We start from the raw sequence: 1153433 nt of genomic DNA on the forward strand, positions 1-1153433 counted from the left end.
TATCTCATCTTTATACCAGAGTTGGCCAGGTATGGAGGAGGCAATATGCTGCACATGCATCCAGGGTGCTGCTAGAATCACACTGATGTGTGCTGTCTGGGAGATGCCAGGAGGAATACAGGCAAGGCATTGAGATTCCTCTTGGGGAATGTGGGTGCTAATCTGTCTGAGGGACCCTAGGGCAAAGCAAGCCCTATTTAACACTGAAAATGTGGGAAAATGGCGGAATTGCAAACACCTTGGGAGGTGGTGCCCATGTAGGGTTCGGAATGGTAGCTTCACTAGGTAGGTGTTGGGTACAGCATCACAGCTGGGCTAAATTCAACATTGCTGTAAGCCCACTAAAGTCAATGTGGAGGATGAATTAAGATCAGCAAAATTCTTATCTGTATAAATTTATGCATTCAATGGGGAAAAGAAACGAAAGTGGATATTTTAAATATTTATTAGTCAGACTGGGGTAACAGCCTTTATACAGCACAATTTGCATAAGTTCTCAAGATACATCCTGTATACAACCACAAAACCATAACATGGATTTATACATAAAGTGGAAACTGAGACAGATTTACAAGCATTTTCTTTATACACTTCTCATACTGCTTTTGTCTCAATTTATACAACTTTTAGAACAAGTTTGTTTTGTTTTGCTGAGAGAATTCGGAAGCAAAATAAATAAAACAAATAAAAAAAAATTAACAAACCACCATCAATGCATGCAACATTCATTGAAGAAACATTACATTTCTCCAAGGACTATTCTTCTTGTTGTTTGTTTTTTTAAGGTATTTTTGTAGATTTTTTTTAAACATTGGATACGCTGTACACATAGTCTGCTAGCATGACAGCACACACGCTAGTCAGCTATTGCTGAGCACGTCACTGAACATCTATACAAGATACAGTCAAATAATGCTCACATTCACATGCTTGGATGACAGATGGAATTCATAATTCAAACTTGATTTGTTATACAAAAATGTATACTTATTTACAGGGTAACAAATTAAGAAAACTGCTTTCTCTCAAATCACGTAGTCTGAGTTATGGATATATATATATATGTATATATAATATATTATAATTTTTGAGCTCATCAGTATATTTATTAATCTTCTTTTAAAAAAGAATAAACCAGAACATACAGAAAACATCAAAATGCATATTATGATTTAAAGAGAGAGTATCCGGATTTTGCTTATTCTTTCTACTTTCTTACCAAAGGCAACTAGTAATTCAAAAAGAAGGCCCAATCCTTCAGCCCAGGTGCAACCAGGAATGCAGAATTGGGCCCCAAATGTGATGTAGGTGGATACTTCCACTGAACTACCTCTCTGTTCCATTACTAATTCAAGTTTCAGTTACACAGATGCAATTTTTCTCTTATACATATACGAATGTACATATCTAGATAGATACTTAGTGGAATCTGGGATACAGACACTGTAGCAATGAAAATAAAGTACTTAAATATTGTCAGTTATGATTCAAATAATAAGATTAAAAAATACTATTAACATCTTTATGATATTTCCATGAAACTAAATACTAATTAAATCATTTCTATAAGGTACACTAGCTTCTTCTTTCCCAGGAGTCCTCCTTATTCCTAGAGTCAGAATCAATATGAGCTGGTTACCAGCTACAATATCCCCCCACAGTCTAACCATTGGTACACCTATGTATCCAGAAAATTAACTATCAATTCCTAGGTCTTGATCCAAAACCACACTGAAGTGAATGGAAAAATTGCCATTGACTTTGATAGGCATTGGATCAGGCCCTTATTACTTCCACTGAGATATGATGTAAAAAACGTGGGTAATAATAAAGCAGCAGCACTCATATTTCCCCTGGATACTATCCCTTTAAAGTGTAATGATAAAGTACTATCTCAACAATCATAGAAACTCTCATGTTTAGTGTGAAAAAGAAAATGGTTTGCTGCTCATTGTATGCATAATAGTAATGACCACATTAGAAATCCCTGTTATTTGTAAACACATACACTGTGCTTTTTCTCGTAATTCAGCTTGTTTCCACTGTACAAGGCCTTGAACAAAGAAGCAACTTCTCTGTTGACTCAGCAGACGTATGAATAACAGATTAAAATGCTTCTGCCATTGCCTACCCACAATATGCATCTTCAAAGAAATGTGTGAATTCACTAATAATCAATCATTTAGAGAGGATAAGATCTGCTACCACATCTAAGGACTTTCAGCCACTAGAAGAAACATAAAATGGGGGGGAGGGATGAAAGAATATGTTGCAATATATACAAAAAAAAAGTAAAAAATACTAATAGTCCTTGTTTGGTGGGGTTTTTTTTTAATGTCACAAGAAGGGTTTTTTTCCTGACTTCATTCACCCAAAAAAGAAAAATGCATTCAAACACGAAACAGTGTTGCATAGAATGATTCCAGTACAACCTAGAAATCTGATCAAAAAAAGGAACTTGGTACACTTTGGAAGCATCTTTCGAACTCTGAATTGATGGTATCTCACAAAAGGGAAAGTGTATGGACCCAGCTCTGTCACTATCTCTTTGCACAGGAGAACAACTATGAAATTAGAAGAGTCCTGTCACTACTGCTGTTGGTCAAGCCATTGCTAATAGTGACCAGTTTTCCTGATAGCCACTACCCTTTGTATTTCTCTGTGGGATTCCAACAGACAAGTCACACTTGAATTTCAATATATAAAGATGCATGAATTAAACCCATTTCAGAGGGCTAATTCCAAAGTAACTGTGGGTTTCCTGGACAACCTCAGCCACACCAAACAAACAATCCCATTTCATAAAAATACCAGAAACATTTGTGAATGCATGTAAGAGCAAAGTATGCCAGCCCACTTTCGTCAATTAAGAATAATGATTATAGGCTTCCTAGTAAGCCATCCAGTTAGTGCTAGCGCCTGCTGGAAATCTCCATAGCAACCATCGCGTGACTCGCTGTCTTCATAATAAATCTGAGCAAGAACAAAATTACCAGCAGTTTGCAAAAAATTGCACATCTCACTGCTTTTACTTCATGCAGTAATTGAAATTGGACATTTCAGAAAAGAAGGGACTTACTGTAGACATCAGGCATTTAAAATAACCCAACAAAGGAACAATATTTACATGAAAGATTTTTTTTTTAAAAAATCCCACTTAGGGATTTTTGGTTTGGTTGGGAATTTTGGTTTTTAAGAATCTTACTCTCCATATAAATCACAATATTTAGGATATTTTATATTATCACCAACAGACTGTGATTACATAAGATCGAAGTTGGGTAAAACACCGACAAAAGCACATTAAAGGTCAAAGCACACGCCATGCTTCCACTGACAGTGCTGTTGTGGCTTTATGATAACTTATGGCATTTTGGTCGGAATGCATTGTGTTGCAAGAAAAATGTGGTACACCAAAGCCTTAACTTGGACTTACTTGTCTTTCTTTGGTTTGTGCATCCCTAACATTTTCCCGTTGCTCTATATTGCACTCATTTCCCATGGTGTTATTTTTAATTTTGAATAAAAAAATGGAAAAAAATATGTAGAAAAAAGTGTCATCAAGCTAAACAACTGCAATAGCTCTTTCAGAGTCAATCGGGTTTCTCATCTATCCCTATTTTATTTAAAGCATATAATTATTATCCCAAGGAATAATTTGAATTGACCATGTAAGTCATTTTTTTACCCTAGTAAAAAAAACAACATGGGTACTTAAAATGGTGTATGAAAAGTTCCTGTTGGGCAAACACAGTGAACACTTGCCAGCATTTTAAATTTGGTCACTTTCTTTTTAAATACAAAAAAGCAATGATATTTCAGGGTAATCCCCTGACAAATCACTTCAAAATATGAAGGTATAAAATATGAAGCCATTTTTGAACGGTAAGGGAATTAATCCCATGTCAATTTATTTTAAATATTTCTACAATTTTAAGAATGATGAAAGCGCTTTCCTTTTTCTTTTAATCTGAATTAGAAGAAAAATATCACACCCAGTTTAAGATCCCCTATGCAAAGTTTCAGTCCAAGGGAAATTGTTACCGCTAGTTTATAAACACCTGAAAATAGAACTTTTATTTTGGAACCTCCGACACAACCTTAAGCTATAGTGTTGCCAGTGATTTTCATTTAATTACATATTTCATAACTGCCAAGCCACATTTGAATGGACTAGTTTCAGTCATTCACCTGAGTTTCTCAAAGGAAATTCTTAACATGCATTAATGTTTCAGTCCCCAGATGGTAAACATTTTGTTATTCCTTCTTGTTAGATGTGTGTTGCTGATGTTGTTGTTGATCCAGAGCTCCACAAACAGCAGGGTAGCATTAGCACAATGGGTCTAATGTTTCAGAATACATACTATATATTTTAAACTTTTACTCCCTTTAAACAGTCTAAGGGTAAGGCTGATGGTTGGAGACAAAAAGGGAATAGTTGAAATGATAGTATTGATCTCAGTGCTTAAACTGTAAAGAGACAAACCCATTTTTGTAAACCGCTGACCCAAAGGGAAGGATGAATTGCAGTTTCATTAGCACAGAAAACATTCTCTCCCACCCCCATCCTTATTTGGTGCAATTTCCATTTGATCCTTTCTCTTTCCAACCACCCTCCAAAAACAAAAAATAGCCACAGGTGTGCTTTTATTCTTTACATTCCAGGACCGAGACCTACACCCATTGTTAATGCCTGGAAACAAAATGAAATAATTTTGATCTGATTCTCTATATAGTGTATCTTCTTTACATAAAGGGAAAAAAAAACATGTAAAATAATGTTCCCACCACTGCAAACACCCTGCAGTTTGTGTCCTGTGGCTTAATCTCACAACAACAAATTATCAGGGATTCTAAGGTGCAGAGGAACAAGTTTTACACTTCTGATAAGTGAGATTTGAAAAACCAGTCATCCTAGGTGCTTTTGCATAAAATGATCTCCTTCTGGTTGCACAGAAACGCAGATTGCTCTCTCCGACACATTACTTCCAGCCGCAGCCAAACTCTGCATTAACAGCTGCCTTCAAGCCTTCATTATTTCTTTTTGAGTTACTCTCCTGACAGCCACAAAGAGTCCAATATAAAGGAGCCCTCATATCCATCTTCTTTTCAAATTTCCTCGCTTTTAGTTCTGGGCTCACTTTTTTTCTTTGCTATCTTTTACAGTAAAACAAGTTGACTAGCCCTCATTTAAGTGTGCTATGTAGCCCAGAGCCCACTCTTCCCTACTTTGTATTCTGAAAGCCTAGCTAAACACAATATTAAACTATAGTCTTGGAGTAATGCCATTTACAGCAGACGCTGCAAGGTTTAGTGCCCTAAGCAGACTTGTCCGCTCAATGTGTTTGTGTGGAGCTGACCATCAGTTTGTGCCAGTTTACTATTCTTTTCCTTAGATCCACTTTGTCAAGCCAGATATAAGCTTCACCAATCAGTGTCTTTTTCATAAACTTCCCTCCATTGGAGACAAGCAGAATCTGGGAAGAAAAAAAATATGGTTAAAATTGTCTTATCTACTTAATTTACATGCCAGTTGCTAATTTACATGCTGTACAATAAAGATTCAGAAATGTTGACATCTAAGTTTGCACCTGTAGAACAGTAAGGAAACATAAGTGCACAGTCTGCTACACAAGGATCTTTCCCCATTTGAGAGGAAATGCAGTGAACACATAGCTTCTCCCCTATTCCACTTCCTTGTTCTGTGATATACTAGCTAGAGCAGATGAATGGAATTCAGCAGTCCTGGAGTCTATCCTCAGCTCAAACGCAAAATGTGGCTTTGGTGAAGTCACAAAGACCCAAATTTTTCACAATGGCCTATAATTTTGGGAGCCCAGTTTTAGACATCTAGGTGTGTGCATTTGGGACTTAATTTCTATGTACCTTTGTGATGTTGCACCCCCATAATGCTTTATGGAAATATGCTTATGAATGTAAATATAACAACATAACTGGAATATGTTTTATGCTACATATGCCATGTAACATAGCTCCGGAAAGGTTATGATCTACTGAATATATTCGTCCTATTTGTATGCATGTATCATTTTTCTACTCTAAGTTATGAATATTGGCTGTGTACTTGCTTGATTTTAAGTAGCCTTAGTGAAGCATTTGGTCAGCTTCTTGAGAAAGGAATGTGCAAATTAAGTGCCAGTCAAGAAACACTAAACGAACAATGACAGGTTTCAGAGTAGCAGCCGTGTTAGTCTGCATTCGCAAAAAGAAAAAAAGTACTTGTGGCACCTTAGAGACTAACAAATTTATTAGAGCATAAGCTTTCGTGAGCTACAGCTCACTTCATTGGATGCATTTTGTGGAATGCATGCATGATGAAGTGAGCTGTAGCTCACGAAAGCTTATGCTCAAATAAATTTGTTAGTCTCTAAGGTGCCACAAGTACTCCTTTTCTTTTTTGAAAATACAGACTAACAGGGCTGCTACTTTGAAACAATACATTTTCTGTAGCCTCTTTCTGGGAAAGAGCTCAGCTGTGTGGGCCGACATTTTTCAAACCAATTCAGCCTCAAGCAGTCACTCCGTATGGAAAATTGCAGCCCAAAATGGTTAAAGTTTGGCCATTATAAGTAACTACATGTTGGGCAACCATAATAATAGTAGGAGGTACCATCAGTCCTGCCTATAATAAAGAGACATTGTTATGTTTAGATGAAGTGAGCTGTAGCTCACGAAAGCTTATGCTCAAATAAATGTGTTAGTCTCTAAGGTGCCACAAGTACTCCTGTTCTTTTTATTAGGGTTAACAGGTAATGAAAATTAAGAAGAGATGTAGGCTGTCGCCTATCTTTGCACCAACCCAAGGAGCTAGCTGGACATACCGAGGAAAGCAGGGTGCACCAGTGAGACCTAGGGCAATGTGCACAGCCCACTGACATGCTGAGCAGCAGGGAGAGGGACTTTGCCTCCTGGTGCAGCTCCACACAAGCTTTGATGTGTGCAAGATTGTAAATTAAACAAGCTGGCTCCAGTGCGCTATGCTTCACATCTATCTCTTTGAGCTTCAGTAAATTATTTCTAATAAATGATAATAACACCTGGCTGTAAAATAGCATTTTGCATCTGAAGATCTCAAAGTTCTCTGCAGAGCTGAGTAAATATCATTATCCCCTTTTAGCAATGGGGAAATAGAGACTATGCAACTTGCAGAATCTGTGTTCATGAGTAAGAGGCATAGCTGTGACTAGTACCCAAATCTTCTGACTCTTAGGGCATGGCTACACTTGGAGTTGTAGAGCGCTGGGAGTTAAACCAGCCTTCGGAGACCAGAGCAGGGAAAACGCTGCCAAGTGTTTACACTCTCAGTTGGAAGCGCACTGGCATGGCCACATTAGCAGCTCTTGCAATGCCACAAAAAGTAGTGCATTGTGATAGCATCTCAGCATTCAAGTAGCTGCAACGTGCTTTTCAAATGCAGGGGTGTGGGGTGTGACGGGGAGTGTGTTGTGTGTATGTGGAGGGAGAGAGAGTGGATTTTTGGGGGGCTGAGAGCATGTCAGCATGCTGTCTTGTAAGTTCAGACAGCAACAGACCTCCCTCTCCCCGTGCCCGCCTCTCTCTCACTCACTGAAAGCAAGCAGTATTTCTCAGTAATGGTTCCTATGTTCCGGAGCCGATAAGCAACCAGCTGTCAGAAACGGAGCTTTGAAAGGGCATATCTGCATTCCTACAGCGAGTTCAAAACAATGACAAGAGTGGCCACTTGACTTAAGGGGATTATGCGACATTTCCGGAGGTCAATCAGAGAGCAGTAATGCAACACCTCATTCACACTGGCGCCGCAGTGCTCCAACCACGTTATTCCACTCGCTGAAGTGGAGTACCAGCAGTGCTATAGCCATGGAGTCAGAGCGCTCTACGTGCCTGTGTGGATGGGTAGTGAGCTAGTGTGCATGGGGCTCCTTTATTATGCTGTAAGTCGCAAGTGTAGCCAAGTCCTTAGTCTTGTGATTAATTCACCTACAAGACCATCCTTCCCCTAAAGACATGATATTAGGTACACTGCATTCAACCTACTAAAAGAAAGCAAGAGAGTGGAGATAACGGTGCTATTTCCTTTGCAATCTTATTTTTTCAGTAACCTGTTAGGCAAGTCACTGGGAATGGGAGTTTGATCTCTAATTCCCAAAGCACAGCATGGAAGACATATAAAATTATGTTGTAATAAGATGCAGAATTACCTGAAGAGAATGCCCAGCAGGACTCAAACTAAATCTAAAAGTCTCGTTAAATGAAGGCTCTCGGTCATGCCTGCACACTCTGGTTTTCTTCTTAATTACTCTCTTCTGGGTAGAGATATTGACAACATACAGCTTCACATACAGATCTGTGGAAGAAAGATTCAGCCTATGATACAGACGCTCTTAAGATGTCATTTTCACTAAAGATTTCAATGGATGCGATGTACGGAGATAAAATATACCTCTATATACTATAGAGCCATATCCTGCTGTCATTTACACCGGAGTGAAACTAGAGTCACTCCACTGAAGCCAAGGAAGTTACTCTGGATTTACACTGGTGTCACTGACAGCAAAACCAGTCTTGATATCTTTATGGCTCTGTCAAAATATTATTGCTGGTAGGAATTTTTCATCTGAAATATTTTTTCAATGAAAAGTACCTTTTTTTGACAAAACAGAAATTTTCACCAGAAATGTCTATTTTTTTGTGAAAACACAAAATTGAAAAATGTTCATTTTTAATGCAACAATAAATTGAAACATTTTGAATTCGACATAAATGCAAAAGGCATTTGAAGAAAAATTTCAACAAACACATTTTCATCAAAAATGTTCACAGGAACAAAAAAACATTTCCCTGCCAGTACTACAAAATATGTCATTTTGCTTAACAAACAAAATGTTTTTTCTATGGTAATAGTATCATTAAATGTCTGAGTCAATGTCCTGCTTGATGCTCATTACTGTATCATAATGATGTTTCTGACTGGTACCTGGTAAGTGATCTGGAGATTTAAACTTGTAGGTGATATTTCTGCACTGAAGGATTTCAACTATTAGCTGTTCTCCATCAGTCTTCATTTCCTTCTTTAATGCAATCTTGATTTCACCTATCACCTGGGTTTTACCTGGAAAGCAGAAAAACAAAATCCTTTATAATGAAAGGAAATGGAGGGGGGCTCTAAGTACTGTATTTAGGAAGGAGATTGTGTTATACTTTTCTCATTTGTTACAATGAGAGATGTTGTATAAAAACAATGACTAGATAAGCAAACAGGCCAGACATATTTCCTCCTTTCCCCCCCCCCTGCTGCTGGTGATGGCTTATCTTAAGTGATCACTCTCCTTACAGTGTGTATGATAAACCCATTGTTTCATGTTCTCTGTGTGTGTGTATATAAATCTCTCCTCTGTTTTTTCCACCAAATGCATCTGATGAAGTGAGCTGTAATTCACGAAAGCTTATGCTCTAATAAATTTGTTAGTCTCTAAGGTGCCACAAGTACTCCTTTTCTTTTTGCAATACAGACTAACACGGCTGCTACTCTGAAACCAGGCCAGACATATGCAGTCAACAGTAGCACATACAGTCCTAGACATAAGAACTTATTTAATTCAAGAAGCAAATAAGGGAATATTTTCTAAAGTGAGTTAGGAGCCTAAATCCCATTTTCAAAAGCGACAGTCATTTTGGGCCAGATTTTCAAAGGTGTTGAAGTAGCTAATGCTGCTAATAGGCGCCTAATGGCCCTTTCAAAAGCACATAGGTACCTAACTCACATGGGAGTTACGCTTCTAGGAGTTTTAAAAATTCTGTTGGGTGCCTATCTGCATTTTAGGCATCTAAATACTTTTGAAAATCCGTCCCGATCTGTCTAAGTATCACTGAAAGTAAATGAGTTTAAGTTCCTAAGCCACTGAGATGCTATTAAAAGTTTTAGGTCAGGACTCTGAAATTACCCCATTCAAAAAGAATAAGGGATATTATTCAATGTACAATAAAGATTTATAAAAATCAAATTCATCCAATAAACATGCAAGTGCAATTATTTTGAACTGTCATGAATTCCCTAATAGCTCTCTGGACAGGACTACTCCATGTCAAACCATTACATATGTTTGTGGAGCTATGAAATTATATTCTCTTTAGACGATATACGATAGGGCCACATTTTTCCCAGATATTATGGAGGGGAGGGGGCAGTAGAAAAGAACCTTCCTCCACCTTTGTGCAGCCTGCGCATGGACTAGGTAGAATGGCAGGCCCACAGCCCAGGCATTTCTCTTGGCTAGATGCCCAGAGTGGAGGGCGACATGCTGCATTGCTTACATGGGCAGAGATGTATGAGCACTCCCCCGTGCCCCGGGCAAAATGTGTCCTGGCTCTGCAATAACCCCAAAGAGGGGCTGTGTCTAGATTACCTCTACCTGCCACTTTGCTGGTGTAACGTCATGTTTCACCTTCCTCTTCACTTGGGGCCTGATCCAAAGCCCAGTGAAGTCTGTGAGAGTCTTTGGTGTCTAACTCTTTGGTGCCAGCAGTCTGGAGTTTAATGCATTACCGGGAAATCCTTGCAGGTGGTGCCAAGGAGTTATCATAAAAAGTGATCTTGATGAATGGAAACAATTAAACATGTGCCTTTCAAATTGCTACAAAAATCTTGCTTTTCTTAAAGCATCAAAACTCCCAAAGTGACTTTTAGATGCTACTTCCATGTCCCATGAATATATAACAGCACTTCAATAATTCCCGTTACACAGCATCAGCTGCTGGAGCACAGATTTCCATGACAAAATCCTCACACACTATATTGTTTTCCCCATTTAAATAAATTTGTATTGAGGTCATGGAAAGCAGTCAGCTCATTACAGAATGCCATGATCACAAACTGGCACCTGGTAGCATCAGAGGATGAAATTCTCACTCAGTTGAAGTCTTCCCATTGACTTCAGTGGAGTCAGGATTTCACCCCTAGAAGGACAGAAGGGGCTCTTATGTGGGCAGGTGAAATTACTATCAAGCCCGGCAATCAGAAAACCTTCCCCTGAGGGTCTGCTCCTGCTCTTAATCCATTCATGAGAGTTTTGCTTTGACTTACATTCCATCAATCAGAGCACCCATTTTTTTTTGCTAGACCCACTAACACAATGTATAGAGCTTGACTCTCTTCTCACGCAAAATAGGTTTAACCCTCTCAGTTGTAATTACACTAATGTAAAGCACATATGTGTGAAAGGGCAATGACGCCCCTGGTGTTAGGATCTGTGACCGTGGCAGAAATGGTTTACCAAGAGCCAAGACTGGTGAAGATGATGGTCAGATACGTCATTACCATTACCCATAAATCCGTTCCATCTGATGTGCCTCAGTGAGGTTGTTAAGATGGCAATGGTATTATCCTACAAAGTGCTGAGCAACCAATAGAAACTGACAGTATTCAGCACATTGCAGGCTTGGACCCCGAGAACTGAAAGACTCGGAAATAGAGATGGGGGTAGAGCTGTGTTTTGCTCTGTAGACAGACTAGCAAAGGTGTTTATGAAGGCAGCACACATTTCAAAGCTACAGTGGCAAATCTACCACTTGCTGTTGCTAGTGCTTTGGTCGATGTTGTTTTTGCATTGAATCCCATAATAATTAACTACGTGAAGCCAGTATAAACAGTTGTAGCAGAAATCAGTGATTAGTTTCAGGCAATCTTCACTTAACCACCAGCCTTTTCTAGAACATCTGCCAAGCTTTTTATTTTATTGCCCCTTCCATCCCCAACCCTTTTACATTCATTTGCAACATTTGTTGAGGCAACATCTTTCCTGGCAGAGTCTGCTTCCTTTTTTTTTTTTCCTCCCTTTCACTTACATGTAATAATATATAACACAAAATCAGCCAGCTTGGAGAAATGTTAAATGGGATTCAGTGGACTAGAGAGAGAGAGAGAGAGAGAGAGAGAGAGAGAGATATGCTTACAATATCTTACAGTGTGTCTGAAAATGCCAGTCCCATTTTATGATGCAGCACTTCAGTGTCTCAATATCTAGCATTTTACTGTAGATCAGTGTGTATCTCCACAAATACTTTTCTGCTATAATAGTTACGCGGGGAAAACATATTTCCTTGGGGAGGATACTTGAAACCTGATAGCACTCCTGTATCTCCAAACTCATTTTCACTTCTCCCACTGTGCGAGATTGAAGATGTTTAACCTTACTCTTTGAGCCCTTGCCCCAGCTTCATGAAACAGGGGACTGAATCACATTGGTGCTTTAAAGAACCAAAACTGTTTTAAAGACTCTGAATTTACCTCACTTCCTTTCAACTCTTTGGCTTCCTCTTTCCATTCTCTCCTTTCACCCACCCTGGCATAATCACTCTGAATGGGATATAAGACGTATCCCATATCCGTATCGGTTTGGGGTTTTGGTTTGCAGAATACAAACACATTTAAAGAAGGGCTATACTGACAGGGTAGTCACTATATAACTGTCTAGAACTGTTCAGGAGGGTTCATGGTTTGTGAAGACTGAGCATTTCTTTAAAAATGGGCTTGGCTTTACCTATTTTCAGATAGTTTAAAATTTATTCTCCTGCACCTTTGTGGCTGATCTTGGAGTTCAAGGTGCTCAATACCTTATAGGATTGGACCTTCATTGCACAGTTGATCATACATTGATAGTTTATCCAGAAAAAATCCAAACCTTGTGCACTCATCCTCTCCTGAAATAAGACAGTTTTTGTACATTATTAAAATCTTACCTTGTTGTCAAAAACATATTTACTCAAGTGCAAGAGTAGGGTAACGGTCATGTCTAGCTGAATTAAAACCACCTTAGAACTGTGTTAGCAAGAACTATATAATTAGATTCTTTAAAAATATAGCTATGATTAAGTATTTAATGAGTTTCTGCAAGACAGGATAATTATTGCTTATTATTAGGCCATCAGATTTATTAAGCATCTGTTAGCAATTAAGAACTAATTGATTCAATAATTTGCTGAAAACTGTTTTATTAAATGGTAATCTTAAGAAGTTGAGGTGTGTTATAAACTTAATTTGCTCTAGTGCCAGTGATATAAAACTTTATTCATATATAACTATGAGACTCCATATTGCTAGGAAATTGGATGACTAGAGAATGTATTTATTAATTCATTTATCTGCAGTTATTGTACCAATTTACTGCATTTATAAATCATGGGGCTTTGTTTCAGCTCTGCAAAGGTGGAAGTATTTGTAATGTCATTTTGCAGTATTGTTTAAGTTAATTATTAGTACCAGAACCCTCAGCTACCCTCTTTTGAAAGTGATGTCTATTCATGAGGCATGGATTTCGCCCTTTATCTTAATTTATTTTTAATCAGATACCTGCTATCAGCCAGAGCTTGTCCTAGGAAGGAATGAACAGTGATGTTACCCTTTGGTTGAAGCATCATTTGAGTAGTGAATCAATTGACTGTGGGATCAGTGACAAAGTCTTTGGAGCAAAACTGGATGAATAGTTTATTCACTGAAAATGCTGTTTCAGTGGACCTGAAAATATTTGGAGGAGATGGTGGGGGTGATGCCGCTGGCCCCACCTCTGACCTATATCCCAGTACTTCAGGCACTCCTCTGGGATGTGGGAGACCTAGGTTTGAATTGCTAAACTGGAACAGACTTGAAATTGACTTTTTCAATTCACAGAAAATGCTAACAATTTTTAGTTAGTTTTGACCAAAATAATTTTTTTAAATTTTTTTGTAACTACCACTGAACCAAACAATCAGTTATTAACTCAGCTCTGGTCATTGGTCATTCTTCTTCCAGCCCAGTTCAGCAAAACTGAGAATGCACAGAATTTGTAGTCTCATTAGGGCAGAGCCTATTTTTTGTTCTGTGTTTGTACAGCACCGAGCACAATGGTCCATGACTAGGGCTCCTAGGTGCTACCACAATGCAAAATAAATAAATAAATAAAAAACAAAAACAGACAGAAGACTCCTACTGGAAAAGCAGCAAAATGACAACCCCTCCCCAGTGTTTCTCAAAAAGAAAAGGAGTCTCTAAGGTGCCACAAGTACTAACAAATTTATTTGAGCATAAGCTTTCGTGAGCTACAGCTCACTTCATCTGATGCATCGGATGAAGTGAGCTGTAGCTCACGAAAGCTTATGCTCAAATAAATTTGTTAGTCTCTAAGGTGCCACTAGTACTCCTTTTCTTTTTGCGAATACAGACTAACATGGCTGCTACTCTGAAACCAGTGTTTCTCAGTGTTCCTATAATAGCTTGTAAGACAGACACTACTTCCAGCGTACACAGGAAATACACAGCTCACAGGGGCTATGTTCCTCAACATGAGAGACAAAGCCACAGAATACCTCCCTTCTGCCCACCTCCCAAATGGACTGGTCTCCTGAATTGGTGCTGTCACATTATACTTTATTCTTTACAGCCCAAATCCTCTCCCTAACATCCAAACCAGGTAATTCATCTGGGTGCTGGAAAATTAGGTAGAATGAAGGAAGGACCCCTGCCAGGCAAATGGTGGTAACAGAATTTCTCTCTGACTGCAGCCTGTCTGACTGCAATGCTCCCTACTCCACTGTATGTGTTGGTGAGGAGGAGCTATGTAGCAGTGGATTATTTAAAACCGCATCCCCCATTTCTCCCACTGAGCATGTGCAGGGAGATGGCACCTGCACAGCACAAAGAATATATACCCCTTGAATCCTGCCAACAAATTGCATTGTTCTAATACAATGAAGCCTTCCAAACTCATGGAAGAACGGGCAGGATTTATCTCCTTAACGAACATTCAGAATGCCAAACTCAAGACCAGATTATCCTAAGTGGAAGTATATATAAATAAGGGAAGAGACAGCTGGCTAAATAACGAGGATAACTTTATAGATTTTACTTTAGATGGTTTGCAAGGCTTCTGGTATACATGTTCTGTTTTGGAAGAAGTTAATTTCTTGTCTTCTAACTGGTCCTAAAAACTATTTTTAAGTTTTTAAAGACTTACTGAAGACTTACTATTTTTGACTATAAATGTTACATTGCTCATCCTAAAATAATAAATGACATTTCATACAATTTCCAAAATCTTGCAATGTACAGCATAAGATGAAGAGATGTGTGGTAATCATCATAGTGTCATTACAGGCATAAGAACTGAAATAAAGACTTCCTTTGTTGGAATCTAATTCCATTTCTTTATCTGTTTTAATACTCAACAGGATTGAATTAATGAGCTGTGGGAATCACACAATATTCATTGATGGAATATTGGCATTTCTTTTCTAATATTTCCTTTACTTTTGTCACACAGATACCTAGACATGTGGACATGGAACAATTATAATGATTTCTAGCATGGTATAATGAGACAGGACGTATTCTGGGATTAAGCATTGTGCATGCAGTTAGGCATTTGTACCGCTTAACCTAATGTGCTCTTTGGTTCAGCTAAATTAGAAGAAGAAAATCCAACTGTCTCCCTCCACAGTACTTAGAAAAAAAAGCTAGAATTGGTAGCATTATGGTATTACCTTATTAACATTGCAAAAGGGAATTAAAGTCTAGGTGCATGAATGAGTACCCAGAACTCCTGAAGCGTGTCCCCAGATCCCAGCCCAACATTGACTTTGTGGTCTTGGAAAAGCCAGTTTAGCTCTCTACCTCACCTCTAATATAGGGATAATACCTACCTACCCAACCATGAATCCTACCCTTTTGGATTCATTATATAGCACCAGATACACAGCAAAGAAAGGTGCTTCTCTCCCCCTTGTGTATTCCATTGGAGGAATAGCAGAATTGCAGCCTTTGTGCCCTCTTGGGAATGCATGATAACCCAAAGAGGGTAGAGAGAGGAGCTAGTGCCATGCCTGTGTCCTCCTCCACCATGCACTGACCAATAGAGCTAGCTGGCCACACATGGGGCTATAAGCTTCTCTCCACCAAAGGATGCAGTATCACTTGTGTAGCCTCTGCTGAATGCCTTCTGTGTCTTTGAGCACTGTGGCTTCATCCTGCCTTCTTGCCCCAAAAGACAGGGGTATCACAATGGTCCATCATGGTAAATCAGTCTGAAGATGAATAGTGCTGGAAATGCTAACTATTATTTAAATTCCAGCTGACTGATATTACCTCATCCATCATGGTATTAACTGGCATTTTGAAAATCATACGAGCCTATAATTCCAATCATATGAGAAAAACCCTGCAGCCCTTACTCAGGCAAAACTACCAGTCAATGGGGAGTGTTCCCCACATACAAACAGCAGAAGTTAGCTCAACAATTTACTCTCTTATTTAAAAAAATCATTCCAGTTATTTGCAATGGTCTCAGTTCATGTCAGAATATATTTCATCCTGTCATGGTGACATGAGCCAGTGGCAGAGCTATTCTGAAGTAATGACGGGTGAACATTATAAGGAATGTCTCAAACCCTTCATATGCCAGAGGTTTTCTATTCTATTCTCACTGCGTTGAGATCTTCCCCTTCCCCTCTGTTCTTTGGGTCCTATCTTTCTCCTTTAGCCTCATAAGTACATTCCCTGAAAACTCCTACAATCAGTTTACAGCCTGGTTCCGTCCCTCCACTCTTCCTTTCTGAAAGTAACCAGTTGTTTGATCGACCCACCTACCACATCCTTGATGTCACTAACATTTTCCACCACCACTCTCCGAATCCAAATTAGTGGAAGGCCTATGTAGCTCTCAGCTCTGCCTTCCCTCCTCCATTGGCTGATATTCCAGCAGACCACAGCAGATCTGGTGGTCTCTGCTTCTTTAGCTGCTGCCTTCAAATCTGGTATGATCCCCAAGGTCAGAGGCAGAATCAGAAAAATGCAGGCTGGAAGGGACCTTGAGAGGTTGTCTAGTCCAACCCCCTGCACTGAAGCAGGGCCAAGTAAATCTATATCATTCCGGACAGGTGTTTAACCTGTTCTTAAAAACCTCCGAAAATGGGGACTCCAGAGTCTCCCTCGGAAGCTTATTTCAGTGTTTAATTGTCTTTAGAATGAGACAGTTTTCCCTAATTCCTAACCTAAATCTCCCTTGCTACAAATAAAACCCATTACTTCTTGTAATACCTTCACTGTCCTCTTTATACAGTCCTTAACTTCATCGTGTTATACCTTTCTCTACTGTACTGAAGAGCCCCTTATTATATATTTGTTCCACATGTAGGTACTTGTACACCACAACTAAATAACGCCTTGCTCTTCTCTGTTAAGCTAACTAGATTGAACTTATTGAGTCTGTCACTTAGGCATGTTTTCTGGTCCTTTTTCCATGGCTCTTCTCTGAATTTGCTCCAGTTTATCAACATTCTTCTTGAATTATGGACACCAGAATTGGATACAGTATTCCAGTAGCAGCACCAGTGCCAAATACAGACAATGTAGCCTTTCTGCTCCTACTTGAGAGCCCCCTGTTTATGCATCTGAGGATTGCATTAGCCCTTTTGGCCACCGCATCACACTGGGAGTTCATGTTCAACTGATTATCCACCATGAGACACAGCTCCTTTTCAGAGTCACTGCTTCCCAAGATAGAATCCCCCATCGTGTACATATAGCCTACATTCTTTTTTCCTAGATGTATACATTTACATCTAGCTGTATTCAAATGCATTTTGGTTTTTTTTTGTGCTCAGTTTACCAAGCAATCCTTGGTTTATCAGTGACATGTCTTCTTATTTACCACTCCCCCAATTTTTATGCAAACATCAGTGATAATTTTATGTTTTCCTCCAGTTCATAGATAAAAATGTTAAATTAGGGCTAAGAACCGATCCCTACAGGACCCTACTAGAGACATGCCTTCTCAATGAGGATTCCCCATTTACAATTACATTTTGAGATGATAACAATAGCGATTTCCTTTGTATTGGGATAATTTGCAGGTTTTTAGATCTCTCTAGCTATACGTGCATGCACCTAGTCTCAAATATGGACTAAACTCAGAATGACAACATTTCTGCCTGTACTCTGCAGGCCAACTTCACTGCCCCACAGTCTAGTCAAAGCAGATTCATCCAATATTTCATTCCTGACATCTGTACTTTGACGACTCCAGCCCCTTTGGAACTCTACCACCATACTTTGGCTTGCAACTTTGATCAGCTGCGCTCAATAATGTGAAATTTGTTGCCTTTTTTACATCCATCACAATACATCCTTTGCCACTTTTAAGCAATACTTTAAAACATTCTGCTTTAAACTTTTATAGGAGATCAAAACTCCTGCTCTCTCATATGCAGATGCTTTGGCTCCTCCCCAGCCATGTAATATCTTGTTTTCATAGTTTATAGTTGAGGGTCTTAATAAAAATAGCTTCCTGATATTGCATCTTCATTAATATTGTTATTATTTATTTGTACTTTGATAGTGCCTAGGAGCCCTGTCATGGACCAGGACCTCATCGTGCTAGGTGCTGTACAACACAGAACAAAATGACAATACCAAAAAGTTAACAATATAAGTGAAAAAAGAGACATCAGGTAGATACAGACAGGGAGCACAAGGACATAGTGATATAATACTGGTCAGCACGGTAGGCAGTGGTCTTTGTATTCCTTTATTATATTTATCAGTAGGGCCCTACCAAATTCACAGTCCATTTTGGTAAACTTTATTGTCATAGGATTTTTAAAAATCTTAAGTGTCACAGTTTCAGATATTTCAATCTGAATTTTCATAGTGTTCTAACCATAGGGGTCCTGACCTAAAAGGAGGACCTAGGGGATGGGGGGAGGTTGCAAGGCTGCTGCAAGTGTTGGCAATACCATGACCCCACCCACACACTTCTGTGCTACAGTGCCTCCAGAACTGGGCTCCCAGCCAGCAGCCATGGAGCTTCCTACAGCCGGGTCTGACCTGCCCCAGGAGTGGTCCATGCAGGGGAAGAAGTAGTCCCATCCCTCCCCAGCCCAATCAGGACTAGCAGCTGGAGCCCAGTGGATGGTAGGAGCCCCCAACTGGGGTGCTCACAGTCCTGCCCCTCTCCAGCTCCAGGCTCAGAGCTTAATGGGGCCTTGGACTAGCTGGGGCGTGTGGGTGACCACGGCACTGACCATGGCACACTTGGCAGTCATCCACAAGGCTGGACATGCCCCCACCCCAGGTGAGTACTCCTCCCATACCATGCCACCCTCACTTCTGCATTGCTGCTGCTGGTGGCAATATCTTCAGAACTGGTGCCCAGCCAGCAGCTGCCACTTGCCAGTCACCCAGCTCTGAATGCACTGCAACCCCCTTACAATAGCCAGGTTTCACAGGGGAGACCAGATTTCACAGTTCTTGACATGTTTTTCATGGCTGTGAATTTGGTAGGGCCCTATTTATCAGGAGTCATGGAGCTGTGTCCAAAGTGCTGGGGAAGGTGGTTTAGAAATACACTTAGCAGCTTTAGTATTACCATAAATCATACTCTGTAGAGCTACTGGGAAACAATTCATCCATGAAATATACTTTATGTTCTTATTCTGCAGCAATTTAAAAAACACCTTCCCCAAAGCAAACAACATAGGTCCATCCTTGTACTAATAGCCATGCCATTAGAAACACCCCAGGGAGGCTCTTTCTTCCCCAGAGCGCTGAGCTGAAGAATTTGCAGCAGATTACCACAGGAATATTAATGCTAGCAGCAGAAAATTCCTGCATGAGATGGTAAACTTTCTGAAAGCAAAAAATCATGTAAATATGAACTTGCAAAATGTTCCATCTTTGACATTAGACAACTGTCATCTTGTCCAGCATGGAGAATCTCTTGCGCTAAAAGCCAGAGTCTCTCTACAGCTTGAGCTAAAGGATCTGTGGTCAGAGTTACAAAGGGCTTTAGGCACCTAGAAATGAAAATTGGTGCCTGCTGGGGTTTACAAAAGATCCTAAGCAGGTTAGATATCTGAAAGTGAAGAGACAGGTCAGAGCAAGAGCAGAAACACTGAGGTGGATGACTCAGCGGGACCAGATTTGCTTAGACCACATCTTGTGATAAAAATTGCTGCTTTTAAAGTGTATTATGTTTGGAAATGTATTTGTAAATCTTAATATAGTCTTGCTTCTATTGAAGAGACAAGTGAAACTTTCATTGACTTAAACCAGTGAGCAACATCAGGTGCTAAGTCTAAAGCAAAATGATTAAAAACCTTAAACAGGTTCACACCATGATTTTTTAAAGTCATTCTCCTTCAACTTCAGATATAAGAAGGCATGTTTATTTGATTTTTGCCATCATAGAATGGTAGAGATTAGCTTTGATGTTGGCCAAATCAGTGTTGCAATTTCTGTATGGAGCGCAAATAGGTTTCTGTGCCAGACGTGGTCCCAATGAAAAAGTAAAATTTTCTGACCCTCTAGATTGCATGGATGTGTTAAACCAATTAAAATAAAGGGTAATAAAGGAATAAAGCCAGAAGAACTCATTTGATGTGAAATTGGCAACTGTATAGATTTAGTTGGCATCTGTGCACGCATTTGATAAGTAGGAAAGTTAATGAGACTATTAAAACAGAAAGGGGGCATCCCCATATTTGTGACAACAGTATAAAACACTGCAGAGCACACAATGCTGGCTGCATTGGTATCCCAGCATGTAGGGCCCTCAAATGGCATTTCTGGCCAAGAGCCAGCCAGAGTAGCCCTCAAGTGGTCACCACTGATTGTAGTTGGGATGTCTGGGAAATGCAAATCTTGGTTGGCCTTTCCCTCTGGCAAGCCCCAGGGTGAGGCTGGGGATGGAAAAATCTATTTGTCATCCTCTGGGGGTTTGAATTCTCCCATCCTCCTCTCAGATTAGAGCTGCTCTCCCAGATGGGGAAAACAACATTTCCATCTCCCTGCACCAGTGAGTCAGCCCCAGTGCGTGTGTATTTCAATTCTAGCATCCGATTGACCTGTGTAATTGATAGTGGTCACGTATACTCCACAATAAGGAAATCTTCTCTGAAACAAGAAGTACTGACCAAGTCTCCTGTTACAATGCCACGCACACAGAATTTCAGCTAACTACATTATCTAAAGGAAGGTGAATCTCAGATTCCATTTATCACAAACTACAATGATAATCTATTTCATACCTTGGCTGGAGTCAAATCCGAGCTTCCTTGCAGTCTCAGAATACTTTAAATAGTTGTTGCCAGTTTTGTTTGGCATTGAAAATGTCTCACTAAGAGATATTTAACAGCTCTACAGAACATAGCTAAGACATGTGGGTTTATGGATTTGTTGTCTACCATATAACTAGGCTGTAGACTAACAAGCTTCCCTGAGTTCAGGGCAACAACTGCACCACCTTAGCAGCTACCAGAGAACAAAGTAACTCAGTCACAATCCTTCCCCAGTTTATCCTTTGCTGTGAAGAGGGAGTAAGGCCCATATTCTCAAGTGTATTTAGGCACCTGAAGATGGAGATAAGCACCATGTGGAATTTCAAAAGCACCAAAATCAGTCAACCTATGGGAGTAAGGTGCTTAATTCACTTTGGTGCTTTGAAAATCCCATTTAGATTTTATCTTCTCTTTAGGAACCTAAATACTTTGAGGATGTGTCCCCTCATGCTCTAGTGTGAACTGTTCTGGTAACAACTACTGTACAAAGAACAGGAGTACTTGTGGCACCTTAGAGACTAACAAATTTATTTGAGCATAAGCTTTCGTGAGCTACAGCGCTAAGATGCCACAAGTCCTCCTTTTCTTTTTGCGGATACAGACTAACATGGCTGCAACTCTGAAACCTACTGTACAGTTCATTCAAATTTCAAGCTTAGGTTTAGAGTCTCAATGAATTTCTTAAAATAGCATTATAACTCTCCATATCTTTAATCACAGCAAGATAAATGGCGATGAATATTGCACTGTGATATTCTGATTAAACTTGGTTCAAACTTCCCATTACTTTCACATCACCTTATATAAAGATATATCAGAGTCTCCAGATACAGCCCCATTGTCTGCATCAGCACAGCTAAAATGAATTCTGATGATAGAAGGCACACATAGCCCTTGTTTTCGTATGGGCAGTAGCTCAAATAAGGAGAAGGAAACCATTTATGTCACATATGCACTGCTATCCAAACCCTGATTAACATAATGCACATTAAGCCTTAGGATAGTCCCATTCTATTAGAGTTTTACTAAAGCTATGAACACACTACAGCTTACGTCAGTATAAGTTATGTCGCTCAGGGGTGTGAATAAGTCTATGGCTACAATTCAGAGCTTACATCTGCTAGTGCAGATGCTCTAAGATGATGGGAGAGAGCTCTCCTCTCGGCTTAAATACTCCAGCCCCATGAGTGGTGGTAACTGTCAGTGGGAAAAGCTCTCCTGCCAACATAGCGCTGTCTATACTGGCACCCAGGTTGCTGTAACTTAGGTCGCTCAGGGGTGTGGCTTATTCAGCATCTGTGTAGCTGTGCAACTGTAAGCTCTGTAGTATAGCCGTAGCCTAAGAAAACACTGTTTTGCTAGAGAAAGCAAATCTGCAAGCTACCATTAAAAACCTGCATTTAATATAACCTCACTACAAGAGGACAATCATCTTGGTCTAATATAGTATAAGTGTTCTGTGAAAGTAGGACAAGTGAATCTGCAAGCTTTTTTCCATTCTCTTATATAAAGAATACAGAAAGTGTTTCTTACTTCTACAATAGGAAGACGACAGCTATAGAGAAACTGCTTAGGTTCTTGCTCTGTTTATGATAATTTCAAAATCTGTTTTCCTCCCTTCTCCAACCAAGCAAATTTATCATTCCTTTTCACCTTGATTGCAAGGTTTATCCGTAACTGTAACCGCAGTTCTGATTGTCAAACCCCTTCCCGAGTCAGATTTTGCTGTCTTGGCCAAAATAATGCCAGATACTTATATACTCTGATCTCAGTGGACAGGGAAAGGCAAAGATCTTAATTTCTTGAGCCCCGTCACCAGGTGCAGACTCACCGGCACTGCCTCCTACTGGTCGTCTCAGGGAATTAGCTCACCAACCCCCGGAGCGCCCTCCTCAAGCTCATCTCTCACCTGGCTGCTGGCCACCGTGTCCCTCCCTGGACCCCTGTGCTCCTTTCCTCCGGGTGCTGTCCCCTGGCAGTACCCAACAACTCTGGGTCTCCCCCTCCCAGGGGACCCCCCCACCCACTATCCCTACCTCGCCTCAGTCGTAGGCTCCTGCCAGTCATCAGCTAGCCCCCACGTCCTGGGGCAGACTGCAGTATGAGCCACTCAGCACAGGCAAAGTTGGGTTTGGACCTGCTGCCTCCGTCTAACCTTGGGCTGCCCCCCTGCAACCCCAGCACCTGTTGGGCCTAATGCTAGGCCGCAGCCTGGGGCTTTCCTGGCTGGAGCTCCCCAGCCCTGCTCCAATCTAGGTACTCTGCTTAGGCCCCTCCCTCTCAGAAGCTAGAGAGAGTCTCTCTGGGCCTCTGGCTCACAGCCTTTACAGAGCCTGCTGGGCCCTGCTTGGGGCATGGCCCCCAGCTCAGGCTGCTTCCCCAATCACCCCACTGCCTTCCTTCTACAACAGCCCTCTCTCAGGGCTGTTCTAATCCCCTCTGGGCCCGAGCAGGTGTCCACCCCGCTACACCCCACTCCCCGCAAAACCCCCACACCTGGGGGGAAGAGGGGCCTCTCGGCCAGGGCTCCCTGGGACTAGCCCTCCAGGCTTGCACACCTCTTCTCCCTACCCTCTCACGGTCGGGACATCTCCCAGACTTGGGTATCCGCCCTCCAGTGGGCCTGTTCTGCGGCCTCCAGCCGCGCCCGTACGTCCGGGTTTTCCAGACCCTCTTCCCCCTGTTACACGGGCTCCCCCCACCTGAGTCCCGGCCTCCCGCTGCGCCCACATGGTCTGGGTCTCATCCTCAGCGACCGGCCCTTTGACGGTCTGGGTTCCCACCTCCTGCAGGGTTCCCTCCATTCGGGTTGTCACCTCCTGCAGGTTTGGTCCTTCCGGGCCCACAGGCACCTGCTCCTGCCTCTCCTCAGTTCCCCTAAGGGCCCAGTGCCGCCTTACATGGCCCAGTGCCCGGCAGCCCCAACAGGTCCTCCGCTTCCTCCCTGCCCTGGACCTTTCTGTGTCCCTCCGGCCTGGGCATGCCCACTGCAAGTGGCCCTTCTGCCCACAGGCCCGACAGGTTGGCAGCCGCCCAGGTTCCCTCACCCGGTGGACTGTCCACAGGAATTGTTCCTGTCTCTCCTCCAGGGAAGGTGCCCTGACCCGGTCCCAGTAGGGACAGTCCCTTTTTAAATGTCCCTGCCTTCTGCAGGCATAACATGTCCACTGTTCCCTCCACACCTCCTACCGGAGGATCTTTGTCAGAGCCCGCTGCTCTTCCACTAGCTAGCCTATGCTCTCATGGAGGGCCCACTGCACCTCCCATATGTCCCGTTGGGCCCCCGGATCCTCTGCAGGTGGTCAGCCCCCTTCCTCTAGGGCGCTGACCCCAGTGTCCAACCAGGGACTGCATCCGGGGCCTCCCCATAGAAGACCCCCATGTACCCAGGATCCATCATCCTCCGGGTCACTCCTGTCCATGCCCTTGCCCCTTGTATCGGGGGCAGACCGCCTATGCCTGCATTCTCCACCACTTGTCACTGGGCACAGACTCACCGGCAGCACCTCCTGCTGGTCATCTCAGGGCATTAGCTCACCAGCCCCCAGAGCACTATCCTCAAGCTGGTGTCTCGCCTTACTGCTGGCTCCCATGTCCCTCCCAGGACCCTGATGCCCCTTTCCTCTGGGTGCTGCCCCCACAGTTCTGGGTCTCTCCCTCCCACAGGAACCCCCCACCCACTATCCCTACCTCACCTCAGTCGTAGGCTCCTGCCAGTCACCAGCTAACCCCCACATCCTGGGGCAGACTGCAGTATGAGCCACTCATCACAGGCAAGGTTGGGTTTGGACCTGCTGCCTCTGCCTAACCTTGGGCTGTCCCCTGCAACTCCAGCACCTTTTGGGCCTAATGATAGGCTGCAGCCTGGGGCTTTCCTGGCTGGAGCGCCCCAGCTCCTTCGGCCCATCCTCAGCCCTGCTCCAATCTAGGTACTCTGCTTAGGTCCCTGCAGCCAGGTCCCCCCCCCCTCAAAAGCTAGAGAGAATCTTTCTGGGCCTCTGGCTTTATAGAGTCAGCTGGGCCCTGACTGGGGCATGGCCCCCATCTGAGGCTGCTTCCCCAATCAGCCCCGTTGCTTTCCTTCTACAACAGCCCTCTCTCAGGGCTGTTCTAAACCCCTTTGGACCCGAGTGGGTGTCCACCCCGCTACAAGCACCCTATAGGAAATTTGGTTACCCTCTTTGCTCATAGCAACTACTGAACTCCCAGGAATTTACACATTCTGGTTTAACTGCTGGAAAGCTGAACAAATGAATTAATATCAATCTGGATTACATTATAATACCATGAGAGCATAATGGACCTGAACCTTAGATGACTGAAGTCAATGCAAAGACTTTTATTAAATTCAGTGCTTATTTAGGTAACTAGATAAATGGCCTGATATTCAAAAGCTTCAGTGGGAGCTGTTGGGAGCACAGCACTTTTGAAAGTCAGGCTTTTTACTTCGCCTCCTAAATATGGACTTAAGTGTTCAACTTTAACCATCCATTTTTGAAAATCTTTACAAATAAAATTATGTTAGAACAACACCGAGGTTTTCTGGCTTAGCTGTTTGAAGGCAAAGGAAGTCAGTATTTTTGATGCTCTCCCTCTGTCCTGGAATGCCCCATACTGGGCCTGAGCATTTCAGGGATTTGCCTAAAGTGTATGCAAATCTGTATGTGCAATTTGGGATAGGCTTTCATTTCAGTTAAGCTGAATAATGCCCGACTGTGCATGTACTGCACAGAGAACAAAGCACAGCATTGCTCGTATTCTGTATGCAGTGGAACAAGTTGTTTCACACTTTATTCACAGCTTGAGTTGCTACAGTCATTTAAAAAACCCCATACAAATGCACCTTACACACATTTACATACAGAGCCGTTTACAGCTTTTTGTTGTGAGAGGGTGAGGGGAAGAGAAAAGGATGTATCTATAGGCATACACAAGCTAATGCAATACTTTACTATTGTTAAATGACGCGCACTAGGCACAGTTTCATTTCTTGTTAACCCCTGGGGGCCATAAGTTAAAGTTTTAAGAAGGAGACCGTAACTTCCCATCCTACTCTCAGCTCCAATAGGCTCATCATCCAAGGGCATAAGGTGGCCCTCAGATCTCTATAGGAGTTGCCAGCCTATTCAATAAAATGGAGGTGCTCTCTTGAAGTTGTGCCGATGCACCTCCAGACTCCCTTTTGGAATACAAATGACAAAGTGTAGGGCACCGGAGCAATTGCTGCCGCATGGATCCTTCAAGTGAAAAGCAGATTATGCTATTAGAGTAACAGCTGTGTATAGCACTTTATGAGTAGTCCCACTGAATTCAGTGTGACTTTTGGTGTTTGTACAGTACCTAGCACAAGGATCCTAGACTAGGGCTCCTAGGCACTACTGTAATACAAACAAGTAAATAAATATTAGTCTGTGTAAGTAAGATCATGAGAATCTGGTCCACAGAATAGCCAGTTTAATATATTGGTAAGAGCAGTAATAGCTATGGATGAGTCTAGCAAAACTCTTTGTATTAGAATAACATAATAGACTTCAAGAAGTCTAAGTCTACCTTCCTGTGTTGTCGGTGTCATATTGGGGCTGGCTGTGGGACTTGTGGCAACATTCTGCCCTAGGTGACCAGATGAAATGGACAAAATATCGGGATATATGGAAGCAAAAAAAAAAAAAAAAACCTGGCCAGAATTGCTGAAGTAAAAAAAAAAACCTCCGGAGCGGCCAAAGCCGCAATATTTGGACAAATGGCATCGGTCGGGATGCGGGACAAAGAACTAAAGATCAGGACAGTCCTGATTTTATCGGGATGTCTGGTCACCCTATTCTGCCCTCAGATGCACACATGCAATTACTAATAAGGTGCGCCTACATCAGAGCATAATTTGGCCTTAGTACAGGAAGGAGGATCCATTGAAGTGAAAAGAGTTATATCAGTGGACATGTGTGACATCAGAATCAGGCCTAATATTGCAGATTGTAACATTTTGATAGGTAGATAAAAAGAATATACACCTCATTTCTACATCTCTAAAGTTTCTATAAACAAGATCACTTGATGCTGCAGAGAAACTGTAGGAGGGGAGCACAGAAGCAGAAACATTCCTCAAGGATGACAGATTTGTAAATCATGGATTTTAGTGAGGCAGAGGATTCCCGATTATTTGGATCCAGATCCAATAGGCTGGGATCTCCCAGAGCCATGGTGATAAAGACCTTCTGCAAGGACAGCTCTAGCTTCTGCACCTGATCTAAAAGTCTCTCACTGCCCCTTGGCAGCATAGGCCTAGTAGACGCCATGATATTATTGACTGTGTTGGGAGAAAAATTATATTTAGGCCTGCAAAAGCTCATGAGTAATTGATCACTACTCTGAGTGATTTGCCTTAATAAATATTTGTTAGACCCATCTGCTGAGTAACTGAACCTCAATCCAACAGACTGGGACCTCATGCAGCTGCTCAGTAGTAACCACGAAATGACTTAGGCTATGTCTACACTACCGCGGTAAGTCGACCTACGCTACCCAACTCCAGCTACGTGAACAATGTAGCTGGAATCGACATACCTTAGGTCGAGGTACTGCGGGGTCTACACCAGGGAGGGGGGTCGATGAGAGAAACTCTCCCATCAACTTACCTTACTCTTCTCATCGGGGGTAGAGCACTGGGGTTGACTGGAGAGCGATCTGCTATCAATTTGGCGGGTCTTCACTAGACCCGTTAAATTGATCTCCGGTGGATTGATCTCAGACCATTGATCCCGGCTGCAGTGTAGACATAGCCTTAGAAAGAGTTAGGCTGTATCAACCTCAGCAAGTCTATCTGTAGGGAATAGTGCTGGTTGGAGGAGTGAATCAGTTGTCACAACATCACAAGACTTCTCCAAGGCCTTGGAATCCAAATTTCAGTGTTGCCAACTTTTGTGATTTATTCATGAGTCTGTGATATTTGCTGTTTTACTTAAAGCCCCAGTCCTGGAGGCATGAGAATCTAAGCTTTCCTTCAAAAAAGTAAGTTTTTAGTTGTGAAAAGCATGAAAATGTGAACCAAGTGTACTCTAAAACCCTCAGAAACCAGACAAAAAAAAAAGTTCTATCTCATGATTTTTAAGCCAGTCTCATGATTCTTGAACATTTGGGGCTGGAATATTGCTTTTCTTTCTTTCTTTCTTTCTTTCTTTCTTTCTTTCTTTCTTTCTTTCTTTCTACTGTTTAATGAAAGTTATTAATAAGCTACCGTACTTTACACCACAAAAAATCCCAAAGTATTGATGAAATGTAACAAACTGTTATAGGGATCACTATCATTCCCCAGTATGGTTCAGCCATAGCTGTGGTTGGTGTTTAACAGTGTCCAGCTATTAAGGGCAGGAAGTGAGAGAGAAGACTGTTTACAGAAAAATGCAGAGGAAATTTAGGGAGGCCGAATTAATTGCCTGATTTGGAATTTGGCCAGGACAGAGATTATGCCTTCTGAAATGGGGCATGAAACCTCTAAAGACCACAGGGATCAGGATCTCTGTTCTATATCTCCAGCTTCACCAGAACAATCCCAAAGACTCCTAAAGGGCCTGTCACTGGGTACTCTGCTTACCACTGGGAAACCTCCTTGGAGTTGCCTCTGGGGAATAGCTCCTTCCAGTCTCATGCCTGCTTCTTTTATTGCTCGTGCTGTGTCCCCTTTCACACTTCAGGAGCTGCAGTGCGTCCTCTGCATGAATCAGGATACTCCCTCTTCATGGCTTGGCTCTCTGGCCAGGATATTATAGTTTTCCGGGGGTTCAAAGTCTCACTGGACGATCTGTCTCAGGCAGTCTTCTGTTCTACTGACCAGACTGTGCCTCTTCCCCAGTGGCTGGTAGGGGGATGTGGGCCCAGGAACCCTACAATCAGCCATCAACATCTGCTTCATCCCAAAACTTGCTGCTGTTTCCCTTGGCTGCTTCCTACCCTGTGTCTATCAGGCTTTCTTATCCATCACATTTCTGCATAAACCCTTCCCTCAGAACCAGGATCCCTGGGCTTCTGCTTTCCTCTTTTCCCTCTCTAAGCCCAAAGAGTGACTGCAGACTTCCACACTGCAGCCTCCTTCTGCCCTCACTGCCTGACTTTATGCCCCATTTTCAGAAGGTGCTTAGAGCCTGTTTTCTGTGCCCTTTAATGTTGGCATTCAAAATCATTACAATTTCTAAACAATACTCTCAGGGGCGACACACACACGCCAGCCTAAGGCTCTGGGAGGGAGTTTGGGTGTGGGAGGGGTATGGGCTCTGGGATGGAATTTGGGTGCTGGGTGCTCTGGCCTGGGGCAGGGGAGGGGGTGAAGGGTGTGAGCTTTGGGTGGGAGTTTGGGTTTGGACTGGGGCAGGGGGTGCGGTGCAGAAGGATGTGTGGCGGGCAGGCTCTGGGAGGGAGTTTGGGTGCATGGTGTAAGCTCTAGGCTGGGGCAAGGGGTTGGTGTGCGGGAGAGGGTGGAGGGTGGGCTCTTACCTCAGGCGGCTCCCGAAAGTGACCCACACAACCCTCTGGCAGCGGCTCCTAGGCGGGGTGGCTGGGGTGTCTCTGCGCGCTGTTGCACTCAAGCACCACCCCCACAGCTCCCATTATCTGCAGTTCTCGGCCAATGGGAGCTGCGGAATCAGTGATCAGGGCGGGGACAGCATGCAGATTCACCCTGCTGCCTGGGGCTGCCGGGATGTGCCGGCCGCTTCTGGGAGCGGTGCGGAGCGAGGGCGGACAGGAAGCTGTCTTAGCCCCATTGTGCTGCCGGTGGTGGCGGTGGCGGCCGGGGGCCCTCGGGTCCTTTTAAATTGTCCGGGGGCGACAAGCGGGGCTGGGGGATACTCCGGTGGAGGCATGCGGGGGCAGCAGGCAGGGCCGGGGGAGAGACCCGGCCCAAACATTGGTGGAGCAGGGCCCCCTGGCCCTGAATATTCTGGAAGCACAGGCACCATGGGCCATATAACTCACCACCCGTGGATAATCTGTAATATAAGTAATTTACTGTTAGTCAGGGCAAGCTAGACTCTAATTCCAAAGAAATGGAATATTTGCGCTAGATGCTCCTGCTGAACTTAGAATCATAGAACCATGGAATCATAGAAGGTTAGGGTTAGAAGATACCTCAAAAGATCATCTAGTCCAACCCCCTGCTAAAAGCAGGACCAACACCAACTAAATCATCCCAGCCAGGGCTTTGTCAAGCTGGGCCTTAAAAACCTCTAAGGATGGAGATTCCACCACCTCCCTAGGGAACCCGTTCCAGTGCTTCACCACCTTCCTAGTGAAACAGTTTTTCCTAATATCCAACCTAGATCTCCCACTTGAGACCACTGCTCCTTGTTCTGTCATCTGCCACCACTGAGAACAGCCTAGCTCCATCCTCTTTGGACCCCATCTTCAGGTAGTTGAAGGCTGCTATCAAATCCTCCCTCACTCTTCTCTTCTGCAGACTAAATAAGCCCAGTTCCCTCAGCCTCTCCTCGTAAGTCATGTGTCCCAGCCCCCAAATCATTTTTGTTGCCCTCTGCTGGATTCTCTCCAATTTGTCCACATCCTTTCTGTAGTGGGGGGCCCAAAACTGAATGCAATATTCCAGGCGTGGCCTCACCAGTGCCGAATAGAGGGGAATAATCACTTCTCTCGATCTGGGGCAATGCTCCTACTAATGCAGCCCAATATGCCGTTAATCCTCTTGGCAACAAAGGCACACTGTTGATTCATACCCAGTGTCTCGTCCACTATAATCCCCAGGTCCTTTTCTGCAGAACTGCTGCTCAGCCAGTCGGTCCCGAGCCTGTAGCAGTGCATGGGATTCTTCCATCTTAAGTGCAGGACTGTAAACTTGAACTTGTTGACCCATGGACTTGTGCATGTCCAGCTTTTCTAAATAGTCCTTAACCTGTTCTTTCACCACTGAGTGCTGCTCACCTCCTCCCCATACTATGCTGACCACTGCAGCAGCCTGGGAGCTGACCTTGTCTGTGAAGACCAAGGCAAAAAAACTATTGAGTCCTTCAGCTTTTTCCACATCGTCTGTTACTAGGCTGCCTCCTGCATTCAGTGCTAACATACTTGTAGAAACACCTCTTGTTACCCTTCATATCCCTTGCTAACTGCAACTCCAATTGTGCTTTGGCCTTCCTGATTACACCCCTACATGCTCGAGCAATATTTTTATACTCCTCCCTAGTAATCTATCCAAGTTTCCACTTCTTGTAAACTTCCTTTTTTGTGTTTAAGCCCAACGAAGATTTCTCTGTTAAGCCAAGCTGGTCGCCTGCCATATTTACTATTCTTTCTGCACATTGGGATGGTCTTTTTCCTGCGCCCTCAATAAGACTTCTTTAAAATACAGCCAGCTCTCCTGGACTCCTTTCTTCCTCATATTAACCACCCAGGGGATCCTGGCCATCAGTTCCTTACTTCACAGGGCCACCTTTATGGCTAACTATGAAAATAAAACAGATGAAAACTATCTGAAGAACGTCAAACAATAATATCAAATTTAGATCCATCAGTTATAGTTTGACCTAAATTTAGACTTTTCCACCCTATCAGCACACAGGAAGTGCACAAAAAACACTCAGATAAGAATAAATGCCTAAAGAAAGAAAAATGCTATATTCGATGAGATGAAATGGTGAGTATTTTATTCCAAATGTATTTCATAATCCCTGTACTTTACAATAGCCTCAACCATTTCAATTATTTTTGTTACAAGATAGTTACTCTTAAGAAGACTTTCAAAATGTATTTCTAACATACATTTTCAGTATTGTTTTATGTCTATCGTATCACATGCAGAATGAAAACATTCAATTGTCTCTATGCAATTATGACTTCAGCTAAAGCAGATCTCTTTTCTAGCAGTGTTGACTGCCTGTGACAGTATCATGACATGTATGTTAGTCATGTGGAATAACATGTTAAAAATGCATAGACAAAAGGCACTGTCCATCCAGCATGACCTGTCCTTCGATCTTTTCTGTAATATTTTGGTTTAAAACATAAGTGAAAGTGGTTTTTCAAATGGCATGAATTCTTCAAAAGATACCTGAGCTAAGTACTCTCATTTGAATCTAATCTCATCTGAATCTGCTCAGTTTGTAATAATACATAATGAGGAGATTCAATTTTGGAGTGAACAGCCAGGAGAAGAGTGTAAATTACAGTTGGACCTCTTTCAGGACATATTGCAGACCATGCTTTTTGACAAATAATTTCCCACTGTAACTGGCGCAATGAAAATAGAATCATATCCAAACAGAAACTTTTCATCCAAAAATGGGAGTCAAGAGCAGAAAATTCCTCCACCTGGAAGCACTTAGGTCCATTTTTAAAGGTATTTAGATGCCTAAGGGTGCATAATAGGTGCGTATCTGCACCTTTAGGCAACTAAATATCTTTAATAATCTGGTCCTTAGATACTATGGTCCTTAGATACTATGCTGTAGAAAGCCGGAAAATAGGTTGTTTAACTTGTGTGCAATCCAAGAGTCCATGCAGAAATGCCACTTCAAGCGTGGCTCAGCTTATGAGACTCATTACTGTTAGAAGTAGACATGAACTATTTGGGCAGTAATTTATGTTGCTGGGCAGCTCAGCAAATGCTGTAAACCTGTGACCTTAATCTACAGCCTATGGGCCCAATCCTGTGAGCTGGTGTCTGCCTGCTGCAAGATGCTGAACATTTAACTTGCCAGTTTTAGTCACTAGAAGTGATATACATACAGCATCTTGTACAGGGAGATACTTAGCAACATGCCAAAGTAAAGGCACAGTACTTGAACCCCGTGATCTATCAGAGCATTTCTCTGCTGAAATCAAAGAGCAGATTGAAACAGGAGTGCCTGAGAGGACCAAAGTCTTTGAATTAGTCCTCTTAATTTTCATCAGGGCCACACATAGCCAGCAATCACAATTTTCAGTTAATATTGAACGAAAGTGTCAGAGACACTTTTGATCATTATAAAATTGGTTTCTGACCAGCAAACACGCACTTGACCTTAGAAAGTAGTGCCAGCATTTATCCGTCATATAAATTACAGTAGAGGCATCAGTATGCATTTCAGCTCCTTCCCCAGCATCCCTGGTTAATTCTTCATTTCATATACTGCCCTTTGTAAAAATTATTCAAAAGTTGTTAACCTTCTGTCTGAAGCCTTCACTTTTTAATCTGTGTTTGTGATTGAGAACGCATCATTTACACTCTGTCACCCATTTGCCACTTAGCAAGGTCATTATTTTTCATCTGTGGAATACAGTACCCCATTAATGCTCTAATAGCTACACTGAACATCTAATTCATTTCACAGTGGAGTTAAAGAAATTGTTTCTAGCTTAGTCAGCTGTTCACTTGAAAGTCTTTGTAATAGTACTGGGATCCTTGAAAGGTTTACATCCAACCTGCTGGCACCCAGGTTATCTAGGAATGGCTATATCTTGCTTTAAAAGTAAGGATGAGCAAAGTGGTTTGGGAAAAGGTGGACACTCCCCCAAGTCCACTCCCATGTTTATTTAGCAAAAAACTCAAACTGAATGTTTTTTTGTTAACATTCTACAACAAAAGCTGTTTTAAAGCTATTTCCAGTGGTGGGCATGTCTGAAATCTTCCAAGAATCGATTCTTGTGAAATTTCCAGCGCAGTTTTGTAGATTCGAAATTATTTGGATAAGCTACCAATAAACTTCTGTGCCTGAATTTTTATGTACAGCATGACCCCTTTGCCCCACACTGACAAGTATAAAGTTTCACTTTAAGGCTCCTTAAAGAGGAGCATAGTACAAATGAGAATCTGCCCCCTGATCATTTTGCTTTTTATGCAAACTTGCACGGAGATGGAGAGCTAAGAAGGGTAGATGAATAAAGAGACCAACTGGGTTTTTGTTTTTACATCATTAAATTTTTACTAGCTAAGGGCTCTGACCTGTTTCGAGATGTAGCATATGAACTGGAATTTCCCCAGTTGGCTGCAACAGATAAACAATATTATAGCTAGAGATGGATGGAACTATTTTGTGAATTCAGGTTAAACTCATGAATGGTTTCAGATTGACCAAAATTGCATTTTTTTCCCTGCAAATAAACTATTTGTCCCAATATTTTTGCCCATCTCTAACTGTAACATTAGGTATCTTCACTGTGTGAAGCCAGTAGGATGTGTTCTGTATCTAGATAATCTTTTACACATCTTTCAGCTAAGGAAAAATCCAAATACAGAAGCTGGTAGTCAAGGACATCACTTAGATCTGCGAGACTATGGCCTTCATCTTGAAACTGCTTGCAGAGTTGCAGTGAAATATTGTGCAAATTATTTGCCACTTTAAGTCTTGGGGGAAGTAAGATTAAGCAATGGTGCAATCCTTTGCATTGAACAGAGATAAGTCTCAAGTGCCCTGTATGCTGATGCCCTAACAAGAGGACAGGATCAAATAGGAGTGGGATGTGGAATAGGAATTCTGTGTCCAAGGAGCTAATCATCAGCATCACATCGCCTTAGGCTTAACTCCACCTAGTGAGCAGGAGCAGCTGGGTAAATCTCCAACAGCTGTCATTACAGGCGGGATCTTGCAAGGTGCTGAGCATTCTGGGCCTGATCTAGCAAAGGCACTTAACTGTAAGGATGTGAAATCAATGGGATGACTTATGCTTAGAGCTAGTCACATGCTCAAGTGCTTTGCTGGACTGGGGTCAGGGTGTTCAGTGCCTTGTAGGATCAAGATTTAGTGCAGGATCATGGACACCTGTACTCCCAATACTGCCCAACACACCTGATCTAGGAATCTAGAAATCAACTGAAGGATTTCACTGGTAATCCATAACTTGAGTTCTTTTCTAATATGTAACATTAATTATGCTAAAAAAACTCCCTGTCCTAAATTAGGAAATGCCAGATTTAAGATTGCCTGTGCAACCTTAATTTGCCTCCCTGGGGAAATTCATTATAATTAATTACATGATCACATCCTATTTTTTCCACAAAGCTATAAGCAGCTGTAAACGTGGTCTTATAAAAGAAAGTGTCAGGCAACCTCAACGATAGACAAGGCTACCAGCTCAATCTATGGCAACAGATTCCATTTTTCTTAACTATTTCAGCGCAACAGACAGATAGAACACACTATGGTTAGGTCTAATCTGAAATAAAAAACCTGTGGCTGGCCCATGCCAGCTGACTTGGGCTTGTGGGTTGACTTGGGCTTAATTGCAGTGTAGATGTTCGGGCTTGGGATGGAGTCTGGGCTGTAGCACCCTGTGGGAATGTCCCAGAGCTTGGGCTGCAACTCGAGCCTGAATGTCTACACTGCAATTAAGGGTATGTCTACACAGTAATTAGACACTGATTAGGGCTTGTGGGGCATGGGCTAATGGGCTGTTCAATTGCACTGTAGATGTTCTGGCTCAGGCTGCAGCCTGAGTTCTGGGAACTTCCCACCAGGCAGGGTCCTAGAATCAGGGCTCCAGTCTAGAGCCCGGACATCTACACGGCAATTAAACAGCCTCACAGCACAAGCCCTGACAGCCCGAGTCATCTGGCATGGGCCAACTGCAGGTTTTTAATTGCAGGGCAGACATACTGTATGAGGCTTCTCAGCTGTGCGTGAAATACCTTTCATTTCACTAAAGGACAGTTCACATGCTGCAAAATTCTGTATCTCTTCTGGATAATGCTGTCAGACATAGTAAGCAAGTACATTGAATTGCTGGGCATGTGTGTACTATTAGATGTAAACACCATGTATTGGGATACGAAAGCTGGGCACATTAACAGTAGAGCTTCCACAAGGCCATCCTCCTTCTTTTCTAGCAAAGAGCAGGATCTAGTAAATTGTCTCTGCTTTTATAGCACATTGACATTTTCTACAATACCTTATTTATAAAGCCTGTGATGAGACTGGTCATATCCGTATAAGTGCTGTGTGCTGTAGACAGACACAGCAAAAAGAGAAGAAAAAATACTAGTATCTATTTGAAACTGCTGTTGGGAATTTTAGGTAGCAGAATGTCCTTATTTGAGTGGGAATCTGGCCAAGACACAATAATTATGAAAAATTCTATGAGATGTTTAATAACCAGCAGTGGGCAGGACCTTGCTTTAAATCTTACCTTCAAGATGGCACCTCCAGCAAAAGAGCAGGCCTTCCCTAACACCATCCTGGGCATCAGTCTGAATATGAGGGATATCTATGGCCTATTAAATCACTTCTTAGATGTGTTGGTGCTTGTGATGCTCCTAGGTCTGACCTTGTTAACTAGTGATATCTCCCAAGATCATAGCCCAAGATGATGCTGCCTAAAGACACTATATTGAAGTCATTACAGAGGTGTCCATCTGGGAGAAAGCAGAGTGGAGGGGACACAAAATAGGCCTTACTGGTTAGTTCTAAAGTCCTGAACAAACTCTGTTTAGAATGATTGAATAAGCACCACTTAGTCTGAGATGAACTCCAAAAATATGTGATTACTTGGGGGGGAAAAGTGCATTGTCTCCAACTGACAGAACCAGCACTTTCAGAATATTTTTCTGTTACTGCTTTAGGCTTTGATTGTACATTTTTAGCTCCAATCTTCTAGAGAGGTTGAAAGGATATTAAATCTCCTTTGCAGTCCTTGCATTATCCCCCAATTGTTTGCAGCCAAACACTGGCACAAAAGGCTCCTTTCAGAGACCATCCATTTTATTGTCAACAATAGAGAAAGGCTGCCTTAGGGAAAGAGCTTTAAATACAACAGTGGTGCAATCAACAAGTTAGCATTACTGCAGGAAAGCAAGCCCTGTTTGTTCACTGGTGAGTTTTGCTGCAGGGAAAAGAGTTTTGCTGCTGGACAGCGGAAAGCAGATTAATATATCTTTATAGAGAACGGTTAGTCATGTTTTTGTATTTCTTAGATAACTACTAGCTTTGGTCATGATTCCCAGAGGAAAAAAGAAAAGGAGTACTTGTGGCACCTTAGAGACTAACAAATTTATTTGAGCATAAGCTTTCGTGAGCTACAGCTCACTTCATCAGATGCATTCGGTGAAAAATACCAGAGGGCTTCTAATATTGTGTTAGGGTGTGTAGGATGGGATTCGCAAAAAGAAAAGGAGTACCCGTGGCACCTTAGAGACTAACAAATTTATTAGAGCATAAGCTTTCGTGAGCTACAGCTCACTTCATCGGATGCATTTGGTGGAAAAAGCAGAGGAGAGATTTATATACACACACACAGAGAACATGAAACAATGGGTTTATCATACACACTGTAAGGAGAGTGATCACTTAAGATAAGCCATCACCAGCAGCAGGGGGGGGAAAGGAGGAAAACCTTTCATGGTGACAAGCAAGGTAGGCTAATTCCAGCAGTTAACAAGAATATCAGAGGAACAGTGGGGGGGGTGGGGGTGGGAGGGAGAAATACCATGGGGAAATAGTTTTACTTTGTGTAATGACTCATCCATTCCCAGTCTCTATTCAAGTCTAAGTTAATTGTATCCAGTTTGCAAATTAATTCCAATTCAGCAGTCTCTCGTTGGAGTCTGTTTTTGAAGCTTTTTTGTTGAAGTATAGCCACTCTAAGATCTGTGATCGAGTGACCAGAGAGATTGAAGTGCTCTCCAACTGGTTTTTGAATGTTATAATTCTTGACGTCTGATTTGTGTCCATTCATTCTTTTACGTAGAGACTGTCCAGTTTTCTGACCAACATATTAACCCACAGAGACCTTCCTGCCATCACTACAAAAAGAAGGATTCTGGGTGGACTCCTCCTGAAGGTCGAAACAGCAGCCTGGATTTCTACATAGACTGCTTCCGCCGACGTGCACGAGCTGAAATTGTGGAAAAGCAGCATCGCTTACCCCATAACCTCAGCCATGCAGAACACAGTGCCATCCACAGCCTCAGAAACAACTCTGACATCATAATCAAAAAGGCTGACAAAGGAGGTGCTGTCGTCATCATGAATAGGTCAGAGTATGAACAAGAGGCTACTAGGCAGCTCTCCAACACCACTTTCTACAAGCCATTACCCTCTGATCCCACTGAGAGTTACCAAAAGAAACTGCAGCATTTGCTCAAGAAACTCCCTGAAAAAGCACAAGAACAAATCCGCACAGACACACCCCTGGAGCCCCGACCTGGGGTTTTCTATCTGCTACCCAAGATCCATAAACCTGGAAATCCTGGACGCCCCATCATCTCAGGCATTGGCACCCTGACAGCAGGATTGTCTGGCTATGTAGACTCCCTCCTCAGGCCCTTCGTTACCAGCACTCCCAGCTATCTTCGAGACACCACTGACTTCCTGAGGAAACTACAGTCCATTGGTGATCTTCCTAAAAACACCATCCTAGCCACTATGGATGTAGAAGCCCTCTACACCAACATTCCACACAAAGATGGACTACAAGCCATCAGGAACAGTATCCCCGATACTGTCACGGCTAACCTGGTGGCTGAACTTTGTGACTTTGTCCTGACACATAACTATTTCACATTTGGTGACAATGTATACCTTCAAATCAGCGGCACTGCGATGGGTACCCGCATGGCCCCACAGTATGCCAACATTTTTATGGCTGACTTAGAACAACGCTTCCTCAGCTCTCGTCCCCTAATGCCCCTACTCTATTTGCACCACATTGATGACATCTTCATCATCTGGACCCATGGAAAAGAAGCTCTTGAGGAATTCCACCATGATTTCAACAATTTCCATCCCACCATCAACCTCAGCCTGGACCAGTCCACACAAGAGATCCACTTCCTGGACACTACGGTGCTAATAAGCGATGGTCACATAAACACCACCCTATATCGGAAACCTACTGACCGCTATTCCTACCTACATGCCTCTAGCTTTCATCCAGATCATACCACTCGATCCATTGTCTACAGCCAAGCGCTACGATATAACCGCATTTGCTCCAACCCCTCAGACAGAGACAAACACCTACAAGATCTCTATCATGCATTCCTACAACTACAATACCCACCTGCTGAAGTGAAGAAACAGATTGACAGAGCCAGAAGAGTACCCAGAAGTCACCTACTACAGGACAGGCCCAACAAAGTAAACAACAGAACGCCACTAGCCATCACCTTCAGCCCCCAACTAAAACCTCTCCAACGCATCATCAAGGATCTACAACCTATCCTGAAGGACGACCCATCACTCTCACAGATCTTGGGAGACAGACCAGTCCTTGCTTACAGACAGCCCTCCAATCTGAAGCAAATACTCACCAGCAACCACACACCACACAACAGAACCACTAACCCAGGAACCTATCCTTGCAACAAAGCCCGTTGCCAACTCTGTCCACATATTTATTCAGGGGATACCATCATAGGGCCTAATCACATCAGCCACACTATCAGAGGCTCGTTCACCTGCGCATCTACCAATGTGATATATGCCATCATGTGCCAGCAATGCCCCTCTGCCATGTACATTGGCCAAACTGGACAGTCTCTACGTAAAAGAATGAATGGACACAAATCAGACGTCAAGAATTATAACATTCAAAAACCATTTGGAGAACACTTCAATCTCTCTGGTCATTCGATCACAGACCTAAGAGTGGCTATACTTCAACAAAAAAGCTTCAAAAACAGACTCCAACGAGAGACTGCTGAATTGGAATTAATTTGCAAACTGGATACAGTTAACTTAGGCTTGAATAGAGACTGGGAATGGATGAGTCATTACACAAAGTAAAACTATTTCCCCATGGTATTTCTCCCCCCCCACCTCCCCCCACTGTTCCTCTGATATTCTTGTTAACTGCTGGAATTAGCCTACCTTGCTTGTCACCATGAAAGGTTTTCCTCCTTCCCCCCCCCTGCTGCTGGTGATGGCTTATCTTAAGTGATCACTCTCCTTACAGTGTGTATGATAAACCCATTGTTTCATGTTCTCTGTGTGTGTGTATATAAATCTCTCCTCTGTTTTTTCCACCAAATGCATCCGATGAAGTGAGCTGTAGCTCACGAAAGCTTATGCTCTAATAAATTTGTTAGTCTCTAAGGTGCCACGGGTACTCCTTTTCTTTTTGCGAATACAGACTAACACGGCTGCTACTCTGAAACCTGTAGGATGGGATTAGATGTTAACCCTGATGAGTTTATGTAAAAATGATAATGGCAATACTGTGCGACACAGCTAAGACAAGCACATGTTCTGCTTCACTGTTTTTAGCCTTGTAACAGAAAAGCAAAATAAGCTTCTTCTTCTCTTGCCTCTTCTCATGGACCGGGGCCATGGCAACTACTGACTAAAAATCGGCCTGTGCCAAAGATTTTGGGAACAAATTCAGAGGTATTTGTATTCAGCGTTCCACTTTGGGGATATCCTATAGTAAGGCAGTGGTTCCCATGTTGGGGAAGGAGTCCCCGAGTCTATCCGACAGATATGGTTAAGTAGGGAAGTTTAGATTTTCCTCAAAATTAAAGAAGGGATCAACTCTGGTATTCATTCATACCACTGACAATAGCAAATCTACATTCCTTTTCAGAAGGCCATTACACTATAGCAGACTATCAGAGAAGAAAAGATGGTCCTGTGGCAGGACACTAGTCTAAGACTTGGGTTCTCCACAGATGTCTTGTGTGACTTTGGCCAAGCTCCTTTATGTATTAGTTGCTCATCTGTAAAATGGGGTTAACAGCACTTCCCTATCTCACAGAGGTGTTGTGAGGATAAATACATTGAAGACTGAGATACTACAGTAATGGGGGCCATATAAGTGCCACAGACAGATAATGCCTGTTGATGTAACACTGTAGATACTGTAATAACACAAGGGGACTTTTCCACAGTAAACATGCACAGTAATGGAGATTTCACTCCACTGTGCCATGCTAACTATAGCAGAGCATCTCATTTGATCAGTCTTAATGATATATGCTTTTATATGTCTGGAAAAAACAGCTGTTTTCATGAGACGTGGGCACAACATAGTGGGAATCCGAGCAGAACAGTTGATCTTCTAAGATTAATATAAACTTCACCCCACATATCATAATTCTTGTGAGTTCATCTGTTCCCTTAACTTTCTGCAATTTGAGAACAATATCTCATTAGAACAGTGTGTCCAAAAATACCCTATGAAACTTAGGACTTTGCCATGCCAAATCAAACCAATCATCCATTTTGTCTAGTATACTGGCAAGTGGCCAATAATAGAAACATCTTGTATAGATGCTGCAGACGAAGGTTCAAGAAGCCCTTTATTGGGCAACTATAGAATAACTTGTTGTTATGGGTATTTAGTTTATGCTGTTCTCCAAGGTGAGCGGCATTGGTGCTAAGCAGCTCTGAACATGACACCGTAAATAGTTAAGTTAAGCAAGACACAATTAGGGCTAATTTAGCCCATCTCCTTGAATTCATAAATCTGTACAAAAGTGTTCAGACCAATCCTAACTGACATAGGCAACACATGGGGGGCATGCAGGGTCAAATGCCCCACCTGATTTCTGCTTGGCCTGTTGCACTCTCCCCACTCGACCAGAATTACCTGCGGTGGGGAGAGGGCTCTGTCTTTCTCCCGCTGCGCTTGCCCCCCAGTGCGCTCGGCCCTTGTCCTTGGCAGCTGGGCTCAGGCAGGGACTGGAAGGGGCCAGACCAGCCACTTTTCCTGCTGGCTGCTCTGGTCACTGTTCTGTGCAGCGCAGTAGCTGCTTGAGAGAGAGCCCGGCTGTCCCCTCCCTCCCACAGCATGTGTCTGGCTCACTCAGTGCCTGTCCCTGGCACTGGCAGCCAGGCCCAGGTGGCATGAGAAGTGGCTCACTCCCACTCCCCACCCATGCCCGCTTGCCACTCCTGCCCAGCAACAGCAGGAAAGTCACTGGTAGCAAACTGGAATAACTGTCCTATGTCAGACTTATCTTCCCTGAGGGAGGCTCTGGCAGGCATAGTCTCTAATCAATTCCTGACCCAGCCAGGCTTCTCTCACAGCACAAGAGGTAGAAGTCTGCACTCCCTCCCAGCCGGCTCCCAACTGGCTCCCAACTGAGCTGGGCTCTCCTCTCCCCTTTTATCTCCTTTCTCAAAGCCTGATACCTATTACACGTGATCATAGGCGCAGACTCGCGGGACACCAGCAGTCACCCATCAGCTCCCCCATTGCCCCCCAGTGTTTGCCACCCACCGGGCCCCTGCTGATGAGCATCTCCCCCTCCCTCCCTGTGCCTCCTGCCTTCCGCAAACAGCTGTTTCGTGGCATGCAGGAGGCTTTGGGAGGGAGCAGGAGGAGCGAGGGCACGGCACGTTGGGGACAGAATGGGGTGGGAAGAAGTGGAACGAGGATGGAGAGGGGGCAGGAAGAGGTGGGGCAGGGCCTTGGAGGAAGGGGTGGAGTGAGACCTAGTGCAGAGCTGGGGGTTGAGCACCCCCCAGCACATTGGAAACTCAGCGCCTGTGCATGTGATAGAGCCCAGAGTAGTTCGTTGACTCTCTCCTGGACAGTGTGGGGGTGTCTATGCTCCACCACATTCATATTCAAGCCCATTGCCCTCAAAAACTTTGGAGGTTTAGCTAAATTCCTACTAGATTTGCCATTATTCCCTTGTAACTGTCATTTTAACTTCAGCTATTGGAAATTAAAGGCAAGATCTTGAGTTATATCATGTAAGGCAATCGGGCTATACAAGTGTAATGGAAGAAGAATTTGGACTAGTATTGGTACCCTATTCTCAAGCTCCTAATATGAAATTGATCCTTACATTGCGTTTTGATCCTTAAACTGTGTTTGTGACCAACTATAATTTTCATCACTGAATAGATAAAACCTGCTCTCTGCTACACAGTTGCATCCATATTGACTTCAATAGAGTTGTACTGTATGTGACGGAGAGTAAAGTGTTGACCCAAATTCCTCCCAAAGTACATTTTTCACAAAATATTCATTTTGGCCTATCCAATTTGTGCTTTTCCTAACAAAAATAGATTGACACTATCCTGTGATTCTTATTAGTACAAAATAATTTCAGAACTTAACACCTCAATTGGTAATTACACTGGCTGTTGAGCACAGCAGTTGTTTTAGTACTGCACACTGAATCAGATTCACGCTTTTTGTCAACTAAAGGAAATGTGCTTAAAAGTTACTTTCTGCCAAATTTATATTAACCTTCTATAATGTCTATCATGTAAACAAAGCTTTTTGAGATAGAAACTGTCTTTATTTCAGTGTCTTGTGCAGCACTGAGTGTATTGTCACAGCTAACCAAATAACACATACAAATATTAATAAATAATATACTGAGGTTGAGACAGAGCATGAAACCACCTGTTGGATTGCTAAATGCTTTTCCATGTGACTCTGTGGATACATAAGGCCTGATTCTGATCTCAGACTGAATACACACCTATCTATGCATCTTTAGGCATCTAAATGCACTGAAATTCACATAATTCAACAATGGAACTCATTGCCACAGGATGTACTTGAGTTCAAGAACTCTGAAGGATTCAAAGGGCTAGTAGAAAATTATATACATTATAAGAATTATAACTGGAAATACTCAAAAAAAGGATTTTTTGGGGGGGAAATATAAATGCTCATGCTTCAGGATTTATACTGATCTCTAAATATTGTGTCCAGTTCTTGGCACCACACTTCAGGAAAGATGTGGACAAAGTGGAGAAAATCCAAAGGAGAGGAACAAAAATGATTAAAGGTCTAGAAAACATGACCTATGAAGGAAGATTGAAAAAAAAACTGGTATGGATAAGAGAGGACTGACGGGGGACACGATAACAGTGTTCTAATAGTAGAAGCCTGTTATAGAGAAGGGTGATACATTGTTCTCCTTATCAACTAACGACAGGAGAAGAAGTAATTGGCTTAAATTGCAGTAAGAGAGATTTAGGTTAGACATTAAGAAAAACTTCCTAACTGTAAGGGTAGTTAAGCACTATAACAAATTACCCAGGGAGGTTGTGGATTCTCTGTCATGGAGGCTTTTAAGAACAGGTTACATAATCACCTGTCAGGGACGTTCAAGGGACGTTCCCTGCCTCAATGCATGGGACTAAACTAGGTGACTTACTGAGGTCCCTTCCTACGTTTCAATGATTCTATCATTTTACTATGAGGTAGAAGAAGACTTCCCAGTGGCAGATTACCCCATAACTGACTACTGCAGTTTTTCTTGCTGCTGCTTCTTCTACAGGCTACCATTGGAGGCAAGATACTGGACTAGATGGACCATGAGTTTGATCTGGTATAGCATTCTCAATGCTTTAAAATTAATGGATTGACACTGGCATAAAACCAGTGTAAGATCCAAATCAGGCCCTTATTATGCAGAGGGATGATTAGAGTGGCTGAGCAAATTAGATTTACAAACTCTGAAAGAATGAATGGTCAAATCCTTCAATTCCTACATAGGCAAAACTCCCAGTGAAATCACTAACCACTACAACCTACCCCCTTACAACTCTTCCCCATTGTACATATACAGATACTCTGGAGCAGCTATTGTGGATTAGCACAAATGAAAAGTCACTGGGAGTTTTGATGGAGAACTAAGGGATTTGCTCCCTCCTCCCTCAGAGACCAGCAATGACACACAAGCTCCAGCGGTGAGACCACATTTGGCTGAAGAGCTCTGGAATCCAATGCCCAGCAGTCACAAGACTGAAATTTACTCTGCAGACTACAAAAGCTCATGGAACTAAAATGTGCTCTTGATGAATGGAGAATCCCACACACACAGCTGGGGCCAGTTCAGTTTAACCGTGCTCTTCTCCTTGTTTAAAACAAGTTTTTATTTTTTTTAACTGTTACCCACAACACCAGGGAACTGTTTATAGCACTGGGAATGCACGATATAAATAGATCTCTTGGAGCCAATCTAAATTCAGGAGCCTGAACATTCCAAACTTGACATAACTCAGCCCAAAGGATTGGCCTGTGAAGTTAGCTAATCAAGGTTGACTTCTTAACTCAAATCTAAGTTTATGAGGTTACAGCTACCTAAATTAAATTTGAAGTGTTGCCTTTGCTTCTGCTGCTAACTTGCTGCTCCATACAAATTGTCAGTTCAAATTGTTAATAAATCTTGGCCTTTATTTCGCTCTCACTAGAATTCTAAGAGAACTAGTGATGGCAGAATTGAAATCAGCCCAGGGGCGAGAAATTACACAGTACATGGTATATCTCAGAGAACTCTGTCAGACAAGATGGGTGATCAGAATTCCAATGGGAATGTGCTGCAGAGGATGACAGAACGAGGAGTAATGGTCTCAAGTTGCCGTGGGGGAGGTTTAGGTTGGATATTAGGAAAAACTTTTTCACTAGGAAGGTGGTGAAACACTGGAATGCGTTACCTAGGGAGGTGGTGGAATCTCCTTCCTTAGAAATTTTTAAGGTCAGGCTTGACAAAGCCTTGGCTGGGATGATTTAATTGGAGATTGGTCCTGCTTTGAGCAGGAGGTTGGACTAGATGAACTCCTGAGGTCCCTTCCAACCCTGATATTCTATGATCTGATTCTATGATTTCTTGCATTTGTATAAACAACTGTCAAGAGCTAAAGGAACCTTGCTTATTTAAGTGCAGTACACTGAAGCTCTGAAAACCACAAATCAGTGAGAACCTGAGGAATGACAGATCACAGAGAGGGCAAGACAAAAATGCTGTTTCATGAAATAAAACAGTTACTGTAAATGCTATGGAGTCTGATCTCCTGGTTGTTCAATAACTCAGATCTCCCACCTTGTAGCATTATTTGTAGCCACTTAGTTGCTCAATTGGCCAACTGTTTTTAACTTAATTTTCCTGGTTTCTCCAATGTTACTTTATGTGTATAGTTCTGTGTTGGTCACAATATCTGAGTGTCTCTTTTGGTAATCACTTCAGGCCTGATTTTCCTCTGATGACAGTTTTAGGCTGATGTAACTCCACTAACTGAGGTGGAGTTAATTCTGGTTTATACTGGGATGAGGGGAGAAGCTAGCTCGCTGTCCACTTCTCCTTTACTGCACATATTGTGGAAAGGTGGTCCTGCCACAACAAAATACAAATAGGCATATGATAATAAATAACATCATTCATAGATTACTGAGAATTCTCAAAACCCTTTGGGTGAAATTTGTGACCTACTGAAACTGTGAAAAATCCCTTTGATTTCAGTGAGGTCAGGATTTCACCCTTCATAAACACTAGTTATGTTTAGACAACTGTTTGAAGTAGTAAGTGTAATTTCAGTTACATAAAGGGGTAAACTGACACACTGACATACCACAGCATCTATTGAAATCGAAGTTGGACCTAAAGCTATTTAAGTTTGTTAATAAAAATGTATATATTTGATATATCAAAAGAAAGACAGAAAGAAACACAGAAAGACAGAAAGGAAAAAGAAAGAAAGAAAGAAAGAAAGAAAGAAAGAAAGAAAGAAAGAAAGAAAGAAAGAAAGAAAGAAAGAAAGAAACTGAATATCTGGTATTGCAAATTAAAGGGAAAAAGGGCTTGCAAAACGTAGTTTGTTGGTAACTTTAAAAATCTGTTTACTGATATCTTATCTTTAAAAGAGGAAAAAGGAATACTGGTTCTTTTTATACAGATATTCTTTCCTTTTCTGCTAGAGACAGCAGTTTCCCCCCAAAAAACCCTAGATTTGATTTACAGAGCTGTATTTTATTTAATCAATCATTTAGCATAACTCACCAAATGTAAGAAAACTTTAACCAAAGAAAAGATAGCACATGCTGCTGTAAGATCATCAAACCTCCATTGAGTTGAATTTACACCAGCTGGCCCCAAACAGACAAAGGATGTGGCCCACTGACAACTCTTTCATATTTTGGGCTTTTTCAGTCCACACATGGAATGCATGTTTTTTGCATGGAAACTCATGCCACCTCAGCATATGATTTTACTTTCTATTTAATCTTAACTGAACTTCTTTTGGAATAATGGGCCAACATTAACTGGCAACACTTCATATTAACCTTGCCATTTCTAACTACTTTATTGCTTATTAAACTTTATGATACTCTACAGCACACTTGATAATCTAAATTAATGCCTTGTCATGACACTAAGCAGTTAGCCTCCTCTGATCATGGTAATTTCTTATAGGAAAGAAAGTGAGCTATTAGAATATATAGGATTAGTAATGTAACCCTTCTGGTCATGTGCTATTGGCAGTAACAAGGGCTGGGTTCAAACAGCTGGGGTGCCAAAACTAACAAACACCCCCAGCTCGAGCCCCCTCACAGAATTTCTGGGATCACTAAATACCTTCCATGGGCACCCTTAATAGGCACTACTTCCCCACTTGCAGATATTCAGTTTGTGTATGAAATAAGGAAAACTTTATTGGGGAAAAGAGAACACACAATCACCTTGGGAAAACACAGCATTAATATATTTATATGAATGATAAATAAAACACTCCCTCAAAATAACTTTGGCAATAGTCTGTTAACTCAGATCCACATCCACCAGTGTAAATGTCCAATAGGCAAATTTCCCTTTATCATGTCATTTCCTGCTTCCCCATCCTCTAAACTACACTCAGTTTGGTGTCAGTGAGGAGCATAGTCCCAGAGTTAAACTAATCTACCTTTTACTCAAAATGTGTAACTCCTTCAAATAGACTTTGAGCAAAATGGGCTTTAGGGATAGTTGAGCATTTTACTCTCTGGCTCACATTGGGTAACATTTACTCATATTGATGAACACTTACTAACACAAGTAGCTCAGTTGATTTACTGTAAGTACCATCACGAAAAACCATCACGGAAAAGGGTTGCACAACTGGCGCCCACAGAAAGTAGCTACAAGGACTTCTTTCTCCAGGTACTTTGGCCTGTCCTCTATATCTCTTTCCAATATAGTTCAGATTCCTCTCTCCTTATAATCTCTGTCCTCAGGTCCAAATTCACCCATAGTGTAAATTCCATTTGTTACTATAAATAGCTTCACAATAGAAGGAAATGCAGTATGATGAAGTCTAGACACTTAGAGAACTCTATATTCAGGAAGTTCCTGATGAGGGAGCAGAGTGTATATGGAGGATGGAATAAAGGTTGAATGTTACACTGTAGTGTCTCTTTCCCTTTTAATGCTTGGCTATTAAACACGGTGACAGAAGTGAGGCAGCAGCTGCAGGTACATGAAATCAGAAAATAAGACTATTGCATAAGAAAAAACAACAACAAACTATACAGGACAGGATTTACAAGTGCTGGCATCTGTCATTCTGTCAGGATGGCCAGACACCAAAGGAGAAGCCCCACCTCCCTCCCAGAATACTGAAACTATCAAGATGAGCTGAGAGTCCAATATAGCATCCTAGATAAAGGCGGTAGAATCATAATAACTGGATCATTGAAAATAGAAACTCAGGAATACAGCAGAGTGATCCTGTAAACAACAAACACTGAATACTGGCCAAACATAACTAAGGGTATCAGACACCTGATAAGCACGTGGGGCAATGCAGATCAAGCAGCAAAAAGACAATTAAAATATACAGTGTTCTCAAGAGACCTTGAAGCAAAGTAGGAATGGATTTTTTTATTGCAAACCAAACAAACTACCTCATTGTGGTAAACTAGTATTCAGACTTCTAGGAACTACATGAACTGTCAGACACTACTTCAATGATAATCACAAAGAAAGCAATTAAACATTTCAGCATGAATGGTATCCCTGAATCTGTAGTTTCAGACAATGAACCCCAATTTACTTGCTGTGAATTTTGGAATTTATCTCAGAATTTGAATATTATATCAGCACTGTAATATAGCCAATCAAATTAATCAGACCACATCATAATCATACAATAGCCAATCAAATGGCAAAGCCAAATCAGCAGTCAAAATTGCTAAGACTCTATTAAAAAAAGCTGCAGAAAACAAAGAAGAAATATATAGCAAGTCATTCATGAACGGAGAAAGACATCCATAGAATGCATTAGTAGTAGTCCAGTACATCTTTGTCTCCCACAATTCACCATGGCCTCCTTTCTTGGAATCATGCATCATGGATGTCCCAAGCCATGGTGCATTATGGGAGATGTAGTCCAGCTGGGGAGCCAGGCCAATAGAGCAGAATGGGAACATGAGGCAACTGAACTGCAACTCCAATGAGGCACTGTGGCAGCATATCCAAATCAAAGTATTTTGGTTTTTGACTGAATATTTCAGGCATTCTTTTTTTGATTAATTAAAAAAACATTATTTCCATGGAAAGCAGAAATGAACGTTTTTATTTAGTTGAAAACCCAAGTTTTTGCTGACAAACAACTTTTATTGAAAATATTTGGTCAACCTTAGTGGATAAGGAACTGGCTTAAGTCCACATAGCCGTAAAATGACATTCCACAGTGCATCTTAGACTTCCTAGAACCTAGTCCTATACTCTAATAACATTTCCTCCAAATCACCCATTATTTAAAAATATATCTGATTCCTTTAACTTGTGTAATGAAAAGCAGAATTTCAGAAAGCAAAGGAGGAGTGCTACATCAGTCAACACAAGGTAGACAAATTGCAGACAAACACTTTCTTTCCCTGCTTATTTTCTATTCCTCTGTGCCACTTTCTCCCAGCACTGAAGCAATTTTTCAGTGCCAGAGATCACCCTTGGTAATATTTTCTCCTTTAAATATTTCTGGCATTGATTAATATTATGCTTTTGGGAGCCCTAGATGGTAGATGTGAGTTAGGACTTGATGACACAAAGCATGATAGGGATTTTATATCAAAAGGCAGTTGAGAAAAAAACACGTAAGGCTGAAAAATTCTAGGCATAGCAGCAGCTTTTTTTTTTTTTTAAAAAGCTTTTAATGCAGAAAACAGGTAGTGTCTCATTTCATATACCTCTCTTGCTCATTAAGCACCAAATTCTGCCATCTTTACTTACTTTGAGTAGTGTTTTATTCCACAAATAGTCCCATTGACTCAGTGTAAGCAAGGACGGCACAATAAGCCCATAAGCACGTAGGCTACTACTATTAAAAAGAACAATGTCTCTTGACTCATCGGGCTCTTGAAGCAAGATCTTAAAAGGGTTTGGCAATTTTCTCTTGCACTGCACTTCTGGAGATGAATTTAAAAACTAAAAATATCTATTCAATCACAGCTAGATAGTGTTGGTAACACTTCAGGTTGGCTCATTTTCTCTTTAATGTCTTGGATCAATATCCATTATGATCAAATCAATTGTCATATGGATAGTAACTATAAACTTCTATTTATTAAAGAAAAATACTTGCAAGACCAGACCATGATTTAAAAAAAAATCATAAGCAATGGTTTGACATACGTGTGATGCTTGAGACATTTTGGAAGGCAGCAAATGGTGCAGGTATTATATCACCATCAGACAAGCTCACAATAGCTGCTGCTAATAGCATAGATAGTTGTGAATACTAGTCTAAAATTGCCATGGAGAAGTTAGACAGAACTTCAGTGCTTATGTACAAAACCATTCCAGCTGTAGCTTAAGCTCTCTGCCACTGGACCTTCTTCTGAAAGTGCTTTATATATTGAAACTCTCATTACTATCAAAAGGAGTTCCATACAGGCTGGACTTTACAGAATCAATTTATAAGAAGTATATTTTAGAAACTGCTGGAATCAGCTGTCAAAGCATAATCGGCCAGTGAGCTTTCTGATGAACTAATACTTCTCTTTTGGTATTTCACTGGCTGAGTGTGTTGCCAGGCAATGTGCTACTAAAGAGATATGGAGCTGGCATTAGGTTCTAGCAAACAATAGATAAAGTTCTGTTAAACTAAAATAAACACAACCTTAATTCAGGACACATGGGATAATTGGGGATCATTCTTGCTAGTAAGGGGAGTTATGCATTCTCCTTCTCTCATCTCCTTACATATACCGAACAATTCAGTATTTACACAATGAATCTGGCTATTTCCAAACTCCCAGTGGAGATAACACTTTTCAGAATCACAGTAACCCACTGGCATGGATATGAAACTCTTGTGTTGCCTCTATAGATAAACACCAAGCAAGAGAAAAGCTGAAAGGAGAGTGGAATTTTTCAGCCTCAGACATAATAAATAGGTTTGCTCAAGACAAAAAAATTAGGTGGAGCAAGACGACATGCATGGCTAATGCTGAAGAAAAGTGTAACACCCTGAAGAAAATGTGGGCCAAAAATATGTTTGTATGTAGTACTTAAAGGGCTACCAAGATCTTTGCCTGCATGGACTGTTCATTCCAGACATTCCAATCACACACAGGAAAAGTGTCTGTAGCTGCCCAATAGAACCCGACAGTTTAATCATTATCAAATCTTTGATTAATGGTAACAAAACACCTTCAGCTCTAATGTAAGCTCACTCCTTTACACACTATCAGTTGATGTCTGAAGTCTGCTTCCTCAACCCCTCTCTAATGAATTAGTGATCTCTTTTGAGGAGATGATCTACACATTTGTTTCAATTTACCCTGACAAATAAAAGCAGCTGCTTAGGTCACTATAAATGAGTGGCAAAGGGCCCACAGAGAATGCTCCCAGTGCAGGATCTGCTTAGTGCCAACTTAAACACCTCTACACTACCTCTTCTCACAAGTCCGGCCATAATGGATGTGGTCATAGTACCCTGTGCTACAAGGTATCTGAAATGCCGCAGAGCCCATAGACAACTCAGGACAGACTGCCATGAGTTACAGCAGCTCCCAGGCCTGCCCTAACTTTTGTCGGGAAATGTTTTGTTCTCTATGGCAGCCTGGAAACCAAGTGGTGCAAAGGTGGCTAAAGCTATCTTTGGCTCCTCCTCTTATCTTCGGGTTATGTCACTCAGAAGCCGTAACACAGAATCTAGTCCCCTGAGACTGCTACAGTGCCATCAGTGTATTCTTGCTGCCTATTTACTTTAGGGGAATTCACAAATGTGTCAGAGAAAAAACTTATTCAATGTGTTGCTCCACCAGCTTTTTTATATCCTGCTCCCTAAGCTACAGTTGTTCCTCTTTAAAAGTCTAGATGTATCAAATATCAAATTGTATTCTATGCAGACAGTAGTAAAAATTTAAGCAAGTGCACTATCATCTAGTACTGTTTATTTGTATATGCACATACATTAAAATACACATCACCCATTATGTAAGACATCCATAGATAATTTTCTATTAAAGTCCTGTGTTTCCTTCCTAATACTTTTATTGGATGAAATTTAAATAGAGAGAGTGAGAGAGTAAGATGAACATAGACATTATGAATGACAACTTAGTCTATTTTAAATGTTCATTTCCTTCTGAGCAGTGTTTAATTTGTAATGAAAGAGGTGCCAGGGCTCAAGCAATTATTTTTCCTTTCATATCTGACGTGGCAAGCCCAGGGGTGCTGGGGCTATGAACAGCCAAGCCTAGAGGTAATGTGGTTCAGCCCTGGCAAACCCTGGCACTAATTACCAGTAAGCACTGCTTCTGAGCATTGGTATTATTGGATATTAGAAAAAGATCTAAGTCACAAAATTTGGATCAAAATCTGGATCTAGATTTCAAACATTCGAAAGGTAGAGGATGTAAAGACCTGAGGGTTTTTTTTCAAGGCATCTGTTACTGTATATAAAGATAGAATGTGAATTCAATGTGAAGGAGGGAATAGCTCAGGTGAGCCCAAATGTATATAGTTTTACTATTTATTTGATTCCTGTCCTATATTATACTTTGGCTCACTGAGCTCACTCAAAGGCATCATTAATTCCATGAAGGTAAAATAAATCAAACTCACCTTAAGTATAATTCAGAGAATCATATTTATTGGCATTATACTTATAACCCTACTCCTGAAATGGACATTAAGGATCACATTTTAATCTTAAAGTTTCTTCTCTTCTTTTTTTCTTTTTTGTCTGCAAAATTAGAGGTGCAGATAACTGCACAATTTTTCCTGTGCAGTGATATACACCCCTTTAATTTTGGTCATTTAGACATCTAAGTACAGATCTGTAAATAATCTGTAAATAATCTGTAAATACTTGCACATCTTAATGACCTACAAAGACTGTGCAAACCTTGAGAGGAGCCTTGCAAAACTATTCCTCCCTTCTCTGTATTTTTTTAAATACCTTGCATCCCATCTGTAACTTTAAACTTATGGGGGCTGGGAGGGGTTTCCTGACCTTCTTGTCCAAACAGGAGACCACTTTTCTCAGTTTAAATCCCTATATTAGTTTAAAGATATTTAAATGTGAAATGCCAATTTTGATACAGCTGCCTTTGGAACTGTTGAACCAAACTGCTGAACTACTCTGAGTACTAGAGATGAATACTAGAGGTAGAACTCATCAGATTGGTTCCAGCCCCATCTAAGGGCCTGATTCTTCTCTCACACCAGTGTAACTCTATTGGCTTCAATGGAGTTACTCCATGCTGAGGCTTTATCTATACTAGCAGTTTTGTCAGCAAAACTTTTGTTGGTCAAGGATGACATAAGTTTCAAAAACAAAAGCACTGGTGTGGACAGAGACTCCCTCCTGCCAACATAGCTACCGCCACTCATTTTATTATGCCAGTGGGAGAGCTCTCTTCCATCAGCATAGAGTGGCTACACAGGAAACCTTACAACGGTGCAGCTGCAGCAGTACAGCTGTGCTGTAGTAAGGTCCGTAGTGTAGACACAGCCTTAGTCTGGTGTAAGTGAGAGGAGACTCAAATTCTGAGTTTTAATCACCACGTAGAGTGAAACACTGCACAGGATGACTAAAAACCAACAATGCAGGGATTAAAAAATGGAAAGCTTCAATGTCTTAAGGGCAAACGTCTTTTGCGTGAGAATCTCTTGACAGAATAGCCTAGCAGGCTGTGTTACAATCATATTAATATAATCACTTCTAAAAATATTGTTTAGAGAATAAAAAATATGCATAACACACTGAAACACAACGTTCCAGATTTTAGTGTTTATCCTAGGTGGCACCTAGGATCAGGGTACTAATCATTCAGGCCCAGATTCAAGTAGGGACTTAATACTCACAAGTGAAAATGAGTTTCATGGATTCACTCTAGTTAGGGCTGGTCAAAAATTTTCCACTGAAACTGTCTTGCAATGAAAAATTGGGGCTTTGACTTAAATTTTTTTCACAAAAACTTTCTCCACCCATTCTCCTACACAGGCCACGCTCCCCAGCTAGATGTCATGTCCCATGATGCACTATGACTGCCATGATGGGTGCAACTCCTCTTCTCACCCAGAAGGGAGATGTTTATGCACCATGCAGTCTGCCCAGGGAGCCTGGCCTAGAGAGGAGAATGGAAGCACGATACAACCAAACTACAATTCCTATAAGGCCCTGCAGGGGCATTTCAAAACTGCAATATATTTTTTTAGAGGAAATATTTGTGATTTTGATTTTTCACCAGAAACATGATTTTTCCACAGAAAAAAACCCTCATCTTCCAACCAGCTCTAATTCTAATCACCCCCTTTTATGGACCTTGGCTTTATCTTGCTAATTCCCACAAATACTGTTCTTTGATAATTCATTCTGTTGGTGTACCCATGACCCATTTTAGATATTACTGTCAGTATCTGCTGAAGAGATGCCCATGCAGGATTAGCAGGGGTGTTATATTTGTGGCCTGAGCAATTTTGGGACAGCTGTGCGGGAAACCTCACAGGTCACTGATAGACACATTGTCCTCACTGTCATGGACACTAACTTTCATCATAGATTTAAATAAAAAGATCCAAGATCTTCCCCATCAAACGAATATTCTCAAGGAGCTTCATCTGGGTACAAGACCAGCAGTCAGGCTGGAGGTTAAGATAGGCTCTTTATTTTAAAAGCGGCAAAGATCCTGTGGCACCTTATAGACTAACAGTATTGGAGCATAAGATTTCATGGGTGAATGCCCACTTTGTCAGATGCATGTAGGGAAATTTCCAGAGGCAGGTATATACATGCAAGCAAGAATCAGGCTAGGGATAACAAGGTTATTTTAACTTAATGTTGGATGGAGCCTCCTCATATTACATTTCATATAATAAGTGGGTAGCCTGAAATGTACTATGAAGAGTCTGATTTAGTGTCCATTGAAGTCTTTCTATTGAATTCAGTGGGGGCATGGAATCAGTTCTATAGACTATATTAAACATTTGTTTTCACTTTTGTTTTCATTTGTTTCCAGTAGCGTGAAAGGCAATGAGAACTGCTGGGTGGGAATTCTTATTCATTGCAATGTGGCTATTTAATGACCTTAAATTAACAGATACGGTCTGATTCTCATTTACACTAAAGCCCCTTGACACTACTAGGGCGTAGCAAGGGCCCTCAGAGTAAGGCCTTAAGACTGTAATACAAAAACAGATTTAGCTAATACGTCATAACGTGCAAAATTGAAAGAATAATTATTCTTTTGTATAAACTGTCAGGCACCTCTTTGTAATGTTGTTTGTATTTCATTTTACCTTCTGCATCAGTTAATCCCACTCCTGACTGCTTTACTGATTCTTGTCCATTCTGGCCCATCTTCCCTCTATTGAAAAAAGCAGTTTTGTAACTGTCAATGAAGTCTTGAACAGAAGATACCAAAGCACAAAAGAAATCCTCAAACAGAAAGAGTATTGGTACAGTCCAAAAAAAGAAGAAACAATCACTTCCTGACATCCTTCAAGGGTGCCAAATATTTTTCATAAATAACAGAAAAGGCAATAACTTTTCAGAGATTCTGATTGGACATGCAGAAATTCTTGTGTCTGTAAACAGCAAGTCTCCCATTGTCAACTGGAAGAGACTTCAGAGAAGCTTAATTCTTTTTGCAGAAGCTTGTAATCACATAATTGGAAACCTTCTTACTTGATCAAATTCTACTCTCCCCACACTCTATTATGGTTAAGGGGAAAGGTGAAATAAATAACACAGGTCCAGAAACTGATCTCAGTTACACAAGCATTATCCCATGTATATTCTAGTACACCGGACCCTTGCTAGAATGCGGGATTTGGGATCCATGCGTGGTACTGCATTAACACAGGGACCGCGTTATAGCAGGGACTGTGTTAAAATGAATTGGAATTAAAGTATTAAATTTGGGAACCATGGCCGTGACTGCATTATATATGAATTTACGCTATATAGACACGCATTCTAGTGAGGGTCCAGTGTATATCACAGCTTTTGGCCATATGCAGTGTTGTTGCAGTCATGTTGCTTGCAGGATATTAGGGAGATAAGGTGGGTGAGGTAATATCTTTTATTGGACCAACTTCTGTTGCAGAGAAACAGAAACTTGCAAGTTTACACAGAGCTCTTCTTCGGGTCTGGGAAATGTACTGAGTGTCACAGCTAAATACGGGGTGGAACAGATTGTTTAGCATAATTAGTTAACATGTATTTCAAGGGACCATTCAAAGTGAAGTAGTCCATTAACACCTCTCCAGTCAGAGGGAAGAAAGGAAGGGAAAAAATGCCCCAATAACAACTATGTAGGTGAAACCAGACAATCACTACACTCTCCAATGAACGCACACAGAAAAATTCAGAAGACAAAAAACACAGTATCAGCCATGAGTGAACACTTTTCACAAAATAATCACTTCATATATGACCTCTCAGTCCTCATCCTTAAAGGAAACCTGCACAACACCTTCAAAAGATGAGCCTGGGAGCTTAAATTCATAATGTTGTTAGACACTAAAAATCATGGACTTAATAAAAACACTGGATTTTTGGTCTATTACAATAATCTATAACACGCAACCCCCCTCTTCCCCAGCTTCCCCCTCCTCCTTTCCCCCCACTATGACTAGCGAGGTATTAACAGGCCTCTGCACCTTGCATGAGCCTTTAAGATATATATTAACTACTTATGCTAAACAATCTATTTCACTTTGTATTTAGATATATTTCCCAGATCTGCAGAAGAGCTGTGTGTAAGCTTGAAAACTTGTTTCTCTTACTAACTGGGTCCAGTAAAAAATATTACCTCACACACCTTGTTTCTTTAAGTTTTTGGTCCTGTCATTCATGAGTCAGTGCTCTTATACCATAAGAGGTCTCCTCAGCAAGATATTTGAATTAGATTACTATGATTTATACAGTAAGACAAGTTTTTGCTCATTCACAGTATTTCTTTGATAACTTTTGTGACACTACAGTTCAGGTTGGGATGGGAAGGTTCTTTCATACTCATTGAGCATGATAAACATCTCATCATTGAGACACTGTAACCCTGATCTCATCTATTATGTCTGATCTTGACAGCTACCCAGTGTGATAAAATTCCTTTGATTTAGAAGAAGAGTTATTTCTACTATTCACTTGGTTAATATGGGCAGGTTTTTATCTCTGTTACATAGGTGTAACAGAGATCTGTATTTGGTCCTATTTTGTTTATTTCAATTTACTCCTTAACTATTCTAGCAAGTTGCAACTAGCTTTGAGGCATGATTACAATCCTCCAGAAAATAAACTTGGCAATTTTGAATTCACTCTTCCCGTTTATAATGGGTAACCTTACAATATACCGTGAGAGAGAGAGATGTAGTGCCAGATCCTCAACTGGTGCAAATCGGCATTGTTCCATTGTAGTCAAATGGAGCAGTGTTGAGCTACACCAGCTGAGGATCAGGCTCTTAAATTTCACATTGCAGTAGGAAGTTGTCCTTCTCTGTGATAAAATAAAAAAAACTGAAGGGAAAAAGTAAATACAAAACAGATTTTTGAATTCAGTTTAATTACCTAGCAAAGTATTTCTTTTTTCAGGATGAACTTTATTATGAAGTATGGCAAATATGCTGTAGAGAATTATTAGTACCCAGGATCAGATTCCCTGCAAATTGTGTAGTCATTTACCATTCTAGTTTAGTAGCATTTCACACCTGCCACTTTGCACTCGTGTAAAAGTCTACACAATGGACTGGGCAATGAAGAATCTGGCCCCTATTCTCCAGCAGGGTTTGGTATGAGTGACATTGGTAATTTTAGAAGTTTCATACAAGCGCTGGCATTTTGATAATGAGTGATGCAAAAAATGACCCACCAAACGTGATGATTTTATAAAAAGCTTTCTTCTATTGTTATATAATTATTAATTTCCCTTGACATTTGTAACAGTGTCTAATATCTGCAATGACCTGCTTCTAATTAGCTACCTCATCAAATAATCCCCATAGTATCACTGTTAAATTTTTTTCTTAGCTAGATATTCAAATGGGCAGCACCACTAGGCCCAAAATAAGAGTGGTTTAAAACTCAGGCTTCCCTAACATGCCATGAACTTGTATTTTATCTTTAGGAATCATTATAAACTAATTATGCATCTGGGTTGTAAAATACAATTAAAATAATTTTTGTTCCTCTGAAGCACAATTTGTTTTAATCTACAGCAAGGGTGAGTGAAAGATTCAATAAAAAATTAATCAGATGGAACTTTACAGCCTGAGCTCACTTCTCCCCTCCCTTAAATTGCTGAAGGGGAAACTTAAAAGTAAGATTGATAGCTCTTTTCCTTTTTAGCATCTAATAAGTTACAGTCATTTGCCATTCCACTACATATCAACAAGGGATAAGCACTTTGGAATGTCACAAACTCGAGAGAACAAATTGGCTTTGTTTCATTTATAAATTCAAGAACCTTTAAAAAAGTTGCTTTCATCTCTTGTGCATCAGATTTCAGGACTGCAGAGCAAGAACTGATAATAGTGTGCTGAGAAAAGGCACAGGAAAGGAAGATTTACCTGAAAAGGTTCATTAAACATTAGTGTGGTTCCAGGCCAGTATTGGGCTGATAGCGCTGGCACTGGCAAAGTGTGGGTCTGGTTTAGAAATATGGGGTCAGAGTCACAGCTGGAGGAAATCAGAGTTTCTCTACTGAAGAGAGGTGCTCAGCATCCACACACCTCTCTAATAATGGCGATCATGTTGCTGTTAGGTCTCAGACAGCCCCATGTTTTATACTCCCCTCTGAAGAGGGCCAAAGAGTGCCAAGCCATAGCCAGTACTCTTCCTAGCTGCATTAACTGACTCTTAGTACCACACAGTGGTGGAATTGGGTGCTGCAGGGAATAGGGTAAATATGCATAGCCAGCAAGGGTGTGACCAGCTAGCTCTTCAAAGACCATTGGCAAATGTTTCATGGAACAGACAGAGTCTGAAAACAATTGATCTATTTCCTTCTGAAGAGTGTTAACATCAGAAGGGGAGAGGAATTATCTAGCATGATACAAGGGGTATAATTAGAAGTAATGGATAAGGTTAACAATAATAAAGCTTAGTGTTGTAAAATAAGGATAAACTTCCTGATGGTGAAACTTATTAGACTGTGGAGAATACCCCTATATTGGCCCAGAAGGGATCTGATGAAGAAGTCTTCCTCAAACTGCTATGATAATGCAGAAATGGGGCTGAACCAAAAATCTCCATTCAAATTCCTAAATTTTGGGGAGGTTTGGATCAAGATCTGGATCTGAATTTTGCTGTTAGTACCTGTGTCTAGAATGGGGCCAAACTAAAAACCCAAATTGAACATCCCCAAATTTGGCAGAAGTTCTGCTCTCCATCAGCGCTTTGTGTCTCAAGCCCATCTCTACAAATGTGCACAAAAAGGGATGAGAATGAGGTTGCTCCTGGATTACAGCAATTAGTTTGTTCTGTGGAATCATGGGTGTAGTGGGCTTGAACATTTCTAATTGTGCAACAGTGGAAAATGCAATTACGGACTCTGACGAGAGTCCTATCCATTTAAATGCTATTAGCTGTTATATTGTGCAACAAGTCTTGGGAAGAAATGACATATGAGGAAAACTGAGGCCTCAAAGTGATATACATAGTACTGTCAGGACAATACAGTGTATTAAAGAAAAAGCCTTACATTCTTGGAATAGGAAACAGATTGTTCTCCCCTGTGGTGCTGCTGCTTCCTTCACTATCCATGCTATATCCACTGCTAAAACTACTGGCTGACGAGCCAGTGGAGACAGAGCTTTCTGTAGGTCGGTGGTTGGTAGACCTTGCTGTACAGAGCAGGAATAATGGGTTACAAAAAAGCTTGTAAGATATAAATGTAATCAATGTTAAGAATGTACTATTCATCACAATTAAATGTTGCAAACACCTTTACGCTCTACTTTACTTCATATTCATTTGACAAAGTGAGTAGGATAGTCCTACAATGAGAATCCCAATGGACCTTCCTGTTATTCTTTCTGAAACATTCCTTCATTGCATTTGACGACTTTTGATACAGAACAGGGAATCCAAAGGAAGTATCATCAATACACCATCTAGTCCCACACAAATTGTGTACGGAAACATCCTCCTCTTCAGACATCATATCATTACATTTCTCAACTGCTCATTAATATCTTTGGTATGCCTTGAGTTTTTAAGCACAGCACTTAGCAATTTAGTAAACTGGTGCTAAACCTCTATTTCTTAGGCTAATTTCATGTGGTGACTGTATGTCAACTCTAAAGAAATTATTTTTGCTTTAGATGGTTTATTTTGGTTTACTATTTTTGATACTCCAAATTAATGAATTCTCCTGCATTTCGCCCTCGGCAAGTTGAGAAATATACACAGATAACACACTGTGACATTACACTTAATAAAAGAACAATGAACAATATCTGTTCACATGCTGAATAACACAATTGCTTAGGAAAATAAATATAGGGTTTTTTTTCTTGAAAAGATAGCTATGGATGGCACTTTTCACTTATTTTAATAGAATGGATATAATGCTGAGGATAGAAACATTTGTACTAGAAGCTCTCACTTAGTAAAGTTTTGCTGTCATCGTGGTCAACCTTAAAACTTGAAGACAAAGAATTCAAAGGGATTGTATTTATACATGAAATGTGCCAAAAATCTAAAAGCAAATAATTTCAAATACAGCCCAGAACCCAGATAAGTTAATGATATTTATGTTTGACTTTGTGTGTGTTATTTCCGGTGCAGGCTTCTGCAAACTGCCTTGCAATGTGACCCAAAGTTAAGTAAGACACCCTAAATATATTTTGAAAATGGACTAATAATTAACATTGGAAAATAGGGATAAAAGAAAACAGTGCACCATGAATCATTGGTCTGTCCTAACCATGAGTTCATATTCCCACAATGATTCTTCCCTTGTAAATTCAGTCATCAAGTAACTCTTTAAAATGCTATTACCATCAGCTGCTTTCAGTCACTCATCCATCTATTTGAATACTACTAGATTCCTTTAAGACTCCACTGATTTTCAGCTGTATTTCATGACCCTTTGCACTTAAATTATAATCACTCTTAAGAGACTATTAGCAGGTAACTTTCGAAATCAAGCCTGCCTCAGTGAGATACACACCAAAGCCTCTATTTTTCCAGAGAAGACAGATACAGCACTATAACATACTCTGCCAAAGAACACCCCATCGGATAGGTGAAATTACACTAGGGACTCTGCCATTTGTGCTACTTCTGACAATTCATGTGAGTAGGGAGCTGGATTGTATAGGGAGTAGAAGGCCTGCCAAAACCATATATTTCCAGAGATTTGTGGTGCAACTGAAGAAATCTCAGGGCAAGCCCTACACTATACACCGTGGCCTCCTACTTCTGGCAATCTGGATCCCTCCTTGCTCACGTCTGAACCAGAGTCGCCCTTAATCTAATTTCTGAGACTGTTTGCAGGATCAGCACTAATCCCAGTGGTTGTTTCTGCATAGGTGTGCCATAGGATGATGTCACATAAGCTGGCTCCCTCCTCACACCATCACATCTGAGCAGCCATGCCCACAAAACCCATAAAAACCCAAAATGGTGACTGTGCAGAGGGATGGTGTTGATGCTCCTTCATTATGGAGTTACTTGCCAGTTAGGGTCATTAGTGCACATCTCAGCTTGTCCATGGTTAAAACAGAGGGGAATGATATGGCTCCCAGTTTCCTTGTTTATTCTGTAAAGACTAGTTCCTGGAGTCCCCAAGTCATTAAATTTGTTCTCCAGTGGACCTCCTCTTCCTCTATATCCTTATGGGTAGTAGTAGGAATACAGAATTCAACACAGCATTCCAAACAAGACCTCACCTAACTTTAGACCTAACCTCACCTAAACTTAGAATCATAGAAATATAGGGCTGGAAGAGACCTTAAGAGGTCATCTAATCCATACCCTTGTGCTGAGGCAGGACCAAGAACATATAGACCATTCCGATAGGTGTTTGTCTAATCTGTTCTTCTTCCAGTGAGGGGGATTCCACAACCTCCCTTGGAAGCCTATTCCAGTGCTTAACTATCCTTATAGTTAGAAAGTTTTTCCGAATGTCTAGCCTAAATCTCCCTTGCTGCAGATTAACCCCATTACCTCTCATCCTACCTTCAGTGGACATGAAGAACAATTGCTCACCATCCTCTTTAAAACAGTCTTAATGTACATGAATACTATCAGTTCCCTCCCTCCTCAGTCTTTTTTTCTCAAGTCTGAATATGCCCAGTTTTTTTAACCTTTCTTCACGGGTCAGGTTTTCTTTTGTAATTTGTGTAGCTTTCTTCTAAACTCTCTCCAACTTGTCCATATCTTTCCTAAAGGCTGGCACCCAAAATTTGGCATAATACTCCAGCTGAGCCCTTACTAATGCCAAGTAGAGTGGGCCAATTAATTCCTCTGTCTTATATACAACATTCCTGTTAATACATCCCGGAATGATAGGCTGTTTTGCAACTGCATCACATGGTTGGCTCACATTCAATTTATGATCCATTATAACCCTCCAGAATCTTTGCAGCAGTATTACCACCTAGCCAGTTATTCCCCATTTTGTAGTTGTGCTTTGATTTTTCCTTTATGAAGTACTTAAATGCTGTCATAGGACTATTTGTACTCAATAGCTGAATTTATCTCCTGGATTTTACTTACATTTTGAAGGTGTTAGAGTTCTATTCTCTGTGAACACCAAACTTCTTTCCTGGTACTCGTTTGGAATAAAATGTCCTTTGAGGGTGTATTTTGCATTCAGTATTTTTAGTTTCTATTCTTTACTCTACCCTACTTTAGATTTTTCCACAATGATTTCCTTTCCCATCAACTCTGTTACTGGAATTGAATATTAGATGTGGCGAGCCCAAGTTTAGGTTTATATCTGGATTTTGTGTCTGATCCACAAAGGGAATGAGTCTGCCACTGTTGCCAGCATGATGACCTAGTGCTGTAGAGTAGATCTGTTTGGACTTCTTTTTTCCCCCACAAAAAGTTTTGACTTTTAATTAAAAAACCAAAAACCAGAAAGTTTGCAGCCATAATGTTTTCAGTTTTTGACCAAAAAGATTTAGTTATTCAATAAAATGTTGAATCTTTCCACAGAAAGCAAACACTTTTTGTGAACATTTTCATTTAATCAAAAACCCATGGAAAAACAGTTTTGATGGAAAACTCTCAACCTGCTCTCCTGGCTGTGCTCATGTGTTAGCTCTAGAGATCTTGGGTTCAATTCCTGTTGATAACAATGTCATGATTATATGATGGGGTTGCCTGCAATAGCAGGATAGTGGACTTCATGGCCCAAAATATCCCTTCCATATCTGTGTCCTATGACATTCTAAACTCCTATGAGGCAATGGTTAAGAAAATGGTATTTAGGCTGGAGCACTGGGTAGAAACAGTAGTCTAAGAAGTGCAACCAAGACACTGCCAAAAGCCGTAAGGGGCACTGGAAAAATTGTCCAACTGCATGGAGTGGTTGATGTAGAGGCTGAGGGTTAGAGGATGTAATATTAGTCTCCTCCTTGGTAGTGGTTTGGATTACTGCTTTGGCCGTTCGTTTTGGGGTCCATTCCGATCAGATGGTTGATAAACTTCTACTGTTAACTTATCATCTTGTTCTCTATCTAATTTTGAGCTGCAGTGGCTGATAATGGTGTCTCAGTATATATTTAATTGCCAGCAATAAGATGATTTGTTAATACTAGCATCATGGGTATAACGGCACCAGTGACTGATATTGGTCATGAGTTTAATGGCACCAGAACTGCTATCAGTTTGCTCTTTTTTATTTGAGTTTATATAAAGAAAATGTCCAGATTTTATTTTTAATAGAAAGGCTTCTAATGAATTGTGAATGAATGGGATTGGAATAACTATTGATTGCCTTCTAGGCTGAAATGTGTTTCTTTCCTCTGAATCTGCTTCTGTCCATGCTGTACCCCAAAAAAACCTAAGACTAAGAAAGTGGAAAGTAATAGAGTATTTAGGCATGTGAACCTTCGCCTCCATCACAGGCTTTTTTAAAAAATCTTTCTAGTCCTCCATGAAAAAGGATTAGACATATACATGTGCCACTAATTTGTCTTCTGCATTCAGTGCCATTAATGGATCCCAGTGAATACTTTCCCGCCAACAGCAAGCTATTCATGCAGCTATCTCTATATACCTACTTTAGAAAACAATTGCAGGATAAAGAAAATTGAATATTCCTCATTTCTCCAAATTAAAAAAAAAAAAACTTAACACAATACTAGTTGTCTCCACATAGGATAGGGTGGGGTGGGGTGGGGTTAAACTTGTATTTATGGAGCCAGTTAGAGAATCAGACTCCATAACTGGAGAAAGGCCTCAAATGTACTAAAGGATAATGTCATTTTAAAATCAATGAGAAGGGGGAAAAAGAAGCCAAATACTACTACTAAATCTCCCAGTGAAGGGGATTTGAGATTACAGAAAAGAAATGTGCACGTGTTTTTTTTTAAAGCTAAGTAAAAGGAGATAATTCACACAGCACCTACAGCCATGTGATGTCAAATCAATCAACAGTGAAATGGAAACTACTAAGCACTGCCAGACTTCCCAGCCATTCATCTAGACTGAATGAGCAGTTTGTTTCAAGAGGGGAACTTGAGATTAAATGTGGGGCCAACTGATTCAGAAAAAATAATAGCTATCTCAAAAAGAACCTTCTTCTGAGTTCTAAATTGCAGAAAGTATCTTTTCCTCCATCCCAGCTGTTATTTCTTTTTACATGACAGAAGCTGAAGTGCCAAAAGGCCACCAGAAAGCCTATACTAGTTGCAACCCAAGCAGTAAGCACCAGAAATCTCATGAGAGAATCCATTCTTGCTAGATTTTTCAGCCCAGTTTGGCAGAATAAAGACAGAAGTATGGGCAGCTTGTATAATTATTTAGGATTTTCAGAGTGTGTGGGCGTGGGAGGACGGAACATCAAAGAAGTCACCACAATAGCATTTAACGTCAGAGATGAGAACTACACAAAAATGAGGAAGCTAATTAAACATAAATTAAAAGATATAGTCACAAAAGTGAAATGCCTGCAAACTGCATGGAAACATTTTAAAAACACCACAACAGACGCTCCAATTAAATGTATATCCCAAATAAAAAAAAAGTAAGAGGACCAAAAAAGTACCACCATGGCTAAACAAGAAAGTAAAAGAAGTAATTAGAGGCAAAAAGGGATCCTTTAAAAATTGGAAGCTAAATCCTACTGAGGAAAATAGAAAGAAGCATAAACTCTGGCATCTCAAGTATAAAAGTATAATTAGGCAGGCCAAAAAAGAATTGAAAGAGTAACTAGCCAAAAACTCAAAAACTAACAACATTTTTAAGTACATCAGAAGTATGAAGCCTGCCAAACAACCAGTGGGGCTACTGGACAATTGAGGTGCTAAAGGAGCACTTAAGGAAGGCCATTGTGGTGAAGCTACATGAATTCTTTGCATTGGTCTTCACTGTATAGGATGTGACACCTGAGCCATTCTTTTTAGGTGACCAATCTGAGAACTGTCCAGGACTGAGGTGTCAGTTAGAGGAGGTTTTTGTACAAATTGATAAATTAAACAGTAATAAGTCACCAGGACCAGATGGTATTCATCCAAGAGTTCTGAAGGAACTCAAATCTAAAATTACAGAACTATTCTCTGGGATATGTAACACATCATTTAAATCAGATTCAGTACTAAAGGACTGGAGGATAGCTAATGTTTAATGATAGCAATTTTTAAAAAAGGCTACAGAGGCAATAATGGCAAGTACAGGCTGGTAAACCTAATTTCAGTACCAGGTAAAATGGCTGAAACCATAGTAAAGAACAAAATTATCAGATAAAGAGATTAACATGATTTGTTGGAGAAGAGTCAACATGGAAGCTGTAATGGGAAATCATGCCTCACTAATCTGCTAGAATACTTTAAGGGGGGGTCAACAAACATCTGGACAAGGGAGATCCAGTGGACAGAGTGTACTTGGACTTTCAGAAAGCCTTTGACAATGTCCCTCATGAAAGACTCTTAAGCTGTCATGGGATAAGAGGGAAAGTCCTCTAATGGACTGATAACTGGTTAAAAGACAGAAAACAAAGGTAGGAATAAATGGTCAGTTTTCACAATGGAGGGAGGTAAATAGTGGTGGCAGGGGTCTGTACTGGGACCAGTGCTGTTCAACATATTCATAAATGAGCTGGAAAAGGGGATAAATAGTGAGGTGGGAAAATTTGTAAACAATACAACATTACTCAAGATAATTAAGTCCAGAGCGGACTATGATGAGTTACAAAGGGATCAACAAAACTGGGTGACTGGGCAGCAAAATGGCAGATGAAATTCAGTGTTGATAAATGCAAAGTAATGCACATTGGAATGCATAATTCCAACTGTACATATAAAATGATGGGATCTAAATTAGCTGTTACCAAGAAAGATTTTTGAGTCATCGTGAATAGTTTTCTGAAAACAACCACTCAAAGTGTAGTGGCAATCAAAAGAGCTAACAGAACATTAGGAATCATTAGGAAAGGGATTGATAATAAGACAGAAAATATGATAGTGCCTCTATATAAATCTGTGGTACACCCACACTTTAAATACTATTTACTGTTCTGGGTACCCCATCTAAATATATATATAGAATTTGAAAAGATACAGAGAAGGGCATCAAAAATTATTAAGGATCTGGAATAATTTCCATATGAGGAGAGATTAATAAAACTGGGACTATCCAGCTTGGAAAAGAGACAACTAAGGGGGTCTTATAAAATAGGTCTATAAAATCATGAAATGGTGTAGAGAAAGTGAATAAGGAAGTGTTATTTACTACTTCTCATAACACAAGACCTGGAATAATTCAATGAAATTAATAGGCAGCAGGTTTAAAACAAACAAAAGGAAGTACTTCTTCAAACAACACAGTCAACTTGTGGAACTCATTGCCAGGGGATGTTGTGAAGGCCAAAACTATACTGGGGTTCAAAAAAAACTAGATAAGTTCATAGAGAATAGGTCTATCAGTGGCAATGAGCCAAGATGGTCAGGGATGCAACCCCATAATCTGGATGTCCCTAGCCCCTGACTGCCAGAAGTTGGGAGTGAATGACCATTGATAGATCACTTGATGATTGCCTGTTCTGTTCATTCCCTCTGAAACACCTGACATTAGCTCTGGCCTGAAGACAGATACTGGGCTAGATGGACCATTGGTCTGGCCTAGTATGGCCGTACTTATGTTCTTCTATTGTTCTTACATGCCCAGGATGACTCTCTAACCCTTTGAGGCTTGCTCATGACTGAGATAAGATTAAAAACCATTGCTCCCTTAAAGTTGCTCAGTGAAACCAGTGTCTGTGTTATGATCCAGAGAGCACAGCTGTCCTAATATATCATTTCTCACTCAAGGAGTAGGCCCGTTTACAGTGGCTCCTGGACTTGTTTAGAACGTCTGGAAAATTGCAATACATAACCCTCAAAGACTTCAGGCACATAAATAATTGATTCCATAGTCCTGCTCACCTCCCCTCTCCACCAAGTTTGGATTCAACCAATTGCCTTTGACGAGACACCATCCAACTTAATGGTAAAGACACATTACCAAGAATTCCGGTAATAAAACCTAGCCTCTTAAAAAGGAGTACAATGTGTCCAAATCAGGAGGACATCACAAGGTTTGGAGATTTGGAGGACCTGGTGGTTCTATGAACTTGCTCCTTCAGCAAACAACCAAAGAAAGAGCGGGTAGAAATTAAGTGGAGCCACAGTTCTGCCTCCTATCCTAAATGTGCCAACCAGGTAATCAAGCTGGTGGAATGTGTTATTTCCTCCAATGAAACCAGAGAGCTTTAGGAGAAAGAATGCCAGCTGGTTATCCTTCTGCAGCAATGCATCACCAAGTATCCTCAACCCAGAGCTGTGGCAAAGTTACATCATCTTGGCCAACACCAAAGACAGAACTAGGGCCTGCCAGAGCAAAAAGCATGAATTACTACAAGCTCTGTATCTGTAACACTAACATTCTTTGTGAACTGAGTATGGGGGTAGGGTGGGGTGGGAACACACAACAAACACTGATCAGTGGGATATACCATAATTTAGCCCTAAGAGTTCTATTCTGCGTCCTTCCTCACTCTGCATAATACTTTATTCCATGAGTATTCCCACATATCTGCCATTTTATATTGATTTTTACATTATGTGTTGATTTCACCATATGTTTTATATGTATAATTTTGTGAAATTTTAGTGGGACTTCCCACAATGTGAGTAATGGTGGCAGGACAGTGTCATACTAAAAGTGCTGAATGTTGTTTCTTTACTCAACAAAGCAATCTTAACAATATAGTTCTAGCACAGATGCTCCCTGGGGCTCAGACCACTGTCTAACAGACTTTTGAAATAGGAGTTATTGGACAAAGACTCTGAGCAATTTCCTGAAATTACATGTCATTTTAAAATGGTGGAAGAAAAAATAGCAAGACTAGCAACAGCAAAAGGGGCCAGGCTGGAACCAAAGACAGCCTAAGATTATTGCTGTCTGCACAGAACGGGGACAAACTGTTCTTGTTTTGACAATAACAGAAGGATTCTGGAAAACTAGTTGTTTGTCACAATAAGAAAGCTTATTTAATTTACCCTGATATTAGGAGCCCAGAGAAGCTTGGCATAAAGCAGCTTTATTGGGCAGTAAATTATTTATAGTGTGAAGGAGTCATCCCAAATTATGGCAAGAAATGAAAACCTGGTATTGCCTGTTAGAAGCATTCAATGCTTCTATACATGAAGGGCCCTTAAGCTGGCATTTAAATCCCGACACAATCCTATCCAGTCCAAGCAATATGAAGTACCCAGAAAATCAGTTGCATTTTCCATTCCAAATTGGCCAAAGCCAGTAAAATAAAAGCTACCGAGAGGAACTGCAGAATATTGCATTTCTTCTGGTAAATGGCTCACAATTACACTGTGCTGACTAACTTATATCTAACCAAGTTTACAATGCAGTAGCATATATATCTGCTTAGTACACAACACTTCTACCTCGTTTTATATCCCTAAACTACTTATGTTTTTTTTCCGCAGCAGTTTCTTATTTGTGTCAAGTAAAAGAAATTGAGCATAAGCAAGAAGGCAAATTCAATTAAAACCAGTCTTATCTCACTTCATGTCCATATTGACCTTTTGACTCTAAATTCCACTAGTATGCCATTCTCTCATAAGAACAAGTACACTAATGTACCATTCTCCCATGGGATACACAGTAGGGTCTTCTTGGAAGCACATAGACAATACGCAGCTGGCTATTATGAAGTTTATAGCTCGAATCCTCTACTCAGCTTCTGTAACTTTTACTTTCATGCAATGCAGGCACCTTTGAAAGATTATAAAAGAGTCTTCCTGAGCCTAGAAAATGTCCTCCTCTGCGTCTTTAACACCAATCAGTCAGCTAACTGTGCAACATTTTAATGCAATGACAGAATCAAGATGAAGCCTGTTGCATTTCAGGGCAAAGCCAAACACCTTCTCTGTAGTTGCACAAGACCATTGGCAGCAGAATTGTTGTGTAAAGAAGTGAGCTACATGCAGAGAGGCCACTTTGTTCTGCTTGAGCTCCCTGTACAACAGCAGGTGCACTGAGAAGTGACCAACTATCTTGTATCACCTATGAAGTTAGGTAACCACGGTAAGTTTATTTTCTGGGTTCTGTACTGTTAACTTCATAGGAGTCTGCTGTCTGTATGAGCTGCTGCCATTTTTGTGTGGCAGAACTGATACATCATCTCACATGTAAAGCTCATACTGTGTTCTTCCATCTTGTCATGCAGACTTTGCTATTGTTCTTCCTTACTTTGTTGTTTCCATTAATCTAAAGTAAAAGTCATTGAGACTAAAAGTGCATGGGTTGCTCTTTGGACCAAGAAAAACATATTCTGTACTTTGAAAAGGCTATTTATATCAAGTCAACAGAGTAATTTATTTTGTGCATATCTCTATAACTTCATTTTGTTTTTGCTATATAAGTCATTCACATTCCAGAGCTTGGTAAAAGGTCAATCAAAACAGCTTGAAAATCAAATATTCAAAATTATCTGCCATGAATGAGTTACAGAAGAGTGATTGGCAAATAATTTTGATTAAACAAATTTGAGGACAGGGAATGATCTGAAGAACAGGACAATGATGCAAAAATTGTGTTGCAAAAATGATGCAATAATGATGCAAAAATTATACAGTTAATGATAATTCTGAATAAAAAACAGTTAGAACTCATGAGTTCCTGCATCCTAGCTCAATTCACACTTCTCTTAGGAAGTGCTAGACCTATCAAGAGAATATATTCTGACGAGATTTCCCAATCAAGGAAGGTTGGCTAAATATTGGAGCTGTTCAGAAAATCTTCAATGGGACCATTTTCCATCAGAAATTGTAGTTCCATCATAAACCAAAAAAGACTTAATAAAATTATGCTGATTTTTCCAAAATTGTGTTTTAGAGGGGAAAAAAGGGGAAAAGTTAAGCCGATGCTTAAAGCATCTTGTTTCAACATTTTAGGAACAAAACGTTTTGATTTTTCGTATTAAAATGCCTTTTCATTTCAATTTCTTTCAGTAGAATATATAATATAATATAAAAATTTAAAAAGTCCAAACAACCACAAACAAAATGTTTTTTGGACTTTTCCTTTGCAGAGAATTTTGACATTTTTCAGGTTTTATTCCAAATTGGAATGAAAACAAATTTGTAAATCCCAAAAGCCTCCACAAAATGGAATCTCCATTCTCTGGATATTGCTACTAAATATGTTCTTATGCCCCATATAAACATTCCATTTGGTGGAAGAACTTTCATATGTTTTGGGTTTTGCTTGCTATTAGTATTAATAATAATAATAATAATAATTGTTCAATAGTCTCTTTCCATTCTAGGGAGCCATGGAAAATTTGAGATAAAAACAGAAGGGTAATAAATGAGGGACCAGAAACAAAATAAGAGTTTTTGGTTTTGTTATCTTCTGCACTGGAGTAAAATAATAAAGCTGTCCTACCTATCTACTTTCGCTCAGACACCACATAGTTTAAGACTCAAGCAGTATAATCTGGTCCAATTCCACAGCAGATGTAAACCAGGGAAGTGCTCCAAAAAACAATGGACTTAGCTGATTTGCATCAGATGAAGTTCTGGTTGGGAAGCAGTGGTAGATAGGTGGATGATGGCACACCTAACATGTAGGGTTGATAGCACAATTGCTCACAACAGAGAGGAACATATTTCTACTTTAGATATTGCTAGGATACTATTCCTTTATTCCTTTTCTTTCCACTGGTATTTGCAAAACTCTGCATTGAAAGTAGTGCATTGGCACTTACAACAACATAGAGTTGGGGGAGAAGAATGGCTCTATGTCCTAGCTGGAATTCCAGCAGCAGAAGTGTGCCATTAGTATTTTATCATAACACAAGAATTGTTAAAGCATGCTTAAGCAGACCTGGTTAAAGGCATGCATTTTATTAGGCAGTGTGAACACAGTTAATCCATTTTTCAACAGAAGAGCAGGTCCCCCAGCAGCATGGAAGTACACAAATCACTGTTCTATCACGTTACTTAGCACATTGTTTTTTTAGGAATGTTTAGGAACACAATTATGATAAGATCAAGTAAAGGTCCTGATTTGCTTTGACATTTACAGCACTTTACAGAGGGTAAATAAATAATTAAACTCTGCGATGAATCGGTAGACATGGCAAGAAGGATTTTGGCTTCGGTTGGTTTCTTGGCCATGTCTTTCTGCTCACCTCCTTCGGGCTTGACTGGTCCATCAGACATCACTTTTCTGAGGGCTAGCTGGCTTTGGTCTTTGTTGTCATTGGCTGGTGGAGGCAGATTGTCAGACTGAGTTCTTTGAATTGGGAGGACTCCTGCTATGCTGTGTCTGTGCTGCTTCCTGGCATGATTAGACTGACCGCTTTTATGTGCTGCTGTGGCAGTGTGGGTGAAATGGAAACCCAGAGTATGTATCCTCAGATGTAACCAGCTTAAATGTTATTCATGCAGACAGAAGTGTTTTGTTCTGTACTTAAATAAGTAGGGTTTTCAAACACCAAAGAGACACCACATGCACAGCATTAAAGGGGGTTCAAACTGGCTGTTTCTTTATTAATGATGGTGGGACAAGGAAAATAGTTCCCCCCCCCTTTGTGTTTTATACCACAATGAGTTTATGGCACACCAACAAACCCTGAAGACAAACACAGGGAGTCCACAGTTGGAAGGTTTTAATTTGCAGAAACTAAATCCTCAACCAGTAATAAGGTGCAGGCCTGAACTGGAATGGAAGGTTTGTCATTTGTGAATCTATTTCCAGCTACCGGATAAATCCTGTTCTAGCCCTAAATTAATCTGTGCATAAAACAGCTAATGAAATTGAATCCACTACTATAGCAATTTGCTTAGAAAAGCCCAAGGACAGTGGAATGATAAGATTATTAATTCTATTCAGTATCTAAGTTCCTTGTTAATAGTCTGGTGTATTAATTGTCGTCCTACTGTTCACTAATACTAATGTATCTGAAACGTTGTATGGAGCAGGTTGCCTTTAATAAGCCTTTCAAAAGAGTGGAATGTTAGAGATTTATAAGCAGCCATGCTTCAAATATAGGAAATTGAGTCATGTTGTTACGTAACAACTGTTTTTTCAACCTGAAATCCTCCCCACCATTGTCCTCCAGTATAGATGTCCTGATTGTTTTCTGATGTTAATATCATGCTGTTAATGTGCTCTCAAGGCATATTTTTGTGGTTCTTTGAAAGCTGGCAGCCACCTATCTGAGGGTGTGATTATTTCTTTGGTTGAGATATTTAGCAACACCAAAACAACAACACACAGTGGAAGATTCCATGAGTCATGCACAGCTCTGGAATGTCATGGGCCACAAATAGAGGGAGTGATGGAGAAACAGCCAGTTTTACTGCAGTCAATATATATAAATTTAAAAAAAAGACTTCTAAATAGAAGGAGTATATTGTACTTATATGTGTTCTCACACACACACACACACATACACACACACACATAGAGAGAGAAAGACATTGAACAGAGTGAGCAGAGTGTGCCAAGAACGGAAACAAACAAAAAGCAAACCAGGAAGGACAGCAGGGGAAAAAGGCAACAGATGAACATTAAGCTGCCATGCTGAGGAATTTATTTGTGTCTTTTACTTGGTTGAAGGCGAAGCTGTTGGACAGCTGCTTCAGCAGCAGCGATGGCTGCCCCAGCGTCTTCAAGGTGGGTTTGAGTGACACTGGTTTTGCTTTGGCTGCGAGATGGTCCATGAGAGCGCAGATGTCCTTCTGAAGAAGATTTAGAGCTCCCTGGACTGCTGTGAGATTTCTCAATGGTGGGAATCTGCATATCTGATGGGGAAAAGGATAAATGGGAGTGTTATTTCTATTAAATAAATACTCTCTCTCTCACAAAATTATATTTCCCGGCACAGTTCTGAAGTGCATCACTCCAGCAGTAGCCCTAGCAGGCACTGAGGCACAATTCCCTCCCTGCTTTCCTGTTGCTCTGTGGTCCAAGGTATAGTTTGCTGCTGGCCTATACCAGCAGCAAATTCAGACACCTCCCATGCTGTCCCAGCTTTGCTTGCTGGTGAACTGGTGGGTGAAGTCAAAGCTTATCACATTTCCTGTTCTTCCTTACCTGCCTGTGCTACAAGAAGGAAGCAGGCAAGCAGCACTATTTACCCCTGAGTGTCCAGACTCAAGTCCAAGCTAGGCCAAGCAAGTTTAGGATCTCCCTGTAGTGGTGTGCAGTTCAAAACACAATCTAGCCCTTATATAATTATATCCACAGCCATCTCTGATTCAGACAAGAGAGGATATTATCCTTGCAAGTACACAGTGCTTTACAGAATTGTCATCAAAGCAACCTTACACCAAAAAGAAATAAGACAGACCGTGTGTTATTACCAGAACACTATCCTCTTAGTTCGCTGTTGTCATCTAGCCTCCATTTGTACTCCTTTATCAGATGGACATTGCTCTGGTACTACATGTGCTGCAGATATACAATGTTTGTCAGCTGAGATATTGGGAAACTCCTATATTTAGTTTGAAAAAAATATTCTGAAGAATTATACACGTTGACTGTTAGTTTTGGAGACATTGAGCCTGATTCTTCACTCACTCACAGTAGTGTAACTCCACTGAATTCCACTACCTCTACTGATTTCAATGGAGTTACTCCTGATTTACACCAGTGTAAGCCAGATTCTACTCAGGCCCATAATGAAGGTGAAATGAACTTACACTCATTATGATTCTTTACAAAAATGTCAGTTTGACAATGTCAGAGGACAACAGTTTAAATATTAGCATACGTGCTCAAAACACAGTGCCATAAAACACTAAATGAAATGAAAAATAAAGTCTAATCCAAAGTGGTATATGTTTTGAATTTTGGCCAAAGACATAGGCAAATGAAAAATACCATGAGATCTCTAATACCTATGCAGAACGCATAGGATCTCACTTTATAATATACTGTTTGAAAGACACAATTACTTAATAAACTGGTACTGAAAAGACCAAATTCAGCTTTGGTGTAAGCAGTCTAACTCCACTGAAATCACTGAGAGGCTGAATTTAGCTTTTAATAAAAGTATGTCAAAAATATATGCAAGTCACTCTGTTTTTCCATGGGACCCTGAAAATCACAAAAGGTTATGTTACATCATAGATTTCTGATGACTTGCTAGGGAAATTTTCCATAGCTTTTACCCTTGGATGGGTCAGGGAAGATTCCATGACTTCTGCTCTTGATGACAGATGGCTTTGGTGATTGCTGGCTGCTCTGCCCAGAATGAGATTTCCCATGGTCAATACTTTCAGTCTGCTCCTTCAGAGGATACCACCTTGGGGTGTTGTCAAGCTGAGAGGTGCTGGATAGCTCAATCAGTATCTGCACAATGACATATGATATATCTGATTAAGATATAACATGAGACACAAAGTGGACTGAATGTAATCTCAGTGATGCTGGTGTAAGTCAGAAGTATCTCATAAAAATTAATAGAATCATACCAATGTAAAACCTATAAGGGGAAGATGAGATGTTAATGAATATTTGTTACTAAAGAGATTTTGTATAATGTAAGAATGATGCTGAAAGGTTCTTTAAGTATTTATATGTGCTTAGTGATTATATTCAAATGTTAATATCTATTATTTTTTACCCCACAAAGGAAAGAGATAGCTATAACTTTAAGTATTAAGGGAACAATTATTTTCCATTGCTTAAAAATAGTGTACTCAACAATGCCTTTTAGGAATCAGAGCTGCATTGGGGAGGGGAAGAAAATGTCTTGAGAGCATTGCCATGAGAGGAACAACTGTGCAGACCTTCAAATGATGTAGCCTGTGCTCCTCTGACTTTACTTTGCTGAGACCCACTGCTCTGGGCAACTAGCGCTGCTGGCAGGAGTCTTGGAAGCCTTTAGAAAGATCTGTCCAGAAAGGGGAAGTTCTCTTTAGGACTCAGTCAGTGCAAAGGAAGTAGAATAGGCAGTTGATTACAAACATCTTCTGACCTTAGGAAGCAGAGCTCTTTGGGAGAGATTGAGTTCATAAAGGGGAGCAGGGAGCACAGAATAAGTTGAAGACAACTTCCAGCGACCAAAGCAAGAGTTGCTGTGGGGATGAACAATCCTCTAGACCCTCTCTTTAAGGCATTAAAGAACTTCTGAGTGCTCCACCATACAAAAACAAACAAACAAACAAATAAACAACACCTTAAATATTTGGGAACAGAAAAGAGGCTATGGGGGTAAAACTTTGGGCCATATTGTAGTCTAGAAGCAGCAGCCTCAGCCATCTTAAAGGAGTAGCTACTTAAGGATTCAGAGATTCTAAGGCCAGAAGGGACCATTGTGATCATTTAGTCTGACTTTCTGTGTAGCACAGGCCATAGAACTCCCCCCATATAATTTCTAGAGCATTACATTTGAAAAACATTCAAGCTTGATTTAAAAATTGTCAGTGATGGAGAATATTTGTTCCCCATGTAGGTATTTATAGAATTTCATGTTTTTTTTCATGTCACTGATAAAAATATTAAATAGAATAGGGCGAAGAATGGATCCCTGCAGGATCACACTGGAAACACGCCTGCTCAATTATGCCCATTTACAGTTACATTTTGAGACCTATCAGTTAGCCAGTTTTTAATTTATTTACTATGTGCCATGTTAATTTTCTATCATTCTAGTTTCTTAATCAAAATGTTGTGTGGTATCAAGTCAAAGGCCTTATAGAAGCCTAAGTATATTACCTGAACACTACTATCTTTATCAACCAAACTATAATCTCACCAAAAAAAAGAGATACAAGTTAGTTTGACAGATCTAGTTTCCATAAAACCTATGGTGATTGGCATTAATCACATTACCCTCTTTTAATTCGCTATTAATTGAGTCTCTTACAAGCTGCTCCACTATCTTTCCCAGGATCAATGTCAGGCTGACAAGCCTATAATGACCTGCGGTCATCCTATTTACCCTTTTTAAAAATTGGCACATTAGCTTTCTTCCACTTTTCTAGAACTTCTGCAGTGCTCCAGAGAAGGCCTCTAATTATTGCAGAGACTAAGGGTACATCTACACTACCCGCCCGACTGGCGGGCAGCAATCGATCCAGTGGTGGTCGATTTATCCTGTCTAGTCTAGGCATGATAAATCGATCCTCATGTGCTCTCCCGTTGACTCCTGTACTCCACCGCCACGAGAGGCGCAGGCAGAGTTGACGAGGGAGTGGCAGCAGTCGACTCACCGCAGCGAAGACACCGTGGTGAGTAGATCTAAGTACGTTGTCTTCAACTACATTATTCACATAGCTAAAGTTGCGTAACTTAGATCAATCCCCTCCCAGTGTAGATCATGGCTAAAGGAGAACAGTTCCCAGCCTATGTAACAGAGAAGTATACTTCAGGCCCACTGTCTGAAGCTACCAAAGGTTAAGTAAGGACTGGAGGAACTCTATCCAAGGGATACTGAATGTGGTGCATGTAGAATACAGCTTGGAGAGCAGGGCACCACAGACTCACCAAAAAGGCTGGTCAGGGTGAGGCAAAAGCAAAGAGACCACTCATAGATGGAGCAGTAAGAAGAGACGAATAGTTTAGGGTGGTTAAAAAGGAATTTAGCAAAGAGTAGTGTCATGGAAATTAGGCTGAATAATGGCAGGAAATATTTCCTGATGCTAAGTTCTTGCCAAGTTGTCCTTTGGAAGTGGTGGGAGCACCAAAGCACAAGAATGTTAGAATTAGCTGATCTACATACAGACCAATATTCTGTGTGGAACAGCTCTTGGTATCTGACCCCAGGATGAAGTCAGTGTGTGACTGTCCTGTTGACCAAATGCTTGGATACTTAGCAGCAACAGGCAGAAGCTGTAGATAGTTAAAACAGAAGCCCCAACAGGTTGTAACCCTTGCAGGCTTCCAATAAACTCATACATGCAATAGTAAGGGAATCTTCTCTAGTGCTAGAAGAAGGAAAGGGTGCAAATACTTTAGGAACCAAGCCTTTGTCATCTGATTAGAAAAAAAAATACAGACTGATTCAGCAGTCCAATGAATTTGTGAAAGACTCCTCAGCTCTACCTGGGAAGTCTCCTCAAGTCTGTCTCTCTCCAGGAGGGCAGAAAAGACATTTGTCTTTAGCTCTCATATGCCAGGGCATGACCCAAGCTCTGGCTTGGTCTCTTTGGGGTGCTTTTAGTTGCTTCATCAGTGGTGCTCTTAGGGACAACAGTCATTGACAAGTTATATTTTTGGATGCACCCCACATCCACTGTCACTGGTTAGGTTTCCTTCTGATTTAACCCTTGACAGCCCCTAAATAATGGGCCTGAAATATACTTGTTTGCACTCTCTCTCACTCTCACTTTCTCCACTAGGAATTGCATTCACATTTAAATAGAAATGAAGTTATAAATTAAATTAAATACTTGCAGATGGTGCTCATATTTCAAGTCAAAAGTTTTAATCATGCCAGAGAAGCAGTCATTAAAACACCAATTTAATCTAAAGGTCAGAAATAATACTGATGTAGATACTCGCTAAAGTCATGCATTTTGGGGTATGATAAATATGCTGAAGACAGCAGCAATGTGATGTGGTAGGTAGGACATAAGTAATCATGTAATTGCTTTTTAAACTCATCCTTACATTTGTTCTAGAGATTATTTAAGTGGTGACATAACTTGCCTGGTACTACGGTCACAATAAAGCATATCTGGTGCTAAACTGAATGACATTTCATTGCATATGGTGTATAATACACCTTACATGCAGGGTAAACAATTTTTTTCACATTAGTATCATTTGATCCAAATGTAATTTTAGTAATTGATTTTTCTGGGTAATTGTTTATAATTGTTATCCTCTATGGTAATAACAATTTTAATTACTGATTTGACATGGTTTTTGCTGGTAATTAAATATTACATATGTTTTAAAACAAAAAGGGAAAGCAGGTTGTCTCCAAGCTTTTCATCATTGCTGACCTGGAGCAGTATTATTGAGACATTATGAATAAACTATATAAGATTGTACTTTCAGTTACACCTGTGCAATGCTTCTGACTTCTTTGCAATTACATGTTTTTAAGTGCCTTGCGAAATCATGGCCTGCAAGCAGAATTTGGTCCTTTCTTCACTGGCACTGCACTCTTCTCCCCACACTATAGAAAATTCCTCAGTCCTCACCTCCCATGCTGAGATAAAGACAGACTCTATTTGTCAGAGCTGAAATCTCTGATCAAGTTACTTTTGAAACATTGAGCTAAATTAGTGCAACTGTTCAGCATAATCACTTAATCCTAAATGCACAAAATTAGCCCTACTATGATATAACAAGAGACAGAAAAGTTTGGTGCTCTTTGTGGGTGAATGAAGGAAATCTCACACATTTATTATGAAGTTGGGCAGTAATATAGTTATGGCCTAGCAGCTAAGCCTAAAGAAAAATGTTTCCATGAATCCCACAACCACCAAACAAACAATCTTTTATTATCAATGTGCATTTAATCAGGTGTCTCCCAAGAGGTAGGGAGGGAGTTTGCAGGAAGAGAGGAAATTAGATACTCACTTCACCCAGAAAATCATTGGAGGAGAATCTATCATAATCCCAGACAGTCACTTCCAGTGTTTTCTTCTTCAGCTACAGTTTAAATCAAAAGATGATTAATCCCAATTGCCATCATAAACCTCATGTCACATCCATACAATAGCTTCTATTTCTTATTAATTGCCTGCATTCTTTTTCAATGTGATAGCCAGACAATTTTTTATCCCCATATCAACCTTGATCTCAGAAAATTAATTTTGGGCAAAGCTGGAGTTTGCTGTCAAGACGGATGGGCACTGCTGAGACTCTGAGAAGTTGCTTTTGAAAGCCCGACAGTGTGTCCACCATAAGGCCCATACTGCGACTTTTTAAATGTTGATAGTGACTACATATCTGTACTCCTTCAGCTCTTCTGTTCCTCAGGTTGGGTGAGTTGACTTGCCTGCGGCTGAGGTGAGTTGGAATGTGGACTGTAAATATTACTTTACAATGTTGCACTCCTACAATCTCATCTGTGAAGCTAGGACCTTGTGCCCCTGTGTAGCCTCAGGGCTAGTCTACACTAGAAGTGCTACATTAGTGAAGCACAACGTCTGGTGAAGATGCTCTATGCTGATGGGAAAGAGCTCTCCTGTCACCATAATACATCCACATCTGCAAGAGGCGGTAGCCATGTTGTCAGGAGAAGCTCTCTTGCTGACACAGTGCTGTTCACATCAGTGCTTAGGTCGGTGTAACTTATGTTGCTCAGGCGGGTGGCCTATTCAGACCCCTGAATGATGTAAGTTATAGCAAAGTAAGTGGTAGTGTAAACCTGGCCTCACTGAAGTCAATTGGATAGGGTCCACCCATGCAGACCCAATTCAACTGTTATAAAATATTAATGGCTGCTAGCAAACAGGTCTTTGACAGATTGTCACAGACCACATTAAGCTAATGGTTGTACTAACCACCCTTCTTTCAGGCTAAATGGCTAGAGCAAATAAGCCTCATTCAGATAACTGGAGAGAATAGAAAATACTTCCAAAGGCAATAGTCCGCATGGCCTGTTTAATCTGTGTGGTCTGAGAAGTTTCCCAGGACTGGTTGGAAACACGTGGGCAAGGGGATTGATTGACTGATTGCAGCTGTGTGTGTTAGAGGGAGAAAGCTGCAGACAGTGAGAGAAACAGTCCTGAGGGCGGCCCTGAGGGGGACAGGGCTCCTTGGAGTACAGGACAGGCAGGAAAGGCAGGCATGCAAATTGGGAGCAAGGAACTGACTGCTGTTTGTTCCTACTATGGTCAAGGAAACAGGACTTTGTGAACATACTTTGTCAACAAACTGGATTACACCAAAGAAATACCTGACACGTATTATCAATTTCTCCTCCAAACAGAAGCAACTCAGCAAGGTCTCAAATACTGGATATCCTTGGGCCAGAGGAGTAATAATAGGATGGAGGTCTTAATCAGCAGCACAAGCCATACCACTTCATGTACATGTTACACAGTATCCTCTCAAATGAGGCAGCATCCACCTCATCAAAATTCCTCAGTGCTGCTCAGTTTAACACAAAAAGAAAAGGAGTACTCGTGGCACCTTAGAGACTAACAAATTTATTTGAGCATAAGCTTTCTTACCTACATGCCTCCAGCTTTCATCCAGACCACACCACATGATCCATTTCTACAGCCAAGCTCTATGATACAACCGCATTTGCTCCAACTCTCAGACAGAGACAAAACCTACAAGATCTCTATCAAGCATTCTTACAACTACAATACCCACCTGCTGAAGTGAAGAAACAGATTGACAGAGCCAGTAGAGTACCCAGAAATGACCTACTACAGGACAGGCCCAACAAAGAAAATAACAGAACGCCACTAGCCATCACCCTCAGCCCCCAACTAAAACCTCTCCAACGCATCATCAAGGATCTACAACCTATACTGAAGGACGACCCATCACTCTGACAGATCGTGAGAGATAGGCCAGTCCTTTCTCACAGACAGCCCCCCGCAACCTGAAGCAAATACTCACCAGCAACCATACACCACACAACTGAACCACTAACCCAGGAACCTATCCTTGCAACAAAGCCCGTTGCCAACTCTGTCCACATATCTACTTAAGGGACACCATCATAGGGCTTAATCACATCAGCCACACTATCAGAGGCTTGTTCACCTGCACATCTACCAATGTGATATATGCCATCATATGCCAGCAATGCCCCTCTGCCATGTACATTGGCCAAACTGGACAGTCTCTATGCAAAAGACTAAATGGACACAAATCAAACATCAAGAATTATAACATTCAAAACCAGTCGCAGAACACTTCAATCTCTTTGGTCACTCGATTATAGACCTAAAAGTGGCAATCATTCAAAAATTCTTCTAGGAGTGGATGGGTCACTACACAAAGTAAAATTATTTCCCCATGTTTATCCCCCCCTCTCCCCCGCTGTTCCTCAGACATTCTTGTCAAGTGCTGGAAATGGCCCACCTTGATAATCACTACAAAAGGCCCCCCCCGCCTCTTGCTGGTAATAGCTCACCTTACCTTATCACTCTCGTTACAGTGTGTACAGTAACACTCATTGTTTCATGTTCTCTGTGTATATAAATCTCCCCACTGTATTTTCCAACGAATGCATCCAACGAAGTGAGCTGTAGCTCATGAAAGCTTATGCTCAAATAAATTTGTTAGTCTCTAAGGTGCCACAAGTACTCCTTTTCTTTTTGCGGACACAGACTAACACGGCTGCTACCCTGAAACCAGTTTAATACAGATATTCTTAATTAAACAGTGGATTTATAATAATTGTTGTTACAAAATATCTTCTGGTCTCACTTAGTCTTAGTGAAATGAACAATTATGCAGTGCCAGTTTCTTTGAAAATTATGTTAAAATAAGCTTATCTTACCCCCCAAAAAGGAGATTTTAAAATATTTTTTTGGGGAATACATATTGCACTTGCTAATAGGGCAACAATAAAAATATGGTTTGAAAGCAAAGAATTAAAAAGTGCTCTTAACTGAGTGAAATTCTGTTATCTCTCTTTTTTTATATCCTATCCACTCGGGCAATATAAAACACATTTTTATTGGAAATATCCTGTGAAAAATTAAACAGAAGTTTGAACAAGAGACTATATGAAGTGGCAAGATAGCATGGAAAGCTTAGCATATCATTTGTGAATGCCCTTTACAAAATATAGGCAAAGATATTTAAACATTTAGAGAGATGTTCTAAAGAGTGCCTCTTCTTTACAAGTTATGAATGTGCTGTACTGGCACAGAAGGAAGGATAGATGGATCTAGGAAGGCATAAAGTATGGATCTGATTGAATTTTTGTGTGGGAACTGATACATATTTTATTGTGTGGGAAGAGTATTTGATGCAGACAGCACTGCTGAGTGAGGCAGAATGTTTTTGAGGGAGGTTTTTAATATTTATTAAAATATTGGCAGCACATTAGTCTCTCTCTCCCTCACTCTCTGATCATTTCTCTTAAGTCTAAATCTGAAAAAAAGTTTCATTCTGTATTTAACCTGCATAATTTATGTTCGTGCCACTGAACAAGAATCACACCCCTCTTCAGATGGAGCTCTCTTATCCAGCAGACCAGGATTTCAAGCAACTGGCCCTATGTTGGAACTGCATTTTTGTATTAGCAAGATAATAAAACAGAGCTGGAAATTTATAGCACTCCACATTTCTTTGTAGTGTCTGTTTTAATCCTTTTAACTTAATAAAGCTTTTATATAATACCAGGATAATGGAAAATCATCAGAGGAACTCTGCTAAGCAGGGTGCATGAGATAAGTTTCAAATATGAGTTGAGGGGAAGTTTTTTTCTGAAGACATATGTACCACAATTAAGGAATCAAGAGCATTTTGTGGTTAGAGAATTTACAAATAGCCCTTGTGTGTGACTCTATCTGAGGAAAGTGAGGTGCTGTTTTACATAATCCAATTTTAGCTGCTCAAGCCAGTGATTCAAGGTCCCCTCAGGAAGTTTAATGGGTGATGTGACTGCAAGTAATTTTCTAAACCTGGGTTGGTATGTTTGTGAAGGTGGGGAGTGCACTCATCGGGAAAAGAACAAGTGTTCCCAGGCGAAGGACAGCTAGATGGCCATGATCATGCTTTCATCAGGAAGCAGCTTTGGCTAGGCATCAGTCATGGTGAGATAAAGGCATTGCTGAGCCTGAAACAATTAGTGGGTGTTTCTTGTGTGGGAAGTTGCTAGATAAAAGTGAGCATTTTGATAGATCATGTTGCAATTTGGATGAAATCTTGGGCCCACTCAAGCTACTAATGGCAGTTTTACCATTAACTTCAGTGGGATCAGGATTTCATCCTTACAGTCCTTAGAGACAATAGTCTCTGCATAAACCAGGTGTTTTCTAGTTCTAGTTCTATCAGTCCATCCATTCTGTACCCATCATCATGATTTCTTTTAGTGCCTATTAAGGCAAGTCACCTAGCATTGACTGCTCAGAGAAGAGTGATACTACGTAGAAAAGAAAGGAACGGTTTGTTGTGTCTGAATCATAAACCAATTTTTTTATGAGGGTACTTTAAACTAAGCAGTCATTTGACTACAGGTTTCATTTTATCTTATTTCTGTTAGCTTTGCAATATAGAATGTAAAAGCACATAACACGTTAAGGTTACTGCACTGTATCAGATATAATACATTTATAATACATTGAAAAGGGGAATAGAGAGGACACAGGAAAAACTTATGACCAAAATAGATACAGGATCTTTACTGTATACAGGCCACCACTTAGTACAGTTTAACTTTAGAGGAATGTTTTTTTATTTCTGATGTATAGCAGAGCACAAGCTTCTTTTGAGCTAGACAAAACACTTTTAATTGACTCGCTCAAAATAAATCTGGGTATAAATTATAGGACAAAAAGTTTTACCACCACAAACTTAGTTTACAGAGTAGCAGCCGTGTTAGTCTGTATTCGCAAAAAGAAAAGGAGTACTTGTGGCACCTTTGTTAGTCTCTAACGTGCCACAAGTACTCCTTTTCTTTTTGCGAAAACTTAGTTTAGTTCATCTGATGAAGTGAGCTATAGCTCACGAAAGCTTATTCTCAAATAAATTTGTTAGTCTCTAAGGTGCCACAAGTACTCCTTTTCTTTTTAGTTTAGTGAGAATTCCACGCTATCCTCTCCAGACCCCCTAAAAGCATGTCAAGTTTACAAAATCTAAAACCCTGCAAGGTTTGCCCATTCCTAGTATTCATAAAATTGAGTGCTGTGTATGGGACTTTGTGATACTAATGTAAATTTACTGAAATGTATTGAATAATATGTGTATGTATAACACAGCCTACACGGTGGAATGTTCGACTTGCTCAGATTATGATTATGTTCCGTTGGTAGACTACAGAGGTTTTCTGGATGAAATTCACTGTAATACTATTACAACTAATAACAATTCTCCTTTAGCTCAAGTGTTAGGAACATGTATTACTGGAGCAGAAGATGCTGAAATGTAGCCCTGCTGAAGATAGGTGACAGTTGCCTAGTGATTGGCACTAGACTCCACATAAAGTCATCAGAGATAGAGTTATAAATGTTGCCATGTTCTTGGATCTGAACTCCTGTGAACATCAGATTCCAGAGAACAGCCTGGGGGGACATGCGGAATAACAGCTAATGTCTGCCATTTCCTCATATACTGCCTAGAGTGTCAGACCCTTCCCCACTGCTTATGTGATTAATGTCTCCTCTAGTAACTGGCTCAGACACAACTAACAGCTAACTAATATATTAATAGTTCACATGGCAGAGGTCTCCATTTGAAGGTCTGGAGATCACTGCCTGTGTGATATTGCTGATGACTATGATATTTGTGTACGTGTAGCTATGGTACATACCATTGGGAATATTTTCTATATTCTCCCCTGAGAAAATTCACGCAACTCACTGAATGGAGCAAGCAGAATATTTTTATGCAGGCCCTGACTCCTACGCCAGATGTAGAGCCTTCTCTTATTCCTTTTCTTCAAAGCTGCTTTGGAAGAGCATAGTACTAATTTATGTCAAGATGCATGGTGCAGAATAATTAATACTGAATAATAATGTTATAATTATTTGTACTTATTTAGTTTTATATTAATATTCTATGAGGTTTTTAAATGCATAGCCTTTTACATTGTTATAAAGGACTCAGTAGACAGGGGCAGGAAAGGAATGTGGATATAATTTTCAAAAGAGCCTAAATAATTTAGGAACCTACATTGCATTTTCAAAAGTGACTAAGGCATTCAGGAACCTAAGTGACTTTCAACGAGACTTAGGTTCCAAAGTGCCTGAGTCACTTTTGAAAATTATCTCAGGTTCCTAAGTCACTTAAATGCCTTTGAAAACTATATCCTTTCTAAATAAATCTATTATATATTAATTTCATTCAAGGAAGTATAAATGCTTTACAAACATTAAAGAACTGAGCCTCACAATACTCCGGCAATGTATTGCTACCCACTTTATACTGATCAGAAAACTGTGGCAGACTTTTTTTTTTTAATTTGTCCAATGTCATGTACTGTGTCAATGGCAAAGGTAGGAATAAAACTCAGAACTTTTAATGCCAAATCATCTGCTCTCATCACTCCATCTTACACCTATCCAAAGAAAGGGGACTTGCACTGAGAATACACAGCAATGTTTGTAATATATGTCTAGAACCCCTCCCTAAATTAAAATATCTCCACCATTCTCCCCTTCCAAAAAATTTAATTATGAAATAAATACTCAGTTTCACTTATTTTTTCCATTTACCTGTCTAACTGGAACTTGCTACATTGCAAAATTAATCATTATAGTCTTGAAAAAGTCTGTTTCATTCAAAAGTCTTTCTCATAATTATTTTCAGTTTAATGTTATGAAAGAGAAAACGAAAATGAAAAATTGTATAATCAGCCAACGTTTAGACAGTGACATTAGAAGGACTGTATTAACAAACATTTAATAATACTTATTTGCTGTCAGCAGGCGAGCATGCCTTTGATCATAGAATCAAACGGCCTTGAGAGGTCATCAAGTCCAGTGCCTTGTGCTGAGGAAGGACCAAATAAACCTAGACCATCCATCACAGGTGTTTGTACATCCTGCTCTTAAAACCCTCCAGTGATGGGAATTCCACTAGCTCCCATGGAAGCCTATTCCAGAATCTAACTACCCTTATAGTTAGAAAGCTTTTCCTAATGTCTAAGTCTCCCTTGCCACAGATTAAGCACATTACTTCTTGCTCTACCTTCAATGGATATGGAGAACAATTGATTACTGTCCTTTTTATAACAGCCCTCAAAATATTTGAAGACTGTTATCAGTTCCCCACATCAGTCATTTTTTCTCAAGACTAAGTCTGCCCAGTTTTTTGTTAATCTTGCCTCAGAGTTCAGGTTTCTAAACTTTTATCATTTTTGTTGCTCTCCTCTGGACTCATTCCAATTTTATCTTTCCTAACGTGTCCTGCCCAGAACTGGACACATTACTCCAGCTGAGGCCCCATCAGTGTCGGGTATATCAGGACAATTACCTCCTGTTAATACACTCCAGAATGATATAAGCCTTATTTGCAATTGTATCGCTTTATTGACTCAATTCAATTTGTGATCCAGTATGACCCTCTGAAACTTTTCAGCAGTAACCTTGCCAATTATTCCCCATTTTGTAAGTTGTGCATTTACTTTTTTCTTCCTAAGTGCAGGACTTTGGTCTTGTCTTTAATTAATTTCATCTTATGGATTTCAGACCAACTCTCCAAACTGATGGAGGAGTGGAAAATGCTTCTCTGAAAGAACAGTCCTTATCAAGTTTTTGAGCCAACACTAGAAAGGAAATGATTGCTGACAGTATATGGCTAATTCACAATCCAATGTAGCTTGAGTAGTTTGCTGATCAGAACATCTGTTCTGCAACCAGCATAGTTATTCTCTTAAACTCCTATTTATAGTCATTATCAAACTGTTGTGAAATATCAATCTATGTTGGCTATGCCTCCAGACACTATGGAACAGCTTGACGTGGGGACAATTCTCCAAGATGTAGTATATGTTTATTTATATGTGCATTTGCAGCCATCATATACTCTAGGAACAACTGGAATCACAAAAATCAGGAAAGATCCAATGCTGGGAGGGTCTATTGTGCTATTTGCTATCTTGGCAAGGTATTTAACCTTGCTGCTCTGTGGAACTCTTGCTAATTCATGGAATAGCACTGAATTTTCCTAAGAGAAGAATCATCCACCTACACAACCATCTCATTCTCTCTAGCCAACAGATACATGCAGGAAAGGTGTGAAAAGAAAAGTCCCTACCAAAAAAAGACACTATGTTGCACACATTTCTCCCCTGGCAGAGACGATGAAAGAACAAACAACACGTGACAGATGTTAGTCACTTCTCTTAATGTATTACTGAAAGGCACTCAGATACCAAAGTGATGAGTGCTATATTAACATAGAGTTAGGCGAATAACTGATTTTTTGGTTGGGTGGAGTGGTCTTTCTGAAAAATTAAAAACAAAATGCAGTTTGGATCAAACAGAATCTGATATTTTTTGGTATTTTTGTTGAATCAAGAAAGTCCAGTGCCTGAACCACTGGGCTAAAGGTTGTAAATGGGAAGGATATCAGGATCAACACCATTTCTTACTCCAACCATGCCGAAACTATTTGTCAAATTTGCTAAAAGTTTGAATAAAACTGCATTTTTCCTTGAATAAAATATTCATTCTGAAAATTTTGCCCAGAACCTCCATGGAACAGAACAGAATACGATTGTAATGACAGTAGAAGCCTAGGTTCAAAAAATTTAAAATTCTTTTTTGTCACATTTGAAATTCTTTGATCTTAGCCCAGTGGGCAGGTGTCAATATTTCAGCCACTCTTGGCACAGACCCTAGCTGGCATCCTGAATGGCAAACTTTTGACTGTTACTTTGCCAATTAGGGCCTGTGGTAAGAGTCGCTGAGATACAGACAACTTTCTACTAGGCTCTGGCTGAGAACATCAGCTCACTTAAGATCACCAAATAAATTTTTGATGTTCAGTCATTGCTAACTAGACCTGTGACATGTTCACAGCAGATCCTGAAACCAAACCATTTTAAACTTAAAAATCAGCCTGGATTATTTGGAATGTTTGATAAGATTTACAAACCTCTTTAGTGAACCTGGGAGGTTTAGGGGCTGCATTGCAGCCATACCAAACTCACCTTTTCATTTCGCATACCTTCACTGTGCAAACAGGCAGTGGATTTCACTCTGAACTTTTGGATTAGTTTGAAATGCTGTGTATGCAAACCCCCAAGATCTGACACCAAAATACAACATTTACACAAACCCTGAAAGCCATAACTGAGCTGGATTTGAGTCCACGACCTTAGCAGTAAAAGACTCCACAGCCATTATTAAGGCTACGATTTAGTCATGGGTATTTTTTTAGTAAAAGTCATAGACAGGTCACAAAAATTCATGATTTGTCCATGATTTATACTAAAAATACCTGTGACTAAAACTTGGGCGGGGGAGTGTGGGGAGGGATGTTTTGTGCGGGGGCGCTGCTAGGGTGGTCATTGCTGGGGGCAGAGGTGGCGCCTGAGGCTGGAGGCACCCGGGGCCAGTGGCACCTGCTGTTGGGGCGGTGGACTGGGGCTACTCCTGCCAGCTGCCCGGGGACCGCTGCCTGGGGCCAGAGACCGCAGCTGCTCTGGCCGGCCACCCAGGGAATGCTGCCTGGTCCACAGACTGCGGCTGCTCTGGCCACCCTGGGACAGCTGCCAGGGGCCACCTGAGCAGTGGCTGGTGTGGCTGTCCCCAGGGCTGCTCCAGCAGCAGCTGGCATGGCTGTCCCCAGGGCCATCTGAGCAGCTGGCCCAGGAGCCAGCTGTTTTGGCAGCCCTGAAGTCAGCCACACTGACTCCTGCAGAAGTCATGGATGTTGTGGAAAGTCACGGAATCTGTGACTTCTGTGACCTCCATGACTGACAAGGAGCCCTACCCATTATCAATCCTGTGAACCACATTAGTCCCCTCTCCAACCTTCTTAGTGTTGCTTCATGCAAAAACGAATTCACTAATCCACACTGTCATCAATGAAAGAGAAGAATAAATAATCAAGTTTGAAATTGGGAGGCTAATTTTAAGGGCTGTGTGTCAGGATGAAGGACCAGATCAAGGCAGCTGAAAAAATCTGGACATTCTGAAGTAGCAAGCTTGGCATGCTGAAGTCATTTATAAAGAACCGAAAGATTGGATGGCTGTGAAAAATCAAATCTGAAAGTGTCAAGAACTAAATGCTAAGAAATACAGGAACATTCGGGAAATGCAACCGGATCCAGGTGCTGGAAACAAATAATCTGTCTAGGTCCATTACTCCATAATTTTTGGATTTAAACCAGGAGGGAGACCCTCGTTTTGTCAGAATTTTTTAAAAAGGACAAAACTTGTCTTTCTCACACTCAGAGCACGGACATGCTAAAGGCTACTACAACTGATTTCAGAATTCAAGATTAGATTTAGAAAACTAACAATAGTAAGCTGGAGAAAGCTTTTGAGAACATGAGGGACCCCCTCCCCAGCTGTGACTGAAGCCGGTCTACCCTTGGAAAATAAAAACCCTAAAATGTTCCTCTCAGCTGACTAAGCCCATCCTTAAGCCCCTCACAATTATGTTTGAAAACAGCAACATTCCGTATGTATTTTATTAAAATATAGAAAACAACAGAACCCCTAATGTAAGTGAATCTGGATGACTGTAGGGAGCAAGACTTCTTGTTTCTACATCTTAGACATGCCCTATGTCTTGACTCGCCATCTCTAGTTAATTCAGCATCACATTCAGAGTTGCCATGCCTGCAGCTGTGGCATTGCCGAAAGTGCTGGGATCTTGGAGGCAGCCTCACAGACCTGGAAAACACTCAAAGCCTGAGTCTCTAGTTACAATCCTGAGACTCAGCAGGTGCATCTTAGACCTGCTAGATGCCAGGAAGGAAGATCTCTTTAGGTGGTCATCAGCTAACTAAGCTATCTCAAAAGAAGACTGTGACGCCACTAGACCAAGTGCAAACTAATGCCAAAGCCCTTAGGCCTCACTGAACACTGACAAACGCATAACGGTAAACCAGTCAGTATTACCTCTGGAGTATTATTAAGATAGGTACTGAGTATATATCTATGTGTCTAGTGTTTAGACTTTATGAAATGCCTGTAAATTGCTGCATGCATAATCTCACTTAAAACCATGCTATAAGGTAATACTGAAGTGTTTGTTCTATAACTGTAAAATGTTTGTTTTGAAACTATGTAGCTCACCAAACAATAAAGAAGACTTCACCTAATGCAAAATACTGGATTCCTACAGATTCCTGCCCATGAGGAAAGACTATTGAATCCATCGTGGAAGAAAGACTTTGTTGATTTCTTCTCCCACAGCCTGAAGAGATTACGTGCCCAACCCCTCATTTTATTACTGGGATGCTGGGGGAAGGGAATAAAAATGCATTTTAAGGAGAATTTATTATTCTTTTGCTGCTTGAACTCTGAGTGTGAGGCTTTCTAAGCATGTTTTGCCTGGGTTAGCCCTAAAGGATACATAGAGTCTGCTTACTACAGAAGTTTCTATTACTTTTTGAAAGCTGACTGTAACTCATATGTGTGTGTGTTTACCTGCTTTACTCTTGTAAAGAACTCTCATTTCTTTTTCCTAGTTACTAAACCTTTGGCTGGTTTGTTACAGGATTGGCTACAAGCACTGTCTTTGGTTTCAGATCTGAGTACAACTGGCCTGAGGTAAGTGACTGGTCCTTTGGGACTGAGACTAACCTGAATATTGTTAGGTTTCAGAGTAGCAGCCGTGTTAGTCTGTATTTGCAAAAAGAAAAGGAGTACTTGTGGCACCTTAGAGACTAAAACATTTATTTGAGCATAAGCTTTCGTGAGCTACAGCTCACTTCATTGGAGATTTTTGGTGTAAAGCAAACATCTGTTATAATGTCCATCTTGCCTGGGTGGCAATGGGACTCTCTGTGACTCCATGGTAAGACTGGTATAGTGCTTTAGGAGATCACACTTACTAGGTTGGTGAAATCTCATTAGAGAACATACAACTAGGTTGGAGTTTTTCCCCTGCTTCTTGACAGTCTGCCCCAAGGTTGGCACTCAGGGTCGTGAGCCACTCCAGACAGTGAGACAAAGACAACACTTGGCATAGGTGCCGACTCTGTGGATGCTCTGCAACTAGAGCAACCATGGGGAAAATTGGTGGGTGCTCTGCCAGCTCCCCTCCCCTCCCTGCCTCCTCTTTTGAGCGTGCCACTTCCCGCTTCTCTTCCCAGCACTTGCTGCCGCAATACAGCTGTTTCATGGCGTAACAAGCTCTGGGAGGGATGGGGAGGAGTGGGAATGTGGCGTGCTCAGGGGAGAAGGTGGGGAAGAGGCAGGGCTGGGGCCGGTTTTGGGGAAGGGATTGGAATAGGGGCAGGAAGTGGGCAGAGTGGGGTCGGGGACTTTGGGGAAGGGGTTGGGATGGGGGCAGGGCAGGGGCAGGAGGGGGGCGGGGTAGGGTGAAGTCAGGACGGGGCCGGGGGCAGAGGGGGATCGAGCACCGACCAGCGCCAGCAGAAGTTGGCGCCTACGTCACTTGGTGAACAAACCTATGTTAAATGTGCTTGCTGAACTTACTTATACTTTATCCCTCGGGAAAATACGCTAAGTATATTGATAGTCCAGCATAGTAGTGTTGACCTGATGTGACTTTAAATGATGTGTATGCGCGTATAGAACTAATAGAGGGATCAAGGGTATTTGCCTCCTTTTTTTAAAAACCTTTTTTAAATAGCTGATAATAGGTGCAATACGGTGAATTCCAAAGTAAAAAAAAAACAAAACTATTGGGAAGTATTTTTACGAGTTGAAGGGGCAACTAAATCTCTGGCAGGGATGCTCAAACTGTATCTGTAGAGAGAGTGAACTCTATCAGAGGCAAGGAAATCATTCAAGTTTCCCATCAATTTGATAGCAGGATTTCTCAGGGGGATGAACTCCCTCCAATATCACCCCTGATTCCTCAATGACAGTCACTGGCATACAAATAATAGAACAGAAAATCACAGTGGACAGTGCTTATAGTCACGTACCTGCTCCATGGAGATATTTTTATAAATGACCGTCTGATTCCACTCAGGATTCAAGCTTTTCTGCACATATTTAGTCCTCCGCTTGTACTCAGCACTGAATTTGAACAAAGGAAGGGAACATTACATTAGTCCTCTTTTGTTTCCTTCCGTTCTTGTACAGAATATATTTCATGGAAATAGAAAAAAACCCACAACAACTCAGGGCTTTAAGAATACAATGAGCGCCTACCTTCTTTATCTGCATTGCCCAAGCTGCTGTACCATGGTTTCATGATGCTGTCTTTAAAAACCTGACTTTATGAGACTTCTGAAAGCTCAGCCTGCCTACAAGAAAACTGTTCAACCTCCAGCATCAGGAAACACAAGCTTTTTTTTTTTTTTTTTTTTAACTGTAGTTATAAATACCTCCTGCCTCTTTAGAGCAGGGCTTTAATTACAACTGTAAATGGATAATGTGTTTCTTTTCCAAAGAACATCTTTCTGTTAGCACATTTAGGTAGGCTTAATCCATTTTATTTTTATTTTGTATTCTTTAATCACAGGAATCTCATCTTATAGGAACATTACATGAAAGCAATGGTACACTGATATATTGTTAATGAAAGAAACACTAATTTCATATTGCTCCTGTTCTCTGGTGTCGCCTCTGACTGTAGTGAGACCAAGCATAAAAGTGCATCAAGCTTGTTTTTAGCAATAGGCAAGTATAGGAAGTTTGACTGAATTAGTTGCATTAAAAAGGAGCTGAAATACACTCAATTATACACTTCATTTCCTGGGTGAAGAGCAAGCAATGCATTCACCTTTCATACATTATGTATTCCTTGGGCACTATAAGCCCTGATGCTAGATCCACTTGTATACCAATTTTAATTTAATATAAAATTTTAATGGAAAAGATGTCATAGGGTTACCTAAGAAAATATCAAGAACTTCTAGGATTCTGAGCACCCAAATAGATTTAAAGTGCAGAACCATTTTGATAAAATGAAAGTTAACTGCTCTTTTATCTACATTTAAACATGGCCCTAATGTAAAGGAACAATCAAAGACTTGAAGATTGGTTTATTTTATTTTTAATTATTCTTCCTTGTTTGTAAGACCACTCTGAAAGCGTAAAAGTAATATTTCCCAGCTTGATTTGTCCCTGTTCTTTTGGCAAATATGATTTTCTCCCTCTGCTATAGTTCTAAGGGAGTAAACACCAGTACGGATTGCCTCATTTTGAGTACTTGCATAATTACAGCTTTGGACACAGTGGTCGTAGTCTGATACTCTTACTCATGTCAAACAGTACATTATACTATACAAGTGGCCCCACTGAAATCAATTGTGCAACCAGTTTTGAAAAGTTCTTTCCAAATTTTTTCCACAGAAAATACTTATTTTCTGACAGGCTCTACTCTATTGTCTCATATCTGTTTTTCTATCTATATGCATATTTTTCAGAAAGGCCCAAAGGCCCACATTCTCCTCTCTCTCACACTATATTACATCACAGTCACTGAGGAACATACAGCACATCTGAGGTCTGCTCTGTAATAACAAGGCATTTATAATCACGGTGACAGGGATATGAAATCCCTCTCCTGCCTTTTTTCCTCAGACATTCAGTTCTGAGTGATGCTCTGTAAAGACAAAAAGAAAAGGAGTACTTGTGGCACCTTAGAGACGAACAAATTTATTTGAGCATAAGCTTCCGTGAGCTACAGCTCAAATAAATTTGTTTGTCTCTAAGGTGCCACAAGTACTCCCTTTCTTTTTGTGAATACAGACTAACACGGCTGCTACTCTGAAATCTGTAAAGTCAGTGACTTGTAGCTCTTCTGCATCCCACACCTAGCCCATTTCACACAGCCCCATTCATTTTCTTTCAAAACATGATGTACTGCTGTCCTCCAATTTACTAAAAAATGTGTGGGGCACTGTGGTTTGTAAAGCAGAGTATCTTCCCACTTCCACTTAAGAGAGGAAAGCAGAACATGTCCATAGTGCAATTGGGTCTGACAACCTCAGCGTGTAATGATATCTGTTAAAAAAGGAGCTCTTTTTCTTTTTTATCATGTATCAGTAAGAAAGATGGATGGGATTTCAGGGGAAATGAATGCATGTTAAAAAGAAATTCACCCTACAGTTTTATTAGTCTGCATTCTTTGCAAAGAAGGCAAAAACAACCACCCCACTACCACCAACACCACCAAACCATAAACCTCTCTGGGAAGCAGAAAGACTATGATGACTAATCCTATTTCATGGTCCACTTAAATATTTATGCCTATTAAGAAAACCAGACAAAATCAGTGGCATGTTCCCCCCCATTCCCCTGCTCCCAAGCCCCTACCTAGGCCTTTTTGAAGCTGTCTCTGCACACCTAGAGATGGGATAAGCTGAGAAGGGCAGGACTGGGGTGAGCATCTCTCTGTCCTCACACTACTTTTTTGATCAGCTAATGCCAACTTGTAAAAATTAACTCGCCCAGACTCCCCTTGCACAAGTTGGAATCCATTTCTCACCTACCTGTGGGCGGGGGAAAGGGCGCAGGGACAGTGGGGAACATAGGAGCTTGAAGACAGTTCAGAGGCACTGGAACTTGGTCTGGATGACTATGGTACTCAGGGGATCTACTGGTTTTAGGGGAGGATTTCTTGGGTTTTGAAAGTGGGTAGGGGATTGGACCCCCCACTGGTCTCCTTGATACCACTGTAAATCTTGAGTAATTCCCATGAAGTCCACTCAGTTACTCCTGGGTCAGCCTTAGGGGTGGACAACATGGGTGATTGTCCAGGGTGCCATGGTCGGGGTCGTGGGGGGGCACCATCTGAGTACCGCAAGCTGGTGGGCCTGGGCTACCAGAGAGGGGGGGTTGTGTGGGCAAGTCTGGGGCTGGAGTCACTGGCAAGCCAGGCAGGGGGGAAGGTGACAGCACCTGGAGCTGCCAGCTGGCGGGAAGACACAGGCATCAGGCTCGCCCCTGCGGAGCCAGTGTGCCAACCCCTGGTTTTCCCTTCCCGCGGGCTCAGTGGTCAGGAGGTATATGGCCGGGGAAGGCCCTGGGCTCAGAAACTCCCTATCTGTGTAGCCTGGCCTGGACGGCTAGTCACTCATGGCAGCAACTCTGCCTTCAGAGCTGTGCACCTGACCATCCACTGCTACTCTCCGGCCATCCAGGCCAGGCTGCACAGAGAGGGAATTTCTGAGCCACCCAACCAGTGCTTAATTTGGGCCAAGGGTTACTGGGTCTGAGCCCTGGCAGGTCTCTCATTATAAATTAAGCACTGTGGGGAGGAAGTGGGGCCTGGGCACAATGAGGGTGGGGAGCATGGAACCTGTAGGGGTCAGGGGTCATGGCCGGGTGCCTCTGCCAGGGGTGCCAAAATATAAGTTCATCCAGGGCATCATTTTCCCTAAGGCTGATCCTGAGTTACTCCAATTTTATATCTGTGAGAGCAGAATTTGGCCTGAAGTGCTATTACAAAAGGGACTGAGTCTGTTGTACAGCAAGAAATTAAAAAACAACAACACTGACTAAATCTAGAAAAGCCCACACAAAGCAGAATGCCACTTGAAGGACTGTGCAATTTTAAAAACAAAGACCTGGCAAATACATTGGATCTGTCCCACTAGATTACCACTTTTCCCTTTGCCTGTGATTAACAGATGGTGATGCTTTGATACAACACCTTCATTAAAACTAGTCTACTCCCAACGGAGTTCATACTTGAAACTCATAAGACATGCCATATGTGGAAAGAACACAAACAGAGGCTCTTCCTTTTCTCTATCATTTCTCTGGGTTTCCCCTTTTATACCCTGCTGCTCTATGCAGTAACACAATACATTACTTATAGAACAAAGAAAGTATTATACAACTCTTACATGGAAAAATTAACGTTTGAGACATGAATTATATAATTATATTAATTATGAAATAACCGTGATTTTAGGCAGAGCAGAATTTGTTTATTAAAAAAGCCATCTATTAGCCTGCTTAAATTTTCCTATTTAAATAAATGTGAGACTAGAGCGCTGAATTGTATCTGGTGTTACTCTGGGTTGGAGCTGGTCAGAAATTTTTAGTCAAAACAAGTTTTTTTTGACAAATATGCCATTTTCCTCTGAATTGACAGGTTTTGTAAAATGTGTCAATTTCAATGAAATTTCCTTTTCCACCCTTCTCACCCTTATGCACCCCACTCCTTACCCTCCCATCCAAATCTCAGACAAAGTGCTTTGACATTTTTTGAGGGGAACATTTCAATTTTTCATTTACAAATGACTTTTCAGAACAAAATTAATTATTTTTCCACAAAAACATAGTGGAAAATGTTTTTAAGGTCAAAATTGCAATGAAATGTTTATATTTTATCCAAATGAAATATTTTGATTGACCTGAAATGAATTTTGTTTTGGTATTTGGTTTCATAGGAAAATTTAATTTTTGTTTTGTTTCGTTTTCATTCTGTTTTAGAATAGAAAAAAATTCAAAATCATGGAATTTCCAACAAAACAGAAAATCCGGTTCTGTACCCGCTCTGCTATGGGTTGACACTGGTTTATTTAAGAGCAGAATTTTGTCATTTAATCTGTTTTATACCAGTACTCCAAAACCAGCACAGGTAATTCTAACTAATATTTCAGTTCTGCTTACTTCAGACTGCCATTTATATGTGGACTTTTGCTAGAAAGCTATAAATCCATCTAGTACAATAATCTATAATATAATTCAAGGCAAAGGTTTTGTATAAGACGTACAATAGTTCTCTAAAGAAAGGCAGAATTGGGTCACTTCCAAATAATGTCAGCATCTTTGATTGTCTCTCAGCAGTAACCTCTGCTGAAAATTATGAGACAAGTTCACAGTTAATCACAAGCATCAAAGAGTAAGGACCAATTTACGCAGTACTTGACTGAACAAAATTCCCATTCACTTCAGTGGAAGTTTTAAATAATTAAGAACTACAGAGTTTGATACTAAAAAGTTACTGCATCAGGAACCACAACAATTCCCACCTCCACCCCCTACCAATTTCTTTCCCTCCTGGAAATCAGATTCATTAGACAGTGAACAGCAAAGCCAGTCTTGGTTCCTGGATTTATAGGTCATCAGAACTCAATGAAAATCTACAGGTACATGCATAAGATAATCACAGCTTGATGCATGCATGCTTCAAAGAACAAAATTGAAAGATAAGTCACTCTACCTTGCATTCTGGACAACCATGACTTGTCTGCATGGACCCAGTGAGGAGACAGTGTAATAAATGGAGATGGGAAAGTAGAGGAAGCAGCATGAGAGAAAATGGGAATAGACAGAAATGAAAGAGAGAACATGTGAATAATAAATGAGCAGTTTCTAGTTTCAGAATCACAGGAAACAGACATTAACAAGAATACATATTTTGATGTGGATTGAACTACATCAAAAAGAAAGATATGTATTAGCAATTAGTGAATGCATTTGTATTCAGATAAAAGTAATGAAATTACTGGGCATCTCTCCACTTTAATTGTCAGTGGTATGTACAAAGAATCCCCAAAGCAATATGTCCCATTGTGAATGATAACATTAATCATAGTTTGAACTAGAAATGGGCCCAAACCACGATGAAAATTTAAATGCCCCAGAACTTTGTTCCTGTTTGGAGCTGGATTTGAATTCAGGCCAGAACTTTGTAGCTTGGACCTATCTCTAACTTAAAGTCTTATTTCTACAAAATCAGGGCAATAACTCCTCTTCCCCTCCCCTCAACTTCTCATATGACAATCGGCACAAGTAATTAAAACTCAGTTTTTACATAAAATGGAACTGTAGATGTCACAATACGTAAGGACTTACTATGTATCCATCATAAATGGTCTTTTTTAGCCAATTTGAACCTATTGATTTCAATGGGAATTTCATGACCAATTTCTCTGGGAGCAAGATTGAGCCCTTTATAGCCTGAATTAACCATGTTTTCAATGGGACAATTCATGTGCTTTTAGCTATATGTGTGGTTAAGTACCTTGCTGAATTGGGACCATAGTTCAGAAATTCATCTTAAGCTGAACATTTGGGTAATAAGTGTCAAATTTTCAAGAGAGCCTCATTAGCTACACTTACCAAAATTGCACGCAAATCCATATGTAGGTGTAAAACAAATAGTTGTGTGGGCAATTCAGTATATCTGCACATATTTACACAGTTTGCTTACATGATGCAACTATGGAGTTTAATACATTATTTAAATATATATATATATATATAAATATTATATATAAAAATATATAAATTATAGGAGGCCAAAACCAAAGGGAAACTACTAATTTCAGAGGCATCATGCTACTATGGCATAGCTCAAAAATAGGTTCACTTTTAAAGTGCAGGCCAATATTCCATTATATGGACTAATGACGATGGGTATTGTGCAAAGAAAAAATATATATTTAAAATATATATAAATAAATTTAATGGTTATGTGAGTTACTTGTTCATCTGTATAAATGTTTGCAAGATTGAGTAATTGAAATGAATGCGACTGCTTATGGGAATAACTTAATGTGTGAAGCTGAATCTGTCCATATGTTCTTGCAGAGTTGGGGCCTATTAAAGTCCATCACTCCATTAAAGTCTATATGCATTATTTTAACATAGGTAAGTAAGAGTTTGCAGAATTGGGCCACCAATCCATACCTACGGATTGCTTAAGACAGCAGATTGATAGCCTGAATGACTGTCACAGATCCTCTGGAGCGATTGCCATCAATCACGTCCAAGAGAATTTAAGTTCTTAAAGTAATGTATTATGTGGTGGCCAAATATGTGCAGTAAGTCACATTCTAAGACTCTTAAGGAACTACTGGTTTAAAATACTAGTGCACTCACTCAAGAGCTGACTGTTGTGCTGCTTTGTTGGAAAAAGTCATTTATATAAAATAGTTAATTTTAAAATTGAATTTACAAGCAGCTGAAAGGCATGAACCCACTTGCTGGGACAATAGCTGATACAGGTTTGATTCAAAAAATAAATCTAGCTATACCAGAGGGGCATAATGCCTCTGAAACAAATATTCTCTAACAGCTTTCACCTCTCCTAAGTACAAAGGTCCGACATACATTTTTAACTAATCTTGTCAAGGCCTAAGACTCTGTTAGGGCCAATGGGATTATTCACATGCATGAAAATTGACAGGGTTATATGAAGGATTACAGGCCTCAACCCCGGGCCTGTGGGTTGCAAGACATTGGCAGCTCCCTGAACCAGTTGAGAAAGGGGTTAGTAAAGATATAGCTCACCTATGACCCCGTCCACAAAACTCCTGATTGGGGGAAATGTCCAGCCTTACTGATTGGCTGGGATGCACTATACAAACCAGAAAGAAGCAGATGAAGGTGTCTGAGCAGTTAGGTGAATCTTTGGTTGGCTGTTACTTTGGTCCCTGCCTGCTTGCGTAATTCCTGAGCCCTCCCTTCTCATTTGTTCATGCTCTCCTTAACCCAGACCCCCACCTGTTCCCAGTTCCTGTTTTCCTGCCTCACTCTAGGTCTATGATCCTGCGCCCTAACCCCGATGCTGACTACAGCTTCGATCCCTGCCTTGACTCCTGACTCTGACCATTGGCTTGGCACCAGACTCTAGCACTGACTTTTGGCTTGGAACCAGACTCTGGCTCTGGGATTGGCTACACTTACATTTTATAGTGCTTTAACCTGCTGGCTCAGGGGTGTGAAAAATCAGCTCCTGTGCACAGCAAGTCAGAGTGCTTTAAAGCGTTACTGTAAACAGGGAGCTGTGCTCCCAGCACTCGGAGCTAATCCCCTCTTGGAGGTGGATTACCAGGAGCGCTTCAAAGTGCTGCCACGGGAGCGCTCTTGTGACCGCGCTTTGAAGTTTCCAGAGTAGCCATGCTCGCTGATCTTTGATTCAGATTCTGACTCTGGCTTTGGTTCCAGGTTCCTGACTCTAACCATTAGATTGATTGCCCAAACTCAGGACCCTGAAGATTGTGCCACTGCAAAATAAGGCGCTAGTCCTGCAAGTTCTTATGCATGTGTTTAACTTTATGCAGGTCCACTATTTAGGTCAGTGGGACTGCTTGTTATGCACACGTGTAACTGCTTGCAAGATCAGGACCTAAAACCAAAGTTATTACAGTTTATCAGACAGCAGTATGCATTAGAAAGGGGCACTGATTATAGATTTGCTATTATACTAATGGCTCAAAGGAGTCATTATGATCTGTGAAAAAAATTATAAAACACTACACAAGCACTTCAGTGGGGAATCCCACATAACAACCTATCAAATATTTTAACTCTCATATGCTCCCTGAAAGGGATGTTTTCTGTCTAATAGCTCTCCTTTTTAAATTTACACTGTACCTTTAAAACCAATCATAGAGAGATTATTGAACATGGAATTAACATGGCAAATTTTGATCTTAAATTCACAAAAACTAGAAAAAAAAAGAGCCAAAGATGAAATTCCACCCTAGTCTCACCTTGCAGTGTCCATTATTACAGTCTCCCAAAAACATAAGAACCAGAAAAAACAGGCAGAGCAAAGTAAAAGACAGATTCCTAAGGAGAACTCTGAACTCCATGGATCTGGTGGGTTTCACCAGACCACAATGTTATTTTAACATAATTTGTGCAAGTGTGTGACTTTTATTCTGTAAAAATTCAAAATAAAGATTAAATCTGAAGGCCTGCTTCAGATACCACTGAAATCAATGACAAAACTCACATGGATTTCACAGGAAATAGGATTGGGTCCTTTATTTGCACTGTCTTGTTAAAAAAAAGAATAAAGAGATGTTCAATGCTGCTTGATATTAAACAGATTTTCTGAAGTTTTAATCTAAGTTCTGTTTTTCAGGACTGGCATCAAAGACAAATGAAAAGCAACACAGTTCAATCTGAAATTTCCCCTCTACTTACCCTCTCCCTGGAAGTAGATAGACTTTAACGAAAGGGTCAGAATAGCCATTGTTGTCTCGTGGAGCTAGGTTTCTTGCTTGAAGAATGTGGATGATAAGATTGCCAAGGTGCTTGTCATAGTTGATTTGAAGCTACAGTGGGCATTAAAATACTTCGGAATTATTTTTTCCTTTCTTACTTAAGAATTTAGTTTTCCCCTGAAATTCTTTGCATAAATGTCTATTAAAGGCAGCAACACCTATTCACATCTACTTGACAAGTGGCTCATTTCAGCAGATGATTTAATCTTTCAGTGAACTGAGAGCACAGAAACAGATTCTGCTTCCTGCTAAAATGATTGTTAACGCCTCCACAAAAAAAGAGAATGACCTGGTCTTACACTAGAGATCTCAGGTAGAGAGTCTAAAACCAGCACAGAGGTGTGGGCTCCATCAGTCAATCTTATGCACTCACAACCATAAGCCATCTCAGTCTATCCCATTGACAGTACAGGACTGTTCCCAGTCAGGGGAGTAGCCAATATTCACTCACACAGGTTCAAAGTGCACCCTCCCCATAATTTGAAATGGGCTTTTTTCCACACACCCTAAATGACCATCCTAACTTGTATCATCTTCTCTTGACTCTCAAGACTCTCTTGGCTCCATTCTTCATTTCCCCATGTCTCTGGTGGTGCTGTCCTTTTCTTCACTCTGCACCTATGGTATAGCTGTCCTGTATCACACAAACCATCAGTGTCTCTGCTCCTTTTACCCTATTTGCTAAAAGTTAACAAAAGAGGCTGCCAGAACCAATTATTCCCTTAGGCTGTCTTGCTTTAAACCATGGACACTTGGCTCTCCGAGCCACTGCTGGAAGTGGACTAAGGGGACAGATGTAGACAGAGGAGGAAAGGTGCTACCAGCTGCTTTCCCCAGCTCCCTAGAAGCAGCAGAAAGGGCTTCCAGCCATGAGGTTGGAAGTTTACTCACTCTGTGGGGGCCTACCTGCACTTTGAAGTCAGTGGGACTCCCATTTGAGTAAGGTGACCCTGAAATGGGAGCTCACATGGAACTGGGAGGCAATCCCAGCAGCAGCATATTCTATGCCCACCAAACTTTCATTTCCAGAGGTTAGTGAACTTTTTATTTTTAAACTGCTACTGAGGTCAATTCAAATCAGATATATTCAGCTACTCAGCACTGCATGGAAAAAATTTAACTGCTTCTTGGAAAACCCACAATTTTGCTTGCATATATATTCAGTGAATCACAGCGAGTGTCCAAGGATTGCAGATTGGAATCAAGTTCAATTTATTTTTTAGACCTTTTGAGAGCAGTAGGAATTCCCATGCCACTGTTGAATTGATCTTGTATTCCACACACTGATGATAAAGTCAGAGGTCCAAATCTGGCACTGCTTAAACCCCATGGCATCCCATTGGCTTTAGTGACATTTCAAGGGGTCCAAATTACCTCAGAATCAGCCCAAATCACACAGCACAGGTTCCCTTCTGAAAACTCATTCTAAACCTAAACACGTTCAGCTGCAATAAATTCTGTATGTATTTACCTGAATTTCTCCAGTGATTGGATGGGATGTGGACTTTGTGGCTTCAGTGGGCTACCAGATGAAAAAATATAGAGACACATAGATTAAATATAACAGTCTTTCAAAGGTAACATTTTTACAAAGCTCTGTTTACACTACTCTACCTACCATTTACCTTAGAAAGCCACTTTTCTGCTGACTCCATCGATTAATAATTAATTATTATTATAATATTTTCATTGACACCTAGTGACCTCACCTGAGATCTTTAGGCTAGGTATTGTACAAACATTGAGCAAGAAACAGTCTCAGCCCCAAACTGTTTACAGTCTAAACCAGGGATCGGCAACCTTTGGCACGCAGCCTGTCAGGGAACTCCGCTGATGGGCCGGGATGGTTTGTTTACCTGCAGCGTCCGTAGGTTTGGCCGATCGCAGCTCCCACTGGCCGCAGTTTGCTGTTCCAGGCCAATGCAGGCTGCAGGAAGCGGCGCCGGCCAAGGGATGTGCAGACCGCCACTTCCTGCAGCCCCCATTGGCCTGGAATGGTGAACCGTGGCCAGTGAGAGCTACGATCGGCCGAACCTGCAGATGCTGCAGGTAAACAAACCGTCCCAGCCCACCAGTGGATTTCCCTGACGAGCTGCGTGCCAAAGGTTGCTGATCCCTGGTCTAAACAGATAAGACAGACAACATTCGGGAGGAAAAGAATGTAGCATCATTCTCATTTTACAGAAAGGGAGCTGGAGCACAGAGATTAAGGGTAAGTCTACACTATAGCAGCAGAGCTACAGCGCTGCAGCTGTGTAGTGTAGATGCTTCTGACATTGACAGAAGAGGTAGACGTAGAGGTAGTTAATTCTCCTCTCCAAAAGGTGGTAGCTACAGTAGGGGATGGATTAACCTAACTATGTCATACAGGGTGTGAAATTTTTCATAGCTCTGAGTGAAGTAGCTGTCAATCTAATTTTTAGGTGTAGACCAGGCCTAATTGACTTTGCAGAGATGGCACAGCTTGATTTCTGTAGAAATGCATGGATTAAGCTACTTTAGGTCAAGGCCAATTATTTTCCCATCAATTTCTTGGATGATCCCGGAGGAGAGGATGAAAGTGAGTGAATTTTTAAGTGGACGTGACAATTCCAAATCAGTTTCTGTTGATAGTCATTCATTGATTCTTAAGTATCGTCTTCCTTGCCCATCAGTTTGTTCATGTCACTTCCCTCTTTGAATCTTTCCACTGGCTCCCCATCTACTATCGTATCAAATTTAAGCTTCTGGTCCCCTTCTTCAAATCTCTGTATACCCCTGCCTCTTCCTATTTATTCTCCTTTATTGAGGTCCACGACAAGGACAAAAGCATTCCTAGATAATTATGTTTCTTCAGTTTAAGACAAATTTCACCATTTGTTTGATATCCTGTTTCATTATATGATGGTGTCCTTGAGCCAGCCTGGAGCTGCTTCCATTCTTTCAATGACTGGTCGTGCAACCTGGGTCTATCAGGTTCTACAGCAAAGTTTTCAGTACTTTTATATTCTCTCCATACCTGATTCCTTGGTTGATGCAGCAGACAATGAAAGTTCCAAACAAAGACAAACTCACTATTCTTACACCCAGTAAACTAATGCTCAGAAGATTGACCTCCTTCTAACTTGCAGATGTGAATGCAACCTGCCAGGCATTCTAGGTCAATACGACATCTCTTGCTGTGCTAAAGTCATGCTGTAAAATATGTCTCACAGCTACTGCAGTCCTCAAAAGATCAGAGAGAATGCGTCAATGCATTGAAAAGCAACAGTTCAAGATGAGACCTAGAGCAGGGGCTGGAGCTCTGGGTTATGCATATGTTGAACCATGACTAAGGGCAGTGCATGTCCTTTCCTCCCTGGGTGCATTAAATGGGAGCAGTTCCCTAGTCTCCTTGTGTGTAGGAACTAGCGCTGGTTTGAAAAATTCAGATGCAATACAGTTTTGTTGGAATTTGCAATTTGTCAAAATCAAAAGGTTCTGTTGAAAGTACGGTTCAATTTCAGTGGAAACTCCACTGGCAACCAGACAGGATACTGACTAAACCCTGCCGTGTTTCCTGCCAGCTTTCACACCCAGACTCTCAACAGCTCATCTGGCAGGGAGCCAAAATCCTGGAAGTCCCAGCTCCCAAGCTCATGGCTCCTTGGTACCCTGGGCTCCTAAGATCCCTGGTATTCAGTCGCTCACCAGGCAGACTGCCTCCCAGTCAGGGACCTCTGGCTTCTGCAGTCCATAGCTTTAGGACAGCCAGCCAGGCAGACTGCCCTGGAGCCAGGGCTTTGCTCCCTTTTGCAGAAAATCTTGAATCGGAATAAAACCAAATTTTGAAATATCAGAATCCTCCAAAAAAAACGGAACTACATTTCCCCACCCAGCTCTAGTAAGGACTGCAATTGCTGCTGGACCTCGCTCAGGGTGACTCACATAGGGAGGGGATGAAGGAAAAGCCTCTTTCTGTTCTTCCCCCACCTCTGCACAAGAGATAGGCACAAACTGGCCCAATATATTCTATCGAATAAATATCATAAAATTCTGCAGGAACTGGAGATGAACCTAACTCCTATATTCAAATGTTGTAGTTAAGGGTAATCTCTAATAGGAACATAGGAATTCTTTTTTGATACTGGCTTGTACACAGTGTTTGGAGGAATACCCCACCCTCTCCTGCCACATTAATGTCACATGAATAAGTGCTATGGGAAACACATGTTCCTGCCCCCAGATGGTTGTGCGTTAGGAGATTACTGAGAATTGGTGACCCTGGTAATTTTTCTCCTATGGCTAGTGCAGCAGCAGACACTACTGTCACGCATCTGGTCTGTGTCTAATCCTTTTTAGAATCTTACAAAGCGATTGTACTCATTGCCCTGGAGGACAATTATAAAATTAATGCTACGTTACATAACAAATTCCTGTTATGTTTAAGTTTATTGTCTACACATTTCATCGAGTTTCTCCTTGTTATTTTATTAGGAGGCTAGTTAAATAAGACTGTTAAATATGACTCTGGAGACCTGAGTTCTGGCCTCAGCTCTCTCACTGGAATACTGGATGACCCTGAGCAACTTACTTCACCTGCTTGTGCCACAGTTTCCCCATATGTAAAATGTGGGTAATGATGCCTCCTTTGTAAAGGGCTCTGAGATCTGGCGAGGTATTTTTTATTATAATAAATGGGCTTCTCAACTATTTTTTAATGTTATACTTGTATAATATCTTCTCTTACTCGTCTTCTTTACACGCTGAACAGTCCAAGGGCCAAATTTGCTGATGACATAAGTGGGCCTAACTCCACTGATTTCTGTAGGGTTACACCTACTTATACTGCCAGTTAAATGTATCCTAATCTTTTCTGAAGAATCTCCTTGTCTCTCGTTGCTTTCAGTGCCCTGTTTGGCCTTTTTTATTTCTGCAGTGCTCTTTTTGAAATGAGGTTACCAAAAGTAAATGAAATATTCAGGCTAAGGACAAACCATCAATTTATATAAAGACGCAATCATATTTTCTATATTGTTCTCTGTGTTCTTAATGCAGCCTAATCTCTTACTTGATCTTTGGACTGCCAATGTATATTAAGCTGTCTTCTTTGTTACTCTGTCTATCTTGACTCCTAGATCTTTATCTTTACATATTGCAGCTGTTTCAGAATCCATGAGTGAGTACAAACTATTATGAAGTTTTCCTTTCAGTGTGTATCAGCCTTGAATTTGCTTACATTGAATTTAATCCACGGCCATAGTGCCTCATTATGCAGAACTCTGCTCCCCTGTGCTGCACGGTGAAGATGGAAACAAAGGGGCTAGAAGATGGGTAGGAAGCAGATATGACATGAAGAAGTGGAAGAGTAATGCATACATGTCACAATCCATCTGGATGGCAGAGAATGGGGAGCTTATGCTCTTTGAGGCATGGTCCCCACAAAAAAAACCCCCAACAGTAGATTCCTAACAGAAATGTGCATGGGAGTTACTGACGAAGTGGGTATTCACCCACGAAAGCTTATGCTCCTATACGCCTGTTAGTCTATAAGATACCACAGGACTCTTTGATGCTCCTTGTTGCACTAACTTCTCAGATAAATGATTAAAGGGCAATGGAAGAGCTAAAGGCATCACAGCTTCTGAGTAAGACCTAATACCTGGAAGAGATTGACCCAAGAAGCAGACTTGGAGGACTAGCTCGCTGTGTGGCTACACCTGAGATACACAGGGATGAATCCATTTTTAAATGGACCATGTCGCATCTATGGCAATTTGCTCTGTCTCCTCCAGAAGGCCACAAAACCCTCCTCCCCAACCAGGAGAATTTGTAAGTCCCCATTATGTTACCTATCTGTGCTCAACAGAGGTATGTACAGGCTTTCCTTACCAGACTCCTGGCCCAACTGTCAAAAATCTGCTTTTCTTACCAGACTCCTCCTAACATCCCCCCCACATCCACTACATCTCCCATGATGCATTGCAGTGATGGGACTCCCACAATGCCCCACACAACTCAGTCAGAGGGAGGGAGGAGTGCATTATGGGAAGCGTAGTTCCACCAAGAAGTCTAGCCCATAGGAGAGAACAGGACATGACGCACCTGAACTACAATTCCCAGGGGGCATCACAGCCCCATCACAGATGCAGTTTAACAACTCCTAAAATTAGCCACTCAACCTTTGAAAAAAATATTCAAAGACACTATTGACTAAAATTCACTTCTTAATTCATAGCCTATGCATCATTTAAATCCTATTTAAGTTCTCACAACAGGGCTTAAAGAAAAGGAGTACTTGTGGCACCTTAGATACTAACAAATTTATTTGAGCATAAGCTTTCGTGAGCTACAGCTCACTTCATCAGATGCATTCAGTGGAAAATACAGTGGGGAGATTTATATACACACACAGAGAACATAAAACAATGGGTTTTATCATACACACTGTAAGGAGAGTGATCACTTAAGATGAGCTATAACCAGCGGGGGGCGGGTGGGAAGGAAGAAAACCTTTTGTGGTGATAATCAAGGTGGGCCATTTCCAGCAGTTGAGAACATCTGAGGAACAGTGGGGGGTGGGAGAACATGGGGAAATAGTTTTACTTTGTGTAATGACCCATCCACTCTATTCAAGCCTAAATTAATTATATCCAGTTTGCAAATTAATTCCAATTCAGCAGTCTCTCATTGGAGTCTGTTTTTGAAGTTTTTTTGTTGAAGAATAGCCACTCTTAGGTCTGTCATCGAGTGACCAGAGAGAAGTGTTCTCCGACTGGTTTTTGAATGTTATAATTCTTGATGTCTGATTTGTGTCCCTTTATTCTTTTATGTAGAGACTGTCCAGTTTGGCCAATGTACATGGCAGAGGGGCACTGCTGGCACATGATGGCATATATCACATTGGTAAATGCGCAGGTGAACGAGCCTCTGATAGTGTGGCTGATGTGATTAGGCCCTATGATGGTGTACCCTGAATAGATATGTGGACAGAGTTGGCAACGGGCTTTTTTGCAAGGATAGGTTTCTGGGTTAGTGGTTCTGTTGTGTGGTGTGTGGTTGCTGGTGAGTATTTGCTTCAGGTTGGGGGGCTGTCTGTAAGCAAGGACTGGCCTGTCTCCCAAGACACTGGACACTTCCTGGACACTACGGTGTTAATAAGCGATGGTCACATAAACACCACCCTATACTGGAAACCTACTGTCCGCTATTCCTACCTACATGCCTCCAGCTTTCACTCAGATCACACCACACGATCCATTGTCTACAGCCAAGCTCTACAATACAACCGCATTTGCTCCAACTCTCAGACAGAGACAAACACCTACAAGATCTCTATCAAGCATTCTTACAACTACAATACCCACTTGCTGAAGTGAAGAAACAGAATGACAGAACCAGAAGAGTACCCAGAAGTCACCTACTACAGGACAGGCCCAACAGAGAAAATAACAGAACGCCACTAGCCATCACCTTCAGCCCCCAACTAAAACCTCTCCAACGCATCATCAAGGATCTACAACCTATCCTGAAGGACGACCCATCACTCTCACAGATCTTGGGAGACAGGCCAGTCCTTGCTTACCCCCCCGCTGGTAATAGCTCATCTTAAGTGATCACTCTCCTTACAGTGTGTATGATAAAACCCATTATTTCATGTTCTCTTTGTTTGTATATAAATCTCCCCACTGTATTTTCCACTGAATGCATCCAATGAAGTGAGCTGTAGCTCATGAAAGCTTATGCTCAAATAAATTTGTTAGTCTCTAAGGTGCCATAAGTACTCCTTTTCTTTTTGCGAATACAGACTAACACGGCTGCTACTCTGAAACAGGGCTTAAATGGTTCATAAGAACATAAGAACAGCCATACTGAGCAGACTAATGGTCCATCTAGCCAAGTATCCTGTCTCCAACTGTGTCCAGTGCTAGATGCTTCAGTGGGAATGAGCAGAAAGAGGCAATTATTGAGAGATCCATCCCCTCTCATTCAATCCCAGCTTCTGTCAGTTCACAGGCCTTGTCCTGGCCCCCAGCAAAGGAATGAATGTTACTTGTTGATAGCTCAGGGTAGGTTTTCATGAGATGGTGCTTAAAAATGCTGAAGTCTGTCTACACTATAGCTGACAAGACTGGTTAACTGGACTACAGATACAAACTATTCTAGGGTGGATGCAGCCTTATTTTTCAAAACTTAGAAACTCAAAAATGCTACAGCTGATTCATCACAAATATTGGGTAAAAAAACAACAACTTCTGTCAGGAAACACCATCTGATAAACTTTAGGCTGAAAGCAGGGGTTGTGTGGTTTTCCAAACCGAATTTATAATGCAAAGCTACACCTTTTAACTAAGAAGTCACTGGGGCTCCATAATGTGTATCTGCAAAAACACACATACCTATATAGAACATTGTAAATTCCTATGTTAAGCTTTAACAACTTTACAGCCTTTTAAAATGATCCTTATTCATTCTTTAGGCTCAAATTCAGCAAAACACTTAAGCGCACACTTCAATATAAATATTCAAGTAGGGTTTTTTTAAGTCAGTTGATTGACATGTCACTCTGTGGGACTGACCACATGCTTAAAGTGAGGCACATGATTAAGTATCTTGCTGAATCAGGGCATAAAGATTAATTTGGCAGAAGGAAAAGCAACTCATTGCTGTTTCAGAGGGAGTTAGGAACCCTAAGGACTTACAAAGGCAGCCTATTCTTCTTTAAGAGGCAAAGAAAATTGTTCCTGATGGACATTTTATAGCCAGATGCCTAGTATCCAGCATGTAATCTGAACTGCAACACAATCGTGCATCAGTTTAGAAAAGAAATAGACTTGTACAAGACATAACCCATTCATGGCTCAAAATGTTAACTCCCGTCTCTGCCTCATCATTCAATTTCTTTTGTTACATTTCTTTTTCCATAGAAGAACTGGTGCTTTGTAATGCTGTCAAACTTCCTAGGGAATGTTGTCGTTATTGTGATGGGGAGCTCTTGTAATGCCAGGCTCTGATGTTATGCTCTATCACTCTGTATGGTAATGGGACAAATTATTAAATATGATGGAATCTGCATTACAGGATATCAAAGAGACTCCTACATCATTTTTGAAGTACATCAAATGTGCTATACCAAAATCTTTAAGCAGAAGATTTTATTGACTACCAAAAGGAAGACCTAGACACTTCGAAACATTTAGGCCATCATGAAACTTTTGCAAATGTGATGGATCAAGGTTTTAGTCTGACTGCCAATGTCATAAATCAAAAGTAGAAGGGAGCTCCAAATTGAATAAGTTATAATACTGAGATCTAACAGAGCTCAGTAGAGTTATGAACTTGTTCTGTAGATCAAGAAACATAAGCCATGATATGTCAGTGATAGGAATGATTATTATATAGGGAATATATACTTTTGATTTGATTTACAGAAAGAGAGTTTTTAATTACTTAATCTTCTTAATTTGAATGCCAAGATCCATTTTACTTAATTTTTAAGAAATACATTTATAAAAGAATAATGCATATTGGATTGCTTTTCCTCTGTGAAACATTATGGGTTTAATATGTATCTTACTGGCATGAAGTAGCTTGTGTTTAACCCATCTATGGGATTTCTGTCCAATCCCCCTCAGTAAATGTTTGACCTCCTACTATATTTATTTCTCTTCCCTTAAGGACAATAATTTACACCCAAACTAAAGTGGCTAACAAAGAGAGGAAGGCTCTTATCTAAAAGACACACAATTTTCTGAGGATCTGGACCAAGACTGTGGAACTCACGTAAAACATAAAGGATCATCATTAAAAGCATAACCTATCTCACTGATGCAGCTTTCCCACAGCAACTCTCTAAAAAACTCCTGATTATAAGTCTGAGCTTGCTCCTACTGGGACAGCAGAATGAGAGACAGAGAGATTCTTGTGTTTACCTCTCACAGAAGGTAACTGGATCCACAATTTACTTAAATTGTAAGCTCTTTGGGGAAGGGACCATCTTTTTTCTGTGTTTGTACAGCACCTAGCACAATGGGGTCCTGGCTCAAGCCTGGTGTTCCTAGGTGCTACCACAGTACAAATAAATAAAGAACGACAAAAATAATGGAAGACCTTATAAAATCCTATACAGAGCTCTAAATATAGATAATTAAGTAGCTAGGAAGTGCATTACTTTCACATTTGGAACTATCCTTAATGTTCAGCTTTTCACTATCCTAATACCTTCCTTTAGAAAAGATTTGAGCACTCTTCCTTACAAATTGCACAAGGAGTGCAATCCTTCCAACATTGATTTCTATTGCAGGCAACAAGTCTTTTGATGAAAATGTAGCAAAGTGATGCATAACTTTATAGCCCTTTTTTCCCCAACTTCCCACATGAAAAATATTGCTAATGCCTTTTGAATGTGTGTTTGGTATCTCAGGCATAAAGCAGTTCAGCTGAGAAATGGACAATATTTGTCAAAGAAGATCTGAGGGTACAGTTAATAACTAACTCATACTCTTGTTTAGTGAGAAAAGCAGAGCTTGATGTTAACATTGTTGTTAACTTCTTCCTGGTACTCAAAGCAATTCTTATCAGTACTGCAACTATGATTATTTATCCGTTATAACACTTCAGTATTTGGCTCAGCACTGTGCACGTCATAGATAGTCTCCCCCTGTGTTTTTCTGGGTGAAGTCCTGGCCTCAGTGAATATGTCTACACTGCAGTTAGATATCTGTTGCTGGCCCCTGCCAGATGACTCAGGCTTGCAGGGCTCAGGCCAAGGGGCAGTTCAACTGCAATGTAGACATTCAGGCTCGGGTTGCACCTCACCCATCTTGTAGGGTCTTCGAGCCTGGGCCCCAGCCCGAACCTGAACATCTACACTGAAAGTTAAACAGCCTTTAGCCCAGCCACGGGTTTTTAATTGCAGTGTAGACGTACCAGATGAGGTCAATGAGAGTTCTGGCTTCACTAAAGCTGGTATGTCACCACAGAGTAGACAGGATGCACATGAAAGACCAGAGAAAGGATGAGCAGGACAATCTTTTTGTTAAAGCACTCAAATTGGACTAAAGATATCTTAGTTCAATTCCTGGCTGTCACAAACTTCCTCTGTGATCTTGGGTAAGTCACATCATCTTTGTACCTTAGTTCCCCACCTATAAAATAGGAACAATAATATTCTTCTCTGCCATGAGGGTGTGGTGAGGCTAAATTAATTTACATGTGTGAGTCACTCTGTTGCTACACTGGAGAGGTCATGTAGGTAGATAATTACTTTTTGTGACCACGTTTTACTCACTGGACAACTGAGAAGCGTATCACAAGTGGAAGCATCTTACCTTGCTGCTGTGTCGTTTTTTGCTCACTGATGGTGAACCAGGCTGGCCGGGACTGGGAACAGCAGTGGAGGTGGCTGAGGGAGTGCCAGAATGGACATGAGATCCCTTCTCCACTGCTGAGGAAGCAACCAAAGGGGACTGCTGTAGGGAAACCTTTTGGAGCTCTGCAGCCAGCTGCTTAGGATCGACCCCTGGGGACTTCGCCTTGTCTACTGGATTGAGGTAAAAGAGCTTTATGTTGATAATTGCTAAACCATTCAGTCCTCTGGCTATTCCAGCAGTGGGTCAACACACTAAATAAATAAACAACATTGTCAGATTGCCTGCTTTTATTTCCACTAATTGAAGATCTGACTCCACATTTCAGTGCAAAAAGAACTTGAAAACAACAGGTCCCCTTCTCCACCCACTCAACACCAAGTCATCAAACCCCAGCTATCACATAAACCCTTTAGGAGAAATCTTCTTTAGCCAGCAACGGAAGTTTGCTTTTGTTACAGTAAGATTAGAGATGATCTAATCTCGGCTGATAATTAGCCAGAGCCTCAGCTGCTGATTTACACCAGCTGAAGACTTGGCCCCATGTCTGTAGCTTCTAGAACTCTTCCAGGTTTGTTAAGAACCCATACTTTGGTATGACAACAGTTCATCCAAAATCTTTTGTTTAAATAACTGAGTAATAAAGTCAAATCACTGCTGAGCAAATTCATGCAAAAAGAAAAGGACTAAGAAAGGATATGAGCACGAAAGAGACTCCGAAGTCTGGAATGGAAGACTTCATAAGCTAATCAGAGCAGAGAATATTTATTTTTAAGCAATTTAGGAAATAAAGTCACATACCAGACATTTCATGAGTTTCTGCTATGTGCTTAAAATGCAAACAAAACTTTGTCTACCATTCATAATTTTCAGCTGTGGTGCTTATGGCCATCCAGTCCATACATTTGAAAGCAATCTGCTTTCACCTACCAGCCTTTACTGGGTCATGCAGTTCCAAATGCTGGGGATTCTCAGAATCTGAGAGCATGTTGAGGTCCCTAAAGAAAGCAATGAGAAGCCTGAGACAAAAGAAACTCTTTCCTTATACCCTCGTTATTTTATTAAGTCGATAAATGAGACGTGATTAATGACAGAAAGCAGCTCCCAAGCATGGCCCTTCTTAGCTGATACAAATTTGCAATGCTGTTAAAGTCAAATGTGCTGAGAAAAATGATTCTTTTAAGGTGAAATCTTTAATGGATTGAATGTAAGATTATATTGAAATACATACATGTCTTATGATGTTTAGATGTGTTACAGCTTCCATCCTAATATAACATGTTTCAACAGAAGTCATGGGAAGACTAAATTCTTATCTCCTTACACTGGCCTACCCCACTGAATTCAATGGGATTGTACCTGTGTAATGAGAGGAGAATTTGTCCTAGAAAGGGAGACATCATTCTGGATAAAAACATAATTAGCTAAAATCTCTTTTAACTCATCCCTTCGTTGTATTTTTAATGATTTATTATGGAACAAATAAACCTCCAAAAGTCACCCTGAACCCTTTTTCTAGTTAATTATAAATGTACAAATCCTCCAGGCTAGCAAAGGTTCCACCTTAACAACTGTAAATCAAAAAAAGCCATGAAAGCCAAAAAAAATGGAAACAGAAAGATGGGGAAAAACTCACAGTCTTACACATATTTCTGCTTCCCCACTTTGTTGACTAATGATACTCTGGACTTCTTCATAAGTTCTTGCAGTCAAGGGGATGCCATTCCATTCCAACACCTGCATTCCTAGGACAGCAAAATAGCAAACAGTGAAATACTGTTGCTAAGTGACCCAGCCTTTAACTTAAAGTGCATGATTTTATGTGACATTCAGAAAATCTGTTATACATGGTCTTTGGTACATTCCATTACCAAACAACTTTCACTGCACACTGATAAGATTAATGAATGTTATGATGCCATCAGCTTACCTATATGACTCAGTTGGCAGCTGAACACCCTTCTGGCTGTTCATGCACACTGCATAAAATGCTTTGTCTGGGTTGCATGATAGTGAAAGATTTTTAGAACATCAAAATAGAGGCACACTGGTCAATGTATTAAAGAAATCACCATTCTAGGTATCAGACATTTCCTAGCGAATTAACATCTGTGAATTAGGCTAAGCTGACATTCCCAGCTTGCTGGCAAACAACTGCTGAGTGTCTGGCGTAAGAAATGCAACAGCAATGGCCTAACTTTGTGGGAGAGATGTGTAAATGCTGGGCCATTGTTTGTATTCTGTCATTAAAAAATAAAATAAGAGAGGACCATATCAATGAAGTTAGGTCAATTTACACCAAGTGAAGACATTTCAAAATGTCTGAAATCAGCCTTGATAAACTGTCTTGGAAATTTACAAGTTCAGGCACGGATTCTGCTTACCCACCTTTCACCAGGAGGAGGGTGATGATGGTTGTGCATTGGCTGAAGATAAACTCACTATCTGGGGTGGAGGAAATCTGAGTCTGGGGTTGCATAAGGCTGTCCTAAATGTATGCATTATTATATGTGTCTGTTCTAATTTTCCTAAGGTCTGATCCTGCAAAGACTTACTATAGAGTGTAATGCCATGAGCTGGCCCATTCAATTTACAGTAGTAAGCACTGTGCAGGATCAAGGCCCCCCAGTTAATTATTTGGAGACCATAACCTAATCAGATGAGAAATCTTATTTGGTTACAATGAGTTCTTTCAGGTCAGAACGTTTACACTGAACATACCATTGAGTTAAACAGGGGAGCTCAGAGCATACAGCAGTAGCCAGCTCACCAATTAGGGCCAGATTATGAATTCTGCGTTTACACTGATGATCAGTCACTCACATGAGTAACTCCAATTAGGTCAACTTCTCACCAGTGTACGGGTTTCAAAATCCAGCCCTTGAACTATGTAAGGAAAAGGTTCTTAACAGATCAAGTTCCAGAATACTTAATGTCACACGTAAAATCAATAAGTTAAAATCTTAAAACCACAACATTTTCACAGCAAGAAAACCACAATTGTTTGGCTTGTTGCCACTTACACAGATAAAATTGAGTCATCACATGGGTCTTATGGTTATTTTGAGAATCCCGTGCTGTTGTATACAACAAATGGGGAAAAATAATAAAGTAAAACACAGCAACAAACTCATAAACAAAGGAAAAGATTAAGTAAAATATAATGTTAATTGCTTTTGCAGGAGAAGGAATGAATTTATACAGTGATGAAAGAGTGAGAAAAGATATAGGCTATCATACTACATTGTGCGACATTTCCCCAGGATACTGCTAGAATATGAAATACCATATTTCCTCATGCATTTGTCAGCAAGAATTTTTAATGTAATTTAGTGTCACAACAATGAAAATACAAACAATGTGAGGAATGAATATGAAATGATGCTCAGAAGGCAATGAAGCACATTTTGGAATAGATTTACCAAAATAGATTTACCTTTCTTTAAAATTAAACCCCTTTTCATTTACAAATCACTGTTCAAGAGGAAGATCTAGCTTTTGAAGAATTGCAAATAATTGTTTTGCTGTTTAGGATGTAGATTTGTAGAGTCTGATTCTAATCTCACTTACCCTGAAGTATAGCAGGAGCAATTCTGATTGGAGTGATTGTAGCAACTCCTAATTTACTGCAGTGTAAGTGCACAGTAGCAAACACAGTGGTTTACTGGGGTTTCTGGAGAGGTAGGGGCTAGAGTTATTTCCATTTACATGCCAACCTCTGGCTATATGCCATTTTTGAAAGGAAGAACACAGAGGAAAATTAGGTGTCCTGCTGTGATCGTACATTGATTAATTAAATACAGTTAAAAGAGCTAAAACCAGCACTTCCATATAGCAGCAAAGAGATAAAAGGGAAGAGGAAGGTGTGGGATGTTTGGGAATATGGGTGGCATCCTGTTATGATGCATGACATTTACTAACAAATGACATCTGCCTTGCATGCTGGAGAAAATACCATGTATCTGGTTCAGCACCAAGTGCTACTCACCAGAAAATGAGACAGCAAGTTGCTCCAGCTTAGAGGATCAGCAAGAGGATCACCTGCAGCCTACCACGATCATAGATTCATAGATAGTAAGGTCAGAAGGGACCATTCTGATCATCTAGTCCGACCTCCTGCACAACGCAGGCCACAGAATCTCACCCACCCACTCCTACGAAAAACCTCACCTATGTCTGAGCTATTGAAGTCCTCAAATCGTGATTTAAAGACTTCAAGGAGCAGAGAATCCTCCAGCAAGTGACCTGTGCCCCATGCTACAGAGGAAGGCGAAAAACCTCCAGGGACTCTTCTAATCTGCCCGGGAGGAAAATTCCTTTCCGACCCCAAATATGGCGATCAGCTAAACCCTGAGCATATGGGCAAGATTCACCAGCCAGATACTACAGAAAATTCTTTCCTGGGTAACTCAGATCCCATCCATCTAAAATCTCATCTCAGGGGATTAGGCCTATTTACCCTGAATATTTAAAGATCAATTAATTACCAAAATCACATTATCCCATCATACCATCTCCTCCATAAACTTATTGAGTAGAATCTTAAAGCCAGATAGATCTTTTGCCCCCACTGCTTCCCTTGGAAGGCTATTCCAAAACTTGACTCCTCTGATGGTTAGAAATCTTCATCTAATTTCAAGTCTAAACTTCCTGGTGGCCAGTTTATACCCATTTGTTCTTGTGTCCACATTGGTGCTGATCTTAAATAATTCCTCTCCCTCTCCTGTATTTATCTCTCTGATATATTTATAGAGAGCAATCAAATCTCCCTTCAACCTTCTTTTAGTTAGGCTAAACAAGCCAAGCTCCTTAAGTCTCCTTTCATAAGACAAGTTTTCCATTCCTCGGATCATCCTAGTAGCCCTTCTCTGTACCTGCTCCAGTTTGAATTCATCCTTTTTAAACATGGGAGACCAGAACTACACACAGTATTCCAGGTGAGGTCTCATCAGTGCCTTGTATAACGGTACTAAAACCTCCTTATCCCTACTGGAAATACCTCTCCTGATGCATCCCAAAACTGCATTAGTTTTTTTCACAGCCATATCACATTGGCAGCTCATAATCATCCTATGATCAACCAATACTCCAAGGTCCTTCTCCTCTTCTGTTACTTCTAATTGATGCGTCCCCAGTTTATAACTAAAATTCTTGTTATTAATCCCTAAATGCATAACCTTATCCTTCTCACTATTAAATTTCATCCTATTACTATTACTCCAGTTTACAATACCCCGATCCTTCTCTGAATTGGCAATATCTCCCAGCTTTGTATCATCTGCAAACTTTATTAGCACACTCCCACTTTTTGTGCCGAGGTCAGTAATAAAAAGATTAAATAAGATTGGTCCCAAAACCGATCCCTGAGGAACTCCACTGGTAACCTCCCTCCAGCCTGACAGTTCGCCTTTCAGTAGGACCCATTGTAGTCTCCCCTTTAACCAATTCCTTATCCAACTTTTGATGTTCATATTGATCCCCATCTTTTCCAATTTAACTAATAATTCCCCATGTGGCATGGTATCAAACGCCTTACTGAAATCTAGGTAAATTAGATCCACTGCATTTCCTTTGTCTAAAAAATCTGTTACTTTCTCAAAGAAGGAAATCAGGTTGGTTTGGCATGATCTACCTTTTGTAAAACCATGTTGTATTTTGTCCCATTTACCATTGACTTCAATGTCCTTAACTAATTTCTCCTTCAAAATTTTTTCCAGGACCTTGCATACTACAGATGTCAAACTAACTGGCCTGTAGTTACCCGGATCACTTTTTTTTCCTTTCTTAAAAATAGGAACTATATTAGCAATTCTCCATTCATTCGGTACAACTCCTGAGTTTACAGATTCATTAAAAATTCTTGCTAATGGGCTTGCAATTTCAGGTGCCAATTCCTTTAATATTCTTGGATGAAGATTATCTGGGCCCCCCGATTTAGTCCCATTAAGCTGTTTGAGTTTCACTTCTACCTCAGATATGGTAATATCTACCTCCATATCCTCATTCCCATTTGTCATGCTACCATTATCCCTAAGATCCTCTTTAGCCTTATTAAAGACTGAGGCAAAGTATTTGTTTAGCTATTGGGCCATGCCTAGATTATCTTTAACCTCCACTCCATCCTCAGTGTTTAGCAGCCCCACGTCTTCTTTCTTAGTTTTCTTCTTATTTATATGGCTATAGAACCTTTTACTGTTGGTTTTAATTCCCTTTGCAAGCTCCAACTCTACTTGACTTTTAGCCTGTCTCACTTTATCCCTACATGTTCTGACCTCAATAAGGTAGCTTTCCTTGCTGATCCCTCCCATCTTCTACTCCCTGTATGCTTTCTGCTTCTTCTTAATCACCTCTCTAAGATGCTTGCTCATCCAGCTTGGTCTACAACTCCTGCCTATGAATTTTTTCCCCTTTCTTAGGATACAGGCTTCTAATAGCTTCTGCAGCTTTGATTTAAAGTAATCTCAGGCCTCCTCTACCTTTAGATCCATAAGTTCTTCAGTCCATTCCACTTCCCTAACTAATTTCCTTAATTTTTGAAAGTCAGCCCTTTTGAAATCAAAATCCCTAGTTGCAGATTTATTTTTGTTAATCCTTCGGTTCAGTTTGAACTGAATTAGCTCATGATCTCTTAAACCAAGATTATCGCCTATAACCATTTCTTCTATGAGGTACTCACCAAAAACCAAATCTAAAATGGCATCCCCTCTCGTCGGTTCAGCAACTACTTGATGAAGGAATCCATCAGCTATCGCATCTAGGAAAATCTGAGCCCTATTATTATTAGCACTGGTCCTCCAGTCTATATCTGGGAAGTTAAAGTCTCCCATGATCACGCAGTTTCCATTAGTATTTACTTTATTAAAAACATTAAAAAGGGCTCTATCCATATCCAAATTAGATCCCGGCAGTCTATAGCATACCCCAAGCACTATCATAGGAGAGGCTCTACTAGTTATCTTCCCCAATGTAATTTTTGCCCAGACGGACTCTGTCTTATCCATTGCATCGCTTCTTATTTCTTTACATTCTACCTCATCATTGATGTACAATGCTACTCCACCACCTTTACCTTTATTTCTGTCTTTCCTAAACAGCACATACCCTTCAATACCTGTAGTCAAGTCATGACTACTATTCCACCATGTTTCTGTTATCCCTATAATATCTGGTTTCACTTCCTGCACCAGTAGCTCTAGTTCCTCCATTTTGTTACCTAGGCTCCTCACATTGGTGTACAAACATCTTAATTTTTGCTGTTTGGGCTCGCTCACATTTTGTACCCTATTAGGCACAGTCATTCTACAGCTAGTATAACCTATTAGACTGGTATCCACACTGCCCTTGCTCCTTATATACATTCTCCTACGCACGGTTGTATCCTTTCTTACTTCGTCTTCTTCCCTCTCAATGCTAAAATCTGGCGTGGAGATTACCTGGACATCTCCCAACCATCTCCCCCAAATTCCTAGTTTAAAACTCTCTTTATCAGTTGTGCCAGCCTCCATCCTAGAAGTCTATTTCCTTCCCTACTCAGATGAAGTCCATCCTGAGAGAACTGTCCTCTGTCCATGAATGCCTCCCAGTGGCCATACATCCCATAGCCCTCCTTATAGCACCACTGCCTAAGATATCTGTTGACAGTCATAATCTTGTCACACCTTTGTTGCCCTTCTCTAGGAACAGGCAGAATCCCACTGAAGATCACCTGAGCCTCGATTTCCTTAAGCGTCTTCCCCAGCCTAGCATAGTCTCCCTTAATACTTTCCAGAAAGAATCTAGCCGTATCATTTGTTCCCACATGAAGGATAATTAGGGGATTCTTTCCCGCTCCCTTTAGGATCCTTTTCAACCTCAGGTCTACATCCCATATCTTAGCACCCGGAAGACAGCACACCCTTCTGTTCTCTGGATCAGCTCTAGTTACAGGCCTGTCTCTTCTTCTCAATAAAGAATCCCCTATCACATAGACCTGCCTTTTCCTGGTGACGGTGCTATTCTCCAGTCTCTCCCCTGTTCCCTCTGGCTGCAAGTTCTTTCAATTCCTATTTTCCCTTATAATCCTCTTCAACCCATCCTGTATCCTCCTGGGGCTACACCATATTTGGTGTAGTCTCCCTTGACTCTTCCCCTTTTCCTATAGGACTAGCCTCTCTTCTCTTCTTCCTTGCCCTTCCACCTTCAGCAACTACCTGCTGAGCCCCTTCTTCATTTTCCAACTCTGCAAATCTGTTCCTAAGCTCTATTTCTCCTTCACTAGCCCGTCTTTTCCTCTGCCTGGTTCTTTTAGTCACATGCTTCCACTGACCACTTTCCTCATCCAGTCTCCCCTCAAAATTCCCCAGGCCTGCTTCCATCTGTAAGTCTGAGCGTTTCCCTTCAGATACCTCATGTCTTTGCTCCATCATCTGCTCAAACCCCTTCCTAACCTCAACCAGACTTTCCACCTGCATCTCCAAACCTTGGATCTTTTCCTCCATCAGCTCTATCAGACGGCATTTCAGGCAGAAAAAACTCTTACCAGGTCCCCCCTCCAGGATCACGTACATACCACAGCTTCCACATCCAGTCATCCTCATTGTGTCTTCCACTACATGAGTCACTCCCACAGCTGCCTCCATATCTGTCATAGCCTTCCCACCTAAATCCTGTTAATCTTCTCCTCCAACAGAACTCCCACTCAAATCCCCTGTTTACAGCTCTGTTTGCTAGCTCCTGTGCCACTGTAGCTGTCTGTCCCTTATTATGGCAGATGTATCTTGTGCTGGGCATGTGTTTGTCGGTATATCAGTATCCCAACTGGGCCACCTACTGCCTTTAGATGGGGCAAACCTGGTCTAATTTTAGTCAATGAGAATTTTGCCATTGATTAAAAGGGGACCAAGATATGGCACAATGACTTAGAAGAATGTTTTTAGCTAGGAAAATGTTTATCTGACCAGTTTCTACTCTCTTAATTATTTTCTAACTATTGTCCTTTTCCCTTGAGAAACTGGTACTATCCAATATCCTTCGAGCTAATGCAGCCTCCTAAATGCAAAAAAAAAAAAAAAAGAGAGAGATTGATGAGGATTAAATGACTCCTCAGCCATAGTTGGTATCCAGCCACAGTTTCTGCCCAAGTCAACTTTGTTTCCCAAAACCCCTAAAAAGTGTGAACATCAAACATGATTCAAAGGCTCCGGATACAAGAAAATACATCATGCAGTAGCTTGTATTGCCAGTGTCCTCCAAACTATGGCCTCGAACCAAATCCTGCTGAAATCTTTGAGGGTCTTCAGATCAAGACATACATCTATTTTCTTCATAACCATAGGCTTCTCTCTTCAAGGCTATGACTCCAATACTAAATTCATGCCAACAAAGATCTGGCTTTGACCACTTATTTTTAAAAAAATAACAAACCTCAGCAGACCACCTTTGATCTAGATCTAAGCTAAACAACCTCTGCTCCCTTTATCTGAGAGACGGGCTCCATCTTACGAAGAGAGGGAAGAACATCTTTGCCAGCAGGCTGGCTAACCTAGTGAGGAGGGCTTTAAACTAGGTTCACCGGGGGAAGGAGACCAAAGCCCTGAGGTAAGTGGGAAAGCGGGATACCGGGAGGAAGCACAGGCAGGAATGTCTGTGAGGGGAGGGCTCCTGCCTCATACTGGGAATGAGGGGCGATCAACAGGTTATCTCAAGTGCTTATATACAAATGCACAAAGCCTTGGAAACAAGCAGGGAGAACTGGAGGTCCTGGTGATGTCAAGGAATTATGACGTGATTGGAATAACAGAGACTTGGTGGGATAACTCACATGACTGGAGTACAGTCATGGATGGTTATAAACTGTTCAGGAAGGACAGGCAGGGCAGAAAAGGTGGGGGAGTAGCACTGTATGTAAGGGAGCAGTATGACTGCTCAGAGCTCCGGTACGAAACTGTGGAAAAACCTGAGTGTCTCTGGATTAAGTTTAGAAGTGTGTGCAACAAGAGTGATGTCATGGTGGGAGTCTGCTATAGACCACCGGACCAGGGGGATGAGGTGGATGAGGCTTTCTTCCGGCAACTCACGGAAGCTACTAGATCGCATGCCCTGATTCTCATGGGTGACTTTAATTTTCCTGATATCTGCTGGGAGAGCAATACAGCGGTGCATAGACAATCCAGGAAGTTTTTGGAAAGCGTAGGGGACAATTTCCTGGTGCAAATGCTAGGGGAGCCAACTAGGGGGAGCGCTTTTCTTGACCTGCTGCTCACAAACCGGGTAGAATTAGTGGGGGAAGCAAAAGTGGATGGGAATCTGGGAGGCAGTGACCATGAGTTGGTTGAGTTCAGGATCCTGACGCAGGGAAGAAAGGTAAGCAGCAGGATACGGACCCTGGACTTCAGGAAAGCAGACTTTGACTCCCTCAGGGAACAGATGGCCAGGATCCCCTGGGGGACTAACATGAAAGGGAAGGGAGTCCAGGAGAGCTGGCTGTATTTCAAGGAATCCCTGTTGAGGTTACAGGGACAAACCATCCCGATGAGTCGAAAGAATAGTAAATATGGCAGGCGACCAGCTTGGCTTAATGGTGAAATCCTAGCGGATCTTAAACATAAAAAAGAAGCTTACAAGAAGTGGAAGGTTGGACATATGACCAGGGAAGAGTATAAAAATATTGCTCGGGCATGTAGGAAAGATATCAGGAGGGCCAAATCGCACCTGGAGCTGCAGCTAGCAAGAGATGTCAAGAGTAACAAGAAGGGTTTCTTCAGGTATGTTGGCAACAAGAAGAAAGCCAAGGAAAGTGTGGGCCCCTTACTGAATGAGGGAGGCAAGCTAGTGACAGAGGATGTGGAAAAAGCTAATGTACTCAATGCTTTTTTGCCTCTGTTTTCACTAACAAGGTCAGCTCCCAGACTGCTGTGCTGGGCATCACAAAACGGGGAAGAGATGGCCAGCCCTCTGTAGAGATAGAGGTGGTTAGGGACTATTTAGAAAAGCTGGACGTGCACAAGTCCATGGGGCCGGACGAATTGCATCCGAGAGTGCTGAGGGAATTGGCGGCTGTGATTGCAGAGCCCTTGGCCATTATCTTTGAAAACTCGTGGCGAACGGGGAAGTCCCGGATGACTGGAAAAAGGCTAATGTAGTGTCCATCTTTCAAAAGGGAAGAAGGAGGATCCTGGGAACTACAGGCCGGTCAGCCTCACCTCAGTCCCTGGAAAAATCATGGAGCAGGTCCTCAAAGAATCAATCCTGAAGCACTTAGAGGAGAGGAAAGTGATCAGGAACAGTCAGCATGGATTCACCAAGGGAAGGTCATGCCTGACTAATCTAATCGCCTTTTATGATGAGATTACTGGTTCTGTGGATGAAGGGAAAGCAGTGGATGTATTGTTTCTTGACTTTAGCAAAGCTTTTGACACGGTCTCCCACAGCATTCTTGTCAGCAAGTTAAGGAAGTATGGGCTGGATGAATGCACTATAAGGTGGGTAGAAAGCTGGCTAGATTGTCGGGCTCAACGGGTAGTGATCAATGGCTCCATGTCTAGTTGGCAGCCGGTGTCAAGTGGAGTGCCCCAGGGGTCGGTCCTGGGGCCCGTTTTGTTCAATATCTTCATAAATGATCTGGAGGATGGTGTGGATTGCACTCTCAGCAAATTTGCGGATGATACTAAACTGGGAGGAGTGGTAGATACGCTGGAGGGGAGGGATAGGATACAGAAGGACCTAGACAAATTGGAAGATTGGGCCAAAAGAAATCTAATGAGGTTCAATAAGGATAAGTGCAGGGTCCTGCACTTAGGATGGAAGAATCCAATGCACCGCTACAGACTAGGGACCGAATGGCTCGGCAGCAGTTCTGCAGAAAAGGACCTAGGGGTGACAGTGGACGAGAAGCTGGATATGAGTCAGCAGTGTGCCCTTGTTGCCAAGAAGGTCAATGGCATTTTGGGATGTATAAGTAGGGGCATAGCGAGCAGATCGAGGGACGTGATCGTTCCCCTCTATTTGACACTGGTGAGGCCTCATCTGGAGTACTGTGTCCAGTTTTGGGCCCCACACTACAAGAAGGATGTGGATAAATTGGAAAGAGTACAGCGAAGGGCAACAAAAATGATTAGGGGTCTAGAGCACATGACTTATGAGGAGAGGCTGAGGGAGCTGGGATTGTTTAGTCTGCAGAAGAGAAGAATGAGGGGGGATTTGATAGCTGCTTTCAACTACCTGAAAGGGGGTTTCAAAGAGGATGGCTCTAGACTGTTCTCAATGGTAGCAGATGACAGAACGAGGAGTAATGGTCTCAAGTTGCAATGGGGGAGGTTTAGATTGGATATTAGGAAAAACTTTTTCACTAAGAGGGTGGTGAAACACTGGAATGCGTTACCTAGGGAGGTGGTAGAATCTCCTTCCTTAGAGGTTTTTAAGGTCAGGCTTGACAAAGCCCTGGCTAGGATGATTTAACTGGGACTTGGTCCTGCTTTGAGCAGGGGGTTGGACTAGATGACCTTCTGGGGTCCCTTCCAACCCTGATATTCTATGATTCTATGATTCTATGATCTACAAAGGTGTTTGAAACATTAACTGCTGCCAGATATATCTTTTTTTTTATTTAAATGAGGTTTTGATATCAAATGTCTAATCTGCTTCAGGTACAATCATTATACAACAAACTTAATTATATTTTAAAATGCACAGAGAGTAGATGTGAAAATATCATTTAATTCTGTGCATTTGAAACCCTCAGAAGCAAACTCAGCAAGGACTTTCCTCTCAGCAGTTCATATTTTCAGTACTATGTGAGCACAAAGTGCATCCTTTTCTTCCATTCAAAGGACAGCAGAAGAGTTCAAATCTTTGGGCCCCAGAGTGAACGTTAGGAAGCCAACCTTCTCTACAGTGTGTCTCAGATGAGCACTGGGATATATATAGCTAGCTCTTATATAGCACTTTTCATCCATAGATCCCAAAGCACTTTTCAAAGGACATCAGCTCTATCATCCCCATTACATAGATGGGAAAACTAAGGCACAGAAAGGTGAAGTGACTTGCCCAAGTTCACCCAGCAATCCAGCAACAGAGATTTCATAGATTCATAAATTCTAAGATCGGAAGGGACCATTATGATAATCTAATCTGACCTCCTGTATAAAACACAAGACATACAGCATCCCCAAAATAATTCCTAGAGCAGATGTTTAGAAAAACATCCAATCTTAATTTTAAAATAGTCAGGGGCGGAGAATCCACCACAACCCTTGATAAATTGTTCCAATGGTTAATTGCTCTCACTGTTAAAAATGTACATCTTATTTCCAGTCTGAATTTGTCCAGCTCAACTTCAAGCCATATTACATGTTTCTGTGCTAGACTGAAGTGTCCATTATTAAATATTTGTTTCCCACATAGGTACTTATAAACGGTCATCAAGTCATCCCTTAACCTTCTCTTTGTTAAGATAAATAAATTGAGCTCCATGAGTCTATCACAGGATAGATGTGATAGATGCCTATACAGGAAGGTATATTTTCTAATCCTTTAATCATTCCCGCGGCTCTTCTCTGAACCCTCTCCAATTTATCAACATCCTTCTTGAATTGTGGGTACCAGAACTGGTCACAGTATTCCAGCAGGTTCCATAAGTCAAAAAAATACAGAGGTGAAATAACCTCTCTACTTTTAAGCAAGATTCCCCTGTTTATGCACCCCAGGATCACATTAGCTCTTTTGGCCAGAGAGTCACATTCGGAGCTCATGTTTCGCTGATTATTCACCACAACCCCCAAGTCTTTTTCAGAGCCACTGCTTCCAAGGATAGAGTCCCTATCCTGTAAGTATGGTCTACATTCTTTGTTCCCAGAAGTATGCATTTACTTTTAGACATATTAAATGCATATTGTTTGCTTGTGCCCAGTTTACCAATCAATCCAGATTGCTCTGAATCGGTGACCTTTCCTCTTCATTATTTACCACTCCTCCAATTTTTGTATCCTCTGCAAACCTTTATCAGTGAAGAGCTAATGTTTTTCTACATTGATAAAAATGTTAAATAGCATGGGGTCAAAAACAGAACTCTGTGGTACGCCAATAAAAATGGACTTGCCCAATGATGATTCCCTATTTACAGTTACACTTTGAGACCTATTAGTTATCCAGTTGTTAATCCATTTAATGTGTGCTATATTAATTTAATTTTGTTCTAGTTTTTTAAACAAAATGTTGTGCAGTACCAACTCAAATACCTTACAAAAGTCTAAGTATAATGGTCCCAGTGGGTCTCTCCATTAGGCTGTGCTACCTCCATACACCTTACCTCCATCACTGAATTGTGACTTTGCCACAAACCCTAAGCAAAGTGCAATGTGTAGTGGTGCAGCCCAAGGAGCAGACAAGGAACCAGATTGTAATACTCAGTGCCATAATGTGTGTCCTGATTTCCTAATCCTTCGGGGGGAGGTAATCTGTGCCAGCCTGATATCTCGTGAAGATATCCCTGGCATGCTGACTCAGCTGTGCTGGCCAGCACATTGGCCTAACTCACCTCTGCCACCATACACCTCTGGTATGCTGAGGCATAAGGAACCCCTATGGAACTACACTCCACATCACACCGGGGTGCATATCCCCTACACCTCTGCCATCACCCCTTGAGATTTACTATAAAGACTGAGCAGCTTTAAGTCATGGCCAGAGATTCAGGATCGCTCTACTGATGGAGGTTGAACTGACAAATACCCTGGTCATCCAGGCCATAGCTCCTTCCCTGCTAGCATCACTCACTTTTTGACTGGTGTTGGTGGATCCTCCACTGGTGAGGAGATTACACTTTCTTTTCCATCACCACAACTTCCCCATCTAGCAAAGGTTCCACTACAGTGCCTGTGCAGACACTAGACTGAATCCTAGCTCCAAATATGGGGCGATGGTGTAACCAATCCTGCTTGGGTTTTCAGCAGAAGTGGAACATGGGATCTTTAGCATTAGAACATGATCTGCTACTTCTTGCGCAAAAGGACTAAGCCCCCTAATCATCAGCTACTGAAAACTCATAAGCCTTGTACGCAGACCAGACATCAGGAGCCATGTTGTAACAGCACGGAGTACACTGGCACTGCCAGCCTATTCAATCATGTGCCATCTCCTACAAGCCAATATGTTCTCTGCTTTAACGCTGCTAAAAAGATCAAAGCGTGACTCACTAATGCGTATATGTGGACAGACACTAATCGGAAATGGTTCCATTTGTTATATGTTTCTTTTGAATTAATCCACAAAAATGTTGTAAAACTATGTGTACTGTAAAATATGAAATTTCCTATTCTGGATGGTGTTGATATTTTATAGCTCTACCGTAGCTCTAGCTCTCGAGAGCCTGGAGCAAGGCTACCATAAAAGTGTCTGAATAGTATTGCAATATTCTTCAAGAGCTTGGAGGTGCAGTTCTTTGAATCATTTAAATTGGTCTATTTTGACACAAATAGGTACTTGTGACTGATTCATTTGAACTCATGTGTGTGTATGCCCTCAACTTGCTTTCTAGTGCTTCTAGAAGTAAGAGGAGAAATATCTGCACTGATTAAAAAAATTACATCTTCTAGGGGTTGAGTTTTCCAAAGCTATCTAAAATTAGCCAATACTGTTTTTAATGGAACTTGAGTGTCTAAATCCATTAGCGAGCTTTGAAAATATCTGTCTAGCTTTTTGTCCTCCAGTCACCTTAAAAACATAGTGTTAACCGAACATTTGTTGTGTCCTGAATCATGACACACACACAATGGACTAAAATTTAACAGAAAATTTCTAATTAGCCCAACAGGCTTAAAATGGCTAACTATAAATTCAGACTCATATTCTTTGATAAAGGAATCATCTGTAATTGTGGCTATAGCTAACTATGAGTAGACATCTCAATGACACTGAGCCCAACAATGCTTCCTCAGCTCTCGTCCCCTAATGCCCCTACTCTACTTGCACTACATTGATAACATCTTCATCATCTGGACCCATGGAAAAGAAGCCCTTGAGGAATTCCACCATGATTTCAACAATTTCCATCCCACCATCAACCTCAGCCTGGACCAGTCCACACAAGAGATCCACTTCCTGGACACTACGGTGCTAATAAGCGATGGTAACATAAACACTACCCTATACCAGAAACCTACTAACCACTATACTTACCTACATGCCTCACAAAGATAAATCCATTCATGTTTGTGAGGCACTCAGATATTACTTCTGGATAGGTACTGTCCTATTCATAAACAGGCAGGTCAGGTTTGATAAGATATGAAAGAACACCTTCTAATCCAGAGTGCATTAGAACAGCTCCTGCTGTCTTAGTCAGATGCTGGGCTGATGTTAGACTTGCTGGGGCCCAGGGAAGAAACTAAGGAAGGGGCCCCAACCCCACTGAAGCCCAAACTCTACTGCCTGGGGCCAAAGCCCAAGCCCAAGCCCCACTGCCCAGGGCTGAAGCCTGAGTCCCCACCACTGGGGGCTGGAGTTGAAAACCAAGCCCCACCATCTTTAACTTAGCTTCACGGGGCCCCCTGTGGCGTGGGGTGCCAGGCAATTGCCCTGCTTGCTAGCCCCTAATGCTGGCTCTGCTCATATGGAAGTTCCATTTGGGTTCAGAGACAACAGGACCTTAGTTTGAGTCTCTGGGCATCAACTGGAAGATACAACGTGTATAATAGTATCTCTCCATCTTTAATTATTATTCTCATTCTGTGCCCCCTTTATATTGCTTTTGAAGTCATGAGCTTGCTGCATGATTAGATGTGAAAATTGATCGGGAGCTATAATTTGTGTGTCATGAAAGGATTTTATTTTTTCCTGCGTATCAGTCATAAACAAAATTGCATTAACTACAGAAAAAACAAACTGAGAAGACAAGTTTGATGGTGGCTGATCACCCCTTGGATTTAAAACATATACAACACAGTGGGCACTATTATTAAGCCAACCACTGCCACTCTTCACCAATTACGATACTGTGGAATCTCCTACTCAGAGTGAAAGCATTATCATATGTGTCCGAGTAGGAAAATGTTGAGTTTTTGGTGTCCGTCGTGTCATTGAGAGTCAGAAATATTTTTTTTAAAATCAGACTATACAGAGTTATGAATTTCCTTTAAAAATAATGAGCTGTCACTGTTTTGATTAACTGCTTTCATAAGGAAAGAAGAGAAAAGATGGGCTTGAGGCTAAGAGACAAGATTGGTACTTCTAGTCCTGGTCCTGCTATATGCTGCTATTGGCCCTGGACCCAAGCTCCTTCAACCTTCTGGGCCTGGGCCTTATTTCTCTACTGCCCTACACCTTGTGCCATCATTGACACCTGCATGTGTATTAGCATTGTGATCTGGCCTCTTTTGGACAGGTGTCGATCACTACATAAGTCAGTGAATAATCAGGCTCTCTGTGACAGAGGTTGCTGATCAATAAAATGGGGACAGTAATATTTACCTACCTCATGGGGATGCTATAAGGAGTAACCTTTGTAAAAGGTACTTTGAGAAGCTCAGAAAGTGCTATATATAAGTTAAAAGTAATCTTATATTATGGCATGCACTCTGAATGATGAAAAATGGAATTAGCTGCCAAAGTTTGACATTCACCACTAAATTATTTTATGGTCTATTTTCTCTAGTTATTTTTCTTTAATTCTAAAAGTTCCTAATGGTTAAAAATAGGCTGATGAAAGTCAATGTGTTAATGTGCTTCTCTCTACTGCTGGGCATGAATCACACAAAACTCATTATTTGTAGTAGACACCTTCACTTCCTCGCCCATTCATCACTCATGCCCAGGTTGAATGTTTTCCATTATTATAATAATTAATATAACGACAGTGCTCATGGTTGCTAAAAATGGACAATCTGTTCTGCATGGTAGAATGACAGCACTGAATCCAGCCCTGAAACATGACCACTTTGCGCTGCCTCACCAATGTGAAGCAGCTCTAGAGATGGCCTAGTTAGTCAAGGGAGGGTCAACCTAATGTAAGCGGAATCCTCTGATGGTTCAGAATTGTAGGAGCTCCTGCAGCACTGACAGTTACCAGCACAGTGGGCACAGCTGAAGAAAGAGGGTATGGCTGGGACTTCCTTCAGCTCTGGTCACTTGGGGCTTTTGGCAGCTGTTGTGACTCAGACCAGACTTAAGACTATTAGGCTTTTCTAAATTAGGCTAGGGGTGTGGTGTGGCACAAAACTGGCCCAGGATTGGTGGATTGTAAAGGCCAATCTTACCCCCTCCCTCCTGAGCCATGCTGTGGGTTGACTAGTAGGTAGGCTGGGCCTAATCTTCCTTCTGACTATTTTGCAGCATAATAGAAGCAGATTTTAAATTTGGGGGTCATCTGAGTTATCTGGATGGCAATTAAAATTTCTCCTTGTGAAAATGATCGTATCAATATAAGTAGTTTGTATTTCTTTCCTCACCACCCCTCCTCAACAAATAATATACTGGATAAGAAAATACTGCGGAAAGAATGATCATTTATGCCATGTTGACTGTGACACACTGTAATTAACGCCATTCACTGTCTCAGTGCTCCCATTTTGATGTGTTAAAAACAAAAAAAATAGCATACTGTTCACACAAAGAGAAATCTGGAGAGTATTTGCTCGGTTTCTTGGAATGCCGTTTGAAAATTGGATATACATTACAGAAACCTCCGGAGGAATAACCTCCCCGTTGAGTGCTCTAATTTAATTGAAAATCCAAACATTAAAAAATTCGGATGTTCTCATAGACAAAATCCTCATTGGCAACTGGTACATCATCTTTGTGCCAGCAGTAAAAGATTTCTCATTTACTAGTATGTGCATGGTGGACTGGCAGAATCTTCTGAGCTCAAGGTCACCATCTCCAGAGATGTGCAAAAGAAAATCAAGAGTGGCAATTTGCCTTCGTTATACTGTGTCCCCATAATGAGATACAGATACATAATACTCAACTTATCTCTGAGTATATGGCTTCAGGGGCAAATGGTACCGCAAAGATGAATTTGAGTTGGTTATATAAATTTTTATACTCTGTGGCTATCAATATCAATGCTTTCAGAGTTCAAGTTTTATGGCTTAAAGAGAAAGCTATGAACAAAATGTCTCTTTTATGATATACCTACAACTCATGCATTTACTAGTCTGCTACCACTTCTATATAAAAACCATTAGAATTACATACAGTTCATTTGCTGGCAGGCCCAGAGGCCTACTGTTCATACTGACTAGTCTGGTGGTTGAGACACTGAAGGCCTCATTCTCTCTTGTGCCAAGATTTATTCACTGCAGGAGACAGAGGGCTCCAATACAAAGCTCCCTGATTCTCAAGCCACAGCAGCTCTGCACCCTGTTTAAGGCCCCTAACACATTCCAGCTGAAAATTTGTATATATTGCTTCTCATAGATTCATAGATTCCAAGGCCAGAAGGGACCATTGTGATCATCGAGTCTGACCTTGTGTATAATACAAGCCACAGCATTTCCCTACAATTATTCTTAGAGTGTATCTTTTAGAAAAACATCCAACCTTGATTTAAAAATTGCCAAAGAGGAAGAATCCACCACGGTCTCGGTAAATGGTTCCCATGGTTAATTACCCTCACAACTACAAATATACACCCTCTCCAGTCTGAATTTGTCTAGCTTCAGCTTCTAGCCTTTGGATCATGTTATGCCTTTCTGTGCTAGACTGAAGAGCCCAATGTCAAAAATTTGTTCTCAGTGTAGGTACCCATAGACTGTAACCAAGTCACCACTTACCCTTCTCTTTATAAAACTAAACAGTGAGCTGATTCTTCTCTGAATCCCTTCTAATTTATCAACCTCCTTCTTGAATTGTGGGCACTAGAACTGGACACAGCACTCAAGCAGTAGTCACACCAATGCCAAATACAGAGGGAAAATAACCTCACTGCTCCTACTCGAGATTACTCAGTTTATGCATCCACGGATTACACTAGCCCTTCCGTCCACAGCGTCTCCCTGGGAGCTTACCAGCCTTTTACTCAGCAAACTCAGAGGCAACTGTGTTTTCTAGTATTGCTTCTAACAAACATGCAATGACTAACAATTGGTAAGGATACAATTTAGTCACAGAGGTCACTTTACTGTTTACCATGACTTTTCTGGACCTCCATGACTTCTTTGGCTTCAGCAGTTAGTGGCTGTGGCCGGGGCTGGAACTGGGGCTGTATATCCATGCCCTATGGATGGGGCTGTGCTCCCCACCACGGCTGCAGCCGAGGCTGAAGTTGGGGCTGTGCCTCCTCCCCGACTCTGCGGTGGTGCGTCCCTCGTGGCGGTGGGGCTCGGACTGTCAGTCCCCCCCATGGGGCTCCAGCTGTCATTCCTCCCTCCTCTGAGCCTCCCACCCCGGTTATTTTTAGTAAAAGTCACAGACAGGTCACAGGCTTCCATGAATTTTTGTTTATTGCCTGCAACCTGTCCATTACTTTTACTAAAAATAACCATGACAAAATATTTAACCTTAACACTTGGGAATAATGTGACTTGCAGAGAGATGCACACGTTCCCATGGATTTCCAATATTTGAGAATCCAAGAGATGTTGGTAACAGCAGCCTTTTAGAGTTATTTGATTTCAACGAACATTTTCTCACATAGCTCCAATGGGTTCGGCTGTAGAGGTTGAACCTGCTGAGTTTACACAGTGATGATGAACAAAATGTCCTGGATTAGCATGGAGGAGTATGGGGTGGCCAGGGCAGATCAATTTGGTTAACAGCCTCATCTTCCTGATAAAAAATATTGACCTACATCCCAGGTTTGTTGATATTTTGAAGATTTTTCTCACCAAAATTTGAAATTTTGACCCCAGAAAAAAGAGGAGGGGAGTGTATGGGGGTGGGTGGGTAGAGGGGGAACTTGCGTGAAAAAATTACTCACATTTTTCAACCAGCTCTAATGGCTCAAGTTAGAAGAGAGTAAATCCCAAGAGATTTTGCCCCCATGTTAGTGACTATGAATGGGAAAGCAGAAATTTCCTGTAATGGGTAATGCACTAACAACAGCACCTTGTCTACAATGGAAATAGGGGGCTAAGAACACTTCCCTAACTTCAGTGAGGAGAGGTGCATTGGTCAGTGGTTGTAAAGTATCTCATGTGGTGGCTGAGTGTTAGCATTTTAGCCCCAGGGCCCTCTGTGAGTTAGTACACCTACCTGATTTGTATGTGTACTCTACCACTAAAGGCTATAAGTGAGAGAGGCTCAGGCTGTAAGTGCTCTAAGGCCTGGCCTATACTACAGAGTTAGGTCGATGCAAGGTGGCTTACATCAACCTAATTATGTCATTGTCTACATTAGAATGTTGCTTCTGCCAAAATAAATCCCCCACTACACCAACATAATAACTCCACCTCCACTAGAGGCATAGTGCTTATGTCAATATAGGCAGGGCAATGCAGTGTCCATGTAGACCTTGCCATTACTTACATCATCTGTTGGCTGTCAGTCTCGTGCAGGGCTGACAGATGGAGCTTTCCCCCGCATCCCAATATTGATAGCAAAGTGGTCAGCCGGGTGCGGGCTCACAGTTGGGGTCCCCCCTCCACCACTGCACTGACAACTCGGGCTGTCAGCACTGGGATGGGAAGGGCACCCAGCTCTGAGCCCAAGCCCAGCTGACTGATTGGGCTGTCAGTGCTGGCCTGTCTGTCAGCAGTGAGGAGGGAAGGGCAAGCTGTGAGCCCCATGTGGGGTTGACAGCTGAGGCTATCAGCCCCAGGGCTCCTGGGCTTCAGCTGTTGGTGTCCCACAATGCCCCACTTCAATGGGTGGAAATGCTCCTGGTGAGGATGTGCATTGCCAATGGAAGGAGCAAGTGTGGACATGAACCACCACTTTAAGTACTGCGGTGGCTGTACATTGACTTAACTTAAGAGGACTTAATTTTGTAGTGTAGACAAGCCCTAAACCTACAGAGGTGCCTGGTGCTGGCCAAATGTCTTCTGGAGGGATGTGTGGGTCTAAGTTTCTAAGAGCCTAGTGTGGAACTGAGCAGGATCAGTGAGGAAAATGTTAAGAATGCCCCATTCCAGAACCAAACCCTTGTGTGGAGCACAGGAAGTACCTCCATAGTAATTGTACTTAATGAACTAATGCCCAAGTGAATCTGGTAGCTTTCTACTAATGATTAGTTTAATTTGAGGGCTAACAGGTGCTGGGGATCATTAGTTGTCATACAAATTGCAGAGTATATTTCAACATGAGTAAAAACAAAAAAAGGGGACATCAGGTCTGAGTGATAGTTCTGTAATGCATATGGCTAATCGATCTAACCATCAACAGATTTTACCATCTGAAATTTTTCGTGATATTTGGCCCAAGTTTTCTTTTTCAAAATTTCATTCTTTTACTTGGTGTTCTGCTTGCATGTACCACCTTAAAAATGTAACCCCCCCTTCTCTGATATTTACACCTCTCATATATACTTTTGTATACATCACATGCTACTTTAGTCAAAATTTTATCAGACAAGATTTATACGAATCTGATGCTGCAATCCTTGCTCAAGCAAGGAGTACATTTTCTTGAAAACAGTTCAATTTAACACTATGTAGCTATCTGCATGGGTAAGAAATAATCACGTGAGTAAATATTGCAGATTAGGTCCATGGTTAGTTCATTCTGTGACAAAATATACAATCCTAATTTGGATGTGCAATTACTGCAGCTGTATTTACAAATCAGGCACATACAAGTGACTGTAACTATCCAGGGTGTAAAAAGAAAAGGAGTACTTGTGGCACCTTAGAGACTAACAAATTTATTAGAGCATAAGCTTTCGTGAGCTACAGCATCCGATGAAGTGAGCTGTAGCTCACGAAAGCTTATGCTCTAATAAATTTGTTAGTCTCTAAGGTGCCACAAGTACTCCTTTTCTTTTTGCGAATACAGACTAACACAGCTGCTACTCTGAAACCTATCCAGGGTGTGTGCATCTACCTGATTTGCATGTGTACTCTCAGTAACTGCAATTTAAAAATCATGGTCTATTATTATTTATATTATGATCGCACTTAGGCACCTCAGTCAAGAATCAGGGCCCCATTAAGCTAGGCACTGTATAAACAACTAGCTAAGAAGACTAGCCTTGCTTCAGAGAGTTTATGATCTTCATGTCAGACAGAATGTGACAGGTAGACAAAACAGACAAATGGGATGGGGATGGGTGAAAGGTTCAACTACCAAAATGGTAACTTCAGTGTTTTCACCTCTGACTATTCTATGCTGGTCACCCTTTTTTATCTCTTTGTGTCAAATTTCAATTCAAATGTTTGGGTCCCACTATTCCCAAGAGACCAAAGAGTCACCTTTTTGGCATAAGCATGAATGTCCTCAGGGCAGCACCGTAATAATCATTTTAACAGCAAATCACTTGCAGCTGCTGGTACTCGGAGGATAATTTATAAGATAAATGTAATGTTGCTTTGCTTTTTTTAAAATAGAATAAGAAACATTAGACAGTACATTGGAACTGCAGATAATCATGCCAGAATGATCAATCACACTTCATTTATTCTGTTTACTTACTGTCTTTGGCAAGCCATGTTATTTTATTTTTCTTAATGCATAAAGATAAGGGTGAATTCATGTTAGCTTTGGCATGCATATTAATTAGCAGCAACTTCTATTTTTCTTTTCTTCACCAAAATAAATCATCTCTTATCAGCAAGTCCCCATGTTTCTATAGGATGCCTTACAACAACATATTGTATTGACTGTATGTACACCAGGAAGGAGGCAGACATAAAACAAGTGTCTAGTGGCATCTACACACTGTCTATCTGATACTTGTAGCTCTGGAAGAGTAATTCATAACTGCCTAAGCTGTAGAGTAGAAGGTTCCCTAGAAAAAGCTTGCAGTTAAACTGAGAATGAGAAGACCCTACAAGAGTGCCCCAGTTCTTTTGTAAATCATAAAATCATAGAATATTAGGGTAGAAAGAGACCTCAGGAGGTCATCTAGTCCAATCGCCTGCTGATTTGATCCATAAACCTGGAAATCCTGGACACCCCATCATCTCAGGCATTGGCACCCTGACAGCAGGATTGTCTGGCTATGTAGACTCCCTCCTCAGGCCCTTCGTTACCAGCACTCCCAGCTATCTTCGAGACACCACCGATTTCCTGAGGAAACTACAGTCCATTGGTGATCTTCCTAAAAACACCATCCTAGCCACTATGGATGTAGAAGCCCTCTACACCAACATTCCACACAAAGATGGACTACGAGCCGTCAGGAACAGTATCCCCGATACTGTCACGGCTAACCTGGTGGCTGAACTTTGTGACTTTGTCCTGACCCATAACTATTTCACATTTGGTGACAATGTATACCTTCAAATCAGCGGCACTGCGATGGGTACCCGCATGGCCCCACAGTATGCCAACATTTTTATGGCTGACTTAGAACAACGCTTCCTCAGCTCTCGTCCCCTAATGCCCCTACTCTACTTGCGCTACATTGATGACATCTTCATCATCTGGACCCATGGAAAAGAAGCTCTTGAGGAATTCCACCATGATTTCAACAATTTCCATCCCACCATCAACCTCAGCCTGGACCAGTCCACACAAGAGATCCACTTCCTGGACACTACTTTGCTAATAAGCGATGGTCACATAACCACCACCCTATATCGGAAACCTACTGACCGCTATTCCTACCTACATGCCTCTAGCTTTCATCCAGATCATACCACTCGATCCATTGTCTACAGCCAAGCGCTACGATATAACCGCATTTGCTCCAACCCCTCAGACAGAGACAAACACCTACAAGATCTCTATCATGCATTCCTACAACTACAATACCCACCTGCTGAAGTGAAGAAACAGATTGACAGAGCCAGAAGAGTACCCAGAAGTCACCTACTACAGGACAGGCCCAACAAAGAAAACAACAGAACGCTACTAGCCATCACCTTCAGCCCCCAACTAAAACCTCTCCAACGCATCATCAAGGATCTACAACCTATCCTGAAGGACGAGCCATCACTCTCACAGATCTTGGGAGACAGACCAGTCCTTGCTTACAGACAGCCCCCCAATCTGAAGCAAATACTCACCAGCAACCACACACCACACAACAGAACCACTAACCCAGGAACCTATCCTTGCAACAAAGCCCGTTGCCAACTCTGTCCACATATCTATTCAGGGGATACCATCATAGGGCCTAATCACATCAGCCACACTATCAGAGGCTCGTTCACCTGAGCATCTACCAATGTGATATATGCCATCATGTGCCAGCAATGCCCCTCTGCCATGTACATTGGCCAAACTGGACAGTCTCTATGTAAAAGAATGAATGGACATAAATCAGACGTCAAGAATTATAACATTCAAAAACCAGTTGGAGAACACTTCAATCTCTCTGGTCACTCGATCACAGATCTTAGAGTGGCTATACTTCAACAAAAAAGCTTCAAAAACAGACTCCAACGAGAGACTGCTGAATTGGAATTAATTTGCAAACTGGATACAATTAACTTAGGCTTGAATAGAGACTGGGAATGGATGAGTCATTACACAAAGTAAAACTATTTCCCCATGGTATTTCTCCCTCCCACCCCACCCCCCACTGTTCCTCTGATATTCTTGTTAACTGCTGGAATTAGCCTACCTTGCTTGTCACCATGAAAGGTTTTCCTCCTTTCCCCCCCCTGCTGCTGGTGATGGCTTATCTTAAGTGATCACTCTCCTTACAGTGTGTATGATAAACCCATTGTTTCATGTTCTCTGTGTGTGTGTATATAAATCTCTCCTCTGTTTTTTCCACCAAATGCATCCGATGAAGTGAGCTGTAGCTCACGAAAGCTTATGCTCTAATAAATTTGTTAGTCTCTAAGGTGCCACAAGTACTCCTTTTCTTTTTGCATGTGACCTCCATTCTTTCTTAATGATGGAGGGGACTACTTAAGTCAGTAGTAAATCTTCCTGAAATATAACTAACTATTACCCTTTACAATATAATTAAGCATAACCATTTAGAAATGCTTAATTTAAAATGCTTGAAACAAACACAGATAACATGCCATTGGTTTCCTTAAACAAGTACAGTAAAATGCCATTTATCCGATCCTCCATTATCCAGCTCTCTGTATTAACCGAGTAACCAGCGCACACAGATTCAGAAGCAGGAGATCTCTTCTGTCGCCGCTAGGTGGTGCGGCAACCTCGTACTTTCCCATTTTCCAGATTATCTGAATTTTCGATTATGCAATCTGGCCCCAGTCCAATTAGATCAGACAAACAGGGTTCTGCTGTATATACATATTGAATTTAATATGAACTTTTGTCTATTATTTTTCTCCACTAGGTGGCACCAAAATTTTCCACATGTGCTAAAATACAAACAGCTGAGGGAATTTCTACTGTATGCACCGGAGTAAGTGAGCTGTAGTTCATGAAAGCTTATGCTCATGTAAATTTATTAGTCTCTAAGGTGCCACAAGTACTCCTTTTCTTTTTGCGGATTCAGACTAACACAGTGGCTACTCTGAAAGCTGAGGGAATTGTATATCTTGATCTGCTAGTGCTGTAAGGTTCTTTCTTAAAGTATTTCCATTCAGAGATAGCACTTCTAGAAATGGTATTGAATGGCACAGGTCAAGAGACACCATTGCCATACATACATGTAGATATATTTCGGTGCCTGAATATCTATGTTTTTCTGTCTGTTTGTTGTATCCATTGTTTTTTCCATCATATCTGTCCATCTATTATATCTGTTCATTTGTCTGCATTTTTACACAGCACCCATTGCTGTAGTATCTGAGTGTTTCCATGGTTCTTCCTTTAGAGACTTGTCTCCCCCTAAGATTATTATGAAGTATTCTCTTTGCTTTCCTATTCTATTCTATTCTATTCTATTCTATTCTATATAGGCATTTATACCACGTTCATCATCATAGTATCTGAGCAGCTTCTAAGAGTGCATTAAGGAACATAATTACACATCTGTAACGTGTTGTTTGCTCTCTCATCCTCTTCCCAGAGATAAAAGCACGTGGAGTGGAGGATCTTGTTATAGTAGGGTGGTGGTGGGTTATTTTTGGATTTGTTTATTGTTGTAGTTGTTGTTAAATATACCCGTTGCTGCATGTTTATATTAGAGAAGTGAAGCTCAAAGAAATGTGCCTTGCACTTGGAGCACAAAGTAGTGAGGTTTGTTATAGTCCTTGACCACCGCAGAACAGGTTCTGTCTCCCGAGCTTTACTCTTACTGTTCAGAGTTCAATTATGCCAAAGGACCAAAGTTGTTGACCACAGTCTTCATCCTTGAGCTTTAAGTAGTGTTTGAGGTATCCTGGGCCCAGGCCATGGAGTGCTTTGAAGATAAGGACCAAAATCATAAACTTGATTAGAAATTCAGGGGGAAGCCAGTATAGAGAGCAGAGGACACCTGTGATGTGCTCATGGCAGTCTGTATTGCTGAGGAGACAAGTTGCCCTGTTTTGTACTAGTTGGGAGTTTTCTAGGTGCTGAAGGTTTCATCCCCAGGTTTATCTCATTGCGGTAGAGCAGCTGAGAGATGAAGAAAGTATGAATAACTGAGGTTAGTACTTCATGTACCAGAATGGGATGGAGTCTCCTAGCCAGCTGGAGATAGTAGAAAGCATTATGTACAGCCACTGACAGGAGAACTCAGCATCAGTGAGGAATTCAAGACCACTCCAAGACTACAGACAGAATAGACCAATTGTGACTTCAGTTAAAGGAGACAGCACTGTGGCTGCAAACTCCTCAATGTTCTTCCCTCTGCCCACCAGCATCACCTCTACGTTGCTCTGGTGTAGCTTCAGACAGTTCAGACAGCTGTTCTTAATCCATGAGCTAATCACACCCAAGCTCAGGGCCATCTTGGTGGTAGTGGTGTGGTTGTATGTGGTGAAGGACAGGTAGAGCTGTGTCTCATCTGCATATTGTTGATATTTGAGTTCATGTCATCTGATCAGTTCACCTAGTGTTGCAGGTAGATGTGGAAAAGGATCAGAGAGACAATTGAGCCTTGGGGATCCCCACAAGCAAGGGGTCTAATGGTGGAGGAGTAATCTTAGGTATGATTTTAATATTTGTAATATTACAAAAGAGATGCAGTTTCCGATCACTATGCTTTGGGTGCATCCCTTCAGAAAGGGCTCAAACCATTTTAGTGCTTTACCGTGGACTCCTGTTACTTCTTTCAGGTGAGAGAGCAGTATCTCATGGTCAACAGTGTCAAACGCTAAGGAGAGGTCCAGGAGGATGAGAATGAATGTCTGTCCTCTACCCACTGACAGGTGGAGATCATCCATCAGTGCCACCAAAGCTGTTTTCATTGCATGTCATGGCCTAAATCCAGATTGTGCTGGTTCTAGCATGTTGGCTTCAGCTAGACAAGCTTGTGGTTGACCTTTAGCTAGCTTCTCTATGAGTTTTCTCAGAAATGACAGGTTTGACACCTGGCGAAGTTGACTAGGACTGAAGTATCCAGGGGGGTTTCTTCAGTGTAGATCAGACTGTTGCATATTTGAAGGAAGAAAGGAAGAGTCTCTCTGAATGAGATGTTGGTTATTTTGGTCAGGCGTGGCCCCAGTTGTTCATGATTCTCTTTCACAAGCCAGGAAGGGCACATGTCGATTCACAAGTCTGGGGTCAAAGTGTCCAGAATGTCTTACTAAGTACTGAATTCTGAAAATGCAGGTGGGCTGTTGATTGGTTGGTTGCTGCGTGAGGTGGAGCAGAGTTGATCCATGCTGTTTGAGAAGGTTTCCCAAATGTGCATGATCTTTTCGGTGAAGTAGGATGATAGTTCTTCGCATCACTTGGTGTTCAGCTCAGAGGCAGGTCGTAAGCACTCAGGATTAGAGAAGCAATTTAGCTCCCTGGATAGCTCATTGGGGTGGGATTTGGCATCCCCAATGAAGCTAAGTCTTTTCAGCTATTTCTATTATAATTAGAGGGGTCCCCTGCTTTGTAACTGATCACACAGCCTCCACAGTACCAAAGCCAGAGCCATCACTTCAGTAGAGCTAGCAGGCTGCTTGCAAGAATTGGAGATTAAATGAAAGGGGGAGAAAAAGCCTCTTTTCTTCCTTTTATATTGTCTAAGAACAAAATGGATCCACCTGAACAACTGTCCTATTAGCATCAATCATGAAAGTGCCTCCCTGAGAGGTTTTCTGAGTCCATGGAGCCTTTTCATTCTTGCAATCTGTCTTTTCACAGCCATCCCAGTCTAGCTGCTACTGCCAATCAGTCCCTACAGCCCCAGATTCAGACAATATCACTAGTAAGCATGACATGGACTTTTCCTATAGTTAAACCCAAACCAATAGTTACTTCCACTTAACAATATGATCAGCAAATATATGAAAGATATGAAGCCATTGGACTGACTCATTTCACCCACTCTATGACATGACTAATTTAGCAAGCTAGATGCTGATGTACTGATTAATATCGCCTTCAATGACTCATTTCTTTTCACTGTGTCATTTTAAAGGTTAATTTCATGCCTTTCTGTTCAGCATATTATGTAGTAATGAAGAAATAAACAAACTTGCTACACACTTAGATGATTGGTCAGTGTTGCTAAATAGAACTGTCACTGCACTTGGGATGATAAATACTACAATTCTAATTCTCCAGTGCAAGTAGATTCCAGCACACAGCAGAGACACTCTCTACATGTGGATATTATTGCTTTCCACTACCTTTCCATGGCCAATTTGCTCCCACCACTAGTCTCCCATCAGCCTACCTGCTGTTCCAATTTTTGCCTGCTGTGTTCAATTCCACCAGCCCAAGTTCAGGACAGTGGAGTATGTTCCAGTCACACTCCTTCCTGCCCCTGATATGCCCTAGGAATACCAGGGAGGGCAAGAACAGAGTAAGTAAGATAAATCTGGCACATAAAGCAGCAAGGTCAAGGATCTCACCCTTTGGTTTTTATCATCAAGCTAGTCCTTTATTATGCAGTTATCTCACCCTACACACTACTCTTGCTGACCTTTTAAAGTTAGATAAGACCTTTTTTGTGAGTGAAATGTATAAAAAGCTGCTTTAAGTTTTGGTAAATTATGTATACATAATTTCTTTCATCCATTCTTTCATCCATATAATTTCCTCAATAAAGCATTGTTAGACATGGCCAGCCTTTGGTGAATCTACATTATCTTTAAATAAACTCTGCCGCTTTCAGTTCTCTTGTGTCCTTTTAGTGATGAGAGTTCCCAGAATGTTTCCCATGCAATGGTGATATATTCATATTTACTGACATTTTAGATCAAGATGTTACAGCAATTTGGAAGAGATTCAAGAGATTACAAGCCTCGGGCTATCCATGTACAAAGAGACTATTATTTTCTATGCCTCCTAGAAGACTCGCTACTTTATTTCTTGCTGAACATGCCTTTTTCATGTCCCCTCACACTCCTTTGAAAATAAAAATAACAAATATAATGAGAGAGACAAGGTACATAGGGTAATATCTTTTATTAGACCAACTTATTGGTCCCTAGACCTGAAGAAGAACTCTGTGTAGTTTTAAAATTTGTACCTTCCACCAACAGAAGCTGTTTCAATACAAGATATTACCTCACCTACCTTGTTACAACACTGCAAACAAAAATAAATATAATGCTCATGAAAGCTCCCAGACTGACTGCCCTAGAGAGGAAACTCCTTTGTGAATCCACACATTAGAGTAGTAGTAGTTCTGGAAAATCACCCTACCATCCCCTCTATTGTTCATCCAACTCTGGCAGAATCACTTTAAGGACTACATAAGAACATAAGAATGGCCATACTGGGTCAGACCAAAGATCCATCTAGCCCAGTATCTTGCCTTCTGACAGTGGCCAATGCCAGGTGCCTCAGAGGGAATGAACAGAACATCAAATGATCCAACCTCTGTTGCCCATTCCCAGCTTCTGGAAAACAGAGGCTAGGGACACAGAGGCAGTAAATTCGTGTTATTTCAAGACTCAATACTTAGTCAGATATTGGTATCTCCATTCGTATTGCCAACAAGAATGCTCTCTATTGCAAACTGCAAAGGTGGTTTCCGTAAGATGGATACAAGTCCACCAGGGTGGCTTCTGTGAGATGGATACCAGTCCACCAGGGACTGGACGACAGATAGATAGATGGAATGAGATATATTATTAATTATTAATAAAATAATATGTATTTCAATCAGTGTTTTCTTGTTATTAGATACAAACTATATATTAGATTACTGAATTGCAGATTCACAGCACAATAATATGTGTGTTTGATTAGCAGACTACGTTACCAACAAAAAAAAGGATTTTTTTGGGGGTGTATAAGATTAGAAACTTTTTTTTCTCCACACCTACTCATCTCTTATCTAACTGTTATTTAAACTAGAGTAGTCAGAAATCAAATGTTACACTCATTTTGCATTCTTGGTTCTGTGCTGACATCACTCTCATCCACAGCTGATTCCCACTGATTAAAATATATTATAATCAAATGTGAATAGTCAAACTCCTTACATTTCAAATATCTGCCATATAGCAGCAATTTAAGAATTGATACTAGCGTGAAATACAAAAAATGGTCAATATAGATTAATATGCTGTATTAATCAACATAGAAGATGTGCAATTCAAGTTAGGTAGTCCAAATTGAAAAGATCTAAGGACAAACGTTCAAAATTGGTTTCCTAAAGTTAGACACCTAATTCCATATTTAGAAACTTAAATAAATAGCCAAAAATTTTGAACAAAATGCACATCTAAAAACTCTTGCACCTGACCTAGCACAACAACTGACTATATTGGATGATTTTTTTCCAGATTCTAAGATTGCTCAATCTTTAGTGCAGCCTCACAGATTACAGCAGGTTTGTTCACATTACAATTTCAGTAGCATTTGAATGGCCACATTGCAATTTACCCAGTGCTATATTTGTCACACAACTTTAATTTAAAGAAAACAAACTGAATTAGCATTGCTGCCCTCAGTGTGACTAACGTCTTCCAGTTTAACTGGAAACAACTTTTTAAATTACAGCTTCATAATCAGCATTTGTGGCAATAATAGATGAATATGGTGGATTTACATTAGTATAAGCAAGGGCAGACTTGGCCTTTAGAGAAAAAGAAACCAATACACATGGAGGGGCCCAAACATGAAGAGTGCTGAGAACCCTCAATTGCTACTCACTTCTATTTGCATTGAAAATGCTCAGTGTGGCATTACACCCCATATTCTTCATAGACATTGTGTTATGATTATGCTATAGCTATGATGTATTTTATGCAAGATGGGTATATAGTTGGAATAGATATAGTTGGAAATGTTATGATTTACTGAATATGATTATCCTAGTTGTATGCATGTTTCATTTTTGTATCTAAAGTTAGGAATATTGGCTATGAATTTATTACAAATGTGTTTACACCTGGGGAATGCCCATTAGGCAGAATGTAATCAGTCTAGATGTCTTGCTGGGAAGAGCCATTAGGGAAAACAACAGGTCTTTGAAGATGCTAATCACCCACTGAGAAGTGTTCCTGGGGACACTACAAACAGCCTCTGAGTTATGGCTGCAGGGTCAGGTGCCCAAGTCACCTGATACTGGACTCCATGATAATACTAGTATTTTTCTACTGACCAGGGTAGGAACCACACTAGGAGACAAAGGATTCCCACCATATGCAAAAACTATTTAAGGCAGGGTAGTGACATCATTGTAGTTTGTTCTTCACTAACTCCCCGCCTAAGAAAGAAGGCTGCTGGAAACATCTGAGAAACAAAGAGACTGAGCTGTAGGGGAAGGGCTGAGCCGAGGCTAGAGGGTGTCTGGCCTTGGCTAGTGAAAGGAATATCTGGAGTTTTAAGCGCAAGCAAGTCCCTGAAATCTGCCTAAAACATCATGTAGGGTGAGAATTTGCTACTTATAACCAATTTCTTTAGTATACAAATCTTAGATTGTGTTTTGTTTTATTTGCTGGGTAATCTGCTTTGATCTGTTTGCTAACCCTTATAATCACTTAAAATTGATCTTTTTTAGTTAATAAACTTGTTTTTGTTTTGTCTAAAACCCAGTGTGTGAAATTCATAACTGGAGGGCAAAAACATGTTGTTTAGCTCTCTCCACATTGCGGGAAGGGGCAAATTTCATGACTTACCCTGTACAATTTTCTGTGCAGCACAAGATGGTATAATTTTGGGTTTACCCTCTAAAGCGGGAGCATGCACTTGAATACTGGCAATTCCTTTGCTGAGCCTTCCCATGAAGAGCTGATCTCAGCATCTGTGTGTAAATCTGCAGATGGATGTGTCCCTACCTGTATGTGTGCTGGTGAAGTGCAGCCTGAAGCCTGAGGGAGGGGTTGGCTGGCTTGCCTCCACAATACCATGTAAAGGGAGCCCAGGCTGGTGGGTCAGGTGAGCTCAGTGGTACTCCAGTCACAAGTGACACCCCGAAGAAGGGGGCAGAATCCATCAAAATCATAGAATCATAGAATATTAGGGTTGAAATAGACCTCAGGAGGTCATCTAGTCCAATTCCCTGCTCAAACCAACACCAACTAAATCATCCCAGTCAGGGCTTTGTAAAGCCAGGCCTTAAAAACCTCTAAGAATGGAGATTCCACCACCTCCCTAGGTATCCCATTCCAGTGCTTCACCACCCTCCTTGTTAAATAGTGTTTCCTAATATCCAACCCACTGCAACTTGAGACCATTGTTCTTGTTCTGTCATCTGCCACCACTGAGAACAGCCGAGCTCCATCCTCTTTGGAACCCCCCTTCAGGTAGCTGAAGGTTGCTATCAAATCCTCCCTCACACTTCTGTTCTGCAGACTATATAATGAGAGTTCCCTCAGTCTCTCTTTGTCAGTCATGTGCCCCAGCCCCCTGATCATTTTCGTTGCCCACTGCTGGACTCTCTTGAATTAGTCCACATCTCTTCTGTAGTGGGGGAACCAAAACTTGGTGCAATACTCCAGGTGCAGCCTCACCAATGTCGAATAGAGGGGAATAATCACTTCCCTTGATCTGCTGGCAATACTCCTACTAATACAGTCCAATATGCCATTGGCCTTCTTGGCAACGAGGGCACACTGCTGACTCCTATCCAGCTTCTCGTCCACTGTAATCCCCAGGTCCTTTTCTGCTGCTTAGCCAGTTGGTCCCCAGCCTGGAGCAGTGCATGGGATTCTTGGAGCAGTGAGCAGGGTTATTGCACAGCTTGTTGTTCTGAGGTACTGGTGGTGATTTTAAGTGGGTTTTAAGTGTGTTGGCTAGAGAACAGTCAAAGTGATTACCAGTTTGTTATTTTCTGTTTGATTATTTTGGGCAAGGGAAGTAGGGACAAAACCCATCACATTCAGCAACTTCAGGTGTTACGCAGCATATTGCAGGATCAACCCCAAAGAGGTCATAAGTGAAGTGCTTCCTGAGACAACTGTGTTTTAAGAACAGTCTGGGCTTTAGTTACTGCATAGCAAGAGAGACACTATGCAAAGCATAAAGGGATGCACAGAAGAAGGTGGATGGAAGACTGTAAAGATAATCGAGATTCTGTATCCCTGTGGCAGGATCTAATTCCAAAACAGAGATGGAATTAACTCATAATGATCATCTCTGGCCTTTCTCAAAGTTCTCTTTAATGTTGGTTTGGCCTATTATAGAGGTAGGGACCAGAGGCTGAATTCCCATATGGCTCAGAATTTCCGTAAAGTTCAGATGTAGGGTTCCTAGTTCAAGCTGTGATGAGACGTTGGCCACTGACTGGCCTCTAAGGGGTTAATAGAGCCCTTGAGAGGCTGTGCAAGTGGCAACCAACAGAAGAAGGGCTATGAGGGACAGCCAATCAGGACCCGGCAGGCCCATATAAGAAGAGCTGCAGGGCAGAGCCAGGTCAGTTACTCCCTGGAGCTGAAGGAGAAAGGACTGGCTGCCTGCCAGGAAGAACAAAGCTAGCACCCTGGACAGAGCATTGATAATAGCAAGGAGAGCTAGAGAGAGCATCCGGCCAGCTGCTGGGATTTGCAGGTTGAGGCCCTGAAGCAAGGATGAAGAGGGTGCTGGTGCTGTGGAGAAGTGGCTGGGCCATTGGCTGCAGTCGCCACTGGGGAAGTGGTGGGTCAGTTGGACTGCAGCACTTGCCCCTGGAAGTGGGGAGGCACAGATCATGACACGGTCAGAGGGCTGTGTTATGAAAAGAATGCGGTGGTCCTTGGAGTGACGTGGCTCCAGGAGCAGAAGTGACAGCAGAGGCAAGGCACCATCCAGAGAGGGCGTATCAACCTGCGGAGCTAATCCCCAGGACAGCCAGCAGGATGCCCTGTTACAAAGCATATCTCTATACCCAGCAATGTATAGTGGAGTTATCTTTGTAGTAAAATGCTCTGTGTTTTTCAGCTATAGTTGTGCATTTCTTCAACATGTTGTTAACAAACAGGTCTATAGAGACTGTCCTTGTACTGCAGAAGCAGCATTATTTCAGTTTCATGCTTGTACTGCTATCGTTCAGGTTGACAGCTCAGCCAAGGATAAAGATCTTGAGATGATAGCTTTCAGTCTTGCTTTTGTCTGGGCGCATATTAACTGACTGTGTTGCCTTAGAGGCAATTGGTAAGCAGAGCAATGCCATTTAGGAACTAGTCCTTTCCAGGGAAATATATCATGAAAAGCCAGGCATGTTTCTCTGAGCTAACAAACAGGATCATCTACACATTGACCTCCAAATGCCAATTCCCTTTTTGCCCAGCACTCTTGGCTCCTGTAAATCTCAAGCAGATCTTGTTGTCTGGTCAACAGGAATTTGCTTTCCCAACACTTGAAGTGATCTCACAGTTCAGGGTTTTGGCCCTCGCTTGTCTTGGCAGTTGGAAGCCTTGTCCTAAACTATTCCCACTGTATCTGACAGACCAACAGACCAGGATTACCAAATGATTTGGAAATGTATTAACACAAAATATTTTTTCAACACAATGACCTATTATCTTATGGAACCTACTCCCACAAGAAGTCATGGAGGCCAAGAATGTAGCAGGATTCAAAAGGGATTATGCACTAATAACAAGAATAGCAGAGTTATAATAGTAATTATAAATAATTAAATGAGAATTTTGGAAGGGATATAAACCCATAAATTTGGGGGATTAAGCCAACCTCTAAATGAGGGCTGGGCAAACTACGGCCTGCAGGGCACATCTGGCCCTCCAGTTGATTTAATCTGGCCTTCAAGCTCCTGCTGGGTAGCGAGGTCTGGGGCTTTCCCCGCTCCAGCTGGGGAGCGGGGGTCGGGGTCCACTCCATGCATGCGTGCCACAGCTCCCAGAAATAGCGCCCCCCTCCGGTTCCTATGTTTAGGTGGAGCCAGGGGGCTCTGCATGCGCCACCCCTGCAACTCCCATTGGCTGGGCACTGCGGCTAATGGGAGCTGCGGGGGCGGCGCCTGCGGACAGGGCAGCATGCAGAGCTGCCTAGCCATGCCTCCGCGTAGAAGCCGGAGGGGAGACATATTGCTGCTTCCGGGAACTGCTTGAGGTAAGCCGCCTGGAGCCTGCACCCCTGAGCCCCAACCCCCTGCCCCAGCCCTGATCCCCACCCCACCCTCTGAATCCCTCGATCCCAGCCCAGAGCACTCTCCTTCACCCCAAACCCCTCATCCCCAGCCCCACCCCAGAGCCTACACCCCAGCTGGAAACCTCACCCGCCCCCCGCACCTCAACCCCCTACCCCAGCCTGGAGCCCCTCCCAAACCCTGAACTCCTCATTTCTGGCCCTACCCAAGAGCCTGCACCCCCAGCCAGAGCCCTCACCCCCTTCTGTACCCCAACCCCAATTTTGTGAGCATTCATGGCCCACCATACAATTTCCATACCCAGATGTGGCCCTCAGGTCAAAAACTTTGCCCACCCCTGAGCTAAATAAACTCGTCCTATAACTGCCCATTGAAAGGTTTCTTGCAGTTGCTTTGAAGCTTCTTGTACCTTTCACTAGGGTGACCAGATAGCAAGTGTGAAAAATAGGGATGGGGTGGAGGGTAATAGGCACCTGTATAAAAAGCCTTGAATATTGGGTCTGTCCCTATAAAATCAGGACACCTGGTCACCCTACCTATCACTGCCAGAGATGGGATACTATACTAGATGGACGTCTGGTCTGACCTAGTCAGGAAAGGTTATGTTTCAAAATTCATAATCATAATCATTACATTAAAAGGGGAGAGGCAATTTAGGTGTTGGTAAAAAAAATAAAGTATCTGCTCATAAGCAATGGTACTTTTAGAACCGAAGGAATATTTTTCACACTTCTCTTTGATATTTACTGGGACAAGTTCTTCTATCAATTATACCCACATAAATTACACCAGAATTTTCCCCTTGCCTTTATTGTTATTAACATGTTGAAAATAAGAACGGCCATATTGGTCCAGCTTGCCCAGTACAACAGAACCTCAGAATTACGAACACCAGAGTTATGAACTGACCAGTCAACCACACATCTCATTTGGAACTGGAAATATGCAATCAGGCAGCAGCGGAGACACATACACACACACACACACACACACAAAGCAAATACAATACAGTACTGTGTTAAATGTAAACTACTACAAAATTAAAGGGATTTTTTTTTAAATTTGACAAGGTAAAGAAATTGTTTCTGTGCTTGTTTCATTAAGATGGTTAAAAGCAGTATTTTTCTTCTGCACAATAAAATTTCAAAGCTATATTAAGTCAATGTTCAGTTGTAAATTTTTGAAAGAACAACCATGACGTTTTGTTCAGAATTTCGAACATTTCAGAGTTATGAACAAACTCCATTCCTGAGGTGTTCATAACTCTGAGGTTCTACTGTATCCTATTTGCCAACAGTGGCCAGTGCCAAATGTTTCAGAGGGAATGAATGGAACAGGGCAATTATCGAGTGATCCATCCCTTCTCGTCCAGTTCCAGCTTCTGGTATTCAGAGCATGGTGTTGTGTCCCTGACCATCTTGACTAATAGTCCTTGATGGACCTATCCTCTGTGAACTTATCTAATTCTTTTTTGAACCCTGTTATACTTTTGGCCTTCCCAGCAATCCCTGGCAACGAGTTCCAAGCCATTAATGATTTTATATACATCTAACTCCCCTTACTCATCTGTTTTCTAAGCTGTACAGTCCCAGTCTTTGATTTTGATTTTTGCCTCCTTTGATTTTTGGTAAACCGGTAAAAGAAAATATTTCAACTGCTAGGACTTCTTTTTCATAAACATTTTTTTTAAAAAAAACTGGTTTAATAAAAATAATGGTTTCAACCATGGAAGAGGTCTTCTACTATACAAACACTGGAGGGGGGGTTTGTAGCTATACTTTTTATTAGTCAATGACAAATTATTATTAAAAACAAAATTAGGTTAATAAAACAAATTGTCAGAGTAAATATGAGCCAAGTTCTTTATTTACCTTGAGCAAATTAAATACTCCAGATTTGATGTCCTCTGCATTGCGCTTTAGGACTAGAAATGTCTAAATTTTACACCATAGTATGCATTTTGCAAATTGTTTCTCCAGAAAAATAAATACTGCAGGTAGCAAGTTGCCTTTGCCCATCATGAACAAGATTCTAATCTCAGTTAGACTGCTGTAAATCCAGGGTGACTTCATTTACTTTAGTGGAGTTACTCTGTATTTACACTCAAATTGACATCAAAATCTGGCCATTATACAAACAATAGAGTTTTTATAGTAGGTGGAGTACATGTCTTGTAGCAATTTGCTGCATCAATAACTGTCATAGTAGGAGTAAGCGTAGGAAGCCTACATCCTAGTAGCTGATGGTGTGAAACATGTTGGCAAAAAAGAAAACTATAGGAATAACAAAATATTGTCCTCCAAGGGACAGTACAGGGGAAGAGAAGAAGAGGTAAATAAAGAAGAGGCCTATAATAAATATCTCCATAGAAAACAGATGTGCTATTTTACACTGGAACACCATAACTCCAGACTTCTCCGTGAACCTTTCAAGAACTATTAAATAAAGTGGCTACATGCTGTTTGTTGTGTAGAAAACCATAAAATTGTCTACAGTTATAAATCTGAGGGATCCTGTGCCTTTGAGAAGTCTAGAGTAATAACTAAAATGAAATGAACAACTATTCACTATAGGCCACCCTTTCAATGAGCACTTTAATGCATTATCCCCCTCATGTTAAAGTTTAAATGTCTTCTACCATGTATGATATGTTATCTCAGATGAATTATTAATCTCATCCAGAAACTGCCTGGGGTTCCATACATATTACAATTAGTGTGTGATAAAATATAATAATCCAGCTATGAGGCGGCATTTGGCATTCTTATTCTGGCATTTTTTTTAATCCAAAGCAGTTATTTGTTCAGTAAAGGTAAAGATGTTGTGGGCATTCCTTGGAAATAGTAGAAGGCCCACACATTGCTGCTCTTATCTTTAAACCCTAGTTGATCACTTCAATTGTTTTCTATCTTCCTTGTTATGTATCATGATAATTGAAAGGAATGTACTTAATTGTTGTGGCTGTCCATATGTTCATGCAAACTTTCTGGGCAAGAATTTGTGTATGAACAACATTTTTTTCTGAATCATTTCCTGGGATGATCAAATTTTTAATAAACTTTGAAGCAGTAAAATTGCTTCTAACATTTCAAATTATACTAGCCGCCTTATTAGGCTAGAAATTTTAAAGAAAGCATTTGGGTATTAGGAAATGTTGAAGCTAATATTGTATCAGGATTTAATATAGTTGGATGCTAAATTCTGCTCTTGCATACATACATGTGGCTCTCATGGACTATCATGGGATTTACCTAAGAGTCTATGGAGTCAGAATTTGGCATCATAACCATATATCACTCAATGTAGTATAACAGAGAGCTTTTTACTAACACTGCACTATATTGTCTGATTGCAAGCTGACAGATCAGACAGTAAAAGATCACCATACATTACTTTGTGTTAATCGGATCAGAGTGAGTACTGGATTTCTCTTTTTCATATTATTATAAAGTGTTCAGGAAGAGCATCAGTCCAAAGGCTTCTCTGCATGGAGAGTTGGTGCGTGGCAGGTTGGGTTGTAAAATCTACAGCGTTCTTGCCTGCTACACACCAACCGTTTTGTGGACCCTGCGACCGCTCACTAAAAGTGCTGTAGGGCACTTTGATGTACTGCTGTTTCGACAAGCTGTTTCAAGCAGCAGATCAGAGCACACTTTGAAATTTTTAGTGAGCAGCAGTCAGTTAGTGTGAGGCAGGTTAGCAGGCTATAGGTTTACATGCCGCTTTGCTGCACACTAGCTCTCTATGTAGATAAGCGCTAACACAGCTTGTTGTCTCAGTACATCAATTTATAGCTCATTTGAGACCTCTATTTCCCCCCTGCTGGGTATTATATACTTTATTAAACACTCACTATTCATGGTGCTTCATAAGCAAAAGATGGAGCTTCTGCCTGGAAGAGCCAGATCTTGCAACTGATGTGCATGGATGGATACTCCATCCATCCAGAGTCATATTAAAGTCACCTGTGTACATACAAGTGAATGGGCCTCTGTAGAGATATATACATGGAGCCAATTGCAGGACCGGGGCCTAAAGTAAGATATGCCTAGTGATTATTGCAAATTATAGTTTAATAAGTCCCTGAAATGCAATGAAAATAAGAACTGGGCTCAAAGGGAAATGGAAGTTCTCAGCACCTACCAGTATTTGGCCCTTACACTTTTTTATACTCTTCTTGTATTCTCTTCTTTTGATTTAAATATAATTATATTATCCTATACTAGTGGTCTATAGAGTTCCTGTCTCTTACCCTCCACCCACACCTCATGTAGACTTTATAAAGGATATATCACATGCAGAGTTAAAGCATGCATCATATCATGTATCCATTAGAAAGTGTGCACCCCAATATCAATTGTTAATGTATCTTATACTCTAGTCTTTATTTATCTGTCAGGAAAGAATTACATTTTACAATCACACTGTTTTTAGCCTCCCACCGAAAACCAGGCAATGAATACAATTTCAAAAGGGTATCAATGTTAAGCATTGATAATTTGAAGCAGTTTGACAAGTTACCTACCAAGTTTTCACATATCCTCAAAGTAAGCTAATTTGATTTTAGGTGAGTCATGAAACATGGGACTCTTGATGGAATTCTGATCACAACTATAGTTACAGAGCTGCCAGACAGTGCTATAATCATTTAGGACTTGATCCAATAGCCCATGGAAATCAGTGGAAAAACTCTCATCAATTGCAAAGGGTTTTGGTTCAAACCCTTTATGACATGCAACTCAAAACCAGTGACCAATATTCTTCCTAGTTTTCAAGCAAACACATTTGGGCACCATTTTGCAACAAAATATTTTGCTATTAAAGAACTGCAACTGATCCAGAGTGGATGTGGAAAGGCTGACACTGATTATTTGTCCCCCTGTGGAAAGGGGAAGCAGGGTGTGAAATGGGACTCAAAGAATCACAGTTTGGGCTCTGCTCTGCACCTGGGGCAGAGAAGCTATGTGCTGTCCCTAATTCAGGGCAGGTTAAAAGGTGTTAATTTGGACTGAGGCTGCAATCAGCCTGTAGAGGGCAAAATGTTTACACACATGATAATGACTTTTGCTGGTTGGGAATTTTTTGACATACTTTTTTCATCAGAAAATGGTAGTTCATTAAAACCAAATTGTTTTGAGGAGATGAATCATCATGAAAGGAATTTCTATTGAAAGCCAGAAAGAGACAGAGACCCCAAAATAGCCACGTAGGGAAGGCACTGAACTGAGATGGGGTCAACTCTCTGCTTTGAATCTGGGTGTCCCACATCCTTGCTGGGTGTCCCACATCCTTGCTAACCATCAGGCTACAAAATTGGTCTCTTTCTTACAAATATTAAATTATATATTAATTCTCAAAGTGGAACAGCTCAGACTGATTCTATAGCCCGGTGGCTAGGGCTGACTGTATAGCCCGATTGTGAGCAGGGACTTGAACCTGGCCTTCCCCCAGGCCGAATGAGTGTCCTCCCCATCAGACTATTGGGAACTCGGTGGGCTTGCTCATGCTAGAATTTTTTGTGAAAAATTCTAAAGGTCTCATTTTCAGCCTGATGAAGAATGAAAACAATAGTAAAAACCTTGAATTTTGTTCATAGATTCATAGATTCATAGATACTAAGGTCAGAAGGGACCATTCTGATCATCTAGTCCGACCTCCTGCACAGCGCAGGCCACAGAATCTCACCCACCCACTCCTATGAAAAACCTCACCCATGTCTGAGCTATTGAAGTTCTTAAATCATGGTTCAAAGACTTCAAGGAGCAGAGAAGCCTCCCTCAAGTCAACCATGCCCCATGCTACAGAGGAAGGCAAAAAACCTCCAGGGCCTCTCCAATCTGCCATGGAGGAAAATTCCTTCCCGACCCCAAATATGGCAATCAGCTAAACCCTGAGCATATGGGCAAGATTCACCAGCCAGACACCCAGGAAAGAATTTTCTATAGTAACTCAGATCCCATCCATCTAATATCCCATCTCAGGGGATTTGGCCTATTTACCCTGAATATTTAAAGATCAATTACTTACCAAAATCCCATTATCCCATCATACCATCTCCTCCATAAACTTATCGAGTAGAATCTTAAAACCAGATAGATCTTTTGCCCCCACTGCTTCCCTTGGAAGGTTATTCCAAAACTTCACTCCTCTGATGGTTAAAAACCTTCGTCTGATTTCAAGTCTAAACTTCCCGGTAGCCAGTTTATACCCATTTGTTCTTGTGTCCACGTTGGTGCTGAGCTGAAATAATTCCTCTCCCTCTCCTATATTTATCCCTCTGATATATTTATAGAGAGCAATCATATCTCCCCTCAACCTTCTTTTAGTTAGGCTAAACAAGCCAAGCTCCTTAAGTCTCCTTTCATAAGACAAGTTTTCCATTCCTTGGATCATCCTAGTAGCCCTTCTCTGTACCTGCTCCAGTTTGAATTCATCCTTTTTAAACATGGGAGACCAGAACTGCACACAGTATTCTAGGTGAGGTCTCACCAGTGCCTTGAATAACAGTACTAAAACCTCCTTATCCCTACTGGAAATGCCTCTCCTGATGCATCCCAAAACCGCATTAGCTTTTTTCACAGCCATATCACATTGGCAGCTCATAGTCATCCTATGATCAACCAATACTCCAAGGTCCTTCTCCTCTTCCGTTACTTCTAATTGATGCATCCCCAACTTATAACTAAAATTCTTGTTATTAATCCCTAAATGCATAACCTTACACTTCTCACTATTAAATTTCATCCTATTACTATTACTCCAGTTTACAAGGTAATCCAGATCCTCCTGTATAATATCCCGATCCTTCTCCGAATTGGCAATACCTCCCAACTTTGTATCATCTGCAAACTTTATTAGCACACTCATGAAATAGAATTCTTGTTTTCTGGCCAGCCCTAATAATAACCAATTATAAGTGAACTACAAACATATCTAACACATTAGTAATTGACAACATATCTTCTTTAAGTATAGCCAATACACTACACCAGTAGTCAAAATGACCTAACTGTGTAAGGGGATTGTTGCCCCCTTACTAACATTCAGTGGGGGTGTTTTAGTTGCTAGGTCCCAGTACTCAAAGGGGAAAGGGTCGATGGGGAATCAGGACCCTGAGACTTCCAGTCCCTAGGAGCAATGGGGAGAGGCAATGCTCCAGGTCAGCCTGAATGGCCAGGCTAATCAGGGAGTCAGGAGGCCAGGGAGGTCCCGTCCTCCATATGAGCTGGAATTGCCTGGGTCAGACAAAGTGGGGCCGAGCTAAGGAGAAAGCAGGGGCCCGAGCTGAGCTGGGGAGCAGAGCTGTGCCAGATCCAGAGGGACCAGAAAAGCAGCCCAGAGAGAGCAGACTGTGTCCTGGGAGCAGAGCTGCAGCCCCAAAGCCAGAGGCACAGCCCAGAGAGAGCAGACTTGCCCTGGGAACAGAGCTGCAGCAAACAGACCCAGAGGGGCCAGAAAAGCAGCCCAGGGAGCTGGAGGCAGAGCAGCAGCAGCAGGGCAGAGACAGAGTGGTGGAGCTGGGGCTGGAACAGTCCAGAGATGGGTGTGGTGAGCATCTGGGGAGAGCGAGGGGGACCCTGGGCAGCGGGCCCAGCACAGGGAGACACCTCAGCCAAGAGGCTCTGCAGGCTGGGCTTGGATCGTAACCCCGACAGGGTGGGGGCAACACTGGGAAGAAGGGCCCTGCCACCGAGAGCCTGAGAGCATGTGGCCACCACCAGAGCAAGTGTCCAACCCACAGCATCCCCGCAGCACGGCCAGGGCCTGAGAAGAAGGCCTGGGACTTAAAAGGAACAGACTGTGAACTGCCCTGACGTTCCAGAGACGCTGTTTGTGATGTTTCCTGCCACAGAGTGGGGTGATGTGTTTCCTTTAACCTTTCCCATTTTCCTTATTCTTTTTAAAATTAATTGTTGATTAAATAACTTGCATTTGCTTTAACTTGTATGTAATGATCAGTGGGTCAGATAAGTGCCCAGTGCAGAGAAAGTACCCCGGAGTGGGGATACCCTAGCCCCTGTCCTAGGTGACCACAGCAGGGTTGAGGGTCGAGCCCCCCAGGAATCCTGGGCCCAGCCTTGTTCGGGTTACGAGGACTCTGCCAGACAGGAAAGTGGAAGGGGAGACCTCAAGGGCAGGGAGGCCACTGGGTAAAGGAAGTGGGAGCGAGGATTCATATCCTTTCGCTAGCCCACTTCACCGGGGTAGTGCAGAAGCCAGGAAAGTTCCCCACAATAGCGGGACTATTCCCCCGCTTATATAAGCAGAAAGTTTGAAGTGGCAGTATATATCCAGTTTTAAGATACCAGGCCTTAAAGTTAGACACTAATCAGAATGACGAGTCAGGGTAATGTGGTGACTTTTAACTCAAACAGTTCATACATTTTTTCATCTAACTGTGTAGAAATATTCTCTTTTGCCTTCAAATAAACCTGGTGATTTTCATGCCAAAACCAACCTTCCTAGCCAAAATTGCAAGGGTGATAAATGTAGGCCTGATCATAGAACATGCTTGAAGCAATTTAAAGGAAATTCCTAATGCAGTTTTCTGAAAGTATTTATATGACTTTTTCCCTTTAATCTGTCTTTTAAGACATTAATTTTATATATTAATTTACGTAATTTTACATAATTTACATAATTGTATAATATACTGTAACAACTGATAATGGAACTGGAAATATGAAAAAGTAATTTTATAATTACAGTAACATAAATTGAAGAAAAGAGGAATTGTCATGCCAGATCAGACCATTGGTTCATCTAGTTCAGCATCTTCTCTTGGACAGTGGCATGTAGCAGATGTTTCAGAAGAAGGTGCAAGAAACCCTGAAATGGGCAATTATGGAATAACCAGCTCATGGAAAAAAGAAAAGGAGTACTTGTGGCACCTTGTCTCTAAGGTGCCACAAGTACTCCTTTTCTTTTTTGCGAATACAGACTAACACGGCTGCTACTCTGAAACTAGTTCATGGAAGAAGTTTCTTCCTAAGTCCTCTCAGTTAGTGATTGCCTTAACTTGAGCCATTTTAGGAATGTCTTTGTTTTTCTCCACTTCCTATCTCTCTGATCTTGAGATACATAGGAAACATAAAAAGAACAGGAGTACTTGTGGCACCTTAGAGACTAACAAATTTATTAGAGCATAAGCTTTCGTGAGCTACAGCTCACTTCATCGGATGTATAAAATGGAACATATAGTAAGATATACATACAGATAAGTTGGAAGTTACAATACGAACTGTGAGAGTAATTAGTAAAGATGAGCTATTATCAGCAGGAGAAAAAAACTTTTGTAGTGATAATCAAGATGGCCCATTTAGACAGTTGACAAGAAGGTGTGAGGATACTTGAATTAATATGCAAACTAGATACCAATAACTTGGGTTTGAATAGAGACTGGGAATGGCTGGGTCATTACACATATTGAATCTATTTCCTTAAGTTAAGTATCCTCACACCTTCTTGTCAACTGTCTAAATGGGCTAGCTTGATTATCACTACAAAAGTTTTTTTCTCCTGCTGTCATAGGAACCTGTCATTGGAAACATATTTGACCTGGACTCCAAATTAGTCTTTGGGAAAGATGGATCTCAGCAAAATTGTTCTATAAATCACACAAATACACGGCTTGCTGCTTCTCAGGCTATTAATATCAGCAGTTTGTATTATGTTCTATCACAGGGTGTGCTACAGAAAGCAAAACAATGGCACTTCAGTTTCATAGTTAAACTCACTCTGTAGAAGCTTTCGGAAAAAATGACTGTGTCCATAACCCAGAATTTATACAAAAAGATGCTTTTTTGCCCTGCATTTTATAATTAAAAATACACCAAGGTGATTTTAATGTAAATTTTCCTCTTTAAAAAAAATAAATCTTTGTTGTACAGTGACTCTGGAATGATCCTACTCTCTCTCTTTCTTACATGTGCATATCAATATGGAAACTACTATCATCAAGCAACATGAAACAGATAGATACAGTAGGGTAAATTTTCAGTGTGGAGGCACTTGAATAAATAATTGCCATTAAAGTCAATTAAATCTGTGTGACTGAATCCCTGTTCTTCAGGCTTAATTTTGCCAAGTCTTGCCTGAGTTTATCTTGCCTGTATCATGCTGTCACATAGCCCTCAAGGCTAGGATTTTCAAAGGACCTACGGAGTCAGGCACTCAATTCCTTTTGAAATTAAAAGATATTTGGACACCTAATTCCCTTAGGCAGATTTAAAAATCCAAGCCCTAGAGGCTAGTCTACACTGAGGATAATAAACTACTACTGCTACTACTAAAAAGTTGACTACTTTAGATCAAGTAATAGAGGCCTCAGCTTTTGATGCTGTATGTCCAGATTCAATCCCCACTTACAACCCAGTGTAGATAGTTGTTATGCATGACATTGTTCTGACAAAGACTGCAGGCAATTCTCCCTGCTACTTTCCCAACAGGCCCTAGTCATGTGTAACCCAACTGTGTCCACATATCTATTCAGGGGACACCATCATAGAGCCTAATCACATCAGCCACACTATCAGAGGCTCGTTCACCTGCACATCTGTCAATGTGGTATATGCCATCATGTGTCAGCAATGCCCCTCTGCCATATACATTGGCCAAACTGGACAGTCTCTATGTAAAAGAATGAATGGACATAAATCAGACGTCAAGATTTATAACATTCAAAAACCAGTCGGAGAACACTTCAGTCTCACTGGTCACTCGATTACAGACCTAAGAATGGCTATTCTTCAACAAAAAAGCTTCAGAAACAGACTCCAACGAGAGACTGCTGAATTGGAATTAATTTGCAAACTGGATACAATTAACTTAGGCTTGAATAAAGACTGGGAGTAGATGTGTCATTACACAAAGTAAAACTATTTCCCCATGTTTATTCTCCCCTCATTCTCCCCCCCACCCCCCGCTGTTCCTCAGACGTTCTTGTCAACTGCTGGAAATAGCCCACCTTGATTATCACTACAAAAGATTCCCCCCCACACCCCCGCTCTCCAGCTGGTAATAGCTCACCTTACCTGATCACTCTCGTTACAGTGTGTATGGTAACACCCATTGTTTCATGTTCTCTGTGTATATAAATCTCCCCACTGTATTTTCCACTGAATGCATCCGATGAAGTGAGCTATAGCTCACAAAAGCTTATGCTCAAATAAATTTGTTAGTCTCTAAGATGCCACAAGTCCTCCTTTTCTTTCCGCTGGTGAGTATGTTTGACCAATCCAGCAGAAAGGCAGGCTTGGAAACTGTGAGCAAAGAAACTTCCTGCTATTATATTTTTCCTAATGTGTTCAGGGAAACGGGGCTTCACATTCATTTGTGTAACTAAACAGTCTTGCACCAAAGAAATATCTGACATATTAGTTTCTCCTCCTGACTGAAACAACATGGCAAGGCTCCAAAAATTGGCTAAGCGCTAAGGCCAAGGAACAATAGTGATGTGTCTAATAACGAAGTTTAACACTTGCATAGTGCTTTTCTATCCTTGGATCTCAAAATGCTTCATGATAGTGAGTAAGAATTATGAAATATATGCCTCTTTGACAAAGTTCCTGCTCCACCTTGGTGGGTCTTGTGCTTATTGGCGGATTTGATCGCCTAGGAGCTTGGCCGTTTTTCTGAACCCACAGTCCAGGTCGACTCCTCCTGTGTCTGACCAGGAGTTGAGAGGATTTGGGCGGAACCCAGGGCCCTGTGGAATGCAGCTGTCTAGAGTGCCTCCTGGAACAGCTGTGCGACAGCTACAACTCGCATGGCTACTTCCCCATGGCCTCCTCCCAACACCTTCAACAGTCCACATTCTCACTCTCAGTTCCTAGTACCTCACATGCACACCACAAACTGAAGTGTGCTCCTTTTTAAAACCCAGGTGCCCTGATTAGCCTGTCTTAATTGGTTCTAGCAGATTCTTGATTGGCTGTAGGTGTTCTAATCAACCTGTCTGCCTTAATTGTCTCCAGAAGGTTCCTGATTGTTCTGGAACCTTCCCTGTTACCTTACCCAGGGAAAAGGGACCTACTTAGCCTGGGGCTAATATATCTGCCTTCTATTACTCTCTTATAGCCATCTGGCCTGACCCTGTCACAGCCTCATACAGTTTTACTGCAAACTATTTACAACAACATGAAATTTAGCAACAATAAACCTTGCCCCCTCACCCCCACCCTGCAAAGTGTTATATGATCCATCTGGTGATCACCTTAAGCCTTGAAGCATGAGAATCAATAACCTTTGTTATTTTCAGCATCATTATTATAACTGAAAATTCTATTAATATATTTACACTGGTAATTAATCCATTTCTGAAACTTGCTAACAATATAGCCTGTGCCAATAAGATTTTTTTTTGGAGGGCATTACTGATTGTAGAGAAAATTTAAATATAAATAGGCAAATAAGTAAAAATCTGGCCTAAATTGTTCACTTGCTATAAAGAGCCGAAATTTCCCCAAGTACATAAGAACATAAGAGCTGCCATACTGGGTCAGACCATGATCCATTTTGCCCAGTGTCCTGTCTCAGGCAGTGGCCAGTACCAGAGCTTCAGGAAGAGTGTACGGAATGGGGCAATTATGGAATGATCCACTCTTGTCTTGGACCTATCTTCCATGAACTTACCCAATTCTGTTTTGAACCGAGTTATACTTTTGGCCATGGCAATGAGTTCTACAGGTTAGTTGTGCATTGTGAATAATACCATCTCGTGTTTGGATTGTATGAAAGGGTAAATGACACTTCTTTATTAGTTTTTTCCCACAACATTCATAATTTGGCTGACATGGCTTTCCCAATGACAACTCTATGGGAAAAGGGAATTTATCTGTACAAGACTCTTTGAGAGTTACTGATCTCAAGGAAGATATGATCTAAATTATTTTTATATGATGTCTTATAAATATGCTCCAGTTCCATCATAGGCTATTGGGTTATATGCAGGAAGACATGCTGAGTAAAATTCTGTCTTGTGTTATGCAGGAGATCAGATTACATGGTCTTAATGGTCCATTCTCACTCTAAAATCTATGAATCTTTATTATACTGCACTCCTCAGTCCATTTGTCTCTCCCTTCCTCATTCTCACAGCTATAAAACACTTTGGGATCAAATTTGGGAAAAATCCTCAAGGGGGCCAGGAAACACCACTAGCCTCCCCTCAAGGAGTATCATCTGAATTAATTCTTTAGGCTTCACGGGAAAAATAAAAGAAGGTTCAGCTCCTGCCATGAACCAGCAGATCCATCTTCATCAATGCATCCGATGAAATGAGCTGTAGCTCACGGAAGCTTATGCTCAAATAAATTTGTTAGTCTCTAACATGCCACAAGTACTCCTTTTCTTTTCAGCAGATCCATGTTATTCTACATTGCCTCCCAGCTCCTGATTATTCTCCTACAGCTATGGCTGTTTCACAGTGTTGGGGAATTGCAGTTAGGAGTTAATACTGCCCCAGACTGATCACTAATAAATATATTTTAAAAACATAGTTTTCTAATGAAGTGCTCCTTAAAAAGCCCAGATAGATCAGTTTGTCATGTGTTTAAACTACCTCTACATAAACTCTATGCTTTTTTTTGTGAAGCAGGGAAAGAATTGTTAACTATCCTAAACAGAGACCATAAAAAGGATTGTGGGTGCTCATACAGTGTATTGCTTCTCAATGATTTCCACATCAAAGGTGCGCAGTTTGTAAATCAAAAGATTTTTTCTTCTAACTGCTCTCTCTGTAAACTCAGCATGGGATCTGATTAGACCCTTACATACAGCTGTGCTCCCCTCATGCCTTCTGATAGGTTGGACAGGTGTGTTTGATTGGAACTTGTGCAAACAATTCACGCACAAGAAAGAACAGAACCCAGCTCACTCTCAGGTAGCTATGTTGGTTGTGAACTGGTAACAGGTGTGAAGCAGTAAAAATATATTTTTATCTTCTGAAGTCAGCAGATAAGACTCATACACATGCAGAAAAGATGTGCTGAGTAAGGAAGTGCCCTTTTTTGCCAAGTCACTTTTTAGGGCACAACACACTTTCAAAAGTTCACTGAAGCAATTAAAAAAATCAATTATCTTATTTGTCTACTATCAATAGACACACTTACGAAAAGCAGCATGCCACATCTGCCACTAATAATCATTCTTCCTTTGGAAGAGGAACAAGTCAGAGTAATAGTTTGAGAGGAGAATCCAATATGTAAGACAGTAGCACAACTGCCTAAGTGACAATTTACAGCTGACATATGGGAACTACTTTTGGCACTTTTGGATTAAGTTCTTTCCAAAGGGCTTTAGATCAAAGCTTTCATCACAACTATAGAACTATCTGCTAGTTGGCATGAACTTTCTTTAATAAAATCAGTTTCTGCTGGGACCGACAGACCTGTGCCCGAAGCCCAGGGACATTTTGAGAGGCAGCTCCCCCTGTTCACACACCCTGAGAATGAGCACAGACAGCATTATAAATCACTAGGATAATGCTCAGAGACCAGGGTAAAGTTAATTATTTTCTTCCTGTGCAGCCATATATTAAACCGCTCAAACAATGAAATGGGGTAACTGGTTCAGATCAAATAAGAAGCGACTTAAACTTTTGCCTAGGACCTGAATTCAGACTTGTCTTTGAAAGCATGCTTCTCTTTTGTTGCTGTGATATTCATCTTAGAGCTCACTTATACCTCCAGGTTTCTGCCCATCAAAGTGTCATGAGAGACCTGTTTATTCAGGATTCTGACTTGATGGGAACCAGGAAATCTCTTCCCATTTTATTGTGATGTAGCCGCCTGTGTCCCTCATCTGCAGTTTTCTACAACTTTTCAAATATTCTGCACGATCTTCTCTAAAAGCACGTTCCACACCAGTGCTCAGGAAACATTGGACCAGATTAATGAGCTGAGCTCATCACATGATTCAGGGATGGGCGGAGGGCAGGGGTGGGAGAAAAAAAGAGTGTCTTTCTGCTCTGGGATGCCTGACTGCCTGTATCTATACCCCATTTCACCAGGAACACCCCCAACCGTCCCTCTATGGCAAGAGCTGCTATTGGTGAGATGGAAAGCCAGAGTACTGGCTGTACACTACCTGGGAATCCCCTTTAAGTGGGTGTGATCTTTTACACTACTTTATTATAGTACAATGAACCCAAAGCGGCTAGAATTGGGTCCATTTTGCCTTCTGGGGCATAACGGCTCCTAACACTGATACCATTGCCTGCTCTTCTTCCTAAGTCACCGCAGACTCATGGGAGGCCCATAGCTAATGAAGAGTAGATAAAACTGATTCTCACCAATGGTATGCTATAAACCATCAATGCAATTAAGCAGAGATGTGCAAGGCAAGGTACAAACATATTTAGTTTGTTGGAGAATAAAACTCTGTCTTCCTTTCTGGTACTTCCATGGGCTATGTAGGAAGATGTAATTAATTTTACTTCATTGTCCTGAATTTAGTCAGCAACACAGTTGCATTCCACCATTGTTCTAACAGTATGGACTGTAAATAGCCTGTTTCCTGTTACAGCAGACAGTGTGCCATCTTCCTTCTCAGAAATGTTTTATGGAGTAGCATTCTTTTTTTTATACACATCTCATATTCTCTTTGCCAGACTGTCATTGGGCCAAATTCAACTCCAGTGTAAAGGAGGCTAACAATTCCTGGTCTACTGACTATTATTAAATGGTAATAAAGTACAACACTCATGATTTCAATGGAGTTGCACCAAAAACTGAACTGGGCAGCATGACTCTTTGTTATCTCATAGAATATGGTTAATATATTAAAAATGACACAGCTAATTATTAATAAGTTAGTTGGCATCTGTCCATGTTATGCTTACTAATAGGGTGCCATATTTACATGTTCAATGTACAGAGGAAGTTTGGATTTGTTTTTCCTCACATTGTTAATGTTTTTTTTCTTATTACATTTTGTTTTCTTATTTTTCCAGTTAGCGGAAACTATGCTTGAAAGGCTGAAGACATTATATGCTCACACATCCAAAATGTGGTTAAATATGTATACTACATATTTACTATGTTTGTATATGTGCATATATTTATATATAATGTATGAATTGTGTGTGTGTGTATATGTATATAAATCTATTTAGGGTTTTACACTGCTGCCCATCACCACAGAATCTGATCACTTTCCAAGTAAAATAAGTAGCAATAAAAAAGTCCCCAATAGACATCATAGATTATCTGGCACTTCTCCTTTTTCAGGGTCAAAACTCACTTGGAGTAGGTGATTTTCTGTTTGATTTTTATTTTATATTTTATTAATTCCCTTTTTTTAGTTGAAAATGTGGCAAGGAGTTAGAGGTAGTTGTAGAAGTAGGATTTTATATTTGTATTAGAGGTTATAATGATTGACAGTTATAATAATGTAGTATGTATTAAATGTATTAATGTATGATTAATGTAAGACTTGGTGGGATAACTCACATGACTGGAGTACAGTCATGGATGGTTATAAACTGTTCAGGAAGGACAGGCAGGGCAGAAAAGGTGGGGGAGTAGCACTGTATGTAAGGGAGCAGTATGACTGCTCAGAGCTCCGGTACGAAACTGTGGAAAAACCTGAGTGTCTCTGGATTAAGTTTAGAAGTGTGTGCAACAAGAGTGATGTCATGGTGGGAGTCTGCTATAGACCACCGGACAAGGGGGATGAGGTGGATGAGGCTTTCTTCCGGCAACTCACGGAAGCTACTAGATCGCATGCCCTGATTCTCATGGGTGACTTTAATTTTCCTGATATCTGCTGGGAGAGCAATACAGCGGTGCTGTATTGTAAATCCAGGAAGTTTTTGGAAAGCGTAGGGGACAATTTCCTGGTGCAAGTGCTAGGGGAGCCAACTAGGGGGAGCGCTTTTCTTGACCTGCTGCTCACAAACCGGGTAGAATTAGTGGGGGAAGCAAAAGTGGATGGGAATCTGGGAGGCAGTGACCATGAGTTGGTTGAGTTCAGGATCCTGACGCAGGGAAGAAAGGTAAGCAGCAGGATACGGACCCTGGACTTCAGGAAAGCAGACTTTGACTCCCTCAGGGAACAGATGGCCAGGATCCCCTGGGGGACTAACATGAAAGGGAAGGGAGTCCAGGAGAGCTGGCTGTATTTCAAGGAATCCCTGTTGAGGTTACAGGGACAAACCATCCCGATGAGTCGAAAGAATAGTAAATATGGCAGGCGACCAGCTTGGCTTAATGGTGAAATCTTAGCGGATCTTAAACATAAAAAAGAAGCTTACAAGAAGTGGAAGGTTGGACATATGACCAGGGAAGAGTATAAAAATATTGCTCGGGCATGTAGGAAAGATATCAGGAGGGCCAAATCGCACCTGGAGCTGCAGCTAGCAAGAGATGTCAAGAGTAACAAGAAGGGTTTCTTCAGGTATGTTGGCAACAAGAAGAAAGCCAAGGAAAGTGTGGGCCCCTTACTGAATGAGGGAGGCAAGCTAGTGACAGAGGATGTGGAAAAAGCTAATGTACTCAATGCTTTTTTTGCCTCTGTTTTCACTAACAAGGTCAGCTCCCAGACTGCTGTGCTGGGCATCACAAAACGGGGAAGAGATGGCCAGCCCTCTGTAGAGATAGAGGTGGTTAGGGACTATTTAGAAAAGCTGGACGTGCACAAGTCCATGGGGCCGGACGAATTGCATCCGAGAGTGCTGAGGGAATTGGCGGCTGTGATTGCAGAGCCCTTGGCCATTATCTTTGAAAACTCGTGGCGAACGGGGGAAGTCCCGGATGACTGGAAAAAGGCTAATGTAGTGCCCATCTTTAAAAAAGGGAAGAAGGAGGATCCTGGGAACTACAGGCCGGTCAGCCTCACCTCAGTCCCTGGAAAAATCATGGAGCAGGTCCTCAAAGAATCAATCCTGAAGCACTTAGAGGAGAGGAAAGTGATCAGGAACAGTCAGCATGGATTCACCAAGGGAAGGTCATGCCTGACTAATCTAATCGCCTTTTATGATGAGATTACTGGTTCTGTGGATGAAGGGAAAGCAGTGGATGTATTGTTTCTTGACTTTAGCAAAGCTTTTGACACGGTCTCCCACAGCATTCTTGTCAGCAAGTTAAGGAAGTATGGGCTGGATGAATGCACTATAAGGTGGGTAGAAAGCTGGCTAGATTGTCGGGCTCAACGGGTAGTGATCAATGGCTCCATGTCTAGTTGGCAGCCGGTGTCAAGTGGAGTGCCCCAGGGGTCGGTCCTGGGGCCCGTTTTGTTCAATATCTTCATAAATGATCTGGAGGATGGTGTGGATTGCACTCTCAGCAAATTTGCGGATGATACTAAACTGGGAGGAGTGGTAGATACGCTGGAGGGGAGGGATAGGATACAGAAGGACCTAGACAAATTGGAAGATTGGGCCAAAAGAAATCTAATGAGGTTCAATAAGGATAAGTGCAGGGTCCTGCACTTAGGATGGAAGAATCCAATGCACCGCTACAGACTAGGGACCGAATGGCTCGGCAGCAGTTCTGCGGAAAAGGACCTAGGGGTGACAGTGGACGAGAAGCTGGATATGAGTCAGCAGTGTGCCCTTGTTGCCAAGAAGGCCAATGGCATTTTGGGATGTATAAGTAGGGGCATAGCGAGCAGATCGAGGGACGTGATCGTTCCCCTCTATTCGACACTGGTGAGGCCTCATCTGGAGTACTGTGTCCAGTTTTGGGCCCCACACTACAAGAAGGATGTGGATAAATTGGAAAGAGTACAGCGAAGGGCAACAAAAATGATTAGGGGTCTAGAGCACATGACTTACGAGGAGAGGCTGAGGGAGCTGGGATTGTTTAGTCTGCAGAAGAGAAGAATGAGGGGGGATTTGATAGCTGCTTTCAACTACCTGAAAGGGGGTTTCAAAGAGGATGGCTCTAGACTGTTCTCAATGGTAGCAGATGACAGAACGAGGAGTAATGGTCTCAAGTTGCAATGGGGGAGGTTTAGATTGGATATTAGGAAAAACTTTTTCACTAAGAGGGTGGTGAAACACTGGAATGCGTTACCTAGGGAGGTGGTAGAATCTCCTTCCTTAGAGGTTTTTAAGGTCAGGCTTGACAAAGCCCTGGCTAGGATGATTTAACTGGGACTTGGTCCTGCTTTGAGCAGGGGGTTGGACTAGATGACCTTCTGGGGTCCCTTCCAACCCTGATATTCTATGATTCTATGATTCTATGATTTGATTTCATCCTGCCAGCCACCCTTTTTGATTTCAAGACAGGAATAGACCAGAATAATCCTTATGGCTGAATAGAGTCACCTTTTGTTTTAGGATAAGATTTCATTACAGTATTTGCTATAAGGTCTTGCTTCTTGAATGCATGGCAAACTAAGTTCTGTAAGGTTCTTTTGTAATTCCTTTAGTAACCATATAATCCTTTCCATAATGTTATCCTGTCTGAAAGTCTCTGTAAAATTGTATGGTGTGAGTAAAGGATGTGTGTGCCCCTTGCTGGGCCCAGGCAGCATGGACTCATGGAGGAGGAAGCTGCCTCATTTGAACACCAAAAGGGCAAAAGCTTGGCTTTGTGGGTAGATTGGAACAAATAGCCTGGGACTGGAGGCTGGCAATGGGGGGAGGGAAGGGAAACTGGGTTTTGGCGTGGGGGCAGGAGAGTGGAGTTTGGAGCTGGGGGAAAAGACGGGGATGGGGAGGCAGAAGGGAGACTAGAACTGGGTAGGCAAGAAGAGTGGGACTGGGAGGGGGTGCTGGGGAGAACTGTGACTGGTTAGGCAAGGAGACTGAGACTAAAAGCACTGAATGGGAGAAACTGGAAAGGGGAGATTATGCCTTGTTGGGCAAGAGACTGGGTCTGTGATGAGAAGCTTGGGGAAGAAAACTGGGACTGGCTAAGAGGGGAGAATGGACGTGGAAAAGGAGATAATGGTTGGGAAGAGACCAATCTGAGATAGTTTGGAGGCAATGGGGCAGAATGGGACAAGCTTCTGCCCACTAGAGTACAAAGGCCACTCCAAAGCCAAGAATGGAACTCTCAATTCCTAAATCTCACCATCCCTCTGTGCTCAGCAACTATCTGTGAAAACCACTGGCAAAATGTCCCCAGCTCCCTCCAGTGCTGGTCCACATAGAGGATGACTACCTGCTACAGCCATCAGTTACTTAGTTAGCTCAAGTAGTAGAGAGCTGTGCCGTGGATCTAAACGTTGGAACCTGGCTCATGAACCATGTGGGTGTCAATAGAATATTATATGATGGAATTTCTGGGGGTGGGGTTAGTTTGCTTTTTTAAAACCCTAGGAAATTAAACACCGCAGTAAAACTGCATTAAAAGAATGTTATTAAGAGCTCAATAGTAGGAAATGCCAGAATTAAAGTTACTTGTGCAACCTTTTGCTTATGCATTGTGATATAGTCCTTAATTACATGACCATAAATTATTTTTTCCACAGGTTCCCTGCCTCCTTGAGTGCACAGAATGAACCTGCTCTGGCGATGAATCAAGGTTGTGAAGTGAAAGGGGCTGTTGCCCATAGGACTCCTACCTCATCAGATGCGGAAGGGGTGCAGTGAATGAGGCAGGGGTTACAGGATGAAAAAGGATGGTCTTATGGTTAAGGCAGTTGAATGCTGCCCTGGAGAATTGGATTCTATCCCTGGCTCTTCCTCAGACTGTGATGTCTGATGCTGGGCAATTCACTTAAGTAAGGCTATTCAGAGGTAGTAACTGATTGTGTGTTCCTCGTTTTCTAGGTGCCTGACCTGAGACCATGGCGTATGATTTGCAGAAGAGTTGAGCACTCACAGCTGCCACTAAAGTCAATGAGAACTATTCTTTGAAAATATGAAGTGCTATAAAATGCTAAGGACTCTGAAAAATTCCTAAGTGTCTCAAATTGGACACCCAAAATTAGGAAACACTATGGATGTAAATCTGTGTGCCTCAGTTCCCCGTCTGTAAAATGGGGATAATACCACCCTATGAAGAACGGGTATTCTCAATAAATTAATTAATGTTTGTGAAGCACTCAGACACTAGAGTGATAAGCACCACAGAAAAGATCAGGAGAATACTAATAATTCTATCTCCATAGCAGGGTTTGAACAGTTCTCAGTAAACAAAGCCTAAGGTCACACTTTGCAGAATAAGGATAAAACAAAATATTGAATTAATTAACTGAGCACTGTCTATTATGTGCATGGAGTGAAACTGGGGTCCTGTGGAAAAAATATTATGGATCATGTAATTAAAGACTGTATCACAATACATATGCATGAGAGATGCACAGGCAATCTTTGTTGGGCATTTCCTAATTTTTGAATGTTTGACTTTGCAATTTTAAAAATTTTTGTGTGTGTAATATATATATATACATACACATAAATTGTAATTCTTTTTGTCAATCTTGTGACTGATCACTTTTCTCTCTCTCTTTTTATAATTAAAACATTCAATAAGTATTGTATGCACCCCTCAAAACAATAACAGGTGGAAGATCACTCAACTGTCTCTATCAACATGAAAGTGAATTCAGACACGCGTCTATCAAACTGTGACAGTAATTGCACTTGATAGCTCAATGGAATCAGCTTTCCACTTCCAGTTTCTGTGACACCAATGAATGATGAATCAGAGCTATTTTTAAACTCCTGGAGCAATTCAAGATGAGAGAACCCAGAAAGACTGGCGTTTCCTAAACACTACTGCAGATCACCTAATAACATTAACAGATCCAAAAAGAACATACAAGCAAGATGCATTGTAATATACTGACTTGTGCTTATATTCATCACTTTCTTCCACTGGAGGGAATTTCAGACCTGTTCCAGTACTTTCAGTTTCCTGCACCACAAGAGCTTATAGAAATATTGCTCTTTTGTAATGAGTGGAGGCCACGTTCCTGGAAAGGCTGGTGAGTCATGATTTCTGTTCCTGATGACATTTGTATATGCTTAATTGATGACTATGGAGTATGTACAATAATAGGCAGCCACGAATCATTACAGCACCAAAGTGAATCATGATTGCTATACAAATAGATTGCTGATCAAAGAGCATTAACATTTGCAAATAACCATATGCGTAAGATATACATCTTCCTTCTCATATGTGATGAGACAGAGAGCCTGAAAAACATACAAGGCTAAGTTCTACTCGCAGGCACCAGGACCAGTAACTTTGTTGGACTAATTCTAGATCCACACTGTTCTACCAGAAAGCAGACGGTGACCCACAGACCTTACTACAAATCAAATACATTTTAGCAGATTTAGAAGTTCAGAAAACAAAATCAGCATTAGCCACATGTACACCTGATCAAGAAATGCAATCATAGCAGAGCCAAATTGTCTCTGCAGATGAACAATAACCCTTTAAAACAACTAAAAAGTCACTTGGCAGTAATTATAAGATTGAGCAAGATATATTTTCAGCAAGATATGATGAATGGGAAGTGTATCAAGTGGGTGGGCATACCCTACTAGAATGCTAATTTTGATCCTGATAGGGAATAGATTACGCAGTAGCAATGAAACTATATTTCAGTGCTATTCCAAGGGCTACCTTCTGTTCTCAGTAATAGTGACACAACTGCAGTGTAACTCCGTTGATTCTGAGGGAGTTACTTCCGAGTTATGCTGGTATAACTGAGTCCAGAACGGAACTATTAAGGTCAATTTAAAATATGGCTGTTCGGATGATGCAGAGGGAAAGGGAAAAGAGGAGATAAATATTTCATTAGCCTGTTCATCTAACCATGGCAATGACACACAATGGTAATGACAGGAGAATTCAGATGACCAGTCACTTGGTTTGACACTGTCTGCTGGACAGTAAATTCAAACTTCTCCTAACACAGCTGAAAACATCAATGATTGGTATGTCAGGAGCTATTTTAGAACTCTATTCCAAAAGCTGCTCATAGCAAAAGAGCCCAGAAGGCTAGTTTTCTGCTCAGCACAGTGAGTGGATTTTCAGTCATTAAGTGCCTCTCCTGATTCCCAAAACACTCCATATTGTGGGCAATATTGCATTGTTGCTTCCTAATCATCCTCTGGATTTCCATATAACCCCATTTAGTTAAGGAAATAGACACTTGAGTCATATCTATGAAAGACCATTTTTTATGGGTGGAAGGTGTAAATATTTGTGGGGAAACATGAACAAAGGTAGGGCCAGATACTTTAACATATATTCAGACTCAGGACTTGTCTACACAGCTGTACAGTTTGGACTACAGGGGTCGGAATAGCAGCATACACCAAAGTGTTGCACTGTAACTCCCCATGTGGATGCTGTGGACATGAACTAAGAGGTTCCTAGTTCATATTAATGTAATCCTCTTCAACCAGTTGTCTGATCTGTAGACATGTACCTTATTCCATAAGTAAGCCATTGAATGCAATGGAACCACATGCAGAATCAGGCACTAACTTAATATATCAATGGCAGAATCAGGCCCTTAGCAAAAACAAAGAGAACATTTTTTGTCACTGAGCAATTCCCTCATTAATCTTTAAATTTACTTTGAAAATAGAACCTTTTCCTTATTTACGGCCTACAAAGTATTTTTGACAAAGAAAATAACAAGCATTTTAAAACCAAAAGGTACAACAACAAATTTGGGTTAAATTCTATTCTTGTTTATTCCCAGAGCGTATTGAGATGATTCTTTTTGTAAATACAGTCTCTGCTCAGGTTTCAGAGTAGCAGCTGTGTTAGTCTGTATTCGCAAAAAGAAAAGGAGTACTTGTGGCACCTTAGAGACTAACAAATTTATTAGAGCATAAGCTTTCGTGAGCTACAGCTCACTTCATCGGATGCATTTGGTGGAAAAAACAGAGGGGAGATTGATATACACGCACAGAGAACATGAAACTATGGGTTTATCATACACACTGTAAGGAGAGTGATCACTTAAGATAAGCCATCACCAGCAACGGGGGGGGGGGGGGAGGAGGAAAACCTTTCATGGTGACAAGCAAGGTAGGCTATTCCCAGTAGTTAACAAGAATATCAGAGGAACAGTGGGGGGTGGGGTGGGGTGGGGTGGAGAAATACCATGGGGAAATAGTTTTACTTTGTGTAATGACTCATCCATTCCCAGTCTCTATTCAAGCCTAAGTTAATTGTATCCAGTTTGCAAATTAATTCCAATTCAGCAGTCTCTCATTGGAGTCTGTTTTTGAAGTTTTTTTGTTGAAGGATAGCCACTCTTAGGTCTGTAATTGAGTGACCAGAGAGATTGAAGTGTTCTCCGACTGGTTTTTGAATGTTATAATTCTTGACGTCTGATTTTGGTCCATTTATTCTTTTACGTAGAGACTGTCCAGTTTGACCAATGTACATGGCAGAGGGGCATTGCTGGCACATGATGGCATATATCACATTGGTAGATGCGCAGGTGAACGAGCCTCTGATAGTGTGGCTGATGTGATTAGGCCCTATGATGGTGTCCCCTGAATAGATATGTGGACAGAGTTGGCAATGGGCGTTGTTGCAAGGATAGGTTCCTGGGTTGGTGGTTCTGTTGTGTGGTGTGTGGTTGCTGGTGAGTATTTGCTTCAGATTGGGGGGCTGTCTGTAAGCAAGGACTGGCCTGTCTCCCAAGATCAGTGAGAGTGATGGGTCGTCCTTCAGGATAGGTTGTAGATCCTTGATGATGCATTGGAGAGGTTTTAGTTGGGGGCTGAAGGTGATGGCTAGTGGCGTTCTGTTATTTTCTTTGTTGGGCCGGTCCTGTAGTAGGTGACTTCTGGATACTCTTCTGGCTCTGTCGATCTGTTTCTTCTCTTCAGCAGGTGGGTATTGTAGTTGTAGGAATGCATGATAGAGATCTTATAGGTGTTTGTCTCTGTCTGAGGGGTTGGAGCAAATGCGGTTATATCGTAGAGCTTGGCTGTGGACAATGGATCGTGTGGTAGGATCTGGATGAAAGCTAGAGGCATGTAGGTAGGAATAGTGGTCAGTAGGTTTCCAATATAGGGTGGTGTTTATGTAACCATCGCTTATTAGCACCGTAGTGTCCAGGAAGTGGATCTCTTGTGTGGACTGGTCCAAGCTGAGGTTGATGGTGGGACGGAAATTGTTGAAATCCTTGTGGAATTCCTCAAGGGCTTCTTTGCCATGGGTCCAGATGATGAAGATGTCATCAATGTAGCACAAGTAGAGTAGGGGCATTAGGAGACGAGAGCTGAGGAAGCATTGTTCTAAGTCAGCCATAAAAATGTTGGCATACAGTGGGGCCATGCGGGTACTCATCGCAGTGCCGCTGACTTGAAGGTATACATTGTCCCCAAATGTGAAATAGTTATGGGTGAGGACAAAGTCACAAAGTTCAGCCACCAGGTTAGCCATGTTTCAGAGTAGCAGCCGTGTTAGTCTGTATTCGCAAAAAGAAAAGGAGTACTTGTGGCACCTTAGAGACTAACAAATTTATTAGAGCATAAGCTTTCGTGATGAAGTGAGCTGTAGCTCACGAAAGCTTATGCTCTAATAAATTGGTTAGTCTCTAAGGTGCCACAAGTACTCCTTTTCTTTTTGCAGGTTAGCCATGACATTATCGGGGATACTGTTCCTGACGGCTTGTAGCCCATCTTTGTGTGGAATGTTAGTGTAGAGGGCTTCTACATCCATAGTGGCTAGGATGGTGTTTTTAGGAAGATCACCAATGGACTGTAGTTTCCTCAGGAAGTCAGTGGTGTCTCGAAGATAGCTGGGAGTGCTGGTAACGTAGGGCCTGAGGAGGGAGTCTACATAGCCAGACAATCCTGATGTCAGGGTGCCAATGCCTGAGATCATGGGGCATCCAGGATTTCCAGGTTTATGGATCTTGGGTAGCAGATAGAATACCCTAGGTCGGGGTTTTATGAGTGTGTTTGTGCGGATTTGTTCTTGTGCTTTTTCAGGGAGTTTCTTGAGCAAATGCTGTAGTTTCTTTTGGTAACTCTCAGTGGGATCAGAGGGTAATGGCTTGTAGAAAGTGGTGTTGGAGAGCTGCCTAGCAGCCTCTTGTTCGTACTCCGACCTATTCATGATGACGACAGCACCTCCTTTGTCAGCCTATTTGATTATGATGTCAGAGTTGTTTCTGAGGCTGTGGATGGAAACCCAAGAACCTATCCTTGCAACAAAACCCGTGGCCAACTCTGTCCACATATCTATTCAGGGGACACCATCATAGGGCCTAATCACATCAGCCACACTATCAGAGGCTCGTTCACCTGCGCATCTACCAATGTGATATATGCCATCATGTGCCAGCAATGCCCCTCTGCCATGTACATTGGTCAAACTGGACAGTTTCTACGTAAAAGAATGAATGGACACAAATCAGACGTCAAGAATTATAACATTCAAAAACCAGTTGGAGAACACTTCAATCTCTCTGGTCACTCGATTACAGACCTAAGAGTGGCTATCCTTCAACAAAAAAACTTCAAAAACAGACTCTAACGAGAGACTGCTGAATTGGAATTAATTTGCAAACTGGATACAATTAACTTAGGCTTGAATAGAGACTGGGAATGGATGAGTCATTACACAAAGTAAAACTATTTCCCCATGTTATTTCTCCACCCCACCCCACCCCACCCCCCACTGTTCCTCTGATATTCTTGTTAACTGCTGGGAATAGCCTACCTTGCTTGTCACCATGAAAGGTTTTCCTCCTTCCCGCCCCCCCCCGCTGCTGGTGATGGCTCATCTTAAGTGATCACTCTCCTTACAGTGTGTATGATAAACCCATAGTTTCATGTTCTCTGTGTGTGTATATCAATCTGCCCTCTGTTTTTTCCACCAAATGCATCTGATGAAGTGAGCTGTAGCTCACGAAAGCTTATGCTCTAATAAATTTGTTAGTCTCTAAGGTGCGACAAGTACTCCTATTCTCTGCTCAGTTTATCATGTTTGCAAAATGGTTGTGATTTAATCCTGATTCCTGCAAATATATATGTTGTTCATGTATCAAAAAGTTTATGTGAACAAATTTCAATCTATTGGGAAAGGAGGGTGTCGAGAAGGGCTCACTTTGACTATTCAGTCTTCTGTATTTGTGGTCCTTTTTCTGCTCTGGATGACTGATTTTATTTTAAACAGAAGAACAACAAATGATGATGAATTCAGAGAAGGAAACTCTTGTCCAAATATGAACATTGCTTGCAGATGAATTCAGGTACTCATATGAAGAATAGCCATTCCTCAATTGTTTGTAAGAAGAATTGCCCATTTATGGGAATGTTCATAGAGAGTGTAATAAGGAGTAAGAACATTGTCAAAATAAACACAGAATTCAAAGAAATATTTGCAAATACTGTTTTGAACTCCTGAAACTATATCAGTATATTATGTACAAGATATACTGGGAGTGGCAGGGGTGTTTCACAGCTCAATTTTGTCATATACATTCTCCACTGGTGTAGGGGAAGGATCTTTCACCAGGATCTGATTGTTGAACAGTCCAAATGCTGCTTTAAGTCTCATTGGAGACGGGTTTGGGCTTAGAATTGACTCCCTGATGCCTTCCACCCTACCTTTGCACTGAGTGCTGCCCTGGAGAAAGAATGAATGTAACCCACAAATCATGCAATAGAACATTCCTTGGTTGCCAGTTTTTGATGACACCTTTATCTTACCTTCCATCAGCTTCCCTGTCTGCTCTGCACTGCCCCCGGGGAGGATCTTGGCAATGTAGGCTCCAATTTCTTCATTGTTCCCTGGAATTTCTTTCCCACCTACAACTCGGATTCCCAGTCCATTGCCTGCAATCAAAAGAAATAAACAACTGGGTATGGGCAGAGACAGAAATATTGGATATTTGTCTGAAGAGAAGTGAGGACAGAAGAAAAATCACAAGCTACATAAAGGAAAACAAACACCTACAGCAGCTTCTGAACTTGAGCATGGAGATTAATTTTACTATCAAAACCACACTGCCATTGCCAATAGAGAATTCCTCTAGTGGAAAGGGAACATGGGTCTGCTGAATTTACAAAAGGAGAGGCCTCCCAACTCCCTAAGTGTTGGAGATACAGAGAAGGGCATCTCTAGCTCTGTGGAACTGAAAGCCATCTGCATGGATGTCTCCCGTCTCACTGGTGGATATCCTCCCCATAACAGTATGGTTCAGTCATAGATTCATAGATTCATAGATACTAAGGTCAGAAGGGACCATTCTGATCATCTAGTCCGACCTTCTGCACAACGCAGGCCACAGAATCTCACCTACCCACTCCTATGAAAAACCTCACCTATGTCTGAGCTATTGAAGTCCTTAAATCATGGTTTAAAGACTTCAAGGAGCAGAGAAGCCTCCCTCAAGTCAACCATGCCCCATGCTACAGAGGAAGGCAAAAAACCTCCAGGGCCTCTCCAATCTGCCATGGAGGAAAATTCCTTCCTGACCCCAAATATGGCAATCAGCTAAACCCTGAGCATATGGGCAAGATTCACCAGCCAGACACTACAGAAAATTCTTTCCTGGGTAACTCAGATCCCATCCATCTAATATCCCATCTCAGGGGATTAGTCCTATTTACCCTGAATATTTAAAGATCAATTACTTACCAAAATCCCATTATCCCATCATACCATCTCCTCCATAAACTTATCAAGTAGAATCTTAAAACCAGATAGATCTTTTGCCCCCACTGCTTCCCTTGGAAGGCTATTCCAAAACTTCACTCCTCTGATGGTTAAAAACCTTCGTCTGATTTCAAGTCTAAACTTCCTGGTGGCCAGTTTATACCCATTTGTTCTTGTGTCCACATTGGTGCTGAGCTGAAATAATTCCTCTCCCTCTCCTGTATTTATCCCTCTGATATATTTATAGAGAGCAATCATATCTCCCCTCAACCTTCTTTTAGTTAGGCTAAACAAGCAAGCTCCTTAAGTCTCCTTTCATAAGACAAGTTTTCCATTCCTCGGATCATCCTAGTAGCCCTTCTCTGTACCTGTTCCAGTTTGAATTCATCCTTTTTAAACATGGGAGACCAGAACTACACACAGTATTCCAGGTGAGGTCTCACCAGTGCCTTGTATAATGGTACTAAAACCTCCTTTTCCCTACTGGAAATACCTCTCCTGATGCATCACAAAACCGCATTAGCTTTTTTCACAGCCATATCACATTGGCGGCTCATAATCATCCTATGATCAACCAATACTCCAAGGTCCTTCTCCTCTTCTGTTACTTCTAATTGATGTGTCCCCAACTTATAACTAAAATTCTTGTTATTAATCCCTAAATGCATAACCTTACACTTCTCACTATTAAATTTCATCCTATTACTATTACTCCAGTTTACAAGGTCATCCAGATCCTCATGTATAATATCCCGATCCTTCTCTGAATTGGCAATACCTCCCAGCTTTGTATCATCTGCAAACTTTATTAGCACACTCCCACTTTTTGTGCCAAGGTCAGTAATAAAAAGATTAAATAAGATTGGTCCCAAAACCGATCCCTGAGGAACTCCACTGGTAACCTCCCTCCAACCTGACAGTTCGCCTTTCAGTAGGACCCGTTGCAGTCTCCCCTTTAACCAATTCCTTATCCACCTTTTGATGTTCATATTGATCCCCATCTTCTCCAATTTAACTAATAATTCCCAACTTAGGAAAAATGTTAGAGCATTATGGAAAAGCTCCCCAAATTCCCCAGATGTAATTGCTATATCACTGAAGCCACACACCCAACCTCTCCCATAACACTAAAAATATACTCTAAAACCTACTCTGTGTACTTCTAATAACCACAACGTACTGCAAAATTGTTAATTAGGATGGCAGATATAGTACAACAATCCTTAATTTGAGACAGCAAATGCAGGTGTAATCTGGCTGCACTTAGTTTTCTTACATATCTAAAAAAATACATATAATTTAGATGAACACATGATAGCGGAGCTTGCAGGAGTTTGTAAAGAGTGAGTGTGAGAGAACCGTGAACTGCTAATATACTGTCTTTGGAAGGTACTCTTACTTTTCTTACACGTTTGCTTTTACATCAAAGAATATTATCAAAATATAAGAAATCTACAATCATATGGTGTTGACTTTGGTGGTGATGTTAAGTAGAGTTGGGTTGGAAGTGGTGTTCCTGTCAAGTGACAGTTTTTAAGATTTCAAATATTTTTCTAGTCCTGAATCAGGATGAAAGATCAAATTCTCAAAAATGTTGGCTGACTGATTGCCTGAAAGAAAAAATAACCAGATTGGGTCAATCAAAACATTTTGATTATTTCAAAATGTTTCATTTCAATTTTGATGTTTTTAAAAAAAATTAAATTTGTTTGAATTTTGAAACAAAAAGGCATTTCAACCTGGAACATGAAACTTTTTGTTTCCAAAATAGCAAAACCTGATATTTTGACTATTTCTTCTTCTTCTTCTTCTTTTTTTACCAAATCAGGATGTTCTGACCTTTCCCCACAAACAGTTTCAGTTCTGATGAATCTACATTTTCTGACTAAACAAGCATTTGAATCCTTGTTAATTAATTCAGATAAAAATAGATACTGTCAAGTAGATTGATGAATTTCTGCATCTAATGTTAAAATAATACTTGCTCACTTCTTAAAAGTTGTTAAGTTGAACATAGTGGAATAGAATTTGATTATTTTCAGTAAGCAATAAACAAATCACTAAATCATCATTTTCAGAAAGTTGATAATACTCTGTAAAACATTTAGAAAAAATTAAATAATGCATACCTCTCTCTTCCTGCATTCTTTATATTTAAAAATATTTTGAGTATAATAAACATAAAATTTGCCTTTAAAGAAAAAATCATAAATGAGATGTTTCAGACTTTTATCTAGGAGCATAAAGACTATTTTTTCCATCCTTGTTACAACTGCTAAAGTCATTAGCTTTCAATTTATGAATTAATAACTCAGCCTCTACTGGGCGATTAGAGTTATCAGCTATGTAAAACCCATAGCTCAAAATCATTTCCAAGCCATATCCTTTTATATTTATATGTTCCCTGAGACTGCTACTAGTGCTTCAAGCAGTCAGGTTTTGTCATAAAGGCTGCTAAGTATCCAGAGAGATAATTGGAGCTACTGGCTCCAACCCTCTTGGCAGTGGGTCTGTCCTGAAGCACCCATGTTCCTCCCCAGAATCCTACCCATGAGGTATATCCTATAACCAGCTACCTTCAAGGTGTATTCCTGCATAGGCTTTGTCATATCTGGCATGAAGATGCTTTTCCATTTCTTGTTATCTCATTGTTTATTCTGGATTAGTCTCCTGGTCTGATTGCCTTTAGGCCAGGAAAGACATTCCTACTAGGTTTTTCCATCCCAATTTGGCTATCTATTGGTTGGGTCTATGCCTTCCTCTGAGATCCTGTACAACCATGTATTAGCCAGGCAACTTGGGTGTTTCAGTTTTTAGTTGGTTGTACCCAGATAGGTTGCCCTTGCCAATAAACCATGATTCAGCAAAGCAGCTCATTCAAGTGACCTGCACACTCAGTGTGCACATGCAGTATGTGTGCGCGAAGTGGGGTCAGATCTCCTGACATCAGGAGCACATGACCCTTTCATTCGTGCTACTTATGGGGAAAGCATGCCTCTGTATGAGTCCTCAAAACACACAATTGAGCCTTGGACCTTCAAGAGCAGTTGCCAACACCAGTGGGTCAGTGCATGTGGGTCCTGCAATAATGTGGGTTACAAATATACATTGGTCTGGGTTTGGTTTGGCAAGGATCTCCTCCTGAGTTGAGTTGATTTGGTTGAAATGTGGCTCAGCTGTGCCCGCTGCTGAACACTCCTGCAAAGTGCTGAGCATTTTCAGCTTCTGAATATCTTCAGTGGGTGTTGAGAGGGCTCAGAGTATGTCTGGATGAAATACTTGTATCTTTAATAAAAATTGTGGCCAATTTTACCTCACATCATGCGTATGCCTTTATTATTTGGCTTGACATTCAGCTAAAAATCTTTACTGAATACAGTGTTCTATAAATACAAAGTTTTTCTGTTCAGCCGCTAGTCTCTAAGGTGCCACAAGTACTCCTTTTCTTTTTGCGAATACAGACTAACACGGCTGCTACTCTGAAACTTGTTAATTTTTCCTAACACTCTCTGAGAGAAACCAGATTTTTTCTTTCTCTTGTGTGTAGATATAACATTAAATTAAGAATTGGGGGAAAACAGGCTGACTTGGAGGGGACCCTCTGAAATAAATACATAAAGGATCCATGAAAATCAATGTCACAGAAGATCACCTAGACATTCAGTGTAATTACAAGCACAGGGGACTGTAATCAGCTTCTTACCACAAAGCATAACAATTATGGGAGTGGCTATTTCTTTAACTATAAATTTCACATGGATAATCATAATCCTGCAGGGCTGCTAATACTCTAAAGGTGATGATTTGGCATATAGTGAGTTGTCTCATGCTGTGCATAAAACAATGGTTGGGTGTGGCTCTCTGATTGTGCTATTATCGACTCTTGGATTATTGTAAGGTTCTATATTCAGGGGAAATTGTTATTCATTGTAATGTAAATAAACAACTTGGTAATGTCACTATTATTTATTATTTCAATGGGAGTTGGTGGAATTTAGCACCATTCGGGATTAGGTACTATATTATTATTTTCTTTCTTTATATGAATTTATAGTAAAATAAAATGCATCAATCCTGTGCTCCTCTGTGATTTTTACAGAAATTAAAGATTCAATCCTTAAAACAGATGAGTACTTCACATCAGGCAGGTTATGGGAACCATCTATAACTTAATCAAGTGAAAATACACCATCCTTAAAGTCCACAGAAGCAAACAGATGGGCTTTGCAATGTGCCCTGAAGGGTCAACAGAGATGATCCCTTTCAGACAGTAACTGGGAGTAACTTCCAAAGCTGAAGGCCCTTACAGAGAACATCATGCCGGCAGCTCCCTCTCTTAAAACAAAGCTGTGGCAGCATAGCACAGGAGAGAGGTGCTATCTCAAAACAACAGGCCTCAAGCCGTTTAAGCCATCTCAAATAAACAGGCCTCAAGCCATGTTATTTATTGCCCAATGAATTCACCAGGGGTCACTCTATTGATGTCTATCTGCACTGGATCAGGACCATAGAGCTTTCTGCATCAAAATCAACATATTTCACCCAGAAACATGCAGCCAGTGAAGATCCTCAAGTGCTGTTGTAAGGTGCTAGGGGTGGGACACCCACACTTAACCAGGGCTGTGAGGAAACTGAAATTTCCTTCCTGTGGAAAATTTTGGAATTCTGAAAATATTTTCATTCCAAACTGGAAAAAAAATTGGAAATGTGAAATTTTCTGCAGGAAGGAAGTTTTTGAAAAATTCTTGGCTGGCCATGTAGCCAGCCAGTCTAGGTAGTCTGGGAGCTGGGCACCCTGACAGGCAATTTCAAAAACTGATCAAATGGGAATTTTTCTACCAGCTTTACACTTTAAACATGCTGCCCCATACCATATCAGATGCATTTTCTGAACAGATTTAAGGTGGGATTTTCAAGAACACCCACCACTGGCCTAACATTGTCCCCCCAGGAGTCAGTGATAAAATCGCATTGCTGAGCACTGTTGAAAACCTGACCCTGTAAATCCCAAGTAGAGTTAAGTGCAGTGGTCTAGTCTAAAGGTGATAGAGGTTTGGATCATGATAAAGTCCACTACCAAGAGAAACTGTTGTAACCTTAAAAGCTAGATATAGCTAGCAATCGTCATCTTGGTCACAGCTGCTACCCAAGCAGACTCCCAGATTGCACAGTCAAAAGATTTATTATTAACCAGTATGATAGCAAATGGTTGTATATAATAATTGAGTTCAGTGTGAGTAGTGTGGCGAAATCCCCTAGTCAACTTTGAAAATTAGTACCTATACATACAGTGTAGAATTTTACTTTTATATTCTAATTTGCTGGAATCAGAACTATGAGTCATACTACAGAATAAGTAGAAATACACTGATGGCCACCCATATGAATTTACAATTAAATGCCTGTTTCAATCAAAGACATGTTTCTTGCCCCATCCCAAAGTAAGCATCTTACTGAATGCACCACTTTGTTTGAGAAAAGTGGTTTTTATTTTTCATAATTATACTGTGAAAATATTTCTAAAAGAAATATCTGAGAAAAGATCAGCATGTGGGTTAAACTAATTGAACTAACTTGGCAAATTCTAATATGTTGGGTTTAAATCATCATAACAGGAGTTAAATTTTCTTTCTTTGGTTTTTGTGAAAACAGACTTTCAAACCTGTTTTGTGTACGGTACCTATTGAAGATGCTGACCTCATTACTTTTGTCTGCAATGAGATTGCCAAAGTTATCACTCCAAATGTGGGTAGCTTAAAAAATATCATCCATAATATAGTTTCTCAGATCTCTTTTTTCCCCTTGGTCTTTTATTTCTTCTTTTAAATCTTTAAGTCTTAAAATCTTTCAAACCATTTTGATATTCATCTTTCAATTTTTGGTTTTCTGATTTATGAACTCCAAGTTTCTTTTTTCTAAAACAGAGGTCCAGTTAGCCATCAAAAATTGAATCACTGTGTTTTGAATGAGAGAGGGCACCTTGTTTACCTTTGGTTATGGATTTTCAACTGTCAAGTGTGTTTGAGAAAACATCTCTTCAAAGGGAATGTTATACATTTAGATGCAATCCTTTTAAGATACTTGAAAGCTGGAAGCACTCCTAATTAACTGCAACTGTTTTTTACTAATCTCCCAAGGCTGTGAAACTCTCTTGCTATCTAATCTTAACTCAAGCTTTAAGATTTACAACCGTCAGCAAAACATTCACAGAAGGACAGAAATTGATGCTCAACTCTAAAGAAATGTATCACGTGAAAATTAATTTGTAGCATGGTTCAGTACACAGCCAGCTACCAGTTTGGCTTATGAGCAACTACTTATTTCTGAGGAGTACTTGTGGCACCTTAGAGATTAACAAATTTATTTGAGCATAAACTTTCGTGGGCTAAAGCCCACTTCATCAGATGCATGCAGTGGAAAAATGCCTTGCAACAAAGCCAGTTGCCAACTCTGTCCACATATTTATTCAAGGGACACCATCATAGGACCTAATCACATCAGCCACACTATCAGAGGTTTGTTCACCTGCGCATCTACCAATGTGATATATGCCATCTTGTGCCAACAATGCCCCTCTGCCATGTACATTGGCCAAACCAGACAGTCTCTACACAAAAGAATAAATGGACACAAATCAGAAGTCAAGAATTATAACATTCAAAAACCAGTCGGAGAACACTTCAACCTCCCTGGACACTCAGCTACAGACCTAAAAGTGGCAATTCTTCCACAAAAAAACTTCAAAAACAGACTTCAGAAACAACGATTGGAATTAATTTGCAAATTTGACCAGAAGTCAAGAATTATAACATTCAAAAACCAGTCGGAGAACACTTCAACCTTCCTGGACACTCAGCTACAGTCCTAAAAGTGGCAATTCTTCAACAAAAAAACTTCAAAAACAGACTTCAAAAACAATTGGAATTAATTTGCAAACTGGACACCATTCAATTAGGTTTGAATAAAGACTGGGAGTGAATGAGTCATTACACAAACTAAAAACTGGTTTCAGAGTAGCAGCCGTGTTAGTCTGTATTCGCAAAAAGAAAAGGAGTACTTGTGGCACCTTAGAGACTAACAAATTTATTAGAGCATAAGCTTTCGTGAGCTACAGCTCACTTCATCGGATGCATTTGGTGGAAAAAACAGAGGAGAGATTTATATACACACACACAGAGAACATGAAACAATGTGGTGTGTGGTTGCTGGTGAGTATTTGCTTCAGATTGGGGGGCTGTCTGTAAGCAAGGACTGGTCTATCTCCCAAGATCTGAGAGAGCGATGGCTCGTCCTTCAGGATAGGTTGTAGATCCTTGATGATGCGTTGGAGAGGTTTTAGTTGGGGGCTGAAGGTGATGGCTAGTGGCGTTCTGTTGTTTTCTTTGTTGGGCCTGTCCTGTAGTAGGTGACTTCTGGGTACCACACACCACACAACAGAACCACTAACCCAGGAACCTATCCTTGCAACAAAGCCCGTTGCCAACTCTGTCCACATATCTATTCAGGGGATACCATCATAGGGCCTAATCACATCAGCCACACTATCAGAGGCTCGTTCACCTGCGCATCTACCAATGTGATATATGCCATCATGTGCCAGCAATGCCCCTCTGCCATGTACATTGGCCAAACTGGACAGTCTCTACGTAAAAGAATGAATGGACACAAATCAGACGTCAAGAATTATAACATTCAAAAACCAGTTGGAGAACACTTCAATCTCTCTGGTCACTCGATCACAGACCTAAGAGTGGCTATACTTCAACAAAAAAGCTTCAAAAACAGACTCCAACGAGAGACTGCTGAATTGGAATTAATTTGCAAACTGGATACAATTAACTTAGGCTTGAATAGAGACTGGGAATGGATGAGTCATTACACAAAGTAAAACTATTTCCCCATGGTATTTCTCCCTCCCACCCCACCCCCCACTGTTCCTCTGATATTCTTGTTAACTGCTGGAATTAGCCTACCTGCTTGTCACCATGGAAGGTTTTCCTCCTTTCCCCCCCTGCTGTGGGTGATGGCTTATCTTAAGTGATCACTCTCCTTACAGTGTGTATGATAAACCCATTGTTTCATGTTCTCTGTGTGTGTGTATATAAATCTCTCCTCTGTTTTTTCCACCAAATGCATCCGATGAAGTGAGCTGTAGCTCACGAAAGCTTATGCTCTAATAAATTTGTTAGTCTCTAAGGTGCCACAAGTACTCCTTTTCTTTTTGCAAACTAAAAACTATTTCCCCATGCTAATTTTCCCCCTACTGTTGCTCACACCTTCTTGTCAACTGTTTGAAATGGGCCATCCTGATTATCATTACAAAAGTTTTTTTTTTCTCCTGCTGATAATAGCCCACCTTAATGACTCATCTCATTAAGAGTTGGTATGGCAACCCCCATTTTTTCATGTTCTCCGTGTATATATATATCTATATCTTCCTACTGTATTTTCCACTGCATGCATCTGATGAAGTGGGCTTTAGCCCACAAACGCTTATGCTCAAAGAAATGTTAGTCTCTAAGGTGCCACAAGAACTCCTCATTCTTTTTGATGATACAGACTAACACGGCTACCACTCTGATACTTATTTCTGAAAACAGATACTCACAAAAGTCTGAGAAAAGATTACAAAAGTCTAATAAACGAAAGGACTTTTATTTTAGCATGAATTCAAAGCTATAGAAAAAATACAAAAAATGTTGGATTGACTCATCAGTGGTTAGGATCAAACTGCACAATTGGTTCTGTAAAGTAACCAGATGCCTACAATTTAGGTATGACACCAAGGAAATCATGTCACTGGTGTCCTGATGAGCACCAGCACCTCAATGTGAAAATAAATTGCCGCTCTCTTTTTTCCTCCTTTACACCACTGGTGAAACAGACTATGGACCAGATCTTCAAATGTATTTAGGCTCCTAATCTCCACTGATTTCAAAGATTTCACTGGAAGTTAGGAACCTAACTACTTTTTTTGAGGATCTGGGCCTATCTGCCAAACGCTGCTCTCAGTTACACTATACTCCTGGAGTAATTCCACTTTCGGTCAATAGATTTACAACAGTGTAAATGAGACCAGAATTTGGCTCACCATTTTAAAGATTGCCTGGTTGGTGATATGTAGCAAATTTCAAGCATTCTTGCCTCAAAGGATGTAGTAATTGATTGTCCACTTCTTTGAAGACTCCACAGAATCTCTGATTTCAATTAGAAGAGTCAACCCTTCTCTTGAAACAGGGTTTGATACACTAGACTGCAGCAGCATTGACAGTCCCAAAGCAAGAACATAAAAAGACTGCAAAATGGTAAAATCAATGGCATTTTCATGCTGCTAATCAATGGCATTTTCCTATTTTCCAGTTCTTGGAGTCTTGTATTACTTTCTAAAACATACACTTTAGTTCAACCACAAATTATTGGGCTAGATGCAGGAATCATTGGGTGACTGTATAAACTATGTTATGTAGGTCAGATTAGATGGTCATAATGGCCCCTTCTGCATTAAAATTTATGAATTTATCCTCATCAAGAGCCAGATTCTGCCACACTCACATACATTGAGAAGACACAATTCAAGGAATTGTTTTCATGTTGGCCCTATGCTCTGAATTGTTCAAGCTCTCTCTTAATTTCTCGTTGACTTCATGGTATGATCAGAACCTTTACACCTTGCCACAGGGTGGCTCGACCTTTAAGAGAGGTCCAGGCCCAGATTTCACCTGTGTCTGGTTTATTCTCAGATCACATGACTGTAGGCTACAGCAAGGCCAGCTGGGGAGGAAGAAGCAGGATATAAAAGGGAAGTCCAGTCATCCAGTGTGAAGAAAGAGAGCAAGGAGTCTTTCTACTGGGAGACTTGAAGGGAAAGAGTAGAGGATGTTTGGTCTCTCCAGGCAAGGGCTCAAAGGTAAAGACTACACAGAATGCCTCTACCAAGAAGTGAACCCCTGTAATCTAGGAAAAAGACTTGTGAATGATGATACAAGGGGAGAAGCTTGCCACAGTCCTAGTGAGAGGGCTGTAGAGGCTGAAGGAGATGCTTTATAGAATTTGGAAAAGATGGATGAATCAAGCCTGGGTGGAAGAGGTTTCCTTCATGTTTATAATGACTGTGTTAATGTGACTTTATCAAACCAGACCCCAAGAGGGGAGATTTTTTTCCAGGGCTTTAATAGTTTTTGTGCGATTACATCAAAACTAGAAGAGAAAGTGGAGTGACTATGCCTGGTAACCCCTGTACACACACTTTATTAAATCTGCTATATTCCACAGTAATGATCCAAAGCAGCAGGGCATGCAGCAACGGTTCAATGTTTGTAGCAATTACTGAAGAATCTTGCAATGGTTTATTCTTGCTCTGTACCACTGATAATTGCAGTCCAGGCCCAATACTGATGAGCAGAAGCTGAAGCAGTTGTACTGCTGCTAAAATCAACCAAGAGATTACTTTTCTTTTTCCCTTTAAAAAAATCCTGTGCAATGGAAAATTTATAAATTTATAGATGTTTTTTCTCTCTCTTCCGCAATCTAACATTAGCTTTGTTTGACTCTAGAAGTCTCATTACAAGGAACAGGAAAAGCTTACAATATCGTTTTATGGGTCTCCTTGTGCCTATCAGAAATAAAAATAAGATCTTTGCCTGTCAACGTTGCACTGTCTGTAGGGAGCTGCATAAAATCATATAATCTCTTTAGCATTTAGTAGAGAAACACACAGCTCCAGTATATCCATTAGAAAATAAGCAACCCAGAGGTATGGGAAGAATTTCAATGAATGGTGAGGATACTTGTTCTTCCAAACACGTATCAATAACCCATTACATAAATTAAAGCTGGATGCCTTACAGCAGAGAAATACTTACTACTTTAATCCAGTGTGTGTGTGTGTGTGTGTGTGTGTGTGTGTGTGTGAGAGAGAGAGAGAGAGAGAGAGAGAGTTTTCCTACATCTAGATATGACTGAGGATAAAGTTTGCAGGGATTTTTCTCTTAGAAACAGCAAACATTACAGGGCTGCAAACATTCTTGTGTGACTGGTGTGAACACTATCTGATGGGTCGGTGGGGAAAAGGAAAGCCCTATATTTTAGCTATGACTTGTTTACTAATTCATGAATGGCAGGTTCTTGATGCAGAAGCTATGTGCAAATATTGGTCAACTGCTAAACCAAGAAATCTTTTCTCTGGGCTAAATTTTACAAAAATAAAATCATTTGTCTGTCTAATTAGGTGTGCAAAGGCAGGCAAGAAGCAATTAATATGGACAATTGATTTTCAGTGAACACATAGTGGGTATAGGCAAAACATTGGAGGAAAGGGGTATATACGTGGAGAGCAGTAATCTACACTGTGTCAGTAGTAGGTAGATATCTATAGATATCTATGGGATCAGTTTTCCCTGAATGCAGGATGTTTGATCCTTAGGTCAAGATTTTCAAATGCAATTAGTGATCTTGGGCACACAGCTTGAGAAAGGACCCGATTTTCATAAGGTGGGTGGACTGCTCAGCAGGTTAGGCAGGATCCTGGTAACCCTTTACATGCTGAAGGAATTTTACATCATGACACAGGGCACCTTTCTGAATTAAACTGAGTGATCAGCCACAGAAAACATTATAACTTCTCTGCTACGAAGTGTTCAGACTAATTTTCCTTGCAAAGAATCTTTCTAGCTTTCTGCATTTGATATCACAATAGCGATAAAACAACATGACAGTGACATGATGAGTATTTCTGGATAACAGGTCAGGATAAAGTGAAGACAGATTGCACAAGGAAAAAAAATCAGTACCAGTGCTGCAAATGTAATAAAAAAAAGTGATGTGTAATTTTATTTTTTTTAACGTACAGTCTGTGGTATGCTCTAGCTAATGTGACTTTTAAAACCAATGCTGGATTGCCAGGATTGGTACAAATGTTTTCAGGCTTGTGCTCAGGAGAATTAGTTTGAAGCTTTTATAAACTAAATTAGCTACATGAAGATGTTTCCTCAAAACCAGATTAAATCTCTTCAGTTCTCCCATTTTTCTGGCCATAGGCAATTAAACCATAAGATCAGGTCAGCTGGTGTATATCATAATAAAGTCCATTGACTTCTATGGAGCAACATCAATTTACACGAGCTGTGGCTATGGCCCATGCTCTTTTGACTAGTACTTGGAAGGATCACAGAGTACTTCTACATGGGGCTACACATTAGAAACTATTAAAAAACTGTCACAGTTCAAAATTTAGCAGCCTGCTTATTAAGCTTTTTTTTTCTTTTATGAAGCACATTACACCTGACTTGAAGAATTTCATTGTCTGATAACCAATTTTCAAGTAAAGTTTAATGTTTTGGCTTTGACCTGTGGAATCCATAAAAAGTTTGGATTCTGTCTATTTAAGAGACATTGAGATAGCCCATGTGACTTTTAAACCCCCCACACATTGGGAGTTATATTATTCCCTTGTTTAACACAGCCATACTGAGGAGAAGGGAGTTAGAAACATGCCCATCTTCATTTCATACAGGATCCTGAGTCACAACCATGATGTTTGGGGGAGCGCACGGACAGTGCTGAAGACACCTTCCCCTTGGTGAAACTAGACAGAGAATGGGCAGGGAGAGGTAGAGGGTAGATGGAGCCATGGCTCAGTCCAACCACATGCCAGTGCTGGCTGGCTGTACAGAGTAGGGTGTGGCTGCACTGGAAGAAGACATGCCATGAATTACTTTACCATATCAGTGCAAACAGGGAGCCTTGGAGACACAGTGCCTCCTAGTGTTCCCATTTTGGCAGTGCACCTTTGCTGCACCCCTTACTATTGTCTGCATGATACAACCCAAACTAGCCTTTTATTAGCACCTAGAGATTGTTAATAGCTTCAGTAAATATCTATAGACAACATTTGCAAGTATTGATGCCTAAAGGTAGGCTCTTAAATTCATATCTATGTAAAGCACTCTTAGCCCCTGCTCCAATCAAGAATATTTGTTCCTCTGTGTTGCCATTAGTGCAACCTGCAGCAATTAATCTTTATCCTTCTCCATTCATTTTCACTTTTCTCTGCTTGTTCTGTTCTCTCCTCTTCCCCTTCCCTTTCTTTAAGGGGAATATCTAACCCTAATATGTTACAGCCCAATATCTAACCACATTTAAAATTTACTCTGTCTCCAGCTTCTAAAACAGTTCAGTCAAAAGTCACAAAAATATCTTTAGATTTACACTTTTCAAGAGAGTGGAGTTTAGGTTCCATCGAATGAGGTAATAAAATCACATCTCCATTTGTTCAGTGCCCTCTGTCTATTTTGCAAAACTCTTTTCCAACCTAATACGGGAACCATCTCAGCTCACTCCAAGACCAAAATATTAATCAAGTATCATAGAACTTTTAGGAGTCTTAGGTAAGACAAATCTACTATTAAAGACAGACATTAATCTGCTCAACCAAAACATCAGCCACATTCATGGCGTCACTATAAAATTCAATCTTTATTATATATTTAATGCTACAGCAGTTACTTTAAGTAAATCTTTTCTACAAATGTACTTCCCATAGAGGGGAAAACGTAGAATATTTTTGTATTGCTGTTTTATGTGAGTTATGCATGAAAATCATGATTACAAGAAAGATTTATATAACTGACAGCATTTTGGTCTATCAAGGCATGTCCAGTGTATTTTATCAATACCTATATATTTATATCAGGCATATTTTGTGATGCTCCAGTACAGTGCATCTTATTCTAATGTAAGGGGACTGTTGCCCCCTTACTAACATTCAGTGGGGTGTTTTAGTTGCTAGCTCCCAGTACTAAAAAGGGGAAGGGTAGATGGGGAATCAGGACCCTGAGACTGCCAGTCCCTAGGAGCAATGGGGAGAGGCCAATGCTCCAGGTCAGCCTGAATGACAGGGTGGGCAGGCTAATCAGGGAGTCAGGAGGCCAGGGAGGTCCCATCCTCCATGTGAGCTGGAATTGCCTGGGTCAGTCAGAGTGGGGCCGAGCTAAGGAGAAAGCAGGGGCCCAAGCTGAGCTGGGGAGCAGAGCTGTGCCAGATCCAGAGGGACCAGAAAAGCAGCCCAGAGAGAGCAGACCCTGTCTGGGGAGCAGAGCTGCAGCCCTAAAGCCAGAGGCACTGCCCAGAGAAAGCAGACTTGCTCTGGGAGCAGAGCTTTAGCAACCAGAGCCAGAGGAGCCAGAGAAGCAGCCCAGGGAGCTGGAGGCAGAGCAGCAGCCGTGCTGAGGCAGAGTGGAGCTGGAGCAGGGGCTGGAGCAGTCCGGAGCCGGGTGTCATGAGCAGCTGGGGAGAGCAAGGGGGACCCTGGGCAGTGGGCCCAGCACAGGGAGACATCTCAGCCAGGAGGCTCTGCAGGCCAGACTCATGGGGGGATTGGTAACCCCGACTGGGGGGGGGGGCAATGCTGGGAAGAAGGGCCCTGCCACCTAGAGCCTGAGAGCATGTGGCCACCATCAGAGCAAGTGTTCAACCCACAACATCCCTGCAGCATGACCAGGGCCTGAGAAGAAGGCCTGGGACTTACAAGGAACAGACTGTGAACTGCCCTGACGTTCCAGAGATGCTGTTTGTGATGTTTCCTGCCACAGAGCGGGGTGATGTGTTTCCTTTAACCTTTCCCATTTTTCTTATTCTTTTTAAAATTAATTGTTGATTAAATAACTTGCATTTGCTCTAACTTGTATGTAATGGTCAGTGGGTCAGATAAGTGCCCAGTGCAGAGAGAGTACCCTAAAGTGGGGACACCCTAGCCCCTGCCCTAGGTGACCACAGCAGGGTTGACGGTCGAGCCCCCCAGGAATCCTGGGCCCAGCCTTGTTGGGGTTACGAGGACTCTGCCAGACAGGAGAGTGGAAGGGGAGTCCTCAAGGGCAGGGAGGCCACTGGGTAAAGGAAGTGGGAGCGAGGACTCCGATCCTTTTGCTAGTCCACTTCATCGGGGCAGTGCAGAAGCCAGGAAAGTTCCCCACAATAGTGGGACTATTCCCCCGCTTACACTAAGCTCTGCTGAATGGTAAAGAACCACCATGTAATTTATAAAATCTCGCTGCATATTGGACCAAATCCTGAGATCTTCCCTCAGTTTTTATTCAGTTATTTCTCAGGCAAAACTTTGACTTGTGAACTCAGTGGGATTTTGCCTGAGAAAATACTGAGTACGGACTTGAAGTTTTGGCCCATGGTGCAATATAGCTCTTTTAACTAAGGCCATGTTGACACTAGCACTTATATTGGCAAATCATTTGCCACTCAGGGATATAAAAATCCCACCCCCCTGAGCAACGTAAGTTTTGCTGGCATAAGCGTTCATGTGCACAAACTCTCTCCCGCCGGCATAGCTACCGCCATTCATTGAGCTGGTTTTATTATGTCGACGGGAGAGCTCTCTCCCATCGGCATAACGCAGCTCCATGAGCAATCTTACAGCAGCACAGCTGGATCGATACAGGTGTGCCCCTGTAAGTTTGTTAGTGTAGATATGGCCTAAGACTCTGTGCAGCTAGGCTTAGTAGCATATCATATCCTTGTGTCACAGATTCATACAATTGTGGTTGATGTTCTATAGATGAAGGTCATTCATAATTATGATTCAATTTTTTCCATTCACCTAAGCAGCTTTGTCTAATAAACCGAACCAAAGCACACCCTTCTGATCAGCTTGCAGAGGATGGCTTTTGTGAATGGACCACCCTGCCATCTTGGATCTTGCAGAATGTATGCCACATGCCAGCCACCTCTATGGGACCAGAAGATCCACTCAGGGGGGATGTGCATCATTCCAAACTAACATTGTGAAGAATGTACAGGAAAGCTGATCCTGCTAACTGTACTAACACAGTGCAGTGTAGAGGCATAAAGATTTGGCACGGATCCCCCTGTGCCACTGGTGAAATTCTCAAGATCCAGGAAAAACTTGGGAATCTATAAGGCTTGGAAGTTAAAACCCCTGCTTCTTCCATAGCAGGAAGCATTCCTTTCCATGGAGGAATCTGTAGGAAATTCCATGTGCTTCCTTCCCATAGGCTGTTCAATGAGAATGGTCAATATTCTGAGGAACTACATTATGACTCATAGTTCTGTGCAAAGCATTAGAAAATGAACCTGAATTTTAGATAGAAGCTAGGGTGGAGGAACCCCATAATTCCAGTTATTCATCTTTTAATAATTTATTAGTAGTGCTTGGGGAAGTTGCTGCACTGACAGCCCCAGAGACAGAAGTGTGTTGTTCACTTGCAGAACAGTGGGCAGCAACACTTCAAGCTAACCTCAGGCCATCCCACTGGAAGGATTACGTGGTGGTTTGACAGTTTGTTTCTCATACACATTCAATTCTGGGATGCTGGTTAGGTTTGTGGTGATGCAGCAATTCTGCAAAATGGAAATCTGTCCACAGAACTGGACAGGAACCTTCCATTCATTTCACATATGCCAGCATCCAGTCACTATTGATCGAGGCTGTTAAACCCTTTCAGTCGTTATTAACCTAAGCTGGTACCCTTTGCTACTCATTCTCCCGAGCTGTCTGTTCCACCCAAAAAGAAAAGGTTTTAAGATTATTAAGAATTTTTCCGTATTGTAAAGAGAGTGTTGACAAAGGCTTTTTTTTAACTGAGTCAGAACAACATCTCATGGGACTGGATATTCATTTGTAATGTATTCACTCGATTTCTCTCTCTATACACACACGAAATGAACAGCTCTTGTAATAACCTGACTCCTGCAGAAGAAAAATATAATATGAGTTGCATGCATGCTAATTTGCTATTCGGTTTGCTGTTTGGCAAAATGAGCCCCTAATGTACAATTTTTTCTGAAAAGGAAGAAGATCAATTATTTTCCCCACACAATTTGGTTCATTTAAACATGGTACCCTTTGCTAGCCAAATAACTTTGTCATAGTATTGTTTTTCTACACAGAGAAAAATTGACAAAAATGCCAGCCCTTTCTGTAAAGATGACCTATATTAAACCTACTTGTAATTGCCTCCCCAGCCATCACCCAACTGGACGTCTAGTAAGTAGCAAAATAAGAACTTTTAGGAAGAGCAAAAAAGCCCAACATACCAGTCATTGTTCTGTTTTGCTTATCTTAATCTCCTGGCTTTTCACTAGACTTCTCAATCTATACCACCTCTAGGAAAATTATTTATGCATCTTCCAAACTTTGAATAATACTAATACCTAGCTATTGTACATGGCTTTTCAACTGTACATTTCAAAGCACCTTACAAAGGTGATCTGTATCATTATCCCAACTTTACAGATAGGGGAACTGAGGCACAGAGCAGGATTAAAATGATTTGCCAAAGGTCACACAACTGGCCATCAGCAGAGCTATGAACAGAGCCCAGTTCCAGTCCAGGGCTCTATCTACTAGACCACATTTTACCCATGCAGCTTTAGAGAAGAGAAAGACAAGTTCTTTGAAACAGGGACAGCCCTTTTGTTCTGTGCTTGTACAGCCCCTAGCACAATGGGGTCCTGGTCCATGAATGGGGCTGGTAGGTGCTACTACAATACAAATAATCAATAACAGTTCTTTTCAGAAGTGGCCACTGATTTGGGGCATCTCAGTTTTTGCATATCCAGTCTGAGCCCCCAGGCTTGATTTTCCCCACCTTGAACTTCATTTGGAGCAGTTCAGTGGGTGATCCATGTTCCAGGGACAGTTGATGGTAGAAGAACATGAGGCAAAACAAGAAAATCTTGGATGGATGATGTGGTATCCTGGGTGGATGAAAAGGACTATTCCTTCACAATGAGATTAGCAGAGGATTATACAGAATGGGCTACCATGGCTGCAAATCTCCAGTAATGGAGATGCCATAAAAAGAAGAACTTCCTAAGGTCAGCTTGACCTCCCTTATTGTGGATCACTTAATGTTTGCAGTAAAATAAATTGTCTCCAACAGATCATACAACTGTATTTTTTGAAGGCTAAGGAAATTTCCACAGAAAAACCTTAGCTGAAGTGCCCTTAAGGTGACAAGAGTGCATGGATGAGTTGAGTGCATATTACCTGTCAAGAATATTAGAGTTTAAAAACACAGAAGCTCAGGAAAGGCAGAATTAGCATTGCACATGTCAAATAAGGCACCCAGGCTACTACTACTACCTCAGTTACACCTATGCAATTTAATTTAACTCATTGAGGTTGCATGGGCATAATGAGGGCTGTCTTTGTCCTAGTGTCCTTAAAATTCAGGACTAGTTTTAGGACTGGAAATCTATTTCTCTTTTACTTGTGCCTAAGGATTTCACAGTAAGTATTGATCTGTGAGCTGTTGCACAAGAACCCCACTCACTGGCCATTCCTCAATGCTATTCACCAGTGCTAAAACTACAGTGTCATGCTGATGCAGTGTTAGAAACAGCTACATTAGGGGTTTTCCCCACTAGCCTTTAGTGAATCTTGAAAAAAAACCCCACAGTTATTCCAGATTGGCCTGATTTTCATAAGTGCTGAGCAGTGAGCACAACTCAGACTGACTGCCACAGGAATTGTGGACCCTCAGCTTATTGAATCAAATAAGCTTCATACTCATTCATTTACAAATAAATTTAGAAGCCCAGTGAACAGCTAGGTACATTTCATATGCTCTAGTTCAAACAGGAATCAACTCAAAAAAGATCTATGGCCTGTATTATACAGGGGATCAGACTAGATGGTCACAATAGTCCCTTTTGGCTTGGAATCTATGATGCAGGATAGTCATATTTTCTTGATGGACAACACAATTTGAAGACTTAGCTGCATGGACTTGTAATCAGATTTATTTTCTGTTCTATTCTATTCTATATAGTTCTTATGATGCCCTATCACTGTAGTATCTGAGCACTTTCTAGCAGTGCATTAAGTAATATAACAAACATCTGCTTAGGTTCATTAAATGACCCAGCCGCACCTTCCCTCACCACTTGCAATGGTGAATTCACAGGATGATCCCGGCCACGTAAATCTGTATTCGTTTCCATTCCCCTCATGTTTACTTGCTTTTCACTTCGCTCAGAAAGGGAAGAAGTCCATGAGCCGGGATCATCATTGCTTAGGGGTAAACCCTTCCCCTCACCTGTGTGTGTCTTTGTGCGTGAACAGGGAGAGCTTGTGTGCTGGTCTCTGGGGAAGGGTAGGATCATCTCCGGTCCCCAGGGTATTGGGCCCATAAAAACAGGGGAACCCCACATACACTCCAGGATGGAGGCAGCTGTCCCTATGTGAAGGGTGAACTCAAAGCCAGGCATAAGCAGATTAAGCAATTGCTAAGGGCTTCGAGAAGCTCAAGTGGGCCCCCATTCGCTTTTTTAGTATGGGGGGGGGAAATTATTCCTGCTTAGGACCCCCAATGGGCTAGCACCAGCTCTGGGTGAAGCATCGGGAACAAGTTATATCCCATTCCCTTATCTTCATGGCCACCACCCCAGCTAAACCTGGACTGTACCGGTGTTCCATGCACTCGTTATCTGACTGGTAATAGTTCCTTATGTTCACTGCACGTCTGCATTTTAATCTATGGTTTTGTTGTCAGAATGGACTTGAAGCTGAAATAACCCAAAATAGATACACTAGGAAAAAGTCCAGCAATGTAGGCTTGATATATAAAAATTGTGTTAAATCCACCCCCATCTCCCTGAATAAATGCCCAGTAAATTTGCTCTGCTTGGGGTTTTAGGTCTGATTTTGATGGCAGGGGAGGGGAAGGAGAGAGAAGTTAACCCCTCAAACTATAAGTAGGGTTCAAAGCATCTCTGAAGCCTCTTTGCAGCCATGTCTAGCCCAGTCCCTCCTGCATATGGTTTCTTGAACACTAGATCTGCAGAAGTCACGATCCAGAGGCCTAGCCTTTGCCCAGAACTAACTAGCATATTCAGTGCAGACTCCTCCCTGTACCACTGCTCTGCTTGCACACAAAGGGGCACCAGGGAGGGTGTTCTACAGCAGAGACAGCCTTGCAACTAACAGGTGCTTTTTGCCCAGCAGAGACAGAACTGGAAAGATGACATCTTGACACCATACATTTGGGAAAGGAGCATTGCTTCTGGCACCGTAATTCAGTCCCACATGATGATACGCTGCAGCCATGGGCTACCCCATACTTGGATGTAACCAGATGTGCACAGCTATTGAGATTTCCTGCCATGCTGAGCCTTCATCCTGCATGAGAAAGGGTCTTGTGACCAGGAGAAGGAAGACAATGTGTGTGTGTCGTTCTTGCAACATTTGCAGCAGCTACTGGCAGTGCCCTTATTGTCTCACACAGCCACCCCTGCCCTCTTTTATTCCAGCTGTAACCGTTCCACTTTAAACACCAGAAGAGAAAATGCTAGCATGCTAAAATGACAGGTTTCAGAGTAGCAGCCGTGTTAGTCTGTATTCGCAAAAAGAAAAGGAGTACTTGTGGCACCTTAGAGACTAACAAATTTAAAAAATGCTGAAATGAACTCTCTTGCTGGCTGTGGCCAAGGACCGATAAGCGACAAGTAGACTTTGAGTGAAAACAAGCAGTGTGTTTCTGGATCATTAAATGCTGCTGCTGCTACATTATCATTCTCTGATCACTGCCATCATTGCTTTGGCATCTGAGCTGCATAATGATGCCAATTCCTTCCAAATGTATTGAAAACTATTAATGAATCTTTGCAGACAAAACCCTTCGGCAATTTATTCAGGCCTAGCAGTAAAAGGATGGTTGCTGGGCTTTGGCAAATGCGTTGAGGACATTTTGTACTATAAACCTTCCTGCAGTACAGAGAAGAGCTGAGAGCTCTAGGGCATGGTGAGTGATGCAGAAAAAGAGGGGCAGTTAGGAAAGTTCCATTCAGTTTTCCTACAGAGCAGTCGCACTCCAATCTTAGTAGCCTCTCACAGGACTGAAAACTAATTGATCGTTAGGGGTCCAGTCCTTCATTCCATCAGCCAATAGCGTATGGGGCCAGTTTTAGTAAGGCATGCAACAACTCCCTTGTATGCTTTAGGCAATCCAAAATGGCATCCTCTGTGCAGGAATAGCTTGCACATATGGCATGTTCAGGATCATGCTCTGTGGAGGATGCCACTGCCACAGGAATTGTGAACCCTTGGCTTAATTAATCAAAAAAGCTTCATGCTCAATCATTTACAAATAAATTTAGAAGCCCAGTAAACAGCTAGATATATTCCATATGCTCTAGTTCAAACAGGAATCAACTCAGAAAAGACCTATGGCCTGTGTTATACAGGGGACCAGACTAGATGGTCACAATAGTCCCTTATGGCTTGGACTCTATGATGCAGGATAGTCATATTTTCTTGATAGACAACACGATTTGAAGACTTAGCTGCATGGACTTGTGATAAGATTTGCATTCTATTCCATTCTATATAGTCCTTATGCTGCCCTATCACTGTAGTATCTGAGCACTTTTCTGAAGGCCAGACAGAACCATCCTGGGAGCTGGATCCCAGGCCAGTTGGACAACGCATAACTGGTCAGGCACAAAGTCCATGAAGTTCATGCCTTGCATACTGAGATGGCATGCCCCTGCCTTCAGCATCTCACTCTCCTGGTGAAATCTGTGGGAAACTTTTGGGTGTGCACCGAGACAGCCTAAGGCATAGGCTCGACAGGCTCTCAACTCTGGAAGTAATGTGAGTGTTGTATTCTCTACTTTCATTTTAAAAAAGATTGTGTGCTAGGTATGCAGCATCACTTCAGACTCTTCAAAATGGATTTAAACAGGTCTGAGACTATTAATATTTAACATTTATAGCCTCTATTAGCTTCAACTGAGTCACTGCTCCGTTGTGCTAGACACTGTACAAATGTATAATAACTGAACATCTGTGCCCCAAATAGCTTACAGATTTAGCTGATCACATCATCTGACTGGCTGAATATTCTGACACCTCTTCTTTTTTTTGTTTTTAAATGAGGAGATGCCATGTTATATAGAGGATCATCCAATTATCTTGCTGCTGTGCCACCTCTGCTGTGGTGGGGCTGGTGGGCTTTCTAAGACATGTATTAATTAATTATTAATTAACTATTACACTTTTAAATGATCTGGAACTGTATAAAAGATTTCTAAGGTCTCCTCTGCCTCTTGTATTATAAACACAGCTTCATTCACTGTTTGGGTGATAACTAGAACTGGTCACCGGTTTGTTGGTATTGGTTGGTCAAACAATTTATTTTTATAATAGCAAATACGAGCTGGGGAATGTGGCTTCTGGGAGAGACCACCCAAGATCATAAAACCCCAGCAGAAAACTCTGCATGTTTAAATTGGTAGCATTTCTACCAGTTTTCCTTCTCAGAAGAGCAGGGCGAGGGAAGGCTGGCATGAAAAGGAGGCCCAAAATTCCATTTACCTCAAAGATATGTGAGGAATGAAATATGCAAATCCCAAGCCTTCAAATGTTTTCCTGCCTACCTCCTCCACTGTGAAGCCCACCATTTAACAAGTCAGCAGTCTCCCTGGCTCTAAACACTGTGGAGTGGCAGTTCCCCAGACATCTCTGGGGGTAGGAGGGAATATAATCAAGAGTCACTCCTCTCCCCTTTTCTCCGTTTGGGAACTTAGCCTTTCTACCACATTATGCTCTGTTTCCCAGTAGATGTAACTCAGGGACAGCAATCCTTCATAGGGCTAGATTCTCAAGGGGGCTCAAGAGCCAGCCACTCCCAGCGTAACACCGATGGATAGATGTTCAAAGGGCATGAAGCGTTCACCTAACATACTGAACTGTTCTGAAAATCTGGCCCCAGTTTTGGTGGCTAGGTCTCTGTGTGACACATCTACAGACAATAGCTTCTCCCAGAGGGGAAGGGCCCCATGTCAGGAAGTGACTGGGGGGAAGTTTAGGGTGTGTTCTTCCAACCTGAGGGAGAAAGTGAAGCTATCGTGTACCAGTAGGTACCGGCAGCACCAGGAGAGGTACCTCTGAATTCTCTTCCAGTAATATATTCTTACATCATTCTGTTGTTTACTGAGCTCATTCCTGTATCACTATTCTGGGGACTCTGTCTGCTTGTGCTAACCCACCAATAGGGAGCCCATGAGACCATGTACAATACACACAAATATTTTTAAATACTGATTCCCATAGGCAAGTTGTACCATTCTTAATGGTGATTTCTCTTGTGACTGGCAAGTGCACACTATTTGGCACATTATCACAGTGGCTGAAGGGGAGCCTGAGAAAAATAACTCTATATACTGAGAGTATCAGAAGGTGAAGAGGAATTAAATATACAGGGCTTGATTTTCTATCACTTCTCATCCTGCATGGTGATTTACATTTGTGCACAGTGGGTGTGAAATGCTGCCATTGGTGTGAGCCAGTGGAGGATTCAGGTTAGGCAGCAGTTTACATTCTGTAAATAACAGCACACAACAGTGGTGAGAGAATCAGGCCCTCTTCAAAAAAACCCCCTAGGTAACTAGTTTCATGCGGCTATAATTCCACCTGCTCTTCAGAAAGAGAACAGCTTGGATCTCAGCATTATTCATTTCCCCGCAGGGCAAGAATCACGAGGAGGATTACAAGTAACTCCCATTGACTTCAGAAGCCCAGGGCTGTACAAAGGGTATGAACTGTCTTTTTAAACTCTTCAGTCTGGGATAGTGGGAGAGCTAGTATTTTAAATTAATTAGGGGGTGCAATATCTGTTTTGTAGAAGTTAATGCCAAGGGAGTACATAGAGAGAAAACTGCTGCAACGCCTTGTGAAAGAGCAAAGGGAGTGAAAGAGCTGCTTGCAGGAGACTTGAACTTACTAAATGAGCCAACCAGAAATACCTGGACCAGGGAAGGAACTTCGAGCAGCTGGTTCCTTCTAAGAGCCCTGAAGCAGTTCTCGAAGCGGGAGCTGACTCTGGGATGTCTGTAAGAGAGTCAGCTCCGAGCAAGACAGAGGCAAGCCAAAGCCCAGAATGGGGCACCTCCTAAGAACTGATAAAAGGACCCTGTGAACACCAGGCTCTGAGGTAAAAGCTGTGCCCTGGGATGGACTTTGAGTGATTGGATGAGCAAATGTGTAGGAGTCTGTTTAAAAGAGCCTGGAAGAGGGAGGATAAAAATCAGGGCAGTATAGAGGCACCCCAGCCACAAGGGGGCACATGACAGTGCCCCTCTTGTTTACATGCCTGAAAGACAGGGGGAGGATGTGAGAAAATAATTGAGATTTTCGGCAAAAAATGCTGGGAAAGCAATATATAGCAATGCAACGGAACATGATGCTACTTCCCATTAAATGCTGGAGGGGAAACAAGTGGTTGGCAACAAGTAATTACTTCCAGATAGAAGTGGATTTTGACATATGCTATTAGAATTTTCAATAGTAGTTAAAAGAAAGTCTGATTGTTCTGCAGCAAAACCACAAAAGCCTAAATTACACACCACTGACAGAATATAAATAGCATGCATCTCCACAGAAAAACACTTACTTCCTAATCAATACACTCTCTTGTTAAAAAAATGTACAATTCTGAAAAACAACAAACAGACCTAGCACCTATTAGCTCTTGATATATAAGGTGTTTTACACTCTGACATAGAAGAATTGTACTGCAGCACTGGTCCTGATTCACCAGCTGTAGGGTGTGTAATAGGATACAAAATAACACATATCCGCTCTCAGCTGATCTCTTTCACTCTCTCTACACATACACACTCACATTGTGAAGGGATGACGAGGGAGAAAAGCTCCTGCAGAATATAAGAGAAAGCAGGTTTTTCTATAGGTTTTTTAACTATCTGATATAATTTAATAAAGAATTATACTGCTTCTCTGGGGTAGTTCCAGAAACTCTACAGTAAGGGCAGAATTCTTCATAAAATTCTGCAAGTTTTGAATTTTTACACAAGCCTATTCAATTTCTTTAGATCTTTAGGGCTTCATCCCTATTAAATTCTATATGAGATTGTCATATGAAGAGGACAGACATATAGAGAGTGACAGACATACAGCCTCCTGGTATATCTCACTAATATAGCCAACTTGCTTATGTGTTTTCAGTATCAAATTGTTTACAGTAATTTGTCTATTTTTAACAAAGTCTCATGACCACTTCTGTAGGTCACCGTTTTCTGTTATCACTAAAAACATATAAGATGAGCAGTACATTTCCTGCCACACAGGACTGAGCAACCATCATTAGCATTGCAAACCATGTGCATGCTACTTAATAAGCATTCTAATAAAACCAGGTGTATATTTTGTTTGGGTTTTATTATTTTTACCTGATACAGTGTGATCCTTTGGGTCTCTCAGTAGTTTGAGTCTTGCATGCGGGAAAATGTACTGAAGAGGCTTCCCATTTATCTGAGGAACATAAAACATGAAAAGGCACATGAGTGTTTAGGCATTACTTCCATATTACTAGAGTAATTTTAAGGCCAGTTTTAGTTTTGGTTTAATTTCCTAGGGACTTAAAATTGTCTACTTTGTTCTATCACATCCACTAATGGAAGCCATAACGCAGCGTGACCGTTGATCCTTTGACCATGGGATTTGTATAATGCATAAGGAGAGAGTTGGAATGCAAACAGGCCTAAGATGAAGGTGTGGATATATGTATAAAGCTCCATGAGGTATTGCTTTGGTCTCACCAAAAATACACATTGTGAATGAATCTCTCCCCATCTTAGGCATTGCTAACATACTCCTCACCATAGTTCAATAAACAAAGCACAAGTTATATAGTCAGATAGGGGCTCTTACTCTTTTTCACTCTCATCTATAAGCACATATTTTATTTCCTCTCTTGCCTGAACCTCAACTTCTTTTTTAATTCCATTAGTTAATCCTTTAAGATTGATGTTTTCAAAGAAAGATGCCCAACCCCCATTGACTGTCAAGATTTAAAGTTCCTTTGAAAATCCCAGCCTAAAACTTTTAGGAATATGATTTATATGAAGATGTGTGACAGCCGCCATTTTGGCAGACAGCATGGAGCTGAAAGCATGAGTCTCTACAACTTGTGCTACAGTGCTATACAGCCCCTCTGGACCAGGCATTGGGAGGGACATGAAACATACACTGACCAGAGGGTTACAGATGCTTTCTGTCTGTCCCTGCAGAAAGGGCCCTGTGGAAAGACTGATGCACAACTATGCCTATGACACTTTCACCCCAGTTTGTCCCCCACTTTCATCTTTCAGTGTTAGAACAGAATCCACAATCTCCCTGCCTTTTATTTTCTATGATCACCAATTGCACATGTGGAGTTTAAGCCACTTCCTTGTGAGCTTAGGTATAAAAGGTAGAGTTAGGAAACTATTTTGCAGCTGTATCTCAAAATGACAAATCTGTTTGCAATGGATTTCCTGCCGGGCTCACATATTCTTCTGTTAGATAAGACTTTTAAAAACAGATGATCATATCACAATGGGTCAGCATACAAGCAGTAATGCAATTTTCAGTAGTTTATTTAATAACAATTTAATAATAATTCCACCGGACCTCACTGCCTCTGATTTAATTTACTGGTCGAGTCACAACAATCCTATTTTGTCTTGCTTCAATTAGTGATTATGATCAAACTGAAATTATGTGCAATGGGAGCTCATCTTGATTTCTTTTGAAGATTTCTGAGGTAAATTGCTATTCTATTTTCATATTTACTCATTTATTATATCTATCTACAGTGGTCACCCTTCAGAAGTGTCTACTGCCTTGAGGATATTATTGGTTCTGTTAGTATACCTCATACCAAGTATAAAGAATCTCTCACAAATTAGAATCATTTAAACTAGAAGACATTTTAAATGTGACCCTTGTTCGTACAAATTGGAAAGGGCAAGTTTTATAGCTTACACAAATGAGTACTAGAAAGGTCCTTGATTAAAGTGGCATGTAGAGGCTTCAACAGCCATTGTACTAGATACTTTACTAACACAGTCCCTGCCCCAAAGAGTTTATAATATAAATACACAACACACACAAGGTGGGAGGCGAAACAGAGAGGTGATGTTACATGCCTAAATTCACACAGGTCAGTAGCAGAGGTTAGAAGGAAAATTAGATCATATCTCCTATCCTAGTTTAGACTGTGCTAGCTCTACAGAATTGAACTACTGTCCCCATTGAAGTCAGTAACCAAATTACCTGTGATTTCAGTGGTATGGTTTTGCACAAGTTACTTTATCCTGTTTTGCCTCATGAAATCACCTGTGAAACTGGAGTTTTAAATAAAAGCTAATTAAGGGGTATCCCATGAGTTTAACAGTGCACATGAGCACTACAGAACAAGTCAAAACTGACTGCAGAGACTGTATGCAGAATCTACTTACTTACATTGGAATTTTGCAAGGACATGGGGCTCTATCGTGTCGACTGTTGCTCAAAGTAGTATGGGATTTTAATGAACACAAGTGGTCTGAATCTTGGTTTTAATTAACATTATTAGCAAAATATAGCAAGTAACATTATTATTAAACTAATCTATTTGAAATCTTACAGAAGTTGGTTAACTGCAATTATATTGTCTGAATGCTACACTGAATCATTTTTATAGGTATATATCTACTGGAGTATTAAAATAAAATTAAGGTAAAATAATAGTCAAAGAAGTGCTATAAGCACATTGGGCCAGATCTTTAGCTGGGATAAATCAACATAGCTCCATTTTTATCAACAGAGTTATGTCAATTTATCACAGGTGAGGTTCTGGCCTATAAATTGCAAATTCCAATATATTTTTTTTATCTTCATTTTTTGGATATATAATAATCCCAAAAATATACACCACCGTATTTCATGTTTCACTGATAGGCATATCAGAGAAAATAGATCGGCACTAGCATTACTCTGTTGCTCTCTCATTACTTCCACTTCCAGACTTTTATGATCAGTGTAAAGCTTGGTAATAAATACGCTTATGAATAAAAGTATTAGAGTTTATTGGCATCCACGTCTTCATAGTCTCCTTTATTGTTGGTGGGAAAGAGTGCTTAAACTGAAGATTATATTAGGCTGTTAGCTGCAGAACAGTATGTGTCAGAGCTGAGAGAAAAGAGGAAGAAAAATGAATGGCAAAAATGTTGCTGAAAATAGATAATGCTAGTGGGAATGGTTATGTCATCTCTGATCATCGGGGGTGTTTTTACATCAACCAGTCGTTCATGTGCATTTCTATAAAGTATATTCATCTATTACAAACGGACAATGTAGAACACAAGCATGGTAAGATTGCCATTTGTTCACACATTCTCTTCCTGGTAATTCATTTAAGGTGAACTCCATTCCACCTGCATAAAGCCTGAATGTTGGGGCTTCAGATCTGATTTGTTTCTCAGTTACTCTGGCATAAACAAGGCGTGACTCCACATGCCAGTATAAATCTGTTGATTAGTTCTGTTGACCTCCTCCTCTATTAAGAACCATTGCCTTCAACAGAAGTTCTGTCTGAGTCACGTGTACAGGATCAGGCCAACTGCAAACTGAAGGTCACATCAGCTTCATCCCATCGGTCAGATGTGGGAGAAGCAACACAGGTAGTATGCCATTTCTAGAACACCTCTTACTGCTAAGTAGAATTCTAGAACATTCGGGAATGGAGGTTGTTCGTAACTCTGAAGTGTTCGTATCTCTGAACAAAACATTATGGTTGTTCTTTCAAAAGTTTACAACTGAACATTGACAACATAACCTTTAAACTTTTCTATGCAGAAGAAAAATGAGGCTTGTAACCATCTTAATTTAAATGAAACAAGTACAAAAACAGTTTCTTTACCTTGTCAAATCTTTTTTTAAACTTTGTCTATTTTTTTTAGTAGTTTACATTTAACACAGTTCTGTATTTTATTTGCTCTTTTTTTGGTCTCTGCTGCTGCCTGATTGCGTACTTCTGGTTCCAAATGAGGTGTGTGTTTGACCAATCATTTGTAATTCTGGTGTTGTAACCCTGAGGTTTTATTGTACCTTAGGGTTTTGTCTAACCCTGCAAAAGCATCTGTCTGGGACTTTAACAGGTAAGTTAACTCTGGCCCTATCTACATTATTTTACTCTCTTTTCCCCTCTGTGATGTGAAACCTCTGAGTGGGAATTCAGGGCCTGTATATGGCAGAAGCCACAGTATCAAGAGACTACAGAAGACCAGTCATAGGTTCTCCATGCAAACAGCCATGTGCCTCCTTTGATTTCAACAGATTTCAGAAAAGACCTTAAACTGCTATTGTCACTTTAAGAGGACCTGCCTGGTGTGAAAGTTTTACAAAGGCAGAATTGGAAAGAACTCCAAAAATACAAGCTCACAAAGTCTCCTGTCCCATTCATGAGAGCAGCCCAGGTAAGGGTAAAAAATATCATTAAGTAGTCATCAGTGAGGAAATGTCAACATGTTATGTATTCTCCGTCTTTCAGCATGTGCAATAGAGCTGGGTGACGGAAAAGATCAGTAATTGTTTGCCAAATAACGTAAAGGAAATATCTTGACCTATAATGAAGTGGTTACTGATGATTCATCTTATGTTGGGTTGATGATGAGATTTTAAAATTTATCGTGGCAAATTTGTCATCAGATTTCCAAGCAATTGTAAAAGAAAGAAATTCAAGGGCAATTTACCCCCCAAAAGATGAAATTTTTTGAGTCTAAATTAAGCAGTAGCTATCACTATGGAACAAGCATTGCCTATTTTATGTGTCTCATGGAGCCTGCTATCGCCAATATCATAATCCCGTCACACTTGATGGCCCATGTCAGAGCCACCTTTCTTTCAGGTGAAGAAGGCTGGACCAGCAATTCTGCTCCAAAAGCATTTGATCCAACAGTCACTTAAATCAAGATGTGTATTTCATTGTCTTCTAAGGGAGTTGGATTAGCCCATGGAGCAACATACAACAGATATTCCCCTGGGGCTGAACTAATGGCCTTTGAAGTGCTGGTATCACTTGGGAAGTGGGAGGTCAACATTTGAAATGTCTCTTGCATGGTACTACAGAGCACTGCCTCCCTTCTAATGAGACTTTGAGTTCTTAGATAACTGATTTCTCATTACTTTCTCAGATGCATTTAACATACTTATCATTTTAAGGGGTTTCAGTAAATGGATGTATTAGAAATGGGGGATCAGCTCAGACAAAATAATTTACCTGAAACATCACTCTAACCTTTAACTGAACTCCAACACCTCAGCCATTCTGCATTTTACATACAACTAAGCACAAAATGATGGGGTCTAAATTAGCTGTTACCAATCAAAGAAATCTTGGAGTAATCATGTATGGCTCTCTGGAAACATCTGCTCAATGTTCACCTCTATCAGGAACCATTAGAAAAGGGATAGACAAAAAATATCACAATGCCACTGTATAAATCCATGGCATGCCACACTTTGAATACTGCATGCCATTCAGGTGGCCCCATCTCAAAAAACTATATTAGAATGGGAAAAGGTACAGAGAAGGGCAATACAAATGATTAGGGATGTGGAATAGCTTCCACATAAGAAGAGATTAAAAAGACTGGGACTTTTCAGCTTGGAAAACAGACGACGAAGGGGAGATATGATGGAGGTCTATAAAATCATGAATGATGTGGAGTAAGTGAGTAAGGAAATGTTATTTACCATTCATGTAACACAAGAACCAGGGTTCACATAATGAAATTAAGAGGTAGCAGCTTAAAAATAAACATAATGAAGCACTTCTTCACACAAAGCACAATCAACTTGTGGAACTTGTTGACAGGGAGATGTTGTGAAGGCCCAAACTATAACTGCATTCAAAAAAAAAAAGAGAAGTTCATAGAGGATAGGTCCAACAATGGCTATTAATCAAGACGGTCAAGGATGCAATCCTATGCTCTGTGTGTCCCTAAACCTCTGACTGCCAGAAGGTGGGACTTTAAGAGAGGTGATGGATCACTTGACACTTGCTCTGTTCTGTTCCTTTCCTCTGAAATATCTTGTACTGGCGACTGTTGGAAGACAGGATACTGGGCTAAAAGGACCATTGGTCTGATACAGTATGGCCATTCTTATGTTTTTATTCCAGCATGAGTGAAATGCCAAAATGCAGCGAGGAAAACCATCCTCATCTTTCTGACCTGACCAGAAAGTATATGAGGAGAAAAGCCTATCCCCAAGTGATTATCACTGCAATTTTGGAGATGAGAACTTTTTATTACTGTTTGACTATCACTGATATATTAGGAGGGGTGGGGGGAATGTGTTTGCACATGTTTATGCTTGTATGCGTGTCCAAAATGAAAATCTGACTGCATCATTCTTTTCCTATATTAGCCTTCGTAGTTGAGGAAAGACTTGCTGACAGAAACCATAATGGCAGAAACTTTCGCTGTTGTTTCATTGTTGTTTTGGGCTTCATGTTGGGTTTATAAAGGCCGATTCTGGAATGGGAAAGTTCTATTCTCAAATCCTCCATCCTTTACCTACTTTTCTTGCCTTAACCCATCCTTTTTCTTCTTCTCCCAGTTATTATTCTGTGGCTTTTTACAGGCTGTCTACTCCTTTACTCCCCTCTCTCTCCTCCCTGCCCCCATACTCTTTAGCTGGTCCTCCCTCTCCCAGAGCACAAAGTAACCTCCCCCTTCAAATTGCTTCTTCAAAACTCATTGCATTTGCCTTGCTGTACACCCATAAGCAACACTGGTGCTATTAGTGCCAGCTTTGGCAACCTAATAATTAAAACAGAGACAGAGAGAGAACTAACAACAAATATAGGAAACAATAGGACTTTCTCCAGGACAACAGTTCTTTCCATTGCTGTGGCTGTATTCCCTTCCCATATTTTCCTATTGTTTCTACCTCCTCTTTTTCCTATCTTCTCAACCTTCATGATCTGTTCTCTTGCCTATGTGCTTTTCTAAATTATCTATGTACTAAAGTCCATGATGTATCCAAAGCCCATTTAAGTTAATGGGAGAATGTCTTTGAATTCAACAGGCTTTGGATCAGGAATTAACCTGCTATCATCACTTTCAGAGCAGCTGCCTGCTAGGGTCCTGTTCTCTTACACTAGCACACTTTTTGGAGCTATATAAATAATGCATGATAAACAATAGTAAGAGGACCTTGGACCTTGTGTTTGGCTGAAGTTTCTGGTCCACTGGCAGAGACTCAGCAGCTGCTGCTGCAAAGAGTGGGACTGGAGGGATCAATGAGAGAAATCAAGGTGATGCTGTCGGTCAAATACTCAGTGGATTTAAATAGTACATTTGCCATCGTCAGGTAAGCAGCCCAGATTTCTGTACTGGGAGACACTAGCTCTTATGATCCTAAAACTGCACTGTAATTTCATTATATTTAAGAATGTTAAGTAACACCAGGAATGTTGCTGTGGAAACTAATGTACTGTAATATTACTAGAATCATATCAGATTAATCCACTGTGCCATATCATAACAAATCCATGGCAACTGATGACTTTTAGGATGACACTAGACTGCACAAAATTCCTGCTCCAAAAGCACTGGGCCGTGCTAAAGGCGAATCTCTGTTAGCTGTTAGTTATGTAATTCCATGCAGTAAAAGTCACACATAGACACGAAGCAGGACACTTATAGTATTTTAGTATGGTAGGTGGGATTGTAAAATATTTGGATTCTTTTAAGATAGAAAGAAGAGAATGAGAATTTGTACTGGAAAGTGAAGCCAGAAGTTTCTCACTCATTGACTTGGGTACAAGCAGGCTACCACCGCTTCTGCAAACATCCATACTGCCAGTTTGAGATCAGTGAGAAATCTTTAAAGGGCCTGATTTTCAGAGGGTGGTTGCTCAGCTCTTTGTGAAAATCAGACACTTAAAAAAGTCAAGTTAGTTAGCTGAAGTCACTAGCCAGTTTTTGAAAATCTTGGTCTGAATTTAAATTGATAAAAAAGAGAAATTGCAACCAAATGTAACCAAAGAAATAATCTACCAAGGACTTATTGTAAAAAAGAGTTCCACAAACATTCACACCAATTTGAAACTGAATTCTCTTCAGCTGTGGTTGCACTTTTCTTCCTTTTCTCTTCCCATGAATATTTGTCCAATGAGATTCTATTTGTGTAACTGCTTGCAGAAGGCATCTGGGACCGACGACCTCTGAGAAACACTTCACGTGCTACAGGATGCAGAGTTGTAGAGGCAACAGGTGATCCCCCTTCTGCATCAGTATTGAAACAATGCCCCAGCAGGGGATAATGGGTAAAGGAGTTTGAAACAGGAGGAGGAGCTCTCTCCACACACCAGCCTAGACAGAGAGAGGGCCAGGGGTGATGGAACCAGGGACCAGGTGTGTGGAGGGTGGAAGGACTAGTGTCTATGCAATATAAATATTGTGGGGGCTCTGCACCCAAGTAAACTTGCATATGCCCAAGGTGGGCAGTGGAGTGGGCAGAGGTGACAGTGGGACCCAGAGGAGCTGGAGGGCACTGTGGGGGTAGGGATGTGGCTGGGGAGCAGGATCCCAAATGGCTGGAATAGACTGGGGGGAGATAGGAACCTCGGCTCCTTTTTTCCCAGACTAGAGCCAGCGGCTTCCCCACCAGCCAAGTCTCAGTGCCTCCACTCACCCCCCACATCTGCTCCGCACAGTTGCAGGGAGCTTTCACTCCCTCTGTAGAGAGCTGTGGGAGAGCTTTCCTCCTCTAAATCAGTGAGAGGAGGGGGTACTCTCCTTGTGCTTTAGCTCCCTATTGCAGCATAGAATTATATAAGTATAACACTAGAAGAGACCTCAACTGGTCACCTAGTCCAGTCCTGTGCATTTAAGGCAGGATGATGTAATAACTAGACCATTTATGACAGGTGTTTGTCTAATCTGTTCTTAAAAATCTCCAATGATAGAGATTCCACAACCTTCCTAGGCAATTTGTTTCGGTTCTTAACTAGCCTGACAGGAAGTTTTTCCTAATGTCCAACCTAAACCACCCTTTATTTAAGAACATTGCTTCTTGTCCTATCCTCAGAGATTAAGGAGGACAAAGGTTTCACCCTCCCCTTGTAACAATCTTTTATGTACTTGAAAACTGTTATGTCCCCCCTCTGTCTTCTCCTCTTCAGACTAAACAAACCCATTTTTTTTCAATCTTCCCTCACAGATCCTGTGTTCTAGACCTTTCATCATTTTTGTGGCTCTCCTCTGGATGGTCTCCACATTTATCCACATCTTTCCTAAAATGTGGCACACAGAACTGGATCCAGTACTCAAACTGAGGCCTTATCAGCGCAGAGTAGAGTGGAAGAATTACTTCTCATTTCTTGCTTACAACACTCCTGCATACGTCTCAGAATGTTGTTTGCTTTTTTGTGTGTGTGTGGCAACAGCTTCACACTGTTGACTCATATTGAGCTTGTGACCCACTATAATTCCAAGATCCCTTTTTGCAGTACTCCTTCCTAGGCAGTCATTTTCGTTTTTCTATGTATGAAAGTGATTGTTCCTTCCTAAGTGGGCTACTTTGCATTTGTCCTTATTGAATTTTATCCTATTTATTTCAGACCATTTCTCCAGGTTGTCCAGATCATTTTGAATTTTAATCCTACCCTCCAAAGCACTTGCAACCTCTCCCAGCTTGGTATCGGCCGCAAACTTTAAAAGTGTACTTTCTGTGCCATTATCTAAATCATTGATGAAGATATTGAACAGAACCAGATCCAGGACTGATCCCTGCAGAATCTGACTTGATAATTATCCTTCCTTTAATCTCTGGTTAAGGGACAGCATGCTGATGAAGGTGCCTTGTAGAGCTGGTCGGAATTTTGGGGGGAAGAAGAGGTACATAGCTCTACAGAAAATTTTTACAGAAACTAAAATCTCATTTTCATCTAAATTTTTAGCAGAAAATTTCAATTTTCCATTATAAACTGAAAACACAAATATTTTTGGCCATTTTTTTTCTTTTTACTCTTTTTAAAGGCATTTTCCACAAAAAAATTCCAAAATAATATTTTGACTATTTTTGGACCAGCTCTAGTATCCTGCGTCTTATATGAGATGAAAAACGAAGGATAAGATTATGGAGGGGATGGTATGATGAGATTGCTTACAATGGGATATGGCCCATCCACAACTCCTATTAGCTAATATCTCCAACAACTGGAGATGGAACACTAGATGGAAGGACTTAGAGTTATTTCAGATAATTGTTTCCCAGGTGTCTGGCTGTGGCTCTCACCCACCTGCTCAAGGTCTAACTGATCACCATTTTTGGGATTGGGACACATTTCCCCCCCAGGTCAGATCGGCAGAGACCCTGGGTTTTTTTCATCCTCCTCAGCAGTGTAGGGAGTGGATCACTTGCTGGTTTGAACTAGAGTAAACAGTGGATTCTCTGTAATTAAAGTCTTTTAAATCAAGATTTGAAGACTTCAGTAACTCAGACAGAGATTATGGGTCTTTTACAGGAGTGGGTGGGTGAGATTCTGTGGCCTGTGATGTGCAGGAGGTCAGACTAGATGATCATGATGATCCCATCTGGCTTTAGACTTTATGAGACCTGGCCACTGTTGCGATTAACAACCCTATGGGACTTCTGAAAAGTATAAATGCTATAGGATTTCAAACATTGGGCAATCTTCCACCCTTGCCTATGAAGGAGAGTCCAATATAATGTTAACTCTTGTCCTGGACAGAAACAATTCTACAAGTGTGTGTGTGACAGAGGGAATCTAAGTTGACATTGGGATGCTGCAATGACCAAACACAGTCATATATATTCTAAAATAACCCATCTTTCTCAATGGGATTATAGGAGGTAGGTATATATTTTGATCAATGCTATTTACAGATCTGGAGCCTCTAAATTCCAATTGTCCTGCAGCAGATCTGGCCTGCAGGGTGAATTCTACTGAATAACATTAATGTCCTATAAAAAGACCCTTTCTTCCAGCAGAACAGGTGAAATTTTAAGGCTTCAGCAAAATGTAGTCTGGACTGGGCAAACTCTAGGCTGGAGAATAGGCAAAAGAGCAAAACATATATAGTGTCCTTTATTTATAAGAAGTGATTGAATTAATACCTTTATATTATTATTAATTATTATTATTAATAATTAATACCAAGTATTAATAATTAATTAAAAATGAATTTACTCATGAAGAGCCATTCTGCCATCAAACTGCAACTAAAACTCTCACTGACATAGACAGGATTTCTGTAGGTGGGAGGATAGCAGAACATGCCCTTTAAATATTATCTAAGGAATTAAGAGTGGCATATTAACTCATGTGTTAGTTGTATGTAGTTAGTTTGTTTGTAATTCTGCTTTCATCTGCATCCATGTCACATCACTGGAGCCAGGATAGAATCTGAATATGTGTGTATGATAAGTGTGTATGATAGTCAAAGTAGCAAGTGAAACACATAGGGATCTACTGATCACATGTTTAAACTTCAGTGATGCTAATGGGATATATGAAGGCGAACTAGATGGCAAAGTGAGCAAGTTTAAAACACTTTGATCAATGTTATATCTCAGTATAATTAATAGGCCAAATTCTTGTTACCTGTGTGCAATCCCATTGATTTATTCAGTGATTCATCATTGATCTATAGGAATTACACACATGTAACATAACAGAATTCACTTCCATTCATAATAACATCTCAAAGTAAATCCAGCCCTATTTCTAAGAACATTAAAAAGCAGAGTCTTAAATCAGGTTGGGTTAAAGTCAACGTCCAAAGTAAAACTGGACTAGACTGAATCATTCTGTGTGGTTGTATCCGCTGCCTATGTAATTCCAGGTGAGCAGGTTAATTCTACCCACAAACTGTTTAAGGACAAAACTAATCCTAAAGAATACAGATCATAAATAATACTGATGGTTTCCTAAGCTGCTTAAAACGTAGCTGGATTTTGATATATCTAGTGGTCCACATGTAACAGGATAGTATGATTTAACAAGCTTTTTACAGAACATTCACAAAACTATAGACACATCTTACTTGATCTTGATGTTGACTTGGTGGTCTGGAGTGGGACAACTTCTCTTGCAGTTTTCTGTCAAAGCCATGTCCGTTCTCCAGACGAGACTCCCTGGGCTTGTCAAACCAATCTGTCTCTTCACGGCGGAGGTGATAGGCTTTGAAAACCAAGGACATGTCAAATGTTCTGACTCAGAGCGGAGAGAAGGGCAACAGTTTGGCACACAGCAAACATGCACAGTGGTTATTAATTGGCCATGCAGCTCAAGCAAATTTACAGGCAAAGCTGAAGACAGACTAACTCAAGTAAAATTAAGTAGTAAGTGGCAGAGGAGACAAGAATGAGATCCCATCTGTGTTATAACTGACTATGGATATTTAATAACAAGAAAAAAACAAACAAGTATTGAGTGCCATAACCATTTCCTCTGTCTGGGTGCTTAGAAATATACTGCAGATTTCACACATTTCTGAGGGTTTGTCAACACTTAAAATGCTACAAAGGCACAACTGCGCTGTTGCAGCTGCCCCACTGTAGTGCTTCAGTGTAGACACTACTTACGCTGAGAGGAGGGGTTCTCCCATTGGAGTAGATAATCCACCTCCCTAAGAGGCGGTAGCTAGGTCGAAAGAAGAATTGTTCTGTCAATTTAGCGTTGTCTAAATTGATTTTACACAAGGATTTTACATAGTTAAACCAATCTAATTTTCTAATGTATATCAGGCCTGAGATGTAGCTGAACTTTTATGAATCAGTAGTTATAGCAGTGACTTCTTAACAGACTCTGCGTCAAAGGACATCTGTATGTTCAAGTTTCTTCGGAGAGCCACTACAAACTGTTCTATGAAAATGGAGTCTGCTTAACTAAAGCATTGTTCATCCCAAAACACAGACTGAAGAAGAAGAAAAGCTCACTTTATAACATGGTGGAGAAATGCTGCAGGAATTCTCATTTTAAATCCCATTGACTGGGTCTTGCTGTACATCTTCGTTTATACATTATGTACGTTTCTTGTAAACAGAATTCCAATCAGGTTTTATAGTGTGCAAGGAAAGCAGGATGGAACCCTACTGGCCTGATTCTCCTCCCATTTAAACCAGTTTTACACTGGTGTAAACCCATTAGGCAAGAATCTCAGCCGGTGTAAATGAGCATTGCCTCATTGAAGTCAAATGAACTATGATGACTGATTTTGCCCGTTCCTTCTGATTTCCACCAGTGTGAGATCACGAGCTATAAGTTAAATACTATTTTTATTATACAACATACAGATTTTCTTCTGCATGCACACATATCAATACAAAACAAGATAAACTGTAGCTAAGTAGAATCCCATGGAACATCTGAATTTCATGTCATAATAATCATTATAAATTTAGCATTGGAAAAAGACATTATTATTTTAGCAAAATCACCAGGAAATTACAAAACTGAAATAAGGTCAGCTCTCGCTATAGTAACAAGAGTAAATGCAGTTGTTCAATCCCATAAAAAGAAATTAAAAATGCAAAACATTAATGTATTTTTTTCTATTTCTAATTCTTTGGTAAATATGACCTGAATGGCTCACAGAAGTTTGAAAAAACTAAACAAAAAACATGCAACATTTTAGTATAACAGAAAGTTATAAATGTGTGTTATTTCCCAAACACAAAAGGGAAAGGTTAGCTATATATAAATGGATCTTTTAAGGCACATTATATATGAGGTTAAAAAAATATAAACACATTTTGAAATACTTTTGCCATTAAGGTCTTTAGGACAAATGTATTTTGGGACAAATATTACGAGGTCAATTTTTATCCTGTATGTGCACAGATCCCTATTGTTAAACTGTTTGACAACATTATTTATCCAGTAGACCAGCATGGATACAATAAAATGAGATATCAAATGTTGATGTTTGTCCAGATAGTGATTAACTGCTTCTAATGAGCCATTGTCATCTATTATGTAAATATTCCATAGTTTGCAGATTTGCTGCAAATGACTGATTGATTGCATTTATCAGGCTGCCTTATAACTCAGCTCATAATGAAACTTCTGATCAAATTTTCTGCTTAAAAACCAAAGGCCCTGTTCTGTTCCAAGATATTAATTCTGAATACCACCATCTGTTTCACCATCTAATCAGGAGAAACCCTGAAACAGAGTCTCTCTCACACAGTTAAAATAATCTTTGCTGGCCTTCTCCCTTCAGAAAGTTAGCATGCTTGTGGAATTCCCTATGAAGACTTATGGATCAAGCTGTGTTTCTGTCAAAGGTGTCATGAATTCTATGATTTTTTTCAAGTTTAAAGAAACTATTGTGAACTTTTTGTTTGATTATTTGGGTATTTTGAATGCGGTTGGGTGGGTTGATTGGAGTCGGGAATTTCACTGACAATATTGATAGCAGCCATTTTAAACCCTCAGCTGCATAAGAAGTTATGGCCCTGATCCTGCGACAGAAAGCACACAGATTGACTACTGCACCTGTACAGAGTCCAACTGAAGTCAATGGGGCCCTATGCTGGTAAAGCAGTTCCTCTCCCACACTGTTAATTGCATGATCAGGCCTTATATAAGTGTGACCTCAGTAAAACCAACGTGGCATCAAAAATATTAGATCACTTAAAGGTTAGTAACTACTGTAACTTCTGCAGTTTCTTCCTCTCCCAGGATATTTTTTGTTAGTGGCTTGAAAATATTAAAAAAATTAGTTTCATGATTGGCTTATAAAAAACAGCAGTGGCAGCATGGCGGTGTCTACAGAGACAAGGCGTTTTATGGCCTACGTGTAACAAAGCATGTCAGCATGCATCCACCTACACAAACCTACACCTACAAGCCCTTTATCCTCAGTGGGGAAAATCAGTAGGAGGAGACAAGATCATATGCTCTAAACCAGCGGGGCATGGTAAAGACACAGTGTTCATCTCAGACTTCTGGAATTTCCTCATATCTGAGTGGTAGGTTTTCCAAATTTACCATAGGATTAACACTAATAGCCTCATATTTAAACGGGGGGAAATCTCTCTGAAAAGGGAACCATTAGGATTTAAATTCTCAGAGGTAACCAATAGGGACTACTCATGTTAATAAAATTAAACAATGTTTGCAGGATTGGGACCTTAATATTTTCATACATATTTAATAATCTATGGGATATAATCAATGTCTGGCAGTTTTGGGTCAAAACATATAAAATCTGAAGTTTTATAGAGGTCAGGACAATGATTTTATGTTTTATGGAGGTGAGGATGTAACATTTCTTGGCTACTCATTGTAAATTAACTTTACCTGATCAAAACATTTGCAATTGTACTACAAATTAGGAAACTTCAATGAGCTCTTTAGCAAGAACACAATTGCTCTATGACACAAGCATATATAGATGGTCTGTATAGATGTAACATTGTTAGTTCATGGTCTACAAAGCATTGTAGGAATTATTCATAATTTAAAAATTTATAAAGAAGGGAGTTTCCAACATATTATGAGGTATGTGAGAGGAAATAATTTGATCACATAATGCAGTTTTAGCTAGCTTAGGGCCAAGATTTGAAAAAAAAGGTTAAAATTAGACTTCTAAATTCATAGCTAGGCACCTAAAGAAGTAACCTGAATTTTGAAAGTGCTAAGCATCCACTGATTTCAATGCCAGCTGTTGGGTGCTTTGCACTTTTGAAAATTATTATACTTATTTAGCTGCCTAAGTATGAAGTCTGGAGTCCCACTTTATGTGCCCAATTAATTTTTTTAAATATTGATCTTGTGGATTATGATTTATTACAATGGGTAAAAATAGCACTACTTTTAAATATATTTGTGTATATTACTCATATAAATGGTCTGGGCTCAGAAATTGCATTTCTACTCCTGTCTGCTACTGCTATTGTATAGGCATTCCATAAGACTAACAGAACCTCAAACAGAATTCTCTCTTTTTAGGGAGCAAAGATATTTTAAAATCAGTATTCCATATTACTTGTACCGAAAAATTGCCTCTAGCAGAAGAAATGGCAGTCTTCTTTGGCTAAAAAAAAAAAAAGTCATTTTTAGAACTCTGATTAGGACTGACTGACGAATTGAAATTACATCCATGCAAAGAGATAGATTTAAAAAAAAATACAAAGTGAGTTCTTTTATATTGGAACTGATTTCCCTCAGACAATATGTTGTAATACTCCGAAGTAACTGTCCAAAACACCACACTCTGGGCTTGTTTAGATGAAGACTTCGGGTATGCCTACACTACCCTGAGCCAAATAGGTAGGTAGACCTATATTTTAGGTGTAGACAAGGGTTAAAATGAGCAGCAACCTGGGTGTAAATCTACAGTGCATTAACATGCTGCACACTAGCTGGCAGTGTGGACTCTGCTACCGCACACTAAAAGTTCCACACTAAAAGTTCCCTCATACACATTGACCTGCTTTCATTTCAAAGTGGAATAGATCAAAGCGCACTAGCAAACTGTTAGTGAGTAACAGAAGGGTCCACTTGGACAGTTAGTGTGCGGCGTACTTGTTGCATTGTTGATTTACAGCAGAGCTTGCTACACAATAACTCTTCTGACTGCACCATAGAGTGTGTTTGTATGGGGTTTTAGACATTCCTGTACAACAGTGTTCTCAAACCTGGGACACTGCTTGTTCAGGGAAAGCTCCTGGTGGGCCAGGCCGGTTTGTTTACCTGACGCATCCACAGGTTTGGCCCATCGCGGCTCCCACTGGCCGTGGTTCGCTGTGCCTGGCCAACAGGGGCTGCGGGAAGCGATGGCCATTACGTCCCCTCGGCCCGCACCGCTTCCCATAGCCCCCATTGGCCAGGCACAGCGAACTGTGGCCAGTGGGAGCTGCGATCGGCCGAACCTGCGGACGCAGCTGGTAAACAAACGGCCCGGCCCACCAGGGGCTTTCCCTGAACAAGGGGCATCCCAAGTTTGGGAAACACTGCTATACAACATTGCATCACTGATCAAAGAAAAGAGTCTCCTTCCAGTCTTTACTTTATGTCCAATTTGTATGGATTTCCCCACGTCCACCAAGTTATTTGGTTCTCGTTGATACCCCATACGTTCCATTCATATTTTCATCTAATATCACACGCAGACTTATTCCCATATTTTCCGCATCCAATCAGAGCATTTGCCCATTCCTTCACTAGCTTCCTCTCAAGTCCCATATAAAGTTCGTGCTTCACCACTGTGGCCCTCAGACAACTCTGTCATTACCAGCATCTTTGTCCTCACCTCCTCCTATTACTCTTCACGGTACCTAGGCCATACCCACCCTGCCCTCCTCAATGCCCTCTGTGTCCTTCTCAAATTCTCTTCTTTATGCATTCTCTCCTCGGTGTCCCTTAGACTCAGAACTCCCATCTCCTCCTCTCACACCAACTTCCAACACATTTCTTCCACAGAGAGGACAATCCACAAAAGGGAAGAACTTTGCCACTGACTTTGAAGGGTGTGGGATTGGGTTGGTCCATCTGCTTTGGAACTCCTTCAAGCCACATGCAACACCAAGCACTCAAAAATAAAATCATCATTAATACTCCTGCCTGTGAATGTGTTCCCTTACTGTGCAGGAATAATACATAAGCTGCACAGGAAGTCTGATGGCTACATATGATTCCAGAGGGCAACAGATCCATGAGTGTCAAGCACCAGTAAGCTAGAAAGTGTCTTCAATAAAAGGAATGGTAGAGAGCCACCTGTTTAACGAGACTTATTTTTTGATTGCCTCCAGAGTGGAGTAACCAGATCTTGGATTTGAAAAGCCAGGGCACCTGTCAAGGGGGAGAAAATGGTTGTACAGGGGATGGGTTTGGTGAGAATTAAATAGAAGCCCACTACTTCCTTTCCTCTGCCAGGACACTGCTCCTGTTCCTTCCTAGCCACCTTATGGTTTTGACTCTCTGGGCCAAGAAGGCTGGGTCAAGGACTTGAGTGACAGGGCTACTGCACAGCTTTAGGAACAGGAGAAGAGGAGCAGCTGAGTATCATCATGTGGCAGGCTGGTTGAGGGTGGTGTGATCATGGTGGTGCACATGCACTTGAGCCAGCCGGCTTTCTATTTAATAATAATTTCTCCAGCTCCATTGCGTGACAGCTCCTAGTGCTGGCCAATCTGCAAGGCTTTATGAGAATTGGGACAAAGCAAAGTTATTTGTAAAAATGACACAGCCACTGGGATAAGCTCAGAAAAAAGGAGCAGCAGTTGTTCCCAGGGACATGTGGTCAACCTAATAATGAACAAGTTGTGAACTGAGTTAGAATAGATCTAAAAATATATATCAGATTCAGAATCAGATCAAAACCAGCTCTTACATCCTAAGTATTTGTCACAAATAAATAATGTAACAGTAGAGCAGTATTATAAACTACTGTGGTTTTATCCATGATCCGTTTATGTATTACATAACAATAGAGGGAAGGCCAACTTTTTATATGAATTTGGGGCCCAATCCCACTCACTTTAGCTCCAGTACAACTTCAATTAACTTCAATGGAAGATGTTGAGGTTCCATGCAGCCTTGTCCTCCATTATGCAGAGCTCATCCTGTGCTGGGCTGAGTGCCTTCAGTTCCCATCTTCCTTCATCGGGAATTGATGGCACAGAGAACAGTACAGAGATACTCAGCACCATGCAGAATCAGACCCTTAATCATGAAAAACCTACCTGCTGTGGAATAAAGCTTCAGGGTCAGACCCCAAAATGCACAGAAACTTACAGAACAATGACTTGCAGCTTATCAGTTTACCATAGTGTGAGATCAAATGCAGGGAAAGCAAACGTTATTCATCTTCTAAACCAAGATTTCCCCTTTGAATTAAAAATGATATAGCGTATGAACCAAGGGAAGCAATGCTTTTTCAAAATAGTAAATGTGGGTTATGTATAAGTACAGGAAGCAACCATCCCTACTTCACAATCATGCAAATTATTCTTTTACGGTAATTATTGTCACTTACAAACAATATAGTGCATGCAAAATTTTGGGTTTTTTTATTGTGCAGTAAATATACACAAGAAAAGTTAATGGAGCACATACAATGAAAAGCAGATGATAACGTAAACATGTGCGTTTCATTCTCTTTCAGAGTGACTATGATTTTTAAACAGTTTTAAAATGTATTAAATTTGACTAGAGTCAAATCAAGTGGATACATAATTTGCAATTATTTAGTACTTAACACCAGCTTAACATTCTGCTGTATTAATTTAAATTAAACACTTTTTAATTACACCATTTATAATACATCAGAGAGGTTCCTTCTCATGAACCTAAGTGAGATAAGCTCTTGTGCTCATCTGGCAGAAGTACTGTATGGGGTCTACATAAAACCAGTTAAGCTGGATAATCCATCAATGGAAGTGAAATATTTTAAGCAAGTTTATTGATGAATGAGGTTACCTTGTGCCATCTAAACAATAAATTTTCTTACATCATCACAATTCTGAATGCACAGAAGTCCACAAGACAAGATATATTTTAACAGACCAGATTTAGAATGTTCATTTGCTCTCACATTAAACTCTCTACGGTTCTAATATACAATACTGACTTTTAGCACTTAAAATGATTGCTCATAAGGTGTAAGTATAATTCTATGTGCCTCAGGAAGTTGAGTTACTGATTCTTGAAACCCATAATGAAACTTTACGCATCCAGTTTTTCTTACAAGATTCAACTGTTTTTAAAGATGTGGGGATTTTCAAGAGAAACTGTGTGAAAAAAATTCAACGATTGAATTTCAAAGGATGGAGCCCCATGTAAGGACTGAAGAGAAGAGTAAATGGGGCACACTTTATATACATATTATTCTATTTATATAATGCAGTTAGAAAAGTAGACACCAACAAATAAAAAGGAAAATGCACAAGCAAAACAAAAGGAAACCAAAACAACAACAAATGACTTGAGCGTACTATTGTATCTAAGCACCATCCAGAATCTGCTTTTACAGTAAAAAAAAAACAAAATTAGAAGAGAGAGATACACAAAAGATGCACAAAGGAACAAAAAGAACAAGAAGTCCTTGTAGGATGAAAAAATCAGACGCATGCATAGAAATGAGGATTTGTGTTGTGAGAGTAACATAGCAGTCTGAGGCCTAGTTTACCTTCACTGTCTGACATGGCATGCTGGAAGTCATCCATGATGAATGCTATATCCCGGTCATACCCGCGAGTCCGTGATTCTTCCCTCATATGTTGCTGGACCTCAGGTAGTGAATGGCTTGATCCAAACTGCTCCCGGGTATCTGCAGATATTGGTGGCAAGGGTCCAGCTGCAGCTCTTGCCATTCCCATTGGCTGACCAACAGGACTTAAAGGGCTCTCTTCCTCTGAGTTCTGTGCTACTATTGGGATTCTTCCCCTGCTTTGGCTAATAGGTAGACTTGTAGGTTTAGTTCTTCCAGAGGGAGCTGCATGACTAAAAGAAATATCCAATGGTTCAGACTCCTGGGCTTTCAGTCTTAAAGAAGAGCTAGAGGAATCTCTTTTTAATGATAAATCAAGTCCATAGACTGAAGAGGGTCTAGATGAAGGCCTTGATCTACTGCCACTACTATAGGACTTGTCAGCTTCATCTTGTAATGTGGATCTCATTGTTGTACCTAGTGTGGTCCCAAGGCTGGCTCCAAGGGATGATGTCAGTGTTGGCCCCATAAATTTCTGTTGGTCTGTGATATTTTTTCTGAGGCCAAAAGTGATATCATCCTGAAGAAGCCTTGCCCTGGAGGTGATGCCCCCAAGCGATGAAGTACTGGAAGTCATATAGTTTGAATAATCAGGCTCAAGATCTCGACTTTCCTGGATAGGTGAAAACTTGGACAGTTTGGGGTCTATCAAAGCTTTCTTGTGCTTTGACTGCTTTTGGTAGAGGAGGGCTGCTGGGAGCTGCTTGGCTGCTTGTTTCTCAAGTGTGAGCCTGCTTATGCTGTATTTCTCAGATTTGGGGAAATGCCTGTAGCTGGTATCTGCATAGTAATACTGAGAAAGGCCAGCAAGGTGATCGAGGCTTTCTGCACCCCGGCGGAACTCCTGCTTGATCTGATGTTTCAGAAGCTTTAGCTCATAAGGATCTTCCATTGGATCTTCATCTGCTTTCACGTAAGTATGCAATCTAGAAGAAGTTTGCAGTGGTGCTAGGAAGTCTGACACTTCCTGTGCTCTCCGGGCCTCGGTGGATCGAAGAAGCCGATCGGTTTTTGTCAGATCCTTCTCGTGGAGGCTAAAAGCAGAGCTCAGTGCTGCTGTTCCCTTTGTAAGCTCTCCTATATCATCCAGCAGCACATAATTTCGGGGTGTATGATGATGGTCTATGTCTGCATAGAATGAATCTGCAGATATGCTTGATATGGGGCTGCTCGCCATGTTGCTTCTCTCGTCCAGCCCTATCCTTAAATCCAAGGTATTGTATTTGCTGCCAAGATGGGAAACAGCATAAGTAGTATCACTGGAAACAGGTGCTATCATAAGAGGCTGATTACGAATCACATCATAGTTTGATGTTATCTTAGGCTCCAAATATAACGTAGTTTGCCTTGGCTTTTGCTGTATCACCATCATTTGTGACGGGAGTTGGTATGATGACTGTTGGGTTGGTGGAGGCTGAGCTTGGGGAGTAAAGGACATGGTTGCCACAGGCTGGAAGGCTGATTGGGTTTGATAGGGTGAAACCTGTTGGTGATATAAAGTCTGCTGCTGTTGGTAATGTGACTGTTGTGTATACTGAGTTGGTGCTTGGGTTGGGAGAGCAGGAGAAGAATATTGATATTGTGTATAAGGGCTTGTAGGGGGAGCAAACTGAGTTTCTGGCTGGGTCTGTGGTGGCATGAATTGATTAAATTCTGTCTGTGGTGCAGTTCGCGGTCTTTCCAAGCCATGCTGGCCTTCCATTCTAGTAGGCCTGGTATTATTAACTTCACTGTCTGACATGTAATCACGTTCTTCTGCTACTCCTTGGAGGTAGGCACGCTCTCTCTTTTCTCTTTCCTTTAACAAGGCTTCTTTCCGCCTATTGATGCCCATTTCCAAATACCGCAGTTTGGCATCTATTTCTTTTTCTTCCTCATCTAGCTCTGCTTGCTTCTTCCTAAGCTTGGCTGACTCTCGTTCTACCAGATCCAATTCCCTGTCTATATCCTGGAGAATTTTAGCTCTGGCCATGGTGTTGGTTCTACACATCCTTCTGCGTGAAACTGACCCCACAGTAGTGAATGCTGACTGGGTCCCTGTGGTAGCATCTTCTGGAGGTGGGTTGGGTAGAGTCCTCTTTACTTTCTTCTGGGTGCCCGATGTTATACCTGTAGAACCTTTAGCCTACAATAAAAGAAAAAAAACTGAGTCACTATTATAGAAACTTAAATTCTAATACACTGCAGGTTGGTAATAACACTTTTTAGCATTGTTTCATATCTTAAACATATACTATACCTGCTGTTGAGGAGTCTGTGACATCTGAAAATACATAACAGAAAAAGGCATACAAGGGTGCATTCAGAACTTGTTTAGATAAGTCATCTAATTCAAAACAGAGCAGGCACCAAAGAATTGCCACTGATACCTTAAACAGTATAATGGCCTAGGACTTTTTCTTTATTAGTCTAAGGTTCAGAATTGTTCTGTCAACTCTACTGCAGTCCCACGGAGTTTTTGATTTGCCATTTTATTCTTAAATCTGAATAGCTATATACTCTGACACACAGTTATTACCTATATACACACATACATATAAACACACTCCCTCCATACAATATTCTCATGATGACTCTGGGCCAGCTCCTGAGCACATGCTAAGCATCCACAACTCATACTGAAAGTCAATGGCCAAAGCAGCTCTTTATGTTGCCAACACACCCCATTGTCAGACGGAGAACTGGAGAAGCTGTGACTGATCCTCTGGAGAGTGGCTGATACTCGGTCCCCATCACTATTGCCTGCCTTATCCCCACTGCCATGAAGGAGTCCCTGCAGGCCAGAGCTCTGTTCTGCACAAGAGGTAAGCAACCCCTGCTTGGCTCCCCTCAAATGTGGCTATCTTTGCAGAAGGGAACTATATTAGTTCCAAAACTAGGGAACTCTCCATGGCATTAGTGGCAGGAGCAGGATGTGATACCAACAGAAGGACCTATATAAATAGAAGTTGTGAACTTTAGGTAATTTTTTCAAAAGCTCCCAACTCACATTCAAGTGAAGCAGGCATTTTTTGCAAATAGGTCTACTAAGTTACATAGATCCACTGGAAATTTTACTCTGTGTCCCTAGCATCTCTGTGTAAGCTTTGCCTTAGGAAAGACCAGTGCTTGTGGCCTTAAGTATACATGTAGAACAATCACTTCAGTCCCCACAGAAATGGAGTCACCGTGATGGTAGAACATGAAAGCTAGTAACAGACTATGTAAACATTACAAAGAAGATTAAGACAGGAACTGAAGAATTTTATATGCCAACTAGATACCTGCTTCTACCTCTGTATGTGCAACAAAATTGTAGCACTCTAGCAATTATTGTCAATTTAAAATGTACTTTTTGCTGAAGTACACGTTACTTCAATGAGATAAAAAGTCAACAAATTCATTTTAATTACTATAGGAGGTATTTATTTCCAAGCTACAATGTGTTGTCAACTAATAGTTGAAAAGGTTTGAAAAAAAGTAGTAGTACTAACAACTTTCTTTGCTGGCCACCTGTTAACCTTAACTTTGCCAATTCAAAATAATCAACCCAATGTCATTTGTCATGGGTCTTTAAACAAACATTCACCATGTTCTGAAGTGCCATTTAAAGCTTTTTTCTTCCTCATCATCTAAATTCTATCAATTTTTGCATGCTTTGCATTTCAATAAATGTAATTTAGTTTTGGTTTCAACTTCCTGTGGCCATTTCCCAAACCCATATTTTGCCAACAAATCAAAGAAGCTAATTTTCTCTCACTCAGTGTGCAGTTATAATCAAAGACAAATTAATCATCTACAGTAGGTGTAGTTGGCTGTTAATTTATATTTTAAATTCAGCCTCTAGCCATGCTTCCCCCACTCCCTCTCAGTCTGAAATAGCAATCACAGAAGGTGACTGATATTGGGGAAGAGCCATTAACTGCAAACTCATTAAAGGCATATGAAGAATGATTATGCTGTGATGATGGCAATGCTAGTGAGTAAACCTGTACATGAGTTTATACCACATTTTATTAACAAAATGTGTCTTATTTTCAGTTAAAACACCGAAAAGTCAAAACGGATAGACTGCTCATGAAAAAAAGAACAAATTAAGGGCCTGATCCTGTGAGATAAGAGTACTTCTAAAGAAACATCTATACTACACACTTCTTATGAAGGTGTATAGCCCCAAAACCGTGAGTCTAAATAACAGTGTAGATGGTAAGGCATGGCTTAAACAAGTAAAGACATGCCTGAATCCTATAGGCATGTACCCATGTATGTATCCACAAGGTTCTCGACTTGCACCAGCAGTGTCTCCCTGTCAGTGTAGTATCCTCCTGCCACCCCACTGCTGGAGCCTTTCCCCACTGAAAGAAAAGATTCTGGCTGTGGGGACAGGCTCTGGCAGGGAGAGACAGTGTGGAAAGACTTTGGTAGTGGGGAGTCAGCAAGGAAAGGTTCTGCCAGCTCCCCACTATAGAGGCTTCTGCTGGCACAGGGAGAGACTCTGGAAATGGGGAAAGACTATGGTTGGGGGAGGTAGAGGGGAAAGGCTTCAGCAGCTGGGAGATGCCTTTCCCTGTTGCCTCCCACCACCACCAGAGCCTTTCACTGACACATGTAGCTACACACTGCAGTGTGAACACAGCTTCCTTTTCTCTACAGCATGTAGCTACATGCCACTGTCACTAATGTACAGGACAGATGTATCCTTAAAAGAACTGAGCACCTCCAATTCCTATTTGATGTTCTCAAATGATTTAGTTGGGGATTGGTCCTGCTGTGAGCAGGGGGTTGGACTCGGTCCCTTCCAACCCTGATATTCTATGAACACCTCAAGGGGAAGGGACCCCAACTGTCCCAGTATGTGTGAGTTAATATTTTTTTTATTTTTAGCTTTACATATTATTTCCTAGCTGGAAACGGCAGGCACAGTGAGCTTGGTTATTTTCCTGTTCAGTTTACATTTGGATGGGGGGAAAGATATTTTGCTGCAATGCAGTGCTGCAATATTCAAAATATCTGCTGGTTTTTCTAGTTCTTTATTTTGGATAACATCATCATCATCAATGATGTTAGCAACATTACACGGAATTCTGGTAATGGTGCTGGTAGTTTCTAGCTATGATCAAGAGAAATTCAAACACAGTGACTGGTTGTATAACACAAAAGGGTGACAAATACTTTTTTGTATTTTCTTTTTAATTTGTGCGCAACCAAGGAAACAGATATACACACAGGAGCTGTTCCTCGCCAAACTGCAATCTTGGTATCATAGAACCATAGAAATTAGAAATGGAAAGGACCTATTAGAGCATCTATAGTCCACCTCCCTGCCAAGACAGTTTTGTTCCCTATAGTACCTGATCTAGAGGTATGTCCAGTCTAGTTTTAATATGTGCCGGGGGAAGGGGCTTCCACTACTTCTCTTGGAAATCTGTTCCACAGGTAGGAATCACTGGAGGGATTTCTATGGCTAAAGATTATGTTGGAGGCAAACTAGATGATCATAATGGTCCCTTCTGGCCTTAAAGTTATTCTTTATATTTCACCTAATTTTCCATGTTCTTAATTTCATCCTCCCACTCCTTTGTTCCACCCTAAATGCCTTTTGACCTAAGGTCCAAACTATGGTATTTAAACACCAGTCCAAGTAGAGGATAGTTTAGACCTACATAAGACCCCAGGAAGGGGCTGTGTCTCTAGGAGTAGTAACAGTTTGCTCTGTTTCTTGTTTCAGCATCATAACCTGAGGAATTCACCATTTTTGCTATAGTCCCTTGTGGATTGGAATCAAGTTCATGGTCTGCCTTGAAAATGATGATTAATTCAATGGCCTGAGCCCAGGATATCTAAAAGAACCTAAAGCTCGGGAATGAAGAACGAGATGGACAATTGTGGCACAATGGAGCTTTCTACAATAAGGATAAAGCCTGTGTGTGCGGGAGAAACTAACCCCACTACCTTCCATCCTAAATGCAGAATGCATTTCTTTGATTTCCCTTGTCTAATATAAATACAGAGCAATATGTACATAACCCCCCAAAACAAACAAACAAAAACAAACCTACCAGGACAAAACACCGCACTGAACACACAATTCTCCCCTTGGGGAGAGGATGAGAGAACAAACATGTGACAGATGTTAGTCATGTTGTTGCTTAATATTCTACTGGAAAGTGCTCAGATACTACAGTGATGAGAGCAGTATAAGAACCTGAATAGAACAGAATAGAATAGAATAGAATAGAATAGAATAGAATAGATGATGGTGGTTAGCAAATAGAGTAATAGAATTTAAGGCCAGTAGGTCCACCAAATCATCTAGTCTGATGTCCTATATATCATGGGCCACCAACGTCACCCAGAACCCACACACTAAAACCCAATAACCAATCGTAGACCAAAGTAAATGAGACCCATGGGAGACTACACTAATATGTGTAGGATGACCAGACAGCAAATGTGAAAAATTGGGACATGGGGGTAGAGGGGTAATAGGAGCCTATATAAGAAAAAGACCCCAAAATCGGGACTGTCCCTATAAAATCGGGACATATGGTCACCCTAAATATGTGACACAGGCATAGAACAGGAGGGACCAATGTGCCTCTGTTTGAGGCCCCTGCAATAGAAGAGAAATGATGACGTGAGATATACCCAGATAATCCTTGCAAGTCACCAGACACACATGCTGCAGAGGAAGGGGGAAAAAAATCCCCAAGGTCATTGCCAATCTGAACCAGGAAAATATTCCTTCCCAAGACCACCTATGGCCATTAGTTAAACCCTGAGCACGTGAGCAAGAACCAGCCAGCAAACACCCAAAAAAGAGAATGTTCAGCATCAACTCAGAGCCCTGGCCCACCCTGCCCAATGTCCCATCTCCAGCTGTGGCCATCCCTGATGCTTCAGAGGAAGAAGAAGATTAAAGAAAAAAAACCTTGCAGAATACACTGGGGGAAAAATACCTTTCTGACCCCTGCAGGTTGTCAGCTGTTGAGCCCTGCCCCCCGCCATCACAACCAACCCTGTCATATAAATAAATTATTGCCATTAGTATTTTTATTACTTTTATTAGTGTCATAATTAATAATTGTCCATTTATTCCCTATATATCACTGTAACATTTATTGTCCTCTCTTTTTAGTGTATATACAATCCTGCATTTTTGCTCTCATTTCTTATTGTGTTGGTCCCTTCTGTTCTATCCCTGATGTTCCCTTCATCTCATTCTTCCACTCTCATCCCCCTGCCCAACCCCTTGCATGGAAAGCTCCCCGCATCTTGAACTGCCAAATCACCAATCTTCTGTTTCAAGTTTCCACCGAAGGCTCATTTTTTTCAGTCCAAAATAAGAGAAATGAATCAAGCAATTACACGCAAACCGCCCCCCACCCCTCCAAAACTAACCTTCAAGTTACTCTTTCCTTGAACTTCCCAAATAATAAACAAACAAATAATGATAAATAATCCTGGGAAGCAGTGACTCTGAAAAGAGACTTGGGGATTATGGTGGATAATTGGATGAACATGAGCTTGCAATGCAATGCTGTGGCCAAAAGGGTTAACATGATCTTTGGATGCATAAACAGGGGAATCTCAAGTAGGACTAGGGAAGTCATATTACCTCTGTATTTGGCACTGATGCAACCACTGCTGGAATACTGTGTCCAGTTCTGGTGCCACAAGAATGATTAAGGGATAGGAAAACAAGGGATAGTGAAAGACTCAAGGAGTTAAATTCATTTATCTTAACAAAGCAAAGATTAGTGGATGACTTGATCACAGTCTATAAGTATCTATATAGGGAACAAATATTTGATAATGGGCTCTTCAATCAAGCAGAGAATCCATTATCCCTGGGCTGGAAGTTGCAACTAGACAAGTTCCAAATGGAAATGAGACATACATTTTTGACAGTGGGGATGTTTAACCATTGGAACAATTTACTAAGGGCTGTGGTGAATTCTCCATTACTAGCAGTTTTTAAAACCTAGCCTGGACATTTTTCTGAAAGATCTGCTCTAGTTCAAAGAGGAATTGTTTCAGGGAAGTTCTATGGCCTGTGTTATACAGGAGCTGCTGAAGAGACGCTTACAAGTGGTCCCTTCTGATCTTGGCATCTATGAATCTATGCATCATTTACTCAAACAGCTAATTTATAAACATTAATTATGCCTCATAACAGCCCTGTGAGTATCCTATTGGATACTCTAAGATTGGAACTCTATCTGAAGGCTATACTCTAGGTGCAAGAATCATGAATACAATTCTATGGTGTGCACAGGGATATCTTAGTGCCAACTGGCATACAGGTTATAGGGATCCTTGGCTCTGGTATCTACATACTAGTTGGCCAAAGCGTATCATGTAAAGTCTTTCCTGAAAGCTTGTGTCACACTGATCATCAATCATTGCAAAATGTATGTATGGCTAATATGTAAGGGGTTATGTACAGATAATATGAAAGGAATTATGTATAGATACTGAAAATTATGCTCTTAAGGTGTGTGAGTTGGGGCTGGTCACCTGAAGATGAAAAACAGGTTTCTTCCAGGCAGGAGACACTTATCGACATCTGTCTGGTTATATGTAAATTGAGCACTGTATGCTTCACAATGAACACCTATTTACAGTCTAAGCACAATATTAATCAAGTGATTGCAAGGCCTCCAGGGGAGATTCAAGAAAGGAAAAAAAAAACAAGCAGTGGGGGAGTTTCCCTGTTTACAAGTGAAGAAAATGGGTCACTGGAATTATATGTGGGATACAAAGGTGTAACGGGGTCGGCACCCACCTCTCGCGAGCGCCCCCTGTGGTTGGATGTGTCTGTAGTCTTTAAACCAGTCCCAGTACTGACATCAGGCCGTACTCCCAGGGCTTCCTCCCTGGAGGCAATGGTTTTTCCCTCAGTCTTCAGCTGAGCCTTCTGACAGTTCAGTCCCTTTCTGGGGGATGGGGGGTTCACTGATATCCAATTGTAGACTCTTCCCCAGGGGCCTATGGGAAGGTCGGGGGAGGACCCAGGCCCACCCATGACTTTGGGCCCAGCCTTCATCGATGCCTTACCCTTAGCTCAGGGCTCTTCTAAGCTCAGGCCCAGTAGCTGGCCAGGAGCTCTTCCTTGCTCCCCTTGTGCCTACTAGCACTGAGCTGTCCATTGTTCTGCAGTTCCCTCAACCAGCTGCAACATCCATGCTCCTCCAGCTCTAATGAGAAACTGCCCTGTTTCTGGCTCTGTAGCTCCCTTTTATAGGGCTCTCCTGAGCCCTGATTGGATGCTTCTCCTGCAACCACTCTAGCCTGCTTGGAAGATCTCTCCACTGCTCCTTACTTGGGACAAGTGTGGCAGGACCCTGAGGCCTCCATCAGGAGGCTTCTCGGCCTAGTCCACCCCATCACAAGAGGTTCAACCAGTTAGCCTTCACTGAGGGAAGAAGTTGGCAGCTGGTTTGTATTACGAATGGAGGATTACAGCCAGTCTGGCAGTTTGAAGCTGGGAAAGAACCATTGGCTGAGCTAACCTTTGTGAGGCAGGGGAATGTCTTGAGAGTTTTTATCTTAGACTCTAGAAAGTGTGCTATGATTTTACTTTATATGCAACCATTTGTTTCCATTAATTCTACTTGCTTCTTCTCCAATCTCAGTTCTTTGTTAAATAAATTTTTTGTTTTAGTGGGTTACAGACAACAATGGGTCATTATAACAATCTGTAATCCACTAGTCTCTGATTGCAGAGGTGTTAATGGGCCACTCTTCCTTGAATGGGGTACTTGTGGCACCTTAGAGACTAACAACTTTATTTGAGCATAAGCTTTCGTGAGCTACAGCTCACTTCATCAGATGCATGCAGTGAAAAATACAGTGGGGAGATTTTATATACACAGAGAACATGAAACAATGGGTGTTACCATATACACTGTAACAAGAGTGATCAGGTAAGGTGAGCTATTCACTTCAATCTCTTTGGTCACTCGATTACAGACCTAAAAGTGGCAATTCTTCAACAAAAAAACTTCAAGAACAGACTCCAACAAGAGACTGCTGAATTGGAATTAATTTGCAAAGTGGATACAATTAACTTAGGCTTGAATAAAGACTGGGAGTGAATGTGTCATTACACAAAGTAAAACTATTTCCCCATGTTTATTCCCCCCGCCCCCCACTGTTCCTCACAAGTTCTTGTCAACTGCTGGAAATGGCCCATCTTGATTATTGCTACAAAAGGTTCCCCCCTTCCCACCTCCGCTGGTAATAGCTCACCTTATCTGATCACTCTACGGTGCCACAAGTATTCCTTTTCTTTTTACTAATGCTAAACAATCTGTTCCACCTTGCATTTAGCTGAAGAAGAGCTCTGTGTGTCTGGAAAGCTTCTCTCTCTCACCAACAGAAGTTGGGCCAGTAAAAAATACTACTTCACCCACCTTGTCTCTCTAATATCCAGTGATGCTACAACTACACTGCTTACAACTGTGTAAAGGTTGTCAGTCCTATTATATTTTGTGCTGGCTTTAGTATATGGATTTTTCCTTTGAGATCAGCATCTCTCTCTCTCTCGTTTTAAGAGAGAAAGTATTTAAAAGTAGAATATTTTCTACTAATTTTTGTCTTCTCCAATTTGATAGCACTGTTGCTGAGGGCAATTGAAATCTGCCCCATTACAGGAACCAGCCATGCACTAGGAAATGCTCACACTTCCATTGCTTCTCATTTGTGTAAAAGCAATACTTTATTTTGTGGGACTGACTGGTTTAGAGTAATTGCTAATGGGATTTAATCTCTACAGTTGTTTGCTGGATTCTAGACCACTCTTTTACCATCTCTTCTTGATGCTCTACCTCCTCTTCCTTCCCCCCACCATTTGGCTCTTGGCTCCCTCCTCTGCTCCCTATACTTTTCACCATCATTGGGTGACCTCATTTGTTCACAAGAACTCAGCTATCATCTTTATATTTATGACTCTGAGATGTACATTTCATATTCCGACCTCTTTCTTTTAACTTCAGTTCCCAATCCCTCACTGTCTTTGACATATCCCAACTTTGAGAGCTCATTGTCATCTCAAGATCAACAAAAGGCAGCTCAATCTTTCCACCCAAAGTCCCCCCTCTTTTCTCCTTTACAGGTGACACAACTAACATCCTCCCTAGCACCCATGCCAAGAACCTGACTATCATCTTTGCTTTAATCAGGGACAAAACAGCATGTACAAGCATGTACATTGATGATATCTTCATCATAAGGACCCACGGGAAGGAGGCCCTTGAAGAATTCCACTGTGATTTCAACAATTTCCACCCAACCATCAACCACAGCTTGAACTAGTCCACACAAGAGATCCACTTCCAGAACACTACAGTGCAAATAAATGATGACCACCTAAACAACACCCTATACTGGAAACCTACTGACCACTATACTTACATACATGCCTCCAGCTTCCATCCAGGAAACATCACATGATCTACTGTCTATAGCCAAGCCTTAAGATACAACCAAATTTGCTCCAATCCCTCAGACAAACACCTACACGATCTTTATCAAGCATCCTTAAAACTACAATACCAACCTGGGGAAGTGAGGAAACAGATTGACAGAGCGAGATGGGTACCCAGAAGCCGCCTACTACAGGACAGGCCCAATAAGGAAAATAACAGAACACCACTGGCCATCACGTACAGCCCCTAGCTAAAACCTCTCCGGCACATCATCAACGATCTACAACCTATCCTGAAAAACGATCCCTCACTCTCACAGACCATGGGAGGCAGTCCAGTCCTTGCTTACAGACAGCCCCCCAACCTGAAGCAAATACTCACCAGCAACTACACACCACACCATAGAAACACTAACCCAGGAACCAATCCCTGTAACAAACCCTGTTGCCTACTCTGTCCCCATATCTACTCTAGCAACACCATCCGAGGACCCAACCACATAAGCCACACTACCAGGGGCTCATTCACCTGCACATCTGCTAATGTGATATATGCCATCATGTGCCAGCAATACCCCTCTGCCATATACACTGGCCAAACCGAACAGTCTCTATGTAAAAGAATCATAGAATATCAGGGTTGGAAGGGACTTTAGGAGATTATCTAGCCCAACCCCCTGCTCAAAGCAGGACCAATCCCCAATTTCTGCCCCAGATCCCTAAATGGCCCCCTAAAGCATTGAACTCACAACCCTGGGTTTAGCAGGCCAATGCTCAAACCCCTGAGTTATCCCTCCCCCTAAATAAATGGACACAAATCAGACATCAGGAATTATAACAAACAAAAGCCAGTAGGAGAACACATCAATCTCCCTGGACATTCTATAACAGATTTAAAAGTAGCCACACTTCAGCAAAAAACTTCAAAAACAGAATTCAAAGAGAAATTGCAGAGGTACAATTCATTTGCAAATTTAGCACCATTAATTTGGGCTTGAATAGGGACTGGGAGTGGCTGGCTCACTACAAAAGCAATTTTGTGGATATAGACTAACATGGCTACCCCTCTGATACTTGAAGCCAGGATCTGTGCATGCATATCAAGCACAATTGCAGTTTCACCTGCCTTATTTGTGTATGCAAATGTTGTACTGCATGTTCAATTTCAGGGCTTTGCCTATATAATGGGTGCTGATGCAGGGAAAGTTTGTAAAATAGGGCCAAGCCAGTGCCACCCCTCCTCCCAGCACCCCTGGATCCAGAACAGTGCATGAGAGATCCTGCCCCCACAAACACTGAGGTAACAGGACCCAGGTGATGCCACCTCACCCACCCACCATGTGGTCTTGGCGAGGAGCAGCTAAAGTAGGGACTGCTACACTGAGGGAGGGGAGGGAATAAAATGGGGTACAGCCATGGTCACTTGTTCCTCAGCAGACCCTTCCTGGACACGGAAGTGTGCAGGGGAGACCCCAGCTCTCTGGGAAAATTACATATCACATGGTGCCTCACCTTCACTCCGCTACGTGCCTTGGGGGAAAACTGCAGAAAGAAACCAGCTGGAAACTCCAGCCAGTAGGAGCAGCTGCAGAAACAGTCACAGCAGGTTTCAGAGTAGCAGCCGTGTTAGTCTGTATTCGCAAAAAGAAAAGGAGTACTTGTGGCACCTTAGAGACTAACAAATTTATTAGAGCATAAGCTTTCGTGAGCTACAGCTCACTTCATCTGATGAATGCATCCGATGAAGTGAGCTGTAGCTCACGAAAGCTTATGCTCTAATAAATTTGTTAGTCTCTAAGGTGCCACAAGTACTCCTTTTCTTTTAGTCACAGCAGGGAGATTCAGAGGATTTTCTGCAGTTTGGACTGGACTTTCTCTGCTCTGTGCTGATTGGCTGTTTGTTCCAATCCCCTCCTTCCCCCCTCCTCATAGTCTCTTCATCTGAGCTTTACCCTGCACTTGCCTGCTTACCCTCTTCTCCCCTGTCCCGTCTCACCCCCACTTCCCTTTTCTTGCCATTTAGCAGATCCTCTCCTCACTAAACCCACTCCCAAAATATTGTGGAACATCATGTTTGCTGCCATCACATTGGTCACTCTGCTTGTCTGTTCTATCCCTTTCCCCCATCCTGTCTATCGATCTAGTTAGATTGTTAACCCTTTGAGGCAGGGGCCATCTACCATTCTGTGTCATACAGCGCCTTCCACAATGGGGACCCCATTCTTTGTTGGTCTTTGGGCATTACTGTAATAAACAGGGTTAATAATAATTCAACCAACACAGAAGTTTGGGCTCCTTGCTCTGAAGCCAACAGAGGGAGGTGGATAAGATGAAATGTTCAAGGGAGGAACAGACATTAAAACTGGGATTTTGAAAAAAAGCCAACCTCGCAGTCAGTACAGAAAGCAGAATACTAAACACTGTGCACATGTGCTAACTATGGGCCAAATTCTGCTCCCCTTACTCATGTGCCATTGGCATCAATGGGAATACCCGCATGAGTTAGATGAGCTGAATTTGGCCTTTGATGTTGAAGGAAACTTGCTATTTCACTTGTGGTATCTCAGAGCTTTTCTTTAATGCATGTCTTGTCTGTTTCTTCTCTGCGAGTAGTTTGCTCTGGGGTCTGAGCAGTCAGGCAAAAAACTAGTTTCTTCATCACTAGACAGCAGCATTGAGATGCCAGTCACTATGATTCCTCCCATAGTTCTTCATTCTCTGGGAAGTCCTGCAGAGATTAATTTCTCTTTGGTGCTCAAATCTGTGTGAAGTTTTTTGTTTGTTTTTATTAAATAGTTCCCTAGAACCTGAAAAATAATAAGCATCTTTCATGGCTGTTTTTATTTTATTTTTTTGCTTTCATTCATGTCAATCAGATAGTTAGTCATCTTCAGTTGAACAGTTCTGTACTTTCCATTCCATTAATCTTTTCATTTCTTCTGTGAAATTGCTCAAAATTGCCAATTTCACTTCAAATGCAAAGGGGACAGTACAGTGCACTTCCTAACTGTTGAAGTGACACAAGGCATTGGCTTCCTTTTGAGTTAAATACCTTAAGGGCCTTAAGGGCCTTAAGATTCATAGATTCATAGATATTAAGGTCAGAAGGGACCATTATGATCATCTAGTCCGACCTCCTGCACAATGCAGGCCACAGAATCTCACCCACCGACTCCTGCGAAAAATCTCTCACCTATGTCAGAGCTATTTAAGTCCTCAAATCGTGGTTTAAAGACTTCAAGGAGCAGAAAATCCTCCATCAAGTATTAATACAGTTATTCTTGTACAGGTGCCAGAACCATTCATGTTGTCAGCACAATGCTGGTTAACTGTTGCTACAAAGCCAGCAAGGGGAACACACCACACTGCTCTTTTTGGTAGGGCCTATTTTTAATAAAAAAAAAAGAAGAAGGTTATTTTTGGGGGGAGGTGGAGAAGCAAATGCTGTCAACAATATGGGGATCTAGAGAAGTATGTGGCCCTTATATGTGGCCTTTTAAAGGAGGCCTCCACCTGCCTTTCTTTTATGCATGCACAACTTTGTGTGTATAATAATTTACAAGTAGTTTTTGTGCACTATCCCTTGTGCATGAAACCGACAGATTTTCATGTGAAGCAAACCCATTTGAGAGCCAACAGTGCATGTGCACAAATAGAGGCCAGGGGCTTGATTTTCCTCTCCCTTACAACTGTGTAAATCAGGAGTAACTCAATTTAAGTTAGTAGTTACACTGGTGTAAAACCAGGATGAGAGAAGAATCAGGCCCAATGTTCTGAAACTCTTTGACCCCCAGTATTTTGCCTTGGAAAGAGCCCCATCTCCATACATTTACCTGGAGTTAGACATCGGTATAGGAAATATTTACAATGGAATGTTCTTTACTAAAATATTCCTCATTCCAAAGAACTATCAGGCTCTTTCTTCCCAGAGATCCATATCCATATTTATTCATTTCCTCTGCTCCCTCTGCACATCCAGCATTAGCCTCCTCTCTATCCATTCCCACTGTTTGTGCACTGTTTTGTGAAAGCTTTCTCTTCTGAAGCTTTAATCTTGAATCCTACTTGGGCAGCTTTCCTTTCTTTCTCTCATCCACTGTCCAACTCTCCCCATCTCTGATTTGAAAACGTGTATTTTCTTCCTTATTCTTCATTTCTGTCTCCCTCTGCTACTATTTGTTATTTAACTTGGCAATTATATTATATAGCACTTTGAAGTGGTCTGATATACAGTTTGAATGAGAGATGCTCTATTCCATCGTGTTGTATTGTAAATGTACCATGTTTACTGTACAATGGGGAAAGAATCCTCCTGCAGACTGATTTAGACAGCACAATAAACATCTGCCAAGCCAAAAGACAGGGTCAGACAGTCAGAGGTGAGGACTGTGTCACCATCAAAACCTTTGTACCAAAAGGGTAAGGTAATCTTTTCGTTACATTCAACCATTGCAAAAAAGCACAGTCCAGCTGGAAAAATCTCAAGTCCCCAAAATAGAGTAAATCATGATCAGAATCTCTGTTCCTAATAACCGAGTGACAGATTTGAAAACTTGATGTAAAAGGGCTTTGACTTCTGCTATATTGTATGGTATGCCTGGTATGGCAGGGACAGATCCCACATTCTATTCAAATAGCCTCAATACTTTCCATTGCTTCTACAAAACACAAACACACACAGAATATTAGATGTGGACAATGGGGTTCAGCATGCACTTAAATACATTTTATGTTTTAATTTACTGGGAAGAAGGCATTATTGTCTGATGAAAGACAGGAAATACTATCAGGATGTGAGCAAGCAAGCAAGAAACCTACTGAGCATATTATGTAAATAAACAAACGTCTATAACACATAAATAAGGCTGCAAGTCTGGCACATGACTTGTCGGGACCTCCATGACTTCTGCAGCAGCTGGTGTGACTGACCCCAGGGCCGCCTGAGCAGCTGGGATGGCCTGGGGCCAGCCGCATCAGCCACTGCTCGGGTGGCCCTGAGGCCAACTCCATTGGCCACTGCTCAGGCGGCTCTGGGCAGCTGGCCCTAGGGGCTGCCGGAGCAGCAGCAGTCCTGGGCACAGCTCCAGAGCAGCGGTCCCAGAGCAACCGCAGCACCTCGGAGCACCTTTGGCACCCTGGAAGGCTCCCCCCAGAGCAGCCGTGGCATCTCGGAGGGCTCCCCCCAGAGTAGCAGCAGCCCCCTAGGGCCTCCCAGGGCACCTAAGATTTAGTCATGGGTATTTTAGTACAAGTCATGGACAGGTCAAGGGCAATAAACAAAAATTCATGGCCCGTGACCTGTCCATGACTTGTACTAAAATACTCATGACTAAATCGTAGCCTTACATATAAACTTCATAGTAAAGACCTAGAAGAGGTCTGCAGGTAGCAGCAGAGCTGAAGGGGCTCACCATCTTTTATAAGGTGCTCAGCTTCTTACACAACTGGCCTCCTGACCTTCTTCAGTGATTTTTTGAAGTTAAATATCCTGAAACATTTTATTTTATTTATCAATAGCTAGATATTTATTAACTACCAAGAAACCTTCATGTAAAGCCACAGAAAGACTACTCTTCTATTGCTAGAGTATTCCCTCCAGATGATGAAGGTGGGAAAACAAGTCACTAAAGAAATACATCTGTGTATGGATTTAGCTCCTTTTCCCATTTGCAAATTATTGTTGAATGGGTTGTGAAATTTACAAAGGCTCTTTGTGACTAGTTGAATTTTTGTGTGGATAACGTTTGGCCAATGGATTGCTCACAAACAGTTCAGTATGAGGAGTCACATGAATGGATTCGTGACACCAGCGACCTTGCTCGTGAAGGTGAAGAAAGAATATTCTACCAAAGGAGCACAACAGATTCTGAGATACAAGAGGCTATGAAGGACAACGCAGGGGGAATGCAGCGTGAACCATCTACGAGTGAAACAGAGACCAGAAATGATCTGGACAATCCAACCTCTAGAGAGACTAATGGTACAACTAGACCTAGCTTGCCTTAGCTACTTGACAATGAAGACACATAGGCTCCAAAATTACATAGACTTTGTACTAGAAGATATTAATTTAATTAGTTTTCTTTAAATACTTTACATTGATTTACTGTTATTCATTCAAATCCAAAGAGACATTTTAAGTGGGGAAGAATCTATCTCGGAGGTGGTGTCGGGAAGTTTTGAGAAGCAGTTGGGACAGTTGGTGTCTGTGCTGGGTCAAGGTGTCTGTGCCCTGTGAGCTATGGCCATCTTTGTTTCCAGTACAGTATCTCCTCTGTTTAATTAACAATGACTGTGACTCATACTTCTGTAGCAGATTTTATATTAGGTAATGCTGATGCAGATTCTATGTGGTGCTGTCTCTGGGAGGTTCAAAAGCAGACATTCCAGAAACAGTAGCATTTCCCTCACATTATGCAGCAGTTAAAGAATTAACAGTTATGCAGTAGCTAAGGGGGGCACGTAGCTACTTGCAACATTAGACAAGGGCATCAGCCTTGTTCCGCACCATCATTCCTGGAGAACAGTCCTTCCTTTTGCAAATAATACAAGAGCTTCAGGATGGATTCTTGTGCTGTCATAATAACTAGCACTTACACAGAACTTCTTATCGGCTAAGCCAAACCTCATCATGTGACATTCCTCTGGATTAGAATAATGAACATTAATTACAATCGAGCTTTCATCAGTGGTACATTTTGCTGGATCTTAAATAGAAATTTTTAACAGGTGAGAGCACACTGAGTGCTCACTCTTTTGCAAACAACTGGACTAGCACCTCTGAAGACAGGTCAGAAAAGCCTCTATCTATGGATAGAATGACCTAGAATTTACACAATCCTTTTTACTGATGGATATCAAAGCACTTTGCAGACTTCAACTAAATCACAAAACAACCCTATGTGGAAGATAAAGTAAGTTCTTAACTCTATTTTACAGAAGAAAAAACAGGTACAAAATATTCTTATTGCCTTGGCTCCTCTTCCCCCCTCTCCTTGGCCACTTGCCACAAAATTGCCTAGCTTTGACTTCTTCCCCTGGAATCATGTGTAGGGTTACCATATGTCCATATTTTTCCAGACATGTCCGACTTTTTGGTTCTTAAATCGGCGTCCAGGAGGAACTTTTAAATATCTAAAAACGTACTGGATTTTGACATTATTATTTTTCCCCAAAGAAGAGTTGATCATTCGAGAGTGAATGTTGATCACTTGAGAAAGAAAGTGAATTTTGATCACTTGAGAGAGTGCCCGCTTTTTCCCCCTAGCTCCCAGTGCTTGCGCTGCAAAACAGCTGTTTTGCATGGCTGGGAGGGAGGGGGGAGGAGGGAGAACATGGCGTGCTCAGGGGAGGAGGTGGGGCTGGGGGGGGAGATTTGGGGAAGGGGTCCAATGGGGCGGGGAGCATAATTGGGGGGATCTTTGGGGAAGGGGTGGAGTTGGGGCCAGGCCAGGGGGCACGAGCACCCACCGGCACCAGGGAAAGTTGGCGCTTAGCCCTATGGTTCCAGACAGGTATGATCATTTTTCCATAGTGGCGATAGTGCAACGTCGACAAATTCAGTGTCTTTTCTGAGTTCGTACCATGCATGGTGGTGTTTTCTCAAGAGCTCTTTATTTTATATTTTATTTTACTACCCCTAAACACAATGCCAAAATGAAAGTGTAAATTCACTGCAGAACTAAAGATGAAATTCCCATGTTTTCGAAGTGGAAGAGAAGAATGGGAAGCTGAGTGCTTGGTATGTAGACCTGGTACTTACGTCTCTGTGAAAAACAAAGGTGCTAATGATTTACAAACTCATGTGGACTCAGACAAGCACAAAAAAGCAGTTCGAGGAGAGAGCTCATCAACAAAATTGATAGATTATTTTGTAAAACCAGGCAGCAAGTCAGAGGATGTTGTTACTGCAGCAGAAGGTGCTTTTGCATTTCACACCATTAAGCATCATAATAGCTTTAAGTCAATGGATTGCCCATCTGTCTTGTTGAAGAAGACATTCCCTGATTCTGAAGTAGCACAGAAATTTTCAAGTGCTAGAAACAAGACAAAAGCAATTGTTATCTCTGTTCTTGCACCACATTCTCTTGATGTGGTTTTGAAAACGTTTGAAGAAAATGACATAGCTTACTGTGGAGTTGCTACAGATGGAAGCAATCATAGTTCAGTGAAAATATTTCCAGTAATTATTCAGTATTTAGACTGGAAGAATGGTGGTTTGCAGTGAAAATTGACTGAGGTTCAGACTACACCGAATGAGACTGCTGACACGATTGCTCATTACGTAAAAAAAAGCGTGAAAAGAATTGTTTGTTTAAGAAGTGTATTGCATTTACAAGTGACAACTGCAATATAATATTTGGAGGACTCTGGCATGATGAAGATGGAAAGAATGTGTTTGCAAACTTAAAGAAGTTGTTGCAGAAGAGAACATTAATTGGTGTGGGTTGCCCAGCACACATTTTGAACAACTGTGTTCACCATGCAGCAGAAAGAATGAACGTTGACATTGAGAGCATTGTTTTTAAAATTTACCAGTACTTTCATACCTACACTGTCTGAACTGAGGGGCTGAAGGAGTATTGTGTGTTTGTTGATGTTGAATACAGAAAGCTGCTTTCTCATAGCAAGACACGATGGCTGTCATTATTTCCAGGTATTACAAGGCTGATACAGATGTTTCCAGCCTTGAAGTTATTCTTTCTGTCACAGGACAAACCACCCACAACACTTAAGACATTTTTTGAGTATGAATTAAGTGAGATTTACCTCTGGCACATGCATTCACTCATGAGTGTATTCCAAACTTACATCCCAAGAAATCGAAAGGGAAAGCAATTCTGTCATGGAAGTGCTGAAAAGTTTGAACTCAGTTCACACTATCCTTCTTGAATGCAAGACTCACAACTTTATGTCCCTGAAAGTTAAAGGACTACTGGCACAAAAGCACATGGAAGGAATTGATGAAGACTGTGACAAATTCTGTGCTGAAGTAGATAATATGTACAGCAGATGCTTAGAATATTTGGAGAAGTGGCTTAGACCCCTGGAAGACTTCTCTTGTTTCAGGTGGATTACCCTGAGTGAGACACCGAATTGGGGTGATGTGGAACCTTGTATCAAGTACCTGATCAATAAGGGGGTGTAAACTGATGACGTGAAGTGTTTTGATCAGGTCAGCAACCTGAAGAAGTTTATGGAAAATTGCAACAGTGATGAAGAGTTCAGTAATTATTTGCTAGCACACCAGAAGTGGACCAGATATTTTAAGAAATCCAAAAACATTGAGTGTCATTCAGAACCGTGAAAGATTGCCAGTTCTTTGCTATTTCTTCTCACAATACAAATGTAGAGCAAATTTTTTCACTGATGCAAAGCCAGTGGACAAAGGAAAGGGACAACTTGAATGTTGAGTCGCTGAAAGGAATTCTACTTTTTCAGTACAACTTCAGACAAACTTCTTGTAAAGACTTTCATGCCTTCTTAAAGAGCAATCAACCACGGCTGAGAAAAATGCGATCTACAGAGAAGTATGTGTGGGCACATGAGGAGAAAGAAAACTGAAGAACTGGTGAAAGGAAAGGACTCACTACATATAAAGAAGTACAGTAAACTTTAAATAATTAAACTTCACTTTTGAGGCCATATCACTTTTTCTTATATATACTCAATATAGACGACATGTAGCGCACAGCATATATAACAGCATAACAACACATTAATACAACCCGAGTTGGTAGATACTGGTGCAAATACCTCCCCGCCCCTTGGAGTGTCCTCTTTTTTGAATGTTCAAATATGGTAAACCTAGTCATGTGGTGCTCCAACAACAGCCTTGCTTTGCGTGCTAGTAACTGCAGCCATTTCTATTCCTGGCTCCTCACACAGCAATTCTTCCAAGGCCCTTTCTGAGGTGATGGCAGCAGAGTATGTTCCCCCCCCTCAATTCCATGCAGGGCCACAAATTCTCCCATCTCTCCATTCCCAGCATGCAGGGAGGGAACATCTGTCTCTTTCCCACAACTAAGGAGAGAGTTTCTCTGAGGTCAGCTTAACCTGACAGCTCAGGCTGCTGGGTCATGACCAGGAGAGGCAACACCTGCAGTCTGCCTCCCTCATATAAGATTAATGTATATTTTATTCTTGAAAGAGTATGCTCTTCACTACATGGTATTATGACTCAATATAGAAAAGGGATGTACCTGTAGCATTACCCAGTCACAAATGTATGTTAATGTTTTGACTAGTACAATAAGAATGTATTTTAAGAAACAAACCTCCCTTCTAATCCATTATTTCATATCCAGATGTTTCCTGTACATCTGCAGTTGTCTCAGAATTCATGAGCTATAGTATCTTAGCAACCTCTTGTCTGTTGATTTCAGGATTTTCTTTTCACTCATATTTACCACACAACCTGGAGCAAGACCAAAGGAAACTCTGTCTAGGGTCCTTGTGTGTGCTTAGCATTTGGAAAAGTTCATCTTTACTTATGTCTGGCAAAACATAACCATATTTCTTGGCAAGTTCAAACCTGGCTTCTGGAATCTTTGATGGATCTGCTAGATATAAGATTAAAGCAGGCAGGCAGAGTAAGCTGAGCACAGTGTAGACACTTTCCCTAGATCAGGGCTGGAGATCTAAGGGAGAGTGGCCAGCTGATCAGTAGAACACAGACTGGACAAACTCACTGAGCAGGCAAATTCCTGGCTTCAGTCCCGGGCTGCAAGTAAGCGATACCTCTAACTGCTCCCATTGTTATCTTTGCTTGTCCCTTAATTCGTCCACATCACTCCAAACATGTGAAACAGCCTCCTAATTAGTCTGCATAAAAGTTCCCTCACTTTCCTTCCAAAAGCACCTTAAAATTCTGCCTCACGTGCAATACATTCTATTGAAAACAGTCATCTCCTGCTCCATCTTTGAACCCTATTGTACCATCCTGTTGTGCTCTCCATCTGTATCTAAACCAAGAGCCCTCTGAGGCAGGGCCACAGTGGCAGGAAATCAGACCCGGATGTCTTAAGAGGGCATAATTCATTATCATGATATTATGGGCATCATTTGCCTCTCACTGACCCCTATTGTTTGTTAGAATAATTCCAATGAAGTCATTGAAGTTAGTTGTGTTTTACCTCAGTGTAAGTGAAAACAGGAGCAGATCCCATGATTCTAAGTGTAACTTACTTAATATGTAGTAAAATAAATGAATATAAATGATAGCTAGCTCAGAAAGAACAGTTTGATAAATTGACAGTATGTCTGAAGTCAATGGAGACAGGCCCACAGTGACGTGTACTGAAAATGTAGTAAAAAGAAAAGGAGTACTTGTGGCACCTTAGAGACTAACAAATTTATTAGAGCATAAGCTTTCGTGAGCTACAGCTCACTTCATCGGATGCATTTGGTGGAAAAAACAGAGTAGAGATTTATATACACACACACAGAGAACATGAAACAATGGGTTTATCATACACACTGTAAGGAGAGGTTTCAGAGTAGCAGCCGTGTTAGTCTGTATTCGCAAAAAGAAAAGGAGTACTTGTGGCACCTTAGAGACTAACAAATTTATTAGAGCATAAGCTTTCGTGAGCTACAGCTCACTTCATCGGATGCATCATCCTTGATGATGCGTTGGAGGGGTTTTAGTTGGGGGCTGAAGGATCTACAACCTATCCTGAAGGACGAGCCATCGCTCTCTCAGATCTTGGGAGACAGACCAGTCCTTGCTTACAGACAGCCCCCCAATCTGAAGCAAATACTCACCAGCAACCACACACCACACAACAGAACCACTAACCCAGGAACCTATCCTTGCAACAAAGCCCGTTGCCAACTCTGTCCACATATCTATTCAGGGGATACCATCATAGGGCCTAATCACATCAGCCACACTATCAGAGGCTCGTTCACCTGCACATCTACCAATGTGATATATGCCATCATGTGCCAGCAATGCCCCTCTGCCATGTACATTGGCCAAACTGGACAGTCTCTACGTAAAAGAATGAATGGACACAAATCAGACGTCAAGAATTATAACATTCAAAAACCAGTTGGAGAACACTTCAATCTCTCTGGTCACTCGATCACAGACCTAAGAGTGGCTATACTTCAACAAAAAAGCTTCAAAAACAGACTCCAACGAGAGACTGCTGAATTGGAATTAATTTGCAAACTGGATACAATTAACTTAGGCTTGAATAGAGACTGGGAATGGATGAGTCATTACACAAAGTAAAACTATTTCCCCATGGTATTTCTCCCTCCCACCCCACCCCCCACTGTTCCTCTGATATTCTTGTTAACTGCTGGAATTAGCCTACCTGCTTGTCACCATGAAAGGTTTTCCTCCTTCCCCCCCCTGCTGTTGGTGATGGCTTATCTTAAGTGATCACTCTCCTTACAGTGTGTATGATAAACCCATTGTTTCATGTTCTCTGTGTGTGTGTATATAAATCTCTACTCTGTTTTTTCCACCAAATGCATCCTATGAAGTGAGCTGTAGCTCACGAAAGCTTATGCTCTAATAAATTTGTTAGTCTCTAAGGTGCCACAAGTACTCCTTTTCTTTTTGCGAATACAGACTAACACGGCTGCTACTCTGAAACCTGAAAATGTAGTGTATGCATACTTTCCATTAAGCATGTCTGCATAGATAAGTTCACGTTATATCAATATATAAGTGACAGGTTTCAGAGTAGCAGCCGTGTTAATTTGTATTCACAAAAAGAAAAGGAGTACTTGTGGCACCTTAGAGACTCACAAATTTATTGGAGCATAAGCTTTCATGAGCTACAGCTCACTTCATCGGATGCATTCAGTGGGTGCATCCGATGAAGTGAGCTGTAGCTCATGAAAGCTTATGCTCCAATAAATTTGTTAGTCTCTAAGGTGCCACAAGTACTCCTTTCCTAATATATAAGTGGACACTCATTCTGTAGAAGAGTGGAATTTTTCAGTTTAGCTTAAATGCCTTCCCAAGCTACAAACACATACATATATGAAAAGGAGTACTTGTGACACCTTAGAGACTAACACATTTGTTAGTGCCTAAGGTGCCACAAGTACTCCTTTTCTTTTTGCGAATACAGACTAACACGGCTGCTACTCTGAAACAACACATATCTGAGGTACTCATACTCGAGTAAAAGTGTCTACACAAGGGATTATACCACTCTAATTATAACTGTTCAGATTCAAACCTTCACTTATACCAAAAACAAAAAGCAAAAAAAACTCCGATGCTGCCAAGGTCTCAGATATGCAACTAACCGTTTCCTCTTTTGTGTGTGGATGGGTATGCTGTCACCATCCGGTATCAGTTTGGCACTCCATTTTGCAGATGTTCAGCAAAGAGCAACACATGTGGTTAGGAGAGTTGGAGAGACTGACTTACTAGGAATGGTTAAAAGTGTGAAACATGTATAGCATGGCTAAGAGAGAACTGAGAGAACACATAATAGCAGCCCATATATATTTAAAGGTTTATAAAAGGAGGAAAACCTTTTGTGGTGATAATCAAGGTGGGCCATTTCCAGCAGTTAACAAGAACGTCTGAGGAACAGTGGGGGGTGGGGTGGGAGGAGAAATAACATGGGGAAATAGTTTTACTTTATGTAATGACCCATCCACTCCCAGTCTCTATTCAAGCCTAAGTTAATTGTATCCAGTTTGCAAATTAATTCCAATTCAGCAGTCTCTCATTGGAGTCTGTTTTTGAAGTTTTTTTGTTGAAGGATAGCCACTCTCAGGTCTGTAATCGTGTGACCGGAGAGATTGAAGTGTTCTCCGACTGGTTTTTGAATGTTATAATTCTTGACGTCTGATTTGGGTCCATTTATTCTTTTACGTAGAGACTGTCCAGTTTGACCAATGTATATGGCAGAGGGGCATTGCTGGCACATGATGGCATATATCACATTGGTAGATGCGCAGGTGAACGAGCCTCTGGCTGATGTGATCAGGCCCTATGATGGTGTCCCCTGAATAGATATGTGGACAGAGTTGGCAACGGGCTTTGTTGCAAGGATAGGTTGTGGAATAGTCTTCCAAGGGAAGTGGTGGAAACCCCAACACCTGATTAGTAAAAGCTAGATTGGATGAAACATTAGTCAATGTACTCTTGCAGTTGCAGGAAAGCAGACCAGAGGGCATTTTTCATCATCATGATATTATGGGCATGGTTCTCCTCTCACTCATCCCACTTGTTCATCAGAGTAACTCCAATAGTCCTGATTTATACCAGTGTAAGTGAAATCAGGAGCAGGTCCCATGATTCTAAGTTTAACTTCCTTATTTTGTTTCAAAATAAAATATAATTGTATACCTGATGTTTTCACCATTTTTGAATTAGTTCCTGAATTATATGACTGACAAAATCAAAATTAATTTTCATATGAGAAAGCATTTCATCTATTCCCATATTCCATCTATGTCCCTACTGTCAATGTAATATTTAGTTAAACTGTGTAGGGTTGGAGAAGGAGAAATTAGTAACCTTTAACAGTAAGATCATCTCCAATTTTAATACCAATATGTTAGAGCCAGGATTTTCTACTTCTGCTTACTGTGAGAAGCATAACATGAAGGTAGAAGTTCAGCAAGCTCATTTTTAAACATCAGTGAAACAGAAAAGTACAGAAAAGGCAGTGGAAAAAGAGAGAGTAATGTGGAAGAAGTGCCATTTGCAATCTCCATACCTACTTTTATAAGAGTAACTAGTTCTAGCACTTAAAAACAATTGTGGCTCATATGAGAGCAGCATCAAGAGAGTGCTGACCTTGCATCCAGGGTGCTGTTTCACTGGTGAGGGAGAAGGACAGGAACCTTCCATCTCACTGTCATGGCCCTTTTCCTCCCCCTTTTAGCCACTTTCTTTACCCACAATCTCCAAGGTCCAGTCAAATGGCCACACTATCCTTCCACTCAAGGAGGACTGGACAAGACTGTCTTTGGAAATTGAGCCTGGCCATTCCACTTTGTGTACATTGTCACTCTATAGAGAGATCAGGTTAGGCAACAGAAGACAATATCAGGTAAGCTATCAACTGTGTATTTACAGAGATCTAAGTGAGAAATCTGTGTAATTGGCCAGGTCTACGTAGAGAGCCCTATTCAGCATAAAATATGTGGCACAAAATGGAGTTTATTCCATCACCACATGAAATTAACAGCAAAGCATGTCCTGACCTAATCCCCGTCTGTCATATAGTTACATTTCTTTTAACCTGGGGGGAAAAAGAAAAGGAAGCTATTTAGTTTTACAGATGGCTTTTGTTAGTTGTTAAATGTTTTAGATCAGCTATCCAGTAAGGTTTGTTTGTGGCACATATGTCTGGGTAACTATCTGCTTTTCTTTGTCTGTTTTTTTGCATACTTATGCAGACAAGCCAACTCTTGTGAACTGATCATGAGAATCATGATTTCTGAATAAAATTAAGCCTCACTCATGATCTTGGGAGAGAATTCTCAAATATCAGGACTTTTTTTCCAGATGCAGCACAAATCATGTGTTTCCAGTCAAACAGGAGTTACCCTACCCTAAACAAAGGAATTTGGCTTCTCCAACCAGCAGTTAATTCCAAAGTACTTTGAAAGACAATGAAAATTAATTTACATATGAAATAAACAAAATTACCACGATAACAAAAGACAGCAGACTACACCCCAGCAGGGAAGACAAACTTCATCTGAGGGTATGTCTACACTGGCAGAGTTACAGTGCTGGCAGTTACAGCGCCACTCGGAGAGCACTGAAGAGAAACCGCTGTTGTGTGTTCACACTGTCAGCTGCCTGCGCAATAGCATGTTCACACTTGCGGCACTTGCAGCAGAATTAGGAGTGGTGCATTCTGGGCAGCTATCCCACAGAGAATCTCTTCCTCTTCTGCTGCTAAGTGTTGTGGGAAAGCAGAGGGGGTTGCGGGGACATCCTGGGTCCTGTCCCAATGCCCCATGATGCATTGCTTCGCACCCCAGCAATCCCTATGCTTCTGTCTGCATTTGGCACCATCTTTCAGTGGTTTATGTTCTGCCTCTCCAGTCTGCAGGAATGGATCCTGCACTGTTGACCAATATGCTGCTCGCTCTAACTAACACATTACGAGTGGCAGTGGAGTTATTCCTTAAACTACAAAGGCAAGAGGAGTGTGACATGGATTTTGCCACGCATAGTAGCTACGACACGAGATTGCTTGTGGCATTCAGAGGTGCTGACCACAGAGGAATGCTGCTTTTGGGCTCAGGAAACAAGCACTGAGTGGGGGATCACATCATGATGCACATCTGGGATGACGAGCAGAGGCTGCAGAATTTTCGGATGAGGAAAGCCACATTCATGGGATCGTGTGATGAGCTCACCCCAGTCCTGTGGCACAAGGACATGAGAATGAGAGCTGTCTTGTCATTGGAGAAGCACGTGGCGATTGCATCGTGGAAGCTGGCTACTCCAGACTGCTACCCATCGGTCGCTAACCAGTTTGGAAGGGAAAGTCGACCGTTGGACTTGTGTTGACGGAAGTGTGCAGGGCCATTAATCACATTCTGCTTCGGAAGACTGTGACTTTGGGCAATGTGCGTGACATTGTGGATGGCTTTGCACAAATGGGCTTCCCTAACTGCGGAGGGGCGATAGATGGCACGCATATTCCAATTCTGGCAAGATCACCTAGTCACCGAGTACATTAATCAGAAAGGGCATTTCTCAATGGTTCTCCAGGTGCTTGTGGATCACCGTGGGCACTTCACGGACATTAACACAGGTTGGTCCGGAAAGGTGCATGATACATGCATCTTTCGGAACACTGGCCTGTTCAGGAAGCTGCAAGCAGGGACTTTCTTCCCAGACTAGAAGATCACCGTAGGTGAAGTCGAAATGCCCACTGTGATCCTGGGAGTCCCACTTACCCCTTAATGCCGTGGCTTATGAAGCCATATACAGGGCACCTTGACAGCAGCAAGGAGAAGTTCAACAGGATGAGCAAGTGCAGAATGGCTTTTGAGTGTGCTTTTGATCATTTAAAGGCCCGCTGGCACTGCTTATATGGGACGGTGGACCTGGCCGGTGACAATATTCCTATGCTTATAGCCTCATGCTGTACGCTCCATCGTATTTGTGATGGGAAGGATGAAAGCTTAACTCAGGGCTGGATTGCTGAGACTCAGCGCCTCGAGGCTGAATTTGAACAGCCAGAGACCAGGGCGATTCGAGGGGCGCAGTGTGGGCCCTGTAATTGACTAGGTTGTCTACACTGGCACCACGGCACTGTAGCCCTGGCGCAGAAAGCTGTACACCTCTCGTCAGGATGGCTTTTTTACAGCACTGCAACAGTGCAGTTTCTGCACACTAAGCATCAACTGAAAAAGGGAGCCTGAATTTTACTTAGAAATCCTGTCAGCCGCAGCTGGGGATCCAGCTGTCAGCCCCAGGCAGCTGCTCCCCTGCCAGTCTGGGAAGTGGGAGAGGGGACCCCACTGCATCTCCCCAAGCCTAAGGAAAAGAGGTGAGGCTGGGGAGGGTTGCAGGGGGGCCGAAGTAAGGATGGTGAGAGCTGATGGGGTGGGGGGATGTACTGATGGTGGGTTCTGAAAAGATCGGGTGAGTACTGAGAGGGTGAACTAAGAGTGGTGGGGGTCAATGGGGTAGGGGGGCTGAACTGATAGGTGGTGCTGTTGGGGCTGGGGGACTGAATTGAGGGGAGCTGGGTGGGGACAGAACTGACGGACAAGATTAGAGGACAAGATTAATTGCTGGGCAGCAGATGGGCAGATGTGGGTGTGAACGCTCCTGCAGCAGGGGCCAAAAATCCCCTTATCCAGTGGGAGAGTGGTCAGCACTAATTGTCACATGCACACAACATGGGGATGGGAGGGGGTGTTCAAAAATCAAGAGACTAACCTAAAACCACAATATAATATTTTTTTAAATGTCATGATTTTTGGGCTAATCTCATTACTTTGGGCGGGCTGACTCATGAGGGCAGTACTGCTTATGTTTCACAGCTTAAAGACAAGGGGCAGTTCTTACCCTGACAACAATTCCTCTGGAGCCAGTGGGCCAGATCTCTTTTAATTTACAACAGAGTAAATCCAGATTAACTGTTAAAAAAATGAAACAAACTCCCACCCCCAACCTCAGTGGGTGTCAAAGCTCCTTGGCTTAATGAGAATATTGCCAGAGTAAAGACTGTAGGGTTTACTCCAATTTGAAGAGAACTAATGAAAATATTGGAGTTACGGCTACACATACTGAAGTTATTTGCATTCATACTGGACAGAACTTCAAATGTCCAGAAGCATTCATACAAATCCAAAAGATCAGTACAGAGCTTTAAATATTTTCTATACTGGGTATACCCCACAGTAGCCCAATGTATGGTATTGTTCTACATTTCCTCGCACATTTCCTTCCTAGCTAAAACTCAACTTTTTAAAGCAGCTAATTAGCATCAGCAAGATCTAAGTGATGATCTGTATATTATTACTTTAACTATTGTAAAATTGTTGTTAACGAAAAGAAGTGTGCTTTGTACTCATGCAAGGTTCTAGAATGATAGTACAAGATTCCCTAATACTGCCTTGCCAAAGTGGTTTGACCCTAACCTGGAGATAAAGCTGTCAGGGGTTCAGTCTCAGTAACTGTTCGTTACTTTGACTCAGCTGAAACTGCCAAACGATTGACATTTAGTATCAATTATGATTGTGGTTTTAGAGATATGGACACAGAATTGACAAGGAACTTCCCTCTATAATCTCTGCACTGTATCCCATGCTGCTCTTCCCATGCAGGGGAAAAATCTCCCTGTCAAACTTCAGAAAGCCTTATCCTCTATTAAATCCCTCCTTAAAACTTACCTCATGACACCTATAAATGGCTCCCAACTGGCATGGGTTAGGCAAGTAGTGTGTTAAACTGCATTTGCTTTACAACTGTCACATCCTCCCAAGTTATCCCCACCCAGTTTGCCTGCAACTTGCGCCTGTTGCACCCTGTCTGACATGTGGATTGTGATCACACTTGGGTAGGGACTGTCTTCTTTGTTACAGGTCTGTGCAGGGCCTAGCACTATGGGGCCCTGATCCTTGATTGGGGTTCCTAGGTGCTACACTGTAATACAAATTATAAAAAAGATTTCATACGGGGTGGGGGGGTTCTTGGTAATAGTCATAATAAATTCAGTAATGTATGGAAAGGGGAAACGCATGTCAGAGGCAGAAGAAAAACATGCTTGCACTGAATACATTCAATCTTTGTTCAAGTAGGGTTCGTGCATCCAAGTGAAAAATATGACCTCTACATTTGCTGACAAGGTCAGAGGGACCTTTGCAGTTCTGCTAAACAGTTGTTGGTCATGCAAGTTAAATCTGCCATGGAGACGCATTAACTTGTGGATCTAATTTTTACAAGATTTAAAAGTATGTTGGAGGAGAATATGTTCACTGTGAGGAGAGTGACAAAATTTATTTTCATGGGTCAGTAAATTGTTCTCTATATTGTTTGCTGCCTCTAGAACTTGTACAGCTCTTCTGCCTCACATCAAGACTTGGCAAGTATCCTGACAGAACGGTGCAAAACTGTTCCTTACTTTGACAGTACAGCTTTAAATTACTCAGGTAAAGGGGTTTTACCACCTTCCAGGATCCCAGAGCAAAGGAGGTGAGGCAGCAGTAGGGCAGGAATGAGGCCATACAAGGGTCCCACTGCCCTCCCATTCTTAGACCTGAAGAGCAGGCCTCTGAAAGCAAGTTATCTTCTATGGCACGAGGTCCTGAGAACCACCCCCTTTCCTCTCCCTGCCCCGGCCAAAGCCATAGGTGCACAGAGAAGTAAGAGTTGAAACAGTTGATGCAGCCAGCAGGTGGGAGCAAAGAGAGTTCCCTGGCAAAAGCTCAGAGCAACAGCAGTGGTGAGAGGGGGAGAGGGAGAGAGAAATGAGCTGAGCCAGGTCCTGTCTGCTCCTCAAGCCCTAACTCGAACAGGGGGACCCAATGAACCAACCAACCAAAAATGTGGAGCCAACATGGCAAAAATGACATCTTGTCTCATAAGCTCCTCAGGGCAGAGACTGTATTTTGTGTGAGTTAGTAGCACCTGGCACAGCAGGGCCCAATCCTGGTTGGGGCCTTTGGGCTTTATAACAATAATAAATAACAGGGGTGATAATAATACTACTAATGAATGAAAAACAAGACTCAGTGAATCCCCAGTCATGAGTTACAATCCATGTAAATGTAATAATAATAATAGGACAAGACTGCTTCATAATCTAACAGATCTCAATTAAAAAAAATGCTAACAAACTGAAGGGAGTGGGGAAAAAAATCAGACAACTGGAGGGATTGACTTAGGAGCATGATTTTATGAGTCCAAAATGTATTGTTTGGCTTAACAACAACTAAGTGCTGGACAGAACAACATCCTACAACTATTTAGGGCTGTAAGCAACAAATAGTGAAACAGCAAGTTTAGGCCTGAATCAAAACTTGCCTTCAATTTGGGAGAGTTTGGATTCAGGTTTTTGGTTTAGGCCTATGTCCTGAGAAAACACCATGGACACCGAGAGCAGAGCTGTTCAGAAAAAGGGGTTATCATGAAAATAGTACAAATTATGAAAGACAAAAATAAGGCTCAGTATTGGTAAATTGACCTTTAGCAAGATCTATTAGGCTGTACAATAGCCTCCTAGGGGAGAGAGGTGCATTTTTAAAACTAGACTAGACAAAACACTAATAAATGTAGAACAAACAACAATGTTGCATTGATCAGGGGGATCAAACCGTTGACAAGGTCTTTTCCCTCTATAAAGTCTGTCTACACTGCAGCGGGGAAGTCTGAGCCCTGGGGTGCATTGTCAGACTTGTGCTAGCACTGCTGCAGCTAGTGTGCTAACGATAACAATGTGGACATTGCGGCACAGGGCAACAGCATGGACTAGCCACTCGAGTCCAAGCCTGCGCAAATCCCTGGGTCCGAGCTCAGGTGAATAAACTGTGCCATGTCACAGTCTCCACACTGCTATTTTTAGCATGCTAGCTCGAGCAAAGTTAGCAAGAGTCTGTTTACCCAGGTGGGGAATCACACCTCCCACCTGCTGCGTACAATACGCTAAAGTCTATGATTGAGGATGTTTCCTTGATATTGTATTTTTCATTTTATTTAAATTCCTCCCATTAATTCCTAGCTATACCCCATGTGCTATCCTATATAAAAATGTCCTCCTTCCTTGACATTTACAAAACTCCAAGACTCTTCAAAGGTTCTCATAGCTTTCTCGTTTACCACTTTGGTTGCTGACACTAGGCCAGCCCACAGATTATTATTAAAAAGTCTTTCTTCATTAAATTAATTAATCACTCCGCACCCATAATCATCAAAACCTGGAGAACAATTATCTGTTTCACACACAGAGCTTCAAGAGGGAGCCAAGTAACACCTTTCACTCAGATCTAAAACACGTGGTATACAGATAGGCAAAAGAAAGATTTTTACTTTAACTCACTGGGACAAGGGAGCTCGTTTTTTTGTTTTGTTTCCCTTCAGCAGATTAATCGAAAATATGTAGTTTCTGGTTTTTCTTCTTCAGTACTTTTTGCAACAGTTCTTCCAGGTTATAGGAAGGTTATGCAGCTCAGACTGTGCCTTTAAGATGACTCCTGCCATGTTTCTAATTTAATTCCCCCACCTCCAAGATAATTACTACTGGTAACTTAATGAACTGGAGCATTCATTGACAAGCAACATGAGATACACTTTCCTGCAACTCCTCATGCTTTAGCCACCAAATTCAGAGCTGGCATCAGCCCAAGCAAAGAGACACAGGATATGAAAACCATATTCCCTATAGTGCAGATGCATGCAAAGCAGGACACTAAGTGATTGGGCCAGCCCATTAATCTTTCTACCACCAATTGTTCCACATTTAATTAAATGCAATCTATAGGGAAGTTAAGAATAAAGTTAGTAATGTGCAAGTATATAAAAATTCTGCTTGAGTAAATTCATTAGAGTTTATTAATAATGACATTTGGCTTCTCCAACCAGGTATATATTATATTTTCAAACAAAATGGCATGGACCATGACACTGGCTTTCAGGTTTTTTTTAAGGAGGTGGCCTTATACACACTAAAGTGCATTTTCAAACTACAGATGGAGAACCTATTTAAAGTACATAGAATGGATCACAGCTTAGCTGTCCTTGTTATTCTGCCAAGACCTAAATGTAGGGCACAGCATGAGATACAGACACAGAACGAGGGAGAAAAGATAAAATAGTAGGGTTACCTTTAAATGATGTATAATTGATCAACTGAACACATGTAACACTTTCCAGGGCTTTAATCATGAAATAGGACATATTTTACACTAAATTACACTCTGCAGCCACATTTGACTTTATGCTTGTTTGAGACAGAAGCAAGTTCACAGTCAATCTGCATTCTCCCTACCGTCTCTCATTCGATATTGAGCTGTTGATGTTTGCATCCTGTTGGCCCATGTTGCCAGCCTCCACTGCCCACTTGTTCAATTTTCAAACAAACAAGTTCGTGCTTTCTCTCATGCTGCTCCCTGGAAATAAAGAATCATAAAAGGGGCTGGAAGGGACCTCAAGAAGTCATCAAATCCATCCCTCTGCAGGGAGGCAGGACCTAGTAAACCTAGATCCTCTCTGACAGGTGTTTGTACAACCTGTTCTTAAAAACCTCAAATGATGGGGATTCAACAAATTACTGTCTGAAAGCTACCTTATAATCCACCTTCAGGTACCTCCTCAAGATGCTCTTTTGCTTTGATACCCATAAAAAACTTGACAATAATTAGGCTGCTGATATGTTGAGATCACAGCCCAATATTGCTGAACAATATTGTCTCATTGTCTAGGTGTACTCCCCCCTCTTCCTATATCTCTTGACTACATCTGTCTCTTGTCTTGAATCTCTATAGATAGAAATCAATGCTTGAATAAAAAGAGCATAGCAGTAGGGATATACTACCGACCATCTGAGCAGGATGGTGATGGTGACTGTGAAATGCTCAGGGAGATTACCGAGACTATAAAAATAGAAAACTCAATAATAATGGAGGATTTGAACTTTCCCCATATTGACAGGGTACATGTCACCTCAGAATGGGATGCAGAGATAAAGTTTCTAGATACCATTAATGACTGCTTCTTGGGGCACCTAGTCCTGGAACCCACAAGGAGGGACACGATTATTGGTTTAATCCTAAATGGAGCACAGGATCTGGTCCAAGAGGTGAGTATAGAGGAACCGCTCAGTAATAATGACCGTAATATCATTATATTTAACATTCTTGGGAGGGGGGGATTTCAAAGAAACAAATCCCAGTAGTTTTTAATTTTAGAAAGGGAACTATATAAAAATTAGGAAGCTAGGTAAATGGAAATTAAAAGAAACAGTCACAAGAGTGAAATGCCTGCAAGCTGCATGGGGACTTTTTAAAAGCACTACAACAGAGACTCAAGTTAAATGTAAAGGAGTACTTGTGGCACCTTAGAGACTAACAAATTTATTTGAGCATAAGCTTTCGTGAGCTACAGCTCACTTCATCGGATGCGGTAGCTCACGAAAGCTTATGCTCAAATAAATGTGTTAGTCTCTAAGATGCCACAAGTACTCCTTTTCTTTTTGCGAATACAGACTAACATGGCTGCTACTCTGAAACCTGTCAAGTTAAATGTATATTCCAAATTTTAAAACTGTAAGAGGACCAAAAAATACCATCATGGTTAGCCAGCACAGTAAAAGAGATGGTTAGAAGCAAAAAGGCATCCTTTAAAAATTGAAAATCAAATCCTACTGAATAAATAGAAAGGAGCATAAGCTCTGACAAGTCAAGTATAAAAGTATAATTAGGTAGGCCAAAAACATTTGAAGAGCAATTTAGCAAAAGACACAAAAACTAACAGCAAAACAAGTTCAGCAGCAGCACAAAGCCTGCCAAACAGTCAGTAGGGCCACTGGATGATTCAGGTGCTAAAGGGGCACTCAAGGAAGACAAGGCCACTGCAGAGAAGCTAAATGAATTATTTGAATTGGTCTTCACTTGCAGAGGATGTGAAGGAGGATTCCACACTTAAGACCTTCTTTTTACGTGACAGATCTGAAGAACTGTCCCAGACTGAGGTGTCGGAGGTTTTGGAACAAATTGATAAATTAAACAGTAATAAGTCACCAGGACCAGATGCTATTCACCCAAGAGTTCGAAAGGAACTCAAATGTGAAACTGCAGAACTAGTCAATGTTATTTTTGTACAGGGAAATCATCCCTCACCAATCTACTACAATTCTTTGAGGGAATCAACAAACATGTAGGCAAGGGTGTTTCAGTGGACATAGCATACTTGGACTTTCAGATAGCCTTTGACAAGGTCAGTCACCAAAGGATCTTAAGCAAACTAAACAGTCATGGGATAAGAGGGAAGGTCCTCTCATAGATCAGTAACTGATTACAAGACAGGTAGCAAAGGGTAGGAATAAATGGTCAGTTTTCAAAATGGTAAATAGGCTGACCCCTAGGCATCTGTTGAGACCAGGGCTGTTGAACATATTCATAAATTATCTGGTAAAAGGGGAAAACAGTGAGATGGCAAAGTCTGCAGATGATAGAAAGGGTATGTCCTACTAGAAACGTAAGTCGACTTATATTAGGTTGACGTACAACCACCACAGTACATGTCCACCGCAGTGCTACCTTTCGGTGGTGTGCGGCACCCTCACCAGGAGCGATCCCACCAACCTAAGACTGGCAGTGTGGGGAGCTGAGAGTCCAATCTCTCAGCTCTGCTGGCAGCTTCCTGTTGGGATCCCCCCCCCACTCCCCATTCCCTGCCTCCGCTCTGCTGCCCATTCCCTGCAGGGAGTGGGGTCCAGCTGTCCCAGCTTCTCACCCCTTCCCCCCCCAAGCCATGAAATTGAGAAGTCAGCCAATGTTAACAGCTGGGAGCAGGGTGGGAGGGAAGCCACCCAGGCTTCTCACCCTGGCTCCCAGCTGGGAGTAGGGTCCAACTGCCCAGATCTCCGGGGAGATGGGAGTAGTGGGGCTCTAGCTGCCCGGCTTCCTTTTCAACTTCATGGCTTCTGCCATGAAATTGAGAAGACAGCCAACAGTGGATGTAAATAACACAGTGTCTACACAGACACTGTGTAGCCCTAACTACACCGACATAAGCCCTATGCTCTTGTGGAAGTGGAGTTATTATATCCTTGTAGTAGGATACTTACATCAGTGGCAGCAAGGTTGTAGTGTAGAGACTGACCTAATTAGGTTGGTGTAAACTGCCTTACTTCAATTTAAGTGTGTAGTGTAGACCAGCCCCAAATTACTGAAAATAGTTAAATCCAAAGCAGACTGCAAAGAGTTATAAAGGGATCTCACAAAACTGGGAGACTGGGCAGATGAAATTCACTGTTGCTAAGTGCAAAGTAACACTTATTGGAAAACAAAATTGCAACTATACGTACAAAATGATGGGATCTAAATTAGCTATTTCCATTCAAGAAAAAGATCTTGGCGTCACTGTGGATAGTTTTCTGAAAACATCAACTTGAAGTGCATCAGCAGTCAAAAAAGCTAACAGAATCTTAGGGACTATTAGGAAGGGGATAATTAATAAGGCAGAAAATATCGTAATGTCACTATATAAATCCCTGGTGTGTCCACACCTTGAATACTGCACGCACTTCTGGTTGCCCCATTTCAAAAAACATATATTAGAATTGAAAAAGGTACAAAGAAGGGTAACAGAAATGATTAAAGGTATGGAACAGCCCACATATGAGAAGAGATTAAACAAACTGGGACTGTTCAGCTTGGAAAAAGAGATGATTAAAGATATGATAGGTCTATATAATCATGAATGCTGTGGAGAAGGTGAATAAGAAAGTGTCATTTACTCCTTCACGTAACACAAGAATCAGGGGTCACCCAATGAAATTAATAAGTGGCAGGTTTAAAACAAACATAAGGAAGTACTTCATGCAACACACAGTCAACCTGTGGAACTCATTGCCAGGGGATGTTGTGATGGCCAAAACTGTAATGAGGTTCAAAAAAGATTTAGATAAATTCATGGGGGAGAGGTCCATCAATGGTTATTAGCCAAGATGATCAGAGATGCAACCCTAGGCTCTGAGTATCCCTAAGCCTCTGACTGCCAGTTGGTGGGACTAATTGACATGGGACAGATCACTTGACAAGTGCCCTGTTCTGATCATTTTCTTTGAAGCACCTGGTACTGATTGCTGTCAGAAGACAGGATACTGGGCTAGATGGACCATTTGTCTGACAGAGTATGGCCATTCTTATGTTCTGATGTCATATGCATAGATTAAAAGACCACTGGGGAAGGGAGTCTCTTTTTTGTTCTAGTATAATGGGTCCTGGTCCATGACTAGGGATTTTAGGTGTTGTGGTAATACAAATAAATCATCATCATCATCAAATATAACAAGGAAGTCTCATGTAATGAGGGACAACTGAGAATAGAGGTGGTTGAAAATTTGCTGAATTTGAAATTTTGATTAAATTTTTCATCAAGATTTTGAATTTTGAGGAAAAAATTGGTATTTTAACCTGTTTTCCAACCAGCTTTAGTTCAGAGGTATGGAAATAATGCATAAGTATCCATTTCCAGTGGACTCCCCATTAGGAGTGAGTGAACTTGTTCAGATAAAACAAGAACCTGTTCCAAACCTTTGCCTAAAATGCAAACAAAAACCAGATCTTTTCTGAGATTCAAACAAAAAACCAAACACCTTTTACATTTTTCTTTTTTTTTAGTCTCAAAAAGAAATTGGACATATACATGTTTAAGAAAAATATCCAGAGTTTGAACAGTTAGTAGTAATAACATTTTTGAATGAACATTACACCAAAAGCTTCAGGTCTTAAGCCAGTCTCTGCCTATTAATGACCAGGATGACACCTAATATGTGTGTGTGTGTGTGTGTGAAGTGTGATTATCTCACATTTGCCTAGAGTGTGGTTCTTACACCTTCTTCTGAAGCCACTGTTGGAGATAGAATACTGGACTAGATAGACCTTGGGTCTGTTCTAGTCTGGCAATTCCTATATTCATGTAGCTGTATTTCACGGCTTTCCTGACCAAGTCTGAAAATAAAAATGAATTGCTCTTCAGGCTATTCTTGCTGTATTTCATAATCAAGGTAAACTAGGAAGAATGGAAAATCTCCCAAGAAAGTCAGTTCTTGCTCAGTTCTCCACCTGATTTCCAAAGCAACCTCAACCCCTGAACATTTGAATGTCATACACAACTAGTTCCATTATATTCCATTCAAAATACTGTGTATTATTTAGCTGTAATTATTTAAGTAGCTTGTCACCCCTGATATCGTACATTTCAGTGGAAACCTCCCAAGTGGTGCCTAAAGCTTTTTGGTGGTGAATCAGACATACCCCTGTATTTTAAAGTGTCCAGACACATTTTCCCCCCATTAAATAATTACCAGTTGTCAAGCAGAGTGAATTCAATGCATGCTTTATTTCAACATGCTATACTTTGTGAACAAGAGATCCTTTTTGTTCCATCTGTGCCTCATAATTTATTGTTCTCTGAGTACCATTACACATCAGTATGGATAAGATTGTTGTTTAAAATAAGTTCCTGGAGACCAATAGAAACAGAATCATGAGGATAGGCCTAAAAGCAGATGGAGCCTCATGTAGTCTGAACTGAAGCTATTCTATTACCATCTCTACACTTTGGTATGAAACATTCAGATGCATTCCACATACTGGGCCAAATTCCATTCTGAGGTGTAAATGGGCTAAACACTATTGAAGTTAATGGCACTGACAATGACTGACTGTCAGTTGATCCATTATTTGTGTTACTGCTTTTACTGACATTATTTGTGTGCAAAAATGGTCCTTTTAATAGACAAATCATATTCTGGCACATGCATTGTACTTTTTTGTGTCAATTCTACTTATTGTTAAATGAATAACAATTAAAAAGCTCCATCATGAATATTAACCAGATAGTCATTTATAACTAAAGCTCTAATTGTTACCAAGGGATTATGATCGCTGAACACTCTCCCTTTCAACAAAAATATTTCCCTTATTTTAAAAATGATTCAATAATGGAAACAGCTCTTATGGCTGAGTTCAGAACAAACTTTATTACACAAGAACTTCCCTTCCAGACTGGCGGGACATATAGTCTTTGATAGTGGATCTTGTCGGCCAGAACACAACGCTTCAGAGAAAGGGCAAAAAACCTCTGCGGTGGACAATTGTGGAATAACCAGCTCAGAGGGGACATTTCTTTCTAACTTCCTTCGTTAGCGCCAAAACCAAAACCCATTGAAATCAATGGAAAGACATTCATGAGTTTTGGATGAGGTACCGAGAGGTTGGGCTATGACTTTAAGCATCATTCCCCACAGAGTATTTGCTAGCTAGCTTGAAGTGCATCAAGTTGATGGTTATTCCACCAGTTCTTTGGAATAAATTAGATAAGAAGTTTCATAGATCTAGACATTTTAAAATACTTAGCAGCCAGTGTTCGCAACCATTCTAACTCATGCAGCCCATCCACAGGCAGCATGCCGTTTCTCTAGCTTTTGTTACGCCAAATAAGGACACAAAAAGGTTCAAGGCTCATTTCCTTTTGCCTCTTTCAATATTAAGTTTTCACCATGTTTAACATTATCTTTCTGGAGCTACTGAGGTTAATTTAGTAATCCCCCTGAACTGCTGACATGGCCCCCTCTCTTGTCTAGCCCCGACTGGAAAGACTGCAGCGTGGCACAGCTGATGTAGGAGTCCTGAGGAACACCAGCATGAGATTTAATGAAATAACAGTGATTTAAAAGTAGTGAAAATATTTAAAAGCGATAAGGACAGGAGGAAACGAAGAGACTGGATGAGCACAGATAAAAGAAAGTTGGGAGCAAAAAAGATAATGAGAAAATACATGGAAGAGAGAGGGACAAAAGAGAGAGAGCACAAAGAAAAGAGGCAAAGGTTGGTGGGGAATGTAAAATAACGAAAGGACATGAAGGGCAGAACAGCTAATAAGAATCTAATGAAAATGACCTAGGAAGTAATAAGAGCTGTAATGAAATGGAAATAGAAGAGAAGTGTTAATTTTCTTCTTTTCTATTTACCTTGCAACCTATCATTTCTTCTCCTGTATTTGCTCCTTTTTCACCTCCATCATCACTTACTATCTACTTCTAAATCAACATCAGATCTTCTCAAATGGGACACTTTCCTACTACCATTTCAACAGATGTATCAATCTCTTAATTTCACTATTTTACAAGGGGTCAAAGGAAGAAGACAATTTTTGCACTGCTTATTAATTACTCAAACAAGCTTATCCACAGTAATGGATATACGTAAGTGTGAGGTTCATCTGCTCAGTTGGGGGATTCAATGATAACTGATCATGAAAACCATCTGAAAATTTACAACAGCCTCTAAAAATCAAGTCAAAATCCCATACATGAAAATATTCAAATCAAAGATATGAATGTACAATCAGGTGATTAAATTAATCAGGACTGGAGCACATGCTTGAAGTCAATGGAATGTAAGCACATTTAAGTGCTTTGCTGAATTGGGGTTTTAATGCTTTACCTATCTATCCCTTCTAACCTATACCTTTGCTCTCCATGTAGATGTAAGTTGTAATACTGTGTCACTGCACATGGGGTATTAAGTAAGCTCATTGGTTGCTCTCTCACTCGCTCGCTTGTCGGCCGCTCGCTCATTGGATGGAATTTCTCGGCAAAACTAAAGACTGAGAGAGACCCACCCCAGAGCAGCCCAGGGGGTATGGTACTCAATTGGGATCTGGGATACCCCAAGTCCTTGCACTGCCTGATTCAGAGCAGGGATTTGAATGAAAACAAATAACAAAACTGCAAAATATTTTGTAAAAAAGAATTTTTGTTCTCCAACCATTCCTAATTGGGATGAGTTTGGAATAGTAGTTGTCACAGACATTGCAAACACATGCAGTAACTTTGGGGACTTTATTGTATTTTACACTGAAAACATGAAAACCTCAAAAAGCCATTACATTGAGATGGGCCAGATGTACAATATCGAAAGCCCTTCGTATCAATGCAAGTGATGTGCATTTGTGTATTCTTAATTCTCCGGGAACCGGCGGGAAAGAGCGGGGTTTCTGACAATCTGAAATCACTAGGGAATGATTAGTGCAAAATCCCAAGGCTGGTTATGCAGATGTCTGGCCTTTGAAGCTTGCCCTTACATGGCAGGATTAAAACACTGATCAGAAGGGAACGGGACACAGGTACCTGCCCAGATATGGGTGATGGCTGGAGGTCTGAGACCTGATTGGATACTCCTAGAGCAGACAATGAATAGGGGATATAAAGTTCAGTTACCTTGAAACTGTGACAGTAGTTCTGAAGTGGTAGATAGTGATTTATGTAGGTTATACCAGTAAAATATTATTCTTACACCCACCATTTTTGAATTGGAGTCCTTTTTTACTTTTGTTATCAATACAGGGGAATAACAATGCTATTTATGTCACATTTTAAGGAGAGAGTTTTCAAAAATGTTATTGCAACTATTTTTTGTATCCCTCTGCCAGTAAAGTCATATATAACTATCCACATACTGGTAAGGACAGGCATTTTCTCTCATGTATCAGTTATAATCTCTACAGTGGATTTAAAATAGCTTTTCTGTCCATATTCACGTCAAAATTTTAAGGTTCAGTATTTCATGTTCTAAGCAGGCCTATAAAGAAGCACTATGTCCCATTGGAAAGATAGGTTTCCAGCACTCCAATGGTACAAACAGAGGTTGTCTACTTTGGAGATCTAGAACAGGAAGGAGAAGTTGTCATTAAACACACTGCTTCCCTTTTCCCAAACTAAACCAATATAAACTATTCACTAGAACTGAGAGTTTTATCATTTTATTGGCTTCATTTTATACAATCTCACGCCTCATCTCCATCCACCCACGTGAAGAGAGCTCTTGATTTTTGGGAATAACCCCGATCATTTCCTGAACTGTAGGAAGCAGTGCCACCGAAGCTGTCACGGTTGCTTCAAGGTTTCCCCCAGATGACTGAATCAGCTCCTCTGTTCAACAGCCCACGAAGCCTTCTGAATACAAGCAGCAGTTCTACAGCATAAAAAGTAGCATGGTCTACAGGACACAACATGAGACCAAGAACAGACTACATCCTAACCCAGTTTTGGCACTGTGGGTTTGGTCAAGTTACTCAACATTTCTGTCTGAGTTTCCCCATTTGTAAAAGTGGCCATACTACTACTAATCAATCTCACTGTAGGCGGAGAAGATTAATTAACTAATGTTTGAAAAGTACAATACATGTGCTAAAATTCACCAGATCATGCACAACCACCCCTCAGCAGCAGGTGTGCTATATGATACTGCAGGAGGGACTCCAGTGTTTTTTTCATATCATATTGGTTTCATCGAAGCAACAGTGTTATAGATGGTGCTAGGCAGAGAGTGGGGAGAAAATCCCATCAGTCACGGCTCTGAAGGACACCCTGGAGATTATTCATTTGGGTCTTGTTTAGAATAGAAAAAAGGTGCAGCTATTGTGGCTAATGGATGAGGATCTGGTAACACTTTTTTCTTCAGCAAGGTAGCAGTCTATTTCTTTGCACTAAGAAGATCAGGGAGATGGAAATAAGAGTGAGACCTCCACCTGGGATACATTTCTCTCAAGTAAAATATGTTCAAAGAGGCTGCAGGAACAAAAGGAATCAATGACACATCACAACCTCCACAATCACTGACAAATCAAGTGTTTTCACTGCCTACACACGTATCTTCAGGCATTACTGATTCTTTCCCACAGCCAAAAACTTCTCTTTGCACAAATATACCATGAAACAAACAACAAACACAGGCATCTCCCTTCCTAGAAATCCATGATGTCTTCACTCTGCTTGCAATAATATCAAATGGATATAATTGATAAACTCAGAAAATACTAGTATTCTTATGAAGGGTGTCCCTCATCATTTCAGACCCAAATTTAACTCTGCCTAGCACAAGACAATTTCCATTTCTTACACTTTTACTACTTCATTTAAATGCATCAGAAATGCTGAATTATAAAACGGGAGATAGAAAACGTGGTTAAGGAAGATGGTGAACCAAGTTTTACCTACCTGCATATCTTAATTTTTTTCTAAGACACCTGCCACCATGGTACCTAAATGTCATACAACAACTCAAGATCCCACTGAGTGACTTTCATTTACACTTCAGCACCTAAGTGCCTAAATCCCTTTTGAAAATGGGATTTAGGCTCTGAATTCTTTCCTGGGTATCTGGCTGGTGAATCTTGCCCATATGCTCAGGGTTCAGCTGATTGCCATATTTGGGGTCGGGAAGGAATTTTCCTCCAGGGCAGATTGGAGAGGCCCTGGAGGTTTTTCGCCTTCCTCTGTAGCATGGGGCATGGTAGACTTGAGGGAGGCTTCTCTGCTCCTTGAAGTCTTTGAACCATGATTTAAGGACTTCAATAGCTCAGACAAAGCTGAGAAGTTTATCGCAGGAGTGGGTGGGTGAGATTCTGTGGCCTGCATTGTGCAGGAGGTCGGACTAGATGATCATAATGGTCCCTTCTGACTGTAATATCTATGAAACTCACTTCAGTATTTCTGAAAATGTTACATGGGGTCTGTTCAAGTTGTCAAGTGACTACCTGTGCCACCAAAATTGGCACTCATTGAAATGATTTTGACAACCTATGCAGAGATGACAAAGATTAAATGGGTTTGGACTTAATAGTACTCTCTCCAGGTCAGGCTACATTGACAGGTCAGTCTGGGAAAGTCTGAATTGGTGTTACCTTTGCTTTTCTTCTGTAAATACAAGGTTTGCCTGCACGGTGCTATCCATCTACCAGCAATCTATTCTGTTTACAAAAAAACTGTTGAGAGAAGCTGGAGTCCCAATGCTTTTTGCACTGTTTTTTTCTTATGTCCTTTCAATAAAATTAGTGAAAAATCAAGGCACTTGCTGAGGCACCAACTTGGAACTTAAAGGCCTAATTTTTGGTACCCAATTTTGTTGTGCTAAGTTTATTAAAGCATAAAAATGTGTCTGCAGTGAATCTGCTATACAGAATTAAATAGATGAAAAGAATGATTGTCCAGTCATTAAGGAATGAGTGACTGGATGATCAAGTTTCTGCTCCATCGCAAACTTCCTGTGTGACCTTGGGCAGGTCAGTTAGGGTATGTCTACACTGAAATTGGAGATATGCGGGAGGCTTTAATCTAGCGAGTGTGCATACCAGCCACCTACATAAATACCCAGGGACATGGGTGGTCTTGTACAGTCTGCATTGAAGCCCATAATGCCATGACTTTACTGCTACTAGTACTCTCCCTATCTGGATAAAAAACTAGCTTGGGTATGTCTACACATACTGCAATCACATCTCCAACTGTCAGGTAGACATACCCTTAAGTTTCTGTGTGCCTCAGTTCCAAATCTTTAAAATGGAAATGGGAATGAGAATAGTGAGGTCAAATTAGATGATCGTAAAGGTCTGGCATGAAAATCTATGAATATTTGTGAACAAAATAGCAATTGTTCTGTTTTAAACAAAACAAAACAAACAAGCAAAACACAGCTAGAAGCATGAATGAAGCATGAATATTTTTTTCTTAATTGTAAACTTTTGACTTTCTAAGCAGAACCTATTACACATATGCAAAAATTGCACATATTTACTTTAGCTCGTTCCTATTGGGAGATGGAAGTCCTATTGATGTTTTAAAAAGAAAAAAATCAATGTCAAGTAAAACATAAAAAGATAACTGAGAAAAATATTGGTTTAGCAAGAAAAGATATACAATAGGCTTATGCAACACTTTTAAAGAGAAGAACTGCACTATAACAGAAATTTTTGTCAATGTTATGTAACAGTTATACTGGGCTACTCATTATAAACATATAAACATACACATGTACACTTCAAATCCCAGCTTGGTTCAAAAATGAAAATGTGTGTGTCTCATCAAATTCAATTTAACACACCAGACCAAATCATAAAAGCCAAGATACAGTTCAGCAAAAGAGAATCCAAGGACTAAATGGAGGAGTGTGGTAGGAGTCCAGATTGTGGTAGACTATTGGGCATTTCCATGCCTCATAAAAAGTAACTCCGTTATTTCAGAGGACACTGTGAGGTACTGCTTGCCTACAGCATAAACTGAAACAGCTGTGCAAAGAGAGAATCTGGCACAAAGTGCACCCTTTGGACAGGAAGTAGAACTTTCAGAGCCCCAGAGGATGACTTACAAAGCTAATAACTGAATGAAGGTTATTAATAACACAGATCCAGCCCAAGGATTCGAGATTAATTGCCCCCCTCCTTTATTCTCTCTTTTTTGGGGGGTGGGGTGGAGGGTTGCTCTGAATTTGCAGATACCCTTGTTATGAGAAAAGCTACAGTGGATGAAAAATTCCACTCTCTCATACACTAAGCCTCTACTCAACTGGACAACGCTGCTGAGAAATACAGTAGCAAGCAGGAAGATGGTTGTGTGTCACATGGACACACTACCAAATGCACCTTGGTTATAAGTGTGCACATGTTGACTTCAATATAGTTGCACCCTCTTCAGCCTATGGTAAATGTGGCCCGAAAAGAAAGGTCTTATCAATAACACACTCCAAAAAATTTTAAAAAATGAAGACTGATCTGCTTTAAAGGCACCCTATGGGAATCTATCAGTCTTATTATAGGGAGGGAAGGTTTACACAGAAGATCTTGTCACTGTATTTCTTTCATATTTTAGTCATGTAGGAATATAAACTGTGGAAACACTTAGATCTTTCTTGTGACCTTCATACGGGAGTAATAAGGTATCAGATTTTTTTTTCCAATCTTAAATTATTTTCAAGTAATAGTTTATTACATTTTGATCATCAAGCAAATGTATGAGGAACTCCGTTAAATGTTTGGGTTTTCAATAGGGTGACCATGGGTCCCATTTTGGCCAGGAGAGTCCCTTTTTTAAGCCCTGTCCCAACTGTACCAACTTTTTTGGCAAAAGTGGGCATTTGTCCAGTTTGCTGTTGCCAACTGATCAAGTTGGCAAGAGCAAACGGGACAAATGCCCACTTTTGTCAAACAAGTGGGGTGTGGAGAAATGTGCAGGGGGACAAGTGGTGATGCTAACCCTGCACAGGGAGGGGGCAGGTAGGGCTTGAGCGAGCAGAAAGGCCAGCCCTAGCCCCATGTCGTGGGGGAAGAGGCAGGGCTTGGGCAAGCAGCAACGCCAGCCCCCTGTGTAGGGAGAAAGGGGCAGGACTTGGGCCAGCCCCATTCAGGGATGGAGGCTTGGGCAAACAGTGATATCAGCCCTACACGGGGATTGGGGATCAGGCAAGCGGCTCAGGCCAGCCCCATGCAGGAAGTGGGGGACGACTGGATCCTAGTCCCTTGCAGTGTCCTTTTTTCCCTTTGGGAAATATGGTCACCCTAGTTTTCAACCAACTGAAAGGAAACACTTAAGATTAAAGATAACACTTTGCTACAGTATGAAGTGTGGAAATGGTGTTAGAAATACTTTGTCAAGAATAGAACTGAATGGAACATTTTTGACAAAAATTGTCATCAAAATATGTTATTTTTTGAAGGTCGAAACATGTCACAGAGACTTACTTTTTGATAAAGTTTTTGATAGGAAAGTCTTTGAGGTATTGAGTGAACTCTCTGACAAGAGAGAGACCTGAATCAAAAACATGATCTTTTTCAGTGGAAAACAGCTATTTGAACACAATTTGTTTTGTACCACTGCAGAACGAACACAGATTTTGAAACCTCGAAAATTTCTGCAAAATAGAATTTTCATTCTCTGGCCATCTCTAGTCAAGAACAGAGTTTGCATATGGAGTTTGAGGGACAATAACTGATCAAATGGTGGGGAAAATGATAAATAACATGTTCACTAAATCCACCTTGTTACTCATTTTGACCACAGGAATGAGCTTTTCTTCATATAGCTATTTGGGTGTCAAAGTATTGATGGTGGAAGTGCTTATTGAGTCACTGTATGTGTGTGCGTATACCCAATTTTCCATCAAAAGCTAAAAGAACAGGATTACTTGTGGCAGCTTAGAGACTAACAAATTTATTAGAGCATAAGCTTTTGTGGGCTACAGCCCACTTAATCGGATGCATAGAATGGAACATACAGTAAGAAGTTATATATATACATACAGAGAAGGTGGAAGTTGTCATACAAACTGTAAGAGGCTAATTAATTAAGATGAGCTATTATTAGCAGGAGAAAAAAACTTTTGTAGTGATAATCAAGATGGCCCATTTAGACAGTTGACAAGAAGGTGTAAGGATACTTAACATGGGGTCATTACACATATTGAATCCGATGAAGTGAGCTGTAGCTCACGAAAGCTTATGCTCAAATAAATTTGTTAGTCTCTAAGGTGCCACAAGTACTCCTTTTCTTTTTGCGACTACAGATTAACACGGCTGCTACTCTGAAATATATTGAATCTGTTTCCCCATGTTAAGTATCCTCACACCTTCTTGTCAACTGTCTAAATGGGCCATCTTGATTATCACTACAAAAGTTTTTTTCTCCTGCTGATAATAGCTCATCTTAATTAATTAGCCTCTTACAGTTTGTATGGCAACTTCCACCTTCTCTGTGTATATATATATATATACTTCTTACTATATGTTCCATTCTATGCATCCGATGAAGTAAGCTGTAGCCCACGAAAGCTTATGCTCTAATAAATTTGTTAATCTCTAAGGTGCCACAAGTACTCCTGTTCTTTTTGCGGATACAGACTAACATGGCTGCTACTCTGAAACCATCAAAAGCTAGTTTCAACTGAACATTTTTAACCAGCTTAAATATATACTTTTAGCCTCTCTCTCTCCCCGCGTGTGTCTATATAGATACACCCGCAAACCCATAATCATTGGTTGAAAAGCAGCTTAGTGTGTGTTGATATAAGGGTTGTTGTGCCAAACTTTAATTGTCTTTGATCTTTTCATGTTCTTTAAAGAAGACCTGAAATGGCCTTGTTGGCTAAAATAGGTGAGAAAGGAATACTGGAGCTGGGACCATAAAAAAAGCCATAAGTGATTTTGGTGGACTTAGTCTGGAATGTTTTATTTTGCATTTTGTATTGTGGGTTTGGAAGCATAAAATTCCATGGAAAGTGCTTCTAGTAGTTGCAATGAGAATTTTAAGCTACAGGTGCCTGTATACAGGGACTGCAATTAAACAAATGAAACATGGAGCAAAGTGAGTGAAGTCGCAAACTGGGTCATAGAAAAGGAAGGTTTGAGACATTATAGTGGGTTTTGACTTTTGTCTCTCTCCTTTTTAGACTTCTCCATATTGGGGTGTGGGCACTGCCTCAATCCAACAGGACTGGTGCTTCATATCCCTTCAGCCCAGCTGTCTCAGTGTGCAATCCATGCCCCGCTGTGTCCTCCAAATATCTGGTATATGATAAAAATATGTCTTGATATACTTTTGAGGGAGTATGTATGGATGGAAATGTATGGATCTACAATGCAATGCATATAGATATCGTGGGTCTAGGGACACGGTTTAATGAATATATTGGTCTTGTGAACAAAATGGTTCCAAAATGACTGTGTGGGAAGGAAGTGTAAAGAGATGTCATTGAAACAAATGTATGTATATGCAATGGATACAGAAGTGCTCTGACAAAAATACATAGATGTCTGTAATTTATATATAAATGCAACAGTATGCAATGCCATGTCAGGTTTGTGTCACTTTCTCTTTGCTATTTTGTCAGTAATAATCCACAGTCTACCAAATCAGTGTTTTCCCCCATGTCAGTTAAATAGATTTTACCCAGAGATAACAGTAAGGAGGATTTTGCAAGTGACAGCTTTCTGCTGCACTGTCCCGCTGCAAAACATGCTAATGCAGTTTTGTTTTCCTGCATTTTTTTTCACAGATGCTCATAAACTAGCTTAGCCAGTAGAATGCTTTGGGCCAAATTCACTATCAGTGTAATCAAAAGAATCTCTCTAGACTTCAATTGGTCCAGAAACTATGGATGCCGAGGATTTACACAGTACGTACACAGATACACCAGTAGTAAAGATGGTTTAAGGATCCTCATTTTTTCTGACCTCCCTCTCCCATTTCCCTATACAAGAATATTCTAAAGGCTTCCAGTAAAGAAGCAAACATAACACAAGTGTGGAAGTAACAGATATTACTACTTGCTGGTTGGTGGGTACTCACTCTTTCCATCCTTCCCTGCACATACATCAAGCTTAGTTTGATGCTTGAAGGTGTCACTGTAAGATACTGTGGTAGTTGCCACCATAGAATCTTGAAGGGGCTCTTTCACTAAAGAATGTTTGAGTGAGTGGAGTCTGGCTGTGCTGCAGTGCAGGTAGGATGGAGGTGGAATGATACAGGGGGTCAGAGCAGAAACGGATTAGCAGTAAAAAGGAGTGTGCGGGGGGTGAGTTTCTGTCATCCTCTAGGCAATGTGCGTTATGTGTCCTCTTCTGTGCCTAATCTACACAGGATATGAGTCTGTCTCAACTTGGAGCCTGGCTCTTAAGCTCAAGTTTCTAAAGGTCCTGGTTTAAATCCATACTGTCAACCATAACACTCCTCTTATGCTCCCTGGCTCCTGCTTGGTTCTAGTACACATAGTAATGCTGCATTTCTTTGTTTCTCAGTCCATGGATTAGCCAGTCCCCAAGTTAGCCAGTCCCCAAGTTTAGCGCTCATATAATGCTCAGACGGAATTCTGTGTGTTGTTACGTATGTGTGTTGGATCTGAGCAGGGAGGGACTCCTTATACCTATCCAACATGCAGAGCAGAGTGTGGAATTTTGGCCTGAATGTGAGATGGCCATTTGCAGAGAAGAAGATGCAGAACATGTGAGCAGGAAAGGAAACAGGAAAGGGGAGAAAAATACCATGTCTTTTGTTAACCCCATGTCAGGTGACCATGCTTTTTGAAAGACTGTGAAGGACCCACTTTGAAAAACAAAAGACATCATTAAGCTAATTTCCCCTAATGGTGAAGTGTCTGTTCATTGAACAGGGAATAGGTGTGAAATAAAGAAATGTAAAAGTAATAGGCACTGCACACTGACCCGATGCATCCGATGAAGTGAGCTGCAGCTCACAAAAGCTTATGCTCAAATAAATTTGTTAGTCTCTAAGGTGCCACAAGTACTCCTTTTCTTTTTGCGAATACAGACTAACATGGCTGCTACTCTGAAACCTGCACACTGACCCAGTTAAACACCCTTTATAAATTTCCATTTATATGACATGTTTATCAAATGTTGGATACCCCCTTCTCTTTGGAAGATCTGACAGATGGAAATAGGATGCCTCATTTGAGTCACAAAGAGATTATGCCAGGAGGTCGATAATGCAGGGTTTCTAATGCATCAGAGGAAGAAAGAGTTCTTAATGTTAATGACTCTAAATGTTAACCAGCTTCCCCCTTTTGTTTGAAAAATCTTTACACTCTCTAAAAATATATAATTTATAGATGAAATGGCTCTTTCTGTGTTGTTTTTATAACTTATTTACCTAGGAAAGCTCAGCTCAGAGCCAGTTTCTAGTTTTCAATGGGTTTTCAAGCCAGTTTCATAGCTGGGTTTGACTGAAACAAAAACAAATCAAGGAATTTGCTCAAGGTCTCCCACGAAGTCAGTAATTTTTGGATCTTGATCCTTTGCTCTAAGGATAAGGGGAAGGTCCTCTCATGGATCAGTAACTGGTTAAAAGACAGGACACAAAGGGTAGCAATAAATGGTCAGTTTTCAGAATGGAAAGAGATGAATAGTGGTGTTCCCCAGAGATCTGTACTCAGACCAGTACTGTTCAACATATTCATAAATGATCTGGAAAAAAGAGGTGAACAGTGAGGTGGTGAAATTTGAAGACAATACAAAATTACTCAAGATAGTTAAGTCTAAAGCAGGCTGTGAAGGGTTACAAAGGCATCTGACAAAACTGGATGATGGCAACAAAATGGCAGATTAAATTCAATACTGATAAATGCGAAGTAATGCACATTGGAAAACATAATCCCAACTATACAAATAAAATGATGGAGTCTGTGACAAAGTTCCTCTTCTACCTTGCAAAAAGAAAAGGAGTACTTGTGACACCTTAGAGACTAACAAATTTATTTGAGCATAAGCTTTCATGAGCTACAGCTCACTTCATCGAATGCATCCGATGAAGTGAGCTATAGCTCATGAAAGCTTATGCTCAAATAAATTTGTTAGTCTCTAAGGTGCCACAAGTATTCCTTTTCTTTTTTCGAATACAGACTAACACGGCTGCTACTCTGAAACCAGTCTTCTACCTTGGTGGGTCTTGCCTTATTGGAGGATTTGCTTGCCTTGGAGCTTCATGGCAGCCCTCAGTTTGGCTGTTTTCGTGAACCCACAGGCCAGGCCAACTCCTCCTGGGTCTGACCAGGAGTTGGGAGGTTTGGGGGGAACCCAGGCCCGCCCTCTACTCTGGGTTCCAGCCCAGGGCCCTGTGGAATGCAGCTATTTAGAATGCCTCCTGGAACAGCTGTGCAACAGCTACTACTCCCTGGGCTACTTCCCCATGGTCTTCTCCCAACACCTTCTTTATCCTCACCACAGGACCTTCCTCCTGGTGTCTGATAATGCTTGTACTCCTCAGTCCTCCAACAGTCCGTGTTCTCACTCTCAGCTCCTAGCACCTCTTGCTCCCAGCTCCTTACATGCACACTACAAACTGAAGTAAACTCCTTTTTAAAACCCAGGTGCCCTGATTAGCCTGCCTTAATTGATTCTAGCAGCTTCTTGATTAGAACACCTGCAGCCAATCAGCCTGTCTTAATTGTCTCCAGAAGGTTCCTGATTGTTCTGGAACCTTCTCTGTTACCTTACCCAGGGAAAAGGGACCTACTTAACCTGGGGCTAATATATCTGCCTTCTATTACTCTCCTGTAGCCATCTGGCCTGACCCTGTCACAGGTCTAAATTAGCTGTTGGCACTCAAGAAAGAGATCTTGAAGTCATTGTGGATAGTTCTCTGAAAACATCCACTCGATGTGCAGCGGCAGTTAAAAAAGAATATTGGGAATCATTAGGAAAGGGATAGATAATAAGACAGAAAATATCGTAATGCCTTTATATAAATCCATGGTATGCCCACATCTTGAATACTGTCTGCAGATGTGGTCACCCCATCTCAAAAAAGATATATTGGAATTGAAAAAAGCTACAGAAAAGACAACACAATGATTAGGGGTATGGAACAGGTTCCATATGAGGAGAGATTAAAAAGACTGGGACTTTTCAGTTTAGAAAAGAGATGACTAAGGGGGGGGGAAATGATACAGGTCTATAAAATCATTAATAGTGTAAAAAAATTGAATAAGGAAACATTATTTATTCCTTCACATAACACAAGAACTACAGGTCACCCAATTAAATTAAGAAGCAACAGATTTAAAACAAACAAAAGAAAGTATTTCTTCACAGTCAACCTGTGGAACTCTTTGCCAGGGGGTGGTGTGAAGGCCAAAACTATAACAGGGGTTCAATAAGAACTAGATAAGTTCATGGAGGTTAGGGCAATCAATGGCTATTAGCCAAAGTGAGTAGGGATCCAACACTATGTTCTGCGTGTCCCTAGCCTCTGATTGCCAGAAGCTTGGTGTGGGTGAGAGGGGATGAATCACTTGATAATTGTCTGTTCTGTTCATTCCCTCTGAAGTACCTGATATGGGCCGCTGTTGGAAGACAAGATACTGGGCTAGATGGATCATTGGTCTTACTCAGGATGGCCATTCTGATGTTCTTATATAGACCCAGATGTATTTCCCTCTACTGTAACCCAGTAGACCCCACTCCACTCCCAGAGCTGAGATAGAACCCAGGAGCCCTGATGGAGGTCTCTCTCTCCCCAGAGCTAGTAACAAAATAAGAATATACATTAAAATTTTGAACCTAACCAGTGTCCCTTAAGTGACCTACCACAAGATATCAGAACATGTTAGTATTAGAGCTGAGTCAGTCTAATTTATTTAATTTTCTTTCTTTTATATAAGAATTAGATACAGTGCTCCTGTCAGCTAATTGCTAAGTTATCTGTCAAAAAAATAGAGTTTTCAAGTGCCTAAGTAGCTCCTGGAATCACGGTTAAAGTTGCCCCCTCCAACCTGAAATAGCACCCAAGGGTGTAAATGTACAGTACACTCATGTGTTGTGCACTAACTATCTAAGTGCACTCTGCTATCACACATTAAAATTTCCCTAGAGTGCTTTGATCAACTATGCTTAGAAACAAAAGTAGGTCAATGTGCACTAGGGAAACATTTAGTGCATGGTAGTAGGGTACACACAGGCAGTGTGCATCATACTGTCGATTTACTATCCAGCTTGCCACACATTAAATGTTTGAGTGTAGACAAACCCTTTGTCCCATTTTGAAAAGTGACTTATGCACTTAGGATCCCAACTCCCATTGAAAGGCAATGAGACTTAGAGTCCTAAGCACCTAAGTCATTTTTGAAAATGGTACCTTAGCTCCTAAGTGTTGTACATTTTTGAAAATGTTACCCTTAGACTAAATGTTCATGCAAAGAATTGAGGGAGAGTAAAACCTCTCCTTATGCCCCTGTAGGGTTACTTGAATCTCTGCTTGAAATTGCATGCCTGTTTAATCCAACTAGAGCAGGTAGGAAAGGTGCATGTTGCAGGCAGGACCTTTGATCTATCTCCCTACTCTCTGGCCTACACAGGTGAGCCAATGCAAAGGGTTTAGGCTAGCAACAAATTACCAGCCTCTATCCCATCTTGAGCAAGGAGGAAGAAGAGGGAAAATGGTGTTTTAGGGGACATTTTGAGGTACGTCACCAGGGGCTACTTCTGTTGCAGCTTACACGCCATCCATTGATCAGGATTGTGCCTAAAACTTGAATCTTGCAATTTACTAATTGCGAAGTACATAGGAGTATCACTTTGTTCACTACTGCAGCTCAGCCATCTGCCTTGGATAAAACAAATGGCTTAACAGCATACAGCAATGCCACACAGCTGTTCCTTTACACTACAATCTAAAATTCAATTGAAGTTGTTGTTAAAATTCCCCAGATGCAAAGAGCAAAACTTGCTGTTTCAATTTAGATTACTTTTATTCTAGATTAAGGAAAATAACAAAGAAAGAACAAATATAGAATCCCACTTTCATCTAAAGTGAAACACAAAATGGCAACTGCCTCTGCAGCAAGTAGGCCCTTTCATCTATGCTTAATGGTGAACACTATCTTCTATCACTACAGAGAACACTATCTTCCTTTCAACTATGTACAATACTGTTGTCTGGACTAATCCATTTAGAACTGGACAGAGAACCCCAACTGAATTTACAAAGGACACCAGATAGCCTTATTCTTTTGGTTATTACTGACCTGGGATAAATCTGAACCAAAGATTAAGAACTAGGGGGCTGTAGATGGACCTATGCTTGAGTTGGCCAACTTTTCATACATATTTTATATATAGATAGATAGATACAGATATAGTAGAATGGTTTCCTGAAAAATACGAGTGCCAGACCCTGTTGTCTCAATCAGTTCCCACTGATTTTAGTGGGCTTTTTGCTTAAGGGAGGATTAAAGGCCTGAATTGCTGTGTGCCCTCAACTCATATTGACTTCAGAGAATTGAAAGTCCTCTGCTCACATTTTGAAGGGCTGGTTCCAAAGAAAGAACTGAGGATTTGGTCCAATTAAAGTTTTTCCAAGCATTTCCACAAACCTCTGATTCATCAGAAATTTTAGAAATTATTGTGCTAGCTGTTCTTTTCCTATCTAAAGAAATACTTGGGTTTTTTTTTTCAAAATATCCGCTCATTCTTATTAGTCAGGCATCTCTGTTTGAAAGCACTCAGCTAAACTTAACTCCTGCAAAAGCTCTCACTTTCCTATGAGAGTGCTCATCCTGTGCTAACCCTGACTGAGAGATTACATCACCAATACTCAGATTTCAGTTTACAGGGCCCAGTCTTACAGAGTGCTATATGACTCCTGGTAAATGCCAAAAATTTGCATTAACTTATATAGGAATTGAGGGTGCTTAGCACCTCTCAGGAGGCAGTGAACATATTTCAAAATCAGGCTCAAAATGTGGTTGTACTTTGATAAGTGACGGTATGAATGCATCCGATGAAGTGAGCTGTAGCTCACGAAAGCTTATGTTCAAATAAAAATTTGTTAGTCTCTAAGGTGCCACAAGTACTCCTTTTCTTTTTGCGAATACAGACTAACACGGCTGGTACTCTGACATCTGGTATTAAAACAGCATCTCCTTACTCAACAGATCTGTCCTTTTGTGCATCCTCAAAAATGATATGTGTCTACTTTAGCGACAGAATAAATTCTAATGTTTTTTTTTACTCCTGGCCATGCTGCAGAATTAACACAGCAAAGCGAGAATGACTTGGATTCTATTCCTTCTTGTGCATGCCTCAATAGAATTGTTTATTAAAATGCAATCAGTTACACACGTGAAGACAATGTGCTTACACATGTATAACTGAAGTTGTAATTTAGCGTACAGAACCTTTATTATTAATAGTGATGTGTGAAAAATAAAGAACTGAGCTTGACTCTCAGATCTGAGGTTGAGTTTCATGGGTTGGTAGTTCGGGGGGGAAGAAAAATCACATAACTTCAGTTTACAAGTAAAAAGTATCTTACTGAGAAACCACTGAGAAGCAATAAAAGAGTGAATCCCACAAATACACTTTTACAAAGTCACTTTTCCGAGTAGAACTACTACTCAGTTTCCATTAAGCTTTAATCATGATTGCAGAGTATAAAAAAAATTTAAAAATTAAGTATAGAAAAGAGCTGTACAACCAGCTAGCCTTTGCTCTACTAGTTTCGGAGTCTTTATTAATATTTCCTACTGCTTAGTCAAGTTCCAACTAAAGAGGCTTCCACCATTTCCTCTGGGAAAATACTCCACAATTAGGTGGGTGTTGCAGTTTCTTTTACAACACTGCAGGAGAATGTGTTGGTCTTTGTTGTACTCTTGTCCTTTCATTAATTGGGAACCTCCTTATCAGAAAACACAGACTTGGAGTGATTTGTTTTGCACCAATGATAGTTATGTAAATTATGACATTTAATATATCAGGCAGTTACAGAAGACAGTAAAATTTGCTATTCAAAGAAAAGATAGTCATACAAACTGTTAATGAATTGAATTCATCAGTGTAATTGATAAACAAAAACTAAACTTAATGTATGTAAAATGAGGTACTATATATCATAAATATGTGGTGAAATGGAAACACCATGAACTAAATCTATCCCTGGTATAATTCTAATGGAGTCAGCAGGTCAGATTATATTTATATAAATAGGAAAAACTCCACTGAACTCAATGGATTTGTGCCTGTTACATGTACAGAAATTTGGCCCAGATTCTGTCTACAGAAACCACACATACACAAAAGGCATGCTCATATATAGGGAATGGTCATCATATTTAGATATTATTGTCTAATACACTAGGAAAGCTATATTTCTGGGAATGTCACCCCAGCATCCGCTGTTAAGCCTTTATCTATCCCTAAGAGTATAGACATTTATATAGCTGGGAAGACCTAGAGTTTAGGTCTCAGTTGAAATTGGTAAAAATATATCTACAAAAATCCACAAAAGGACCCACATTTTCCCAGTAATTTAGCACAGGTTTTGAATATTCAAATTAGAAATATAAATAATATATACATATAGGCAATGTTGTATAGGTGGTCACTTAATACTGAAAATGCAGATTTTTAAATCATAAAAATCCTATGGATATTTTGGAGTTACTAAGGGAAGATGGTTGCCTCAAGGTTACACTAAATCTAAATTTTGGCTTCTATTTACTTTTTCTGGTAATTAGTTGATTTCCAAAAAAATATTTCCAATTTTATCATTTGCAACCAATTCAGATTTCAGAGTCTTATTTAGACACATATACATAAAATCCGAAAAAAAACTATGTCAAAAGTACATTAAGTTGGAAAAGTCAAGCACTCAGAAGTTAGAAAATACCCAAGCAGGGTTACCTGTGCAGCTTTAGTTTGCCCCCTTGGGAGTATGCATTCTTGTACTATCTTTAATTACATGATCACATACTGTATTTTCCACAGCACCTCTACTTCATTCAGTACACAGGATGAATGGTGGTCAGAGAACGGTGAACACAGCTATTCAATATTTCTTTTTATCCTCATCATTCAATGTGTGGTACCATGCATTATTTATTCCACACCACCCAACCCTTGTACTGCACACAGAATTATTAATGTCCTCCTGGGCTTTTCAATTGCACTCACCTCAAACTAGCATAATTCTTTATGAACATTAATAAATTTATCTTCACAATACCCCTGAGAGGTGAGATGGTATTATTACTCATTTTACTCATGGGGAATGAAGGCACAGCATTTAAAGACAAAATTGTTAAAAAATGTCAACTAATTTTGGGTGTCCAATCTGAGAAACCAAGGACCTGATTTCCCAGAGAGTCTAGCATTTGGTAGCACTTTATTTGTTCAATGCACAGCTCACACTGGCCTCATTTGCAGTTGTGAGGGCTCAGCACACTTGCAAATCAGACCCCAAATGTCTCAGGTTGGGTACTCAGAAAAAAGATACATGAAATTAGTGGCAACCAGTGAAATCTTTAACTTATGTGACTTGCCCAGCATCACACAGGAACTGTGTGGCAGTGGAAGGGATAAAATCCAATTATCCAGAGCAGACTTCAGCCTCCTTGAGGGTGAGACTATCCTGTTTCTTCCAGTAGTGCCAGCTTCATTCAGCACATACCTTACAACTTCTGCCACAGATGAAGCAAGGGTCCTGAAGATTCCAGCCTCATTCACTGCACAACCCTATTCATCCCCAGAGCACAGTCCATCCTGTGCACTGAGGCAAAGTCCTATGTAAAAATATTATGTGATCATTTAACACTATATCATAATGCATATATGCAAGGTGTTGAATTAAGGTAGGGATTTTTAGTGTAATTTCCTATTTTTTTAAAAAAGAAACTTTACATTTGAAAAAAACAAAACAAAACAAAAAAACCTCAAATATCTCAACAGGTGGAACCATACTGATCACCTACCTGGGTGATCAGCAGGATTGGGATCATCCACCAGGCAGGGTCTTCTGCTTGAACTAATAAGAACTGAATGTGGATGTGTCTAGTCGGAGGATGGAGACACATATTTTGCCAGTGTGTTTCTCAGCTATTTTTTAGAAAACAAAGGACTTTGAAGACCCAGGAATAATGGGTTAAATTCCAGGTTCTCTAATGATTACAGCATGTAAAGGGGTGGCTTCCCTGTGGGCTGGACAGCTGGGGGCTAAGCCAACCCTGATTACATGAGGAGTCCCACCTGAGGTGATCCCAGAGTAAAAGGTAGCAGGCAGCTACAGGAAGCTGCAGAATATGCCAGGGGTGGTTGAGCCATGTAACATAAGCCCGAGTCAGTGGACCCAGACTCTGAGACTCACTGCCATGGGTTTTTTTTTTGCAGTGGACAGACATGCACCTACACACTTGTAGCTTGCAGAATGCAATGAAAGATCACTTCTAATTTACCATCTCCTGATTTTGCTTTTAGCTCTGCCATTTTCCCTGCTGCACATCAGGACTCAGATCAAGTTTTGCTGTGCATATAAATTCTTTGAACTAAGATGTTTTGAGAGATGACTCTTACTCCCTTCTCCTGTACCCTGTTTTAAATAAGAGCATTCTCTGAGTGCCTCTCACGTAACCATACTCCTTTGTGTATTTATTATTAATTATTATTATTATTATTTGCATTATCGCAGCACCTAAGAGCCCTAATCATGGACAGGGACCCCATTGTGCTAGGTGCTGTACGAACACAGAACAAAAAGATAGCCCGGGTTCCAAAAAAGCTTCTGCTACAAGGAAAATAAGTCAGCGTGCATGTTTAAATTAGAATAAAACTGAAGTGTGGCAGTACTTAAATCCAAGTGCAGCAAGGTCCATGATATGTTGGCATAACATAACACAAACCTGCAGCTAAGGAAGGAATGCCAACACCACTTACCCCTCATTAATTGTGGCAATATGTGTATGCTAACTTGCAGGAAGGTCCTTTGAGTATAAAAGATAACTACAGTTTTTACACCAATGAAAGAAATATTGGAAAAACAATGATTCCTCCCTGTGCTTCCAAGATGTTAGAGTCCTAGGGCTAGATCCTCAGCTGGTATCAATCAGCTTAGCTCCTCTGAAGTTTTTATTTGTCTAGACCTTCTTGAATCAAACTCTGCCTAGTGTATCACTTATATCATAAACAGCCAGGGCCACTCCTCCTCCCCAGCACCCCCTGGATCCAAAACTGTGCAAGGAAGATGCCCTCTCTGGGGGTACCAACACCTAACCCCCTACTTCCCGCCACATGGGCTTGGGGAAACAAACTGCAGGGAGGAGCCAGCCAAAGACTGAAGCTGAAAGAGTAGCTGCAGGAGCTGCAGGACAAGCAAGGACATTCAGATGCTGATGATATCAGGTCACCTTCTGTAGTTTTCACTCTGCACATTCTCTCCCCCGTGTTGATTGGCTGCTCCTCCAACTCTGCTACCCCATCGATCTAGTTAATCTCCACCTAACATAACCCCATCAAAGGGATTTAAGTAACAAAATAAAATAAAAAAAAACATTATGGACCATCATCACATTGTTCACTCAGCTGGTGTGTTCTACCCTTCTCTCACCCTGTGTATGCTGGGTCTATTTAGACTGTAAAGCTCTTTGGGGCAAGGACCGTCTACTACTATATGGCTGCCTATATATATTGCTTAGCACAATGGGGCTCCATTCTCAGTTGGCCTCTAGGCACTAGAGTAATAGACATGATAAATACTAATTAAAAATAACATACTCTATATCCTTTAATTCACACTGTATATTTTCAAACTCTAATATTTAAGACTTATTTAGAGACAAACTGCATTATTCAGGATGCACACAACTTTTTATGACGTGTATAAGACGCACATGCCTCTTCATACAAATTGGTAAATCAATGCCAATTGTATCTATTTATAGAAATAAGTGTGCCTAGTTCCACATACTCAAAAATAGTTCCCTGTATTTCCTATGAGCTTAATCTAATCATTCCCATTGAGGACACTATTCAAAGCTCGCTGTGATTAGATAGGCAACATTCTGCTGTGAAGCCTCTGTTAATAATACAATGTTAGTTCTACAGCTTCTCACTCTGGAGGTGCATGGAGAGCTGCACTACAGCAACATTCATGCCATCTTCAAAAGACGATGTGGGGGTAGGGGTTTGGGTAGGTGGATGAAAGGGGAGGCAGTGCCATGAGCATACCACTTTTCTTCCCCCTTTTCAGAGTCCTTCAGGGAGTGCACAGGGAACACTTTTTATGGTCCATGGCCTCTGCACACCTGCATGGAAACATGGTAAGTGACCACCCTGGCTTACCCAGGAGACCTTCAATGACCTGAAATTCAAAAAAACAGCCATACAAAAGGGGAAATTAGGTCAAATTATAAAGGATGAATATATAAAAACAACAACAACAACAAAAGCACATAGGGACAAAATTAGGAAGGCAAGAAATTAGATTAAACTGGCTAGGGACATAAAGGGGAACATGGAAACATTTTACAAATACAGAAGCAAGAGGAAGACCAAGGACATGGTAGGCCCATTACTCAATGAGGATGGCAAGACAATAACAGAAAACGTAGCAATGGCTGAAGTGTTAAATGCCTTCTTTGTTTCAGATTTCACCAAAAAAGTTAGCAGTGATTGGACAACTAACATAGTGAAAATCTGTGTAAATGGAGTAGGTTCCAAGGCTAAAACAGGAAAAGAACAAGTTAAGAATTACTTACACAAGTTCAATTCTTCAAGTGGGTAGGATGTGGTGAAATATATCCTAGAATACTTAAGGAACTGGCTGAAGAGTTCTCTGAGACATTAGTGATTATCTCTGAGAATCCATAGAGGACAAAAAAGATCTAAGAGGACTGGAAAAGTGCTAATATAGTACCTAGCCATAAAAAAGGGGAATGAGGACAACCTAGGGAATTATAGACTAGTCATCTTAACCTTGGCACCTGGAAAGATAACAGAACAAATCATTGGATAATCAATTTGTAAGCATCTAGAAGAAAATAAGGTGGTAAATAAAAGTCAACATGGATGTGATTTAAGTAGATGTGATATTTCTCAACTTCAGTAAGGCTTTTGATACTGTCTCACATGACTGTCTCATAAACGAACTAGAGAAATATAGCCTAGAGGAGACTACTATAAGGTGGGTGCACAACTGGTTAGAAAAGCAAACTTAGACAGTTATCAGTGATTCACAGTCAAGATGGAAAAGTATATTGAGCTGGATCCCATAGGATCTATCCCGGCTGCAGTTCTATTCAATATTTTCATGAATGATTTGGATAATGGCGTAGAGCAGAGGTCTCAAACATGCGGCCCGCAGGGTTATTTCCTGTGGCCTGCCAAGCTCCCCACACTCCTCCCCCCTGGAGTTATTTCCTGCGAGCCGCCAAGCTCCCCTTCCCTGCGTTTCCCCTCCCCCCAGCGCGCCGCATCCCCGTTCCTGTGCCTACCTCCACGCGCTTCCCACTGCCAAACAGCTGTTTGGCGGTGCTTAGTGCTTTCTAGGAGGGAGGGCAGAGGAGTGGGGAGATGTGTGCTCAAGGGAGGAGGTGGAGAAGACGCGGGGCCGGGGTGGGGATTTGGGGAAGGGGGTGAAATGAAGCAGGGAGGGGGCGGAGTTGGGGTGGGGACTTTGGAGAAGGGGTTGGAATGGGGGTGGGAAGAGACAGGGCAGTGGCGGGGCCTCAAGGAAGGGGTGGAGTGGGGGTGGGGCCGGGGCAGCGGGGGTGTGTGTGTCAGTGATGCGGCCCTCGGGCCAATACACTAGTCCTCATGTGGCCCTCGTGGTGATTCGAGTTTGAGATCCCTGATGTACAGAGTACACTTATAAAGTTTGCGGATGATACCAAGATGGGAGCGGTTGCAAGTGCTTTGGAGGATAGGATTAGAATTCAAAATGAACTGGACAAACTGGAGAAATGGTCTGAAATAAATAGGATGAAATTCACTCAGGACAAATGCAAAGTACTACACTTAGAAAGGAATAATCAACCACAAAAATACAAAATTGGAAATGACTGCCTAGGAAGCAGTACTGCAGAAAAGGATCTGGGGATTATAATGGATCACAAAGTAAATATGAGTCAACAATGTAATACTGGGCAAAGGGCAATCTTCTTTCTGGGATGACTTAGCACAAGTGTTGTAAGCAATATATGATGAGTAATTCTTCAACTCTAGTCAGCACTGATAAAGCCTCAACTGGAGTAAGGTGTCCAGTTCTGGGTACCACACTTTGGGAAAGATGTTGACAAATTGGAGATAGTCCAGAGGCGAGCAACAAAAATGTTTAAAGGTCTAGAAAATATGACCTATGAGGAAAGACTGAAAAAGAAATGGATTTGTTTAGCCTGGAGAAGGAGGGACATGATAACAGTCTTCAAGTATGTGAAAAGGTGATAAATTGTCCTCCTTAATCACTGAGGGCAGGACAAGAAGTAGTGGGCTTAAATTGCAGCAACGGAGAGTTAGGTTAGACATTAGGCAAAACTTCCTAACTGTAAGGGTAGTTAAGCACTGGAACAAATTACTTAGGGAGGTTTGGATTTGCTGTCATTGGAAGTTTTTAAGAACAGGTTAGATGAACACCTGTCAGGGATGATCTAGATTATACTCAGTCCTGCCTCAGTACAGGGGACTGGACTAGATGCCCGGTCAAAATCCCTTCCAGTCCTACATTTCTATGATTCTGTGTTGGTGCAGGAGTTGCACACAATCTGGACCCTGGAGGGTGGGAGTAGATAGCCTGAAATTGGAAAACATGACACAGATGCAAACACAGAGGCAAGAGAGAAACACTCATTATTCCACCGTATACCATATCCTGGAACCAAACATAGCTAAACGTCCAAACATAGCTAAACACAGAAGAAAAACACAGAAAATTAATAGAGAAACCAGAGTGAGGACTCCCACTGGCCTTTTACAACTAAACAACAGCACATTCAAATGAACAAAGGTAACACACACACAAATGGAACAATTGTAATATACTAAATAATGAATATCTCCTCCTTGATTCTCAGCCAGTGGCAGGTTTCATTTCCCAGGTAATGTTCCACAAATTATACACTGATTTCCTGGGGTGGGAATGTCTCTTGTTATTTCCAATTCACCCCCCTGGCCAATAAGAAGCAGCACTAAACACACAGGTGACTTCCACCTACTTCTCCTTATCCAGAAAGATGGTAGCTGTGATATGAGACTTCCAGGAATGGGGAGTGGTCAAACAAGTACAAATTGAGAGAACAAGGAGAATCCTTACTTAATTGAGAACTGTAGGGAGAAATTTTCCTTCCCTTTTCCAATGGGGACAAAAAGGATAGCGCAACCAGCCAGAAGTAAGTCTGGGATTACTGGTACCTTGAAATGCACATGCATTCAGCACCTTAGTGTATCTGCATTCCACACTATAGCATAGGAACTTGGTGGGGGAAAAAATCCTTGTTAGAATGAATGTGAATGTAGTTCACTGAAAAAAATGTTGGTAGTAATCTTAGCATCCAAAATTGTAAGTACCCTGCTAGTTTTAGGTGATACCATGGTGTGTCTTTTAATCCCTCATTGAGAAAATAATTTGAGGCTCTCTTCATTTTCCAAAACAAGTAATGAAACAAATAATCATTGCAACAAGCTTCTGACATATGGTACTTTTTCAGCATGGTGTATAAACAGTTTTTGTGAACAGATCCTGTTAATGAGTACAACATCCCTCATGTTGCACAAAAAGTCAACCTCACAGTTTTGATGTTAAAAAAAGAAAAAACAAACAATTCTTACCACAAACCCCTCAGCGTACTGAAACGGAGGTCTGGAAGCGTCTTCTGCTGTTGGACTCAAGGGCTTAGGATCCGACATAGAGCGCTGCATCATCTTTGCAGATTTTGGGCTTGGTGGAGGACCGTTGGCAATATCAGCATGCAGCATTTTCTGAGGACTGATGTCATCAGTGATGGATTTTTCATAGGGTACAAAGGCAGACTCTATAACTTTACTTGGTGAAACAGGTGAAATGGGTGAATATAGAACTTTGGGAGATTTAGGAGGGGAAGGGACTACCTGTAATGTAGAATCTGCATGGAGATGGGAAGAATAGCCTATTTCTAATGGTGTTGGACGCTTTTTATCTTTCTGTGGAGACGTGGCTGTCAAGTACTGGGGACTCTGATCTGAGTCTGTTTCTGTTTGACATCCCAAACTTTCTCCTTTGTATGTCTTCTCTGGAGCTGAAATATGTTTAATGATTTCAACCTTAGCATCGAGCCTGGCCCTTATTGAAGGTGTTCGTATCGTCCCTACAGGTTCTGTCTGTACAGAGATCTCTGCCACTGTCTGAACTGCAATGCTAGACACTTTGGAAAATGGCTTAGCTTTGTCTACCTCAGTAGTACCCTCGTTATATTTCCCAACACGAGACTTTCTTCTTGATCTGTTAGAAAGATCCCATTCATCTTGATCTTCGTCATCCGTCTGAACACTTGTGTCAACGCTTTTCTTAGTTCTCCTTCTCCTGTTTGCATAACTTCGGTCTGCACCATCTTCATCATCAGTTTGTACTCCACTGTCCACTATTTTTTTAAAACAACTGGACTCTTCTTCCAGAGTCTCATCAAGCTTGTCATACTGACTACGCAATTTTGGCATGGAGCTCCTCTTTTTCAGTTGTTTCTCCTCTCTCACATCAATGTCCTTAAGAGATATTTCTGAAACAGAGCTTAGCATACCAGGCCTAGATATATATTGGGTAATGCCATCTGACTGAACTGTATACCATGTTTGGCTTTGTGGAATTTCAATGCCCAGCACAGTGGAAGCTGTGGTGGTTGGATCATCGCTAGTCCAAAACTGGCCATTTTCTGTAGCAACATACTGCCCTTCCAGAAGGGCTTGGTCTGTGCTTGTTTGTGGAGACACAGTTCCAGAAGGGTCATAATTATACTGATATATCTGGCGAATTTTTTGCTCTTCCAGCTGCTGATGAAGCTGCTGTTGAAGTTGTTGAAATTGTTCAAGCTGTAACTGCTGCTGGACTAAGGTTTCCTGCCTCATCATGAATTGAGCTTGTCGCTCCTCTTCTTGCTGAAATAAGAGATGGTGCTTCATGGATTGCAACTCCTCAAGTTTTTTTTGGACCATTAACTTTTCTTGTTCTCTAAACCTTTGGATTTCCTGACGTTCCCACTCTAGTTCCTCTGCAAAGCGCTGCTGCTTAAGTTTCTCAAGCTCAAGCAGTTCACGCTGCAAGTCAAGCTGCTGCTGTTTGTCTTCTTCAGGGGCAATGAGAAATGCAACTTCATCTTCAATTACATCTGCAAAAGCTTCAGAAGCTGTAGTTAAAGCAGGCATCAAGTTAGTTGGCTCAGTGGTAATAGTTTCTATAGTGCCAGGTTGCAACCCTGTGTCAATATCAATGCCAGGAATTGCATTGTCTTTTTCAGCTGCCACTGTTGTCAAGAAACTGTATGATCTTGGAAGTGGCTGATTCTGTTGCAAGGTTGACAATGAGGACACCGAATCAATCGTTTGGACAGCAGATAAATCTCTGACAGTTGTACTGAAAATAGAACCAGGCTGTGTGGTTATGGCAAATGTGGCTGGAATTGGAGTTGCAACTGAGGAATAAACAACACCATTAGAGGATCTTAACACACTTCCAACACCATACTGGGATCCCAGAGATGGTACTATTCTTGCTTGGGAATACTGTGGTGCACTAATCCCGATGCCTGAAATCACTTGCCGAGTCTCTGGATAAGGACCAGTGGTCTTGCTTGAGTAATCCATTACCTCACCTGAAATTATAGGGCAGAGTTATAGTCCAGTCCCCAAAAAAAGGCTGCTTTGTGAATTCTGAAAGCCATCCCATCTTGATGAATTAAACAGGGGTGGGGAACTGCATGCAAATCTTCAGGTTAATGATCTACGTTAGATGTGAAGAAAAAAGCATTGCTGAACATGCAGGCACATGCAGGACCTCTGTGCAAAACACATATGTAAAATGAAGAAATAAAATAAATGTATAATCCAGAATAATGTGTCACACTGTCCAACAGAAAACATAACAACAGGAGGAAAAATTTAAAAAAAAATTATCCTGATATGAGATGAGGAACACCACAATTATATTTCAAAGAAAGATCTGCTGCTGTTTCATACTGACCTGTAGTGACTCTTCCAGAAGTTAGATCTACTGCTGCATCGGTTGTCCCAACTCGATAATCAAAGCTATTCTTGCTTTTGTACACAAAAAGACCAGCTTCTGATAAATTAGTGTCAGACATGGATGGTTTCATACCTCCAAATCCTCTGTACCCATATGGCCCTGAGCGATCATACTGATAATGGTCATCTCTGTAACCAAACCGATCTTCAGGCAGTGTGGTTGGAGGCTGCTGTGCTGTACAGCTACTGCCAAATGGCAATTTATAAACCACATCACAACAAACAGCTCTTCTCCCTGCAGTCAGATCAACGGGTTTTTCATCTTCTTCTATTACACTGGTGACAACTCCTGAAGTAACTTCATCCACTGTCACCACTGTTCTGTGGGATTTTGTGGTGCTAAGGTCAACTGCTCCACTTTCCATTAGCTCCTGGGATGTGGAGACATCAGTCCAACCATTTGTCATACCAACAAGAGGTACAGTAACAGGTATTGCAGTAGCCCATGACACTGCATGTGTTGAAGTACCCAGGGATAAGTTTATTGGCACTTCATCTCTACCTGCAGAGAATGCCTGGCTGCCTGTTACTCTATATGCAGGCTCAAAATGTTTTGACGTTGTCAGCTGCAGTGGTGTTGTCATTGCATGCCCCAGATCTACAAGGCTCTCTGTACTTGATGTGTAACTTACAGCAGCTGTGCAGGTCATTATCGTTACCGTTTCTGAGACTAGTGCTAGAGAGGGTTCTGCAGCTGACACAGTGCTAAGATTTATGATAGCTGGTTGGACTGCACTTACTGGCCGCCCACATATATCACTTGACATAGTTTGTCTTCTCACATCCATGGGAGCAGCAGACAGATCCATACAGCTGTCTGTCATTTCAATATCCATTTTAGTTAAAGTACGAAGGTCAATAACGTCACCAAAGAGATGGAATCTTCCATTCTCTCTACACCTAGGAGGCTCACCTATATGTGTTGGCTCTGGAGGTATAGTAACGGAGACACTACCTAAACCAACAGTGGGAACTGAGCTTTTAACCACAGATACTGTGGTTTTGGTCACCTCTGTTGTTATTAACTGTGTTACCGAACTGGGGACTGTTTCAAAAGTTGATTGTGCTGTGACAGGAACAGTGGAAAGTGTCTGCAAAGCACCTGAAACAAACATACTGTGATCTGCCATACTTTGAATCTCCATAGCTTTCATAGATGGAGTAAATAGAGGCTGCACATTTTGGGGAAGCTGTTCCTTAGAGGATGATCCTAAAGGCCAACTGGTAATAGCTTGACTAGTTATAGACTCTGTGGGAGTTCCAGGTTCAGATGGTAATGTGATAACAACATAGGTTTCCTGCGAGGGTTTGGTCAGCCTTGGTGAAGATTTGTTAGAGTGTGGAGACAAAGGGGACGTAGGGGATGTGAACTTGCACTCTGCTGAAGAGACCAAATTCAAAGTCATACTTGTCAATGACAAACCTGTTGGTTTTGGCTGTTTCTCTGCTTGCTGATGAGCAGCTGTTGGTAGCTGAGGAACTGCTGGCTTAGGAGCAATTGGAGGCTTAGTTACCTCAAGGGGCCTGTGACTGAACACAAGCCCCGCTGGAATTAAGGATGGCTTGGGTGGCACAGGAGGTGGTGTCGGGGTGTATATTTTTGGGGCAGATGCCACGTTGTTCTTTAACACCTCTGTGGCCTCTCCGGCTATACTAGTAACTGAAGGTGTCACTGCAGGAGCTGTTGTCACTGGAACCTTAACCTGTGGCTTCTTTTTGGGATAAATAGCTGGCTTTGGTGGAGTAGGCGGAGGTAATGGTAGGGGAGGCGGAGGTGGTGGAGGAGGAGGGGGTGGAGGTGGTGGAGGTGGTTGGGCTGAAGAATCCAAAGAAGAGCTTCTAAAAAATGAGAATACTTTGGATGTTACAGTAGGAACTGAAGAAGCAATAGATGGTAATGCAGACACTGTGCTGGTCTTAGTAATTGTAGCATGGGTAGTAGATACAGAGGATGTGACTGGGGCTGGCTCTGATGTTATACACACAGGAGGTTGTTCAGATGCTGCCTCTGACAAGTTAATCCTTGTCATGTCAAACACAGCTCCTTTGTGTACATCCTCAGAAAGTACTTTATCAATTCCAACATCAGCTGAACCTTTAATTTTTCTGTCTGTGTCTTTTTCTGGTTTGGGTGAATCAAAGGTAGTGGAGTCAGAACCATATTGCTTGGGTTTTATAGCCATAGTTGTGATGACAGAAGGTGCATCTTCAGGCAAAGAAATTTCACCATGATCCACACTTGCCATATCTGTGGATACAACTGTCTTTTTAGGAGGTACAGTAACAGGTTCATAAGGTGTGCTTATTTCAGAATATTCTTTTGTGAAACTTAAGGGAACTTGAGCTATTGCACTGATACCTTCAGAATGTACTAATTTACCTACAACATCTGCTATGTCTACATAACCTGCAGTTGTGCTATCTATTCCTGTAATAGGTGATGAGCTATCAGTGGTACAAATTGAAGATGTAGATGATGTTAGAGAAGGTGTATCATAAGGTAAAACTGATGTCGCACTTTCTGATGCCTCAGAGTAGGTCAACATTGACGTTTCATGTGAAATGATTTCCTGAACTTCTCTGGCATAATCTGTTAGGTATTCATCTTCTATTTCTTCTGTAGTAAAGTGCTGAGTTATTTTAACATCTGGAATAGAAAGCACTGTGCTGCTGACTGAAGCTGTATCTGAAACTGTCATAGGAGCACTTGACGCTAAAGATTCACCATACACTATATCTCCAACTAAAAATACATTTGTATCTGGCGCAGGAATTAAATCAGATGTCGGCTGAGTTGGACTGGAGCCTGGCGTTAGCTGCATTCTTTGTCGTTTCATAAGCTCCTCATAAGCAGCATCTGCATCTAACAACTGCTTTTCCTCAGTGGTGGAAGTTACTACACTGTCAAGTACAACTATCTCATGACTTTCTGGTATAATGTAAGAACTAGACACAATGTCTTCTTGAGGCACAATTGAATGCAAAGGCTCTACACTGTAATAGTCTCTCTGTCGATCTACAATTTTCTGCATAGTTTCTTCATAAATCTGATCTGGAGGTTTTATTTTTTTCTCTCTCCCTCTCTGCTGAATAAATTCACTACTTTCATCTTGTCTCATTACAAGATTAGCATCAATAGTTCCATTATGTGTGTCCTCTACTAAAGATTCATAAATATAATCCTCTATTAACATGCCACCATATAAAGAGTCTTTTTCAAACACTTCTTTTTCATTTGCACTTTGAAATAGTTTGGATTTATGGGATTTGTGCATCATTTCCTCATATACCTCTTCAGCACTTTTTAATGTTTTTTGGCTACTTTCTTCTTTTAGGACCCCAACAGGTTGTTCATCTGTTGGAGAATATAAAGAGACAGCTGTAGGCAACTTATAAACCTTTTGCACTTCTATTATTTTTTCTGGGCTGATTTCAAATCCTTCAGGATCTGACTCAATACTTGGTGAATATTCAGAACAGGAAGATCGGTGCAGCTCCTCCATTTCTGCTGCCTGTCGTAACTCTTCTGTTGGAGATGCATCTTCAATAGGAGAAAGATTACTTGGTGGGGTCTTTGGACGTTCCCGTCTTCTCTGTGCTCTTAGTTCATCTTTGTCTTTCTTAGATTTTTTGCTAGAACTCTTTCTTTGCTGCTGTTCTAATTCACGTTGTTTCTCTTGTTCCTTTAGCAGCTCTTCTTCCTCCCTTAGCTCCTCTTCTTCTGAAGAGTCTTCAATGGTGGGAAGAAGAGGACCATGTGACCGGTGTCTGGCTTTGCGCTGCTGTTTGCTTTCTCCTCCCATTTTTTTGTGACTAGGACTGCTGTCACTATCTTCATCAAGAGATGACACAGATGTGGGAGATGTACCTGGAGTAAAACTGGAGGCATGCAAACTAGAAGACCCTTCTCCCCTGGATCTGTCTTCTGGTGAATCTGTAAGACTCTCCATCTCTAGCTCTGGCTCTTCATCAAAATATAAGCTACCCTTCTGTGGTTCAGATTCCTCAGAATATGTATTTGTTATTGTGCTGTTGAGTTCTATTGTTTTGAAACGTCTAAGACCTCCGCCTCCTCCAGTTACAGTGAGTTCTTCACTGTCTTGACTTTTGGTTTCCCTATATTTTGGTTCTGGGCTTTCATCAAAAGTTTCATCATCATCATCATCATCATCATGCCATGAGTGACGTCTTCCAGCATCCTCATCATAGGTTGTGCTACTTTTTCGCATCATCCTTCTATGTTTTCCAGCTGTCCCTTTAGCTTTGACTTTCACTTCTTCCTTCTTTTGGCTTTCAATTACACTGATTTCTTTAAGCTGGTTCCTAATGAATTCATCATCTTCAGAACCTGAGGCATCTTCATCAGCACTCATTTCTATAATCTGTTTTCGAATGAAGTCTTCATCATCACCTGATCCTAGACTGTCTTCTCGTTTGTACTCATCACTACTTGAAGAGCCAACACTAGTTCGTCTTTTTCTCCTTGGGACAGGTGAGTTTTCACTCTCACTGCTGTCTTCTACAGAATCATAGCGTTGCCTTCTTGTTGATATATCATCTACTGCATCCGTCTTTTCCTTATAGTCTTTCTGAGTTGGAACACTTTGTTTTCCATCTTCTTCAAGACCTTCTTCATCTTCTTCTTGAATGTCTTCCAGATCCTCCTCATCTGAACTGTAAGGTTCTGGAGTCATTGGCAAAGGCTTTGTTCTATGTGGATCCTTTGTTTGTTCGCCATATATACCATAAAGGTCTTTGGTCTTCCCAGACTCTTCCTCAGCAAGTGTACTTGCCTGAGCTTCCAAAATTGATAGAACTGTACTTTCCAACTTGGCAAGATCTGAGGGGCTTGAAGGACTGCATTCTTGTGAAAAAGTATCTTTTTTAGAAAGTTCCTTGAGTAAATCTTTTTCATCACTGGGGATAAGACTTGGAATTTCACCAAGTGAACTTGATATCCCATCAGAAGAATACCCAGTGTCACTCAGACCTTGTGGACTTCTCTGTTGCTGAGAGATTGATGTGTCTGATTTGTCAACCTCCTGCTCCTAGAAAATAAATATGTATATATGTATATATCAATTCTTAATGTTGCCAGGCATTACATACACGACTTTTTCTCAAAGAAGAGTTAATATCCCCATTATGATAAGAAGTATTTTAAACCAGAAGATCAAACGATAAATTAATGAAACACTAATTTTGGTATGCAAAGCTCTTAAAACATTTTTAAAAAATCCTCAAATTATGAGATTTTTTTCAATTTAATCTAATTATGCTTTGCATGACAGTTCACACAGGCAACTGATTTGATCATGTTAGGCATTTAAGGATGATCTTTTATTTTTACACATAAATAAATACTGTAGTCCTCTAGCTTTCAGAACACTTTCTAATTATAGTCTGTTGCATAGTAGTAGATGATCAATGCAAGGTTTTGATGTGGTTTATATCACATTTAGTTTAAATGTGGTTTTTATCACCTAGGATACAAAGCTGACTAAGTAGTTGTAGATATAGTAGAACAGGGATTCCTATATCTTAGCCTGCAGCATTTCTGGCATCTACTGCCTTCTTTCCCGATGTAATCTCCCATTCCCAAGAATAACCTCACCTGCCAGAACGATGGACCTTCGGTTTCTGCCTCACAGTGCTGAACTCTCTAGCATGAAGCAGAATGCATGAAATATTGAAGTGAGTGATGGGCTCTGGAACACCACAGGAACTACTACCTGTCAGAGTGCACAAAAATTCAACTTGGAGGAATTTTCCCAATACAGAAGCCAATGTGCTCTAGGTTCTTTGGTAATGTAGGTAGGTGCTGCTGCTAGAAAAGTGGAGTCATAAGGAGAAAAACAGGAAGGCCAGCCAATGATTTGAAGAGAAGAGAAAAAAGCCTACGGGGCAGACACACCTAACTCAAAACAAAAACAACCCAATCTTCCCAGTTGTAATAGCTTTCCTTATCACTAGTTAAAAGTTCCTGACTACCATCCTAACTTCCAGAACTTTCCATACATGACCAAGTGCTTCTAGCCCCCTTTCAAGGTGACAAAACCATCCATCTATCCCTTGTGGCAATACCTTCACCCCAAGGATCCCCCTGTTTCTGAATGAGACTTATCCCCCAAACTCTCTCCCCAAAATTCCTACACCTCCTAGTGACAAGGGCACCCAAGCCACCTCTCCATCCAGCTAATAAAATATGTCATCCTCCCCTAAATGACAGGCACCCATCCTGCCTCCTAGCTGACAACATATCCCACTTTTCACTGACAAGTGTCCCTACCTCCACTGGAATCTTGAAAGCCACTGTCCAAAATAGCGTGTGCCCAAATATCTCATATCAATAGCGTGTGCCCAAATATCTGATATCAGGATCGATGCCATTGTATTTTCTAAGGCATGTGCCACAAGAAGTACTCACTTCTTTTGGTTTTAGAGTAGCAGCCATGTTAGTCTGTATCCGCAAAAACAAAAGGAGTACTTGTGGCACCTCAGAGACTAAAAAATTTATTTGAGCATAAGCTTTCGTGAGCTACAGTTCACTTCATTGGATGCATTCCACTTCTTTTGACAATTCTGGTGATAACTCTGACACTTAAATGCTATTGAGAATTAATCTATTGGACTCCAAACATTTTTTGTTCAGTAACAATTGGGAAATCAGTATGACCCAGGTCACCATTTATCTCTCCTTACTCAGGGAAAAGTACTCTGGAAATCAACAGGCCCTTAATGACAGCATCACATCTAATCTCCGTATAAGGTCCACACTAAAGTATAACTTTTTTTAAAAAAACAGCTTTGCCTGTTTTCTTTCCTTTTTCCAACAAAGCAAGCATTTAAAGGAAATTTTTCAGAGCATGTCTATGTCCTATTTTAGCCATCTGAACTTTTTCATGAGGTTTTCACATCTAAGGTATATCTGCACTTGGAGATCGGGGTGTGAGTCCCACCTCAACGAGACATACTCGTAAGGGCATTGATTGAGCAACCATGCTAAAAATAGAGTGTAAATGCAGCAGTATGAGCTGCAGGATGGGCCAGCCACCGTCAGTATGTGCTTAGGGTCTCCCATGGGCTTGTACTCGGGGCAGCTATGCCTCCTGCCATTGCACTACTCCAGCTAGATTCTGTTTTTAGCTCTCTACTGCGATGAGAACTAGCATGACTATACCTCCTTGACACCCCCAGCTTAAAGTGTAGACATACCCCTGAAACTTTATACCTCCTCATTCAAAATCTATCTGTAATAATTTATTTATTTTAGCTTTTATAAGATAGAGGCTTACCTGGATAAATTTTATGAGATACTAAATTAAAACATTGACCATGATCAAACAGACTCCTAGGGCTTGACTGCCTCACTGGGTCCCATTGGTGAAAGCCAATGGAACCTGGGCTGTAGGTTCCTGGCTGTGGAAAATCCTCCCAGAAGGGACAGTCGCCTCTGTTTTGCTGTGGTCTGGAGCCAGTAAGCATAGACCAGAAAGGATGAGCGGTCAGGGCAGCCAGGAGATGGACTGATTCAAGCACATCCCCTTGTAACTGCTGCTGTCAGGGCTATCTATGGAGTCCAAACTGTAATTTATCCCCTGCTATCCCCTGACAGAACAAGTTAAGAGAGCTAGAGGTATTTCTACTGCTTGTCATTCCAGGGTTGAACACCGCCAGTCCAAGCTCTGTTGTGCCCTTTGGTCCCTTGCCTAGAAAGGGACTCTTATAATCACTGTATAACAAATGAGATGACAGCTTATAAACATTTAGTCTCTAATCCACAATAAGCGTTCTTACTGCATTCTCTGCACAGAGCTCCCGTTGCTACCAGTGGGAGCTCTGCTCATGAAATTGCGCAGTCTGTAATAGAGTCCTGCATTGTGCAGAGGAGTTCCACATTGCACAACCGGGGAGCAGAATTTGCTCTAAAATATTAAGGTGCTTCTATTAGTGATAAGACTATATGTATGAGATTTTTAAAAATCCACTATGGGAGGAGCACAATTTACAAGAATTTAGTTTATGCCTTACGCCCATGTGTACAGTTGCGTGTCTGGTGATACAAATCATGCAAATATAATAAGACACATCATAGAGTTCTGAAGCAACATACATCTAATTTACCTGTGATGCATCATTGCATGCCTCATATCACTTCTTACATTCAAGGCAATTATAATTGTAGAACAACTGGTTTAGATGAATGCTGATATTTGAAGGAAAATACCGTGCATGCGAGGGCTATGTAGGTGGGATGGTGAAATTACTGTTACCACTGTCAGAGAACAATATTAGGTGCCTGAAGTTGATGGCAAACATATAACTGCTTCACTGTCAAAACTAGGAGGGACTCAGGTTCATACAGTCAAGCTCAGCAGGCCTTCCGGAATGGTGTACAAACCTACAGGGCCTTCTCTCTGTAAGCTTGCCAATTTAAACCCTGCTTAAATTGCCAATTTAAACCATAACTCAATGGTGATGTCTTTCTATTGGCATAGGACAAGATTATTTTTCCATGGAGTTGGACTAACCTGCTAGAGAGGCTACATTCCTATGAAAATTAAAGATGTGTAGGAGGTACCTATATTACAGCAACGAAACCCTCTGTTTACAATTCTAAACCTCTACAGCCTTAGAGGCAGGTATGGCCGAACAGCTGGAGCAGTTGACTGAGACTCAGGAGACCTGGGTTCTCTCCTTGGTTCTGCCACTCACCTGCTGGACAGTCTTGAGGAAGTCACTTTACCTGTGTGTTAACTAGAGGTGGTGTGTCTGTTACCCAATCTGTTAAAGGGGGATGGTGATACTGCCTCCCTTTGACAAGCACTGTATAAGAGCTAGGTATTATTAACTATTTCCTGTGAGTTTTTCATTTTCAAAATCCCCCTTATTCTTACATATTTATCCATCACGCAGATTCTGACAATGTTGTTCAAGGTATCTCTTTATAATATTCCCTGGTATAGTAGGAATGATATTACCAAGTAGACAGCGTAATATTTAAATGTTTTGTGGCTAAATTGCTTACAGATGTCAAATTATTTAGATTAAATTAGAATATTGTTCAAAAGAAAATGAATGTTTAAAAAGGTATGCTATGTAAATTTTCTAAGACTGAGTCATTCTTACAAGGATTAAGAATAGACCTGTGGAGAGAATGGAAACTCTATTTTGTTAAGGAGCTGGAGATTTAAAAAACTATTTTCGTTCTGATTAGGAATTAAACCCGAAAATTTTGAAATTCTCTGAGAAATAATTTTTTTAGAAGTAGTAGTTTTGGGTTGGTAAAAACCTTTTTTTTAAATAAAATATAATATAGTACAAAATAAAAAATAAATCATAACAAAAAGACATTTTGAAAGGAAAAAATTGCAACATTTCTTTATAACTTCAAAACAGGATGTTTCAATAGTGTTGGAACTTTTATTCAATTAAATGAAATTCTGGCAAAATTGATGAAATTTTGTAAATTGTTTATTGTCAACAGAACTGAATTCTCCAATGGAAAATGTTCTGGTCAAAGTTTTTCTGAATCAGGTCTAATTAAGAAACAATGACTTACTAGAAAGACCAGTGGTTGTGTAAGATTTTAACCAATGAGAAGAACATACACATTTTGGCAACTGTATATTTGCTAAGATACATCAAATTTTACAAACCAGTAAGTGATTCTTTGACATCAAAGGAGTCACTTATCACCCTAAAGTGCTGGAGAAAAAGGGTATGGTGTTTTGGTCCCTTTGAATTTGTCCAGTCTCCTCCCTTATTACAGCTGGTCAAAAGTGCTCACTTTTTTATGCAATATTTTCCAAAGGTCTTGAGTAAATATTTTGGGTAAAATAAATTAATCATAATATTGAAAAATTATGACCAGCTCTACTTTCTCAATATGTCCAGGCGCTCAGAGAAAAGCCCCTTATAAACTGGTCTTTCATTCTTCATTCCCCATCTTTCTTTTTTTTTTTCCCTACTGTTCCTCATTCTTGTCAACTGCTGGAAATGGCCCATTTGATTGTCACTACCGAAGGTTTTTTTTCTCTACTGCTGGTAATAGCTCACCTTAACTGATCACTCTCGTTATAGTGTGTATGGTAACACCCATTGTTTCATGTTCTCTGTATGTATAAATATCTTCTTATTATATGTTCCATTCTATGCATCCGATGAAGTGGGCTGTAGCCCACAAAAGCTTATGCTCAAATAAATTTGTTAGTCTCTAAGGTGCCACAAGTACTCCTGTTCTTATTACTGACTCAGTGGCTTTGGGCAAGTCCTTCAGAATCTGATCCAAAGCCCAGTGAAGCATTTCCATTGATGTTACTGGGCTGTGGATGAGGACCTTAACCTTTGTATGGGTATGTATATGTTGCAGTCGGAGGTGTGATGACAGCACATGTAAACACACCCAATATAACTTTAATCTAGCTAGTGCAAGTACCAACCGCAGTGAAGCTGTGGCTGCACAGGTGTCAGCATGGGCTAGCCACCCGTGTAAGTACCCAGGGTTCCAGCTGGGCTTGTACAGACCATGCTGAAGCCTGCTGTTGTGACTTCACTAATGGTACTCATGCTAGCTTGATTAAAGCTAACTCAGATCACGTGCTGAAACCACGCACCTTGGCTGCAATGTATGTTTTAATTTCACTCTCTGTTAAATGGGAATACTAATATTGATCTATCTCATGGGAATACTGTGAGAATTAATTAATGTTTGCACAGAGATAGCAAACTGCATATAGCAACTGTAAGTGCTAAAATTTATTACCTTTTCACTCAAATCCCTACTTTAAAAATACTTCTTACAGAAATCCTTTAAACTCTTCCTCTCCAAAATTCATTTTAAAAATATTCTGCACTGCCTGGAGATTGACCTGCACCAAATCAAGATGTGTAAATGTGCAATCTACTCAAATTGTTATATTCTGTTTTACTTAGATTACAAGAGCTCTGGGCAAGATTGTATCTCCTGCCGTTTGTTGTACTTCAGAGAAAACGTTAATGGGGTTCAATAAATAACAATAAATTATCATAATTGCTTTTAGGAAACAAAATAACAGATGTACAATTTATTTCCTTATTGGTAGAAACTAAGAAGGATTTCCCCGGTGATCAAAGAAAGGAAAGGAAAAAAATAATGTAATCCTTACTTTTAAAAATTGGTATTCTTTATCAAAATGTGTGTTGTTTCAAAGAGTTCTGGTTTTTATAAATAAATAATAATAATTATATATATAAGTAGCTCCTTTCATGTGTGCAACTCCAGATGCTTTACAAATATTAACTAAGTAAAGGCCAAAGCTTCACTCTGGTAATGTGGAGTACATATTTAACATCATATTCATTTTACAGATCAGTAAAGTGAGGTACAGAAGGCTAAATCCCATTCACCTTATTCATTCCAGTAGTCTCCTTGATTGTAATAAGTATTCAGTGGTACTATCACAAGAATAAAGTGAGCAAGTTTTCTATACAGAAATCAAGTGAAACACCATGATTACACTATGAGTGTAAGAAGTAGAAACTCTGGAATCTCAGACCTATGTCCTAAACACTAGGCAACATCTTTTAGTGTTTGCATACAAAATACAAAATGAAATTATAGAAATTGAAGAATCGGGCTGGTTGAAAATTATCCATCAAAAATGTTGTTTGACAGAAAATTGGATTTTTCATAAAACAAAATATTTTGTGAAAAAGCATCTCTTGTCCATGGAAAATTCTGATTTTTGTTGAAAAATCAAATGCCCCCAAATGAAATATTTCAGCAAAAAATTAAAATTTGTTGTTTTGGATATCCTGCCACTGTGCCTCATGAGAGTTGTAGTCCCATTTCCTTACAGCCCCATCCTTCTTTGTAGACTGGGCTCCCATTTTTAAAATGCATCTTCTCATCTCCCATGATGCATCATGGCTAGGACTCCCGTGATGCAATTACCTCTCCTCACCACAAGGGGAAACCATGGTGTATCATGTTAGATGTAGTCCAGCCAGGGAGTCTGTCTGACAGAAGAGAATGGGAGTATGAGGCACCCAAATTGCAACTCCCACTACAACTACATTTCCAAATCAAGCTCTCTCAGTTTTCAGCCAAAATATTTTGGTGGGTTTTGTTGAAAAATAGACCAGCTCTATTTGGAAGCTTTATATCATTCCTGGCAGACATGAAAGAATTTCCTTTTACCCACCCCAATACTTTTGTAATGAATGATCATTCACTAGTTCAAGGTTAATTAGAAAGAGCACAATTTTTCATCTCCCACAAAATACACATAAATCATTTCTTTAGCCACATTTAGTTAATGAATGGCTTAACAATTACTGTACATACAGCAAATGTGTCTGTACAGTGCAGTCAGGTATATCAGTTTGTACATGCTAACACTCATTGATTTATGTGAATGGAAGTCCATATATAACTTGTATTTGAAAACATGCAATTTTCCACAAGAGAAGGAAATAAGTTATACAGTGTGGATGAGTTATATATTATGTATGTAAATTTACTACAAAAAATAGCAATAATCCTGTACTGGGATCTAGTATTGCAGACTCCTGTAACATGCAAATCCCATTTGCCGTTGGTGGGCCAATGCAATCCTGCATGGACATAAAATCTGTATTAGCAAATCTCAAAGTAGGATGAAGGCCCATGAAATCAGCACGTTTGCCCACCATTTCCAGACTAAGAAATATAGCTATTTTATAATTTATACTGGTCACTTCCTCCAAATCAAATTCTCTACAGCAAAAAATAATCAAGAGATCAGTGAAAACAGTCATTAACAGAGTGAAACATTGTTGCAGCTTGGTTCCTCCAGGGATTGAGATCTATGAAATGTGTGTATCAGCTTCAATGATTAAAACTAAACAAAAGCCTAAAGGAATCTATAACAGCCATTAAAAAAAGACAAAGGTTTGAATCTGACTTCAAAAAAGCAATTTTGGTTTAGTGTCTGTTCTGAACTATAGAGATTGAAAATTATGCAAATTCAAATGAAAAACCACACAAGGGCACTATGCACCTGTTGTGCAAATCCCTACTGACAGGAGTCATCACCCTTACCAGTGAGAGTCATCCCATGTCATTGCAATGGCTTTGAGAATAAGGACCACTCACATAAGTAAGGGTTTGCAGAAGCAGGTCCTTTATTGCCTACTGTAGCAAACGGAAAAGAAAAAAAATCTTACTGTTTTTTCTTTCACTGTTTCCACACGATCAGGTCTTGACAAAGGTGCTACTTGAGCTAGGGTTTCTTCTTTCTGAATTTTTTCATGTTTCGATGCCATTTGTGGAATCCCAGTGGTCAAATCTTCCTTCTTAATCTCCTCTTGTTTTTTAACCTGCAATTCCTCAGGAGGTACTTTGATTTCTAACTTCAGTTTGATATCTTGTCCTTTAGTCTCAATGATGACATCTTCTTTGTTGTCCTCTGGGGGGGATGGTTTCTCTTCTGGGAGTACACCTTTTTTGTCTTCTTCCAATTTGCTTATAAGTTGCTTTGCATCTGAACTTATCTCTAGAGGAATTTTATCCACTGATGACGTCTTTGCCAGTTTCCCCTGTTGATGTTTTGGATCCTCCTTCTGTATTCCCTGGTGAATTTTATCAGCTGAGGGTTTCCTTGCCAGTTTCCCCTGCTGAAGTTTTGGAGCTTCCTTCTGAATTGCTTGCTGGATTTTATCAGCTGATGGTATCTTAACCAGTTTCCCCAGCTGGAATTTTGGATCTTCCTTCTGAATCCCCTGCTGGATTTTATCAGCTGAAAGTGTCTTTGCCAATTTCCCCTGCAAAAGCCTTGGAACTTTCTTCTGAATTACTGGTTCTTCTTTTGATTTTTCAACTATTTGGGTAGGCAGTGCTGCAGTTTTCTGAGGGTGATCTGACTTGGTTGGCGTAGGTTGGCTCTGAGGAACAACAGATGGTTTGGATACCAATTGTGAAGGGGCAGCCATTGGAGGTGGCATTTTGCCCACATCCCCAAGTTGTCCTGATATTGCTCTTTGTCTCTGGCAGTTTAAGCACAGCCATTCTTGTACCTATAACATAACAAACAACATTAAATAAAATAAATATTTTTGAAAGTAAAATCATATTGTGCTTTTGGCTGTTACTATTGTCACTACAGTACTTGTAATCCAAATCCTATGCACATCATACACAATTATTTTCCTGGTTCCCATAGATAGCTCTTGCTGGAAGACTCACACCATTCATTTAAACCATACAGAATGCAACAATTTAATGTATCCAAAGTAACTGGAGGGAATAAATACACTTGAAAATTCTATCTTTCATCCAAAATATTGCTGTCCTTTTCTAGAAAGCTTGCCCATATATGCCCAACATCTAAAACCTATCAAAGCCTCTTATACAAATTGAGACAATGCCTTCCTCTATGATTGTTCATCATCATAATAGGATGGTCTGTCTGTTTAATGGACTGCTTTGGACTTTTGTTTATCTGTTTTTCCGATAGAGATTAGTTATTTTTCTCTATTCTGGATTTTTTAGTTTTGTGTGGTAAAAGTGTGTGTGTGTGAGAGACAATGGGATATGAATGAAAGATAGATCATCCTTCTTTTGTTTTCTTCCTTTTGTAAATCGTTGCTGCATTCTGTCTCTCTTTCTACCTACCTTTCTCAGAAAACTAGGAAAAGGACAAATGGCAAATGGGCACCCGTGTATAAACTCATGTTGATGGTTGCCTGGTTACAGAAGAGTCAGATTGCTTTCAGCAGCACTTGGCTATAGTTGCAGCAGGTTTGAAATGGGAACCTGAGATATAGTAAACAGTATAAAAAACCCAGAAACCTCTGGAGAAGGAGTTAGCCTTGAAGCTTTAATTTAGAGCCAGCTAATGAGCCCCATTATTGGACCAAGATCCTTAGGCTGTAAATTACGGAAACCTTTGTTGTGTGTTTCTTTTTGTTCTTTTCAGCAAGACAGGGGAAGGCCTTATAGATTCAATTTCTTTTACCACATTTGGACTGGAGCTCCTATTTTCTTCATAGCGCCAACCCAGCGGCTTAGTGTCTGTTCAAACACCTATGACTCGGAGGGTGTTTTTTTGGAAACATATAATATAATAAACAGAGAAATAACAGTGATTGTAATAATATATTAGAAAACAGTGGCTGAAGAACAGAGACCCCTTAAATTTCTACATCAAAGATATGCTTCAGATAATTTTAGAATTGAAGGATTCTTGCCAAAAAAAAAAAAAAGGTCTTTAAAAGCTAATCATACAATCACAGAGGTAGAGCTGGAAGGGATTATGTTACTGATCTGTGAAGAAAAAAGAAAAATGTGCATCCAATTCTGCAAGGTGTCCAGGGCCAGATTTACAAAGGTATTGAGGCACCCAAAGATCTAGATTGATGCCTAATGGCTAGGCTTCTAACTGTCACTGACAGGCAATGAGACATAGGTGTCTATTTCACTGTGGTACTTTTGTAAATACCACTAAGTGCCGATCTGCATGTTTTGGCACCTAAATCCCTTTGTAAATCTGGGTCTCAAATACTAAGCACCTCACATGAGGTGCTCAGCCTTGTATTCTTCTTCTCTTTCCATAATACAGTTTATATTTTGCTCTGTCATACTCAAGAATGGTCGCAACTGAACATTAAACAGATTAAAATTAGCAATTGCCATGTCATTTTGTTTCTGTTCTTACAGGCCATTTATGAAATCTTACAAGGCCAAGAATAATAACTGGAATTCTGTTAAGCATTCCACCAATATCTTGCTGGCTCTAAGCCAAAACAGAATTAGAAAATATGTGAAATAATAAGAATTGTAAATTATTTTTTAGAATTGCATATGAAAAGAGTGTTACATGTGAATCAAACACTCTTATACAAGCTAAACTGCAAGCACAATTACAAGGTATGAAGAAGTGAGTGTTTAATATTTAAAATAGAAGTAGCCTTCTTTGTCAGCAAATAGATCATTATGTTCCTAGCACTCAAAATGAGGGAATAATATGTCTGCACTTTAGCATGGTTCACATATTTTGTCTAAAAATTGCATTTACCTACCTATTATTTTACTTTTCATTACAATGCCCCACACACGAGTATTAGTAATTGTCACTGACACAGAAGCACATAAAGCATTTGAAATAATTGGTAATTTTTCCTCAATAAAGACTGCAATATCTAATGCTTTACTGAGTCATCTGTAGCTTCTTATATTGATTTCTATAAGAAGCTAATCAGGACACTCACATAAAAGCCTGATCCAACTCCCACTGAAAGTAAAAGAAAGGCTCCCATTGACTTCAGTGGACACAGGATCAGACCCTTAACTCAAAATTAGAGAATGTGTGTACATGTGCATGTGACAGTTTATGGTCAGGTCTCCACTACAGACTTATATTGGTATAGCTACTTTGCTCTGGGTGTGTATCGTCGTCATACCAACCTACCCCCCTGTGTAGACAGCACTATGTCAGCGGGAGAGCTTCTCCCATCGACACAGCTATTGCCTTTCAGAAAGGTGGATTAACTATGCCTTCTCGTTAGCAAAGGAGCATCTTCACTAAAGCGCTTCAGCAACATTTTAAGTGTAGACCTGCCCTCACTATAAATAAAAATTTGGCCCAGTGCTAATGCAGACTCCAACACTTGCTCCTTAAACAAAAAAAAACAGAGAATGCTCTCCACTCACCTCTCAGGCAACAAGCTTTACAACTAGAGAGGTTATTTTGCCTGAATGAACTCGGGTCAATGGCCCCCACCATTTCAGCCTCCTCCATTTTAAATGCTAACCCAAGCCCATCAACAGCCATGGTCTTACACAGTAAGAAAAACCATCTCCAAAGTAATGCAAGCTACCTAGAGTCATAAAGTCATAGAGTTTAAGGTAAGAAGGGACCACAAGATCATTCAGTTTGACGTCCTGTACATCACAGGCTATCAATGCCACTCAGCACCCACCACAAACCCAACAACTGAAATTAGACTAAAGTACTAGAGCCCTCAGAAAACTAAACTATTGTATGTCACAGGCAGAGAATAGGAGGTACTGCGGTTCACCAGTGCCCAAGGCCCCCATACAGGAGGGGATTGATTAGATGAGATACATCGAGATGATCCTGGCAAATGATCTAACTATCAGGTTAGCTGAACAAACCTTCGGCTCTCTTACCATCTTTCAAGATTTTAATCCTGAGATTTGCAATAATTCGTCTTTTTCTTAAAGACTCAGATTCTACAGTCATGTGAATATGTTAGAATCTCAGATGTATTTTTATTTTAAGGTACATTTTTAGCCTGCATGGTTGGGGAGAAAAGCATTATAATGTGACCCCAGTGTAACATAAGGAGGCACAAAACCAGAATACAAATAAAAGGAACCAAAATGTATTTTTGTAATTGGTCTGATGATTCAGAAGCCAATCTAATGATTTTTGGGGCCTGTAGTGAGGCAGGGTGGCCTCCCTCTGAGCTAGAGGGGGACAACCTACCCTCCCCATCCCACATGGATAGAGACAGGACTGCCTCACCCCTCCCACCGGAAGTACGACACCAGAACAGGAAATATAAAGGGTGGGGCCTCCTGCTCAGTTGAGGCTGAGACACCGAGGGAGACAGACATTTCTGGCTGCTGACCCTGCTGCTGAGGTCAGTGATGCCCTGCCATGGGACACCAACCCAGAAGAGGCAGATGGCGCCCCGCGAATCCAGGTACACCCTGAGGGAAGGGGAGGAAGTGGCCCAGGAGCAGCCAACCTTAGTCTGGCTGCAGCTTTGCCTCAGCCACTGTGTTGTGGTTGGGATCCCTGCTGACCCAGTGGCAGACCCACTCCGACACTTTTAGGGCTCTTGGTCAGGATCCGGTGGAATAGGATGGGTCCAGACTCCTCCTGCCACCACCAGGGCCTGGGTTTATTGGTTGTCCGCCGAAGCTAGGATGGGCTGATCCATGGGCTTGCCCTGTCTCTGAACCATGAGACCGGGCTAATTGACTACTGGGTTTGCTCTGGCTCTCCAACAAGAGAACAGAGCTCACTGACTCCTGGGCTTGCCCGGTCTCTGAATCAAGAAACCAGAGCTAACTGGCTACTGGGTTTTTCCCCAACTCTGCTGCAAGCGTCCAGAGCAAATCAACTGCTCGGTTCCTCTGGCTCTGCTGCAAGAGCGCAGAGCTGAGTGATTACTGGGTGTGCCCTGCCTCTGCTGCAAGAGACTAGGGCCAGTTGGCTATGGCATTTGCCCGATCCCTGCTTAAAGGGCCCTAGGGCTACAGCTTGTTGACTGTCCAGCCCAGCCTCGGGGTGAGGTGTGCTGGCTCCTGAGAGAACCTGCTCCTGCATAATCGGCCAAAGCTAGCTGCCTATCTGGGAACTCAACCTCATTAGGCCCATCGGGATACTAACGCCAAACTGCTAGGTCCCCAATACTAGGCCGAGATCCCAGTGATGGAGGCGGGGTGGCCTCCCTCTGACCCAGAGGGGGAGGACTGACCACCACCGACTATGCTGCCAGACTCATGAGTTTGGAACATTTGGGGTTGGAGGTCCTCCATGAGCTATATCCTTTGCTTGTGTAAATCAGTGTTGTTCCACTGAAGTCAATAGACCTATGTGATTTATACCAGCTGAGAATTTGGCCTCACATTATGCTTGATGTATACTAAATTTATTATATGCTCAGACTCTTTATGAATAAGTTTACTGTATTCCACCTCAAGGTAGCAAGCTGTTGTTGCTAATATCCCATAGTATTAACATATGAATTGTATTTATGTACGGAGTATAATCCAATATGTTGCTGATGTGGTATAAAAGTTCTTAATGATTATTGCTCTGTGGAGACCATTCCATTTGCTGAAATTTGCTTTCATTCCAATTTGGTTTTGAAACCTACCTGGTTTCCTGCCCGCTCATCTGCAGCATCGACCCTGGAAGGCCTAAGATCCTTGACTCTGGGATACTCTGCCTGGCAGGCTGCCCTAGAGACAGGCAGGATAGCTGGCAGGAAACTATCAGACTCTTATGTGGTTTCTGGAGGAACTTTGTCAAAATCTAACCGTCTCTGCAAAACATTTTGATTTCAGTGAATCGGCAATTTCTAAAGCTCTATTAATAATCCATTGGCACTTTTTGTTGCATATACCTGAGCTTAGTACAGTCCTAGTTTTTACAGAATTTATATCTTCAGCATCTCACACCATAATGTTGGGTATGATTCTGAAAGACCTATGTTCATTGAACAGCCATTGACTTCAGGGGCTGTGCCATGTGCGGAGGGCATTGCAGGACTGAGCCTTGAGGAAGACTGATTTCAGAGTAGCAGCCATGTTAGTCTGTATTCGCAAAAAGAAAAGGAGTACTTGTGGCACCTTAGAGACTAACAAATTTATTTGAGCATAAGCTTTCGTGAGCTACAGCTCACTTCATCGGATGCATTTGGTGGAAAATACAGAGGGGAGATTGATATACACACACAGACAACATGAAACAATGGGTTTATCATACACACTGTAAGGAGAGTGATCACTTAAGATAAGCCATCACCAGCAGCAGGGGGGGGGAAAGGAGGAAAACCTTTCATGGTGATAAGCAAGGTAGGCTATTTCCAGCAGTTAACAAGAATATCTGAGGAACAGTGGGGGGTGGGGTGGGGTGGGGGGGAGAAATACCATGGGGAAATAGTTTTACTTTGTGTAATGACTCATCCATTCCCAGTCTCTATTCAAGCCTAAGTTAATTGTACCAGTTTGCAAATTAATTCCAATTCAGCAGTCTCTCGTTGGAGTCTGTTTTTGAAGCTTTTTTGTTGAAGGACAGCCACTCCTAGGTCTGTAATCGTGTGACCAGAGAGATTAAAGCGTTCTCCAACTGGTTTTTGAATGTTATAATTCTTGACGTCTGATTTGGGTCCATTCATTTTTTTACATAGAGACTGTCCAGTTTGACCAATGTACATGGCAGAGGGGCAATGCTGGCACATGATGGCATATATCACATTGGTAGATGCGCAGGTGAACGAGCCTCTGATAGTGTGGCTGATGTGATTAGGCCCTATGATGGTGTCCCCTTAATAGATATGTGGACAGAGTTGGCAACGGGCTTTGTTGCAAGGATAGGTTCCTGGGTTAGTGGTTCTGTTGTGTGGTTGCTGGTGAGTATTTGCTTCAGATTGGGGGGCTGTCTGTAAGGAAGGACTGGCCTGTCTCCCAAGATTGTGAGAGTGATTGGTCGTCCTTCAGGATAGGTTGTAGATCCTCTGCCATGTACATTGGTCAAACAATGTAAAAACAAAACACTTGGCGCTCCATACTCCCTAATTGCTTCTCATGTTTTCCCTCTTACTAACCAAAGATATCCCTATGTCCTCAATCCTCCACAATTCCAATCCCATCTATATCTCTGTGTTAATATCTTAACATGTCAGTTCCACTCCTTGCTTTGCCAATTATGCCAGTCCCTCTTATCTGCTTCCTCTCCAACCGTTATCATGCTGCCCCTACTTCTTCCCAGTTCTGAGTCATCAATCCACTATCCTCTCTCCACTTCAATCCTTCATCAAGACACTTCTTGTGCAGTGCCCACATGAAATTAGTCAGTAATTTCAATAATGTTACTGATATATTCAAAATCAGAATACAAAACAACCCAGTCACTCCCTCCTCTGGGCTTCCCTGTGCATGCTGTCTATTCTGTGTCTGCTTTGCTTACATTATAAACTCTCCAAGGCAGGGACTGTCTGCATTTTTTGCCTCATTTTGTCAAGCCCATAAGAAGATAAAAATATAAAATAAGCTGATGAGATAAATTGCTGATTTTTTAAATTGTCTGTCTTTAGGATAAAAAGGTAAATTTGTGACACATGTAATTCCACTACAGCAAATTGAACTGCTCGTGTGAGTATGGGTTAAAGACTCCCCATCTTTCTCCTCGCAGTCTCTGGTTATGTTTGCACCGAGTGATCAGTTCTCAGATTTCTCTAATGAACAAGTGGGGTAACATTCCTTTTCTAAAATGTGCAATTTTTAATAGCCTCTGAAATGCAAACTGCATTTTCAGAATCAGGTGTATATCTCATCACAATAAAGTTTATAAATCCTTTTATGTCAGATCTTGATTCCCTGTCAGAACCTGTAAAATCACATTCTGTACCATAAAGTCATATGCCTGAATTTTAGCCTTTTTTTTTCTCAGTTAACCTCATGCCATGAATACAAGCTTTTCCCCAGGGCTATATTTTCAGTTTGCCTGTCACCCCACATTTATTATGACTTGGGAAATGGACATCATCTTCCTTCAGCAGTCTTCACTGGATAATTCCTCTTGCTTCCTTTTGAATCCTTAAAGACTTTATACCCTTTTATCATCAAATTGGGTGTAGTAGTTATCAGTATTATAAACAACGCTAGTGTGCCTCAAAGTTCCGACTCCACAGCTCTTTCCTGTTTTATTGGGAATCCTGACAACCCTGTCCTGCTGGACATAGTAAAAGCAGCTGTTATACCTATTCTGCTTTCTTATATACAAATACCACCATGAAAAGGGCACATATCTAGCCATTCAATACTAATGTATTTTCTCTGTTTTTCAAGTCACGCAAGAGTTTCGGTACTGCAGTTCCTAGGCTCATGTATTCACATATCACAGTGTCAGAAAAGTTAAAGTTAAAGAAAATGTTGATCAGGTCAACTAATCCATCTCCCTGCCAGTGTAGGATTTTTATTAGAGTCTATAGAGTGATCCTTTATCCAGTCTAGTTTTAAATGCCTGGGGTACAACTATACTAAAGTTTTTACATGGAGTTAACTGATTGTCAGTTTGTTCTGGTCTACAAATATCTGTAGTTTAACCTAGAGATCATCCTAGAAAGTTTCCTTGGAATGTCTGAAACAAATGTTTATTCTTCCTGCTAGAAAAAAAAAGTATTACCATGAAGAGGAGCAACATAGAGAAATCATAGCAGCACCACTGAAAAATCACTGCTCCAAATCACTGACTTTAAAACATATGATACAATGAACACATTTGCGGAGACAAGCTACTTCTTATATAACCAAGCAACACACATTTATTGCAAGAAGACAAAAAAATCCATAATACATGAAAAGTGAGGAAAAAATTAGCCCTTTATTTTAGTTGAAAAAAAGAAGAATGAGGTCTCAGATGATCTGTAAAATATTTTCATTGCTATCAAAATATGCTTGCTTTTCTTTTGAGTTTGTAGTATACAGATTCTGAAGACTGTTTTTTTAGAAAGTACAGGTAACAAGACAATTGCATTTAAAAATATAACATTAATATTGCGCAGTCATATGGCTCAAAAACAACTTTAACCAGTATACTTTTTTGGAGGTAGTTTTAACATGTTTAATAATACTGAAGAAATTCACATCTTTGAATTGTACTACCAAGCCTCCCTGTTTCCGCCTCCAAATAAACACACTTGCTGGTTTGACTAAACTTGAAAGTTTGGATTAAAATAGGGTTGGAGGAGTTTAAAGTGCAATAGATTTCAAACAAGGTATTCTTATTCCAGAATAAGAGTGTTCACATGTGGGATTAATCAGGAAAAATACCATGTCTAAATAAGCCCTTCGTTTTAAAATGAAACTTTTTTTTCTATATAAAGTTGCTGTTAAGCTGTGGTTTTACTCTGAAAAATTACTATGAAAAATTCCATCTTCCTTTACAGCTTTGTTCCCTATGAATATTCAGTCATATCTACTGCCTTTAGTGATAAAAAATATATTTTCATACTTTTTACTCCTGTTACCATTGCAAACAGCTAAAATAGAGTGAGGTGGATTCTCTTTTTTCTTGGGTATCGGCAGAATTGTTTGCTATACCCTGATCAGATGCACACTCATTGAGGACAATGGGTTGGCATAATTGTTAAGCCTCCAGTTCGGCTAAGGGTTTATCAATACATGTAAGTCTCGCTGGCTTCAGTCAATGCAGTAAACATATCTGCTGAAGCCCAAGAAAAAACAGAATCCAGCTCACTCTCTTTTGGCTGTGTTAGCTCTACAGTGGTTTTAAACAGAAGTAAACAGCAATGAAAAGTTTCAGTGTTACCTGAGTAATACAAAACCGTCTGCCTAGTTAAGTCTACTGTTCCTGACAATGATGCTATTTGAACAGAAATGTAATGTTACCACAACACGCAGTCTGCTTGATTTTGCTATTCAGTGTATAAACTGTCTTTCTGCACTGTGCTGTAATGGGATTTACCTTTTTGATTTCTTGCCATCCAATAAGCAGTAATAAAAGTAGAAGCTATTGTACGATATGGCTAGCATCCAGACTCCCGTCTTAAATTATGAGAATGCTATTCAATTTGTGTTGTGCTGAAGGAAAAGCAGCTTTCCAAAAAAAACCCATTTTTGTTAATGTATTAAGGCTTCGTTTAGCTTGACATTTTTAGAGACGCTTTTTCTTGATTTACTTTATTTACCTTCAGTTTCTCTAGGTACTTTGGATTACTCTTTCTCTCATTAAAAAAATAATTTTAATTAATAAAGTGCATCTATAATCCTGTAGGTTAAGTGCAGACTAGCTAGAATTACTTTACTATTACTCGATAGGATAAAATTGAACAAATCTATTTAGACGGCTTTGTATTATTTATAACTGGGTGTTGCTCACAGGCCCCAGTCAAGGCTCCAACGCCAAGGCACTACACAAACAGGTAGGGAAAAATGGTCTCTGTCACCAAAGAATTTACTATTGAATTTGAAAGAAGATTAAACAAGTGTGTAACAAACAATAGGAGGAAAGGGAATGAAAATAATGACCAAATGACTGCAATTACATAGGTCACACAACTTGATTGTTCCAGATCATTTAAGATAATTATTTTTTAAAAATATAAACATCAACTAATTTAATTGCAGCTCAATCTAGCCAACATTAGTTGATCAATATGTTGTAGATGTGACAGGAGGAATGCATCTTGAGGAGGAATTTGAAGTGGAAATTAGCAGATTAGTTCAGGGATTAATTAGTTCCAAGTATAAAGGTCAGTTTGGCATTTTGTACAGAGATTTTCCCCCACACACAATCTAACTGCTATGTACAATCCTCCTAATCAGGACTCATCTTTTTTTCTAAATTCTTAATGGTTATTATAAAGTTTTCATCCAAATTTGTACATATCACACATTTTTCAGCCTTTTCACTTGCTTCTTGGATACCACAGTAGTAGGCATAATATAAGAACCTGGACAGATGAACAAGTAATACCATTATGTTTCCAAAGAATATTAAATGGGCCAGTAAGACTTTGTTCTACTACTTAGTACTGCCTTAAAAGGACTTTGCTAAAGGGTAATGCCATGGCTCCATGAATAAAAGCCTTTTATCAGCAAAAACACTCCAAGGACTTACTATTAAGATTTAAACGATTAAATAGTATGCCATCATTTTATAGAGTGCCAGGGCAGCCATGAAGTTGGTTATAGTTTCTTGAATTTTTACCCAGCTGTGGCTCTAACAGAGGTTAGAGCAGTCTGGGGGCTGCTGTAGTCGGTGCCAGCTGCTTATGGTCCCCTTGGAAAGTCTCTGTTCTCCACCGTGAGCCAGGGGCTGCAGGTAAAGAGGTATAGGTGCCTGCAGGTGACTCCCCTACCACAAGACATGCCTAAGAAGGGCAGAAGGAGCAGACTTGGGCAAAAAGAATCTGCCCCTGTATGACGGATTGTCTGCTACTTTAACCCATCACAGCGGTTTTAAGATTGACAAGGTTAGAATTGCTGACCATCCCACAGGAGCATGAAATGAGTGGGCTACAGAATAAAGCAAGGGGACAGCAAGGCAAGCCTACCCCACTGAGGGACCTCAACTCTGGAATGTCATTTCCCACCATGTATTCTAAAGGTACATCGGTGACACCTTCAGAGAAAGCTCAAATCTTGTTTCATGTCTGCAGTAGTTATGTGGTTTGTGGGGTTTATGGTGTTACAATTTAGTTTGCTGGATCTTGAACATTTTTACAGGCATCATGTCTGCATATACTGTAATTTGTTTTGTAGTTATTTCAATCAAGGATCCCAGAGGCCTTCAGATGTGGAGGTTATATGCTGAAATTATATTATTAATGTTATCAACCACATCATGAATAAACAAAAGGAAGTATTTTTTCACACAATGCACACTCAACCTGTGGAACTCCTTGCCAGAGGATGTTGTGAAGGCCAAGATTATAACAAAAAAGAAGTACATAAATTCATGGAGAATAGGTCCATTGTTGGCTATTAGCCAGGATGGGCAGGGTTGCTGTCCCTAGCCTCGTTTGCCCAGAAGCTGGGAATGGGCGACAGGACATGGATCACTTGATGATTACCTGTTCTGTACATTCCCTCTGGGACACCTGGAATTGGCCACTGTCGAAAGACAGGATACTGGGCTAGATGGACCTTATGTTCTTATGTTGTTATCAACTGCATCATGAATAACAGCTGAAACCAAACTGTGCAGAAATAAGTTGTGTCCGTCCCCCCCGTATGGAACATTATAAGAAACTTGCTGTTATCGCTGCCCTAACTGCAGTGCTCTTTGTTTAAATGGTCCATCCTGAAACACAGGCTTTTCATTTTCAAAATATTTCAACTGGAAATGATTGGTTCAGTACTTTAGTATATATTGTTTTAACAGGTGAACACTGCTCCAGACTGATATGGGCAGGGTTGGCTTTAGGGGTCCTGCTGTCTTAGATAAAGCAGCAGATTGCTTCCCCTATCAGCTCGCATTCACTCCACAAATGGTTATTGAATGTTTTGCTGCCTCATGTGACTACCTATTTGCTACTGTGGTAGAACAGACCATGGGAAAGGGCCAGACCCAGCACAGCTGGGTATAATGTGTTACGGGCCTGATCCAAAGCCCAGTGAGAAGGCTCCTACTGATTTCAGTGGGCTTTGCATCAAACCTTATATGCAGTCCTGGGAATTCTGAATGTAGAAATGTCTATAGGTCATTACCTAAAATGTAACTGAGATATGTCAATGAAATGATCACTTAATCACGTGACTCCAGCAGGTAGAATTTTAAAATACACACAAAAAGAAGCACATCTTTGCTATCAGTGTGAGGATTCTTAGACTACAAACTCCTTAAGGCAGGGAACATCTCTTGGTATGTATTTGTGGTGCGAGGTCTTGACTTTGGCCTCTGGTTGCTATTGCAGTACACAATTATTATTACTAATACTACTGAACCCAAACATCTACATTCAGATTACGTATTAGACAGTAAATTCTGTGGGCTGTAAGTTCTGAGTGAAATAAAAATAAATCATTTTGTAGCACATTAGAGGGGAGCCTTTCAACGGACAACTTTCTAGTGAGTATATAGTTAAAACAACGTATTCACATATTTAAACAAATCTCTCTAATTTCCCAACCACTGCAAAATTCATGAAATTGACATAAAAATCATGAACTTTTAAAAATAAACCATTTGTGCCTATTTTTATTTGCCTGTGGTTTTTGTAGTCTTTCAACCTATTCTTTGCAACAAGCAGGGCTAGACACTTATTTTTTTAAACGAAAGCTGGGATAATCACTCAATCACATGACTGGAGGAGCTGGATCATTAAACAAAAAATATCAGGAGACACGTGATAACATTGAAAAGTTGGCAACACTGTTCTCCCTGAATATGATGATGCAGTGGAGGCAGAGTTTGCCACATAATACACAAAAATTATACAGTAGAATACTGTATGCCTGAAAATCAGATGTTCAGGTTTTAATGTTCTTGCACTTCATCAGACAGGTATCCTGAATACCAAACTATGTCTTTCAGCCCATAAGGTCTTTCCCAGTACACTTTGTCAAAATTGTCTTGTTACATCACTTGCCCGGCTCAGTAAAAAAGGTCCATCATTCAGTATTTGCTTCCAGACTAAGCAGATATTAAACCTGGTAAAAATTATATTTATGCACATATCTGACAGCCACATGGTCACATGACCAGCAGTTGCTATGGTATTACCCTTCCCAGGTTCCTTCAAACAGTTTCCCAATTAACTGACTGAAACAATTAGCATTTGCATTTCTTGCGTCTGTGACAAATGAACATGCCACACTAGGTTAATTAAATGGCAGTATATGACCTCCAATTGCATTATCTTTTACTTGTTTTGGTAGGATTTTTCTGGTTAATTGTATCATTTAGATCATAGAGGATAAGTATATCATAGGTTGTGTTCATTTTCTAGGTCATAATTGTATAATGAATTATTTCCAACTGGAAAAACTACACTAAGTCAAAGAAAAAGTCAGTTGCTTAATCTTTTTTCAGCTAGTCACTTGCTATTTTGTAGATGTTTCTTAGCCAAATACCTTCATGTTTACTCTTTATAACAACAAAAAGATTTAAAAGAATAGTTGTTTTTGTGGCAGTGATAGTGGAAACCCCAGTACCCAGTAACAACTGGCCAGGGCAGTGCTTTGATAGTAACAGTCCTAGGCATCATTACTATTTATTATTTGTTTTGAGCTGACACAGTATCCAGTGACTTTAAAATAATGACATAAAAATACCAAAGACAGTCGCCCTGCTCTGAAGAGCTCACAATCTGCATAACATTTTGGTTCAGTGCTTGACCACTTAGGAGGAGTCTAAAGGAACATTTCTTATTTGCTCGTCTCCTCTAACCTTTCCATCTGCCCCATTGACCCCATTCTATCCCATCTCCTGATCTCCCTTGAGACCATTCTCATCCTTTCCCTCATTCTTCCCTTTAACTTCTCACTAGTCGTTAGCTCTTTCCCCTCAAAATACAATCATGCTTTACTCTCTTCTATCTTAAAAAAAACCCACCCTATTTGCCTCTTAACTGCTGCCGCATTTCCTTTTCATCTCTAAGCTCATTGAATGTGCTAGCTACAATTGGTATTTAGTGTTCCTCTCCTCCAATTCATACTAGACCCTCTGTAATCTGGCTTCCACCCCTTGCACTCTGCTGAAAGCACTCTCATCAAAATCCTCTTCCTAGAAAAAGCTTAGAACCAGGTCTCCATCCTTATCCTCCTCTTTGACCTGTCAGCCACCTCCGACACACTGACCATGCTTCTTTTCTTGAAATCTTGTCTTCTATGGTTTCCGTGATTCTTTCCTCTCCTGGTTCTCTTCCTACCTATCTAATCAGTCCTTCAGCATCTCCTCTGGAGGATCCTCCTCATTACATCCTCCAACTTTCGACAGGTCTTGATCATTGGTCCACCTTCTGTTCCATCTCTACACCTTATCTCTGATAATCTCATCTGCAAATACAAATTTACCTACCATCTCTATGCTGTTGATTTACAGAGATACCTCTGTACTCCACACCTGCCTCCCTCTGTCCAAATTAAACCTCAGCCTGTCTCTCTGACATCTTCTTGACCACAGTTGGGCTCCTTGTGTGCTGAGACCACTGCCTATCATGATGACCATTATTTACATGTACTCTATCATCACTTATCTGTATCCATCTGCTATCTCTTGTAAGCTCTTTGGGGCAAGGACCACTTTTTGTTCTGTGTTTGTACAGCACTTAACACAATGAGGTCCTGATTCATAAGTAGGGCTTCTTGGCATTATAGTAACACATATACATTAGTAGATAATAATAATAATAATAAATTTCTCAAACTGGAGTGCAATTGTAGAGCTGTATAGCTCAACAAGGAGTCTGCTTTTAATAATCCAATAATAATAATTAATAAACAATTAATGGATTCTTGTCACATCTCAGAATTTGAAATTTAAGGACAGATCACAACCAGATCTTCTTATCTGAAACTTGGTAGATCAGATTAATGGATCTGAACCATCATTAGAAAACCCAAACCTGGTTTCCTTGGAAAATCCCTACTCAAATTACAGAGATCACTACTACATATCACTACTCCACAAAGTCACTGTTTTTGTACCAATTACACATTCCAATTGAGTGTCCTCAAATTGACATATACAGTTAATTTCAATCATATGTTCTGCATAAATTAGAACCAATGCTAAAATTGCTTAAGGGCCCATTTTTGTGGCACTTGCTCATGCTGAGTAGTACCTTACTGAATGAGTAATCCTTCTGAATCCACAAGGACTTACTTGGGCAGTAAGATACTACTTCATGTAAGTGAGGGTGCCAAACCCAGACCCGAAATGAGTTGTTATAATGGAGGACTGAAATATCTGTTAAATAACTTATTTGTCCTGCATCACAAGTAACTGGTTTAAGGCCCAACTGAGTGTTTAAAGCACGACCCTGAATTGGAAATGGTGTGGAGTCCCACCTTACCAGAAGACATTTTACACCTCCCACCGCCCTCCTCTTTTCCCACCCACTTTGAAACTCTGTATCTGCTCTGGGCAGTTGGGAGGGAGTTCTTTTCACCAAAAAAATAGTGCTAGATGAGGGTTATGCATCTTGTTCACGGTGTCTATGGGTTGTACGGACTCAAGACCAAAGACAAGATTTTTAAAAATGAGGGTCTGAAGTTAAGTCTTAAACCCATAGTTTGACACATACATAAGTGGTCTAATTTTCAAAAGCACGGAGCTCATCCACTGACTTCAGTTTCCCAATTCAAGTTCTTTAATTTGGGACTCATGCTAATCAGGGTCACTGTAGATTATCCCGTTTTGTACTTGGATTACCAATGAAATGTCAGCCACTTAGTATTATTTTGTATTTCATTTTTGTTCTTGTTTTACATGGTTGTTATTTCCCAGGAGATAAGTTTTTATAAGGAAAGGGATGGGAGCAGTGATTAGAGTGTAAAGGGTAGTTTTATTCCCAGCAGACATACCTCATTATCTAGTAACCAGGTGAAAATGGAGGAAAGTCACTTAGGAGCTCTGGAAAATGTTACATATTAAATAGAATTATAATAAGAGTTGTCACAGGTCACCACTTCCTGATGTGCTTGCAGCTGCCATGGCAATAGACACTTTATAAAATTAATAAAGTAAATAAATACAGTGCTGTTACTCCAGGCTGGAGTGAGCCAGACTTTGTACACAATACACTTTCCCACCGGTCTCCCCTCCAGTACTTCTGATGATGCCTTCCTTCCTTCAGATGCTGCAGTGAGAAAGAGGTATGTTCACTTCTTTGGCTACAGCTTTTGGGCCTTGAAGGGGGTGGGGGAGGGAGGCAGTGGTTGCAATTGACAGGGGTAGGATAATGGCTGCCACCCACTCTCTCAGCTCAGGGCTAGTCTACCCAAACAATGGATGGTTTTGAGAAATGTAGGCCCAGAGTCAGAGTTAAGCACAAGGCACCTTACTACACATTGTGCAAGGACTCGGTGGATCAATACATAGGTGTTAGTAATAGTTGGACACACATTTATACCGAATACCTGTACTTTATATTGGAATGTCCATCTTTTCCTCAAATTAAAACAATTGGGAGCTGCTAATATGAATCCAGAAACAGAATCTGGCTATATGGCTGCATTTTTATCTCAGTGTTCCTATGACAGGAACAAACTAAGATGTGTGACAGGGTCAGGCCAGATGGCTACAGGAGAGTAATAGAAGGCAGATATATTAGCCCCAGGTTAAGTAGGTCCCTTTTCCCTGGGTAAGGTAACAGGGAAGGTTCCAGAACAATCAGGAACCTTCTGGAGACAATTAAGACAGGCTGATTGGCTGCAGGTGTTCTAATCAAGAAGCTGCTAGAATCAATTAAGGCAGGCTAATCAGGGCACCTGGGTTTTAAAAAGGAGTTTACTTCAGTTTGTAGTGCACATGTAAGGAGCTGGGAGCAAGAGGTGCTAGGAGCTGAGAGTGAGAACACGGACTGTTGGAGGACTGAGGAATACAAGCATTATCAGACACCAGGAGGAAGGTCCTGTGGTGAGGATAAAGAAGGTGTTGGGAGAAGGCCATGGGGAAGTAGCCCAGGGAGTAGTAGCTGTCGCACAGCTGTTCCAGGAGGCATTCTAAATAGCTGCATTCCACAGGGCCCTGGGCTGGAACCCGGAACAGAGGGCGGGCCTGGGCTCCCCCCAAACCTCCCAACTCCTGGTCAGACACAGGAGGAGTTGACCTGGACTGTGGGTTCATGAAAACGGCCAAACTGAGGGCTGCCGTTAAGCTCTAAGGCGAACAAATGCACCAATAAGTGCAAAACCCACCAAGGTAGAGGAGGAACTTTGTCACCGATGCCATTACTGGATGCTACTATAATTTAGCAATTTATATGACAACCATTTACATGAATAGATTAAAATGAAACTTTTTCTTGTGAAAACTTCAAGCCAGCAATCATTGAAATTCCTTTCCAGTTTCTCTTGTTGAAATGTCCTTGTAATCTGTTTAAAGGCAGACCATACTGTAATGCTACAGCTTGGCTAAAAGCAGATGGTTTCTTGATGCCTAATGTGAAAATAAATCTTATAGACTCTGACAATCTTCTGCAATAAACTACGAGTTGATTTTTAGCAGGTATCATGAGTATAACCATGCACACACTGAAGTAATTTCCTGGACTTATGGAGTGCACATGAAACAAACATACCTTTGTCATAAATATAAAGGGAAGGGTAAACACCTTTAAATCCCTCCTGGCCAGAGGAAAAACCCTTTCGCCTGTAAAGGGTTAAGAAGCTAAGACAACCTCGCTGGCACCTGACCAAAATGACCAATGAGGAGACAAGATACTTTCAAAGCTGGAGGGGGGGGCGGGAAACTAAGGGTTCTTTCTGTCTATGTGTTGTTTTTGCTGGGACCAAAGCAGGAATGCAGGTCAGAACTCCTGTAAAGGGTTAATAAGTAACCTAGTTAGATATGCGTTAGAGTCCGTTTTGTTTAAATAGCTGATAAAATGAGTTATGCTGAATGGAATGGATATTCCTGTTTGTGTCTTTTTGTAACTTTAGGTTTAGCCTAGAGGGATTCTCTAGGTTTTGAATCTGATTACCCTGTAAGGTATTTACCATCCTCATTTTACAGAGGTGATTCTTTTACTTTTTCTTTAATTAAAATTTTTCTTTTAAGAACCAGATTGCTTTTTCATTGTTCTTAAGATCCAAGGGTTTGGGTCTGTGTTCACCGATGCAAATTGGTGAGGATTTTTATCAAGCCTTCCCCAGGAAAGGGGGTGTAGGTCTTGGGGGGATTTTGGGGGGAAAGACGTTTCCAAGTGGGCTCTTTCCCTGTTATATTTGTTAGACGCTTGGTGGTGGCAGCAATAAAGTCCAGGAACAAAAGGTAAAATAGTTTGTACCTTGGGGAAGTTTTAACCTAAGCTGGTAAAAATAAGCTTAGGGTTTTTTTCATGCAGGTCCTCACATCTCTACCCTAGAGTTCAGAGTGGAGAAGGAACCTTGACAACCTTCAACTAGGAATATTAAGGTCAAATCTATGAATGAAGGGCCTGATTCAGATCTCACTTACAGTAGTGAGAATTAGGACTAATTCTACTGAAGTCAATGTACTTGAGCCTTCTCTCAATATAAGTCAGCAGTAGCTCCACATAAATCAGCAACATTACACCAGTGTGAAACAGTTGTAGTAAAGGAGAATCAGGTTCAAAAATATTAACTAGAACTTAGAACTATAATAAAAGGGTCAAAGATAATCATTTCCTGATGTTCTGGCTGCTGCTATATAAATTAAGAAAGTGTACAAGTAAAGAGTTGTTACTTTGCCTCAGGTGTTCATAAGGGTAATGAGGAGCTTGGGGGTACTGGCAGGGTGGCAAATGGGAATGAGGATATGGAAGTAGGAATTACTGCATCTGAGGTGGAAGTCAAACTCAAACAGATTAATGGGACTAAATCGAGGGCCCGGATAATCTCCGTCCAAGAATATTAAAGAAACTAGCAAATGTAATTGCAAGTCCAGTTGTAAGGATTTTTAATGAATCTGTAAACTTGGAAGGTCGTACAATATGACTCAAGAATTGCTAATTTAGTATCTGTTTTTAAGAAAGGGAAAATATGTGACCTGGGAAACTACAGGCCCATTAGTTTTACCTCGGTTGTATGCAGCGTTTTAGAGCACATTTTGAAAGAGAAAGTAGTTAAGGATATGGAGGTAAATGGTAATTGGGACAAAATACAACATGGTTTTACAAAAGCAAAATTGTGCCAGACCAATCTGATCTACTACTCTGAGAAGATAACTGATTTTTTAGACAAAGGAAATGCAGTAGTTCTAACACACCTGGATTTCAGTAAGGCATTTGATACAATTCCACATGGGAAATTGCTAGTAAAATTGGAGAAGATGGGGATTAATATGAGAACCGAAAGGAGGTAAGGAACTGGTTAAAAGGGAGACTACAATGGGTTATACTGAAAGATGAACTGTCAGTGCGGAGGGAGGTTATTAGTGGAGTTTCTCAGGGATTGTTTTTGGGCCCAGTGTTATTTAACATTTTTATTAATGACCTTGCCAAAAAAAGTGGGAGTGTGCTAATAAAATTTGTGGGTGACACAAAGTTGGGAGGTATTGTCATTACGGAGAAGGATCAGAATATCATACAAGAAGATCTAAACAACTTTGAAAATGGAAGTAATGCAAATGGTATAAATTTAATAGTGCAACTATTAGGGACTAACAACAAGAATTTTTGCTATAAGCTGGGGACTTAAAAGTTGGAAGTGACACAAGAAGAGAAAGACCCAGGCTTATTGTTTGAATACAGGATGACTATAAGACGCCAATGTGATGTGGCTGTGAAAAAAGGCTAATGCAATCCTAGGATGCATCGGGCAAGATATCTCCAGTAGAGATAGGGAAGTGTTAATACCATTGTACAAGGCACTGGTGAGACCTTATTGGAATACTGTGTGCAATTCTGTTCTTCCATGTTTAAGAAATATGAACTTAAACTGGAAATAGTTGCAGAGAAGGGTTCCGATGATGATCAAAGGAATGGAAAGACTCATGAGAGCTTGGCTTGTTTAGCCTAATCAAATGAAGGCTGTGGGGAGATATGAGTTCTCTTTATAAATATACCAGGGAGGGAAAGAGTTTATTTAAGTTAAGTGCCAATGTTAACACAAGAACAAACAGATATAAAGTGACCATCAACAAGTGTGGGCTCATAATTAGGTAAAGGTTTCTAACCATCAGAGGAATGAATTTCTGGAACAGCCTTCCAAATGGATCAGTGGGGCAAAAAACCTGACTGCCTTCAAAATACGTTTGATAAGTGTATGGAGGGAATGGTACGATGGGACTGCATACAACGGCATGTAGCCGATCCGTGACTGCTAGTAGCAAAAAATCCCGAACAGCTGGAGATGCGGCAATAGATGTGGGGCTACACAGAATTCTTTCCTTGGTTTTTGTCTGGTGGGTCTTGCCCACATGTTCAGGGACTAACTGATTGCCATATTTGGGGTCGGGAAGGAATTTTCCCCAAGGTCAGATTGGCAGAGACCCTGGGTTTTTCTGGCCTTCTTCTGCAGTATGGGGCATGGGTCACTTGCAGGTTTAACTAATGAAAATTGTGGATTAACTGTAACTTGAAGTCTTTAAATCATGATTTGAGGATTTCAGTAGTTCAGCCAGAGGTTATAGGTCTATTACAGGAGTGGGTGAGTGAGGTTCTGTGGCCTGCAATGTGCAGGAGGTTAGACTAGATGATCATGATGGTCCCTTCTGGCCTTAAAGTCTGTAAATCTACTCCATGCAGATATGTGTCAGACTTTGCATAGTCAGGAACAACCCATAAAATCCTACCAAACAGAGAATCCAAGATGCTGATCATGCTTCTTTTGAGTGCAGTACCTTTTAAAGGAGTATTAATTAATACAAGCTGTGATCTACGCTCAAATATTTATTTCAGAGTATTCTGTATGACCTATGTTTCATCTTTTAACAAAAAGCCCTTTTAAATACTTCCTTCTCAGCCAAATCACTCCCAATTTCTTGGAATTTGTGCATGTTTAATATTCTGGCCAAATCTTACTTTTAGATCATATTTTTTTGAAGTATTTTTAGTTTTTATAAAATTCACCCTCCTATATGACTTAAAGCACCTGTACAGTGTTGACTTTACCAAATATAATCTTCCTATTTTCAAAGGTAGAAAATAATAATCCCCCAGAAATAATCAGTCTCTTCTCATTTCTCTACAACACTTCTGTGACACTCTGTACCTCAAAGTAAGCACCCTGGAATCCCTATATTCACCACTGCGATATTATTAGGATATGTTTTGTACAAACTATACCTTGACAGGTATCATTTTAAAAGTCTTGATCTGCTGTACAATAACCTGTTGGATTGTATGTGTTGTCATTAGTTATGAAGTTATAACTTTGTCACAAAGTTATGAAGCATTGCTATCTGTGTGTGTTACTGAAATACGTTGTGAGGTTGGAAAACACCCACAGCCAATTTTTCAATTACAATGAGAGATCAGCCAGACGTGCTGATGGTCCATTAAAGGGAATCCACTCGCCCAGTGGCCATCCCAGAGATTTCTCAGAGAGACCACATATGCAATGGAGACTGCTTGACCAATAGGGAATGCCTGATCCCCACAACACAGCAAGGAACTTTCTAGCAAAGATGGAAAAAAGTATAGAGACAATGACATCACCATTTAGCCTCTCTTTCCCTCTCCTCCATCTCAACATCCCAGCCAGGGCTTTGTCAAGCCTGACTATATTTGTAGTCTGAATTTGTCTAGCTTTAGTTGCAATCCATTGGCTCTTGTTTAAATAATGAAGTTAGTTTTGTCTTCTTATGGTAAGACAAGTTCCAAATCACAAATCATTCTTGTAGCTCTTATCTGAACCTTTTCCAATTCCAACACCCTGTTTAATTGTGGGCATCTGTATTGTTAGGGTAGATCCTCAGCTGATACAAATCAGCTTAGCTCTAGCAAAGTCAATGGAGCTAAGCTGATTAACATTAGCTGAGGTTCTGGTCCCTTATCTCTTGCCACATCTATTGGACTATGCCTACACACCCAATCAACTTTCCAAATTGAAATCCTCTGTAACTTTATTTTTATGGCCTGTCTTTTGGTCTTCAATTTTAAAGGCAAACATCACCATTTTCTCAATTCAAGCTGAGTTAATTTCTTCTTAGGTTATTTACAATAGAACTGGACAGAACACCAGAAAATAATAAAATGGTGAACTTTTCCACAAAGATGCAGAATGGACTAGACAACCTAACAGGACTCCCCCACCTCTTATTCCAATGATTTTTATTAATCATTGAGAATCAAGGGGAAATGATTTAAAAAGATAAACAGAAGAGTTTCTACAAATGAATCAAAAGGAAGCTGGCTTTGTAGTTAAAGCACTGAATGAGACACCGGAAAATGGGTTCAATTCCTGGTTCTTCCTCGACTTCCTGTGTGACCTTGGGTATTCTCTGTCTCAAATCCCTATCCATGAAATAGGGATAAGAATATTTCCTTTTTTCTGTCTTTTTTAGTTTAGAATGGAAAGTCTTCAGAGTAGGTACATTCCTACTGGAATGACACCAGCTGGGGTACTAGATACTATCATAATACAAATAGTAAACATGTTCAAATTCATCTTCTAGGCAATTTAAAATAAAAATAAATTATTTTTGTCTTATAATTATTTGATTCTGAAATAAGCATCGACTTGGGTAAGAATTCAATAAATATATCAACCAACAGTTGCTAAAAATGCTAAATCAATAACCACAGACTGCAGATGATTTGGTAAATGACTTTTTTTTTTAAGAGTGGCAGACATAGTTACTTCATAGTTACTATATTATGAAGATCATAATTGCAGATATGAGGAAGAGAGGATTAAAAGTTAATTCCAAAACAACCAAAATCATCATATCCACACTAAAATTTGTATAACCAATTCCCAAACTTTCAACACTAAGATTATATATATTATATATATATATATGCCTATAAATGAACCATTTATGTGGCTGTCTTGGAAAGCACATCTCTAGGCAATGGAGTGGAAAGTTCACATATGTGTTCAAGGGCAGAATTGGAAGAGGTTTCCATGATAGGCAAGTAAATGTTTGTACATTAAAGCAGTTTGCATTATGTTTCAGACAAATCTGTATTTGAAAGAATCTGGATGCACGGCTGCTGTTACACTAACTTGTACTGAAGGACAGTGCTCTGCTGCAGTCATTCCCTAACAATATCTAAAATGACAACTGAAGAGGCACAGGCTCGGTTTTTACTGCACTGTTTTCCGATTATTTGCAGGATGAATTTACCATCTCTACTTCAAATGCAATTGAAATATCTCGTAAATAATCCCTCAAGGGCTTGAACCTACAATACTCCACATAGGAAGTAATCAGTGCTTTGTACCTCTCAAAATTGAGGTCTTAGAACAGTATTTCCAGAACCCAGGTACCCAAACCGTGCCTACACATAGAAAAAGGTAATTCCATCCATCCCATTGCCCATATGTGGGTGGAGTGCATAGAAATAAGTGGGACTTCATACCATCTTACCTTGTCCCAAGAGCACATGGGCATGGAAGAGTGAGCATTTGGCAGGATGGAGCACGGAATGGCCAGATCACTGGATTTGCCTTCCCTATTCATTGGCCAGCATAGCTGAGCCAGCGCAGGGAGTGTCACAGTTTGGTGCTGTTATGGGCCAATAGCAAATTACTACAATTTTCCTCTCCCTTCAGTATGAAGGAGTGTTTCATATATTGCATGTTGGGTAATATCATGAGAAGACTCCATCCCTGTAAAACTGTCTCTTTATTTACAGAGGTGCTGCAACTGCAGTTAGCATTCATGCCACATGCAGGCAGAATAACCTCCTGGTATTTCCTCTAAACTCTTCCATCCTTCAACCTGTGCTTCTTCCTCCAAGTACCATGCAAATTGCTACAGGGGGGAGCAGAGAGGGAACTGTGATTCAGAGGGCTGTCTCTCTCTCTCATTCACAATGCTTTTCAGGGGTACCCTGGGGTGGTGCAGACTATGCACCACCCATTGCTCAAAGCTATACCTGAAGTCAAAATGTAGCCCAAAATGGTAATTGGATTCACAAATGGCACTGATACAATCACTAGTCTCTTTAGAAATGTGTAGAAACTTGTTGTTCAGGTAAGGACTTTAAAGTAAATATCAGAAGAATAAAAAAATGTAAACATGAAATAAAAATCATAGTAATCCCCCTCTCTTGGTATTCCCAGTGCATCTGTCTACTCTACATCTATGTTGTTTAGATTGTTCCCTGAAGAGTGTACTGACTGTTTGCATTGTGAGCTTTGGATATCCCTGACTAAAATGCTGTAGCTTAACAATGAATAAAGAGCTATAAAGTCAAATGGAACTTTAGGAGCATGCCCAATTGTATTTTATCAAATTTTTTCAGTGGCATAGAAAACAATAATAAATACGGAGCAAAAAACCTAATTCATAGCCGGTTTAATTTATTTAAATAAGTTAAATTATGTAAAAGAAGAGAGGGGAAAAAAGGAAAGTTTTGTTAAATCTTGATAGGCAATGCATCGAAGAAATACTGAACTAAAGTGAAATAGTGTTACAAGAACAGTGGGTTCATCATCATTAAGACTTTATACTAGATGCATATGTTCAGCTAACATGATGTGATCATACACCAAAACCTGTGCATGTTGAGTGTGAGCATGAGTGAGAGAGAGTAACTGACTTCAGCCCTGAGATCTGCAGCCCGGAAAGTTTCAAACTTTATGTGGATTTAGGAACTCAGCATTTTGTTATTACAAATCTTTAAAGTACATCTGTAAAGGTTCCTTAATGAGATGAACTAGACAATGTAGAAGATATTGACTACTCCAGTACGTATGTCTTATTAGCAATGTTTGAGTCATACTTTAAAAAAATGCACATCTACAATATTCTGTGTTACACCTGGACGGCAGATAGCCCATAAATGGATGTATATGTCACATGGTGTATTTTCTTGATCAATCTGCATCATGCACTGTATCTTGAACTGCCAATGTACTTTTGTTTAGGTTTATAAATAACTATTAAGTGTAATTTCAACAAATCATTGCTCAGAATTTATCTTAACAGTATACTTTTGCTATCAATTTTAATAACCGTTTAAAGATGAGAATTTAATTAAAGAGATTGACAATCAAGATAGCAAATCCAAAAAGACTAAATATTTTGTCACATAAGTAACGCTGGCTAAAGCTTTACTAAATACATACATGAACTGTTGGCTGCTACTGGTTCTGAACTTCCCTTTTAGGTAACCAGATTTGCCAACTGGATCCAGTGAAATGGTCTAACAGACGAAGTATAGAAGGAATTGCTGATTCAGGGTACCAAAATTCTTAGTAGAAAAATTAACATAACAAATTTACCACAACCTGGGGAGAAATGTCTTAGTGTGTAAGACCCAGGGTGAGATAATTAATCTAAGACCTGCCAGAGTGAGGGCAATCCTCCAGTGTTCAAAGACGACACTAATTGGCATAACAGGAAATAAAATTGCCTAAAAATTGATAATGGCAAAACCTAACCGACCACTAAAATATAACTCAACTGACAGATCTCCAGTCTAAAAAATGTAGCCTTTCAAATCATTGTACCAGTGGTGAGCTTGCTGAGAGAAATGCTGAGATTTTTTTTTAAATGATGCTGCTGCTCTGCCAGGACTTTATGCATCAATAAGCAATTTATTTTATATAACATGTCCGCAGTAACTATGGCAATAATATAATTTAAGAAAAACACACATCTGTGGGACTGGCTAATCTGCTTTGAGAGTTTCCTCTTTGAAACCTGATGAAAGCCTTAGAAGTTGCATGTTTGCTTGACAGATCTGATAAGCATGCCATTGTGAATATATTATAAAACCTGAATGTCTGACAAAACAAGAGGCTGAGAATTGATTTTTAAAATAAATATTTAAGATCTTCATCTGAAAGTGAATCAGTATGAATCACTGTGTTAGAACAGTGAGTCCACTTCACCCAAAGTGTGCATTTAGTCCAGTTTTCTTCTAATCCATCAACAAGTAAACTCAAATTTGTACTCAGAATTACTGGAGTATAAACACTGACATCTTGGCCTAGGTATTTTAAAATTTTATCAGAGATTTGATGGATGATCTTGAAAGTACTCCCAGCTCTACTAAATATCAGACATTTATTATAGATCGAGACTTACTTTGTCATCTTTAAATGCTACACAGAAGTTTGCAGATAGTTCAGTATGTCAGCTACGGTCACCCAGAACCCTGTCCCCAAGCTGATACAGTATATTGCAGAGTGCTTCCATTTTCAGGGGTAGTCAATTATTTTTTGTCAAGGTTCAAATTTCTTGGTCAAGGTATAGTCAAGGTTCAAGACTTCAGAGAAAATAATAAAAAAATAATAACATGATCATAATAAGTAAATAAAAAAATTTCCAGGCATGTTCAAAAGCATCTGGTGGTCTAGATCTGTCCTGTGGTATGTCTATCGACTACCCCCTGGTATATAGTCTCTATAACTAGTTTGGGTGCCTTGTCAAACTACGCTGCATTTTTCTACAATGGATTGTATAAAATATTTTTCAAAAATATGCTTTCTTGTGAAAAATATTATCAAATTACATTATTAAAAAGTGGGCATATGTGTAATGAGGCACTAGCGGATGGTTGAGTGGAGCTGCAGGAATTCACTGTACTATGTTAAAAGATGCAATCTAGAGAACCTGGAAAATGGCATCTGAGGATAGCAGTGAGATTGCATTTTAGAAAGCTCACAGAATTATTCGGTCTTCTGTTCTCATTATTGTCTTACAGTTGTCACTGTAGTGAAAAAAATTTGTTCCATTTTCTATTCTCATTATAATCTGTGACAAGAATGCATTATAATTGTCATTTTCATTTCTATAACAATCGTTGCCATAAGAATGAGTTACTCCTGCATTTCTTACCTGATTGATTATCATTCCATGCATACCAGGTAGAGAGAGAGAGAGAATATCTGATTTAGTAGCTGACTTTAATTTTGCATTTGCCTTTTTAACAGGTGATGAGGCAAGCTTTCAAGTGGCATATGTAAAAATTAGTCCTTTATGGGTAAAGGTCATAAGAACATAAAAATGGCCTGTCAAGATCCCTTCCCCCTCTGAACTCTAGGGTACAGATGTGGGGACCTGCATGAAAACTCCCTAAGCTTATTTTTACCAGCTTAGATTAAAACTTCCCCAAGGTACCAACTATTTTACCTTTTGTTCCTGGACTTTATCGCTCCCACCACCAAGCGTCTAACAAATATAACAGGGAAAGAGCCCACTTGGAAACGTCTTGCCCCCGAAAATCCTCCCAAACCCTACCCCTCCTTTCCTGGGGAAGGCTTGATAAAAATCCTCACCAATTTGCATCGGTGAACACAGACCCAAACCCTTGGATCTTAAGAACAATGAAAAAACAATCAGGTTCTTAAAAGAAGAATTTTAATTAAAAAAAAAGTAAAAGAATCACCTCTGTAAAATGAGGATGGTAAATACCTTACAGGATAATCAGATTCAAAACATAAGGAATCCCTCTAGGCAAAACCTTAAGTTACAAAAAGATACAAAAACAGGAATATCCATTCCATTCAGCACAACTTATTTTATCAGCCATTTAAACAAAACAGAATCTAATGCATATCTAGCTAGATTACTTACTAAGTTCTGAGACTCCATTCCTGTTCTGTTCCCGGCAAAAGCATCACACAGACAGAGAGAACCTTTGTTTCTCCCCCCCTCCAGCTTTGAAAGTATCTTGTCTCCTCATTGGCCAGCGAGGTTATCCTAGCTTCTTAACCCTTTACAGTTGAAAGGGTTTTTCCTCTGGCCAGGAGGGATATAAAGGTGTTTACCCTTCCCTTTATATTTATGACATGGCCATACTGGGTCATAGCAAACATCCATTGAACCCAGTATCCTGTTTTCCAACAGCGGCCAATGCCAGAAGCCCCAGAGTGAATGAACAGAACAGGCAATCGCTAAGTAATCCATCCCCTGCTGCCCATTCCCAGACTCTGGCAAACAGAGGCTAGGGACACCATCCTTGCTCATCTTGGCTAATAGATCTATGGAGGATAGGTCCATCAATGGCTATCTACTTCTTTTTTGAACCCTGTTATAGTCTTGGCCTTACCAATATCCTCTGGCAAAGAGCTCCACAGGTTGACTATGTGTTGTGTAAAGTGAAGAAATACTTTCTTTTGTTTTAAACCTGCTGCCATTAATTTCATTTGGTGACCCTTAGTTCTTGTGTTATGAGAGAGTCAGTAACACTTCCTTATTTACATTCTCCACACCAGTCGTGATTTTATAGATCTCTATCATATCCCCCCTTGGGCTGGAAAAGATGGGGCAGGGGAGGCTCCAGCACTCCTGCTGGAGTGTCTGGTTTTTAAAGAATATGAAGTTGGCAACCCTATCCAGTTGCTTTTGGAAGAATAATTTAAGGCAACATTATGCTTGCAAACAAATCTCTAGATGTAAACAAATCTTGAATGAGGAACTTTTTCTTGGGTAAAGGGTGGTGATTTTCTCTGACTGAATACCTACACCATTCATCTCAAGCACAGACAACACAGTGATGGGTGTAGTTGCTGGGTCAACTACTATTAACTTGTTTCCCTTCATATCAGCAATTACAAGTGGAAAGAGTGCCAATTTATAATGATAGGTATCATGAGATTGTCTGTTTCCCATAAAAAACACCTGACTTGTTATTCCGTAAATCACTGTGATCTGAAATTTGTCTGTTCAAGACCCTTCTTAACTGGCCACATGCAATTAAAATTCACTGAGGATACTATAAAGTAATGAAGCGGATCCCTATGCAGAATTTATGATCTCTTAGAGTATTTAAATTGCAGAAAGGTCAATAACTGCGACTTGGTTAGAGGAGTTAACAGTGAAAATCAATTTGATTTGTTGAGTCCCCAAAGGTTGATAATAATAGAACAACATTTGAAATGGTTGCTAGCTTGGTGTGAGCAAGTGATTATTAGCAAGTGATTGCAGGGTCCAGCCAAATGAATGGCGACAAGAACAAAATATAATACATGATAAAATACTTTGTGTATTTTGAAAACTGTAGTTATTTTATTAGATATACTGTAATTCAGGATGTACTACTTAATGCATGGCATTCCAGTAGTTAAAAATAACAAAGCTTTAGTTCAATAAGACCTCACTAGACTAAACTACTATTAAATGTCTTGCACAGAGGTAGTGCAGGCAGGATATTTTTTCTGCAGATTACAAAACAAATAAAACATAACAAATGTATATACACATTGTATGTGACGCATTGACTTCCACTCCCTTCCTTTTTATATTACTTACCGCCATAGACAAAAGGCTCATTGGGGCAGTGTCTTTGTCTATTAAAGCTCCACAGGAAATGGTTTTCCGATCATGGGAAATTTTTCTCAAAACAGGACAAAGTCAAAATCTCAAAAATACTTGCGAACCAAAAGATTGTTTTCATTTTAGGTTTCATTTCAATATTTCTAAGGTGTTTCAATCTTTCTTTTTTTTTCCTGTCTAATTACCTTAAATTTCACAACAGAAAATCAATTCAAACCAGAAACTGGACATTTGTTTTTGAAATGTTTAAATTAAATATTTCAACCATTTCAGAAGTTTTTTGTCAACTTTTTTTTTTTGAGTCAGGAAACCTCAAACATGAACTTGTTTCTGGAACAGTTTCAGTTTTAACAGATTGGAATTTTTCATGAAGAGTTGCCTCCCAGCTCCACTGTCTACTTTTTTTAATATACCATGTAGCATGACAGGGCCATAATCCTAATTGGGGATGTTTGTGAACTGCTGTCATAAAAATATCAAATCATTAAATGTGTATATTAGCAAAATGGAAACTAGCCATATTCTGCTGTTCCTCATTGTCTTTACTAGAAACTCAGACATACCATGATCATCGGGATACTGCTTTATGCATTCTATATACAAAAAGTCCACATACACAGAGCCACATTCTGACCACAGTTACACCAGTGTAAATCTAGAGTATATCCATTAACTGTAGCTGAAGTTTCTCCAAATTAGGAAGAGAATATGACTCACAGATTATAATAAATCTGTAGAATTTTCCCCTTTAGGCCATCATCAAATCAAAAGAGCCATAATCAAATTTTAAAAGTGAATAGATTTTTAAGGGTCTGTATAATTTCATAACCTATAAAACCTGTAAATACAAATGGTAAATTAAAGGTAATTATATTTCATTTATAAATATAAATGGGTATAAAATAACTGAAGGGGTCAATGATCCCAATCTTAACACCTATTATACAGGTGTATCTAATATATAATTTGCTAACAGATTTACAGATTCTGTTATACTCTGGAGAAACCTCCTCACCTGTATGTTAGTTAATATTAGAGCTGATTAGGAATTTTTTGTTTTAAAATTTATTTATTTATTTTTACATACAATGCAGTTTTGGCAAAATCAAAATTTCTCACTGTATAATTTTGATTTTGCTGAATTTTTCCTTGATTCTCTGTTGGGAAAATAAAAAAAAAATTTGATTTGGGTGGAGTTGACTAGAGTCAAAATACATCAGTTTTTCAACTGAACTGAAATGTTTCATTTTGGGTCACTTACATGTAAAATCTGTCTCTCCCCTCCCCAAATCACCAGGGGTTGTAATTCAGGTTCCCCATGCTCCCATTTTCCCCTACAGCTGGAGTCCCTGGATGCACTATATCTCCCATGATGCACCATAATTTGCCCTCTGGTTGAACAATCATGGTGCTTTCTGAGTGTCAAATGATCACACTACATCAAAGAAGATGCAGTCTGGCCAGGAAGCCCTGCCCATAGGATCAGATAACTTGAACTACAACTTCCTTCATCAACCACAGCAGCTCAGGCAAACCTAGTTTTATGTCAAACTGACCCAAAACAAAATGTTTCAATTCATTTTAATAACCAAAACAGAGTATTTCTGAATCTAAACAATTCTGTTCTATGGAAAATCTCAGTATTTTGACTTTTTGTCCTGTATGAGGGCAAAAGCAAATTTCAAAACATTTACATTTCAATTTACTGCTGTACCACCAAACAATGCTTGGTAGAGAAAAGGTGAGATAAACAGCCGATTCAAGTTCTCGGACTACTCTGGGATGCTCTGCACTACTGCATTTGGAGTTTCTGGTGGCTGGTAAGCTAGAACTGTAGCTTGCTCATTAAACGCAGTTTGCAAATTGCATAGAATAGAAATCTAATAATGGAGAAAAGTTACAGCGTCTATATAAGCAAAGAAATAAAGAAGCTTTCCTCACCACTCTACCTGGATTTGCTTTGAAAAAGCACTTTCTAATTAATGACACAATCTTTTTTTTGACTAAGTAAATTAACTAATGAGTTCCTGTGGAAAAGTTTATATATAGATATAAAATGGCATTCTTTGCTGATACTCTCAACAGAGAGCCCAAGTGGATCCAAGGCCAGAACCCCAGTTGGCATGAACAGATGTGACTCCTCTGAAGTCAAGGGAGTTGCACTGATTTATACCAACAGAGTATCTGGTCAGAGAGTGAACTACCCTTTTATCTGCAAACACAGCTCCTCAAGCACAGCGTGGAAAGATATTGGTGAGGAAGAATAGTGAAGACTGTGCTATGGATGCCCATGCTGTACCAATTTTCTGGCTAAAAAGAACACTTTATTCCACGGGGGTTCAATTCAGCAATGTTCAGGAGCATTATAGTCCATTTCACAGAATTTTCTAAAAAGTTACATGGATAGAAAGAAAAAAGAAAAGAAGCAAATGCTCAGGCTCACATCTACATTGGGAAGAATATGTGAACTTTATCTATTGATTGAATGACAGACAGATGTACTGCCTTTACTTTTTTTGTAATTGTTCCACCAATGCTCCCAGAGTTATGGTACAAAGCAGCATGAGAAATGGTTTTCTGTAAAAGGTATTTTATGCCATTTAAAAGGAGGACAGAAACAGTAATGAATTTCAACAGCTCTAGACAACTTCAGTGAACAAGTTTCAAAGTATCATTGTATGTGTTCTATGGAACTCAGTGTTTATGCAGAAAGTTTTAATTCCTCTGTGGAAGACAATTTGTGCCTACTAGGATACCAAATAACCAACAGTATCCTTTCCCAAGTCTTGCATTTTCACATTACTAATTCATGCCAGCCAGTCTTTTACAGGTTCTTATTTCATCATACCCAGGTTCGAGCTGCTATCAATATATTCCGGATTTGTGAAGACCGGTTTACGTCAAGACTCTGCAATGCTTTCAAAGAAAAACTTCATCAACAGTCTGCAATTCCATCAGTGAGCTACCTCACTTAAAATCATAAGTTTCAGAGGAGCAGCCGTGTTAGTCTGTATTCGCAAAAAGAAAAGGAGTACCGTGAGTGAGCTGTAGCTCACGAAAGCTTATGCTCTAATAAATTTGTTAGTCTCTAAGGTGCCACCGGTACTCCTTTTCTTTTTAAAATCATAAGTTTACTTTGCATGTGCACCTCCTTTTTCCCCCCCAAGTAAAAGTGATTCAGATTTTTAGGATGCTGATTAGGGCCTGATCCAGAGGCGCACTGAGCTCCTTCAGAGGTGCCCTGACTACCATCCACTTCCACTGAAAACAACTGACAAAGTCCACCTTCCAGATGTTCTTGGCATTGGACTGAATCAAGGCCTATTGTATACTGGGGCTGTGTTCATGCAATGTTTTTTTCAGTCTCCTGCCAAAAGCCATTGAACAAGCATCAAATAGAAATACACGCAAGAACTTCTGAAAACAGTAATGTGTTGGTGCACCTCTGCTCCCTTTGTGTTCTGTCAGAGTGCACCCCCTCAGGTGTCAGGCCTCATGCTTTTGCCTATTCTTGGATGGAATTCAACAATTCCCCAACTCTTATACTGGGGGGGTCCTTTAGCTACAATACCATGTGTATCCACCATTCTTACCCAGCGGATCCAGCTGAGTTTGCGCCCCTGTGGTTCTTCAGTGGTGAATGTAGTGATCAAACAATCTGTTTAAAATACTGTTTATTTTAGCAATAGGAACAAAGCATTAGAGAAAAAAGGATTTTTAAACCCATGTCTATCTTACTTAAAGTGCTACTATCCTGTGATGTAACCTAACCAGGCTTAGCTTCTCTAGACATCGCAACAGGATTGTGTCTCACTCTGATTCCTCTGAATAATTACTGCCTCTCTCTTGAGAAAGGGTCCCTTTTAATCCTGTCAGAGTTCTTTAGTTCTTCTGTGTTTTCAGGACTTTTCCTGTTTGGGTACAAACAAGATTTGTAGGTAGTCTGGTGATGGAGATAAAATAAGTACCACTATAGTTTTGGGATTGTCTTTTACCAAGTCTAAAGGCTTGCTGAGAGGTGGTTATATTAAACCATTCTTTTCCTTCCTGCCAGTGTGCTCTGGCAAAGTACTATTGAACTAAAATGAATATAGTAAATATTCATACAGCAAATATCCAAAGTATCCAAAATTTCATACAGTAAATATCCCAATAACCAGGCCAACACAGAGTATTCATAAGTTATTACAGAGCAGTTCCATATTCATCACACCTGTATTATGTGTAATGATATACAAGGAAGGAAGGAAACCAGGCTGATCTGACAGTTAAAAAAACCCACCATTTACAATGAACTGATTCACATTGATAAAAATGTCCGTTTGATAAGGAAGTTATTGAGAATCAAATAGCAAACTCACAAAGCCTTTTTTACAGTGCTGTAGATCTGTCCTTTTTATTTTGTACCTTAGCAACAGATGTTAACAGAATAAGCACTCAGGTAATCAATACATAAAGCAATTTGGCTAAAAGAAAAATCTCTTGCCCCTCCTTGAACTTTCCCCAAACTTTAAAGTAAGCCCAAGCATTTCGGAATACCTTAATTCTCACCATAATTCTAAACAGTTCTTCAAATACGATTACTATCAAATGGGAATTCTGCATGCACAGGCCAGGAAGAAGTTGGCATTATTCAAGTGTTTTCAAATGTTTGTATAGAATTTAGAAACAGGGATTAGCATACCAAAGTCCAATATCTTGTCTCCAACAGTAGCCAGAACCATAGGCTTCAGAGGAAGGTGCAATAAACCTCCTAATCCCTACTAGCTAGAGATGGGTTTAACCCCTAAGCATGAGGTTTAATATCTCTTCCATTATTTTTATCATTATCTAAAAAAACTGGACATTTATATGGATAAATAGAATATTAATTCTTGCTACAACTTTGGCCTCATCAACATCCTGTGGCTCCGAGTTCCACAGTCTAATCATATGTTGTGTGAAAAAACATTTCCTTTTATTGATTTTGAATTTGCCACCTTTTAATATATTATTGTTTTTCAAAACTCTCTACATCGTTGTTGCATCTGGAACGTTGATGTGGGAATCTTGATTAAGAGGTCCAATACTCTGAATAATGAATTGCACTGAACTAGATCAGAATTTCGTAACTGGGCCTTATCTTTGTAACAGGCTGAAGCAAATCCTTGGATATAAGTACAACTCAACTTTTGAGTATTTCACATCTGGATTATGATTTTGTGGCTTTAATCCATCCTTAAAATTCACACTTCCTACTAAAAAGTAGACCCATTATATATAACAAAATGTATATACCATATTCTGAGCTAGCTATCTGAATGAAAAATGCAATACATAAGGAATGCCATCAGTGATGTGTACACAAACTCGAAATCCCAGATCAATTATCCCTATTAAAACAATTAATAAACCAAGTGCCTAAATGCTTTACAGTGAAAAACACAGTCTATCAGATTTGAAAAAGTCCTAATCTGAAAAAGAACTAAGACCTGAACCAGTAGGTACATGAGAAAAACATCTGGATATTGTGCAACATCTTAAAACATGGATTCCTATTGAACAGATATTATGATCTCAAATTACTTTATAAAGATTAAGGGTAAAAAAATTTTAAGTACCTAAGTTCCATTTTCAAAAGAGACCTAGGCATTTAGCCCACAGCCCACATTACCACCTTGGTGCTAAAATCACAGGCACTCCGGGGGTCAGGACTAGGAAACGCCTCTATTGGTGATGACAGCAAAGTATCTGTTCCCTGAATCGCATGCCCAGTAACTTCTCTAATTTGCCTCTGTTGATAGGAGGAGTAAGGTCTCTGCATTGGACTCCTAATGGGGCCCACCACCATTCACCTACTGTGGATGACTGTGTCTTTCCACTGAACCCCAGTCCCAGTGAAAGTGTGATAGTTCTGCTAAGCAAGGACTATGTTTCCCATCAGCCCTCCCCATTGGCCAGGTAAGGTGAAGAGTTCTGAGCCAGGAAGTACTTGGGCTCCTTTAGGGAATCATTGGCTGGCCACAGCTGCCAGGAGCTGCAGAGAAGCTGTATGCAGAGAGGAAAAATCCCAGGAACTGTCTGCAAAACTGTGTGTGGAATAGGCTGGACATTTCAGCTGAAAGCAGGTCTGTATGGTAAAGCTGGAGCAGCTGGGCAGGGAGCCAGTGAAGAGGAGCCCCAAGGAGACACACTAACTGAGCATGGCCTGGAAACCTGCTCCTATTTGCTTGAATAGAGACTGAACTGAAGAGAGCTACCCAGGCACTAGGCCTGAGGACCCTGACTCTCAATTTGACTGTCCCAGGGGCTCAAACAGGAAATGCTATTGCTCACTTTGAACTGTTTGTAACTGTTTAAGCCTCTACCCCTAGGGTATTTGCAACCTTTTCCTTTCCTGCTAGCCCTAGTAAAATTCCCTTTTCACTTAGCCCTGTGTCTGAGTGGCTAATGGGGCCCACTAGGGCTAGCACCTACAAGGCCAAGCTGCTGAAGCACTTCAGTACTTGCCTCTGATTCATGGTACATTTGGCACGCTGCTGGCACTTTAGGTATACTCTAGCACTGAGCAACCCCAATAATCACATTGGCAACGGTGGCTTAAATTTAAAGAAATAACGTATTTCACACAAGTGAGGACATAATTGCGGACCTTTTTCATATGAAACTTTGAATTACTAATACCAGCTGGAAGTTATGTAACACCTTTCACCCAAAGATATGATTGGCTTCAGGAAGATGTGGGTATTATCATTTAACAAGTGGGGAAAATTGAGGCCCAGGTTTTAAGACTGGGATTTTCAAAGGATCTAAGTGCCCAAATCCCATGAGTTTCAATGCTTGGGTACCTAATGCCTCTAGACATATTTGAAGATCCTAGCCTAAATGTTTTGCTCAAGACCACATAGCAAATCAGTGGCACAGCCAGAGTCAGAATGATAGGTTTTTGCTCCCAGTTTTAAGCTCAGTCAATAAGATCAAGAAGGTTTGTCAAATGAATGTAGGCTCACAGAAGTGTGATTATGTTCAAAAGAACAACTTGATGAAAATCTTCTACTATCAAAATTACTTCTGATTTAGAGTGAGAATCAAATCAGGATTTGTCTAACAGTTGGCACAGCAGGATAATCAAATATCTCAATATTAAATTGCGTTCTATCTCCTTACTACATGATCCGCAACCACAACCAAATATAAACCTCCAGAACTTAGCTCAGAAATATGTTAACAAACTATGCCAAGTAGAATCCACTTTTCTATAGTAGCCCGCTCCCTTCTATTTATATAAAAATTTCAAATGTGGCAAATTTTTTTATATAAAATAATGCACACAAAATCAATCGGACACATAATTTTTTCACCATCTTGTGCATGTGCAAACAATGTGCATGTGCAAACCCCATTTACAACCAGGCCTAAATTAGTCATGCACATCTATATTTATGTAACACAAAAACTGTACACACAGTAACCTATATAAGCAATCCTGCACAGGCACCAATTGAAACTGGACTGAGGCCCCTTTGAAAATATGGTCATTGGGGTTCAAACTGTATAGCATATCTCTGATGGAGTGTATTGGAATGCTCTATGTCAGTGGTTTTCATACTTTTTAAGCTGCGTACCCCGTTTCAAATAATTTGAGATAAGGTCATAATATACCTATTAAAACAGAAAAAAAAAAGGTCTGTAAGGGATAACACGATGCGTTTGTCTGCCATTACAGGATTTTTCACATGTACCCCAATGACAGCTCATGTACCCTGAGGGGTATGCATACCCCAGTTTGAAAACCATGGCTTTCTGCAAAAAAAAGGTTGCAAAACACAATTTACAAGTAATTAATGAGAACAGAACACTTAGCTTCAATAAGCAATGCTCCAAAGAATCAAATGAGTTCACAGGAGATATTAATGTTTATCACCTCCCTTGTAATCTTTCAGACAAGTGCAAAGTCCTTGCCTTTTCTTAGCCTTATGGGATGTAACTGACAAAGTGTTTCAGGCTGTCTATTTCAGCCACATGCATGTTTTTAATCCTGGGCGTAGTTTGTGGGTGGGTGGGTGGAAGGGGCGGTTGCCTCCCCTAAACAGCAAGACTCAGGCAGACGCAGAATTTGCCCCCCCCCCCCCCATGCAGCCCCATTGGCCTGACGGGAGCTGCCACCTCAAATCCAGAAGTCAAACTACGCCTATGATTTTAATAAAGACTGAAAGAGTAATTCACACTTTTTTCTTCCTACTGAGCTAAAATCAGAGAAGACAACTTTGGATTTAATGGAGAACATTTTCACTACTCAATCTCCCATGACCTTCACTGGACATGGCCAACTTTTCTTTATGATAGGTAAGAATTGGAACCACTGCTATTTCTAAAGGGATGCTCACTGAGGGCTTGTCTACATAGGGACACTGAGGAACGTTTAAACAAATCAAATACAGTTGTGAAGTCAATATCCATAAATTAAGAAAGTTTAATCCCCCTGAGGAAACATTCATTCAGGATGACTGAATAATTAAGGACTAACATGGCCTTAGTTCTCAGTAGTTTAATCCTCCTTGGATTAGTTTACGTTGAAGGAGGATTAAGCTACAGTGCACCAAGGACACTTATTCCTTAATTAGAATATCCACATGGGAGTTTGATTTTCTTCAATTTCTGCACATTAACTTTACATTTTTAGTTGATTCATCTTCTCTTTCCAGACTGACCTCATGCAGACGAGCCCTGAGTCATTTTACTGGTGCACTATCACTTGAGATGCTTAAAAACTACATCATAAACCAACTGAGAATATACACTGAAACAGGGCTTCTTCTCTGCCTCAGAGGGTCCCGTGTTTCCTTCTAGCGGTGGGTCAGGATAGCATCTTGTCTCTCCTCAGAATTTCCCCCCTCTGTTTATATTGGGTGGGGAAATTCTGTCTCCATGTGGCCTTTCCAATTCTGGGCCTTCTAGGCCCTCACTGCTTCACTGGGGCTTCTGGCCTCCTTGAAGGACGTCCAGTGAGAGGAAAACGGGGGGGGGGGGAAAGGAGGGTTAGTCCCACCCTCTACTCCGGGCCCCAACAGGGGACCCTACAAGTAGCAGCCTCACACTGCCAGTTCCCAGGAAAGCTGCTAGCTTCCCTGGGTTACTTCCCCACACCCCTTGGCTTATTGTCCCCACTTTGCTTAGGCAGCGTTCCTCCTGACCCTCCTGGATGGGGAGAGAGCACCCCTAGTCTCTGGTAGCCCTTCCAGGCATGGCAGCACCACACCAAATGCATGGCTCAGTCTCTCCCCTCTGGCAGGGTCCTTTTCTTCAGATCTTTGGACCTGGAAGGGTTCTTAGCTCCTGTTTAGGGTAGGGTTTCTCCCCAGTCTCTATACCTGCGGGGTTCTCCCCTGGTCCTTGTCCAGCACAGCACCACCCACCCTGACTGGCTGGGGAAAAGTTTTTTAACCCCTTCTGGCAAGTTCTTAATTGGCTCCAGATGTCTTAATTAACCTGGAGTAACCCCTGTTCCAGGGGAAGAGGGACCTGGTTATCCTGAGGCTAATATACCTTCCTTCCTGCACTCTCCTGTAGTTGTCTGGCCTGACCCTGTCACAACACTGAATGAGAACTGGGAAAAGGAGAAGAGCTGCATTGAATTAGCATATATTTATCCAGGCTTAATTTTTAGGATTCAAAGGAGAGATACTCAAATGGGTAATATACTTTCCACCCGCAAGTTCTAAATAGCAGTGCTCACTGCAACCTGGAGAGGGAAACTATGCATTGAAATCATGTCAGAGGGTTATGAAGATGTATTATGATTATTATTTCTCTGTATTGTGGTAGCACTTAGGGGCCTCAGTCATAGACAAGAACCCCATTGTGCTAGGTGTTGTACAAACACAGGGAAAAAAAGACTGTCCCGCCCCCAAAGAGTTGACAATCCAGCTTCCAAGACAGTATTTTGGTGAACGACCCTATCTGAAAAGTTAGGATCCCCCCATGTTCAAAGGTGATTGAGAAGAAGAGAAGATCTCACCAGCTGTGGCTTTCACATATCGTGGTGTTGGGAGGTATCAGACTTTCTCTAAAATTTTTAGTCACCTCTTTAGTCAGAAATGATTTGTTCCTATGGAATAAGAAAAGGAGTACTTGTGGCACCTTAGAGACTAACAAATTTATTAGAGCATAAGCTTTCGTGAGCTACAGCTCACTTCATCGGATGCATTTGGTGGAAAATACAGAGGGGAGATTGATATACACACACAGAGAACATGAAACAATGCGTTTTATCATACACACTGTAAGGAGAGTGATCATTTAAGATAAGCCATCACCAGCAGCGGGGGGGGGAGAGGAGGAAAACCTTTCATGGTGACAAGCAAGGTAGGCTATTTCCAGCAGTTAACAAGAATATCTGAGGAACGGGGGGGGGAGAAATAACATGGGCAAAGTAAAACTATTTCCCCATGTTATTTCTCCCCCCACCCCACCCCCCACTGTTCCTCAGATATTCTTGTTAACTGCTGGAAATAGCCTACCTTGCTTGTCACCATGAAAGATTTTCCTCCTCCCTCCCCACCCCCCGCTGCTGGTGATCGCTCTCCTTACAGTGTGTATGATAAAACGCATTGTTTCATGTTCTCTGTGTGTGTATATCAATCTCCCCTCTGTATTTTCCACCAAATGCATCCGATGAAGTGAGCTGTAGCTCACGAAAGCTTATGCTCTAATAAATTTGTTAGTCTCTAAGGTGTCACAAGTACTCCTTTTCTTTTTGCGAATACAGACTAACACGGCTGCTACTCTGAAACCTGTCATTATGCAAGTTCCTATGGAATAGTTATTATAATTATTACCAAGACAATCTTACTTTCCTGTTCAGCCATTAACTCACTTCCACTAAGCGAACTTATTTGATGTTTATTTAAGCAGCTAATTTAATTCGGTAGCATTTCTAATCAAGATAAAGTCCTGAGACATTCCCTCACTCTCACACATACGCACACACACACACACACACACACACAAAGCGAGCGACCGAGCGAGAGAGAGAGACAGACGTGAGAGCAAGACATAAGTACACTAAGAATTTCCAGTTCTAGATGATGGTTACGAAAGGACACACATTAATCTCACGTGTCTGCAGTGACAGTCAATGTGCAAAGGCATGACTGCATAACACTGATTGAAACTGTCACCCAGCTGTATAGGCAAATTAACCCATTTGTGGCATTTGGAAAGATAAGCAGGCAAAATGCTGCAGCGTGGATGGAAACTTTGTCTGATCATGTATAATAATTCAGCTCCTTCTGTGTATCCTTCGGAGTAAAAATTCCTCTGTAGTAAATGATAATTTTAATACATTTTTGAGTTTCAAGACTGGGCATAACACCATGAAACTAATATTTTAAATGATACTTGCATTTCTAGCTTATTTCATCCAGCAACACCATGTTTTTAAGGTTTTAATGTTTTTAAAAACATTAAGTGAACCACACAATACTCTATTAGATAGGTATTAATCTACTCATTTTACAAAAGGGTAAACAGAAACATGGCGACTAAAAGGGTTTTACAAATGGTGAAACAAAAAATAAGTGGCAGATCTAAAAACACGGCAGGTCACATCCCAATCTTATTCCACTCTCTGCTCTAAGCATTAGATGCAATTCCTCTTTCATTTCTACCAGTTTAAGATGAGAAAGATGAACAGTACAAAAAATCTGTTAGAAATATCACAAATGATAGGAGGAAATAAACACTCCCACATACATATATATTCTAAAATAAGTGCATCTTTTTCAAATGAACAATTTTAAAGAAAGAAGACTGATTTAGGTTTTTTAAATAAAACACTAAGTGCACCAACAGATAAAATTATGTAGACAGCAGTATTTTGTGATAAATTTATAAGCAAATGGTGGCACATCTGTCAAGATTTGTAATCAACAAAAGATTCCTTCATAGATTTAACTATAACGCCCCAAACGCATTTGTAGCTCAACTGTAATGGAGGCAAAGTGATTGAGATATTTTTGCGTCAATGGAGCTTGAATTACAGATATTGGTAATGTCTATTAGAACCAGTGTAGTGCCTGAAATCCTGTCACCATACAGGAGAAGGTTCCCTAATGATGAATGACAGCGTTCCTGCAACACATTCCCTGTTATAAGAGTGCATAAGTGTATATTGCATATATATACAAACATGCATGTACATGGAAGTTGCATTGTAGCAATCACTGCATGAACATTGCTTGAGACTAGTTGTTTTCCAAAATAAGTGCTTTTAGAGCACAGAGTATATTCAGATACACATATTTACACTGTATTTTGCCAAGAACTACATGCAGAGTGCTAAAGTACTGTGGTACATCAAGCTCTAATAGTTCTAGCCAAGTGCTGTTAGTGATAAGGAGTGAGATTACCTATCTTTTGTGCTTTAATCTTCACTTATACCATGCAGATACTAGAATGATCCAGGAATGTAAAAAAATTGATTTTTTAAAAAATTAAATAGAGTTTTTTATTTTGTTATTTAAATTATAAGAAGTTTCTCTTTTTAATAAATAAACCTGTTTAAAATGAAATCTGAATTTAATACAAAATATGTTAAGACCTAAACTTCTTATAATCTCTTAAAACATTGGAATCAAAAATTAATATGCTGAATTCATGACTGAGCCTCAATCAAACACTTTGAGTAAAAGGCTGCTTTTCTGTACAAGAATCTTGAGGGAAACATTTATCTTTTTAGATCAAGCTTTAGAAATATGGCATAACAGGTCATGTACTATATTAAGGGCTTGATCTACTGGGTACTAGAGACTGGTAAAGTCAACACAGGTTGGAACTAGAGTTGCCAATTCTGGCTGGATGTATTTTTTGAGGTTTCATCACATGACATAATATTTAATTGAATACAGATCTTTAGGATAATCCTGAAGAGCTGGCAACCCTAGTTGGAACTAGGCTCTGACTCCAGGAGACACCATAATGGAGCTCATCAGGATCATCCACTGAGCCCACCTGAGTGGTCTCATATTGCTATTTTATAACTTTTCCCTACCTGAGCTCTGATTACCTCAGTTCTCAAATTATGAATATTTATGATTCCACCTACTGTAGAAACTTAATCTCCAGCTCATGGAAAACCACTAATCTGCTCAGTAACTACAAGCCCTTGCTTCTAGATGGTTCTGGACATGTCAATTAAATGGTCTTGCTCTGTCTCCTTGCATGTGTACACAGACTGAGAGATAAGCAGCAATCCATTCATTTCTCAACTGTCTCCTCTCTCTCTCTAAAGAAATAAAATACTGCAGTGCAACAGGCAGGTTGCAACAGGTTACATGGGCAGAAGTCTTGGATTCTTGTTAGCTCTTTTGTTTTCCTGTGTGAAGGGGTGGGGCGGGGAGTTACATCCTGAGGGAGAAGGAGCAAACTGTATAAGCATAAAGGAGCAACACTGAGATCAAAGCAGGACACCGTGGGAAGACGGGACAACATTCTTCAGAGTACAGCCTCTAATGATGATTTCAACACCTAGGAATGGGAGAAAATAAAAACTACCATGTCTGTAGATCATAAAAAGAATCTATTTGAGAGTATTTTCAAGAACTTTCTGTAGCTCTGGGTAAAAAAGGAACACATGCCAAACATAAAACAGTGCAACAAAGAGCGGAGACAACCAGAGGTGCAAGGCTGGTTTTCCGAATGAAGCAACATTATGAAAAATGCTTCTTAGAAAGCAATGACTTTCAAGTTGATGTGGACGTATCTGAACTATCGGGATCAACTGGTTTGTAAACTTATTTTTGCACCATTCTTGTGCACTACCAAGTATGGCTTATTATGCTAGTAAATAACTTTTATTGTGATTATAAATTTGTGTTTTGGATGGGTTACTTAACTTATGAATTTCAAAATGTTTGAGATCGCAATATAATTCGTATGTTAGTTTGTTGTGGGAATGTTTTATCAATTACTGTTCTAGCTGGACATCCAAAATGTTTTTTGCTCAATATAACCACACATCTTAGGAGAATATTTCCTGTCCAGTCAAGTTTTATTATACATTTATGAATTTTAACATCTAAAACTATTTTTCATGTTATTTGGTATGTTACTACACATAAAAGTTATAATAGATTTAGATAATCTGTACAATTTATTATTTCCCCTATAAAACTGCATTTAGAGTAAGTTGTATAATTTAAGCAGAGGTACAAACAGTTGCAGTAGGAGGAATCTTTCATTAACAATCTCAATTTTAAAAGCAGTGCACTGAGTAATACCCAGTGAATGAAAATGACTTTTTTTGTCATTTTGTTTCATGGTCCAGCTTAGACATGATGGGTTATGAACATCCATCATCTGCAATGGCTACCAGCAGCAGTGCTGCAACTAAACATATGTCAGACAGTAAATTACCTTATATTATATATATGTATATATGACTTTTCTTCATCATCCAGTAAAATCAGGGATGAGTTTGTAGTCAGGAACAGCTGATTCCTGCAAGTTTCCATAGATGGAAAGATAGCTTGATTCATTTATGCAACAAATTCTTCCTTCCATCTCATTCACAACAAATATTTCATTCACATGGTTCAATCGTTATGATTAGGCTACATTCCACCTGGCAGAGCATAAGTTGCTGAAAGGTTGCTGGATACAGTTTATAAGAAAGAAACTGAATGGTGTGCAATAAACATTGATGGGAAATTCATTAATCTGAGTCTTGATGGGTGAAGCAATGTTCACACAGTGATCCAGTAATATGTGCTTGTGCGACAACTGAAGATGGGGTTGGTTGTCACAGAACCACAGAACCATACCGTAGAATACTTTTAAAAAGTAGCAGAGAAAGCTATAACAAACTGAACAAAAATTCAAGTTTCAATGCACAGCTTGGTCACAGACAATGCTGCAAATGTAGCAAAGATTAAAAGCAACCTAGAAGCAGATATGGAAATTGTAATTTATAACATATATGTGCAGTGCTCATTTGATGCTTCTTTTCACCAAATTCTTAAGTACAACCCCAGGAATAAAGGAAAATGTTGCTGAAATTGCAAAATACTTCCAAAACAACCACTTTGTTTCAGCTTCACCAAAGACTGCAGTAGGATCCAAACTAATTCTTTCCCAACATCTACAATGGAATTCAATCACTGGTTTCAGAGTAGCAGCACAGTTCTGTGGTGACCTAGAATCCTATTTTCGACGTCTCCGACTCAAGGACTATTTCCAACACATCTCTGACCAACATATTAACCCACAGAGACCTTCCTACCAACACTACAAAAAGAAGGATTCTGGGTGGACTCCTCCTGAAGGTCGAAACAGCAGACTGGACTTCTACATAGAGTGCTTCCGCCGACGTGCACGAGCTGAAATTGTGGAAAAGCAGCATCGCTTGCCCCATAACCTCAGCCATGCAGAACACAATGTCATCCACAGCCTCAGAAACAACTCTGACATCATAATCAAAAAGGCTGACAAAGGAGGTGCTGTCATCATCATGAATAGGTCGGAGTATGAACAAGAGGCTACTAGGCAGCTCTCCAACACCACTTTCTACAAGCCATTACCCTCTGATCCCACTGAGAGTTACCAAAAGAAACTACAGCATTTGCTCAAGAAACTCCCTGAAAAAGCACAAGAACAAATCCGCACAGACACACCCCTGGAGCCCCGACCTGGGGTATTCTATCTGCTACCCAAGATCCATAAACCTGGAAATCCTGGACGCCCCATCATCTCAGGCATTGGCACCCTGACAGCAGGATTGTCTGGCTATGTAGACTCCCTCCTCAGGCCCTACGTTACCAGCTATCTCTGGTACTCGCACTCCCAGCTATCTTCGAGACACCACTGACTTCCTGAGGAAACTACAGTCCATTGGTGATCTTCCTAAAAACACCATCCTAGCCACTATGGATGTAGAAGCCCTCTACACCAACATTCCACACAAAGATGGACTACAAGCCGTCAGGAACAGTATCCCCGATACTGTCACGGCTAACCTGGTGGCTGAACTTTGTGACTTTGTCCTGACACATAACTATTTCACATTTGGGGACAATGTATACCTTCAAATCAGCGGCACTGCGATGGGTACCCGCATGGCCCCACAGTATGCCAACATTTTTATGGCTGACTTAGAACAACGCTTCCTCAGCTCTCGTCCCCTAAGGCCCCTACTCTACTTGCGCTACATTGATGATATCTTCATCATCTGGACCCATGGAAAAGAAGCCCTTGAGGAATTCCACCATGATTTCAACAATTTCCATCCCACCATCAACCTCAGCCTGGACCAGTCCACATAAGAGATCCACTTCCTGGACACTATGGCGCTAATAAGCGATGCTCACATAAACACCACCCTATATCGGAAACCTACTGACCACTATTCCTACCTACGTGCCTCTAGCTTTCATCCAGATCATACCACACGATCCATTGTCTACTGCCAAGCTCTACGATATAACCGCATTTGCTCCAACCCCTCAGACAGAGACAAACACCTACAAGATCTCTATCATGCATTCCTACAACTACAATACCCACCTGCTGAAGTGAAGAAACAGATTAACAGAGCCAGAAGAGTACCCAGAAGTCATCTACTACAGGACAGGCCCAACAAAGAAAACAACAGAACGCCACTAGCCATCACCTTCAGCCCCCAACTAAAACCTCTCCAACGCATCATCAAGGATCTACAACCTATCCTGAAAGACGACCCATCACTCTCACAGATCTTGGGAGACAGGCCAGTCCTTGCTTACAGACAGCCCCCCAATCTGAAGCAAATACTCACCAGCAACCACACACCACACAACAGATCCACCAACCCAGGAACCTATCCTTGCAACAAAGCCTGTTGCCAACTCTGTCCACATATCTACTCAGGGGACACCATCATAGGGCCTAATCACATCAGCCACACTATCAGAGGCTCGTTCACCTGCGCATCTACCAATGTGATATAGGCCATCATGTGCCAGCAATGCCCCTCTGCCATGTACATTGGTCAAACTGGACAGTCTCTACCTAAAAGAATGAATGGACACAAATCAGACATCAAGAATTATAACATTCAAAAACCAGTTGGAGAACACTTCAATCTCTCTGGTCACTCGATTACAGACCTAAGAGTGGCTATCCTTCAACAAAAAAGCTTCAAAAACAGACTCCAATGAGAGACTGCTGAATTGGAATTAATTTGCAAACTGGATACAATTAACTTAGGCTTGAATAGAGACTGGGAATGGATGAGTCATTACACAAAGTAAAACTATTTCCCCATGTTATTTCTCCACCCCACCCCACCCCACCCCCCACTGGTCCTCCGATATTCTTGTTAACTGCTGGAAATAGCCTACCTTGCTTGTCACCATGAAAGGTTTTCCTCCTCCCCCTCCCCCCCCCCCGCTGCTGGTGATGGTTTATCTTAAGTGATCACTCTCCTTACAAAAAGAAAAGGAGTACTTGTGGCACCTTAGAGACTTCATCGGATGCATTTGGTGGATCCGATGAAGTGAGCTGTAGCTCACGAAAGCTTATGCTCTAATAAATTTGTTAGTCTCTATGGTGCCACAAGTACTCCTTTTCTTTTTGCGAATACAGACTAACACGGCTGCTACTCTGAAAACTCTCCTTACAGTGTGTATGATAAACCCATTGTTTCATGTTCTCTGTGTGTGTATATCAATATCCCCTCTGTTTTTTCCACCAAATGCATCCAATGAAGTGAGCTGTAGCTCACGAAAGCTTATGCTCTAATAAATTTGTTAGTCTCTAAGGTGCCACAAGTACTCCTTTTCTTTTTGATTCATTTGAGCTATTTATTAAGAACGGGCCTATTCTGATGACAATTTGTGAAGAAAATCATGACAAAACATATGGAACTATCACAGCCAAAGTAGTCAACATGGGACTAAAGAGAAATGTAAAAGATATGCTGACTATATTGAAACCTATTTCCATAGCTTTGGACAAACTTCAGAAAGATTGCTGCTGTATTGCTAATATTTTTGAAATTTGGAAAGAACTTCCTAAGAACTTGGAAGAGAGGCTGAAGAAAGAAATACCTAACGACAAAGTTAAACTGCAGGCAATAAAGAAACAGATGGATCAAACACTTACTCCATCTCATTTTCTTGCCAATATTCTCAATCCAAAGTCCCTGGGTAGATTCCTAACTGCTGAAGAAGATGCTGTCATGACATGACATAGGCTGCAGGCGAACCATTCAGGCAGGATGTTTTAAAGAAAGTCACACGACTGAACTGGTGGAAATCACTAGCTAAGTACCTGAAACCAGTGTTTGTTGAAGTGATAAACCAGCTTTTGAGAGCAGTAGCCTCTTCTGCAGGCACAGAAAGAATATTTTCTTCACTTGACTAATTCACTCAAAGTTCAGAAATCAATTGGGAGTTGAAAAAGCACAGAAATTTTGTCTTTCTTTTTGTCTGTGAATAAAAACAAGGAAGGCAGGGATGAGATCTACTAGTTTTAAAAGTTTGAAAGAGAGCCTAACTAATTAAAGAGAATGCTGTCTAATTTTCAAGAGACTTAGACAAGTAGGAATTTAAGTTCCAGTCACTTTCACTTAGGCATATTTGAACATTTTCCAAGGCTGACCTGAAATAATCAGTTCAATTCCCTGACGATAGTTAATCCCTCTGCTCCTTTAATAAATCATTTAGCTGAAAATGTGAACTATGTTTTGCTAAAGAGAAGTTTATGTAGCCAAAACATTAAGCTTGTTTTCTTTAATAAAAATAAATTTTATATGCTGTTTTGTGTGTTTAATTAAATTCCAGTTTCCATCCTTATGCAGCTGGACACAAATTAGAGCAAAAAATTAGTCTTCTAGTAAATAAGCAATCTATCATTCACCATTGTCTAACATACTAAAACGTATAATTAATAAGAATGTGAAAATATTAAGCTATATAATTGCTTAAATAAACGTACATAGGTATAGTTTACAATCCTATATAGTAAAAAAACATGTACCAAATCTAATGTAAAGGCTGTATTTAGTTGTAAATAAACATTTTAATGGTTTTATCAATCCATGAGAATGGACAATAACTGAAGTACAAATGGAGAAGTTGATTTAAATAGATTTAAATTCTTGCCTTTCCATTTGGTGATTTACATCAATACACTCCGGAATTATTCCACTCAGCAGTTACCCCATAATCTATGAAACTGCCTCATATTGTGTTCTTCACTTATCAAGAGCAAAATTCACCAAAAGTAAGGACACAGCTTTTGAACTGAGCTGTGAGTGATTGGTTTGGCACTGATGATGTTCCCTGGTGCCATTCTCTGCAATAAAACTGGTTTAAAAACAGTAACAAAAATAATGTGAAAATAGTATGTTCTTATGCAATTTCAGCATAGAGATAAGACAGCACTGCTTGTCTTGTCTGCATGCACGAGCAGTAGCTGACTCCATTTTAACATGCACAGGTATTTTGTTGGCACATTTGCATTAACAGATGTCATCAAGTAAGAAACATGTGGCACTAATGTGGCCCTGCTGTTTCAGAGCAGAGACTTCCTGCAGAAGAGATTGCATTTGGCTTTTGGAGCTGTCCATGTAAACCCACATTCACTTGGCACTAATGTGTGAGATGGTCTGACCAACTTGTAAGTGGGAACAACGCCATTGGACCAGATGGGTAAAAGCGTAGACAACAAAGGGAGCATGTACTAGCATCCAATGTATTTGCTATGAATTGAGAAACCTCGCCAGGGATGATCCAGGTGGCTGCCTACCCTGAATGTACAAGCTCATGGCCAAAACAATATGCCAATGTTAATTCAGCTGTTGCCTCAATTAGCATTTGAAAGTACATATTAATATATAGCTTCTGCTGCTACTAGGTAAGGAATGTATAGGTTGGAATCATGCTGTGTAAGAAGTGGAGGAAATCAATATGGAGTCTCTACTCACTTTAGATTCTCACCTTACGAGTGCACAGGCACTGCCAACTTTCTTCTGACTGGGCCAGCAGGATCTGGAACTATTTCTATGGATATATGCATATGAAACTGCAACAGGCTTGTGGGTCTTTGTTTTAAATACTCCTTCAGGGAAATTGTGTTGTTCAATCAGGACTCAGTTATCAACACAGTTGCAGACTGTGCAACTATAGGGCTACAGGATAGGAAGACAGGTTACTATTTTCAGCATGCAGCCCAGTGTTGCTTTATGCTTTGTGTAAAGATTCTGCAGCCTAGCAGGATGTAGCCTGTGACAGCTCTGATGAACCATGGCTGGATGGGGCATCAATGTGTAAAAGGATTTTGAATTGGGCTTTCCATAATCTTCTGATATTAAAATGACATAAAAGGGCTCCCTGGTTCTTGCATCCAAGGTGTCAACCTTAAATCAGACAGGACAATGTTCATTCAATTAATTTAAGAGGATTTTTTTCCAACAGGTTTTCCTCTTCTTCATGTGTGGTCCAGTCTAGGCGAGACTGAGAGCACATTCCTCGTATAGTCTGCTTTGGGATTCAGACATTCACTGCAACTGCACCCAACCATATTTCCTATGGCTGGGCTCCTCAGCAATGCCTGCACTGAGTGCAAGCGGGTGTGATGTTTGCTCTGCACAGGGACTGTGTGCGAGCCTTCTCCCCACCAAATGCAGAAATTGGGTTTATATATGGCACCTATAAGGGAGCCAGGACTCTGGAACACCAGAGTTTCAGCCTGGGTGCATCCATTTAAATCAGCCATTTAAACATGATTTAAATCACCAAGTGGAAAGCTGCAATTTAAATCACCAATTTTAAACAACTTTTCCATTTGCACTTCCATTACTTTCTGCAAACTTGAATTTTTGTTCACAGTTTGTTATAGCTTTTACAGCTACTTCTTTTTAGTGTTCTGCTGTGTGGGCATTTCCTGATATATCACTTGTTGCTGTAAGATAAACAACCCCTTCTTCTGTTGTCACGCAAGCACACATTAAGGGATCATTGAGTACATTGTTCCACCCATATTGAGTCAGAGTAACAAATTTTCTGTTAATGTTTTTTGCCCACTGTTCAATTTCCTTCTCATCACTATATCCAGCAACCTTTGCACAACTTCTCTCTGCTGGCTGGAGTGTAGCCTGGTCCTATGGTTGAACATGTCAATTAAATGTTTGTTCTGAACAAGAGAAAGGAAGAATTTGTTGCATAAATGAAATGAGCAATCTTTTCATCTATGGAGTCATGCTGGAATTGGCTTGTCCTAATTACAAACTCATCCCTGGTTTGACTCAATGATGAAGAAAGTGTTTTTTTGTTTTATACTGGTAAGTTACTGTCTCTCATATGTGTGGTTGCAGCATTACTGGTGGTACCAGCAGATGACTCTGAAGTTATAGACATTGCAGAGGATGGATGTTCTTACCCCTTATATGTTTAAGCTGGAATATGAAACAAAACGATGAAAAAGTCACGCTCACTCACTGAGTATTACTCAATGCACTGCTTTAAAAAATTGAGATTGTTAATGAAAGATTCCTCCTACTGCAGTTGTTTGTACCACTGGTTAAATGATATAATTTATTCTAAATCCAGTTTTATAGGGGAAATAATAAATAAATCGTAAGAATTATCTAAATCTCTTTAAGTGTTTAGGTCTAACAACATACCAAATAACATGAAAAAAATGTTTTAAATGTTAAAATTCATAAATGCATAATAAAACTTGACTTGTAGACAGGAAATTTTCACATAAGAGGTTTGGTTATATTGAGCAAAAAAGCCATCATTTTGGATGTCCAGCAGGAATGGTAAAAATATAATTGATAAATGCTCCCAAAACAAACTAACATACCGATTACATTTTGATCTCAAACATTTTGAAATTTGTAAGTAACCCACCCAAAGCACAAATTTATGACAATAATCTAATTTATCACTTACTAGCATAGCAAAACATTGTAGGTGTGCACAAGAATGGTGCAAAAAATAAGTTTATGAACCCGTTGATCCAGATTGTTCACACGTCCACATCACCATTTTCAAACTCACTGCCTTCTGAAGGGAATTTTTCCTAATGTTTCATTCTGACTGTTTTATTCTTGCATCTCTGTTGCAATGTTTACATTTGGCATGTGTTCCTTTTTTACTCAAAGGAACAAGAATTTCTTGAAAATATTCCCAAATAGTCTTTTTTATGAACTGCAGTTCTTTTTTCTCCCATTGCTAACTACTGAAATCAACATTAGAGGCTGTACTCTGAAGAATGTTGTCCCGCCTTCCCACAGTGTCCTGCTTTGATACCAGGGTTGTTCCTTTCTGGTTGACACTCTGCTCCTTCTCTCCTGTTATGTAACTCCCCACCCCACCCCTACCCCCAGAAAAAAACAAAAAAGCAAACAACAATCCAAGACTTCTGCCCATACACATGCCTGTTGCAGAAGTATTTTATTTGTTTAGAGACAGAGAGTGAGGAAGTTGAGAAATTAATGGATATATAGGAAAGTAGCCTTTAACTTTAAGTGCAACAAAGGTGTGACAAGATTATGGCTGTCAACAGATGGCTTAGGCAGTGGTGCTATAAGGAGGGCTTTGGGATATATGGCCACTGGGAGGCATTCATGGACAGAGGACAATTCTCTCGGGATGGACTTCATCTGAGTAGGGAAGGAAATAGACTTCTAGGATGGAGGCTGGCACAACTAATAAAGAGAACTTTAAACTAGGAATTTGGGGGAGATGGTTGGGAGATGTTCAGGTAATCTCCACGCCAGATTTTAGCATTGAGAGGGAAGAAGACGAAGTAAGAAAGGATACAGCCATGGGTAGGAGAATGTATATAAGGAGCGAGGGCAGTGTAGATACTAGTCTAATAGGTTATACTGGCTGTAGAATGACTGTGCCTAATAGGGTACAAAATGTGAGCGAGGCCAAACGGCAAAAATTAAGATGTTTGTACACCAATGCGAGAAGCCTAGGTAACAAAATGGAGGAACTAGAGCTACTGGTGCAGGAAGTGAAACCAGATATTATAGGGATAACAGAAACATGGTGGAATAGTAGTCATGACTTGACTACAGGTATTGAAGGGTATGTGCTGTTTAGGAAAGACAGAAATAAAGGTAAAGGTGGTGGAGTAGCATTGTATATCAATGATGAGGTAAAATGTAAAGAAATAAGAAGCGATGCAATGGATAAGACAGTGTCCATCTGGGCAAAAATTACATTGGGGAAGAAAACTAGTAGAGCCTCTCCTACGATAGTGCTTGGGGTGTGCTATAGACTTCCAGGATCTAATTTGGATATGGATAGAGCCCTTTTTAATGTTTTTAATAAAGTAAATACTAATGAAAACTGCGTGATCACGGGAGACTTTAACTTCCCAGATATAGACTGGAGGACCGTGCTAGTAATAATAATAGGGCTCAGATTTTCCTAGATGCGATAGCTGATGGATTCCTTCATCAAGTAGTTGCTGAACCGACTAGAGGGGATGCCAGTTTAGATTTAATTTTGGTGAGTAGCGAGGACCTCATAGAAGAAATGGTTCTAGGGGATAATCTTGGCTCAAGTGATCATGAGCTAATTCAGTTCAAACTGAACCGAAGGATTAACAAAAATAAATCTGCAACTAGAGTTTTTGATTTCAAAAGGGCTGACTTTCAAAAATTAAGGAAATTAGTTAGGGAAGTGGACTGGACTGAAGAACTTGTGGATCTAAAGGTAGAGGAGGTCTGGGATTACTTTAAATCAAAGCTGCAGAAGCCTGTATCCCAAGAAAGGGGAAAAAATTCATAGGCAGGAGTTGTAGACCAAGCTGGATGAGCAAGCATCTTAGAGAGGTGATTAAGAAGAAGCAGAAAGCATACAGGGAGTGGAAGATGGGAGGGATCAGCAAGGAAAGCTACCTTACTGAGGTCAGAACATGGAGGGATAAAGTGAGACAGGCTAAAAGTTGAGTAGAGTTGGACCTTGCAAAGGGAATTAAAACCAACAGTAAAAGGTTCTATAGCCATATAAATAAGAAAAAAACTAAGAAAGAAGAAGTGGGGCCACTAAACACTGAGGATGGAGTGGAGGTTAAAGATAATCTAGGCATGGCCCAATAACTAAACAAATACTTTGCCTCAGTCTTTAATAAGGCTAAAGAGCATCTTAGGAATAATGGTAGCATGACAAATGGGAATAAGGATATGGAGGTAGATATTACCATATCTGAGGTAGAAGCGAAATTCAAACAGCTTAATGGGACTAAATCGGGGGGCCCAGATAATCTTCATCCAAGAATATTAAAGCAATTGGCACCTGAAATTGCAAGCCCATTAGCAAGAATTTTTAATGAATCTGTAAACTCAGGAGTTGTACTGAATGAATGGAGAATTGCTAATATAGTTCCTATTTTTAAGAAAGGGAAAAAAAGTGATCCGGGTAACTACAGGCCAGTTAGTTTGACATCTGTAGTATGCAAGGTCCTGGAAAAAATTTTGAAGGAGAAATTAGTTAAGGACATTGAAGTCAATGGTAAATGGGACAAAATACAACATGGTTTTACTAAAGGTAGATCGTGCCAAACCAACCTGATCTCCTTTTTTGAAAAAGTAACAGATTTTTTAGATAAAGGTAACGCAGTGGATCAAATTTACCTAGATTTCAGTAAGGCATTTGATACCGTGCCACATGGTTATTATTAGTTAAATTGGAGAAGATGGGGATCAATATGAACATCAAAAGGTGGATAAGGAATTGGTTAAAGGGGAGACTGCAATGGGTCCTACTGAAAGGCGAACTGTTAGGCTGGAGGGAGGTTACCAGTGGAATTCCTCAGGGATCGGTTTTCGGACCAATCTTATTTAATCTTTTTATTACTGACCTCGGCACAAAAAGTGGGAGTGTGCTAATAAAATTTGCAGATGATACAAAGCTGGGAGGTACTGCCAATTCAGAGAAGGATCGGGATATTATACAGGAGGATCTGGATGACCTTGTAAACTGGAGTAATAGTAATAGGATGAATTTAATAGTGAGAAGTGTAAGGTTCTGCATTTAGGGATTAATAACAAGAATTTTAGTTATAAGTTGGGGATGCATCAATTAGAAGTAACGGAAGAGGAGAAGGACCTTGGAGTATTGGTTGATCATAGGATGACTATGAGCTGCCAATGTGATATGGCTGTGAAAAAAGCTAATGCGGTTTTGGGATGCATCAGGAGAGGCATTTCCAGTAGGGATAAGGAGGTTTTAGTACCGTTATACAAGGCACTGATGAGACCTCACCTGGAATACTGTGTGTAGTTCTGGTCTCCCATGTTTAAAAAGGATGAATTCAAACTGGAGCAGGTACAGAGAAGGGCTACTAGGATGATCCGAGGAATGGAAAACTTGTCTTATGAAAGGAGACTTAAGGAGCTTGGCTTGTTTAGCCTAACTAAAAGAAGGTTGAGGGGAGATATGATTGCTCTCTATAAATATATCAGAGGGATAAATATAGGAGAGGGAGAGGAATTATTTAAGCTCAGCACCAATTTGGACACAAGAACAAATGGGTATAAACTGGCCACCAGGAAGTTTAGACTTGAAATTAGATGAAGGTTTCTAACCATCAGAGGAGTCAAGTTTTGGAATAGCCTTCCAAGGGAAGCAGTGGGGGCAAAAGATCTATCTGGCTTTAAGATTCTACTTGATAAGTTTATGGAGGAGATGGTATGATGGGATAATGGGATTTTGGTAAGTAATTGATCTTTAAATATTCAGGGTAAATAGGCCTAATCCCCTGAGAAGGGATATTAGATGGATGGGATCTGAGTTACCCAGGAAAGAATTTTCTGTAGTATCTGGCTGGTGAATCTTGCCCATATGCTCAGGGTTTAGCTGATCACCATATTTGGGGTCGGGAAGGAATTTTCCTCCAGGGCAGATTGGAGAGGACGTGGAGGTTTTTCGCCTTCCTCTGTAGCATGGGGCACGGGTCACTTGAGGGAGGATTCTCTGCTCCTTGAAGTCTTTAAACGTCGATTTGAGGACTTCAATAGCTCAGACATAGGTGAGGTTTTTCGTAGGAGTGGGTGGGTGAGATTCTGTGGCCTGCGTTGTGCAGGAGGTCAGACTAGATGATCAGAATGGTCCCTTCTGACCTTAGTATCTATGAATCTATGAACTCAAAGGTTTTGATAAAGGCTCAGTCATGAATAAAGCATATTGATTTTTTATTTCAATGTTTTAAGAGATTATAATAAATGTAGGCCTTAACTTATTTCGTACTACATTGAGATTTTATTTTAAAGAGGTTTATTTTTAAGAAAAAATATTATAATTTAAATAACGAAATAAAAAAAATCGAATTTCAATTAAAAAAGATTTTTTAATTTTTTTAAAAAAAATATTGATTTTTAATCAGCTATGCTCCCAGCTGTCTGACTAGAGGCAGGGATGAACTCTGCTCTGGAAGAGTGGGCTTGCAGCAGGTAAGCTCTGTACGTGTGAAGCTAAAGGTACAAAGCAGTAGGAAATAAGGTGGCAAACTACCAGAATGATTGCATTGGAACACAGTGTTGCAATGAATACAACATTAGAAGTGCTGTTAATGTGTCCCACAGGGTAGTGTTCCCAAGAAGCACACAGTGCAATTTATTAAACAAGCTGCCACTCTGGAGACCCTCTAATCTGGAGCATAACAAGCCCCCTGTTTCTTGTTACAAGAAAGATATGACCGAATGCCAAACATTTTAGTTGTGTCACATCTTAAAAATGCCCTGCTTGGAATTAGAAAAAAGCTCCTCAGCTCTAGTAGCACACAAAAAGCTCTTTATAAAACCACCACTAAGGACCAGTACCTAGATTGTTATAAAGAAATGCTTTACCTTTACTGAGCTGGTATGTACATTTTTATCCCTTTTGGCCCAAGTGGCTAGCCAGAAATTTGGGGTCTTGTAGGTTTTTCTACTTAAAAGGAGAAACTGATGTTGAAGTCAGGCAGCTTGATGCAATCTTTTCTATTTACAAAGGATGTGTAAAGTTCTGCTTCCCTGAGCACAGCAGGAACCAAACCACAGGAGATAGTTTCCTTGCTCATAGCCCCAAAGCTCTTTTAGCCAGCATCTGACCCAAAAGCTCTCTCCTTCAGCTTTTCCAGGACCACGCATTCGTTCAGGCAGTCGCTGGTGCTTTCTTATTGCCTTTTCTCTCCGTTTCTCTGGTATTTTTCTCTGTCCCCCTCTGCTCTTCCCTTCCCCCCTCACAACACTCTGGCCCAAAACAATATCCAGCTAAGCCACTTCGCCCCATCTTTCTAATTCCTGAGCGGCCTGGGAATTGGATGTGCCTTTCTTTTGGTTGGTGACATGTACTTTTGTTTTGGTTTGGAAACTGCTATTCTTTCATCTACAAGCTCAACCGTTTCTACTCTTAAATGATGGGTGACATGATACCCACCAGCTTCAACTGATAATACTCTAATAAATATATTTGCATACCTTTTATCAGTTGTACAGGCTGAGGAGAAAACTGTGCATGAACAACATCATGCTCATCCTTTAGGTGATGTACAAATTAATTGGCTGATTTTGGTGCAGTATTAATGAGGTGGAGTCAATGGTGATTATTTCCCGTTTCAAATGATTTGCTGCATTATTCTTGGTAGAAAGGTTCAATAAGATTCTAATGTTTTATTGAACAGTATTTAGGCTGTAAAAGGTTAGAATAGGCTTGGCTGCCTTCTTATGAATGAGTATTGTGCACAAAAGCAAACAACCTAGCCATGGGATTCAGAAAAGTCAGCAGAGGAATAAGCACTAGCCCTTAAATTTGATGGGAAAAGTCTGGCTGTTCGGGACTTTTGAATCAGTGACAAACGTTTAAATTTAAATGATGAAGGTTATATTGGCTACCTTTTCATGTTTCTCTCCACTCATTTGCAAACAAATTGGGAGTTTAGAGAATAATGTAAACCAGACCTTTCTTCTTGGTATTTAATGCTGATGCTTTCATCAATGTATCCCAGATTATTTTATGAGACCAGAAGGCTTATTTTACTGAGACCAGAAGGCTTATTTTGTGAGACCAGTTTTTCAGTTTTAACCTGCTAATCACTTCAGAAACTGGGATGACTAAGCTCTTTAAATGGAACTAATTTTGCTGCTAGTAACCATCTGCTATCAAAGATGAAGTTGTTATTGGCTGCAACACGTTTCAAACTGTGGACTATGAACACTTACATTCTTCACTCCATGTTTCCTTGTAGCTTTCTGTCTCCCATCACTGACAATACGACAAATCCTCAGCATTCCCTCTCACTGTGTAAAGTTTTCTACTTGGCAAGCAACTGAGTGGATGTGTGAAGCCCTGATTTCAGCAATCCTTAGTGATGCCTCTCTGTCCAGCTACTGTTAACTGGCTTTGACACTTTGATCTAAGTATAACAGCCAGACTACACATGAACACATACTATTAACATTTGAAGCTCAGTACTTTTCTATACAATAATTTGGCAGATGTTAAATGTTCACTGTCTGCAGTGTGGTCCAGGAAATGGACAGACACCCAAAATACAATTTATGTAGTACTTCTAAGGGGGAGAAAGAGTATTTAGTTTGAAGAGGAGAATAGTAGGAGGAAATAGCATACAGGTAAATAAAACAGAAGGCACGCAGATACTATGATAATGAGCATGGTGTAAGAACTTGATTAGACTAGAATGACCGTCAGAATACACACCAGTTGGGTCCCTCTTTGTTACTGTCAAGAGGTTACTAAATGAAATTTTAAAAAAATATAATTACAATAAATTCACTGGTAGAGAGTCAGTTGAATAGCTAATAGATTCAAGACAAGATTAGATAATTATATTAATAAATAACAGTATCTGCGGTTACATTAGCTATAATACCTCTCACTAGGGCTATTAATCCTCCTCAGGCATCAAGACAAAAAACTTACAGTGTTAATCGATCAGGAAGAAATGTCCTCCAGTTATAGAACACTGCAGGTTGTTTTTGGTGCTCTCCTGCAAAGCAGGTAGATTGGGCCACTAGTATGCCAGATGGATACAACTGTTCAGTTGCTGTGGCACTGATTTGTTTTAAAATAGCAGTTTCTGTGTATATCAGAAGGGCATACAGCGCTCTCCACAAGGCCAAATTAGTCTAAAATATATACAGCCCCGAATCCTCCCTGTCCTCACTTGCTTTTCTAGTAGGCAAAACTATTACAACACATTCCCCAATAGGCAGATGCGTGCAAAACACTCTTGCTGGGACAGCATAACATTTTCTTCTCTAGAGCTATTCTTCAAATTTAACTGACTATAAATGTTACAGGCATTACAGCACATGTATTAAGACTGAGCTAAATGCTGTGCCCTCTCCATGAATCCCTAAACACAGAAGAAATGTGTCACTTCAGCATAATATGGGGGAGAAGGAAATTTCCTTGTCCCCTCCCCAGACACCTATGTAAGAGCCAGGCAATGTGTCTACCTCTGGGTCCAGTTCTGTTCTCACACCAATTTTACATCAGCGTAACTCCATTTACTTTAATTAACTTTTACTTCTCTTCACCGAAGTGGAAGGGAGAGCAGAATCAGGTTCTCTCTGATCACTCCTGTCAAGGTTCCTTCCCCACTCTGAACTCTAGGGTACAGATGTGGGGACCTGCATGAAAAACCCCCTAAGCTTATTTTTACCAGCTTAGGTTAAAACTTCCCCAAGGTACAAACTATTTTACCTTTTGTCCCTGGACTTTTTTGCTGCCACCACTAAGCGTCTAACAAAATATAAGCGGGAAAGAGCCCGCTTGGAAACGTCTTTCCCCTCAAAATCCCCCCAAGTCCTATACCCCCTTTCCTGGAGAAGGCTTGATAAAAAATCCTCACCAATTTGCATAGGTGAACACAGACCCAAACCCTTGGATCTTAAGAACAAGGAAAAAGCAATCAGGTTCTTAAAAGAAGAGCTTTAATTGAAGAAAAGGTAATAGAATCACCTCTGTAAAAGGAGGATGGTAAATACCTTATAGGGTAATCAGATTCAAAACATAGAGAATCCCTCTAGGCAAAACCGTAAGTTACAAAAAGACACAAAAATGGAATATACATTCCATTCAGCACAACTTATTTTATCAGCCATTTAAACAAAACAGAATCTAACGCATATCTAACTAGGTTGCTTATTAACCCTTTACAGGAGTTCTGACCTGCATTCCTGCTCTGGTCCCAGCAAAGGCAACACACAGACAGAGAGAACCGTTTGTTCTCCCCCGCTCCCTTCAGCTTTGAAAGTATCTTGTCTCCTCATTGGTCATTTTGGTCAGGTGCCAGCGAGGTTGTCTTAGCTTCTTAACCCTTTACAGGTGAAAGGGTTTTTCCTCTGGCCAGGAGGGGTTTAAAAGTGGTTAGCCTTCCTTTTATATTTATGACAACTCCCATTTCTTATGCTCAAGAATTAGAAGACGAAACCAAATTTCATATTAGTCATTAAATTTAATGATTTCGCCCTCTATGGCTAAGATGTAAGGGACTTCTAGAAGAATTACTGAAAGAAAGAGAGAAAGAAAAAAAATCAAAGTGGTCCCCATGGCTGTTTCTCTACATGCTCTTGCTCCTGATTGGGGGTGTACTGGGGCTAAGTCAATATAGTTATAAATAGGAAGTAAAAACAGGATCCGTTGTAGATTCATTGGGTGAAATCCTGTTTTGCCATTGGCTTCAATGGCCAAAATTTATCCATTGGCTTCAATGGTGCAAAGATTTCACCCATAGATTTTAAAGCCAGAAGCCTCCTACATAACATAGCATAGAATTTCACCGTAGTTCCACTATAATTCCTTCAACAGGGGGAATCATTTTTCCCTATGATGTAACAGTCTCCAAATATGTCAAGGGCTATTATAAAAAGAGGACTACGATCAATTGTTCCATGTTCACTGGAGGTAGGACAAGAAGTAATGGGCTTAATCTGCAGCAAGAGAGATTTAGGTTAGATATCAGGAAAAACTTTCTAACTCTCAGGGTTGTTAAGCTGTGGACTAGGCTTCCAAGGGGGGTTGTGGAATTCCCATTATTGGAGGTATTTAAGAACAGGTTGAATAAAGACCTATCAGAGATGATCTAGGTTAACTTGGTCCTGCCTCAGCATGGCTCTGGATGTCATGACTTCTCAAGGTTTCTTCCATCCCTACATTTCCATTATTCTATGATTCTACAGATGAACACTATAAACCCCAACAAATGAGAAAATTCAGTGGTTCTCAACCTTTTCCATACCAATGACCCTTCCCCGAGGGCTTTCTTTCCAGCTAGCCAGGATCTCTATCCTAATTAGTGTTCTATAATTGTGATTCCCTGAAGGTTCCATTTTAATGGAAAGAAGAAAAAGTATTTCACTATAACTTATTAAAAATGAATATAATCACATGGTAGGTGATCAAAAATCCCACCAATGGAGCCTTAGTAATCTTTTTCTCTCTTACGTGTTTTCTAAGATGAAATACTTACTATGTCTTTAAAACAAGTTTCTTTTTCTTTTTTAAACAAATAAAATAATCCACAGCAACTCAGTAGTTCTTAGCAACATGAAAGTGAGAAAAATCCGGCAGTCCTTATTCCAGACCAAAATGAATAACTATTCTTATAGGATAGTCTATCTAAATTATAGCCACCTCCTCTCAGAATCTGCAGATCTATCACCAAGTTAATCAGTATAGATATTTACTTGGCAAGAAAAGCCAGCCCTAGTGCAACAACAAATAAATATACATTTTTTGTTGGGTCAAGCCAGCTATATTATTACTCACTATTTTACATAGAAACAAGATGCTCCCAAGCATAGCTTGTGACTCCATTAAAATACAGGTACTCAAGACACCCAATTCTCAGTCTCAAGCAGATCCACACACCAGTTCAGCGTTTTTAAATAACTGCTTAAATCCATTCCAATTTTCTTTTTATTTCTGTTGTAACATGAGGCATCAAAGGAGCTATGAGCACACAAATCATATGGGTTTATATCGCAGTTTAAATCAAAATATTTACTGACTTTGCAAGACAATTTCTCACACACTTTTGAACTGTGAGAGTTTGGGGGCATTATTTTTGTTTCAAATAATCTGCGGTCAAATATATCAATGGGGATTAAACATGCGACTTCTGTCCACCTATCCTACACATTCATAGCTCTATCAGCTAAAAAGTGTTTGAACATCTGCTGTGTTGTTTGCAGCATTTTTTGTTTGTGATAATGATGGCTTTCTATAGAAAGAGATGTTTTGCTTAGAATTTACAAATAGAATGCTATCCACACAGACGGAATGATGAAATGTACTACTGTAGTGAGGTTAGAGTTTAAATATGGAAGTGCACCAATTACTGCATCAAGTTATTGTACAGCGGGCACAACTGAAAAGCCAACATTCGACATTTTGCAGTGAGTGCATTACCCCAATATTACTTATTTAAGTGCAAGTACAGGAAGATACTGAGGTTAGCACAGGTGCCTGCAACAGTGAATGTTATTGTAATGGTACTCACTATATGGAATGAATAGGATCGATCTGTTAGAAAATCCAAGATAGATTTACCTTTGTTTAATCCTTGGAAATGGTCATTATTTTCCTTTCCTTTCCTGTGAACACTGTTAGCAAAATGACTTCTTTGCAACCTGATACAACAATTTGTTTTCATATTGGAGCAGCTTGAGAATGAATAATTTACAATATTTTGTTTTATACTTTGTTTAAAATAAAACAATTGCTAACTATGGTGACCAACTGTTACTATTAAGAAAATGATAGCAATCTGAGACTCTGGGAAATATGCCAACCAATGTGCGATTACGTATTTAGCACTTTTTTGTTACATCACTAAACAAGTGGAACACTAAAGGCCAAAATCAGAGGCAAGTCTAACTAAATCTAAGGGAGTTTAAATTGGGGTAGCACACCTCCTTCCACTCTCCTCAGCATGTATGTTACGTTGACTTGGCAAGCTAGCTTACTCCCTCTACTCACCTTGAGACATGTGCTTCAGGGGTTATAGGCTATGTCTACACCTACACTGGGAATTTTCACTGTGGCAGGGAAAGGCTCCAGCAGCAGGGAGACAGTGGGACACTACACTGCTAAAAATAGCAGTGTAGATGAGGGAAGCATTGCTTGGGCATGCAGGGAGCTATGTAGGGTAAATATATCCTGGAGGTTCAGGCATGTAGGGCACTCTGCTCTACTCGCCTAAGCCATGCCTCATTGTCTACACTGTTATTTATATATGTACTAGCTGGGTGTGCAGTGGATGTACTTACATGCCGCTATACGTGGAGGAGTACCCTAAGCTTGGAGAATGGGGCATGGACACATGTATAGTCACTAGTGTAGACATATTTTAGACTAACTTAAAATCCCTTGCAACCTCAACTACTTACAGATATGCAATTTATATAGGTTATGCATCGCTACAAAATTTACCCTACTGAGTCTAATGGCGTATATGGGTGTAATTTACACACTTAGAAACTGGAAGAAAAGAGTGTAGCAAGAAAAGGAACTAATAGGAGTATAAGAAATTTTAAAATCAAGTAATTAATTTACATCTTTATTCTCCTACTTCCTATTCCTCAGAGTGTGAGTTATACTAACGTACTAGTACTCAGAGTCTGCCAGATATCCTTACAATTATTTGCCAGTGTGTAATATACACCACTTTATGTATCAGCTCTGAATTTGGTCCTAAGTTGAAGAATTAGCAATGTCTACTGTAATGCTCTGACTGAAATCTGGAGAAATAAAATACCACATTTAACAATAAACACAGCCCAATACCATGACAACTAAAGACTTTTTACAAAGCCTTTTATATAGGTGGTGTTGGAGATCTGCTGTTCTGGAAGCACACCCTCAGGTGTATCACTGCCCAATGATTAGTAGGAATCAACAATGCCACTACTACACTGAAAATGGCAGGAGGGAGATATAAACACGGAATTATTTGAACTGTTTTAAATTTTAATGTATGGCACTATGAGAAGTTGCAGATTAATCTAAAACACTGTCATTCTCCTAGCAATGCTAAAGTCATATTTCATTAATATGCACTAGAATGTCTTATGTTTTAAATGTTTATGGGATTTCTTACATCTTGTACCACAACTTTGATTCTTTTTTTTTCTTTTGGCTGACGCTCAGAGTCTTCAAAGCTTCTCAAAGGAGACTTTTTCCCTCTTGAATTGTGAATGACTGATTAAATGACTTCATACAAACAAGCCACACAAACATTCTTATCTTCTTTGAGATGGTTGTTTCACTTATTTATGTCTGTATTCAGTTATTAACATTGTTTTACCTGAAGAATTTTGCCGTTTACATGATCTATTTGTGACAAACTACTGCACATCAATGCAAGGCATTTAATATTGTTGCACTCTAAGCATTAAGTAAATTATACTATACCTCAATAGCCTTTCAAATAATGCAACTCAGAAACTTATGAGAATAAAAAACAAATGCCAAGTTAGTTAACATTTATGGCAATGGTTTTCAAAGTTGTATGCACTGCTATATACCTATAAAGAAAAGGAGTACTTGTGGCACCTTAGAGACTAACAAATTTATTTGAGCATAATAAATAGCTCACGAAAGCTTATGCTCAAATAAATTTGTTAGTCTCTAAGGTGCCACAAGTACTCCTTTTCTTTTTTCGAATACAGACTAACACGGCTGCTACTCTGAAACCTATATACCTATAGATCTTGCTTTGTCTATAGAACTCCCTTTATCTCTTCAGAATCATATTTGAGGGGAGGAGAGGTATGGGCAGGAAGAGAGAGATGAAAACAGGCTTGTTTTTAATTCAGCCCTTTATTTTTTAGCACAGGGATAGCAGTAAACTTTGCAACCATCATTTCTATACAGCCTTTAAAAAGTCAAGCATAGTGACAAGTAGAGCTGGTTGTGAATTTTCCATCAAATTGATTTTTGATGAGATTTCCTGAAATTTTAAATTTTAGAGAGGAAATTTTTGATTTTGCCAATTTCTGTTTATTTTTCACTGGGAAAATCCAAATTAAGTATTTTGCTTCAGGTCTGATCGACCCAAATCAAAATGTCTTGTTTTCAAGTCACTTTGGTATTAATCTATGACCATCTGAGTTATCCATGATGACTCATGGAAGCTGTAATTACAATTTTCAGCCAGCTCTGATGGCAAGCTGTATGTGAAATGAGACAAGAGAACAATTTCAGCCCCATTTTTGGAATATTTAAAATAAGACTGGTGAAGCACTAAGCATTTAGGGATACGGACTAGATGACCCAACAGATTTTTTCCATCTCCTATTTCTTCAATTCTATTTTAGGTGTGTGAGTTTCTCTTTGTTTCTATTCTATAACACACTTTTTCTTTGCTCTAAATAACACTGGTATCAGTTTCGCCCCTAGTTAGGCGCACTTTATTATGGGAAATCCGAGGTCCCCTGAGAATTCCAGTTTGCAGGTAGCATAAAAACCGCAGCACATAAAATAGCTTTTTAGCATATGTTCTCAGAGTCATTCTTGTACCATATATTTGAATTATTTGCACGTAATATAAACACTTTGTTATGTTCAGTAATTCATTATTTTTATTACATTGCCCATCTGTTTCAGTATAATGCACAAAATGAAGGAGATTGGAGCTTACTAAATGATACATGTATATACAGGCTGATTAATGTCCAGTTTTACAACTGCCTGTTATTTTTCTATTAAATATTTAAAGTCCAAACAAACATTCAGTGAAAAAAATTCTCATGGTTCCTCAGTAGCTTCTCAAGCTCCTACAGCAATTAAAAGAAGCTTCCAAAAATGATAAACAAAAAGGCTTATGGTTGTGTCTGTTCTTTTTCACCTATCAGTCAATTTTTATGTAGCAAGCACCTTGGATACCAAGATGGAACAGTCATAACCGGATTTAAAAATGACATTTTAATGCTGTGTGACATTGTTTAGTAATTATCAGGCATTACTTACTATCTGTGGCAAGAGCAACCTAGACAACATGTGCATCTTTCTACTGCCATCCTGTTATTCAGTTAAAAAAAAAAGCGTTGAATACTTCATTGCATAGACTCTATAGCAGTCATTCCCAACCATTCGCACGGGGCAGCAACCTGAGGCTACCCATAACTTATTTCAGGCTCAGTCATGCCTTTACACACAGCACCACATTAGGTTTGGTGCAGAGCTGCATCAGGCCAGGGGGAGTTTTCCCATTGTGTAGCGAGCTACTCTTCGGGCAAGTGCCTTCAGTGGTCAGACTGTGGCTCTACCTCCTCTTGTCACCCACTTTGAGGTCGAGAAGGTGCTTCAGGGAGAGCAGGGACTACAATGTGTCTCCTTGTGTCCCCTCCCACTCTTACACACTTATAGAGCAGCCTGGCAAAAACAAGGCTTTAAAAAGAAGTCCCTATGAGACAATGACAACTCACATTCCATTATGTTGTGCATTCTCTAATCTACAGTAGAGTGAAGGCTACTCCCAAACCCTAGTTGTGCAACTGAGAAAGTAGGGTTTCAAGCACTAGATTAGTGCACAGATTTCATAGGAGGCAGTGGACACTTGTAGATACAGTTGAGAAAACAATCTGGTAAAAAGACACCAATGGCCAAAAAAGGTTGGGAATCATTGTCATACAGCAACTAGACCAATTCACGTGGGTCACTTTTTGGATACCCCATATTTCTCGAAAGTATGAAAGCCACTGGAATACCAGGCTGTTTAAATGTCAACACAGTTTAATCATCTGCAACTTCAGGAACTGCTAACACGCTGCCATAACAAGGTGCAATTTTAAGCAATGCTAAGCAGTGCTGTCTGCTTTCAAGACAACAGAAGAGCTTAATGGTATTCTAACTATGCTAAGACAGAAAATCAGCTGTTGAAAGAATGAGTTCCTCCCTCTTTTAATCACAGGATAATTTTGAGAATGTTTTTACATGTATCAAATTTAAATCTCTGTCCTCAAACAAATGAGCTATGGAGGAGAGGCTTTACAGATGTCCAATATAAATATGGAACATTATTTTTCCTCCAGTGCTATTAAACCAAGAAGAAAGCAGAAAAAGAAGGAAGCTTTGTAATTGTGGCATCAGACAGGAAACTGAATCACAGATTGAAGAAGTAGAAATACTGTGAAGTATTAAATGAATAGACAACTGGATAACGTACAGCACTTACAAGCTGGAAAGTACTGCAGTCCAGTTGATCTCCTGCCTCTCTATATACACTACAAAGCCTACTGTTTTGCACCTCAGAATTTGACTTGTTTGACTTGTTTGCAGTAACAAGTTCTATGAACAGCAGGCTGCTCTCTGTAAATGTTAGGTGAGAAAATATGACGATGCAATGTATAAATACAAGGAAAATGAGTATCATAACACAAAAATGTCATTAACTATGATAAATAAATATCCTAACAAAAGATACGTAGGTAATTTTGCAATTCCCTGGCAAGATACCACTGAGAATATTGGTTACTTTATAAAAAAAAAAATAATCTCTCCCTCTCATTCGAAATGATACAGTGAAAGTGAAGATATTGATTGAAAGACTCACAAGGCTAAGAGATGTGATCTGTGCGGATACATTAAAGAAATAAATATTTATTAGCTAGAAAAAATCAGATAATGAATTGCTCAAATGTCAATATTAAAATACCAAATGTTATAAACAAAGTCCAGCTGAGTTACTACACTGTATCTGGCTCATGAGACAAACATGAAGGCCAAGAATAAAACTTTCAAGCCTATTCCCATTTTCAGTCATTTAGGCAGTTCGGCCCAAATCCTCAAAAGTGTTTAGGCTCCTAATTGCCATTGCCCTCAATGGGAATTAGGCACCTCAATACCTTTGAGATCTGGGCCTTAAGAACCTATGCCTCAATGAAACTTAGGCTCTGAAGGACTGAGTAACTTTTGAAAATGGGTCTTAGGTGTCTTTGAAAATTACACCCAAAACTTGAGCTCATTGAGATCAATGGGAATTAGCTCATGACCTCAAGAGGTATCTAGATTTGGTCCTAAACACAGTCAAAACTGGGAACAAAAAAAGAGATATTTCATGGAAGAAGCACTAGAAAAATGTGCCAGCAACAATATGGACCAATCTATCCAGCCATTTTTTTAAAAAATGCACACTACTTGAGAACAATAACGTCACATGTCTTCACAAAGCAAATCGTAATGGAAAAAATGCTTAATTAATCTATTTACACTTTGTGTTTGCCTTTTTTATGAGAAAAGCAACAATTGGCAGGCAATACATCACAATCAAACAAAATACAGTGTAATCATCTTTTGTAAACTGCAGTCAGTGCAAACAGCGTATGTACAGACACAAAGTTACTGCCACCCTCCTATCTTTAGGATTTACCCTAAGAAAAGATTTCCTAGTTCCTGACATTTGATGGAGCTCTTGGAGTAAGACTCAAAAGTCAAGACTCCTATTCCCATGAGTGAGCCAGCTGAGGAATTTGGCTTTTTAGAGATGGGGCATGAATTCCCCAAAGCACAAGAATGGAGTAGATTTCTTATATATATTTAAACACTCCCTAATGAAAAATAAGGAACACACTACTGACAGCTGAGAAGACAGACAGCTGCATGCACCAGCTGGAAGAAAAGGTGGCAAACTCCAGCTCTAGGAGAAAACAGAACTAATTGCTTGAACAAGGTAAGAGGCAAAACAGTAAATAATATGGGGTCTTCTATGAAGAAGATAATATACAATTTCCCAAATATTTATTGTAGAAAAATGGTTATAAATATATTAACAAACACTAATGCAAAAACACAAGAAAAATCACTGTTACACGACTGAAAGGATATGAAAGGTCAAATTCATAAAGTCAACAAAAGTTTAAAATAGCATTCGATAAACAGGATGTTGTAAGACACAGTTGTTCCTGTGCCTTTATTAGCTACTATTCTGTGAGTTACTGAAATAGATACTTCAAGAGAAATGTAAAAATTACAAGACAGAAGAGGGGGAAAAAAGACAATTCCATCTGTTTGATGTTTTGTTTTTATGTTGTGTATTAACTGAAGTCACCAATGGGATTTAGTTTTTCTCTGAATCTGAGTAGTTGTTCACTCTCCGCCAGCCTGTTCTGATTCCTGATGCACAGAGATAGCAAAGGCAGGTCCCAGCCTCCTGCCAGCTCTCTTTAGAACTCACTCACTCTCAAGGAGGAAGGGATGAAGTCACCCTGCATCAGGGGTAAAAGTAACTTAAAGGACTTACCGGTATGCCGGAGTCCTGAGTGGGGGAAAAAAGAAAAGGCGTACTTGTGGCACCTTAGAGACTAACAAATTTATTTGAGCATACGTTTTCATGAGCTACAGCTCATTTCATCGGTACCTCATGAAAGCTTATGCTCAAATACATTTGTTAGTCATAAGGTGCCACAAGTATTCCTTTTCTTTTTTGCGAATACAGACTAACATGGCTGCTACTCTGAAATCTGTGTGGGTGAGTGGCCTCAACCAGAAGAGGCAGGACCTCAATCAGAAGAGGTGGGGCCTTTAAATCAAGATTTAAAGGCCCCGGGGCTCCGGCTGCAGCTGGGAGCCCTGGGGCTTTTAAATCACCCCCAGAGATCCCAGCTGCAGAGGTGGCTGGGAGCTCCTGGGGTCAGGAGCAATTTAAAGGGCCTGGGCTGTGATGCTACCACACCAGAGCTCCGGGCCCTTTAAATCACCGGTGAAGCCCTGTTACCGGCTACCCTGGGGCTCCAGCAGCCCACCTCAGGCAGCAATTTAGAAGGCCCGGGTCTCCCGCTACTGCGGGGTGCCCCAGACCCTTTAAATTGCTCCCTTTAAATTGCCAGCCTGGGGAAGCCGGTCCAGTCAGAATGAGAGACAGGCAACAGGTGCTATGGGAATATAGCAGTACTTTCATTAACACTGATTCTGTATTATACAATTTGGTGTTCTTAGGAGACAACATGCCTCTGTAGCATTTGAAGGAATCTTATTTTAGATAATCACTTCACTGTGAATTCTGTTTTGTGATTGTTCTAATCATCAGCACAGCAAATATATGCCGTAAGCACCCCTTGTTTCACTTTCTAAACTTCTATGCTTCATGATCATTGATAACATGTTATATCAAACGGCAGTTATGCAGATGATTTGATGCCATGGTAGAAATAAGTCACCATATGTCTAGTGAAAGACACACCTGGTCACTCTACGGAAATAGTAAGATATTGTTCATACTGTATCTAACTGGTATCATACAGTCAGTAATAATCTGTGCTTTCTTGTAGGAAGTGAGGAGTTAGTGATGTTTCCAAAGTAAGATACTTTTATTTATTGTACAAGTGTAATATTCTACCTATATAGCTTTGCCTAATACTATGTTGTACTATAGAGGCCCTCCATGTTGATTAACCATTAAACTTGCAAATAATGTTGTTTTAGCCTTTAAAAATAAGAAAACTCAATAAGAGCACATAACTGAGGCAGGGGTTATAACACTGGAGGAATCTTGAAAGTAGAAAAGATTTATACCTAAATTTACTTTACCACTAACTTTTGTTTTGTCCCAAGCTCTTAGGTTCAATAAAAGCATTCTCCCTTCACTACCATGCATCTCCATTTGCTTGATTCTACATGTGATGGGTTGGATCACAGAAACCCCCTTTGGGACTGCCACCTGATGTGCTTTGACTATTTCTGAGTCCGTTTTCCCTGCCAGCTTAGGACTTGAGTACCCTGCCTGGTTTGAGCCAGACACGCTTGCCTGCTACAAATGCAGACCCAGGTCTGAAACATGTCCCCAGCAGCTGCAGGCTTAACTGAAAACAGCTTAAGAAGTATTCCTGTCTCTAACACCCAGATACCCAGTTCCCAATGGGATCCAAACCCCAAATAAATCAGTTTTACCCTGTATAAAGCTTATACAGGGTAAACTCATAAATTGTTTGCCCTCTATAACATTGATAGAGAGGTATGCACAGATGTTTGCCCCCCAGAGCATTAATTTACTAATGTATTAATACATACTCTGGGTTAATTAATAAGTAAAAAGTGATTTTATTAAATACAAAAAGTAGGATTTAAGTGGTTCCAAGTAATAACAGACAGAAAGTGAATTACCAAGCAAAATAAAATAAAACACGCAAGTCTAAATCTAGTACAGTAAGAAAACTGAATACAGATAAAACCTTACCCTCAGATGTTTCAATAAGCTATCACGCACTGGATGCCTTCTTAGTCTGGGCACAATCCTTTCCCCTGGTATCAGGTAGGGGGTTTCTCATGATTGCAACCCTCTTTGTTCTGTTCCACCCCTTTATATATCTTTTGCAGAAGGCGGGAATCCTTTGTCCCTCTCTGGGTTCCCACTCCTCCTTCTAAATGGAAAAGCACCAGGTTTAAGATGGATTCCAGTACCAGGTGACATGATAACATGTCCTGTGAGAATCCAAGCTCTCATTCCTCCCAGCCTGACTCATAGGAAGGCCTTCAAGCAAAGAGATCTATCCACAGTCAATTGTCCTGGTTGATGGGAACCATCAAGATTCCAAACCACCATTAATGGTTTGTATAATTACAATAGGCCCTCAAAGTTATATTTCTTATTTCTAGTTTCAGATACAAGAATGATACATACATACAAATAGGATGACCACACTTAGTAGATTAAAAGCTTTGTAATGATACCTTACAAGAGACCTTTTCATGAAGTATATTCCAGTTACATTATATTCACCCTCATTAGCATATTTTCATAAAAATCATATAGAGTGCAACGTCACACTACATTAGAGTCAAATTAAATTGCAGCAAAAGTGTTGCAGCCATTCAGTGTAAAGGTACAATTACTAACTCAGAGCTGTCTGGATATTTGTAGAACTGATCCAACTATTCATTATGAATGGTAAATAGTTATTAAAAATGTAGACATTTTCTGTTACTGGAACCTGGTCCATGACTAGGATTCCTAGGCACTACAGTAACACAAATAAATAATAATAATTAAGTCTATGATTATGTCATGGAGGTCACGGAATCCATTGCGTCCATTGAACTCTGTGACATTTTCTGCCCTGGGGCTGGAGCTTCCAGCCAGCCCTGCCCCTGCAGCGTCCAGCCCCAGCCCTGGTGGGGGGACCTCATAGCCGCCCAGATGCAGCAGTTGACTGGCAGACCCTGCAGCTGTCCAGCCACCGCGGGCAGAGGTGGGTGGGGGAAACTCCTTGCAGCTACCCAGCCACGGCAGATGGTGAGGGACTACATTCTCATGATGCACCACAGACTCTGCTCCTGGTTAGGGGAGATGGTGCATAAGGGAGGTGAACTCCATTTTTTGATTGAAATAAATCAAAATTTTCCATGGAAAGCAAACTTTTCACAAGAAAAAAATTTATTCAGTTAATTATTTCTTGGGGGGCAAGGAGTTGGGGAGATCAGGCAAAACTGGAACTCCTAATCAAAAACTTCCTGCCGCTGCCAATTTTGTTTGGGTGTGTTTGTGCGTGTGCATTTGAAGCCCCAATCCCAACTGGATTCTGTTGTTCTGGCTCCAGTTTTGTTTCCTAAACTTGTTTTCTGATTTGGACATGGCTGAATTCCCTAGAGACAAGAGCCATTCTTCAATGACCATGGCTCATGACAGTAAAATTTCCTGAGAACTGTCACCCTGTGAAACTCCCACCGGCCAAAATGGTGACAATCCCACCAGATAAACCACCTGAACCTGTGAGAACCACTTATGAGACTACAGGCTGATAGATTCAAACTTCCATCATCACAGAACCTAAACCTAAGCCCTAAACTATTCCAGATCCCAACACTGCCTACTTGGACCATATCTCATTTAAAGCTCTTGCTGTTTCCCTCTACTCATCCCCTTAAACCTTCAAAAACAATCATTTATTTTCAGCTGAAATGTACAGCTCCAAGGCACTGCCAACTGGCTTAGAGAGGAAAAAGCACTGTGTTTTTAACATTTCAGCTGGAATGAGCCTCTGAGCAATGTTTCACATGCATCCTGGCTCACCTCCCTCTTCTCTCTTTTCAGCAGAATTGTTAAATCATAGGCAGTTTTAAATACAACTTTATGAAAAAGTTATGGCCTCGGGAGCTTTAAAATAATATAATGTGGGGGAATCAAATTACTAGCAAATAAATAACACCGCCCTGTTGGCAGTTCCTGGTAAGTCAGTAAAAGCAATCCTAGATTAATAAACACTGTGGCCTTCAGCTTTAGATTTTATATAGCCAGTATATGGTTATTACGTCGTAAACAAAAAGTCGCTTAAGGAAATTGAGGCTCAGGTGATCTTTAGCGGGATCCTTCCTGTTCCTAGAGAAGGGCAACAAAGGTGTGACAAGATTATGACTGTCAACAGATGGCTTAGGCAGTGGTGCTATAAGGAGGGCTTTGGGATGTATGGCCACTGGGAGGCATTCACGGACAGAGGTCAGTTCTCTCGGGATGGACTTCATCTGAGTAGGGAAGGAAATAGACTTCTAGGATCGAGGCTGGCACAACTGATGAAGAGAGCTTTAAAGTAGGAATTGGGGGGAGATGGATGGGAGATGTCCAGAAAATCTCCACACCAGATTTTAGCATTGAGAGGGAAGAAGATGAAGTAAGAAAGGATACAGCCATGGGTAGGAGAATGTATATAAGGAGCGAGGGCGGTGTGGATACTAGTCTAATAGGTTATACTGGCTGTAGAATGACTGTGCCTAATAGGGTACAAAATGTGAGCGAGGCCAAACAGCAAAAATTAAGATGTTTATACACCAATGCGAGGAGTCTAGGTAACAAAATGGAGGAACTAGAGCTACTGGTGCAGGAAGTGAAACCAGATATTATAGGGATAACAGAAACATGGTGGAATAGTAGTCATGACTGGACTACAGGTATTGAAGGGTATGTGCTCTTTAGGAAAGACAGAAACAAAGGTAAAGGGGGTGGAGTAGCATTGTATATCAACGATGAGTTAGAATGTAAAGAAATAAGAAGCGATGCAATGGATAAGACAGAGTCTGTCTGGGCAAAAATTACATTGGGGAAGAAAACTAGTAAAGCCTCTCCTGCGATAGTGCTTGGGGTGTGCTATAGACCTCCGGGATCTAATTTGGTTATGGATAGAGCCCTTTTTAATGTCTTTAATAAAGTAAATACTAATGGAAACTGCGTGATCATGGGAGACTTTAACTTCCCAGATATAGACTGGAGGACCAGTGCTAGTAATAATAATAGGGCTCAGATTTTCCTAGATGCGATAGCTGATAGATTCCTTCATCAAGTAGTTACTGAACAGACTAGAGGGGATGCCATTTTAGATTTAATTTTGGTGAGTAGCGAGGACCTCATAGAAGAAATGGTTGTAGGGGACAATCTTGGCTCAAGTGATCATGAGTTAATTCAGTTCAAACTAAATGGAAGGATTAACAAAAATAAATCTGCAACTAGGGTTTTTGATTTCAAAAGGGCTGACTTTCAAAAATTAAGGCAATTAGTTAGGGAAGTGGATTGGACTGAAGAACTTATGGATCTAAAGGCAGTTGAGGCCTGGGATTACTTTAAATCAAAACTGCAGAAGCTATCGGAAGCCTGTATCCCAAGAAAGGGGAAAAAATTCATAGGAAGGAGTTGTAGACCAAGCTGGATGAGCAAGCATCTTAGAGAGGTGATTATGAAGAAGCAGAAAGCATACAGGGAGTGGAAGATGGGAGGGATCAGCAAGGAAAGCTACCTAATTGAGGTCAGAAGATGTAGGGATAAAGTCAGAGAGGCTAAAAGTCGAGTAGAGTTGGACCTTGCAAAGGGAATTAAAACCAATAGTAAAAGGTTCTATAGCCATATAAATAAGAAGAAAACTAAGAAGGAAGAAGTGGGGCCGCTTAACACTGAGGATGGAGCGGAGGTTAAAGATAATCTAGGCATGGCCCAATATCTAAACAAATACTTTGCCTCAGTCTTTAATAAGGCTAAAGAGGATCTTGGGGATAATGGTAGCATGACAAATGGGAAGGAGGATATAGAGGTAGATATTACCATATCAGAGGTAGAAGCGAAACTGAAACAGCTTAATGGGACTAAATCGGGGGGCCCAGATAATCTTCATCCAAGAATATTAAAGGAATTGGCACCTGAAATTGCAAGCCCATTAGCAAGAATTTTTAATGAATCTGTAAACTCAGGAATAGTACCGAATGATTGGAGAATTGCTAATATAGTTCCTATTTTTAAGAAAGGAAAAAAAAGTGATCCAGGTAACTACAGGCCAGTTAGTTTGACATCTGTAGTATGCAAGGTCCTGGAAAAAATTTTGAAGGAGAAATTAGTTAAGGACATTGAAGTCAATGGTAAATGGGACAAAATACAACATGGTTTTACAAAAGGTAGATCGTGCCAAACCAACCTAATCTCCTTTTTTGAAAAAGTAACAGATTTTTTAGATAAAGGAAATGCAGTGGATCTAATTTACCTAGATTTCAGTAAGGCATTTGATACCGTGCCACATGGGGAATTATTAGTTAAATTGGAGAAGATGGGGATCAATATGAACATCAGAAGGTGGATAAGGAATTGGTTAAAGGGGAGACTGCAACGGGTCCTACTGAAAGGCGAACTGTCAGGTTGGAGGGAGGTTACCAGTGGAGTTCCTCAGGGATCGGTTTTGGGACCAATCTTATTTAATCTTTTTGTTACTGACCTTGGCACAAAAAGTGGGAGTGTGCTAATAAAGTTTGCAGATGATACAAAGCTGGGAGGTATTGCCAATTCGGAGAAGGATCGGGATATTATACAGGAGGCGGGCATTAGGGTGTCTGTGTGTTTGCGTCAGGGAAGCCTGGCTGTTTAAAAATAGCCAGAGCCTCGCGAACCAGCTGAGCGGCAGCGAACCAGCGGAGCAGCGGGGACAGCAGAGCAGCTCACAGCAGGAGTTTGCCTGGGACTGGTAAGTATCCGAGTGTGTGTGTTTGCTTGCTGAGGAAGTATCCGAGCGTGTGTTTGCTGGGAGGGCAGGGAGAGAGCCTGAGTGAGTGTCTGATTGGCTGCTAGCCTGCAGGGGGCGGGCATTAGGGTGTCTGTGTGTTTGCGTCAGGGAAGCCTGGCTGTTTAAAAATAGCCAGAGCCTCGCGAACCAGCTGAGCGGCAGCGAACCAGCGGAGCAGCGGGGACAGCAGAGCAGCTCACAGCAGGAGTTTGCCTGGGACTGGTAAGTATCCGAGTGTGTGTGTTTGCTTGCTGAGGAAGTATCCGAGCGTGTGTTTGCTGGGAGGGTAGGGAGAGAGCCTGAGTGAGTGTCTGATTGGCTGCTAGCCTGCAGGGGGCGGGCATTAGGGTGTCTGTGTGTTTGCGTCAGGGAAGCCTGGCTGTTTAAAAATAGCCAGAGCCTCGCGAACCAGCTGAGCGGCAGCGAACCAGCGGAGCAGCGGGGACAGCAGAGCAGCTCACAGCAGGAGTTTGCCTGGGACTGGTAAGTATCCGAGTGTGTGTGTTTGCTTGCTGAGGAAGTATCCGAGCGTGTGTTTGCTGGGAGGGTAGGGAGAGAGCCTGAGTGAGTGTCTGATTGGCTGCTAGCCTGCAGGGGGCGGGCATTAGGGTGTCTGTGTGTTTGCGTCAGGGAAGCCTGGCTGTTTAAAAATAGCCAGAGCCTCGCGAACCAGCTGAGCGGCAGCGAACCAGCGGAGCAGCGGGGACAGCAGAGCAGCTCACAGCAGGAGTTTGCCTGGGAGTTCGCCTGGAGTGAGCCCAGTGAGGCTTACATCTTGCCAACGTCTCTGAGGAAGCTCATAGTAGGTAGGTGATATGGAAGGGGGGGATTCAGCTGTTGTGACCTGCACTGGATGTGCCATGTTTGTCTTTCTTCCACAGGACAGAAGCGACTTTGTCTGTACAAAGTGCAAGCTGGTCTCCATATTGGAAGAGAAGATTGAAGGTCTGGAGCAACAGGTAACGACCCTGCGTTGTATACGAGAGACTGAGGATTTTCTGGACCAAACTCAGGATAGCCTTCTAGGGGCACAAAGCTCTAAAGATATAGAGCAGGTTGCACAGAGGAGCCAAGAGGCCAGTGAAGAAGCTTGGCAACATGTGACCTCCAGAAGAGGTAAGCGGAATGTCCGGGTTCCAGTAACACAGACACAGGTAACTAACCGCTTTCATGTTCTCTCCACAGGTACCAATGCGGAGAGTGGACCAGATGATAGGTCTGGGGGGAGAAAGCAGAAGGAGACTCCGCTGGTTGGGAGGCATGAGATGCGATGTCCTGAGGTTGGGGGTTCCACGACCACCACTCCCAAGAGGAGAAGGCGGGTGGTGGTGGTCGGGGACTCTCTCCTCCGGGGGACTGAGTCATCTATCTGCCGCCCTGACCGGGAAAACCGAGAAGTCTGCTGCTTGCCAGGGGCTAAGATTCGTGATGTGACGGAGAGACTGCCGAGACTCATCAAGCCCTCGGATCGCTACCCCTTCCTGCTTCTCCACGTGGGCACCAATGATACTGCCAAGAATGACCTTGAGCGGATCACTGCGGACTACGTGGCTCTGGGAAGAAGGATAAAGGAGTTGGAGGCGCAAGTGGTGTTCTCGTCCATCCTCCCCGTGGAAGGAAAAGGCCTGGGTAGGGACCGTCGAATCGTGGAGGTCAACGAATGGCTACGCAGGTGGTGTCGGAGAGAAGGCTTTGGATTCTTTGACCATGGGATGGTGTTCCATGAAGGAGGAGTGCTGGGCAGAGACGGGCTCCATCTTACGAAGAGAGGGAAGAACATCTTTGCCAGCAGGCTGGCTAACCTAGTGAGGAGGGCTTTAAACTAGGTTCACCGGGGGAAGGAGACCAAAGCCCTGAGGTAAGTGGGAAAGCGGGATACCGGGAGGAAGCACAGGCAGGATTGTCTGTGAGGGGAGGGCTCCTGCCTCATACTGGGAATGAGGGGCGATCAACAGGTTATCTCAAGTGCTTATATACAAATGCACAAAGCCTTGGAAACAAGCAGGGAGAACTGGAGGTCCTGGTGATGTCAAGGAATTATGACGTGATTGGAATAACAGAGACTTGGTGGGATAACTCACATGACTGGAGTACAGTCATGGATGGTTATAAACTGTTCAGGAAGGACAGGCAGGGCAGAAAAGGTGGGGGAGTAGCACTGTATGTAAGGGAGCAGTATGACTGCTCAGAGCTCCGGTACGAAACTGTGGAAAAACCTGAGTGTCTCTGGATTAAGTTTAGAAGTGTGTGCAACAAGAGTGATGTCATGGTGGGAGTCTGCTATAGACCACCGGACCAGGGGGATGAGGTGGATGAGGCTTTCTTCCGGCAACTCACGGAAGCTACTAGATCGCATGCCCTGATTCTCATGGGTGACTTTAATTTTCCTGATATCTGCTGGGAGAGCAATACAGCGGTGCATAGACAATCCAGGAAGTTTTTGGAAAGCGTAGGGGACAATTTCCTGGTGCAAGTGCTAGGGGAGCCAACTAGGGGGAGCGCTTTTCTTGACCTGCTGCTCACAAACCGGGTAGAATTAGTGGGGGAAGCAAAAGTGGATGGGAATCTGGGAGGCAGTGACCATGAGTTGGTTGAGTTCAGGATCCTGACGCAGGGAAGAAAGGTAAGCAGCAGGATATGGACCCTGGACTTCAGGAAAGCAGACTTTGACTCCCTCAGGGAACAGATGGCCAGGATCCCCTGGGGGACTTACATGAAAGGGAAGGGAGTCCAGGAGAGCTGGCTGTATTTCAAGGAATCCCTGTTGAGGTTACAGGGACAAACCATCCCGATGAGTCGAAAGAATAGTAAATATGGCAGGCGACCAGCTTGGCTTAATGGTGAAATCCTAGCGGATCTTAAACATAAAAAAGAAGCTTACAAGAAGTGGAAGGTTGGACATATGACCAGGGAAGAGTATAAAAATATTGCTCGGGCATGTAGGAAAGATATCAGGAGGGCCAAATCGCACCTGGAGCTGCAGCTAGCAAGAGATGTCAAGAGTAACAAGAAGGGTTTCTTCAGGTATGTTGGCAACAAGAAGAAAGCCAAGGAAAGTGTGGGCCCCTTACTGAATGAGGGAGGCAAGCTAGTGACAGAGGATGTGGAAAAAGCTAATGTACTCAATGCTTTTTTTGCCTCTGTTTTCACTAACAAGGTCAGCTCCCAGACTGCTGTGCTGGGCATCACAAAATGGGGAAGAGATGGCCAGCCCTCTGTAGAGATAGAGGTGGTTAGGGACTATTTAGAAAAGCTGGACGTGCACAAGTCCATGGGGCCGGACGAATTGCATCCGAGAGTGCTGAGGGAATTGGCGGCTGTGATTGCAGAGCCCTTGGCCATTATCTTTGAAAACTCGTGGCGAACGGGGGAAGTCCCGGATGACTGGAAAAAGGCTAATGTAGTGCCCATCTTTAAAAAAGGGAAGAAGGAGGATCCTGGGAACTACAGGCCGGTCAGCCTCACCTCAGTCCCTGGAAAAATCATGGAGCAGGTCCTCAAAGAATCAATCCTGAAGCACTTAGAGGAGAGGAAAGTGATCAGGAACAGTCAGCATGGATTCACCAAGGGAAGGTCATGCCTGACTAATCTAATCGCCTTTTATGATGAGATTACTGGTTCTGTGGATGAAGGGAAAGCAGTGGATGTATTGTTTCTTGACTTTAGCAAAGCTTTTGACACGGTCTCCCACAGCATTCTTGTCAGCAAGTTAAGGAAGTATGGGCCGGATGAATGCACTATAAGGTGGGTAGAAAGCTGGCTAGATTGTCGGGCTCAACGGGTAGTGATCAATGGCTCCATGTCTAGTTGGCAGCCGGTGTCAAGTGGAGTGCCCCAGGGGTCGGTCCTGGGGCCCGTTTTGTTCAATATCTTCATAAATGATCTGGAGGATGGTGTGGATTGCACTCTCAGCAAATTTGCGGATGATACTAAACTGGGAGGAGTGGTAGATACGCTGGAGGGGAGGGATAGGATACAGAAGGACCTAGACAAATTGGAAGATTGGGCCAAAAGAAATCTAATGAGGTTCAATAAGGATAAGTGCAGGGTCCTGCACTTAGGATGGAAGAATCCAATGCACCGCTACAGACTAGGGACCGAATGGCTCGGCAGCAGTTCTGCGGAAAAGGACCTAGGGGTGACAGTGGACGAGAAGCTGGATATGAGTCAGCAGTGTGCCCTTGTTGCCAAGAAGGCCAATGGCATTTTGGGATGTATAAGTAGGGGCATAGCGAGCAGATCGAGGGACGTGATCGTTCCCCTCTATTCGACACTGGTGAGGCCTCATCTGGAGTACTGTGTCCAGTTTTGGGCCCCACACTACAAGAAGGATGTGGATAAATTGGAAAGAGTACAGCAAAGGGCAACAAAAATGATTAGGGGTCTAGAGCACATGACTTATGAGGAGAGGCTGAGGGAGCTGGGATTGTTTAGTCTGCAGAAGAGAAGAATGAGGGGGGATTTGATAGCTGCTTTCAACTACCTGAAAGGGGGTTTCAAAGAGGATGGCTCTAGACTGTTCTCAATGGTAGCAGATGACAGAACGAGGAGTAATGGTCTCAAGTTGCAATGGGGAGGTTTAGATTGGATATTAGGAAAAACTTTTTCACTAAGAGGGTGGTGAAACACTGGAATGCGTTACCTAGGGAGGTGGTAGAATCTCCTTCCTTAGAGGTTTTTAAGGTCAGGCTTGACAAAGCCCTGGCTAGGATGATTTAACTGGGACTTGGTCCTGCTTTGAGCAGGGGGTTGGACTAGATGACCTTCTGGGGTCCCTTCCAACCCTGATATTCTATGATTCTATGATTCTATGATTCTATGATCTGGATGACCTTGTAAACTGGAGTAATAGTAATAGGATGAAATTTAATAGTGAGAAGTGTAAGGTTATGCATTTAGGGATTAATAACAAGAATTTTAGTTATAAGTTGGGGACGCATCAATTAGAAGTAACGGAAGAGGAGAAGGACCTTGGAGTATTGGTTGATCATAGGATGACTATGAGCTGCCAATGTGATATGGCTGTGAAAAAAGCTAATGCGGTTTTGGGATGCATCAGGAGAGGCATTTCCAGTAGGGATAAGGAGGTTTTAGTACCGTTATACAAGGCACTGGTGAGACCTCACCTAGAATACTGTGTGCAGTTCTGGTCTCCCATGTTTAAAAAGGATGAATTCAAACTGGAGTAGGTACAGAGAAGGGCTACTAGGATGATCCGAGGAATGGAAAACTTGTCTTATGAAAGGAGACTTAAGGAGCTTGGCTTGTTTAGCCTAACTAAAAGAAGGCTGAGGGGAGATATGATTGCTCTCTATAAATATATCAGAGGGATAAATATAGGAGAGGGAGAGGAATTATTTCAGCTCAGCACCAATGTGGACACAAGAACAAATGGGTATAAACTGGCCACCAGGAAGTTTAGACTTGAAATCAGACGAAGGTTTTTAACCATCAGAGGAGTGAAGTTTTGGAATAACCTTCCAAGGGAAGCAGTGGGGGCAAAAGATCTATCTGGTTTTAAGATTCTACTCGATAAGTTTATGGAGGAGATGGTATGATGGGATAATGGGATTTTAGTAAGTAATTTATCTTTAAATATTCAGGGTAAATAGGCCAAATCCCCTGAGATGGGATATTAGATGGATGGGATCTGATTTACTATAGAAAATTCTTTCCTGGGTATCTGGCTGGTGAATCTTGCCCATGTGCTCAGGGTTTGGCTGATTGCCATGTTTGGGGTCGGGAGGGAGTTTTCCTCCAGGGCAGATTGGAGAGGCCCTGAAGGTTTTTTTGCCTTCCTCTGTAGCATGGGGCATGGTTGACTGGAGGGAGGCTTCTCTGCTCCTTGAAGTTTTGAACCATGATTTGAGGACTTCAATAGCTCAGACATGGGTGAGGTTTTTCATAGGAGTGGTGGGTGACATTCTGTGGCCTGCGCTGTGCAGGAGGTCGGACTAGATGATCAGAGTGGTCCCTTCTGACCTTAGTATCTATGAATCTAAGAAGCACCTTCAAGTTATCTCCTATATAATCCAACATTTATGACTTCACAGACTGCTCTCAACAAAGGGATTGCACATCCCAATTTCAGGATTAATGACTCCACCAGAGAAGAGCTGATAGGCAACAGGACAGAAAACTCTTGTTTATCCAATAAATGGCTTTAATAATGCAGCAAAAGTGATGCTAGAATATTAAAAACAAAGGGAGTCCTCTCTTACTTAAGCAGCAGCCTATGTGTGACTGGTGTCCAGGCTACAAAATAAGGATTCATTCTGGCAAACTTTTACACACTTGGGTCATTTTTCATATGCGAGTAGCTGCACTGAGTTCAAAGAGAGAACTCATAATTGTAAACTCCTTCATTTGTGTTTGCTGACTCCTGGCCTGCACCTAGCACAGGGATCGGTAACTCTGGCCCACAGCCCACCAGGGTAAGCCCCCTGGCGGGCCAGACCAGTTTGTTTACCTGCCACATCTGCAGGTTTGGCCGATCGCAGCTCTCATTGGCCGCAGTTAACCGTTCCAGGTCAATGGGGGCTGCAGAAAGCAGTAGGCAGCATATCCCTCGGCCCGCGCCACTTCCCGCAGCCCGCATTGGCCTGGAGCAGCAAACTGCAGCTAGTGGAAGCTGCGATTGGCCGAACCTGCGGACGCAGCAGGTAAACAAACTGGTCCGGCACGCCAGAGGGATTACCCTGGCGGCCCGCATGCCAAAAGTCGCCAATCCCTGACCTAGCACTTGTAAGGAGGCATGGGATAGCAAAAGTTTATTGAGTACATTAGTAAGGCTTAAAACCAAGAATCTCTCTTAATATGACATTAAGGTTCCAAAAGTTGAACAAACTCAATGAATAACTATTACTACACATGATATTCTCCTGTAGTTTTCAACAGTATTAGTCGGGACTAACTCCACTCAAGTCAATAAGTTACACCACTGTAAAATCAGCTTACCTCTGAGTGCTTTTTTGCAATGAGCAAACTGACTACCTGTTTCCCAGTCTGATAAAGAGAAGTGCCAACCTCTTCCCAGAACCACCAACTGCTGGCTGATCCTGCTAACTCTTATCAACAGGAACTCTGGAAGAATGGTCACTCTGCTTATCTATAACTCCCCTTTTTGCTCTTTGTCCATCTTTATCAGTTTAGAGGGTATGAGCTGCATGTACCTAAATGTTAATGTACATCAAGAGCATAGCACATTTTTGGTATTCAAATGTAATATATAATAATTCAGCTTCTAGAGCAGGTGTTCATACCTGAGTGGATGGGGATGGAATGGAACATACTATATACAGAAGTGAGGCATTTTGAAGATGAAAGCTGATGCTAAATGTGTTAGGCCAGTGAGCACAGAGAAATACCACTAGTACAAGAGAACAGAACCCCTCTCTGATACGAAAAAGTCATGGGGAGGTCAAAAGTCCAAACATTAAAAGAAATGAGGATAATTTTAAGAAAATATGGGAAGATAAAATGATTCTTGTTCCTCTTTGGCAATACCCCCTCCTCATATTGTGAGTTAAGAATGTGATAGTGTGAAAACATCTTTATTGTCCTCTGTGATTTTCAAGATTCCTTCCCCACTCTGAACTCTAGGGTTCAGATGTGGGGACCTGCATGAAAACCTCCTAAGTTTACTTTTACCAGCTTAGATTAAAACTTCCCCAAGGTACAAACTATTTTACCTTTTGCCCTTGGACTTCCACTGCCACCACCGAACGTCTAACCTGGTTTATTTTTGAGAAAGCGTTGGTTGGAAACGTCTTTCCCGCAAAAATCCTTGCACCCCCCTTCCTGGGGAAGGTTTGATAAAAATCCTCACCAATTTGCATAGGTGACCACAGACCCAAACCCTTGGATCTTAACAATGAAAAAAGCATTCAGTTTCTTACCAGAAGAATATTAACAGAAGAAACAGTAAAAAGAATCACCTCTGTAAAATCAGGATGGTAAATACCTTACATGGTAATTAGATTCAAAACATAGAGAATCCCTCTAGGCAAAACCTTAAGTTACAAAAAGACACAAAGATAGGAATATCCATTCTATTCAGCACAGTATATTTTCTCAGCCATTTAAAGAAATCATAATCTAACGCATATCTAGCTAGATTACTTACTAAGTTCTAGTTCTGTTCTGTCCCCGGCAAAAGCATCACCCAGACAGAGAGAGAGAGCTTTGTTTCTCCCTCCCCCCAGCTTTTGAAAGTATCTTGTTTCCTCATTGGTCATTTTGGTCAGGTGCCAGCGAGGTTATCCTAGCTTCTTAACCATTTACAGGTGAAAGGATTTTTCCTCTGGCTAGGAAGGATTTTAAAGGTGTTTACCGTTCCCTTTATATTTATGACAGTGATGCTCTGGCCCACATCTCGTACCACATCTGGTAAGACCCAGGTAGCTAAAATATCACACTCCCCAAAAAAACATGGGTTGGCAAAACACACTATAGCTGATATTTTTATTGTAAACCTTGCAGATAACGGGACTGGATACAATAATACCACTCATCTTCATTCATTCCCATTGAAGGCAATAGCATTAGATTTGATTTCCTGGAGGGAAAAATAAAAATAAAAAAAGATTGTCCTCCTCCATCTATGATTAAGAGTTGAAAGGGTGCTTATTGTGTTTACAATCTCAAAACAAAATAGAAAATCAATGCCATTAAAACAATTTTTTACAAACACATTTTCTCCAGTTATGTCTCTAATCCTGCAAGCAATTTGCACACATGCTACAAGTTATTTATCTAATATTAAGTCGTGGCAGGATTCAGACAGCCTCAAGACATGAATAAGAATGATGGACACTGTTCAATAAGGCCGCCTCCTCCTCCTCCACCATTGCTATGGGGGATGATTTGGACAAGATTAAAGCAACAAAAATGAGATTTCGTAAAACACATGACTGAGAAAAACAGAGAATTTAGCTGTAAAACCTATACAAGGTATTAACTGTTTCTGTACAGATTTCAGTTCAGTTCACAGTTGCTTTAACATAGAGAATTCTAATATATAAGGGTTAGTGGTGGCTGAGGGACAGTAGAAAGCTGGAGCTATGTTGGATTAGAATTGGATATAGTATAAGACAGCAGAGCTTGCTGTCCCTACGGTATTTTTTTCTATGTGGCTATCATTTGAGATCTCCAAACATCTGGATTCTCTATCAGTTCTTGGTAGTAAGAGAGATCTGAATTATACAGAGTGTATAATTTCTTGTGAATCAGACTGTGGTACATTAGCAAGAGAATATCAAATTGGGTACCCATAACATACATACGCATGTACCAACAGGTAAATTGTCTCTTGTTCTCTCTTACAATAAACAAACACAAACCTTCAAGAAGAACTGGTCACAAATCTGTGCCAATTCAGTTTCTGTTTTAGATTATGTCATTGACCCAAAGACATACTATCAATTCGCTTTAGCAAATACAGCAATTTGGAACAATAAGCCCTATAGTTTGATTTTCAAAGATCTTGCTGACATCAGTGAATGCAGATTTGTACACTAAGTGTACAAGTCACATATAAAACATCTTACTTGTTCCTAGCACTCAACATGCAGGTAAGACACAGGAGCATGATGAACTGCAAAAACATAAAATATCTTGAGGGAACTGACTGGTTCCATGCCAAGAATCTGTAATTTAATAAAATAACTTCCACTTCCCTGTAATTAATGCTCAAAGGGGAATACAGTACTTGTAATCTAAACACATTTTTCAGATAACCAACATATCTCTCTGCCAAGCACGTTTTTCTCTTCAACTCGACATTTTCTTTTTCTTGAGAACATCAAGAGGAGAGCACAAAGCATTTGCAGGCATCTATCTAAATCACAACAGTAGTGAGAAAAGAAAAATCACTTTTGATTGAAGCAAATGGCCTAGTTTACAACAGTAACACTGACTTGTAAAGTTTGTGACACGCTTCAATTGAGATTCAAAATTGACATCAGTGGGAACCGCATGTACGCTATGAACACCCATAAATTCAAGAGACAATTCTTTCCTTTTTTTACTGCTGCAAATCTAAACAACCCTCTTCACTCCAAATCTATCAGCAAGATTGACTACAAAAAAAATTTATGATTTGGATAATAAACTCTTTGGGGGCAGAGACTGTCTTTTTGTTCAATGTTTGTACAGCTCCTAGCACAGTGTGATCCTGGTTCATGACTGTGCTCCTAGGCATGACAGCAAATCAAATACAAATATAATGTTATTAATGGAACAGTGAATTCATATGTACAGATTTTTTTTTAAATCAAACAAGAAATGTGATCTTGTGATTAAGACACTGGACCTGAAACCAAGAGATCTGGATTCTACAGTTTTGGCACAGATTTCCTGTGTAACCTCAAGTAAGTGACCAAGGTCTCACCGGGCCTATTAGGATGAAATCCTGGCCCCACTGAAGTCAATGGGAGCTTGAGTCATTGACTTCAATAGGGCCAATGGTCTTGCCCCCTTTCCCCCACTCAGCCACATTTAAGCCTGTGCAGGATCAGATCTTAACCTCTCTGTGCTCCAGTTTCCCAATCTATAAGAAAGATGTTAATCCTTCTGAACTGTGATGCTAAATTCAAAACATTTGCAAGACTCTCAGATACCATACTACAGAAAAATCTAGACATACGTAAGAGTAATAAATAAACAGCTCTCCAATATGGTAGAATTCAGCTACTTAGGACTAAAGTCTGTGAAACCTGTTGTGAATGACTAAATTTTGCAAATTAGAGAGTAATAAACTTACTAAAAAAGGACTATATCACAAAATGTACTTTATTCATTAATTTTGTCAGTAGTAGTTGCTTAACCTAGTAGACATGCTATAGTATAGTTTGTGAAATAAATCAAGTCTTAATAACATGAAACCTCACTACACCCCCTGCTATTAATTTCCACTAAAGTCTGTGGATAGACAAATTTTGTTTTTTTCCTCCTTCACCCACTTTTTTTTTGTTGGCAGATTATAAAGTATGTAGTTTAATGAAGTGCAGATTATCATGGTTCTACTGAACATGAGTGTGACACATTATTTACACATGATTAATTCATCTCTGAAGATCCTGGCTGAAAAGCAGCTTGGGAAAAATGGGAAAAAAAGAGAACTTTAGTTACTAATGCCAGTTGCTGGGGCAAAGAGGAGAAAAGATGGTACCATAGGGAGCAGCCATGAAGCCAGGGGCAGTTCCTACCAGTAGTCAGAGCGGGCAGAACTGGGCAACAGATCAGTACAATTACACAAGAGGAAGAAATCAGTTAGTAAGGAAGCAACACAAACGCTAAGGATTCACACAGCCAGGTCTGTACTTAGGACAACTGCCCCAGTTGTCAAGCTCCCCAGTTTTCCAAGGTGTTCAAAGTAATGGAATGCTAAATTGTATTATACTGTTCAGTCACTATGTGGCATCATGTGTAACATATTATACTTAAGCTCGCAACCAGCCATTTCTGGCAGTGCATTAAAGGATCTTATAGTGAACACATCTGGCGTATCTCCAGACATGCCAACTCTTGCAAATTTATCGCAAGAGATGCACTTTCTAAGTAAAATTAAACCTCACTCATGATCTTGTGAAAGAATGATCTATTTTCAGGATTTTTTTCAGCCCCAGGAGGTGGGGCTCTTACAGTCTTCCTGGGAAGTGGGAGATGGGACCCCACTGCAGTCCCCCCCAGGCCTGGAGAGGGTGAAGAACCCTCAGAGGACAGAGGTGAGGCTGGAAGGGATAAACTCTCGCCTGAGGACTGCAGGGGGGCTGAAGTGAGCTGAGGACTGCAGGGGGGCTGTATTGATGGTGGGTTCTGAGCAGATGGGGTGAGTGCTGGGAGGGTGAACTGAGGGTGGCAGGGGTCGATGGAGTTGTGATAATGGAGACTGGGGGACTGAGTTGAGGGGGCACTGGAGGACAGGATTAATGCAGCAGGGGCCAAAATCATCTTACCCAGAACATGCAGAAGAGTGAGCAACGCTAATTGCCACATGCCCACCCCCTGGGAATGGGCAGAGGGAATTCAAAAATCAAGAAACTGACCTAAAAAACACAATATAACCTTTTCTAAAATGTCATGATTTTGGGGAGTCCAACTCATGATTTTTGATCTCTTGAGGTTGAAATACTGTACGTCTCTGCAAAGGAAGCTCTATGGCCAGTCCATATTTGGTAAAGAACCCTGATATGCTTATAGCAGCCCTGCCACCTACTGTGTAGAAAGAGGGAGTCTGAAGCATGGGCCTGGTGCGAGACCTGAGGCCTGAACCAAAGTCAGCAAAAGTTATGCTATGAGGAAAACTCAGGCAACGACAAAAGGCTCTCTTTCTACAACACTTACTATGTATAAGGAGTACATGATATGGTGTCAGAAGCAAAGGCAGTAAACTAGTGCCAGAGGAGAACAAAAACAAACGGAAAACAGCAACAAAGGTTACAGACAGAAAAAAAGGTAACAAAGGTGGCACAATCTCATCAACAGGTCACTCTTCAATGCACTAGAGAATTTCAGTTTTGATAGACCTTCAGCATGGACAGACTGGAAGCAGTATTTTGAAAGATTTCATATTGCTTCAAAACTCCATAATGAAGATATTCAGGTATCATCTTTAATTTATATGATAGGAAAGCAGGCAGAGGATTTATATCTTTCAGTCCTTTGACTTTACTAAAGACAGTCAGAAATATGACTATGAAAGGGTTCTGGCTATGACTGATGCATACCTTTATACCTCAGAGAGATGTGGTTTATGAAAGAGCATATTTTCACATGAAAGTATCAGAGAAATGCTGATTATTGGGTTAACAGACAAAAGCTTCTCTTAGCAACTACAATTCAAAACAGATTTAAATCTACATATGGCTATGCAGACAGCAAAGAAATATGAACTAGTCAAAGAACAGAACAAAAGGCAGGAGCAACTAGAAAAACCTGAAACTAGCTTAGAAACTGAAAACAATGTTAAAAGTCATTACCATGAAAGACCTGAGGCTACGAGGGAGTCCCAGGTTAACTTCAAAACCTTTCGGACTAAATGTATAAGATCTGGAAAATGTCACAGCTCAAGAGATGTGTGTCCAGCTAAAGGTGAAATATGTAATAAATAAAATAAAATATGGACATTTTGCTTTTTGCAGTACTAAGCAATCAGGGTGCTGACTCTGATTACGGACTATCAAGAGTCATTGTCTCTGGGAGCTGCACATGTGATGACAGAGCCTACCTGGAAAATTAAACTAAATATTCATGGAATGACTAGTGACTTTAAAATTAATTCAGGAGCTGAAATCACCTAACACAGTCTTGACTATCCCTGGAGGCATTCTGAACTGCATGAGCCAGTTGGCCATAGAAACAACTAACAAAGACAAACACTATGCATTCAGAGTGCATGCAATCAAAGGATTAAAGACTAAAAACCTTCTCTGTTGCAGTGTGGTGCCATGATGATCCTAGTGGGAAAGGTGCAAGAACTCAATTTAGGATTTGACGATATTGGAATTTTGAAAGGAGATCCAGTACAAATCAACTGAAGTGACAATGATGACCAATACAGTGTGCAAACACCTCTACCAGAAGAGGTGGAAGAGACTAGTTGTAGATTTATGTGAATTCAGAGGACATCATTACCTGATCGTAGTGGACTATGTTTTCATATATATAAAAATGTACTTAAAAGACATAACATGTCGCAGTGGTATCAAGAAACTGACGTGTACTTTTGCTCATTTTGGTTTTCCTGAACAACTAGTGACAGACAATGGACCACAAATCACTATAGTGAAATATAAGTCTGTCATAAATATAAAGGGAAGGGTAATCACCTTTCTGTCCACAATGCTTTAAAATCCCTCCTGGCCAGAGGCAAAACCCTTCCACCTGTAAAGGATTAAGAAGCTAAAATAACCTCGCTGGCACCTGACCAAAATGACCAACAAGGAGACAAGATACTTTCAAAGCTTGGGGGGGGGGGCGGAACAAAGGGTCTGTCTATTTGTGTGATGCTTTTGCCACAAACAGATCAGGAATGCAGCTCAGAACTGCTGTAAAAAGTTAGTAAGTAATCTAGCTAGAAATGCGTTAGATTTTCTTTTGTTCAATGGCTGGTAAAATAGGCTGTGCTGAATGGAATGTATATTCCTGTTTTTGTGTCTTTTTGTAACTTAAGGTTTTGCCTAGAGGGATTCTCTCTGAGTTGAATCTGATTACCCTGTAAGGTATTTACCATCCTGATTTTACAGAGGTGATTCTTTTACCTTTTCTTTAATTAAAATTGATTGATTTTTCATTGTTCTTAAGATCCAAGGGTTTGGGTATGTGTTCACCTGTACAAATTGGTGAGGATTTTTATCAAGCCTTCCCCAGGAAAGGGGGTGTAGGGCTTGGGGGGATATTTTGGGGGGAAGACGTCTCCAAGTGGGCTCTTTCCCTGTTCTTTGTTTAACAAGCTTGGTGGTGCAGCATAGGGTTCAAGGACAAGGCAAAGTTTGTACCTTGGGGAAGTTTTTAACCTAAGCCGGTAAGAATAAGCTTAGGGGGTCTTTCATGCAGGTCCCCACATCTGTACCCTAGAGTGCAGAGTGGGGAAGGAACCTTGACAAAGTCACTCCAAACTAAATATGATTTTGATCATATTATTAGCCACCCGTATTACCCACCAGTGAATGGAGAGGCCATGAGAGTTATACAGACAGCCATGAAAATTCTACAACAGGAACATCCACTCCTGGCTCTTCTGAGTTACAGATTGACACCAATATCAGCTACTGGATATAGTCCAGCAAACTCCTGATAGGAGGACAACTCAGAACTACTGTTCCAACTATGGAAAAGAACCTATCTCCAAAGAAGCCAGACTTGAAAAGTGTAACCTAATTGGATAAAAAGGCAAAGAGAGCTTACAAAACACAAAGAGAACTGCTGGGTGACCATGTTCATGTCAAACTGGTGAGAGAAAAAAAGACAGGCAACTCCAGCTGTTGCAAAGGAAAAGAATTCATCACCTCCATCATATGTGCTCAAGACCAACAGTCAAGATGTTCAACAGAAACCATCGACATGTACAGTTTATTCCTCAGAAAGAAAAATCAACAGAACAGATTCTACATATGGAAGATGCAAAACAAAAAGAAGACAACTCAAAGATTCCAAACCAACCACAACCAGTCATTGCAACTAACGGACAGCCAGATGGCCAAGTTATTACAAGTTCGGATCATGTAATTAGAAAACCAGTATCATTCAGAGACATTTAACAGACTGATCCATACTTAAAAGATAGCATGATCGTGTAAATTTTGTAAACAGTAGAAATGTAAAAAATTAAAGTGGGACAGGTAATGGATGCTAAATTGTATTATACTTTTCAGCCACTAGTGGCGCCATGTGTAACATATCTATCTTAGAAGCACTAAAGAGTCCTGTGGCACCTTATAGACTAACAGAGGTATTGGAGCATAAGCTTTCACCCACGAAAGCTTATGCTCCAATACGTCTGTTAGTCTATAAGGTGCCACAGGACTCTCTGCTGCTTTTACAGATCCAGACTATCATAGGTACCCCTCTGATACTTGATATCTATCTCAGGTTTCAGAGTGGTAGCCGTCTTAGTCTGTATCAGCAAAAAGAATGAGGAGTACTTGCGGCACCTTAAAGACTAACAAATTTATTTGGGCATAAGCTTTCGTGGGCTAGAACCCACTTCATCAGATGCAAGGAGTGAAAATACAAGAGCAGATATAAATACATGAAAGGATGGGGGGGGTGCTTTACCAAGGGTGAGGTCAGTCTAATGAGATAAATCAATTAACAGCAGGATACCAAGGGAGGAAAAATAACTTTTGAAGTGGTAAGAGACTGGCCCATTATAGACAGTTGACAAGAAGGTGTGAGTAACAGTAGGGAGAAATTAGTATTGGGGAAGTTAAGTTTAGGTTTTGTAATGACCTAACCACTGCCAGATGCTGTTCAGGCCTACTCTGATTTGCAAATTAATTCCAGTTCTGCAGCTTCATGTTGGAATATGTTTTTGAAGTTTTTGTTGTTGAAGAATTGCCACTTTTAGGTCTGTTACTGAGTGACCAGAGAGATTGAAGTGTTCTCCTACTGGTTTTTGAATGTTAAGATTCCTGATGTCAGATTTCTATCTTAAGCTCACAATAGCTATTCCTGGCAGTTCATTAAAGGATCTTATAATGAACACGTCTGGTGCATCTCTCTGAGAAGGAAGCTCTGTAGCTAGTAGGTATCTGGTACAGAAGCCTGACCTGCTACTAGCAGCCCTGCAGCCGAACATGTAAAAGGGATATATGACAGTCACAAGATGAAAAACGGATTAATGTCTCATAAATAGATATTGTATGACACCAATGTCCCACATGAAGCAATTCTTCTGCAGAAGACCTCCATCAGCTGTTTAGGTGTGGCAAGTTTTGCATATTCACAGATAAACTATTTTCACATGTATTTCAGAGATTATGCATGTTCAAATGTAGTTCTCACCATGTAAAATCTTTAGATTGTTCTGCTGATAATGACTGGAAGAAGTTCTATTTCAAGGCACATAAAACGAAAGGTCAGCACATCCAGAATAAGCAGAATACTTCACAGATATCACAGTACAAAGGGAAGGCAGAGAGGGAAGGATGGGGGAAAATTCTGAACACAACTCTCCTCCCTTAATAATATCAATAAAATACTGTGGGCTATATGCTGGAAGGATTCAGAGCTCTATCTGTATCCCTGAATTCTGAAAGCATAAGCAGTAAAAAAAAAAAAAAAGTCAGCATTTTTATACATGCAAACTAATTTTGTCATCATTTTTTCAGCTTTCAAAACCTACTTTGTTCCATGTTGTTTCCTTGATTTATGCAGAAACTTACATATAATAATATATGGATTCCCTTAATTGTAATTAAAAGGAGAGGTTATGATTCATAAGGGTATAATTCCAGTATTATTTCAGCAGCACACACTCCAGGATAATTTAGTACAAAAAGGAAAAAGAAACAAAGAGCACTATAACAGACAAAACTAAATGGAAAGAGATACAGAATATTTTTTATGAAGCTGAAAATGAGCATGCTAACTATAAATCAATCAGTTGCACAGGAAAGGATCAGCGAAGTCCAGTTCAGGGTCAGATTAATTAAAGATGTTTTACTGAACAGCACAAAAGTAAACTGAAATGAACTTTTCTTAAAGGATTAAAGCTACTAAAACAATGAAAACACTTAGAGCATAACAGCAAACTGCCAAAGGCACATGCTGTTCCAGAGCAAGGCAGAAAATAGAGAAACATGTCAAAGACACTTATTTTTTAATTCCTTGTAAACAAGCCAAACTGGAATGTAGGATGCTTCCAGTAACCACAATGCATGCTGTCCATAAATCTTCTCTTCCTTCAATAAGCTAAACTCATTAGTATGGCATTGGAGTGCATCAGATTAGTAAACTACAAAGCCATAGCATTGGTGTTAAAATATCAAAGTAGCTAATACACACTATGGCCCTGAGTCATTTTAAATCAGGAATAAATCCAGTGAGGTCAGTGCAGTTACTCCTATGGGTATTGATAGTGTGGACTGATAAAGAATCAGGCCCAAAGGGGAGCACTAAGTCTTGTGATGGTGTTGAGCTCAGTTCAGGGAATGAGAGAGAAAGCAATACACCTCTCTGTGGCTACTGGGGGTGAAAGTGGCCCCAGGCAGAGGTTAGAGCAGCCTCATGCACTGTCTTAACTTGTGTCCTGGCCACAAAGGCTCCTAGGGGCCATTCTGGCAGCTGGGGTGTAATAATGAGTTGACCAGACTCGGGGGGCGCAGAAGTTCCATCCAAATGGGGGAGTAGACAGATAAGAGAGGGAATGATGGGAGGTACTGAGACTTGGTGGGGGAGCAGGAAAAGGGGTGGGAAGTTGGCTCCAGACTATGAAGGAGGGGTTTCTACCTGCTCCTGGGCCCATTCCAGTCCCTCCAGGTCTCACTCCCTGCTCCCTGGCCTTGTTATGCTTAAACAGTGCACACAAGATTTTTTTTTAGGGGAAAAGGCAACATGCCACATTTATTGAGAATACAACAATTAGCATATGCGTCTTAGTCACACACACAGACACACACATTCCATGCACACAGTCCCGCCAGTCGACATTTATAGTTACCAGTCCAGAGCCTGGATCAATCTAGTGGCCAGCCAGATTGGTCACAAAGGGGAGCCGGGCTCTGTCGGTCACGATCCGATACTTCTGGAGTAGTGGCAAGACGAACCCAAAGTCCCATGGCAAACCACCCTGTTCTTATAGTCTTTTTTTGTTGTTGAAGTCTGTGGATTTTGCTGTGTCAGTTTGTGACCGGTTACACCTTAATTGGTGTTATTTTTTGATGGCCCAAAACATTCTGTCTGGTTTTAATTAATTATTTTGTGTTTTAAGCGTGCCAGCCTTCACCTCAGGGTCGTTAGTCTGCCCCTCCTCAACCATGGATACATATTGATGGTCCTTTGGTGTTTCTGAGTCTCTTCAGTCTTTTTATTTATTTATTTATTTTTTTAAAACTTTTCCTCCCTGGGCCATCTGGCTTCAAAAATGGCCTTCACACCTTATTTTTCCCTGATGCATACATTCCTCATTTACAAAAACTGTTCTTTGCAGAGACCTTCAAAAGGTAACAAATAGCAGTGTTTTATGTTGAACAAGAAAGGCATAATAAATTAGACCCTACTAAATTTTGTAACTGTTCTTTCCCACATTGGGGCCTGGGCCTCTGAAATTTCTGTAATTTAATTAACATAGACAGACAAAATCCTGTCTGTTACTTACAAGGCATAAAAAAAGGGTGGCTAATACTAGTATCCACTATTCTACTTGTTTATTTTAATACCTTAGTTTTCACTATAAAACATACACTGTATATAGCCAAAACATAACCAATTATAAAGCACAGTACCCACGGAACAACAGCTGGGCACTGTGGTGGCTGCTCCAGGCCCCAATCTGTGCTCCCTGACCATATACACATTTATGAAGGGAGCACAGAAGGGAGCACACCCACCCCACAATATTTCCACTGTGTGTATAGCTAGTCTCCTCCATCATCCCCAAGTGGTTTTGTTGCCCCTGGACCAGACCATACGCCTCTTTTACCTGGTCCATCCAGGGCAAGTGTCCCACACCAAGGGTGCCATTGAACCAGATAGGCCTGCATTCTGTGTGCCAAGAAGGCCCTCTACATTGAGAGTAATCCCCAGAGAAAGCTTACAGCTGCTTTGCAGCCTCTTGGCTCCAGGGTAGCTGCTACAGAGCGACCATCATACAGAGATGAATTCCCCTGTGTTCAACTATTTTTAGAACATGGAGGATTGAAATGGCAATTTTAATGGTTTTCAGAGTGGTTTTTGTTTGTTTTTAGAAACATAATTCCTACACATAAACATAATTCACTCCCTTATAGTTAACTGGACCCATAATAAAGATGAAAATCCAAACACAGGAATTTCCCATAACTTGACAGATCCTCATTTTTTTATCTTATTTATTTACCTTCTGGCCTAAAAACTGCTTGGAGCTGTGACACTATTGCTCTATGCTAATGATGGAGGTCAGTCCTGGGCCAGGCTGCAGCAGGCTTATCTCACCTGATGTTATTCTGTTTTATTCTACATAGATGCTTATACGGCTCTCATCACCGTAGTATCCGAGAACTTCCCAGTAGTGCATTAAGCATATCTGTATGTCTGACATGTTTTTTCTCTCATCCCTCTCTCTATGGGAAAAGCATGTGCAGAGAAGAGCTTTATTTTGGAATTCACACACAGACACTATGTTTATGTTAGAAAAGGAAAAGTCAGAGAAATGCATCTTGCACTTGGAGAAGGAAGTGATGAGATTTGTGATGGTCCTTAGTTCCTCTGGAAGTCTGTTCCCCAGTCTTGGGCTCCCCTCTAGAAAAGTGTCTCCTGCACAGATGGGCTTTACCCTTTCTGTAGAAAGTCCTATTGTGCCAGAAGAGCAAAGTTGTCAATCTAAGGGTCTTTAGAGAATTTCCAGATTCAAATGTAAAATAAGCTCTTTTTAAAAAACAAACAAAATCTCTACTCATTATAGGACTGGTGACCCATCATGTTCTATGAAACCCTTAGGAGTCAGATTTCACTGGGTTTCTAAGGATTTTCCAGCATGATGTTAGTAGTGTTTTTGACAAGAGCAACAAAGCATGCAGAGGTTCGGTATGTCCCAACTTCAAGATAAGGTACCCTGACTTGTATCAGCACTGATTCACGGAAATCATTTATACTTTACTGGCATTTTACATTTGGTTGTAAGTCAACTCTGGCATACATGGTGTGTGTGGCTTTTTCCATATGTTAAATCGATGTTAATACTAGTCAAAATATATTGTTTAAAGTAGTTCCTCTGCATTTTGGCTTCTAATTGATTGGAAACTATTTAAAAGGAAACTACTGCTCCATATACTGCATTTCTAACAATTTGCATCTTATTATTATTTACATTAGTAGTGCCTAGTGCCTGAGTCATAGAGATGACCCCCCTGTGCTAGGTACTGAACAAACACAGAACAAAAAGACTGTCCATGTCCCAAAGAGCTTATCAATCTATGTTTTTGTTTGCAAGCTATTGACCTTTGACTTGTAACTATTTTGAAGTCACCAGTAACTTATAACTAGTAGAGCTGGGAAGTGAAATATCTACTGTTTTACTAGGCACTCTAATTTAAAGTTACTAATGTCATTAGATGCCAAATATTGCTCTCCGTTACTCTGCTGCAAACCCAGAGTCTCAACACATGGTGGGTCAAGTTCTGTTTTTGGACATATGGTTGTAAATCTGGAGGAACTGCACTGACCTCAAATTGACAGTGGTGTAATAGAGAACAGAACTGGTTCTCTAGGAGATGAGACTGGGGGTTGGCAGCAGCATAACAGAATAGAATTTGGCTCTCTGTACTTAAATGTTCAGAAAAAATAATGAACTATATTATTAAAAAACAAAACAAAACACCCTACACTAATCCCCCTCACTCCCCTCTTTGTAACACAAAAATGTACTCAAAAATACTTCCCCCATGTTGGCTGCCACCATCAGTAAAAGGAAACACAAGTCAATCTAATTTTTCCCTGTTTTCTTCATCTTGGGAAAAATCCAAATAATTTCTGTCTGTAAGCACATGTTCCAGAATGCAGTTCTCTCCACAATCATGAAAACTCAGGAAGTATTTGGAAAATTATCTTAATTTTAAAATGTCACACTAAATCTTAGTGATTAAAGCTATTAACTTCTAGGAGTTAACATAGGTGCTGGAGGATTTTCAGCTGTTTGCAAAATTGAGGGCAAATGGGGGAGATAACAAATTCTCCCCACTGACAGCCAGATGGCTGATTACTGCCATACTCCATCAACTGGCATTAACATACTTCAAAAGAGACTAAGAAATCTCTCCTTGCTCAGCAGAGACATTTGGGAAAGGACTTTCCAAAGGTTACGAGAAGAGAATCTCATGATCTCAGAGATCTCCAATAAATGGTTCATACTTTGTTAATATTCTAGCATATCAGTTAACTTCAGTGTTCAATAAAGCCAACGCAGCTAGCCCAGGTTCTCTCTCATTTTTAACAGATGGATATGAGAATGACCTCTATCTTTCTGTTTTGTTTTTCTGTGGTCACTGCTTGGATATCCTTGAGAGGCACTGTCCACACATGCTGCAAGACTGACCTTGGAGGGAAAAAAAACCCACCAAGAGGGGACGTATTCTCTGAACTGCTTCGGAACTCCAAGTCTGGTTCCCGCAACTCTGGTGATTGGAGGGAACGCATGCTTAAGGAGAAACAGAAGGACCTAGATGGGCATAAGGAACTGCAGCATGTCTTGGTGCACTTCCTCAGACAACAAACTCAGATGCTACAAAGGCCTATACTCCAAAGGTCTACACCCCAGCAGCAGTTATACTGCATTGACAATTCCTTCTTACCTACCGCCCTCACACACACATTCTCCCCAAAGTGCCAACATATCCTACCACTATATCCTTTCCACTCCACCCCAATAAGAAGAACTGCTACGATTACATCTACACCCATCTGGTTGGCACCTTGCACTTTGCATTTAGTAGTTTTAAAATTGTTTTTAGAAGACTATTTGTTGTTTATTGCACAATAACTAACAACAGTTTTGTGAAAACCATTATTTGTTTACTTTGTGTTCCACCAGATGTGAAACCCGCAGATCAATAGTCCCTTACCAGAGTAATAAAAATTGTCGACAACTCATGGTAAAATTCACATGCAGGCCAAGCACTGTTTATTTGTGATCCAGCACACAATTACACAAAGCAGCACACACTTGGGCCTGCACAATGTCAAAGTGTGCTTTTAAGGCCTCCCTCAACCATAGAGCACATTGATGTATCCTGGTAACTGCCCTGGTCTCAGGCTGTTCAAAATCACCAGTCTTCCCACTGCCTCCTTGGCTTCGCAAGTATCATGTGAAACACAACATGCAACAATAACAACAGGAATATTTTTTGTCTCACCGAGTCCTCTGACAACTCCAATGTGTCTTTAATCTGCCAAATGCACACATCATGGCCATCCTGCATAAACTCAGAGAACAGGTAAACGCAGTGATGAGCTGCCAAAATCTTAACAATCGGTTCCCTCCTCACCCCACAAGGGAGTCGTGGCCCTCCCCTGCCCCCTGGGACTCCTGCCCCATCCACCCCCCTGCATTCCTGACCCCCCTCCCCGTCCCCTGACTGCCCCCAGAACTGGGCAGGAGGGCCACCGTAGAGGGCCACCGTAGAGGGTGCCAACCCACCCCACCCCGCTCCTAAGACCCAGAGGGACCTGCCAGGGGGTGAGGTGGGGAGTCCCGGTGGTGCTTACCTGGGGTATCCGGCAGGTCCCTCTGGCTCCTAGGGGCAGGGTAGCATAGCTGGGGGTGGGGGAGCAGGGGAAGCGGCCGCTCCCCCCCACTGATCATATCAAAACTAGCACCTTAGGCACCGATTCCATGGGTACTCCAGGGCTGGAGCCCCCACGGGGAAAATTTGGTTGGTGCAGACTCTGCAGAGCACCCACCAGCAGCTCCCCACCCTGCGCCCAACCCCAGCTCACCCCTGCTCCTCCTCCACCGCCACCTCCTCCCCTGAATGCATTGCCCCGCTCTGCTTCTCCATCCCCCGGCTTCCCGCGAATCAGCTGTTCATGCGGGAAGCCTGGGAGGGCAAAGAAGCAAGCAGCAGCTTCATGCTCAGGCACAAAGAGGCGGAGGTGGAGGGGAGCTGGGGCGGGGGAGGGGCGTGAGGAGGGCCGCCCGCGTCGCAGCAGGTAACCCGGCGGGGGGCACAGGGGAACCGCTCCCCGCCCCAGGTCACCTCCACCACCCTCGGCCTAAGTGTGAAGCCATCGCCTGCTTCTCAGCCCTCCCCGGCTTCCAGCACAAACAGCTGATTTGTGGGAAGCCGGGGGCGGAGAAGCAGAGAGGGGAGGTGCGTTCAGGGGAGGAGGCGGAGATGAAGCGGAGGTGAGGTGAGCTGGGGCCAGGTGTGGGGCGGGGAGCTGCCATGGGGGCTCTGCACCCACCAAATTTTCCCCGTGGGGGGCTCCAGCCCTGGAGCACCCACAGAGTCGGCACCTAAGGTGCCACCTTTGGCCGGTTGTTCAATTTAGAAGCACCTTTAGAACCGGTTGTCCCGCAAGGGCTTCCAAGATCTGTCTCTCTCAAGATCTGTGAGAGTGATGGGAGACAGGCCAGTCTTTGCTTACAGACAGCCCCCCAACCAGAAGCAAATACTCACCAGCAACCACACACCACACAAATGAACCACTAACCCAGGAACCTATCCTTGCAACAAAGCCCGTTGCCAACTCTGTCCACATATCTATTCAGGGGACACCATCATAGGGCCTAATCACATCAGCCACACTATCAGAGGCTCGTTCACCTGCACATCTACCAATGTGATATATGCCATCATGTGCCAGCAATGCCCCTCTGCCATGTACATTGGCCAAACTGGACAGTCTCTACGTAAAAGAATAAATGGACCCAAATCAGACGTCAAGAATTATAACTTTCAAAAACCAGTCGGAGAACACTTCAATCTCTCCAGTCACTCAATTACAGACCTGAGAGTGGCTATCCTTCAACAAAAAAACTTCAAAAACAGACTCCAACGAGAGACTGCTAAATTGGAATTAATTTGCAAACTGGATACAATTAACTTAGGCTTGAATAGAGAGTGGGAGTGGATGGGTCATTACACAAAGTAAAACTATTTCCCCATGTTATTTCTCCCCCTACCCCACCCCCCACTGCTCCTCAGACATTCTTGTTATCTGCTGGAAATGGCCCACCTTGATTATCACCACAAAAGATTTTCCTCCTTCCCCCCCCGCCCGGCCCCTTCCTGCTGGTAATAGCTCATCTTAAGTGATCACTCTCCTTACAGTGTGTATGATAAAACCCATTGTTTCATGTTCTCTGTGTGTGTATATAAATCTCCCCACTGTATTTTCCACTGAATGCATCCGATGAAGTGAGCTGTAGCTCACAAAAGCTTATGGTCAAATAAATTTGTTAGTCTCTAAGGTGCCACAAGTACTCCTTTTCTTTTTGAGAAGCAAGAGTCATGAAGAGGGGCTGGAATCAGGCTATGCATCTCTATTATCACCACACCACAGTTTAGGAAACCTATTGTCCTGAATCCCTCTATTATTTCCTGCACATTCTCCAAAGCCACAATCCTGTGCAGCAGGACACAATGGCCGTGCACACGTGGATGATGACAGCCCCCATCATAGACTTTCCAACACCAAATTGATGTCCACCAAACAATAGCAATCTGGGGCTGCAAGTTTCCACAGCTCAATTGTCATACGTTTTTTCACTGTCCAAACAGTTCTGATTTTGCTGTCTTTGAGCAGAATGGCTGGGGGTGGTTCTGGAGACAACTCAAGGACTCTGACCTTCCATGTCTGAAAGTTGTGCAACCACTACTTATTGTCCCAGATTGCCATCATGATCCAATCCCACCATTCCGTGCTTCTTTCATGGGCCCAGTGACTGTTTGCAGCCCCTGCTGACTTTCATTTACTGTCTGCATCACTAACTCCTCCCCAGTTTTCTCATTTTCGCTGCTACATGAGTGTCCGACATCATAATCATTGAAAATTTGACAAACACAAAAAAATCAGTCACCCTTTCTCTAAACCAGTCACAAACTCCATTGACCTGTTCAGCATCCATGCTTCTGTCAGCAAGAGGGAAGAGAGATTGAAAGCCAGAGTGAGGAAGGATTCTGGGCTGTAGTGGAAGAACAATGGGAATTTAGAGAAACAGCAAAAAAGAAAATTATGGGATGGAGCACAGAATTGTGTGGGAACTTGACCCTTAGCTCCCACAATTCCCTGAGCGGAGTGCTGGTATCCCACAATGTATGGGAAACTTTTTCCACTCGGTAGCACATCAAACGTTGGCACAAAGACCCGGGGATACCTACCCACACTGCAGCACGTCTTTTGCCGATAACAATCCCCCTCTGCGAGAATGTGCTGCACCAGCAAAAACTTGCAACATGGGCAGACGTATGTTGGCACAAATACCACCTGGAAAACTTTCTAGTGTAGACGTGGCCAAACAAGTGAATCTTTAGGAGGGAACAGAATGAAGGAAGGATAACCATCTGGTCAGAGGGCAGATGGAGGGTGCCCTATGAATAAGGGAAGGCAAAGAAAAAGATATGCAGGGAGGAGTGGGAAAATGAGCTGATCAGGCACAGTATCTCGTACACTTCATCTTACTGTACTGTACTGTATCAGCACGTCAAAAAATGGCTAGAACACAGGAACGAGGCCCTAACAATGATATTCACGGATAGTTAGGATTTAGTATAGTTTTCACATAGCTGTTTTGTTTGTTTGTTTGTTTGTTTTCTCTAATATTTTACTGCCTGCAATGGGTATGTGAATGGTCCAAATGGTACCTACAATATGGGTCTTCATAATTTATGGACCAACTCAGGATAGGCTTCTAGGGGCACAAAGCTCTAAAGATATAGAGCAGGTTGCACAGAGGAGCCAAGAGGCCAGTGAAGAAGCTTGGCAACATGTGACCTCCAGAAGAGGTAAGCGGAATGTCCAGGTTCCAGTAACACAGACACAGGTAACTAACCGCTTTCATGTTCTCTCCACAGGTACCATTGCGGAGAGTGGACCAGATGATATGTCTGGGGGGAGAAAGCAGAAGGAGTCTCCGCTGGATGGGAGGCATGAGATGCGATGTCCTGAGGTTGGGGGTTCCACGACCACCACTCCCAAGAGGAGAAGGCGGGTGGTGGTGGTCGGGGACTCTCTTCTCCGGGGGACTGAGTCATCTATCTGCCGCCCTGACCGGGAAAACCGAGAAGTCTGCTGCTTGCCAGGGGCTAAGATTCGTGATGTGACGGAGAGACTGCCGAGACTCATCAAGCCCTCGGATCGCTACCCCTTCCTGCTTCTCCACGTGGGCACCAATGATACTGCCAAGAATGACCTTGAGCGGATCACTGCGGACTACGTGGCTCTGGGAAGAAGGATAAAGGAGTTGGAGGCGCAAGTGGTGTTCTCGTCCATCCTCCCCGTGGAAGGAAAAGGCCTGGGTAGGGACCGTCGAATCGTGGAGGTCAACGAATTGCTACGCAGGTGGTGTCGGAGAGAAGGCTTTGGATTCTTTGACCATGGGATGGTGTTCCATGAAGGAGGAGTGCTGGGCAGAGATGGGCTCCATCTTACGAAGAGAGGGAAGAACATCTTTGCCAGCAGGCTGGCTAACCTAGTGAGGAGGGCTTTAAACTAGGTTCACCGGGGGAAGGAGACCAAAGCCCTGAGGTAAGTGGGAAAGCGGGATACCGGGAGGAAGCACAGGCAGGAATGTCTGTGAGGGGAGGGCTCCTGCCTCATACTGGGAATGAGGGGCGATCAACAGGTTATCTCAAGTGCTTATATACAAATGCACAAAGCCTTGGAAACAAGCAGGGAGAACTGGAGGTCCTGGTGATGTCAAGGAATTATGACGTGATTGGAATAACAGAGACTTGGTGGGATAACTCACATGACTGGAGTACAGTCATGGATGGTTATAAACTGTTCAGGAAGGACAGGCAGGGCAGAAAAGGTGGGGGAGTAGCACTGTATGTAAGGGAGCAGTATGACTGCTCAGAGCTCCGGTACGAAACTGTGGAAAAACCTGAGTGTCTCTGGATTAAGTTTAGAAGTGTGTGCAACAAGAGTGATGTCATGCTGGGAGTCTGCTATAGACCACCGGACCAGGGGGATGAGGTGGATGAGGCTTTCTTCCGGCAACTCACGGAAGCTACTAGATCGCATGCCCTGATTCTCATGGGTGACTTTAATTTTCCTGATATCTGCTGGGAGAGCAATACAGCAGTGCATAGACAATCCAGGAAGTTTTTGGAAAGCGTAGGGGACAATTTCCTGGTGCAAGTGCTAGGGGAGCCAACTAGGGGGAGCGCTTTTCTTGACCTGCTGCTCACAAACCGGGTAGAATTAGTGGGGGAAGCAAAAGTGGATGGGAATCTGGGAGGCAGTGACCATGAGTTGGTTGAGTTCAGGATCCTGACGCAGGGAAGAAAGATAAGCAGCAGGATACGGACCCTGGACTTCAGGAAAGCAGACTTTGACTCCCTCAGGGAACAGATGGCCAGGATCCCCTGGGGGACTAACATGAAAGGGAAGGGAGTCCAGGAGAGCTGGCTGTATTTCAAGGAATCCCTGTTGAGGTTACAGGGACAAACCATCCCGATGAGTCGAAAGAATAGTAAATATGGCAGGCGACCAGCTTGGCTTAATGGTGAAATCCTAGCGGATCTTAAACATAAAAAAGAAGCTTACAAGAAGTGGAAGGTTGGACATATGACCAGGGAAGAGTATAAAAATATTGCTCGGGCATGTAGGAAAGATATCAGGAGGGCCAAATCGCACCTGGAGTTGCAGCTAGCAAGAGATGTCAAGAGTAACAAGAAGGGTTTCTTCAGGTATGTTGGCAACAAGAAGAAAGCCAAGGAAAGTGTGGGCCCCTTACTGAATGAGGGAGGCAAGCTAGTGACAGAGGATGTGGAAAAAGCTAATGTACTCAATGCTTTTTTTGCCTCTGTTTTCACTAACAAGGTCAGCTCCCAGACTGCTGTGCTGGGCATCACAAAATGGGGAAGAGATGGCCAGCCCTCTGTAGAGATAGAGGTGGTTAGGGACTATTTAGAAAAGCTGGACGTGCACAAGTCCATGGGGCCGGACGAATTGCATCCGAGAGTGCTGAAGGAATTGGCGGCTGTGATTGCAGAGCCCTTGGCCATTATCTTTGAAAACTCGTGGCGAACGGGGGAAGTCCCGGATGACTGGAAAAAGGCTAATGTAGTGCCCATCTTTAAAAAAGGGAAGAAGGAGGATCCTGGGAACTACAGGCCAGTCAGCCTCACCTCAGTCCCTGGAAAAATCATGGAGCAGGTCCTCAAAGAATCAATCCTGAAGCACTTAGAGGAGAGGAAAGTGATCAGGAACAGTCAGCATGGATTCACCAAGGGAAGGTCATGCCTGACTAATCTAATCGCCTTTTATGATGAGATTACTGGTTCTGTGGATGAAGGGAAAGCAGTGGATGTATTGTTTCTTGACTTTAGCAAAGCTTTTGACACGGTCTCCCACAGCATTCTTGTCAGCAAGTTAAGGAAGTATGGGCCGGATGAATGCACTATAAGGTGGGTAGAAAGCTGGCTAGATTGTCGGGCTCAACGGGTAGTGATCAATGGCTCCATGTCTAGTTGGCAGCCGGTGTCAAGTGGAGTGCCCCAGGGGTCGGTCCTGGGGCCCGTTTTGTTCAATATCTTCATAAATGATCTGGAGGATGGTGTGGATTGCACTCTCAGCAAATTTGCGGATGATACTAAACTGGGAGGAGTGGTAGATACGCTGGAGGGGAGGGATAGGATACAGAAGGACCTAGACAAATTGGAGGATTGGGCCAAAAGAAATCTAATGAGGTTCAATAAGGATAAGTGCAGGGTCCTGCACTTAGGATGGAAGAATCCAATGCACCGCTACAGACTAGGGACCGAATGGCTCGGCAGCAGTTCTGCGGAAAAGGACCTAAGGGTGACAGTGGACGAGAAGCTGGATATGAGTCAGCAGTGTGCCCTTGTTGCCAAGAAGGCCAATGGCATTTTGGGATGTATAAGTAGGGGCATAGCGAGCAGATCGAGGGACGTGATCGTTCCCCTCTATTCGACACTGGTGAGGCCTCATCTGGAGTACTGTGTCCAGTTTTGGGCCCCACACTACAAGAAGGATGTGGATAAATTGGAAAGAGTACAGCGAAGGGCAACAAAAATGATTAGGGGTCTAGAGCACATGACTTATGAGGAGAGGCTGAGGGTGCTGGGATTGTTTAGTCTGCAGAAGAGAAGAATGAGGGGGGATTTGATAGCTGCTTTCAACTACCTGAAAGGGGGTTTCAAAGAGGATGGCTCTAGACTGTTCTCAATGGTAGCAGATGACAGAACGAGGAGTAATGGTCTCAAGTTGCAATGGGGGAGGTTTAGATTGGATATTAGGAAAAACTTTTTCACTAAGAGGGTGGTGAAACACTGGAATGCGTTACCTAGGGAGGTGGTAGAATCTCCTTCCTTAGAGGTTTTTAAGGTCAGGCTTGACAAAGCCCTGGCTAGGATGATTTAACTGGGACTTGGTCCTGCTTTGAGCAGGGGGTTGGACTAGATGACCTTCTGGGGTCCCTTCCAACCCTGATATTCTATGATTCTATGATTCTATGTGCTATGTGAATATATAACTGGTGCTGAAGAAGTCTGTGTAAGCACAACAACAGGGTCTCTACTAACATAAACTGGCACAGCTCCATTAACACCAGCAGAAAAATTGGCTCACAATCTCCATAGAACAATAAACACGTCCTTATGCGGTAGTATGAGGATTGAACTTGATGTAATTGTTAATTGAAGTTTTATTTCCATTGCTCTAAGGGGAAATATATTTTCAGCCCTGAAGTCAAAATAATAAACCCTTTTTAACATTAAATGGAAAATTACACAACTAAAGTCAAGCCATGAAACCAATTTTGGACACCCCCTCTCCCCCCCAATATTAGATTTTAAAAAAATAAATAACAGTTGCAAACTCCACCAACAAGCACTTCATTTAATATAACACATCATATACTGAAAATATCATTATCTTTTAAAACAAATACTATTGCCTTTCTTTGGACTCCCTTAAAGAGGTCCATGCTAGGAAGTCTTTAGAAATTTTTTCCTGCTAATTGTAATATTTGTAAGACCTGATAAATACACAAGTTAAATTCATTAAAAACCACCAAAAATTGACAGAGAATGCCATCAGATTACAGTAAACGTATCTTGTAATGTGTTGTGACTTTCTTTCTCCTCCCTTGTCTTTGTTTTGTCCCAATCTTGCAAATATGCATGTGTACCTTAACCCAGTGGTTCTCAAACTTATCTGATTGTGCCCCCATTTTGTGTCTGTAGTAGTTTACATCTTCTTGGCAAACAAGTACATACACCAAAAAAAAAATAATCAACATGCAACTCTCACTAAATATTAAAAACAGCAAGGCATTGTTTCAAACAGAGCCAATGATCCATTGTGACCAGAGCAAAAGCAACACTGTGATTGGGTTGATGATTACATTTAAATGGCACACTGCGTGTTAGCAAACAGATTAACATACAGATGGCAATGACTTTGTAGAATGCTATGCAAACTTAACAGAAATCCTCGAAATCCACAACACCATCTAGAATCAAATCCACACCATCTGAGGACCTGATATGTCTGGAGGAATCAGCTTTGCTAGTTATTCATTGCTGAAGGTAAAACGTGTGCAGTAAGTTATTTTTCTGCTAAAGCTTCTCACATGCCGAGAATACATTTCGCATCCCTCCGTGGAAGGCGCCCCCCCAGTTTGAGAACCTCTGCCTTTACCCATGTTAAGTAGTCCTATTGACTTCAATGACACTAGTTATGTGAGTAAAGTTAATACACTGTATATACACATTTGCAGGATCAGATCTTATACTTTAAATTTTTTTGGTGAGGCAGATGTCTCATCATGGTTTATGTCTGTGAAGTGCTTAAAACACACTCTGGGGTGTTTTGGGCCCTTTGGCACCTTTTTAAAATGAGTGTGCATTTTTTCTTTGGCCTGCATAACATTTTGTTTTTCTATTTTAGTTCCACGGAGTCATTTCCTGTCTGTCTCCCTCCCTGCGCAGCTATTTCTGTTAAACATAGGATACTGAAGCCTGGTTCTCTTCCTCTTTACACCTTTTATACAGGTTTAACTCCTCTAACTTCAGTGGAGATACTCTTCATTCACACCAGCATTAGTGAGAGCAGAATCAGGCCTCAGATTGAGATGAAAACCTTTGAGGTGAAATAAAAACAATTTGTTAGTATATCTCTCCTGCTTTACACACAGAGCTGTAAATACTTCCCTATTTTCACTCTATACTAAAGAGGAAAACAATATACAAAAACTCACCCTGACAAACTTGTATAACTATATCCAGTACTACACAGGAAAGCACACTGGAAAGATGAGAAATAGAGCAGTTCGTTTCTCAGCTATCAGTCAGCAAATTGTCTCAGGCGATCAGTTAAATGTATTTTATAACCATTCTGCCATCTAAAACAAAATCAGAAAGAGCCTTCCAAAATGATCCTGGGGCTTTTCCAGGCCCAATTTTGCTCTCCTTCATCACATGAGGAGTCCCACTGAAGTCAATGCTAGTCTGTAGGTAAGATGAGCAGGATTTGATTCTCCAAAGTAGGTGTTAATTTTGTGTTTGTACCAAACTTGGTCGCAAAAGTAACAATAAATAAAAAAAACAAAATAAAAGGCACATTGCTGGATAAAGCCCTAAATATTTAAGAAAAGTGGGACAATATATCCTTTCTTCCTCCCTCTAAAAAAAGAAATCACTAATCACAACTAGGCAAATTAATCTAATTTTGATTGATTTTTAAAACAGCCAAACTTGTTGAGTTTGGAAGTGCATCTTGAATGCTAATATTATTGCTTTATATTGAACTTAGGAAAAATGGGGGAGGGGGAATAGAGCACAGGGAAAAAAGAGGAAGAAATGGAACAGCTCAAAAAAAACTAGAAAAAAAGGAGCAGAGAAGGAAAGTGAGGAAAAAATGCAATGATAATACAGTACTGTACATCTACTGTACACAGGCCACCAATATGCACAACCTATGCCCTCTTGCAGAAGGAGTCCACATGAGCAGAACTTTAGGTCTTAGTCTTGTTCCACTGAAGTATCTGAGTCTCTACCAGGAATCTGAATCCCTTTGCAGGATGAGGACTGTAGGGTAGTAGTTGGGTTAGAGATTGTTAAATTACTATTCCATAACACATATTTCCTTTAGCACGAATGTTTATTTTGTCTCAATTGACTAACCATTGGTGGAAAGGAATTGCAAGAAAAAATTCCAAAACTCAAACTGGATGTTTAACAGCATGAACAGTTTGAGAGTTTTCCAAAACTTATGAGCTTCAACCCAATGCCCCATACTAAGTAAATGTTAACGTAATGCATGCACTAAGAGTAAAAAGAGCTCTCCATGTATCCATGTATTCTCTATACAACTATAACTCATCAGGTGACCTGGATCAAATTTTTATTTTCACATGCATTAAAACCTGATTTATATGAATAATATCAAGACAAACTGAAACGACAGGACATCGGGTATATTACACTATATTGCTCTCAAGTCCTTTTAAGCTACTGTGGATAAGGTGCATCCGATGAAGTGAGCTGTAGCTCACGAAAGCTTATGCTCTAATAAATTTGTTAGTCTCTAAGGTGCCACAAGTACTCCTTTTCTTTTTGCGAATACAGACTAACACGGCTGCTACTCTGAAACCAATCACAGGCCGTTCATTATTACTGGCACAAAGCAGCAGCTCTTATCCCGTGCTGCATTAAACAGCAGCAGCTTCCCCATTCTGACATTAGGCTGTTATTGCTTCAATACTGATTTCTTTTTTAGTAAGTGTTCTTTCTGATTATAGCCATTTCATACGCTACAGGCAGGTGTCTGTTGCAATGAGCTTTTCAGAATGGCCAAGAGCCAAAGTGAAACACAGCTATGTCATAGCTTCTTAGCAGTTTCTTAGCAGTTTCAGTTCTTACTAAAATTGTATGTGAGCTTGTATCTTGTGTACAAGCATGTTTTCCATAACTCAAAGCACTGGATGAGTACCTAACTCATGAACCATTAGATAACATGGTGGGGGGAAGCTATTCTCCCCTTCTGTAAAAGTGATAAGGCAGTCCAATAAGATAAACAAGAGTTATACACACCAAGTAGGAGGGGGGGATTAGCTCCATTGTTTTATTTTTGCTTGTTTTTGTCAGTGGTTAGAGGTCCATACTAGGAAGTCTTTAGAAATTTTTTCCTGCTAATTGTAATATTAGTGCCGGGGCTCAAACATTTTTTTTTTACTTTCATAACTCATGCAGGAAGTCCTGGGGCTATGAACTACCAAGCACAGAGGTGCTGGGGCTCAGCCCTGGCAAGCTCTGGAACAAATTAAGCGCTGTTTTTTTCATTAAAATGGGTCTGAATGGGTCAATGACTGAAAGGATTAAGTGACCTGGTTTCCCTTTTCTCACTAAGACCAAGGGAGGAAAAAAACCCAAATTATTGGGCAGGACAGATGTTTACAGAAGGACACAAACCACTAGGAATATATTGATTACTATGAATACAAAAGACTGTAGAGTGCAAACTGAGGTTGTTTGTGCAAACATCTACTCCGAGGCACAGTGCTTATTACAGTGATTCAGTGTATTACAGTGATTCACTCCTGGTGCAAGCACTATGTAAGTGGAGAAAGAAAACACCCTAACGACTAGGACTCTACCAAATTCTTGGCTATTTAAAACGCGTCACGAACTATGACATCGGCTCTCCTCCCGTGAAATCTGTTCTTTTGTGTGCTTTTACCTATACTATACAGATTTCATGGTGGGAGACCAGCATTTCTCAAATTGGGGATCCTGACACAAAAGGGAGTTGCACGGGGGGTGACAAGGTTATTTTACTTGGATGCGGGTATTGCCAGCCTTACTTCTGTGCTGCCTTCAGAATCGGGCGGCCAAGAGTGGTGGCTGTTGGCCAGCCACCCAGCTCTGAAGACAGTGCCCCATCAGCTGCAGTAGAGAAGTAAGGGTGGCAATACTACACCATGTCATCCTTACTTCTGTGCTGCTGATGGTGGCGGCTCTGCCTTCAGAGCTGGGATCCCAGTCAGCAGCCGCTGTTCTCCAGCTGCCCAGCTCTGAAAGCAGCACCATCACCAGCAGCAGTGCAGAAGTAATAATAGCAGTACCACAACCCCCTCTACAATAATCTTGAGACACACGCCCCCACCCCTGCACAACTCCTTTTTGTGTCAGGACCCCTACAATTACAACACCATGAAATATCAGATTTAAAGAGCTGAAAGCATGAAATTCATTACTTTTAAAATCCAATGATCGTGAAATTGACCAAAATGGACCATGAATTTGGTAGGGCCCTACTAATGACCAACACAATACAGTAATCCTAGAGAGGCCTTGGCTTCATAATGGATCAGGAAAAATGTGAAAAATAAAGATGATGATGACAAAAAATGAACCTACAAGACTTGCATGTAACAACATGAAATAAATGTTGATACAACTGAGCCAAATAGTAATACAATTAGCCACAATACAGTCTGATACAGTTAGACACTGGATACAATTAACTTAGGCTTGAATAGAGACTGGGAATGGATGAGTCATTACACAAAGTAAAACTATTTCCCCATGGTATTTCTCCCCCCCACCCCACCCCCCACTGTTCCTCTGATATTCTTGTTAACTGCTGGAATTAGCCTACCTGCTTGTCACCATGGAAGGTTTTCCTCCTTTCCCCCCCCTGCTGTTGGTGATGGCTTATCTTAAGTGATCACTCTCCTTACAATGTGTATGATAAACCCATTGTTTCATGTTCTCTGTGTGTGTGTATATAAATCTCTCCTCTGTTTTTTCCACCAAATGCATCCGATGAAGTGAGCTGTAGCTCACGAAAGCTTATGCTCTAATAAATTTGTTAGTCTCTAAGGTGCCACAAGTACTCCTTTTCTTTTTGCGAATACAGACTAACACGGCTGCTACTCTGAAACCAGTTAGACACTTTGTTTCACAGTAAAAGCTAGTATAGATTCTGGGGAGTTTTTCATGAACCCTCCACATTTAAGACACTAAGTATAGGTAACACATCTAAGCAAGAAGTCCTGTTAGCAAGATAATGCCAGTTGCTCAGAGAATCCTGCAGTCCCTGCTGTTTTCTAAAGACACTCACTATCTGCACATACACCACCATTGGATTTTGATCCTTATAATAAATGTTCAAAGGCAAACTCCTCAGATTAAGTACTGTTGAAACAACTCAGCTACAAAAAGATTTAGCAACCTGATTCTTATTAGCATTAGGCCCAGAAGACATTTCAGACGCTTAATGTAGAATAGCAAAAGTAGTATGTCACTTTGGAAGAGGAAAATAATCAATACTACTGCAATTTCCTTTTAAAATAGAATTTTCTGTGAAAAGTCAGTACAGCCTCATGGTACAGTATAACACCCCTACCTATATAGTTGAATATCTGCCAGATTTTCCATTATAAATACATCTTATCAAAGATTCACACATTCATTTCAGGGATTAAAATTTGCAGAAGGAAAGTGTTTCAATGGGACAAAAAACACACCTACAGATTTTCCCATGTGGATCTCTTCACAAGATGGAGGTCACTGTTTGGTGTGGCATGTGTATAGAAATGCAGAGTATTGCATCTAATTTATCCTTACATTTTTTTTCACTTTCCCAATCCCCATAATAAAATATCTTAAAATATGCTTGGCTGTTTCTCAACTATGAAAGGATAATAAAATACTATTTTTAGATGTTGTTTTACCCTCAGAAAACTCAAAACACCTCAGTTAAAACAGTCACAGCCTACTTTTCCTCTTATATCGAGTCATTATTTGGCAGGTAAAACAAAATGACCATACACTTGATCCTAAGAGGTGCCTAGTCCTATAACTCTCACTACATACAACTAGAGATGATGTGTTCACCATCTCTTGGGATCAGACCCAATGATATTTAACTTCAAGAATAAATTATTGTACATCACTTGCGTGCTTTATGATATTTTTTCCATGGAGTCTCAGCACAATAACTTCAAATATGATTATTCCTCACTCACCAGATGTATCATTCCAGGTTTGTTGTGACCACTGGGATCTGCAGAACCAATGACGCACACAATTTTAAAGTGTAAGTAGAATACATTATTAAATAAATTTGATATTGTTAGAAAAGGCCTTTACAGTGGGAGCAGTAGAAGCACTACCTTGTCTCTTCCCCGCACATTTTGAGGCTCTCCATACTCTACAGGTAGCGTTGCCAGATGTCCGATTTTCAACACAACACCTGATCAAAAAGGGACCCTGGCAGCTCCAGTCATCACCGCTGACCGAGCCATGAAAACTCAAGTTGGCATGGGATTGGCAGGCTCCCTGCCCTGCTCTGTGTGGCTCCCAGAAGCGGGCGATATCTCCCTCCAGCTCCTAGGTGCAGGGGCAGCCAGGGGGTCTCAGAGCGCTGCCCCCACCCTGAGAACCAGCTCCACAGTTCCCGTTGGCCGGGAACCACGGTGCCTACAGGTTGAGGCAGCACGCAGAGACGCCTGGCTATGCCTCTGCCTAGGAGCTGAGAAACATGTTGCCTCTTCCCGGCAACTTCCCCTGAAGTCAGCGTCACCCAGAGCCCACACCCCCAGCCCTGAGCCCCCTCCCGCACCCAAACTTCCTCCTGGAGCCAACACATCATACCTCCTCTCACACCCCACCCCTCTGCCCCATCCCTGAGCCCCTTTCCCAACCCAAACTTCCTCGTGAACCCCCTACTCCATCTCGGAACCCCCTCCCACACTCTGAAGTCCTTGGCCCTATCCCGGAGACGCCTCCTACACCCCAAATCCCTCATCCCTGATCCCACCGCAGAGCTTGCACCCCAGCCGGAGTCCTCACCCACACTGACAAGCCAAACCTCTCAGCCCCAGCCCAGAGCCCTCTCACAAACCCAGAACTGCTCATTTCTGTCCCCACTCCAGAGCCTGTGCCCCCAGCCCAGAGCCCGTACCCCCTCCCATGCCCCAACAGCCTGCTTCAGCCTAGAGCCCTCTCCCACACACCAAACCCCTCAACCCCAACCCACAGCCCAGATCCCCCTCCTGCACCCCAAACCCTTCATCCCCAACCCCACCCCAGAGTCTGCACCCCTGCTGGAGCCCTCACCCCATTCCGCATCCCAATCCCCTGCCCCAGCCCAGTAAAAATGAGTGGGTGAGGGTGGGGAAAAGTGAGCAACAAAGGGAGGAGGAATTGAGTGAGCAGGGGGTGGGGCCTCAAAGAAGGGGAGGGGCAAGTGCTAGGAAAAGGGTGTTCGTTTTGTGCGATTAGAAAGTTGGCAACCCTATCTACAGGGCACATGGAAGAACTTTAACTCTGCCCTCTATTGAGTGACACTGAGGAATATATACATGCTAATGCTTGTGGTCCAAAGTCAGATCAAAACCGATTTTTAAGACACACATAAAATCAGTTGAATCTACGATCACAAGTACTACCATGCATGGCATCACAACAGGGAAGAGTTACATTGTTTGGGTGCCTTAATGGAGCATTTCTGAACCTTAATATGTTTGGTTTTCTTTTAAGTTTAATGTTATCTCTGAATTTCCTGGCTTCGGGGGATATTACAATGTACCTGTAATGTATCGTATTTAAATTACTTATATGTACTCTCACCCTTAATTCCATTTTAACTTAGTTTTTTGTGTCTGGAAATTTAGAGAGCTCTAACTTTACATAGCACTTTACAAGCAGAAAAACAAACAGCTAAAAACTAAGTCCCTGCCCTGGAGAGCTTACAGTATAAAGCTAAAAGAAAAGAAGTACTTGTGGCACCTTAGAGACTAATGCTTTAGCTATTAGCTGTAAAAGTTATATTGTTTTTCTTTATGCCCTCTCCCTGAAGCATTTTTATTATTTTATATTTATGCTTTGAAATCAACCTGAAGACTTTGTGAGGAAAAAAAAGCAAGAACTATTTCACTTTATGCAGTGTTCTGGTCCCTATAGTCCTTCCTAGCTGGGTTTATTTTGGGTAGCTCAACAAAGCCTCCTACAGAGAAATCAAAGACTTGCAGATAGAACAAAAGTCTCTATGTTGGGCTTTAGCTCTAGAAGTAGCTCGAGAAGTCAATGTATTTAATTTTTTATTCTTACAGCTCATCAAATAAAGTAAATGACCTAAATCCCTCTGCCAGGCATTCATTTTCTTTTATCAATATTGAAAAAATAGGAAGTTGCTACTTTTTTTTTGTCTTTTTAAGACTCTACTGCTTCACATGATCCATTATAGAGAAATCATTCAATGTTAAATTAACTCAGGTTGTGCTTATCTTGATAAATTTCATTCCACTAGCTGATGGAACAGCAATACAGGAGAAGCCAATATTTTCTTTTATGTGTACTGAATAGCAGACTCATAATTGCCACTGGAAGGACACTATTATGAGGAAACAGAAGGAATTTTAATTCAATCATTTTATCATTTGGGTTTTACTAATACTGAAATATATTATCCTTTACTGCAGACAAATGTTAGTTATCGACACTAATCAATAACAGCTGTGATTTTAAAAAGTCCATCAAAACAGTAGTAATTCAAGATATAAGAAAGAAAACCCATTAGAGCATTTGATATTTCAAGAAAATCCTTTACAAATGGCTAAGCTGAAATTAGTTGCATAATAAACATCTATTTATCTCATAGGCCTTTTTAATATTTCCATATCATTAGGCATAATTCTGCACTCCATTGACCAAACATTATATTAATTTTATTCATAAAGTAAAGTTCTATAACTTTGCCACCTGTACTTATATGCTAATATTTTCCAAAGCGGCCATTGATTTTGGGTGTCTCCATTTTGAGTGCTAAAGGATTTTAAGAATTGTCACAGCAGATCAGATCAATGATCATTCTGCCCTGGTATCCTGTCTATGGCAGTGAACAGTGTCAAATACTTTAGAGCCGTGGTCTCCAAACTTTTTGGCTCACGCACCCCCAGGGTGAAGACCGGAAGACCTGCCACAGACGCGCCACCAACGGAAGAAGACCGGAAGACCTGCCGCAGGCACGCCGACAACAGAAGAAGACTGGAAGACCTGCCGCAGGCGTGCTGCTGGCAGAAGAAGAACAGAAGACTTACCACAGGCGGGCCCCCGGAGCGGAACACCAGCCGTGGACGTGCAGAGCTGCCACTGAAGAAAAAAAAACAGCGGAGTGCCGTCTGGCAGCGCTCCTGGTGCCGTGCACCCCCTGGGATCATCTCGCGCACCCCCTGGGGTACGCGCACCCCAGTTTGGAGACCACTGTTTTAGAGGAAGGTGCAAGAAAAGTAGGAGTGGAGATTATGGAACAACCACCCATATGAGAAGTTTCTTCCTAATGCTATCTGTACTGTAGTACTTATACTGAACCATGTAGGTTTATAACCCTTTTTGTGTGTATATGTAAAAGCAAATTGTAGATGTTTTCATTATCAATAACAAGAAATAAATGTTCAATCACACTAAGATTCTGCCCTCAGTGATATATTGTTGCAATGAGATTCACAGGCTAATATGTTCGGTAAAACATATTTCCTAGTACCAATTTTAATTTTTGTCTTTCAATTTCATTTAATTTTCCCCTATTCTTGTATGATGGGAAAGGATTAATATAGGTGCATTCAATTTTCTCTCCTCTCTATGTTAAGCCATCCCAACTTTTCAATCTCTCTTCTAATGGAAGTCTTTTTATGCCTCTAATTATTTTCATCACCATCTCTGAAGAGCCTTCTATTTTCTTAATAACTCTGTTGAGATAGGGCAACTGGAACCCACCACAGCCCTCCAGGTGATGGCATGTCGTTGATTTATATAATGGCATTACAATAGTCATAGTATTCTTTTCAGTTCCATTCCTTATACATCCCTCCTTTTGTTTGCACAGTGAGCAGATGTTTTCATTGAGCTTTCCACAATGACAGCTAGGTCTTTTGCTTGAGTTACAGTTCATTTAGAATCCAGCAATATATATGAGTATTTCTTATTACTCCCACCAATGTGCATTACCCTCTCATTTGTCAACATCAAATTTTATCTGCTATGTGTTTTTCACCTATCTCAGTCACTTAGCCCATGAAAATATCCAAATCAATTTCAATTGATGCTGAGAATAGGAGTTGGTGAGACACTATCCAACTACTTTACAAAAATCCAATTAGCTGGTGTCTACTGTGCTTCTTTCATCTACTCTTTTAGATAGTCTATCCAAACTTTCTTTCCATTAATGGATTCCACAGAAAAACTATATGAAATCCCAAAACTCATATGCAGTTTATTTAAGAAATAATGTGGACAAGAGTAAATCAAAGGATCCAAGAAATTAGAGATGGAAAGAACCCAGCAGGTTACCTAATATATACCTCATCTCTCTTCTTATATTGCTATCTTGGTGCATGGTAAGCTACACATATAAATAAATCTCTTTCCACTGAGATGAGACTATCCCACTAAATTGCAAATCTGGCTTAATGAAATTTTACAGTTTGTGAACATCTACTCAGAACTGATGACTCAGGCAAAAGAGTAGGATTTGGTCCTGTCCCAAACTGTCTGAACATGTAATATTGATGAGCTCTTGGATGAATGCAAATCAGCTTCAATAAGCTGGTTAAATGCAGAAACACCACGTACATGTAGTTTCATCCTGCATCTGTTTTATAAAAGTCAGCATTCATTACGCAGCAAATTATACACAATTGGTCTATGCCATTGCACAGCCCCAGATTACTGAGAAAAATGAGCATCTTCAAAAGGAAATTCTTCATCCTTCATCTTATATAAAAAAACCTCTGTGGACAAAAGTGAGTTATGAGTTTATTTCGCATATTATAGAGTGCTCAAATGAGTCATTTATCCTGGAAGCACCTGGGAGCTATTGTATGACTCTTGTATAAGTAAGAGAAATGCTCCATAATTCTTTCCAGGGCATGTAATATTCCACAACTTGGCGACAAGGATCTGCAGCTAAAACATTTTCTTGATCTATAAATCTAAGCAGCAGGCAAAGATTCCTGTACAGCAGTGGAAAAGTAGCACAGTAGAGGCTTTTGTAAGGGAAGAGTTGTCACATATAACACATCTCAAAAATGCAATGGCAATCCCCACAATGCAATTTACAATCCTGCCATTTGAATATATGCAGCTACTCTCTCTACTGTATCTTGGAGGGGTCCTATAGTTGAAGAGCACAGGAAATTGAGAGTGTGGATTAAAGGGTTCTATTCCTAGCTCTGCAACTGATTCATTGTCTGACATATTTGCAACTGAAGTTGAAAAAGTCATGTAATCTAGCTTTGCCTCAATTTATCCATCTGTAAACTGAGTAAAGTCAGCAAGATTATAAGTGTACTATTGTGGGGATTTTCCATACACAATTCATATATGAGGAACACCACACCAAAAGAGAACAAAAGCCAAGTCACCACGAGGGAGCACAGTATTTCTGCTTGCTACCCGTCTGCACCACTCTGCTTCATCAAACAGCACCTCTCTTCTGCACACTACTAGAAACCCAATGGCACTCTACATAGAATTCAATCAGAATGGTTACAGAGCTACATATAATACATGCCATCAAAAGATTTGCAGCCCAGTATAAAATAAACAAAAGGGGACAGGTGGGTAAGAGTTTGTTTTGAACTTCCAATACCATTAACCAAAAAATTAAACACCAAAATTATGTTACTACACTGTTTATGGTCAATGGGTCACATTCTTTCTAGTGTAAATCCACTCATGTCAATTGAGTTACACTACAGCTGAGTCTGAGCCAGTGCCAAATGCTGAATGCATGATTAACTCTCAGTTGAATCCCACTCCATACTTCCATTCATTCCTGCTGTGACATTTACTGCCCTTCTGAGAGACCCAGGCATTTACCCAGGTACGATGTGTTGAGTTTTACCTTTGAATTGTCTGACTTTTTCAGTTTAAGTCAGACGTTTATATCATTCTAGTGCAAGTTTTCCACTTCATACTCTATTAGGCTCGGATCCTGGAAGAACTTCCTGAAGAAATGGGTTTTCAGACAACCAAGCTCCTCACGCTGATAGTTTTCATACAGTTTCTCCTTGAGCTCACTGGCAACTACCATTTATTCACTTTCTCTCTAGCCGGGAGAACCAAAGACCCAGAGTTCTTTGAACCAGCAATCAGTGCAGCTCCATTAATCATCTGGGAGAGGGTGTAAGGAACTATGTGATGGACGCAAACATCAGCGTCTTGCTCCAAATTGTATCTACTTTTCTCTTGTTTCCTTAAACACCACAGGAATTTCAAAATGTTCACTTACTTTTCCCATACAGTTGTTAATAGTAATGTCATTGTTACTTTTTGGGATAAATTAATCACATCTGCAAATTAGACTGTATTTGCCTTGAATTATGTACCTGTACAGCAAATATGTAATTGCTAGATTGGCAGACTGGGAGGAATGAATTGCAAATTATTTACATTGTACCTTAATTTTGCATCTAACCTACTTAAGAACAAAGTTTGCTTTCCAAGCAATCTAAATTCTGGGAATGAGCAAGTGTATCAAGTTTTCATCATACAGGACTGGATATCTGAAAACTGTTCGTTCACAGAAAGTAATGGCGGGATATCAAAGCCTGCAATCATAGAATCATAGAATATCAGGGTTGGAAGGGACCCCAGAAGGTCATCTAGTCCAACCCCCTGCTCAAAGCAGGACCAAGTCCCAGTTAAATCATCCCAGCCAGGGCTTTGTCAAGCCTGACCTTAAAAACCTCTAAGGAAGGAGATTCTACCACCTCCCTAGGTAACGCATTCCAGTGTTTCACCACCCTCTTAGTGAAAAAGTTTTTCCTAATATCCAATCTAAACCTCCCCCATTGCAACTTGAGACCATTACTCCTCGTTCTGTCATCTGCTACCATTGAGAACAGTCTAGAGCCATCCTCTTTGAAACCCCCTTTCAGGTAGTTGAAAGCAGCTATCAAATCCCCCCTCATTCTTCTCTTCTGCAGACTAAACAATCCCAGCTCCCTCAGCCTCTCCTCATAAGTCATGTGCTCTAGACCCCTAATCATTTTCGTTGCCCTTCGTTGCACTCTTTCCAATTTATCCACATCCTTCCTGTAGTGTGGGGCCCAAAACTGGACACAGTACTCCAGATGAGGCCTCACCAGTGTCGAATAGAGGGGAACGATCACGTCCCTCGATCTGCTCGCTATGCCCCTACTTATACATCCCAAAATGCCATTGGCCTTCTTGGCAACAAGGGCACACTGCTGACTCATATCCAGCTTCTCGTCCACTGTCACCCCTAGGTCCTTTTCCGCAGAACTGCTGCCGAGCCATTCGGTCCCTAGTCTGTAGCGGTGCATTGGATTCTTCCATCCTAAGTGCAGGACCCTGCATTTATCCTTATTGAACCTCATTAGATTTCTTTTGGCCCAATCCTCCAATCCAATCCAATCCAAACAGTGCCTGGGGTTTTCAAACTTGGACTACCAGCAGCATTTATATTTTCCAAATTCCCTGTCGATTCACCTACCTATACCATTATTAAGGGAAGACGTAGAATACAAAGAACAATCACTCCCATTCATCCACACACGGACACCTATCAGTAGCATATCAGATTTGAGTATTCAGCTACTCTACTAATAGCAACAGGAGTGCGGTGCATGTAGCCACATAAAACAAGAGATGCTGAAATGAAACAAATGGTTTTAAACTTTTAAAATTATTTATTTAAAGTCTTTGCTGAAAACGCTAAAGACACTGTGGTAATATTAAAAAACAAACAGCCAGCTTTTTCTGTTCCATCTTTCTCCTGCACATTTCTCAAATCCATAACAACACCTTCATAAAGGGGGGAGAGGCATAAAGCATATCAGAGCAAATTGTTCATCTTGCTGATCTAACATATAGAGTCACACTAGTGAAAGACACTTTACCAACAAACATACTGTTAGTGTTCTCTCAGAAGGCCAACCTCCCAAGGTGTGATGGGACTGAATCTGTTGGGCAGGCCAAGAAAGAGTTAACTAATTAACTGAATAATTACATATGCAGAAGTAAATAACTGAATATCTACACATGTAGAAAACCTTTATATTAATATTCTCATTAACACAGTGAGAAAAAAAATCAGCTGCAGTTCAGTTGTGAAGTTAAACTAAAGTACTAAACTCAATGATTATGCACAAGACAGAATAGAAGCTTAACAAGAGGCTTTAAATGTTCTTCTAGAGTGAGACTTCTCCAGCAGAGTCTATTTCCATGTTCACTTACAATTGCACCCCCTTGTGCTATAACAACAAAGACGTATCGTTCTCTATCGAAGCTCCCTCTTCTGCCAGCTTTGCAGGTTTTCTCTGCACTTCCTTAATTTAAAGTATCATAGAATCATAGAATATCAGGGTTGGAAGGGACCCCAGAAGGTCATCTAGTCCAACCCCCTGCTCAAAGCAGGACCAAGTCCCAGTTAAATCATCCCAGCCAGGGCTTTGTCAAGCCTGACCTTAAAAACCTCTAAGGAAGGAGATTCTACCACCTCCCTAGGTAACGCATTCCAGTGTTTCACCACCCTCTTAGTGAAAAAGTTTTTCCTAATATCCAATCTAAACCTCCCCCATTGCAACTTGAGACCATTACTCCTCGTTCTGTCATCTGCTACCATTGAGAACAGTCTAGAGCCATCCTCTTTGAAACCCCCTTTCAGGTAGTTGAAAGCAGCTATCAAATCCCCCCTCATTCTTCTCTTCTGCAGACTAAACAATCCCAGCTCCCTCAGCCTCTCCTCATAAGTCATGTGCTCTAGACCCCTAATCATTTTTGTTGCCCTTCGTTGTACTCTTTCCAATTTATCCACATCCTTCCTGTAGTGTGGGGCCCAAAACTGGACACAGTACTCCAGATGAGGCCTCACCAGTGTCGAATAGAGGGGAACGATCACGTCCCTCGATCTGCTCGCTATGCCCCTACTTATACATCCCAAAATGCCATTGGCCTTCTTGGCAACAAGGGCACACTGCTGACTCATATCCAGCTTCTCGTCCACTGTCACCCCTAGGTCCTTTTCCGCAGAACTGCTGCCGAGCCATTCGGTCCCTAGTCTGTAGCGGTGCATTGGATTCTTCCATCCTAAGTGCAGGACCCTGCATTTATCCTTATTGAACCTCATTAGATTTCTTTTGGCCCAATCCTCCAATTTGTCTAGGTCCTTCTGTATCCTATCCCTCCCCTCCAGCGTATCTACCACTCCTCCCAGTTTAGTATCATCCGCAAATTTGCTGAGAGTGCAATCCACACCATCCTCCAGATCATTTATGAAGATATTGAACAAAACGGGCCCCAGGACCGACCCCTGGGGCACTCCACTTGACACCGGCTGCCAACTAGACATGGAGCCATTGATCACTACCCGTTGAGCCCGACAATCTAGCCAGCTTTCTACCCACCTTATAGTGCATTCATCCAGCCCATACTTCCTTAACTTGCTGACAAGAATGCTGTGGGAGACCGTGTCAAAAGCTTTGCTAAAGTCAAGAAACAATACATCCACTGCTTTCCCTTCATCCACAGAACCAGTAATCTCATCATAAAAGGCGATTAGATTAGTCAGGCATGACCTTCCCTTGGTGAATCCATGCTGACTGTTCCTGATCACTTTCCTCTCCTCTAAGTGCTTCAGGATTGATTCTTTGAGGACCTGCTCCATGATTTTTCCAGGGACTGAGGTGAGGCTGACTGGCCTGTAGTTCCCAGGATCCTCCTTCTTCCCTTTTTTAAAGATGGGCACTACATTAGCCTTTTTCCAGTCATCCGGGACTTCCCCCGTTCGCCACGAGTTTTCAAAGATAATGGCCAAGGGCTCTGCAATCACAGCCGCCAATTCCCTCAGCACTCTCGGATGCAATTCGTCCGGCCCCATGGACTTGTGCACGTCCAGCTTTTCTAAATAGTCCCTAACCACCTCTATCTCTACAGAGGGCTGGCCATCTCTTCCCCATTTTGTGATGCCCAGCACAGCAGTCTGGGAGCTGACCTTGTTAGTGAAAACAGAGGCAAAAAAAGCATTGAGTACATTAGCTTTTTCCACATCCTCTGTCACTAGCTTGCCTCCCTCATTCAGTAAGGGGCCCACACTTTCCTTGGCTTTCTTCTTGTTGCCAACATACCTGAAGAAACCCTTCTTGTTACTCTTGACATCTCTTGCTAGCTGCAGCTCCAGGTGCGATTTGGCCCTCCTGATATCTTTCCTACATGCCCGAGCAATATTTTTATACTCTTCCCTGGTCATATGTCCAACCTTCCACTTCTTGTAAGCTTCTTTTTTATGTTTAAGATCCGCTAGGATTTCACCATTAAGCCAATCAGTAGGAATTCTGCCCATAGAGAATGGCTTGTGGGATCAGGCTCCTGAACCTTCAGGTTCTATCCTTAAGGGAAAAGGTCTGTATGAAGCCTCTGAAGCAAAGTAACAGAATTTCTCACAGCTCTATCTACTACCTTGCTTCAGAGACTAAGGATAATCAGTCTTTTTCAGGAGTCAAACAACCCCACTCTTAGATGCTATTCAATGCAAAAAAAAATGACTGTACAGATGCTGTGAGCCATTATTTGGTGGATTAGCTTCTTCCTTCTCTCAGCAATTGCATTTCTGTGGAATAAATTTCACTAGGCTAATCTGATTGCTGTGATTTTGAAAGTGCTTGCATCAACACCAATACCCAACCCAACATGGAATGCGTCTCGTGAGCAGTGGTGCAAGTAGGGTGATACAGTCCAGTACGCTGTACCAGGAAGCTATTTATAGCCAGTACGGTATACCGGGAAAGACACAGGAGGAGCAGAATGTGCAGCCGCCTGGTAGCCCCACGATGACAGCTCCTCCCAGCTCTTCCACGCAGCTGCTTGCCTGCGTCTCCTGTCTGGGGTCTGTACAACTGCCCCGCTGGAGGACAAGGCTGGGGACAGTACATCTGCACTGGAAGAGCTGCCGGTGTGGGGCGCCCAGCAGTCCCACGTTCTGCTCCTTTCACCACTGGGCTTCCCGGGATAGCCCTGCAGTTCAGGGCTCTCTCACAGCAGCAGCAAAAGGAGCAGAACTCCATACCAGCAGCTCCACTTGCACGGCTGTACCACTCCAGCCTCAACCCCTCAACCCCATCCTCCAGCAGGGCTGCTGTACAGACCCTGGACAGGACTCAAGAGACGCAGCTGGGTGGAAGGGCTGGGGGCAGGGCTTGGGGCAGTACAGCCACGCCGGAGGAGCTGCCGGCGTGAGGCTCGGTTGCCAGCACATCTGAAAAAAATATTCTCCGTTGTCAGAGGGTTGAAGCTCTTCTACTGGCAATTCCCAAAGCAGTGCGACTCTGTGAGCCAGCTATTGTTCCAGAGAGCAAGCCCTTCTCTTCTCTTAGCAGCCCACACAACAAGTGTGCCCTATCCACCCACTGGGAGTGCTCCCCTCCAGGTAATATGAGACGGATCATAGGGAGGGGAAGGGAGAGAGCCCCGGGGGCTGGGACGGGGTCATGTGAGGGGTCACGTGGGGAAGTCACATGCCTCCCCCCACCCCTTTAGCTGGTACAGAGTACCAGAAAGAAATGAATTCTACTTGCACCACTGCTTGTGAGCTGTAATTGAGGAACTCCTGCCACTGCTGTAAATTGTGTTAACCCTGTAATCCTTCATATTGCAAGGATAAGGATACAGAGATCAGTGGTTCAGCCTGAGCAACAGGCTCACTAGTCCAAATGGACAGCGAGTCTTTCTGATGAAAGGAAAAGGGATTTGCAAAGTTTCAATATCATCTTGGGTACTTGAAGCTTGTTTCCCCTTTCTTCTAGGAATCTAGTTCTCATGCTGAATTGGTGACCTTGAGCTCTTGTCACAATTTAGAGGTAACATTTTCTCTAACTTACACCCCCACCAGTAACCCTGTAACACAAGATGTAAATTCAGGCAGAATTTGATCCGTAATTGTAAAACAAAGCATTATAAGCATGAGAGGTTATAATGAAGGCACATTTTACCTTATACTGAAATTTTAGCATCTTGAAAATCTAAGGAGAGGGGGGAAAAAGATGTATAACTAAATAAATTTTCCAAAATCATGCTGAAAATTCTCCCAATGCTGTCAGAAGAAAACAGAAAGAGAGGGGCAGAAATCAGAGAAAAAAATGTTATGGTATATACACAATGTTGTCCCTTTGGTCCGAGTGGTTAGCCAATATTCAGGGCCTTGCCAGGTAATTTCCATTAGGAGGAGAAACTGATGATACAAGTCAGGGATTTCTTTGGTGTAGTCCTGATTATTCAGAAAGAAAGCAGTGCAAGTCCTGTTCCCTGAATACAAAAGTGCAAATAATTAGTAGGCCATTTCCTTGCTCAGAAATCCAAGTCTGCCTTTCAACAAGTACTGTGACCAAAATAATCTGTTTCTCAGTTTCCTCTGAGGGCCACATTCATTGCTTCTTCTCTGACTTCCTGATGCCTTTTTATTGCTTTCTGCCTCTCACACATATGGAGAAACACTGCTGCAACCAATCAACATCAGAGACCTTGTTCCAAGGAAACCCCTTCACCCACATAGTTTAGGTTCTGGTTGGCCTTGCCATACATCCCACTGCCTTAGGCAGTGGCTTTTATTGCTCCCAACTATCATAACATAAAAAGGCATTTAACTGCTTCTTCCATTTACCTCAAAAAGAGTGCTTAGCACACCCTTCAGCTTTAATCAGGTCTGTGATTGTCTGTAGGCCCAAGAAGCACTTGATGACCATCATCAACAGCTTGCAGTAATATACTCTTCTTCACTGTGGACTCTATTGTGCTGTTAAGGCACAGTCCCACACTAAGAGTTCTTCAGAGGCACAGCACATCAATAGGAGCTCATTGAGGCTTTTCCCTGAGGCAAGCACAATGTCACCTGGAGCTCCAGGGAGTGCTGTCACTGTGCAACTCTTAAAGAGACTACAACATTTTCCAGTAGCACTGAAAAAGGCACTCCCCTATACTCCTTGCATTCAGAGGAAAATACATATTACATAAATACATATTACATAAAGCCTGGCACATGTGCTAGGCACAGGAAGGGAAAGGCCCTTTGACCACCAAGAAGGGTGGAACATAATCTTGTCCTTAATATCTGTTAAACAAACTTGCTCACTGATCAGACTAAAACAGGAGTACTGCATCCTAGCAACGTAATATACCAATATTGACAGAGACTTGATTTTCAAATAGGTATGACAGACAATTAGCCGCTCTATACTGGGGCTGGTGCCCACTTGCCTTTTACTGATCAAGAAGTTAGTATTTTAAAGTCAAAGAGAGTGTCTAGATAATTTACTATTCTGGAAGACCTAACTGATGATTCTGAGCCAGAGGCCTTGTATTAAAGGGCCTGTAATCTAGATCTGAGCAAAACGTTAATTAAAAACAAACAGTTTCACTCTTATGGTTTTGTTGCCAAAGCAGCCAAAACCTCACCAGTCGGCTTCAACTGCTCTGTTATCTAGTGGTGTCTTCTAGTGGGAAAGGGTCTTCAGTCCCCCACTTCTAGCCTGCAGAGCGTAGCCCGCAGGCCATCTCCCAGATCTGCAGAAGGCAACCTATTTGCCTGCTCTCCTCATTCCTAGACTTGAACTGGAGGACATCCACTTCCCCAAACCATTAGTTTCTTCTTAGATGACATATGTATCATTAGCCTTTTCTGACAGGAAGGTACTGAAGCAACACAACATGCATCTGTAAATTAAACAGCAATTTATTCTTAGATTGGCTAAGACTGTAAATCATGAGGAATTCTATTAAATTTCGGTGATGGAGGAGAATCTGGTGCTAAGTGCCTCAAAAGATTATTACCCCAAATAATACCCCACAAAAAATCCTCCAATCCACATTAAAATAGAATTCTCCCTCTCAATCCATTCCACAAATCACTCTAACCAATCAACCCAGGGAATGTCTGAGGCAGCAGAGAGGCTTTGCAACATGCCTAAAGAGCCAACATACTGAAAAGCATTTGAAGAGAAGTGGGATGTGAACTAGCATTGGACTGAATTTTTTTTTTAAACAAAAATTCTCTCTCAGTGAAAAATACTGATTTGTGAACACTGAAACCATTCCATAAATTCACGTTGATTCTGCTGAACTAGTTGGCAGCCGATAACAAGTGGAGTATCCCAGGGGTCGGTCCTGGAGCCGGTTTTGTTCAACATCTTTATTGATGATCTGGATGATGGGATGGATTGCACCCTCAGCAAGTTCGCAGATGACACTAAGTTGGGGGAAAAGGTATATAAGCTGGATAGTAGGGATAGGGTCCAGAGTGACCTAGACAAATTGGAAGATTGGGCCAAAAGAAATCTGATGAGGTTCAACAAGGACAACTGCAGAGTCCTGCAATTAGGACGAAAGTATCCCATGTACCCGCTACAGGCTGGGGACCAACTGGCTAAGCAGCAGTTCTGCAGATTAGAACCTCGGGATTACAGTTAACGAGAAGCTGGATATGAGTCAGCAGTGTGCCCTTGTTGCCAACAAGGCTAAGGGCATATTGAGCTGCATTAGTAGAAGCATTGCCAGCAGATCGAGGGAAGTGATTATTCCCCTCTATTCGGCACTGGTGAGGCCACATCTGGAGTACTGCGTCCAGTTTTGGGCCCCTCACTACAGAAATAAAGTGGACAAATTGGAGAGAGTCCAGTGGAGGGCAACGAAAATGATCAGGGGGCTGGGGCACATGACTTATGAGGAGAGGCTGAGGGAACTGGCCTTATTTAGTCTGCAGAAGAGAAGTGTGGGGGGGATTTGATAGCAACCTTCAACTACCTGAAGGGGGGTTCGAAAAAGGATGGAGTTTGGCTGTTCTCAGTGGTGGCAGACGACAGAACAAGAAGCAATGGTCTCAAGTTGCTGTGTGCATGGGGTGGGGGTGTAGTTTGGATATTAGGAAAAACTATATCACTAGGAGGGTGATGAAGCACTGGAATGAGTTACCTAGGTAGGTGGTGGAATCTCCATCCTTAGAGGTTTTGCAGGCCCGGCTAGACAAAGCCCTGGCTGGGAAGATTTAGTTGGTGTTGGTCCTGCTTTGAGCAGGGGGTTGGACTAGATGACCTCCTGAGGTCTCTTCCAACCCTAATCTTCTATGATTCTATTAACTGTTTTGGTCAAAAAAACCTTTTAAAGAATTCTAAAAAATATTGAATCACTTTAATTTTTTGATTCAATACAACTTTTCTTTTAGAAATGTCCTTTAATTTTAGTTTTTAAAATTATAAAAAAAGCTCAAAAGCTAAATGAAACATTTATGTAGGATTGAATGAAAAACATTTTTTAAACTTTTTGATTCACTGAAAATGTTGGCAAATTGCATTCTCAGTTTGACCACGATTTTTTTTCCCAATTTTTCAGAATTGCTGGTGAACAGAAAACATCTGTTATTTGCCCAGCTCTAATGTGAAATTTAGCATTTAGTTAAATCATATAATTGCAACTTCTGGGGTCTCAAGTGAGGTGGGAGGAGACTAAGGTAAACAGGACTTAACCCACTGAGAGCTTAAAAAGGTCAAAGCCAACACTTTACAGAGCACCTGAGAATAAGCTGGAAGCTCACGCAGTCCACAGAGCACTGGCTGAAAGACACAATACCTAACTGACAGGCTGCATACCAGATGCAAGGTGTAGCCCCTAGCACACTGCAAGTAATCAGCTCTGAAGTTATTAAGGCATGAATCACAGTGGTGAAGTCTACATTGCAAACATAGGTATAAACCAGTGAGCAAACTCCCTAAATTATGGGATATCATAGAATCATAGAAGATTAGGGTTAGAAAAGACCTCCGGAGATCATCTAGTCCAAAAGGAGAGGGGAAAAGAGCAGGAGACAAGTAATTATTTCTTCATTAATGAACCTGGTGCCCTTCCTATCCTCCACTGGACCTTGTGAGTCAAGAAGAACCTGGGTCCCTTTGACAGTTTGCAGCCTGATGCTTGATGCACCATTTTCAGTGAACATATATTCTCTCCATCCAGACTCTGAGTTTGGTCATCAAGCAAGCAAGATGGATAGTGCCAAGCAATCTAATTAAAAAAGTAACAAACTATCCTCATGCTGTGAAATACTCAGTTCTCTTGCCAAGTGGACAAGATCGTATTAACCGGGCTATTCTCTCAGAAGAGCTCTGCTGATCCAAACTACCTGAATGGGTGTGATGAGGTGTATGACAGATATTTCAACCACATGCAATATCTTTGGGAACCATAATTGTGTGAAATGTATGAATGGTTTCTGTAACACTGTGGGCCAGGGAGCGTATATAACGCCAGGTACAAGGATTGCCACAGCTCTTCAAGGATCTAAAAACAGTGGTGAGGGATGGGGGGATGATTAAGGTGAATCACTTAGGCTGTAAACAACTCCAGAGTAGCACCATCCACATATACTAGTTGAAACTGGTTTCTCTGGAAACCATCAGACAAAGAAAGGGTTTTTGATATAAAAAGGTTGTGTTTAAAATGACTCAAGGCCTTCTTTCTGATCCAACAAATGGACAGGATCTTCTGTCCAATGGGGGGGGGGCCCAACCCTTGAAGAATGGTTGGAAAGACTTTGGCCTACTAGTGCTCCATAAGACTGATGGGTATGTATGTTTAATGTGTGTTTAAATCTGTTTATTGTTTGTATATGTTTTCTCCGTAATGCTTTTACTTTAAGAATAAATGTGCTTACTTAGAAAGGGTGGGGTGGTATCTTGTAACTGCTGGCAGTACACTGTTCATAGAAAGCAAAGCATAGGTGCTGGCCTTTAGGCAGACTGGCTTGCTGGGGATATTACAGTATAAGGCAGGGAGTTGTGCTTCCTTAATCCTTCCAGTCAGAAAGAAGTGAGACAAGGATCCCTGACCAGAGACAGGTAACAGCTGGAGATCTGAGACCTGACTGGGAATTCCTGGAGTGGACCCTAGAGGGGAATACAGGTACAGTGCAATGATAGAGAACTCCCTTCTGCATTCTATGTATTCATAATGTAAGACACCAAATATTCCTTGTGACATAATTGGACAGACTCAGCACAGTGCTCTAGCTGTCTTTCATTGAATTAGCATGATAGGTCATCTTTATACCAGTGTTATGTGAGGATGAGAGAGCACTTACAACCCCATGGCCAGAATCTCATCTGATGTAAACTGGTAGATCTCCACTGATGTCCACAGAAATACATCCTGCTTATGGTACTGATAGTAGAGGATAAAAAAATCATTGTTTTCTCCTACCAAGTCATGTACAGAACTGTGCATCAAGCAGCCTGATTATTCAGCACAACTGAAACCTGGTCCTATGGATTGAACATACCTTCCTTTTATACTTCTGATTGATATACTTCTGCAATGCTTCAATAACAATACGGTAATTCCCTACTAATAGATGTAACAATAGAAAAGATTTATTTTTAAAGCTGAGTGAACGGTGCTTTATATAGTACAACCTACCGTTTCTCACTGAAACTCATTTTAAAGGGCACCACTGAACTATTTATGTCCATATTAAAATGTCATTTAATTGAGGATGTTTTACAGCTGAAGAAAACAGAATGATCGTTCTGAACTTGACATTCGTCCCCAAATTTATGAAGGCAGTTCGGCTGATGTTTCTGTTCTTTTTAAGCACACCCACCCCCCATGAAAAACCAACACCATTTCTACTGCTTACACATATACTACAAGTGCTTTGCAGCTGTTGAATTACTTGAAAAAGTGATGAAAAAGTAATGGTGCGTTCTTCCTTAGTATGAAGTGATCTGCGCTATCATGAGGGCAAAATGAAATCTCTGTGAAAATGTATACTGAAGTAAATAAAATTGAATGGAAGCTGAGTGAGTTCTTATCAAATACAGATTTGAAGATTTGGGGGTCAAACTCACCCTGGGATAACTCCACTGTCTTCAGGGATGCATTTGAGTCTTTTAAGCCTGCATATGGTCTAATCAACCTGTATAGTAACTACTCCTTATAATGTGTTCCCTTATCTAGTGTCTCTATTGAACTTAGAGGTTTGAAATCAGAAATTAATACATAAATCAGTTGGGTAAACATTTCAAGAGTATTGAACTGTGAGCATTTAACATGAGGTTTTTTTCTAGTAAGAGTATTTTCCTCAAAGGAAATTTTAATTATTATGGAAATCTGTGTAAGATGGGATATATGCTACTATAGCCATTCCTGCCATGGGCACTGTAGAGATATACCCTTTACCCTGGTTAGGTTAAGTCAAAGTTTCTTTTCAGGGCTTATTCAGGCAATGATGCCATAGGGGGTCCAAAAGTCATCTGAATTCCATCCAGCCAGGAAAAAGTTAAAAATGGTACTTTGCTATTTACTGCTTATGCCCAAGTACTAGAGAGCTCTCAATCAGCATGGCAGGGGGGGGGGAGGAGGGGAAGAGACTGGGAATGACAACATGAGCCTCATGGAAGAATCAGATGTCACCCCCTTTATCATAGTTCTGTCAGGGACATAGTAAAGGTTCCCCTATTTACCTCCCCTTTCTTATTTCAGAGGAAACCTCCATCTATTACTCTCTGAATTTCCTCCAAACACACACATACTAGTTCAGTTAAAACCTATTCCTCCTGAATAGCTGAATCCACTGCAGTTTGCAAGGCATAGGAATTTGGGGAAGGTGGTAGGGAGCAAGTTAAACACGGAAGCTTGGGTCTTCCAGTCTAGGGCCCAAACTGAATGATTGCACAAGAGAGACCCAGATTGGCTTGAACCAGACTTGATTCTCTTCATTCATCTAAGGGCGCAGAGAGGGGGAATCATAGGAGAGAGATTAAACAGCCACTATGAATTATAAAATAACACAACCAGATTCATATAGCAGCTATAGTGAAACATGTTATTGTGCTATTTGATATTTTGGGCTTGATACAGGAATTACCAGGTGAAGTTCCATGGCCAGTATTATGCAGGAAATCAGATTAGATTTCATAATATTCCCTTCTATTTTATGATATGACATTGCAATATTTTTCCTGTTAGAAACAACGATGAAGCAGAAGGCATAGCAACCTATTATATAACATCTGCTTTTTAAGATGCATCACCAGACTTCTCCAGCTTTATGGGCATAAAACACGATTTATACCTTCAAGCAGACTGTAGTCACCTCATAAAAACCTCTCTAATAATACTGTGGCAAAGTGCTGGGTAACATGAATGGAATAGGTTTTGATATTCAGAATTAATTGTGAACACTACTCCTTTGACACTTGTATTCATTTTAAAGGACACATTTTGTTGTACTCTTTTGGACTTTAATATTATAAATATAGGCACACACCAACCACTAAAAAGTCTATAATTAGTTAGTTATTAAAAGCAGTTCTGACTGAAGCAAAAACAAAAATGTTAAAATATGAATTCAGTGGTTCTGTTAATTCTACTGTTAACAAAAATATTTTATTACAAATAAGTTGTTTTTAAAACTTCAAATAAAATTAGTTTGTTATAACGCTTCTTGTCATTTTTACATCAGGACTTGTAAAAACAAGAGTGCAGTGAAATACTAACATTGTACAGTATGCAATACGTTACAGCCACAGTTCTAATAGGCTAATAAAATGATGATTCCCTGTTGTTGAAAGCTGAGTATCCTCTGTGGGAGTTTCCATGGAAAACACAAAACAGCTGAAAGAGACAACATTGCGAAAATTTCTTATATTCTTGCCAGGGCTTTACAGGTTTTGCTGCCCCAAGCAGTGAAAAAACTGCCGCCGCGGCTGGCAAAAGGAAGAAGCTGCCGCCGAATTGCCACTGCAGCTGGAGGAACTGCCGCCCCTTTCTAACTCCTTCCCCAAGCACCTGCTTGGAACGCTGGGGCCTGGAGCCGGCCCTGATTCTTGCTCTGGTTTTTTTTTTTTTTTTTTTTTTTTTTTTTTTTTAAAAACAGGAGATGCTTTTCAGAAACTATTTACAACATGTGAAGAAAGACAAAATTCTTAAATTGAAGTCACCAGAGAAAATCTGCAGAATTCCAGTCTCCCTCATTTTGAAGTTTGTCAGCTGTCGTCAATCTTCTGTGCTCGAATTTAGTAAGAATTGTTATCACAGGGCCTCCTGATTGCTATAAAGTAGGCTGTTATTTAAATCACTATAGAGTTTGAATAAAATAGTCAAAATCTGGAGACCGCATATAAACAGGAACCCCATATGGTTCCACAGATGTTTCCAAATCAAAAAAAAACCAAGCAACACTGAGCATGCAGATACTGACACTGATTTATGAACACATCTGTGTGTTGCACATGAGTGGTTCATCTGAGAAGACACCCTGAAATCTGGATTGACAGCCTATGTGCCCCCATTTCTGTAAAAGTGCTCATAAGTTTTCAGGATAACAGATACCTTATATTTATCACACAAAAGAATACGGACAGCACTGCCCTGACCCCCCTCTGTTCCTTCGTGTTGAACATCAAAAGTACAGATTCCAATGCAGCAGGGTTGTGGAATACTCACCTGCATCACATCTCAAGAACAACAATTACAGTACAGGTAAGCAACCATTTTTTTCTTCTTTGAGTAGATGTGGCCATGTATTCCATGTAGTTGACTCTCAAGTAGTAAGTGCAGGAAGTGGGGCTCTGAGTCCATTCAAACAAGGAGTGCAGGATTGCTTTCTCAAAGTTTATTCTGATCTGGATGCAGTAGTAATGAGACAGTGGTTTATAAACATACATACAGAGGACGCATGTACGCAAATGTCCACTACACGAATGTCTCTTAGAAATGCCATTGACACTGCCTGGGCCCTCATGCAATGATCTCGCACCCTTTAAGAAGATGCAGACTGAGCTAGTTCCTATGCTGTCATGATACAGGAGACACTCACCTGGAGATCGTCTGTGAAAAAACTGCTTGCCCCTTCATTTGGTCTGCATTTGAAACAGACTAGATGAAGAACAGAAAGGTTTAATCCTATCCAGGGAAAAAACTAAATATCACCTGACATCCAACGTGTGAAGATGCTGCTCATCTGGAGAAAAACACTGGTAGTCCAAGATGTACTGGATACAAGCCATCTTTAGTTGCACTCCCTGAGCGAACGACCACATTGAGAACCATTTCCACTTGGCCAAATAGACTGCTCTGGTGGAGGGATTTCTACTATTAAGCACGATTTGCCAGACCAGCTCCGAACATCATTCCTCTTTCTCATACAACCACGCAGCATCCACGCTATGAGATGCAGGTAGCTGCGGGCTGGATGCAAACTCTGACTGTGATGCTGAATCAGGTGGTCAGGGTGAAGAGGAAGAGATATAGGAGGCCAAACTGATAAGGTGAGGAGGTCATGCTGGAGCAGTGAGAATGAGCTTGGCACAAATCCAATTTCAGCTTGAGAATGACTTGCGGGATGATTGGAATTGGAGGAAAAGCACAGAGGAGTGCAGATTCCCAACAAGCACCTAGTGTGGGGATCGCTATTAGGGATGCCGCACGCACATGACAGACAATGCTTGAAGCTGGTGAGGGCATCACAAAGGGCAACAAACTACTCTAACATTATACTAAGTCTAAGGTACTACCGCCATATAGAGAACAAACTGAAAACGGAGACTGAAACTGTGAATTAAAAACACCAAACAGAGCTCTGACTCTAGCTGCTGGGCAGTGAAAAGGAACTGAGGAAGGTTGGGGAGGTGCAACCCTTATATGGTTGGGGGGGGGACTAGGGCCACAGGACGCAAGCATTGCCCTATGGGTACTGCTATGCAAAGTTCTCTGGCTTCAGTGTGCTGGGCATGTTCACACCTACATGGAATACACAGCTGCATCTACTCAAAGAACTATGGGTGAATTAAACTAAAAAGAATTAAGAACAACAGAGTTCACACCGGGACTTAATACAGTTTAACTAATCCACTTAAAATTCACACCTTTTAAATCATTTGGATTAACGTTTCTGGAATTCCCATGGAGACAAGACCAAGTAAAATGCTCCAGTACAGGTAATTTCTCTCCTCCTACTCCCTCTTCCTCCTATTCTCTCTACCGCTCCCATGCCTGCAATGGTTGATCCAGCTCCACTATGTATTTGCAAAAATATCTTAAAGAAAACCATGTTTATTAGAAAATAAAGAGAAAAATCAATGAAACTCACAGGCAAGTAGTATCAGATTATTTCTCTAAGGTCAGGATCTCAGGCAACCAAAAAAACAACAACTCTCAAACTATAAATTAATCAAACTCATTCTCCTATAGGGTGGGTGTGACACCCTGGCACCCCCATATTCACCACTGTCATATAATTAGGCTATATTTTGTACAAAGTGTGCCTTGTGAGGTATCGTTCTAAAAAGCTTGATCTGCTAGACATTAATATCTCATTTCATTGTATGGGCTACCATTGTATGCGAAGTTTGGCTGTGTATGTGCTATTGAAACATGTTGTGAGTTTGAGAACACCCACAAGCAGCCGTTCAGGTACAACAATAGAAAGGCCAAACAATGTTAATGGTTTATTGAGGAAATGCACACAAGCACAAGGATGACCCCAGGAACTGTGTACAATAGAAACCTCTCAGAGATAGCACTACACAATGTGAACTGTGTAACCCAGGTCACAGCAAAAGATCTTTTCAGCAAGTTGGAAGAAGATATAAAAGGGGGAAATGACATCATGACTGGACCTCTCCCAACAACAACACACCTGAAAGTACTGGAGGAAAAAAGACTGAACTGCGGGGGAAAGTGCAGGTCCCAGGCAGGAAAGAAGGCAGCCTGCCTGTGTATGCAAAACCTAACCTGCTTGTACCATCTAACTAGGTGAGACACTGCTTGATTCAAATACTAACTAGTACATTAGGCTTAGATTGTGGTTTTGTTTTATTTCTTATGGTAATCTACTTTGATCTGTTTGCTATCTCTTATAACAGTGGTGGACAATCTGCAGCCCATCAGGATAAGCTGATTGCAGGCCACAAGACATTTTGTGGATGTTGACCATCCGCAGGCACAGCTGTCCGCAGCTCCCAGTGGTGGAGATTCGCCCGCCACTGCCTTATAATCACTTAAAAGCTATCTTTCTGTAGTTAATAAATCTATTTTATATTTTACTTAAAACACTGTGTTGTTTGAAGTGCAAAGGGGATAAATCTCAGCTCATGAACAAGACTTGGAGCACATCCACTTTCCTTTGTAGAAGTGGCGGACTGGGTAATAAATTCATACTGGCTGGGTTTTGACCAGGTCAGGATGGTACTGCTCTGGGGTCTTAGGCTGGGGAGCTGGGAGTATTTTGGCTGTAGCTTCTCTATTGTGGATTCATGATTGGCTAGCCTGTGGATGTTGGTTTGAGTGCAAGCTTGGAGGGCTTTGCAGCTTGTCACAGTACAAGAAGGATCCCAGATTGGTGAGACAGAGGGCTCAGTTGTACCTCAGTTCCAGGTGGCACCCCATGGGGGACTCATCACAGTGGGAAGGAGAGAGAGATGGTTATTTTTCAGTTAGCTCTTTTTAAAATTGCTTAGAAATTATGGTAAGGGGAGTCACACACAAATATATTAGAAAAACAGTAAAATCTTGTAGTTATTTTAAAAGGGACAGTCCCTTTTTTGCTCTCCCCCACCTCTACATCAACATAAGTTATACTTTAACCCATATCTCAACAATAATCATGCAAAGAACAATCATATATTTGTTGCAAAGTTTATTATTTTCTGTATGCAATTTGGTACCACAAATAAAACCACTTAACAAGACGTTTTTCTTGAAATTTAAGGGATCCTAATATTATAAACTATTTGGGAAAACTAATGCAACTTTGATATTTTTCTCGCCTCCTCCTTTTACCAAGGCAAATCATGTAACATAATTCTGATGTTTTGGTCTCAGATTTAAGAAACATGCTGCAAAAGGTAATGTAGTACATTTCTGTTGTGATCTGTTCTTCCTATTATGAACAACAGTAACAGAAACTACCCGTTCACCTTAATGACACTACTGTCTGGAATAGATACTAACTGATTGCAATAGGCAATAGCCATTAAAATAGGCAAATGTGCTAGTAAATTTTGAATCCCCAGTATTTTCTTTTGCTATCTTATCCATCTATTTACTAGAGCAGGATGGAACATTTGACAGAGGTTTTTTTCAATTAAAAAAAAAAGCCAGTTGTTTCATTAAAGCCCGAAACTTTTGCAGAGATAAATCCATTTAGATAACGTCTTCACTGGAAAGAAGAAAAGGAGTACTGGTACAGCTCATGAAAGCTTATGCTCAAATAAATTTGTTAGTCTCTAAGATGCCACAAGTACTCTTTCTTTTTGTGGATATAGACTAACATGGCTGCTACTCTGAAACCGGTTCACTGGGAAGGTTTCTGGGGTTCCAGGTGGACCCTGTGGTGAATTTCCCAGAGAAAGAAAGAGAAATTGAAAGCTTGACATTTTTGAGTGGAAAATTGACATTTTGATGCTATTCTGTTTCATGAAAATATTCAAAATATTTTGTTTTCATTCCAATAAGGAACTAAAACATTTTTAAACCTCAAAAGTGATCACAAAATGAAATTGTGGATCTCTGGCCAGCTCTACTAGTGAAACCTGCCTATGTCGCAAGTGAGCTAAAACATGGCTTCTGGATGTAAACAACTGCCCTTTGGGGGTCCATATTATGTTTCATAATTAAGAAGCAGCAGCCCTGCCTATTGTTTTCTCTTCCCCCACCCAATATAAAATTTGTTTCCCAAGACACAAACTAGATCTTCCTCTTCTTCTCTTCATACTAATAGCAGGATTTTTACTGCAATTAGAGAAATCTCGTACAATATAGGGGCAATACAGAACAAAGGAGAATGCAGCTGGCTAGCCGACTGATTATTAAAAACCCGAGTGAGTATCATTTCCAGCTTTTTGAACAGTGTTAACATGCACACTCTATGATTTCTGGCTCTGAACAGTCACCTTTTCTAAAATTAACAGCTGACTGGTAAATCACATGGTGTGGGCAGGTGGAGGTCATTCACCTATCCAAATTTCCTTCGCCCCAGCAGCTCTTTAATTTAATTTCCCAAAATTAGGAGTATTAAAGAATAGCTGCGTTCTATGTCAGCAATCAAAATGCTACTCCTTTCCTCTAAAATCAGCCCTGAAAATCTGCCTGTAAGAAAACTCCAAAGTGGATCACACACACTCTTAATCATTTACAGATTGGACTGAGTCAAATATCTGATTGCTTCCTCCATTCCCTGTGATGAATTTGAAAACATGTGTTTGGGTTATACTTTTATGAAATGCACTTCCATTGAGTCAATTTTGCACAATTTGTAAAATGATAAACCTTTCTGCAGAAATACTTCGAACACATGGAATGGCCATGGTTGACTGTTCTTCCAAATGAAAATGATGTGATTATTTGTATTTCTGTCAAGCGAATTTAGCTGGCTGCTGCCTAGTGCCCACTTTCTAATTTCTTTATGGAATAGTCAAGCCCATGTTCAAGGAAACAAAGAAAATGAGGAACTGACAAGATGCTTTATAACTATCTGCATTCTGCTGGAACAAAGAAGGAAAGCAATGAGTGATGAAGGCATTAATTTGTGAAGGGTAAATCCATTAATCACTTGGAACATGATTTAATAAGTTTTCAGAGTCTGATCATCATATAATGCAAAAGTGTCGCACTGAATTACTGGTGTAGAGCAAGATGAAGTTCACGGACATGTTGTTCAGACCACTATCTTTGGTTGAAAACATTTACTTTTTGAAGTGCATTGCCAGTTTCCTTTTAAAGAAACTATTCCAAAGAAAAAAAATCTTCTGTGGAACCTCAAACACTGAGATTTTTTTTCTCGGGTTCCAGGGAAATACCAGCAGGTAATTTGTAAAGGATGTGCATGAAGAGCATACACTTAGGTACAACAGCAAAACCAAACAAATGGAAATATTTTCATAACTGTAGCGTGAACAACAATTGAAAATGGGGATGGGAAAAGCCTGCATGTCTAAATGAACTGACAAGTGCACACTGAGCTTTTCAAACTCAATTGGCACATGCAAACTATTAGCTCAGCCATGAAAAATTCTGTGACACGTAAATAAATATATTGGGGGAGGTCTGTAAGGGGTTCCATTAAGCAATATGATCATGGCAGTAATAGGAAGTAAATTTTTGTGACTAGGTTGGGAAATTTTCAGGACAATTTTTTCAGTTTGTACTAGATTTTAAAAAATATCTTGGGAAAAAACTTGTATATATTATGCACTCATTTGCTATATATCATATATGCATAAATTCCAAGGCCAGAAGGGACCATTATGATTATCTAGTCTGACCTCCTATATAATACAGGCCAGAGAATTTCCCCAAAATAATTCCTAGACCAGATTTTTTAGGAAAAAATCCCATTTCGAATTTAAAATAGTCCACAACCCTTGATAAACTGTTCCAATGGTTAATTATTCTTACTGTTAAAAAATGTCCAGAAGTCTTATTTGTCTAGCTTCAACTTCCAGCAACGGTATTGTGTTATACGTTTCTTAGTTAAAATGAAGAGCTCATTATTAAATATTTGTTCACTATGTAGACATTTATAGATTGTAATTAAGCCACTCCTTAACCCTCTCTCTGTTAAGATAAATAACTTGATCTCTAAAAGGCACATTTCCTGATTAATAATTTTCGTGGCTCTTCTCTGAACAGGTTTTAGAGTAGCAGCCGTGTTAGTCTGTTAGTCTCTAAGGTGCCACAAGTACTCCTTTTCTTCTCTGAACAGACAGCTGCAGCGGCATAGGAGCCAGCAAACAGAACTGTAAACAGGGGAGTTTGAGTGGGAGTTTGCAAGGGGAGTTTGTATTGCGGTGCTCATTTGGGGTTTGTTTTTGCTGTGGGTGGTGGTGTTTTTGTGTGTTTGTTTGTTTCCCGGACTGACAGGATTTAGGTGGGAAGGCTATGACAGATACAGAGGCAGCCGCGGTAATGACCCAAGTAGTGGAAGACACAATGAAGATGACTGGATGTGGAAGCTACAGTATGTACATGATCCTGGAGGGGGTACCTGGAAAGAGTTCCATGTGCATGAAGTGCCACCTGATAGAGCTGATGGAATAAAAGATCCGAGGAGTGGAGATGCAGGTGGAAAGTCTTGTTGAGTTTAGAAGGGGGTTTGAGCAGATATGGAGCAAAGACACGAGGCGGCTGAAGGGAAAAGTTCAGACTTGCAGATGGAAGCAGGACAGACTAACTCTGAGGGGAGACTGCTGGGGGAAGAAAATGGACAGTGGAAGAATGTGACTAAGAGAACCAGGCAGAGGAAAAGACAGGCTAGTGAATGAGAAATAGAGCTCAAGAACAGGTTTGCAGAGTTGGAATACGAAGAAGGGGCACAGCAGATGGTCACTCAAGGTGGAAGGGCAAGGAAGAAGAGAAGAGCAGCTAGTCCTATAGGAAGAGGGGAAGAGTCAATGGAGACAACACCAAATATGAGCCCCAGGAGGATACAGGATGGGTTCAAGAGGATTACAAGGCAGAATAGGAATGGAAAGGGCTTGCAACCAGAGGGAACAGAGGATAGAGAATCACACCATCACCAGAAAAAGGCAGGTCTACATGATCGGGACTGCTTACTGAGAAGAATGGACAGGCCTGCAACCAGAGCTGATCCAGAGAATAGAAGAATGTGCTGTCTACCTGGTGCTAAGATACGGGATGCGGACCTGAGGTTGAAGAGGATCCTAAAGCGAGCAGGAAAGAAGCCACTGATCGGCCTTCATGTGGGAACAAATGATACCGATAGATTCTCGCTGGAATGTATCAAGGGTGACTATGCCAGGCTGGGGACGACACTTAAGGAAATTGAGGCTCAGGTGATCTTCAGTGGGATTCTGCCTCTTCCTAGAGAAGGGCAACAAAGTGTGACAAGATTATGATGACCAACAGATAGCTCAGGCAGTGGTGCTATAAGGAGGGCTTTGGGATGTATGGCCACTGGGAGGCATTCATGGACAGAGGACTGTTCTCTTGGGATGGACTTCATCTGAGTAGGGAAGGAAATAGACTTCTAGGATGGAGGCTGGCACAACTGATCAAGAGACCTTTAAACTAGGAAGCTAGGGGAAATGGTTGGGAGATCTCCAGGTAATCTCCACGCCAGATTTTAACACTGAGAGGGAAGAAAACAAAGTAAGAAAGGATACAGACGTGGGTAGGAGAATGGACATAAGAGGAAGGGCAGTGTGGATACCAATATAATAGGTCATACTGGCGGTAGAATGTCTGTGCCTAATTGGGTAAAGAATGTGAGAGAAGCCAAACAGCAAAAATTAAGATGTTTGTACACCAATGCAAGGAGCCTAGGTAACAAAACGGAGGAACTAGAGCTACTGGTACAGGAAGTGAAAGGGATAACAGAAACATGGTGGAATAATAGTCATGACTGAACTACAGGTATTGAAGGATATGTGCTGTTTAGGAAAGACAGAAAAAAAAGTAAAGGTGGTGGAGCAGCCTTGTATATCAATGATGAGGTAGAATGTAAAGAAATAAGAAGCGATGGAATGGATAAGACAGAGTCCGTCTGGGCAAAAATCACACTGGGGAAGAAAACTACTAGAGTCTCCTCTGCGATGGTACTTGGGGTGTGCTATAGACCACCAGGATCTAATGTGGATATGGATAGAGCCCTCTTTTATATTTTTAATGAAGTAAATACTAATGGAAACTGCGTGATCATGGGAGACTAACTTCCCAGATATAGATTGGAGGATGAGTGCTAGTAATAATAATAGGGCTCAGGTTTTCCTAGATGCAATAGCTGATGGATCCCTTCATCAAGTAGTTGCTGAACCAACAAGAGAGGATGCCATTTTAGATTTGGCTTTGGTGACTAGTGAGTACCTCATAGAAGAAATGGTTGTAGGGGACAACCTTGGTTCGAGTGATCATGAGCTAATTCAGTTCAAACTAAACGGAAGGATAAACAAAAATCTGTGACTAGGGTTTTTGATTTCAAAAGGGCTGACTTTCAAAAATTAAGGAAATTAGTTAGGGAAGTGGATTGGACTGAAGAACTTATGGATCTAAAGGCAAAGGAGGCCTGGGATTACTTCAAGTCAAAGCTGCAGAAGCTATCGGAAGCCTGCATCTCAAGAAAGGGGAAAACATGCATAGGCAGGAGTTGTAGACCAAGCTGGATGAGCAAGCATCTCAGAGAGGTGATTAAGAAAAAGCAGAAAGCATACAGGGAGTGGAAGATGGGAGGGATCAGCAAGAAAAGCTACCTTAATAAGGTCAGAACACGTAGGGATAAAGTGAGAAAGGCTAAAAGTCAAGCAGAGTTGGACCTTGCAAAGGGAATTAAAACCAATAGTAAAAGGTTCTATAGCCATATAAATAAGAAGAAAACAAACGAAGAAGACGACTGAGGATGGAGTGGAGGTTAAGGATAATCTAGGCATGGCCCAATATCTAAACAAATACTTTGCCTCAGTCTTTAATGAGGCCAATGAGGCTCTTAGGGATAACGGTGGCATGACAAATGGGAATGAGGATATGGAGGTAGATATTACCATATCCGAGGTAGAAACCAAACTCGAACAGCTAAATGGGACTAAATCAGATAATCTTCATCCAAAAATATTAAAGGAATTGGCACATGAAATTACAAGCCCATTTGCAAGAATTTTTAATGAATCTGTAAACTCAGGGGTTGTACCGTATGACTGGAGAATTGCTAACATAGTTCCTATTTTTAAGAAAGGAAAAAAAAGGGATCTGGGTAACTACAGGCCAGTTAGTTTGACATCTGTAGTATGCAAGGTCCTGGAAAAAATTTTGAAGGAGAAAGTAGTTAAGGACATTGAGGTCAATGGTAAATGGGACAAAATACAACATGGTTTTACAAAAGGTAGATCGTGCCAAACCAACCTGTTCTTCTTTGAGAAAGTAACAGATTTTTTAGACAAAGGAAACGCAGTGGATCTAATTTACCTACCTTTCAGTAAGGCTTTGATACGGTGCCACATAGGGAATTATTAGCTAAATTGGAAAAGATGGGGATCAATATGAAAATTGAAAGGTGGATAAAGAATTGGTTAAAGGGGAGACTACAGCAGGTCATACTGAAAGGTGAACTGTCAGGCTGGAGAGAGGTTACCATGGAGTTCCTCAGGGATCGGTTTTCGGACCAATCTTATTTAATCTTTTTATTACTGACCTCGGCACAAAAAGTGGGAGTGTGCTAAATAAAGTTTGCGGATGACACGAAGCTGGGAGGTATTGCCAATTCAGAGAAGGACCGGGATATCATACAGGAAGATCTGGATGACCTTGTGAACTGGAGTAATAGCAATAGGATGAAATTTAATAGTGAGAAGTGTAAGGTCATGCATTTAAGGATTAATAACAAGTATTTTAGTTATAAGCTTAGAACGCATCAATTGGAAGTAACGGAGGAGGAGAAAGACCTTGGAGTATCGGTTGACCACAGGATAACTATGCTCCACCAATGTGGTATGAAAGAAGCTAACGTGGTCGTGGGATGCATCAGACGAGGTATTTCCAGTAGTGATGAGGAGGTGTTAGTACCTTTATACAAGGCACTGGTGTGACCTCATCTGGAATACTGTGTGCAGTTCTGGTCTCCCATGTTTAAGAAGGATGAATTCAAACTGGAACAGGTACAGAGAAGGGCTACTAGGATGATCTGAGGAACGGAAAACCTGTCTTATGAAAGGAGACTCAAGGAGCTTGGCTTGTTTAGCCTAACCAAAAGAAGGCTGAGGGGAGAGATGTTGCTCTCTATAAATATATCAGAGGAATAGAAACTAGGGAGGGAGAAGAATTATTTAAGCTCAGTACCAATGTGGACACAAGAACAAATGGGTATAAACTGGCCATCAGGTAGTTTAGATTTGAAATTAGACTATGTTTCTAACTATCAGAGGAGTGAAGTTCTGGAACAGCTTTCCAAGGGAAGCAGTGGGGGCAAAAGATCTATCTGGCTTCAAGATTAAGCTAGATAAGTGTATGGAGGAGATGGTATGATGGGATAACATGATTTTGGCAATTAATTGATCTTAAACTATTCATGGTAAATAGGCCCAATAACCTGTGATGGGATGTTAGATGGCCTGAATTACTACAAAAAAAATTCTTTCCTGGGTATTTGGCTGATGAATCTTGACACATGTTAAGGCTTCATCTAATCACCATATTTGGGGTCGGAAAGGAATTTTCCTCCAGGGCAGATTGGAAGAGGCCCTGGGGGGTTTTCACCTTCCGCAGCAGCATGGGGCACGGGTCACTTGCTGAAGGATTATCTGCACCTTGAAATCTTTAAACCATGATTTGAGGATTTCCAATAGCTCAGACATAGGTGAGAAGTTTATTGCAGGAGTGGGTGGGTGAGATTCTGTGGCCTGCATTGTGCAGGAGGTCAGACTAGATGATCATAATGGTCCCTTCTGACCTTAATGTCTGAGTCTATGAACTCTCTCCAATTTATCAACATCCTTCTTGAACGGTGGCCATCAGAACTGGACAGAGTATTCCTACAGCAATTCCACCAGTGCCAAATACAGAGGTAGAATAACCTCTCTACTCATACTCGAGATTCTCCTGTTTATGCATCCCAGGATTGCATTAGCTCTTTTGGTCACCATGTCACACTGGGAGCTCATGTTCATCTGATTATCCACCATGACCCCAGATCTTTTTTAGAGCCACTTCTTCCCAAACTAGACTCCCCCATCCTGTATGTAGGGCCTACATTCTGTCATCCTAGATGTATACATTTATATTTAGCCATATTAAAACATATATTGTTTGCTTGTTCCCAGTTTACCAACCGATCCAAATCTCTTTGGTTTACAAAGACAAGTTTCTCGGCTTAACCTGTTGATTTAAAAGGATAAAGAAACAAGTGTGGGGGGAAAAACAAAACAGCCTAGAATCAGGTCTCTGACCCTTATGCAAAGCAAGGCAAAAATGTCAAATATATTGTGTAGAATTTGCAGAAACATGCGGCATAGTTTAAACAAATATTTAGGTATGTACAAAAATACAGCAAAAAGTACCCCATTTACCATATTGTGGCTTTTCAAACTCAGAACTTGCTTCTTTAAAACCAGATACAATTAAATAATTAAACACAAGTTTATCCTATTGTTTTGCTTCAACCACATTTAACAGATTATGTTTACAACAATATGGCCTCAAGCTAATTAGCTGTACACCTAGGATGCTATAAGTTACCTACGGTGCCAGCTGTTCTTAAATTGCTTAATCTCTCAGGGAAAAAAGTGGTAAAATTACACGTTGAGAGATCTGCAGCCAAATTCAGTTATAGTTAAGTGATCTGTGTAAAGGCAGATGCATTTTATGCAGGAAGTTGGCTGGATGCAGCTTTTGCCCAATACTGTGATGACTGCTTATATAACCCACACACCTTCAGGATGTGGTGTTCTGTCCCATCTAATGGCACTGAGACCACTTGAAGAGAGAGATAAAATGAGTCTGCTCTACAGCCTTAGCTAACAGGCAGCTGGCTTTTAGCTCATGCGGTAGAGGCTCATGCATTAAGCTCCAGAGGTCCCAAGTTTGATCTTGCCTGCCGACAACCAGGGTCTGTCAGCGTTACACTTACACAGGCAGTAGGGTAAAATACAAGGATAGAGTAGGAGAAGAGGTGCTGGAGCAATTTGTATAGTGAGGATGCAGAAAACCATTGAACCAAACTGTAAACGCTGTATATGATGGAAAGCACTTCAAACCAGGGGGTGCAGCACGACCCCTAGCATTCCTAGTTTCAGCACCTATGGGTGAGAGGGTCTAAAAAGAGATGCCAATTTACAAGACAGGCTAGATTTATGGATCACCTATTTTCCCTCCTTCAAAAAGTCCCTGTCCTTCATCAACCTATTCTTTTCTACTGTCTGGTTTTTTGGACTGATGCATTCAAATTTCCATGGTCAAACATGCTTCTCCCCATCTCCTTAACATTGTGTTGTTCTTACCAGGGATGCCAGAGTACACTGTCTTGGTTGATTCAGCTGGTCCCTCACAACCATCCCCAAACAAAGATAGGAAGAAAGATGAACTAACAAATCAGGGATCTAATCTAGCAGGATATTTAAGCATATGCTTAACTTTAAGCATGTGATTAGTCCTTCTGAAGCCAATGGGATTATTCGTGTGCTTAAAGGCAAGCATGTGTTTAAGGGCCTTGCTGCATCAGGGCATAAGTAATTTCCTTCTTTGGGTTTAGCTACATTTGAAATACTACAGTGTCACAGCTATAGCGCTTCAGCGGAGACACTCACTACAGCAATGGGAGGCGTACTCCCATCGGCATAGATTATCGACCTCCCTGAGAAGCGGTAGCTAGACTTCTGGAAGAATTCTTCCGTCAATCTAGCACTGTCTATACTGGGAGTTAGGTTGGCTTAACTACATCGCACAAGGGAGTGGATTATTCACAGCCAATGTGGCTAGGCCAACTTAATAACTGAGTGTAGACCTGGCCTCTATCCCTCTAAGAAAAAGTAATGGGCTGGATTCTCCAATGCCTTTCACACTGCAGTCATTTATCTGTGCAAGTCAGAGGACTGATGTTTATATCCATCCACTTTGCACATGCGAATGACTTCAAAAAGCACAGTTCAATAGAGAATCGGGCCCAACGTTTTGTCACATATTCTACTTCAATGACTTACTCATATTTTTCTCTCCCAGCTTGATTATAATATTCAGTGATTTTTTATATTTTCTAACACTATCCAGAGGAAATTTATAATGATAACATCTAGTTAGTGTTTATAAGCTGAGCAGGATTAGTGGCCTAAATCAATCCCCAATCTACCTGAGGCCCAAAGAGGTAATGTCAATGACCCTGTGAAGGCCAGTGTAGCCCATCCACATTATTTAGAGACTAATGGAAAGGACAGGGGATACCAAGGAATTTGTTTGCTGGTCCATCAAATGGTATGAAGAGTTATCAGCCATGTGACTCAAATTCTCAATGTCAGCCTAAGGCTGACATCATCTGTGGAAGCTTTCACTCTCTGTGCCCTAAACTTTGTATGATTCATTTTAAAAAGGGACAGCAAACCAAAAGGCCCTATGTTGCTTGAAGAGTTTAAATCATTTATCTTCAATGCAATGCTTTGTTGCCAGACATTCAAAGCACCAGGATATGGATATGCTAAAAAAAATGTGAGATATAAGAAGCTGTTTGGTGACAGAAGGAGATTCAGGAGTCCCTGTAATGGGCCAGCACTTTTCCCTCAAGTCACTAATCAACTGGGCTAACCCAAGGTAATGAAAACTCTTACAGATAAACAGAGCTTATCAAATGCATGATCCTGACGTTCTCTTAAAAAAACAGTCTGATTGCCTATTGCCATTCAAGTTTTATGAAGCAGGCTGTTTTTTCTAGGTAGTTACATTGATACCATCCTCCACAATCACATAACTGAACTACAATGATTTTTGGCCTTAATCACAGCAAAGAAATAAGCAGCTCTTTGCCTCCACACAACAGACTAAAGAAAGCTCTGAACATTTTTCAGCCGGGCAACCTGTATATTTTCAATGGTGATCAAAGATTGCACTTTCCTTCCACTCAACAGGGGGCAACTCTTCCTCTGCAAATAGGACTCTTAAATCCTTCCATATTACCCAGAAACTGAAAGCCAGCTTTTGGAACTAGAATACATAAAAGTGATGTTGTGCAAGAGAAAAGGAAAACTAATCCATAGCTTCCATCTTAGGTATTTGTATAGCTCCTATTATCATCATATCTGAGTGTGTCACAATCAATATATTTATTTTCACAATACACTTATGAAGTAGGAAAGTACTATTATCCCCATTTCATTGATTGGGGAATTGGGGCACGGAGATAAGAGACTTGACCAAGATCACACAGGAAGTCTGTGGCAGAGCAGGGACTTGAACCCAGATCTCCCCAGTCTTGGGCGAAGGCTATAACCAATGAACCAGTCTTCCTCGCTACTCAAATGTGAAACAAATGTTACTGGGATGGGTGGAGGGAAAAAGCGATGGTGGATTTCAGTAATTTTATATGAACAACTTTGGGGGGGTTTCAGTCTTTTCCATACCATGACCCATTTTCAATACTGGGAGCACCCCAAGACTCCCGTCCCATCTAGCCGTGACCCTTCTCCCATTTAATGCCCTAATACTTGTTCATGACCCCAAGATGAAAACCTTGATCTCTAGAAATTCTTTTTTTAAAACAATTTCCCCTTATCATTAACTTACAATATCTGCAAATGAAAGACTTAAAGAGCCTGGTTCTGTTCTTGTGCTGACTTTATACTGATGTAATTCACTTCACTTCAGTGGTGTTACCCCTGGCTGATGTACAGTATTGGGAGAGAAGAGCAAAAACAGATGTGAGACCTAAGATACTGTAAGACAGATCCCACCACTTACACTAACCTAGGATCTTTCACTCTGCTAGTGCACAAGGAGCACTAGAGTTTGGACCTCAAACTCTAAGGGTTAAAATGATGACATAAGAAGGGGGAATTAATTTAGCTCAACTGTGATGTTCTGGGGATCATCATCAGTAAGGGGTTCTGTCTTGTAACTGTGGATGCCTTAATGCTCTGCTGCCATGCCTCAGAGCCCCGACACCAGTAGCCAGCCCACAAGCATAAAGGTCTCGCCCTGGCTTCCACCAGCCTAGTTACTCCTTTTAGGTGAGCCCAACTACGCTTCCAATCCAGAGTCTCTCCAAATCAGTCTACCCAAGTTCTTAATTACCAGACACTCCAGTGTTTGTCCAGTGCCAGCATCTGGCAGTCAGAGGCTTCGGGAAACCCAGAGCATGGGGTTGCGTCCCTGACCATCTTGTCTAATAGCCACTGATGGACCTATCCTCCAGGAATTTATCTAATTCTTTTTTTAACCCAGTTATACTTTCGGGATTCACAATAGCTCTTGGCAATGAGTTTCACAGGTTGACTGTGCAATGTGTGAAGAAATACTTTCTTCAGTTCATTTTAAACCTGCTGCCTATTCATTTCATTGGGTAACACCTGGTTCTCATGTTACGTGAAAGGATAAAAACACTTCCTTATTTACTTTCTCCACATCATTCATGATTTTATAGACCTCTGTCATACCTTCCTTAGACATTTCTTTTTTAAGATGAACAGTCAAGGTCTATTTAATCTCTCCTCATATGGAAGCTGTTTCATACCCCTAATCATTTTTGTTGTCCTCTGTACTTTTTCCAATTCTAATATATCTTTTTTTGAAATGGGGCAACCAGAATTGCATACAATATTTAAGGTGTGGTGTACCATGGCTTTTTACAGTGATATAATGATATTATCTAACTTATTATTTATCCCTTTTCTAATGGTTCCTAATATTCTGTTAGCTTTTTTTTTTTGACTGCTGCCACACACTAAGTGGGTGTTTTCAGAAAACTATCCACAAAGACTCCATGATCTCTTTCTTGAGTGGTAACTGCTAATTTAGACCCCAGCATTTTGTATGTATAGTTAGGATTTTTTTTCCAAATGTGTATTACTTTGCATTTAACACTGAATTTCATCTGCCTTTTTGTTGCTCAGTCACCATAATTTTGTGAGATCCCTTTGTAGCTCTGCTTTGGACTTAACTACCCTGATTAATTTTGTATAATCTGCACACTTTGCCACCTCACTGTTTACTCCTTTTCCAGATCATTTACAAATATGTTGAACAGCCCTGGTTCCAGTACAGATTCTTGGGGAATCCTGCTATTTACCTCTCTCTGCTGTGAAAACTGACCATTTATTCCTATCTTTTGTTTCCTGTCTTTTAATCAGTTACTGATCCACGAAAGGACCTGCCCTCTTATCCCAAGACTGCTTAGTTTGCTTAAGAGTCTTTGGTCAGGAACGTTGACAAAGACTTTCTGAAAGTCCAAGTACACTATTTCCATTGGTTCACCCTTATCTACATTTGTCGACCCGGTCAAAGAATTCTAATGGACTGTTGAGGCATGATTTCCCTTTACAAAAGCCAAGTAGATTCTTCCCCCAACAAATCATGTTCATATATATACACACACATTAGCTATCCTCTAGTCATCTGGTACAGATGCTGATTTAAGTGATAAGTTACATATCAGTTAGTAGTTCTGTAATTTCATATTTGAGTTCCTTCAGAACTCTTGGGTGAATACCATCTGGTCTGGGTGACTTATTACTGTTTACTTTATCAATTTGTTCCAAAATCTCCTTTGATGACATCTCAATCTTGGACAGTTCCTCAGATTTGTCACCTAAAAAGAATGGCTCAGGTTTGAGAATCTCCTTCACATCCTCGGCCATGAAAACGAATGCAAATAATTCATTTAGTTTCTCCGCAATGGTCTTATGCTTGAGTGCTCCTTTAGCAACTCGATTATCACGTGGCCTCACTGATTGGAAGCAGGACACCTGATAAACAATGTACTTACAAAAATGAATAGCAAATATTTTGTTGTCTTTTGCTAGTTGCTTTTCACAAGCTTTTTTGGCCTGTTTAATTATACTTTTACACTTGACTTACCAGGGTTTATGCTCCTTTCTATTTTCCTCAGTAGGATTTCACTTCTATTTTTAGTAGATGCTTTTTTTCCCCTCTAATCCCCTTTTACTCTTACTATTTTATTATTTGGGGTATACATTCTATTATGATGTTTTTAGAAAGTTTCCATGCGACTGGCAGGCATTTCATTCTTGTTACTGGTCCTTTTAATTTCTGTTTAACTAGCTTCCTTATTTTTGTGTAGTTGCCCTTTTTAAAGTTAAATGCTACTGTGTTGGGCTTCTTTGGTATTTCCACTCCCCCAGGATGTTAAATTTAATTATATTATGGTCACTATTGCTGATGGTTCAACTATATTCACCTCTTGAACCAGATCCTGTGCTCCACTTGGGACTGAATCTTGAATTACCTCTCCCCTTGTGGGTTCCAGGATTAGCTGCTCCAAAAAGCAGTCATAAATGGTGTCTAGAAATTTTATCTCTGCATCCTGTCCTGAGGCGACATATACCCAGGCAATATGGGGATAGTTCAAATCCCGCATTATTGAGTTTTCTATCTTTATAGCCTCTCTAATCTCACTGAGTATTTCACAATCACCATCACCATCCTAGTCAGGTGGTTAGCAGTATATTCTTACTGCTATACTCTTATTATTCAAGCATGGAATATCTATTCAAAGAAATTCTGTGGTACTTTAATTCATTTAAGATTTTTACTATATTTCACTCTATGTTTTCTTTCACATATAGTGCCAGTCCCCCATCAGCACAACCTACTCTGTCATTCCTACATATTTTATACCATGTCCTATTGATCATTCTAACGAGTTTCTGTGATGCATATTATATCAATATCCTAATTTAATACCAGACACTCAAGTTCACCCATCTCAGTATTTAGACTTTTCATTTGTGTAAAAGCATTTATAAAATTTGTGAATATTTAATTGTCTGCCTTCATGTGATGTAATTGAATAGGACTCTTCCATTTGACTGTTTCTCTTCAGCTCCTACCTGTACTTTATCAAATTCTATCTTCTCCTCTTTACTACTCCTCTTTATAGAGACTTCCCATTAATAGGTCCTCCTCTAAGAGATGGGTGCACCAAATCGTGTGCTTCTCCGCACCTGTCAGCTTTCCTCTAGCCCATAGTTTAAAAATTCCTCTATGGCCACCTTAATTTTACATGGCAGCAATCTGGTTCCATTTTGGTTTAGGAGGAGCCCATCCTTCCTGTATAGGCTCCTCCTTTCCCAAAAGGATCCCCACTTCCTAATAAACCTAAATCTCTCCGCCCTACTGTACAAGCCCAGGCAGAGACAGGTGCATCCTGGAGGTGGAATGCCTGACTTGATGGGATAATAAACATGATTAGAATATTGGTATAGAAGGGTACAGCTAGCTCAGGAAGGACAGATATGGAAAAAAGGGATGAGGTGTTGCCTTGCATATTAAAGATGTATACACTTGGACTGATGTTGAGATGGAAACAGAAGTCAGACTTGTTGAAAGTCTCTGGGTAAACATAAAAAGCGTAAAAAAACAAGGGTGATGTCATGGTGAGAGTCTACTACAGATCACCTAAAATCCACGGTTGAGAGTTCAACCCTTTAGGGGCCCATTTAGGGATCTGGGGCAAAAATTGGGGATTGGTCCTGCTTTGAGAAGGTTCCTTCCAACCCTGATATTTTATTCTATGAAGAACAGGCGTCTGGGGCATTTTTAAAACAACTAACAAAAGCACCCAAAGCACAGGACATGGTTGTGATAGGAGACTTCAGCTACTCAGACATCTATTGGAAAAATAAAAGAGCATGGAAACGATTATCCAACAAAATTGGAGACAATTTATTTCAAAAGGTGGAGAAAGCTACTAGGGGAGGATTTTGATTTTGACAAATAGGGAGGAACTAGGTGAGCATTTGAAAGTGGAAGGCAGTTTGGGTGAAAGTGATCATGAAATGCTAATTACATGATTCTAAGAAATGGTTGGAGGGGAAATGACACAATAAAGATAATGGATTTAAAGAAGGCAGACATTAGCAAATTCAGGGAGTTGGTAGATAAGATCCCATGGGAAGCAAGTCTCCGGGGAAAAACAGTTCAAGTGAATTGACAATTTTTCTGGGAGACATTAAGGGCACAAGAGAAAATTATTCCACTGCATAAGAAAGATGGGCAAGAGACCACCCTGGCTTAACCAGGAGAGCTTCAGTGACCTGAAACTCAAAAAAGAGTCCTAGAAAAAGTGGAAACTAGGTCAAATTACAAAGGATGAATATAAACAAACAACACGAGCATGAAGGAATACAATTAGAAAGACCAAGGTACAAAACAAGATTAAACTAGCTAGAGACAAAGGAAAACAAGAAAACATTCTACAAATTTATCAGAAGTAACAGGAAAACCAAGGAAAGGGGAGGCCCATTACTCAGATGGGGGGGGGGAAGTGAGGGAAATAACAGAAAATGTGAAAATGGCAAAGTGCTAAACCACTGGTTCTCAATGTTTCCAGACTACTGTTCCCCCTTCGGGAGGCTGATTGGTCTTGTACCCCAAGTTTCACCTCACTTAAAAACTACTTGCTTACAAAATCAGACATAAAAATATGTGTCACAGCACACTATTACTGAAAAATTGCTTACTTTTTCATTTATACCATATAATTATAAAATAAATCACGACCCTCAAGTTGAGAAACACTGATATAGTATATAGAGCAGTATAAACAAGTCATTGTCCCATGAAATTTTAGTTTGTACTGACTTCACTGATGTGTTTATGTATCCTGTTCTAAAAGTAGGTAATAATCTAGATGAGTTGACTCACCCCCTGGAAGCCTTCTGCATACCCCCAGGGGTACATGTACCCCTGGTTGAGAACCACCGTACTAACCAACTTTGTTTCCGTTTTTACCAAAAAATTTAACAGAGACTGGACATCTAACATAGTGAACACCAGTGAAAATGAGGTAGGATCTGAGACTAAAATAGAGAAAGAACAAGTTAAAAATTACTTAGACAAATTAGATGTCTTCAAGTCACCAGAGGCTGGTGAAATACATCCTAGAATATTCAAGGAGCTGACTCAGGAGATATTTCAGTCATTAGCAATTATCTTTGAAAAGTCATGGAAGATGGAAGAGATTCCAGAGGATTGGAAAAAGGCAAATATAGAGTCAATCTATAAAAAGGGGAATAAAGACAACCGGGGAATTACATCTTAACTTCAGTACCCAGAAAGATAATGGAGTAAATAATCAAGCAATCAATTTGCAAACACTAGAAGATAATAAGGGGATAAGTAACAGTCAGTATGGATTTGCAAGAACAAATCATGTCAAATGAACCTGATAGCTTTCATTGACAGAGTAACAATGTGGGGGAAGTGGTAGACTTGGTATATGACTTGACTTTAGTAAAGCTTTTGACACTGTCTCACATGACCTTCTCATAAACAAAGTAGGGAAATGCAACCAAGATGGAGCTACTGTAAGGTGGGTGCAAAACTGGCTGGAAATCCTGTCCCAGAGAGTAGTCATCAGTGGTTCACAGTCATGCTGGGAAGGACATAATGAGAGGGGTCCCACAGGGATCTGGGTCTGGTTCTGTTTTATATCTTCATCAGTGATTTAGATAATGGCATACAGAGTACATTTATAAAGTTTGCGGACAATACCAAGCTGGGAGGGTTTGCAAGTGCATTGGACGATAGGATTAAAATTCAAAATGAGCTGGACAAACTGAGAAATTGTCTGAAGTAAACAGGATGAAATTCAATAAAGACAAATGCAAAGTATTCCACTCAGGAAGGAACAAACAGTTGCACACATACAAAATGGGAAATGACTGCCTAGGAAGGAGTACTGGAGAAAGGGATCTGGGGGTCATAATGGATCACTAGATAAATATGAGTAAGCAGTGTACCACTGCTGCAAAAAAAGCAGACATCATTCTGGGATGTATTATAAAGGAGTGTTGTAAGCAAGACATGAGAAGTAATTCTTCTGCTCTACTCTACACTAATTAGGCCTGACTGTAGTATTGTGTCCAGTTCCGGGCACCACATTTCAGGAAAGATGTGGACAAATTGGAGGAAGTCCAGAGGAGAGCAACAAAAATAATTCACGGTCTAGAAAACATGACCTATGAGAAAAGATTGAAAAGAATGGGTTTGTTTAGTCTGGAGAAGAAAAGACAGAGAGGACTTGATAACACTTTTCAAGTACTCAAAAGATTGTTACAAGGAGGAAGGAGAAAAATTGTTTTCGTTAACCTCTGAGGATAGAACAAAAAGCAATGGGTTTAAATTGCAGCAAGGGAGATTTAGGTTGGACATTAAGAAAAACTTCCTAACTATCAGGGTAGATTAAGCACCAGAATAAATTGCCTAGAGAGGTTGTGGAATCTCTGTCATTGGAGATTTTTAGGAGCATGTTGGACATCCACCTGTCAGGGATGGTCTAGATAATACTGAGTCCTGCCATGAGTGCAGGGGACTGGACTAGATGACCTCTTGAGGTCCCTTGCAGTCCTATGATTCTATGATTCACTGCAGTTCTAATATGTCTGTTTTGGAAAAGCTCTAAGAAGTTGTTTTTGTCTCTTCTTGAAAAATGCTGTGTTCATTCCTGCTGAGTAGGCCAATGAGCTATTTATTGAAATTAATTTTACTATAAAAACAAAATTTTGATTTTGTTACTTCTACCTTAAACGTGACAATCTCTTTTAATTATGCTTGCCAAAGAACCATTACCTGACTAGTGTGTGTGTTAAAAACAGTACTTGCCACCTGGGTGAAAGATACAGCAGTGTTAAAAAAAATGAACCCTTTGTTCACTAAAAGGAAGACATTATGGAAACTCAAAAGCATGTTATACTTTGAAAAAATCCTTTGTGAAAACAGCATCGTGGGATTCCATGTTATGGGTCTTTCAGTGACTCCAGGTGAACACTGTTCAGTTTTCAAGCAAATGGGATTTTCCCCCCCAGTGGACAGCTCTGGAAATCACCAAGGATCTGATTCTCCTCTTACACTTAACTATTTTATACCAGTGTAACCCCATGGATAACAGTGGAATTACTCCAGGTTTATACCAACGTAATCAGAATCAAGCTCTGAGAGTTAAGATTTCCAGTTGTGCAGTAAAGTAAAAGGTAGTGCAATCTTTCAGCCTTTCTGCTGCCTGTTTAAAGAGGAAATTCATATCACATGGGAACTCTGAAGACATTAGACCTTTTCTGGGGTAGGAAGCAATAGGTGTATGCTGTATTCAATTTGTATCCACTCCAGGATGGCAAGTGACGAGGATGGAATCCCCTTAACTTCTCTATCTTGCCCATGAGCACTCTGGTGTCTCAAGTCATCCTCAGATTCTTTCTACTTCAAGAAGACCCTTTTCTCCATCTCTGCTGAGCTATCTTTGGAGCAGAACTTCCTGGGCATAGGATCCATAGTGCATTTGCTGGGATTCTCACCACATAATACGCTCAACCTCAACTGAGCTCCAAGGAAGTGCAAAGGATGACCACTTACAGAAATCAGGACCCAAGTCATTCCATTCTTTGCAGCCAATTAATATAATCCATTTCTTGCCTTCAGCTGGATTTTGGACATTTAGAAGAGCAAACAAGACAAAAAATAACTCCCTCTCTTCACTACTGTAAGGATCTGTTCTGAAAATATCTTGGAGGAAGGATCACTAATCCCCCCTCAGTGGTTGCTGTAATATGGGTACTAATTTTTTCTTATGCCTATGCCTCCCACCTTGTAGCTTCCAACACAGAGGACATGTTGATGGGGTTGGAGAGGGGAGGAGGAGTGATTAAATCATGATCAACCCTGACAATCTCCAGCTGGCATGTGATCCCTTAGGGACCATAGCTAGCAGTCACAAGTTAGAGCAACCCCTCAATGCTCTAACCTGTGCTGGAGACTCAGGGAGCCACAACCAGCTCCCTGAAAGCCGCCACTCCCTCTCACTGGGCAGACTCTGCCCCTGAGTGCCCGCCTCCCTTTTCCCAAATTGCAGTAATGACCTCTCCCCTTGCCAGCTGTGGTCCCCCACAGTGTCATGCCCTTCTCTCCTCATCAGGAGTGTCCCCTCTATTTCCCACACCCCATTGCCTCAACAATAGTGCCTTCCATTCCCTTGGCAATAGTGACTCCCACATCTCAGCTCATGTGCCTCTGGGGGTTAGTATCTAGGGTTGCCAATTTTGGTAGGACATAATCCTGGGGATTTCATCACATGACATAATCTTTAATGAAAGATTAATGTTCAATTCCAGGAGACTCCTGGACAATCCTGGAGTGTTGGCAACCCTGTTAGTACCGTATCTAAGTAAAGTGTTTAATTTCTATAAACCAGTTCCTTTTTACTTTCCTTTAGGAAGAAGAAGAGGTTGCCTTTGATAGAGCATGTACTCAAGATATTTCATCCACTCCTGCAGGAGTTGCACACATCATGCCCTGGTCCAATTATACTTGCAAAGTATTTTTGGTCTTAGTGGTGAGAAGTACTTGGAGGAAAATAACTGAGTGGAGCAAAGAATATGAATTCTAGGGACATATGCAGTTCCTAATTTCACAAAATACAATGTGCTGATCTGTGAGCCAGCCTGCACAGCCATACAAAGGAGTAAGGTGGTGTACGGTGCTCCCCTGCATGAGCTACCCACATCACAGTTCACAATGCAAGGGTCAGACCATTCCCCAAGGCTGCTGCTCCTCCTGCCACTCCACACAAGGAGTGAGGCTCTGCCCCCTCTATGTCGGTAGTGGAGCTGAGTTAGCATGGAAGGAACTAATCTGTACTATGAAAAGGCTCGTGCATGTTACTTCCCCCATTAAGCAAGGGGGAAGCAGCAACCAAACTGTCACTCCCGGCTCTGGTCCTGAGGCAGCACAGCCATGTACTACCCCTTACCTGGGGTAGATTGCAAACAGGCCAATCTATCCCTATGTAAGCATATGTATGAGATCAGAATTAGCCATGCCAGAAAAAGCTGGAAATGCCTCTGTCCTAAAAGGGTTCCTGACATCTCACTAGTTTTATTGGCTGCCTATTATTTATGTATTGTATTTATTTTAAGGATCTCTTTTGTCCCCTTGTTTGACATGCTTCACTGTAAGCAAGGAGCATCCTCTGCTCATCTGTAGCAGTGCTCTGGGGCTATTCTGTTCAAGCAATCCATCACAGGTAGCTTCATTGTATTAGAGTCACAAGACACCTCCAGGGCAAAGAAAGGTCACACATCATCATGAAAGATTCATAAGAAACATACCTGGAATGCAATTCTAATAGGCATTCTAAAAATTGGATGTGGCTTTCTCTCACATGCTTCCAGTTTAGTTACTGTACTTTTCCCCATACAGGGTGCTTATTTAAGTATTTGTTTGCTGTTGTAACTGCTTTAAATGAATACTATCATTACACAGGATGCCCCCCAACACCTAGGATTGAATATCCATTTAGTTAGCTCCATTCATACTGTGCACTAAATACAGCAGGAGAAAACAGAACACAATATGTAATTGAAAACTATTACAATGTATACACAAAAGGGGGCCAAATTTAGCAACCTTAATTCTAACATTTCTTAACTTTTCAGTGATCCACTTTGCAACCTTAACATTCTTTAATGTACTTTTGTTTTGTTTTTGATGTAATAAAAAAGGCTGCTGAAGAGACAGGGATTCTAGATATAAATTATTTTAAAAAACAGTAATTTTGAATGGACAAGGTTCTTTTAAATGGAAAAATACCCATCAAATAGACAAAGTAAGATTCTTGGTAGGCTTTGAATGTGGAAAGGACAGAGAGCTTAGGCTATAGGGATTGAAAAGATGATCCATGCAAAAGGAACAGCCTGGATATAGGAACGGGATAGGATAAAGGACACAAATGTTGCATCAAGACAGGCATCATTGGCAGGTAGCCAATTGCAAAGTTCAATCGGAGACTACAGTGAAAATGTTTACTGGGGGTGCAGTACTTCAAAGATGAGGATGAGAACTTTAAACTCAGTACCATGGAAAAGCAGGATCCAGTGGAATGATTCATTGTAAGGGAGTAGGAATGCAGTCAGACTGAAAATATAAAGGAAATCACTGCAGTGGCAGCATTTTATATAGACGACTGGATGATGGAATGATCTTATGTTTTGCCTCTGAAATTGTAATCCCTCCAATTTAGGTTTCCCTTGCACGTTTTTCTAATCTCAATTATTGTAGCTCTGTGAAATGTATCTATATGATAAATATGCAGTATACAGACACACACTCACATAAACACATATTATATGAGTAGAAAGCAAGCTAAGTGTTTTCAGGTTGAGTTACCGAATACAGATATTTCTAAAAACCATGGAAGTATTTCTCATAACATTGCACCTACCTTCTAAGAGTCCATTTAACATAACTCATTGGATCTTTTTCTTTAATTTTAAATAAATTTGATTCTTTTAAAAGTTAGAAAAACAGCTTAAAACATATGTGGGTGGGGTTACATTTTTGTGTCAACTGGTGCCCGCTGTTGGAGGAATCAGACACTCCCAACAGCAGTAAAGTGGGTGTTAAAGTTTGCTGGTTGACTGGTGGGTGGCACTTATGTGGTTTTAGCTGTTTGTATTAAATTAGCAGGTGCAGGATTACTATTCTGAATGACAGTTTATTCCATTGTTCTGCTACTCAATGATAAGTTGTTTAAAGGGTGTTTTTCCTCTGTTCCTCCATTTCTTCCCGACAATAAATTATACCATTTTGTAGGCACACTGCATAGCATTGTGGAGTTTTTTGTTTTGAATCTTTTTTTTTTTTTTTTAAAAGAGCCTGTTCAGTGACATTTTAGAACATCTTTAACAGTATTTTCTGTGCTGTCTTGATTAACTTTTGGGTTGGACTCCTCTGGTTTGAATTGCTGTCACGGGTTAGTGGTTGGGTCTAGGGCGCCATGAGGGGTAGAGTGGGTTCCCATAGCTTTCTCTTCAGTTGTGTGCAGCAGCTGCTCCCCTGCTTATCCAGGTGAAAAGGTTCTGCTATTCTACTACCTTCTTGCACAAAAATCATTTGTCTGTATTGAGAATTTGTTGTTGTTGATTACTTACTTCTTGGCTTCTTTTTGTACATTACTGGACTTTATAGTGTTCACTTATATAGTAAGGGAGAAAGATTTCATCCACTGCAGGAATTACTGGATGAGGTTTTTGGCCTATGTTATACTGGAGGACTGACAAAGGGGACATTTACACTGCAGCATGCTTGCCAGCACGAGTAAACTGACACTATGCTATTTCTGCTCATGCTAGCCTAAAATAGCCATGTAGTCAGTTGTAGCATGGGTGGAGGCACAGAGTAGCAGCTCAAGTATGGACCCAGAGGATCTGGGAGAATTTGCACTCAGATGGTGAGCCTGAGCTGCCACTCGTGCTCCCCGGGCTACATTTAGTTTTAGCTCGCTAGCTCAAGCAGAAGCTAATGGGTGTCTATTTACACACACTGGAAAGCAGGCTCCCAGCTGTAGATGCACCCTTTCTGATCATAGTGGTTCATTCTGGCCTGAAAACAAATTTATAATCTGTAATATAGTAATTTAAAGATGAATGAGGGTGGAGGGAGCTCTGACTGAGTCAAGAGCTAATGCAGAGAATGCTTGATGAGGGGATGAAAAGGTTCTCTCAGGAACGAATATTTTTCAACGACTCTTATTTCTAATACATCTACCGAGTGCACAATATTTCTACAACAATCCAATGATACCACAGAAATTCCCCAAACTCCATTTTGCATTCCTGACCCCCATTTTGAATAAGCAAGAGTCACTCCACCATTAGAAGCTGTAGGTCACATATTACTGAGCCTCTGCAGTATAAAAGTAGGCTAAAGGTCACATAGCACCTGAATGTAGACTAAAGGTCACAGTAGTACACAGGTCATAACACTGTGAGGTAAACAAGGATTGGAAGCTGCAGGTCACATACTTCAAAAGTAGGGAAAAGGTTACGAAGATGGTAAACAACAGTGATTGACAGATAACTGTCAACGATTATGACTGGAGGCTAAAAATAGAACTGACAGGTAGCCAATGGAATGTTTGGTAGTGAGCATTTGCAGTAGACACAAGTGTCTAGAAGGTTCTGACAGGACACTATAAAAGCCAGACAGTCAGTGGGCAGATGAGAGGTTAGGAGCGGAGCAGCTGAAGAAGCAGGAGCTGAGGAGAGTGGAGTGGAGAAAAGTGTACGAGAGTGAAACAAGGAGACCTAAAGAAGCAGGCAAGAAGACAGCAGCAGTACCAGAAAGAGTCCTGTGTCAGCAGACAGAGTAAGCTTGTCAGTTACTGTTATCATATAGCAGCATAGCATAGTGTAATGTTAGTGTATGTATGTGGACTAATAAGGATGTATGCATGTGTGCTGATGATTAAAGAAATGTATACGATTTAAAGCATTTAAGAACTGCTGTCAGCAGCCTGTGACAGACTGACCATCTGTGACAGGGTGCAACTGCTTAAAATCATCTCAGTTGTATGATATTGCAGTTGGGGTGCAACTTGAAGGGATGTGTTTTAGATTATTATGGTGTTAGAAATTATTATTTGCACCAATAAAGAGATGTCTTGTTTTGGAAAGAACTCTCTCTTTGGGTCAATCATTTATTGGAAGGCTGTATCCGTGTGCTCCAGGTATTTTCTTAGCCACCCTGGAGACCCATACCTTAGAAAAACAGATAGGTTAGTAGGTAAGCTATTCTGGGGGTACCTTAAATCTGTTTTTGGGCTAGCACCACTACTCAGAATGGTTCTGCTGGATAAGATTTTGCAGATGTGATTGAGGAAGAAAGGACTTATTTCCCTCCATAATGGCCACAGCACAAGATTTCAAACACTCTGCATGCTGCAGTTGATCAACCTAGTGACACAGGACACTTGCACCTAGAAATGGTCTTCCTGGAAGACATACGAATAGAGAACTTTTAGGAGATATCAATACTCCTGGACAGCAGACAATTATGACTCATTAGCCCATCAACAGGGTGACTCAACTTCTATGGAAAGTTAAACATAGGGATACCCGAGACCAAATTAGGTCCATCCATCTCTACAAAAAAACCACCACCACTAGGGAAGAGGTAATGGCCAGATCATGGCCTAATTTAAAAAAAAAATACAAAGTTTCTCCAAATATGCTGAATTTGAAACTACCCTCCCAAGACTGGTCCAGTATTATCCTGCAGGTTGTAAGCTTAAACCACTGAGGAAAAACACTTAATCCACATGGACAATGAAATCAAATACAAGTACTATTATATCTCATCATTTACATAAGCACTAAGCATCGTCATCATGCGTTATGATGTTTTCCCTAGAGTATCTAATAAATAGATTCCATTTAAAGTACATGTCTGCATCAGTAGAAGACCATTTCAGAAAAAAGGCTGGTTCTTTTCTGAAAGGATGCAGGTTTGTATATCTAATAAATTAAATTCCTTAGACTGGTAATTAGCTATCTCTAAGAGAAGAAGTATTTATTTGACATTTACAGTGTAATTTGCATTGAGGAAGATATGTATGCTGTACAAAGTATTTCAGCAGAACTGTGTTTGAGAGAGAGTCAGGATTTTTTTTTTAAATATCTATTTGATTTTATTAGCCTGAATGAGGGAATACAGCCCAAATGTGAAAAGCACCAGTACTTAAAAGCCATCCAGCAATTTGATCAGTGGAGAAGAGGAGGAAGAAAGGACTCCTGAGGTAAACCCAGGACAAACAGTGTGGTAAACCCAGGACAAACAGCTACAAAAAAGGGAGCGGTAGTAATTAGTCCCAGGGGATTAAAAGACCTCTCCCTGTCCACTGAGGATATAACCAAGGGGAAATAAGGTTCAGCTGGAAAAGGGGTTGCTAGGGAGCTAATTAGGTTCAGCTGGCTTCAACTGGTGGAGAATTTTTTAAACCCTCCCCCCGGTATAGAAGGAGAGGGAAGAGAGAGTGAGAGAAGCTGCCAGTAAGCTAAAGACAGCAAGATACCAAACCCTTCAAGGAAGGGAAGCTACACTTCCCCGCCCCAGAACGGAAGGAAAACAAACACAAGGGTCTGATCAGGGAAAGGAATAACCGGACCCTGTGCTACCTGTAAGGATTTGCCTTGCCCAGACTGGTATCTCCAAGGCTAAAAAGGACTGAGTCTGCTGAGGAGAACAAGGTACTTTGCCACAGAGCCTAAAGTACATTCGTTTTAAAAAAGTCAGTACCTACAATAAAAAAAGATTATCCACCTTTGAAAAGGAGAGCGCAATTTATTCTAAAACGTTGGTAATTGGCATTAAAAAAAGTTATCAAACCTCATACTTCAGGGCAGAAAATGTACATAAATGTAAATTGCAGATCATATAGGGAAATGTCATTAAGGCAGTGGTTCACTACCAAGAGTCCAGGGGCCCCCGTGGGGGCCTGCAAGCAGGTTTCAGGGGGCAACCAAGCAGGGCCAGCATTAGACTTGCTGCGGCCCATGGCAGAAAACTGAAGCCCCGCCTCATAAGGCTGAAATCTGGGGCCCTGAGACCCGCCTCCCAGGACTGAAGCCGAAGCCTGAGCAACTTAGCTTTGCGGAGGCCGCTGGGGAGCCATGTGGCATGGTGCTCCAGGTAATTGCTCTGCTTGCTACCTCATAGCGCTGGTTCTGGCTTTTATTCGCAGAAAAACAGTTGTTGTAGCACAGGTGGGCCTTAGAGTCTTTATAGCATGTTGGGGGGAGACGGGAGGGTCAGAAAGAAAAAGGATGAGAATTCCTGCATTAAGGTGTGGGGGTTCCATCTTCTTCTGATTGGCATTGACCAGTGTTAGAAATAGGTTATCAGACTAGAAGAACAACTGGTTTGTTCCTGCTTGGAAATTCTAGTGTTCTTATGAAACTAGTATCCATGATTAGAATGGGTTTTTAAATATAAGCTACTGACGGTAAATTCTGATGTAAAACAGCAACTGATATCAGTGCAATCAAACAGCTAGATTCCTATATGCCGTTTGAAAATCTTCCCATGTTTACTACTTGAACTCCTCTCCTGTTAATATAGCACTGTGTGTCAGGTCTTCTTTTTGATTTAAAATTTTCCTATGTGACTTCATATCTCAGTCTATTCTAATCATTTCCAGCTGTCTCCATTCATACAGATACAGTGCAGACATTTGAGGCAGACAGGAGATGAATACCAGTTTTCCTTAGGAGCTGCCCTTAATGGGAAGTAGATTACTCAAACCACCCTGGTGCTCGAAAACTGTGCTAATGTCTCCAGAATCGCAAACAGATACCTACAGGGAAAAAAATAACACAAATTCTCATTACAATGGATGTAACCTGTCTTTTTTCATTGATAACTGGGACCAGCTAGTCTACTGATCTTCAGGAGATCCAGTGATTTACGCTTCCTATGATGTCTTTGCACAGTAAATCCTGACTTTCTAAATTGCTGACTGCCATAGGAGAGAAGCAGAGTCCTCCCGTCGAATGACTTCATGGGAGTTGAGGGCACTTAGTACTTTGCAGGATGAGGCTCAATATTTATTTCAACGTTGTTGAATGAGAATGGCATCCAAAGGCAATCCAGCTCCCAAAGAAATCCATCAAAAATTCCTGTACACTTCTTTGGGAGCAACGTCAGTTCCAAATATGTTTCACCATTAAAAGTTGCAATTTAAAATTAAGGATGCAAATTTGGTTGCACGCCTGAAAAAGACATGTTAATTTCATCTCTGTTGAAAACACACATCAAAATCAATGTTTCCTGAACAGAAAATGATACTTTAAGGGGAAAACATTTTATGCTTTGTTATTTAAAACATTTATCACTGTGCAAAATTGGCAGTGCAGGAGACTGGGTTTAAGAGTCATAGAAATAGGTGTTGAAAAAGACCAGATGAGTCATCTAGAGAGCATGGTCCTTTTTCCCCTACGATGTTTTGTCAAGTCCAATCTTAAATGTGTCTATCAATGTGACTTCCTTTGGGAGAATCTTCCAAAATCATATAGCTCTCATTCCTGATATTCACCATGAATTTTCCATGTCTTCACTCCATCCTCTTACTCCTGTTTATATCATCCTTAAAATATTTTTTCTCTGCTTCCGAGGCTCACAGCCCTACAATCTATGTAAATATAACACTGGTCCTTCTAGCTGCCTCAGTTTTTGGTAATTTGCAGAGAGTTTAGAGAAGAGTATCTCCATTTTGGGGGCAATGAGATTTCTGTAACTGTTCTCAGTACTCCAGTTGTTGTCCCACCAGGATCGTATACAAAGGGACTCACCTTCCTGCACCATTGTGTGTCTCTGTACATGTATTTCCCTTTTCCTGCTGCCATATAAAAGGACGAGTCCAGTGGCACCTTAAAGATTAATATATTTAATAGGACATTAGCTTTCATGGATAACAAACCCACTGCAGCTGAAGAAGTGGCTTTTTCACCCCCAAAGCCAATGCCCAAATAAATCTGTTAGTCTTTAAGGTGCCACTGGAATCCTCATTGTTTTTGTGGATACAGACTAACATGGCTACCCCTCTGATACATATAACAAGGCAAACACATTTGTAGTTCACCATTCATCACCATCCCAGGTTTTGTTTGACTTTATGATAACTATTTCTTCCCCTTCTCTTTTTTCCCCCAGATGCATTCACTTCCATTTTTCCAGTCTCATTATATTAATTTCCCAGTTCCGCTTTTAGAAGTTCTCTTTCCTTGGGGCCTATACAATAGCTTCCAATTTGGTATCATCTGTGAATGTTTAGTGTTCCATTTACTCTCTCTCTCTGGCTTACTAATGATGACAGGAAGACCAGTCCTAATAACAAACCCATACAATACTGCTCCACTAGACAACCCAAAACTTGACATAATGGATTCCATTAACAAAAAAATCAACATTTGTCAACAGTTGCCACACAATGACGAAAGATAGCATAGTTTTATCATGAAAAGTAATTAAGGTTTCTGTTGATAAATGTTGACTTTAAGTGACATATGCTGAAAGCAATTTAACGTTCCTTTCTTTGTGGTCTCAACCCATGTGACAGTGCTATATCCAAACCTATCTGAATGTTTTTGGTAACATTTTGTGAAATCATGTGCCTTGTCTGCTAAAATCAATATGCATTATATATGTATGCACTAATTTTGCATTTTTGATTACATATTTAATCCAAAATTTAAATCAATGAAAAATCCCCCCAGAAAGATTGAACACTTTGTTTTTGGTTTTTCACCAGTTGCAAAGGTGGTCAGGATTTTTCAATTAAAAAAGTAATAAAACAAACAGTAAAAATGGAAAATTATTCTATTAAAATTTTCAGTAGTGGTTTGGGGGTTTTTGTTTTGTTTTTTGGTTTGGCTGGTTTTAAAACCAGCTCCACTCATTTTGTATTTCTACTTAGTCCCCATCCACCCTCTTACTCCCATCCACCCACAGAGGTCTGGCAAGATCAGTTCTTTATAAACACACAACCAATCCCCCTTTATAAACACACAACCAATTTTTACATTTTGTTTTTCACTCTTAATTTTGATTTCATTAGGATCTAAATTTATAAGGCAGCTGTTGTCAGGATAACTCTGTTTTGATTAAATCACTACCACATTTGCTCTTTCCAGTTATCTGGAATCTCAGTTTTTTGTGACTTTTCAAAAACATTTGTGTGTTTCAGGAAATTAGTTTGCTAACTCTCTACATAACTGTATATTATATACTCCTTACATAAAATATTTTCAGTAGTCAATTCACTACTAGGTCATTATTTCTAAGTGGTACACATTGTTTCTTTATATCTTTTCTTCATTCTCTATAGGCCATGTATTTTATATAAAATCAGATTAATAATTCCAAGCCAACAACCATGTCAGAATGTTCATTTCTGCTAGAATGTTGTTTCTAGGAATCCCCAATTCAGGCAACTTATTGGTCTCACTAAGGCACTTCAGTTAACATTACCACTCACACAGAATGGAATTCAACCCTGTTCTGGGAGTTCACAAATGGTTCTCTGTACCGCTTATGCTTGCAGGAGCGTCAGTGGTACATAGGGCCTTATACGAATTTCATCTCTAGGAAATGAAGTTGTTGAATCTTGGTTAGCTTGTTTGCTAAAAGAGCAAGATTTAAATTTTATTAGAAAATCAGGAAGAATATGGCCATTTGGAAAGACAGAGATAATTAAAAGTAAGATAATTTCTATTTTCTTTGTATTCCTAGGGCACAATCCTGATTCTACTTTCTTTGAAATAAATAGGAAAGTCACCATTTACTTCAGTGGTTTCAGGATCAGATTCATAGTCCATTTATTTTCATTAAACAAGCAAATGTCAAGTAATGTTCCCTCATTTGTTGTGCCACTCTGTGACTGGGTACACCTACCCCATACTGGTTCAGCAGTGGTTAATCACACCAGGAGGCCACACTCCCTCATCTCTGCTGGTCAGGCTCCAGCTGGAATCAGGATATAAAAGGGAGCAACTCAGCTCAGTCTAGGCTGCCTGCTTGAAGGGAGCAGAGGTGTGTTGCAGGCTCCGGGGGGAGAGACTGCTGGAGCTCCAGGACACAGAGGCCGGCTGGGCTGTGGTCCAACTGACCCCCAGCCACAAGAGAGACCATGGATCCCATAAGACTACCAGGTGCGGAAGAATGGGTAGGAAGTAGCCCAGGGGAATGAAGCACTGATCTTGTTGAAGTCCCGTGCTTTGACTCAGCATGTTCGGAAGGATCCTCCCTGAGTTGGTGATGGATACCCACACCACAGACAGGGCCCTGGGCTGGGACCTGGTGGAGTAGGGAGGACCTAGGGACCCCCTACCCTGCCTGCTGCCCACCCCTGGGTGGCAGATCACTCTACTCCAGCCACTAGGCAATGCTGCGCTTCTGCAAAGGTGGGGTTCCATCGACTCCAACCATTAGGCTGCACTGCCCTGCCAGAGTAGTCCTACTGCCCCAGGCATTAGGCTGCACTGCCATACCTAAAAGGGTAACCCTAGTGACTCAGGCCATCAGGGCACGGACCCTCACCAAAGGGCTGCTGCACTGACCCCAACCATTAGGCCATGCTGCCCTGAGAACCAGGGCTGCTGGGGAGATTAGGCAACTTTGACTGCCCCAATTCTACTTCAGTTCCATCACAACCTGACATCCCTCTGATGGGGTGGACCTACCTCGTGACTCACCCAATTTATCATCTTGTATATATTTGGCAATTGGTTTGTCAGCACCATCATCCACATGGGTAAAGGGTGAGCTAAAGTTTGAATACTGATATTTTTGCTTTGTAAGAGGGTGTGCACTGCACTCCAGCCCTGATAAAGTTAACAAGGGTCTGAGAGGCCAGTTAGGTCACCTGGTATCACCTAACAGAATGTGGAGTAGGATTAATTGACTGTGAATCCCAACTAGGGAAGGACTAGGACAATACTACACTGCTAAGAAACAGAGCAGAAAGGGGGAGGAGTCTGCCGGCACTCCTTGAGAGGAGGGAGATTATCAGGGACATGGAGGAAGTCCAGGGGCAGAGGAATGGGATCCTGCCCTGGAATAAGGATTTCGGCAAGAGGCCAGGAGTGGTGAAGTAGCCATGGGGAAGAGATTAAGGTCCAGTGGTAAACCCAGAAATGGACAAGAAGATAGAGAGGCTTGGTAGGAAGGAGAAACAACAACAAGGACTGGGACGAAGCAGACCTACACTGCTGGTTGTAGGTTCCTGGCTGGAAACTGGTGTAGCGGATGGGTCTCGGTTCCCCGCCAGCCACTGTCAGAGAGCCCAGGATGGGGTTGAACACAGTCTGGAGACAACATTTGGAAAGTGGAACGGGTGGACTAAATGATGACCTGGTCAGAGGGCCAAGTTACCAGAAAAGAAAGTATCACAGAACAAGTAGGCCAGCAGCAGGGAGCACCTGATGCAGTGAGCCCTACAATCCAAGACCTAGATGCAAGGAGGAGCACTTGCAGGAAATGGCAACCCTGTAATACAAACAGCATGGTCTCATCAATCACTTCCATTGTGATTACAGCCCTTCAGCCAATTTTCATTCCACAGTGAGACATATCTTCCTACTTCATAACTCCTCACTTCAGTCAGTGGGTAATATATCATATATAATTGATCCAGTGTGCCAAATTTATATTTGCCACTCCATTTCAATCTGATTGGCTTCATATATTTTCACCAATAGGCAATAATCCTTGCTATATTCTCTTGCCAACAGAAGCTGGTCCAATAAAAGATATTACCTCATCCACCTTGTCTCTCTAATATTGGCTACAGCAACACTGCATATAACGATTCAGAGATATTCAGGGCAGACTATGCCATACTGAGACCTTTCTTCAGAAGATGGAAAAGGAGAAAGTATCATCTTGCAAAATCTCTTCAGCTTTAGGCAAATGGAAATGTCTTGCATGAAAAGCAGAGAAAACGTCTCTAGAAAAAAAATATTGTTCTATGTAGATATAAAGCTATTCACCTGATTCTCCCATCTATCTTAGTTATTTATCTGATGCTTTTATCACAATATCTGTGTGTGTTACAACCCCCTTTGTTAAATAAAGAGGGAAGCACAGTTTATCCCCAACTGTAAGATGGGGAACAGAGGCACAGAGAGGCTAAGTGACTCGCTCAGGATCACGTAGGAAGGAGGTGGTGGAAAGGAGATGTGAACTAAAGTCTCCTTGTGTCATAGGCTAGTGCTCTACCCACTATACCTCCTTCCTTTTCTTGCATGGAACAGTTTTAACACCAGTGTAACTTCTTTGATGTCGTGGCAATTACCACTAATTTACACTTGTGCAAGTGAGAGGAAAACCAAGATCTATGCCTTGAATTTTTGAAAGGAGAAATTCAGACACAGCATCATGTAGTTATTCTATATCATAGCATCATAAACATCACCTACAGGATATTAAACTTGTAATCTCATGAAAGTCTTGTTTAATTCACCTTTGATTATAACAGCAAATTGCACAGGATTCATGAAACAATACGTTGTGCTTGTTCTTCTAATTCTACAGCAACATTTCAGGAATAAATATTAATCCTCAAACTGTGATGACATTATTGATGAGGCTTGCAAACCAGCACATACATTTTAGCTTAATAGGTGCTCTGGAAACAGGTCCTCTGTATTGCAGAAAATGAACAAATGATGATAAAAAATAGATAGGGACTGCTACACGACCTGAGCTACTGGTTGAACACCTTACACTTTGGCCCAGCCCACCTCTCTCTGGCCCCAACACAAAGGGACAGAGTGGGTGGCATATGCCTCAATACAGTGGTTTCACACCACCTGTAGATTCCTCTATGATGCGGAATCTTCAGCTGTTTCTTTAAGGTAGCTTTCCAGCCACTTCCTGCTACCTATGCACTAAAGGGTCAACGAATGAGTCATATATTTTCCTGAAATGTCTTGACTATTATCTATTTGGCAAGTGACCTTTTCTGATGGTCAGTTAGCTAGGATCTAAATACCACTTAGTCATATTAGTAATATCCAATCCAATTTCTAACTCTGTCTCCTAGCAAACACCCAAAAAGATTGTATCACTTTTTATCTAACTGCCTACCAGCTCACTAGAGCGACAAGGTGGGTGAGATAGGATCTTTTATTGGACCAACTTCTGAGCTTACACAGAGATCTTCTTCAGGTCTGGGAAACTTACTCAGGGTATATCTACAGTACAACCAAAAACCTGCAGCTGGCCCATGCCAGCTGACTCAGACCTGTGGGGCTTGGGCCAACGGACTGTCCAACGGCAGTGCAGATATTCACAGTAAGTATCCCAGACCAGAAGAAGAGTTCTGTTGTAAGCTCATCCACTTTGTCTCTTTAGTATCCTGAGACTAACACAGCTACACCACTGCAAAGCAGTTCACTAGATATTTTGTCAACAAACAAGCCTTAACCTTTTTAAACTGTGTGCCTAGGACAACTTCAAGCTGACAATCTGCACTCTTGCTTTATATACTCTCATTGCTATTATTGAACCTAGGGGGTTATGCAAAAAAAAAAAGTAAGTATCGGCATACATATCATAAAACAAGCTAAACTTTAATGAGAGGAAAATTCCTTTGACAGTAACCTACTAAAGAGAGGTTTCAGAGTAGCAGCCGTGTTAGTCTGTATCCGCAAAAAGAAAAGGAGTACTTGTGGCACCTTACAGACTAACAAATTTATTATTTAATTTATTTATTTAGAGAGAGTATCCAAATACCTACATGAAAGTCTAGGACCAGATTTACTCTAGCCCAGAATTGTCAAGTAGTATAAAACACTTACCTATTTTTCCTTTGAAATGGACACCTAGTCTTCTAAATTAGACTTCTAATAATCAGGATGCATTGTAGGTCAATAAAACATTGCCTATCTTTGTCCTGAAATTCTAAGACACACTAGCAAATGAAGAGAAAATAGATGGCCTCATTGTGTGCATCACAAATTTAAAATCCAGCTGGTGAAAAGTAATTATTGAAACACAAAGAAGAAATGCTTGTTCTGGAGAAGAAGCAAAAAGCAGTCTGAGGCATTCTCTTGCTGTATCTCAGCCAATTTCACCATTTAAGCATATCGTTCAAGGGACTGTTCAGGGTAATCTAAAGCTTACATGGAATAACTCTGAACTCAGATAGGAAAGGGGCCAACACAAAATGTAGAAAAAATACTTTTGATATGACCAGCATCTGAAAAGTGTTCCTCTCAATTCTATTGAATGCACAAAACCCATCAAAGCAGCCTTGCTAATAATCACTAGACATTTTGTACAGTAATGTTTTGTTTCTTGTCCCTGAATTTGGATACTGTAGATTTGAAATCAGTCTTGATCCCTCTCACACCTGATATTTTTTGTCACTGCACTTGTACATAAAAGCTCATTATATCGTATAATGCCTGATCTTGCATTTACATTGGGGGACAAGAGGTGCTGAAGGTGGCTTTGCAACTCTCAGCAACTTGTATCATCCAATCCTTATTGAAGTGTTACATTGCTGTATGTGACAGTAGAGACTTGAGTATTTGAGCAATAAACTTGCTCACACCAGTGTTTTGACTTAAATAAGCAAAATTAAACTTGATTCTTTATTCAAACAAACTCACTGCAAGTAATAGCTCTTCTATCTCATACTTCTCCTTACATCTATTTACATATCTCCTTACACCTATTTACATATCATGACCCTGGTAAATGAGTGCCTACCCTAAGCTCCATTGATAGCACTCACAATTGTGTACTATATTTGTACTCCTATTTCACTGCATTAGCATTTTTATACAGTAGTTCCACTTAAAGTGTTTCTAAGCAGTTTTAAAGTTTTTACTAGCTTAAAAGATATTTCACAAAGGGAGAATACTAGTATCTTGTGGCCAGTTGGGTCAATATGTAATGGTTAGTAAGAAAGTACTTTCCACAATACTTCTAGTCCAGTGGTCCCCAAACTTTTCCATCACGCCCCCCTTTACCCATAAAGGAAACTGTCCGTGTCCCCCACCTCCCAGGGCTGCACTTGGGAGCTGGGGCCAGCAGTGGGGCTGCAGTCAGGAGCCAGGCCCATGATCAGGAGCCAAAGCTGGGGCTGCAGCAGGGGCAGTGCCAAAACGGAACTGGGAGCAGAGCAGCCTGAGTAGCACTCCCTCCCCGCCCCTCCATAGGTGCTGGCCCAGGCCCTGCCATGCACCCCGAATGTTCCTCCGTGCCCCTCCCCGCAGTTTGGGAACCACTATTATAGCCAATAGTACAATGCCTTACATAGGAGAACAATCCTTTCCTGAACTCAATCAAATTAAGCCCTGAAGCATGGAATTTGATTATCTTTACAGTATACTGCATAACTATAAATTGATCATACAATTATCCAATCTTTTCATAAATCTATCTATAGCCATTCATTGGATGCCAATGCCACTGTAGTAGAGCATCTAATACTTTATTGGAAGTGATTTGTTTTCCAAATAAGCAATGTTGCCTTAAAGTGAGAGACTAAAGAAGCCAAATCTGTTTAGTATATCAAAAAAAAAAAAAAAGACTGAAAGAGGGCTGATTATGGTGTATAAGCCTCTTTCACATGGAAACTAAAGATATCTTCACAGGTCCTAACAGGCTCTTTAATCTATCAGAGAAAGGCATAACGAGGACCAATGGTTGGAAGTTTAAGACAAACAAATTCAATTTAGAAATAAATTCCAATTTTTTTAATAGTGAGGGTTATTAATGACTGAAAAACTAGCAAGGGAAGTGGTATATTCTTCATTTCTTGAAGTCTTCAGAACAAAACTGGAAACTTTTCTGGAAGATATGCTTTAGTCAAACAAACACAAGTAATTGCTCTCAATAGAGGGGTAACCAGCTGAAACTGTGAGGAAGTCAGATTTGAATGATCTAATGGATCCTTCCGTCTTAAAATCACAAATCAGCTAAACAGATTTCAGTCCATTCTATGAACTCACGTGCATACAAATGCTTTGGGGGAAAATGAGTCTAGACTAGTAAACTGTCTGCAGAGACACGATATGACCACAATACTACCCGTGACTCCCGTGAAGAAAGCCAAGCACCCACCATGACAGCTTCATAATACCAGACAAATGCCCGTTCAAGGTATACAAGGTATACAGGTATATGCCCGTTCAGGGTATACAATTTGCAGGTTTTCCTGTGCTGCTGCTTAGGTAAATCAGCAGGCATCTGAACCATTTAAAACCTGCATAAGCTAGAGAAGTACATGAACTTGGATGGAAGAAACTGACTGGATCCTCATTTTTAAATTTGTAGAGGAATGCTCTTTCTTAATTAAAACCCTACAACATCCTGAGTTTTATCAGCCTTGCTCTTAGATATGCAATTGTAACTTCATTCGTACCGTGGACGTTGAAAGGGAGGGAAAAGATCTTCATCTGCGTCCTTGCTAGATATTTTCTCCTCCCTCAAGACACATATTCCTAAGAGCCAGAGCCACTATCACTGCAAAGCTGCTGCCTTTATAGGAGACTAGGCAGCACAACCCAATCAACTCCTTGCAGCATTGGAACCACTGTCATTTGAGGTAAAAGAGGCAAGAGACTGAGAAAGACAGGGATTAGACAACTGGAGGTACCACTGAAAATTCCAATAGTCTTTGATGTGATGCCAAAGTCCAACTAATTCTCTAGTAGGCACAATTAAAAGCAGTAATATTCTCTGCTACAACCTTTCCATACCGGACCGTGTTAACTCTCCTTAATCAAGATGTGTGTTTCATTGGTTTCCCAATGTAATCTCACCCAACTCTGGTCATTGCACACCACTAATGACACACTGATATTTGCCGATAGGACTTCTGATCTGTTTTTTTTCAGTCAACACAAAGTCTGTCAAGCTACTGAGGCAGGGAGCACTGTAATAAGTCAATTACTACTGAATAAAATCTACTGACAGCCAAAACAATCTACGTAATTTGCTACATAGATTGCTGTAGCCAATCTCGGGACAGAAACTGTTCCTCTCATCACACTGCTACCAAGGCCAACACCAAGCAGGCATCAAGTTAGCGCCTGGGTCCCATAATCCTTTCCAACTTGTGCTCCACTGTATTGCTTCAGACTTTTAATTTTCTAATTGCCTTCTCCATTTTCTACTGAGATTTTTGCCCTTCCACTTCATGAGCCAGGAATGAAGCCAAATTACCAGAGCCTGAGAAGCCTCAAACACAGACAGGTGGATATGTGTGGCGGTTTGCAGGCAGATTTGGGGCTTGATCAAATGATTGGTGCCTTGTCTGTTTCCTCTTGAAAGTCTGGACTGGAAATTAGGGACCTGGTTCTACTCCTGCCTCTGCCACTGACCTGCTCTGTGGTGTTGGACAAGTCACTTCTCCTCTGTCTCTTGCTGCTTCTGCCATCCTTTGTCTGTATTTAGATGAGCATTCAGCAAAGCATTTAAGCACAAGGATAAATCCAATTGAAATCTATGTGAAATAAGTAAGTACTAAAAGATATGGAGCTTTGCTGCACTGTAATTTTAGATTGTAACAGGTTTCAGAGTAGCAGCCATGTTAGTCTGTATTCGCAAAAACAAAAGGAGTACTTGTGGCATCTTAGAGACTAACAAATTTATTTGAGCATAAGCTTTTGTGAGCTACAGCTCACTTCATCGGATGCATCCGATGAAGTGAGCTGTAGCTCACGAAAGCTTCTGCTCAAATACATTTGTTAGTCTCTAAGATGCCACAAGTACTCCTTTTTAGATTGTAAGATCTTCAAGGCAGAGAATAGTTATTATATGTTTGTACAGTGTCTAGTACAGTGGTTCTGAACCTATTTACCACTGTGGGCTGCATATGCAGATCTCTGTGTGTCATGTGGGCTACATCACATAATATACATACTACCTGTATGACCCTGAAAATGTCACATGGGCCGCAGCTCTGCGCTGATTGGGCTACAAGTTGCCCGCAGGTTGAGAACTACTGGTGTAGTGCAACAGAGACCCAACCTTGTTTGGAGATGCTAGGTGCTAGTGTAATATAAACTCATAAAAATAACTAAGTGCCAGTATTTGTCTGAATGGACCACATGCTAGCCTGCCCTGCAGAGCTGCTGACAGCACAGTTTTAAGATTCGTACTAAGCTGCTATCACCTGATGGGTGTCACAGGAAATGTTTCAACTTTCAATTAAGTAGTAAGTATTGTCACAAATCAAAGCACCAGAGTAAGACATAGGGGTAGCAGAGCAAGGAGCAATTAACAGTTGCATCCTAATTTTGAGTGTCCTATTAACCTGGTCAGTAATCCTCCAATGCTTTCTATTAGCTCTTCACTCTACATCCAACTATTTCTCCACATTAATCTTTACCAACACTACTGCCATTTTGTTTTTGTACAAAAAATTGTGACTAATGTTTTTCCAGTGTGTGTGTGTGTGTGTGTGTGTGTGTGTGTGTGTGTGTGTGTGTGTGGGGTAGGGAATGTGAATTTATTTTCTAGGGAATGTGAATTTATTTTCACTGTTAAAATACTGCAGTGGCCATTAAAAAGTCATCAGACCCATCATTAACATGCAGCATAAGAAATAAGTTTAGAAAATTAACAGCAGTATCCCAGAGAGCACTGTGTGGTAACTGTCACTAGAGCTTAATGGCAAGCAGTATAAGCCGTTAAAATTCGTAAATTACAAACTCATACATGTATAACAGATTTCAGTTGATCCTCTGTGGAACTGGAACTTAGACGGAGCTGTATTCCATGCATTTGAAATCAGTTCACATCAACACGTTAAATGATCTCTACCACATTTCACACGTAAATATAACAGAATTGAACAACAGTTACACTGTGTAGGTTGAACAACAATAGTATCAATATACAGCATTAGAATCATGGCTTCCTCTGTCAACACCATATGGAAAAATGCCAGATCATTAAAGTTTTGAGACGTTATACTGCTCTTAAATGGAATACCACTTGTTCTCTACTCCTTATCTAATACCACATATCTCAGTAGACAGTGATGAAAATAACTCTATTCAGTATCAAATGTAAAGCCTGTATCTCTAAAGTAAAATATTATAAAAAGATCAGAGATTAGGAAGAAGTTCCAAGAGGAGATTTACACATTTAAAAAAAGACAGTCATGGCACAATAAAGTATTGGAAAGTCAAAACTTTTTTTTTTTTTAAAAAAAGAGCCCCAATGGCATATTATATCCAAATCTATGCTTACTATATAGTCATGATTTCTGTGCTTTGCTGAACTATTACATTCCTTAAGTGTATAAAACTTCAGGCACTGCCACCTAAATCTTGGCTCAGTGTATGTCATTTCCCTTCCATAATATATTACTTTAGCACAACTACTGATGTATCTGAAGAATCCTTCAAATGAGTGGTAGTAAAATAGGTTTCCATTTAGGTAGCTCATGGGAAAACCTCTACATTCCATTGTATGGTTCACAGATTCCTAGAAATCAGGGAAGGGGAAAAAATGCCATTATGACATCTTAGCTATCTTCCTGCCAATAAAAATGTTCCCTACAGTATATTCACAAGTACTCTGTCCTTCTTTTAACTGATAGATGTTACACTGCTCAATAATCAGTCATCCACAGTGAATAGTTTAATATATCACTCAATTTCAAAATGCCAAACTTCTGTTACTAAATGTCAAGTCATAAATGTTAAACACAAGTAGCAGACAGACCCACAATTAATCGGTTTAAAACTGCTATAATCTGCTGTAGAATGTGTTTTCTGGATTGTAATTATTTTTTTTAAAAAATTCACTGCTTCATTGCCAAGGAGTTTAATAGAAAACACCTGCAAGTTTTCAAAGACTAATATTTTGTGATGTTGTGTTTGCCCGCTAATTACTTCATTTTATTCAAGATAATCTACAGAGAATAGAGGTTCACAGGAGTTCAGGTGTTTCTGTATATGACACTAAAGTACCCCTAACAACTTCTTTTGAAGTGAAGTCAATAAAAGACTGCAAGGAACCTCAGAGGGACCCATCAAAAGTAAGTGACTGGGGAACACAAATAGATGAAAATCATAGCCAACAAGATAATACAGTGTAGAACGAATACATACTGCTGGCTTCTAAATTAATTTTAGGCATTCAAGAAAGGGACCTCAGTGCCACTACAGACCAATGAACCCGCTCTTATCCATGTGCAGAGTGAATCAATTAAAACAAAAAGTTAGCATGTAGAAAAAATGGTCTAAAAATGATATAATGCCTGCAAATACAATGCTATTATATAAATCAACAATATCCCATCACCAGAATACTGTGCTCAGTTCTCCTCATTCAAAAATATAATAAACAAAAGTGACCCAGAAGTAAGTGATCAAAATGTATCCTCCCATACAGAAAGCCTTGGAAGAGGCTGGGACGTTTAGAGAGGAGGTGCTCATGCACAAGAGAAATATGCACAATAAAGGATGGTACATCAGGCATTCTAATTTGCACTCTCTCAAAATGCAACCAGCAATAAAGTTCCATAAAAGTGAAAGGAAACAAATCTGAAGGTGATACAAGGATATATTTTTAAACAGAAATGTAATTACTGAGTAACTCATTGCCACAAGAAACCACTGAGATTTTCAAAAAGGCTCAGAAGCTGCATGGATATGAAAACATTCAAAGTTGCACTGGATGGAATGGAAGTAAAATAAAATAAAATATGGGGTATAAAGCCTTATGCATCAGGCACACACCCTCTAGTAATTAACAGGGATTAGGAAGAATCATCTCCTTTGGGCGATTCCATACTTGCCTGCTGCAGAATTTCTCAACCTTCCTCTGAAGCATCTGGGATTGGCCACTGTCAGAGAAGGAATATGGGACTCGATCCACCATGGGGCTGAGGCAGCATTTTAATTTCTATATTCATCTGTTTTTCTCCAAACTCTCTCCTATTATGCCTACTGTGACCGTGGTCCCAGGGGAGCCAGTGGAGGTCACTCAATTAGGGCAAACTGCAAAGGGTGGGACAGGCAATCCCCAAAGCTGGTGGATATTCCAATACTTAGATTTACCAAACCAGCACAAAGCAGCTTCTGTTAGATCTCAGTGATTACTCAGAAGTCAACAACACAGATCCCTTAAAGTAATCCAACCGCAGGCCTCCATGTAGGCACCCAAGTGAGGTATTATGCGGATGTCTGAAAATCTCATTTCATCATATTAAAAAGGTTCTACCAATCCCAAAGGATTGGACACATTACCTCCCGGGTTAATGAATATTCCAGATCTTACCCAAATACACGCTTACAGCCAATTCTTATTAACTAAACTAAAATTTGTTAAAAAATAAAAGAGTGAGTATGGTTAAAAGATGACTATACATACAGACATGAGTTCAATTCTTGAGGCTCAGAGTTATAGCAGAAATGGTGAGCTTTGTAGTTGCAAAGAGTTATTTTAGAATTTAATCCATAGGTTTCAGTCCAACGTCTGATATCCAATTCAGGGTGTTCCAGCTTAACTGGGATCTCAGTCTTGTGACTCAAACTTCCCCTGATGAAACTTAAGCAGATCTGAGATGACAGGATCAGGACCCTGGGGTCTTGTATACAGTGTTCTAGCAGCCACGTGACCACACAGTCCTGAGTTAACAATAGGCTTTTGATGTAAGCTTCTCCTTTCTAAGCACCACTAACTACTAGTTACACAAATTAACATAGGGCAATTTATCTATTAGGCAGTCTATCACAAACTTCGAAGAGACAATGACATTATTTCATCCATGATTCATTTAAGTGTTAATACTCATTTTTGATCTCTGAATTACTAGCTATAGTGACAGACAGGAACTGTCTGTTTACATGGCTAACATTTATGAATACACATATACAAATTAGCATCACTGCTAACTTCTAACAACATAGGTTTGCATTTCAAAGTTTTAGCCTATCTAGCATTGAATGGCCCTCATTACCATTTGCATACTTTCTACCATGACTTTGAAGGTTGGCTTTGGGTCAGTCAGCCTGCAAGCTGTTTAACCCTTTTCTGTCCATGTATATAAGATTTGTTGCAATTATATAACAGTGGTAGCAATAACGATTTGCATGGTTATATTTTAATTAGACAACATCACACCTACCATATCTTTTCTTTCCTGCCCTATTATCTTTCACTTTCTTCTTTCTCCCTATCTACTGCTTCCCTTCCCTTTCCATTGATTATAGTCCTCTCATTTGCATTGTCATTCCCCTCTCTCAGTCCCCTAATCCACATCTTTGCCTTCTTGGTACTACCTTATCTGTTACAGGAGACAGCTGGATATCATGTCAACAAGGGGAAAGGAAATACTGCATCTTCACTTACTAGAATGCTTCCTTCTCCAGTGCAAGAAGTGTTAACTATTGACAGAAGGAAAGTGTGTTACGCTCAGAAGGTCGGTTTGCAAAGGAGACAGCCCACATGTTGTCACTGACCTACAGTTCACTCAACTCTGAGTGTAAGAGAAATCTGGTTAGCAAGAAATGATATTTCTAGAGCTGGGTTGATATCAGTTACCATGCTTTAGACACCATTGAAGAATAAAACCAGGCAAATAAGTTTCAACTCTGTCTGGAGCTCAGAAATAAAACTGACATTTGCAACCTGGACTGTACCAGGGCATACAAGATAAGGAAGAGGTAAAAACAACATAAACTGTGAAGGCACTTTCATATACTCTGCAAAAACTAAATGCTAATCAATGAGGAGACAATACTAATGAGTAAATCAGTTACCAAAGCAATAACACGCTCTTTTACAATATCCAGTACTCCATGTTCTCTAGACCTAAACTTCGTGATTTATAACAGTATAGTCTGTAAATTGCTACGAGAAAGAACTACACAATAGCTAGACACTGCCTCCCCACATACCAGCAAAAGAGAATCCAGAATGAGAATTGACTGCCTTGCTTAGTAACTCAGGAGAAGTCTCCAGAGTAAGATAGAAATCCATTGCAGCAGTCACAGAACAACAGAGGCATCTATCCATCTGCAAGAGGATGAAAGGGGAGAAGGCAGCAAGAGTACAGGAGAATGGGAAAGAAACAGCAGAAGGGGAAGATTGTGGCAAAAGGAGAGAGCAATATGAGTTGAAGTGGAAAAATGCAAGATGATAACCTAGTTAGCTTTGCACACATGGTTAACCATCTTTGAAAAACAGCCCCATAGTTCCCCATTGCTTGTTTATTTTGTTGTATAATTTACGTCTGTAAAGAAAACCCATGCTATTTTTGGGCCCGATCTACCCGAGTGCTGAAGCACAGAGTACCTTCAACATGGACTTCAGTGGGAGCTGAGAACACTCAGCACCTTGTAGGATCCAGCCCCTAATTGGAGTGACTGATTTTGCATGCATGCATTAGTGCTCGTCTTACTATGGCATTCAAGCCAAAGCAACCAAGAAAAGTGTATGGTAAATTTAAACTGTAAATGTATGTGCATATAGCCACTTTGGGTATAGGCCTGTACACCTCAGTTTATTAACAATTAAAACTGGGCAAACACTGAAGAAAAAAAGCACAAACATACTTGCAGATCCATAGACTCTTAAGGCAAAAATATGTGCTCAAATAATACTTCTGACATTCCTTGGAGAAAGTGCACTGGAGGAAACCATTCTAATTAGAGTCCTCTAAACCAAGCTGAACAAGAGAGTCAAGGGACAGTCAAAAAATAAGAAAACTAGAGTACAACCATCAAACATCATTGTTTTGAATTAATGGTTGACTCTCTAGTGCTGTCTCCCAGGGAATAAGATAACATGCTACAGCAGACAGCTTTGAGCTGCTGGCATCTTAATTTCATTGCAATTATGTTACAAAGATACATTTTTTGGATGTGGTGCAAAAAGTAGAGGCAACTAGTTAAGTGATATTAGAGCTAGGCCCCATCAATAATGACCATAGTACTGTTATGAGCTGGGTGAAACCTTGTTATGTAATTGAGACTGACAGGTGTAACTCACTCTTCAATTAACACAACTAAGCATAAGTCCCACCTAAGTCAAATGGAGTGTGTGAACAACCCAGGAGTTTTTGCTGAGTATTGTTTTGAGTGTATGTGTGTGTTTGGGGGAGAATGGGGAGCAGAGGCAGAACTAAGAAACTGAGAAGAGACAAGACAGACTGGGTTGGGGGTGAGGAAGAGAGAGACAGAGAATGAGCAACTTAATACATGGTTGCTGACCATGGAAGAAACTTGCAGAGTGGTTTTTGGTGTCAGGAGTATAGTGTGAAAAGATTATACTCTTGGTGCAGTGAGGTGATGGGCCCCCTAAACTCCAACTGCAGGTAAGATATTCAGTAATTTACAGGAGATTCTCATCACATTACAGGAGCAAGCCTTAATAGTTCTTTAACCCCACTTTTGAGATGCAGGACACTTTGAATTCCCATCGACTTTGATAAAAATTGAAGTCACTTTGCCAGATCTGTCCCAATAATTTTAGATAACTAATTTACACTATATTGGAGGTGTGCTCTTGTAACCCACACACATTCTGGGTGTGGTGTTCTGTCCCATCTAGTGGCATCAAGACCACTTAGAGAGAGAGATAAAATGAGTCTGCTCTACAGCCTTAGCTAACAGCCTGTTGGCTTTTAGCTCATGCACTGAGCTCCAGAGGCCCCAGGTTCAATCCCGCCCACCGCCAAGCAGGGTCTCTCAGCATTACACTCTGACACCACAAAAATGAATAAATAAAACCCCAAACAATATTGTCTGTGTTACTGAAAAATGCTAGCTGCAAAGCTTTATATTTTTTGCTTGTTTAGTTCCCTATTTTCTCCCTATTGGTCTCATTTGTATTAAATCAACAGTCTTTTCTTTGCATTTTATCAACCATAGCATTGTCCATCTCAAACGCTCCACAGATGCAGCAGAATACCGTGCCTCCAGACTTTCCTTCCACAGCCTTTTTAACCCATTCTAAAAATATATCTTTTAGCAATTTTAAATGGAGAACTTCATCTCTCCCATGTGACAATTTCCGTATCAACCACAGAAATCAATCTTGATGGCATTAGACATTTGCTGAAGTTTAAACAGGCAGAGGATGACTTCCTGAAAAATGCATATCTATGATTGCTGGGAAGGTACTGTGACTCAGACAATACCTGAATTTTGAACAGTTGCTGTAATACAGATCTCTGTTTAATCAGGGACTACTAAATCTAATAGGAAGGTTTTTCCTGCAATGCACTGCCTGAGGAAAAATAAGGCACATTATTTTCTATTATGAAGGGATAAACCTGATGAACCCTGACTTTAGAGAGAGACAAAAATAGAATAAAAGAAAGCTGCAGTTAATTGAAAAAAAATAGTTTCAGAAGACTAAAATACATTCCCATTACACCGTACAGATGGACGGGGATGTTTCTTCTCGCATTTCAGATGCTAGGTCAATTACTAACCTTGGAAAAGTCACTCCGGATCTATGTACCACAATTTATGCATCTGTAAAATTATTAACATAATACTAAATGCATGGTGTTTTACAGACAAGCAAGAGACATGTCCCTGGCATGAGATTATAATAATGAAGTATGAATATAAAATTGATATAATGCTACTTCCCTACCTCACAAAGTGTTGTGAACTATAATTCATTAATGCACGTAAAGAACAAATCCTCATCCTAAAGTCCAATGTTAAAGTCAGCTTTTACCAAGATTTACAGCACAATGGTATCCGAGACAGAAATTATTTTCTAGTGTCATGTCATGGAATAGATTGGTGAATATGACATTTTAATAGGGACCACTTAAGCACATTTTATTAATCTGATCTGCAAAGCTGGAACACCCACAATTCCAACTAAATCAGTGGAAGCTGCAAGTGGCCTAAACATCTGAAAATGAGGCCTCATACACTTCAAAGAGTGCAATATATAAAACTTCAGCTATGTGGACATCATCTTTAGGAAGATATGCTTAGCTTATATATTGCCTTCCAACTATGAATCTCCAAGCACCATATAGGTATCAATCTCACAACAGTGATATTATTATCCCAAATTTACTGATGGGAGAACTGAGACAAAGCATGTAGAAAGTTTGCCCAAGGTCACTCTGAAGTCTGTGGTAGAACCCAGATCTCAGTTTCGATTCCCATGTCATAACCACATACACTGGAATTTCCTCTAAGCAAACTTGGTTGCATATACCGCAGAAGTTGAAGGCAGGATACACCATATTAAATCGATCCATCAGAACTACAACCGCTTTGTTCACCTTCTCAAAAGATGTCACAAAACACATTCTGCATTGCTACTGCAAAGTCTGTGCTCCTTGCTAGCAGGCAGAGACAGAAGCACTCTTCAAATAGTATGACAAAGCAATGATCCAGACACAGGAAAAAAAAACACTGAAGTCACTGAATAATTCCCACCTAAGAGATGGAACTAGACAGTGGACAGTCCTGAGTTCACTCATTCCAGTCATAAAGCCTGGCACTCCACAAGCTTGGAGCTGCTGACCTAGTAAAACACCACTAACCGAAAGTGATGGCCAGTGCTCTTGTCTCACACCTTCTCCATAATTTGAAGAAGAAAACTGAGAAGCTGACTAGATAGAAGCTTCAAAAAGAGCTCATTTTAAATGTCCCACAAAGCCCTGCCACCTCAATGCTATCATTCCCATATATTAAAGAAATAAACAAAGCCCTCATGGCCATTAGAAGTGGAAAAGCTGCTGAGAAGGGCCACATTCTGGGACCAAATGGGCAAGCGTGGTTCACAGACCTATTCCCTGCCTTACATTCAAGGGAAACCAACAGATGATGCCACCAGCCATCACCCAATAGCACTCCTGTCCACAATTTGCAAGTTAATGGAGAGGGTCTTACTGGTCCATCTCATCCCATCTGTGAGGCCATCCTGCCAAAGGAACAGGCTGGTTTCAGATCAGGACGGAGTTACTACAACCAGGATCTTGCCATTACTAGTTACACAGAAGCTGGCTTCCAGTAGAATCTAAAAACCGGAACAATGGTGATAGAATTATCCGCCACCTATGGCATGCTATGGTGATATGAGCATCAGGAGCAATTGTAGAGACCATTTCCTTTTGAATGGGCAGATCAGCAAAGCATGCATCCTCAAGGACTTGTGCTGGCTCCTTCACTATTTAACACTTACATTAGTGACTTACCTGATACATAAAGTTCACGTAAGTTCATTTGTGCTGACATCACTCAAGGTACCAGGCAAAAATCTCACCACTATCAATGACAACTTCTCCACCAACTACAAGATAATGGTAGAATACTTTCAGTACTAGAAACTCTGCTCTAATGCCTCAAAACCCTTGGTAATAGCCTTTCAAGTAAACAACAAAGCCACCAAGAAACCACCCAATGTCACCTTCTGCAGGCAACAGGTCTGAAATGAGCCCTAAGTGAAGTACATAGGTGCAACAGAAAAGCTTCAAAAACAGACTCCAATGAGAAACTGCTGAGCTTGAATTAATATGCAAACTAGATACCATTAACTTGGGTTTGAATAGAAACTGGGAAAGGCTGGGTCATTACACATATTGAATCAATTTTCCCACGTTAAGTATCCTCACACCTCCTTGTCAACTAGTCTAAATGGGCCATCTTGATTATCACTACAAAAGATTTTTTCTCCTGCTGCTAATAGCTCATTCTAATTAATTAGCCTCTTAGTCCACTTTTTCATGTTCTCTGTATATGTGTGTATGTATATGCATCTTCTTACTATATGTTCCATTCTGTGCATCCGATGAAGTGGGCTGTAGCCCATGAAAGCTTATGCTCTAATAACTTTGCTAGTCTTTAAGGTGCCACAGTACTCCTGTTCTTTTTGTGGATACAGACTAACACGGCTGCTACTCTGAAACTTGGACAAAAGCTTGACTTTTAAGGCTCATCTGGAAAAGATGTGAAAGGATACAAGCAAAAACTAGCCCCAACCGAAAACTTGCAGAACATAGGGTGTCGATGCACACGTTTCAAACACCAAGCCTAGTACTGCTATACTCAATGCTGAATATTGTGCACCAGTGTGGGTGGGAAGCTCACTTACCAAATCTCTGGATGTTCAGCTTAATGCTGTCATGAGAATCACAACTGGAACATTAAAATTAAGACCCCTTCAATGGTTGCCCATTCTGGCACATATACCTGGACCCAAAATTGAGAGAGATAGAGAGAGAGACACCTATACTGCTAGTAAGCACAATCAAACCATGGCCAACCTGGATTTACCAATTTATGAGGACATCCAGAACCTTCCAAAGACACTCCTGAAATCTCACAAGCCTTTCTGAGATCATGCTAAAGCTCTTAAACATCCTCATTCAATCTTGAGGCATTCAGGAAAGAATTCTGTCATAATACTAATGTGCCAAACACACACTTGCCTACCGACCCCAGAAAAGAATATCCAGGCTTTAACGTACCCTGAAACAATGGTCTATATTGAACCATTACAGAATATCACATGGCATATGCTGTCATCTCTTATATCTCTGGAAGATGAGAGACAATGCACAATATGACTGGACATCAATTGCCAACTACGGACCACTTATTAAATCAGTGCCTGCTTTGATCCTTTGCCAGTGGCATCTCAGACTTGCACCAATCCACTTCCAAAGCTACTCACTGGCTCATAAATCTGGACTTGATTATTTAAACACTGCTAATCACCTCTCTTGCCATTCAAAAGAAGGCAACCACACAATCATCCTTTCACAATAATATACTGCAAAAGGAAAAAGTGTTGATGAGGAACATAAGAGCATTTTGGCTTTGCTTGATTGTTTCCTTGGTCTAAACTTTCTAATGAGACCTGAGGTTCCACAACAGAGGATTTGGCAGGGGACCCACAAGGCCTTTGCAGTTGGTCATGACCAGGAGAGGGGTATATTGACTCATAGCTTAATTAAGTGAGTGAGAAAGGCTGGTGATTGCCTATTATGGTATTACATATCCAATATCTGAATTATTCAAGGAAGAGGTGATATACATCTCTGACTGGGGATTAGATATAATTTTGGTTACTATTAGCAAAGGACTCAATCTGGGAATAAACAGGAATGGCAGGAGGCAGCCAAGAAAATTACAGGTGCCTCCTAGTGGCAGGTGCCAAGTACAGGTAATCGTTTACTAGGGGGTCTGGTTCTCTGACATATTAGACAGATCAGAAGAAAGCAACCCCTAAAGAAGTTAAGAAATGATACTGGGGTTCCCAATGCCATAACCCTTTTTTCCTATTCTCTTAACCCTCAAATGAGGGAGGGTAGTGGGGTCTCAGCAGCAGAGCTGGGACCAGGTTAACAGGGTGGGAGGCTGACTGCAGCCCTCTACCACATGGAACAGATTACTCTAGGAAGGATGGCCTTCACTGGCCAAAGCCATTGCTAGATAGTTCCCACTTGTGTTACTTAATAAAGCTGTAGGCTAGCATAGTTAAACCACAATCCTGATGTCTTGTCTTACTTCCTGCGATGGCAGGGACAAACATTTTGGTTTTGCTTGACTATTTCTTTGGTCCAAAGCTTAATGGATTCTGAATGTGTCTGTGACTGTTCCCCTGTTGATAATTTATAATTATCATTGAAACAGCTGGATGCTACAATGAACAGGTGGAGAATTAGTCCATCTGCTACTTATTAATAACCATAAATAGGATGGTGCAAGAGCAATTATGTTTCCTAAGTCTTTGCTGCTTTTCAGTTCTAAGTACATGAAGTGCTGTATGAAATAATAAAGTCCCCAAAAAGAAAAACCCAACTTGACACGGGTTCACAGGGATACAGAGATTGACAGCATGACAAATTCAGTGAGAAAAGGAATTGACATATTATCAAATGTTGAGGTGTGAAAGATGTGAGTGTGTTCGACAGGAGACTAAAATAGCTGCAAAGAAATTAGGAAAAATATGGGAAGCTCTATTTATAAGGTGTTAGTGTTAACAACTACACATGGTTTGAGAAGATGGCAAAAAATTGAAGCTTGCCAAATTAAAAGCTTAAGCAGAATAATTAATTCAAGTTTTTATTATCAGTTAGCAATACCGGGGTCAAATTCCTTCAGATATTTAAAATGATTAGGGAGCATCTTACATATCAAAAAATAACTGAAGCCTCTAACTTCTGTGAAATTCCTCTGAACCCTTCTGTTTTCCTGAATGCAATTGTGGTTCTATTAACAGTACACTGGAAATTATGGTAAAAGAGGATAATACATATTGAAAATGGAGAATTGACAGCCTTTGAATGTGACTTCACACAGTGTAAGATCTATAATGGAGTTACCCTGGTGTAACACCGGGTTAAGCAAGATGAGACTCAGACTTTTAGTCTGTGACATGGAGTTCAGGAGAGTTTACACTTAGGATTTTTCCCTGATCAACAATTGCTTTGGCCACCACAGGTCTAGAAAGTTGGTCGATTTTGAAAGTTCAACATCTGCAAGGTTAAAGCCAGGTTTAAACTTCAGGATGAAGTTTTAATTATTTTTTTAATCACAAAAGGTAAAATCCTCAATGCCCCCACCCAAGCACAAGCCAATGTGCACTGCAAGAGACAAGATGGATATTAGGAGGAAGGTCTCTCTGGTCTTTATCAAGTTCACAGTAATGTGCATGCCTCAGAATATTCTTTATGGATTGTGGGCTGGTTTAGAGCAGAGGCGATGGATAAAAAGCCTTTCCCCATTGCTCGTTCAAATCCAGCCCACACTGGTAGAACTGAAAAGACATTATCAACTAGTGGCTCTTCGGGAGTTGTGTGAAATGTGTGTAGTGGTCCCAGTCTCAGTGCATAGTTACCTCACCCCTGAAAATATCACAAGTAACAGTAGTTTAGAGACTGCAGAAAAGCCAAGGAATAAATAGGAATGTATATTGAAGTATGTGCTCAGTCCTTGGGGTGTCCTTTACAAGGTAGGAGCCAAGGCGTGCTAGCAAGGCAGTATGTGGAGTGGAAATTACCATTGTACCTGTTCAATTTACAGTGTGCTTAATCTAGCATTCTTCATAAGTATTGAAAGTCTGTGCAACTGTTATTTTTATGGAAGAACAGTCCTTGTAAAATATCATTTGAGAAAGCTATGAAGGGGATGAGTAAACTGATTGTTAATGGGAGAAAAAAATCTCTATGCCACATCTTCAGAACAATGCTCAAGTTATATTTACAGTAAATAGGATGTATTTGCAACATTTGCAACATTCTACCAAGATTTGATACAAAGAAAAACCACTGATAGCAATGTTGCATTACTTTCCTTGGTTATAATAGAGATATTATACAGATTTTACAATAACAAGATATTGTTTAGAAGAAGAGGTTATCATCAAAGCCTTCTTCTGACAGTGAAAAGTCTCTTCTTTGAGTTCTGGTCCCAAAGCATAATCTCATTATTCAGGCAAGTAAATTGGCAATCAAAAGCAATTAATAGACCTGAGAGCGAGAAGGTTTAAAGTGGGTATGTAATCATCAAAAACCTCAATTCACCTCTAAACATTAATATAAATTAAACTAGACAAGTGGAACAGAGAAGGTGCCTACTTGTAGCTGATTATTACTGGCTAATGTAAATAAAAGTAAGATAAAGGTAAATTTCTGGCATAGCATATTTTCATTCAGTTATACTCCATTTATTGAACTAAAGAAAAGTGCTAAACCCAAATACAACCTCTTCCATAGGATACACAATATGTAGAATTTATAGACCATCTCTGAAAACAGAAAGCTCTAACAAGAGAATCATAGAAAAGAACACGTTTTTCAGTCTAATATCCTAAATACCCCCACTAAAGAACAGAAATGATGCTAAGCCACAAAGTTTAGATCCAGATCTATAGCTGAACTTTTCCAAGATTTAGAGGTGCTCAGGTCCACTGACTTCAAGTCCATTTCTAGTAGTGACTCATCTGATCAGATCTTAAATATTGGCAGTTCTGAATACCACCCTTGTTACCCAGTCATGTGATATGGCAAGCAAGAGATACCCACGAATCCCAGAGAAGTCTACAAAAGGTGAATGAGGAAAATAAGTTTTAAAAAAAATTCTCTCCCTTGCCTGGTTGCAAAATACTCCAGTTCTGTTTCCTATATGTTTTACTGCTTTTGAGTTTGTTCAGTGTTCGAATGAGTGGTAGACATGCTGTTGAACATGTTCTTTGACTAATTGCAGAAATTCTGCTTTTTGTTTTGCAGAGTTAATATTGTTTTATCTGCTTCTCAGCTCACCTTCAAGTGATTGAGAAGCCACCCCAACCTTGGGTAAGTTGTTCCAATTGTTAATTATCCCCACCATTAAAAATTTGCATTTTATTTCTTGTCTATGTCTAGATTCATCTTCCAACCACTGGAATCATTATGGGCTTTTTTACTAGATTTAAGAGCTATCTATTATCAGAAATCTCTTCCCCATGAAGGACTTGTAAACCTTGATCAAGGAACCTCTTCATCTTCTCTTGATAAAACTAAATACATTGACCTTTCTATGTCTCTCAATAAAAGGCATGTTTTCCAGACCTTGAATTATTATGGTTTTTCTGAACCCTTGCCAATATTTCAATATCTTTTTTGAACTGTGGACGCCAGAACAAGTGTATTATAAAATAATAATTTGCACTTGAGTAGCATCTTCCATCCGAGAACACAAAGTGTTTTACAAGCTTTAATTAAGTCCACAAAACCTCCCTGAGCTAGTTAGCATGATTATCTTCATTTTAAAGAATGGGAAGTCGAGGCACAGAAAAGTTGCACAGTGTCACACAGAAAGCCTGTGGCTGAGCCAGGAATAGAATCTAGTTCTCATCTTTATCAAGTGCCCACCAAGCAGCATCTGTCTCCATAGAATGTATTAATGAAACCCCTACAGTCAAACATACAGCTTTGTAGGTTCAATTTGGATAAGCACACAGCAGTTGAAGCATTTATCTGAACCGTATTCAAACTCTATAGATCTATTTTGCCTTCAAAACTGGGCATAATCTCACAAGAACAGGCTTCCTTACAAGAGTTCTGGGGTTTTGTATTTTTAGTTGGGCCAGAAACCAGAATCTGTTGAGGCATTAAAACCCCTTTGTATTTCCATATGCAGGACAATGCCAAAAGGGAGAGAAATGTTATGATCAAGTAAAGGGAGAGGGACAAAAAGTACTCCCCATTACGTAAAACAATATACCCATTACTTGAAAATAAACATTCATCATGCTGATAGATTTTTTTTAAAAAAGAGAAAAATAATTCGCATCTTAAAGTCTGTTGTCATTTATATTTCAGTGACACTGAGTCTATGTCTACACAGCCAACCACAATGAGCCTCACAGTCCAAGTCAACAGAGCTTCAGAGCCCAAGAATCCAGCCCAAGCTACAGCTTCAAAGCAATGTATACACAGCTATTTTTAGAGCACTAATGCAAGCCCTGCTAGCCCATCTGGACTAGGGATGGGAGGGTTGCCACTGTGGGCTGTGTAGATGTACCCCTTGAGGCCCCAACTGAGGTTGTGCTGGTGGCAGACTTGAACTCAGGTCTGTGGAGCACCTGGGAGTCATCACGCTCCATCCCTTCATTGTGTGTAAAGAACCATCACAATTTACACCAACTGGCAGTCTCAACAGGCAGGTAAAATGATTGAGTGAACATGGATTCTGAGCTACCCTGTCATTCTTAATGGTGATCTCTCCAGAAGAGAAGTGGTCTCTCTAAATCCCTACAATTGCTCCCTTTTAAGCACTAAGCAAAATATAGGTCTTTATAGGGAAGCTGCAATATCACTAGATGCAGCTGAAATCTCATGAGAATATCTGATCTGTTTTAGACTTCCACCTTCTGGAGTCAGCATTGAGAGTAGTATACAAGATTTAATGCCTCTGATCATTATCTCCAATTCATACCTAAAATCTGATTTCTAACTCCTGATTCAAGTCTTGAAACTGAACTGGAGCCCACACTTGATCCAGATGGGAATAGCACCTCCTCATCATAGCTGTAATTATATGTTATTAATAACTAGGTACATTAAATTATCCTTATTCTGTTAGTGGTGATTAAATCCCCACTGATTTCTTAAGTACTGGTTTTAGGTAAGAAATAGTTAATTCACAAATTTGTCATAGTTGACCAATAAAATCTATTCACAGTTCAAAATCATCATGCTTGTCTTAATTATTGGCCTGTCTTAATTATTGGGATCATTTTGCATTTAGAGCATTAGAACAGAATATATCTCAGTCTCTTTGCCAGTATAGTTAAACCTGAGATTTTCCCCATTATACAGTATCAGCTTTGGTTAAAGATAAGGAAAGAACAGCTACAAATAAATAGTCACTTTAGACTATAACGTGTAGTAACACTTCTCAGGCAACCGCAGAACATTTGACAAAATTTCAATTAGATATTATTAACTCTATAATACATATTGCCAGGAGTAATCATAAACACATTGACTAGAGTTTTACAGTTTGAAGGACAAACACCTTGCATGGTAAATCAACATGGTCTCAAATAAACAATGATGCTACTTGATGTGAAGATATGCTAAATTTGACAATTTCTACATGTCAATAAAGCTGAGGAGGCGTGTATTTTTATCGAATACGACAGATATAATAGTGTCAAGTAGTTCCATGAAGAAAAACAAATCATCATAACGCTTACAGGGACAACTGCATTAATGATCAAGGAAGTTTGACTCAGAGTGGTAATAGCTTGCTGAGCTCTGGGGAACTGAAATGGATTCTTACAGCTATCTAAAATAAAAAGCGCCATCACCTGTACAACCTATATTTACACTAGAAGATTATCAAAAAGATTGAAATTAAATGTTTCAGCTGTGAAAATCAAATGATAGGAAAAATCATATTTGTGTATCTTTACACACTTATTAATGTACATCCAAGAGGTTCCTGTTATTTAATAGCAATCTAATTGGACAAGACAGACAAAGGATGTGAGAAAAAAAAGTGTTATTACCCCCACTGTAAAGATTAGAAACTGAGGAAGAGAAATGAAGTGATTTGGGCTCAAAGTCGCACACAGTCTGGCAGAGCCACAAACTGAAACCAGATCTGCTGGTTCAGCCTATTACACTGAGCACAATACCTCCCTGCCCTTTTAATAATGGGCCCAGAAATACTCACCGCAAGAAATGCATTGAATTTGTGGAACTTTGTATTATCATTTAGAGCATGATTTTTAACATTTGTTTACATTAACAATATCACATATTTCATATTGTGGTGTTATGAACCACTTCAGGATGTAATACAAGTTAAAAGAAACTTATTACTTTTAATACATCTGTTAGGGAAGGAAGCTAAATGAAATGTACTGAAATAGCCCCTGCTATGTTCTTCAATTAACACAAACAGTTTCTCTACTGCTTCACCATCTTGTGTTGTTTTTGTCTATGTTTTTATTGCTTCATTTATGCTAGATAGTGGAACAGAATGTGCCACAAATGTTCAAAGTACTTTTATAGATGAAATAAATGGAGGTTTGCCAATCGCCAATTCAATCGACAACTGGGATTGCAAAGTATCAGGTAATTTCACTTTTCTTCCTCTGGGACAGAGCAAGCAGCAAAGAAACATCTTTATACACTTATCAATTCAATGACCTGTCTTAGCAAAATCTCTTTGATTCACAAACAGAACACTGGCTTTTTTGCTATACATAGTTTGACACTGTAGATAGGACTCATTTGACTCATATTTTCTGCAACCAGCAAATGAAAATCCATATTTCCACCAGAGTCATTTTCATGATAGGCTAGACAGGCAAAAGAGACCCACTTCTTATTTTAGAGCCACTGAATGAGAACAATGTAATCTCAAAAGTAAAGGTTGCTGTGATTACAAAAGCTAAAAATATAGTCAGTTGTAGACTTTTATGTAGTAACAGGAGTGTCATATTTAAAAACGGGGGGAGAGGGGGTAATTGTTCTTCTCTACTCAGCCTGGTGAGGCCTCTGTTGTGTCCAGTTTTGGGCACCATATAAGAAGACAGATGTGAACAAACTGAACAGAGTCCAGTGGAGAACAAAAAAAATTATAAGACACGATCTATGAGGAAAGGTGGAAAGAACTAGAAATGTTTAGTCTCAAGAAGAGAAGGCTGAGGGGAGACATAATGATCTTTGAATATGTAAAAGGTTGTTCTCCACATCCACTGAAGGTAGGACAAGTAGTAATTGGCTTAGTTTGCAGCAAGGAGATTTAGGTTAGATATTAAAAAAAACTTTCCAACTATAAGGACAGTTAAGCACTGGAACAGGTTACATAAGAAGGTGATAGAATCCGTTTCTGGAGTTTTTAAGAACAGGTTAGACAGAGACCTGTCAGGGATGGTCTAAGTACATTTTGCACAGTGAGATGGACTAGATAACAGCTTGAGATCATTTTGACCTACACTTCTATGATTACATGCATTTCAATAAACACATTCAGAAAAGAACTGTTCTAGAATTTTCTGTATTTATTTTCATTACTTCTCTAAATGAATTGTGCCATCTAATAAATTAACATTTGTTTACATTGTTTGATTGTGCATTTAAAGAAAAATGAGAGTTTGAGAGAATTTTAAGTTAATATAATCTTCAAAACTCTTCACTCTGCTTCAGCTGCATATCCACTTGCTTTATTATGTCCTTGACAAGAACTGTTTATTACAGGAACAATCTGTATAGTGGGGGTGGCGAGAGCAGTTGAACCAAACTGTAAACCCTGTCTATGATAGAAACCACTTCAAGCCAGAGGTCAGAACCCCTAGTTCCAGCACCTGTGGTCTATTGTAAAGGTCTCATTTAAATTGCCAGATTAAAATGGATATTTGCCCCTTGACTGGGAAGGTGAATTGAATGCCAGAGTCATCTAACAGCACCTTCAGGTAGCCTGATTTGCTTTAAGTTAGGAGAAAGGTATCAGAAAAGTGTTAGATTTCCAAGAAGGATGGCTAAGAAACTGCAATACTTCACTAAGCCCTGCTACTGTAAACTGCAGAAATTATCTGATCTTGAAAGATGATGCTTCTTACTTAGAAATCTCATTAATTGTTAAATCTTTGAATAAGATTTCAACCAGTTCTGTATGTGGGTTATTCACAGTTTATTGTTCTGTGCGGCCCTCACCTCAAGCAGCATAGAGGTGAAGTTGGATTTTGTTTTACTTTCATGATCTTGCATCACCAAACATAACACCTTCCTCTCGGCTTCCCACCCAGCCTCTATCTATAAGTGTTCAAGTTGGCTTGGACCAACTTACAGCCTTTAGTTTTTTGGCTGTATAGTTGTATTTGATAGGATAAAATGTATAAATGATATAAACCTTCCTGCCATAATCCAACCAGAATGAGAAAGAAATTTCCTCTATGGATACACTATTTCATAATTGTCTGTGATGAGTTATGAAGCACTTTCCTTGGAAACATCTGGCACCAACTACTGCTGGACATGGGATACCAGACCACCTGGTCAAAGGAGACAATTCCTGTGTTTCTCCTCAGATATCCGTTTTTGCTCTTGTGACAGAATTGGAGTTGCTATGTAATAATTTATGAATATTGTATGTTTACCTGATTTATTGGAATCTTTACTGTATGACCATATTTTTATGGTAGTAGAGGACCTTAAGGTAAAGCAATCAAAAAGCAAAAGAATGGTTCAAGATAAGCTACCCCTCAGGAAACACTTGAGAATTGTTATGGGAAAATGCCTGAACTATTACCTTGGAAGATTTTTACTCCGCCCCAGCCAACCTGCAAAACTAGTTCTGTCCAGAAGGGGCAAAACCTGGGAACAGAGAAGAAAAAAGTAACTCTGGCAGTTTAAAAAGGGCTTTTCTCTCAAGAGAGGGAGGTAAATGTTCAGAGGAGTTGTTTGGGGGAATATAGACTGAGACATGCACTTACTGGGGTGTCTGAAGAAGTTAGGCCTGTCTAGGTCAACATTAGGGATGATAAATTTTTAGGTCAGAGACACATGCTTGTAAACTGTTTTTTAACCCCCTTCTCTCTCTCTCTCTCTCTCTCTCTCTCTCTCTCTCTCTCTCTCTCGTGCTTCATTCCTGCTGCAAAACAAACAATATTTTGGTCATAAGAAAGCTGTTTTGACACCAAGTGTCACTGGTCACAGACTCCAAAGAGAAGAACTGCAGGTGCCGAACCCCATTTGGACCAGCCAAGTAATCATAGTTGATACACTGGGTACTTGAGCCCTGGTCCAGTCTATGAGTAGTCTACAGTTGGAGCTGGAGTATGTGTGATTCCTAGCACCAGGAAACATACTTGCACAATCTCTAATTGAGCTAGCTTGCTAAAAATAGTGTGTAGCGAAAGCAGCGCAAGCCACCCAAGTATGTGTCTATAGTCTTGGATGTAGCCTGTCCCACCATAGTTACACTCTATTTTTAACATGCTACCTTGATTAGAGCTAGTGTAAGTATGTCTCCTCGAACTGGGAATTACACCCCAACTCCCCGTTTAGACATCCCCTAAGAGTTGGAGAATTGTGGAATTCTACTGCAGGAAAGGTAAAAGCATGAGGTCTGGCACCGGAGGGGGTGCACTCAGACAGACCAGGAACAGAGGTCCTGCTAGCTCTGTAACCATGACAGCTTCTTTTCAACAAAGGGGAAAAAAATATTGCATCTTATTTACCCAGCCTTGCAACACTTGTCTATCTTATGCTATCAAAGTTTTTTGCAATACTTTTTTGGTCCTTATGCATCTGCATATAGATTCTTACTTCACATTGTAGATCCTGACCCAAAGGCATTACAGAAGTATTCACTAGTTGTGGTTCTAGGACAGTGGTAGCCAACCTGCAGCCCGCAGGCAGCTCGTCAGGGTAATCTGCTGGCGGGCGGCAAGACAGTTTGTTTACATTGGCATGGCAGCCCACAGCTCCCAGTGACTTGTGGTTCTCCATTCCCAGCCAATGGGAGCTGCGGGAAGTGGTGCGGACCTCAGGGATGTGCTGGCCGCCGCTTCCCACAGCTCCCATTGGCTGGGAATGGTGAACTGCAGTAACTGGGAGCTGCGCCTTTGCCAATGTAAACAAACTGTTTCGCAGCCTGCCAGTAGATTACCCCAATGGGCAGCATATAGCCTGTGGGCCGCAGGTTGCCACCACAGTTCTAAGAGATGATTTCTCCATTCAATTTTTTGGGGACAAACTCCTTTCCCATTTACCCTGTTGACTCTTCCCATTTCTCACAGAGAACTATCCTAAGCATGCTCATAACCTCCAATCAGGATCAACTACTACTAATCCAATTAACTATGTTCTATGGTTCTGTGCACCTTCAACTACCACTGAAGCCAATGGGAGGTAACAGTTCTCAACACCTTGCAGGAACATTAAAAAAATTAAAAAAAAAAAAAAAAGAACAAAGAGCCATCACCTTTCCAACAAAATGCTTTGCAATCTGGGTGATTACCTCAACTTCAGCTGTTCTGGGGCTGCCTCCAATTTTGTGTCCTCAGCATGGTATTCATTAGCACTGCACATTCCTGCTGCCAACCCTCCAAATCATTTCTCAAAAGTCTAAATTCTTCTCCTTGCCATAATATTGGCAGATACATTAAAATTTAACATTTTCTAATAATAAATGCATTTGCTTATATGAAACATGCTTCAGAGTAGCAGCCGTGTTAGTCTGTATTCGCAAAAAGAAAAGGAGTACTTGTGGCACCTTAGAGACTAACAAATTTATTAGAGCATAAGCTTTGATGAGCTACAGCTCACTTCATCGGATGCATGCCTCTGATGAAGTGAGCTGTAGCTCACCAAAGCTTATGCTCAAATAAATTTGTTAGTCTCTAAGGTGCCACAAGTACTCCTTTTCATTTTCCAGATACAGACTAACACGGCTGCTACTCAAACTTTTACTCACATAGGACCAAATTTTGTCACACTTATAATGAATATCACACCTTACTTAGTGACTGGCCCCATTCACACCCATTGGGCCACTTGCAGAAAAAGGTGCTACTCAGTATGGCAGAATTTAGGATAGTGGAATCTAGCCCACAAGCAGCCCCAATGACTGCTCACAGGAGTGAAGGCTGCTCACATGAATATTTGCAAGATGGAGCCCTGAGTTGTTAGCCCTCAAAATGAAATCTATTTTGAAAATTCTCATATATTAGAAGTTTACCCTTAAGGATTCTAGCAATATATCTTTGTACACAGTTATAGAGCTTGAAAGTTCAAGTGGGCAACTAATGTTAGTCAAGTTACTCACATATATAATCCTTTTGGAAGATCAGAACCTAAATCTCCAAAACTTCACTGTAAAAGTGTATCCTAGTAGGCATATGGCAAATACTCTGATGTGGGTTTCAAAGTTTTGACCACTTTTACTCACATTCAGATTCCACTAAATTCAGCAGGAATCTTTTCATTGACCTGAATAGAAACTGTAAAGGAGAATGCAAGACCATCTTTATTTCTTGTTTACAAAGATCCTTACACCCTTGCTACATGCCCCCTATTGGCCACTGTGTGTAACAGCTCTAAACATCTACAATTAACATCACAAAGCTAAGCTAGGCTCCTTGAGAAGTACTTTACTACACAAATAGTCTCACTGAAATCAATGGTCTTTCCAACAATTCTTGTCAAGTTAATGAGTAAATGGATTTATGTATTACTTGCTGAATTTTGTCTGAAAAATCCTTCCTTCTGAAGCACATAGTGGAGACTCTAAAAATATCATTTAAACTTCCTCCATAATGGAATCTGCTAAGAGAGAAGTTTTTGAAGTGTTCTGAGGAGTTTAAGGTAGCTGACTGCTACTTAAGGCCTAATCCTTTAAACACATATGCACATGAATAACTTTACTGAGTGGCCCAGTTCACCTGACTTAAATGTTTTTGAGTACCTCTTTCTTAAAAACACATGCAATATTATTTATAGTTTTAATCACAAAAAGGATTTTAACTCATTAAAGTCAGCAGCAGAAGCTTATTACAAATCAGAACTAAATGTAAGAATTAAATGGTAGCTGAAGCGATAGAAATGTGTTCCTATTTTTTTTCTTTTGAAGCCATATTTACGTTCAGTAGCACTTTACTATTCAATTTCAGTGAGATAGTAAAGACACTTGTTTACTAAGGTACTACTCAACAAGTAAGCATGGGCGGAACCTCTGCAATCAACAAAATTATTCATATTTTCCATTTTTAGTACCAAAATATCCAGTCCACATTATTTTTGCCACTAAGAATTTTAACCCAATTTGTCATATTTTTAAAAACCATCTCCCAATTGATATGTTGTCCTTACTCATAGTTCATACATTATATTCTGTAGAATACATACACACTCCACTAATTAGGTGCCTGGACCCTGGAGAAGAGGCACAGTTAAGGTGAGGTGGTGGCCTTAGGAGGAATACGGGGTAAGTGGGAGGGGGTAAGGGGGCTGAGAAGAGGGGGTGGGGGAGAATTTGGGATGTGCAGAGCTGTGGTGGCCAGAGAAAGAGGTGACTTTCCCCAGCTCCAGGACTGTGGCTGGTGAGGAGAGATGGCCCTCCTTCCCAGCCTCAAGTCTGTGACTGCTGTGGTGGGGGCTGCCGTGGCAGGGGAGAGAGGGCACATCCATTCCTTTAGAAAGGTAAGACTACTGATATTAAAATATGAGTTGTGTGCTTTTATTTGTAGAACAAAAAACGTTTATTATTGATTTTGTTATATAGCGCTTTTATCCAAAGCGCTCTACAACAGTTAGCTAACGGTACACACATTTGGAAAGATTATTAAGAATTATTATTAAAGTGGTCCACCGAGACTCTCAGCAATTTTCAAGTCGTCCGCAAAAGAAAAAGTTTGAGAACAACTGCTGTAGGGACTTTATTACAGCGATGGAAGCCACATAAATAGATGACTACATAGATAACAGAATCCTCAAACTCCAGTGATGGTCTAGAAATTACTCCATGTACTAGGCTGGGCTGAAAGGCTGGCTTCAAGTTTGGTATATCCTCTTTTAGTTCAATATCTGAACAGAATATAATTAAATAGAAACACACTTATGTTAACAATTGGTCTTGTTACTTTTTTATTTCAGTAACCTGAAAATAATCAGCTTCACATTAGCACCTTCTCTTTTCCAATGTCTAATTTCATTTCTAGTAATGTTTAAAAAATGGGTCTTAGTTTTCAGTAATTAAATAAAGTGAGATGTTCACACATTTAACTTTTCTATGAGGTGGAAAATAGGCAATAAGAATAACTGCTACAGTATGGCTGAAAATAAAAAAAGAAAATGATGCACAGTAGCAGGAAAGAGGCTTTTATGTCAGTTTTGCTTTTATACAAAATGCAGAGATACATCCCATTCCAGAGTGTCTTAATGTGACAGATGTCATAAAAAGGTCAAAGAGAGAAACAAGCAACAAAGGCAACAGCAGAATAGATCTGTCAACAACAGGTAAGAGTTTTTTATCTGAATATAAACAGAACATGAAAAATACATTTAAAGACGTGACAAAGCAGGAAAAATGCACTAGTGGAAAGATTGTTTTTAGCTATCGGTATCCCTCTATGCTTAACCACGAGGAACATGATATATTTAGAATCCGTATTTCTGAAATTAGAGCTAAATCCTCCTATTCCACTTCCTCTATATACAGGGAATTTCCTAAATACCACAATTCTGCTGCATGGAGAGAGGGAGCTAGATAGAGGAACTCTGCATACCACATAAGTAGAAGCATTATACAGGTTGTATTCTCAGGATCTGAATGGAAATCACTCTGAATGCTCCTTCTTGAGGCCACAGGTGGATACCAGAAGCAATTATTAAACTACAGATATGTAGGTACAAATGGAGGATAAGCAGCACAAAATTAAGGAGTAGGTAAAGAACTTAGGAATTTAGGATACAACATTGGATAGTCCACTCTGTAAATAGTCACCATCTGTGAGATAATGCTCATGTAATAACTCATCTTCCCACAGATGAAAAAAATGTGCCAGGAAGAACCCATATGGGTCTGCATATCGTAGAGAAATAAACATTGTTCATTTAAAACACAACATATCTGCAAGATTTCACAAAGAGAGCAGTGAAGAACCAGATCTAAATTAATAAATGACCATCTAAATATCCATGCATGTGCAAAGATATTATATTTTCATCATATGGATTACTGACAGGGTAGATTACATAATGAGGCTACAGCAGAAGTCTAATGAAAATCTCTAGTAAATACATCTCAACAATATTCCAGTCTAATTGCAAATGGCACTGTAGAGGATGCCAGGTATCTGGTTATCGACTCTAACACCCAGAATGCACAGAAGATCCACGAGGGTCATTTAGGAATTGAGAAGTGCAAACAACAAGCACAAGAGGTGCTGTTTTGGTCAATCACAACATTACTAAACTGTTTTTCAAGTTTGAAATAGAAGCCATGTAACAGGCAGAGCTACTGAGACCTCACTGAGTTCCACAAAAGCCTTATGAGAAGGTAGACACTAACTTATTAACCTGGCAATAAAAGGATTATTTAATCGTCACAAATTATTATTCTCTGTATCCAGAAATTTGCAAACTGCACAGTATTAATAGTAAGTCAGCGATAGCTGGAACAAAGGGAATCCTTCTCCAGACATGGAATTCCAGATGAAGTCTTTAGCAATAATGGACTGCAATTCTCCAGTACAGATTTTAGGCAATTTGCAATATATTGGGATTTTCATCTCCACCTCAGCTGTTAATGGGAAGAAGGATCAGTTTAATTTAAATTACTCGATTCTCATAACAGTGAAACCATATGGAAGATTAAACAAAATCAGAAGTGGATGCAGAATTATTATTTTGACAAGAGGGCCCGTGATCTCCCGGGTGATAGAATGTGTCTGAGGAATCACATCTCTAATACTTGGGCTAAAAGGATACCATTAAAGAACAGCTGCATCTAAGGTTTTATGTAGTCCAGACAGACTGGGGGGGGGCACATTTTGACATAATTGAAGGGATCTATAAATAATCCCAGAAAGCTCCAACACATTGACAGTAGATGTGGACTCTGGCATTTCCCATCTGACTTATCCTTTATCGTCAACACATTAAGGAGAAACTGTCAAGGAACAAGAGAACAACTCAGTCTCTAATTAAAGGCTGATAGAGAGAAGATCAGAGCAGTAGATTAAACATCCTGAAAGACTCATCGAGATTTGCTAATCTGTCTGTAGAAGGTGTATTTGAGGTAAGTGAGTGGTAAAGACTCACATGAGACCAATGTTCTGGTAACCTCTCCTCCCTAGGTAGTTTATACATTGGGTTTACAGAAATGTACTATATAGGTTGGGAATTTATTCCATGTTTTATTACATAGTTATTAGCCACACACACACGCACACACATGCACACCCCTTTGTTTTTCTTTAAGAGGGAAGATGTAGAGATATGTTTTGTAGAAGATTATAATTTAAAGATGCTTCCTCTTAAGGGAAAGCATTATGAACACAGGAATTTGGAAAGGTGCCCTGGAGATGTGAGGTGGGAACACGACATGGCTGCGTGCAGCAGTTCACAGAGATGTTCTCCAGTTTGTTTTATTCCTTTCTCATTCACTGGTTGATTTAATGAACTCCAAGATCATTACAGGCACAGCAAGCCAGAAACTTCCAACCAAAATTATTTTTAGACTGTATTGATCTCTGTATTCATTTTGAGCACCAGTCGCCATAGATAAAAACCTAAACCCAAACAATTCCACAATGACTCCTTCTAGACGATAAAGCCACTCTGCCCACTGAAAAGCTAAATGAGGCACGACACACAATACCAAACTAACCATACACACAGAAAAAATCTAAGTATTACAATTACACACAGACAGAAAGATTTTGTAGCCAATTGAGTTTCTTCAATGGTTAGAAAGAAAAAAAAACAAAGTTTTCCCAGATCTGCTACAAAAATGTATATCTTGCATACTGATGAAAGCCCCAAACAATTCATCCCAATTCCTCTTATTATAATGATAATAATTAATAATTACTTTCTGCCGAGTATGAAGTAAAGTGCTGTATCAGCTCTAGTAGGATTTCACTTGAGTAAGAATGTGTCAACTCTCCCTATATATGTCTGGATAAGTAAAAGCAAAGGATCTCTTTTCTGTGAACAACACATTTCATACCTCCAAACAGTCCTGGGTTTTGCAGGACTGTCCCATTTTGAGCCCCCAAATCTCCTATTTAGTTGAAGCAGGAAATTTCCTGCAATCTGGGCTGCCTATCCACCCTTCCATCTCCAGTTAGGGAAGGACGGCAGGGCAAAACCTGAGTGTCACTGCTTCTGCTTTAGCCAGTTGAAACATTGGGAGGTATGAAATTTAGATCCAAAAAATTCAGAATATGTGCACAGGAAAAATGACTTAATTATTCACAACAAAGTCATCCAAGCAAAACGTTATTTCAGAGCATGAAATGCCCTGTAAATCCTATTAACTGGGGATTTAACTGGAGAGTTTGGGGAATGTGGAGTAGTTTTACGTTTCAGTATACTTATAGTGTCCTACGAATAGCTGGGAAGTCCTCAAAACCTCACATTCTACAGTATGTATTGTGCACGGTGCTAAAGCAAATGTTTTGTGAGACGTTCTATAATGGGAAGATGATTAACCACTATACTAAAATATCCAGATTTGGGGCTTGATGTAAACCTGATCTCCCTTCTTCCCCACTGCGCTTGTGGAAGAAAAAAAATCTGATTAAAATTTTAAATTACTCAAAACAAAGCAATGTGAGGAAGCAAATCCATATAGAAAAACAGAGGATTAAGCTGCAAAGTTCAAGTAGCCCAAAGTTTGGGGATGTTTAGAGCTAAAGATTTGGATCTGAGTAGTTCAGACAAAGGGACCAGATGCAAAATTCAAATCCAGTCCACAACTTCCTCAAAGCTCATGGGTACTGTAATTGAATCAGTACAGGAATCAAAACTTTGAAGAAAAATCTGTGGCTTTGCTGGTTAAACCTACTAATGGACCTTGGAGAAATCAGTACAAGAGGCTGCTTTTTATGGAGTGTGCCAGATCTTACATTTTGTAGCAAAAAGCTTGCAATGTATTTGCAATAGGAATCTGCACTCTGTAGCCAAGTCAAAAGTTGAGCCCCACTCAACTTTACTGATTATCTATGGCAGGCCCTTTACAAGACATAGCGTCGGGATCCCCACAAGGGCAGTCAGGGCCAACGGTCAGAACAGGTGGCAAACGTGAGGCTGGGAGTAGCCAAGGAGTTCGTAGTTAGATTCCAGGCCAGGTTCGGTACCAAGGATCAGAGTCCAAGTCAGGTTTCAAGGTGCAAGTCCAGATCAAGCCAAGGTCAAGCCAGGAATTCAGGAGCAGGAACAGTCATGTACTGCAAAGGCCTGGCATTTGTTGTACTCCAGAGGATTGGTATCCTTCATACAAGTTTGAGAAAACAGTATTAATTATAGTTTCACTCTAGAGCAAAACATTAAAAAGGATTTCCACACATGAGAAATTACATTTTGATTAGGAGACACCCCCCAGTGGTTCTCAAAATTTTTGAACTGATGATCCCTTTTCACAAAGCAAATTTCTGAGTGCGAGCCCCTTATAAATTAAAAACACTTTTTAATATATTTAACACCATTATAAATGCTGAAAGCAAAGCAGGGTTTTGGGTGGAGGCTGACAGCTCATGACCTCCCATGTAATAATCTTGTGACCCCTTCAGGAGTCCTGACCTCCAGTTTGAGAACCCCTGTGCTAGATGATATACAAGATAAATGCCAGGGCTTCACCTCTTTACATAGCTAGGTTAAATCTCAAATCGAGTCACAAGTATGCTGGCCTCACAGCAATCTAAAAATCCTCTACACAGAATACAGTAAATATGCTCTGCTCAAATGTGCTTCAGTACCGGGACAACAATAAAATCCCACAGTATTCTTGCCAGCAAGTTAAAGAAGTATGGGCTGGATGAATGGACTATAAGGTGGATAGAAAGCTGGCTAGATTGTCGGGCTCAACGGGTAGTGATCAATGGCTCCATGTCTACTTGGCTGCCAGTATCAAGTGGAGTGCCCCAAGGGTCGGTCCTCGGGCCAGTTTTGTTCAATATCTTCATTAATGATCTGGAGGATGGTGTGGATTGCACCCTCAGCAAGTTTGCAGATGACACTAAACTGGGAGGAGAGGTAGATACGCTGGAGGGTAGGGATAGGATACAGAGGGCCCTAGACAAATTAGAGGATAGGGCCAAAAGAAATCTGATGAGGTTCAACAAGGACAAGTGCAGAGTCCTGCACTTAGGATGGAAGAATCCCATGCACCGCTACAGACTAGGGACCGAATGGCTCGGCAGCAGTTCTGCAGAAAAGGACCCAAGGATTACAGTGGATGAGAAGATGGATATAAGTCAGTGTGCCCTTGTTGCCAAGAAGGCCAATGGCATTTTGAGATGTATAAGTAGGGGCATTGCCAACAGATTGAGGGACGTGATCATTCCCCTCTATTCGACATTGGTGAGGCCTCATCTGGAGTACTGTGTCCAGTTTTGGGCCCCACGCTACAAGAAGGATGTGGAAAAATTGGAAAGAGTACAGCAGAGGGTAACAAAAATGATTAGGGGACTGGAACACATGACTTATGAGGAGAGGCTGAGGGAACTGGGATTGTTTAGTCTGCGGAAGAGAAGAATGAGAGGGGAATTTGATAGCTGCTTTCAACTACTTGAAAGGGGGTTCCAAAGAGGATGGATCTAGACTGTTCTCAGTGGTAGCAGATGACAGAATGAGGAGTAATGGTCTCAAGTTGCAGTGGGGGAGGTTTAGGTTCGGTATTAGGAAAAACTTTTTCACTAGGAGGGTGGTGAAACACTGGAATGCGTTACCTAGGGAAGTGGTGGAATCTCCTTCCTTAGAAGTTTTTAAGGTCAGGCTTGACAAAGCCCTGATTTAGTTGGGGATTGGTCCTGCTTTGAGCAGGGGGTTGGACTAGATGACCTCCTGAAGTCCCTTCCAACCCTGATATTCTATGATTCTATGAATATGCTGTAGGTCAGAACCAAAGTGCATTAGCAGAAGTTTGTAAAGTAACTGCCAGTACTCAATAGTGCTGTTCAGCCTTTTCTGTGGTGCACAATAAGTCCAAAATTTTCAAAATTAATAGTGATTTTGGATGCCCAGACTTGACAGTCGTAAGCAGGCTTACTAGAAAGACAAGGTGAGTGAGATAATATCTTTTATTGGACCAATTTTGGTTGGTGGGAGAGACAAGCTTTCAAGCTTACACAGAGCACTTCTTCAGGTCTGGGAAAAAGACTAACAGAAGTTGGTCCAATGAAAGACATTATTTCACCCACTTTGTTGGGACCAACACCGTTACAACAATGCCTTAAAACAGGGTGACCAGACAGCAAGGGTGAAAAATCTGGCCGGGGGTGGGGGGGGGGGTAATAGGAGCCTATATAAGAAAAAGACCCAAAAATCGGGACTGTCCCTATAAAATCAGGACATCTCGTCACCCTAAAAAGGATTGTTTTTCAGGGGTGGGATTTAAAGTATGTCAAGTTGTACAGCTAAAAACTGATGCATTAAAAAATCACCAGTCACTTTTTCTATGGGACATTTAGGCCAAAGTCTTTAACTCATAGATTCATAGATACTAAGGTCAGAAGGGACCACTCTGATCATCTAGTCTGACCTCCTGCACAACGCAGGCCACAGAATGTCACCCACCCACTCCTATGAAAAACCTCACCCATGTCTGAGCTATTGAAGTCCTCAAATCATGGTTCAAAACTTCAAGGAGCAGAGAAGCCTCCCTCCAGTCAACCATGCCCCATGCTACAGAGGAAGGCAAAAAAACCTCCAGGGCCTCTCCAATCTGCCCTGGAGGAAAACTCCCTCCCGACCCCAAACATGGCAATCAGCCAAACCCTGAGCATATGGGCAAGATTCACCAGCCAGATACCCAGGAAAGAGTTTTCTATAGTAAATCAGATCCCATCCATCTAATATCCCATCTCAGGGGATTTGGCCTATTTACCCTGAATATTTAAAGATCAATTACTTACCAAAATCCCATTATCCCATCATACCATCTCCTCCATAAACTTATTGAGTAGAATCTTAAAACCAGATAGATCTTTTGCCCCCACTGCTTCCCTTGGAAGGTTATTCCAAAACTTCAGTCCTCTGATGGTTAAAAACCTTCATCTGATTTCAAGTCTAAACTTCCTGGTGGCCAGTTTATACCCATTTGTTCTTGTGTCCACATTGGTGCTGAGCTTAAATAATTCCTCTCCCTCTCCTGTATTTATCCCTCTGATATATTTATAGAGAGCAATCATATCTCCCCTCAACCTTCTTTTAGTTAGGCTAAACAAGCCCAGCTCCTTAAGTCTCCTTTCATAAGACAAGTTTTCCATTCCTCGGATCATCCTAGTAGCCCTTCTCTGTACCTGCTCCAGTTTGATTTCATCCTTTTTAAACATGGGAGACCAGAACTGCACACAGTATTCTAGGTGAGGTCTCACCAGTGCCTTGTATAACGGTACTAAAACCTCCTTATCCCTACTGGAAATGCCTCTCCTGATGCATCCCAAAACCACATTAGCTTTTTTCACAGCCATATCACATTGGCAGCTCATAGTCATCCTATGATCAACCAATACTCCAAGGTCCTTCTCCTCTTCCGTTACTTCTAATTGATGCGTCCCCAACTTATAACTAAAATTCTTGTTATTAATCCCTAAATGCATAACCTTACACTTCTCACTATTAAATTTCATCCTATTACTGTTACTCCAGTTTACAAGGTCATCCAGATCCTCCTGTATAATATCCCGATCCTTCTCCGAATTGGCAATACCTCCCAGCTTTGTATCATCTGCAAACTTTATTAGCACACTCCCACTTTTTGTGCCAAGGTCAGTAACAAAAAGATTAAATAAGATTGGTCCCAAAACCGATCCCTGAGGAACTCCACTGGTAACCTCCCTCCAACCTGACAGTTCGCCTTTCAGTAGGACCCGTTGCAGTCTCCCCTTTAACCAATTCCTTATCCACCTTCTGATGTTCATATTGATCCCCATCTTCTCCAATTTAACTAATAATTCCCCATGTGGCACGGTATCAAATGCCTTACTGAAAAATAGGTAAATTAGATCCACTGCATTTCCTTTATCTAAAAAATCTGTTACTTTTTCAAAAAAGGAGATTAGATTGGTTTGGCACGATCTACCTTTTGTAAAACCATGTTGTATTTTGTCCCATTTACCATTGACTTCAATGTCCTTAACTAATTTCTCCTTCAAGATTTTTTCCAGGACCTTGCATTCTACAGATGTCAAACTAACTGGCCTGTAGTTACCCGGATCACTTTTTTTTCCTTTCTTAAAAATAGGAACTATATTAGCAATTCTCCAATCATTCGGTACTATTCCTGAGTTTACAGATTCATTAAAAATTCTTGCTAATGGGCTTGCAATTTCAGGTGCCAATTCCTTTAATATTCTTGGATGAAGATTATCTGGGCCCCCCGATTTAGTCCCATTAAGCTGTTTCAGTTTCGCTTCTACCTCTGATATGGTAATATCTACCTCTATATCCTCCTTCCCATTTGTCATGCTACCATTATCCCCAAGATACTCTTTAGCCTTATTAAAGACTGAGGCAAAGTATTTGTTTAGATATTGGGCCATGCCTATATAATCTTTAACCTCCACTCCATCCTCAGTGTTAAGCGGCCCCACTTCTTCCTTCTTAGTTTTCTTCTTATTTATATGGCTATAGAACCTTTTACTATTGGTTTTAATTCCCTTTGCAAGGTCCAACTCTACTCGACTTTTAGCCTCTCTCACTTTATCCCTACATCTTCTGACCTCAATTAGGTAGTTTTCCTTGCTGATCCCTCCCATCTTCAACTCCCTGTATGCTTTCTGCTTCTTCTTAATCACCTCTCTAAGATGCTTGCTCATCCAGCTTGGTCTACAACTCCTTCCTATGAATTTTTCCCCTTTCTTGGGATACAGGCTTCCGATAGCTTCTGCAGTTTTGATTTAAAGTAATCCCAGGCCTCCTCTACCATTAGATCCATAAGTTCTTCAGTCCAATCCACTTCCCTAACTAATTTCCTTAATTTTTGAAAGTCAGCCCTTTTGAAATCAAAAACCCTAGTTGCAGATTTATTTTTGTTAATCCTTCCATTTAGTTTGAACTGAATTAGCTCATGATCACTTGAGCCAAGATTGTCCCCTACAACCATTTCTTCTATGAGGTCCTCGCTACTCACCAAAATTAAATCTAAAATGGCATCCCCTCTAGTCGGTTCAGCAACTACTTGATGAAGGAATCCATCAGCTATCGCATCTAGGAAAATCTGAGCCCTATTATTATTACTAGCACTGGTCCTCCAGTCTATATCTGGGAAGTTAAAGTCTCCCATGATCACGCAGTTTCCCTTAGTATTTACTTGATTAAAGACATTAAAAAGGGCTCTATCCATATCCAAATTAGATCCCGGAGGTCTATAGCACACCCCGAGCACTATCGTAGGAGAGGCTTTACTAGTTTTCTTCCCCAATGTAATTTTTGCCCAGACAGACTCTGTCTTATCCATTGCATCGCTTCCTATTTCTTTACATTCTAACTCATCATTGATATACAATGCTACTCCACCCCCTTTACCTTTGTTTCTGTCTTTCCTAAACAGCACATACCCTTCAATACCTGTAGTCCAGTCATGACTACTATTCCACCATGTTTCTGTTATCCCTATAATATCTCGTTTCACTTCCTGCACCAGTAGCTCTAGTTCCCTCCATTTTGTTAATAGACTCCTCGCATTGGTGTACAAACATCTTAATTTTTGCCGTTGGCCTCGCTCACATTTTTTACCCTATTAGGCAGGTCCTTCTACAGCCAGTATCACCTATTAGAATAGTATCCACCACGGCCCTCGCTCCTATATACATTCTCCACCCATGGCTGATCCTTTCTTACTTCATCTTCTTCCCTCTCAATGCTATAAATCGGCGTGAAGATTTTCTGGACATCTCCCATCCATCGTCCCCCCATTCCTAGTTTAAGCTCTCTTTATCAGTTGTGCCAGCTCGATCCTAGAAGTCTATTTCCTTCCCTACTCAGATGAAGTCCTCCCGAGAGAACTGACCTCTGTCTGTGAATGCCTCCCAGTGGCCATACATCCCAAAGCCCTCCTTCTAGCACCACTGCCTAAGCCATCTGTTGACAGTCATAATCTTGTCAGACCTTTGTTGCCCTTCTCTAGGAACAGGAAGGATCCCGCTAAAGATCACCTGAGCCTCAATTTCCTTAAGTGTCTCCCCAGCCTAGCATAGTCTCCCTTGATACTTTCCAGCGAGAATCTGGCTGTATCATTTGTTCCCACATGAAGGATAATTAGGGGATTCTTTCCCGCTCCCTTGAGGATCCTTTTCAACCTCAGGTCTAAATCCGTATCCCTTCAGTTATGTTCAAACAAAACAAAAAACTCCTGAAAAATCTTTTTTTTTCAGAAATGCAGAGAATAATAGTTTAACTTAATCTACTTGTGTTCTTGCTTAGAGGACCGGTACCCAAAATTAGACACCCTGAAATTACTATACTGACAGATACGTATAATGACAAGATCTTGTACTACGAATAAAGTAATAACTTTGTACAGATATCAAAATCTGTGATAAGTATGATGAGGAGAATTACAAATACTAACTTTTGTATGAGTGTGTGTTCCTAAAGACCCCTGTTTAATTTTGTACCCTCTATTTATACTTGCTAGATATATGGTATGTCTTTTGACTCTATTTTCTCTTTAACATTTCTCCTTCCACTCCTACCCTGTTTTCTTCATACTATAAGGACAAAAAACACTCGGACTCACTGTAATCTCTGATCTGTAATCTCTTCTGAAGTCCTGAACCAAGCTCACTGAATTCACCGGTGGGCAACCCGACAGTTGGCCACTAACAAGGAGAAGGGCAGATCAAAATGTTCCATCTAAACTAATTCTCAAAAACTCACTGACATTTTTTGTCTACAAAAAATTCTTAAAAAAGGATCATTTCTGCAGTAACTCTTCTATTTATTCAAAACATGAATACCTAAAACGGGGGGGGGGGGGAAATGGTAGTTGTCTGAATATCAAAATATTTTGATTATGAAATGCCTCCTGTAGTGCTTCAAACGAATGTTGTTTGGATGATCATGCTCCTGTTTTCCTCCATTGAACAGCCTCCCAGCCAGATTCATTTTCCATGAAGCCAGCCTCTCACTATAAAGAGGAGACTGTGATGCATTCATGCAAAATGTTATTTTTGATCATTTTTGGCTGAAATATTTCAGATTTTGACTTTTTCAATCAAAACCCTCAAATTTTCCATGGAAAAATCTGACAAAACTCTTTAGTTTTTTGTTGAAATTTCCCATGGGTGTGGGAGGGGAGAATATTTTTCTAATAACTCTACCTTCTGTTGATTCCAATGAGCTTTACTTATGCCCTAAATATGCTAAGTGATAATTCCCATCAAACAGACTGAAAATGCCAGTCACTGCGGAATATGTATCAGTATTTTAGAGAAGAATACATGCCACAACATTGTAATGCATTTCATATAAACAAAAATATTCCACTGCATTAAAAAGATTAATCTCAAGGCTACCTACAAAAAGTAACATTTTTTCTTAACTTTACAGAGTTTTATAGAGGCTCAGACAGTTTAAGTTAAATCAGAAAGTTGATTATATGGCTTTGTCATTAACTTCAATGAAATTGTATTGGTGGAAATATATACTTATTTCTACAATAAAATATCAATTTGTTTAACTCGATCATCTATAGATAGGAGTGTAGTTCCAAAGCAGAAAATCAGCCTGAAAATGTACTCTTTTTTAAATTAAGAACTGAAAAAAAATATTTACAGTTTTCTGACTAGCTGGAATTGTTTAGTAACCGTGTCCATCTGCTAGGACACGAATCTCCTAAAATCATTGTATTGGTTGAGGATATAAATTAGAAGACAAGTTTCTTATGTTCAGTTTAATATTTCCTTACATGACAACTAGACTATTTCCAATTGTAAGTCCATCTGATAAAAAACCCAACAAGATGTTAATCTAGGAGAGCTCTAAAAACAAAAAAGACCACCATATGGTCTACTGAGCCCTGTCCTCAGAAGCCCAGGCTCTCTCACTGTCTCAGCATCCGGCTTTACCCCCAAAATGCAATTAGTGACTAGTATCTCTTTATTGTTCCACCAAAAAACATGCCCTGGACCCTCAAAAATGGATGCACATTACCTTATTTCCTTTTGTTGATGATCGTCATATTTTGTTACACTCTCTTTCTACTCCAACCATCCTTTATGTAAAGAAATTCTGCCTGAATGCCTAAATGTTGCTAATCCTTTCTTCAGTCCATGACCTCTTTTTCAAATACCGTAAGACAACATCTCAAACAGCTTACTGGCATGAATCTAATCCTCTCTTTTCCACTCCACTTTAATGACATAAGAATTCCCTGTCCCCAAATATATTGGCCAAATCAATTTTCTTCGTAAGTAACATTCTCCCAAAATCCTGAATCATTTTGGTTTTTGTCCACAGAACCGTCACAATTTCCACAAAATCCTTCCAAAAATAGTGGTCACAGGAAATTTCAAATAAGGTTCTTATTCTTTATGTAATGTTGTGTCAAAATATCTCCTCTCTATTCATGTGTGGGCCTCTCTTTACAGTCTAAGATCCCCTCATATTTTTACAGTTGTTATTCATCATGCAGATGGTTATAATGTATTGAAATACTGCTGTTGATTACACGCATACAACCTTACTGGGTGTAAAAGGGTGCAGTACTGGTTCCCAAGTGCTTTTTGGATTTATACTGTACACAGCATTAAAATTTCTTTATTAATGTATCATAGTATAATATGAAATTTTAACTGCATGTGCTAATTGGGACTTATTAACTACCTTGACAACATGTACAGATCGTTTTGTGGAAAATAAGATATGTCCCCAGTGAATGCACATACATGTTACAGTAGAACTTCTTGCCAGAGTGTTACTAGATGTACAAAGCCATCTTATTGGTCCCAGTAATTTGACTATAAAGCATGGATACCAGTCCTTTATGAGCTGGATAGAAAAAGAGCATGTATGCTTACAATGCATAAAGAGGTGACTATGTGAGTCCATGAGAGCTGGCAATTGTCAAGAAGTCTGGCTGTAAGTTTCAGACACATTGACGTCTCACCACAGATATCATGCCCCAGTCATGTCCTTTGTACTTCTTCCCAGGAAGAGAGCAGGCTGTTCATTTTGTTTATGGGTAGGTTACAACATGAATAAGACACTCCATGATGTGTCTATGGCAAGACCAGCAGTAACCAAATCTTCTCTCAGTACTGAAAATGAAATTGTGCTATTAATTTTTCTGGCCATGTAAGAAAGATAACCTGGGACTGTGCATGTATATATTAACAACACAACTGGATGTTTAAAGGTGCTCAGAATCTTTGAAAAATAAAACCTCTTAAAAGTATCTCAATTTAGACACGCAAAAATTGGGGCATCCAAAATCACAAGTCATTTTTGAAAAAATGTGTCATGGTATCTTACTGAGTCTCCTCTGTTTTGATCAAGGTGCATGAAGCCTAGACCAGTTCTTAAAATGCCTAAAATCAGCATTTTTGTTTCTCTTTCTCAATAACTAAAATTATGCATTTACTTGAGGCGAAACACAAGAAAGATCCTGTGACAAAAGAAACACTGTAGAGAAAAACACACCTTAAAATGTTAATATAAATATAAAAAGTTCCTTGGGTGATGTCAAGTTTAGATACAACCAAGCTAAGCTAAGACTTTAGAAAATTTCTTTAATAATGGCAGCATGATGCAAATTCCTGATGAAATAAAATAGGAGAAAATCACCTGGCTTAAGGCCAAATAAGTAATTCTTCAGATTATCTACTTTAGGTTTCAGACTTCATCTTCACCCTCACTAATGCTCTAGAGTCCAGTGATTCCCAAACTTGTTCTGCCGCTTGTGCAGGGAAAGCCCCTGGCGGGCTGGGCTGTTTACCTGTTGCGTCCGCAGGTTTGGCCAATCGCAGCTCCCAGTGGCTGCGGGTCACTGCTCCAGGCCAATGGGAGCTGCTGGAAGCAGTGTGGGCCAAGGGATGTACTGGCCGCCGCTTCCAGCAGCCCCCATTGGCCTGGAGTAGCGAACCGTGGCCACTGGGAGCCGCGATCGGCCGAACCTGCGGATGCGGCAGGTAAACAAACCGGTCCGGCCCGCCAGGGGCTTTCCCTGCACAAGCAGCGGAACAAGTTTGGGAACCACTGGTCTAGTCTATAGGCTGTCTGATGTCCTAATAGCAGGGGAAAAACTAGACTGCAAGATCAGCATTTAAAGCCTTATGCCAATCATGATGATCAAGCATTTTTCATCCTGAAAGGTGCTAAGAAATAGACAAAATCTACAGGTGAAGAATTCAGTGTATTCCTTCTGGATATGGAGAATTGCCAGTGAGACAGGAGCAGTTCATGTATGAAATGTACTGCTGCAGCAGTCAGCTCTTTGGAGTTCATACTAACAACCACCCTTAGAATACTAATAAAAGCCAGCTGGCCTTCTGTAGCTTCACATCTCCACCCCACTGTCTGTATCTACCATGTTTAGTCACCCCTGCAGTTCTGGGTTCTGGAGGGAAAAATGGAAACTTCTATAAGCAGAGGAAACAGAAGCAAAAGAATTAAGAGACTAACACTAGCAAAAGATCAAATACTTACTTCAAGAGGCATTGTCATTCTTTTTCAGACTCTAGAGTTAGTCCCCGATTTCCTCCTTATGGGTAAAATCTAAAGGAGGTGCTAGGGAGAAGGATTTTTTTTTTTGCAAGAGGAGAGCAGATGCCCTTGTGGTGAAGGCACCGAAATAGAATTCAGAATATCTGGGTTCAATTCCAAACTGTGTCACAAGCTGCAAGCCACAATCTGTGTCAGCTTCAGTTTACCTTCTGTTAAATGAGGGTAATGTTTCCCTACTTCAAAGAGGTTTCTGAGGGGTGTCAAAGGTGGGTGACTGCATGGTGCTCAGATACTACAGGAGGCCATAAAAGTACTGAGATAGCAATCATTCTTAATTTTTTTCCATTGAGGTTTGCTGTATGCCCTCCGAGCACAAGGTTCCCCAGACCTACACTGATCTTAATTTTGGTGCCCTAGTGCCTCCACACTCTCTCTTCCAGTGGCCCAAGGGACACTGCTTACAAGAACCCATAGGCAGTAGCTCTTAGAATCACCATTAAAGGAGAGGATTCTGATCAGAAGTTTATCCACACTTATGCTGCATTAATTTATGAGTGGATTCCCAGTAGTGGTACAATCATGATACAGGCAGAATCGCCCTAATGGAACTTGGGGATGGTCCAGACACTTTTTTCCACCGTGACATTTCATTCCCGGTAGGAGGATTAGCCCAGGGTGTCAGCGACAGGAGGGTCTTGCTTTTGGCCTTTAGACCAGTCATGTCCCCCAAAGATTCTGCCGATGCCCGGAAGACTCTCTCTCTTACCTAAGCCCCAGCAGGATTCTTAAACTAGGCATTGCTACATCTATCTTGCCTGCCTAATTCCACACAAAACTGGGGGAGGTCTCCACTATAACACTGAGTTCACTCACCCTGGATATGGGAATACCTCATTCAATTCCCCCCTCTGCCTGATGAGGAGAAAACAGTTGAACATGGGTCTCCCACCATTCAAGTGAATGCCCTAACCACTGAGCTATGGGGAGTTCTGGTGTGGGCTTCTCAGTCCCTCCTGTTGAAGCTGTTCCATGGTGTATACATAATTAAGTATGCATTGGGCCAGAGAAAGATTGAATTACTTTAGAGTCCAGTGGTTTGGGCACTCACGGGAGAGGAAAAGGGAGGAATTGAATGAGGTTCTCCCACATCCTGGGGGGATACCTGTCATCTGAGCTGAAAGTTATAAGGGAGGCCTCATGATCCCCTTCCCTCATACCCTGTCATTTTGTGTGGAGTTAGGCGTGAGCCTCCATCTTTCTACCCAGAAACAGCATAGGTAGCCAAGTGTGAATCCCAAGCAGAGATAGATGCTTCCTTGCAGCCCAGAATTAGGCACCGAACTCTTTGAGGGGTGGGGTTAAGACACTGTGCTCACCAGCATCTGCTATTGACTAGCTTAAGCAGCTTGCTGCCTAGCATGCTGGCTTTTGTGAATACCATTCTTAGGCGCCTGACTCTCACCATGCATTGTATTGCAAGTCTGTGTGCCAAACTCAGTGTTGTGAATTGTACGCACAGCACTGCAAGTCCTAAGTCATCTTTGTGACTCTAGCCCTATGTGTCTATGTCACTTTTGAAACACGGAGGTTAGGTGCATTTGAAAATTTTACCCATGGTCAGTTTTTATTATGTCATCTGAAGGCACATCCCACATTAGGGATCAATGTCCTAACTGATAAAGCACAAAATGGGGGCGTTAGTTGATGTCTGCCACAGACCACCAAATCACACTAGGGAACAAGATGAATGGATCCTTATGCACCTTATCTACAATGTATAGGGGGAAAAAAACTGTGATCATGGGGGACTTCAATTTGAGAGACATATGCTGGAGGTCTCATGCTGCCAGTACTAAAACATCCTTGGAATTTCCGAATATTATAGATGACAATTCCCTAACTCAAAAGGTCTTGCATCCAACAAAGGGGAATTCTATATTAGATCATATCTTGACAGATAGAGGAACTGATCAGAGAACTAAAAAACTAATTGGTAAGTTAGGTAAAAGTGATCATGACTTGATCACATTTCTAATGGACAAACAGTAAGTGTTTTAAAAAGCCCAGTTTCAGAAAGTTAAAAACAATTATGAGCCAAATCAGCTGGGAGGAAGAACATAACCAGAAAAATGTGAATGATAAGTGGGAATTGTTTAAGAACACTCTACTAGATGCCCAAAAAGCTACAATCGAGGAAGAAAGCCATATTCATTAAAATCCAACCTGGTTTAGAGAAGTGAAGGCCTGATGTGAGACTTCTATATATGTTTCAAAAATGGAAGTAAATGGAAATTGACAGTAATGAATATAAATCAAAAGCTATGAATTGTAGAAAATGGATAAGGGAAGCAAAGGGACACAAGAAGAGATCTATGGCTAGCAGAGTTAAGGACATAAGTATATTAGAAACAAAAAACTCTATCAATGGTATTGATCCATTACTAGATGAAAATGATAGAATTATCCATCACAATGCAGAAAAGACAGAAATGTTCAATCAATATTTCTGTTCTGTATTTGGGAAAAAATAGATCATGTAGTCATATCATATGATAACGCTCTTTCCATTCTACTAGAATCTCAGGAGGATGTTAAACAGCAGCTACTAAAATTAGACATTTTTTAATTAGACATTAAATCAGAAGGTCTGGATTACTTGCATTATTTGCAAATGTCACAAATTGGGGGAGAGGTAAATAATGAAAAGAACTGGCTGCTGATACAGAGTGATCTTAATCACTATGTAAAATGGGCTCAAGCAAACAGTATGCATTTTAATATGGCTAAATGTAAATATCTAGGAACAAAGAATATAGGTCATACAGGATGAAAAAAATTTGGGGTCATGGTGGAAAACCAGCTGACCATGAGCTCCCAGTGCAACACTGTGGTCAAAAGAGATAACGTGATCCTGAGATGCATAAACAGGGGAATCTCAAATAGGAGTAGAGATTATATTTTACCTCTGTATTTGATAATGGTATGACTGTTGCTGGAATACTCTGTCCAGTTCTGGTGTCTACAACTCAAGAAGGATGTAAGAAATTAGAAACAGTTCAGAGAAGAGCCACAAGAATGATTATAGGATTAGAAAGCATGCCGCATAGTGAAACACTTCAGGAGCTCAATCTATTCATCCTGACAAAGAGAAGGTTAAGGTGTGACTTGATTACAGTCCATAAGTACCTGCTTCAATCTAGCACAGAAAGGTATGAGATGATGCAGTTCCTGGAATCTGAAGCTCGACAAATTCAGACTGGAAATAAGATACACATTTTTAACAATGAAAGTAATTAACTATTGGAACAACTTAACATGGGACATGGTGGATTCTCCATTACTGACAATTTTTAAATCAAGATTGGAGGTTTTGCCTAATAAATATGTTCCAGGAATTATTTTAAGGAAGTTCTATGGCCTGTGTATAAAGGAAGTCAGACAAGATGTTCACAATGGTCCTTTCTGGCCTTGGAATCTATGAATTATTTCTTTCAATTGTATACATGTTTTATAAAAATATGGACAAAAATCAATTGCTCACTTATGAGGGTATTTTTAACACAAACTACACAATCAAAGTTCATTATGGAATGTGGAATGCTTGATTTGGTGTAAAATTAATTTCATTTTGTGCTGATAATGAAGAAACTTTTTTTTCCCATTAACTCTGCATATTGTGTAATTGCTTATTTTTTGGCTGGCTCAAATGCAAGGTACAATCCTCTGTAAAAGGAATTTTACAAATCCCTTGATTATAAGTGGTTGTTATCAATCAATGGATACAACTTCTATGAACCATGGTGAATTCCTATACATTGTATTGTCCTGTCCATTTTTGCATAATAAAGGCACTGTTATGAAACAAAGCATTCCTAGCATGCACCTTTTTATAATCATAATTTAGAGAAAGGCTTTAAATGTTAGAAATAAAAAATATTGCTGCTGAAAATAGATAGCTATGAGGGATGATAGGGATTCCTCTTTATGTAGTCCAACCAGCAGAGTTTTCTCGATTGTGTTCTAGGTTTTCTAGATACCCTCTATTCTATAAACAAATCCCCAACACAATACAACAAAGAAGTTTTATAAAATTCTAGTAGGAGTTCAACTAGCAGAATGTCCAGGTTTTCTCTAAAGGGCAGACAATGTAGCACAGTTGTTACTAAAGTAAAATGAGAAGTAATGGATATCATCGCAGATGATCAGTACATATTTCTGAACCTTTTCATGACAATCTTGGATGAACATTTTCATTACACACTCTTGGATGGCTCATTACTTTAAAGTGTTTCAGAGACTTGCTGTAAAGAACCACTGCCACATTTGGATATTTAATTACAGGGACTCATTTCAATTGGGCTGGATTTCCATTATTTTTAAAGGCTAGTGTTTGGGCCTGAATAAACTCCTGAACCATTTAAACAAAATGGGTCACCTGCTGATGTTGATGCTCCATTTTCCCCTCAGACTTCAATGGGAGTTTGGAAAATAGGAATTACCATACTGGGTTAGATCGGGGGCCATCTACACCAGTATCCTTTCTCTGATAGTGGCCAGTGCCAACTGTTTCAGAGAAATGTGTGAGACCCTGAAGTAGGTGGTTATGGGATCATGGAAAATGTCCTGCTAGCTCCAAAAGTTAGAAATTTGTTTACGTCTTGAAGCATGAAAGTTTATATTCATTGCAAAACTTTATTTTGTTCATATTTTGTATTATAACTCTGGGTGCTCTCTGCCCAAATAAATGGCTGATCTTTGAATCCTGCTAAGCTCTTCGCTTTTATAATACCACCAAGTTTGCCTGGGGAAGGACTTCACAATGTAGCCACTTTCCCTACTCCCTTCACCATTGTTTTATTTTGGGGAAGATCATCATTTATGTATTAATGTTAATAAAGTCTAGTAAATACAAGTGGAGGCCCAAAATAGCAAAAACTTTAACATTCCATTTCGAAGTCAAATTGTAGAATTTTACACAGCAGACAACCCCATCAAATAAGCCTAATAATAAATATTCCTTTCCCCTATTTAAGATTGTCATATGCAAGCTATGTCTTCACGCACACATCCCTTTCTTAGAATTATAGTTCCTTCACAGGTCATAGAAATTACATCCATTTTCCCCAAAAATTCTCCCAACTTATTTTCCATTCCAAAAAATACTCCTCTTACCATAAAAGAAAAGGAGTACTTGTGGCACCTTAGAGACTAACAAATAAATTTGTTAGTCTCTAAGGTGCCACAAGTACTCCTTTTCTTTTTGCGAATACAGACTAACACGGCTGCTACTCTGAATCCTCTTACCATGTCCATAATAAATTCTTTCACAGATAGAACCATTTTTCCTTCCAATACCTATGGATAATTTTACAGCTATCAATAGACTAAAGAACTCTAGGTCTGTTTTTCCCTTGGCATTTCTATAAGATTAGACATACTGCATATGCTAACATTATATACGCACCTCATATCATTTTGCTTCCTTTTTTGTTCATAGGCTATGTGATTATATTAAGATATTATACTTATAGAGCATCCATTCTGATTCTATGATTTTAATTTCCTAGCTTTTCCCTCTGGATGTTTCTAACATATCTTTCTTTTTTGAAAATCCTCCTTGTAGTTTATTGCCACACTATTTCATGGCACGATGCCTCCTCCTGCCATCCCCCCGACCCGCAGCATGTCCAACAATTATGTTAGCCACCCAGTTCTGACCCTGTTCAGTATTCACTCAAAAGCTACACTGAGCTTTAAATGCACAAAATGGTCGTTGCCACGGTCTTCATTTCTGAGCTTCGACAGTTGCAATTTTCTTGTATTCTGTTACTAAAAATAGAACTGCTTCCAACTACCCGAGCTGGAAACCCACAGAAAAGCTAATTAAAACAGTTGGTAAACAATGCTCCTCCCCATTGTGTAAATGGTAGGATAAGAACAGAGGCTCAGCTCTGTGCTAATGCACCAGGTTTATGTGCCCATGTAAGTCTTTGAAATCTATCAAGTGTCATTTGTTTTAATTATTCTTCACTGTTTACTTCACAGATAAATTACCATTTAGGAAAATAAATATTTGACTGCTAGATCAACAAATAAGAAAAAGAGCAATCACTTTTTAAAAAAGGCAATATGGGCCATACTCTCAGTTTGTAAAAATCAGTGCAGTTACATTGATATCAATGGGACTTTGCTGATTTACACCACTGAGAGACTGGCCCTGTAGGTTTAACTGGAGCTCATCAGCACAGGGATTGTTTTCAATAGATTCAGAGAAGGAAATATTCTTCAAAAGGTGAGGTGCTGTCACATAACGACAGGAACAAATATCTTTTATTATAAACAGGCATCTTGTTCCCTCTTAAGCATCAGCCATCCTTGTCCACAGCATGGTACCAGGCTGCACGTTCGATATTCCATGTTAAAAGTACTCAAAGATTGAAATGCACTGGGGGGTTAGATTTTCCTGAGTATTTGTCAACTCAACATGTGTTTTCTTGTTCTTTGAAAAAAGAAAAGGAGTACTTGTGGCACCTTAGAGACTAACAAATTTATTTGAGCATAAGCTTTTGTGAGCTGCAGCTCATTTCATTGCATGCAGCTCACAAAAGCTTATGCTCAAATAAATTTGTTAGTCTCTAAGATGCCACAAGTACTCCTTTTCTTTTTGCGAATACAGACTAACACAGCTGCTACTCTGAAACTTGTTATTTGAGCCTCATCGTGTGCCCCTTAAATGGGGCAGGATCAGAATCATTCAAACACATTTGCTTAAATGCTGCCTCCATTCCTGTGTCATCCTCCAGGCTCTTATCTATTACTTATACCCCATGCTTTCTGTCTGGTTTCCCAAGTAATGAACGGACATATCTCATGTTTTGGCAGGTACCAGGTAACAGTTCATAGACTGATGCACAACCACCAGTAAGAACTGCCCTTGTGCATTACCAACTGCAAAATAAAGCTCAGTTTAGGACTGATGTTGCATTGTTTTCTCACTCAAAATCCATCCTGACTTCAGTATAAAGAGACAGAAGGATTTTTTAAAAAAAGGAAAGACAGCCTTTAAACTTCAGAATTTGGTGGTTCCAGATTAGAACTCAGAGAGTAAGAGAGAGTGTATGTTAAACAGAGGGAGTGAAATTTCCCTCCTGATCTCATTCTAACAGCTATGAGCGTTCCTTCCTCTGATCCCCATATAAATCAGCCCACCCCACCTTCAAAAACAGTTGTTGGAGAGTGTGAAGTTTGGTAATAAACACAGTCTGACTAGCTGCTTGTCCTTTGACACAACACATCACACTCCAGCTGTATTGAGCACTAGAGTTACAGAGTGAATACAATGCTAACTCCCATTATATTACTTGCAATTTTCATGATTTCAGGTGGTTTTTATGTCTGGATTACTTGGGCTTCCTCATGATTTTTTGCCCTTTGGAAAAAGGTTACCACCTCCCATTCTTCTCAAGGGGACTGAAGCTTGCAACCTCTTCACAATATGTGGCCAGGGAGGAGACAGACATTTAGCTAGAGTGGCTTGCTAAATGAGGGAAGTAGAGGAAAGAAGCAAATAAGATGGAAACCATGGGGTATGGGTAACAGAGGAATGGGACAGCAGCTAAGGAAATTTGCATTTCAGGAAGGAAAATAGACAAAGGAATGTGGGAAAGAGGAAAACAACTAGGTGGGAAGGAGAGACATGGGGGCAGACAGACTACAGGGGAAGGAGATTAGAATGTGAGGTACTGGATATTGTGAGGGGAAAGGAGAGATTATAATGAGCAGGAAACTGAGCAGAAATGGAGGGAGACTTTGAAGGGAAGAGAATGTGGTGGTGAATATTAAGGGGAGCAGAAAGGGAGATGGGTGAGAGGAATTCTAGGAGGCTGACAGAAGGAGTCCAGGCAGGCAGGTTGGACATCGATAAGGGAGGAAAAAAGGAAATAGCATGCCAGTTTCCAACTTTAGGTATTAGGAGAAGGTACATGGAACCAGCAGGGAAGTCAGGGGGAAGCCTCACATTTTTGTGAATGCATTTATTTAATAGCCAAGTGTGGGGCTTTCAAAAGTGATGATGGGATTTAGGAGTGTAAGCCACATTAAAAGTCATAGGGCTTTTGCACCTGAATCCCTTTGTCACTTTTGAAAAATCTCTACCTGAATTTTAAACCCAAATGATCTCACATTCTAGAGGTGCAGAATTTCTGCCCTAAAGACTGAAAAATTCAGAAGACAGATACAAAAACGTGAGAATTTGTTGTCTGGTTTAGTTTGGTGTTTTTTGAAGGGCAAAGGGCTCTGATTCCAGTTTTGCACACTCTCAAGGGTTGGCAATACTGTGGTTAGGAAGAAAATCCAGGAGATAAAGTCCACACACATTGAATGTTCTTTTCTTGTCACTATTCCTCCTATGCTTCTACTCTGCTATGGCAGTGATGTCACAATGATCTAACCCAGATAGCCATTTCTTGTTTATTTACTTGGATACCAAACACCCTTAACTAATAGTTTCTTTTCTCAGTTTCTTTTCCTAAGTAGATTGAGTTACACACTTGAATTACCTGCAAGTATTTGGCTGGTGGTCTATTTTTTACCAAGTAAGGTCTTGCTAACTCAATAAAGGAAAGTATGGCATTTTTCTGCCCTGCTCAAAAACTGACAAAGTGCCTCACCCCTTCCCTCTTTTTCAAAATTCTTGCAAGAAAGAATAAAAAAAATAAATAAATATTGCCTTTTTGGAAAGAATGGTGGTTACTAAAGTTAAACAGAGTCTTTTCCAATAATTGTCTTTTGTGGAAACATTTTGCTACATGCCTACATGGGAAAGACATATTGTAGAACAGCCCCACTCAAACTCCAGCCCTTTTATCAGTTAAATGGCTTTCTGATCATTGCTTGTTTAAATCCTGGCCCACTTTGCACACATGTATCCCTCAAACTTCAGGGGTTTGGGCACATCAGAATGAGTCTGCCTCCCACATACAGTAAAGAGTCTGGATGTGATTAATGGAACCTGAAAGTACAGGTACAACTCTGTCTAACAGATTTAGGGAGAAGTTAAAAGACTGTGCTGGGGAAAAAGTGACTAACAATTAATAAATCCTTTCATTCAATAATGCTCACTGATCAAAAGGAGGAGAAGAAGAAAGAAATAAACCATGTTAATGTTGCTATACTGAGAGACATGAAAGAGAACTTTTACCCCAGGGTGAGCTCTAAAGAATGAGTACAATAATCTACCATGCTATAATACCACTAATTTCAAAGGGTTCAGTAATCATCATTATTACTAGTCTGCCTTTGCCTCAAAACCTAGGAGATCTAGTACAGTAGCTGCCTTTAAAATACAGGAAATTCATCTAAAGTAGCTTCAAGTTTTAGAAATATTTAATTAAAAAAATACAACCTCGCAAATGAAACATTAGAATTGTTCAGCACCACTTGCTAATTAAAAATATGCTTTGACATTCACAATCTAGAAAACCAGTTACTAACGTATATAGAGTAAATATAAATGCCACTGCCTACCTCAACTATGTGCGGCATCGGGTTAAATCCACAGAGATTGCACACGATATTCTTGCATTCTGTACATGTATTAAAGTTGGGAGGATCCTTAGAACCAATGTTTAGTCCAGTTTTACAAAGAGTACAAGTTGATTTAGATAGGGTAATTTTTTCCAGTCCTGGTGGCCCAGCAGATTTTTTAGATTCAGCAATTTGAAGCTTGCTGTCTTTTGCAGCAATAGGTTTCTTTTCTAATTCAGATCCTTTAATGGTTACAATGTTATCTGCCTTGGGTGGCTGTGATTTTTCTGCCACAGGAGGCTTGGCTTCTTTTTTCACAGGTGCTGTTTTTAGAGATGGTTGAGCCTGACTGGCCTCTTTGGGTGGTACCTGAGATGGTGGAGGGGATTGCTTTGTAGCAGGCCCCAGTAGAGGACCTGAGGATTGAAATCCTTGTTGGCCTGATGTGGAGATTAAATTTGAAGCCTGGCTAAAGATTGAAGCGCCAAATCCAAAGAGTTTCCCAGTAACTGTTTCTTGTGGAGTTGTAGGCTGTGGTTTAGGGGAGTCAGTAATACCTCCCAGATTTAGACTGAAACGCCTTGGTTGCTCTTGGGCTCTTTGAGGCTGTTGAGGCTGAGGTGTTGGCTGCACAGGGGTAGGCTTGGGACCTACAGCTGCTTGTTGTCCTTTTGGAACCTGCCTGACATCAGGTTTTGGGGTTATTTTTATTTGTGTCTTCTTAGGGTCTTCTTTCATTTGTGTTGGCTCAACAGCTTTTTGACCTTTAGTGTCTGATCCAGGCTGAGAAACAAATTTAGGATCTGACTTTTGCCGTGACACTTGTGGTACGGTTTTGGAATCTGGCAGGACCGCTTTATCCCCAGCCAGATGGGTGTCCAGCAATAGCCTGGCATGTTCTGATCTCTGAGATTCCATTGCTTTCTGTTGAGTTGACGGAGCTTTGGGACCTTGTGAATCCTGTTTCAGACCAGATGCTGAAGAGGTAGGCGCACTGTCAGATGTAGGCTTCTTTTGCTTATCTTCGACCAATGTTGGCTTGACCTGGCCAAATTTTGGAGTGGGTTCAATTTGCTGAGAGATGTGTGGGGTAACAGGCTCAGTGGGTGGCTGCTTTGATTTCACAGGGGGAGAGCCAGGCATGGATGGTTGCTTTGTCAGTGGCGGGGGCTTTTTAGGTTCTGAGGCCTGGGAAGGAGCAGGTGTTTGAGAAATAGCTTTCTTTTGAGCAGGCTGCTGGGGCTGGGAGGGCGGTTTGGTTGTTAAAGGTGGAAAGGTCGTCTTCTGTTTGGGTGGAAGAGGCTGTGGCACAGGACCATGAACTGAAGCTAAATCACCACCTAGTGCTCTTTGCATCTGGCAGTTTAAACAGAGCCATTCTTTAACCTGCAGAAAAAGATTTAAAATTAGGGTCATGCAATGTTAACATCAGTAAATCAACTTTTGGCATATAAAAGTTCACCAAAAGAGGGGGGAAATATTACCACTGAATATAGCTTTATGGTTAAAAAAATACAACTGAATTTTTCTTCATTTCACTTCTGATTCCTGCAGTCCAGGCCATCAGATTTCAAGCACTGTGGAAATTCATGGGGGCAGCACTGATTCGCCAGCATTGATTCATCAGCAATACTGATTTGCCAAAAAAAGTTTTAAAAAAAGAAAACGGAAATTAATGAAATAATAATACTCAAAAATAGTTTGGCAAATTAATGCTGCCAATGGAAAGCCATAATTATAATCATCAGAACAAAAGTGAATGCATAATTACCTTTAACTGTGCAATTATCAAGTTCCTGGTCTAGTTTATAGTTTTGGTTATGTTTTATATAATAGGAGCAAAAAAGTCATAGTGGTGCTCTATATGCACATATTGAACTAACAATAGAGGCGTGCTAATGAATTCCATATATTTATGTAGACCCATTTCATATCAACTTTGAGCACAAATCTTCATCTGAAATGAATGAAGAGCTCTGCTTAAAAAATTATGGCCCTACATGAACCATAATTATGTGTTCCTGCAATCATATCATTATTAGGCTTAGTAGATCCAAAAGTAATTACCATAAGCCCCATTGTACTCTTCATTATTCACCACAAAGGGGAGGAATAAGGTAAATAATTCATCTATTTTCTGTACCTCTAGGCCTCTATTACTGTAGTATCCAAGAACCTCACAATTTGTAATGACAGGTTTCAGAGTAGCAGCAGTGTTAGTCTGCATCCACAAAAAGAAAAGGAGTACTTGTAGCACCTTAGAGACTAACAAATTTATTTTGAAATAAAAGAAATGCTATTTTAGAGGCAGGGAACTGACTACATGACTTGCTCAAAGCCTCACAGGAAGTATGGCAGAGAAAAGAATTGAACTGTGCTCTTCCAAGTTCCAGGCTACAATCCTAATCTCAGGACCACTCTTGCTCTCTTCTTATGCCCCCATAACTGTTTTAAGAGAGGAGAGCAGAACAAACACACCATTGTTTTCTCCTGAAGGCTATCTGCACAGTTGTGGTTGGGGCTCCAGAGGATTTCAAAAAGGACATGTCAGGCCAGAGGAAGAGGAAGATGAAGCCAGGAAAACATCTGCTTCACATGGCATTCCCCATGCTTTTCATTACTACTCAGTTTGGCATGGTATCCTGCATGGCAACAATTTCCAGCAGGAGAGTTAGTTCTGTTAATTACAGCATTATCTCCTACTCCTCCCTCCATACTCTCTATTCCAGGGGTGGCCAACCTGTGGCTCCGGAGCCACATGCAGCTCTTCAGAAGTTAATATCCGGCTCCTTGTATAAGCACCAACTCCGGGGCTGGAGCTACAGGTGCCAACTTTCCAATGTGCTGCGGGGGTGCTCACTGCTCAACCTCTGGCTCTGCCACAGGCCTGGGCACGAGGATGGCTCCCCAATACGCCAACCTCTTCATGAAGAAGAATTTCTGGACAAATGCACCACAAAGCTAATGATATACCTGGGATACATCAATGATAATTTCATCCTCTGGACCTTAAGGTCCCTCATAGATTTCCACCATAACTTCAACAACCATCGCCCATCTAAAAAAACTCTCTTTGGCACACTTCCACACCAGCATCAACTTCCTGGACACCAAGATCAGCTCCACGAATGGAACCCTACAGATAACTATATACAAAAAACCCAAAGATGATCGCACCCATCATCATAGATCCAGTAACCACCCCAAACACACCAAGAAATCTGTTATCTACAGCAGTGATTCTCAAAGCCAGTCCTCCACTTGTTTAGGAACAGCCCCTGGCAGGCCAGGCCAGTTTGTTTACTTTCTGCGTCCGCAGGTTCGGCCGATCACAGCTCCCACTGGCCACGGTTCGCCGCTCCAGGCCAGTGGGGGCTGCAGAAAGCAGCACAGGCCAAGGGACGTCCTAGCTACCCTTCCCGCAGGCAGGGGCTTTCCCTGAACAAGCGGCGGACCAGCTTTGAGAACCACTGATCTACAAGCACTCAGATACCACAGAATATGCTCTGAGGAGAAAGTCCAGGATATACACCTTAAGTTGCTCAAAAACACCTTCACTAAACAAGGACACTCCACCAGAGAAGTAGATTACATCATGGAACAGGTCACCCGAGAGAACCTGTTTCAATACAGAAATAAAACCCCCTTCGACTGCACACCCTTAGCTGTCACCTACCACCCCACACAGAACTCATATAGGGTAGCATCAAACAACTACAACCCATAGTTGATGGGGACCCCATCCTGAAAGAAAGTTTTCCTGAACCCCCTCTTCTGGCCTTCAAACAACCTCTCAATTCCCCCAAGCTCATCTTCAGAAGCTAGTTCCTAACAGACCAGGATGCACCAACTCAAAGCAGCACCATACCCTGACAGAACAACAGATGCAAAACCTGTAGAGTGCTACAATGATTAACACCCCACACAACATACCTTTTAGGACACATACACCAGTCACAACATGTGGTGTACCTCATCCAGTGCACTAAATGCCTCAATAGCAACTATGTGGGTGAAACTAGACAATCACTACACTCTCAAATGAACTCACACAGGAAAACGATAAAAGACAAAAACACCCTACCACCTCTGGGTGAACACTTTTCATAAAGTCATCACTCAATATCTGACCTATCAGTCCTCATCATAAAAGGAAACCTGCACAACACTTTCAAAAGACAAGCCTGGAAGTTTAAATTCATAACTTTACTAGACACTAAAAATCAGGTTCTGAACAGATGGATTTATGACTACAACAGTCTGTAACCCACTAATAATCCCATCCAGCTGTTTCTCCCCCCCGCACCCCTTTCATTTCCTTCCTATGACTGGAGGGGTGTTAATGGGTCACTTCACCTTATATGGTCCCTTGAAATATGCATTAATTACTTTTGGTAAACAATCTGTTCCACCTTGTATTTAGCAGTGACACTGAGTTAGCTTCTGAGACCTGAAGAAGAGCGCTGTGTAAGTTTGAAAGCCTGTCTCTCTCACCAACAGAAGTTGATCCAATAAAAAAAAAAGTTACCTCACACACCTTGTCTCTCTTACCACCAATAAAGACATTTAAAAAAAAATAATGGATGGCCTTTTAATTTTATCAAATGCTTTCTTCTCCATGTGATATAATTAATGGAAAACACAGCACCTAGTTAAGCCCAGTCTGATTCTAGTGTCCAATTAGAGTCTAAATAAATAAATATGAGTCCACTCTGTACCGCAGTTTGCAATATATTAATTTAAGCACCAACAATGTTAAGTGCCTCTATATCCTGGGTTTTCTTTTTACTTTCTGAATCAAAATAAAGCTTTTAAAATAAAAGTTAATGGGTAACTCCTACAACTGAATGAAGAAAGAAAAACATAGGGATTTTACCTTTTTTTTTAATCCCTCTGTTTTAGCCATAAATTCCTCCCAGGCATTTCACTGGAAGGAATTAAGTGCCAAAAATCCAAAACCATTGTAACCAATATATTTCATCTTAAACTCAGAGAACTGTAGTTTGCATGTGTTTTAACTGGAGGAGCTGTACATAAATTATGTTAAGAACTGCATTTTATCAACTAAAACATATTGAAGTATGGGCCTGATCATGTGTCTGCTGCCATCAAAGAGTTTGCTATTGACTTCACTGGGAGTAGGCTTGGGCTCTATCCAGGGCTGCTCTTCTATATTTTTACAGACAATGTAAAATTTGTGGGAGGATGAGCACCTCTTCCCCTCTATTCAATGACCATCATAAAAGGAGAAAGAGTGAACAGTCAGAGCAATGTCTCAGGGCAGCAATGCCCTGACCCAAATCCCAAATTCTTTTTATGTTATATTTATTTTTTCCCAGAGCCAAAAAGGGCCAAATCCTCTAGTAGAGTGTGGCCTCCCCACTGGTCTGATGTAAACAGGCACTAAAGCTAGTGTAATTGGCCCAGGAACGATCATCCCAGTGGATTCTTTGGTGGAGTAGAGGCTCCTATGCTACACCTCTTCTTCTTTATGGAGGAGATGGTATGATGGGATAACATAATTTTGGCAATTAACTGATCTTTAAATATACATGGTAAATAGGCCCAATGGCCTGTGATGGGATGTTAGATGGGGTGGGATCTGAGTTACTACAGAGAATTCTTTCCTGGGTATCTGGCTGCTGAATCTTGCCCATATGCTCAGGGTTCAGCTGATCACCATATTTGGGGTTGGGAAGGAATTTTCCTCCAGGGCAGATTGGAAGAGGCCCTGGGGAGTTTTCGCCTTCCTCTGTAGCATGGGTCACTTGCTGGAAGATTCTCTGCACCTTGAAGTTTTTAAACCATGATTTGAGGACTTCAATAGCTCAGAAATAGGTGAGAGTTTTATCGTAGGAGTGAGTCTGTGACATTCTGTAGCCTGCATTGTGCAGGAGGTCAGAGTAGGTGATCATAATGGTCCCTTCTGACCTTAATATCTATGAATCCTCATCTCCTAGCTCTCTGATGTGATATTATGCAATTTCAAAATAATAAGCAAACACTAAAATATATTTCACAGACATGCCCTATGTTCAGAGAAATAATAACAGCTTTCTAATGACTGTACTAGTTAAAAACAGGAGCTCCAAAGTCAGTTGATTCTCTATTTTCTAGCAATACCATTTATGAAGAGTGACCATGAAAGACAAACCTGTACCATCTTATTCAACAGCTCTTCTTTCTCTGTCCATCAGAGTCAGAACTGCTGACTCCAGTGACAAAAATACATATTTATCACTTTCATGTTTAACTTTCCTTAGCCATACAGAGACACCACAGCTCAGGATGACCTGGATTCTACTCCTCCTTGTGCATTATCAATAGAATTGTTACACCTGTTGAAGGCAATGGACTTGCACGGGTGTCACAGAATGCTTTAGCTGACCTGCAGAGTTTTTATTACTGTGGATGACCCTGTATGATTTTAACTAAAACATATTGTTTTCCAGTATGGCTGCAAGGGGGGAAAAAAATCTTTAAATTTCAAATTGAGCACATTTGAAACAACATTCATTGAGACACAATTAAAATATAGCTATTCTAACAGCCAATTCTCAGAGCAAAGCTACATTTTAAGATAATGAAACAAATTATCATTTACACTAAGTCTCCTAGCAGTGTAAAGGAGTCTTAAAGTGTATATATAACATAAGCGTATGTTCCCAGCGCAGTGTAAAGATTTATGATCCCTTTACAATGCAGGGGATTGTAAAGTAGCCTCAGTGTAAATGAGAATCAGGTCCAATGTATTTAAAAAGGCCCAACTCTGCACCAAAGCGTGACCTAGAAGTCAATTCCCAGCATGGGAACAAACACGTGTTTATGGCTCCCAAATCCTCCAACAGGAGCCAGAGACAGGAATCTGAATTTGATTTATAGAATACATTTCTACCTAGATAACATTAGGCCCTTAAAAATGCAAGTAAGCTATAATTCTATGCAGTATCATGTATGCTGGTAAAACATAACAGATAAAACTCTAAGTCTCAGAACCCTGGTGTGGGCAAAGAAGGAATAGGTTCAGCTCCAGCCCAAACACAACAAGGATGACATGGCCATTCTAAACTCAGGTATGTAATGTATCAGTTACGTAAGCCTTTGCATCAGATGACTGGAGGGTAGCTAAATGTAATGCCAATTTAAAAAAAAAATGTTCCAGAGGTGATCTTGGCAATTACAGGCCAGTAAGCCTAACTTCAGAATGGGCAAGTTGGCTTAAATCATAGAAAAAACAGAATTATCAGAAAGATAGTTAAACACAATACGTTGGGGAAGAGTCAGCACAGCTTTTGTAAAGGGAAATCATGCCTCTACAAATCTATTAGAATTCTTTGAGGGGGTCATTCAACAACCATGTGGACGAGAGTGATCCAGTTGATGTTATGTACTTGGACTTTCAGAAAGCCATTGACAAGATCCCTTACCATAGGCTCTTAGACTAAGAAGTCATGAGAAAAGAGGAAACATCCTCACATGGATCAGTAACTGATTAAAAGATAAACAAAAGGTAGGAGTAAATGGTAAGTTTTCACAATGGAGAGAGGTAAATAGCATGGTCCTCTAAGGCTATGTACTGGGACAACATATTCATTAATTATCTGGAGGTGGCAAAATTTGCAGACGACACAAAATTACTCAAGACAGTTAGGTCCAAAGCTGACCATAAAAGGTTACAAAGGGATCTCACTAAACTGGGTGACTGGGCAAACAAAAAAGCAGATGAAATGTAATGTTTACAAATGCAAAATAATGCCAACTATACGTACAAAATGACAGGCTCTGAATTAGCTTTTACCACTAACAGTATAGAACACAAACTGTTAACAAGTAAAAGTTTATCTGTTCTGCATAAAAAGCATCCAACCAAGTGAATATTACTGGGATTTGACAATAGATTATCCCTTCTGTTCAAAGAAGGAATCATCCACACTTCCTGCCCAGTGATTACCCAGAAAACAGTATCCCAAATCACATGACCTGATGTAGTAGTAAATTACAGTTGCTGGGCAACAATAATACCAGTGCAGATGGCTCACTGCAGCCGATATCTTTAGCTTTGCAGATTAATTTATAATTTACTTGTGTTAAAAACTGGACGGAAGAGTTTCCTGGGCTAGTGGTAACTTGCTTAAAAGCCTTTTAGAGTATTTTCTATTTAAAAGGATCAGCCTATATGTTGGAAGGTCAGACATTTCTTGCCGTACACTGAGGATCGTTCAACTTCTTAGTTCTCTCTCTTTTTTTTTTTTTTTTTTTTTTTTTGCATTAAAGAAACTAGAAGCTACAGGACAACAATGTTTTTAATACGAATCTGCCCTGAATTAAAAAAAGTACTAATGTAGACATGTAAACTTCCTCTGATAAAGAATAATGGAAAGTGCATTGCATTCTTAAACAGGAATACTTCAGAACAGAATAATACTATTGTGTACGTACTTAGCACTTTTCATTTAAGGAGCTCATCAATTCTTCCAACAAATTCCACTTAGTGTAAAAATATACACTATATTCTACTTTAAGAGTATCTTTTTTTATAGCAAAGTAGAATTAACGGAGTTACACTAGAGATTAATTTGATCCAAAGTACCAAATTATTTCAGTACACAGCAATGTGTAAACTGCAATTTAGTAACAGTGAAACTCCAATCATTCTGTGGAAAAAATGCATTTTATTATTGGAGGATTTAACTGCAGATATTTCATTTTAACACAAGGAGATAAGAAACGTTTTAGATAAGTGACTAAATATTTTTTGGGTCAGATCCTGATCTCTACTACCATGGTGTAACTCCACCCACTTTAATAGAGTAGCTCTGGCTTCACACCAGTGTAACTAAGAGTTGAATCTGATAGGATATATTTAGATACTAATAAATAAAATAAATATATAATCTTGACCTGATTTTTTTTAAAACTTTCATTTTATCTACACCTCATACTTATAGTTTATGAAAGGATTCAAACACTTACTACTTTTCTATTTTGCACTGCCTTCTTCATGTTGCCATCAGTAATAAATACTCTTCAGGAACAAGAGTATTTTATAGAGGGCTTGCCATGTCAAAGCTATTTCTACTACTATAATAAAGCCTAGACTTGGAGTCTAGGATTGTAGCCTTATTTTTGTTTACAGTAAGTTTCTAGTCCAGGTCACTTTCTGGTTCTCATGCACTAGCACAATGCTGCAGTTTTTGAACTGTAAGCATTTCAGAGAATACTTAGATCTAATAAAAGGCTGTCTTCATTAGCATTTGTCAAAAAAGAAAATGAAAACACTTCTAGCAATACCATATTAGGTTTATACAAAATGGTGTGCTTTTAATGCAACATTATGCTTGTGAATTCAAATTCACAAAAGTCATAATAAAGGTTCCCCCAGGAATGGAATGTACTTATCTGGGTGGGGCTCGATAAATTCATGAGTGGGACTATAGGTTCCCTAGGACAGCAGGGGACTAGATTAGATGACCCAAGAGGTTCCTTCCAGTCCTATTTTCCTCTGAATAACAAGATACTCCCTTGTGTAAGAACAGTATTTTGAACTATTGTATGTACTTTTAAATGAGTTTCTTAATATAGATGTGCAAAGCAGATGAGTTATAATTGCAGTGGATATATCATCAGTGAGTTTCCTCAATTTCTCTGTTTAAATTCTTAATACGTATTTAACATGCACCTTACCAAACCATCCCCTCACCAAAGACATGGCACAATAAAATATATAAACAATGACAAGTATTGGTAAATAACTATTATGTATCATGAAGAACATTCCAATTCTGTAACAAAATGGAAGTAGAAGGTAACAGGAAAGTAGAAGGGAAGAGCAGCCATATTACACCACTGAAAACATGTGGAATGGGTTATTGAAGGTCAGAAGAGATGGACTGAAATAGATTAAAGGTAGAATGAATTTTTTGAAAGTAGCAGGATCTCTACAGGCATATGGTATCAAAGAGAAGCCCATGGAGGAGATCTGAAATATATAACTAGGGTCTACAACATTAAGAGTTCTAGAACTTGAGTCCATCTGCCCCTTTATAGACATCCCGTGTAACGAACATACAGGTGCATTATCTCAGCACAATCCCTAGCTGCATATGCGTTATGCATCTTCTTTAGTGGCTGGTTCACAGACGATGACAGTCTGCTACAACTACCAGCTAAAGGAAAAAGTATAGAAGTTCATGCATTTTGGCAAAGCAAGTATTTAAACATATGAGTAGTGCTTAAACGATCTGGAGGTGTTGGGTTCAGTCCTCACTGATGACCTGTGTTGTTGGTTTTTACAATAGGGAATATAAGGAGGAAAATAAAATGAAGGGGAAAAATTCCAAATGATTACACAATAACACACATAGTTAGGAAGCTGGTTATTTGAGGGACAGTCTCATTCTCTTTTCTGTGAGATTCAAAAGTGTGTATATGAGAAATAGAATGGAGGACCAAACATCAACTGTGTTTAGATGATTTTTTTTACCTTATGTAATTGTTTCTAGGCACTCATATAACAGTGATGAACTGAATATAAATACCTGGACAGATTAGAGAGACATACGTTGCCAGACACTATTTATGGTGTGTTTTCAGTTTAGAATATGCTGCACAAAACAGAAGACAGACAATATCTTGTCCAAGACATTTGCAATGTAAGTTAGTTCAGTCACATGGTGCAAATGACAATCTGATCTCCTAGCAGTACAGTGTCACTTTTGGGTTTGGTTACAAAGTTCTCTATCGTGAATTGAGGTGGATAGGTTTCATATAGAATATGAATTTTAAGTAGGGATTTAAATGGAGAGGGTGAACCTCTGGTGTTATTTTGTACTTTCTTCTGTGCTGTCCTGATGCCTGGAATGCACTTCTGGAGCTAGTCTGCATGGAGCTTCTGGAGCTAGTCCTTATTCAACGCTCCTCTTCAAGAGCCACTTCTGTTGCGATGCCTGCAAGAGATCTGCCAAACGTAGGAATTGCCATACTGGATCAGACTAGTGGTTCAATCTCCCATCATTGACAGTGCCCAGAACCTGATGCTCCAGAGGAAGATGCAAGAACCCGTGCAGAAGGCAGTTATAGTGGTTTACAAAGGAATAGTCGGGGAACTAAACACGGAAAATCCTCTGTTACATCCGCAGCTCTTCCCCTTACCTTTTGTTCATCTGTTTATTTTTTCATTTAGAATTGTCATTTTTTGGGAGAGGGACTGTGCCTGAATAAGAGAAAGTTCCAAATGAAAGAGGTATGAATGAAGAACATGAAGGGGAGCACGAGAAACTTAAATGTTATGCAGCAGGTGAGAAGTCAAAGAAGGGATTTCATTAGGTAAATGGTATGATCTGAGTGGTGAGAGGGAATATTATTTTAGCAGCATTCTGGAGGGACTGGAGAGTAATAAGGATAAACCAGGAACAAAGTTTTCACATTAGTCACAGTGACAACTAAGGAACAAAGTATTGTTTTCAAGCAGTATGGTGAAAAGAACGTATGAGATGTGGTATAGGAAGAAGCAGCAAGTTTTGGCAACAGCCTGGGCATTGGGTGAAAAGAGGGATAAGATGATGACTTTGAGCTTAATAAAGGAGGGGAGAAGGGCTCAGAGGGGGAAGATCAGGAGTTCAGGTTTTGTTATATTCCATTTCAGATGGCCACAGAACATCCAGAATAAGATTTCAGCAAGATTGAAGATGAAAGGCTGAGCAGATGGGGAGAGGTAGATATGGGAGTCATCAGCATAGAGCTAGTAGCTGACTAAATTAGAAGCACTTCTTCATTTATTGAAATGATTGCACCGTGAAATAAATGCCTTACCCATGTTTATTTCAAAAGTATGATATGAAATTCAAATGTCCTTTTACATATGTATGCAATCGGATGTCTTAAAGGCAGCTGTATTTATTGTCTCAACATATTGAATTTCATACGCAGGCATAATGCCTACTTAAAAAGTTAGTGGAAAATCAAAGATTTTTCAAATACTTACAGCTCTCTAAACCAGTTTGGTTCAAATACATTGAAGGCTCTTAACTATCTTCATGGAAAGCTGATATTTTAAACATAAACCAACTTTTGAACTATCAGAATCCCACTAAGGAAAACAAAAGAAAGACAGAAGGAAAGCTTTGAACCATGCTCCAATAACTGAATATAAAATGGGCCAAAGAAATTTTATCAATTGGGCATGCCGAACAAGCAGGAGAAATTTCAACTAAAGTAGTTTTTTCTCTTTCCCCCCTGTACCAGAAAGCTGCAAAGGCTTGAAAATAAAGGTTTATAAGAATTTGATCTTTGAATATAGCTAACATCACTACTACAGAGACAAGGTGGGTAAGGTAATATCTTATATTGGACCAACTTCTATTAGTGAGAGAGATGAACTTTTGACCTTACACAGAGTTCTTCTTCGGGTCTGGGAAACTTGGTCAGAGTGTCACAGCTAAATACAAGATGGAACAGTTTGTTTAGCATAAGTAGTTAACACATACTTCAAGGGACCATTAAAGGTGAAGTGGCCAATTAAAAGGTGAAGTTGGTCGAATATAGATATTACCTCACCCACTTTATCTTTCTAATATCCTGGGACCAACAAGGCTATAACAACACCGCATATAACATCACTACTGTCATACTATAATATTTCCTGTGGCTGCTTAAGGATTTTTGTTTCTAAACACTTTCTAGACTATTCTCTTGAAATCAATTATTCCAAACCTAGACAATCATCCAATTATTTCCCTGTAATTTGATGCAGCACCACGGTCCCACCCAGCTAGCTAGACTCAGGTGTGGGATTGTGGCAGTAGAGGTTCAGGGTACCAGTGTTTCTCCTTTGACCCCCATTAAAGAACACTCCTGCCTAAAAAGCCCCATATAACATTCTCCAGCAGCAGTATTCTCTGGTCACTCCTCTTGAACATGTCCTGCAAATGGCCCCAGAACCCACCGGCAGTAAAGCACAATTCACACCTCTGCTAATCTAAGGGCATGGCTATATTTGCAGATGTAGAGCGCTTTGAATTAAACCAGCCTTCGTAGAGTGCAGTAGGGAAAGCGCTGCAGTCTGTCCACACTGACAGCTTCAAGTGTGCTGGCGTGGCCACATTTGCAGCACTTGCAGCGGCATTGGACATGGTGCATTATGGGCAGCTATCCCAGCATGGAAGTGACTGCAATGTGCTTTTCAAATGGGGGTGGGGTGGAGTGTGACAGGGAGTACGTTGTGTGTATGTGGGGGAAGAGTGGGTTTTTGGGGGGCTGAGAGCATGTCAGCATGCTGTCTTGTAAGTTCAGACAGCAGCAGACCCCCCCACCCGCTCCTCTCTCTCTCTCTCTCTCACACACACAGAATTCCACACTAATGGTTGCTTTGTCTCGGAGGAGATAAGCAGTTGGCTGTCAGAAATGGAGCTTTCAAAGGGCATCAATCCTACAGTGATTCAAAAAACAATGACAAAAGTGGCCACTTGACTTAAGGGGATTATGGGATGTTTCCAGAGGCTGATCAAAGAACAGTAATGCAACCATCTTATCCACACTGGCACCACAGCGCTCCAGTGGGGGCGCAGCAAACGTTATTCCACTCACCAAGGTGGAGTACCAGCAGTGCTGTAGCTGCAGCGTCAGAGCGCTCTACGTGCCTCGCCAGTGTGGACGAGTAGCGAGCTAGTGCGCCCGGAGCTCCTTTATTGTGCTGTAACTCGCAAGTGTAGTCAAGCCCTGAGAATTTGCAAACATCAACTCCAGTGCAACCTTTTATATCCCAGGAGTGGACTCAAATGAGCTCTGAACTCAAGTTTGTATCCTCTGCATAGAGGTGCAGAGAGTTACCATTGTATAACTACAACAAACCTTTTTTATTATATTTCTTTATTAAAAAAAGACTGCAAACCAATAAATAATCAAGGTTGACAAATGCGAACTACATGCCATTTGTCACCAGGTACCATCCAAAAGTGCTACTCGTACAAGATGCGCATGTGAATGAGATGTATCAATTATCAATGTTCTTTCTTGTTGTCGATTGTAGTCTTTATATACAATACCAAAGCTAAGCACAACTGGTGACTTTTTCTCCAAATTCATGTTGAAGTTCTAGTTGTTGCCTAGTTCAGGCTTCTTTCCATTAGCTTTCCTTCCAATTTAAAACAAACAAAACAAAAAAAAAAAAAACACCCGAAGTCCTCTCTAACATCCTCTCTGGTTACTTCATGACTGGTTTGTTGGGTTTTTCTTTGGTATCAGTTCTACTGTGCTCAAATTTCTAGGTGATGCCAAAAATGCAGGCACTGAAAACATACAAACCCAAACTGCAAAGCAACTTTGGGAAATTAGAGTAATGGGGGTTTAAAAGCAACTAAGAGGGGTCCAGATATTAATGTGAATTCCCATGGAGAGGTTGCACACAACACAAATGTAGTATAGGGGTTGTTAATCAAGCCACCACACACATCAAATTAAATCAAGTTCATTTTAAAAATACTGTCCAAATATTATTTTTATTACAGGAGTGGAGATCAGGGTTGGGAGTGGAGATAGTCCACAGAAGGATTACTCAGCCTTAAGGAATGGTCCACCTTACTGAAAACAAATTGAAAACCATCAAATTACAAATCAGCCAGATTCTTAACTGGTCTACACACCTGTGAAGCTCCAAAACTGCCAATCTAGACCACCTGAGGATCTGACCCTGTATCCATTTCAAGCACAAATTTCCACGTGTGTGACTAATTGCTCCAGATATTAAAACAAAAAGATTTTTTTTTTAATTCTAATTTATTTTTTCAACATCTGGACTGCTTGTTTACTTTTGCACCTTCCTCAGCAGAGATATTGAATACAAGCTAGTCAGTGTCACTTTTATTGCTTAGTCATTTCCTATATCAGTTTATCTTTCTGGTTCACAGACATCAGCACGAGACTATGGCATCTGAACTACAAACACAGCAGGGGAGTGTTTAAATCAAAACAAAAGCAATTGTTTTAAAGAAAGGTTCACATTAGGTTTTGTCTTATTATTTCTATGTCAGTCATGCTTAGGAACCCCAGTCACAGATCAGGACCCCATTGTGTAGAAACACAGAACTGTCATTCCCCTCCAAATGAAATGTGAACTGTTAGCCTAAACAATCCGACCTTCTCCTTTTAACTGCTATAACCAGCCAACGTGATGCATTACAAACCATAATAGCTTCTGGACTTAGCCATAGTGAATTTTTACCCAATTTTGGGGCCTAGAATGAAAATCAATGTTAGACACTACTCACCTCTGTTATATGTGGATTGGGATTAAAGCCACACAGGCTGCAGACCACGGTTTGACATTGTGTGCATGTATTGTAATTTGCCTGTTCTGGAGTGTGCAGCAGCAGTTCAGTGCTAGTGCAAAGAGGACAGAAAGTTTTCTTTGGGGCCGATTCAGCAGGTGTGGCTGCAGTTACTTGTTGTTGCTGTGAAGGTTTACCAGTCCCTGGTTGCTGGCCTGATAGTTTTGTAGGTCCTGGTTGTTGTGATGGTAGCTTTGCAGGTCCTGCTGGCTGAGGGGATGGCTTCCCAGGCCCTGGCTGCTGAGATGGTTGTTTATTAGGTCCTGCTGGCTGAGGAGATGGCTTCCCAGGCCCTGGCTGCTGAGATGGTTGTTTGGCAGGCCCTGCTTGTTGAGGCAATGTCTTTGCAGGACCTGCTTGCTGTCCTGGTTGCTGAGATGGTTGTTTTGTAGGACCTGGCTGCTGTGCTGATGGCCTTCCGGGAGCTGGTGCGTGGGATGGTGCTCTCGCAGCATCTGGCAGCTGTGGTAATGTTTTGGTCGGGCCTGGTTGCAGTGTTGAAGGTTTTGCAGGACTCTGTTGTTGAGGTACCTGCTTTGTGGGTTCTGATTGCTGGGGCTGAGTTCTCTGTGGCCCTCGTTGTTGAGATGGTTGTTTTGCTTGTTCTGGTGGAGGGCCTGTTAGCTGACCAGGCTCTGGTTTCGGAGCTTGCTTAGCTGCCCCTGGTTGCTGCTGTTGGGGTGGCAGTTTGGAAGGCCCTGGTTGCTGGGGTGCAGATTTGACAGGCTCTTTTTGCTGAACTGTTGGCTTTGGAGATTGCTGTTGAGTTGGATGCTTTGCATGCCCCTTTTGCTCCTCAGGCTTTCCCTGGTCCTTCTGAACTGCTTTTTGTTTCCTGTTGGCTTCTTCCTGGGCTGCATCGGAGTCCGATATCAAATCAAAAGGATTGAACTTGTTTACGACTGAAGTGACTGCACTTAATGGATTGGCCTCAGAGAGGAAGCTAGGCATCATACTTGGCTTCTGATCTTCTTTAAAATCAGTCCTGGATTTAGATTCTCTCAGACTAGTGGAAGAAGGGCTCCTTCCAGGTGACCGTTGTTCTATCTTCAACACATCTACCGTTCTGCTTTTGCTTAAACTGGAGGGAGACTTACCTGGCTGTCTTGCATAGTGGTTTATATCAAGCTCAGGATGTCTGTGGGGAGAGAAATACAGTAAAATAAAAATAGTGAAAAAACTAACTATAAATTAGTTGTAATTATTGAACTCTTTGGAAGAGACTTTTTTTAAAAAAAATAAAGAAAAATAAGATAGGAAAAGTTAAAGATTATGGCCACTGAATCTTCAACTGCTTAACTTCAAGCATGTGAGTAGTCCTCAATGGGACTATTCATATGAGTAAAATTACTCATGTGCTTTAGTGTTTGCAGGATCAGGGCTTATTACTACAAGGATTATCATATTTTTTTTTGTTCCAGAAACATTTATCTGAATGTTTAGTTGATGTCTGATTTAGTATTTAGAAACTAATCTAACAGAAGAACCATCCTTATCCAGAGAATTTTCTTTCAGAAGTCTGAAGCACTACAAAATTAAGCTGTGATTTTCCATTTCATCTAAACCCAGATGACTAACTCTTCACAGTATCTCTTGGGGTGTACAATTCAAACATGGAGACAAAAAGAACAGTAAAAGAGAGAGGTGTTTCATGATCAGCAGATCAAAGCCTGGCCATCAAGGAAAAATACTCACATGTTACAAAATATTTATATATTTGTGCTCTGGCTATTTGTACCTACTTTTAATGGTGTATTTACAACTGAATATGCAGCAGTGATTCAGGCACCTAAAATCCCAATAGATCTAAATGTAGAGATCTTTTATTACAGTATTTACACTGACATCATGAATAAGAAAGAAAAAGTATTTTCATTCAGATGAAGCACAAGCTAGCTAAGAGAATCACTTTTTAGCTTTTTCATTAACAGCACTGAAACTATCCCTCTGTCCTGCACCTAAAAAAACCAACAACATAATTCATCTGACAACAAAAAGATATCTGTCTTATTCTGCAGGGTTTTTCCTTCTACATTTCTCATTTTCCTTTGTTTTATAATAGAATATAGAAGGTTAAGCTAGGGAAAGAAGGGAGCCAAATCCAGAAAATACCTAGAGGTGTAGTATTGTGTTTTAATTGTTACTCTGTTCGTTTGTACCTAGAGGGGATGATATTCTATTCAGTGCTATTGTATTTTAGCTAAAGGGTGACACGTGATGTTCTGTTTTGTACCATCATTTAGTCTTTCCTGGAGTATGTGATATCTCCTGTGCCATCACTGTGATCAGTTTTCATACATCTCAAGTTAAATATAGTCCCACATTTCCAAACATGTTATTTCTTAATGTACATCATGAAAATCAGGCAGTCATTCATTACAGTTAGCCTATTAAAGAATCTGAGGTCCATGACTACAATAAAAACAAACTAGCAGTATGATCATTTTTAATTAAGGGTTACATCAGAACACTCCCATAGTTATAAATAGTAGTAACATGCTACACTGGATTTCAAACAGTTAATATTACTATAAACACACAACTTTAATTCGTGAATATTTTGAGCTTTCATTCAATCCCTGATGACAATGAACTACCCTAAGAAAATCTATATGGTAGCCATTTTGGTTCTCAAGATTCTAGCAATTTGCAATTTCACATCAATCCTGATTTGCTTTTTAAAAAGTTATCCAAAACAAGGGTGTAGGGAAAAGGATTCCCATGGATGGCTAATTGCTTTTATTGTCATCACATTAACTAGGGCTGCCAGTTTTGATTGGATATATTCCTGGAGATTTCATCACGACATAATATTTAATTAAAGATTAATCTTTAACTCCTGGAGACTCCAGGCCTATCTTGGAAGGTTGGCAACCCTAACATTAACTCTGACTAGAAAGCTGCTTTCAGTGCTACACTTTGTTTTTTCCCCCCAGGATAGCCACATGGATTATTGGGAGTTTTATTACATTAATGTATGACCCATTGAAGTCAATGAGAGTTGTTTCATTGACTTCAATGAGTACTTGATTGGGCCCCTACTTACCAGGAAGAAAGGTATATCCAGCATGGCCCAACCATAAACTGAGTCTATACAATGTTTGCAAATTTACTATAAAGCTTTTGCTAGCTGCCAGTCCGGCCGATCTTAGTTTTAGTTCCATGCCACTTTGTGGTACATATTGCATTCATCCAAAGATGTAGTGCTTAGTGAAAATGTATAGGCTTTTATACTAGTAAAGGCTGAGTATGGTTCTGGTATTAATGCAAGAAGTTTGAAAGTTTAGGTTCAAAACAGCAAGACCCTAAGAGAAAAAATGGAGGTATGACCATTAACAACTTATGGACATAAACACTGCCTAATGGCTGAGAATATTGAATATTGAAACAGAATCTGAAGTTTAGATCAGGAAATATGAGGTAATTACAATTCCTCATGCATGAAGTCAGAAGAAATTAATATTTAAAAAAAATCAACTAATGATGATGTTTCCAGGGCTAACCAATTGTGAACTTTTTAAAGTGGTGTACTCATGAGAGAAGCAGTCAGCCTCTGCCACTCTTATCTGTGGAACACAGATCTCTTAGAACAAGGAACACTAACAAAATTGGCTAATGAGACTAAAAAAGCATGAACTGAAAAATTACTGCCTGATGATGCCAGATCACATGTTTACTGTGCAGACCAGATTTGTTTTGCCATTCTCCATAAATGAATGTTTCTATGTGAAGGAAACAGACTGTACCTAAACTGTGGAAGAAAATGACTTCGGAGGACAAATTTATTGAAGACTTTTACCTCCGTAATAATAAACCTGGATTTAGGCCTTTTAGTTTTGGGCACGAGTGTGGGAGCACAGTTTTTCTAATATTTTCTACACCCATATAAGAACTGAGTTTTAAGAACAATCAGTTATTGTAGTCACATATTGCCTTTATAGTTGTTGATATTTCTGTAAATCTCAGAACTTAATTTTCATTTTTGTCTGGTAGGGAATTTCCTGTTGCCAAACATTTTTAAATGGGGAGAGGAACTCCATAATTTTTAAAGGGAGGCTGTTTTTGAGTTGTCAGGCCCAAAACAAACCTCTTTTCTTCACTCCCCTATGCCCTGATTCTTTTGTTTCTCTTCCTCATTTAGGCCGTGATTCAACAAAGCACTCAGTTTCAATTATGCAATTATTACGGCCTGATTCAAAGCTCGTGGAAATCAATTGGAGTTTTACTACTGATAGCAGCAGGCTTTGGATCAGGTCTTTAATAGCCTGAAAATCTTCATGATAAAATTAGTTAAACCAAAAACTATACCATCAATTAAAATTAATTTCTTTGAAGCCAAAAATAAATTATTAACAATGAACACTAATTAAATAATCTTTCATATTTACAGAAAATACATGTTTACAAAAACATATTTCTGCTGGGCGGTGTTGACTTTCTTATAGTCAGTATAATCATGGTACTGACAAAAGACTATTTATTCTGGAAGAATAAATGCAATACTTACGAAGAATGGTTCTCAGGCTGAGCTACTTTCACAGCATATACTCAAAATACAACAGCAATTTTTTTTTGCCAGTGACAGGCGGTTGCTAAACTATTTAATCACATACATAAAAATTAAGTTTACCTAAAAATGAAGTGGCTGTGCTAGAAAGAGATTTGATCATCTAATCCTTTCTGATGATATGGAACAGATCTTCCGCTAGTGTAAACTGGCATAGTGCCACTAACATTCTATGGAGCTAAACTGATTTCCACTAGCTGAGGATATAGCTCATTGTGATTCAGTCACAGTTTGCAGGCTATGAACTAAAAGTTGTCTGATTTTCTTCAGAAGTGCTGAGCACCCGAATCTCCCACCGAAGCTAACCGGTGCTACAGTTGTTCAACACCTCTGAAAAATCAGGTCAATTTTATTTAGGTGGCTCATTTTAAGTATTCAGGCTTGGAAAAAAATGGTTTTAGTGCTTATAATAAAATGGTTAAAGTGTTATAATATGCATTACTTGCTCTTATACCTGCTGCTGCATTTCCAGTGACTTGAAAGCATGAAGCCTCTAAAAATACATATAACTACAGCACTTATTTTGTGCAGGTGAAGGGGAAAACTCTGTATACTACTACTACTTATATTGCGTGCTATGAAAAAGTCAGTAGCTGCAAAGATGTGCCACACAATGGTATATGGCATATCAGTTCCCTGTTATAGAGGAAATAACGGTGGTAGCTCAGAATCTCAGATACACTGTATAACAGTTGGTATATGCTGTCCTTAGTATGGCAACCACTGTACACTGAAAACAAAACATTTGTATAAAACAAAAATCTAAAAACCAGTGCAGTAAGGGCACCATAGCAATGTGATACTGTGCAGATACTGAGCCTAAACTTCAGCATCACCACCTGAATCATTTCAAAATGAAACTGGAACAAGCCGGTTATGAATGTATCGTTGGGAACAATCCTGCATTGAATTGATTAGATGACTTAAAAGCTCTTTTCCATCTCCAATTTCTTAGCTCACATAGGATTACTCTTCAAAGCAACAGCCTCCAGAAGAGCAAAAAAGTTTGAAGCTAAGGAATCTCAGCATCACTAAACTAGTCAGTTGCTTAAGTCAAAGTCATTGTGTGCCTGATCCAAAGACCATAGTAGCCAACTGAAGGACTCCCATTGAAATCCATGGATTTTGGATTAGGCTCTCAAAAGTCAGGCTTCCCACCTTTGTCAGAGAATCCCAGCAGCAGCAAAGAGCAAGTAAAGCCAGTGAGCAAGAATGGATACTTGGTAATACCGATAGGCATACAGATGCTGTAGTGATGAGCACCAGTACAAAACTCTGAGATGGGTAGATGTTAACACAAATCATCTTTTTACTCAGCATAGGAAAGCACACCTGATTATTAAAATGTTAAATTTACCAAATACAGACAAGTTTTATTTTAATGTAAAGTGAAATTAAGTTATACAGCTATAACAATCAGCTAAGGGTTTCCAGTTATCCCAGAACATAATTTAAGGATAACAACTGTCAGCAGATATAAAGATGTGGCCAAGTAAAATCATTTTAGCCACCCCTAACAGTGTAATGGGAATGTTTATCTTCCTTTGTCTTGGCAGATTAACTTGAAAACAATAAATTTCTAAAACCTGTGTGTCTTTGTGGTATCCCAAACTGCTACACAAAAGGGAATTTTGAGCTTGATTATGCACCCCTGGAGGAGTCCTTTTTGGATTCAGTGGGGGCCAGGGCAGGCCCTAAATTAGCTATCGAATTATATTCCACACAAACTTTCATTATTTGTCCATTCTTAACAAACATACAAGAAATATCAGATGAAACCTCAGTTTCAAACAAAATGGAGACAAATTCATCCCAGGTGTAATTTCACTGACCTCTGTGGAATTCCTCTAAGGGTGGGTTTGGTCCAATCCTCCTTTTTTGTGTTCTCTTAGCATTCACTTATACAAGCCTGATATTATATAAACTGAATTGGCATTTATCTGGGGTGAGGATAGTACACCACAAGAACCTGTGCAACAGGCAGTCAAAGGAGTTTCCTTTTTGTAGCCCGCTTCAAGACAAACAACACACCCAGCCCTGGAAATTGTAGGCTCCAAACGAGCCATACCTGGATTGTGGTCCTGAGAAAAGGGGAACTTCAGTACCATGGACAAGGGAAAGGGAAAGCTCCAACTTCCCTGACCATAATGTGAGTTAACACTACTACTGAATTACTAGCACACAAAGATAAGTAGTATTCCCTTTTGGGGCAAGCAATGGATTTGGGGTAGGAGGCACAATAAGGAAGTAAATTGTTTTAGCTTTTAGACATACATGAAGAGGTGAAGTCAACCCCACACAAGACACAGAATCTGACAATACAGTCCATTTGTCTTTCCCCCCTCCCCCCCACACACACAAAAAATGAGAAAAGACATAAGGAAGGACTATATAGGTGTAAGCTGAGAGCCTCTGGTCTTTGACTATCTATATAAATCAACTGTTAACTGCAGAAGCAGATTAAGGACTTTCAAATAAAATAATGCCCTAGAGTTTAGGAAGATTCAGCGAGGCTCCATCGGTCCAGTAGCAGCCGCTACAGAACTGCGCGGTGTGGGCAAAGCTCTCCTGGCTCCCAAGCTAGCTCGGGGGAGGGCATCCCAAGCCCCTTTATACCCAACCCCCCCCCCCCAATTGTTCTCATCTGCAAACCTCCGGCTCCCTTGCCTCCGAAGCTAACCAGCCCCGGGTCTGGGCCAGGGAGGGGGGTGGGGGAGGCGGATTATTCCTGATGATTAGAAAGCCTCGGAGTGGGGGGCGCAGCCCAGGGTCCGTACCCACGCTGCCCTCCCCGCCTGCACCATGCACCGCCCGCTCCTGATGCAATGCACCGGGCTCGCAGGGCCGCGGCCGCAGACCCCCACCCCGCCGGGAAGAGGGAGAGGGGTCCCGGCGTGCCTTTGCATGGGAGGCGGCTCCGCGCTGGCCGTGCCGGGGAGGTTCCCTTTGGGCAGCCCCTGCGCCCTTGACATGACAGCGGCGATCTGTCTCCTCTCCTCCTCGCTGAGCTGGCTCAGGTCCGCCTCCACGCCGGCTGCCAGCCTCTGCCCGCCGCCGTCCCCGGCCGCCCGCCCGTCGGGGAGCCCGGCCAGCGCTTCTCCCCCCTCCAGGCTCGCCTCGTTGCCCATGGCTGGCGGGCTCGGCTCCGAGGCGCAGGCTGGGCGGCTGCGGCTCCGGCTCCGGCTCGGCTCGGCCCCGATGGGGAGCGGGGCAGTCAGTCCTCGGCGGCGGGCGCCGCTGCCCGCATGGCTCCGGGGCGCTGGCTCCGGCGGCGGCGGCGGCTGCTGAGGCGAGAGAGCGCGAGCGGGCGACGCCAACCTAGCGCTGCCGCCGCCGCCACCGCCTCCCCGCCGAGCGCATGCTCCGTGCCGCGCGCAGGTGCCTCCCCTCCCCCCGCCGCGCGCACTCACTCACTCTCTCTCTCTCTCTCACAAACACACAGCGGCGGCCCCCGCCTTCCCCGGGCAGTTAAAGGAGACGCGGAGTCCCAGTGCGGGCCCCCCCCCCCCAGACACGCGAGACCCACACCCCCAACTCAGCACCAGGCGGAAGTGCCGCAAAAAAAGCTGCATCTGGCACTGGACTCCAGACAGTGTGGGGCTCCCCCCACCCACAAAAACCCCACCCTGAGGCATAGGCAGCCAAGTGTAGATGCTCCAGATACATCCCAAGCCCCAGAGCCGGAACTAGGGGTGCTGCCACACCCCCCGGCTTGAAGAGGTTTCCGTCCTACACAGAGTAGGTTCAATGGCTCTTAGCAGCCCACTAGAATAATTGTTCCAGCGCCCTTGAGTGCAGAAGCAGCAGCTCAAAAATCCCAGATCCCCCCTTCTGGGTTCTGCGAAATGTTGGCCCCATCTTACAAATTCCACAGCTGAGAAAGGTTTCAGAGTAGCAGCCGTGTTAGTCTGTATTCGCAAAAAGAAAAGGAGGACTTGTGGCACCTTAGAGACTAACAAATTTATTAGAGCATAAGCTTTCGTGAGCTACAGCTCACTTCATCGGATGCATTTGGTTTTTTCCACCAAATGCATCCGATGAAGTGAGCTGTAGCTCACGAAAGCTTATGCTCTAATCAATTTGTTAGTCTCTAAGGTGCCACAAGTACAGCTGAGAAAGGGATCACATTTGCAGCTCCTACTGCAGTGCAGGGGGAGGGACAGCTCAGTGGTTTGAGCATTGGCCTGCTAAACCCAGGGTTGTGAATTTAATCCTTGAGGGGGCCATTTGGGGATCTGGGGCAAAAAATTGGGGATTGGTCCTGTTTTGAGCAGGGGGATGACCAGATGACTTCCTGAGGTCCCTTCCAACCCTGATATTCTATGATTCTACCTTCAACACCTGGACCCTATATCACCCCAGGTTTTTGTTGTTTTTTGTTGGTGGTGTTTTTTGAAAGCTGTTGCAGTGGGTTATGTCAGGGCTACTCTCCTTTCTTTATGGTGAAGAATTTAGAGGGGAGGGGCTAAAAATTGGCTGTATCCACCTGCTGGCTCCATATTGTCATGGCACTTTTGCATGATGTATTAGAGTCTGGGTTTATTTTACTTTATTTTGATGCACTGGGGCATTTAGACTTGCTCACCCTTATGGCATTTTAGGGTGTTATGAGTTTAGTTACTGTGTGTCATAATGCAGCATCGCGAGTGGCTAAAAAGTCCAATTCTCAAACAATAGTCCTTGCCATGGATGATGCAGGAGTCAAGTGCAGGGCTAGAGGATGAAGCCAGAACACTACTCGCGCCTGACACCTGCTGTACTTTCCTCTTCATACTTTTCACTTTCTTCTTTCTCAACCACCTCTCTTCAAGGTCTTTGACTCCTTTGTGCCGCACAGCCCCCTATTGCAACCTATTGCTCGCCATGTCTTCCTAGTTTGTGGTGTTGATGTTGAAAGTTTTCATGTCCTTTTTTGCAAATGTCCTTAAACCTGAACCTAGGTTGTCCCAGTGGTCTTAGAGCATCCACAAGTTCTCTCTATGGGAGAGCCTTTGGAAGGTATCCATCTTCCATCTGGTACAGATGAGCAACCCAGTGGAGGCATTTGTGTCTGAGAATAGAGATTAGACTGGGTAATTTCACTTTCTCAAGTACTTTGGTGTCAGGGTCTTTGTCTTCCACTTGATATTTAGAATATGGCAGAGACAATGTGTGTGGAAGGTATTTAGCCTTCTCTCATGCCTGTTGTAGGTAGTCCAGGTCTTGCCACTGTACATCAACATGCTCAAAACACATGTCTGGTACACCCATATCTTAGTGTTCAATATCAGTTTTCTGTTATCTCACACACAATTTGGTCAATTAGCCAAATATGGTGATTGCCTTTCCAATGCAAGTATTAAGTTCATCATAAGAGAGATTATCTGATACAACTGATCCTAGATAACAGAACTTGTGCACAACTTTTAATTTGGTGATAGCTATTAAACTTCGGGTGCAGCCAACATACCTTGTACCATAAACATTGTCTTCTTCAAATGTTCTTCTTCTTAGAATCATAGAATATCAGGATCATCTCCTGAGGTCATCTAGTCCAACTCTCTGCTCAAAGAAGGACCAATCCCCAATTAAATCATCCCAGGCAGGGCTTTGTCAAGCCTGACTTAAAAACCTCTAAGGAAGGAGATTCCACCACCTCCCTAGGTAATACATATCAGTGCTTCACCACCCTCCTAGTGAACATTTTTTTCCTAATATCCAATCGAAACCTCCCCCACTGCAACTTGAGACCATTACTCCTTGGTCTTTTATGTGGTTAATATTAATATGTTGGCAACAACTTTGTTTGGTACAATGGAATTTCCATAATGAAAGTCTTATTTGGCAGCATACAAGCACATGGTCTGTGTCACAGTCTACACTGTGAAAACTGGAAGTATGGAGAACATCCTGTAGGAGCTTTCCATAGGTTACAATTAAATCTGGTGCCAGATCTTGAGTGTCTTCACAAAACCATATGGCAGTGACTGCCTGGGAAGTAGGTGTTGGTAATGCACAACCCCTGGTGGGTGCAGAACTTCAGTAATCTTTGCCCATTGTCATTCATTTTTCCTTCTGCATGGTGGCCAATGTATAGTGGCCAGGTCTTGTAATCTGAGCCAACTTTATCTTGCAGTCTTCCAGTAGCAGTGGTAGCTTACTACTGACACTGCCGAGTTGCTGAAAAAGTCCTTCTCTTCAGAGATAGAACAAAGTGTTGGGGTGTATATAGTGATGTTAGCAAAGTCTCCTGTGGTAGATAGTCTTAGTAATATAATATGTTCTGATGTTGCAATGGGACATTTAACCATGCTCATGATGGGATGATCAATGTCAAGCTTCCTCAGCTCCCTTGTCAACAATGATGGTGGACTTTCTAGGGTGGTGGACCTCCTCTAGATCATTTGACCCACCAATGCACATTGTCCATCCTTTCCAACAAGTAAGTTTGAAGAGGGCAACCATTGTACCTAAATGTTCAGTGTGTACACCTAGGCAGAAAAAAGATAAGGAGGCTTGTCTCAGGACCAAAGCCCACCCTCTTGGCAGTACTGACTAAGCCGAAAGGCTTGGAGACCAACACGTTCAGAAGCCAGAACAGCCGCAGGAGATACGGGAGGGCAAAGCTAAGTTGCTATGCCAACCACATAACATTTTCTCCACCGCAAGTTTAATTCAGTGTTTTCTCCCCTAGCCTTTGTCTACCCAAGAACTAGCTGCAAGGCAGCAGTGCCACATGGAGTTATTCCTTTATGGATATTATTTTTTCAATCCTATGGGTATCTGGCATATATCCCGCTCATCCTGGTTTAGCTGCTGAGCACTCGACCTGTGGCAGGTTGTACTGCGTTACATGGTGGTACCAGTAGCAGCTCTTATGTGCCTTCCCTGACTTTCCTTTCCTTATGAACCATAAATCAACAGAAATCTGTCCTAGAAGTCCCATGGTATGTCTTTCTCCTACACTTTGCCCCATAATTTCCACACATCTTTTTTTCTCTAACAGCTTCTTATGCTATCTGAAAGTGACACTAACTCACTGGTTTTGCTCTTATTGACAATATCACAAGTTAATGAGGCACAGTAATCTGTTGTTGCAAATACATAATAGCTATTAAATGAATCAGCTTTTTTATCAAAAGTTATCATTTCCATCATTGTTATTCAGTGACTGGTATGAAACAAGTGGGCGGTCCTTGGCTAAATACCATTCTTGTCAAAGGCAAAAGGGCCTTGTCACTGACATGAATGAGTGTTTGACTGAGCCCCTGCTGGACACATAGCCACATCTTGAAAAACTCCATTATGGTTGAATGTTAATTGGCACCTTTAGCCGTCAACAGAAAAACTAGGATTTAAATAGACTTTATTACTATTATTTATTTGTTGATATGATTCTATAAGTGAGCACGGCAATTTAAAGGCAGAAATATAAAAACAAGTTGCCAGCTCCAAGGTGCTATCTAAAGAGTAGTTATGAATAAAGATTGTACCCTGAGTGCTAACACCGACACTCAAAATTAATTCACTTACTAGTAACATTGGGACATTCCAGAGGCCTAGTTAAAGCCCTGGGAACTTTTGAATTTCATGGATTTTTGGTCAGTGTGACGAACTCAGCAGCACTCAGCAGCACAGGTGACGACGCAGTCCCCCCAGAATCGTAGAGCTTAGAATGTTAGAATATAAAAGTACCCTACTAATTTTAAGTAAAAACAATAGCATAAATGCTTGGTGGAGTGGGAAGGAGTAACATTAAGATTATCACAAAAAAGGGAGGAAAGAGCAGAGGGAGAGCACAGCAGAACCAGGGCATGTGATGGAGAGAAAAACACTCTTGAGGCTTGGTAGTATGCCTGGCTATATGGCAAAAATAAAAAGCAAAGGAGAAGAAAAGCCAGTATATTAATCAGTTGGACTCCTGGAGGCTGTGCTGGGCAACAGACGTGAAGGCTAAGTTAAAGGAAGAAGAAGTAGAAAAAACATAAACATAATATTTCATACATAGCACTCATATTATTTGTATCTTCAAAATGCTGTACAAATACCAATTGAAATTCACAAAAGCTTTATCAGTATTTCTATGCCCATTTTGCAGATACAGAAACTATGACAAAAAATTAAGTGACTGTCCCAATGCCACTTAGTAAGTATGAGTGTCTAGATGAAAACTTAGGAACTTCTGTTCCATGTCCTAAGCCATGTTGCCTGCATATATTTTGTTTCTCAGAACTGTTATCTTCTGTTTTGTTGCTGTTATATGCTATTCTTAAAGTTACAAAGGAAGAATCAGAATTGTGGAAGGAAGATGTAATGTGCAAACTGGTTGCAATTAATGACTGGATGAAATACCAACACTGAATTTTCTATTTAGACCAGAAACCTGATCAAAACCAATGGAATCAAGGCACCTTACTCCCAACAGAAGCCTTTGACTTGCTTCAGAAACCTATGTTAGCATAAAATCAGAGGGTACACAAGAGATAACTATTAGGATAACTATAAGCTATGATTCAAAGAAGTCATTGACATATTTCATAGAAATCAGCAATATGTGCTACCATATGCAAGATTTTAAGGGGAAGACTTGCAGTCACAAAAGAATGCCAGGGAGTTGAAGAGCCAGAGAACCACTAAGGTGCCATGGGAAAGACAGTGCAGAACCATGAACTTGCGAGAACAAAACTTTTGAGGAATGAATCTAGGTAAGTAGAAGCTGAAGACTTGGGAGCAATGAAGCCAGACAGGTCACTTTGGAAGCAGGTTAAGGTGGTGAGAATGCCAGACTGGAAGGCTAAAGAAGAAGAAAGAAAATGAGTTACTCATATTTGTCTTATATATTTTTTAAAATAGCATATAAACCCAATCTTCTACATAGCTGGGAAAATAAATTAAGGGATGTCACAAAAATGAGGAGCATTGAATAAATGAAAGATAAAAATGAAAATATTTAATGTTTGGTAAATGCTTTACTGAATAAAGAACTGGTGATGTGATTGTGGCTTGTGTTATAAGCTTGTGAAGTATATTTAGATAGAAAAGGAAAGGGGAATGTTTTAGGACCTGATACTACAGTTTGTATTCAGGCAAAATTCTCATTCATCTCTACAGGAGTGACAGGCTTGTAATGGCTTCAGGACTGAGCCCTTGATTTGTGCATGCTGTGACCTCTTTCAAGGAATCCCTGTTGAGGTTACAGGGACAAACCATCCCGATGAGTCGAAAGAATAGTAAATATGGCAGGCGACCAGCTTGGCTTAATGGTGAAATCCTAGCGGATCTTAAACATAAAAAAGAAGCTTACAAGAAGTGGAAGCTTGGACATATGACCAGGGAAGAGTATAAAAATATTGCTCGGGCATGTAGGAAAGATATCAGGAGGGCCAAATCGCACCTGGAGCTGCAGCTAGCAAGAGATGTCAAGAGTAACAAGAAGGGTTTCTTCAGGTATGTTGGCAACAAGAAGAAAGCCAAGGAAAGTGTGGGCCCCTTACTGAATGAGGGAGGCAAGCTAGTGACAGAGGATGTGGAAAAAGCTAATGTACTCAATGCTTTTTTTGCCTCTGTTTTCACTAACAAGGTCAGCTCCCAGACTGCTGTGCTGGGCAACACAAAATGGGGAAGAGATGGCCAGCCCTCTGTAGAGATAGAGGTGGTTAGGGACTATTTAGAAAAGCTGGACGTGCACAAGTCCATGGGGCCGGACGAATTGCATCCGAGAGTGCTGAAGGAATTGGCGGCTGTGATTGCAGAGCCCTTGGCCATTATCTTTGAAAACTCGTGGCGAACGGGGGAAGTCCCGGATGACTGGAAAAAGGCTAATGTAGTGCCCATCTTTAAAAAAGGGAAGAAGGAGGATCCTGGGAACTACAGGCCGGTCAGCCTCACCTCAGTCCCTGGAAAAATCATGGAGCAGGTCCTCAAAGAATCAATCCTGAAGCACTTAGAGGAGAGGAAAGTGATCAGGAACAGTCAGCATGGATTCACCAAGGGAAGGTCATGCCTGACTAATCTAATCGCCTTTTATGATGAGATTACTGGTTCTGTGGATGAAGGGAAAGCAGTGGATGTATTGTTTCTTGACTTTAGCAAAGCTTTTGACACGGTCTCCCACAGCATTCTTGTCAGCAAGTTAAGGAAGTATGGGCTGGATGAATGCACTATAAGGTGGGTAGAAAGCTGGCTAGATTGTCGGGCTCAACGGGTAGTGATCAATGGCTCCATGTCTAGTTGGCAGCCGGTGTCAAGTGGAGTGCCCCAGGGGTCGGTCCTGGGGCCCGTTTTGTTCAATATCTTCATAAATGATCTGGAGGATGGTGTGGATTGCACTCTCAGCAAATTTGCGGATGATACTAAACTGGGAGGAGTGGTAGATACGCTGGAGGGGAGGGATAGGATACAGAAGGACCTAGACAAATTGGAGGATTGGGCCAAAAGAAATCTAATGAGGTTCAATAAGGATAAATGCAGGGTCCTGCACTTAGGATGGAAGAATCCAATGCACCGCTACAGACTAGGGACCGAATGGCTCGGCAGCAGTTCTGCGGAAAAGGACCTAGGGGTGACAGTGGACGAGAAGCTGGATATGAGTCAGCAGTGTGCCCTTGTTGCCAAGAAGGCCAATGGCATTTTGGGTTGTATAAGTAGGGGCATAGCGAGCAGATCGAGGGACGTGATCGTTCCCCTCTATTCGACACTGGTGAGGCCTCATCTGGAGTACTGTGTCCAGTTTTGGGCCCCACACTACAGGAAGGATGTGGATAAATTGGAAAGAGTACAACGAAGGGCAACGAAAATGATTAGGGGTCTAGAGCACATGACTTATGAGGAGAGGCTGAGGGAGCTGGGATTGTTTAGTCTGCAGAAGAGAAGAATGAGGGGGGATTTGATAGCTGCTTTCAACTACCTGAAAGGGGGTTTCAAAGAGGATGGCTCTAGACTGTTCTCAATGGTAGCAGATGACAGAACGAGGAGTAATGGTCTCAAGTTGCAATGGGGGAGGTTTAGATTGGATATTAGGAAAAACTTTTTCACTAAGAGGGTGGTGAAACACTGGAATGCGTTACCTAGGGAGGTGGTAGAATCTCCTTCCTTAGAGGTTTTTAAGGTCAGGCTTGACAAAGCCCTAGCTGGGATGATTTAACTGGGACTTGGTCCTGCTTTGAGCAGGGGGTTGGACTAGATGACCTTCTGGGGTCCCTTCCAACCCTGATATTCTATGATTCTATGATTCTCTTACTAAGAGAACTTTTTTGAGTTATCTGTGTAGAGATGTGGACAGATTGCACGGAAAAGTTTAGAAAGAGAAAGGCTACAGACTTCAACATTTTGACTGCTTCTAAAGAAACAATGACTTGCACGCTTACCTATGTTAGCCTGGAACTTCTGAACCTGGAGGAACAAGACCAAAGGAAGGCTTTAAAGTATCATTTACACTAAAATTACAATATGCTGTGTTACTTAACATAGGATACAATTAAGCAGTTGTCACTCAGGCCAATCTGCAAGACTGAATCCATGAGTAGTGAAATAAAAACACTTACCTGTCATTGCTGTACAGAGTATTCTTCATTTCCCTGGGATAATCCAAATGCTCACATTGATCCAAACAAACATTAGTTCCACATCTCAGTAAGTCAGTAAGCTATTCACATGATGGTGCTTTTTTCAGCTGACAGTTGCATCCAGGACAAGCTAAAAAGTTGATGGTCACTACCCATGCAGAGAATCTGGAGTCTGAAAGGTGAAGCTAAGAAATCTGTGTCCATCTGAGTTGTTTCTTATAGCACATTGCAAAATAGTTCTTGGGACTAACATGCTGGAATATTTTCCAGCGACAGATCAAAGTGCTTTTCAAAAGTGGGTTTGTTTTATTGTCCCAGTTTTTCCAAATTGGGAAAATAAGAAACAGGGAGGTTAAGTCAATTGCCCAAGTATTCCAAGTGTCTCAATGCACACTAGGAAATAGTACTGCCTCCCTGTTTTATGAACAATTCACTGATCCACACAAAATAAAATGGAGAATGCTGTATCAAACATATTAGTTTTAATATAACTGGGAAAACGTCAAAACCTATTTAACCAAAGGATACTGAACAGAGTCCATCCATTATTATGAACTGATGTAATTTTTAATGGATGAAATAAAATAACACTGATTCCATCATCTGGAAAAATGATATGTGACACCTTAGAAGGAGACATTTTCAAACCTGCCACATAAACTGTGGCTATAAAATATGTTGAAGCACCTCATGTACTTATAAACCGGAGGCTTGTATGTGCATACACAGATAGGTCACTTATGTATCCAAGTTCTTGGCAAAGTATTTGGCAAATGCCCAAACCACAGGGCACACTTGCTTGGTACTACAAATGAATATACGCACATATTTTGAGCTAAATTATTGCTTGCTCTAAAACAGGCTCACAGGGGAGTTTGTGGGAGTTAGAATTCCTCCCATGGATACCAGTTCTGTGTTAAGGATACTCAGATCTTAGCTCCAGGTGTCAAGGGGAACATAGGGGCTAAATAAAGAGTGTTCTCCATAAGCAGAGTGAGCTGTTACCTCCTACACACTGGCTAGCCATGTGATGGGAGTAAGTTGCAACCTGTAGAGGGCCGAAGTAAATTACAGATCCCCAGTATGAAATAACATCTCCCTGGGGCAAAACAGCTATGCATCATCCTTTACTCAGGGCTGTGCATAATATACATGTTCTAACTCTTTGTCAGTACAGGTTGAGAAGCTAAAGGGATGCTAAGCCATTGCTCCTCTGTCTGGGGGTTCCTGCAAAGTTCTATTCTACCTCAATTTATGCAAAATGGCTTGAAAATTTAGCACAGTAAGAGTAAGACCTTGAGATATCTGTGCCCGTTTTAATATAAATTCAAAAAGTGAGCAGAGACTGTTTTCTGTGGCCAGATCCAGTGGACCGGAGAGAAATACTTGGGAGCAGAGAACCTACCACAGCCCTATTCACATCACTGCACCCTATGTTTTTTTTAGCTAACTCATTGTTTTGCACAGCCACAGCAGCTACGTAAATCCAATTTCCAACAATCCAATCACAATGGCCTGTCAGCGACCGACAACATAGCAGCAACATCGTACCTGCTCACAGTATGGACTTCCTTATTAGATGAGTCATATGCTTATTTGTGGTGAATGGATTTAATACACTAATAATGATCTTTTCCTATTCTTCCACTCAGGATGCAAAATCCCGCATCTTCCAATGTCCATTCTGACCTTCTGTCAATGAAAATACTGTATGTAATAATCTCCCTGCTTTGCTCCTATTGCTTGAGCTTATCCAATTGTCTCCACTGGGTACTACCCAGAGCCAGCTACTGACATCATCACTGAGTGCACTCTGCTGATTTGCTTCTCTGCTAAGCACTCACAGTTGAAATCACAGCAAAACAGCAACAACTGCAATCACTTAGGAAGAAGCTGGGGGAAGGTTGGACTGCCTGTTAATATTTCAGAGTGCCAAATCTGACAGATCACAATAAAACAAACAGGCCAAAACCTGTGCCCTTTGTTTCACCTGAATCAATAGGAGTTTGCCTCAGTAGAAAAAAATCGAGGACCTAAGGATGCGTCTCTAAGGATGATTATTATTCTTTACATGGTAGGATTTTCAACCCTCCTGTTTCCCCATTGGGTGCTTTTGAAATCCACCTCAGTGTCCAGAATGTATTAGGGCCTTTACAGATAAACGAAAACATGAAATATCCTTGATGAGAAGCATATAATGTAAATAGAGGAAACAGGAAGATGGGGCTTGTGTTACAGCACAGAATTGGCATTCAGGAGATCTGTGTGTTATAGCTGGATTTTCAAAAGAGCTCAGTCCCCTCTATCAGGGCCAGATGTTCAAGAGTGCCCAGGTCCCTTCGAATAAATGGCAAGAGTTTGGGAAGTGTTCAGTATGTGGGGTGATGGGAGCACTTTTAAAAAACTGACCATAAGCAAGAAAGTGGGGGCTGCTGAGCACTCTTGAAAATCTGGTCACACATTTAGGTCACTAAATGCGAGTGGTGATCTTGAAAATCTTACCTCCATTGTGGATGCTAGCTCTTCTAGCAAATTTGATCCTAAATGTCTCTGTGTTCCATTTTCCCATTTGAACAATGGGGATAATTTTTCTTCCTCCCACCCTTTCTCTGTCTTTTCTACTTAGGTTTGGTAAAGATCAATGCACTATGGGGTCCCAGTCTAGGGTTGGGATTTTAAGTGCTATTTTAGTAACAATTTTTATTTACAATACATGTTATATTAATTATTACAGAAAAATAGGGTAAGACAAGGTGACAGTATTTCTGCCGAAAAGCTTCCTTCAAGCTTATTTGGAGATCCTGGTAGGGAACATAACAGGACTGTACAAAACTGCATTGGGGTTGCTGTAATCCATAATTACAGTTGGGGTTATATAGGTTCACATGCCTCTGATCTTTTACTTTAAGTTTCAGAGTTTGAACACAAAAATTCAGCCAAGAGTTGCCTGTTTTTTAGTGGAAGCCATGTGAAACCAACAGTTTTCACATGCGGTCCCATCAAAACAATGTGCTGAGCCAAATTCACTTGAAACACAGCCAGTCCACCTGAAAAGAGCACCAACATCAGTCAGCCTTTAGGTACATCTACAGTGCATGCTCCTTTCAGTTGCGTACATACTTGCGTAGTCCCTCAGCATGGGTATAAATAGCAGACTTAGATGAGTAGAATAAAGACACACCAGAAGGGTATGGGTACGTACTCATGTACGTATTCTATACAGCTCTTTACTCACCCAAGCCATGTAGGGTGCTGTTTTTATCCGTGTAACATCCCATTGCCTCACCACTGCTGGCGCCTTTCTCCACCACAGTGGAGGACTCCAGCAGCAGGGAATGGCTCCAGCTGCCTCCCTCCCCTCATTCCAGAGCTTTCCTCATTGGAGTGAAAGGCTTCAGCAACAGGGAGCTGATGAAAACTTTCCCTGCTGCCACCCCTCTGCCAGAGCCTCTCACTTCTTCTTAGCATATGCACAACATGCATCAGGGGGCGCATGACCAGGATTCATCATCAAATTTGGGCCACTGTTTGGATCATTAGCTTCCCCAGTTTGGGCTGGGTACTGACAGGGAGTGCAATGTGAATGCTGATCCATGCTGCCCAGCCTTTCACTGACACACACAGCTACACACCGCAGCGTGGATGCAACCTGCTTTTCATTGTGGCATGTAGCTACATGTACCCTACATGCTGCAATCAACTGCATGTAGTATAGATGAAGCCTTAGTTAAACTTGGTCCAAATCATTCAGAAAGTTTTTAACAGAACATTTTTTTGCAAAGCTCTTAGCTAGTGACAGATCTGAACTTCCAATTCTGGATGCAAACTTATGGGCTGTTTGGATACAAGGTTTTGGCTCAGGCCCCCATTTCTACACTAAACACAACATTATATTCCCTCCTCCTCAATTGGCCAAACCACTGTTATGTGCACTCCATTCCACTTAAGTGGTGCATTGTGGAGACAGCACATTATACCTGTACTACATGATCTGCACTGGCTGGCAGTTGATTTGCTAGTGAAATTTAAGATGTTCATTTTGATCTATAAAGTCTAAATAATGTGGATCCTGGCTTCTTGAGAGTTACAGTATTACATAAGCAGAGAAGTAACAGGGACAAATGATGGTCCTTATTCAGGAAAGCATCTCTGTTTAGGAAGGGTCTTTAAGCACATGCTTGTACTTAATTATTTTCCCAAATCAGAGCCTACCATTATTATTGTCCAGGGCACAGAGCAACATAGTAACAGAACTAGATCCCAGGAGCTTTGACTCTCAATCTCCTGTTCCAAATAATAGAAATGCATTTCTCTCTCTCTCTCTCTTACCACCATCATCATGTACAGTAACAAATAGTCGTGTACTTAAAATATGGTTAGAGTCTAATAAACAATATTTCATCACAAGTGCTGTATGCACAGTTATTTAGTCTCATCTAATTTATGCAGCAATGTATCTGTGTATGATATGATCTCCTCTCCTGAAAGGGGATTGCTGATAAATAATATACATAAAATAATTTCATGAAATACCCTTTTATTATACACTAAATTATGCACTAAAGAAGTCCTCACTAAAATGTAATACATTACTATTAATTAGGTGCCACCCTCTGTATCCAGGTATTTTTTTAGATTTAGTTAAACTCCCACTGACTTAAACAAGTTTAAACAAGGCAGGATTTAACCCAGAGAATTTACTATGCATGTGTAGCATTTTGTGACTTCACATACACTCATATCTAGATTGCACTTCAACAAGTAGGATAGGAAAAGAACTGTGCTAAACTTGCTGATTTCTGTTCACATAGACCACCAAGAGTTTCCACAACAAACACTATAAACTGTTGCAGGTCCACTTAAAACTCACCTACTTGGGATCCATCAAACTTTTTCTTCAGTTTTAATGCATATCCTTTACATTTAGTTTTAAGACTTGGGTTCATTCCTAACATGGCAAAGACAGAACTCTCACCTCAGTCCAGTGAGCTGTGTTAAGCTATAAGCAATTGCATATAGAATTACAGAATCACAGGACTTGAAGGGACCGCAAGGGTCATGTAATCTAACCCCCTGCCAAAATGCAGAATGTGTTGTGTCTAAACCCTCCAAGACAGATGGTTATCCAGCCTCCTTTTGAAAAAGTCCAGTGAAGAAGCTTCTACAACCTTCCATAGCAGCCAGTTCCATTGTCCTAGTGTTCTTACAGTTAGGACGTTTTTCCAGAGATTTAATCTAAATCTGCTATGCCGTAGCTTGAACCCATTGCCTCTTGTCCTGCCCTCTGTGGCAAAAGAGAACAACTTTTCTTCATCATTCCCTTAGCAGCCTTTTAAGTATCTGAAGACGGCTACTATATCCCCCCTTTTCCAAACTAAACATACACAGTTCCTTCAGCCTGTGCTCATATGGCTTGCATTCCATCCCCTTGATCAGCTTTGTAACTTGCCTCTGGATCCTTCCCAGTTTCTCTACATCCTTTCTATACATTGGTGACCAAAATGGGACACTGAGACCTAACCAGTGCCAAGTAGAGTGGTACTATCACTCCCATGACTTGCATTCTATGCCTCTGTTAACACAACCTAAAATTGCATTTTCTTTTTATTAAAACAGCATCACTTTGCTGACTTATGTTGAGGTTGTGATCCACCACAACTCCCAGAACTTTCTGAGCAGTGCTGCTGCCAAGCCAGTTTTCCCCCATTCTGTATTTGTACATTTGGTTTTTCTTTCCTAAGTGAAGCACCTGATGCTTGTTCTTTGTTGAATTTCATTTTGTTGTCTATAGCCCAGTTTTCAATTTATCAAGATCCCTCTGAATTTTAGCTCTATCCACCAAAGTATTGGAAAGCCCCCTTGTGTTGTATCATCTACAGACTTGATTAGTATGCTCTCTATACCTACATACAGATCATTAATAAAAATGTTAAACAACACTCGACCCAGAACAGATCCTTGTGGAACCCCACCTGAGAACTCCCTCCAATCTGACATCATTCCATTAATAGTTACTTGTTGTTTGTGGTTGTTTAACCAATTATGCATCCACTTAATGGTAGTTCTGTTGAGCCCGCATTTCTCCATATGGGTTCTTAAAGATTTGGGAAGGTTCATGAAACTTCACACATATTATAGGTCAAAAACATTTGCTTGACCCAAAAGATCTGCTGCTCGGCCAACTCATAAGTAGGTTACAAAGCCAAAATTAATCTACAAATATCATTTGTGGAGAATAGGTACCTATCCCAACCCCAGGGTGTCAAATCATTCAAAAAAAGAAAAGGAGTACTTATGGCACCTTAGAGACTAACAAATGTATTTGAGCATTTATACTCAAATAAATTTGTTAGTCTCTAAGGTGCACAAATACTCCTTTTCTTTTTGCGGATACAGACTAACATGGCTGCTAAATCCATTCAAAGAGTCACTTCTGCCACGAGGCTATCAAGCATTAACCATTATTACTCCAATGCCCACAACAACCCTGATATGGTTAGAAGAGAGGGGCAAATATCAAACTCCACTACATTAGTTTCTTCTAGGTCAGTGGTTCCCAAACTTGTTCTGCCACTTGTGCAGGGAAAGCCCCTGGCGGGCTGGACCAGTTTGTTTACCTGTTGCGTCCGCAGATTCGGCCGATCGTGGCTCCCAGTGGCCGCAGTTCACTGCTCCAGGACAATGGGGGCTGCGGGAAGCGGCGTGGGCCGAGGGACGTACTGGCTGTCTCTTCCAGCAGCTCCCATTGGCCTGGAGCAGCGAACCGGGGCTACTGGTTCAGCGATCGGCTGAACCTGCAGATGTGGCAGGTAAACAAACCGGCCTGGCCCGCCAGGGGCTTTCCCTGCACAAGCAGCGGAACAAGTTTGGGAACCACTATTCTAGGTCATTTCATAATTTCATAGATTTCAAGGTTAGAAGGGACCACTGTGACTATCTAGTCTGACTTCTTGTATAACACAAATCATAGAACTTTCCCCAAATAATTCCTAGAGAATATCATTTAGAAAAACATCCAGTCTTGATTTAAGTATTGTCAGTGATGGAAAATCTACCACAAAGCTTGGTAAATTGTTCCAATTGCTAATTACCCTCACTATTAAAAATCTACACCTTATTTCCACTCTGTATTTTCTAGCTTCAGCTTCCAGCCATTGGATCCTGCTATTAAACATTTGTTCTCCATGTAGATACTTATAGACTGAAAACAAGTCACCACTTATCCTTCTCTTTGTTAAGATAAATAGATTGAACTCCTTGAGTCTATCACTATAAGGCACGTTGTCAAATTCTTTAATGATTCTTGTGGTTCTTCTCTGAATCCTGTCCAATTTATCAATATCGTTTTTGAATAGTGGGCTCCAGAACTGGACACAGTATTTCAGGATTGTTCACACCGCTGCCAAATACAGAAGTAAAATAACCTCTCTACCCCTTCTTGAGATTCTCCTGTTTATGCAGCCAGAAATCACATTAGCTCTTTGGCCACAGTGTCACACTGGCAATGCATGTTCAGCTGACTATCCGCCATGACCCCCAAATCTTTTTCAGAGTCACTGCTTCCCTAAACAGAGTCCCCCCTCATGCAAGCATGGCCTACATTCATTGTTTCTGGATGTATACTGTTACATTTAGCCATATTAAAATACATATTGATTGCTGGTGCCCAGTTTACCAAGCAATCTAGATTGCCCTGAATCAGTGACCTGTCCTCTTCATTATTTACTTCCCCCGCACTTTTTGCATCATCTGCAAACTTTATCAGCAATGATTTTGTTTTTTTCTTCCAGGTCATTAATAAAAATGTTAAATAGCATACAGCCAAGAACAAAATACCTCATTGGAAATACATGTGCTCAATGACAATTCCCCATTTATAAATACATTTGAGACCTAACAGTTAGCCAGTTTTTAATCCATTTAATGTGTGCCATGTTAATTTTTCATTGTTTTAGTTATTTTAATCAATGTATCATGCAGTATCAAATCAAACGCCTTGCCGAAGTCAAAGTATATTAGCACAATTACAATTATCAACCAACTTTGTAAAATCATAAAAAAAAGAAATATAAAGCTAGTTTGACCAGATCTATTTTCTATAAAACTACAGTAACTCCTCACTTAACGTTGTAGTTATGTTCCTGAAAAATGCGACTTTAAGCAAAATGATGTTAAGCAAATCCAATTTCCCCATAAGAATTAATGAAAATGGGGGGGAGACGGGGGTTAGGTTTCAGGAAAAAAAAATTTTTTGCCAGAAATTTTCCTGGAACCTAACCGCCCCTACACACACACACACACACACACACACACACACACACACACACACACACAGAATAAGTTTTAAACAAACAAATTCATTCTGTACACAGTGATGATGATTGTGAAGCTTGGTTGAGATGGTAAAGTCAGAGGGTGGGATATTTCCCAGGGAATGCCTTACTGCTAAATGATGAACTAGCAATTGGCTGAGCCCTCAAGGGTTAACTCCTTGTTGTTATAGCCTCACACTACAAGGCAGCACAAATGTAGGGAGGGGAGACAGCATGGCAGACAGAGACAGAGACACACACCCTGTGTGTGAGAGAGAGTGATGCACATTTCCCCTTTAAGTACACAGACACCAGTCTTAAGTACACTGCTTTGTTAACTTAATCAGCAAGCTGAGACTGCAGCTGCTGCCTGGAAGCTCCCTCCATCCTGAGCCCTATCGTGTGTTTCCCCTCCTCCCCTGCTCTATGGAGATGGGGTAAGGGAGGTGCAGGAGCAGGGAGGAGGGGGACACCCTGACATTAGCTCCCTTCTCCCCCCCCCAGCAAGCAGGAGGCTCTGAAGAGCAGCTCCAAGGCAGAGGGCAGGAGCAACACTTGGCAGTGGGGGGAAGGAACGGCTGAACTGCCGGCAATTGATAACCTCCTGGGTGGCTGCTGCACAGGGAACTTGGGGGAAATGGGAGCTGATGAGGTGCTGCCGGTCCACTCTGGTTCCAAGCCCCCACCAGCTCGCTGCAACGGGCTGCTCTTCCTGCAAGCAGTGGACAAAGCAGGCAGCTGCCAAATGACATTATAAGGGACCATTGCACAACTTTAAATGAGCATGTTCCCTAATTGATCAGCAACGTAACAACTAAACAACGTTAACCGGACAACTTTAAGTGAGGAGTTACTGTATGTTGATTCATTAATTATATTTACCCTGTTTTAGTTCTTTATGAATCAAGTCCCATACTAGCCACTTCATTATCTTGCCAGGAATCAATGTCAGATTGACAGGCCTACAGTTATCCAGATCATTTCGTTTACCCTTCTGAAAAAAGTGGCACAACATTAGTTTTCTTACACTTTTCTGGAACTTTGCAGGCACTCCAAGATGTATTGAAAATCAACATTAAAAGTCCATTGAGCTCCTCAGCCAATTTTTTAAAACTTTTGGATGCTAGTTATTTAAAAGCTGATTTTAAAATGCCTGATTTTAATAGCTTCTGTTTAGCATCCCCCAGAGATATGAGTGGGATGGAAAGTGAATGGGAGTTGGGTGCCTAGCTCCCATTTGTGCCTTAGAAAATCTTCCCCTGAGAAAATAATTGAACGAAATATTGTAAGTAGCTTAACATTTGAAGCGTGGGGGTAGATTATGAACGCTGAACAATTTTTAGTTTGTAGAAGAACCTCATTACTTAATTGACTCACCCACAGCTAAATGAAGTGCTTATTTACTAGACATTTTTGAAGTCTCCAGCAATGGTTTTACATCAGTTTAATAAATAACTTCTAGCAATGACACACGCTGAATTTCCCACACCTCATAGTGCTTTACCCAACAGCTCACTTGGTTATTTTTTAAGAGCATCTTTTAAAAAAGATTTGATGATCTTTCCCAACTGCACCATATTGGCACTGTAAAATTCTGCTTCTTGCAGATCTGCCTACTGAGATGTTGTACGTCACTGATCCACTTGCATAATGCATCGCACAACACTTACAGGCTCAACAGCACATTTGTATTACCACCTCTCCTGACAATGGTGATGAGATTTTGAAAAGTATTTAGTAGTTTTGGGTGCTTTGGGTGCTTACAGGGGCCAGATTTTCAGAAAGTGGGAGCTCAGCACGGTCTCAAAATCAGGCCCATTTCAGGGGTCTCAGGTTGGGCACCCAAAAATCACACTTGCACTCTGGTTTCCCTTAACTAGAATGCATTGTTTCTACACATAGCAGATACCCTGAACTAATCTCTTCATAGTGCAAAACTGTATGTCATTACTATGTACTTGTGGGTACCCATGTAGGTCTGCTGCTCTCCAACTCGCCACAGAGCTGATGACCTCTCTGGTGGGGCCTGGATTCTACAGGTGCATCCCCTCAGGAGAACAATATTGACTACTAGGACAAAACTTGACATGATCCCAGAAACTCATCATGCAGTTAAATTCCTCGAATTCTAGCTATTCATTTGCTTGTCTTTGGGTACCAGGCAGATGAGGTTATCCATTTATTTATTCACTAGTGTTTTGGATAGACACTAATTAAAAATACTGCATAAGTGAAATGTTTAATAATGAATTACTATTACCTATTATTAATTATTATTAATTATTATTATTATTAACTTAGTTTATAAGCCATCATCTATAAAGAGAGAATATATAATACATCCACTTATGCTTATGTTTAGTGAATTAGATATTAGAATTGTTACGGAAAAGAAAAGGATCCAAAATACTTATAATCTCTATTGCCACATATTAGTTGTCTGATACTCTTCCTATCATAGATTATGTTTTCAAGGAATAAGATCTTGCTAATGGTACATTATTTTTAGTGTGTTATTTGGTAGAAACATTTTTAATAGTTCTTCTTATTATGGCTGGGAAATCTTACGGGATCAAAAATACTGCTATTGCAGAACTCAGTTAAAAATTCCTATAATTAAGAATTCATTATTTACTAACAAACAGGCTAGTGAGATTTAATATTTCTAATACATTTTGTCTGCATTCATAATTTCAAATGGGAAATGTCCAATTTAACATATAAAGTTGTGCCTAATAAAACAGAAATGCATACCTTAGACTTCAGCTATCCTTGCAATTGTTATGTTTTTGTCAGGTTAGCTAGCTGCTCCCAGTACCAGTAGGAAGAATAAGAAGTGCCTGTCTTGCTGTGAATGTCCAGCGCAGAGAGGTTAGTCTGAGATATATTGGGCTCTCTAATCTCTTCATATCCTCCTTGGAACAACTGAGTGCTTTGTGTAACTCTTAATACTGAACAGGGATTGCGACATCAGTGATCCCAATTCAATGTAGCAAGAAAAAAATATTGAATCCACACAGTTCTTTATAATGTAACCCTCTTACGTAAGGTTCATGCAATTTAAACTATATTCTACAAAAGCAAGCAACTATTTTTAGTGCAAGTGTGCACTGTAGATTTATTCACGTTGATGGTTTCCTTGGTTGCTTTATTATCTAAAGCTCCCAAAAATCCATTTTAGTTTAATCTGGAAAAGCATCAGGAACACACTTAATGTGCATATATGCACACAGGCAAACACAGAGATTAAGACCGTATTTGACCCAGATCCAGAAAACTATGGCACATGACCTACCCTCACACACACAAGCATATTTCAGGATGGCTGCCAGCACCAACCATCCTTACCACCTGGTTGGAGTCACACTCTTTCCTCTCCCCACTTACTGTCACACCACTCAAGTGAACTAAGGGATACGGGGAGGGAGGCCTGCAAGCTTTATTTAAGCTAATGTTTTTCTAACAATTCGTTAAAAAAATTATTCACACACAATTTTTGTCCCCTATCTTGCCAGCTCCATATGTAGACAGTATCTCTTTAACAAGTGAGTTTGAAAATCTTATTTGGCAATGAGCAAACTAATTTGTTGACAATATTTTCCCATGTTATGGTTACTGATTTCTGCATGTTTTGAAATTCGCTTAGGAGGGAGACATTTTATTAGGGCATTAATTGTCCTGGGGTTTTTTTGCACTTCATGGAAAGCAAACAAAGGAATGAAATCTAAGGGCAGATCCTCAACTGATGTAAATTGACATCACTCCATTAACTTACCAGAGCCAGGCCTATTTATTTCCACTGAGGATTGTACCCTATGTATATGTCTAGGCCTCATTGAAGTATCTAAAGCATCTTACTAATTTTGAAAGAATCAGTAAGGATCTCAGATTATCTCTCTCTCCTCCTCCCCCCCTTCTTTTTCTCCTTCCTGTTATCTGTAACACTTTCTAGAGGCTTACTAATAATTTGTTTCTATGTTTATTTTGCTCTGTCCATTTTTCAAGTACTGAAGTTAACCTGTGTTTTAAGCAGAGCAGAATTAAATGTGTCTGTCTGTATTTTAATGACTCATATTGAACCTCCTCCTGCAAAGCCATAATGGGCATCATGATTTTTGAACGGGGCCCAAAGGAAAACCTTGGAGTTGGTTATCACCTCCTGCTGCAAATCTTTGAAGTCCCTCTTCTGTGTGCCAAAACCATATCCAAAATAAGATAAACCAAGAGGCAGATAAACAAAAAAAATTGCCATTATTGTGACACTGTAATCAAGTACCATCTCTGGCCAAGGCCATAGGCGTTAGCTAAGAACTGACAAACTCATAGCTGGAAAGCAAATCAGTTCACCTGTATGTTAGTTTTGTTCAAAATAGGTATTATTCTTACAAGACTGTACTGAGTGTCCAGACTCTATGAAATGCTTGTAAGTTGCTACCCACATTAATCTTGCATGTAATGTGTGTATTCAATGTTACAAGGTAAAATATAAGTTTGTTTTGTCATTGTGAAAATGCCTGCTCTTAACTTGTGAACTCAGAACATAAGAACAGCCATACTGAGTCAGACCAAAGGCCTGGTATCCTGTCCTCTGACAATGGCCAGTGGCAGGTGCCCCAAAGGGAATGAACAGACAGGTTATCATCAAGTAATCAATGCCCTGTCACCCAATCCCAGCTTCTGGCAAACAGAGGTTAGGGACACAATTCCTACCCATCCTGTCTAATAGCCATTGATGGACTTATCTTCCTTGAATCTATCTAGCTCCCTTTTGAACCCTGTTATAGTACTGGCCTTCACAACACCCTCTGGCAAGGAGTTCCAGAGGTTGACAGTGAGTTGCGTGAAAAAATATTTTCTTGTGTTTGTTTTAAACCTGTTACCTATTAATTTCATTTGGTGACCCCTTGTTCTTGTATTATGAGAAGTGGTAAACACTTCCTTATTTACTTTCTCTATACCACTCATGATTTTATAGATCTCTACCATATCCCCCATTTGCCTCTTTTCCAAGCTGAAAAATCCCAGTCTTATTAATCTCTCCTCATGCAGAAGCCGTTCTATATCCCTAATAATTTTTGTTGTCCTTTTCTGAAACTTTTCCAATTCCAATATATCATTTTTTGAGATGGGCGACCACATCTGCACGCAGTATTCAAGGTGTGAGTGTACCCTGGATTTGTATAGAGGCAATATGATGTTTTCATTCTTAATGATTCCCGACACTCTGTTTGCTTTTTTGACTGCTGCTGCACATTGAGTGGATGTTTTCAGAGAACTATCCACAGTGACTCCAAGATCTTTTTCCTGAGTAGTAAGAGCTAATTTAGACCCCATCATTGTATATGTATAGTCAGGATTATGTTTTCCAATGTGCATTACTTTGCATTTATCAACATTGAATTTCATTTGCTATTTTGTTGCCCAGTCACCCAGTTTTGTGAGATCCTTTTGTAGCTCTTTGCAGGCTGCTTGGAACTTAACTGTCTTGAGTAGTTTTGTATCATCTGCAAATTTTGCCACCTCACTGTTTACCCCTTTTTCCGGATCATTTATGAATATGTTAAATAGGACTGGGCCCAGTACAGACCCCTGGAGGACAACACTATTTACCTCTCTCCATTCTGAAAACTGACCATTTATTCCTACACTTTGTTTCCTATCTTTTAACCAGTTACCAATCCATGAGAGAACCTTCCCTCTTATCCCATGAGAGCTTATTTTGCTTAAGAGTTTTTGGTGAGGGACTTTGTCAAAGGCTTTCTGAAAATCTAAATACAACATATCCACTGGATCTCCTTTGTCTGCATGTTTGTTGACCCCCTCAAAGAATTCTAGTAGATTGGTGAGATGGGAAGAGCAGCTCCACTCCCCCAGCCCATCCAGGAGTACTATCAAAAAGAGGTCCATTGTGGGACAATAGCTTTGTTGATTACCCCATCAATCCATGGAGAAATATGTGCAGAAGGCCTCATCCCATCGGTCTGAATGCTGGAAAAGGAAAATAAAAATAGCTAGCATGAAGATTTTTCAGCTCTTTGCTGTTTGTACTCTCACACTAGAGATTCTGAGCTAAAGAAGAGATCCCCAGGGTTACCCTGGGTCCACTCTGAAAGACATTTTGAATTGACAGAATGCTACAGTTCTGAGACTTTAAGGATACAGATGATAACTTATTTATGTGTATGTGTTTACTCTCTTTAACCTGTAAATAATTCTTATTTTTCCTAGTTAATAAACATTTACTTAGTTTATTACAGGATTGGCTACAGGTGTTGTCTTTGGTGTGAGATGTAAGGTACAAATTGATCTGGGATAAGTGACTACTCTCCTCAGACTGGGAGCAACCTGAATATTTTGTGAGATTTTTGATGTAAGTGACCTTTTATCACTAAATCCAGTTTGTCTGGGTGGCAAGATAGACTGGAAAGTCTAAGAGGACTGGTGACTCCATGATAAGATTGTTATAGTGATCCAGGACTTCACATTTGTTACTGGGTTGGTGAAATCTAATTGTAGAGTATACCCACCAATTTAGGGTGTGCCCTTGTTTTCTGATAGTCTGCCCTGAGGTAGGCACTCATGATTTTGAGCCACTCCAGACAGTGTGACAATCACCATATCAAGAGAAGGGTGGTGTAGTTAAAGCCCTGGACTAGGATTCAGATGAGGCAGTTTCTAATCTTGGCTCTGCCCCAGACTTCCTATATGACCTTAGGCCAGTCACTTAGCCCCAAAATTTTTATAACATATTTAGGCTTATAACATATTAGGATTTTCAGAAGTGCCAAGGCACCTGTCTGAGCCTCCAGGTAACTAAATGCTATTAATAATCTAGCCCTTAGTCTTTCTATGCCTCAGTTCTTTATTTGTAAAAATGGAAATAATAAGAATTTACACAGGGTGTTGCAAAGATAATAGTCACAAATGTAAATAAGTCAGTCACTTAGATACCATGATGATGAAGCCTATAAATAAATTTAGTAGGTTATGTTCTTTTCTATGCTCACATGCATGTCTAGTCAATACTCTAGGTCCTTGGAGGCTATTTGTTCCATTGTACCATGAAAATAGCATTTTATCATTTTCAATTTTGACAATGATCTTTCAGCACTTGCTATAGTCACAGGGAGGGCTGGAATATTAATACAGCTGTACACACATCTGAAACACTAGGAGTAATGGCATTGTTCTCTAGAAGCTGCAGTCCTGCAAAATCCTTCCCTCTAGGTTTCTTAGCAATACCATGTCTCAACGCACTTCAGAAATAGAGCAATTGTTTGGGAAATGTTGTGGAAAGGTCATCATTATACTGGATAGGTGATTAATTAGCTGCGAGTATAGCTCAGTATCAGTTGGTGTAATCAGCATCGTTTGAGTTAGAAAGCAGGATCTTTGTACCACACTTTTCAGTCTCACCAATCAGTTTGTTACATCCAAGTTTATGTTGGAAATGGTAACTTGGAATTGTTTTTCCAGGAACTGTTCTGCAATTTTTACAGTGTGTTGAAGAGTCTTTGTCTATGTATTTTCCTGGCTTCAGGTTTTGGATCAATACTGTAGCTCAAGTGAAATGGCAGTCATCTTGGCATGTTCAAATTGGTTTTGGTAAGTTATCGTGTCTACTGTCACAATTTGCAGAGTATAGGCAGTTTCTCTTAGGTCTATATCTTCTGACTGCAACAGCAGTGACAGTACATTTAGATGACTACGGCTCTTTGACTGCAAGAACACCAAAAAAAAACCAACCACCACCACAGGGAAGCATTTTCCATTTTCAGACCAAGAAGCTTCTTTACTAACTTCAGTATTTTTAGTTTCCAAGAATGATCTGGGTTTGTGCTTTCAGCATGTTCACATAATAGAAGCAGCTGGCCATCATACTGAGATAATAGGCATAGTGGACACCATTTTTTCAAGCTCAGGTAGAATAGATAACAAATGTAGATGAAAGTCCCCACTCTGTGACTGTATCCAAAAAAGCATAGAGTTGTTTTTTTAAATAGTCTTGCATACTTAACTGTACCATTTCATGCTAGGTATATGTAGCACAGTATATAAATACAGAAAGATTGGCACCTGTTCTATCAGCCTAATTTAGACACCTGAGTAAACAAACACCATCATATGCCTAGCCTTAACATTTTAACTCTTTCAAACTCTTTTAATAAAATTAGCTTCAAAATTTCAGCCTCTCTCCCAGCAGCATTTTGGTCCTTAATTTCATAGAAAGCTAAAATCTTTTCATTTATTCTCACTTTTGTAGGTCGTGCACAGGACCTCTCTGACATTACCCAGGGTACAATCTGGATTGATGGACAGCTCTGTGCCCTCAATTCACCAACTTGGGGTGCCTCTTACACTGCTTCACTGTGACAGCAACCATGCCTGGTCTGCTCACACATAGCCTCAAGCATGTAAATCACTCCCATTTATATTGTATGAGTACTATAGCCACCCACTCAAGAATTACTTTGCAGGGTAACACCAGTAAACTCGCAGTCCCAGACTTTCCCCAGAAATGTGCATCTTGTACTGTCCAGCACCCTCCTGGACAATACAAGCTCATATAAAGTCCGTCATTTCATTAAATAGAAAATGATATGCACAAACTTTATCTCAAATGGAGTTTCTGACACTTCAATCCAAACACACACTGGTTTACATAAAACAATAAAGCAAGTTTATTAACAGAAAGATAGATTTTAAGTATTTACAAGTAATCACGCATAAAAGTCAGAATTGGTTACAAAGTAAATAAAAGGTAAAATGCATCCTATATCTAACTTAGGTTGTTAAGTGAATTCAAAGCAAAGGTTTCTCTCACCACATGCTCTAGCAGTCTGTTCAGTGTTAATTTCTTGTTCTTCAGGTGTTATTGATGCCATGAGTAGAGATGAAGGGAGAAATGATTTGGGGCATCTGTTCCCCATTTTTATATCTTTTCCTCACTCACACCCTTTTTTCCTGCCAAAGAATGGCTGCTTAACCAGCTGATATTCTATTTGTTTTTGTTGACACCTGGTTGAGGTGTCAGTTTACCTTTTGTCTTTAAGGAACCAGTTTTTACTGACTTTTCTAAACTTGGAATATATCTCAGTAATGTTATACAGTAGAATCCTGTAACTTTACATACAGTGTTGCCACACATATTTTACCAGGACAATAACGATCAGCACAGAAGGAGTTTTCAAATGATACCTCACAAGGCATACTTTGTAGTTTTGTAAAAAAGGGTGAATATATAGATACTGACCGTCACAATCTCAATGCACTCAAACTGCTACTTCCACATATGAATAGTGAATTTATATCAGTAGAAGGAAAATCTTTTCACACAACTCACAATTGACCCGCGGAACTCACTAATTGTGGACATTTTTATGGATAGTCTACCTATTGTGATACTATCAATGATAGAAACAATAAGCAAGCATTTTGGAAGGGGTACATAGAATCATAGAATCATAGAATATCAGGGTTGGAAGGGACCCCAGAAGGTCATCTAGTCCAACCCCCAATACATACATACTCAGTACATACTCTACCACTGTCTGGGCATAAGCCACCAACTAATTGATGGAGAGTGTATGTTGTCCCATAACTGCCAATCAAAGGGTTTCTTGCACCCTTCTTATGAAGCAGCTTTTACTGGCTACTGTCAGAGACAGAGTACTAGGTTAGCTGCACCACTGGCCTGATCCAGTATAGTAATTCCTATATTCCTACCTCTGAATTCTTCCAGCTTTCAGAACTCCCCACTCAAAATAACTGTTGCTTCAGCTCCTCATGCACCACTGGCTACCTAGCCTCTCCATTTTAGTTAGCTCCCACAGTTCCTTTTCCCTAGCCCCACCTCAGACTTCCTCAAACTTCCCTTTCCTATTCTTTTGTATTACTAATACTGTATCCATCCCAGCTGAAGCCTTGAAGGCTCTATGAGGAGTAGTCTTCACAGGAAAAGTGTGCGTGGGGGGCTTCTGAGAAGGAATTTAGCCATTGGTTTATGCTTCATCATTGCTTCTGGAAATACTATTAGTTCACTTTTGTGAAAGATCAAGAAGAGGAAACACAAGTCCTGTTCTGCAGGCCTCATGATTATTTGGTTCTAGCTGCTCATTATTGATGGAATGAGAGGTTTTCTATCACCCAATATATTTTTTGTCCAGAAGGTTCTCTCCATCAGATCATAAATATTTTATGACAGGTCAAAATTGATTGACAATCTCTCTTCAAAATGCCAGCCTTGCCAATAGTTTGGCCCTTCCATTTAAAGTGTTTTCTCTCCCTCTCAAATTGTGTGTTAACAGAGTGGGCTGAAATTTTTCAAATTTTGATTTTGCAAACAAGTTACTCACATTATATAGATTAGATAATGGGTGAGATCCAGGACTTATTGACATTAAGTGTAATTTTGTCATTTACTTCCATGGGACCAGAATTAAATCCAATAACTCTGTGCACTTAAGTAAAGCAAGAGGAAGGGCTGCATTATGCCTTGAGAACATGTAAAGCCTACATGTGCGGCATGCAAAAGTGAGACTGTCTTTCACAGCAGCATGCTGTGTACCCTTCACACCACAAGCGTAGACAAGGTCTCAATGATTGATCTCTAATGGTAAACAAAGTGCTGTAGTCTCCACTATATGAATCTGCTCTTCCTATATCACGATTATCCATCTCAGTGTGTATATTTATTGGCAAAGATTTTTCCTGCTTTAAGGGGGAGTGATGTGGGGGAGGTGGCAGAGTGGAGTGAGCAGCAGGTAGAGCCTCAGGGGAAGATGTGGAGCAGGAAGAAGAGGAGCAAGAACAGGCAAAAGTGGGAAGAGGCAGAAGGGGGCGGAAAGAGGTGGCGCAAGGGTGGGGCCTCAGAGCAGAGCGGGAGTGGAGTCTGGGCTGGGCCTCAGGGAGGGGAGAACTGGGGATGAGGCCACAGTGCCCTCCAACTTCTAGGGTACTTCCGGTGCTCCTGAATGGGTGGAGTGTTTGTATGTATACACACACACACACACACACACACACACCACTCCTTACCTTTAAGAAGGTTCCCAATTAACTATGAAAAAGGAATACTTAGCAAGGTAATCTGTAGTAACATAACAAGTTTTACTAAACATACTCACACCCTCAGTATAAGTGGTGAGCTTCTTATCTGCTAACTGGATTGACAGAGTTTTAAAAAGATACATTGGTAGGGAGCATCTGACAGCCTATTCATCTTAGGCCTGACCCAATGCTCATTGAAATCAATGGCAAGACTCCCAGGCCATACATTATCAAATTAATATCATAATGTTTAGTCAGCTATTGCATACAGCTACCTTGGTTTCCATGGAGTTCCCAATGCAGCAATACAGTAAGTCATAGTAATAAATTACAGTGTCACCATCAAATCATTCCAGGTAAAAAAAAAAATCAAAACTCTATCCCCTCAAACAGATAAAGGCCCAGAGCCTGCTAGTTGCTCTATACCCTCAGCTCTCATGGGAATTCAGCAACTCGCAGGAGATGCTCAGCACCTTGCAGTATCGAGCTGTGGATCAACTTCTGCCTTCACTTACGGCCATGCAACCCCACTGAAGCCAATGGAGTTGCATAGGTGGAAATGAGTACCAGTCCCATTACTATTTGCTACCTCAAGCTTGGTCTTTACTTTTTACACCTACTGATTGATAAATCATGGAGCTTCCGCACTGTCTCGTTGCATACCACATATAAACTAGAGGTTTCCAGAAACATGAGCAGAGTCAGATGAGAAGAGTGCTCGTACAGTTAGTACAAATGTTGTTCCTTCTCTCCAACCATATGCTTACTGAGCTTCACAAAAGGATTTCTTCCTTTCCCCTGCTTCCCAATTCCCTGGACATAAATGCAACTTACTATGATATAGACATGGATAAAGACTATCTCTGATGTTTAAATCTATCCTGTAATAGCAAATAATGTATTTCCTCTCCCTGCTTTGGGCAGACCCTTTTGTCACAGGCTGCCACATTCAATAATCTTTCCTGAACATTTTAAGCGGATCAGTGGGAAATTATCACTCTGATATACAAATCAGAGTAAGATCTGTTAATTGCATGTTTTCCCCCATTTTACGATAAATTCAGGCTGCAAGGAGTCAAAGGGTTCACCCAAAACAGAGAAAGATTAACTTATGAAAAAAAGAATGGATGCCAGCGCTGGATGGCAAATGCTCCAGAAAATATATTACTTCCTCTGCATACAGAGACATGGCTATTTCCAAACTCAAAGCAATTAATTGGTTTATGGTTCCAAATGACAGGAAAAGCTATTCCATTTCTAGGGCAGTAGGGTCACTCTCTAGAACAGTGTGTTCAGTTCCTTAGTACAAAGGAGGGGAACTTTCATTAAGAGAAAACTTAGAGAAACAGACATATCTATACTCTGAAGAAAACAGCGGTGTGGATCTGAGACACTCTCTGGAGGTTTGTCTATATTGCTATAATTTTTATTTTTGTTCTCATTTCTCTGCATGCACTTTGTAGTATTTTGTTACCTTCCATCAAATTAAACTGTAATCACTGGATGCAATATACTGGCAGCGAGATTGCTGATAGTTATGCAGTGCTGTAAAAAGCCACCTAATGTGCTCTTATTTTTGCAAGAATCAAGGCACAATAGCATGAAAAATGTTATAGTGTTCTAGACATAGAAAATGAAGTCCACAGGAAGCACTGAAAAATGAAGGTTATTCTGAAAGGAGACAATCTTTCTATTCCAAGCACCATTTAAAGGTCATATCCATTTAGCTAAATTAATCTCTATGGTCTTAAAGGCACAAGTATGAAATGAAGATAGAGAAGAAGCAGGAATTTAATAAATATGAACTACAGAAGTAACAGGAGTTTTTCATCTTTATAAAGAACCAGGGCCAATCAGAGGACGGGTCAGAAGGGCCATTTGGCCTTGGCCTCAAGCTCGAAGGGGGGCTCAGATTTAGATGCTTGTTAATTTTTTGGCATTTGATGAGTTTCGCAACTGGTTTTTATGCGCATCCCTATCAGACCAAAATGTGACACACACTTTCAGCTTAGAGATGCAAATTTAAGCAAATAAGAGATGTGATTTGGTAAAAGACAACTTTTTGGTTAACTGATACAGATTTTGTCATATTCAAGAGTTTAAAATGTTCATAAATATTCATAAAAATATATTGGTTCTGATGGCACAAGATTAGACAGTGATGAATGTATCCTCTCAGATCAGCTGATTATATAAACAAACCACTACTAGTGGCTCGTGTTGGATCAACTGCATGTTGTTACATTTTAGTGTCTTTATAGTTTTACATCTAGTTGACTAAGGAATTATTTATGTGAGAGAATTCCTCATTATTATCTTCATATGCTAGCTAAAAGAGGTGACTGGTTGGTTGGTTGGCCATCATCATAGGCTTTCGTAGTCTGTAGGTCCAGATTCAAGGTGAAAATTTGTGAGGACAATCTTGTACAGTGAGTTTCATGAGAGGACACATTTGAAATTTTTGGACATTAATCTCTCTGACTGTATCCATGTCTGTGTTTATATATATATATATATATATATATATATATATATATATATATATATATTATATGTGTGTATATGTCATCCCTTTGTCTTCATCTCAGCCTGTTATATTATACCTTGCATGCTTGAGTTTTGATACAGTGATAAGGATAATAACTTGTCTGACTGTTTCATTTTGTGTTCTTAATTAGTATTCCTTCATTTTAAGTCTTTTCAGCATTTGTGTACCATTCAGCATTTGTGTACATGTTTACAGTAGAAGATTTCAAAAGGAGATAACCTACTTATTTACAGCAGAATATTTCAAGTGTGGATAGGCTACATATTGACCAGATAGATCACTGTAAAGAGAAGATTTGAAAGTAGTGCAAGCAAGAGATTGAAAAAATACTGAGCAAAGCAACAGCTAAGAGCTTAAAGCCAATAACATAATTTCTCGAACCACTAGAAAACACACCTTACCCAACAAACAATGCTACAGATAATGAAAACTCCGCAACTGCAACAGGTGATATTTCAATGCCAATACCTGAACATGAGGACAGTAGTCAAAAAGAAGATGTGCCAACAGTAACAGGTGCAGCAGAAGATCCTATGTACAATCAAGAAACTCAATAGCAACAGGAAGATGTAGATCTTACGCAGCAAGAGCAATTCATGAGTACTACAGGTTTGACTGTGACTGACATTGGAATTATTGACAAGAGCAATGCTGCATGAAAGATAATCATGCTTTCTCTACTCATCTACTGACAAAAACTCTTCCAAATGGTGAGACCTGCTCAAGAGACTGGTTATGGTGGAGTACGGAAATACAATATCTGTACAGTGCATTCTGCTTCATTTTGAACAAAAGTGCTGCAAATGCATCAGTTCTTTCGATCAATCAGAATGCAGCATCAACAGAGGTTGGAGGAAGTTGAAAGACCGAATACCATCACATGAGAGTTCAACGTCACACAAAGAAAACTATGTTGCATGGAAATCAGCCAGTAGAGCAGCACCAGCTGAAAGTTCAGTTGAGCATTTACTCTTGACTGAACTCTCTACAGAAACTAATAACTGGAAAAAACTTCTTGAATGCATCCTGAATGTCATCCTTTTTCTTTCTGAGCAGTGATTGGCTCTCCTTGGTTCCAGTCACCATATCGGTGATCGTGTAAATGGAAACTTTCTAGGCATAGTTGAGCTCCTCAGGAAATATGACCCACTTTTATCAGAGCATGTTAAACATGTTCAAGAATTGCAAGAGAGTCAAAAGCGCATGCAAGTCCATTATCTCTCCACACGCATACAAAACAAGTTTATTGAGCTATGTGGGTCATTCGTACAAACAATTCTTGATGAGATTCGAAATGCCAAGTATTTTTCAATCTTTGTTGATGCCACTCCAGATTGTTCTCACAAGGAACAGACTACTATGGTTATTCACTATGTTAAGATTGTAGACAGTTCAAAATTTTCAATTGAAGAAAGGTTTATTTTGTTTGATAATTTCACGAGAAAACTGGAAAAGAAATTGCTGCTCGAGTACTAGCAGTTCTAGAAAGTTTTAAGTTAGATTTTCAAGTCTGCATTGGTTAAGCCTATGACAATGGATCTAATGTGACTGAGATGTACAAAGTGTACAAGCAGCTCTGCTTGAACATAATTCAAACTGTATTTTCTCCAGCTGTGGAAACCACACACGAAACCTTGTAGATGTTGGCTATGCTGAACCATGCAAGGAGGCAATTACTTGCTTTGGAACCATTCAGCAAATGTACAATCTCTTAAGTAGCAGTCCACAAAGGTGGAAAATTCTGAAGCAATATCTTCCTGTTTCACTGCATGGGATGTCCAAAACTAGATGGTCTGCATGGATTGATGGTGTTCAACCAGCTGCACAGCATTTGAATTCAGTGAGAAAAGCTTTAAATGAGCTTGAATTTCTCAATCTCACTGCATAGGTTCGAACTGAACTTCAGTCTATTCAGAAGCACATGTCCAAATTTGAATGCATTTTGATGTCATCTTTGTGGATGAAGCTACTTACAATGATCCACCAAACTAATCTGGTAATTGAAGCATGCAATGCTATACTTGATGTTGAGAGGGATAACGCTGAAAGTCTTATCAATAACATTCAACAGATTCGTGAACAATGGGATGCGATCCTGACTGAGTTCAAATTAGTAGCACAGAATATTAGCATTTCATCAGAGTTCTCCTCCAATTGCAACTTACCTACTGAATCCGATGCCAAGCAGCATTATATGGTCAATGTCTTCCTTGTCATCATTGACTCTATTCAATCAGGTCTTACACGTCGATTTAAGTCACTGCAACTAATTTGTACCTTTTTTTGGTTTCTTTGGCAATTCAACAGATTGAATAATGAAGATCTACTTTCTGCAGCTGAACAATTTCAGCAACAGTACAACAAAGAAATCTCAAAAGATCTCAGTGACGAGGTCATCTTCCTCAAATGAATATATTCCACAAATTTTAAATTGGATTGCAAGCCAAAGGAATTGCTTCAAGAAATACTCGAACTTGGACTCTCTGGGGTGTTTCCTAATATCACAATTGCAATGCATATTTTTGTTAGTTTGCCTGCATCAGTGGCTTCAGATGAATGCACCTTCAATGTGTTGAAGCAGGTAAAGAACTATCATTGTTCAACTATGGGACAAGAGCATTTAAAATGGGCTTGCTATGCTTAATATGAACTGCGACATTGCATGAAAGCTAGATTTTTCCTCAATAATTAATGCATTTTCACAGAAAAGGGCTAGAAAAGCATTTGTTATATAAAAATATTCAAATTATGTCTCACTTTTTTTGGTGCCTTATTTTGTTTTTATGTGTCATCATTTTTAATTTTTATTATGGCTGGGGCCTCAAAAGCTGGAAGTGGCCTGGGTCTCTCTGGATCTCTGAGAGGGCCTGTAAAGGAGATGTTTTGAAGCCACATTCCAGCCATAGCAAACTATGTATCTGCTATTTCAGGGTACAGAAAAATAGGTCTATCAAGATTATCATCCAGGGAAAGATTATTTCAATCATACATTTATTTTTGCCTAGAGTATCTCTTCTTCGGAAGTCAATTCTGACACATTTGATGCACTTTTTCTATGAGTTTAGTGTACAAAAGAATATAGGCATACCATTCACTTTACAGTTATTGTGAAATTGTTTGAGCAGTAAGGCAGGATATAGATACTGAACGTGGCTAAATTAGGTACACATACACACACATACATCTATCCTTGAATGATCTGGCCACGTTATCTGTTTCTGCCTTGCTGTATTATTTCTCTCAGGCTGATTCCTCACAGCATCTTATCCTTGTAAAATGAAATATTTGCATGCTGCACTTCCCAACCTGGTAGACTACTGACTCAACAAGGTCCAAATTTTGTTCTGATAGGGAAAAAAAGAATACATAAATGTTTGATTTATTTAATTTAACTATCACACAATCCACTATTTCAAGGTACGTTAATGTGATGTCTTGTTCCTTTAAATGTTTAGATGGCTCTGTATTCTTCCCCATCCTTAGTGCAAAGTCTCACTTTCCTGTTAGTTTCAGTTTTGGAGCCAGAACAATAAAATAAGCAAATCAGACAGCTGTGGGTCCATCAGCTCCCACTGTGTATTTCTGTCTGCCTCCTTCTCTGCTAGCTCCAGTAATATAACATTTGACAATGAGGAATTTCCATCCCACAGATGTCCAGGGCTCTCACTGCCTGACCAAGAAGAAAAAAAGTAAGCAAATAATACTATAAAAAAGGGATTAAGCCTGCCTTGAAGCACTGGGTGACAGACTGCTGTTTTTGCTCCTGGGACAGCATGAACCAGCCAGCTGGAGAGGGGGGTCAAGTTGTCACAACCTCAGGGATTCCCCTGGGGAAGGCAGATCAGCACTGCATGTTGCTAACACTATTGCAAGCATCGCAAAGCATTTTGGGGAGGGTCAAAGGTGTGAGTGAAGAGTAAAAGATTCTTTTGCAGGCTGCAGGAGGCCAAAGAGGGAAGGAGAAAGAGAGCAGAGAACGGGTTAACTCAACACTACAGCTAGCAAGCTCAGTCCAACGATAAGACACTGGTCCCAGTCCAACATCACAGCGCTAGATGAGAAGTTTATCTCTCACCCAGCCACAGCAAGCCATGAAAAAACCAGGGCTGCAGAGATGAAAAACACAGGCGAGATGACGAATGGGGGGAGCAGATCTTTGCGTTCCTGCAACTTTTGTGTTTTGGAAAAGCGAAGAAGACCACAGAAAGCTGGTTTGGACTGGCAAAAAGAGCACCAGAAACAGAGGTCGCGGAATGCAAGACACCCAAAAGAACCCAGGACTTAAAGCCCTCCTGAAAGTTGGAGTAATTCTGAGATGGCAGTGGACCCTAAACGACCCATGCACGGGAAAAGAACTCTTGTTCACTCTTCCCCCTCTTCTTTTTATGTTACACCCAGGCCTGGCCAGCCTTGGGTAGCATGTGTGTGAGTATGAAAGTGAGTTAGGGCTTGAGGCACTAATGCTTTCTTCCTTTCTCTGAGTGACGTGGGAAGCACCCCTCACTCTCTGCTGTTATTTTATTATTTTATCAATAAAGCTTTAAAACTTAGACACTTGGTGTGTTTCATCATCTCCCCCCACAAACTATCCTGTGGCCTCAGCCTGATCACCTGACACTTCAGGCAGATTACTTTGTGACAGATTTCAGTTACCAGACAAATAAAGATAGAACAAAGGAATAGGCTGCAGCTCAGAGCTTGTCCAAACAAAGAAGCAGTGAGTGTAAGAAGGCAGCCATATTGACTGACCACATACAAACAGATGGAAACAGCCTTAGCCTGCAGTGAGGGTCTACAGCTAGAAGAAGTGAGCCCAAGTACACACAAAGGTGTATGTAAGCTGTCAAGATTCCTTCCCCACTCTGAACTGTAGGGTACAGATGTGGGGACCTGCATGAAAGACCCCCTAAGCTTATTCTTACCAGCTTAGCTTAAAAACTTCCTCAAGGTACAAACTTTGTCTTGGCCTTGAACCCTATGCTGCCACCATCAAGCGTGTTAAACAAAGAACAGGGAAAGAGCCCACTTGGAGACGTCTTCCCCCCAAATATCCCCCCAAGTCTTACACCCCCTTTCCAGGGGAAGGCTTGATAAAAATCCTCACCAATTTGCATAGGTGAACACAGACCCAAACCCTTGGATCTTAAGAACAATGAAAAAGCAATCAGGTTCTTAAAAGAAGAATTTTAATTAAAGAAAAAGTAAAAGAATCACCTCTGTAAAATCAGGATGGTAAATACCTTATAGGGTAATCAGATTCAAAACATAGAGAATCCCTCTAGGCAAAACCTTAAGTTACAAAAAGACACAAAAACAGGAATATACATTCCATTCAGCACAGCTATTTTACCAGCCATTAAACAAAAGAAATCTAACACATTTCTAGCTAGATTACCTACTAACTTTTTACAGAAGTTCTGAGCTGCATTTCTGTCTGTTCTCAGCAAAAGCATCCCACAGACAGACAGACCCTTTGTTCCCCCCCCCCACTCCAGCTTTGAAAGTATCTTGTCTCCTCATTGGTCATTTTGGTCAGGTGCCAGAGAGGTTATCTTAGCTTGTTAACCCTTTACAGGTGAAAGGGTTTTGCCTCTGGCCAGGAGGGATTTTATAGTTCTGTATACAGAAAGGTGGTCACCCTTCCCTTTATATTTATGACATAAGCACACAGCCAGTAGAGGTGATAGAGTGCAGCTAGCACACAGTTTAAAAAAAATTCCAGGTGGAACAGGTGTCCAGGAGGCATGAAGTCCAAAAGGAAAAGAGAAATGACACCTTTTGTGGGTTACATTGGTGTGTTTGATGAAAACCATGAATCATGAATAGTGTACCTCAAAAGTTTTTAATAATTTGTAACCATTCCACATGTACAAAAGATTTTCAAACTTGCTGACAGTTATGGGTCCAAAGGCATATGGACTGTTGTGTGACCTACTGTCTCAAAATGTGCCTGGAACTGCGATGTAAGCCACAAATACTGCAGGAGTGCAGGAACATTTTTCTCCTATCCCAGCGATCATAGCAAAATGATACCTGTTCCATCAGTGACATGAGGGAGATGGAGAATCAGTAGCACAATTTGCTGCTGTTTTAAGGAAGCTGTCAGAGCACTGTCAGTTTGGATAACCATTAAGTGATGCCTGTGTGGCCAATTAGTCTCTAGATTACACAATGTACAGATCTGGAAGAAGTTATTAATTATATCAGCACTTACATTCAAAAAGACTATTGAAGCAGGTTTTGCAATGGAGACCGCAGAGAAAGATTCTCTGGAATTTAGCATGAGCTGAGTTTACCTCCTACATCAGTGAGATAGAGGACCACAGGAACATAAGGGATTTCCACATGGTGGTTATGTGCAAACTATGCACTCTCAGTAGAACTGCTGGGCATGTTAGATTATTTGCAGAAAGTGCCAGGAAAAAAAAACAACACATCGCCATGAACTGTCACACAGTTCAATGACCAGCAACACAGAGTAACCATACATCCAAGAAGGCACCTATCCAGACTGAACTAAGAAAAGACAGAAGACGGGAATTCATAATATGGAAAAAGACAAGCGCTCTAGTGACATTGACCAAGACCTAGCACTACACATGTTATCAGAGACAGCATCTGGGATACACCCTTTATTCAAATAGTTCCTGCAAGAATGGAGCTTGATGCTGGAGCTGCATTTTCACTGATTTCTGTATCTATCTATCACCAGACTTTGTCACAAGGTCCCCTGGAAGAAACCTCCATAGTTTTAAAGACTTACATCAGTGAAAATGTACCTATCTATCTATCTTCCAACTGTATTTTTCACTGCGTGCATCTGATGAAGTGGGTTTTAGCCCACAAAAGCTTATGCTCAAATAAATGTGTTAGTCTCTAAGGTGCCACAAGTACTCCTCGTTCTTTTTGCTAATACAGACTAACATAGCTACCACTCTGAAACCCGTCCCAAAAGTGACACTCTAGGTGAAAGTTCAACTAGATGGGCAATCAATTTTTACCATTGTATGTGACTGAAGGGAAGTATCTACGATTATCTGGCAGATCTTGGCTTGAGAAGCTCAAGGTGAATTGGATTGACATGAAGGCAATCACAAAAGCACTTTGAAATCTTCAACACATACTGGACTGACACTCCAAAGTTGCTGAACAAGAGGTTAGACAGATGAGCAACATGTCAGTGAAGCTCACTGTTAAGTCTGACAGTCAGCTGAAATATTGCAAGCCCAGAGTTGTGCCTTATCCACAGAAGCCACTGGTAGAAGTTGATTTGGATCATTTAGTGAACATTGGAATCTTGTCATCAGTTTCACACAGTGAGAGCATTACATCCAACATATCAGTGTTCAAGAAGGATGGCTCAGTCTGAATTTGTGGAGATTTCCAAGTGACACTGAATCCAGTGTTATGTGCGTATCAGTATCCACTACTGCATATTGAAAATTTGTTTGCTACTCTTAGTGATAAATAGTGTTTCAGTATATTGGATTTGCTCAATGCATACCTATAAATGGAGATTGATCCGTCATCTTGCAAATATCTCAAACACCACAAAAGGCTCATTTTGTTACAACAGGTTGCCTTTTGATATCACACAGGCACCTGCTCTATTCCAAAAAGCCATGGATGATATTCTGAAGGGACTGATTGGAGTTCAGAGCTATTTGGATGGCATCAGTATTACAGAAAAGGATCAAGAGGACCATCTTTGAAATTTGGACCATCTCCAAAATTTGAGATTATGTGGAGACAAATGTGAATTTTTCAAACTTTCAGCTGAATACCTTGGACATGTATCACAGGCTTAAGGAAATCACCAGAGAAAGAGAAGGTGGTTCTTCAAGAGCCACCCCCTGAGAAAGTGTCACAGTTATATTCATTCTTAGGACATCTTAAGCCCTAAAGTAAATTTCTGTCTAATCTGGTGATAGTATTGGCACCTTTACATGAACTATTACTAGCAAAAACAAAATGGAAATGGCCTAAAGAGTGTGAGTGTGCATTTAGGAAGCAAAGAACCTGTTGACATCAGCCCAAGTTCTTACACATTTTGATGCTTCACTACCATTGAAATGGCTTGTGGTGCTTCACCATATTGAGTGTGTGCAGTTCTTTCCCAAGTTTTTCCTAATGGCATGGAGAAAGCAACTGTCTTTGCATCACTACGCCTGAGAAGAACTAAGCACAAATAGAGTGAGAAGTTCTCAAAATTATCTTTGGAATGAGGAAGTTCCATACCTATTTGGATGGTACACATTTTTTACCGTGCTGATGGATCATCGCCCATTAATTTCAGTTTTTGGACAAAAACATGGAATTCCATCATTAGCTGCTGCTTCTATGCAACAATAAGCAGGGCCGGTGCAACCACTAGGCGAACTAGGCGGTCGCCTAGGGCGCCAAGTGATTGGGGGCGGCGGTGGAGTGGAGGTAAGTTGGGGAAGGGGGGCACGGGGAGGGCCGCCTGCAGCAAGTAACGGGGTGGGAGGGCGGCGCACAGGGGAACCGCTCCGCTCCCAGCTCACCACTGCTCTGCCTCCTCCCCTGAGCACTGCCCTGCTCTGCTTCTCTCCCTCCCAGGCTTGCTCACCAAACAGCTGATTGGTGCCGCAAGCCTGGGAGGCGGGAGAAGCGGCGGCGTGCTCGGGGAGGAGGCGGAGCAGAGGTGAGCTGGGGCAGGGAGCTGCTGCACACGGCTCCCCGGGCCGAGGGGGAGGGGCAGCAGGGAGCTGCCGCCAGGGGTCTCCCCGGGGCTGAGGGGAGGGAGAGGGTGGCAGGGAGTTGCCACGGGGGGGAGCCACAGAGCGGAGGGGGGGTGGGGAGCTGCCACAGGGTATGGGGTGGGAGGGTGGCACAAGGTGGAAGTTTTGCCTTGGGCATGACACCTCCATGCACCAGCCCTGACAATAAGCATTGCTACTTTCAGCTCATTCCTATACTATTCAATTCTGTAAAGGGACTCAGAATGGCAATGATGATGGGCCAACACTCCTGCCATGTCCAAGTTCTTGTCAACCCAAAGAAATTTCAGATGAAGAGCTCTCTCTCAATTTGATGGATAGATTACCTATCACTAGCACAGACATCATCCAAAAAAAATACTAAGGATGATGTGCTCTCTCTTGTGAAGGGGATGGTACTACAAGGTACAGTGTCAGATCAAAAGAATATCCAGTGTATACAATTTGTGTCACATCAATATGGATTATCTGAGAATCACAGTTGCATCTTATGGGGAATGTGAGCTATTCTGAAATCACTCCAATCTCAGGTTTTGGAAGCTCTTCATGAAGATCATTTTGACATTGCACAGATGAAGGCTATAGGCCAAAGTCATGTTTGATAGTCTGATTGACAAAGACACTGAGAGGAAGGAAAAGTGCTGTACTATGCATCAGCAAATTTGACATAATCCTGGCCCAATTCATCTAAGCCCTTGGACACACATTCATGTGGATTTTGCTGGACCTTTAGAAGGTTATATGTTTTTGGTTGTAGTCAACGCCCATTCAAAATGGCCCAAAGTTTTCAGAATAAGTTCTACTGCAGCTACTAAGACCACTGGACATCTTCATACTTTGTTTAGTCAGTTTGGTTTACTGTTACAGTTGGTGAGTGAAAATGGACCTCAGTTCTGTTCTGAAGAATTTCAGAAACTCCTTGCTTCAAATGGAATTCAGCACATATGCTCAGGTCCTTACCATTCTGCAACAAACAGTAGAACATAAGAACGGCCACTCTGGATTAGACCAAAAGTCCATCTAGCCCAGTATCCTGTCTTCTTACAGTGGTCAATACCAAGTGCCCCAGAGGGAATGAACAGAACAGGTAATCCTCAAGTGATCCATTCCCTGTCACCCAATCCCAGCTTCTGGCAAACAGAGGTTAGGGATAGCATCTCTGCCCATCCTGGCTAACAGCCATTGGTGGCCCAGCCTCCATGAATTTATCTAGCTCTTTTTTGAACTCTGTTATAGTCTTGGCCTTCACACCATCCTCTGGCAAAGCATTCCATGGGTTGACTGTGTGTTGTGTGAAGACATACTTCCTTTTGTTTGTTTTAAACCTGGTGCCTACTAATTTCATTTGGTGACCCCCTAGTTCTTGTGTTATGAGAAAGAGTAAATAACATTTCCTTATTTACCTTCTCCATACCAGTCAGTCAACAGTGAGGTGATTTTATAGACCTCGATCATATCCCCCTTAGTTGTCTCTTTTCCAAGCTGAAAAGTCCAAGTCTTATTAATCTCTCCTCATACTGAAACCATTCCATATCCCAGTCATTTTTGTTGCCCTTTTCTGAACCTTTTCCAATTCCAATATATCTTTTTTGAGATAGGGTGACTACATCTGGACGCAGTATTCAAGATATGGGCATACCATGGATATAGAGAGAGGCAATATGATATTTTCTGGCTTATTATCTATCCATTTCTTAATGGATTCCCAACATTATCAGCTATCCACAATGACTCCAAGATTTCTTTCTTGAGTGGTAATAGCTAATTTAGACCCCATCATTTTATATGTATAGTTGGGATTATGTTTTCCAATATGCATTACTTTGCATTTAGTGACACTGAATTTCATCTGCCATTTTGTTGCCCAGTCACCCAGTTTTGAGAGATCCTTTTGTAGCTCTTCACAGTCTGCCTGAGATTTAATTATCTTGAGTAGGTTTTGAATCATCTGAGAATTTTTCCATCTCACTGTTTACCTCTTCTTCAAGATCATTTATCATAGAATAGAATCATAGAATATCAGGGTTGGAAGGGACCTCAGGAGGTCATCTAGTCCAACTCGCTGCTCAAAGCAGGACCAATCCCTAATTTTTTTGCCCCAGATCCCTGAATGGACCCCTCAAGGATTGAACTCACAACCCTGGGTTTAGCAGGCCAATGCTCAAACCACTGAGCTATCCCTCTCCCCAAGAGACCCAAATATGAATATGTTGAATAGGACTAGTCCCAGTACAGACTCCTGGGGGACACCACTATTTACCTCTCTCCATTCTGAATACTGACCGTTTATTCCTACCGTTTGTTTCCTATCTTTTAACCAGTTACCAATCCATAAGAGGACCTTCTTTGTTATCCCATGAGAGGCTTACTTTACTTCAGAGCTCTTGGTAAGAGACCTCGTCAAAGGCTTTCTGAAAATCTAAGTACATTATATCCACTGGATTCCCCTTGTCCACATGCTTGTTGACCCCCTCAGAGAATTCTAGTAGATTGGTGAGGCATGATTTCTCTTTATAAAAACCATGTTGATTCTTCCCCCACTAGTTATGTTCACCTATGTATCTCACAATTTTGTTCTTTACTATAATTTCAACCAGTTTGCCCAGTAATGAAGTCAAGTTTACTGGCCTGTAATTGCCGGGATCACCTCTGGAGTCCTTTTAAAAAATTGGCATCACCTTAGCTATCTTCCAGTCATTTCGGAGGAACACATAAGGGAACACTTTGTACAAACAAGCACTTAAGCATCCCTTAAGAGATAATAAGTCTATTTGAAGTCATCAGCAGAAATCGGACAATTTCTTGCTTATCTACAGGAATACATCACATGTCACTACCCAGGAGTCACCTGCAACTAATTTCTTGAAGTGATCTTTGCATTTCTGTTTGGGCCTGCTATATCCTGATATTGCCTCACATGCAGCTAAATTGCATGCCTATGCAAACTGATCAATGACATGAGACTCATCATCATACTTTTCAAGTCAGAGACTTAGTCTTTGGATTTGCAACTACAGTTCTGGAGTGAAATTGGTATCTTCAGAACATATAAAATGCATGGGACTTGTTTTGTTTGCAGTAAAATGATCCCATGGTATTTTATGGAAACAACAATTGGACCAGTTGAAGCCTGGACTAGTACTCGAGTTAGGGACATTCAAGTAGGACTTTCTGTTCCTCCAGTGTAACTTTCTTTTGATGATTTGGTGGCACAATCTTTAGTACCAGATCCAACTGATTCCTTACCACTGATTGTTCCTGTTGTTCAGGACATTGTTGAACTACCATTACCACATTATCCCAAGAGAGTGCAAAAACCACTTGTGCACCTGAACTTATAAATTGTTCAGTTAGAGAGTTACTATTCCAGGGCAGAATAATCCATTGCAACTGAAAAGTCTGCGGTAGAACACCCACAACTTTTAGTTATATAGTTTTTCATGTTAACCATGTAAATGATAATGTATGTGTGTTTGGAAAGTTTTTTTAAAGTAAGGTGGTGGAATGTGAAGTCCTCTCTATTTAAATGTTCAGCAGGCTCTGTACTCTCTTCCCTTCCCATTGCAAAGCATCAGTTTTGTGTTAGTTTCAGTTTTGAAGCCAGAACAATAAAATGAGCATGCAGACAGCTGTGTATCCATTAGCCCTCTCTGCATCTGTCTGTCTGTCTCCTCTGTAGGCTCCAGAATATAATAGTCAAGATTTTTATCGTAAGGGAGTAAGAACTTCTCTATAAAATCCCCCATTATATACATTTTCATTTATGAAGTATCCATAAAACTAACCTGCAACTATTTCACAAGACAGATATTCATGCAACATCCAGTGGCTACCGAGGAGAATACCATATTAGTCACAACACAACACAGTCCCAGTACAAATATACCACATGAGAAAGGCATTCTATCTCCTGGTGTTCTGAAACTGTGCTCATCACAGCAGTTTCTGAATGCCTTAGAGAGGTATCAATCATCAAACCGTCTGATTTATCTTCACTTCTCTCATTCAAGCAGTTAGCTAAAAGGAAGATTTAATAAGTGTATCTCAACTTTCTACTGGCAAAATTAATATTTTGCTCATCATATATTATGTAGGATAAATGAAGTATAGTACCCAAGAGGGATTTGTGAGGGCTTTAATTTAGAAATTACTGCTACTGTTCGCTTGAATTGTGTTACATGTGTATATCTCCTGTAGGTCCTATTTATATCACAGGAGGCACCTTAGCCATATAGATACAACAAGAAAATGGTCTCACTTTCTGCAGTAGCAAATATGAGGTTTTGACAGGAGTCAGAGCAGTAAAAGCAACACCCAGCTAAATATCCAGCCAGTCCCTGTCTCCGTCCCCAAAAGCAGCTGGCAATGAGGAACATCTGGAGTTGCACCCAACAGTGAGTTTGGTGAAAGAAGAGGATTTGTTTTTACTAACACTATTCACATTGCCTAAACCTACTCCACTCCAGCTTTTCCACCTTTGTCCACTTCTTTGTCAGTCTCTTGAACAACTTGCCTTTGCACCTTGTTCCATGAGGCCCGCTCTTCATGGACTGACCTTACTTACTTATCCACAAGCTCATCTGTGGGAAATGCTGAGTATCAGATGTTTTAGAAATGTGTACCAAGTAATGGAAAAGAACAGTACAAGAGGCGGGGCTGCGGGTAACAAGTTGAAGGACAAGGCCAGAAGATTTTGGCTGGACTGAGGACTAAACTTTGGCTGAACTAAGGACTAATGATATAAGCAGCACCTGAGAGTCTTTACCACCACAAGATAATGGAACCCAAAGATAAGAATGATGAGAACATTGGGTGATACACAACAGAAAAGGAATAAACAAGTGCTGTATATATATGGCTGTGGGAAGGGAAATAAAGTGCTTTTTACCAGCAACTTGTTCAGTTGTCCTGTAAGCCAGCCTGCTAGCAGCAACAAATGGTAACCCCGACGTGATAGAATTCTGTGAATTTGGTACCACGGACAGAGGAAGAAATAGCAGGGACCGCCGCTGCCGGTGTCCTCCGTTCGGGTGAGGAACCGGGACGCCCAACTGAGGCGGGGGGAGCTCCCACTGAAAGGTGAGCGGCGGGGAATATCTCTCATAATGGGAGCGGCAGCATCGGCAGATGAGCAGGCCGTGTTTAAGGTCTTAAGCAATCTGCTTAATAACCAGGGAGAAAAATTTTCCCCAGAAGCTCTGCAAAAATTGCTTCGGTGGGGAAAGCGACGGGGTTTCCTGGTTAATGCAAAGAATGTGTTTGACTCCTCGGTGTGGAAAACATAGGGGGAAGACCTGTGGGACTCTGTGGGGGTCGGAAATAAAGAAGCTACTGCCTTGAGCCCTATCTGGCGGACTGTTCATCGAGCCGTTACCACCGCAGCGGCTCAGGCAGGGGCGCGTATTGCATTACGCGAGGCATTAGAATCATCAGCGAAAGGGGCCTTTACGGTAGGAGCAAAAGACTTTTTTGGTAAAACAACGCCTATGATTCCTTTGGCGCCGTTGGACCCCAGTGAGGTACCGTTGCCCTTGGAGGATGACGACTCAGATTGGGGCGAACCGATGGCCGTGGATCAGCCGGTGTCGGGGGAATTGTCATCGGGCAATCCAGAGAACCCGTTACAAGGGAGGTCAGGATTGCCGCCCGCGGTTGTGCCACCAGTCCCTCCCCGACACGTTCGGATTATTGACTTGCCTAAAACTGGAGAGTTTGATAATTTGACGCAGGACCAGATAATTCGGTGGTTATATAAGGAAGGTATTGCAGCTCAACAGATGATGGATGAGCTGGATAGAAAGGAAAACAGATCGCAAGGATAGTCACGATCGCATCTGCTACAACAGCTTCAAGAGCACGGCATACCTGACCCCTCACATTTGCCCCATATTTGTAGGTTGTGTGGGTATTATGGTTGTACGGAGCACCTCACTCCCGAGGAAGAGTTGCAACCGACAGCAGAGGAAGAATATCGCAAAATTTATGCCCCCGCTACGCAACCGGTTCGACCAAAAGTGAAACCTCCGCCACCTACGTGTTCTTCAATTGGACGAGGGCAAGAAGAACGGAGGACGGGGGTGATTTGGAGGGACGGGGGGGAGGAGCGGAATCTTCTGACCCAATTAAGCGCTGGCATGGATTGATAAAGGATGCTATAATTGAAGGGGAATTTTTGGATGCCATGCTGGCTACTTTCCCGGTATCGGTATCAAGGGAGGGGGTTAAATCTTGGGTGCCGTTAGACTGGAAATTGATGAGGGAGGCTCAGAAAGCTATTGTGGCGTATGGCTTGAAAAATCCGTCTGTACAAGTGTTATTAGAACAAATATTCTCGGGGCAAGCGATGTGTCCCTTTGACGCCCAGAAATTTGCAGATATGTTGTTAACACCCACACAGAGATTCTTATGGAAGGATTCATGGAGAAAGAAGGCTGAGCACGTGGCAGTGCTTAATTTAGATAGACCCCAGGACGACCCTCTCCATGTAGCAACTATAGACATGTTGTTGGGACAGGGGCGATTTGAAGAGCCTCAGCTACAGGCGCGATTGGTACCCCAAATATTACAACAGTCTCAGCTTCTAGCATTGGAGGCATTCAAAGAGCTCCCTGATTTGGGCGCCCCATCACCTCCCTATTTAAAAGTCACGCAGGGAGTGGGCGAATCTTTTGCCCTCTTTTTGGACCGCCTAAGGACGGCATTGGATAGGGCCCCTAATTTAACACCAGACGCCAGATCGGCATTGGGGGTAGATTTAGCCCTTCAAAATGCGAACCCCACGTGTAAAAAGATTTTGGTGACTTTACCAAAATCGGCCTCCCTAGTCGACATGATTGAAGCCTGCACTCGTGCTTCTTTGGTGGAGGAGGAGGATAAGGCAAAGATTCATGCACGCGCCTTGGCGGTAGCCTTGAATACCTCCAAGTCGAATTGGCGTAGAGGAAAGGGGGGGGGCATGTTATCAGTGTGGAAAGATGGGTCATTTAAAATGGGATTGCCCCAAGAAAAGAGGTCAGCCACACAACAATGCACTTCCCTCCCCATTTCCCGGGACATGTAATCGATGTGAAAAATTCGGTCATAAAGCTACTGAGTGTCACTCCCGGTTTAAAAAAGATGGGACCCCTTTGTCGGGGTTGGGAAACGCCTCGCGGAGCGCCAGCCACCAGGGCGTGAGGACAAACAATACGCCGGCTGCTTGGACAGCCTCCGCGGGGCAACTTCCGGCAGTGCCGGAGTTGATTTGGCCACCGCCGCCGACGTCTCCCTAGAGAATGATAGGGTGACGCTCGTTCCATCGGTGGCATCTGGACCGTTGGGGCATGGGTTAAGCGCATTGTTAATAGGTAGATCATCCGCCTCCTTACAGGGGCTTTTTGTGCTTCCAGGGCTAATTGATGCTGATTATAGAGGGAACATTGGGATTATGGTACGAGCTATATGCCCACCTATTACAATAATGGCCGGAACCAAAATTGCACAATTAATACCCTTTTGTGCGAATGTTCCTGTGAAGTCACCCCAGATAAGAGGAACTGGGGGCTTCGGGTCATCCAGTCAGGTAGACCCCGCACCACTAACAACAGCATTTGTTTTGTCAGTGGGACAAAATCGTCCCACTAGATTAGTTCAATTTAAGGGCCCAGATGGTGATTCTTTCGAGCATCAGGTCCTTATCGATACTGGGGCAGATGTGACGGTGTTGCCCCTGCAGGGTTGGCCAGTGACATGGCCACTTCGACCGGTAACCACACCTCTTCAGGGCATTGGCGGACAGCGTGAGCCCATGCTAAGTGAATTTTTTATTGACATTATTGATGCTGCCGATAATGCATTGAAGGGGTCAGTCCGCCCTTACCTTGTCGATACAACTATTTGGCTGTTGGGGAGGGATTGCTTGAGTCAATGGGGGGTGGTGATCAGCTCCCCCCCTTTCTAGTAGCGGCCACTGAGGAGCGGCCAACCCTGGCATTGGAATGGAAATCCGATGAGCCGATTTGGGTTGCTCAGTGGCCGCTGCCAACAGAAAAACTTGCCGCATTAACAGAACTAGTAGAGGAGCAAGTACGTCTTGACCATCTAGAACCCTCAGTTAGTCCATGGAATACACCTGTATTTACTATCCTAAAGAAATCAGGAAAATGGCGCTTGCTCCAAGATCTGCGTGCCATTAATGCTATTATGGTCGACATGGGTGCTTTACAGCCCGGTTTACCTCCCCCATCCATGCTCCCATCGGGGTGGCCATTACTAATCATTGATCTGAAGGATTGTTATTTTACTATTCCATTACACCTGAGAGACAGAGAGCGCTTTGCTTTCTCTATTCCGATGGTAAATCGCGAAGCACCTTCCGTACGGTATCAGTGGAAGGTTTTGCCCCAAGGAATGAAAAATTCCCCTACCATCTTCCAGCTCTTCGTTGCATGGGCAATACGCCCAATCCGAGTGAAATATCCCCAATGGAAAATATATCATTACATGGATGATCTTTTATTTGCGGCACCAGTAGCCTTTGAACCCATGATTATAACACAGATCACCTCCACGTTAGCAGAAGCTGGTCTGTTTGTGGCCCCAGAAAAGGTTCAAACTAAAGCCCCTTTTTTGTATTTGGGACTTCGGATCACTGACTGCACCGTACGCCCCCAGCAGTTGAAAATCTCTCCTCATGTTCGCACACTGTATGATGCACAGAAACTGCTAGGTGAACTGCAATGGCTTCGCCCCCTTTGTGGCATCACAAATCAGGATATAACTCCTCTTCTTCCTTTATTAGAACGGGGGAGAGCCCCTGGAGATAAACGACAACTGTTGGTACTACAGAAGCAAGCATTACAACGAATAGGACAGAAGGTGGGGGAGGGTTATTCCGGGAGATATCGGGAAAACTTACCCTTCGTGGTAGCGGTCTTTAGCCTAGATGCAGTATTGGAAGCGCTATTATTTCAGTGGGATACAAGGGATAAAGACCCCCTAGTCGGTTTGGAATGGATATTTCCACCGTGTAAAAATGTGCGTACGGTAACTTCCAGAATTGAAGCAATAGCCATGCTAATAGTGCAAGCGTGGAAAAGAGTAACTGTAATGACAGGAATTGATCCGCATCAGATTTTGTTGCCATTTTCAAAAACGATGATTACACATCTGTTGATGTATGACACTGTGTTTGCTGTTGCCCTAGCAAATTATCAGGGACAATTGAGTTGTCATTACCCTCCCCACCACCTGTTTTCTTCCCCGTTGCAGTTGGAAAAACACCTTATGAGACAGGAGAATCCAGTGACAGGAATAACAGTATTTACCGATGCGGTGGGGCGGACAGGGAGAGCAGGGGTAGTCTAGTGGGATGGACATACTTGGGCCCATAAGAAGGTTATTAGTGAGGGGTCGGTACAGATATTAGAACTCCTAGCTATACTTTTGGCATTTGATCACTGGAACCAAGAATCACTCAACGTGATGAGCGATTCTAAGTATGCCGTGGGGTTAGTAAACAGGTTGGAGAGAGCTATGCTGGGAAAGGTTCATAATCCAGCATTGCAACAGATACTCTTGCGCCTTTGGCATCGACTCAATGAAAGAAAGTATCCATATTTTGTAGGCCATATAAAGAGCCATACTGGCCTGCCTGGGTACTTAAGCACGGGCAACGATCAGGCGGATGCACTGGTGGGATCTGTAGTAGTACCCAATCGGTTTGAGCAAGCTCGCCTGTCTCATGGATTTTTCCATCAATCAGCAAAAGCCCTAGCGCGACAATTCTCTCTACCTATATCCCAAACCCGAAGTACTGTAGCCTCTTGCTCAGAATGTAATAGGTTGACACCCACCTTTCCCGCCGGGGTTAATCCCCGAGGTCTAGAGGCTTTAACATTATGGCAGTCAGATGTCACCCAATATAACCAATTCGGAAAGCAGAAATACATCCATGTGTCAGTAGACACCTTCTCTGGAGTTATCTGGGCTACACCCCACGTGTCCACGGGAAGTAAGGATGTGATAAAACATTGGCAGGCATGTTTTGCTGCATTAGGGGTGCCCCGATCGATAAAGACAGACAATGGAGCTGGGTATGTGGCCAGGCGCACCGCAACCTTTTTGCAAATGTGGGGGATAATACACAAAACAGGAGTGCCAGGCAATTCGACAGGCCAGGCCATTATTGAACGATCTCATAGCACTTTGAAAGGAATGTTGGATAAGCAGGCACAAACTGGACAGGATGCAGTAGTTCAGACACCAGCTGGGCGATTAGCTAAAGCGGTATATGTCCTTAATTGGTTGCAACCTAGTAGTGCTGATAACAATCATGTTCCAATGCAAAGACATCTAGGAAGTATTGGGATAGAACATGAGCAGAAGAAACCTAAGATGAAATGGTTTGATTATGCCTCTCAACAATGGAAGGGGCCAGCACAATTGCTAACCTGGGGACGGGGTTATGCTTGTGTCTCCCTTGATGAAGGTCCTCGGTGGATACCTGCTAAGTGGGTGCGGCCGTGGCTACAGCAACCTCGCTCGACCTTGAACCCGGCGCCTGGAGAACAAGATCCCGCGCTTGGAGGGGAAGCATCAGAGGAGGTTGTGCTTGTGGCCATATCCTGTTTTTTTCCAGAATGAGGATGTGGGTTATCGATATTGTTATAGTGTTATTGCTTGGGTTACAGGGTGGTTGCCTTCTTTGGGGTGGCTTCGGCAATTATTTGGAATTATAGTTTTTATATGTATTGGTCTTATTTGCCTATGTTGCTGTTTGCAATGTCTCCCCTCCTTGTTCAATATGTTCCGTGAAATGCATCGCTCTACCCCTGTTGGGTCGCCCCTGCTGAGGAATGAAAATTGGATGGAACAAGGCAAGTAGCCGGTTGTTCGTGTGTCATGTAACAATAAGGGAGGAGATGTGAGAACATGGTGTATTTGTGAGCAAATTGAGAGTGTTTGTGGGATAGTTGGGAGCGCGGTGAATTTTTTAATGAACTTTTGGTGAACTATTGAGAGGTAGCTACAGGCTGACCCATTTGCAGGGTTTTTTGCCCCTGGTGTTGCTATTATGGAAAATGCTTTTAATTTAGAGAAACTAGTGTGTTGGAATATTAAACAGTGTAATCTAATTTTTGAAATATTAATTGCGTTATTAACCGATGTAGATAGCATTTGCCATGCAGTTTTACAAAATTGTGCTGCAATTGAATTTTTGTTATTAGCACATGGACACAGATGTGAAGATTCTGAGGGTATGTGTTGTGTTAATTTGTCAGATCATTCTCACTCTGTTCATGAGTTACTTGCAAAATTAGAACAAAATATGAATAACATCATTATAGCACACTCTTTTATTAATTGGTATCTGTATTGGTATAATTTGTTTGTGTGGTCCATATATAGTTCAATGTATGCGTTGGGGAATGTCACGGATGATTCAAGCTGCTTTTAAACAAAAAGGGGGAGATGTGGGAAATGCTGAGTATCAGATGTTTTAGAAATGTGTACCAAGTAATGGAAAAGAACAGTACAAGAGGCGGGGCTGCGGGTAACAAGTTGAAGGACAAGGCCAGAAGATTTTGGCTGGACTGAGGACTAAATTTGGCTGAACTAAGGACTAATGATATAAGCAGCACCTGAGAGTCTTTACCACCACAAGATAATGGAACCCAAAGATAAGAATGATGAGAACATTGGGTGATAAACAACAGAAAAGGAATAAACAAGTGCTGTATATATATGGCTGTGGGAAGGGAAATAAAGTGCTTTTTACCAGCAACTGTTTCAGTTGTCCTGTAAGCCAGCCTGCTAGCAGCAACACTCATCCTTCTCCATTGCTAAGACTTGCCTTAAAACCCCACTTTTGCTGTGCTGCCCATAGTGAATCTCGTTGATTTGTCCAGAAAATTCTCTTTTGTGGGTCCCCTATCCTGAATGCTGTCTGCCTATCCTCTGAGCTCCTCCGGGCAGGGACTGTCCATTCTTTTATGCCTGTGAAGTGCTTAACCCTTCCATCTTTAGTGTGAATCTTATCACGGTGAAGCATCAATCTGAACTGGTAATTTTCATTGTAAAGCTGAGTTGCAGACATGCAGAAACTGGAGGGTAGGAAAAACACATACTTAATGCTGTTCTTAGATACATAAGCACATAGTATCAACCAAGTGCAGTCTTCATTATTAAAATGTCAGCATTTGCCAACATTTAGCCATTCTGAAATGTGTTATATTGATAGCAGTGGAGAACAAAGTTCTCTCTTTGGGATAGAAATGATCCAGTCTGGCCAGAGCCACTTCAGTTGTCTCTACACTGTCCCACCAACATGCCTCAAATCTGAACTGAAGAGATCTCAAATAACAGGGAAGTTGTTTCCACATTGGATGCAATTCTTTATCGCCCCGATAAAACTACACTTGTCTACGCTGGCACTTTACAGTGCTGCAACTTTCTCTGTGAAAAAACAACCCCATGAGGTCTGCAAGTTTCAGTGCTGTAACATGTCAGTATAGACAGTGCATTTGTGCTGGGATCCAAATTCCCAGAGCTGGAAGCTACGCCCCTCATGGAGGTGGTTTTTTTAGAGCGCTGGGAGAGCTCTCTCCTAATGCTATGCCATGACCACACAAGCCAGTGAAGACGTGCCCTAACAATGTAGACGCTAGTTACAGTAGTGGAAGAAATATCTGTAACTGGTTACCTGCCAGCTAGGAAACTGACTGAGAACTACAGACTCAGCTACCACAGTGATAGATTTGGTAAATGAGACCCTGAATGGAACAGAAAGCCACTTCACATAGACAGCAAAAAGATGGCAGATGACAATTACTTTTGGTCACTGCCTTCCTGGTCCAGATTTGAACAAGCAACCCAACAGTGAAAATATTCATATCCTTCTTCTTTGAGGAAACTAGGCCCTCTGCAATGTATGTATTTAAAATAGTGCCTAATGCTTGAAGAAGCCAATATCAATAGAGGAACTGATCTTGAGTGAAATCCTTGTCCCAGTGAAGTCAATGGGAGCTTTTCCATTGACTTTAGTGGGACCAGGATTTCACCCTATGTGATTTAGGTGACAAAACTCACACAAATAATAATGAATAGCACATAACTAATGTAACTGAACTATTTGCCAATGCAATTTAGTTTAATCTACAGATTAAACTAAGTTATCTACTAACAATTGCTAGTAATCTATTTGCAGAAATTGTGATTCCAGATCAGTTTGCAAATAGGGATTGGTTCACAAATGATTCATGAACCAGGAAAAGAGTTAAATTCACAGTGAATGTTATTTGCACATTTTGACCAGCTCTACTTAGGGATAAGATCTGTTTTGCACAATGCTTTTGCCTCACAGAATTTTAGCTCTAGGCACACAGCTTTGGAAAGTACTTTAGAGGCAATTCTTGTATCAGTACTTCATAACAATCAGTCTGGGTGAAGTTGCTCAGCATTCTTCAGAACTATACAATCTGACATTTTGCTTCAGAAACTTTACATACTTTTGTGTTGAGGAAATAATTACACAGCTGAAATAGCTAACCTTTTATGTGCAACAGACATAAGTATTCACAAGGGGTTATCAGTTATTCATATAAGTAAATCCTTGATTTATTGGACTTCGTAAGAAACCTGAAAAGAGGATGAAATAATGGAATCTTCAGCTTGATTTTGTATTTGTAATGGACTGGTTAGGCACTATGTCACTGACAAAGACATGGGATTTTTGTGTGTAAAGCAATCCTCTTTTTTTGCACCTAAGGTTTAATCCTAGATGGTTTCTTGCTGAGAGTTTTCCATTAGGAAATATCAAAGAACAGTGAAACTTCAATTATCCCAATGGGCAGAACTTGAACACAGATGTCAGAATCTGCTGAGCCAGATCCCACAATTACCGGCAAATTAGAGGGGTGGGGAAGTTTACATTGTTATTTAAAAAACAGGTTTGGCTTCCATATGGAAACTGAAAAATGTGAGTAGCCACATAGCTGGAGAAACAGAAAGACTTCTACACAGCAGTCTATGTACATTGAGTCTTTTTCTAAAGGAGAACATTTCATTGTTCAAGCAATGGGGGGAGACACGAGGGGGGAGTTAGGATTTCAGTTTTAACCAAAGTTAGTAGAAAGGCTCAATTAATCAGAACACCATAAGGGTATCACAGGGAACCAGGAGAATGGGCAGGGTGAGGACCTAATATAACTTTTACAAACTTTTGATTTTTTTTTTTTATAAACCTGGGGTGAAATCCTGGCCCAGCTGAAATCAATGGCAAAAATTCCCACTCCCTTAATAGGGCCAGGATTTTACCACTATGCTTTTTACTATGGGTGTGGCACTAGAGGAAGCTATGAGGCAAAAAGCAAATACAGCTTTTGTATAAGGCCTGCTCAGTGCAACAAAAATAAGTCTACTCACAGGATTGCAGGCTAGGAACTTGCTGCTTTATTTAACTATGTCACAACAGGGGAGGAAAAACTCCCACTCACTAAACAGGAAGTAAGGGAAGGATGGAGTGCATGGCTCCAACCCATAATACTCTGAATATCCCAGTTAACCTCTTGATAATCACTTAAGTGGAGGAAAGGAATAGCAAGAAAACATGTTGTGGAATAAAGTTTAAGATAAAGTTTGGAAAAAACACACCCAATGCAGCAAGATATTTAATCAGACAAGATGAACCATGACTACCTTGTAGATTGAAGAGTGCAACAAAAATTGCGGGCAATGTACGAAGCAGCCAATACAGACAGTTCACCCAACAACCTGTGAATTTTTCCAGGTGCATAGTCACCCTGCAGAATAGGAAATGAGGCCAGTTATTAAAAACGGGTCTCCTACGTTCCAGTGTTCTGCATTACGTAAAAGCTAGAAGGAATTATTTGCAAACTAGCCATGAAATAAGACTGCAGTATTTTCCTTGCATGAAAATAAAGTGTTATTGTTAATTGATTTTAAATATATTTATGCAGTGCATTCTGGTTTACCGTCTGAGAGGGGAAACTAATGAGTTCTGAACCACTGAAACTAAACTCTGACTGGTATTGGAATAATTTCACCATGTATTTTTCTTCATAATAACTTTAAAGAAGGAATGGAAACAAAAAGCTTTTAAATTATTACTGCCTCAAGACTGAAAGGGATTCCAATTTCCATGGCTCCTGAGAAAATGATGCCAAAGTACTATGAATTACTTAAAGGACAATGTGGCAAGAATTTCAGACAGTATTAAAAAAATTAATGGGATGCAGACTTGTGGATGTGCAAGAGTGGGAACTATGGTGAAGCTCTGAATGAAACTTGTGGTTAAAATTACACTCAATTTTGATCTCTCTATTGGATGTGCTTTTTAGCAGAGCATCTTCCAAAGAATGGAAGAGAGGTGCTTCCTATAAACACGATAGAAAAAGGAAAAAAATTAAACACTTCTTCACATGCCATTCCGTCAGTGCTAGCAATTCCCAGACACAAATGTCAGAGAGTCAAATACTATATTGGGATTTTAAGAGGACTGGATCATTAAATGCAACATTTTATGCCGGGAAATGTAGACCTGGAAGGGACCTCTAGAGGTCATCAAGCCCTTGCACGGAGGTAGGACCCAGTAAACCGAGGCCACCCAACAAGTGTTCGTCCAACCTGTTCTGAAAAAACCTCCACTGATGGGGATTCCACAACTTTCCTTGGAAGCCTATTCCAAAGTTTAATTATCCTTATCGTTAGAAAGCTTTTCCTAGTATCTCATCTAGATCAACCTGGTGGCAGATTACGTCTATTACTTCTTGTCCTAGCTTCAGTGCACCTTCACCGTCCTCTTTGTAACAGTTCTTAACACACTTTAAGACTATTAGCCCACCCCATAGTCTTCTTTTCTGAAGACTGTTTTCTTTAACCTTTCCTCATAGGTCAGATTTTCTAAACCTCTTATTTTTGTTCATCTCTTGTAAAGTGTGGCATCCAGAATTGGATACAGTCCTCCAGCTGAGCCCTCAGCAGCTCCAAGTATAGTGAAACAATTACCTCTCTGGTGTTCATATGATAGTCCTGTTAATACATCCCAGACTATTAGCCCTTTTTTGCAACTGCATAGCAAAGTTTATAACCATACTCTCTACTCCCTTATCCAAGCCATTAATGAAGATATTGAATAGTACTGGACCCCAGCCAGACCCCTGTGGTACTCCACTAGATATGTCTGTAACGGACTGCCCCCCCACCCTGGGGTGCCAGCGGATATACTGGGGTTCCACTGTGACCATATGTTCCACCAGCCTAGGCTCCCTCACCCTGTCCTGCTGTGCGCACGTGCGCACATGTGTGCACACACACACACACATACACACACACCTGTAGAAAGACACACCAAGCTGCAGAAAAAGACACACTGACTCTGAGATCAGCTCTGCATGGGAAAACTCAGCTCGGGGATTGCCCAGCACTTAAATGCACACACCATCTGGTGTGTAAACCAAGAATTATATTGTCTTGTGCTGTATAGAGATCTATACAGTGTAAACTCATGGCATTCGCTCCCTCCCTCAACGTGGAGAAAGATATGCACAGCTTCCCCCCCCCCCCCCGCATTATGAATTACACAAACTGGTTTTAGAATAAACAAAAAACAAGTTTATTAACTACAAAGGATAGAATTTAAGTGATTATAAGGGATATCAAATGGATTAAAACAGATTACTGAGCAAATAAAACAAAACTCGCAAACTAAGCTTAATACTCTAAATTAACTGGTTAATAGTTGCAAATTCTCACCCTAAATGTTGTTTTATGCAGGTTGAAGAGTTTCTTGAAGGTAAACTGCACTGCTTGCAGCTTAAATATCCTCCTTTCACAGGCTAGATCTTTCTCGCCTGGGCTCACAGCCCTGCCCCTCAGCTTATTTCCTTTGTTTCTTCAGGTGTTTTCAGCAGTCTTCCTTCTTGGGCAGGGAGGCAGTAGAGAAGAACCTAAGTTAACTCACTCCCCAGCCTTAAATAGAATTTGCATATGGCGGGAATCCTTTGTTTCCCAGTTTGACCCCCACCCCCTCCTAGTGGAAAAATACAAGTAGTCCAAGATGGTGTCCAGTACCAGTTCACGTGACCCTGACGTGTCAAAGCAGCATCCCAGGAAACTTCCCAGGAAGGAGGGAGATTAGAAGCTTCGAAGTCCTAGTGTCCTTCCTGTTGGCCCATCCAGGCTGCTTGCCTACTGTCTGGTGGGTGTTCACCAAGTGTATACAGAGTTGTAATTGTTACATAGTCAATATTCCTAACTTTAGATACAGAAATAGGATGATCATATTCAGTAAATCATAACCTTTCCAATGATACTTTATATGACCCATCTTGCATAAAACATATTAGTTATGCCATACTCATAACATAAGCATGTCTATGAAGAATATGGGACATAGGGTAACAATTGTCCTCCCAGTTTGATAGTGAACTATTGATAACTACTCTATGAGTATGGTCTTTTAAACAGTTGTGCACTTACCTTACAGTCATTTCATCCTGACCACATTTCCCTAGTTTACTTATGATGATATTATATGAGAAGGTGTCAAAATGATTAACCTTTTCTGATAGTAGCAGGAGATCAGCATGTCTGAAAATTGGGCCACTATTAGACAGATGCTTAACTATGCATTTAGGTGGCTCACTTCAGTTTGAAAATAATGGCCCTACCAGCTTATTGCGGGCTTTGCCTTCTTTTAAAACATAGGGTAAATGTGAATACCAAACAATGAGAAACTACTTAATAGACCAATGGTCTACTCTGGTGTCAAAACCCCTATGTAACTCCTAATGAATTTGGGGAGGCAGCCGGGAAGAAAGGGCATTTTTGGTAGATGAACATGCAATGACAGATTACCATTCTTCATCTGTACATTACAGTAGAGGCCTCAAATGATATTAGAGACCTATGGTGCTAAGCACTGTTCAAATAGATAGAAAGACCTGGTCTTTGTCTTAAAGATATTACAAATATAACTACCATAGGTAAGACAGATAGAAGGGAAACACGAAGGTGAAGTGACTTGCCATAGGAGCTTAGTGGCAGAGCCAGAAACAGAACCAATGTCTTATAGTTCCCACCACAACACCCTATCTATTGGGCCACCACTGCTTCAGATAATTCAAGATGAAGTAGAACTTCTCTCAGTGGTCTTATGGGCTCAGTTACTAACTAAGCCTAGGGCTACTATATGTTTGTTATTTGACTGTAGGAATTCAGAAAAACACTGAGGAACGGAAAGGCATACAGTATGGATAGTAATAACCAGAACAGCAAACGGCTATTGTTTGCTTGTGGGCTTTTAGTGTTCCTCTTATGTGATGGCTTTTGGCTTTTAAGCAAATCAATATTTGTAAAAGGATAATAAATACGATAATTTTAGATGATATTTCTTTGTAATGTCTTACAAATATGGGTAATTGATCTTGATAGCAATCATAACAATAAGGGAAGGCTATATTTCAAATGCATGGAAAGTTATAATATAGTAATTTTGAATTATTAGAACTGGTGGAGATACTCGGCTTGCTACTAGTGAAGTCTCCAGTCTCCACTTTGTCTACCTGACCTTTATTCTGAATAAGCAAAAGTCACTCCACCCTGAGAGCATACTCAGTTGAAAGCCCAGAATTTCTAAAATGGTGTCCTGGGAAATAGCAAGGTGTGTATGTGTATGTGTGTGTGTGTGTGGGGGGGGAATCAGCAGAATCACAGCTCTGAGGTAAATGACAACAGTGAGCATGGGCTATAAAGGATGACACAGAGGTCAGTTAACTGAGCAGCCAGCTAGTTAGAGACCACTCATATCAATAACAACTTTTTTCAACGGTCACAGCTGTCAATCATAACTCTGAAGTAATGGTTGATATTGGGATGTATGAATGAGGTAATTGCTTCTAAGAACAGAAAGGTATACTAGGAAAGAGCCACAATGCAGCTTAAAAAGCCATCCTGCTGTGGGCAGTTTCAGAGTTGAAGTCTGAGTTACAAAAAGAGATAGATAGAGAGAGATTGATTCGGTCAGAAAGAAACTGTGGAATTGAAAGCCAGTGAGGAAAGCCAAAGAAAAACTACTGGAAAGATATCAGAAAAGCTGCTGCAGAGAGAAAGAGAGAGAGAGAAAGAAGAAAACAGGAGTGGAGCAAAGCTGACTGACCAGGAGCTAAACAGCAACAATGATTAAAGATTTACAAAACAGCAACTGTGATTTTAAAGGGATACCAATGAATGTATAAAGCTTGCCAGTTTTTAATATAATTTTAGTCTAGTATAATTTAGCATGAGTATTTAATATATGTATTCTTGAAGTGTGCGTATGCATTTTAATTTTATCTTACTTATGTAAAACTTAAAAGCAAACTTAAGATCTGCTGTCAGCGATTTGTTGCAAACTGGCCATTTGTAACACAATCGCTTATCTCACAATCATTTGAACTATGTGCCATTGTAGTTTAAATGCTCTTTAGCTTGCAATAAGGGATTTATGTCAGGAAGTGTGTTTAATTTAGGTTTTTAATATACCGTATTAGGGATTATTAGTTACAATAATAAAAAGGGGTTTTGGAAAGAATACTGTGTGTGTCAATTACTTTATTAGAAGGTGTCATAAATATAAAGGGAAGGGTCACCACCTTTCTGTATACAGGGCTATAAAATCCCTCCTGGCTCACCCTCACCTGTAAAGGATTAAGAAACTCAGGTAACCTCACTGGCACCTGACCCAAAATGACCAATGAGGGAACAAGATACTTTCAAATCTGGAGGTGGGGGGGAACAAAGGGTTGTCTGTATGTCTGTGTGATGCTTCTTGCCAGGAACAGATCAGAAATGCAAGCCTTCCAACTCCTGTTAAGTTAGTAAGTAATCTAACTAGAAAATGCATTAGATTTTCTTTTTTTAATGGCTGGTAAAATATGCTGTGCTGAAGAGAACATATATTCCTGTTTTTGTGTCTTTTTGTAACTTAAGGTTTTTCCTAAAGGGATTCTCTATGGATTGAATCTGATTACCCTGTAAGGTATTTACCATCCTGATTTTACAGAGGTGATTCTTTTACCTTTTCTTTAATTAAAATTCTTCTTTTAAGAACCTGATTGATTTTTCATTGTTCTTAAGATCCAAGGGTTTGGGTCTGTGTTCACTGTACCAATTGGTGAGGATTATTATCAAGCCTTCTCCAGGAAACAGGTTGTAGGACTTGAGGGGATATTTTGGGGGAAGACGTCTCCAAGTGGGCTCTTTCCCTGTTCTTTGTTTAAAACGCTTGGTGGTGGCAGCATACTGTTTAAGGCCAAGGCAAAGTTTGTACCTTGGGGAAGTTTTTAACCTAAGGTGGTAAAAATAAGCTTAGGGGGTCTTTCATGCAGGTCCCCACATCTGTACCCTAGAGTGGGGAAGGAACCTTGACAGAAGATTATATCTGTGTCCTTTAGTGTTTCCTTAACTACTCTAGAAACTTATACCTCAGGAGGAATAGATGTGGGGGAGGGAGGGGAGGAATAGGCAGACTATTATAGCAGCATCCCAAAATCCATTTTTCGGAGTAATAAGCTGACCGAGTAAGAACGAATCAAAATCTTCACCCAGAAATCCAGATGTTTAAGTAAAATTCTACTTATTTACAGGTTTCAGAGTCGCAGCCGTGTTAGTCTGTATTCGCAAAAAGAAAAGGAGTACCGGTGGCACCTTAGAGACTAACAAATTTATTAGAGAATAAGCTTTCGTGAGCTACAGCTCACTTCATCGGATGCATTTGGTGGAAAAAACAGAGGAGAGATTTATATACACACACACAGAGAACATGAAACAATGGGTTTATCATACACACTGTAAGGAGAGTGATCACTTAAGATAAGCCATCACCCACAGCAGGGGGGGGAAAGGAGGAAAACCTTTCATGGTGACAAGCAAGGTAGGCTAATTCCAGCAGTTAACAAGAATATCAGAGGAACAGTGGGGGGTGGGGTGGGAGGGAGAAATACCATGGGGAAATAGTTTTACTTTGTGTAATGACTCATCCATTCCCAGTCTCTATTCAAGCCTAAGTTAATTGTATCCAGTTTGCAAATTAATTCCAATTCAGCAGTCTCTCGTTGGAGTCTGTTTTTGAAGCTTTTTTGTTGAAGTATAGCCACTCTAAGATCTGTGATCGAGTGACCAGAGAGATTGAAGTGTTCTCCAACTGGTTTTTGAATGTTATAATTCTTGACGTCTGATTTATGTCCATTCATTCTTTTACGTAGAGACTGTCCAGTTTGGCCAATGTACATGGCAGAGGGGCATTGCTGGCACATGATGGCATATATCACATTGGTAGATGCACAGGTGAACGAGCCTCTGATAGTGTGGCTGATGTGATTAGGCCCTATGATGGTATCCCCTGAATAGATATGTGGACAGAGTTGGCAACGGGCTTTGTTGCAAGGATAGGTTCCTGGGTTAGTGGTTCTGTTGTGTGGTGTGTGGTTGCTGGTGAGTATTTGCTTCAGATTGGGGGGCTGTCTGTAAGCAAGGACTGGTCTGTCTCCCAAGATCTGTGAGAGTGATGGCTCGTCCTTCAGGATAGGTTATAGATCCTTGATGATGCGTTGGAGAGGTTTTAGTTGGGGGCTGAAGGTGATGGCTAGTGGCGTTCTGTTGTTTTCTTTGTTGGGCCTGTCCTGTAGTAGGTGACTTCTGGGTACTCTTCTGGCTCTGTCAATCTGTTTCTTCACTTCAGCAGGTGGGTATTGTAGTTGTAGGAATGCATGATAGAGATCTTGTAGGTGTTTGTCTCTGTCTGAGGGGTTGGAGCAAATGCGGTTATATCGTAGCGCTTGGCTGTAGACAATGGATCGAGTGGTATGATCTGGATGAAAGCTAGAGGCATGTAGGTAGGAATAGCGGTCAGTAGGTTTCCGATATAGGGTGGTGGTTATATGACCATCGCTTATTAGCACCGTAGTGTCCAGGAAGTGGATCTCTTGTGTGGACTGGTCCAGGCTGAGGTTGATGGTGGGATGGAAATTGTTGAAATCATGGTGGAATTCCTCAAGAGCTTCTTTTCCATGGGTCCAGATGATGAAGATGTCATCAATGTAGCGCAAGTAGAGTAGGGGCATTAGGGGACGAGAGCTGAGGAAGCGTTGTTCTAAGTCAGCCATAAAAATGTTGGCATACTGTGGGGCCATGCAGGTACCCATCGCAGTGCCGCTGATTTGAAGGTATACATTGTCACCAAATGTGAAATAGTTATGGGTCAGGACAAAGTCACAAAGTTCAGCCACCAGGTTAGCCGTGACAGTATCGGGGATACTGTTCCTGACGGCTCGTAGTCCATCTTTGTGTGGAATGTTGGTGTAGAGGGCTTCTACATCCATAGTGGCTAGGATGGTGTTTTTAGGAAGATCACCAATGGACTGTAGTTTCCTCAGGAAATCGGTGGTGTCTCGAAGATAGCTGGGAGTGCTGGTAACGAAGGGCCTGAGGAGGGAGTCTACATAGCCAGACAATCCTGCTGTCAGGGTGCCAATGCCTGAGATGATGGGGCGTCCAGGATTTCCAGGTTTATGGATCTTGGGTAGCAGATAGAATACCCCAGGTCGGGGCTCCAGGGGTGTGTCTGTGCGGATTTGTTCTTGTGCTTTTTCAGGGAGTTTCTTGAGCAAATGCTGTAGTTTCTTTTGGTAACTCTCAGTGGGATCAGAGGGTAATGGCTTGTAGAAAGTGGTGTTGGAGAGCTGCCTAGTCGCCTCTTGTTCATACTCCGACCTATTCATGATGACGACAGCACCTCCTTTGTCAGCCTTTTTGATTATGATGTCAGAGTTGTTTCTGAGGCTGTGGATGGCACTGTGTTCTGCATGGCTGAGGTTATGGGGTAAGCGATGCTGCTTTTCCACAATTTCAGCTCGTGCACGTCGGCGGAAGCAGTCTATGTAGAAATCCAGGCTGCTGTTTCGACCTTCAGGAGGAGTCCACCCAGAATCCTTCTTTTTTTAGTGTTGGCAGGAAGGTCTCTGTGGGTTAATATGTTGGTCAGAGGTGTGTTGGAAATATTCCTTGAGTCTGAGACGTCGAAAATAGGATTCTAGGTCACCACAGAACTGTATCATGTTCGTGGGGGTGGAGGGGCAAAAGGAGAGGCCCCGAGATAGGACAGATTCTTCTGCTGGGCTAAGAGTATAGTTGGATAGATTAACAATATTGCTGGGTGGGTTACGGGAACCATTGTTGTGTCCCCTTGTGGCATATAGTAGTTTAGATAGCTTAGTGTCCTTTTTATTTTGTAGAGAAGCAAAGTGTGTTTTGTAAATGGCTTGTCTAGTTTTTGTAAAGTCCAGCCACGAGGAAGTTTGTGTGGAAGGTTGGTTCTTTATGAGAGTATCCAGTTTTGAGAGCTCATTCTTAATCTTTCCCTGTTTGCTGTAGAGGATGTTGATCAGGTGGTTCCGCAGTTTCTTTGAGAGTGTGTGGCACAAGCTGTCAGCATAGTCTGTGTGGTATGTAGATTGTAATGGATTTTTTACCTTCAGTCCTAACCATGATATTCAGATTTACAGCTCGATTTGCAGAGCAAGGAATGTCTGCATATTTGGGATGAGGTTCAGATAAGCATCTTGGGCCTATCTCACAGTCCCTAGATAACTCTTTGAAGTCAATCGGAGTTCTTATTTAAGGATTTCGGGATTGATTTGCTTCTTACTGCATTCTTCAGAGTAATATGGTGCACCTGCACATTTTTATTTAGTCTTTTTCAAATTAATGGCCAAATTCTGCATTCAGTTGCTTACATGCATCCACACTCTGCTGGCCCACGAGAGCTGCCTAGCTGGTTGACTATGAAGAGCATTTTATATTGAACCTACTTAAGGCCTGGGGCAGTGGCTGACATCCCTAGGAGCTCTGGGATATGTGTCTGAAGCACAATGTTTCTCAGAGACAAATGCTGCTTCACACCACACTATGATAGGCCTGTGCCTAATACATATAATCTGCCCCACCTTAAGCATCTTTAAATTGCAGGGGAGAACAATAGATGCAACTCTGAGAAAAGTACCCTTATTTTTTCAAAATAAATTCTATAGAGATGTTGACTGCAACTCAGGAACCATCATTATGATGTTTGGGTATATTTTCCAATATAGCTCCAAGATTAATGTGACATTCATGGGAGAAGAATTCCTGAGGCTCTGACTAATGGCATGGCTGAGTTAGCAGATATAGAGAAGTGTTTGCACAGAGTAAGAGGAGGAATAGAGCCAACAGAAACTAGCAGCATAGATATCATGATGAAGCCCTTTACCAATAAGTGTAATTTATTGCTACATTCACCATTTGAGCATTTATCAGAACATGTCTTGCATTCACTTCACGATCAAATGCAAGCTTTCAGGTAAAGCCAGTTTTTTAGGGCAGCTGCTCAGATATCAAGGATTATCCACTATTTTTAAATCACTCTTTTTTTACAGAAACTATTATAGTACTGTGAAATGGTTTGCAATTGAAAGAAACCATTAAAAGAATCAGATTATGCTACAGCAAATGAATGGTTTGTAGGACAGAAACAGTCAAATACTGTTTACTGATCAGTTAATACCTTATTATTTTCCAAAATGGCATACGTACATTGATGTCTATGTAGAAGTGAAGCTGCACCATTATTCAGTTGCTTTGATGCTTTCCCTTTTTTCTTCTTGTTGGTGTTAGCCCCTTCTAACAAATTGAAACGGGCCTTGGGAGTTTGTATAATAAGTTAGGCCCCAGGCCTGCAACAGGATCCATACAAGAAGACCTCTAGCTTCAGGGGGCTAGGAACTGTTGCTTTGCATGTATTTATACAGGATCGAACTTAGCGTTAAACATTGGCTCATACGACAAATCTCTCCCACTTAACTATTTTGGTAGCCAGCTTTAGATATTCAAGATGTGCTTCTAGGTCCCAGGGTCACAAAGACACCCTTCCAAAATTGAACTAAGTGTAAATGGATGCAGTGATGTCGTCCTGACTCTGCGGGGAGCTTAGAGACATGTTAATACCCCTCCATAATTACTCTTATTGGAGTGTAACTCAAAAGCCTAATATTTTTATGCAAGTTATAGTTCAGCACTGATCATTTCAGCAGATAGAATAGGGAAAGGGATGGGAGTGTAGCCCACCAATGGCTGGAAATTATTAGTTGTTGCATGGGATGAAATGCAGAGGGAAGAACAGAAGAGACACAGACAAGGAAGTTGCAGAGAAACAGAGAAATTCAGATGTGCAAGAGAGAGATACATAGGTGGTCCAAAAGGCACTGAGTGATGCTGAGCGTGATAAGGCACTGAACAAGTAATCAATAATGATAACTAACAGTTTAGTTACAAACAAGTAAGTAAAGGTCCTACCCTTGGTCTTTGTGCAAACATCCCTTTACTATTATCAGGAAACGAATGATAGCTTGAAGGGAAGATGGAGTCCTAAAATATATAAACACAGTCCATTGATCGTAATTAGAAACTGAGTGACTGACACCCCGGCCTGGTTCAATGAGGTCTGGATACAGATTCAGGCTTTGTGAGCTTCCAAATACAAATATATTAATAATAAAGTAAAAGCTCGGAACTTTACACTTATGATACTCCATATTCCCACTTATGAAAGAGGCAAATGATGACCATTCAGAAGGAACTGTACCCTTTTTCAGAAACTGTGCCCCATTAATTCAGTGGTACAAATCCCCAGGTTAAAAGGCAAAGTACCACTGCCAACAAGTAGCACACAATCTTATGTACATTTTGGAAGTTTCGTTTCCATTTCATATCAGCCTTCCAATCCTTACTTTGGGCCAAATTTAATGGGAATTTTGTCTGCGTAAAGACGAAAGGAAAGGAAGATCAACTCAAGATTTGGCCGAGTATTTAATATATGAATCTGATCTCAACTGTAAGTGGGACTTGCAGGCTATATCATTGGCCTTTTTTCCTATTTAACCTACAGCATTGCACCCCAGTTCTTACTACACTACAATAAACATCTTGCATTCACTTCCAGGGGGGGAGGTCATAAAGAAACAGAGCAGAGTATATTTGCCATCTCAGTCTGGTCCAGACATTCCTTCCACAATGTATCTGTGAGCTGTGCTTTGTCAAGGCACTGACAAAGAGACTTGAATCTTAAAGGGGTGGCAGTAGTTTGGCTAACGTATACTAAGCATATTGATCTATGCTTCTGTCTGAAATCCTTGGGACCTTTTGAACCTGCCTTTGAAAGCTTGGCTGTACAGAATGCATTAGATGCCAAAGATCAATCAAATGTTGCATTTGCTCGGGGGGGTCTAAATGAATTACAAAATTAAAAAGATTGGATTGTTTTGTTCCTTTAACACCAAACTATAAACAGGCTGCATTTTCCAGATAGATGACTGAAGCCAGGAGTTTACTGTGAGAAATAACTTCCATATATATGTATTTACAGACATCTATATGCTAAGTCACATGCACAGGTGTGTACTAAGAGTTACCCTAGAAGCTGGGCTTCTAAACATCACTTGCCATATATACACATGGAAAATTTGCAAAGGCACAAGGGCGACTTAGGCATCTAGCTCCCCTAAAAGTCAATGCAAATCTCCCATATATGTACTGTATCAGATAAATAAGACTGTTGAGAAAATGAAATGATGAATGTATAATATATACTATTTTATGCTCCTTTCTATGTGCAGTTTCACCAGTTTTGCATAGGTTTGTTTATCCCATAGTTTTGTGTGCTTAGTTCTCTCTCTCTCATGTTCATGTGCTTGTCTTCTGCATTGTCTTTATTCTCTCCTCTCATATCATTGTGGACCATAGTTGGTGTGGATCACAGCTGAGAATGCCAAATTCAGGACAGACTGATGAAAACCAGGGCAGTTACACTGCTCAAACTGGTGGTTATTCTAACATTAGAGTTCCCCTAGTCAGTAACAAAAGTGACTCCTGTATCACCACACTGGTTAACAAGAAGCCAAAACACAGTGTCCTTAGGCAATCCAGCCCCTACCACCACCCAACATCTGGTCTTTATGATGAGAAATTACTGAAACCAAATTCATCATATGCAAAGTTCTTCCAATCCCAAAGGATCAGCCACCTTCCCAGGTCAATATATAATTCAGATTTTACCCTAAAAATCACACTTGTAGCCAATCCTTTACTAACTAAAGACTAAAGGTTTATTAATCTATTAATCTAAAAGGAAAATGAGAATTATTAATTGGTTAAAGGAATAATATACATTACAATTGATTTCAGAGTTTGCAGATCAGAATAATAGTAGTGATGTTAAATCTGCTGGGTTGTAAAAAGTCTCTCTGGTTTGCTCATTAGATTCTGGGTCATCAGTCCATTGTTCAAAGCTCATGTCGAGATGTAGAGCAGGAATGAAGACAAATATATGATGTAACAGTGTCCTTTTATACCTACAGCCCAAGTATTTGGAAAGTTACTGGCAACAGATGGAGTCTTAAATCACATGTCCTTGCATGCCTTGCTAAATCCTGGGGCAGCCATTGTCTCATTATTCTTTGAAATGTCTCCAGGAGGGGCTCACTGTGTGATTTGAGTTTCTTCAATAGCCCATCAACGCAGGGATGGCGATGTAGATGTAAATTTGTCTTGTGGGTGTCACCCAAGAACAAAACATATTTGAGATACAAACAAAGACTATATTCATAACTTCAGATACAATGACAATACATGGATTTAAACAGCAAAATGATACAAAACATATTGTAGCTTTTCCATTGATACCTTACATCAGTGGTTTTCAAACTTTTTTTCTGGGGACCCACTTGAAGAAAATTGTTGATGCCTGCAACCCAAAGAGCTGGGGATAAGAGGTTTGGGGTGAGAGAAGGGCTCAGGGCCGGGGCAGAGGGTTGGGGTGCAGGGGTGAGAGCTGTGAGGTGGGGCTGGGGCAGGGGATAAAGGGTTTGGGATGCAGGAAGGATCTGGGTTTTGGGGGAGCGCTCAAGGCTGGGGCAGGGGGTGTGGATGAGGGCTTGGGGTGCAGGAGGGACTTTGTGTTTTGGGGGGTCAGGGCTGAGGTAGGGGGTTGGGATGTAGAAGACGGACAGGGTTCTGGGCTGGTGTGGGGCCGGGGATGAGGGTTTTGGTGCAGGAGGGGGTTCCAGGTTTGGGGGGCTCAGGGTTGGGGATTAGGGCACAGACTTACCTCCGTCGGCTCCCGGTCAGCAGTGCAGCTGGGGTGCAGAGGCAGGCTTCCTGCCTGTCCTGGCCCCACGGACTGCGCTCACCTGAAGTGGCCTGCAGCAGGTCTGGCTCCTAAGTGGAAGCATGGAAAGTGGCTCTGCATGGATCTCACCCACAAGCACCTCCCCCCAGAGTGTAGAGCTGGTGCGCGGGGCGGGGACACCATGTGGAGCCCATAGCCCCCCTGCCTAGAAGCTCAACCCACTGCTAGCCATTTCTGGGGTGCATTGTGGGTCGGAACAGGTAGGCACTAGCCTGCCTTAGCTGGGTAGCACCGCTGACAGGACTTTTAACATTCCAGTCAGAGGTACTGACCAGAGTGACCCAGTCCCTTACATGGCATGACCCAGGACTGGGTCGCGATCCAAACTTTGAAAAACGCTGCCTTACATGACATTTTGTACAAGATTTATTGCAATTTTGTAACAGTGGTGACTATTGGTGTAACTAGCTATCTTCCTTTGTGTACAGTATCACAATTATTTCAGATCATTAATATCAGATGTGTATGTCTTATACATACATGTACACAGATGATTCTGCTAACTAAACATAGTTTAGGCAGTGGAGTAGCTTCTACTGAAAATGTCAGCATTTATTCAGCTATTACCATGGAGTTCTCTCTCAGATACAAGAGAACAATATGGTATTTTAAATGTCACTGTATAATAAGTGTAGGCAAATATTGATTTTTAATTATGACCACTACAGACATTATATTTTGTACTGATATATTAGTGTTCTGTATATAGATTTTTCATTTATTTATACATGTGGCATAGTTTTAATACATTTTAAAAAACTTTGTATTCTAAGAACACTTTAGGCTACAAATTGGGTTTTCTGAATTTTTTTTTAACAAAAATAAAATGAAACAGTATGATCTGGAATAAGAGCCTGGAAATATCAGTTTTTGCTTTCCCACTGACTTACTTTATGGCCTTAGACAAGCTACTCACCCTCTCCATATATCAATATGACCAACTGTATAATAAGCATAACACTCACCTACCTCAGGGGCATGGGAATAGGAGTGTATTTGGGTAAAACTGTTGAAGGGCCTGATCCAAAGTCATACTAAGGTCATGGGACTATTTCCATTGATTTAAATGATCATTCAAATTAAGCTCGACGTGCTAAGCATTACGTTTTCATTACATAATAAATAAAAGGGAAAGATTTATTTGATTTTTATCATTCCCCCATAATGTCTATACCCTAAACTTTACACTATTGTGCTGTGTGGCAACCAGAAGGTGAAACAGCCAAGAAACAAAAATGACTAATTTTCAGAGTATAAGCATGAAGGAAGGAAGTATGAAGCACAAAAAGAAAGCAAGCAAGCGAACAAACAAGTTGCAAAAAGCACATTGAAATTTTTAAATCATTTTGTATAATCAATGCTATTATTAAAGGAGGTAAGTAATTTTATTTTCTAAAGAGAAGAGTTCCAACCTGATAGTGTCTCTTTAAGTTCAATAATATTCAATAATATTTAACTTTAAAAAAGAAAAACAAAATGTTCTCACCATTCACAGATGCTTATAACTACTGGCTTAAAGACTGGTGGTAAATGTAGAAAAATAAGTAAACGAAATCCAGATATACTGAACAAATTGCAATCTGAGCTTATGATGCTTGATTACAGTCCATCCTCAATTATCCAAGAGTCTGGAGTAATTGAATAAGTTTAGATAATCAATGTTTTCGATAACAAAAGGGAATTTTCAATGTAATTAATAAGATGGCTGGAGACATGACTTTGGTTACAAGAGAATTTCAGATAACTGAGGTTCAGACACTCAAGGCTGAGAAATGCATGCCAGTTAATATTAAAAATACACATTTCTTCCATATTTCTTTATTAAACTGAATTACCTTAGTGGAAATGAATAAGATCTTTGTGGGAAAAGGATTTAAAAACCAAAATGAAAGTTGATGGGCTCTAGGTTGGTAAAATAGACTAAAAAAAAAATGCCAGCAACAGTGAAGCACTGAGCCGATCTACAAAACTAAGCAGACTGGACTGGAGGACCCAATAGTCTTTTTGTCCTGATTATATATTGTCCAATTTCTGTAGCTATTCAAGTGGCAATTACTTTGCCTGTAGTCAAGCTTTTAGAAAACAGAGCTCCCAAACTTCTCCTGGTCCCAAAATAGTCTTTTCAGCTAATAAAACATTACATCTTTTGCTCCAGAACATTTTTCTTAAAGGCATCCTATTTAAAGTTCCCAAAGAAATCTGACTTTTCTACATTATGATATTGATGCAGACAGTAAAGGCAAATTGCCCCAATTTCTAAACTGCCTGTTCAGCTATTCTTGATTCCGTGTACAGAGGAACTGTGAAAAATGTTTTTGTGTAAAGATGTTTCCAGTAAGAAGAAATAATATCTTGGTAAGCTCTCAAACATTTCACCAGCTTTGGTAATGACTCACTGATGCATCTGGCATGAATTTAAGCACCTTTGAACCTTTTATGCACTGAGAATGTTGACACAGACTTCATTGTTTCTGGAGATGAAGACTTGAATACCATTCATTAGGGATCATGATGAGGAAGAAGAGATGCAGCTACCAGAAAATGTAAACACGTGAAATTCATCAGGCATAATGCAAGCAAATGCAGTATTTTGAAACATAACATCTGAACAAATTTGCTGACATGACACATTTTGTCAAAAAGGATGATGTTTGGAGGGACTGGATAGTTCAAGGAATTATATATATGGTAGATACCATCATCTTTATGTCACCAATTCAAAACTATACCAAGTTGTGAGTAACTAAATTTATTGCCATCTTATAGCTGTTTATTAGCCTATGTTAAGTGCAGCTCCCACTGAAGTGGTTTTCAAAGTACCGGTCATGGCCGGTACTGGATCCTGGAATATTGGGCACTGGGTTGCTTGCAAATTTAAAATGTCATGATCTCTTGGAATGTCTTTCATTAGAGTTTTAAAATAACATAATCATTTAAATATTGGATGTTTTATTTATTTCTGGTAAGACTATTTGTTTACAGAGTTGGCACTACACACAACAACGTGTACACAACATAGCTGTTTTAAATGTAATCATCGAATAGGACTGCTTTTCACATACTGTCAATTTTGTTAATGCTGTGGAGATTCGCGTTGTAAGGCTTAATCAACAAACCTTTATCCTGAAAAAATGAATCATTCCGTAATAAGAAAAAGAAGTTCAGAAACAATCAAATCATCTACACCTAAAAATACAAGTGTAAGTACTTCATCTGCAACAGAAAGTTCTAGTAATAATGGACAGACTTCTGCCATATCAACCTCATGTTAACCAACTACTAAAAAGATAACCAAATAATTGATGAGGCAGTATAGTGATGCTTTTAAAATATATGGTTTAATCAATTGTGCTAATGCAAACGAATATCCAAATCCCCAGTGTGTTATTTGCAGTGGGGTGCTTGCAAACAAGAGTTTAAAACGGTCAAAGTTAAAAAAAACCCACGACATCTAGAAACAAAACATGGGGATCTCATTGATAAGCCTTTTTGAATATTTTCAAAGGAAGCAATGGAAATTAAAGTCATCAGTGTGAGTTCTTAGTTGGTCAATTACTTTGAATGATAAGGCACAACAGGCAACATATTTTGTAACATACCATGTGGCAAAACAAAAAATGGCCCATACAGGTGACGAAAAACGTATTCTTCCAGCATCTCTGGATAGAGTGTGAACAATTTTCGACAAAAGGTCTGCTGAAAAATTGAGAAGTATACCTCTCAGTGATAACTCAATGTCTCAGCAAATATGTGATATGGCAGAGCATTTGGGAGCCCAGCTTATTACAAGGTTACAGTCAGCCAGGGATTTTGCTATCCAATTTGATGAGAGTACATTTCAGATTGTGCAACACTGTTAACTTTATGTAAGGTATGTATGGCAAGATTTGCTGTGTTGTCAGACTTTACCAACAAAATACAACAGGAGCACAGATAATCAAAGCATTGCATGACTGCGTAGATGGAAAATACAAATTAGACTGGGCTAATTGCAAAGAAATTACATGTGATGGTGCACCATATGTGACAAACAACGAGGAGTTTGATGGCACCCTAAACCGATTTATTTGGGCATAAGCTTTTGTGGATAAAAACCCACTTCTTATATGTGACAGGTAGAAATAGCAAAGTTATGAAAAAAATATCGGAGGCAGCTGGAAATGATGATGTTTGGAATCACTGCTTCATTTGCTGTGAAGCTTTAGCACTCAAGGGTATTTCCCTTGATCTTATGGAAATACTGAAGGAAGTAATGAAAATTGTTAATTTCATTAAAAGAAGTTCATTGAACAGCAGGATTTTTGAAGTGGAGCATACTCATTTCACAATGAAGTATGGTGGCTGTCGTGGGGCAGGGTGCTTACAAAAGATGTACAAACTCCAGAATGAGATTCATGTTTTTCTGGTAGAGAAAAAATCTAATTTGGCAAATTTCTTTGAAGATGACAGTTGGTTAATAAAGTTGTTGTAGCTAGCTGACATTTTCTCAATTTTAAACAAAATGAATTTGAAATTACGAGGAAGAGACATTGATTTGTTTCCGCACCATGAACAGATACAAGCATTCCAAAAGTCATTAGCACTGTGGCAAGCACAACTGAAAAGTAATCTGAGCTATATGTTCCCAACACTGTTACAATACACTGAGGAGAATAGCATCAGTGAAGAAAAAGTGAATGAAATGGAAAGCATCATGCAGTTACATCTCGCTGCTCTTTCTGACAATTTTAGTCACTACTTCCCCGCGAATGGGTTTTAAAATTTGAAGGAAAAATGCTGGTAAAGATCCTTTAGCTTTTGAAAATCCTGAATCAATAATGGAGCCAAACTTGATGTCTAAAGAAGAAAAAACTGCTGCAACTCACCTGTGATAGCGCACTCAAAACACACAAGTCATTACATTTACATCATTTTGGATAAATGTTTTCAAATAATATCCACTGTTAAGTAAGATTAGTGTTCTGTTGTTGCTATGTTTCACAACAACCTACATGTCAAAGTCGAAAACCCAATTTGCACATGATTAAAAACAAAAGAAAGTGCTGCTTTCTGACGGCCCAGCTCTGAAGGCAATGCTGCCGTGAAAAGCAGTGGAGAGCTGCTGCTGGTGACGGCAGTGCCTTCAGGGCTGGGCACCAGGCCAGCAGCCACTGTTCTCCTATCTGCCTTCAGAGCCAGGTGGCCAGAGAGCAGCAACTGCTGGCACGGGGGGCATAAACTATCGCAGACACAAAGAAGGTGGGTGTGATCAAATAAGTTTGAGAACCACTGCTAGTAGATGAGTGCCCACATTAGAAACAATACCCTAGTTGACAGTGTCAGCAGAAAGACAAATGATTGAATGGACCTGGAAATGAAACATATTGGTAAGGGTCTGTGTGACAAGACTGCATTTCCTATACTGTACATGTACTATGGATAAACAGTGAAATTAAGTTCCCAGTATTATCAGTATGAAACTTCTCATGAGCATTCAGATAATTAGCACTCGGGAATAATGATAATCAAAAATATTGCTAGAGGTAACATTTTTCTTGCATCCAAAAACCCCTTAAGGCCCGCAAAAACCAAACATGACTAAGATTTGTTATAAATAACGGTGTATACGTTGATAGGATCTATTCTTGCAGGTAATAAAAATGCTTTGGTCAATATGGAAAAGGTCTATGACAGGAAAAGAAGCTAAACAAACCCCAAAAGTCAGAGAGATAGCGGAGGCCTATTTTCCTCACATGTGGTTATATTATTTATATTAGTGAAAATACCCATGATTTTATAGATCCCAAGGTCGGAAGGAACCATTGTGATCATCTAGTCTGACCTCCTGTATAATGCAGGCCATAAAATTTCCCCCAAAATAATTCCTTTTAAACTACATCATGTGTTAAGAAAAAAAGCCAATCTTGATTTTAATATTACCAGTGATGGAGATTCCATCATCACCTTTGGTAAACTGTTCGAATGGTTATTTATCCTATTAAAAATTTACACCTTATTTCCAATCTGAAATTGTGTATCTTCAACTTTCAGGCACTTGATCCTCTTATATTTTTCTCTACTAGATTGGAAAGCCCATTATTAAATATTTTTTTCCAATGTAGGTACTGATAGACTGTAATCAAGTCACCCTTAAAGCTTCTCTTTAAGCTAAATAGATTGAGCTGCTTGACTCTATCATCATAGAATATCAGGGTTGGAAGGGACCTCAGGAGGTCATCTAGTCCAACCCCCTGCTCAAAGCAGGACCAATCCCCAAATAAATCATCCCAGCCAGGGCTTTGTCAAGCCTGACCTTAAAAACCTCAAAAGGAAGGAGATTCCACCACCTCCCTAGTAACGCATTCCAGTGCTTCACCACCCTCCTAGAGAGAAAGTTTTTCCTAATATCCAACCTAAACCTCCCCCACTGCAACTTGAGACCATTACTCCTTGTTCTTTCATCTGCTACTACTGAGAACAGTCTAGATCCATCCTCTTTGGAACCTCCTTTCAGGTAGTTGAAAGCAGCTATCAAATCCCCCCTCATTCTTCTCTTCTGCAGACTAAACCATCCCAGTTCCCTCAGCCTCTCCTCATAAGTCATGTGTTCCAGTCCCATCATCATTTTTATTGCCCGCCGCTGGATGCTTTCCAATTTTTCCACATCCTTCTTGTAGTCTGGGGCCCAAAACTGGACACAGTACTCCAGATGAGCCCTCACCTTTAATCATTCTTATAGCTCTCTGTTGAACTCTCTCCAATTTATCAAAATCCTTCTGAATTTGTCAACACCAGAACTGGACATCATATTCCAACAGCAGTTGCACCAGTGCCAAATGCAGAAGTAAAATAAACTTTTCTACTCCTACTCAAGATTCCCCTGTTTATCCATCCCTGGATCGTATTAGCACCAGAGCTAATGTTCAGTTGATTATCCACCATGACCCCTGAATCTTTTTCAGAGTCACTGTTTCCCAGGATAGAGCGTCCCCATATGGCCTACATTCTTTGTTCCCAGATGTATACATTTACATTTAGTGTATTAAAAACACAAATTGTTGCTTGCTCGCAGTTTGCCAAGCAATCCAAATTGCTCTAAATAATTTACTTGTCCTCATCATATTTAACACTCGCCCAATTTGTGTGTCATCTGCCAACTTCATCAGTGATTATTTTTGTGTTTTCTTCCAGGTCATTTATGAAAATATTAAATAGTGTATGGTCAGGAACCAATGACTGCAGGACTCCACTGGATGACAATTCCCTGTTTACAGTTATATTTTGACACCTTATCAATTCACCAGTTTTTAATTCATTTAATGTGTGCCATGTTAATTTTAAATCATTCTAGTATTTTAAATCAAAATATCATGAGACACCACGTCGAGTGCCTTAGAAAACTCTGTATATTACATAAACATTATTATCTTTATCAACCAAACTTGTACCATAAAAAGACATCATTTTAGCTTGTGAGAATTCATCTTCCATAAACACATGTTGATTTTAATTAATTACATTGCCCTCCTTTAGTTCTTTATTAATTGACTCCCATATCAGCCACTTCATTATCTTATCCAGGATGACAGCCCTATAATTACCTGGATCATCCCATTTACCCTTTTAAAAAATTGGCACCACATTAGCTTTCTTCCAGTCTTCTACAACTGTCTTAGCACTCCAAAACTTATTGAAAATCAACTGTGACAGGGTCAGGCCAGATGGCTACAGGGGAGTGATAGAAAGTAGATATATTAGCCCCAGATTAAGCAGATCCGTTTTTCCTGAGTAATATAATGGGCTGTTTCAGAACAATCAGGAAGTTGCTGGAACCAATTAAGGTGGGCTAATTAGGACACCTGGAGCCAATTAAGAAGCTACCAGAATCAATTAGGACAGGCAGGCTAATCAGGGCACCTAGTTTTAAAAAGGATCTCACTTCAGTTAGTGAGGTGCATGCGAGGAGCTGGGTGTAAGAGGCACGCAAGAACCTGAGAGAGAGTAGGCCTACTGCTGGAGGACTGAGAAGTACAAGCATTATCAAACATCAGGAGGAAGGTCCGGTGGGGAGGACAAAGAAGGTGTTGGGAGGAGACCAGGGGGAAGTAGCCCCAGCAGTTGTAGCTGTCATGCAGCTGTTACAGGAGACACTATAGACAGCTGAAATCCAAAGGGCCCTGGGCTGGAACCCGGAGTAGAGGAGTTCCCCCCCAACTCCCTATTTGATATAAGAGGAGTTGATCTGGACTGTGGGTCCCACCAGAGAGGAAGGTCCCTGGCCTGTCCCCTGACCCATTAGGTGGGCCAGCAGAGACCGGGGGATTGTTCTCCTCCTTTTCCCCATGCTGGCCAGTGAGGAGTTTAGCCGAGTGAATGACAGGTTTGTGCCACTAACAAAAGGAGCCAAACTGAGGACTGCCATAAACCTCTGAGGCTAGCAAATCCGCCAGAAAGCATAGAACCCACCAAGGCAGAGGAGGAACTTTTCCACACAACATTAACAGTCTACTGAGCTCCCCACCCAGCTTTTTAAAAAAAATTCTTGGAGGTAAGTTATCTGGACCTGCTGACTTAAAAATATCTAACTTTAGTAGCTTCAACATCCATCAGAAATACTAGTGGAATGGAAAGAGCATCACCACATGATGAGACTAAATCATCTGTTTTTCCACAAATACAAATGCCTTTTCTGCATTATTATTGATAATTCTGCCATTTTTGTCCAGTAATGGACCAATAGCATTGTCAGGATTCTTTTTGTTCCTAAGATTTTTTTTAAACTCCTTATTGTGCTTAACTCTGCCGGCTATAGATTTCTCCTTGTGTCCCTTGGCTTCCCTTATGAATTTTCTACAATTCTTAACTCCTGATTTATATTCATTGCTATCAGCTTCTGCTTTCTTCCATTTTTTTTGTTATTTTTTACAGCTACCCTTGCTCCCCTTCTAACCAGGATCTGTATTTTAACTGGCATAGCCTTCTTTCTCAGTTGTGGCTTTTGTGGTATAAGATGGTCTTAAATTATTCCCAATTATCATTCACATTTTTTTGATTGAATTCTTCCTTCCAGTTGATTTGGCGCATACTTGTTTTCAGCTTTGTGAAGCTGGCCCCATTAAAGCACAAGCATATATATTACAGTTTGGACTTTATCCTGCTTCCATATTATAAATGTGATCAAATCATGATCACTTGTACCTAAACTACCATTAATGTTTAATTCTTTGATCAGTTCCTCTTTTTATAAGTTAGGGAAATTCTATGGTGGACATTATTCTATGTTGATTATAACAAATGATTGTCTATTACAGAGATCGGCAACCTTTGGCATGCGACTTGTCAGGGTTCCTTCCCCACTCTGAAATACAGATGTGAGGACCCACATGAAAGACCCCCTAAGCTTATATTCCACCAGTTTAGGTTAAAAACTTCCAAGGCAAAATTCCTTTCCTTGTCTTTGGACGGTATTGCTGCTACCACCATGTGATTTAAAACAAAAACAAACAATCAGGGATGGGTCACTTGGAGCCCTATTTCCCCCCCTCCAAATATACCCCCAAGTGCTTTCACCCCCTTATCTGGGGAGGCTTGAGAATAATATACCAACCGATAGGTTAACAAAGTGAGCACAGACCAAATTCCTGTTTTTAGGACACTGAAAATCAATCAGGTTCTTAAAAGAAGAATTTTATTAAAAAAAAAAGTAAAAGCATCACATCTGCAAAATCAGGAGGGAAGATAACTTTACAGGGTAAATAAAAAGATTTTAAACCCAGAGGATTCCCCTCTGATTCTGCTTCCCAGTTACAAAAGAGGAATAAAATTACCTCTTAGCATGGGGAAAATTCACAAACTAAAACAAAAGATAATCTAATGCATTTACTTGCTATTACTTACAATTTCTGTAATTTTAAATGCATCATTTCAGGATCTTGTTAGATGTTTTTTCCTGCCCTAATCCCTCTCTCTGTCCGAGAAGGCACACACAAAGAGAGCACAAACAAAACCGCCCCCCCACCCGCAGCAGATTTGAAAGTATCTTCTTTCCCCATTTGTTCTTCTAGTCAGGTTAATTGAACTGATTAACCCCTTACAGGTAAGTGATTCTGTACCCTTGGCCAAGAAGGATTTTATATTACTGCATACATAAAAGTTGTTACCCTTCCCTTTATATTTATGACATGGCCAATCAGGGCAATCTGCTGGCGGGCCAGGGCTGTTTGTTTACCTGCAGCGTCCGCAGGTTCAGTTCCGATCACAGTTCCCACTGGCTGCGGTTCGCTGTTCCAGGCCAATGGGGGTTCTCGGAAGTGGTGGCCAGCACATCACTGGGCCCACGCTGCTTCCTGCAGCCCCCATTCACTTGCAGCTGTGAACCACGGCCAGTGGGAGCTGTGATCGGCCAAACCTGTAGATGTTGCAGGTAAACAAACTGTCCCGGCCTGCCAGCGGATTTCTGTGATGGTCCACATGCCAACGGTTGCCAATCCCTGGTCTATTATGTTAAGAAATTCAAAGTCAATGGGCCTGATTCTGATCTCATTTACATCAGGAATAACTTTGTCATAAATATAAAGGGAAGGGTAACCACCTTTCTGTATACAGAACTATAAAATCCCTTCTGGCCAGAGGCAAAACCCTTTCACCTGTAAAGGGTTAAGAAGCTAAGATAACCTCGCTGGCACCTGACCAAAATGACCAATGAGGAGACAAGATACTTTCAAAGCTGGAGGGGGGGACAAAGGGTCTGTCTATCTGTGGGATGCTTTTCCAGGAACAGAACAGGAATGGAGTATTAGAACTTGTTAATAAGTAATCTAGCTAGAAATGCGTTAGATTTCCTTTTGTTTAAATGGCTGGTAAATAAGCTGTGCTGAATGGAAGGTTTATTCCTGTTTGTGTCTTTTTGTAACCTAAGGTTTTGCCTAGAGGGATTCTCTATGTTTTGAATCTGATTATCCTGTAAGGTATTTACCATCCTGATTTTTACAGAGGTGATTCTTGTACCTTTTTCCTTAATTAAAATTCTTCTTTTAAGAACCTGATTGATTTTTCATTGTTCTTAAGATCCAAGGGTTTGGATCTGTGTTCACCACCTATGCAAATTGGTGAGGATTTTTATCAAACCTTCCCCAGAAAAGAGGGTGTAGGGTTTGGGAGGATATTTTGGGGGGAAGATGTGTCCAAATGGGCTCTTTCCCTGTTCTTTGTTTAACACGGTTGGTGGTGGCAGCATAGGGTTCAAGGCCAAGGCAAAGTTTGTACCTTGAGGAAGTTTTTAACCTAAGCTGGTAAGAATAAGCTTAGGCGGTCTTTCATGCAGGTCCCCACATCAGTAACCTAGAGTTCAGAGTGGGGCAGAAACCTTGACAAACTTCATCAGGCCCATTACCTCCTCTCTTTCGCATCAATAGGTCTCTAAGGTCGTCATTTTTGCACTTCAATACCTCATGTTTGGTACTTACATCCATATTTAGGCACAATAATAAAGTGGCCTGATGGTCAGAGAATCAATTACTATTAAAGTCAGTGGGCACTCCAGCTGCTCAGTAAGTCTCAAAAATCAAACCACTTATTTACATACTTTAAATACAATATTATCTGCTGAACCTTATCTGTCTATCTTAGTAGGTCCCTAGTGCACTTCGTGGAGTCTCTGCCTCTTTTCCAGTTTTGGATTATAGAATTTCTATTTTGGATAGGATTTTAAGCTCTCTATTTTTAAAATTTTGCCTAGATTTTCATTATACTCAACAATGTTATATTGATGGATTAAAAATACCCAAGTTATCAGAGTGACATTGAATTACTAAAATCACAAAGCTTTCCTTATTCATGGTATTGAAGCCAACAAAGAAAGCAGCAGCCAAAGAGAGGAAAATGCCAGTAACTGACATGGTACATTATTTTGTAGGGGAGAAAAAAAAAATTACTGAAAAGACATTCCACCAGTGAAAACAAAATCTAATACATTCCTACTAATCTTTAAAGGCCTGCAATTTTGTACCTTTCTTTCTTTCTCTTTGGCAAGGCAGCACATCTGTGAAGGAGGGAAAGTATAAAGTTCTAGTGACTCAAACTATTTTTTAATTGAGTATTATATGTCTCTTGCTCCAAGGGAATCTAACAGTACTTAGGATATGAATTTTTTGAATAAAGAATCATCTATCACAGACCCTGGGCTGTAGAAGTACAACAATGCCTTTCTCACTGATCAATGTGAGCATTCAAAAAGCATTTGCTATATAAAAAAATGGCTAAAGCCATTAGCACTCTTCTGTTAGATACAGTCCCAAAGCAATGGTCTTCCAAAGAATGGCAATGCTCTGAGTACAGGAAAAATAATGCCAATGTCCCAAAGTACTTCGTACACTCTCTACTATTTATGAGATCACTCTTGCTGAGGAGAATGGTAGATAACTGAGTTGAAATGAAGAGAGTGCTAAGCATCAAAGTTAGGGAAAAGAAAGATCAGAAGCCAGGAAGTTCGTAGGTAGAGTGGAGTGAAGCGGAAAGAAAGAGCCAGATGTAGCAAACTTCGAAGTTAGAATCACTGGGAACATTCAAGGAACTGATTCTCACTGACAAGGCCACTTTACACACCTCTGATGGCATAAAGGGGCATCAACGTAAATGAAAGTCAGAACCTAAATTCTTAAGCAGAGGTAGCACGAGATAAAGAGGTTGTGGATCATAGTAAATTTCTTAGAGGGAATAGGAAATTTAGTGAAAGGAGGGCAGGAGCAAAGCAGGAATATGGAGAACAGACCCAATTAAAGAATTGTTGGGCAGGCCACAAAACAATTATTTTACTTCACCGCTACCTAAACATAATCTAGGATCTGCACACACAACTCATTAACATAATTTTAAAAGTGTTAAACTGTGCCTATAAGAGGCAGTAAGTGGTGTTTTAAACCAGGTTCCCAAACTCAGTTTAAAGAAAGCATTATTCTTCCTAGTCTAGCCAGACCCAGGGAGTAGAGTGACCACCTGACCCAAATTGGGTGCGATAGTCCCAAAATGGAGAGTTCAAGCCCCAGTCCTGGAATGAATGATTCCAGGACAGCATTTGTCCCGGATTCCCTGCGGTGCCTCTCCGTGCTTGATCAAGGCTCAGGAGAGGTGCCAGTCTCTTCCTGTCGGGGGAGGGAAGATGGACCTTAGCTTCCCCTTCCCATGAGGCCCTGCCCCTGCTCCTCCTCTTCCCTCCCAAGAGCCTCCCCCCACAGCCAGGCAGGACGCTGGAGCTGGGCATTGGGAAGAATGCCCATGGAACCCGGGCCACTGTACGGAGTCCTGAACCCTCCATCTACCTTGGGGCGGTGCTCTCTCGGAGGTGGGGACACAGGCCACGGGCTGCTCTCTGGCACCTCAGCTCGCTGCACAAGGCAGATGGAGGGTCCGGGATTCCCCACAGTGGTCCAGGTTCCCTGGCTGGCTCTTACCATGGCCTGGCTCTGACTTTCAGCCTGGCCAGGGGATGGGGCCTCAGAGGAAGAGGAGGGGAAGGGCTCCTATATGTGTCCTGCTTCTGCCTTTTGAAAAAGTGGCCATCCTACCAGAGAGTGTAATCCATTTGCTCAGGATAAGAGAAAAATTAGTCTCGGAAACAAGATTAGATCTCAAAGGCTCCTGGTCCTGTAATTAGTAGTCTCTACACCATGCTCTCTCCTAATTATTTGAATCCGATCTCTGAATATTTGGCATCACTGATTTTTGCTTTAATCAGACTCTAGTTACAAAACCAACCACCACAATCAGCTGCCAAATAAAATCTGAAAGATAAGTCATTTAGATGCTGAATAAACAGAACAGTCTCTATGTAAACAGACTTTTCGTTCACCTAGGTAGAAATATAGCCTGATACACTAAACATGGAGGTTTCAAAACAATGGAATATCATAAACTAAATCCATCCCATTAATAGATCCATTGAGCTTGTAAATCTCATTCTTCTTGAACAGCAATAGCATAGTTTCTTCCAGGAAGAAGATCAGTTTCAGTGCAATGAGCTGACATGCCTCTAGTTATATTGGACCAAATCCTACCATCATCATTCAGGAGCTAAGCATGCCTGACCAGTAGTGCTGGATTTGCCAACTTAGACCCAAATACTTTGACACTCCTGCTATAGATCAAGTAGTAGTTAGGGAGGAAGGATGGTTCAGAGGTAAGGATACTAGCTAGAGATTCTTAAGATCTAAGTTCAATTTCCTATTCTGCTGTGATCTTGGACAAGTCACTTCACCATGTAGTTGTTACCCATCTGTAAAATAGGGATAATAGCACTGCCCTACCTCACAGTATTGTGAAAATTGGTACATTAAAGATTATGAGCACAGGCACTGGCTTCCTCTTCTAGAGGAGCCCCTCCCTTACTCTCATTGTGTATAAAAATAGCCATAATGGATTTTATTTCAGCTTACACAGAGTAGGATACAGCAGGAGAAGATACTACTTTGTGTGTCTTAGAAAAATTCACATGAAGTTCTATCATATTGTTTGAGAAATAGTAACTGGACATGTAACTAGACTGAATTGCACTGCATAAACACTGAGTGATGAGGGAACACTAACTTTCTCATCTCATTATTTAATTCTAATAGGTGGCTTCTGTTTTTCTGTTTAATAGAATTAAATAACTGTCCTGTTGAGTCTGTTTTCCAGAGTCTGCTCTAAGCCAAGCTTAAGTGTCTGGCCTGTGTGCTGTTATCCAATCCCTCTGTCACAAATCCTCAGAAGTTTGGAGAGAGTCTGGCAATACGTGAAAGCAGTATAAATTCATCCAAGATGTATTCTGTTCTTCCACTCAGATGGCAATACGAACCTTGGGCAAACAGATGGCTGAGAATTTCTCAGTCATTAAATGCTTCAATCTGAATGTTTCTAAAGCTGTAATTTAACATGCTACTTAGAGCCAGTTTTTGTAAACACTGAAGTGTAAGGGGACAGAAGCCATATCATTGTGCTGTTGTATTAAAGCCCAATTCATTAATATTTAAAATGCAAACTATTCACCTTGAAAATGGTTTTAAATTTAGTTAGGTATTACACCGGCCAGTTACAAAGTTTCCTGAGAAGTGTACTGCCTGCTTCTTGACAGCTATCAAAAGGAAATGGCTCATTTTGGTGACGTAGTTTCTTTTAAAAATTAGGTATGTACCAAACATACAAATGCAAATATAAAATGTTTATTCTCCATAGCAGGTGAGTAGCAAGGTACCTAACTCCCATGAACAGTAACATGGACATTTTCCACACATTATTGGACAATAGATCTAAATGGCTACATGAAACTGAATATATTTGCCTCTCTCTGGATCTTGTTATCTCTCAGAGTTTCAGTTATTTAGTCAGGTGGCCTGTGGGACAAAAATATGATTTACTGCCTTAGGTGTTTATGACCTCTATTACTGAGTGTCTCATAATCATAGGCGCTGACTCCATGAGTGGCTGGAGCACCAATGGAAAAAAATTAGTGGGTGCTTAGCAACCCTGGGCAGCCAGCTCCCTCCCATCCCCCACACTGCCTCCCATCCACCCGCTCAACTCCTCCCTTTCCCCCCAGCACCTCTTGCATGCCACAAAACAGCTGATTACAGCATGCAGGAGATGCTGGGGGGAGGGAGAGGAGCAGGAAAAGGGTGCCAAGAGGTGAAGCTTGGGAGAAGGGGTGGGGTGGAGGCAGGGCCTGGGACGGAACGGGGCAGTTATAATCCTCTCATGCAAAAACTGCTAATCAAATTTGCCAGACGAGTTCACCTTCAATTGTGGAAAAATTTTAGTCTTATAGGAAACATTTCAGAAAGTTATTATAGACTTTAACAGGTTTACCATAGGCACACTGAGGCAACTGCCACTATAATATCACTACCACACCAGCTATAATACATGCAATAAATAGGCTCAAATAGCATGGAAACATAATGAATAAATGGGCCTTATTAAAATTAATGGGAGAATGAATGGTGTTACCAACTTTTTTAAATACCTATATTGTGTCAGCACATATAGGCCTGGGTCAGACTGACAAGGGTATTTAGGCACCTAAAGCTGCAGATAGGCACCTATTAGATTTACAGAACTTGCTTAGGTGCCCAAATATCTTTGTAAATCTGACTCTTAAACCAGATCAGGATCCCACTGAACAGTGCCTAACACAAGTATATGGTAAATGGCAGTCTCTGCCCCAAGGACCTTACAATTTCACAGGTGGATGAAACAAACAAGAAGGCAGAAGGAGGAGGAGGAAATAGCAAAAACAGGATGTTAATGTATAAACCGGCTCCGTGTGTAATTAGCGGACATAGTAAGTCAATAGGTAGCAGCAATCATGGGTCTCTACCTTTCTATCTGCTCTTATCAGATATCACTTTTCTGTAATGATTACTGTAGAAGTAGGTTTTAAAGAGGGTTTTGAAGGTGGGTAACGTGATGGCTTTGTGCATTTTGACAAGTAGGTTTTCCTACAGACATGGAGTAACATGGTAGAAGACATGACAATATGCCTGGGAGAAACAGACAACTGAGCCTGGTTTCACTGACACAGTGAGGTCGGGAAGCTGACCTTACAACAAGATAAATATGATGACTAGGCAGAATGAGCTAAATTGTGAAGGCCTTTGAAAGTGATTACAGTAAATTTCTGATTGCTGAGGTAGACAAGAGGGAGCCAAAAGTAGGACTAAAAAGATTTTAATTGATGTTTTAAACCTGTTTGCACAGTCCAAGTAATTCATTAATCTGCCAGTTGATTTTGTTATTTGGTTTTCAAAATATTTCAGTACTGGTTTACTTAAGGAACATAAGTCATTGCTGCCAGCATCCCAGGTTTCATTAATAACCCTACAACAAAGCAGCACTGGTGCAGAGTGCTTACACAATAACCGATTGGCTTTTGTTGTTATGTGTACTACCAGTTTAAAATCAGAACTCTCAGTAGCTGAGTTGGTGTGGATCCTCCATTAGGTCCCTATGTAGCCTCAGATTATGCTGCTGAAAGCTACAAGTTTCATTCCTGAGGGTATGTCTACTTATTAAAATGGATATCACTACCTACCTATCACTACCACTGGATGGGCGGGCAGCGATCGATCCAGTGGTGGTCGATTTATCGCATCTAGTCTAGATGTGATAAATCGACCCCTGAGCCCTCTCCCATCAACTCCTGTACTTCAGCGCTGTGAGAGGCACAAGCAGAGTCGACGGGGGAGTGGCAGCCATCGACACACTGTAGTGAAGACACCGCGGTGAGTAGGTCTAAGTACGTCGGTAGGTCTAAGTAAGTTATTCACGTAGCTGAAGTTGTGTAACTTAGATCGATCCCCGCCCCAGTGTAGACCAGGACTTAGGGGTAGTTCATATTTCTCTAGGTATATGGCCACAGGCTATTAAGTGTCTCTTTTTTTTAATATAGTAAGTGCATTCTCAGTAGTTCATTTTCACAGATGAGAGTACTGTTTACAACTGAGGGGCGTAATGGAATTAGAAAAGAAAGGCTCAAGTGTTGCAGCCCTCTCCTAGCTTTTCAATGCAATCTGGGTGGGATTTTCAAAAGCATTGGCCTTACTCTCCCCCCACATACAAGTCAACAGGAGTTTTTCCATCTACTTTAATAAAATTAGAGATGGGTTAAGGCTGAAAGCTTCTGAAAATCTCACCATTTATAAAGACCCTTCCTCATAACATTTTATGTTTTATTTTAAATCTATCCTATTGATTTTTAAATAAATGTATAGGTTTCCTTGAGCACAGGCCACATTGTATATACTCATTAGGTCATCTTGTTTTTCTAATATTGCATGCATTTGGCCTGAACCTTTAGAAGAGTCAGATTTTATGGTCAGAAAGAACCATTGTAATCTAGTCCAGTGGCTTTCAAGCTTTTTTTCTGGCGACCCCGTTAAAGAAAATTTTTGATACCCACGACCCATCAGATCCGGGGATGAGGGATTTGGGGTGTGGGAAGGGCTCAGGGCTGGGGCAGAGGGTTGGGGGCAGGGGTGACACCAGGAATAAGGGTTTCAGGGTGTGGGAGAGGTCAGGGCTCTGGGCTGGGGATGAGGGGTTTGGGTGCAGGAGGGAGCTCCAGGTTTGGGGGGGGAGATCGGGGCTGGGGATGCATGCTTTAGAGAGGGGCCAGGAATGAGGGATTTGGGGTGCAGGAAGGGGCTCCGGGTTTGAGGGGGCTCAAGGCTGGGGCAGGGGATTGGGGTGTGGGGTTGGGGCATGGTCTTACCTCTGGCGGCTCCTGGTCAGCGGCACAGCTGGGGTGCAGAGGCAGGCTTCCCGTTTGTCCTGGCACTGTGGACTGCACTGTGCCCTGGAAGCAGCCTGCAGCAGGTCTGGCTCCTAGGCAGAGGCATGCAAGCAGCTCCATGCGGTTCTCGCCCTTAGGCGTCCCCCCCCCGGCTCCCATTGGCCGAGTGCAGAGCTGGTGCTCGGGGTGGGGGCAGTGTGCGGCACCCCATGGCCCCACCGCCTAGGAGCCAGACCTGCTGCTGGCCACTTCTGGGGCACAGCACGGTGTCGGAACAGGTAGGGACTAGCCTGACTTAGCTGGGCAGCATCGCCAATGGGACTTTTAAGGGCCTGGTCGGTGGTGCTGCCCAGTGCTGCCAAGACCCAGTGCCTTACATTCCACAAACCAGTACTGGGTCGCAACCCTCAGTTTGCAAAAAGAAAAGAGTACTTGTGGCACCTTAGAGACTAACAAATTTATTTGAGCATAAGCTTTCGTGAGCTACAGCTCACTTCATGCATCCGATGTGAGCTGTAGCTCACGAAAGCTTATGCTCAAATAAATTTGTTAGTCTCTAAGGTGCCACAAGTATTTCTTTTCTTTTTGCGAATACAGACTAACTTAGCTGCTACTCTGAAACCCACAGTTTGAAACCCACTGAACTAGTCTGAACTCTTGAACAACACAGGCCACAGAATTTCACTCAGTGATTGCTGTATCTAGCTCAACAGTGTCTGGCTGTACCAGAGCATATCTTTCAGAAATATATTTGCATTAGCTTTTTTCACAGCCGTATCATATTGGCAGCTCATAGTCATCCTTTGATCAACCAATACTCTGAGGTCCTTCTCCTCCTCTGTTAATTCCAAGTGATGCGTCCCCAATTTACAACGAAAAAAATCTTGTTATTAATCCCTAAATGCATGACCTTGCACTTTTCACTATTAAATTTCATCCAATTACTATTACTCCAGTTTACAAGGTCATCCAGATCTTCCTGTCTGATATCCTGGTCCCTCTCTGTATTGGCAATACTTCCCAGCTTCGTGTCATCCGCAAACTTTATTAGCACATTCCCACTTTTTGTGCCAAGCTCAGTAATAAAAAGATTAAATAAGATTGGTCCAAAAATCGATCCCTGAGGAACTCCACTAGTAACTTCCTTCCAGCCTGACAGTTCACCTTTCAGTATGACCCCCTTTAACCAGTTCCTTATCCACCTTTCAGTTTTCATATTGATCCCCATCTTTTTCAATTTAGCTAATAATTCCCCATGTTGAACCATATCAATGCCTTACTGAAATTAAGGTAAATTATATCCACTGCGTTTCCTTTGTCTAAAAAATCTGTTACTTTCTCTGTCATAAATATAAAGGGAAGGGTAACCACCTTTCTGTATACAGAATTATAAAATCCCTTCTGGCCAGAGGTAAAACCCTTTCACCTGTAAAGGGTTAAGAAGCTAAGATAACCTCACTGGCACCTGACCAAAATGACCAATGAGGAGACAAGATACTTTCAAAGCTGGAGCGGGGTGGTGGAAAACAAAGGGTTCTCTCTGTCTGTATTGTTTTTGCCAGGACCAGAGCAGGAATGCAGGTCAGAACTCCTGTAAAGGGCTAATAAGCAATCTAGTTAGATATGTGTTAGATTCTATTTTGTTTAAATGGCTGATAAAATAACTTGTGCTGAATGGAATGTATATTCTTGTTTTTGTGTCTTTTTGTAACTTAAGATTTTGCCTAGAGGGATTCTCTAGGTTTTGAATCTGATTACCCTGTAAGGTATTTACCATCCTCCTTTTACAGAGGTGATTCTATTACTTTTTCTTCAATTAAAATTCTTCTTTTAAGAACCTGATTGCTTTTTCATTGTTCTTAAGATCCAAGGGTTTGGGTCTGTGTTCACCTATGCAAATTGGTGATGATTTTTATCAAGCCGTCCCCAGGAAAGGGGGTGTAGGGCTTGGGGGGATTTTGGGAGGAAAGACGTTTCTAAGTGGGCTCTTTCCCTGTTATATTTGTTAGGCACTTGGTGGTGGCAACAGTAAAGTCCAGGGACAAAGGGTAAAATAGTTTTAACTAAAACTATGGGGAAGTTTTAACCTAAGCTGGTAAAAATAAGCTTAGGGGTTTATTCATGCAGGTCCCAACATCTGTACCCTAGAGTTCAGAGTGGGGAAGGAACCTTGACATTCTCAAAGAAGGAGATCAGGTTGGTTTGGCACGATCTACCTTTTGTAAAACCATGTTGTATTTTGTCCCAATTACCATTGACCTCAATGTCCTTAACTACTTTCTCCTTCAAAATTTTTTCCAAGCCCTTGCATACTATAGATGTGAAACTAACAGACATGTAGTTACCCAGATCACTTTTTTCCCTTTCTTAAAAATAGGAACTATGTTAGCAATTCTCCAGTCATACGGTACAACCCCTGAGTTTACAGATTCATTAAAAATTCTTGCAAATGGGCTTGTAATTTCATGTGCCAATTCCTTTAATATTCTTGGATGAAGATTATCTGGGGCCCCTGATTTAGTCCCATTAAACTGTTCGAGTTTGGCTTCTACCTCAGATGTGGTAATAGCTACCTCCATATCCTCATTTCCATTTGTCATCCTACCATTATCCCTAAAAGCTCCCCATTAGCCTCATTAAAGGAAACATCTTTGGAAACATCTTTCCTCCCAAAATCCCCCCAAGCCCTACAAAGGCAAAGTATTTGTTTAGATATTAGGCCATGCCTAGATTATCCTTAACCTCCACTCCATTCTCAGTGTTTAGCGGTCTCACGTCTTCCTTTTGTTTTCTTCTTATTTATATGACAAAAGAACCTTTTACTATTGGCTTCAATTCCCTTTGCAAGGTTCAACTCTACATGGCTTTTGGCCTCTCTCACTTTATCCCTACATGTTCTGACCTCATGTAGGACAATCAGAGGATTCTTTCCTGCTCCCTTTAGGATCCTCTTCAGCCTCTGGTCCACATCCCATATCTTAGCACCTGGTAGACAGCACACCCTTCTGTCCTCTGGATCAACTCTGGTTACAGGCCTGTCTATTCGTCTCAGTAAGGAGTCCCCAATCACGCAGACCTGCCTTTTTCTGGTGATGGTGCAATTCTCATGTCTATCCCCTGTTCCCTCTGGCTGCAAGTCCTCTCGATTCCTATGTCCCTTTCAATCCTCTGCAACCCATCCTGTATCCTCCTGGGGCTCATATTTGGTGTTGTTATCTCCATTGACTCTTCCCCTCTTCTGAAAGGACTAGCTGCTCTTCTCTTCTTCCTTGCCCTCACCTTCAGTGACCACCTGATGTGCCCCTTTTTCATGTTCCAACTCTGCAAACCTGTTCCTGAGCTCTATTTGTCCTTCGCTACCCTGTTGGTTCCTCTGCCGGGCTCTCAATCTTCTCCCCACACCCCCCTTGCAGACTCCCACTCAAACTCACCTGTTTACAGCTCTTTTTGCTGGCTCCTGTGTCACTGCAGCTGTCTTTCCCGCTCAATTGCTGTACAAGGGTTTAAGTGAAATGAATGGGTGTTTTTAACCTATTACCTCACAGAAGGCTACATCCTAAAAAAGCTGTCACGACTGGTACCCTTCTTGTTAGCCTCAGAAGAGAAGCCCAGAACTAAATGAGTGATAGAGAATGAACCACCTTCAAAATGGTATCTCCAGTTCAGGGATGATGTACATTGGTTGGGTGTGATAGGGAAGGTTGCATTCCTATTGCCCAGGCAACACCTGCTCTCCCCATAGATCAGTTTGAACTTGAACTTGGTTTCCTTTTGAGCTGAATTTAACCTACTTTCCTATTCTTTAATGGACTCATTTGTGTCAAAACACAATTTCTATAATTAGATCTAAAAGGAAATCTCTAAAGGTTTATTAATTATAATTAGTATATTTCACTGATTTAATGCCCTTAAGAGCTTGTATAGAACTATATATCAATGTAGGGAAAAAAGGCCTTGGGATAATAGTTAAGGAGCAAAAGAAGTCAAGTAATAAAACACTCTTGTTTCCATGAAAAAACCCCAGTTATTCTGAACTATTCTGAGAGGGGACAGGGTAAATCAGAGCCAAACAAATTAAAGTCTAAGGCTAGAGCAATTGGCATGAGTGTGCATTACTGCAAAGCAGGCAAATAGACAAGGGATCTGAAGTGTCATGCACATCAATAGAGGCATCTAAACATATAATATAAATATAATTAAGACAAAATGGAAATATATTCCAAATTAAAAGATACACAAGTATAAAACTCACATCATTGTGGGTCAAATTCTTAACAGCCATCTGCTTTAATCCTTACTTTGGAATTACTCTAAATTTATACAAATTATAACAGAACAGAAGTTCACCCTTTTATGTAAATTACATCAATAGCACATTTGGCTGGGAAACTAAAATAGTAAAAAAAACCATTAGTCCTTAGACACAAGCATTGTCAGTTATGCTTTATAATACCGTGTGTCATTAAATTGTAGTTACCTTCCCATTACAATGTAACTGCACTATGGTTATCCTTTTTAAACTAGCGATCACTTACTCATAGCTGAAGGTTTGCAGAGGAAGCTTTGTTCACAAAGGCACTTGTCTGAGAATCTGGAGATATGAGTTCTGTTCTCAGCTTCCTATTTCTTCACAGAATTTCCCCTCCCTGCCACCTAGGGTGACCAGACAGCACATGTGAAAAATTACCCCCATCCCAGTAGGCACCTATATAAGGCAAAGCCCCAAATATCGGAACATCTGGTCATCCTACTGCTGCCTTTGTCTTGTTGATTTACATTGTAAATAGGGGCAGGGACTCATTGTATGTTTTGTCTAGTATAATGGGGCTCCAATTTCAGTTGAGAGCTAAAAACTCTACTGTAATACAAATGTAAATACTAACGCTAAGATAAATGGCATCAGAGTACAACTTTTTGCCCTCCTTTAAGCTTCATACCCAACACAGATATTTTTACAATTCAGCTATTAGGCTAATTAGGAAAAGGCTAAGACAGAACATGTGTTTCACCTAGCAAGGGACATAAAAGGTAGTAAGAAAAGGTTCTTTAAACACATTGGGAGGAAGGGAAAGACAAAGGAAACTTTAGGTTCTCTACTTAGCAGGGAAGGAGTGCTAATAACTGATGACATCAAGACGACTGAGGTGTTTAATACCTATTTTTTTCAGCCATCACGAAAAAGGCTAATGGTGACCAGGTAGTCAAAACAAATTAATATTAACAAGCAAGCCAAAATAGGAAAAGAACCAGTTAAAGAATATTTAGGTATGTTGATGAAATTCATTTTAGGTTCCTTAAGGAACTAGCTGAAGCAATCTCAGAACTGTTAGCAATTATCGTCCAGAACTCATGGAGTCAGGGATGGTTAGGGAGGTCCCAGAGGAGCGGAGAAGGACAAACACAGTAGCTATCTTTAAAAAGGGAACAAAGAGGACCCCATGAATTATAGAATGGTCAGCCTAGTTTCGATACCTGGAAAGATAAAAATGATTAAACAATTATTTTGTAAGTAGCTAAAGGATAATATGGTTATAAGGAATAGACAATATGGATTTGTCAAAAAATGAGTCATGCCATACCAATCTAATTTTCTTCTTTGACAGGGTTACCGGCCTAATAGATGAGGGGAAGCAGGAGACATGATATATATTGATTTTTAGTAAGGCTTTTGATACAGTCCCACATGATACTCTCATAAGCAAGGTAGGAAAATGTGGTCTAGATGAAATCACTGTAGGGTTGGTACTAAACTATTTGAAGGACCACACTCAAAAAGAGCAGATATCAATGGTTAACTGGCAAACTGGTAGGGAATGTATCTAGTGGGGCCCCACAGGGGTCAGTTCTAGGTCTGGTACTATTCAACAGAGTCAACATGTTTTTTGTAAAGGAAAATTATGTCTCACCAATCTACTAGAATTATTTGAGGGGGGGTCAGCAAGCATATGGACAAGGGGGAAATCCAATGGATATAGTGTACTTAGATTTTCAGAAAGCCTTTGACAAGGTCCCTCATCAAAGGCTCTTCAGCAAAGTAAGCTGTCATGCGATAAGACGGATGCTCCTCTCATGGATTGGTAACTGGGTAAAAGATAGGAAACAAAGGGTAGCAATAAATGGTCAGTTTTCAGAATGGAGAGAGGTAAATAGTGGTGTCCTCCAGGGGTCTGTACTGGGTCCAGTCCTATTCAATATATTCATAAATGATCTGGAAAAAGGGGTAAACAGTGAGGTGGCAAAATTTACAAATGATACAAAACTACTCGAGACAGTTAAGTCCCAGGCAGACTGCGAAGAGCTACAAAAGAATCTCTCAAAACTGGGAGACTGGGCAACAAAATGGCAGATGAAATTCAATGTTGATAAATGTAAAGTAATGCACATTGGAAAACATAATCCTAACTATACATATAAAATGATGGGGTGTAAATTAGCTGTTACCACTCAAGAAAGAGATCTTGGAGTCACTGTGGATAGTTCTCTGAAAACATCCACTCAATGTGCAGCAGCAGTCAAAAAAGCTAACAGAGAGTGTTGGGAATCATTAAGAAAGGGATATATAGTAAGACAGAAAATATCATATTGCCTCTATATGAATCCAGGGTACACTCATCTTGAATACTGCATGCAGATGTGGTTGCCCCATCTCAAAAAAGATATATTGGAACTGGAAAAGGTTCAGAAAAGGGCAATCAGCATGATGTTAGCACCAGGATTATCCTTTAGTCAAGCTGGTTTGTATGGAAGGCTACTGTTGGTCAGTGTGTGCTATTAACAAGAATGGGGAAAAGTCAATGCAAAATCAAGGTGATGATTGGGGAGGAACATGCCCTTTAGCAATGACATGAGTCTCCCCATTCTGGGTTGACATAGCCAAATGTGTCTAAGTAAGTTACATGGCCCAATTATCACAGTACTGAACACCTCACAGTCTCACATTTCTCCTCACAACACTCATGAGTAGGGAAGTACTATTTATCCCCATTTTATAGATGGGGAACTGAGGCAGAAAGACTAAGGGACTTGCTCAAGGCCCCCCAGGAACGCTGTGGCAGAATAGGGAATTGAAACTATGTGTTCAAGTCCAAAATTAGCACCCAAACCACTCAACTATCCTTGCTTATCTGCACATTACTGAAAACAAGACTCAATCTGGGAGTTTTGGGGTCTCTACAGCAGGAACACTAGTACTTAAGGCAGTGGTTCTCAACCTATTTACCACTGTAGGCTGCATATGGAACTCTCTGTGTTACGTGGCCAACATCCACACAATATATACAGGTTTCAGAGTAGCAGCCGTGTTAGTCTGTATTCGCAAAAAGAAAAGGAGTACTTGTGGCACCTTAGAGACTAACAAATTTATTAGAGCATAAGCTTTCGAAATGCATCCGATGAAGTGAGCTGTAGCTCACGAAAGCTTATGCTCTAATAAATTTGTTAGTCTCTAAGGTGCCACAAGTACTCCTTTTCTTTTTACAATATATACACTACGTGTATGGTCCTCAGGATATCACATGGGCTGCAGCTATGTGCTGATTAGGCCACAAGCTGCCTGTGAGCCGCAGACTGAGAACCATTGACTTTAGGCGAAAAAGAGCCATCCCCCAGACAGACAGGAGGAACTGTGTGAGGGTTCTCAGGGTACCCAGAACTGAAAATCACTTTGTTAACCCTCTGCCTCCAGCATGCAGGAGACTTCCTTGTCTTAACTGAGTGTCAGCTCCCTGACACCACCAGCCTCTTAGCGACCCAAGCACTCTCTCTTGGGTTATACCCAGCCCTCACTTTGCCTTGCAGTTTAACAATTAGTGCACTCCAGTCCCCAAAACCATTTGAAGAGTTCCCCTGTAGAACAGACCCTTATCCACTGAACACTCAGAGAAAACCTGGTATGCTGTCCCCACAGGAACTGAATACACACCAACTTGTATGATTCAGTTCAGGCTCAGCATTTAGTTTAATATCACAACACTTAGCTATATTTATAATGAAAACATGGATAAGTTTATTACCAGATATTCAAGTGATAGTGAGTAAGCATATTGGAAACAAATGGTTACATATTAAACATCATAACATGTCTAGAGACTAAAGTTAACTGACAGGTTAACTTCCTGTCTAAAGAAGTTTATCTTGCTCCCAAAGTCCTCTGCAGCTTTTCCAACCAAGGTCAGCTGAGACCCCGTTTTCATGAATTTAAACACTTCCCGTTTACATCTGGGGAGCACGGGAGAAGTGTGTCCTTTGCCTTTTAGTTATGTCCTCAAAGTTCATTGTTTGCACTCAGACACAATACCCTCACGTGGATTGTTTTTAATATGTGTTGCTTCCCTGTTGACTTTGCATTTCTTCACTGACTTTGTAGGCAAATGGGTATCCATTGTGTTAGCTTACAGTGCTGAACTGACATGCCAACAGAGACAGGTGAATCAACATCTTCTGTGTGACAGAAAACCTGTTTCTTCATCTTTATTGGTGACTCATACTTTGACACAGAATCCAAGAACATGTTTTCAGTATGTACATACACAATTCCTTACAACAGTAGTTTTCAACCTGTAGTCCGCAGACTACGTCTAGGTGGTCTGCAAAAGGTTGTTGTTACCACAGTATAGTGGTTTTCAACCTGTGGTCCATGGACCCCTGGGAATACACAGACTATCTCTAAGATTTCCACAGAGATCTGCACCTCCATTCAAAAGTTTGTATGGGTCTGCAAATGAAAAAAAGGTTGAAAACCACAGCCTTACACATCTGCACATATGTTTTGCAATGATTTATGACCAGTGTGGCCCCGGCTTTCATTTAAAACCTCAGATGACATTCTTTGGTGAATCAGAATGCACATATCAGAATCAGGATGTTCTTGTAAGCCAGTTGGCATAAGGGGTTTTTGGGTTGCACCACATTCAGATTCAGTCTCCTTACATAGCTAACTAAGTCCTCCCAATTCACATTTTTTTTATTTTGATTTTTATTATGTGTAAGGCTACCTTTGTGTCACGGAGGAATCTGTGACTTCCAGAGACCTCCATGACATTCTCTACTTCAGCCCCACGGGCTGCAGGACTCTGGAGCTGACAGCCAGTGGGGCCTGGGCAGGGTTCCAGCGAAAGGCAAAAGAAGCAACAAGTGACAGGGGGCCCCCTGCAAAGTTCCACCCACAGGTGACAGACTCCTGAGGGGGCCCTCCTCAGGGTTCCAGTGACAGGCAACAGCCTCACGCTGGGGGAGGGGGACACGTTGGACAAGCGGCTGGAGTGTCCCATTTTCTCTTTGGGAATTACGGTCAACCTGCAGCTCCCACCATGGAGCCGCAGCAGAAAAAGTCACAGACAGGTCACAGCTTCCGTGCATATATAGTGTATATTGCTTGTGACCTGTCCGTGACTTTTACTAAAAATAACCATGACAAAAACTTAATTATGTGTAGCACACTGTGCTTGATGTTGATAGATTGTATATAATCTACAGATATTGAATGCTGATTTTATGGCACTGCACACTGGTTTCATTGTAATATCAACACAAGAAAGCAATTTTACATTTTGGATTGCACAAAATGGAGAATTGATAGTAACCTGTTTCATCAATGGTTGCTGTGCCATTATGATGTTCATTCCCTACTTTGATTAACTAGGGATTTAAGCACTAAACAAAGTAGAGGATTCTGTAATGCCTTTGAATGGTAGTCATGCATGGATACTTGGTGGACTGCAAAAATACCAGACTTTGATAAGACATTTCTAAGAAGAGAATGCTGCTAATTTTTCATTCTGAAGTGGGTTTTTTTTAATTGAAGTGATCCAGATAGTGGGCTTCAGGACAAGGAATTGCAAGGACACCCCCCTGCAAGGGTTACACTGCATGCCTATTACATTCCTCATGCCTAACCCCCGCAGTTTCAACAGGATATAGAATTAACTTTACATTCTAAACTGCTGCATGATATTAATAGATGCTGTTTTCTATTCCATGGAGTAAATGCATTTTAGCGGTAGATGAATTGATGAGTGTGTATGTGCAAAAGATAGAGAGAATATTATGATCTGCTTTGTGAACCTCTAAGTTGCTTTGTCATGAAAATCACTATGCAATTACTTAGATTGTAAGCTCTTAAAGACAGTGGCTGTCTTTTTATTGCATGTCTATAGGATCTAGCAAAATGGGGCCCAAGTGCCTGCTTGGATCATCTAGAGGCTACCACAATTCAAATGCTAATAACTAAATAAATAATTATGCAAGCTATAATTATTACTAGGGTACAAGATCTAAAAGACTTATAGCGATGCTAAAAGGGCTACATTTTTCATTAAGTTACATGGATGTAACTGAGGGCAGAATGTGACTTTAAGGTATAGGCGAAGATCTCAGGAACAGTTATGAGTTAATGAGGGACACCAAAGCTCTTTAGCATCACGTAACTAGCTTTGCATCAGGCTAACCTGCCCTGAGGCTTCTAAAGCCTGGTATAGAAAAGTGTGAAGGATTCTGAGCAGATGCAGTGGGAACAGGTGTCCCCTGTACATGAATTGCAATGCAATTCAGTTTTGGGTTCCATTAATGGAGATCACAGCATGAGGGTCATGGGAGGTGATAGTACTGCTCTACTCAATTAATCACTCAGTTAGAGTATTGTGTCCAATTTTGGTCACCAATGTACAGAAAGAATGTAGAGAAACTGGAAAGGATCCAGAGGTGACCGACAAAGATGACAAATGGGATGGAATGCAAGCCATATGAGCAAAAGCTGAAGGAACTGGATACATTTAGTTTGAAAAAAAGACGAGATTAAGGCGGGGATATGATAGCAGTCTTCAAATACCTGAAAGGCTGCCAGAAAAAAGATGGGGAAAAGTTGTTCTCTCTTGTCACAAAAGGCAGGATAAGAGGCATTGTGCTCAAATTACAGCAGAGCAGATTTAGATTAAATCTCAGGAAAAACTTCCTAACTGTAAGAACAGACGGACAATGGAACAGACTGCCTAGGGAGGTTATGGAAACTCCTTCACTGGAGGTTTTCAAAAAGGAGGGTGGGGATAGCTGTCTGTCTTGGATGGTTTAGATACAACAGATCCTGCATCTTGGCAAGGGGTTAGACTACATGACACTTGTGGTCCCTTCTAATCCTATAGTTCTATGATGCTATGAAATCTCTGTTCTACAAGAAGCCCTCCACAGATTCTGGCTCCCCTCTTTCCACATGCTTAGGACACAGAGGTAAACACAGCTTAGGGGCTGCAGTAACTGGGTTGGAGGAGGAAAAAGTGAACAAGGACTAGAATTCTGAACACTTACCTTTCAAAGAGATATTTGAAGAGTAGAAAGAGTGGTTCTGCCTGCTTGTCCCCTTGCTTAATTTATCATGGGGGCAAGAAATCGCCATTTCAGAGCTGTCAGCTCGGGACACCTGCACATCAAGTTTATCCATATGATTTTACTCAGTTGAATATTGGAGTGCGACTACCTCATCCATCCATCATCATCTCCACCACCCTATCATACTCCATTCCTGAGGCTGAGGCAAGCTTTGCTACTGCATAGTATAATACAAGTCCAGCCCTCAGAGTCTGCAGCTTGTTGAGCCATGTAGTTCTGGCACACTATCACACACCTTGAAGGGTCAGGACTGGGATGTTACTATAGATACGTTATACCCCATAACCCTAAAGCCTTACCCCGTACCCTAGATAAGGCAATCTCACACTGATGGTGAATTCGAAAATGCTTCCCATCATAAAGAATGAAACTCACAACACTGACATCCCCTTTTATCACTAAGCCCCTACCAACCAAAAATAAACAAACCCTATCCCAAGCAGTGTTTTGACCCTGAAAAGGCTGATGTGCTAAGGACTTCACTATTGCTATTTCATTTGTCTGCAAGGCACTCTGCCACTATGGTGATGGACAGCAGTATAAAATACTAAGGCAGATACAACACAGAATAATTTCATTTGTAATGTATACAATTCCTACCTAGGTTTGGGTTTACATTCTCAGCAGAAAGCATATTGCTCAGTATTCATTTAAACATTATTCCTCTTCCCTTTTACAGTAGTTTCATAGTAGTTTTAAATAAGACTGTATTGCAGGTTTTATGTTTCCACAGGGATTTTCCACCTCAGTATATACTTAATCACCTTATTTAGGCAGTTTTATCATTTAAAATTATGGATCCTGAGAAATAGCTTTCTAGGGTGTTTTTCTGTGCTATTTATAATTCTTTATTTTCATTTTGCTCCAAAACATGGTTTAGTTAATCTTTAATTAAAATACTTTGGTGCAGGGGAGGGAGAGAGAGAGGGAAGCTAGTATGTTCCCAGAAGGTATAAACCTAGAGAACTAAAACATAATAGGAGAATACAGGGCACTACATAAGGCAAATAATTATTATAATAATGATAAAGGGAATAATCCTCAGCGGTGTAAATGTGCAAAGTTCCATCAAAATCAATGAAACTACACCAATTTACACCATTTGAGGAAGCAGCCAGGTTTTTATAGTACCTTCCAGATTTATAGGTCTGCCCTTTACTCAGTGTTCAGTTTATCTGTCCAATTTGAAGGAGACAGCAGTAATGGAAACAACTCCAGTGTGTATTGGAAGAAACAGTGTTACCTTTGGTCCAGACCGCATAAATATAAAGTGTATTATTACAGAATAGATAGCTATGGCTACATTTTAATGGTGAATAAAGTGATATTTGTATGTGTGTCTATGTATATGTAAAGACACAATTCTGGGCTCACTGATGAACACTGAAAATTCACCAGTGGAAGATGCTGCATAGTGATTACACACCAAACAATCAGCATGTCTCCAAATCTGCCAGTTGAATGAACATTATGTATATATGTATGCGGCAGGATACAGAGTAAGAGAGAAGCTGGGGTTTGGTGGGTATCTTACTAACAGATGGGCAAAATGACTGCTACCAAACCCAGAGCAGTGCTGTGGTTTGCTATCCCCAAAGTCAGATGGGACCATGGGCAGAAAATCAGGGTGCGGTGGTTGGCAGGTTGGCTAGGTGCATGTGATGTCAAACCTAAATTATACAACTCCCAACAAGTACAGATTTCAGTTATCTGAAGGACAGATATATTTGAATGCAAATATGGGGCCTTTAACCTCTGTGGGAATAGAACTAGAGAGAAGAGAGTTGTGAACTGCTCATGCTGTTGCAGAAATGGAATTTTTAAGCTATGCAGGACAGATGCTGCGCAGAGCTGGTCAACTTTGCACCCCACCGCTACCACGATCTATGGATCTGGCCAGCTGACACTGAAGTCCGTCACTAGACAAAGGGGATCTAATGAGTGGAGACACCATGATGAAGTCTTGATATTTAACCAGGTCCAAAGAAGGGAGCCTAATACCTTGAAATTAGTAGAGTTGGGCCTTGAGCCGCAAAGCTTACAGACTCAAAGCTGTATTTTACCAAAGTTTGCAGGAATTCAGACACAGGGTTTTAGTTGATACCAATTTCCAGAAAGAGGAGATTGTTCTAGCAGAAAGCAGAGGCTGTTCTAGCAGAAAGCAAATAAATCAGATCAGTACTGGAAGCTGGCTGCCGTGAAGAGTCTCATACAAATTATAGTACCATCAGGCAAACTGAGATCTGGATTCACATTAATGGCTATTTTTTCCTCTTTCCTTCCTTGTGTTCTTAGTCTCTTCTGCTTTTATTTTTTCTCTTTTCCATTTTCCTATCTTCTAACCCATTTTTATTTTATTAAAGTAGGCTAATATTCTAACCAGCAACATATATAAAGAAAACCATGTTATTAATAAGACAGGTGAGAGGGAAAACAACACTAGAGACTGTGATCCATTTCACCTTGTGCTGCGATGCTGTCAAATCACAAACCAGGCTGTGTGGTTATCTAGATAGCAGATCTCCATGGGAAACTCAGAGGGCTTCAGGAAGGAATGTTGATGATTCCGTAAGTAGCACTTCGCCTTCCCGAGTCAGTGCTGGAGCTACCATCTTTCAGATGACTTCTCAAACCAACATACTGACCACCTGTGGTCACTACAGACCTCACAATAATTCTTGTAAGAATACTTATATTAACCCCAGTACTCAATTAATTCCAGCTCTGATGCTTGCATTCTGTCTACCCAAACAGCTTCTGCAGCTTCACTTGGGTTTGCTCTTCAGTTCTATTCCTACACTTTTGCATAACGTCACTAGGTGCTGATAAAAGGTTGTTATGTTTCGCAGGCGGTTAAGGAGATCTATCAATCCTTCTTTGCCTAACAGAAGTGTTGGAAGACTGTTTTACCTCTCTGTAAAGTGGTTTGAAAGACTTGCATTTAAGGATCCACACAAGTGCAGAGCATTATTATTATTATTTATTATTACACAATACATTATTCAGTGAGGTTGTTTTATACGGTTATTTAAATGGAGAAATCTGTGTGTCTTTGAGGACCTATACAATAACATGTGTCAAAAAGGGAATCTATCACTGTTTGTATAGACTGGTGCATATACAGTGTATACTGTACACACCGCAAAGTATCAGTGCCAACTTGAAGGGATCCACAGAAAGGTCAGTTTTTAGGGAATTACTTACACTTAAAAAGAAAAGGAGTACTTGTGGCACCTTAGAGACTAACGAATGTATTTGAGCATAAGCTTTCATGAGCTACAGCTCACTTCATCAGATGCATTCAGTGGAAAATACAGTGGGGAGATTTATATACATAGAGAACATGAAACAATAGGTGTTACCATATACACTGTAGCCAGAGTGATCACTTAAGGTGAGCTATTACCAGCAGGAGAGCTGGGGGGGGGGAACCTTTTGTAGTGATAATCAAGGTGGACCATTTCCAGCAGTTGACAAGAACGTCTGAGGCAGTGGGGGGGTGGGGGATAAACATGGGGAAATAGTTTTACTTTGTGTAATGACTCATCCACTCCCAATCTCTATTCAAGCCTAAATTAATTGTATCCAGTTTGCAAATTAATTCCAATTCAGCAGTCTCTCCTTGGAGTCTGTTTTTGAAGTTTGGGGTTTTTTTGTTGAAGTATTGCCACTTTTAGGTCAGTAATTGAGTGACCAGAGAGACTGAAGTGAAGCGTTCTCCAACAGGTTTTTGAATGTTATAATTCTTGACATCTGATTTGTGTCATTTATTCTTTTATGTAGAGACTGTCCAGTCTGACCAATGTACATGGCAGAGTGGCATTGCTGGCACATGATGGCATATATCACATTGGTAGATGTGTAGGCGAACGAGCCGCTGATATTGTGGCTGATGTGATTAGGCCCTATGATGGTGTCCCCTGAATAGATATGTGGACACAGTTGACAATGGTTTTGGTGCAAGGATAGGTTACTGGGTTAGTGGTTCTGTTGTCTGGTTGCTGGTGAATATTTGCTTCAGGTTGGGGGGCTGTCTGTAAGCAAGGACTGGCCTGTCTCCCAAGATCTGTGAGAGTGATGGGTTGTCCTTCAGGATAGGTTGTAGATCCTTGATGCGTTGGAGAGGTTTTAGTTGGGGGCTGAAGGTGATGGCTAATGGCGTTCTGTTATTTTCTTTGTTGGGCCTGTCCTGTAGTAGGTGTCTTCTGGGTACTCTTCTGGCTCTATCAATCTGTTTCTTCACTTCAGCAGGTGAGTATTATAGTTGTAACAATGCTTGATAGGCTCATTTACCTGCACATCTACTAATGTGATATATGCCATCATGTGCCAGCAATGCCCCTCTGCCATGTACATTGGTCAAACTGGACAGTCTCTACGTAAAAGAATAAATGGACACAAATCAGACGTCAAGAATTATAACATTCAAAAACCTGTTGGAGAACACTTCAATCTCTCTGGTCACTCAGTTACTGACCTAAAAGTGGCAATACTTCAACAACAAAAAACAAACAAACTTCAAAAACAGACTCCAAGGAGAGACTGTGAATTGGAATTAATTTGCAAACTGGATACAATTAACTTAGGCTTGAATAGAGACTGGGAGTGGATGGGTCATTACACAAAGTAAAACTATTTCCCCATGTTTATCCCGCACCCCCACCGTTCCTCAGATGTTCTTGTCAATTGCTAGAAATGGCCCACCTTGATCATCACTACAAAAGGTTCCTGCCTCCCCCCCCCCCGCTCTCCTGCTGGTAATAGCTCACCTTACCTGATCACTCTGGTTACAGTGTGTATGGTAACATCCATTGTTTCATGTTCTATATGTATATAAATCTCCACACTGTATTTTCCACTGAATGCAGCCGATGAAGTGAGCTGTAGCTCACGAAAGCTTATGCTCAAGCAAATTTGTTAGTCTCTAAGGTGCCACAACTACTCCTTTTCTTTTTGCGAATAGAGACTAACACAGCTACTACTCTGATACTTACACTTAGGACTTCATTGTGCTAGGCACTGTTCAAACATGCAGTAAGAGAGAGTTCCTGCCCCAAAGTTCTTACAGTTTAGGTTGACAAGACAGACAGGGGATGGGAGGGGAACCGAGGAGTGGGAGAGAGTGACTTGCCCAGGTTAGCAAAGTCAAGAATAGAGCCCAAATCTGAGAGTTCCAATCCATTGTCTTATCCACCAGACTACACCACCTGTCAGTGCTCTTCTTCTCCTTGCTAATCAATACACTCGAGCAGCATCAGGCTGTTCAATACATCTTTCTGTATGAATTGTCCCTGACTCCATCAGGGATTCTCCTGCAGCTTGTGGTTTTGCAGGTTCCATGACTCAGTGATCCAAATGGAATGGCTGCAAGCAGGGAGGAGAAATCCTGTTCTGACAAGAGAATCCATTTCTTCAGACATGCAGAGATGATACTGGCAGCATCAAGGCTCTTTGGGGGTGGGACATTGGTTTCCTTTTGCAAAAGGAAGGAAGATATGCTGATGAGACTAAGGAGATCATTTATCCAAAGATTAGTTAGGAAATATAACATAGAAATGATGGAAGTGAACAGGAATTATGGAGTGAGAGAGACTAAACAGCATGAGACAGAATATAAAAATAAGACTGCCAAAGGAAGAGACAGAATGGAATGGGTAGACACGCCCAATTACTGGGTCAAAAGCTTTTTAATTAATCAAAACTGTGATCAGAGAGGCACATGTTGCTATATGTCCTGGAAAGGGCATAGAATTGATTAAATAGGACTGCTTACACCATCCTTTTAACATACCCTGCTGGGAAGCTGAAACTGAAGATACCTCTTGTGTTCTGCTGAGATGCTTCTCTAAGAAAGACTGCCAATTATAGACCCTGTACACAGCACCATCTAGTGAGTATGGAAAGGAACTGCCGTCAGTGTCCCCAGACATGCCATCTGCATATTCCGATATGCTGTACGGAACCCACGCTTCCCCCCCCCCCCCCCCCCGCAATGGAGAAGGTAAAGTGAAAGAGGAGTGAGCAAAAAATAACATTTGCTATCTTCAACCCACAAGCACATTTTGGAGATAGCCCAAGTCCCACCTGAAGTATGATTTAAGAGCATTTAAAAGATTATGACTCTACTATGAGTAGTTATCTTGTTCCAAGTCACTTCTCTGAGGATGTGGGTCTTCCCATCCTGTCATCCATATGTTCTTGTTTGGGATAACAAGCAAGACAACACGTGTTCTGACAGCAATGTGGCCCCTCAAGGTGTTTACAGGATATATCTAAGTAATCTATTTTGATCTAACATGGGCAAACTGCTACTATGATTCCCTTTCATTATTGGTTATGGCTTAATTGCACCTATAGGTATTGATGAGACGGTATAAATTGAGAAAATGGATAAGTTTTTGCTGTTTAATATAGTTGTATTTAGGAAAAGCCACATTACTTACCCGTTTGTGTGTGTGTGTCCTGGTACCATGCGTGTCATCTTTGTATTAATATAGTGCTAACATTATAAAACTTGTAATAGTAAAATAATGAAACATTTCTTCTAAACATATATTCATCTAAGGTAATGCCTAAAGAGCAACCAAGAATTGCCCATTGTGCTAGGTGCTGTCCAAACACAGAGTAATAGGCAGTCCTTGCCCCAAAGGAAACACTGAAATTCTTACTCTTTAGTATCTAAAAGTGGTTCTCAACCCAGATGAGGACTGCCTTACAAGACTTTTAAAACTGGACTGCTATTCCATGAATGACATAAATTATTCTATTTTTCAGCCAGATAGCCACTGCCAGCAGCAGACTCAGAAAAACCAGTTTACTAGTAAGTAAATAATACTCTACATTTATATTTTTCTTTTCACCCATAGATCCCAAAATGGCAGATCCCCACTTTACCTGAGTAGTGAATTGATTTGCCCCAAAGCTACACAACAAATCAATAGCATACCAAGGAACAGAATCTAAGACATGCTTCCTAGCACATTAATCAGAAACTCAAATATATATTTATTTGAGCATAAGCTTTCGTGAGCTACAGCTCAATTCATCGGATGCATCCGATGAAAAACGAAACGAAACGAAATGAAAGCTTATGCTCAAATAAATTTGTTAGTCTCTAAGGTGCCTCAAGTACTCCTTTTCTTTTTGCGAATACAGACTAACATGGCTGCTACTCTGAAACCTGTCAAATATATATATTTCATTCTCTGTACATCTTGAGAAGCTCTCTCAAGAAAGCCTTGCACAAATTACATTGCAAATAGGACTGTGCAAAATGACTGTTTCATCCCTATGGGTCTCCCAAGGCTAGGCCAAACACCTTCACGAATGCTAGAGTGCCCTGCAAATCTGTACATCTGGCATTCTATCAAGCACAGCACCACAGCCACCTGCAGAAACATTCTACTGTTCACCTGCTATTCACTTGATTTATATAGACATGGGTTTAAATAAAAAATGTTAAAAGCTGAAAGGGTTCAATTTAAGCCTGGATTAAATAATTATACCCATCTATATGACGGATTATATACCAAACGGGCAGTATTTATGAACTAGTCAACACAAAAACTGATCACACTTTACAATAAGATTCAATTATTATGATGAAGGGATAATAAATGTGTGATGTTGTACTCCATACATTTTATAAAAATGTGTTTATAAAAGTGTGAATATAATGTAACTGGAATATGGTTTATGCAAAGGGTCTCTTGTAAGGTATCATTACAAAGCTTATGTTCTCCTGAGTTTCAGAGTAGCAGCCGTGTTAGTCTGTATTCGCAAAAAGAAAAGCAGTACTTGTGGCACCTTAGAGATTAACAAATGTATTAGAGCATAAGCTTTCGTGAGCTACAGCTCACTTCATCGGATTCCACCAAATGCATCCGATGAAGTGAGCTGTAGCTCACGAAAGCTTATGCTCTAATAAATTTGTTAGTCTCTAAGGTGCCACAAGTACTGCTTTTCGTTCTCCTGAGTTTGTTCATCCTATTTGTATGTATGTATCATTCTAGTATCAAACTAGAAATATGAAGTATTACTCGGAAGTCCTAGTGTAATTATGCAAAGTGTGGGCCATTAATAGTGGCTTGGGCTTGGAATCTTGATGGCTCCCATTAACTAGGACAATTGGTTGTGAATGGCTTTGTTTACTTGAAAAACTTCTTGGGTATGCGCTGGCCAGCCTTGGAAGAATGGAGACTAGGGGTGTCACAGGACACGTGACCATGTCACATGATACTGGCATCCCTCTTAAACCTGGCGCTTTTCCATTTAGAAAGAGGGGTGGGAACCCAGAGAGAGACAAAGGATTCCCGCCTTGTGCCAAAGCTATAAAAAGGGGGTGGACCAGAACAAAGGGGTCCCAGTTATGTGGAATCCCCTGCTTTTCACCTAAGATGCCTGCTGGAACTAACAAGGATTGACCAGGGGAAAGGATTGGGCCTAGACTAGGAAGAAGTTTAGTCTGAAAAGAGGCTTATTGGAACATCTCTAAGGGTGGGATGTACTTGTATTCAGTTTCTTAATGTATTAGGCTTAGACTTGCGTGTTTTATTTTATTTTCCTTGGTAACTTATTTTGTTCTGTCTGTTATTACTTGGAACCACTTAAGTCCTACTTTTTATATTTAATAAAATCACTTTTGTTTATTATTAACCCAGAGTAAGTGATTAATATCCGGGGAAGCAAACAGCTGTGCATCTCTCTCTCTCTCTCTCTCTATAAGTGTTGTAGAGGGCAGACAATTAATGAGTTTACCCTGAATATGCTATATACAGAGTAAAACGGATTTATTTGGGGTTAGGATCCCATTGGGAACTGGGTGTCTGGAAATAGGTGACCTACTGAGTAGTTTTTGGTTAAAGTCTGCAGCTTTTGGGGCGTAGACCAGACCTGGGTCTGTGTTTGCAGCTGGCTAGCATGTCTGGCTCAACAAGGCAGGGTTCTGGAGTCCCAAGCTGGCAGGGAAAATGGGCTGAGAGGCAAATTCAGCACCTCAATGATAGTCCCAAGGGGGTCTCTGTGACCAAACCCATCACAAAATGATCAATAAATATTTTAATAAACGGTTAATCAGTTGTTGATGTCCAGCACAATTCAGCAGGCTGTTTGCATGCATGATTTATAACTATATTACTGATGGCTGTAAATGCTTATCACATGTATTAAGCCGTTACTAACTTATTAACTATAAGTGTACTTTAATACAAAGTGTGACCCAAAAGTAGACAAACACTAGGAATAAACACAGTAATATATAGGAAAAGGCAAGGGTTATTTTTAAAGTGGGTTAAATATAAAAAATTAAAAGAAAAAACTAACAGAAGTATACAAATAAAAACCCTGACCGCTGTGTGTGTGTGTGTGTGTGTGTGTGTGTGTGTGAGAGAGAGAGAGAGAGAGTCATATTTCATTCCACCTATTGATACATTGTATAATCAACTGACCACACTTGTTCATTATGAAATATACCCCAGAGACCAAATAACCAATGTTAGTCAGATTCATTGCTAAAACTAAATAGTTGTATAGTACAGGAAAAAGTTTCAACACAATACCAGTTTTTGGGAAGCCATCTCATACAGTGCTGTTAAATTCACCTTTACAAAGAAGGTGTGCTTCCAAAGTTTTAAGCTTGGAATATTTACAAGATGATTTTAAAGTTACAAAACTTTGCATGTGTCACTAAAATCAACCCATCAGTTGGTACCATTTCTTAACTTCTTGTTCTGAACTTTCTTTATCTTTGTTTTTCATACTAGCATTCCAAGTACTAGTCCATGAAGGTACCTCCCCAGCTTGTATTGTGGAAGAACATGAATTTGTTTTACTTTTGACAAGTTTCCTATTTTTTAATGCCAAAGCTGATGTCAGCTTTGCAAAGTATTATGGGACACTTAAAAGTGAACAGGATTATAGAAAGACATAGGCAATTTAAATCCTGAAACTGATAGAAGTACACACACACACACACACACACACACACACACAATGTTCTGCTGGCATTGTGTGCTTAATTAATATTCATATATGTGATGTGATTTAATACATTATATATACATATATTAGCCCAGCATGTATTGGTCAACATCCTCACTCTGTTTTGTCTTTTTAGATTAGAAGCTCTTTGGGGTCAAGGTCAAGGTCTCTCTCCCTCTCCCCCACTGGGCCCTCAGCTGATTTTTATTTTAAGTGATACAGCAATACAAATGATAATTAACTTTTCATTAACAAAGTAAAAAAAGTTTCTTAAATTCAACCATTATTGCATTTCGTTATTTCAATGGCTTAATGGAAATTGGGGAAGAAAATTCAGATGAACTGACCTGTCATTTTAACACAGTAGCAGTAAACTGGCCACGTCTCTGTATTAGTCTGCACTGCAGTTCTTAAATCACTACAATTTTCTTCACATAGCTTGTTTATGCATTCCCAGTCATGACTATCACCATACCTTCTGATATCAATGTAACAAACCCATGGCCACCTTGGACTGCACATTTGCGACTATGCTGCACACTCAAGACTGGAGACAGAACTCAGATTCTCCAACTCCAGAAGGGCAGATGCTGGTTGAACTAGCAAGGACTCAAGTTCTAGCACAATAGGGCCTATGACACACCATCCATCAGTTCTTAGTCTGTCCAGTAGAGGACAGAAAGATATGTACACAGCCAGTTCGTTACAGTATTAATGGTTTTTAACTAACTTTGATAAATCACTCATTTTTAAAACCGTAAATAGTCTTATATATCCAACCCTTATACTGACAGGTTTCAGAGTAGCAGCCGTGTTAGTCTTTATTCGCAAAAAGAAAAAGAGTACTTGTGGCACCTTAGAGACTAACAAATTTATTTGAGCATAAACTTTCGTGAGCTACAGCTCACTTCATCGGATGCATTTGGTGGAAAATGCCACCAAATGCATCCGATGAAGTGAGCTGTAGCTCACGAAAGCTTATGCTCAAATAAATTTGTTAGTCTCTAAGGTGCCACAAGTAAACCTTTATACTGTAAGCTCCCCACTTCACTCAATCTCCGTTGGCCCCAATTTCTCTCTCATTCCTCTTTCAAACTAGCATCCACTAACAACCCATAATGCACTCCTCTTCCCATTCTGAATTAATCCCCCGACTTCTGAAGAGTTAGTAAAAGTGCATGCCCTGTGCTAGGCAACTATGTTTTCTCCACTTTCCCTGCTGCCCCTCCATTCTACAGCATTGACTGAGAGCAGAGAGGGAATGCATCCAGAAGGGAAGAGAGGCACAAAGAAATCAATGGATTGCTGCAGACAAAATGTGGCGCTGGCTTCAAGCATTCTGCTGGTGGGAAGAAGAAAAGGGGCTGGAAGGCTGTATTGTTGTGGGTGTTTTTACCCAGCTCACAGTGCTGACAGTCTGGCACCCCCGTTCTGCTTCCCTCTGCTGGTGAGCATGGTGGAAGAACAAATTTTCTCATAGGTGAATCTTTCACTCCTTTCTAACACTCTGGGCTAGTCTTCACTACTGGGGTAAGTCAACCTAAATTATGCTACTCCAGCTACGTGAATAATGTAACTGGAGTCTGCATAGCCTAGGTCGACTTACCCTGGTGTCTTCACTGTGCTGCGTTGATGGGAGACGCTCTCCAGTTGACTTCACTTACTCTTCTTGGGGAGCTGGGGGTCAACCAGAGAGTGCTCTGCCATCTATTTAGCGGGTCTTCACTAGACCCTTGCCAGGTAGGCTTAGAACAAGCTAATTTCTGCTTGTGTTAAGTGGACTTGGCTTGTAATTTTTTTTTTGAGTTGTTTGTTGCTTCTTGGGGGGCTCTCAAAGGAGTGGCTGCTGCCTTTTTTTTTAATTTCCCGCCGGCAACTGTGATTGGCTCCCTGTTGCACAATCCCTCTAACCAAAAGAAAGGATCTGGAGGAAACTGACAGTCCACAGGGCCAATGAGGAGGCCAACCCTACAGGTCAGCCCCATTGGCCTGTAGTACCTTGTCAATGAGGGAAGGGATTCAGGGAACCAAGAGCTTGGAGAGTGGGAGCACCAACTCCTCTTACTCCATGCACTTTGGATGAGCTCCCTCACAGCACCAAGCTGCCATGTACCCACTCTGTCCTCCATGCCCTCCTTTAATATGCATGTCTTCCTTCAAACCCAGATCTTCCCACCATTCTTCTGACTTCCCTCCCAACACATGCTTCAAAAAAATTCGTGAAGTAACCAGACACTGCCCCTTATTTTGATGTTCAGGTATGTGGTTTTCGATTGTTTTATTTAGATCTCCCTGCATTGGTATGTTGCCTACCTACTGTAAACTCTTTAGGCTTGGGGGCAGGGACTGGGTCTTATTACTCTTCTAAAGAGCCTGGCATGTTGTTGATGCTGTACTGACAACTTTCATGTGCCTTAGCATCTGTGAGGTAGGAAGGCTCAGAGTTCCCTTTCTATTGTACTATGGGAGGTTTAGTCCTTTCATAACCATGTGTTTCAAAGGAACCTAATCTGTGGGAAACTCTGATTAGGGCCTTTGGCGGGTTTCTAAATACAACTAGAAGGGGCCAGTTTACTTCTCCCCCACACACACCTTTTAAATTACAACCATAGTGCTTTATCTGCAGGCTGTGTTTACTTAGCGCTCCTAGATTGGCTTGGGGGTGGGGGGTGTGAAAGCAGAGAGAGGAGTGAGCCCGTGGTTGGGAGCCTTTGCGGAAGGGCTGGAGAGGCACGACGTGAGCAGTGGGGAACCTGTGGGTGGAGTGAAGACAAGAAGAGGGAGGGGGAAATGGAACCAGGAGCCCGGGGGCAGCTCAAGTTACCTCTTACCGAGCTGCTTGTTTTGGGGCGGCTTGGGATTGTTTTTGAAAGGCAAGGTCGCATATTTATCTAGTGTGACTTGGCAACTCTTAGTGAAGACAAGCCCTGTGTGTGTGTGTGTGTGTGTGTGTGTGTGTGTGACTAGCTTACTATATTTCTGAAAGATGCCATGTTCAATAGGAGGCAACAGTGCTGAGGAAGCTGGAATCTTTTGTGAATAATGTGTGCAGTCAAAAGAAAAAAAATAATCAGCAAAGCCCTCCCCACCCCCCCAGTTTCTAATTCCACACACATTCATGCCAAGGTGATAATCCATAGATTTCTCAGCCCCCTTCAGAGCAGACTGTCAAGAACCAACAAGATTTCTTTAAGATGATTTATGTCAGGCCTTCTCAGCCATTCAAGAGGAATTTCTAGATAGGATTGTCAGTTTAAGAAGAAAACAAATCTGCCTGGATATTTTTCACATATTAGTGCTATTTAGTGGGAGCCAGGCTTTCATAAAAGAGAGCATAAGCTGTGTCTAAGGCAAGTGCAGTAGAGGTTACGTTTAATCTCCAGTCCTACTGTGTAATATTTATCCTATTTAAATAGTAACTTCATACATTTGCTTTAAAGAGAGTTTTCAACAGAGAGAAAAGGATAGTGGCAAAAGTGACATATTAAACCAATAGATCTAGGGCTGACTTAAAATTAGGTATTTGTACTAAAATAAAAGTAGTGGAGTATAGTTGTGCGCGCAGGGAAGGAAGGGTTTAATTTTAATTGAATGAATTTGGTACTTAAGAAATCAAGAGATTTATAACATTAGCTAAGCCATCATGCAAAGAGTGATGCATCAGTTCTCTTACATAGTTCTGCTTACCAGTGGCCCATTAATTATGACTAGATGTGGGTGAATGGGTGTGGGGGGAAGGGAGGAAGGAAGCCTCTGCACTTGTCTTTGGGACTTCTGACTCAGATTTATATTTGCCCATGTTCACAACCTTGTGTGCGATCTTTTCATGAACATTCAGACGAGCAATGCTGGTTCATAGCAATGTCAACTGAAAGCAAATTGAGAATATAGCAGCCATTCATTTAACCAAATAAAAGAAATTCATTTTGTGATGAAACATTAATTTCAGGATAATGACATTCATTCTATTTAGGTTTAGTTCTGTGCTCATAACCATGGTATCCGACTGTTTTTAGCTTATGTCTTTTAATCAGAGAAGTAGAACAACATAATGTGACTGATGACCAATCACAGCTCAAACAGCAAACATTTGCAGCAATGCTAACTACGAACAGCTCATGAACAATTCCTAGGCTGAAGTTTACCCACATAAATTATTCCAATAATTGTGAATTAAGATCAAGACCAGGGCTCCAATGCACTATGGTAATAGAAAAAATAAATTGTTATCTGTTCACAGAATTCACTAACTATGTCTAATAATTTTTTCCTCAGCAAATAATTCCATCAGTTCTAAAGACTACTAAGGCTGGGTCTACACTACACTTTGGTATAACTACATCACTCAAGGGTGTGAAAAATGCATATCCTGGGCAATGTAGTTATACCAGCCTTAATCACCCCATGTAGACAGTGCTTTTTCAGCGGGAGAGCTTCTGCCACTGACACAGCTACCACCTCTCATGGAGGTGGAGTTAGTTATTAAGCCAATGGGAGAGCTCTCTCCTGTCAACTTAGAGCACCTTCACCAGAAGTACTACAGCAGCACACCTACATCAGTGCAGCTGCGCCAGTGCAAGTTTGTAGCGTTGACCTACTCAAACATTATGAACTTCTATTCAGTAGTAGGTCAGCAGGCTCTGAGCACACATTCATAACAAATAGTGGGGTGGATTCCAGTAAAGATCAGGTGTAAAACCCTGGCCTGGTTGAAGTTGAAAGGAGTTTTAATGGGGCCAGGGTTTTACTCTGGTGTCAGACCCCAAAATGCAGAAATTAAACTTGCCTCTGTAAAGATGAAAGGCTAGTGCACAACATCATACCGACCCTCCTGCCCCGTTTTCACTTGCAAACAGTGCTAAATTCACAGACATTGGTTTAGAGGAGGAAGATCAATGCACTTCATAGTACTACCCAGTCCTCCATGTATTTTCACTACCATAAACAGGAAACAAGTGGGTGTTCTTTATGTTACAATAACTGTGTTCTTTTTAGAAGCGGCATTCTTACATAAGAAGGATTACCATATTTCAGATTTCCGAAAGGACACTGCTGGGGTGGAGAGGGGAACCTGGGACCAGAGGGGTACAGTTGGGAGTGCTGGAGCGGGTACCTGCAGCAGGGGTACTTACTGGAGGTGAGGGAGCCTGTCACAGTGGCAGGGTGGTTGGCACAAGCCCAAGATGGATTGACAGCCATCAATCAGCACTTCCCAGAAGGACCCTGTTCCCTAGGGCTGAGAGCTGGGGCCTGGGTGGGTGGGAGCCGACAGCTGTGGCTTGCAGGGGAAGGATCAATCAAGAAGGGGATCAGTCAGGATTCTAAGCTGCAGCTTGTCTGCTCTGCAAAAACCTGGACATTCCCTGTTATTTGAAAAATCCACTCACTCAGACAGAAAAAGGAAGCTCAAAAAAGAGGCAATGGACATGGAAAACGGACAATGGAAAACCCAGATGAATGGTAACCCAATACATAAAAATTCCTTATCTTGCAATTTCTTGCTAAGGCACTTGATAACTTGAGAACTTGAAGTCACCCCAGAAGATGCTGAGCACTCCGGCCTTGATACAGCAAAACACATAAGCACATGCACAATTTTAAGCATATGAGAGATACAAGTTGGGTAAGGTAATAACTTTCATTGGATCAACTTCTGTTGGTGAAAGAGAAAAGCTTTGGTGTTTCAAAGAGCTCTTCTTCGGTTCTGGATAAGGTAATCAGCGTCACAGCTAAATACAAGAGGGAACAGATTGTTAAACGTAAGGAGTTCAAACATTGCAAGAAACTATTCAAAATGAAGCGGGCAACTAACACTTCTGCAGTCATGGGACAAAGTTAGGGCTTGTCTACACTGGCATTTTACAGCCCTGCAACTTTCTCACTGACGGGTATGAAAAAAACACCCCCCTGAGCGCAGCAAGTTTCAGCACTGTAAAGCACCAGTGTAGACAGTGCACCAGCGCTGGGAGCTACGCCCCTCGTGGAGGTGTGCTGCTTTTTTTTTTTAATATTAAAAAAGTGCTGGGAGAGTCTCTGCCGTGACCACACAAGCCACGTTAAAGAGCTTAACATTCCAGAGTAGACTAACCCTTAGTGGATTACAAATTGTTATAGTGAGACATAAAACCCTTGTCTCTATGGAGTCCATGATTTATGGTATTTAGCGGAGTTATGAATTTAAGCTACCAGACTCACCTTTTAAAGGTGTTATGCAGATTTTCTTTATAGACAAGGACTGAGAGGTCAGATATGGAGTGATCATTTTGCAAAAAGGGTTCACCCATGGGTGTGATAGGGCATTCTGGTTTTTTATCATTTGTCTGTGTGAGTTCATTCAAGAGTGTGGGGATTGTCTAGTTTCATCCACTTAGTTGTTGTTGGGGCATTTGATGAGTGGGATGTGCACGCTGTGTTAGGCACTTGTAGGACCATGGATTCTGAAAGCTGTGTTGTGGGAAGTACCCAACATCATAGCAGTGGAGATATGGCTGCAGGTTTTGCATCTGTTGTTCTGGCAAGGTGTTGTTTTGCTTTGAGTTGGTGTCCTGGAGCTTGCTTCTGATGATGAGCTTGACGAGGTTTGGGGGTGTTTGACAGCCAGAAGAAGGGACGCAGGAAAGATTTTTCAGGATGAGGTCCCCATTAACTATGACTGTTTGAGGATACCCCATATGGGTTCCAGTGTGGGATGGTAGGTAACAACTAGGGGTGTGCAGTTAGTGATTCTTTTCTCCGCCTCCTGCGACCTGAAAAAGAGCTTGAAATCTTGTCTTTTTCCACCAACAAAAGTTGGTCCAATAAAATATATTAACTCACCCACTTTGTTTCTAATATCCTGGGCCTAGCACTCCTACAACAACACAAAATACATGAGCAGTCATTCTTTTAGGATCAAAGCGCTCAGCCACCATAACTAGGAGCTGCAAAGGTAAAGCCTGATTCTCTAAGAATGAAATTAATGGAGATATTGCTTATTTTGTAGGATGGGCAGGAGAATATCTAGCATCAGTGAACAGGGTAGAGAAGTCAAATTGCTATATTGCAATAAAAGCATTACACTCTATAGCCATCTGTCTTTATTTTGCTAACCCCCTCAGACATCCCACCTTATTTCTCATTTAGGTTTGACTAAAGGGCAAACTCTCCAGATTCACTTCCTCACTCCTCTTTGTATTGAATTCAATCAGGACTATTTTACATATAAATGTAGGCACTGTCTACATATGTTAGGGGCAAGAAAATTGACTGACTAATAGGCCAATCCAACAGATATATAATAGCTATAAACATCTTCATGTAGAAATATCATAGCTGAAGTTCACATATATACAAATAAAGCTATACTCTACTGCCATATCTCAGGTCCAGGTTCTGGATGTTCAAGATACATTTTGTATGTTCTCTCATAGTTTGAACAGCATGGATATGAACAGCACAAACAATATAGGGGAATGTAATCAAGCAGCCTTTGCAATTGGAGTAAAGGAAGTTTATTTTCAGAACACTGTCCTAGTTTTCACATAACCAATAGTTACAGATGGAAAGATGGTCCAGAAAAATATCTCCATTTCAAGAAGTACTCAACCACATGGAAAAAGTCGAGAACTGTTGACCTAAATAAAGTCTTTGTTGCCAACTACAGTGAGTTGAAATATTCCAAAATGTATCAAAATGTAAGTCAATTTTTAAATTTCAATAAACAAGCAAAATTGTGCAATTCCCTCCCTCTCCCCACTCTCGCTACCATGACCCCTTTTTTCCAGTGACCAGCTCTAATAATGCAAACTTTGTCTCAATAAATTTGGACCTTAAAGACAAATTTCTTCAATCACATACCCCTACCCGACCCAGCCCCTTGGAACCACTGCCATCCCTGGCAGTCTCTGTTCACCTACAAGGGTGAATTTTGAAAACTGTTCCAAACATGTCGTAAAAATCTTTAAAAAGCAACAGCTCCTGTGCCAAAGCACAAACTGTGTATGTAGAAATGGCATTTGAAAAGAGGCAACAGGGTCAAGTGAAATGCTGCTGAACTTGCATAAATAACCTACAATTTTTAAACTAAAAATATTTCCTAAGCTTTCCTTAGGACATGCATTTAGATGCTTTTAACTATCTATGCCAATCTTTTTCTTCATTTCCACTGGGAGTATAAAATCATTTAGGTTGTTGGAGGAGTGGTACAGATAACTGTAAGAAGGCTATTTTAGTTTCTTTCAAAAATATAATCAAGTAATCCCATGCATAAGACCGCTTTTGCACTGTTTACTTCTAACTAGATGAAATATCTGCTGATGCTAGTATTATATTGTATATTACCTCCTATAAGCCATGTGGGAAGCAGAAAGTATTTCTTGCTCCCCCTTATAGCCTACAAGGAGTAAAAATGTGTGATCTTCATATATCAGCAGTAATGTGGGGGAAGGAAGCCACCTTTATTAAAAGCCATGAGACATGAGCAACAGATATGCACCCAAACCAAAACCTCAGAACTAGATTTCGGGAGTGTTCTGATGTGAACTTGCAGTGGATTCCCCTCTGCAAACTGGACTCATCCAAAACCCTGGATGTAACCACCATCCAAACTTGGTAGAAGGTGAAGATCCAGCTCAAGATGCAAACTTTGAGCCGGACACTGCAAAAGCACATGTGAGTAAGGTGCCCTTGGGAAAAAATAATATGTGATCATGGAATTAAAAACTGAATCATAATACGTATTCAAAATAGGAAGAAAACAAATCAAGCATTTCCTAAATGTTCATAGAATCATAGAATCATAGAATATCAGGGTTGGAAGGGACCCCAGAAGGTCATCTAGTCCAACCCCCTGCTCAAAGCAGGACCAAGTCCCAGTTAAATCATCCCAGCCAGGGCTTTGTCAAGCCTGACCTTAAAAACCTCTAAGGAAGGAGATTCTACCACCTCCCTAGGTAACGCATTCCAGTGTTTCACCACCCTCTTAGTGAAAAAGTTTTTCCTAATATCCAATCTAAACCTCCCCCATTGCAACTTGAGACCATTACTCCTCGTTCTGTCATCTGCTACCATTGAGAACAGTCTAGAGCCATCCTCTTTGAAACCCCCTTTCAGGTAGTTGAAAGCAGCTATCAAATCCCCCCTCATTCTTCTCTTCTGCAGACTAAACAATCCCAGCTCCCTCAGCCTCTCCTCATAAGTCATGTGCTCTAGACCCCTAATCATTTTCGTTGCCCTTCGTTGTACTCTTTCCAATTTATCCACATCCTTCCTGTAGTGTGGGGCCCAAAACTGGACACAGTACTCCAGATGAGGCCTCACCAGTGTCGAATAGAGGGGAACGATCACGTCCCTCGATCTGCTCGCTATGCCCCTACTTATACAACCCAAAATGCCATTGGCCTTCTTGGCAACAAGGGCACACTGCTGACTCATATCCAGCTTCTCGTCCACTGTCACCCCTAGGTCCTTTTCCGCAGAACTGCTGCCGAGCCATTCGGTCCCTAGTCTGTAGCGGTGCATTGGATTCTTCCATCCTAAGTGCAGGACCCTGCATTTATCCTTATTGAACCTCATTAGATTTCTTTTGGCCCAATCCTCCAATTTGTCTAGGTCCTTCTGTATCCTATCCCTCCCCTCCAGTATCTACCACTCCTCCCAGTTTAGTATCATCCGCAAATTTGCTGAGAGTGCAATCCACACCATCCTCCAGATCATTTATGAAGATATTGAACAAAACGGGCCCCAGGACCGACCCCTGGGGCACTCCACTTGACACCGGCTGCCAACTAGACATGGAGCCATTGATCACTACCCGTTGAGCCCGACAATCTAGCCAGCTTTCTACCCACCTTATAGTGCATTCATCCAGCCCATACTTCCTTAACTTGCTGACAAGAATGCTGTGGGAGACCGTGTCAAAAGCTTTGCTAAAGTCAAGAAACAATACATCCACTGCTTTCCCTTCATCCACAGAACCAGTAATCTCATCATAAAAGGCGATTAGATTAGTCAGGCATGACCTTCCCTTGGTGAATCCATGCTGACTGTTCCTGATCACTTTCCTCTCCTCTAAGTGCTTCAGGATTGATTCTTTGAGGACCTGCTCCATGATTTTTCCAGGGACTGAGGTTAGGCTGACCGGCCTGTAGTTCCCAGGATCCTCCTTCTTCCCTTTTTTAAAGATGGGCACTACATTAGCCTTTTTCCAGTCATCCGGGACTTCCCCCGTTCGCCACGAGTTTTCAAAGATAATGGCCAAGGGCTCTGCAATGTTGTGTGCTTTGCAACTTAATTAACATCTAATATTGGGTTTTATTTAACAAATATATGTTTTTTCTGTTAATATGCCATCCAGAAGTGCACACATGAATAACGATAACAGATGGCAGTCATTTGCCTGGCGCATTATGACGTGCAAGTTTGCATGCAATTAGGGCCTGAGCCAGAGTCCTGTGAAGTCAAAGAAAAGGCTGATATCAACTTCATCGGGCTTTGGATTAGGCTCTCATTGGGTGTTGCAGTTGTTTATAGTACCTAGCAATATTTCTTCATAGAACACCATTTCCACCGGCATTTAGGAACAGAAGAATGGCTATACTGGGGTCAGACCAAAGATCCATTAATTTCATTTGATGACCCCTAGTTCTTGTGTTATGAGAAGGAGTAAATAACACTTCCCTATTTACTTTCTCCACACTGGTCATGATTTTATAGACCTCAATCATATCCCCCTTTAGTTGTCTCTTTTCCAAGATGAAAAGTCCCAGTCTTATTAATCTCTCCTCATACGGAAGCTGTTCCATACCCCTATTTATTTTTGTTGAGAAGAACCAGAAAAAAAGAACAGTAGGAATAATGTGACCGTGAATTTAATCATGTACAAGAAGTTCAAATTGGGACATTTTCCCAAATTACATTCTCAAACAAAATGGGGAAATATGGTCTACATGAAATTACTGTAAGGTGAGTGAAAAACTAGTTGAAAAACCATATTCAAAGATAGGTTTCAGAGTGGCAGCCATGTTAGTCTGTATTCGCAAAAAGAAAAGGAGTACTTGTGGCACCTTAGAGAGTAACAAATTTATTTGAGCATAAGCTTTCGTGAGCTACAGCTCACTGCATCAGATGCATTCCAAGAGTAATTATCAATGGTTCACTGTCAAACTGGGAGGACATGTCAAGTGGAGGATTTTATAGTGGGTCTATCTAGGGTCCAGTATGATGCAATAATTTTCATTAATGACTTGGATGACAGAGTAGAGAGTCTGCTTCTAAAATATGCAGACAAAATAAAACAAGGGGAGGGGGTTGCAAGAACTGTGGTGGATAGGATTAGAATTCAGAATGATCTTGATAAACTGGAAAACTGGTCTGAAATCAACGATATTAAATTGAATAAAGACAAGTGCAAAGTACTACATTTAGAAAGGGAAATCAAATGCACAACTACAAAATGAGGAAAAACTGGCTAGGCGGTAGTACTGCTGAAAAAGATCTTGGGGTTACAGCGGATGGCAAATTGAATGAGTCAGTGTGACGTTGCAGCGCAAAAGGCAAATTACAGACTAGATGACCATTCTGGCCTTAAACTCTAGGAGTCATTCTGGGATGTATTAACAGAAGTGTTGTATGTAAGACACTGGAGGCAACTGTTCCACTTAACTTGATATTGGTAAGGCCTCATCTGCAGTATTATGTCCAGGTTTAGGCACTAGACTTCAAAAAATCAGAATAAATTGGCAAGAGTCCAGAAGAGACCAACAACAAATGTTTAAAGGTTTGGAAAACATGACCTATGAGGAAAGGCTGAAATAATTGGGCATGTTTAGTCTAAAGAGAAGAGAAGGCTGAACTGGGACATAAAACAACAATCTTCAAAAATGTAAACAGTTGTTATAAAGAGGTCCGTGATCAACTGTTCTCCATGGCAACTGAGAGTAGGATAAGAAGTAATCAGCCTAGATTGAAGCAAGGGAGATTCAGGTTAGCTATTAGGAAAAGTCTTCTGTCAGGATAGCTAAGCACTGGAACAGGTTACCTAGGGAGGCTGTGAAATCCCAGACACTGGCAGTTTTAAGAACAGGTTGGACAAACATACTTGGTCCTGCCTCAGTGTGGGGGATGGACTGGATGACTGCTTGAGGTCTCTTCCAGCCCTACCTTTCCATGATTCTATGCTGGTATTGGACAAGTCTGCGTCTTCTTGACTCCAGGCCCTCTTGTTGAAGTGCCTCTTAGTGACATTCATGCAGACCCTCCCCGCTCTCATATCATCCAATAACATCCCTGTGGCAATTACAGCAATTGCTTATGCTGAAAAACATTACAAAGGTATTAACAACACATTAAACTTCCTTAATGCAATTTAGCAGCTAGAAACCAGGAGGAGGAGCCACTCAGCAATGACCAACCAGCTCTGTGCAGAAAAACAGAAGGGCTGCACAGACCACAGCATGGGAATTGTTTCCTAAGCAAATTCATTTGCTGAATTTTATGACTTTGATGCTGCCTGTTGTATGACACATCCTAGTTCTTGAACCGCAAGGATAAAATATTCATATTTGATTAGAAATTTCATTGGGAGTACAATCTCCCTACTTAAAAAAATTGGCCTGTGTTCTTGGCATTGACCTCTTGATGGCCAAATTAGACTTGTTTCTTTGTCAGCTGGCAAAAAAAAAAAAAAAAAAAAAAAAAAAACCCATAGCTGCCATATTTTCCCCAGTTCCACAATCAAGGGATATTGTGTGCACTAAACTGTGTCTGCAAAGTAGTGGGTACAGATATTCTGTGCCAGTATAGTATACTTAAATCCTAAATGCAAAAGTAAATATTCATACAAGTGCACTTAATTGCTTTAAAATCCCCAGTGACATTTGAGCAGGATTCATTAAAAAAACTGTTTAATTTCTGCAAAATGAAAATGCTCATACAGATTTTATCTAGTGGTTGTAAACTGGTCACAAAGCAAAGACAGGAAAGTGGATGTACCCTCTACTGCAGAGGTTCTCAAACTGTGGTCCGCAGGCTCCATTCAGGTGGTCCACGGATAGTTCCCTCTAAGGTGCACCGTGGGCGGCAGCACACAAGAGAATAAAGGGCCACCCACCTAATTAGTGGAGCTGTGCAGCCATGGCTCCACTAATTAGGTGGCTGGACCATGAAGACGACGCACATATAAGGTGAGGTGGTGATCTTGGGGAGGAATATGGGGCAGTGGGATGGGGAGGGTGGAATTTGGGACGTGAAGGGCTGCGGCGGCCAGAGAAAGAGGCAACTTTTCCCAGCTCCAGGGCTGCAGCTGCCAGGGAGAACCCCCACCTCTTTCCCAGCTCAGGGGCTGACATGGAGGGGGAGAGAGGGAGAGATCCTCCTCATTCCCAGCCCCAGCTCGTGGGCTGCTGCGGCAGGGGAGAGAGGGAACATCCATCACATTAGAAAGGTAAGACTACTGATATTAAAATATGAGTTGTGTTCTTTTATTTGTAGAACAAAAAAAGTTAAAGGTTTTTTTTTAATATAGTCCTTTTATCCAAAGCGCTTTACAATAGTTAGCTAATGGTACAAACAACATTAAGATTAAGTGATCTACCGAAACCCTCAGCAATTTTCAAGTGGTCCACAAAAAAAAAAAAAAAAAAAAAAAAAGAGTTTGAGAACCACTGCTCTAGCGGATAAAATTCATATGAACCCTGTTCCTTTGGAGAGAACTGATTTATCACAATGCAGTAGTGCCTAGTGGCAACTCAAGTCTTCTTAGAATTGATTCACTTTCTATTATAAAATGTCAAATGCTGGGTTATATGTTTTTAATTGTGCTTATTTTTTTTTAGATGCTACCTACCCTGGCAGATAGCCATGTGTCAATTTTATTGATCGCCCATTCAGTGTATTCACACTGCTATAATTATTATTAGATATTTGGATAACATAGGCTGTGTATATTATTACAAAAGGCATCCTTCCTACACCTTTAGGAAGTATGTTATTAAAATTAAAACACTTTTTAAGAACAATGTGTTTGTTTTAAACCTTTCACAAACTCATCTCATTTTCTAGAACAAACCAACTGGATTTTTGTTCAGCTAAATTTGATCCAACCAGTTTCTACATAGCTATAGCTCAAGGAATAATGCAAACAAGTTTTGTATTTTCTATTGACTCAACAGGAAGATGAAATATTACGATGAAACAATATTTCACCTTTTATGTCCAAGCTTCTAATAAAATTTTCAAGTTCTTTTCCCAGGGCTTTACGACTGAGTTTAAAGAACATTACTATAAACCTCACATTATAAAGACAAGGGATGAAGGTCCAATGAGGCCATGTCCATCATGAGTTGTCTTTCTGGATAATAGCTCATTTGCCTGAAAAATCATGGTGATGGTGGGGCTCATGGACTGGCCCTCTCAGAGGTCCAGAGAGGTCCTCGCCACTTCCAGCTTTTGAGGCCCCTAGCCATAAAGAAAAAAAATAAAAAAATGATACATGAAAACAAAATAAGGCACCAAAAAAAGAGTGAGACATCATTTGAATATTTTTTTATTTAACAAATGCTTTTCTAGCCTTTTTCTGTGCAAATACACCAATTATTGAGGGGGGAATCTAGCTTTCGTGCAGTGTCACAGTTGATATTAAGCATGGCGAGCCCATTAAAATGCTCTTGTCCCATAGCTGAATGGTGATAGTTCTTTACCTGCTTCAATACATTGAAGGTGCATTCACCTGAAGCCACTGGTGCAGGCAAACTGACAAAAATTCACAGTGCAACCGTGATAATAAGAAACACCCCAGAGCGTCCAAGTTTGAATATTTCTTGAAACAATCCCTTTGGCTTACAAACCGATTTAAAGTTTGTGGAATATATTCATTTATTTGCTTAAATTTGCAGCTCTAAGCTGAGAGAGAGTCACATTTTGGTCCGATAGGGATGCACATAAAAACAAGTTGCGAAACTTAAATGCCAAAAAATAGACAAGTGTCTAACTTTGAAGCCCCTTTGAGCTTGAGACCCAAGCCAAATGGCCATCCTGGTCCCCCCTCTGATTGGTCCTGCTCATGGAAGGTGGAAGACAGTAAATCCCAACTTTTTGAAAAACTGAAACATCTTCTTGAGTCAAATGCAGCTTGTTGTCAGCTCTGTGCTCATTAGTAATAATTCAGTAGTCCAAGAGAGCTACCCTAACAGAGTTTTAATAGAAACTATCTTACATCACTAACATTTTATACCCACATATATTATTCTAAGGCCCTGAAAACATCCTGTACATGCTTAACTTCAGGCATTCTACTGAAGTCATGCTCTTAAAGTTAAGCACACACATTAGTGTTTGTAGGACAACAGCCAAAACATGTATTAAGTTTAGAAGTGTGTGCAACAAGATTAAGTGTGTGCAACTGGATTAAGTTTAGAAGTGTGTGCAACAAGAGTGATGTCATGGTGGGAGTCTGCTATAGACCACCGGACCAGGGGGATGAGGTGGATGAGGCTTTCTTCCGGCAACTCACGGAAGCTACTAGATCGCAGGCCCTGATTCTCATGGGTGACTTTAATTTTCCTGATATCTGCTGGGAGAGCAATACAGCGGTGCATAGACAATCCAGGAAGTTTTTGGAAAGCGTAGGGGACAATTTCCTGGTGCAAGTGCTAGGGGAGCCAACTAGGGGGAGCGCTTTTCTTGACCTGCTGCTCACAAACCGGGTAGAATTAGTGGGGGAAGCAAAAGTGGATGGGAATCTGGGAGGCAGTGACCATGAGTTGGTTGAGTTCAGGATCCTGACGCAGGGAAGAAAGGTAAGCAGCAGGATACGGACCCTGGACTTCAGGAAAGCAGACTTTGACTCCCTCAGGGAACAGATGGCCAGGATCCCCTGGGGGACTAACATGAAAGGGAAGGGAGTCCAGGAGAGCTGGCTGTATTTCAAGGAATCCCTGTTGAGGTTACAGGGACAAACCATCCCGATGAGTCGAAAGAATAGTAAATATGGCAGGCGACCAGCTTGGCTTAATGGTGAAATCCTAGCGGATCTTAAACATAAAAAAGAAGCTTACAAGAAGTGGAAGCTTGGACATATGACCAGGGAAGAGTATAAAAAAATTGCTCGGGCATGTAGGAAAGATATCAGGAGGGCCAAATCGCACCTGGAGCTGCAGCTAGCAAGAGATGTCAAGAGTAACAAGAAGGGTTTCTTCAGGTATGTTGGCAACAAGAAGAAAGCCAAGGAAAGTGTGGGCCCCTTACTGAATGAGGGAGGCAAGCTAGTGACAGAGGATGTGGAAAAAGCTAATGTACTCAATGCTTTTTTTGCCTCTGTTTTCACTAACAAGGTCAGCTCCCAGACTGCTGTGCTGGGCAACACAAAATGGGGAAGAGATGGCCAGCCCTCTGTAGAGATAGAGGTGGTTAGGGACTATTTAGAAAAGCTGGACGTGCACAAGTCCATGGGGCCGGACGAATTGCATCCGAGAGTGCTGAAGGAATTGGCGGCTGTGATTGCAGAGCCCTTGGCCATTATCTTTGAAAACTCGTGGCGAACGGGGGAAGTCCCGGATGACTGGAAAAAGGCTAATGTAGTGCCCATCTTTAAAAAAGGGAAGAAGGAGGATCCTGGGAACTACAGGCCGGTCAGCCTCACCTCAGTCCCTGGAAAAATCATGGAGCAGGTCCTCAAAGAATCAATCCTGAAGCACTTAGAGGAGAGGAAAGTGATCAGGAACAGTCAGCATGGATTCACCAAGGGAAGGTCATGCCTGACTAATCTAATCGCCTTTTATGATGAGATTACTGGTTCTGTGGATGAAGGGAAAGCAGTGGATGTATTGTTTCTTGACTTTAGCAAAGCTTTTGACACGGTCTCCCACAGCATTCTTGTCAGCAAGTTAAGGAAGTATGGGCTGGATGAATGCACTATAAGGTGGGTAGAAAGCTGGCTAGATTGTCGGGCTCAACGGGTAGTGATCAATGGCTCCATGTCTAGTTGGCAGCCGGTGTCAAGTGGAGTGCCCCAGGGGTCGGTCCTGGGGCCCGTTTTGTTCAATATCTTCATAAATGATCTGGAGGATGGTGTGGATTGCACTCTCAGCAAATTTGCGGATGATACTAAACTGGGAGGAGTGGTAGATACGCTGGAGGGGAGGGATAGGATACAGAAGGACCTAGACAAATTGGAGGATTGGGCCAAAGAAATCTAATGAGGTTCAATAAGGATAAATGCAGGGTCCTGCACTTAGGATGGAAGAATCCAATGCACCGCTACAGACTAGGGACCGAATGGCTCGGCAGCAGTTCTGCGGAAAAGGACCTAGGGGTGACAGTGGAGAAGCTGGATATGAGTCAGCAGTGTGCCCTTGTTGCCAAGAAGGCCAATGGCATTTTGGGTTGTATAAGTAGGGGCATAGCGAGCATCGAGGGACGTGATCGTTCCCCTCTATTCGACACTGGTGAGGCCTCATCTGGAGTACTGTGTCCAGTTTTGGGCCCCACTACAGGAAGGATGTGGATAAATTGGAAAGAGTACAACGAAGGGCAACGAAAATGATTAGGGGTCTAGAGCACATGACTTATGAGGAGAGGCTGAGGGAGCTGGGATTGTTTAGTCTGCAGAAGAGAAGAATGAGGGGGGATTTGATAGCTGCTTTCAACTACCTGAAAGGGGGTTTCAAAGAGGATGGCTCTAGACTGTTCTCAATGGTAGCAGATGACAGAACGAGGAGTAATGGTCTCAAGTTGCAATGGGGAGGTTTAGATTGGATATTAGGAAAAACTTTTTCACTAAGAGGGTGGTGAAACACTGGAATGCGTTACCTAGGGAGGTGGTAGAATCTCCTTCCTTAGAGGTTTTTAAGGTCAGGCTTGACAAAGCCCTAGCTGGGATGATTTAACTGGGACTTGGTCCTGCTTTGAGCAGGGGGTTGGACTAGATGACCTTCTGGGGTCCCTTCCAACCCTGATATTCTATGATTCTATGATTCTATGATTCTATGTCAATCATTCATTTCACGATATGGGCAAGAAAGTCATAATTATATTTTTAATAAACAAAATTAGCATCTTATTCTGCTTGTGGATTGTCTAATGATCATGGTTTTCTCAACATTTATTCATCACTCAATTATTTGCCAAATACTTCTAAGAATAATTGTTTGCCTGTAGATGAAATACTCATAACTAACCACTTGGGAATAATCTGTTTCAATTCTCAAGCTGTGTTGATTGGACACAGGCCACAAGGTACATATGTCTCCGATTGGCTTATGGCTAAGGCTACGATTATATCACGGAGGTCATGGAATCAGGGATGTCCATTGACCTCTGACATTTTTGCCCTGCCACTCCAGCCCTGGCGGGGGGGCCTCATATCTGCCCAGCTGTGGCGGGCAGTGGGGGGACCCCATGCAACTGTCCAGCCATGGCGGGGGGCACAACTGTCCAGCCACAGCAAGCCGTGGGGGAACTCCGCAGCTACCAGCTGCCTGGGGGAGAGGGGATGCATAGCAGCAGTGAGAGCCCCAGCAGCAGTGGCTGCTGAACCCGCCTACCTCTTTTGTCAGGGATATTTTTAGTGGAATTTATGGACAGACCAGCGACTTCCATGAATTTTTGTTTATTGTCCCTGACTTGTCCATGACTTTTACTAAAAATATCTGTGACAAAAATCTTAGCCTTACTTATGACTATAGTGTGATTACTTGCAACTGTGGAATTTGAAATTCACTTTTCACAAATATTCTACAATAAAAATTGGATGGAGACACAAACATGCCAGCTAGTGAAATCAGAATATAAATACACAAAGGGTCATGAAATTAGATGAAGCAAATAATTTCAAAGTAACAGAGTGAATATTTGTAAAAATGAGAGTGTTTTTGCCTACCTACTTCTAGCAGCGCAGAACAAACTCTTCTGTTCAGGATTGTATCCTAAGTCCATGAGTGTGGTATCAGAGCACCTAACAGAACATGCTAGGCAATTATTTGAAAAGAAGGACTAAGTAATTCATTACCTAATTATGCTCTAACAAACAGCCACTTCTGGATACATAATTTAATTGTACATGTTTTTGTTAAAAAAAAAGAAATACTTTCAAAGTGAAGAAAACAAACAGTTTAAAGTATAACACAAAATTCAAGGGACAGAAATTTGACACAAATATCTTCAAATGTATTGTCATGCTCCCCTGTGAGGCAGAATGACTAACTTTCATAACAATCCACTTAGAATCAGTAAGGAAGTCCAAAAATTGTATCAGAAGCAAGAGAAAATGGATTTAAAGTGTGCAGCAGCTGGTGATTCAGAGGCAACATGAATCATGCTTTGAGATAGCCAAAAACTGGAGATAAACCCAAACTGCAAAATTTAGTTCTAGATTTTGAAAAACCTCAGGGTCCATGGATGCTCTAAAGCTTTACTTTGGTCCCTTCTCTATCAGAAACCAAACAGTCAGATGTTTGGTTATAAACTCAGGTCAGAAGGCTTTCCTGTAACACTGGAAAACCCTATGGCAAATACAGAGAACAGCTGCTACTCCACTGTTTCCTGCCAATCCAGTCGAACCCAGACACAGCACAGAAGTTATCTTTAATGCAGGGATGAAGCCAGTGAGAGAAACAACACAGAAAACTAAGTCCCATACACCATGGAGAGAATACCATTAATATCTGTAATCTTAATTTCTCTTTTCTCTGATGTCGTTTCCTAATCTCCACATATAAATCCTCAGCACCTTCCCATGAGGCAAAACATTCCTAAATTGAACACAGCCTTTCCCTTTGCACATTAGAAGAAACTCCAGAAGTGAGTTAAAGGGGAAAATCTATTCATTCTTCGGTGTCTACCTGCCCTTTGGAATGCTACACACTTAGTGGTGTATATTTCATTCTTTTTGTATGACAGAAAGTAAACTGTGTTACAAAGGTTTATCCTGCTTCAGTTCACCCCTTAAGGGAAGGATAAATTCAGAGGTAAATTGGTGCAACTTATACTTCCAAACCTGTACGTTAGACTCCTTCAAGACTTACCCCCACTTAATACGGTGTAACAAACTTCACTTTAAACATGACTTCTAAATTTTATGCTACAAGCCCAATTCTCTTTTCATGGAGTCCGACATAAATCCTTTGATTTAACTGGAATTACCACGATTTGCATCAGTGTAACAGAGCAGAATCAAGTGCAACAAATCTGCACAGGGGTCCAAATTGGTATAACTGACATATCAAGAAGTTAAATTCAGAGATGAGTCTGGTTATAGCTACTCTAGAGTTTTGTACAGAGTTAATCAATTAACTCCAAGCATTTAACTAAATGCTAGTTTGGAACCTCGTAGATGTTTGATCCAGGCTACAAACATTTGTTCTTTTTCCCTAGGGTAAAAAAGTCTCGTAAAGGCAAGCCTTTCAAGAGTCTAGAAGGAGTCTACATTAGAGTAACATACCCCTCAGCATGCCCATTACACCTACCTTGACACCCTCATTAGCCTTATTTAGACTTCACCAAAATGTAATAGGCCCCTCTTATACTTCACTTTCTGAATTTTTCCCACTAAGCCTAACGAAGTCTAAAACTCCCTACAATGACGCCCACTTCTTCCACCTTGCCAACAAGAAAGGAGTTCACAATTTAGAACAACTGCAAAACAAAATCATTTAAGTCACCCCTCCATCTGGTTGTGGATTTTTTTTTGTTTTTGTCTGTTTTGCTGATCTTTGGTATATTGAACAGCACCAAGCATACTATTCATGTTAAAAAAAAACCACTATAAATGTATGATGGGTCTAAGCTAGTGTAACTCATATACTGAGTGGCCATAACAGACAAGTCTGACAAAAATGCAATTAACTTGAGACCCTAAGGACTGGTCTACACAAGGAACTTACATCAGTATAGCTACATCTCTCAAGGATGTGAAAAATCCATAGTTATACCAACCTAACTCCCAGTTTAGACACCGCTAGGTCAACAGAAGACTTCTTCTGCCAACCTAGCTATTATCTCTTGGGGGGGTGGATTACTTGCTCTGACAGGAGAACTCCTCCAGTTGTTGTAGGCAGTGTCTACACTGATGTACTACAGTAGCACAGCTGCAGCTTTTTAAGTGTAGGTATATCCTAAAATTGTGTAAATAGATGCCCTTCTTTAACTGACATTATTGTAAGTCCACAAGAGCCATGGAAGTTGGTATTTAGTCGGAAATGCTGTCCTTAAGTCACCTGGCATTGCTTCTCAGTGATTTAAGAACAGATGGCAAGTGTCAACTCTGAATTTTTTCTTTGTGTTTGTGGGTTTGCATCAGACTCTGTAATACGCAAGTAATTTTTTATGACTAGTTTTAAACATTTTTCAATGCAAGAGTGAGCTTTGATCTGCTTTCAGGACATTTTCATCTTTTGTATGGTAGCACTTATATAAAATGTAAATTGATGTTACGTAAGGTCGGATATGGTAACAGTGATTACTGTAGACAGTTATGAAATGTGAACAAAGGAAAGTGGAAGTGAGGATTAGAAACTAGGACTGGATGAGATACCTCAGGCGCCAACACTAGAGAATGACAAATTTGTGTTTGGCTTGTAGAAGCATCCAAACTGCAGGCTCTTACCCAAGGCATGTGAAAATGGAGAAGAGGAAAAGAAAGGTGGCCTAAAGTAAAGCCCTTACTGATTTTAGATGCTTCAATTTTTAGATGACTAATTTGATATACCTTAAAAGGGCCCAATTTTGAGAAAGTGGGTACTCAGGGCTTTCTGAAAATCAGGTCCTTTGAGGCATCTCAAGTTAGGCACCCAACAACGGAAGCACCCAGACTCACTAGTCATTTTGGAACTGTAGGCCAACATATCCAAACACCTTCAGGCAGAATCTGTGGTGATTAGCACTCTAGAAATAAGAGCTAGAGAGATTTCAGAACCTTTAACAAAAACATTTGCACCTGGATCTCAGGGTGGTAGGGTTGCCAACTTTCTAATGGCAGAAAACCGAACACCCTTGCCCTGCTCCCTGCCTCAACTGCCCTGAGGCCCCGCCTATGCTCTGCAGTTCTGCCCCCTCCCTCCATCACTTGGAATGTAGGAGGGGGCTCCAGGCTGAGATAGGTGGTTGGTGTGTGGGAGGGGGTACAGGCTCTGGGATGGGGCCAGGGACGAAGGAGTGGGCTCTGGGTTGGGGCTGAGGGATTTAGAGTGCGGGATAGGGCTCCGAGCTGGGTAAGGAGGTTGGGGTGCGGGCTCCGGGATGTAATTTATGTGCACTAGCAGGCTCAGGGCTGAGGAAGGGGGTCGGTGTGTGGGAGGGGGTGAAGGCCAATGGGAGCTGCGGAGCCAGTGCTCAGGGTGGGAGCAGTGCGTGGAGCCCCCGTGGCTGTCCCTCTGCCTAGGAGCCGGACATGCTGGCTGCATCCCAGGAGCTGCATGAAGCTGGGCAGGAAGCCTGCCAGCCCTGCTGCACTGCCATCCAGACTTTTAATGGCCTGGTCAGCAGTGCTGACCGGTGCTGCCAGTGTCCTTTTTTGACTGGGTATTCCGGTCAAAAATCAGATACCTAACAACCCTACAGGGTGGTCAAATGTTCAGGGAAGACTCCCCCATATCTCCAAACACCTTTAATAGTTAGATTTTAAGGTCAGAGGCACATGACTGGTGCTGTGGGCGGGAGGGGAGGGAAGATGCAGGGGCTACAGTAACCCCAAAATTTTCCTTTGGCTTCTTCTCCCCGTAGCCACCCCTCCCAGAGCTTGGTGTCCGGCCAGGCGCCGCTAATCTCTGGCCGCCCAGCTCCCACCACCATGAAAGTCTCCCTGTCTTTGGGAAGCCAATCCAGGCCTGGCAGGGTGCTGCAGGAGCTTGCCCGATGCTAGAGGTGGCCATGCCCAAGCGAGACTCCACTGAGCTGGTTTGTGGGGGGGACATGGAGTATGTCTTTGCTGATACCGCTGCTCAGAAGTGGGAGCTGTGGCTGCTGCTGTACTGAACAAGCATTGAGGCTGAGTGCTAGGCTTAAAGAGACAGCGCACTTACACACTGAGGAACAGTCTCCCATACATGCTTCCCCCCCTCGCCCCTCGCCACACACACATATTATTGTTTTTATCTTGCTATTTCCTGTCGAAATGCACACGCACATATACTCTCTATAATTTTGATTCTTTCAAAGTTCAATAAGGATTACAGTACTATTATACTGGTTTTTTGACTGTTTTTTTTCATACTTCTATTTCTCTCTTATGTTTAAATTTAATTCTTTGAGTAGTGAGTTCTAAAATGACTAGGCTGTCCTGGCTGGAGTAATGATCATTACTTTTATTACCATATTGTGCTTCGTCATTCATTATTTAAAGTGGTACAATCCTTCTAGAAGGTAAATTCAGCTTGTACTCATTTTAGCAGTGCCAGTTTAAAAAAACCACTAGCTAAACAAACAACTTTAGATACTGCGTAGATGAAGGTTGCTTATTTTCAAATTGTATTTTTAATTATCTGTAAAATAACTTAAAATTAATACAAAAATAAATGTGCTTCCAAGTCTGATACTAATAATAATGATGTAGTCAAATGTTAATGAGTCACGTACGTGATTGTGATCAGTAAACATAAGTGCCAAAATAAGAAAACTAAATCACCATTCTTAATTAAAGAGAAAAAAACCTTAATTATGTATGTTAAAATTACATAAATACAGTTTTAGTGGAGTGAAAATAATTTACTAAAAACAACTGACTAAAATAGAGTAGATAATGGAAGTAACAGAGTTTATCTGTTACGGAAAGTAAGCAGATTTTATTTATCTCCACTAAAGATAGCGTACAAAGTATCAAACTTGTGTTTCTGATATCTGTGTTAAGGTTCCAAAACTGATGCCTCAAGGATTGGGATTGGGAATATTTTGCTGTATTATCACCTGATTGTTCTAAATTTAAAATATGACTTTAATTGATGTTGGTATTTTTTTTCCTTTCCTTATACAGGCTGTCCTCTACTTCACAACATTCGACTTATGATGAACGGCACATACTATGTTTCTGAATTTACCCCGATTCGACTTATGACAACTGGTTTCGACCTTATGACGTTCGGTCCCGCAATGGAATGTATTGCAATTCTGAATTACAGTGTTTCGACTTGCGACACATTTTTCAGGAAAGTCGTAAGTCCGAGGACTGCCTGTATAGGAATTAAATACAGTGCTCCTGTCAGCTAATTTAAGTTAACTGCAAAAAACAAATAAACAAAACCCCTAGAGTTTTCAGGTGCCTAAGTAGCCCATGGAATCAGGGTTAAAGTTGCCCCCCTTACCAAAATCTGAAATGGCGCCTCTGCTTCCTCCGTGCCTGCTTCTCATCCCCCAGCATGTGGCTCCCTGCCATGTGCCTGCTGCAGCCGTATATGTTCTGGCCCTGATTTAGATTTGCAAACTGGCTAGATCCAAGATCTATTGACACTGCTGCTTTGGTATCTCAGATAACTATGGTGTGGAAGATAGCTAGGGTGACCAGATGTCCCGATTTTATAGGGACAGTCCCGATTTTTGAGTCTTTTTCTTATATAGGTTCCTATTACTCCCCATCCCCATCCCGATTATTCACATTTGCTGTCTGGTCACCCTAAAGATAGCAACCACCATGAAGTTCCTAAGATGGCCTGCATTTGTTATAATATCATGCCCATACATTTGGGTAATTTTGGATGACTCATGGATTTTGGATAACTTATTTTCCAGCAGGGACACAAAAATCTCCACACCCAACCTTATCAGATTATGATTATGATGATGAAGAAAATAAAGGCGTATGCTAAAACTCACTGAAAAAAGTAAAAATTAGATCTCATATAAGAAAAAAAAAACATTACAAAGATAAATTAGGGAACATCATACATCTTTATGAGGTTTTTACAGCCTCCTAGACAGATGAACTAGTTAAAGGTGAAGACCTCAGAATTTCTTTTGCTTTTGTCGTCTTCAATTAAGTTTTTACCCCTATGTTTTTCATGTGTTTGTCAAGGTTCCTTCCCTACTCTGAACTCTAGGGTACAGACGTGGGGACCTGCATGAAAGTCCCCCAAGCTTATTTTTACCAGCTTAGGTTAAAAATTTCCCTAAGATATAAACTTTGCCCTGTCCTTGAACAGTATGCTGCCACCACCAAGCATTTTAAAACAAAGAACAGGGAAAGAGACCACTTGGAGACGTCTTCCCCCAAAATATCCCCCCCCAAACCCTACACCCCCTTTCCTGGGGAAGGCTCGATAATAATCCTCACCAATTGTTACAGGTGAACACAGACCCAAACCCTTGGATCTTAAGAAAAATGAAAAAATCAATCAGGTTCTTAAAAGAAGAATTTTAATTAAAGAAAAGGTAAAAGAATCACCTCTGTAAAATCAGGATAGTAAATATCTTACAGGGTAATCAGATTCAACCCATAGAGAATCCCTCTAGGCACAACCTTAAGTTACAAAAAAGACACAAAAACAGGAATATACATTCCCTCCAGTACAGCTTATTTTACCAGCCATTAAACAAAAGGAAATCTAATGCATTTTCTAGCTAGATTACTTACTAACTTAACAGGAGTTGGAAGGCTTGCATTTCCAATCTGTTCCCAGCAAAAGCATCACACAGACAGACAGACCCCTTTGTTCTCCCCTCCCCCCGTTCAGCTTTGAAAGTATCTTGTCCCCTCATTGGTCATTTTGGGTCAGGTGCCAGGGAGATTACCTTAGCTTCTTAACCCTTTACAGGTGAAAGGGTTTTGCCTCTGGTCAGGAGGGATTTTATAGCACTTATACAGAAAGGTGGTTACCCTCCCCTTTATATTTATGACAGTGTTGCATAGGGATTTTGCTGTGCAACTCTCAATAAAGCCCAAATGATCATCTTACTTACGTGACTTCAACAGACCTCCTTAGGCCATGAGTTAGGAAAGCACTTGAGAACATACAGGAACTCCTCACTTAAAGTCATCCCGGTTAACGTTGTTTCATTGTTACATTGCTGATCAATTAGGGAACATGCTCATTTAAAGTTGCGCAATGCTCCCTTATAACGTCTTTTGGCAGCTGCCTGTTTTGTCCACTGCTTGCAGGAAGAGCAGCCAGTTGCAGCTAGCTGGGGGGGCTTGAAACCAGGGTGGGCCAACAGCCCCCCCCCCCCGCAACAGCACCCCGCTCCCCTAAGTTTCCCTGTGCGGCAGCCGCCCAGCAGGCTATCAATTGCAGGCAGTTCAGCCGTTCCTTCCCCCCCACTGCCCTGTGCTGCTTCTGCCCTCTCTGCCTTAGAGCTGCTCCCTGAGCCTCCTGCTTGATGTGCGGTGGTGGGGGGAGGGAGCGTAAGGTAAGTCTCCGTAGACACTGCAGAAAGTGGACCTAAGCTAGGTCGACTCCAGCTATGTTATTCACGTAACTTAGGTTGACTTACCTCCCGTAGTGCAGACAGGGTCTGTGAGTCATAACCCTGTGCTTAAATGCTTTTCTCTGAATACGGGTGCTTTTCTGAAGCAGGGACCTTCATGAGTCAGGCAAGTACAATTTGACCCTCTACCTTTAAGGACAGCTGGTTGGGAAGGGCAAAAATCTCCCTGTGCTGCCTTAAAAAAATGAGTCTGGGATAGACTCAATCAAAAGTGTGTGACACACAGCAATTGATAATCTGCCAGGAGTGCAGTAGTGGGATTTTGAGTTATGTTGTGATGTCTGTGTAAGTGGGGGAATAGTCCTGCTATTTTGGGGAACTTTCCTGGCTTCTGCACTACCCCGCTGAAGTGGGCTAGCGAAAGGATCCGAGTCCTCGTTCCCACTTCCTTTACCCAGCAGCCTCCCTTCCCTTGAGGGCTCCCCTTCCACTCTCCTGTCTGGCAGAGTCCTCGTAACCCCAACAAGGCTGGGCCCAGGATTCCTGGAGGGCTCGAGCCCTAACCCAGCTGCGGTCACCTAGGACAGGGGATAGGGTATCCCCACTCCGGGGTACTCTCTCTGCACTGGGCACTTCTCTGACCAACTGACCATTACATACAAGTTATTTAATCAACAATTAATTTTTAAAAGAATAAGGAAAAATGGGAAAGGTTAAAGGAAACACATCACCTCGCTCTGTGGCAGGGAACCTCACAAACAGCGTCTCTGGAACGTCAGGGCAGTTCACAGTCTGTTCCTTGTAAGTCCCGGTCTCCTTCTCTGGTCCTGGCCGTGCTGCGGGGATGCTGTGGGTTGGACACTTGCTCTGGTGGTGGCCACACACTCTCAGGCTCTAAGTGGCAGGACCCTTCTTCTCAGTGTCGCCCCCGCCCTGTCGGGGTTACGATCCAAGCTTGGCCTGCGGAGCCTCTTGGCTGAGGAGTCTCCCTGTGCTGGGCCCGCTGCCCATCATCCCCCTCACTCTCCCCCGCTGCTCACCACACCCAGCTCTGGACTGCTCCAGCTCCAGCTCCACCACTCTGTCTCTGCACTGCTGCTGCTCTGCCTCCAGCTCCCTGGCTGCTTCTTTGGCCCCTCTGGTTGCTACAGCTCTGCTCCCAGGACAGGGTCTGTTCTCTCTGGGTCTGGCACAGCTCTGCTCCCCAGCTCAGCTTGGGCCGCTGCTTTCTCCTTAGCTCGGCCCCACTCTGTCTGACCCAGGCAATTCCAGCTCACACGAAGGATGGGACCTCCCTGGCCTCCTGACTCCCTGATTAGCCTGCCCACCCTGTCATTCAGGCTGACCTGGATCATTGGCCTCTCCCCGTTGTTCCTGGGGGCTGTCAATCGCAGGGTCCTGATTCCCCATCAACTCTTCCCCCTTTTTAATACTGGGAGCTAGCCACTAAAACACCTCCACTGAATGTTTGTAAGGAGGCAACAGGCCCCTTACATCTGCAATACAGCTGAGGTTATAATCTAGTCCTTACTCTTAATTTAATATAGTTTTTTAATAACGAACTTCCTATTACAAGCAAGGAAACAAAAAACAAATAAGATAATTTTATAGTTGAGCAGTATTTTTCTTTTTTCTTTTCCCCTGCGGAACCTCATTTCAATCCAAGATGTGGTGTTCTGAATTTAGATATTAAAACAATTGTAATTGTAGCGGAGAGTGTAAGAAAGGTTCCAAAGACAGCCAAAATGGTTTAACTCTTTTTTACTATTTTTTTTTTGCCATATTCAATTCAAAGTTTGTGTTCCCTTGAAAAAGCCTTAAGAACATATTTGATTGGCAGGTAATTGTGAAACAAGTCCATAACGTTCACGGTAGGAGTTTTAGCAGACAGATCATTAGATAGATTACCACAATTCTTTATATTAGAGTAGTGATTAGATGCTGCGACTGAAGTCAAGGCCCCATTTATGCCAGGTGCTGCACAAACACATAGAGTTAAAGGTCAGAAGGGACCACCAAATCATCCAATGAGACCCGCTGTATATCACAGGACACCACCACCACACAGTCCACATACTAAATCCAACAACCACATGAAGGACAGTTCTTCCCCTGAAGAGCTAATAGACTAAAATGACAAGAGAGAAAGAATGGAGGGGGGGGGAATTATCTTGACCAAAATCACAGTACTCCTTTTCTTTTTAGTAAAAATCAATGGGCAGAACCTGGATTAGAACCCTGGCTCTTGACTTTCAAGGTCACCGTTTATGCATTAAACTTCATGAATAAACCCTCCCATTAACTGTGAAACATAGATTCATAGATTCATAGATACTAAGGTCAGAAGGAACCATTCTGATCATCTAGTCCGACCTCCTGCACAGCGCAGGCCACAGAATCTCACCCACCCACTCCTATAAAAAACCTCACCTATGTCTGAGCTATTCAAGTCCTTAAATCATGGTTTAAACATAACCAATAATAAATTGTTTTGACTCCTTGGCACAGGCAGCTTGGGTGCTTTCACGGCTGGGAATAGATGTCACCTGAAATAATCCAGCTGCCCATGTCAGATCACTGGTACCACAGTCACACTCCTCCTGCTGTAGACCCCATTTTACAGCCAGTGGGTAAATTCAAATGCAACAGTGAATAATTTATACAGAAACCCTCCACCATCAGTTGGAGTTCCAATTCCCTTAGCTCTGGTGACATGAGCACCACATCAGTTTTCTTTGTCGTTATCCCACACAGACGCCCATCTTTTGGAGATTTTAAAAAAAAGTCTCCATGCTGCTCCTGAGTCACCGTTAGTGTAACTCTTGCCTACCTACTTCATGAGTCACAGGAACACAGCATGAAAGCAAGAGAGCAGAGTACTCTGGGGATAGTGGAGGTGTGTGAGAATGTGCAAGGGAAATAATGACTCTTCAAGCAGATTCTTGATGTGAAAGTATTCCTGCACAGGTACCTACTTCAGGATAGCCTATCTGCACAGAGAAAAACCTCCATGCATTCATTTGGTGAGGGAGGGGAAATACATTTCTGAATTAGGATTAAATGTGTTCCAGACTGATCAAAATCACCCGGTACAACTATTCTCTGGAACGTACAACAGGAAAAAACACAAACAAGTATGATGAAATGATGCTACTGAATTAGACAGCATAGGAGAGTATACCACATAAAACAATCTGTCATTGATGGGGATAGAACAAATAATCTAACTGTTCAACTTGTGTGTAATGCGCCTTACATTGCAAAACAGTTAAATGAGAATCTCCATGAGCATATTTGTTAGGCTTTTTGAGCAGGAGGACCTGAATTCTATCCTTCTGGTAACCCTGCTACCATACACACCCCGAGTTTCTAATGTGCCGGGGGGCCCTCTGTCCCTGCCCCCACTCCACCCCTTTCCCCAAGGCCCAAGGCCCTACCCCCACATTGCCTCTTCCTGCCCCCCGCTCCATCCCCACCCTGCCTCTTCCCGACCCATTCTGCCCCCTTCCCTGAGCACACCCAGCCCTCAGTCCTCCTCTCTCCCCCTCAGTGCCTCCTGCATGCCATGGAAGAGCTGATCCATGGCAGGTGGGAGGCACTAGGAGGGGAGGGGGAGTTGCTGACTGGTGGGGCCACTGGCGGGAGGGGAAGGAGCTGATACGGAGGCTGCCGCTGGATGCTAAGCACCCACCATTTTTTCCATGGGTGGTCCAGGACTGGAACACCCATAGAGTCAGCACCTATGGCTGCCACAATGATGTCCCAAGTAGTCATGGATTTACAATACATTTGGCTTGTATTGGTAAAGTGTGGCAGCTTTTCTTGCAGCTTCAAAAGCTACATGATTAGCTTTGCAATGCAAATGAGATGGGAGAAATGGACCTCGCTGGCCAGGTTCTCTGGGGAAAAAGTATTCACATTTTACTCATTCTGGATTTCTTCCCACCTCTGCCAACTTCACTGCAAGTTGTGCATAACTATACAGATAGGGCAATGGAATACCTTAAAGTCATAGACTCATAGATATTAAGGTCAGAAGGGACCATTATGATCATCTAGTCCGACCTCCTGCACAATGCAGGCCACCAAATCTCACCCACCCACTCCTGCAATAAACCTCTCACCTATGTCTGAGCTATTGAAGTCCTCAAATCATGGTTTAAAGACTTCAAGGTGCAGAGAATCCTCCAGCAAGTGACCCGTGCCCCATGCTACAGAGGAAGGTGAAAAACCCCCAGAGCCGCTGCCAATCTGCCCTGGAGGAAGATTCCTTCCTGACCCCAAATATGGTGATCAGCTGAACCCTGAGCATGTGGGCAAGATTCACCAGTCAGATACCCAGGAAAGAATTCTCTGTAGTAACTCAGATCCCACCCCATCTAACATCCCATCACAGGCCATTGGGCCTATTTACCATGAACAGTTAAAGATCAATTAATTGCCAAAATCATGTTATCCCATCATACCATCTCCTCCATAAACTTATCGAGTTTAATCTTTAAGCCAGATAGGTCTTTTGCCCCCACTGCTTCCCTTGGAAGGCTGGAAGTCACTTAATCAGTGCTGCCAACTCTTGCAGTTTTATCATAAGAGTCATAATATTTCTTAAAGACCCAGCAACTAGAGTCAAGTGATTATGTGAGACTCTTAACTGTCCTTTAAAAAAAATATTTCTAGTACTCATGTAATGAAGAAAAGCTTGCAAATTTGAAACTAATGGCTCAAAAACGACGAGGCCAATTAAAAAAACCCAATGGTAATTTTTTTTAAAAAATCTCATGATTTTTTTTTGGGGGCGGGGAGGAGATAGATTAAAGGGTTTTGAAAACTTTGCATTGGCAATACTGTAAAAGATTAACTTTGCAGACCTTGGCTTCATCTCACCAGACTTTATTTCTGAGCATCCAGAACTGTCTACAATATTTCACTGCAGCACAGAGGGCTAAATTATACAGTCAATAAAAAAAGCACTGTCAGTCTTCTCTCAAGGGACTGTCTCCAAGTATCAACAGCAGCAAAATCATCAACTAGTTAGGGAACATCTCACAATTATAGCGTGAAAACTACTTCATAATAATACAAACACAAAGTTAAAATCAGTACCATCAGAAAAAATCCTATTTCAGCTTTAGCTTTACAATACTCAGACTTTTTTGGTACCTACTGGATCTTTTCAAAGAGGATTGTGTAAACTGTGTGTGTCTGGGTGACATTAGTCTGTAAAGTGGATTTTCTGTGACAGCATGTAGTAAAATTCAAAAGGTATCATTTTTATTGAATCAAGCTGATCATTTTTATTATAAGTATAAATTGTGAAAACTAATATACTCTGTTCATATATTCCCACCACCCACTAATAAATTTTTAGTGGTGGAATGACAGAAACAAAAGAGAATATAAACTTCCTGGGCTTGATTATTTACATTTTTGCTTTGATCATCAGAATAATGCAGCCCCGATTCTGCAATTGGCACCGTTCAGACTACCTGGGATTTAAGAAGTAGGCAGGCAGAAGTTAAAGGGACCAAACAAGTTGAGGCAATTTTTGTACTGTAGAATAAAATGAATGCTAAAGAGATGTATTTCCCACTTATAGGCTGCTTTTTTCTCAGCTCTATAATAACCGGTAGGATATAACTGCTTTATTAGGATCTAGAGACATTTTATAATTATACAAGAATTGAGAGAGAACTGCTTCGAGAGATGCCTATTTTTTCCCAATCACTTCCCCCAAAAGCACAGCCAACCCTATCCATTCTCACTTCTTTTACCCTCATCATTTTTATATTTAATAAAAGAAAAATATGTGCTTCATTGCTACTGCTCCCAGTTTTAGGATTGGGCATTATGAGAAGGCACAATGTGCAAAGGCAAGACTTGCATGTCCCAGGACCAGATCTTTCTCGGGAAGAGGTTTAACTTGGGAGGCCTAATTGCATTCACCTTTGAGACAAAAGATGCTGAGAAGGCTAGTCTCAGAGTAGGTCACAGGAAGCGTTTGACAGGACAACCGGCACAAAGGCTGTAACAACATCAAAAGCATTTCATGCACTTATGAATTTGCATTAGCGATGGTTCCTGCTGTGTGTCACTCATGAATATCCCTTATCTACCTGAATAGAGTCTAAACTAAGCATTTGTTGTACAGCCTAAAAACCCCAAAAAGGTAGTTTGGCTTAACTGCGGTTCTATACCCATTAACTTTAATTTGATGTGTGCTAATCACAAAGCTATACACACACACACACACACACACACACACACACGTGTAAGGTTTTTTTTATGATGAACTGTTTTTGGCTCTCCTAGTTGGCAGCCCTCTCAAACAAACACTTTACATGATTTACTCAGAGACTAAACTTCTCAGCAGCGTACGCCTTCTAAATTCTGCAGTCTTAATTGCATATTCCACTAAGACTTTCAAGGTCATCTCTGTCCCACAGAGTTGGCCCTGGAATGACACAAGTCTTGCATTCACACTTTCCCTTGCCTTCTCACAATCCAAAGCCTGAGTCTGAGAGTAGTAGCAACACAATACAGAATTTAACAAACAAACAAAACACTGGTGTTGAGAATGTCTATTGATAAAGGGTAAAATCTCCAGTGGCATGCATAATTAAAATATTTAACTTATTATTTTGTTTTGTGTTTACTGTGGACTTCTCTAGAAGCCTGCTGTCTGCAAAGCCAGCTGCCATTTTGCCAGGTAGAGTTGCTGAAGCATTTTACTAAGGAGACACACACACACACTTTGCTTTCTTCTAGAGATTTTTTTTGGTATTTCTTCTCGCTTTGTTGTTTTTCTTATTCTAGAATGAAGGTCACTGCTTTTCTGTATGGAAAAGAGTAAATCTGATTATTGGATTTGCCAGGAACACACAGACTTTGGAGAGGAAACTGAGGACCTTTATGAAGATGACATTTTACAACATTACTTGCTAGAGGACTGCAGAAGGATTAGTAGCAGAAAAGGCTTCTATCCTTTAAAATAAAACCAGCTTCCTGTCACAATGTATACGAGCTGCTGCAGAGAGAGAGAGAGAGAAGCTGTGTAACCGCTGAAGAGTATTTACTGCAAATCCTACTGTAAATCCTACTGTATACTGATTCTAAGAAGATTCTGCCTCCATTCATTTGGAATAAGATTTGGAACTATTTCTGGAAGTGCAACACACCCAAGGAAAATTCCTCTTTTTCCTTGAAATTTATTTATAAGTATTGAGGACATTTTTAAATAAAATAGTTTCGGCTTAACTGGTTTTCATGAACAAATATATGCAGACACAGCTACCAACACAAAAGCAACAAACAAAAAACAGGCAAGTAGTAGTAAAGTAGGGTGAGTGGCTATATTTTAAAGAAATAAAGATTAATGTGAAATTGCAGAAGTATTAACTATGATTTGTAACTTTTCATTTGAATCAGCTTCTGTACCCAATGACTGGAAGATAGCTAATATAACATCAATATTTTAAAAGGGCTCTAGAGGTGATCCCAGTAATTACAGACTGGTATATCCATCATCAGTACCAGGCAAATTAGTTGAAATAGTAAAGAATAAAATTGTCAGACACATAGAAGAACATTCATTGTTGGGCAAAAGTCAACATGGTTTCTGTAAAGGGAAAATCATGTCTTACTAATCTATTAGAGTTCTTTGACGGCGTGAACACACACATGGACAAGGGGATCCAGTGGATATGGTGTACTTAGATTTCCAGAAAGCCTTTGACAAGGTCCCTCACCAAACGCTCTTACATAAATTAAGTTGTCATGGGATAAGAGGGGAGATCCTTTCATGGATTGAAAACTGGTTAAAAGACAGGGAACAAAGGGTAGGAATAAATGGTAAATTTTCAGAATGGAGAGGGGTAACTAGTGATGTTCCCCAAGGGTCAGTCCTAGGACCAATCCTATTCAACTTATTCATAAATGATCTGGAGAAAGGAGTAAACACTGAAGTGGCAAAGTTTGCAGACGATACTAAAATGCTCAAGATAGTTAAGACCAAAGCAGACTGCAAAGAACTTCAAAAAACTTCACAAAACTAAGTGATTGGGCAACAAAATGGCAAATGAAATGTAATGTGGATAAATGTAAAGTAAATGCACATTGGAAAAAATAACCCCAATAATGTACAATATGATGGGGGCTAATTTAGCTACAGCTAAAATCAGGAGAAAGATCTTCGAGTCATCGTGGATAGTTCTCTGAAGACGTCCACGCAATGCGCAGCGGCAGTCAAAAAAGCGACCAGGATGTTAGGAATCATTAAAAAGGGATAGAGAATAAGACAGAATATCTTATTGCCCTTATTTCAATCCATGGTATGCCCACATTTTGAATACTGCATACAGATGTGGTCCCCTCATCTCAAAAAAGATATGCTGGCATTAGAAAGGGTCGAGAAGGGCAACTAAAACGATTAGGGTTTGGAATGGGTCCCATATGAGGAGAGATTAAAGAGGCTAGGACTTTTCAGCTTGGAAAAGAGGAGACTAAGGGGGATATGATAGAGGTATATAAAATCATGTGTGGTGTGGAGAAAGTGAATAAGGAAAAGTTATTTACTTGTTCCCATAATATGAGAACTAGGCGCCAAATGAAATTAATGGGTAGCAGGTTTAAAAAAATAAAAGGAAGTTCTTCTTCACTCAGCACACAGTTAACCTATGGAACTCCTTGCCTGAGGAGGTTGTGAAAGCTATGACTATAACAGGGTTTAAAAGAGAACTAGATAAATTCATGGAGGTTAAGTCCATTAATGGCTATTAGCCAGGATGGATAAGGAATGGTGTCCCTAACCTCTGTTTGTCAGAGGGTGGAGATGGATGGCAGGAGAGAGATCACTAGATCATTACCTGTTAAGTTCACTCCCTGTGGGGCACCTGGCATTGGCCACTGTCAGCAGAGAGGATACTGGGCTGGATGGACCTTTGGTCTGACCAGTATGGCCATTCTTATGTTCTTATTAGCGGATTGACAGCTCAAAACTTATTTAAAGGGACACTTTACCCTATCGTATTTTATTGTGGTGCAATGTTATACATTTGGTTTACAGTGTATAATCCTTTGTACAGCTAATACTGTAATGTTTGAAAACATTTTCTGATCAAGTAGTTCTGAATAATTCTACATTGGAAACATATCACAGGACATTTAGGCACCACATAAGGGACAGTCATAGTGAGTCAGAAAAATAACCCAAGAAACCACAGATCAGCCAGAAACAGAGGGAGTACTTTGTTCTCTGGTGTGCAGTTGAGTTGTTTTTATTGAATGGGTTGCCAGCTTGATGCACAGTTGTCTGAAGGAGTTCCAGCCATTAGTGCAGCTCTATGTGCATTAGGTAAACAGCACACAGTAATGCCAGCACCTCACCCACATTAGGAAGGCTTAACTAGCAGTACAGGGTTAGGTGCATTATAGCAAATTCATCTTGGGGACACACTGGTCAGATTCAAAGCCCACTGAAATCAGTAGAAAGACTTCTACTGACTCCAGTGAGGTGTGGATCAGACTTATATGATTTGAACATTGGACTGGATTTGGTAATTGAGGGGATACAGCATCAGAACCATACAATACAATTTGACTACGCAAGGCTAAACAATGTACATTTACTTAGTTATAGCTTTCACTTTAAAAAGGAGCATTCACAGTTTGTACCAAAATACCCAGTGAAAGGTGCATTAACACTTAGAGATATTAAAACACAAACACCTAAGTTGGATAAAAGGATATTTAAGTAGAATAGACAGCACTAACTTTAGCTAACTCCACTCATCTCAGAACAGAGGACTCCATTTGAAGACTGAAATATATTGTTCCAATTCATCACCTGAGTTAAGTGCACCAGTCCCCATCAGACTGGTGCTTGACTGCCTCTAGAAATAGAGGACAGAATCTGTGCAGCATCCAAGTGTTATAATAATTCAAGATTAGATCTGCATCGGGTCTTCATTTTGAAGGTCTAGCCTGGTCATTCCTGATGGTCAACTGCACTAATTGTTGCCCATCAGCAGCTGTGCTAATGTTCTGTCACTCATACCAATAATTAACTTCTTAGCTCAAAGCCATGTTGATAACTGTAGCGACATACATGATGATGATTTGAGAGAAATGCCAGGGAAAGAAACACTGACCTCAGAAAGTTCTTTGTCCCTGACGGTTCTTTGTATTCAGTAATAATTAGTTGATATACATCTTCTTACTATATGTTTCATTCTATGTATCCGATGAAGTGGGCTGTAGCCTACGAAAGCTTATGCTCTAATAAATTTGTTAGTCTCTAAGGTGCCACAAGTACTCCTGTTCTTTTTGCAGATACAGACTAACACGGCTGCTACTCTGAAACTGTCATTAGCTGAGTGTTCAGAGTGGTTGTTTGGTTGTCCTCCCCCCCCCCCCCACACACCTTATCTGTGCTATTCAACCTTTTTGAAAACCTTTTATTATTTATATAAAATGTGGTTCCATTTCAACCTTCACTGCTTTCCCTCAACACAGAGGAAGGCTTGTCATTTTAAAATACAGCACTTCAGTCCAGCAACTGTCTGATAAGAACTGATAAGAGCTTTTTGTTTATTGCCTGTCCAGAGTGGCTCTAATCCAGTTGCTGCTTTTGCAACCCTAGGAAAGACCATGAATGTTTATTTGTAAGGATTTTGACCTACTACTATCTGAATGGAGAACAAATTCCTGCTGATGGATAGAATCAATGTGGGAAGATAACACAAATGAGGTGCAAACATAGCCTAAGCAAATTCAGTTTTCAGTTCGTCTGAATATTCATGCAGTGTTCTGGAGGTTTTTGATCAGCTCTAGCGATTAATATTTGAAATGAATCTTTGTCACATTAAACACAGTACATTTAAATTCTGCTCTTGTATAAATGTGTGTGTACTTATATGAGGGGAGAATTTGCCTAATTTCTGCTGTCTGGTAAGTCAGTGTAAATGGAGTAACTCCACTGACGTTGATGAAATACCTCTGCATTTACAGCAGTCGGAGCAAAATTTGCCCTTAGTTTTTCACTGTAAGGCACCACATAGCATTTGGATCAGTAATAGAGACCAGCAAAATCTGCAAGCCTAAGCCTGAGCACAGGAACCAGAAATTCCCGAATTCCAATCTTGGTTTGGACTCCAAATGTACAAATCATTTAGGTCCCAACTTTTAAAAATAACCACTAATTAAAAAAAAGTGCTGAACATTCATATCACCAGTTAAAGTAAATTGAGATCTGTGAAGATTAATTATTTATTAATTAATCTGCAAAGGGCTTTCAACATGAAAAGTATTCTATAAATGCAGAGGTTATTTGATATGTAGGTGATTCACTAACAGATTTGGATAAAATATAAACCAGCCTGAATATTCAGCTAAATGTTGCACTGAGCTTGATTTTCAAAAATGTAAAGATTATTTAATTTTAAAAGAAAAAGTTATTTTGGTATCTCTACAATTCCAACCAGGATAATGGGTGATGTGACGCTGGCTGACCAGGTCATGCTAGAGTGTATTTATGTCAGTCCAGAAACACAGGGCAGTTTACTTGCTATTAGGTTAGATCAAAGTAGTTGTCAAATGTAGAAGAGTATTAGGTGTTTAAATTTCATGAAAACTAATGGGTTTCAGAGTAGCAGCCGTGTTAGTCTGTATTCGCAAAAAGAAAAGGAGTACTTGTGGCACCTTAGAGACTAACAAATTTATTAGAGCATAAGCTTTCGTGCTCTAATAAATTTGTTAGTCTCTAAGGTGCCACAAGTACTCCTTTTCTTTTTATGAAAACTAATGGATGTTACTTCTATTGTTCTCACTTATCTGTATAATGCAATAGCAAACATTTACATTGTGTATTCTCCTGTAACCAAATTACCCATCAAAGAAATCTTGTGAAATGCTAATGAAGGACTTAAGGACTTTAACAGAAAATGCTAATTTCAAAGCAAGCATTATGTATATGGTCGGAGGTCAAAAGTCTAAGTGCCTTCCTTACCCATAATCAAGGGAAAAACCCACATGGATAAAGAGATTCTCATCTTGTCTACTGTGAGAAGATATAAATATGAATTCAAAGAAAGGTCCTTCTTTTCTGGACGGTTTGAGTTCTAACAGGGCATAAAAACTGACAGAATAGATGGAGATCCCCAGAGTTATTCTGGATAGCCCTCAAAGACTTCTGTGAAACTGACAGTTTACTATATCACTGCCAACATTCAGAGTTACAAACCAATTTATTTTTTAATATATTTTATCTTCGTTAATCTCTCAGTAACTAATTTCCTTTTCTTAGCTCATAAACGTATAGTTAGTTTACTATAGAATTGGCTTCCAGCATTGCCTTTGGTGTACGATCTGGAGTACCAGTTGATCTGGGAGTAAGTGGCTAGTCCTTTTGGACCGGGAGCAGCCGGATAAGGTGTGATTTTTGGTTTATGTGACCATTATCACTAAGTCCAGTTTGTCTGGGTGGCAAGATAGGCTGGAGAACCTAAGGGTACATGGTAAGACTGGTACAGTGATCCAGAAGTTCACATTTATTACTGGCTTGGTGAAATATAATTATAGTTACACCAGTTTGGAGTGTCTGTCTTTTTTTCCCCCGACAGTCTATCCTGAGGTAGGCACTCACAGTCATGAGCCAATCCCAATAGCGTGACAGCTGGAAATACTGAAAGACTCTGTTTTTTCTTGATTTTTATTTGATTGAAAATAATGAAGTACTAGAAATAATGGAGTGTCTGCCTTAATGAGATTGCCTATCTGAATTCAAGACCAAACCAGTGTGGATAAATCTGGAGATGCTGTGAAGTTTGGATGATTATCCATAATGACATGATTCATCAACATTAAAAATAATAAAGTTGTGAAGAGACTATCAGGTTGTTGATCACCCCAGCACCCAAATAACTTTTTTGATATGTACATTACTTTGTGTACATTACTGAAAACTCCTCAACATGTTAAAACAAAGGATTGGGGGTTTTTTTGTGGGAGTGGGGATGGGGCAAGAGCTGATTCTGCAAGTGGATCCATGTTTTGGCACCAAAATTCAATGAAGTCAATAGGATTTTCAGGGGCACAATGGTCTGTCCATATAGATAGAGCCCTGCATGAATACAAAATTTGTATCTGCATCCATACATGATCTACAAAAATGGTCTGTGGACGTGGATATATGTGGATATAAAGTGGATGTCCACAGATTTGCAGGGTTGTACATATAAAACCAATTGTAGGATTGGGGCTTTACTTTTCTATTTATGCTCTTTACTTTTTGTATTTCTCTCAGTTGAGAATAGTCTAGTCAGTTTCTAATTAATTTCACTTTCCATTTCCCCTGCACTATTCAAATTGATGCAATGTGTGGGTTGCAAACACTGCAATGAAGTATTACATTTTAAGATATACTGTAGAATATTCATAGAAAGCACATTTTGAATAAATAATTAGTAGTATTCAAACCAGAAACTAGATCCTCAAAGTTACTCTCATACAATCAGGGAATAGAAATATACTATCTAGGTCGTGGCCAACCCCAAACATTGAAAAATCATTAGTTAAGTCCCCCTCTCCCCCCAAATCATGAAATCATCTTAAAATCATGAGATGTTTCAAAAACCACAGGGTACATAAAATAACTATTTTTATTTTTAAGATTCACATTTCAAGTGTCTCCAAAACCATAAAGGTGAGAAACTTTTTTAAAACAACGAAAGCTAAGACTCTTACATAATCACACATCACCTCTGGAACTGGGATTTTAAGAAAAACACCAAATGTTGTGAGTTAGCAACACTGAATTCAATCTATGTATATAGTATGACCATGAAATACTCTCAATGAACTTCTCACAAATAAATTCTACACACAGGAATTAGTCACCAAATAATTCAGAAAAATGACTAAATTCAAAATAGTGATCTGTTCATGAACAGAAAATAGGTAAACTTCAACTACTTTCTTGCTACAAATTATTCATAGAGCTGTGAATAGATTCATAGTGCAACCTTACCAAGAGTTTTCAGGTCTGTGCCTGTGTTTTAAAATGCTGCTGAGCTACTGGTAAAGAAATATACCTAATTCCCTCGTGACTTGAGAATTATTGCAGACTCTCTCTCACTAGTGGGATCAGTATATCTCAATCTCAGTCATGAGATATCATCCATATAAGTATATATTACATAATAGGTTATTCTAAATATGACACTTATTCTACACAGTGAACTACAGTCTCCTAGCTCAGCCAAAACAAACGCTGGAGCAAGTCAGATGATTACAAAATATCCCCAGCTCAGTATTCCAGATGAAATCTCATATTATCCCTGCCTCAATGCAACATTTTATCTCTAGTTACTTTTCAGCCAATGTTGTCTGTATTTTGTGCTGGAAAAAGAAGAAAGCACGAATGACTGCCCAGGAAAGAGATCAAGAAAGGGCAGGGGCACAGAAACAAATAAGAAGAATGAGGGACACAGACTTAAGTGCCCTGGGCACCCACCTTACTCTTCCTCCCTTTACCTGATGCAGTAAGAACAAGAATGGGAAGCCGAGAGCCCCCATCTTCCCCCCTTATGTCTTGTTGCTGACAACTATTATATTATTAAACTAAATAGGTTTTCCAAATCTCAGCGCCACCTCCTCCCAAATGCCTGAAAAAAAGAAGGGGACTTATAATAAACCCAAAACGCCAAGTTTCAGGGGTAACAACCCTTCAGAGTGACCAAATCAAAACAAGAGGTTTCCATCTTAAGCATCCTCCTCTGATTGCAACTGCATCAGTGTTGTCCAGGGAGTAAGATGATCCCTTATATAAATCAGTCCCAAACCATTTAGGATTTTATAAATTAAAACCATCACCTCCAACTCCACCCCTAGACCTACTGATAGCCAATACAAATCACAGCCCAATGGTGTCATATGCTCTCTAAACAGGCAGCTGGTCACATGCAGCAGTAGCTTCCAGGCAGACTCAATGTGTAAGTCAATAGCAAAGGATTCCTCTGAGAAAAAAGGTCTCACTCTTCTGACCAGCACAGGGGAAGAAAGCACTCTTGGCCACAGCTACTGCCTAAACTTCCAGGAATTACTCAGGATCTAATAAAACTTCCGTATGGCAAACTCGTGGCTATGTCACCTCAATTGTTCCTCAATCTAGTCCTTCCAATTTAGAGAGGCTCTGAAATGCACCAGATACCTTTGGCTTGCAAATATCCTAGTGCACAAGATATCTGAAGATAGCAGCTGGCCCAAGAGACACTACTTCAGCACCTGGGATTGTGCTTTCGGTTATGAGAGATAAAACTATGGAGACTTTTGGAGGCAAAAGAAACCTAGAATGCATTGTGCTAGGACACAGTACTTATCAATGTCTTTTAAGCAGTCTGTGTTTGTACAATGGATCACTCCTGCACTCAGGAAAAGAAGGATCAAGCAGAGCCACTGAAATAAAGGGCTAGCCCAAAGAAGCCCAAGATTATAATGCCAGTTCTCTGCATTCTAATATTATTAAAGACATAATGATGCACCCTGTATTAAATAAGTAGGGAAAATTCAAATCTCTCTCTTACCTATGAGAAGTAGCTCCTCTATTAGGGAATTGCTCCAATATGAAAGATCTTTATTCTCACCAAAGAACAAGCCAAGGTTCAGTTAGAGCTAAGAGAAACCATCTTAAATCATATGAGTGCTCTGGCACATTCCTGATTTATAGCCTCACCTGGCCCCACGCAGTGGTAGAAATGCAGTTCTGCAGACTCATGTATGCAACTGCCTCAGCTGGGACAATCTTCCAACTACAGCTGTGTCACTGTAGTGCTTCTGGTGAAGATAATCTAAGCTGACAGGAGGGAGCTCTCACATCAGTTCAACTACTCCCATCTCCCAGAGAGGTAGGAGCTATGTCAGCAGGAGAAACTCTCCCAATGACATGGGGCTGTCTATACCAGCACTTAGGTTAGTATAACTTATGTTGTTCAGGGGTGTGGATTATTCACACCCCCTGAGCGTCATAGATTATAGCAGGGGTGGGCAAACATTTTAGCCTGAGGGCCACATCAGGGTATGGAAGTTGCATGGCAGGCCATGAATGCTCATGAAATTGGGGATGGGATGTGGGAGGGGGTGAGGGCTCCAGCTGAGGGTGGGGGCGCTGGGATGGGGCCAGAAATGAGGAGTTCAGGGTGCGTGAGGGGGCTCTGGGTTGGGGTGCAGGAGGTGAGGGCTTGGGGGGCTGGGAATGAGGGGTTTGGGGTGTAGGAGGGGGCTCCAGGTTGGGACTGAGGGGTTTGGAAGATGAGAGGGGGATCAGGGCTGGGACAGGGGGTTGGAATACGGGGGAGGGATATGAGGGCTCCGGCTGGGAGTATGGGCTCTGGGGTGGGACTGGGGATGAGAGGTTTGTGGTACAGGAGGGTGTTCTGGGCTGGGACCAATGGGTTCAGAGGGAGGGAGGGGGATCAGGAATGGGGCAGGCTGTTGGGGCACGCGGGGTGAGGGCTCTGGCTGGGGGTGCAGGCTCTGGGGTGGGGCTGGGGATGAGGGGCTTGGGGTACAAGAAGGGGCTCTGAGCTGGGATCCAGGGGTTCAGAGGGTAGGAGGGGGATCAGGGCTGTGGCAGGGGGTTGGCGTGCGGGGGGTGCACAGAGGTGCAGACTCTGGGAGGCACTTACTGCAAGCAGCTCCTGGAAGCATGTCCCCTTTCTGGCTCCGAGGCATGGCCAGGTGGTTCTGCGCGCTGCCCCATCCACAGGCACCACCCCTGCTGCTCCCATTGGCCAGGAACTACGGCCAATGGGAGCTGCTGAGATGGTGCCTGCAGACGGGGCAGTGTGCAGAGCCGCCTGGCCAAATCTCCGTGTACTACGTAGGAGCCAAAGCGGGGTTATGCCATCTGCTTCCTGGGAGCCTTGCTGAGTGGGGTGAGCCTCCAATCCCGCTCTCTGGTGGGAGCTGAGGGCCACATTAAATGGTCTGATGGGCCGAATGTGGCTCGCGGACCATAGTTTGCCCATCCCTGGATTATACCAAAGTAAGTTCTAGTGCAGACAAGGTCTCAGTAATTTTTTTGCCTTCCTTCTCACAGCAATCTCTCCACATTCTTCCATTCCTGATTTATTGCTCCAGGACTTGTTTTGCTTTTGTCTTGTCTCTCTCAGATTATGGCCTCTTTAAACAAGGGAACTGTGTTTGTTTACTTTTGTAAAATGTGGTTTAAAGGATTTTGAATAATTATATCCTCACAGTTCGGAGGCAAGAACTAGAGCAGCCAGCTCTTATTCAGGCTGCTCAACCATCGTCAAAGTTCCAGGGCTCCTTATTGACTTACCATGGCTTACCCCTAGCTGGCCCTCATACAGTTCTAACATGCACCAGAGAACACAAATCAAATGTACATTTTTAATGTATAGACACTATCTTCCCTTGATTTATTGGTGTATTGGTTTCATTTGCAATCTCTCTCCTCTGGACCGGCACACAGAAGACATAGGGGATAGATCCATAAAGGGTTTCAGGCTCTAATCTAACTGCCACGTTAGGTGCCCAAACCCAAAATGTAGACCCTTAAAAATGCACTCAGCTGCCGCCTAATCCTGTAGGCATCAAAATTTCTGCTAGTGGGAAAATGAAAAGCTGCCTAAGTCCTGATACCACCAAGCTGCTCAGTACCTAGTCCCCAAACTGGGCATTCCCCATGTCTACTGTGCCTGCAAGGTTCAGTCCAGTAGGCGTTTTTAGATAGCCTCAGAGCACACAGGATTCCCCCCCCCCAAATAAAACAGCTGAGGAGAAGGTGGTGCTACCCCTACTATTCCCTTATACCCCACAAGGTATAACTTCTAAGCTAGATAGCAATAGTCTTTCCCTTTCAATCTCTCTCATTGATGCTGTTCCACTTTGAATCAACAAATAATATTAATTGGGTCAGAGACAGTTAATGAGGGGTGTGTGATAGTCAGGCTACAGTTGCTGCTCTGATGAATATTTATTTATTTATCTACAAACACTGGAACAACTTCAAAAGGAGTGGATGGGTCATTACACAAAGTAAAACTATTTCCCCATGTTTATTCCACCCCCCACTGTTCCTCAGACATTCTTGTTAACTGCTGGAAATGGCCCACCTTGATTATCACTACAAAAGGTCCCCCCCCACCCCCCCCCCCCCCCCCCCCCCACCCCCGCTCTCCTGCTGGTAATATCTCACCTTAAGTGATCACTCTCCTTACAGTGTGTATGGTAACACCCATTGTTTCGTGTTCTCTATGTATATAAAACTCCCCACTGTATTTTCCACTGAATGCATCCGATGAAGTGAGCTGTAGCTCACAAAAGCTTATGCTCAAATAAACTTGTTAGTCTCTAAGGTGCCACAAGTACTCCTTTTCTTTTTTCAAAAGGAGAGATTCTCACCCTAGAATACCCTACAACCCAGTGATTAGGGCACTGACCTGGGAGGAGAAGCCATGGAATATGAACCTAGGTCTTCCACAGCCTAAGTGGGTCATCTAACTACTGGTCTACTTGGTGTGGGGAAACCTCTTCCTTTTCCTTTTTTGCGGGTATCCCAAGTAGAAGGAGATGTCTAACTCCCTACAGTTTGGGCTACACCATCTCATTGTTTCGTATTGGCTAGCTTAAGAAGCTCCTTGCTCAGCTTGCTGGCTTCTGTGAATTCCATTCTTAGGTGCCTTACTCTCCCCATACATTGTATAAGGAGCCTGGGTGGCAGGACCCTAACTCAAGGCTGTGGATTTCACTGGGCAGCCCGACACCCAAAGTTAGGCATTGCAACATGAGACTAAGGGCTTGTGTACAAGAATAATTGGACCATTGCAAAGAGTATATTGTCAGGAACCAAGACCTGCAGCTCAGCCTGGGACTAGCTAGCTCAAACTCCAGGCAGACTAATGAACACAGGGGAGCTAAAGCAGAACCGACTGACTGGCCAGTCCACCTGACTGGCTGAGGGGAACCTGCCGGCATGCTCTTAAGCCCATCAGCAAGTTCAATGCTTATGCTTGAAGCTGCAATTGTTCCTGTGACTGCCTCATTTCCAGTCTGCTGTAGCCCTGCTCCCTAACCTGGTTCTTGACTGTGGCTCTAATCTCACTAGGCTCCAACTCCTGGTTCCTGACTGCTACAGCTCTGACCACTAGGCATTGTTAGGGGGCTTATTCCTTCACATATTTATTTCCCTGGTCCTTCTTGGATGAATAGAGAGCAACAATACCCGAAGTCCAAAGGTGCAAGCAATTCAATTTTATTGGGGTGAACTTCCAGCAAGCATGATTCCAGTTTCCTTCCTTAGTGTCCCAGCTCTGACACCACAGAGCCTTACCTGTGTCCCTGCTCCTATTCCCCCCTTAGCAAAACATGGTTCCAATTTCCCCACCCCCATTCCCTGTTCCCATTCCCCCCCTTAGCAAAACATAGTTCCAATTTCCCCACCCCCATTCCCTGTTCCCATCCCCCCCCCCCCACACACTTCCTGATTGACTGCAGACTATATAGTAAAACTTGAGTTCTGCTTAGCTATACCTTAACCTATCATTTTACTGAAATTTAACTAACCAATCCTAACATATTGTAACATGATTATTTAACCAATTATATCCCACCACCTTAATTAGTTTACACCCAGCAAAATTAATTATACAGCAGACAGAAACAATCACAGAACCAGACAGAGACCATGCAAATAAACATAGCAAAGTGGGAACTATAATGACAAAACAATACAGAAGTGAGGATTTTACAACTACATCTATTGATAAGTGAGTTCTTGCCAGACAGGAAGAAACTCAAACTAAGTTTCCTTTTACAACTTCTAGGCACTTTCCTTTCTCTGGAGGAGATAGGCATTATCAGGACAGGACTGTATTCCTAACAGCCCAATAGTACCTTCTTTCAATATGACTAGTTTGGGATGTGAGGATGTGACCGGTCGCTTCCCAGCTTATGGCTGCTTCTGCTGCTTAGCCAAAGGCCTTAGCCTAAGAACAGGGCCTCAGACTGTCACAATAAGAGAAGGCTCTTACACCAGCAGACAGTGATTTTGATTCTTTCTTTTATACCTCTAACTAGCTAAGTGATAAGAATACACCTAAATTCTTAGATTATAGGCCTTTACAGACAGACCTGATATCTATATCCTAACAGGCATGACCACCCACACCCCAGTTTGTGACAGGGCAGTTGTGACACCCCAGTTTGTGACAGTTTGTATGGAGGGCAGGTTAGGGGAGACTGTGCCTCCCCAAACAGACAGGTGTAGCTTAGCCCTCGTCCCCTATTCCCTGCTTATTCCCCCGGGACTCCTGCCCCATTCAACTCCCCTGTTCCCTGATGGCCCCTGGGGACCCCTGCCCCATCCACCCCCCCCATCCCCCAGCTCACTGACTGCCCCTGGAACCCCTGCCCCTGACTGCCTCCTGCTGCCCCATCCAACCCCTCCTCTCATTCCTGACTGCACCCCCAGAACCCCTGCCCCATCCAACCACCCCTTCTCCCTGTCCGCCCCCGGAACCCTTGCCCCTATTCAACTCTCCTGTTCCCTGCCCTCTGCCCGCCCCGACCCCATCCACACCCCCATCCTCTGACCACCACCCTGAACTCCCCTGCCCTCTATTAATCCCCCCCGCTCCCTTACAGCGTTGCCTGGAGCACCGGTGGCTGGCGGCGCAGCTGCACCAGAGCAGACAGCTGCCCAGCCGCAGCCAGCCACGCACCATGCAGGACACAGCACCGAGTCAGGCTGGGCTCTGCAGCTGCGCTGCCCCAGGAGCTCGCAGCCCCACCATCCCGAGCATTGCGGCAGCAGTGAAGTGAGCTAAGGCTGCGGGGAGGGAGAACAGCAGGGGAGGGGCTGGGGGCAAGCCTCCCGGGCCAGGAGCTCAGGGGCTGGGCAGGAGGGTCCTGGGGGCCGGATGTGGCCCGGGGGCCGTAGTTTGCCCACCACTGCTCTATAGCAAAGTGCTCTACCAAACTGTTAAGGCACATCATGGGCATGCACGTGGACAGTTAGACCATGGAAGGTTAGTGCAGGGAAGAGTCACCGCTCAGCTTGCTGCTGTCTAATTGCGTGTGTAGATGACCCCCAAGTCCCCTTTGCAGATCTAGCCATACTCTATATTGTGAAAGTGCACATACTTTTTCATACTCAGGCAAAGGCATGCACAATACATTTTGTAGCATGCATATATGCAAGCAAAGCCGGGCAGGACTCCCATCTTCTTCTTCCAAGCTGTCTGGCAGTGGAAAGAAAGGCTACCCTGCAGGATATTGTTGTTGTACGTACAGTTAGAGGCATTTAAATGCTGAAAGCGAATACTACCCGTATAACCAATAAGTTTTACAGTGTTCTCTTAAGAAATCTCTTCTGTTACCAAATCTCCCTCTAATTACCAAACAATGCATAACCCTAATTACTTCTCTTTTGCTGCTGTTTTTATTTATAACTTAGAAAGGAACAGGTAAAACTAAAATATATAGTCATGCAGCTGGAATGTAGTTTTCCTGTTACCATGGGCAACAAGACTTCATCTATCCAAGTGGCTGTTTTGTTACAAAAAAAAAATCTCTTGCTGATCTATACAGTTTCTGCCCTCCCCTATCACTTCTGACTATGAGAGAAGAAGACTGTAAGAATAGGGAATCTCAGGGCTGTTACAGAAAGGATTATTCAATATGTATTCGCTCCAATTCTTGACATCATCACTTTTCCCAAAAATGGATGCCTGTATTTTTCTTCTTGTATTTTAGCACCTTTCCCCACTACAGTGAATTGTCACAGACTTTTTAAATGGCTGGTATATTTTTCCATTATACTGTTTCTCCAAGAGAGACCGTAATAGGAGCAGAGGATGACATAATATAAATCCTTTTGCATTACAAGCATGTGAACAAGAACAGAAAAGTATATAACACCTTCCAATTGTCTTGATAATGTGAAGGGTAGAATGAGCTACATATAGCAGGAAATGTCTCAGGACAGTTTGAGGAGTAGAATGAAAATGGAAAATTATACATTATAATTCATGCCCCACCCCAAGGCCAGCACACTATTTTTTGTGAGGAGGAGATATAGACATGAAGGATCAATTGAAAACTCATTTGCACTTACTTTCTGTTCCTCTGATTGTGCACTAGTGTGGGCTACCAGTAAAATCCCCATGTGATGTTACACTCCATATTCTTTATGGAAATATGCTTATGATATGGATATGACATAACTGAGATGTACTTTATGCAAGTGGGCTCATGTAAGGTATCATGGGAAAGGCTATGATTTACTGAATGTGTTTATCCAATTTGTATGCATGTATCATTTTTGTACTTGAAGCTGGGAAAATTGACCAAGTCTTTGTATTTCAAATGTGCTACGTTGGATGAAGCCAAACAATGTTAGTGACTTATTGAAGAAATGCACACAAGTGTAAGGATTATCCCAGGAACTGTGTGCAATAGAAACCTCTCAGAGATAGCTCTATGCAATGGAAACTGTTTGACCCAGATCAGATAGCTCTATACAATGGGAAGTGTTTGACCCAGGTCACAGTGTTACCCAAGGGGAGTAAGGTAATGCTTCAGAGAGAAAATACTCAAGAAATGGTAGGGGGAAAGATAGAAAAGGAAAGCCCCTTTTCTCAGAAGAGCAGACTTGGATCCCTTCTGTGTCTATCACCAGTGGATTTAGCTTACAATAAGGGTGTCCCTCCCTCCCTGTGTGATGTAATAAAAATGAAGGAAAGATAAGGTAATATGGTGCAAACAAAGATAAGTATATTAAGGGTAAAGGTACAGAGAACTGGAAGAACGTAGGGAAGAAACTCAAATTTAACCATACAGTGATTCAGTGACTGGCTTTAGAAGCTTGAAGCTCAGACCCACAAAACCTCCCTTGGTATTCAGAAAAACAATAAATAAAACCCCAATACAGAAACCTTTTCCTACGATTTAGGTGCAGTGGACACAGAATACGGGGCGAAGCCCAGGACCTTCTACTCTCCGGCTGATGTGGAGCCCACTAGGAGGACGACTGGGGCGTCCCAACGACTGTTGGATTTCGTTGCAGGCAGGGATACCCTCCGGGATGATGGACACCAGGAAAGCAGGACCCTCCAGAGGTAAAATGGATTCAGTTCGCTGTGGCGGGGATAGTGAGGACAGGCCTCTCCTTCCTCAACCTTGCTGTGGGATAGATGGTACTCTTCTCTCTAGCTCTAGAGCATTAGGAAGACCTGACCATGCACGTGCTGATGCTGGAATGGACAGCCCTGCACAGGTGCTGAGCAAGTTCTTATATAGCCTTTTTGGTGGGAAACTCTGGTTCAGTCCGGTTTGAGTCAGGGAAATCCAGGGTCTTTACAGTAAACAAGTCTGCTTACAGAGATGGAGTCTGAGAGTCACAGATGATACACTTCATATTGGATTTCATTAAAGCCAGTGATTTACATAACCTTTAAAACAGCTAATTACATACTATTAAAGCAGCTAATTAAACACATTTAAACAATATCAACACAACATTACTTACTATCAACAGCAAAAAAGCTTTCCAGAAAGTGATGGGAAGATATAAAAGAGGGACAATAACATGAGGGGACCTCACTCTCCCTACAACAACACACCTGAAATCACCTGAGGAACAAAGTCTGAACTGTGGGAAGTGATAGTCTCAGGCTGGAAGGATTTTTACCCTGTGTAAGAAAATCTAAGAAAGTCTAGGCAACTTGTGCCTTAAGAATCTGCCAACTAGTTTATCACTCAGGGTGAGAATTTGCTAATTTGTATGCTACCTATCTAGTGTGTTAAGCTCAGTTTGCAGCTTTTGTTTATTTACTAAGGTAATCTGCTTTATTCTGTTTGCTATCCCTTTAACCACTTAAAATCTACTTTTTGTAATTAATAAACTTATTTTGTTTATTATTAAACCCAGTTTATGTAATTTCTAATGGGGGGGGAGAGGAAGAAGTCCTGCACATCTCTCTTCACATTGAGGAAGAGGACAAATTTTTATGAGCTTGCCCTGTACAGATTTTTCTATACAGTGCAAGACAGTATTATTTTGGGTTTCTCTCTCAAAAGGGATGTGCACATGAGTGCTGGGGGGAGTCCTCTCACACAGAGCTGACTTCAGTCTGTGTTTGCAGCAGGGTGCGGCCCTACCTGTGTGTGTGTGTGTGTGTGTGTGTGTGTGTGTGCGTTGCAAGAGGCTGGAGAGCCTAATACAGCAAAGTGGGGAGGGGAAACCCAGATTGGTCAAGCAGGAGAGGCTCACTGAAATCCCAGTACATCAGGTGGAATTCCAGAAGACCCCACTAATATTTATTGCATTGTTTTTCTCTTTACTTCTATAATAAAAACCATGTCAACAGCCATGCAAGTCTGAATGCCATCACATTCTCCACCAGGGATGATGAAGGTGGGGCTCTTACAATGTCTTAGGGTATGCCCACACTGGAGTCAGAGGGATAGTTTCCAGCTTAGGGAGACATACCTGCATTAGCTCTAATTAGGCGAACACACTAAACATAGAAGTGTAGCTGTGGCAGCGTGAGTGGTGAGGAGGAGCTAGTTGCCCCAGATGTGATCCCGTCCAAGACCCTAGGTACATACTTGCACAGGAATATCTACTCAAGCTGTAAATTACAGCTCCAGCTTTAGAGTAGACATACCCAAAGAGAAAGTTTGTAGTGAACATCATACACACCAACTCTTTTAGGCCCTGATTCAGGAAAGCACTAAGCAGGGCTTGTGTCCCATTGACTTCAAAGTTAAGCATATGCTTAAGTGGTTTCCTGAAATAGGACTCTCATAATCTCACAAGATACCTAGAAAAATGGAACATCAATAATTTTCTCAGCCCTACGCTTTTTGATAATATTATTTTGCAATTCTGTAATACCTAGTGCTTTATGTCCTTGAAGTGCTTTACAAATATTAATTAATCCTGTGAAGAAGGTAGGTATTACTAATTATTTGTATTGAAAAGCATGTAGGAGCCCCAATCATGAATCTGGGCCCTTGTGCTAGGCACTGTATAAACACATAAGAAAAAAAGAACCAGACTGCAATCTAAATAAGGAAGATATAACTATTTTCAAATGCAAAACTAAAGCATAAAAATAAGGTAATTTGCTCAATTTCAGAAGATGAATCAGAAAGAGATACCAATAGAACCCAAGATAGTCTTAGGATAAACAGTTTTAAGTCAAAAGGACCATACAAATTGTCCCCAAGAGTTCTAAAAGAGTTAGCGGAGGAAATCTCTGGCCGTTGATGTTCATTTTTAATAAATCTTGCCATATCAGAAAAATTCCAGAATATTAATGCTAATGTTGTGTGTCAATATTCAAAGGGCAATTAGTATGACCTGGGTAACTATATGCCAATTAGCCTATAATCCTCGACAAAATAATGGAAAAGCTGATATGGGATGAAACTGATAAAGAATTAAAGGATAGAAATATAATTAATGGCAGTCAACATGGTTTTGTGGAAAATAGATCTTTTCAAACAAACCTGATTTCATTCTTTGATGAGATTACAAATGTGGTTGATAAAGGTAATTGCATAGATGTAGTACACTGAGGCTATGTCTGCACTACACTTTTGTCATTAAAACTTTTGTCAGTCAGGAGTGTGAGGAAAAACACACCCCTGAATGACAAAAGTTTTAATGACAAAAAGCACCAGTGTGGATAGTAATTTGCCAGTGGGAGACACTCTCCCGCCACAAAAGCTACCACCCCTCACAGTGCTGCTGGAAGATATGCAGTGTAGACAAAGCCTTAGGATTTTGTAAGACATTCAGCTTAGTCAAACATGACATTCTGATTCAAAAATTAGCACTATACAATCTCAATAAAGCACAGGTTGGATAGATTAAGAACTGGCTAACTGACATCTGAAAAAGTAGTTGTCAATGAGGAACCATCATCAAATGGGTGAGTTTCTTGTAGGGTTCCACAAGGATTGGGATTAGACCTGATGCTATTCAACATTTCCATCAGTGATTTGGAAGTAAATATTGTTATGAGCTGAGTGAAATCATGTTGTGGGTTGGGTTAAAACCCTGTTGAGGTAGACAGATGTGAACGCTCCCTTCAGTTAACATCACGGTGAACATAAGCCCCAACTAAGACAAAAGGCATGTGTGAAACCACCCAGGAGCTTTTGGGCTGAGTACTGTTTTGGATAGGTGTGTGTGGGAGATCCCCTTCTGACAATAAAAATTACTACACGACCCCAGGAGGGGGAATGAAGCTTGAGCCCTGCCGCTGCAGGTGGGGGAGACAAAGCAGAAGCCCAAGGGCTTCAGTCTCAGGCAGGGGGCCTGTAATCTGAATCCCGCTGCCCAAGGCTAAAGCCCTTGGGTTTTGGTCTCAGGCAGTTGGGCTCGGGCTTCAGCTATGGCCCTGGGCTGCGGGGCTCAGGCTTCATCCCCAGGAAGTCTAAGCCAGCCCTGGCAACCCCACTTTGGGGTCCCAACCCACAATTTGAGAATGGCTGGGCTAGATAATCTAATGGTCCCTTCCGGCCTTAAGCATTATGAATTTATGAAAGAGCACTGCTTCCCTTTTCTCTGCTCCAACCTATAGACAACAGGGTCATGCAGACAGGTGTGTGATGTGGTGTACCAGCCTGCACTGGGCCGCCAGGGCAGCCCAATTATTGTGGGCCCAGGAGGCCACACCCCCTCTTCCCTGCTGCGCATGCTCCAAGTGGAGAACTCAGATAAAAGGAGGCAGCCCAGGCCAGTTGTGTGGGAGGAAGGGAGCACACTGCTGGCTCCTGCGGAGATACCTGTAGCGCCCCGGTGGTAAATCTCGGGGGCCTGGACTACCTGCCAGACAACCCACCAGCCGCGGAGACTGCCGTGGAAGCTGACCCACTGCCTATTGAGGAAGCTGCCTAAGCTACGCCCCAGCTGCAAGAGATGTGAGATCTATAGACTGATTGTTTGCTTACCTTGCCCTGCTCAGAGGCTGCAGCTTGCTTGCTGCTTTGCCCTGGCCAGGGCCCTAATCCTACAGACTGTTTGATTGTTTTGTTGTTCAGAATCCATGAACCACCCATTTAGGTGACCCTGTCTGGGGGCTGGGCCACACTTGGCAGAGATCACCTGCTTAATGGTGAGGCCCATGACTGAGCAGCGGAGTGGACCATCCCCAGATTGGATGGATAGGCGCACCCCAGTTTGACCAGTAAGATCCTGCCTGTCACAAGGTGTTTTTATTATTTTGATGAATATATTGTATCTGACAACCATTTAAAAAGAAGGCACAGTAAGGGAGAAGATATATCAATATTTGTTTTGATTCTTCACCGGATTTTATTGTTTGCATTCTTCTTTTGTATACAGGATAATTTATTCTAGTGCTGATGTATTTCTGATATAGTTCACATTTCTGAAAGGATGCCCATTTCCATTTCTTCTACCAACACTGCTCATTTGACAGGACTCCCTGATGTCTGTACGTGTTCTCATACCTTATTGAACGCATCCAGACATTCCATTTACCCCATCTTGCAGTCATGTGAATGAGTTCTAGGTTATGCTTGGTGTCTTCATAAATTGTTGTTGCTTCTTTAGGTAGAGTCAGTGATTGACTTCTTCCCACACAACAGGTCTGGGCTGCCTCGTTTTATCTGCTACAGGAAATAGAGTGAAAGAAAGAATAGTAAATCAAAGAACTCTTAAGATAAACTGAAGAGACAAACAAAAACCCATAAAGGAATGCAAAGAAATTTTAAATTAAAATTCCACCCTCAAGTTAAAGTTTCTTTCATCTTAAGTTGAAATTCCCTTATTCACTCAGGCATCATTAAGATGAGTGCAATATAATAGCAGAGAATGAAGGCAATAGACTGAAGCTTCTAAGATTTCTGTTTGTTTAATATTTGCAGCATAAAAAAGCGTTTTTGCCTGCTGAAATCAAAAGATGCAGCTACAGCTACAAAGCATGGTGTACCTAGTGTTACACTGACACCATTACAAGAGAGCAGCTAAACAGCTCAAAAACAACCAGCTTAGCTGATCCCATCAAAAACAAAAGAAACATTTAAATACTCGTGGCCATCAAATTCTTGAGCAGTCTGCGGACCAGCCTGGTTTCCAGCATAAGTTACAGCAGCTCAAACTTTGGCACCCCTAGGCCCTTGAGGAGCTACTCCAGAAATTGGGAAGATCTGAAGTGCAGACACACCATAGCCCACACCTCCGTTTTTTCCTACCCACAAATCCTAAATCAGTTTCATTTCTAGACCCTATCAGTTTGCCACCCATGCTCCTCCCTGTGCAATGGGAATTCACAGGCAACAGTTAAAGCTGGCTTTCCAGTTGTTTTTTAGAGAGCAGGGACCGGAACAGGATTAATGATTAATTAAAAGATAGCACCATACTCATTTGCTAAATCTAAAAATGCAACAATTCACACACACAAATTAGCACCTGCCACTTATAAATATAAAAATATGTTGTGGTATTATAATTAGAACTTTTTAATATAATTAGCAAGGCTGAATGATCCGCAGTTTGTGTGTGTGAAGTTACTTTTTTTTTGGTCAACTTTTCAGTGCAGATGAAAGCAGCCAGGAAAGGACAAAAGTCTCCAGCAAAATCAACCAAACCATTCCCACAGGTATATCACAAACTGTGACAAAATACTACTTTATGGCTTTCACGTCACTTTCACAGCACCTCAGTATTTAATTATTTATTTTTATAAAGCAGGGACAGGCACAGAGACCACAATTCTTTACACTTCAAGTGAACATGTGGAGGGCACTACTGTTTAAAATACAGGGCTGCAAACATAGGAGTTCCATTAACAATGATACTGAAAGCAGTTTGCTGCCATTTTACAGGGTTCACAAATTGTTTCCCAGTGGATTTCTCCCTTTAGAAGTTACACAAAGCAACACTCATTTATCTGCACTGACAGCATTAGCCTATGCCCATTGTGACGGGGCAAGGCCAGATGGCTATGGAAAAGTAGTCCTTTTGGGATCCGGGAAGTGGGTGGGCGAAGCCCGTCCACTGCTAAAGGATCCCCCCCAGCCTAAAAGGGGGATCCACAGGACCTAGATTGCAATTAATTCTGGGGGACAACTAATGAAATAACAGGGACAGGAGTGTGGTCAAAGGGTCAAAAGAAGGGAACCAGACGGGGACACCAAGCAGAGAACCCCGGACAGCACCCACTGCTCCTCAAAGGCGTCAAGGGAGTCAGAGGACGCCGCCCAGAGGAACTCTGCCCAGATGTGTGAACGGACCGAGGATCGGAAATAGGCCCCACAGTCACAGGAGACTCCATCGGCCAACCTCCTCACTCTGGTTTTATAGATGGCCATTTTAGCTAGGGCCAGGAGGAGGTTGACCAGGAGATCCCGTGACTTTGTGGGGCCACGGATAGGGAGTGCATAAATGAGAAGGTGAGGGGAGAAGTGCAACCAAAAGCGTAATAAAATATTGGTGAGGAGCCGGAATAGGGGCTGCAGCCTGGCACACTCCAAGTATATATGTGCCAGGGTATCCCTCACGCCACAAAAGGGGCAGGTGTCTGGGATTGAGGTGAACCGCGCCAAGTACATGCCCGTGCTCACGGCTCCGTGAAGGAGCCACCAACTGACATCCCCGGTGGGCCTTGGGACTAAGGTGGAATATAGGCTGGCCCACCAGGGCTCCTCACCCTCCAAAGGTGGCAGGCGGTCCCACCATTTTGTATTGGGGTGGGACACGAGGGTGAGGGCATGAAGGGTGTGGAGCACGAGCGTGTATAGATGTTTTCTTGGCGCGGTTTGAAAGCAGACCGGCTGCATCTCGTGCAGCCAGCTTCCAGTGAAGGGCTGAGGGGGTCGGTTGGGTCCACGGGGCAGGGGTCCAATTAAAAGGTCCGGTGGGCCTGGGGTAGCGGGTGGGTGGGGTGTGCCCTCGTGCAGGACGCGGTCGAGATAAACCCGAGCAGCAGGCAGCAAAGCGGCCTTCACCTCCTGAAGTATATGCTGGGGAGTATAAGGTCTGGAAAGCCCCATGCGCTGAGCGAGTGTCAGGGGATCCAGCCAGTCTCCCTGGTCATAGTCCAGGAGGTCTCCGACTCTTGTGACGTCTGCCAGGACCAACCTCTGGCGCACCAAGCGGGACTCTGCCACCTGCATATGCAGCTGGGGGTTGTGTAGCAGGGGCTCCGTGAGGAGATCTGCCCCCTCGGTGGCCGCCATGGACCTGGTCATTGAAAAGAGTTTCCAGGTCCGGAGGAGGTCCTGATAGAAGACCGGCAGCCCGGAGAGGTCTCGCGGAAGACCTCTCGGATGGAAATAAAGGAGCTGCCGGTCGTATCGGAGCCCTCGGAAGTGGCGCAGGAAGGCGTGCTCCACATTGGACTACCTGCACCATAAAGGAGCCTCTGCAGGGTCTGGAGGCGGAAGACATGGACCTGAGTGAGCAGACATTTTAGGCCCTGCCCTCCCTCCTCCAGAGGTAGATGGAGAACCCCTGCAGAGACTCAGTGCAGTCCTGACCAAAAGAACTCCAGAATCGATGTCCGGAGGTTGGCCAGGAAACCCGGGGCCGGGACCAGGGTGTTGAGCTGGTACCAGAGCATGGACAGGACTAATTGATTAAGCACCAGCACTCTCCCTTGAAGGGAGAGGCATCGGAGTAGTCCTGTCCATTTCTGGAGCCGCTCTATCACCCTGCCCTCTAAATTCTGCCAGTTCTCCGGTGGAGAGGGATGCGTGGCAGAAAGGTAAACGCCGAGATAGAGCAGCGGACCCATGCTCATGCTCAGCCTCCTTCGGAGGAGACAGAGGAAGGGCTCGATCGCCAGAGCGTACAGCTGGCCCGAGAGGGGGCACCCCTGCCGTACTCCTCGCCCGAAGCTGACCGGTTCGGTCAGGGTCCAGTTGAGCCTGACCAAACACTGTGTGGAGGTGTACAGCGCCCAGAGAAAACCCACAAACTTGGGTCCGAAGCCAAATGCTTGCAGAGTGCTCAGGAGATACCCATGATCCACCCTATCGAACGCCTTCTCCTGATCTAAGGACAGGAGGGCGAACAACAGACCATCCCTACACCCGAGTTCCAATAGGTCCCGGTCCAGATATAGGTTGTCGAAGATGCTGCGGCCCAGGACGGTGTAGGTCTGGTCTGGGTGGACCACGTTTGCCAGCACGGACCCTAGCTGCAGCGAGATGGCTTTTGCCACGACTTTGTAGTCCGTGCTGAGGAGCGAGACGGGACGCCAATTTCGTAAATCACGGAGGTCCCCCTTCTTCGGCAATAAGGCGAGCACGGCTCGCCTGCACGAAAGAGGGAGGACCCCGCTCTGCAAAGACTCGGCCCAGTCGGTGACTAGGTCTGGGCCCAGGACGTCCCAGAACACGTGGTAGAACTCCACGGTCAGCCCGTCCATGCCCGGAGATTTATTGGTGGGCATGCGATGGAGGGCTTCCGAGAACTCGGCCAGAGTGAGAGGCAGCTCTAGCCGGTCTTGGTCGCCCGCGCTGACCGTCAGGAGCTCCTCCCAGAGCATTCCGCAAGCGTTAGGATTGGTCGGATCTGGGGAGAAAAGGCTTGCATAGAAGGCTCTCGCCCTCCCACACATCTCCACCGGATCCGTGAGCGGGGTGCCATCTTCTGCAAGTAGGCAGATGACATGTTTCTTAGCCCCCCCTTTTTTTCTCCAGGGCGTAGAAGAAGCGGGAGCCGCGATCCATCTCCTGAAGGAGACGGATGCGGGATCGAACAAAGGCACCCCGGGCCCGATGGTCCTCGAGGGTCCAGAGCTCCTCCTGCTTCTCCCGGCACGCTCCGCAGAGGGGTGGATCCTCGGGGCTGGCGGCCAGACGCCTCTCCAGCTCTAAGACCGCCCATTCCAACTGCTCTATCGCCACATCCCTCCATCGGCTGGCGCCCCGGGTGTAGTCACGGCAGAAGAACTGGGCACGCACCTTCCCTAGGTCCCACCACCGCTGCACCGAGGGAAAGGCACGCCCTCGCCAGGCCAGCCAGAACTCCTGGAAGGATGCCACGAAGCCGTGTCCTCTAGCAAACTGTTGTTAAAATGCCAATAGGCCGACCCCGGCCTCTCTGCGCAGAGGGAGGCTGTCACGGTGGCTATATGATGGTCAGAAAATGGGGCCGGCCGGATGCTGGAGGAGTGGGCCCGTGAAAGATGAAAGCGTGCTAAATAAATGCAGTCCAACCGGGACTGTGGCGTGACCGATGGGCCTCCACCCGGACAAAGGTGAACGTGGAAGTGTCATCCGGGTGGTGGTCACGCCAGACGTCCACCAGGGAGTGGTGTTCGACTATCTCCTGGAGGACGGTGACGGCGGCCGGGCTCTGGTTAGTCCCCGAGCGGTCCCGCTCCTCAAGGGTGATGTTAAAGTCCCCTCCCAGGACCAGGCACTCATGAGGATCCAAGGTGCCGAGGAAGGCGGACGCCTGCTGATAGAATTGCAGCCGCTCAGGGCTCGCTGCCAGGGCATAGATGTTGACGAGGTTGACTACGAGCCCCTCCATGCGGACCTGGAGGTGCAGCAGGCAGCCCGGCACAGCCTCGGCGACCCCCAGCACCTCGGGCCATAGGTCGGGGGAGAACAGGGTCGCCACTCCAGCCGTACGAACTGTGGGATGGCTAAAGTAGATCCTGTCCCCCCAATCCAGCCGCCAGCTGTCTTCAGCGGTGGGATCCATATGGGTCTTCTGTAGGAAAACCACAGAGTACCTCCCCTCCCGAAGGAAGGAGAGCACCTGGGACCTGCGGAGACCCATCCTACAGCCACGGGTGTTCAATGTTGCGATGGTAAAAGTTGCCATGAGGAGGGCTGGGGGGGATCCTCGCCGGCAGGGATGCTCGCGGCTCCCGACGGGCTGCGCAACAGTCTGTGACCCATCCCATAGGTGAGTAAGGAGTCACGGAAGAGGCGGACCCGCTGGTAGGCCGTGGCGCCCTGCCTCCCGGTCCTTTTACCCTCCCCCATGAGGGCCCTTGCGGCCCGGAGGATTTGATTAAAGTCCCCCCATCGCTGGAGAGCAAGCTGTACTTTGTTGCGGGAGCCACGGCCGTCTTCTAGAATCTCCTGCAACTCCTCTCGCAGTGCATGAGGGGCTGGGGTTACGGTCTGGTTACTCCCCGACAGGGCCCTTGGTACAGCCCCATGGCCCACCGAGACGGGCAGACAGGGTGCGGACCCCCAACGGGGCTCCTGATGGTTTGGCCTGAATGCTGGGGCGATAGGGGGTGGCGGAGGGAGGATAGCAGCCCCTGGTGGGTTGGGACGGGTAAACACAAAGGCTGCTCCCTGGGAGTCATCTGTTGGAAAAGGGAAGGAGACAGCCCCAGGGGTGGCAATAACATCTTGGGAGGTGGACGGGATAGGGGCAGGGGCAGGGTAAGAGGTGAGAGTCTGGGCGAGGAGAGGGCTCTCAGTGATGCCAGGCACAAGCTCTTTGGTGGATTTGGCAGCCACGGCATCAGGAGGTGGACTCTCTTCTGTAGGGCCCTCTCCCGGGAAGGAGGTCGAATGCTCCTCACCAATGAGGGGTGCCCCTGGTGGCTCAGGTCCCGGCTGCGTGGCACTGGCCGTCGCCTCAACACGCTCGGTGGCTCTCCTCAGGGTGCCCTCTGCAGCCGGGTTGATGGAGGAGTCCAGGGGCTCCTCGGAGGTGGGAGCGGAAGCAACGGTTAGGGGGAGGGAACATGGGGAAAGAGGGGCTGGAGTGAAGTTGCCCAGATCTAGGCCCGCTGGCATAGGGTCGTCCTCCCCCTGCGTGACCGGGGTCAGACCCAGGGCCTCGATCTCCTCATATATAGATGGGAAATCATTTTCCACCACCCCGGGATTCTCCCCACCAGCAGCTGACGCAACGGTTGCTTCGGGGCACACTGGGGTTTCAGATGGCGCCTTGGGGGTTTTGGAGGGGAGGGACTCCCGTGGAGGGGAGATACTGCCTTCCAATGCTGCCATGTCATTCCCAGTCGGCTATGGTGGATGGAACACACCCATGGGTAAAGCGGAAGGTTCGGCATCGGTGCCCCCCTTCCTGGTCTTCCGGGGGGCCTCCGCATCAGATGGAAGGAGCGGAGCTCGAGCCTGCCGCTTGCCCCACTTCCCCTGGACTAGGCCCCAGCCCTCCATGGCATCATCCGGGGGCTGGCTAGCAGGGGTTGTATCGGGGGAAGAGGCGGTGGCTCAGGGAATCGAGGGGGTAATGGTGGGGCAGCACAAGGGAGGGAAGATTCCCCTTGCCCGGCGGTGTCCCTGCCACACCCTCCTCCACAGGCCCCACCAGATTGCAAGCAGCAGGGGCACGGCTCTCCCGCTCTTCTGGGCATAGTTGGGGAGGTGCCCCTTGGGCCTGAGCGGGAGCAATGGTGGACTGGGAAGGAGGAGGGATGGTTTCGGGCGCTGGGCAGCCAGGGGCGCCGGCGATGACAGAGCCAGTGCCCTGCCGGGGCTCGGGGGTCCCGGATGCCCCTCCTTGCAGGGCCAAGGGGCAGTCCCTCCGGACGTGCCCCATCACCCGGCAGAGGTAGCACCAGGCCTCCCCCGTGGAATAATGCACCCGTAATGGGCCCCCTGGTAGGGGACTAGGAAAGACCCCTCCAGCGCCTCTCCATCACGCGCCGCCGGCGGCAGTTGAAGCTGCATTTGCCGGCGGAACGAGAGGACATGACGGAGGGCGGGGTCTTTGCAGCCCAACGGGAGGACTGATGACAGAGATGGGCTTCCCCAAGGTAGAGAGGGTGGGTAACAGGGCGGCATTGGGAAGAAAGGGAGGGACAGAGGTCAGGACCAGGCGGATGCCCAGGTCCTCTAGCGGCTCTAAGGGGACAAACACGCCCCCTACTGCCAGGCCCTTCTCCACCGCCTCCTGGGCGGCGGCCTCTGATGTTAAGAAGAAGACGACCTTGCCATACATTTTGGAGGCCGCCACAATGGCCGTGGGCCCCACCACTCGCCAACGCCCGCACATAGGTCTCCATGTGGGGCGAGGCGGGCACCAGCAGGCAACGGACGCCGTGCTTCCTGGTCATGGTGAGAAAGGGGCCCCAACCGCTATAGATGGTAGTGGAGGCGGAGGGTGGGAGAGATGACCAAGTGGCAGGTGGGGGGGCTGCCGCCACCGGGGCGTATGCCCTGGGGGCCGGGGAGGGACACCCGCAGAGCTGGTGGAGGGAACAGCGGGGAGGGATGCCCCAGCCGGCAGTGGGGCCAGGGCATTGGGGGCAGCCCCTGCCATGGAGGGCCTGGTCTTTTTAGCGGGGCCCTTCCCCTTCTTCTTCCCCTGGCCCTTCCCGCTGGCTGGGGGGGCTCCTCCCGAATCTGAGGGGGTGAGAGACATGGCAGCAGTGGAGGTCACCCCGGTGCCCGTCGCTGCTGGTGCCCCAGCGGGGGCGATGGCAGATGGTTCGGCAGTGGAGGTAGAAGCTTGGAGGGGTGACGGAGGGGCAGGCGGGGGAAGGGGAGCTCGGGCTGCTGGAGCGGCCCCACCCGTCTCATCCCCTGCCATCATGAGCAAGGAGGGAAGGGAGACACCAGAAGAAGGAGGGGAGAGGGGAAGCAGGTCGACCACTCCTCCCCGCTAGGCTGCAGGCAGGGGAGAAGGGCGCCAAAAGGAGTGGGCTGGACGGGGGGCAATCAGGGGTTAGGGGTCAGTCACCGACACAGGGTGGAATTCCGGCTCCTCTTGGTGCACTGGGGAGGGGGGGGATACAACAACATTGGGGGTGCAGTGAAGAGGGTTGAAACTCAAATGGGGAGTTGCACAAGTGCATGGGAGGGGACATGGGCACACGGAGCAAGGAGCTAAGCAGGCTGGAAGTAGGACAGGAAAACCAAGGGGCTAGCCTCAGAGGCTGGGGCAGGGCAAACAAACAGGCTGCAGGAGGAAATGGGTGGGGCAGGCAAAGAAACTGAAGCTAGTAAGGGGGGCTGGGGCAAAAGGGGGAGCAAAGCTATAAGTAGCAAATGGGTCAGATAGTAAAGGGCAAAGCTGTGGGGTGGGCAGTCCGGGGGGGGAGGGGCACGTGCACCCACGTGCACTTGCACAAGTCTTTTTAAGCTGGCTGCTGCTTCTGGCCCAAAGGGTGGAAATAGGGCGTGGCAAGCCAAGCAAGCAGCTGAGTCCAGAGGCAGGAGCTGAGGCAGATGGTATACAGCCAGTGGGGGTGGTGGAGGGGGCAGTGGTGGTGGTAGTAGTGGTAGGGGTTGGGGGGGACACAGATGGGTCGGGGGGCAGCTCCACGCCACATCCCCTGTGTCCCTGGCAACACAGTCAAAACCCCCACCACAAGAGCAGAGTTCAAAAGTTACTCAGTCTTAGGGCCCCCTCCACGGTGGTCTGCAAAGTCTCTAGGTGCTCCCCATTGGTAGATGGTCCTCTTCTTCTCCTCCTCGAGCTTCAGCAGCTCCAGGCAGCAGACTCCACAGCAGCAGCAGCAGCAGCAACTCCAGGAACTCCAGGTGGTGGTCCAGGCAGGCAGAAAGGACCCCTCTCAGGTGGTGGTGGTGGTGGTGGTGTCCACAACAGCAGTGGCTGGGGTCCCTCACTCCTCCTCTCTGGGGAGTGGGTTAGCAGCCCCCCCAGGGCTGCAGTTGGAGCAGTAGCAGCCCCCAGAGTGGAGGGTCTAGCAACCAGGTAGCAGAGAACGGGGGGTGTCTGACCCAGCCAGGGGAGCAGCTGGAGCAGCAGGGAGAGCTTAGGGCCTAGCAGCAGGAGTAGCAGCTTCCCACCTCCCTCCACGCTAGAAAGCTGTCTTATTGGGATCCGGGAAGTGGGCGGGCGAAGCCCGTCCACTGCTAAAGGGTCCCCCCCAGCCTAAAAGGGGGATCCACAGGACCTAGATACCCAAATAATTCCGGGGGACAACTAATAAAAGACAGGGACAGGAGTGCGGTCAAAGGGTCAAAAGAAGGGAACCGGACGGGGACACCGAGCAGAGAACCCCGGACAGAGCCCACTGCTCCTCAAAGGCGTCAAGGGAGTCAGAGGACGCCGCCCAGAGGAACTCTGCCCGGATACGTGAACGGACCGAGGATCGGAAATAGGCCCCACAGTCACAGGAGACTCCATCGGCCAACCTCCTCACTCTGGTTTTGTAGATGGCCATTTTAGCTAGGGCCAGGAGGAGGTTGACCAGGAGATCCCGGGGCTTTGTGGGGCCACGGATAGGGAGTGCATAAATGAGAAGGTGAGGGGAGAAGTGCAACCAAAAACGTAATAAGATATTGGTGAGGAGCTGGAATAGGGGCTGCAGCCTGGCACACTCCAGGTAGACATGTGCCAGGGTATCCCTCACGCAGCAAAAGGGGCAGGTGTCTGGGATTGTGGTGAACCGCGCCAAGTACACGCCCGTGCTCACGGCTCCGTGAAGGAGCCGCCAACTGACATCCCCGGCGGGCTTTGGGACTAAGATGGAATATAGGCTGGCCCACCGGGGCTCTTCACCCTCCAAGGTGGCAGGAGGTCCCGCCATTTTGTATCGGGGCGGGACACGAGGGTGCGGGCGTGAAGGGTGTGGAGCACGAGCGTGTAGAGATGTTTTCTTGGCGCGGTTTGAAAACAGACCGGCTGCATCTCGTGCAGCCGGCTTCTAGTGAAGGGGTGAGGGATCGATTGGGTCCACGGGGGAGGGGTCCAATTAAAAGGTCCGGCGGGCCTGGGGTAGTGGGTGGGCGGGGCGTGCCCTCGTGCAGGACCCGGTCGAGATAAACCCGAGCAGCGGGCGGCAAAGCGGCCTTCACCTCCTGAAGTATGCATCGGGGAGTACAAGGTCTGGAAAGCCCCATGCGCTGAGCGAAGGTTAGGGGATCCAGCCAGTCTCCCCGGTCATAGTCCAGGAGGTCTCCGACTCTTGTGACCTCTGCCAGGACCAACCTCTGGCGCACCGAGCGGGACTCCGCCACCTGCAAACGGAGCTGGGGGTTGTGTAGCAGGGGCTCCGCGAGGAGATCTGCCCCCTCGGTGGCCGCCACGGACCTGCTCGTTGTAAAGAGTTTCCAGGTCCGGAGGAGGTCCTGGTAGAAGACCGGCAGCCCGGAGAGGTCTCGCGGAAGACCTCTCGGATGGAGATAAAGGAGCTGCCGGTCGTATCGGAGCCCTCGGAAGCGGCGCAGGAAGGCGTGCGCCAGTATGCTCCACGCCGGACTACCTGCACCATAAAGGAGCCTCTGCAGGGTCTGGAGGCGGAAGACATGGACCTGAGTAAGCAGACATTTGAGGCCCTGCCCTCCCTCCTCCACAGGTAGATGGAGAACCCCTGCAGGGACCCAGTGCAGTCCTGACCAAAAGAACTCCAGAATCGATGTCCGCAGGTTGGTCAGGAAAGCCGGGGCTGGGACCAGGGTGTTGAGCCGGTACCAAAGCATGGACAGGACTAGTTGATTAAGCACTAACGCTCTCCCTCGAAGGGAGAGGCACCGGAGCAGTCCTGTCCATTTCCGGAGCCGCTCTATCACCCCGCCCTCTAAATTCTGCCAGTTCTCCGGCGGAGAGGGATGCGTGGCAGAAAGGTAAACGCCCAGATAGAGCAGCGGACCCGTGCTCCACCGGATGGCTTGAAGCGCGGGTGGGCGGGGGCTCGCCTGCCGCCAGTCCCCTACCACCAAGCCAGAGCTCTTGACCCAGTTGACCCGCGCGGAGGAGGCTGCTGAATAGATGGCCTGGCAAGCCTCCACTCGCACCAAGTCGCCCGGGTCCTGGACCATGAGGAGCACGTCATCAGCGTACGCCGACAGGACCAGCCGCAGCTCCGGCTCCCTCAGCACCAACCCTGTCAACCTCCTTCGGAGGAGACAGAGGAAGGGCTCGATCGCCAGAGCGTAGAGCTGGCCTGAGAGGGGGCACCCCTGCCGTACTCCTCGCCCGAAGTTGACCGGTTCGGTCAGGGTCCAGTTGAGTCTTACCAGACACTCTGCGGAAGCGTACAGCACCCGGAGAAAGTTCACAAATCTGGGTCCGAAGCCAAACGCCTGCAGAGTGCTCAGGAGATACCCGTGATCCATCCTGTCGAACGCCTTCTCTTGATCTAAGGACAGGAGGGCGAACGACAGACCATCCCTACACCCAAGTTCCAATAGGTCCCGGACCAGATAGAGGTTGTCGAAGATACTGCGGCCCGGGACGGTGTAGGTCTGGTCTGGGTGGACCACGTCCGCCAGCACGGACCCTAGCCTCAGGGAGATGGCTTTTGCCACGATTTTGTAGTCCGTGCTGAGGAGCGAGACGGGACGCCAATTTCGTAAATCGCGGAGGTCCCCCTTCTTCGGCAATAAGGCGAGCACGGCTCGCCTGCACGAAAGAGGGAGGACCCCGCTCTGCAAAGACTCGGCCCAGACGGTGACTAGGTCTGGGCCCAGGACATCCCAGAACACGCGGTAGAACTCCACGGTCAGCCCGTCCATGCCCGGAGATTTATTGGTGGGCATGCGACGGAGGGCTTCCGAGAACTCGGCCAGAGTGAGAGGCAGCTCTAGCCGGTCTCGGTCGCCCACGCTGACCGTCGGGAGCTCCTCCCACAGCACTCTGCAAGCGTTAGGATCGGTCGGCTCCGGGGAGAAAAGGCTTGCGTAGAAGGCTCTCGCCCTCTCGCACATCTCCACCGGATCCGTGAGGGGGGTGCCATCCTCAGTCAGTAGGCATATGATATGTTTCTTAGCCCCCCTCTTTTTTTCCAGGGCGTAGAAGAAGCGGGAGCCGCAATCCATCTCCCGAAGGAGACGGATGCGGGATCGAACAAAGGCACCCCGGGCCCGATGGTCCTCGAGGGTCCAGAGCTCCTCCTGCTTCTCCCGGCACGCTCCGCAGAGGGGTGGATCCTCGGGGCTGGCGGCCAGACGCCTCTCCAGCTCTAAGACCGCCCATTCCAACTGCTCTATCGCCACATCCCTCCATCGGCTGGCGCCCCGGGTGTAGTCACGGCAGAAGAACTGGGCACGCACCTTCCCTAGGTCCCACCACCGCTGCACCGAGGGAAAGGCACGCCCTCGCCAGGCCAGCCAGAACTCCTGGAAGGATGCCACGAAGCCGTGTCCTCTAGCAAACTGTTGTTAAAATGCCAATAGGCCGACCCCGGCCTCTCTGCGCAGAGGGAGGCTGTCACGGTGGCTATATGATGGTCAGAAAATGGGGCCGGCCGGATGCTGGAGGAGTGGGCCCGTGAAAGATGAAAGCGTGCTAAATAAATGCAGTCCAACCGGGACTGTGGCGTGACCGATGGGCCTCCACCCGGACAAAGGTGAACGTGGAAGTGTCATCCGGGTGGTGGTCACGCCAGACGTCCACCAGGGAGTGGTGTTCGACTATCTCCTGGAGGACGGTGACGGCGGCCGGGCTCTGGTTAGTCCCCGAGCGGTCCCGCTCCTCAAGGGTGATGTTAAAGTCCCCTCCCAGGACCAGGCACTCATGAGGATCCAAGGTGCCGAGGAAGGCGGACGCCTGCTGATAGAATTGCAGCCGCTCAGGGCTCGCTGCCAGGGCATAGATGTTGACGAGGTTGACTACGAGCCCCTCCATGCGGACCTGGAGGTGCAGCAGGCAGCCCGGCACAGCCTCGGCGACCCCCAGCACCTCGGGCCATAGGTCGGGGGAGAACAGGGTCGCCACTCCAGCCGTACGAACTGTGGGATGGCTAAAGTAGATCCTGTCCCCCCAATCCAGCCGCCAGCTGTCTTCAGCGGTGGGATCCATATGGGTCTTCTGTAGGAAAACCACAGAGTACCTCCCCTCCCGAAGGAAGGAGAGCACCTGGGACCTGCGGAGACCCATCCTACAGCCACGGGTGTTCAATGTTGCGATGGTAAAAGTTGCCATGAGGAGGGCTGGGGGGGATCCTCGCCGGCAGGGATGCTCGCGGCTCCCGACGGGCTGCGCAACAGTCTGTGACCCATCCCATAGGTGAGTAAGGAGTCACGGAAGAGGCGGACCCGCTGGTAGGCCGTGGCGCCCTGCCTCCCGGTCCTTTTACCCTCCCCCATGAGGGCCCTTGCGGCCCGGAGGATTTGATTAAAGTCCCCCCATCGCTGGAGAGCAAGCTGTACTTTGTTGCGGGAGCCACGGCCGTCTTCTAGAATCTCCTGCAACTCCTCTCGCAGTGCATGAGGGGCTGGGGTTACGGTCTGGTTACTCCCCGACAGGGCCCTTGGTACAGCCCCATGGCCCACCGAGACGGGCAGACAGGGTGCGGACCCCCAACGGGGCTCCTGATGGTTTGGCCTGAATGCTGGGGCGATAGGGGGTGGCGGAGGGAGGATAGCAGCCCCTGGTGGGTTGGGACGGGTAAACACAAAGGCTGCTCCCTGGGAGTCATCTGTTGGAAAAGGGAAGGAGACAGCCCCAGGGGTGGCAATAACATCTTGGGAGGTGGACGGGATAGGGGCAGGGGCAGGGTAAGAGGTGAGAGTCTGGGCGAGGAGAGGGCTCTCAGTGATGCCAGGCACAAGCTCTTTGGTGGATTTGGCAGCCACGGCATCAGGAGGTGGACTCTCTTCTGTAGGGCCCTCTCCCGGGAAGGAGGTCGAATGCTCCTCACCAATGAGGGGTGCCCCTGGTGGCTCAGGTCCCGGCTGCGTGGCACTGGCCGTCGCCTCAACACGCTCGGTGGCTCTCCTCAGGGTGCCCTCTGCAGCCGGGTTGATGGAGGAGTCCAGGGGCTCCTCGGAGGTGGGAGCGGAAGCAACGGTTAGGGGGAGGGAACATGGGGAAAGAGGGGCTGGAGTGAAGTTGCCCAGATCTAGGCCCGCTGGCATAGGGTCGTCCTCCCCCTGCGTGACCGGGGTCAGACCCAGGGCCTCGATCTCCTCATATATAGATGGGAAATCATTTTCCACCACCCCGGGATTCTCCCCACCAGCAGCTGACGCAACGGTTGCTTCGGGGCACACTGGGGTTTCAGATGGCGCCTTGGGGGTTTTGGAGGGGAGGGACTCCCGTGGAGGGGAGATACTGCCTTCCAATGCTGCCATGTCATTCCCAGTCGGCTATGGTGGATGGAACACACCCATGGGTAAAGCGGAAGGTTCGGCATCGGTGCCCCCCTTCCTGGTCTTCCGGGGGGCCTCCGCGTCAGATGGGAGGAGCGGAGCTCGAGCCTTCCGCTTGCCCCGCTTCCCCTGGACTAGGGCCCAGCCCTCCATGGCATCATCCGGGGGCTGGCTAGCAGGGGTTGTGTCAGGGGGCAGAGGCGGTGGCTCAGGGACTCGAGGGGGTAATGGTGGGGCAGCACAAGGGAGGGAAGATTCCCCTTGCCCGGCGGTGTCCCTGCCACACCCTCCTCCACAGGCCCCACCAGATTGCAAGCAGCAGGGGCACGGCTCTCCCGCTCTTCTGGGCATAGTTGGGGAGGTGCCCCTTGGGCCTGAGCGGGAGCAATGGTGGACTGGGAAGGAGGAGGGATGGTTTCGGGCGCTGGGCAGCCAGGGGCGCCGGCGATGACAGAGCCAGTGCCCTGCCGGGGCTCGGGGGTCCCGGATGCCCCTCCTTGCAGGGCCAAGGGGCAGTCCCTCCGGACGTGCCCCATCACCCGGCAGAGGTAGCACCAGGCCTCCCCCGTGGAATAATGCACCCGTAATGGGCCCCCTGGTAGGGGACTAGGAAAGACCCCTCCAGCGCCTCTCCATCACGCGCCGCCGGCGGCAGTTGAAGCTGCATTTGCCGGCGGAACGAGAGGACATGACGGAGGGCGGGGTCTTTGCAGCCCAACGGGAGAGGACTGATGACAGAGATGGGCTTCCCCAAGGTAGAGAGGGTGGGTAACAGGGCGGCATTGGGAAGAAAGGGAGGGACAGAGGTCAGGACCAGGCGGATGCCCAGGTCCTCTAGCGGCTCTAAGGGGACAAACACGCCCCCTACTGCCAGGCCCTTCTCCACCGCCTCCTGGGCGGCGGCCTCTGATGTTAAGAAGAAGACGACCTTGCCATACATTTTGGAGGCCGCCACAATGGCCGTGGGCCCCACCACCCTCGCCAACGCCCGCACATAGGTCTCCATGTGGGGCGAGGCGGGCACCAGCAGGCAACGGACGCCGTGCTTCCTGGTCATGGTGAGAAAGGGGCCCCAACCGCTATAGATGGTAGTGGAGGCGGAGGGTGGGAGAGATGACCAAGTGGCAGGTGGGGGGGCTGCCGCCACCTGGGCGTATGCCCTGGGGGCCGGGGGAGGGACACCCGCAGAGCTGGTGGAGGGAACAGCGGGGAGGGATGCCCCAGCCGGCAGTGGGGCCAGGGCATTGGGGGCAGCCCCTGCCATGGAGGGCCTGGTCTTTTTAGCGGGGCCCTTCCCCTTCTTCTTCCCCTGGCCCTTCCCGCTGGCTGGGGGGGCTCCTCCCGAATCTGAGGGGGTGAGAGACATGGCAGCAGTGGAGGTCACCCCGGTGCCCGTCGCTGCTGGTGCCCCAGCGGGGGCGATGGCAGATGGTTCGGCAGTGGAGGTAGAAGCTTGGAGGGGTGACGGAGGGGCAGGCGGGGGAAGGGGAGCTCGGGCTGCTGGAGCGGCCCCACCCGTCTCATCCCCTGCCATCATGAGCAAGGAGGGAAGGGGAGACACCAGAAGAAGGAGGGGAGAGGGGAAGCAGGTCGACCACTCCTCCCCGCTAGGCTGCAGGCAGGGGAGAAGGGCGCCAAAAGGAGTGGGCTGGACGGGGGGCAATCAGGGGTTAGGGGTCAGTCACCGACACAGGGTGGAATTCCGGCTCCTCTTGGTGCACTAGGGGAGGGGGGGATACAACAACATTGGGGGTGCAGTGAAGAGGGTTGAAACTCAAATGGGGAGTTGCACAAGTGCATGGGAGGGGACATGGGCACACGGAGCAAGGAGCTAAGCAGGCTGGAAGTAGGACAGGAAAACCAAGGGGCTAGCCTCAGAGGCTGGGGCAGGGCAAACAAACAGGCTGCAGGAGGAAATGGGTGGGGCAGGCAAAGAAACTGAAGCTAGTAAGGGGGGCTGGGGCAAAAGGGGGAGCAAAGCTATAAGTAGCAAATGGGTCAGATAGTAAAGGGCAAAGCTGTGGGGTGGGCAGTCCGGGGGGGGAGGGCACGTGCACCCACGTGCACTTGCACAAGTCTTTTTAAGCTGGCTGCTGCTTCTGGCCCAAAGGGTGGAAATAGGGCGTGGCAAGCCAAGCAAGCAGCTGAGTCCAGAGGCAGGAGCTGAGGCAGATGGTATACAGCCAGTGGGGGGTGGTGGAGGGGGCAGTGGTGGTGGTAGTAGTGGTAGGGGTTGGGGGGGACACAGATGGGTCGGGGGGCAGCTCCACGCCACATCCCCTGTGTCCCTGGCAACACAGTCAAAACCCCCACCACAAGAGCAGAGTTCAAAAGTTACTCAGTCTTAGGGCCCCCTCCACGGTGGTCTGCAAAGTCTCTAGGTGCTCCCCATTGGTAGATGGTCCTCTTCTTCTCCTCCTCGAGCTTCAGCAGCTCCAGGCAGCAGACTCCACAGCAGCAGCAGCAGCAGCAACTCCAGGAACTCCAGGTGGTGGTCCAGGCAGGCAGAAAGGACCCCTCTCAGGTGGTGGTGGTGGTGGTGGTGTCCACAACAGCAGTGGCTGGGGTCCCTCACTCCTCCTCTCTGGGGAGTGGGTTAGCAGCCCCCCCAGGGCTGCAGTTGGAGCAGTAGCAGCCCCCAGAGTGGAGGGTCTAGCAACCAGGTAGCAGAGAACGGGGGGTGTCTGACCCAGCCAGGGGAGCAGCTGGAGCAGCAGGGAGAGCTTAGGGCCTAGCAGCAGGAGTAGCAGCTTCCCACCTCCCTCCACGCTAGAAAGCTGTGGGAGAGAGAGAGAGAGAGAGAGAAATTTGCTCCAGGCTAAACAAATTCCTGGTACTAGGATAAGTGAAATGGCAGCTGCTCCAGGTCAATTAAGACACCTGGGGCCAATTAAGAACTTTCCAGAAGGCAGGGAGAAGGCTAGATTGATTGGGACACCTGAAGCCAATCAGGGACTAGCTGAAACTAGTTAAAAGCCTCCCAGTTAGTCAGCTGGGTGTGCATGTCAGGAGCTGTGAGAAGAAGTTGTGTGGTTGGAGAGGCTGAGTAGTACACACCATATCAGGCACAAGGAAGGAGGCCCTGAGGTAAGGGTGAAGTGGAGCTTGAGGAAGTGAGAGCTGCTATGGGGGAAGTAGCCCAGGGAATTGTACATGTCATGTTTCTGAAAGGTCAGCTACCATAGCTGATACTATTAGGGTCCCTGGGCTGGAGCCCGGAATAGAGGGTGGGCCTGGGCTCCCCCCCCCTTTGCTCCCTGTTTAATCACTGAGACTGGGAGACAACAGAGACTGTGCAAGGAAGGATAACTTCTCCTCACCTCCCTCACTGGCTTATGATGAAAATGGCTCAGTAGACTGTGACCCTTGTCTCTAGAGAAAGAAGGGTTATGTGGTGGGTCACAGTGAGCCTCTGAGGCTAGCAAAATCTGCCAGGAAACGTGGGACCCACAGAAGCAAGGACAGAGCTTTGTCACACCATGTATAAAATTTAAAGCCATCACCAACTAATTACATGTCACATATTCTTCCAAGGACTAGAGATCCAGCCCTAGCTATCCATCTCCTATAAGTTCCAGCAAGATACTAATATCTATTTGGAATGGATTTCCCCTTAGAATTGTGCACGTGGGGGAGACAGTGAGCAGAAATCAAACCAATATTTGGCTTCCTTAAAATCTCCTCAAATTCTCCTGGATCAATTTTGTCATTTCTGAAACACAATGTTTCAACTTTTCATTTTGGAAGATGTTTTGTTTTATAATTTCTCTCAATTTTCATTTAAAAAATGTAAAATCTTGAATTCAAAATGAACTTTTTTTAACTATTTTTCTTTTTCATTTCACCAAAGAATTAAAAAAAATCTCATTCTGGATCAACCCAAAATGATTTTTTTAAAAATCATTTCGATGGTCAAACCAAAAAAATTAGTTATTTGCACAGCTTAAGTTTATAAGTTAGCAACTTTCAAAAGTATGGAAGAGGTGAAAGTCTCATTCATTGTGAAGAGGTGGTATTGACATCCCAGCTTGCAAAGACCCATAGAAGAACTGGTCACAGAGGCCCCAATTTTTCCCTGTCTCTGTAGCACTGAGACAGAGGCAAAGCAGAATGCATTTCCCCTTATCCTGGGGCTGCTAGGGTCTGGTTCAACTCCTGACACAGGTTAGGAGAGTTCTGAAGAATGCACTAGCTTGTGTCTAGAAGCCAGAGAATAGCTGGCATACAGGACCAGCCCATCCACACTCTCTTCCCTAGCCTTGTCCCTACATGCCCCTAAATTAGCCTGGCACAAACTCTTATGGAGTCTGGAAAGAAGCAAAGCCATTGATTATTCCCAAGGGAGCCTCTGGACCCTGACTGCCTAATGCCTAGAGGTTCTGAACACTCCCAGATCCCATTGACTTAAATAGGAGCTGCAGGCACTCAGCACTATGGGCCAATGTAGCTGCACCAACAACAGGTTAGGCCAATTCCAAGAAGATGTTTGGTAAATTTTTCAGAAGTTCCTAAATGACTTAAGACCTGAGGTCCTGTTGACTTTCAGTGATTCTTAGGCTCCTAAGTGCCCAAGGCACATTTGAAAATGGAACTTTGACCACTTTAAAAATTTTTTGAAAATGTTACCAATGGTAGCATCAGCTCTTGAGTTAATTATTTTGTTATGCATTCTAGGCTCTAGATATTCCCCATGTATTTTTGGCTTAATTTTTTTTTAAAGAACTTTCTCTGCTTTAAGGAGAAAACAATTAAGAGCTTTTACAGTATGCAGAAACAGAAGCTATTCATGAACATTTTAGTAATGCCAACCTATGCTTGGTTCTTGCAGCCATTTCAGTGGAATTCCTATTTAAATAATCGCTCTTATGCCTTTGAAGTAAAGCATATAGATAGATAGAACTGCAATTACATTATATACATATATGCCTAAATTTTCAAAAGTGACTAGAAATTTTGGGTCCCAGAGTAAGAAGCCTAGGGTCTGCTTAGTCTGAGCTCACTGCTGCCTACTTTATGGTCTCGGAGCACAGCCACCGGTGATGGCAATGTCCTGTGAGTCAAGCATGACTCATGGAGCTTAGATGACCACTCTGCTCTTGCAGAAGCAGCGATAACAGAGTGATAGATCACTCACAGCTCATTTGGCTCTGCCTGACTCAGACTTGAGCTAAGAGCATTCAGAGAAGCTGGAAATTTCAGATGCGTATAACTGAAAGCACCCCTGTATTCACACTCTACACATTATTGTAATAATCTTTGTACAAAACATGCCTTGTGAGGTATCATTTGAAAACTAATAACTCGCTGGTTGATGATATCATGATAAAATGTAGGTAGCAATTGTACCAACTCCGCACTGGCCCAATAGGGATGGACCAGTCACCATGGTCCCAGTTAAAAGGGGAAGGGGGGGCTACAGGCAGGAGCATTGTGCAGAGCCACCCCCGCATCTTCCCAGGCCGCTTCCAGGAGCGGCACAGTGTCAGGGCAGGCAGGCAGGGAGCCTGCCTTAGCCCTGCTGCGCTGCTGACTGGGAGCCACCCATGGTAAGCGCCGCCCAGCCGGAGCCTGCACCCCAACCCCTTCCCGCACCCCATCTCCCTGCCCCAGTTCTGAGCTCCCTCCCGCACCAAACTCCCTCCCAGAGCTCGCACCCTTCACCCCCTCCTGCACCGCAACCCCCCACCCCAGGCTCAGCCCAGAGCCTGCTCCAGCACTCTGAACCCCTCGGCCCCAGCCCAAAGCCCGTACCCACTCCCACACCTGAACCCCCTGCCCCAGCCTAGTGAAAGTGAGTGAGGCTGGGGGAGAACAGTGACAGAGGGAGGGGGTGAAATGGGGGAGTTAAAGGGGGGGGCAGGGGTAGGGCCTTGGGGAAGGGGAAGAGCAGGAGGCAGGGCAAGGATGTTTGGGTTTTTGTGATTAGACAGTTGGCAACCCTACTGGACAGGAGGCCACAGCAGCAGCCTGGGCCAAAACTGAGCACGAAGCAAGCTAAACTCCAATCCCTACCCTGGGCTAGGCAGGGCCATCCAGCCAGTGCCATGGGGTGAGATACCCCCTCTTGCTCGCTGGCCCGCCAATTCCCCAGTGAGCTGCTGAATTAGCCCAATGCCATGTTTTTTAAAGATGTACTTTGGCCTCCCCGCTGTTGGAAAGATCACTGTAGTGGGCTAATTTCATGATTTTTGTGAAATTGTGATTTACACAGGGCCTCAACCATGAGACCATCCTTTCATTTCCTTCAAACTCCTGCCTCATGCAGTACACACCTTCCAACTTCTGCAACAAATGAGGCCGAGGCCTACAAACAACTGTCTATTTCACTACACAACCCTGATTCCTCCTCAGAGCTAGTTTATCCTTTGCACTGAATAAAGCAGAGGTCCTATGGAAAAAATTGATTGTGATCATGTAATTTAAGACCACCTGAATTCTGGTATTTCCTAACTTCTGGAGTGCAACTGACTTTGCAATCTTAATAATGGTCTGTTAATGTAGTTTTCTGTGTTTAATAATATATTGCTTGTTTTATACTGTTATGGCTTGGCAGTGGCTTTTCATAGGATTAGTTTTGTAGTGTTGATTCACGGTGGCTTTAATAAGCTTTGGTTTTCATTTCTGAAATGTGAGAGGTTTTTTTTGTTCGTTTTTTGTTTTTTTTATAGACATTGGTGGCAAATTCATTGTTTTAATAGATGTCTAGGCTGGTGGGCAGATTTCACCAGCCAGGGAAGGGAAGCAAAACTCTAACAATTAGCCATTTTAATTAAGGCCTTTTCCTCAGGGCTTGTTTTTTCATCCACAAAACAAAAGCAAATCACCCATAAAAACCCTAAGCAGTAGTCACAAGAGATTCTACCTATTTCAGCCAGCCAGAAACTGAGAGGACACACAGACACACCTTTCTCCTCAGCTCCCCAGTGACCCAGATTCCTTTTATACTCTGCTCCAAGCTACCATATGACCAACTTGGACCTGTTAACTCTTTACTTGCTACAGCACCGTTACCTTGTTACAAGTTGATACATAGAGAAACAGATATAAAAAAACTTAAGGAGCAATGGAAGCTGCTCCATCACCCTCTACTCTAAAGGGGAGTACTTTTAAGGAGCACTAACATAGGGAGGGCTACCAGTTATCCCAACAGTTTAGTTTGAATGTTGTGACAGACTTTGCGTTATGATTAGAGCTGGTCAAATTACTTTCATCAAACTTTTTTCAATAAAGAATGGCTTTTTCCACTGAATTTTCACAGATAATTTTTGATTCAATACTTAAAAAAAAATTTTTTTCCAATGGAAAATTTTTAAAATTAAATTAAAACATTCATTTTGTTACAAAGTGAAAACTTTCATTTTGGTTTCTGAAAACTAAAACATTTTTTTTAAATTTGGGGGTCTTCCCTCCCCCTTCCCCCAATTCTATCGCATTTTACTGTTTGCCCTTTTTACATCAGGAAAATGGATAAAGAAGAGAGCCAGTGGGGAATTATTTAAAAAAACCTCTAATATGTATTTATTTTACAGTTTTCCTTTAGAAAAGGAAAAGAGGAAATAATTATAAAAAAGGAAAGCTAGTGCAGGGAAAATGGTAACCTCCCATCGCATTATTAAGGTACCTGTTTGAAAATCAAGAAAAATCGAACACTTCAGTGAAAATTTTCAAATAAAATGCAAATTTTATTTCACTTAAATTAATTTATGTGAAACTGTTTGGCTATTTTGATCAACCCTCATTAGGATGCAGCATTGCTATGTGCTGTCTTTCTCCATATGGTGACATTAATATGGCATACACTGACAAGCTCAATCACATGAGTGCGCAAATACTCACCTTGATAAATGGGGCGCGTAATTGGCAGGTGGGAAAAGAGAGGACAGGTGCATCAACCTGTTTTCCTACCACCATCCCTGGCTGTAGGGGAGGGAAAGATTGGGAGGTAACTTAGGCTCTAGGGCAACAGAGCAACTAGGGCACTAGCGACAATGTTAAGCATGGAAGCTGATGAGAAGCAGTATATTGGGTGCTGGCACTCAGAGTCTTTTAGGACCCAAGGTCAGCCACTTTAAGGGATAATATGTCAATTTAAATATATTGTTTGTTTCTCTGGTCTGTTTCAGGATTGAGTATAAAGCTCCCACCTGCAGAGATCTTGATAGGTGGGCATAATATTGGTCATTGGGCTCAAAAAAGAGTGTCTGGTACACAGGGGACCCTACATAGGCTTCCCTAGTTCAGCCACCTGCCTGAGATGGCAGGCAACAAGGGGAATGTTGTGGAACCAGCTGGTCCCCCTCATCCACCCCAGGGCAGGTTGTTCTCTGTCTCATTATCTCCCTGGGGGAAAATCATTTAAGGCATAGCAAGAGGGGTGAATCTGATTATTAGAATAAAGAGGGATGTCAGCAATATATCAGATCTTTTGCCCCAGTGTTATCTTGGTCTGGTCAGAGATGCTTTGAAGATGGGTTTGGTGAAGAGTTGCCAAACTGGCAAAGGTCAAGCAGGCACAGAAGAATGTGAACTAGAAAATTAATAATTATATTTCCACAATAAGAGTTGCAGAGATTTAACTGAATCATACAAATGTAGGGCTGGAAGGGAACTCAGGTGATCTTTAATTCCAGACCCTTGCACTAAGGCAGGACCAAGTAAACCTAGACCATCCCTGACAGATGTTAGTCCAGCCTTTTCTTTAAAATCTCCAATCATGGTGATTCCACAACCTCCTTTGGAAACTTATTAAAGAGCTTAACTACCCTTATAGTTAGGAATTTTTACCTAATATCTTACCTGAATTTCCCTTGCTGCAGATTAAGTCCATTACTTCTTGTCCAACTGATTTATAGCAGTTCTTAACATACTTAGGTTCCCTCCCAGTCGTCTTTTCTCAAGACTAAACATGCCAAGTTTTTTTTAAGCTTTCTTCATAGATCAGGTTTTCTAAACTTCTTTTCATTTTAGTTGCTCTCCTTTGGACAGTCTCCAATTTGTCCACATCTTTGTTAAAACACGGTGCCCAGAACTGGACACGGTACTACAGCTGAGACCTCACCAGTCCCGAATAGAGTGGGACAATTACCTCCTGTGTTTTACATACAACACTCCTATTAATGTTGGCATCATTTCATCTGTGAGAGATGGTAGGAATTGCAGCCTATGATATAGTTGGTTTTCAATGTCTCATGTGACTGAATAGTCCAATCCAAGATTTACATGTTCTTTGGGACTCTTGAGATCCCTTTCAGTGCTCCATTCCTATGATTCTATGGTTTTATATAGTTGTCTTAAAAGTAGCCAGGACATCTATCACCTTCTCGGTTGCAATCCAGATTAGTGAGAGGTTGTCACCACCTGCCTTGCAACCTGGGGTGCCTCACAAAATTGCTGCTGTAGCTCCCAACTTGGGCCACCCACAAACATCCAAACAGCATGCAGGTCGTGCCCTGAGTGTTGTGTATAGCTGCTGCTTCCAGCAACCCTCCAGTCAACACTCTGGTTTCAACCAGTCTCGGTTACCACTTGCAGGGTGACTACAACATACTCCCAGTCCCGAATATTCCCTCAAATTGTGTGTTCTGCACTGTCGAGCCCTCCCCGGGACAGTTGAAATATTAGAGATCCGTTGCCCCTGTAAGGGGTCAACGTACAACACTCTGCTGCCCTCGTTGTTACCGAACAATTCATTTTAAGCACAACACTGGATTAGTTTTGATTAAAGAATAAAACAAGTTTATTTAACTACATAGAGAGATTTTAAGTGAGTAAAAGTCTAAGGCATTAAAGTCAGAAAGAGTTACAAGAGAAATAAAGATAAAATGCTTTCTAGTAACTAAACAAACTAGACTTGCTTCAAGGTAAAATCCTTAGCACATATTCCCAGCAACATACCTGACAAATTCTCAGTCACAAAATCCAAACGGCTGGTTGTTTTGTCTTCTTAGGTCAGAGAGAGAGAGAGAGAGAGAGAGAGAGAGAGAGAGAGAGAGATGGGCAGGGCCATGCTTAGATTATTTTAGATTATCTTCATTCTCCACCCCCATCCTCAGTGCTTAGCGATCCCTCTTCTTCTTTCCTTGCTTTCTTTTTATTTATATGGCTAAAGAACCTTTTACTATTGGTTTTAATTCCCTTTCCATGGTCCAACTCTGTCTGGCTTTTGGCATTTCTCACTTTATCCCTACACTTTCTGGGTCACCAAGAGGTAGCTTTCCTTGCTGATCCATCCCATCTTCCATTCCTTATAGGCTTTCTGCTTTTTCTTAATAACCTGTTTGAGGTGCTTCCTCATGCAGTTTGCTCTGCAACCTTTCCCCGTGAATTTTTTCCCCTTTCTTGAGATACAGGCTTCAGATAATTTCTGCAACTTTGGCAAAGTAATTCCAAGTCTCCTCCACATTTAGATCTTTGAGTTCTTCAGTTCACTTCACTAATTAATTCATTTATTTTTTTTAAAGTTTGCCCTTTTGAAATCAAGGACCCTATTGCACTTCTATATATGTTTATCCTTCCATTTACATTAAACTTAATTTATTATTGATGATTATTTATTATCATCATCACCATTAGAAATGAGTTTATCATAAGCCACCAGCTTCTAGTGCTTTTTGGGGGTAGGATGTGGTGTGGGTCTGTGGTACTTCCCTACGTTGTTTACAGGAGGAAGGTCACACATTATTCATCCTGGCCAAGCGACCAGCTATTTGAGGAGGAGTCCTGGGACAATTAGCTTGATTGTATGTGTGAAGCGACTTCTAGGTGACTCTCGGGGGTTGAAAGGATGACTGCTGGCTACCCAGTATCCATTAGGAGAATATCCATAATTCCACTCAGGGCTATCCAGTATCCATAATTCCACTCAGGACTTTCCTCAGTGCATCAGAAGTCATTCTGAACATGGGATTTCTCCCCCCCTCCAATGATGGTGCATTTGTGGGGGTATGGAGTCTTTGCGTGCCTCTGTTCCACGCACAGACTGCCTGAAGCAGTGCTGTAGAAACTAGGGATGCAGCAGCAACCCCTGGTTTGCAGTACAGGGACGCTATGCACTTGCCCGGCTCCCTACTCCTGGAGCTGTGACCTGGTGTACAGGGTCACAGTGATGCTCAGGTTTGGCCTATCCACCTGTCAAGGTTCCTTCCCCACTCTGAACTCTAGGGTACAGATGTGGGGACCTGCATGAAAGACCCCCTAAGCTTATTTTTACCAGCTTAGGTTAAAAACTTCCTCAAGGTACAAACTTTGCCTTGGCCTTGAACCCTATGCTGCCACCACCAAGCATGTTAAATAAAGAACCGGGAAAGAGCCCACTTGGAGACATCTTCCCCCCAAGCCCTACACCGCCTTTCCTGTGGAAGGCTTGCTAAAAATCCTCACCAATTTGCATAGGTGAACACAGACCCAAACCCTTGGATCTTAAAAACAATGAAAAATCAATCAGGTTCTTAAAAGAAGACTTTTAATCAAAGAAAAAGGAAAAGAATCACCTCTGTAAAATCAGGATGGTAAATACCTTACAGGGTAATGAGATTCAAAACATAGAGAATCCCTCTAGGCAAAACCTTAAGTTACAAAAAGACACAAAAACAGGAATATACATTCCATTCAGCACAGCTATTTTACCAGCCATTAAACAAAAGGAAATCTAATGCATTTCTAGCTAGATTACTTACTAACTTAAGGAGTTATGAAGAGCATTCCTGATCTGTTCCCGGCAAAAGCATCACTGAGATAGCAGACCCTTGGTTCCCCTCCCCCCAGCTTTGAAAGTATCTTGTCTCCTCATTGGCCATTTTGGTCAGGTGCCAGCGAGGTTATCCTAGCTTCTTAACCCAGGTGAAAGGGTTTTGCCTCTGGCCAGGAGGGATTTTATAGTTCTGTATACAGAAAAGTGGTTACACTTCCCTTTATATTTACGACACCACCTATCTGTAGATTGAGACGGGCCAAATTTGTTCTGCGTTGTGACCAAACACGCCCACTTTCAACACTCCCACTATAAAAATTGTTCCAGTGCACCTGGCCTAAAGTGCTCCTTACTCTTTAACATGAGGCCAATATATAAATGTGTAAATAGGGACTTCATAAAATGGCTTTCTGAATCTTCAGCATAACAGACAAGTTTCTTGACCCACCTGTTCGAAGATGCAAAACCTTTTTGCATTTCGCTAATGAGACCTGGTCATGTACCAGTTAGACCTCCCAGCCCAGCCCAACAACTGCTAGATATTTCCACTCCACTACATAAACTAGAGTGTGCCTGAGGTGTCATAGGGCCTACTTTGTACAGTGCCTCACAGAACCCAATGCTGGTCCCGCATGTAGGGACCAAACGGGTATGGATTCCCCACTGTTTTGCACCCCATGAAATCATGTAGATCTCTGCAAAGTGGATGTAATACACTGCCATTCTGTATTGGTAGCATATTACACCTATGCATAGAAACACATGATTGCAAAGCAGTGGAGAATCATGCCCAAATCATCTGGCATCACAAAGTAGCTAGTACATATGATGAGTGCAAAATGTTGATTGTTAAAAAACTATTCATAGAGTTTTGGAAAAGAAAATGAAATGATGCAGAAAAGGAAAATCCTTGCAACAGATGCATTTTCAAATATCATAAAGGGGGGGAATTTAGTTTTAGGCTAACGCAGCACTTTGTAACTCATGCTCTGAGGCTCCCACAAGAGCTGGGTGCACGCCTTGCTGCAGTAGGTGATCAGAACCCTGGGCTCATTGTCTGCAATGTGTACCCAATACCACACATATAAAATTAGACAGGTATTAGTTATTATGAGCAGGTAGGACATGGTGCTCATCCACTGAGCAGCATGAATGCTTCTGTAGTACTAGATCATAAATATCCCAAAGAATTAAACTGCATTTCAGAAATGAAACTCAAAAGAAGTTAGGCAGTAAATGAATTCTTCCCCATATGGGGATTTTTGAATTTTTTCAAGAGATGCCTAAAAGACACTCATTCTATGCCCAGAAATCCAGTTAAATACAAAATGGTGTATTAATGTATTCTGTTATGTGGTGTATTTTAAAAAGGGACAAGGCTTAGATCTATGATTTAGCCTTGATAATCCCCAACATCAGCTTTTCCGGAACTGGTTCACAGTTTGAGTTTGTGTAAAAATACATTTTCAGCCACCTTGACGCTTATATTTAATCAAATGCAGATATGTCTCTAAGAATATTAAGCTCTGTAGTGTATTAAAGGATTGTTTCAGGTTGCTAGTACTTTACCCATGATCTGAAGAAGAGTTAGTAGGCTGTGCTAAGAAGCAAAGGCCCCAGTCTGTTTCAAGGTAGCGTATGTGTGTGTGTGTGTGTGTGTGTGTGTTTTCCCCTTAATGTTATTTTTAAATACAATCCCTTCAAATAACTGACTTTATACTACAAATGACGGGAATCTAGGAATTCTGCAACTGCTAGAAAAACCCTCATTAGACTAGTAATACATTTTGGGGTGCTAAAATTCTAAAGGTGGGACATGCAAAAAACAAAACAAAAAAACTCCAAACCCAAAAATATAAAAACACCTAGGATGAAATCCTGGCCCATTTGAAGCCAATAGGCATCCACTTTGCAGAGAACAACATGATTTCATGGGGTGCAAAACAGTGGGGAATCCATACCTGTTTGGTCCCTATATGCGGGACCAGCATTGGGTTCTGTGAGGCACTGTACAAAGTAGGCCCTATGACACCTCAGGTACACTCTAGTTTATGTAGTGGAGTGGAAATATCTAGCAGTTGGGCTGGGCTGGGAGGTCTAACTGGTACATGACCAGATCTCATTAGGGAAATGCAAAAAGGTTTTGCATCTGGGAATAGGTGGGTCAAGAAACTTGTCATTGACTTCCATGCGGCCAGGATTTCATTCTTAGAGTCCAAAATAGAGATTTGTTTTGATGGTACAATTAAGAACTACAAATTGTTAATATAGATAGAAATTGTAGAAGACTATGAACCTAAAGATAGTATAGTAATGCAAATCCCAGAAGGCAGTCGCTGGGGGGCATAGAGCCTAGTATAAGTACTGCATGATGCTGTGCTCTGGGAGTCCATGTAATTGGCACATAACTGGTCTATTCAAAAGTATATCCATAGAGACCTCCATTATGGGTTGTCACCAGAGATTGAACCCAGGACCTCCAGTACTAAAAGCATGAGTCAGCACCATCTGAGTTTATAGCTGTAGCAGATTTGAGCTCTGTGGATGAGACGCTAGAAAAGTAGCATGTAATATACACTGGACAGTGGGTTACATATATATAATGGCCAATCAGCCTCTGGTAATGGGAGGAAACTGAGGATAACACCATGGGCGTAGAAAGCTCAGACAGTTGTTAATTTACATGCCATAAAATGTGTTGGCTGAAGAGACTAACCATCTCAATGTTGGCATAAGAACCAAACACATAAACAGAGCAGGGCTAAGTTTAGGTCTCAGTTGTCTATTTAAGAACTTTTAGTACTGGAGTGTGTGTGTTCCATTCCATGGGAGAAGGTGAGTCTGCAGGATATCACAGAGGGGTCAGCTAGCCTAGATCCAAGGGCCACCTGTTATGAATTACAGTAGTTCTTTTTAAGGCTGCGATTCTGTCACGGAGGTTGCGGAAGTCACAGATTCCGTGACTTTCTGCAACCTCTAACTTTTGCAGTAGCAATGGCTGGTGGAGGTGATCCTGGGGCCAGCTGCTCAGGTCTCCCATGGCCAAATACACCAGGCGCTGCTGGAGTGGGCACTGGCCACTGCTCAGGTGGTCCCGGGGTGGCTGGCCCTGGGGAGCACCTGAGCAGTGGTCCTAGAGGCAGCACGAGGGAGTGCCCGAGCAGTGGTCCTGGGGGTTGCCCCGGGGCCAGCTGCACCAGCTACTGCTTGGGCGGTTGGCCCTGGGGAAGCACCCAAGCAGCAGTCCTGTGACAGCTGGCCCTGGGGAGCACCCGAGCAGCAGTCCCCAGGGCGGCCATGGGGAGCACCTAAGCATCGGTTCCCAAGGCCTCAGAGCAGGAGTGGCTGGGGACAGTCAGCTCCTGCAGCCAGTGCTAGCCGTCAGCCTCTGGGCCCCCATAGCAGCGGTGTCCTGGGGCCCCCAGAGCAGCAGCGCCTAGAGCCACAGGAGCTGCTAAGCTTTAGTCAGGGTTATTGTATATTAAAAGTCATGGACAGGTCATGGGCCATGAATTTTTGTTTATTGCCTGTGACCTATCCATGACTTTTACTAAAAATCCCCATGACTAAATCTTAGCCTTAATTATCAAAACTAATATCATTGAATTAGCAGTTTAAATTATACCCTATGCTTAGTGAATTTAAAATGAAATACATTGCATGTTAAACAGGTATTCCAGACCAAGAGTAACTGTTCCTGTAATTATTTGATCCTTACATGTGAGTGTTTTCTTGGGTAAAGCCACCAAGCATTAGATGGCCCAGAGGCTCTGATAATTGGAGTGTCGTCAATGCTTGCCCCAGAGGTTGATAGCATGATAATCAGGGATACCAGATTTCCAAGCAGCACTACTCAGGCCTCGGATGGAGTTAGTTACAATAACTTTTGGCATTATAGGCATCCCTGGTGAAGCTAATAACCCAGCAGCAGTTCTCCAATTAGCCCCCATGAAAGGGCAAACAAGGCCGAGTAGTTCATGGCTCAGCCTTCACTGACTAATTGTGTGGGACTCCTCAGGGGCATTATTGTTTTCATTAACCTTTGTGAAATAATTTGTTTCTAGTTCTATTTATAAAAGCTTAGCTCCATAATTCAAAGTCATCAAGCAAAATTTTATACTCTGTTCCCCTTACCACTTTAAATGACAAAAATGCCCAATTCCAATATTAAGTCACTGTGGAAATAAGTGATCGAACAATGTCACGCAATGGGGTCAGTTCTTCTGCCAATTTATCTTAACTTGGATGTCATGGAGCAGAGACAACCAGAGAATCATAGAAATGTAGCACCAAAGGAACCTCAACTGATCATCTAATCCATCCCCCTTTGTTGAGGCAGGATTAAGCATACTTAACCTGTCCTTTTAACATACTACTGATTATGGATGGAACACAGGTATTAAGGTTTGTGGTTAAACTATGTCTTTGAGGAACAGATGAAGAAGAACTCGACAATGGGTAGGCTACACACCTTTCTCTATAGGTCATCAGTTCAAACCCAGCCCAGGTTAGAAGAGACCTATAAGTGGACATGCAAGTTGCCATCTATTTAGTAACTGGTGTGTAATAAATTTGGTATTTTCAGTAGACAGATGTCCACAAGATAAAAATCTGTAGCACATATTTGCACCCTTGTTTTCAGTCAGCGAGAGATGCTGTGTGTGGCATGAACAAACATAAGGAGAGGAGGCTGTATCCAGACTCTATGTACTGCTTCACAAAGTATACAGGAAACAATAACTTTCCTTGTAATATTAAAGTGTTCGGGATGGGTCAAATCCTGCCCCCGCCTTGATAGCCACACAAGGTTCCCTCGTTTTGGTATGGTTCTTAGGCAGAAAGACCTTGAGTCAAAACGTGAAGGGGCCCTCTGTATGGTGTAGAATCCAACTCTGTGAGAGCTCCATGCATGCTCATAGGTAGGGGCTGGAAAATCCTCTGCTGCATGGGTCCTCCCCACTACCAACCTCCCCAGAAGGTTGTCAAGCGGTTTTGCAACCTTCCTCCTGGGCATCACCAGTTACCTGGGCTGGAAATGGAGTTGCCCCTTCCTGCCCCTCTCTAAATGCTGACTGTTATAGGTAGTGAAACCGTTACCTCCTATTATAAGAACATGAGCATAAAGGGGCTTTGTTTCAGGTTTTACAGCACTCAGGCGATATACCCGAAAACAGCAAATGGCTCAGAGATCAGCCTCCCATTCTTCACAATGCTACGATCCACACCAGTGCCTGTTATTGTGTGTTTTCAGCACATTCATGTAGGCAGACAGCCAACTCTCAGCTTGAAAGCCTCAGGAGTTTGTCTCAACAGGAGTGAAAACTCCAAGGTGAAACTCTATTGATTTTAAATTGAGCAGGCCCTGGCTCACTTGCCACACTTCTCCTGGTGAGGTGAAAGTCCCTCATGAACCAAAAGAAAACCCCCTGCACTCCAAACTTCACTGCCAGACACAAAGTCTGTCACTAATCAGACCTGAAGCCAGTTTACTGTCTGTGTAACCTGAGCAGACTTCACTGCACAAATTATAAGTGTTCAGTTCTTGTTTGCATACAAAATAACTGTTGTCTATGGGTATAGCACAGGGAAGGGTACATTCATGCACTTTTTTATGTTGGATAAACGAGGAAGCTCTTTGGGGGGCAGCATGTGGGGAGAGGGGTCTGAGTGGGGGGACTGGTACAGAGGCTCTGTGATCCCTAAAAAATTAAGCTTCTCTGAAATTGAAAGATCCCCTGATGTATAAGACATCTGCTGGCCAAGTGGTGCAATTGGCTCCACTTTTATTTCTCTCTCTCTAATAGATTTCTGTATTTGGCATATTCCACTTAATGGTCTCTCTCTCTGCAACAGCCAGACCTGTGCATTATAGGAAGTTATTGTAAATGGTACTTTGCAGCCCATGTGTTACAATTATTTTTGGTGGGGTGGGGGGTTCTGTTTGTTTGCTTTTTAGATCTAGCAAGACAATGCAACTCCCTGTTCTTTTTTCTGATTAAAAAAGGAAGAAAGGAAAAAAGAATTCCTTCGATAACTGTGAAGTTACCATTTAGCTTTCTGGAAGTCATATAAACTTGGATTTTCAAAGATGCTGATGAGAGTTAGGAACCCAAATCAGCACCTAACTCCTTTAGCCACCATGAAAATCACCACTGTAAAATTATTTTTATTAAAAATCCCTTCTGGCAAAGCCAAGCATGTCCTCAGAATGAGCCCAATAGGAGTAGCTTACCTTTTGGCTGTTGCCCTCTTTTACAAGAGCTGATCTTCCACAGTCATGTATTTCACGTAGAACACTCTCTTTCTAACAGAAACAATTTGCTATCTCTTTAAGAAGTGACTGGTCACAGGATGTTCCTATACTCTTTTTTGCTTTAGAGTACCTCTGATATCTCAGGGGTTAGTGGGTTTTGGCTTCAAGTTCCACATCAGCTCTTGGATTCACAGCCAGAACCACAGAGGAGAGTAAAACAGTCGAGCAGTAGCCATGGAGGTTGTGGAAATCATGGGGATGCACCAAGAAAATGACCTGAAAGTTATGATCTAATGATTGTTTAGGTGTATGACAATTAGCACTTACACATCAGTGTCAGGGCACTGTCCCTAGTGTTCCTATGCTAGGACATCCCTAACCCCTGGACTAGGCCCCAACACTGACATGGGCCTCTGCTCTGCAATGTGCTGATGTTTCAGCAGTGCACATCAGAACAGTCTTAAAAGGCTCAGCCAAAGGGCTGAGCTCCAGATAGTGTGCTCCACCCAAGGGTTTTCAATAAACAAACACAAATCATCCCAGGATTGTAGTCAAGCGGTCTTCCTTCAGAGTGCCTGTAAAGCTATGGGTCATCTAGGCTCACTGGCAAAGGTACAGTCCCACTCACAAGTGGATCTGAGCAGGTCCTCCCTGCCGGAGTCACTGGGGAACAAGCAGCTAATTTCTTGCTTTAGCCAGCCCTTTCTCCAGGAGTTCAGAATAGCTCCCCTCCCTAGTCTGCCAGCAACTGAGCAGGGTTTCTCCCTTTTAAGCTCCCCCCTCCACTTCTGACATCTCTCAGTGGTGCAGAGAGGCAGAGCCACTTGAGTCCAAATTAGCTAATTAACCCTGTTTTGTCTAGAGTGGGGTTGACATACCCTATCCTAAGCACTCTATAACTATATGCATAGGCTTCATTAGATTATTAAATACAATTAATGCAACATTTGGAAGAAGTGATACTCTGGGGTTTGGAACCCTTCCCAAAATTATTCCAGTCAGTTTCTATATTGAAGGTGGATCTGAACTCTCATTCTTAAATTGGGGGGAGGGGGGTGAAGGAGGGTTTCTAGGACATTTAGGTGTAAAGAAAACCTTCAGAATATGAATCAGTGGAGTGTTCTCTTAGTCTACAGCCAGAAGCAATAACTCTGAGATGCATCCCAACAAAAGGGGCTATTGTGTTTTAACCTTTCTCAATACCAATGGGAGAGCTTAGGAAAGATGGCTTTTAATGTATATATAAATGGAAAGAAATTAAATCAAACAGCAAATATAGCCCTTTTTCAGCTTTTAAAATATGTGCAACACTATCAATAGTAGCAAAGTCTCTATTTGGAGCAGCTAGACTTCATAGTGAAAGGAATATTTTGCTGTGCCATAACTTGCTGAGTGCTATAAATAGGAATACTTGCCTAAATAGCTTATTCATTATGGCCCTAATCCCAAAAGCTGCTCTAAACAGGCTACCTTTGCTACTATGCAAATCTCCATTGAACTCAGTGGGGCTCTGTAGTAAGGAGTTTACATGTCCTCGCAACAAATCAGCCAGAGACCTCTTCTGAGTGCAATCACCAATGACTTTTATTTACAGTGTCAGCTCCCCACACCTTCTATTTACAGACCGCTGCCGAGTAGTGACCTGGACAACAGCTAGCTTCTCCAACCAGCAGGGATGCACAGCCCTTAGCCTCTTCCTTTCCTCACTTGCTGCTGTTCTTTGTTGTTGCTGCTGCCCCTCCCTTTAATTCCTTCCTGCCAGCCCTATATAGCCCCCTGGCTAATGAGGCCTGCAGGTGCTTCTCTTCAATCCAATTAGGCGTGGCATACTCAGCCAGCTCCAATCAATGCTTCTTAATTGGAGCTGGGCTAACAGAGGGCTGACTCAGGACCTCCTGGCAAGCACCCTGTTACAGGATCCCTGTAGGTAAAAGGGAGCCCTGCTTGCAATCCTAGTGTCTACTAGAGCCTTAAACCACTGGCCTTTAAGGTCCCAGTCCTGCAGCTGGGTTCATGTTAGCTGACCTCTGCACCCATGAACAGCCCCATTGACTTTAGAGACCTCTGAGCACAAGGCAACAGCCGGTTACTGTTCTCTACATCCTTGTATAACAGAGTGTTTTGCAATCTAAGCTAGAATATTATACTCTGCATTGGTCTGGAGGGGCAATAACATCTTTGCAGGCCACAGACTGCAACAGTGGTCTGTCTGGACACCAGGGTTTGTGGGTGTGGGTTTAGTTGAAGGACTGGGGCCTGAGACACTATGAAAGACTGATTAACTCCTTGTTTTAAATAATGATAGCTGATGCATCATGAGCCTGTCAGCTATTCCAGTTTTGCAAGATTACAGTTTTATTCAGGCAAAGTATTTTATCAAAGAAAAAAAAATCACTTAAAAAACAAGACTTGCCAATCACAGCTTGATTTGCACCAACTACTGGTGGTAAATGAACAGGAATCCTCCGTCTGGTTCTTTAAAATCTCGAAAGAAAACAGCAGTTTGGTGAATGGAAATGGACTCACAGGGCTGATGGGAATAACAAACATCCTGCTGGGTCACAAATGTAAAAAAGCTCACTTACAGTGCCTCTTATCTGGACAGTGCAGCTTTGAAGAGTATGTGTAACTTCTGGACCTAGAGACATGAGGCAGCATAAATAACGCCAACTTCATTGCTCCTGGGTAGAATGAGGATATTCATGGATTTTTTTTTCCCCAAAGGAAATGGGTTCACTACTTTTTCAAGGACAGAAAATTGATTTTTTTTCTCCAAAATAATACTATTAAAAATACAGCTCCACCAGTATATTAATTACGCGGGAAGATAATCTGTGTGGCATTTCAAAATGTGGCTATTGACTCATCTGTTCAATCAAATGAAGGTCTGCACATTTGTGCGTATGTGATGTTTCTTTCACAAATTTGGGCTACATAAAAGAGACGTTTCTTTACTACAGAAAAGTTAGGGAGTCTTAAGGCCTATGTTGAGGTATACAAGACAGGCGTCCCATATATGCCCGCGAGGGCCAGGGGGAGATACCAGTGAAAGGAGGACACTCAGGCCTAAGAATAGTAAACTACGCTTTATTGAGGGAAGGAAGGAAGAACTTGCGCTCCAATCTGCGCAGGGAGCCCCTAGGACACACGGAGGGGCTGCAGGGGACAGCCGCCGGGGGGGAGTCCTCTGCGGCACTATATTCTCCGCGCTTATCTTGGGGTTATATGGGGTCAACAGCTGGTTATATTCTTATATGTTCGATTTATGCTTATTACATAAACTAACTTATTTACAGGCAAAAATATGCTGAGCTATGCTACAATGTCTTTTGGCAGAGTCTGTCGGACAAAGTTCATTGAAACTGCCTGCATCCTCCACTTACATCCAGTCACGTACGCAGTCCACCACTTAGCTCCTCGCCAATCTTCCGCAACCTTGCCCCTACATCATAACAAAGTTTTAGAGCAATAATAATAATAATTTGTATTGGAGTGGTGCCTAGAAGCCCTAAGATCAGGGCCACATCATACTGTACATACACATAGTGGAAGACAGCTCCTATCCCGAAAAGATTACTCTCTAGGTGCCTCTTGCAACAAACTGCAGGACCAAGGGCTAAGATGACAAGAGAGAAAACCAGCAGGAGGGGAAACAAAGACACACAGCTGTGAAGTGACCTGTCAAGCTAACACAGTAGGTCAGCGTCAGAGCCCAGGCCTACTGAGTCCTCAGGGTTTGAACTTACTAGCGCTTATTTTGGTATACCTTAATTTGCTCAGGGGCGTGGAAAAGCCACCCCTCCCCCCCGAGCGATGTAAATTACACCAACCTAAGCGCTGGTGTGGACAGTGCTTTCTCCGCAGGAGACACTCTCTTGCCAACACAGCTACCGCCGCTCGGGGAGGTGGAGTAATTATGCCAGTGGGAGAGCTCTCTTCAGTCAGCATAGAGCATCTGCACTAGCAGCACTACAGCGGTGCAGCTATAGCAATTCTAGTGTAGACTAGCCCTCTAGTTCCTTGTCCACTAACTCATGTTACCTCTCAGTGAACTGCTACAGATTATAATCCGCCCGTTTTTTGTTACAAAATTCTGCCCTCAGAAATGTGCAATCCACACTAGAAATTGATGGGAGATAATATTGAGTGATCAATGCAAATAAATACTGCTCCACGTACTCCGAAATAAATAACAGGAAGCCATACAGATTATATCACCCAAATATTGTACTGTACTTCATTATATAATTAGGCTACTTCATGCACATACAAAATACATCAAATCCGTAATGAAAAGAAACACACAATGCCACCCCGTATATACACAAAGAAGCATTTTAAATAACATTGCCTACGATAAAAGCACCTCTGTGCAGAAAAATGCATATCTGACTCAAATGCACTATAGTCACACTTGCTCTTCTTCTGCAGTCGTCATAATAATTTTAAAGGTGATCTTGTGTTTAACAAAGTTTTAGGAGTTGTTACAGTCACTACTAATGATGAAGGTTGAAAGATCCTCAAACTGGCCCTGAACAAGCTGAGAATTTAAGATGATTCTCAACATTTAACTAACATTGGGAAAGGAAACTATCAAAAATATATTGTGTTGAAACAGAAATTCTGGTTTGTGGATCACCTGATTTCCTTCTATAATCTCAGAGAATTACATATACACATAATTGAGTTAGTTTCCTCAGAGTGACAGAGGATCTGTTATTTCTGTCACTATGTGGTACTGCATCTGGCATAAGCCTTTAGCACTGAGATGGCTGACAACAAATTAATGAAAATGCCAACATCATCCTTAAAGATTCTATGGATACCCCAGTAGTGGAGCAAACATGTTCTATGATGATTCAGTTTAGACCAAGATTTGGGGAGATGTGGCGTCACTGGACAGGCTGTGTTTAGTTCTTCTGAGAGCTAGAGAGCTTGGGAGAAGTCCAAAGGCTGTTCAAGTCCAGTGGTCTGAATAAAGAACCCCCCTTATATTCCTATAACACAAATGTATCTCTGCTGTGACAGACACCATGTATCTTCCCCAACCCCCAATCTATGAATTGCTTGAGATTATTTTTCACTTGGAAGACCTGAATGCCTTTATGTCCAGTAATACCTGGAGGCTGGGGGGGGGGAGAATTTATATTTCCTTCTAGCCTAGGGGATCTCTCCTATAGTATTCTTCATTTATTTACTCACTACTCTTAAATGTCAAGCAAACTTCTACCTGTCTGCTGCTGGAGAACTTCAGTGGGGTTGTAATAATTTACCACGAGGGGGAGTCAGGTGGTATGTGTATGCCAGTCAGATTTTGCTGAGCTAATTAAGAGGAGGTAAGTAATAGGTAGGGATGCCTATTGGTATATATGTTCTCCTCCCCTACTTTGTAGACTTCAGTGCTAAAGCTGTAGCAATATATATGATCCTAACTGGAGTAAAGCCTCTTCAGCCCCAAACTGGCATTGCTGAAGAATTCATCTGATGCTTCCTGCACTGGATGTCCACACCATACACAGCATCAGCAAAAGGGTGTGGCTAAAAGATGTTCCCTCTCCCAAAGCAGCTATACATGCTCTTTCCATAATGTTCTCTGCTTCTCCTGGTCAAGGGAGCAGAAAGCTCTGATCTCCTCATTGCCTTTGCCACTGGATCACTGAGCCAGCCCCTCTAGCTATGTGCCATGCAAACTCTTAGATAAACTGCAGCCTACTTAAAATTACTAGAAGCTAGAGAGATTTATCTAACTGTGTGACTGATATAATATGAAATCCTGCTTCTCCTTTTGCTTCTGTTTACTGGCAAGTTGCACATAGCATCCCTCTGAGTATCAAGACACTCTCTGCTCGCAGCAAATGATGCTTTTGAAGAGATAAGATCCAAGTTGAGCTCACTCCAATGCTAGCTTTAGACTCTGATCCCTGGAACTGCCTTGTCTCAAACACACTGTTTTGTTTGTTACACATACAGTGTGTCTTAGACACTGGAGTGCACAGCAATGACTTCCACTCAGGTGTTAGGTTTGTAACAGGATTGCTAGGTTAATAATAAATCTGTATGCCCCAGAATGTTAATCCCAGACACCGTTTCTTGATTAGAAGTTGAAGGTGGAATGAGAGTTGTATATGAACCTGTTAACTGGAACATCCCTGAAATATATGTTTGGTTACCTCAAAATTCTGAGACAGCCCAATTTTATAGACTTGCGGCTATTCATTATGGTTGGGGTCAGGTACTGACTGAAGCAGTTGATTTATCTAGTGGTGCAACACAATTGGCATGTAATCATTCACACACTAGAACCTATCTCAGATCCTGCAGAACTCACACTCAGCTAGTTTTCCAACTGTGCTATTTGTGATTCATATTTTTATATCACAACTGTAGCAATTTTTTTCATTTTTTTTAGTTCCAATTCACATGTTCACGACTGAGTTCTCCTGTGACTCTTCGTGCTAAAATGTGTTACATTGTTAAGAAAAATATGAAAATTAAAAATAAAATGAAAGCTTTGTATTTTTTTTCAGTGATACTCTGAAAATTCGAGGTGGTAAGTGATTTCTTTTTCTTTTGATCCCACATCCCTAGAATTCACAAGTTCAGCAAAATAACTGTGCTAAGAAGAGATTCCATATCAGGTAAATCAGACCATGCAACTATACAAATAAAGTTTTTTTCACTAGCTGCCTCTTTACCAGTATTTGCTACACCAAAAGCATATTACATTGAATACCTTAATATGTTGCTTATTTCTTTAAGCTCTGTTCCCTAGTACAAGTAATTTCTAACCCTGTGTTTGAAATATTTGAGATTTCAGCACATGCAGTAGAAAGGCTGTGGAACTAACAGCTAGGCTGCAAATCAGGAGACTGTGGATAACACTTAAGTATGTAAATTTCTGAAGAAAATGTAACACCAATATAAGGAAATGTTCTCTTTTGCCACAAGAGGGCATTCTTATAAATCCTATATCTACTGAGCCATCTGTCCATTACTATAACCATGATTTACACTCTCACTAACCTATTACTCCAATGTCTTACAGCAAGTTAACTGAAAAATTTCATTCTGTTTTTGTTCTCTGCATGCATTTGACTTACATCAAGTTACAAGGCAGTACTATTTAGTTGTGATAGTAGTACACTGTGCTGCATAAATTACTGGTAAAGACAAGCAATGATGGGAAGTAAATAAGATTTCCCTTCAAAATCTTTAGAAATAAGAGTACACCACACTAACAAAACTTGTGGCTCTTAAGAATACAAGCAAACAGGCTACAAGTGAAAGCTAAAATCTTGCAATGTGCTGGTTTTAGAAGCAATAGGACATTTGTGAAACCAATGGAAATTATACATCACATTTTTCTTTTTCTTGTCAATGCTTAGCTATATGAGTTTACTTTAATATTTCCTTAATATGCAAGAATATACAGCAGAAGCATGCACCACATGGGAAATTAACTAAAGCACTCAAAGTACGATTGTCATGTTTTCCTTAAATGGAAAACTCTGAATGCAATGACCTATTTAGAAACAGCTAGTTAAGCAGATTTTTTTTAAATTACCTCTAGACAGTCATCATGAGTATAAGCTATAACTTAACAGAACACTTTTCTGTTTTCAGTCCCATTATTTATAAACCTGTGTCAGTTACCAAACCCAAGACTGATTTCTCCCTATTCCTTAGGTCCAAATAAAAATTCTCCCAAAAATAATGGATCCATTTTGTCCATCAAGAGCCAACTACGTTCCTGGGGAGGCGGTAATGCTCTGGCCTAATGCGTGCCTTCTTCTCCTGTGGGTTGGCGTACTTCCACTTGGATGGGGACATTTTCAGCTTTTTCCTCCTCTTATCCGTGCACCACACCTTTTCGCAATACTCCTCGACCCTCTGGAAGTTGCTGTACCCTATTAGCTGCAGAAATTCCTTGTACCACGGCTTCGATCCCTGAGGAATGCTGCTCTGCACTGGGCATGGCATTTTGTGAGGTATGTCCTCCTCATAGTCTTTGTTGAACATTTCATCTACACGCTCTTCCTCCACTACCTCCAGCGTGATTTTTCTGACTGTATGAACAATGCTGTGTTCCACAGTCTGACAAAAATAGGTCCCGGCATCCAGCCGGTGCAGCCTTAAGAATAAGAGGCCGAGGTCCATTTTGACAATTCTGTCATCTGTCTTCACCTGAGAAATGAGCCAATGACACTGTATTATCAATACAGTCACAGTAAGTACAAGATTAGTACTGCATTAGAAACAGCAGTGCAATCATTTTTAAATGTCCTGTAGGGACTTGGCTACAAATTCAGCAGTGAGTATTTACAGGACACAAATCTAAGATGCTGTAACATGCCTTTTCCAAACACATACAGGATTACATTTATTGCAGGAGGGAGGAGGTTATGTGGTGAGAGTGCTAGCATAGGACATCAGGAACCTGGGTTCAATTTACTGGCCTGTTATAGGCCTTTTGTGTGAGAACTGGCAAGTCACTTAGTCTATCTGTGCCTTGATTCCCTATGGAAAAAATGGCACTTCCCTACACTACAGAGGTATTGTGAGGATAAATACACTGAAAATTTTAACAGGGACCATATATGCAACTAAGATAGATAGCACTAATCACATCCTGTAAGGCCGATATCTGATGATGGAATAAAGTTTTAAACTAGTATACAAAAGAATAACAAGAACTAATAGTTGGAAGTTGAAGCTAGACAATTCAAACTGGAAAGAAGGTGCAAATTGATAACAGTGATAGACATTCATCATTGGAATCATTTGCAAAGAGATGTGGTAGATTCTCCATTACTTTGAAATTTTAAAAGATTGAGACGCACTCATGGGTGGTGCGTATAAGAAGCTGAGGGAGGCAAAGCCTCTCCAAAAAAGGCTGGCCATGCAGGAGGGCAAATGCTATGGATGTGGCATGGGTCACCTCCCTTTGGAGGCACGCTGACCTACCACCTTTGGGGTGCTGGAAGCAAAGGTCCCCAGAAGTGTGTGTGGGGTCACTGTTACCCCAACTATTCTATGCCCCAGGGCCCTGCTCCCACTCGGCCTCTTCCCTGAAGCCTACCCCACCCCCTGCTCGCTCCTCTCTGGCATGGAGAGGAGCGAGTGGCCAGTGGGTGGGGGAAGGAACTTGGGGAGAGAGGAGCAAGCTGTGGGTGGGTGGGTGGGGGACCTTGGGGGAAAAAGTGGAGAGGAGTGAGCGGGCAGGTGGGTGGGCCTCAGGGGAAGAGGCAAAGAGGAGACATGGGTGGGGAGCCTTAGGGGAGGAGGTGAAGAGGAGTGGGGCGGGGCTCAAGGGAGGAGATGGGGCCTCAGGGGGTGGGGTGACTGTCTGGGGACTGGTGGTCCCTCCACTTCTAGGGAGCTTCTGGCATGTGCATGTAAGCCTCCCCAAATAAAAGACTCGCGAGCCACCGGTGGATGCACTTCTAAAACCTATGCTCTTATTCGACAAACTGGGATTGATGCAGGAATCACTGAGTAAATGCCATGGCCTGTTTATGCAGGAAGTCAGACTAGATAATCACAGTGTTCCCAATTGCCCTTAAAAATCTATGAATCTATGTAAATTCCACCAACTGGTACCAGCTGTTTCACTGACGGCTCATTTACCTGTAAGATCCCTAATATGACCGACTCTTTTTATAAACATGGTATAACTAGAATTATATGGGAAATTACCTCCTCCTTCCTGGCTTCGTGGGCTCGCTGCACAAACCAGATCACTTTCACTTGTAAAGTTCTAGGGGTACATTCCAGAAGAGTGCTGTTGTACTCTATTCCATATACTATCCATTCTTCAGTCTTCTCCAGGGCTTCTCCTGTGAAGTAAGATTCTTATTTATTTGCCAGTTGTGTAACTAAAATAAATGCTACCCTTTTCATTAAGCACGTTTCCTTTGGGCTTTTTAAGGACTCCTTTGATGTTCACCTTTAGAATGGAATTTGACCCATAGCCCTCCAGGTAGTGATTGAAATTTACTACCTACTAATGGCCTTATCCTGTGAACTGTGGAGCACCCTCCGCTCCCACTCTCTCCAGGAGGAATGGAAGGCCTGGCTCACCTCAGATCTCACAGGATCCAGCCCTAAGGTAAAGTAGCCTACCAAAGTACTGCATGTCAGGTGGTTGTGATTGTGCATGTGTCTGTAGGCTTTGACCCTGCAAAGTGCTAAGCACTCTGGCATCCATCCAGCAAAGTACATATGCACCTGTTTAATTTTAAGTCAATGACACCAATAAGACTACTTAAATGCTTGACAGTAAGCATGGGATAAATTATTTTGCAGGATTGGGATCAGATTTCTTAGTATGTTACATGATCAAACACTCAAAACCTATGAACATCTAAACTGTTTTGTATGGAGTGCTCAGAATTTATAGAGCTTAGAGCTGGTTGGGAATTTTTTGATGATAGGCTTTTTTTTTAATTAAAAATGTTGATTCACCAAAACCAAACTGTCCACGAAACCGGGTCAGGTTTGATTAATTTTCTGTCAAGGAAAAAGATCCCAATTGTCAAAATGTTTCATTTCAACATTTTCAAAACAAAAAATTCTGGTTCAAAGCAACGTTGTGTTTCAAAATACAGGCTAATTAGACTGCAAGAAAGTTGGGGGGGGGGTGAGAGATCAAAATCAAAACAAAACATGTCAAAATTATGAAAACAAACTGTTTCAATCAATCCAAAATGCAAAAGAAAGACACAATTTTTCAGACTGCAAATATTTTTGAGATGTCAATATTTTCTTTACTTCAAGACAGGAAAACATTTTGAACTCGCAAAAATATTCATGGGATGGAAAAACCATTCCCAGACCAGCTCTACAGCAGATCTCTACAACACATGCACAGAAAGTACAAGTGTATAGCTTTGCCACCCAAATGTTACTAAAAAATTCATTTCAATGTGGCTAACCAAAAGTCAGTTGCAGGCTCCTATATATAACGAAATACATGGCGGAACAGACAAAGGAGGTGCTATAGTGGAACAGGGCAGCAATCTTTCTAGTTCATTTTCTTATGAGAGGAGTGGAGTGAAGGGCGATTATTTTCCTGATACTAACTCATGTTCAGTTTCTGATCCAGAAGCCCGGGAATTAATAACCATTATGATTTCTCTCTCTCTCTCTTTATTTACATTTGCTATGCTCTATTGTGAGGTTCCTAGTGTAGTTCTCAAACAAATCTACGATCTTCATTGCATGCAGTTTTGCAATTAAGTGTCACAGTGGGCCATAGATGTCCTTTATTTTTTTCCAGCAGAAATTCGCATGGAATATATTAAGCTATCCTGCTGAAAATGGATGGTATGAAATGTCCCAGGGCAAACTTAACAAATATTTCATCTTGAAATATTTCCCTTTCAAATTCTAATCCATCCTGCGGAAAAATACATTTCAGCAAAAAGTTCTCTGGAGAAACATCTATCACAGAGAAACCCCTGATCTTCGATTCCTTTTCTTTAGATTTATTGGGCCTAATCTGGTGAGAATCTCGGCACACCCTGGCAGCTACTACCTATCTATGTTTTTACACTGCACACAGTAGCAGTAGTTGAAATTAATGGGGTGTGAGAGCACTGAGCATGTTGCATGATTTGAGCTGCGGTTCAGGAAAGCATTTAAGCATGCATGCAAGTCCATCCCTATTTAGGACAGCACTTTAGCATGCTCCTAAGTCTCATTGAATCCAATGGGACTTAAGCACAGTACATGGTTAAACACTGTCTTGAATAGGAAAGCTTTCCTGCTTTGGGATCTTGGTCCTTACAGTATGCTTCTAATGTCAAGGGTGTAAATCAGGAGTAATTCCACTGAAATCAAGAGAGTTACATCAGTATAAAAACTGTGTAACTGAGGTCAGACTCAGCCCTTGATGTTTCTCCTGTGTAAAAGCCATGCTGTTTGCTCTAGGCATTCACTAGCATTCTGCTGTAGTGTGTGTGGATTACCAATGAACTGCTGGCCAAAGCACTGCTGAGCTGCATTTCCATGTCGAACATCTTGTCTGCGGAAACGTCTGGGGGAAAAAATGGAATTGTTTTAAGAAATATGCTTAACTTTTGGACTGTTGACCTTTTACACAAAAGTTGGAATCATTAGAAATTCAGAGAACTCTATCTTCCTGCTGAAATATTGGCCAGCACTATCACTGTGTGGAGTTAAGTTCATACATCAGTATTGTTTTCCTCCATTACACTGAAGGTGCTCAGATGCCTGCAGGAGGAGACTTTCTGTAGAAATCTGATGCATCTAAAAGAAAGTCTCAGACAAGTACATTTGACTCAATCCATAGATACTGAAACCAGATACTTTGGACCAATACGGCGCTAGTTTAGGAGAAAGGAGACCGGAGGCAGCTGTAAGCTTTCTTTGTGTTCACCATTCTGGTCACTAGCAAAATCTGGAGAAGCATGAAAGCTGCTGTATCTTGTAAACATTCTCTTCCTTTAACTATGCCCTGTATCCCACAGCCCTAGAGGACCTGTGATAGAAGCTGTTATAGCTACTCAACAGTAACTGAGTATTCCCATAGGCAGGGGAATTCCTTACTGGTTGAATTTATTGGCTGCAAGGTTGCTTTGAACTTTTATGCACGCGTGCGTGCGCACACACACACACACCACTATTTAGCAGAAAAGTTGTTTTGAGTCTTTCACAGTTTACAATCTGTGTGGAGGGTTTTTTTATTAGCTCTCATATAACTCCTCTCATCTGAGGAACTTAAAACACTCTACAAACATCACTTTAGCCTCCCAATGCTCCTACATAATTGGTATTATAATTCCCATTTTACCAAAGGGGAAACTGAGGCACAGGAGGTGACTTGCCCTAGCCTATCTATTGAGTCACTGGCAGAGCTGAGACAAGAACCCAGGAATCCTGGCTCCAACCACTAGACAATACTCTCTCACTTTTTGAAAAGAAGATATTTACAAAACTATGGAAAATAAATGCAAATGCCTAACTCTCCGATGGATACCAACAAGAAAAATTTTATTATTTTAAACATTTTGTTCTCTGACCATAACGATAAATAAGATTTCAAGCTAGTTGCTCACAAAGAAAGTATCAGGAAGCTAAGTTTACCACCTTGTCAGATGCAGAATTTTGAGTCCTAAAATTTATAGTTGGAACTCGGGATAATTTTCCCATGTTTGCATAAAGAACAATTATACAGAACTATCAGTTTTGCATATGCAAGGCTGAACAGCTGATTAAAAGGAACAGACAACATGGCGAACCTCCTAGAGCACAATTATTTTCATATTCATGTGTGTACATACTGTATACAATGTATAGCAGAAATAAGCCAAACCTAATGACTTTGTTCTTATTTAAATAATATCAGTAATTAACACAGTTCTTCCTGCCTCCAGGACACAGGGGACCAAATCCTCAGTGGGTGTAAATCAGCACAGCTGCACTGACTTTATTAGAGCTCGACTGCTATACACCTGCTGAGGATCTGGCAAATGGAATACCATATGTATTGAATTTTTAAGCTGTGGATGGGGAGGTGTTAGGGAGGTTACTTTATGATGATGGAATCTAGGTAGGAGTTCTGATCCTATCATCATACAGGGAGGAACCTGCTCTTGGTAGGTCTCAGAATTATATGGGGCAGATCTACTATTGTTCCAGGCTCACTGCGGACTGCTAGAAGACATCTCACCACTAATTATGCTGGGTTTATATTTTCAAGTTTTTCTTCAGTCATGAGGACTAAAAATTTATGTTGTTTTTATTAAATGAAAGCTGGAATTTTGTCATAATCATGTGACTTTTTTTATCTTGCCATGGTGGTTCTTACTTGGACATAAAGATGGCAGCTGCACCTCTCGATACCCACAGTTAAGAGTCTGAGAAGGGTGAATAAAGTGTCCTCTAGCAAGGTATATTTAGGACCCCGGGCAGCGGGGGGCATTTTTAAGGACTTGGATTCTCTAGTCCTAGGTGAGAATACACAGTGTTTCAGACATTGGCCTCGACTGTAAACTCTGTTATGAGCTCCATCAGTCTTTTCTGAGGCCTCTTTTTGGGTGAATAGGATATCAGAAGACATGAATTGTGCTCTGGCTCATGATAATCAGTGCATGGACTAAGGGCTAATGAAAGTCATGACCCTGCAGCACTTTCCTCTATTTGTTGCCCCATTCAAGAGCTAAATCCATCTGTTTAGTGACATTTTGCTATTGTGAGTGACAGCTGTGGTAAGAGAAGCCTGACTGAAAGGCTAGGACAATGGTTCAGAAAAAAATTTGAACATGTTAAAACAAGAATAATTTGAAATTGATGAAATAAAGCACTTGTTTTAGTTCATCAGACCAATTGTTACAACATAAGAATGGCCATACTGGGTCAGACCAATTGTCCATCTACCCAAGTATCTTGTCTTCTGATGGTGACAAATGAGAGATGCTTCAAAGGAAATGAACAGAACAGGGCAATCATCACTGATCCATCCTGTCATCCAGTCACAGCATTTGACAGTCACAGGCTTAGGGACACTCGAAGCATGGGGTTGCATCCCTGACCATCTTGGCTAATAGCCATTGATGGACCTATCCTCCATGAACTTATCTAATTCTTTTTTGAATCCAGCTACAGTTTTGGCCTTCACAATATCCCTGTCAATGAGTTCCACAGGTTGACTATGTGTTGTGTGAAGAAGTACTTCCTTTTGTTTGTTTTAACCAGAGGCCTATTCATTTTATTGGGTGACTCCGGTTCTTGTGTTATGTGGAAGAGTAAATAACATTTTCTTATTCACTTTCTCCACATCGTTCATGATTTTGTAGACTTCTGGCATATCCCTCCTTAGATGCCTCCTTTCCAAGCTGAATAGTCCCTGTATTTCCTCATGGGGAAGCTGTTCCACAGCTTTAATAATTTTAATTACCCTTCTCTGTACTTTTTCCAATTCTAATATATCTTTTTTGAGATGGGGCAACCAGAACTGCACACAGGATTGAAGATGTGGGTGTACCATGGATTTATACAGTGGCATTATGATATTTTGTGTCTTATTATCTATCCATTTTCTCGTGGTTCCAAACATTGTTAGCTTTTTTGACTGCCATTGCATATTGAGAAGATGTTTTCAGAAATCTATCCCTGATGACTCTAATGTCTCTTTCTTGAGTGGTAACAGCTAATTTAGAACCCATCATTTTGTATGTATAACTGGGATTATGTTTCCAATGTGCATTAATCTGAATTTATCAACAATGAATTTTGTGGCCCAGTCCCCTAGTTTTGTGGTATCCCTATGTAACTCTTTGCAGTCTACTTTGGACTTAAGTATCTTGAGTAATTTTGTATCATCTGCAAACTTTGCTACCTCACTGCTTACCTCTTCTTCCAGATCATTTATGAATATGTTGAACAACAGTGGTCCCAGTATAAATCCCTTGGGACATCATTATTTAGCTTTCCATTGTGAAAACTGAGCATTTATTCCTACACTTTGTTTGCTGTCTTTTTAACAATTATTGATCCATGAGAAGATCTCCCCTTTTATCCCATGACTGCTTAGTTTGCTTAAGAGCCTTTGGTGATGGACCTTGTCAAAAGCTGTCTAAAAGTCCAGTACACTGTCCATGGGATAATCCTTGTCCACATGGTTGAATTCTAATAGATTGGTGAGGCATGATTTCCCTTTACAAAAGCTGTGTTGACTCTTTCCCAACAAATCATGTTCTTCTATGTGTTCGATAATTATGTTCTTTACTATAGTTTCAACCAATTTGCCTGGTACTGAAATTAGACTTACTGGTCTGTAATTGCCAGGATCACCTCTGGAGCCTTTTTAAAAAATTGGCATCATGGTAGCTATTCTCCAGCCATCTAGTACCGAAGCTATTTTAAGTAATAGGTGACTGAGACAGGGCACTCCCCTCTCGGCAGTGCCTTCTGTTAGCTGGGTATGATGCTGCATCCTTTTCTGGTCTTGGAACTCCTGTAGGTTGTTGGCCTCATTAGGTGGGTCTTCAGTAGCTCAGCCCTCTGGCCAAGTCACGTTGTTGTAAAATGGATAAACTGCTTCTTGGGTATTCAAGTCCAAAACAAATATGAAGTAAAGTCATCCAATTCCCTGGCTCAAGATGGACTCAGCCTCTCCTTCCTGAGGATGCCTTCTCTCTTCTTCCCCTCTTGGGCTACTTTAAGTTCAGACCTCTGCTCTGGCTTCTATAGGAAACTTATCCCCTTCTTAGGGATTAGTAAAAAGTCCCACCAGAACTGTAAGTCTATCCTCACCAGGGTCTTCAGTCATGTCTCTGGGTACCTTTAAATCCCTTTTATTGGACTTTTATACTAGTCATATCCCCTTTTTTGGGGCTCAGGCCACTCCAGCATTGGCTGGTGGGGGGACCTGGACCTGCCCACTACTCTTGGTCCCAGCCCAGGGACCTCATATACAGCAGCCCCATACTGCTTCCTTCACTTTGATGCTGTTATTCCCTGGGCCTTTTCCCACATAGTCCCCTTCTCTTCACCCTGACCTCATGACTGAAGTTCTGAAATCCTCTTCCTTCTCACTTCATGCAAGTACCACCAGAGCCCTTCTTCTGATTCTCTTCTTGATTGCCTGTGACCAATAACAAATACTCTTCCTTGTCCCTCTGGTCCAAGCCAGGACCTGACTTGCTCAGGCCTTGAAACTCATTTTATATAAGCCTGCTGCTTTCCGATTGGCTTCTTCCCTTAAGCCTTTCTAGTCTAGCCTGGAAGACCCAGAAGGTGTGGTAGGACCATGAAGCCTCGAGCAGGGGGCCTCAAAAGGCTTGGTACACACAATCATAACTACATACCATGGTTAGTAGTTCTTCAATTTCATATTTGAATTCCTTCAGAACTCTTGGGTGAATACCATCTAGTCCTCATGACTTATTATTGTTTAATTTTTCAAATTGTTCCAAAACTTCCTCTACAGACATCTTAGTCTGGGACAGTTCCTTATACTTGTCACCTGAAAAGAATGGTTCAGGTGTGGGAATCTCCCTCACATCCTTTGGGCCTGCCTAATTATACTCTTATACTTGACATCCCAGAGTTTATGCTCCTTTCTATTTTCCTCAGTAGGATTTTACTTCCAATTTTTAAAGGATGCCTTGGGTATACATTTAATTTGAGACTCTATTATTGTGTTTTTTAAAAGTGTCCATGCAGCTTGCAGGTATTTCACTCTTGTGACTGTTCCTTTTAATTTTCATTTAACTAGCTTCCTCATTTTTTTGTTGTTTCCCCTTTCTGAAGTTAAATACTACTGTGGTGGGCTTCTTTGGTGTCCTTTTCACTCACCACCACAAGGATGTTAAATTTAATTATGTTATGGTCACTATTACTGAGCAGGTCAGCAATAATCACCTCTTGGACAAGATCCTTTGCTCTATTTAGGACTAAATCAAGAATCGCCTTTCCCCTCATGGGTTCCAAGACTAGCTGTTTTAAGAAGCAGACATTAATGGTGTCTAGAAATTTTATTTGTACATCCTGTCCTGAAGTGACATGTACCCAGTCAATATGGGGATAGTTGAAATCCCCCATTATTACTGAGATTTTTCATTTTTATAGCCGGTCTAATCTCCCTGAGCATTTCACAATCACCATCACCATCCTGGTCATGGAATTTATATCCACAGAGATTACATTGTACAGTTTGATTCATGTAAGATTGTTACAAATTTGACTCCATGTTTTCTTTCACATATAGTGCCACTCCACCATCAGCATGATCTATTCTGTCATTACTATATATTTTGTACCCTTGAGTGTCATCATTCCACCAAGTTTCTGTGATTCCTATTATAGTAATATCCTTATTTACTACCAGCCACTCATGTTCACTCATCTTAGTTTTTAATACCATGTTGACTTTGGGGTTAGCATTTAGGTCCTTATTCGACAAATCACTTAAACATCAATTTAACTTTAAACATATGCTTAATCCCATTTTAGGATTTAAACACATGCTTACAGTTAATCGCATGCTTAAGTGTTTTCTATAGGCATAGACTTACACATGTGCTTAAAAACAACAATGCACTCTAGTACAATGTTGAATTGGAGTTACCATGTAGTTATCATGGTTGTGGGATTAGAAGCCAGGACCTTTAGCTCTATAAACCTGGCTGAGTGCCTTTGTCACCAAACAATGCCTGTGGTCATTCATTCTTTATAACACTGAGGTCTGCTGAATTAGCAGGCTGCACTCTTCTAGTGCTGATAGCACTGAAGCTTCAAGAACAGAAGTACTGAGCAGCCAGAACAACCTGGAAGCAGTAACAACATTCTTTAGCAACATACTTAACATGTAGTAGCCTGCAGGTTGTCTATTTCATGTTTGTCTAAACACACTTCATGCCTTACACTCATTAAGTTTTAAAGGAGATAGCAGATGATCTAAGCAAGGGGTGGAATTAACTACCCAGATGTGGTTCTGCTTGAGTTTGCACTATTAATTATGACTGATTTTAAGATTCCAAACCCAACCCAAATATATGGTATTCACTTCCATTCAATTAGGGCCAAATTCAAGCTGCTAGGCTAGCATTAGGACCAAATCAAGGAAGGGGAGTGCCGCATGAAAATGGCGGAGAGTGGCATGATGTCATTGGGGCTGTCAGCAACAAACACAATCATTCCAGATGTGTTAGGGCATGAGTGTTTACCAATGTTTTTTGCTGTGCCTTTGGTTACTCCATAAGGCAGCCCTCCACCCACAAGGCAGGGGGAAGTTGGAGAACAGAGACATGGCTAACCCTAACTCAAATACACATCTTCTGGGGTGTTGAGTGCTGAGCAGTCAACATCTCTGCATGAGTCCAGAATGCAGGCAGCCACCACAGACCTGCATCTTACCCAGAAGTGTTGAAAGATGATGGTGGTGCAGGGTGAAGGGCTCCATACTCTCTACAGAGATCTACTTTTTCCAGCAGGCCCAGTCTCTCCACCCTGAACCAGCTGGATAGTGAAGCAAAGTTGTTACTATCTGTTCAGTGACCTCCCACATGTGAAATAAGTTTGTGGTCTCAAGTCCAGTTAATAGTGGACATCACAAAGCCTCCATTACCATAGCTAGCACTTAACAGCAGTGAATGGAGAGATTGAACTACTCTCTCCTCTCCAGAGACAGACCCTCCAGAATCTTGTTGAGGTGCATTAGCAAGACAGCATGAGGCTATCTGCACCACACAGTTCCTAGTTAAATAGATTAATCAGGAATCTCCAGGGCATTTACATGATTAGATGAGTAACTAATTTGCAATAGAATTATGATCATCCAATTCCTGCTTATACTGTAGGGAACATTGCTCACTGGCCCAGAATATAACGAATGATGTATCTCTTCCATCAATACTTTCCAGGACTATCAATCTGAGCCAGATTCTTCTCATTTTAGGCAAGTGAGAGGTCTCCATTTACTCCATTGGGACTGCTTCCAAGAGTTATGCAAGGAGGATCCGATGCAATGTGTAGACATGTCATGGAATTCCAACTTAGCTTAACTTGGATCTTGCAAAGACAGAATGCTCTGATAGATTCTTTCTTTAGCTGAATCTTTTATGGCTATGAGGTATTTTATCCAAAAGATTGTGCTATCCAATTCTCTTCCCATTACTTTTTCAAAAATCACAGAAGCATTCATTTTGCCTACCGACAGTTAGCAACGGGTTTGAGAATACCAAGCTTCCAGAGTCATAGGAGGACAAGCATGAGGTATCGTGGATGAAGAAAAACCATAGGCCTGTGTTTTATTTTGTTTTTAGGAGAGCACTGGTGGATTTGGAGAGATCATGGACTGCATCATCATCACTGTTTTTTCAGCAGCCTCTCAGTACAAAAGGAACATCTTTGCATTAATTCAAAGTAACCCTGTTGAAAATGGCCAAGCTGTAGTTCTAATAAATATGAGCAAGTTTTTGCAGAAGTAGCAATTAAAAGTTAATCAAGGAAAGGACTGTATCATAAATAATATGCCCTTTTGCTGACTTATGTAATAATCATTACAATATATTGATAGAGAGCTAGGCACTGTTTGAATATGTCTTACAATGATATTTGGCTTCAATATATTTACTTTCTTTCTTTCTTTTTTATAGGATGTTTGCATTATATAGTTCACCATCTAATACAATCCAAATAAATTATTGCACATTGTAGAGAATGAAGTCATGTCTTCAAGCTGTAGCATTGGGAACATCAGACATTTGTTTAACACTCAGTGTGTCTAGCTCCTAAGAAGTGTGTGCACTTAACATCTGTGCATGTCAGCATGTTCATTTATATCCTTCTGTATTCCCTAAGGCTGGGTTAATAAATCATTAGCTAAAGTATATCATTGTTCAGTTATTTATATGAAGGGGAGAAAGGAAACCATCTCTGTTGCAATAGGAACTCTTTAAATAATTATTATGCAAAGAGGATTTCGCAGCAAAATACAGTTCTCACCTCTTTGCCTGCATTCCTGTGGGATAGTATCTAGAACAGGATACCCCATCCCAAGCACAGTAAGGATCTCTTGCTAGGCAGCAGTCAGTGCAGGCTGTGCCATACATGTCACACTGATGGAACTTCACTTGTGCTACGGCAGTCTCAGATCCAACATACAGTTGTTGCTGTAGAAAATGTAGCACACACTGTTATGGACAGAGCATCTACTAGGAAAAGACAAGGTCATTGGCCACTTGAACTTGAGAAAATGCCAGCTTTACAGTTGCCCATGCATGCTTAATTCCCGTCTGCCCTCTTGGAGAGCTACCCTGTGCACTGTATGAGGCAGGTCATATAATTGTATATGGTCATATAATTAAAGGACGCACATAATGCATATGCAGAAAAGGGCAGAATTAAGACTGCACAGGCAATCTGTCATTTCCTAACTTTTGAGTGCTTGACTTTAAAAGTGCTTGACTTTAACATTCTTTTAATGTAGTTTTTCTGGATGTAATTTTCTAAGTGTTTAAAAAAGCAAACTGAAAAACAGAAATTCCATCATGTGGAACCATAATAATCCCCTTTGTGAGTAATCAGCAGGATGTGGACCTATAGAGTCCCAGCACAGAGCTCTGGCACTTGAGCCAATCAAAAAACTGGCAGATTTATGCTGTTATTATCTCTGTGGGCCAGCACAAGATGGGGATGAGACAAACTTTGCCAGAGGGTTTCACAGCTGTTTGAGAGACAGCAAAGGAGCATTGAGACTCTGGACTCCCGGGTTCAATTCTAGGCTCCGTAGGGGAGTGTGTTCTAGCGGTTAGAAAACCCTTCTCTCTCCTCACTATACCTGTCTAACTCTGTTTCAACCCACTTCCTCCCTCTTCAGTTCCTGCTCCTATCCCCCCCCTCCACTCCATTCCCCCCACCTCTGTTCCTATATTTTCTCTTCCCCCTAGCCCAGGGTCCTGCCCCCACTTCCTCTTGCCTCTCTCCCTCATCTGGTCCAAGCTCCTGCCTCAGTCCCACTCCTCTGCTCCTATCCCCTGCCCAGTTCTTAACCTTTTTGCCTCTTTTTGCACCTATCCCTTCCTCCCATCTGCTCCTGCACCTGCCCCCATGTATGCTGCTATCCCCTCACCCTCCCCTGTTCCTATCCATTCCTTTCCCCATATCTCTGCTCCTGATGAGATCACAGCTACCTTCATCTGCTTCTATCTCCGCTCCCTGTAACCCTTACTCCTGCTCTCCTCCTTGCACCTCACCTCTCTGCACTCAAGTCAGGCTGCTTCCTCCTTCTTCTCCGTGCTGAGGGGTGCCAGAAAGGTGTGTGCCGGGAGTGGCATTGAGAGTACACACACACTCACAATCTTCCTGATTTAAGTTTCGGTGCCAGGCATGACAGTGGACCATAGTCGCTGGGAGGAGCAATAGCAGGGAAAGACCTGCTCAGCTCCTGCAGCTCTGGTGGAGCAAATTCTCTTGCTCTGAGGGGTGGGGCATTGTATGGGACTGAAGCATGCTCAGTGCAGTGGAATTTTCTGAGAATTACCAGCCAAACTCTAACAAGTCGCAACTGAGCGTGTGTGAACTGAGATTTTTTTCAAAGACTCATAACTTGGCCATTTTGGGGTGTTTTTCATGGGATCTGCAAAAGGCACATCCCTGATGCCAGGGTGACCTCTGTGCCCAATTTTATGTCCCTGCTCCAAAACATGGAAATGCTAGCACTTCTAAAAATACTTTCAAACCAATTTGTTACCATGGGTGAAACAATGTATTTTCCCCTTATTTCACACTCAGAAATGGCTGAACCATTTTTGCTGAAAATCTAAAGTCAGTCCAAGGCAAACTCCCTGGCATGAAAAATTTCAGACAAAGCAGTTAAAGTTTGGTAAAACTATAAGCAACTGAAAACAGGGTATTATACTGGGAATTACAGGGCAACCATAGGTGTTGCTACCTGCACCGCCTATAACATATACACATGTGAGTGTATACAATGTGACAAAAATGTGAACTGCATATAGGTGCATATAAGAGCGAGATCATTTAATAGTGTGTGATATTTAAATGTGAACTCATAGTTAAATCATGCTCTGTTTCGTTATGAAACGTTCACGTTTTCACTGTGATCTGTGGGGTTCATATTATCAAAGCAAGTGGAAGATCAATCTGACTCATGAATTGCTGGCACAATAATCACAGCAGGGAATAACTTGAGGGAAACAGGGACTAAGGAAAAATCTGTTGCTGCTCAATGTAAAGTGATTGGCCACGAGAGCATGCAGATTTCCGGGCCAGGAGAGCCTCCTTTGTGCTGCCCACGTCCACATTCAGTGGCCTCATGAGAAGGAGGGTTGGTCCTGATCTTGTTCATACCAACCAGATTTTTGTTTATCAGGGAGAAAGGGGTCTCCCCCAACAGCCTTTTCTGGCTGGTGCTCAGCCCTTTCTGGCCCAGAAAGCCATGGACTCAGTTTAGAATTCCTCCCCCAACAAGACCGACACCAATCATTTGAACTGATATTCAGCCATCCTCTGTTAAAATGAAGATCTGGGGCCAGCTTGGACTGATATGGAGATTCCCAGCTGGGTCTTTTGTGCCCTATGAGAGAAAGAGCTAGGAGAATCATGGAGATCGCTTGAGTCGTACCCTCTCTGGCGGACACTCAGAAACTATGATTTAAATCATGCCCAACACTCTCCGGGGCAACTGAATATGAAGGTGAGGAGTACAAAGGAGGCTTCCTTACACTGAAATCCCCATTCTCCCTTGCTCAATCACTTCAAATTTATCAGCAAAAAAGTCCCTGTCTCTCAAGCGATTCCCTGTGTGATTACTATGACAGCAACTCTTGAATTAGATTGATTTTCACTTGCTTTGAAATGCATGCTAATGTGAACCCTGCAGATTTATTCAACAATGAAAAACCTAAATGTTTCGTAAAAAGCAGAGTATGATTAACTATGAGATTATATTAAAACATTAGCATATATTACTTGACCGGATCTCTTTATATATGGTACCCAGCTATATACAGTTTAGATATTTGCCACATTTCAGTTACAGAGTCATGTTATTTTAAACACAGAAAAATACTTGCCCTCTTTGAAGATATTTCCATAGAAATAATAGGAACTGGCACCTGAAAAAAAAAAAAGAGATTGGTCCTTTGCTTTACATGGAAATCAAAAGAAATGCCTTGTTTATGATGATTGTACATTTAACAGAAAGAGTATTAGTATTTACTCAAGAAGAAAAGCAGTACTTGTGGCACCTTAGAGACTAACAAATTTATTTGAGCGTAAGCTTTCGTGAGCTACAGCATCCAATGAAGTGAGCTGTAGAGCTACAGCATCCGAAAGCACACTGTAGCTCACGAAAGCTTATGCTCAAATAAATTTGTTAGTCTCTAAGGTGCCACAAGTATTCCTTTTCTTTTTGCAAATACAGACTAACACGGCTGCTATTCTGTAACCTGTATTTACTCAAGGTATGTGGCTCTCCTCTCTATACCATGTGAAGTACCCTCATTTTCTCTAGGACTCTTTGTCAAAGTGAAGTAAATGAAGGAAATTGAGAACTATTATTTTTATAAAAAGTGATTTTTAAAAACCATACATTTTTAATTCAGAGAACAATATCAAACCTAATGGGGGCACGGCAGTTCCCGTGCTGATCATAATGTCAAGTCCTGGTTTCACTGATCCCTTTTGTCTCACTTCAATATGACAAGCGGAGTGTTCTTTATACATGGCAGGCTGACTATAGATAAGATTAAATAATCTGGCATTCCAGCTTGTGGCATTGCCCCCTTAGTCTTTTTCTCAGACTTCCTGTGACACTGGCAGAACAGAGTCCTCATCGACTATACTGAGAACTTACACTGGGTCCCACTTACTGGTCCAAGCCCTGTAGTCCTAGCACTTTAGTGCCTCAGTGGATAGGATTTCATTATATCTAGTTTGCTACACACCAAAAACTGATTTTTAATCAGGCAAAATTCTTATTGAATGCAACAAGAAATTTTTCTAAGCAGGGACTCAAGATTTGGCCCACAGCATAGACTAAATTTCTCTTTCTGGGCCCTAGTTTTTAGCTGGACCTTCACTAAATCTCCAGTAACCTGGGTGCAATGTTATGCTTGCAATTTAACCCATTTAGATGCTTAATTGACTATTTTTAGGGAGGGATAAAATCAAGTAGTTAGTCTTCTACCTATAAATTAGCCTAAAATCTTACAGGCTCTGTCTGAACACAAGACATTCTCATAAGCAAATTAGGGAAATGTGGTCTAGATTAAACTGCATAACTGGTCGGAAAACCATTCTCAAATAGTTTGCTGTCAAACTGGGAAGACTTATTGCTTGGGGTCCTGCAGAGATCTGTCCTGGGTCCAGAACTATTCAACATTTTCATGAAAGGTTTGAATAATGGAATTGGGCGTATGCTCATAAAATTTGTGGATGGCACCAAACTGGGAGGGGTTGCAAGCACTTTGGAGGGCTAGATTAGAATTCTAAATGACCTTTACAATTTGGAGTTGATGAAATTCAATAAAGACAAGTTAAAAGTACTACACTTAGGAAGGAAAAATCAAAAGTACAAATATAAAATGAGTAATAACTGGCTTGGCAGTGTTACTGCAGAAAAAGATCTAGGAGTTATAGCAGATCACAAATTGAATATGAGCCAACAATGTGATGCGGCTGTGAAAAAGGCTAATATAATTCTGCAGTGTATTAACAGAAGTATCATTATGTAAGACATAGGAGGTAATTGCCGTTCTGCTTTGCTTTGGTGATGCCCCAGCTGAAGTACTGAGTCCAGTTTCGGGCATCACATTTTAAGAAAGATGTGGACAAATAGGAGAGTCCATAGGAGAACAACAAAAATGATAAGATGTTTAGAAACCCTGATATATGAGGAAAGAGTTAAAAAATTAGTATGTTTAATCTTGAGAAAAGAAGACTGAAGTGGGATCTGATACAATCTTCAAATATGTTAAGGGCTGTTATAAAGAGCCCTTGATCAATTGCTCTCCATGTCCACTGAAGATAGGACAAGAAGCAATTGACTTAATCTGCACCAAGGGAGATTTAGGTTACATATTAGGAAAAATTATCTAACTATTAGGGCAGTTAGATGCTGGAATAGGTACCAAGAGAGGCGGTGAAATCCAATCAATCAATAGAGGTTTTTAAGAACAGGTTGGACAAACACCTCTCAGGGATGGTCTAGTTTTACTTGGGCCTGCCTTCGCAAGAGACAATGGTCTACATGACTTCGAGAACATTGCTGCTCTGCATTTCTGTGATTTAAATCATAGAGTGAAATTCCTGACTTGTTTCAGCTCTTTCAGTATTCAGTGTGCAACTCTGGTTCAATTAAACCTCTGTTTATAATGAAGATTTCCTGTGAAAAAACTAGAGTCTCAGAGGGTTTCACTACACACAGATATTGTATTTTCACTCATATTGATACACTGTAGGCATTTTAATTTAGATTTGTGACAGTTGGATATATGTTTCTTACATAGGGCATGTACCTTGAATACTTGCATTTCTTCAAGAATCACTTCTTCCATTGATTCTGTGTCCTGGTTGTAAATTGTAATGACTTTCAACACAATCCCATTATCTGGAAGCAAATAGAAAACACCTTAGAATTCATAACCGGTAGTAGTATTAATTTGTCAGTTGATGAAGATCAAAATATCTTCTTTAAACTGATATTGAATAAAAATCTACCAAATTTGCAAATATATATCATATTATTAGTTCTTTTATTATCCACTTTGGTTTTGAATCTTGAACACAAAAATACATGTGACATCAAATTAGGAAATGGAGGCCTAAATCTTCAAAGGTATTCAGGTTCCTAACTCCCACTGACTTCAATGGGAGCTAGGTGCCTAAATGTCTTTGAGGATCTGGGCCTGAAATCTTTAAGGGTTATGTCATTTGACCAAGACCACCCAGCAAGTAGCAGAATCAGGAACACAGTTGAGGTTGCCCTGACTCTTGGTTCCATGGTCAATCCACTATACAATACTGCCTCCCTCTGCAGTTGTGTTACAATAAATTAACACATTGGAATAACTGTTGGACTCACTCTGCTTCATTTTGTCTTGCTGCCTGTTATTAAAGATCCCTTATGTTTCCAAGGCTGCGAGTTTGTCATCATCAGCAGCAATTGCTGCTTCCTGTCTCCTGTTATTCTCACTCATCTCTGATTTACAGGAGACAAAAAATTAACCAGGGGGGAAAAAAGGTTCAGGGAGAGATAAAGGAGATGCACATAAAAAGGAGCCATTCAAGTAGGCTCCAACACCTCTTCTCAAAGAAAAAATGGATCAAAGAGGTCCATTTTTGGAGGGAACAGCTAAAAGGAATTACTGTCCGGAGCTCAGATTTTCATAACTAAATCCCTCTGTGAATCCAGCTGACAAGCATTTTGTGGAATGTTAACCCTGAAATTTAGACTTCCTCTTTGATAAGCCATTCAAACAACTCAATTCATAGTTAGACCACATGAACACTTCAGGTGTTGGATCCAGATAGAGGAAGATTGACCCTTTCCTGCAAAATAATACCAAGGGCACCCCTGAATTTTTTTGCCAGGTAAAGACTGCATGATTGGGCTCAAAGTTGCCAAACCCAAGATTGCTATGCTGGAAATTCTTGTTGCCAAAGAACAAATTATAAAGAGAAGAATAAGCTGCAGTGAGGCGCCAGTCCAGCAGAGTACTTAAGCACCTACTTAACTATGGTGAGTGACTCTGCTGGCTACAGCTTTGCTTTTGCTTGATCAGAGACCTATTTGCTTTTCTGAACATGCAAGTTTTACTATATATACAAGTGTAAAGCATAAAATATACAGTCAATGTTATGAAATGCAGCACAGATGTATACATGACAAGGAACATGGCATGTGATTAATTTCACCATATACTGGAACCAAAATGTAAAAGTTTAGAAAACAGTATTAATGTAAAGCACGCCCTCCTATTCTACAAGTACACTTCTTTTGTATCCTTTGAACAGTGAAATATGGTTTCCATTTAAATTTAATTAGTTAAAAGATAGCTTGCACTAAATTTTTGTTTGGCAAACTGGCCATTAATGCCTGTGGCAAGTAATCCCTGTTGCTATGACAAAATTTAGAAGTATGAATCTTTCAATCATTTCCAGACAAGTTTGATATTGCAAAGATTTGAGTCTATTTCCAGGCCTTATTTATGTTTTCTTAAGTTCCGAAGAACAGTTAGGCATTAAAGGATGTTACCATTCTGTGTGCCTGCCCAGACTTCGAAATATGAAAACTTGTGACATATTTGACCTTTTCCAAAGTTGTTTTATGGGTGCTAAAAAAAAAAAGGTATTTTGAGAAATCAAAATGTATTAGGGATGTCTAAAAACTTGGCAAAACTCTCAAACTTTTCGCAGCTTATTTTTGAATTGCAGGATGGGGCAATCACTTCTTCCAATGACAAGTTCCTCGTACTGCATCACAGTGTAGGTCTAAAAACTGACTGCTTCTATTTAACACCAGCCTCTAGATGTGTGGTCCCCAGATTCAGTAATAAAGCCAGCAGCTTGCACTGACTTTTTTAAAAATCAGACAACTTATTTTAATAATCTTCTGAATCTGGGTCTCAGGTGTGGCACTGACCTGTGATCACTGGGAGTTGCACTTTTGAAAAATCAGGTCCCTTTGCAGGAACTGTATTTTAGGTTCCCATTCTTAAAAACCTAGGCTCCAGTTTTTAATCCTTTTTTTCCAGCCCTTGTTATTTTTATTTCTGCCACAGGTCTGCTCAATGACCTTAGATAAATCGCTGCCTCAGATTCTCCAGTCGTGAAACGGGGACTTGTAATCTCTCCTTGCATTTGGTGCTCTACGGACAAAATGTGCTATGGAAATGTTGAGTATGATTATTTATTAGGATTGTGGTTTCACCTTGACGCCTATCAAACAGAAACAGCTTAATCTTGGAGAGGTATAATAGGTTTGTTGAAAGTGGGAGGAAAAAAGATAAGATGCCATCTTTTTTATTTACCTGTGCCAATAAACAAGACATCGTATTGCCCATCTTCAGCTTCCACTCTATCCACCGATATTTGTTTTAGGTTGTACTTGCCATCGGTTTTCACAAGTATTGGCCTTTTATGAACAGGTTTGATGGGCTGATACATCAGTGGATGGCTCCTTGCAAAATGGACAGCTTCGTCAGGATAGTCTTTGGTGGTACCATACAGACCGCCATTGACTTTGCTGGCACACTGTAAAAACATGTGATAGGTTGGTTATACACATGGATTTTTTTTAATGCTGGCATAGATGATATATGGTATAGGCCTCATTCTTAAGGATGCTGACTCTCCACAGCTCCCAGGAGGAGAGACGGCATGGACATTTGAGGGATTAGGGAATAAAGGGGGCATGAAAGAAGATGGAACTGCTGGAGGGCAAAGTCCAAGCAGTAGAGCAGTGGGTGACTAGCAATGAGAAGGAAGCAGGGGCAAAGATCTGCTAATGAGCTGAGTCTTTGCTCAAACAGAACTCTGGCTGAAGTCAACAGGAGTTTATTTAGTTCTTATTAAGGAAAAGACATTCTGGTTTGGTCCCTAATGTATATTGAGGGCCAGATTCTGCTTTTAATTACAATGAGAGCTTGACCACAGTATGTATCTATCTACATATGTGTGTACACCCATATAGCACACACATGTACATATACACACACAGGTGTGTGTATATATAAATGTGTGCATGCATGCACACATATACTTACATAAAGGAAGTTTTCCCACCAGTGTTAAGACTTCTCATAACGTATTACAGAAATAAATTAGCTCCATGTCTCTAATACATTAGCAGTAAAGCTAATCAGGTTTTTTTCCAGACATGGGACATGTCTACGCAGCAAAAGCTGAGCCCAGGCTAGCCTACATGGGCTAGCTTGAATACAGCGAACATGGGTAGCAACAGCAGAAACAATGCAGTACAGGCTTCAGACTCTGCAGGCTAGTGAGCCGAAGATATACCCAGGATTCATGCTGGGCTTTTACTGACTGTGCTGAGCTGTCTTCAATGCAATTGTTACCGAGTTAGCTGGATGCAAACTAGCTTGGGTAGGCTAGCCCATTTTCAGGCATATCCAGAGAGGTTTATTTTATGGGAAAAATGGCTTTTTTTGTAAAAAGATTTTTTTGATGAAAAATGTACATTATCAACATTTTTAGTTTTTCACCAAAAGTGTAGTGCCTCTTTTCCCCTCAAATTTTGATTGAAAATGTTATCAGAATGGTTCTTGGCTTTTTTTGATTAATCATAAGACAGTAGGAAGAAAGAAGTGTTCTACTCAGTACAGCCAGCCATGTAAAATGAGCAAAACAGCAACATTTGGTATCAATCTATAGTTTAATTTTGATTGCAAAACGTACCATAATAGGAAATTAAGCACATTTAAAAATGAATCCCACAGCACCAGCAGTAATTCTTGATCTCAAGATGCTTAGTGGTATTGCATTTAATTCTCATTTCTACCTCATAATGACAGTATTATATATCACAGGTTACCCTGAAATACCAATGTTTGCTTTGATCAGTCTACAATTTGGCAAAGCACATTGTAAGTCAGTGATTGAAGCGAATTTACTGATTGGATTAAATTTATTTATAGGACTAAACTGTGCAATTATCCATAAAAATTAATTTTTAAATATTATGTAAAAACAGGATAAGGTCCCCTGACTTAACATAGATTCTTCATTTCAAATTTGCCTTATGATCTCTAATTGAAACCGTTTATGAGCAAGCTGGAAATATTTCAGTAACATTCACTTCCTCCCAATCTCCACATGACAGTGTGGTTTTCAGAAGCATTTCAAGAAAAGCCACAGTAGCAGGCTCTCCCTATTTAAATTGGATTTTCAATCAATAAAACGAAATAAAACCCTCTTAATGTTTACTGGAAATGGTCATTTTAAACTTGCAGCCAACTATAACTGACAATAACAAGCTCCTGCACTTGTCAAAGGGGGAGCTGTTTGTTTCCACTTATGGGGGTTGGCTCCATGAATGCTCAGTGTTGACTTTGAAGTAATTGTCTAATCAGCCTAAGGATGGAGATTCACCAGCTGTTTGTAATAAAGGGAAAGGGTTTGGGGTTTATCAGACAAGCCGAACCTCTACTTTCCCTAGACTGCACAGCACATGGAGTAGCATTGCCAAGTTCCGTTGCAAAGTTCCAACTGAGAGATTTGATAAAAACGATCCTTTGCAGGCTTTTATTTTTGAATTAAAAACAATAAACTCTAGAAAGGAATTGGTAGATGCAGCTGCCTCTAAAGTTTCCCTTCAACACCATTTCTGAGGAAGCTGGTCTTGTTTTCAGAAGACCCGAATGCATCCGATGAAGTGAGCTGTAGCTCACAAAAGCTTATGCTCAAATAAATTTGTTAGTCTCTAAGGTGCCACAAGTACTTCTTTTCTTTTTTAGTAAAAATACACTAGATGTGACAAAGGGGTAGTAGCCTGATTACTCACATGACCAAAACAATACTTCCAGCAGACATTACAGACTCTAGAGTCTGCCAGAACCAGTGTAGCTCTACCAAATATGTGAGCTCTGGATTTGTGTGATTTAAAACTGCTCTTCTCCCCCAATTTATAGACTCCACCTAGTCTCATCCAAAGCCAACATAAATAGATGTTGATTCACAGAGGTGAGCAAGATTTGTCACTTTCTTTTAAAAAGAAAAGGAGTACTTGTGGCACCTTAGAGACTAACAAATTTATTAGAGCATAAGCTTTTGTGAGCTACAAAAGCTTATGCTCAAATAAATTTGTTAGTCTCTAAGGTGCCACAAGTACTCCTTTTCTTTTTATGGATACAGAATTACACGGCTGCTACTCTGTAACCTGTCACTTTCTTTTGTCACTATTGCTCTCAGAATTAACTAAACATGGAGAGGGCACTGGGATCATTGCAACCAACATCTTTCCAAGAAGTGGCACCACCAACACGGCACTCCTGAAAGTCTGGTTCCCACACCCAAACTCAGAGGGCCAGTGCCTTGTCCATGCAAAAGTCCCTTTGTTCTACTGAAGCAACACCAAACGACTCTAAAGCTGCCCTAAATCTCAGTCAAGAATGGCTGAATCTTCAGCTAGCATAAAGCTAGCATAACCAGCTGATCCAGGTCCCATAACACCCTCAAGCATAGGAAGGCAACACGATTCAGTGAACTGGGACTCAGGGTTCAGGCTCTGTCACACACATGCTTGACCTTGACCTTTCTGTCCCTCTCTTTCTGCTCCCACTCTTTGTTTATCTTCTCTATTTAAACTGTTAGCTCTTAAGGTCCAGGGACTGACCCTTACTCTCTGTTTGCATAGTTTCTAGCACAATGGAGCGATTCAGAGTCCCGAGGAAGACAGTGTCATTGACAGAAGAACTCTAATGGAATTGAAATCTGTGCCTGAGTCAATGACAGATACATGACATTGTTCCCTAACTCTATGGGAGTTCAGCAAGGCTGCATTATGTCACCATTGTTCAACATCCATATTGACTGGTTGCTGGATAAGCTTGAGGAAGCAGCCACTAGTGGCATTCACCTGAAGATCATTCTATTTTGAGATCTCAAATACACCAGTGCCATTGCCTTGTTTGCTCAGTTTGGTGAATTGCTGCAGCTGGTGTGCAATCTGGTAGAGCAAAAAGTAGCTGGAAACAGTCAAATGCATGGGCAGAGTCACTGACAGGGCTGGAGGATGCTCAAAAGCATGCACAGAACAGCAGCTGCTGCCTTGTTTCAGGGCCTTCAGCTTACTTTGCTTGCTGTGAAGCTGAGGATTTATGGAACCACAATTATACCAGTTTTATTGTATGGCAATGAAACATGGGCACTGGGGAAGGCTGAAGAACCCCAGATTGATATTTTTGATTCCCATCATCTTTGTCAGCTGCTCCATATCAAGTGGCAAGAGAAGATTAGAAATATTCAGGATATTCAAAGTCAAACCCCTCCATCAGGACTGATTTGGTTTGGACGACTTTCTTAATAGACATATTATTGGAATGGAAGACCAACAAATTCTGAAGCATGCATACCAAGGAATGCTGCTACGTGTCCAACAATCACATGGTTGCCAAAAGCTTGGGTGGTGCGATAAGATTGTCAGTGATTGACATAACTGAATATACCACTAGACTACTGTAAGTACCTCACCAGAGATTGATCCAGGTGCCACTGAATTTGCAAGTTGGCAATGTCCCTTTCGTGATGATGATAGCACAATGGGGCCCTGATCTTGGTTGGGGCCTCTAGATGCTATGAAGAATAGGGGCATGATATGGGTGTCAAGTTGGAATAGCACACAGTTCCTTTACCCGTCTCCCCATCAACTGGGCTGAATTTGGTTCCTGTGTAACAGAGGATTTAGCACAGTGTTTTGTCCTTCTTACCAGGAATTTCCATTTAATGGCTCAATGCTAGTGACTTGCTCAGAAAAAGAAAACTCAGACATTCAGATTTGTTTAAAAAGATTTCCTAACAGAAATTAGAGACTAATGTGGAAATCCTCATTCAGTTTTACTCAGTCCTTGCTCTGGGATAAGGGGGATTTGCTTCCTGAAAAAGGAATGAATACAGATTTGCAGAACAGTTGAGAAGAATCTAATCTTTGTAAAATAATCAACCATTCTGCAATCTGTTTCTGGTGAATCCTCACTTCCTCTTATTTTGTCAGATCCAATAACTGGCATAGCAGTCTCATAGAAAGTATTACATTGGGAGATGATTACTTCAGTTTCCTTCTACCTCCTAGCTGAAAATTAGGCATTTTACTTGCCAGTCTTTTTATCCTGATTCAGCAGCAATAGCTGAAGTTTGTCCCCAGCTTGTCCCCACATCAACAAAGGAACAAAAAGCCCTGTGACATCAAGATGGTATAAATCTCATTTACACTGTTCAAATCCCAGATAATCTCTTTAGGGGAATATATTCTATTGTATTTTGGTTTGTGACTCCTACCCCAAAAGAAGCTGCAGAAGCCAACAGTCATTTTAAATGAGACCAGATGGTGAATTTGAGATTACACTGTAGGGAACGAAGCTGCATTGGTATGGACTAGATAAGCTAATTGGCCTTTCTACCTCTCATTTCTGTGATTCTGTGATAAATGGATTGCACACACAGTTTATTTTTGAATATGATTGTTTTTAGTATAAAGCTTAATACTGATTCAGATAGCAAAGCAAAAGCAATATCATGAGTAATGAACCAGCAAACTGTTTACTCCACTGGTAAACTCAGGAGAACAAACCCTTAGCCAATTAAAAGATAAAGGGGTGACATTTCACAGCAGCATGTGTGTTTTAGCTAAACATGTTACATATGTAAATGGGCCTCACACAGCCAAAAATCTGCATGAGGCTGACATTTTACAGGAAAGGCTTGTTGAGCCTAACAAAATTGCAGCTGGTAATAATACCTTGTACAGCTAATTAGTTACACAGAAGATGACTGTGGGGAAGGAGCTGTATGGGGAGAGGAAAAAATCTGGGGTCTGATTCTCTTCTCATTCACATCAGCTTTACGTGGTTCAATTCTATTGACTTCAACACAGTTACTCCTGATTTACATCAGAGGAAGTGAGAGGAGAATCAGGCCTTCTTGACCCTGGGCCTGATCCTATGAGGTGCTAACAAACTCCTGAGAGGTACTGTGCACCCTTGGCTACCATTGATATCCATGGAATGAGAATGTGCTGAGAACTTTTTTAAAAGCTCCGAAGCCCACGTGGCAAGTAAGAATAGTGGTGTTTAGATTCCATGGTGATGGGAGCCTTAGAGACATCGAAAATGAGAGACAGACTGACAGCGGGAGCCTCACAGAGGGATGCTGGTTCATGCCTGTGAAGAAGCACCATCATAGAAATTCTTCCTCTCTTTCTATGCAAGGAATGTGTAAGTGATCCCTGTCAGAAATCTGGCAATACACCAAATAAAAACTCATATGCCAGGCACAAACAACTGTGCAGATGCCAGCTCCTGTATAGTGGCAAAATATGCCATGGGAAAAAGACCAGCTCTATTATATTTGCAGAGTATGCCCCAGGGTTTCCTTTTCACTTAGGGTGCATTGGTACTAAGATCCAGTTCTGGGAAAAGTCATAACAAAGTCGAGGAAGAAGCACGTTCATGTTCTTGTTGCAACTCTGTTCTTCGCAAATTTGTAAAAAAAAAAATCATTATTTACTTTCTCCATGTTTGCAAAATTGGCAAATCATTGGAATCATTTGGCAAATGGAATGGAAAGCAGGATGTTCAGAAGAAGGTATAGGAAATGGGAGCTGGTTCAGATCAAATCTATCCATCCATCTGTAGGGTCCTGGCACCATTATACATAGACATACATATTAAGGCCAGAAGGGACCATTGTGATAGTCTGGTTTGACCTTCTGCATAACAGAGGCTATGGGATTTCACCCCAATAATTTCTGCATCAAAAATAAATTCTGGTTGAGCTACAGCATATCTTTTGAAAAGGCACCCAATCCTGATTTAAAGACTTAAATTGATGGAGAATCTACCACATCCCTAGGTAAATGGTTCCAATGATTAATTACCCTCACTGTTAAAAATCTGCACCTTATTCCTAATTTGAGGATTTACTTGTATTATTGGAATTAAGAACCATTTGATCCTTTGAGCAAAATCTGCATCAAATTGAATGAGAACTTTGAAGAAAGATTCAAAACAGTGGATTAACTCTTTTCGTTTAACATTTTATATAGCCTAGATGATTCTACTATAAGGTGGGTACATAGCTGGTTGGAAAACTATACTCAAAGTTGTTATCAGTGGTTCACAGTCAAGATGGAAGGGCATATCAAGTGGGGTCACTCAGGGATCTGACCTGCCTCTGGTTCTATTCAATATCTTCATAAATGATTTGGACAATGGCATAGAGAGTACACTTATAAAGTTTGCAGATGGTACCAAGGAGGGATTGCAAGTGGTTTGGAAAACAAGATTAGAATTCAAAATGATCTTGACAAAGTAGAGAAATGGTCTGAATTAAATAGGATGAAATTCAATAAGGACAAATGCAAAGTACACTTAGGAAGGAATAATCAATTGTACAAATACAAAATTGGAAATGACTGTCTTGGAAGGAGTATTGCAGAAAAGGATTTGAGGGTTATAGTGGATCACAAACTATATATGAGTCAACAATGTAAAACTGTTGCAAAACAAGCAGACATAATTCTGGGATGTAGTAGCAGGTGAGTTTTAAGCAAGAAACAAGAAATAATTCTTCCATTCTACTCAGAATTGAAAAGGCCTCAGCTGGAGTACTGTGTCCAGTTCTGAGCATCACGCTTCAGGAAAGATGTGGACAAATTGGAGAGAGTCCAGAGGAGAGCAACAAAAATGATTAAAGGTCTAGAAAACGTGACCTGTGAGGAAAGATTGAAACGACTGGGTTTGTTTAATCTGGAGAAGTGAAGACTGAACGGGACGTGATATTAATGGGCTAAAATTGCAGCAAGAGAGATTTAGGTTTGAAATAAGGAAAAATTTCTTAATTTTTAGGGTAGTTAAGCACTGGAACAAATTACTTGGGAGGTTGAGGAATATCCATCACTGGAGGTGGTGTCGGAGAGAAGGCTTTGGATTCTTTGACCATGGGATGGAGTTCCATGAAGGAGGAGTGCTGGGCAGAGACGGGCTCCATCTTACGAAGAGAGGGAAGAACATCTTTGCCAGCAGGCTGGCTAACCTAGTGAGGAGGGCTTTAAACTAGGTTCACCGGGGGAAGGAGACCAAAGCCCTGAGGTAAGTGGGAAAGCGGGATACCGGGAGGAAGCACAGGCAGGAATGTCTGTGAGGGGAGGGCTCCTGCCTCATACTGGGAATGAGGGGCGATCAACAGGTTATCTCAAGTGCTTATATACAAATGCACAAAGCCTTGGAAACAAGCAGGGAGAACTGGAGGTCCTGGTGATGTCAAGGAATTATGACGTGATTGGAATAACAGAGACTTGGTGGGATAACTCACATGACTGGAGTACAGTCATGGATGGTTATAAACTGTTCAGGAAGGACAGGCAGGGCAGAAAAGGTGGGGGAGTAGCACTATATGTAAGGGAGCAGTATGACTGCTCAGAGCTCCGGTACGAAACTGTGGAAAAACCTGAGTGTCTCTGGATTAAGTTTAGAAGTGTGTGCAACAAGAGTGATGTCATGGTGGGAGTCTGCTATAGACCACCGGACCAGGGGGATGAGGTGGATGAGGCTTTCTTCCGGCAACTCACGGAAGCTACTAGATCGCATGCCCTGATTCTCATGGGTGACTTTAATTTTCCTGATATCTGCTGGGAGAGCAATACAGCGGTGCATAGACAATCCAGGAAGTTTTTGGAAAGCGTAGGGGACAATTTCCTGGTGCAAGTGCTAGGGGAGCCAACTAGGGGGAGCGCTTTTCTTGACCTGCTGCTCACAAACCGGGTAGAATTAGTGGGGGAAGCAAAAGTGGATGGGAATCTGGGAGGCAGTGACCATGAGTTGGTTGAGTTCAGGATCCTGACGCAGGGAAGAAAGGTAAGCAGCAGGATACGGACCCTGGACTTCAGGAAAGCAGACTTTGACTCCCTCAGGGAACAGATGGCCAGGATCCCCTGGGGGACTAACATGAAAGGGAAGGGAGTCCAGGAGAGCTGGCTGTATTTCAAGGAATCCCTGTTGAGGTTACAGGGACAAACCATCCCGATGAGTCGAAAGAATAGTAAATATGGCAGGCGACCAGCTTGGCTTAATGGTGAAATCTTAGCGGATCTTAAACATAAAAAAGAAGCTTACAAGAAGTGGAAGGTTGGACATATGACCAGGGAAGAGTATAAAAATATTGCTTGGGCATGTAGGAAAGATATCAGGAGGGCCAAATCGCACCTGGAGCTGCAGCTAGCAAGAGATGTCAAGAGTAACAAGAAGGGTTTCTTCAGGTATGTTGGCAACAAGAAGAAAGCCAAGGAAAGTGTGGGCCCCTTACTGAATGAGGGAGGCAAGCTAGTGACAGAGGATGTGGAAAAAGCTAATGTACTCAATGCTCTTTTTGCCTCTGTTTTCACTAACAAGGTCAGCTCCCAGACTGCTGTGCTGGGCATCACAAAATGGGGAAGAGATGGCCAGCCCTCTGTAGAGATAGAGGTGGTTAGGGACTATTTAGAAAAGCTGGACGTGCACAAGTCCATGGGGCCGGACGAATTGCATCCGAGAGTGCTGAGGGAATTGGCGGCTGTGATTGCAGAGCCCTTGGCCATTATCTTTGAAAACTCGTGGCGAACGGGGGAAGTCCCGGATGACTGGAAAAAGGCTAATGTAGTGCCCATCTTTAAAAAAGGGAAGAAGGAGGATCCTGGGAACTACAGGCCGGTCAGCCTCACCTCAGTCCCTGGAAAAATCATGGAGCAGGTCCTCAAAGAATCAATCCTGGAGCACTTAGAGGAGAGGAAAGTGATCAGGAACAGTCAGCATGGATTCACCAAGGGAAGGTCATGCCTGACTAATCTAATCGCCTTTTATGATGAGATTACTGGTTCTGTGGATGAAGGGAAAGCAGTGGATGTATTGTTTCTTGACTTTAGCAAAGCTTTTGACACGGTCTCCCACAGCATTCTTGTCAGCAAGTTAAGGAAGTATGGGCTGGATGAATGCACTATAAGGTGGGTAGAAAGCTGGCTAGATTGTCGGGCTCAACGGGTAGTGATCAATGGCTCCATGTCTAGTTGGCAGCCGGTGTCAAGTGGAGTGCCCCAGGGGTCGGTCCTGGGGCCCGTTTTGTTCAATATCTTCATAAATGATCTGGAGGATGGTGTGGATTGCACTCTCAGCAAATTTGCGGATGATACTAAACTGGGAGGAGTGGTAGATACGCTGGAGGGGAGGGATAGGATACAGAAGGACCTAGACAAATTGGAAGATTGGGCCAAAAGAAATCTAATGAGGTTCAATAAGGATAAGTGCAGGGTCCTTCACTTAGGATGGAAGAATCCAATGCACCGCTACAGACTAGGGACTGAATGGCTCGGCAGCAGTTCTGCGGAAAAGGACCTAGGGGTGACAGTGGACGAGAAGCTGGATATGAGTCAGCAGTGTGCCCTTGTTGCCAAGAAGGCCAATGGCATTTTGGGATGTATAAGTAGGGGCATAGCGAGCAGATCGAGGGACGTGATCGTTCCCCTCTATTCGACACTGGTGAGGCCTCATCTGGAGTACTGTGTCCAGTTTTGGGCCCCACACTACAAGAAGGATGTGGATAAATTGGAAAGAGTACAGCGAAGGGCAACAAAAATGATTAGGGGTCTAGAGCACATGACTTACGAGGAGAGGCTGAGGGAGCTGGGATTGTTTAGTCTGCAGAAGAGAAGAATGAGGGGGGATTTGATAGCTGCTTTCAACTACCTGAAAGGGGGTTTCAAAGAGGATGGCTCTAGACTGTTCTCAATGGTAGCAGATGACAGAACGAGGAGTAATGGTCTCAAGTTGCAATGGGGGAGGTTTAGATTGGATATTAGGAAAAACTTTTTCACTAAGAGGGTGGTGAAACACTGGAATGCGTTACCTAGGGAGGTGGTAGAATCTCCTTCCTTAGAGGTTTTTAAGGTCAGGCTTGACAAAGCCCTGGCTAGGATGATTTAACTGGGACTTGGTCCTGCTTTGAGCAGGGGGTTGGACTAGATGACCTTCTGGGGTCCCTTCCAACCCTGATATTCTATGATTCTATGATTCTATGATTCTATGATTTTTAAGAGCAGGTTAGACAAACAGTTCTCAGGGATTGTCTAGATAATACTTAGTCCTGCCTCAGTGCAGGAGACTGGACTAGATGACCTATGAAGGTCACTTTCAGTCCTATGTTTCTATGATTTTTTTGCTCTTAACATTTTCCACTTCCATTGCATATCCTGGTTCTGGCAGGGACCAGAAAAGAGAATACCTTGAGAAAGCATGGTTTTATGCTATTCCCAGAATACTAAAACCAGAAATCATTGGAGATATTGCAAAAAAGTCAGTTACCACTTCAATTTATTTTTTGCCCCCCCAAACCACCAAAACATTCAATCTTTGTAGACAGAGTCATGAGGTGATAACTAGGGTCTAATCCAAAGCCCCCGATCCCCTAGGGATCTAACTCTCATTGTTTTACTTTGGGTAAAATATATTGTTGATAGCCGTAATAATTTACTGCTAGAGTCATTCCATCCATTTTCAATAGCATCATATTGATATCAAATACTCATCACAATTTTGGACATTATGATATTTGTCCATCATGACCTGTTTATTTTATTTTCTTCCCAACTTGAATTAGACTGACATCACAACAGAAAATAGGGTTTGTCGTGTACCTACCGAGCCAGGCCTGGGGTAAGGTACTTTTCCTTCATATAGAGACCAATGGTATTCAGGTCCTTCTTTATGAGCGTATGGTCCATTGAAGGCTGCTCGGATGCTAGCTATATGATAGACACATATAGCATATCCTCTAAAAATATTGCTATAAAATAAAAATCAAAGATGTTAAAGCAAAGATTGTAGCTGTAGTGTACAGTTTAGTGGTTGAATTAATCAAACTAATAGAACTTATTACATAAATGTCATACCCTGTGAATGCATTAATAATGAGTACTCATGAAATCTAGATTCAGCAAGGAATTTTAAAAATGTCTATGTTTAAACATGTGATTGGTCCCATTGAGTTTAATGGGACTGATTACTTTATCTCAGGTACTAACATGGCCTCCATCGTTACCATAGTATCTGAATGCTTCACAATTTTTAATGTATTTAATCTCCCAACACCTCTTTGAGGTAGAGAAGTGCTATCATCTCTATTTTACAGATGCAAAATTAAGTCAGAGATAAGTGACTTGCTCAAAGTCACACAAGAAGTCTATGGAAGAACAGGGAACTGAACCTCAGTCTCCCACTTTCTAGACGAGGCTCCCTAAGATCTAGACCATCCTTATACTCATAGCCTTTCTCTATTTATTTGTATAATTTCTTGCTGAGTCAGGACCTATGGGAATGATACAACACAACCTAAAGTCAATCTGAGTCCTTCTATTGACTTCAGTGAACAATAGATTAGGCCATGGGTTGGCAACCTTTGGCATGCAGCCCATCAGGGTAATCTGCTGGCAGGCCGCGAGACATCTTGTTTAAATTGACCGTCTGCAGTAACGGCCCCCTGGAGCTCCCATTGGCTGGGAACAGTGAACTGTGGCCACTGGGAGCTGCAGGGAGGAGGAGCATGCCTGCAGATGGTCAATGTAAACAAAATGTCTCGTGGCCCGCCAGTGGACTACCCTGATGGGCCGCATGCTGAAGGTTGCCAGCCCCTCGATTAGGCTCTAAGTGAAGCTATGTATTTTCACTTTAAATACTAAATTCACTACCCTAAGAAACAGGGCTGGCCTACAACGTTTTGCCACCTGAGGCAGGGAGCTCAAATGATGCCCTCATGCCCCCTCGCTTGGGCCAAAACTTTGAAACTCTGGGTCCTAGTGGTGCCCCCCACACACAGTCTGACACCTGAGGCGGCTGCCTCAGTTCACCTCATGGTAAGGCCAGCCCTGCTCAGAAATTACATTATTGAGGGTGAGGGGAAAGGGCATGTAAGCATAGGAATTAAATTGATCAGTTATACAATATGTATCAGCTATATGATATTTATTACATAACTGACATCTTCCTTAATTATAGACTGGTCAAATATGCCTCTATTACTATCATCTTTCCGAGCTAGTTACCTTGTCGTGTTAAAGAGACCAAATATCACTGGATTTTTGTTATCTCGAGTTTGTAGCAAAAACACATCCTCTGTAAAAATGAAAACATAATGTTATTTATAGCTCATCTACTTTTCCCAGTCCCAAAGGAGATAGAGTTGACTGCTTGTTAACAGTGTAAGGTTATTTCTTGATATACACTACTTAATTTAACACAGCTTTTAAAAACATGATATAAATAAATACAAGTGTAATGGAAGTTAGCCTGTTCTGTAAATACACTTTATATATTATAATATATATTGAAATATAAAAAACATGTATTGGAAATATATATATATATATATAGATATATATTAGTAGTCAAATATTAGAAGTCACTTTCTGTTAATGATATATATATATTATATATCTAACAGGTAGTGACTACTAATATTTGGATTACAACAAATTATAAATTAATGATACATGTCCTCTATTGAGGGTAAAAAGGGATTAGCAGGGAAGTTCAGATTCTGTACAGTGGTGTAACTTTATTTCTGTCCAAGATATTTACCTAATTCATCGAAATGTGTATCGATTCCATTCATTCCTGGCACAGAGCAGATCAGTCTGGTTTTGAGGAAAGTGCTCCATTTATTCACCAACATTCGCTGTCCTCCCATATCATTCTGTGTGGAGAGAGAAACAAGTAATAAATGTAATTGAGAGGAATGCATCTAGATGAACAATACTCAATGTTGAATTGCGCTCTCATAGTGCCTTTCAATGTCTGAAGCATACAGTTTCAAACCACATTTGTATTATTCCACTTGTGTTATTGTTTTGGAGTCAGTCTCTAGTAAAACTGTAGAGATTTATCCAATTTCTCATTAAAAGCTGTGGATTTGTAAGAATTTTTAATTAAATACTAGGGCTGCAATTAGTTTTACCTGTCCAGCTGTTGTAAACCCTTCTCATTTATTTCTACAGTCTGTTAACTCAATAGTCCAAACATTTTAGCTGACTGTATATTTTTGTATGAACTGAGCGCTGGATCAATAGACTTGAAGACAGAAGCCCCAAATCTGTCTCTGGAACAGGTTCAGACAGGGCTAATTAATGGCAACCTTCCACACAGTGTCCTGCAAATATGTCCCAAGACTGATATCGGAGTGCCTCCAGAAATTTCTCGTCAATCCCAGTTGAACTATCTTCACTGAGGCTGCTGGCCCTAGTGCCTCACCTGCCAGACACTCAGCCCTCACCTTCCAACCTGGCCCACCGAGGTGCAGTGTCATTTTTCAAGCCTGAGAGGGGACACGGTCTTCTGAAAGCAGGGTGATACCAAGCATTGATGATGTTGAGAATCTGTTTTTCAGTTTGATAACATCCCTATTTAGGATGTTTCATATACGTGACTCTTTTAACTAGGTGCTGCATAAGAAACTTTAACAAGCCGTTTGCTGGAGGCTAAGTGTAACATCCTGTGTCTCCTGCTAATAAAGTAGTTTTGCATATTGTTCCATTTGTATACTGCTCTCTGTACATCCATCAGTCTTCCTTTAGTTATGAAGAATGAATGTGGCTGCCTTCAAAGGCAGATTAGACACTGGTCTATTCCTGGCTCTGCTACTGACTTGGTGTGTGATCTTGGCAAATCATTTCACCTCTTTTCCTCATTTTCCTCATCTGTGAAATGGGGATTATGCTGTTTACTAGCTCACAGCGGTATTGCAAGGATTAATTAGTCCATATTTAAAAGGCGTTCTCCACATGAAAGACTGGATCTATTGTGATCTGGCTCGTTTTCGCTATTCATGCGAAGAAGCTAGAAACTGGCTGCAAATGAGCAGCAGAATATTCCAATCCAAGGAGAGCTCCCTGCTGGAAACCCTGTGAATACAGAGGGCACGTTAGGGGCAGGAAGGTATGTGCTGGGAGCATGTGGCTGAGCTCCCATATATGTAGGGACCATAAAGAACGGTGTTACCTAGAATGGCCTGGCAGCATTTGTAAGTGGCTTTGGGGCTGGAGCCAACCCCTTATTCAGGCAGTTATTCGTCCTCCACCCCTTGTTCCGAGGAGAACTCTGATGCAGGAGAGAATCTGGCGGGGAAATGCTGTGTGAACATTGAGTGCTAAGTATCATCATTATTATTACCAAACTGTGTCACTTAACTGCAAAGAAACTAGAGATGGACTTAAACCACAAAACGTGGATCAATGTCTGGATTTTTAACCTCCTCACTCAAGAGTTCAATAGTGTTTGGATGTGGAGATTCAGCTTCCAGCCCAAATGTGGGTTAGGATTTTGAACTTCACAAAACTGGAGGATGGTTAGATGTTGGATTTTTGTTCAGACCCATCTGATGTCCTTCCTCCTCCCCAAATACTAACTGATAGTACATTTGAAGGTAGAGGAATGTATAAAAAAGTGAACACACAGTAAGTTGTTCTACTAGAGGATCAGGACAAAAGAATCTCACCGCACACACTCGTCCAACTCTGGCATAAATGGCATGAGCGCCTGTTTCTGTCTCTAACGCTTTTTCAGTAAAGAAGAAATAGACTTTGTTATCATCCCGGTCTTCATTGTCAGGAATCATGTATGAGCCAACAAACTTTGGTTCTTTAAAAAGGAAGAAAAAGAAAAAGAGTTAGCTCAAGTTTATTAAAACATCATAAATATTTTAAAAATCAATTAACCATTTTAATAGAGAACAGGAAAATATAATGAAGGAAGCTGAGATTTGCCAGGGAAAGATCTACCATTTTGGGAGAGAAAATAGAGTAGAAACCTATTCTATTTGGGTGGATATCTATAGAACATGTGGAAAACATTAGCTTCAAAAATATTTTTATAGCTCCAATTCGCATATCAATACTCTTTTGTATATGTTCAAGGAAAAGATCTCTTTCCCGCCCTGTTCTCTGGGGCTTTTACATTTTAGTTTAAATTAGGCTGAAACTTGGCACTGAGTTTATGTAGCAATCTCTGGCTACATACAAAACAAGCCCAGGAATACCAACTTTGGCTTCAGACAAAGTGCCTTTTACCCAGTGAGATAAAGGTCCAGCTCTGTTCAGCTAACAGAGGTGTGCTTGTAGTTAGAAGGCGCTGGGTGCACCTTTGTTAGGAAACGATAACCACGTGAAACTTTTCTGGTTTGGGTTTTCATTACCAAGCTGAAATTTGGGTTTGCCCATGTTGTGAACCTTTAACACAAACCTGGGCAGAGTTCTGAGTGATTCCTTGTCATCCTAAGTCATTCTGGGAAAGCATTTACAGTTTTCTTAAAAAGCAGGAACAGCATTCATTCCAGTAACATGACCTCTTAAGAAGCTTAGGACCTGACATGATATCATTATAAGATGCCTTTGTAAATATTTCATAAACTTCTGCTCTGATATTGAAGCTATAATGCTGTTTTAAGATGTTGCTGGCATTGAGGACTAAGTTGGGGATTTTATTCTGGTTGATTAAAATATAAATATATTAAATATATATTTTAAAATATTTCCCCTTTTCATAATCACAGTGTAAAAATAGAGGAAATTAAAAAAAAAACTATAACCATACCACCATGAAACCTAATTTTAAACAAAGAGAACATCTTTTAGAGATAGATCAATTTTGCCTATGTATTGAGTACATCTGTCTACCTTTTTAATTATCTCTGACATCATTTATATAGTACTTGCCATTGTAGTACCCAAGTCCGCAATTCAGCAAACTACTCAAGCATGTATTTACTCTCATTGGAGTCAAGAGATTGAAACACATGCTCAAAGTTAAGTACCGGTACATATTTAAGTGGTTTGGTGAAATGAAGCCTTGTATCTAGGTTGAAATCCCAACTCAGTAAGTCAATGGCAAAACTCTCATTGATTTCAGTGGAACCAGGATTCACCCCGAGCATCTGAACAAATCACCATTCTTTTGAGATGCCTCCAATCTACAATCACATTTTAGAGCCAATGAGCCAAATTCACTTGCACTGGCACAAACAGATCCAAATTGCACTTCCTTGCATCAGCCTGCCTCTTTGTTCCCCAGCTCTGAGGCCCACTGGAAAAGGCGGGCAACAGGGCTGTCATCTCTGTCTTCTCTTGGGCTTAAGGTGGAGGCTCCTTAGCTGATGCACTGAATCAGCACATCAGGGCTCCCTAAGCATGCACTCTACATAGATGACCTGCTGGTTGTGGAATCACAGTGTCCACTGTTGGCTGCAAGCCTGTGTTGGTGGACTCTTTCAACTTCTTTGGAGGATCTTGTTCTGAAAAGAGCCCTCTCTAAAATTCTGTGCTGGATCCAGTGTGAATCAGGCTCATGACACTGTAGTTCTCATTTCTGATAAACAACAGAGCTCCAAAGAGTTCCCAAACTTTATGAACTGTATTCTTTCACTTCCTGTACCTTTCAATAAACGCTCATCGTCCGGTTCAGTTCGAATATGTGGTATACGACCCATAGTACGCAAGACAGCAGCATCTCTCCCCCAGTAGTCATTGTAGAGCCCAGCAAATAGCTCACCCCCTGCAGACCAGACATATTAGTAAACAAGTTAGGGCAATACTGTACTTACTAGATACTCTGGAAGTGGTGATGAAAAAAAAACATGATAGACAACTTGTTAATATTCTCTACAACTTTAGCCAAGAGATTGAGTTAGCCACTGAATATGTGAGGTTGTGTACGAACTGAGAACATTAGGAAAAAAGCCAGCCCATGGGAATGTTTAATGGATGCTGGCCTGTGGCACAATTTTACCCCACAGCCCATAATTGCAAGACATAGGAAAGTTGTAGTTAATACTTTGGACAAGACGGTGGTGATAGAAGCCTGCTGGAAGCCAGCCCAGCTTTTGGAAGGTAGCGAGGAATTTTGCTTTCTCCACATAATGCAGGCTTCTCCTTTGTGAGAAAAACATTTTGTTAAAAACTGAAAACCTCAGGATTAAAAATACCTGATGGGTTTAAATTACAGGAGAAAAAGTTTCCATGTGTCTATGTCTTTACTGAGAGTCCAATATATTCATTAGTAAGATTAGCAAAACCAAAGGTTCCACCAGATTCACCATTCCTCATTATATAGAGCTCTTAGCCACAGAAAATAAGGAAGAGAAACTGGGTAAGCTATTTGGGGTAGGGACTTCTGTTTTGCTTCTGTGTTTGTACAGCACCTAGCACCATGGGGTCCTGGTCTGTGACTGGAACTCTGAGGTAGTATTGTGATACAAATGATAAAAAATAAGAGAACATAGCATGCTATAGATGCAACTTTTTTTATAAGGTGAAATTTACTGTCTAAAAACAAATTGTGCTCCTCAAAAGGTGCCTACACTTAATGGATCTACAGCCTGATTCATGTCTTATTGAAGTTGATGAAAAGAATCTTATTGACTTCAGGCCCATAGAAAAGAAGGACGTTGTTGCGATTATGACACTGGACTAAGATCAGGAGATCTGGGTTTAATTCCTGGTTATACTACAGTCTTCCTGTGTGACCTTTGGCATTCACTTAATCTGCCTCTGCCTCAGCACCCCATCTGTACAATGGAGACAGTCATGTTTCTTTCTCCCACCCACTGTCTGTCTTGTTAATTTAGACCAGTGGCGGGAGTCCCTATGGCCCGCCACTTCCCGCAGCTCCCATTGGCCGGGAAAGGCGAACCGCGGCCACTGGGAGCTGCGGGAGGCCGAGCCTGCGGATGGTCAACGTCAATAAAAGGTCTCACAGCCAATAATCAGATTACCCTGATAGGCCTCATGCGGCCCGTGGGCCATAGGTTGCCCACCATTGATTTAGACGGAAAGGTCTTCACAGCAGGGTCTTACTCTGTGTTGTATAGAGTTTAGAAGAATGGACCAGATTTCAGGTGGTGCCTCTAGGTATTACGTAATACACAGATAAGATATAAATAAAATAAATAATAATAATAATTAATAATAAATCTGATTCTGTGACATACTGTGACTTCACTGGGAGCTGAGGCTTCAGTATCAGAGACTAATAAAATGCTTTACCTTATTGTAATCCTATTTCTTGTTCATGGTTGTTTATACCAACTATATTTCTAAGGAAAATGACATTAATCTTTTCATTTGCATTCAGAATGTTATTTATAACACTATAAGCCAATGGAAAGATTGAGGTGGGGGACTCTGGTGGTAGGATATTTGCTGAAAGACAGCTTTGAACAGAAATGGGGCCAGATTTTTTAGGAAGAGCTCAATTCAGGTACCAAAATGAAGTGATCAGATTTTCAGAAGTGCCCAGCATGTTGAGTGCTGATCACTTTTGAAAATTTGTCTGTAAGAGACTTAATGAGAACAGCTAGGTTCTGCTCACTTTGAAGAATCCAGCCGTTCTCTAGGTGCCTACATGGAAGCTAAGCTGATTCGAAAACTTTGCCCCTTATGTTTTTAGCTCATAGATTTCTACCTAATAACTATATTAAAATGTAGCACATTTGTCTTTTTCTAAAAGAAAACATATCCAAACATAAATTTTATTTCAAAGTTTTATAAGAGGACGATATCCACCTCTTAATAACTAACTAAATAAATAAATAATAGTCATAGTAGACATAAGAGAGTCAAGTTGTTTCAGTGTGTTTTCTTGGGCAAATGTAAATCAATGAGGGATCCGCAGATGCGTCCACATGTCAGGCAGATATGGCCACATGCTTTTGCCACAGCCTGCTTCTCTTTGGCTTTTTCTGTTCAGATGTTCTCAATGGTTTTAACTTCAGACCAACAGGTCTGCCGCAATCCTGATCTACAACTAGCAGCAGCAGCTTCCCATGTGTTTGGGTCAGCATGGCCAGCTTTTAGGTGGGCTTTGAGAGTGTTCTTGTATTGTTTTCATTGGCCTCCTAGCATATGTACTCCCATTTTCAACTGTCCATAAAATATGGCTTTGGGGAGTCACATAGCATCCATATGTATGAGGTGACCAGTCCAGTGAAGTTGCAAGGATCAGGGATCCCACACTAGCCATGCAGCACTAGACTGGACTTCAGTGTTCGATATCCTGTCTGACCACTTACTGTTCCAAGTGAGATGCAGACAGCGCATATGAAAATGCTTAAGTTACATCAAGTGCCTGTTTTAGGGTGTTTTAATAATATAGCAATTATGAATCTGAGATTACATTAGCATTAGGTTTCATTAAAAAAATAGCTTGTTATGACCAGTAGATGGCAGCCTTACATTATAAAATAAAACAGCTGCCACAAACTATACAAACAGACGGAAGTAAATTATTTCCAGTTCCAAGCTAATCTGTGTGGAGATTTCAGTAACACCATATCTCGCTCCCTAATCAAAATAAACGTACTGATCAATAACATTTGCTAGTGATTATGGACTTTAATGAAAGCACAAATTTTGCTTGCACATCCCCCTATAGGTGGGGATTTTGTTTCTGTCAAGAGTTATATGAGAACTTAATGGTACCATAAGTCGAAATAATGATTCTGAAAAGTTTACAGCAGTCTGGCAGCTGGGGCTGGTTCAGAGACCTCAGCTGATTCAGAACTGAGGGAAGTTTTCCCCTGGCTTCTCTTCATGAAGAATGGATATTACCTTATAACAAAAACTGAGTCACCACCATGTAACATATCAGTAAGTGAAATTTAAAAAAAACAAACAGCACTCTAGTGGTGCTAAGACAAGAGAACTTGCCAGTGTCTGAATAATATTCAAAACATTCTTTGCAACACTGATTAATGAACTACACAACCCATATATCGCCTTTCAAAAATTCCATCTGACAAATCACAGGCTGCTTCATAGCAGTAAAACTGTGGAAATTTATAATTCAAAACATGATGCTTCTCTGCTTTGAACAAGTTGATTAGCAGGACAGTCAAAACATGGAAAATATCATCAGCTGGAAGAGGGATGTAAATAACGATTTACTGTACTTCTTTTTACATTTTATTATTTGTTTTGCAATAGCACCTACAAGTCCCATGGACCAAACCCCCATTATACTAGGCGTTAGACACACACAGAAATGATATACGGTCCCTGGCCTAAAAAGCTAACAATCTAAGTATAAGACAGTAGCTAACAGGGGAAGTACAAGGAAACAATAAGATTATGCTACGGTCAGCATGACAGGAAGTGGTCTCAGCACAAGAACTTTAACTTGATTCTGCAAACTTTTACCTTTTTGGTATTCATGGATTTTCTGTTTTCTCTCTTGTCCCACTGACTTCAATAGGCTTTGGATCAAGCCCTTAAAATCATATTATGGCACCAGAATAAATAGCCAGGTTTTCCTATTGTGACAAAGCTCTGTCCTTGCCTCCGTGGGTCCCACGTTTCCTGGCAGATTTTGCTAGCCTCAGAGGCTCACTGTGACCCTCCACGTAACCCTTCTTTCTCTAGAGACAAGGGTCACAGTCTACTGAGCCATTTTCATCATAAGCCAGCGAGGGAGGTGAGGAGAAGTTATCCTTCCTTGCACAGTCTCTGTTGTCTCCCAGTCTCGGTGATTAAACAGGGGGCAAAGGTGTGGGGGGGAGCCCAGGTCCACCCTCTACTCTGGGCTCCAGCCCAGGGACCCTAATAGTATCAGCTATGGTAGCTGACCTTTCAGAAACATGACATGTACAATTCCCTGGACTACTTCCCCCATAGCAGCCCTCACTTCCTCAAGCTCCACTTCACCCTTACCTCAGGGCCTCCTTCCTTGTGCCTGATATGGTGTGTAGTACTCAGCCTCTCCAACCGCGCAACTTCTTCCCACAGCTCCTGACATGCACAACCACCTGACTGACTGGGAGGCTTTTAACTAGTTTCAGCCAGCCCCTGATTGGCTTCAGGTGTCCCAATCAATCTAGCCTTCTCCCTGCCTTCTGGAAAGCTCTTAATTGGCCCCAGGTGTCTTAATTGACCTGGAGCAGCTACCATTTCACTTAACCTGGTACCAGGGATTTGTTTAGCCTGGAGCTAATATCTCTATCTCCTACTACTTTTCTATAGCCATCTGGTCTTGCCCCGTCACACTATGTACAAAGCACCCTCAAAAAATAGATTTAGGTACTGACCTGATGCCTCCAAGTTTGAAATTCTGGCTCAAATTTCTACTTTTTTATCCTCCTGTTGTGAAGATTCCGCTATCACAGTGCATATTAATGTAGTGCTCTCCTATCTCTATCTCAGGGTTTTATACTGCCACCCAACCCCATAGTATGTCAGCACCTTCCATGTAAAATCAATAGCAAAGTCTCTACTGAACTTAGAATCATAGATTCCAAGGCCAGAAGAGATCATAATCTAGTCTGACCTCTTGGATAACACAGGCCATAGAACTTCCCAAAATAATTCCCAAATCATATCTTTTAGAAAAACATCCAATCTTGATTTAAAAACTCTCAATGATGAAAAATCCACCATTACTTTTGGTAAATTATTCCAATAGTTAATTGCCCTCAGTGTTAAAAATTTACTCCCTATTTCCCATCTGAATTTGTCTAACTTCCAGACACTGAATCACATTATACCTCTCTCTGCTAGCCTTAAGCGCCTACTATGATATATTTGTTCCTCATGCAGCTACTTATAGACTGAGATCAAGTCACCCCTTAACCTTCGCTTTGTTACGCTAAATAGATCCTATTTAGCTCCTAGATTCTATCCCTGTAACACATGGGGCTCTTCTCTGAACCCTCTCCAATTTATCAACATCGTTCTTGAATTGTGGACATCAGAACTGGACATAGCAGTGATCGCACCAGTGCCAAATATGGAAGTAAAATAATCTCTCTAGTCCTACTCAAGATTCCCCTGTTTATGTATCCTAAGATCCACATTAGCCCCTTTGGCCACAGCATTGCACTGGGAGCTCATGTGCAGCTGATTATCCACCATGACCCCCACATCTTTTTCATCCGATGAATGCATCCGATGAAGTGAGCTGTAGCTCATGAAAGCTTATGCTCTAATAAATTTGTTAGTCTCTAAGGTGCCACAAGTACTCCTTTTCTTTTTGCGAATACAGACTAACACGGCTGCTACTCTGAAACACATCTTTTTCAGAGTCACTGCATCCCAGGATAGAGTCCCCCATCCTGTAAGTATGGCCTACATTCTTTGTTCCTACATGTATCCATTTACATTTAGCTGTATTAAAACACTTCTTGTTTTCTTGCACCCAGCTTACCAAGTGACCCAGATCTCTCAATACCAGTGACTTGTCCTCTTCATTACTTACCATTCCCCCAATTTTTATGTCATCTGCAAACTTTATCAGTGATGATTTTATTTTTTCTTCTAGGTCATAGATATAAATGTAAAATAGCATAGGGCCAAGAACTAATTCTTGCGGTATCCCACTAGAAACACATCCGCTTGATGATGATTCTCCATTTACAATTACATTTTGAGGCCTGTCAGTTGGTCAGCTTGTAATCGATTTAATTGTGCCATGTTAATTTTATATAGTTCTAGTTTTTTAATCAAAATGTTGTGCAGTACCAAGTCAAACTTTGTGCAGTGTCTGTTACTTTTCCCTTTTCAGGGTAAAATCTATGCTTGGGGTAGGATTTGTGTTTTGAGAGAAAGAGAGAGAGAGAGAGAGAGAAAGAGAGAGAGAGATTTTATTAATTAAAGAACTGTTAACACTGCCTGCCTTCTCCAGATAAAACTATCCAAGCCTGAAGCCTTTACTTTGCTGAAGTCAGTTTGGCAGATTTTGCTTAATAAGTTACAGCTTTCCTTCTAGATCCCATTAAGTTCAAAGAAAGGTGATTATCAAAGTTTAAGTGGGAGCACAAAAGACAATTCCATGGTTCTCTTTTCTAGAAAAAAATATTCAAGAAAATGAAATGCAAACTGCGCCTCCAAAAACAAACAAAAAATCCACTAAAAAAAAACTTACCTGAATGCAACTTTAAGTTTATACAGAATGAATCACAAATGTCTCAAAATGCTGATAAATTTCCATAATTAATAATCCCAGCTGTCATTTTGCACTTATAATCAGTAGTAGTTTCCAGTCTTATTTTTTAGTTAAGAATGTAGATTAATATATTTCCAGTTTATGTTATAGGATTTATATAATTAAAAAAATACAGGACATGCAGGATGGTTGTTCCTTCTGTAACCTTAATTTATAAGTTTCTTATGTTTTTTCTGATTTTGCTCTCCAACTTCCTTAATAACATTCAGCTCTTTTAGGACCTGATGCAAAGGCCATTGAAGTCAATGGCAGATTTTTGCATTGTCTTTGAATAAGGCTTACACAGAGTTTTTCTTTTGTAGATCTCAAAGCATTTTACAAAGGAAGGTAAATATCATCAGGCATCTCATGTCAAACTGGAGGACAAAGAGTTACTTGCTTGTACTTGCCACTAAATCAGGGCAGAACCCAAAATAGAACTTCTGACGCCCAGGTTAGTACCCCGTCTACTGTCTTTCCGTAAATTTGTACAAACATAGTGTTTCTGTAAGCACAGTAACTATATAAAGTAGGGAACAGATTAACCAAATATATATCTTCTCTCTTTTTTCTTGACTATTTGCTTGTCTAATAGCTCAAACTATTGATTCCATATCAAGAAGATTCATCAGGAAAATCAGGGGAAAGCAATAGGAGCTTGGATTAGTGGGCTGTGATAGCAGACTTCACAGGAAAAACATTTCAAAACATATTAACAATGATGCAACTCACAGATTCATAAATTATAATGCCAGAAGAACCATTGTGGAATCTAGTCTGATCTCCTATAAAAAAGCAGGACCCCCTGAATTATTTACTGTTTGAACTAGAGCGGGGGTTGGCAACGTTCAGCACGCAGCCCATCAGGGTAATTTGCTGGCAGGCCACAAGATACTTTGTTTATGTTGACTGTCCGCAGGCATGGTCCCCACAGCTCCCATTGGTCGGGAATGGTGAACCATGGCCACTGGGAGCTGCGGGGGGGGCCGTGCCCGCGGATGGTCAATGTAAACCAAATGTCTCGTGGCCCGCCAGCGGATTACCCTGATGTGCCACGTGCCAAAGGTTACCGATTCTTGAACTAGAGCATATCTTTTAGTAAAAAAATCCAATGTGGATTTAAAAATTGCCTGTGGTGGAGAATCTACAAACCTTAGTAAGTTGCTCCAATGGTTAGGTTAAATAAGTTTTGATGAAGAGTTTCATACATGGAAAGGAAATTCTGCTATTTGAAAAAAAGAGGGCTGAATTCTGCATTCCTAGTACATTCAAAATTCCCTAGGAATTTTAGGTGCAGATGGAATGCAGGGTAAAGCCAACATTGCCTGCATCTCTAATGTACATTTTCTGAATGAGGAATAAACAGATGCAGCATTAGGATTCTTTAAACTTCAATAATGAGATTGTCATTGCTTTCAGATCACATATACATTACAGTCCATTACTGTAAACTTTTTAGGATGTGCCAAAGCAATTCATTCACAAAATTAACATAACTACCTGTAAAATGTTATAGTGTGTATAGAAAAATGATGCATTTTCTTGCTTGACTTTCTAAAATATTCACACTAATCTGTTTCTAATCAGCAGAACAAGGCTTTGGCAGCATATAGACTTTAGATAGACTAAAAGAAAAGGAGTACTTGTGGCACCTTAGAGACTAACAAATTTATTAGAGCATAAGCTTTCGTGAGCTACAGCTCACTTCATCAGATGCATTTGGTGGAAATTTTTTTTTCCACCAAATGCATCCGATGAAGTGAGCTGTAGCTCACGAAAGCTTATGCTCTAATAAATTTGTTAGTCTCTAAGGTGCCACAAGTACTCCTTTTCTTTTTGCGAATACAGACTAACATGGCTGCTACTCTGAAACCTTTAGATAGACTGTGTAACAAATGTTTGAATCTGATTTTGGTGTGGTCCCAGTTGAGTGGGTGTAGTTTATCTCTCTAGAGAAGATACATGTATTGTACACTATCTAATGTGTCTAATGGTATCCTCTGTTTTTTATCTCGTTAATATCAAGTAGGCTTTGCTCTGGAGTGCTTTTAATTAGAAATAATAAATTAAGGGACAATTTCTGCAGTCCTAGAAAGCAACTGGAATTTTGTCTGACAACTCAGGACAACATGATTTTGTGCTTCTAAGCAAAAAAGTGTAAAAGTTTCAAAAATGTGCAAAGAAGAGGATAATGCAGAACTGATTTTGTTTCAAGTGACAATGGTAAAGAAGCACAAAATCCTTTTCTTCTAACACTGAACAAGAAACTTTTTTAGATATCAGGAGTGCTGTCTCCAAAGCTACTCTCTCTCTCTGATTCCTTATAGAGATGTTACCTGGAAACTTCCCCAATCTCCCTCTTTCGTGGCTTTCTGCTACATTTTAAAAGAAATAATATAGGTATCCTCACAGTTATCAAAAATGCAATATTCCAGCAAATTGATAGGGGGCAGTGTCGTGATGAAGATCTCATCTTTGATGTGACACAAAACACATGACCGTATCCCACGACAATTTTCCTAAGAATACAGGTATAACCCAAGGTTAAAAGGGTGCCAAATTCCAGCACAAGGTTGCAACATTCCTTTTCGTTGAATCCTTCATGTAATATCAAAGGAATATTATTTTCCACTTCTCTTAAAATTACTGCAAGTTTAGAATAGATAGGCTATTTCTACCTCAGAAATGGCTGTGCTTCCGTTGTTGGTGATGTTTTTGGTATGAGTAATTTGAAGTGAAAGTAGTAATACAATGGAAATATTAAGAGTTACCATTAGTAGTACTCCTTTTTATGGAGCTGCTAAGCTATAACTTTTTCATTTGAAGTGATCTGATTCTCTTTTGAATAAAAAGGCAAAGCACCCCAATGGCAAGTATTCTAAAGTTTAGAAATGGTTAAATCTGGAAGATCATTTGCAATGAAATGCATCCGATGAAGTGAGCTGTAGCTCACGAAAGCTTATGCTCTAATAAATTTGTTAGTCTCTAAGGTGCCACAAGTACTCCTTTTCTTTTTGCAAATACAGACTAGCACGGCTGCTACTCTGAAACCTGTCATTTGCAATGTGTATGACTAAAATCAGATTTAAATAGGTTTACTTAGGTCAAAAGAGAAGTTTGTGTATTTCAGCACTTCAATTAAAAATCCTGGTTCAACAAAATGATAGTTCCTGACTTGGCTTTAAAGCTGAATATGCCACATTTTACTGAGTTTTATGACAGGTCATCTAACCAGATGGTAAAGTAGCTTGTGATGAAAATTCTATTCTGAATTATTAAACTTGTCATATATTGTCTGCATAAAGAAACAGAATAGATGTTTAGCTCCAGAGATGTGGCATAAAATGTAAATGGTTAGAAAAATTCCATACAAAACTCTTGGACCGATTTTCTAAAAAACAAGACAAAACAAAAATCCCCCTATCATCCCATATGCTTTCAATAGTCAAAGCAGCTCTGTAATAAATCACGCAGGCTGATTGGCTAAGACCACAGTGGCTGATAAAACAGTTTAGGCCTATAATTTTTGATATATCTAATACTTTATGAGCAAGCTGTGATACATTTATACTAGATTTTAATGTCTATTTTCTATCTAGGAAAATCCATTCTGATAATGATTTGTCTGTTTTTTTATGCCTGTTCTTGGAATGGGAAAGAGAACAACTGAGTGAAAGAGAGAGCAATAGAAGGATAGAATAAAGAAGTGGTGTTCTAAACAATTTACCTCAATCTTAGACTATGGGAGAGAAAAGAAAATGCAGGTCTTTATTCAGAACAATAATATGGACTTAACTTTGTAAAGCATTCAGATACACTGTGATGGGCACAAAATAAATGGTCAAATACCATGGTGATGGGTTTGAATAGGACAGAACTGAAAATGCACACTTAGAGAGGTAGGTAGATAAAACTTTAAAGTCATTTTGTTCAGCCCATTGGGAAGGATGCTGGATTCCTGCTTAAAAACAAATTATAATAAACCAAAATGGGAGTAATACGAAATTTAGACGGAGGTCTCAAAAGAATGGAGAATTGGTGGTGGCAGGAAGCCCCCAGACTACAAAGATGGAAACAGATTTCAAATCCTTCAAAAGAGATTTAAAATAAAAAAAGGAATTGGGTTATGTTTATGGTTTGTTAAAAGCCTTTGGGTAAGTGTTCAAAAGCACCTAAATCCCACTTTTAAAAGTGACTTATGTCCATCTTCTATTAGGTGCCTAACTTCCATTAAAATCAGTAGGAATTAGGTTCCTAAATACCTTTGAAGATCTCGGTCCCAGTTAATTAGGAGCCTAACTTCCATTGACTTTTAATGAGACTTAGGCACCAAAGTCATTTAGGTGCTTTTGAAAATTGTACATATTTCTCTATTTACAACTTCCTTTTCCCTTGTTACAAAGCCATATGACAATATATTCGTTCTTTATCTGGGATGAAAAAAAAAAACCCTGGGTTTACACTCTTGCCAGCCAGTGTTGGTGTTGAGGACCAGCCCTTCTGCTGGGCAGATGGTTCTTCAAGCACACACTAGCTTGTCGAGTGAGGTGCCAAATCCAATACTAGGGGGGCAAGAAAAAAGGAATGGACAAGAAAAGACCCTACTCTCACGTGAAATGAGCCAGAATCCCTTGGTCATGGTGCTCAGATGCACAAGCCTTTTTGGCATATGTTTGGTCAAAGCTGGGTGCCAGCACACAAATATGGTACTCTAGTGCCTGTGGCTAGGCCCTCATTCATCCTCTTATTTTCTTAATCTCGTATCTCCTTTTATGGATGAATGCTCCATGTACAGCTAAATGGCTAAAGTCTTCTTAGGCTGAGTAAGTCTTAGCCTGTTTTCTCATACAATACTAATCTTCCTGTTGCCTTATCTGATCCAAAGATTACCCTTTATTTGTTCTGCTTGGACAGAGCAATAGTCCAACCTTTCACTCTTGCTGCTTTGGTGCCATCCACACAAATGGTTATCTATTAATGGCTACAATGCTTGTTTCTACACTTCTCATTGTCCTCCAGACAAATCCCCCCCAAACTGTCAACCGTGTGCCACAAACCCAAACAGCTACAATGCATGATCTCATGAGATGCCCTAAGAATTCATTCTGTTCATTTGCCAAGTGTTATGTCTTCTGTGGTTGCTCCACTGTAGACCTCAAAGAGGTAAAAAAAAAAATCACATTAAAACATAGTCTTCTAGCGTTTCCCTTCATTATGAATATGAGAGCCCCTTAAATAACAGAAAATATATAAATATGTATACCTTTAAGAACTTTATACCCTCAGATAAATATTTTTTTAAATAACATCAAGGATAGGTTCCTTGAGCTACTGTATGACACTTTAAGAATACAGCATTTCCTGACAAAGATTTGTAAGAATGTAGACAATCTGGCTATATTTGCATTGAAAAGAAGACTTTCTCCTAGAAAAGTTAATTTGATTCTTAACATAAAACAAATTCCTGGTGAACCTAAAGTTTTTAGGAAACTTTCATACTGCTTAGTAGAAAACGGTGAGATCATTTGTCCACTGATTCGAAAACATTACAGGCTCTTAGGAGTCAGATCCTACAAACCAAGCATTTGTGGAACATCCATTGACTTCAAGGAAAATTCTGCACATGAAGAGCTTCTAGAATGGTACCTATAAGAATACGTCCCCACTGCATTTCAGAATCCACAGCAGCCAGTCTCAGAGCCCAGGTCTACAGACTCAGGCTTATGGGACTTGTGCTACAGTGCTAAAAACAGCTGTGTAAAGGCGGCCACTTGGGCTGGAGCTCAGGTTCTGAAATCCACCCCTTTCTTCAGGTTTCAGAGCCTAAGCTCAAGCCTGTCTACACAGCTGCTCTCGTGGGAGCCCTTGTCTGCGGACCCAGGCTCTGAGACTCCTGGGTTTTAAAATGCTGTGTAGATGTACCCCAAACTGCTTTTTTCCAAGATCCAGGTATGAAGGCTAAGTACCTTATGCCCCGGCATGAAAAGCTCAATCAGGACACAATCTGACTTCCATTTCAGACAATAATAAAACTCACATCGATCTCACAGTTCGAGCAGAATCAAATCTAATTAATTTTCTTAGTTTTGCCTGAGTAAAGACAGAGAACTGCAGAACCTGACTGCTAAGCTCCAATCCTACAGTTACGCTCTGTGCTGGTGGACCCCTATACCTATGCAGAGCTCACTGTGTGATCATTAAATGGTTGAAACACAGACAGAAGAAGAGTGTGTGAAAGACCCATACCCAACCGTACTTCAAGGGGCATGAGGAAGTCAGTCAAAATATTTTTTTTCTGGATCTTCCATGTCTATATAACCACTAAATATGACGTTATTTGAGCTGTGATGAATGATATTGGGAATGCATTACAATATGTTAGATTTTGCTGAACAAAAGTAACTTCAAGGATTTTACCTGAATTGGAGGGAAATCTCACCAAAATAATGTGTTGAAGTGAAGCGATATGTGTACATAGTATCTAAATATAATCCACTCATGGTAAGTACCTTTGCAAGGGGTCAGCTTTCTGATTTTGGTTCAAGATGATACAGTCTTTTAACACCCCTCCTCCTCTGGACAAACTGAGATTTGGTGTTTGAGGTAAACAATAAAAAAACATTAAAATCCACAAATTTTATGCCACTGAAATGTAAACTGAAAATGTCAAGAAAAACAGGACAACACAAAACTATCTCCAGAATGACAGGTTTCAGAATAGCAGCCATGTTAGTCTGTATCAGTAAAAAGAAAAGGAGTACTTGTGGCACCTTAGAGACTAACAAATTTATTAGACCATAAGCTTTTGTGAACTATACCTCACTGGAAAATATAGTGGGGAGATTTTATATTCACAGAGAACATGAAACAATGGGTGTTACCATACAGACTATAACAAGAGTGATCAGGAAAGATGAGTTATTACCAGAAAAACTTCAAAAACAGACTCCAAGGAGAGACTGCTGAATTGGAATTAATTTGCAAACTGGATTCAATTAACTTAGGCTTGAATAAAGACTGGGAGTAAATGTGTCATTACACAAAGTAAAACTATTTTCCCTTGTTTATTTCCCCTCCTACTGTTCTTGAAAAGTGCTGGAAATGGCCCACCTTGATTATTACTACAAAAGGTCTCCCTCCCCCTCCCCCCCCCACTCTCCTTCTGGTAATAGCTCACCTTTCCTGATCACTCTTGTTACAGTCTGTATGGTAATCACCCATTGTTTCATGTTCTCTGTGTATATAAAATCTCCCCACTATATTTTGCACTGTATGCAACCGATGAAGTGAGCTATAGCTCACAAAAGCTTATGGGCTAATAAATTTGTTAGTCTCTAAGGTGCCACATGTACTCCTTTTCTTTTTATCTCCAGAATGTTTCTTTCAAGAAAGATATCAAACCAAATCATTCTCCTTATCTTCACATCTCATCATAAGTACCCCCTGACACATGTCTCCTCACCCTTCCTCTAGAGTCAGGTGTTCCCTCCATTCTCTCTATTCTATTCTCACTCACAATATTTGCCCTTCTCCTCCACTGGTAGTTGGTCCTTTGTTCGTGGGGTCCTTGTTAGCTTTGTGAATCAGCCTGCCCACCTCTCTATCTCACTGACAATCTCTTTCAAGAAAAGCTCAAAAATCATCTCATTTATGCTTTCCACAAGCACTAGCTGCTGGCCTGTTTCTTGTACCTGTTATTCTTATCAACACTTCTCCTTATCTACTGTCCCCATCTCATCTAACATCTTTGTACTGTAAGGTTGGCAAGCTATGATATCCTACACTATGTCCAAGAACACCACGTTATAAAATAAATACGTATTGGATTGCATTGTATTTTAGTTTCAAAGGTCTCGATCCTGCAACGAGATCCTCATGGACAGCAGTCAATGTTCTGTTGTGGCCTGGTAATGTGCCAACATGAATTGTTTTGTAGGACTGGGGCCAAGTTCTGTTACTGCAATGTTCAGCGTAAAATACATTCTTCTACTCATAAGCACCTTGTTTGTCTGGTTTACAAGAAGAGACTATTGCAAACCCCCTGCATTTGGCATCTTAAGAAAAGTTATAGGTTGCATACACAACAAAAGCCCTCAGTTATAATACCATTAGGCCTAATAGCATTTCCTAAGTTTCCTGTTGTCAAAATTAAGTCTTTGAAGCTCGCAGTGCAAACTGTCATTTTGGGATACACGGTTCATTTGTGTAAATATTTTGAGCTGTATACATATTTTTGCTTTGAAAGAAAAGAAAACTGACGTTACCATTAATATTAAGTGACAATCAATTATGTTTGTAGAACAGCACATGTAATATAACATCTGCTCACTCGTCTGAGATACACTTGCTCAAATTAACACTGTCTGGAATGTAATATTAATGTGGGCACCACTGATAGAAGTAAGTCTGACATGCCAAAGGCTGTAAAGAAATACTGATAACACCTAGGAGAGCTGACGAAAGAGACTCAGAAAGACAGTTTGATAGCACTTTAAAGATTGAGACATAAAGTTCATTACCAATTAAAGTTGAGATGAAGGAGGAGCTGGGATCAAAAGGACACCTGCCTCGTCCTCTCTCAAATTTGTGCCAGTCCAGTTGAAATAGGTGATCCTTTAAAGAAAGTCACAGAAAACAGCATAAATACTACATTAAAATAAAAGAATAAAAGATTAGCTGTAATATGCTTGATATCTCTGAACTGAATTGACTTTTTCTGTGTGGAGAAAATAAGGTTACCATTGTTCACTAATAAATTTGTTATAAAGACTCTTTGATTTCCACAAAACCACCTTTGCATGCATACTACACTGCAACATTTACTGAAATATGCATGTATTAGAGTCAGTGATTCATTTGTATGGGCATAGTGAGGGGAAATTTCCCTCTCTCTTCTAAAATTATCTAAATATTCAATAACTATCTAGCAAAGAAATGCATTTGTCCTCTCTAGATAGGATGGCATAATAAATGGAGCATAAATGTGAGGCTACTGTGTGTCTTCTTTGTACTAGAAAGTTTTAGGAATGAATCTTTGATTAAAACGTTCAGAACATGTGATGTGATTTATGTTGCAGACGTACTCCAAAATTACTCTTGGAAAAGAAGAAAATATTTTAAAAACTATGTATTTATTTATGAAGTTTTAACAAATCTTTGTCATGTAAATATCAGAGCCAAAACAATGTTCATTACAACAGTGAGCTTTTGCTTAGAGAAACATTAAACAGTAATATGATCCTCAGCTCATTTAATAGGGTGTTACCTTTATTACAGAGTGAGCACCTTTACGTTACCCAAGACATGCTGTTTTTGGTGATTTTATAAATTGAGTGAAATCTCTGATTACACATATTTAACAAACTAGGCGTGTCTATCAAATGTTAATATTCAAAATAATTGGACAGGTGTGCTGGTTTTTGGTGGGTGAGTGTATTTTGTCTGAGTGTTGAACAAATGGTAGATAAATATCTAAGTATCTAGTTGTCCTCTGTCTCTTTTACGGGTATGTGATTAGTGCGTTAATTGGATACCTTTTTAAAAAAATTATGTATTATTAAAATTTTCTCCTCCAAAAATAAGGGGGGAGAGGAGGAGAAAGTACTGTTATGACAATTAGATTGCCAAAATATACATAGTACAATAATCAAGAATTTGCATTATAAATATATATGATACCATGTATTTCAGCAATGCCAGTTCTGTGTTACAGATTCACTCATCAAACGAGTATATGAAACCATATTATTTATTTCAGCATACTGTATAAATTCAGGTTTCAGAGTAGCAGCTGTGTTAGTCTGTATCTGCAAAAGAAAAGGAGTACTTGTGGCACCTTAGAGACTAACAAATTTATTTGAGCATAAACTTTCGTGAGCAACAGCTCACAATGCATCCGATGAAAGCTTATGCTCAAATAAATTTGTTAGTCTCTCAGGTGCCACAAGTACTCCTTTTCTTTTTGTATAAATTCAATCCTTCTGCTTGATGAACCGATCTCAATTTTAGGTTGGTGGTAAACATGTATGTCAGATGTTTGGGTAGATGTAAAACCACCCAAAAAAGGGAGCTAAAGAAGTAAAGGTTTTTAAGAGGGACAGCAAGATAAAAGAACGGGAGGGCAGAAAACAGAGCGGTGGGGGGAGGAGAGGGAAGAGAGAGGGTAATGAGAGTGACATTTTGGTTCTCATCAACTAGAGATTAATCAAGACCAGTACAGAGTTAGACTGAATCTTTTCAAATTTGTCTAAAGCCCATCTTCTCTGAAACGTTACTCACTCTGTAGTTGCCAGCCAGCCAGGTCTCTCTGCCAAGCTTCTATCCCTGGAAGCAATCTGCTCTTCCATCAAAGCAATATAAGCCATTTGTCTACAAGCAGTGCACTATAGAAACAAGCATTCCAAGAGCTAGAGAGTTTCTAAGATGTTGGGATATATTCCAAAACAGAGTTCTGGAAAGCAATTTCTAAGACTGTACCCGTCATCATATTAATCCTCCTATCTACTTCTAGCCTGAAAGACTGGATCCTGGGACCATCCCAAAACACATGAGCCAGCATGGCTCCAGGAGATCCACATCTCCAGAAGCAGTCTGTGTTGGGAAAACCCAAGCACTGTAACTTATGAGGAGACCAATGTGAATGAAATATAATTTTCTGCTGGATCAGCCTTAATCATATATCAACAAAAGAATTTTTAATGTATTGCAAGTCATTTCCCCATTGGCTAGGGCTCAGGTTTATATACTATTTTTTGTTCCAGGCCCAGCACAGATAATCTAAATTAGATTATAAATTATAAATTAGATGCATCCGATGAAGTGAAATGTAGCTCTCGAAAACTTATGCTCAAATAAATTTGTTAGTCTCTAAGGTGCCACAAGTACTTCTTTACTTTTTGCTAAATTAGGGAGAGTCACTTGGGCCAGGAACTCTTAAGAGGCTACAACTGGTCTAGAAAACCTCTTCACAACAACAGAAACTCTGGATTTCTGGCAGTTCCACTGCCTGTGGATTGAATATGTCCTTCAAAAGATGTTTAAGCTTCAGGAAATACCATTTGCACCAGGTAGATTATACGGTTGAAGTGTTTGCAATGGAAGGAATAGATCCTCTGAGGTCAATTGAGACCCCTAACATTTCCCCTTATCCAGCTTTTTTCTCCACATTTATCATTTATTGTCCATTTTCAATTAGTTGCCCCAGAAGAAAATATTTTTTTTACATTGAACATCGCCCATCCAACTAGGTTTATTTTAGGGCTGTTGATTAATCGTACTTAACTCGTGATTAACTCAAAAAAAATTAATCATGATTACAAAAATTAATCAAGATTAATCACATTTTTAATCACACTGTTAAACAATATACCACCAATTGAAATTTATTAAATATATTTCTATGTTTTTCCACATTTTCAGATATATTGATTTGAATTACAACACAGAATATAAAGTGTACAGTGCTAACTTTATATTATTATTTGTATTACAAATATTATCACTGTAAAAAGAAACAAAAGAAATAGCATTTTTCAATTCACCTCATACAAGTACTGTAGTGCAATCTCTTTATCATGAAAGTGCAACTTCTAAATGCAGAATTGTTTTGTTACATAACTGCACTCAAAAAAAAAACAATGTAAAACTTCAGAGCCCACTAGTCCACTCAGTTCTAGTTCTTGTTCAGCCAATCGCTAAGACACAGACAAGTTTGTTTACATTTACGGGAGATAATGCTACCAGCTCCTTATTTACAATTTACAATGCAAAGAAGGTACCTGTGACGGTGCCCCCTATAAGGCTTTATGGAATTATGCTTATGAATGTATATATGACATAACAAGAATATGTTTTATGCTTCATATGCCATGTAACATATCTCTGTAAAGTTTATGATCTAGTGAATCTATTAATCCTATTTGTATGCATGTATCATTTTTGTATTCAAAGTTATGAATATTGGCTGTGTATTGGCTTGATTTTTAAGTAGTTTTTGTAAAGCATTTGGTCAGCTTCTTGAGAAAGGTTTCAGAGTAGCAGTCGTGTTAGTCTGTATCCGCAAAAAGAACAGGAGTACTTGTGGCACCTTAGAGACTAACAAATTTATTTGAGCATCAGCTTTCGTGGGCTACAGCCCACTTCATCAGATGCATAGAATGGAACATATAGTAAGAAGATATATATACGGACAGAGAACATGAAAAGGTGGAAGTTGCCATACCGACTCTAAGAGATGAGCTATTATCAGCAGAAGAAAAAAAACTTTATGTAGCGATAATCAAGATGGCCCATTTCAGACAGTTGACAAGAAGGTGTGAGGATACTTAACATGGGGAAATAGATTCAATATGTGTAATGATCCAGCCACTCCCAATCTCTATTCAAGCCCAGGTTAATGGTATCTAGTTTGCAAATTAATTTCAGTTCAGCAATTTCTCGTTGGAGTCTGTTTTTGAAGCTTTTCTGTTGCAAAATTGCCACCTTTAAGTCTGTTACTGAGTGACCAGAGAGGTTGAAGTGTTCTTCTACTGGTTTTTGAATGTTATGATTCCTGATGTCAGATTTCATAGTAGCAGCCGTGTTAGTCTGTATTCGCAAAAAGAAAAGGAGTACTTGTGGCACCTTAGAGACTAACAAATTTCTTAGAGCATAAGCTTTCGTGAGCTAAAGCTCACTTCATCGGATGCATTTGGTGGAAAAAACAGAGGGGAGACTGATATACAAACACAGAGAACATGAAACATGGGTTTATCATACACACCATAAGGAGAGTGATCACTTAAGATAAGCCATCAGCAGCAGCGGGGGGGGGAAGGAGGAAAACCTTTCATGGTGACAAGCAAGGTAGGCTAATTCCAGCAGTTAACAAGAATATCTGAGGAACAGTGGGGGGTGGGGTGGGGGGGGAGAAATAACATGGGGAAATAGTTTTACTTTGTGTAATGACTCATCCATTCCCAGTCTCTATTCAAGCCTAAGTTAATTGTATCCAGTTTGCAAATTAATTCCAATTCAGCAGTCTCTCATTGGATTCTGTTTTTGAAGCTTTTTTGTTGAAGGATAGCCACTCTTAGGTCTGTAATCGAGTGACCAGAGAGATTGAAGTGTTCTCCAACTGGTTTTTGAATGTTATAATTCTTGACGTCTGACTTGTGTCCATTCATTCTTTTACGTAGAGACTGTCCAGTTTGGCCAATGTACATGGCAGAGGGGCATTGCTGGCACATGATGGCATATATCACATTGGTAGATGTGCAGGTGAAGGAGCCTCTGATAGTGTGGCTGATGTGATTAGGCCCTATGATGGTATCCCCTGAATAGATATGTGGACAGAGTTGGCAACGGGCTTTGTTGCAAGGATAGGTTCCTGGGTTAGTGGTTCTGTTGTGTGGTGTGTGGTTGCTGGTGAGTATTTGCTTCAGATTCAGGGGCTGTCTGTAAGCAAGTACTGGCCTGTCTCCCAAGATCTGTGAGAATGATGGGTCGTCCTTCAGGATAGGTTGTAGATCCTTGATGATGCGTTGGAGAGGTTTTAGTTGGAGGCTGAAGGTGATGGCTAGTGGCGTTCTGTTATTTTCTTTGTTGGGCCTGTCTTGTAGTAGGTGACTTCTGGGTACTCTTCTGGCTCTGTCAATCTGTTTCTTCACTTCAGCAGGTGGGTATTGTAGTTGTAGGAATGTATGATAGAGATCTTGTAGGTGTTTGTCTCTGTCTGAGGGGTTGGAGCAAATGCGGTTATATCGTAGAGCTTGGCTGTAGACAATGGATCGAGTGGTATGATCTGGATGAAAGCTAGAGGCATGTAGGTAGGAATAGCGGTCAGTAGGTTTCCGATATAGGGTGGTGTTTATGTGACCATCGCTTATTAGCACCGTCGTGTCCAGGAAGTGGATCTCTTGTGTGGACTGGTCCAGGCTGAGGTTGATGGTGGGATGGAAATTGTTGAAATCATGGTGGAATTCCTCAAGGGCTTCTTTTCCATGGGTCCAGATGATGAAGATGTCATCAATGTAGTGCAAGTAGAGTAGGGGCATTAGGGGACGAGAGCTGAGGAAGCGTTCTTCTAAGTCAGCCATAAAAATGTTGGCATACTGTGGGGACATGCGGGTACCCATCGCAGTGCCGACTGAAGGTAAAAATCCATTACAATCTACATACCACACAGACTATGCTGAGAGCTTGTGCCACACACTCTCAAAGAAATTGCAGAACCACCTGATCAACATCCTCTACGGCAAACAGGGAAAGATTAAGAATGAGCTCTCAAAACTGGATACTCTCATAAAGAACCAACCTTCCACACAAACTTCCTCGTGGCTGGACTTTACAAAAACTAGACAAGCCATTTACAACACACACTTTGCTTCTCTACAAAAGAAAAAGGACACTAAGCTATCTAAACTACTACATGCCATAAGGGGCCACAACAATGGTTCCCGTAACCCACCCAGCAATCCCAGCAATATTGTTAATCTATCCAACTCTACTCTTAGCCCAGCAGAAGAATCTGTCCTATCTCGGGGCCTCTCCTTTTGCCCCTCCACCCCCACGAACATGATACAGTTCTGTGGTGACCTAGAATCCTATTTTCGACGTCTCAGACTAAAGGAATATTTCCAACACACCTCTGACCAACATATTAACCCACAGAGACCTTCCTACCAACACTACAAAAAGAAGGATTCTGGGTGGACTCCTCCTGAAGGTCGAAACAGCAGCCTGGATTTCTACATAGAGTGCTTCCGCCGATATACACGAGCTGAAATTGTGGAAAAGCAGCATCGCTTACCCCATAACCTCAGCCATGCAGAACACAATGCCATCCACAGCCTCAGAAACAACTCTGACATCATAATCAAAAAGGCTGACAAAGGAGGTGCTGTCGTCATCATGAATAGGTCGGAGTATGAACAAGAGGCTACTAGGCAGCTCTCCAACACCACTTTCTACAAGCCATTACCCTCTGATCCCACTGAGAGTTACCAAAAGAAACTACAGCATTTGCTCAAGAAATTCCCTGAAAAAGTACAAGAACAAATACACACACACATCCCTAGAACCCCGACCTGGGGTATTCTATCTGCTACCCAAGATCCATAAACCTGGAAATCCTGGACGCCCCATCATCTCAGGCATTAGCACCCTGACAGCAGGATTGTTTGGCTATGTAGACTCCCTCCTCAGGCCCTTCGTTACCAGCACTCCCAGCCATCTTCGAGACACCACTGACTTCCTGAGGAAACTATAGTCCATTGGTGATCTTCCTAAAAACACCATCCTAGCCACTATGGATGTAGAAGCCCTCTACACCAACATTCCACACAAAGATGGACTACAAGCCGTCAGGAACAGTATCCCCGATACTGTCACGGCTAACCTGGTGGCTGAACTTTGTGACTTTCTCCTCACTCATAACTATTTCACATTTGGGGACAATGTATACCTTCAAATCAGCGGCACTGCGATGGGTACCCGCATGTCCCCACAGTATGCCAACATTTTTATGGCTGACTTAGAAGAACGCTTCCTCAGCTCTCGTCCCCTAATGCCCCTACTCTACTTGCGCTACATTGATGACATCTTCATCATCTGGACCCATGGAAAAGAAGCCCTTGAGGAATTCCACCATGATTTCAACAATTTCCATCCCACCATCAACCTCAGCCTGGACCAGTCCACACAAGAGATCCACTTCCTGGACACGACGGTGCTAATAAGCGATGGTCACATAAACACCACCCTATATCGGAAACCTACTGACCGCTATTCCTACCTACATGCCTCTAGCTTTCATCCAGATCATACCACTCGATCCATTGTCTACAGCCAAGCTCTACGATATAACCGCATTTGCTCCAACCCCTCAGACAGAGACAAACACCTACAAGATCTCTATCATGCATTCCTACAACTACAATACCCACCTGCTGAAGTGAAGAAACAGATTGACAGAGCCAGAAGAGTACCCAGAAGTCACCTACTACAAGACAGGCCCAACAAAGAAAATAACAGAACGCCACTAGCCATCACCTTCAGCCCCCAACTAAAACCTCTCCAACGCATCATCAAGGATCTACAACCTATCCTGAAGGACGACCCATCATTCTCACAGATCTTGGGAGACAGGCCAGTACTTGCTTACAGACAGCCCCCGAATCTGAAGCAAATACTCACCAGCAACCACACACCACACAACAGAACCACTAACCCAGGAACCTATCCTTGCAACAAAGCCCGTTGCCAACTCTGTCCACATATCTGTTCAGGGGATACCATCATAGGGCCTAATCACATCAGCCACACTATCAGAGGCTCCTTCACCTGCGCATCTACCAATGTGATATATGCCATCATGTGCCAGCAATGCCCCTCTGCCATGTACATTGGCCAAACTGGACAGTCTCTACGTAAAAGAATGAATGGACACAAGTCAGACGTCAAGAATTATAACATTCAAAAACCAGTTGGAGAACACTTCAATCTCTCTGGTCACTCGATTACAGACCTAAGAGTGGCTATCCTTCAACAAAAAAGCTTCAAAAACAGACTCCAACGAGAGACTGCTGAATTGGAATTAATTTGCAAACTGGATACAATTAACTTAGGCTTGAATAGAGACTGGGAATGGATGAGTCATTACACAAAATAAAACTATTTCCCCATGGTATTTCTCCCCCCCACCCCACCCCCCACTGTTCCTCAGATATTCTTGTTAACTGCTGGAATTAGCCTACCTTGCTTGTCACCAAGAAAGGTTTTCCTCCCCCCCCCCCCCCGCTGCTGCTGATGGCTTATCTTAAGTGATCACTCTCCTTACAGTATGTATGATAAACCCATTGTTTCATGTTCTCTGTGTGTGTATATCAATCTCCTCTCTGTTTTTTCCACCAAATGCATCCGATGAAGTGAGCTGTAGCTCATGAAAGCTTATGCTCTAATAAATTTGTCAGTCTCTAAGATGCCACAAGTACTCCTTTTCTTTTTGATGTCAGATTTGTGTCCATTTATTCTTTTGTGTAGAGACTGTCTGGCTTGGCCAATGTACATGGCAGAGGGGCATTGCTGGCACATGATGGCATATATCACATTGGTAGATGTGCAGGTGAATGACCCCTGATGGCGTGGCTGATGTGATTAGGTCCTATGATTGTGTCATTTGAATAGATATGTGGACAGAGTTGGCATCGGGCTTTGTAGAAAGGATAGGTTCCTGGGTTAGTGTTTTTGTTGTGTGGTTGCTGGTGAGTATTTACTTCAGGTTGGGGGGCTGTCTGTAAGCGAGGATCGGTCTGTCTCCCAAGATCTGTGAGAGTGAGAGATTGTCTTTCAGGATAGGTTGTAGATCTTTGATGATGTGCTGGAGAGGCTTTAGTTGGGGGCTGAAGGTGACGGTGAGTGGCGTTCTGTTATTTTCTTTGTTGGGCCTGTCCTGTAGTAGGTGACTTCTGCGTACTCTTCTGGCTCTGTCAATCTGTTTCTTCACTTCAGCAGGTGGGTATTGTAGTTTTAAGAATGCTTGATATAGATCTTGTTGGTGTTTGTCTCTGTCTGAGGGATTAGAGCAAATGCGGTTGTATCGAAGAGCTTGGCTGTAGACAATGGATCGTGTGGTGTGGTCTAGATGGAAGCTGGAGGCATGTAGGAAAGAATAGCAGTCTGTAGGTTTCTGGTATAAGGGTGGTGTTTATGTCACCATCACTTATTAGCACAGTAGTTTTTCTTGTCAGCTGTCTGAAATAGGCCATCTTGATTATCACTACAAAAGTCTTTTTCTCCTGCTGATAATAGCTCATCTTAATTAATTAACCTCTTAGAGTTGTTATGACAACTTCCACCTTTTCATGTATCTCTTTACTGTATGTTCCATTCTATGCATCTGATGAAGTGGGCTGTAGCCCAAGAAAGCTTATGCTCAAATAAATTTGTTAGTCTCTAAGGTGTCACTAGTACTCCTGTTCTTCTTGAGAAAGTAATGTGCAAATTAAGTGCCCAATCAAGAAGCACTTAAGAGACAATGGATCTTGGCATGCTCCAATCCACATAAGAAGTCTATTTGAGGACGTTCAAGGTAGCATGTTACCCATGGCTGCTACCTGTAAGTTCTGAGTCATGCATGGACAAGGGACTGGGCCGTGTGACTCCAAAACTCCATATTGTAGCTGGGATTCTTCACAGGGGAAGTGAGGGATGTTCACCCACCAGATAAAGTCTATTTAAACCCTGGGGAGACCCCTCCATTTTGTCTTCAGCTGGCTAAGGAGATAGCCTCTCCACCCCCAAGGATACCTGAAAGAAACTGGAACAAAGGACAGTAACTACAGGGCTGTGAGTGATTGCTGGACCCAGACTAGAAGGAGACTAATCTCTAAAAGGAAGCTTACTGGAATTCCTCTAAGGGTGAGGTTTTTATCTGTATTCAGTTTTCTTAGACATAGACTTGCGTGTTCTATTTTATTTTCCTTGGTAATTCACTTTGTTCTGTCTGTTACTACTTGGAACCACTTAAATCCTACTTTCTGTATTTCATAAAATCACTTTTTACTTATTAATAAACCCAGAGCTCCCTAACACAGCATCTTGTCTTCTTTGTCAGCAAACTCTTCAGCCCAAAACCTTACTGTGCAGGTAACAATCAGTGAACTCTAATACAATGTTCCCCAGAAACATCTCTCTGCAGTGTCCAGCCCTCTAATTGAACTCTGAGAAATTAGTTTGCTGCTGCTTTAAAGAGACAATACACAAGAGCTTATTAACTTAACTGGGGTTGACAAACCCTCCACTTCAACCAAAGTGCTGAGATGGTTTGTGTTAAAAGCAAAACAAATTTATTAACAAAGAACCTAGGTTTAAGTGATAACAGGCATAAGGAATAAAGATAGAAATGGCTATAAATAAGAAAAAGTAAAAATATGGTTCTAAGCCTAAAACTTAACAAACCAGAGTCTTTTGATCAGAGAATTTTACTTATCATAGACTTTTTTTCAGCATGGCTGACTCGACATTTAGCCAGGACCCAACACACAGAGTTCAAAGTGTGGGGCTTCTTTGACTCCTCAGTAGAAGTTAGAGATTTTTCCTCCTTTCTTTTTTAGTCCAATAAACCTTTGAAATGTAAAAAAGAAAAGGAGTACTTGTGGCACCTTAGAGACTAACAAATTTATTTGAGTATAAGCTTTTGTGAGCTACAGCTCACTTCATCGGATGCAAAGAAATGTATTCTTTGAAAAATAAGCCCACAGTTTCTCCCTACTTCTAGGGTGCAGACACCATGCTGTCTTCTCTCCCACTTGCTAGCTTGATAACTTTGTTTTTCTTACATGTACATGTTCCTTTATTGTCTCTGCCTGACGACCAGCCTGGTCAGACAAGCAAATATACATTCCTTTGTCTAGACAGATTGGGTTTGTGCATTGCTTGCCAAACACATTTAAAGAACATAATTCTAGCACATATTAATAATTCTTTGAACACACCCGGTACTTCCACTACTCAATGATTTTCGGGACTAGCGTGTTATCAGTTTGTATATGATACCTTACATGACACCTTTTAGATACAGATTATGACAACAGTGTGTTAGGTGTGATGAGTATGTCAGGCGTGACAAAACTTGCTGACACAGAGTGGTGAACTATCAATGGGCCTCTGTATCACACCTCTCCCCCTGCCATTTATGCAGTATGATTAGCCTCTGGCTACTCTCCAGGATCACTTCAAAGTCCCCCTGAATCCATAGACTAAGGGGCACCTTCCCCCTCTTTAACATAGTACTTCACCAAGTGGTTGCTTCAAACCCATCTGGATCACCCTGGTCAGTAAAGGTATCTGTCACCCCTGAAGGTGTGAAACCATATCTCTTATCCCCTGAGTCTCCTCTGCTCTCAGTAGTTTGTCCTGCTCTCAGTGGAGTACTGGCCCATGGCTATTTACCTAGCTGTACCAATGACTCACTACGCCCAGCAGATTTTGGCCCCAGAACCATCCAGCTGTGCTTCAATTTCCCTGATCTCAGTGGAAGTGGTGGCCCCTAACTTTCCTAGCTGTGCCAGAGTCTAACGACTCCCAGCAGATCATGGATAAGTTTTACCCATGCCACAGGCACACTCAGCACTGACTCAGTTTCTCCAGTGAGGGTTTACCCCCTCGACCATTGAGTCTGGCCATGGCGGGTCTCCCATCTGCCTATGTTCATTTAGGTGTAGGTAAAAAAATGACAAACCTGCTCATTTATGGATACTTTAAAATTGAGATTCATCTAATGACTGGTAAACCAGTAAAGCTGACGTCCTTGAAACAAACAACTTTGTTTCAATATAACTATTGATGAGTGCTTGCTTTCTTTACTGGTGTGTTTTAGTTAGATAAGAGACTGAACAAAAACCTATACACTATTTAATTATCCCACCCGCCAGGCACACACCACTGACACTTGGAGGGAAGATAAAGACTAGCCTTTCTGCTTTGAAACATAAGCTCTTATTGGTTCCTTCCTGGTGCTGTTTTGAAATGTCCCCTTGCTGCTGGATGTGGTTTGAAGTTAACGGTAACTTGGTACCTCTTAGGCCCCATCTCCTGCTGCCTGCTCTGTCACCAGTTTTGAAGAGTGTTGTTTTTCCAAATCTTCAGTGACATTGGCTCTTTGAAGCTCTAATTATATTTTGCTGCTCTGTGCATTTTTCTTGTGCATCTTCCACACCTGTATATGCTAAAGCTATTTGGGTTGACATATGCATGTGGAAGGTGGGGAGTGAGAACTCTGTTAGCCTACAGTAATGCTGCCAATCAATTTATAATATTGATAGTCCAATGTTAACATAGAAAAAGAGAGGGAAAGAGAGGAAGGAGGAGATGTGAGGAAAAGACAGAGGGAGACTTTACCACCTCATCCGGTGGCTTGGGTCATTCCATCCTGCTGCTGGTCAATTTTCAAGCCACAAGGGAATAGGATTCTTGTGGAAACCTGAATTTCATTCCAAATTTCTTAAACATCACACACCAGTTCGGGTTAAAAAAAATCAGGATGTTTTGGGTTGACAATAGATAAGAACAATAAAGAGAACAAAACAAAGGGAAAATACTACTAAAAACCAGGAAGAATGCACTAGAGAGTCATTACTGTCCAAAAATGTGATACAAAGGAAATTCTTCTTAAGAGAATGTGCCTACCTGTTGTTATCTCTGTCTTAACCAGCTACTAAAAATAATGGTACTCATGAAAAATATTGCCCCCCCCCCATCTGAGTTGCCTCACTGAAACATTTGTCAGTAAATCAGTTAAATAAAAACCAAAGAATGTGAACAATTTTCAAAGGCGAAGGTGAAAAGTAATTAGAGAAATAACTTGTGAGTTCAAAGATTTAACATGATATTCTAATACTTGTGCTGTCCATTTACCCACTCATGATAAAAGAACAATGAGATATTCAATGAAATCAACAACTGCAAATTTAAAACTGATAAAAGAAACATTCTTCAGTAAATAAGGTGAACAGAAAACAGGGGTGGACACAGAGTTGAAGCAAATTAACATAAACATTTCACAACAACAATTGCAGAAATGGTGTTTACACTATTTATGCAGCACTACTGTTTTCTGCAATTGATATGGTAGGGTCCATATCTCCTCCATATCACACAGAACTGCAACTTAAACAAACCGGGGGGAGGGTGTCTATGACAAGACATGGCCCTATTTAGGAACCATAAACTGTCATTCTTGCTCAACTTTTACTTAGGAAAAGTCCATTAAAAGCAATAGCTTTTGATCAACTTGGGACAGTGAAACCTGGCAGAGAAAAATCTTATGTCATGCAAGGAAAGAATGTAGGCCACTTCTCTATAGTTAGGGATATGTGAAATTTCATAAGTAAACCCAAAGCAGGCTAGTCTTATGGGACCATCTTATAGACCGGGGCCACTCTTAACTATTGGTGAATTAGGCAGCTCACTAAGGCAGTGGATTCTGGGGCAGCTGCCTAGAGTGGCAGCTTGACAGAAGGGTGACTGGGCCAAATTTGAGTGATGTTGTAAGCCAGCAGGCCAGACCACAATGCCTCTCACTCAAATTTGGCCCGGCTGCCCCACTATCAGGCCAAATCAATGGCAACCGGGCCAAATCTGCCAGCCCAGACCTATAGGAGGGGGAAGTGTATTGAAGTTTTGTCTAAGGTGGCAGATTGTCTTAAGCACCCTCTGCCTACAGAATTTGATAAAGAAAAACTCACTGGAGTCCCATTGAAATTTAAAAGGGTTCTATAGAAATTATTCTTAAAATCTATAGAAATTAATAGAAAATTATCTCCTTTTATATCATTTTTCAAGCAGCCAATAGAAATGAAGAAAGAACTATATATCTGCTATATAATTCCATTTGATGGTATAAATATTCTATTCAAACATTCACAGTTTCCATCAGGGAAAATTCATTCATAGGTCTGCTATTGCAAACCTTAAATTTGAGCCACATTCTTCAAAAAGTTGCCTTGGGTTTACAATCCTTCTAGCAATTGTGGAGGAATTCTGAGTGAACCTGAGACAAATTATTGTTTCATGGTGAAATGAGACAAAACTCAGTGGTTTCTTCTACATTTCATTGTGCTGGTTCACTGGACTCGTTTAAACCCGAACCTCAATGTGAAACTCATATGACCCAAACCAACAAAACAGGTTCATGCAAAACACTGTAAACTGAAACCATCCATTTCTCCTCAGCACTTTCTACAGTCATTTAGGCCTGGATCCTGCAATGAGACCTATGCAGACAGACCCCAGTGCCTGCACAGATCTCATTGCAGAAACAAGGCCATAATATGCATGGTGCACATTAGACGATTTAACTTAAAATCAATGAGTGGTTTTAAGGGAGCGAAGTGAAACCTGCATATGGTGAAGCTCTTTTTGCACACAGAACAACTTAGCTCACTGGGTTCTTATTATCACAGCCAACCAATAAAAAAAAAAACCCAACACAAAGATAAACTGACCTATTGAGCCATGATGACACAATCTGTAAACCAAAAACCATCTATTTTACGGTTCATAGAATGTGCAGTGTGCAGGTTTAACTGTAGTGAGAATGGTAGGCAGTATTTATACTGACCTGTCATTATCTATGTTTTAAGAGCTGGAATTTTTGACTAAGCAATATGGTTTAAATTTACAAGCCATCACTATCAATCAAGGTAGGCAAAAATGTGGATTTCAGTGTAACATGGAGACTTTTGCAGTGGGCCTTACTAGTTTTGAAAGAAAGCAGGACTCGTACCACAGTAAATGCTAGCAGATGCATGAGCTCATCACAAAAAAGGTCTGCAAAATGTAGACGATAACTTTTTCCAAGGGAGATTTTCCACCTTAGCCTTCCAGGACAGCATAACAAATACAGCATTTCTAACTGTGGAAGTTAGTCATTGGAGATGACTATGTGTCTGCTTCCATATGATGCCAATTTAAATGAAATAAGTGTGACACATTAATAACGTCAAGGGCTGATATTAACATTCTAGCCCTCCTTGCTGTGTGTGTGACACTGGAATCCTTTGAGACTGTCAAATGAAAACTCACACCCTACAGGATAGTACAAAGCAATTCAACATTGTCATTTATTTTACAGGCATTTTCCAGTGGTTAGGGTAAAAGTCACGCACCAATACAGATGGGTGGGTGGAGTTACTAATTTCTAAGCATAGATCAAAAACCAGAGATCAAAGTTTCATGTATGGTTCCTCTGACTAAAAAAACCCAATGCACACTTGGCTATTAATAAAATAATCATCTTTTACAAAAATATACTTAGTTTCCAAGAACTACAGCCATTTTATATTTAACTAACTCAATGGGAATTAATAATGTTAGAGAATAAAAATTGTGACAGGGTCAGGCCAGATGGTTACAGGAGAGTGAAAGAAGGCAGATATATTAGCCGCAGGTTAAGTAGGTCCCTTTTCCCTGGGTAAGATAACAGGGAAGGTTCCAGAACAATCAGGAACTTTCTGGAAGCAATTAAGGCAGACAGGCTGATTAGAACACCTGCAGCCTATCAAGAAGCTGCTAGAATCAATTAAGACAGGCTAATCAGGGCACTGTGGTTTTAAAAAGGAGCTCACTTCATTTTGTGGTGGGCATGGGAGGAGCTGGGAGCAAGAGGTGCAAGAAGCTGAGAATGAGAAGGCGTACTATTGGAAAACTGAGAAGTACCAGCATTATCAGACATCAGGAGGAAGATCCTGTGGTGAGAATAAAGAAGGTGTTGGGAGGAGGCCATGGGGAAGTAGCCCAAGGAGTTGTAGCTGTCACATAGCTGTGTAGACAGCTGCAATCCACAGGGCCCTGGACTGGAACCCGGAGTAGAGGGTGGGCCCGGGTTCTCCCCATCCCTCCATTCCCCCAAGTCCCTACTTGATCCCGGAGAAGTTGACCTGGACTGTGGGTTCCACCAGAGGGGAAGGTATCTGGCCTGTTCCCCGATCCACTAGGTGGATCAGCAGAGACTGCGGGGATTCTTCTTCTTCCTTTTCCCCCTGCTGGCCAGTGATGAGGCTAACTGAGTGAACGGCAGATTTGAGCCATGAAAGTAGCCAAACTGAGGGCTGCCGTGAACCTCTGAGGTGAGCAAATCCAATAAGCGCAGGACCCACCAAGGCAGAGGAGGAACTTTGTCACAAAATATAATATAAATTATAAATAATAATGTAAGAAAAGAAAAATCAGAACTATTAAAGTTGAAGGGCTACATTAAATTGCATAGTAGAGATTTGCTTTTTCACTTGCCTTTGGTTCTGATTCAACAAAGAATCTGAGTTTGTGCTTAATGTAAAGCATGTGCTTAAATCCAGTCCCATTCAGCAAAGCACTTATGCACATGGTCAGCTTTAAACTCTGGCTTAATAAAGGGGCTATGTATAGATGTCCCTATGAAAGTATATGTAAGAGGCAAAAATCAAAAAATTTGATTTTCCTTGTTTGTTTGTTTTTCAGTTTTAAGACTCCGCAACTGTTTTCCATGTAAGGAAAAAAATAGCAATGCCCCCAACCCCTGAGATATTGATATGTGTGTTCCTTTCAGATACAGTAAAATGACTCAAACTATATCTCACAGAAGTCAACGGAGAGACTCTTACTGATTCCACTGGGAATGGGAATGGGCCTAAAATGAGTAACTGGATCTATTAATGGTAATTATCAGCAAACTTTGGGGTAGGGTATTCTCCCATATAATACAGGACCTTCAAAACGTTCATGAAAAAGAATGGGAAAAGGGTTGACATTCCTTTGAAAAGAAGTTTCAGCTATTAGACAGACTGGGAAAGACAGATTTTAGCAATTTTAGTTAAAAATATATGTATAAATATGGATCAAACAGTACAGCTGAAGTCACTTAACAAGTTAGTAACTTGCAGGGGAATTATGCCTCTGTTTGAAAAAGAACTCAAGGTAATTTGTATTGCAGACCAGTAATTCCCCCTTGGGGAAAGTTACACTTTTAGGCCACCATGACTGTAGGTAGAAACCTGTAACTATGGTTCTTGGCACTTGCTGAATCATTTCACGCACCAAGGAACTTCTGTTGACATATATTATTTATACTTCATCAAACATGGCAAGTGTAAAGACCTTTTCCTTGTTGCAAATAGATATTTTTATGTGATAGGAAAAGTTAAAAGCAGGAGGAATCCAAAGAAAACTGGTGACCACAACAGACAACTGGAGTGTGTTTTTGATGGAACCCATCTCCTTTGTGTTTTCTTTTTGTTTTATCTGAGACTACAACAAAGTTATTAGTGTTAATTGCCTGCACCCACATGCCATGCTGATCCCTAAACCCTCCTTCTTGCAAATATGCATCCTTTTTATTGGCAAAATGTTCTTCCCTGCTTTTTTAAAATCCTACATCCTAATATATACAGATGTTAAATACACTATGCAGAGGCTTCTTTCAGGATGGGGGTATTAAACACACTTTGACTCCCACATTTTCTAAAAAAAAAAATGAAAAATCACAGAGCATGTCTGTATATCAGCATAACACCTAGTCAGTGTTTTAATTCAAATACAAAGCTCTGAAATGAACCTGCAACTCTATGACCTTCTATAAGCTGAACATTCCACCTCATCAAGAAAGTACGTGGGGAAAGAGATGTACTGTACTGGATGTAGGGAGAAAGAGGTTTATACTTTAGGTAGCATAAGTGAAAGCTGACAACAGGATCAGGCCTGAAAAGACATTTCAAATCATTTAGCCTTCAGTAATGTGCAGAACAATTTAGATTAAACAGTTTCCATATATACAACTATTATATTATACCCTGGAGCATTAGATAAGTATCCTTTTTGTATAAACAAATGACTACATCTGTACAATGGGATAGAATATTAAAATAAGTTTTCAGACACTGTCAATGCCTTTAATTAGGAAACCAAAGAACCAAATCATTTAAGATGCTGAAACCGATAGAGAATGAACTGATGCTAAAAGAAAAGCAGGCACACAGGAAGCTCATACAGAGGGCACTTAGGTCCTCATCCTGCAGGCACTTAAGCATGTGCACAATTTCACGCATTCCCTTTGAAGCCTACCGAATTACTACTCACTTGAGCAAAACGATAACCTAATATGTAGCAAGCAATACAAGTGCTCAGACAGCAAGGTGTTGAGCAACCTACCTTATGTACACCTAGATACATGGAAAGCCTCAATAGTTTTAGTAGCAGAAATGTTCTAGTTTCAAAATGCATCATCCTCTTACTGAGGGGGGGATATACCCTGCTGACCGCATTTGCCAGGTGTCAATGGAATGGCAAGTTCTGAAATTCAAAATTATTTTTACTGCCACCCAAGCAGATAACAATGTGAATTCACCATCTAACGTATGGCAAGAAACTTCCATAGAATCATAGGACTCGAAGGGACCTCAAGAGATCATCTAGTCCAGTCCCCTGCACTCATGGTAGGATTATGTATTATCGAGACCTTTCCTGACAGGTGTTTGTCTAACCTGCTCTTAAAAATCTCCAATGATGGAGATTCCACAACCTCCCTAGGCAATTTAGTCCAGCCTGACAGGAAGTTAACAGCCTTAACCACCCTGACAGGAAGTTTTTCCTAATATTCAACCTAAACCTTCCTTGCTGCAATTTAAGCCCATTGCTTCTTGTCCTATCCTCAGAGGTAACCTTTTATGTACTTGAAAACTGTTATCATATTCCCTCTCAGTCTTCTCTTTCCCAGACTAAAGAAACCCATTTTTTCCATCTTCCCTCATAGGTCATGTTTTCTAGAACGTTTACGGTTTTTGTTGCTCTTCTCTGGATTTCTTCTCTCCCAGCACAAAGCCCCTACAAGCCTCTACACACATAAATACTACAAATACAAAACCAAGTACAAATACCTTCTCCTCCAACAGAACTCCCACTCAAACTCCCATGTTTACAGTTCATGGACTTATGAACCTAAAGGTAGAGGAGGCCTGGGATTACTTTTAATCAAAGCTGCAGAAGCTATCAGAAGCCTGTATCCCAGGAAAGGGGAAAAATTCATAGGCAGGAGTTGTAGACCAAGCTGGATGAGCAAGCATCTTAGAGAGGTGATTAAGAAGAAGCAGAAAGCATACAGGGAGTGGAAGATAGGAGGGATCAGCAAGGAAAGCTACCTTACTGAGGTCAGAACATGTAGGCATAAAGTGAGACAAGCTAAAAGTCAAGTAGAGTTGGAGCTTGCAAAGGGAATTAAAATCAATAGTAAAAGGTTCTATAGCGATATAAATAAGAAGAAAAATAAGAAAGAAGAAGTGGGGCCGCTGAACACTGAGGATGGAGTGGAGGATAAAGATAATCTAGGCATGGCCCAATATCTAAACAAATACTTTGCCTCAGTCTTTAATAAGGCTAAAGAGCATCTTAGGAATAATGGTAGCATGACAAATGGGAATGAGGATATGGAGGTAGATATTACCATATCTGAGGTAGAAGCGAAACTCAAACAGCTTAATGGGACTAAATTGGGGGGCCCAGATAATCTTCATCCAAGAATATTAAAGGAATTGGCACTTGAAATTGCAAGCCCATTAGCAAAAATTTTTAATGAATCTGTAAACTCAGGAGTAGTACCGAATGATTGGAGAATTGCTAATATAGTTCCTATTTTTAAGAAAGAAAAAAAAAGTGATCCGGGTAACTACAGGCCAGTTAATTTGACATCTGTAGTATGCAAGGTCCTGGAAAAATTTTTGAAAGAGAAATTAGTTAAGGACATTGAAGTCAATGATAAATGGGACAAAATACAACATGGTTTTACAAAAGGTAGATCGTGCCAAACCAACCTGATCTCCTTCTTTGAGAAAGTAACAGATTTTTTAGACAAAGGAAACACAGTGGATCTAAAAAGAAAAGGAGTGCTTGTGGCACCTTAGAGACTAACAAATTTATTTGAGCATAAGCTTTCGTGAGCTAAAGCTCACTTCATCGGATGTATCTGATGAAGTGAGCTGTAGCTCACGAAAGCTTATGCTCAAATAAATTTGTTAGTCTCTAAGGTGCCACAAGTACTCCTTTTCTTTTTGCGAATACAGACTAACACGGCTGCTACTCTGAAAGCAGTGGATCTAATTTACCTAGATTTCAGTAAGGCGTTTGATACCGTGCCACATGGGGAATTATTAGTTAAATTGGAAAAGATGGGGATCAGTATGAACATCAAAAGGTGGATAAGGAATTGGTTAAAGGGGAGACTACAACGGGTCCTACTGAAAGGCGAACTGTCAGGCTGGAGGGAGGTTACCAGTGGAGTTCCTCAGGGATCAGTTTGGGGACCAATCTTATTTAATGTTTTTATTACTGACCTTGGCACAAAAAGTGGGAGTGTGCTAATAAAGTTTGCAGATGATACAAAGCTGGGAGGTATTGCCAATTCAGAGAAGGATCGGGATATTATACAGGAGGATCTGGATGACCTTGTAAACTGGAGTAATAGTAATCGGATGAAATTTAATAGTGAGAAGTGTAAGGTTATGCATTTAGGGATTAATAACAAGAATTTTAGTTATAAGCTGGGGACGTATCAATTAGAAGTAACGGAATAGGAGAGGGACCTTGGAATATTGGTTGATCATAGGATGACTATGAGCTGCCAATGTGATATGGCTGTGAAAAAAGCTAATGCAGTTTTGGGATGCATCAGGAGAGGTATTTCCAGTAGGGATAAGGAGGTTTTAGTACCATTATACAAGGCATGAGTGAGACCTCACCTGGAATACTGTGTGCAGTTCTGGTCTCCCATGTTTAAAAAGGATGAATTCAAACTGGAGCAGGTACAGAGAAGGGCTACTAGGATGATCTGAGGAATGGAAAACTTGTCTTATGAAAGGAGACTTAAGAAGCTTGGCTTGTTTAGCCTAACTAAAAGAAGGTTGAGGGGACATATGATTGCTCTCTATAAATATATCAGAGGGATAAATACAGGAGAGGGAAAGGAATTATTTAAGCTTAGCACCAATGTGGACACAAGAACAAATGGGTATAAACTGCCACCAGGAAGTTTAGACTTGAAATTAGACGAAGGTTTCTAACCATCAGAGGAGTGAAGTTTTGGAATAGCCTTCCAAGGGAAGCAGTGGGGGCAAAAGATCTATCTAGCTTTAAGATTCTACTCGATAAGTTTATGGAGGAGATGGTATGATGGGATAATGTGATTTTGGTAATTAATTGATCTTTAAATATTCAGGGTAAATAGACCTAATCCCCTGAGATGGATATTAGATGGATGGGATCTGAGTTATCCAGGAAAGAATTTTCTGTAGTATCTGGCTGGTGAATCTTGCCCATATGCTCAGGGTTTAGCTGATCGCCATATTTGGGATCGGGAAGGAATTTTCCTCCTGGGCAGATTGGAAGAGCCCTGGAGGTTTTTTGCTTTCCTCTGTAGCATGGGGCACGGGTCACTTGAGGGAGGATTCTCTGCTCCTTGAAGTCTTTAAACCACCATTTGAGGACTTCAATAGCTCAGACATAGGTGAGTGGGTGGGTGATATTCTGTGGCCTGTGTACTGCAGGAGGTCGGACCAGATGATCAGAATGGTCCCTTCTGACTTTAGTATCTATGAATCTATGACTTTCTCCAGTTTGTCCACATCTTTCCTGAAATGTGTCTTCCCAGAACTGGACACAATACTCCAGTTGAGGCCCAATCATCATGGAATAGAGCGAAAGAATTACTTCTCGTGTCTTGCTTACAACACTCCTGCTAATACATCCCAGAAGGATGTTTGTTATTTTTGCAACATTGTTACACTGTTGACTCATATTTATGAGTCATATTCATACTTATGGTCCACTATGACTCCCAGATCCCTTTCCGCAGTACTCCTTCCTAGGCTGTCATTTCCATTTTGTATGTGTGCAACTGATTGTTCCTTCCTAAATGGAGTACTTTGCATTTGCCCTTATTGAATTTCATCCTATTTACTTTAGACCATTTCTCCAGTTTATCCAGATCATTTTGAATTTTAATCTTATCCTCCAAAGCACTTGCAACCCCTCCCAGCTTGGTATTTTCTGCAAACTTTATAAGTGTACTCTCTATACCATTATCTAAATCATTGATGAAGATATTGAATAGAATCGGGCTCAGAACTGTTCCCTACGGGAGTCCACTCATTATGCCCTTCCAGCATGACTATGAACCACTGATAACTACTCTCTGGGAATGGATTTCAACCAGTTTTGCACCCACCTTACAGTAACTCCATCTAGATTGCACTTCCCTAGTTTGTTTGTGAAGGTCATGTGAGACAGTATCAAAAGCTTTACTAAAGTCAAGATATACTATGTCTAGCGCTTCCCCCATATTCACAAGGCGTGTTACCCTGTCAAAGAAATCTATTGGGTTGGTTTGACAAAATTTGTTCTTGACAAATCCATGCTGACTGTTACTTAGCACCTTATTATCTTCTAGATGTTTGCAAATTGATTGCTTAATCATTTTCTCCATTATCTGTCCAGGTACAGAAGTTAAGCTGACTCTTCTGTAATTCCTTGGGTTGTCCTTATGCCCTTTCTATAGATTGGCACTGTATTTGCCCTTTTCCAATCTTCTGGAATCTCTCCCATCTTCCATGACTTTTCAAAGATAATCGCTAATGGCTCAGATATCTGCTCAGTCAGCTCCTTGAATATTCATCATGCCCTGGTGACGAAGACATCTAACTTGTCTAAGTAATTTTTAACTTGTTCTGCCGTAATGCTCTCTGCAGTCAGCAAGAAAGAACATCTGGAGATGATGAGATCACAGGCCATGCAACTCCCCAAGCCCAGACTTATTTGTTTTACAGTAAATTTACTTCCCATCTAAAGGAAATAATAAATAATAAATAAATAAATAAATAAAAGGAAATCATTCTGTTAAGGCAGGTGTGGGTCCAAGAACTCTTCTTTTGCTACTAGCCTAATGTTGCCAAGCTCTCTCTCTTGTTCTTGTTTAAGGTCTTGGGCACAATTTTTCTGCTTTCCAGCATCCACTTTAATGCTTCCGATTTAAAGAAGACCTGGGGTAATAGGAAATCACTTTTGGTGAAGTTAATCCCTATGAAGAAGCCTTTGCACCACCTAAGTGCTAATTATGACTTGTACTGACCCTCTGAACTGCTGTTAATTACTTCTTGGTAACTTAATAAGAGCATTCCTTATAATTCACAGCTTTCTACAGAAAATGCCCAAAGAATATTAGCTCTAAACATATTATGTTTCAAAAGAGCTAAACACTGGCCAAACTCTACTCCCACTGAAAGCAGTGGGAGATTTACCATGAACTTCACTGGCTGCAAAGTTGGCCCAATGTTGAGCACTTTGGAAAATCCTACCTTCCATGTTCATCTAACTTTATTTTCTCAGAGCAGAGATAGATTTAGAATCAGAAGTAAAGTCTACATAAAGCTAGCTGAAATTTTCTATTCCTCCTCTATCCAGCATGATGAAGATTATTTTGGGGCTAGTATTTGTTTCTGAGATCTGTTTTCAATCATCTTTGCTATTCAGTGACAATGAGAGTGCATTAAATATTATAGACATTAAATCCTCCCTGAAAACTCAGGTGTAATTTTCAGGTCCATGAATTTTATTCTATATTTAAATTGTGAAGACATATTGGGCTCCAATGTAAAAACATGTTTAAAATCTGGAACTGAGTCAGGCTCCTGGCTGGCTTTGCTAAAGGATTAGAAATGCATGACTTCTGCCGAAATGTGTGCCCTAAAGTAGCTGGAAAAAATGCTCTATGATTTAATACATGTGGAAAACTATGGCAATAGTAACAATTACACACAGAGAGAGCACAGACATCATTTGAGGATTTCAAAGCCCTTCATTACATAGTGGTGGCTCCAGGCTAGACTTTAGGAGGGTCACGGGTGTGGCCAATAGCTGTACATATCCTCTGTAGTGAGCAAGGGTGTGGAGGGGTTCTGGTAATGGAAATTGTGCACTTAAAGAGCACAAATGTGATGGCTGCTATTTTGGCTAATACCGGAGACCTCCAGAGCTAAAAGGTCTTTACAGCTTGAGCTACAGAGCCAGGTTCTCTAGCTGTAACAGACTAATATCTTCTGTGGACCTTGATGGGGAAAACTAAATACACAGTAATCAGTGGTTACACAAGGAGGGGAAGAATTTGAAGGGGAAGTGCTCTTCTACTCCATGGAGCAGGACCCAGACACCTGAGGGCTCCTTTTGGAGTTTCAGCCACACACAGGGGGCACTCAAAAGTGGGGAAGTCTGGAGGAAGGATGTGGAGTGGATCTAATGCCACATGGATCCTCCAATAATTTCCCTTTTGTGAAGTGAGATGTGAGGGCTGCAGAAACTACTTCACTCATCAAGCTTGAGTAGCCTTCTTGGAGGGCTCTGCTATCACACAGAAAATAACCAACAGCAAAAGAAATATAGGAAAACACAACTTGAGTCCATAGAAAGAACAATGGCATCAGGTGAATCGGGAGAGGGCTATCAAACGAGATCAATAACTGGGACATAATTACCGTAGGTATTATTGGAAATGAGCTCTAAGGTTGAAATTTGCCCGGGGCGGAGGTCCAGCACAAGGCCCTATTGCATCACTTTTAGAGCCTGCTTTTAGAGTTTAAGTGGGACTTCAGGTATAGGCCTTCTGCGGGTCCTCTAAATAAGAGAGAATGTCAATCTAAGTGACCAAGGTATCCATTCCTGTTTCCACTGAAGTCAATAACAAAGCTCCCAAGATGAGACCCTCTGATAACATGAACCATTTCCACCAAACAAAATTACATTTTAAGTGAGATGGATGAAGAGGATGAGAATCTCAGAGCCCCATCACTCTTGTTCTTGCTACAGAGGGCTGCATCTGAAGCAGGTGCTATATCTGGAGAAAGGTAACAAACCATGGGCATAAGGTTGGGCGGGGGAGGGGGAAGGTCCGTTTGTGTGAAATGAAAAGTAATTTTCCAGGAGCACCCAGGATTAAAATGGTCTAGTCGATCTTTTGAACTAGTGGCTGCTGAATGAATATGAGCAGAATGAGGAGCTTATTCACTTGAAGATTGATAACTTCAATCTTGGGGAAAAAGAGGTACTTTATAAAATTGCAAAAAGATCACCTAAAATCAATGATGCTTCCATACTTGCTGTTTTTAATTATTACAGCTGAGATTCTGCCACTCTTATGTCTGTTGTGTAGCAAGTTTACTCCACAACCTGTCCCACTGATTTTAATGGGAGTCCTCTCAGGGAAAGGCACTATTCATCCATTCATCCAGCAATACATATAATAAATTCTGTACATTGTAGAGTGTTTTACTTATGTCTGTCAAATTACAACACAGGTGGAATCTTCTTTACTCTTTTTGAAAGCAACATTGTTTCTCTGTATTGGTTTGTCTCCTTCTGACCATCCATCTTTAATCATGCAAAGGGTAAACCTTATGTGATGGAAAATTCAGTACATACGGCCGATCAATTCATACTCCTCACCTAAATAGTTTGATTAACTTTAAACTTAGAATGTGGCTGCATTTAAACAATGCACGATGATGATGCTTACCTGGTATCACTTTACACACATGAACTCATGACATCAGATTAAAACATCCATAAATTTAATGACTAGGTTTACATGAACTATGGGTGAGAAAGACTGGAGAAAATAAACAATTTCATAGTATTTAGTGCTGCATATTTGAGTCCATAACTGAATTTGCTTGATAAACACTCATAGCCTTAATTGATGGCTTTCTGACTGGCAATGAGAGAGAGAGATGCTGTGTCCCTGAGCAAATATTTTCAGGGTAAGAATTTGTCACACATTCTATCTAGTGAAGGGCTGACCACCACCCACTTCTGTTTGATCAGTGAAACCAGATGTTCCAGCTCCTTAATCCCCTGCATGTTGAGAGTGGAGATGAGGTCTGAGGAAAAAGGTATACAGAAGAAATAACTGAGCAGAGTTATGTTTATTTAGATTGCAAAATGATAGGTCAGAAATGCTATCTGAACAATAAAAATGAATATTGATACAATTTTATTTTTTTAAATGATTAGATCAAGTTGAAAGGACGATGACAATAATGTGAAATACTGATCAGGAAGGCAAAGACAATCAATTTAACATTAAAACATTAAAACTGACACATGTTTTAAACATGCTGTCACGACTCACACATCAGATCAATTCAGTTCGTTTGTTCAAACTGCAGCTCACGAATGCTTATGCTCAAATAAATTTGTTAGTCTCTAAGGTGCCACAAGTACTCCTTTTCTTTTTATGATTACATAAGAAGTTATGACCAAGATTTTCCAAAGTGCATGAAGTTTTTAAACCAAACAAACAAAAACACCCACAAACCTAGACAGAGGAAGATTTTCCCCAAATGTTTACAGTTCATTCTGAGATTTCTGCATGGGGTCAGTTTCAAACTTCAAAGTTGCTAGAATCTGTGACCTTAATAAAATACTGTTTTTTCTTGCGGGCTTTATCTTGGCTCCCCCCCACTCAAGTGATCCCACATTTGAATCACTAACCCTACCCTATACTCCCATGATGAGGCATAGCAAATTTCAAGACAAACGATGTAAGATTGCAGATTTTAGAGCACTGAAGAGTCATCCTTTATACAGAAAGCAGCTTTTAACCTTAACCATGGGGAGGTGCCCTACACCGCCATCACCAGAATAGGTTGGCATCCTTTCCTCTGTGATAGATGATGGAAATTGCAGGCTATGATGTACATGGTTTGCAATGTCTCACATAACTGAATAGTCCAATCTGAGATTTGCATCATCTTTGGCAGTTATTGCAAATGTATGTATCTTGGTTGGGAGCTCCTTGCTTCCTACCAGCTCTTTTCTCTTCAAGCTGGAGGAGCCAGCTCCTGTTATGGACTTTTAATTGCTGATGGAGACAATAGTGCCACTTGTTATGATCACCTGCCAAGATTTCAAATCCATCAGGATCAATTCCAATTCCTTCATATCTTGCTTGCATGTGTCTTTATAGCAAAGCTTGGGATGTCCTGTTGTTCTTGTTGTGCTCTCTGGATAGCATGTCCTTGGGTATATGTCCTTCTTCCAACCTACTCAGATGGCCCAGCCAGCACAGTCATCTTTGCTTGAGCAGGGCTTTCACACTTAGTAAATTTGCCCTTTGAAGAACCTGTGTTGGTGACTTTATCTTGCCATTTGGCATAAACAGCATAGGTGGAAACTGTTCAACCTTTTCTCCTGATGAGCATAAGTTGTCCATGTTTCCCCACCATATATGAGAGTGCTGAGCATGCAAGCTTGGTACGCTAGCATACACAGCCATCACCAGAACAGCAAGCTCAGAAAAGTGAGAAGGGGCCCATTCATCTCAATGGGATGCTCTCAACTAGATGAAAGGGAATATTCAGTGGAGATGCATATAGCCTGAACAATAGCTCTGAGATGTATAAATGGCTCCATTCATATCAGTGGGTGTTCCTTTACCTTAATTCCCCGGGATCAAAGTTAGTTGGGTGCTAATTATAATATCCATCCCAAAGGGGATAGCCTCTGCATCTCAGTGGGGGAAATTCATGGGGGGATCTACAGAGAATAAATAATAATAATCACTGATCCTAACTGTCTATTATAAAAGAAATTCTGAATCTTTTAGTGAATGAAACTTCCATGGATCTTTGAAAAATGACTGGCCTGGCAAACGTTCTCTGTAATTGCTGAGTGCAAAGGTTTCAGCTAAATGTTACATTCCAAAGCGTATCCAACTACCTTGTTGTTCTTGGATGCTTCAGTTGCATGTAATCATGGTGTTAAATTCTCTTATAGCTCAGAAATTCCTGTAGAGTGTTTGTGTACTTTCTGGCCTCAGAGAATATGCAAATATTCACAAATAAAAGGATAGTTCAAATCCCATAGCTTAAGGTTATGCAAAGTTAAGCTGAGTTTGGGGAGTGCAGTTGACTCTATGGCTGAGTCTGTTGTGGTGATGTGATGGGTGATTTATGGGGTGTGTGTGTGTGTAAGACACAACAGTAGGAAATAAGCAGAAGGAATAGATGAATTTTTTAAGAAACAAAGACCCTGGTTTCATACAAATGTCCCTAGTAATAAAAAGGAGATAATAAAAATACAGAGAACATAGTTTGGTCATTGGGCTTATTCATGAGCCTGGGTCTGAGCCAGCTGAAGGGTAAAAGAAGTCACCATGCTCTCCTGCTATTTTCATTGCCAGATCCTATGCAATGGGGAGAGCAGTTGCCAGTGGGCTGGTGCTTTTTCTCCCACACAGGTAAGCAGAGACAGGGGATTGGAGGAGGGAAGAAAGCTATTCCAGGTACCAGGCTGGTGCATTCCCAAAGAGGAAAGCAATAAGCTGGGTTCAAATTGCGACTTTTAGAGCCATAATTTGGTCCCCACCCTGCTTCTTGGGCAGTACAGCTACTCCTTACTCAGGCTGAACAGTAAGATAACAATCTAGCCTCTTCAATAATGTATTATTTCTACCCTACCATAGGTATGACACTCAACACCTTTTGAGACTGAGGGCCAGATCCTCAGCTGGTGGACATTGGGGTAACTGCACTGAGCGACACAGATCCACACTAGCTGGATCAGAATGTGGCTATGCATCCTTGGGACTTTATTCTGCCTCCCTTGAGTTCATTGGCAAAATTCCCATGACTTCAACTGGTGTAACCAATGTGCCTACTAGAGAGATATCTCTTTAAGAGATCTACAGTAGAACCTAAGAGTTACAAACTGACCAGTCTACAACACACTTCATTTGGAACCAGAAGTACAAAATCAGAAAGCAACAGAAACAAAAACCCCAAATCAAACAAAGCAAATACAATGCAGAACTGTGTTAAGTGTAAACTACTAAAAAAAAGGGGGGAAAGCAGCAATTTTCTTCTGCATAGTAAAGTTTGAAAACTGTGGTAAGTCAATGTTAAATTGTAAACTTTTGAAGGAACAACCACAACGTTTTGGTCAGAGTTACGAACAACCTTCATTCCTGAGGTGTTTGTAACTCTGAGGTTCTACTGTATGGAGAAGCAGAGGGGGAGGAAGGAAACAGGAGTAAGTTGTGTCTGACTAATTGTTGCTAGACTCACAGACACACAATTAGCACGCCACACCGAGAAATTTCTCAAATTAGGTGTGGTAGTTTTGGGCATGCTCAATAGGTTCCCTGTAGCTGAACTTCATGAGGGCAGCTAGCGAGGGCAGTGGCTTTACAAAAGGCCATGTGGTTGAGTGGGCTGGGAGAGGCTGAGCCGTAGAAGCAGAAAGCAGGCTGTTTCCCCCTAACTCTGAAGCATTTTGCAGCAGAACTGTTAAAATCTATATACTTAACTGAGTGGTGGTTAGTTAATTAGTTAGCTGACTAGCTAACTGTGAACTCAACAGAGGAGGAGGAAGAGTCTGCATGGATTTCAGCTGAAGATTTCTACAAGCAAGTGGAGGGAAGATAGGGTTGCAATGCTTTTGGCTCAGAAAATTGATCACCAACATCTCCACAAAGGCTGTAAATGAGACTCAACCTTAGCTTTTGAAACTCGTGAGCTCCTTCTCACTAAGTTTCTGTGGAGACTGACCTGTTTAGATTTGTTTTCTTTATTTCTTTGTCTATAACTGTGAAGATAATGTATGTGGATTATAAAGTAACTGTGTTATGTTATGGACATTTGTTATTTATCATAAGATTTTATAAAACTGGAATTTAAGAATTAAGTTAATTCCTTTTGTTCTTTTCGGACTTGATTGTGGGGAGGGTGACCCTGTGCAATCCTTGCTGAAAATCATACGCAGCATACGGGTTGCATAGGGCACCTGATAATTTGGGGCACCTCCGGGCTGCGGGGCCCAGGCTGTTCCGCTTGTGCTGTGCTCTGACTCCGCTGTCCCTACCCATAGGCAGGCTGGCCGTGGTTGTGTGCAGTTTGCACCCGGCGTCTTCCTCACTGCACATGTGCAGAGTGAATCAGGACAACCAATCTGCAGCATGGGTGGGAAATTTTTAAAGAAAGGTGGCCCTCCCCCTGGCCCCTCCCCCTCACCCACTGCTCACTCCTTTAGCCCACCCACTGGCTGGAGGGCTTCTCTCTGCCCCCTAGGAGATGAACAAGGAGCTGGCGTGGAGCTGTGGGTGCCGAGAGGGAGCCATGCACACTGGAGAGCAGAATCTCAGCTCAAAGCTGGGTGCGTGGCGGGGGCCCCTGGCCAGAGCTTCCATCACGTCCACCCCCATGCCTCGAGCTGCGTCAGAAGTTGCGCCAGGCAGGTGGGCGGTGGAGGGAAGCCCCAAGTCCCGGCAGAAGCCACGCAGGTGGGTGGCAGAGGGAAGGGCAGCGCCGGGCAGGGGGTGGTGGCTGGGCTCCCTCGACACACTGGTATCAGCAGTACCAGCGGAGGACCGCCTTCCCCTCCCCCTTCCTCAATATCTCCCCTAAGGAGCCCCCACCTTCCCTGCCCCCATCCCTTAACATTCCCCCTTAGATAACTTGCGTAGGGCTCCAGATTTCCTAAGGACAGCCCTGATTCTGGATCTCCATGTGCTTTTATACAGGAACTGTACTTTGGCACTAGGAGAAGGGCGGTGATGTAAACTCTAGCCCACCCAACAGTTACACTAGGAAACAGCAGTGCTTTTTCAGTTTCTTTGAATCCAACCCCAGAAAACATTCAATAATTCTTTTTATTTTTTGCTTGGAATTACGGTTATAATCTTTAAATATAAACACTGACTGTTTATAGCAGAGCTTGAGTCATTTTGGCAAACAGTCTGAAGTGTTTGGACAGCATATGGAAATGAAAAGAAAAGCACTTGTAACTTCATTTCTAAGCTTTTTCTCCCCTATGGATGAAAGGATATTAATAGCTAAGCTTGCTCTCTATGGTTTAATCTATGTATAATAAAGATGCTAAATTAATCTGCCCTTTCGAGTGTGGTGCAGGCTTCCCTTACTGGGACTCAGTTCCAAACTCCCCCTGCTTGCCTTAGGATTGAGATCCCTATAACAGCCTTTGAGAAGGCAGGAATTCACCCAGAAATCCCACCAACACTGTTATCCATAACAAACACTCAACTTGATCAGCAGCAGTCACCTTGATCAGCAACAAACAGTCCTAATGTCCCCCGGCATCAGTCGCTCAGTTGCCGATAAGGGCCCTGCTTGCCTTTGGGCTCTGGCTAGTTCTTATATGGAGGTGTAACACCGACAGACCCCAGTTGTCAGCAGGCAGGATTGAACCTGGGACCTCTGGAGCTTAGTGCATGAGCCTCTACATCATGAGCTAAAACCCACCGGCTCTTAGCTAAGGCTGTAGAGCAGATTCATTTGATCTCTCTCTCTAAGTGGTCTCGGTGCCACTACATGGGACAGAACAGCACACCCAGGATGTGTGTGGTTACACAGGGCCAGCTCAAAGGGGCCATGTGTTCAGGTTGTTCCTGCCCCAAGCCTGGAGCTCAGACTCCCGGCCATCTATGGTCCTAGCAGCAGTTACATGTAGCTCTCCAGCAGCCCATGCAGTTCTTTCTCCAATCCCAGCAGAGCTGGCAGCTGGAAGTAGGGGTGGATTGCCTACCAGCTCTCTAGCCAATCAGAGCTCTTTGGGTATGCACACTGCCCAGGCGCCTCTACATATGCAGCCCTAGGGAGGGTACTGGGGCTCAGGAGCAAGAGAAAGAGAGTGGAATAGTTGCACTGCAGGGAGGGTGAGCAGCAGAATTCCCGCTTCAGCATGGTTGGGGAAAGGATGACCCCCAACATCCTGACAGCCGGGAGTTGCCTCCCACTGGTCAGCTTTGCTCCCTGATCTGGGCAAGCTCTGCACAGCAGCAAGGAGGAGCTGGAGCCGCTGCTGTGGAAGGCTGCAGGGAAGTTTTGGGGCTGGTTCCCACTCACTACCTTGACAGTGCACACTGCCCTGCTGCCCCTGCACACACAGCCCAGGGGAGGGAAGGGGGGCAGGTGGGGCCTGGGTTCAAGGGCCAGAGAGTGGAGTGGGGACCAAGCAGCTGCCCAGCAGGGCGGGGAAGCAGCAGAGCTCCTGGCTCAGCATGGACTGTGGGAAAGTTTTGGGGCTGGCAGCCTGGGTGCCCCTGCACATGCAGCCTCAAGGAAGGCAGGGGTAGTGCAGGAGCAAGGGCAAGAGAGACAAGTGTGACCAAGCGGCTGCCTTGCAGGGAGGAGGAGCACCAGGGCTCCCGGCTCAGCACGGCCAGGGGAGGGATGACCCGCAACATTTCAATGGCTGGGAGCCAACTCCTGCTTGTCAGCTTTGCTCCCTGCTCTGGGCAAGCTCCATGGAGCAGCGAGGAGGAGCTGGAGCTGCCGCCGCAGCGAGAGGAGCAGGAACAGGGAGCATGCTCGGCCAGGCAGTAAGGGCGCTTCTGGCCTCGGCACTGATTGCCTGCAACATTGCTCCTCTGTCGCCAGGAACTCTGGGATACATCTGGAGGACTGCTGGAACCTGAGTCAAGCTGAGGACGTGTGCACACAGGAAAACAATAGGGCTTGGACCCTAAGTCCCAGCTTAAGATGGGCTCAGAGCTTCGAGCCCTGCAGGGTCTTGGGACCCTAGGTCCGAGCCCTAGGTTAGCACAATTGGTGTGTGGACACAAGGGGTGGTGGGTGGGGGGTTAGCCCAGGGATCGGAAACCTTTGGCATGGGGCCATCAGGGAGATTTTCTGGCGGACCAGGATGGTTTGTTTACCTGCAGTGTCTGCAGGTTTGACCGATCGCTGCTCCCACTGGCTGCGGTTCACCGCTCCAGGCCAATGGGAGCTGCAGGAAGCAGCGACCAGCACATCCCTTGGCCCATGCTGCTTCCCACAGCTCCCATTGGCCTGGAATGGCGAACCATGGCCAGTGAGAGCTGTGATCGGCCGAACCTGCGGACGCTGCAGGTAAACAAACTGTCCCAGCTCTCCAGCAGCTTTCCCTGACAGGCTGTGTGCCAAAGGTTGCCGATCCCTGGGTTAGCCTAAGCTTATATTGCTGGGTAGACATATCCTGAGAGTCTGGCTTTGCCTGGTTGCTTATTCCCAGCCCTCCCACTAACCAGGGCTCTTGGAGCAGGGCCTTCTTTCACAGCACTATTGCTGATCTGTGGAGCGGTGGCTCCATGTGAGCTTTTTAATGTGGGCTCTTCCCTTTCAGTTCTTCTCAACAGGTTTGGAATGATTAGATCTGTATAGAACTTTCATGAAGAAGGTTAAAATAAAACTCAACCGGTTTTGTTTCTCATCACATACTCAAAACTCCTCCCAGCTTTGCTGGAAAGTTTGAGATACGGTTCCTTCTCAGTGATTTATGGATTTACACAAAAAGAAACATGGTTCAAGTTTTCACATGAAAACCTAGAGGAACTTTGGTGATTTTGACTGAGCTTGCTGGCCAAGAGCCTGATTCTGCAAAATGCTGAACACCCTCAGCATTCAGTTGAAGGCATCCAGGTCCTCAAAGAGCGGTTCAGGTTTAGGGGATTTCAAAAACTATGCTTGAGATCAGTGGTTAATTTAGGTGGGCAATGAATGCAGGATCAGTCCTCATGTGGGTAAATCAAGCCACCCAACTCACTGGGGCCACATGTAGCTGCAGATAAGTTGCACACAGATACTTAGAACCAGATCCAAAACCCATTGACGTCAAAGTGCTCTGAATTTATCTGTAAAATACTACATAAAAGGGATAGTTAACAGTCCTCGTCCATTCCTTAGGCTGATTTTAACTCTGAGCTAAAAAACTTGAAATTCCAGGGTTCTAGATTCCTGCAGACTGCAGGAAATCCTTGTTCTTGCATGAGAATTATGTTGACGTTATAGACTTAGGACCAAACTCTGCATCGACTGACACCCTCTGCAATCCCATTAGCCCTGACTATACCCTCACTCATACGAGCGTAAACCATGGGTAGCTCCAATGAACTCCTTGAAGATATGCTGGTGTAAGAGAGGTCAGAATCAGTGCTACTGCCTTTAAGGTGGTAGCAAAGGCTGGAAGTAAGCAGAGAGTACAACTACAGCATTCTGTGGAAAGATGAAATCTTACAAAAGGCATTAAGATGTTTAAGTGCACCAGCTGTGTTTGATCAAAACTAAAACACTGAAAAAGAAACAAAAAAATATATCAATCCTGGGATGAGAGCTTGCATCTCCTGGAACATCAAAAGGCATATTATTATTCAGTTTATAAATGCCCAGGGAGGAAAGACATAGGATGCAAAACTTTGATACACCTTTATCTCAAAAAGTGCTATATAATTCAGCTAAAACAAATTCCAAGATGACAGTAATGTGTGAGTGTATATGTAATTTTCCAAAATATGTTTTCAGTTAGATTAGCTATTTACATAATTACATAAGGCTGGAAATCACTCACCAATTCATCACTCATTCATGACATCAGGATGACACTTTGTCAGTGAGGCATTTGGCTGCAATTACTTAATTAAATGGTCATTTTGTAACTGCTTAATAACAGTGATATCTGGTGACCAAATCTTGCTCACTTTACTCACATGAGCAGTCCCACAGAAATCAATGTGTGCTCCCCTATATGGCCTGCTAGGTCTCATAGTTCCCCAACCAACCTTTATGTAAGGGTCTTATAGAATTTAACAGGGTTCTATAGAAATCAATAGGAGTCTATAATAATTGCTCTCAAGCCCTATCAGATACAACAGAGAACTTTCTACAGGTTTTTTGAACTACCCTATAGAAAGATCATTCTCTAATTCAAGAGGATGGTTTAAAAAAGAAACCTATAGCAAGGTTATTACTCTTATTAAATTCTATAGGACTTCTTAGAATTCTGTAGAACTTCTTCCTTTAGGGGTGGCTACCTATGGAGACATTATTAGGGACCAGTCTTTGCACTTAAAAGAGTGCAAGGACTGCAATTGTGAATGGTCTTTGCATGTGGAGTGGTATATAGGAAACATCACTTCTCTTGCACAGACTGCAGTGTGACCTGGGATCCCTCCATTTTCACAACCTCAGTGTTCCACTGTGCTTTAATTTGTGTGCTTATATATAACCATAGGACGGGTTTGCTACAGCTCAGAATAGTGTCCTGGCTCTAGAATATATTTCTTACCTCTGATGGATGTCCGACTCTGATAAAAGTGCAGAGGGGATCAAAAGCCCCTGTACCACAGGCCAGGAGGTGTGTTCTGTTGTACCGGTGAAGGACACGGATGTAGTTTGCACATTCATCCTATTTTTAAAAGAAGAGGAGAAACTTAGTATTCAGGATAATTTAAAAACAACCCCACTTCCTCTGAGCCATGGGAATCTCTCTACTACCCTTGTCTAAGTACGTATGTGGATGGTCTAGGTATACTTAATCCTTCCTATGCTCAGGGAGGATGGATTACAAGAGCTCTTGAAGTTCCTTCCAGCCCTACATTTGTATGATTCTATAACTCTTATCACTGCAATACCTGAGCACAAATCACAAGCATTAATGAATACCTGTGAGATAGGGTATCCCCTTCTTACAGACAGAGAAACAAGGAGATTAAGTGATTTGCCCAATGTTACATGAAAAATCTGCAGTCCCCATGGAATAGAATCCAACTCTGCTCATTCCCAGGGTCCTAACGACGAACCCATCCTTCCTTCCTCTAATATATATGGTCCAAAATGTACACTTATTTACATCTGTGTAATTTCAATCATTTTATTGACTTTTGTGGAGTTACTCTGTATTTATACTAGTGTAGCAGAGACCAGAATCTGGCTCAGGATATATGGTAGATGGGCCAGAGGGAAATGCAGATCCAGCAAATTAGAAACATAAACTTTGTTATATGTACTTCTAAGAAAACCTATTAAACCATATTTGTTATGTTCTTGTGAAAGAGTGTTTAGTGATCTCTCTCTCTCTCACACACACACACACACACATACACATACACACACACACACACACACACACATTATATAGTCTGTCTTCAGAGAAGGTTACCTTTAACATGCCCACTAGATCTATTAATAGATCTGTAGATGTTTTACTCATTGACAATCTACTGTGTTAAGGAGCTGCAGTCACTGTTACAGAATATATTTCTTACCTCTGACTTATGTCCGACTGATAAAAATGCAGAGGGGAACTGAACGCTCTCTATCACAGGCCAGCCAAGTCCACAGTTGCCAACTTTCACGCAGTAAATAAGCACCTGACTTTCACAATAAGCCAAAAATCAAGCTATTCCCTTTTCAAAGCAAGGCTAAAACAAGCCAATCCCTAAAAACCCCAACACTCTGTGTGACTAGATCCCCCCTGGTGTGCAGTCTGGGACTGCGGTGGGCCCGCTGTGCACCCCTGACTCTCTCCCCCCCATGTCCTTGCTTGCCCCACCTTGCCCCTGCTTGCCAGGAGCCGATCAAAAAAAGAAGCAACAAGCTACGAGCCAAACAAGCAATAAGCCAAAAACTAGCCAACAAGCAACTCACAAGCCAATTAAGCCAAAAACAAGCCCAATTTCTGCATTTGGCATGTCTGCAGCTGACACACATGATTTAAAGCAATAGAGTTTTATTTTGGCTTGAGCTACATCAGTAAAGCATAGCCCAAGTCTAAGGTTGTGCACATGTTGTCAAGGTTTCCCAATTCTATCGTCCTATTTAGTCTCTTACAAGCTTTCTGCAATAGTGTTTATGACTACAATACTTAAAGTTTTACTGCTACAAGATGAACTTATAACCTCTTAAGAGCTTGTAAAAGGAGCCTGTAGTAGTGTTACAGAATAAGAGGTGGTGAAGAAAAGTGTGGAATACCTAAATACTGAGATGGCTATTAAAACTTTGTACACATCTTATCATGTATCATATGCGTCGTTCAGAGCAAAGTGGGAAAGGTGGCAGCAAAGATAAAAAGCAGAGGCAGTGAAAGGTAAGGGGCCTAAGAATGTGTTGTTGCCACCCTGACTGAATTGGCCTTGTCAATACTGGTTCTCCACTTGTAGGTAAGGTAGGTAATTCCCTTCTCTTCATATGTCAGTATATTTATGCCTGCATCTGTAATTTTAACTTCAGGCATCTGAAGAAGTGGGTTTTTTTACCCACGAAAGCTTATGCCCAAATAAATCTGTTAGTCTTTAAGGTACCACCAGACTCCTTGTAAATTTCTAGCCCTCATGGTTGCAGAGAATAGCTGCAAAACAGAAACATTAAAGACTCAAACACCACAGTAAAATAAAAAGACCCATAAATTACCTAAAAAAAAATCCTACGGAGTTTGAAGTCAATCCCATGATTTTGGAGGGGCCTGACTCATGATTTTTGTCTGTTTGGGGTTGGCAATACTGATGATAGAGAATTTCATAATCAATCATGGATTCCCGTGAGAAAAAACATTGCAGTGTTCCATGGTAATGGCCTCAGGGATTGTAATAATATTATTGTAAACTTCAGGGGGTTTGAACTATTATAGCAGAAGAACATTGTATATTTCTATAAGGGAATGAGTATTTAACTTCCCTAGAAACTTGTAAGACTGCGCCTGGGGACAAAATATCATAAACTGTAAAAGCACTGTGAGCAAAGGGAAATGAGGCTTTGATTGTAATACTGTCCTCTCCTGAGAGGGAATAATAGATAAACCTCAAGTGCTTTAACAATCAGACTCAGTTAGATAAATTCCACAAGTTTGGGTAATATTGAAAACATCTTGATTCTGTCCAGTCAGGTTGGAAATCTGAAGACACTTAACATTAAAAAGGTTGCAGAGCAGTTTTAAACTAAGAGATGGGGGAAAGCCAATTGCTGCAGAGGAGCATGTGGATCAAACAGAGACTTCTCTTAGAGGAGAATCTATTGATAGAGATTCTCTAGGTTTTAGTCAGGAGGAGAGGATGGAAGAGGATAAAGTATGGGCCAGATCAGATGAGAAAAATGCACATAAAGAATCTGACACATCAGAAAAGGGTAGACAAATAAGCAGTGACAAGTTTTTAAAGTTCTTGTACACAAATGCTAGAAGTCTAAATAATAAGATGGGTGAACTAGAGTGTCTCTTGTTAAAGGAGGATTTCGATATAATAGGCATCACAGAACCCTGGTGGAGTGAGGACAATCAATGGGACACAATCATTCTGGGGTACAAAATATATCGGAAGGACAGAACAGGTCATGTGGGTGGGGGGAAGGGGTGAGTGGCACTATATGTGAAAGAAAATGTAGAATCAAATGAAATAAAAATCTTAAATGAATCAACATGTTCCATAGAATCTCTATGGATAGAAATTCCATGCTCTAATAAGAATATAACAGTCGGGATCTATTATCGACCACCTGACCAGGACAGTGATAGTGACGATGAAATGCTAAGGGAGATTAGAGAGGTTATCAAAATAAAAAACTCAATAATAGTGGGAGATTTCAATTATCCCCATATTGGCTGGGTACATGGCACCTCAGGACGAAATGCAGAGACAAAATTTCTCAATACTTTAAATGACTGCTTCTTGGAGCAGCTGGTACAGGAACCCACAGCGGGAGAGGTAACTCTTGATCTAGTTCTGAGTGGAGTGCAGGATCTGGTCCAAGAGGTAACTATAACAGGACCGCTTGGAAATAGTGACCATAATATAATAACATTTAACATTCCTGTGGTGGGAAGAACACCTCAACAGCCCAACACTGCGGCATTTAATTTCCGAAAGGGGAACTATGCAAAAATGAAGAGATTAGTTAAACATAAATTAAAAGATACAGTGACTAGAGTGAAATCCCTGCAAGCTGCATGGACACTTTTCAAAGACACCATAATAGAGGCTCAACTTAAATGTATACCCCAAATTAAAAAAACACAGTAAAAGAACTAAAAAAGAGCCACTGTGGCTTAACAACCATGTAAAAGAAGCAGTGAGAGATAAAAAAGCATCTTTTAAAAAGTGGAAGGTCAAATCCTAGTGAGGTAAATAGAAAGGAGCATAAACACTGCCAAATTAAATGTAAAAATGTAATAAGAAAAGCCAAAAAGGAGTTTGAAGAACAGCTAGCCAAAAACTCAAAAGGTAGTAACAAAATGTTTTTAAGTACATCAGAAGGAGGACGCCTGCTAAACAACAGGTGGGACCCCTGGACGATCGAGATACAAAAGTAGCACTTAAAGACAATAAAGTCATCCCAGAGAAACTAAATGAATTTTTTGCTTCAGTCTTCACGGCTGAGGATGTTAAGGAGATTCCCAAATCTGAGCCGTCTTTTGTCGGTGACAAATCTGAGGAATTGTCACAGATTAAAGTGTCACTAGAGGAGGTTTTGGAATTAATTGAGAAACTTAACAGTAACAAGTCACCGGGACCAGATGGCATTCACCCAAGAATAAAGAAACAATAGTAAAGAATAGAATTGTCACACACATAAAAGAACATAAATAGTTGCACAAAAGTCAACATGGTTTCTGTAAAGGGAAATCATGTCTTACTAATCTATTAGAGTTCTTTGAAGGTGTCAACAAACATGTGGACAAGGGAGATCCAGTGGACATAGTGTACTTAGATTTCCAGAAAGCCTTTGACAAGGTCCCTCACCAAAGGCTCTTACGTAAATTAAGTTGTCATGGGATAAGAGGGAAGATCCTTTCATGGACTGAGAACTGGTTAAAAGACAGGGAACAAAGGGTAGGAATAAATGGTAAATTTTCAGAATGGAGAGGGGTAACTAGTGGTGTTCCCCAAGGGTCAGTCCTAGGACCAATCCTATTCAACTTATTCATAAATGATCTAGAGAAAGGGGTAAACAGTGAGGTGGCAAAGTTTGCAGACAATTCTAAACTGCTCAAGATAGTGAATACCAAAGCAGACTGTGAAGAACTTCAAAAACACCTCACGAAACTAAGTGATTGAGCAACAAACTGGCAAATGAAATTTAATGTGAATAAATGTAAAGTAATGCACATTGGAAAAAATAACCCCAACTATACATACAATATGATGGGGACTAATTTAGCCACAGCTAATCAGGAGAAAGATCTTGGAGTCATCGTGGATAGTTCTCTGAAGACGTCCACACAGTGTGCAACAGCAGTCAAAAAAGCAAACGGGATGTTAGGAATCATTAAAAAAGGGATAGAGAATAAGATGGAGAATATCTTATTGCCCTTATATAAATCCATGGTATGCCCACATCTTGAATACTGCATACAGATGTGGTCCCCTCATCTCAAAAAAGATATACTGGCATTAGAGAAGATTCAGAAAAGGGCAACTAAAATGATTAGGGGTTTGGAATGGGTCCCATATGAGGAGAGATTAAAGAGGCTAGGACTTTTCAGCTTGGAAAAGAGGAGACTAAGGGGGGATATGATAGAGGTATATAAAATCATGAGTGGTGTGGAGAAAGTGAATAAGGAAAAGATATTTACTTGTTCCGATAATATAAGAACTAGGGGCCACCAAATGAAATTAGTGGGTAGCAGGTTTAAAACAAATAAAAGGAAGTTCTTCTTCACTCAGCGCACAGTCAAACTGTGGAAATCCTTGCCTGAGGAGGTTGTGAAGGCTAGGAGTATAACCAGGTTTAAAAGAGAACTGGATAAATTCATGGAGATTAAGTCCATTAATGGCTATTAGCCAGGATGGGTAAGGAATGGTGTCCCTAGCCTCTGTTTGTCAGAGGGTGGAGATGGATGGCAGGAGAGAGATCACTAGATCATTACCTGTTAAGTTCACTCCCTCTGGGGCACCTGGTATTGGCCACTGTCGGTAGATAGGATACTGGGCTGTATGGACCTTTGGTCTGACCCATTATGGCCATTCTTATGTTCTTATGACAATAGGCCTTATCCTATGATTTCACGGTACATCCTGCTTCTTATTGGGAAGAAATCACCACAAGAAAGGTCCTTCTCATGTTTTTCCCCTTCCATTTCTGCTTCCAGATTGATTTCAAAAGCACAAAAACATTAAAATAAGAATGGCCACACTGGGTCAGACTAAAGATCCATCCAGGCCAGTATCCCATCCTCCGACAGTGGCCAATGCCAGGAGCTCCAGAAAGAATGAACAGAACAGGTAATCATCAAGTGATCCAACGCTCATTCCCAGCTTCCGGCAAACTGAGGCTAGGGACACCATCCCTGCCCATTCTAGCTAATAGTCATTGATGGACCTATCCTCCATGAACTTATCTACTTCTTTTTTGAACCATGTTATAGTCTTGGCCTTCACAACATCCTCTGGCAAGGATTTCCACAGGTTGACTGTGTGTTGTGTGAAAAAATACTTCCTTCTGTTATTTTAAACCTGCTGCCTATTAATTTCATTTGGTGACCCCTAGCTCTTCTGTTATGAGAAGGAGTAAATAACACTTCCTTATTTATTTTCTCCACACCAGTCATGATTTTATAGACCTCTATCATATCTCCCCTTAGTCGTCTTTTTCCTAAGCTGAAAAGTCCCAGACTTATTAATCTCTCCTAATATATCTATCTATCTATCTATCTATCTATATCCTCATAATCAAGTGAACATAGGATATAGGACTGGAGGAGATATCCTGGGTCATTAAGTCCAGTCTTCTGCTATTGTAGGTAACCTCAGTGAAATGAGGGCTGAAAAAAGTTTACTGAACATTTAAGCAACTTCAGCAAGGTTCACTTCAGCTTCAGGTGTGTAAGGAGTGAGGTAGCTTGGTTGTTCATTTTTCAAACTTGGTGCTCCCATGCCCCCTAGGTGGATGAGTAGTATGTTTTTCATGCTAGTGTTGACCATTGATGTTTACAGCTTCCTAGGTGTCACTGATAATATTTGTTGTGGCTTTGTTTGCGCTTGACTGTTTGCTGTGTTTTCACACCTCAAAAGTATCTCTGGTCTTTTGAAATCCTCTCGTCCAGTGTTAGCTATCTCAGTGGCGAGTGCATTCATTAGGTTCTGACAATAAACTTGATGCTGTACAAAAATATACATCATTCATGTCCCAAAGAATTTTCAGTCTATGGTGCCAAATGGGAGCTCTGTATAGGTGTGAGCCCCGGCATCCTTGCACTGCTCCCTAATAAAGTCCCACAGGCTTTGTGTGGGGATAGCAGACCACAGGGGTGGATGTAACTTACACTGTATTTTATATATTACTATTAATTTAACTTGCTTCTTCTGGGTATGCTGTAATAAGTAGTCTTTAGGAGAGACTAGAATCAAGAGGGGCTGCAGCTTGGTGAACCAAGATACAATGATATTCCATGCACATGGCAATATGGACAAAGGCAGGGAGATAGGCATGGAAGAAGAAAAATCAATCGGGTGTCTAGATTGGCATTACTGGCAACCAATAGTGGATGAAGAGGGAAGATGTGATAGGAGACAAGGCCATTATTCAAGCCAGTGCAGAACTTGAAGGGAAGGCTAGAGGTGATATGTTCAGAGTGACAGATGAGATGAGGGAGATAATTTTAACAGTCACACTGTGGAGGGGGTGGTGATGGTTAAGTTAGTATCAGAGAGGCCTAAAATTAAGAAGTTGTAGTACTCAAAATAGATGTTAATATGGAATCGGATGAGAGTTTCAGCATGTGGGTCAGAAAGTAAGGAATGGATTGTTGTGGTGGGAAAATAGCGAGATTTGGTTTAAATGGATTTGTGGGGATAAGAAAGTTCTGATTTCCTCAATCTTCCTTATTAAATGAGATCTTTCATGAAAAAAAGAAGAAACTATCCGTTAGAAAATGACTTTCACTCTGATGCCAATCTTATTGCATCTCATGAACTAAGCAGTGCCGGGCCTGTCCATTACTAGGTGTGAAACCTCCACAGAAAACCCATGTGTGGTGGTAGCAGCCAGTGTGTTCATTGCTCAGTTACTGCTTAGTCTTGAAAGCAATTAAACCAGTGACTTAATGTACTAACAATAGTCATGCTAGGTTTCAGAGTAGCAGCCATGTTAGTCTGTATCCACAAAAAGAAAAGGAGTACTTGTGGCACCTTACAGACTAACAAATTTATTTGAGCATAAGCTTTTGTGAGCTACAGCTCACTTCATCGGATCTGAGCTGTAGATGTACACGGCAACATTCAGAATTGGATCAGGATTTTGAACACTCAAAATTTAAAGGATGCTTCGATCCAAGTTACTGGTTCAATCCCATCTCTAATTAAAAGGTAATTAATTTGCAATTAATTATACTTACAGCGTCTCTTCCTTTAATTGTGCATTCTTCTGCCTGCCGGGGTGTACTGGGCCAATGTATCTGAAATAACACAAGATCATTCAAGTGGGGATATAAAAGTGTATAATTCACAGCCAATCCAGCTTTTCCTCTTTGGATTGGGTTAAAAGAGTCACCACTTCCAATGTACAGTTTTTGTTGCTACACTCTATACAGTAATATTTTATAATGTTTTGTAATAGTCCAATTTTCAGAAGTTATTAAGCTAAATATTCCAATTTTTGCCAAAAGATTTCTGACTATACAAGTTAACTATACAGGTGTATAAGGATTTAATTTCTCCTGCATTACAGCTGGCGGTCTTCTCCATCAGATGGTGGAGAAAACTCAATATTCGTTCTCTGATTTAAAGGGAAATCCATGCACCAAAGCATTTTATACTAATTCAGTACAACTGTGCCCACTTAATATCCAAAGACTTTAAACACTTTCCCATTGAACACCAATCTGAAAATCACTTGTTTCCTGCTCTAAACATCACTTAGGATAGAATTCAGCTCCCACTGAGGTAAATGAGAATTTAGCTATTAACCTCATTGAAGGCAGAATCAGCCGCTTAGTGTCAATTATTGCAAGCCAAATGTCACAGGTGGCTTTTCAGTTAACCTATGCTATAGAATTTTGTTTCATTCCACTTTGTATGGATGAAAAATATATGAAACAATGACCTGGGTAGACTAGCCTGATGATTTCACTTCCTAGCACTTTAAGAACTGGAAACAAAAATGTCTCCACTTTGGGTGATACCATTTTTAGCTCAACGAAAATAAGATTTCTGCTTGGAAATTCACAGGTAATATTTAAAAAAAACAGTGGGAAGTGACTGTTGACATTAAGGTTTGTCAGTATTCCACTCACAGATTATTATTTTATCTGCTAATAGTGAGATGAAAAGATAGGAAAAGGCTACTTTAAAAATATACTTTTCAAAGGAATAAGCACTTGGAATGGTAAGATTGCACTGATACCCGGGCTATACTCACACCTGGTTTAACTCCACATAAAGCAACCACTCTGAGCAAATTCAGGCAGAGGAAATGTTTTAATCAGAGCTGGAACCATGCTTAGTGTCTCAGAACAACTCCCTCACTTCTTCCAAAGTCTAGATCAGTTTGAGGAAGTATTATGATCTACGGATTCATTTAGTTTAAGGTCAGAAGATCATATAGTTTGATCTCCTGTATATCATAAGCCAATTAAGTTTCACCCAGTTACCTCTGTATTGAACCCAATAAATGGTGTTTGACTAAAACATACCTTTCAGAAAGGCAACCTGTTACCAGAGATAGGACTGAAATAGATACATTTGCCTTTCCTCTTTTTTTTTCTCTCTTCATAATAGCAGTTTGGAATGCTAATTATACTCTCTTTGGTTTATAACCTCCAGACAAAGGGTGGAGTTTCAGAGTAAATGGCTAATCTTTCTTTTAAAGTCACTGGAATGAGAGCCCGAAGAGTGTGTCCAGATGGGACAAGATGGTTAAGATGGTTGGATAGAAGCACAAAATGTTCTATGCTGTCATCGTTTCTTATGCAGATTTATTCTTAATTGAAAGATTGGTTATTTTATAGAAACAGACACTTCTTAAATGTTTTTGTATCCCTGGACGCTACTCTCATCACAGGATATGAGCAATTTCTACCAAATGCAAGGGCAGTTAACGCCCATCTTACAGTGGAAGAGTAAGGCCCTGTGTGTATCACTGTGCTTTGTGGAGTCCTAGCATTTAATTTCCTAGCATTTAATAGCCGAGTTAATACACTTGTCTCCTCAGTATTTGCATCAGCTGCTCACTGTCTAAGGGTTGGTACACAATGGAAATCAGTTAAAGGTATTTTTCTAATGGTGGTGTATTTATTAATTTTGAAGTGAATTTGATGCTGTTGAAAGGGGCCAGATTTAAAAATCCTTTATCCACAGAGCAGCCAAGCGCAGTGTGGACTGTGGACCTGTCCTTACACTGCTCTGTCAATGTGCTTCCAATCTAAGCCTCAGGGGTCAGAAAGGAGTTCAGTCTCCATCCCCATTCATTGGAGGCCTCTCCACTTAGACTGTCACTTAGACTATAAGCAATGTTTTTGTAACGTGCAAACCTTTCCAGTAGAAACCACCAAGTCTTCCCCCATAAACCATTGAACAGGCTACAAATGATACTAACTTTCAGCCACTGCTCACCTGGATTGGCTTTGAGCCAGTGACTTAAAGGGACACTGTCAACTTGAAATCTAGGCCCCTTCCAATTTGTGTACTTCTGTGGTTTTTGAAATGCTTTCCCTTCCCCCCATTGCTGTGGGAAAGACTACATGAAGGAAATAGATAACTCAACTGTAAACAAAATGCTGTCAAATGCACAAAATAAACAAGCTGAAATAGTGTGAGAAATATTTATTTCCACCAATCTCTTGCAGGTCAAGTGATCGTGGGTATTAATTTAGTTTAAAAATGAATAAGAGAAATTTCATTTTTAACTTGGTGTCCCTTTAAACGTGAAAACATCCACTATCCCATTTCCAGTCATCTGAGCCATCCAAGTCCCCCAGCCTTGGGAAGTTATTCTCATGTAGAATCACATGCCATGCACTATTTTATGTTTCCGCACCTCTCTGTAGTTCTCGCTGACTCGGTCCAAGCTGAGAGAATACACAAGATCCCTTCCTCCCACAAACAGTCGCTCTTGATATTCATCCAGCAGCATTGTGTGAAGACCAAGGTATCCAGGTGGGCTATGAAAGACTGATGTCCTGTTTAAATCCCAGAGCTCTGAAATACAACCAGTGTGCATGATCAATACCCAACAACTTAGTTTCACGACTTCGTTTTCATGTTTTTCCAGGGAACGAGGTAAAAGGTTTTGGGGACATTAACATATTCTGAATCTTACAAATGCCTAGCAAGAAAGAGACACAGAACACTTGGGAACTATTTTCAAAACTGTCCAAATGTCCTGGAGATTTGGAAGTGGATTTGTACATTGTAATCTTTGTGCTCAATTTACCATGTGACAGAAAAACAAAATGTTTCCTCTTTAGCATTTTAGAAAAGGGAATCAACTCGTTAAAACATTAACTGCAAATTAGAAAAGGGGGATGAACCAATGGAAGTCATTTGCCAGAAATTCAGACTCTGGCAGATAAATTATCCCGGCCTTCACTTCCCCCCACCAAGCTGCATGTCTGTTAAGCCCCCAATGATAAGTAAGTATACTCTTAGTCACTTCACAATAACATTGCTTCCTTTCATCCCTTTCATGTTTTTTTTTCTATTGAAGGCCCAACTCAGCTCCCATTGAATTGAATGGAAATTTTGCCACCGAAATCAATGACAGTAGCACACATCCTGTACCCTATATGTCCACATTTTCAAAGGCAACTATGGATTTTGGCTCGCTGCCACATGGTGAGTTGACCTTTCAGGAGGGCTGGGGCTAACCTGCACCCTCTACCAGGCTCATCCTCCCTCTCTCCTGCTGAAGGGAATAAGTCCTGGGATCAGATGATAGAAGCTTAGTGACTCACGGTACGTATAAATTGCACAAAATAAAAATATCAAAAAACCCACCTGTGGCCATGAGTTCCAGAGCCCAGGTCAACTGATTCGAGGCACAAGGGTCACAGGCTACGAGGTTAAAAATAGCAGTGTAGACATTCCCACTTGGGCTACAGCCAGGGCTCTGAAACCCAGTGAAGGGAGAGGGTTTCAGATCCCAGGTTCCAGCCCAAGCAGGAACATCTGCACGGCTATTTTTAGCCCCATAGCATGAACCTGAGTCAGCTGACTCAGGCTCTGAGACCTTCTGCTGCAGGGTTTTTTCTTTGCCTGTTTTTTCAGTATAGATGTACTCTCAGTACCAGGTATGCTGGGTTAAAGAGCAGCCTGAATTCAGGGAGAGAAGGGATCAGAGAGGCCCTCCTTAGATCCCAGGCAGATGACCTGGAGAGTGTAATCCTGCAAGGAGCACATCAGGAAGGCTGAAAACCAGGCTGCTTGAGGAAAGGCTCAGCAAAAGGGAGCAGAGAGACTTGTTTTAATGCCTAGAAAGAGGGCCTTGGAAATGACATCTTTAGAGAGCAGATCAGGCTCTTGCTAGGGAAAGGGACCTGTTTATAGGTGAAAATTGTGCTGAATTGGTTTATTCTGAAGAAGTAAAACTCAAGCCTGAAAAAGGGACAAAAATACTGATGTTGGACAGTCTCATGTGGAGAATTAAGCTACAGTAAACTAAAGCCACATTACTTCTGAATGAGAGCATCCACATGGGGGTGAACACAATTTAACTTAGGTGCATTAACTTAATATCTTTAGTTAATTCGTTGTAACTTTCCTGAATGTCCCTGTGTAGAAGAGCCTTTTCATCACGGCTAGTGTTATATTACGATTAGAAGTGGGATATTTTGGTGGTGAAATGTCGGAAACCCTGTGCTGCATTGTACCTGATCTGCATGGACAGAAAATTTCTCTCTCCAAATGAAATCTTTCAGAAACATTCAATCTGTATATAAGTCTGTATTTATATAAGAAATGGGATCAAACCAGAACTGCAAATACAATTTTTGTTTCAAACAACCACTTCCTGCTTTTCCTTTTCAGTGATTAAAAACCCTATATATTCTTTTTTTGACTCAGCCTTGGGGTGAGAAAAATGGAATTTTAACTTTCTGGTTATACACTGGTCAGAAGAAGATCCAGAGATATCTTTGTAACACTCTCCTGGTTTACCTTCACCTTGTCCTGGGAACAAAATTCTCATAACAGAGACAATATTTCACTTGACAGATATGCCTCTTGGTTAGGTCTGCACAAGAAGTCAGAGTGGACTGGTTTTCAAATGTAAGCGCCAAAATAGGATGAACTATCTACATTTGGGCATTTAAATTGACAGACTGGTACATAAAACTCAGTCATGCCAGGTGCATCCTCATCTCCCATTGAGATGTTGAGAGAGTTTAGCATCTTTCAAGATCAGGCTGGGGAAGAGGGAAATATATGCACCTCCTATACTACTAATCTGGACGTCTAATTATGAGAGGTTTGTCCTATATGTCCTACAGGCATCCATATTTAAAAATTGGTAGCCCTGGGCCAAATTCATCCCTGGTGTAACTTTATTGACTTGAACAGCACTAGGAAAATTTGTCCCCTGTGTCTAAATGTGTTTATAGTGGACATCCAGAAGACACGTATGCTCCTCCAGGTCCCATTCTCACCGATTAAAACAGCCATAAAGCAATAATGGACTCCAAAAAGCAAAAGGTGAGAGTGCAAAAACTTTGTGAAACAAGCTAGAGGAAACTGGTGTCAATAGGGACTGCATGCATGTAAATGATGGCAAAAATTTCATCCATAACCTTGTAATGTAGATGGGCCATAGACTGGTGGCTCAATACTAGGTAACACTTAGTCAATTAGCAGAGCTTCCCATTTGGTGGCTGGACCAGCTCTATATGAAAATTCAATCAGGCTCCTTGTGTTGTATATGGAGAAGCTATTACATACCATGTGAGCTAAAGAGGAGCTTCCCCCCTTGATAAGCCAGTATAGATGCCAGAGCTAAAAGGCTTTTTTCCATGAACCTATACCTCATGTGGATCTATAGATATTTAAAAGATACTCCATTTGGAGAGGAAGGACTATTTCAGGAGGGTGTATCGTTTAGTGTTTAGCACAAAGGACTGGAAATAGAGCCAGTTAGCTTCCATTCCCATCCTTAGGCAAGTCACAACCTCAATGTGTCTCAGTTTAACTATCTGTAAGATTAGTAAAATGCTACTTAGCTATTTCAGGCAGTGTAATTAGCTCATTGAAATCTTTAGATAAAAAGTATCATATAAATGCAAAGCATCATTACTGCAGGAACAATATTTCTCTGCTTCCTCTGGGCACACAAAGAAATGGTTGTTTCAATATTTACAGATTCCTGAATTGACTCTGTCAGTTCACTTACCAACAGAAGGCTTAGAGCAACTATGGGCTCGTAGAATATATTTCATAAAAGAACTACAGTATTTGAAATTGAACAAAACTTGCCAGTTCCATGCTCACTGTTTTCCATGCCCATCCAATTCTGCAGGTCTCTCTTCTGCCTTCCAGACACACATTGGCAGATATTCAAGGCAATCTCACTTGCCAAGTTCTTTCTTATAACAAACACACTTTTTATGAACTGATTCCAATTATTCTCCCTTCTATGTGAGGATAATGATAAATGATGAGATGTGCTGGGCCTCCAGCAGCTCTCTTCTTTCTTGGACAGGACACTGTTGGCTATTTGCAGAGCCATACGAGGCTGTATTCACTATGGCTAATTTCTGCTCCGTTTTAATGCTCATTTCCCAAATAGAGTCTATCCTTCCAAACTTCCAAGGATTGTGTTAGAGCAAATCTTTCTCCTACTAGAAGAATGAACTTGGGAACTATTTGATTTTGACATCTCCAGTTTTTAAATTAAAACACTTTTTTTTTCTTTCAGCAAAATATGCTTGGTGTTCTAAATACAGAAAGCTTCTTAAAGGTGGTGATTTTTGAGTGCATTGCCAAAGCATGCTACCGCCTAGACTAATCATTTACTGTGATACCCAACCCTCAAAAGCCAATCCCCTGGTGCAGACCCTCTATATAGGCTTCTGTTCTTAACCATAAATACTGATTGTTCCTTGTTCCAGTTTATACTTTGTTAAGGAGGGTGACAAAGCTACAGAAGCACACGGCTTCTACATCACAACCACACAAGTCTATCGCTCACCTCTTTTGCCTTCTCAAAAAAATCTTTGGTTCCCTCTTTACATTTTTGCAGAAATACAATCTTACCTCCCACATTACTTAATTCTGCAGCACATTCTTCCAGTGAAGATGCCTTCCAGATGTGGGACGTTGACAAATGATTCTGACATGCTGAACAAGCTGAGTATACAAGGTGAACCTCTCAGGCCTGCTTCATAACAAGAGGCAGCACTTAGGGTTGCCATGTGTCTCAAACAATAATGTAATAGATTCTCTAATGTAATCTGTGATGTCCATGTAATGTGAGCAGACAATCTGAATGACATTTTATTTCTTTAACTATCAGTTTAGCTGTGGACTACAAATATTTTAGCTAGCTAGCTTTGGCAAGAACCTGGCAAAACACAAAGGAGTATGAATTAATTCAGATTTTTGCTACAGGTGAATTCCAAAATTTGCTCACTCCTCTTGCCAAAAAGAGATGTATGAAAAGGAGAGAAAACAAGACAGAGAGATAGAGAAAGATCCTGAGAGACTTGTAACACAAATGATTACAGGATGAATCAAAAAGTCCTTCTGGATAAGACTCATTAGACAACCTTCAAATTTGAGGACAACTACCTACTAGTGGTTTTAAGAAAAAAGTTCAGCCAGCCCTCAAGCCTATAAAAGTCAGTTAGTTTCTCTGGACATGTCATTCTTCCCGACTGGATGGTAACATTAAAATCAGCCTTCATCCTCAACCCATCAGTACTTTAGAGCAGATGATTATACACAGGAACCACAAGTAGTAATCCATCACCAAAATAAAAATATCATCTTACAAGTGCTTGGATCAGTCTGACAAGGTTGGGACCCTTAACTGGCAATATTCCATACAAAATTGACAACAGGAGGCACAATTCTTTCTCCCTGGGAAACAAGAAATCTTGGCCACTGAACATGAGCTAGTACATTAGTCATGGGTTTCAGAGTAGCAGCCGTTTGCGAATACAGACTAACACGGCTGCTACTCTGAAACCTGTCATTATGCAAGGCACTGAATTTAGCTATATGGAGTGGATAAAAATTTGTTAGTCTCTAAGGTGCCACAAGTACTCCTTTTCTTTTTACATTAGTAATGTCATTCTGCCTTCCTGACCTACCCATAATCTTCAAAGCAATCCGGCTTTTAAACACTGCAGAGGAACACTTGAAGCTGCATCTCAATTATATTTATTGGGCTCGGAATAGCTGTACTGTTGCCTAAATAGCATATTAAAGGAGAAAAAGATCCTTCATTTCTTACCCAACCTCTACACTTTCATCTCAACCAGAGTTGAATCAGAATGAATCACACCAAAAAAAGAGATAACTTATGAAGTCGCAGATAGTGGTAATGCTGAAAGTTGCCACTCTGTTTTTCCATACACGAAAAGGATCCATATACTTTTTAGTGTACAATACTTAAATTTTCGGTTAATGTGCAAAATAGAAGTAAAAGTCATTGTGAGAGAGTGCAGTGTGGAACTCTGCTATAATATGCAGCCACTTTAACCCACAATATGACAGCCAGGCAGACTCCTCAGAAATTGGATAGAGCAATAAACAGAATGCAATATCTTAATAGCTGCAAGAAAGATCCTCTTCAGTTCACTCCATAACTGGGATAATATAAGCTCACTTTCATAGCATCGAGGATTTAACTCTTCCTATTTATGAATGCTAATCAGAAATTAATAGTCAGCTAATATGCAAAATGGGGAAGATAATTCACCTTTCAGCTACCTTTTATAAACATGGAGGTGTGTGGGTGTGCGTGGGTGTGAAATCCTGGCCCCACTGAAGTCAGTGTGTGTTTTGCCTATGATTTCCATGGAGCTAGGATTTCCCCTAGATCTGTTATGACCAATACAGCTAAGGACAGTAATAAACTAAAGGACTTGAATCAATTGTGGATATTCACAATTTGTCACTCTTCCTGGTTATCACCGCGCTACAACATTCAAATGTCCTAGCAGAAACAGGCACTACATTGGTTGCCACATCAGATACTTGTAAACTTACAGTCCTAATGTAGACTAAAAGGAGGCCCAAGACTCAATCTCTTCTTTTGAACAGCAGATGATCCTGGCTAAGAAGCTCCATTTGGAGAATGCATTTGTCCCAGTCAAAAGGAATAAATCATTGATGTCCATGGATGATTCTTCCCAGGGAGGAATCAACTTTCTTCTAGACACTTCTTTGGAATTTGTGGATTTGAACATGAAGCCTGCTGTCACAGTACAGCAAACATCAGAGGGAAAAATAAATCCCACAAACACAACTGCAAATACAGACCTTCCCTTATCTGTACAAACCACACTTCATAAAAAATCTCTGAAATTAAATAAGGTGATTATTGTACTTTTAGATGGTCTAACTGCCTTACAGAGCACAGAACTTTCTCCTTATCTTTTTACAATATTGGACAAGATTATTACTGGTGTGATCCTATTCATGTAACAGATTGCTGGGTACATTTTGGGTTTCCCCCCTCCTAATTTGGTTTGGTTGCAAATATTCAACAGAAATAGAAATCAACCCTTTAAAAACATGAGATGCATTTACATAGTTAAGCTTGTTAGATTGTGCTCATTAAGTAGCTGTTCGTGCTTAAAATTAATCTTTCACTTTTTTATCTGTCTTCTATTTAGTGTATGTTTCTTAGTGATTATAAAAAGAAAAGGAGTACTTGTGGCACCTTAGAGACTAACAAATTTATTAGAGCATAAGCTTTCGTGAGCTACAGCTCACTTCATCAGATGCATTTGGTGGAAAAAACAGAGGGGAGATTGATATACACACACAGAGAACATGAAGAATCTGTCCTATCTGCTGCTATGTCCTCACCCATAACTATTTCACATTTGGGGACAATGTATACCTTCAAGTCAGCGGCACTGAGATGGGTACCCGCATGGTCCCACAGTATGCCAACATTTTTATGGCTGACTTAGAACAACGCTTCCTCAGCTCTTGTCTCCTAATGCCCCTACTCTACTTGCGCTACATTGATGACATCTTCATCATCTGGACCCATGGAAAAGAAGCCCTTGAGGAATTCCACCAGGATTTCAACAATTTCCATCCCACCATCAACCTCAGCCTGGACCAGTCCACACAAGAGATCCACTTCCTGGACACGACGGTGCTAATAAGCGATGGTCACATAAACACCACCCTATATCGGAAACCTACTGACTGCTATTCCTACCAACATGCCTCTAGCTTTCATCCAGATCATACCACACGATCCATTGTCTACAGCCAAGCGCTACGATATAACCGCATTTGCTCCAACCCCTCAGACAGAGACAAACACCTACAAGATCTCTATCATGCATTCCTACAACTACAATACCCACCTGCTGAAGTGAAGAAACAGATTGACAGAGCCAGAAGAGTACCCAGAAGTCACCTACTACAGGACAGGCCCAACAAAGAAAATAACAGAACGCCACTAGCCATCACCTTCAGCCCCCAACTAAAACCTCTCCAACGCATCATCAAGGATCTACAACCTATCCTGAAGGACGACCCATCACTCTCACAGATCTTGGGAGACAGGCCAGTCCTTGCTTATAGACTGCCCCCCAATCTGAAGCAAATACTCACCAGCAACCACACACCACACAACAGAACCACCAACCCAGGAACCTATCCTTGCAACAAAGCCCGTTGCCAACTCTGTCCACATATCTATTCAGGGGACACCATCATAGGGCCTAATCACATCAGCCACACTATCAGAGGCTCGTTCACCTGCGCATCTACCAATGTGATATATGCCATCATGTGCCAGCAATGCCTCTCTACCACGTACATTGGTCAAACTGGACAGTCTCTACGTAAAAGAATGAATGGACACAAATCAGACGTCAAGAATTATAACATTCAAAAACCAATTGGAGAACACTTCAATCTCTCTGGTCACTCTATTACAGACCTAAGAGTGGCTATCCTTCAACAAAAAAGCTTCAAAAACAGACTCCAAGGAGAGACTGCTGAATTGGAATTAATTTGCAAACTGGATACAATTAACTTAGGCTTGAATAGAGACTGGGAATGGATGAGTCATTACACAAAGTAAAACTATTTCCCCATGGTATTTCTCCCCCCACCCCACCCCCCACTGTTCCTCAGATATTCTTGTTAACTGCTGGAAATAGCCTACCTTGCTTGTCACCATGAAAGGTTTTCCTCCTTTCCCCCCCCCCCCTGCTGCTGGTGAGGCTTATCTTAAGTGATCACTCTCCTTATGGTATGTATGATAAACCCATTGTTTCATGTTCTCTGTGTTTGTATATCAATCTCCCCTCTGTTTTTTCCACCAAATGCATCCGATGAAGTGAGCTTTAGCTCACGAAAGCTTATGCTCTAATAAATTTGTTAGTCTCTAAGGTGCCACAAGTACTCCTTTTCTTTTTGCGAATACAGACTAACACGGCTGCTACTCTGAAATCTGTCATTAGTGATTATAGTTCATATTCAGCCGGTGGCACTGTAACTGATCTATTTTTATGTCTTATGCAATGGAAATATAAAACATTACAAACCTGCCAAGATATAGAGTATGGATACTACATCCACTCCTATAGAAACCAAAGTGTACGCTCATGTAAAATTCTGGAGTAAAGTTCCCCTTCATAGCTTTCCATAGTGAAGCTATAGCTCCGATTAAAAATAACAACATAAAATCATTAAACAGGCTGTAAACATAGATATTTTAAAATGTAATCAAAGGAATATATGCCAGTCCAATAAAATATTCTCTAGTTGTCAATTTTATTTCATTCTTTTTGAAGAGAAATTCAGTGTTGATATTTTGCTACTTAACATCAACTTACTGTCATGATGGAAACTTAATTTTAAAAAGGGGGTGCGGGGTTATTTTCAAACTAGTGGAAAGCATTTTCAGTATCTGATTTTTCAATGGATTATAATGACACTGAAGTAATGCATGTTTTAAACAAGCAACAGTATAACACATTTGGGATAAATTTTTGACATGCACCCATGATCCTCCTCACTTTATTAATGATTAAAGTTAGATTGTTTTGTGTGACCATATTGATGTTTTACAATGATAGAACAGTATGCTAGAAAAAAGATCAAATATGCTCTCTTTCAATGCACTTAATGGAAGGCATTGGTCAGATTCTGATCGCCTTGGTTCTGGTGCAAATCAGGAGTAATTACACTGAAGTAAACTGAGTTACACTGGTGCAGAACTGGTGTAAATGAGGCTAGAGCCACACCGTGATCTTAACAAAAAATCAGGAAAACCAGGCACGAAGGTATGTTTTGTCAAACTATTCGTACAACATGCAAATCACATTGTTCCAATTTGATACTGTCAGTGAAATGTTTGTGAAAAAGCAAAAACTTGGAAATTGGGTACCTAACTGAGTAGGTGGATACATACAGCTGGTGAAAAGATGTAATATGAAACAAAAATATAGTCATCATGGGGGAAATTGTGGCCCACAGAATTTGGAGTTTTGCCGTTGATTTCAGTGGGGCGAGAATTTCCCCTCCCCTTACCCCCCGATCTTGGTAATTTAAGAGAAAGAAAAATGGCAACTGTGTATATTGTAACAAGATAAACCACCATTATATATGCCACTGGTTGGGCATAGGGCCAAATCCTTTGCTAGTGCAAATCAGTACAAGTCCATTGAGCTCACCAGCTCTTAAGCTTGCCCTATAGCTTTATATTTCATTGTGAAGAGCAGTAGTTCTCAACTAGGGTTGCCAATTTTATACTCGCATAAAACTGAACACTGTTGCCCCACCCCTCTTCTGAGGCCTCGCCAATGCCCTGCCCCTTCTCTGAGGCCCTGCCCCCACTCACTCCATTCCCCCATCCTTTGTTGGTCGCTCTCCCCACACTCACTCACTAACTCATTTTCACCAGGCTGGCTCAGGGAGCTGGGGTACGTAAGGGAGTGAGGGTGAGGGCTCCGGCTGGGGATGCGAGCTCTGCGGTGGGGCCAGAAATGAGGAGTTCGGAGTGCGGGAGGGGGCTCCAGGCTGAGGTAGTGGGTTGGGATGTGAGAGGGGGTGAGGGCTCTGGCTGCAGGTGCGGGCTCTGGGGTGGAACCAGGGATGAGGGATTTGGGGTGCAGGACAGGGCTCCGGGCTGGGACTGAGGGGTTTGGAGGGTGGGGGGGGAATCGGGCTGGAGCAGTGGCTTGGGAGGCTGGAGCAGGGCGTTTGGACATGGGGGTAGGGGCTCATGGGTGCAGGCTCTGGGCGGCACTTACCTCAAGCAGCTCCTGGAAGCAGCAACATGTTCCCTGTCCAGCTCCTATGCAGAGGTGCGGCCAGGAGGCTCTGTGTGCTGTCCCATCTGTAGATGTCATCCCTGCAGCTCCCATTGGCTGTGGTTCCCAGCCAAGGGAAGCTGCGGGGGCAGCGCTTGGGGTGGGGGCAGCGTGTGGAGCCCTCTTCTTCCCCTACGTGTAGGAGCCAGAGGGGGGACATACCAGCTGCTTCCTGGGAGCCTGCATACTGCTGCCAACCACATAGTCAATGGCCTGGTTAGTGCTGCTGACCGAAGCCTCCAGGATCCCTTTTTAACCAGGTGTTCTGGTCGAAAACTGGACACTTGGTCACCCTATTCTCAATCAGGGGTCGGGGGTCCCCCTGGGGGTCCATGAGCAGGTTTCTGAGGGTCCGCCAAGCAGGGCTGGCATTAGATTTGCTGGGGCCCAGAGCAGAAAGTTGAAGCCCCATCACATGGGGCTGAAACCCAGAGCCCTGAGGCCCACCACCCAGGGCTGAAGCCAAAGCCTAAGCAACTTACCTTTGTGGGGCCCTGGGAAATTGCCCTGCTTGCTATCCCCTAATGCTGGCCCTGGCTTTTATATGCAGAAAAGCAGTTATTGTGGCACAGGTGGGCCGTGGTGTTTTAATAGTGTGTTGGTGGGGGGTAGGGGGCTCAGAAAGAAAAAGGTTGAGACCCCTGGTCCGGAGTTCATTGCTTGTTTTTGGTTGGGCTAAAATCCTCTGCTCAGCAACCAGCCTGAGGATCTAGGCTGGATACTTGTGAACTACCCAGGAATCCTCATCCCCAGGCTGCAAAGAGAGAGAGAAGTCTCGCTGCAGCTGCATGCGTTCAGCTGCGAGTCCCTGCACTTCTGGCCTCTATGCCACAAAGCTGTGTGCACCCTTTGTGCAATCTCCTCAAATGCTGCTGCACTGTGACTCAGGCACTCCTTGTTTGTAGACTGTGATCTCTTTGGGGCATCCGCCTGTCTTACTACATGCCAGAGAAGTGCCTAACAGGCTTTTGGATGCTGTTTCTAACCTTGCTTTCATTGGTATTAAACCACTGTAAGTTGCAATTAACTTCTCCCTTAGGGCTTGATCCAAACCCAAGGGGAGTCTTTCCATTGACTTCAATGGGTTTTGGAACTGACCCATGAATCAATGCAGAGGGGAGAGAAATCAGACCAACTATAAATAAGAATAATAATAGCATCTTATTTTTTTTCCTGTAACTCCTGTGTTTTTAAAGTGCAATTTTTTTTCCAGAACATGCTTGTAATGAATTGGCATTCACAGCCAGCATCGGGTTGCCCAGCCAGCTTTACTTTTTTGTTGTTGGAGTTTTCAAATCAAGCTTTCTGCAGCGATTCCACGCTTATTTCCAATTAGCTGGCTGTTTCCTGTGCAGTGACAGATTGTTAGCCCACAACATCTTGCTCTGTTTTTGGACTCATTTCAGTGCTGGACAGTAAATGCTGGCAAGCAATCAAACCAAGGCTCCATAACCACAACATCTTCACTGATCACCCAAGACTCCAAAGATTTTGTTGGGCTGCAAAATGTGCCTCTTCCCACAAAACATGCACCAACATCCCTCAGTGTTTGTCGTCAATAACCATGGAATGAAATATATGAGTATTGTGGGAGAATGTGGACCAGATTCTTAACTGGGGTAAATCTGCATACAGCCATTTACCCTACACCAGCAGAGATCCTGGTCCATGGTATTTGGATCTTGGTCCCGGTTCCAGCAGTTCTTATGTGATCAATCCTTAACTTCAATGGGACTGCTGGCCTGGGCATGGTATACTTACATGAGATTGAGAATTTTAAAGTTGGTCTCCTGTTCAGTGGGGCTGCAGAGTTTTTTGGGGGTACTGGGGAAAAATCTGAAATTGAGATCACTCCCCACACTTCCGAAAGGAATCCCGCCAAGGGGAGGCCGGGCAGATGAGTTTGGTGAGTGAGCTTGTACTTCACCCACCCCACAGAAGTAGTTCATCTGCTATCCCATGGTACTGGGCCCTGCTCCCTGCTCCGAGCAATGCCACCTGGTGTGTGGGGTCCCAGTGCCACTCAGATTTGGCCTGGTCACCCCTCTCTCATGGGGGAGGGGCCACCGAACCAAACCTGAGTGGTACTGTGACCCCGCATGCCAGGTTAAAGCTTGATTTGAGTGCCCTCTCAAACAGTGGCCAAGGGCAAACTGTCCCTCCCTCACCTCAGCTCTTCTTTTTCCTTACTCAGGAAAATTCCATACTGACTTCAGTATTTAATGATACTTACTTCTTTTGTAAAGCACTTTCAGATGTATGGATGACAAATATATAAGATCTAGGTATTTATTTATTTATTAGTAGTAGTAATAGTAGGATTTTTCCAGAGCAAAAAGTGCAAAATAGGGAGTTTCATACCATTAGTTCCTCCATGGTTATTCCTAAAGAGTTTCAATACAAACATAAAAGTGAAAATATTAGTATTTTATTGTTACACCCTGGTGGAGTACAATCTGAAATAGTCCTGGAGAACATTATCTAACTGTCTTATCAAAGCAAAGCCAATTTTTTTATTTATAAATATTATATGGCACTGTTTCTACTCAGTGAATCTACTAACAATAAGTTAAAATGTCTTAAATTATATTTAATTTCTTAATAGTTTAACAGTTGAAAGAGAAGATTTATAAATCTCTGTGTTTTAGAAGGTACATATGGTTCAAATAAGTACAGCACTTTTCTGATCAAACACAGACAGATCGACCTCTTGAAGTCTTGATTTATTAAGGTGTACCACTCACTACATGCTTATTACCAATCAAGCACTGGTAGAATTCTTCCTATGGAGAAATCCAGTGTTTTGACAGGAAGAGAATCCGGTGCTTTCATTTAAAAAAAAGATGCCAAATAAGTTAGCATTTTATGCTATTCAAAATGACTGTTAAATTGAATTTCCTTTGAAAGGATGGATAAAAATAATCTATCCCAAGTGATTTTCATGGGGCATACACTCTTGAACAGGATGGCATGTGATTGACAGCATAAGCAAGGATATCTGGAACCATCAACATGATAAAAAACAGAAGGAAAGAGAAAAGAGGCATTGTAGGGAAAGCAAAAAAAAGAGGGAAAACTGAGAAATAAAGAAATAAAAGATGAAAGGCAATTTTCAGCTTAGCTTCTCTGCCAAATCAATTACTCACAGCAGATGCAGAGTCTGATATAATATTCTATAGGTGAGTTAAAAAAATCCTTCTACACCACAGACCCCAGAGTAAGTCTAAGTGCTCATGAGGCTGAGCACAATATCTGTAAATATAAGGTAAATAAATGGCACCATGAGCAACCAATATTTTGTTGCCCCTGGAATCTGCTCTTCCTAATTCAACAAAATAACTGTGTTTGAATGCTCCGGTTTAAAGTAACATGAAATAGGCCAGAACCTCAGCTGCTGCAAATAATTGACTTTAATGGAGCTACACTGATTTTTACCAACTGCGGTTTGGCCCCATGTTTTCATCTCTTTGGCTATCCTTTCTGGTTTGATCCCGTTTTCCTGACACACCCAGAAGTCCTATGCCTTTTAATAGGAAATCTGGGTGCCTAAGAAATACATAAATCAAGACTTGTTTGTTAGGTCCAATTTAATTAGATAGTTTTCCATGTTAAATAAAGCCAGACGAAGGTGCTTACATCATGCACTATTTTTAAGGAAGAATCTATATTAAGGTACTTAAGGTATTAAGGTGTATATTAAATACAGGCTAAAGGTATACCCCTACATAAGATAAGTGTTTGTAATCATGAAGCTCTTTTTTAAGCCATCATAAGAAAAGTATTATATAGCACAGACCTTCCTTAAGAAACCATTTCTTGTCTGATTTGTTTTCCCAGATTTTCCCCATATATACTTAATTATCTGCAAAGTATTAGGAAAGGTAAATATTTTCAGAGAGAGAGAGGGAAAAAAACCCTTTTTGTGAATAACTAGGGACAACTTTGAAGCCTTTCAAAATGTCGATAATGCTATGCAAATATTAGCAGTCAAGCAAACAGAGACATTTAAAATATACTTCTGCCATTTGACTTGGACTCTGCAGATCTTGACAATGTTAATGTTAGCTAAAGTAACTGGAGAAGGTATGTCAACATTAGGCAACTATTCCTGGTCATATAACAATTGTGAATTATATAAAGCACTGCACAGGTACCCTAAGCCTTCACAGATGATTACACACATTTTTATTCACACATTTTCTATTCCTCTGTTTCTGGTATGCAGTGGAAAAATAGGGAACAAAGGCTACAATATGTTCAAAGTATGCCTCACCATGCTTTACTTGCTGAAGGGTCAAATACAGTTAAAAACAGTTTGGGCTCCCTTACAATTTTTAAGAGTTCATCCCGAAATTGGGCTTCCACTCCAAGCCTGCAGTGTAATCATCATAATAAATTTGGGGTCAGATTTTTCTAAAACATCGAAGAGATTTAAGAATACAAGTCCCATTGCATTTAAATGGAATTTGTATTCCTAAATCCCTTAAATGCTTTTGAACTCACCCCGCCCCAAAACCATTTCAATGAAAGGCCCTCTAGTCTGCACAGAAACATGTAATCTAAATTACAAGTACATGTTTGTATGCCCTCATCCCACCTGATAGTAACCATAGAGAAAGAAAGAGAAACACAGTTTCAGAATTACCCTGTCCTGTTTAATTTCACAGTCTGTGTATAAACACTGTGCACTTTCAGTGTTCCTTCAATACATCCCTCTTTATTGTGTCTGTATACAAAGGAATCTTTGTTTTAAAATATTTGTGTTTTATTTTAACAGCAGAGATGCAATGATTTTCTTGGGTCACTATGCCTTCTGTTGTTACAGATGACTTTATGCTAGGTAGAGCGTGAAATATTTACCTGGGTGGCCTTTAAAATAATCATTTCTCATAAGGACTCATGTTTTACATCCCACAGTATCTACAGAAACAGAGCAGCAGCATTGCAGCTTCATTATTATAATTTATATTGCAGTAGTGCCTAGAGGCCCTCAACTAAGGTCTGGTCAGATTCCACTGTGCCAGGTGCTGCACAAATATAGTAAGGGACAGTCCCTGCCTTGGAGAGTTTATAATCTGAATAGAGGAGATGGAAAGAAAGTGGGGAAAGGAATTGTTGTCTCCATTGTATAGATGGGGCAGTGAGGCACAGAGAGAAAAAGGGTCTGATGCAAAGCTCACTAAAATAAATGGAATCTTTCCATTTGTTCTGGGCCAAGGTGCTCGAAGCACCACAGGTACGGCAGGAGTACTCTGAGAAAAACAAGGCTTACACACAGCTGTGAGTTATTGGCTTTATTGAAGGTTAGTGACCTACCCGCAACGGGGACTCCAAGCGTTGCAGTCACGGAGGCGGGGAACCCAGCACACCGGAGCTTTGCCTGGGATGGAGTCCAACAGAGGGGCAGACAGTCAGCCTTAATAAGCATTACACAAAAACAGCTGATGAATATAGAATTAGGTACTTCTACCTAATTAGGTAGAATATAGAATTAGGTACTAGGGGGGCTTTCCGCTACCTGGCGAAGGGCCATGCAAAGCAGCTGTGTCCTTCAAGAACTATCTATATCCTGCAATAACAAAGCAACTGTGTCCTTCAAATACTATCTCTATCCCCCAATAATGAAGCAGCTATCTATGTCCCACAGTACCCTCTCGGCTCGAGAAAGCGGAAGTTCCCTGGCTAGGCCGTAACAAAGTCTTCCGCAGTCCCTTACACCATTATCTTCAATGGGTGATGGATCAGGTCAAAAGTAACTTGCCCAAGATCACTCTGGAAATCTGTGGAAAGGCAGGGAATTGGAACCCACCCCAAGTTTCTGTTCAGTGTCTTAACAACAAGACCAACTACTTGCTATCAGAACTTGCTTTTCAGCAAACACGCACAGCTTGATATGCAGTCAGTATATTCAAAACATTCTTTAAAATTCTAGAGATATTACTGGTTGTAGTGCTATTCTCCCATGTTAAAAATAGGGAATATGTCTGAAAGCATAACTGTCTTTAAAATCAGAATCAACTTTTGAAGCGTGCCCACTGTATCACTAAATTTAGCTAATATATATGTGTTTGATAAAAGTATGCTAAGATGGGGGGGGGGAATGAGACACACTATGAAAGAACAACTTGTACAAACGAATATTTTTTCTCATTATTATAAATTGGTTGGACTACATGGTGCCTTCCAAGCATACTCACTGAAACTGACAAAGTGCCTGAGTCTGTCCCCACTAGCTTCAGGGTGAATAGGAAACAGTTCCACAGTGAAATTAGAGTTAATTGTATGAGGCTTATATTTGCCAAAAGCTGTTATACACCTATCTTCTAGCAACAGTTGACACAGGAGGTAAACTGAAACTCATATTTTGCACAGATTTATAACCACTGGATTATCTGAGGGTGTATTAAGTTTATAATTCATGATGCCTATTGCTCCAGTATTTTATACTGTGAGATGCAATTATTCATCCATTATGTTATGAAACAGATGCAAACTATACATCATGTATTGTATGAAGTAACTTGACATTGAATAATATATTTATCCAAACTGTCAAAAGTAAGAATCCTTAACTCAGGGATGAACAGTTCATATGCATGCATTATTTAACTGAAAGCTATTTAATTGTTTATATTGTACTCCATTAATATTTTAGAGGGAAATGTTAAATTCAAGTAGTTCTGCCATTTGTTAGGAGAGATTTTCCCCTTATTTAAGGGGTTAGGAATTGGGAACATTATTCTGTTTTTGGGTGTGAGGTTGCTGGTAACATTCTGCGCACTGAATTATGGTGCGAAGGGGGCTAGAAATAATTTCACTACAAAGGCAAATTTAAAAAAGCAATAAAAGCCGAGGCTAAATGTCCATTTGTGTGAATTTAAATCATTTCCTCCAATGCAGTAGGTCCTATTTGTGAAACCCTTATTAACACTGGTGAGTATGTACTCATGGAAACAGTTGCTGACTTCAATGAGATCATTTGCCTGAGTATGTTCTTCTGCAGGAGGCAGGCAGAATTTGGTTTTAACTGCTAAGACCTATAAGGGGTGGAATAGTTAGTGCTGTTACCTGTGCTTCATCTCCCCTCCACAGGGTGAGTCCATGGCCTCCCACTTGATATGTTAGTGAGTGCTGGCAAGGTAGTGCCAGAGTGGGGGAAGTACATCATACCTTTCTAAAGCAATAGAGTTACCTTCTGTTCTGGTAAAATCAAGGTTTAGCAACCTAGGTGCAGTCATCAGCTATATGACCACTATTACTTGTCATATAAGGACTATGGGATGAGGGTCTATATCATTTAGCTAATGGGAGAGGTTGAAACACTATCTCTACAAAGTCAAAGTTCCCCTGAGCCAATGGCTTATCGGGCTGACACGCTTCAGTTTCAGAACCCACAGTACACAAGGGAGTGATGTGGCCAGCATCACATCTAACTGCCTTTGATGGCCCTGGCCCGTTGGATCAGGTAGCCATTTTTCATTTAGGTCAACTGGAGGGGGCTTTTCAGTGTGAGATTGAGCAAAATGCAAACCCACAACCTTCCCCATACCACAGCCATCTCTACAACCTCACTGTTTCTGTGTCTCTTAAGAAACCTGCGGCCTGTGCTTCATGCATTTCTCTCTTTTTCTACTCCACTCGAGTCCTTTACCATGGCAACAAGCCCCTCCATCTATTAGATGGCCCGATCTTGAGAAATCTGAAAGACAGATTCTGAAGCTGGACTTTCAGTATAAATATAGTAGTTCATCCTTAATGTATATTGTGAGCCTGGAGATCATTTTTGAAAAAGGGGAACCCACGTAGGGAAGAAGGTTTGGCCTGTTCTGATTTATAACACTGTAAGAGTCTCTTTGCATTGCTTTGGTATAGCCAGCCTTTTACACAAGTTCCTATGCTCAGCTTTCCTGCTCCACTTTAATTTAAATAACATCACTGAGGGTGGACTGCCCAAGCACTGCAACCATTGATATAAGCTGATTATTCTGGGCTTCCCAATACAGTTTCCTGGGTGAACAGATGCCTATTTCCCCAGAGAGAGGCACTGTGCATTCTTAAGTCTGTCAATGGACTTACCCTTCTGGACAGTCCCCACCAACTTTTCCTGACTCATGTTGCTGCTTAAAACCCGCATGCTGCTGCTGCTCAGAAGATGGCATTCCTGCTCAGAGGCAGGAAGGTGCTGTTCCCATGAGGGAACATTTACAGTTGTAAAATAAATGTACTGTTCCCCTGCAGTGCACAGTGGCCACAGTTCTGACTTGGCATGTTCTGCACCTACTTTGCACTGGTGAAGTCAATGGAGAATCAGGCCCGATATAACATTAAGAGTGGCCATTATGGCCTTCTACAAGTATCTGCAGAAGGTAAATGATGCATCAGGGAATGAGAGGAACTGTTTAGGGTCGTCTAAGGCAGGATAATAAGAAATAAAGACAAGGAATAATTGTCCTGGCAGTCAGACCTATTAGTTATGATGCCTTATTAGGAGAGAGAATTAAAACTGGATGAGATGAAGCACAAGAAAATATGATGTAGGCGAGAGCCATGCACTGGCAGGGAAAGGATCAGATGACCTAGCAGGCCATTTCCAGCTATAATTTCTGTTATATAATTTACTCTTTACACACTAATGTGATTATCTGAAAGTGGTGTTCAGGGTATTGATCTTGCATTATTGGCTGGATTTATCACCTCTACGACAAATAGCGATGAGGCCAGAGTGACACCTACACATCGCACACAGTCCATTTCCCAGGGCAGTTCCAACAGAGATCTGAGGAAAACACCCTGGAGCTCACAGAATGTGTAGGTTTATATTATAATTTGTGTATGTATATTATAATAACTGATGTCAGCTATTTTAAAATAAGGCTCTGTTTTTCAAACAGGGCTACTTGCCATCTCAAACAACACTCTCAAAAACCAAAAACAAATTAACAATGAGAATGTAAATATAGTCCCTGTAGTAAGGGTCTAGTTTTTCAAAGGATCATGGGCCAAATTTCGATCTGGGGTAAGCAAGTGCTGCTCAATTGACTCTAACAACACCAGAGTAGAGTTTTGTCCTAGAAGCAGCCCCAGTGTCTCTCTATTGTAGAAAAGAAAGAATATCTTTTTAAAAAGTTGTCACATTTTCTGTGCGAGTCCAGCCCCAGTTCAGGTGTTACCACAAATATGGCCACAATCAATTGTGCTATATAGTTACCACCTCTTCTGTTCCTGACAGAGTCACATATTCTCTCCACCCATGGCAACTACCAACTATCTAGGTTCTTACATGGACTTCATTACTATCTGAACATCTCTCAAGAATTAAAAATTGTCAGTTATATACATATCTCTCTCTGCCGTAGCAGCAGGTAGGGCTATGTTAAGTGATTTAATTACAGATATGAGTATCTTCTACATCAATAATGCATCTTACAATATCTAACAGTTTGAAATGTACATCTCAATTGGTCTGAAATAACCAGAATCTGTCATTGTCCTGGACAAGCTGCAAAATTGCTTCTATCCTGCACTTTTGGGGAGAGTGAAAAGGTTGGGGGAGTTCGGGGAGAGATGTTCTTTGGGAGAATAGCATATTTCTTTTCTGGTGGGTTCATATTATTTTGGATGTGGGTTTCCAGCAGGAGAGCAATGTTATGGATTGGTTTGTTGTTGCATTGTCTTGGATTATAGCACTTAAAGTGTTGGATATTGCTTTGAAATAATCAATGCAGCTAAAGGTTCAAGTTTCAGAGTAGCAGCCGTGTTAGTCTGTATTCGCAAAAAGAAAAGGAGTACTTGTGGCACCTTAGAGACTATTAACTAATAAATTTGTTAGTCTCTAAAGTGCCACAAGTACTCCTTTTCTTTTTGCTAAAGGTTCAAGTAATTCTACCTGCCTCTGTGCCATTTCCCACCCCTCCTCCTCTCCTGTATCACATTCCAATGATAAGCATTTATACATCCACATACTGCAATATAAGCAACAGACCTTTAAAGCAAATTGTGCTTCTTGAAATACCAGTCCTCTATGTCAAGCGAGTTCCAGCAAAGACATGCAAAGAACCTCTTTTTGTTAAATATTTACTTTATCTCCCTTTTTACATTCTTATGTCAGAGGTTTTTTTAAGTAGCATTCAAAAAATAACAGGTTTCAGAGTAGCAGCCGTGTTAGTCTGTATTCGCAAAAAGAAAAGGAGTACTTGTGGCACCTTAGAGACTAACAAATTTATTAGAGCATGCTCACGAAAGCTTATGCTCTAATAAATTTGTTAGTCTCTAAGGTGCCACAAGTACTCCTTTTCTTTTTTCAAAAAATAAGAGGATCATATATCCAGATTCTCACTGTAAAGAAGTCAAAAGCTTTACCACACAAGGGTTCTTGTGAATATTTTCTTTAAGAGTGATTCTTGTGGACTCATCCTCATCCATCTCCCATCATCACCCAATTTTGGCTTTGAGTTCGAATCCAGAACTCCAAGTGAAACACAGTTGAAATCACTGAATTTCACCATCATGCCACACATTTTGTAAGATTTCATTTCTGATGCAAAGCAATCCATTAATCCAGGTACACTTTAATCTTTATCTGCGTACTCTTGAACCTCAATGGGTCTTTATGGGAAGAAAAAAATGCATGATCAAGTTTTAGTGTCTATACCAAATCCAGAAAACAGGTGACCTTGGCAGGGTGGTGTCTATGGTTCATTGTGAACTTTTCATACAGTTCTACTCCACCTCTGTAGGGAAGAGATTACACTTGCTGTGGATGGTGGCAGGAAACCTGTATAGCTGCAATAAATAGCATAAATTGCATCTCACTGTAATCTGCTGAATTAAAAAAAAGGCCAGATCTTCAGCTGGTATAAACTGGCACTGCTCTATTGGCATAAATGCAGTTACACTGACTTCCACCAGCTGAGAATCTGACCCCGATGCACTATCTATTTCTGTTCTGTTTTTATGATCTTCTGAGCATAAATTACATAAAGTGTTCTCCCACTTCAGGAACCAGAGGATGCAATGCCAACAGCCATTCCAGCCTCTTGTGCAGCCATTACAGCTAATCAAACAATTTTGTAATGAATTAAAATATTGTAATCCAGCTTTACCCACTTTAGCATGACAAAATGGGAATTACAATTGTGCTAAAGCCTTTTTCGTTTGTTTAATTACAGAGCACGGTGAAGGGGATCATATGTTAAACCAAAAATCCCAGGTTCAAACCTTACTGCATTACATATTAAGGCCCCAAACCTACAAAAAGCATCAGTACAGGCAGACCTGGACTTGTGTTAAATGCCACTGAAGTCAATGTGCTCCAGGCAAGCACAGGAGTTTGCCCGCATGGATGCTAGAGCACAGTAAGAACTTTAAAGCAATAACACTACCCAAATCACAGAACGATTAAAGAAAGGGAAAATATTTGAGGAAATCAAGGTTATTTTTTTCATGTCACATTAAAAAAAATCAAATATGCACATGGCACATGGGCATTTGAAAGAATAAAGTCTTCTAAGAAAGAATGTTTTAACAGCATTATTTCTGCAGGAATATTTCTGCTGGGACTACAGAAATCATCAAATGTGCCTCAGTTTTAAATCTTGCACAGATGTAAACTGTGCTTGCTTCTAATGTCCATAATTTAATTTAATTCTTGGAATGTTGCAGTTGTGTAGAGTAACTGATATACCCTTTGACTGAGAAATAACCAGGCCAAGTGGCTTATAAAATTTTCTTTCCTTCATAGTCTTCTTATTGTAAAAAAGAATCAGTCTCTTGCATGAGGCTTTATTACTGTATCTTTATAAAAAATGGTATACAGAAAGAAAAGGTCTGCCTTTTGTCTTTCCTTTTTAAGTGGAAGTTCCCTTCCAGTAGACTTATAGGCTTTATTTATTATAAATTATGAACAATACCTTGCAAATGTACATTCAGTTTAAATGTGGGCTGAAAGAAAAGCTTATGGCACTGTGGCCATTTTTTCCTTCAATTTTTATCACACTATTTAATTGTATTACTATTATTCTGAGTAGGATATTGATGTGAAATTTGAATAAATTGCACTTGAGGTATTTTTTGCTATCAATAATATTTATGCAGGAAATAAAGTAGTGCTTTGTTTAAAAATAGTACGTACCATGCTATGCAATGGCAGCAAAGTTTTGCAGAATGTCTCATCCTTGTTCACATTAAGTAGTATTTTTCTCCTTGAGTAGTTCCATTGGCTCTAATTGGACTACTTGAGGAATAAGGCTGTATTTGGTACAAATAAGAGTGACGCAAGCTAGCTTATTATCCGCTGCTTGAAAATTTTTTGACTGAACATTTCCCATCTGAAATTGTAGCTTTGTCAAAATCTACATGTATTGTGGGAATGCATCAAATTTGATGACTGTTTCAACAGAAAAAAAGTCAAAATGAATTGTTTTGACTTGCCTATATCATTTTGATAATGTTGAAATATTTCATTTCAATAATGTCAAAATGTTTAGTTTCAATAAGCTAAAACATTTCATTTTGATTTTATTGTTTTGATTCATTTAACCTTGTATATAATATTAATTTTAATATTATATACATGTCAAAATGAAATGGTTCCTTAATTACATTAATTTTAATATTATATATAATAAGGGCAAAAAACAAACATTTGACATTGTCAAAAATGAAACTTTTTGATGGTTCCGAATCAAAATTTTTCAGAATTTTTGTTCCATAGGAAATTTCAGCTTCTCCTTCTGATTCAAAATAATTTTTTTCCCTGAGATGTTTGAATTTCCTGGGGAATAAAAATTTCTCATTTCCAACCAGTTCTACCCATTACCATTAGCACTTTTCTGTGCATTTTCTGTGCAGTTCCTGGAGTTATGTGATTGTTATACTCTGTACTTTCATTTAAAAAGTAACTTTCTATTCCTCATAACTGCAGACCAAAATTTGAAAAATTTTAGCCAAGTGAATCCTGAAGGCTTAAATGCCAGAAAACAAATAAAAAGAACTCCAATTTTATTTTTTTTTAAATCTCATGATTTTTAGAGCCTGATCCATGATTTCTTTTAATAGGTGGAGTTGGCAAATTTTGAGGATATAAACTGTGCATTTGCCTGGTGCTGGTCCTCTTCCAATCAGAGGCGCTGTATTCATCAAAATATGACTGTGCAGGTATTTGTAGAGTCTGTTTAAAACTGTAGCTGGAAGGCAGATTGGGAGGGGCTGGAAAAGGCTGCAGGCAGAAGTTCTAGGTTGAAGAAAGAGGTAAAGTAACTCCAGGAGTAATATTGCTTTCCCCATTCTGCTAAAGTTCCTTGTTCAGTCTTAGAAGAAAATATCTCTTTCTATGGTTCTTTCTACTGCTGTCATATGACAGTTGCTAGTCAACATTGGGGCTTGTTTTTATGTATTTTAATTAATAAACTACATTCCTATTTGTTAAATTCTGGGCAGTAGAAAACCACAGTATTCCCAGTGCTCAGTTTTGCAGCCAAACCGGTAAATATTAAATTCAGAACTAAGTCCAACATATTTATAAATATCTGTTTAATGCTATTTGATACAATATCAACAATTAATTCTGGAATTATTAGTTATTTATTGACTTAAAATTTTAATCAATAGGAATGGAATGCTATTTATTCATTAACATTTGAATATTCAGTAACTCCTCACTTAACGCTGTCCCAGTTAATGTTGTTTTGTTGTTATGTTGCTCATCTATTAGGCAACACATTCCTTGAAAGTTGTGCAATGTTCACTTACAACGTTGTTTTTCAGGTGGGGGCTTTGAACTACGGTGGGCCAGCAGCCCCCCAAATAGCTCCCCTCCACACACACCCCAGCACCTCCCAACCGCAGGCCCTGCTGATCAGTGCCTCCCCTCTCCTGAATATGGCAAAGGAGCTGTTTTGCCGTATTCAGGAGGCTGAGAGAGGGAGTGGGGAGGTGCTGATCTGCGGGGCCCACCGGCAGGTAAGAGGTGCTGGGGAGTTTGTGGAGAGGAGCTGATGGGGGGCTGCTGGCCCACCCTCGTTCCAAGTCCCCACCCACTAGCTCCGATGGGCTGCTCTTCCAGAGAATCCCACAAATAGTAGACAAAGTACTGTTCTAGCAGGCAGCGAAAAAAATTCCCTGGAACCTAACCCTCCCTATTTACATTAATTCTTATGGGGATATTGGATTCGCTTAATATCGTTTTGCTTAGAGTCGCATTTTTCAAGAACATAACTACAACGTTAAGCGAGGAGCTACTGTAATCTGCCTCCTCCATGTGAATAATTCAAGACTGATATATGTTCAAACACTTGTTCCTTGGGATACATTTTAAATATGTATGTTTGCCTTCCTGGGAGAAGTTTGCTCTCCTCAGGAGCATGGGGTGACTTGACCTTAGGCCTCATGCCTTCCCATATACTTATGATGTGTGGTGTGTGTGGTGTGGATTGCACTCTCAGCAAATTTGCGGATGATACTAAACTGGGAGGAGTGGTAGATACGCTGGAGGGGAGGGATAGGATACAGAAGGACCTAGACAAATTGGAAGATTGGGCCAAAAGAAATCTAATGAGGTTCAATAAGGATAAGTGCAGGGTCCTGCACTTAGGATGGAAGAATCCAATGCACCGCTACAGACTAGGGACCGAATGGCTCGGCAGCAGTTCTGCGGAAAAGGACCTAGGGGTGACAGTGGACGAGAAGCTGGATATGAGTCAGCAGTGTGCCCTTGTTGCCAAGAAGGCCAATGGCATTTTGGGATGTATAAGTAGGGGCATAGCGAGCAGATCGAGGGACGTGATCGTTCCCCTCTATTCGACACTGGTGAGGCCTCATCTGGAGTACTGTGTCCAGTTTTGGGCCCCACACTACAAGAAGGATGTGGATAAATTGGAAAGAGTACAGCGAAGGGCAACAAAAATGATTAGGGGTCTAGAGCACATGACTTATGAGGAGAGGCTGAGGGAGCTGGGATTGTTTAGTCTGCAGAAGAGAAGAATGAGGGGGGATTTGATAGCTGCTTTCAACTACCTGAAAGGGGGTTTCAAAGAGGATGGCTCTAGACTGTTCTCAATGGTAGCAGATGACAGAACGAGGAGTAATGGTCTCAAGTTGCAATGGGGGAGGTTTAGATTGGATATTAGGAAAAACTTTTTCACTAAGAGGGTGGTGAAACACTGGAATGCGTTACCTAGGGAGGTGGTAGAATCTCCTTCCTTAGAGGTTTTTAAGGTCAGGCTTGACAAAGCCCTGGCTAGGATGATTTAACTGGGACTTGGTCCTGCTTTGAGCAGGGGGTTGGACTAGATGACCTTCTGGGGTCCCTTCCAACCCTGATATTCTATGATTCTATGATTCTATGATATGTAGTTATCTCAAAACAGGCACACACTCTGTACTACTTATAGGTTATGTGTGTGTGAATGGTTATGTAGGGCTGAGTGTGAAGGGAAGCCTAGTTTCACTAAGGAAATACAGGTTTCAGAGTAGCAGCCGTGTTAGTCTGTATTCGCAAAAAGAAAAGAAGTACTTGTGGCACCTTAGAGACTAACAAATTTATTAGAGCATAAGCTTTCGTGAGCTACAGCTCACTTCATCGGATGCATTTGGTGGAAAAAACAGAGGAGAGATTTATATACACACACACAGAGAACATGAAACAATGGGTTTATCATACACACTGTAAGGAGAGTGATCACTTAAGATAAGCCATCACCAGCAGCGGGGGGGGAAAGGAGGAAAACCTTTAGAAAATACAATATGATATTAAAAGAATGTACCTCTGTAACTTCTGTAATGTTGCTTAAATGTGTACTCCAAGCTGCCCTGAGTATGACTGCATCCTATACCTTAGGTATGTACTCAGGGCGGCTAGCCCATCCTGCTGCTTCCACAGCAGTGGCTACACTTCTATTTTCAGTAGGCTAGTTCAATCAGAGCTAGAGCAGGTATGTGTACTCATGCTGGAAAGTCTACCTTCTATCTCCATTGCAGACATACACTGAATTAGCTCTACTTCATTACTTGTTAAATGCATAAACAATGATTTAATTACTATCGTGGTTGGTAGTGGCCCTTGAACAACATCCTCTGATTAATTACGTAAAGTTCAACATCTTAGTGCTCCAGGCAATGAAGTTACAGTGTTCACATCTAGGAACTTCAACTCATAATTTGTACCTAATAAAATGCCTCATTTTCAGAGGTGCTGAGAACCCACAATTCCCATTGGTTCATTGAGGGGAGAGCAGAGATAGCAAGAAAAGTAACTGAATGCTGTTTATTCTTAAAATAGTATTTAGATGAAATTGGCTGAAAAGTTGCTGGCAGCAGCATTGCAGAGAAGTTCATTGAATTATATTGCAATGGAGGATAGCTACGGTGAATGCACAGGACAATTTATATATATCTGCTTAAGTTTCCACCACTTACATACATAGGGCCCATATCCGGGGTGTTGAAAAGCAATTTGCTGAAAATCTGCTGTGAAATCAAAAGTACAAACCAAGAGCGATTTTTGGTAGATTGGCTGATTATTTTTCTCTCACCTAGAAGATCTTCAAAAGATAAGAACTTGATAATTTATATGATCCAGTGGGGGTGTGGCCTATGGAAATGCAGGAGAAATAAGAGAAAAAGAACTGGACTAAAACGTATGAGACATGTGTCTTACTATAGCCGAAACAGAAATTATTACTGCTCTGAACATCAATTACTTACTATTGGCAGACATCCACACTTCTGTAGAGGATGACATATGCTTTAAGGGATTCCTAAGCAATACAGGGGCCCATCGGCAAATGAGCTTCATCTCAGGCTGCAAGGGGCTTGAATGAACTCATTCCATATTTACAGACACCCTGTCATCCCCTAATACCATATATGCAGCAGTGTGGTGCTTGACATTTTCCTCTGGCAACATGTTCAAACATTTTAGTTCTCTTCAGTTTCTGCTCACAGCCATGTCCTTTGCTATACATTTGGTTTCAGATCCCCTCCTCCTCTCAGGACTAGAGAATGAGCTATGTATTAATCTGTGGAGCTCAGTTCTGTAGTAGACTTCTAGACATCTTAGCTCTGACTACTCATAGTACAACAAAGGAGAGCATATGGCTCTCTGGTAGGGCAGCCTGCTGTGCCATGCAGATCTTGATTACTTACTACTGGCCACCCACGGCTGCCCCTTCATATTATGTCAAAGTCAGGAGAGTTACTGCAGTCAAGGAAAGCAGTAACTGCACTATAAATTACGCTGCCCCTAGAGAGGACTAAGTACGTGTAAAGCTGTAATGCTCCCTCCCCTAAAAATCATAGTTCTGAAGAGTCCTACAGATAGGTAAAGGCTTTACTGATGACGATTGACACTCCTGTGTGATTGTATTGGACAGTCTAGTTCCCTCTGTAAGAATTATTTTTCCTGTGTATTTTAGCCACAAATCATTATGAAGGAATAAATTAACAGCCGTTTGGAGGACACCTTGATGGTTTCTCCATAATTACGTATGGCCTGATAATGCTCCCCCTTCACCAGTGTAACTCATTTGATTTTTTTCCTGACTTACTCCAGAAATCTAATCAAGGCCACATATTCTGGTACTGAGCACAGAATGAATTTCAAAATGCAATCAAAACTGCAGGCTTCCAGCTACTGTCTCAGCTTGTTTCTTTCTACAGAAGTTCCACTGGTATGTGTGTGTCAACTCAAAGGCAATGAAGTTTTATTTTTGAGGTGTAAATCGTGTTATTAATGCCTTTTTATATTTGAATAATGTGCTAAACACTGCACCTCTTGAAGCTGTGGAATGTGAAATCATTTCCCCAACAGAGAAAGAGAGAGATAAAGACTGATTGAATGTGTGGTGAGGTAATCACGTGTTATGGCTGGGATGCCAAATCCCTGTGGTGGGCAAGTGACAAAAAGATGACTAAGTTGAAGTATGATTAACTCCCTTTTGTACATAAGTGAAATAAAAAGAATGCTCATAAAAGAAGCAGCTCACCACAAATGACAAGTATGAGATATTAAGAATGTGCAAAGATTAATAAAGCTAAGTTGCATCCCATTCATCACATATCTCAGACTGGCATAAATATTTGGCTTTAGTTTACACCTTCATCTACACTATTGATGGACTCTGTACATTTTTGTATGTCAGCTTGATAAATGGGCTCACTTGGTCAAAAGCTCAACTAGTGTTATTTTTTCTGTATGCTGACAAATGTAGGAAACAAAAGTTTAATCCATTACAAAGGCAGGAATCGAATATGACTTTGATCATCATGGCAAAAGATTCTGTGATGTTTAATAAGTATTCATAGACAAGAAAGTTACTTTGAATGATATCCCTTATCTCCAGGGTTCTGTGTTCTATTGTATTATGAAACTTTAAAGGAACAAACTAAGGATTTGTCTGCACACAAATTTGCATCAAAATAATAAAAATGTCTGATTTCAATCACTTTAAGTTACTCTGGGGCAAGTTTGTGTGTGGACAATTATTTTGGAATAAAAGATGCAAAACTGATGTAAATTAAAAGTTGATAAACCAATTTTAGCTTCATCAATTTAAGACACTTTTATTCCAAAATAAGATTATTCTCACAGAGATTTGCAGCCAAATAACTGAGTCTGTTTTAATTCACACCTTTTGTTTTTTGGGTGCAACTCTGCATGTAGACCAACCCGACAACTCAGTATCAGGGTAACATTAGTATTTACCTTTTGAATTACAGCAGCACCTAGTGACCCCAACCAAAATTAGGGCCCCACTGTGTTTGGCATTGGGCATATCTATAATTAGAGACAGTCCCTTCTCTGAGGAGTTTAAAGTCCAAGTAGAAAAGACAAAGAGTGGGAGAAAGTAAGAAAAGGATTATTTTCCACATTTTTCGTGTGAGGTACGGATGCATGGTTGCTTTCCTAAGGCCACACAAGAAGACTATGGAATAGCTGAGAACTGAACAAAGAACTCTTAAGTCTCAGTCTAGTGCCTTAACCACAAAATCACCCCTTCCTCAAGGATATTTATCGTAACAGGAGGTCTTAGCCTGTTAATTAAAACCCAACTGGATGTAGTTTTTTTTAATGTGTCCAAAGGGGAACTGATCTACGCAGTACTAAGACCCAGTTCCACAAGCACCGAAATGCTACAGAAACATGGGACTGATTCTTTAGAAGCTTTTTCTACTTTGACTGATCCAAGATCCCAGTCCAATTACAGGTCCAGCTCCCAAGAGGTACTTTGCAATCCTCAGGACTTCATCCACAGTAATGTCCCTTCCAGGACATTACACAGAGAGCCTGGGACTACTTTAAATATATCAGGTTAAGTTCTTCTTTCAATTGCTTCTGTACAACCCCATTGATCAATGGCCTAACAGTGATGAATTTCATCTATGTCTCCTCTATAAAGGGATCAATGTGTTCTCCTCGGCACAAACACGTTTGTCCCACCTGTGGGAGCTAAATATGCACGAAGAGTCAAATTTCGCACAGACTCACCCTCTATGGATCCCTACTAATTTAAGTGGAGTTTCAAGAGAAGTACCGTATATTAATCACGTGCAGAATTTGGTCATTGTGACATGCCCAAGAACACAGAGAAAGTCTGTGAATAGCCAGGAAGGAAATCTAAGTGTGCTATCTCACAGTTCTGTGCCTTAAATACTTCACTGTGTTCCTTTACCCAATGCTGCACAGTAATTGAATCCATAAGGGGTTATAGGTTTTTGAATACACAGGTTCAGTGTGGAATTAGTACCAATACTGATTGTCCAGCTGTTTTAAAAGGAAAACTTTTGCTGTTTGATAATTCAACAAATACATCCCAAATGACTGATAAGATCACAACAGACCTTATATTTTCCTCACTTTTTTGTTTTTTCCCTCACCTTTTCACTGGAAAAAAAGAAGAAAAATGAAAACTGTGAGTAAAGTGTGTGGGGGGAAGGGGGAAATACTCTCTCCTATTTCCTCCTCCTTTTTTTTCTAGTGGGAAAAAAGTTTAAAGTTTTAAGTTTAAAGTTTCAAATGAAACAAAACTCTTTTTTTCACAAATAATATTTGGGAAACCTCTGCTCTAAAACGTTTTGACCCAGCTTAGTTTCCAATTAAATTGATGTATCAGCTTTTTCTATAAGATGCAAGTGACATATCAGTGGGAGTATCACTGCTCTGATCCGTTATTGACTTGTCACATGAGAAGTTATTACTCACATACATAAACCGTCATTCTGAAAGTCAATGGGACTATTTACTCTGATGGCTGAATCAGGATCTGGCCCTGGGACCCTAAGAATATCTTGCATAATCATATTACACATGAGAGATCCTATTTAAATGTATGTTATATAGAAATTATAACAGTATATATATATATAACATTATATAACATAATCTCTGCCAAGCTGTTATTCAAATGTAATATGAAGAAATTCAGTTGCCATGTGATCCTGCTAAACTTTATCTACTTTAATGCTAGATTATTGCAAAGTATCATTAATACAACTGCCTGTTAAATCGGCATCTTGTGTGCAAGTTATTCAAAATCAAAGAGCTTTTTCAGTTTTCAAAATGAATAAACTTGATTGTACTACTACTAGCACAACCTCACCCCATCAAAACGTAGGTTAACTCACTGCTGCATTTTACTCTGAAAATTTAGGCCACACTTCAAGCTGCATAATCCAAAATTAAATAAGCTAAACCACAAAAACGTCAAAATAATGCTAAGGGGCTAATTAGCTACTTACAAGAAAATCGGAGGTAAGGTTTACACTGCCTCAAATTTGCTCAGTTCATTGGTCCCAAGAGTTATGCCACAGACTAAACAGGAACATAAGATTAGCCTTAACTACTCCGGTCATTGGTTCTTCTCATTTAGTATCTTTCCTCTGATGTTCGCCCATCCTTGATGCTTCAGAGGAAGTTGAAAAATCCCCATAAAATTGCAATGTTATACATGTGGTGAAAAACTGTGTTGTGAGCCTTGTGGTCATCAGTACATACCCTGAAACATGAGAATGGACTATTCTGATCTTACATAAATAAGTACAATTGTCCATAAAATTAATTATTCTGAGTCAATTCCATTAGTCAGTAAAATACTTCTTCCCATGTGTCATAAAATCAGCCAATCCCTGTTAATGTGCAGCCACATTATTTACCATACGGCCAACCTGATGTGTGGACACCACCATAATTTTAAGCACTTGTGTTAAGGGACTGAAGTTCAACTTCACCCTGATTGAATTTTCTTGCTGTTGTAAATTTGTTGGACAGCAAATTATTACATTAACATGGTAGTATATCTTACTGAAATATATGATGTATCTCTACATATATCTATACATAAACCACTCTATAATATTTCAGCTCATAGAATACAAACTCCCAATGGTCAGTGTTAAAATACTGCTCTGTGCAGAATGAATCTTCTCTCTTTTTTCCCATTTATATATTGGAAAAGTTTCCTCATTTCCTGCATATATATTTGTCCAGGGTAACTCCATCAAAAAATGCATCTGCAATGTCTAAGGTTCAAAGCTATACAGAAAAGGTGGAACTAATGATATTTTAGATAGATGGATAGATAGATCTTATAAATCCATTTAAGTTAACAAAGAATTATATCTGTGTTATCTGACTAACAGACCTTTTGGGAAACCCCAGGACCTGGGGCCAGGTTTTCAATGGAAATTAGGCACCTAATGATGCAGATAGGCACCTAGTGGCATTTTCAAAAGTGTGTAACTCCCATTGATTTAAACAAGACTTAGATGTCTAACCTGCTTAGGTACTTTTGGAAATCTCATTGGGAACCTATTAGCATCTTTAGACACCTACATTCCTTTTAAAATCTAGCCCTTGGTGATATAAGCCGCAATCCTGACTGAGCTCAGTACACACAGACCCCTATGCCCTCATGAAGCCTATACCTAAGCGCAGGGTAGACAAAGATGATTTAAATAAAATAAATACATAAATAAATAGGATTATTAAAATGTAAAATTAAATATGAAATTATGACAACCTATGCTAAGGCCTAAATGTATACATTTTATTTAAATTAAATAAAAATAATAATATTTAGCACTACCTATTTGCTGCCTAGTTTTAAAGACAGTCAAATCACTGAACTGGTGGAAGTCACTGGTTAAGCACCTGGCACATTTTTGACAACAGTAGCCACTTCTGCAGAAGCAAAGAGGATATTTTCTTCATTTTAGTTTATTCGAGTAGTTCAGTTCAATGACTAGTTACTTCAGACTTAGGAAACCAGTTGGAGATAACAAAACAAGAAATCTTGCTTTCTTTTTTCCAACCTATGTATGTAATCCAGCTGTGAGAGGAAGGACATCTAGTTCTAAAACCCTGAAAGATCAGAAACAATTAGCTCAGTTCTCTAACTACAGATAATGCTGCTTGTTTAATAAATCAATTAATTTTGCAAAATGTTTTGATCAACTTTTTTTCTTGAGTATACAGTACGTCCAAGGAAGTTTTATTTAACAAATGCAATGTTGTGGATTTTTTAAAATTCTATTTGAAATTATGATTAACATTGAGGATTTAAATCAAAGAGAATCCACTCTGTCCAAGTGCATATACCCAAGAGCATTGTTTGGCCACAATAAATGGAGAGGTCTCCTTTTCTGCTATCCTTTGCAGTAGCATTGCACAGGATCCCCAGACTTTGCATAGTCAAAATGCAGAATTTCTTGTGACTTTTAAAGATTTTAATGCTATTTATTGATGGATTTTCAATAAATATTTTCAGAATTGCTCCTTTTTTGCTTTGTTCTCTCAGTCTCTCAGTGTCTACAGTACCCACTCCTTTTGGTGATGTGTAGTGTATGTGTAGCTACAAGCTGCCATTGGAGTTGTATCAAGCTGCATCCACACTGCGGTATATAGCTACATATGTCAATGAATGCCTCTGGTGATGGGAGGCAGCTCCTACTGGAGCCCTTCCTTGCTGCCTCCCGCTTCCAGAGCCTTTGCCTGCTGTTGGAGTCTTTTCCTGTGATCAGGAATGGCTCCAGCAGCTGGGAGGTAGAAGGACACAATATGGCTAAAAATAGCAGTGTAGGCAGGAAGGCAGGGGTTGGGTGAGTAGAGAGACATGTAGGGAATGTACTTAGGGACGTACCCACACCTTTCAGACATGTCTGTACTCTAGTCACCTAAGCTGTGCTTCACTCTCTACACTGCTACGTAAACCCGTGCTTTTGGGGCTACCCGAGTACATACTTTACATGCCGCTGAAAGAAGTGTGCAGTGTAGACATAACCTATGTTGCTCTGGGTATTTGCTTTAGTACAGTATAAAATTAAATATATTTGTTGGTGGCTTATAATTTAAAATGTCTGCACATGTTTCAATAGTTCTGTCTTGGCAGTGAAGTTACTTTGCTTAGTAAAACTTAGCTTTACATCTTAGTGAAATTTACAGATATTCTGGAAACTTTGAACTGATATTATTCTCATTTGCTTTCATGTCTTTGAACACTATTTTCTCAGGAAATATTATAAGTGAAATTCAATACAGTAATAGTACATTGCAAATGAAAATCACATGGCTCTGTTGCAGTCTACTGTCCACCATTTGTCTTCTTCTGAGACTTTTCTTTGTATTAATTTTGTTAGAGAAGTAAGTGCTACAGAATGAGGAAAAATGAAATACATCATGTCTAACAGTGTAACACATATTCTTCTATAGCATATTATTTCTTCCCCTAGAGACATATATGATTCCATGAGTCAGAAGGGGAAAAAATGTAGTCATTTCAAAAAAGCACTTCCTATGGAACCTGTTACATTTAACATCAGTCAGACACTAGGAAAATATCTCTAGGGGTTAAGGATACTAAATATGAAGATACAAAGAAAAATAAACAGAGGATCTAACGCCTCTGCTCAATAACGTGTATTAAAACACAACTCACAGCCTAGATAAACATATAAATGGGCTCCCTACTGTTTATGACTAACCATTATTTACATGAAAATGTGACATACCAGCATGAACACTGCTCTAGTTCATTTAGGTCACATCATACCGGTATGCTCACTCTGTTACAGTTTCAAGACCTGCTGATCCTGCATGCGTGACTGTGAAAAATGGCCTATTTAAAGCAATCTCTGCTGCTATAGCACATAGGTCCTGTTTTATTTTTCTTTCATTTTTATGACTGAAAACATTTGTATGAAAATAGGCTTTTTGTTTCCTAACAGTTCATCCACTCCGGCTGCTTATTCTACAGCTGAAGTCATATTTCTTTGTTTATGACTACGGTTAAGATTTTATCAGGGTTATTTTTAGTAAAAGTCAGGGGCGGGCAATAAACAAAAATTCATGGAAGCCTTTGACCTGTCTGTGATTTTTACTAAAAATAATGGGGTGGGGAGGGGAGACTGTCAGGAGAGAGGCTGACGGGGGGATTGACTCACAGTTCCGGGGCCCCCAGTAAGCACGCAGCGGCTCAAAGCTTCAAGGCCCCTAGTACGCAGCAGCTCATAGGTTCGAGGCCCCCGGTATGCAGTGGCTCAGCGTTCCGGGGCTTCCACTACCTGTGGTGGCTCAGAGCTCTGGGGCCCGCGTCTCAGAGCTCCAAGGCACCCCCAGCCCGCAGTGGCAGACGGCTGCGGAGCCTACACTGCCTGTGGCGGCTGACAGCTCTGACCCCACCACCCTGGAGCATGGGTCTGAAGCTGAAGTTGAATCCGTGACTCTCTGAACTCCATGACAAAATCTTATCTTATGACTTTGCAGTTGGTTACCGCTGAGGTGATTATGTTGGCTTCCATACAAGAGAGCTCAGGCTGTCATATCTCCACAATGTGGGCTGTGGCAGGGAGGAGACAACTTGTCTGGGAGGGAAGAGGAAGTACTGGGAGAACATTCTGTCCCACACTGGAACAAGAATCTATGGAGCCTTCATTATTGCTAAGCTAAGCTGCATTTCAGACCACATGGCCCCTTTTATTTTTTTTCTCCTGGCTGACCCAGACATCAATAGAATAGCAGAATAGAACCTGCTCCCTGTATTAGGATGCTGTTGGATAGGTGAGCATCCTTCCTATTCACAAAAATGCCAGAAATATGGAGGTCTGTGGATCCATCTTAAAGAAGGGAGAGGCTTTGGCAGCTTTTCATTGCTGGTTTATGTATAAAGGACTAGATAAAGAGTCCACAGAGGTCAATGGAAATACAATAATTGATTTCAATGTGCTGTTGGATCGGGCCTTTACAAACCACTTTGGGAAGGGAGGGATGAAGAGGGACAATGGAAGAGCAGCAGCTGTGGAGTTTAATTTGGGATACTTAAAGCCAAAAAATTAATCTATCCTTAACCGGAAATTCCCTTTAGACAATATACTCCTTAATATACAGCACAAATTCTACAAGTATTCACTCGGCCATTGGATACTTAAGGGCCTTCATAAAATTAACTAAAACTATCTGTCCAGTATCAGGGGGCAGCTGTGTTAGTCTGTATCCACAAAAACAACAAGGAGTCCGGTGGCACCTTAAAGACTAACAGATTTATTTGGGTATAACCTTTCGTGCGTAAAAACCCCACTTCTTCAGATGCATCGAAAGCTTATGCCCAAACAAATCTGTTAGTCCTAAACGTGCCACTGGACTCCTTGTTGTTAAAACTATTTGGTTATCACACTCATCTACAGGATACCAAATAATTTGGGAAATGTTTCCTTAAAAAGATACAGTCAGCATGATCCAATGCCCATTAAAGTCGATGGAAAGACTCCCATTGACTTTAATGGACATTGGGATCATACCCTTAGAGAATGAAATCTTGACACAGCCATTAGAATTATGGTCCCCTGGCATATCTAGGGGAAATCTCCTAATGCCTGATCGCACAGTCCTCTCACATGGAAACCTCCCATTGGAATCAGTGGAAGTTCCTCATTCAGAGTACTATAAGGATTGCAAAACTGACCATTTCCTCATTTTGTAGGCCTGTGCGAGCGCACTTCAGCATGCCTACTTCTGGTATTTTTGTTTCATAAGCCAATGACATGTGCCAGTCCAAAGGATGCTACTTTGAAAATAAAAGAAAAATCCACTCCTATAAGGATAAACATAACTATATCCTTGTGTCAATGTTATTTTTTTTTGTGTGCTTTTCGATGTCATATTGGAGAGCAGTGACATAAATCCTATGATATGAGATTAAATGAATTCCAGATGGGTTGCCGCAGGTAGTTATTTCAGTGGTGCGCGGAATATGTTATTTTTATTAAAAATTGTGGTTTAGAAACAAGGCTTCAAATGAAAAATACTCACCTTTTTAAAAGGGAAAGCTCTACACTTTAATTTTCAAAAGTTTTAATAATGACAGACATTCTGATATTCTACTACACACATGACTTGGCAGCCTTAGTTGTGGCCTTCACCAGATTTTTATTTTAATTAAAAATTAAGGTCAAGTATCACACAGTACATTCTAAAAAAATAACCTATACTCACCACCAATTTTCCCTTATTCTGATAAGGCACTTTAACTAACCTTTAATTAGAAGAGTAAGAGATGAGGAGGAACACGAATGACTGCCCTTAAGAGCCTGCTTTCTCAAGGACCTACACTCAACACTATCCTCTACCATCTTCTCCTCTGGCTTCAGTGTAACCTACTGTCCATACTCACCTGTCTTCCTTCTGTCTAGTGATCTTCTATTTTCATTGATTAGCTGAGTCCTTCTGTAATCAAAAAGAAGGGAAGGAAGGCAGGTAGAAGATGGGTCGGGAGTGGGATATTCCCAGGGATTAAAACTGTGGATTATTCCACATCTGTGGCCCCATAAACCAGAGGGCTGTCTGAGCACTAAGGATGCAACCATTGTATTTCACCACAAAGTTAATGGAACAACTCAAGCAGTTAAAGTTAAGCATGGGTTTATGTAGTTTACCGGATTTGGGCTAGTTTTTTGAATTGCAAGATCTCATAACAATTTCAAATTTTTGAAAGGCAAGGAGCAGGGGGGTGGGAATTGCTAGTCCCTTTTTCTGACCAACTCTCTTCAGTAACTTGTACGATCAAGCCCTAATTCAATCCTAAACACCCTGATTATTTTTGCTGTTTTCCTTTGAAATCCCATCAATAATTTTCTGCTAATGTGGTACCCAAAATGTAATGCAATGACCTACATATAGTTATGATCTTCTTACATGATATATTTCCATATACAGCCCTAAAACTGCACTGGCCTTTTTGTTCTTTTTTTGAAACCATCTCTCAATATTTGCGTGAAAGATGCTGGTGCCAAAGTCCTGGAGACAGAAAACTTCTACTTAACCAGAAAACAGGCACAAATATGGATAGCAACAATGAACATTTCCCCTGCCATCCCCACCAGTTTGCCACAGACCTGGCATCGAGAAACCCCACATAGAGCTGCAAGAATAGTCGAGTCCCTGTGCCATCCAAGTGACTCTGCAAACGCTAAAATCACCATCTCAGCTGCTGATTGTTTATCTCCACTAATCTCCAAATGCTAATTGCAAGCTAACCAAATATTTGGATGCTCCAGTGGTTGTGTTAATAGAGCTATGCAACCGTATTTAATTCAGTTAAAAAATTAAAACTCTTGTACTTAACTTTCCAATTTATATGGCAATCAATATATTTAAGACTGTTTGGTTATGGGCCTAAGGAGATTACAAGCACTCCCATTATTTCTACTAATTGCAGGAAAAGTTCTTTTCAAAACTTCACTGAGAGCCAAAGAAATCACAAGCAGAATTTGCTCTGTTAGACTGATATTTTGTTTACTTTTGAGCTTCTAGCAAGCACAGAAAGTCTCCGCCATCACTTGCGTTAGAGTTTGGTGAAAAAGTAGCAATATTTATCGCATACATACGTTGCAAAGTATTTCATCATTTTGTTTCCCATCAATTTGCAGCCCTGAAATTCCAATTATTCTCAACAAAGGAAAACTGATAAAGCCACTCTTGTAGAAAAAATATGCTCCTGCAAATGAAGTTGCTGGTTCAGTGGCCGTTCAGTAATGTTAGCAAAGCAATAGGAACCTAAGCGGCCTGAATTCTACTCCCATTTCTGCAACAGAGCAGCCTCACAATACTTTTGCATGTATGTTGCACTTTACAACCATTTTTTAACTGGACCTCATAACCCTGCTAATGGATATGTAAAGGTCTTTGTCCTCACTTTAGAATTAGGGCAAATAAAGCTTAAGACAATAAGGGCCACCCCAGAGCCCTCACTCACAGCCAGAGCCCTCACCCCTCACCATTGTGCAATATAGGGAAACTGTTAAACACGTACTGTTTCCAGTCCATTTTTACATTATTTTACAAATATATATATCAGCTTACAAGGCATGTATGTGTGTGTGTGGGGGTGGGCAGAATTTGGACCCGTTCTAGGCACCACCAAAAGTTATACAAACCTGCCGCCCCTGCTGACAATCTGCCCCTAAAGACTGAAATGACAGACACGGCTGCTGCAAGGACATTCTTCCCGTACCAAAACCTATTTGCCCTGTTTTCAACTAGGAATCTGTGTGGTCTGAATACTAATTTTACAGATAGTGAATATTCATTAATTGGATTCTCACATCTGTCACTTCATACAGTCAAGGGTTACTGGCCATGTTGTTTGCAAACTGACTTTATGTTGGATCACTGGAAGACAGCTAACTGTTTGGAAATGCACCATTAGCAAATAAAACTTGACTTGGTCTCTGATGGGGACATATTCATTAGCACTGCAAATGTGCATACTTTAACTGTCTTAATTCTTTTCTCTTTCAACACTTCACTTTCTTAACTAAGTGCCCTGGAGATTAATAATTTAATTTTCTAAAACATCCTGGCATTGCCTTCAAATATTTCTAGCTCCTATTTCAACTGCAAACCATCCTCAGATGAGATTTTTGTTTTCCAGAGGGCAGCCTGGAAGGATATATTTAACGCTTGTCAGAACTTTCGCTAGCCTGAAGTTAGGTAGCTTTCCATCAACACCAGGGGATTTGCGGGGAAGCCTTGTTATTCAGGTCTGCCAAAAGAAGCAAGTGAGAGCAGGAGAGTTTTTGCATATTTTCCTGTGACCTTACATTGTAATCTTAAATCTAAAATCTTTGCTGGCTCTTCAGCTCCACTTTAGATACAACCATAGTAAATAAGAAAAAATTCTGTTGGTTTAACATGTACCAGGAGAAATTTTGCCACAGAAAAGTTATGCTTTGAAAGCTGAAATTCTGTCGATATCAGTGGGAGTTCCACAGCTAAATGAAGAGCAGTACATAGTTTTCAGAGTAGCAGCCGTGTTAGTCTGTATTTGCAAAAAGAAAAGGAGTACTTGTGGCACCTTAGAGACTAACAAATTTATTAGAGCATAAACTTTCGTGAGCTACAGCTCACTTCATCGCATGCATTACATAGTTTGAATGTTGACCCTCGACTAACAGGACTGGGGTCCCCTGGGTGTGGATTGCTTTATGACAGAGCACCTAACAGGCTATAAAGGTATGTAAGTTATTACCGTACACGTCATTCTGAAAAACATCCCATTTCAGCCAGCACACACTGCTGTCTTCACAAGCACAAGTGTCAAGTACTATAACTGAACCCTCTATAAAACCGAGAAGGAAATGTGTCCAGATTATTATCTTATGTTTCATACAGTTGGACTGTATGCACCTGCGTACACTTTAAAATAGTGAGACCTGTTTCGGATGAAGAAAATTAATGCATGTAGAATCTTAAAAAAATTAATTGCAATCAACAATGCTATGACCTCTGTAATATCAGCTTCTTGAAAACCCACCTGAACGGTACACGGAACATTAAAACATCAGCTTGCAGCAATTCCTACTATCAAACAGGATCTCTTAGCAGTGTCCCAATAAAACAGATTTTATTTTGTATTAACTACCATGAAACCTGTATTCATAGCAACCTGGTGCCCCTACTACACCTTGCATTAGCGGCCAGAAAAAATCTCATTCTCCAAACAGATTCCCTCTGTGCACCAGCACTGGCTCCTAATGCTCCCCACCCCACATCCACCCAAACACAATACCACTAGAGCTATGCTACTAGGGACTCCAGCTGTCTGCACCTGCCCTGGAACTATCAGGGCAAGTGGGGCATATTTGTGGTGGAAGAGTGGCATAAATTTTGAGGGACCGGGGAAACAATGTATGTCCCCTTTGCCTGCCAGCTACTCTTGTGGTTGATCCGGTCTCCCAGCCTTTCCGACCCTAAATTCTGGAACCATGGAGTGCTCTCCAGAGGTTCTGTGGGAAGAATGGGGCTGGTGTCCGCTGAACAGCAATCTTTGATGCATAAGCATGGAGAAGATGTGGAAATGGAGGGTCCTCCTTGGGCAGATGTTGAAGAGCTGGTACAGACTCCAGTAGGTACATTCTGCCTCCCTAAATTTCCCCCTCCCAATTTCAATTGGACACATTAGTGTTCTTCCCATTTAAAAATGTTTGCATAGAATGCTGTTGAAGCAAGGGCTGCATCCCACTCTTGAGAGGACTTCCTTAGGGCTGGTCTACGTACAGTTTTTATTTCAACCATAGCTAGATCCATTTAGACATCAATTTTGTTAAAGTGGTGTAATCCCTTAGTGTGGATGCAGTTATATGAGCATAAAGATGCTTACATCGGTCAACCAATAGAATTATCATGGTATAAATACTGTATAGAGACAAGATGTTACATGCTATGACTTCACTGCAAAAATTAGGTGTGTTCTTACACTGAGATAGCTAACACAATGTAAAATCCTATTGGGCACACGGCACATGTGATTTTTAGCTCAATTTAGGTCAAATCCAGGTGGGGATATAGTGCTGATCTCAACTAGCTAAATTGAGATAAAACCCATGCGTGCCTGGTCTCCACTTGGATTTTACATTAAGATAGCTATCTTGAGTCAGTTATCTCAGTATAAAAATACACCTGTTTTTGCAATGAAGCCACAGTGGTTGTGTTGAAGTTATCCCCACATATCCCTTACCTAGCTCACATTAGCTAGTGGGAGGCTTAATCAGTTAATGATTGCCAAGTGCTTTTGAGATCCTTGAATGAGAGGGAGGAAGACATGATAAGCAGTAGTGTACATTTAAATTATTTTTCCTTACTTTTATTTAAGGAAAGTGTCAAAAACATGGCATTTTACTGAAGTGCATCATTTCTGAGCAACACCGTATAAACTACATAATTCCCAGTTAAAACGGTATCTAAATATTATTATGTGAAGTTACTACAGTCTAGATGAGCAAGTTCTCTCCGTTTTTCTTGGAAGACTTTACAATTGTGAATGCTTTTAACGGAAGCATCTAGCACTATCCCTCCCTGGAGTAGCTGAACCGGTGGGAGAGATGTATTTCACTGAAATATTATAATACTTTCTTCTTTGCCCCGAGGCATTTTCTTCCCTTCCTGTCATATATCTCAGATTTAAAATGCCTGCTTTGTGCTAAAACTGCCATGACATTAAATTAATCTTTTTCTTGACTGTTCAAGTTATTAAAAGATATAATCAACATCTTTGATGGATTAAGTAACAGCTCAATAAAAATGTGCACTCAACCAGAAGACATATCGGTGGAATCATCGTTCCTAACTTGAAGAGTTACTTTTTGGTGAAATAAATAAATACATAAATACATAAATAGCTTCTCCCATTGGTTCCAATTATTCTGTATCTGTTCCAAAGTGCAGAGTGAAATAATTTCTCTTTATTAATAGATGATGCCTATTCAGCTTTGAAAACCCCTACACTTGTAGGCAAATGTAGGTATCATAATAAAAAACAGATGGCTATGGGGGGGTGGAAATCATATTCCCAAATTTAATTAAATATAGAAATAACAAAGAAGAGTTTATAAAAATATTTGCTTTCTTTTGATAGAAGCAGTTAAGTTGGATATACAATAACTCTTTGCTACTCTAAATTGAATTTGTGAGGAAAATCGTGAGTTATGCAACAAGTGCCATATTTAAAATCTCAACACACCTACAGGAGTGTGTGGGCTAACTGAGCTATGATGATATAAAAGAATTCTCTGAAATAAATCTAACAATTTTCCATCTTTTCAAATATAATCTAGCAAAATGTTATCTTTTATAAGTGTACTTATCCACACAGAAGCCACCACAATTAAGAAAAATAGGTTATTTAGTATGCAGGAGTACAAAGTCTAATTGTGACAGAACCTTATTGGAAATGTTCATGGAATAAAAAGAAGATTGTACTAAAGATGATTTAAATTCCATGTGAACATAGTCCTTTTGTTAGTTTCTACTAGCCACTGTTAAATTCTCTTTCTATGCTTGTATTTGAAAATAATGAAGGTCCTAGTAAAATAACCTTAGAAGAGTTTAATTTGGGAATAGGCAGAGAATAGCCAGACATATTATACCTGATCTAATCACATACCAGCACAGAAGTTTGGGTGCAAATTCAGCTGGAACGACAGTATTTTGCTTGTTTATTGGTGAAAAACAAGCCTGACTTGGGAGTTTCTAATGTTTACCACCCAAGCCACTCCATCTTCCAGAGCCCAAAAGATTCCTAGCACATTCTCATTCTCATCACACATTAATTTTACCTGAAGTCCACAAGGAATCGTGACTTGCAACCTCATCTCTCACCCCCTACTTCTTTGGGGGTAGGCAGCTGTCTCCTCTTGTTCCTTAGGGAGTGATCAACTGATCTTCTCCCAGTCCAAGAGTTTCAGTGTAGGGGATACATGGGCCTATAAACTTCTTTCAGCATCCCAGCCCAGGAGAGCTTATTCTGAATTCAGTCAAAGGGTATGTGTCCACCCTGTGCAAAAGCTAACCTACCCAAGCCAGCTTGCATCCAGCTGGTGTAGGTAACAATTAGAGTGACCAGACAGCAAGTGTGAAAAATTGGGACAAGGTGTGGGGGGCAAAAAGGGCCTATATAAGAAAAAGACCCAAAAATCGGGACTGTTCCAATAACATCGAGATATCTGGTCACCCTAGTAATAGGAGTGAAGAAGACACCACAGTGTGGTAGTACACACTCATCATGGACCTTGGGTACATACTCTGTCTGCTAGCTCAGGTAAAATGGCTATATGCTATGCTGTTGTAAAAAAACAGCACAAAGTCTGGTGGGAACATTTTCTATCAGCTACTCATTCAAACACAACCATCTCCTTAGGTAAGAGAGCCCTTTTATTGGCTTGCAAACTTGTAGGTGCCATAGGCTGGACATTCCTCTAGTGAGATGAAAATGTATAATTAAAGAGAAGAGAATTAAAAGAAATCTCTTTGCTCACAGCCTTGACAGCAGCTTTAGGTGTATTCAGCCTGTTTAGTACCTTCAGACTCCTATTAGGCTTCATACTGATCTACACCTTTTTTTGGCCCTCTGTAAGTCTTAGACACATCTCTAGCACATCTCTGCATTATGGATTTCCAACTAGAGTTCATCTAGTTGTCTAAAAAAACACCTAACCAGGATTAATCATATGCATGCTGGACCAATAGCCAGGCTTCCCCAGATTCTGCCTCTCTCTCTCCTAGAAGGTCTATACACTCATCATTATACTGTAATATCATCTCTTAGTCAGCTTTTAACTGAGATGTTTTTCATAGGGGTGTTCCATAGCTGTCACCGACATGCTCTACTTTTCAAAGTCAAAGCTTTTCCTATTATGCAGTTACAAAATTCTTACGTTTTGCTTGAAATATGATTAATAAAACACAGCCTGTGTTTTGTGGATGGAAAATTATGGTATTCAACATCCAGGCAAAGATCCATTTTTCCAGTAAAGTTTCACTCTTTTTCCCTTATTTCTGAACTATTTTAAATGTGTAGGGCCAAGTTCTCTGACTATTGAATGTTGTATAAGGATGTAAATAAAAAAAATAATTTGGTCTATCATATTTAACGACTACTGTGGTTTAGGATGACAAATACTATAACTTTTGCTATCCACCACAAGAGCAGATTCTAACGGCTCTCTGCTTTGACTGAGACTATTATCTAACAAACTGGCCATTAATTACTGTTGAAAATCAATTCACTGGAATAATGGTTTAAATGTTTTGCTGAATGGTTTGTCGCAAAAGATATGTATCAAGTGATGATAAAATGCTTTAATTTTAGCAGCAGTTCAGCAGTTATGTCTGGGCTGCCAATCACACCTAATAATCAGGACTTTTTGCAGTGGTAGGAAATCCTGTCAACATTTTCACAAGTGGAAAGTAATTGAATTAACTGCAAAATGCTAATATTATCCCTTTTCATGTACCCTGAAAAGAAACAGAATTACACATCTTAAAAGTACTGAAATCTTTTAAGACAGGAGCAATTAGGGGTCACAACAGCATACCTTTCGTGTCTAAATCACATAAAACTCAATACTTCATTATCGGAAGCAGCTGAAAATGTAGACAATACTTGTATGCAAAATAAAGTAACAGGGACAAAACCTTGGTCCCCCTGAAATCAATAGGAAGCTTGCCATTGACTTTAAGACGATCAAGATCTGGTCCTCAATGTGTATCAATGTAGCCTGCACTGCAGCTATTATAGATAACAATGAGCATTGCCACCCCATATGACTCTCATTGGAGTCAATAAAAAGACTCAAATAGATTTCTTTTGGAGTAGGGTTGGGTTCTTGATGAAACGTGAAAAGCACAGATAGAAAAAAGTTAAACTTCCATGTGGATTAATGTTACAAATGGGATATTTAGATTTCTGCTGTCTCTGTGACCTGAGTCATAGGGAATGTCTATGTGGCAAAGAAAAAGAGGCAGGTCTACACTACAAAATTAAATCGCTCTAAGTTACATCAATGTACAGCTACCAAAGTAATTAAATCACTTTTGCATGTCCATTCTATGCTCTTTGTGTCAGTAGTGCATGTCCTCACTAGGAGCACTCGCACCTATTTACCTGTCAGTTTGGGGCTTCTGAAACGCAGCAACAGGCGATGTAAGTAACACAACGTCTACACTGACACTGCATCGACCTAACTACATCAACCTGAGTGCTATGTCTCTCACGGAAGTGGAGTTATTAAGTCGGTGTCGTGGGTGAGTTACATCGGTGGGAGCTAAATTTTACGCTATGTCTACACTATGAAATGAGGTCAAATTTATAGAAGTCGATTTTTTAGAAATCGATTTTATACAGTCGATTGTGTGTGTCCCCACTTAAGACCATTAAGTCGGTGGAGTGCGTCCACAGTACCGAGGCTAGCGTGGATTTTCAGAGCATTGCACTGTAGGTAGCTACCCACAGTTCCCACAATCTCCGCTGCCCATTGGAATTCTGGGTTGAGATCCCAATGCCTGATGGGGCATAAAACATTGTCCTTGGTGGTTCTGGATACATGTCGTCAGCCCCCCCTTCCCTCCCTCCATGAAAGCAACGGCAGACAATCGTTTTGTGCCTTTTTTCCTGGGTTACCCGTGCAGACGCCATACCACGGCAAGCATGGAGCCCACTCAGCTCACCGTCACCTTACATCTCCAGGGTGCTGGCAGACATGGGACTGCATTGCTACACAGCAGCAGCTCATTGCCTTGTGGCAGCAGATGTGTATTACAACTGATAGCCATCCTCGTCGTCTTCTGGGTGCTCTTGGCCGGACTTCGTGAGGTTGGTCGGGGCGCCTGGGCAGACATGAGTGCTCCTGGCAGACCTCGGTGAGATCTGTCAGGGGTACCTGGACATAAATGGGAGAGACTCAGGTCATTCTCTTCTTTAGGTTTTGTCTAACGGAGATTCTGCCTGGAATATTGGCAGAGGCATAGCTCAGTGTTTTGACCATTGGCCTGCTAAACCCAGGATTATGAGTTCAATCCTTGAGGGGGCCATTCTGCCTCAGGCTGCTCTCCCAGCCAGCAGCACCACGAGCACCCAGGAGATGATGACGGCTAGCAGTAGGACTGCACTGTCTGCTGTTAGCCTACCCCTTGCTCCTCCCTCCATGAAAGCAACAGCCAATAATCATTTTGCACCTTTTTCCATGTGGGCGCCATATTGCTGTCAGCATCGCCATCCACCCGCTGCTTCTGCTGCCACTCTGCTCTCCTGCAGACGCCATACCATAGCAAGCATGGAGCCCATTCAGATCACCGCGGCAGTTATGACTGTTCTAAACACCACACACATTATCCAGCAGTATATGCAGAAACAGAACCTGCAAACCAGAACGTGCAGGCGAGTAGGCAACAGCAGTGCAGTGAGAAGAGTGATGAAGACATGGACACAGACTTCTCTCAAAGTATGTGCCCCGGCAATGTGGACAACATGGTGGTAATGGAGCAGGTTCGTGTCGTGGAACGCCGATTCTGGGCCCGGAAAACAAGCACAGATTGGTGGGACCGCATAGTGTTGCAGGTCTGGGACTATTCCCAATGGCTGCGAAACTTTCGCATACATAAGGGCACTTTCATGGAACTTTGTGACTTGCTTTCCCCTGCCCTGAATCACCAGAATACCAAGATGAGAGCAGCCCTCACAGTTCAGAAGTGAATGGCGTCAGCCCTGTGGAAGCTTGCAATGCCAGACAGCTACCAGTCAGTCGGGAATCAATTTGGAGTGGGCAAATCTACTGTGGGGGCTGCTGTGATGCAAGTAGCCAACGCAATCACTGTGCTGCTGATATCAAGGGTAGTGACTCTGGGAAATGTGCAGGTCATAGTGGATGGCTTTGCTGCAATGGGATTCCCTAACTGTGGTAGGGCCATACACGGAACCCATATCCCTATCTTGGTACTGGAGCACCAAGGCAGCAAGTACATAAACCGAAAGGGGTACTTTTCAATGGTGCTGCAAGCACTGGTGGATCACAAGGGACATTTCACCAACATCAACGTGGGATGGCCAGGAAAGGCATGACACTCGCATCTTCAGGAACTCTGGTCTGTTTCAACAGCTGCAGGAAGGGACTTTCTTCCCAGACCAGAGAATAACCATTGGGGATGTTGAAATGCCTATAGTTTTCCTTTGGGACCCAGCCTACCCCTTAATGCCAGGCTCATGAAGCCATACACAGGCACCCTGGACAGTAGTCAGGAGCTGTTCAACTATACGCTGAGCAAGTGCAGAATGGTGGTAGAATGTGCATTTGGACATTTAAAAGCACACTGGCGCAGTTTACTGACTCGGTTAGACCTCAGCTAAACCAATATTCCCATTGTTATTACTGCTTGCTGTGAGCTCCACAATATCTGTGAGAGTAAGGGGGAGATGTTTATGACGGGGTGGGAGGTTGAGGCAAATCGCCTAGCTGCTGATTACGCACAACCAGACACCAGGGCAGTTAGAAGAGTACAGCAAGGTGCGCTGCGTATCAGAGAAGCTTTGAAAACCAGTTTCATGACTGGCCAGGCTATGGTATGAATGTTCCGTTTGTTTCTTCTTGATGAAAACCCCCGCCCCTTGGTTCACTCTGCTTCCCTGTAAGTTAACTACCCTCCCCTCCCCCTTTGATCGCCACTTGCAGAGGCAATAAAGTCATTGTTGCTTCAAATTCATGCATTCTTTATTAATTCATCACACAAATAGGGGGATAACTGCCAAGGTAGCCCAGGAGGGGTGGGGGAGGAGGGAAGGACAAGGCCACACTGCACTTTAAAACTTATTGAATGCCAGCTGTCTGTTGCTTGGGCAGTCCTCTGGGATGGAGTGGTTGGGTGCCCGGACCGCATTCTTGGGTGTCTGGGTGAGGAAGCTGTGGAACTTGGGGAGGAGGACGGTTGGTTACAGAGGGGCTGTAGCGGTGGTCTGTGCTCATGCTGCCTTTCCTGCACCTCAACTATACGCCGGTGCATATCAGTTTGATCCTCCAGTAGCCTCAGCATTGACTCCTGCCGTCTGTCAGCAAGCTGACACCACCTATCATCTTCTACCCGCCACTTATTATCTTCAACCCACCACTTGTCCTCGCATTCATATTGTGCTTTCCTGGACTCTAACATTGTCTGCCTCCCCGCATTCTGCTGGGCTCTTTCAGTGTGAGAGGACTGCATGAGCTCAGAGAACATTTCATCGTGAGTGCATTTTTTCGACTTCTAATCTTCGCTAGCCTCTGGGACAGTGATGATAGGGGGAGTGTTGAAACATTTGCAGCTGTGGGAGGGAAAAAAAGGGAGAGTAGCAGTTAAAAAGACACATTTTAGAGAACAAAGAGTAGACTCTTTCAGGGTGAACCTTGCTGTTAACGTTACATAGCACATGTTCATTCGGTACAAGGTCGCATTGTGCCTCTTATATTGAGGGTCTGCCGGTTTGGTGGCGGGCAACAGAATTCAGCTTGCAGGCAGCCATAGTAAGCCACAGTCTTTTGGTTTCTTTAACCTCCATAACATGTGAAAATGGTTTCAAACAGCAGCACCCTCATTTCCCATACCAAACAGCTGTTGGGTTGGCCATTTAAAATGGGTTGGCAATTTAAAAGGAGGGGCTGTGGTTTTCAGGTTATCGTGCAGCACAAACCCAACTAACCCCCCCTCCAGTTCTCTGGGATGATCACTTCACTCCTCCCCCCACCGCATGGCTAACAGCGGGGAAGATTTCTGTTCAGCCACAGGCAAACAGCCCAGCAGGAATGGCCACCTCTGAATGTCCCCTTAATAAAATTACCCTATTTCAACCAGGTGACCATAAATTATATCACTCTAATGAGGATAACACAGAGAGATAAAGAACGGATGTTGCTTGAATACCAGCAAACATCAGGACCATATGCTGCCATGCTTTGTTATGCAATGATTCCAGACTACGTGCTACTGGCCTGGCATGGTAAAGTGTCCTACCATGGAGGATGGAATAAGGCTGCTCTCCCCAGAAACCTTTTGCAAAGGCTTTGGGAGTACATCCAGGAGAGCTTTATGGAGATGTCCCTGGAGGATTTCCGTGCCATCCTCAGACACGTCAGCAGACTTTTCCAGTAGCTGTACTGGCCGCAAATTAATCATTAAATATGCTTTCTTTTAAACCATGTATTATATTTACAAAGGTACACTCACCAGAGGTCCCTTCTCTGCCTGGCGGATCCGGGAGCCCGCCTTGGCTGGGTTCGGGGGGTACTGGTTCCAGGTCCAAGGTGAGAAACAGTTCCTGGCTCTCGGGGAAAACGGTTTCTCCGCTTGCTTGCTGTGCACTATCTTCAACCTCCTGCTCCTCCTCATCTTCCTCATCCTCAAAATGTGTATCCCTGTTGCGTGATAATCCATTGACAGAGTCAAAGCAAATGAGGTGGGGTAGTGGTGGCTGCACCTCCTAGAATGGCATGCAGCTCATCATAGAAGCTGCATGTCTGGGGCTCTGACCCAAAGCAGCCATTTGCCTCTCTGGTTTTTTGGTAGGCTTGCCTGAGCTCCTTAAGTTTCACATGGCACTGCTGTGGGTCCCTGTTATAGCCTCTGTCCTTCATGCCCTTGGAGATTTTTTCAAATGTTTGGGCATTTTGTCTTTTGGAACAGAGTTCTGATAGCACGGATTCGTCTCCCCATACAGTGATCAGATCCCATACCACCTGTTTGGTCCATGCTGGAGCTCTTTTACAATTCTGGGACTCCATCATGGTCACCTCTGCGGATGAGATCTGCACTCACCTGCAGCTTGCCATGCTGGCCAAACAGGAAATGAGATTCAAAAGTTTGCGGGCCTTTTCCTGTCTACCTGGCCAGTGCATCTGAGTTGAGAGCGCTGTCCAGAGCGGTCACAATGGAGCACTCTGGGATAGCTCCCAGAGGCCAATGCTATCGAATTGTGACCACACTACCCAAAAATTTGACTCGGCAAGGTCGATTTCAGCACTAATCCCCTTATTGGGGGAGGAGTACAGAAATTGATTTTAAGAGCCCTTTAAGTTGAAGTAAATGGCTTCGTTGTGTGGACGGGTGCAGGGTTAAATCGATCTAACGCTGCTAAATTCGACCTAAACTCGTAGCGTAGACCAGGGCTTTGAGTAGATGTGTACCTTACATCGACCTCTTTAGTGTAGACCAGGCCAGAAACACCACAGCAGCAAGTCTCAGAACCTGGGGCTACAGATGTGGGCTCACAAGGCTTGCTCTATGGCACTAAAATCATAGAATCATAGAATCATAGAATATCAGGGTTGGAAGGGACCCCAGAAGGTCATCTAGTCCAACCCCCTGCTCAAAGCAGGACCAAGTCCCAGTTAAATCATCCCAGCCAGGGCTTTGTCAAGCCTGACCTTAAAAACCTCTAAGGAAGGAGATTCTACCACCTCCCTAGGTAACGCATTCCAGTGTTTCACCACCCTCTTAGTGAAAAAGTTTTTCCTAATATCCAATCTAAACCTCCCCCATTGCAACTTGAGACCATTACTCCTCGTTCTGTCATCTGCTACCATTGAGAACAGTCTAGAGCCATCCTCTTTGAAACCCCCTTTCAGGTAGTTGAAAGCAGCTATCAAATCCCCCCTCATTCTTCTCTTCTGCAGACTAAACAATCCCAGCTCCCTCAGCCTCTCCTCATAAGTCATGTGCTCTAGACCCCTAATCATTTTCGTTGCCCTTCGTTGTACTCTTTCCAATTTATCCACATCCTTCCTGTAGTGTGGGGCCCAAAACTGGACACAGTACTCCAGATGAGGCCTCACCAGTGTCGAATAGAGGGGAACGATCACGTCCCTCGATCTGCTCGCTATGCCCCTACTTATACATCCCAAAATGCCATTGGCCTTCTTGGCAACAAGGGCACACTGCTGACTCATATCCAGCTTCTCGTCCACTGTCACCCCTAGGTCCTTTTCCGCAGAACTGCTGCCGAGCCATTCGGTCCCTAGTCTGTAGCGGTGCATTGGATTCTTCCATCCTAAGTGCAGGACCCTGCACTTATCCTTATTGAACCTCATTAGATTTCTTTTGGCCCAATCCTCCAATTTGTCTAGGTCCTTCTGTATCCTATCCCTCCCCTCCAGCGTATCTACCACTCCTCCCAGTTTAGTATCATCCGCAAATTTGCTGAGAGTGCAATCCACACCATCCTCCAGATCATTTATGAAGATATTGAACAAAACGGGCCCCAGGACCGACCCCTGGGGCACTCCACTTGACACCGGCTGCCAACTAGACATGGAGCCATTGATCACTACCCGTTGAGCCCGACAATCTAGCCAGCTTTCTACCCACCTTATAGTGCATTCATCCAGCCCATACTTCCTTAACTTGCTGACAAGAATGCTGTGGGAGACCGTGTCAAAAGCTTTGCTAAAGTCAAGAAACAATACATCCACTGCTTTCCCTTCATCCACAGAACCAGTAATCTCATCATAAAAGGCGATTAGATTAGTCAGGCATGACCTTCCCTTGGTGAATCCATGCTGACTGTTCCTGATCACTTTCCTCTCCTCTAAGTGCTTCAGGATTGATTCTTTGAGGACCTGCTCCATGATTTTTCCAGGGACTGAGGTGAGGCTGACCGGCCTGTAGTTCCCAGGATCCTCCTTCTTCCCTTTTTTAAAGATGGGCACTACATTAGCCTTTTTCCAGTCATCCGGGACTTCCCCCGTTCGCCACGAGTTTTCAAAGATAATGGCCAAGGGCTCTGCAATCACAGCCGCCAATTCCTTCAGTTTAATAGCTATGTAGAAGTTCAGGCTCGAGCTGGAGGTTGGGCTTTGTAACTCATCTCCTTCCCTCAGCTTCAGAGCCTGTACCTGAACATCTACATGGCTATTTTTAGGGCCAGAGTGATTACTAGTCTGTAGACTCATGCTCCAAGACTTACTAACACAAGGTTTCTTGTTCCCGTGTACTCATACCCATTGAAGCTAGAGATGGATAAGATTTTTTAGGTCGTCCAGGATTTCTCCCCAGAGTCCAATGCAGGATTATTTCTGAAGATAGTTATAAAGTATATTGTGTCAAAGATCTGCTGTTACACAACTATCACATTCGGCATCAGTGAAATTAACAACTCGGCTTCAGATTACCCTTAAATATATTGTAATTATGGAACTTGTTTCTGTATAGTCTTTAATCTTTCTAGCCAAATCTTAGTCATGATGGCTTACATTTTCAAAAATGTCTAGTAATTTTGAATGCCCAACTTGAGAAGACTTGAAATTGTGAACACTGACCCTCTAAAAATCAGGCTGCACACCCAAAAACTGAGGCATCCAAAATTCAATAATTACCATTGAAAATGTAATTCAATAGTGCTTTAGGTAACTAGAAATAGAATACTTACTGGAAAACATGACAGCACAGCACTTTTATTATCTAGTTCACACAGAGGCTTAGAAGTTTAATACAGGCATTGGCATAGTAACTTCCATACTAATATTACGTCATCTCAGTTGCATGACTGCTCTTATACTAGGAATTTAACGCCTACTTTACAGGACTAGAAGATGAAAGTACAAGAAAGATGCTTGCAGATATTCCAGCTCAGTTGGTTCTGTCTGAAGTATATTTTTTCCTTTAAACTGAGGAACACATTTTCAAATAGAAATTCAGCTGTAGAACTGTTGCTAAAGGTAAGAAAGCATCAGAAGGCACACTCTGAATATTACACGTAATGCTGGACTTTTCTGAGGTGTTTCATAGTTGTTGCTGACATGCTCCACTTTTTATACTGAAAGGTTCTCATACTATTGCCAAATTCTTATCATTCACTTTTAAAATAGTTAATCAAATACATCCTGTACTTTTATGGGTGGAAATTACTTTTTTTTCAACATCCAGGTAATGGTCCACTTTCCAATTATTCTTCACACAAAAGCCTAAGCGTACAGTAAAAACAGCAATGTACAAAACTAGTAGAATCAAAACAGCTTCCCCCCCCCCCCGGGGCAGTTTTATTTCAGTGGTGAATGAAATGGTCCATGTTGATTATCAGTTTGTAAAGCTCTTTGCAATCCCTTGGGATGAAGGGATTGAAAAGGAAGGTAAGTAATTATTGCTACAGTACAAAAACAGAGTGTAAACTCTACACCAATATATTCAGATCTTGTCTTCATTTTGTAACAAATACTTACAAGAGACCTAAAATAAATGTACCCAAAGTATTTTCCATTGTTTTCCTCTAACATGACTAGAAAATTTGTTCATAGATTTATAGAATGGAATCCTGTCCCTATTTAAATCAATGGGAGTTTTGCAACTGACTTAAAGTGGTCATGAATTAACCCATAGATATTAAGTCCAAAAAACCTTTATGATCCTCTTGTCTGACCTGTTGCATATTACAGGCTGTAGAATTTTACCCAGTAATTCCTGTGTCAAGGTCACTCCTGTTGAGCTAGAGTATATATTAATTAGAAAGCTATCCAACCTCGATTTAAAGACTTATTGGAGATTCTTCCATTTCCCTTGGTTAGCTGTTCCAAAGATTAATTACCCTCTTTGGTAAAAATCTGCACCCATTTCCAGTCTGAATTTGTCTACCTTTCCCTTCCATCCATTCAATCTTACTATGCTTTAGTCTGCTGGATTATTGGTGGCTAAAAGATGAGTTAAGGAATGCTAATATTTTGGAAGGAGAATATGAGTAATTCAAGAGAGGCAGCCTTGTTAGATTCTTTTTAAAATTTCTTTGCATGTTCACTCAAGCAAAATGATGGGCATAATGCCATTAGATATTTTACTGATTAACACAATTTATTCTCAGTGACACACAGGTGTTCTATGAAGTGGAGATACAAGAAGTTTGGAGCAAATTAATTCTTTGTTTGCATGTAGAGTGTTCTCAGAGTGCTACGATTCAAGGAAGAGGAATAAATACATTTATTTGCCCATGCTGCATTTACCAAGCAAAGTTTGGCTGAGTCTGTTCTTGGATGTCTTAAATACATCATGGGTAGATATAAAAGTTGAGTTTGGAAATGTGTGTTCTTAAAAACAGGATTAATAAATTAATAATCAGAAACTTTAAACACTGAGTCAAAATATCATTTTAGGGATTATCTTCAAAGGTGTCAGAATTCATCTCTAAATAGAGTGGACCAAATTCTTCACTGATTTACATCGCAAAATGATGTTGCACACAGTGTAAATCAATGAAGCAAGAACCCACATGTGGTACCATCAGCTCAAGTCAGCTCTGTGAAAAGAGGAGAAAAATCATAAGAAAAGTTGAAGAGGGGACTTATCCTACTCCCAGTTCATTCAATTGGAGTAATGCCATTGACTTCCATGGAAACAGAACTGGGATATAGTCTATACCTACACTCAGTATAGGATAAAGATGTCAAACATTTCTAATGAATGTTACTATTAACATCTCACTAATATCTTGTTAAATTATAAAGTAGACTTTTAGAACTATATTCACATATATTTCATGGCAATTTTTCCTTGTAATCTATTCTAATTTTGCTCAAAATAACTCTTTATAAAGCTGTTTTAGAAAGAAGCAATGAGAGCTCCATTTGCAGGTTTATAATCAGCAGCATATGAACTTTACAATGGGGATGAAGTTTCACATCATAACCTCTTGCCTTATTCACTAAGATCTGAAGTTTATGCCCATGATTAAAAACTTTCAACATGAATGGCCCCGGCTGTCAGAATTAAAATTCCTAGCAACAAAGGTTTTTGAAATCTTTAATAGCTTGCAGCACTGGAATAGGAAATCTAGCATGTGCTGTTAGGCTGCAGTGCTGTTTAACAATGCAAATTTTCTCATAATAAGATGAGGATTCGATGAAGAGATTGTGCAGCAGTTTACTAGGGCCTTGTCGACACTACAAATTGTGGTTGACACAAGTTACATCAGCATACAGCGACTGAAGTTTGCATGTTGCTCAGATGAGTGCACATGTGGCTGCTCGCATCAGTGCTGTGTGTATTTACTAGGAGTGCTTGTGTTGATGTAAAGTGTGGTGTACCATAGGTAGGTATACCAGTGTTCCACATGACACCATCTGGTGAAATGCCTTTTCCCTAAATTTTCACAATGTGTTGTGGGATAGAAACCACTCACCCAGGGACTTCTAAGAGCTAGGGATCAAGTTCCCCATATGCAACTTTCTCCATCGCATAATGCCACCCGTATCCAATAATTTTTGCATCTTTTTTATTTCAACCCACAAACTTACACAGTACTTTCAGGGTCTTCCAGCTCTGACAGCAGCTTGGAGTCCGCAGAGATCTGCGCTGTTATTATGAAGTTTACAAATATATTACAAATGATTCTCCTGTATTTGTAGACCTTCATGAAGTACCACAACAGCAGGGGACATGACAATTTCTTCGAGGACAGTTTACTGAGCAACATAATGAAAATAGGTTGTTGGTGGCATTCACGGAGCAGCTTCAGACGGTGGAGTCTGCTTCTGGGCCTGAGAAACAAGCACCAACTGGCGGGATTGCATTGTAATACAAGTTTGGGATGATGGGCCGTGTCTGCAGAGCTGTCTGATGTGAAAGACTACATTTCTGGATCTGTATGCCGGACTCGCCTCAGCTCTCCATGTCATGGACACCAGAACTGGAGCTGCATCGACAGTGGAGAAGCAAGTGGCAACCACACTCTGAACGCTTGCAATGCTAGATTGCTACAGGTCGGTGGGAAATCATTTTGGAGTTGGAAAATCCACAGTGGAAGCCATTGTCATTGAAGTGCACAGGGCCATTAATCATCTCCTGCTACTCAGGACTGTAACTCTTGCTAACATGCAGTAAATAGCAGATAGATTTGCAAAAATGGGGTTGCACCAGCCCACATTGTCACAGAGTAAATCAACAGAAAGGGCTACTTTTTTATGGTTGGTATGCTGGGGATATCAGTGTGGGCTGGTCAGAGAAGGTGCATGATGCTTGCATCTTTAAGAACACAGGATTGTTCAGAGAGCTGCAAGCAAGGGCATTCTTCCCTGCCCAGCAATATTGAAATGTCAATAGTAATTCAGGGGGACTCAGCCTACCCCTTTGTCCCTTAGCTCATGAACCCATACACTGGCCACATGGACAACACCAAGGAACGATTCACCTACTAGCTCAGCATGTGCAGAATGACTGTTGAATGTGCTTTTGGTAGGTTGAAGGGATGCTGGCAGTGTTTACTCACTAGACTAGATCTTAATGAGAAAAATATCCAAATGATTATACCTGTCTGTTGTGTTCTGAATAATATCTGTGAGACAAAGGGAGAAAAGCTGATTCCAGGATGGTGGAGGGAGATGGAGCTCCGCTGACTTTGAGCATCCAGACACAAGGGCTGTTACAAGAGCCCAACACTGCAATTCCTGTTGTGAAATAAAAGATAATTTGCTTCTCCACAACCAGAACTTTATTGAGTGGGGAAAAACAGTACAGAAAATCAATGTGCAAAAATACCCTTAGCCTGTTATACAAACCCACAGGCAATGTTATACAAATCTTTAACATAATGGGGTGATAATTTTAAATTAGGAAGTAAACATTTATGTCCATTTGAGTGCACAAAAATAGTCTGTTGTGGCTACATATACAGAATCTCTGCTTCTCACAGATCTGTGTATCTGAAGCTGTCTCCCAGCATGGAATGGTCGGCGTCCTGATGAGCCCCACAATGCCATGTGGTCTGTTGGAGGGTGTAGGAAGCAGCAACCATGGAGTTCTCCAAGGACTGCTAAGGGTGGAAAATCCAGGATTTTGAGACCTGTAAGTCAAGCAGAGCCTGCAGCACTTGGGTTTCTGGCCTAAGGAGAACCATTATGTCCCAGTATATCTCCCCTATCCTTGTCCTGCTGGGATTCCTGGGCCTGCTTCCTGCTTTCTCCATGTTGTCATTCATATTGCATCCCAAGCACTTTGTCCACCCTCTCATGCAGCACTGGGTTTCAGGATCTCACAGAACATATTCTCCCTAGTCTTCTTCTTTCTCATCCTTATCAGGGCCAGGCATTCTGTGGGTGTGGAGGGGGCATCCTTCAGGGCCACCACACCAGAAGCTGCTGATAACAACCAAACAGATGTACCACTGGATTTACAGACATTTAATACAACATGCTTATTGACACGTCAGCTTTGGAGTGCTTCTCCAGCCCCAGCCATAGTGAGTATGGCCCACCAGGGATGGGAGGAGGAGGGATATTCTGTGGTAAGAAGCTATAAAATTTCTGTCCCTATTCCATCAGTATGAGTATAGGGCAATGGCACTGAATAGTGGCACCATTTTCCACAGGTGATGGTGGTTTTAGCTGATATCTCACTTCTGAGGGTCACAAAGGCACAGAGAACCCAGCTACTACTGGGATCCAGGCCTGTAAGCTGCTAGGCTGTTTACTGCAATGGTGCCAGCAGAATTCATCACAGAGTGGCATGGGAAAGCATCCTACTGCGGCCGAAGAAATAAAGCTGCCATCCTGTGATGAGATTCACTCACCACTGTGGCACCTCCTGATGGCTGTCCCGAGGATTAGCTCTGCTAGCCAGTGCGCCCTCTTCTGGTGGTGTCATCACTTCTGCTCCTGGATCTGTGTTGTTACAAGGGCCATGGTGTCCTCTTAAGGACACAGCCCTCCAGCCATGTCCCACTCTGTTCTCCCCTGTTCTGGGGGAATGTACCACAGTCTGGTGGTCCAGTTACTTCCTCAATGGCGAGTGCAGGTGTGGGGAGGGGGATGACGACCCAGGTCCACCCACTACTCTGGGTCCCAGTCCAGGGATTCTGTAGATGACAGCCACATAGTGTGTCCCCTCCAACATCTCAGTACCTTTCTCTGGGCCACTTCCCCGTGACCCTTATTTCAGGGCCTCAGCATGCCAGCAGTCAGCCAGGAGCTCACTCTAACTCCCCTGATCCTGTCCAGCACTGCTTTGTCCAAGATGCTAGCTTCCTTCCTCCTCCAATTCTCCCTCCTTGTTCTCCAGGGAGCAACTGCCTCTGCTCTGCCCTGCAGCTTTTCTTATATGGGCCTGCCCGGCCCTGATTGGCTGCTCCTCGCAGCCCCTCTCCTATTGGCTGCTTTTCGCACAGCCTCGCTAGGGCTCCATTAATCCTTTATAAACCAGTGTGGGGTGGATAAAGGATCACACATCCCTAGAAGCCTGTGGGAGAGGACCGCAGAGTATTTCCATGAAAGTTTCATCAAGGTCTCTCAGAAAGATAAACAGCATATCACTATGCACATAAACAAGGTGCTCTACATGGCTCCTTGTCTATCCCGACAGGAGAATGAAAAGCAGATGACAACCCTAACTCTGTTTGTTGTACCTCTACCTCTTCTCACACAAGTAAAATAGTAAAAAGTTGATAACTTTTTCTTGTTAACTTGGAGATGGGCCACATGCTATATTTAAATGTAAGCATTGTAAGAAAAAATGCATGCACACACATTTACACGAATACCCTTCCTCCTCATCCATACATGCGTGGCAGGACTGCATAGAGCATGGAGGAGTCTCAAACAGGTTCTGGCTCATGGCATGGCTGGAGTCCCCCCCCCACTCTCTTTCACTGTTCATGGTAGGGGTCTGTTTCAGGCTCCTTGGAGGTATCCATAGTAGTCTGTAGGGTGCTGTTGGGGTCTGCACCACGAATGGCATGCATCAACTTGTAGAAGGGGCAGGTCTGTGGTGCAACATTGGATCTATTGTTGTGCTCCCTGCCTGCATCCCCCATACAATCTCCTCATACATATTGTGACAAAGCTCTGTCCTTGCCTCCGTGGGTCCCACGTTTCCTGGTGGATTTCGCTAGCCTCAGAGGCTCACTGTGACCCTCCACGTAACCCTTCTTTCTCTAGAGACAAGGGTCACAGTCTACTGAGCCATTTTCATCATAAGCCAGTGAGGGAGGTGAGGAGAAGTTATCCTTCCTTGCACAGTCTCTGTTGTCTCTCAGTCTCAGTGATTAAACAGGGGGCAAAGGTGGGGGGGGGAGTCTGGGCCCGGGCCCGGGCCCATCTTCTACTCTGGGATCCTAATAGTATCAGCTATGGTAGCTGACCTTTTAGAAACATGACATGTACAATTCCCTGGGCTACTTCCTCCACAGCAGCCCTCACTTCCTCAAGCTTCACTTCACCCTTACCTCAGGGCCTCCTTCCTTGTGCCTGATATGGTGTGTACTACTCAGCCTCTCCAACAGCACAACGTCTTCCCACAGCTCCTGACATGCACACCCACCTGACTGACTGGGAGGCTTTTAACTAGTTTCAGCCAGCCCCTGATTGGCTTCAGGTGTCCCAATCAACATAGCATTCTCCCTGCCTTCTGGAAAGTTCTTAATTGGCCCCAGGTGTCTTAATTGACCTGGAGCAGCTTCCATTTCACTTAACCTGGTACCAGAGATTTGTTTAGCTTGGAGCTAATATATCTATCTCCCACTACTTTTCTATAGCCATCTGGCCTTGTCCCGTCACAATATCCACATTTCTATGGCTGGTTCATAGATGTTCTTGTATAGCCTCTTCTCCCCACAGGCCCAGGAGATCCAATAATTCCAGTCTACTCTGGCAGAAGTGTGTCTACTGTGTGGAGCCGGCATGATCAGTCAGGCAGTGGCACACAAAGAAGGTGCTAAGTGTACTCACCAAGGTGGTCAATCAGGAAAAGGCATTTTAAAAAATTCCTAGGGTCTAATGGAAGGTGTGGGTCTAATGGAAGGTTTGGCTTCCACTGTCTGTGACCCCTGGGTAACAGAGTTTAAAATAGTGACCAGAACGGTCACTGTCATAGGGAATGGACATTGTGGAACAGCTGCTAGAGGACTGTATGGGCTGACACAGGTCATGCAGTGTCTACATTCATACCTTGTTGATCTCAGTAGCTCCATCATGGCTCTAAGGGCCGAGGGATGTGCTGGCCACTGCTTCCTCCAGCCCCCATTGGCCTGGAACAGTGAACCGTGGCCAGTGTGAGCTGCGATCGGCCGAACCTGCGGATGCTGCAGGTAAAAAAAACCTTCCTAGCCCGCCAGCGGATTTCCAAGATGGGCAGCGTGCCAAAGGTTGCCAATCCCTGCTTCATGCCATTCAGGGAGGTGGTTTGACTGTGTCGCTGTAATGGGATGCTTAAGTCAGCCAGAGACAAATTTAAGTGTAGAAATGTGAACACTTAGGTCGATGCAAGGCAACTTACATCAACCTAACTTTGTAGCGTAGACCACGCCTGAGAGACAAAACCTGCTGTCCTTACTGTTGACATGAATAGTTTTGGCCCTTCACAAAAAGGCCAGAAGAGAAGGTGTGGGAATGGTGGGATTGCTGGCTCCTCTTCTTCTCCCCCAAACCTTTTGCTCGGCAATTAAAGTGTGGAAAACCCAGGTTTGAATCCCCTCTCTCAAACAGACTCTTTCAAGTCACCAACATTTTTTTAAAAATTCAGATTTGGTTCAATCTGAACTGAATTTTTTATTTATTTTGAAGACCTGCCATTGAACTAAAAAAGAAAATCAATTATTTACCCAGCTCCATTTTTGACTCAGGACTCCTGAATCATTTTCTCTAGTTGAAAACTTTGCAGCAATAATTTACTTATCTGTTTTGGTACAGACATGCCACCAATTAAACTATCTTTATTATTAAAAAAAAAGCATCCGCCCCCAAAAAACCACAAGAGAAGAGAGTCCGCTGAAAGTGTAACACTTGCTTTGTACTGTCCCATTGGTAGAAAAGTCCCACAGGCTGTGTGAATAAGAGTATGATGATGTGCTTCATGCAGTATACAGCATGCATTCTTCACATAAGCAACTATGGCAAATGATGCTATGGAAGAATGATATTTAAAAATTATTAGAGCTGAATATACTAAATCTAGGGCTTTGGGGGATGTGTTTCTGGGTTTGTTTTATTTTATTTACACACACACACTTTTATTTGCACACTAAGTAATAGAACACACCTTGGGCCAACGGCTAGTCCATTACTAGCAAAGCTCCATTTGTCAGGCACAGGATTGTCACCTAATGCTGGACTGTAGAAATGAGTTGATATTGTAAGATTACCTCCTTAACACAGTCTCATTGTTTAGTGGAAAGACAAAAGCTAACTGAAAGTGGAGGAAACTTTGCAAAGTTTATCCAATTTAATGCTCAATGGCTACAGCCCTTACTCTGCCTGCTCAGATTGTGACTAGCCCTGGGGAAGAGAGCCAGGGCTATTTTCCCCACCATGCCTTTTCCCCATCATGTTGGCCAGAGTAGGTGACCAGGCATGCAGGGGCAGGGTGGAGCAACTTACTGCCCTCGCAGAGTAAGGATGAAACAGGGGAGGAATTTTGATGTAACATCACAATTTGTTCTCCTCTGTGCTCCTGCGGTGGGGCTGCTCCACACCGTACTAAGGGCAGACTGTAAGGTTAGAATATCTTCCTTAAAAACATAGGCTTTGATTCATATGCCTCTCTACATAGAACAGTATTTGGGCACATGCTTAAGCGCTCTCCTGAGCAGTGATGGACTTTAAGATGTGTTTAATTTTTTTTCCAATTCGGGGTCCATAAAGCAAATTACAGTGCCTATCTGAGTGTACCTGCAGAGTGAAATATTATCCAAATGTATTTGATTAGCTGAGAAAGGAAAAGAATACAGTAAATCTTGGCATATTTGATACACTGGTCTTCTTAAAAGGTTGATCTAATAAGGTATAATGAAACACTACAGAAAAGTATTCTCTTCATTCCCCACTCCCCTTCCTCAAAATACCTTCTTCTTCACTTTGTAGTAAATGTATGTTCCCAGTTTGCTTCAGCTCATTTTATACTGGTATATTGGTATATCAATTAGATTGTAAACTTCTCAGGGAAAGGACCATGTCTCTTTATTTGTGCAGTGAGGAAGTATTTTTTCACACAACGCACAGTCAACCTGTGGAACTCCTTGCCAGAGGATGTTGTGAAGGCCAAGACTATAACAGGGTTCAAAAAAGAACTAGACAAGTTCATGGAGGATAGGTCCATCATTGTTGTTAGCCAGGATGAACAGGAATGGTGTCCCTAGCCCCTGTTTGCCAGAAGCTGGGAATGGGTGACAGGAGATGGATCACTTGATGATTACCTGTTCTGTTCATTCCCTCTGGGGCATCTGGCATTGGCCACTGTTGGAAGACAGGATACGGGGCTAGATGGACCTTTGGTCTGACCCAGTATGGCTGTTCTTATGTTCTTATGCCCAGTATATGCCCAGTATATTTTGTACAGTGAGACACGCAGTATTAATTCTCACATCATAATAAATGCCATGGAAGAAGTGGACCAAATTCTGGGTCTCAGCTACATGGGTGACTTCCACAGAGCTACTCTTGATTTATGGCAGTGGACTGCAGTTGAGAAAGAGAAAAAAACCTGAGGACAAACTCCATTCTCAAGTTGCTCTCTGCAAACATGCAATTTTCAACAAAAAAAAGTTTTCATTATTTATTTTTGGTCAGAACAGATTGCACCTTTCAGCAAGAGCTGATGTGTAAATTGCATCACCCCAGGAACAGCCCACAGAAACACTGTGACTGAGCTGTAGCTCACGAAAGCTTATGCTCAAATAAATTTGCTAGTCTCTAAGGTGCCACAAGTCCTCCTGTTCTTAGAGCCATCTGAGTCACCATTCCTCCCTCCTTGCTCCCAGAGGGGAAATAATTTACCAAACAGCTTACACCAGAAACAGATTACATACCCACCTCCATGCCAGCTCAGCTACTCCAGCCAGCAAGCGGGGAAGTGGCACCAAGACTCTCATTCTGCTCATTTCTTGCCCCTTCCTGGCCACCTGCTTTGGGCAGGCAAGCGACCCTGTAATGCTTACTCCTATGTATAGACCCAAGGTCTGAGTAACCCCAGGAAGGGAAGTTATAAGGGTGGTGTTAGGGTTCTTACTCCCTTGTGTGGGCATGTAGCCCAAGCCAGAACCTAGGTTTTTTAACTGAAACCCTGTCTTAAAGAACCAGGGCTAACTTTTAAGTTTTCAATGAACATCAGTTTCAATGATTCAAGAAGAAAAATATTACTGCATTATATAAATAAATGAGAATAATTAGCTATTAGCAGTAGGTCTTCCAGGGGCTGTTATAAGCCAATGGAAATATGGATAAAAGAAAAATAAAAATAAAAACTCCAGACCTTTTGTTATGCTGCTATCTACACAGTGTTGAATTTTCCCTCTTGTCAGCAAAAGCAAACATTTCTTTTTCAGAAAGGCCTCTGAGAGTTGACGTGTTTTCAAAGCAATTAAAACTGACCTTATGCAGTGTGAATCTCTGATTTGAATCAATTTGCAGGCAATTCATTATTTCCCCTGGATTTGTTATTTCCTCTTTTCCTTATTAATATAGATTTATTTATTTATTGAGGCCCATGGGAGTGACCTGCACAATTTGTAAATGTTCTTGTTTGTGTGACAGATTCCTAACATATATTTAAGCAATGAGGCTCTTGATCAGAATTTAAACAAAGGCTTATACAGAAAGCAAAGAATGAACACAGATGTCTTAAAGTAAGTTAAATTAAATGCTCCACCTTAGGCTATGTCTACACTGAAGAGTTTTGTCGCCAAAAGTTCTGCCACTTTAATTAAAGCGTTTTAATTAACCCGCTGTTGCATGTCCTATGTTTCTAGTTTCGGCAGAGTGCATCCACACTAGCAACTCTTGCATCAACACAGAGAACAATGTATTGTGCGTAGCTATCTCACTGTGAAAGTGGCCGCAGGGTGCTTTGGGAAGGGTTTGCAATGCCTCATGGGGCATGTACAACTTCACACGATGCAGGTTTCTCAATCCCATCATTCCATGGGCATCCTACTAGATTGTCAGTCACTTTTCAACTGGTGTGTGTGGCGGGAAGGGGGAAGAGCGGGTGACAGGGAATGTCTGTGTATTGGGGGGAGAAACAAAGTCAGAGTGTGTGTTGGGGGACAATTGCTTGCCCTCGTTAAGGTTAGCTACCAGTGTAATCTCTTTGGAACAGTTGCTCAATAGCTTTGTCAGACTAACTCTTTTGAATTACATTTTCTACATTTGATCTCACCCCAACTGTGAATTGTTTTTGAAAGTTTGTGCAAAATTGATGGGGTGGAAAGTGGGGGGTAGGGGAATACATTCTCCCCATCTGTTCCAGCCAGCAATTTCACACTAAAAAAATAACTGATGTGATAAACTTCAAAAGAGATTTTTATTTAATTTTATAAATTACATTGAAATTTAAGAAGCAAAATAAATCTGAGGAACATCAGTTGAGTAGTTTTAAAATTATGAGTGTTGGCACAGGGCATCAGCAAATTAGACTGTTTCTATTCAATATTTTTAATGTCTTTGTTAAGGATGCATTCGTTGGCAGAATTTGTGAGTTCTGCAAACTAACAAGAAACTTATGAGCATAACTAAGGATGTTCCAGAGTCCCTGGAGTTTAGATAGTTCCATAGAGGAGACAACTTCTACAGCATTTGCTCAAGAAACTCCCTGAAAAAGCACAGGAACAAATCCGCACAGACACACCCCTAGAACCTCGACCTGAGGTATTCTATCTGCTACCCAAGATCCATAAACCTGGAAATCCTGGACACCCCATCATCTGAGGCATTGGCACCCTGACAGCAGGAATGTCTGGCTATGTAGACTCCCTCCTCAGGCCCTACGTTACCTGCACTCCCAGCTATCTTCGAGACACCACTGACTTCCTGAGGAAACTACAATCCATTGGTGATCTTCCTAAAAACACCATCCTAGCCCTATGGATGTAGAAGCCCTCTACACCAACATTCCACACAAAGATGGACTACAAGCCGTCAGGAACAGTATCCCTGATAATGTCACGGCTAACCTGGTGGCTGAACTTTGTGACTTTGTCCTCACCCATAACTATTTCACATTTGGGGACAATGTATACCTTCAAATCAGCGGCACTGCGATGGGTACCCGCATGGCCCCACAGTATGCCAACATTTTTATGGCTGACTTAGAACAACGCTTCCTCAGCTCTCGTCCCCTAATGCCCCTATTCTACTTGAGCTACATTGATGACATCTTCATCATCTGGACCCATGGAAAAGAAGCCCTTGGGGAATTCCACCAGGATTTCAACAATTTCCATCCCACCATCAACCTCAGCCTGGACCAGTCCACTCAAGAGATCCACTTCCTGGACACTACCATGCTAATACGCGATGGTCACATAAACACCACCCTATATCGGAAATCTACTGACCGCTACTCCTACCTACATGCCTCTAGCTTTCATCCAGTTCATACCACATGATCCATTGTCTACAGCCAAGCACTACGATATAACTGCATTTGCTCCAACCCCTCAGACAGAGACAAACACCTACAAGATCTCTATCATGCATTCTTACAACTACAATACCCACCTGCTGAAGTGAAGAAACAGATTGACAGAGCCAGAAGAATACCCAGAAGTCACCTACTACAGGACAGGCCCAACAAAGAAAATAACACAATGCCACTAGCCATCACCTTCAGCCCCCAACTAAAACTTCTCCAACGCATCATCAAGGATCTACAACCTATCCTGAAGAACGAGCCATCACACTCACAGATCTTGGGAGACAGGCCAGTCCTTGCTTACAGACAGCCCCCCAATCTGAAGCAAATACTCACCAGCAACCACACACCACACAACAGAACCACTAACCCAGGAACCTATCCTTGCAACAAAGCCCGTTGCCAACTCTGTCCACATACCTATTCAGGGGACACCATCATAGGGCCTAATCACATCAGCCACACTATCAGAGACTCATTTACCTGCGCATCTACCAATGTGATATATGCCATCATGTGCCAGCAATGCCCCTCTGCCATGTACATTGGTCAAACTGGACAGTCTCTACGTAAAAGAATAAATGGACCCAAATCAGACGTCAAGAATTATAACATTCAAAAACCAGTCGGAGAACACTTCAATCTCTCCGGTTACTCGATTACAGACCTGAGGATGGCTATCCTTCAACAAAAAAACTTCAAAAACAGACTCCAAGGAGAGACTGCTGAATTGAAATTAATTTGCAAACTGGATACAATTAACTTAGGCTTGAATAGAGACATTACATAAAGTAAAACTATTTCCCCATGTTATTTCTCCCCCCCACCCCACCACCCACTGTTCCTCAGATGTTCTTGTTAACTGCTGGAAATAGCCTACCTTGCTTGTCACCATGAAAGGTTTTCCTCCTTTCCCCCCCGCCCGCTGCTGGTGATAACTCATCTTAAGTGATCACTCTCCTTACAGTGTGTATGATAAAACCCATTGTTCCATGTTCTCTGTGTGTGTATATAAATCTCCCCACTGTATTTTCCACCAAATGCATCCGATGAAGTGAGCTGTAGCTCAGGAAAGCTTATGCTCAAATAAATTTGTTAGTCTCTAAGGTGCCACAAGTACTCCTCAACTTCTAGCACGGGAGCTTTTGGGTGCAAAGCTAGGTGGGTCGGTGCTGGGACTGCATCTGCAGCGTGGAGAGAATACAGAAGCTAAGATGCTAGACCCATGGTGTCTGCCATTTGTGGTGGCTTCATCTTGGCTTCTGGACCCCACCATGCTGCAATGGTCCTCAGCCCACATGGTCCACCAGTGTCCTGCTACCTTACAGCTCTTCTCCCCTCAAAGATATGTGTTGTCTCACACCCAAGCCCGGCACTTCTCCAGTCCCATTCTCCCCTCCCTATGCTACATCCCAGAATGTCTCCTGATGCCACCCAACTTGAGGCCTGGCCCCGTCAAAGGGCTGATCGCTGAAAATTAGGGGGTTATCTTTTGGGGGGGAGGTCAAATAGAGCACCTCAAGCCTAGCACATGCCTCGAGAGGAGTGTGGGAGTTGGGTCACCTAGTTTTAACCTTTGCATGTGTCCTACATAGTTCTTAGGTATTTTACATAGCATCTGCTTGTTTTTTATATATGACAAATAAAGTATCTGAGTTTTTTGTACGTTAAAAAAAAAAGCATAGATTCATAGATACTAAGGTCAGAAGGGACCATTCTGATCATCTAGTCCGACCTCCTGCACAGTGCAGGCCACAGAATCTCACCCACCCACTCCTACAAAAAACCTCACCTATGTCTGAGCTATTGCAGTCCTTAAATCATGGGTTAAAGACTTCAAGGAGCAGAGAAGCCTCCCTCAAGTCACCCATGCCCCATGCTACAGAGGAAGGCAAAAAACCCAGTCCAGCACTGGGTTTCTGCTAAAGTGCTTTAGCTAGTAAGGACTGGGAGGCAAGACTCCTGGGTTTCAGTCACAGGTCTACCCCTGATTTAGGCAAATCTTAATACTTGTTTTTCAAAAGTACCTTCTAATTTGGGGGTGCCAAACTTGAAACACATAGGGCCTGATTTTTCAGAGATGCTTTGCAGCAGTATCTCCATTAACTCCAGATGGAGCAATGGGCAATAAACGCCTCTGAAAAAAGTCATGCCTTATGTTCCTGACTTGGGCACCCAAAAACTAAGGCTTTCAAAAGTAGATGACAATTTTGGGCTTTTACATTATTGTGCCTCATTCTACTTTATCTTTAAAACGGTGTGATATCTCATGAATAGTAGTAGTCATGCAAAGTGCTCTGAGATCCTCAGAAGAAAAATAAATGTCTAAGTGCAAAGAATTATCATTCAGAAGTTATAGCCTAACAGCAGACAATCTTCACTAGAAGATCAAATAATAAATTCTCCAGCATGGTATTAGCAAAATGTTAGACTTCAGCTAATCTAGTAGGAGAAACAGAAGTTTATGAATCTGCTACATATTTTCTACCTGCAATCCTGTTCTTTAGTGCATGCAGAGGTTCCATGTTCAATCCCAATTGCTGTCTATCCACCCAGGAGCATCATGTTACTCTAAGATAAACAAGTTGATGTATCCTATTTATATATCTGTAATACATTCTGAAATCCAGTGTAACTATAAACCTAAAGCAAAAAGCATCTTTGTCATCCTTGAGAACTTTAAAGTGGCTTACAAAAATTTTCCTCCTCCTCAAGACTTATTCATTATTTATAATCTTACACTTCCCTTTTATATCTCCACTTGTCATACTAACTGTATTTCCATTATGAACAGCACCTTGTTACCTCAGCAAACATTACTGCTCGCTACATCACTTCAACCTTTAAGTCTTTTACTCCCTGTGACAAAGTTCCTGCTCTACCTCAGTGGGTCTTGCATTTATTGGTGGATTTGCTCACCTTGGAGCTTCACGGCAGCCCTCAGCTTGGCCGTTTTTCTGAATTCACAGTCCAGGTCGACTCCTCCTGTGTCTGACCAGGAGTTGGGAGGATTTGGGGGGAACCCGGGCCCGCCCTCTACTCCAGGTTCCAGCCCAGGGCCCTGTGGAATGCAGCTGTCTAGAGTGCCTCCTGGAACAGCTGTGCGACAGCTACAACTCCCTGGGCTACTTCCCCATGGCCTCCTCCCAACACCTTCTTTATCCTCCCCATAGGACCTTCCTCCTGGTGTCTGATAATGCTTGTACACGTCAGTCCTCCAACACTCCGCGTTCTCACTCTCAGCTCCTAGTGCCTCTTGCTCCCAGCTCCTCACACGCACACCACAAACTGAAGTGAGCTCCTTTTTAAAAGCCAGGTACCCTGATTAGCCTGCCTTAATTGATTTTAGCAGCTTCTTGATTGGCTGCAGGTGTTCTAATCAGCCTGTCTTAATTGTCTCCAGAAGATTCCTGATTGTTCTGGAACCTTCCCTGTTACCTTACCCAGGGAAAAGGGACCTACTTAGCCTGGGGCTTATATATCTGCCTTCTATTACTCTTCTATAGCCATCTGGCCCGACCCTGTCACATCCCATTTTGCATTTTAATAAGCTCTTTTCCTTCCAGAGATGGGCTAAAAGGCTTGAAAACTTTCTCAGCTGGAAGCTGATTTTTTACCTCCTTAAGCATTGTTTTATATTCTTAACTAAGTTCCAGCCTAACCTCCTATGAAATAAATAAAAAGGATTGAAAAACGGAGCCTGTTTTAAGCTTTAAAAAGTCATAATGCTAGAGACTGTGTGTTTGATGGCTATATTAGTTAACGTGGGTGGCATCTTTGACTCAGACCTCTTGTCTGTCTCTCCCTGTTGTTGCTGTCTGTAAACTCTTTGGAGTATACATCATCTTCTTGTTCTTTATTTGTACAGCACCTAGCACAATGAAGTTTTGGTTCATGACTGGGGCTCCCAGGTACTGTGATAATCCAATAATTAATACTATTGATCATAGGCAATGACTCCATGGGTGCTCCAGGGCCCAAGCACCCACAGGAAAAAACAGTGGGTGCTCAGCAATCACCAGCCACAGCTGTTCTGCCATGCCACCAATCAGCTATTGGGTGGCCAGCTGTTTGGTGGCTGGGGAAGGGATTTGGGGGAGGCTGAAAAGCAGCGAGGAGTGGGCGGGCAGGGGCCTCTGGGGAGGGGCTGGAGCAGGGGCAGGAAGAGCCAGAGTGACTGCGGGGCCTCAGGAGAGGGGGTGGAGTGGGGCAGGAAGAGGCAGAATGAGGGCAGAGCCTTGGGAGAGGGGGCAGAGTGGTGGGTAGAGTGGTGGCAGGGCCTCGGGGTGAAGCACCCTCGGGGAAAACTAAAAGTCAGTGCCTATGCTACTAATCCTTGTATCAGGTGAGCTACCATATTTATTTCACTGGTGGCTCCGGTCAGGCAGTTAAATGTCCGGTCAGTGGTGCAGTGAGGTAAGGTAGGTAAAGCCATGGCTCCCTGCAGCTCCTGGAAGCAGCAGCATGTTCCCCCTGCAGCTCCTAGGTATAGGGGCAACCAGGGACTCTGTGCGCTGCCTCACCCCAAGAGCCAGCTCTGCAGTTCCCATTGGCCACATTTCCCTGCCAATGGGAGCTGCAAGGGCAGCGCCTGTGGATGGAGCAGCGTGCAGATCTGCCTGGTTGTGCCTGTGCCTAGCAAATGGAATGGAAACATGCCACTGCTTCCGGGAGCTACCTCAGGAAAGCACCACCCAGAGCCTGCACCCCTCACCCACTCCCATGCCCCAACCCCCTGCCCCAGTCCTGATCCCTCTTCTGCCTTCCGAACCCCTCGGCCACAACCCAAAGCCCCCTCCTGCACACCAAACTCCTCATCCCTGGTCCCACACAATAGACCACGCCCCCAGACAGAGTCCTCACCCCCCCTTCCACACTCCGAACCCCTCAGCCCCAGTCTGGAGCCCCCTCCAACACCCCAAACCCCTCATCTCCAACCCCACCCAGAGCCTGCACCCCTAGACAGAGCTCTCACCCCCTCCAACACCCCAAACCCCTGCCCCAGCCCGGTGAAAATGAGCGCGTGAGGGTGGGGGAGAACGATTGAGGGAGGGAAGATGGAGTGAGTGGGGGTGGTGCCTTGGAGAAGGGGCGGGGCAGGGGCGAGGCCTAAGGGTCGGGCAAGAGTGTTCCGTTTTCTGCAATCAGAAAGTTGGCAACCCTATGGCAAAGCTAAACAGAGCCATAAACTCTGATGTTCATTCACTGCCAGAAAACACCCAGCTCAGAGTCTTAACAATCATGAATAAAGTATACAGATCATCTAAGAAAAAAAACAGAAATTACACATTTCTGTATGGGAAGGTTACAGAAGGAGCTGCAGTTTGCCATGTGTATGGTATGCTGGTTATAAATTAATACTGGTCTTTTCTTAGCAAATACCACACAGTAATCAATACTTAAGACCTTCATTCTCAGCTAATCATTTAGACTAACATTTCCAAAAATTGGTACCCAAATCCATATTGAGGCAGATAAATAATTGGCCTGATTTTCACATGGTTGAGCACCCATCTGACCCCAGGGGGAGTCACTGCAAGCAGCTGGGTGAACAAGGAGTTCTGGGTATGTACAGAAAACAGTGCTGACAAAAAGGGGAACCTAAAAGTCTGAGGTCTTGAATAGCTCTATATTTGGCAGGTGCCTTAAGGCTGGCCCACAAGGTAAATTAATTTGAGATGTCGGTGTTAAGTGTTGTTGCTGAAAAAAAAGCAGCCAACACAGGCCAATAGAAAGTGTAAAAAAAATAGAAACGTTCACATGAATTCCTTCATTTGTATGAACAACGCACAAAGTCTATTAACATCTTGTTAAGGGCCCTATGTTGTTATCACAAAACCTTAGGGGAAGTTTAGGATTGAGCCAACATGCAGACCAAATTCTCTCTTTCCCCAACAGAGTGGAGTGGATATTTCTGTTTACATAAATGTCTAAGAAACTGAGTAAGAAAAAAAGCAGATGAAACAAACAAACAAAAATGGACAGTCTGCAGATGGATTCTTTCTTCCCCTCTGCAGAATAAGTTCAATCTGTTTTATTTTTCCTTCCCTTTGAACAGACATGCATATTCTTTCCTTTGCTGGGGTGGCTTTTGCATGGGTTTATGGATTCAGATGTACCCACAGAAATCATGAAATGGAGGGTCCAAAAACAGGCATATCTATACCTCTCCTGGTCCAGTGCAGAGCGGAGACTGGTTAGAGAGATCCTGCCCCGGACTCAGCCTGGAGCAGCGGCTCCTGTTTCATGGGGCTGGGCCTGGATCCCCACTTCGGTTTGGCCTTTCTGCCCCTCATGACAGAGGGATGGTCTGGCCAAACCTGAGTGATATTGCAACCCCATGGGCCAGGTCGCAAGGTCCGAAGCAAGGAGCCAGGCGCAGCCCCACATTGTGGGATAAGTGCAGCTCTCTGCCCCCTGTCTGGGATTAGGATTGTGGTGCTAGCGTGGAGGGTGCTGCTTCAGTTGGTTGGTGCCCCTTGGCGGTTTAATATAGTACACCCATTGAATTGGGAGGCTACATCTGCCCATGCTTTCCTTCATTAAGTGGCTACTCAAATACTATCTCAATGGGTGCTGTATAAGGACAAAGTTTTAACAGATAAACACACAGAAAAATAGTCTTCTGTGTGAGAAAGGGGAAGGGACCTTGCATTCTTATCTGCTTCTAATGCACCATGAACATCTAAGGTACTGGTAAAAACAAAATAAGTAATAAAAACAAGCGCTTCCTATTAACGCAAATGGGAGTCCGTTGTGAACATCACGAGAACAGACAGCTTTTATTAAAGTTATCAGAGGTACAGTGCCATGCCTATTGCAACACAGTGCATCCCTTGTTAGCGTTGCTTCCATACCACTCCAGTTCAACAGAAATATAGCCAATTAAATACCAATTCATTAGGCTCTTAGCCACCTAACCCTAACCATGTTTAGGCATATCTAATACTAGATTATGTTCCTTGGTAGCCAAAGAAGTCTAAAGGGAAATTTGCCCTTGGTTGAGTATGGTGCTCTTAGTCAATTTCTAGTCCAATAAAAAAGTAATTTTAATAAGAGCCTCAAAGAATTTTAGCCCCGAGACTGAAAACAACAGGATCTATCCTTTCTAAAAATAAATGGTTTGCCTGCCTAATGATGACGATGTCAACTGTTATTGCCTCCAGTAACTCCAGCGTGCCAATTATTGTACCTGATATTCTGTAATTTTAAAATAATGGACCAGATTTTGATATCTGTTACACCTGTGTAAATCCAAAGTAACACTATTGATACTCTGTATACCCAGAGTAACTCCCCTGACTTCAGTGGAGTTTCTGAATTTACACTGGTATAAATGAGATCAGAAAATTGGTTTAAGGACACGTCAGAACATTTTTATACAATTACTTATTATATGTTTGTTCAACACATAGGACTATGGGGCCACAATCTTGATTTGGGGCCTTTAGGTGCTAACATAATACACATAAATAATTATAATAATTTTTATTATCATTACAACACAAGGAATTAAGCACATATGTGTTAATACAAATCCTGTGCACAGTCTGTGAGCTTGCCATGCTGCAATATTTGAATGAAACATCTGATAACGACTCATAACCATCCTAACTGTGAAAAGTGGTTTCCATACCAGATAATTTGCTGTCATGAAAAACTGCATGTGGCTATGATAACCACGTGGTGACAGGGGACTCAGAGTGCCAGGAGGCCCAGTCATTAGCACACCCAACTTCCAGCCCCTTGCCCCTCTGTCAGGGTGGTAGAGATATCTGTTCCTAACCTTAAGCCAGGAATCTTCACCTTTCCACCCACACCTGGGCCTTGGCCCTTAAGAGGGAGTGGGAGGTGGACCTGGGCCATCCTGCTCCACTGGGTTCCTGCCTGCCCAGGCCCTATGGGAAGCAACACCAGCAGAGTGCTCCCTGCAGTAAGTCTAACATCACTTCCCTAGACTACTTCCTACCAGTAGGTCCTTTCAATGGTCCCTATAGTCCAAATAGTGAGTCTCTCTCTTTCTAAGAAAAAAATAAAGAAAAGAAAAGCCCACAGGAACAGCGTGCTGCACGATCTGCTGGCTCTCAAATGGGGGAAGGGGTGGTGGTTAGCAAAACCTCTACCCGTGGGCCTTACAAGCTCTGTGGTCCCCACTCAAGCTCAACCTTCCCTCTGGCTCCCTGGAGATTGGATTCCGCTTTCCTGCAGCCTGTCCACCATCCTTTGCCTGCACTCCCTTTTAATCCGCTCCTCCAGTCAGAGCATGCTCAGCAGATTCAGGGGGGCAGGCCAACCCAAGCTCAGCAAAAACCGGGAGAAAAATAAGTGGATGTACACTGGTGTATAATATACTGGAGTGAGACTGACTGAAGTTTCCCCCCTGTATCTGAGGACAGACTCAGTAAAACCTTCTTGCAAGTAAACTAATCTGAATAAGCAGCAAAGAGTCCTGTGGCACCTTATAGACTAACAGACGTATTGGAGCATAAGCTGCATCCGACAAAGTGGGTATTCACCCACGGAAGCTTATGCTCCAATACGTCTGTTAGTCTATAAGGTGCCACAGGACTCTTCGCCGCTTTTACAGATCCAGACTAACACGGCTCCCCTCTGATACTAATCTGAATAGACACCATAATGCAAATTCTGTGCTTGGATATTCACATCTGGATGAATGGGGTCTTTGTAATAGACTCTTCTAATCATTTGTGCTTTGACAACTTGTGATTATTTAAATATATTTTCTTTGTCCTCTTTCTTCATGGAGTATTTTTGCCTTGATCTTTCGAAGAGAGCTCTTAGTGTACTTGCTAAATGCCTTTTTTTTTGCATGTGTGGATAATTTTGATTTTGCAGAACTGCATTTTCCATCAAAATATCATGTTGACATATAATTCCCAACCAGCTCTAATTAGTATACATTCAATTATTACAAAGCAATGTTTAAATAGGCACAAGTGTCCTAATGCATTAACCATTTACTTCTAGGCAGTGCAAAGATATGTATTGACATGTCTGTGGGATTCCAGACACGTCACAACACCATTTTGGCTATATTTTAAACACTCCAGCTGCACTTATGTTCCCATATATGTTGAGTGTAACTTAAGAGCATATTTTCAAAGGATGATAAAAAATGTTTAATTGTTATGTGCAATATTAAGCCATACTGGTATTTTTGTGAAAGTTGAATGCATGCAGAATCTTTGTAGGCATCCAAAATATTAAACTGACAACTGTCCCTTTAAGTTGCAGAGTAATCACCCATTGCTGAAAATATGCAGTCATTGGGCATCTGTATTTATTTCATTTCTTACAAAGAATTTAACCTTTTAAATTATCTTTTTTAAAACTGAAGATGTTGAAACTATTTGCCACTTTGATCATTGCTTCTCTTTTCCTAAGGGTTAAAGGTAGCATTTAATGAAAGCAACGTGATGTCATTTTTGTCACTAGTGTTTAAAATTTTCCATTACTGGCCTTTAATATTTTAGAAAAGTCCATTAAAATGAGAGAAAACTTTAGGTTAAACATAACACCATATCCCTTTCAACCAAAATTATGTTTTCCCTAAAGGATGGAAAAATATGCTGTGGTTAAGCAATATAAAACTTCCTATGAGATTTTTTTTCTAATTCAGGGAGGCAGTAGTGACCAAAAACACACTAAAGTCATGCATTTCATGGATTTGCTCAAATTCAAGCAAACCAAACTTTGTTTGATATGTGTGTTGAACTTTACTCATGAAAGGATTTCAGAATATCCTTTATAATTTAGGTGTCCTCTGACACTGAAATTGGCGCAATTCCATAGATTACTTAGTCAAGATTTGAAGATGGTGTACACTGCTATAGGTTCACAGGCTTCAGTCAAATTTGAGGATTTACATCAGCTTTCAATAACTTTCACAATTATCTATAGCCAAACTATCAGCATGAAAATTAAAAGCTCAATATCCTATTGACAGACCCTTGAGTCATGCAGTTATCCCAATAAATATCAATATTTAATATATTGCCTAGCTGTCTGCATATAGGTACAACAAGGAATCCATTGTAAACTAACAGATTTATTTGGGCATAAAGTTTTATGGGTAAAAACCCAACTTCTTCAGATGCATGGAGTGAAAATTACAGATACAGGGAATATCCAGGGAGATTGAAGTGCTCTCCTATTGGCTTTTGTATATTGCCATTCCTGATGTCTGATTTGTGTCCATTTATTCTTTTACGTAGAGACTATCCGGTTTGGCCAATGTACATGGCAGAGGGGCATTGCTGGCACATGACGGCATATATCACATTGGTAGATGTGCAGGTGAATGAGCCCCTGATGCTTTGGCTGATGTGGTTGGGTCCTGTGATCATGTCGCTAGAGTAGATATGGGGACAGAGTAGGTGACGGGGTTTGTTACAGGGATTGGTTCCTGGTTAGTGTTACTGTGGTGTGGTGTGTAGTTGCTGGTGAGTATTTGCTTCAGGTTAGTGGGGCTGTCTGTTAGTGAGGACTGGCCTGCCTCCCAAGGTCTGCGAGAATGAGAGATCCTTTTCCAGGATAGGTTGTAGATCGTTGATGATGTGCTGGAGAGGTTTTATCTGGGGGCTGTACGTGATGCCCAGTGGTGTTCTGTTATTTTCCTTGTTGGGCCTGTCCTGTAGTAGGTGACTTCTGGGAACCCGTCTCGGTCTGTCAATCTATTTCCTCACTTCCCCAGGTGGGTATTGTAGTTTTAATAATGTTTGATAAAGATCTTGTAGTTGCTTGTCTCTGTCTGAGGGAATGGAGCAAATGTGGTTGTATCTTAGGGCTTGGCTGTAGACAATGGATTGTGTGATGAGTCCTTGATAGAAGCTGGAGGCACGTAGGTAAGTATAGCAGTCAGTTGGTGTCCGGTACAGGGTGGTGTTTATGTGAGCATCACTAGCAATTTTCCCTCTCTTAGTTTTGACACCTCCTCATCAGTTATTGGGAGTGGACCACATACACCTTGATTGAATTGGCCTTTAACACTGGTTCTCCACTGGTAAGATAACTCCCGTTTCTTCATGTGCCAATATATTTATGCCTGCATCTATAATTTTCACTCCATCCATCTGAAGAAGTGGTTTTTTTACCCACAAAGCTTATGCCCAAATAAATCCGTTAGTCTTTAAGGTGCCACCGGACTCCTTGTTGTTTTTGTGGATAGTGACTAACATGGCTACTTCTCTGATACATTGCATAGAGGCAGACTCTCAAAGTCAGTCATGCCAATAGGTATGTTTTATAAGCAGAGGCCTGCTAGGCTGTTGCATTACTGTGGTAGAGAAGGCAATTTCTATGCCATATATCACATTATTATCCAGTCCCATATGATGAACCTAGACCATCATTCTGTTCTATCTATCCTGGGGTTCCCATAGGGTACCTATTTCAGTGGCTTGCAATGACCACCTTCATGTTAAAGTTGTCTACATACATGAACATCTAAACATCCATGTTTCTAGAGATACCTTTAGCATAGAATTTCCGTTCAGCCCATCTCTGACACAAATAAGGATCCTTTTGCATCTGTGACAGTATTGCCCTATGGTATGCAACATTACATTATCATAAAATCCCTTCTCTTTGAAACCTCTGGGCCAAGTTACCACCCTATGTAAAATAAGTTGGCAATATTAGTCCCACCTGCAGGCTTGTCTACACTTGAAATGCTACAGCAGAACAACTGCAGCACTGCAGATGCTCTGCTGTAAAGCTTCAGCGTAGAAACTACCTAGGCTGACAGATGAATTCTTCCCACAGCATAGGTAATCCACCTCCTTCAGAGGGGTAGCTAGGTTGATGGAAGTGCTGTCTACATGGGGACTTAGGTCCGCTTAACTACATCACTCAGGGGTATGGATTTTTCACACCCCTGGGTGACGTAGCTGGGTTGATCCAATTGTGTAGATCAGCCCTTAGACTGAAGGATCAGCATCTGCATCCCAAATAACACTATTCTGAATTGTGAGCTTTTTGGGACAAAAACTCTTTTGATTACAGGTGTATACATCACCTTACACAATGGAGCCCTGATCGCTGCCCCAAACTGCTACAGCAATACAATTATAATGGCAATTATAGTTAATACCTTTTCAACCTAATCAGACAGGGAAAAGATGGCATGGGGATGGAGATATCATTAACCTCTACTGCAAGTTTTATGATGGACAGTGGCAGAATAGTGTGGGGAAACTTGATTTCCTACAGACCAGCTTTCTTATTCCTGCTCAGAGGTTAAACTGACTCTTCAAGGATGTCAATCAGGCATTTTTCTTGACCTCTGCATTTTCTTTGGAAGAGAAAAATACCTGCCATGCTAATTCAAAAAAGGATACAGATTGAAGACTTTTTTTTTTAAACAAACAATTTGGGACTTGTCTAGATCAGGGAAATTTGGAACAATCTAATTCATATTTTTGTAGCCATTCTTATGCAAATCACTAGAATCCACAATTAATATCAGTTCAAAATGGGCCTAGCCTGGTAGCTTAGCTACACTGATGCAAAGAAACTCTGCATAGAAAAGACTATGGAAGCAGCAGCTCTAAAGAGCCCAAGCCTCAGCTGGTGTAGATCAGGGTATCTCTGCACTGGAACTGGAATTTCCAGCTGGGGTAGAAATACCCATACTAGGTTTGCTTAAGCTAGTGTGCTAAAAATAACAGCATAGCTGCAGCTCCATTGGTGGTGGGAAGGGCTTGCTGGTCTCAGTACATACCCTAGGGTTCCAGATGGTACTGTACTGGGGGAAGCTAGTCCCTCCCATCACCTGTGAAGCTGGGGCTACACTGCTATTTTTAGCCTGCTGGCTTTATCAAAGCTAGCATGGGTAACTGGAAATTACACCTCTACCTCCTGTGAAGACATACCCTCAGTGATGTCACTGGAGCTACACCAACTCACACTGAGTGAAGATCTGTCCCTGACTCTGACCCTCAGTCTGTTTTACATCAGTTCTGAGATCTGGGAAACCTGGCATTGACAGGGGTGGTAGCAGTTGTTTTCTGTGCTGTGCCCATGTAGCTGGAGTAGAAAGGGTTTAATCCAATAGATCACTTTGCACTGCAAATAGAGAGAGATTCCTTTAAAAAAATGTAGGTAAAATCTGCTACGCTTTAAACCGTTTGCTTTGCCAACAGGTAAGTTGGCAGTCCACGTATAAAGCTGGGGGAAGTTTGATGACTGAAATACCAAATGTAAGTTGGACACTTATTTAAAATGTGCATAAAAGAAGGCAACATGCTTCTAAACAAAAGCCTGCACTGCTTCCTATTTCCACAGGTTTCTGCTAGAATGCTATAATCTCTACATTCTCCTACTTCACAGAAGCCCTCTGAGTTGTACATGAATGTTGTCTACTCATATGCATCAGTTCTTAAAACAAGTAGTTAAGTCAATTCTCATAAATTGCCTCAGATTCCTCAAGTTTCTCTTGTGTAGGCAGATTATAAAAGCAGTCAGGTGCAAGCAAAATTTGCTAAAGGCTTTATAAGGTTCACCTGCCACCCCTCTCCCGATAGACAATCACGTCAAGATCCACAGGTTCAGAGCAACGCTAAATTATGTAGCGTCCTGAGCAGATAGCTGAGAGGTGTTATTCAACTCCTCCCTAGACAGCAGCTAAATGAACTTTCACCCCAGATCCACAAAGAGACTTAGGCATTGCAATGCTGAGATAACTTTTAGGCACCTAGAAAATCACTAACAAATTTATTAGAGCATAAGCTTTTGTGAGCTACAGCTCACTTCATCGGATGCATTTGGTGGAAAAAACAGAGGAGAGATTTATATACACACACACAGAGAACATGAAACAATGGGTTTATCATACACACTGTAAGGAGAGTGATCACTTAAGATAAGCCATCACCAGCAGCAGGGGGGGAAAAGAGGAAAACCTTTCATGGTGACAAGCAAGGTAGGCTAATTCCAGCAGTTAACAAGATTATCAGAGGAACAGTGGGGGGTGGGGTGGGAGGGAGAAATACCATGGGGAAATAGTTTTACTTTGTGTAATGACTCATCCATTCCCAGTCTCTATTCAAGCCTAAATTAATTGTATCCAGTTTGAAAATTAATTCCAATTCAGCAGTCTCTCGTTGGAGTCTGTTTTTGAAGCTTTTTTGTTGAAGTAAGCGATGGTCACATAAACACCACCCTATATCGGAAACCTACTGACCGCTATTCCTACCTACATGCCTCTAGCTTTCATCCAGATCATACCACTCGATCCATTGTCTACAGCCAAGCGCTACGATATAACCGCATTTGCTCCAACCCCTCAGACAGAGACAAACACCTACAAGATCTCTATCATGCATTCCTACAACTACAATACCCACCTGCTGAAGTGAAGAAACAGATTGACAGAGCCAGAAGAGTACCCAGAAGTCACCTACTACAGGACAGGCCCAACAAAGAAAACAACAGAACGCCACTAGCCATCACCTTCAGCCCCCAACTAAAACCTCTCCAACGCATCATCAAGGATCTACAACCTATCCTGAAGGACGACCCATCACTCTCACAGATCTTGGGAGACAGACCAGTCCTTGCTTACAGACAGCCCCCCAATCTGAAGCAAATACTCACCAGCAACCACACACCACACAACAGAACCACTAACCCAGGAACCTATCCTTGCAACAAAGCCCGTTGCCAACTCTGTCCACATAGCTATTCAGGGGATACCATCATAGGGCCTAATACACATCAGCCACACAATCAGAGGCTCGTTCACCTGCGCATCTACCAATGTGATATATGCCATCATGTGCCAGCAATGCCCCTCTGCCATGTACATTGGCCAAACTGGACAGTCTCTACGCAAAAGTATGAATGGACACAAATCAGACGTCAAGAATTATAACATTCAAAAACCAGTTGGAGAACACTTCAATCTCTCTGGTCACTCGATCACAGACCTAAGAGTGGCTATACTTCAACAAAAAAGCTTCAAAAACAGACTCCAATGAGAGACTGCTGAATTGGAATTAATTTGCAAACTGGATACAATTAACTTAGGCTTGAATAGAGACTGGGAATGGATGAGACATTACACAAAGTAAAACTATTTCCCCATGGTATTTCTCCCTCCCACCCCACCCCCCACTGTTCCTCTGATAGTCTTGTTAACTGCTGGAATTAGCCTACCTTGCTTGTCACCATGAAAGGTTTTCCTCTTTCCCCCCCCTGCTGCTGGTGATGGCTTATCTTAAGTGATCACTCTCCTTACAGTGTGTATGATAAACCCATTGTTTCATGTTCTCTGTGTGTGTGTATATAAATCTCTCCTCTGTTTTTTCCACCAAATGCATCCGATGAAGTGAGCTGTAGCTCACGAAAGCTTATGCTCTAATAAATTTGTTAGTCTCTAAGGTGCCACAAGTACTCCTTTTCTTTTTGCGAATACAGACTAACACGGCTGCTACTCTGAAACCTAGAAAATGACTGTGATCCACAAAGCCTGAGTTAGGCGCCTAGGCTACCTGTGCAATGAATGGGGAGAGAGAGACACTTTGAGTGTGACCCCCAAAAGCCCGCATGTGAGGTGAGGGCCACCTAAACTGGTCAATGGCAGATGCTGAGGAGAGGGGTGTGTACTAAAACTCCACTCGTCTCACAGAGATAGGTGCCTAAGTCCAGGTTGCAGAGAGGCACCTATTTCTGCTTAGTGATCCATGAATGGGGACGAGGTGCCAGGAGTCAGGCAGCATAGACACCTTAGGCATGTTTTGCAGGCATGAGGTAGGCACCTTTCTTGACCCAAACAAAACATCTGTAAAGGTGGTGGCAGTGCTGCCTACCTTATAACTTTTAGCCCATCGGTTAAAGCACTCACCTGGGATGTGGGAGACCAGGTTCAATTCCCCCTACACCACCAGAAGGAGAGAAAGGATTTAAACAGAGATCTCCCATCTCTCAGGAGAGTGCTCTAATCACTCAGTTTTGTGGTATCCTGATGTGGTATCTCTCCCATTAAAGCTCTTTCACTGTTGATAAATAATGAACATGATTGGAGCAAGGGGACTGGACCTTGGGTTTCCTACCTCCCACGTGGGTGCCCTAACCACTGGGCTCTCTCTCGCTCTCTCTCCTCCCCCGCCCCCCTAAATACTTAGTCATTTAGAGAATATAACAAGTAGGAAAGAGGGAGAGCAGGTCTCCTCTTCTTAACTTATTTTTTACATGAGCATGTTTTCCCATTCAAACTGCCTATCATTGCAAATGAATTGGTCACAGACACACTTTGTTACATACAGGTTGATCTATTATTACACTTGTCCCAGAGATGTAGACAAATGATCTCTTGACATATGGAAGAAATGAGAATTCTCTAACTAGCCTATAATGAAATAAAGAGCACAATCCTTGACTTAATTAATAGGCCAGGAAACTGGTGTGCACTGCACAGTGCTATTCCCTTGTAAGCTGAAACACTGGGAATCCCGGCTTCTCAATTACCCCACAGCGAACAGCAATTGTTATACAATGTGCAAGCCTTCAGTGTCCTGCAGGCAACTCAGAGATGAAGTCTTGATGAGAAAATTGAAAACATGAAACCTGCTGGTTGGGCTGCAGTGTAGGTTACACCATCTTTTGAAAGTCTAGATTTACTGAGGGGGGAGTACAAAGTGGTTAATGACTCTTCCTGTCATGGTAAACTACAAAGGCTATTAAAATGAAGATTTGTTAGCCTAAATATTATCACAGTTCATCCATTTTCTGGGCAGTCCCCTAGGATTAAAGCAACAGGCTTTGAGAACTTCAAGTGCTATTAAAACAATTAAGAAGCTGTCTTTAAATAACAAGGTCTGCTGTTGAAATATTGAATTTGGAGGGGTTTGGCCAAAGTAAGGATTACAGCACAAAAGAGGCAATATAACAACACTGAAGGAAAAATAAGAGGGATACATATCAGTTAACACACTTGTGAATTCAACAAGCTGTATCTACATTTGATGCATCTATTCTTTTGGTGGGGTTAGGAAAGCTATTAGTGCCCTTTCTGATTTTATACAAAACACTTGTAGCATACACTCTATTCTCTTTGCTCCCCTTCTTACTGCATGTTGTAGGGTAAAAAATAATTAAATATTTAGAAATAATAAAATTATAAAATTAAATTAAATCAAAAATAATACATGACATTAATAAAATAAAAAATAAATAATTGAATTATAAAAGTTAATAATTGCATAATTCTAGTTGGGACTTATATGATTGGTAAACTTTGGCTCTAGTCCTGCAAAAGTTCAAACACGTAATTTGAAATATGCCAGTAGTCCCATTGAAAACATCATATTGTGCCTATATGCCCCATTATTACATTTTACAAAGACTTATGGGTTGTCTACAAAAAAAAAACACGGTTTCCTACCTTTTGTAACTGTTGTGCTTTGAGATGTGTTGCTCATGTCCATTCCACTCTAAGTGTGTGCGTGCCCACATGCGTGGTTGTCAGAGATTTTTGCTTTAGCGGTATCTGTAGGGCCGGCTGAGACGCCCCCTAGAGTGCTGTGCTCATGCAGTGTATATCAGGTGCCGCAGGCCCTGTGCAAGTTTCTTCTTGCCAACAACTCCAACAGAGGGGTAGGAGTAATGGAATGGACAGAGCAACATGTCTAGAAGAACAACAGTTACGAAAAGTAGATAACCGTGTTTTCTTCTTCGAGTGCTTGCTCATGTCGATTCCATTCTAGGTGACTCACAGGCAGAATCCACAGAGGTGGGCTCAGAGTTCACAGACTTGAAGGTTGGAGCACTGCTCTGCCAAAACCAGGGTCATCTCAAGCTTGCTGGGTCAGCACATAATGTGAAGCGAATGTGTGGACGGACGACCAGGTCATGGCCTGACAGATTTCTTGGATTGGCACCTGAGCAAGGAAGGCTGCCAAGGATGCCTGTGTCCTAGTCAAGTGAGCCGTTATTATTGGCAGCGGTGGCACCTTCACTAGCTCATAAGAGTAGTGGATGCAGGCCGTGATCCATGATGATATTCTTTGGGCAGACACTGGACATCCTATCTGCGACCGCAATGAACAACTTTGTCGACTTATGGAACAGCCTTGTTCTATCTATGTAAAAAGCCAGAGCCCGTCTGATGTCCAGGGTATGCAACCTGCGTTCCTCATCCATCATGGGGGGCTTAGGACAAAGGACTGGAAAGTATATGTCTTGACCAGTATGGAACTGGGAGATGACTTTGGGCAGAAAGCCCGGATGCGAATGCAGCTTGACCTTGTCCTTATAGAAGACCATGTAAGGCAGTTCGGATGTTAGCGCTCTGATTTCGGACACTCAACAGGCCGAAGTTATAGCAACTAGGAAGGAGACCAGGAGAGACACAGGAGAGAGCAGGAGGCTAGGGGCTCGAAGTGGGGAACTATGAGCCTTGAGAGCACAAGATTCAGTTCCCAAGGTACTGGGTCTTGAACATATGGGTAAAGGCACTGCTGGCCTTTCAGAAATCGTCCTGTTACAGGGTGGGCGAAGAGCAACCTGCTTTGAAACGGAGGATGGAACACCGAAATGGCCGCCAGGTGCATCTTACCCAAAGACAGTGATAGGCCTGGAGCTTAAGGTGCAGCAAATAGTCCAAGACATCCTGCAGCAGGGCCTCTTCCATACGGATGTGACAATCCGAGGCCCAACATGTAAATCGCTTCCACTGAGCCACATAGGTAGCTCTGGTGGAGGGCTTCCAGCTGCTCAGCAGGACTTGCTGGACACTGTTGTTCATCTCCACTCAGCCAAGCAGCAGCCAGGCTGTCAAGTGGAGTGCCACCAGGTTCGGGTGCAGCAGATTGCTGTAGTTCTGGGACAGCAGATCCAGCCAAAGAGGCAGCTGCGGGGGGGGGTGGCTGCCAACACACTGGGCAAAATGCCGACCCAGTGTTGACAAGGCCAGGCTGGGGCCACAAATATGACCATGGCTTTGCCTTGCCTCACCTTTAGCAGCGACTTGTGGACAAAGGGCACCGGCAGAAAGGCGTATCTCAGTTCTCCCAACCACAAAATCAGGAAGGCGTCCGACAGGGAGCCCTTGTCCTTGCCCTGCAGAGAGCAGACCACGTGGCACTTCCTGTTCTGCCAGGACATGAACATGTCTACCTGGGGAGCCCCCCGCCTGCAGAAGATTAGGCTGACCACCTCTGGATGGAGCGACCATTCGTGGTGAGACGAGAAAGTCCTGCTGAGGCGATTTGCTAGGACGTTCTTGGTTCCCGGCAGGTGGGCGACCACCAGGAGAATGTTGTGTCACACACAAAATTTCCAGAGGCTGAGTGCTTCCCGACAAAGGGCTGAAGACCTGGCGCCACTCTGCCTGTTGATGTAATACATTGCGGCGGTATTATCGGTCAGGCTTTGCATCACCTTGCCCTTCAGGTTGGGCAAGAAAGCCTGACAGGCCAGGCGAACTGCCCTGAACTCCCTGAAATTGATGTGAAGGGCCAGGTTGGGTTGTATCCAATGGCCTTGGGTGTTGAGCTCACCCAGGTGGGCTCCCCAGCCCAGGTCCAAACCATCCAAGACAAGGGTGAGTGATGGGGTCGGGGACACAAAAGGAACTCCTTGGAACTCCACTACCAGTCAAATGACCGTAGGATATGGCTTGGAACCTTGACTGCTCAGTCTAAGGGGTGCCTGCTGGGAATGTAAACCGAGGCCATCTACATTTGCAGAGGCCTCAAATAAAGTTGGGCATGCCTGACCACGTACGTGCACGTGGCCATGTGGTCTAACAGCTGCAGATACGTGTGGGCTGTGGTGAGCGGGTGGGCTTTTATGTGGGAGTCTGCCATGGCCTGGAAACTCGCTTCAGGAAGGAAGGCCCTGGCCCATGGGGAGTCGAGAACTGCCCCAATAAACTTTATGCATGGGACTGGTGTTAGCGTGGACTTTGCTGTGTTTATTAACAAGCCCAGATTGCTGCAGGTGGAATGCACCAAATCGAGGCGCCTTTGCACCTGCTCCGGAGACCTGCCCGTGATAAGCCAGTCATCAAGGTACAGAAATATCTGGACTCCCTGACATTTGACGTAAGTCGCCACGGGCACCATTCATTTGGTGAACAACCTGGGGGCTGAGGACAGGCCAAAGGGTAGCACCAGGAACTGTAAGTGGCACCTGGCCACTATGAAGCGCAGGAACCGTCTGTGTTCTGGGAATATGGTGACATGGAAGTAACCATCCTTTAAATCGAGAGTGACATACCAGTCACCCCAGATCCAGGGAAGGGATGATGGAGGTCAGGGAGACCATGCGGAACTTCAACTTCTTGAGAGACTTGTTAAGGCCACACAGGTCCAGAATGGGTCTGAGGCCCTCTTTTGCCTTCAGGATTAGGAAGTAGCGGGAATAGATTCCTCTTCCTTCCATGTTCCGAGGAACCTCCTCCACAGCCCCCAAGCTGAGGAGGTTCTCAATCTCCTGGACAAGGAGTTGCTCATGAGAAGAATCCTGTAACGGTGTCTCAGTGGGTCACAGCTGAGGATGCCAAATTCAGGACAGACTGCTGAAAAACAAGGCAATCATAACCCAAAACTGGTGGTTATTCTTCTATAAAATATATCAAACCAGCAACAAAAGTAAACTTTTGTTTCACCACAATGGCTAACAAGAAGTCATAAAATTAGTTTCCTTAGGCATTTCAGTTCTTATGTCACCACCAAAAACACTGGATTTAGAGATGAGTGGTTCTTTACAACCAGTCTCATCAAATAAAAGGTCCCTTTTATCCCAAAGGACCAGTCACACACCCAGGTCAATATATTAGTCAGATCTTACCCAAAAATCACACTGATGCCAATCCTTTAGTATCTAAAATCTAAAGATTTATATATAAAAAGAAAGAAAGAAAGAAAGAAAGAAAGAAAGAAAGAAAGAAAGAAAGAAAGAAAGAAAGAAAGAAAGAAAGAAAGAAAGGTAAGAGTTAAAATTGGTTAAAGGAATCAAATACATTCAGTAATTGCAAAGTTCTTAGTTTAGGCTTATAGCAGTGAGGGAATAAACTGCTGGCTTAAGTCAAGTCTCTGGTTGCTTCCAAATTATTGGAAAATCTTCAGGCCATTGGTTAGAATGGTCCCATTAGTATAAATTCTTATTCCAGAGGCTTGAGCAGGGTAGAGGCCAGAGCAGGATAGAGGCAGGAGCAGGCAAAATGGAGGTGTTTCCAGGGCCTTTTGTATCATCTGCCATGTGGAGAGAATCTCATTGTTCTTGCTGAGTACAGTAACAAGATGGTGGTTGGAGTCACATGGACAAGTCACATGTCCATGCATTTCGCCTAGTCACAGCAGAAAATTCCATTAAGTGCAGATGGGCATCTCCCATGCTTATTGTCAGTTAAATGTTCTTTTGATGGGCCACTTAATTTGAATAGTCCCTCCAAGATGTGCTGCCTAACTACCTTGTGGGCATTATCCCAGGAGCAAACATTTGAAATCCAGGAATAGAACCAATATTCACAACTTCAAATAGAAAAATGATACATGCATACAAATAGCATAATCATAACCAGCAAATCATAACCTTTTCAGAGACATTACTTACATGCCACATTTTGTACAAGATTTGTTGCAAATATGTAACAGTGGTTGCAACAATGATCTATATGGTCGTAATTTAATCATATAACATCACAGGTCCCTGAAGAGGGATAGGAAAAGGGGAGGAGGGGCAAAAATTGCAGTGTTTAGTCCCGAGCGACTATGTCCAGGATCCAGTAGTCCGACATAACCCTGGACCTGGCCAAATGGTAAGGGAAAAGGCGGTTGTGGAAAAGGCGGGAAGGATCCGGGCAGATGGCTGGTGTGTCGCTCCCGGGCACACCCTCAAAATGAGCATTTCTGGCCCCCTTGGTGCTTCACCAGGCCAGGCTGCACAGGAGAGCAGGACGACGATGTGCGGCGGCAGCTAAACCCGGTGTCCCATTTCTTTGCAGGCCCTTGATGAGGCTGCCACTGTTGAGATGGCGGAGGAGGCCAGAACGGCTGCCTCGATGCCTGAGGAGTGTGCATCCCTGGAGAGCCTGTGTGTCCTTAAGGCTATGCAGCCACACATCTGTCTGGTCAAAAAAAAGGCTGACACCATCAGATGGGAGGTCCTGAATAGAGGCCTACAACTCCTGGGACACGCATGCGGTCTGTAGCCAGGAACTGCATCTCATAAACACTGTGGAGGAAACCACCCAAACTCCGAATAGACCGGATCCCACGCCATTTGGAGGGAGCACCAAGCTGCCATGGTACCCTCCTCCACCAGGGTTGCAGACTCCTGGGCTGCTTCATGGGACATGGAGTCTTTGAACCTGAGGAGGGAGTCCCACAAGTTAAAATTATAGCAGTTCAAGAGGGTCTGGTGGTTTGCCCACCCGAAACTGGAGGCTGGCCGTAGAATAAATTTTGCGACCAAACAAGTCCAGCCTCTTGGCCTCTTTATTTTTAGGGGTGAAACTTAATTTTTAGGGGTGAAACTGGTGAAACTTATCCCTCTCATTGGCCGCAGACATGACCAATTATCCCAGTGGCGGATGGTACTCAAACCCTTTCGCGGGAACAAAGTATTTTTTATCTGCTCTGTTGGACTTGGGTGGAATAGAGGACACTGTTTGCCAGATGGACTTGGCAATGTTCAGGACCCCCTCGTGCATGGGGAGTGCGACATGGGCTGGGGTGGATGCCGATCGCACATTAAACAATGGGTCTGCTCCTCCATCTCCTCTGCCTTGAGGCCCAAATTCAAAGCCACCCTACGGAGCAGCGCCTGATGCTCCTTGAAATCATCCAGTGGGATGGCTTTGGAGGGGCCCACCACCGCCTCGTCTTGAGAGGAGAAGGATGATTGGGCCACTGTGGGCGGTCCGACGGTGTCCTCACTGGCAGGGGAGGGTGGCCTTGGAGTAGGTACCAGCTCCTCACCTGCGACGGCCATTGGAGCATCCTCCACCAAACCTGGTGCTGACGGTGCAGCTGGTGTCAAATTCAGCCTGTCTGATGCAGTGACTGAGGGCTGCCGGGAGTGGGGTAATGGTATGACAGGAACCCCCCAGGTTGGTCTCTGGCCCCGCTGCTAGGCTGTCACCGATGCTGCAGATGCGCCCTCTGGAGCCCAGACCCACTGCTGCCTTTGCAAGGGGCTGAACTCTGCCTCTGATCTGGAGAGGTCATCACCCTCCGGTGACCATGGTGGGGTCGTCGAGGCCTGGGTCTGGCGGCAAACCATCGCCACCAGTGACTGGTGTTGGGAGTGTTCCGACCACTGCCAGGAGTAAGGAGAGCAGTGCCATGTCGGGGAATGGCCTCGAGGTCTCGGCGTCGGCAACCGACAACGTGACAAGGACCAGTGCCAGGGAGATTGTCTACGCCTGGGAGAGCTTCGGCCCGAAAACTGTGACCGGGAGCACTGTACCGATGCCTGGTAACAACGTGCCGGAGACCTGGGCTGATGCAGAGACCAAGAGCGTGGAGACCCAGGCTTTGCCTTGGCTCCAGAAACCAGTAGCTTGTGTGAGACCCTACCGGTGGGCTTGCCCTTGCGGGAAGCCGTAACCAGTTCCATTGCCGAATGCAGTGCCGGCTGTGATGGGAGCTCTCTTGGTTCTACAGGTGCTGAAAGCTGAAAGGGTATCGGCTGCACCATTGGCTTGGACTCTGTAGTACTGCCCAGAGTCAGTGTCGGGTCTTTTCTGGGGGAGGATCTCCCCAGGGCGGAGCCTTTGTGCAGGTCTGGAGTGGGTGTAAGGCCCGAACGGAATCTTTTGCCCCGAGTGCCTTTATCAGGCTTGCTCGGTGCCATCTTCTTTGCCTTCTTCTTCAGCAACAATGACGAGGATTGGTGCCAGAGGGGCCCAGTGCCAGGGATGCGCTATGCACGAAAGCCGAACCGCTGAGTGCCATTTCATGCCGAGCCGGCTACAAAGTTGGGCGCAGGGCAGCCTGCATCAGGAGGGCCCTGAGTCATATGTCACGTTCTGTCTACGACCATGGATGAAAGTTCTGACAGATGCAACAACACTTCTTCACGTGGGAGCACTGCAGACAACTATTGTGTGGGTGGCTAACGGGCATAGGCCTGGTACATGTGGAGTAGGGCTTAAAACCCAGAAACTGGGGTATGCCCTGCCTGGGACAAAGTCCCTGCTGGGACCCTAACTAACTGAACACTTAATGGCTACTTAACTACTAACTAACAAACGATAGAACTATTTACAATTACAAGCACAAGGCTGAGAAAAAGAACCTCTGGCCCCTTGGGAAGCAAGGGGTAGAGATGCTCCGACTGACCACCACAAGCAGTAAGAAGGAACTGAGAAGGCGTAGGGCCGGGAGCACCTGATACACCGCAGCATGAGCGGGGCACTCTAGGGGGTGCCACAGCAGGTCCTATGGATACCGCTCAGGCAAAAATCTCTGACGACCGTGCACGTGAGCGCGTGCACACCTAGAATGGAATCGATGTGAGCAAGCATTTGAAGAAGAACACTTAGTTCATGGAAAGCTGTGGTGTAAATCTACCCTGCATTGGCCTGCCATGCACTCAGTGTTTGCGCAGACCCTGATGCTGAGAATAAAAATTCTGTACCACACTTACATCTATTCTGCTTTAAACAGGAGTAATATTTGGTGTGTGGCAGCAGGGTCCAGATGGGCACTTAGGGCATGCTGGCTAGTGTGGGGTAGGTTTATATCCTAGCTTGCCACAAACTAAGTGTTGTTGGAGACAAGCCGATAAACATATTTTTAAATTTAAGCACAAAAACTGAGTAAAATGGGACTCTTCACATGCTTAAAGTTGAGCACATACGTGACTGTTTGCAGGATTGTTGGTAGAAAAGGGATGAAGTTGAAATGCTTGTGGTTGCTAGGCCAAGTTGCCCATTAATTTTATGTTATATATACAAAATCCGCTTCACTTACATTATGCCATTTCTGTATTTCCAACAAAATAAGACCAGACTAGAAGGTTTCTATGGATATTCTTTCCACTTGAGATAGTATATTCTTCTATTACTAGAAGAATACTTTCAGGAAAAAAGAAATCCACAACAGCTTCTTTTCCAAATATAATATGTAGTAAAAAGAAGTCATTTTGAAATATCACTTTAGTCATCTTTTAGAAATTATAACTTGTCATTTGTAGTATTTGGGAATGGCTGCTTATGAGGCATAGCTCCTTTAAGAAACAAGGAAGTGAAGCCAGGAGGAGGAGGAGGAGACCCCCACAGAAAAGGGTCAAAGAATCATAGAACTGGAAGGGACCTCAAGAGGTCATCTAGTCCAGTCCCCTGCACTCAAGGCAGGCATAAGTATTATCTAGACCATCCCTGACAGGTGTTTGTCCAACCTGCTCTTAAAAATCCGCAATGATGGAGATCCCCCTAGGAAATTTGTTCCAGTGCTTAACCACTCTGACACTTAGGAAGTTTTTCCTAATGTCCAACCTAAACCTCCCTTGCTGCAATTTAAGCCCATTGTAGTAATACTGGAGGCCAGGAGGACAGAGGTGCTGTCCACTGTCCAAGAAGGGCACCTTGGGGTGGTATGTATGAAGCAAAGATGTCATACAGTGATATGGTGGCCAGGAATTGATAGTTATATTGAAGAGTTCATCAGAAATTGTGAACCATGTTTTCTTAGTGGTAAATCCTATAAGCCAACCAGCTTATGCATGATCCCTACCTTGCTGTGGTCTGGGCCACGGCAGTCCATACAGCTAGACATATGTGAAGATATAACCTCTGCCCCACAGCATCAGCAGTTTCTGTTAATACCTATGACCTTTTTTTCCAAATGGCCAGAGGTCACAGCTAGCATCTTAATAACAGTACAAGTCATCTATGATCAACTGAAGGAGTGGTTCTCTAGGTGGGGTTATCCCCATACAACAATTACTGATAATGGACTCCAGTTAGTTCCTACATGTTTTACCCAATTCCTAGCAGATAAAGGGATCTGGCCTGTCTGTTCTCTGAGATAACACCCTCAGGCTAAGGGGAGTGTAGAGAGATTTAATCTCACATTGAAGAACAGGCTTCAGGCTCACCTGTCCCAGGGGTTTATCTGTTCTGTAAGCTCTTCACTCAGTACTATATCATTACCGGGCTGTTCCCCAGAGAGGTACAGGTCATTCACCAGCTTTGCTGCTGCTGGGACAAGAATTGTGCTTATCATTACACTTATGGCACTTCTTTCTTAAAGATCCCAGGAATATAGATCTGCAAGAGGTTCACACCCATGTACAGAAGTATCAGGCTTACTCCAAAGCTTACACCAATGACATACAGAGAGCTAGGTGAAGACCCTGGTGTTGGAGCAATGGGTACATATATGCATATCATGGAGGGGGTCCAAGTTTGGGTCACAGCTTTCATTTCCAGCCTCTAGGAGTGATAACATATGAATTGCACGATGGGTCCCATTGGCATATCAGTAATTTAGTCCAGGTACGGTCTGGAAAGTTCCACTGCACCATCAGCAGCTGGAGGGGTAGTGCCTGCCCCAACAGAGGTTTGTGTGTGTATCTTTTAATAGGGTTATTATTAAAACCCTTTATGTTCCAGGAGACACATGTAATTATTGCAGACATCATTGTTAAAATATACTGTATAAAATATAAAATTGCTTTGTGAATAAATGAGAAATTGTAATTTTTCCTGAGCAGCATACAGTTCTTGCATATTTAAGCAGCAAAAGTTATATAATCCACAGGTAGGCTGTTGCTTCCCGGTACATATTCTACATGAGTGGGAAGGAAACTCCTGGTGTTGGATGCTATTGGAAGGGAGGCAGAAAGAGGAATTAAATACATGAAAAAATAAAACAGAAAAGATAGTGGAGAGAGAAATACACATTGATATCATAGAAACAATAAGAAGAATCTGTTTAAATAGTCCCAAAATACACACTTGACACCTGGGAACACCAGGTGAAACTTAGAGATTCTCACAGTCAATGGGGCCCCAAACATTACAACTATAGAAATCACCTATTACCAGTAAAGCCTTAAAATTCTCAGGGGTTTTCCTGGTCCTTGCAACCATGGGATTCTGTAAGGAAGCTCATGATCTGGGCCTAGGAGAGTCAATTTGCACTAAGACAGCCTACAGTTAGGTGGTGTGAGTTGTCTCTCTGTTTTAGGGAGAAGTCTGCTTTGCTCCTCTGTTATGATTCTGACTTCTAAAAAATAACGTACTGTTATTTTTCTACCTTTCAGCAGGAGTATTTGATGTTTGTATCTAATTTCTCAGTGTGTATGCTATGAACGTAACAGTCACAGTGGTAGATGAGGTGATCCCTGTATATAGCTTGTATATGAGTTTCTCAAGAGTTCAGTTGTCATCTGGATGAAAGGCATTATATAAGCATAAAACATTATCTCATTTGGTTTTACAAATCCCATACATGATGAAATACAGCTCGAATGCATATGTGACCTACTGGCTTTAATACATTGGAGACAGGTTTTTTTTTTCTTCCCATCACTGAGTCTAATTCAAAAACTCTCTCTTGAAGAAGGGGAGGGGGGAAGAATGCATGTCAACTTTCCATATACACATATCTGGAATCTTTAGGCTCATATAATCTTATAAACATATCTATCCTTTATCCATGTGTGTATTCTGAACACCCTTACAAAGGGTAGACAGCTGTCACAGAAACAATTTTTTTCTTTGAGTGCTAATACTTTCTGGAACTAGACCATTCTTTGCCCTTTGCTGCTTATATTCATATTGTAAGGTCAAGCCTGGTTGAGGCAAACATTTCACTTGTTTCATTTTAACATTTTGTAGCCACATTCTGATTAAAGCTTTAGTTTAACTAAAACTGAAATAAGCCTTACTTAGGGCTGTTGCTCAAAGATACATATTTTGCCTTTTAAATAAGATGTTTCCAGAAATGAACTCAGTTATGGATAAGGTAAACTAATAAAAAAATTAGATTTCCTCAGAATATTCTGAGTCATTTAGTAATATTTAGATGGCAATACTAGAAGCCATCATAGAGTATTCATTAGTTGTTGTTTTTTAATTAACTTTAATTGACTTTTGAAACTCAGATAGCTTTGATGCCAGGTTTATATTGTGCATAAATTGTGTCTCAGTCAGATTTTTGTATGGAATTTATCAACAAGAAAAAAATTAAGAAATCTTGATGAATGAATGGAAAGCAGTTCAGGGCCTGACTGTCATTAGTATAAATAGGCACTGTTTTACTGAAGTCTGTTAAGTGATGCTGATTTATAGAGGGTGAGGATCTGGCCCTTGGTGTTTTGAGTTAGGTTTGGATGAGCACTCAAAAGTTCAAATGCTTCTAGAGAAGATAGGAGTTGATAACAACCGCATCTGAACGGTCTTGGATCCAGACATTGTTGGGATTGATATCCTTACCAAGATTATAATTTTGCAATTGTTTCTTACCTCTATAATATGCCAAACCTCGCACTTGAAAATCTCAAAACTTTGGGCTTTTAAAAATCCAAATCCAGATCTGAATCTAGATCAGAATTTTGAAGCTTAGTCTCATCTCTACTTTTGAGTCAGCAAAATTGTAAAGGGAAATCTAATCAAAACAGCATTTCTAATGAACTCTTTGGTTCTTCATACACTTCAGCTGAAGGAGTTCTGTTTCTTTTCAGAACCCACAAGGGCAGAACATCCCAGAAAAATACAGCAATGGAAAAAAAAAAGTTAGCCAAACATTTCATTAGAACTGAACTAATGATTTATTTTAATGTTCACTGGCCGAACCAAAAAATTGCCCCCCACAATTTTTGTTAGTTTTGAAATGAAACTGAATTTTTCTGGTGTTTCATGATGAAACAAAAAATGGAAAAAAAAATTAATATGGGTCAAACACAACATTTAAAATGCCAACTCCAATTGACTTTTTCTAAAGAAAATGCTAATTTGAATCTATTTTTTAAACAAAATTTTCATTCAAATTGACATTTCTGAATTTTTTTTCAGTTTAACAAAGAGAAGGTTAAGGGCCCAGGAAGGCAAACTGGGATTAGGCAATTTGCATATAAACTCAGGGGTCAAAATTTTCCAATTAAGTTACTAAGCATATGTCTACTTTGAGCTGGGAGGTCTGATTGCCAGCTCACATAGATGTACCCACACTAGCTCTGTTCAAGCTAACAACTAAAAATAGCAGTCTGTCTATAGCACCACAGGTAACCACTCAGGCTAGCCCAGTGGTTCTCAAACTTTTATACTGGTGACCCCTTTCAAACAGCAAGCCTATGAGTGTGAACCCCTCCCCTTATAAATTAAAAACACTTTATATTTAATACTATAAATGCTGGAGGTGAAATGGGATTTGGGATGTAGGCCGATAGCTTGCGACCCCCCAAGTAATAACCTTGTGACTCTCTAAGGGGTCACAACCCCCAGTTTGAGAACTCCTGGGTTAGCTGTCCCAAGAACAGTACTTCCTGATCCCAGGCTACTTACTTGGGCAGTTAGACCAAGCTGCTGCCCATGCCACTGCAGGCACACTGCTATTTTTAAGTGCTAGGTTGAGCAGAGCTAGCGTGGGTACCTCTGTGTGAGCTGATAATCACAGATTTGGGCTGCAGGGCTATAAAATTGCAGTATGGATGTTTGTATTTGGACTGGAGCCTGCACTATGGGACCGTCCTCCCTCATGGGGTCCCAGAGCCTGGGCTCCAGCCCCAGCCTGAATATTTACTCTGCAGTTTTATAGATTCTCAATAATATTCAACACATCCCTAAGATAAATATAAAACCAATGGCCAATGATTTGGGGAGATGGAGTTAGTTAAATCTCATGTTGTGGGTAAAATTAATATACTGAACATAAATGTTCTTCCAAGAATTTGCTCTGTCCTGAGGGAGTCTCTCTAGTTCTATTCCACAAACTTATTTTAAGAAATTCAATAATATTTTCAGAATGTTCCTTTGGCAGTGCAAGTAAGAAAACTAGTCTGGTTCTGAACAAATTACAGCTCCCTTTGTCTCTAAAGGGATTTTGTTTTCCTAACTTGAAAAATTATCATATTTTCTTTTTGTTAAGCCAGGCATCTTCGTGACTGTTAGATACGACTGCATTGATCCCACCTTGAGTTCAGATAGAACAACAATTAATATACCCTCTTCTCTTTTCATGCATTGTAGGATCAAATTGTTATAGATTTGATGGCTCCAGAGAGTCCACAATAACGGCTGGGAGGGCAAGCGTGGTCAAATTTGGCTAGAAAATTCTGCTTCCATCCATTCTTCCATGTGGAGGCAGTCCTATGGAGCAATCCTATCCTTAAAATTGGTGGCAAAACTTTGATGTGGAGAGATTAGATGGAGAAAGCAATTTTGACTGTGTCACAACTAACCAACAATGATACATTTAAATCATTTGTCGATCTTCAGCAACAATTTGCTCTGATCCAGAGCACGGAAATATCTCCAGTTAAAGCATTTTGCTTATCAATGTGCTAGATGCATTGGAAGCTCTAGACCCTCCAGAACTTTTATTATTTTGAGGAAACTTTCTGGATTTATTTGGCCAGGGGTATCCTTTTATGATTTTCTAGCCCAAAAAACTCTGCCAAAGATTGATAATTCGAGAGGTACTTGAAACAGTGAGTTGGATACTCAACTATCTCCTACCCAAATGAATAAAATTGTGTCAAATGTCAAAAAAGCAACTATAAACCACCTGTGACTAAGACTTATGCAACAAAAGGTACTTTTTTGAATATAGTGATCCCCACATATGTAAATAGTAATAGAACTCAAATGTTGATCACTGTTGAAAATGTAACTCTTGGTGCTGCATTAGCTCATATGTTTTCAGAGTGCCCATGTATCAAGAATTTTTGAATTTGTCTAGCTTCAACTTCCAGCCACTGGATTTTGTTATATCTTTCTCCATTAGATTGAAGATCCATTATTAAGTATTTGTTCCCCATGTGCATACTTATAGACTGTAATTAAGTCAGACCTTAACCTTCTCTTTGTTAAGTTAACTAGGTCAAGCTCCTTGTGCCCGTCATTATAAGGCCTGTTTTCCAATCCTTTAATCATTCTCCTGGCTCTTCTATGTACCCCCTCCAATTTATGTACATCCTTCTCCCAATTAGCTGTGACACAGTCATAATTCCTCTCCCAATTGAATCTCTCCATATCAAGGCAGCTACAAAGCAAGAGAGGAATAAAGAAAATAATTTGGAAGCAAAAATAACAAGAAGATCAGAAATAGAAAAGGAGAGGAGAGAGAAAATGGATAAAATCCTGGTCCAGTGTGCCAAGCGTGACAATGAGAGGACCTGGGGTGAAGACATAAAATCAGCCTTTTCACGTTCTGCAACACTTGGAATTTCCTTTCAAGGTCTCCCTTCCATGTACTAACCTGGGTCAACCCTATTTAGCTTGTTTATTTTGACAAAAATCAAAGCAAAGGATAAATACATTAATAAAACACTTAACTATTATAATGTATTTGCTAGTAAAGAAATGGCTGTATTTTCAGTGTAATCTGTTCTTCTAAAGTTATCTGGCCACAGTCTGCAGGTTAACAATGAGTTAACCTTCTTGAAGCAAATCCTGAAAATATAGAGAGCATTATGCATTATTCAGCAGATATTTACCAAATTAATTATGCACGTTATTTAAGAACTCAGAACATATTCCACATAATCATATGCCATCTATTAATTTTTATTAACTCTTGAACCCACAGTAATATGGCTAACATGAAGGATATTATTTTAAGTAATGCCTTGCTCTGGAAAAAGAGAAACATAGCTCAGACATCACTTATCATTTTGTGGCCATGATTTCATTATTGTTCTATCTGTTATGAAGTCATTCTAAGTTTTCATAGGGAAAAAAAGTTTTATCTGCTGCAATATGCAGAATGGTATAGACAATAAATCAGAAACCACTGATCTTTTATGGTGTCAGATTCACCCACAGAAGTTCATCTACGGACCTTTTGCAGGTTAAAGTCCCTAATTGTTTTAGGTTATAAGTTTAGTGGGGTTAACCTAGGCTCCAGTACACATTTATTGACATCACAGAATTACCACCCAACTTGCTGCAGCTGGAAATCCTTTAACTTTAACTGAATTTTCTGGAATATAAAGGACTTGAGAGAAAATAAAGCTGACACTCAGTAAGACTTAAACCAGCTATAGGACCAGATTGAAAGATCAACTTTTCCTCTATTTCAGAACATGGTATCTTATTGGATTTGATGGTTCAAGAGACAGGTAGTGGACCAGAGTGCCTTTTCCCATTTAGGTCATTTCTATTTTGAAGCTGGACCAGTTAAGTATTAATTAGAAGTTGCTATCATCTGATGGATGTTTGTTGGCTTCTGTCTAGCTGCCTAAGGACAAACTTTTACAATTGACACTACTTCAGTAGTCTTGTTGGCACTGACTGCAGGTAGACAAATAATTTAATGGGTGTAGAGAATGATAAATCTAGGGGTCCTTCTAAGTCAGTAAAGTAATACATTTCCACTACTCCATTACCCTGGTTCTGTAGCTGAATAAAGAACTTCAGTCTGCAGCGTGGTCAATATCCAACATCTTCCATGGACAGTAAGGTCAACATTTTTCCAAACTAGCTGCCTAAAACTAGACTTCTAATGTACTGAGCATCTAAAACATTGTCATGGAAAGCAATGATTATATTGACATTAAACCAATATAACAAGGTAAGGTGGAGAAGCAAGCCTAAAGCCGGGTCTACACTAAAAAGTTAGGCTGATCCAACTTCATCGCTCAAACGTGTGAAAAATCCACACTTGAGTGACTTAGCTGAACTGACTTAATCCCCAGTGTAGAAAGCACTAGGGCGATGGAAGAATTCCTCTGTTGACCTAGCTACTGCCTCTTGGAGAGGTGGATTCACTGCAGTGATGGGACCCCTCCCATTGCTGTAGTGAGTGTCTATACTGAAGCAGTAGAGCGTGTAATCTGAATTTGGATAGTCTCTAGTCCAAATTCAGATATAATGGAGGAGAGATCCAATTAAGACCATTAGAAATAAGAGGCCTTTCCTAGGTGGTTCTCTTTCTGGAGACAGGTTTCAGAGTAGCAGCCGTGTTAGTCTGTATTCGCAAAAAGAAAAGGAGTACTTGTGGCACCTTAGAGACTAACAAATTTATTAGAGCATAAACTTTCGTGAGCTACAGCTCACTTCATCGGATGCATTTGGTGGAAAAAACAGAGGAGAGATTTATATACACACACACAGAGAACATGAAACAATGGGTTTATCATACACACTGTAAGGAGAGTGATCACTTAAGATAAGCCATCACCAACAGCAGGGGGGGGAAAGGAGGAAAACCTTTCATGGTGACAAGCAGGTAGGCTAATTCCAGCAGTTAACAAGAATATCAGAGGAACAGTGGGGAGTGGGGTGGGAGGGAGAAATACCATGGGGAAATAGTTTTACTTTGTGTAATGATTCATCCATTCCCAGTCTCTATTCAAGCCTAAGTTAATTGTATCCAGTTTGCAAATTAATTCCAATTCAGCAGTCTCTCCTTGGAGTCTGTTTTTGAAGCTTTTTTGTTGAAGTATAGCCACTCTTAGGTCTGTGATCGAGTGACCAGAGAGATTGAAGTGTTCTCCAACTGGTTTTTGAATGTTATAATTCTTGACGTCTGATTTGTGTCCATTCATTCTTTTACGTAGAGACTGTCCAGTTTGGCCAATGTACATGGCAGAGGGGCATTGCTGGCACATGATGGCATATATCACATTGGTAGATGCGCAGGTGAAGGAGCCTCTGATAGTGTGGCTGATGTGATTAGGCCCTATGATGGTATCCCCTGAATAGATATGTGGACAGAGTTGGCAACGGGCTTTGTTGCAAGGATAGGTTCCTGGGTTAGTGGTTCTGTTGTGTGGTGTGTGGTTGCTGGGGGGAATTTGCTTCAGATTGGGGGCTGTCTGTAAGCAAGGACTGGTCTGTCTCCCAAGATCTGAGAGAGTGATGGCTCGTCCTTCAGGATAGGTTGTAGATCCTTGATGATGCGTTGAAGAGGTTTTAGTTGGGGGCTGAAGGTGATGGCTAGTGGCGTTCTGTTGTTTTCTTTGTTGGGCCTGTCCTGTAGTAGGTGACTTCTGGGTACTCTTCTGGCTCTGTCAATCTGTTTCTTCACTTCAGCAGGTGGGTATTGTAGTTGTAGGAATGCATGATAGAGATCTTGTAGGTGTTTGTCTCTGTCTGAGGGGTTGGAGCAAATGCGGTTATATCGTAGCGCTTGGCTGTAGACAATGGATCGAGTGGTATGATCTGGATGAAAGCTAGAGGCATGTAGGTAGGAATAGCGGTCAGTAGGTTTCCGATATAGGGTGGTGTTTATGTGACCATCGCTTATTAGCACCGTAGTGTCCAGGAAGTGGATCTCTTGTGTGGACTGGTCTAGGCTGAGGTTGATGGTGGGATGGAAATTGTTGAAATCATGGTGGAATTCCTCAAGAGCTTCTTTTCCATGGGTCCAGATGATGAAGATGTCATCAATGTAGCGCAAGTAGAGTAGGGGCATTAGGGGACGAGAGCTGAGGAAGCGTTGTTCTAAGTCAGCCATAAAAATGTTGGCATACTGTGGGGCCATGCGGGTACCCATCGCAGTGCCGCTGATTTGAAGGTATACATTGTCACCAAATGTGAAATAGTTATGGGTCAGGACAAAGTCACAAAGTTCTGCCACCAGGTTAGCCGTGACAGTATCGGGGATACTGTTCCTGACGGCTTGTAGTCCATCTTTGTGTGGAATATTGGTGTAGAGGGCTTCTACATCCATAGTGGCTAGAATGGTGTTTTTAGGAAGATCACCAATGGACTGTAGTTTCCTCAGGAAATCGGTGGTGTCTCGAAGATAGCTGGGAGTGCAGGTAACGAAGGGCCTGAGGAGGGAGTCTACATATCCAGACAATCCTGCTGTCAGGGTGCCAATGCCTGAGATGATGGGGCGTCCAGGATTTCCAGGTTTATGGATCTTGGGTAGCAGATAGAATACCCCAGGTCGGGGCTCCAGGGGTGTGTCTGTGCGGATTTGTTCTTGTGCTTTTTCAGGGAGTTTCTTGAGCAAATGCTGTAGTTTCTTTTGGTAACTCTCAGTGGGATCAGAGGGTAATGGCTTGTAGAAAGTGGTGTTGGAGAGCTGCCTAGTAGCCTCTTGTTCATACTCCGACCTATTCATGATGACGACAGCACCTCCTTTGTCAGCCTTTTTGATTATGATGTCAGAGTTGTTTCTGAGGCTGTGGATGGCACTGTGTTCTGCATGGCTGAGGTTATGGGGTAAGCAATGCTGCTTTTCCACAATTTCAGCTCGTGCACGTCGGCGGAAGCAGTCTATGTAGAAATCCAGGCTGCTGTTTCGACCTTCAGGAGGAGTCCACCCAGAATTCTTTTTGTAGTGTTGGCAGGAAGGTCTCTGTGGGTTAATATGGTGGTCAGAGGTGTGTTGGAAATACAATCTACATACCACACAGACTATGCTGACAGCTTGTACCACACACTCTCAAGGAAACTGCGGAACCACCTGATCAACATCCTCTACAGCAAACAGGGAAAGATTAAGAATGAGCTCTCAAAACTGGATACTCTCATAAAGAACCAACCTTCCACACAAACTTCCTCGTGGCTGGACTTTACAAAAACTAGACAAGGCATTTACAAGACACACTTTGCTTCTCTACAAAAGAAAAAGGACACTAAGCTATCTAAACTACTATATGCCACAAGGGGCCACAACAATGGTTCCCGTAACCCACCCAGCAATATTGTTAATCTATCCAACTATACTCTTAGCCCAGCAGAAGAATCTGTCCTATCTCGGGGCCTCTCCTTTTGCCCCTCCACCCCCATGAACATGATACAGTTCTGTGGTGACCTAGAATCCTATTTTCGACGTCTCAGACTCAAGGAATATTTCCAACACACCTCTGACCAACATATTAACCCACAGAGACCTTCCTGCCAACACTACAAAAAGAAGGATTCTGGGTGGACTCCTCCTGAAGGTCGAAACAGCAGCCTGGATTTCTACATAGACTGCTTCCGCCGACGTGCACGAGCAGAAATTGTGGAAAAGCAGCATCGCTTACCCCATAACCTCAGCCATGCAGAACACAGTGCCATCCACAGCCTCAGAAACAACTCTGACATCATAATCAAAAAGGCTGACAAAGGAGCTGCTGTCGTCATCATGAATAGGTCGGAGTATGAACAAGAGGCTACTAGGCAGTTCTCCAACACCACTTTCTACAAGCCATTACCCTCTGATCCCACTGAGAGTTACCAAAAGAAACTACAGCATTTGCTCAAGAAACTCCCTGAAAAAGCACAAGAACAAATCCGCACAGACACACCCCTGGAGCCCCGACCTGGGGTATTCTATCTGCTACCCAAGATCCATAAACCTGGAAATCCTGGACGCCCCATCATCTCAGGCATTGGCACCCTGACAGCAGGATTGTCTGGCTATGTAGACTCCCTCCTCAGGCCCTTCGTTACCAGCACTCCCAGCTATCTTCGAGACACCACTGACTTCCTGAGGAAACTACAGTCCATTGGTGATCTTCCTAAAAACACCATCCTAGCCACTATGGATGTAGAAGCCCTCTACACCAACATTCCACACAAAGATGGACTACAAGCCGTCAGGAACAGTATCCCCGATACTGTCACGGCTAACCTGGTGGCAGAACTTTGTGACTTTGTCCTGACCCATAACTATTTCACATTTGGTGACAATGTATACCTTCAAATCAGCGGCACTGCGATGGGTACCCGCATGGCCCCACAGTATGCCAACATTTTTATGGCTGACTTAGAACAACGCTTCCTCAGCTCTCGTCCCCTAATGCCCCTACTCTACTTGCGCTACATTGATGACATCTTCATCATCTGGACCCATGGAAAAGAAGCTCTTGAGGAATTCCACCATGATTTCAACAATTTCCATCCCACCATCAACCTCAGCCTAGACCAGTCCACACAAGAGATCCACTTCCTGGACACTACGGTGCTAATAAGCGATGGTCACATAAACACCACCCTATATCGGAAACCTACTGACCGCTATTCCTACCTACATGCCTCTAGCTTTCATCCAGATCATACCACTCGATCCATTGTCTACAGCCAAGCGCTACGATATAACCGCATTTGCTCCAACCCCTCAGACAGAGACAAACACCTACAAGATCTCTATCATGCATTCCTACAACTACAATACCCACCTGCTGAAGTGAAGAAACAGATTGACAGAGCCAGAAGAGTACCCAGAAGTCACCTACTACAGGACAGGCCCAACAAAGAAAACAACAGAACGCCACTAGCCATCACCTTCAGCCCCCAACTAAACCTCTCCAATGCATCATCAAGGATCTACAACCTATCCTGAAGGACGAGCCATCACTCTCTCAGATCTTGGGAGACAGACCAGTCCTTGCTTACAGACAGCCCCCCAATCTGAAGCAAATACTCACCAGCAACCACACACCACACAACAGAACCACTAACCCAGGAACCTATCCTTGCAACAAAGCCCGTTGCCAACTCTGTCCACATATCTATTCAGGGGATACCATCATAGGGCCTAATCACATCAGCCACACTATCAGAGGCTCGTTCACCTGCGCATCTACCAATGTGATATATGCCATCATGTGCCAGCAATGCCCCTCTGCCATGTACATTGGCCAAACTGGACAGTCTCTACGTAAAAGAATGAATGGACACAAATCAGACGTCAAGAATTATAACATTCAAAAACCAGTTGGAGAACACTTCAATCTCTCTGGTCACTCGATCACAGACCTAAGAGTGGCTATACTTCAACAAAAAAGCTTCAAAAACAGACTCCAAGGAGAGACTGCTGAATTGGAATTAATTTGCAAACTGGATACAATTAACTTAGGCTTGAATAGAGACTGGGAATGGATGAGTCATTACACAAAGCAAAACTATTTCCCCATGGTATTTCTCCCTCCCACCCCACTCCCCACTGTTCCTCTGATATTCTTGTTAACTGCTGGAATTAGCCTACCTGCTTGTCACCATGAAAGGTTTTCCTCCTTTCCCCCCCCTGCTGTTGGTGATGGCTTATCTTAAGTGATCACTCTCCTTACAGTGTGTATGATAAACCCATTGTTTCATGTTCTCTGTGTGTGTGTATATAAATCTCTCCTCTGTTTTTTCCACCAAATGCATCCGATGAAGTGAGCTGTAGCTCACGAAAGCTTATGCTCTAATAAATTTGTTAGTCTCTAAGGTGCCACAAGTACTCCTTTTCTTTCTGGAGACAGAGACAGAGAGAGATGTACACTTATCTTCAACCAGACCAAAAAATAAAGGGATGAGATAGGTACAACAAATTGGTGGGTTAAAAATCAACACAATCATGATCCCCCACAGATAACAATATATGCTTAATAAATAGGATCCCCTGTATTTAAAATCAAAGATATTTTAAACCATTCAGGGATTTATTTGTATTTTCACCTGTGGAGGTTATCACAAACTCACAGCTGCTAAGTTTTTCTTTTCAGAGTAGCAGCCGTGTTAGTCTGTATTCGCAAAAAGAAAAGGAGTACTTGTGGAACCTTAGAGACTAACAAATTTATTAGAGCATAAGCTTTCGTGAGCTACAGCTCACTTCATCGGATGCATCCGATGAAGTGAGCTGTAGCTCACGAAAGCTTATGCTCTAATAAATTTGTTAGTCTCTAAGGTGCCACAAGTAGTCCTTTTCTTTTTAAGTTTTTCTTGTTCACTTGAATGGTCTCCAGTAATGCTTAAACAAGTGTCTTGTAGTATGTAGTGATATAACTGTCACAATTCAGGACAACTATACTTGTATTTCCCTGTTGTGGTCCAACAAAGGAACCCACTCTCAGGCTTCTGACTCCACAGCAACCACCTCTCTTGGGCGGAGACCTGCATCTCTCTTTCATCTGACTGGGACTTTTCCCAGGCTGCAAAATTCCCAGACTACACTGAGAATTCCCCAGCAAGACAAACAGCCTGATAAGGCATGCTTTGCCTTCTCCTTGGAGGCTATCAACAATGTAACTACTGTCAGTGAAGTTACCATGCAGCTCTTTCTAAGAAAGCACCTTTATTCTTAAGGTAAAAGCACTATACAGAAAATATATTAAAACAATAAAAGAACGTACACATATGTTAATAAGCTTACTAGAGATCACCCCTGGATTCCAACCAGGGCTCTGGCAAGGGATCAGTCCTTCAAACCCCACAAACAAGGTTTTCTGTGGTCACAAGTTCATAACACTTGTTAGCTCAGAACAAACATGTCCATGAATCTGTGAGTCCCTCTTTTGTCCAGTTGTGTGTCTGATCTGCAGAGATTGTGAACAGGTAATTAGCCAGGCAATGGGTTTCTCCTCAAGGCGTAGCTTCAGAAGTTCAAACTTGTCTGGCTCATTGTTTTAAAAGAGTCCTCTGACACTCATTACGCTCCTCTGGGTTTACATTAGCCTTCTCTTCCCTTTAAAGAAGTTACATACAATTCAACAATAATACATAAACATTTGCATTTTTAAATACAATGAACTCCTAAGCTACTTTAACTTAGTTTATCCAGGCTATTACAAGAAGTAGTCACTGTATCATAACAACATTTTGTAATGACATGTCACATGCATTCAAAATTCTCTGGATACAAATTCCAAGCCATATATAAGTAGCTACTGCTACTGGAGAAGGATACTGAATGCACAATGGTGAGAGATCAAAGAGGCACCAAAACTAAAAAACTGTAATAGGTAAGTTTAACAACCCATATTTAAACTGATCATATGTCATAATGGGGGCCAGTGTTGAGGGAAGCAATTTCTTGACACCTCAAATGATTCCTTCTGGAACACATAAGAGGGAATACTATTCTTGACCTAGTCATAAGTTACACACTGGAGTTGATTCAAGAAGTAGCTATACTTGAGCCACTAACTAACAGTGGCCACGATATAATTAAGTTTAACACTGTTGGGGGAGGAATCATACCAAAAATATAGTACTGTGATGTGAAACTTTAGAAAGAGGGCTTTAAAAACAAAAATAAAATCAACCAAAAAGCTAGTAAAAAAAAGACCCTACAGCCAAAAGTGAGGAAATTAAAATCCTTAGACTCAGCATGGAGGTGCTTAAGAAGAGCAGAACAGAGTCAGAAAAGGCCCAATCAAAAAGGAATATGGAAAGTAAGTAAAACTAAACAATATGTTTAAATAGCAAGATTCAAGATGCTACTTGAGCTAAACAGGTATCCTTCCAAAAATTGAAATCCAGCCCAATTAAACTCAACAGAAAGAAACAAAATATGACACAAATTGCAACGGGTGATTAGGAAAGCTAGGAAGGAATCTGCAGTGCAAATAGAAATAAAAGCAAATAGATTATTTACAGAGACTATAAAAGGTCTGGTGGATCCACCGGGCTCTAAGGGAGTAAATTATTTCTTTTCATTCTTCTTCCTCATAGACAAAATTGGGCAAACATCTATCCCAGACCTATATTTTTTAAATAATACACATGAGGCCCAGTCAGAGAATAGGAAGATAAAAGTAGGAGTACTGGAACTAATTAATAAATTAAGTAAGAACTCACTAGAATTTTTTGGCACTCATCTAAGTGTTGCTGACCCCACACATTTGGAAGTCATGGCTCAGGCTCCCATGTTTAAAGCACCTGATGCTGTTTTAAAAGTCATGAGATGCAGGGTTCTTTTTATTTTCCTTCTGGTTTTTGACCCTTACTTATATTTTCAAGTTTTTCTCTGCAACTGTGAGGGCTACAAACTTTTTTCTTTTTAAACTAATAACTGAGATTCTCAAGATGAGATTCTCTTTCGCTCTGAGAGTTAGGGCTTTAAGAAAATACTCCAAATATCACTAGGTTCTAAATAAAATACAAATCCATGGCAATTGAAAAGTTCTGAAAACACTTTAGAATTAAATGCCCAAGCTGCTGAGAAAAATAAGCAATCTCTCATGAAAATCAGGATCGGAAGGTAGTACAATATTGTACCATCTAAAAAGAGATGGTAAAGGTCATCCTGGGAATTACAAAAAATAAGCCTTATTTCAATATCTAGCTAGTGTTTCAGTTAATCTATCAAAGACAGAATTATAAAATACCTAGATGAACATGACATAATAATAGAGATGTTGTGTTTCTCCAATCTATTAGAATTTTTTGAAAATATTAATGAATTCCAACATCTATAGTCATCAGAGAAAAATCAACAGAAGGAAACAAATGACATTCCTGGATCATACTGTGAATTACTGGCAAATCCTAATTTTACATTCTCCAGTGAGTCAGTTTCAGAAGAGAGTGAAAATCGCCACATATGAAAGCAATAATATAGTGGATATTAAAACTGATCCATTTGTCACCAATACTGTACTCTGGGCTCCAGCAACTGAGACCCTGCTATCTTCCTGGATTACGAAAGGACCTCAATTGTGTCAAAATAAAAATTTTTCAGTATTTAAAAAAGTTACAAGAAATCAGAAGTGGTGCTTATCAAAAATGCTGTTTGCATACTTTCTGAAAAAGGGAGCATCTGTGCCTCTTGAGTGGCTTCCTTATCTATCATTGACAGGGTTAGTTTTTGTTCTGTATGCTGATTATTTGGAGATTCTTGCAAACCCACACTTAGTGCTCCTGGATTTAATGACTGGAAACATGCTGCAGTTCCCATTTTAGAGCATGAGAGCAGAGTTTATCATCAAAACACAATGCCTCCTTGGATTTCCCAGACACAAGTCAAAGGCCAGGTATACAACGAGCTGAAAAAACAGCTTGAAAACAAGTGAATGTATGGGAGAGATATGCTTAGACATAGTTGTTGCAGATGTAAAGTTTCTTGTTGAGAGTGGTCTTCACTTTAGAGGAGATAATGAAATTGTGGGCTTCCCTAATAACAGTAAATATTTGGGAATCTTGGCATTGTTGAGTCAGTTCATTTCTTTCCTTTATGAACATATAAAAATATGGAGATGCTGGTAAAGGAAAGCCTTCATACCTATTATTGGCAAGGTCTCTAACATGGGCTGCCTGACCTAGTGGTTGGAACCAGGAGTAGTGTCAGGGTAATAGTCATGCCAAGGATCAAAGCCAGGGTTAAAGGCAGAGGTCACACCAAGGATCAAAGTCAGTGTCAGCAACTGGGGTCAGGGTGAGAAAGCAGGAACAAGCTGTGGTAGCAAAAACAGGGATGATGCCTGTTAGGTAGCAGTAACAGGGACAATGCAAGGAAGCAGGATCCAGGCAAGGAAGCAGGACTTGTTCTCATCAGTCTATGCAACAACAGGCCTACAACAACAGTCAGCTGTTAGTCATCTAACCCTGCTGAGTCAGTGGGTGTAGCTTCTGGTGGTGGGGTATGAGCAGCCGTTCCCTCATCAGGCCTTGCAGCTCAATGGTGCAGCAGATAAGGCTCAGACTCCCAGGCCTGGGTTTGAGATCTGTAGCACCTGAGAATCATTGACTATTTGCAAAGAATTTATGTATTTAAAGGGGTAAAAAGTACTTTTGAAATAAACTGTCAGTTGCAGATAGCAAAAGTACATTTCAATTATTAGATTCCACTCCAGATATATTCCATGTTGATCAGCTTACAGTCACTGTGCGCTATGTATCACAAGGCAGGCAGATTCAAGAGCGTTTTCTGAAATTTCTGCCTATCGTGAGTCGTCTTGGAGAACTGCTTTTCCATTCTGTTCGTACAGTTTTCCAGGAGATGAACACTGGCATATCTAATTGCAGAGGTCAGTGTTATGATAATGCGAGGAACATGTCCGGAACATATAAAGCTTTCAAAATATGAATTCAGAAGATTAATCCACTAGTAGTGGGTTCTGAGCGCAGCTCATTCCCTCAATTTAATTGGGGTTACTAGCATAAACTGCTGCTTGGAGGTAAACATTTTTGTTTGTTTGTTTCTTCAGTCTCTTTTTAATTTCTGCTCCATTGGAACAATTTACCAAAAGTAATGGCTGATTCCCCTCACTGACAATTTTAAAATCAAGATTGGATTAGTTTTTTTTAAAATATGCCATAAGAATTATTTTGGTGAAGTTCCAAGGCATCTGTTATACAGGAAGTCAGACTGGATGATCACTGGGGTCACTTCTGGCTTTGAGATCTATGAATCAACCCATTGCTGGCATGTTGTTTCAGCAGCATTAGATCCAAGCGACAATAAAAGAACTAAAACTCTGAAGGATTGGCTGGTACTATATGGTCTGCCCACAGCCAGGCTACAAAAGCATTTTGTCTTAATTATGACAATAACCAGGATTCTCTGAAAAGTCTAGCTGACGATTTAAAACAGAAACCAAGCACGCACAGTGATGCTCAATCTCTGCGAAGCAAAATGGACAAGCTGGGAGCTGCTTTTTCTTTACAGTTCTTGAAAAAGACGGTCACTCACCTTTGTAACTGTTGTTCTTCGAGATGTGTTGCTCATATCCATTCCAATTAGGTGCATGCACGATCATCAGAAGATTTTTACCCCAGCAACAGTCGATGGGTCGACTGAGGCGCCCCCGGAGTGGCGCCTTCATGGCATCGGATATATGTCCCAGCCGACTGAGCGCCTCCTTAGATCCTTCTTGCCGGCTACTCTGACAGAGGGGAAGGCGGGTGGGTTTGGGATGGATATGAGCAACACATCTCGAAGAACAACAGTTACAAAGGTGAGTAACCATCTTGTCTTCTTCAAGTGCTTGCTCATATCGATTCCAGTTAGGTGATTCCCAAGCCTTACCTAGGCGGTGGGGTCGGAGTGAGATGTCGCTGAGTGAAGGACCGTTGAACCAAACGCAGCATCACCCCTGGACTGCTGAAATATCGCATAATGGGCGGCGAAGGTATGCATTGATGATGAAGTCGCTGCCCTACATATCTCCGTATGGGTACATGTGCCAGGAAAGCAGAAGATGAAGCCTGAGCCCGTGTGGAGTGGGCGGTAAGGTGTGGAGTTGGGACACCAGCCAAGTCATAGCACGCACAGACTCATGATGTGATCCAGGATGAGATGCGCTGGGAGGAGACCGGAAGACCTTTCATCCGATCTGCCACAGCAACAAACAGATGCAACGTTTTCCTGAAAGGTGTTGTTCGCTCAATATATAGAAGGTTTCAGAGTAGCAGCCGTGTTAGTCTGTATTCGCAAAAAGAAAAGGAGTACTTGTGGCACCTTAGAGACTAACAAATTTATTAGAGCATAAGCTTTCGTGAGCTACAGCTCACTTCATCGGATGCATTTGGTGGAAAAAACAGAGGAGAGATTTATATACACACACACAGAGAACATGAAACAATGGGTTTATCATACACACTGTAAGGAGAGTGATCACTTAAGATAAGCCATCACAAGCAGAAGGGGGGGGGGGAAAGGAGGAAAACCTTTCATGGTGACAAGCAAGGTAGGCTAATTCCAGCAGTTAACAAGAATATCAGAGGAACAGTGGGGGGTGGGGTGGGAGGGAGAAATACCATGGGGAAATAGTTTTACTTTGTGTAATGACTCATCCATTCCCAGTCTCTATTCAAGCCTAAGTTAATTGTATCCAGTTTGCAAATTAATTCCAATTCAGCAGTCTCTAGTTGGAGTCTGACTGCTCCAACTCCTCAGACAGAGACAAACACCTACAAGATCTCTATCATGCATTCTTACAACTACAATACCCACCTGCTGAAGTGAAGAAACAGATTGACAGAGCCAGAAGAGTACCCAGAACTCACCTACTACAGGACAGGCCCAACAAAGAAAACAACAGAAAACAACAGAACGCCACTAGCCATCACCTTCAGCCCCCTAAAATCTCTCCAACGCATCATCAAGGATCTACAACCTATCCTGAAGGACGACCCATCACTCTCACAGATCTTGGGAGACAGACCAGTCCTTGCTTACAGACAGCCCCCCAATCTGAAGCAAATACTCACCAGCAACCACACACCACACAACAGATCCACTAACCCAGGAACCTATCCTTGCAACAAAGCCCGTTGCCAACTCTGTCCACATATCTATTCAGGGGATACCATCATAGGGCCTAATCACATCAGCCACACTATCAGAGGCTCGTTCACCTGCGCATCTACCAATGTGATATATGCCATCATGTGCCAGCAATGCCCCTCTGCCATGTACATTGGCCAAACTGGACAGTCTCTACGTAAAAGAATGAATGGACACAAGTCAGACGTCAAGAATTATAACATTCAAAAACCAGTTGGAGAACACTTCAATCTCTCTGGTCACTCGATCACAGACCTAAGAGTGGCTATACTTCAAGAAAAAAGCTTCAAAAACAGACTCCAATGAGAGACTGCTGAATTGGAATTAATTTGCAAACTGGATACAATTAACTTAGGCTTGAATAGAGACTGGGAATGGATGAGTCATTACACAAAGTAAAACTATTTCCCCATGGTATTTCTCCCTCCCACCCCACCCCCCACTGTTCCTCTGATATTCTTGTTAACTGCTGGAATTAGCCTACCTTGCTTGTCACCATGAAAGGTTTTCCTCCTTTCCCCCCCCCTTCTGCTTGTGATGGCTTATCTTAAGTGATCACTCTCCTTACAGTGTGTATGATAAACCCATTGTTTCATGTTCTCTGTGTGTGTGTATATAAATCTCTCCTCTGTTTTTTCCACCAAATGCATCCGATGAAGTGAGCTGTAGCTCACGAAAGCTTATGCTCTAATAAATTTGTTAGTCTCTAAGGTGCCACAAGTACTCCTTTTCTTTTTTCAATATAGAAGGTGAGGGCCCTGCGAACATCCAGGGAGTGCAGCTGTTGTTCCCGTCGAGAGGCGTGCGGCTTCGGGTAGAAGACGGGGAGGAAGATGTCCTGGTTGAGATGGAAGGCAGACACCACCTTAGGGAGGAAGGCTGGGTGGGGTTGCAGCTGTACCTTGGCCTTATGAACACCTTAGACAGTGGTTCCGATGTGAGTGCCCTGAGGTCAGACACACGCCTCACTGAAGTGATAGCTACGAGGAAGGCTGTCTTCCAGGAAAGGTATAGGAGCGAGCAGGTGGCCATCGGCTCTAATGGGGTAGCCATGAGTTTGGGGAGGACAAGGTTAAGATCCCACGTAGAGACCGGTTGTCGAATTCATGGGAACAGGTGCTCCAACCCCTTGAGAAATCTGCTGACCATGGGATGGAGAGGACCGACCGCCCATTTTCGCCCGGGTGGAAAGCCAAAATAGCTGCCAGGTGCACTCTGACGGATGAAATTGCCAAGCCCTGCTGTTTTAAGGACAGCAGGTAGTCCAAGATGATAGGTACTGATGCCTGTAGCAGAGCTGTATGACTCTGAGCGCACCAGCAGGAAAAACGCTTCCACTTGGCTAAGTACGTGGACCTGGTAGAGGGCTTCCTGCTACCCAAAAGGACCTGCTGTACCAAGTGAGAGCAGCACAGCTCAGATTGAGTTAGCCATGCAGCATCCACGCTGTGAGGTGGAGAGATTGCAGGTCGGGATGACAGAGTCGTCCGTGGTCCTGAGTGATCAGGTCTGGCGACAGCGGGAGTGGAATTGGATTGTCCACCGACAGCTCTAGGAGAGTGGTATACCAGGGCTGCCTGGGCCACGCTGGGGCAACCAAAATCAGACAGGCTCTGTCCCTGCGCAGCTTGAGCAGGACCCTGTGGACTAGCGGGAATGGAGGGAAGGCATAGCACAGATGATCCTTCCACTGTACGAGGAAGAAAAGGAGTACTTGTGGCACCTTAGAGACTAACAAATTTATTAGAGCATAAGCTTTCGTGAGCTACAGCTCACTTCATCGGATGCATGTGAGCTGTAGCTCACGAAAGCTTATGCTCTAATAAATTTGTTAGTCTCTAAGGTGCCACAAGTACTCCTTTTCTTTTTGCGAATACAGACTAACATGGCTGCTACTCTGAAACCTGTACGAGGAAGGCGTCTGACAGGGAACTCGGAGAGCGTCCTTGTAGAGAACAGAACACTTGGCATTTCCCATTCTCGCAAGAGGCAAATAGGTCTATCAGGGGAAAGCCCTACTTCAGGAAGACAGAGTGGATGATGTCCAGGCAAACTAACCACTCGTGAGTCTGAAATGATCTGCTGAGGTGGTCCGCTAAGGTGTTCTGGACTCCTGGGAGAAACGACACCACCAGATGGATTGAGTGGGCTATACAGAATTCCCACAGACGAGAGGCCTCCTGACAGAAGGGGGACGACCAGGCTCCCCCTTGCTTATTGATGTAAAATATGGCCATTGTGTTGTCTTTGAGGACTGGAACACAATGGCCTTGAATGCGCTTTCGGAATGCCTGACATGCCAGGCGCACAGCTCTGAGTTCCCGTACGTTGATGATCAGGGATAATTCTCCTGCCGACTGTAGCCCCTGTGTACGGAGGACCCCATGGTGGGCTCTCCATCCCAGGGATGACACATCTGTGACTCAGGACACGGAGGGCTGCAGGGCGTGAAATGGCACCCCTTCGCACACTGATTAGGGGTCCAGACACCAGTCTAGAGAGGCTAATATCCCTGGTGGGACGGTAACCACTGTGCTTAAGCTGTCCCGACCTGGGCGGTATACTGTTGATAGCCAGGCTTGGAGTGGACGTAGCCGCAGCCTGGCGTGCATGGTCACATATGTGCAAGAGGCCATATGTCCCAGGAGGCATAGGCATGTTTTCACGGTTGAGGTTGGGAAGTTTAGCAGACTGTGGATGATGTTCACCAGGGATTGGAAACGTGCTTCCGGCAGAAGTGCTCGGGCTAGGCCTGAGTCTAAGACTGCTCCTATGAATTCTAACCTCTGGGTTGGTACCAGAGTAGATTTCACGACATTGAGCAGGAGGCCCAGTTGATTGAATATGTTCATGGCGAGCTGGACATGAGACTGCACCTGATCCCTGGAGCGGCCCTGAATAAGCTAATCGTCGAGGTATGGGAACACTTGGATCCGTTGTCGATGAAGGGAGGCAGCCACAACAGCCATGCACTTTGTAAATGTCCTGGGGGCCACAGATAGGCCAAAAGGAAGGACGGTGAATTGAAAGTGCTGTTGATTGACCACAAAGCAAAGGAAGTGTCTGTGCGCTGGGTAGATCGCAATGTGGAAATACGCGTCCTTCATGTTGAGGGCGGCGTACCAGTCTCCAGGATCTAAGGAAGGAATAATGATCCCTAGAGAGACCATGCGGAACTTCAACTTTACCATGAATTTGTTGAGTCTGCATAGGTCCAGGATGGGCCAAAGTCTGCCCTTGGCCTTGGGGATTAGGAAGTAGCAGGAGTAAAAACCCCTGCCTCTTGACTCTCTTGGAACCTCCTCTATCACCCCCAAAGCTAGGAGTGATTGGACCTCCTATAGAAAGAGGTGCTCATGAGAAGGGTCCCTGAGGAGGGATGGGGTGGGAGGGTGGAGGTTGGGGAAAGCAAATTGAAGGGAGTAACTCCTTTCAACCGTGTGAAGGACCCAACGGTCTAATGTTATGTGAGACCATGCACGGAGGAAATGGGAGAGACGATCTTGGAAAAGTGGGGAAGGATCCTGAATGGAGACTGGCGCTCCATCCTCAGGTGCACCTTCAAAAGTTGTGCTTAGGCCCAGCTGATGGCTTGGGAGGGCCCAGGTCTTGGCTGGCTTGGTGGCCAGTTTGTCTTCTTCTACACCTCGGCCCCGTCTTCTAAAGAAGTCCTGTCTTGGCAGAGGGGGAAGGTAGGACCTCTGAGGCTGCAGTCTGAAGGCCTTCTCTGCGTTACTGGGGTATGCATTTCCAGAGAGCGCATAACAGTTCTCAAGTCTTTGCAGCTTTGAGTCTGTTTTGTCTGAGAATAGGCCCTGGACATCAAAGGGTAGGTCCTGGAGGGTCAGCTGCAACTCTTGTGATAAGCCAGAGACCTGCAGCCATGACATATGGCGCATGGCTATGCCTGAGGCCAGGGTCCTAGCAGCCAAGTTCGTTGCATCCAGAGAGGCTTGCAGGAAGGTTCTGGCCACCTTCTTGCCCTCCTCCACTAGAGCCCCAAATTCCTTTCTGGACTCCTGTGGAACCAACTCTTTGAATTTCTCCATAGAGTGCCATGAATTATAATCGTATCTGCTCAGGAGTGCCTGCTGGTTGGCCACCCTGAGCTGCAAGCCTCCGGCCGAGTACACCTTGCGCCCAAACAAGTCTAGGTGTCTAGCGGCCTTTGATTTGGGCATCGGGGCCTGCTGACCGCGCCGTTCCTTCTCGTTGACCGAAGCCACAACAAGGGAACACGGTTGGGGGTGCATGTAGAGGTACTCATACTCCTTTGAGGGGACAAAGTACTTCCTTTCCACTCCCTTGTCCATAGGTAGAATAGAGGCTGGCAACTGCCAGATTGTCTTGGCATTGGCCTGTAAGTCCGTATGACTGGGAGGGCCACCCTGGACGGTGCCTCCGCAGACAGAATGTTGATCACAAGGTCCTCTACCTCCACCACCTCCTCTACCTTGAGGTTCATATTGCATGCCACTCTGAGGAGCAGCTCCTCGTGGGCGCGGAGGTCCATAGGAGGAGGGCCCGAAACCATAATCCCTGCAAATGCCTCATCTGGCGAGGACGAAGAAGATATCCCCAGGACTAAGGGATCCTGCATGGGATCCTCATGTGGAGGAACTTTTTGCCCACGGTCCACCACGCTAGGGGCGTCGGCCTTTGTTGGTGCTGGAGCAATCCCCTCGGAACCTGCTGGTGGGGGTGAGACACAGTGGCCTCTGGTACTTGGGGCTCTGAAGGGGAGGAACAGGAAGCTCCCGAAGGAACCCTTTGGGCCTGATGGTATGCCCAGGGGCTCCAAAAAGACCACTGTGGAAGTCCTTGGCCCGGGTCCTGGCCTTCATCCAGCCACTGTCCTGCACTTGGTCCTGCGTCTAGTGGCCACCTTGTGAGCTTGACGATGTGGAGGCGGAGTGAGATGGCCAAGGCGATGCCGAACATGTCAGTGCAGAGTCCCCTGGTGCTGTACGGTGCTGTGATGCTGGGGACCAGTGGCGAGATGTAGAACGGTACCGAGATGTCGATTGGTGCCTGTGGTCGTATCGGAACCGTGAGCCTGATCTGGATCTCAATGGTGACCTTCGACGAGACCGGCACTGGGATCGGCTCCGGGTTGAGCTCTGCTCTAACAGGTACCAGGAACAGTGCCAAGACTCTGATCGGTACCAGCCGTAGCCCGATTCGGATCTTCGAGAGCCGGAGCAACGTCGCGAGTACGACCAGTGCCGAGAACGGGATCGGTGCCGGGACTGCAAGCGACGCCGTGAAAGGTGCCAGGACCAAGATCGGGACTGGGACCAGTGCTGCCCTGCTTCACTCGGTGACAGCAGTCGTATCAGGGATGGTTTTCCCTTTGATGGCACCACCCACACCAGAGGTGCTGCTGGCTGCAGGGGAGTCAGCTCTGTGAGCACGATCAAGTCCCACGCTGTAGAGAAGGTCTCTAGTGCGGAGGGCAGCCTTAGCTCGACCGCAGTGTGCACTGGGGAGCTAACATGCACCGGACTTGACAACCCTTGTGGCGCCGGAATCGATGGTGTAGGAGCCGTTACTTGTCCTGTGCGCTCCAGCAATGGACATGGATCCGGCTGCAGTGCGGGAAGTGTCAGAGGCTGTCGAACAGACAAAGAAGAAGCAGTCAGCACCTGCTTGGCTGCTTCTTCTTCTGGCCCGGAGACAGGGACCGGCGCCGCTGTGGTGGAGGTGCTGGTGGGGCTTGACGCCGCGAGTCTTTAGCAGAGTCCGAATGTGGTACTGGACCAGTCGGTGCCGCAGGGGCACTCTGCACCGAAGACGACGCCAAGTCCCAGTGCATGGAGGAAGGGACCGGGCTAAGTGCCACCCCATAAGGAGCTGCTTGAGTCTAAAGTCCCTCTCCTTTTTGGTCCTCGGCTTGAAGGCTTTGCAAATGCGGCACTTGTCCACTTGGTGGGATTCCCCCAGACACCTTAGGCAAGAATCGAGGAGGTCTCCCTTTGGCATCGGCTTCAGGCAAGCTGAGCAGGGTTTGAAGCCCGGAGACCCCGGCATGGGCCCCCCGTACAGGGACCCTGCTGGACCCTATTAAGTATACTAATCTAAATACACTAATTATTAACAACTACTAACAACTATTAACAACTAATTACAACTATTAACAGGTACTAAGAGAGAAAGCTAGAGAGAGTGGAGATCAGCTACACTGCGCTCCACAGTTCCAATGACCATCACGGGCAGTAAGAAGGAACTGGCGGGGGCTGGGTCATATATCCGGTGCCATGAAGGTGCCACTTTGGGGGGCTCCTAAGCCGACCCACCGAGTGTTGCTGGGGTAAAAATCTTCTGATGATCGTGCATGCGGTGCACACACCTAATTGGAATCGATATGAGCAAGCACTCGAAGAAGAACACAGTTCTACAGAGATTTCAGTCAACAGGTAACGCTCTTTAGGCTACTGAGCTAGAACTCATTACTGCTGTAAAATTGGTGGGCTTGCTGAAGAAATTTGTGGCAGACCTACAGGAACAATTTGACAGCTGTGGAACAGCAGCTAAAATAATATATATGTGAGTTTCTCAATAATGTATGAGTAAAAAGGGCTAAAGCAGAAAAAAACCTCAGTTTTTTGAGGAGCTGAATTACATGTTGGCAGGGCAAGACAAATTTTGAATGGAGGTTTTCAACATTATGGTTGAAAAACTTGTCACAAAGCTGCAACATAGGGCTGATCTACACTACCACTTAGGTCATTGTAATTTATATCACTCATGGGTGAGAATAAGATATCTTCTGTGCAATGTAAGTTACCACAACTTAAACATTGTCCACACCCCGCTGTCAGTGGGTGATGCTCTCCTGGCGACATAGCTTCGGCCTCTCCTGGAGATGGAATTATTATATCGATGGAAGAGTGCTCACCTGTCGACCTAGGATGTCTTCACCAGATGCACTACAGTGGCGCAGCTGCATTGGTATAACTGCACCGATACGGCACGGTAGCTTAGACTTGCCCATAGTTATGAAACATATAATGAAGTGTGTGCCCACTTTGGATTTTTTACTAATTTTAGTGGGCTGTCTGCATGCAAGATACGTGCTTCTGCTGCTAAGAGAACTGCAGATGAATTGGTCCAAGTTAGACTGTATGTAAGAGATAAGAACAACAAATCTCCAAATAACTTGCTTCACCTTTTATGACAAAAGATTGTACAGTCAACATTTCCAAAAGTAGATATTGCATTATGAATTTTTTAGACACTGCCAGTAACTAGTGCTGGAGGCGAATGCTCATTTACAAAATTGGCCCTAATCAAACATTGATTCAGGTCAAGTATGGATCAGCTAAGATTGAATAATTTGACATCAATGTCAATTGAGTGTGATTTATTTCACCAGCTGGATTTCAGTGACCTCACTGAAGACTTTTCGGCCACAAAGAGTAGGAAGAAAATTATTTAACAGCTATTCTAAGATAATAATTAGGGCTGTCAATTAATCGCAGTTAACTCACACGATTAACTTAAAAAATTAATCGCAATTAATCACAGTTTTAATCGCACTGTTAAACAGTATCTCTCAACAAATAAATTTGTTAGTCTCTAGGGTGCCACAAGTACTCCTTTTCTTTTTGCGAATACAGACTAACACGGCTGTTACTCTGAAAAGTTTCTCTCTGTGATTGAAATGGAAAGTGCCAAAATGCTGTGGGAAAGCCTGGAGAGGTAATTCCACACCATCTAAAAACAGCAAGCGTATGCTGGGGAAAATCTGTTTGCAGGAGAAAATCCCTCTCTGCAGGGTTTTATTCATTTACTGTACTGTCCATGACCATTACATTATTGTAAAAGTACAACAAGAAATCCATTGATACTCATTTTTAGTTTTCACAAAATAGGCCTGATGCTTAAAACTAATATATAAGAAAATATCTTTAATCTAATGCATATTAGTCAGTGATAAACTGGATTCACTAAGTATGTCTGCTGCACTATGCCCTACCTGTGAAACAGATTATATAGTTTGTGATTTATATGGGAACTTGGGCAGAGGTGAAAGCTCTGTTAGAGCACTGATGACAGTTCATCTATCTGGCTCCTACCACGGCAGTTAAACCTTGGATGAAATGTATTCACCAGAGCAAGTTTCACAGCAGTGCACAGGGGAGAAGTGAGGACAGGAATGGAGAGGATGAATACCTGCCAAAAGTAAAGGTGGCTTGGTTCTTTTGTGAGCCAAAGCAAGCTCTGCTCTCATTTATTTAATTTTTAATGACTGTCTCCTATTGGTGCCTTGGTAATCTCTCTTGAAGCCTATTTGTTCCATTTGCTGTGCCTCAATGAATCAGGGTGACTTTTAGCAGCACCTTCTGTTTAAATCTGTAAATTGCTTTGACATCCTTGGCTGAAAGAAGTGGTGAAAAAATGTTACAGGGTTTTCCCATGCCTTTCTGCAACTGCTATCATCCCAGATAAGAGGGTAGATGTGTAAATAACAACACTTTACACTTAATATGGCTTCTTTCAGCCAAGGATGTCAAAGCAATTGACAAGTTTAAGCCTCAGGAGACCCATGTGAGATATTACAGCTATTTTACAAATGAATAAACTAAACCACTCATGCTATGTTTCTACACTTAAACTGGGGCCCAGGGCAGGGTTTGAGGGGGAGAGCATTCACCCATCACTAATTCACGTCCCCAAGAGGCAGTAGCTAGGTCAACTGAATAATTCTTCCACTGACCTAGTGCAGTCTACATTGGGGATTAGATCGGTTTAACTATGTTGCTCAGGGGCGTGGATGAACCTAACTTTTTAGTAAAAAGAAAAAGAGTACTTGTGGCACCTTAGAGACTAACAAATTTATTAGAGCATAAGCTTTCGTGAGCTACAGCTCACTTCATCGGATTGAGCTGTAGCTCACGAAAGCTTATGCTCTAATAAATTTGTTAGTCTCTAAGGTGCCACAAGTACTCCTTTTCTTTTTGCGAATACAGACTAACACGGCTGCTACTCTGTAACTTTTTAGTGTAGACTTGGCCTAAGGCAATAATTTTGAGTCAGTCTTAACAGCTAGTTTGTAGAGCTGAGAATGAAACACCAAGGAAGTTTCTGACAATCTATCTAAGGTACTTCAGTAGCCTCCATTATCATAGTATCTGAACACCACACAATTTTTAAACGTATTTAACCTCAGAATGCTCCCTGTGAAGTAGGGAAATTCTGAGAGCTAGTCTACACTTGAAACACTACAGCTGCAGCACTACAGCTACGGCACTTCAGTGTAGACATTCACTACAGTGATGGGAGGGGTTCTTCCATCGGTGTAGTTAATCCACCCCCTGAGTGGCGGTAGCTAGGTCCACAGAAGAATTCTTCCATCAACCTAGTGCTGTATACACCAGGAGTTTGGTCGGCTTAGCTGTCTTGCTCAGGGTGTGTGAATGTTTCATATAATTGAGCAACGTAGCTGGGTTGACTTAATTTTTCAGTGTAAGTCTGGCCTGAGTAACTTGCCCACTGTCACACACAGGAAGCCTGAGGCATAGCAAGGAAATGAACCCAGGTCTCACAAGTGCCAGGGTAGCTCCCTAACCACTGGACCATCCCAACTCCAGGTTCCTGCTCCAATCTCTAAACTACTCTGCTTCATCTGTACAAGCAGGATGGGGTCAATGGTGCACAATAGTGTAGAGGTACTGAGTATATTTGGTCAAATTCCAGTAGTGGCTCAGCTGGCTGTACATCCGGCTGTATACTACTGAATGGGGCTTGCTGTTGCTTAGTATCCTACCTAAAGTCATAGGACTGATTAGCACCCAAATGGACATTCCTGTGGTAGAGCTGGGAAGAGTGTGAGAAGTTGGATAAGCATGAAGTCATATTGGCCTAAAAAGAGCCCACTCTCGCTCCCACTGAGCTTAATGGAAGTTTTTGTCTTTGAAAGCAGTGGTGGTAGGCCTAAAATTCAAAGGGTCCTCATAAAATTTTCATGGCTTTCAGTGGCTGTAAAATGAAGACCAGAGATACTACAGGTCCCGCAGTCAGTGATTCCTTCAGTAAGCATGGTAAGCAGGAGGAAGATAGAGCCATCCTGGAGCTGCAAATGTTTGATAATTCTTTATACTGCTCCATATTCATAGATGTTACCAATACATACACTGATATTTGACTTGCCACTTAACTACATAGTTTTGATAGCCATTAATTAAGCAAGCTGCCCCTCTGAAAATCCCAACCCAAAGTCATACTGGAAGTTTATTGTAAAACCAGGAATCAAACCTAGATTTCCCAAATTCTAGTCCAGTCTCTGTATACGGGAAAACTTTGTGGGTGAAATCCTGGCCCTACTGAAATCAGTGGCAAAAGTCCCACTGATTTAAATAAGGCCAGGATTTCACCCCTTGCAAGTACTATCTTGATGTAAGTAATTTGCTTATAATTGCACTCAGCAGTGTTACAGCAATATCCCAACTTCAGGGACTGTCAGTTCAGTTCTCTGGTGTTCATCCCCACCCCCAACATAGATATACATCACTACAAGGTGTTGCTCTTCAAAGGCAAGACAGAGAGGTGTTCAAATTAGGACTTAAACAGTGTTGTACAAGAGGTGTTCAATCAACAATGCTGAGGCAAAGCTCAGCCCTTGCCATGCCATCTTCCCAACTTCTACTTTCCCCTCTGTAGTTTTCTCTATTCATACAGAGAAATCCGTATCAAATGAATAGAACAAAGCCTGACTATATCTTACAGGCCTGACTATATCTCCAGTGAAAGCAACTGCAAAACTCTGAAATGCCAATAGAAACAGGTTGTTATCCCATGTTGTTGAAATTGTTAAGGAAAAGTTAGTATATGTGACTCCATTTTGGTTTGGGGCCCACCATTGTCTAAAAGCAAGCACATCATGCACCAGGAGGAGTGTTCCTTAGATACTGCATTCCTGTGAAAACCCTTCCCCTTGTTTCCAGCCTGTCTCGACTCCCAGTTTCTGTTCTTTGTCTGTTCCTAACTGCCTGCCTCCTGGCCTTGTGATGTGGGCCTCCCATCCTGATAAGAAAGGTTACTGATGCATTGCTTTAGGACCATGTTGTGTAAATGAAGTAATAGTTTAGCAGGGGGAATGTACCTAGCAGGGATAGGTGGTAGATAAGGAAAGGGTTTGTCTATTGGCTAAGGTTTCCGATGCACGAGGGCAACATGCTTTGCTAAAAGGTATATAATCTTTGTATAACCTGCATTCAGGGTCCCCTTCTGACTAGCAGAGGGGCACCACGCTCGAGCGTAATAAACTTAATATCTTTGGGAACTCTGCAGCTGTGGACTTTGTTCATGTGCCTCAGCCTAGACTCGAACTGCGCGTGACCTATCAGGTATAATTCGCAACATAATGCAGTTAACAACCAATGTTCCCTCTAATTTTTGACAGGCCATGTGTGCAAAAAAATTCTTCTGTGCAAATTTTTGACAGGCCATGTGTGCAAAAAATTTCTTCTGTGCAAATTGTTGTGTTTCTATGCAAATTTTTGTTTGTGCGGTGTTTCGCCATGTGCACAGGGTTTAGGATCTGTGTGTACGTGCACACGTGCTCAGCTTAGAGGGAACAGTGGTTACAATGACAAGTATGGAATCTCCCCTGAATATTATAACAACTAATCTCTGTCATCCAAATCACAATGCTTCGTGACACCAGGCCTTACAGACGTAAGAGCCATATCCTTATAAAAACAAAACCTCCGGGACAAAGTGCATATGAGAATCTAAGCCCTGGTCTACACTACAGAGTTAGGTAGATGTAAGGCAGCTTACATCAACCTAACTCTGTAAGTGTCTACATTAAAATGCAGCTCCGACCAATGTAACTCACCCACTACACTGACTTAATAACTGTGAGAGGCATAGCACTTAAGTCGATGTAGTTTGGTCAACGCAGTGTCAGTGTACATCGACTGTTGCTGTCTTTCAGAAGCCATCCCAAAATGCCCCACTCTGACAATTAATTTGGTGCAAACGCTCCTGGTGAGAACACGCACCACCGACACAAAGAATGTAGTGTGGACTTGCAAAAGCAATTTAATCACTGCTGTGGCTGTAAGTTGACATAACTTAGGTAGACTTAATTTTGTAGTGTAGATTTGCCCCAAGTCTGCAGAAACTTGCCATCATTTTGCAAACTAAATAGTCACAAACCTCAGCAAAATACCTCGACCAAGCCATAGGACTACAGTCATCAATATAATGTGTGACTAACTTGGAAAACAAACTCCAAACAAACTTTCACCACAGGCTTGATATCTGCTTTCTCCAAGTTACTTTATAGTTGTGTTTATGCCACCCTAGACACAAGAAGAATGAGGAGTACTTGTACTTGAGACATGAGTCTTCAAACAAACCCTTTGGCATTCCCTTTGGATCCTGCAACATACCCAGTCATCATTGTGGGGCACCAATGTATGCCAATTGGCTCATTATCCCATAAGTGAACTGTAGCTCCTGAAAGCTTATGCTCAAATAAATTTGTTAGTCTCTAAGGTGCGACAAGTACTCCTTTTCTTTTTATCCCATAACAGTTCTAATTTACACAATATTTCCATATCATTATAAAATTCTTGGCACACTCTATGAGCCGTCTTGCAAGCGTGTATACACGCTATCAGTTATTACTTTCAAATCCTCATTAGGCCTCAGACATGCTTTCAGGTAAGTATTGTCATTACCAGGCATATGCTACACTTCTAAGAGCACAGAGGCTTGATCTGACAGCTTACATGTTGTCCCACAGTATGTACCCTCCAACAGTGAGCAAAAAGCCCAGTGCTTCTTTTAGAAAGTTATTTGCTGCATTTCTGTAACATTGAAAAGAGCCATTCCAATGTAGTTGAAAGGAGCTCTTCCAGTGTTAGAAAAGTAAAGGGCACATGTTTAAACAGCACAATAATAAAATAATTCAAAATAATAAATCACACGTATAGCTCCTTGCACCCATAGACCTCGGAACACTCTATAAAGTAATCTAAGAAGCATGTTCAGTGAGGTCTGCCTTTCATATGATATAGAGGCATGGGGGGCACGGAAAAATGTTGCTCTTATGGCCTTTCTGTAGTTGAGTTTTAGCCAAAAAGCACAACAAAAAAGTACCTTTATAGTACCATATGGAATCCTTCACAAGAACCCATGATGCTTTGTGAGGACTATTAATTGGGCTTTGCCAAAATAAAAATTCTATTCAACAACTTTACTTGTGTTACTATTTGGATTTTTAAAATATTGAAAAATGGATGAGTTATTCTGAGACCATCACCCTTGTGCCTTAGGCTCGGATCCTGAAAACACATGCTTTACTTTAAGTCAATAGAACAATTCACATGATTAAAGTTAAGCATGTGACTTAGTCGTTGTAGGATCAGGGTCTCAGCCTGATCTGTAAGGCCACCAACAGATCAGGAACCACTACATCAGTGACAGCATTTCCATTTACAACCCACTAAAACAGTTGTGCTTCCCTGGGACTATGCACTTTGTAAATCCCAGGACTAGTCAGTGCCTTGCACGATCAGACTCTAAATCAGTAAGCCAGGTTTATATTCAGGGAAGGATAGACGCAAGGGAACCTGTTGGCTGCTCCTCCTTTTATGGAAACTCACAGGAATGTTGCCACTGCCATTAATGACGGCAGAATGAGACCTCAGCACTATTTCTAGATTAAATGTTTGACATATCACATGGCTAGACTGTAAAAAGGTAAGCTCTGTACTCAAAGCCACTTTTAGAGAAACAATCACTCTTTTCCGCAATTGTTTATTTGTTATTCTCAACAACATGAATCATTTTAACCCACAAGAATGCAAGTATTTAAGAAATGCAATACAAAGTTGTCAGGGTGTAGCATTGTTCCAGTACAACTGCAAACATTCATTTACTGGGAACCACTTTTTTAAAAACTGCACTTTGGAATGAGTAAAACACTCTCCGCATTGCAATGTGTCATTGTGCAAAATAATAGACTCATCAACAGGTTGATGCAACCTATCACCCTGTGAGGGGGTGTTCACCCCACACCATCCCTGCAGGGGTTATGTAGGACAGGAGTGGTAGGAAGAGGTGGAGCTCTGCAGACACTCTCTGGGCATAGTGAGGAGAGAAGAAAAAAACCCAGTGGGGGGCTAGCAGAAGCCCTGGGATCCTAAGCCCGAAGGAAGGGTTCACACAGGTAGGTAGTGGAGAAAAAAGCCTAAAGAGGGAAAAGTAGGAAGAAGCTCATGGAAATGGTAGACTTTGGCTGCTGATTTTAGGATCTCGGCTGGAACCTGGAGTAGCAGGTAGGTCTCAGGTCCCCTACCGGCCACTGGAGTAGTGCTATTGACTTGAATCAGAAGACTGCCAGAGACCGCAGATAGACAGTTTGTCCAGTGGACTTTGATGCCCGAGAAGGGAAGGACTATAGTAACCTGGCCAAGGGGGCCAAGCCAGGAAGAAGGAGAACCCTGAGTCCAGGGAGACCATGGGGTGAGCAACCGAAGGAGGAAGTGCCAGCTCATCCCTCCAACCATAAGCGAGTCTGTTACACACCATCTTTACGTATGTAGTATTTCCTGAAAGTGGGTGCTCTCCGAGACTTCAGTGTAACCTGAAAATATGCAGAAGAATTTTGTAAGCCCTGAGATGAGGAAGCAGAGAAAGAGAAGACAGAGACAGACTGAATGACACACACAGACACACAACATCTCTGCAACAAGGACTTTTAATAGGAATGAGAGCCCTAAAAGGCAAGCAAATTGCTTACCAGCTTACATCTTTCTGTGCTCAGAGAGAACAGATAGTTCCAAGCTTTGCATCATAACATTCTCAATCAGCTGAGCTGAATCATTGAATACACAAATGAGCAAGCTTATTTTCTTTTACTCTTGCTTATGCCACACACACACCCACAGTAAAATACTTGGCTCAGTCACAAATAGGAGTTGCAGGAGTTCTTGGAAACACTCACTAGCCTTTAGCTTTCCAGCTGCAAAGTGACGATTTATCTTCAAGATAAGTACAGCATGGCCAGAAAGAGTACTGATATTAAATTTTGGTAACACTGTGCTGAGGACTAATAGCTGTGAAAAAACCTCAATTTATTGATCTGAAGTTTTGAGGATAACAATATTCTGCATTCGTTTTAAATCATTCTCTTCAGTGAAGGTCAGCAAGATCAGAGCAAAAAATTGTCAGGCTTTCTGTGGCATTATTGCATGTCAACAAGTAAAATGTTTACAGCTGCTCTTGCTTTTTTATTAAGCCTACTAAACAAATCATTTGTATGTTACAAGCTACAGGCTATATTCCCCCCCTCTCCCTTTATAAAACAAATTTAGCACCTGTAAGAAGCTCATTGTTCAACTTCCTAGGGAAGCTTAAATCCCTTCACAGTTTGAAGTCAACAGCCTTTTAAATAAAAATAAACACAAAAGAGGTAAGTATAGAGTAGGTACATACAGAATCCTGAGTCTTCCTACACTTATATGACTTTCTTCCAAACATTAATTCTTTGGCTTAGAGAATTGTTTTATTAGCAGCTTGCCAAAAATAAAATCATTAGAGTACCAGAGAGTTCCAATTAAGCCCCTCCTAAATCTGTTAGCAAATATTCTATTTGAGGATAAAGAAACAGAGACAAAGGATGAGACTCAGATGCTTCACTGAAGGAGTATACTGCCTGAAAACTGAAACATTTCAGTGATGATGAAATTGAAATGTCAGCAACTTAATTTCATAAGCATCATATGCTGTATACTATTTTTATTAACAGCTGCAGCCAGATCAGACTCCAAAGTGAACCATATATTGTCCTTCTCAGGATACTGGCATATAATCAACATATTATTACAGTTGAGTGAATAAGTCCCATCAAATAGTTCATTTCATTACATTTTCCCTGTTGTCTGCTGACAGATCAGGATTTTCTTGAATATATCAGTTTTCTGATCTTGTATTTACTCCATGGTTTGCTGTTAAATACTCAATCCAATAATTCAAACTATGCTGAGTTACAATTGGTCACATAAATCATATGATATTGTTTCAAGTGCCCTGATTGAAAGTGCGTAACTCATAATTAGGTTTTTGGTATGAATGTTAACATAAAATAAACTTATAATGTGAGTTAAAACCTGTACTACCATAAGATACCTATAAAAATAGGGTTTTTTGCATTAGAAAACTCCAGAGTTTCCGTCGAGCTGAATGGTTAATAGGCTGATTCAGGCTTTATCTCATATGTCTTCTTACCTGTTGTCTTCCAAAAGCATTGAAAGTAGTTTCCCAACTAACATGTGCAGCCTGTGATAACTATCTTGAATATTCTTCTTGATATTGGAGATCCAAGTGTCACCATGAAATCTATCCATACCCAATGGTGATACCATGTGTTAATCATGAAGTTCTTCAGAGATAAATAATAAAGCCACTTTAGTAACTCAAAAGAGAGTTTTTTGATAATATAGCATGGTGTAAGGTTTTGTTTCACACTGACAGTCTTCCCGGATAGGTTTAAAACATATGGAAAACAAGCAGGCGACATTCCGACATACTGACTGACATTTCAGTTTGAAAAACAGCTCCACTGCACTCAAGGCCTAATCCAAAATCCATTAATGTCAACACGAAGACTCCCATTGACTTTAAATGGTCTTTAGATCAGAGTCCTAACTGACTTAATAGGTAGCAAAGCATGTTGCATGTTGTATCTGTTCAGATAGGTAGCAAGGTGGATGAAGTATCTATTTTCACCTGAGCCTAATAAAGAGTAATTTATGGATGAGTTAAAGTTTTCAGTCTATTTAGATTTCTCTTTTAGCTGTATGAGCCATGCAAACTTTACAGCTACTGGCTCCTATTCATAGTGAGTGCATCATACCAGCACTGGGAGAGGTTTGGCAGGAATTCGATGTTGTCATGTCTGAGGTTACAGACCACCTGCATATCCTTGTACAGAAACCGTAAACAGATCTTTCAAATCTAATCATATTTGTGAGGACCTTCAAATAGCCCGATCATAAAAAAAAATACAAATCTCTGGTAGATTATAAAAGAAACAACAGGATGAGCGAAGTATGTTGAGGTGATTTGCTCACTTGGTGTAGTGAGGTTAAGTCTAGTATCTAGATGCTCCACTGATATGGTGTACTTTAAATGACTTCTGAAAAAATCTAGTGGCAAAGGATCTTAGGGCAGAAGGATTCCTGAAGTACACAAAGAGAGAACTTCCTTCATGGCAAATATTTTTGTTCAGATTTTTGATGATGATAACAAAGATCATCAAAGATTTTCCTGAAAAGCAATCATCTGGTGGTAGGTATATATCTGTGCTACTTTTTTCTGTAAGGGCAAAATTCACTGTGAGTACAATAGAGCTGCTGGACAGAGAGATCCATCATGGTGAAATCTAATCACGCTATAACTTCATTTTAACTACAGAAGATCCTGAGGGGAAAAAAATTCAATTATGTAAGCCCACAGCTGACTTGGTTAACAAGGTGAACTGCTCATAACTTTCCTCCTCCACAGTGAGAATTTGTAACACCGAGGCAAATTGAAACAAGTGAGAGAGAGAGAGAGAGAGAGAGAGAGAGGAGAAAGGCATTTTCCAGAGTTAAATGCCAAAGCCATAGACACGATAGGCTGCTAACATTTCTGTTATTGAAACTCTGCATTAAGTGAATTATTAATTTTCAGAAAAGAGAATAATATTTTAATAAGTCGGTATATATAGAAGATCTGCTCAGTTCCCAAAACTCAATATTTATGCTGGTAACTTAAATTTCCATTTCTTTAAAACAAACACAGATCCATTTAGTTCATTTTACAGAAGCTTTGAACTGAAACCAAACTCATAATATAGTTAGTGTTTTTTTGCAGCAGCATAATATTTTCACCAGCTATCTTCCTTAACTTTTTCTTTCATGTTGCCATCTTTAATACTCAACTGGCTATTTTAGTGCAGAACACATTATCTAATAAACACAACATTAAGAATAATGTATTCAAGTTAAATAGGTTTCAACTGTAAAATAAAGATTTGCACCTTTTTCCTTGCAGGGTCTGTGTTTTTTAAAAAATTAATATTTTCTAATTAATGATGGCTGCACTTTGTGGTTTCATGATCTTTGAATGACTACATGAAGAAAACCAGGACACCAGATTTAATAATATTTAGTATTCCCATTGCACAGTTTTACAATATTTATTGACCCAAAAGTTTCTCAAAAGGTTTGAAACAGATGCGTGGCCCTGCACAGCATACTGTAAATCACATAAATAATATTAATCCTGCATGTATTAAACTAAAATACAGCTTTCATTTCCAGAGGAATAATAACTCACACAATGTGTTTAAAAAAGTTTACAACAATAGATGGTGGTGGCTCTTTGAAAGCAGCGAGATAACTGATTAGAAACTTCAGATGACACCCAGTTCTCTAAAACAAAATCAACAAGCCAACTGAAGTTACACTGCAAGCTGTCTGCTTTAAGACAAATGCCAATACAGTGTATCCCTTCAGAATTCTGCTGCAACAAAACCCACAAAAGCCTTTGTTAATTAGGATGTAGTTATGAGAGGAGCTGGTGGATTCTTTGCCAGCAATTCCAGCTCTGGTGAACAGGCCCCTTTAGGATCAGTTGGAAAAGCCTAAAAATTGCCATAGTTTCAGTGTAAGGAATCAGTTGTCTGATCAGTGGGAGACAGCAAAAGAAGGAGAAAAAAAAAGAGAAGAAAAAAGAAGTGAGCCTAAGACAAAAGAGCTCCTATCTGTATTTTTTCCCCTTAGGACATTCCTGTACTGACACTGAGTTCTGTCTCGCTTCAAAAATTTGGGTAAAGAGAAAGATAGAGAAAGACACAGATTGTTTCCACTAAACACTCATAATTCTGGTTATTAGTCTTTATTTGCAGACACATTCCATCGAACTACAACCATAATATAGTTCTTAATTTCCCAAACATTCAGAAGTGCAAATGCCCTACATACACCATGTGTGGCGAAGAATCCAAGCTCAAAAAAGTCACGTATATCAATTCACTTTGTATCTGTGTCTCTGGACTATATCTATACGTACCCCAAAAGAACCAGATCCTCATCCAGTTGTAGCTCAGATCTGACCCAGAGCCTGAATAGGTAACTCTCTCATTGAGCCCTCTGAGTAATTTCCATTCACTGTGATATTAGAGAATAGGCCTCCATAGCAGATTGTAAGCAAACTGAGTTGGTTAGGATTAAGGCTACGATTTTTTTATGGAGGTCATGGAAGTCACGGAATCCATGACTTCCAGCGACCGCCGTGAATTCAGCCCTGTTGGCCGGGAGCTGTAGGGTCCCCGTGGCCAAGGATGGCAGGAGACCTGGGAACTCCGAGCAGCCACAGGCGGCAGGGGTATCCCAAAGCTCCCAGCTGCCATGGACAGTGGGGGCACCCCAGAGCTCTGAGCTGCTGAGGGCAGCAGGGCCCCAGAGTTCCAAGGTGTGAAGGGCTCCCGGAGTCTTTCAAAGCTCCCAGCCCCCATGGGTGGCAGAATACTCTGGAGCTCTGAGCCAGGAGACCCTGGAGCTCCAAGTCCCCATAGGCAGTGGGGGCTCCCAGACCTCTGAGCAGCCCAACGTCTGCAGGCAGTGTGGGGACCTCGCAGCTGGGCTCCCCATTTTGTCAGGGATATTTTTAGTAAAAGTCAGGGACTGGTCACGGGCTTCCGTGAATTTTTCTTTGTTGCCCGTGACCTGTCCGTGACTTTTACTAAAATCTTAGCCTGAATTAGGATTCATGTGGCTCTACAATCATTTATTTGGAGTATTGAGATGACCGCTGTGCATTCATAAAGCAATTGGCATACTTACAATCATGAATGTTCATTTATTTAAAAATTCTCTCCCAGAATTTTGTTCTTTATTATGCTGTATTCATTATTCTGCAGCTAAAAAGTTGCATCCATCTGTTCAGGAATCAGAAACAATACCATGTGATTCAGGTGTTCAGTCGCACACATACAACACGAGTGGTCAACAGTGAACAGCAAAGAGCCAACATGAGTAGTTTATGAGCAACCTATTCATCAAAATCATTTGGTGAATGCTTGCAAATCCATTCTCAGAAATCAGGATTGTTTTTTTCAAGTGACAGGTCTCAGAGTAGCAGCCGTGTTAGTCTGTATTCGCAAAAAGAAAAGGAGTACTTGTGGCACCTTAGAGACTAACAAATTTATTTGAGCATAAGCTTTCGTGAGCTACTGCTCGCTTCATCGGATGAAGTGAGCTGTAGCTCACGAAAGCTTTTGCTCTAATAAATTTGTTAGTCTCTAAGGTGCCACAAGTACTCCTTTTCTTTTTGATAAAAGAAGGCAATACATTCTTTCAGCAGCAGCAGTCTTTTTGTACAGCACCTAGCAAAACAGTGTCTGGGTCCATGACTGGGGCTCCTAGACAAGTCCTAGATAATTCAAATAGGAGCCACAACAACAACTAACAAGATTTGAAATGAACAGTTTGAATTGTCCTAGCTTAGTGCAGTGCTCAAGTGAACAGTTTGATCTCACTTCGTAAAAAAAAACATTCAAAGCTGAGGTCACTTAGGAAGTGATAATTGAAAATTGTAGTGGCGATGCTGTCTCAGTCTTAATTACAATGACAATGAACCAAATTTGTTAACAAATTACAACAGCCCTCAATGGTGATTAAACAGATCAAAAACCCAGAAATTAATCACATATATTAAAATTCACATTCACATATGGGTGACATTCTTGTTTTCTGCCTCTCTTCAGCGCTCTCCCCTGTCCTTATTTGACACTGTTTGTTCTTAGAGAAGAGCTTACTTCTTTTTTAGTCCAACTTTCTCCTTCTGCTTGCCTACTTCACTAAACTGCAGGAGGAATTAAGAACAGAAATAGGAAATAGAAATTCGGAAAAGAAGATGGGCTGAGGAGGAGGATGCCTTCCAATGCACATATCCCCTCCACAGATATGATTTATCAGAAGGGTAAAACCCACATATTGGATGAGTTCAGAGAAAAGCAAGAAAAAGATCGGGGGATTGAGAGCGTGATTATGAGGAAAGATTAAAGGGGTAAATTTGTACAGCTTGGCTAAGAAGTGGCAAAGGAGCAACGTAAATACAAATATCTGAGAGGAGTGAGGTGATATGAGTAGGTGTAATAAGATGAAACCGAGAAGGAAATTTGGATGAAAAACTGGCTGAATATCAGCAAAGTTTCCCGACAGAGATGCAGTAGGTTGTCAGTTTCCCAAGGGAAGAGATAAAAGGTTCACCACTTGGCACATTTAATACCCAACCTGACAATCTGTTAATAATGTAAAGAGGAAACCTACATTTGAAGGGAAATGAACTAATGAGATAATATCTTTTTTCTCCGCTCATCTCTAATTTCTGTGATTTCTTGAATTAGCTAATGAAAATAAGTGATGGGATGGATTCATGCACTGAACATTGACAGATATAAAAACAATCTTTTTTATTAATTATTATTATACCAAAGCCTCCTTTTAGCTTCCTTTGTTTAGTCTGACTAATTTTTATTGGGTGGACTTATCTACTTTTTTCTTCTTTCCCAGACACAAAAATGCACTACCACAAAGCATAGTTTAAAATGCATTGTAAATTGAATTTGTACAAGGGTATCAAACATTTTCATGAAAGCTTTTGATCCAGATCCTGTTAACACGGCTGTGCTAACTTTTAAATATAGAGCTACTGTCCTCTGCAAAACCAGTCCTACTTCAACCTGTAATATAAATAGTTTCTGTTTAACATACAGCTTCTATTGATTCCACCTTAATTATAGGTTTCAGAGTAGCAGCCGTGTTAGTCTGTATTCGCAAAAAGAAAAGTACTTGTGGCACCTTAGAGACTAACAAATTTATTAGAGCATAAGCTTTCGTGAGCTACAGCTCACTTCATCGGATGCAAATGCATCCGATGAAGTGAGCTGTAGCTCACGAAAGCTTATGCTCTAATAAATTTGTTAGTCTCTAAGGTGCCACAAGTACTCCTTTTCACCTTAATTATGTGTTTCCCAGAGAATGCTAACTGTGGGATATTGGGAAAGAATTTTAGCATCAGCCTATAAAAACTATTAGTTGAAACTTGGCTTCCATTAGCACCTCATTAGGCAGAATCTATTGTATATAAAATGAGCGAATGATTTTTATATCATTTTAAATTTAGCTGTCAACCTGTAACATACTAATGTAGACACGTTATTTCTCTGTAATAGTGAACACAGCAGTAATATATTTGTAAGTCTACAAATCAGCATGAGTCAATAGTTTGATGTAATAATGCACCCTAAGATGTTTATTGTTCATCATCAGACATCATCATGACCTTTATGTAAAACTGTAGCACCAAATAAACATGAAACCAAGAACATTTTTCTAAATCCTGGTATAAATCTCCTGATAACTGAAAGATGAATGGATGGCTCAGGGAAATCATAATGGAAGAGGGAACATATTGTCACTGGTCAAAATGGTTCAGACAATTAGTAACCAAAAGTTGCAACCATCCAATGGCTGTTGAGTTAACTATAACTCTGATTCTGTTCCTGCTTAAGTCAGTAGTGAAACTCTCATTGACTTTAATGGGAGCAAGAGCAGGTTCTGGGTAAGCTGAACTGGTAGCCCCAGTTTCTTGCAGATAGGTGTCCACCTTACTAAATATCACCAATACAGTTTATGTTCGGCTTGACAAATTTATTCGGGGTTCAAGAATGTACTGCTACTGATGAACTGCCATGGAAGCTAATTAAGTGAGTAGATGCTGATACACATGAGTAAGGGTTGCACAATCTGTCCCTTAATTAGCATAGCGACTGTGTTATTCTCATCCACAAAGGTTACCCTACTGCATCAGGAACTTGATATCGTTGCTCAGGGATATGAAAAGTTTGCACTGCCATTGGCCAGTCCTTGCCTGCTCTGTAGATAAAGGATCTTGTGCCTCACAGCTATTTCAAATGAGCCATTTTTGAAATTAAACTAGATAATAATAAGTTAAACTCCTTCCTTAATTTCTAGCTCATGGAAAATGTTTTAGATGTTTTGAAGTAAAAATCTTTTTAAACAGATGAATTAAAAATGTTTGTTTGACTCTTGGGCATATACCTCATTGTACTACCTATCATACAATCCTCCAAACTATCTATCATATAATCTTCCAAGTCCTGATTAGCCACTAACATACACAGTCACAAACAGGAGGAGTGTGAATAGCAAACTCAGTTTCATTAATTAGTGTCTGTTATAAATTTGTCTCTGCTCAGGTGTTATGGCTGTTCCATACTATAACTACCCCTATGGACTTTGTCACCTATCTCAAAATGGCAACTTTACTTCAAAGCATAGGTTGGCTTTGTAAAGAGGACAAGTTATAATTTAATTATTATTATCCTATTGCATGTTTGGTACACAGAGCAACAGCCCTCGGGAACTACAAAATTAGGATGGCAGACCCTCCTGCTATTCGCAAAAAGAAAAGGAGTACTTGTGGCACCTTAGAAACTAACAAATTTATTTGAGTATAAGCTTTCGTGAGCTACAGGTCACTTCATCGGATGCATTTGGTGGAAAATACAGTGAGGAGATTTATATACACAGAGAACATGAAACAATGGGTTTTATCATACACACTGTAAGGAGAGTGATCACTTAAGATGAGTTATCACCAGCAGCGGGCGGGGGGGGAAAGGAGGAAAACCTTTCATGGTGACAAGCAAGGTAGGCTATTTCCAGCAGTTAACAAGAACATCTGAGGAACAGTGGGGGGTGGGGTGGGCTGGAGGGGAGAAATAACATGGGGAAATATTTTTACTTTGTGTAATGACTCATCCATTCCCAGTCTCTTTTCAAACCTAAATTAATTGTATCCAGTTTGCAAATTAATTCCAATTCAGCAGTCTCTCATTGGAGTCTGTTTTTGAAGTTTTTTTGTTGAAGGATAGCCATGGCTGTAATCGAGTGACCGGAGAGATTGAAGTGTTCTCCGACTGGTTTTTGAATGTTATAATTCTTGACGTCTGATTTGTGTCCATTTATTCTTTTATGTAGAGACTGTCCAGTTTGACCAATGTACATGGCAGAGGGGCATTACAACTACAATACCCACCTGCTGAAGTGAAGAAACAGATTGACAGAGCCAGAAGAGTATCCAGAAGTCACCTACTACAGGACAGGCCCAACAAAGAAAATAACACAACGCCACTAGCCATCACCTTCAGCCCCCAACTAAAACCTCTCCAACGCATCATCAAGGATCTACAACCTATCCTGAAGGATGACCCATCATTCTCACAGATCTTGGGAGACAGGCCAGTCCTTGCTTACAGACAGCCCCCAATCTGAAGCAAATACTCACCAGCAACCACACACCACACAACAGAACCACTAACCCAGGAACCTATCCTTGCAACAAAGTCCGTTGCCAACTCTGTCCACATATCTATTCAGGGGACACCATCATAGGGCCTAATCACATCAGCCACACTATCAGAGGCTCGTTCACCTGCGCATCTACCAATGTGATATATGCCATCATGTGCCAGCAATGCCCCTCTGCCATGTACATTGGTCAAACTGGACAGTTTCTATGTAAAAGAATAAATGGACACAAATCAGACGTCAAGAATTATAACATTCAAAAACCAGTCGGAGAACACTTCAATCTCTCCGGTCACTCGATTAGGACCTGAGGGTGGCTATCCTTCAACAAAAAAACTTCAAAAACAGACTCCAGCAAGAGACTGCTGAATTGGAATTAATTTGCAAACTGGATACAATTAACTTAGGCTTGAATAGAGACTGGGAATGGATGAGTCATTACACAAAGTAAAATTATTTCCCCATGTTATTTCTCCCCCTCACCCCACCCCCCCCCACTGTTCCTCAGATGTTCTTGTTAACTGCTGGAATTAGCCTACCTTGCTTGTCACCATGAAAGGTTTTCCTCCTTCCCCCACTGCTGCTGGCGATGGCTCATCTTAAGTAATCACTCTCCTTACAGTGTGTATGATAAAACTCATTGTTTCATGTTCTCTGTGTGTGTATATAAATCTCCCCACTGTATTTTCCACCAAATGCATCCGATGAAGTGAGCTGTAGCTCACGAAAGCTTATGCTCAAATAAATTTGTTAGTCTCTAAGGTGCCACAAGTACTCCTTTTCTTTTTGCGAATACAGACTAACAGGGCTGCTACTCTGAAACCTCCTGCTATTCATATTTGGTCACTGAATAGAGCAAGGACATTTAGTCATTGTCTTGCTGTTGAATGCTACATTCTTTTGGCTGGGAGAATTACAATAGCTGTTCCCAGGATGCAAACACGTATGCCACTTCTCACCTTTGACTTTGAATATGCACTCAGGAACCCAGCACAGTGTAACTGGTAAAGTCAGTTGCAGTACATATATGAGCCAAGTATAAGGTGGTGATAAGTGTGCTCATATCAGGGAGCAGAGTCAATATATTAGGGCCAAATCTTTGTCACAGTAAAGTCATTGGAATCAGTGACAGCTGGCTTCAGTGGGGTCAAAATTTGGCCCTAAGTGAGAAACTGGTATTTTATAATCTATTTAAAAACATCACAGAATTATGATGTGTTATGACCAAATTATTAGCTCTCTGAAAATGAAAGCAGTAGGCAGTGAAATAAATGCACATTTATTCTAACCAGTGGAAAAACCATTTCCTCCACTAAGTGAGAGTAGAAACGCTTAATACCTACAGAACCATCATGGGAAGCTTGCCAAAACTGGCAGCTAATCCAGCGCCCTGTATTAGCACAACAGTAGGACTATTTATCTCATTCACTGTGCCTTTTTCCTTGCCTCCAGCCCATCACCACCAAGCAATATCTCTAATACTTACAGTATTTCTAATTACACCTAACAAGAAACTGACACTCAAATATGTTGCTTCCAGCAGGGTGGGATTCCATAAAGCAGGATAAAGTCAACACTTATCAATAGTTGCTACTGTATTTTGAAAACCATATGTCAAAAAAATAAGGTTTCCCTGTATAAAACTAGGATCAATTCATTTCATTCATTGATGCTAATCACTGTTCAATTACAAAACAGTTCTTTAAGACAAATCTTTTTTCCACTAAAAAGTGTTCCAAATGGTCTATAAAAGCAAAACCCACTTCTATTAGCCCTCTCACAAGACATTCAGACCAATTATCCTATTCAGCTTTTCCTTTCTTTCTCCCATAACTGGTAATTCAGCTTGCTATATAAAAGACAATTAAATCCCGTTTAGTCTCATGCTAGCCTCATGTACAATGTGTACTTGTAGTCTGATGCGAATACATTTTTAAAAAATTGCTATTATAACATATTTCATACTGATGAAGCTTAATTGTCTGTTTTAATAACTACATTAATGTTTCTCTAGTGTGTTTCTCTCTTCCTTCCCTCCTGCCTTCTCATCAGCAAAGGAGAGAGTCACTTTCTTTTAATCTTTGTACAATAGGTAATATAAAAACATTTCTTAGTGACAGATTATGGGCATATGATGCACACTCTGTCCTTTTAATTTCTTCTGCAACAACAATCTGCTGCATATTTTCTAGTTATGTCATCTGTTAATGTGTGTGCTGCTGCAGAGAACTACAATTGCATGGAACTGCACAAGTATTTATGTAAAAAAGGCTCAAACTGAAATAAAGAAACCTGGGAATGAATTTAAACCTATGCAACCCTATTACCCAGGTGCAAACGAGGGCATACTTTGGCTCATAGGATTTTATTTGGAATTAAGGAGAAGGGATTCAAACTTCAGGTAAACTGCAACTAAAATAAAGAGTCAAGACTTTTATATCCACCCACCTATTTCATAGCAAAATGACATTTATCTCTGGGCAATTCAGTCAGACTGAAAGCAGACTTATATTGGCAGTTAGTCATTTTAATTACAGTGTGATGACATTTGCTAGTTTAGAAGATGATTCATCAAGCTGCATAGGAATTCACCCACTATATACATAAGTTGGAGCCACAGCAAAATGTATAAAACAGGCATCTAACTGCTTAGGACTTACCTGGTGGAAGACAGCATATCATAAACTATTCAGTGATCACATGTGTTATCTATTGCATTTCATCCTTGTTAAAGAACAATCTTCACAGAACATGGAGAATAATGACCAAGTGACTAGCTAGTTTAATGCACTCTCAGGTGTAAAAGGCTATTGTAGTAGTCGCTATGAATCAGTAGAAATACTTTAAAGTAAATATTGCTGTCTACAGCAAACTAAATTGCACCGATTAAGCACAGGAAAAATCATTCATAAATTTCTGAATAGGAATATTTCATTCTGTCAAGGGTCCAAATTCATCCGTGGTGTAGTAATTCCACTGAAGTGGTGGAGTTACAGCAAGGTTGAATTTGTCACAAAAAACTAGCTGACATACTGACCTACCTTTATGTGACAGACGTAACCTTGGCAGCCTTGTATCTGTTGTATGACATCCGGTCGGTAACTCTAGTAACAAGCCATATAGTGCCAGGATTAAAAGGTCCTTAGTAGATGCCATGCTGACCAAGATCAAATTCTTGTGCTTCTTCACTTAGTTGTTTTGTTTTTAAAAGCTTCAAGTTCCACTCTTGACTTTCCCAATGCAGCTAAGTCTTTTCCTGTTCAGTTTGTGGGGATCTCTATGGGAAATTCAGTTCTCTTCCGAACAGCACACAGCCCTACATTGTCAGGCTGTGCAAACGTCATGTAAAAATATTCTCTCCCTGCGACAACTGTTTATAAACTGAGAGGACATTCTAAGGAGTTACTCTGCAGTGTTGTGTCTTGAGCTCTCTTCAGTAACTCTGCCAGTGGATTCAGGAAGAAGCTGTATTTTCAGTCCCTCCTGTTCGGCAATTCATTCAGGAGGGGAAAAAAAACAAAACACCTCCTCCTTGGTGCTCTTCAGAACACAGTCTCTTGCTCCGACTTGCCAAACAGCTAGTTTTAATTCACCTTTCACCTTTGCTAATTAAAAACAAGAAGTGCCATTCCCTCCTGGAGTTGCAGGATCCACCCAGCAGGGATGCCAGGCTGTCAGCATGCTGTATTTACTGGGAAAGTTCAGCAAAGGTTGAGGCAATATACAATACTTGCTGCTTCTATGAATGTTTCTGATCCATGTGCTGTGCACTGATCCTTCCAGTTGCTTAACGATCTCACATTCTCAGGCACCAGGATTGGGTCCAGAATTCCCTCTTCCCCTCCCTTTGGAAAAATATGTTTTAGAGTCATTTTAGTTGTTGTTCCCAGAACAATTAAAGAGCAGGATTCACCCTATCATTAACTGTTCAAATTTATCATAATTTAGACTCATTAAACAGCATGTTAATGCATAGATCAGAATAAAAATAAATATCAGTTTTGCATACTACCTTTATATTTATTATATTACCTTGCTTTTAAAGATACCTTGGCGAGTTCAGTTTCTCTTCAGATTATAATTTCTGTACCATATAATCCCTCCATTATACTTACTTTACATATGATCTGTGGATCTGATCCCAAAGACATTTATATACATGAGTAAAGCTGCTTATTCAAATAAGTGTTGGCAGGGTCAGACACATACATTACATGTATAAACAAAGGGAATGTATTGTTTGGATGATATGATAAAGCAATATCAGGTCTTCAAATGCCCATCAGCCACTTCTTAAACTGTAACTGAGAAAGCATAGAAAACTTTCACAATCTATAATTAGAAAATATACCTGTGTCAAAAACAAAGCTTTGATAACTAACGGGTGTCAGTTTACATCTGGAATACATTTATCAGGGAGTGTGCCTAGAGTGTGCCTTAGAGCAGAACACTGACCTCAATGTGCATGAGTTTACCATTTGCAAGATGGGTATTAGAATACCTACCTCACAGAAGTATTAGGAGGCTCATTCAATGGGCTGTGTACTTTAACTAACAAGGTGTTGTATATGGCCTGATCCTATGACCACTGAAGTTAACAGAGAGACTCCAGTTAATTTTGATGGGCTTTGGCTGAGGTTCTGTACATTTGTATTAACTGTATTTGCATATTTCATAATTAAAAAATATCCTTAACTGAGTTTAAAATACTAGAGGACTCATTTTTCTCTCAAGTATAAAGTTAAGCCTATATATATAAGCCTATATATATAAGCCTAAAATTGCTGAAACATTGCAAATTTGGGATAATGAAAACAGCATTTTTACTCCGAGGCTTTTAAGGATCCCTATATGGACAATGGAGCGGCCTTTAACTTAATGTATTATGATACGTGCCCATCCAAAGTTGTGGGTGCAAGTGTTCAATATGAAAAACAAATCCATATACTATGAGCCTCAAAACCTCAAAATTCTCTTGCCATATTCTGTTCTGTTCTTCAGATTCTTATACCACACCCACTACGGTAGATGCTCAGCACCTCTGAAAAACTCAGGCCTTGGGAGTCCCAGGTAGTACAGCCAAAAGTTAATGCATCAAATTAGGTACACTGTTGAAAATTTTATGGCTACGCCTCTTTTTGCTTCCATTGCTTTAAACCTTAGTTGCTAGAAACTGTGGGCCAGATTCTGCATTAGCCCCAAATGGAGGGAGATGCACATTTGTGCAAAGATAAGTACCTCAGCAAGTGGCAATTCCCCTACCACCTAAAACTGTTTGTACTGTACATCTATATCTATAGCGTACAAGAGTAGCATTTGTTTTTAAACATAAATTGGCAGTTATCAGTTTTGGCTCCAATAGAATCAGCAAGACCTGCCCAGCCGAATTTTTACCTTTTGGCCAGAGGATGAGGCTTTTTGATCTGAAGTGTGACTCTCTAGCCTCTCATTGCTCGAGGCCCTGCCCCCGTTCCCTTCCTGTCACTGCCCTCAGAGCCTTTCATGAGAAACTCTGAGGGAGCTGTGGAAAGTGTCAGGCAAGGGGAGCTGCGAGAAGATTGAGCCCCTAGCCAGGGAAGGAGTCACAGCATTAGGCTCCTCAGCACCAAAAGCTATGGCTGCTGCTGAGGAGAAAAGCTCAGCCTCTAGGTGGGGAACTGAGGCAGGAAAGGGGATAACTGAGGGCAGGGTGGATTTGATTTAAATCAAATTGATTTAAATCACTAGTCAGGAAGACTCGATTTAAACATGGTTTTCTATATAAAAATGAATTCCTGTTGGTGGTTATAACCTTGCTGCATATTCTTCACAACTCAGAGACAGATGTAGGTTTCATTTTTAGAAAGTACAGACAATACATTTTTAAACAGTGATTTATTTTGAAAACGTTTCAGATTAGTTTTACAGCTATATCAGAAAATGAATGATTGTTTGGTTATTTCATTTACCAAAGGTAATTGAAGCAGATATTTATGAAGTCATTGGGAGGTGAACTATCTCCAATTCAACAGGTTAATCATTAATATTTGGAGGATTTTCTTGCCATGCTGTATTAGGAGGAGAACATCACCAGACATTTAAATTGTTTTATTTAACTAAAACAACAACATCAAGTATTCTGGATTTTTTTCTTCAACAGCAAACTTATAATATTTTAACAAAACAAGCATATGTCCCTTGCTTCTCACATTTATCTCTAGACTTCTTCTCCTTGTCCAGATCTATTCCACCCCCAACAATTTTCTATTCATTGAACTTTTTGAAACTTTGCACTTTTAGAGAGAGGTAAGGGATTGACTCTGTACACAAATTTGCAGAGGGACAATAGAGTTGACATCTGTTATTTCTCTATATTTTTATTTATTTATTTAAAAACATTTTTGCTGTTAACAAGCATGTTACCGCTGGAGACACAAATTTACAGTCTGAGAACTGCAAAACTAAGCATCTCTGATGGTATCTTCTAGATTGAGCGCTGAGTCCCATTGGGTAGATAGAAAGATTAATCTAAATAATTTATACAGAAGCCTCTGAAACCACATAAAATTGGGTCCCTAATCCATGAACTATTGGAACTCATTTACAAAACTTTTCTTAAACATTACATGAATATATTGTCTCATACTATAGAATTAGAATTTATAATCACTATTCCATGATGAGATATCTTTGAGCTATAATGTATCTTAATTAAAAATACTTTTAGATAGGTTTTTTCCTCAAAAAGCATTTTATCAAAAAAATCTGACTTAAATAAAAAAATCTGTCTTTTTATTTTTTTAAAAATATCATTGATTTTTATCCACTCTGACTGAGGGACTGGTGTGGAGGATGAATGGATTGGAAGGGGGACTAATGGACCACGAGAAAAGGGAAAATTGCACATTTGTATGCAGCAATTGATTAATTTATAGGGAGTCGGTGGGGTCTGAGGTAGCGTGTTTGTGGAGAGGAATTCCTATTCTGGACCTTTTCTCTGGCCTTTTTCTACACCAGTGTCGGAAAGTCGTCTTTGTTACACTGGATCTGTTTTTCTCTTTCATGCCATTGCCCAAACTTGAAGTGCAGAATGTGCAATGTAAGTCATGGAGGGACTGCTACAGGTCTGGAAGTCTGGCCACCTGAGGCAAGACAGATAACCTTTCTGTGCCCCTGTGTCCCCTCAGTTAAATGGGCATACTAACATACCTGCCGCAGAGGGGTGTTGTAAGGCATGTCTGTAAAGGGTTTTGAACTCTTTGGATAGAAGAAAAAGCTATGTAAACATTCAAATATTAGGATTTAATCTCAGATGAATAGGAGTACCTGACTGGGATCCTGAGAGACTGCTATATATAACCAAGGCAAGTTTAACTCTTATATTTGAGTTAATAAACTAAATGCAATGGTTCATCTCAATCAACTTTGAATCAGTCTCAGAAACGTAATTCCAATATGATGGCAGGGGAATAAGTGATTTCATGTTTGGAAAGTGCAGAGTCTTTAAGAATATAGGAACAAACACTGCATTCAGTGACACTGGTACAAATTCAGAATAACCACCATTGTCTTGCTGTGAATTTACACTGGTGTAATATATAAGGTATATACTCCAGATGGCAGAACAGTTCTGTGATTACATCCTCCTAAAGAACAAGACTACACATTTTCTTTAGTAAGTGTGTAAAAAAAGGAAAGCACAACAAATTGTTACATAAAGTCCAAGTTATATTTCTGTAGGTATAATTTAAAACTGCATATATTGGACTATGAATTATATTGTGCTTTCCATACTTAAATACTGTAGCCAGGATCTGTTCTCATTTGCACGACTGTAAATCCAGAGCAACTCCAAAGAAATCACCAAGCCTGTAAATCTAAACATTCCTAACAAAACACTTCTAACATATGCAAACTGATTTAAGTGCAGTGTGTACAGTGAAATGTAAACATGGAATGATATAAATAAGTAGACTCTCAGCTACTAGCAACAGTAACAAATTCTAAATGTTATAACAATAAAACAATATGAAGTGTTTAGAGCTTTTAGATGGGGGTGGTCCAAGTATAGCCTTAACATATTTTAAAAATGAGCCTGGAGTTCTGGCTTAGAGTCCTATTTTGAACATGATACACTTTAATGTCCCGGGAATCTTCTCTCTCTTTCTTAAATGATACAGTGAAAATAAAAAGCACACAACTTTTATATTTACTGGATCAGATTCTCATCTGGTGTACATCAGCAAGCTCATATCCATCAGGTGCTGTGTTTATTTCTGCCATTTCAGCTTTTAGATACTACTATAAAGAAATATCTACAATAGGCAGATAAAATCAAGAGGAAATCTACCTAATCTATGATCATTCTCTCTCTTATCTCAGTCAGTTAGCATTCATATACATGCCTCAATCCCATATCCTGTTAAGCACTGGTAAATGGCTCCAATTCATTGATTGGGTCAGAAAAGGTAGCAATATAAATCTGAATTTCATTAATATACTGGAGGCATCACAACCCAAAATTGCTCACTGATCCTATAACAGCCCCGACATGCACATTAAACCAGAGGGGTGACAAGACAGAACATGCAGATGACAGAGCCCTAGTAGCTGGTAAGAAATTGCCCAATACTATCCTCTGGGATGTCTCAGAAAGAAAGGCAGAGATCCACTTGGATGACCCCATTGACCCCTGCTATGATGTGTTAACTGATGGTGAAACAGTATTCCCAGAGATTGTCAATACAGAGGAACAACAGATTAATAATACCTAGCTCTTATGTAACTCTTTTCATCCGGATATCAGGTAAGGGATGGTGCAGGAGGTCTTTGCTTTTGTCTGCTGAAGTCAGACCCTAATGTTATGTGAATGTATTTAATGTTCTTAAGATTGTGGAGCATTACTTCTATATTGTGATAGAGATGGTGCATTCTTGCTTTGATTCAGGATCTACTTGGGATAACAGGCAATAAACATAAGCGTTTGATTATCAGGAAACTCTACTTTAAACTGACCACAACATTTTATTTAAAGTCAATGCTATGGAGAAAAACGAATTCTCAGTTAAATTATGCTCCTTTTCATTCCAAAAAGATTAGGTTTTTTGAGAAGTAAATATTGGATTTTTTTGTCCTTTGAGCATTGCTGTTTGCAGTAATATTTCCAAACTGAATTACAGGTGAATGTCAATAAGATGCCTAATATTCTTGAAGTAGATCACTTACTCTAGTTAACAGGGGGCGGGGGAGGGGAGGAGAGGGCAAGGTAAAATAAATGAGCGCCCTTTAAATATTGTTGATTTCACAGATATTTTAACAGTTTACAATAAAAGAAAGACAAATCAGAATATCTTATTCCTGAAATCAGCTGTATATGCCCAGTTCATGATTAGTACATGGGTCACAGAATTGTGCAGCTAGTCTTGGATGAAAATCAAATTACTGATTTTTCTACTGGAATGTGGGGTTTGACGATTTTTGTTGTTGTTGATAACAAATTCTGTGGTCTCTAAATAGGAAAAAAATAGGTCATTTATTTGTTGAAGATCAAGAAAAATTGAAATGTCATATTTTTCTTCTGATCACAGAGCAGCAAATAATAGCAGGGTGGTTACAAGTTCAGTACTAAGTGTTTATGTGTACCAGCTATTTCTTATTAACTCAGCAGGAAGAATATATATTAAAAAAAAACCCAGTCAAAGCTAATGATGCCTTTTTTTGGCCTGAACAAGCAATCAAATTGATATGTGGCTGTCCCTTTAAACTCTCCAATCATCTTACTGACAGTTGATTGTTCCTTGGTTCTTCAATAGCACTGTATTTAGGAAATAATTGGTTATATGTAGATAATATTGTTTACCTCAAAAGGTAATGTGTAGTCATTTGATTCCAGTTATTAGCCTCTCTCTGCACATGAATGCAATGGTTTGGGTGCCAACAGAGACACTTGTTAACAAAGTTAGCATTGGTTGTTTAGACACAAAACAACCGTAACCTACAAATTTTCTGTCTGAAACTTTAGGCCATGTTTTATTTTGATAATCATATTAATGGTGAAATTAAAAAGCAGTTATAAATAATAAACTGATTTAACCACAAATCAGTTGCAGGCTTTAAAATTGCATATGCATTCTAATACAAAATATTTAAAAATAAATTCCAGTTTTATTGCCAGGTAATGGATTCCACATTCTATTTGTTCCCATTGCAACAAACTGATGGCATCGCATCCCTAGCTACACTCTGGGTTTGTCCCATTTATAGTTGTTGGTGGCCCACTTCCAGTGTAACTGCACCAGCACAAATCCCCAGTGCAGACACAGTAAGATACTATATGCTGTAATTTGCACCAGTGCAACCAACCCTGACTTCAAGCATAGTTGTGTTAGTTTGCCAGTTAGTACTAGAGCTTTTGCATTAGTGCAGCTAGACTGGTGGCTGGCCAGTGTTGGCTGCAATCTCAGCAAATCCTCTGTGTAGCCAAGTCCTCAAACAGTTTCAGGCAGTACATGGAGATATAGAACTTTAGGGGAATTAGGCACCAAAATCCCATAAGCTCTTCTGAAATCTCAGCCTTAACCATGTCGTCACTCTTTCAGGAAAAACCCAGAATATCCAATCCACATTTTTCTCAATATTGGAACAGGATTAAAAAACTACTATGTCAGCCACATCATAGGCAAAATAACAATTGTTTTAAAAAAATAGAACATCTCATCACAGCTTTTTATCATGTGCAACTTGAAACAAAGAAAGTTCCAGATTTACACTCTGAATTTGGGTTTTTCTTATGCCATGAATAGTAAATTATTGTTTTTTTTACCATCTTCCCTGTAATCACAATAAAGGCACTTATTACCATTCGATTACATGTTGGACATCAGTCTAGACACATATTTATTTGGGCCATCAGCAATCAGACTGGACCACTTGAAATTCTGTGTTTCTAGTGCACTCTCATTATTGAAGATCCAGCAACTTCATATTTTAGCAAGATGGGTGACCAGGCATCAAAAAGTATTAAGGTAATCATTTAAATTACGACCCTGTGGAGATGCAATTGGAGTGTCAGTCCTATTTTACTGCTAGATATTTGACCACTTTTATCCTGAATAAATCTGTTGCCTCCCTGCTGAGATCACACAGATTATTAGTAAGGATGGATGGGTATTGTTTTACCCCATACCTACACTTACTCAGGTACCCAAATCTCTCCAGTCATTTCACAGCATTCCAGTAACAAAATCAGTGATTGTGTTAATTAAACTTAAGGAATCCAATTTTACAGCTCTCCAATGCCAAAGTTCAGTAGTATTTTCAGGTATAATTTATTTGCAGATATTTAATCCTACTGTTTGGGCTGCTGCAGATGTACTGACTTCCTGTGGTACTTATCCACAAAGTGTTGACTCATTTTGGGTGCCTTAATTTTTCAGTGGGCAACTTGAGACAATTGTAGTTAGAAGCCTGATTTTCAGTAGTACTGAGCACCTATAGCTCAATAAAAGTCAATAAGAACATGAGGTTCTTAGCACCTCTGAAAAGTATGGGCTTAGCGGTCTTAAATTAGACACCCAAGAATTGAAGTATCTTAAATTAGTGGCAGCTTTTGAAAATTTTGCCCCAAACCTACACGTACCACTGTTTCCCCATATCTACAATGGGTATAATAAAGTTATACTCCTTTGTAAAGTCTGTTGGAATCTTTGGATAAAAAGAACCTTGTAAGCAGTAGGTATAAAATTGTTTTAATTAATTATAACAGTACAATGATACATTTCTGTCCTGTTAAGAATCAGAGGACTTTTTGTCACTGGAAACATCACATACTTTTAGTAGGACTGCATTTAGTAGGAGAGAAAATGTCTGTTTGTGTGCGAAATAAGCCCAAATATCAGTAAGACTGTTACCCTTCTATACAGATAGGTTTCTATTTTATGAGAAATACATTCAAAATACCCTGAATATAGTATTTGGAATCCAGCCTTGAATCCAAATCTGATTTTTGCAGCTGGTCTTCCCAATTATTGAAAAAAAAAATCAAATGCCTGATCGAAAACACATTTGACTTTTGAAATCAAGATCCAAAATTATGTGCTAATAATACTATGGGCCAAATCCTGAAAGTTACTCCATGCCATTTGCACTCCTATGCCCACACAGAGTAACTTGTGGAATCTGGGGCTAAGAGTGGATACCTCAACCATCTACACAAATCCGAAACCCACAAGGGAATGAGCTTATTTCAGTGTAATATACAGAGATAAAATTTAAAGTAACAGGATAAAACTAAGAAAGGGAATATTTAGGCTGAATGTTGGGAAAAAACCTCTTGGCAGTGAGATACATTTGGATGTGGAATAGTCTTCCAAGGGATGTGGTGGAAACTCCACCATTTATAAATAGACAACCATGCCCTGGAAGACACATGTACTGGATGACATACTAGGTCTTTTCCTAACTTCTATGATCTTATAAAATTTGTGGTTCAGACTCGTGTCTATTTTGAATTGAACAAAACCACTGTGTATGCAATGGGGAAGCCAGCAATTAAAAGTTTGATCAATTAGACAAACCCAACACTCTTCATATAGGAGCTTTGTGTGCTTTGTGAGGAGCCAGTGAAAACCACACTTCTCTGCAGGGATTCTCTGAATCATAATTTGTTTTTGTATAAGTGACCATCTTCCTCCAACACCAAAGGAGGGCCTGACCCCCCAAAAAAGCATTTTAGTCTACAGTTTAGTCTGCTACAATTTCCCCACTCTAACAAAAAGCACATGTGTATTCACTAAAATAGAAACATTAAAGTACGCAAAACCAGAGGGATGCACAAATTATGGCTGCCTAAGGAAACCCTGATTTACACTACAATAAGTTGTGTGGTTTTGCTTCAAACTACACTTTAATACTCAGTGTAATTACCAGAACAGTTGTTATGATAAAATTTTAAAAGAGTAATAATTAAATGTTCACTAGATGTTAACTCATTTTGGGATATCTATTGAGGCATGTTGGAAAATATCCATACTCTCATGTTTTGGTTTCTGTATAGCTCATTAGCAGTCTGTGCAACTCTCACTCCTTAAGTTTTGTTTTTCTAAGGTTTTAGACCCAAAACACTTAATTACTATATAGTACAGAAGCAAAAGGCAAAGGGCCAGATACTCTGCTGATGTAAGCTGCCATAACTCCATTGAAGTTAGCAGAACTGCGCCAATTTATACAGTAAAAGTGGCAAAGAGTACTGTGGCACCTTATAGACTAACAGACGTATTGGAGCATAAGCTTTCATGGGTGAATAGCCACTTCTTCAGATGCATGTCACCCACGAAAGCTTATGCTCCAATACGTCTGTTAGTCTATAAGGTACCACAGGACTTTTAGTCTGGATCTGTAAAGCGGCAAACCCAGCCACCCCTCTGATAATTTATACCAGGAATGCAGTGTTGTTGTAGCTATGTTGGTCCCAGAATATTAGAGAGAGAAGGTGAGTGAGGTAATATCTTTTACTGGACCAACTTCTGTTGGTGGGAGAGACAAGCTTTCAAGCTTACACAGAGCTCTTCTTCAGACCTGGGAAACGTACTCAGTGTCACTGGTCTCTCTCACCAACAAAAGTTGGTCCAATGAAGATATTACCTGACCAACCTTATCTCTCCAATTTATACCTGCAGATCATTTGGCCTATAGAGCTCATTTCAGCGACACTGAATTTTATCCTCTATTAAAATACTGACAATAAATCTGAATAGATTAAATCTATATATTAAATACAAGTTATTTTCTAGGTGAGGTGCAATCCCTAAATTAGACATAAATTGAGTTGTATGTAGTTTTACAAACATTAAAAAACATAATCTACCATATAAACAGCAATTGCATTACATTTCCTTTGTTAGTACCAACAGTCTGACCCAGAAAGAACTTAAGCATATGCTTATCTTTAAGCATTCAAGTAATCCCACTGACGTCAAGTGTTTAACTTTATGCTGAAGTGTTTTCCTGGATTGGAGCTAAAGTCTGAATTCTAATCACTAAAAACTAAGAAACAGTCTTTACTCCCTGACAACGCAATTCATGATGAATCGCTTATTATCCCAATCTATTACATTTTTCCTTCTCACAAATTGTCCATAAACGGACTGAAATTTCTACTACTTTATTTACAATTAAAAAATGTTTAATTATTTGGTGAGAACAAATTTTGGTTGATCTCTTATCCGCAAACTGTTTGCCGTGCTACTAATGTATCAAGTATTCAATATACAAGAGGTTTGATGAGTCATTCATGTCACATCTTGGTACTGTTTCTGTTCCCTGAGTGGACTTAATGGATCACTGGTCTGTTGCTGTATGACAATTTCTATGTTTCAATGTTCATTAGAACTCAGGAGTTCCTGGCTCAATCCTGCACTCAGATCATTTGACGAAAGTGCTCAGCAGAGCGGATGGCCATTTGTGAAAGATGAATATTTCTTCTCATACTGAAATTTGGAATGTCCTTGCAAGACAAGGGGTATTGTTTATGGTGAACCTAATGCTCCCATAAGCATTTTTATATATATGTACACACAAAACTTGATCAACAGTAGTGATAACCTCTATCATTATGAGCTGAACAACCAGCAGCTGACCAACAGCCATTACTACATTAACAGCCGTTAGTGCTTAAATAGCTACGGGCTGGGAGGGATTATGTTTTACTGTAGATTATTTTTTTTCCAGATCAAGAAACAGTGATTTTCCATAGTTAATATCTTGGTTGGTTTAAAACATTTCTTTAAAAGGTTCTCCTACAAATAAAATTAAATAATCACTCCCGGAGTGGGAAGTATTAATTTTTAAAATCCTTGCAGGCCCCCACTTCTGCACTCAGAATGACAGAGTGGGAATTCAGCCTTGACATGGTGACAGAGGTGGAAGCCCCAGTCTGTGACTCCAAGTACAGAAGTGGGGGCCGGCAAGGATTTAAAAATTAATACTTGCCACTCCAGGCTTGTACTACACATGTCCTTCCTTCACATTTAATTTTTGGAAAAACTGCTGATTATGTTAACTTCACTGAACTTATACTCCACAGATACTCTTAGAGGTTAGTCTTCGGATGACGATCTCTCTATTCTATATATTTAGGCTTGGAAGGACAGAGTTTTTATTAGTAAACATCAGCGAACATCAATTTCACCATACACACATAAACAGGTGAAAAAACTGTTTTCATCTGTAATAACCATTGAAATTTACAGATATGAAAAGTAAAAGAAAATGCTGCTTGAGAACTTCTTAGAGTTTGATTTAAGGATATTTCTTGTGTATATTTTGACATGTGATGCTGACAATTTGTATTTTAACTGTTATAAAGCTTTAACTTTTTGAATCTCAGTGTCTACTGTCTTTAAACAGTTATTGTCTGATCCCCCCATAATTTCCTGCAACTTTGAAAATTCAAATTGATAATTAAAAAATGCTTAAAAACAAACATCTGTCAACATTATAAAAAATAAAAATGGAATTCTGCCAAGCCTATATATATATATAGTCATAAAGTTTTTAATGCTGTCAGGATCTTATAATGATAAATATCAGGTCAACACAGCAGATGATCTACCACTTTGCAGGCGAATTCCTCTCATATGGGAGGTGAAGGAGCCAGAGAGGATGTTTTCATTCGCTAGTTTCAGAGTCTAAGTAGGAAATTAAATTTTTTCTTATTTGTGTGTGAATTTAATGATCATGAAAGGTGCTAGAACTCAGAACTCATGAGACAACAGATTGCTTGAGACAACAGTAAAACAGTAAAACAGGAATAGCAGTGAGAGTCAACAATGCAAAAGGAGGGAACACTGAGCAGAAAACACTGGATAGCTCCCACTACTCTGTGAAGAAGTCCAAGGAGTCAGTAGACACTACCCAGGGTAATTCCTTCCATATGTGAGATAATCAGGGAATGGAAATAGGACCCACAGTGGCAGAGAAACTCTCTGTCAGGCCTCCTTCTCCTAGACTGATAGATGGCCATTTTGGCTAGTGCTAGGAGGAGGCTGACTTTGTGGGTCCAAGGTACAGTTGCCAACTTCCTAATACAGAAAGCAGAATGCCCTTGCCCTGCCCCTGTCACACCCCTTTCCCTAGGCCCACTCCTTCCCCACCCCTTCTCCAAGGCTCCACCCCCATTCTCTCCACCCTCCATTGCTCACTTTCCCCCACCCTCACTCATTTTCACTGGCTGGGACAGGGGATTGGGGTGTGGGCTCTGGCTGGGGGTGTGGGCTCTGGGGTGGGGCAGGGGATGAGGGGTTTGGGGTGCAGGAGGAGGCTCAGGACTGGGGCAGGGGAAGGAGGTATGGACTCTGAGAAGAAGTTTGGGTGCAAGATGGGGGTCGGGCTGGGGCAGGAGGTGTGGGGTATAGGCTTCGGGGGGAGTTTGGATGCAAGAGGGGACTTAGGGCTGGGGCAGGGGGTTGGGTGCGAGAGGGGGTCAGGGGTGTGGGCTCTGGGAAAGAATTAGAGTGCGGGAGGGGTTCTGACCTGCGGCAGGGGCTTTGGATGTGGGAGGGTGTTTGGGGTGCAGGCTCTGCTGGGTGTCCTTTACCTCCAGCAACTCCTGGAAGCAGCCGGCATGTCCAGCTCCTAGGCGGAGGGGTCAGGGGGCTCTGCCCGCACTCACAGGCACCACCTCCGCAGCTCCCACTGGCCACGGTTCCAGATTAACTTTTCTTATTTTTAAAAAAATAGATAAGCTAAAATGTGCAATGTAAGCTTAATTAATTATTCCTTTATTTTTACAGCAAATCAGTCCTCCTCTCTTCATTCTCCTAATTCCTGACCCTTTCTCAGTGTATAATTTCCCACATGGATTGTTACCCTGCTCCACATCACTAAATTCCAGTAGGGTTTAAGAACCTGTTATTTAATTTGTCAAGTTAGTTTCTGTTTTGAAATGCAGCATCTCATACCTGCCGTGGCTATTAATGTTCTGGCATAAAGATGATGAAATACTGGGATGGGATGAAATCTAAATGTGTTATTTCAGATTGTTTACCCTACGACTTCTACAATCTGTCCATGGACAATTTTGAGCAGAAAAAGAGGCAACATTTGTCAAACGATTATTATTTGTATTACAGTCGTCAAGTTTGAGGCCCTTGTGTGCTCAGCTGTGTGCAAATACATAGTAATCTTACTCATCTCTACAAAAGAATATGAACTTCCTTCCCTAAAATATGGATAACAAATATGGATAAAATATGGATAATTCTTTCTTTAAGAATTATCTTCTTGTGCCTCCTAAATACAAATCTATTTGGCAGACACTGTGGCATATTATTCTACACCTGATGGAGGAGGAAATATATGGCAGAAATGTTAAGGGCATCTCTGAACATGCCTGAGATACCATCCTAAATCAAGCAACTTCTTTCTCTGGTCTCCACCACCTGTCTGGTCTCCACCAATGCAGCTGCACTGCTATAGTGATGTAAATTACACTGACTTAGCAGTAGTGTAGACCTGCCCTGAGTCATCACCAGCAGGTATAATTTGCTTTTATAGTAGCTACTCCACCTGATTCTTTTCATAACAAGATCTCCTTGAGATGAATATGCAGTCTTTTTCATGACCATATAAATCTCAAGAATGCTCCACGAAGAGCCACTAAAATGACAGCAAAAATGTCAAATGAAATATGTGGATCAAAGATGCAGACATCTGGGGAAGGAAGGATGGTCTTAGAGGTGAAACACTAGACTAAGATTCAGAAGATCTGGATTCAATTCCAGCTTCTGCCACAGACTTCTGTGGTCCTGGATAAGTTGCTTCATTATGTGCCTCAGATTCTCCATCTATAAAATGGGAATAATACTCTTCTATGTCAGAAAGGCATACCAAGGATATGTTTCTGAGGTGCTCAAATATTGAGGTGTGGGGAGTGGCACATAAGTACCGATTAGATAGAAAATCATCCTGCAAACACTTACAAGCATACTTAACTTCAATCACTTGACTAATCCCATTGACAGTTTGAGGATCCCTTCTATTTTAATCAAACTAATTCTTCGTTTCCAAGTACTAATTGGTTAATGACATCGATGATGTCAGAATATGCTTCAGACAGACAACAGCACTGTAGATCCAACAGTCGCAAGGCAGTCTTAATCCCCAGATATTTGAACTCATTCATGGTGCTGCAAAAAACAAGGTATTCTTTAACATTACCTTAATAGTCTCATATTAAAACTATGGAAATGGTCTACTTTTATGTAGAAGACATCTCTTGCCATTTAAGGGAGTCAGATATTATGGATTAGGAAAATACACAGTATGCTTATACCACATGAAAGCATAAAAAGAAGTTGAATAGTAGCATTTTTAAGTGACCCATAAAATTATAGTGTGTTATTTTTGCAAGAGGTGGTAAAACTACAGTGATATTCTAGAATGAGAAATGTTTCCATCTAATTTAAAACAGATGTTATAGGAAGAAATCTGAATATATTTCTACATCTATCAATATTGCTAATCTTAAAGAGTTTTCTTTTGCATTGTTTTGTATTGCATTTGGCAGTGGTACAAAGAGTGTGCAATCTATCCTAGAGCTAACTGGATAAATCGTAATGAATCATTAACAAAGTGGTGCACTGAGAGAGCACTGGACTGTAGCTCAGGAAACCTGGGTTCTGTTCCTTCTGCTTGGCCTTCTGTGTAACCCTAGGCAAGTGACTTTATCTCTCTGTCCGTCTGTCTCGTCTATTTACAGTGTAAGCTTGTCGGGGCCAGAGTCACTCTTACTATGTATTTGCACAGAGCTGAGCACACAAGGGCCTCAAACTTGACTACCATAATAAAATAATAATCATTTCACAAATGTTGCCTCTTTTTCTGCTCAAAATTGTCCATGGACAGATTGTAGAAGTCGTAGGGTAAACACATTTATTTGAGAACTTCAGGCACCTGTGATGGCAGTAAGCTTGTGGCTCTGTAGTCAAAGGAATTGCACCCCTTTGTATGAGTGGTGAATTAGAGCTGTCACTTAGCATAAAGTGAAGTTCGCACCTATGCAGAGGAGCAGCACAGTGCCTGCACACCATTTAAATCCTCAAATTACACAAGTGTGAAATTCACCTGTAAAGAGTAATAGTTATAGTATTACATTGTTATATAATTATTTATGTTTCCAAACTTCCATACAGAAAGGTATGGATCTTTCCAAGTACAAAAGTACAGTGTGGAAACAGCAAAATATTAAAGAGTCAAGCTGGTGTTAACTTTTTGGATACTGGACTTGTTTCTGAAGTGTCACCGAATGCACACCCCAGAACTGGAGACCCTGGTACTATAGCCAAAGCTATTATTTTTATTTTGAGTAAATTATATCACCATATGTTTTAATTATTCTTAATGCTTCTCCCATCATTGTATTCTACCAGAGCATTCAGTTTCTAAGTTGATCTTCATGATTTGATATTTTAGATTCCCCAAACTTGCAGTCCTTTACTAACATGAGTAATTCACATGAATAGACTCACTTCATTAGGTTTACTCCCCTGTATTAGCATTACTTATATAAGTGAAGGTATGCAGGTCTTCGTGTTGCATCCTTTGCTAAATGCTAATTCTGTTTAGTATTTTCAATTATTTTATAGGTGGGTAAGAAGCTAAGAATTAATGTAAATGAGCTATTTGTTGCAATCAAAAAGGAAGTATGAAAATTTAATCTTACGAAAATTCCAACAACTCAATAACTTAACTCAAATTATACCTCTGATAGTAGGTACAAGCAGCTTAAACCAGAGATAGCCAAAAGCAGCACCTTTTATCTAAGTAATTCAACAATCTTTGGTGGGTTCAGATGAAATGCTTCAGGTCTCAGTCAACCCTGGTTTGGTTTTACAAACTTAATACATGGTCTTTCCAAACTTCCTCTATTCCTGTACAGGCTTAAGGCCCACCCCTTACTGGTTATTCATAACAGCCCATCTGCTCAGATAAACGAATACAAGTGGCTAAACTAGAAACAATTCCTAAATGTATCTTTAATGTTACCTGAGATCCTTAACAAAACTGTCTCCAGAAATGCCCTACTCCATATCCTTAAAAATCTCTATTTATGACTCTCAATAATACCCCTAATCCAGTGGTTCTCAAACTGTGGGTCGGGACCCCAAAGTGAGTTGTGACCCTGTTTTAATGGGATCACCAGGGCTGGCTTTAGACTTTCTGGGCCCTGGGGCCAAAGCCTGAGCCGCACTGCCCAGGGCCAAAGTCGAAGACCAAGGGCATCAGCTCTGGGTGGCAAGGCTCAGGTTACAGGCCCCCCACCTGGGCCTGAAGCCCTAGGGCTACCCCCGCAGGGCAGCAGGGCTCAGGTGGGCTCAGGCTTCAGTCCCCCCTCCTGGTGTCATATAGTAATTTTTGTTGTCAGAAGGGGGGCACGGTGAAATGAAATTTGAGAACCCCTGCCCTGTTAAAGCTGTTAGTGGGGACATTGTTTAATTAGATCAGTGCCAATCAAGTATGTGTTTCAAAATACAAACACTTCATTTTATTTTAAAGATACACTGTTCTCAAGGGGAGATTACCATTACCAGGTACCTTTATCTGTGGGAGGCTACCTTACCATAGGAGCAGATGTGTGGGGCCACCCACCCATACCACCTCCTATACAATAAGTGCAGCGAGTTTGCCCTCTGCAGTCAGCACACTGACCGGTGCTGAATACTGAATCTCACCAGGAGGGGGTGGCAGTAGGAGTCCCCTGCAGAGGCTTTCCTCACAGAGGGGTTCCTACCAGTTATCAGACAGGTTATAATGAGAAGGCGGAGGAAGGTGTGGATGTTAGGGAACTGTGCAGACTCCACTAGGCTTTTGCCTCGGTTCCATGCACCAATTACCCCAGTACCTCCCTTCTTGTGGGACATCTATATGGAGACTGCAACTCACACAGTTATCCAGACCAGGTAACTGAATAGGGTCCAGAGGCGCATATAGGACCTTTTATGGCATTGCCCTGTGTGGAGGCGTGGAGGCAAAATGCCTGCTAGTGCTCCAAGGAGCTGGACTTCTGTGCTACTCTTTGCAAAGGTGCTATCAGATTTCCTGCATGTGGGGACAGCTCTACAGACAGGTAAAAAGGGGAGGTAGGACCATGGCCCCTCTCCTCCTACTTCGGAAAGGCTAACGGCGTATTGGGCTGAATTAGTAGGAGCATTGCCAGCAGACCAAGGGAAGTGATTATTCCCCTCTATTTGGCACTGGTGAGGCCACATCTGGATTATTGCATCCAGTTTTGGGCCCCCCACTATAGAAAGGATGTGAACAAATTGGAGAGAGTCCAGCAGAGGGCAAAGAAAATGATTAGGGGGCTGGGGCACATGACTTATGAGGAGAGGCTGAAAGAACTAGACTTATTTAGTCTGCAGAAGAGAAGAGTGAGGTGGGATTTGATAGCAGCGTTCAACTACCTGAAGGGGGGTTCCAAAGAAGATGGAGCTAGGTTGTTCTCAGTGATGGCAGATGATAGAACAAGGAGCAATGATCTCAAGTTGCAGTGGGGGAGGTCTAGGTTGGATATTAGGAAGAACTGTTTCACTAGGAGGGTGGTGAAGAACTGGAATAGGTTACCTAGGGAGGTGATGGAATCTCCATCCTTAGAGGTTTTTAAGACCCGGCTTGACAAAGCCCTGACTGGGATGATTTAATTGGTGTTGGTCCTGCTTTGAGCAGGGGGCTGGACTAGATGATCTCCTGAGGTCTCATCCAAATCTTCTTTGATTCTATGATAATGCTACCCAGGCCTTACTAGTCTTGCAGAGTCCTCCTGCTAAAAGAACAGAACCAGCAATCCCTACTCAAGGGAACGGAGATTCTTCTACTCTTTCTTCTCTTCCCCTAAACAGAGCTGGACATAGTCCAGCCTTCACTATCAGTCTATTTGCTTTGGTGAGTTTTAGACAGATGTTATGGTTTAAATTAGCAACATCTTCAGAAACAAGAAATTAAAAGAAATTTAATTTTAAAATTAAAAAAAAAATTCAAGGGCTGTGATAATGTTTGGATTTTACTGATGTCATATTAAATGTTATTTACTTGTATATTTCCCCACATTTAAAACTCTGTGTGAAGCAGGATGAGAATAAATTATCGTGAATATACATCAGGTGAAGTGTTGGAATTTTAACATGGGGGTTAGACAACTCTGTGCTAATTAGTCCCACAGAAATCAATGGCAAACCCACACAAGTGTATGATCACCACCATTAATAATCTATTGTTTATAACCAAAACAAGGATTTCTTTAGAATATAAAAAAAATTACCTTTTGCCCTTACATCCTTAATAGTAGCCTAGTCTTTGAAATCAGAACCTTCAATAGAAAAGAAACACCCAGAGAAGGAGATACATTAATATCTGCAGTAGAAATGTGAAGTTGAATAGAAAAATCTAAGAACAAACACCCCACTATGAAAGATGTTCCAAAACAGATTATTCTTATTTATGAACTAGTGGTAATTATGGTAGCAAACCAGTGAGTCAGTAGTAATTCTGAATAATTTCCACACTGAAGAAGTTGAAAAAACAGTTTCTAGGCATCCAGTAAATTTTCACATAGTTAATCAAATTTCTCATTCTTTTCCAGGCCCACAAACATGATACAGTTCTGTGGTGACCTAGATTCCTAATTTCGACGTCTCAGACTCAAAGAATATTTACATCACACCTCTGAACAACATACTGACCCACAGAATCCTTCCTACCAGCACTACAAAAAGAAGGATTCTGCATGGACTCCTCTTTAAGGTCGAAACAACAGACTGGACTTCTACATAGGGTGCTTCTGTTAACGTGCACGGACTGAAATTGTGGAAAAGCAGTAACACTTCCCCATAACCTCAGTCGTGCTGAACACAATGCCATCAACAACCTCAGGAACAACTTGGAAATCATAATCAAAAAGGCTAACAAAGGAGGTGCTGTCATCATCATGAATAAGTTGGAATATGAACAAGAGGCTGCTAGGCAGCTCTCTAACTCCACATTCTACAGGCCATTATTCTCTGATCCCACTGAGGATTACCAAAAGAAACTACAGTATTTGCTCAAGAAATTCCCTGAAAAAGCACAAGAACAATTCCACACAGACACACCCCTAAAACCCTGACCAGGGGTATCCTATTTGCTACCCAAGATCCATAAATCTGGAAATCCTGGATGCCCAATCATCTCAGGCATTGGCACCCTAACATCAGGATTGTCTGGCTATGTGGACTCTTTCCTCAGGCCTTACGCTACCAGCACTCGCAACTATCTTCAAGACACCACTGACTTCCGGAGGAAACTACAATCCATCGGTGATCTTCCTGAAAACACCATCCTGGCCACTATGGATGTGGAAGCCCTCTACACCAACATTCCACACAAAGATGGACTACAAGCCGTCAGGAACAGTATCCCCAATAATGTCATGGCAAACCTGGTGGCTGAACTTTGTGACTTTGTCCTCATCCACAACTATTTCACATTTGGGGACAATGTATACCTTCAAGTCAGCGGCACTGCGATGGGTACCCACATGGCCCTACAGTATGCTTGACTTAGAACAACCCTTCCTTAGCTCTCGTCCCCTAGAACTCCTACTCTACTTGTGCTACCACTGATGACATCTTCATCATCTGGACCCATGGAAAAGAAGCCCTTGAGGAATTCCACCATGATTTCAACAATTTCCATCCCAACATCAACCTCAGCCTGGACCAATCCACACAAGCGGTCCATTTCCTGGACACTACGGTGCTAATAAGCGAGGATCATATAAACACCACCCTATACCAGAAAACCTACTGACCGCTATACTTACCTACATGCCTCCGACTTCCATCCAAGACACACTACATGATCCATTGTCTACAGCCAAGCTCTAAGATGCAACCGCATTTGCTCCAATCCCTCAGACAGAGACAAACACCTACAAGATCTTTATCAAGCATTCTTAAAACTACAATACCCACCTGCTGAAGTGAAAAAACAGATTGACAGAGCCAGAAGAGTACCCAGAAGTCATCTACTACAGGACAGGCCCAACAAAGAAAATAACAGAATACCATTAGCCATCACCTTCAGCCCCAAACTAAAACCTCTCCAGCGCATCATCAAAGATCTACAACCTATCCTGAAATACGATCCCTCACTCTCACAGATGTTGGGAGACAGAACCAGTCCTCACTTACAAAGAGCCCCCCAACATGAAGCAAATACCAGCAACCACACACCACACAACAAAAACACTAACCCAGGAACCTATCCTTGCAACAAAGCTGATGCCAACTCTGTCCACATATCTATTCAAGTGACACCATCATAGGACCTAATCGCATCAGCCATGCCATCAGGGGCTCATTCACCTGCATATCTATCAATGTCGGCTGATAGAGCTGATGGAGGAAAAGATCCGAGGTTTGGAGATGCAGGTGGAAAGTCTGGTTGAGTTTAGGAAGGGGTTTGAGCAGATGATGGAGCAAAGATATGAGGTATCTGAAGGGAAAAGTTCAGACTCACAGATGGAAGCAGGGCTGGGGAATTTTGAGGAGAGACTGGATGAGGAAAGTGGTCAGTGGAAACATGTGACTCAAAGAACCAGGCAGAGAAAAAGACGGGCTAGTGAAGGAGAAATAGAGCTTAGGAACAGGTTTGCAGAGTTGGAAAATGAAGAAGGGGCTCAGCAGGTACTTGTTGAAGGTGGAAGGGTAAGGAAGAAGAGAAGAGAGGCTAGTCCTATAGAAAAAGGGGAAGAGTCAAGGGAGACTACACCAAATATGAGCCCCAGGAGGATACACGATGGGTTGAAGAAGATTATAAGGGAAAATAGGAATGGAAAGAACTTGCAGCCAGAGGGAACAGGGGAGAGACTGGAGAATAGCACTGTCACCAGGAAAAGGCAGGTCTATGTGATCGGGGACTCTTTATTGAGAAGAATAGACAGGCCTGTAACTAGAGCTGATCCTGAGAATAGAAGGGTGTGCTGTCTTCCGGGTGCTAAGATACGGGATGTAGACCTGAGGTTGAAAAGGATCCTAAAGGGAGCGGGAAAGAATCCCCTAATTATCCTTCATGTGGGAACAAATGATACAGCTAGATTCTCGCTGGAAAGTATTAAGGGAGACTATGCTAGGCTGGGGAAGACGCTTAAGGAAATTGAGGCTCAGGTGATCTTTAGCGGGATCCTTCCTGTTCCTAGAGAAGGGCAACAAAGGTCTGACAAGATTATGACTGTCAACAGATGGCTTAGAGAGTGGTGCTATAAGGAGGGCTTTGGGATGTATGGCCACTGGGAGGCATTCATGGACAGAGGTCAGTTCTCTCGGGATGGACTTCATCTGAGTAGGGAAGGAAATAGACTTCTAGGATCGAGGCTGGCACAACTGATAAAGAGAGCTTTAAACTAGGAATTGGGGGGAAATGGATGGGAGATGTCCAGAAAATCTCCACGCCAGATTTTAGTATTGAGAGGGAAGAAGATGAAGTAAGAAAGGATACAGCCGTGGGTAGGAGAATGTATATAAGGAGCGAGGGTGGTGTGGATACTAGTCTAATAGGTTATACTGGCTGTAGGATGACTGTGCCTAATAGGGTACAAAATGTGAGCGAGTCCAAACAGCAAAAATTAAGATGTTTGTACACCAATGCGAGGAGTCTAGGTAACAAAATGGAGGAACTAGAGCTACTGGTGCAGGAAGTGAAACCAGATATTATAGGGATAACAGAAACATGGTGGAATAGTAGTCATGACTGGACTACAGGTATTGAAGGGTATGTGCTCTTTAGGAAAGACAGAAACAAAGGTAAAGGGGGTGGAGTAGCATTGTATATCAATGATGAAGTAGAATGTAAAGAAATAAGAAGCGATGCAATGGATAAGACAGAGTCCGTCTGGGCAAAAATTACATTGGGGAAGAAAACTAGTAAAGCCTCTCCTACGATAGTGCTTGGGGTGTGCTATAGACCTCCGGGATCTAATTTGGATATGGATAGAGCCCTTTTTAATGTCTTTAATCAAGTAAATACTAATGGAAACTGCGTGATCATGGGAGACTTTAACTTCCCAGATATAGACTGGAGGACCAGTGCTAGTAATAATAATAGGGCTCAGATTTTCCTAGATGCGATAGCTGATGGATTCCTTCATCAAGTAGTTGCTGAACCGACTAGAGGGGATGCCATTTTAGATTTAATTTTGGTGAGTAGCGAGGACCTCATAGAAGAAATGGTTGTAGGGGACAATCTTGGCTCAAGTGATCATGAGCTAATTCAGTTCAAACTAAATGGAAGGATTAACAAAAATAAATCTGCAACTAGGGTTTTTGATTTCAAAAGGGCTGACTTTCAAAAATTAAGAAAATTAGTTAGGAAAGTGGATTGGACTGAAGAATTTATGGATCTAAAGGTAGAGGAGGCCTGGGATTACTTTAAATCAAAACTGCAGAAGCTATCGGAAGCCTGTATCCCAAGAAAGGGGAAAAAATTCATAGGAAGGAGTTGTAGACCAAGCTGGATGAGCAAGCATCTTAGAGAGGTGATTAAGAAGAAGCAGAAAGCATACAGGGAGTGGAAGATGGGAGGGATCAGCAAGGAAAGCTACCTAATTGAGGTCAGAACATGTAGGGATAAAGTGAGACAGGCTAAAAGTCGAGTAGAGTTGGACCTTGCAAAGGGAATTAAAACCAATAGTAAAAGGTTCTATAGCCATATAAATAAGAAGAAAACTAAGAAGGAAGAAGTGGGGCCGCTTAACACTGAGGATGGAGTGGAGGTTAAAGATAATCTAGGCGTGGCCCAATATCTAAACAAATACTTTGCCTCAGTCTTTAATAAGGCTAAAGAGGATCTTGGGGATAATGGTAGCATGACAAATGGGAAGGAGGATACAGAGGTAGATATTACCATATAAGAGGTAGAAGCGAAACTGAAACAGCTTAATGGGACTAAATCGGGGGGCCCAGATAATCTTCATCCAAGAATATTAAAAGAATTGGCACCCGAAATTGCAAGCCCATTAGCAAGAATTTTTAATGAATCTGTAAACTCAGGAATAGTACCGAATGAATGGAGAATTGCTAATATAGTTCCTATTTTTAAGAAAGGAAAAAAAAGTGATCCGGGTAACTACAGGCCAGTTAGTTTGACATCTGTAGTATGCAAGGTCCTGGAAAAAATTTTGAAGGAGAAATTAGTTAAGGACATTGAAGTCAATGGTAAATGGGACAAAATACAACATGGTTTTACAAAAGGTAGATCGTGCCAAACCAACCTAATCTCCTTTTTTGAAAAAGTAACAGACTTTTTAGATAAAGGAAATGCAGTGGATCTAATTTACCTAGATTTCAGTAAGGCATTTGATACCGTGCCACATGGAGAATTATTGGAGAAGATGGGGAGAAGATGGGGATCAATATGAACATCAAAAGGTGGATAAGGAATTGGTTAAAGGGGAGACTACAACGGGTCCTACTGAAAGGCGAACTGTCAGGTTGGAGGGAGGTTACCAGTGGAGTTCCTCAGGGATCGGTTTTGGGACCAATCTGATTTAATCTTTTTATTACTGACCTTGGCACAAAAAGTGGGAGTGTGCTAATAAAGTTTGCAGATGATACAAAGCTGGGAGGTATTGCCAATTCGGAGAAGGATTGGGATATTATACAGGAGGATCTGGATGACCTTGTAAACTGGAGTAATAATAATAGGATGAAATTTAATAGTGAGAAGTGTAAGGTTATGCATTTAGGGATTAATAACAAGAATTTTAGTTATAAGTTGGGGACGCAGCAATTAGAAGTAACGGAAGAGGAGAAGGACCTTGGAGTATTGGTTGATCATAGGATGACTATGAGCTGCCAATGTGATATGGCTGTGAAAAAAGCTAATGCGGTTTTGGGATGCATCAGGAGAGGCATTTCCAGTAGGGATAAGGAGGTTTTAGTACCGTTATACAAGACACTGGTGAGACCTCACCTAGAATACTGTGTGCAGTTCTGGTCTCCCCTGTTTAAAAAGGATGAATTCAAACTGGAGCAGGTACAGAGAAGGGCTACTAGGATGATCCGAGGAATGGAAAACTTGTCTTATGAAAGGACACTTAAGGAGCTTGGCTTGTTTAGCCTAACTAAAAGAAGGTTGAGGGGAGATATGATTGCTCTCTATAAATATATCAGAGGGATAAATATAGGAGAGGGAGAGGAATTATTTAAGCTCAGCACCAATGTGGACACAAGAACAAATGGGTATAAACTGGCCACCAGGAAGTTTAGACTTGAAATCAGACGAAGGTTTTTAACCATCAGAGGAGTGAAGTTTTGGAATAACCTTTCAAGGGAAGCAGTGGGGGCAAAAGATCTATCTGGTTTTAAGATTCTACTCGATAAGTTTATGGAGGAGATGGTATGATGGGATAATGGGATTTTGGTAAGTAATTGATCTTTAAATATTCAGGGTAAATAGGCCAAATCCCCTGAGATGGGATATTAGATGGATGGGATCTGAGTTACTATAGAAAATTCTTTCCTGGGTATCTGGCTGGTGAATCTTGCCCATAGGCTCAGGGTTTAGCTGATTGCCATATTTGGGGTCGGGAAGGAATTTTCCTCCAGGGCAGATTGGAGAGGCCCTGGAGGTTTTTCGCCTTCCTCTGTAGCATGGGGCATGGTTGACTTGAGGGAGGCTTCTCTGCTCCTTGAAGTCTTTGAACCATGATTTAAGGACTTCAATAGCTCAGACATGGGTGAGGTTTTTCATAGGAGTGGGTGGGTGAGATTCTGTGGCCTGCGCTGTGCAAGAGGTCGGATTAGATGATCAGAATGGTCCCTTCTGACCTTAGTATCTATGAAGCTATGAAGCTATGTGATATATGCCATCATGGGCCAGCAATGCCCCTCTGCCATGTACATTGGCCAAGCCAGACAGTCTCTACACAAAAGAATAAATGGACACAAATCTGACATCAGGAATCATAACATTCAAAAACCAGTCGGAGTACACTTCAACCTCTCTGGTTACTCAGTAACAGATGTAAAGGTGGCAATTTTGCAATAGAAAAGCTTGAAAAACAGACTCCAATGAGAAACTGCTGAACTGGAATTAATTTGCAAACTAGATACCATTATCTTGGGCTTGAATAGAGACTGGGAGTGGCTGGGTCATTACACAAATTGAATCTATTTCCCTATGTTAAGTATCCTCATGCCTTCTTGTCAACTGTCTGAAATGGGCCATCTCGATTATCACTAGGAACATTTTTTTTCTCCTGCTGATAATAGCTCATCTTAGTTAATTAGCCTCTTAGAATTGGTATAGCAACTTCCACCCTTTCTTGTTCTCTGTATGTATATATATCTTCTTACTATATGTTCCATTCTATGCATCTGATGAAGTGGGCCATAGCCCACGCAAGCTTATGTTCAAATACATTTGTTAGTTAAGGTGCCACAAGTACTCCTGTTCTTTTTGCGGATACAGACTAACACAACTGCTACTCTGAAACCATAAAACCAGAATCTCCAGCTTCATTTCTAGTCTTGCTGCACTGTCTCTTTGGAGTCCAGGTTTCTGTTCTACATATCTTTAAATTAATGTGAATCCGTAGCCCTACATTTTAGTATGTGATTGGAATATATTGTCAAATAATTATTTACAGCTCTATGGCATAGGTAATAATTCTTGCTATGCATAACTGGCAAAGGGTTACTTATTCAAAGATTATAAACTGTCAGCTATAGGTCCTGCTTGTTTAGTAGAATTTAATTTTACTGTGATTCACCTCTCATTTTATATATGGACTATAAAGCCCAACCAGTAATGCCCATTCCCCTACCCTCTCTCATCTTGGGGTGGAGATTTAATCAGACAGGAAAAGGGATAGCCACCTCCTGGGATCTATTATGTCAGAGGGAAGGCGCTTCCTCTGGTTTCCCCCCATCTTCTCCCCCACCCTGTCTGAAATCCACATGGAGAAGCAGAAGAGGTCAGGGGTAGGTTCAACTTCCTGCGGTCACCTATTGGCCAATTCATGGGAGGCAGGGGAGCTGATTGTCTCCCGTGGGCCTTCCTTACCATCACTTAAGGCCCCCTGAGCCTGGAACATCATCTTAAATCTTTGGTTCAGATTCTAATCTAGGATGCATGGTTTCTCAACAATAGGGTAACTCTGCTTTGCACAAAGGAAGGCCTCAGTTTTACACAGTGATCTGCTAATGTCTCATTAGCAGACCATGATGTAGGATCAGATCAGTTAAGGTCATGAACAAGTACCAATATCCCAAAATGTACTGAGGAATAATAAATTTTTACACTCATGCACAAACAAGTGTGGAGCTTCCCTAGAACTAGTTCATCGCCCAATCCAAATGAGTGGTATTCATTGCTCTTGCTTTTAGCTGACTGAAGGCTGGCCACTTCTACGACTCTTAACTTCTCTCCCATGTTTGAACAACATTGGCCTTTCCCTTGCAGAGTATACATTTGCATGAGTATCTTCAGCTTTTAGGGGCTTCCCAACTGAAGCAAGAGTTAAAAGGACATAGTTTCACCATGTTATTATGAAAGGACTGTTAGTAACTGTATGAAGGGGACCTCACATGCGTTCTTCTCGAAGCATGGGCATCTTGGGCCTGATTCTCCACTCACATAATTCAGTTTAACTCTGGTGAAACTGCACTGACTTCAGACAACTTATTTCCAATTTACACTGGAGTAAGTAAGAGGAGAATCCATCTGAGACACCTTAAGTTCAACCTCTTATTCCTAAACCATATGCACTTAAAATAAACATGTCAGGAGCTGCATAATTTCAGGTAAAGTGTGGGTGTGTCTACACTAATGGAGACTGAGGTTTGACCTCTGTAGCAAACGCTTGCATGCTTATCTGGTAATACTCAGTGAACCATCTAACTGCAGACCAGCCCTGCATGGGAAACTCCAAGTGTGTCCAACGCATGATACTACTGTCTGAACAGTAAATAGTATTTGTATTCCTGCTGAGGTGCTTTAATAGTCATGTTATATCAGGCTAGAGCACAGAAGATTTAGAAGGAGGTGAAAATGGACATTATGGAGTAAATTGGTAAGTAACAGCATCAAATGACATTTGTTTGACTTTTTGACTGAGGATTGAAAAATTGGTGTTAGATATGATCAGGTTTATGATGAGCCAAAATTTAGTGAAAGCTCTATTTAAACTAGGCTATTGCTGAACAGCCTGTGCATATAAGACAACACAATCTTTTGTTTCAGAGAGAGAGAAGTTGAGAAACTCTTAAAGAAGAAATGGTTAGACACACCTGTGCACCTTGCACACACAGCCTCAGTGTTGTGATGTTGGTGCTTCAGGATGACAGAGGGTTCCTCGTAACCCTTTGATAGAGGAAATAATCTCACCATTTTATCTGGGAATGAATAGAACTTGCAAAGGGAGAGTGCCCCCCTAGTATAAGCCAATGTCTGAGGAAAAATTAAGCCCCATCCCTCCACAAAGACTACCATGTTTCCAAACACCATAAAATATATATGGTATAGGAATGGCCACACTCAATTAAACCATCCAGTCTAGTTGCTGTTCTCTAATAGTCATAATACCAAATGCATCAAAGAAAAGTGCAAGAAAACTCTTAGAGGACAATTATGGAATATTCTTCCCACAGGAAAAATATCTTCCTAACCCCTATCAGTTAGCACCAAATTCTGATCACAGTTACTTTAGAGAGGATAAAACTTACAAGAGATATAAACCCTTTTGCAGGTTTCAGAGTAGCAGCCGTGTTAGTCTGTTTCCGCAAAAAGAAAAGGAGGACTTGTGGCACCTTAGAGACTAACAAATTTACAAAAGTCAACTCCACTAACTGATGGTCCTTTATAAAGATAAAAGATGGTAAAATACAGATGACATAATGTTAGGGTTCCCAATAAACCACCAAATCAGGAAGAGGAGGTGGATGAAGCATTTCTAAAAACAAATAACAGAAATATCCAGAACACAAGACCTGGTAGTAATGGGGGAATTTAACCACCCAGACTTCTGTAGTAAAAGTAATATAGTAAAACACTACATTTCCAATAAGCTCTTTAATGTACTTGGGACAAATTTTTGTTTCCGAAAGAGACAGCTATTTTAGAATTGATTCTGACTAACAGGGAGGAATTGGTTCTGAATCTGAAGGTAGAAGGTGATTTGAGTGAAAGTGATCATTAAATGACAGATTTCATTATTCTAAGGAAAAGAAGAAGTGAGAGCATTAGAATAAAGACAGCAGACTTAAAAAAACAGACTTTGACCAAACACAGAGAACTTATAAGCAAGGAAGAAAATCTAAGAGATAAAAGAGTTCAGAAGAGCTGGAAGTTTCTCAAGGAGACATATTAAAGGTACAATTGAAAACTATGCCAATGTGAAGAGAAGATAGGAAGAACAGAAAGAGGCTATCAGGAGCTCTTTAATGACCTGAAAATCAAAAAAGGAATCCTACAAAAAGATGAATCATGGATGAATTTCTAAGAGGAATTCAAAAGAATAGCACAAGCCCTACAGGACAAAATCAGAAAGGCTAAGGCACAAAATGAGTTACACTGACCAAGGAACATAAAAGGCAATACGAAGATACTCTTTAAATACATTAGGAACAAGAGAAAGATGAAGGAAAAAGTATAGGTCCTCTACTTAGTGGGAAAGGAGATCTAACAATTGATGACATCAAGAAGACTGAGTTGTTTAATACCAATTTTGCTTCAGTCATCACTAAAAAAGTTAATGGTGACTGGACAACCCAGACAATTATATAACAACAAAGGAAAGGGAATGCAAGCGAAAATAGGGAACACACAGATAAAGGAATATTTAGATACATTACATGTATTCAAATCAACAAGGTCTGTTGAAATTCATCGTAGGATACTTAAGGAATTAGCTGAAGCAAACTTGGAACTACTACCCGTTTATCCGATCTAATTGGGACCAGGACCAGATCAGATAAAGAAAAATTTCGATAAGCTGAGAATGGGAAACATGGCTAGTCTACAGGGCCATCCTAATGGAAAGATTGCCGCTTCTGGACCTGTGTGCGCTGGTTGTTTGTGGCTAACATGTGAGAAACCGAATAATGGAGAGTCAGATAACCTCGTTTCTTTCTCCCGTATTAGTAATTATCTTTGAGAACTCATTGGGGGGCGGTAAAGGGCAAACATAGTACCTATTTTAAAAAAGAGGAACAAAGAGGACCCAGGGAATTATAGACCAGTCAACTTAGCTTCGATACCTGGAAAGATACTAGAACAAATTATTAAATAATCAATTTGTAAGCACCTAGAGGATAACAGGGTTATAAGGAATAGAAAGCATGGATTTGTCAAGAACAAATCATGCCAAACCAACCTAATTTCCTTCTTTGACATGGTTACTGCTCTAATGGATGAGGGGAAGCTGTAGCTATTATATATCTTGATTTTAGAAAGGTTTTTGACACAGTCCCACATGACATTCTCATAAGCAAACTAGGGAAATATGGTTAGATGCATTACTATAAGGTGAGTTCACTACTGGTTGAAAGAATATTCAAAGCATATTTAACATGGTTCACTGTCAAACTGGGGTAGGTAGTAGGGTTCCACAGCAGTCAGTCTGGGCTTGGTGCTATTCAATACTTTCATTAATGACTTGGCTGATGGAGTGAAAGTCATGGACAGGTCACAGGCCCGTGAATTTTTGTTTACTGCCTGTGACCTGTTCATGACTTTTACTAAAAATACCGATGACTAAAAAGTAACCTTAGTTACAGTGGATCTCAAATTGAATATGAGTCAACAATGTGATGCTGTAAAAAAAGGCTAATGTTATTCCGGAATGTATGAAGAAGACTGTTGTATGTAAGATATGGGAGGTAATTTTCCCTACTCTACGAGGCACTGTTAAAGCCTCATCTGTAATACTATGTCCAGTTCTGGATGCCACACAATAGGGAAAATGTGAACAAATTTGAGATACTCCAGAGGAAAGCAGCAAAAAATGATAAACAGTTTAGAAAACCTGACCTATGAGGAAAGATTTAAAAAAAAAAAACCCTGGGCATGTTTGTCTTGAAAAAGAGGACCAACGGGAGACCTGATAACAGTTTTCAATGTTAATGTCTGCTATAAAGGGGACGGTGACCAGTTGTTCTCCATGTCCACTGAAGGTTGGACAAGTAGTAACAGGCTTAATCTGCAACTAGGGACATTTAGGCTAGATACTAGGAAAAATTCTCACTCTAAGGGTAGTTAAGCTCTGGACTAGGCTGTCAAGGGAGGTTGTGGAATTGAGATTTTTTAAGAACAGATTGGACAAACACCTGTCAGAATTGGTCTAGGTTTACTCGGTCCTGCCTCAGTGCAGGCGACTGGACTAGATGACCTTCTCGATCACTTTCAGCCCTAACCATCTATGAGTTCCATAAATGAGATCAGAATCCAAGGGTTACTTCCTTAGGTTTGCTAGTGCTTTATAGTGCTATTCAACTGTTAGCCTTAACAGTACACACATCTCCTTATTCTGTTATTAGTTGGCAAGAGATGGTAGAGGAGTGAGGAAGGAGGGACAAGCCAAAATTAATCACTTCCACAAATTATTTCTTTATATATGAATGATTCCACCCCACCATGAGACCAGATTCCTTCTCAGAACTGTTGATCAGCCTGTGCAGTTTTTTAGAAAAGCAGATTAGAAATCAAGCTTTTAAACCTTCCAAACAGTTCCAAGTATGCTATCTGCTACAACTGGAACAAGTAAGGCTAAGATTTGTCACCCACACTCACATCAAACTGTACCTCACTCAACAAGCAGTCACACTGATTTCACTCTGACTATTCATGGAGCAAGGTGCTATCCAGTGAGAGAAAGTGTATCAGAATGTGGCCCTAGGAAAATAAAAAATGGCCAACACATCCACAAAACAAGAGCTTCAGAGAGGCATACAATAAGCAGCTATACCTTATTCCAGAGCAGATATATCTTATTAAGAAGATTCCTATTAAATGAAGACTCTTTTCAATTTAAATTATCAGCACCTGATAGAACACCTGATTTAAAGCCCATTGAAGTTAGTGGAAATACTTTGACTGGCTTCCATGATCTTTCCCAAATCATCATGTCAATCAAGCAGCACATCAAATGAGATAGGAAGTTTTATTGCCTCTTCTCTAACAGGGAATCTTTGTTGTTTCCAATGAAATGCCCAACAGTGCTAGTAACCATTTGTAACAAGGGGAGAAAATACCAAGTACTAAAGGGCTCTTTAGTCTACCAGCAAAAGGTATAACAAGAACTAGTAGCTGTAAGCTGAAGCCAGACAAATTCAAATTAGAAACAAAGATCAGATTTTTAACAGTGATGGTGATTAGCCATCAGAATAAACTACCCAGGGATATTCAAATCCTTGAAATCTTCAAAACCTTGAAGACTGGATGCCATTCTAGAAGATGTGCTTTAGTCAAACACAAGTTATTGGGCTCAATACAAGAGTACCTGGATGGAATTCTGTATTCTGTGCTACACAGGAAGTCAGAGTAGATGATCTAATGGTCCTTTCTGGTCTGAAAATCTAAGAATAACAGGCACATAAAAACAGTATTTGGATAGCAAAGTACAACTAATTTTGTTCCTTCTTTCAGCTATATCTCCATATTACCCAAATTGGAAATAAAATATTACCCATATAAGTTGATCACGCGCCCTCTATCCTTGGTCATTTCCAGGATGCAAAATGTGTGTACTGAGGATAATAGGCGGAGATGCAACCAGTTCATACATACTTGCTGCTATTTTTTCATAATTATCACCAGATGAGGTCAAGTTATATACAGCTTTTCCACAGATGCTGCACAGTATCCACAGCCTCTAAAGTTCCTGGTGTTTGTATGGATGGATATTAACTTAGTAGATGCTGGCCTCATTGCTGTAGCTAATTCTCAAAAAATGTGGGTGCACTTGGCAAGCATCCTACAATGAATTATGTGACCCACCCACAGACAGTTGCCAAGGCACTAAAGAACATGCTGACTCTTTCTTGTAGATGGTGAGCAGGAACAAAATGAGAATCTTTGGTAACAGCCATTTGTTGTCAACATCTGACCTCAAACAAAACTGTAATTATAACAGTTCCCTTCAATATTCCCATCACGTACTAACAAAATCTGATTTTCATAACATTCACCCTTCTTAAAAGCTTAGCTTCCAAAGGGATTGTGGAACTCAACAAAGCCATTCTTTGGCTTCAAGGTTGCTATCAGCAACATGAAATACATTAAGTCATAAATCAATGATTTGAATACACACCTAGGCACATGTCTGCTCTGGACCTATATGCTAAGGCAAATAATTTCAGAACAAGGATCCTCAGTCAGCACTAAATAGGCTGGCACTAAATCTGCTGACAATGTCCGTAATAATCCCCGTACTGTTAAAATAAAAAAAAATGAGACCACCCTTCCGGGCCTAAAAAATGAGCATGCATAAACATTGGCACAGGGAATGTTTCAAGACTGATTTATTTTTAGGACTATGCAAATTGAATGTTAAACAAGTTCCAAAGTTACCAGTTCTGCTGCTGCTGAGAACCAGTAGTTCACTCCCTATTAAATGCAGTGACATGTAACATTTCAGATTTTTCATAGCCCCTGCCGCTCCCCAACATTTTAAAAACTCTTTAGCTGCTTGCTCCTTTAATCAAAACAACAATCCTGGGGGAAAATATGTAGGAATTTAAGATTCCTTGTGACACTCAGCTTGCCACATTTCTCATCAACCTGGTACATAACCAGATCTCTATTAAAAGGTCCCTGATGTCTCTGTTCAGCATCTTTAGATTACATTAGAGATGAGCAGAGGTTCTAGCAGAACAGTGGTATAACAGAGAAACAGTTCTATTTATTTTTATTTAGGTGTCCTGTTTCCCTCCTGAAATAATTTATATTACAAGTATAGATAAACTGTCTTTTCTTCACAGCTGTTGCTAAAACGCTGATCTGTGGCTCACAGACCAAGGCTAAACTACTGATTAAATGGCTGTAGATATTTCAGCATGATATTTGTACCCAAAGCTATCTGTGCTAGCAGACAGCCAAGGACATTCAGCTCATCTGCAAGGACTGTGAGTCTTCAGGCCCTCAGATTCAGCTTAGTGCTTAAAATGTATATTACTGATTGGGTCAGGTCCACTAGTTATCCTTGTCCAAGAGAACTCAGATTTCACTAGTAGTGAGCCAAAGATTTTGGCACGTGAAGATATTTATTTGGTCAAGAAAGAGAAAATCCTCTCAATGAATGAAGTATGAAATGAGAGTAAATAGGCACGACCTATAAAAAGTCCTGTTCATTTATGTTCTCTAAAACTATTACAAAAATTAATCCTTGGATCTGGGGAGGAAATGCTGCATTACATCAGAGAGGAAAACATGCCCCTTTGTTTCTACATAATCTTGACTCCCTTCATGTTTTTAGGCAATGATTCTTGCTTGTCATTGTTAATCTGTAATTGTTCCTACCTTAAAAGCCATTTGATTAAACTTCTTCCTCAGTCATTATCAAACAATTGCATTGATTCAATGTATTCATTCAAAGAAGATGAGAAGAGACATGCTTTGAGGAGGAATAACAGATGTTCTTTCTCATAAGCATTTCAGAGCAATGCAGCAAGTCATTTCAGAGATTAAATTTAAAGGGCTCTGTTCTGTCATCTTTGGCATACCATGCAACACCAATTTTCACACACTTTAATGAGAGGGTGTGCAAAGTGTCTCCTGTCTAAATGCAGAGTAATGGCTTCCATACTCATATTTGTTACAGACCCAGCTACAGAGCCTTTATTTTCATAGCTTAAGCTTTAGCTATAGAGATCCCTGCTTCAATTCCCAGTGTGTCAACCAAGATGGTAACTGTCATATAAGCACTGTCATTCTGCCTGGCCTCATGCTGGGGAACAAGAAGGAAAGACCTTGTGCCTTTTCCAGCTGGTGCAGTTGAACCCTTAGTTTTTCAAAAACAAGAAGGGAAGTTCTAACTAATGTTCCAGAAGTGGGCCTCACAATTTTATTATAAATTCATGCCTCAGATTTTCAATTAATACTAGCAAAGTTTCTGTACATGAAAATAAATTTTCACTGTTAATTAAGGAAAATCATGGTAATCTGAGTGGAGAAAAGTACAACTTTTGTGCAGAAATTCATCATAACTGAAGGCCTAGAATTCTTTAGCTGACTATCTTGACATTAATTCAGAGTCAGTTTTCCTCCGCAAAATTTTTTTCAGACTTTTAATGATTTACAACAACATTGTCTAATGTACATATAATTTAATAGAGGCAAAATTCTTTAGAAATTCTCCAACCTCAGAAAAGCAATAAGATTCTGAAGAAATTATTGTACACATGTATAAAAGGTTAGAAAATGGTTCAAAGAGACCTTAGAAAGGAAATCAATCCATAAAGTTCTATGGGCTATGGATGGGGTCCCTAATTCTATACTATATACATTCTATACTCTATTAATTATTATTATTATTACTATTATTATGGGACCTAGAAGCCCCCAACCCAGATGTGGGGCTCATTATATCTTGTACTCTACAAATACTTACAGAGAGACAGTCCCTGCTGTGAAGAATTAACAATCTAAGGCTGGGATTTTCTAAGGAACGTCCAACCATTTGGAGTTAGGCCTCCAAATACCAATGAAATTCACATTCAATTCCCTTAGGCTCCTTTGAAAATCCCACCCTACCAAGGCAAGGAAAGACAAAGGTTGGGAACTGAGGACAGAGGCGCAGAGACTTAGCGCACAGTAACACAGCTGGAACTAGATCCCAGGTCTCCACAGTCCCAGTCCACTGCTCTAACCATTGGATCCCATTGCTGAAGTTCAGAAAGGATAGCTAAACACTTATAAGATTATTATACTATTCCATTAAGTTTTGAAGGACTTTTCCTGAAGAATCAACATTGTTAGACCTGGAAAATTGTATTTGTATTAACTAGCAGTTTAAATACCAAAATAAATACCAAAAAATGTATAGCATACTGTATGATCATTCTAAATCTGATATTGTTATAGACAGCTATGTGTGAGACACATTTTGAAAGATATTTCTTAGGACTAACTTTTAAAGGGGCCCAATTCAACCTTCAGTTTGGGGAATAAAGCAATACCATTTATTTATATGATTTGCAGAAACAATGAGATATTTATGCCATCTAAATACTATGGTTGTGCCCCCAATTAAGTGCAACTGAAAAATTAGAGGCTGTTTAAAGAACACAAAATACAAAAAGCTTAACACCTTAATGTCTTAATGTGTTAAAGAAGACACGTAGGCATGCTTCTTAAATATTAAACTGAGTTGGACCCTACTCCATGAGTAATCCTACAGCCCATAAAAGGACTACATGAAGATTAGGGGACAGTAAGGTCCTATTCAACATGGTAAAGCCGCCAGAATATGGCCATTAACATACAAAAAAATACATACACAACAACAACATTGTGATTTCAGCTTCATGCTTTTAAATACTACACTTTCTAAGTTATATACTTTATGACATCAGAGAACCCCACAATGAAATTAGAGCCTTGTAATAATGTACACGGTACACTTTAGTCTCTATGTCCTAAATCAAAAACACTATTTCTACATCTTAGGGACCAAAGCAGTTCCCATGAAACAGTAAGTGTTAAAACAAAAGCTACGTTAACAGCTTAAACTGTATTGCTGATTAAATTAATTTCTTTCATGATAAAAACTATCAGGAAACTAAGACAGTACACTTTGTCACAACCCCACAGCTACAAATTTTGTACTCTTAACACTGCTACAAAGCTAAGCATCTGTTGCCCTGAAAAGCTTGATTTGATGAACAGCCAGTAAAAGTTCAAAGAACTTTCTTTTTGCAGCTGAACAGGGCTAGCTATACTGAGCTATGTGTTTATTCCAGACTCCCTTCACTTTTGCCAATTAGCACCTGCCACCACACAAAGACAGATGGTGATTGCCAAAGAAGGCTTTATGTCAAGAATTTTCCCTAAGCACTCAAGGGAAAAAAAAGTTGTATAAATCCCACTTTGTGTTTTATAGAAAATGACTCAACAAGAAACTTTATGATGTTATGTTATAACAGCTATTTTAGAATTAAGAATTAAGAATCCTGTTTAAACAGAGTAAGAGTCTCATTCGTCTCCTTTTTAAATACTGTATATTATAGGAGCCTAAATGGAATCACCCCAAATGACTGGAAAATGAAGAGATCTACCTCAATGCTTCTGAACATGTTACCAAACCAAAAATGAAAAAAAAAAAAAAACGAGAAAGTTGTCAACCTTGCGAAAAACAAAACAAAAAAAACACTTCCCAAATCCATACAGGTGGGATAAAATTCTGGTCAAGTCACCAGAGACTAATAGGCAGGAATTCACCCCCAGTGTTTACTTCAAGGAAAGGTGCTATATGAATCAGAAGCATTTTATAATAAAAAAGTTAAATATAATATATTATTATAGGAGCCAGCATACTCAGAAGGGTGCTGTCCTTCAGATGAGATATAAAGCTGTGGTCCTGACATAATGGCATTTCTTACAAGAACCTTATTCCCTGTATCCTGATTAAAGGCTTATTTCTTTCTGCTCTCCCAACATTTCTCACGTAGTATCCATTGATTCAAATATTTCTCACTTTCTGTCCTGATCTCTTGCATAATCTTGATTTACACTCTAAATCTGCCATCCTCCATCCCCAGAGGTGATTATATTTCAGTGATCTCTTTAAAGCGCTCAATAGGCTGAGTAGCTTGGAGGGAACTTAGCTCTCTACCTTCGTCTTACCTGTGACACACAGTTACTTTGCCGGGTAATATTTAGTGAGAATTAAAGTCTGCTGAGTGTTGTAGGATCATTAGATAAGAGGTGCTGTGCCTGTCATCATTATAACACATCTCCCACAGCACTTACCATTTTTACTCCTGAACAGCAAGTCTCTCTCCAGGTTCCCTCTAATTTTTCCACACCTGTGTGGAATGAGTTTTGTTATGTGCACGACTATGGAGGTGATGTGTGACACATCACTCCCATATTGGTGCACATAAAAAATTCATGTGGTGGGGGTGGGACTGAGGGGTTTGGAGTGGGTGTGGAAGGGGCTCAAGAGTGGGGCAGAGGGTTGGGGTGTGGGGAGTGAGTGCTCCAACTGGGAGTGCGGGCTCTGAGGTGGGGCTGGGGATGAGGGGCTCTGGGCTGGGGCTAGGGGGGGTGTGAGGGCTCTATCTGGAGTGGAGGCTCTGGGGTGGGGCTGGGGATGAGGGGTTTCGGGTGCATGCTGCCCTGGGGCTACGTCGGGGTAAGAGGACTCAGACTCCCGCAAGCTCTCTCCCTGCTGCAGCACCTGGGCTATGGGGGGAGGGGTGCCTCTCCCCAGCCGCGGCAGGTCCAGACTGGGGCTGGGTTGGGGCCAGGGGAGGGGCACCTCTCTCCTGGCTGCAGTAGGTCCAGGCGGGGCTGGGCTGGGGACAGAGGATGGGCAGCTCTCTCCCGGCTGCGGCAGGGCATCTCTCCCCGCCGCAGCCCTGAGTGCCTGTACGGCACTTAATAGGCTGCTACGCGGCCGCGCAGCTTAGAGGGAATTTAGCTCTCTACCTTTGTCTTACCTGTGACACGCAGTTAGTTTGCCAGGTAATATTTAGTGAGAATTAAAGCTTGCTATAGTGAGGGTGCGCAATCGCACCACCTAGGTAGGCAGAGATGTATAGGACTGGAAACACAGGGCAGTGGCCATGTATCTGGGGATGTATCAGGTTGATGTGTGGTATGTTGTTAGTCTCTCTTCTTTGCGAGTTAGAAAACTCCTTGGCTTTGAAGTGACCAGAAGCGCCTGGGGGGTGAAGACTGGATGAGAAGTATATTTGGGAAAGAGGATGATTGCAAAGGGCTACACTGTTATGGTCATTGAAGTATTTCAATTGAAGAGTTAGATGCTCATGCCATACTCGGGTATTTCAGCTTTTATGCTCATTGAAATCAACTGACAGAAACTCCTTTAACTGGTTTGTGATTTTTTTCCCTTTTGTTGTCTTTACTCTTTGTATTTTATTCATCCTACCCACTTATTTTTTTTGAAAGTTGCCATGGTTCTCCACAGAAAGATTCCAACCTTGAAAATTTGATCTCTTATGTGTGTATCTAAGAGGGGAAGTGGATTCATATACTTCAACCCAAAAGGGTCCATTAGAGCACCAAATATGTCCTTCTGTAGAACACAGGCCAATATTCCATCCCTGTATTGAGCCCAATACTTATGCGTAAAATATTCAGTAAGACATTCACTAAGTTACATTTTAAGAATATTTTAAAAACTTCATAGAACGCATTTTACTTTTCCACCAGTAGTTTGGTTTGTTAAAGGAAAACTAATAATTATAACAGAGAATATCTGAGTGACTATTTCCAAGACTAGGAATATTTCTAGAATACTGGCTGCATACAACCATAAGACTGAGTTTAATTTATAAGACTTCCCATACTGAAGCAACTGTTACTTAAATTTCAATGGTTAGAAACATGAGACTTAAAGTCGTCTAGTTCATGAGTTGTAGAGTCATTAAACTAAATCATTTCATCTTGCTTACAGGCATCTACTTGTACCCACATGAATTATTAAGTCTAAATTCAAAGCTGATTTGTTAGTTGTGAACACTGCATACTTTCTGCCAGACTCCATGCTCCAAGTCCCACACATTTATGGAAAATGAAAGGGTAATATTGTATTGCCAAGTCACACATATTTATATCACATACAGTAACCTTCATCTCAGCTTGACTCAATACTGACTTCTCAGACAGCGGGTTTATAGGCTGACGGAATGCACTGAGACACATACTCAGGAAACATAAGCACAATAAGGATTAGGAAAAAGAACTGTGTTCATCTTGTAAAATACAAAACAATACACACAAATTGGTACATTGCATTACAGCGCAAACTGGCCTCCTGGAGAAGAGCAAGGTAAAATGTTCTCACTGAGTCCCTCAGCCTGACTCACTACCTCTCTAAACAAATCCCACCCAGGGACATGAAAGAAGTGTGGGCCTCCCCACACATGACCTCTATGAGGCAGATAGACTTTTCTGTTCCCAGACTTGCAGACTGATATCTGCAATCATTGAGGGCATAGACTGAACTTTCAGAGAAAGGGGACATATAGCTCTATACCACTGGTTTCCTATTGACAGGTTGACAGAGTAGCAGCCGTGTTAGTCTGTATCCGCAAAAAGAAAAGGAGTACTTGTGGCACCTCAGAGATTAACACATTTATTTGAGCATAAGCTTTCATGAGCTACAGCTCACTTCATCGGATCCTAATGGTACTCTACCCTACATTTAGAAATGATCTCACCAAGTGACTTTGTATGTATGTTGAACAACATGGGAAAGAGAAGAGATGCCAGAGGGATAGAATATCAACCTTGTCAGTGGTGACACACAATTAACCATCACCACTAACAACAGACTGCTGTCTTCTGAGTATGACTGGAATCAAGGCAGGTCAGTTCTAGACACACTTACAGCATCCCTTAGTCAGCAAAGAACAACTCACTCTCATCTCAGAAGCTGCTGAGAGGCTTATTGTATTCATTAGAAGATAATAAGGTGATAAGTAACAGTCAGCCTGGATTTGTCAAAAACAAATCGTGTCAAACGAACCTGATAGCTTTCTTTGACAAGGTGACAAGGTAACAAGCCTTGTGGATAAGGGGGAAGCACTGGACGTGGTGTATCTTGACTTTAGTAAAGCCTTTGATACTGTCTTGCATGACCTTCTCATAAACAAATTAGAAAAATGCAACCTAGATGGAGCTACTATAACGTGGGTGCAAAACTGGTTGGAAAACTGTTCCCAGAGAGTAGTTATCAATGGTTCACAGTCAAGCTGGAAAGGCATAATGAGTGGGATCCCGCAGGGATCAGTTCTGTGTCCGGTTCTGTTCAATATCTTCATCAATGATTTAGATAATGGCATAAAGAGTACTCTTATAAAGTTTGCAGACTATATCAAGCTGAGAGGGGTTACAAGTGCTTTGAAGTGTAGGATTAAAATTCAAAATGATCTGGACAAACTGTAGAAATGGTCCGAAGTAAACCGGATGAAATTCAATAAGGACAAATGCCAAGTACTCCACTTAGGAAGGAACAATCAGTTGCACACATACAAAAGGGGAAATGACTGCCTAGGAAGGAGTACTGCGGAAAGGAATCTGGGGGTCATAGTGGACCACAAACTAAATATGAGTCAAAAGTGTAACACTGTTGCAAAAAAAAGTGAACATCCTTCTGGGATATTGTAGCAGGGTGGTCACTCGCTCCTGCCCTGAGAGCATAAAACAGTCCTAGGAGAGGGCTGGGGCAGGGGAAAAGCTGGGCTGATTGGGAAAGCAACCACAGCTGGGGCCACGCCCCAATCAGGCCATAGCTGGCCCTATAAAGATGTTGGGATCCAGGAGCTCAGGCAGTCTCTCTCTGGCAATAGAGAGATGGGCCTGGCTGCTTGGGAGCAGAGCAAAGTACCTAGAGTGGAGGAGGGCTGGGGGGAAGGCTAGAGGAGATGTGGGGAGCTCCAGCCTGGAAACCCTCCAGGCTGCAGGCCTTTGATGAAAGGCCAGGAATGGTACTAGGGTAGCAGAGGTGCGGCCCAGGGTAGGCCAAGGCAGCAGGTCCAACTCCCCTTTGTCTATGATGATCAGCTTGTACACTGCAGTCTGCCCCAGTGAACAGGGGCTAGATCGTATGAGACTGGTAGTAGCCATAGACTGAGGTGAGGTGGGGATAGAGGTTTGGGGGTTCCCCAATGTGGTAACCCAAGGTAAAGGAGCACCGGGGTCCGGGAGGGACACGGAGGCCTGAGTCATGTGGGACACGGCCTGGCGAGGGTGCTCCAAGGCTGAAAAAAGAGCTAATTCCCAGGATGACAGCAGGAGGCGCTGCAGGGTTGAGTCTCACGGTGCTACAGATGTATTAGCAGGAATGTTGTAAGAAAGAAACGAGACATAATTTTTCCATTCTACTCTGCACTGATTAGGTCTCAGTTTGGGGTGCCACATTTCAGGAAGGGTGTGGACAAACTGGAGAGAGTCCAGAGAAGAGCGACAAAAATGATTAAAGGTCTAGAAAATATGACCTATGAGGGAAAATTGAAAAAATTGGGTTTCTTTAGTGTGGAAAAGAGAAGACTGAGAGGGGACATGATAACAGTTTTCAAGGATGTAAAAGGTTGTAAGGAGGAGGAAGAAAAATTGTTTTGCTTAACTTTTGAGGATAGGACAAGAAGCAATGGACTTAAATTGCAGCAAGGTTGGACATTAGGAGAAAATTCCTAACTGTCAGGATGGTTAAGCACTGGAATAAATTGCCTAGGGAGGTTGTGGAATCTCCATCACTGGAGATTTTTAAGAACAGGTTAGACAAACACCTGTCAGGAATGGTCTAGATAATACTTAGTCCTGCCACAAGTGCAGGGGACTGGACTAGATGACCTCTCCAGGTCCCTTCCATTTCTATGATTTCTATGATTATTTGACAGAGACTGAGAAAATGACCAAAGCACCAGGTAACTCCAAACTGAATCTACAGGTATATTCATGTGACCCTTAAAAGCATGATCTAAATTTAGAGGAAGGCTGGAATCTTTCATGATGTTACTGGTGTCTAACAAAAGTGTAACTGAATAGCCACCATTTTCCTAACTATAATCTCCAAGAAGAAGTAGTTTCAGCCTTGCAAGATCACCAACATTAAAAGAAGATTTTCTGAGGATGGTGGGGATCTCTGCATGTTTAAAAGTGATCATTATCTTACCTTTGTTAAGTGAGCAACTAGTAATGCCTGATTATGTCATCACAGCATCACTGTTAACTTAAAGCACGCACGATGGACAAGGACCAGAACAGCAGGTAGCTGAGCACAACGAATTCTGTAGGCCACAGAAATCCTTACCAGAAGCCAAGTTGAATCCAATCAATGAGCGAGACCCATCTGAAATCACACAGTCAAAAGGTCCGGGGAGACCAGCTCAGAGATGGTGTGCCTTCTCCACGAGCAATATAAACCTCTGACATTGATCAAAGTAACTTCTAATGGGGGAAAAGGAATCTGGATTAACCAGACTATGCCCTACCAAAAGGAGTGCAACTAAACAGATCCTCATGGTATCAACGTCCATTGACAAGTTGCATTTCTTGTCCTCATCATAGCTCTTCTGTATAGCAGAGAAACATTGTACAAACACCAAGACTACCTGGTATCAGATTTCTCCTATCCAGCATTGGATGTAGCCTCATAACTCAATGGGTGCACTATAGTAAACTCTAGTGTAATTACAGTAAATCAGATAACATCTTTGTGACAGACATTGCAATCCCATACAACATCTTTGGGGACCATGCTGTATTGCAGTTATGAAGGTTTTCTATACGACTGCATTCTACTCTACAGGGGGAGGTTATCACAGCTCCTACAGGAACTAAAATACAGTGGGGAGTGATTAAGGTGAAGTACTTAGGTTGTAAACGCTTCCAGAGAAGTACCACCACCTGGGGAATCTAGCTGCTCATACAAGTTCAACATCTGTTTCTTCCATGGTTCCTAAATCCTACTCCTGTCTCTCTTTTTGCTATTCTTCCCCCAAAAAGAATGATACACTTTTCTCTATGCTTTTTCCTTCTACAATACTTGATTTTCCTGTTAGTAATTTATTGGTAATTCCTAACTGTCATAGATCCCAGCCTGTTCCCCTCAGGTACAGGGGTAAGTGTACCTGTTCCCCTCTCGCTGGGCTCTTGAGGGCACCCACTTAAGTTTTCCAGCTCCCAGCTGTCACTTCTCTTGGGTGGAGACCCATATCTCTCTCCCTCCTGACCGAGGCTGTAAGGCTGCACAGCTCCCTGTCTTACACTGATATCCAGTGTAAGACAGGGAACCTAACGGCCAGCACCTGAGCTTATCTTTTCCATCCAATGGCTATGAACGATATATTGCCAGCAGTTACAAGTTACTACACAGCTCTTTTAAAGCAAATCTATGGAGTATATGCAAGCAAATACATAATCAATATATGCAAGCCTTCGAGGGAGTGGTATCCAAATGAAAGCTGGGGAGGAGGATATACCATATATTAATTCAAAGTACAATATGGAAATAGGAAGCAAACAAATATAGGGATGTATATAGTAAGGAATAGAGCACCAATTAGAATAGATTGTTAAGAATACTGTACAAAGGTCTAATGGACCACTGTTGTAGTATTACAGTGCAATAAAACTAATTCACACAAAATATTACTAAATTGCTGAAAATACAACAAAGAACTAGAATAGATACAAAGGGGGCATCAATGACACAACGATGGAAAAAGCAACTTTATGTTTTCTATGATTATAAACCCCTTCTTAGCTTGTAAAGTCAGTGGGGGCGGGAACTACCTAGGTCTATGTAGATTCAGAATGTAGCACAACCCCTCTGGGTGTTACCGTAAAAGGGAAAGGAGGTTACATAAAACTCTGAGAGGCATAGAAGACATGAAGAGAAATTAACAAGGTCAAAAAAGAAAATTCCAGGCTCTATGGCAATCAGGAGAATGGGAGGGGATAATTAACATGTAGAATGGATCAACTGAGATGGCACCAGAAACCACAGCTGTGATCATTCAAAAGTGTTAGAGAAGCACTCTGAACAGCAAAAAAAAAAAATTCAGGGTATAAGTACTTCAGGGAAAGATTGCATCAAGCCACACGGCCTCTTTCTGTCCTGAAACATTACTGTAAGTCTGCTAGTATAATGTGTGGAGGGGAGAACAAAGTTGGTGATGTTAGCACCACGGACTCTTAATCCTAGAGAAAATACACTAAATGGAAGAACAGTTAAACTCATGGGGACATACAATTCATATTTTTTATTAGTTAACTAAGTGGCAGAGTGGCCTGGGGAACTGAGCACAGGTCTGGAAGCCAGGAAATCCTCAGTGCTAATCCTGGCTTTGCCATGGATTTATTTTCTGTGTGGCCGCGGGAAAAATCACAACTTCTCTGACTCAGTTTTCTACTTCTGTAAAATGCAGGAAATAATATTACCCACCTTGAGGGGTTGCTATGGGGATAAGTTAGGTAATGCTTTGTGTTTTAAAAATGTGAGGTGCTCTATAAGTACTAGATATTATTATTGGACCAAACTCATAGGCAAAACTTCCACAGAATTCTGTACTGGAGTCTTGCACTGAATTGACTTAATTGAGCATGATCAAGGTTTATCATCATCATTATCATTTGCTCAGTTACTCCTACTGAGTCTCATATTGCTATAGGATTATAACTTTTAGTATTAGTTACCATATTGGTATTATGGTAGCACCAAGAGTTAATTTTACTGGTACTGTAGTATGGTGGTGCCAAGAGACACTATATTTCTTTGTGCTTCCCTAGCCTCTGTTTGCCAGAAGCTCGGAATGGGTGACAAGGGATGAAACATTTGATGATTACCTGTTATGTTCATTCCCTCTGGGGCACCACTGTCGGAAGACAGGATACTGGGCTAGATGAACCTTTGGTCTGACCCGGTATGGCAGTTCTTATGTGCTAGTCATTTTACAAACATATAGTAAAATGCAGTCTCTAACCCTAAGATTTTTACCATCTGCCAAGTATGTAATACTAATATCTCTTCTTTACAGATGGGGATCTGAGACAAAGAAAGATTAAGTGGCTTGCTCATGGTCAAACTGTAAAGTTTGTTGTAGAACTGAATGCAAGTCTTTTGATTCTCTGTCCAATTCTTAACCATAAGATCGATCTTTTCATCTACTAGGAAAATGAATAGGAAATGGAATAAGAAACTATTATGAACATTATACTGGTATTAATAAAGAGGAATGAAAAGTCAGTAGGGAAATAATCTTGAAATAAATGCAATCCGCATGTGTAAGGGTGATTAGAAATGAACTGGAGATCAACAAGTTCTTTTTATCATTTACTATTTGTATTACCATAAGCCCAAAACCTCAATGCATTCAGGCTCCTCATGTCCACTAAAATCAAAGGGAGTTTGGTGCCTAAATACCTTTGAGGATCAGAGCTGTAGTTCCTAAGAACCCTAATCATGGATCATAACCCCATTGTGCTAGACACTGTACCAATAGTGAACAAGAAGACAGTCCCCAGCCCCAAAACCTTACAATCTAAGAGATAACAGATGAATATAAGCAGATGGGGAAGTACAAGGAACCAATGAGACAATATTGGTCAGCATGATAGGCAATAGTTTGAAAATTACATAGCTAAAATCAAAACATTAAAAGATTGAGCTAGTATGCTAACAAAAAAGAGAAGGTAAAACTAGCAGGAGATGATTCTCCTGGTACTGCAGGAAAACAGGGCCTGATCCAACTCCCAATTAAACAGTGGAGAGACAAACCATTGATTTTAATGGAAGCTGGACGGGGTTCATATTAAACAAATGGAGCACAAGTACACACCTAGTTTACAGCTACATTAGAAATGCCTTTAATAACATTGTAGCCTGGGACTCATACTCAAAATATTTATTTGTACAATTATATATAGAAATATGCACTGCAAATATTAAATGTGTGGGGTTCCCTTTACAGAATACATCTTTGGCTCTGCTTGGGGAAAAATGATGTATGGAATGTCATTTTAATCAATAAACAAGTAAGTTTAAGATTTGTTACAAAGATATTTATTCCCCCTTATTTGAATTTTTTGGCATTTACGAGTTTCAGTGTTCCACATTAGTCTGTTCTGTATATGTACAGTATCTAGCATAATTGGATGCTGGTCATTACTGGTTCTGCTGGGCACTGCTGTGATATAAATAATAATTTATAGTAGGCTATATGCCTTATTCACCTGGGAGATATTGTTTTGAGAGGCAGTAGGGACTAGTGGATAGAACACTGAACTCAGGGGATCTGGGTTCTATTCCCAACCCTACTACTGGCCTGATGGATGATCTTGGGCAGGTCACTTCACTTCTCTATGACTCAGTTTCTCCATCTGTAAAATGGAGATAATATTGAACTCCTTTGTACAGCATTTTGACATCCATGGATGAAAAGTCCTACATTAGGCTAGGTGTTATTAATTATTATTATTACATCCACATTTCTAAATATTTAGAGAGCTGATCTAATTATTGACTTCCAATCATTTTAACTGCACAAGCATTGATTTGACCATTAACGTCAAAAGCCAGCTAGGTTTTAGAAGTGTTTAAATTCTGGTACTTTTGCTACATAAATACTCTACAAGCCATCAATAACAGACTTTGTGTGCAAAACAGCAATTGTGTGTCTAAAGTATTTTCCTCAATAACACACTTAAAGAAGATAGCCTGAAAGGAGAACAAACACAGTTTTTATATTATCAGTGTCTACATAAAGAAAAAAGAAAAGGAGTACTTGTGGCACCTTAGAGACTAACAAATTTATTAGAGCATAAGCTTTCATGAGCTACAGCTCACTTCATCGGATGCTGTAGCTCATGAAAGCTTATGCTCTAATAAATTTGTTAGTCTCTAAGGTGCCACAAGTACTCCTTTCCTTTTTGCGAATACAGACTAACATGGCTGCTACTCTGAAACCTACATAAAGAAAGTGGACTAATATATTTTCAGGGGAAATGTTCAGTGCAAAAATCACGCCAATGATGCATTTAAAAGTAAAATTGAGAAACTGTTCCTTTTAATATTATATACTATATGAGAAAAAAATTGCAGATGTGCAAGCCTGTATGTAATGAGGATTCAGTAGGTGGCACTCTTCCTTCTAGTATTATTACTGTATTTTCCATATAGCGCCAATAGTGTGCTTCAACCCTGTGATTAGTGTTCTGAAAAGGGAGATGAGCTTTGGCAGACATGGTGTGGAAAGGAATTATACTGTCATGGTAGGAGCAAGAAGAAGTTCTACAAGTGGTAGGTTTGGCAGGGACTGTCTCACCCCAACCTATAATAGTAGGCTTGAATCCACCCCACTACCTCTCCCACATTTTGTGTATCTGTTTAAGAGCCAAATTCTATTAAATCATTGGGAGTCTACATTTGTAAAGCCCTTTGATCCATGAAATGGAGGATGCTAGCTAAAAATATAAGATGTTACTATACCTGTAATATGTTTTAATATTTTGACCTGCTTAATAGTTTTTCCTTTGTAACTGCTCCAACAAATTTAATTTTTATAGCAGGGCATTGTAGAAAAATTGCAATACAATAAGACTCAATTGATGGAACTGTAAGGATTTTGCTGAATAAGGACAGCTAATAGGTGCCTGAGAGTCTGGAAGTCACTCATAAAGAGGATTTGGGGAACTCAGTTCCATTTGACGCTCTCATGCAAAGTAAATGTAACCTGCTATACAATTAACAGTGATTTATTCCAAGTAATTCCTTTTAAAACATATGAATTAGTAACAAGGCATCGGATAATGATATCTTGTCAACAGCACATTCTATTTTTACATATTGCTAAGTACAGTTCAATCTTTGGCTTTGTAATTAAAAAGAAAGGGGTGACATTTTAGAATTAGTTCGCCTGGAGTTTAGCTTTTGTGAAATCAGAAGCTTATGTGCAGTCTCTGTAACAAGGAAAAGTTCTTTACCTTCTCTCACCAGCCAATTACCTACATATATATATAACCTATAACTGCAGTGTGGGAGGATTAGGTTGGATATTAGGAAAAACTTTTTCAGTAGGAGGGTGGTGAAGCACTGGAATGCGTTACCTAGGGAGGTGGTGGAATCTCCTCCCTTTGAGGTTTTTAAGGTCAGGCTTGATAAAGCCTTGGCTGGGATGATTTAGTTGAGGATGGGTCCTGCTTTGAGCAGGGGGTTGGACTAGATGACCTCCTGAGGTCCCTTCCAATCCTGATATTCTAGTATTTTATGATAACCTCAATCCTGGCGTTTGCTCTGTGAGAGCCAGACCTCTTCACTCACATGAAGGAAATAAGGCTACATACAGAGTCATGGCAAGACTGAGGCCTGTACTTGTTAGTGTTGTTGCATACAACTAACTCAAAGGACATGTGGCTGAATGTTATACCAGATGACTGGTTTCTCCTCTTCTGGAGCACCTGGCATAGGCAGGAGTGTATTTCAAGACCTACATAATGCACCACTCTCCCCACAATTAGGGATGGAAACTCCATCCTGTTGTAGCTGCTACTGCAATAATGGGTGCAATTGCTGGACAGCAGCTACCTAATGGAGATCTAGCTATTTCATTCCCAGCCTCTGGGAGGGCTACAAATGTTAACAAGCAGAGATGGGGATTTTTTTTTCTCCTGCCACATCCTTTCCTCCCAACTCAGTTTTTGTCCACTATGCTCTCGCTCCTACATGTAGGCCAGCACATGGATTTGAGGGAAAAGCAGTAAGATTATTCTATTAGATACACCCCAAGTATAACTGATTACTTTTACATAAAATATGAGTATGTCTCCTTATATCTCTCTGCCACATTTTCTGTTTCAGAAAGAGAACCCAGCTGAATATTGCTTTTAACTCTAATGGTAGCTTACATTCATTTGTATCAATTTACATTTTCAAGGCATCTCTGCAAGAAACAAGGTAAAAGACATACCTGCTACGTTCAGTTTCTTTTAACTGAAAGGTGCAATTCTCCCCTGCAAGCCCTAAAAGCCAGCCCCGCTATCCAGAGGCTCAGAAAGCATCCTTCCAACTCAACAGCGGCGCAGTGTGATCAGTGATGAGTCACTCAGCACAGATCAGGTATCTAATGAGCTCCACTGTAGGAGCATACGGGGGTTGGAGTCACTCTTTCACAGGCTGAGGGATCGAGAAGAAAAATAGGTAAGCCCTAGGAAAAGCTAACCCTAGGGAGAAAGCATAGGCTGAGTTATACAGACTGAGACTGTTATCTGGGTTACCCCTAAAGGCAAAATAGAGGAAGGGGACACATTTGGATTTTACAAACCTGGTTCTTCACTGCCTTCCATCTTGTCCATTAATTTCTATCAGTGTAGAGTAGGAGTAAAATGCTACCAACTCTGATAGAATAGTAGCATTTTACAGCCAGTTTGCATTAGTACAAGTTACTACGCATGGTGCAAGCAGTGAAGAATTAGACTTTAAGTATGGCTCAGTCCTACTCGCAATGAAGTCAGTTGCAAAACTCCGATTAACTTTAATGGAGCAGGATCCCACAGTGCATGTATGCTCAGCTCAGAGCAGGGTAGAACTCCACCTGCTTATGTATACTCTTCCATGCAAATCCGTGTAAATCCAAGGGATTTGCTCTAGATTTACACCATTGTAAGTGAGAGCAGAAGTTGGTTTGTATTTATAGTTTGACTGTCATAATATTACTGGGTGCATAGCTCAGCACCTTAAGAACCTCCAGCTTTTGTTTGGCTTTTGCATAAGTCTGAGCTGAAAGCTTAATTATCACAAGTGAAAATTGGGAATAGAGAATAGAGTCTAAAATAGAGAATGAGTCACTGGGTCATGCAGATGTAATTGAAGGCATTTCAGCCTCTTCCTTTACACAGTGAAATACACTGTATTTTTTGCTGACAGCAAAACATACAAACTGCAATCAAGACCCATATACTCTGGAGTCAGTGGGAAGAGCACATATGTGTACTGAAAACAAATGTGAACTGATTTTAGAGGGGTTTGCCATGGAATATAAAATTTGCCCACTTGTGTAATTCTCATAGAATATAATCCATGTCTCATAAATACTGTATTTGCAGGATCTTATGTGCTTATGTATGGGTGCAAGGTGAGAAAACACAATGGGTCTGATTCTCCTTTCTCTTACACCAGGTCCACTCAAATGGATTTATACCAGATTTGCACCAGTGTTATGCAGCCCCTCTTTGGTGTTGGCCATGGAAGCAACTACCACCAGTGTCCCTGCCCCGAAGTGCTTACAATCTAAGTATAAGACAAGACACAATGCATAAACTCGGTTTCAGAGTAGCAGCCGTGTTAGTCTGTATTCGCAAAAAGAAAAGGAGTACTTGTGGCACCTTAGAGACTAACAAATTTATTAGAGCATAAGCTTTCGTGAGCTACAGCTCACTTCATCGGATGCATTTGGTGGAAAAAACAGAGGAGAGATTTATATACACACACACAGAGAACATGAAACAATGGGTTTATCATACACACTGTAAGGAGAGTGATCACTTAAGATAAGCCATCACCCACAGCAGGGGGGGGAAAGGAGGAAAACCTTCCATGGTGACAAGCAGGTAGGCTAATTCCAGCAGTTAACAAGAATATCAGAGGAACAGTGGGGGGTGGGGTGGGGGGGAGAAATACCATGGGGAAATAGTTTTACTTTGTGTAATGACTCATCCATTCCCAGTCTCTATTCAAGCCTAAGTTAATTGTATCCAGTTTGCAAATTAATTCCAATTCAGCAGTCTCTCGTTGGAGTCTGTTTTTGAAGCTTTTTTGTTGAAGTATAGCCACTCTTAGGTCTGTGATCGAGTGACCAGAGAGATTGAAGTGTTCTCCAACTGGTTTTTGAATGTTATAATTCTTGACGTCTGATTTGTGTCCATTCATTCTTTTACGTAGAGACTGTCCAGTTTGGCCAATGTACATGGCAGAGGGGCATTGCTGGCACATGATGGCATATATCACATTGGTAGATGCGCAGGTGAACGAGCCTCTGATAGTGTGGCTGATGTGATTAGGCCCTATGATGGTATCCCCTGAATAGATATGTGGACAGAGTTGGAAACGGGCTTTGTTGCAAGGATAGGTTCCTGGGTTAGTGGTTCTGTTGTGTGGTGTGTGGTTGCTGGTGAGTATTTGCTTCAGATTGGGGGGCTGTCTGTAAGCAAGGACTGGTCTATCTCCCAAGATCTGAGAGAGCGATGGCTCGTCCTTCAGGATAGGTTGTAGATCCTTGATGATGCGTTGGAGAGGTTTTAGTTGGGGGCTGAAGGTGATGGCTAGTGGCGTTCTGTTGTTTTCTTTGTTGGGCCTGTCCTGTAGTAGGTGACTTCTGGGTACTCTTCTGGCTCTGTCAATCTGGAATATTTCCAACACACCTCTGACCAACATATTAACCCACAGAGACCTTCCTGCCAACACTACAAAAAGAAGGATTCTGGGTGGACTCCTCCTGAAGGTCGAAACAGCAGCCTGGATTTCTACATAGAGTGCTTCCGCCGACGTACACGAGCTGAAATTGTGGAAAAGCAGCATCGCTTACCCCATAACCTCAGCCATGCAGAACACAGTGCCATCCACAGCCTCAGAAACAACTCTGACATCATAATCAAAAAGGCTGACAAAGGAGGTGCTGTCGTCATCATGAATAGGTCGGAGTATGAACAAGAGGCTACTAGGCAGCTCTCCAACACCACTTTCTACAAGCCATTACCCTCTGATCCCACTGAGAGTTACCAAAAGAAACTACAGCATTTGCTCAAGAAACTCCCTGAAAAAGCACAAGAACAAATCCGCACAGACACACCCCTGGAGCCCCAACCTGGGGTATTCTATCTGCTACCCAAGATCCATAAACCTGGAAATCCTGGACGCCCCATCATCTCAGGCATTGGCACCCTGACAGCAGGATTGTCTGGCTATGTAGATTCCCTCCTCAGGCCCTTCGTTACCAGCACTCCCAGCTATCTTCGAGACACCACCGATTTCCTGAGGAAACTACAGTCCATTGGTGATCTTCCTAAAAACACCATCCTAGCCACTATGGATGTAGAAGCCCTCTACACCAACATTCCACACAAAGATGGACTACAAGCCGTCAGGAACAGTATCCCCGATACTGTCACGGCTAACCTGGTGGCAGAACTTTGTGACTTTGTCCTGACCCATAACTATTTCACATTTGGTGACAATGTATACCTTCAAATCAGCGGCACTGCGATGGGTACCCGCATGGCCCCACAGTATGCCAACATTTTTATGGCTGACTTAGAACAATGCTTCCTCAGCTCTCGTCCCCTAATGCCCCTACTCTACTTGCGCTACATTGATGACATCTTCATCATCTGGACCCATGGAAAAGAAGCTCTTGAGGAATTCCACCATGATTTCAACAATTTCCATCCCACCATCAACCTCAGCCTGAGAAAGCAACAGAAACAAGAAAACAACAGAACGCCACTAGCCATCACCTTCAGCCCCCAACTAAAACCTCTCCAACGCATCATCAAGGATCTACAACCTATCCTGAAGGACGAGCCATCGCTCTCTCAGATCTTGGGAGATAGACCAGTCCTTGCTTACAGACAGCCCCCCAATCTGAAGCAAATACTCACCAGCAACCACACACCACACAACAGAACCACTAACCCAGGAACCTATCCTTGCAACAAAGCCCGTTGCCAACTCTGTCCACATATCTATTCAGGGGATACCATCATAGGGCCTAATCACATCAGCCACACTATCAGAGGCTCGTTCACCTGCGCATCTACCAATGTGATATATGCCATCATGTGCCAGCAATGCCCCTCTGCCATGTACATTGGCCAAACTGGACAGTCTCTACGTAAAAGAATGAATGGACACAAATCAGACGTCAAGAATTATAACATTCAAAAACCAGTTGGAGAACACTTCAATCTCTCTGGTCACTCGATCACAGACCTAAGAGTGGCTATACTTCAACAAAAAAGCTTCAAAAACAGACTCCAACGAGAGACTGCTGAATTGGAATTAATTTGCAAACTGGATACAATTAACTTAGGCTTGAATAGAGACTGGGAATGGATGAGTCATTACACAAAGTAAAACTATTTCCCCATGGTATTTCTCCCCCCCACCCCACCCCCCACTGTTCCTCTGATATTCTTGTTAACTGCTGGAATTAGCCTACCTGCTTGTCACCATGGAAGGTTTTCCTCCTTTCCCCCCCCTGCTGTGGGTGATGGCTTATCTTAAGTGATCACTCTCCTTACAGTGTGTATGATAAACCCATTGTTTCATGTTCTCTGTGTGTGTGTATATAAATCTCTCCTCTGTTTTTTCCACCAAATGCATCCGATGAAGTGAGCTGTAGCTCACGAAAGCTTATGCTCTAATAAATTTGTTAGTCTCTAAGGTGTCCCAATGCATAAACTGACACACAGATGGAAGGAGCACAAGGAAACAATGAGACTATATTAGTCAGCATGATCAGCAGTAGTATTAGCACACCAGCAGCCTAACCTTTATCAAGTATTTTGTAAGCACCTTGGCAAAGGAGTATTTTTAAGGAGGGTTTTGAAAGAGGATAATGAGATAGGTTTGAGGGTGTTTATGGGGAATGCCTCCCAAGTGTGAGAGCTGGATGGGAAAAAGAATTAAGGTGATGTTTGGAAATTTAACAAGTGGGAGATGAAGGCTGGTGTCATGGGCTGATCAGAGGCAGGAGTCGACATTTTGATAGTCTGTGAGACTTGATGGCTAGGGTAAGAATAGGCTGTGAAGAGCCTTGAAAATGAAGAGTGATATTCTTATTCATACTGGTCCAAATTCTGCTTTTGGACACACTGATATAAGCCAGTCAGAAGGGGACATGACTTTGTCATAAGATAGAAGGCAGAGTGTGCAGGTAGCAAGATGCACCTTTTGAAACCACCAGTATGTATACTTCTGAGTGGGCTTTTTCTACACACTTGAGGCTTTGTGCTGCTACAGCTTCATACATCCCTAGTGCCACATCCAATGGAAAATGGCCCAGAGATTTTAGCAGTATGAAATGTAATGCTTTTTTATTTTATTTTATTGTTACAAAAGTAGGACCTGACTGCAGTGTTTTTAGTGAGTGACACTGAGCCATTTGTCGGGAAAGAATGATATCCGCTGGAGTTATAAGCATGCTTTCATCAGAATTAGGCTTGTTATATTTTGATAATAAAAAAACCTTCTGAAACTCACAAATATGCTTCTTACAGAAAATAACGACTATCAACAATCACTGACCTGCCCTTTTAGAATCCCCACAACTGGATTACAACATGTTTTAAAGAGGAGGAGATTTATAAATGATTATGCTGGTGTCATGACCCGGCTCTAGTGATAGACTTTGAAACATCCCAGTTTCTGCTCCTTCTCTTCCTCGCTCCATTCTGATGGGTGATTTAGAAAGCCTAGCTCCCCACAAATCAAAAAACACAAGACAGGTGGGAGTAGCAATTTAAAAACCACAGCAACCATATTAAAGGAGAGCAGCTGCTTTAATGAAAGATGCTGATGCATTGCTGACATTTTTTTCCCCTGTCCACAAGTTAGTTTATTAGGTGTAATTATACTCTCTTCAAAAAGCATTGCCCCAAACTTTGTCTGCAATAGCACCATGTTAACAATAATGAATAGTGATGGCTAACTGGCAGACCTCCAAAGGCTTGCACTTTACATTCAAAGTGAATAAATATCCCAAAACCTGGATGCTTATCTGAACTAGTCAAATACCTTGAGTCTGCAAAATATGTCAGGAAATCAGGATCTTCCACAAGACTTTGGTTTCTCTTTGTTCCAACTACAATGAAAATACTTTGGCTGCAGCCAGTGTGGTGTTCTAGTTTTTTTGGGTTCCAGGCCCAGTTGGCAATCAGATGTACAGATGTAACATTGATGTATTGTGATTAAAGAACTAGACTAGGATTCAGGACTCCATTTTTTGACTCTGCTGCATTCTTCCTATAAGACCTCAAGCATGTCACTTAATCTATGTCTAAAATGGGGACTGTAATAATTCTTTCCTGCCATCCTTAGACTTGTCTACTTATATTGTAAATTCTTCAAGTCTGGGATGGTATTCACTATGTGTTTTCACAACACCCAGCACTGCGTTTCTCAAACTTTGGGTCCCGACCCAGAAGAGGGGTCACAAGACAATTGTGGGGGGGTCATTAAAGTGGTGGCTGTTGCCCAGTCCTGAAGGTAGTGTTGCCACCACCAGTAGTGCAGAAGTAAGAGTGGTATGGTATGGAGGGGGGTTGTCACAGCCTGACATATTTTCAAAGAGGATCCCAGAAAAAAAAGATTGAGAACCCCATACCTAGCACAGTGGAGCCCTGATTTTGTTTGGGAGCATCACTGTAACACAAATAAAAGAAAAATAATAATAAATAATAAGTCTTCCTCTCTTGGGTCACTCACATGGATAAAAGCCTCCTTGTATTGCTGCCAGCTAAAGGAATATCCATACTCAAATATTATGAAGTATTCACATGGAGTATCCAGCCAATAGATGTGGTAGAGGCCTGTGATTTTGATACTGATAGTCATACTTTCTATTCCTGCAGACAGCTTGCCATATTAAAAAGTGGTGATCCCTCTGTGGATCTAACGTATGCCATGAAATCATCAGCACTTGAAGCACAGGCCTCTACCACTGAGCTAAAGGAAAATATCCAGAGCATTTTAAAAGTTTTAAATTTTCACTTACAGTCCCAAAATTTCTCTAGGTTGATCCTTCTTACAACGTGGTAACTTGTTAATACTAACACTAATACCTACCTCTTATATATTATTTTTCATTTGTAGAATTCTAAGTGCTTTACAAATCATCACAATAACCAGTGTACAGCTGGGGAAACGGAGGCACGGGGCGGTGACAAGAATTTGCATGATCACCCAACAATCCATCAGCAGAGCTGGGCATAAAACCTGTCTCTTGCACCATTCCAGTGCTCTATCCATTATGACACACTCTCACTGGAGACACATGAAAATGAACTCCTACAGTAACTTCTGCGGGGAGGAATCTGTTCTCCCGTAAAGTGGCTCATGGAGATGCAGTGTAAAAAGCGTAAAACTGCTCGTTATGTAAATGAAGCATGCATTACAATATGCACAGTTTCACAATCAGTGTATTTACTTACAAAGTGTATCACAAACCATTGACAGGATTGACAGACGGTATGTTTTCCTAGAGCAAAAAATAGCCTCTTTATAGTATTTTTGTAAGCCCAGATTTCTAATACAGCATCCAAAAAGGATTAAGTTTCTCAGATTCAAAAGTAAGTAAAAGGAAAATGGCACCAGGAAAGAGAACAACTCATGAGCAAAGCCCTCCTACGGCAGCCTCTCAAACCATTCCTAGATGAGCAAAGCAGTGAGACCAGACAGGATGCCCGTCACATACCAAGATGCTGTTGCTTGTGGAAAAATACATTCCAGAATTTGGCATCAAATTCTTGCAGCTACAAATCTCAACTCTTTTGTGTGGTCATAAGGTACTGGCAGTGATATTAGTATGCTTTGGGAAGGCAGGTAAAAGAGAAGCATATACAGTAGAACTCTATCAAGAATAAGAAGGGCCAATGTCAGAACTGGACTGAGCTCAAATGAGCTGGATAGCATAAAGTTAATTAGTGAAACTGCAATTCAAGCGGAGCATACCACCAAATTATGTGCGCAGCACATGTATTTTCATTATAGATGGAGGCTGGTAGCATTGCCTATTATTTTGCCTATTATATTATATTGCCCAACACTTCCCATTTTGAGACCCTGTTCTCAGTTGCTTATAACTTTGACAAACTTTAACCATTTGTGCTGAAGTTTTCTGTGCCAGGTGTGTGCCTCAGGCTGGTTTTTTTTTTTTTTGGACAACTTCAGCCATTTCCAAGAATGAGGCTAGAGAAAAATATGTTATTTTGCTCATGTTAAAATAGTTCTGGTGCCCTTTTATTTTTATTGTATTTATTTATTTATTTATTTTTAAAAAGCTCTAGACGCATGCTGTGGAGAAGGAATTTGAAATTTGGCAAGGGAGTGGTGTTTATGTCAGGGATGTGCCTTTCACTGCCTCTGTAAAAATCCATCCAAATTTGGTCAAGTTATAAGCCTCAGAAAAATCACAGTTTGCACATGCTCAGTAAAGTGCTGAATGAGACAGGAGTCCTATGGAAAAAAACAGTATGTGATCAGATAATTAAAAACTGTATCATAATGCATATGCATAAGGGGTCCAAATTAAGCTTGTTCTGGCAATCTTCATTTTGGTACTTCCTAACTTTTGCAACCTTTATAAAGTTCTTTTAACATAGGGATTTTGTGTGTTTCTCACACACACACACCCACACACACACATCATATGAGTTTTTTCATGTTTTTAATTTGTAAAATAACCAGACATGGCTTCTTTGTGCATTGAAAGCAGACCCTCCAGCTGAAGGTGGTACTGTACCTGTGAACACTCCAGGAGGCCTCAGGCAGGCAAAATGCCTCTCACAGCTTCCCAGGAGTGGCAGGGCAACTGTGCCATCCTTTTAGAAGGTGCAAAAGCCGGTAAACTTTGTGCCCTACTCAAGCTAAGAGCAGTTCTTATAATCAGAAAAGTGAACTATGTGAACCCTGTGTGGGGGTGAGCTTCCTTGCTTCTTCCCCAGCACCCCACATAAAGCATGGGATAAAAAAATTGGAAGTGCCTAAATGGCTTAGGAGCCTTAAGAGCTTACGTCTCTTTTGAAGATAGGATTTAGGGGCTTTTGAAAATGTTATCCTTGGGCACAATCTAGCCAAAAGAAACTATTCTGATACCAAGCATTCAACCAAAACTTTTCTGAGTAGTACTCCTTCTCATAGCCACATATTTTCTGCACATGCAGTTTGACCTCTAATACAGCAATTATGTCCTTTGTAAAAAGGGATAAATGAGAATGTGTCGGCCACAAGGAAAGGACTGTTCTTTGATCATCACATTCTTCAAACATGTATGTCCTGTAGGATTCTTATTTTGGAAACCATCCATGATTACTAGGGATGGGAGAAACTGCTCAGCAAGATTAAAATCCCTTCCTCCTCAAACCTTTGCCCTTTCCTATAACTGCAGATGAAAGGAAACCTTTTGAATATTCCCTCTGCAATATGGATCCAGTCTCCACTCCCCAACAAACCTTGCAGAAGTCTGGATCTGGATCCAAACTTCATGACTCCAGTTCATAGCTAGTTTTGAACTCTTTGGGTAACTATTTTTAATATATTTAAATATATATTTTAATATCTTTAATATATTTAATAAGTGGAAATCCATCAACTTTATTTTTAATATATTCTCTCTGGGGTTTTTTTGGGGGGGAGGGGATTTGCACACCTCTGTGCAATACCATGGCTAAGCCTGTGTGAACATGTTTCCTTCTAAGTAATAAGGGTGACCAGTTCTTTCAGCAAAAAATAACCAAGAATATAATAATGAACAGATTTTTCCTAAATAAAGAGATTCTACAGAGGGGCCCAAACTTTAAAGTTCACATTCACATTTAAACATTTCCAGAGTCTGATGCATTTGGATCAGTCTTATGTGGAGATAAGGGGGCTATTGCTAAATTTAGACCTGGATCCTGATTTGAACATTCCCAGATTTCATGAGTGTTCAAATTTCAGCTGCAGATCTTGATTAAAGACCTTTCACATTTGTTGGTATCTTTTGAGATGCATGAAAACCATACACAGTATGAAACTTTGTTTAGCTGAACAGCTCGCAGGGGATTTTTGTTTCTTCACAATATACTTTGATCTTTGATGTCTATTCCAGGGATTCTCCGATTCCCAAGACCAATTACTATCTTTTCTAGGTCTGCTTACTCTCCCAAATTATTTGAGCTTCTAGGCCTTTACCATTTAGTGTTGCTGCCTCACCCATTCTCCATCATGTATTTCTCTACTCCAGTGAACACGTTTTTGTCCATGACAGTCTAAGCGTATCTGTCTCCTCTCCTCCCTTTGAGGCCTCTCTAGTCCTCTTCTTTGTCCATCCTTTGTGTTCTCCAAAATTATTTAGTTCTCTGTGCACCAAGCCCATATTTCACAAGTTGCCTTTCTTTATCTTATTCAAGCCCTATAGTTTATAGTTCCAAACGGTCCCGAATCCTTTCTCTGCCTATGTTATCTGCCTCTCTTCTCCAAGACAAAGGCCTTTTGCCTCCCTCTCAGCATCTTTCTGTACCACAAACCCATTTTTTTCCCTTTGCATCAGGCTCCATATTTCTGTGTCCATCTCTAAAATAATTTCTCTTCCTTCACCATGTCTGTCTGAATGTGGTGGCCAGCACTATGAACTTACATTTTTCAACAATGGTTTCATAATTCGGGCCAAATCTTGCAATTGGCAGTACTTTCATAACTAATGTGAGAAAGATTTGCCTCACAGGTACCTGCTACATAGATGGCTCCCTCGCCATCAGTATCATTGAGGTATTTGTGATATGGATTTCATGTTATTGTTGTTAGTCAAAGGCCATCAGTGTTGTCAATGCAGTACAAAACAGACTGGAAGTGGACCAGACGTCTACCCTAAAAAGCTTAGCAACTTAGGGATTGTGCAACCCTTACTCACTTCTGGTGAGTATTTATTCATGCAGCTTGTCTGATTGGCCTAGCAGCATCGCTCACATTAATCCTACACAACATAAAGGCTGCAAAATTGTGCTCTAAATTAGACAGAGAGTATAGTTCCAGCAATAACATAACAATTATCAGTAAATGATGGTCAAGTCAGAGGTCCTGCCATTTTCTTTTCTTTCTATATTAGGTCAGCAGTGAAAGACTTCCTGGAAAGAGTGTTTCAAAAGGAAAAATTTCAATAAGAAGAAAATGGTTATTTGGCACACAAGAGATGGGATTGTAAAACTACAAATTCTGGAATGAACCCTGGATTTAATATCAAAATTCTATATCATCTATGAAGACACTTATCTTCTGTCACATAAAATAAGGCTGTCTCAAGGAGGCCTGAGGACTCAGTACTTTTTCTAGAAAAATATCAAATAGTACATACTTGAAAATACTTCATCACTTCAACAGTCTAATTACATCTATCTCTGTCTTTGCTCAAGATCAGATTGTAGGCCTCAAAGTCAAATTACATCAGTCAATGGCATTTTTAATAGAGATCAGTATCCTTACGTATTTCCTTTGTTAGCAGCTTATGAATTTAAATCTAACTTAACCTTCAATCACTTTCTGCTGTTGTTCGTTTTTGAGAAGGTGGAGCGTATTGTTTCTAGCACTGAGATTAATACAGAGATGCTACGACCCCTGCTCACTTGCGTAACCCACACACCTTCTGGGTGTGGTGTTCTGTCCCATCTAGTGGCACTGAGACCACTTAAAGAGAGAGATAAAATAAGTCTTCTCTACAGCCTTAGCTAAGAGAAACTTGGCTTTTAGCTCATGCTGTAGAGGCTCATGCACTAAGCTCCAGAGGTCCCTGATTCGATCCCACCACCAATGACTGGGCTCTGTCAGTGTTACACTTGCACACTCGTTCTCACTAATTCCTTAGTCTTTGAACACACATTCTCTCCTAAACCAAGATAAACTCTGGGCAGGAGAGGGGCATTCAGGGAGACAGTTTTTGATTCACCAATTCTCAGTCTGCAACAGCCCCACTTATCACAGTCTAAGGGATTTATATCAATAGAGAATTTTGTTAATGAAGTTCTTATATTCTCCCAAAAAGCATCTGGGTTGTGTAACAATTTCTGGTTCCCAAAGTTATGAGGTGCTCTTAGGGATATAATTTATGTTCAGGCACACAAAGTACTGAAATCATATACATTTTAAATGAAACGCATTATATAATGTAATACATAGACTGTACATTGTATAGTGAAAATAGTCAATGCCCAAATCATGAATTATTTACAGTATATTTAAATTATTACAATATTTTGTGATGTGCTATTTACTTCTATCTATACACTACTGAATACTAAAATTGCTAATATTCCACATTAGCCTCTGACATACATTAGAAACTATTCTCCACATAAATATATAGTGGGCACAGAAATATATAAGACTATGCTGAAAAGTAAGTGGATACTGTCAAATCAATTTAGAACCACATTTCAGGTTTGGTGAAATGAGTTTTATAACATATAAACTCAAAAAATGCATATATGACTTTTTAAAGACTTTTTCAACTTAAGTTCCATAGAAAGTAGCAAAGGAGGAAGGAGATTAGTAGGGCTGGCCAGAAAACAAGTAATTCTGTTTCATGAAAAATTTGGGTGGAAAAATGTTCATGAAAACTAGAAAGAGATAGCCGTCGCTTTAGGACAGCCAATAGCCTGCTGGTTAGGGCACTAGTGTGGGGTATGAGAACTCTGGCTTCAAGTCCCTGCTTTTCAGCCTAAACCTCCTGCATTATTAGCCATTCTGGGTGCTCTCTTTCTCATATACTCTATCCTGAAACTGACAAACCTTCCCAATGGAATTTTCATTAAAACTAACACATTTTTGCAAAAACAAAATAGCTTTAGTCAAAATGGCATTTCCCTACAGAAAAAGGTTTTGCTGAAAATGTTTTGCCGAGCTCTAAAAATTAACTTTGATCCTCCCACTCCCACAAAGGAAACTCTTCTGAACAGTAGGCATGCTTGAACTAAAACAGTCTGCGAAGCCAACCTGTAACTATCGAAGGGAACTGAGAGGAAAATTTGTGTGTGGGAGGGTAGCCCAAAGATGTCTACCATAGGTTTTCTTTTGTTGAAGCACTTGGTAATGGTCCCTGATGAAGACAGGATACTGGTGTCAACGGAACATTGTTCTGATCCAATATGGCAGTTACTGTGGTCCCAAATTCCATTTTATCTTGAATGAGATGGCAAGTTTACAAGTAGAATAAGTCACATTGTACTCAAATGGGTTACTAGAGATGGGCCCAAATCAGAAGATCTGTTCTGAACCCCCAGATACAAAGCCACTCTGGATCTACACTTTGAGACTGAAGTCCATCTGTGTTCATTATTCAAGGTAGATAGGGTGGAAATTAGGGTTGAACAAACCCAGGCATGTTCAGATTCTGATTCTAATCATAAAGTTTGGTACATAATTAAAATGACAGACTCCTCTACCCTCTAGGGAAAGAATCCCTAGAGGACAAGACATTTTTGATCAGATATCACAATATGATATTTGCATCACAACGGACATGATACAAATGTCAACTGGACATAAAGCCCTCAGCCCTTAGGAAATTTCAGATAGAATTCAATGCCACAGCGCATCTCCTCGGCAACATGAGTTACCATGAGCACATCAAGCCTGTCCTCTACTTTCTACACTGGCTTCCCAGAAAACATTGAATCAAGTTTAAGGTCTTAGTCCCTATCTTCAAGATGCTCAATGACCTGAGACAAGCACCAAATGATAGAGGATAAAGACTGATCAACCACTCCACTCATCAGACAGAATGGAACATTTTTACCACAAGGGCAAAGCTCATGTTCTTCAGGAGAAAGAGATTTCTCTGGGGCTGGTCTGAGACTGTAGGACAAATCAGGAACTAAGGGCCATCACAAAACCTCTTCTCCAAGAGCAAGGCACACTTTTCAGCCTGCGTTCTCTAAAATGAACACTGAGGATCTTGTACATAAAAAGTAACATAAAATAAAAATCCCTGTCAAACCAAAAAACATTTCTTCCCCAGGAAGAGGAGGGAAGAAACCACACATGAAATCTTAATCATGTTGTTTAATGCACTACTGGAAGGTGCTCAGATACTACAGTGACTACTGCAGCATATAAACCTATATAAAACTGAACAGAATTGATCAGTGTCCATCAATTATATATATTTGCCAAAGTTTCACTGTATAGGCAAAGTTACGGGGTTTATTACATCTGAACCATCTCAACCCCAAGTGAAATGTCTGTAACAAACAATTAGGATTAAATTCTGCCAATAAACACCCTGTTGGTTTTGGAATTTCTATTAATTGTGATGCCAGGAACAGAAGACATTTTGTTTACACAGAAGCTATATTTAAATCACAATAAAATATTTTCCAATAATGTTAGCATAAAGCAATGCATGTTTGGTGGTACTATATTTATGGTAAGTTCACATAAAGAATCATATACATTAGAGACTAAAAGAGCCCATTAAGTCACAAACCCCCTACTCCCCTGACAGAGAAGGATTGATCCCAACAGAACAATTTAATTTTAAATGCCCCTCTCCCACAAACACAGGGGGACTCCTGTCTCTTCCTTTGGGAGACTGTTCCATAGCCTAACATGGCAGATCTTCCTGTCAGGATAGGTGAGTATGATTTTCCCGCATTGTACTAAAAGGGATAATAGGGGAGAAGTCTGGTCTGTTGGTGGTGGTAGTAGTTTGAAGTGGATATTCCTACTGAGGCAAAGTCAAGGTTGTGGTGTATTGTCTGTGGGATATGGTGGTTGTACTAGTGATGAGGGGTGCCTTGCTGAATGGAAAAGAGATGGTACTGTTATACCAATAAAATAAAAACCAGTAGGATCTTATTAAAGGGGAAAAGGCAAAATACCACATTTATTATGAATACAGAAAGAATCATAGTAAGCAGTTAGTTATAGCTATAACATTCCATTCAATCTCATATTTATTCACACATTCATTCATACACACACACACACATTTCTCAGGTTTCAGAGTAGCAGCCGTGTTAGTTTGTATTCGCAAAAAGAAAAGGAGTACTTGTGGCACCTTAGAGACTAACAAATTTATTAGAGCATAAGCTTTCGTGAGCTACAGCTCACTTCAAAGGTTGTTATCATAGTTACCAGCCTTAGAGCTGCTCATGCCAAGCCACTGGCCAGGTGGCCTGGACATGAGGAGGGAGCAGGGCCTTGTCAAATGCACATCTGATGCTCCTGGAAGTTGGTTTGCAGAATCAGACCCCAAAGTTCTAACTTTCTAGAGTCCATTTTTATAGGAATTTCTTCCTATGCTAGTCTATGGGAATTGCTTCATCATGCTGTTGCTGAATCAATCAGCAGATAGCACATTCCTGACGGCTCCGTGCTGCCAGATGTTATCTTGTTCTTTGGTTTTCCCATTCTTGAGGCTGTTGGGTGGATTCCAGTCTGCCCTCCGGGTCCTCTGGTTATTTCCACTTGACGCCTTCTTCAGCCAAGGCACACTGGATTCTTAGGCTGGCACCTCCCTGATCATTCAGTTATTATCCACACCAAGCATCCATCCACATACATCCTCTATCTCTATTTTAATCACAATTGTTAACAAAGCGAGATGAATACAACAAAAGGGCAGGGAGTCTCTGGGTGCTGTTTCTATTGTTACAGAGTATTGCTTTGAGTCTCTCTCTGTGTGAGTAGTTGTTATTGCAAAGAATTGCTTTGAGAACAGACTCTGTCTTAGAATGTATTAACACAATTAGCAGCTTGCAAGTTTTACACATAGAGGGAGAGAAACAGTACCAAAAACCAAGAAACCTCTTAATTAGTAATACCCTGGAATTTAAACTATGGGGAATCAAACTCATTTGTGATTTTAATACAGAACTTCTTTAATATGATCCAACATAATGTACTTGTAGAAACCTTAATTTTTCATTTATTTGCTTTTGTGCTTTAGGGTAGGTGTATAATCTACAAACAAACCTTGTAACACTTACACACAATATAGTGTGTTTTATATTAATATCATAGAAAGTATTTTTCAGCTTCTGTTGATAAATGTGACTGCTCTGATATCAGATATTTTATCATAAAAATGTTCAATTTTTGTTTATTTGTTTGTTTTAAATTTCCTAAGACTTAAACCTAAAATGCCAAGTTTCAAATCAGGGTGATCACATATTTGGCGAATGAATACTCCTTCAATAGAGAAGTTAGTAAAACCCTTAACTATAGTCATTAGATAGCTCCACTATTGCTTGCAAAATTGTGACTAATGTTTTCAAGGAGGAGTAGATCAGAGCACAATAGGGAACTTATAGTGAGCACGAGTAGAGTCCACATGAACAATTAGTGTGCAGCACACTAGTGCACTGTAGATTTACACCCCAGCTTGCCACAAACTGTTTGTCTAGGTAAGCCCTTAACCTGGCTTGTAGGAGCTTCCGAAACATCTGGGAATTTCCAAAACATAACAGTGGTCATCCCCTATCCTACCAAGGAGGGTGATGACATAGAGTTGAGTCAAACAATTTTACTACACTCAGAGATTTCTCCATGCCAAGGGATCCTCAGCTGCCAGGTAGGGTAGTTAAACAGCCATTTTGTGTTGCCAGACTCAGAAAAAGAGGCCATATTGAAGGCTAGGTTCTACTTCTATGTGCATGATAAACAATTAAAGATCAGCTTAACAAAACATTATCACCAGTGTCAAGAAGGGTGCCAATTAGTCTTAACCCACATGTTTCTGGGAACTAGATATTTTTTAAAATAAAAAGATGAAATAATCATAGAATTGGAAGGGACCTCGAGAGGTCATCTAGTCCAGTCCCCTGCACTCAGGGCAGGACTAAGTATTATCTAGACCATCCCTGACAGGTGTTTGTCTAACTTGCTCTTAAAAATCTCCAATGATGGAGATTCCACCTCCTCCCTAGGCAATTTATTCCAGTGCTTAACCACTCTGACAGTTAGGAAGTTTTTCCTAATGTCCAACCTAAACCACCCTTGCTGCAATTTAAGCCCATTGCTTCTTGTCCTATCCTTAGAGGTTAAGAAGAACAATTTTTCTCCCTCCTCCTTTTAACAACTTTTATGTACTTATGTGTTTTTGTGCCCCCTCTCAGTCTTCTCTTCTCTAGACTAAACAAACCCAATTTTTTAAATCTTCCCTCATAGGTCATGTTTTCTAGACCCTTAATCATTTTTGTCGCTCATCTCTGGACTTTCTCCAATTTGTCCACATCTTTCCTGAAATGTGGAGCCCAGAACTGGACACAATAATCCAGTTGAGGCCTAATCAGCGCGGAGTAGAGCAGAAGAATTACTTCTTGTGTCTTGCTTACAACACTCCTGCTAATACATCCCAGAATGATGTTTGCTTTTTTTGCAACAGCATTACGCTGTTGACTCATATTTAGCTTGTGGTCCACCATGATCCCCAGATCCCTTTCCGCAGTACTCCTTCCTAGGCAGTCATTTCCCATTTTGTATGCGTACAACTGATTGTTCCTTCCTAAGTGGAGTACTTTGCATTTGTCCTTATTGAATTTCATCCTATTTACTTCGGACCATTTCTCCAGTTTTGTCCAGATCATTTTGAATTTTAATCCTATCCTCCAAAGTACTTGCAAACCCTCCCAGCTTGGAATAGTCCGCAAACTTTATAAGTGTACTCTGTATGCTATTATCTAAATCATTGATGAAGATATTGAAGAAACCCAGAACCGATCCCTGCGGGACCCCACTCATTATGCCTTCCAGCATGACTGTGAACCACTGTTACTCTCTGGGAACGATTTTCCAACCAGTTATGTACCTACCTTATAGTAGCTCCATTTAGATTGTATTTCCCTACTTTGTTTATGAGAAGTTCATGTGAGATAGTATCAAAAGCCTTACTAAAGTCAAGATATACCAGATCTACTGCTTCCCCCCATCCACAAGGCTTGTTACCCTGTCAAAGAAAGACTACTGTGCTATAATTTCACTATGAATAATACTCTAGAGATGAAATATTACTGCTGAGGAATCCATTAGGGCTTGCACACTATGATAGGAAAGGCACATATCATGGAATTAATGCAGGCCAAACTGCAGATTAAAAGGTAGACAGTATGATGCTGTCTTATTTTTATTATGGAGACACTTTTCATGACTCCATAGTTAAAATTAAGATGAGTTTTGCAATTAAAGCAGGGATTAAACAGTTTGCTATGTACTAATAACAGTGTATCCTCTCCAATTTAAAACACTTAATGTGAATGTACAAAAAAGTAAGAAAAAAACATTTTTTCAACAAACCACCTCTTAGTTGAAAACATCAAGTCTTACAGAGTTCTAGACAAAGACTTGTGAATGCAACTTTTTTAAGCAAAAAGTTTCTATTCATCAACAGAAACAACCAGACTGCAATAAATACAGAATCCAAGTGATATTTCTTACTGAATTATTTTTCACCTTTTGCAAATAACACAATGTAAAGAAAGAGAAAAGAGACACTTTCTGCTGAGCCAAATCCAAATGCACAGATCTGAACACCTTTGAAAGTTTGGAAGGGTTGGGGAGTCTGAAGGCAGAGTTATATCTGAACTTTGCATGTCCATTTCTAATCATGTATTCAGGCTTATATAATACAGTGTCTCAAATTGCATGTAATGATGTCTCCCCACTAGCAGTCTACCCCCATAACTTACTCACATTACAGCTAGTAAAATTCTTTCTTCAGCTCAAATGGTAGGGCCTTCTGCTTTTTTGGCCCTGAAGGTCCCAGGTTCAATCCCTGCTGACAACCATGGTTTCTCTATGCAGCCACAGTTCATTAAACTTTGTGAGAGAACTATGAAATCCATTAGGGATTTTGCTAGTGTTACTGAGTTTATGTGGAAGGCACTTAGGTACTACACTAATGAGTGGAAACACAAAACCCTAAGATAGACAATGGTAGGTAGATATTGTAGAATATTGTAATGCTAGTATCAATTTATTTTCTAGTCAGGTATGTAATAATTATTAACAGCAATTAGAAAAAGTCTGTGAAATATGATTAAATCCAGGTCCTCTTCTTAGCCCTTCTACATTTCAAAGCCAGAGTAGCCATTTCGCTGTTTGAGTGAGTTATGTTAGCTGCTAAAAAGAAGATAAGTTCAACAAGCGATAGAATAGCATCAAAAGGAGGATCGTTGCCAGGGCAAAAATAAACTACTTGAAAACACATTACTGTAATGTTGGGTTGGGAAAAAATTATGTATAGTCTGTGTGTAAAGAGATTTCTTTATTTTTATAATAACAACTCAAATATGATTGAAAGCAGAAACTTATTGAGAAGCAGATATACACTGAAATAGGTATAGAACCTCCCACAAAAAGGTGTAGCAACATTTGTCCAAATCAGTTGGATTGTTCCAGGTCTATCTCATAAACTATTTAAAATATTGCTAGCATTAAAGTATCAAGAAGCTTAAAGAAAAAATATAATTCATTCAACTAAACTATTTTGGTGGGGAGGTTTAATAAAGCAACAGCTCAGATTGTGGAACTGCAAAACAGGAAAAAATTCAGAGAAGTGATTAAATAGAAAATTATTGGCTTTCAGAAACAGAAAACACTGGGGCTGAGATAGGTTATTCTATGCAGTGTAGTTATCGCCTTGTCTGTCCCAGGATATTAGAGAGACAAGGTGGGTAGGGTATATCTTTTATTGGACCAACTTCTGTTGATGAGAGAGACAAGTTTTCAAGCCACACAGAGCTCTTCTTCAGATCCCAGAAAGCTTCTTTCTCTCACCAACAGAAGCTGGTCCAATGAAAGGTATTACCTCATCCACCTTGTCTGTCTAATAGGTTATTCAAGTAATTATGGGGATTTAGCCTAAGCAAAACTGTGGGAATGGACCCATAATGTATATTGTTCCTAGATTATTTAGCCCAGATCCTTGGCTGTAGCTAAGAAGCATACAGCTCAAATGGTGGGGAGCAAAGGGGATGTAAAGATTGAGGGGCCAGTGAAACATAGGGGTTCATGTCAGTCTCACTCCTTTGTCCAGCAGCTACTGGTGCAATAGGAGCCCAAACAGCACCACAGGATCCTCTTGAATTGGGTTGATTCTCCCAGAGCTGGTTCTGCTGGCTTTGTGACCAGAATCTGCAGGTGATGCAGCCACAAGACTCTGAAGGATCTGGCCATTGATCTTTCCAGCTTTCTGTCTGTGTAGACTATACTATCCTCTTTGTTTTACCCTTTTTTGATGTCTGTCATCATCTCAAGAGAGAACATTGCATTTTCAGGGTGAGAAAGTTTTTCACTGTTACAATTCTAATCCAATATCCTTGCTATTAGAATTTGTAAGTCCCATCCAACCAACATATAGACATTTATTGTTTTGAGGGATAAATTCTTATATCAAATATTCTAGTGTAAATGTCCTAAAATTTGTGGCCACATCCTGCTTCAGAATTTTATATAATATGAGCAAATTTCAGCCCCATCATTTTGGTACAATCTTGGAGTTATTCCAATGTTTAATTAGGACTGTGGTAAAGAGTAAAAAATAAAATAAAATGGAGGATGGCTACTGATCCATCCATAGAGGTTTTTAAGGCCCGTCTTGACAAAGCCTTGGCTGGGATAATTTAGTTGGCATTGGTCCTGCTTTGGGCAGGGGATTGGACTAGATGACCTCCAGAGGTCTCTTCCAACCCTAATATTCTATGATTCTAGATCCATGTTGGCTAAACACGTCGAGTGAAATCCTGACCCTAGTAAAGGCAATGACAAATCTCCCATTAATGTCAATGGAACCAGGATTTCAGCTACTGGCAGTTGGAAGAAGTGTATTATGATAAAATATATTGGCCTCCACATGCACCAGGAATAAAGATTGTGTGTCCCCCTTAATGCTTTTGAGTAACAGAATCTTCTATCAAGCACAACTCAAAGTTAATGAACTCATCTTCTCTCTCTTTAATATCATTTGTTACCATCAAGTGCTATTATTTGATACTTGATTTTACTTTCCTCTTCCACTCAGAAAAATGAACATAAATGTTTGCATGCGGCATGTGATATGTATCTAGTTGGTACGATAATACAAATAAATACATAATACCTTTCAATGTATAACCATGAGCAAAAGTACAGATGTTGCGCATAGCATCTGTCAAGAAAATTACTGGGAAGACCATTCCAATATTAACTTTGAAATATAATTGTGTTAAAAAAACCTATTGAATTAACAGTTGCTCAACACCGGGTATGTGTAATGCAGCCTAACCATTTTATTTCAGATTACTGCAATATGGGATATTACTCTCTTCATTTACCAGCAAACATTCCACAAAACAACTGATTTGTACCAGATTTCAGTTTTTATATATAATAAAAACAAAGGAAACTGGCAAATTCCACTGCTAAATGGAACATGACTGAAATGAAGAGTCAAGCTGATTTTTATTTTTCTGGAAGATAGAAAAAAAAAACCTGACATGTGTGCAGCTGCAATAGCTAAGGGTTTGTACAGCACCTATCTCAATAATGATAACACTTTGTACTTAAATAGCAGCTTTTCACCTCAGGGTCAAAAAGGGATTAAAAACAAAACAAAAAAAAAAACATGCACACACAGGCCCAAACCTGAGAAGTACTGAAAACATCCACAAAATGCTGAGATCCCTAAACTCTCACTGAAGCCAATATCCTCCATGAAGTACCTATCACACATTTCACAATGCTATGAAATAAATAGGGTGAAATTCTGGCCTCATTGAAGCCAATGGGAGTTTTGCCACTGACTTCAGAGGATCCAGGATTTCCGTCATAAGAAGCTCTACAACCCTTTAAATGGTCAGGTAAGCCGAAGCAAAGAAAAGTTAAATACCTTGACTAACATCGCACAGTGAGTCAGTTCTAGAATGAGGAATAATAGCCAGATGGTCTGATTCACCAGTCCATTGCAGTATCAGGCACTAGGAGTCAACTCTCTGTCTCACCAGACCACACACACTATAGACTACAAACCAAGGAAATTTAGTAAATCACAGCAGAAGCTTATTTCTGAAGGAATTAAGAGAAATCCAGGTGCAACTATTATCTGTAAAACTATGAAAATAAAGCAAAAGGGGGTGCCATACTCTGTCAGAAGTTTGATATACCTAACAATCCTGTATTCACATTCTACACACTACTGTAATAATCTTTGTACAAAATATGCCTTGTAAGGTATTATTTGAAAACTAATAACTTGCTGGTTAATAACATAATGGTGAAATGCATGTAGCAATATTCTATTAAAGTTATGAACATAAGCTGAAATCATAACTGAAGTGTGCTTACCAGACAAGTCTAGGGAGTGGGTAAACCTGCTTCTCAAAGACAAAAGACAAGTTGACGCCGCACCCAGATGTCATCAAAGCTGATAGTCAATCAAGTGGCCATTCCTTGGCAAGGAAGCGGGACGGGACAGGAACAAACAGATCTGTGTCTTAGCAGACGTGAGAAGATACAGGATGGAATTTCTTTCACCTCCAGACACCATGTTGCCTTCTTTATTGTTTGAATAAACTTTAACTAGGAGTAACCCTCAGGCAAATGCATTTCATAGGGGGAATGAACTATACTAGTGGGGGCAAAAATACCCCAAGTTCTATTTTTCCTTGTCCAAGTGTTTTTTTTAAATCCCTCCTTGCACCTAAGAAGACAAAAGAAACAGCCTTTGGACATTGGAGAAGGGGTCCTGTCCTGGAGATTTTGGTCAGTAATGCCATTGGAAGGATGTGGTAATAATTATACCTTGAATCAAATACAGTGTATTAAGTTAGGCACTAGGAAGCATTTTATCTTTATTTTTCTTGTAACTATTTCTGATTTTTATGCCTCATTGCTTGTACTCACTTAAAACCCTATCTTCTTTTGTTAATAAAACTTGTTTTCTTGTTTAATTCAATCAGTATATTTAAGTTAAAATATCCAGGTAACTCCATTTAAGGTGGCAAGTTATTATGCATTGTTCCTTTAGAGGGACAATAGATCAGATATTTCTGGACTGTCCACGAGAAGACTGGATAGTACAGAACATACATATTGGGGGGAGGGAGGGATCTGGGACTGGGAGCATATTGGGGTCACCCTTCAAATAGTAACCAAGGCTAGTGAAAGCCAGAGTGTGGCTGGTGTTTTCTGACAGGCTGCTGGGATCAGAATCGTTGGACCAAAACTGTGGTTTTACATAGACACTCAGGATGTGACCTGCATGCTGGCTGGCTGTTTATGAGTGGCCCAGGTGATAGCTTCAGCAGCAAGTCACTGTGAGGTTCCAAGGTTTCAGGGCAAGTAGTGACCCCTCACTGGTCTGGATAACTTCCCAGAATGTCATAGGCATCCTACTATGTCAGAAGTCTGATATAGCTGATGCCAATTTCTCCTTTTAGCATATAAAGTGGTAAATAGTACAGAATCTGTTTCACTGAGGGACTAACTGTCATCTCTTTTGGGCATCTCAGATCAGCAGGATTGGAACATGTGACTTTTTAGTGAACTATTTATGTGTTAATCAATAAAATAATTATTATTCCCAATAGGCAGCATCTTTGCAGTTGTAGATCTTTGCCTCTGGCAATCTCTTCTCCTGGATGTCTGCCACAGTGCATCTATGGTGCCTTCCATGCACGACTGAAGACTTTTTGGTTTTGATCTTATTTTGGAGTTGTTTCATACACTGGCAAATGTTTTCATGTTTTGGAGGGGGAGATGAAGTTGAAGAGTGGTTGTTTTGGCAATTTTATTGCTATTTTCTGTTTCAGATATATCAGTTATTTATGTGGGCATGTTGCCCTATTTAAACACTCTTTTTTTTTGAGTTTTTGATGCTGCAGTGGACTTTGAATATATAACACCAAGATATATATAGCGAGGAGGATGCAGGTGACAAACTGCAGGATTTTTCTGGGTCTAGGCCACCAGTTTTGCATTGTCTTTTTGAAAGGAGAAAATCCCCACAACTGCTTTATCAGCTTTGTCATAGTTTCAACATGCCCAATAACTACAACTGCACAAACAAGCATGCTGAAACTTGAACGAAGCATTTTTGCTACCTGAAAAGCAGGACCAGGAACATTCCTCAGACAGAGAGAATATTAGGTGACAGTCACAAGGCAAGGAATGCAAGAGGGCCATTGTAATATTATGGCAATGTGAGATAGTAGTTCTCCATACTTTTAAGGTGCTAAATTGGGATTGGCAAACTATTTACAGCCAATAATTTATTAGAATAAATTAACTGGTGAACAGAAAATGAGCTATATGTGCACAACATTCAATTTTTATGCAATTGTTCATTAATCACAGTGATTACACCGATGGTTTATCCAAGTATATTTTAGCCTCACGGTTGCTTATGATCAATTTGTTGTGGATAGACTGTGTCGACTTAGGCCACTATTTTCCATGGAGAACTACTAGGGCAGACCCCTGCATATGCATGAAACCCCAGCTTCAATGGGGCTCTGTACATGTTCAGGGATTAGGGTTGCCAATTTTCTGATTGCAGAAAACCGAACATCCTTGCCCTGTCCCTTGCCCCTTCCCTGAGGTCCCGCCCTCATTCACTCCATTCCACCTCTCTCCATCACTCGCTCTCCCCCACCCTCACTCATTTTCACCGGGCTGGGGCAGGTGGTTGGGGTGCAGGGGGATAAGGGCTCTGGCTGGTGGGTGCGGGCTCTGAGGTGGGACTAGAAATGAAGGGTTCTGGGTGCAAGAAGGGGCTCCAGGCTAGGGCAAGGGCCTGGTGTGCAGGAGCGGGTGTGGGGTTTGGGCTCTGGGAGGGAATTTGGGTGTGGGAGGCGACTCAGGGCTGGGGCAGGGGTTGGGCTGCGGGAGGGGGTGTGGGATCCGGGGGGGAGTTTGAGTGTGGAAGGGAGCTCAGAGCTGGGGCAGGGGATTGGGGTTCAGCTCTGGGAGGGAGTTAGGGTGCGGGAGGGGTCTCTGACTTGGGTAAAGGGGTTGGGGCATGGGAGGAGGTGTGGGGTACGGGAGGGGATTCCAACCTGGGACAAGAGAGTGGGAGGAAGTGAGGGACAAGGGCTCCAGCCAGGCAGCACTTACCTCAGGTGGCTCATGGAAGTGGTTAGCATGTCTGGCACCTAGGCAGAGAGGCCATGGGGCTCCGGGTGCTGCCCTCACCCGCAGCCTCTGCCCCCACAGTTCCCACTGGCTGCAGCTCGGAGCCTCCCTGGCTGCCCCGAGCCTAGGGGCTTCAGGGAGATGCCAGCCCCTTCTGGGAGCCACGCTGAGCCAGGGCAGGCCGGGAGCCTGCCTTAGCTTCGCCAATTACCAGACTTTTAACGGCCCGGTCAGCTGTGCTGACTGGAGCCACCAGAATCCCTTTTCGAAAGGGCATTCCGGTCGAAAACCAGACGCCTGGCAACTCTAGGGTTGGGCACTGCAGCTCTCAGTGCAGGGCCAATCTTCCCTTACTGAAATCTCACTAATTTTACTGTGTGATTCCTGGTTTCATGCAGCAGCATGCAGCTGTCCTGGTTCTGTTCACAATTCAGAAAGAAAATGTTGAATTTTTTTTTTTAATTTGAAAACTAAGGCCAGGTCTAGATTATAAACTTACATTAGTAAAACTATGTTGCTCCTGTGTCTGAAAAATCCACACCACTGAGCGACACAGTTATAGCGAATTAGCCCCCGGTGTAGACAGCGCTATGTCAGCAGGAGAGCTTCTCCCGCTGACATAGCTAGCACCTCTTGCAGAGGTGGACTGACTACACCAACGGGAGAAGCTCTCTCATCAGCATAGGAGCATCTTCACTGGAGTTCGACAGCAGCGCATCACTACTGGTGCAGCTACACCTTTGCGAATGGGGCTGCTAACAGGGAGTTTTGAGAGGGAGTTCAACAGGTGAAGGAGGAGCAAATACGTGACCCTTGGGGTAAGTGGCTGTCTGTAGTGTGTGTTGGTGTTTGGGGGTTACGTGCTGTGTGCTGAGCTTGTGTTTGTCTGTTTGTCTGTTTGAAGGACCGTGTGCTGTGGCCAGCAGTTGGAAGCTGTGAGCTTCTAAACAAGGTTTGAAATCTAGAAGCCTCTGTTCATTGGCTGAACCTTAGGCAGGGAGCAGGGCTATCAAGGCCAGGGCTTTATAAAGCAGTGAGCAAGTGACCAGGGAGCTTTGTGACCAGGGACTGCTAACAGGGAGTTTTGAGAGGGAGTTGGGAAGGGGAGTGGGAAGGGGGCAAGGTACACTTGCCATTCTTTAAAATCTTTACACTAAACTATAATAAAAACTTCTTGATTTAAACAAAAACCCTATCATTAACCTAGGTAACGGTAGGAGACAATGCAGGCAGAAGCCCAACAGCAGAGTGGGGGCTATCCTGTTTATTGCACTCAGTGTAGCATGTATGATTACCTGCCCTGTGGGCAGGTGGCATATGTGCGCATTCTGTGCAAGGAGCTCCTGGCCCTCAGAGACTGGGCTTTGGAGGCCAGGATGACGGAACTGGAAGAGCTAAGGGACGCAGAGAGGTATGTTGATGAGGCTTTCCAGGACACTGTAGATTTGACATTCCGGTCAGACAGCCCCTGAACTGTTATGGAGGATGAAAGGCCCAGAGAAGGAGAGCAGTCGATGGGAACAGAAGGAAACCTTCCCATAGTTGGGACCCTCCTTCCAGATGATGTTGGGGTATCCTCTTGCACTGAGGTTACCTCTCCAGGGGAGGGAACTCCAGTCATTAGGAAAAGGCAGGTATTAGTTATGGGAGACTCGATCATTAGAAACATAGACAGCTGGGTTTGTGATGACTGGGAGAACCTTATTGTGACTTGCCTGCCTGGTGCGAAGGTTGCAGATCTCTCAAGGCATCTAGATAGACTTATGTGTAGTGCTGGGGAGGAGCCGGTGGTCATGGTACATGTAGGTACCAATGACATAGGGAAGGATAGGAGAGACATCCTGGAGGCCAAATTTAGGCTGCTAGGAAAGAGACTGAAATCCAGGACCTCTATTGTGGCATTCTCAGAAATGCTTCCAGTTCTATGCGCAGGGTCAGATAGGCAGGCAGAGCTTCAGAGTCTCAATGCGTGGATGAGACGATGGTGTAAAGAGGAGGGGTTTAGATTTATTAGGAACTGGGGAATCTTTGGGGATAGGGGGAGCCTATACAGGAAGGATGGGCTCCACCTAAACCAAAGTGGATCCAGACGGCTGGCACTTAACATTAAAAAGGTTGCAGAGCAGTTTTTAAACTAAGAGACGGGGGTGGGGGGGGGAAGCCGATTGCCTCAGAGGCACACGTGGATCAGATAAAGACTTCTCTTAGAGGAGAGTCAATTGATAGAGATTCTCTAGGTTTTAGTCAGGAGGAGAGGATGAAAGAGGATAAAGTATGGACCAGATCAGACGAAAAACATTCACATAAAGAATCTGACACATCAGAAAAAGGCAGACAAATAAACAGTGACAAGTTTCTAAAGTGCTTGTACACAAATGCTAGAAGTCTAAATAATAAGATGGGTGAACTAGAGTGCCTCATGTTAAAGGAGGATATTGATATAATAGGCATCACAGAATCCTGGTGGAGAGAGGACAATCAATGGGACACAATCATTCCGGAGTACAAAATATATCGGAAGGACAGAACAGGTCATGTGTGGGTGGGGTGTGTGTGTGTGTGGCACTATATGTGAAAGAAAATGTAGAATCAAATGAAATAAAAATCTTAAATGAATCAACATGTTCCATAGAATCTCTATGGATAGAAATTCCATGCTCTAATAAGAATATAACAGTCGGGATCTATTATTGACCACCTGACCAGGACAGTGATAGTGACGATGAAATGCTAAGGGAGATTAGAGAGGCTATTAAAATAAAAAACTTAATAATAGTGGGGGATTTCAATTATCCCCATATTTACTTGATACATGTCACCTCAGGCAAAATGCAGAGAAAAAATTTCTCAATACTTTAAATGACTGCTTCTTGGAGCAGCTTGTACAGGAACCCACAAGGAGAGAGGCAACTCTTGATCTAGTCCTGAGTGGAGTGCAGGATCTGGTCCAAGAGGTAACAATAACAGGGCCGCTTGGAAATAGTGACCATAATATAATAACATTTAACATTCCTGTGGTGGGAAGAACACCTCAACAGCCCAACACTGTGGCATTCAATTTCCGAAAGGGGAACTATGCAAAAATGAGGAGGTTAGTTAAACAGAAATTAAAAGGTGTAGTGACTAGAGTGAAATTCCTGCAAGCTGCATGGACACTTTTCAAAGACATCATAATAGAGGAGGAGTACTTGTGGCACCTTAGAGACTAGCAAATTTATTTGAGCATAAGCTTTCGTAAACTACAGCATCCGATGAAGTGAGCTGTAGCTCACGAAAGCTTATGCTCAAATAAATTTGTTAGTCTCTAAGGTGCCACAAGTACTCCTTTTCTTTTTGCTAATACAGACTAACATGGCTGCTACTCTGAAACCTGTCATAATAGAGGCTCAACTTCAATGTATACCCCAAATTAAAAAACACAGTAAAAGAACTAAAAAAGAGCCACTGTGGTTTAACAACCATGTAAAAGAAGCAGTGAGAAATAAAAAGGCATCTTTTAAAAAGTGGAAGTCAAATCCTAGTGAGGTAAATAGAATGGAGCATAAACACTGCCAAATTAAATGTAAAAATGTTATGAGAAAAACAAAACAGGAGTTTGAAGAACCGCTAGCCAAAACCTCAAAAGGTAATAACAAAATGTTTTGAAAGCACATCAGACGCAGGAAGCCTGCTAAACAACAGGTGCCTTGGATGATCAAGATACAAAAGGAGCACTTAAAGACGATAAAGTCATTGCGGAGAAACTAAATTAATTCTTTGCTTCGGTCTTCACAGCTGAGGATGTTAGGGAGATTCCCAAATCTGAGTCGTCTTTTGTAGGTGACAAATCTGAGGAATTGTCAGAGATTGAAGTAACACTAGAGGAGGTTTTGGAATTAATTGAGAAACTTAACAGTAACAAGTCACCGGGACCAGATGGCATTCACCCAAGAGTTCTGAAAGAACTCAAATGTGAAATTGCGGAACTATTAACTATGATTTGTAACCTGTCCTTTAAATCAGCTACTGTACCCAATGACTGGAAGATAGCTAATGTAACGCCAATATTTAAGAAGGGCTCTAGAGGTGATCCTGGCAATTACAGACTGGTAAATCTAATGTCAGAACCAGGCAAATTAGTTGAAACAATAGTAAAGAATAAAATTGTCAGACACATAGACGAACATAAATTGTTGCGCAAAAATCAACATGGTTTCTATAATGTCAATTTAATGTGTGACGTTATTGACATTAGCTGGGACCATATAGATCACTGTTGCAACCAAAGTCCTGTAGTGGGGAACCAAATCTTGTATAAAGGGAGTCAAATAAGGTGTCTAAGACAAGGGTATGGTTTGCTGGTTATGATTATGCTGTCTATATGTGTGTATCACTTTTGTAGTTGAAGTTATGAATATTGGCTCTATACTGTCTGTATTTCAAACTTCTGCTGTGCTTCTGGGTGACACCCCAGACAAGTTGGTGTCAACTCTGCCTAGCCTGCTTGATGGCCCATTAAGGACCATCAGCTATACAATTGACCCATTGAGAGAAGGCAGACATGCCTTGTAACTCAGCAAGGTATGCAGGGACATGCCTTTGGATAGAACTCTGAGGTTTTTCCATGCCATGTGATGGACAGCTTGTCTTTAGAACAAAGAAAGAAAGACCATATGGCATAAGAATATAAAAAGCTGCTGCAGCTCCTCCATCTTGTCTTCATACCTCTGGAGGAACTTTGCTACACTGAAACTTTGAACCAAGGACTGAAAGACCCATCCCAGCTGTGGATGTACTCCAGAGACTTGATTTGAACCTGCAGTTTATTCTATCACTGCTGCAAGCCTGAACCAAGAACTTTGCCATTACTGTATGTAATTGATTCCATTTAACCAATTCTAGCTCTCATCTGTATTTCTTTCTTTTTATGAATAAACCTTTAGATTTTAGATTCTAAAGGATTGGCAACAGCGTGATTTGTGGGTAAGATCTGATTTGTATATTGACCTGGGTCTGGGGCTTGGACTTTTGGGATCGAGAGAACCTTTTCTCTTTTACTGGGGTATTGGTTTTCATAACTATCTGTCCCCATAACGAGTGGCACTGGGTTATACTGGGAAACTGGAGTGTCTAAGGGAATTGCTTGTGTGACTTGTGCTGAGCCAGTGGGGTAAAACCAAAGTCTTCTCTGTCTGGCTGGTTTGGTTTGCCTTGGTGTGCACAGAAACCCCAGCCTTGGGCTATAACTGCCCTGCTTGAAGCAATTTGTTCTGAACTGGCATTCTCAGTTGGGTCCCACCAGAAACAGCATCGTTACAGGGGGTCAACAAACATGTGGACAAGGGGGATCCAATGGACATAGTGTACTTAGATTTCCAGAAAGCCTTTGACAAGGTCCCTTACCAAACGCTCTTACATAAATTAAGTTGTCATGGGATAAGAGGGAAGATCCTCTCATGAATTGAGAACTGGTTAAAAGACAGGGAACAAAGGATAAGAATAAATGGTAAATTTTCAGAATGGAGAGGGGTAACTAATGGTGTTCCCCAAGGGTCAGTCCTAGGACCAATCCTATTCAACAATGATCTTGAGAAAGGGGTACAGCGAGGTGGAAAAGTTTGCAGATGATACTAAACTGCTCAAGATAGTTAAGACCAAAGCAGACTGTGAAGAACTTCAAAAAGATCTCACAAAACTAAGTGATTGGGCAACAAAATGGCAAATGAAATTTAATGGGGATCAATATAAAGTAATGCATACTGGAAAAAATAACCCCAATTATACTACAATATGATGGGGGCTAATTTAGCCACAGCTAATCAGGAGAAAGATCTTGGAGTCATCGTGGATAGTTCTCTGAAGACGTCCACGCAGTGTGCAGCAGCAGTCAAAAAAGCAAACGGGATGTTAGGAATCATTAAAAAAGGGATAGAGAATAAGATGGAGAATATCTTATTGCCCTTATATAAATCCATGGTATGCCCACATCTTGAATACTGCATACAGATGTGGCCCCCTCATCTCAAAAAAGATATACTGGCATTAGAGAAGATTCAGAAAAGGGCAACTAAAATAATTAGGGGTTTGGAATGGGTCCCATATGAGAAGAGATTAAAGAGGCTAGGACTTTTCAGCTTGGAAAAGATGAGACTAAGGGGGAATATAATAGAGGTATATAAAATCATGAGTGGTATGGAGAAAGTGAATAAGGAAAAGTTATTTACTTGTTCCGATAATATAAGAACTAGGGGCCATCAAACTAAACTAATGGGTAGCAGGTTTAAAACAAATAAAAGGAAGTTCTTCTTCACTCAGCGCACAGTCAACCTGTGGAACTCCTCGCCTGAGGAGGTTTGAAGGCTAGGACTATAACCGGGTTTAAAAGAGAACTGGATAAATTCATGGAGGTTAAGTCCATTAATGGCTATTAGCCAGGATGGGTAAGGAATGGTGTCCCTAGCCTCTATTTGTCAGAGGGTGGAGATGGATGGCAGGAGAGAAATCATTATGTCACTACCTGCTAAGTTCACTCCCTCTGGGGCACCTGGCATTGGCCACTGTTGGTAGACAGGATACTGGGCTGTATGGACCTTTGGTCTGACCCAGTATGGCCATTCTTATGTTTTTACGTATGCCAATGCAGCATCTTAAGTGTAGACTTGCCTTAAACATTCTTGGATTTTCAGGTGTTGTGTGGATGTTCTGGTTATACTGGAGCATCAGAAGAGAGACCATGCAAAAAATGCCAAGCAATTTTATAGAGAGAAAAATGATGAAAAGCTTATTCTTTTTGTCTGTTGAAGCTTGTTTATCCACTAACACAAGAGATATACAGTAATAGTACTCCCTGCCTGTATTTAAGAGAAACACCAAATCAGCTTTAAAACATTACTTGCTTTTTATTGTTCCTTATGACTAAGGATAAGATTTTGTTATGGTAATTTTTAGTAAAAGTCACAGACAGGTCACGGGCAATAAACAAATATTCATGGAAGCCCTTGACCTGTCTGTGACTTTTATTAAAATTAACCCTGACAAAATGGGGAATGGGGGAGGAGGGGTCCAGCATCCACTTCTGGTGCCACTCACAGTGGCTGGGAGCTGCAGGTCTCCGCTGCCCGTGGAAGCTCAGAGCTCCAGGCCCACGGTGGCCGGTAGCTGTGGAGTGCCCTCACCACAGTGGCTGGGAGCTCTGGGGGCCACCCGCTGTGGCTGGGAGCTCTGGGGGCACTGCAGGGCCCCTGCTGTGGATCAGAGCTCCAGGGCTTGCAGCTGGGACATAATCATAGCCTTACTTATGACAATGAATTCATGAAGAGTGGTGAATATTCTTCAGAGGAATTGGCTTGATTCGCACAAAAAGGGCTTCAGGACTGGGCCTACAAAACCATAGGTTTATCTTAAATATCACTTTTGTTATTGCAACTGATCTGCTTTGTTACCTGCTAGGAAGCAGTTTATTTCCTAATCCTGTCCAGTACCAACCATATCATTGCTTCTACTTGTTGTAAAGTAAACTATATAAGCTTGCCTCACCCTGTTGGATCCATTTCCCTGGGTCGCTGTTTCCGTGTGGGCAGAGTCTGCTTCAAGTGAAAAGGTAGCAAATTAGCACTCCTGATTTCTGTTGGCATTTCTGCCAGATGAGTATTGCTTTGAATTGCACTATGGCTGATAGACGCTGCTAGGAACATCTTCTTGTGGTGTGAGCATGCCCTTTTTGCAAAGGCTATGCTGACCAGCTGTTCACCCTGTGCAAGAGAAGAAGTTGTGGATGTCTCATGCTGCCGCACCCCTCTACCAGACAGCTATTTTGTAGCCTGCCTATAGTACATGTTCACCATTCTACCTCCACTTTGCAATATGGCTCCAGCTCAACAACACACTGAAGCATGGGCTAATCTTCAAGCATACAGTATATAAAGTTCCACTGACTTGTGCTTAAGTCTCACGCTTGTGCTAAGTTTAAACATGTGATTAAGTGGTTTACTGGATTAATCTAAACAAAGAATAAGGATAAATGATAAAGTGCAAAAGCTAAAACAATTCTCGTTAATTTAAAATATTCAGGGAGATAAGAATGTCTCAAGATTTTATGATACCAGGTTATACTGTAGAAAGTCAAAAGGTGAACTTTTCACATCATGTATCATCCTCACTTGGATTTTCATTAGCTCCTTAATACTGAATTAGCCATTACCTACTGTGTCAACAGATGTTAAGAATCACCATTAAATGACTTTTTATCTATTTTACTACAGTTTTGAGAAGTCATGGCTTACTGAAGGTTTTCTTATTAAGAATGTTAGAGAACATTTTAAAAATGTTACACCTGCTGCAGGGCAAAATATCTGATCTGTGCCTGGTATACAAACCAAAATATTTTCCTCTAGTGAATTTATGCAAAATTCCAATGTATTTAGCTAATACAGATACTTAGCCACGTTCTATTTTATCTCAGTTTCTGCCCTGTACTCCACAATCCTAAGTGGTGTACTCTAAAATTGCTCATTTTTTTCTGAATTACTTTAAACAAGATAGGACCAAATCTGAAAGAATTTAAAACAATAAAAGAATATATATGTATAATGAGCTACTAGACTCTGTTTCAGCTGGAAACAGTATCATTTTGTGTACACGTTCCTTGAACTGAATTCTAGTTTTAGCGTACCACAAACTTTCAGGGTCACCTTGGGAAAATCACTTGAAGCATAATTTTACTCTGACATCTATTGAATTCAAATACATCTTCTTTGGCTATGTCTACACTTACATGTAAAGAACAGGCACTACACGTGTAGTTGTACACACAGCAGTGATGGGCTCCAGCAAAAGTGAGGAAAGGCTCTGGCAGGGGGGAGGCAGTGAGGAAAGGCTCTGGCAGAAGGGTGCCGCTGGAGCCCTTCCTTGCTGCCTCCTTGCATCAGAGCCTTTCCCCACTGCTGGAGCTTTTCACTGTTCACAGGTCAATGGGGGCTGCGGGAAGCGGCGTGGGCCGAAGGATGTGCTGGCTGCCCTTCCTGCAGCCCCCATTGGCCTGGAGTGGTGAACCGCAGCCAGTGGGAGCCGCGATCAGCCGAACCTGTGGACGCGGCAGGTAAACAAACCGGCCGGCCTGCCAGGGACTTTCCCTGCACAAGCAGCGACCCTAGTTTTAGAACCACTGATGTAGGGTATATCCCATGGGAGGTTCAGTACTCTATTCAACTTGCCTCAGCCATGTCTCCCCATCTACGCTGCTATTTATAGCCAGGCTAGCTAAGCCTGCAGTGTTTGTACTCTGCACACTGCCATAAGTTTAGATGTAGCCTTATTCAACAGATCTGCTTATTGGGCTGGATCATGAGAACTGTTAAATAAACAAGCTGGATTTGAAGGCACTGTGCTTTTTTAATTACTAATAATGGTATATGCCTGAGAAATAACTTGTCCCGATTTTGATCTCAGGCTAAGTGTGCAGGGCTGGCAACAAGGTGGATGACAAGGATGTGATCCATTTTACTCTTAAAAACCCTTTTTAATATGGAAGTCCTTAAGAGGTTATAGATGTAGCACACATATTTTTAGAGTCACTTTTTAGGTAGAAGCACTCACCTCTCTGATCCCTCTTTTACCTAGCTATAAAATAGGATTATTATTACTTTCCTATTGCCAAGGATGTTGCATGAATTAATTCATTAATGGTGTACAGTACTGCAAGGTACTGGTGTGAAAGATGCTCTTTTGCAAATGTTTATTCCCCCCCCACAAGTTCTTGTCAACTGCTGAAATAGCCCACCTCGATTATCACTACAAAAAGTCCTCCCTCTCCCCCCTGCTCTCCTGCTGGTAATAGCTCACCTTATCTGATCACTGTTGTTACAGTGTGTATGGTAACACCCATGTTTCACGTTCTCTGTGTATATAAAATCTCCCCACTGTATTTTCCACTGCATGCATCCGATGAAGTGAGCTGTAGCTCACAAAAGCTTATGCTCAAATAAATTTGTTAGTCTCTAAGGTGCCACAAGTCCTCCTTTTCTTTTTGTGGATACAGACTAACACAGCTGCTACTCTGAAACCTGTCATTTTGCAAATGAATAATTTGAAAACAGATTGCAATGCACTGAAATAAACCGGTACAGCAATTAATGCTACTTCACTAAAATATACACTTTACTTGGAGCTTAGTCTGAGCATTCTTGCCCCAGTCCTGCAAAGCTCTTAAGCATGTGAAAAGTCCTTTGTAGTCAACAAGATGGCTCATTTGCTAATAATTAAACAGGTACTTAAGCACTTGCTATTCTGAGACCAGACTGCTCAATACCTCTCAGGATCAAGCCATAACTCCTGAAGCAAAATCAGCAAAACTGTGTCGTTCAGGTGGGCACCAGACCCTGCAGTCAGCCTGAATAATTTCACCTTGCAGGAATTATCTCCACCCAACAGAATCCAACCTACAGCATGTTCAAATAAGGATTTCAAGAGGAGGGCCAACTGCACTGGGATTTGAAACCACTGAGCACACTATTGGATAAACTTGGCACCTCTCAAGATCAGGCTGCAATTGGCACAAATCTATCAGTGCTTACACAATACATGTATTATTTTAAAGATGGCTGTCCACAGCCTTCCATAACCAGGGGGTCATACACTTCTGTGGGAAATACTGAGTATCTGATGTTTTAGAAATGTGTACCAAATAGTGGAAAAGAGCAGAACAAGAGGCGGGGCTGCAGGTAACAAGAGATAAAGGACAAGGCCAGAAAACTTTGGCTGAACTGAGGACTGATGATCTAAGCAGTGTCTGAGAGTCTTCACTACAACAAGATAATGGAACCCAAAGATAAGAACGTTGGGAACATTGGGTGATAAACAACAGAAAAGGAATAAACAAGTGCTGTATATATATGGCTGTGGGAAGGGAAATAAAGTGCTTTTTACCAGCAACTGTTTCAGTTGTCCTGTAAGCCAGCCTGCTAGCAGCAACAAATGGTGACCCCGACGTGATAGAATTCTGTGAATTTGGTACCACGGACGGAGGAAGAAATAGCAGGGACCGCCGCTGCCGGTGTCCTCCGTTCAGGTGAGGGACCGGGACGCCCTATTGAGGCGGGGGAGCTCCCACTGAAAGGTGAGCGGCGGGGAATATCTCTCATAATGGGAGCGGCAGCATCGGCAGATGAGCAGGCCGTGTTTAAGGTCTTAAGCAATCTACTTAATAACCAGGGAGAAAAATTTTCCCCAGAAGCTCTTCAAAAATTGCTTCAAAAATTGGGACCTCCTGACCCAATTAAGCGCTGGCATGGATTGATAAAGGATGCTATAAATGAAGGGGAATTCTTGGATGCTATGCCAGCTACGTTCCCAGTTTCAGTATCACAGACCGGGGCTAGCACATGGGTACCGTTAGATTGGAAACTAATAAGGGAAGCCCAAAAGGCTATTATGGTATATGGGCTAAAAAATCCTTATGTACAAGCATTATTAGAACAAATATTCTCAGGGTAGGCGATGTGTCTCTTTGACGCCCAGAAATTTGCAGATATGTTGTTAACACCCACGCAAAGATTATTATGGAAGGATTCATGGAGAAAGAAGGCTGAGCACATGGCAGTGCTTAATTTAGATAGACCCCGGGACGACCCTCTCCAGGTCCTCGGTGGATACCTGCGAAGTGGGTGCAGCCCTGGATAGAGATCCTGGGAAAAGATGAAACTGCAGTTCCTGTTGAGAGCCCTATGGCTGCTTTGGCCGGCCTCTTCTCTCCCTATTCGAATTGATCCACGCCAGAATGTGTGGGTAACATGGGCAAATCAGACGGGGCAGTCGTCATTTTGTTTGTCAATGGCAACACCAACAGACCCCTTTAGCACATGCCTTATTGGTTACCCTAGTATAAATTTGGAAAGGTTTCGAGGTTATGTAAATAATAACACTATTTTACAATCAAGTAATTATAATAATATTAACATTAATGCTACTTGTTATAAAATGTATAATGGAGCACCAGGAGCATTATGCCCGGGAGTGGCTTGGGAACTTCTACAGGGAACTATTATAAACTCATTAAACCGATCTTTGTACAATCCCCCGCAAGAGTTAACCTTATTGGGGTCCCTACCAACTACAATTAATAATACTAATAATTATTCGATGGGTTGCATTGAGTTTGGAGGGCAATTTCCTGTATTATATTACAAGTATGGATGGAAGATGAATATGTCAATGTACCATAATATGCAAAATCTCACTCCTGTGGCTTCGTTTGTGGTAGGCAATTATTGTCACGCTGGTGGGGCTAATATAGGTATTCAACTACCCCCTAAAGGAATTTGGAATAATGGGTCTGCAAAGGCCCTACCGCCGGGTACCTTCCTTATTTGCGGGAATCGTGCCTGGCAAGGTGTTCCTAGTTACCCTATAGGCGGACCATGTTATTTGGGCAGGCTTACACTTTATGCCCCTAGTCGTAGAATACTTAGCCAACAATCAAATCGTACAAAAAGGACACTGGAAGATTTTACCCTGGATTGTAAGGATACGGTGAATTTTTGGGACACTCCTTCAAAAGTATTTGCAGCGTTTCTTGCCCCTGGTGTTGCTACTATGGAAAATGCTTTTAATTTAGAGAAATTAGCTTGTTGGAGTATTAAACAGTTTAATTTAACATCTGAAATATTAACTGCGTTATTAACCGATGTAGATAGCATTTGCCATGCAGTTTTACAAAATCGTGCTGCAATTGATTTTTTGTTATTAGCACATGGACACGGATGTGAAGATTTTGAGGGTATGTGTTGTTTTAATTTGTCAGATCATTCTCACTCTGTCCATGAATTACTTGCAAAATTAGAACAAAATATTCATAAGTTGACAAAGGAGACCAACCCTATTTGGGATTGGTTGTCGGGATTTGGATGGCCTGTTTGGATAACATCGTTGTTGCACACCCTTTTGTTAATTGGTATCTGTATTTGTATAATTTGTTTGTGTAGTCCATGTATAGTTCAATGTATGCGTTGGGGAATGTCAGGGATGATTCAAGCTGCTTTTAAACAAAGAGGGGAAGATGTGGGAAATACTGAGTATCAGATGTTTTAGAAATGTGTACCAAATAGTGGAAAAGAGCAGAACAAGAGGCAGGGCTGCGGGTAACAAGAGATAAAGGACAAGGCCAGAAAACTTTGGCTGAACTGAGGACTGATGATCTAAGCAGTGTCTGAGAGTCTTCACTACAACAAGATAATGGAACCCAAAGATAAGAACGTTGGGAACATTGGGTGACAAACAACAGAAAAGGAATGAACAAGTGCTGTATATATATGGCTGTGGGAAGGGAAATAAAGTGCTTTTTACCAGCAACTGTTTCAGTTGTCCTGTAAGCCAGTCTGCTAGCAGCAACACACTTCATTGCTTCTGTAGGCCACGCTGTATACCCAATGAGAGAGCAGCACATTAAGCTGTGGAGGAAGCGACAGAGGTTCCAGCAAGATGACTCTGCCTGCAGCAATTTGGGGGGGGGGGGAGAAGAAGGGGACGTGTAGGAACTGGGGGAGCACCGCAGGGGAAAGGTGTGGAGGATTACAGATCTCACACAAGCTGCCCGCAGAGCTGCTTTGTCTTTTACCTTCCAGTTACTCATCACAACCACTTCCCCACTCCTCCTCCAAATCCCTGCTTTCCCACCCCACACGGCTCCCCCACTCCTCTCTGGGTCCCTGCTTCCCCTTGACCTTTCTTCCCGGTCCCCTTCCCCACCACACACACTCCAGTGGGTCCCTGATGCTTCTCCCCCTCCCGCCCCCAGCCATGCTTCCCTGTACTCCAGATTGCGCTTCCCCCATCACGACCCTGCTCTCCAGGTCCCTGTTCCCCACACTAGCAGTGCCCCATCCCTCCCATCCCTGCTGCTTCCTTCCCATCCCCATTCTTCCCCCTCCAGGTCCCCTCAATAACACTCCCTATATGGCTCTCTTAGTTTTCTTAGACTCCAGGCTACAGACAACCTTCCCACACAGCAAGTTAAGCTGCTGCCTCTGATGGCTGTAGGCAGCAGCAAGGGGTGCCAGAGAGATTCCACAGCCTGCAGCATTAGGCAGCCCATGGGCCTATTTTCCTCTAAATGAGGCTTTTCAATCAATAATGTTCTGCCCACTGATGCCTAGAAACACCCCTGACATTTTGGAATGGATGAGATGCAACGTTCAAAAGTTATCATGTTACAGACAAGGAGGGTGAGGTAATATCATTTAGTGGACCAACTTCTGTTGTTATGTCACAGACAGAGAGATAAATGCCATGAAGTTGACTGTAGGGCCTTGCTTACTCAGTCATAATTAACATTGCAGTCAGACTCTACTTACAGCTTAGGTCTTGATTCAGAAAGATGCTTTAGCATGTGCCAAACTTCAATCACATAAGTAGTTCCACTGATGTCACGAGAAGTCCTATTGCAGTCACTGGGACTACACATGTACTTAAAATTAGGTATTTAAGCATGTGCCTTTCTGAATCACAGCCAAACTCTGGCAGAAAGCTTCACTAGTAGAAAGGCTTTTATGAACTATCATGAAGTGTTATAGCTACAACATGCATCTGCTCAAAGCTTCAGCTATCTGTTCCCTCTACATTTTTTTACCACCTGACTAAACTTTGGCATAACTCAAAAAAAAAAAAAAGAAAGAAATGTCTGCTTGTACTTGACAATACTCAAGGGAAACTTAATCTCTCTATCAACACTGGCATGTGCATTGGACTGAATGTTATCATGCCTGTTCTGAAGTAGCACTCTCTTCCACCAGGACAGCTTCTTTACGAGCATCTGAGTATTGAATGGAGCACATATAACCTGACTGGCAGATGTTTTAGTAAATCATTGAGATGTCAGCATTAAAAATTAGCCACCTGAGGATTTGTCTGTTCCTTTCTGAATATCAATAAATTATTTAGAGCAGTGAAATGTCTGTTTTAATTTATCAGTTATTCTTGTTTGAAGCCATCTCGCCTCAACTTTCCCAGGAATCAAAAAATATGTGCATCCTCCTAACCTGATTGCTAATTAATGAAATCTACATTAAATCTAATTAGATCTACATTGCCAAAAAGGCATTTTAAGCCTAAAAAAGATGTTCAGGATCTCATAAGATTATACAGCTGATCAGTGTCTTCATTCAAAATAAAAGATGCCATTTGTCAAACACAAAGTCCAAAGTACTAATCCTAATACATTTTGGGGGCAGGGAGTGGGAAGACAGATAGCAGATAACATTACCTATGATGCCTCATAAATTCATTTATGCTTAAAAATAGACAGTATATTGATAATATTGGTTCCATTACTCATTTGTGCCAAACTTCAGTGGGAGCTTTACATGATCTAATACTGAAGAATTTCATCTATCGTTAGTATAGCTGAAATTCATTAGAGACCATATTCTACAATCCCTTCTTTGTAGTTCCAATTCTTCTGTTACCAGCAGAGTTCAGCTGCATTAGAGTGCATCTCTTATGTAACGTAACTGAAAATGGTTTTCTGCTGTCAAAGAAATAGGGCATATACTGGACAGCTATCCAGTTAGATAAAGGAAAACATACATGCACACATGCACCTCCAAGAGACTGGGAAGTATATGGAAGTGGCAAAATAAGCAACTTTTGCATATTTGGCTCATCTGAAAAGCAAACAAGCTGCCACAATTCCAGCATTATGGTCAAAGCTCACATTTAGTAATTGCAACATTGCTGGCCCTTTAAGAGATGTTGGGCCTGCCCCACCTGTGATTAATCAGCTGCCTCCCAGCTGAGGTTAAGGCCAAGGATCAGGTGATAATTTGAAATTCACCTGGTCCTCATAAAAGCCATCAAGAGCCGAGCTGAGGGAGAAATGAAGGGAGTAGATAGGCTCTGGCAGAAACCCTACGGTCTGGGGAAAAGGATTGGACTGATATGTTAAACAGTTTTATTATGAAGAATGAAAAATGACTTCCTGAAGCAAAGGGACTGGAATCTTGTGGCTGGAGAGTGTTCTTTGGTACACGGGACAATGAGTTAGCCCACTGGCTTACAAAAAGGTTTAAATCATCTTGTTGGATCTTGATTCCCTCATGCACTGATTCCCATCTAAGTCACAATCTCCATGATAAATGCATGCACCTGGTTCTTTATACTGTCAATAAGATTTTTAAAAATATATGACATTTCAATACATTTTGCATTTATTGGTATAGTGCCATAAATCTGCATGATGCTTACAAGATAAATGACAACGGTCCAAGTGGTAATTACAGTAAAATCAATAGAGTTACTTTAGATTTACACTGGTATAACCAAGATGGAATTTTTGTCTAAAGTGCCTGCTCTAAAGAACTTGCCATCTAAGTTAAGACATAAATTGATGAATGAAGAGTACAAACAACTCGGGGAATGGAAGGAACGAAGAGGATAGCAGCAGTAAGATCATGCATTAGCTTTAGTTGGGTGATTCATTAATTTTGTTTTATATTATTCCTTGTTATATGCTGTTCCGAGGATGGGATCTGATTTTTGGTAATTTTGTACGTAGAGTGACATCATTTATAGTAAAAGTATGTACACTATATCGCATTACACAGTTATCTTAATATAAAATGTAAACATTGCCAACTCAACTCTACTACTAAGTTCTGCCAAGGACAACTTCAAGACCCAGAAAGAGTACCCAATCAGAGAAGACACTGGATCTCTCTTTCCCATAGGGAAGAAATGACTGAGAATACAAAGATATTAAGACCCAGTCCCATGGGATTTTTTTGTTTCCAATAGATCTGCCAAATTGACAGTAGCAGAGAGAATTGCCCTCTAGGGACACAATAGGATGCTGAAGGGGAGAAATCAAATACATCTTTATAAATTAGTTTAATCTAATCTGACCCAGAAATATTAAAATGTCTTAATTATGATTGTATAGTTATCAAATTGTGTCACAAAGGCTGGTTGTGTGTCCTAACTGAGCATTTCCATACCTTAACATGTTTGAATTCCTTTCAGATTTAAGGTGAACTCTGAATTTCCTGGGTTTATAATGCTTTGTTTGGGGGATAGCTGCAACATCTTTAATGTAATTTATTCTAAATTGCCGATTATTTTTTATCCCAGCCTTAACTCCATGTTAACAGTTTTTGTCTGAGAATATTTCTACAAAGGTAAGGCTAACTGGAGAAGACTGGGCAACAGTAAATAGACCCTAGGATGAGTCTAGGGTCAAATGTGAAATAAGACAGTTAATCTATATTGTGTGAACTCCAACTAGTTACTCTCTAGTGCCTTGGTCAGACCAGCACTGACAGTGTTTAAAGTAGAAAAATCAATGAATACCAGATGTTATATCAGGGTTTTACTTCCTTGAACATATTTGGAATCTACTAAAAATGAGTCGCGTAGCATGGCATTGCATCCTATACAGAGCAGAAAACATGATGTGCATAGTATAATTTTTAATGAGTCTAAAATGAGACAGCAACACCACTGTTTTCATAATTCAGCTGTTTAGCTGTTTCACATGCAATGCTTAAATCCAGTTGCCAATAGCAGATCGGTTACTAAGGCTCACAGCTATATGACCAGTAAATAGGACCATTTATTGAAGAATGAGACATGTTATTGCCCAGAAAATCTGAGAGCTCATCTTTTCTCCATGCTGAATACAAGAAAAAAGCCCTAAAAGAAATGTACAGCTGAGTCCTCAGTCTTTAAAAAGGCACACTCAGTGAAATAAACAAATGATCGCAATGTCACTTCCCCTTCTGATACTTCGTGTATGTTCCTGCAGCATTAATATCAATGCAGCATTGCATTTCTATGCTGCCTCCCATGCTAGAGCCCCAAAGAATCCCAGGAGCTGCTGTTAGCTGAGGAATCCTTGACATCACGGCTACAAGGAAGCAACTGTTCAAGAGCTGGTGGCCTCCTCACTTTTATGGAGTGTCTGCTGCTCCTGAGTCAGGTAATGGAACTTAGGGGTGCTCCAGCTGACCCAGAGTTGGCAAAGAGGCACATACTCACCATAATGTTAGAGCTAATTTTGTCTATTAAGATTTATTAAAGGCTCAGTGCAGCAATGGTAGTTTTAGAGCCTTATCTGGGCTAGAACGTGCCTCAAGGCAGAGAGTCCTCGGCAAGGAATGGTGCAGAAGATATAACACTGCTGGTGTAGCACCAGAAAGCACTGTTGGCTGAGATGCCTCTATTTGCTCCCTTCTTCTCTCCCTTGTGGGGAGATGGAAGGTAGTGATTTGCTATAGAGCATATACTGGCAACAAATCAGAAGGTCTCTGCTATGTGGCTCAGCTAAGACTGCCTGCTCCCCTGCTCTCCTTTTCCATCTGCTCTGAGGTACATCCACTTATTCCTGGGCACCTGGACCCAAGGTCCATGTCGCTGCTCTCCTTTTTACATACATCTTGTAAGCATGGGGGACCCTTAAACCTGACTGAAAGCTGGGAGGTTCAAGGTTGAAGCTAGAGGTCATCCACTATTACCTCAATTGTGGTAGTGCCCAAAAGCCTCATCAAAGACCAGGACGGTGCTTGGCGCTGTACAAACATGACAAAAAGACAGTCCCTGGCCCCAAAGAACTTTAGTTTCTATGTATGAGACATGTAGAAACAAAGAGAGGAGCACAAGGAAACAATCAGACAACACAGGTCAGCATGGAAAGCAGCAGGCTCAGCACATTGTATCTAGTTTGTTACCCATATTACAGTAACACTTGAAAGCCCAGTCAGGGTCTGTGTCCTTATTATGCTAGACCTAAACACACATAATAAAAACATGGTCTCTGTCCCAAAGAGTTCACAATCTATGAGACAGCATGAAGGTAGTAGATTAGCCTTTTCCTCTTAGTTGGGAACTGAGTTCTGTTTAATTGCAATGAAATGTCTGTTAGATGAAGAACAATACTCAATTACAATATTGCCAATCCCAAATGTGAATTAGACTTACAATTTATGAGATTAGATTAAAAAATTAGATTTTTGAAAATCACAAATGTTGGGGTACTTTTTAATGCGCCTTTTGTTTTTTGAGATTTTAGAATTCACTCACGTCAAGTTTTTAAGGTTTTTAATGAGGGTTAGAAACTTTTTAAAAGAATGAAAGCTCATGTAATTACTGACGCCAGGAGCTGATGTTTTAAGGAAAATTGCTATCAAAAGACTCACGATAAAGTCATGATAGTTGGTAAGGTGGCTCTCTAATATTCTGGGGCCCACATAGCTACAACACTGCTTATGACAGTGGGAGAGATCACTACAGCATCTAGCAAAATGTAGACAGTTTCTGAGATTTTTTTTTCAGTTCCAAATAAGTGTGAAGGCCTGCCTTTCATACAAAGTTATTGCATTACTGAAAAGTAGCTGTAGTTTAGAAGGTTGCATTGTTTCAAGTAACCTATCAAATACTGGCCTCCTTCAAACCTTTGTTCGTTCAAAAAAAAAAAAACCCACAACCCAGAACAAACAAAAACAAACAGCTGCCGTTGCACACATCCCAATCAGTGTATTTCTCTTTCTGGCTTTTACTCTAAGAGCCTAATGGCAATAACCATAACATGGTAAATCTCTCCTTTAATTACCTCCAGGGCCAGCTCTACCGTTTTTGCCACCCCAAGCAGTCAAAAAAACTGCCGCCGCCAAATTGCCACCATGGAAGAGAAGAAGAGAGAAGCTACCACCGAATTACCGCCACAGATGGTAAAAGGGAGAAGCTGCTTCTGAATTGCTGCCACCGCGGAAACACTGCCGCCCGAAGCAGCTGCTTGGAACACTGGTGCCTGGAGCCGGCCCTGATTACTGCACAATCGAAAAACTCTGGAGACATTCCTGAAAACACATATTTGGACCATTAGGCATCAACATCTATCTGTCAAGCTAATTAGTCTTAATGTAAAACAATTAACTGGGAGTTCTGTACTTTGGGAGAGTTTAGATTAGACCCAACATTTTCCAGTGTTTTTAAAATTAAGTCTTTGTTATGCACACACTGTTTACTAGGTCCACTCTTCTCCATAAAGTGCATATGAATGAGCTTTGCATAGGGGAGATCTGCAGGGATCATGAGGAAAATGAAAGCCTCTCAGACTCTAAGTGGGCTATTAAATGGCAGCCAGAACCCTCTGCTCCCACAACTGCCCATGAGTACACTGGCGAGTGGGCTGACTTAATATATGTAATCACAAATCAACTAGCTATAGAAAATTCTTTCCTGGGTATCTGGCTGGTGAATCTTGCCCATATGCTCAGGGTTTAGCTGATTGCCATATTTGGGGTCGGGAAGGAATTTTCCTCCAGGGCAGATTGGAGAGGCCCTGGAGGTTTTTCGCCTTCCTCTGTAGCATGGGGCATGGTTGACTTGAGGGAGGCTTCTCTGCTCCTTGAAGTCTTTGAACCATGATTTAAGGACTTCAATAGCTCAGACATGGATGAGGTTTTTCATAGGAGTGGGTGGGTGAGATTCTGTGGCCTGCGCTGTGCAGGAGGTCGGACTAGATGATCAGAATGGTCCCTTCTGACCTTAGTATCTATGAATCTATGAATCTAAGCTATATTCTACACCGCTCCCAGTTCACCCCCAGAATGTCAACTTTTCCATTTATGCATATGTTCGACACCTCATGCATTAGTCCACTGCAACCTAAATTTGAATAGGGTATTATCTGCTGGTCATAATCAAGGTGGATTTGATTTAAACCAAATTGATTTAAATCATGATTTAAAATGCTACTCAGGAAGACTCAATTTAAACATGGATTTCTACATAAAAGTGCATTCTTGTTGGTTGTTATAACCTTAATACATATTCTTCATAGGTAGAGGACCTTCATAAAAATATCCCCAAACTGGGTCTCTTTTACGGCCTGCTGACATTATAGGTTTTCCCTTCTAGTGAGAGAATGGTATGGTAAATCTCAAATCAATAAAGACTACACTCAGAAAGTCCTCAAGACTTCTGGAATATACTGCTCAAACAGGTTTCAGAGTAGCAGCCGTGTTAGTCTGTATTCGCAAAAAGAAAAGGAGTACTTGTGGCACCTTAGAGACTAACAAATTTATTAGAGCATAAACTTTCGATGAAGTGAGCTGTAGCTCACGAAAGCTTATGCTCTAATAAATTTGTTAGTCTCTAAGGTGCCACAAGTGCTGCTCAAACAGTTTCATTTTTGTTTCTACTGCCTGTCCCTCCCTTCTCACATTTATCTCCAGACTTCTTCTCCTCATCCAGATCTATTTCACCCCCAACAATCTTCCATTCATTCAACTTTCTGAAACTTTGCACTTTTAGAGAGAGGTAAGGGATTGACTCTGTACACAAATTTGCAGAGGGACAATAGGGTTAAGGTCTGTTATTTCTCACCTCTATATATTATTTATTTATTTAAAACATGTTTGCTGTTAACAAGCATGTTATCTCTCTAAGCATCTCTGATGGTATCTTCTAGACTGAGCACTAAGTCCCATTGGGTAGATAGAAAGATTAACGTAAATAATCTATACAGAAGCCCCTGGAACCCCGTAATATTGGGTCCCTAATCCATGAACTACTGGAACTCATTTACAAAACTTTTCTTAAACATTACATGAATATATTGTCTCATACTATAGAATTAGAATTTATAATCCCTATTCCATGATGAGATATCTTTGAGCTATAATGTATCTTTAGATTTAAATAAAAAAAAATCTGATTCAAATGAAACAATCTGATTTAAATAAAAAAAATCTGATTCAAATGAAACAATCTGATTTAAATTAAAAAAAATCAGATTTTAGGTTTTGGTTTTTTAAATCATTGATTTTTATCCACCCTGGTCATAATCTAGTTTGGATAACGACATTCTACCCACTGAGACTTCAACATGAGCATGCACAAATGAGGGTGAAACTTGGCCCTGAAATAGTTTGCTATGTTACCACTGTGTGTTATTGCATCTTAGCCACAAAAATAAATGCTGGATTTCCTTCAAACCCAGTAGCAGCTGAATTTCATTACACTTTTGTCAACTGTTTATTTAGTTTGATCCTATGGCTGCTTCCATTAGAAATAAGCAACCTATAATTTTAAAGTATATTTTCCATTCTTATCATATTTCCCCAGTATGGAAACATATATAACATTATCAAAGAATTTCATGGTTGTAAGCAGAATAGAGTTAATTTCATACTTCCAGGAAGAGTTAATTCAATCAATTCCTGCAACTACCTTCCATACATTACACATTTTAATGTAGTCTCTTTATTCAGGGGGAAAAATTGTTTGTAGAATGATTAAGTGAATTGAAAAATTGGTTGTTTCTTTGTGATTAATTAACTACTTCCTAGCCAAGAAAAAAGAATTTTGTTTTGTTAGGGTCCAATTGTTTTCTTTAAAAAAAAAACAGCTAGCATAAGTAGTTTTATTCTAGAGAAGGTTCTTTCAGCATCTTAGGCACTAGCAAGATAATGGCGAACATCTCCCTACAATGCGTAGCTGTCACGCATATTAGGATAGAGAGATTTTGTTGTGTGATGGAATATAACTTTTTAAAAAGTGTCTGAAGCTATTTAAATATGATTCATGAATGACCTCTGAGGGGATTACCCCCAACCTTTAACTTCTGTGACATTATTCACATCTAGTCTTGACATCTATAACTGAATATTGTCCTTTTCAGATGGCTTTAAAATGTCCAATTGTCCTATTCAGTTGTCCACTTTGACTTCTTATTGACATCTGATGAGAACTGATTTATTGAAACAGGATTCATAATTATAGATTGATGCTACAGAAGGCTCCAAGGAAACTAATAGATGGAAGTAATTATTACAAAAGAGAAAAAACACAACAGAAGATATTTCCCAAAAGGTGACAAATAATAAAAGACAAATGTGATAGAAATGCTTATTTTCCCTTAAAACCTATGGAAGTATTTCATTCCAAACCTCTAAAGGAAATCATTCACTACTAAAAAAAAAATCTAAAAATGAAGTTGAAATATCAAGGACTCAGGGATTAAAGTAGACTCGGATTGAACGTGAGAGTCAGGGCTAAGATGATGCAGGGGTATTTTATTTCTCAGGGTTGAACTATGAGAATTTGGTAAAATGCCCTTGCTATAGGACTATCTGTGCAGTTTCTGTGAACAAAATAATGAGAATGATGGTTTTAGACATCTTATACAAGGATATAATTAGCAAATGAAGGGTAGTATCCTTCAGTCTACTCAAGGCCCAAATGCATAAGTTGGCTATTGACTTCAAAGGGATCAAGATTGAGCACAAAATTCCCATTTAAATTTGTGGACCAAATTCTCTTCTCAGTGAATTCTGTATTTCACTGAAAAGAGATCAGAAACTGTTTCCTGAGGATTTTATTTTATTGAATACTGAACAAGGAATAAAAGATTTGACCCAAAATTACCATATACTCTATACTTAGGGATATATATTTCTCCTACCCTCCTTCACAGAAAAGAATATATTATTAAATCTAGTGGCTTGCCTGTAGCATAGGTTTCATTTAGAATAAAAAATTGCAGCATTACACTATTAGTTCTTGGTCTATCCTAAGCAAGGTCACAACCACCACCAAACACCTTTTTATTTCAATATTTTAAAAAACTTTGCTAATAGATTATAGCAAAATACTACAAAGAGAACACATTGGCCAAATACGCTGCAGAGGAGGGGGTAATGTAATCCCACTATCACTGGGTTCTAAAGTCTAACAGGTGTCCTGAAAGCAAAGCACAGCCAGCCCATTCAACTTCTGAGGACTGAAACCCAGACCAGTTTTGTAGCTAGGGCATGGGATTCATTGAACTGGATAGAACTTGAGGCGTTGCTTCTGACTTTCTGTGTTAATTTCAGCATGTTCGACCAAAATTTTTGAGAGTATTCACTGATTTTGAATGCCTGAATTTTTTTGTTGTTCAACCTGACATTCTGTCAGGCTGGAAGTCAATGGCCATCTGCAGGTATTCAGCACTCTGAAAAAGCAGGCTCTAGATGTCTCTAACTGGGCACACAAAACACAGCCTAAATTAGAGGCCATCTTTGAAAAAATAGGTTTTAACCTCTTTGACCCCTCCCCTATATCCTTATCTGTAGAGTGGGGACAACACCACATCCCCTATGTGTCTGGAGTTTGGTAGGCCCAGCTAATTCAAATTTTTCAAGTGGGTTGAGTTTGTTGGATGAAAAACATTACTGAAGAGCGAATAATTATCATTCTCTTCTGGTGTGTAGAGAAAGAATTAAAACAGTAAGAGTACTTCTATTCTATCACGTCATCAACTCTTTTATTTCATGGTACCCACATCACAGAAACAGATAGGGTGCTAAAACCCAAATAGAAACAATCTCAAGTGAATATATATATATATATATATATGGGGGCCTGATTCTGATATCACTTAAACCTGACTTACACTGGTGTAATTTCATTAGCCTCAGTGGAGTTACTTTGAGATTATACCAGAGGAGATCAGACTCATGGTATTCTTTCTTGCCTACTATTCAGTTCTCTTTCTCCATCTGTGTAAGAACGTCTCCCAGTGTGCTATAAAACAAAGTAAAAAACTCTCCCCCTACACAAGTAAACAGTAACATACAGTCCAACTCATGCCTTTCTTTAGGTTTGACTGTTCCTAGGGTTCCTCAGCACTGCTCAGCCCACACTCGAGAGCCTCTCTCTCGCTCTCCAGAAAACCACTTCCATCTCCCTTATATCCGGATGGGGTAATGCACCACTTACTTCAGTGAGTCATCAGAACTCACTTGCTAGCAAGGTCAGGATCAATTCTTGCTAGCAAGGTCCTCAACTGGCTGTAAATCAGCAAAGTTCTACTGAATTCAATTAAGGTATGTCAATTTATACCAACTGAGGATCTGGCCCAGGATGGAGTGTATCAGGTAAATGCTGCCAGACTACTACATTCCACTAACAATTATTTAACTGTAAACCCTGTGGCCTTAAGCCTACAAGAAAAGATAGGAATCTGATAGGCAGATAGGTATCTGAGAGGAAAGATAGGCTCTCTGTTGGCATCTGCTGGAGAGCAAGGGGAGTTGATTGAGCAAGGCAGTGCCTCATTTATATATTAACTGTGGATAGTTTGGGGGCAATGGGGTATACATTGGCTTAGTTTTGTACTTGAGGACAATATTTTGGTGATTACTCTGCTGGGACCATCTGAACAAAGCCTGGACAATGACTCAGTATGGGGTCACCCTAACAAAACTGATATTTTCTAAGGTTGTGTAAGAAGCCTTGGACAGAACCAACATTCAAGAGGAAGATGACTACACATTCATGACTTATTCCTGGGAATACCTCTCTGAGTGGTTGGGACTGTGGTGGATCCCTCAGACCACTAATCCCCTGTTCCCTGAAAGAGCTGAGTTGAGAGCCATGGTGGCTTTGCGTGAACAGAGCTCTCGGAAGTGATTAAAAGTCATCTGGTAAGTAGCAAACAAAGAAGAGAGCCCAGCAGCAGACAGAGCAAAGCGGCAGCTGGGCCCACCCAAGCACCCAGCAGGAGAGCAGCAGACTGAAAGCAGTTGTGTGTGCTACGGTAAGAGCAGAGGAGTATGCAGCATCCATCTACATCAGTTTAAAGACTTCGGTAAATCTGCCCTGTCCTAGCTGCTAAAATCATTATAGCAGCACAGGAGGTAGAGTCACAGAGCGGCCTAAGAAACAAGAAACCCTGATTTTACCTGGGGCACCTGCATCTACTAACTGTGAGTGGGGAGCAGGGAGGTGACAAAACTGCATCAACCACTCAGGACCATTTGTTTGGAATTGTGACTCATGCACCCTGAGACAATTGGCTCTAGAAAGTGTTATCTAGAAAGTGTTAAATTGCAAAGTTTGTTCAAATTCACCCTGTCCTTTCCCTTTCCTTCCCCCAATAAAATTATTTAACCCGCCTGTTGAGTGTGCTTGCAAGTGGGTACAGATTTGCCTGCATAAAGACATCTAGAATGAATACAGATTCCCAGATTACTGGGTGGGGACCTCAGCCAAAATTAAGCAAATTGTAGAGACTTCCCTAAAAATATATGGACCTGACCCTTGTTGCTGTTGATGCTGTTTGCAAAAAAGTTACATGACTAATATGTATGGTAACTCTAAAGCATTTTATACAGTTTTTTATACATACATATATATGTATATATATATATATATATATATACATACATATATATATATATATATAAGACCTGATTCTCTGCTGCCTTACACTTGTGTAACAACTGTCACTAGGGTGACCAGATGTCCTGATATTACTAGGACCATCCCGATATTAGGGGCTTTGTCTAAATTACACAACTATGTTCTCTGCCCCAGAAAAAAGTGTTGTGTTTTTCATACTTGCTATATGGTCAACCTAAATGCCACCTGTGCAGAATTGGTGCAAAACACTATCATGCTGCTTTGGTATTGGGGCACTCTTGTCCATAACTATTCTAAAATGTAAAATTAACAATCAAGAGGAAAAAGAAAATCCACAGGCTATGAAAGATTTTTCAAGACTGAACTTGTTGAATAAAAGAGGAGACACTGTGGTTATAATCAGAATCAATTACTGTCCATCAATATCATTGTAAGGAAGGAAGTGACCCTGTTATATTGAAAATTTATTCCAGAAGCCTACAATGGTGGTGGATTTCATTACTAATGAAATGTAAAAACAATGGACAAGTAAAATATTTTCCAATCTGCATTATATTAGAAAGTCATAGTTCTTCAATACAATATTTTAAAATACTGAATACATATGGTATTTCACCAGTGCCATATCAACATTTTTAATATACACCAAGATGAAACTAATATTCACTCTGCATACAAACCACTGTACTTCACCTAGCAGGGTATGAAAACTGACTTCAGCAGTATGTTACAGTGTTTAGTTAATAGGACATAGAAACCACCAATATGTTAAGAAATGAATGTCTGCATGAAATTGGGCCAATAAATACAGAACATGCCAAATCTATTGAGTGTTATGTGCTAGGGTCTACATTCTAACTAGACTCTAGACATTTCATTGTTTATAAAAAGGTAAGTAAAAACCACAAAAAAAAAGAGCGTGGATGAGGGAATAAAAATTGAGATAAGGTTTAAGGACTCTCAGTATAGATGAACAGACAGACAGTTTTACGACAGTTTTCAAAGCTATCTAAGACACATTTTTGAAAGCATTTGGCGCTTCAGATCAAAGTAAATGGTTCTCAGACTCTTTAAATGCACATCTACATGGCAAAAAAAAGACCCAAGGCAGCAAGTCTCAGAGCCCAGGTCAGAAGACTTTGGGCTCATGCTATGAGGCTAAAAATAGCAGTGTACTCCTTTGGGCTGGAGCCCAGGTTCTGCAACTTGACACGGTGATTGAGTCTTCGAGCCAGGCTCCAGCCTAAGTGAGAACATCTACCCTGATATTTTTAGCCCCATAGCGTGAGCAGAGTCATTTGACTTGGACTCTGAGACTCATTATTGCAAGGCCATTTCTCCCCTTCTCTCCCACCTCCCATGTAGATGTACCTATTTAAGGATAACATTTTCAAAAGCACCCTGATTGGTTTAGGACCTTATTTCCCATTGATGTAGATTCCTAAGTAACTTAGAGTCCTTGGAAAAAGAGGTCTTAGGAGTATTTAGGTATTTTTTGAAAATGTTACCTTCAGGGCCAGATTCAGAGAAGTCAATGAGGAGTATGCCTGAATAAGGCATGACTGAAAACTGACGGCTAATGGGAGACTCTCCTCAATCATTCTGTCAGGAGAGAAAGTGGAAAGAAAAAATGCCCAGGGATTCGCCTTAGGATGTCTCCATATGCATGAAAGCTGTCTGCTTCTACAACATCTCTGTGCCCCCATTTTCCACTCTGCTTAGCAGCACTGCTCCAATGAAGCCACTTAACTGGAGATTCCCACTGGCTGTGGGTGCCCTGGGGACTGCCTTTAAAAAAGTGTTTCCTGCCATGGAAAGTTCTCTGCAGAACAAGGAACACTGCCCGAAACAATTCTTTCCTGGGAAATCTCCAGACAAGGATGATGCATCATCCTGGCCCCATCCAATGCAGGGCCACCCACTCCCTGCCCCAGATCAGTCTGCAGTTGGATTCTGACTGGGGTTCTAAGAAGGGTGATACTTCTCTAAAGGTGGTTGAGTTCCCTTTCCCCACCCTATACACAATTACATTTGCATGGAAAGGTTAAATACAAAAAAGATCCCTGCTACATGCAGATATTTGGTGGTATGATCTAAGCCGCAGTAAGGACCTTATTATTTGGTTACTACTAATTTACATGTTTTAATCTGTGTTTATTTACTGAAAGAGAATGTAATTTCACCTGTGTGGGAGTTAGGTAGCTAGAGCTCTACCCCAAAACCTCTCTGACCCTGTCCTCTGCAAATTCCACTTCCATTCACAACTTTTTTTATCCTTATTCCAAAAATACCCCCACTGTGGAGCCAATTGCATTTGTGTTATCTGAGATGGGCAGGTTGGGGAGAAGGTATTCTTATTTGTTTTCTTATTGGGAGTTAGGGGAGTCTGCTGTCGCTGCTTTTATTACTGTATTCTTGTTTATTTGAATTATGGTAGTTCCTAAGGGATACAAGTTGCTTTTGTTTGTTTTAATTGATGGATTTTCATTATCCATCAAGGTTTTAGATGTCATTGCATCTAGAACCTTTGGTTAGGCCTCTTCTCTTTTGTGTTCAGATCAAATATAAATATGAAAATGAGTAAAGAGAAATGCAAAGTACTTCACTTAGGGAGGAAAAATCAAATGCACAACTACAGAATGGGGAATAACTGGCTAGGAGGTAGTACCGCTGACAAGGATTGGGGGTTATAGCGGATCATAAATTGAATATGTGTCAACAATGTGATGCAGTAGCAAAAACGGCTAATACCATTCTGGAATGTATTTAAAGGAGTGTTGTATATAAGACATGGCCCACGCTACTCAGCACTGGTGAGGCCTTAGCTGGCGTACTGTGTCCAGTTCTGCTGCCACAATTAAGGAAAAATGTGGACAAACTGGAGCATCCACAGGAGAGCAACAAAAACGATAAAAGGTTTAGAAAACCTTAACTATGAGGAAAGGTTGAAAATACTGGGTATGTTTAGTCTTGAGAAAAGAAGACCAAGTGGGGTCTTGAAAAATAGTCTTCAAATATAGGGCTGTTATAAAGAGGACAGTTATCAATTGTTCCCCATGTCGACTGAAAGTGGGACAAGAAGTAATGGGCTTAATCTGCAGCAAGGGAGATTTAGGTTAGATATTAGGAAAAACTTTCTAACTATAAGGATAGTTAAACTTTGGAATAGGCTTCCAAGAGAGGTTATGGAATCCCTATCGATATCCGATCTGTTTTTAAAAACCTCCAAAACACCTGTCAGGGGTGGTCTAGGTTTACCTGGTCATGCCTCAGCTCAGGTGGCTAGACTTGATGGCTTTTCAAGGTCCCTTCCAGCCCTACATTTCTAGGATTCTCTGAGTCTATGAAATAGCACTTGCTTTCTAAAAGATCTCAACAAAGAATGTCTCAGTCACTGCAACAGAAAAAAGAAAATATTTTAAAGTTCATTGCCATTTCCTGATGGAGGAGCTGTCTACAGCATCATAAAGCAGTGTTTATGTACACTGTGCTGCTGAATACAATTGTCACTGATTTTTTATGTTACTGTTGCAGGATTCAAACCCCCAAAACCACAACATGATCAATATGACAGGCTGCTACACGCTGAAACTCTTGAATCTCATTAGCCTCTTGCCTACAATGACAGTACTTGTCTTCAGGATCATTACACTGCTGCTTTCCCCGGCTTAGCCACTTACATGATTGTTAAGATAGAGACTGCAGCACAAGTTCTCAACTGAGCTTCTTTTATTGTCTGTACCTGCTAATCCCCATCTTCTCAAAACCATTATCTGACAATTGAAGACACACTAGAGCTACCATGCTTAATCCTCAGTTGTACGAAAGCTGTGATTATCTAAGATGGGTAGAGAGAGATGGAAAACAAATGTGGGTATATGACAACTTCCCACACCCCAATCCTGGGGAGTGCAAGGGGCTGCTTCAGACAAATATCCCATATCCGACAGAAGCGTATCCACCCAGGACAAGAGCCTACTTCTGCAACAAAGAAAGACAGGTAGCATAGTCCTGTGGACAGGGCACTGGTTTGGGCCTCAGGAGAGCTGTGGGTCTATTCCCTGCTCTGCCAGTAGCTTCCTGTGTGACCTTTGGCAAGTCACCTCAGCTATCTATGCCTCAGTACTGTATTCCCCTTGTGTGAAATGAAGATAATGATACTTAAGTCTTTGCTCTGAGATTTACAGATGAAAATTCCTATATAAAACTAAGTATTATTACTGAACTCCAGTAGAAGCAGCTCATGCTCTTTGATCAGAAGGTTCCAGATTCAGTCCTCACTGAAAACACACTACACACAGGGATGACCCAGAACTGCTGATAGTGGTGGGGCAGATGTTACTGGTCATGTTCAGTCTGTGTGACCATGCTCACTACAAGCCAAGCAGCAAATCGTGGGGAGGGAAGGGGCCGTGCATGACCCTATGCCATGCGTCACCTCTGATTAGACAATATCGTTTCTGTTTCCCAACAAAAATCATAGTATAGTGCTTAAGTTACAAACAGAGAAAAAGAAGGACTTCCTGATGACATAGATTGGTCCAAAAGTTCCCTGTTACCTAAATTGTGTTTAGACTCCCTGGCTTTGAGGTGTTGTACCACAGATATAAACTAAATCAAAAGCAAATTCTGTTTGTTTGGAAAGAAGAAATAATGATGGAATGAAGTCACCAGAAAGAGAAAATGTAAAGAATGATTTAATGACAAAAATGAGAAATGAAGTTTTCTACATCTATGAATGCTAATATTATAATTAAAATATTGGAAAGAGCTAGACAAAACTCTTTGGAACTTAAATTGTTTTATGCACTCAAAATATGGTGTCATATTTTATAGTTTTCATATGTATTTATTTCATTGAAATATTACATCTTAAATTATTTCATAAAAGCAAAAAGGCAATTTTTTTTTCCTGCACAGGAACCTATAAAGTTACTTATTCAAAAACATGCTTTGATCTACTTAAGGATCTCTTGACCAGCTGTTCTAATCCCCTGTCAAGTCCTAGTATCACATTTTTGGTCATTTCATAAACCCGTTCAAACCAACAAAATAAAATGGGCCTCTCAGCTCAGGTCCAAAGAAATATCGGCTCAGATCTTGACAATGAATTGTGGACAAATTGAAATGAGGATTAGAGAAAGCCAAAATTGTCACTGCAGTGGTAATTCATTGATGTGACCTCTGCACTTGTTTGTTAACTCAAAACTTCAAAGCAAGGCATAACATGGGAGGATACAGCACAAAAGACGTGAAACACCAAATACCACTATCCTACTATGAAAGACTGGACATATCTTGCTGCTAAAACAATCTCTCCATTATACTTCAGTTTTTAATCCCTGCATTTCCCAGATTTTGTCACATTCTCAAGAGAGTTTGTAGCTTTTACAAGTTTAATTAAGTGGGGCAAGGAGTTAGCTTTATATCAGCATCTTGGAGGGTTTTTTCCCCTCCATGTAAACTAGACTTTTTGGCATATTTTCATTTGCTGTCTGAATCAGGCTTTTTACTTGATAGCTTTTAGGAAAGAGTAATCACTAAAATACTGGAATAAATATTATTGGAAAGGGTTACATGTAAAAGTCTGATTGGAATATTTCCCAGTCATCAACATTTATTTTCAATAATCAAATTTAATATTTTTCTAGGGCTTTCTATATTCTTCTTTTTAAAAGTTGACAGAACCTATTGCCTAAGCAGCTTTATTGCAAATTGGGCTTGTTATTCACAAATTAATATAATGTATAGCATTGCTAATAACTTTTGTTCTAGCCCTTGTTAGAATCTGTCCTTGCAACGACTTATGCACAGTGTTAGCACCAGAACATAATGCTGAGAATGTGCTTAGTCTTTGAAAATACTGTTTCAGAACCAATAAATACAAGAGCTGTGCTAATAACTGATTTTTCAGTTTGATGGCTGTTCTCCCCTTCCAGCGGAGTTCCCTAACTACTAGGCTATCGTGACTCATTCGCTCTCCCTCTCTCTGGTCCAATGATTATTCAAGTATTTTATATAAAGGGGAATAGCGTCAACAGGAAAGAATGAAACAGCTACACCCCAGAATATCCACTATCCCCATGGTTAGGGACTCCTCCGGGAAGGGGAAGACCAGCATTCAAGTGCCAGCACCAGAGTGGAGCTTTGAACCTGGTTCTCACACATTTCCGGTGAGTGTCCTCCTAACCGCTATGGTGTGTACTCCTTGGGTGTAAAGGAGGGGATAGTGGCCCCACCTTCTAGTCAGTTTTGTGAATGGCATCTAAATTCCCTTGTAAATCTAGCCCCCACAAAATCAAAGCATTGCATTTTGATAATGTTGAAATTATTTGTTTAGACACTTCCAAAAATTTACTGTTTCGTGTCAGCTAAAAAAATTTGCCAAAATCAACATGAATTTGTGAAATATTTCATCAACCCTGCATTTTTTTGGCAAACAAAAAGTTTTGCCTGCCAAATTTCAGCCAGCTCTAATGATGACTAAGACTGGACTTGTCTTTCATCCTTACAAAGACAAAACTCCATTTGCACTGATAAGGGCTTTGCCTGAGTACAAATGACAGGATTTGGCCCCTAAACACTTGAAGTTTTCTAAATTCCTTAAGAAACTATGAAAAGTGGATGTTCCATCTTGTGATGTAACCAAAACTGGATTTTTGTTGACAGAAAAATCTAGAGCCTAAATCCTGCCCTTTCCTGCTGGAGTCTCAGAGGAGGAGAAGAGTAGAGAGAAGGGAAGTATAGCCATGCATCCAATAACAGAAATAGCCTCAAGTCGAAGCTATGCTCCCATTGGGGAGGTGGGGAAGGATAAGTGATAAGATGCACATGGTTACTTCTGTTTTCTGGTGTATAATACACATTAGATCAGAGGTTCTCAAACTGTGGTCCATGGACCACCAGTGGTCTGCGAGCTCCATTCACGTGGTCCATGGATAGTTCCCTCTAAGGTGCACGTCTGGGCAGCTGCACACAAAAGAATGAAGGGCCACCCACCTATTTAGTGGAGCTGCTAATTAGGTGCCTGGACCCTGGAGAAGACGCACATGTAAGGTGAGGTGGTGGCCTTGGGGGGAATAAGGGGTAGATGGGAGGGAGCAATGGGGTGATAAGAGGAGGTGAGGGGAAATTGGGATGTGCAGAGCTGCGGCGCTCAGAGAGAGAGGTGACTTTCCCCAGCTCCAGGGCTGTGGCTGCTGGGGAGAGACCCCCCTCCTTCCCAGCCCCTGCTCAAGGGCTGCTGCAGCGGGGGAGAGAGGGGACATCCATCGCATTAGAAAGGAAAGACTACTGATATTAAAGTGAGTTGTGCACTTTTATTTCTAGAAGAAAAATACTTTCATTATTATGATGGAGTTTTTTATATAGTGCTTTTATCAAAGTGCTTTACAATAGTTAGCTAATGGTACAAACAACATTTGGAAAGATCACCAAGACCCTCAGCAATTTTCAAGCAGTCCGCAAAAAAAAAGTTTGAGCACCATTGCATTAGAGCAGTGCACACACCACCTGGGGGTGCAAGATGCCCTCTCTGGGAATGCAAGACATGCCAGATTTTTTTAAAAGGTAAATAATTGAAAACACAAATTAAGCACAGGCACGTAAATACAACTACTTTGTTTCATCAAACCTATGTATTTATTAACATTATACATTTTTTAACGATTACTGTAATATACAAACAAAAATATATCTAGGTTTAGAGAACTGACCTACTTCAATGATTTTTTATAAGGGGTGTGAGAATATATTTTGATTTTTGATAAGGGTGTGAGAACATATTTTGAGAACCAAAGGGGTGCAGGCTGCAATAAAGGTTAAGAACCACTGCATTAGAACATAAGTGCCATCCAGCTGGAGGCCTGTCCACAGAATGCTCCCTTCAAGAGGGGGAGCAATGATACCTGCAGTAGCTTGGTTGCCCTCAACCACTCAGTACGAGTACTGTATGAGTGCACTAATGAGGTGGGGAACAGAAGCTCCATATACCCTTCCTGAAGTCCCCACCATTCAGTCAGGTATGGTCCAAAATGACACTGGGAAAACAAAGCAAAACCACACATTAATTTTCTGCAAATTAAGAAACAACCTTCCCAGCTGTTCCCCTCCCACATTTTTCTGGTCAAGGAATTTTTTTTAAAAAAGGCACGTGAAAAGAAGGGTATGTTTTCATCTCTTTCCCTCTGGCTATAATTAAATTCGTTGTCACTTCAGTTTTTACACTTTGACATTTCATGTGTATTATATTTCTACTTTTTAAAGAGTTCACCTTATTTCTACTAAAGACTGGCAACTTTAAAATAGCTCTAAAGACAGGACAAGATGATTTATGGTCACAGTCACAAACCTATAATTTGGACTTAAATCCATTCATCTTTAAATGGTCAAGTTGGTATATGGCTGGCTTTAGTTTTATCCCTAATAAGTAAGGCTTAGAGGGCAAAAATAAAGACTAGCTTACAAAAATATACATAACAAAGCTACTGTTTTATGGAATAAGTCATTTGCTAGGGAGATAAGATTTCTTCATATTTAAATGCTTAAAAGGGATTATTCTATGTGCAGATACTGACATTATGGGGTTAAATAACTTACCCAGCATTATTTTCAGTGGTAATGTAATTCCCCCCATGTCTTTTAGTTAATTACATTTTAATAATCCCTTTGCTCTATTTTCTGCTTTCCTAGACTTTCCCCAATTCAGCATGTGCTGTCATTAACAGCTCACCATTATATCTGCAACAGAATTATTGCATTTGATGTTCCTGGACTAAAGTCATTTGTTATGTAAAAATCCAGGAGTACAGGGTTACTCACTTGGCATGTAACCTCTGGACAAGGTAGAGGGATACTTTATGTCCAGGGCCTCAGATATAGACTGGAAGAACAGAAGTGAAAAGGACAGAAGTGAAGAGTTTTGCTGAGCACCAGTTACGGGGGAAAAGACTGCATCCTAGAAGTAGCAATAGGAACAGCATCTGAAAGAATCCATGAGACATTTCTTAAGTGAGAACGAGTTCAACACTTGGAGTGGTCTGCAGAAATCAAGGAGATACAGATCCAAGACAGAACCCAGATCTACACATCCCCTAAGTTTGGATAAATTCAGATAAGAGCCAAACTTTGTAGCTCATACCCTTTTCTACTATTAAGTCACCAGGAACCTGATGCAAAGCCACTGAAGTCAATGACCTCAGTGAGTTTTGCATCAGGCCAAATGACAGAGGATCACATTTACCAGTCTAATCCATCTGTGTTGTAACACAAGAAAAGAATGTACAGAAGTATTATTGCAGTTATCCAATGTTATTCGCTTACACAGGAAATATTTTTTGCATGTTAGAGCATAAATTTAAAAGTCTAAGAATTCCAGCTATGCCATCCCCCTCAAATATTATCTTAATAAAAAATTACCTGTTCAAGTAGGTCAAACCACAACTGAATCAGAATCCCATTTCTAACATGCCTTGATATTGTCTCCCATGTCAATCTAATCATGCCATTCCCTCCATTGGCCTTCTGTCTCTTTCCACATCAAGATGCAAATTCTCATCCTTACCTTCAAAGCCACTGAGAGACTATTACATCAACAAGTACCAACCCAAATTAGTAAAGGGCATTCAATTTTATAAATTTATACAATTAATAGGCCTTTACTCAGGCAAAATTAGCACGGAATTCTTTGGGACTTTTGCCTGAGTAAGGACTGCAGGATCATGCCCAGTGAAATTTATAAAAGATGTCATGAATCATACATATACAGTTGCCTGCCATCTGACAATTCCTGGTCCCTTTACCTCAGATTCATCCCCTCTCAATTAAGTTTCTTCTTCATATTAGAAGATTGCTTGTAGGAATCATAAAAACAGGATGGATGAAGGGAAATGGAGAGGCTACACAGAAGCTTTTCTGCTAAACACGAAATCATTGATATGGAAAAAATCCCCAAACAACAAGAAGTTTCTCAGTCCATTGCTTAGAAAGGAAGGAGGGACAGATACAGTTTAAAAAAATCAGGCAAGACTGTCTATGTTAGCATTTCTGAAATACTTAAAAAATGCCATATGTTGCATTTAACATATTCCAAATTTTTTAAGTAAAGAGGTCAACCTAAATGCTATCCTGAATAAGGACATTTTCCTAAACTGGCACCATGTAGACCTCAACTGCACACCTTACATATTTCTCTAACCTTCCCTACACTGATTTCTCTACATAACTTCCCATCTTGAACCTTTACGGAAGAAAGGTCATATAGAATTTAATTTTATTGAAGCCAATATGCTTCTTTACTAATTTTTTTTAAAAAATACAGAATTTAATAGATAAGGAGATCAATTCATAGGTATTTTGTAACCATCCTATATAATTTTGTATCAGAGACAGAATTCTCTATAAAAGCCTATAGGATAGTTCAAAATTCTATAGAAAAATTAACAATTATTAGTTGTTAATAGAACATTTTCTATTAAATGCCATGGGACTTTCTATAAGGAATATATACTGAACCTTAACACTTCCCACAGTGAAGAAACAGTTACTACCAATTCTGTTGTTTAAGAGTATGGGGAAATGAATATGCAGATACTTAGTGCTCACCATATGCCAGTACCCCTGAATTTGACAGCATACATCCAATGCCATGTCTACAAGATTTTTTGCGGCCTCCAACAGGCAGAGTATACTACTGCTAACTCTAGACACTTCTTTGCCCAGCAGCATGGTGCTGTCATCTCTACTCCCTTTTCCCTGATCATAGAAAAGACTCTGCTGTCCAATCCTACCCTGTGTATGCAAAGGGTATACGTATTACATCGTGTGCCTGCTATTGCTTCAGCTGCAAGTCCATCTCAGGTTGTTAAGGTAGTGAACCAAAATTTACAGGGGATTGATTCTAGAGAGAATAATAAGATGTTAAAGAGTATGTTTTCTCAAATGGCTTCTGCTGGCTCAGAGACCAGATGTTCATTTGTTGTACCAACTGTAAAAATGCTTCCTTGTAGGATTAAGTCCATGAATATTTGCAGAGCTAACTAATAATTATGTGGTCATATGGTGCTTGCTCTATTCTATATAAAGACAGACAGAGGAAGTTCTTCAGTATGGTTTTAAAACCCACATCATTTGGTTTACACACGGAATAGTTAATACAGTTAAAAGAAAAAAAGGCACTTAAGTGAGTCTTGTCTTCATTTAGGTGGTAAATTTTGCTGCAAGAACTACCTGTCTCTCAACTTATTAGCTGCTAAGCAATTTAAAAATCAAATTGTACTGTAAAACTCAATTTTTTATGGTTTGCATGATATTTCTATTTCCCCAAAAATGGGATTCTGAAATAAATGGTCACTTAATTGCAACACTGAATTTGAATTTGATTTTGATCAAACATCTTAGAATCGCAAACACAAGTTTTCCTTTACAATCAATCATTCAAATCAAAGATTTTTAGTATGATTCTAAACTCTCATGCTTCAGGCCATATGCCAATCCATTAATTGACGGGGTAGTTTCCTAACGGGTAGTTTATTCCATAACTATCTACTGAAGAGTTTCTTGCCACTGGGCACTGTCACAAACAGGATACTGGACTAGAGGGACCATTGGTATCCGTGGTATGACAACTTCTATGTTCCCTGTTTAACTGGTCACAAAACTGAGTTCTCATGTAATAACATGCCATTTCATGGCATGTTGCATCGTATTTCCAAAATGTAAAAATGTGTTGTTTCGGATACCTTCTGATATACCAGAAGGGTAACCTTGACGTGACTCACATCACCATTAGAATCAATGACATTTTAACATTTTTCATTAAATTTTGTTATCACTTTTCTAACAGATATAGCCCTGAATGAAAAAAATTGATTAAAACAAAGTTGATGAAAATATAAAACATTATTATGTGTGGGTGGGGGGGAGGATTGGAAAATACCTCACTGAAGCTGATAGGTATAACAGTTGCCTTTCAAGCGGACTAAATGAGGGAACAGTTAAATGCTCATTTGTTCAGAGATAGCAAAAATGATAGGAGCCACCACACAAAACACAGGCTACACAGATGTAAGGCTGCTTAGCAATCTGAACTATGCAGACTGAACATAAACCACAAGCTTCAACATTCAGCACTAGAGCGGTTATAATTTTTCTAACAAAATATCATGACAAATGTTTAAGAAGTCATAAACTTCTCATGGTGACATGAGTCACTTTGAAATTACTCTTTTGGTATATTAGAAAGTATCCCACACAACACATTTTTACATACTGGAAATACCATGCAACGTGCCATGATATTGTGTGTGTGTATGTGTGTGTGTCTATTCTTATAATATAAAAATAGAATGAGAATTACTACATCTCCCACCCCCCAACTTCCAACTAGCTATACTAACCATAGGCCACAAGCAGCACATATTCAAAGTCAACTGTTCACAATCACCTTGCAAGATGAAAATTGTTCATCCAAACTATTATACTATTGAAACATTCTCAGAACTCAGGATCACTTTGTGAACAATGCAAATGCAGACAGACAAATAGCTAAATTCACTCTAAATATTATATGTAATGAATAATATGACTGGTTCTAATCAGAAATTACTCCCCAGTTCTTAGAGATCTGATCTGACATACTTGCAGCTAGGACATCTAAACACACATGGTTAAGTAAACTGGTATCCTGCCTGGCTCAGGTCAGAACAGTAGGATACATTTCTCTGTTGCTTTCTGCCTGTGGAAGTTAACCTCTGGAGAACCGCCACAATTAATGTTATTTATCAAAACAGTGACCCAGAAATTGACACCTGGTGAGCTGTACTCACCACCTTCTTTAACACGTCATTTATGTAAAGTAATGCAAAGACTAAAATCATTAGTAATAAATACTAGCAGCCACAGGTTATCTGTAATTACTAATTCTCTTGATCAAGACTTATTGCATTAATTACCATTCATAGCTATTTCTTCTGACAGTTGCCAGCACTGAGGCACAAATCTCATGCCAGTGACCAGCTGAATTAACTGAGCTAAGTAATGGAGATCACTGCAGGTAGAAGAATTCTCGAATTCTCTCCCTGGGCACGGAGTAGAAGCAGACACGCTACGGAGTCTCTCCCAGTATATTCTCTGGAGTAGTCTCAGTGTCCTTTGCACTCACCAACTCTGCAGGAAGAGAGTGGAGGAATGGCCACAGATGTAAACAGTGTAGGATTCTCCAAGCCCCATCCATCCACGTGCCATCCCTCTGGAACCTCAACACACATTCACAAAGGGTGCTGCACTGCCAAAATGTACAGTTCATTACATCCGGGCAAGTGACTATCACGATGTTGCACAGGTATACCTCAGAGCACAATTTCAATCTTTGTGTTTTATTTATTATACTGATTAGTCAATGTCTTTAAAATCATGTTTCACAACAACTACATTTTAACTATGCAGTCCTACAAGTACTTTTGTGGAGAAGTGTACACTTTATTAACAATGGGCCGATTCTCCACTCCATTACACCAGGTAACCATTCCAGCTGAGCCAGAGTAAATCCATGTTCTCCAACAGAATGGAGAATCGGGCTTAACAACTTCAAATGCAAGTATCAACAACCATTTCAAGAAACAGAAACATATAAGTAGTTGATGGCACATTTAAACTGATTGTTTCATTTTGATACAGTACTGTTTTAGAGGCATATGGCTAAATGACTATGTCTACAAAAGTGTCATATTCACTTAAAAATGCATAACGCACAGAGTTAATTCCTCAGATGGTATAAATCACTCTGCTTCTCCTGATATCAATGGAAAGTCACTGATTTACACCTGTTCTGCATCTGGTACAGTGTCTTGTTGCTTACAACCAAAAACAGAGAAAACAAGCAGATCTGTGCATTTACTGAGAAGAGAATACGGTAAGCTGATTAAGTCCTGCTAAGGTAATGTATAGGGCATGGGGTTAGGGATAAGGGAATGTTGGTTCTGTATCTGGGTTGCCACTGACCTTCTGTGCTTCCTTGGGAAAGCCATTTCATTTCTCTGTTCCTCTGTTTCTCCTCTGTCTGTTTCTGTCTGTCTGTCTATTTAGAAAGAAGGCTCTTTAGAGCAGAGACTGTCTTACTATGTGTCTGTACAGCGCCCAACACAATGGGTGCCCAAATTTCAACTGGAGGTTCTAAGTGATATTGGAACACAAAATAATAATAAATGAAGTGCAAGTTTGAATTTTTTTTATCCAGCAGCCTTTTCATATTTTATCACTGGGAAAAGATTTAGATAAAGCCTATATGAGAAAAGGCATTTCCTTGAGACAATGTCCATAGTACATGATTAAAGGGTTGCCACAGAAATGATTTTATATTAATGTTTACTCTGATTCAGTAAATACTCATGTGTAAACACTAAATAGCAAATTCCAAATATGAATTGGTCCATGCAGGTTTGGATTATTCATTAATGATTCAGAGCGAATGTATATTGATAAAGGTGCCAATTTTGCTCAGGCTGAAGAGGTTATTATAATTAATGTTTAAAAGAGTTTTAATTACTCAGATGTTGCACATTGCACACTTGTACTAAACAAACTCCATCAAAAGCCTTTGTGAGGAGTGGAATGCTTTTGTGAATATAGCCTGAATGTATGTTAAGTACTCTTATCTAGTTTTGTCTTCTATGCCATGGTTTGCTTTCCTAATTTCATTATGTAATGCTCCAATCTTGCAAATATTTATGTGTATACTTAGTTTTATTCATATGAGTAGTCCCATTGACATCAATGGGACTACTCATATGATCAAAATTTAGCAGGTGCCTAAGTGTTTGAAGGAAAGGAACCTGAATAGGTTACTGAAAACCTATTTATTCTTCCGGTACCCCAAAACTTCTCTCACATTTTGTATTTCATCATTAGAAACTTATTAAAGTAATATTTTACCTAAATGCTGCTTACCTAGAGTACAACAATTGCCATTGCTATAATTCATTATTACTTTGTATTGTTAGTGGAAATGTACTTGCACCAAGTAAAAGCTATGATATTCAGGTCCAAAGGTTCTCCAAATCTGGAGGTGTTCAGGTTTGGGCTATCAGTTCAGGCCCATTTCTAAAACAGTAAACAAATTAAAAGGGTTTTGGCCTATGTTGGACTAAATGTCAATATCACAGGAAACTTGATACATGACTAAACAATATCTATTCATTGGCCACAGCAGGAGACAGGGTCTTCTGGATGATGGCATTTGCTAGCTAGGACATTGTTATTTTATAATGCATAAAAGAAAGTATATAGTATGTAATGGTATGGTATAATCCATTTGTAGACACCAGGCAAGAAATGTATGTGTATCAAAAAATTATTTTTATCAAATAGACATTCACAAAAGAGCACAAATCAATAGAGGCCTCAACATTTTGTGCTGTAATATATACTCCAGGCAGAAGCTATTACTTCTCCCATATCTCATTAAGCTCTTAGTCTTCAGAGTTATTCAACCAACTTGTCCTTAAATTACTACAGCATAAACCACAGAAAACTAAAAGTCTATTCTATATTTCCTGTCTCTTCAATGTAATTAACAACTGTTTGCCAAATTGTGGGAAATTGTTCCCATTTGTTCTTCTAACAGCAAATACAATTCTTTCTAATGGTTCGCAGGTTATTAGATCACATTACCAATTCCGTCAGAAAGCACTTTTTAATCTATTCCAACTCTCCACTCTTTGCTATTGCTTGGCCAACATTCAAGACTTTTGTTTTAATAACAGTTCTGTTATCTCTCTAACCTCTAAATTGTTCCGCAAGCTAATTAATGAGCCCTGGGGAATAGTATATATTCTACAATCATAACTATTGCTTGGGATGAACCTCTGAGACTATATGAGTAAGAGCATTTCCCAACCAGATGGTAAACACATTATTCTTTTGTTTTACATTTTGACAGTCTGAGTCTATATCAGTTTATCACTATGATTAATTAAATCTCACCACAGCCAGGCTACTTGTATTATTCTTTACATTTTGAACAGAACAGATGTTTTACACTAATAACAATATCTGGTTATTAAACTTCTCTTTTGTTTGCTTTAAGGACAAAAAGTTTCCATCTTTATAGAAGTCTGCAGTGTAATATATCCCCATTCTCTGTAGCAAATTCTTCATCTTTCAGGCAGCCTGGTGGGTTTGGATGCGTCTATAGAGATGATGCTGGTGGGAGAGACATTATTTCACATATGCATTCTTCTGTAAAGTCCTTGAACATTAAAACACTGTATTTAGTATGAGTTTGGAGTCTGTTTGGATACATACATACATTTAGTATGGTAAGTTACTTATTGGTATGAGAAGGTAATTCAGGAAGAAAAAGGAGACAGAGAGGGACTAATAACGCTCCAGACCAAATGGACCAAATCCAGCCTTTTAAGAAAGGAGTGAAGTGGGACGCAGGACTCTCTGAGGAGGAGGGAAGGTGCAAAGAAGACTGGAGAGAAAAATAACTGGCAAGCAGGCTTCTCTGCACAACCAGGAGCAATAATGTCACACTTGCAGATAAATCCCCTTTTACAAGCTTTGTGGTATGGATTGGTTCTGTTCACTTTAATATTTATTAGTAGCAAATATGTTTTTCAGATACAAGATAACTGATAGCATCTGCATTTTCCTCGCCCCGCCCCCCCCAAAACCTTCCAAACACGGGAGTCAAATGTAATGAGGGCTGCTGGGTGGTTAGCACTTTTGAAAGATCAGGTCTCTCCTTTTAGAACCTAAATAAGAGCTCAGAAGCCCAACTCTAGGCTCCCAATTTTTTCAGATCTTGGCCCAAAAGTCAATATGAGCTAATGGTTGCTCGGTGGTCTGTGTCAAAGGAATTTGGTGGTCTCCATATGGAAAAGAGTCCATTTCATAAAGCCACCAACAGTCACCACTGGCACTAACTGTATGTTTCAGCAGATGAGCCAAGGTCTGACCAGGCATAGACACTGAAGTCTCTTTCATCCCAGTTGCTTACAGGTCAGGCTTACTGTACAGCACTGTGGAGTAGCTAGGACTGCTGATGTTGTTATACTGAGCCAGTTCTCTAAATGAACAGGGGACGTCAGCCTCCAGAGCTGCCTACCAGCTTCCTTCGCAGTTGCTAAACTCCGTAAAGAAGTTAATTGAAAAAGAGCGTTTGCTCTTTCCTGTCAATGAGAGTTAACTAGAGTGACCTACAAGCTCATGTCTACACAAAGGAGACAGAGCCCATAACACTGCACTTTCGTTTATTTCGTTTTTTTCCCAGGAAAGTCAGAGGAGAGTGAAAATGGAGAATGTGCTCCTAGTTTGGTGGTGCAGTAACATAGCTTAGTCAGCCCTGTCTGTAATAACTAAACGCCTGTGCTCCATCTATATTGAGAGTATAGTATTTGTCATTAACATAAACCATTTTAAGCCACCCTACACAGTCACTGGACACTGGTTTTCACATCCAAACACAGGGTGCATTCATTTTTCTCCTAATGCCTCATAAGCACCTAGAAGTAGTCATGGAAGAGTTCTGTACAGTAATTGCAGTCTTTAATTCCATCAATGTAGTTTCACTATACAAATGTCCCTATTGACGCCCACCCCTGAGAAGGAAGGAATATGGGATTCAATCCTGCAGCCAAAAAACAAGTCCAATGTAAAATCTGTGTTCTAATCTGGGATCAGATTCTGATCCCTTCTCCCAAAGATTGGGGATGTTTGGTTTAAATCTGTTCATATGCAAAACCCCAAACACCACAATTTTTGCCTAACATTCAACTAGTCTCAAAAATAGAGTCTCAAAGACAGTTTAAAGTTCAAAAACCTTCATTTTTATTTTTCTATCCTCACAAGAAGCCTGTGCTGTGTATCAGAAGAGCAACAGCTTTCTCCCACTGCCAAAAGGCATCACAATCTGCATTAGTCAGTTGTGCACCTATACAATACGTGCAGTATTTACTGCATATATTTTTCTTTATATTGTTTTTCTTTCCCCTCCTGATTTGCTCCTCTCTCTGTCTCTGTCTGTTTGATTCTGTAACAGCTCTCTTCTTTTGTCCCAGTCTCGCCTTAATATGAATCAAACTTTCCAGCCCACAATGTAGGTTTACTCCTCCTTCATACTAAACAAATAATCACCAAAGTGGGGTGATCTGGCCATGATACATACATTTTTTCCACAGCTCCACCCTGGTCCATTTCCCACCCACAAAATCAAAACAAAACAAAAACCACTGTTTACAGGGGCAGCACATTTTCATATATGGTCCCTCTGTTTTGCATTCTCCCCCTTCCTTCCCAGGCTAATTTCCTCCCTTTTCCTGGACCATCACATACACACTATCCCCATCAGGCACCGTTTAAATGTCCCTTAAGTATGCTGATTGATTATACTTTTAATATGACTTACAGTGGCTATTGAGGCCATTTCTTTCTCCAAATTTTGCCCAAGTCAGCCTTCCAGTACGTGAGGAAAGCACCTTTAGCTGTGATACATTTGTCATCTGGAAGCTTTTTTAAATTAGATATGTATTGTGTTCTGTGAGATATGAAGGCAAATGCCTGCTTTTATTTCAACACTTGTTAGCCACCTAGTGGACCCAAAAGAGAAATCTCAGGACATGAGTGAACAAAGTAATTTCCATTACAATTCTGGAATATTGAGAAGTTGTTAGATACTATGTGGAGAGCTTTTGAAGCTCTGGCTTTATGTGACAAATTTAAAGAACTGTTACATTTAAGTTCACCAGCCCTATCTTAGGTCCAGGAAGATACAGTTGCCCAAAGAAGCTTGTTTAAGCATAGGGAGGTAAAGGGAAACCAGGATCCACCATATAGTTCAGGGGTGGGCAAACTAGGACGCAGGCCATTTTAAGCCAGCCCCCGAGCTCCCGCTGGGGAGTGGGGTCTGAGGCTTGCCCTGTTCTGGAACTCCAGCCAGGGCGCAGGGTCAGGGGGCCGCACCACGCGGCTCCCGGAAGCCACGGCATGGGCCCACTCCAGCTCCTACACGTTCCGATTACCCAATGGGAGCTGCAGGGGCGGTGCCTATGGAAGGGCCAGCATGCAGAACCGCCTGGCCGCACCTCCATATAGGAGACAGAGAAGGGACATGCCGCTGCTTCCAGGAACCACTTGAGGTAAGTGCCACTCAGAGTCTGCACCCCTGAGCCTCTCCCCATGCCCCAACCCCCTGCCCCAGCCCTGATCCACCTCCCGCCCTCCGAACCCCTCAGTCCCAGACCAGACCACCCTCCTACACCCCAAACTCCTTATCCCCAGCCCCACCCCAGAGCCCTCACCCCCCCACACACACACCCCACCTCCCCCACCTCAGCCCTGATCCCCCTCCTGCCCTCCAAACCCCTCAGTCCCAGCCCAGAGCACCCTCCTACACCCCAAACTCTCATCCCCAGTCCCACCCCAGAGCCCGCACCCCCAACCAGAGTTCTCACCCCCTACCACACCCCAACCTCAATTTTGTAAGCATTCATGGCCCGCTATACTATTTCTATTCCCAGATGTGGCCCTTGGGCCAAAACGTTTGCCCACCCAATATAGTTGTTAGAAACAGCAGGTGGTATTTCCTGTGCATATTCACATCATGCTATTTCTTATCAACAGCTGTCAGCAAATAAACCTTATTACTGATGGAAGCACAGTACAGAAAAACCAATCACAGAAGAACTGCAGTCATGGCAAAGCTGAAAAACAAAAATAATTGGTTTACACATTCCCAAACGATTGAGCTTTTCCACGAAGAACAAACATCTGTTCCTCTAATTTGATTTAATCATTTTGCCACTGCTTCACTTTTACAACAAAATCTGACACAACATATTATTATACTCAGCAAGCATGATCAAGGAAGCCCTCCAGAGCAGAAAGCAACAAGCCAAACACAACACCACACACACACGCACACTCACACACCTCTACTTTCTGATGAAAGCCACTGGAGAAATGCAAAGTGCTTTACAATCATTAATAAATTAGCCCTCGCAGCATCCCAAAATAAATATTTTCCCTGTTTTATAAATATGGCTATGTGACTCTCCAAGGTCACAAAGGAAATCTGTGGAAGAGCCAGTAAAAGAACCCAGATCCCTTATGTCCCAGACCAGTGTTTTAAGAACATTATTCTCCATTTTTTGCCCAAAGTTTTGATATCATGTGTGAACAACAAGCAGTGTCAATAACAGGGCCTTACTCTGGCTGTGAACAGGTGGCAGAAGGTCAGAACCATGATGCCCATCCCACGTTGCTAAATGAGAGGTGGTGATTCCCAGTATAAAGTTGAGACCCACTGATTGATATGAAAATAAAAGGTTGTGTTTGTTTGTTTTTTTAAATAATGAGAACTAAAAGCCAGAAACTCAGAAATGGCCACCAAAACCCAACTGGCTTCACGAAGAAATCCCAAAGTCTCTGTCAAGGAAATGAACCTGGCACTACCAGACGTCCATATTTAAAACAATGCGTGACAATCTTCAGTTATAAACCTCTAAGATTCACTGAGAAGCCTAGCTAATGTCTCAAAAATTGAGGGTATTTTAATCTAGGGGTTTGGTTCAGCACTTCAGGGTGTATCTACAGTGTAAAAAAAGATCTGCAGCAGCGAACCTGGAGCCCAAGTCTACAAACTTGGGCTTGTGGGGCTGACATTATGGTGCTAAAAATAGCTGTCAGAGTGGAACTTGGGTTGAAGTTCAGGCTGTGAAACCGGCAAGAGGGCGTGAGTCTAAGTGAGCGGGAATATCTACACAGCTATTTGTAGTGCTGTAGTGCAAGCCCCCACAACCCCTGCATGTAGACTTGGGCTCTGAGACTCGCTGCCAACAGGGCTTTTTTTGTTTGTTTGTTTTTCCAGTGTAGACGTACCCTTACAGACATAAAGGCAGGTAATAAAGTTAATCTGGATCCGAATTTCTTCGAAGTTCAAAGGTGTGCAGATCTGGTTGGCTTCATTTCTAACTGAAAATATATGAATTTAGCTACTTAGTGACCTTAGGCAAGTCACTTGCCCCTCTCTGTACTTCAATTTCCCAATCTGTAAAATGGGGATGATCGAGATCTATGTATAAAAAGCATTATGTTGGCGCTAAATATTATTATTAATCAATTGTAGTTCTTCTTTCTAATCATGGTAATACAGTACCATTGTATTCTGAGTCTTCATATCCAGGAAATTATATGATCAGAAACTGTGTTATAATCATTGCGAATTCCCCTATTTATATAAAAAAATTCTATATTTTGTACTCTGTATGCATGCACGAGATCCTGCTCTATTTATAAATATTATAGAATCCACCTCTTGCAGAATAATTGTGGTACAAAATCTAAGCCTTCATTTTTAAATTTACATTTTGTAACACCTTTCAAAAATGAACAAAGCGTGACTAATGAAATGATGTAAGTATCTGAAACAATAGCTTTGAGAGACTTTTGAACACCTCCCCCGCCATTGGTTGTTAAGCCTGATCATGATAATTTTGACGCTAATATTAACTATTTTGCTAATACGATAATGCCAGCTAATGTGTTTGCCCGTCCACGCCCAATCACCTCCAAAGTCTTCCCAGGTGCCAAATTAAAAGGACCAATTATATCCCTATCCAGCTACCAAAAACGTCCCGCTCCTCCCTGACATGCCCAATTCATATTGAATGCAGTTATGTGTGGATATACAAATTTTAGCACCTTGAAAATAAAAAATGTAAAGGACAAAATATAACATTGACTTTAATATAAAAATGAAGACCACAAGGTCTGTTGTACTGACTGGATTGTTTATGATCCTATTTAATTGAATAAAAATCTAAAGCTGTCACGGAATATCCGATATGGTCAACCAGAGTGCCTGAGAACCCTGGGGACCTTGCTACAGAACCTACATAAAGCTTGCTGCAGAGTTCGTGTAACCTTGATTTAAAGTCCCAGATGCCAAACGGTAAAAAATTCTATCAGTGATGCAAAGTTTTTATTCTTCTTTGGTGCACACCATTGACTGCTTGGAAGTTATTGCCTCTGGGTCTTCTATGGGACATTTGACTAGTTATAACATCTCCTCTGGATGCTGTTTTCTTATATTAACCTTTGGTTCCCAAAAGATCATTTTGTTATTCATTTTCTGACTCAACCCCCCATTTCATTCTCTTAGGAAATCCCAGACAGCCCTTAGTATTAAACAAAGGAAATTGTTCTCATGTCTTCTGCATGAGCTTTCCTTTCCAAATATATGAGCTGACCTCATAGAATGATCTGGCCTGAACACAGTTTTCATTGAGAAGTACATCTGAAAGGCAAGAGGTCCTCTTCAGTGGTAAATCAAAAAATTAAGAGCCTCATGAGCTCTCTTAGTCAGCAGGGCTGCATTTTCAGTTAATTTATAACAGATATGGCTTTCAGTTATAGGATCACGCATCTGGAATTTGCATGTTAGTGAAAATGACCATGCAGTAAACATCAAATGATTTCTACTTTATTTTATTTTTTATTCCACAGAGAGGAATTCTTTCCAATCTGTCCAGAAGGTCTCAAACTAGAAATCCTCTTGCTATCCAGTCCAGAGTAAATGAATAGGAAGATAACAAGTATGGGTCACTAAGAGAGACTGGAGACTCTTTGCTCTTATACAGACGCCAGTCATTTCTCAGGAGGTTTGGATTTGAACACGTCATGGAGAAATGCTCCCTCCTCTCTCTTTTCCTTAGAGGGAAGAGTCTTTTGAAGGGGATTAGCTGCCCTGATTTACTCAGAAATCCAAGTTAAATCAGTTTTAAAAAAACAGAAACCTCAATAAGTTTTACTATTAAACCAACAGGAAAGCAAAAAGGACCTGCTCATCATTCAACAAAAACAGTCTTCTGATGTGAAAATCTACTTTCTCGTTTTAACCTGCTCACTTCTATTCTATCTTTTGCTATGGGGGTTTGAACTGTTGTAATAAAGCTCTGGTGCTGATCCTGATAGGTTTTCTGCACACAAATCTGCAGAAGTTGAAGAGGCAGTGTGGCCTAGAGTTGCCAACTTTCTAATTGCACAAAACCAAACACCCTAGCCCTGGCCCTTCCTCAAGGTCCCGTCCTTGCCCCACTCCTGCTCCGAGGCCCCATCTGCTGCTCACTACATGTTCCCTCCCTCGGTGGCTCACTCTCCCCCACCCTCACTCACTTTCACTGGGCTGGGGCAGGGGGTTGGGGTGCGGGAGGGAGTGAGATCTGTAACTGGGGGTGTGGGCTCCGGGATGGGGTCAGAAATGAGGAGTTCAGAGTGCAGAAGGGGGCTCCAGGCTGGGGCAGGGAGTTGGTGTGTGGGAGGGGAAAAGGGCTCTGACAGGGGATGCAGGCTCTGGGGTGGGGCTGGGGATGAAGGATTTGGGCTGCAGGAGGGGGCTCCAGACTGGGGATGGGGCTGAGGGATTCGGAGTGCAGGAGGGGACTGTGCGTTGAGGCGGGGCTTGGGATGTAGACGGGGGTATGGGCTCTGGGTTGGGGGTGCGGACTTTGGGGTGGGGCCAGGGATGAGGGGTTCAGGGTGTGGGAGGGGGCTCTGGACTGGGGCATGGGGTTGAGGTGAGGGGGGGTGAGGGCTCTGACTAGGGGTGAAGGCTCTGGGGTGGGCCCAGGGATGAGGGATTTGTGGTGCAGGAGGGGGCTCTGGGTTTGGGGAGGGTGCTCAGGACTGGGGCAGGGGGTTGGGGCTCCGGGTTTGGACAAGGGCTTATCTCGGGCGGCTCCCGGTCAACAGTGTTAAGGCAGGCTCCCTGCCTGTCCTGGCTCTGCGCTGCGCCCCGGAAGTGGCCAGCAGGTCTGGCTCCTAGGCAGGGTGAAGGCGGGGGGGGAGAGAAGGCTTCACACACTGCTCTTGCACACAATTAACACACACCCCCCAGCTCCCACTGGCTGCAGCTCCTGGCCAATGGGAGTGCGGAGCCAGTGCTCAGGGAGGGGACAGCGGGCAGAGCCCCATGGCTTCCCCGCCTAGCAGACGGACCTGCATGGCCACCGGGGTGCAGCACAGTGCCAGGACAGGTAGAGACTAGCCTGCCTTAGCTCTACAGCACTGCCGCCCGGACTTTTAATGGCCTGGTCAGCATTGCTGACCGGAGCCTCCAGGGTCTTTTTTCAACCAAGTGTTCCAGTCGAAAATCAGATATCTGGCAACCCTAGTGTGGCCCAGTGGATAAAATTCTGGCCTGAGATTCAGAAGGCCTAGGATCTATTTCCAGTGCTGGCCCTGGCTTCCTGTGTGATCTTGGGCAGTTCATCTCAATTCTCTTTGCCTCTGTTTCCCCATCTGTAAAATGGAGATTATGATATTGACATACTTTGGACAGCACTTTGAGATCTACTGATGTTGAAAAGCATATAAGAGCTTGGCTATGTATTATTATTATTTAATTAAATGGTGCAAACCACGGACACCCTTATTTTGATTTGAATGACTTATATTGGTTTAGCTCAGAGGTCCCCAAACTGTGGGAGATGTCCCCTTAGGGGAGCATGGAGGACTGTTCGGGGTGGGGGTGGGGCACAGCTGGGGCCTGGGCAAACCCCCATGGGGAGCTGGAAGGAAGCACCACCCAGCTCTGCTCCTGGCCCCGGATGCCAGCCCTGCACCTGGGACCCTGGCTGCTGGCCCTCCGCCCAGGGCTCTGCTCCCAGTCCTGCACCCAGAGCCCTGGCTCCCCTCCTCCCAGCTATGGCTCCAGCCTCAGTCTCCTTACCTCTGTTCATGTTTCCCCACCACCCCCAGCCCCAGCTCAAGGGCAGTGGGGTGGACAGGAGTAAGGGGGGCACAACCCTGAAAAGTTTGGGGATCACTGGTTTAGCTTAAGCCTGTTCCTAATTAACTTAAACTAAACTGATAGCAGCTTGGTTTAAACCGAAATAAGAATGTCCACACAGTCTTTTGCACTTGTTTAACTCACACGGTTTTAAATCACACAGTTACAGTTAAAGCAGTGCAACTCCATGTCTAGACCAGCCCTGAGACTCCTAATGCCTTCATTCAGGAGCCTTGACTCATTAACCCCTCCCTCTTTCATCTTATGTGGCTATGGGCTGCCAGAAATTACTATAAGGGAGTTAATTCCCTGTATGTCACATGGGGTGTAAAATCTCTGCACCGTGTCATGGGAACATGCCAAAGCTGCAATGTATGTTTTTTTTAAAGAACAGTTTTGAAGGAAACAGAAAAACTGAGCTTGGCACAGAATAACCAGGAAGCTGTTCCAGACATGGGGGAACGGCATCATAAAAAGGTGCAAAATTTGCAGTGGATGAAGGAGACAAAGGGAGCAGTCAGAAGAGAAGCACTGGCAGCCTTCAGAGAGCATAAAGAGGTGACCGGGGCAGAAATGTAACCGGGATGGACTTGTGTAATGATTTGAAAGTGAGGAGGAGAAGCTTGAAGCTAATGTGGAAGGAGATAGGAACAAGCAAGACAGGAAGAAAATTTTTGCAGTTGTATTAGGGATGGATTGAAAGGAAGCAAGTACAGAGAACAGCTGTTGGATAATGCTCAAGTGGATTAGGAATTTTAGCTGAATTGTTCCCCAGTCATAGTCCAAGATCCTTTGATCTTTATCTTTTTAAAGTCTTCTCCTTTGGTCAAGCCTCCTAGAAGCAGCACTGGTGTTGAAATGACATTCCATTCCATTCTGAAGTATTACAAGTAACTTTCTTTCACTTGGACTAGTGATTTTGTCATATCCATGTTTGAAACATCAACATAAACTGTTCTCCTTCAGCATATGCAATCGAGTAAATCTGTTTTGAATCTGTATGCCCTGCTGTGGGTTCTTTCACTATTAATGACACAGTGTAAAGTGATATAGTCATGGCACAGGGCTTCAAATTTCTGTATACTCTACGTTAAGTCTAAGGACATTCTCTTTGCCCCTTTCTGTGTTATGTGCCCAAATAGTGAGACCCATCCCAACCCACTACACTGTTTTTCTATTTGGGAATTTCTTGCTGATGTGTACTGTGCAGATATCTCCCCACATATCCTCTGCTTCACAGAATAACTATGTAAGTGAAATACTCATGACAGAGGACCCAATCCTGCAGTGCAGTAAGTGCTTTCTACAAGACATGAAAGAATTCCATTGAAGTCAATGACTTTTCTGGGACTTTGCCTGAGCTAGAACTAAGTAAAATATGAATAGAGGCTTCAGGATTTGGCCCTGTATTAATGTTAATATTTCTCCTTACCTGCATTATGAACAACCTAGCCCCTGATCCTGCAAACATATATGCATGGAACACTCTAATTGAAGTTAATAGGACTACTCATGTATGTAAAGTTAAGCACATGTATAAATGTTTGCAAGCTTAGACATTAATAAATGTGAAAATTTTAAAAAATGAAATTTAGTTTTCACCATTTATGTTGGTCATTCATTAAAAAAACTTTGAATAAAAATTATTTACTATACAATCAAATCTATTGGACGTTGTGACTCTGGTGGAAAGAGAAACACAGAGAAATGAATGCCTTTTTTAACCAGAGGCTCAAAAGAACACATTGTGCTGGCATATACCAGTGGATTCCCCTCTCTATTAACTACATGCATTAAAACAATTTCTTAAAAAAACAAAAAAACTTTTAAGGTGAGTTTGATTCTTCCAGATGCACTAGTAGAGGAAGGAAGTAGGATGAAACGAAGGCAAGGACATACACTGCACCACTTGCACTGGCAAACACCAGCTCACAACTATTAGCTCTTGTGAATGGGAACAGCTTTGCAGACAACACCAAGTGAAGGATTGAAACAGAACAGAGTGTCAGTTACCACTGAAATGTATTGCACTGAATTTGTTCCCTGCAGTTCAGGGGAAGAGATTACTTGAAATCTGGGGGGAAAGGGGAGCTTGCATTTCTATTTCCCCATCGTCCCCTACACACGCTCACTAATTATTTCATACTGCAGCCAAAGGGCTGACATCAGCTTCTCTTCACCTCAAATCCTAGCCTTACCTTAGGCCCCAGAGGAGTTTCCTGCAGAGAGGCACATCAGTGGAGTCCCTCAGTCGGTCTGCTAAGACCATAGCAGTGAATCCTTTCCTGCCATGCCTTTCCCCCAAACAGTAGCAGTACAGCCTCTCCCTGGTGGTTCCCTTTTGTGCTACAATGAATGGGGCAATAGTGAGAAGGAGGATGGGAGGCAACTGCTGAAATCAACACAAGAATGACATCTAGTGGCTGGAGGGGAAAACAGCAACAACAAATTCCCCCTCCCACCCCTCGACCCCTGCTTCCTCCAGGTCTCAAAGAGTGACGAAGCATAGCTGGGGTTAATTTCTCTGTCCCCCTCTTTTCATACATCCCCAGTGCTGGGGACAAGGAATTCAACAGGAGGGAGCGTTCCAAACACTAAGATCCCAGGAGAAAAGGGATGGCAAAGCGTGGCTTTAGCACTCAAACAAGTGCAAGTCTGCAGACTATGTTCGAGGGGTCTGCGAAACGTTGTTGTTACCACAGAACAGTGGTTAGTAGAACTCTGCGGGTCCACAGAGGTTTCCAAAGCGGTCTTCACCTCCATTCAAAATCTTTTAGGAGCCTGCAAATGAAAAAAAGGTTGAAAACCACTGGCTTAGACAGATAAAATAGATTATTTTAACAGTATAAACACAGATAAAACAGACTACTTCTGCGGCTTAGATAGACAAGCACATGTATTGCACTGCAGGAGTTTGTTTTAAGGTTGATGTAGATTCCTAAATTGTTAAAGTATATTAAAATATAACAAGCTTAAAGAAGTTAAACTCCAAAATGCACTATATAAATATCTGAAAGTACTGAAGGGGCATTTGGAATCTGGGCAAGAGGACAGGTTTCAGAGTAGCAGTCGTGTTAGTCTGTATTCGCAAAAAGAAAAGGAGTACTTGTGGCACCTTAGGGACTAACAAATTTGTTAGTCTCTAAGGTGCCACAAGTACTCCTTTTCTTTTTGGGCAAGAGGAATATCTTTGGACATGTCATCAATAAGTTGCCTCAGTGAAAAGAATTTCTAATGACAGCTGTATCACACAACTGTGAGCAAAATATTCTCCAAATTTCATTCTTCTTTCTTGATCATTTAAAGACACAATATTTATCCCCTTAGCCTCCATCATAGACATATAGACACAGTAAATATATGGTGCACATCTGCTATTGCTTCACATTCCACAAACAAATAGCAAAACATTGGCAATCCCTACCCCATGCCAAAAGCAAATCACATTGCTCTTCTGTCAAAATTGGTAGAGCTTCCATCGATAGTGAGGGGATTTTGCACAGAGATTGAGGGCAGTATGAGTTACATGTGTTGAGAGGTTGCCTTTTGGGGGGCCTATAACTCGGCCCCTTTTAATTCTCTATGCACTGACATGGGGCAGACACAAGTACTCTTCTTAAGAATGATCATTTAAAAATGTTTTTCAAACTTTCCTTCAACAGATTCATCATCCTTTAAAATTGAAATACACAGTTCTTGAGCAGTTAAGTCCAAAACCTTGGAGTCCAGTAAATTCAGAATACTGATATAAGTTTTGATTTCTTTGCTAGGTAGTCTTTTAAGTTTATTGCCACTATATACCACACAACTCACCTAGGTTGGTGCATTTTAAATATGTTATTTGAATCAAATCATCTTATTCTTTTAACAAGAGCGATTATTCTTCTGTTTGTGAAAGAGCATAATTTGCACTTCTCTTGTTTACCTCTTCATTAAATATTCATTTTGTGAACTTCATTCTAGCTAAGTTCCTCTCTCTCTCTCTTTTCCTCTTTGAACGGTGCCAATTAAAACCAACAGTTGGCTCAGTGCATTATGTTGCTTTGTATCTATGCCTGCACATATAATATCAGCTAAAAAAAACCCCAACCCCCCCCCAGAATGTAGCCTAAAGCATCAGATTCTGATTTGTGGTATAATGGGTACTGATTGGAATAGTATTATAGTAACTCAAATCAACCATATTGTTGGGATGTGGTTGCTAGAGTGGGTAGTAAAGCAGTTGGGCCATACATTTAATTTATAAAATAGCAAGTGCATTACTTGAGAACACATTCAGTATATGTTTTAAATAAATCATGCACATGAATATAATTTGATGTATGTGTGAAAAGTTACAGTTACCATGTTAAGCCTCTGGTGTATTGTCAATCTGATGTGCTAGCATGTGTGAACACGATTCACATTAGCCTCTCAAGAAGTAATCAGGTCCAGCTCACCGCGCTCAGGCAGGACCAGGAAAAGCTTGACCATCCCTGACAGGTCTTTGTCCAACCTGTTCTTAAAAACCTCCAGTGATAGCGATTCCATAACCCCCCTTGGAAGTCTTTTCCAGAGATTAACTATTCTTACAGTTAGAAAGATTTTCCTTACATCTAACCTAAATCTCCATTACTACAGATTAAGCCAATTGCTTCTTGTCCTACCTTCAATGGACATGGAGCACAATCGATCACCATCCTCTTTACATCTTTACAGCCCTTAACATATTTGAAGACTTTTATCAGGTCCTCCCTCAGTTTTCTTTTCTCAGTACTAACTCACCCAACTTTTTTAACCTTTTAGGTTTCTAATCTGTTATCATTTTTGCTGCTGTCCTTGGATTCTCCATCTTTCCCAAAGTGTGGCACCCAGAGCTGAACACAGTATTCCCGCTGAGGCTTCACCAGTACTGAGTAGAGCGAAACAGTTACCTCACATGTTTGACATTCAACACTCCTGTTAATACACCCCAGAATGATATTAGCATTTTTTGCAACTGCATCACACTGTTGACTGATATTCAATTTGTGACCCACTATAACCCCTAGATCCTCTTCAACAATACTACCACCTTGCCAGTTATTCCCCTTTTTATAGTTGTGCCCGGAGCGGCCGCCCCAATTCGCTTTACCCAAGGGATGGCTATGGCTGGGGCTACAGACAACTCAGCATAGGATAGAGCAGCATTATGGCTGTGCTAACCTATGATGGTAGCTGAATTTGCCCCATAATCAGGGGAATGCTAACATGGTGTAAAACCACATTTCTCCCTCCCGTTGTTTTGGGTCCTGTGCTGTGTATAAGCTTGGCAAGAGACAAGAATTGGGGAAATTTTTGGAGAGGTTGTTAGGTGAGAGGTAATAATACAACCAATTAGCCATGTTTTCCCCTCAAGGGTGTGTGTAGAGCAACAAAATATCCATAAAAAGAAAAGGAAGACTTGTGGCATGTTAGAGACTAACAAATTTATTTGAGCATAAGCTTTTCATGAGCTACAGCTCACTTCATCAGATGCATTCAGTGGAAAAATCAGTGGGGAGATTTATATACACAGAGAACATGAAACAATGGGTGTTACCATACACATTGTAAGAAGAGTGATCAGGTAAGGTGAGCTATTACCAGCGGGGGAGGACCTATTGTAGTGATAATCAAGGTGGGCCATTTCCAGCAGTTGACAAGAATGTCTGAGGAATAGTGGGAGATGGGGGAGGGGGAGAATAAACATGGGGAAATACTTTGACTACGTGTAATGACCCATCCACTCCTAGTCTTTATTTAAGCCTAAGTTAATTGTATCCAGTTTGCAAATTAATTCCAATTCAGCAGTCTCTCGTTGGAGACTGTTTTTGAAGTTTTTTTGTTGAAGAATTGCAATTTTTAGGTCTGTAATTGAGTGACCAAAGAGATTGAAGTATCCTCCGACTGGTTTTTGAATGTTATAATTCTTGACATCTGATTTGTGTCCATTTATTCTTTTACGTAGAGACTGTCCAGTTTGGCCAATGTACATGGCAGAGGGGCATGCCTGGCACATGATGGCATATATCACATTGGTAGATGTACAGGTGAACGAGCCTCTGATAGTGTGGCTGATGTGATTAGGCCCCATGATGGTGTCCCCTGAATAGATATGTGGACAGAGTTGGCAACGGACTTTGTTGCAAGGATAGGTTCCTGGGTTAGTGGTTCTGTTGTGTGGTGTGTGGTTGCTGGTGAGTATTTGCTTCAGGTTGGGGGCTGTCTGTAAGCAAGGACTGGCCTGTCTCCCAAGATCTGTGAGAGTGATGGGTCAACCTTCAGGATAGGTTGTAGATCCTGGACGATGCATTGGAGAGGTTTTAGTTGGGGGCTGAAGGTGATGGCTAGTGGCATTCTGTTATTTTCTTTGTTGGGCCTGTCCTGTAGTAGGTGACTTCTGGGTGCTCTTCTGGTTCTGTCAATCTGTTTCTTCACTTCAGCAGGAGGGTATTGTAGTTGTAAGAATGCTTGATAGAGATCTTGTAGGTGTTTGTCTCTGTCTGAGGGGTTGGAGCAAATGTGGTTGTATCGTAGAACTTGGCTGTAGACAATGGATCATGTGGCGTGGTCTGGATGAAAGCTGGAGGCATGTAGGTAGCCATAGCAGTCAGTAGGTTTCCGATATAGGGTGGTGTTTATGTGACCATCGCTTATTAGCACCGTAGTGTCGAGGAAGTGGATCTCTTGTGTGCACCGATCCAGGCTGAGGTTGATGGTGGGATGGAAATTGTTGAAATCATGGTGGAATTCCTCAAGAGTCTTTTCCATGGGTCCATATGATGAAGATGTCATCAATGTAGCGCAAGTAGAGTAGGGGCAGTCGGGGACGAGAGCTGAGGAAGTGTTGTTCTAATTCAGTCATAAAAATGTTGGCATACTGTGGGGCCATGTGGGTACCCATAGCAGTGCCGCTGATTTGAAGGTATACATTGTCCTCAAATGTGAAATAGTTATGGATGAGGACAAAGTCACAAAGTTCAGCCACCAGGTTTGCCGTGGTATTATTGGGGATACTGTTCCTGATGGCTTGTAGTCCATCTTTGTGTGGAATGTTGGTGAAGAGGGCTTCTACATCCATAGCGTTATGTGTTATATTTTCAAACAAGAATTTGATCATGACAAATGCTTAAGGAACAGAATATCAAGACATCTACTCTTATCATTCTCATAGTGTTGTTTCTGACCACACCTCCTTTATTCATAGATTCCAAGGCCAGAAGGGACCATGGTTATCATTTAGTCTGACCTCCAGTATTGCACAGACAATAGAACTTCCCCAAAATAATTCCAAGAGCATATCCTTTAGAAAAACATCCAATCTTGATTTAAAAATTGACAGTGACAGAGAATCCACTATGGGCCTTGATAAATTGTTCCAATGGTTAATTATTCTGACTATTAAAAATTTACCCTTATTTCCAGTCTGAATTTATCTAGCTTGAACTTCCAGCCATTGTATCATATTATATTTCTCTGCTAGACTGAAGAGCCCATTATTAGATATTTGTCCACATGTAGGTACTGATACACTGCAATCAGCCACCCCTTAGCCTTCTACATGAAATTCCTATAAGATGGGAGCACAACTTTTTGAAAGATCATATTCAAAGAGTACTTATCAATGGTTCTCTGTCAAACTGGTAGGGTGCATCTAATGAGGATCTGTAGGAGTCAGTCCTGAGTCTGGTAGTATTCAATATTTTTATTAATACTTGGATACTGGAGTGGAGAATATGCTTGTAACATTTGCAGATTACACCAAGATGAGAGAGCTTGCAAGAATTTTGCATGACAGGAATTAGAATTCAAAGCAACCTTAACAAACTGGAGAATTGGATTGGACTGATTCAACAAGATGAAATTCAATACAGATAAGTGCAAAATAAGACACTATACATAATGCAAAGAAAAAAATCAAATGTGCAGCGCAGCAACTGCCTGAGAGAGAGCCCATCTGGGGAGATAGTGGCAGCGGCCCGCTCCCCACTCAGGCCCAGCTGCCAGGGACAGGGGCCGAGCGAGCCAGAAACATTCCAGAGGGGAGAGGGGACTCTGGATCACTCAGACCCTGTCCTTGGGCCCAGGCACAGCTGGGCCCAAACAGGAGGGTGGCCCACTGCCACCACCTCCCCAGGTGGGCTCTCTCTCAGGCAGCTGTTATGCAGCACAGAACAGTGACCCCCAGGGGCTGGCATGAGAAGTGGCTGGTCCTGCCCCTTCTGCTCCCCTCTCTGGCCTTGCTACCAGGTACAGCATGCTCGGCAGGTGCAACGGGAGAAGGACAGAGCCCCTCTCTCTCCCCACCACTGGCAAGTCAAGCCGAAATCTGAGGGGTCACTTGACCCCCTACACATTGCCTATGCACACTGCGTAGTATGAGTGACAACTGTTCCAAATTCAGGACAAATTGCTTGGAACAGGGCAGACACACCCCAAACTGGTAGTATATTCTATAACTAGATTTCCCCAAGCCAGTAACAAAAGTGAGTTCTTGTATCACCACACTGGTTAACAAGAAGCCCAAACACAGTCCCCTTAGGCAATCCAGCCCCTGGCTTGCCACCCAGACAACTAGACTTTTGCGATAACTTATTATTAAAGCCAGAAATCACATATAATAGGTTCCTGCAACTCCAAGAAGCTCCAAGAGCCAGAAACATTCCAGGGGGGAGAGGGGACTCTGGATCACTCAACCCCTGTCCTTACCACCCAGACAACTAGACTTTTGCGATAACTTATTATTAAAGTCAGAAATCACATATAATAGGTTCCTGCAACTCCAAGAAGCTGGCCACTCACCCCAGGTCAAAATATGCTTTAGATCTTACCCCACAACCATGCTGCAGTCAATTCCTTAAGTAACTAAACTAAAGGTTTATTAAGAAAAGAAAAGAAAAGAAAAGAAAAGAAAAGAAAAGAAAAGAAAAGAGTTATGAAATGGTTAAAGGAATCAGATACATTACAATAGATTTTCAGAGTCAGTAGGTCAGGATAATAGCAGTGGTGGTAAGTCTGCTAGCTTGCAATAACTCTCTCTGGGTCACCCAAAATATTGGGGGTCATCAGTTCTTTGTTCAAAGCATCCCTGTTGTTGGAAATCACAGTCCAGAGAAGTAGAGCAGGACTGAAGAGAAAGAATGATATCACAGTGTGCAATGTATATCTCTAAGTCCAGGTGCATGGAAAGTCATGGGCACCAAAATGGAGTCATGGGTCACATGTGCATTGCTGAGTCCTGAAGCATTCACTGCCTACCTGGTGCCTGAAGAGACCTTGGGAGAGGTCCCTGGAAGAGCTGATTGTCCTTAAGGGACCATCGAGCAGGCTGGCTAGTCTTGATACAAATCTCTTTTTGGGGCATCAGCCAAGAAAACAACATATTTAAGATACAAACACATAGCAAATATTCATAACTTCGTATACAAAGATGATACATGGATTTAAACAGGATAATAATACTGAGAAGTCTATAGCTTTTCCATTGATTTACAAGGCATACTTTATACAAGATTTATCACAGTTGTACAACAGTGGTGATACATGAGAGATGATACATTAATGTAAACACAGTCATCTTGCTTTTATACAACATTACACCAGGGACTGTGGGTCAGGGTACTATAGGGCCACAATGCTATCTCTAGACCACATAGTAATTCCCACTCTGTAAGGGGAATTGCCAGCTGGCCAAATGTGCTAGCTTTACAGACCTTTTGCCAAGCAGAAGGGTGCAAGGAAGCTATATTGGAATAGATAATAGGGCCCACATAATTTTATAGTTAAACAATCAGGAAGCAATCAACCTTATAGTATTCTTTCATGGTGTAGCCTAGATGGTGTCCTGCCAGTATCTCAGATTAAAAAATTAGTAGCATGCAACTATGAAATGTATTTATCCAACAGTTTTTCATACCACTTTCTATGGAGCTTAGCAGTCAACACTCAGATAAAAGCATTAGCGCATCAACAGATCAGCCATTATTGGGTCAGATATTAGGGGCCTATTTTTAAGAGTGTGTAAATGTGTTAAGTCCTGACATAGAACAACCTTTGCAACTGTAGTTTAGGTTCTCCTGGACCAGGACAAAGAAAGAGCACTTAGTTCTTTTAGGGCCTGATTCAAAGCCCATTACTCCCATTGACTTCAATGTGTTTAGAACTAGACCCTTCATACTTTATGCCCTGCTTCCTGCCCCCCTATTGTCATTCAAAGCCAGGTTACATCAAATATAGAAATGAAAAAAACACATACAAATATAGTGTAATTAAATCTGATTAGTGTTTTGTCTATGAAAAATGTCCCCAAATCTATCTTGGGAAGACCATTTAAACTGCAAACCTCTTGGATATGCAAAAAAATCTTACATAATTTTAGACTTTTATTGTGAATAATGTAAAAAACTACATTAAGCAGAATGCAAAGCTACAATGAAATCTTTCAAAACTTCATTAGGAAAGACTCAGCTAAATCAAGGCATAACCACATTGAAGCCAGGAAAGATCATTCTTAATGTGGGATGCCAAAAAAAGGCTTCCCATCATCACAATCGCAGCCTATGTGTTGCTTTTGATCTTGAAGTAATCTTTACTTTGCAGGGGAAAGGATGGAGGAAGAAAAGCCTAAAGCAACAAACTATGCCCTCAGCTAAAGCAACTTCTTCCACTTCTGGCACAGTAGCATTCTAAATGTCTAGAACTATTTTTTTAAAGTGCTAGTAAATGAGATTTCTCTCTTTTCCCCAGACAACTTTTGTAACTCATTCCTTTCCATGGATATACACAGCTCCTAGTGCTCGGGGGGGGGGGGGGGATGGGAAGAGCATGACAGAATGTTTTTTTAAATGGATTTGTAATGAATGAGTGCTAGATGAAATGCACTGAACAGTATGAAACAAAAACCTGGAACCAAACTCAAATCCTTTTTAAAGGGGTTCAGATTAGGAGCTGGAAATTGCATTGGCTGAGCTGAATTTGGGTGCTTATGTGAACTGAACTGATGAAATATTTGAGGTCCGCATCTGCAGCTAAGATCAGTTCATAAAATTACTTTTACCACAAACACATATACAACCCTGACCAAATGACTAATCCCAACAGGCCACATACAGTACATTAGCTATTATCCCTCTTGGCATTTAAACAGGTTTGGCATGGATGGTTATTATCTTAAGGCTTTATGAATCAGATCCTCACATAGTGTAAACTGAGGTGGCTCCTTTGAACTGAGTGGAGCTGCTCCAGTTTATGCCAGCTGAGGCTCTGGCCCTCTGAGTTAGAAGGTGGATGTGGCTGGCTTATGCCTCCAGGGTCATGGATATTTGTATATCTGCATATAGTACAGTAAATCGCTAACCATCAAACAGATTTTACATTGATAATAATCAAAAACCAAGCTTAAGGATGTTGTAATAGGCCTGCAGATTACTTCACTTCCCTTGAATTGGCTCTGATGGGCTACAAAGCAGCAGAAAACTGAAGCCCCCAGAAATATTTAAATATAACTATATGAAAAAATGCTTCTCCTTAGTAGAGTGATAATTTTTTCATGGTAACCTGGTATAACTCCATTTCTGCTCAGTGCAGATTGTGATCTCTACCAGTTTTGACCATGAAAGAAATATTACAGCCTCAGGCAACCCTAAAAAGTTAAATAGAGAGCTTGAGGTTCCAAACTCTTTGAATGCTATGAAAGAACAGGAATATTTTCTCTTCTGCTGTAGTCTATATTTGGTGCCTTAATTACGTAATGATCAACCTGCCATATATATTCTCTGAGTGCTGTAACAGGAAGATACTAACATGCACAGTGAGCTTGGTGTATAACTGAGTGTCAATCTTTCTATTGATGTCAGTGGGCTTTGGATTTGGCCCAGCATACACACATACAAATACAGGGAGAAGAAACCTTGTGTAGAACTGGACTCTGGGGAGAGAAAGTGAGCAGGGATACAGCAGTCTGCAGAAAAGATTTACACAAGGCCTATGAAATATGAGTGGCTAAATTCCCATTTGTTAGAAGAGAAAAGCCCTTTGGTCAGACAGTGAACGCTCTGCCTCTCTCAGGATCAGGCCCTTTGTGAGTATTGCTGGTTTGAATCTTTTTTTTTCTTTTCCTAACTTATCAGAAGGCATTAAAGTTAAGATTTATCACTCTAAAGAATTTTTTTCTTCCCTTTCTCCATAGATATAAACATCAGCTCAACAAAATAGATTGATGTTTGCCAGGCTACAAGGCAAACTGCACTTTAGAACCTCTCAGTCCCTCTCTAAAGCAATTTTCAGGTGAAAATGTACAGGTGGCCTGTGAAAAACACAATTGCTAAGGTTTTAGAATGTCTCATGCAAAGTTTTCAATACAGCACTAGTTGTTAGATTTCCTCTCTCCTGTCTACATGTGACACACTTACTTTTCCACTTCTATGTTTCATTACACACAGAGTAGGTGAGATCCCTTTATACTTTCTATCTTCCTAGCAGTGCGTATATCTCAATCGGCTCATTTTCTTTCCATCACTCTGAAACAGACATTTGGAAGGAGCTCTGATTCAGTATTTCTGATTAAAGATGACTCCTTGTATGCACCACTGTTCATGCAGGATGTAGTATATGATTGAAACCAAATGGGTGCTTGTGATAATGAGGTGTAAGTGCAAAAAGATTATTTCAACCATTAGCACAGTAGCCAGAAGCTTTTGATACAAATACTGTCCTGTAATTAGAGCCAACACGGCACATTTTTGTGTCAGGAGTTTTGTCTCAGATTTTCACTGGAGCATAATTAATCGGCATTCCAGTGTAACATCTTGGCAACCATCATGTAAAGTAACAGAAGAATCGGAGCCACTAGGTAGCTTGGTGCTCAGGAGGGCCTGATTAAACTCAGTGTGAGTAATTACAGGAGGCAGTTAATACAGGAAAACAGAAGTGTGCACCAGTTGGGACTGAAAACAAATGTCTGCTGCCCATTAAACATAACTGCTGTTCAGTCCATTTTATTGACCAAGAGATCATTGCTCTGGGTTAGGAGAACAGAGAAAAGAGTTTTCAGAGGACACACTGCAGAAGGAAATCTGCCTTGAAAGAACTCCCTATGAATTAACAGAACTGCAGGCGGATAGAGCAGCAAGGGAGGGGTATGTTTTCTTCCCTCAGAAACTATTCTGAAGCCCTGCCATGAATTTATGTACAGAACAAATTAGTTCGATTTTAATATGTTAGCCAAAAAGTGTGTTTTGAGATTGACATTGCCTGAAATAGTTAAAAATAACGTAGTTTCCAGGATCTTGAAGGGTTTCCCCATAAAATGTGCAGCATTTTCAACAAAGTGTTGAGACTAGTTTTCTAAATGAAATGTGAGCTGAGTTTGCTTTTAGTTAACTTCCAGGACCCCCATAGCTTCTGAGCCATTATAATGCTGTAAGAAAAGAATAAACTTTCAGCCTAATGAATGGTCACATTGTGGGGGACCAAATGTTTCTACGTTTCACATGTGCGGGGAAAAATCCTTCAATTGAAGCATGGAATCTAAATTTTAAACCACAACGAAGTGAGTCAGGACTATAAGTGGCAGTCAGAATACAGCCAATTTAGAGGTGACTGGTCACTTCATAGGCTTTAGCTACAATGAAACAACATAAGCAGCAACAGGCAATATTTTTCTCTCTCTGAAGATGATATTGAGTCACATACTGGATTTAGACTTTGTGGAAAGCTTTTTTTCCTTAACATCATGGAATGACAATATTTTGTTACAGCTAAATGAGTGCATGGAATTTATAACTAAGGCTTATTTTAGAGATGGGCATGAACAAAAGAACTTTTGTCCAACTCCCATTCCAAATTTCAGTGTCTCATCTGTTAGAAAGGGAGCATCATTTCAGCCTTGACAGTGTTCTGCATAGAGCATTTACAATAGCTAATCACTTCAAGGAAAAAGAAACTAGTATTGTTGCTTATGAAACAATATATCTGTCTTTGTGCTACATTAAATCTTTCTGTCCAGGTAGAGCAGAAGCTGGAGCCAATCTTTTAAGATTAATAAAAGCTGATTTATTTCTGAGGACAGAGGAACAGTGTTCCCTTGAACAGCAAAGACTAGCAATTATAAGGATGATAAAGATTTTGTGAAAAATGTTACCGAGAAAAGACCCATTTTGGCAGCAGATATTCTGAGACATTTACTTATAGCTTTTGTAAACAAGACTAGGCTCACACTGCTTTCTGATGGGTTGGGGATATAATTGTTATTCATTATTTGTACTGTAGTAGCACCTAGAGGCTTCATCAATGGAGTGCTGGCACATACCCAAGCACCTGTGCATTGTCCAACTGGCGTCCTGTTGGCCAGATCTGCCCCATGGGCCGAGTCCGTCCAGCCCCCGTGGAGGTCACAGTATGACCCCTGTGTGCACTATATGTGTGAGGTCACACCATGGAGGATGCCATTTTTGGACTGCCTAAGGCATACAAGTGAGTTATTGTATGCCTTATTAAAACTGTCACTGTACACCACTGCACTTCAGAGAGGGATCAGGGTGCTGTTACACTGACTACACATAATAAATACACAGCCTCAGCTCCAAAGAGCTTACAATCTGAACATCAGAAAGGACTGAGTTTTCTTTCAGCTTGGGGAAGCATCCAAAAGCTGAGATTCTTATCAAAAGCAAAATGGTCTTGAAATCTTTTGATAATAGGCGCTTAGGAGAGTTCTAGAATTCCTTGTGTTTGGACTGGTTTCAAGTATCAGAAGAACAATTTTTCTCATTGCGTTTCTGCTTCTTCTCAGACCCAGGGGAGGCAAAAGCAAAAAGATGTTGAGAAATAATATTTTGTTGTTCCTCTGCCAAGTGGTAGTGTAGTCCACATGCCTAATGGGCAGATACCTCTCTTAGAGGTCTAAAGTGAAGCAGGGGGAGGAATGATTTGTGTCTGGACCACTTTTGCTAGGCAAAGGCACAATTAGCACACCATGCCCAGAAGTTTTCTAGAATTGGGTATGGTAGTTTTGGGCATGCTCAATAGGTTCCCTGCAGCTGGACTCAGATTTCATTGAGGGCAACTAGTCAGGGCAGATGCTTTACAAAACGACATGTGACCTGGGCGGGTTGGGAGAAGCTGAGCCACAGGAGCAGAAAGCAGTATGCTGTTTTGCCCCTAATGGTAAAGCATTTTGCAACAGGTTAGCACTATTGTTAACCTTCCAATGGGGAAGACTTTGCAGTGTTAATGACAGAAATGGTAAATTGGAAGGAAAAACTATTTTTTTTCATTTTAATTGTATAGTCTGAATGTTATTTGATTTTAGCCAAACTGTTTTATTTGAATTGTCTCAACCAGTCTGGTTCAACAGCTCTTTTCATATTTACATGTGATGATGGGGAAAGAGTCAGATATTTTGCTATTCTCAGTTTTGTATTTTTATTGCATCAGGGTTTTTTATTGGTTACCTGATTAGCTGAGTGGTTTCAATAGAAGATCCCAAAGAGAACCTTTATCACAGGAGGAACAATACAAAGTTTCTTCAAAGAGTGAATAGTGCTCCCACACTAAAAAATAATCATAATAAAAAATTGTAAGATAACTGAAATTTTAATTAACTTTCTGCTTATTTTTGAATATTAAACACAGAATACTCATTCAATGACAATCACAAACTCTAATAGCAATTAGCTATCTTTACCTATTTTGCATTCTCATTACATGAAGATGAAGCTCCTGTCTATAGAACTCAAACACTGCCATGAAACTTGAAGGCTGGTGGGAGAACTTTCAATGTTCCCCTCTATTCATGCCATAATCTGGTCAAGTTGCAGGCAGAAGTGTTTGTGGGGTTACGTGAAGAAGTGATGCCCCCCACTTCCTTCATGTAAGAAGACGGGAACAAAAGAGGGTGTAACAGGGGAGGGAGTCATGGAAGGAGATAGCAGGAACTCTCTAGCATGCTGTTCTATTCTTTGGAGGCTACAGAAGACCTTCTAGAGCAAATACATACACTTGGGTCTCTGTAGAACATAAAGGTATGTTGGGATGGAAACAAGTGCGTAAAAATGCTGTTCTCTGCATCCTGCTTTCCTCCTAACCTGAGCACTGATCCTGTTCTCCCTAAAGTCAAGTGGAGTTTATACATTGTGTCCAGTGGGAGCAGGATTAAGCCCTTGGAGAATGCTTACTGGAAGACCCATGTGGAGTTAATGCTCTTAGAACAAGCACTTACTCCATTCTATGGTTTCTACCATAGTGAACGTGAGCAGTCTGGATTGTAGCTGTGAAGCGTTCTTCTAATGATAGCGTAGCTAGTAAAGATGTTGGAGGACGTCCCTGCAACCTCTATGCAAATATTACAACTCTTCCAGCCTGCACCAGTATAGTTCCCTTGAAGCCATTTCAGTACTAGTGTTAACTATAAATATAAGGTTCAATTAGTCTTCACTGTTTCTGCAGCAATGCTGACAGGTCACAGAGACAATACTTTAAACCCAGTGATACCCCGACCTCATTGAATCAGGAACCAAATTAGCAATCAGCATTACCCAAAAGAGCCACAGTAGTGTGAATTCATTGTTTCATTTACTATAGTGCTATATATTCATATTTAAACAGTATGACAGGGGAAATATTTTGTTTATATACATATATATAAAATTATTAACTAATCTAAGTTAATAACCAATTAAGATGTTTTTAGTATGTTATTAACCAGTTGCTGTTGATGAAATAGCACTTGGTCAGTCATTTTGCTGTAAGAATAACATATAATAATGTTACGATAATGTCATGGAAAACCTGGTGGCTGAATTTTGTGACTTTGTCCTCACCCATAACTATTTCACATTTGAGGACAATGTATATCTTCAAATCAGCGACACTGCTATGTGTACCCGTATGGCCCCACAGTATGCCAACATTTTTATGGCTGACTTAGAACAACACTTCCTCAGCTCTTATCCCCTACTCTACTTGTGCTACACTGATGACATCTTCATCATCTGGACCCATGGAAAAGACTCTTGAGGAATTCCACCATGATTTCAACAATTTCCATCCCACCATCAACCTCAGCCTGGATCGGTCCACACAAGAGATCCACTTGCTGGACACTACGGTGCGAATAAGCAATGGTCACATAAACACCAGCCTATACTGGAAACCTACTGACCGCTATGCCTACCTATATGCCTCCAGCTTTCATCCAGACCACACCACACGATCCATTGTCTACAGCCAAGCTCTACGATACAACCGCATTTGCTTCAACCTCTCAGACAGAGACAAACACCTACAAGATCTCTATCAAGCATTCTTACAACTACAATACCCTCCTGCTGAAGTGAAGAAACAGATTGACAGAGCCAGAAGAGTACCCAGAAGTTACCTACTACAGGACAGGCCCAACAAAGAAAATAACAGAACGCCACTAGCCATCACCTTCAGCCCCCAACTAAAACCTCTCCAACGCATCATCAAGGATCTACAACCTATCCTGAAGGACGACCCATCACTCTCACAGATCTTGGGAGACAGGCCAGTCCTTGCTTACAGACAGCCCCCAACCTGAAGCAAATACTCACCAGCAACCACACACCACACAACAGAACCACTAACCCAGGAACAAAGTCCGTTGCCAACTCTGTTCACATATCTATTCAGGGGACACCATCATAGGGCCTAATCACATCAGCCACACTATCAGTGGCTTGTTCACCTGCACATCTACCAATGTGATATATGCCATCATGTGCCAGGCATGCCCCTCTGCCATCTACATTGGCCAAACTGGACAGTCTCTACGTAAAAGAATATCCTTGCAACAAAGTCCGTTGCCAACTCTGTCCACATATCTATTCAGGGGACACCATCATAGGGCCTAATCACATCAGCCACACTATCAGTGGCTTGTTCACCTGCACATCTACCAATGTGATATATGCCATCATGTGCCAGCAATGCCCCTCTGCCATGTACATTGGCCAAACTGGACAGTCTCTACGTAAAAGAATAAATGGACACAAATCAGATGTCAAGAATTATAACATTCAAAAACCAGTTGGAGGACACTTCAATCTCTTTGGTCGCTCAATTACAGACCTAAAAATTGCAATTCTTCAACAAAAAAACTTCAAAAACAGACTCCAACGAGAGACTGCTGAATTGGAATTAATTTGCAAACTGGATACAATTAACTTAGGCTTGAATAAAGACTGGGAGTGGATGGGTCATTACACAAAGTCAAAGTATTTCCCCATGTTTATTCTCCCCCTCCCCCACCCCCCACTATTCCTCAGACATTCTTGTCAACTGCTGGAAATGGCCCACCTTGATTATCACTACAAAAGGTTCCCCCTCCCGCCCGCCCCCCCCCCACTCTCCTGCTGGTAATAGCTCACCTTAAGTGATCACTCTGGTTACAGTGTGTATGGTAACACCCATTGTTTCATGTTCTCTATGTATATAAATCTCCCCACTGTATTTTCTACTGAATGCATCCGATGAAGTAAGCTGTAGCTCATGAAAGCTTATGTTCAAATAAATTTGTTAGTCTCTAAGGTGCCACAAGTCCTCCTTTTCTTTTTGCGAATACAGACTAACACGGCTGCTACTCTGAAAAATATATGTTATTCTCACAGCAAAATGACTGACCAAGTGCTATTTCATCAACTACAACTGGTTAATAACATACTAAAAACATCCTGATTATTAACTTAGATTAGTTAATAATTAAACCACACAGTGTTTTAATTTCATGTGCCACAAAGCGCCACAGGACACACATTAAAGAGTCACTTGCGGCTCGCAAGCCTCAATCTGAGTATCACTGCTTTAACCTATCTTCCTCCCTCCCGCCCCTCATTCATTGCTGTTCCAGCAGCATTGTGTGTGATGTTCAGCTGCTCTTGACTCTCACAAGCATCTCTCCACCCCACCTTATTAAAGATAGAGTGCATCCTAATACTATTAGGTTTTTTCGTGTTGCAGGATTGCTTAGAGGCACTAATAGAGGATTGGAGTGCCATGGTGTGAGGCATTGTACAGTCTTGTGAAAAAGGCAGTTCTTGGCCCATAATAGCTTCTTGTCTTCATTGATGACAAGATGCAATAGCTAGGTGAAACAAATGGTTTTGGGGGAGTAGAATATCATCTGTATTATGTACTTATGATGCTCATTAATACAATATCTGAGCACTTCTCTGTCTTTAATGTGTTTATTTTCGACACCACTGGAAGGTAGGTAAATTCTATCTCTCTATTATATTTATATAGCCCTCATCACCATAGTATCCGATGTGGTTAGATGTTCGGATGCATGTGTGTTTTTCCTGTGTGCTGCCCCAGCTCTGCACAGACAGATAGCACAGCAGACCTCGAGCAAACGGCCCAATGACCACAAGATCCATTTAGGTACAAAGGCACCCAGCCAGTTTTATTGTCAACAAAGCACGGTAATAGCACCTGGCAGATTCTACGAGGATACTAAGACATGTATGCCTGTGACAATTGATGCAGCTCAGTCAGGGCTGTCTCTAGCTATTTTGGTGCCCTATGCAGCCCCCCTGTGGGGATCTGTGGGGGGCCCCAGGCCTCCGCAAGGAGCATGGCGGGGCTGGCCCCAGGCCTCTGCGGGGGCGCTGGCCACTTCCTGCGGGAAGTGGAGTGACCCGGCCCCAGCCTGTTCTGCTCCCCTGGTCCCAGCTGTGCCACTGGCAAATGCTGGGGGGCGGTTTCCCCCTCCACACAAGCCTAGGAGCCAGGGGAGCAGAGCAGGCTGGGGCCGGGTCACTCCACTTCCCGCACGAAGTGGCCAGCCTCTGTCCCCTGCAGAGGCCTTGGGCCCCACACAGCCTCCCCGCCCCCCGTGGAGGCCTGGGGCCCCAGGCTGCTCTGCTCCCCTGGCTCCCAGGCTTGGGGGGAGAAGGGAACCACCCCCCCAGCACTCGCTGGCGGCCAAGGGGGAAGAGTAGGCTGGGGCCGGGTCACTCTACTTACTGGTGAGTGCAGAGTCGGGCCTGGCTGCAATCTTCAGGGGAATGGGGGCGGGGTTGGGGTGGAGCAGGGGTGAGAAGAGGTGGGACTGGGGCGGGGCTGGGGCAGGGCAGAGCAGGGGTGGGGGTCTGGGGAAGAGCCGGAGCAGGGGCTGGAGCAGCATGCAGCTGCGCAGGGCACCAGGAAGTTTGGTGCCCCAAATTTCCTGGTGCCCTACGCAGCTGCGTGCTTTGCGTATGGGTAAGGACGGCCCTGAGGTCAGTGAATGTCGGGACTTTCCATTTTCCCCCTCAGTTGGACCAGTACACCCTCTCAGAGATACTTCTTTATACCCTGATACAAACAAGTTATGTACTGCCCCCTGACATAGTTAGTTACTGCCCCTTGACATGACTAGTTATTACCCATCTCCTTGTACATGTTGGTTCGATTAAAACATTTCTATTAATCACACTGTCATCCTGATTTAATCTTTTAGGAGGGGTCAGTGTGTTCCCATTATCCTTGGGGAATGTTTTTGTACCATCCTTGATATCGGGATGTTCTGGTACCACTTGATATTGGGATGTGTTTGCATGAGTGCTCTGTGCCTAGCACTTCTTAGGAATGTGTGTTTCTGCAATATCAGCCCTGTTCTCATCAGACTCTTTGAACTTGCAAGCAGGCAGAGCCTGACATTTGCTCACAGCCTGAGGTTTACTAACTTTTCTTTATATCAGCAAAGCTTGACCACTGCTTTAGCTCAGGCCTCATACCAGGCCTCTAATACAAGGGCTTATATCTCAAGCTTTCTTCCTACTACATCTGAGTGCCTCAGTCTTTAATGTACCTATCATCACAGCATTTTTTTCGGATAGAGAAGTGCATTCTCACCATTCTACAGGTAGGGAGCAGAGGCACAGAGAGTCACTAATGGACTTGCCCACCATCAAACAGGAAGTCTCTGGCAGAGTAGGCAATTCAGCCTGGCTCTCCCAAGTCCTAGGCTAGTGCCCCTAAACACTGGACCATCCTTCCTATTTAAGAAAACAGTAAAAAGAACATGCTTTGGCACAGAGTAGCTGTTTCGAAACTATTAAAACCATTATTCAAGTAAAACTGTATTAAGGATAATTTAGGTTTTTATACATAATCTTATTGTTTTCTTTTGAAATGTAATTCAATGACATTTATAATGTCGTTCTACAATAAGCATTAAAAAGTGTCATCTCCTGAAAAATGGAAGTACAGTACAGAAAGCGAAGAACCGTGCCTGGAATTGGCATGTGTGGGTATTTATATTAGCTAGCGTTGGTTAATGTGGATGGAACCGAACCATTTCAAGAACAGAAAGGTTCAATGAGTACTCTGTTAAGCTATAGTGTAGGCCAGCCAACAACTACATGCTCCCATCCCGTGTTCTTGGCAGGCTAACTGATGTGTTCCTGCATGTAAAATAATAAACATAGAATGCATTCACTAAAAATTAATTGAAGTTTCTTGAAAATTCAAAAAGGCTTGGATTTGATTCTAGTCTAAAGGAAAGGTTCAAGTCATATTTCCTGCTTTATCCAAACCATTCTCTTGCCCTCCCACCCCACTTAAAAGAAAGTTATTGGTGCTAATGATACTGACTCATGGGAAGTGCCCCATTGTGCGAGTCAAGGAGATGTGGCCTCCCTCAGAGGCTGACAGGGAAGGACAGCCACGCAGCCTACAGCAAGACATACAACAAGTGAGAAAACAAAAGGAATGAAATGACTTTCCCAAAGTCATGTAGGAGGTCAGTGCCAGAGCTAGGAATAGAATATCCAGATCTCCTGACTCCCAGACCAGTGTCTTATTTACTTTACTTTTCCAACTTTGTAGGAAGTAAGAAAAATATTAGGTTGGAATAGATTTGCAAGGCAAGGCTCTGATTTTCTATATAATGGCAGTAACTCTGGAACCAATAGAAAAAAAACTTAGTACCTCCCTCCTTGTTTAGCATAACTGTTGGTTAATTGGCTATTTGCAAGTCAACCATCACCACATGGATCAGGCAGGGCTTGTGAGCTAATTCTGATCCATCACTACTCTGAAGCTTTATTGAAGAATAAAATTATATTAGACCCGCATGATGACAAACTCTTTGACAGAGGTGTTGAAATCTGAGGCAGATAAAAATCAATGAAGTGTTAGATTTAAAAAAAGGGAATAAACGGGACAGACATCAGGGCTATCGTAGCTTCTGGAGACTTTGTTCTGTCGAACTCCACATTGATTATGGTAAATTATACAACATATGATATGCACACAAATTAAATTTTATGGGGAGATTAAATCCATATGTAGCTATTTCTCTACCACACAAGCAATGCAGAGAGCTACCTAAATTGGTCCATACCAATGAGAAGGCTTCCCTTCCCTCTGACTGCATTAAACCTAATTATACCCACTCGTAAGGGGTTGCCCCCACTAAACAGTAACTGTTCTCTTGGTAGGTCAACTACTCTCTGCCCTGCTCTTGCAAGAGCTACCACTGGATATTGTTTCATTTCTGGCCTCTGTTCTATTCTGATCTGATATGCAATTCCTTGTAAATTTATTTCTATTTTAAAAATAAGGATTTATATTTTCCAAAGTGCCTAGCCATTTTGGGTCCCAATTTTTAGCTTAAGCTTTCGTGAACAACAGCTCACTTCATCGGATGAAGTGAGCTGTAGCTCATGAAAGCTTATGCTCAAATAAATTTGTTAGTCTCTAAGGTGCCACAAGTACTCCTTTTCTTTTTTGTGAATACAGACTAACATGGCTGCTACTCTGAAACCAATTTTTAGCTGCCCAGCTTGAGGCATTTTAACGGGGGTCTGATGTTGAAAGGGTAGATACTCAGGCCTTTCTGAAAATCAGGCCCATTCAAAGACTCTCAACTTGAACACTTTAAAATGGAGGCAATAAAAAAACATTAGTCACTCTGGGAAATTTAGGCTCCATCACAGGAGAAATAGGAGCCTAATCCCTGTTGCAGAAATTAGCCAGGAATGCAAGAAAGCTGATTTCTTGCAGGACTTTGATTTTCACACTTACTTCAAATCCTTGAATGTGCTCATATGCTCTCCAGCCCAGATCTTCAAAGGTATCTTGGTCTCACTGTTTACAAACTATTCACCATTATGAAATATACTAACAAACAAGAATGTGACCTGACTGCTTTCAATTTGTTTATAGCTGGAGTTCAGGACTTCAGTTTTCCAGAAAGAAATTTTTCTTTACATATTTTTATCACTGTTGAGGGCAGGCCAGGTATTTTTCCATCCAAGGCAGAAAAAGTTTTCAGTGCCCCCCATCCCCATCAAGCAACCCCCCCCCAGGGATTTGGCACTCCCAAATGGAAAGATTTGGTACCCCAAATGTTGGCACCCAGGGTGGCTGCTCTGATCATCTACCCTATGATTGACCCTGATTGTGAATACATCCATCTTGTAGCTAATTCCCACAGGTCTCTAAATACCTGCAAGGCCCCAACCTACCCCACCTTAGGTCCCTCTTTAAACCCACTTTTGATGTGCTGCTTCTCATCAATCTTGTGTTATTAGTATAGAAAATTTGTGTAGTTACTCAGTATAAATTCTCAAAAACCAGTATCACATCCAAGTCTGTTTAGGCCCCTGTCTCAGTTTATTGTTCAAGCTCAAAATAAGGCATTTCCTCTGATTGCAGCCCCAAGAGACTTTTCTCTTTCTTCTCTCAGCCCCCAGAAAGAGGACTCACCCTTCCCTTTAAACCCCTTGCTAATTCACATGATAGGAAAGTATCCCTTAAGCCTTTCCTTGCTGTCACACTCAGTTATCCTGATTGATGAACGGTGGAAGGCAGACAGATTGAATTGTCTGCCCATTCATGCCCTGGTGGTCCATTCATTGCCCACCTGCACAAGAAGGAAACCCATGGAGGCTGATTTGCCTCAGCACAACTACCTGTGCTATGAGTATGAGTAGTAGTCTGATAGCCAAATGCAGGTTTTTGGTAGTACCTTGTTTTAGTGTCCGTACAATGTGTATTTTTTGTGGAGTCTGAATTTCAAGACCCTAAGTTCAAAGAAAGTGCTTGATGACAACTTGCCACTGCTGAACATTTTGAATTCTAAGCAAGCACATTCTCAAGCAGTTGACATCAAGAATATTTTGTCACATCGGCTGGCGCCTGTACCACTGTCAATGTTCACTGACTCTGGTGACATGTGGAATGCCAAGGCTATGTTTAACCTAAAGAAGCAGCTGCAGACAGAGGTGCCAACTGGATATATACTTCACAAGAAGTCATCTGTGCAGTTGCTAATGGTTCCAAAGTTCTTTGTGTAGTACACTGGCCAGGAAGTGATAGCACCAAAGACTTTGTGACCAGCTTCAGAGTCTACACTGAACACAGGCTAGCAGAAGGTGATGCATACCTTGTCTTTGACAGGTACAAAGACTTCAAAACAAAGAATAGCGTGAGATTTAGCAGAGCTACTGAAGCAGAGTGAAAAGGAGTACTTGTGGCACCTTAGAGACTAACAAATTTATTTGAGCATAAGCTTTCGTGAGCTACAGCTCACTTCATCGGATGCATTTGGTGGAAAATACAGAGCGGAGATTTATATACACACACAGAGAACATGAAACAATGGGTTTTATCATACACACTGTAAGGAGAGTGATCACTTAAGATGAGCCATCACCAGCAGCGGGGTGGGGGGGGATGGAGGAAAACCTTTCATGGTGACAAGCAAGGTAGGCTATTTCCAGCAGTTAACAAGAACATCTGAGGAACAGTGGGGGGTGGGGTGGGGGGGAGAAATAACATGGGGAAATAGTTTTACTTTGTGTAATGACTCATCCATTCCCAGTCTCTATTCAAGCCTAAGTTAATTGTATCCAGTTTGCAAATTAATTCCAATTCAGCAGTCTCTCCTTGGAGTCTGTTTTTGAAGTTTTTTTGTTGAAGGATAGCCACCCTCAGGTCTGTAATCAAGTGACCAGAGAGATTCAAGTGTTCTCCATTTCGTTTTTGAATGTTATAATTCTTGACATCTGATTTGTGTCCATTTATTCTTTTACGTAGAGACTGTCCAGTTTGACCAATGTACATGGCAGAGGGGCATTGCTGGCACATGATGGCATATATCACATTGGTAGATGCGCAGGTGAATGAGCCTCTGATAGTGTGGCTGATATGATTAGGCCCTATGATGGTGTCCCCTGAATAGATATGTGGACAGAGTTGGCAACGGGCTTTGTTGCAAGGATAGGTTCCTGGGTTAGTGGTTCTGTTGTGTGGTGTGTGGTTGCTGGTGAGTATTTGCTTCAGATTGGGGGGCTGTCTGAAAGCAAGGACTGGCCTGTCTCCCAAGATCTGTGAGAATGATGGGTCATCCTTCAGGATGGGTTGTAGATCCTTGATGATGCATTGGAGAGATTTTAGTTGGGGGCTGAAGGTGATGGCTAGTGGCATTCTGTTATTTTCTTTGTTGGGCCTATCCTATAGTAGGTGACTTCTGGGTACTCTTCTGATTCTGTCAATCTGTTTCTTCACTTCAGCAGGTGGATATTGTAGTTGTAGGAGTGCATGATAGAGATCTTGTAGGTGTTTGTCTCTGTCTGAGGGGTTGGAGCAAATGCGGTTATATCGTAGAGCTTGGCTGTAGAAAATGGATCGTGTGGTATGATCTGGATGAAAGCTAGAGGCATGTAGGTAGGAATAGTGGTCAGTAGGTTTCCGATATAGGGTGGTGTTTATGTGACCATCGCTTATTAGCACCATCATGTCCAGGAAGTGGATCTCTTGTGTGGACTGGTCCAGGCTGAGGTTGATGGTGGGATGGAAATTGTTGAAATCATGGTGGAATTCCTCAAGGGCTTCTTTTCCATGGGTCCAGATGATGAAGATATCATCAATGTAGCGCAAGTAGAGTAGGGGCATTAGGGGACGAGAGCTGAGGAAGCGTTGTTCTAAGTCAGCCATAAAAATGTTGGCATACTGTGGGGCCATGCGGGTACCCATCGCAGTGCCACTGATTTGAAGGTATACATTGTCCCCAAATGTGAAATAGTGATGGGTGAGGACAAAGTTACAAAGTTCAGCCACCAGGTTAGCCGTGACATTATCGGGGATACTGTTCCTGACGGCTTGTAGTCCATCTTTGTGTGAAATGTTAGTGTAGAGAGCTTCTACATCCATAGTGGCTAGGATGGTGTTTTAGGGAAGATCACCAATGGATTGTAGTTTCCTCAGGAAGTCAGTAGTGTCTCGAAGATAGCTGGGAGTGCTGGTAACGTAGGGCCTGAGGAGGGAGTCTACATAGCCAGACAATCCTGCTGTCAGGGTGCCAATGCCTGAGATGATGGGGCGTCCAGGATTTCCAGGTTTATGGATCTTGGGTAGCAGATAGAATACCCCAGGTCGGGGTTCTAGGGGTGTGTCTGTGCAGATTTGTTCTTGTGCTTTTTCAGGGAGTTTCTTGTAGTTTCTTTTGGTAACTCTCAGTGGGATCAGAGGGTAATGGCTTGTAGAAAGTGGTGTTGGAGAGCTGCCTAGTAGCCTCTTGTTCATACTCTGACCTATTCATGATGACAACAGCACCTCCTTTGTCAGCCTTTTTGATTATGATGTCAGAGTTGTTTCTGAGGCTGTGGATGGCATTGTGTTCTGCACGGCTGAAGTTATGGGGCAAGCGATGCTGCTTTTCCACAATTTCAGCTCGTGTACGTCGGCGGAAGCACTCTAGTAGAAGTCCAGTCTGTTGTTTCAACCTTCAGGAGGAGTCCACCCAGAATCCTTCTTTTTGTAGTGTTGGTAGGAAGGTCTCTGTGGGTTAATATGTTGGTCAGAGGTGTGTTGGAAATATTCCTTGAGTCGGAGACATCAAAAATAGGATTCTAGGTCACCACAGAACTGTATCATGTTCGTGGAGGTGGAGGGGCAAAAGGAGAGGCCCCGAGATAGGACAGATTCTTCAGCTGGGTTAAGAGTATAGTTGGATAGATTAACAATATTGCTGGGTGGGTTACGGGAACCACTGTTGTGGCCCCTTGTGGCATGTAGTAGTTTAGATAGCTTAGTGTCCTTTTTCTTTTGTAGAGAAGAAAGTGTGTGTTGTAAATGACTTGTCTAGTTTTTGTAAAGTCCAGCCACGAGGAAGTTTGTGTGGAAGGTTGGTTCTTTATGAGAGTATCCAGTTTTGAGAGCTCATTCTTAATCTTTCCCTGTTTGCTGTAGAGGATGTTTATCAGGTGGTTCTGCAGTTTCTTTGAGAGTGTGTGGCACAAGCTGTCAGCATAGTCTGTGTGGTATGTAGATTGTAATGGATTTTTTACCTTCAGTCCTTTTGGTATGATGTCCATCTGTTTGCATTTGGAGAGGAAGATGATGTCTGTCTGTATCTGTGCGAGTTTTTTCATGAAGTTGACAGATTTCCACTCAATACAGCTAAATTCAGTGCCTTGCATAGTGACAGGTTTCAGAGTAGCAGCCGTGTTAGTCTGTATTCGCAAAAAAGAAAAGGAGTACTTGTGGCACCTTAGAGACTAACAAATTTATTTGAGCATAAGCTTTTGTGAGCTACAGTTCACTTCATCGGATGCTTTTGGTGGAAAATACAGAGCGGAGATTTATATACACATACAGAGAACATGAAAGAATGGGTTTTATCATACACACTGTAAGGAGAGTGATCACTTAAGATGAGCCATCACCAGCAGCAGGCGGGGGGAGGGAGGAAAACCTTTCATGGTGACAAGCAAGGTAGGCTATTTCCAGCAGTTATATCTAGCAGAGTATATCAGTTGAGTGCAAGTACACAGCTACCTCTATAGAAAATTTTCTTGATGTTTACTGAAAATAAGAAACCATTGTCTGACATCATTTATACAGAATTCATTCAAGACAAGAAGTTTCATAAATGACACCTGGTAAAACACAAGCTAGTCCTCGCAGGCAGAGACAACATCCCAGATGAAATAAATCAGGGAGGTGTGGTGATCAACAAAGAAGACATGGCCACCTCACATGAGTAAGCTGACAAATCCTTGTACAACAAATGGAGATGGTTGTATAAGAGAAGCCGGTGGGAAAATCAGCATTATCAGATGACACCGATGTATTTATTTTACTCTTGCACCATTATCTTAGACAGGTCCTAACATCTTCAGTAACTGTGGAACCCCCAGTTCAAGAGAGATCTGTACTAGACATGCATGCTCTGCAGAACAACACTGGACCATTGCACCAGGGCTGCTAGCTGCCTTTGCACTCTCAGGCTGGGTTATAGTAGCTTCCTATTTTAGCCTTGGCAAAGATTCTGTGAGCTGGATTCTCCCGCTCTCTGCTGGATGACGTCAGTGCAGCAATGACTGATGTCATTGACCCGGCAACTAAATTCATGGCTGCAATTCTACTCTTGCACCATTACCATGAATAGGACCTATACATTCTATGGACAATCAAACTGTGCCAGCAGGTCGGAAGCACAGCAGAAATCATGGACAGCAAAAATTGGCAAAGGCATCACACCAACACGAAAACCCATCTCCTTACCACCACCAACTGAAGCATCTTTAGAAAACATAACATGAGCACATCTTCCAGTATGTGTGTAGAAAAGTGCTTTGGATCCAGATGCACCACCACTTGATCCACTGCAGTATTTGATTAAAATTATTATTTATTAGTATTCTGTTGAATATGTATATAATTTATTTACTTATAATTTGTTGAATATTTTTCACATTAAAAAGAGTAGTCACTGTATCAAATGAAATTGAGGTCCCCCAATATACTTCTATTATTCAAATACATATTGTTGAATTGATATGGGATATATTAAATGCATGGATTTATTGTATTCAATATCTTGATTATGTATGACCCAAATCATGTAAACTCTTACTGATTATGGAGTGTGCAGGGTGTGGTTGGGCTGAAATGTTAATACTTCAGAATGCTCAAAAGTGATAGTGTCATCAGGCAGCTTCTTAAAATATATGGTCTTCAGATACAGAATGCAAAAAAAGAGAACACCTGGTATGTACCCTGTGACACTTTCTCAGGGTGCCCAGGACTGTAAGTCACCTTGTTATCCTCCTATCTCCACCGAGAAGAATTGCTTGTGTTTAACTGGGTGTTAGCTCTCTGACACCTCCATTCCATTAGCCACCCAGACAATATTCTCAGGGCAATACCAGCCCTCTCTGTCCTTTGAAGGTTAACTATAGGTGCACCTGAGTCCTAGAGTCCCTTTGAAACATTCACCTGTGGTATCCAGCCCCTGTCACTGGCTACTCACAGAAATACCGGGTTTACTATCCAGAAGGGGACAGTAGCTTGTTTGAGTCAAATGGGGATCAGTTCCTCTATAAAATCACAGCACTATGATATATTTATAGTGAAAATAATAATAAGTTTGTTATGAAAGGCTAAGATTTAAGAGATACTGAGCAAGGACGATAATAGAAACAGAAAGGTTACATATAAAACAAAATCAATACTTGCCTTCTACAGACTAAACTTAACATTAAGAGGCTAACCATCTGTCTAAATGCAGTCTTAGCTCACCAAAATGTCCTTCACAGTGATTCCAACCAGGGCAGGTTAGGATCCTGTTTTCACTAATGTAATTGCACTGCCTGATTACTTCCTGAGGTGCTTTTGCCTTCTCCTTTACATCACCCAGTGTTCATTGCTGTTCTCCAGAGTCAGTATGACACCTGGAGGTTTTGTTTTCTGGTGTGTTTACTTCTTGTTGTTTTCACATCCTCATGTTGACTTTGTATGCAAACAAAGCTTCAACTGTGTTGGCTTACAAAGCTTAAATTACAAGTGAACTGACAACCTGATTGTCAACCCTGGCTTGATTCAGATGTTGTTAGTATCATATTTTCAATATAACTTCTTACACTGTACTTATTCATACATTTCACTACAATATTAATGGACAGTATGACCCTGGCTTTTATTGAAGACCTCACATGACATTCTTTATGGATAAATACTATGAAAGCAGTATGCTAAATGTAGTGAGTTTGTCAAGTGAGTCAGGAATTATTGTGACAGAACAATGTACAATCTGTCAACTGTCATTGAGAGGTTCTTAGGAGCACAGCCCCTAAACCAGTGTGGCTGCCGGATTATATTGAGTACAGGTAATTAAGGGGGGAGTGCTTAGAGCCCCTGGCTTTGCTTGGGTGCACAGCAAGGGTCACAGTGTGACTCCATGTGAGTAAGGCTCCCACTGGAAGAAGGAGGGAATTAATAACAGACCAGAAGCTAAAGGTTCCGAAGCAGTACCCATCATACGATGTTGTACATGAGCCCATCCTCATGCTGCGAATTCCTCATAAAGTTGTCTTTATTAATAATAATACAAACCCCTTATCCTTTTTAATATAGCAGAGCAATATGAATCTTCCAAAGCAAATAGAAAAAAAAACCCTTCTTTAAATATGAATGAAAAATGTTTTCTAATAAAAATAAGGCCTCCAGGTAGTGAACAGTACTTCCCAGATTCCTCTACAGAAATCTGAACCTTTGCATTGTTTCACCTATGTTATGGGAAAAAAATCCAACTCATAAAGTGAAACCATACCATGCAAGTAACTTCATTTTGTTAGCAGAGACAATTTGGAAGTCAGGAAGAGAGGAGCTGAGTAATGAATTGGGACATCTGGTTCAAAGTTCCACTAAAGGGCTATGAATCCTCATTCCTTTCTGAGCATCAACAAATCTCTAATTGATGGGAATTAGAAAGAAGCTTCCACCTTCATCTGAAGTAACTGGTTATGGTCACTGTCAGAAACAGGATACTGGATTAGGTGGACCATTGGTCTAACCCAGCATTACTATTATTGTTTATTTGTTGTATTGTGGTAGCCCCTAAGAGCCCTAGTTATGGACCAGGACCCTCACTGTGCTAGGTACAAACACAAACACAGAGCAATGACAACAGATAATATGAAAATGTCTATGCTCCTTATTCATGAACCAGAAAACCCAATTCAGAACTCATGTTGCATGTGGACAGCTCTGCTTTTCAGTGCTGCCATTGTGACACCAACAACACAATATAATTCTGAACACAAACGAACAAACAAAAGGTTTTGCTCTCATAATTATACAAAGGGAAAAGTACAGAAATAACAGAACATACTGACGAGGAAAAAAGGAGCAGCATGCCATAATATTTTGCAGAAGATATGCTGGGGATTATACAGAACTAATTACTTTACCATTAGTCTTTAATGGAAGCATTGCTTTGTGATTTCCAGAGATGATGTTATCAGTTCATGGCCACTTGGCTAATGATATGACATCATTCCTAGATGTTACATCTCGTGAGAATCTCATCAAAACATAATATCTTATTTTTTAAAAAGCACCCTGCAGGATCACAAAGCAATTTACTAATTACTTTATATATATTGAATGCATCATCTCTTCTCTGCCATCAATATTACAACTATGTTTAGGAGATGAGATTAAAGGTACATCTAAGCAGTGAGCAGCAGCCTGTGGCAGTGAGTTTCAGAGCCTAGGTCAACGGACTTGGGCTTGTGGAGCTCTGCTGTCAAACTAATGTGACAGCTTGTACCCCTACATTCACCCCTTTTACAAGACTATGATACATTGAATACAAAATATGCCTTGGGAAGTATCATTTGAAAACACATAATTTACTGATCATTACTGTCCATTTAAAATATGTGCAGCAACATGTGTGTCAAGTTATAAGATTCTACTGTATGATTTTACTAAAAGCAGCCACAAACTGAGACAAAAGGCTAGCCAATACCTCAGCCAGGTGTCAGTAAAATCAAATGGACTATCACCTGGTTATTTTTTGGCAGGAAAAAGGATATGGGTGAAGATTTACATTTTGACAAAAAAACAGCTGGGTGTTCCCACCCACACAGTCTTTCTGTCTCCTGAAACTCAGCTGGAGATGGTTATCAAAGAAGAGAGAAACCATATAAGAAGGGAGGACAAATACCCCAACAGATCTCTCCTTTCATCTATACTCATGACATCAAAACATTTGAAGGGCAAAGGAAGCATGATTGGACTGAGAAGAGATCCTGATTAAAAGAGTTTCAGCCAGTAAGACTTTTGGAACTTGTGGTGAAAGAAACTTTTGCTTTGAACTCACTTAGCTTGTTAAGTTAGGTATTAGTTGCATTTACTTTTACTTTCTTGTAACCAATTCTGACTTTTATGCCTCATTACTTCTAGCTGCTTAACATCTATCTTTCTGTAGTTAATTGACTTGTTTCATTGTTTTATCTAGACCAGTGTTTTGGATTGAAGTGTTTGGGAAACTCAATTTGAGATAACAGGATTTGTGCATACCATTTTCTATTAATAAAATGACAGACTTTATATGAGCTTGTGTTGTCCAGGGGAAAGCTGGGCTGTACAAGACACACATTTCTGGGGGAAAGTCTGGGACTGGGAATCTGATGGCATTGTGCCCCAGTGTAATTCAAGGTTGCCAGGCTGTAGCACTCTTGCAATGTAACAAGGAGTAATTTACATGCTGGAGGCTGTGTGAGAGCAGACCAGGAGCGGTAGTTCTCACAGCAAAGTAGTGTAAAAGGCATCCCAGTTTGGAAAACTGAGGGGACACAGCTGTTCCTCAGTCCAGGCTGTGCCCTGGGTATTGTCACAACTGAAAATAGCTGTGTAGATGTTGCAGCTCAGTTTGGAGCTTAGGCTCTGAAGTCTAGAGAGGTGTGTAGACCCCATGAGTTTTTCTGTCAGTCCTGGCACTGAAACTCATGCCACTCTTTGTGTTGACATACCCCAAGATTAGTTTAAGCAGATGCAATTACAGGATAATTTGTGTAGGCAGAATATAATTACCCAAAGGAAATGTAGCCAGAGATTCTTCCAAAAATTGCGATGGGATCTTTTATGATGGCATGTAGTCAAAACCTTGACTTACATGTATTCTGAGAGCTGACACCTCAGAAGCAGTGCCTCCTTCCATCATGTTGTGGCATTGGCTCAGTGCTGACTGAAAAGGAAAAGTGTTACCTACCTACCTTGCACACCTGGGTTTTACATAGAGGTCTCTTATCAAATTTTTTGACCAGACCATAACCCATGCTTATTTTAACGTATCTGCCCTCATGACAACTCAAAGTGGCATGGCTGCAAAGTGTGCCTGTGCTTTGCAGTACAGAGTCTCTAGCCACATATTCAAGCTGCTCTGTGCTGTTCCAGAGGCACAATGGTTCCAATACCCCTCACTGCCTAACTGCTGGCACATGTCCAGAGAAAGGGAGGTGGCTAAAGTATTCATGTGTCCAGACAATCACTGTGTCTCAAAATGGCTCCTTTTGGGCTCTGGGTAACTGACATACGCTAGAGAAGCCTTCAGGTTACTCTAATTTGCAATGGGAATCTGGCCCAAAGGTCTCAGTCACCTTTGCACCTTCATCCCTGAACTGCCTTGCATGCATCATACATGGACCAGAGGATCTGGCTCTCTGTGCGTAGCCTCCTGCAGCAGTCAGTCAGTCAACTTGGGCATTTCCATCTCAAGTAGAAATGCATTTAGACAATTAAGACACCATCATATAGCTTTAATTAGCTCTCCTACATCACATTACAATATAGCATGGTTTCTAGCTCTCACATTAACCCTGCCGGATGTAATTAAGGCAGAAGATGAAATTTTAATCAAATCAGAACTAGATTTTATGCACTTTATAAACACGAGCCTGACCTCTGAAGAACAGGCAGTGACAGGGAGCTATAATTATAGCTTAGCATTGAGTTTGGAGATGACTAGCTTATTAGTTACAGTGATGGTAATCATTTTTATTTTAAATTATTCATACAAAATTAAGTCTTTTCAGCTCTTAAATCTTTTGAAAATCTTGGCCAATGTTTTGATATACAACATGATGAGTACATAGACTCATAGAAATGTAGGGCTGGAAAGCACCTTCAGAAGTCATTAAGACAAGACCAAGTATTGATAGACCATCCCAAACAGGTGTTTGTCAAACTTATTCTCAAAAACGTCCAATGAAGAGGATTCCATAAACTCCTTTGGAATCCTTTTCCAGTGCTTAACTACTCTGATAGTTACAAAGTTTTTCCTAATTCTAACCTAAATCTCACTTGCTGCAGCCAATTACTACTTGTCCTACCTTCAGTGGACCTGGAGAACAATTAGAGAGACAAGGTGGGTGAGGTAATAGCTTTTATTGGACCAACTTCTGTTGGTGAGAGAGACAAGGGACAAATATCCTGGGACCAACATGGCAACAACAACACTGCATACATGGAGAACAAGTTATTATTGTACTCATTATAACAGCCATTAACATACCTGAGGACTGTTATCAGAAACCTCTCCAACCTCTTTTCTCAAGATTAAACATGCCCAGTATTTTTAACCTTTCATCATAGGGCAGGTTTTCTAAACCTTTTGTCATTTTTGTTGCTCATCTCTTGACTTGCTCCAATTTGTCCGGATCTTTCTTCAAGTATGAGGCTCAGAACTGGACACAGTACTCCAGATGTGGCTTAACCAGTTCCGAATAGAGTGGGACAGTTACTGCCTATGTTCGATATACAACCAACCTGTGACTACATCCCTTAATGATGTTAGCCTTTTTTGCAACTACATCACATTGTTGGTTCACATTCAGTGTGTACTCCACTATAATCCCCAAATTCTTTTCAGCAATACTATCGCCTGGCCAGTTTTTCTCCATTTTGTAGTTGTGCATTTAAGTTTTCTTTCCTAAGTGTATTATTTTGCACTTGCCTTTTTTGAATGTCATCTTGTTGAATTCAGACCAGTTCTTCAATTTGTCACAGTTGTTTTAAAATCCTGTCCTCCAAAGTGCTTGTAACCCTTCCCAGTTTGGTGTCATCTGCAAATTTTATGAGCACAGTTTCCACTCCATTATCCAAATATATAATTAAAATATTGAATACTACCGGATCCAGGACTCAACCCTGTGGAAACCCACTAGATTTGTCCTCCTCGTTTGACTGGAGACCCATGATAATTATTCTTAGAATATGGTCTTTCAACAAGTTTCCCACCCATCTTATAGCAATTTAATCTAGATCACATTTCCCTAGGTTGCTTATGAGAATGTTATGTGGATCTGTGTCAAAAGCCATATACAATCAAGATATAGCGCATATATATGACATGACAATGATATGGTACAATTCCCATGATTTAGACACATAGTCTTTAAAGTGAAAAAGGATCAATCATTATGATCATCCAGTCCAGAGGTCCCCAATTTGTGGGGTGCATCCCCCTTGGTGAGTGAGGAGGAACATTGTGGGGGGCAGGGGCCAGCCCCCATAGAGGTGGGGAGGGAATGCCACCCAGATTTGCTCCTGGCCCCAGCCCACACTCAGCCCCGTGCCCAGGATTCCAGCTGCTGGCCCCACTCCCGGTGCTCCGCTCCTGGCTGTGGCTTTTGGCCTTGCACCCAGGGATCTGACTGACAGCCCTGTTCCCCGAGGCTCCACTTCCGGCCATGGCTGCTGGCCCCGCACCTGGGACACTAGCTACCAGCCTCGGCCCCTGGCTGAGGCTCCACTCCCATCCCTATCCCCAGCTTTGGTCCCAACCTTGTCCCCCTTACATCTGTCCATGTCCCTGACTCCCAGAGCTATGGTCCCTGCTCAGGGGCTGGGGGGAGGGGGAGGACATGGACAGCGGTAAGGGGTGTGTGTGAGGTAAAAAGTTTGGGGACCACTGATCTAGTCTGATCTCCTGCATAGTATCTAAACACTTTGCAATATTTAATGTATTTCTCCTCCCAACACCCCTGTGAGGTAGAGAAGTGCTACTGTCCCCATTTTACAGATGGGGAACAGAGTTACTGAGAAGATCAAGGGCACACCAGAAGCCTGTGACAGATCAAGGGATTGAACGCTGTTCTCTCAAGTGCTAGGCTAGTGTCCTAACCATGGGTCCATCCCCCCTCATTATGTGCTACAAAGCAGCTTTAAACCAGCTGGAGATAGACAGTGGAGATTTCCTCCTGCACAGGGGAACCCTCCCCCAGCAGAAAGTTGGTGAATGTGGCTCTGTTCCTTCCTATGCCAGCTGGCCTAAGGTGAAGGAGTGGGAGTGTTGCAAGTTGGTTGTCTGTGCAGTTTTAATTTTGCCAGGGCCATGTTGCCCTGAATTGGAGCCCCAATTTGTCTGAGTGGCACTAGCACAGAGTGGAGAATCAGGGCCTACATGTCTCGAAATATGAATGACTGAAAACCCTCACTAACTTTCACTGAGTTGCTTTCACAAGGTTTTATTTTTTAAATGTTTCATACTGCCTGCTGAGCTGGCTATAAATCCTTGGGATAAAAATGTTTATCTTTCTAAGCGGCATGAAGAAGTAATGATATATAGAATGCTGTGGACATACAGCCTTTTGTGCTCACTAAGGTGAATGGAATGTAGCAGCTGAAAACCCCAGGTCAAACTGTACGTGAGCTGCTCAGGTATGCATGGGTCAGTGACAAGAACAAAACTTCACATTGCATCAGTCTCCCTCCAATGTTTAAAGGAGAACCAAGACTCTCTGGGTGCCTAGAAGTGTTTATATTAATTTCTGTTTCATCAGCTTTCATATCACGTAGATAAGTGTTTCAGCTTGCCTTATAAACTTTAACAAGCTGTGTTCTCCATTCTCAGTGGAAAATGACTGGCTTTCCATCACAGAATTTGAGACATTAAAGAGAGGAAGGCCCTAGGAAGTTTCCAGTCCATTTCCCAGGATTGCTCTCTAGCGTGTATTTTCTAATGCTTATTTTAAAAGTGGTGGCATTTCCACCACTTCCCTTGGGAGAATATACTTCATGTTAATTCATTGTGCTGCCAGGAGGTTTTTCCTGATATTCAGCCTACATTTTCCTTTTCTTAATCTAATCCCATTACTCATTTGACTCAACCTTGAGTTTTATTGGGGAGATAATAGTGTAAAAGGGAGCAGAAAGGAGGCTGAGTAAAAATGTTCAGTGGAAAAAAATAGATACAGTATAAAGACACATGCAGCTATAGATGGACGGGAAACAGTTTTCCTGTCCTGAGGAAAAACTGAAGTTTCAAAAAATGTCCTGTTCTGCCTTGGGATGAAAGTGAGAACTTTCAGAGATTTTCATGAAAAAGCAAACCCAACTGTCTTTGGAATAGCCAATAGAGTGGTTGATAGGGCACTCACCTGGGATATAGGGACCCAACTTCAAGGCCCTCCTTTGGAGGAGGAACTTGAACCTGGATGTTTTGCATCCCAGTTGAGGGCCCTAACCACCAGGCTTATACAGTCAGTCTTGCTGTGGTCCAGTGAATGTTTATTTGTACAAATCGGAATAGTTCCAACAGGAGAGATTGAGAGCCTTTCTGAATAACCTCTTGCCCACCGATTTGGGGACTTACCTGGGACATGGGAGACCTAGGTTCACATCCATGCTCTGAATCAGCCAGTGCTTGTGCATGCTTTCATTTTGACCAGAAGTTTCATACTACGCGGAAATCGGTTTTAACAAAAGTTTCATTTAAACTGGTACATTTTCATAAAAAGATTTGAATTTGATTAATCATCATTTTCTGATGAAAAAAATGTTTGTCAAAAAATTCCTGACCACCTCTGTTTGCAGGGTAATCTCTAAATCTATCCAGGTACTTCTATGGCCCTCATCTGCATCGTAGCTACAAGCATATTCCTGTTCAAGAGTAGCTTTGTTTAGGAGATGGAGAGATTTCCAACCCTACATTCCTACCTCAAGATGTTTGGCTAGCTCGGATACCTCTCCAAACTTTTGGATTCATACCTAAATCAAATCCAAACTCCAGAACCTTTCGAGATTCATCCTTTCCTGGTGCAACTCCAGGATTGATGAGAACATCTCATGCTCTTTTTCAGTGAAAGCACAGATAGATTTTTCCAGTCTATAAAGCTCAGTTATCATTTGAATGTAGGATGTTGCAAGCAGATACATCATAGCCTGTGAAAGAAAGCATCATATAATGCAAAGTGAGAGGTATAATGCAAAGGGTTAGGTATGAAGAAAAGTCTCTGTGAAGCAGGAAGGCTGTTTATACACCATCAAGATTATATCCTCTATCATCAACAAAACAACTGGACAATACATTGGAATCGATAGATGTCTTAGAAATACAATAAAAATGCTTTGGAACTCAGTGACATGCAATGCATATTTCTTGCAGAATGACTTTATCTGACATATATCAAATGGTTGTCATCAGAGATGTACATCAGTGTCAGGTGATATGCAATAATGATTAGGAAAAGGGCCATTAAGCAGGACAACAAGCATTTCTAAATCCTCATGATCACTTTCCTAGAGACTTTCACATCTCCCCAGACCATTGAGGTCTCATTGGGTGAAGTTTCCCCAACAAAACTGAAAAATGCCAAAGCATTCTGTGACCATATACCCCTAAAAATAGTCCGGTACAACCCCAAATTCCAGTCAATAAGGGCTTGTCTACACTTACCGGGGATCAACGTGTGGCGATTCATGCATCGGTGGTCGATGACCCACTAAATCAACCGCAGATCGCTCTCCTGTTGACTCCTGTACTCCACCAGAATGAGAGGAGTAAGGGGAGTTGACAGGAGAGCATCTCCCTTTGACATAGCATAGTGTGGACCCCGTGGTAAGTAGACCTAAGCTATGTCGACTTGAATTATGCTACTAATGTAACTCAAATTGTGTAGCTTAGATCAATTTACTCCTGTACGGCAGACAAGTCTTAAGTCAATTTTACTATACTTTAGTGAAAATTCCAAATCTATATATTAGCATGGTTGGGAGAGCAAGCTGAATGTTTCAAAGGTGTTACCCAAACTGGGCTCCCCCTAACCTCTGTTATAGCTTTGTGCCTCAGTTTCTCCATCTGTAAAATGGAAAGAGGAAAGCAGGGTAAGAACTGAACAATGCTCACTGCATTGCAACTTTGACAGTACTTTTAAGTGCCCCTATTTAGGCAGCTCCATTTCTTGAGTTTTGGAGGCATCTTATCCTGCTGGCTCTCTCTTTTGACCTTGCTTACTCCTTCCTTAATATTTGATTTTTCTTTCTTTCTTTCTTTCTTTCTTTCTTTCTTTCTTTCTTTCTTTCTTTCTTTCCAAAAGGACAAGAAAACTAGTATTCTCTCCCCAAACACAACACAGAAACAGAATTTAAAGTCCTGCCCCTGCTTCTTAACAAAGGGCCCAAACTAAACAAATATTAATATAACAGAGTTGGTTTCTCTTCTGCTGTGGCTTTAAGAGAAAGCTGGATTTTATTACAAGTTTTGGCTCAGAGAGGCAAATTTGTTTCTCCAGCTACTTTAATACCCAGTGGCTGTGACTGTGAGGAAACCTTGAAAGAAGGATTTGGCTTCTCCAGCTAGTTTAAACCTAAAGTAAAGAATTTCCACAGGATGGGGGAGGGTGGAAGAGGGCAGAAGAGAGAGGTTTGGAATAAAGATATCAGATAATTAGAGGTTTCAGAGTAGCAGCCGTGTTAGTCTGTATTCGCAAAAAGAAAAGGAGGACTTGTGGCACCTTAGAGACTAACAAATTTATTTGAGTATAAGCTTTCGTGAGCTACAGCTCACTTCATCAGATGCATTTGGTGGAAAAACAGAGGGGAATTATTATTACCATAATTAATACAGCCCTGTGATTTGTTCTTAGCATGGACTTTGCAGCATACCATGTAAAATGGGACAATAGCAGCAGAATCTTGGAGTCAGCAGAGACCTCTTTAGACCCTCTCTGTACTAAGAAAATGATTCCTGCCAGACATAATTGTCAGCAGGGGGCCATTTTCCAAGTGGAGACAGGGGGCTGGATTCTCTGGTCCACAAAGTTTACTTTGTATTTTGTGATCCAGGTGGAAATTTCCCATGAAGAATTACAGCCATGTAGAAGGGTTTCCCCAGCCAATGTAAAGCTATGGAGGCAGCTCTGCCGTCTCCTTCTGCTGCAAGGGGACGGACTGTAGAAAACACTGCCAGAAAGAGCCTGAGACAGTCTGTTTTGGGATGCCTGTGCCAACCCCACCATTTTACAGAAACCCAGCTGTAGTAAAGTGATCATCAAGGAGTTAATTGGGATAGTCAGAGTATTACAGAGCAGAGCCATGCTTAGGGTGACCATACTTCCCGTTTTGGCCGTGACATCCCTTTTTTAAGCCCTGTCCTGGCCATCCCGACTTTTTTGGCAAAACTGGTCATTTGTCCCATTTGCTCTTGCCAATGGATCATTAGCTGGCAAGAGCAAACTGGACAAATGCAGAGTTTTGCCAAAAAAGTGGGGTGCGACCCCTAGCGGGGCACAGAGGAATGTGCGGGGAGGAGGGGAAGGCAAGCTTCAAAGTCAGCCCTGTGTGGGAGGGAGGGCTCGGGAGAGTGGCTCAGGCTGGACCAGCCCCACGTGAGTGGGTGGTGGGGGGTCTTGGTTTGGCCTCATGTGCAGTGGGTAGAGGGGGACCTCAGGCTGGCCCTGTGTGGGTAGGTGGCAAGGGGGCTCGGGCTGGCCCCGCAAATGGTGGGGGAGAGGGAAGCTTTGAGCCAGCACTGCAGGTGGGCAGTAGGGGGGTCCAGGTTGGCCCTGCGCATGGGCAGGGGCCTCAGGCCAACCTCGTGTGGTGTCCCTTTTCCCTTTGGGAAAATATGCTCACCTTATGCTCCACCCCTTCCTTACTTCTGTTTATTTAGCGGGCATTTCCACCCACTCTGGAAGTGATTCTGTAATAAAGCAGCATGTTCCAAGCCTGTGGCCCTGTAAGTGGAGTGTGTTTCTTGTGCATTAAGTGGTCCCTTTATAAAACTGGCAATGAGGAAAATATAAGAATGGCCATTTGGGGGAAAACTGAGGAGTTTAATGCCGAAAATGAGCATTGATAACAATACATTGAAAGATTGGGCCACTGTTTTCTGGTACTTGAGATTATAGATATGAACAAACAGAAATCAATCATCTTGGGTGTCTCTGGCAGTAAAAATTACTCCTATAAAGGATTTTGTTACATCCACAAAACCCAGGAGACAGAACTATCTGCAGTAGACTGGGAGAGGACAGAAGGAAGGCACAGTAGGAAGGTAAAACACAATCTAGTTCAGTGGTCTCATATAATGATATTTGTGCTAATTTCATTCCACATGTAGATGCTATAGTGACTGGTGCTTTATAGTCATCTCTGAGCTTTATGCAAAAAGAAAAGGAGTACTTGTGGCACCTTAGAGACTAACAAATTTATTTGAGCATAAGCTTTCGTGAGCTACAGCTCACTTCATCGGATGCATTTATGCATCCGATGAAGTGAGC

At 41.5% G+C, this 1153433-nt stretch overlaps 2 protein-coding genes across 3 annotated transcripts; both read right to left on the reverse strand.

Annotated features, from left to right (window-relative positions):
- Positions 1-433: 433 nt before the first annotated feature.
- PCLO (piccolo presynaptic cytomatrix protein) lies at positions 434-549095 on the reverse strand. Of its 2 annotated transcripts, XM_038373500.2 has the most exons (26): positions 548654-549095; positions 541129-542326; positions 525866-527251; positions 303128-303976; positions 289878-294987; positions 287498-289509; positions 222945-225150; positions 214851-214987; positions 203196-203277; positions 177026-177151; positions 114496-114604; positions 113790-113857; positions 112821-113032; positions 103004-103054; positions 101453-101583; positions 97734-97760; positions 92533-92626; positions 79398-79469; positions 75032-75212; positions 73466-73660; positions 72043-72225; positions 59875-60016; positions 55472-55539; positions 8978-9112; positions 8202-8347; positions 434-5477 (listed from the first exon to the last, which is right to left on the reverse strand). In XM_038373500.2, exons 1-26 carry the CDS (start codon positions 548881-548883, stop codon positions 5337-5339), a joined length of 15291 nt encoding a protein of 5096 aa, XP_038229428.1. In that variant the 5' UTR covers positions 548884-549095; the 3' UTR covers positions 434-5336. The 2 variants fall into 2 exon arrangements, with proteins under 2 accessions (XP_038229428.1, XP_038229464.1); XM_038373536.2 differs by lacking the exon at positions 72043-72225.
- A 196892-nt stretch (positions 549096-745987) lies between these two features.
- Positions 745988-987729, reverse strand: SEMA3E (semaphorin 3E). The gene is made up of 17 exons (XM_038409046.2): positions 986686-987729; positions 848549-848709; positions 845910-845969; positions 837873-837992; positions 802790-802883; positions 787734-787853; positions 785803-785945; positions 783891-784005; positions 783356-783425; positions 781956-782100; positions 770586-770808; positions 768072-768163; positions 765627-765668; positions 762535-762701; positions 754032-754099; positions 751759-751898; positions 745988-750246 (listed from the first exon to the last, which is right to left on the reverse strand). The coding sequence occupies exons 1-17, from the start codon at positions 986798-986800 to the stop codon at positions 749794-749796; spliced, it is 2328 nt and encodes a 775-aa protein (XP_038264974.2). The 5' UTR covers positions 986801-987729; the 3' UTR covers positions 745988-749793.
- Positions 987730-1153433: the final 165704 nt, after the last annotated feature.

The sequence above is a fragment of the Dermochelys coriacea genome, chromosome 1 (assembly GCF_009764565.3).
Source record: "Dermochelys coriacea isolate rDerCor1 chromosome 1, rDerCor1.pri.v4, whole genome shotgun sequence".
In the NCBI taxonomy this organism is placed as follows: Eukaryota; Metazoa; Chordata; order Testudines; family Dermochelyidae; genus Dermochelys; species Dermochelys coriacea.

Bases quoted from the DNA above. Each gene is read 5' to 3' on its own strand.
- PCLO (XM_038373500.2), bottom strand. From the start codon at position 548,883: ATGGGCAACGAGGCGAGCCTGGAGGGGGGAGAAGCGCTGGCCGGGCTC. The intron at 542,327-548,653 runs GCACGCCGGGAC...CTCTCCCCACAG, and splicing joins GAGCCGCCTCCCATGCAAAG to ACATCCTGAGCTTGATATAA. The intron at 113,858-114,495 runs GTGAGTTTTTCC...TGCTTTCTTTAG, and splicing joins GCAGAAATATGTGTAAGACT to GGACCTCAACATGCTCTCAG.
- SEMA3E (XM_038409046.2), bottom strand. From the start codon at position 986,800: ATGGCATCTACTAAGGACCTTTTAATCCTGGCACTATATGGCTTGTTA. The intron at 765,669-768,071 runs GTACATGCCCTA...TTTTTTTTTCAG, and splicing joins AAGAAATGCAAGTATTCAAG to GTGCCAGTTCCTATTATTTC. The intron at 762,702-765,626 runs GCAAGTATTTTT...CATTTTCTACAG, and splicing joins TGGAAATATCTTCAAAGAGG to CAACAACTGTATGTTGGATC.